A 1,153,433-nucleotide genomic window follows, 5' to 3' on the forward strand; every position below is an offset into this window, starting at 1 on the left:
GACAAAGGAGAGAATAGGTGTGGCATGGGACAGGGGACAGGTAGACAGTTGGACTTCCGAGTCCCGAGTTCTCACGTGGGGAAGCACAATGGGCATCACTTTCCCCAGATATAAAGGATAACTATTCTTTCTCCTTTGAATTTCACTATCCAGTTTGCAAAGACATCTTGAGGAAATAGGAGAAGAGACTTGCCCAAGTCAAAGGCAGAATCACAGTTTTAACCTTTCACATTTGATGTTGAATCCGGTCAAAACTCAATCTGTGTACATGATGTTAGATAGGAATCTGGGATTCTGATTTGTTTTACCTCTGCGGAGTGAGCTAGATTTCCCAGCAATGTCTCCTCGACTTTCTAAACTTCCCCTTATTGCTTTGTGGCACCACCTGTGTCATATAGGAATTACCTCAAGTTCTGTCTTTAAGTTTCCTATTCTGTTCCAGCCTCCTGTCTGTCGTTCTTGCAACAGTATCACACTGCTTTATTACTATGACTTCTAAATATCCTGTGTGGCAAGTCTCTCTTTTTTAAATGAGATTGATTTAGCTATTTGTGATCCTTTATTGCTTCATTTTATTTTTAGAGTACCTTCATCAGGTCCCGCAAGCAGTCCAGCTGGAATTTTTATTATGATGCATTAAATTTATGGACTAATTTGGGAAATTGACATCTTTAGGAATATTACATCATCCTATCCAAGAACATAAAATGTTTGTCCATTTATTAGCTCATATTCTATGCTGTTTACTAGAGGTTTCAAGTTTCTTGCATAAAGAGGCTACTTAATTCCTAGGTATTTATAATTTTTCTTTTTAAAAAATATATTTTATTGATTTTTTTACAGAGAAGAAGGAAGAGGGATAGAGAGTTAGAAACATCAATGAGTGAAAAACATGGATCAGCTGCTTCCTGCACACCCCCTACAGGGGATGTGCCTGCAACCAAGGTACATGCACTTGACGGGAATTGAATCTGGGATCATTCGGTGTGCAGGCCGACTCTCTATCCACTGAGCTAAACCAGTTAGGGCTATAGTTTTTCTTTATGCTATTAAAAAATAGTTTCTTATTTAAAAAATATATTTTATTGATTTTTAACTGAGAGGAAGGGAGAGGCATAGAGAGTTAGAAACATCGATGAGAAAGAAACATTGATCAGCTGCCTCCTGCAGACCCCCTACTGGGGATAGGCCCCCCCAACCAAGGTAAATGCCCTTGACCGGAATCAAACATGGGACCTTTCAGTCTGCAGGCCATCGCTCTATCCACTGAGCCAAACCAGTTTTGGCAGTTTCTTATTTTTTTTAAATTATATTTACTAGTTTGTTATTGCAACTGAATAATGTTTTAGTAGGCAGTTTAATTACTGGATGATTACTTTAAACTTGTGCAGATATGTATAAATCCCAAGATGTTTTTAAAAAATATATATTCTGATTGATTTCATTGAGGAAGAGAATCATTGATTGATTGCCTCCTGCACGCCCTCTACCAGGTTCAAGTTCACAACCTGGGCATATGCTCTGACTCAGAATGGAACTATGACCTCCTAGTTCTTAAGTTGGTGACCCACCACTGAGCCACCACCCAAGATGTTTTTAAAGCCCCACTAACTTGATAGGACTCAACTTCCAAAGTCTGTTTCCCCTGTAGGTTTTGTTATGCTTGGTTATAGACTTTGTCTAGTGCAAGTCTAGTGCAGACCTTAGTATAGGGCATGGTTCTCTCTGGTTAGGTGCAGCCCTTCCAGAAGTATTAACAAAGTGTTAAAAAATACATCTCCACAATGGAAGGTTCACAGCTTCAATGTTCTTAAGCAGCCTTGATCTCAAGAAATTCTGTTCTGTTCCCAATCCTGTAGCAGCTGCTAACTGGAAAGCCTCAGGTGGTCTCACCCTGTGCTCATAAAGTTCATCCCTCAGCCTTGAACTTTTGGGGAAACCTCTAATAGGTTTCTGGACTCCTCTGCATAGCTCCTGTCCTAGTCAATTTGGGTGGCTACCATGCCAGAATAGCATTGACCAGGTAGCTTATAGACAACAGAAATAAATTTCTCACATTTCTAGAGTCTAGAAGTCGGGATCAGGGTGACAGCATGTTGGGTTCTGGTGAGCGCTCTCTTCTGGGCTTGAATGGCCATTTTTCCTTTGTGTCTTCATGTGGAGAAGTGGACAAGGGAACTCTTGGGGTCTATTTTATAAAAGCACATCCCATTTGTGAGGGCTCCATCCTAATGACCTAATTACCTCTCAAAGGCCCCACCTAGAAATATCATCAAGGTGGAGATTAGGATTTCAATATATGAATTCAGGGAGCACATTTGATCCATAGCAAACAATTTGAAGATGTTCCTTCTATCATAGCCTTCAAGTTCCCACGTCATACTAAAATTCAGCTGCCGATTTCCAAGCCCAGAAATAGAATTTGGGTAAAAACTCTAACATGCATGAGTAGCAGCATTATGAATGGCACCGTTATAATTAATGATATCTCAGGAAGCTTTATCATCACAGGTAGCACATAAGACAGAAATAGTACTGCTTCTGCACTTCCCCTCCTTTTATCCTCTATAAAATTTTATGGGACATGAGTCTAATAAAAAATGTAAGCTCTTAATCTTTCCCAGAAATCCTACCTCATTTGATGAATATTTTAAAGGAATAAATTAGAGATTTTTTTTTCTGCTTTTATATAGTCTACTTTGCATTTTTGAAGTGAGGATGGGAACTCAGACTCTACCAGTCAGCTGGTCAGAGGCCTTTCTAAAGACCTCTGCTCTTTCTCATGCATGTTCAATCTCCATAAAATAATTGATTTCTGACTGTCAGTACCTTCATTTGTTTTAAGGCAATTAACATAACCTTCCCATTCAGTGATGGTGCATTATATATCAGGGGTTATATAATGTACTTTATATACATAATTATATACCTCACACATATCTATAAGGTAAATAGTTATATCCCCATTTAACAAGTGAAGTCTTGGAGGAAATGAACTTGCCCAGCTCTCAGAGCACCTGGCACAGCAGGAATGTGAACCAAGCCTGCCCTACTCCAAAGGCGGCCTTCTTTCCACTATAAAGTTCTGCCTCTCATTATTTGTTCTTTAAATAACATCACTCACAAACATACTAATGAATTTAAGATACAATGCAATCAAATAATCATAATGACAACAGTAATTATTATAGTAATAGATATATATCATATGTCATTATGATCTTGCATTTGAATAGAAATTTGTTTCTGAAAACATGTTTCTGCACTTAATTTGATTCTCAGAATGATTCTGCATATTTTAAAGTAGAACTATTTCTAAACCTCTACCACTAGACTGTAGAAAGGTGTGAAAGGTTTAAGAAGAGCAAGACTTGTAAAATTTCTGATATAGTTTGGCATGAAAAGATATTGTAAGAGTTTTCTTATATAGAACAACATGAATTGTACCCCTTGGAGGAAAACATTGTTTGGCTTAAAATGTATTATGCAACTATAATAATAAATACACAGGAGAATGTTTTGTTTTATTAATATTGTCTCCCTACGCAAGATATGCTAGTTCAATCAACACTAATGAGATTGCCATTCCACTGAGTTTTAGGATGTAATAAGCCAATGAGGAATCACTTCCAATTTCTTATATAACAGCCTCACAGAAAATGAACTTACATCTGATGAGCTTGCTTCTGAAAAACAAGAGGTGACGGGGCTCCAGTAGCGCAATCAGTTAGCGCGCGGTACTTATAAGAAAAACAAGAGGTGAGCATGGGAAGAGAGTATAAAAGTTCTGAACCCTAGTTACAAACTGGATCTGCCTGAACTGGACATCACTGCCATCCCAGTGGGTGGTCTCCTGAGACTCCACACTACTGCCTTTTTTTCAAGAAAGAAAGGGCCTGGGCACCAGCCAACAGCATTGCATTGTAAGCCACACCCGCTTAGGGAAGAATTTCTGAATGCAGAAGGATCCTCTGGTGTTGGAACTAGGAAGTTTTTGGGGAAGGAGGAGGATTCTGATGTAAATACTACTTATTTCATCTACAACTACCAAGCTTTAAGCACCTGGGCCACTGAGTATTTATGGTAAACTGAACAATAGCCTTGAAAAGATGGGTACATTCTAATCCCCCAAATCTGTGAATATTACTTTCTATGGCAAAAAGGACTTTGCAGATGTGATCAACTTAATGACCTTGAGATGGAGAGAGTATCCTGCTTTATCCAGGTGGGCCTTAGTCATCACAAGGGGGCCAGAGGGAGTCAGAGTCAGAAAGAGGGCGAAGTGATCCTGGAGGCAGAGGGAGCAGAGGTGATGTGATCAGGGCTGTGAGCTGAGTGAGAGACAAGGGCAGCCTTTAGAAACCGTTCTAGGCGAGGAATGGATTCTCCCCCAGAGACTGCCGAGGAGCCAGCCTTGTCAACACTTCGGCTTTTGCCTGGAAGACTCATTTCAGACTCGGGACCTCCAGAAGTGTAAGAGAATACATTTGTGTTGTTTTAAGCCACTAACTTTGTGGTAATCTGTTACAGCGGCCACAGGAAACCTACCGTACTTGATTCGGTTAAAACTGCAGGTGGGTTAGAAGTTAAACAGGCGGACGGCGCTTTTCTTAAACTAGTCCAGAATTAATTTTCCAACAGAAATGGCAAATTTAAAAATCATGACACAAACAGTGACCTCAGAGGACTTTTTAAGCCCCACTGTTGGGAAACTCACGCACCTCTGCAGTGTCTGAAGGGGCTGGCCTCTTAGTAAGTGATAAACAGCCCCTGGTAGGCCTTCCTACTCCACCTGCCAGTTTCAACAAAATTAAATTGTAATAACAAGTCCCTAAAACTAACTCAGGCCTACTAATTGAGGGTGTGACGAAAACCACATAAGGCCGTATTGGCACCCAGTGACTGCCCTCCACGCATGTTCCATCTGGGGAATCTCCCTAAAATGGGCATGGTCAATGATGCCATCAAGAGTCTTCATTTCTCATTCTTCTTTGGAAAGAGGAGTGGTAATAAGTTGAGTCTCTTCCGACTTTAAAATAAATATGCACCTGGACCCCTCCACTGAAGAACTCCTTTTACATTGCTCCTCTCTCAGCTCCTTGTCATCATAACAAGATTGGCTTCTCATCTCTCCCTCAAAATTCTGGGATTTTTTTTTCTTTTAATAAAGTAAAGAGCCTTTCTGTGATGGGTGTAAATGACTCTCAGATAAATAATGGTTGACAATACCTAAAATTTGATATCTCCTCCTATCGAGATCAATGAAATCAGTACCTCTGGGAGAGAGGCACAGGCATTTATATTTTTAAAATTTCTTTGGGTAACTATAGTCAGGATTGGGAAGCACCGGTCTAAACCAATCATTAACATCCTGGCCAAATTTTAATCCCAAGGATTATGAGCTGAAGTGTGTCCCCTAAGATTCTTAAGTTTGAAGTCTTGACCCCCATTATCTCAAAATGTGACTATTTGGAAATAGGGTTTTTAAGGAGGTAGTTAAAGTTAAATGAGGTTACTGGGGTGGGCCCTAAATCCAATAGTGTTCTTATAAGAAGAGGAGATTAGGACACAGACACACATGCAAAGAAATAGAGAGAAAATAGCCATCAACAAGCTAAGGAGAGAGGCCACAGAAGAAACCAACCCTGCCAACCCCTTGATCCTGAACTTTGAGCCTCCAAAATTGTGAGAAAATAAAATTGTGTTGTTTAAGCCAGAAACTGTTGTCATTAGTTATGGCAGCACTAACAACCTAACACAACTAGTAAAAACAAACAAACAAACAACAACAAAAAAAACCACTTGATCTCAAATCCATTTTACATTTCATCTTAGGAACACTCATTTTCTGAGCTCTGACCATTAGCGTGGGCTGTGCTTTCTTTTTTTTAATCATAATAGCTTTCACGATAGAAAAATACCAAATACGTAAGCAAATTGCCTTCACTTGCAAATCACAGAAAACTCAATTACCAATGGCTTAAGAAATAAAGTCATTCCATTATCTCTCATAACAAGAAGTCTGGAGGTGGTCAGGAGGGGGATGCAGCTGAAGCTCACCTGGTTTGCAAGCCCAGGCCTTTCAATCTTCCCATTTCACTGTGGTGAGCATGTTGTTGCTTTAAAGATGTATTTTTCTTTTTATCTTCATGGTGGTTGTCTTCAGGCTGGTTGTCCAAATGCACATCAGGAAAAGGGACCGTGGGAAGTACCAACAAACGAGAAAGTCATGCCTGTCCCTTTCCATGGGGAAATAAAAGCTGTTTTAGAAGCATCCCAACAGACCTTCTTTGCTAGGTCAGAGGAGGCCAGAAGTGGAATATCTCACAAATGAGAAAAAGGTATTCATGACTGAGGACTAGTGGTCTCAATCCTCAATGGAATCACCTGGAGAAATTTAGAAACTATAGCTACCTGGGCTTCATTCCCACCATTGCAGATTATATATTGTAAACTCTACAGGTGATTCCATTGTGTAACCAGATTGAAAACCACTGGTGTGTGGACCAGTTATGGTTCATCCATGGCACCACCTGGAACAACATCTGGGACTCAGCAAGCCGGGGAGAAAAACAGTAATAGGGATTAATATCTTGTGGCAGACACAGTTAGAAATTATTTACCCACAAAACAAGAACAATGCAACTCGATTTGGGCATTTTTGGATATAAGATTGAAATGATTGATCAATCTCTTTGTTCTCTCCGATTCTCCACTATCTCCCTCCCCTTTTATTTCCCTTCCCCTCTATTTTCCTTTATCTCCATCTCTCCCCATCACATTCCATTTTTTTCTCTTTATCTCCCTCTCCCTATCTCTAGCACATCTTTATAACCAGGATTAGATCATTATAAGCAGAATTATAAGAAGTGTCCCCCACAGAACCCAAAGAGGTCATTAAGTCATTGGTTGAATGCTTCCAGTGACAGAAATTAGAAGATTGCTATGAAAATATTCCTAGTGCAATGAACAGAAAAATATGATAGGCAAACACAGTACTGAGGAAGGAGCTAATGCAAGTCAAAGACCCTGATGCCTCTTGAATATACAATAAATTTGTTCGTCTGCCACATAGCAGACACTCAAAGAATGAACAGATGTAGAGGTACAGGAGGAAGAAGAGGAGGAAGCAGGAGCAGTAATGCTGATACCTGAGGAAGAGATGCCAGGTAAAGCTGGGGTATCATCAGCTCCCCAGCCTGACCTGAACCAGGGAAACTACCTTTGCTTGTCCACTGGGACTTCGGACCTCCTGGGTGAGCTGCCTGTGTTCTCCTTCCTCTTCACCCCAGCTGTTCTGCCACACAAAGGGCTATAGTCTCATCGCTGTGGCAGGAAGTTTGCCCATTACCAACCCTCCCTGTGTGCCTCTTTGATTTGCAGCATTTAAAGGGCATGAAGAGCTGCATTGAGATGCAGGCTTTTAAGCCTGAAGTTAGCCTAGTGTGAGTCCCCACTGAAACATCCTCCCTGGCAGGAACTGCTGAGCACAGCTGGGTGGATGGCAGCATTTGCCCTATAAAACACTTGATACTTTGCCAATAACTGTAAAGAGGAAAAGAGGCCCCTGTCTAGTTTGAAGTTACAGGGCAGCTTTGGAATGTGCTGACCAAAGCACAGTGTGCCCCTGGCTCCATCCGATTAGAGTGTCCGAGCCCTGCTATGAACACAGTGTAGTTGGCAGTGCGCAGGCCTCTGACCCAGCCCCCACTCAGCAAAGCCCCAAATCTCTCTCTTCCCCATGGGGTGGGGGTGAAGGGTGTCCTCAGGAACTATTGAAACTGGCCAGCCATGGTGCCACAGTCATTCTCCACTTCACCTCTTAGTGGCTTTGTTTATCAGTGGGTGCAACTACCATGACAGAAGACTAGAGACCTGAACCTCTGCTGAGTTACTGACATTCTTTAGCTGTTTCTTCACTTGCATCCTGGCTTCTCTGCCTTCCCTATCAGGGGCCTTGAAGGAGGAGTCTCTCCAGGCAGTACAGACATGCCCCTTAGTCAGGCTTCAGAGGACGGGTAACCTACTGAAAACAGTTATTTACAAAGCTTACCAAAGGTCAACGCCCTTTCCGATTTTCATATTCATTCTTGACAAGTGTGGATCATGCTATCCAGGGCCAAGTAGAAAGACAGTTGAATGGTAGCATCCAGTATCAAGTGCAAAACAGAATTCTTTTCTGTTAACCCACAAACCAACAAAATCCTGGCAGGAGTTATAGGCCGTGCCTGTAGGATGAACTCCTTGAAAACCTGTGCATCCTGCCGAGGGCGTCCTGTGAGATCCAATGCACTTGAGGATTCAAATGCCTGGAATCTGGGCTCAACCCTCAGGTTCAAGTCCTGTCACTATTTCTCCTCTGGAGGCCTATGCAAACAGGATTCCTGTAATCTTTGCTTTTCCTGTCTTAGTTTGGCTTCCCCAAGGACCCTCAGACAATTATTTGAGTACAAGTGGTTTACTGAGGTGGTGATCCCAGGAAACTAATCAGATAAGGAAGGAGGCCATGCAGATCACCATTGTGGGGAACTGGAGCCTAATCCCACTGAGAGCCAGTGCAGAATATATGCCTGAGAATCATTCCATCCAAAGGGCGAGAAATCTGGCGTCTTTATCCAGGCATTCCCATCAGCCATTGGGTGAGAGTGTTAATTCCAGTCCTCCCTGACCTGCCATGTGGGTAGAGCAGGCTCTAGCAGCTGCATAAAGCAGAGAATCGTCAGAGAGTACCAACCAGTGCATCTGCAATAACAGGGGTGGACATTGACATGGGAGGCTGTTGTTCCCAAGGTCAATAAGCAGGACCCTCTCATGATCCATAAAGAGGGCCACAACCAAGAAAAAGTAGCTTGTGTGATCTTCAGAGTGTGGTGACAGTTTGCATGGAAGCCCTGAATAATGGATCCAACAAGAAACAGCTATGATGTAGGAACTGGACCAGGCCTACATCCCTGGGCCACTGGGCACTGACAAAAAGAAGGCTGGGAGGTGGGGTTTTGGGCAGAAATCTTAATTCCAAAAGAAATTGGGTTTGAAAAGAGAGGAAGCCAAAACCGGTTTGGTTCAGTGGATAGAGTGTCGGCCTATGGACTGAAAGTTAAAGGGTTTGATTCTGGTCAAGGGCATGTACCTTGGTTGCTGGCACATCCCCAGTATGGGTTGTGCAAGAGGCAGCTGATCGATGATTCTCTCTCATTGATGTTTCTAACTCTATATCCCTCTCTCTTCCTCTCTGTAAAAAATCAATAATATATATATATTTTTTAAACGGAGAGGAAACAGGCATAAATCTGCATTGCTGTAGAATCAGTGTTTCCCAAACTTCTCTCATGATGAGAATCACCTGGTGGAGTTGTTAAATACAGATTCCTGAATCCCACTTCTTAGTTGAAATCTGTATTTTAACAACTTCACCAGGTGATTCTCATCATGAGAGAAGTTTGGGAAACACTGATGATAAATGGTTCTCCATGTGAATGCTATCACCTTAAATGTGTTTCAGGGGGAAAAAATGTGGGCCTTTTAAAAATTACTGTCCTGGCACTTAGTGGGAAATATTCAGAAATACATAATGAAGTGTTCAGCATCCCCAAACCCCAGCCCTCCACATATTCTTAAGGTGAAAAAGGTATTTATAAATATCTGAATTTATAGCCTAACTTCATTTCGCATAGAAACTCAAAGCCACTTTTGCCTAATTTTAGTTTCAGAGCAGTTTTATTTTGTTTAGAACTCTACAAGAGTTTAGTAAAACACATAGCTCTCAGCTAGTGGCAGTATTTGAATCACCAATTCAGCATGCCTGCCTGACTGAGCTTGCATTTGCAGTTCTTTTCAGGTAATTTTCTGAAGAGATGAAAGGATGTACTACTTCATTATTATATATTTTTTATGTAGCTGTGCCAGAGCTGAGACTCATTGCTCTATGCTTATCAAACATACTGGGAAGAATAAAAATAGCTCCAGACTTCCATGCTGGTGGGGACCAGTAACTGCCATCCTGAAAGCTTCTCCAGCCTGCATTGTGTTGACTGATTCTGTCGTTTGCCTTCAGATTTTGGGATCTGCTTTACAAGGCTATCAACAAATCTGGTAACTTCTATACCTGAGTGGCTAAGGTGTCTGAAAACCTTACCCTAAAATAAAAATAAATAAATAAAAAAACCAACAGTTAAGATAGTGTTTGCCCTAGATATGTGATTCTGTAATGAGCAAAGGTGGAATGAGAGAGCTAACTCCTATCATTTAATTGCTGAAGGGCTTACAGAGCAACTGGTTCTGAGTTGGAGAGAAGGGAAAGCTAAGACCAGTGGTGATCTAACTGGAATAAACACATTCAAATAAGGTTACATTTTTTCCAATAACAATCAAATTCTCCCTTCCTTCACCCCTTAGATCAGTTATTTTTTGGAAGTCCAATGTATCTTTTCTAAGTACCCTCTTCATTCTTCCAGTTGTCTAAGAATCAAATCCAAACCAGGGTTTATTAGGCTTTCACAGTCAAATACTACGTAGTAGAGACAGGATTAAACACTGGGCATTCCACTCCTGCTATTGCATCTTTCTCCCACGTGGTGGCACTGTTGAAGACAGCCCAGCAGAGTACGTACAGAGTAGAGTTGCCCCTAATGATTGTCATGTTTCTTTGAGGAAGGATAACTCTAGCCTAAAGGAACCCCACACTTTGACCCTAACGTTTTCCATTCTTAGTACTTGCTCTTTCAGCTTAAACACCCAGCCACATTTCAAGGAGCAACTAGCCATATTTGCACTGTGACTCTGGTGTCTGACTCTTCAGACCCAAACCTCTGTCCCTTACCCTCCTCTACCATTCATGTTGAATGAAGGGCAGCTTTTCCTCTTGAACTTTCAAAATACAAAGTCTTATTCTTTCCATTTCTCAGATCACTTGTCCTCCTTTCCAACTCATTTTTTTGCCTGTCTATTCTAAGTGGTCAGTCTCTCTTATTACACAATAATGGTTATCTCATAATTATACACCTGGTAAAATATCTTCTCTGGCAGGCACCTACCACGCTTGATTCAAGGATAAGCAAGAACTTAAAATCCGGAGCTCTATAAAGTCTGCCTCAAGAGGTAGTGAGTGTGCTCTTCATCTCCAGAAATACTTAGAAGAGGCTATTTGAGCAACCCCCGACCAATATCCCATCATGACATGTGGCTCAGAGAGGACAAGGCTTGCCTGTATTAACTGTCACCCCCAGTCCTCCAAATAGAACAACTATCACAGTTTTCCCTTTTGCCGAAACTAATGAGTCACGATTCAAGTAATGTTTTTCTGTGGCTCCAAAACCATTTTGTTTAATGAGGTACTAAGTCTTTATAATTAGGCCCAGAAGGAAATGAGGACATAGCCCTTAAGAGCAATAATTATTTCAGTTATTTATGGTAATAAAAAATTGAAAATAGGAATTCTTCCTCAGAATGTGACTATTTATTCTTTTACATATTGCCTAACAGGCAATTACCCTATTAAGGCGGCGTTTTGTCGCTAAAGACATTAATTGAAATGTAAATTAAATGTAAATCAGCTAATTAAATTGATATGTAATGAACTTGTCAGGCGGGCCTCTCTGATCAGATGCATTTCACTAATAAACAAGCATGGTAGCCCCCAACGTGCTGCTGAGGGAAGGCTGCCTGAGCAGTTCCCTCAGAAGAAGAAGGGAGGAGCTGCATTCCCCAAATCTCTAGGAGGAAAGGAGACAGTTCCTTCAGGCCCTCAGAAACGTGTTTCCCTGTGATATGTCTCTGAACCTCTCTACAGTGGTTTCAGCAGATGCAAGGCCTTCAGTTACAAAAGCTGGAAAATTCAACTCACACTGCATCAGGCGAATGGAACACCCAGAAGTAGGGTGACTTCTCCATTTCTCTCCTTTCAGCCAGGCATGCCTCCCATGTTGGCTTCATCTTTCAGTTGACATCTTCATGGATACATATCACATGTGGTGGGGCTATTGTTGCTACAATCACTGAAGAGAAATGCTGAGGCTCGTGCTAATTGAACCAGCACAGCTTTGCAGACAGTATGCGCTGCTACAGTGAAATAATGAGACTTGCATATAGTTGGTAGCTAGCTGCCCCCCCTCCCAACACCTGCTCCCCCTTGGAATGCCTCTCCTCTACCTGGGCCTCCTAGAAGCCTGCAGACTAATCCAAAGGAAAGGCTTAGTGCCTGATCTAAGAGGGGCCTTCAGAACCCTGCTATGGTGCCCTCAGAATGTCTGGCAGCTATTCTGATTGGTCGGTGTCCTTGCTATGCTGGTTGTTAAATATTTTGAAAAATTTTCCCATAATAGGTCACTGCTAAACCAATACCTGAGATTAGGAAAATTCCATTTATTGGCAATCAGAATAATTTTTTTCTCTCTTTTAAAAAATATATTTTATTGATTTATTACAGAGAGAAAGGGAGAGGGATAGAGAGTTAGAAACATCCATGAGAGAGAAACATCCACCAGCTGCCTCCTGCACACCCCCTACTGGGGATGTGGCCACAACCAAGTTACATGCCCTTGACGGGAATTGAACATGGGACCTTTCAGTCTGTAGGATGACGCTCTATCCACTGAGCCAAACCGGTTTTGGCTGGAATAATTTTTCTTGATTAATCTAGACTCTAGACTCTTGAACTTGAGTGGGCCCCAGAATGACCTGGAGTGCTTTTACAACAGATTACTGAGCCCCACTCCCTGAGTTTCTGATTCAGGAGTGGGCTCTGGGACTAGATTTCTGTGCAGTACCTGGATGATGCTGATACTGCAGGACCAAGGACCACACTTTGAGAGTGCTGCTTTAGTTCTTTGCCAAGCTTGGGAGAATTGAGAGCATATTATTCAAATAATTTTCTGTGTTGGGTAGTTCAAATAAGGAACCTGGGCAAGAAAAGCTGCTCTAGGCTAAGGGTCAACAAAGTATGGGCCACAGACCAAATCTGAGCTACCACACATTTTTGCAAATCAAGTTGATTTAGGACACAGCCATGTCCATTTGTGTGTGAGCTGTTTATAGCTGCTTTCATGCTATGTTGGTTGAGTTGTGTATAATGGGGATGTATATCTTATGACCGGCAAAGCCTAAAATATTTACTAACTGATTCTCCTTAAAGAAATGTTTGCCAACCCCTGTTCTAGACCAATCAAGGCCACCTCTTGAATTGAAAGTGTGGTTAATCTCATCCATTAGCCTGACCATTACAATAACTGCAAAGTGAAATGGATGGAAAGAAAAACAATCCATGTCTATCATATACCTCATCTGTTAAGTGGGTATGAGCATCCTTGCTCTAAAGAAAGTTTTGGAATCAAGTGATAAAGTTTACACAAGTATTAGCAGAAGCAGACAAAAGGATTAGTTAGCATCAAGAATATGGGTCTGAGGCATAGCAAGATTTATATGCATACAGTCCCCTGGGCTACTTCAGAGACCCATGCATCAGCAGACTGACCTCAGCTATGTCTGTAAATTCCTTCAGATTTATCCTATGTACCATGTTCTGACAAGTGAGATACTGATAGTTTTATCAATATAAGACATCTGAAAACATTATTCACCCATCCATTCATTCACTCATTTAACAGATATGTACTGAGTACCTACTTCAGGTAAAAACTGTTGAAGGGATTCAGCAGTGAACACAATGGGGCATGCTACAGTAAAGCTCCCAGTAGTTCAGCTTTGCCTATGTCCATAGAAGGTCTATCATTGGTTCTAGGGCTATTTGTTGGGAAAATCCACAATAGATGCCCTTTATTAGGTTTGCTGAACATTTGCTAAGAAGTTTTTTATCTTTTGGTTTTAACTTTACTTTTTTATTCTACTAAAATAATTAGTTATACTTATTAGAAATGTTTAAAACCAAGCTGGCATTCCAGGAATACACTTGACTTGGTCAAATGCCTCATCTTTTTTATAAAATGCTATATTTGATTTGCTAAACTGTTATTAAGGATATTTATATATGTACTCATAAGAGAGATTGGTCTGTAGTTTTCTTTCCTTAAGCGTATTTGTTTAATCAGGGTAATATTAGCCACATAAAATGCATTGGAAAGTGTTGCCTCCACTTCTATTTTCTGGAAGACTTGGTAGAGATTTCATATTATTTCTTTGTTCAAATGTTTAATTGAATTTACCAGTGGGACAATCCTGTCTTAGAATGTATTTATGGTAGGGTTTTTAAGTATAAATTCAATTTTATACTTAAAATTTTATACTCCCTACTGGGTATATGCCCACAACCAAGATACATGTCCTCGACCAGAATCGAACCAGGGACCCTTAAGTCTGCAGGTGACACTCTATCCTCTGAGCCAAACCAATTAAGGCTAAATTCAATTTCTATATAGATATAAAACTATTTGTATGAAACTTTTTTCTTGCATAAGCTTTGGTAGTATATGTATCCATAAAATTTTTGTATTTCATCTAATTTGTCAAATTTATTGACAGAAAATAAGTCATAACATTTCCTTCTCTTCTATTATTTCTATGATCTGTACTCATATCCTCTTTTTCATTCCTGATATTGATAACTTGAATCTTCTCACCTTTTCTTTTACTGATGAGTCTAAGAAGGGTTTTTCTAACTTATTGATTCTTTTCAAAGGACCAGCATTAGGAGACAAAAGGATTATTCACCTGATTACTGTGCACCACCACAGACTGAGAGTGCACATCTGGGAATGCATCTTAAGGAACTAGTGCAGTGGAGTTTGTGGGTGGTTGGATATAAGACTGAATAAGAGATACTTTATTAAATAGGGGGAATTAACCTATGACTGATGACTTAGCACCCTGAAGAGACACCTAAAGCCAATCCTAACATGCTACTTTATGATTCCTTTAGTCTTGAGTACACACACACACACACACACACACACACACACACTGGCCTGCAGGAAATGAGGAAAGATGCTAGAAATTCCTTGGCAAAGTATTAAAAAGGGCTAAAAGAATATGGTCTGGAAGGGCCTTGGTAGTTTGGCCAGTATGTGGAACGTCACACTGGTCCACTCTATTTGTGAAATCACAGTAAAGAAACCAGAAGAGCAGTAATGCCCAGTGTCTGAATACCTTGGTATGCAAAAATGCTGGAGGACATGAGGGAGCCACAGTCACTTGGTTTAGGTGCTCAGGAAAAGGCTTTCTAAAAGGAATTTGTATAAGCAGCAATCAGGGAGGGAATCACTAGTGCTATAATCCTAATCCAAATGAATATGGCATGTTTGAGAAACAGGAAGAAGATCAATGTGTCTGGAGAATAGAGGACAGGGAGACTGTGGGAGAGTAGAGGTCTGAGAGGTGTTTAGAAGCCATGCTATGTAAGGTTGTGGATGCCAAGCTAAGATGTGCAAATTTCAATTGACCCATTTGAAACTTTGTTTGTTTGTTTGTTTAAACATAGTCAGGAAAAAAGAATGGGCTCTCTGCAGGGGAATGAGTTTTCAGTTGGTTCGCTATAATAAAATTCCATAAACTGGGGTGCTTAGAAACAGATTCATTTCTCATAATTCCAGAGGCAGGGAAGTGAAAGATCAGGATTTTAGCATTCGGTGTCTGGTGAGCACTTTCTAGTGATAGCTGTGTCCTCACATGGAGGATAGAGACTAGGGAGCTCTGTGGGGTCTATTTTTATAAGAGCACTAATCCCAATCATAGGGGCTCCACCCTCATGACCCAATCACCTCCCAAGGCCCCACCTCCTAATAACATCCTGTTGGGCATTAGATTTCAACATATGAATTGAGGTGTGTGTGGGGGCAAACATTCAATCTGTAGCAGATAACATGATTTATGTATTTGTAAAAAAAAAAAAAAAAAAAAAGCACTTTGGTTTCTGTGGAGAATTGACTACAGTGGAGAGGAGGTGAAAGCAGAATCCTTAGTAACGTTTTGCATTCACACAGACTGGAGATGGTGATGGTTGACTCTAATGGAGATGGAGAGAGGTGGATGGATTTTGGGTGTATTTTGTAGGTCTATTAATGTATTTGAAATTAAGGATCAAAAAAGAGGCATCAGGAATAGCAACAAAATGTTTGGCCTGAGAAACATTTTGCATGGATAAAAGGAGGATATTTGGGACAGGGATAAAAAAAAATGTGGAAATCAAAAATTCTATTTCAGTTTGAGATGCCTGGTAATCAATAGACCACATGAATCTGAATTTCTGGGATGATGTTAGGCTAGAGATGATGATCTGGAATTACTGACAGAATCTGTGAGTTTTAAGTATTTTGCATCCAGGGGACATTTAGAGAGATAGGGGTAGTGCCTTGGTATAAAAGTGGCTGGGCTTTGAATCCTCTCTCTACCACTTACTAGTGATATGGCTGGCCCTGGGCACATCACCCTTGTGTATCCAACTCCTCATTTATAAAATGGGGACAAATAGTACCTATTTCAGGGTTGCTCAACTGATTAATAACATATGTAAATTTCCTGGCATTAGCAATAGTAGATGTTGGAGGCATTGGCATGATTGTTTACCTGGTGAAAGCCACTTGAATTACAGCCTTAGTGTCTAGGAGTAAACATACTAACCCACTTCTTGGTTTAACTCATGAAACAAAACAAAACAAAACAAAAATACCTAGATAAAGGCTTATGCACTAGGGTTGGGTTGGGTATAGAAGTCTTGGTATAGATTTATGCTACAGAATGGTTCTGTGCTACTAATTCCCATTTGTTTTCCAGTGTTTGGTGAAGCTGTAAAATATCTTCAGTGTTTTGAAGTCATGGTGTGAAGTCAGCCAGACCAAGGTTCAAATCTCCAGTTTGTCTTGACCTTATCCTTAAGTCTCAATTTCAGTCCGTGGGAGGGCTGCAGCAATACCGACTTCCCATGTGCAGCCTCATTGACATGAACAGCCCACATCAGCTCCTTCAGGATCTGCATATTTAATACATATGTCACCTGGCATCTTTGTCATTTTTACTTTAATGCGGCTTGTCAGGAGCTTAGCATTGAGGAGCCCTTGAGTTTGAAGCTTACGGAGCAGTTAAGCTCTCTCCTGGGAGACTCCAGACCTGGAGACTGTCAGTGCATGGAGATGAGCAATTGTGCCTATTTGCTTTCCTCTTGCCAGAAAAATGGAATGCTCCAGAGTTCATCAAGGACTTAAACTGTATTTCAATGAGCTGTGTGTACATTGCATGATAATGTAATTAATCTAGAAAACTATACTTCGAATAAACTCAGGAAACCAGCCCACCTTCTATTAATTTCTTTTAGTTATCACCAGGAAATCTCTGGATGTCTGACTGCTGTGACTCCTACCCATCTGACAGGAATGGTCCATAAAGCTGAACCAACGATGGCCTTGCTGATCATCAAAGTGCTGACATGTCCATGCTGTCATCTCATGACAGTGCTTTAGTCAGATATGGCAGACAGAATAATCCCCATTGATCCTGGAGCTCAGAGAGATGAGGTGGCTTACCAAGGTCACAAGAAGGTTTGTTTCTCTGCAAAGCCAGGTCATTCAAGGTAAGGACTCTGGAGTTAGGCACATCTGCATTCAAATCCCAGTTCTGACAGTTACTAGCTATGTGGCTGACCCTAGAAGCCCCGGTCATTGCCCATTCTTAATGCCCTTGCCCTCATCCGTGCAGGGAATGCTGCCCAATCTCTGATTGCTGGCACTTGCATTTATGTGGCTGCCAGAGCCTGCTTCCCCACTCCCCCAGCAGTCCAGAAGTGATAGGGACTTAGGATCCTTGGGAGAAGCCTCATCCAAGACTGATTAGAATTGGGGAAAAATGCCAGCTCCCAAATCCCTCATGTGGAATGATTCTGAGACATGAGTCCACTGGCTCTCCAACATCTACACAGGACTAAGCTCAGGTTGTCCATGGTAGCAACTTGCTGAATAACAACTATTTCATTGGCTGCCCCACCTTCCTTAGTTCACTTTCCCAACTTCCTACTCTTTTCTTGAGAGCACTTCTTAAATGAAGCCCTTGTACTTAGGTCCTTCTACCAGGGTCTGTTTCTTAGGGACCTAAATTAAGACAGTGAACTTTGACCAATCATTAAACTCTTCTCTGATGTTCAGTTTCCCGATTTGCAAAAATAGAATCTGTGTAGTACTCACCTCAGAAGTTTGTAGGAAAGTTTAAAGGACATATTTCATATGAGGAGTTTTGCAGTTCTGTTCATACCAGCAAAATTTATAATAGCAAACAATGGGAAATGACCAAAATGTTGAAGAGGGAAATAGGAAAATAAATTAGGTTTTCTCTGTATGGTAGAATATTATATAATCATTAAAATTAATGTTTTCAAAGCACATTCAATGACATGGAAAATTACACATGAAAATTATATATCACACAATCCACCTGGGGAGCTCAGTGGGAGGAAATATCTAAAACTGTAAAGATAAATTACCTCAGTTTTTCTTAAAAATGTATCAAAAATACATTAAAAGTTATTCATCTCTTAATAATGTGAGTTATTGTCTCTATACTTTTTTCTATTTTTAAAATTTCTAAAATTTCTAAACAATTCATAATGAAAAAAAAAGGAAATAGTACTTAGAGAAATTAATCCTACCTTTAAGATTTCAACTATAATAAAAAAGATGCCTAAAAATGTATAAAATCTCAAGCACTTTGTGTTTGTCTTCTTTTTTTCTGGTCCAATGAACTGATTATTAGAAGGAAACTCAGCTTTCATACAATGTCAAAGTAGAGAGTCAGCAAGGGCACAGATCTGCAAAGGCCTGGGTGTCTAAATTTGAGGTCCTCAGATTCCAAGCTTCAGGCTACTCACCTCTTTCTCCGCAACTTCAGTTCAGCTGCACCTCTGGCTGCTATCTGCACTTAATTCCAAGCTGGAGGGTCAACGTAGGACAACTGTCAACAGGTCTGGCACTGATGGCACATTTGGCCCAGCTCACTTGATCCAGCTCTAGGTTCATTTCTTTGGAGGATTCCATGACTTACCTACCCCATGTTGATCACCCTTATACATCAAAATCTATCTGCATCCAACCTCCCCCATACTCCATCCTACATTTTTAGGTAGAAATTAGATGGTTAAAAAGCCCATCTATCCATTCATATGCCCAACTGTCCATCCATCATTCATCCTCCATCCATCCTTTCACTCAAGAAGTAATCAGTGGCTGTGCAACTTTGCATGAACTGTTCTAGATTCTTAGGATGACTCAGACACTGAGTTCCTACCAAACTTCCCAGCATTGGACAGCAAAGACAAAGCACTCATGCCTCACCTGATCATCCTGTGTCAATGTGTAGCTAACTCCAGGCTGCCTGCCTCACATTTCCTCTGCTCACGTGACTTTAGCACCGCCAGAATGGACAGTTCCATGCACTTGGCCAGCATTCCTTATCAGGTGGGTCTCGATTGCCTCGGGGATCAGCCTTGCAGAAGAGCAACCAGGAAGTGAAGGGGAATTTAGGCCCCAAAAGGTAACCCTCAACTCTCTTCCTGTTGCATGGGGAAACAACTCTAAGGAGTGTTTTTGCACCATTTCTAAGCAAGTCCCTAGAGGGATTGAGATCCTTTTCCTCTCAGAGGTAAGGGATCATTAACACACCCTTTACTGGATTTTCTCTCTGCTCTGTCTCACTTTTGATTATCAATTTACTTCTGCTTCTAGGTATCACCTGACAAATAAGCTTCTTGCTCTCTGTTCCTTGTCCTACTCTTCGCTTTTGGAAGAACCCAAACTAAGATCCATGGCAGGCATTCTGAATGAATGAATGAGTGAATGAATGAATGAAGACTGATGATATTATAGCAAGAGGAGAGAAGTACACAGTTAAAGCTGTACAAATGACCACCTATTGAAGGCAGACCCTGTTACCTACCTCATTATTCATTTACAATGAGGAGAACTTCCCAGTGTGCAGACCAGTGTGTGGGATTGACTGACTATCTTAGAAGTACTGAGACTGAGCAATGTAGATGTGACTAAAAATAAGAGTTATTCTTGAAGGGTAGCTTCCATTTGCTAGGGACTTTATTCACATCATGCCATTTATTCTTTACCAACATCCTGTGAGCCAGGATGAATTAAACCATTTTGTCATTGAGAAAACTGAGGTTTATAGAGGTGGCTCAAGATCATGTGGCAGGAGAGCTGGATCTGTCAGATAGCAGAGTCCATACTCATGCCTGTCTACACGAGTCTATTGTGGCATCTTGTCAGGAACCTAATCCTCCAGCTGTTTGGTAAGCAACTTACAATGCACACCTTTGAAATCAGAGTGTGCCTTGTTCTCTCGGGGTCTAGAGCAGGCATAGCGGGTCTGTGCAGTGAAATCCTATATAATAAAAGACTAATATGCAAATCAACCTAACAGTGGAATGACTGGTCACTATGATGCACACTGACCACCAGGGGGCAGATACTCAACACTGGCCCTTCCCCCTGGTAGTCAGTGTGCTCCCATAGGGGGAGTGCTGCTCAAACAGAAGCCGGGCTCACTGCTGGCAAGCACATTGGCGATGGCAGGAGCCTCTCCTGTCTCTGTCAGTTGTACATCCCCTGAGGGCTCCCGGACTGTGAGAGGGTGTAGGCCAAGCTGAGGGACCACCCCTCCCCTACCCAAGTGCACAAATTTCATGTATCTGGCCTCTAGTATAATAAATAATTCATAAGTCTTTGTGTTACTGTTAACCAACACTTAAGATAAAATATTGCTTTATTTATTCTATCTGCCAGCTCAGGGGTGTTCCCTGGTGTCAACTACACAGTGATGTTAATTATTTCCACAACACTGCATCTTCTGTATGCAAGGTTCGCCGTGTCACCTGCTGGTCTCATCTCTCCAGTGGTCTCTGGTTCAGCGTCAGGTCTGAGGACAGGGAGAATCCTTGGGAAGCCGGCACCAGTGTTGCTGAGCTGAGAATAAAAAATTACTAACTAGACATCTTGCCCATAGCAACCTGACATACTTTTCAAGGTAGATATAAGACCATCCTGCAGGGTAGGCAACTGGGTGGGGAGGAGGCCTAGAACTCCTAAATGGCACAACTGTAGGATTCCTTAGTGATCACCTACTTAGATAGGCTTGTCTTATAAATGAACAAGCAGAGGGAGAGTGACTTTTCTAAAGTTATATCAATGCTAGTAGACTGGGATTAAATTCCAGATATTTTGCTTCCAGTTCAAACTCTTTCTAATGGATCATTTTGAGTCCCCATCCCTAGCCCTTATCCTCTTCCTATTGTGCGGCTGTAGGATGGATGTTTGCAGAGAATGTTTGTTCCATCTCCCCACTACACCCATTTCCTTGAGGTTCCTGAAGCCACCCTATGTGTTAGGAAGATAATCATTCTTAATTCCATCCTTAGGTGAGGAAATTGAAGTTCTAGGAGGGAAGACGACAGCAGCTGAATCAGGCTTACATCCGGGCCTCTGGGTTAGCCCTCTTCCTAGCACCACATAGCTTGCCTAAGGGTGATGAATAAATGAACAAAAGAAAGAAAGGATGAATAGATAAATGAGTGAACTTACTAAAGGACAAATTAAGGCAAGCAGGATGAACAAGGTTTGATTTTTGAAAGTCCCCATCCTGTGTATTTGCATTTCAACACTAAGTGTCAAGCCTCCTGAAGCTGCTCTATGGACCAGAGCAATGAGGTGTTTATTCACAATCGTGTACCCACCACTCTGACCACCACCCAGAGCTCAGCCCAGTGGAGAGCAGGCCTTCAGTGAGCACTTCTAAAACTGAGCAGAAATAAACATCTGAAACCACAGCATCTGTCTCCCAGGAGCAGTATGGAAAGGTATCGGGGTGTTAAGGGGAGCAGCTGCTCCCTTCATAACACCACGCCACAGTTGCTGGTTTAACTTGTAGTCCAGAGGGGTGTGAAGAAGGAGAGAGAGAAACAGAAACATAAAGAGATGCCAGAAAGAGATGTGAACATGAGGTCACCAGCTAGCAGTCAGGAAAGGGGCTCTGGGTGAGCTGTCCACCAAGGGTCTGGCTGGATAGAATTAGCATCAGCCTCCACTGGGGCTGGGCAGGAGAGGTGGCCCCGACATCCCATTGGGCACCGTCCAGGGAGGCTGGGCAGAGGGGTGACCCCTTAATATGGATGAGATGTCAACAGAGAAGATAGAATTTCAAACAAAAACGAAACCTAGGACCTCTGACTAGGAGTTGAAGTGAAAACATGCTTAGAATCAACAATGATCTGTCACCTAATACTGAGTGATGTGCACACAAAAGCATTCACAAATACTGGTACACACACTCATGCATTTTCACACTCAAATATAAAGAAGTTACAAAAGCCTCATACATAATACAACTAGGCTAGTATGTACACACACATGCACACTTACACTCAGATCCACCACAGTCAATTATCTGTCACCCTCCCCCAACCTCTCCTCATCCGTCTCCCCTCTTTGTCTCTCTCCCATGGATGCATTCAGCTTTAAAGTTTGACAACTTTGTATATGGGCCTGCAAGCTAGGTTTGGTTCACTTTGCCCAGGGGGTTGCCCTTGTTTAGAAACATCCAAAGGCAGAAAGAGGAGGGATGTCCATCTTACAGAAATATTCTGCTCAGAGCAGCCACCTCATTCCCATCAGCGTTGCATCAGCAATACATGAAGACTCCCACAGAATGGTTATCCTCTGCCTGGCCTTTGCAGGGCCCTGGGATCTGAGCAGTGAATAATACTGATTTTTGCCATCTCTAATCATCATGCCCCCAAAACAATGCAAAGTTGAGTTGGGAAAACAAAGCTGATACCCAGGAAAAGTGAAATACCAAAGCCATTTCTAAGTCCCCAAAAATGAATGTTTAGATAAGAGTTCTCTTAAAAGCCCAGAGGAAAAGTTATTTGTGAGAGCTGGGAGGTCAGGGAAGACTTCCTGAAGGGAGGTCTTGAAGGATAGGTAGAAAGCAGGGCTGCAGAGAGGAATGGGAAGCGCTTAACAAACACAAGATGTTTAATGCATTTTGTTGGATGATCGTGACAGGGCAATCCAGGTCAAAGGCAAAGAGTGGACCAAGTGGGGACTTTATGAGAAAATTCTGGGAAATGCTTTTTTAAATAAAGTACTTTCCCATTTCATCCTCTCATCATAGCCTCATAGTACCGTTGGGAGTAGGTTGCCTGGGGATGTCACCGTATCAAAGAGTAAGAAACTGAAGTCAGTTGAAGCTCTGGGGTAACTCCAGACAGGGTGAGATTTACTTAATGTCACAAAGCCAGGCAGTGTTGCTTGCTGATACCCAGCAGGGGGCGCTCTAGTCTCTTATCTCGCCTGCCCAGATAGAGCCACAAGCAGCTATAAAGGGTAGTATCTGCTACCAACCAGTGTTCTGAGGGGAGAGAAGAGGACAACTGTACAAAAAGGAAGGGTGGAGGGAGGAGGGACATGCTGGGCCTCTACCTTGCTCTCACATAACCCTTTATAAACAATGCTAGGGTTGTTGTGTTTTTGTTGTTGTTGTTTTTTGTTTGCTTGTTTAATTTTGGCAACAGTCCAGAGGATTAGAGACTGAATTGAAGGTCTGTTTAGCCTCAAAAACTGCAATAAGCAATCAGGAGCCCCCCAGATTCTTGTGCTAAGGCCACTGCAGAGGCTGGGTTCCAGCCCTGATGATATTGTTAGCTTGGTAGTAGCAGCAGCAGCAGCAGCAGGGGGTCATTAGCTAGTTTTTCCTATTGCCTTTGAATAGGAGAGGGACACAGAATGGGCTCTATCCTTTCAAGGTAATTCAATGGCACCTCTGAGGCTTGCCTAAGAGGACCCCAACTTATTTTCTTAAGTTGTAAGAACAGTGCCAACCATAGAAATCTGGAGTGATTAACGTTCATTGAGCATCAAATCATACATCTACCAAACATGTATTGACCTAATTTACTGTGTGCCAGGCATTGCATTAGAGGCCTTTGCATCCATTGTCTGTTTGATCCCAACAGTCCCTTGGGTTGGTGCTGTCCTTCATTTCAGTGCTGAAACCCTTCTCCTCTAACTTGAGATCATGGGTATAACCTGGTCCAGAAAAACTAGGGGGTTGCTGAGCAGGCCAACGTCTCAGGAGGTCCACTTGAAACCCCTCTTCTCTTAGTCAGGCTTTTTCACTCTGCTTTTCCAATGTGAAGAAGCAGACAGTACTATTGCAAAAATATCCTACAGTTGGCCTTATATCCATATATTTTTTCCTCTAAAGCAGCAATTTCAACCTTTTTCACCTCATGGCACACATAAACTAATTAATAAAATTCTGTGCACACCAAAAATTATATTATACTTTTTGCTGATTTGACCCCCCCAAAATTAGGAATGATTTTGATTCATTCACACCAGACAACTATTGTTGTGTTGGCTGTTGTCATTCTTTTATTTGACAATCTAAGGGAAAAGAGGTCAATGCCCCTGACTAAATAGTCAGATACTGCATGTTTTAAAATTCTTGTGCCATGGCATACCAGCTGGAAATTGCTGGACTAAAGGAATGCTAAATGTTCATGGAATCCATATGCTGTAATTTAGAGACATTTATGGCACTCATTTAGCATTAAAAGATATTTTTCATACTGCACAATCCATTCTCTGACATCAGTTATATAACCTCCTGCCTCAGGTCATTTCAGAGTTACAGACTAGAAGGCAATGCTGCAGAGCATCCAGCATCCCCCTAGAGAAGAGTCCCTTATTTCCTTCATGACAAATGTTTATTCAGACTCTGCTTGCATACCTCTGGTGATGGGGAGCTCGCTGTTTCCACAGGAGCTCATCCAATGATTGACAGCTCTCTTCATTAGAAAGTTTTCCTCATTTGGACCTAAAATCCATCTTACTGAGACTACTTCCCTGAATCTGTTTGCTTCTTTTGGACAAAAAGAATGTCCAAAATACAGATTGTCATTTTGCCTTCCTACTTCTGCTCTCTCTTAGGTTTTTGTCTCAAGGACAAACAGCTTCAGTCTCCTCTTTCATTTCTAATGGAAAATGATTTACAGACAACTCATTCATCCTAGTTGTACTATCAGTAGCATAGCTATCATTTATTGAGCACCTTTTCTTGTCATTTCCTACACCCAAATTCATTAAGCCTACATAATGAGATAGACATTACTATTGCCATCCTATGGGTGAGAAAACTAGGATTCAGAAAGATTCAATAACATACCCAAGATCACCCAGATATTAAGAGACAGAACCAGTGTTAGGATGGAGAATCAAAACCCAGAGTTGCCTGGCTCCATGTGTTTTGCTTATAAACTATGAACACATTCGCTGCTTGAGAGGCCTATGATCCAATTAATCAAAGCAATTTTTAAAAGTGGGGCCCACAACGTATAGAAACAGTCTGACCAGGGGAAAATAGATCTGGACTATCACCTCCCTAACTTTATGCAATTTGCCTCAGATTATGCTGCCTCAAGAGAAGCTATCCTTTCTGAAGGGCCTGCCACCCTGTTGCCTCATGTTGAGCTGGTTGCAGTCAAATAAATTTCCAGGACTCTGACATGGCAACTGCTGGAAAGTTAAGTTTCAATCGTTCTTCCTTATCTTGGTTATAGAGTCCCTGACCACAAAGTGAGGTTGTCTGGTTGAATCTCAAAGGAATGGAAGACCTAAAGGGAAAGATGCCAAGAATACTCAGAGGGACAGAAGAGCTGCATCAACCACTTTATTTGTGTTCCTCTGGGCAATGAGCACCCTGGGGAAAAGCTGTATACACAACACAACATTTGTAGCCAGCAAACATATGGTTGTTTGTTATAATTTCTGAAAACCAATAAGCAAAGGAAGAACACGCTTTGCTCTTCATATTTTTTTGCATCAAACTTAGAAAATCTTCAACCCAAAGCAAAAAAATGCTTAACTGGAGCTTTGTGCTAAAGGCCCTATCTCCCTGGAGCCTCCCTTCCTCTCCCTACCTCCTAATCCTCATTTCCGGGAGTTCACTTTAATTAGCAGGCTGTCGTGGTGACTCAGCCTGCTGCTTCCCCAACAGGGAGGGAGCAGACTCTCCGGGTCCCATTCATCATACAAAGGCACTTGACTCTTTAGAAAAATGCACAACATTAAGCTTGCCCCACCTTGGGAATTGCTGCTGCTGTTGTTTTATTTTATCACCCCCACCTGCCTCCGAGCGCATCTTTTTGTCTTTTTATCTCCCCTACCTGGCCATCAGCCTTCCCCCTTTCAGACTGTCAATGCCTGCCTCTTGGTGCCCAGGCTGGATCTGTGACACCAGAATCTGAAGATTGAGTGACCAATACTTTTTTTTTTTTTTGTCTTTGGAGCTAAATTCTCAATTAAACCACCCAGGCCATTGGGAAATAGCTCTTGGAACAGTTTTCTGACGTTGCACGCTGGGATTTGGGGGAGTCAGAGAGCACACAACTCATAGATAAAGTGACTGAATGTCTGAGACCATTGTAATTTCAAAAACGCTGTCCCATTGTTCCCAGCAGTGCAAGGGTCTTTGGGTTGCATGTGTTGTTGATGTTGCTTTGGATCAGCAGATACGGGCGCAGCTTTTCTAAAACTATAAACAACTAGAGCTTATTCTCAAAGGTGGTTACTGTACAACTTCGATAGGGAAAGGGCTGGAGAGCACAGACTTCTGACCAACCTCTCAAAGGGTCATGCAGGTTTTCCTCTTCCCGTGAGCATCTCTATGTGGTGGGAAAGGGAACTGTACTTGCCTGGTTTGCATCTCCTGTTTTGTTCCTGAGCTGTAAGCTGAAGCCTTACAATTGATTTTTCCATTGGTAAAAGGGAAAATCAATGATGAAATTTCTCATTTCCCCCCTTCCCTTTTCACTAGCTAATTCCTTATCCCACAACCCTTCTTTTGGAAACCAGAAGGAGATTAATGTTAGCAGAAAATGCATGCTCCACAAGACCTCCCAGGACCTCATGTCCTTAAAAAGCGTTTGAAGGGTCTTTGTGGTTCACTGAGCTCTTCTTGTTCCCTTTGCTGATGGGATAGCTGCTGGCCGGGCCCCGCCGGAGTGGGTACTTGTAGGGAGGGGGTCTTTCTTTCCTGCAAAGGGGGAGATGACAGAAAGAGAGAAGAAGGACAGCACATATACACACCATAAGAAATCATTAGTGTGCATGTCTATCTTTCCCACTGGACTGGGACCTCCTGGGAACAGTGGCCTTGTCTTGTCCTGGGAACCCAACCCAGGGCATGGTTCAAAGCAAGCACAATGGTTCAATGAATAGTGGTTAGATGGATGGATGGATGGATGGATGGATGGATGGACACATAATTCTGGTTCTGCAAGAAATCTAATTTTCTACAGCTCAACTCTTCCACTTTTCTACCTTGATTTTACCTCATTCTATCCATTCACAATGAAATGAGAGTGGACACATAGAAGGGTTATGGCTTGAGAGAGCCTAGGACACATTCCCTTCACAAGCATTTGAGATCCAGAGCCTTCTTTATATTTCTCAGTACAGCCCGATTAAGAAATTTCATGATGGGTCCATCTCCCCACAGGCTGGGGGCTCTTGGAAGTCAGAGATGTGTTTAGTTCACCTCTGTGTCATAGCAGCCATTAGCCAGCAGGCAGCACTTAATGCAATACCCTTAATATCACTTTTTGGTAATAATCCACTGTCTGGTTTGCTCACACACTATAGGCTATGAGCTCCCTGTGGGCAGGCACCAAGTTGTTCCATTTCTTCATTTTCCCTCATGCAGGGCCTTATGTTGTGACTGATAAGTTGGTGTGCCATTCATTCATGCTTCAGACTAAGATTGATTCCCAGTGAAAAGAGTGAGCTTCAGAGCCAGAACTCAACTGAATTCCTACGACTGCTATATATGAGAGATGTGACCTTGTAAAGTTATTTAACTTCTCTGAGCTTCATTTGTAAAATGGGGATAAAATATTCCAACCCAGGAGGGGCATTGTGACTTTAAATTAAACAACATGAGAAAACATACCTACTGTCATTCCTTGCTAATTGTAACTTATAAAAGCAGGGTGCCCGGTGCTAGGTATGGTCCAAAAATGAGTCAGCCATTGATGCTGTTTTTGGGCTGCATAAGTTTAGTAAAGGAGAAAACTGAACAAAATACACAGAATAATAAAGAACTATAGTGCATGGCAGAAAGTGGTAAATGGCATGAGGAGAGTAATCTCTTGTTGTATCTGAATTAGGACTGAAGAAGTGTCTTCCTGTAGTCCTCTACGCTATGACCTTGGAAGAGCCATTTTCCTTCATTGCTGATGACTCAGAAGTAAGGTAAATGCAATAGGAGGTAGCATACGAAAGGGACACCGTGCTTTAACACCCCATGTCCCAACCAGAATGCCTGGCTGTTGCTCTCAGAAGGATCTTGCCAACATGGCAAGACTGTCTAGCCTGGTGAGACACAGCTTGACCTTCGTTTCCATTGATAGCCTGGAGCACATGCTTGGAATGCTGCTCATAGGCAATGTGACCTTGAAGAAGGCCTTTCCCTTCTCTGAGCCTCCTCGTCTTCATTTCTAAAATAATGAGAAGATGCCAAAACTGGTTTGGCTCAGTGGATAGAGCTTCAGCCTGCAGACTGAAAGGTCCCGGGTTCGATTCCGGTCAAGGGCATGTACCTTGGTTGCGGGCACATCTCCAGTACGGGGTGTGCAAGAGGCAGCTGATAGATGATTCTCTCTCATCGATGTTTCTAACTCTCTATCCCTCTCTCTTCCTCTCTGTAAAATATCAATAAAATAAATAAATAAATAAATAAATAAATAAATAAATAAATAAAATAATGAGGAGAGCCCACCTCCTTCCTGCCTCATAGGCTCTGGCATATAGGGGTTGAGGGCAGAGCTGTCTCCTTGCTGAGGCTCACCTGGCTTGGTCATGTTTTCTATTTAATTTTCATGCATCTTCATGGTGCATTTTGAGCTTTAGCCCTGTGACTATCACTGTGGTCCCGTCAAGTGTGGGGTCTGCTTTGGTCATCAACACCACATCTCTAAGCTTGACCTCTTAGGCCTACCTTGTTGGCCGTCCTCAGGCACCCTTTCTTAGTTATGGCCCAGGACCCAGGGGTGTTGACATGCTCTGTCAGCACAAGGTTCAAAGCTGACATATTATAATTACCCAGAGACATGAGAGAGAACAACGATTAATTTTGAGTCAAAACATGTAATTTTTCCTTTAGAACCAGAACTGCTCTTTTGCTTATGCTATTTGATGCTTGAGTGGAAAATAATGCAAGAAACTGGAACTATTCAAATCCCAAGTCAGAGCCTTCTGTCCTCCTGGGAATTCATTTTTAAAGAGTTTCTGACCAGTTGAGAGCTAAGGGATATTCATAGTTTGATGAGTCAGCAGTGCGGGGATGGAGAGGGAGTTATTTTTGTTTTTCTTCATTTAAGGGTGGGTGCATTTGCTTTAAGTCCTCAAGGCTTTGAACTCTGAGGAATGAACTCTCCCACTGTTTTCTAAAGAGGGCTCCAAAGCTCAGGGCAAGGGGCTTCCATGAACAGTGAAATCAGGGTGCTGAGAACTTCCCTGAATCATTTATACCATGTTTCAACCCCCCCTCCCCATGTCAAATAATTCTTCACAAACTGATGCTGAGGATATCAATCTGGGGATATGGGGGCCCAGACTCTAGTCCTGCATCTGACTAGCCCTGTCTTCCTCATCCATATCCTGAGGAGGGGTCCTGGATGATTGCTAAAGTCCCTGACAGTCAGCCCCATTCCATGCATCTGATACAATGCAACATGCAAGAAAAAAGTGCTTAAGGATCAAAATAATTTCATTCAGACTGAGAGAAAACCTGAGAGAGAGAATCCTCAAATTAACTTGCAAATGAGATTCTAAGAGTTCTTTTGAGTTTTATAAACGTTTAAAATTTTAAGAACTTTAACCAATCAAGAATGACCTTTAAGAAAGAACTGAGTACTTTTCTCTAGAGGTGAGCCCCTCCAAGACAGGGCTATGCCTTCATCATTTATACATTCAGCTTCATCCTTTCCCCAGGGCCCTTGCATAAAGTGCTGTTTTCCTAAGTGGATGACTGCCTGCCTGAATGAATTAATACAGGAATGCACACTCAGTACAGTCTAGACAATGTGGGAGCACAGAGAAGAAATAAATGTAATCTTCTCCCAGGATGGGGGTGGTGGTGTGCACACAAAGAGCCCCATGACTGGTGAATAATCTGAGACTGACTATGAGTCAGAGTACATTGTCATGCAGCTGGGGCTCAGGGTTAGTGACTCACAACACTGTTTAACGGGGGCCTTGAGAAATCATCCAGCTCAACCAGAGAAGGCCAGGGTCTTACTCTAGACTAGGGGTGTCGAACTCAATCAGAGAAGGGGCCAAAATCTAAAATCCAGCCTAAATCGTGGGCCGAATGGTTTACTGAACAGTCATAAACTGACAATGTCATAAACTGACAGCGGAGTGCAGTGATGACAACGCGGTGCGGGCCACATTGCAAGGCCTGGCGGGCTGGATTTGGCCCGCGGGCCTTGTGTTTGACACATGTGCTCTAGACCATGAAGAGCCTTTTGGAAATCTGGGACTGCAAACTACCCTGTTTCCTCAAAAATAAGACAGTGTCTTATATTAATTTTTTCTCCCAAAGTTGCGCTGGATCTTATTTTCAGGAGATGTCTTATCTTTCCATGCGTTAGGTCTTATTTTCAAAGGATGTCTTATTTTCGGGGAAACACAGTAGAAACCAGAGGAGATGGAAGCATTTATTGACCATCTATTGGGTGCCAGACACTGTACCACGCTTGTATATAATAATCTTTAAAACCATCTTTAGAGGTCATTGTTATTACCCCAACTTTATAGATAAATAGAGAAAGGTTTTGAGAGGCCCCACAGTTAGAATAAGCCTCAGAGAATTTGAACCCTCACTTTCCAGGTGGAACTTAGCTGAGCCTCAGTCTAGCTTTGGAATCATACAAGTCTAGGATCAGATTCTGGCTCTGACAAAAATTCTGACCTCAAGCAATTCATTTCACCTTTCTGAGCTCTCTTTCCCTCATTTGCAATATGGAGTATATAACATCTACAATGAGTAAATAAATAGGATCAGGGACAGCAATTACTTCACTCAATAAAGAACAATGAGCACTATAGGAGTTTTGTTGTTGTTGTTAATAATTAGATAAGGAGGGAGGTGTATCAGGGAGGGAGGTGCAAAGGCCCCGAGGCAGCAAGCACATAGTCAAGGTCTTAGGCAAGGACTGTGGGAAGACTGGTCTGGCAGGAGCAGTAAGTTATACATCTTCATGTCCTTCAAGGAGGCTGGACCACAAGGGAAGTAGGAAATGAATCCAAGAGGCAGGGCAGAGGCTGCACAATCCAGATGCCCAAATGCTCGCTTGGGCTCACTTCCAGCAAGTGTGGTGATACCCAGTGTTTTGCACTCGTATCTAGTCCTCAGGAAGAATACTTATCTCCTGACGTCTCTCCTCACTGGCTTAAGAAGTTGCCCCAGAGGAGTGCCTGAGCCGAACCTTCTCAGGGGATTGTCCCCTCCAGCCCTGAATCTTTGTGTCTTGAGGGAAGGGGTCTACCATGCACCGAAGGGACATGTGTATGATAATCTTCCAACTGAGTGCTCCTGTCTGACTTTATGGATGAGGAAATGGAAGGATAAGACACTTTAGGAGCCTAGATGACATAGGAGTCGCTGAGGATGAGCAATCAGATGAAGTAGCAAATGGTACCACCAGACTAAGTTAGAATATGACTGCACTCAGCTCCCAGTAAGCCCATCCCTGCAGACTCCCATGAAATGTGACCACCCCTCATTGTCCTACCCCATATAATACTTTATACTCAGGAAATACTCTGTTAAGCTCTTCTTTCCCATACACACTCTGTGGCAGGGCTGGGATTTCTTTCCTGTGCCACCGATGGGAAACCGAGGGTGGAGAGAGGCAAAGGGAAGTTGCCTCTGAACGTGAAGCCCACAAAGCAGGACTCCAGACCACACTGCTCTGCTCGGCCACTTACCGCAACCTTGGCATGGGAATCGCCATTTTCTCAGCCATGGGGTCCAGCCGGTAATAATCCAAAAACGTCCTGGCCACGTTCCGCCCCAGCTTCATATCTGCAAGTGGGTGCATTAAGGAGTAACTTGGAAAAGAGACTGACACAGAGTAAGAAGAGGACTAGTATAATGGGTTACAATATTAAAAGCAGTTGTATCACTCACTACTCAACACTTTTTGTAGAAACAATCTTTGGAATCTGTATAAAACCTTAAATGGTAGACACTAATATTTTCCTCATTTAACAGATGAGGAAGCGAGTGCACAGAGGTTATAATTTGCCCAGGGCCACAGAACTAGGAAGGGGAGGACCCAGGTTATGGGTCTAAATAGTCTTATCTCAAAGACTGTGTACATAGCTTTCAGAATATAGTAAGTCCCTTTGGGAATAACTGGGCTTCTGTAGTGTGGCGTCAGGTATATCAGGAGGCTGATAATAAGACCCAAGAGCAAGATACTCTTTGTTGTATGTAGAGCAGAGCCTGCCTGACCCTCAGAGATATGTCTCCTTCTTTGGTAATCACAGAGATAATGGAAAAACCCTCTCATCCTACATATTGTCCCCATGCCACCTTGAAAACTACCAATAATAAATCTTTAGAGTTATATTAAAATACAAACTCCCTAGGGACCACAGTGTCCATTAACACCTTAGTATAAATTAGTACAGTAATCATCTATTCAACTACACAGAATATCTGCTCAGTGCATTTTATCTCATAGTGCTGGGCCTTCACATGAGCTATTTCCTCTTCCTGAAGTTCCTCTCTCTTCCCTTCACTAATTTATACCCATCAAATCTTCAATTGGGTGATATCTCTTTAGCAAAACCTTCCATGACACTTCTCTCCCCTTGCCCCATACTTCCATGGCTTCTGAACTGACTTCACTCCAAGCACTTATCACTTAGCTCATGCCCCTCAGCTCAGAACATCCAAACTGCTACCAATTCTCCATGAGACCTCCTATCTCCTGAGTTTTTCCCTTGTCTCCAGTCTCCAGCTATCCTCCTAGACAAGGCCAGTATGGTTTTTCCCCTGACTTATTGTATCCTGTCCTGACTGCCTGTCTCCACCCATTTTCTACAATGTAGCCAGGGAGCTGTTCTAAAACACATACTTGACCATGTCACCCAACGGAAAAGAACTGTTCAGTGGCTCCCAGTTGCCTTTAAATTTCAAACTTTGGGGACTTTATTTACAAGGTCCTTCATAATTGGGTCCCTGATTATTTTCTTGGCTTGTGCTTGCTACCTCCCCACATCTACCCACTTCCTTGCCCTTCACACTGCAGCAATACTGAACTTTCCCCCTTCTGGGTCTCTGCCTATGCCATTCTGTCTTCCTATACCACTCTCCCTCCACAGGGATTACAGGGCCGACTCCTTCTCAGCCTTCAGACAGCTCAGTGTAGTTGCTATTTCAAGGAGAATTCTCGGCCACCGTGCCATCCAGGGTCTTGGAGCTAGACTAGCTTTTGCAGAAGGTGAATTTGCTCCACCTTCTTCAAAAAGTCCCTGAGTTGGGGTTGGGCAGGACCCAGAACATGAACACTGGCATTTTTGGAGCACCTGGCATGTGCCTGGCACTGCACTGGGTACTTGGTTTACATACGCATTTTGATCATCAAAGCAACCCAGGGAGGAAGGCATTTTCTGGGAGGGGAAGGACGTGTCCAAGGCCATATAACCAGCGATGCTGGAGTCAGGACTAAAATCAGGAGTATCTGCCTGCAGAACTGCGAGCTTTCCACAACCCTGGGCTCTTTCCCAACTTGAAAGCACCTTTCCTGTCAAGGGCTGAGTCATCCCAGGCCAGTGCCTGGTGGGAGAAGGAAAAACACAGGATGAGCTGTTTATGACAGGCACTTTGCCGCCCGCCCGCTGTGCTCTGGGGCTGCTACCTGCTTTCCTCTTCTGGATCTGACTGGCTTTCTCTGTCCCCTTCTTTAAAAAGTTCACAAACTGGCATGGCCTCTCTAACCAGCAGACCCTGAAGGCAGCCTCACGGTGGCCAGGGCCCACAGAGGCAGCTGGCAGCTTAAGAAGAGCAAATCATGCTTGTGTGTGCTAACAGTAGGAGCTACAGGGGCTCAGCGAGAAGGAGAGGTCTGCAAGGACTGAGGGCTGGGTAGAAGAGTTGCAGCAGAAGTTTTGGAATCAGATGTATCTAATCCAAATCCTGGCTCTGCCACATGCTATGCATGACAGATTGTATTTCCCAAAGACGTCTGCAACAGTAGCTCCATCTCAGATGCTATTCTATGCTATAACCTTGACACTCCTTCCACTGAGAGATATGGTCTATGTCTCCTGCCTTTGAATCCGGGTGGGCTTGTGACTCATTTGTAATCAAAACAAATGGCAGACACTGTGCAACTTCTGAGGCAAGGTCATCAAAGGTGATGTAGCCTACCCCTTGCTTACTGGAATACTTCCGCTGGGTCCTGAACCGCTATGCAAGCAATCCTGAGGCTGCCATGCTGTGAGGAAGCCCAATCCCAAGGTGGGCCTGCAGGGAGAGGCCCTGAGGCTATGTGAGAGACTATGATAGAAATATGTCCATAGTTCCAGCAGCACTCTGCTCTTCGAGCTCCAGACATTGTCTAACGGCATTTCTACCAAAGGAACCACTCAGCTGAGCCCTTCCAAAATTTCTGAGCCACAGACAACACAAGAGAATAGCTTTTGTTTTAAACACTAAGTCTAGGGGAACTAGAGCACTGTGGGACCTCACATAAGCGAGCCAATCTCCTGAGCCTCAGTTTACTCATCTGTAAAGGGAAACAGTGATACCTACTTCACAAGGCTGTTGTGATGAAGTGTGTGACTAACATATGGGTGTTGATGGAATAAAAAAATGAATGGGGAAGAGGTAAGCCTGTCCCTTCCGCCCCAGCCCACAGTGACAGACAGACCTGAAGCCACCATGGAAGGCACCGTGTAAACAAGTCCTCTTGAGCTCCACAAGAAAAGGAGCTGGGCCGAAACCGGTTTGGCTCAGTGGTAGAGCGTCGGTCTGTGGACTGAGAGGTCCCAGGTTCGATTCCGGTCAGGGGCATGTACATTGGTTATGGGCCCGTCCCCAGTGGGGGGTGTGCAAGAGGAAGCTGGTCGATGTTTCTCTCTCATCGACGTATCTAGCTCTCTATCGCTCTCTCCTCCTCTCTGTAAAAAATCAATAAAATATATATTTTTTTAAAAAGTCAAATCTCTAAAAATAAAAAAAATAAAAGAAAGAAAGAAAGTAAAGGAAAGAAAAGGAGCTGGGCTGCTCCAGTGAGATGTCCCATTGTGGGGCACTGGTCATTTTCAATAAGCCCAGTTTAAAGGACAGTGTTTTGAAGGTGGGAGTTGCTTGAGACAGCCTTCTTTCCCTCACCATCCACATTACGTATTCCTCAACCCCTGAGGGCCTCACTCCAGGTTATTTACTGCAGTGGCCCCATCTGAGTCAAGAAATGGGATGTGAGTGGGAGATAGGGAGAGAGTGATTGAATACTTTCAATTTAAACAAGCTGTCTTTCAACAAAGATTTAAGATTCAGGCAAAGAGAAGACAATCACTCTCTTGACTGGAACCCTTTCAATATACTGCAGAATTAAGCCAGAAAAAAATTGGGGTGGAAACTCCCAACTCTTCATGGCCAACAAAAATCTCAGGATGGCCTGTGAGCGGGATATGTCAGCGTCCTCAGATTCCCATGTAGCTCCTGATCTGCTTTTTGCAGATGGCAGGCAAGGACGTCAGGCGGGATCAGGGCCCTTGAATCAGGGAAGCAGGGGGGCTCTGCTGGGACTCTCCTCTCTCCCACATTGGGTGCTGAGGGCGGACATGGTTATTATCCCCGTTTTGCAGGTGAGAAATCAAAACTGACTTGTGACTGAAACACAGCAAGTATTGGCACAAGGAAAATTGAAGCCAATTCATTCATTCGTTCATTTGCCCAATTTATTAATTCATTCATACATTTCGTATGTGTCTTCTATACACCACACAAGGTTCTAAGAGCTGGGATACATGAAGAGAAAAAATGGACAGTCTCTGTCTTCATGTAGGTTTTTCCTTGCCATTATCCTGCCTCCATATTAAAAAAAAAATGTTAACTCCTACCTGCTCCCTGTTTGGAGACCCCCACCTAGAATTCTTTCTCTGTTCACATTCCTCCCTGTGCCAGCAACAGACGATCATTATTAAAGGAGATTGATTAGATCTGCAGAGGGGTAGGCCGAGAAGAAGTGATTTCTCTTTGGTAAGGCTGATGGCATTGCTGGAATATTAAGAGGCACCTGTGTAGGAGCCTCTCGCCTGAAGAACAATGCGACAGTGAAATATCTTTTGTCTCTGCCTCCCTTACTCATCCTCCCACGGTGTCGGACAGGTGCATGATTAAACAGATGAATCTTTCCCTTGAGTGTGGTGTGGAGGTGTGGAGGCTGCAGATGGAGTTGTGGAGTCCTTTCCAGTTGCAGGCAAGTCCTGAGATGCCCTCGAGGTGAGGGGGGAGAGAGGGAGAGAGAGAGAGAGAGAGAGACCCCAAATGAGATAGGCAGAGGCAGAGACCAAAAGAGAAAGAGATGCAAACAGCCAGGAAGACACAAAGAGAGAGTGATCAGGGTGCAGCAGAAAGATAAGGAGAGAAAAATAATCAGAATGGCTGAGAGAAACTTAGACTTGAAAACTGGAGAGAAATGGAGTGAGGGACAGAGATAAACATAGGAAGTGAATAACAGAGAATCAAACTGCAGTGAGAGAGGAAGATACAAATGTAGGCAGGGGGAGGGGGGAAAGAGAAGAGGAGAAAAAGAGAGAAAGGCAGAGGATGAGACAGAAAGGGAAAAGAAAAAGAAGCAGGGAAACTTAGGGAGAGAGGACAGACAGTATATGAGCTGCAGCAAGCTAAAATAGAGACAGCAACAGCGAGAGGCAGAGAGGACAGACAGAGGAAGGAAGAGACAGACTGACCAGAGGGAGACCTCTTTGACATGTGACGTGTAGCTCAAAAGGGGTAGGGGCTTTCGGAAAGCCCAGAAATGAGTGTGTACATACTCATGGTGTGAGTATGAGCAAGGCCTGCACGATTAGCTGTGTGATTCTGGACAAGCTACTTATCTTCTCTGAGCCTCAGTGTTTTCATCTCTGAAATGGATAATGATGCCTACCTCACACAAATTGTGTTGATCAGAAATTATGTATCCAAAGCACAGTACTGGCGAGCAGCAGCTCTTTTTATTATCATTGTTATTTATGAACCTGTCATTTCCAACAAAACATGACCTCTTCAAGGACAAGCGTGTGCCAGTTATTCAAACTTATTTCCAGCACCATTTAGCACATGTTAGGATTATGAACAGAGGGCGCAGAGAGAACAAACAAATCAACCAGGCAGGTGGGGGGGGGGGGGGAAGACAAGGGAAGAAGGTAGAAAGAGAGGAGCAGAGGGAAAAATGGAGGGAAGATGAAGAAATTGTTTTTAAAATTCTATTTTCTGGATGCTCAAAGATAAGGCCTTGCAGGTCCCTTCCAGGCTGTGTGCCTCAGTTTCCGCTCCTATAAAATTGACTGTGGTTGACCTAAGTGATCTCTAGTTCTAATTCTCTCCCTTCCTCCCCCCCCCCCCCATCTCTCCTGCTCTCACTCTCACTCTTGCTCTACTCTTCCCCAGAAGTTTCCCTGGAGCAGAGCAGAGCTTTTCCAACCATGCCGAAGATGGGCAGCTTTATCAGGCATGAAGGTGGTGCCTATCACTCATGGGGTATTTGAAAGGAAAATCAGGTTGGGGACTCACTGGGCTAGAACAGATAGAGACCTGGCCTCAGGTATAACATGCCTGTGTCTGGATGGGTTGTCTTTGGGGGAGTTTTAGACTCCAGACCACATTAGGCAGGTTGTTGTCATTCATTCATTATTTGTTACTCACATTATTTGTTACTCACTGTTATTCAACAGGCACTTAGCAAGCACTTTATAATAATGTGTTAGGCCATGTAATAGGTATATAGAATATGTACATTGGGTATATACTATGGGGGGAAAAACACCCCAGGCCAGCTGTGCCCTCAAGATGCTGACAGTCCAAACACTGCTGACATTGGATGATGTTTAATAGCATCCTGGCATCTTCCACTAGATTCCAGCAGAACCACCCACCTAGTGTGACAATCAAAAGTGCCTACAGACATTTCCAAACATTCCAGGGTGGGGGGAGCACCAGTGTCTAGCAGATACCCAGTATCTGGTGGAGGGGAAGCAGGTGAAACGGGAGAGGTGGCTGAGAGCTTGACTGAGAGGGTCGTGAGAACCACTAGCAGGGTTGCCTATGACCATCGGATAACACAGATATTTACATTATGATTCATTAACAGTAACAAAATTCCAGTTATGAAGTGGCAACAAAAATAATTTTATGGTTGGGGGTCACCACAACATGAGGAACTGTATTAAAGGGTCGAAGCATTAGAAAGGTTGAGAACCGCTGGCCTAGAAAGTCCTAAAATATCTGAGCAGGAAGGGACCAACAATGGACACCTGTTTTGTTTCCCGTTCTTAATCTATTCCCCTTTCCCAACACTCCACTTTTCCCATAGTGAACCCCAATCCCAGTCCCTGTGGTTCAGAAGGAGCTGACCCCACCCAGGGTTTGGATGGGGTTAGAGTTGGATCTTATCCTGGCCAATCAGAGCACTGAATTCTCCTTGCCACAGGGAGTTGTAGGGTATGGCCAGAGTCCAGTGAGACTCAGTCTTGGAACTTGTGTTGAGGATGGGATATCCATCCACCAGGGGCTTCTGGCTGCCTTTTTTTATTTCCTGGGGTTGGGGTGGAGGAAGAGATTGTCAGAAAAAGGACCCAAAACTCAGGAGGCAGCTAGAGACCAAGTCCTGATGACACAGTTTGATTCTCTTGATCCAGGCATGCCTTTCACCAGTATTCATTTGGACTTTAAAATTATGTCAACTAGTTAATCCCTCTTTTGCTTAAGTCAGTTTGTGTTGGTTTTTCTGTCACTTGCAACCAGAGAAATTGAAACATCCTAATTTTACAGATGAAGGAGAGATTTGCAAAGGCACACAGTAACGATACACAATCAGCTTTCAAAATAAATATATTGCCTCATTTCTTTTTCTTTGCTGAGGAACAGAACAGGGACAAGTTGTCCTCTGCCTGGACAGGGTCATAGGATATTGATTTTGGTCACAGAATGCCTAATCTTTCCCCAACAGAGAGAATTTCTTAATTCAGGTCCTCAGGAACCAGTTTTGTTTTGCATTATAATGTTTCTATCCACCAAGTGAAACTGCTGATGACCGTCCTTCTCTCCCACACACTGTAATCAGCAGCAATTAATTCTAATCACAAGGAGACAGGGAAAATGAACAGAGCATTAATTGGACGGAAGTAATCAGCATCTCATTTGGCCCCCAGTTGGTACCTGCATGCAGGCCAATGTGAGTAGGCACATGTATGCATACACACGGGCGCGCGCGCACACACACACACACACACACACACACACACACACACATAAAACCAGGGCACAAAGTGTAGAAGGTGCAAACTGTCTGGTCAGCATGGTATAGCATTAAAAAAAAATCAAGGACTTTTGAGACACAAAGATCCACCACTAAAGTTGCTTAAACTTGGCCTACTTATTTGTAAAACTAGGATACACAGACCTACTTCAAAGTGGTTGAGAAGATTAAATAAGAACGTTATGGGAAAGCACTGCTCGTTCTCCTTCCTTCCACATCAAACAGCTTTTATAGCGGGGAGAGAAGAAAGTCCTAACGTGATCTAAGAGCTTAGATCCTTGAATATTCTGGACGAGGCCTAACCAACTTAATAGTCTCTTCCTGACCCCTCTCCTTATCCTATAGCTGTCCTCCCCCATTTATCCCAATACACACACACACACACACACACACACACACACACACACACTCCTTTCTGCCTTTTTTCTATCTGGGCAGGCAGTTCAGTATCCCAACAGCCCCTCACTGTCCCTGGCACTATCACCCAGTGGATGCTGAGTGGACATTTGCTGTATAACTGTTGACAGAGCCTGTACCCTTAGTTTGTGCTGTGCTCTCTCACCACCTTGGCCTCAGTCCTGGTCATCCTTCAAGGCTCAGCCTGGGCATCTCCACCTCCTTTAGGATATTTTTGAAACCTGTTCCTTGACCACGCTCCTCTTTTTCTGAACTCCATTCCTCTTTCGTGATACCTGCAGCTTTCTACCTTGTAATATAAGATTGCATAGGTATCTTTTTTTAAAAAAAATGTTTTTATTGAATTTTTAGAGAGAGAAAGGGAGATAGATAGAAACATCAATGAGAGAGAAACATCATTGGTCAGCTGCCTTCGCAGCATATACCCTGGGCATATACCTTGATCAGGAATCAAACAGGTGGCCTCTTGGTTCCTGGGTTGATGCTAAAATGCTGAGCTATACTACCCAGGGCCTGGGTATCTTTACGCCTCTATTTCCCCAAGTTCTTCCACTCAGTCATTCAACCAACTCCTTTAGTCAGCGCACGTTGGTCATCATGGACATTGAGAGGCATCTGACTGGATCTGTGTCTCAATCTGTCATCCTTGAGCACAGCATTTGATATGCCTCACCTTTCTATACTCCAGGCCTAAGGCCATGATAGGTTATCTTTCAATATCTGATAATAGTAATGGGTTGGCAAAAAAAAAAAAAAAAAAAAAAAAGACATCTGGGCTGGGACATTGGTGACTCTTGTGAGATTGCAGAAGGCCAATGAGCTTCTTGAGGTTGAGCACAGATGCCCCTGGGCTTTCTGAGGGAAAGGGCATAGTATTATAGGCAGAGATCTGGAAGTAGCCCTGCCCCTACATTATATCACACAGTATGCACTAAAACCTAAAAACCCTCAATCAGCTGCAATTTGGTGCCCAGAGATATATGATTTACAAATATGCCTACAGAAGCTCTGGCCTGGGGTCATACTCATCTCTGCCACCAGGTTTCTCAGTGATGTTAAACAAGTCATTTACCCCTTCTTGGTATTAGATTAGCCATCTCAATTCAACAATTATGAATACCTACTGTGTTCCTGGCATTGTGCTTAGTCTTGAAGATACAGAGATAAATTGGATATGATTAGCTCCTCTCATGGGCTCATAGTCTAGTAGATATTATGAAAAGGGGCATCATGTCCACCATGTGATTTCACCACAGCCAGCTACCAAGACTTCCCTCCCTGCAGAAACAGGCAAGACACTCCTCAGAATAACCCCTTCCCCTACCCCAAATCCTTGGCTGTGCCCACTGAGGAAAGAGAGCCAAGGCTGATGCCAAGTTCATTAATAATTTTGGCTTCTGGAGAAAGAAGTTGGAATGCTTTGCTCTTCAAATATCAAAACATCCAATTAACACGGCTAATTAGCATCACCAGCAGCAGTTAGAAGAATGGTGATTTAGATGCAGAATTTCAAAGGTTTCCTAGTTGTAGACCAAGGCAGCTCATCTCTTGCTAATGACCAGAGTCCCGCACTTAGGCAATTCTATGGCAGTCATCAATTAGCCTCGCCACCGGGCAGAGACTGGCCTCATCCCTGAGTCATTTGTCTAATCAGAACTGGAGATAAAGAGACAGAATTGGGGTGGGGAGAGTGAATTAGAAAAAGAGGGGAAGGCAGAGAGAGAGGCACACAAAGAGAAATAGCACATAAAGACAAAAACTCTCAGAGACATACATACACACAGAAAAGAGAGAGAGAGAAAGAGAAAGAGAGAGAGAGAATGATAAACAAACAACAATCATATAGACACTGAGAAAAATAATTTTTTTAAAATACAGAAAGATATGACAACACAGATATGATCAACACTGGCTTTGGGAGAGGAGCTGATCATTGGGGAAGCCTACTATTCTGATCTGTAAAGTCAGGCTTAGCTGTGGGGTTCAAAATAAAATTTGGCTGCTGTGGTGAGATCCCAAAGAGGAGAGACTAGGAAACCCAAACCAAGCTTTTCCTCTCCCTTCTCACACTGAATCTTGATTTCTCGTGAGGAGGCCAGGTAAGAGGTCAACACTCCTCCATCTGCATAGTTTCTCCTGTAAATGCAATGGACCTAGCAGCCAGTCCTGTGATCAAGCAGGACTACTGCTGCCTCCCTCAGGACCGACACCAATGTGTCTCCTCCTGAGTTCACCTCAGAAATAACTTCCATGTCTTCCCTCCTTCTTTTGTACTGCCTCTGATCCATCAGACCTCCTAGCTGCACCTTTAGATTATTTCAACCACCGCTGGTCTCTCCGTGCTGCTGCCCAATCCATGCTTATCACAGTTGCCGGAGTGACATATCTAGATGCAGACATGACTATGTCCCTCCCTCACTTAAACCCATTTCTAGATACAGACATGACTATGTCCCTTCCTCACTTAAATCCCTTTCTCTGAATGAACTCCAAGCCCATTAAACATGATTCTAAGACCTCCCTTTGGGCTCTGGCTCCTGTTGTCTTCTCTGCAGCCTTCTCTTGTCCCATCACTTCCACTTCCCAGTCCACACTCACACTCCAACCACACAAGATGACATGGGGCTCTGGGGACTCCATATGTCTAAGTCCCTCCACGTCCTGTCTGGCCCCTGCAATACTAACTGATCTCTGCTCTTGCTCTGTGCTTTTCTATGTCTATGTGTTGGTTCATCCACTTCCCCTGCTTACTAACCTGTTCTTTATATCACCTCATCGCTTACCCATCAGGTATACAAGGGTCACAAACGCAAATGTCTTCAGAAAAGGGGCTCATATTGTACACATATGCACTGTCAGGTGTGAAACAATAGAAGGAGTGGTGGCCAATTGGACAGTCATGCTTTGCTCAAAGACCCTCAAACTCAGTGTTAAACCAATCAACCAACCAATTCACCAGCCAGCAAACATTCTCCTGGCCAAAGCCACCATCTGTAGGAAGGAGCCCGCCATGAGCCATCAGTGGGGGATGTTCCATCTGTGATCTGGACGTGGAGCTCAGCCTGGCTCACAGGGTCCTCAGTGCTCAGACTCCTCTTGCTATCTCCTTGCATCTGGCTCCCCTATGCAGGGGCATTTTCATAGCCTCTGCTATTTCCTACCCTTTAGGTCCTGCAGGGGTGTTAACAATGTGTAAACAGCTGCAAAGAACACTAACATTTATAGTGACAAGTCCAATCCCATCAAACACCAGGCCCAGATAAGATGTTGTTAATCAGCATCTTAATGAAGCCTAATTACAGCAGGTGATGCCTCCCATTAAGTAAGGCAGTGGTTACAGATGGGAGCAAGCCAGGAAATCACTGCCCTCTCCTCAGGGCCTGTTCCAGTGTAACAAGGGAGGGCTCTCTCGGGAAGGACTGGGTGGCAGGAGTGATGACAGTCCAGCAGAGGGCCCTGCTAGCGATAAGAAATGACCCCTCTCCCCAGAGCCAACATAAACACAGTCTGGACAGTGAGTGCAGCTGGGCTTCTAAAAGGAGACAGGTTCCAGCAAGTGCTCAGCATTTATCATGACATTTTGCCTCATTAGATAGCAATGGGTCTCTGTTTCAACCATCTACCCTTCATAAAGCAGCACAATCTTCAAAAAATGGTCTTCGGTTTCTCAACTCTGTTTTTTTTCTTTGCATTTACTGCTCTTTATTCTCTACAATAGGGGTGTCGAACTCAATCAGAGAAGGGGCCAAAATCTAAAATCCAGCCTAAATCGCGGGCCGAATGGTTTACTGAACAGTCATAAACTGACAATGTCATAAACTGACAGCGGAGTGCAGTGATGACAGCGCGGTGCGGGCCACATTGCAAGGCCTGGCGGGCTGGATTTGGCCCGCGGGCCTTGTGTTTGACACATGTGCTCTACAACATGCAAGCATCCAGGGTCCCTCCTGTCCCACCCTTGATTGCAGTTTAGTGGTTCACAGTACAGGCAGTGGAATCGGACAGTGCTAGTCTGGACTCTAACCACCACATCTACCAGCTGTGTGCCCTTGGGAAAGTTACTTTATATCTCCGATTTTCAGTTTCCTCATCAGTCATATGAGAACAATAATCCCTATCTTTTCCTCTTCACATGGTTTAGAAATTAAATTAGGGAAAAGATGAAACTGGTTTGTTTCAGTGGATAGAGCGTCGGCCTGCAGACTGAAAGGTCCCAGGTTCGATTCTGGTCAAGGGCATGTACCTTGGCATGGGCACATTCCCAGCAGGGGGTGTGCAAGAGGCAGCTGATCGATGATTCTCTCTCATCAATGTTTCTAACTCTCTGTCCCTCTCTCTTCATCTCTGTAAAAAATCAATAAAATATATAAAATGAATGAATGAATGAATGAATACATACATACATACATACATACATACATAAATTAGGGAAAATGCCCAGGGGAGTGCCTGCCACTTATCTGAGTCTCTTCTTTATTCTGTATCTTCACTGAAAAATGGGAGAAAACCTGGTATAGGGTGGGTGCTGGGTAAACATTTATTGCTGCATGAATCCCTCTAACATTGTTATAGACAGGAAAATGCAAGCCCAGGGAGGGAAAGGAAGTCCCTGTGCCACACAGTAAGTTTCTGCTGGTCTGGAGCCTGTGACTTCCTGAAGGCCAGGCCCTAAGAACTTTTCCTGAGGCCCCCTTTCTGTATACAGAGAGCTTATATGGAGGACTTTAATTACTTGTTCCAACTCTGTCTTAGAGGGTTGATGGATAAAAATGGATGAATCCATGTTGCTTTTAGAGCCATGAAGGAAAAAGGCAGCAACAGAGCAGGCTTTGGAGACTGATAGACCTGAGCCTGAGAACTGGCAGAAACACTTCCTAACTGCATGACCTTGACCTTGGGCATGTCCCCTAGTTACCCTGAACATCATGTCTTCCCTGAACTCCTACTCCGAATGGGGACCATATGCCTGTCTTTCAGGGTTATGATAGAGATCCATGCTATGCGTGCCATTTACAGAGAACATCCTAATTGTAGTTGGTCTATCACCTATCATGATGTTGTGTTTCAGATGGTACTTCAGAGCTGGCCTGCAGCACTAGCCATGCCTTTGGAGGTTTGCCCTCACAAAGATTCCCAGCCTCCAACCCTGCCATTCGGTGTTTTAATATGCACACAGTGCCACTGCTCACTGTGGAACAGCCACTGACCATAAAGTCTGACATTTTGAAGATTAAAAATGCTTTGAATTAGTCATGCCCTTGTGAAGTCACCATTCCTACTTGTCCTGCTCTGGAATCTAAAATTGACTTTAAGCAAAGCCAGTAACTTTCCCTCTACAATGACCTTCCTGGGAGGCAGCCTCAGGTGAGAATCTGAGTCACTCAGAAGACCACTGGGGCAGAGGAGCCACAGTATGAACAGCCTGTTTGGAGAGAGGGGTTTGTTCTGCCAGAGGTTGGTGGTCTAGGCCTCTGCAAAGAGGCAGGGAGTGGTGGGATGAGGATGGAAAACCTCATTCTGGCTGCACACCTGGGAGCAAGTCAGGGGCCATGGGAGCCAGGACTCTGGCTGAGAGCCTGGCTCTGCCCCTTACAAGTGGTTTGACCCAGGTAAGTTAACATCTTGAGCCAACATTTTCTCACTTGCAAGAGAGAACTAGTTAGGGACTTCTTCACAAGGCTGCCGTGAGAATTAGATAAGCTACCGGAGTCCTTAGCACAGAGCCTGGTACATGGTGGGCAATCAGTAAACAGTTTCCTTCTCTCAAGAGCTTCCCAATGTTTCAAGGCTCATCTGGTTTCTGTGCTTTCACTGCTGTGCACTCCCGGAGTCCCAGGGACACCCACAGACATGTCATCGCTCAAGTACTTAGCCAAAGGCATTCTCCAACCTGCCCTTAGTGCTTGTGAGAGGGGAAGACCCCAAGGCTGGTCACAGTTGTTCAGATACACCTGTCTCTTAGGTGGTGCAGGTGGTTTTCCATCTTGGCAAGAAGTCTGTTCCCCAACCAGCTGGCCTCCTGACCACCTACCCAGCAGATCCCTAACCTGCTGGGATCTCCACAAAGTGATCACGCAGAACTAGGGGCAAGTGATGGTGTTAAGTACTTAATACATACTCATTTAACTTTACAATAACTCTGGGAAGTCTATATCATTATCTCTATTTGACTCTAAGATCCGAGAGGCAAAGCAACTTGCCCAAAATTACACAGGGCTTAGAAATGGCAGAGCTAGGATTTGAAACTAGGATTTGCAGAACCTGGACTCCCATTGAAACACACCAGCTCGAAGACCCATAGACCTGGCCCTTGCCTGAGCCTGGACCAGTTGGCTGCCCTGGCTTCTCTGTACCTGGAGCTCTGACATCCCCCAAGGATGCTGGGAAGATGCAGCTTGTGTTCATGTAGCAGCCGGCTAGACTGCTGTGAGCTTGGAGCATATTTGGGATTGTGCCCTTGCTGTCATCAGGGGTCACTCTTCCCAGCATGAGGCTGGGGTGAGATGTTTCCTTAAGAGCTCAGCGCTGGGAGATGCTTTGTGTTGATTTATTGCTTATGTACTTTTGTTATAATTAGCACAAATGGTAAATGAATGAGCAAACAACTGAAAATAACTGACCCAGGGACACATACACCAGGATGTCATGAGGAGTCTCAGGAGACCACTCCTTCCTCTCACAAGCCTTCCCTGTAGGACACAAGGGAAGAGAGACTGTCCTTGACATCCTTACGCCCTCTGGTTGTCTCTCAGCTCAGTTCACAGGCCTGGATCATGCACTTTGCCAAGAAGCATCTGTCCCCACTTGGGGAAGCGGAGAGAGTGACAGTGAGCCCTGAGAGACAGTTCCTTCCAGGTGAAGGGCAAGTCCCCACTCCTCTGAAAACCTCAGTAAATGGTATTGGAATCTAATCTAAACTGAGGTCTAAGGAGGGAGAAGAAGGAAGAGGGAGTGAGGGGAGGGAATATTGGGGGGGGGGGGGGAAGATAAAAGAAAGGGTGGGCCAGCAGGGAAGCACAGGGAATGGAGTCTGTCTGCTCGCCCTGCACACACCATCTCCTTAACCCCCAATCCTCGCCATTAATGCCTGTTCAGGATTGTGTAAATACAGAAATAGGTGCAAAACATTGTCACTATTTGCCTTAAGAAAGGAATGTAGCTAAGGCAGAAGAAAGAGAGAGAAAGGAAAAGTGGTGAAGAGGGGGACGAGAGATGGAATTTTTGGTGAGGGGTGGAGAAGGCGAGAAAGGACATACTATTATAAAAATATTTGTGGATATATATATATATATATATATATATATATATATATATATATATATGAGAAAGTCAAATAAACACATAAAAATGAAGTGGAAAAAATGAGAGAGAGAGCCGAGACCGGTTTGGCTCAATGGATAGAGCGTCGGCTTGGGGACTGAAGGGTCCCGGGTTCGATTCCGGGCAAGGGCATGTACCTTGGTTGCGGGCATATCCCCAGTAGGGGGTGTGCAAGAGGCAGCTGATCGATGATTCTCTCTCATCGATGTTTCTAACTCTCTATCTCTCTCCCTTCCTCTCTATTCAAAAATCAATAAAAAATATTAAAAAAAAAAAAAAAAAAACAAAAAATGAGAGAGAGAGAGAGAGAGAGAGAGAGAGAGAGAGAGAGAGAGAGAGAGAGAGAAGATGGAAAGATTCCATCCAGGAGAAAAACCTGGAAGAGGTGCAGGGAATGTGCCCCTCCCTCCTCCTCGCCTACAGGTGGCTCCCCCCCTCCTCCGTTCCCCCCCTCCCCCCCAGATATCAGCCCACCCAGAGACAAAGGACTTGGCAGCCTCCCAGTCCTCTTGGGGAGGACTAAGACTCTCAGAGGCAGCCATGCACCCTGGGGGCCAGGAGAGGGCACTTCAACCTCAGGCAACAGCAATGCAGCAGCTGGTCCTGACAGGCAGGCAGAGAGAAGCAGAGCTAGAGGAGCCAGTCTCAGGCTCAGGTTCCTGGGTTCCCAGCACCTCTGAGTGGAGCCAGCTCCCTGCATCTCCCTGAATACATGGATGTACAACTGACTGGTTTGACTCCTCCTCCGGCCCTGGCCCTGGTCCTGCCCTATTCCAGACCTCTGTCCTGAGGGCAGCATGCCTCCAACTCTCAGGGGCTCCTCTTCCTGCTCCCCTTCACCAATATTGTCCTTTCCTTGATTGCAGGGAGACTAATTTTCAAAATCCCTTCTTATACACTATGCCATTGGATCTGTACAACCATTCACAAGTGGGCACAGCAGGAAGAACGAGAAACAAGCACAGAGATGGAGTGTCAGGTGTCTGAGATCACATTAAAAATAAGAAGCAGTGCACTTTCTAGTTCTTACATCCCACGTACATTTGTTCTGAGTGTTATCTCCCTCTCTCTCTTTCTCTGTCTCTTTCTCTTCCTCCTCCCCTCCCCCCCTCCTCTCTCATACCCAACCTGGTAGCAGACTGAGTCTCGGCCTCAGTCACAGATCTAGACCTTACACTGAGCCCTGAGCCTGATCATTAATGACTCTGTTCTGCTAAGAAGTTATGAATTACACACAGGAGTACAGATAACAGAGTCTGAGAACCCCAAACACACTGTGAAGAGGATTGCCATGTAAGAATCTTGGGCATTCCTTAAGAATCTAATGAACCCTTCATGGAAGACTCCGCAAAACCTCTGGCCTGCCCTGGCTCTTCCTGAGACCCAGAAACATGTTACTCAGACTTCACCCAATTCACAACTTGACTAGTAACAGTGATAATGGCGGTATCATGTATTGAGGACCTACCATACATGTCCCAGGTATGCTATTACACCTGAGATTTCATGTTTCCATCTACTTCAAACAACCCTATGAGTAAGTATCAGAATCATCATTGTCTCAGATGGGCATAGTGAAGCTCAGAGAGATTAGGTCACTTGCCCAAGGTCACAAACACTAAGTAGAAGAGCCAATACCTGAACCCAAGTCGGCCTGGCTCCAGAGACCCTGCCTGCTCATTTCACCCCTTTCATAGACAATGCATCTGTTAGTTACAGCTCAGTTATTCGCCCCTCCATCAAGGGCTGCTTTTTTTTTGTTTTTGTTTTGTCTTGTTTTGTTTTTTTCAAAGAAAGTGTCCTCTGAGGGGAGGGGAGGACAATCTGAGGGGAGGAAAGGGCAATCAGAATTGGACTTGACATCAGAAGGAAGAAATTCAAGCTCCTGGGAAGGTATTGTCCCAACACCCACACACTGTGTCTCTGCACAGGCGCCGCCCACCTGACTCTGTAGCTGCACTGAGAGCTGGGAACTGCCCGTGCCTTTGGATGAGCCTTTGGGAACGGAATGCACCTGCCTTGTTGGTAAAATACAGATAATAATACCCTCTCCCTAGATTGTGGTGGGGTCAAACAAGATGATAATGTGCTCTGAATGTAATGCACTTTATATACTGATAAGTGCTGTTTGCTTCCTGATGCCATCCCTCCACCCCCCCTCCCCTTTCAGGACTTGGCATTCTGTGAATATCCTGTCTCCTGCCTCCACTCTGCTGACTCATGGAAAAATCTGCATAGATTAAGAGCAGTGGGCCTCCTGCCCTCCTTTCCTCCTCCAGCCCGACTCCCACCTACTGCCTCTCAAGATGCATCAACATGCCAAGCACGGCACTGCCCCAGCCAGAGGCCCTTGTCTCAGACAGAGTTGGCAGCTGCCTCCTGTGATTGGCAGGACATTTATCATCTTGAGGAAAATATTGACATCTAAGAAATCCCAGACAGGCAGCGTGTCGCGTCGGATGTATAGCCTGCCGCTTGGGAAGTGAGACTTGAGGTGTTGGTCCCAGGTCTCTTTGGAAGAAAGATGGGCTAGTGGTCCCGTGGAGGGCAGTGTGTGCCCTCCAGGGGTGGACAGCATCCTTGGGATGACTGTGTCCATACATAGTGGAGGTTCAATAAATGTGTGTAGTCTAAGTTAAATAGGCTCGTTGAATGAGGCCTGGAGGATGGAGGCTCTTAATCCAAACCTTTCATTTCAAAGATGGAAAAGTGGGATCCAGGGAAGTCTAGGGATTTGCTCAAGATCACACAGCAAATGAGTGGCAGAAGGCAGATTAACAAAGCCGAGGGCTCATGAATCTCACATTGGAGTTCTGTCCATTACCCAACCAACAGGTAGGAGCTATCCCCAAACCTCTGGCCAACTGGGATCATCTGACACACTGGAACTCTTGGTTCCCCAGCAGAACCAGGAAGGAGGATACCCGCTGAATTACTTTCAGAGCCAGTATCACAGGGTCCTCTTAAGGAAAATGAAAAGAGAGGGAAGAAAGCAGGTAGATGAGCATTACTTGGCGAGGTGGCTCAACAAATGTCTGTGCTGCATGCACTTGCTTATCTCTAGCTGACCCCACTGAGCCATCCTCTCACGCTGCCATTGGCTCTCCCTGGTTCCCACAGCCCTCTCCAGCCTCATTCCCTCTCATTTCCCAACTGACTTCCCAAGGCCCAGACTTGCCCAAAGGAGGTAATACAGCTCTCTGAGTGCTCTGGACTCTGCACATGCTACTCTCTCTGCCTGCAAGACCCTCCCATGGTGTCTTCCTTGTTGCACCTGCTCTCACCCCTGGGACCCTCAGGGCTGGGTTGTTCCTGCCACCCCCTGTGCTCCTGTCATACACTGTCATGAGGTCACTGACATTTGTTTTCTTTGCTGACTCCCTCACCACATTGGGAACATCTCCAGACAGAGGCAGAGGCCGCTGTCACTCCTCTCTGCGTCCTCAGGAACTGGGCCAGGTCCTAGGAGTCACAGGTGCTCAGTAAGCACAGCCCTGTCATTATCTCCCTTGCAGAGTGCACAGCTTTAGCTGCCTCCTCTCCCACTAGATCTCATCCTGACTCTCGTGCACAACAGGAGGATGGATCATCTCTCTCTGCTCCATGATGGCTCTTTAGAAATTTGACCAAAGAAAATATGTAGCCTACAAATATCTTCTTTCCAAAGGAAATATCCCCAATTCAATAACCAGTTTCTCAAGGTCAAAGCTTTGAGTAGAGTGACCAACCATCTCAGTTTGTCTGGGACTGTCCACTTCCTCTGGTTTTAGCACTGAAGTTCCCAGGAAACTCTTCAGTCCCAGGTAGACTGGGCCAGCTGGTAAATCATCCCTGTCCTGCAGGGGCTGTGCACTGTTTTCTCAATGTCCTACTTAGAGAGGGGACCAGAGATGAACACAGGGCTCCAGGGGTCGATGACACAGCAGGGCAAAGAAAGGCCAGCACCTCCTTGTTCCCAACATTTGCTTCTGCTAATATAGCCACTTAGCATCAATTTTGGCAGTTGGACAGTGTGTGGTAGATTTGGGGATGGATACATTTGTGTTGCTGCCCAATATTGAGCTTAATAGTATCAATTAAGACACCTAAACCATATTACTACACAGGAAAACTCGTTTTCTCAAATTAGAGTTTCCATAGCTGCTTTTGTTTTATTTGTTTTACTCTAAAGGTAGAAATCATTAACACATTTGTTCTTATTATTGTCTATGCCTCCAAGTGTTTCAGGTATTCATTTCCTCAACAATTATTTAGTAAACACCTATAGTGTGGCAGGCAGTCATTGGCATCTGGGCAGGTCAAAGTCAGGCCCAGATCAGCACCTGGTAAGAACTGACCTTGAGTAAAGTCCTTCCACTTTGGGGGATCTCCCCACATTTACATGACAAGAAGATTGGAACATAGAACCTGTATGCATGAGTGTACAATTGAACGTGACTATAAATAAACTAGAGGCCCAATGCATGAAAATTCATGCAAGGGTAGGTCTTCCTTCCCCTGGCTGCCAGCACCCGCTTCTCTCTGGCATCAGGGACCTGGGCCTTGGGCTTCCCTTCCCCGGCTGCTGGCAGGCACCCAGGACCTGGACTGGCTTCCCTCTGTCCCTGTCTTTGTCAGGGAGGACGTCCAGTCTAATTAGAGTATTACCCTTTTATTATTATAGATAGGTTCAAGTTACTTAAGAACCACCAGGAACCCTCTGACCAGCAGCTCACAGCCATACCCCTGAGCAACATCAACTCTCTCTATCATCACTTGGTTTCCATGGAGCCTTGCAGGGATGCTAGTGAAGGCTGACAGTTATCCCCATAAAGTAACTTTACAACTTTGTAATTTGTAGCTCTCTGTTGTCAGTAATATTAACAGCATTTCGAATTATGGCTATAAACTTGACAACAGCAGATAAAACCCATAGAAACCTCATTTGTGGGGAGGAGAGAGAGGATGGGGGAAGGTAATGAAATGTTGGTTTTCCAGACCTGGGTAAGAGGCACACTGTGATCTGGAGGTGGGAGTTGTAAGATCAAGGCAGGGCTCACAAAGGGCAAGGAGAATGGGTCTGGTGGCATCCGGAAGACCAAGGATTACAAATAAGTCACACTCAGGGTTAAGGCTTATAAAGAACATAGCTATAGGAGGAGCAGGAGGTGGCTGGTGGGTCTTAACCTCTGTGGGGTTCAGGAAAGGGCTTTTGTTCTACAGGAAAGGAAGGGATCCTGAGCCCACTGCAGAGCAAGGAGGAGGTGAGACAAAACCGCCAGGCAGAACTGAGAGAGTAGCCCTGGGCATGTTATTTGACTTTCCCCACCTCAAAGGCCAAAAATCAAATAATTCTTTCTGTATTTGTCTATCCATCCATCCATCCATCCATCCATCCATCCATCCATCTATCTATGTAATGATTTAGAAATAAACTTAAGGACCATATCATTTTATCTTTTAATGTAAAGATAGGAAAATTGGAATCCACATGACCGTTCCTCCAATGCAGGGATCCTGGCCTGACTCATGAAGCACATCTCAATATTCTTATCTTTATCATCACTTCTACTATTAGCCATCCACTCATTCAGCCTGTCATTCCATCAGCATTCACATTTAAAGATCAAATTCTAGCTCGTGTCTACATGGGGGTGGGGGTGGAGTGGGCAATAACCCCCCAACAGGTCCCTGTCCAATTTAGTCTTCTGTTCCCAAAGTGCATGGGTGGAAGCATTTTTTGCCTATTAATCTTAACAAAGGCTTGGCCATGGGCATGACAAACTGGGAAGTACCTGGGTATCATTCCATGCCAATCAACAGATAAGACCTGACACTTCTTACCCTTCTGCTTAAAAAGTGAAGCCTCCTCCCCAAGAAAAAAATCCAGGCAGTAACCCCTACATCCAATGCACACATATATCCTGATAATTCCCCTGAGCAACACAGATCACATCACTCATTGTCCTATTAGTGGGCCAACTAGCAAATGTGGTGAGACCTGCTTGCCTTCCTTCCTTCCTTCTTTCCTTCCTTCCTTCCTTCCTTCCTTCCTTCCTTCCTTCCTTCCTTCTTTTTTTCCCATTCATTCATTGGCATTCACTGAGGCCTACCAAGTATCAGGCTTTAACCAGAGAGGTGAAGTTATTTAACCAAAGTCACACAGCTTTATGATGGGGACAAGGGGCATTCTTTGAACCAGCTCATCAGGGGAAGCCCACCTGGAATGCACATACCAAACCACTTTCTTTGTTAGGACTCTATAGTACATGGTAGAAAAATCTAGTATAAGCCTATCCAAAGTCTAGGCTCTCTCCAGAACTTCACGCCATAAAGCCACCTCCCTGCCAAACTTCTCTATTTGTACTTGACATGACTACCCTGCATTCAACACATCCCAAACAAAGCTCAAAACAGCCCCCTCCTCAACCCCTTTCTCCAACAGTCTGTATGTAAGTTATTGGTTCCACTGTGTTGTTGAAATTAAGAAAGCTTGGCATCTTCTTTGATTTCTTTCTTTATCCCGTGCCTAAGTAATCACCAATAATGCTCAATCTTACTTGTTAGATATTGGGACACATTACTAAAATGAGAATTTTGCTGAGATCCTGAATCTATAGATACCACACTTTAAAAATTTATTTTTATTTATTTATTTTTAAATTGTTGTTTATTAATAAGAGAGAGAGAGAGAGAGAGAGAGAGAGAGAGAGAGAGAGAGAGAGAGAGAGAGGAAGGGAGAGAGAGACATCCATTTGTTTTTCTACCTATTTATGCATTCATTGGTTAATTCTTATATGTGCTCTGTCCAGGGATTGAACCCACAACCTTGGTATAATGGGATGATGCTCTAACATCCTGAGTTACCTGGCCAGGGCCAGATACCACATTTTAAACTGACCATGCAGGACTTGGAAAAGGAAACCAGGGAACCAATTATGCAACCTTTAGCTCATGTTCAGACAAGAGGGCCACTGGAAGGATGTAGTGCTCCAACAGAGGTGACCATCACATCACCAGGGAATGATGATGAAACATTGTGGTGTCTGCTGAGTTCTGTTGGACGGATGAATAAAATAAATGACATCATCAATGACTGGTGTGTGTTTCAGAGGACCCAGTGCAAAGCATATAGTAGGCTTTGAATTGAGACCAAGCCAACAGCCTGAGTCCTAGATCTCTGCATCTTCCCTTGGCCACACCCATCATTACCTTCACCTAGAGCCAGCACTCTCTGATTAAGTTGTCCCAGCTATAAGACTGTGGAAATGAGTCTGCTCAAGCCCAAAGGTCTCTCTTCGCAATGTTTCTCGCATCCGTTTTGTCAAAGAGCTATTTCCTTTGGCTATGACCAGACCATAAACTAAGGCCACAGAAGCTGTGGGTTATTTTATGATTCCAGCTTAGCATCTCCCTTTCTCTCTCTCTCTCTCTCTCTCTGCCCACCTTCCCCCGCCTCTCAAATCATTTGAACAGAGCAATTTATTACTTGCAGGACAGTAAAATATAAATATCATTTGCTGGAGAATGGTCCAAAGTTCTCAGGAATTTATTATTTAACATCAAAAACAACATGCAACAGGGAGGAAGGGCAGGGGAACTAATATTCAATGGCGCCCGACTATGTGCCCAGTGATTCATCTGCATTCTCCCTTGTAACCATCAAAGCAGCCTGTGACATAAAACATCTCTATTCTCCCTTTACAGATCAAGAAGCTGAGGGAAGGGGGAGGGAAGAAAGGCTTCCTGCAGAAAGAGAACCAGAGCTCAGATTTCCAAGGTGAATGGGAGGCAGACAGAGTGGTTAAATAATTGCACTAGGGAGGAAGGCCCTGGTCATGTTTAGCTGGTGCTTTTCCAGGGAGAAAAACTAGACTGACAGACACATGTGTTCTGGTGGGTGGGAAGGTGAGCACTATTGTCAGTCCGGGTGCAAGACCCCTCAGGATTCCCTCCCTTCCATCCTTCTCTGATCTTACATGTGCCTAGCTCCCTCTGGGGAACCTATACCTGATACTGGGTAGAAGGTGCTCTGGATGATAGACACGAAAAACAAACCATAGGAACGGCACCCCCACACACTGTGTGGCATTCTGAGGTCAAGGCCCTTAACTGTGGTGATTCCTCCAAGGCCCTTTGCCCAGGGAGCCCTCCCAGCACAGCCAGGCCTCTTGCTCTAACACCCAGTTTACGTCTTCAACGTAAACAACATAATTCAAAGCAACCTCCTAATGTGTGTCTCCAACTTCAGACTTGGCCCCTCCATTCTGTCCTTCCCACTGTAGCCAGAGTGGCTTCCACCACAATTTAAAACCCTCCTATTGCTCTTATTACCTTCATGTTCAAGTTCAATCCCTTACAGCTTCTCCTTCAGTCTCACCTCTTGCATCTAAAGTCCTGCAGCCACACTGAGCCATGCACAGCTCCTGCAGACACCCTCCCCGCCCCCACCTCCGTCTGCAGTATCCTCCCTCTAACAACCCACCCCCAGCCAATCTGGATAATTTCTACGCAGTCTTAAAAACTCAGCTTAGATGTCACTTGCACTGGGAAGCCTTCCATGACCCTCCAAAACTGTTTGGGAAGTCCTGTAAAGACATTTTTGTTTTTAGTATGCTCACTGTTACATCCCCTATGCCTAGAACTTACCTTGCTTGTGGTGGACACTCAACACAAATTTACTAAGTGAAAATTTTCCACGGCTCTCTGGAATCCTTCCCCACAGAACTCATCATATATATATATTATAGTTGCCTCTTTCCTCTTCTGTCTCCCCAAGGAGAGTGAAAGCTCTGAGCCAGGAACTATGTCTTCTTGGTCAGCATTTTAGCCTGGGCCTCTGGTCTGATTCCTGCATGTCCTGGTGGTATTACGTGTGATGAACAAGGACTGGGCACTGAGGGGAGGAAACTGTGGCCTAGGCTCAGGGGGAAGGCACTCTACTGAAAAATATGTTTAGTTTCAACCCAAAAGCATGTCAGAGGAGCCGAGAAAGGAATTCCACCTCAGACACCAACCACAAACTGAGGGCAGGCTCCTGTGCACAAACTCACACCTCACTATGAACTGGGGTTGCGCGATCCCCTTTGGTGCACAAGCTCAAAATCTACCAGGCAACTCTCTCTACCTTCTTTGCCACAATGTGGAATGTGACCTATGCATGTGTCACAGGTGTTGGGAGATCATAGAAAGAGCATGGGACATACACGATCAAGGGCATGTGTTTTGAGGTGGGAGGCAGGCAATGTGGTACATGATAGATGGCCAGGACTTTAGAAACCAAGAGTCCTCTGCCTGTTCCTTAGCCAGGCCGAGGTTAAAGTTATGAAAGCTGACTTCAAGATAACTGTCTCAGTCTGGGTGACTGAAGGGAGGGACCCTTGGTTCGCTTACCATCTCTCCAGTGCTCTGTGGGTCTGGAACATTTCTCAAACACCCAGCTAACCTGCTGCTCACCCCTCCATCTGGGTTTGTCACCTTGCCTCCCATGATCCCAGCTAGAGAACTGGACACCCCCTCTTTCCCCCTCCAGAGCCACTATGCTGCAACCGACTAGTCCTAAATTATATCACACATAGAAAGGATGTTTTCCTGCCTAGAGTATGGTAGAAAATCCATAAACACCATGGGTTGAATAAAGGCTAAAAGAGCACCTCCACTTTTGAAGGAGAATTTGAATATATACACAGTTAATTTATTTCCTTTCCTTTCTCCTCTTTCAACTATAATTCTTTCTCTAAGAAAACATAGGAAAGGAGAAATGGGTCAATCCAAAAACAAAAGGATAAAGGAAAATAGACACTGTCACAATCTGTCACAGCACTCATCCTGTGACCTTGAAATTAAAATTAACACCCAGGAAATTAGATTAACTCAATAACCCCTAAAAATTTAAGCAAGCTAGAAAGTAACCTCTAATTTCATCATGACATGCTCGGTGGTTTTCTGATAAACTGTATGAGGAAAGGCAATTTGGCAGAGGAAACGCAAAGAGCAAGATGTGCAGAGGATGACAGGGAAGAGAGGAAAGGCGGAAGGGAGGCAAAGTGAAGAGCAAGAGAGGAAAGGAGGATGGGAATAAGAGGGAATACAGAGGAAGGGGTCATGAGAATTAGGGAAAGAAACACAAAACAGGAGGGAATGGAGAGATAGAAGGAAAGGGGATAAGGTGGTGGGCTATACATAAAAGGAAAAATAGTGGGCAGAAAGAAAAGAAAGCAAGAGAATAAAAAGATGGAAGATAAAAAGAAAAACATAATTTTAAATGTTCAGGGTTAGAAAGAGGAGTGAAGACCATCAGGGTCTTCCTCAGCAGCCCACGGGATGGTCCTCCGGCCTGTGTGCTCACATTCCTTAGATGGCAGAAGACTCTCTCTCATGAGAGCTGAGAGGAAGAAAGGGGGAGGGGGGGTGCGCACAGCATTAAAGTAGAGGGAGGCCATGGGTCCAGGTGCCTGACCAAGACTTAAGGCATAGCAGAGGCAGCTGGGAGAGGGCATCCATTAGAGGGCGAGGGGGAAACAGGACAATGCAAAGACGCCATCAGCAGAGCCAGCCATCTCCATCCTCACCCTGGAGCCACAGTCCTCACCTGCACTGGAGACCAAATTCCCGACCTGTCTAGTAAATCCCGCCAGGCCTGGCTGTGGGCTGGCCCAGGGCAGCGTGGGGACCTGCCAAGGATACAGGCTTCCTCGGTGTAGGGCACCGCAGCTGTGGTGCCCCCGCTGATGTAGCTGTAGAAGGAGACCTCCAGGGTGTAGCAGGAGGAAGTGTGGTCCAGGAGCCCACCGAGGAAGCGGCGGCCAGTGCCTGCCTTCACGGCGTCCCGGTTGAAGGATGTGCTGGACTGTGAGAGACAAGGAGGAGCAGAGAGTCAGGGCAGGGCGCCTGGGCTACCAGCCTGTGAGCACACTACCCTGGGCCTCAACTTCCTCACCTGAAAAGTGGGATATTAGACCCACATCACAGGATTATTAGGATGACTGATTAGCTAAACTAAAAGCATTAAAATGAAAGCATCTGGCAGAGCTCCTGGGGCACAGTAACTGCCATTAAACAAATACAGGGGTGGGCAAAAGTAGGTTTCCAGTCATGCATGTGGGAAACACTGCTTTTGCCCATCCCTGTATTTGTGAAAATCTGAATGGGGAACAGAGGGAGCAAAGGAATGTGGCAGAGAATAAGAAGCAATATGTAATACTATATGTAATACTTTAAACAATAAAATAAAACTTTAAAAAAAGCAGTTGTACTATGATGAAAATCAGAATTAAAATTTGGGCAGCATAAAAAAGAAGGAATTCTCATCATTTGCAGCAACCTGGATAGAATTGGAGAACATCATGCTGAGTGAAATAAGCCAATCACTGAAAGAGAAATACCACATGACCTCACTCATTTATGGATAATAAAGATCATTATAAACTGATGAACCAAAAGATAGATATAGAAACAGTAAAGCAACAAGCAGACTGTCAAATTACAGCGGGGAGGGTAGGGAGATCTGCGAAGGACTTATATACATGCATATAAGTACAACCAATGGACACAAAACTCTGGGGAGGGAGGGTATGTATGGGGGGGCAATGTTAAAAGATGTACACAGATAATAATTTAATAAAAAAATGAAAATAAAAATAAAATAAAATAAAATAAAATTTGGGCAGCGACTTCAACCTAATCCTATTGTTTCCCCTTCAGCAGTATCTCATTTAGGCTTCAAAAATAACCCCCTTGGAACTGTAAATTAGTGCAGTTCCTATGGACAAAAACATGGAGGTTTCCTTAAAAATTAAGAATGTTGGCCCTGGAAACCTTACCCATGTGAAGGTTTCTGATCCAGGAGACCACAGTCGGCTCTGGAATTGAAGTGGTTTCAAAAAGACAAGAGCTGACCATCCTATAGAGATTCCCACACAAATGAGAATGGCTGCTGTTATCCCAGACCTGCAAATTGGGAGCCACCTGCTTGGATTATACCACCAAACCTGAGGGACTTTGCTATATATACCCAACCTCGCTGGGCCATAGGGGTCTTTTTAGATGTAAAGAGAAAACTGAGCTAAATAATCTCCGCCATTCTCTTGTGGTCTGGCAGTCAAAGATTCTGAGATTCCAAGTGCATCTTACCTCCTGGAGAAATTTATCATCTCCATCAGTGTCCAGGCCTGAAGCAAAGGCAAGGCCAGTGTTCATCAACCTCAAAACTTGCTCTCACCTTTGTGCAGTCCCCCCCCCCTCCCCACCTCTTTCCACATGGGAAAAACAGGCCTCTGAGATTTGGTATCAAAACAAAGGAAAATGCACAAACTATCTCCCTTGTCCACCCACCACATGCTGACTCCCCTCCTTATCTTCTCCCAGTCCTTTTCCAATATTGCTTTTGCTGCAAATTATTCTAACCACCAGCCGATAGTCTCTCAGGCCTCCTCAGCCTGTGAGGTGGGTAGTAACATGCTCCTGGGGCCTGCTGAGGTCTTTTCTGCCTGCAGAGCCTATTGCTGCATTTGTCCTCCCAGGAAGCCATGATGCAGGCAGGGCAGGAAATTGTCACCCACAAATTACTGACAAAGAAACTCAGGCACAGAAGGCATCATGAAGGAAGAAAATGGTACATGTATAACCCCTTCTGCAGACATGACAGGCTCCTACTAATGGAACTGGGGCAGGTAAAAGCCAACTTGGGGCAGGTCTGGCATGTGCTGGGTGCTCAGTTGCTCAGTGAGTTTCTTGTCTTAATGCTGGAGTCAGATCAACTACACACATGCCAGCTCCTCAGACAAACCAAGTGCTCGCTGCCACTTCAGAGTCTTCCTCCCCACTGGTGAGGAGCAGTCTGAGGGCAGGCATGGCTTGTTACCTCTGTCTTTATTATCCACTCTCAACCTTGTACAGAGTTGGTGTTCTGTGCATGTTAAACCCATCTGCTCTGAGGGAGAGATAGAGAGGGAAGCCAGAGGGAGTGGGCCGGGGGAGGCTGGGCCTGGCTGGAGGGAGCCCTGGCTTACGTAGGAGAAGTCCTCAGCATTCTGGCAGAGCAGCTTGGGGAAGATGGCCTGCCTCTGGAAGCGCTCCTCATCCTCAAAGACATTGCCGTACATGAAGCCATTCATCATGGTGGAGTGGGCGTGGATGTCGATATAGAACTCCAGGCTTGTCTTCTGTTGAAAGAGAAGATAACAGATAAGAAGTCTGGGGTCACAGAGCACACTTTAAAGGAACCAGACACTACACACACACACACCACACACATGCACATATACATAACACACATGTACATTCTCATGCACATACATGTATGTATGAATAACACATACCATACAAATGCACACATGCACATACATGAATGCATACTTTCTTTCAAGCTGGACCTACCTGTCAGCCCATTTAACAACCATGTGCAATATGATTGGAGGGGCTGAGACTGTGAAAATTAATTTCTGCTCACATATGATACCACCTGCCCTTGGTTCTGAGAGTGCTACCTCTTCAAAGCTCTCCAAAAGGAGTGAAGTTTTTGGTAATACACTCAAGACTAAATGCAGTAGCAGAATTTGTTTTTCTGATTAATTAGAAATACTTCGAGGCATCATAATTAATGTTTACATTGGGCCTGCTTATGGTTTTGCCCTGACTGGCCATTTCTAGCTGAGGGGTCTGGAGTAAAACATGGTCCTACTTTGAGCCTCCACTTCCTTATTTGAAAAGTGATTGTTTTAATCCCAACCTCAGAGAGTCACAGTGAGAATCAAACATCACAATAATGATTACTATCATTTACTATTGATACATATTTAATGAATGCCAGGCACCATCCTTGGAACTTCACCTATGACCTCTTAGTTAAGTATTTTATTTAAACTCATTTCATGATGCCACACCTACTCCCCAATAGTATATATATATATAGTATATGCATGGAAAACACACACCCTGTGACTAGCCTTTCTCTGCTCTCTGCTTACACATGTTTAAGGCACTTCCAGGCTTGATGTGGTTTCTTTGTTGCCATTCCCTCTATCAGCTCCCTGGAGGTAGGGGTTGTCTGTAAAGAGCCCCGTGCCTGTGCATGAAGGCTGCTCAGTATCTGTGTGCAGAACAACTCAGCAAGCAACCCCAGAGAGAAGACTCCAGACACCATAATGAGCTGGCAGGAATTGAGTGAGGACTTTTTAACTCCTTAGATCTTCCATGTCACTAAAATCCAATTTTGTCTTCCTATACATCAGTCTAAGTCATGGCTATTGATCCTTCCTCGGAGTATCAGAGGCCTCCAATGGGGAGTGGACTTGCCCAAGTTCATGGCATAACTGAGACTGAAACCCAGTTTCTGGATGCCTGGCATAGTTAACTTATCAACATCGGTGGCCAGGGCTGGAAACAGCCAAGTCAAAACCTGGCCACATGCCTGTCCCTTTTCTAGAGTGTGTTCCTGAGAAAAAAGGAAAATCCAGGCTTTGAAGGATTGTCCCTCCTTGGGACACTTTCCAATGAAGTTAAAACCAAATGAAAACCATGCTGCTTCTAGAATGTGGGCCTGATGACTGTCATTTCATTTGCCTCAGAGTTGGAGAGAAGCATTACGCCTTGCCGCACTCCCAGTTTTCTGGGTAGCATAAGCTGCCTTTTGAGACATATGAGATGCACTGCTCTGTGTGATATTAAACTCATCATTTTCGGCTTTGGAAGTGGAATACACAATGATTCAACAGCAGCCCTATAAAAGTCTTCTTGCAATTTTATTTTCTTCAATTGCTTGTCCTTTCCTCTGAGCTTTGGATGAGCTGCAGTGGAAAGGAGGAGGTAGAGAGATGACTTAAGAAATGTAGGAGGAAAAACTGTACTTCACATCTCGGGATGTCAGAGCTAGAGAGGGCCTCAGACACCAGCTTCTCTGACCTTTCTTGGGTCAGCCCTGAGCGGAGAGGCTGCTCGCTGCTGGCCCAACAGTGAATTGGTGCCAGAGCAAGAACGAGAACCTGGCTCTTCCAATAACGATCCTGAAGTGGCTTCCACTGCCCGATCCTGACACCTGGCACCTAATGGGGTTTAAATGACCAGGAGGCAAATTATATCGATTGATTTACATGGTTCAAAAGTAAAAAAGATATATACATTAAAGTATTTACAGTGAAAAATCTCATTTCTACTGCTGTCCTGCAAACACCCAGTTTCACTCCCTAGAAGCAGCTCATGTTACCAGGCTCTTGAGCGTTCTTCCAGAGATGGTTTAAACCCAAGCAAGAGTATTCCTTTTCCTGCCTCCCAACACACACACACACACACACACACACACACACACACACACACCCCAAGCACACCATTCTAAGCTGCTTTTTTATCTCTTAATATGTCGTGAAGGTATTTTTTCTAAGTACGTAACAACCATATATTCTTTTTAACAACCATATATAATTATTTCACCAGTCTCTTTTTGATGAACATTTATTTCCAATCTTTTCCTATTACAAATGTCTTAGTGATTGACTTTCATATATACTATTTCACACATATACAATACAATTATATGTAGGATAAATTCCTAGAAAAGAATTTCTGGTTCCTCTGCTCTTTTGCAATTTAATAAATATCGACAGATTAACCTCCTTGGGAGGACCAATTTGCACTACTACCAATGTATTATAATGTCTCATTGTCAATTACCTTGATAAGATGGGTGAAATCAAATTTTTTAAAATTTGCCAATTTGATGGGTGAAAAATGACATCAAGGGTTAGTTTTAATCTGAATTTCTCTTAAAAAGTAAAATTACCTTTTATTATATGGTTAAGTATCCTTCCATGTGTTTAAGAACTATTAGCATTTTCTTTTCTATGAGTCGTCCGTTCATTTCCTTTGTTTTAAAAACGGAATTGTTGGGCTTTATTTCTTATTGATTTATAGAAACTAGGTGTTAGGGAAATTAGCCTTAGTGTGCTGTACAAAAATATTTTTGCACAATTTGTCATTTTTTTTACTTTACAGGTACTTTTTGCCATGCAGGAATTTTTAAATGATATTTTTTTACACAGATTTATCAATATTTTCTCTTGTGCTCTCTGGGCCAAATTTTTTCTTTTTTCCTCTATTACTTTTATTTTCCTATATAAATATTTCCTTCTAGTTTTAATTTACAGGGTGTAGGATGTAAGGTAAGAAACTTCATTTTCTGACACTACTTATTAAATTGTGCACATCTTTTTTTCCACTAACTTGAAAAGCCATCTTTACCATATAATTTTTTTTGCATGTATTTGGGTTTATATTTGGCCTGTTAGTCTATTCTAATCGTGTTTCTATGCGTCAGGACTATAGTTTTGATTATATTAAGTTAATAAAGTATTTTAATATGTGGAAGGCTTATTACTCTTCTTTCCCTAATTATTACGCTTCTTTCATTACGCTGCTTTCCCTAAATTATCCTGTATTTTCTTGCATCTTTTTCTGCACAATCTTTATAATTGTTTAGGTTTTTTTGCTCCCCAAATTTCTGTCAATATTCTCAACATTTGTGAAATAATTATATTAGATTTTCATACTAATGTAGGAAGAATTGCTTTTTATGGCTTTAAATCTTCCAGCCCAATCTAATCCAATCAAATCTGATAATATATTTTAACTATCCACTTATTCATTTTTTGTGGGGGATTATAGCAGGAAGTTTTAAAGTTCTTTTGTTTGTTTTTTTCCACATAAACTCTGAACATTTCTTTTGATTTCAAGGCAGTTTATAAAGTATGTGATGCTGCCGAAATCGGTTTGGCTCAGTGGATAGAGCGTCGGTCTGCGGACTGGAGGGTCCCAGGTTCGATTCCGGTCAAGGGCATGTGCCTTGGTTGCGGGCACATCCCCAGTGGGGGGTGTGCAGGAGGCAGCTGATCAATGATTCTCTCTCATCGATGTTTCTAACTCTCTATCCCTCTCTCTTCCTCTCTGTAAAAAATCAATAAATATATATATTTTTAAAAATAAATAAATAAATAAATAAATAAATAAATAAATAAAGTATGTGATGCTTTCTTCCATTAAATCTTCTAACTGGTAGTTCTTTACAAATACAAAAGCTCTTGTTTTTAATATGTTAAATTTTTACCCAGATAATTTACTAATTCTATTATTATTTATAAATTACTCTTTTAATTTTCTTAGATTTCCATTTGTTTGCCTGTTTATAAATAATCACTGAGTGCCTACTATGTGTCCGACAGTATTGTATGTACCAGGGAGTGTTCTGGGCACTGGGGATATAGCAATGAACACAGCAGGAAACTCCTAATCTACAAGAGTTTACATTCTAAAGAGAAGGAAAATAAATCCATTAATAAATATACAGTATGTCAGGAGGTACTTATGCCATGGAGACAAATAAAGCACAGTAAGGGAACGGAACATAATAGGGGTTCTGAAAAAAACAAACAACAAAAAAAACAACAGAAACTTGATTGGAATCAGAGAGTTAGTTTTGAGGATATAAGGTGGAAAGAGACTTCCAGGAAGAAGGAGAAATAAGTGCAAAAGTCACATGCACTTGGCATATTTAAGGAACAGTGAAGAAGTGAGGATGTCAGGGAACATGGAGTAAATAAAGGTAACAATATTTTCCAGGTTTGTAATCTTATTACCCGCACATAGAAATTTTATCTCTTATTTTTCACTTTTTCTGCTTCTAATTTTTTTCCATGTCTAAATGTATTAGCTTAGTTTCTAAGAACTCTTCCTACTCTGAGATGCCAAGAGCTAAAATTAAAGCAGAAAAAGGTCTGGGTACCTGAATAGAGTCTAAGTTTGAGTTCTTAGTTCTTTTTTTTATTCTTTATTACACATATTTAGCACTAGTCTGGAAATGCCAAAGACATAAACACTGATTCCAACAATATCCTGATTCTGTTTCGTGCCTACACTGGCTTTGTCGGCTTGTACTGGCCCAGTTAGAATGGAGCATGGAAGGCAGAAGCAGGGCATCTAACTTCGCTTCTATGTTAACAGAATCTGTGACCATGGACAAGTAGCAACTCTTCACTGTGCCTTGATTTCCTTATTTTTAAAAGTGGTTGTTGGATAAGATAGAGGAGATATGACTTCCTAAAATGTTTCATACTTTCTCCTCATCCTCAATTAAAATAAATCTCTCATGCTTTTCCAAGTAGCTTCCTGCTTGGGTGTTGATATTGGAACTTGCTACTGTAGACCTACTCTAGCTGATAAGTATGTCTGTTTGTCTGAGCTCTTTGAGGACAGGAATTATGTCTGGTCCACATCCCGTTATCTCTTACTTGTTCTACTGCAGTAGCTTTTCCCCTTGTGTCCTTGCTGCTTTAGGATGATCTTTTTAAGTGCAAACACATCATGTCACTTTCTTAGTTAAACCATTCTACGCTGAACTATTGCCCAGAGGATAGAGTCCAAGCCCTTTAATATATTAGGCCCTGCGTGATCTGGTCTTTGTCCTCTGTCTACTCTTAGCCTGTGCTACTTCTGTTCTGATGTTCTGCACTCCTCCAGTCGTGTCAAGCTACGTAGAATACCTGAACTACTATGCTCATGACTTTGATGCCTACATTTATTCATAATAAATATCCCTTCTGCCAGGGGTATGTTTTCTCTTTATTTGGCTAACTCTGATGCAGCCTAAAATTTAAGACAGAGACTAAATAGATGCTCATCAATTCCATCTCCTTTTCCTGGAACATGGAAAGCATTTCATAGTCTCCCTTGCCATTTGGGATCTAATATGATGTGGGCAGTCATGAGAAGTGCCATTTCCAGGCCTGAGCCAAAAAGTCATATACAATCACCCACATTCCCTCTTGTTTTTGTGCATGGAAGATACATAAGAATAATGGTATCAGGAAAAGGAAGACGCCTATGTTCCCAAATGAACATTGGAGGAACATGGCCAAAAGAGTCACCTGACCTGCATCAGACTCTGATGAACCTTTACTGCATTAAGCCATTGAGATTTGGGAATTGTTTGTTATGGCAGCTAATATTATTCATTTGACTGTACAAAATATCAATTCCTTATTTCATCCCTCAGGATGAGTTAACAGCTTCCACTGCACTCTCATAATTCAAGATACAAATCTCTCTCATGGTACTTACACGTGATATAACAATACTTTATTTATTTCCATCTCCCATTAAAATGTGAGTTGTTTCAGGACAGGGACCATACATTGTTAATTTTTTAAATCCATAGCACAGAGCCAGACCTCCTCCTACACAATAGGTTGCCATTAGTTTGGCGAAGGAATGAGTAGAACACGGATTGATGGAAGAATTAAATGAAGGGGCAGGTACCTTTCACGTTTTTGCCCAGCAGTCACATGAGGTACTTTTTGTGGCCAAGTCAGAGCAAGGGGCATGTCACTAATGTGGGGCCCTTAATTACAATTTGGCGCTGAGAGCAGAAGTGGGGAAAGCATCTCTGTTCCTTCCTTCTAAACTTAAGAACCTTAATTAAAACCGAGCGATGAAGGGCTGTCCCCTCGCCAGCAGCCAAACAGCTCATCCTGCAGTCAGGGACCTAAAGAGTAAATTAAAATCAGTGCCAATAAAATTAAAACTACCTTAGGGCATATTTGCAACATAATTTAGTGTGGAGTTTGCTTCTACGCAGACACTGGGGAGGAAATGGTTTTTCTTTCTTTCTTTCTACATTCTGAGCTGCTGCCCTGCTTCACCTCCCTGGGCACAGGCCAAAGCCCAGGCCTGGTGCTGTGATGCGGTGCTGAGTCCCTCACATTTGGGCAGCACTTCACTTCAGGGTTTATCTCAGAATCAATCCAATGAAGGAAAGGAAATGCAATCGAGGAAGGGCAGAGGGGTTTATCTCAGGTTTGGGGATGAGAAACTGAAGTTGAGAAGGGTGAGCTGAGAGCAAGTTGAGAAGGGTGAGCTGCTTTCTTAGTTCCAGTCGTACAGAGGAGGGACTGAGGCTCCCAGAACTTTAAGAACTTCCCTAGGATTTTGCAGCAGGAAGTGACAGAGCTGGGATTCAAACCCAAGCCTCTGGCTACAAGCTCCCAGGAGCTTATAGTGTGTAGCAAGGCAATCCCTGAATCACACCTATTAAGAAAGCTCTATATAGAATCATTCATCTCTGAGCTGGGGGCAATGGGGTCTGGGGACTGATCCTATCAGGTTTAGCTTCCACAAAAGGGATTGAGGCAAGGGCTTGGAGGAGCAAAGAGTGTTAGAGACCTTCCAGACAGCTTCCTGGCTGAGATTCACTCCAGAAAGCAGTCTCCCTATGGACCTCAGGTGAAAATAAAACAACAACAATAACAAAAATCCCCACACACCCAAATCTATTATTTTTTATAATTGATTAAAATACCTCCATGTCTTGTTCTTTTTCTTGTTTTTTTTTTTTTTAAGTTAAAGTAGATATTTATGGAAGTCAGAGTGCTGTCCTAGGCAGAAAGAAAAAGTTTGCAGAAAAGTTAAGAATTCTTTCTTGAAAAAAATCACCAAGCAAAGCAAACAAACAAAACCATGTAAAGGTCCTGTGTAGTCCAGAATTCGGAAGTTGTATTACACCTCGAGAACACCCTGAATGTGGCTGGAGGAAATTTCTGCCACAGACTAGAATGTGATGAATTTATGGTACAATAAGAAGGGCAACCACATAAGACAACCAGAAGGCCTGCCCTGAAAAGTGGGGGGATGGGTTACGGACACTTCCTCTCCTGCCTCTGTCCATTTTACACTCACACCTCTGCAACTTCCCAAGGACACGCTGGTTCTCCTACTCAGTGCTTCTGTGTGTATGATCCCTGCAGGCTGGAATGCCTATCTCCTCCCTTCTTTTCCCTGCCTGGTAACGTCTTGCTCATCTTCGTTTGCCAGGTCCAATGGCCCCTGTCCAAGAAGCCTTCCGTGACTTTCCCAGAATCAGCAGCTTTCTTCTCTGAACTCCACAGGTTTCTCAAATACCCTTCTGCTGAAGTGTTTATCATCCAGTTCATTCCATTCATTCATTCATTTGACAAATATTCACTATGAACCTACTATGTTCCAGAACCTGGGGGTGTAAGAAATATGCCTCTGATTTATCTTCATAAAAAAGAAACAGTATGTGGCCCACAGATTGAGAACCGCTGCTGTAGAGCCTAAGACCATCAGAAAACACAGATATTTACATTACGATTCATAACAGTAGCAAAATGACAGTTATGAAGTAGCAAGAAAAATAATTTCATGGTTGGGGGTCACCGCAACATGAAGAACTGTATTAAAGGGTTGTGGCATTAGAAAGGTTGAGAACCACTGCTCTAGACAAAGGGAGGTGGAGGCAACTAGAGAAGGCCCCAGCCCATTTTTTAAAGTCATCCAAATGGGAGACAGCAAGACCTAGGTGACCTGTTAGGAAATAGGTGATGAAATAGTACTCCAACAATGAGGAACTGCAGGAGGGCCTAAATAAACAGGCTATGTTCCTTGCCCTTTGTGTGATCCTGTAAAATGGGCACCTACTCTCTAGAGCACATGTGTCAAACACAAGGCCCGCGGGCCAAATCCAGCCCGCCAGGCCTTGCAATGTGGCCCGCACAGCGCTGTCATCACTGCACTCCGCTGTCAGTTTATGACATTGTCAGTTTATGACTGTTCAGTAAACCATTCGGCCCGCGATTTAGGCTGGATTTTAGATTTTGGCCCCTTCTCTGATTGAGTTCGACACCCCTACTCTAGAGTGTTATTAGAAGTCTCATTTTCACCATGCTGCTGTTTCCTAGTCTGTCATTTGAAATTTGGACAGGTGAGCTATTTCTCACAGGGGTGAACAGCAGATGAGGTTCCCACCTTTAAGGAGCTGGTACCCAGGTGGGGACCACAGACCATAAACAGCAACTATGCAGACTGTAATGCATGCAAGGAATATACGAAAGTAAGCCTCAGGATGGTAAATATCAGTAACTGGGTGGATGGGGCAGGGTCTACATTAGATAGTGTAATCAGGAAAGGTCTCTGACATTTGAGCTGAGCCTCGAAGAATGAGCCATTTCAAGAAGCTGGCAAGACAATTCTGGTCAAATAAAGGCCCTGAAGCAAGGATAAGTGTGGCATTTCCAAGGCCAGAGGGAAGGCCAGGGGCTGGATCATGATAAAGATCTGGAGGAGAGCCTGGAGAGAGGTTCTCAAAGTCTGGCTCATTCAGGGCCTGGGACCAGAGTTTGTAGTTTATCCCATGGACAGTGGAGAGTCGTGTTAATGGAGCTGGGAGGGGTGCAGTTTGTAAAGGATTGCCTTGCCTAGAGAGTGGATGTTAGTGGGGCATCAGTGGAGGAAGACAGACAGTCTCCCCAAGAGATCATAGTAGCTTGAATCAGAGTGGTTGAGGTAGAGATGAAAATAAAAGGCCTCATTCGATTTTTTGGCTGCATCTCCAGGGGTCCTGCACATGGATTATATGGAAGAAGAATCAAAGATGGATCAAGTATTTGTGTCTTGAGCAACTGAGTAGATAGTGGTGCCATGTAAAGAGATAGAGACGACGCCTGGGATGAAGCCCAGGTGGGATAGTAGTGAGGGAATCAAGGTTCCGATACCGGATATCACAAGGGAGTGTCAGTAGGCAGTTCAGTGTGTGAAAATGGAGCCCTGTGGAGAGGACGCTGGCCTGCAGATAGGAAGGTGGCATCATCAGCACAGAGTGCTAGCTAACATTGTGGGAGACTGTGGATCTAGAAGAGGTCCTGGGATCAGCCTGGGGCAAACAGAGTTGGGAGTTTAGGTAGAGAAAAAAGCAAAGGAGATTGTGGAGGAGCTGGAGAAATAGGATGAAGCAAGGACTAAGTGGTTTCATGAAAACAAAGACAGGAAAGAAAAGAAGGGAGTGACCTGTGAACTCTGGCCCACCTCTGTGTTCCCCGGGTATATCATACACTAGTAGACACAAAATATGCTTGAGCGATATCTGCAGAGTGACCAAATGAATGAATGGACAAGGAACTCTGAACTTGGAGAAGGGACAGTGAGGGGGTGATAACAGGAGTCTCAAGACCTAGATTCATTCAGAGGAGCTGTGGAGGGAGGATCGTAGTAACAACACAGCACTTCCTACTGTGCCTGGCACTCATGAATCCTCCAACAACCCAATCAAATAGAAACGTAATTTATGAATAAGAAAATGCAGAAATTGAAAGGTTCAGTAACTTGCAAGGAACGCCCAGATCACACAGTGGTCGCTGGCAGAACCCAAACAGCCTGGCCCCACGGTCCCTCTTCTTAACCACGATGCCACCATTGGAAGCTCTTATCACTTATTGAGTGCTTCTTATGTGTGGTCCTGTAATGATTCTTATAATGATCCCATGAGGTAAGTACTTTTATCATCATATATATAAACTGAGGCAAAGCTAACCCATGGCAGAGCTGATTCAAAGCCGAATGGCTAAGGGCTTTCTCTCTAAGTCTTTCAGAATGACCCAGCCCCTACACCTGTGGCCTCTGGCCTCAGCAGAACCGACTTCACAAGACAAAGGGAATTTGTGAGAATAATGCTCAGGTGGGGGCAGGGAAAGCACCAGTAGCAGCAGGGTGAGGAGTAAAAGCATTTTTCTGCTTCCAGTTTGGCTCTTCCAGTCCTAAGCATCAGTGAGCAGGAAAATCTTCATGTAAATGGAAGCATCTCTGCATCTCCTCCTTGTAAGGACCCAGGAGGAGCCAGCTTTGGCATGGATGGCGAAGGGGCCTTCCTCTGCTTCTATCACCTCCTCACCCTCTGTCTGGAAAAGTCAGACAGTCCAGAGGCTCAGCACAGGTTTGGGTTTATAGCAGACCTTCCCAGGAGAAAAGAAGAACCCCTATCCTCTGACTCCTGCTTCCACAGTGGAGAGTGGTAACCCCAATGTTGACCATGACAATGATAATGATAGAGTAGTGTGGTTTGGGGGTCTGGTAGACTTGGCTTCATTGCTTCATGTCAGCTTAGCCATGGGTATACTTTTATGACCTGGAGAAGTTACTTTCCTTCTCTGAACCTGTTTTTCCAATTAAAAATTGAGGGAAATAATACCAACCTCACAGGAGTATTAAATGAGATAACAGGCTTTGTACCTAGCAAATGGTCTGGCAGCCATTTACACTCTCAATACATCCTTTTCAACCACATGGTGATACTCAGTGCAGATGCTGTGCTTGGCACCAGGAGTATGGACCTCAAGCTCGAAAGCTTGCAGGGAAATGGGTATTTTAAAGGTAATTGCATGTGCAGTGAAAGCTTTAAGGAGAGGTGAAGGAGCTATATGGCATGGGAGAGGGCTGAGGGTCCAGATTACATAAATGGAAGCTCCTTCCTTTTTCAATAGGACATCTATTAACAATAATCTTCATCTCACACATTTGTAGAGTTTACAAACCACTGTCACACCAAATTGACTCATTTGTGTCAACAATCCACTGAAATAAAGGAAATCATGACCTTATTTCTCAGACGCAGTTCAGAGCCTGGCTTATCAAGGTCTCATAGCAGATAAGAGCCTAAGCTGGGAGTCCAACTTACATCTCAGCACCTCAAAGTCTCTGCTTGACCCCTTGCCCTTGGGGGTCATTCAGGTGCCAACTCCTGCATCAAGAGTGGGCATACATACAAGTGGACAGCCAGACCTTCCCAGGAAGCCCAGGAAGAGCAGGAAGATGAGACAAACTGAGCAATGGACTGAGATATAATATTTAAGCTTGTGTGAGCCAAGGGACATTTTAATTTCATAATTAAAAGCTAATGTTATTTTATTATAAATCAAAGGCTGATGAAACTAGGACACCCCCAGGAACATATTAGAAATTCAATCAGATGTGTGGCCTGAATATTTGGATACATCTCCTGTAGGAGACTGTTAGCTGATCAACCACCCAGCTGGGGGTGTGGAGGCCCTCAGTAAATATCAGTTTCTTTCCGGGAAACTCATCTTGGCTCTCCCACTAACATGTTCTAGCATTCCTTCCTCTCATTCGTTTCCCCATTTAGAGAACCGATTTGGTGATTTCTCAGGACCTACCGTGCCCTGAGAGTCTTCTACCTTTCCATCATCTCATCTTCCTGCTCTAAACTGTTTTGTTTTGTTTGAAAGGTAGCATCCCCCAGTCTTCCCCTGTTATCTCCTTCAGGACCTGCGCACATGGTCCTTTTCCTTGTCATGGCCCTGTGGTGAAAGCCTACTTCGCAAAGGCCATTCGACTGCTTCCCCATGCTAATACAGCTTCCCATTTGGCACAGTAGGTATCACTGTTTTTCAAAGAAGTGTTCAGGGGTGCCAATTTTCATGCTGAAAATATGTACTTTATGTTGGAGAAAAGAAGTTGTTTTCTATCTGCTTTATTCAGTGTAGGTGGGGACATAGCAGGAGGAGGGGACAAGAAAGGCACAGGCAGGGATCCAGTATCTGTTCCTTTACTCTTTTTCCTCTTCCTTCTCCTCTCTCTTATCATACCCCTTCTCTCTTCTTTCTTCATTATTTTGCTCCTCCTGTTCCCCCTTTCCCACCTCTCTTTACACAGTGATAAGGGAAGTCAGACAAAGAAACAAGTAAGCCCTCCAGGTGCTCTGAGAGATGTATGTGAAAATGGGTGAAAATACAGCTGAAGAAACCACTGATTTATGGGGTGGTCAGGAAAAACTCTGTAGGGGAATTGACTGTTAAGACAAGGTGTGCACGAAATGGGTGATAAGGAAGGGAGTCCTCAGTGGAGAGAAAGATGCTTTAGACAAGAAGAACTGTGTGAGCAAAAACCCCAAGACCAAAACCCACCCAGGCCATTATGGGAACTCCAGGAATTTGGCAAAATTGAAGGGCATGAGGAGGGAGGGGGGAAGGGACTGGAGAGGCTTTCATGGACCCATTCATGGAAGGAATGAAAGACACTAAGAGCAGAAAATACAGAAAAGTATTTTATAAAAGTATAACAGGATTATGTTTACATTTTAGAATGATTGTTCTGGAGGCTGTGATGAGGAAGAAGTGGAGGTTGTATAACTCGAAGGCAGATAGAGTAGTTAGCACATTTATGTTATAGTCCAAATGAGAACTAATTGGAAGGGGGATGAATTAAAGCAGGGGCAGGGAGAATCAGAAAAAGGGTATAGATATGAGACCTATTATAAAGTAAGAATAATGGTGTTGTATATGGGACCTACATTCAGACTAATTCCCAAGTTTCTGGCTTGAATGGTAGGGAGGGTCATTGAACCATTCACTAAAATTAGGGATGTCAGCATCCTATAAGTTTGAGTTGAATGTTTGCTTTGTGGGTACTTGTCCCCAGTTAGAATAAGATGTTATTAGATGGTCTATGGTATTAGGTTATGCCATTTTGATCCAAACAAGTTGATTGTTTCCTAAACATGGATATTTGAATAAAAGAAACATGTTTATCATGTAATCATGTTTTACCTATGAAAACAGAGATCTTTATGAACATAGAACATTTTTGATAGGATATAGAATCAGAATAAGAGTTTAAAAATATACATACTCAGATACCTGGGTTCCCTAATGGAATGTAAATGGAATGAGGGTAGGGATTTTCTCAAGCTATCGATATTACCTTGCTACAGACTTTCACTCTCTCTGAGGAGAAGAAATTGGTTGTTAGGAATCGCACCACTCTGCCAGAAAACAGCATGGAGTGAGGACCACATGTGAGTGATGAGCATGGGTCCGACAAGATGTGGGGACAACCAGGCTTCACCTCTTGGTTCTAAGGAAAGTTCCAGAATGGTGCAGTCTCCTTCATCCACATCTATATAAAAACCTGTCTCAAAATCACATAGAATAAATTTGTGGCTTCTCTGGCTCTTTGGATTATCTGGAATTTTTCTCCCCCACCCCCTTTCCTTTACCACATGAAATACCATCAACAACCTACCCAACTTTTTTATAATCATTGTCTCATTCTCACCACCCCCATTTTACAGATAAATACACAGCTCAAGATTTCATAGCTAAGAAGTGGCAGGGTTGGAGATAAACCTAGATCTTCCATCCACAGCACAAGTTCTCCCCACTGTGTCATTCTGACTTGATTCTCTTCTTTGGCTTGGTCTTGGGGGAACCCAGAGGTGGGTTGACCGCATGGATGGGAATCATTTTCTGTATACGGACATGTGGTTCTTGATGACCCACCTTCAACTTCAATAACTTCCTATTGTCTGCTAACCGGCAGCCCAGGCTATCCCCACACCAATAGACAAAGGAAGTGCCAGGCTTTTCCATGCCTCCCAGGGGCTTTGCTTAACGCTGTTCCCTCAGCCAAGAAGGCCCTGCTCTTGGACGTCCACCATCCTCCAGGGCCCATCTCTTCCTCTGTGAAGAGTCCCTTAAACCTTCTTAAGGATGCTTGACCATGCCCTCTTTCACTTATATTATCAATCCACATTCCACTTTTATTATTCACATCTCATAGTTCCAGTATTATTCCTGTGTGTGTCTATTACCCCCACTGGACTAAGCCTTGCTGGCCAACACCTAAAGTCTTTATATCTCCAGCACCTAGCACAGTGCCTGGCACAGAGAAGGTGCCAAGGAAATTCTGTTGAATGAATAAACGGATGAGTTAATGAGGGAGAAGAAAGCACCCCTAAGCAGAGATGATCTTCATCCTTGATCTGTGAGAAATGTTGGAAGAGAGAAGGACAGACATCAAAGGGATATAATGAGTAAAAATTCTTCCCTATTCTCTCTGGGTTCTTCCCCCCACCCCCTTTTTTTTCTTATCTTCTTGCTATTGGAACAAAAGTAAAGAGTACATCATAAGCAAAGCTGTATTTTCTGTTTATTGCCACCAGGTTAATAACAGTAATGGTGCAAGAAGAAAATGAGGTGTTATGTAAAATCCTGCATTGCAGATTTTGCTGCTGATGTAAAGAACTCAATAAAGTCTAACACTTTAATCATAGAGATAAAAATCACACAGCAGCTTCCCACAGGCTCCCAGAGCTTTAAGACAAAATAGTTGTGGGGAAATGAGAGATGGGAGAATATTATCAGGCATCAGAAAAGTTATGTTTGGGCTTTTGTTTGTGTGGATTTTTTTTCAATGTGTCTCTAAAAAATGAAATAAAATTTTCCTATCTTCTTCCAAGACATCTTGTATGAATTCCTGTAGTCTCTGGAGGACATGCTCAGACTTCTAGGGGAAGATGAGCTCTTTGTAAAAATTGATTTGTTTAGGGAGAACTGAATTCCTGCCTGTTAGGTAACTTGGTGGCCTATATGAAAAGAGGGACTTCCTTTAAAAATAAAAATGAGATTGGAATGGAGGTAGAAGGTTGGTGATAGTAGCACTTCTATTTTTTATGAGGCCTTGTGATGTGGGAGAAGGATTATAGCAGGTGAAAGATCAAATTAGAGAAGGAAGCTCTTGGGCAACTTGGCTGACCTTGGGGAAATCACCTCCTCACCTCCATGACTTGGTTTGATCATTCTTCAAATAAGAGCTTGCGCTCGCTGATCCCACAGGTCACCCTGCTCTGGCACTTCACAGTCTGTGAGGCCCTGGGCAAGGAGCCCTGTGGTGTGGCTTTGACATTGGCTATTGTGGGTCTGGACTATTGTAGTAGCCACCGAACTGATTCTCTGCTTCCACTAAGAATACCTCCTTCCCTTTCTCGGCACCCAAATCCACTCTCCATTGTGCAGTCAGAGTGACTGATTTATAACCAGAGGAAACTGTACATACACCTGGAGCAGGCCTAAGGTAAGTGCCAGCAGGAAGAACCTGGGGCAGAAACACTGAAAAGCAAGGAAGCCTAGAGCAGCATGAGCAAGTCAGTTACGGGCAGGAATTCAGAGGGATAATGGAAGGCCTCACAGGTCAAGTTGTCGCCAGGACTCCACTGAGTGTCAAGATGAGTGCTTCCTGAGGCAGCAGCTACACAGCATGTAGACAGGAAACACAGCTATAAGGCAGCAGGTCCATAGCTTATGAAAAAGGAAGGATATCTGGGATTTTGGAATTGGAGGTCTAGGTTCAAACCCTGAACTGGCTGTGTGACATCGGAGGAGTCATTCTATTTCTCCAAGTTTCATTTTCCTTGTCAGCAAATGGGAAGTGACAATAAGACCATTCCTCTCACGAAGCTAGCTGACAGGGGTTAAAGGAGTTAATGCATGTCCAAGTGCAGAAACATAGCAGGTGGTAGGTAATTGTTTTTATACCACAATAATTATTTCAGGTGTCATATAAAAAGAAGGGCATGATCTAGGGCTGAACTAACATTTGTGACTATTTAAATTAAAATTAATTCAAATTAGCTTGAGAAAAATTCAGTTCCTCAGTTGCATGAGCCACAGAGCAAGTGCTCCACAGCCACGTGTGGCTGGTAACTACTGATGGACAGTACAGAAGACCACTGCCTCAGGGAGACGTCCATGGATGGCACTCTTCTAGTGTCTCGGCAGTCATAAATGCTGCATTGAATTGAAAAACATGTATCTATATACAACTACACGTGCACAGACACACCTGCTTTCACACACACAAGCACATGCATGCAAACCACAAAAAACAGGGTGTTTAGGTCAGCGACAATATGTGTTTCATTACTAAGGAAAAAATAAATCTGAGCCTCCACTTTGAGTCAATTCAGTGAGCATCCAATAAGTCAGGCTCTGTGCTACACATTTCGCTTTGGGCCTCATATCACTAAATCCTTACAGCAGCTCTAATAGGAGGTGTGATCCTCATCCTGTTGAAGCTGACATTGAGGCCCAGAGTAGTTAAGTAACTTGACTGAAGTCACAGAGCCTAGAAGCAGCAGAGCAGAACTTGCTCCTTACTATACAATATTGCCTCTCAAAGGAGATTTGAGACAAAGGGCTTACAGGGTAAAGTCACCTGAACCCTTTGCAATGTCTGTGTAAGATGTGGATGTTTGGAGCTGTCTGGGGACTCTCTGGCGGTCCTGGCTTAGCTATGGAGACTAGAATTCAATGAAATCAGCTCCGCAGGGCTCTCTGCCTAGCATTTTTGACTGATGGAATTTTGCGGTGTCAGATGTATGTGGAATCAGCTCAAATATTCAGGAAGTCCTGGAAGCCACATGGATAGGAAGGGGTGAGAGAATCCTAAAACTAATAAGAAAAGAATTCCCCTTTCCAAGTCATCTCCAGCAGTGGTCATTCTGCAGTTTATTTCCCTCTTATTTTAAAGGCACAGGTTCTCAAAAATTGCATGGTGAAAGGTGATTGGTCCCACTGAAAAGGGGTCTGAGTGTGAGAGCTAGTGTGACTTGGATGGTTCTGAGTCAGGGACTGCCTGTGAATACAGATGTAAGTATAGCTAGAGACTCTGAGAGATAGAGAGAGGTAGGTAGGGAGGGGTGGGAGGAGGGATGACTAGATAGGAAACCAAATAGGCAGCAATAACAGAAGCTTCTATTCTATCTTTTTGTATACTTCTACTATACTCCCATCCTCTGGAAGGATGGTATCATTTCTGATTCATTAGAAAATCCTTCTCCTAGATACTCAATGAACTTAAAAAAAAAAAAAAAAAAAAAAAAAAAAAAAAAAAAAAATAAAGCCCAGGACCTAACACCTGAGAGAGCAATAGCTAGATGATAATCCTTCTCATTTGTATGGTATTTGAAATATATAAAGAGATTTAGCATGCCATGTCACACTTAATCTCTAATCTAACCTTTTGATGCTGGCATTATGAACCTCATTTTTATGAGAGACCTTTGCCTCAGAGTGGTGAAGTGTCTTGCCTAGAGTTATACAGGTATTCTGAGGGACCAGATATATAGGCGAGTCAGATAAAGGGAAAGACTGATAACTAGACAAACACAGGTAAACAGAGACAATCAGAGGAGACCAGGACATGGATAAATGATGGAGACAAATGGAGATAGATGGACAGATGCTGAGAGCCTTCAATTTCTCCTCCTTCAATTCATCCTCTACACCTGGCTAAAGATAACTTTGCTAGACACAAATCTCACCATGTCACTCCTTTGCTTAATAAACCACTATTGCTTCCCCAAAGACTTAAGGATAATGTTCTACCTTGAAGATCCTTTATGACCTGGCCCTCCCTATTTCTCTGGCCTTATATCTTATCACTTTTCTATAGCATTATTCACTCTAGTCAACTTCCAAGAAAACTGTGCCATTTCACTGCTGCATGCTGATTATCCGCTTTCTTCAGACCAGCACTCTTGCCCCTGCTGTGGACACCAGGCTGACTTTGCTCATCCTTCAAGACTTCAACATTAACATTGCTTCCATTGGGAAATCTCTCCTGACCACCCTCCCAGGCTGGGCTTATTTCCTGTCCCTCAGGTCATCCTGCTCTTTCTTATAGGAGTCAATAGAGTAGGAAGAACATGAACTCTGAAATAAAAAAGACCCGGATATAAGTCATATTGGCCCCACGTATCAGCTACATGAAAGTCATGTACCTTCTTAGCCTCAGTTTCCTTGTATTTGCGATGTACCTGATAATATCTGCCCCATGATCATGTTGTGATTTGAGATCATGTAAAAACGTCTGGTGTGGAGTATGTGCCCTACATGTGGAGGCTGCTGCCATTGGTCCAGCTGACTATGCTGCATTGTGATAACCCGATACTGGGTCTGCCTCTCCCATTGGACTGGGAGCTGCCTGGGGATGGAGGCCGGCTCATCTGCATCCCCAGTGCTCAGTGCTGAACACAGGGCAGGGCTTGATGAATCCTTCCTGCCTACACCAACCCTACTGGTCAGGATGCATTTCCAAGTACCAGAAGGCACAACCTCTAGTCATTTCACAGAATCGACTAGAACTGGAGAGGTGGGGGGGGGGGGGGGGGTGCAACCCTGAAGGTGAGAATAAAGAAATGGATGACTGAACCCTATTTTAGGTTAATGTTGTATGCTTAGCTTTTGGTTGCATGAGTTTCAAAGATAAAAGATACTGCTTAAGTAAATTTTGTAAGGAGCTGCTTTGTCCCCCCATCTCAAAACCTACAGATGTGTTTGGTTATGATTAGGGGGAAACATGTAATATCAGGAAGTCTAAGATGGTCTATTGTCTTACAAGGCTCCTGCATTTCCCTCTGACTTTCATTTTCCCAGTGGGTTCAGGATCCTTGTTATTTTCATCCTTACACTCCCTACCTCTTCCCACACTACCTCTTTGCTGGACCCATCTGTACCCCAGAAAACCAGGTGAATGAGGAGTCCTCCTTCACCCACACACATACACACACACACACACACACACACACACACATCACCCCAGAAGAAAGTGGGTATCAAATGTACCTGAACCACTCTCCACATGGTTGAGGACAAAAACCCACCCCCAGCAGAGGGGCTGGGTCTGGCACTGGGCCCTGCTCTCCTCCCTGACTGCCAGGGCAGCCCTGGGCCATCAACACCCACTATGATTTGGGCCAGAGACTTCATTGAGATTCTGTTCACAGCCAAAGCCATTGCTAAGCTTGCCCAGCTCTGTCAGCTGCCCTGATATCTGTGTATGAAAAATGGACAGGCTGCCCAGCCCTCTGGCAGCCTGACAAATGGCTTAGAAGCAGGCCTGAGGCTCCCTGGCAGAGGCCCAGGGCCCTGGGCTTCCGTGAAGGATGGGAGAGAAGGGATTCTCCTGTCAGATTGCCTGTCTTCCAGGCAGGGAGCACAGGGAGAAGAAAGAGCAGGGGAGGAGGAGAGGGGAAGGAAAGAGGAGGGGAGGGCCCGGAACATAGGATCCCAGCCCTTCTCAGCCCCAGGGTAGAGGCCTTGGGACTAAGAGCACATACTCTGCCCCTCCTCCATGGGGCAAGTACTGTCTGTAGGACAGCAAGGATAATTAGTTTTCTCACCCATAAAATGGGGTACATAATAATACCTACCTTGCGGTGGTGAGAACTAAGAGTTAATACAAATAAAGCACTTTTGAAAGCAGCTCCGGGTACTGGCAGGTATTATGGCTGTATAACCCAGTGATCTTACCATTTAGTGAGAATGTCAGGCATTGCGCTCCCTTTCACATGTATTATCTCATTTAACTCTCACAGAAGCCAGGACTTTAGATATTATCCTCATTTTAAAGATAAAGTGTCAGAGAGGGTGCTTCACTTGCTCGGACACACAGCTGAGTAAGAGAAAGAATTTAAATGCCATCTGCATGACTGTAACGCATAAGCCCTTAACCACTAGGACCTGTGCTATCTGAGTGTTTCCTTGTGTCTCTTATGCAAGACTATCTCTGTTGATGGAAAGGCAATAAGATCTTACTCTAAATCCCTAGTCAGAAAGAAACAAACAAAATCTCAAGATAATAATCAATTCCTTCATTTTTAAAGTTTAAATGCTGTAACACTTTTTCCCCACAATGGAGAAAAATAAACAAATCGTTAGGCTGAGAGGCATGGAGCTCTTTTAGCCCTGGGAGGCAGAGAAGCAGGGAGGAATGGAGCTGCAGAGAGTCTAACAGGCCAAAGCAATGTTGAGGAAGGGCCCTGGCCCTGCGGGAGGGCTGGAGGGCCTGACGCTGGGCTGGGGCTCCCTATTTTGTGGGAATCAACTACCTGCTTTGATAGAACAAAACCATGTTTACTAATTCATCCAATAAGTATCCGTGTGTCAGACCCAGTGTGAGTGATGGGACTAAAGAGATAAACAAGCCCCAGTTCCTGTATCAGGAGGAGTTTGTATTCCCAGGGAAGACATGGAAGGAACCAAGCAACTCCCATGGGGGGTGAGCAGGACTGTGACTTTGACCGCACCCTGGGGTTTGAGAGGGTACAGGGGCAGGGAACCTAATCTTTGGTTATGGCTGGGGCAGAGAAGGTGTCCTTAAATAATTGGTCCAGGATCCACTGGATTACATAGATGAAGGTGGGGAAAGGCAGGGGTGTCCATCCATGGGAAGCTCAGAGTCAAGGCCCGGACATTGTCTCGGATCAAGAGGAAAGTTGAATAAGTCACTAGTAATCCTACAACCAGAAACAATGACCATTAACAACTTCCAGCATACAGAGACAAATTAAAGTACAGCCGGCTGACAGGCTGAACAGGTGATTAAATAAAAATACTTTTAAAGAAACAGAATAGAAAAAGACTATTGAGAACCCCGAGATGGCAGCATAGGTAAACAATTGTACTCGCCGCCTCCTACAATCACATCAAAATGACAATTAAAATACAGAACAACCATCATTTAGAACCACCTGAAATCTGGCTGGATGGAAGTCCTACAACTAGAAAAGTACAGAGACCAGCCAGAGGGGCAGAGGCACAGAATTGGCTGGTCCAACACAGATTATGCTATAAATATTTCTATTTAAAATGGTATTAAATTCACTTTTTCTTAAATTAAACATAACTTAAAAGAATCCTATCTTTAAAAAAAAATTCCCTCATAAGAGAACTTTTCCTAAAAGATATCTAACATTTAAAAAAAATTATGAGAAACATTAAGAAAATAAAGCCATTATTGTTTTTATAAAACCACAGGTTTGTATTTCAGAAGAAACAGACGAGAGAGTAGAGGTTGAGTAATTTACCTAAGATCACACAGTTAGTCTGTGGTACAACTAGACCTGGAGCGCAGTGATATTTGATTCTTTCCATTATATAAATTCACTTCCCTAAGTCAGTTTCCTCTTTCTAGAGGCCAGAAACTGGGCTTCAGCGTGGGCAAGTGATATTGTATTTTGATTTACCAACAAGGCAATTTTGGTGGCTCAGATCACTGTTCCTGACTATTCTCTCTCCTCTGGATCAAGGAATCATCTATCATCATCTTGTTTGCCCAAGAATCTAATAAGCGTATACATTTTCCCACCTCAGTGACTTTGGCCTTGGCCTTTGGGCATGCTTTCACCAGTGGAATGTGAACAGTCATGCTATTTGCCACTGTGTATGAAATTGTACTCAATGGGATTGTAGTCCTGCCCTCTGCCCTGAAAACAGCAGATTCCAGATGAAGACTACAATTCCAATTTGGGCCCTGAACGAGAAGATACATGGAGCTCTGCAGAGCCCACAGAGTTGTGGCTGATTTTCTCACAGCCCTCATGTAACCTGAGTATGAAATAAAGTTTGCTGTTATAAGTTACCAAGCTCCTGGGATTATTTGTTACCACAACAAAAGCTAACCCAGCACAGTTTCTTGCAGAAAAGTGTTCTTTACTTTCTCAACCTCAAAGTTGCCTCCAATTGTGTAATACTTATGAATTGAGGCCATGAGGCTATGTTTGTGAGCCTTTTAAGTACTGAGTATATAAGAAATAATTTGAGAAAAAGTTGAAAAGGATAAAGCACGGGGGTGAGGGGGTGGGACAGGTGTCAAAGGTCTAGATTTCCTCTGATGAAAAAAACAAAACAAAAACCTATGGTGGAAGCCTACTCTGTTGGCAGAGAGACAAAGATGAATCCGAGAATTGGAGTTTCTTTCTTGTACTTTCTCTGCCACATGAAGGACTGTTGGCATCAACTAAAATATGCTTTCAGTCAGAAGTGCCTTGTTCTGAAATGGAAGAAGCTAAGGAAAAAGATGCAATAAAACCAAATGAATCTATGCCACCAAATCACTGTGTGACCTTGAGGAAGTCATTTTCCTTCTGGCATCAGTTTTTTCATTTGCGAAATGAAGAGGCTGAACAAGAATCTCTTACTTCCCTTCTGGCTCTGGTATTCTATAATTTGATTGCCTCTAACTCATTAGTCCTGTCTGGCTTGAATGGGACCCAGTAGTATTGAGGATAATCATAGGAATCCATCAAAATGTAGCCAAAGAAGGCAATCTTGAGATTCAAATGAGATAATGTGAGAAAACTGCTTTGCACACTGGAAAGGGCTCTATTGTACACTTCTTTAGTGAAGAACGGAGACAGATATGACATTTATCCCCCAACCTCATTCCTCTAGCAGCCTCCCCGCTACTTTTAATACCCAGCACCTTTTAAGCCATTCTGTCTACCTCACTCATCTTCTTTATCCAACAAAACTATTTTCTCCTTTCATCACAAAGACAAGGAGCTCTAGGGGAGGGCAAAGGAAGGAGAGAAGAAATCCAGACTTCCAAGTTCAATAAATCCAGGCTGGAATCCCCATGTCTCTTTTGTTCATATAAAAATAAATGGGAATGTTTGCCTAATTCTGAGAATTTTATCCTTTATTCTCAGAATTAAATGATAGTAAAAAACAAAACAAAACAAACAAACAAAAACCTATGGTCTCAGATAAGTACTCATTTACAGCTGTGATGATGATGGAAATGGTGGCATGGAGACAAACCTAAATCCTATATAGAATTTTGAGGGCTGGATGAGGGAGGAGAGAAAATAGCCCAGTTAAAGGGGAATGTGTGTGTGTGTGTGTGTGTGTGTGTGTGTGTGTGTGTGTGAGGGTGCTGGTGATCCTGGACAAGGTGCTGCCTCCCCCCACTCACACTGAGATGTGGGGAGGGAAAGCATTTCTAACAGGCCCACAGGAGGGCTGCTGCTGTATTCATCTGAGCTATCGATAGAAATCTGACTACAGGGGAACATCAGACCACACCTCAAATCATAACACATACCACAGGGTAGAAAACATTTATTCCAGATCTTACAAGTCCCATTTTCTTCCTTTCAATCTTTTAAGAGAATCACTAGCTTTAAACCCAAAATAGTGAAAATCCCAGGTAACAAAATTAGCCCTGCACGCCACTTGCTGACCAGATCTTGGTAAGGTTGCTTTTATTGTTTGCTTTTCTTCCAGCAGTCTTAAACCCATGTCTTCAGTGGATCTACCCTGCACCCAAAAGTTTGTTCGATGCCCTGCTACTCAAAGAAGGGTCCTCGGAGTAACCACATCAGCATCCACTGGGGCCTGTTAGAAATGCGGAGTCTCAGGTCCCTACTGATCAGAGCTGGGATTTTAATAAGAAAATCACATGTTTCCTTCACATTAAGGCTTGAGAAGCACTGGGATTCCAGGAGTTCTCTCAACCACAAGGAAGTCAAAGCTGACCTAATCTCTTCATTAAACTAATGAGGAACTGAGACTCAGAGAGGGGAAAGAACTGGGTTTTCCAAGGTCCACACACACAGTAAGCATAATTGGTATAGTATACTACCCTTTATAATAAAAAGGCAAATATGCAAATTGACTGAACAGCAAAATGACTGGTCACTATGATGCGCACTGACCACTAGGAGCAGATGTTCAACGCAGGAGCTGCCCCGGTGGTCAGTTTGCTCCCACAGGGGCAGTGCTGCTCAGCCAGCTCAAGGCTGACGAGTGCAGCAATGGTGGTGGGAGCCTCTCCCTCCTCCGGGGCAGTCAGACATCCCCCACAGAGTCCGGGACTGCGAGACAATGTGGACTGGGCTGAGGGACCCCTTCCCCTCCAGTGCATGAATGTCATGCACCAGGCGTCTAGTGAAGTATAATAAAAAATAATTCCCCATAGCTGGCTGGAGATGAAGCACAATAGACTGGGAGCCACCCAATTTTGGAGTCAACTCTGTATGAGATTTACAACACAAGTGGCCAACTCACTGTATTTCTTTGCACCTCATTTTCCTTTACTGAAAAAAAAAATTGATAAAGATGTGAAGGTTAAGTGCAGTAATGTATGCAGGGTGTGTACCACAGTCTGGGTGCTTAGTCACTAGTAACTATGATAGTTCAGAGATGGGACCAAAACCTGACCTTCAGCATCTGCCTACTGTCTTTTCTCCTATGGTACTCACAGAGTCAACCCAAGTCCCACTATGGGGCACAGGTTCCTAACTTAACCGGAGTTCTCTCTGCAGGGCAGATGGCTCCTCTGGATGCTTCCTCCCTGGCACCTGACTCTCTCCTCCCAGGGCATTTAGACACCAACAATGGCTGCTCTCCACTAGCGTGTGTCTCACCTTAGAGCAGGGACAGTGTCTTTTCTCTCTGTCTGCCCAGAGCATATCATGGGAGGTGTGCTGGCAAATGGAAGGGTCAGAAGAGAGAAGGGAGAACGGAAAGAAGGAGGAAGGGAGGGAGAGGGGAGCTGGGAGATGCTGGGTGTCGGAAGGCAACCATTTTTACAGCATGATGGATTCGTTCAAAGAAACAGCTTGACAGTACGGAATTCATCTTTTTATGACTGTGACAACACTAATACATTTATTTCCCTCCTGAAATTAACTTTCTAATATTAAGAAAGGTCAAAATGAACTGCAGCAAAATGAGACATTTTGTCATTTTTAACAAATTATACCACAGCAGACTGTCAGGTTAAAGGGGTCGCCATTTTGAAATCTAAACGCTGCAGCTGGTTGCATAGTCAGAGCTAATGCTTATTATCTGACCTTTCCCTGCCCACAAACCTCTCTTCAATGATAAATCTCAAATATTTCAGCCCGGTATTCTGAGCCCCTTTAGAATCTGATAACTTTTTAAAAGTCCATTCCTTCCCCAAAGGGACACTTTATACCAGCCAGACCCACCTCCTTCCTTCTGCTCTCCTCATCCTCTATACTTTTGCTCATGTGATGTCTCCTGTTTAAACTGTCATCTCACCAACTGTATCTACCCTTTCTCTACCCTTTCCATCCAACTCACTGGCTGGCCCCTTGTTCCTCGGGATTTGATGTGTTCGGGCCTGAGTCTGCCACTTCTGCTCTGTTTGCCTCGAGTTAGCCCTGACTGTGACTTGAACCATGAATTGCTTTCGTCTTTTCCACACCTTGCTCTGCCCCATTTAGGAAAGAGTTGGTGGTCTGGAAGGGGACACTAATATGGTGCTTTGTTAAAGAGGAAAAAGAGAAAAAGGAAAACAGTAATGGACCTCTACCTCGCTCTTCCTGTTCCTCTCTTTCTTCCTTCATCTACCTGTTTCTCAGCCCTGGGCCAGACTAGGCCCACCTGGAGTCAGAACTAAGAATGAGCTCTGTCTCTGTCTCTTGGGAAAGTTACTTCATAGCTGCAGGCCTGTGTTTCCCTATCTGCCAAACAGAACTATAATCTCTATCTCACAACATGGCAGTGAGGGTACCATGAATGCTTGTATGTGAATGTGCTCTGAAACCTGCTTATCTCTGTGACAAGTTAGTGGAAAAATTATGACAAGACCCATGTGCTGGTGATGCATCCCCAGGGCCTAGAGGGCACGTGCTCCCTGCTGATGGCAGTCAAAAGGCCTGGGTTTGAGTCCCGGCTCTGCAGTACTATCTCCTAGTGTGGCCAGCTCCCTGCCTATGCTCATGTGGTCTCTCTCTACATTCTCTTTCTATAAAAGGTGGGTTTAGAACACTTGTTCAGCTTCTGTAGCTCTGAAGTTCTCTGGTTCTACATAAAGCAAAATGAGCTTTGAGAGCCTAAAAGGCCAGAAGTAACCTACTAATTCAAGGTCAAATGTGGCCAAACCAGAAGTTAAGAATGTGGACATCCTCAGGTGGTGCTGACGATCTGTGGGTAAAGAGACACCCTGAGATGCAAACTTTCCAACTGCATCTGCATTAGCCGACCCCACTCAAGACTTGGCTTCTGGTTTACCCAACCTGTCAGTCTGTGAATTCATTCTGGACTTCTCAAACCAAGCACTCCTTACAGTGGCAGGGGAGAGGCAGGGTACTCAAAGCAATGAATGAGTCTGGTAAATCCATTTATAATGGCAATCAAACCTAAAGCTAATGCGGGTAATTTTAAACATTTGCTATCAAAAGGTGTCATCATACTCAGGAAAAAGCTAACTCAACAGAATTCCTCTCTTTTTGGTTGGCCATTTGTGTCTTTTCAGAATTCCTCTCTTCTTGGTTGGCCATTTGTGTCTTTTAGAGATAAAGAGGAGACTCCTGGGGAATGCTGGGCCCATGGTTCTGGAGGATCACTTTCCCTGGTATCTACTCTGCCCCTGGCGGCACTCCCTTCTGCTGCATTGGGGATTAGGCCTTGGGATCAGCAGATGTGACTTTCATTTCCTGTTCTGCCACTTCCAATTGTGGGACCTCATAAAGTTCTAACAGCTTTTCATTTGTTCCCTTTACCAGCTGACATTGTGCTAATGTGTTAGGTACCACGCTCTGGGCAAGAGAATGCAGAGGTGACAGAAATGTCATTTTATCTCTCAAGGAGTTCACATTTAGTTGAAAAAAATAAGCACATAAACCAATCAGCATGATATGGAGGATATAAGTATGCACCAGGAAAGATTACGGTAGGGGTGGGGCATCAGGATGTCATTCATTCTGAGCCCTGGCTTCCTCGCCTAAGAAACAGAGACAATGGCATCCATTTCACACAGCTGTTATGCCAATCAGATGAGACAATGCCTAGCACTTAATAGAAGCTCAAGAAATATCAGCACCCCTCTCCCCTTCCAGGGTCCTGAAGAGGGCAGTGTTTAAAAGTCAAAGACTTAGCAGACTGAGAAGGGCCTAGAGTAGGAAGAAAGGGCACAATTTGATCTTTGTTTTAGGGAGGGGAGAGAGTTCCTGCTATGCTAACAAGAAAGGTGAGGAGTTAGTTGGCAGACATCCTAGAATGTTAGTAGTCTGGATGTGAGTGACTCTGGGACAGGAGTTTGAACAGAGAGGGTAGAGGTACAATGGATGGATGGTTGAATGGAAGGATAGAAGGATGGATGTTAGAAGATGAATGCACAGATGGGTCCTGATTGATCCGTGTGCTTCTGTAATGTGGGTTCGCTGGCTTCATCCTAGGGACTGGCTCAGAGTCATGCAGTTGTCCCTGATGAGTTTTATTTTGTTTTATAAAATAAGGTCCTTCCTCCTATCTGAGTGGCCAAGTCTCCTCCTCCTTCCTTGATCCCTGCCTCCCCGCCAGTTGTTTTTTTGTTTGTTTTGTTTGTTTGTAAATCCTCACCTGAGGATATATTTTTTCCCATTGATTTTTTTTTTAAAAAATATGGAACACTTCATGAATTTCATGTGATCCTTTCAAAGGGGCCATGCTAATTTCTGCATTGTTTCAATTTAGTATATGTGCTGTTGAAGCAAGTATTCCATGGATTTTTAGAGAGGGTGAGAGACACAGAAAGAGAAACATCAATGAGAGAAAAACACACCAATTGGTTGCCTCCTACATAGGGGATCAAGCTTGCAATTGAAGTACAGGTCCTTGACAGGAATCAAACCTGAGACTCTTTAGTCTGAGGGCTATACTCTAACTAAACCAGCTAGGGCTTTTCCCAGTTTTAAAGTGGATATATACTTGTGGAAAAAAATTGTTGGAAAATATAAAAAAGCAGGGAGGAAGGAAACAACCCTAGTACACCCCAGTACCCAGAAATAGCACTGTTAACATCTAATTTACATCCATTCTTTTTGAGTGTTCTAAACCTGCTCATTATATATGTCTTAGCATATAATACACAGACAACTTTGTCTTCAGCATTTTCTTCAGTTAAAATTACAGTATAAGCAACTTTACAATATTATTAACTCTTCATAAACATCCATTATATGAATGTATCGTGAATCACTTAATCAGTTTCCCACTGTGAGGCAGTTGGATTTTTCTCCTGTTTTTCATTATTTATAAATAACTATCTGTAGACTTTTCCCCAAAAAATTCTTATTCACAGTTCAGATTATTTCAATCTGAGTTTCTAACACTGCAATTGCTGACTGAAAGCTACAAACACAATATATTTTAAACATCAGAAAATCATAGTAACATTTTTCTCTCTTTTGCATTCCACATCTTCCCTGCTAACTGTAGGAGGGTTCCCGTGGCTCTCAGGACCAAGTCCAAGCTTCCTGAGGCAGCCCAAGGTGCTTCCGATGATGGGGCTCTGCCTACCACCACCCCCAGTGTTTCTCCTCTCTCCCCCCCCCCCCCCCCCCCCCCCGCTTCCCTTCCCACATGCTCCCCCCATTCCCCTGTAGCCAACTCCTCAGGATTTCCTGAGTGCTTTCACCTAATGCTGTGTCCTCACACATGGGGCTCCCTCTGTCTGTAATGCTTCCCCCAGTCTTTGTCTGAACAACTCCTCCTCTTCCTTCAAAACTCATCTCGGGAGGTCGCCTCTCCCTAAATCCAGGTAAGCTGACCTGCTTTCCCACATGGCACTCAGAGCCTTTGTCTATCATAGTGCTTACTACCCTGTCCTGCACTCAATGCTTTACCGAGTCTGAAGCCCTAGCCCAGAGATTTACAAACTTTCTAGCCCATGGATCCGTTATTCAAATACATTTCTTAGCCTAATAAAGGTGAACATCTTTTGAGACTATGTGTGCCTGGCAGAGTGCCTTAAGCAAATCACTCCAGTTCATCCTCTCAACAACCTCTAACAAAGGAGGAAAGTGAAACTTAGAAAGGTTAAAGAACCCATCCAAGACAGCAATGCTATCAAGAATGGAAATAAGATTTAAGTCTGGGCCTATGTCTGAGCTCTTAATCTCAGAATTATCTTGCTCTGGTTAAAATGGAGAGGAGCCCCATGGGAGGGGTCCTTAGGCCTCCCGCAATGACTCTCTTAAACCAGTTTGAAAACCACTGCTCTCTTCTGAATTATTGTTTCTTGAGGGAGGGGCTGTTCCTGATTTGCCTTTGTATTCCAGCCTACAGTGTCGGGCTCAGAAAATGCATATTGATAGATAAAGGAATGTGTGTGTTTTTTTCTGCTCAAGAGCACAGGAAGTTCCTCTTTCATCTATACACATTACTAGCTTTGAAGTGAAAACAGAACAATGAGCTGGAATGACTTCCTGGGTGTGAGAGCATTGAGGCTCACTGGCCAGCTGGTCAGGCCAGGCCCAGGCTGTGAAATACCTCACAGCCACACACCAGGGCCTGCACTGGGCTTGGGAGGTGGGCGTTGGTACTTCGGGAGGATGGGGAAATTTCTTTTTCTTTTCTCTTCTTAAATATGTTTTTATTGGTTTTTAAATAGAGAGGAAGGGAGAGCTAGAAACATCAATGAGAGAGACACATCTATCGGTTGCCTCCTGCACACCGCCTACTGGGGATCGAGCCTGCAACCAGGGCACATGCCCTCACAGGGAATCAAACCCAAGACCTCTTGGTTCATGGGAGGCACTCAACCTGCTGAGCCACACCAGGTGGGCAGATGAGGCAATTTCTTGATGAAAGGTTACACAGTCAGCTCTTGCTGGAAGCAGTGATTAGTGTGGTCAGCTCTCTCCACCAGGGCAAATAATGGACTAATTAGGCATCTGGCTCACTTGATTCCCCATGGCTAAGGCCAATTTCTGAAATGCAGTGTGCTGTTTGATGTACCAGCATGGATTCACCCTGGGCTCGAGAGCCTCCCAACAGTAACAACTGAAAATAACTTGAAAAAGTTCCATACGTTGAACACAAGGCACCAGAAACGGAACCCGTGCCACTTTAGGTGGGCTTGGCTGAGTGCCTAAGCAGGTATCGAGCTGTATGCAGACCCCAACCTGCTCAAACCAGGGGCTGGAAAGGAAGGGGTCCACTGGAAGGGGGAGAAATGGGTGGGGTGGGTTCATTGGAAAAGTTTCTGTGAGAAATGACCCCAGGGGTAACTAGAGTTGCTGGGTAAGTAGAAGGAAGTTATTGCAGGAGTGGTGGGTTGCCCACAGAGACCCCTTTTTAGCTCACTGTGGCCTTGATAATTGGGTGCCATGGGGCAGGGAAAATGGGGAGGCCAGCTTGGTCTAACCTAGACACCGGGGTAAGGGGGTCAGACACTGGAGGCAGAGAGGGAGCAAAGAGAACTTCAACATTTGTGGGTTTGTGATGGAGAGAGTACAGGGCTGAGTTCTAACACTTGGGAATATCTGAATTCGTGAGCCAGAGGAAAGGCTCTGTACGTGGGAACTTTCTGTGACAAGGAATCAGCATGGAGGAGCATGAAGGAGGACGATGAGCCCACAGCAACGCAGTGCAGTAAGAATTGCGGAGGTCTAAGAAAGTACAGTGGGTTTCTTTGGGATGAGCCAGGGCTGTCTTGCTGGGAAACCAGGTCAGCAGAGTTGGCTACCAAGATTTCCCCAAACACTCATCATGTGCCTGCCAAGTGTGGGCCTCTGCCAGGGGCTGCAGGTGCAGACGGAAAGAGAGGGGTGCTGTCCATGAGCAGCTCAGACCACAGAAGGCAGAACTCTGTCACTGACACAGCAGGATGTGCACTTGTGGACCCGGCTCTGTGGGATGGCCACAGACACCCAGAGAACCGCCCTTTAGGAGAGACAGCATTGTCATCAATGCTCAGGGGTTCTCATGGAGCCACCAAGGAGGGGCCCACCCTGGTAGGGCAGCAGGGTGGTGATGGGCAGAGCCTCTGCTCTGCGGCGGGGAAGGGATTGTAAAGTAGTTGAGATGATGGAACCTACCATCAAAGGAGATGGTACTGTGACACCAGCCCATGGAATACACTCTCTACTTGCTATGGAATAAACATCCATTTGAAAGAAACAAAGTCTACTAATACAGGGTATCCCCCCCAAATGCACACTTTAACAGCTAGCAGCTGTTAAAAAAATGAAATGTATTTTTTTTTTTTAAAAAAAAAAAGCATTCCCTTTATAATTATTCAAAGTGTGTATGTGTGTATATTTTGAAGACACCTGTAGTTATAGAAGAATAAGGAAATAAGAGTTCATCGTGGGCCAAAGGATTCAGGTAAATCTTAGAGAAGGGGGCCTGGAGGTGGGTTTTTTTTAGAAGTAGAATATTGAGAGTGATTAAGTGTGTCTCCACTTGGAATACTTCTCCTCTTTACTCAGCAAATCTCCATCTTTTTTCAGAGTTCTGTTAGGATGTTAATCCCAGGTCTTAAGGAGTGGATTTCTTCTTTTCTGCCTCTCTCCCAATGCCCATTCATGGGGGCAGGCGCCCTGTGCTGGGATGTCAGGGATATAGAATGACAAAGATGAAGTCCAAGCCCTCAGTGGGAACACAATCTGTGATGGGTATGGGAGTTGGAGGAGGCTGGGGCAGTGAGGTGAGTACTATAATGGCCAAGTGCATAAAGTATTAATAGCTCCATTTTTCATGTAACTACTATTGAAGGTTATTTATACATATATCATCTTATCCTGAAAGAAATCCCACGAGATGGGAATTGCTCATCCCAATGTACAGACAGGGGAAATAAGACACAGAGTGTTTAACTGAACTGACTCAAGGGGAACCTCGAAGAAGCTTTGCTCATCCCCATGCAGTTGAAACAATGCACATCTAGTCAGTTGGCAAGACGTATCCGGGGCCTTTCAGGATGAAAAGATGTGAGAGAAATTGAAGCAAACAACCAACTTGACAGGAATATTACTCTTAGGCGAGAGATCTATCTCTCCACCCTGCTTGCTGCCAAAGTCAAAGTTATAATCCTAGAGAGTTAGAAAATCCATGCCTTTTATCACAGGTGGAGAAGTTGCCCTTTAGAAAAATAATGATTTCTTTTAAAAAATTTTAAAGTTTCATAAACCATCTCAAACCTCTGTAGGAAAAAACTGTAAAAATTGCATGAACCCAAAGCACTCTCTGTTCTCAGAGCTCCCTGCGGAATTACGTTCACTTCTAGTCTTTATTCCCACATTGAACCTTTCGGCTGGTGGTTATTTACTGATTTCCTGGGCCAGGTTGACAGGAGTGGGGAAACACTGGAGTAGAACCAAGTGTGTGATGGACACTGGTGGTGTGAGCACATTTAATCCATCCCAGGTGAAGGCTCCAGCAGTGGGCTACAGACGGGCCATTTCACCAGGACAACCCCTCCCTCTCCCCCAGGAAACACTCTCCTTGCCTCTTGGAAAGGCTTCCCATTCACATGCATTGGCCTCTTCGACTTGAGAAGTAGCAGGTCAGGGATTTTTCTTCCCTGTCAGCAGATGGGCACACTGAGGCTTAGGAAACATCTGCATGTGCTAAGCATCTGCATTCACTGCAGGCTGTCCTTCCCCCACAGCTACCAGGATTTTGTGCCTTATCATGGAAATCCTGCCTTTCTACGCATAATCAGCAGATAACTGCAGGAAGACATAGATTCCCTGAGCCAGAATGGCCCTGTAGAGATCGTCCTTCAAACCTTACAGTGATACACAGGAAGCAACGAGAGAACCAGAGAGGGGAAGAAACTTGCCCACGAGTACCATGCACATGAGTTTATTTAAAGGGTTCAGCCACTCTGGCAGGGCCTCAATGCTGTCAGCTCCTCTGGCTGCCAGGAAGACAAGCCCACTGGGTTCCAGCTGCTCCCTGCAGGGGATCTTTGCGATAATAAAGTCAAAGACATGGGGACCGAACAAAGCCTCAGTGAGACAGTCTGCAAATGGCCCAGGGGTGTGGTTTTCATCAGGAGGGTGCTGCCTCCTCTAGGGGTGGTTAACATCCTGCCATGCTGAGCAAAGAATTTCCCACCCAAATGCCATGGCTGAGGCCACCGGCCACCTTGTTTACTTCCAAGTGTGTATGTGGGGTGAGAATGGGGGTTCCCCTGCCCTTTACCCATTATCCCTATCCTTCCACCAGCAGGATTCTCTCCTTCCGCCCCAGTCCCTGTCCTCAGGTTGTTGGGTATGAACACGCACATGCCCCTTGGTTTCCAGTGAGGAGCTGGGCCTTCCTGTCTGGTGACCCAGTGACACCTCTGTTCACACTGCAAACAGACCTCGTGGGCTGCCTCCTTCCATGGTAACGCAGTAGTGGACCTATGCCTGGCCATGTGTGTGTGTGTGTGTGTGTGTGTGTGTGTGTGTGTGTGTATGTGGGTGGTTTGTGTGATTATATATAACTATATACTCATCTACTATGTTTATGTCTTTATGTGAATGTATTTTCTGTTTTATGAATGTTAATATATGCATTTTCTGCAAATTTCTATGTTGGGCATGTGTGTTTGTGTAGCAGGAGTGAGTGCTGGCTCTTTGTGTTTGACCACATCGCCATCCACTCTGTCATATCATTGAGCTTCAGTTTAGTTATTTACTTAATAGAAAGAGTGTGGCTTATCTTGAGGCCTACAGGAGGTGAGCAAGGAAAAATAAATAAATAAAAAATAAACCCAGCCCTGTGTTGCTCTATTTTAAAAACTGCTCTGTGTTGTTATGGCAGCTAATTTTCCTTAAATGATTTAAGAAAACGGATCTGCCTAAATGGACTGCAGCCAAGTTGTTATAGCAACACAGGCCTTTCTCCTCTAGGAAAAGGGGGACCATCAGCCCAGAGCATAGAAACTTCTCTAAACAGCAACCCTAGGGGGACTCAGGGAGCACAGGGAGGGCAGGGGGGACCCATTCATCTCCCAGGAAGTTCGGGGGCTCTTGGCAACAGCCCGGCCTGGTTCAGATCTCCTAGTCCTTCACCCAGACTCTTGCATTAGGCACCTAGAGATCTCTCTTCTCCAAATTCCTCTCAGCTCCTCTGATCCACTGTCCCCACCACAGCCTCAGTGGTTTTCTGAAGCATACCGTATTTTCTGGCGTATAAGATGACCCCCCTAATTTTACAATTAAAACAAGTTTAGGCCTATATTCGCTGTATAAGACTACCCCCCACTTCCGAGGCAACACCAGTTCTTTTTTTAATAGACCGCCTCTCTCACTCTGGCCAATCTGAGCAGGCTTTTTACTAGAACACAGCGTACATGTTCTGTACCCGAAGTTACACTGTGTTCTAGTAAAAAGCCTGCTCAGATTGGCCAGAGTGAGAGAGGCGGTCTATTAAAAAAAGAACTGGTGTTGCCTCGGAAGTGGGGGGTAGTCTTATACAGTGAATATAGGCCTAAACCTGTTTTAATTGTAAAATTAGGGGGGCCGTCTTATACGCCGGAAAATACGGTAGCTATTGAATCTCTATGACCAGCCAGATCAGAAAAAGTGTCGGAGCTGTGCTCTTTAAGAAGAGGTGGCAGAGGAAGAAATCACTGTGATTCTATCAGGAAAACTGCAATTAACCCAGAAATTGGGTGGGCATGGGCAGTGGGGAACCCAGGGGACAATAAACACTTTCTGGGAAACTTAGCAGCAGCTTCTGTCGGCCAAAAAAGCTGGTCAGGATGGCATCGAGGGTCCAGGGGAAGAACAGTGATTGTGAACACAGTTAACACCCTTTGTAGACAAGGAAGGAGGAGCTGGAGAAGGAAGCAAGTAGAGGAAAGCAATGGCTACACAGGCACTGGCTAAAAAAGACTTAGGAAAGCCAAGTTTATAGGAGGATCAAGATAACAGTCAAGTGAATTACACTGCACCTAAGGATTTACTTTATCTTAACCCTTGGTCTAATATATGCATTTGTTTTAAGTAGACATTTTTGGCTCCTTCATCTCATGAGACCTCCACAACTGAGCCCAGTATTTGTGAGGGCTGCTCAATATAATGCAGCTTTTTAATTTAGGATGTTTTTATGGACATCTTCAAAGAGTTACACTGAAATACTCCAACTCTGGGACCCTTGCTGTCTTAGCAATCACTCTCTGTCACCTGGTGGCAGCCAGGGGCTCATAAAATCACAGTCATCATCTGTAATCTCATTACAGCATCTTCCATACAATTGAGTCTCTTCTATGTGCCATTTTTGACAGTGTCGCTTAGCTTCAAGTTGAGCACTTTTAGTAAGGCGAAGTTCACAGTGTACATACCCATTGTGGAAAGAATGGGGTAAAAATTCAAAATATTTCTGTGGTGGCCTTACTTCAGGGCCCACGCCCTGAGGCCACAGATAAAAAATTCTATTTTTCTTTAGGCCTTACTTCTGCGTTTGGCTTCCACCTAAAGAATGTCTGTCCTGTTCTCTTCCAACATCCCCTCAGAGGCAGAATGATCAGAGTCTGTCTCCTTTCTCTAAGTTATGAAATCTTAATGTATTCTATTTCTTATAAAATCTTGCCCCAATGAGCAAACTCAGCATGGACACCCATTGCTCTCTTCTCTCTGGAAGAGCAGGCCCTCTGGAACAAAGGTCCAGAATACTATGCTATAATCTCTTACCTGGTTTCCTTGTTTTAGGTGGGAATAGGTTCACCACCACTACCACATGACCAGGTGCTTCCAGCAAGGTCATCCTGTCCTTGCCTCTTGGGCCAGGGATGACTTGCCCAGAGGTGGACGTGTCCTCCAAGCTAGGCCCTTCATCGTCTTTTTTAAACTGGGACTAGAAAATGAGAGTGAGACACTCTACAGTGGTGGAAGCCACTAGGTGTGACTAGGTTTGGCACATGATTCCTACAGGTGGAGGAGGCCAGCCTACAGCCTTCAATTATATGAGATACTCTGGTACTCTTCTAGTGAATAATCACTACAAGGATAATTAAACTAGTTCAACTTGTATTCCTTTGGCTTATAACCAAAGAGCCCTGGCAAAGGTGGATCTGCTCCAGTATATTTCCTTTATCCCATGAGACCCCAACACCTGAGCCCAGTGTTTGCGAGCACTTGGGTTTGTCCAGTGCAGAGAAGACAAGACCTGGTTCCTTCCTGGTTTTGACCCTGTATTCCCAATTCTCAATTCCTAGTGAATTTCCCCAATACAACACTGCTCTTTTCTGGGTCAAGTCATAAGACCAACAGCTGCTGAGGGGTTCGGTTACTCACTGGGTCGTTGTACATCTGGATGATGAGCTGTTTTACCCCATACAGGGTAGGGTGGGCCCATGGAGAGGGATCCAGCCAGTGACGGTTCAGGTCAAACCCCATCAGAGAGCACCTAGGCAATCCCCAAAGTCAGAGTCAGTACAAACAGAACAAGTCAAGCTGCTCACAAATCAAAACACAGTTGGGAGTAGAAACAGTCCTGTCACTGACCTGGCATTTATTCTTTTGCCAGAGACATTTTTAAGCATTTCACATGTATTAATACATTCAGTGCTTTCAATGACCCTGTGGAGTCACTATAAGGATAATTATCACTTTACATAAGAAGAAACTGAGCCACAGAGAGGATCAAAATATTTCTGTGGCAGCCTTACTTCAGGGCCCACGCCCTGAGGCCACAGATACATGCACGTCTCCTAGACGGGGCAGCAGAAAACATGCTCAGGCCAAAGCCACCAGAGTCCCCCTATTCCTTTCTCATACCCAGCTAGTTAGTCCATTGTCCCTGCTTTCAAAATATATTCAGAACCCAACACCTTTGCATCACCTCCACTGATATCACCTTGAGTTTGGACCACGGTCCAGAGTATTATGCTATTACTTCTTATCTGGTTTCCTTGTTTCCACACCTGCTTCCCTGGTTTTGACCCTGTATTCCCAATTTGCAATTCCTAGTGAACCTCCTCAGTACAACATTTCACCTTTAACACTATAGCCCTCTCCATACCTCACACCCCATTTTCCACACAATAACCAGTATGATCCTCTAAAGACATAAGTCAGATTGTGTCCCTTCTCCTTGTGGTCCATCCTGCTGACCTCTCTGACATCAGCCCCTACCAGCCCCTCTTGCTGCCTCTATGCCAGATACTGCCTCCTCTCTGCTCCTCTAACACCTCAGGTTCCTCTTGATGCAGGGGTGTTATACAGGCTGTCCTTCCTAAAATTCTTTGCCTCCAAATAGCTGAGTGACTAACTCATCCTCATTTATTTCAAATATTTGACTGAATGTCATCTGCTCAGAGAAGGCTACCTGCCCACCTTCTCCATACCCTCCCTTGGGCATTAAAGAACTTCGCTAAGGCAAATGTGATCGTGACTTCTGGTTCTCCGTCTCTCTCTCTTCCTCCTTTTCTTCCTCCAGATCTGCTCATATTTGGGAGAGGTACCTCCTCCAGGCCTCTGTTCCTAGGCCTCCATCTGCTGGGCTTGTACACACTGCAGGCACTTCCCAGGCCAGCACAAGCTCAGGTACAGCTCCAGAAACCCTGTGCTTGCTCCCAAGTCAAATTACAACTCTCCTCCTCTCAAATGCCGCCTTCTCCTGTCCCGAGAATATCTTCATCTATCTTGCTTTCCTGATCAAGATTCATCTATAGTTCTCCATACCTTTGGGATAAAATTCTGCTTTTTGCAAGTTTTCACCATAGTCAAATAGATAATGGCCATTATCTCTTTCTCTGCCCAAATTGTCCCCCTTTTTCTTATCTGCCCCTCTGTATTACTATTTTACACCCCCATCTTATTTTCCCAGCTCCTCTATTTCCCTGAAGCAATACAATTGTATCCCCTCTCAGCTTACTACTACATTTACATCACCACCTATCACTCTACCCAGAAAAATAAAGGACTGCACTGGAGACCCACCTCTCTTCGAGATGGTTGGGGTAGAAATGGTGAGTAAATAATAATGAGTTCCTCCTATTAATTAAAATCAGCATGGTGGGGACTCTGTGGTAGATATACAATGTTTTCTGGGGACTGATGAGGAAAGGCTTCATTGAGGAAAAGCCATTTGAGTTGGGCCATGAATTTTTCCAGGTGTTAGAAGACAGGAGGAACAGTGTAAGTAAGGAAAGGTACGTGAAGCCCCGTAGGATGTTGGGGGAATGGCGGACAGTTTGGTTTGACTGAGTCATAGAGTACTTAGTGAGTGAGTGGTGATGGTAAAGCTATGGAGGGAGATGGGGGTGAAGGGCCTTAAAAGCCTGACAGGGAGTTTTGTTATTTTGTCTTTGCATCACTGTGTTTAGACCAACCGAGCATTGGTGTTGCCTTCTCATTAATTGCAGTGTGAACAGAGACAGCCCTGCATACAGGTTACAACAACATCACCATAACCAACAAGGGAACACAATGGAGCATCTACTGACATTACTTTGCCCCAAGAGTTAAATACTTTTTAAAAAAAAATGTATTTTATTGATGTTTTACAGGGAGGAAGGGAAAGGGATAGAGAGCTAGAAACATTGATGAGAGAGAAACATCAATCAGCTGCCTTCTGCACACTTCCCACTGGGTTTGTGCTCGCAACCAAAGTACATGCCCTTGACTGGAATTAAACCTGGGACCCTTGAGTCCACAGGCCGATGCTCTATCCACTGAGCCAAACAGGTTAGGGCAAGAGTTAAGTACTTTACTAGTACAAAATACTTTCTCTAAGTTGATCTTGTGGGGCAGGTTCTACTATTATACCCATTTTGCAGATGTGGAAACTGAAGCACAGGGAGGTTATAAACAACTTGCTTGAGAAAAAGTGATGTCAGGTTGTTGCACAAGCAGTTGGACAGCCCCTCAGGGTGCATAGCCTAACGAGAGAAAGAAGATACACTCACAGGCTCATGTCCATTTATAATTCAGGACAATGTTGTGAGGATTAAATGACATAACACATGTAACCAACTTAATTTAGCACAGATTCTGGCACATAATAGCAGCTCAAAATGTTATACTGTTGTATAGTTTTATGCTACATTCTGTATGATTAATAACCATGCAGACCATCAGAGACTTGGGTGGACAGCAGACAGCAATGGTCAGGATGACATCTATCTTTTCCTCAGTCTGGGAGCTGAGTTCATTTCTGTGCTCTGTGCCCTCCCAACATAGGAGGCATTTGTCCATTTTCTTTGGAGAATGCCAGTCAAGGGACCTTGTGATTAGATGGAGTGTGTGTGGGAGGGTTCTCTTTCCATGGTTCCAAGATGATGAGTTTTCTCCCACACAGAGACATATGGGCCGATGCTCCCTTGTTGTGACCTGGCAGCCAGGATGGTAGCAGGGAACCCAGATCAGCTGTGCCTGCTTGGACTTAAACTTTGACTAGGTGATACAAGGCTAGAAGGGTCATATGGCTACCATGAAACAGAGGGAGAGCATTCCTGCCAACAGCCAGTTTTTTCATTGTTTCCCAAGTCTGGCTCTTCAGCGTCAGCTTTATTCTAAACCCCTTCCAACAAATTCCCTTTTTGCTTTAGTGGCTGGATTCAGTTCTTGCTTTTTTTTTTTTTTTTTTATGGAAAGTATCCCTAACCATATGGCTCTGAAGGCCAATTTATTAACCACTCCATCAGGCCTCTGTATTGTCCTCTTCCCAGTGGCTCATCACCAGACAGGTGGGACCTCGGTCTGAATGCTGTGCCCACAGAGCTTTCCCAGCCCCTGTAGAACACCTAAAATTTTGGAAAGGAACATTGTCATTGATAACAGGACTTAATCCTTAACAACAGTATCCTTAGAGACAGGTAGCTTACCTACCGCTCCTCTGTCTCCAAGTAGGAATGTCCACAGCAATGTCTTGGCTCAGTCACCAGTCTGTTCCATGACACTTCTATGACCCAGAGCTCCCCACTTCCCACTGTCAGCTTATCTCATTCTTAGACAGCTGTTACGAAATTTTTCCTTCCTGTTAGCTGAAGTTTGTCTTCCAGGAACTTCCTCCCTCTGTTTCTGCCTCGTGCAAGTGGAGTTGCCCAGAACAAGGAGGCTACGCTGTGAAGACCAGGGGCTCTGGGAGTCACAGTGAGATTTAAATTTGGGCTGTATCCTTTACCAGCTACGTGACCTTTTTAAATTTTCTTTTTTTAAAAATTCTCTTGGCTTCTGTTTTATCATATGTATAATTAGTATAACAACCTTGACCTTCTGGATTGTTTACTTGAATGCATGTCTGTAAATAGCCCAGCAGCATTCTCAGCAAAGAGAATATTGACTAAATGGTGGCCAGTGGTGAGGATTGTGGGCTTGTTGAAATTGTCATCTCCTAACTATTATCTCCTGCAGGAAGGCTTCTTGGCTTACTCTCTGTAATGTGATACGTGCTTCCCTCTGTTCCTATAATATCCATTGCTCACCCCCTCAGAGTGTATACAGCACAAGATGCAGTCATGGCTGAGTCTGTCTTCCCCATGGGACCATGTATTCCTTCAGAGCAAGGACAATGTCATGTTCATATTGTATTTCCATGCCTGACAAAGAACCTGGACTATGATAGACACTGAAGACATTGTTGAGTGAACATTTCATTCTTTCCAAGCATTTTCCTGTATCACATGATATATTCCCACAGTCCCCAGACACAAAGGTGGGCTCTGTTAACCAGTGGGAGTGTTAGGAGACAGAGATGGTGATCCATTCTTCTGAGGTCACCTCACCACTCCTCCACAGGCCCAGGCCAGAACCCTGGGGTCCTGGCCCTGTGCCCCGTGGTCTGTCCATGTGGCCATGTTGCTTCCAGGAAGCCTCTTTGGTTAAAAACAAAACAAAACATGACATTCAAAACTGAAGAAAGTGTGTTCAGGTGAGAGATCCTAAAAGACTAGCCCCTTGATCCAGCCATCTGCTGAAAATAGTTTGGCTGCCAGTTCAAAGGCAGTGTGAATCTTCAGAGGATCCCAGGGTCCTTCAGAAGTGTGAGCATTTGTGGAAATCTTTAATGAGTAGTATCAGCGCTGGGTGCTTTTTGAACTGATTTTTAAAGAGTGCTTCCAATGGTAACACATCTGTCAGTAGGCGAGTATTTACTGAACAAAACATCTTAGTAATAATACAGGAGCCCTGGCTTAGGGGCCAGAGGCACAGGCCCCACCTGAAAGTCTATACCATCTTGGGAGAGTCTCTTCCCTTCCTGGACTCCATGTGGACTTCACTCACAGGTCTCTCTTCCAGCTCTCTCTTGTGATTCTAAAACATCAATGAATGGCTTTACCCAAGAGGTAGAAACATACAGAAAGCATACCTTTCCAATGAAGTGAAAATACAAAGAAAACAAAATATTCTAGAAAAAGGATGTATACAGGTTTTTTAAAGAAACATCAAATAGTAGAGCATTACCAGTATCTTAACATTAGTTGCATTCATTTTTCAACATTTGACGTGTGCATGGGACCTAATCCTTGGCACTGGGAGTTTCTGAGTCACCCTGAGCTTTGAAGAGGTGATGGGAGTGTGGCCCAACCTCAGGGCATGAGAGAGTATTCCAGGCAGAGGGGTGGCACTGTGCAGTTAGGGAAATGACAATAGTGCTTGTGTTCCTAACTAGGCTGTAAGCACCACAATAGGCTCTTTTGTGATTGCCAGTTTAGTCACGGAGTGGAAAATACTGGGTCTCTGCCTTCTTACAGCTCTTCTCTTCTTTATTTTTAAGGATGAAATATCTACATGAGCTCAAAATCAGGACCCACATTCTAACATGAATGGAACTATTGATAGCACCAATGAGTCAGAATATTTGACATTAGAACCATTTTTAAAAAATCTGAATTTATGGAAATCAAATTTATATGTGACCAAATAATATATGATTTCTTGTTATTGAGCTAGGGATATTCTTGAGCATCTTTTCTTTCTCCTTTCAAACTGTGAGCCCAATGAGGGAGGAACTATGTCTGAGTCATCTTGCCCACCTGCACTCCAACTTATCTACTAGAGACCCAGGTGCAGAAAAGGTCCAATGTACCTGTTGAATGAATAAGTGAATGAATAGATGCACAAATGCATAAATAAATGTCCTGAGAATCTGCAAACAAGGTTTAGAAAATTACTTGAGGCATATTTTGAAAAATGTTTAAGTATCTATTATATGCTAGACTCTTTTGCAATAACCAAGTGAGGTAGATATTATTTATCCTGTTTTGTAAAACAGTGAGTTCTGGCTGGTATCTCAGTGGTTAGAGCATCAGGCAGCACACTAAAGGCTTTCCAGTTTGATTCCAGAATTGGGACACATGTAGGAGGTAACCAATCAGTGTGTCTCTCAATTTATATTTCTCTTTCTCTTCCTCTCCATCCCTCCTTTCCATTCTATCTAAAAGCAATGGGAAAATATCCTTGGGTGAGGATTAACAACAACAAAATAAAGTTAATAAAATGCAAGAGAGATTTAACCTTGAGAAGGTCACTTGACAACTGCTAGGAGATAGAACTGGGATTTGAATCCAGGTCTTATTGATGCCAGGATGGTCTATAGTGACCCTTTGAACCACCCCCCCCAACCCCCCCCCGCCCAGCTATTGGAGAGGCTGTGCTATCTATGAAAGAGAAACTAAGCTACTCCTTTGCTCTTCTTGTACTGTGCTGGTCTCTCCTCTGCCCAATGGCAGAGATGCAATGGCTCCTGAAAACATTATTCAAATGGAAGGGCATCATGCCTCATCTCCCTTACAATAATGGCAGCTAGAATGAGAGCAATGATTTTAATTTCCCTCTTTATAATTTCCTTTTCATCTCCTGTAAAGGATGGAGAAAAACGCAGCATGGTTGCTCCAGATCAATCTTGTTCTGAGCACCGTGGAGCTGCCTGGTCCCAGAACAGTGCATTGACAAGCAGAGATGCATGGGGCTAACGTGCAATTGTCCCTCAAACACAGCAGTTTTTCAGCATTGCCAATGAGCTGGATTGGATTAAGTATATTTGCACCAAAAGCAAAATAAATATTGCTTTACTTAATAGCACTGAAAGGTTGTGATTCAATTGCCCTTGGCCTCAGGCACCTTCCAACTCCATCGATTGGCCAGTGTCAGATGCCAGACAATCTGTCATCAACAGCTCCTGCAAAATGCCTTGCAGATGGGGTGGGCTGTGCTGTGGTGGAGATGGAGGACAGCAGGCAGTGTCCTTTGTCCCGAAAACTAAGGATAATTATAACACATCCACTCCTCATCACCTCCCCCAGGATATTTAAAGCATTTCCCTCACATCCCTTCTTAGATGATCACAAGGAGAGATCTGGGATCAAGGCTGTGGATCCAGGAGGATGATGAATGAGAACATAGGTTTCAAGTCAGAAGGACTTGGGTTTGTGGCACAGGCCTACCAGTGAGTAGGTTTGTGACCTTGGACAAAGTCATCTGTTTTGTTCAAAGTCCTGATAGCCCTTGGAGGACCGAGGCAGAAGCTGTCTTGTTTCCCATTGAGTCTGCAGTGGGAGTACAGTATCAGGTACACCACCAACTTTTGGCTCACCTGTGCACATAGAGGCTCAGGAAGGGTGAAGAATTTGTCCCAGGCCAGCAAGGACAAGTGGCAGAGGCAGGACTGGAACTCAGTCTGCCTGGCTTTAAAGCTGTGTTCTTGGCCATCTCTCTGTTCTCTCTCAGTAGTCCTGGGAGTCAGGTCAGTGCCTGATGGAGGGGTTCATGTAGGGTGAGGAGTGAATGCAACATCCTTATTTTTTAAATGGGGAAACTATGTCTCAGAAGGGGGACTAGCATAAAGGGAACCTTTATTCAAATTGACAAAAGGAATCCCCTCCAGGCTGACAACTTTTAACAGGTACTGCTTTTGTGTAGGTGAAGTACAAAATGCTGCCACTTGCTCAGGTCAGACTTGGGGATGGGGGTAGAGTTGCAGGAGCCTTTGTGCAGGGCACAAACGGATGTCCTGGGTTGTGGGGTGCGGGGGGAGAGTGGGGACTCAGATATGCCCAAGGTCCATAACAGAATCATGCTAAGTGCTCAGGTCTCCCACCTCCAAAGGTCCACCGGGTCTCTATCCTGTACTGTGGCCTTCCTAGAAGGTGGCAGAATCAGGGGAAGCAGGTGCTCAGAGCTCACATGGAAAAAGGATTGGCTCCAAACTTAAACTGTCTGGGCCCTTTCTCCCTGATCTTATTCCTCATGGACAAGGAGCAGCTGTGTCAGTTGCCTTCTCCCTTCTGGAAAGCATGGGCTCTGGGAGTCACCCTTTGTCCTTCCTATCCCCCTGCTTGATGTCACCCAATACCAGGCTTGAGGGATCTCCGTAGTGCTTCTTACAAGTGTGAGGGCCAGTCACCAACTAGAAGGCACCCAAGATTTCATAAAGTCCAATTCCCACATTTCAAAGATGGGGAAACTGAGACCGAGGACACACTGCTACATATAGAGTTGGAAGTCCATTCCAGAACCATCCCCCTCCCCCCCGCTAAGAACTCTGATAGAAGCAAAAAGAACCATTTGACAGGCCTGAAGGGGCACCTTTTCTAAAGGTGTACCCCAACCCTTGCAGCTGGGAATTGGCTATTTCAATTTCTTCAGTGAAAAGGGGCAGAGGAAACACAAAAAGGAAGAGGAATACTTTAGGTCTTCACAAGATCTGGGAGCTGGCAACACCACTGCCCAGCTAGTGAAGATTCCGCAATGGCTTAGGTTGTGAGTGTGGACTGGGGGCCACTCTGCTTGGATGAGATCTTGACTCAGCCATGTATTTGCTGTGTGGCTTATGCACCTCAACACCTTTGCAGATAGCAGACTTTGCCAATCTCAGAGGGTTGCTGTGAGATTTAAATGGAATCATCCATGTAAAAAGCTGGGAATGCTGCCCAGTTTGAGCTAAGTGCACATAGTACTGCTGGTCATCTCAGTATGATCCTTGGGCCCTCCACGATCTGGTCCCCAGCTATTACTCCAGCTTCTTGCACCACATTTCCAATCTGTGCACCATGCAAGTCTCATATTAAGGCCTATGAGCTCATTGAAAAGACGCTCCCCCTTCTGTAGGCTGATGCGATTCCTCCAAGTCTCAAGGCTTGTCAGGCCTGTGCTGCAAGGCAGCCTCCACCTGCCCTGTTAGCCGGTGCCTTTGGCCATACGTGAACCTACACTGTGGGCTGTGCCCTGACCACATGCACCAGCCTCGCCAGACCACTGACATTCCCAAGACTCCCGGTTCAGGGCGCAGGCAGCAGGCTCAGAGGCAAGCACGTGGGCTCTGAGTTAGCTCCCTGGTTTTGATGCCTGGATCTCCCACGACCATGGACCTTGGGTAAATGGTTTAACCTCTCTTTGTGCTTCAATTTCCTTTTCTGTAATATGAGACTAGTTCAGAATCTACCTCATAGGTTCATGGGGTTGGTTATTGGGACAACCCCCACCATTGCTTTCAATCCCAATAGAGACTTTCAGTCCCCAGTAGAAAGAATGGCTCTTCACCTCCATCTGCTCGCTTACTCTTTTCAAGGGAGGGGATGGAACTTATCTGCTTGGTCAGCATGAAAAATGGCCAGGGCCTGCTGGGCCTGGCCCTACTCAGCACAGTTGTTTAGATTTGTAGGGATGGTGCATTCTAGCCTCCTTCCTGCCCTGAGGGGTGCCCCTGGAGGCAGCTCCTTCATGTTCTGCCCATGGTTGGTGGGGAAATAGAATTTTGGGGTGAGATAAAAGGAGGCCAATTTTAGCCAGGGAGATAAACCATGCTTTCCAAATCTCGCTTTTATCAACAATAAAGCTAATGCTTTGACCTCTGTCTCTCTGATCCCTGTGTCTCCTTTGAAATTGCAAAAGTAAGGTGGGCAAGGGAGCATGATGAGCTCTGACCCCTACATTTCCAGTGGAGATCATACATATAAAACACTTAGCACAACATCTGAGAGCCAGTATAAGTTCAGTTACTATTTGGGTTAACATCCCTGCTGTTATTCGACATTATGATTTCTATGATTTAGAATTTCCCACCCGCTTTTCCTGGTGACTCCCACCCAGCCCTCAGGATGCATACCACACAGCACCTTCTCCACAAGGGAACACTGCCTCAGTCCTCAGTGCCTGGCATGGAGTATGTGCTGGTGAACATTTGAGGGAAGGAATGAAAGGAGGGGGAGAGAAGGGATAAAAAGAAGAGGGAGAAGAAACTGTTTGGTTAAAAGTCTTCTTCAGCAGAGGCAGAGTGGCAGCAAGGGCCCAGGTGTGGGCTCTAGTGGGCCCCTGCAGGGCACTGGAAAGGGCCCAGGGAGGCAAGGGAACCCATGGAGGGTGGTGCAGGGCGGGGAATAGTGGACAGTGGGAGATGAAGCTGAGAAGGAACTTAAAGGACACTGCTCATGCCTTGAATGCCAAGCTAACAAGTTTAGGATCCTTCTGATGGTCAGTGGGAGCTACGGAGGGCATACAGGGAGAGTTGACCCTCTTCAAACAGTGGCTTGGGAACTAGGACAAGAAATAATGATATATATATTTGATTTCAGAGAGAGAGGAAAGAAGGAAAAAGAAATAGAAACATCAATGATGAGACAGAATCATTGATCAGCTGCCTCCTATATGCCCCCTGATCCCACTGGGAATTGAGCCCACAACCTGGCATGCACCCTAATAGGGAATTAAACCATGACCTCTTGATTCATAGGTTGACAATCAACCACTGAGCCAGGCCCCGTTGGGCAAACTGATGACGTTCTTGATTCTATCCCATGTTTTGTTCCTCCATATTCCCCAGCCACTAACTCTGGGCTACTGATTCCAAGGAGGCTTGTCTTCACCATAGAGTCAATTATTAAAATCAACTTGCTATCAACTCTAACTTTGAAATGCTATTCGGCCGCTTGCAGGGACAGGGATGCAGAGCTGCCTCCACAGACACCCAGCCATCTGGCCTGTTCTGTGGAATCTGGCTGGGAAGCTCATTTGAATAATTGGTTTTGGCGGCCTGCACTTGCGGGTTAGACACCTGATTACACTGCCAGCCCCAATGTCCTTTCAGCCGCCTTAGGAACATCACTCAGGTTACATAAAGCAGGAGAGCGCCTCTGGGAGGTAAGGCCCCGTCTGGCCCCTGCTGTCCCTCACACTTCATCCGGACTATGGAGCTCACTCACTGTGTGACCTTGAGCAAGTTACTTAGCCTCATTGTGACTTGGTTTTTTCTTTGCTCTGAAAGGGAAGGATCTCTGCCCCGCTTAGGGCTCTCAGAGAAGTCGGGGAGTTGCGACTTGGAAATACAGGCAGAAAGGTTCAGGTTGCAAAGAGCTCCATGTCCGGCAGCAGGTGCACCGGGGCTGTACACTGAAGCACAGTCCTCAGAATTAGGCTTCTGATGGTCCCTTCCTGCTCCTGTTCCACTAGCTGGTTCTATAACTTGAGTGTGTTTCCTTTCCCACGTATGCCTCAGTTTCCTCACCTGCAAACATATGAATAATAAAGGAGTGGTTCTAAGAAGTAAGTGAAACTATCCATGCGACATGCCTAGAATAGTGCCAGGCCCAGGAGGCTCACTAGAGTTTTGCTCTTCATCATCCCCATCAACACTGCCATTATCATCGTCATCGTCATCATTGTAACTGTTCAGTCCTGGACTCAGTGCCTCAATGACCAGCTTCAGGAGCCTGTTCAGAGGACAGCAGGAAGGAAAGGGAGAGAAGTGGGTTTCAGGTGCCACATGAAAAGTTGGGAGGCTTTGGGGGTCTTCAGCCTGGAGAACAGGAGCAGGAAGTGGTTGGAGCAGAGGTACCCAGTCTTCAAACAGCCGAAGGGCTACCCTGTAAACGATGGACTGAACCTAAGAGGTCCTTTAGGGCAGAGAAGCAGAAGGGATGGGCCGGCAGGCTTAGCCTGATGCTTGGGGAGGGAGAGAACCACCCAGATCCAGCTGCAGGTAGATAGATAGAGGGACTGCGTCACTTAGGGATACTTTGTCCAATCCCCTTCCCGCTCCAAGGCTGATGGTGCTGTGACAGAGTCACCAAGTGGGTGAAACATGGTCGACTGGGAAGAAGTTTCTGGGAGAGGGGCCAGCAGGTTTTCCTGTGAGGAATCCTTGCAGTGGATCTTTGTTTTCCATTTCTACTTGATGAAAAATAAAATGCACAGTTTTTATGCTGTCAGAGAACAAATGGGATGTTGACATGTATTTCACACAGCTAATTTTATGTTCTATTCTATTTTAGCCAGTTCAAATATTTCCTGTTTTGGATGTTGAAGTGGGCAGAGTCAGTTATAACGTGTGTGTGTGTGTGTGTGTGTATTTGTTGGAAATATCTCCCTGGCATTTTACTCCCTGCCATCGTTAACGCTGTTTTACTGTACAAATCTCTTTTTATCTCCCTTCTATGTCTGGTGAACTCCTATAGACCCTCCATCTTTCCAAACCCCACCCTCATCACTGGTCGGAGGACAGCCATCTTGTTTTCAGGAGCAGCAGAGCAGGGGAGAAATCTGTGGCAGGTTAAGCTGCGCCTGCCCAGTTCACCAACCTGCTCTGACCTTCCTGCTGAAGTACCTGGGGCAGGCTCCTTGGCACCTCTGTGCCTCAATTTCCTTCTCTAAACTGGGGCTACTGCCCAGCTGGTGTGGCTCAGTGGTTGAGCACAGAACTATGAACTAGGAGATCATGGTTCAATTCTTGGTCAGGGCACACACTCAGGTTTCAGGCTCGATCCCTAGTATGGGGCATGCATGAAGTGACTGATTAATGAGTCTCTCTCTCTCTCTCTCTCTCTCTCTCTCTCTCTCTCTCTCTCTCTCTCCTTTTCTCTTTGAAATCAATAAAAATGTATTTAAAAAAATAAAAACAAAATGGGCCTACAATACTACTTCCATCGCAGGGCTGCTGAGAGGGTCACATGTGATGATATAGATAAGGTACAGTTGTAGGCACTTAGATGTTAGATGAAGCCTCCATAGCACCACTCACACACCCTCCATTCCAAACACAGGGCTTCTCATGGAGAAGGGCTGCTTCAGATTGCAGTCGGCTTCCCCACCTGGGCCCGGGCCCTCAGCAGGCCCTCCACAAACCTTAGTTAAATTGGATTTACTGCACTCACGCATCCTCTGCTCCATGAGGAGTGCCAGGGCCAAGAGACATAACGAGGCGCGGTCTGCAGAGCGTGGCAGCATCTCTCCACCGTGGAGCCATCTACACAGCGGAATCACTCACCATCGGGAGCCTGCGCCTCGCCCCGCCTCCACGCTCCAAAGAAGCACTAAGGTTTTTCTGAAGATGCGAAATTTCACAGCCCCTTGCTATCTTTTGGGTAACTGCGTATTTTATGATGACTAATAGGCAATTACTATGGTAATATTGCAATCCAGCATGTGTGAGGTTTGGGAAATGAGAAATTATGGGTAACTACTCTGGACTCATTTCTATGGCAACAAAAAGTAATTGTCATTAAATACCAGTTATACTGAGGCTGTACCTGGTAATTATAGATTTTTATGCCCAGAAACATAAATAAAACCAATAAATTTATTCAAAGGTCTATGACTGTTTACTTATACGTGGCTCTACGGAATACACAATGACAAGCACCTAATTAAGAAATGCAAACCCACCACAGAGTCATGCTGTCAGATGGAGATGGAGAGTCTGTTTCTCAAATGCAAGGCTCAGAAGAGAACAAGGCAGGAGGCACAGGCAGAGGCAGAGGCTTTCTTCTCTGCCAAGGAAGTGATGGGGGAGGACGCAGTAGCAGAGAGAGTGAGACAGTGCAAACGCTGCAACTTGTGTGGGCAGCCACTGGTGGAGGGACCAGGCCCTGCTCCAACCCAATGGCCTTCCACCAGGAGTCGCCTTGCACCTTCTTATCTCTGTAACACCTGAAGCTACAGAATTCATCCTGCAAAACCTCTGGCCTCCGGTTTCCCCGGAACCTAGGAAGATGCTCGCATTGCATCAGCAGCCATACCAGTCTTGTTTTTTTTGTTTTGTTTTGTTTTGTTTTGTTTTTATTGTAAAATACACATAACATCAAATTTACCATCTTAATAATTTTAATGATACAGTTCAGTACATATTATTGTGCTACCATCAAGAGTTTCTTCAAAACTCTTTTCATCTTATAAAACAACATCTATGAGCACTAAACAATACCTGCCCACCCACCCCCGCTTCCCCACCATTCTGCCTTCTGTCTTTATGATTTTATATACTTTAATAAGCTTCCTTTCTTCCTTCCTTCCCTTCTTCCCTCCCTTTTTTCCTTCCTTCCTTCCTTCCTTCCTTCTTTCCTTCCTTCCTTCCTTCCTTCCTTCCTTCCTTCCTTCCTTCCTTCCTTCCTTCCTTCCTTCCTTTCTCTGTCCTATGTCCCCTCCTTCCTGCCTTTCCTCCTGTGCTCAAGCTACTTTGAGAAGATTTTTATTATTTGCAAGCACAGAAACTTTAACTAAGACTCTTCCCCTCCGCAGCGCCCCCTCCCCCCCCACAAGGTGGCTATAAGGATGAAATAAGGGTGGGAGAGCTTGACATGGGCTGGGTGAGCAAACAGAATTCTTGAAATGGCATTTCCCCTAGGGGAATGTGTGTGTGACAATTTGGAGAACACTAAATATATATCCCCCTCTTCAGATTCCTGTTTACTGGTATTAGCATTTTTGAAACTGAAAAGTCTTATTGTAAAAGGGCATGTTTAACTTTTCTCAGCTCTGTGTTTCCCAAACTTACTTGAACTCTGAATTCTTCCCCCTATCCCCCATAATGCCGTGGGAAGTCCCACCAAACGGTGAGAACTGCTGCTGTATCAGTCAGGGGCTCAGGAGAGGCTGCTGCTCTCGGGGATCTCGACCTCCGAGGTGCACACTCCCCACATCTGGTAGTGGATTTTTGTGACTGATAGCCTCTTTTGTTGCTACTCAGAGCTGTTTTAGCAACAGGATTATGCCTGTGGTTGGAGATTTCCTCCTGCTCTCTTAATGAGAGTCACACATTCTCACTTGGAGAATGCTGGGGGGTTAAACTTGAGGGCAGAACCAAGTGTCGGAGCTCTTTCATCCTGAAATCCCAAATCACAAAATCTGGATCTTGAAGACATATTAAAGCATCTGGTTCCCCATCACCACCCTCCTGGCCATCCCAGGGAGGGGTGGCATCCAGGCCAAGGTCACAGACCTCTTTCCAGGGCATCCTCCCTGGATGGCAGAGGACGACATAAATGTGTGTGTGGACAGCATTGACCTCCCCCTGACCACGGCCGCTCTTGTAATTAAGCAGAAACGTTAACATAAATCAAACAGTCATTCCACCACCATCATCACTAACTGCATTCTGTCCAGGGAGGAGAACGGCACTGCACTCAGGCCCACAGCAAGCCATAAAACTTGCCAGTGCTAATGAACCATCACTCGAGCCAATTAAGAGAGGAAGCAAAACTGTCTTTAATTAAGGCAGCATTCGTCCCGTGGGCTCTCTCCAACTCATACCCAGGGGGACTAGGAGGCCCCTCTGGACCAAATTGCCATGCTCTTGGAAAGCAGCAAACCAGCTGTTTGAAGTGAAGCTGGCAACCTGTGTTCTGGTCTGAGCTCTGCCACTATTCCCATCTCACCTCTGGGTCTCAGTTTCTTCATCAGTTGAGTCATTGGATTTCTTCACTCATATACATCAAATACCCTTTGAGCACCTACTATGTGCTGATCTTTGCTGCCAGGTCTGGGTTATACACAAAGACCATTAGGGCTCAGTCCCTGCTCTCTGGTGGCTGGAGGGTCAGTGGGGTCCATGCACTGGGATAAAACTTGCTCAATAACCAGGCTGGTGGGAGCTCAGAGAAGGCTGTGACCAATTCTGTTTGGGGGGTTGGGGAATGTTTTCCAGAAGAAGTGGGACAGCTGAGTTGTGAAAAGAGGTGAGTGAGGTGAAGAAGGTATGAGGGGGTTCTGGGCAGAGGGTAAGGGATCAGAAACCATCAGGACACATCCAGGGAACAAGGCTTTACTTAGTGTGGCCACAGCAACAGTTCTAAGAGTGGAATATGGGAGGTGAGGCAGCACTGTAGACAGACAGATGAACAACAGGTCATACAGAACCTTGCAAGAAAAGCCCAGCCCTTTGAATGTTTTCTTGAGAGTTTTTGTTGAACTCATAAGCAACAGAATTGTATAATGTGGGCAGAGAAGTTAGACAGTCAGTGATTTACTGGGTGTGACTTCGGGCAAATCAGTGGCCTCAACTGTGAAATAAGAGCAAGAACACTATCTGAGAGAATCCAATGTCTTTTCAGCAGATAACCACTCAGCAGTGGAATTTAGGCTATAAATTATGGTGCACCAGCAGAAAGAGAACTCAAGACAGGAGTGCATGAGTGAGTATGGGGCTAGCTGGTAAGCCCAAAACACAGAAATGCTGTTCAGATGATCAAGGGTGCCATTCCATAATTAGTGACCTCCAAGAAGAAACACAGAAATGAAACAGCAATCATTATAACCACCATATGATATTCTGCAAAGCATAGTTATCACCACCATTTCTTCTGATGCTCACAAATACCCTGCCAGGTAGGTAATTATTGTCTCCATTACATAAGAGAAATGGAGCATCAGAGGGGAAATGAATTCCCTAAGGTTACATAGCAAGTAGGTGACAAAAACTGATAGTAGGCACCTGATTCCTGGTCCAGCAAGCTGCTCAGAAAACCCTAGCAAGTGATAGCTCAGGTGGCTGAGCATAAAACAGCCAAGGCTCATTAGCCACATTTTCTAGAGCCAGGGTGAAGCTTCCGCTAATTAACTCATGGGAAGTCTGAAAATCCTTCCTCAAAAATACAACCCCTTTTACTTGTTATTCCATACCATCATCCTACAACTACCAGCTTCTGAACATTATCTCCTGTCACTCACCTGTAATTGCCCAGGTAGACTCCATCAGGGTTGAGCATTGGTGCAATCTTGAAGACCAGATGTTCCCGCAGGACACGAGCAATCGGGTGCTGGCTTATGAGGAAGTCAATGATCCCTAGGGAAAGAGAAGCCTCTGAGTTAACCTCAAAGGGTTGTTTTTTAAAAAAAATATATTTTATTGATATTTTACAGAGAGGAAGGGAGAGAGATAGAGAGCTAGAAACATCGATGAGAGAGAAACATCGACCAGCTGCCTCTTGCACACCCCACTGGGGATGTGCCTGCAACCAATGTACATGCCCTGGACTGGAATCGAACCTGGGACCTTTCAGTCCACAGACCAACGCTCTACCACTGAGCAAAATGGTTTCGGCTCAAAGGGTTTTTAAGGAGGAAGCACATTGTCCTCCTAAAGCCCAAGGATAAGATGAAGAGACTATTTCCTGTGGAAAGCACAGCAAGAGCTTCCAAAAACATAGCATTTGAGCTGTGCGATGGAGAGCCCACAGAGTTTCGACAGACTGAGATGAAGTTAGCTAAGTACCGGCATCCAATTGATGACTATGGGGTCAGAGGACTTAAGGATCTGGATCCTCATGCTGAGGATGGGCACACCAGGAAGCAGGGAGGGGAAGGGATCTTGCTAATGTCACGTGAGGAAAGAGGTTTCTTCAGTGTTCCCCAACTGTCCCTTTCCCCACTTGGAGGATCCTCTGTTCCAGATTCCCTCTTTGCTTCTCACTGGCACCTACACCACCTTGTGTCCAGGTCACTAAATTTAGAAAAGTTGAATTCTCCATGACTCTCCTTCCCCAGTCAAGCTGCCCCCAAGTCTCTTCTTTGAATCTAGGAAAGCTTCCCTCATCCCAACCTTCTGTCTCTCTTCTGCTCTATGCCACCACATCTGGCCTGGGTGACAACCAATGCCTCTGACAGATAGATGCCTTACACACCGCAGCCAGGGGATATTCCTAAAGTGCAAGTGTGACTCTGCCACTCCCACCTTGATGTCCTCTGGTGATGGCCTGCATGCACCCACAAGAAGGAGGTGAAAAAACAACACTGAGCCCTTGCCCTCACTTCCTCTTCTCAATGATTCTTCATCTAAGACCGAAAACAGTGGGCAAGATGGCACCCTGGCATCCCATGAAATGACTGTGATACCGGAAAGTAGTAGAGAGTACACAACCCTTCCAAAATGCAGAAGAGCAACTCCTGTCCTGCTGGAGAGAGCACCAGGGAGAAGAAGCTTTGAGCTGGGCCCTGGAACAGAGTAGGTTTGATAGACTGACAGGAGGAGGCGGCAGGGTGACTAAGAGCAGTCCCCATGCCCAATGGCAAGCACTTAGCTCCTGGAGTGACTCCAGAGCACATTCCAGAGCTGCTAGGACTGGTGAGGGATGGCTCAGGCTTTTCATTAGGCCAAGGCTGAGAAATCATGGGCAGCCACAAGCCAGTTGGACATCATTTATTTCTCGGCCGATGCAGCAGTAGACCAGATGTCTTAATTTATTTGTTGGTCTTCATATGAAAGCTGCAGTTTGCCAGTAAACAGGCAGGGTAATGATGCCAGGCACCCTTGTTAGGGGCTCATAATTGCTTAATCTGTCCACTAATTGACCCCGGCTCCCGGGGAGGCTCTTCATCAAGGAGCCAGCCTGTGCTCAGGGCCTGACCACGCTGCCTCAGAGAACAGCTTCTGGAAACGGAGTAGCTCATTGTGATCCATCCTCCTTCACAGATGAACAGATTAATTGGGCTGCCAATTAGGCAGCTAATAAGGATGATGAGAGAAAACAAAGCCAGACCAAAAGCCGCAGCCACTCTGAGCTCTGGCTCCCAGAGTGAGGGTGGGGATGGAAACGAGAGGTTTCAGACCCATCTCCTGGCTTGAGGTCAGATACAGTTCAATGGGCATCATTCCCATTGGTCGGGAAATTGGGAGGGAACCTTCCACATTGTTTTGGTGAGAAAGATGGGAAGTGGAGAGGAATTCGAAGAGAAATGTCGGGGAAAGTAAAGAGAGGAAATGCCATTCCTGGCCATGGGTCAAAAGCATTGCATGGGGCAGAGGAAGTGGAAAGAGCATGGACTTGGGATATGTATTCGAATTATGAATAGAGAAGTTACCAGCTTTCTCTTGCCAGTTAACTCGTTTTGACATATGGAAAATAATACTAATCTGCAAGGCTGTTCTGTGACTGGGTTAAAGCTCCTATGTTCTGACTGCCTGACACAGCAGCTGAAAACTGTAATGTGCTCTGAGAAACTCACTTAGATCAAAGGTTGAAAGACATGGAGGGAAGTGAAAAACAGAATGCAGTTTAGAACTAGGAGTCTGGTCTGTGAAGTTTAATGATTATGGGATTTGGGGACAAGGATACTGAATTGGAAAAGCCACAAATCAGCAGTCAGAGCTGCTGGGCCCCAGTTTTGCTTGGTGGGCCCACTCTTGTCTTTACAATAAGGAAAAAGAACTCAGAAACTCCCCAGAGTGCATCCTCACTGACAGTCTCAAATTCATCTATTTCTTTCCTCTCTTTGGGAGCAGAACCCTCCTCTGCCAAATGAGAACAATCTCCTACTCCTGGGAGACACTATCAGCCCTGTAAGATCGGTCTGTCCCTTCAACAGATAAGTTTTCAGGGTCCTTTCCTTCCAGCAGATTTAATCAGGGAGGTGGGAAAAAGCAGGATGGCAGGAAAGCTGGAGGCAGGAAGGCTGTGTGAGTGTGTGTGAGTGTGAGTGTGTGTATGTGTGTGTTTGTGGGTTTCCTTCCTCTTCCTCTTACCCCCACAGGACAACCTGAGGCATGACCTTCCAGAGGGAAGGTCAGCTCTACATCCGTCTAGGGCCTGGTGGGCACCTTGGCACATAGCAGCAGGGTCCAGGATGTGGGACAGGAGACCTGGGTCTGGTCCCTACTCTACCAGGTGACATGTAGTGAATTTTTTGGCTTTTTGGAAGAGCAGGGCTGAGAGCTGCCCAATGACCTGGTAGGATTTCTGAGAAGAGTGAGAGGAAGAGAGAGTGGGCATGGTGTCACCTCCACGCGCCTGATGCTGCCCTGAGCCTGACATACATGGTCTTGTTTGCCCTCCCAGCAGTTGCGTGAGGACTACTCAGCTGCCCATCTTTTGCAGGTGAAGAAACAGAGGCTCTAGTAGGGTTGAGGACTTGCTGAAGGTCCCTAACTGGGAGGTGGAAGCGGCAGGACTCAGACTCAGGCCTGCCCAAGTGCAGGCCCCTGCTGTGCCCACTGCCCATGCTGCCCTCCAGGGGGATGTGCCTTGTCTGCATTGTCATCCCACAGTGTAGATCTAATTAACTCAATTATGAAGGATCTGAATTGGGGCGGGGCTTCAACAAAAGAGCAGTCACTGTACCAGGAGGAAGACCTGAGGTCTAGTCCTGGCCAACCAGCTAACCAGCTGACATGCAGTGTGGTAAATGAGGAGGGTTTGGTAACAGCTCTCTCAAGGGTGCAAGGAAATGGGGGATGGGAGTCACAGACTGGGCTTTGGTTCATGAGGAGGGTTAGTGGACTCAGACCTGCACTTGCAAGTGCTCAGTTAACCATGACCTACCTCTTGATAGAATGTATGGAGGCCCGCTGGACACCAGGCACTGTCCTAAGTGTTATGTGAACATTAACTCATTACACTGTCACAGCAACACTAGGAGGCAGGATTCCTACTACAATTTCCCTTTAAGGTAAAGGAATGGAGGCACAGAGAGGTTAAGGGACATCCCAAGGTCACACTGTACTAAGTACCTTGGCTCCAGATTCTCAGCCATCCTACAAGCAGCTCTGCCTCCCTTCCTGCTACCGCCTCTGGCGCTCTGCAAGGACAAGGCTCCACTCTGCTCTCAGCAGCAGGTGTGTCAGCAGCTTTGCGATGAGAACCTTGGTCCCAGCCAGATGGGGCAACCAGGCCCACATGTCTGTTCCCCACTCAAGGTCACTGAGCCAGTTAATGGGGAAGAAGTAAACAGAATGAAGGTACCAGACTTCATCCTTCCAGGCCTTGGGTCCCCTTGCCCTGCCCATAGCCAAGTGGGCAGGGGAGGGGACCTGGGGAAGGGCTGGGTCTGGGAAAGAAAGTCCAGTTGAGCCATTGTGGGGACTGAGAAACCTCTGGGGAAGACTGTGCCTCAGTCTCTCTTTGGCAATGGGGAAAGGAATCCTGACTTAAGCTGCCTCCAGGAAGGAACTGTGTTGTCCTGAGGGACAGCCAGAGATGGGAAAAACGAAGGCAGGATTGGGGAGAGGGGCCCACACCACATCTGCCATGAGTTAGTATGTGGCCTTGGGTTAGCCTCTTTGTTTCTCTGAGCCTCTACACCCTCTTCTGTAACATGCTCACTGTTGTGCGATGTCCAGAGAGCTGTGTGTTCCTGGCAGGAGCTTGGCCCTCTAGCATTTCCCATTGCTGAGTGGGGCATGCACAGGCTTGGGAGACCCAGATCAAAGCCTCCCTAGGGCTCCCTTCTGCACCCTTCTCCCTCTTTCTGTCCCCTTTGGCCCCTTCTGTGCCCTTTGGTCCCCTTTTGGCTATGTGACTTTGAGGCTCCTCTTTCTGAACTCAGATTTAGCATCCCAGAGCCAACACATCATGTGTCCCTCACCACAGCCCCAAGAGATGAGCAAAATAATACCCATTTTAAAATGTGGAAAATTACATTTGAAGACCCAACCCTAGGCTTCTGGTAGCTCATGGTTTAAAGGGAAAGAAACAATATAACTCTAATATATAACAAATCAGGGTAATTAAGATTACTATCAGGTAACCTCTAAAGCAGCCATAAAGTAAGGGGCCATAAAATAGGGTGTGTTCCAGGGGCCCACAGATGGCATCTAATATAAACCTTGGACTATGGGAAGTGTTTACCAAGTGGTAAGGAGCAGCCGGCAGAGGAGTAACAGCTGCAAAGGCCCAGCAGTGGAGAGAGGATTGTCCACCCAGGGATTAAGTTGTGTGGGGCTGGGATATACTAAGGCTGAGGCCAGAGAACCTGGCAAGAGCCAGATCATGAAGGGTGAATGTCATGCAAGGAGTTTGGAGATTATCTTGAGAAGGTAGAGGGAAGGCATTAAAGGCTCTGCCAAGGAGTAAACTTTGATCAAAAGCCTATAGAACAGCACCGGCTCTATCAACTCCACACCATCCAGGTTCCTTTTTGGAAAAGCAGGGCCAACAGAGAGAGCACCGGAGCTCAATGCAACTCTGTGCCTCAGGCCTCACCTATAAAATGGAAGGCAGCCCTGCCCTCTGTCTGCTGTGCACAGAGGAGGAGGGCATGGGAGTCTAAACTCCCCGAGATGAAAGTACTGATGGTATGACTGCTGCCTTTTTACAAAGAAAGACTTGATAGTTGCATCCCATTAGCTGGGGGAACAGGTCTGCTGCCAAGTTTAGTAACTGCCAGATGGCTGCCGCAAAGCCAAGAGGGACCTGGGAGAGGTGATTGCAAGGACAGTGCTGGAAGTGAGAATGCCAAGGAGGAAGCTAAGGTGACTGGAGCGAGGAGGTGAGACAACCCAGCTGTGCCTCGTCCGAGCTGCATGGCTCTGGGGGATCACCTTCTCTCCCTGAAACTGTCTCCTTGCCTGAAACATGGGACAGGCAGTTATGTCCAATCACAGCGCTGGAAGAATGCGAATGGGAGAAATGGACCCCATATCATCTGCATAATGCCTCACAGTGTACAAAGCAGATTAACTGCATCACCCTCTCAGATTCCCATGAGGAAGGAGGGACACCTGCTGCGTCCCTGCTGGATGCCGCCTATAGGAGGGGGTGTTTGTGTACATTCACCCCAGGCCAGCTCTATCACAGCCTTCAGACAGGGATTCGTTTCCTAACCCATTTCACATTCCAGGAAACTGTCACACTGGGAGGAAGTGGCAGAGCAGAGCTGATATTTGACCCCAAGACTATCTCATGGCAAATCACCAGGTACTTCCCCAGCAGCAGGCCATCTCCCTCAAGTTCTGTGACCTTACGGGTTTTTCCTATTCCTTTGACTTCATGGTCACTTTGAGACTAAAATGAGATAAATTACTTAAGTTCCCTTAACTTCAATTTTCTCATATTAGTTCCTCTGACATTGAAAAATGCATATAGTGGAAATAAGTAAAGTCAAGACATGGATCCTGGGTGAAAACCACTGTGGGCACACACAGGACTGTACCATTTTTATAAAGTTCAAAACCATGCAAGAGTAACACCACATTGTTTGGGAATGCTTGCATGCTTAGTAACTGTTAAAAAAAGACAATTACAAAATTCAAGCTGATGGCTATTTGTGTGAGGGGGAGGGCAGGAAGGAGGACAGAGGACTTAAAAGGAATTGATAATCTGCTGCTACTTATGCTGAGCATTCACTAAATTATTATTTATATGTTACTTATTAGATATATTTATATAGCTGACTAGTTCAATGTATTTTATATAGATGAAATATTTGATAATAAATAAAATAAAATGCAAATTATAAAGAGATATATTTGAGAAAAGGCACTGTATCTTATTTATCTCTGGTTGTCTGATACCAAGCATGCTTCCTTGCTCATGGTGGGTATTTCAAAAGTTGTGTGTTCAGTGGATACTTGGGTAAATGAGTGTATAGAAAAATTTTAGTCCTTGATTCCCCAGTTCACTGGCGCCCTTCCATCAACATGCACTTTGGCCTGGGAAGAGATGTATTATTGCTATAAACCACTGGAAACAAGTAAAACACAGCAAGAGAGCATAGGTTTCTCGGCACAGCTGTACATTGTCAACACAGCAAATATTAGAGAATTTCATTCAGTCCCCCTGTTTATTTATGTATCATCCAGTCATCCATCCAGTCATACATACATACATGAGGTCAATATTTATTGAAAATAAATCCTAGGGAAGATCAAGTGTAATCTCTTTAGAAGTGAAGTGAATTCCCACCCAAGATAATGATTCTGTGTGTTACCACTCTGTCCAAGAGATCATCACAGCGCCCCAGTGGGCGTGGGGCAAGCGCAGGATGCCCATGGGGTCCTGCGACTCACCTTGGCACACAAAGGAAGAGGGTGTTTCCCCTGGGTGGACTCGTCCCGTGATGAATACCACCTTCTGCTCGGCCCCTTCCCGAAGATTGTCTGGAAGATAAAATAAAAGAAGGTTGTTAAGGAAGGCAAGGAAAGCTGAGACTAGGAGAGGGAGAAAGCAGGAAATGGGCTGGATGCTTTACATTCATCTCTTAAATCACCCAAGCATGTCAAACTCGCCTCATTTATTTGGCCTGTGTTAGCCTTTGAGTTTGACATGGTGACTAATTTAATTATGTCCCTGGCTACTAAATATTAAAAGACTATATCCCGTTCCTTAATGCAACTGATTATATTAATATTAAAGTCATGTAAAGAGGTCATATGAGTGACTAAATCCAAGATCCACTGAGTAGGCAAGTTGTATATCCATTCTGAGTTCTCATCTGCTAATCTATAAATGTGGATAATAGTATCTACAATAGGATTGTTGTAATGATTAAACAAGCTAACATATTGCCTAGTAAATATTCAGTAGCTGATTAAGTAAAGGAGGTATACTTAAATTAGCAATAGTGGCAACTGGCTTTCAATTAGCTCCTATTATGTCAGGCACAATATACAAATTATTTATAATCCTTACAGAAACATTCTCATTAATAGCCCTTTTTATAGAGGTGAATACTGAGTCTCAGAGAAGCTATATAACTTGCTCAAGGTCAGACAGAAAATAGGTGAGGGAGAATGAAACGATGCCCATGTGAACGGCACAGAGAAGTAGGACTCATTTGAATTCCCTCACTGATTGTGCAGGCAACCAGTGGAGAACCCAGAAGGACCATGCCTTAGTTGTCCTTCTCAAATACTCACTAACAAAATTAAAAAGCAAATCTCAAAAGGACCATGCTTGAGACAAGAAATTCAACTGACTAGTATATAAATCCCAACTCTCTTTAAAGGAAGATAACAGAATCCAGACATTCAACCATGTATAATTCACAAAATCCAGCATCCAATAAAAAATTACTGGATATACAAAGAAGTAGAAAAATATGGCTCTGAATCTTGGCCCAAGTCTTGCTGCCTCTACAGAAGTCTCACTTATATCAGAAAATTTAACTACTGTGCAAAGATACAATTCAGCAAAAGCAGTAGCCAAGCGTAACAGTCCCAGAAAGAAGGGGCAAGAGAAGGGTACTTAGCTGTGAGCACAGGAAGGACTGATTGCCCCAGAACAGAACAACAACCTAAAGTGAATTCAGAAATGAAAAAAGAGAGACGCTGGATTACAGGGTCCCATTGAGGGCAGTTAGAAACAAGGAGCAGGATTTCAGCTTCTAAAATGCTAGAGACAGGTTATTTTGAATGCAGTTCATGATCCCACTTTTGATACATCCAGGTCAGATACTGCATTAAAATAAAAAACTAGTAACTCTATGAAGCCTGGTTCTAAAGGCTTGGGACTAGTTTGTCCGGTTGTGGGGAGGAGGTCAATTGATTCCCTAATGATAGGGAAGAGAGATAATGGAGGCCACATATGTTTCTGAGCACTCACTGTGTACTCAGTACTGCGTTAGGCACCTTTAGGAGCAAAGGAAGAAATAGAAGACCCACCTTTTCTAAAGAAATTCATGGTCAGACATGTGATCGTTTCCTAGACTGAATAGAAGCTCCACAAGGGAGAAACTGCAACTTGCACTGTGCATGTTTAATGTCTTTCCTGGGACCTTGCATGGAGCAGGTGTTCAGAAACCAGCTGCTAAACTAACAAATAAAAGTACTCATATAGATGACAGTTTACAAAGAAATTTAGACACACATTATCTTATTTACTCTTCATCATGTCTCTGTGAGGTAGAGAGTATTGACCCCATTTTACAGGTGAGGGACCTGAGGCTGACCGGTGAAAGGTCATGCAGTTGGCAGGGGTAGTTAAGTCTCAGTTCCCAGCCCAGTGCCCCTTTCCCCACCTATGTGTCTCCTCCGGATCCACTAACAATGCAAGACTCCACATCCCCTGAATTTCCATCAACATATACAAAAGTGTTTGCTTTCATCCCTTATTCCTGGGGGAAGTTGAACTACTCTCTCAGTATTTATATTGCTTTTCCCTTAATAAAAAAAAAAATGCCACTGAGCCCTTTAAAAAAAACACTGTCTAACACTGATGCCATCTATCTCAGCAGTTCAGAAATGATAAATGGCATTACCGGGGCCCTCGGTGAAGGCTACCTCTATGAATATCTCTCCTGACCCATTATCAACTCAATTGCATTCAGCATTTCTGCTGACCACAGGAAAATGCAAAATGGGCATTCTATTTGCACACTAATTTCACCAAGCCCCTGCTTCTTCATAAAATGATAACGTGGGGCTAATAAAAATCAAGCATCTCGGGTGCTAATATAAGCAAATGTTGATGCAGGCAGGTAACAAACTGCTTTGTCATTTAGGAGGCCGTAAAAGAGCATTATAATCATCTTTAGACAAAATGGATGGCGCGCCTTTGCTTCGTTTTTAGCTTTCATTTGCAAAATCAATTTAAGGTAATGTAGCAGCTCTGAGGTGGTGTGACATGGGACCCCCATTCCTGTCACCGAGTCCCCGGACTTGTGCAAAGCCAATTAAACATATTCTTGGAGGAGGCAGCAGGGAGAGTGAAGGAAGCATGCTAGAACAAAGCCAGGGAAAAGAAGCTGAACAATGAGAACAAAGACAACCTATAAGGGATGATAAACCTGGACATGTGTGTGGGTGTCGCTCAGGGTACAAGGGCATACTCAAGTGGGACCAGGACAGCCATCCCTCCTTAGTTAACAGAAGGTGTTTGAAACAAATGTGCTTATGTAGCACACACACACACACTCCTTTGTCATCATATCCCTCTATCATTATCCACTATGTCCCTATTCATAAAATAATGATTGAACACCTTTATATTCATTTCACAGGAAACCAATGGGAAGAGACATTCAGGGACTGGTCCAAGCTCCCCCAGCTAATGGCTGGCTCAGCCCAAGTCCCACCCAGGCAGTCTGACTCCACAACCGGTGCTCTCGACTAACCTCTGTGCAATCCTGCTTCTTGGTAAGGATGATATCGTCTAGTTACAATACAGTAATTAAATAATGTTTATTCAGTACTGATTCTGTAAAATACAAGCACTTTACGTATATGATCTTATTTTATTTCCATGGTCATGCAGTGAAATACCTACTATTCTTACCCCTATTTTGTAGAATAGAAAATTGAGATCCAAAAAGGTTAAATGGCTTGTCTAAACCTACATAAGTAGCAAATGTGGGAGCCAGGATCATACCTAAGTCTTTATGGACTTGAAATTCATGCTTTTATGGTCTTAAGCACAATGTCATATCATCTCTCAAAGATTAAATAAGGTCCTTATGGGGATTTTAAAAATGCACCCAGAGAGGCATTCCTCTCCCCGACCCTCCCCTTCACTGTGGGCAGGACTTAGAGACCAGCTCTAACCAAGAGGATGCTCTGGACGTGGTGGCACCTCCCTGTGGAGATTAGGCTTCCATCGTGAGTGCACCATCTCTCTCGGGAATCATTCACTCCGGGGGCATCCAGCTTCATCAAATGAGGACACTTAGGTGGCCTGTGGAAAGGCCCATGTGGGGAGAAATAGTGTAAAGAATCCAGACAACAGCCAAGAGAGACTGAAGCCAGTCCGAACCAAGGAATGAGCTTAGAAGGGGCCTCCAACCCAATGACTGAAGTCCTGCCTGACAGCTAACTGCAGCCTCATGGAGGACCCAGGCTAAGGACCACCCAGGTCAGCCGCTCCCACATTCCTGGCCCTAAAGAATCTGAGAGATGATAAATGCTTACTGTTTAGATGCTGAATTCTAGGATAATAGCTAACTAATGAACTTATCTATAGATGACAAATTCAGTGAGGACCGGATGCCAAGATGAAGATGAAGATGAAAATAAAGATGAAGATGAAGAGCCTCAAATTATCCATGGATCTGTAGATGGTGAAGGTGCTAGAAGAAGGCCCCAAAAGAGCACTATCTGGACTCTCTAAGGACAAAAATCTCCTCCAAGTTCACATTACCAGTTTGGTTTCCCTACATCCCCTGACAATAACTTATCATGGGAGTGAGGTATTATGTGCAGTTTTTATTTTTACCTCTAAGTCTTTTTCATTTTCCGAGAAAATGCTTTCATATTGGTTTCTAAGCCAGATCAATTGCAGTCTCTTCTCCAATAATCCAGGGCCCAAAAAAGTCCACACCACACAAAGCTGGAGAAAAAGAAATCTTGGTGGCAGTAACAGCATGGCTAGCTGGCACCTGTCTGAGAGCCCGCTCAGGACTAGCATAGCCTTGTCCCTGGTCCTCCTATGTCAACACCATTCCTGTCTGTCCATCTTCCACCTGGCCTCCAAAGTGGAATTTCTAAAATGCAGATGGTAGCATACCTCTCCCTCTGCTTACAACCCTCAGTAGTTCTCTGCTATCCTCGGGCGAGCCCAGCCTCCTTCCCCCAGCACCTCTAGTCTCTGGTGGCCATGCCCCTCCACAGGCCTGGCCTCAGCTAATTCTTGGCAGCTCCACCGCAGGCCACACTCTCCCACACTTGGGTTCACGTTTTTCTCTCTGCCTGGAATGCCGGCCCCAGCTTGTCTGTCTGGCTTACTCTTATGCAGCCTCCCAGGCTCTACTCAGATGTACCTCTTCTGAGAAGGCAGTGAGGAAACTAACACGCACTCAGGACTTATCCTTGACCATCCTGATGTTCATGTTGGATTGCATCTGATGTCATCAGCACGATAATTCTGTACTTTTCCCTACGAAATCCGTCATGTTGAAGGCAACATAAGATATCCCTGTGATGGATCTGACAATATAGAGGGATTGGGGGCTTTGCATTTTAGGGAGAACATGCTCAAGGTGCAGAATTTCTTGTATATAATGTTAGGAGAAAATGAAGGGTTAGGAGGCATCCATGGAGCTTTTGGGGGCAGTGAGACCAGGGAGTGTGTTTGAGTAGATAGGAGAGCTGAAAGCCGATGTCCAGGGCTGGCTTAGCCAAGCTGACTGAGGGCAAGTGCCACAGCAGGGGGAGCTGGGTGAGGATTGCTAAGGGGAACACTGGCCCCTGTATTTCTTCTGTCCCCTGATGGAGTCACATGGCTTCCTGGCAGCTGCACCAGGACTCACATCCAGGCCCCAGATTATTGGCTGTGAGGTTTGGGGCAAATTACTTATACATTCTGAGCCTCCATCCCCTATAAAATGAGAATAATAATCCCCAGCTCACGAGATAAGAGACGGACGTTTCAGTCCCTGCCCCATTTATTGAATGACAAGCCTCAGAAATAGGGTTTCTTAGCACTATTGGCATCTGGAGCTGGATAACTGTGCGTGTGTGTGTGTGTGTGTGGGGGGGGGGGGGGGGGGCGGGGGCTGCACATATAGCAATATCTCTAGTCTCTATCTACTGAATGCCAGGGGCACCCCGATACCCAGTTATGACAATTACAAACAGCTTCAGACCTCACTAAATGTCCTCAGAGACAAATAGCCCCTGGCTGAGAACTAGTCCCCTAAGAGAATATTCTCCTTTATTCTGATTGGCCTATTATTATTTTCCCTAGCAAACTTTAATTTCTTAGATTTTATATCTTTGCACCAAGTCCTCCAAAAAGCCTTTGCAGACAGTGCCAGACCACAATGGCTTCACCCCGCTCTGAACCCACAGAGCTCATCTTGGCCTCTCATCTGGTCGTAAATCACTTGCTGCCTCGCTCAGGCAGGACTCAAAGCCGCTAAGTTCCACTTGATGCCCAGCATCTGGTCTTCTTGAGAAAACAGTCGTGTTAGCAAAGTTTATTTTCAGTTCCCCGCTCCCAGCCCTGCCATCCTCACCTACACAACATCTCCCAGAATCTCAAATCTCCTAAGTGTTCTAGGGTGGGGATCGGGTGCTCTGCCCTGGATGAGCAGGAGAGAACAGGGATTATTAAAATTGCAAAGCATATGCGTTCATTCTGGGACAAGGTGCCTCTCTGTACCCCTCACATGTCCACCACAGATTAAAACTGCTCGTTGTTTGGCTTGAGAAAGTGTAAGGAGGCCTCCAGCTTACAGGAGACCCACAGAGGCCGTCAGAACCTCAAAGCCTGTGGGGATGAAGGAGACCCAGAAAGGACGGTGACTTGCCTCTGGCCACTCAACTAGAGGGTTCAGCCAGGCCTGGAGAGCAGGGCATAGAGCTCCAACGTCCTACAGTGTTTTCCCACCACATGGGCTGCCTCGGGCAATGTCCCTGATGCCAGGGAAATGCCCATTGGGTGCTTGCCAAAGAAGTGAAGGGAAGCCAAGAAGCAATGGGCCTGTGATACAGAGGGCCAGGGCCAGCTGCCAACGCTCTCACCTTGACAGCCACAGGAGCAGAGCCCCACTCCCCGTCACCACACACACACACACACACACACACACACACACACACACAAAATGGGTATTTCCATATGCCACATTTCAGGCTGGTCCCTGGGGACACGGGGAGAAATCAGACACTGTCATCTAAGAGCTCAAAGATTAGTGGAGGAAGAGAAAGATCCAGCCTGGCTTGGGGTCTATAAACTTGAATTCTAGAGTCAGATAAAAGGAAGGTTGAATCCACGTCCTGGCACACATGACCTTGAGCTCTGAGATGGTTCATTTCCTCATCTGCATGATGAGAGAACAATGATACCAGCCTCATAGGGATTTTGTAAGAATTAAATGAGCCAATGTATCAAGCCGATTCATAAAACCGGTGTGTTCAAAAGAGTATGCATTCAAAAACAGTAACTTACAGATCACTCCGTCCAACGGCCTGCTCTTTACAGTTGCAGAAGCTGAGGTCACTAGATGCTAAAAGACAATACAGCTATGGCTTTGCCTACCTTTTTTCCCAATCTGTATTCCCAGTGCCTCATCAGTATTCACAGAAGGTGCTCAATGAATACTGATGGAATGGTGGGAGGGCACCTATTGCTCTCTGGTTGAAGCAGGCTAGGCCTGAGGGCCAGGCTTTCCCTAACACGTGCTGTGCCTTTTGAATTCTCTCCCAGCCTCCAGAAATACCTCGCCATGTTCAGTTTCCGGCTTGCTAGCAAATGCAAACTGAATTAGGCCGTGCCCTTCTGCATCAAGGACGGCACCAACAGTTTCCCAGGAGGAGAGGGACAGGAAGAGGTGAGAGCGAGGATGAAAGTTGAAGACAATGCATTCTAATCAAACTTGATAAATATGTAAATTAAAGCAGCTGAGCAGTTGGCTTTGACAAATGACTTCCCAGTAATGGATTTTCCATGGTGAAAGGGGAGAGTTCAGCCCGCCTGCTAGTCAAGAGTGAGCCCTCTCCCAGCAATGCGGGCTGATGGGCCGGCCCTGGGATGCTGCGAGGCAGACAGAGCACTAAACCTTCTCTTAATAGATGCTATTTACTGAGCATCTGCTAGCTGCCAGGCTCAGCCCCCATCAGCCCTGAGAGAGGAGACAGCCCCTGTCTCCTGGGTGAGGGAGCCCAGGTGAAGGGGAAGGAGGGCCAGATTCCCAGAAAGACAACCACTGAGGGGGTGGGAGGGGTGGTTGTCTCATCAACTCAAAAGTTAGTGCCTTTTAGATTTTTGGCTGCTTTTGTTTTGTGTTAAAGATCCTACTTTACCACCTTTCCTCCCCTCACAGGAGCTGGCATGGTGGTGCTCATGGGAGACCTGTTCCCTAACCTGCTCTGTGGCTCCAGAGGGCCCGCCCTGTGCAGCTGACAGCTGGAGGCCCAGGCAAAGGCCTGGCAGGATGGAGCAGGGAGGAGCTGGCGGACTGTAGTTTCTCTGAAAAAGCCACAACCATCGTTAGTATAAACATTAAATTTGAGGATGGTGGGGAGGGAAGGAGGTTATTACTTAGCAATGGATAACCAGAATAATTGGTATAAAGTTGATGGTTCTAGTGGGTTCTAATTCAACAGTCAGGTGAGAAGTGCTGAAGAGGTAGAGGTTTTGAGTAGTGACCATGCACTGAGTCCTTTTCCTACTTATGATCCAGGTCACTGGGCTGGACAAGAACAGTGCTGTTTTCCCCACAGTGCAGAGAGCAGACCTGGGGGTGAGTGCGAGGCCAGCCCAGCCCAGCCCAGCTAGCAAGCATGATAGCTAGACTTTGAACCCTGTCTTTCTTCTGACACCGCTAAGAACTAGGTCTATTCCTAGTTATATGAGATGCAAAGGTAAATCTGTGTATACAGGTTTGAGGGCGCAAGTGTGTGTCATCCGTTTCCGACTCAAATTCCTACCACGTCTTGAGTTTCTATACAAAGTTATCGGAGTTGAGGTACAAACAGAAATTCGCCTTAAATGGGTTGTAGTCTTGGAAAGACACCGCCTGCCTGATTGCCACTAACTGCTTCTGCCTGCCAGCTTGATCAACACAGCTACCAACACAACTTCCCCAAACAGAAAACCAGTGCTAGGAGCACCCCAATGTGATGGAGAAGAGTCTGGGTGGGGCTGGGAGGGAGGCCACCAGGCCCTGAGTGCAGGCTTGGCGCCGATGCTGGTGGAATTTAAATTGGGAGCGTGTGCTTTCTTCCCTATTGAGATCTCATCGACTTGTATAAAAAATACCACTTTGAATCTCAAATCCCCACTGGCATCTTTATATAAGCACCGAAAACGCTACTGGGCTTTGGAGATTTCATTTAATGAAGGAAAAGTATTTCTATTAAAGAGTAATTTTTTCTCTCTCTCAACACAACATCTTCAGAGGACGCAGGGCCGCTGGGCTGTTCTGGGGTCTGAGAAAACAAACCACCACATGCCTCACCAGACCACGGGAGGGCAGAGACCAAGCACAGCAGGAAGGGTCAGTGGTGGGGGAAACAGGAGTAATTACAGCAAGTAAACCCCCAGGTACCCAGCAGCTCACAGTGTAGGAGGCACTTTGGTGCTCAACAGGGAGATGCTACTGCTACTGCTGCGGAAGCTCCCCCATCCTGTGTGGTCTGAACTATGACACCACCCTGCCCCTCCTTCATTCCTCCTCCGGAAGTGGTCACTCTCCTGGGCCCTGTCCTGCAGTGGCTTCCCGTGCAATTCCAAGCTCCTGACCTGGCCTGCCTGTCCCCCACCCATCCCCACGCCGCCTTGTACCACTCTCACCTGCTCACCTTGCCTCACCCCTGGCTTGTTCTAGTTCCTCTGCCCTCCGTCTGGAAGACCCGCCCGGGTCCGATGGGCTGGCTCCTCACCCTCAGGTCTCTTCCTAGTGGAATCATAGCTCCATGACCATGGGACCCCAGTCTAATATTGCACCTGGCAGAGACAGGTGCCAATGCCATATTTACAGAGTCAATCAACACAGCTGGAGGTATTGAGTGATGTGTGCTGGGGAAATAGGGGGCACAGGAATAAGGCTAGAGAGGTGGGGGTTCAGGGGTTGTGCAAGCTCAGATAAGCTGTAAGAACAGAGTGGACTCCAGCCTGGTGAATATTAACGCCTGTGACCCTTCTGCCCGTCCCCTCACAGAGGCTACCGAGTGCAGGGGTGTGAGCAGGTCTGTGTGGTCTGGGAAAGTCCCTGGAACTCTGGCTGCCTCAGTCTCCTCAACCATAAAGTGGGAATAATGATAATATTCATATTCTTGGGCCTTTGTGAGGAATGTTAAAATGAAGCACTAACAGCCGTGCTTGTCACATGGCGAGCCCTCCATTAACATTTGCTATTCTCAGCCTTTCAACAAATATTCCTTGGGCGGAATCACCCCCTTCTCCTGGGACCCTCTCCGCCCCGGGCAGAGCCAGGCGCTCTCTGCCTGGTTCCCTCCCAGCCCCTTCTGCTATTACAGTGGCAGGATAGTAATTTGTTTTTCTTTTATTCTCCTCCTTTCCCCTCTGGTGACTCTGAGCATTTTGGGGGCAGAAGCTCTGTCTTGTTCTTCTCTTTTTGGCATTTATGTCCTTTGTTTGAGACAAAGAAGGGCATTTTGACATGGTTGTTTTGATGAAAGAGTTTTGAAATGTCTGCATCTAAATGTAAAATTGCTTTTGAAAATTACTACGTACCGGGTGAAACAGACCCCCTGATACCAGTGCCTGTCTGATCTTCACTCCCTTCACTCCCACCAGCCCCTCACTGCCCCTGCCTCCCTCGTCACCAGCCCTGACCTGCAGCCCACCCTCTCCCCCTCTCCCCTCCCTGAGCCCCTTGCCAGAAGGGATGGAGGGAGTTCTGGGATGAGGGGAAGTAGGGAAATGTTTCCGTGGCACATAATTTGGTATTGCTTTTTAGGAGGCTGAAGGTGTAATGGTCTGTTTTCTCAGCTATGTCAAAAATGTCCCCAAACCAAAACAGTCCTGTCAGAGCAGCTGCACCAAGGGGCCAAAACAAAAGGACTGTGTCACAAAGATATGAACTTCGTAAGGAAGCCACCGTGCAGGCAGCAGTCCTTGAGAATGGATTTAAAAGCATACACCCTTGTCAATGGATTAACAGGCAATCAACTTCACTTACCCGAAGCTCTCCCTTAGGAAGTCGTGTTTGCGCCAGTGAGGATGTCTCCACCCCCATGGGGATCAGAGAAGTTAGGTGCTGCCTGATGTGGCACAGGAGGCCACCGAGCAGAGACATCAGAGCTGGTCTAATGGCTCTCTTCCATGTTACAGCCAAGGCATCAAGAGAGAAAGAGCCTTGACCAAGGTTGTCCCAGTGAATTGGAGTTTCCACTGTTAGATCAGAAACATACGATCTGTTCTCGGGTAAAGAACTCCTGTGCACTAAATTGGACACCACAGCATCACTGCTGGGCCCCTGGCAGGCGCTCAACAGAATGGAACGGAGATCACGGCTAACACTCTAGGCACGCTACTCGAAATTGGATTCGCCAAGTTCTCGGTAAAAGAAGCTTTAGTGTCCAAACAGGCAGGCTGTCGATATCGCATTAGTCAGGCCATCCACCGGGACAGCAAAGCCTCTGGGTGGGCATTGACAGAAGGCCCGGGGACTGTGAGAGAAAGTGAGCTGCTGGGGTGTGGGGCACCAGCCAAGGCCTCGCTGTTTGCATCGATTTCCACAACGGACATTCCTGCAGCCAGTTAAAGAAAGACATAAATCTGAGTAACCTGAGTCTGAAAATTATATAGCTCTATTATTTTCGTGGATTCGTGACTTGGATGGAAGAGAATCTTTCTTAAATAAGTTTTAAAAATTGCATTTGCAAGAACTTGGTCCCCAAGAACTTTATAGAGTGCATAATATGCTCCTAAGATAAGGCTTCTAGGATAAACCCGGACTCTGTGCACATTCCACCCTGGACTATCCCGGGTTTGAAGCTATGAGGGAGGGAAGTTGCTGAGCTATGGCTTCATCAGAGACCAAGTGAGGAAAGGCTCTGGAGTCCCAGGTTCTCGGTAGCCTCTGGGGTTACTGGTTTCAGAGGCTCCAGTCCCACCTCTGGCAGCCCCCTTTCACCTGGGAAGGCCCTGGGACCTGAACATGCTGTCAGTGCACAGGTGTGGAGTGAGACCTGGAGAGCTGGCAGCATCATGGTTAGTGCACCAGAGCAGTGACTCCGCCACTCACTGGGTGTGACCTTGAGCAAATTACTTCACCTCTCTCTGTAACTCAGTCTTTTTTTTTTTTTTTTTTTTTTTAATATATTTTATTGATTTTTTAAAAATATATTTTATTGATTTTTTACAGAGAGGTGGAGAGAGGGATAGAGAGCTAGAAACGTCGATGAGAGAGAAACATTGACCAGCTGCCTCTTGCACACCCCCTACCAGGGATGTGCCCGCAACCAATGTGCATGCCCTTGACCGGAATCGAACCTGGGACCTTTCAGTCCACAGCCTGATGCTCTACCACTGACCCAAACCGGTTTCGGCTGTACCTCAGTCTTTTCATCTATAAAATGGGGATCATAACGGAAATTCTCATAGTCATGCCCTGAAGAGTAAAGAAGGTGGTATTTGTAAAGCACTTAGAACTATGTCTGGCACCTACTAAATCTTAAATAAATACTAGAGGCCCGGTGCACAAATTCATGCACAGGTGGGGTCTGGCCAGTGATTGGGGCCAAGCACAGCTGGTCAATGTTTCTCTCTCATCGACGTTTCTAGCTCTCTATCCCTCTCTCCACCTCTCATTCCCCATCAGAGCCGGGCTGGCCAGGAGGAGGGACTGCAGGAGATTAGCCAACTGTGGGAGGTTGGCTGTGGGAATGCATTGACCACCAGGGAGCAGCTCCTGGATTGAATGTCTGCCCCCTGGTGGTCAGTGTGTGTCATAACTACCAGCCAGTCTTCTGGTCATCCAGTTGTCTGGTTATAACGGTTGCTTAGGCTTTTATATATATAGACTAGAGGCCTGGTGACAAAATTCGTGCACTGGAGGGGGTGTCTCTCAGCTCAGGTTGCACCCTCTCCAATATGGACCCCTCAGGGGATATCCAACTGCCAGTTGTGGAATTGGGCCTAAACTGGCAGTTGGACATCCCTCTCACAATCCAGGACTGCTGGCTCCCAACCACTCGACTTCTTGCCTTCTTGATTGTCCCTAACTGCTTCTGCCTGCCAGCCTAATCACCCCCTAACCACTCCCCTGCCAGCCTGATTGATGCCTAACTGCTCCCCTGCCAGCCCAATCGCCCCTAACTGCCTCCCCTGCTGGCCTGGTTGCCCCTAACTACCCTCCCCTGCAGGCCTGGTCACCCCCAACTGCTCTCCCTTGCTGGCCATCTTGTGGCAGCCATTTTGTGACCACATGGGGCGGCCAACTTGTGCGAGGGCTTGATGATCAATTTGCATATTACCTCTTTATTATATAGGATGTGTCTGTTAAGTAAAGTAAGTGCTGGTTAATAACACCAGTTCACGCGCTGCCTGCCTGCAGAGGGTGATGCTTATCTTGGGGCCCTCCACTGTGATCGTCCTATCCCCCCTCAGAAACAGTCTCCTGTGAATAATGATTTAATATTTTTTTGTTCAGATATGTAAGGGTAGTGAATTGGCAAGAAACATTTCACTCTCTGGTTCTCAGCCCCAGCTTCATAGTAGAACCACCTGGGAGTTTTTGTAGAGCTCTCTATGCTCAAGCCCACTCTTTCCCAGCCACAACCAAGGTTCTGGGGGAGGGGCTCATGCAAATTTTTCTTTTAACTGGCAGCCACATTGAGAAGCTCTGGTTCAGCGTGAGCATGCTCTCTGGGTCTGGGTCTTCTAACTACACCATCTGTGGGTGGTCTCTCAGCCCCTCCAGGTCTAAAATACTATGACCCCGGAGCTGGCTTGGGCTGGCTCTGATCAGACCACACTGGTCAGGAACAACAAGGAGAGGTCCTGGGGATGGGAAGTGGACAAGAAAACACACACACATCAAGCAGGTAACCTCTCACACAGTCCCTTCCTGGAAACAGGACAAGAGGTCCTAAGATAACAGAGATGCAGTGTTTCCAGGAGCTTTCTAAGCCTAGCGTAAACAGGATGGATGGATAATGGAAATGGAAGCCACACAGGAGGAGAAAAGGTGTTTCTCAAAGGGTAAGGGAGGAGGGTTAAGATATTTGCAATCACAGACATAGAGGGGCCCAAATACCAGCAGGTCAGATACAGAGCCAGGCTCTAGGAGGCAGGGAAGAGAGAGTCAGGGAAGCTCTGTGGTTGAGCATCTGCACTGTGGGCACCGGGGCCATGTTACAGAGCTCACCTCACCCTGCCTGGCAGCCTCTCGGAGGGCAGGTGCTCCCACTCCACCCTCAGCCCCCACAGGTGGTGAGTAGCTGTGCCAGGACCGAACCAGGTCGCCTGACTCCAAATCCCAGGCTTCCTCCTCAACATCCCATTTATCCAGGGCTTCCTGTGTGCATAACCTTACACCCAGATCCCAGCAAGGAGCCAGAGGAAGCAGGAAAGGGCTGAGAACAACCCAGATCCAGATGCATGGTTTCCCCGAAAAAGGGTCTGTCCAGTCTCAGGATAACTCTGGGGGAAACGAGGTGATGGGGAGAGGCTCACCTATGAAAGCTGGTCTATGAGGACAAAGTGACCCAGGAAAGAAATTCCCAAAAGCACCATAAAGAGACGGGGCCCTCCCAGAACATGGTCCTGACTTCTCGATACGTGAACCCACCCACAGGTGGCAGGTGGCAGGTGTGCCCCTGGATCTCCCATAGGGCAGTGACGGCCTAGGCCTAGCCTGTCTGTCAGGCGGGCAGCCTACAGCACCAAGATGCTGGGCCCACTCAGCAGCCGATGCCACAGTGGATGTGACCTCCTGGTGGGGTGATGGGTACGGGTGACTGCAGCTGGGTGGCTGCAGTGGTGAGGCCTGCCCTTACCCATCCATCCCTCAGAGTTCTCCCCACCTCCCGACCTTTGCACGCAGCCAGCCACCTTCTGGATGCCGTCCAGCTCCCCTGCTCTCCCCTGGTCCCTATGCATCAGGTGAGAAGGGCCAGTGCCCACTCAGGACCATGTACTCCACGGCCGTCTCTCACTCAGGGCCTAAGAGAAGAGCTCCATGGTCCACTCACTCCACAGGCCCACGCATCTGCCTGTGAGGGCTGGGCACCCGAGATGGGAGATGATGCAGTCACAGTGCTGCTCTCCACCAACTCACTGTCTTGTAACCAGATAGCAGGGAAAAAAATAAGCAAATGAAGTTGGCCGGTCTGGGGGCTGAGAAGAGCACACTGTAGTGATGCAATCCAGAGAGTTAAAAATAAAGGCGGTGCTGGTGCTGGACACGTGAGGCATCCTAGACAAGGGAAGGCAAGGCTGCACAGGGTGAGCGCTGTTTGCCCTGAGAGCTCCCTCCAAACCAGCCCCCTCACTCCGTGAAGGTCACAGCCCAGCTGTGGACTGAGCTGACCCAGGGCTGGCCAGGATTGCTTCTCTCTTCCACTACATCCCCCTTCACCCTGCCTTTCTGGTTCTCAGAGTAAAGTGAGGTCCAACATGGCAGGCTCTTCACCCTCTCCTCACTGGCACACAGTAGGTGCTTCATATGTGCATGCTGAAGTCAATGGACCAGCCGCACATGCTCACTTGAAAGCTATGCCTTCAAGTCACACAATGGGATTGGCTTGACTTCCGGGAAGAATGGAGGCTCAGTTTTAATGGTGCTAAAGCGGCAATAACAAGATGGCAAATGTCTATTTGTCTCCACGTCTTCTCACAGGGCCCTGTTCTCCCAGCCTGAGTTTCCCAGGTGTCCTTTCTAAGCCCTTCTCTTTAATGCCAAGCAGAAGAGTTTCAGACAGCTATTTGCATTTTCAATTCTAGAAATCATTAATATTTTAAAACTGCCAGCACCATGGTTTATTAACATACATTTCCTACTTGCCACTGTCAAAGGGAAGCTTTGTATTCGAGAAATATTCTAATATCCCAACTTTTGTTCAAATTTTGCTCTCACATCCCCTCTCTCAGGAACTTCGTGGGGAGACGGACAAGAAAGCAGAGAGTGAGAACTCTGAGTGACAGCCGTGTGCCGAGGGAAGCACCGAGGATAGGAGCCAGGGCCCGGGGCTCAGAGCAGCCCTGGCGCAGCCAGGATGGAGGAATCAGGGTCAGAGGTGGGCTTGGGGCACCAGGGAAACACATAGAAGACCTGTGCTCAGATGCTGGCCCTCTAGTGATTTTTAGTCATCTTGGCAGCAGTTTGAGGGACTTTGAGTCAGACGGACCTGGGTTCAAATCCCAGCTCCGACACCACGCTGCGTGGAAGAGACCCTAAGGAACACTGTTTGAGCCCTTGGAGGGGTGACTTCTCTGGGTGGCCACAGCTGTGGGACCGGACCTTCCGCATCTCCTTCCCCTTCCCTCCCACCCTCCTCTGTACTCACAACCACCCTGTGGGGTAATTTCCTGTTACCTGTATTTCACAGGGCAAGAGACTAAGAACCAGCAGAGTTAAATCACTCACTCCAGGGAACAGGGTTGGCCAGTGGATGAGTAAGGGTTTGATCCAAGAGAGCTGAGTTCTGCTCTTACTGCCCAGGGGGGTGTGGGCACTAAAGAGGCGCTGGGCCTACAGAGCTCGGCACGTGGGCTGCTGAAGTTGCTCTTGCATCTCCCAAGCCCTGCTCATCAATCTCCCCTTTGCTCAACTGCCCCCACCTGCCCCCACCTCTCCGGCCAGAGGACCCTGTGTGTCCCCTGCACACAGCTGTTCTCCTGTGTGCCACCCCTCTCCTGTCACCTCCCCCTTGCAGTTCCTTCCCAGCAACCCACACAGTGCTTGGACATGTCATAGGGTTGCAGTCAGTGTTTGCTAAATGGATTGAGAGAAAATATTCACCACACCAAATCCCAGAAGAAAATGTTTGCCCAAGATCTCTAGTCTGGACACATCAATATAAAAAACAAAAACGGCAGAGCTATAATTTGCTTTCAGATTCAAACCGGGAAGGTGAACTCTGACCCTGTCAAAAAATGAGAACACATTAAATTGAAGCACAGAGTCATTTCCCTTGTTCCAGGGCCCTGGGTTTCTAATTACTGTGCGGCACCATTCCGGGGGCTGTGGGGGGATCGGGGAGACAGATGTGTCTGCTACGCTGCACAGGGAGCCCAGCCCAGGAGAGAGTGTTCCGTTCCTGTGCCCGCCAGTTCGTTTGTTTGTCTTTTCTGGGATGCATTGTGTTGCGTGTGCTGTAGGCCCATAGATGAGAGCAGTCCCAGGAGATGAGAAAAAACGTAATTGCTAGAAGCTGACCTTGCACAAAAGAACACACAACAAAACAACCCTCAGCGCGATCGTCCTCCCTGTCCCAAGGGGAGCAGCTCAGCCCAGGAAGTTAGAAACATGGGAGCGAATTTCAGGGGTGCCAGCTGGAGGCTGGGGCTACCTTGTGGGGAGGCAAAGGGGAGACATCCCCCACCCCAGCAGGCACAGACACTTAAGTTGGAGCCTTGGCAAGGCCTTTCTGGGGCCCACGGCTCTAAAATGTTGATGCAGGAGACAGTTAGGGGTTGGGGGAAAAAAACTGACTTTGCACAGAGAACTAGAAGCAAGCTGGAGCAGGGTTTCTCCAGGAGCGGCCATCACTCCTGCTTGGGGGAGGAGACCAGGGCACTGTTTATCAACCCAATGGTTCCCAAATTTGCTCAAGAGAAAATCACCTGGTGTTGGTGTTAAAATGACAGGTTCCTGGGCCTCCTCTAAATTAGAATCTCCTGCGAAGGGCCTGAGGACCTACACAGGCTTTGTAAACTAGTGCCTGGAGGTTCCTAGTGATCACACAGATTTGGAAATCACTGGTTTAGAGCACCATTGTGTTCCCTATTGGGGCCCCTGCAAAGTGTCTGGCCTTGGGCAAGTCAATTTCTTCTCTGAGCCTCCATCTCCACATCTGGACAGCGGGGATGAGATCCCTGCCTCTCGGGGGACACGGTGTATTAGCAAGAAATAAGATGAATGTGTCGGGAGCATAAACAGTGCTAGCAGCTAACAGGTGTGAAGTCCTGCCCTTGCAGGTGTGGGAAGGCTGCTGCCCTTCCAACCAGTGTCCCCTCCTCCCCCAGGTGCTCGGAGTCCCTCTCCCCGGGGATGCTCAGGCTCTGCTCCAAGGCCAGCCAGCGTGACTGCCCTGCAGCCATGAAAACCCTCCACAGGAGGGAGGACAGTCCCTTACCTGCCAACTGGCCAGCCCACAGGTGTCACAGATGTGTGTGTGTGTGTGTGTGTGTGTGTGTGTGTGTGTTCATACTAGGCATGGATCTCATGCCAGCTTTACACAATACTGGAGGACTGGGAGAAAGTGATTGACATCCACGGGGGGTTGGGGGAGGAGACCAACACAGAGGAAATGGAAATGTAGGTCATGGGAGAAGGTCAGGTGATGGACAAACAGAAGGTAGGAGATCCCCAGGGTGACAGGGACAGCTACACAGGCAGCTGGAGCGGAGGCAGGAAGCAGGCGATGTGGAGAAGGTGAGAGACTGGCACCAAAGGTGCAGAGAGGAGGGAGGAAGGGAGGGAGGGAGAAGAGTGGACAGAGAAGGGCAGGAGCAGAGGGATGGATGACCCGGGAGCTGCCAAACCATGGCTTCAATGAAAGACGTGAAGGGTGTCCAGAGACAGTCAGGCTAACGGGGAGGAAAGGTGGAGTAGAGGGACCCACGCCCTGTCAGCAGGTGAAGGGGCGGTGCACAGCCAGGCCCTGTGCTGGCACCACCACAGCCTGGGGGGAGGCAGCGTGCACAAGGCTGTCCATGCAACGGAAGCCTCCGGTCTGGCCCTGGGACCTCTGACGGGTGGGCGGGCTGCAATGGGAGAAACCCACGGACCTGCCTGCCAGCGGCCATGTGGCCTGTGTCCGTTTCTTTACCTCTCTGAGCCCTGCTGTTCTGATGATAAACAGGGGCCCTCCCTGTGTGCTGCCTGGGTCCTCACAGAGTTTCCGGGAGCATCGCACCTTCACATCACCCGGTGAACAGGCCAGGGAGAAGGTGGCTGCCCCCAGCACCAAGGCTGAGCCCAGCACACTGGCTGCCTGGGTCCTCACAGCTGCCCTGGAGCTCAGCCTCCTCTCCCCCGCTAGCCCGGGAAGCCCAGCATGGAGGGCTTCCTCCAGCCTCAGGCGGCCTTGGCTTTCTCTGTGCCTCTGTGGAGCCTCACCCTCCACTTGGCCTCTCCTCCCCAACTGCCCAGCCTGGGCTTCCTGACCCTGGTCTCTTCAGAGTCCATTTTTCCCTCCTGTGAATTTCTAGAAGAATCTAACGTTTTATTGTAAAACAAATTGTTTCTAAGGGTTTTCAAAATCAGGCCATCTCCTCCCATTAAAAGTCTAAGTGGGGAAGGAGAGAGGAGGTGGAAAGAGGGAGGGGGTGAGAGATGCCTCCCCAGGCCCTGAAGCGCAGAACCGTCATTTCAGAAAGAGTGGGGCACGGGACCTGGGCAGCAGTCAGTAAAGATGAGCTCAGATGAGGCCCTGACAGGTCCAGCACCAGTACGGGGTGGCATGCTGGGGGCACCAGAAGTCTGCCTCCCCACTGCCCCCTACCTCCCACTGGGACCCACAGGTCACTGGGAGGGGCTGGGAGTGAGGGGGGAAGTGGGACTGGAGAGGCTTGTTGAGCTGTCTGTGGAGGAAGTGTGGGCCGGCCACCCCCACAGAACCATAAGGGGGACGATCACAGTGTTCGCAGAACTGGACCCAAACCCTGGCTCTACCCTATGAGGATGGTGACCATTGGCAGATCAGGGCTTCAGGGAAGGTCGGCTGAACAGGGGGCCCACTTACCCCAGGGGTGACCCGGGAGTCAAGTGGGCTGGCCTACCTTACGGTGCCCGGCACGTGGTGGACATCAGTGGCAGGCTAACAACTGTCTCTTCAGGCTTCCTCGCCTCCTTCCCCTCCCCCTCTTTTCCTCCCCAGCCCTTCTCCTCGCACAGGCCATGGCCCAGGACCAGCTGAGACTCATTGAGAGGGCCGTGTGCTTTGCCCTGGAGTGGGCTCTCCCTTGGATGACCTCATTTAACCCTCCCACAGCTCTATAGGGTAAAACTCCCATTAACTGCTCATGGTTCTTGGGTTGGTAAGGAAAGATGTAGGCAGTGTTCAACCCAAGGCCGTGTGGCCCAGAGTTCACACTGTGGAAGGGGCAGGCAGAGGTACTCACACGCTCACTTCTCATTTACTCCTGTCTCTCTGTTCCCCTGTAAGGCACGGATGCTAAGCCTCTGCTGGCTGTTCTTTAATCTCCCCAGTGGGCTGCCTGACCCTCTGTGACCCAGGACAGGGCTGGGAACAGACTGTGCCCAGTGAGAATTTGCTGGTGAGGGAGTGTAACTAGAACTACAGTATTTGTATGGGAAAGATATTCAGTACGTTCCCACCCTCCATTAGACCGAGAGGGAACTGGACTGACCCAGAGGTCTGACCGCTTGTCCCAGATTGCTCAACACAGTGGAGGCAGACTGGGGATCCCGCCAGGACCTTGGCTCCCGGTAGCCTGCTCTCCCTGCCACAGAGCCCGCCCCGGGCCCCACAGAGGCAGATGCCATGATGGCCTGGTGCAGGAGAGGTGTAGGCACACCTGCCTTCAGGACGGCCATCAGCCGCTCCCCTGGACCTGCCCCCGAGTCTCTCCAGAAGGCAGCGCTTGACTAGATGCATCTTTCACACTCAGGCAGCTCGACACAAAGCAGAAACCCCTCCAAGTCCACAGGTTAGAGTCCTCAAGGTCAAAGGGATTTGGTGCCAATTACTTTCTGACATATCTGTGACCTGCCGAGCCCTAGCCAGCCTTCCCCGGGCCCTGGGCACAGAGAACCTCTCTGCTCCGGTGTGTCTGCTGTCTCAACCTGCTTCTATCCTCAGGTCTAGACCTCTCATTCAATCATAATAAACATATAAATAGAAGAGTCACCTCTCTGACCGCACCTCTCCCCTATCCCCTTCTGTTTAAAGCTTACACTGGAAGATTCGGCTGCATCGGAGAGTCTGTTCTCAGAGTCTGACTATGTCACTCAGAGAACGCAGGACCCCAGACCTGGAGAATCCCCAGCTGCAGGGTGTGGCCTCGTCCTGGGAGTTCGCAGGGGCGGGCAGGATGCCGGGAGATCCTTTCCAAAGCCGGGTCCCACAGCTGGTGGGACTAATCACCTTCCAAACAAATGGCAGGGTGACAAGCAGGGGTGCGGGGAGAGCGGGGGCTGCACAAGCTGGTGTTTTCAATTTAGAGGCCATGCATTATTTACATGGCCATTATTCCCCTCAATTTGACTTCACGCTTTAGTCCTAATTTCAGTATAATCAAAGCCAATGAATATTTAATCAGGATTGCTTCCAGAAATTGAGTGATGCCATTAACATAATGGCCTCGGGCCTTCAAAGCTGCTTTCCTTCAAATGCATCTGATTTACACCTTTCCCCACCCCCTTCCCTCTAACTAGTTGTATCTCAGAACAGAAGGGGGGTTGGGACCCAGCAGACTGGCCGCTCACAGCTTTGTGCAGGTGCCAGCAAGGTGGCTGGCGTGAGGGGAGGAGGCCGGATCTGAGCTGGATTCAGAGTTTGAGCATGGGTCCCATAAGAGTTTGGAGGGTAGCCAAACTCTGCAGGTGGGTCCTGTTTTAAGGCTCCTGGACTGAAGAAAAGACCAGGTTTTAAGTGCATCCCCAAGGGGCTTCAGAGTTCAGTTTCTGAACAGGGTCCTGCACAGCCGGGTTTGGGAGGACTGTCCTGGACTGCCCAGCCCCCAGGGCTGCCGGCAGGAGTCCACTCTCCAGGAACCACCACCCGGCTCACTGACCCAGGACGACTGAGATAGCAAATGATTTTCATCTCTTCCTGCATGTCCCTTTCCTTCCCAGACCCAGGTGCCACTTGCTCCCCAAGAACTCCCTGTGAGCAAATTCAGGGCTGGCACAGAATTCCCAGAGCTCTGTTACACTGTCACTTCCCAGTGTCCCTCCTCCCACAAGGTCAAGCTGGTGACCTTCCTGAGGTGTCTCTAGGATCAGGAGGAATCTGGGTGTTGGATGTTCCTGGGAGCTTTCTGAGGACCTTCTAGGTCAGCCAGCCTCACTGTATGAAATGGGAACTGGGCCCAAGGTCACAGCTGGATAGTGGGAGGATGAGGCTGAGAATCTGGATGCAGGGGCCTTAGATCCCTCGTTCAGGCCCAGAGCCCAGGGTTAGGAAGCAGGAAGCAGCATTACAGGGTGTCCAGCCTCGGAGCACCACAGTAGCCACCATGCCCATGTGGAGAGGGACAGAGCCGAAGAGAGTAGAGGAGAGGCTGGGAGAGGCTTCACTCTATCTGCTGGGAGGTCAGCCTGCTCAGCAGTGGAAAGGGGGGCAGTGTGTGTGCCAAGCTCACAATGCCAACAGTTGCTGGGAGAAGCCTTAGCCACCTCAGGCCCCTGAGTTCCTAGTGCTGGAACTTCTCTCTGAGAAGCCCTCCCTGACCCCCCTTGCAGGGCTGGGTGTCCCTCACATGCTACCACAGCCTCTGTGTTTCTCCCTTTACTGCCTGTTCAGAGGCACTTCAGCCTCCCTGCTCCCCAGACTGTGGACTCCTTGAGGACAGGGGTGAGGCTGACCTTTCTCTATATCCCTGTGGGTACTGGACCCTTCTCTGTAGGTGCCACACCGCATCAATAAAGGACTCAGCGGATCCTCATGTGGCACAGGAAGCCACCCAGCTAGACCCACTAGCCTGCAGCGACCAGGAGCTCACCACAGCAGGGGTTAATCCTAAATATCACCAAGTGACTCCTCTTTAGGAGCAGAGCAAGGAACCAGTGCTTCATGCTGCCACCTGGTGGTGACTTCCAGCATGGCGTCCTCCAAATCACCTTGCTCTTCCTACCACATGGCTATAAACAGGAAGGCCTGCGTGCTCAGGGTCTCCTACCAGCTGCCAGTGCTTTACACACCATGTCTCACTCCCTCTTGGTAACAACACTGGGAGGCAGGCATTATCACTCCCATTGTGCAGTCTGGGAAATGGAGCCTCAGAGAAACGTGGTAATGCAACTGCAATGAGGAGAACATGAGAGTTCATTCCTCATCGGCTGACTCCTAGGCCAGGGATTTCCTCACTTCTCCAAAAACTAATCCAAGTGGCTAAGTCATAACTGAGGGATTTCAGTTATGACTTAGGGCCCAGGCAGATGGAGGAGCATTTGAGAGGTTCTAGCAGCTTCCCTGGTGTCCCTGAAACCACACCAGGCACTCCTTCACCTTGTCCGTTAGTTCTGGCCCTTGAGATGCACCCCGAGTGATGGAACAGAAAGAACAATCACTGAAACCTCTCTCCTCTGCAGCTTCAGGTCACTTTACTGAGCGTGGACGAGTGTCCTGGGGCCTGGGCGGGGTGAGGGGCTAAAACCCTGCCTGTCTGTAGGAGAGGATGGCTGAATGCTAGAGGAAGAAAAGGTGTCCAGCCTGCTGTCTCAGCCAGTTTGAGCCTGACCACTGTCACACCCTCAACCTGACTCCAGACCACACCCTCAGACATTTACCAAATGACCCCTGTTACTGAAAGACTTCTGAGGCTGGACTGAGGCTGGCCAGCCTGGGTCCTGGGCCATGTTCTCCCTCCCCTGCACCCCAGTCCACAGTGACCTGCAGCCTAGGAACTCTGCCTCCACACTTCTCGCAGGGCCCTGATTAGGGGTGACCTCACCTGGGCCAAGGCACTGGTAATGGCTATCAGGCTTAGGCTGAGCCCAAGAGCAATGAGTGGAATGCAGGAACCACCAAGAATTAGCCAAGAGGCCAGAGCCCATGGAGACAGGCAGTGATCGACCAGAGCATGAGCCTGGGCCCAGTAGAGAGTGGAGCCAGGCCTCCACAGCGGGGTGGGGGACAGAAGCCCAATATCTCAGAGCCTTCAGAGATCGCCTCAGCCAACCCCATCATTTTGATCCAAAGAAAGAGGACACTGACAAGGTTACCTGGCACATTGGAGGCAGAGAGCAGATAAGAAACAGGCACCTCTGCTCCGCATCCTGAGTCCCTCCACTGCTTGGGGCCAGGAGCTGATCTCTGTGACTGTTCTCGTACTTTAGCTGTATCCTCAGGCTCCCTGAGGCCTCCATGTTCCTGAGAGCCGGGAGCGTATATTATCTCCACCTCATGGAAAAGGAAACCAAGGCTCAGAGAGGGATGAGCCTTGCCCAAGAGCAGGGGATAAAGTCAGAGCAGAGCCTGGAACCCAGCAGGCTCTCCTGCCTCCAATCCCACCTACTCTATGTGCACCTGCCTCAGGTACCTCTATGTGCCAGGTAGTTTATATGTGCCATTTCATCCTTATGCTACCCTGTGAGGTAATATTATCTCTAATACACAGATGAGAGTGCTAAGGCTCAGAGAAGTCAAATAACTGACTCAAGGTTGCAGAGTAGACAAATAGGAAGGAGAGGAGTATTTCAGTCCAGGTCTAGCTGATTCCAAACCCCTCAAGACACCTGGGATCTGGAATTTCCTCTTCCCATCTGCAAAATGTCATCCCTTTGGCTCCCATCAGAGGTGATGGGTTGAGGGGGGCCTCTGCTGATCACTTTCTTTCTCCAGCTGCTTCTCCGTATCCAAGGATTCTCCTTGTCTCTCAACTCTGACTGCAGGGGGATGCCCAGACTTCCTGCGCTTATTGACAGCCCAGCTGTGGTCCAGCACTGGAGGCTTCTATCTCATGAGCAGCTCTGCATGGGACCCAGGCTTTGGAGTCAGGCAGAGGGTTTGCCTACCAGCTAGGCTTCCTAGTTCTGGGACCTTAAGCACTGACACAGGCCCTCTCAGAACCCCGTTTCATTGCCCATGGAGTAGAGGTGATAATACCCATCTTGCAGGGATTCAGTAAGAATACAAAGGACTTGGCACGGGATAAGCACTCAATGAATGGTGATCTGGATAGCGTTACTTGGGCAGATTGTTGTGTGTCCCTCTGCAGCAGATCCTCTTTGCTGCCAATTCCGTATTCCATCAGCCCACCTCCGTGTAAGCTGGCCTGATGTTAGGCAGCACACCCTGGCCCAAGATCTCTCTCTGGCCGTTGCACTCTGCTATCTTTTTGTGCACGGCAGGCCAGAGGGGCCGAGGAATGTACTGCTCCCTCTTGCACCCAGCAACCTTCAACCAAGGACTGATGGGAATTGTGGGTAAATCCGCCACTACACCCTGCCCCTTGCTTGGGGTGCCTACAGGATATATTCTGTGTCCCAGAGTCCCAGACTGAGTCTCATCAGGGCTGAGCCTCAGTTGCCCACAGAGGTAACCTTCTCAGTAAACATGCCCATGATCAGCTTCCTGACCTTTTCTGTCTTATTTCCCAATACCTCCTGGTATTTCCTCACTTTGCAAAATATTACTTGCATTCAAATCCTTGTCTCAGGGTGTGTTTTTGGGGTAACCCAGACTTGAGCACTCTCATTATTTTATTAGCTCCTCATGGCCCCTTCCCTTCCCTCTCCTCCATCTAGAAGGTGCCCGTACAGTCTCACAGGACCAAGGTTGTTGACTGAATCCCTCTGTTTTGGCCCCCAGGAATCCAGCTATGGGGGGAGGCCTCCAGGGCAGCCCTTGAGGCAGGAGTAAGTTCCCAGAGCATCCGGCTCCATCTGACAGTGCCTTCTTCCAGACGCATCCTGCGCTTGTCTTTCTGGATGGCGAGCAAGCAGAGGGCTGCTCAGACAATTAGAATGCATGGCACTTGCGTGGAGCGCAGGGCTTTGTTCTGACAGCCAACAAGGGAGTCCGCCATATGCAGGGGATCGGCTGCCAAGAGCTTCAAGTAGGAGGGAATTAGCCTCACTGTTCAGAGGAGAGAAGAGTAAGACCAGTACCCTCCTGAGGAATCAGTGTGCACCCCTGCCGGGGCAGAAGGCAGTCCTAGCCCGGTCCTGCCATCAGTCTGCACAGCGCATCACTCTGCTGTGTTCCAGGGCCTCTGAGGGGCCAAAGCAAGGACCTAGTTCCCACCTGCCCCAAAAGGGCAGAAAAAAGAGGAAGGCACTGAGAGGGTTTCTCACTTACTAGCAACTCAGCAAGCCCAGCATTATGACCCCATTGTTTAAGGGAAGAAACTGCGTCTCAGGTTGCTACCTGTCCAGGACAGGTCTTCCAGTAAATGGAGGGCCAGCTTTCACACCAGGTTTGTCTGACTCCAGTGTCCTTGCTCTGTCCTCCTGCCCCCTTCCCAGTGGGGGTACAATGCCAATGAGGGGCAGGTGGCACCAGGGTAAGCTGAAATCAAGACTCTTGGCTGAAGTGGAGGGCTTGAACATTTTTGGAGGATTTTACTGGCTGCACTCACCCCAAGCACAGGCGTGGTTGGGCCATGACCCTGTGGCCCTCTGACCACGCCCAGGCCTTTGTTCCCACTGTTTCCTGCCATCTCCAAGACCCAGCCCAGCCCTCTGGGATGCCTTCTCTTGCCCCTTCAGACTTCTCATCCTCAGGAGGCAGGTGGTGCAGAGGAGATCCTCCCCTCTCCCCCGGGAGGGGCCCATGGCTCTTGGTCCCTCCTGTGACTCTCTGTGTGACCATAAGCAGGTGTCTGCCTCATTTTGGGTCTTAGTTTCATCTATAAACTGGAGAGAATAATACGTGTTGTCTAATCTGGGTTGCTTTTTAGCATCAATTCAGGTCATAGGTGTTAGAATGCTTTAAAGCTGCGACTATGCAGTACCCTTCTGGACGACTGACACCACTAACACTTCAAAACACACCTGTGAAGGTCTTTGTTCTGCCCTGTTTTGTGCTGGGTCATCATACATTCACCAAAGAGTTACTGTGCCCACATTAGATGCCCGTTTCTGTGCTGAGTTGGAAGTAAAACAATAAAAATCCATAGTTTCTGAACTTTCAGTCTAGTGGCGGAAGTAGACATAAATGAGTGAGTGAATGAATAAATGAAGCCCACAAAATTACCCTTCACTGAAAGGCTTAACTATCAATATGGTAGCAAACAAGTAATACTTAGAATGGTGCCATCTGTCTTAAAAGTATCCCAGAGATATGCAAAAGAACAAGAATTGACAACGGTATTATAAATTATGTCAAATTTGGGGGGTGGAGTAATTTCAGGGCCCTGTCCTCTTTACCCCACTTTCCCAACCTGAGGGAAAAAGACTTTCCTCCCTGCACACCTACCAGGTGGGAGGCCCTGGCTGCTGAGCCCTCAGAGCCTGTGCCCAGCACTGCCCTCCCACCCCAGCCCTGGGGTCCTCTCACCTTTGTCTTCCTTCTACTTTTCTAACCTGGACTCGGAAACAGAACCCCGAGCCTGCAGCTCCACAGGAAGCAGAGGAAGAGCGCACACACACACACACACCCCGCCCCGCAGACACTTTGGGAGAAGCCTAAACAAAGATGAAACAGGAAGCGCGTCGGAAGTAATGCAAGCTGGGGAAAGGAGTTACTCTGGGCATTTAATTTAATTCTGAAAATCTAGAAGTGGGCCCTAAAGGAAAGCTATGACAGGCAGGTACAGTCATGTGACACAGCCTCACCGGTTGAACTGGGTGGGGGCACTGCCACCAGGGCTGCTAAGTCAGTGAGGATGGGGTCACCATGCCCCCTGGTGGCAATGCCACGTCTGCGAAGACCTGGCCCTATTCAACGATGAAGTAAGACCACATAAAAGCCCCTAAGAAACAAGAATGACGGGGTCTTTGAAGAGATACTATAGGGAAGGACAAAAACAAACAAAAAACATTGTCCTGACAACGTGGAGGAAGAGTTTGAAAACAGACTAGGACCCTTTCAGAGACCATCTGCGTGGTTTTCTCCAGAAGATGTGGGGAGACGTGGCTTCTAAGAAGACTGGGATGGACACTGGGGTACTGGCAGAATGAAGTAGGATAATATGGCGAGTTTACACAAAATAAAAGACCATACTAAAACTCTGCTGAGATGTGAAAAGAGCAGAATTGATGCTGCAGAAAGAGAATCCATGTGAGGACTAATTTGAGCACCTCTCAAATGATTTTGAGAAAAAATATCAGCAGAGAAAATGATGAGACAGAAAATGATAGATACATAACAAGAATGGAGTCTAAGGATTATCAGTATTTTGAAGGGGGTTGCATATAATAAAAATAAAAATAATACAAATATAACAGGGAAATTCTAATTAATGAAAACAAACAAAAAGGCCAACTAAACTACCAACTGTGTCAAAAACCCAAAAGAGATCAGTGATCTAGGTAATATTAATGAAAATAAAAACCATAACTAGCAAGATCTTGGCAAAATAAACATCAAGGATAAAGAAAATATTGTATGAACATCCAGGAAGAAAAACAGGTTGACAGCTTGCAGAAAAGACTGCTCAAGTGTTGAGGAAGATGGCAAGGGAAATAAAGCACGTGAGGGTCTACATTGTACAAAAAGAAGTAAAAAGCGTTTGCTTTGTTCTTAACTGATAATTAGAGAAATATGGGTGTAATTGTGTATGTCACACATTTTCTTTTAAGGCATGCATTAGAGAATTAGGTTACAAAGAGGATTAAAATCTTCAAATGAATACAAAAGAAACAAACAAAGGAAATACAGTTTACAAAGAAAGATAAGAGAAAATATTGTTTAGAGGAAAACCATAATTAAAAACATAAATGGAAAATTGGGTGACAGATTAAGGTCATACAGACCAGATATGAAATGATTGTAAACAATTTAAACTAGCCTGTTGGAGGATAAAACTTCTCAAGCTGAAGTGCAAACATTAAGTTAGGTGCAATTTACAATAGACACATCTTCTACTTAAAATAATTACCGTAATATTTCTGGCATACTCGCCGTGTGTATCACACCCATTGTCTCATCCAATCTTCCCAACAACCACGTGAGCGAGAGACATCACCCTTGAGTAACCTGCCTGTCCCAGGTCAGCAGTTCGCATAGCTCATAGTAGAATTGGAATGTAAAACTAATCCAATCTCAGAGAATGACTTCTTAAGCATTACCATCTACTGTAGTGTTTCCCAACCTTCTCTCATGATGAGAATCACCTGGTGGAGTTGTTAAAACACAGATTCCTGAATCCCAACTAAGAAGTGCTAAACTAGGATTTTTGAGAACATATAGGTAAAATTGCATACCTAACTTAGTGCTCTGTATATAAAATCTGTTTTAGAGCACTAGTTAAGTATACAATTTTACCTATATGTTCCCAAAAATTCTAGTTTAGCACTTCTTAGTTGGGATTCAGGAATCTGTGTTTTAACAACTCCACCAGGTGATTCTCATCATGAGAGAAGGTTGGGAAACACTGCCTTAGGCAACATTATACAGTGAAGGTAAAAATGAAAACATTTCAGGTAAACTCAATTAAAGAGAAAGCAAAGGTGACAATATTAATAATACAGCATAATTCAAGGCAAGAACCACTTAACACGAAAGCGATTGAAAGGCAAAATCAACATTGAAGGTTTAACAATCATGAACTTATTACATCCAACAAAATAGCCAAATATTTAAAGCAATGAATAGTAGAAATTAAAGTTAGAAGCAATAGAAATTGTAGCAGGAGACTAGCTAGCATGAGTAGACAAAAATAGTTAAAAATGTTGTTCTTAATTTCAGACATTCATATATGAGTGATTTAAAAAAGTGTATTTAGAAAGCAACAAAATGATAACTGCAAAATTAATGATGGTGGTTAATTCTGAGTGCAAGCAAAGTGACAAGACTGACAAATGTGAGTTACTTGGTAATGTTCTAATTCTTAGTTGGGTGGTGAGTTCATAGGTGTTCATTATATGACTATACTTTGTAACTTAGACATATAACTATATTACTAATATGTATTGAGTATTAAAGAGATAAAGAAAATGCTAGAAAGAGAAATAAAGGACAAAAGAGATTTGAATAAAATAAGCAGTAATGTTGAATTAATAACATATAACTATTTTTTCCTCTCCAAACATAGTATAATTTGATAAATTCCAAATCCTATCTAATAAAAGAGTGATATGCAAATTGACTGCACCTCCACTATACCCACAAGTCACAAACACCAGCCAATTAGGAGCAAGTATGCAAATTAACCCAACCAAGATGACTGTGGCCATGGAGCAAGCAGGAGGCTTAGGTTTCCCAGGCAATGGAGGAAGCCAAGCTTCTTGCACACCCTTGTTGGCCATGGACTCCACTCAAGGCTACAAAGTTTCAATTATAGAAGATAAGTAAATCCCAGATACCAGTGCCTCCACTTTGGTCGCTATGGGGGAAGGGAGTGGAGAAAGGGGGGCGCTTGTGGCTGGCATGCAAACCACCACAGGCCCCTCGCCCAGGCCACCCCATGCCCCAAGGGAACCTCAACCCTGATCTGGGACACCCTTCAGGGCAAACCAGCCGGACCCCACCCATGCACTAGGCCTCTGACCTATCTAATAAAAGAGTAATATGCAAATTGACCACCACTCCAACACACAAGATGGCTGCCCCTATATGGTCAAAGATCCTGCCCCCACATGGACACAAGATGGCTGCCACAAGATGGCCAGCAGGGGAGGGACCAGATCTTCAAGGGAGGGCATTTGTGGGCGATCAGGCCAGCAGGGGAGGGCAGTTGGGAGGGAGGGACCAGGCCTGCAAGGGAGGGCAGTTGTGGGCAATCAAGCCTACAGGGGAGGGCAGTTAGGGGTGACCAAGCCAGTAGAAGAGGAAAGTTGGGGGCGACTGGGCCTGCAGGGAAGGGCAGTGAGGGGAGGGGACCCAGGCCTGCAGGAGAGAGCAGTTGGGGGGAAACAAGGCCTGCAGGAGAAGGCAGTTAGGGGTGACCAGGCCTTCAGGGGAAGGCAGTTATGGGTAATCTGGCTGGCAGGGGAGCAATTAAGCATCAATCAGGCTGGTAGGGGAGTGGTTAGGGAGTGATCAGGCTGGCAGGCAGAAGTGGTTAGGGGCAATTAGGAAGGCAGTCAGGCAAGCAGTTGGGAACCAGCAGTCCTGGATTGTGAGAGGGACACCCCCTCCCACCCTCTGTGCATGAATTTCATGCACAGGGCCTCTATTAATAATATAAATATATATAATTTTTATTCTATGAGCATGATCACTAAAATCAGAAATTAGTAACCATGGCTCAACAACAACAGAAATAGCTGCATGGAGAATGAATCGTCTTTATAAAGAGATTGTCATAAAATTTAAAAATACAGAATATTTAGAAAAAAAAATGAAAGTTTAAAAATAATTTCTTAAACTAATGGAATACTACCAAGCCTATGCTCAGAGAGAAATTATTATACTCAAGTGCATTCTTAACTAAATAGGAAAGACTAAAAAAAAAAAAAAATTAAGGTTAGAAAATAAAAGACTAAAAAATATTATGCACCTGCATAATTTGGAAAGAGAAAAAAAACAAAACAAAACAAAAAAACATGGAAAGCAGTAGAAAAGATATAAATGAATAACTTAGCAAACAGAAAACTGGTAGATTTAATAAAGAAATCCAAGAACTAATTTTCTTTTTTACAAAACCAATAAGTATGACAAACCTCTGGAAAACAAAATTAAGGAAATAGTGACAAGCATAAACCTAAAATCAAGGGGATATGCCAATAATGGAGATTTTATTTAATTATAAGAGACAAGGCTGTCGAGATGAGAAGGGTAAGTTTCTGACTGTTATTAAATTGACTTTAGAAGCAACCCCCCCCCCCAAAAAAAAAAAAAAATCTGAGTAACCATAGAAGAAACTGAGCAATTTTAAAAGCCTCTTGGTCCAAATGGCTTTATGAGCATTTTCCCCCAACTGTTTGAGTTGAGATAATTCTTGAACTAAATATTTGTTCTAAAGCATATAAAAAAGGGGGGAAGCTACCCCAAACATTTTATTAGATAGTACAAGCTTAGTATCAAAGCTATAAACAAATTTCTCTGGTGCTTATAAGAGCTAAAGTCTTAAGTAAAATATCTGCAAATCAAATTTAACAAGATCAGGAAAGTTCATACCAGGAATGCAAAGATGGGTTAATGAAGTATAATGGTGACAGGAAATGGATCAAATCAGAAAACTCATAGGCATTAGAGTAAATGAAAATACACATAGATAGTGTCTAAAAAATAAGTGATCTAAAAATGGAAGGTACTTCCTCCACACACTAAATAATATTTATCTTAAAATGAGGGCCAGTTTCATACTGCACTCATTTTAAGACAAATTCATGGTGAAATGCCACACATAGTCTTATTAAACACTAGAGGCCTGGTGCACGAATTCATGCATGATGGGGTCCCTAGGCCTGGTGGGCAATTGCGGCAGATCTGGGCCAGTCGGCTGTGGGGAGGAACCACAGGAGTTTGGCCAGGGAGGGACTGCAGGAGGTTGGTTGTCAGAGCACACTGACCACCAAGGGGGCAGCTCCTGCATTGAGCATCTGCCCTCTGGTGGTCAGTGTGCATCATAGCTATCGGCTGGTAATAACAGTTGCTTAGGCTTTTATATATATAGATTAGGAATAAGACAACTATCACTATTATTTCAAATTGATTGTTCAAGAACTAATCAAGGTAAGCATCATGGGAAATATAAATTAGAACTACACTATTGGAAAGCAAGAGATAAATTATCTTTGTTTATAAATGATATGATTATTTAACTAGAAAAATCCTAAAATTATCAACTGAAAAAACTCCTAAAGAAATGAGTTTCATTGGTAGGCTTAATACAAATAAATATAAATTAATGAATAGTTTTTTGAAATACCAATAAGAATTAAGATTAAAACTGAAATTTAAAAATATTTCAATCACAATAACAACAAAAATATAAATCTGTAGGAATAATTTTAACAAGAACTGTTTGGGACTAATGTGAAAAAAATTATAAAACTTGACTGAAAGCATAAAAGATGACTTGAATAACTGAAAACAGGTGCCATATTTTCATAGAGGAAGACTGGATAGTGTTAATTCCCAAACTGATGTATAAATTTTATTTAGAATTAATCCTGAAAATAAAGCATTCTGAAGTTTATCTGAAGGAATAAATGATGAAATTAAGATATTCGATGATAAAAGGAGATTTGTAACCTCTTAGAGGTTAAAATATATTGTAAAGCTACAATCTATACTATTAAAAGGGTAATATGCTAATTAGATCAGGAGACCTTCTAGACAAAGCCATGGTGGTGGGGCAGAGGCAGAGGTAGTTAAGGGGGGATCAGGCCAGGACGGGAGGGCAGTTGGGGGCAAACAGATTGGCAGGGGAGCCAGTTGGGAGAGCAGGCCAGCAGGGGAGGAGGGGTGAGGGGGAGGGAGCAGTTGGGGATGAGAAGGCTGGGGGGGTGGCGAGGGGCGGGGGAGAGCAGGCAGGCAGATGAGTGGTTAGGAGCTAGGGGTCCTAGATTGCAAGAGGGATGTTCAACTGCTGGTTTAACCCAATCCCTGGCAGTTGGTCATCCCCTGAGGAGTCCCAGATTAGACAGGGTGCAGGCCGGACTAAGGGACGCCCCCCCCTCCCCCCCCCCCACACACACATGAATTTTGTGCACTGAGCCACTAGTCATAACATAAGCACATTAATGGTGTAAGAAAATGGGCAGTCTGCCCAGCCAGTGTGGCTCAGTGGTTGAGTGTCAACCCTGTCTCATTTCGGGTTTTAGTTTCTTCATCTATAAACTGGAGAGAATAATACCTGTCTTGCATAATTCTAGATTGCTTTTAGCATCAGCTCAGATCATAGGTATTACAATGCTTCAAAGCTGTGACTATGTAGTATACTCGATGGCTAATTGTTTGCTTCATCAGAGAAAACGGAGAAAGTGGAAGCACGGAAGGACTTGGTGACTTGTGTGGACCTCGTGCTGAGGCCCCACGGTGATTCTGTGGTCACAGGGCCTGGCCTCAGGGCACTGATGGGAAGCCAAGGGGAAACCGAGCAGAGTGGATGCTGGCATGGCCTGGAGCCCTGGCATGCCTCCAATCTCCAAGTCTTCACCCTTGGGAGGCTCCTCTCCCTATCTCCTGGGACCATGGACACACGCACCCCTGGAAACTGCTGGCCTGAGGCCTCTAAGCAGGGGAGGCAGCCAATACCATGGCTACAGGAATTCAGACGAACAGAGAACTGCTCCTTCTGGGCAGTGCTTGGCTCAGGGGCAAAAAGCAGAGGCCCCCTTCCTGGACCTGGCGTCTACTCCCCTGGGAGGGGCCACAGCAGCCCACATGGCTTCAGGACCAGTGAGGCACGCCTGTGAGCACTGCTCCTAGGCCCACCCCACCTGCACGGCTGCTTCCAGAACCCTAAGCAGCCAGACCTGGCAAAACTTCCCGGGGGTCCACGTCGCTGCGGAGGTTTTCTGCCCAGCAGACAGTCTGCCAAGGAGTCCAAGCAGGGAGGCCCTGGGGGCAGGTCTAGGGGTCAGCACATGAGTTAGAGGCCGGAGATGGATCTGGATAGTAGCTAGGCTACTCTGGCTGTGTGAGCTCAGACAGGCCATGGAGCCTTTCTGAGCCTCATTGTGATGATTAAGTGGGGTGGAGACAGTAAAATGGCTTTGTAAACTGTGAAGTGTCATAGGAGTTGCTCCTGTGGGAAGGAGAAAGCAGGCCCTGAGGGAACTAGAACACCAGGCCCGGAGGCTTTGTTTAGACTTGGGGTGGGGAGGGCAAGAGCTGGAAGCAAGGGGAAGGGCACCGCCCCAGGCAGGGGCAGCTGGTCTATTGTAACTGGGACACATTACCTATCATTCCAGGAGCTCCTCTCTCTCTTGCACTCTTGTTTTCCCCAGCAGCTCTGTGAGCTGCTACCATCTTCACTAAGGTGAGGCTGAGAGGTGGGAACTCATCCAAGGTCACACAGGCCCAAGGGATCAGTTCTGGGGCCTCTTCGCTAGCTACACCCACCCCACTGGCGACTCTCATCCATCTCATGGGTTTGAATATCATCTACCCATCGATGACCCCAAATGCGTGTCTTCAGTCCCAATCTCATCTCTGGCCCCATAGACTCTACAGGCAACTGCGTGCCCAACATCTGCTCTCGAAGGCAAGTGGCACTCAGACCTGTCTGAGAGAGTCCCTGCTCTTTCCTGCAAAGCTTGTCTCTCCCACGTTACACTCCATCACAATTCAGGGCAGCTCCGTTCTTCCAGTTGCTCAGGCTGAAGCTTTGGAGTCACCCTCCTTATCTTCCACAGCTGCTCACCGAACCCATCGACACCCCCTCCTCCTTCAGGACGGGTCTCCCGTGCAGCCACTTCTGGGCACCTCCACCCTGGAGTCTGAGGCTGCCATCTTGCAGAGTTACTGCAGGGCCCCCCCCTGGCTGCTCTTCCCGAGTCCACCCTCTTCCCTCACACTGTCTTTCTCACGTGGGAACTTGAGTGACTTTCACAGGACAGAAATTTGATCGTGTCCTTGTCCTGCACAAAGTCCTTCAGCAGCTCCTCCTTACCCTTAGAATGCATGAGAAGCCCTGCTCCTGGTCCCAGCTGCAGGGCCAGTCTCATCTCCCATCGCTGCTCCTCTCTTGCATCCGCTCCTGCACCCCAGCACCTGCTTCCAGCAGGGCACCTGAGCACCTCCCACCCCAGGCCTCGCCCTCTGGATTCCTAAGTTCAGAATACGGTGCCACCTCCCACATGCCCCAGGGATGGCTTTTCCACTTCATTCAGGTCTGTGCCCAAATGCCAGCTTCTTAAAGGGTTTCCTGGCCACCTACCTAAGAGCGTCCTTCCCCCACGGATCCTATACCCCACTTTCCTTCAAAGCACAAGTCACCACATGTTTCTATTTGCCCATTTGTGTTTTCGTCTGTGCCCCTGCACTAGAATCTAAGCTCTATTCGGACTGGGGTGGTGACTTTTAGACTTTCTTTTTCATACTAAGCATTCAGAACACAGTAAATATTTGTGAAGTGAAGAGAGTACTGAGTAACACAGTACTCTCTTCAACACAGTAAATATTTGTTAAGTAAGTGAAGAGAGTACCGAATAAACAGATGGGTCAATGAGTGAATGAAGCCACTCCCCCCTCTGGATCGAGTTCGTACTCGAATGCAGTCCCCTTGTCAGCAGCCACAGGAAAGCACCCCGGAACCGGACCCCCGGTGACCACACTGCGGGATCAGCCTCGGCCACCTGGACACTCACTCAGGGGAACAGGGGAAGCACCTGGCCACATTGCTGAGGTTGTCCTTGGATGAAGCACCCAGCCAGGAGAGCAGTCATCATCTCCAGCTCCCTCCTACCCTGTGCTTGCCAGAAGACACAGCCCCCGACCTTAGCGAGAACTTCATGGGCACCGAGCAGATGAGGGATCTTCAGCTCAGCCCTGATGGCTGCCGGATGGGCATTGCCAAGGGACAGAGAGGAAGCCTCTGCTGAGACCCTGCCATGAGCTGGGCCAATCAATACACGCCGCGGTGCCATCCTCCAGAAAGCACATCCTAGTGCTCTGCTGAAACACCTCTTTAATCATTCAACAGCAGGTGACAAAGAGGAATCGTCCTCAGGGGAAACCACCCCTCCCCTCCCCCCCCCCCCCCCCCCCCCGAGCTTGACATGTCTCTCATGGTTAAGTCCATCCCTGCGGAGGCCCTGGCTCCTCAGACCAAAAGTTGGGCGTTTATCTGCAGCTGCCCAGGGGTGCTGCCAGTGTGGGGGTCTTGACCCAGAGTCGGTCAGGGAGACCTCCAGCTGGTGTCCAAGCAAGGGCCTTGGGCCCTCCCATGTCCAGCTGGGGGTGATTGCTGTTGTCCCACGTGAGCTTGGGGTCACTTTTTGGCTCCTGTAAATATTTTTTCTTGGTGATTCTGAGAGCATCGTTCTCAGGGCAGGGAGAGAACATGGGCGGAGCATTTTCTGTGTGCTAAGCGCTTCCTACACGTTTGCTCACTTAACCCTGTGATGTGGCCAGCACCATTGCCGTTTTTCAGATGTGGAAACTGAGGCTCAAAGAGAGATGAAGGGCTTTTCCAAGGTAACACGGGATTTTCCAGATTCCTGGATAAAGAACATAATCTGCTCAAAGGTTGCCTCCTGGGAAAACTGCCTGGATCCTTGAGCCCACACCAGGCAATTCCCATACAATCGACCTCTGTTCAGGGGACCGTGGCCTCTTCGGTGAATGGGCCGGAGTGCACCCATGGGTATGGGAAGAAAGGTTTTGTGAGTGCAGATGGGCTGTGGACAAGGGGTTGCAGGGGCCCTACAGAGGGACAGGTGTTCTGGGTAAGAGGAGCTGATGGTCCTGGGAAGCCAGAGGGCTTGGATACAGGCAAGGCCACCTCAGGCAGAGGGCACAGCACATGCCAAGATCCAGAGGCATAATGGGGTGACAGAGAGGTAACGGTTAAGATGGTTTGGGGGAAGGATCCCAAAAGAGAAGGCCTGTCCTACCAAGGGGACACTTCATTCTGCCAGCAGTGGGGCCCTCTGGGGTTACCAGGCAGGGAGGCCATGCCTAGAACCTTGCTTTTTTCAGACGATCTTGGCCACTGAGTGGGGACAGATAGGAAGGCTGAACTAAAGCCTGATTCCTTCTCTTAAGAAGACAAGCCTCCCAATTCTGTCCTTGAGTGTAACATGCCATCACCTGGGGACACTGCTGATTTCCCCACTGGTTGCCTTCCTCTGCCTCCCTCAGCCTCCCTGTCTGACACCCAATCTGGGGGTGCTTGCTCCAGCCTTTCCAGCACACCCCGACCAGGAGGAGGCCGCTAGGCCCAGCGGGCCCAGGGAGAGGAGGCTGCCCCTGCCCAGGCTGCACCACGTCAGGCTTTGAGTAAGGGAGCCTGACCTGAGGCTGGGAGGACTGTGGAGAGGGCAGGGTGGGGAAAAGAAGGGTGCCCACTGGTCGCCTGACAAGAAAGGCACCAGGCTGGCCCTCCTCTCCTCTCCCTGAATGAGCACAGGGAAGCCCCTTCCTCTCTCTGGCTTCCCCAGCTCAAGGCTACCCTGTGCCCTCCCTTCTCTCCTTCCACAAACTTTCATGAAACGCCCATTCTGGGCTGGGCTCTGAGTGAGCCTTCCTGGCTGCAAAGACAGATAAAAACACTGCCTGTTTACTAAAGCATTTGTGCATGTTGTCAAGTGAGAAAAGCAAGCTCCAAAAGAGGCTTTTTGTGTGTATGATTGTTGTGGGTATGTGTTCATAACAGGTATACCAACACATTGATTAGCAAACTGGAGAGACATCTACTAATCTGTTATTTGAGTAGTGGTGCTATTTCTTTTAAACTTTGGCGTTTCCCGCCCCCTCCCAACCCCTCTTTCTTTTTGCATTGCACTTTATTGCTGTTTTAATAAAAAATCAACAAGCAACAGCTAACCTGTAGGAGTGTTTGCTACCTGCCAGGCACTCTTCTAAGAGCTTTGCATAATTAACTAATTGCATTTTTGTAGCAACTCCATGAAATATATCTTATTATTTTCCCATCTTACAGATGAGGAATCAGAGGCACAGAGAGGTTAAATAACTCCCCCAAGGTCACACAGCACATAGATAGTGAAGCCGGGATTCAAGTCTCCCACAGCGGCAGTCTGACGGGAGATTCAAGTCTCCCACAGCGGCAGTCTGACGGGAGAGGCCGCACTTTTACCCCTACACCTCACAGCCTCCAGTGACCCACAGATGCCACCACAATGAACAGTGTCTCTGCGTCCGAGGGGGAAGTGCCCAGACCCCTTCACAAAGGTGCCACCTGGGGTGCAGCAGGGACTGCTCAGGGTTCTGGACCCTAAAGCTTAGGGAAGGACTTCCTGCCATTGGTGACAGTGACATGGAGGATGCATCCACCTGAGGAAACACCCCTTCCACGCAGAGGAAGCAGACAAAGGCCTGACGCTGGGGGCTGTCCCGGGAAATGCAGGGCCCGATGGTGCGGGGCATTGCGGTTGGGGAAGAAGGCGAGCACCCGGGAACAGGCTGGCGGGGGGCTGCTCAGAGGCCATGTACCAGGCTCTGCCCATGGAGCTCAGAGGCTGGGCTTGGTCCTCGGGGGGCAGGGAGCCCCGGAAGGTTCCCAGCAGCGGAGACACTGGTCAGATGGGGTCCAAGGGTCTCTCCTGGGGAACCTCCATCCCTGCCCTCCTCAGTGTGGGCTGGGAGCCCAGCACATGTTCATACTCACATACGGTGCTCTGGGCCCCACCTGGGAAGATGCAAAAAGGAGAAAGACTGGGTTCTCCCTCTCCCTTAGGAATCTTATAACCGGAGGTTAGGACACCGGCACTTCTCGAGAGACGTCCAAAACTCACCTTCCCACTGGCCTACCTACGGAGCCCCTGTGCATCCTCTAAGGTCCAGCACAAACCTCACCTCCTCCAAGAAGGCTTTCCTGATGAACAGCCTCTCATACAGAATCCTCCCTCGCTCCTCTTTGAGACCGCGTGTCCTTGTTTGTCTGTCTGTGCCTACTGCTCACCTCCAGCGCCGGACCCTGGGTGACCCCCCTCGAGGTGTCAGGGCCCAGCACAGACCTGACCCACTGCTGGCATCCACAGCGTCTACTGACTAGAAGGTGACAAAGGCTGGAAGGTGACAAAGGCAACAGTGTTGGGGGTTATTGGGTGAGCAGGGATCAGTAAAGGAGGAGAGTATTGAAGTTCAGAGTGCCGGAAAAGGCTGCATGTTGGAGATGGGACAGGCTCAGACCTTGAGTGACATCACAACAAGCTGATCAAGAGCTCAGATGGCCATCCGTGCCTCTACGGGGAGTCTGTCAGTTCCCTTGTGCATGAGTCTGTGGGCGCCAGCGTCCCTGGCCTTAGAAGGAAACCACTAACCTTTGTGTTGGAGGCAGCTTGCCTGATTAGTCATGGAGATAAGCACCAGGCATGGTGTCCGGAAGGTCTCATTGGACACTCTGTCCATTCCCACTTGCCTACCAGCAATTGTCACCGCTCCCTCCCCACGGTGCGGCTGGTGCTCCTAGTGTGGCTACTTCTCCCCAGCTCCCCTAACCCCACAGCAAGCTGTGCCTTCTCCCGAGTCATCCAGCCCTTGCTCTGGCATCCCTCACTGGCCCTTCCCTGCCCCGAGCCCCACAGTTTCTAAGGGTCCCTGTTTCCCCTTGCCTGGGTTCCTGATGCAGCTTTTTAAGGACATCCCTGCCTCCACACTGAATCCAGAGTGAAGGCTCTAAAAGAGAGGTCGCCAACTGGTAATCTGTGGACCACTGGTGTTCCATGAGATCTGCTTTGGTGACTGCTGCTCTAAAATGCAAATTGGGTGACAAGACCACTGGCTGGACCCCCTCCCCAGGGCTCCCCAAAGCCTCAGCCTCATCTTCTGGACCACCTCCCTCTCCATACACTCACCCACCCTCGGCCTAGGCGACTCCCTCTCCATCATCGCCTCCCTCTGCATCATCTCCTCCCTCTCCATCATCTCCTCCCTCTCCATCATCTCCTCCCTCTCCATCATCGCCTCCCTCTCCATCATCCCCTCCTTCTCCATCATCGCCTCCCTCTCCATCATCTCCTCCCTCTCCATCATCTCCTCCCTCTCCATCATCTCCTCCCTCTCCATCATCTCCTCCCTCTCCATCATCTCTTCCCTCTCCATCATCTCCTCCCTCTCCATCATCGCCTCCCTCTCCATCATCCCCTCCTTCTCCATCATCGCCTCCCTCTCCATCATCTCCTCCCTCTCCATCATTGCCTCCCTCTCCATCATCTCCTCCCTCTCCATCATCTCTTCCCTCTCCATCATCGCCTCCCTCTCCATCATCTCTTCCCTCTCCATCATCGCCTCCCTCTCCATCATTGCCTGCAGTCCTCAGGCTGCCCCTGAGAGGTAGGGCAGGGGCGAGGCTCTCAGCACCTAGCCCTTTCCTGATGGTTCAGGCCCACTGTTTGCTCTCTTTGTCCCCTGAGCATGTCATATGTCCTTTCCTGGACTCAGTTTCCACTTTAGCAAAATGAGGTTTTAATTCCTAGCCTGGAGGCTGTTTAAGTTAATAATACTAGTAAGTAGTATAGCAATAACAACATGCAGCACTAATCGCTGGCCGGGCTCCTGCACCCCAGTGAGCTGGGCTGGGCTGGGCTGGGTGGTTAGGGGATTGCCTAGCACCGGGCCTGGCACAAGGAAGCACCCAGGAGCTACGGGCACCACTGGGACAGTCACGTCCGACCTGGAGGAGGCTCGTGAGCTGAGAATATGCCAGGCACGTCTGGGGCCAGCACACAGCGCAGCTGGCTGCAGCTCAGGGCCCGTGTTTAATATAAGATTAATGAAATTGTCAAATTGACCTTGTCAGTGTCTGCTCAATCCAATTACATGGCGGTGGCCCCCGTGAACGGGGTTAACACAGGAGCGCACACAGGAGACTGAGACGGCGGCCCTGGGAGATGGTGCTGCCCAGAAGCCCTGCAGAGCCGTCCTCCCTGCAGCCCGGCCCGAGCGCCCGGCCGGCTGAGAACTCAGTCACTGTCAGGGCGCAGGGCCCTCGCTCCGCAGAAACCGCAGCTGAGCACCCAACCGCCACCATGCAGGGGCACTCGGAGCCCTGACTGATGCCAGGACATGCCATGCTGGGCCTGGAACATGGCGAGCACGACTTAGTCACTGTCCTTGAGGAGTCCTTGGTCTGGTGGGTGGGACAGACACAAAAACAAACGAGATTCTCTGAGAGAAGGCTCCCAGACAAGGCACACATAGGTCATCCCCACACTCAGCAGGCTCCTGGCAAAGATGGCACATGCGGGGAGCAATGACCGGAAGAAAGGGATGGGCAGAGTGCAAGGGGCAGCGCTAGCTCAGGGGACAGCCAGGCTTCAGTGGGCGGACCGTGGAGGGATGTTCTGCAAAGCAGCCAGGGTGCTGGGGCGTCTGTTCCTGCAGGGAAGGACCAGGTGGGGAGGGTGCGGGGCTGGGGTTGGGGAGAGCCTGGAGCAGCTCAGGGCGCCTGGGGAAGGGAGGCTGAGGGGCACACAGATGAGGGGCACGGTGAGCTTTTTGGGGAGTGAGGCTTTCCCAGGAGTAAGCCCGGCAGTGCTGTGTGTGTGAGAAAGCCCGGTCCTCGCTGGAAGGCTCCGGCGGGCCTGGATGGAGGGGACATCTGAAGAGCTTGTGGTGTCCGCTGCAGCTCGACTGACCTCCGGTTCCCCAGACAGACCCCAAGGAAGAGGCTGGGCAGGGAGCCGCTCTGTAACCGGTCTCACCAGCAGCCCCTCCTCTGGGTCTGGGACCTGCCGGTCACCCCCCTGCCCTGCTGGGGGGATTTCCTGCATTCTCCCATGAATGGCCCTTTTCAGTTCACTGAGCTTGCTGGCACCCCTTCAATAATCAGATCTTCACAACCACACTGTCAGCCAGAAGGCACCAGTATTCCCAATTTACAGTGGATGAAACGGAGGCACAGGGCGAGGGAACATCCCTGCCACAGGCTGGCTCACCATGGAGGTGGGACTCCGGCCTACTTATACTGAACTAAAGGCCCTTGCTCATCCCATTCCCACTCTATCTTTAAGGGAAGGAGGGACTAATGCTGGACATCTTGGCACGAGCAGTGGGTAGAGATGGGCAGATTCTGTGTGGCCCCTCACCGACAGACTTGTCATATTTCATCAACAGATAACCCTGCCAACTACATTCCTAGGGCTAAACGGGGCCCGAAACATGAGACCCACATTGGGATTTTGTCTTTAAGCAAAATGATTCGTGTTCAGCCAAGGATTCCTATGAGAACAGGTGCCACAGTGCCCCCAGGGGGGGCAAACCCCTAGTCCCCTCCCATTGAATGACATCACCACTCACCTGCTCAAGAAATGGGGGAGTCGCTGCCCAGATCCCCTTCCCCTCTAGTCAGCAAATCATGGTGGCTTTACCCCAGGAACACCTTTCTACTTGACCTGCCCTGCCTATCCTTCATTTCCACCTTCTCACCTTCCCTTCATTTCCACACCACCCTCACCACGCTTTGCTCCGGTCTTCACATTTCTTGCAGACCATTCAGTTGGCCTCATAACCATTTTCCCTAATTCTAGCCTCACCCTCCCATTCATAGCCACAATTCCACCAGCATGGTTCCTCTGAAACACAAATCTAAACATATCATGCCCGGGCTCAACATCCTTCAATGACTCCCCATTGTCACCTGAGAGCAAAGTCCAGCTCCTTAGCTGGCACATGGGGCCTGCATGCCTGGGGGCCTGGCCCCAACCACCCCACAGCCTTGTCTCTCAACACCTCACTCAGACCCCGCCCCCCAGATCCTTTGCTGAACTCTATGGTACCGAGAAGTCGCCGAGCATTTTGAGTCCCTCACCCGCTTACTGCCCCAACCACCTGTCCACTTGTGAGCCTCTGCTGCATGCTCGGCACTCTTCTAGTCATTGTGCTGATGAAGCAGACGCATTGGCTGGTGGCGGTGGTAAGACAACATTCAAATAACTATATCAGGCAGGGGAAATAGCACAGCAGAAGCGGACTAGAAAGGGCCCTAGGGTGGGCGCCATGTGTGGGTTCTCTGGGCAGGTGGACAGGAGGAGTGTTTCTGATGACAGAGATGTGGGCAAAGGTCTGGAGGAAGAGGTGGCAGCCATGTGACGTCTGCAGGGAGACACCTTACTCACTCCATCCCTCTGCGTGGAATGCCTGTGCCCCTTGCCCCAGTTCTCGCCTGAGAATGGGCTCCACAGTCACTTCCTCTAGGACATTCAAGGAAGATTCATCAACGCTTTCATGTCTTCACAGTCTCCCACCTGATGTCAGTCCTAGCTCTGTAATAGCCGGGCACTAGGTCTATAGAGATTCATTCATTCATTCATTCATTCATTCATTCATATTTTTTTTAAGCAAAAACTGCTTGAATAGCCCCTGGGCACTGAGCTCTGCCCGGGGATGACTGTGTGGTGTCCCCTGGTCCCTGCTCACGAACTCCTAAGAGGGGGGACTTGGCGGCTCCATTTCATCATCCCGGTGCTGGCACAGCACTTGGCCCAGAAGGGATTTAGGTGAGTATCTGCTGAGTGAATAAACATTTGAGATTGTTTTATTGAAATACTTCAGAGTAAATTTGGAGACAGGCGTTCCTCCACTCAAGAGTAATTTAATAACCACAAATGCCTTTAACACAGTGGGGGGGAGTATGTTTTTCCCTTCTTGCTGCTGTTAAAATAAATGGCATTTTTAATAAAGTGTCCCCATACAGCATACAGAATGTGGCCATGGGATGAAATAAATAAAAATGCAGTGAAATTATGCACTGCAGAATAGACTTTTTCTGGTCTTTTGGTTATTAAATTTAATCACTTCTGAGCTGCGCCCCTGCTCTCTTTCCTAGAGGCAGGTACACTTTTGATTAAAATGTGGGCCCCAGAGCACTTTCGCGGGGAGGGCTCGGCTGCGTCCCCAGAGGAGCTGTGGGGAGCAGGCGAGCGGATGACGGGGCCATGGTGACAGCCACAATGTGCTTCTCACTTGATGGACGTGTTTATCCCCAGACAGAGAGCACCGCAGTCACGGGGCGTATGGAAATCTTGCAATTAAGGCAAAGTCTAATTAGAGACTACACATTCAAAATACAAAGGGACCTCTGAGTGGCAGCCACTCTGGTCGGCTGGGAAACGTGATTATCCCACTCCCGTCCCTGCTGCAGCCACTCTCGGACTGAATGATGGGAGTGAGGGTGCGTCGTGTGGCCGTACATGGGTTCTCCAGGGACAGCTTTGCCTTCCCAGCCCGTGGAGACGGCTCGGCCCTTGGAGAAGAGCTCAGGTTTTGGATCCACCAGAGTTGGCTTTGGGTTCTGACTCTGCCCCTCATTGCCATTCCCGCCTCAGCATCCTCACCTTCCTAAAGGAGGGGTGGTGACCATCTCAAGGTCCATGAAGGGTCCTAAAGGGCTTTGGGGACTCAGTTGAAGGAAGCCGTTCACTGGGCGGGGTCACTGACCTGCCTTTGCCCCAGCCCCGAAGGCTCAGCTCCACAGGGAAACCGGGAGTGGAGGCAGAGGGGCTGGGGGGCTCTGACTGTCACCCCTTCACTGCACCTACAGGACCCAGACAGCCTTCTCTGGGCCTTTCTCTCCTGGAGGACCTGACACTGTGCTGGGCCAGTGGTCGGCAAACTCGTTAGTCAACAGAGCCAAATATCAACAGTACAACGATTGAAATTTCTTTTGAGCCAAACTTTTTAAACTTAAACTTCTAATGCCACTTCAAAATAGACTCGCCCAGGCCATGATATTTTGTGAAAGAGCCACACTCAAGGGGCCAAAGAGCCTCATGTGGCTCGAGAGCCGCAGTTTGCAGACCACAGTGCTGGGCAATCAGTGTTATGAGTCCACAGGGGTGGAGACCTTTCATCCAAATAGTCCCCAGGCACAGAGGCGGCTGGAGGGCTGTGGAGACACCAGCATTTCCTGAGCTTGGACTGCGGTCAAGAGGTGATTTCAAACCTGTCCCTGCCCTCGAGAGAGTCACAAGGAGTCAGGAAGACAGACAGCAAGGAGCACAGAGTGGGTGGCCTCAGTTTACATGCCTACAACATTTTACAGCCTTCAAGGCACCTCTCCCTGGATCCTTGCAAGAACCCGTGGGGGGTCGGGGGAGGGAGGGTTAATTGGAGCTGCAGGGCCGGGGTACAGGGAACCCCCCACCCCGTGACCCTCCCAGGCATAGCTTGGCGGAACTGTTTTGTCTGCTTGTTTCTTCAGCTCTCTTTTTTGTTTGTTTTAAATATTAAAACTGTATAGCCCTGACCGGTTTGGCTCAGTGGATAGAGCATCAGCCTGCGGACTGAAAGGTCCCAGGTTTGATTCCGGTCAAGGGCATGTACCTTGGTTGAGGGCACATCCCCAATAGGGGGTGTGCAAGAGGCAGCTGATCGATGATTCTCTCTCATCCATGTTTCTAACTCTCTATCCCTCCCTCTTCCTCCCTGTAAAAAATCAATAAAATATATTTAAAAAAAAAAAAACACAAAAAACTGTACAGAAGTCTCTGTGGCACTCTTCCCTGCCTACCCTGAGAGAGGCTGCCCCAGAGCCGGGCTGTCTCTTGCCTGCCAAGTTTTCATACCGGGCACATCTGTACATGAACAATCCACAATGTTGCTTTGCATATTTTAAGATTTTACATATGTTGTCTCACACTCTATGAGTTCCATTCCACCACTTGCTTTTTTGACTCCATATTAAGCTTTTGAGATTGATTTATGCTAAGGCACATAGTTCTGGTTCATTTCTTTTGCTGTATGGTATTTCCCCCTATGAAGAAAGTCTGTGTGTATGTGTGTGTGTGTGTGTGTGTGTGTGTGTGTATATGTACGCATGCATGCGCACATGCGCATGCACATGTGTAATTATCGTGTTGTTGTTGGACATGTGCTTCCACTCTTTCCACCAGCCCTCGGTGCTTTACCAGGGACCCATGTACGCGAACATGGCTGGACTCCAGCCAGGGAGGAGGAGCCCTCCTGGGCTTTGCCACCCGGTGCAGTCTGGCCAGTTGGCCCCCTGGGTGGTGAGGACTGGACGGCACAGAGGCTGCGATAAAAGAAAAGTGGGCTTGGCCTCAGGAGGGCCTGGACTTGAATCCTGACCCTCCCGCTTATGAGCTGTGTGACCCTGTGCAAACTCTGAACTCTCCGGCCTGCAGTGTCCTCACCAGGAGAAATGAAGACATAAACACCAACTCCTAAACACCCTTCTGGTGGTGAAAGCAGGACTCCTTCAGTGTGGGTGCGGACAAACAGGAGGAGTTCCACACAGCTAAAGGAAAGCCGCCCTGATCCTGGGCCGAGGGAAGGGCCCCCGGAGGCACCAGCAGTTGTCGGCTGCCCTTCTCACTCTGAGCAAAGAAGTCTGGATGAAAAGCTCAATCTTAAAAACTAAAAAAAATAAAATAAAATAAAATTTTTTTTAAATAAATAAAAACTAAAAACAACAACAACAACAAAACCACACATGCAAAAAAAGGAGGGAAGAAACTAAGCCACCTTATAATCATAAATTAAAACTGCAGGAGCCCACCCCACCTCCCAAACTGGCCTTGGTTTCTCTTCCAGCTGTGCCTTTGGTTGGCCAACATTGGAAGTCTGGGTGGGTGCACTTGGCCTTGGGCCAGGCTCCCTGAAGGGCAGCCGCACCCTGCAAAGCCTACCTGCCCTCCTGGGCCCTGGGGACGGCAACAGGGGGGCTGGGCTACAAAGGGTTAAATCTCTTCCTCCTCCAAGAGGTTGGAGCCAATGAAGCTTTCTGCTTAAATGGCCTATAACCATCTCCCCCAAGCTCCTCAGCTCAGAAAAGTGCACATGTCAGCGAAATAAAAAATAACTTAGAGAGCCACTGGAAAGCACTCTAGTCTCCCTCCTGCATGCAAGGGCCACCTCTCACTGGTGGCTCTTACTTTTCACACCCAGGGCCAGGGGCTTCCCACCAGTTTGCGGAAAGAATGTATCAGAGGTTGAAACCTGCTCCCTCACAGCGGGAGGGGCAGGGGAGCAGGAACTCTGGAGGGGAGCGCCTCCCACCTGGAGTGCCTGTTGACTGCAAACCCTGCCTGGGCCAGGGGGGCTCCTGTCAGGGTCACGCCAGCCTGCAGAAGTCAGCGGGGCAGGCACAGTCACATGTGAGTTATAACTGAGGAAACAGAGGCTCTAGAAAGGAAGTGGCAGATCCAAGGTCCTACACAGGTGTGGCTGGGTGCTCCTGGCTAAACACTCAGCACCCATCTGCAGACAGGAAAGGCCTTGTCTGAGCACCCACACGCTGTGTGCAGCTCTTTATGCGCCAGTCCTGGAACACCAGCACCCCTATTCTGGCTGCATGGCTGACAAATCTGAGGGCTCAGAAGTTTGAATAACTCGGCCAAGGTCATGCTACTGAGAAGCAGTGGAGGAAAGGTCGAAGCCACACTCTCTAACTTCATACCACGCTGTGTCCAGGGCAGCGGGGCAGTGCTCAGGGAAGAGCTGATGCAGAGAAAACATTGGGCTGATGACCTTCTATCTCCTGTCTCTGCCGTCCCTCCATGGGCATGAGGGCTGCACAGCCGAGCTGCTGCCCCAGCCGCCGTGGCCCTGGGCTCTCCCAGCTGGACCACTGCACAGGGTGCTCAAATAGCCAGTGCACCAAGGGGGGGGGGGCGGGGGGGGGGCGCGGGGAAGGGGTTCCTAGCCCAGGCTGGCAGGGAGCACCTGGGAGGGAGGGAGGGCAGGAGGGATAGAAGTACAAGGTCACAGGGAAGTGGCGGCACGCAAGGTTCAGCTGGAGGAAACACCTGTGTCAGGAAGATATCTATGGCAGCTTATAGCACAGTTCTTAGGACACCAGGCAATGGAGCCACTGAGGCTGTGGTGCCAGGCCTGGCTTCTGGTCATGGCTGTGCCATCTGGGACAAGTTACCCAATGTCTTTAAGTCAGATTCCTGTCTGTGAAATGGGAATGGAAATAGTAATCTTCCCTGCAGGGTTGTGTGAGAAATAAAATAATAAGGAGCATCTAGTACATAGTAAGTGTTTAGTAAATATTAATATAAAAGCAATGTCCACTTCTGTATCTCCTTGGATAACCCCAGGTCCTGCGGCAAGGGCCCCTCTGGGAGGGTTTTCTACCTCATTCTGACTGCCTCCCCACCTCTCTATGCAGCCTCCCCCGCACTCAAACTGTCTCACCCAGTTCTCTTTTTCCTTTTTTCTATAATCTTCTTAATGATCTCGTCTTCTGTTTGTCTTCCTGCCCATGCCACTCTACCCCCACTAGAATTTAAATTCTCTGTGGTTTTCTTTGTATCTCGGGTGTTTAGACCAGTGACTGGCATGCAGGGGTACTGGTCAGCGGTGGCTGAGACGGTGTCCTGTGGAATGCAGGATAGAACACAGGGTCTGGGGACACTCGAGGTGTGACTCCTTGGTCCCCGACCCCCGGAGTCTGGTGGAGTGCCGGGCACAGGTAGATGTGCTGCATGTGGAAGATGCATGGAAGGGAGTTAGGCCACCAGACAAGCGATCAACTCACTGCCCTCTCATCTGCCAGATATGGGCTTCGCGGTCATGTTTCCAAGCCCTCCCCTGGTCACACAGGATGGAGTAGTCTCAGAGCCTCCAACGACCCAGCTCAGGAAGGCTAATTAGTGAGTGCACATGGGTCTCTAGGAGAAGACCACATGGCTTTCCTTCTCACTGAACTAAACGTTATGAGTGGTAACTTGGTGAAGATACAAAAGATCATATTTGTCCTATAAAACTGAGAGGAAGGATGTATCATGATAACAAATTCCATAAGGATCTCAAATACCCAAATGTCTACACAGACAATTCACATTGGATGAAGTTGAAAAAGCACATCTGCATCCATAGCTAATTGGCCAAACTTCTTTACAAATTCCAAATACTAATGAGGTTGTGGGGAAATGGCACATGCACGCCTACCCTGCTGGAGATAGGAACTCACGTTTTGGAAAGCAATGTAACAATACACGTAAAGGACTCTAAAAATGCTCTTGCCCTTTAACCCAATTGACTCCTACCTATAGGGAATTTTCTCTAAGAAACCAACAACCATCGAGGATCATGGCAACATTATCTCTCATATCAAGAAAATAGACAACAAAACACGAAGTGAGGAGATAATAAGGTAACCATGGCCCCGTGCTGGGGAGGGCATGAAAATGGCAGCCACACAAATCAGGCCGCTTAGGGGAGATGCTTACCTTACCTACAATGTTACAGGGACAAAGCATGATCATGGAAGGCTGGCCGGCTGCCATGAACAGAGACGGGAGGGACAGACCCACGGAAAGAAAGGAGGGGTGTCCAGGAGTGATTGTGCAGCTGGGCTTGTGCCTCTTGGTTCTTTCTTTTTCTTTTTTCTTTTCTTTCTTTCTTTCTTTTTTTTTTTTTTGGCTTTCCTCAGATTTTGTTTTATATTTTAAACACAAATGGAAAAGAAGATCTCAACCAGCTGGAATGTTGGCTGAAACCAACACGATGAAATGGAACAGAGATAAATGCAAAGCTCTGTATTTCATTTAAGAAATATATTGAAGACACACAATGGAGGTGCGAAGGGGCATAAAGAGCTGTGAGAATGAAAAGGAGAAGGAAAAAGAACACAAAAAAACGCTCTTGCGGTGGCTGCAGGTCTGGCTCAGTAGGCCAGTGTTATTACCGTGCACTGCGTGACAGACCAGGTGACCAGGGCAATGCAACGTTTCCTCTCTCCTAGTACTCAGTGAATTCAGGATGTGAATTTGATGTGAATTTCTCTTGTTTCAAAATCTATGCTCTTTCTCTTAAAATGCAGTGAATGAAAGGGACAAGTCCTGTGAGCCAAGAAGAGGGAGCACAAACTACTAGCTCATAGGACGGTGGGCTTTGGTGACCATGAACTCGACATGAGATCATTCTACCACTACAAAAGCTCATGCAAAGCTAGGCCATGTGCAGTCCAGGAGTAAGAGGTAACAACTTGCCCTCATTAGTGCTGGCCAGGCCCTTCCTGGAGGCGTGTCCAGTCCTGAGCCCCACCACACAGGGACCCATTTATGAAAGAGCAACCATCTGGTCAGAGTTCTCAGGGTCGAAGAATGAAGACGCTGAATGCCCCGGCGCTCTACTCACATCCTACTCTATAGTCCTGATGCAACCTGGCGAGGGGGGTATCATATTCTCATTTTTAAATGAAAAACTAAAGCTGAGAGGTTAAGAATTTGTTCAAGATCATATATTAATAAGTGGCAGTCAGCATTTAAACACACAGCTTTCTGAGTCCAGAGTCTCTGGTCCTGGCTGGGCAGTTGGGTAGAATGTCGTCCCGATATGCCAAGGTTGTGGGTTTGATTTCAGTCCAGCCACATACAAGAAGCAACCAGTGAATGCATAAATAAGTAGTAGAGCAACAAATATTTCTCTCTCTAAATCAATCAATCTAGGGTCTCCACTGTTTCCTGCGCAGTGTCCCTTGTGTGAAAAATGATAAAACAGAACTTGACCTACTTATTAGTCGAAGCAAAGACATGACTACCACCTTCAACTCTCCCAAGGGCTCTGTGTGGCTTCAGTGGAGAGACCTGAATGATCTGAGAGGTCTCAGGGTGCTCCAGGAGAGAGCATCTTAGTAATGGCAGTGTCCGCGTAGACTCTCTGGTAGGAGGATGAATTCCCACTCTTGGAGGTAGGCAAGCATGGTGTGGAAACCAATGGAGAGAGATCTGGGCACAAGACCCATAAGTTCACTCTTTTTTTTTTTTAATATATTTTATTGATTTTTTACAGAGAGGAAGGGAGAGAGATAGAGAGCCAGAAACGTCGATGAAAGAGAAACATTGACCAGCTGCCTCCTGCACATCCCGGGGATGTGCCCGCAGCCAACGTACATGCCCTTGACCGGAATCGAACCCGGGACCTTTCAGTCCGCAGACCGATGCTCTACCACTGAGCCAAACCGGTTTCGGCTATAAGTTCACTCTTGACCCTTAGCTTCCATGAGTCTCTGAAACTGCTTGGCAGAAACTGACCAATCCCTTCAAAAGACATGATAACAGTATCTGCTGGTATGTCTATTTGCCGACATCAAAGTGAAAATTATATGCCCAGAGTAAACACGTTGACCCAGACAAAACTAAACACAGAAAATGAAATGGATTCTACTGGAGATGCTTGTAGGTTAAGCTATTAATTTTTGCTTCCAATAAACCAAACTCTGGAGAGACGTGTAGTCTTGGAAGTAATCAAAGAAAACATAATGTGGCACTGGTTTCACCTAAGTTGGCAAAATAATGTAAACAATGGTCACACCCATTATGTGCATCAAAGAATATAAAAATGTCACTCCTTTTGATCCAGGAAAATCAACCCTAAGAAAGTGATATATATATATATATATATATATATATATATATATATATATATATATATATATATGTGTGTGTGTGTGTGTGTGTGTGTGTGTGTGTGTGTGTATATATATATATATATATATATATATATATATATACTGAAAACAAAACTATTCATCAACAACCTAAAAATTCCAGGAAGGCAAATGGGCCAGCTGGGTGGCAGAGGTGGGGCTGAGGCCCGTGTGCACAGGAAAAGGCCTGTGAGTACTGGGCACTATTGGTGAGCATAAGGTGTCTGGACAGCCAAAGGCAGGTATGAAAGCCAAGGTCAAAACAGGTCAGACACAAGATAGGAGTACACTCAGGTGAAGATTGAATGGGCATAGAGGGAAAGGGAGGGGAGGGGAGGGTGGGAGGGGAGTGGAATGGAGCGGGGGGAAGGGGAAAAGAGGGGAGGGGAGATGTAGGTTGCTGGCCATTTACACACTCTCGCGGCGGCACTTTAATTAGTCTCAGTCCTCCATAATTGAACATTATTTTCTCCGTTTTGCAGATGAAGAAGATGGTGTTCAGAAAGATAAAGTGAGTCACTCTAAGGCGGGTAGAAGGTGCTGGAGTTGGGAATTGGACTCCCATGCAATGACCTCCGAAACCAAGCTCGCTCTACCAGGCGTGCTGGACCGAAGTGTGCAGCACGGCCTCTTATGAACGGGCAGCCCCGAGGGTCAGCCACACAGCTGGCCAGATGTTTGATGGCTGTAGCTCGATGTCTGTCCACTGAGTGAATGTTGGAACTGTTGGCAGTAATTTCCCAGAGCAACAGGAAAGAGTGTTAAGCGGAAAGGAAAGGACACAAGCCCGCTGTACGCTATGATCACAGGCGCATACAATACACATTCGCGCCTTGGGAAGACCGGAAGAGCCACAGCACAACGCTTGCAGCAATGCAAGCTGGGATGTTTCCCCTACTTCCCCCAAATTTCTATAAAGTGGTTTTCCTTTGTAATTACAAAAATGGCATGATTTAGAAATGGACCCAAGAAACCCTTTGGCACATAGCAGTCACTAACACACTTTCCTCAGCCAGAAAATACAAATAAGCCACATCCTCATGTTTCATCTGCGACAGGGGACTTACCCCCAGGGCTTCTGAAGACAGTGCCTGGCCTCATTGGTTCAGGCCCTGCCGGCTCAGTAGTGACCTCCTGTCCCCCACAGCTTACTGGCACCGAAAGAAAGGGATGGAGAGAAAGGATGAAAGTGAGAGATCATGGGTGCCCAGGCTGGAAGCCACCTTCCGCATTGTGGCCAACTGAACAGCATGCAGTGGGCATGAAGGAGGGCTCTCAGCAAGGTTCAGGCAGATCCTCAGCTCTTGGGAGAATTTATTCTCAATTTCAGGTGTCTTCAGGCACGTTAGAGGGAGCACGCTGTCTCACTTCGGAATCACTCCTGTTGGTTCTTAAAGCAGGATTTCTGTGACACTAGTCTTGCTCAACAGCAGCCCTGGTGCTGAAATACAGCTGCCCGGCTCCCTCTCCCACCAAACCAGAGCCCAGGAATCTGTGTTTTAATCACCTCAGCAAATCCTTAAGATTGGGAAAGTTTAGGAAATCCTCGTCTAACACAAAAACCACTTGAGTTTTGCGAATGTAATAAACTGTGAACCCTCCTAATTAGTGCTATTCCCAGTCCCTCCAAATGGCTTCCATTAATGGGAATGATTTCCATTGACTGGTTGCTTAGGCCAGGCCTCTCCTGAACATGCCTGAGATGACACAGCTAGATTCTCAGCGCAGACCATAATGCCCACTCACCTTTCGAGGAAGAGTGAAAAGGGCAGACATTGCACAGACTTGGATCTGACCCAGCTCCCCTCCTAACTCTGCCCATTTCCTCATTTGTGTGGGTGTAAGAACATGGCCTTGCCCTCATCTAGCAGTAACAGTGGATGCTCAGGTACACAGCGGATGCTCAGAAACCTCTCAGTAACCAGCGTGTCCAGCGTCCCCTGCTCCCATCAAAATTGGCTCTCAGGTGCTTCCTTGCCACACCCACTTCTGATTTCATCCCGCCTGACAAGCTAAGGGTCACTAGCATGCGTGTGGCCTGTAGAGACTCACAGAGCCCTTTCTCCAGGTGCCACCTGGATCCCTCCCCATGACAGCTCTGTCTTAGGGATCATTATTTCCACTTTAGAAGAAACAAGCCCCGGAGAGATCAGGCAATCTCCCAGAAGTGGTAAAGTCAGGATTCGAACTCAGTTCCCAACATCTTTCACAACCCTGCTCTCTCCCTAGTATGTGCATCATACATCACACAGAGCACTCTCACCTCTGTCGTAGCAGTTTCTAAACATAGATCTCCACGCTATTTCTCCACCTGTCTAAAAGCACCTATGGAGAGGCTTCCACTGTATCGGTCTCTGCAGAGAAGTGCACAGCTGTCTGGCGCTTGTGCCTTTGCCTTGCTTAGCGGGGAGGGATGAGCTCCAGGACGACGCATCCTCTTCCAGTCTCTCATGCATCCCGTATGACACATGCCCAAGCCACCCCATGCCACTAAAATGAGCACATCTGATAGCAAGAGTTTATTGAACACGACTGCCCCTAACCTTACTGACCTCATGCAATGAGGATCCTACAGTAGACGTTTAGGAAAGTTCTGGCACATATTTAGTATCCATTGTTGCTGCCATTATTACTATTAATTATCCATATAGCCTGTGCCATAGGCATTATTTTCCTCATTATACTGATAAGCACTCTGAGAAGTTAAGTGATTGGTCCAAGATTACATTGCTAGTTTGGGGAGAGCTAGGAAAATACCAGTAAAGAAAATTCACCTCTATATCCTATTAGCGAGCATATAGTAGTTCACGTTATAAAGGATTATTTTACTTACTAGAATAAAATTCCTCAGAGGCAGCCACCTCCCTTCTTACGCCCTCAGAGGGTCACCTCCTCTTACACTGAATATCCTCAAGTAAAGGACCCTGAGCTTTTGCTTACAGACCAGTGGTTTTATGTTCTAGTAGTGGATAATCCATTAGACAAATAAGAGGCCAACGTTTTCAACCAATGCCTAAAAGCCAATAACCAAAAATTAAGAAAAAATAATGATGCCAACATTTATTATATATATATTAAAGATGTAATATGCAAATGGTCATTACACTGTGAAGCATAATGACTGACCACATAACAACCAGATCACTGATCAGCAGGAGGGTGAGGCAGTGAGCTACAAGCAGGCAGTGGAGAGCTACAGGAGGGGGCAGGACAGCAAGCTATGGGGGGAGTGGTAGAGGTGGAGGGAGCTACAGGAGGGCGGGATAGCGGGCAGAGAGCTTCTGGAGGGTGGCAGTGAGCTACTGGCGCACAGATGTGCCATAAGGAATATATATATTAGGAGCCCTGTATATATATATATATATATATATATATATATATATATATATATATACACACACATACACACACACACACACACACACACACACTAATATATATACTAATATATATATTCCTTATGGCAACTCTGCAAGGTAGATATCATCTCCTTAGGAAACAGAAGAGGTGAGGTTAAAACCAGAGCACAGGGGGGCGCGGTTTGGACCCCAGGTGCTCGCCATTCCCAATGTACCAAGCGGACTTCACAAGGCATCACAGAGAGGAAAGTGCAAATCAGCAGGAAGATCAAAGGTGGTTTGTCAGATTGCGCACCAGGCACCTTGGAGACTCAGCTGCTGAATGAGATAAAAACTATGTAACATGAAAGATCGCTTGAGATACAAGATAAGAGAAACAAACTGAGAGCAGGTGACCTGCCCCCGACTTCCCCATGGCAACCCTGGGCCACATCTAACATCACTGCCCCCACTCGGCTCAAATTATCCGGGAGCCGAATCTCTGGTCACCTTGAGCGAGAAAGGCGACTGGTCCTAGATCTGTCCTTTGAAGCAGGAGGGAGCAATCTGCTCTGGAGACAGCCCTTCACAGCTGCAGTCAGCAGCACATCCCTTACGAACTCTCCCTCCCTCGGCCCCAGTGTTCCTCCCTCAAACACTAGTCGCCTCCACTGTACATTTAATATCCTTAAATAAGTGAGGATAATGATGATCTACATCAAAGAATTCATGAGCTTTATTATAGAACAAAATAGAGAAACAGAGATAAAAGTCCTTGAATGGTAAAAATATCAGTTTGAATTCTGGGTCAAGTGACAGGCAGGTCAGAGACACTCCATCCCCCGCCGAAAGGACGTTTTCCCATCCCCGGAACAACACCGGGGCCGGGCAAGCCCGAGGCTCAGCACATCCATCTGCCTTCTTTGAAGTGGGAGGTCCAAGTTCAGCACAAGCCGCGACCCCGGAACCCCACTGGCTCCCTGCCACGCGCCACCGGCGCTGCGGGTCTGATCCGGACGGCGCCTTGGCCCGCAAATCACACGCCGCACAAGGAAAACGAGAAGGCTTTATGAAAAAATCCAAAGTTTATTGCAAATTGTATTTTGCTTCCCTTCGCTCTTCGTTTTTACAGGATTTATTGATATCCATGATCTTCTCACAGATGTACTTGTTGACTTTGGAGAGTCTCTGTGCAATTTCTGTTTCGTCCACAGTCTCTTGTGCTATTCTGTCGTATAAACACTCTGGACAGGGGAAAGAAACAGGAAGGCCGAGGATTAATGGTGAACTCGAGGCAAATCTTTGGAGGGGGGAGGGGGGAGGGGAGATGTGATTCTGACATTTCCCAAATACCAACTCACTTACCTGGCATAGCAATATCTTCAGATTTTCAGACAAAACCCATATACAGTAAATGTATTCTTTAAGCATAATGATAAAACACCTGTGTGGCTGCGCCCCAGCTCCCTCCGAAGCCCCCAGTGCCCTCCCCCTCCCTACCCTCTCCTGTCCTCACAAGAGGTAACCAGTCTTCTGCTTTTCTTTTTCTTGTAGTGTTAACACAAATGCACACATCCTTAAATGAGGTATTGGTTCCTTTCCCCAGGTTTTTTTTTTCTTTTTCTTTTCTTATTATAAGTGTGCCCATACTCTCTAGAATCTGACTTCCTTTTCCCCTCAACATTAAAGATTTGAAATTGACCCGTGTTCAAGTGTAAGTTGCTGGTCATCCATTTCCCTTGGAGAGTGGTGCCCTACTGTGTGACTATGTCACAGCCTGCGCTGCAGTCCACAGCCAGTGGGTACCTGGGTGGTTTCCAGGGTTTTGCAATTGCCAACACCGGGCGCTGTCTTGGGGCACCTGTGCTGGAGGTCCTCCAGGGCGGCCCGGGAGAGGGGCTGCCGTGTCAGGGTGTGTGCACAGTCAGCTTCACTAGGCGATGCCCAACTGTGTTCCCAAGCGGTCCAGCTGACGGGCACTCCCAGCAGTGTGTGCGGGGACTGGTGGCCCACGCTTTCCGCTGGACGTGGTCAGTTGTCAGGTTTTGATAACAGGGCGGGTGGGAAGTGGTGTCTCACTGTGTGACTGACAATGAGGCTGAGCACAGCCACTTTCTGAGGCTGCCATTTGCTGAGCTGAAGAAAGGGCCTGACGTCCAGCCTGGGGACCTGGTGCCAGTCATTAACCAGATCCTTCTCTCGCAAACAAGGACAACAAACCAAGGGTGTCTTTTTAAGGCTGCCTTGAGGCATCTGAGATAAACTTTTTGCAAACCTTCTTCAAACTGTAAAGAATACTATACCAATATGGGGCTGTTACAATTATTTTATGTATTTATAACTGTTCATTCCCAGCACCTAGCATTGTGCTCAGAACAGGCAAGGTTAGGTACATATCTGTTAAATTAATGAATTAACGTTTCTCCAGCAAAACCGGAGGGGACATAAAAATTCTGGACATAAGAGGGCGGGGAATATACCACTAGGTAGTCAGCATGGGCTAGACTTTTAATTTCCTTGAGTCTAAGCTTTCTTACTTACAAACCAGGAATTGCCACCCGATCTTAAGAAATGGCCATGGAGAACACACAAGATCTGTGTACAGGTTATCCTCAGAGGTGCAGAATGTCAAGGCTGGGAGGGATCACAGAGGCTTCCCTGTGCTAACCCTGCACGTACAGGCCAGGGGCCTGAGGCCTGGAGGAAGGCAGGAAGGATGGGCAGAATCCACTGCTGCCCCCTCTCAACGCCCCCAGTCTTTCCAGGCATGCGGCCAGCCTGCCTTCTGGTGCCATCCTGCTGCAGGTGCACATGCTGTGGGCGCCCTGTCTCTGGGGCACCCCCCCTCCCATCCCACCTAGGGCTTTGCATAGGCAGACTTTAAATACTTTTCATGGACCTCTACTACACCTGAATAATCTCCACTTCCTCTTGGCTTGGTCTTTCTATTGGGACTGAGACAAGAAGGTAGGGGCCCTGTCTGTCCCCCTTCCAACCTCTGCTATTATCCACCTGAAGTGCCTCTTCACTCCAGTCCCACAAACCAGTGTCTTCATTCTTCTCTTCCAAGATTACCCCGATCCAGGCCTCCTCCTGCCTAAATCCCACACATTCTTCCCAATTCAGCCTTCTTGGAACCTACCAGTGTGAGTTAGGAGACTCCACTCCGCCTGCAACCTCTGTGCTCCCACCCTCACCTGGGTCTTTCTCTGCCCAAGCACTGATCACAGTAATAAGACTGCAACCACACTGTCCTCCTACAGAACAGAGCACGTGGCATCCCCTGTCCAGGCCCGGGCAAGAAGGAAGCAGTGACTGCTCGCACCTGAAGCAAATGAGGGAGACACCTGCGCTGAGGACAGTTCTGAAGTCCAGCTGTTTGGCTCTCAGCCTAGCTGCTGTGCACCCTCTGGTGGGAACCTCTCTGGTCCATTTCACTACCTAGGAGAGCAGCATGTCAGATCAGATAACCCAGGGACATTCCTCCAGAAGGTCCGGAGGTGGTAAAGAGGCAGAGGAGAGAGGAGCAGAGGAAGGAGAGCAGGTGTGAGGGCCCTCAGAGCCCCCAAGGTGAGCTGCAGACGATGCAGGAAAAGGGGTGCAGGCGGAGGGAGACTTCAGAGGGGCCTCTGCAGAATTCCAATCATCATCATCATCGTGTGCCGGGGTGAGAGTGCTGAATGGCCCCTTGGGGTGAGGAAAGGCTTTCCTGAGGCTCCAGATATTAATCATATGCGGTTGCCAGGAGCATCTCCCTCTGCGAGGGAGCCTGCGAGATTATTGCTTAATTAACGAGGTTTATAATGGTGCTAATGTGTCCTATTAAGAAAGTTATAAAAATTAACCAGAACTTAGGGCTGGGCTGCTTGGGAAAACTCTGCCACTCTGCAGAAGGTCACTTGACCTCAATAAGGTTGCACTGTCATTCCGGAGCTTGTCCTACCCTCCAGCTTTCATCTTTCTAAAGCAGGGTAAGCGTCCATGCCACCCCCTGCTATCCAGGAAGAAATGATTCTAAGATCAGAGAAGAGATGATTCTCACCAACCCTGTGAGCGTCAAAGCTTTTGTCATGTTTATACTGCACACATGGCTGAATGTGATAAAATCATACAAAGCAAATACAATCTCAATCCAGCAGACAGCTTGCGTGGGGAAAGCCAGTCAAATGCAGTCTGGGAGAGCTCAAACAATCAGGCCCCAAATGGTGAGTGTGTGGTGGGATGGGAGAGAGCCCTCAGACCTGTCTGGCTGCAGGAAATCAGTCAGTCAGCAATGTCTTCAGTAAGATAGGTACTGGGGCAAGGCACCCCTGCCATCTCGGTCTGCTCGGCTCTGGTCTGGCCAGTGAAGGCCTTGAGGGAGTCAATTTCCTTTCACTGAGTGCCAGGCAAGCACTTCTCGACTCAAAGGGGTTGCTGGGCCAGGCTCCCAGGAGGCAAAGCCACGGACAGAAGAGCAGAGAGGTAGGCACAGGGCACTCGGGACTAAGAGGCTTTCTGAAGGAAGGTTCTCTCAAGCAGACCTGGGTGGTGAGTAGCAGAGAGCCGGGCAGAGCCACATGGACGTAGTGTGGGGAGCATGACCTGTGACCTAGGCCCTGGGAAAGCATCCACATTCCCTAACGTGAGAGAGAATAGGCTTGTTCAGGGAATGCAATAGTTCATATGACAAGAACTTAAGAGTTCGAGGGAATACTGCTGAGAAATAAGGCTGCAGCTACAGCCAGCGGCCACATTATAATGGTGCTTGTATGACACATTAAGCAGCTTACCCTTTATTAATGGCTATCACAGGTGATGGTAACAAGATCATATTTTTGTTTCTAAAGATCATACAGTTACACAATGGAGAGAAGGGTCTGGAAGCTGCTGGAGTAGTGCAGGGAGAAGTGGTGTGACCTGGACAATGAGGGGGCTGTGGATGGAGAGGACAGGGTAAGAGGTACTGGGGGAAGAACAGAAAGGGAGTGAGGCATCAAGGATGAGGCATCTCAGGATCCCTGGTTGGTGGAGCCATTCACCAAGAAGGGAGACACAGAGGGCAGAGGCTTTGGAGAAAGCCGGAGGAGAGACCAGTGAGTGGGCAGCTTTGCCAAGGCCATGGGACACCCATGAGGAGACAGCCAGTGGGCACCTGGGTGGGAACTTAGAAGTATGGACTGAGATTAAATACAGATGTAGGAGTCATCCTTCATTGACTCAACAAATGGTTATTGAACATTTGATAGATGCTAGCCCTCAATACTCTGCCATAAAGCTTATGTTTTAATGGGTGTGGAGGAGAAGGACAATTTTAAGTAAATAAACCAGTAGGAAATGCTATGCAGACATTTTAGGGTGATAAGATAGCAAGGAAAGGCTGCACTGGACCGGGCAGCTGGGGAAGGGCTCCCCGAAGGACAATGGGGAGGCAGGACAAGCAGATGGGAGAAGGCACTGCTGGCAGTGGGATCGGGAAGGCAATGGGAGAAGGCCTGCGTGGTTCGTGCATAGGAGGAAAGGGGAAGTGGTGAGAGATGAGGTTGCAGGGGTCAGCAGGCATCAGCCAGAATAAGGAGCCCAGGACCATGGGCTCAGTGAGGGCAGTGGTAACAATGGCCCATGAGCTGGGCTGAGGAAAGCTTTGTGGACTGAGTGAGGAGAGGGCTGGAGACAGAGGAGAGGGCAGTGGAGGAGGAGCCCACTGGTGGATGAGAAGCAGACAGGCAGGAGGGGACCAGACTGTGCAGGCCGGGGTTCTCAGTAAAGGAGGCGTGGTCATGTCCAGCAGTGCTGGGAGGAGGTGAAAGATGTGGCCGGGCTTAGTAAGCAGAAGTCATTGGGAGAGTTGGCAAGGGCAGATGAAGTAGAGGGCTGGGGGTGGAGGCCCCATGGCAGGGGAGTTGCTAGGCAGTGAGTGGAGTGAACATAGGCAGTGAGTGTGGGTTACTCTTGCAAGAAACCTTCATGTGAAAAGGAAGAGATGTGGTGGCAGCCTGGTGATGGCGGTGGCCTCTGGGGAGTGTTATGTTTGTTTTGTAAATGAGTGATCAAAGTATATTTAAATCATGCGGGGAAGGAACCAGTAGAACAAGAATGTAATTGGAGGAACAGGTACTCAGGAAGGCAGGTGGGCTAGGGTACAGATGAAAAGAATGCCCAGCCCCAAGTGAGAGAAGGAAACTCTTCTTTCCAGACAAGAGGCAGGAGAATGGGGGCTCCAGGTAAGCCTGCCCGTGTGGCATAGACCTATCACCTGAATGGGTTTAAAGCACAGTGAAGATGTCTATTCGGCCCATGGGGAGGCAGATAAGGATGTGATCCTGGCTTTACAGATGCAGACACCAGCCATCTACTTGGTACCCACGCTGCACTAGGCTTGGGGAAGCAAAAGGAAACGCTACGAACCAGGGTGAGCTCCAAGCTAAGCCAAAGCAGAGCTGGGACTCAACACCAGGCTTCTGACCCCTGCCCCCAGTTCCTATTTCCCACCACATTGCACAGGGAGCCAACGGGGGAGGCCTCACAGCTGAAAAGCACTGAACAACCATGAACTTCCACACAGAGGCAGCTCACTTGTCAGCAAAGGCTGATAACTTCTCACACCTCAAACATAACTATTTCCAAACTTAATCCTAGACTAATGTAACCAGATTTTAACATTGGTAAAGCGGGACACCATTGACCGAGAATGGGGGGCGGGAGGGGTGGAGGGGGGGGGGGGGTTCTTGATTAAAAATTTTGGAGCAACAAAAATTTTCACAGAACGCAAAAATAGTATCATAATATATTTTTTAAAATTTCAACATAAGTACAATTTACAAATATGTATAATAAATAAATAAAAATTATGTATAGTATTATTTTATTCTTTGGCATGTTTCTCATTTGAGTGAATTCTAACAACTGATCAACAATGTGAACTTTGATAAGCAGTTCTCGATAATCAGTTCTCAGCAATGATTATTATTAAAGTTTAACATTATAAAATTAGCAAAAATAATATAAAACTCACATCCTGGCTAAATAGCTACATGGCTGCCGAAAACCGTATATTCCCTTCCCGTTCTCCCGCTGTTCCCTAGCTTGTCTGCATTCTTTCCAAAAATCGGGACTGTCCCACCAAAAGCGGAATGTCTGGTCACCTTATCCTAGACAGTCCTCTTAACTGTCCTAAGAGGCAGGTTTTCAGCTGAGGAAACAGACATGGAGATCAGGTCGTAAGGTTTCCTTGGTCAGCCCTCCTTTCCTGTGCTCCTACTGTGTGCAGGCCCTGTGCTAGACATGAGGACCTGGAGATGAAGCTGGTATAGTCAGACTAGTGCCTGAGGCAGATACACAGCAGGAGACTTCATACCCCGCAGCGATAGTGGGGTGGCTAGTCATGAGGGCACCTGGGACCTGCTGAGAGTCGCATTCCAACATGAATAATGGAAATAGAATTCTGCCACCTATCAGGTGGGCCAGGGCTGCCTCCCCTGGAAGGAAAGGGGAAGTGGTGAGAGATGAGGCCTCTATCTAGGGTGACCGCTCAAATTAAGCTCCACCATTTCAGACAGCGGGCCGACTGAAGGTTACCTCTGATTGAATAGAAGTGGCTGCCTAAATAAATTAATCCTGAGTCAGCCAGGCAAGGCGGGCAGCGTGCTATACAGTGCAAGCCCCAGGCCAGGGCCTAAGGGGAGTGGGTTAGAATCCAGGCATTGAAACCTTATGGCTGTGACCTCAGGCTGATCACCATGTCTGTGTCCTGCCTCCTGACCTCCAAAATACACCCAAATCTGGTCATTCTTCTCTCAGTGCTAACCTGACTCCATGCTATCATCACCTCTCCCGAGACCACTACACCAGCCTCCTAAACGATGTCCCATTGTTAGCAACCACTAGAGCATTCTGCCACCTGCACTCCCCTGGCCTCTGTGAGCTGTGTTATCTGCGCAGTAACTGGCTGTTTAGGACAGTTAAGAGGACTGTTCACATGTGAGGCCCTCACTGCCTTCCTCCTGTTAAGTGGATAAATCCAGCCTGCTCACCTCGGCCTTCACAGCCTCAAGACTGGCTCTGGCCCACCTTCCTGACCTCCCTCTCCCCTCATTCACGATTCCAGGGCTGCCAGGACTTCTTCACCCCTTCAGCATGCTGGCCCTTGTACCTGCTCTTTATTCTGCCAGTTCAGCACCCTGGGCTGCCCCTTGCACATCCTGTTCCCAGCTCACATTCACCTCCTCAAACAGGCCTCCCACCACCAGCCGCACAGCCCTCTCCTTCCCACCTGAAATGACCTTGACTGTTCACAGACACAGCTGCCAGCGCCCCGACCTGCCACGGGGCCTGCTCAGTGTGTATGTGGGGTTGATTGGGCACTACTTTCTTACACGTGCCCGGCTCCGGCCACGTGCAGACCAGGGGTTAGAAACACAGCTTCTGAGCCAGCCTCCCGCCTGGACTCCTGGCCCCACCCGGCCAGCTCTGTGATCGGGACAAGTTATTTAGCAGCTGCACCTCGGCGTCCTCAGCTGTGAAACGGGTAATGAGAGGAGCCCGCAGTAGGAGTGTTAGGATTAAATGAGTTAGTGCCCGTAAAAGAATTTTTAAAAACAGAACTGTTAAGAAACCCCCAGAACCTGAAACAGTAGGTGCTCAGATAGTTAGCAACCACTAGAGTACTCTGCCGCCCGCACTCCCTGCTGGGAGACTCGCTGGCCTCTGTGAGTTGTGTTATCTGCGCAGTAACTGGCCGTTCTTATGTTCCTCTTCCCTGAAAGACTGTGAGTCCTTACAGATGAGACTGTGCTATCCCTCCTTGTGTCCTCAATGCCCAGCACAGGGCTGGCCGGAAATAAGAGCTTAGTGACGGGATAGAGAGAGGGCAGGAGAGAAGAGGAAAGAAGGAAGATGGGGGAAGGGAGGGAGGATAGGAGGAGAGAGGAGGGAAATCAGAGCATCCAGGGTATAGCTGTATTTTTAGGGATACCAATGACACCCTGTCTCTTTGCTGGCCCCAATCCTCCCCAAACACCAAAAAAGAAGCTGGAACCAGTGCCCCTTACAGGCCTGCACGCCATTAACTGCTCTGGGCACAATGCAGGGCTGCACAGAGTGTGCCCAGCCTTGACTTCCGCTCTGCACACAGCAGCGCTCCCGTTCCATCTCCCTGCCTTTGTTCCAGATGCTTCTGCTTCCAGAAGTATCTCTCTCTACACATTTGCATTTCCATGTCTCATGGACCCTTCAGGGCCCAATGCAGTGACCCTCCCCCAGAAATCCTTCCCTGACTTCCGGCCATGACTCCTCCGCCCAAGAACGAACTCCCTGACACATGGCCTGCCCCTCTCCATGCCTGCCCATACACTGCTCCGTGTCCATGGGCCCATTTGCAGCTAATGGAGCTCTTCTGGGACCAGATGCATGTCTGCTCCTGAGTCCCGGAGCCCAGCCTGGCCTGGCATGGGAGCCTCGGGGTGTGCTGAGCTGAGCTGTGCTTGGCTCACCATAGTAGAGGACAGGACAGTGCCACCCCCCTTCCCGCCCCCCCAGCTCCCCAGCATTCCTTTGCAGTGACCTACCTCGGACGATGCTTAGTTTGTGAGGCGAGAGGGGCGGCTTAGGGACGGCATCTTTCTTTTTTTTTGTGGCAACTCCTGTGACGCTTCTGTTCTTCAGAACATCTGTTCCCCAAATCATGACTGCCAAGTTCTTCGTGTACTTGGAGTCTCCCTGGGTTACTTGTAGCTGGTGCCATTTCTCCTCGTCAACCCAGATCCCACTTCCCAGATGGACCTGGAAGGGACAGGAACGCAAGCACCTGCTCAGTCGGACAGCATGGCAGCTGGAAGCTTCCTTGTCCTTGAAAAGACATTCCTGCACAACGCTAAGGGGCTCGTTCTGTAAATGCTACCTTAGCTTTCTTTAAGGGAAATGTGGTCCTCGCTCCCGGGATACCAGACCTTACTCCTGCACTTCACGGCCACTATCTCAGTTCTTCTTGGCCCCCCTGGGAGGAAGTGCTGGGCTACTATTTTCATTGCAGATGGAAAAACCAGGCTAAGGAAGGGGAAGCAATGGGCCCGAAGCCTGTCAACGAGGCAGGTGCAGACCTGGAGTTCTCAACCAGATCACTGAGCACAGGCCGAGCAGAGCCTGACAGGGCTTCAGGCCCACACCTGGGCAAGCCCTTTCTCTGTGACACGTTAGAGAGACCCTCTCCTTCTAAGGTAAACACCCCGGGATGCACATCCTCCTAGCACAGAGGCTCTCTGCATGGTCGCACCTGGGCCACCTGGAGAGCTAAAAAAAAAATAAAAGGCCAATGTAAAGGCACCACATTCAGGGATTCTGAGTTATATCATCTGGGAGGGGCCTAGGTACCAGGATGGCTGATGGCTCCCCAGGTGACCCCAGTGTACAGCTGGGTGGGGGCAGCACCCAGGCTCTGCCACTGATCAGACAGTGTGTCTGTGTAGGTCCTTCCCCGTCTCTGGCTCCAGTTTCCCTGAACTCAAACCGGAAGAGTTGGATTCATCTTTTTTTTTTTTTTTTTTAAATATATATATATATTTAAATTTTAATGATTTCAGAAAGAAAGTGACAGGGAGAGAGATAGAAACATCAATGATAAGAGAGAATTATTGATTGGCTTCCTCCTGGGGATCAAGCCTGCAACTTGGGCATGTGCCCTTGACCCGAATCAAGCCTGGGACCCTGCAGTCCACAGGCCGATGCTCTATCCCCTGAGCCAAACCTGCTAGGGCTGTATTTATCTTTACGCTCCTCTGGCTCAGCACACCTAGGATTTTACATTGGACACCACCCCGGAGTCCGATTCTGATGGCACAGAGCACAGAACGCAATTGCACGCTCCAGGTACAGGAGCGCTCAGAGAGTTCCAGCACTGTCAGTAAGCTGCAAGCTTGTAAACTTTTTCTCCTTCCTGGCTCTTTTAACAACTCAGAAAACATTTGTTAACATTAACCATCAAAAAATAGAGTTTGACTCCAGCGTGGCCATTTATGTCGTGTTTCTGCTGAGTCTGTGGAGGGTGAAGAGGCCTCTGTGGGGAGGGAGGGAGACAGCCGCCAATAAGCCAGGCTTTCTAAGGGGAATGAAAAGGCTCTGCCAAAGGTCCCTGACTCCGGAAAGACCTGCAGGTCGCCACCACGGCATGGTCAGGCGATGTCTCGGTAGAAGTACACCCACTGGTCAAAGATGACTAAAGGTCTTTCTGCTGAGGCTTGGCTTGGAAAGGAAGGTAAGCACTGCACAGCGGCAGACGGGTCAGCCAACAGCACTCCTCCACCACCAATTACCGAGGTTTTACCGCCACTGAGAAAAAGCAACACAACCCACCCATGGCTGTCAGTAAGCAAATAATCCACCTGCCACAGCTGACGTCACTGCCTTTTGCTCAGAAAGATCCTCCAGATCTCTGCGGGCATGACTTCAGATAACCAGATCCACCTGCCTCCCTGGGCCGCAAACTTCAGTGCTGCCCATCTGTTCACGGGGCTCCAGGAGGTAAGCGAGCCTGGAGTGCGTGTGCTGCCTGGGGCTGGCTGGGCAACATTAGTCCAAGGTCAAGTCTGAACTGTTCTCTGCAGTCTGCATTGCAGGCAGGCCATCTGTGCCAGGGCAGGCATACTGAGGACACGTACCCTGCTGCTCTCTGCTGGACCCCAGTCACCTCCCGGATGACACTCCGGAGCTACCCACGCAAGCTCCCGGAGATTGGGGAAAAACAAGGAATCTGGACAGATTCAGGATTGGAAAACCACAGAGACGGAAGATCACTTCAGTTTTGTCAGGTCTCTGCTCTTTTCTATCCCGGGCCCTGCTTATTGTTAAAAGAGAGATGACAGTCATTTTAGCCAAAGTTCTACCACAGAAGGGGGCACAGATATTTTTGAGTACCTATAATGAACCAGGTATTGTACCTTCAATTTATTTAGCCTCACACTGACCTTAAGGGATGAGAACAGGTAGAAATTATTCCCATTTCACAGACATGAAGAGAGACGCAAGGGACTAAATTGCTTTTCCCGAAGACATGTTATCGATAATATGTAGAATATTATTCAAACCCAAATCTGTATGGCCCCGAAGCCACCTTCCTGCTGCAGCCAGTGTCACGGTGGAAGCAGCAGGTCCACCAACGTTCACTTAGCCGTCCTTCCTCCGCATCTGCCGGTCTGTCCCTGGCGGCCCCACTGCACAGAGGGAACCCGGGAAAAGCTGCAGGCTGGCCCGCCGGCCTCCAGTCCCTGCTGCCTCCACCCACCCTGTAACCTGCCAGACTGACTTCCCTAAACGGCTTTCCTTCTTTGACTAGATGAACTCCGCAGTCTCTCTCAAAGTCTGTGAAAGACGTGGTTCATGTCAAGCCCCTGGAGCCACGGATAGCCCCCCGTTCGTTGTCCCATCCAATCTGACCTCCTCTGCCGGCTCTGAAGGCCTCTAGGACCCTGTTTCCTAGCGTCTCCCTGCTCTGGCCATCACTCTAGGAACCTCCCGAGCACTTCCTTTCCTCCTGCTGCCATTGTGCACCCCAAGAACATGGGCCTGGAGCCTGGCTCTTCTACCTAACAGCTGAGTATTCTGGGCAAATCACTTGACCTCTGCGAGCCTCCCGTTTCTCAGCTGTACAACAGGCAGACCACCCCTAGTTCGCAGGGTGTTTTGAGAATTAAATGCGTAAAAAACACACACACAACTTTCAGGACAGCACACAGCCAGTAACTTACTTCCTTTACCTTCTTTCCCCACCCATGTCTCAACTCATACCTTTCCCCTGTCCAGGAATGAATGAAGGGATTGTCTTCTTAAATCTGCTAATCTTTCAAGCCTCAGTCCAAATACAGAAAACACTTCTAACTACTCTGGGGCTAAGTTCTACCCCAGAGCCAGGTTCTACTCCCTCTGGATTTCTAGCCTAGAGAGAGCCCTCAGCACCTGAATCAGCCCTTCACAGTGATATCTTGGGGGGGGGGGGGGGGGGGGGGCGGGCGCCTAGGCTCTGCATCTCCGTCCCCTGCAAAGTGATCAGGACTAGCCCGAACACAAAGTAAGAACATGACGGCATGTTTAATACGTTTTCAGGGCGCTGGCTTTCAGTTCTGATGAGTTGCTGTGTTTTGGAGAAGGAAATCTTTCCTGTGACATTCACTCATACAAGTAAGACCATCACAGGTATCTGTGCTGGGCATCTGGAACAAGGGCTCTGAGGTCAGTGAAGCTCGAGGTCACCTAGAGCTGTGGTGGGCAAATTGCGGCTCGAGAGCCACATGCAGCTCTTTGGCCCCTTGAGTGTGGCTCTTCCACAAAATACCACGGGCGAGTCTATTTTGAAGAAGTTTCAGTTTAAAAAATTTGGTTCTCAAAAGAAATTCCAATAGTCGTACTGTTGATATTTGGCTCTGTTGACTAATGAGTTTGCCGACCACTGCCCCACTTTCAGGGATGCGGCAGAATAGGCTGGAAGGAGCACTGGCCTGGAACCAGGAGACCTGCCTTCGTGCCTCTAACATATTGTACTACTGTAGAGAGGTTTCTTGGTGTATGTCCCCGTGAGTATCATGTATACATTAGACTGTTTAAATGTGAATGGTCTTTGTTGCTTTATGATTCGATGAGTTTTTTAAATAAAATACTTAGATAAACAAAAAAAAAAGCAATGCACTTTATCGAAATCAGACAGTAACTCTTGTGGAAGCACCATTCACATACGCCACAGTTCGCTAGTGGTCAAGGGAGGCTATTAAAAACATGACATCTGATAGGATGGTGCTTGATAAAAGAATGTCTTTGTGGACTGTATTGTAGGACAACAATAGTTTCCTATTGGGAAACAGATTCTATTTTAATGCTCTAGGCCAGTGGTCAGCAAACTCATTAGTCAACAGAGCCAAATATCAGCAGTACAACGATTAAAATTTCGTTTGAGCCAAATTTTTAAACTTAAACTTCTTCTAACCCCACTTCTTCAAAGTCCCAGGGAGTATGGACCACATCCACCTTCCCAGACATGGAAGCTGAGGCCTAGAGAGGGAAGGACCTGCCTGGGTCACAGGTAGGGCAGAGAGCGAGCTGGGCTTACAAGTCAGGCTCCGGCCTTCCTGCTGCCACCTTGCCCCTGCTGTTGGCTGGAACAAGGAGATGCAGAATGGGCCGATGGGCTGGCCCATCAACTCTGCTTCCGCGGGGAGGAAGCGCCCAGTGGGATGGCACCACATCCAAGAGAGCCCAGGCTGAGATATTTTGTAGAAGAGCCACACTCAAGGGGCCAACGAGCCACATGTGGCTCACGAGCTGCAGTTTGCCGACCACGGCTCTAGGCTTTGCAGAGATGAAGGCCTTTGTTCGGCAGGGGAAAGAAGGAAGGATCAGAAATGACAGCCCAGCCAAGAACAATGAGGGCCACTTCTGGGATGCGGGTGCCACTCTGGGGAGCTGCCACACGTTTCCAATATGTCGCTTCTTTCTCTCCCTTCATCCAGCTCTCTGCCTGACCACAGACTAGTTGCAAACAAAAGCCAGGTTAGTAACATGTTGGCACCAACCGAAGAAAAAACAAAATCGGCATTTTCAAGAAATGTTGTGCAAGTCACGTATGAAAAAAATTAAGAGAGATTTAAGAGACCCATTTTTTGGAGGAAAAGTGATAACTTTGCAAACGAAGCCCTGTCACCCTCAGAAACTGTCCATCAGCTTTCAAAGCAAGACACACAGGGTCTCTCTTGGAAGCTGCTTTAAGAAAAAGTCCCTAGTCATTCCACAATGTGATCATGACTGAAAGGAAGTCAGAGAAGAAAGAACAGTCCTTTAATACTTTACTTCAATTGGGAAGGGCTCACCAAGCTCAGAGATACTGTCTGAGTCACCAAAGTCCCAGGGAGTATGGACCACATCCACCTTCCCAGACATGGAAGCTAAGGCCTAGAGAGGGAAGGACCTGCCTGGGTCACAGGTAGGGCAGAGAGCGAGCTGGGCTTACAAGTCAGGCTTCGGCCTTCCTGCTGCCACCTCGCCCCTGCTGTTGGCTGGAACAAGGAGATGCAGAATGGGCCGATGGGCTGGCCCATCAACTCTGCTTCCGCGGGGAGGAAGCGCCCAGTGGGATGGCACCACATCCAAGAGAGCTCTCAAGACCATAGCTTTCTTTCCTCAGCTTGACTGTATTTGCCTTGGCTCAGTCTGGCCAGCTGCAGGAATACCTCTGGATAAACCCAAATGCAACCTTTTCTTTCTCATCAGCTCACGGGGAACAGAGCTGGGTAAACAGAGACCTTTGAAGCCTGAGGCAAGGAAAAGGGACACAGATGCTTCTCTGGGAAGAAGGGAGGGGATGTCTGCAACCCACGCGGTGGTGGCAGAGAAGACGGCACTGGAATGGAGGCATTGGGCCGGTGCCTGGGTAAGGGGCTCCACTATTCCTCTTCCAAGGTGAGTTCACCTGGGAGTTAGACCAGCTTTCTCCCTGCCTGCTGCCATATCTCCCTGTGACGGACGGAACGGCTTCCAAAGGCCATTCCATTGCTTTAGTTGCTAACGGTGTTTAGATTTTCTTTCATGATCCCCCCGCCCCTCCCCACGAGGGTCTAAAAGAAAAGCTGAGGAGTCATTTGTGGGCTGACCACACTCAATGCTCAGAAAGCAGCGCAGGGACGAGAATCAAGTCTCAGTCACCTCTGGGTCCCTGACACCCAGGTCAGTGGATACATATTGACTCATGATCTAGCTCAATCAGTTCACTTCTTGTTCACCTGAGAAATTTAGGCATCTGGTTTCGTGGAAGGGCAGGGCAGTTTTCAAACTATCTTTTAAAAAAATCTTTCTCACGAATAAGCTATTTTAAAATGTCAGGTTAGTGTTAGCTGTTTTGGCTCAATATTTAAAAAACAACAACAAACCAAACCAAACCAAATGATGAGGAAAAGAAAAAAGTCCCAGGAAAGGTCCACTGGTGATAACACACCGATTCCGGAAAGCATCCCTTAGGGACAGGCCGGGAAGCCCCGCACCCGCTCCATCTCGACTCTGACTGACAGACACTCGCAGGGAAGCGGTATTGAGCTTGGCACACTACCTTGCCATTGTCTAGGATATACTTGTCCATGACAGGTGCAGGAGCGGGGTAATAGGACGACGTATTTGCTTCCTCACTGAAAGTGCTCCGTAACTCCGGCTCGGGCTCGAGACATTCTGACTTTACTTTTTCCAAGTCAATGGCAGGACCTAGGCAGTTAAGAAAAGAGATCTGTCTAGAACTCCAAGGAAAATAAAATGCAAATATCTTTAACTATGCATCTATCAGTACATAGTGGCACAACATATAACTCTATATATATGGCTTATTTTTGTCCATCGGACTACACTTAAACCCAGGCTTGAAACTAACGTGAGGCATAAATGTCACAAGCAAAAAGTTAGAAAACTGAAAGAGGAGGATGGACTAGACTCTACGTATGAATGAGAAGCACTCCTCCTGGTGTCTCTGTCTAATGGGCAGGCAGGGGACTCCGTTTCCTGCACAGGAAAGAGTCCTGCTAAGACTGGGTGGAGAGGGGTGCATCTACTGCAATAGGAAGACTGTGTATTTGCCCAAACCCCCATTTCTCCAGCCTACAGTGGAACGGACCGCATCAGACGAACAGAGGTTAAGGGAAAAGCAGAAATGCAAAGTCCTCCCCCTCCCCAAGACCTAGTATCTAAACAGGAGCATCTCAACCAAGAAATTAAAACACAACACAGATTAGGCCCCTGACTGCCTGATCCAGCAGCTACCCTGATTTTTATTTTAATGCAATCAACACAAATTATGTGCAGATTAACAGGGAAAGAAAGCTAGTTAAATGGTGGTGGTTTCTATGGGGGATATGCTTTACTCCATTAGCTTGTAAAAATGATGGACTGCTTTTTAAATCACCTATTGTGTCTTGATTACCAAAGGGCAGAGGGGCGGGATAAAAATGAGTGAATAAGGCTGAATGACCTGGTTCACTTGCAGGAGAGCAACTCCGAGGGCCAATGGAGAGTGGAGCGACCTGGAAATTCAACCCCAGACAGCCATTTCAGGAGTTGACTGGGATCAGATTTAGCTGTTGCCACAGCAGGTCCCCCTGGCTGTGCATATAACTGTAGTAACAGATGGATCTCTTGGTGGACACTTCTCTGACCCTAACCATGTGGACAACCCGGTAGAGAGCTCTTTACATACTGAAGACTTGACCACCAATCTGGTTGTGATTCTATGTTCAGTCGCCACATTCCAGACTTTCACTGGTGGTAGAGACGGTGCTGGTAATTTTATTATGAAAATTCCTCATGACAGGCCTTCCTACAACAAGAATATCATTCCTGAGTTGCTGGCAGCTGCCATTTGCATGACAGAGTCTGCAGTTTAAGCTGAAAGCAAGATGGCCGGGAGCAGAGAGGCTTGGCTCTTCCTGTAGGCGGGGAAGTGCAGAGTCCCCTCCCGGCTCTGTGGTGCTTGCCTTGCGCATCCCCAGGTGAGTGGCTGGCAGCTTCAGAAGCTGGCAGAGTGGAGGACTGATGACATCTAATTTTTCTGACAGCATCTCCCAGTAGTGCGCTACCTACGCAAGAGCTGGGCCTCGGTCGGACTCTTGCCTCTGTCCCGAGCACCTGGCACCAAGTAGGTGCTCTTGGAATGTTAGCTAAACGAGTAAAAGAGTGACAACAATGAATGAACAGTTCCAAAGTTTCAGAAACAGATGCCAAAGCTTTTCCTCTGTGTGAGATCTCAGGGTAAATTTTCGGAGATGCAAACAAACTTCAGAGAAGTGCCTGATCTTCCTTAGAGCAGGAAGCAGTATTTCCGTTTCCCCTAAATGGCATGGCTGGCCGGGCACCAGAGGTTTGCTCCAGCTCTGACTTTCAGTGACAGGCGGAAGACAAGGGCCAAGAGGAGGTCCACGCAGCCAGCGCCCAAGGTCATCTGTGGTAAGACTGTATCCTTCCTCTAAGTTTCAATCTCCTTCAATGAGAGGAAGGTGTGGGACAGGAGAAGGCATCCAGTTCAGTTCAGACTCTGATTGTCTCCATCCAGGCCCCAAAGGCTGCCAAAGGGGTCTCCACAGGACTATGTCCCCCATTGCTCAGGCTCCCCATTACCCTCCAAATGAAGTCACACCCCAGACCCTCCTTAAGGCCCAGAACCAGCCTCCTCTGCACCTCAGGTGCTCATGCCTTGCTCTTCCCCACACCTCTGCTCAGGCGCCTCATATGCAGTGCTGTCCGGGGCCCTGGGTTTGAAGGCCACCTCATCTGCCTGCCAGGCCCCTGGTCTGACTTCAGAGTGAAGCGTAGGTGTCTCCTTTGTGAGGCCTTGCTAGGATCACTTCCAGGTAGGCGGTTTCTACATTACAAATACTTCCAGCAAGTTATGTCTGCAGCCAACCGCTGTCCACATCAGCCGTGAAGCTCTTCAACACCAAATATTTGTCTACAATCGTGGAACATTACAGGCTTTCAGTAAATTCATGACACGAGACAGGGGAACGAGGAATTGGGGAGGAAGAAACTTAATTAAATGGGCTGGAGAAAAGATTCTGAAATGAAGCCTGTAGCTGAGGTGAGGCGCTTGGGGGTGGAGGCAGGGGCGGATGGGAAGCTGTCCTCAAACGTCTGAAATCTTTTCTGTGTTTGAAACATCCATAGGCATTTTCAGGAAGTAGAAACCAGGGTTGTCCAACAGAAATTGGAACCATCTGGTCAGGAGAAAGGACCAGTCAGATGGCGATGGAGGGACAGGTAAGGGACGTCAGAGGTGCACAGTCAGGCTCCACTCCCAGTGGGCTGGCCCACCCTCCCACACATGCACCTTCCTTCCTGCTCCCAGTCTCTGCTTGTGCACCCATCCCTCTGCCTGGGCCATTCTACCCCCAGTAAAGTCCACCTCTCCAAGCTCCTCCAGGGACTGAAGGCTGGACTGCAATGCCACCTCTCCCATGAGGCCGCCCTACCTTAAGAGAGAGCTGCCCTTAAGAGAGAGCTGAGTCAGTCTCTCCTCCCCTAGGCTTGGAATTTGGGGTCGAAGAAACTGCAGCATAAGATCTGGAGTTGCCACTTCTGTTTAGGTGAGCCATGAGCTTCCTCAGGCTCCCTATGGTAATTACCGTTTCTGTTCCTGCCTCCTGCACTAGACGTGAGGCCTGAGGGCGGGCAAGGATCATCTATTCAGTGTTTCCCAAAGTGTGGTATGCGTACCCCCAGGGGTACAGGAAGAGTTTGGTGGGGATATGCATTGCACCGTGCTTAGCTGCGCCTAATTCTCCATTCTCATGAGTATGAGGGGTACTTAGCGTTACAAAAATTATAGAAGGGGTACACATATGTCAAAAGTTTGGGAAACACTATCAGAGTTCAGGGTCAGCACAGCACCTGATTCAAATTCTATCCTCCGCAGGTACTTGCACATTGATAATCACCTAACCTGCTGCCTCACCCGACAGGAGGAATGACAGCAACTTGGCCAGATGGCAGGTTAAATGAGTTAACCAAAATAAGAAAGGACTAGTGACTCACCCTCCACCCTCCCACACACACTCGTTACACTCGGGGCTCAATTGATCCAGTGCTAGACCACAGCTGCTCTGAGCCAGAGGCGGCCTTCTTTAGCCCCAAGTGCCCTGCACAGGCCCGGCTCAGAGCAGGCCCTTCCCCTCTCCAGCACACTCTTATTCCCCGACTCACCCTGGCCTCCCAGGATGTATTCGGATCTTCTGGCTCTTAAGGAAAACTAATTCCTAATGTTCATGGTCAGCAATGCGTAACACCAGGGGCTGCTAGTTGTTAGCCCTGTTCCCCGCACCTGCCTTTCTCTGGTGTCGTGCATTGAAGGTACCTGGTGCCTCAGCCCAGCAAGGAGGCCAGACCAGCAAAGGCACATCTTGGAAGGGTTATGTCAGGAGACTTGGGTGTGAATCCCAGCCACATGACCTTAGACAAGTCACCTCAACTTCTTGCGCCTCACTTTCCTACCTGCAATGTGGGGCTCACCGTTAGCCACCCTGCAGACTGACTATGCCTCTGGGAGCCATGAAACGGAGACTCAGGAGGGGGAGATAAATGAAGGAATGATTCAGTAGGGCAAGCGAGTGTTTAGTGTTACAGAATCAGAAAGAAAAGGAACAAAAAATGGGATTTCTTTGAAGAGAGAGGGGAGGGCCTCAGTGCTTTTCATTTAAGGGAGGGGAACACTTCGTTGCAAATTTTAGTCTGCTCTCCTCCCAAATGTTGGCAATTTGCATCTCATTACAACAAACGCTGCAGATTGCTATTTTGCTTTTAAAAATTTCAGAGGCATTGTTCTCCTTCAAACACATGTGACCAAATTAGCCACAATAACAGGCACTCGCGCTAGAGACAGCATCGTAAGATCTGGTGCAGATATTTTAAGCAACAAAGGAACTTTTTCACTTGTGGGAAGAGTAGATTTTTTTTTTTTAATCCTTTTGATCCACTTCAGGTTTATTTTGGGGGAAATACAGCTTCCATGGAATGAAACCTCTCAGCGGGGTGAAGGAAGCTTTTAAAAACATATAAAAGGTAGTACTTGTCCTTTCATTCAGTCATTCCTGAGCCCAGTGATCGCACAGTCCCTCACTGCACACCAAGCTCTAGGCCTGCCAGAGGCACTGGGGACCAGAGGCAGGTGAGGCAGGGCCCAGTGCAGGAGAAGATGAGAACTGAACATGCGAAGCACTGTACATCCACACAGACAGCAGGGGTGGGGGGGTCAGTGGGCAAGCACTGGACGGGTGTTAGGAAACACAGTGCAAATCCCAGTTCTGTTACTTCTTCCCCCTCTTTAAGCCCCAGAGGCTTTTTCCATGGCACATAGGGGAGGGGCTTGGTAATGCTTGTTGGCACAACAACAAAAAATGAAATTTACCTTTCTTTGTCCTTGTTTACCTTAAATTGGATGAATGCTATTCTTTCTGAAAACTTCTCCTAAAAGCTAATGCTCCTGTTACTTCCAAAAGATTCAGAAAGCACCTGTTTCTTCAAAATATATACACTGGATACCATTTCTGATTTCTGCTGAAATAAAGCTAATAATACTAGATTAAAAAAAAAAAAGTACTAAGTCCTGTTATTTATACTTTTGGGTGCGAATAGGAAGTTTCTCTGCTCTCAATGTAAGTCTAGCTTCTTCATAAATGCAAAGTGAACTAAGTCAGAACTCTTAAATGTACACAGAACCTCTGCTGTGCAGCAGAGGAACAGTGGATGGGGTGGAAAAAGGATTCCACTTTGCGGAAAAGGAAAAGGAGCCGAGCATAGGACAGCTATGCAACAATAGGTACAGGGGATCTTGGACAGAGACAGGGAGCTGCCCAGGCTCCTCTGTCAGCCTCATCATCCCTCACCTGCCACTCTCACCTGCTGCTGTAGCCACAGATGGGCTTCTTAGTCCCCTATCCTTCCAGGGAGGGTCTCATTCCTTCAGTGAGAACCTTCTAAGTGCCAGTCCTGGGCTAGGCCTTGAATGACAGTCCAGCAGTGGAAAAAGACATGGAAAAAGATCATCGCCACCCTGTGTCACTAATAAGGGTCAGGACGCAGACTTGGGAACAGAAGCAAAGAAGGAGGTACTGCATCGGAAGGAGTCTTTAGGAGGACGGCCACAAGGTTTATGTGGGGTCTCAGAGGATGGATGGGCAGGAGCTTGTTGGGAAGAAGGGCTGGAATGGGGTAGTTATCTCCAAATGGTTAAGCAGGTGGTAGGTGGCACAGGATCAAGGCTCACTGACCAACTAGTAAGTGAGCAGTGTGATGATCTGCACAGATATGGGGAGGGAGAGATCGCTGCTAGATCAGTGATCCAGGAAGGCTTTAGGGAAGAGGCGAGCTCTTACTGGAGCTTTGATGGGTGAGTAAGGTCTGCAGATGGTGGAGGGGCTGAGAGGCAGGGGGTGGGGTCACAGTAAGCAGCAGCTCCTCAGGACCCTCTCCTCCCCTCTCTGTTTTCTGAGTGCCCTCTGGGAGGGAGGCGAGAGGAGGCCAGAGAAGCAGTTCTAGCCAGAGGTCCTGGGCTGGGTGGGGTCCCTGCAGCTCATGTAGAGGCCCTCACAGGAGGCCAGACCCTCAGAGCAGGGGAAAGGGGTGATAGAGCAGGCCAGGTTTCCAGTCATGGAGATCAAGGTATTTTCCCACTTTCAGGAATTACAGATGTCCGTTTCATATGACATATATGCTTTCCCCTGGGAGGGACAGGTGACCGACACTTACTGAATGTCTTCAGCACTTTGTATCAAAGTACCTTTTACCTTTGTAGGACTTTTCACTGCACTGTCCAGTGATTATTTGGCTAGAACTGAAACTCCGAGGACAGCCAGTCTTGTTTATTCTATCCCCAGCACCCAGCACAGTGTCCTGGGCAAACATCAACTCTCATTAAATACATGTTCAATGAAGGAAGTTGATGCTCAAGGCTGTCGGCAAACCAGATCTTACTGTCTCTGTAGAGGCTCAGTGAGGTAAAGTAACTTGTCTAAAGTCACAGGAGGCACATGCTCTAATTGAGGGCTGTAGGTTCCATTCCAAATCCTTGCTCTTCCCACTACCCTACACCTGGGCTAAATGCAGCTTTCATATCTCACCAGCTTCCCACATCAGGCCGCTCTGTGGGACTTCAGCTCATCTCTGATCTTCCCAGACCTTCCCTGAAGAACTCCTCAATTGTGCAGGGGAGTGGTGAGGAGGAGGGGGCATTGCTAGGATTCATTGAACTTCTAGGAGGCTCCGAGCCTGTCCTCTGACAGCTGGTGGCCAGAGAAAACTGGGCTGGTTTTTCAACTGTGGTTCTTCTACCTCCCTCCCCACCCAATGATCCGTGCCGCGAAAGCATACACCAGCAGGGACATGCAGGCAGCCCTGAAGGCCCTGCACCTGCCCTGAATGTACGGAACAGAACTGGGTGGCATGGATAGGTGGCAGAGGTGCTGTGGTGGGAATAAGTGGGAATAAGATTGACTCCTGAGGAGTGACTGTGAGGCACAGTGGGCACCTGAGGGCAGGAGCACGGAGAGGCAGAGTTCCACTATATGGCTGATGGCTCCCAACCAAATCAGTCCGTGACCTTGGCCTTGCTTAACCTATCCTTCAGGTCCTGAACTCTTCCAAAGTGGGACCATCTGGGATTCATCTTTGCTCAATGGTTGTTGATTGAGTTGCCTGGTTCAGAGGCAACATTAACTTGGAGGTTGAGCGACCCTATACCAGGTCACTCCAGTGGGGAGAAACCCCCGTGTACCACCTGCAGGAGGGGCTGCAGCCTCATCTCTCCCTCCTACCTTCTCTTCACTGTGTGGTCCATCTAGAAATCATGGCAGTTCCTGAATAAATCAGCCTGCCTCACAATCCCAAATCTCTGTTCTGATTCTCCTGTTGTCTGGGATACCATTTACTTCCTCATTATTTGGGTAAATCTGACTAGTTCCTTATTTGGAGGCTTTCTCCAGCCACCTTCAGCAGTCTGCTCCAGTCACGTAAGGAGCCTTCCTTAGACCCTTTCCCAACAAGACAGCCCAGAACAGCGAGGCTCCCTGCATCCCACTGGCTGCTGATGACACTGGGACCGCTGGAGGCAGGAACAAGGCCTTAGCTATTTGATTTCCACAGGGCCTGGAACACTGGAGAGTCCGATGAATGTTCCTGTACAAAATACTTCCCCACAATCAGAGACATCCGAAAATGGAATGGGCTGCCCTAGAAGGCAGCGAGTGAGCTCCCTGTGTCTAGGAGAATGTTACCGGAGGCTGTGCGATCATGGCTGTGCAGGAGGCTGTGCTACATGGACTTTGGGACTCCTTACAGGACGAAGGTGCCAGAGCTCTAAGAATTACCTCCAACCAAACTCAGAGAACCGCCTGGAACAGCAAGAGAGGGTGTGGCCAGCCTCTAGGTCTTGCTGTACCCTGGTGGATGGATTCCAGCCATTGAGCTTGGCTTAACATTATTGCTGCTTCATGATGATGGATGGGACTGTTTAGATTCCACATGGCATAGGCATGTCCTGTTTCCTCTGTGGTCCTCAGTGTCCCCATCTATAAGATGGGGATGAGAGGTGGGCTTAGGTTCTCTTTAAAGAGACAATTTCAATTTAAAAAAAAACTCTAGGAATTTTCTGGTTGGCATTGTGAGGCCATATAACTTGGCAAAGTTAACTCTAGGAAGGAATGGTAGACTCTTAATTAAGCAGGAAGCATCCCACCCAGTAGCTCAAGAGGCCGGCAGTTCCAGAGCCCAGTGCAGCATGTGAAGGAGGTCTAACCATGAGGGCAGGCAGGAGACAGCACTGCAGAAGCACTGGGTGGAGTGCTGGTGAGCAGTGGGCCCTGTGGAAGGAAAGTGCGACAGACCTCCACCAAAACCAGGTTCTACTATTTCCTTGTTGTGTGGCCTCAGGCAAGGAATCCCTGAGCTTTATCTCATTATCTATTTACTGGGTTGGTTGTTTCACGTCTGAAAAGCACCTCCCCTCAGGCCCTAGGCGGGCGTTCAGAGGCCAGCCCTGCAGCCTTGCCCTGAGGAGCAGTTGCCCACCTCTCCTACTTCCATTCTCTGGCTGGCAAATCCAGCAGCAAACCAGCGGGCACCACAGGGAAAATGCACAGCAACTCCGCAGGTTCTGGCTGCCAGAGCAGGTGGCAAAGGGACAGCCTGAAGTTGTCCCTCAGCCCCTTTGCCCCAGAACAGTGACCTCTGGGGAGAAAGAGGAAGGAGGTCCTGGACTGATTACTCTGAAATCAGCTCCTCAAAAAATGTAGAATGAACTGTAGCTAGTTCCAATTCAGTCAACAGGGCAATATGTGCTTCAAAGGGGAAGATGACCCACATGTTTAAGAGGAACGATCCCAGTTCTCAGTACTCGGTCTTTTCCTGCCTCGGGTCCAGATGCAGGAGGTACAGGGCACTGTGGTTTCTGGCCATGCTCCACACTTGCTGCAGCGGCTGGCAGGCTGCAGGCCTCCTGGGCCGCCCCTCCACAGTGGGGATATGAAAACCTAGCCTGTCCGGATGCCTCGCCCATCCTCTCGGCTCTCTCAGAGCCCAGCCTCTGTGAGTGCCCTGCTGACTGGTGGGAATGGACTGAAGGCTGGAGGTGGAAGAGGGTGCTGAGATCACAGCCCGGGAAGCAGAGCCCTGGCAAAGAGGAGACAGAGGCAGAACTCGTGATGCCCGAACAATGGAAGGGCTCAGAAGGAGGGTCCAGGAGTTGAGTGGAAAGATGGAAACGTGAGTGGGGGAGAAATCTATAAACTACAGACCAGTGAGCTTGAAATCAAGACCAGGCAGAGCTGTAAAATACGATTTCTGAGAAGGGAAAGTAGCAATCTCCAGGAGACACAGGGCTGGACCGAAGATCAGGATATGCCAGACAACCACATCTGTGCTCTTCTGTAGGACAACGAGTGCTCCTGACGCACCAAGTGTTGCCCACACATTATCTCATGTGCATCCGCAAGTGACTCCACATCACTCATGCTGGACCCACTGAGCACTACGTGCCAGCCCCCAGGCAGAGGTCTTGACACACATTTGCTCATTTAACCCTCCCATGAACCCTAACGGTTGGTACAATCATTTACTCTGTTTTATGGGTGAGGAAACAAAGGCCCAGGAAGTTAAGTAACTTGCCCAAAAGTAAAACAATTGGCTTGTGGAAAAACCAGGGTTCAGAACCCCAGTATTTCTGAGCTCAGGACCCAGCAGGCATTTGGTCACTGTGCTGGCTCTCCTGCCTGCACTGGGTAGGCATGAATTCATTCATTTTACACAGGAGACAGCGGAGGCTGGGGAGGGTTAAACATTTGCTTGAAGCTGCACAGGTAATGAATGAAAGAGCTGAGATTCAAACCAGAGTAATATCTGTTGCCAAAGCACCGGTTGCCGCAAGGACAGGGAAAGCCAGCGGGAGGCATTTGGCTGATATTAGCTGGCTTTTCAAAGACACCGTCAGAGACCCGTGCTTAAAGAACCCAGCTTAGACCGCAAAGGATTTTAAAGATCAAAGCCGGAATTTTTGTGGACCTTGGGCAGAACGCAAGGCATGAGGGAACAGGAATGATGGAAATCCAGCCCTCCAGAGCCAGGATGGATTTGCAGGCCAACAGCCTGTGATCTGGCCAACGGGAACGCTGTCTCTTCTGTTTGCATTATCCTCTCTCAAAGGGCGATAATAATTTACACCGGGCCTCACAATACGGTTATAGGAAAAGTCCAATGAGGTAAAAATGTCAAGGTGCCTTGAAACCTGGAAAGTGCTGTGCAGATGTGAATTACTATTATTATTCTTATCTATCCTCTTCCGGTCAGAATCCATCATTTCCACCTACATTCCCTGACAAAGCGCACACAAAACGTAAGGCCATCGTGCGCCCTCCTCAATCACAATGTCCTATTGTGTGGGGTGTCCCGTTGGGCACATGCCTTCCTCCCATGGGCTATGTGCATCCTGAAGGCAGGGGTCCCATCTCCTCTTCCCCATGTTCCCCACACGGCCCTTCTGAGCCTCAGTTGAATTGCTACCTGAATCACACAAAACTGAATTTAACTAGGAGGCGCTCACAGTCCTAAACACTGAGGAGGACAGTTAAGGCTTGTCTTTGACCTCGAAGGACAAGGAATCCAGCCGAGAAGAAACCGAGAGGCCCGGGACTTCACTCCAGCGCATGCACCGGAGTCACCCTTGCCACAGGCTCTCCACTGTTCTGCTTCCCCTCACTCCCTTAGAATCCGGGGAGCCTGCCAAGCCCCAGTTTAATAAACACAACCTAACCCTGAGCTGGGGAATGTTTAAAAAAGGATTGTCTTACTCACGTCCATATTCCTGCAACTAACACAGTCCTGGCACAAAGCATGCCCTCAATAAATGCCTGCTGAATGACTGACTGAATGAATGAAGAACCAGTCTACACACAAATAAAGCTGTAATTTATAATTAGAGTATCTCATGCTTCTTGCATCCCCAGCATTTACTTCGTCGGGAGAGAGTGAACAGGAAGGAAAGAAAAGGGAGAAGGGACTGACACAGCATATCCTGGTCCCCGGGCTCTATAGCAGTCTCCCCTATCCACAGGGACATGTTCCAAGAACCTGCAGATAGAACCAAACCCTATGTGTCCTATGTTTTCCCCTATACATACAATCCTTTTCTCTCAGAGGAAGCGCTTTATGGCTTTTCCTTGGCGTATCGGAATTGCCAGCATCACTGCTCGTACACTTCGGGGCTGTTATTAAGTAAAATGAGGGTCACTAACACGGCACCTGAACACCTCAGTCATCTGATAACTGAGATGGCTACTAAGTACTAACGGGCTGGCAGAGCGCACAGCGTGCATAGCCTGGACAAAGGGGTGATTCATGTCCTGGGTGGGACAGAACAGGATGGAGTGAGATTTCATCAGGCTACTTAGAATGGCGCACAATTTAAAGTTATGAATTGTTTCTTTCTGGAATTTTCCATTTAACATTTTTGAACCTCAGTTGGCCATGGGTAAGAAAGCAAAACTGTGAGTAAGTGGGGGACTGCTGTCTTCTTTACAGTTGCTTCCTCACTTAATTTTTACAGTCACGGAGGTCCTGAGAGCAGGGCAGGCAACGAGGTTCCTCCCATCAGAGACGCTGCTTTCCATGCTAAGATCACAGAGAAGGAGAGAGACACCCTTTGGAGGGGGGGGAGCAGTGCCCATGTCAGTGACAGTGAGGTGCCATGAACTAAAGAAGGCCATGTGGGGTGAGGGCCCTGAGAGAGAGGACTTAGGACCAAGTGTCAAGAGGCCCCTAAAAATAGGCCAATGACACTTTCTGGCCTATTTCCTTATCAGCAACATGAGGGCGTCAGCCTATAGGCTCTCCAAGGTCTCTCACACTCCATGCCTCCCTGTTCTGGAGAATCTTTTCCTGTGAGATCTGTTGTGTGTTTATTTGTGAGATGAAGGAAAGAATAAGTGCATAAAAGAAGAGGTGAGCCATCCAGTGACATCTCTAAAACATCTTATACCTTCTTGCTGCTGTTCCAACCCTTCTTTCCCCAACCTCCACCAGGTAAACCAACCAGGAACTCCTGGCTTCTAGGGAACCTGCTCCCTTTTGGAAGTCCCCATTAGGCTCAGGAGACCAGGCTCCTGCTCAATGCGCATCCCACCCACCGCCTGAAGGCCCCAAATCCTAGGAGAGTGAGCAGTGATTCTTCCCAGCAGGAAGCCTTCTGTTTAAAACTCTGAGCATCTCCTAACCTGCTGGCCTCCCTCATCTCGGAATCTGCCTGTTATGGTGTGAGTGATTCAGCCCTCAAGGTAGATAAAGGCCCTCGGGCCGGGCCCATGGGCAAGGTGGACGTGTAAAATACACACAAGCACAGGCCTTCAAGAACAATGCTCACAAAGGCCAGGGGGACTGAGGATAGTACAGCCCAGATCACACATCAACCCCAGGCCAGGACATGCTCCTTAGAGGGCAAGTCAAGTTGAGAATCAGAGAGGGTCTCTGGGCACTTTCTGGTTATTCTTTGCCTTATTTTGGTTTCTTGCTGTTATGTGTGAATCATGAGCTATTATACTGGGGTGTTTCCTCCCAGACTCACCAAAAAATAGATCTACTTCAAATGCTAGTTCCTCTCCCAGAATTTTAATTATATGCTTACATCACCACCCCCTACCCAACTTCCAATGTCTTAGCCTTCTTTTTATATCCCCAAGTTCCTAGGCTCAGAACGAATGAACCGAGTCATTGAATAAACAAATGAACATGCATATATACAACCCCTTTTGTCTTCTATTATAGAAGACCCAGGGAGGCAGAGAAGTTGGTTAAACCATCTAAGGTTATACAGCCAATTACTGGTTGGGGAACCCAGAGTTAAAAACCAAGCTAAGCTCTCTCTCAGCCTCTCCACTAAACAGTGTGGAAAAGGAGTGAACAGTAATTGAGCATCGACACAATGCCAGGCACTATGCAGTGGGGCACAAGTTTGTGAGAAAGATATTATTCCCATTTTACAGATGAGAACGTCAAGGCTCAGAGAGGTGTTCTCTGCCAAGACTGCTCCTCATTCTTCCCACCTATTCATTCCTGCCTGGATAACAAACATTCTTTCTTCAGGAAGCATTTTCTCCCCACTCCCCAAATTCAGTGGGTGCCCTCCCTGGTTCCCCACAGCTCTGTGTCCTTCTGTCCTTGTGGTGGCATACACGCCCTGTGCTGCTGCTGCTGATTGTGTCAGTGACACTTTGAGTTTTTCCAGCTGGGCAAAGGCTGTAGCTTCAATAAATCAAAATATTAACACCGGGCAAAAAGCCTGGCACACGGCAGGAGGCCAGTAAATATCTGTGGGGGGAAAAGAGAAAAGCAGGGAAGGAAGCAAAGAAGAAAAGGAAGAAGAAAAGAAGGTCCCCAAAGCCATAAAATTGGGAAGTGAGGATGCTGGCGGCTGAATCAAGCCCGGTTCCAGAGACTAGAATAGACACATGAAAACCTCTACCTTCCCCTAGGATAGAGACCTTCAATTCTGTCTTGTGGATCTATCTTAGAACTTGGCACGGTCCCCACTTCCCATTTACAAGAGCTAGTAAATGGCTCTGCACTTTCAGAGGTCAGGATAGTGGGAGTGATTTTCTGAGGTGCCCGTGGAGCTCACCACAGGGATACTGCCAATGGTGGGTACTTCACATACTTGTGGTTTGAGCTGATTTCTATTCAGTCTGTCCCACTGTCATGAGGACAGTGACTAGGATCAGGGAAGAGCCAGCTGCTGGCTCTCACCATGGCATTGGAGGCCTGTGGGGTGGGTGAGCCTGGAAGATTCAGTAGAAAACTACGCTTGGGGGTCAAGTTTGTCTACGTGTTTTCAGATGAGAGAGGCACACGCTGATGAAAATGCAGAGCATCGATTGCCCCCGGAGGCTTACAAATGGGTTCTGGGGTTTAAACTCAGTTCACACTCCTGTAAAACAGCAGTTTCCATGGGAGTCAGAAAAACATGGTGGGAGTTTGTGTGACTGTGCCTTTTCCCCAAGATGTTTATAACAAGCACAGTATACCGTGCGTTGAAAATGAAGTTTTTCATCTGTAGACCTGACACTTTTTTCTCTCTGAAAATTACAGTTGGTTCTCATCCCCCACCCCAAGCCAACACAGCTTTCACAAATGTTTAGTTAGGGTTTCTCTCTGAGATTTTATTTTGATAAAAATTGTTAATAACTTCTAAGCTACCTATGAATTGTAACTTAGCGTCACCGTGTACCTGTAAGGGCTATGGTCTGGAAGGATGGCCACGACCAAGGCAGAGTTGTGAGTGAGGAGGTTTCCAGCCTAGGAATCGAGAGATGAGGTTTGAGACAAGCTCACCCCCTGCCCCTGCCTCCTTATGCAACTCTGGGCGAGTCCCAAACTCTGGTCTCTTCTCTGTGACAGGGCATGAAGGCCTCTCGCTGACTCCCTGGGCCATCATGAAGATCCACTGAGGAATTACTGCCTCACAGACATAGTATAAAAAGAGAGGCATTTATCAACACCAGTAAAGCAGTGAGGGCACATGTATCTAACGTCAGAGGAATGAGGCTCCACACAGGAATCTGTGATCTGGACCATGGGAACCTCCTCTTGAACACCAGATTGCCCTTGACTTTAAATTCTGGGACAGGCCGGTGTCTCAACACTGGCTGCTCCCTTCCTGAGTGAGGCACACTGACACAGGGCTACTCGTGGCTGCCTTCAGGGCCGTGGGGGCCACGGGCTTGCGTTCCACTGACTTCCTCAATGCCGACTGGCTTCTGTCCTTTATAACTCTGGACTCTTGTGTTCTGAGTGTTTCTGTCTCTCCACCACGGTTAGCAGTCATCTCTCCCTGCTATCAAGCCTGACATCTTTCATTCCCCTTATTCCTGCTTTGAAAACATGTTAGATGAGAAAACCTAAAACCTCGGTTTGTTAAAAATCAATGCAGTATGAGCCTGAGTCCTGCGAGTGAAGCAGAGGAGTGCCACACATCTGTGAGCTAATCTTCCTAAGGCCACACACTCAGCACAAAGCTCTTCAATGCCTCTCATTCCTACTAAGACAAGTCCAGACACCCCAGGCTGGTGCTGCTTCCAACACCCGCAGTTACTGGCCCTCAGACCCCATCTGCAGTAGAACTTCTTGCATGCTCAGGTGTTTCCCCAGACTCAGGGCTGCTGCTTGGCCTCCTCTTGTGCCTTAAACACCCCCCACCGTCAAGGCCCCGCTCAAGGCCTGCCTCCTCCCTGCTGGCTCCCTCAGATACAGATCACCCCTCTCCATCCTTTCAACTCTCCTACCGCTTCATCTACATGGCTGCCCTGGCATGTACCACTTTCTCACGTACAGGAATGGCGTTTTTAGGATCGCCTCTGGCTCTCTTCACTATCCAAAGCCTCCTCGGAGGTTCCTATGAGCCCTGGCACTGCCTCTGGCTGAGGGAACGCATGCCATGACTGGCGGGTGGCAAACGCTCTGTCCACTCATTCTCTGAGCCGCACCTCTCATGTCCCCACTAGGGTGCTCTGGGTGCTTGGCTGCTGCATTTATAAGCTCCCCCATCAGCTTCACTGCAGGAGGGGGCAGCTCTTCCTGCTGAGCTGTCTCTGCCCTTCCCTGGCCTCGGGGCACTTGGCCCACCTCCCCTGCACCCTCCTCCGCAGCGTGGAGCTGCACCAAGCACACGCCTGCGTGCAGGACGGGCGGGCACTCACCGCTGCCGAGCCTCAGGAGCAGCACGTCCTGGAGCCTGCGGTTGAGGTCGCGGAGCTCCTTCATTTCGGACACGAGCGCCCCGTACTCCTTGAGCTTCTTGGCCTGCTGCACCAGCTGCCTGCGAGTCCGCTCCAGCTCCTGCTGCACGTGGCGCATCTCCTCCTGCTGCTGCTGGTAGTTGCGCAGCAGCTCCTCATACAGAGCCCGGGGCACGGCGGCATCCTCCAGGCTGTCCATGTCCTCCGTGCCCGGGGAGGCCTCCACGAAGACCTCCTCTGGGCACGTGCTGTGGCCCAGGCTCAGGCCGTTCTGCTTCTCCAGCCGGGCCACCACGGCCTCAATGCTCTTGTGTGCCACGTCGCTTGGCTTCCGCCCCTCGGGTCTCTGTAGGACAACGAGAATCAGTTCAGGCAAGGGCAGCTGGGACTTTTCTTGGACTGCAGCTCAATATTTCCCCAGACAATCCTAGAATCACAGAACCACAGAACATCAGTGCTTGGAGAAACCCATGCAGACATGCAGTCAAAGCCCTTCCTTTTACAGATGGGGAAACAGAGGCACAGAGTGGGAGGGTCTTGCCCAAAGTCTCAAGGTCAGGTGGGGGCAGAATCAGAACTCGGTATCCCAGGCCAGCACTTTTCTCTTTCATCACTCTGCCTCTGGGACGCATATTATACCATGACCACCCTCCCCAACTCCCAACCCCTGTCCCAACCATTGGACCTAGGCAGCTCACAAGAGGTTTCAATGTGTATTTATGGGGAACCAGGGAGAAATTAGGGTAAGCCACGTCACCTCAGGGCAATCACCATTCAAATCTCTTCAATAACATAAAAGTGAAAAAGGGGTGTTCCGTCAAGTAACCTTTCCCTTAAGAATGCTTTAATTGGGGAGTATGCTAAAAACTTCCATCTACTCTCATCTAGGGGGGCAACAGTGCCTTAGTTTCCCCATTCCCCACTCCTACCCAGACTGGACTTGGCAGGGGCGTGACAAATGGTTACTGAAAAGTTCAAAGAACGCTAGCACTGAAAGGTTCTTCTGTTCAATCGCTCACTTTATAGGTAAGAAAACGAAGGCCGGGAGGGGAAGGTTAGACTCAGGGTCATGGGTGAGCTACAGAAGAAGCCAGACCAGGACTCGGAGCCCAATGTCCAGCCTGGGCACTTCCCCGTGTCTACCAGCCCCGCCCTGGACTCTGGCTAAGCTGAAGCTCCGCAAGACAGTAGACAGAGCAGGGACGGTTCATGGAGAAGAGAATCATCCAGGACGATGCAGGGGTCCAGCTGCTGGAGGAAGTTCCAGCTTGAGGATGCAGCTTCCACAGAGGAGAGTGGGAATGACAGAACCAAGGAACTCTCCACCCAGGGTGGGGGCCTTATATCCGCTGGGATAGATGCTGCTGGTCTAGATGAACTTATCAGCTAAAATTGTGATGACCGTTTTAGTCATCTGTCTGCATCATGGCACCATGAGACTAAGGGCAGTGACCACATCTGGCTGATCTCCATGACCCCAGAGCCAGGCCCAGAGTCAGGGAGCCATGAAAGCATGGACTGAACTCAGCTGCATCTTTGGACTATACCTTTGGAATGTCCTGGACCTTGTGTCCAAAATCAGACCACGGTCCAGGCAGAAGGCATCTCTCTTTCTCTCTTTCTCTTCCCTTCCCCTGGGGTACCCATCGCACAGAAAAAACACTTGGCTTGTTGAACAAGGTTTTCAAGTGAAGGCTCAAGGAGACTAACTGGGGTACACACCAAAGGACATGCAGCCTCATGCACAAGTTCTCTTTCAACCCATGAATCCCCTTCTGTGAACCCGGCTCACACTGTTCTGAGGGAGTCCACCCCTCGCTGTTTGGGGCAATTGGAGAGTGACCAGGTGGGAACTGCTGCCAAGGAACTGTGTGCCCAGTGCTCCAGAGCTGTGGGCCAGAGGCACGCACCCTTCCAAACCCTCGGCAGCGCTGGCACTGAGTAGGTGGTGCAAACGGGACCAGGGTCATGGCACAGCCTGAGTCAGGGCTCCCTGGGGGGCTGGCAGCAAACCCCCCCTCCCCGGCCCCTAACCTGGGACACCAGGGGACATCTAATGGGGAGAGGAGGCCAGGCTAGAACTCTTCAGCTGTCAGCACTCTGAGAATGCTCACACGTACTTCCAAAAAAGGGAAAGATTTTGTTACCTTGATGTGTCTAAGCTGTAAATCTTCTTCCCCGTAATCTTTAACCTCCCCATCTTCTTCTATGTGATTGAGAGAAAGTTTGGGGATTTTTATTTTCTTCTGCATCACACTGTTTTCAAGGTCAGATTTGTCTTCTAAAATGCACAGCAAGAGAACAAGATTCATTATGGGTCCAAATGAGTCCAAACGATGCCCATTATCCTTAAAAGCTAGAGAACCATGGAGGCCAGACCAGTTAAACAGGAGACCCAGACAAGCTCACGGCCTGTTCCCTCCCGCATGCAGGGGCCCTGAGAGTAGCAGTCACATCTAACTCCGGGTTGGGGGTAGTTACTAAGAGTGCACCGTACAAAGCATTGAAATGGGATCTAATGAATTTGCCTAGGAGTTTCTCTAAGTACATTGTAAAGGGTGGCCTTTTATGGAAGTCTAGGCTCTATTCTAAACACATGCTGGGAACTGGAGTGGCCCTTGCATTGCTCTCTGGTCTAAACTTAACCAGCACACGAATCCCTCATCAACCGAGGTCTTCCTAAGCCAAGTGACTTCCCAGAAAAAGATGGTGGGGTCCTGCCAGCTCGGGTGCCAAGAGGCATGAAAGGGATGACAGCTCTTATGGAGGCAAAGCTGGGCTGGAAGGACAGGGGCCTCCCAAACAGCAGACAGGCTGAGGCAAGACAGATACAGAAAGAGCAACAAGGGACGTTGCCCGCTGTCTTATCGGTATCAAATCACAGCTGACAGAGTCTGAGGGACCTGAGAGACCAACCGGCCCAGCCCAGCCCCCTCTTTTTCCAGATGAGGGTGGAAGGGGTCGTGGGGGAGTCAGGCCTCTGGCGTCTCACCCAGTACCCAGGTGTAGGAACAACACACACTGAGGTGCACTACAAACCATAAAGTGCTGCACAACTCCAAAAGGATATCTTGTTCTCCCCACTCCCTCATATCAACCTCAAATAATCTAACGGAACTTTTTTCCTCCTGCTTGGATTTCCAACTCTATTTCCCAAATCTGTCTCTCACAGTGGATGTCAAGAGTTCAAACAGGAAGTCCCAGAGGCAGGAACCTGGACGTGCTAGGAACCGGCCCCTGGAGGTAAGAACACTGGGGTCTTGTTTCCTGGGACTGACTGGGACCCTGGGGACCACTGTGTCTTACGCTCCTCCAAGGTCCCCACTGCTGTGTCCTCAGGGAGGTGCCAGGCACGGCGCCTGCTGCTGGAGGTGGCACATGGCAAGGCGGCTGGCTAAATCCAGCCCCCGAGGGTCTGCGTGAGTGTGAGTGTGTGGGCATATGTGCTGGTGCTAAACACGCTCTTACACTCCCCCAAGCCAGGCTCCTCTCCTCACAGCTTGTTAGTAAAGCTGAGAAGGAAGCTTATAAGCTTCTAACTATTCCAGAACATAGCCGAATGCCAAATCTTCCCAAATGATCTTAGGAACGGAAGCCTGGCTAGTCAGAGGCGGGACTCCGGTTTGAGAGAGACCTCGTGGGAACCTCTGCTCTATGACAGGTGAGGAGGAAGGGCCAGGCTTTAGTCTAGTGAGCTCAGGAGTCTGCTCTGTCCGGGGTGGGGCAGAGGGGATCAGAGGGTGACAGCAGTAATTCACATAACATTGCACAAGGCCTGGCACACAATGGGCACTCAATGAGTGGCTTGTTAAAATTGCTATTGTCAACATGCTAGGAATTGTTTTAGCTTTCTGAGCAAAGATACAATTTAAAAACAAACAAACATATAGGAATGACATAAGAAAGAGAGTATAAAGGAACTGCCCAAGAAAAGAAATGGTGGTCTTTCTTCACCCCTCCCTCCTGACCAGAGATGCAAACAACCTTTCCCCTACCTGGAGGAGCCGGGCTCCGCCTTCACAAACAAAGCCTGTTCTCCTGGTGCCCACGAAATAGACCCAGTGAGTTAGGCATGAACAACCCACCGGAGATGTGGCCTTTCTCAGAGTCACAGCCTCCTTCCAATAAGTTACCGTGACTCTTAAGCCAAGAAGCTGCTAAAATGTGAAACCTAAAGAAAGTACTCCCAGTGAAGTTATTCTGAAATGGGATGGATGGTGTTTTCACATGTGCGGGAAAAACACAACAAAAAGAGAGAGAGAGAGAGAGGAAGAAGAAAAGAGGGAGGGGAAGGGAAGGGATGAGAGGGACGCATTAGGATTTCCGAATGTGTGGGGGCTAAGCTCCGGGCAACTTTTCAGTCTGACAAGTTCAAGGGCAGATTCTGAGATGCAGCCACCACACGGGAGATGACAAGCCATGCTGTCCCTGGGCTGAAACTCTGTAGCTCAGGATCATGTTGATGTGGGAAAGAAGCGATCATTCAGAAGCACAAACTAGCATTTAAACTGAGAATGGTGCACAAATCATCCCGTTCGACCCTTTCAGAATGCAGATGAGGAAACCGGGGTTGGAGAGGGTGAGGTCCCGGAACCCATTGTGCAGAGGTCAGGCCCGGGGCGCCAGCAGCAGCGGGCTGGCAGGGTCCCCATTCAGAAGAGCTCAGCGTTGGGCAAGGTCACAAAAGCGAGTGTCATCACCTGAACAGAGTCAGAACCAAGGCTGTATAACCAGGTCCAGAGCTTCTCCTCCAGTGTCTGAGCTTAACAATTGCTGAGCATTTACACTGCAGATAACTAGCATGGCCCTGAGGGACACAGAGGCTAAGCATCCAGCTGGGAGACACAAGATAAAAACCCATGAAAAAGATAAGGGTGATGAGATGCCATAGTACTTAACTCTTATTTATCCCAGGTAGCCAAAGGCAGAGGTCGGCAAACTCATTGGTCAACAGAGCCAAGTATCAACAGTACAACGATGGAAATTCCTTTTGAGAGCCAAGTTTTTAAACTTAAACTTCTTCTAATGTCACTTCTTCAAAATTGACTAGCCCAGGCCGTGGTATTTTGTGGAAGGCCATACTCAAGAGGCCAAAGAGCCGAATCTGGCTCACGAGCTGCAGTTTGCCGACCATGGGCCTATGGTAAAATCGGTATCGTTATAGCCTGTTTTGCAGCAGTTCCAAGAACCCATCAAGGACACTAAGTGAGGACTTCCTATGTACATCTTCTCTGTAGCCTGTTTTCTTACCATGTTGCAATGATCTGCTTTAAGATCTACCTTCTCCACTGGATTGTGAGTAGCCTCAGGGCAGGGCCCATATCCTAGGCTTGGCCATACAATAGAGACTCATCAAACAAAAATGTTTAATGGAAGAAGAATAAAAAAGAGGCTGCAACTATAATCATATGAAAAGATGCTCAAAATAATCAGTCCTTAGGGAAATGTAAATCAAAAGTGAAATGAGATACCATTTTCACACTCACCAGGATGGCTATAATGAAAAAAAGAAAGAAAAATAGCAAGTGCTGGGAGAAGTGGAGAAACTGGAACTCCTGCTCGCTCCGGTGGGACTGGAAATGGGCGCCACTGTGGAGAACAGCGGGCAGTTCTGCATTAAATAGTGCGGATGGTCGCAGAACACTGTGAACAGGCTCAGAGCCACTAAAATGTACAGTGTTTAAACCGGTGCATTTTATGTGTCATGAATTATACTTCAATTTAAAAACAGGCTACCACTGGTGAAATGCCTACTACCCATCAGATGCCACCATAAGACGCTTTACATATGTTACTACACCTCACATCAACCCTGCCATTAAGTATTATGAGCCACAGTTGTTGTTGTTGTTTCCCTTAAAGAAGAAATGAGATTCAAAGAAGACCTTTAGGCCACCCAGATGGTAAAGTGCAGAGCCAGGATTTGATCCAGGTCCCAAGGCCTTCCCAGCCTAACCTCTATTCTGCCCAAACACATGCTTGGAACGTGGTAGAGCCAGAATAAATGCAGAGTGAATGAATGAAGGCTACAGAGAAGGCCATGCAAATGCCCCAACCTGAAGTTCAAAGCAGAAGACCCCTTTCTCCTACTCTCTTACAAGACTAGTCTGGTCTCGGGAGTCCCCAGAAAGCAGTCACCACCCCCAGCACGACATTAGGTTCTCTGAAAAGGTAGGCTGAGCGGCGCAGGAAGGTCTGAAGAGACAGGAGGAAGTTCCAGGAAGGAGCAGAAGCACAAGCCCGATGGCTACCTCATACCTGGCCAAGGTTATCCTGAGGCTCCTCAGAGACTAACTAGCTCCTGGCTCCACCCTAATGCTCCTCCATCTCCTCCTGGACAAGTGTAGACTGGATGAGGACTCAGGAAGACCTGGGACCTCACCCATCCTTTTTTTCTTTTTTTAAAATATATTTTATTGATTTTTTACAGAGAGGAAGGGAGAGGGATAGAAAGTTAGAAACATCGATGAGAGAGAAACATCAACCAGCTGCCTCCTGCACACTCCCGACTGAGAATGTGCCCCCAACCAAGGTACATGCCCTTGACAAGTATCGAACCTGGGACCCTTCAGTCCACAGGCCGACACTCTATCCGTTGAGCCAAACCGGTTTTGGCCTCACCCATCCTTTTTTGCACGGCCAGTGCACACTTGCTGAGCCCCTGCTCTGGGTTGAGTCCCCCACAACCAGGAGGTTCCAAGAACCTCAGCCAGAGTGCAAGGTGTGACTTGCTGAGGGACACTGGCTCCCCTGGGGCAATCCGCTAGCCTGCAGGCCTTCCTCACTCTAATCCTGGGTTGAAGGTGGTGCCTCAATCCACATCTAGTCCACAGAGATGACTGCTCATTCAGTATCGTCATAAAAGGTGAAGAAATGATTGGAAGAGAGAAGCCCAGGATCTAAGAAAAGCAGTCGTCTCGTGAACCAGGTGGTTCTGGTTTGGAATTCTGGCTCCCCATGACTGTGGGAACATGGGCAAGCTGCTTAACCTGCCAGAGTCTCTGTTCCATTAGCCGTAAAGTGGGGATAATCAACTGTTTTTCTGGAAGATTGTGCATGTAAAGCACCACGCAGAGTGCCCGTCTTGTCATAGGTGTTCAATTAATAGCAGCTGTGAGGCTGTCCTTGTGGGTTACGTGCCTGGCTTTTATCCCACGGCAAAGGGAAGTGCTGAGGGCACCCAGCACACTGGGACATGATGAAAGAGATGTTTTAGGAAGATTAATGTGGCAGTGGCAAGCAAGATGGATGAGCTGTTAGGAGGAGACTGAACATAGAGTGACAAGAAGCTATAACTCTTAGCTGGTCACATTAATGAAGGTGAATGATGGTGTGGATCACCTAAGACAGCAAGTAACTTCATGTAGCGTTTTAATGTGGGTTTGGAGGATGCTTCTGGCTTTGAATTCCAGGAACCACACAAGAAGCTAGCAGTTGACTCAGAAGGGTGAGGAAAACTCTCTAGTCAACCTTTGCAGTTGCTCCAAGCTTAAGATCAAATAATGTTTCACTGTGAACATAAATGAATGGGTAGCCTCTGAAGAGACAATCTTCACTGGTTCTGATTTTCTGATTCTTTTGTTTCCAGGGTGAAGAAAACAACCAAGGATTTATGTATTAACTATCTCCTTCTCCTTTCCAGCTACTAGGAAATCAGCTGATTACATTCATCCATTCAACAAATATTGAAAATGCACCTACTATGTGCCAAGGCTCTATGCCAAATTTTTACTAACATCACTATATTGAATCCCCATAATTCTATCGAAGAAGATATTGAAGTGCAAAAAGTGAGGTGGCACCCTAGCTCCTCAATGGTTAGAGCATTTACCTGAGGACAGAAGGGTTGTTGGTTCGATTCCAGTCAAGGGTGCATACCTCAGCTGCAGGCTCAATCCCTGGCCCCAGTCAGGGCACGTGCAGGAAGCAATCAATTGATGTGTCTCTCTCACATCAATGTTTCTCTCTGCCCTTCCCCTTCCACTCGCTCTAAAAAAATATCCTCAGGTGAGGATTAACAAAAAAGTGAGATGGCTTATTAAGACAAAGCTATTGGTTAGCAGAGCCAGAATGTCATATCACATCTGCATCACAACAGACCCTGTCCTTATCATCTAATTATCCTATAGCAACAAGAGAAAAATCACCAAGTTGCCGTAACTTCTTCAGCATATGTAAATAAAATTGGCATTTTATATAGTATGAAGTAAAGGCATATGTGCCAATATAACTCCTGAAGTGCCCGCCTTTCTCCTAAGACCTTGTCTATATTCTAGGGGATTGCTGTGATGTATTCCCAAATTGAAATAAGCACTATACCAATATGACTTGATGCCAAACTCCTGAGCTATACAGGCTGACCAAGGCCACCAAACTCTACATAAACCTCAAATAGAGTCTCTACTCAAAGCCACAAAACATGGTAAAAGCTGCTCTTCAAAAATGTAGAAAAACTTGGTATTTTTTTTATCAATCTGAGAGGGAGAAATATCCCACTAAACTGGGGTGGAGGGGGCAGAGACATGGTAATAAGCTGATAAGTGTTTTTAGAAAACAGGCAGGTGAACAGGAAACCCAGTGCGAGTCTGTCTCCAAAAGTGAAGACCGCTCTGGAGAATGTGCCGGGTGCAGTTAAAATGGAAGGTGTGCGGTCCTGACTCCTATTTTACATATAATTGTGCTGGATAATTAAAGAATCCAATGTCTGGGAGGTTAATTTGGTGTGGGTGTGTTAGCTAGGAGGAAATTCTGAAAGGCTAAATATAAAATGTTTTATAGAGGTTTGGTCTTGTTTTAAAAATATCTATCTGTGAGCTTAAAGTTTTTCATCTGTTCAAAAATCCTGTGAAGTCTTATGTTTGCATTAAAAACAAACAAGCCACAGAGAAGACACGCACAGTGCATTCTCTGACCCACAGGTCGGCAAACTCATTAGTCAACAGAGCCAAATATCAACAGTACAACGACTGAAATTTCTTTTGAGAGCCAAATTTTTTAAACTTAAACTTCTTCTAAGGCCACTTCTTCAAAATAGACTCGCCCGGGCCGTGGAAGAGCCACACTCAAGGGGCCAAAGAGCCACATGTGGCTCAGGAGCCGCAGCTTGCCAACCAAAACTCTGACCTATGATGCTTGTTTTTATAAAACCCGAGGCAGACAAAGTCTTCAAGTTTCCAGGATGGTATCTAGTCTGAAGAAGAGTTCCCTGCCACGGTAGAAAGGAACCAGGAGACGCTGGTTCCAGGCCTGGCTCCAACTCTGGGTGGCTCATCATTTCTTCTCTGTTTTCTTTTCCAAGACACAAGGACTAGGCTAGAACCTCAACAGGTCCTTCTAGCTGTTGGCCGCTAACCAGCCACAGGGACTTCCAGGTCTCTGTCTTCTGTGCAGGACAGGGTAAGAGCAAATGATCAAATCCCTCCAAGTGGGCCCATCTGAAGAAGAAATGTCCCGCTGAGGCCATGCAGAAAGGGAAAGAAGGAAATGCTAACCAGATTTCAGCAGGCCACCTTGCTCTCAGCCCCCCACCTCCCTCCTAACTGACGTAGGCACAGGGCTGGTGCATACACAAGACTAGGGACCTCATCCTACTGGCTCCCAAGTAGGGAATCACTTTTTCTAGCTACCATCATGTGTTTCACTAGGCTGTTGCCATGGTAATAAGTAGCACCAGCATAGAGGCACAGAGGGCAAAACATGGGGGGACATGGTAAGTCTTCAATGGAAACACACAAAAGCTCAATTTTAAACTTGTCTGTTCTTTACACGTGCCTGTTCTGCCAGATAACTCTGTTTCACAAAGATCATTCCTAGTTGCCCACAATTAGGCAAGCTGTTCTCTCAGGAACTCTTAGCCATGTCTCGTCCTTAACAGATTCCCCTGTCTAATGAGTACCTACTATGTGCCAGACACTTCTCCGGGTTACCTTGCTAAATAACATAATGGGCAAGGTGATCACTACCTGCATGTTACAGATGAGCACCTGGACCTCAGAGAAGGGAAGTGATTTCCCTAAGGACACACAGCTTATATGCAGCAAAGTCCTGATTTGAACCCAGACTGTCTGACTTCAAAGCCTACACTTCCTTCTTGATACTCAAGCTAGTGACCTAGACGTCCTACAGTCAAGTTCTCTCATGGGGCAGGATTCTATTCCAGAATATTCCTGACCTACTTGCCACCTCTGGTGACAGGGAGCTCATCTCATGCTGGACTCCCTTCCCACTGCTTGTCCGTTCTTTATCTCCTGTTAGTACACTACTTCCACCAATCCCTATGAATTCCATTCTCTCGACCAAATTGCCTTCTGGACCCCAAAGAGCAGCAATGATCTTTCCTCCACTGGGGCAAACTTCCAAAATACCATGGAAAACTCCCAAAATACCATTCCATGCAAAGCTTTTATTCTCTTGCTTAGCTATATAGATGTTCTATCCTATGTCTCCCCAATAAAAGCAGTTGCTGTGTAGTTAAAATAAATAAAAGCAAGCCTAGATCTGGGAACCATTTGATTTTCAGGATACTCATCTCTCCTTGTTTATCACCGGTCCTCTCGCTGCTCCCTCCCAGTCATCTTCTTTGCTGAGCTCTTAAAAGCTGGTGTTCTGTGTTCTGACAGCATGCTCCTCTCTCTGCTCCCACCTCCCACTGTGACCCCGCCCGTCCATGGCTAACAGCCTCCACATTGGATCTTTAGCCCAGTGTCACAGGGCTGTGCTGAACCTCGGCCCACCAGCCAAGTGATCTCCTGGAGTTTCTGCCCAGATGTCCTGTGGGTCCCTAAGATTCAACCATGTCCCCAGATAAACTCATCCCCTCCCCTTCGAATCGACTACTCTTCTGGAGCTCCCCAAGGAGGGATGGGAGCCCAATCACCACATCATCAGCACACACATCAACACTACCAGTCAGTTCCCAAGTCCCACTGAAGGGAGTTCAAGCAGAATTAGGTAGATAGGGTAAGGGATGGAAGAAAGAAGAACTGAGGAGCTAGGTGAAACCACTAAATGTTTTTGCAGAAAAACAGGATGTTTTGAATCAAGGATGTTTTTCTTGCAAGAGCAAAATAAAATGTTGCAAAAAGGCTAGGAACCAATCAGAGGGCAGCACAGATAGGCAAAGAGCAGGTCTTTAGCAGATATCAGGGGAAGAGCAGAGTGCTTCTGGGGCAACCCATTTGAATACCCTCCCCAAATGGGGAGCCTGTGTTTGTTTGCAATAAACTCCTGCCATTCCATGAGACACGATCCTCGGGAGAATTTCTGCTCACTGATTCCGGTTTCACCATGGGTTCACCTTCCTTACTATATCAGAGCCACCTTGGTTTAGGTACCATCCTTTTTGACGGAGCAGGCTCACACTTCTCCACAAGCCTTGCCATGTGGAAAGACTTAGCCCACTGCCTGGCACCTACAGCACCCACTAAACAGTATTTGAATAGCTTCCCTCTCAGGGCTTACAAGAAGCCTCATCCCACAAGGATGTAGACAGAGAATGTGGGAACTCTGAGCACTGAGCCTGGAACCTGGTGAGCACTTAATAACTGTTTAGTAAATTAGTCCGTAAAGGTGAAAACCCATGGCTATTCTTCCTCCCAGGTTTCCCTCCAGTATGAGTGTGACCACCTGGCATAACTCAGTATCTGCAAACCTTAAAAGAACCAGGAAAAAAAAACCTCTTCAGAATATGCATGCTTTTCTGATAAGCATTTTAAAATGAAAAGTACACACATCTTCTCTCTCTAAGGAGCTTATAAGACAAAGCAGGAAGGCACAGTGGGAAAGGAAATTATCTTGGAGTCAAAGATCTAAATTTGAATTCCACTTTTCCAGTGTGTCTTTAAAAATAAAAAGGATTTAAGTAATAAAACAGCACAAAAAAAAAAAAAAAAAAAAAAAAAAAAAAAAAGGGAGCAAGACCCCAGCTTACCTGGGGCATTTTCTCTTTCCTCCTGTGAACCAGAGCTCTGAGTGCTCAGTAACACATACCATCTCACTGGAATAAGTATGTGGTTTCTGAACAAGACAAATCACATCAGACCAAACCTTCAATGGTTAAGATTTCAGTAGAGTCTGCAACAGATGACAGCAGGCAAGTTCCAATCTTTGCTCCAACATACATCAGTAGAATATGTCAAAACCTAAATTAAAAGTTTTCACTCGCCTTTTTAAAAAAGAAATAAATCCTTTTGTTGGCAGTCTCCCACTGATGACATGCAACAATCTCGGCATATGAAATCGGCTCGTCCCCTGCTTCCCCGCTAACTTTGTAGACGTTCCAAAGCATTTCTGGAGCAAGCGGTCTATTTGGACCCGCGATGCCAAGCTGGGACCTGAGCCCTGTCTGAGCGAAAACTACCAAAGCAAGAAGAACATGGCTTTGGAAGCTATTTTCCCTCAAGTGTGGGGTTTCTTCTAGTCGAGGGAGTGATAAAGAATACTGACTTTTTCCAGATGAACCAAGTTGAATGAAACCTCAAAATCTCACTGCAAGTTTCTGTCCTGAAAAACATGTTGCTGGTAAAGAGGTTCCTGTGCCCCAAGCAGGAAAAATGCACCTGTCTTCCCAAAATCCCTGATTTCAACACAGGTTGACTGGTGTGGGCTAGGTGCCGGGCAAGGAGGACACAGAGACAAAGCAGGCAGGCCTCAGTAGGTTAGTGGGAGAAGAAGGTCAGAGTGGGCTTGAAAACCAGAAACTAAAACTGTCCTCTGGCTCAAAACTTGTACTTTCTGCTTCATGAACAGTTCTTCTTCCACTGCCTTTCACTCTTCTCCAGTGAATGTTTCTCTCTGTGTGTCTCTTCCCATCCTTCCACTCGCTCTGCTGTGTGGCTGACAGGGACATCACTGCTTCACAAGGGAGACTGCTAAGTGGGGGCCTGGACTGGGAAACCTGGGCTCCAAGTCTGGCTTCGTCACTGATTAACAGCACACTGTCGGCAACATTCACCACTGACCAAACCAAGACTCAAAATGCAAAGGTCCATAAGCAAGGAACAAGCAAAAAAAGAAAAGGAAAGCTCCGAGGAGGAGGGAGCCTCTTAGAAGGGGAGAGGGTAGCTCAGGGAACACCCCTGAGCAATGCATTTTGTCCACTCCTCCATCACAGCCCTCAGCTCAGCACACCAGACCCACGTGACATGTCTGCCTTCCCCACTGGAAGGTGAGCTCCGTAGGCAGAGGCCCCGTCCATGTCTTACAATGATTAACCCATCCTGGTTGGCTCAAAGGAATGCCTGAGGGTGTGTTCTCAAGGTGGCACAAGATACTGCAGACCTAGAGGCAGCGGGAAGGGTGGGTAGAGCTGGAGAAGTGAGGTGGGGCTGGGCTGAGGGCCGTGAAGGCCGGACCAAGAAGCTGAAAGTTTACTCAGCAAGCAACAGGGAGCTGCTGAAGGTTCTAAGGGGAACAGCGAATTGACCAAGACAGTGTTTCAGATTATTCTGATTATTCTGATAGCAATTTAGAAAATAGATTGGAGGCAGGGCAGTCAACTGAAGGCTGCTGCACTAGGTTTAGATGAGTGAAAACTGGTGCAGCCTGAGTGCAGGCAGGGGAAGTGGAGCTGGGAAGGAAAGCCCACTGAGACTTGGTCCCTTCTCCGCACGCCCCCAGTGCCTGGCTTCACCTCTCTGCAGCATGTACCTGGGTTCCTCAGTCTACACACACCCTGAGGGTAATGCCCTTCCTTCTTTATTCCTCTGCCCCTGAGAGAAACCCTACAGAAAAAGTTAGGAAAAGTTAGCAGGAAAAGTTAGCTGATTTCCCCTCCGTCACTCTGTCCTTTCAATCGCAGTACTCAGAAGTGTTGGTGCACTGGTGCATCTGCTTATCACAGCCCTGGGCCTGGCATACAGAAGGAGTAAGAGGCACTTGACCACAAGAGGAATTTAGCACACTCAAATAATAACAACATAGTGTAGGTGCATAGAATTTTAAGATTCTGGATCTAGGCCTGGCCAGTTGCTCAGTAGAGTGTCCGCCCTCAGACTGAAGGATCCCATGTTCAATTCCAGTCAAGGGCATGTGCCTTGATCTCAGGCTTGATCCCTGGCCCAGGAGGCAACCAATAGATGTGTTTCTCTCACCTCAATGTTTCTCTCTGTGTGTCCCTCCCCATCCCTTCCACTCTCTCTAAGAATCAGTGGGGAAAAATATCCCATGGGTGAGGGTTAACAAAAAACAAACAAATAAACAACAACAACAAAACACACACCCACATACAAAGATTCTGAGTGTAGAGAAACCAGTTTTGGCCCTGTAAAGACCACAAAATTCAATACCATGAGCCCCTACTAGCAGGCTGGACTGCAGCTAGATAACAGTAAGCTCTCACTTTCACAACCTGTTCGGCAGATAAATAAGAGTGAGTCAGGAAAGACCACAGTCCAAAGGTAAGTCAAGTCTTGTGTTACGTTGACTCCCCACGGAGAAGGCAAGCTCCTTTGAGATTTCCTTGGGAAAATGACAACTGAAGGGGGAAGGGCCAGGCGTGTGGGCTCTGCAGGACGGAGGCTGGTAGGAGAAGAAGAAGAAGATCAGAATGGACTTGAAAACCAAACCAAAACTGTCCTCTGGCTCGAAACTTGTCTTGAACTTTCTGCTTCATGAACAGTTCTCTCACTGCCTTTCATTCTCCTCCTGCTGCTGTGTGGCTGACAGGGACATCAACTACTTTACACGGGAGACTGCTAAGTGGGGGCCTAGCACTGGGAGACCTGGGCTCCAAGTCTGGCTTCATCACTGATTAACTGCACACTGAAGGCAGGTCTCTGAGCCTCATCTATAAAATGGAAATAATAAGAGTGATCTCTGCCATCAGAGTCACAGGAAGAATCCTCAGATAATGCGCAGGCACATACATGGCGAGACTGTCAGAAAGGGTGGATTTGTTTTTTCCCCCTTGAACTGAAATCAGTTTGGCAAGAAAAGGGCGAGGCCCTAGGATCTGACACACACTAAAACCACAGCGAAAAAGATCACGAAGGGGGGTGGGGGGATACAGAGCTCCATGGCATTGGCTTTGACATTTCCTGGAGGAAGAGGTACACTTGCAGGTGGCTCTGGGTTGGCCTAGGCCAATATTCAGTAACACACTTCTCACCAAAATCCATACATTGGCTCCCAAACTGCCTCTGAAACCATGCTGCAGTGCCAGACGGGGTTCAGTCACTCATAGCTGATTCACAAACATAAGGCGGTTCTGTTTCCCCATTCATACCCCCCAACCCCGAGGGCTCACCTCTCACATTTGGTGCCACAACACGGTGGTACTTACATCTGGGAGATGCGGAAGGCAAGCTCTTTAAGATGATGTCACTGCAAACAGCTCTCAAGAGCCACCACAGTCAAGTCAATTTGGGGTTTCAAGGCACACAAGAGAGCTTTTCCTGCATAAATGACTTCCCAAACCCACCCTGGCACTCCCCCCAGGATAGTGGGCTCCAATTTAAAAATTAACCAGCTGACTGGAATTCAAACTGTGGTCCGCCAACCTCAAGTTGTTGGTTTCTTTCTTTCTTCTTTTCTCCTCCCAAGAAAAAAAAATCTGAAGAGAGTCAGGAAAGTGCTTTGCAACTCACTTTGCTCAAACTGGAGCCCTGCCTCTCCTCTGGATATATTCTGCCAATTTCCAGGTGTTGCCTAGATATTTTTTAATAACCCCAGATATTTATCAGCATTCCAACTTAGAGGATGAATTGCCTATAGATTCATGAGGTATGCTCCTCAGACCAATAACAACTGTACACGTGTCTTACTTATGCAGGCTTCCATTGATTTTTAAAATCAGACTCAGTGGCCTAAGCCGCCTCTGAGCGGTGCCTGAAGAGCCAAGCGCAGGGTTAGTGTTTGTTGAATGAATAAATGGATGAATGAACACACTAACCGAGGAAAGCAGCTCTTACTTACTAACGCGCACACATACTCCTGACCCCCAACCCACATCACTTCCCGTCCCCAGGCCCTTCCAGACCTAGGAGTCTAAGGCAGCCACCGAGAAGCAAGCTTTCTTTGCAAAGGCAAGCTAAGGTTACAACCTAGTTACAACTTCCTCAGGTCTACACTCTTGGGGAATTAGCTCCTAATCCCTTCCCTCAGGTAATTAAAAGCAAGTAAACAGACAAAATAAAAGTTAATCAGCCACAAAGGTTTCCCTTTTCTACACACTTCCCCTCATTCTGCTTTTCTGGCCTCAGGTATCCCCAGGTGCTGAGTGGATCTACACCCCTGTGCCCCAGATTTGTCCTGGAGATGGTGAGCATACAGTCTGCCAAAAGGGCCCTGACCAATTAGTTTCCGGTTTTGCTCCCCTCCTCAAGGCCTGCAAACCTCCATCCCGGAGGCAACAGGAGCTGGTGGGAAGGGAACAAGAGGGAGCCAGAGCTAGGATCTCCTGCTAATTGGCCTTGGAACCCTGGGCAAGTCACTTCTCTGTTTCCTTGTCTTCCAAATGTAAATACAACGTACACTGGATTCCTCTGTTAGGCCAAATGAGAGAAGGCAACGAAAGTTGGAAAATATAGGAATGGTCTCAAACCTACAAAATACTAGCAATATCTCAATATCTTCAGTTAGTTCCTAACTTCTGGTTTTCCCTTCCAAGCGGAGGGTGGCTAACGTTCTCTGCCCGCTCAAAGGTGCACACTCCTCACCAGCAACAGCTAAGAGGCTGGGCCCCAAAACAGAAGTGATACTTCGCTTCTCCTCTCACATCTATGCGCAAGCCTCTAACAGCTCGCTGGGGAAGAGCGTCCACTTACTTCTCTTCACAAAGGGAAAGGTGCTGAGCGTGGCAGAAGGAACCTGGGGTGGGAGGTTGAAGTGGCAGCTTCTGGTGCTATCCCTACTGAGTCTCAGTATCCTCATCTGTCGAATGGGAAGGAAGCCACCTGCCTTGTCTGTGTTGCAGGATCCTGGGGAAGTAGGAATGGGAGGCCCACATCGTATCCTGACCTAGAAATGCTTTCCTGGCCCTGGGCTCTCATCAGGGAGCCTTCCAGGAGATTCAAAGGGGGTGTGGAGGCTGAGGGATGCTGAGAGTCACTATCTTCTTACCTCCACCACCTGGCAAGCGAGAGGCCCAGGGGAGCACGGTGTGCCCAGTGATCAAGGCCTCCTCATCCCGTCCAGTGATGGCCCGGACTGGACAAGGGTGTCATAGCTTCCCTGGGGGAAGAGGGACTCCCACTTGGAAGAGTCTGACAACATCCACCTTGCTTCCTCATTCCCAGATGGTAGCAAGGGCCTTAAGGGGGAGGGAGACAGAGAGCTAGAAAACTTACGGAGACGGGGGAGCAGAGAGAAGGAACTGGGTGAGAGGTAAAGAGAAGGTGAGAGACAGAAAGGAACGCACAAACTGGCACTGGCAGGGAGAGAAAGGGAAAGTGAAGAGCCAGCAGAATAGAAACAGAAAGGAGGACAGACACGGAGAGACGAAGACAGACTGACAGCGCGGGAGTGTCGGGGAGAAGGGGAAGACAAAGGGAACCATCCGGTATTTTTAACTGGTCTGGCCTTTTAGAGATACTCTGTTCCCCCCCAAAGGAAAGCCTACGGGTCAGGAGGAGGAGGCTTGAGCGAGCAGCGGCTCACCCCAACCTCCAGTCTCCATCCAGCTCCCGGTCCCGGCCCCCGCCCGGGTCCCCCGTCCCCCCCTTATCGCCCCCCCCTCCCCCCAAGCCAGTTTGCTCACCTGCCAGCGCCAGGATCTGGGCCTTGTGCAGCAGCAGCGCACCCCAGTCGCGAGGGGCGCGCGGGGGGCTCTCGGGCCCGGCGCCCAGCTCCTCGGGGCCCCGGTACACCGCGTACACCTTCTGGTTGTCAAAATCCAGACGCGAGCGGGGGCTGAAGTCGCGCACGCACGACACGGGCAGCGCGTAGCAGACGTTGTCCTCCAGGAACCGCACAAAGGCGTACATGGTGGGCGCGGGGCGGGCCCGGCGGCGCGGAGGTGGGGACCCGGCGGCGGGGGCGCGAGCCGCGCGGCCGGGCCGGGGGCGGGGGGCGGGGGGCGGCTCCCCGGGCCGGGGGTCCCCCCACTGTTATTGTTCCTGAAAGCTGCGCTCTGCCAATCGGCTGCTCTGGCCTGGGCGCGGAAAAGAGAGGGAGGGGAAAGGGGGGCGGGGGGCTGACGAGGGGGTTTGGAAGCGCGCTGCCACTCGCGAAGTCAGACCCGAGCAATCACAGCCGGAGTGCGTCTCCAGGAGGGAGGGGAAAGGGCAGAGATTGAATTGCAATAACGATGATGTTGATGATGATAATAATAATAATAATAATAATAATAGCATTGCAGAAAATAATGCGTTAACTAAAAGTCGCGTTTGGGAAGGATTATGTGGCTTCAACAATCGCACCGCAAAACAAACTGCATTACAACAAAAACCGGCATTGCAAAGGGGAGGCGAGACTGCGATAGAATGAATGTGGCACGCGCGGGGAAGGGGGTGGGGGGCGCGGGCAATCTTGTTTGGATCTCTAACTGTAAACTTGCACTTGCAATGGAGCAGAATTTTAGTGTTTCAAATAATTTTGGCCACTCCTCTCAAAAAAAGTTCACTTTTTTTTTTTTTTTTTTTTTTTTTTTGCAAAACTGCCAACTCCTGCTGTGGGGAGGGTCAGTCCCCCAGAAAAGTTCCCCCAGAGCTGTCAAACTAGTTCTGACCAGTACTGGGGCTTATCTGGGATTTCCAGTTAGACCAGCTGGCTGGTGTAGGCAAAGGTTTCTTGTGGGCTGCTCTCAGCCAGGGCTGCCGGGGTGCCTCTGCAGTCTCCTTCCATCAGAGCACCCTTCTCTGAACTGGGCAGGACCAGTTGGAATGAAGTGGGAAATGCAGGGGTATTCTGAGGAAGGCAAGATCAGGGCTGGCTGGCATTTAGGGAGCACCTTAAAAAGTTCAGGAATGGGTCTCTGGGATAGCAGTCTTTGGTCTGTCCCTATTATCTCAGGCCTAAGAGATCCTGGAGGGTTTTTGGTCTTCCCAGTCAGGCCATGGACACCAGCTGGAAGAGCGTGACTGGGCTCCATATTCATAAAAACCCCATCTCACATCAAAGGGGGTCAGTATCCTTTCACTGACGCCTCTGTGAGGGTGGATTTTGTATCACATATGGCTACTTATCTCTCAGAAGTAATTAGTGCCCAGCTCAGACCTGGCACTTGGTAGGGACTCACTGAATTTTGGGTGAATAATAAATAGAACTCAAGTTAGACATCGTATCAGAACTTGCCAAAATTAGGTCACTATATGAATAATACACCTTTCTTGTCCTCAAAACCCTTATAATCTGGTCAAGTATTTATGTCATATATATATATATATATATATATATATATATATATATATTTTAATTCATCTTAATAAACTCAACCTATAAAAATAAATGCACTAAAACATTGTTTCTTAATAGTGGTGGGTGGCTTTACTTTCTTTTGTGTTTTATACCTGTACATTTGTATTTATTTTCCAGAGTAAGCAGGTATGACTTTATAATCAGAAAACATTAAACATTACTCTTTTAAAAGCGCTGTGCTCACCTTTAAGATCAAATATACGGATGATAAAGTAGAAAAACCAAATCCCCAAACTATCTTACTGTGATTTCGGAAATACATTATACAGATGAACCCCATCAACACACACCTCCCAGATCCAAATGTACAGGCCAAGCTCCTTTAACTAAGCCCTGGTGTGTACGTGGTGCCAGTCAGACATGCTCACAAGTTGTCCTGATGCAGATGTTGGCCCTATGTAGCCCCACACACTTGTGGTAAGAAGAAGGCCACTCTATTGTTCCATCAGGTTTATATTCGTAATTAGTATTTCTTTGGACTAATCTTAAGTGAGTTTTTATTTTAATAATACACTCCTATGGTTATCAAGGAAAAGTAATGTGTAGCAGGACTTCTGACAATTCATGAGACGGATCATGCAGAATTGGCCAAATTTAATGAAGGTCCATGGAGCTCTAAACTATTCATATGTTTGCAAAGTAATTTCAAGTAGCACCATGCCCAACCGCCTATCCCATCTAAATGAGGGTGACCCCTAAATATATTACTAGACTCATCTCCTACCACCTTCCTAGACACAGTGTACCCCAGACACCTTAAACTATTGGATATTTCCCAAGCTAGCATGTTTTATGAGGTCCCAAGCCTTTGTGCTTGCTCTGCCCACATCCTGGGAAGTATTTCCTCCTGGAGTGCACGGTGACCTTAGCGTCCCCTGCAGACCACCTCAAGTGCCATCTTCACTGTGAAGCCTTTTTAAACCACTGCCTCTCCTCAAGCACAGGCAGTCTTTTTCTACTATCCTGTCCCAGAACCTTTTATTTTCCTGCATTAGAACGAGTTATTTGAGAGGTGACAGAAAGGCTGAGTAATTTCCACATCCCAGGTTCCTCCCACATGGCTGGGAAGTAAATGCTTAAAGAATGAATGCATTAAATAAAGACACAAAGAACACAGATAGGAAGCCTTTTGCATGGTTTCTTTTGAAACTCTGTCCATTTCGGAGTTGGAGTGTAATCCCAGCTCTGTCTTTCCCACTCTCAGCGACCACAGGACAGAACCCTGATTCCACTCCTTGTAACACAGGCACATTCATGAACGTAATAAATACCACTGCACCCTCAAGTTCAAACAAATTCCCCACCCGAGTCAGTGTAAATAATTCTCACAAGGAGGCAGTTCCATTTCCCAAGAACCCAGGAAGAAAAGAACAAACAATGAAATGAATGCCAACAGAGTAAACACAGACTCAAATGTTTTGCATGTAGGTGCGTAGAATGGATTCTAGAGGAGGACCGACAGATACAGGACACTCCAAGAAACACCCTGGGACAGCCTCAGAGCAACCAAGAGTTTCTGTTTCCTGGGTGACTCTCACAGCCAGCCTTTTACCATAACATAGCTTCAAGGAGAGCCTACTAAGTGCTTCCGCTGCCTTAGAGAAAACCATCAGAGTACCTCTTTGATCTGGAGCCCACAGCCCCAGGCCTTACACGTACCAGAAACTCAAGACATTGGTGATTTATGATTGGCAAGTAAAGACAGTTCAAAAGAACAGATTTCAGAGGTGGTTAAAAATGTCAATTGCAACCAAATTGTAATTGAATCCTCTCTTCAGTACCCCTGCCAAATGGTCATCCAGGTTCCTCTGATTGAGTTCTAATGTCCGGAAGTTGACTGCCACCCCTTAACTTTGGGAAACTACTGATAGACTATTAGAAGGGCCTTTCTTACTTACACTGAGGTGGAATCTTACATCTTGTAGCTGCCAGACTAGTTTCACCACCAACAGTTTCATGTCAGCCCTTCAGATATGGGAAAACTTGGGATCCTCTCTCCTTAGGATCTTTTTTTTTTTTTTTTTTTTTAATCTTTACCAGACGAGTGAGGATATATTTTTCTTGGATATATATATATATATATATATATATATATATATATATATATATATATATTGCTTTTTAGAGAGAATGGAAAGGACTGTGGGGAAGCGGGGGGGTGGGGGGGGGAGTGAGAGAGAGAGGAACATTAACGTGAGAGAGACACATCAATTGGTTGCCCCCTGCTCACATCCTGACTGGGACAGGGATTGAACCTGCAACAGACGTATATGCCCTTGGCCAGGCTCTCTCCTTAAGATCTTGTCTGTTTTCAGCCCAGACATTTTCACCCCCTTCATCTATCTCTCCTCATATGACCTGGATTCAGTGATGATAACTGTGGTAACTACTTTTCCTCCAAAGCATACTATAAACCTGGCATGCCAGACACCAAGTATATACGATCTCAATTAATTTCACACTGAACCCTTGAAATATGCCTCAACTCCATGACAGAGTTAAGAAAACTGAGACTTATGGCAAAGCAGTTTGGTTCTGGGGAGTCCTGGAAGGTTTGGGGTCATATTTGAGAGCTTGTTTGGAGGTTCTAGCAGGAAAGTACAACTACTCATATACCCTTGACTGAAGATCGGTGTGGTCCTCTCCTCTGGGGGGAAGGTCACCCACTTCGACAGAGTGCACAGCTTCAGGAGAGATGTAAATGGGTGAGGGAGGAAGGGGAAGCTCGCCTAGCCAGCCAGATCAGGCAAATCAACCCTGGCAACAATGGGGTGACAGATGTCAAAGCCAGATCATCCTCACATCCCATACTTGCATTTAGACAGACTAGAAGCCATGTGAAGGAAGGTTTAGAGGGGAGGCAAAACTGGGGAGTGGGAGGACTACGGTGAAGCTGACTGTGCTCTCCCTGGCCCTCCCCTAACTCCCTCTTTCTGTGGACCAAATGTGCTTTGCTTCTCATCCAAGTTATTTTAATGGAGCAGAAAATGTACACATCTGGGGCAGCTTTGCAACTGCAACTCCATTGTGCTTTCCTGTTGTGTTTTGCAGAGCCTTGGGTTAATGTCAAGCTCCTTCAGTTCAGCCAGCTGAAGCATGTTCAGTGGCAGCAGAGGGGACTTGTGTTTCATATTACTGCACGGAATTCTCAATGTACTTTGCAAAACTATTTTAAGGAGACCTGGGTTCTGTGCATTTTTAAAGCAATTGGAGCGTGTCTTTTCAACCTCCCTGCTAATGATTGACCACATTTTTTCATGATTTTGTTTCTTTTTTCCCCCTGTGATATTTAATTTGACTTTTCAAGTATTTGCTTTTAATTTTTTAAATTTATTTTAAAGAATTTTGCCCAAAAAAGTAACTTGTTGTGCAATAATCTCAGGACCACTGTCTTCTTGGGTGAGTTTAAGGAGACATGCTGATACCTGGTTAGGAGGATCTGGAACTGTTGGGAGGTCCATGGTGGGAATTACCCTGAGCTGCATGCTATCAACTCAAAGCTAAGGCATCAACCCATGTGGTCCCCTGATTATGAAGTCTGGCTAAGTCTGGTTGTGGGGCTTTGGGCAGGGGGAAGAAAGGAGCAGCAGAGAGGAAGAAGGCAGGAAAGGGAGAAGTTGTATGTTGAATACAGGCTCAGAGGCCAGTGCACATCACCTGGAGTTAGAGGGAGTGCCAGCTGGTCATGCACGTGACAGCTTGGAGGCCTAAAGTAATGGGGGCTTTGGACTAAGACCAGGGCTTCAATCCTGACTTTGCCTCATCTTTGCTGTGACTTCAGGCAAGACAGTTCACCTCCTTGAGTCTCAGTTTTCTTACCTGTAAAATGGGAATATTGTAACATATCTTCTGAAGGTGTTGTAAGAATCGGGACAGAAAGTTTTGACCCTCCTTGAGTATCAGGTCCACTTGAGCTTAAAAAAATAATCCGCTCTGTTGAGCACCTCTGAGTTAGAAGGTTTTAGGAAACATGCTAGTCATATAGGAAATGCTTGACAAAGCATAGATATTATTATTTTCAGGGAAAATACACAGGCCCCGAAATGATTCTGAAGTACAATTTCTTCATCTCAAACATGACATACTAATGTGAAATGAAGATAGTGTATTGTAATGTCAGCCCCTGGATCCAAATCCTGGCCCAATGAGCAAGACCTATCTTTACTAAGTTTGTGGTCACAGACAAGTCTCTTAATCTCTCCAATACTCACTTTCTTTATGGGAATCTTTTTTTTTTTTTTTTTTTTTTTTAAGAGAAGTAAGCCTTTATTTCCTTGTTTCTCAAATAGTTGGCTGAGCTGGTTGCTTTTTGGTAATTAATCAAAGAAACCAAATCCCATATCCTCGTCCGACTCCTCCGACTCTTCCTTTGCTTCCACCTTGGCTGGGGCTGCGGCAGCAGCAGGAGCAGCAGTGGTGGCAGCGGCCGCAGGGGCTGCAGCCACAAAAGCAGATGGATCAGCCAAGAAGGATCACCTTTTCAGCAAGTGGGAAGGTGTACTCAGTCTCCACAGACAAAGCCAGAACTCGCTTGTACCCGTTGATGATAGAATGGGGCACTGACGCAACAGTCGGATAACCAATCTGAAGGCACACGCTGGCAACATTGCGGACACCCTCCAGGAAGCGGAAATGCAGAGTTTCCTCGGTGATGTCAAGCACTTCCGGGTTGTAGATGCTGCCATTGTCAAACACCTGCTGGATGATCAGCCCAAAGGAGAAGGGGGAGATGTTCAGCATGTTCAGCAGTGTGGCTTCGCTGGCTCCCACTTTGTCTCCAGTCTTAATCAGCTGCACATCACTCAGGATTTCAATGGTGCCCCTGGAGATTTTAGTGGTGATGCCCAAAGCCTGGAAGAAGGAGGTCTTCTCTGGCCCCAGACCCGTGTTCTGGGCTGGCACAGTGACTTCACACGGGGCAATGGCACCAGCACAGGCAGCAGCTGGCACCTTGTTGGCCAGCAGCATGTCCCTGATCTCAGTGAGGTCCTCCTTGGTGAACACAAAGCCCATGTTCCCCCGGATGTGAGGCAGTAGTTTCTCCAGGGCGGGGTTGTTCTCCAGGTGTCCTCGGATGGCCTTGCGCATCATGGTGTTCTTACCCATCAGCACCACCGTCTTCCTGCGGAGGGACATGCGGATCTGCTGCATCTGCTTGGAGCCCACGTTGTCTGCTCCCACAATGAAGCATTTTGGATAATCATCCAGGAGTTGGATGATCTTGAGGAAGTAGTTGGACTTCCAGGTCGCCCTGTCTTCCCTGGGCATCACGGCGGTGCGTCAACGATTGCCACGCAGGGTTTAAAGACGATGTCACTCCCACGAGGGCGCCTGGCGAGAGCTATGGGAATCTTAATACATATGACTTTATAGGGTTGTTCTGAGGATTAAGTGAAATAATCCATGTAAAATGCTTGCTTAGCACAGCAACTAGCACATGGTGAGCTCTCAATTAAAGATAGTTTTTATTATTGTTTTTATCATGATTATTATAGTTATTATTAGGAGAGTTCTTATACCTATGAGGAGAGCAGGATGCCCAATAAATGTTTATTGAGTCAAATTGAACATCACGAGCTGAACAACACTGATAATTATGCAACAAACACAGAGAGCCTTAAAAGAGAGCCTGTGGGCACAGATCATGGTCACTTTCAGATCTTACATATTCAAGAGCCTCTGAGGCTACTTGCCTTGTCTAAACTTGCAGCAAACACTTCCAAGATATTGTGTTTGGAACTACAAACACAAGTCATTATTTCAAACTGATTTTGTTGAGTATTTTCTCAGAAAAATATAAAAACCTTTGTGCATTATATAAAACTAGAGGCCTGGTGCACGAATTCATGCATGGGAGGGGTCTGGCCGTCCTGCCCCAATTGTGGCCGATTGGGACTAGCTGGCCAGGGGGGGAGGGATGCGTAAGGTCAGCCCCATCCCTAATCGGAGTATGGGGGGGTGATGATCAGCGATGGGTTGGTGGGGGAAGGGAGGTTGGCAGGTTGGCCCTGCCCCCATCAAGCCAGTTGGCCAGCCGCAGTGTACATCATAGCAACTGGTCATTACAGTCGTTCCAGCCATTCCAGTCGCTTGGCTTTTCTCTTATAAAATCAACTTATTCTGTTATTTTTCTCAGATGAAAATGCCACTTTCTCAGGAGAGTCCTCCCTGTCTTCCTCCTCCCATTTAGGCTAGGTCAGGTCCCCGACACATATTTCTACAGCTCCTTACATTACTCTTCATGGAGTTTATCATAGTATGTAATATAAGTTTAGTCTATTATTGACTGTCTTTGGTTCTAGATATAAAATTCCACTGGAAAAAAGACCCCATCTGATTTTCTCACTGTCATATCCTGGCACCTTGCCTGGCACATGGGAGACTCTAAGCAAATAGGTGTTGAATGAGTGTGTGTCTGAAACATAGACCCTAGAACACAGAAAAGCCCACAAAGTTGAGGAGTAATGGGTGTCCCAACAGCTTTATTTTGTCCCTCTGTGTCTCACCTTCCACTTGTGAGTGTACAAGTTTCTCCATCCCCACCATGTCTGGCTTCCACAACCTGGGCCCCAAACCAATCAAAGTCCTTTTTGTAGTTTTCACTTAGCACCACTAGACAGGTTGACATTTTCAAAATGTTTATCTGAATATCAAGAGAGAACAAAATGGAAATAATTATAGAAAAATGCACATAGCAGAAAAAGTCAGGTTGACAGTCACCCATGGTTGGCATACTAATACCAATAATAATATCATAGTATCAGGAACCTCACTGACAGTCTATGGTCCTCCCAGAAACAGGATGATTCCACCTCATCCTACAAAGCTAGACTTCCTCTTTACCTTGCTGTTGGCTAGAAATCATCGACTCTCCAATCCCTTACTCAGAGTGATCGCTGCCTCATCTTAGTCTTCTGGTGATTTCAACATTACTTGGGAGGTATCAGGGCGGCCGACCTTCCTTCAGACCACTTGCTAACTCTCTGGTTATCTCTGCTCAGCTCCAGCACCCCATAGCTCAGAATGTCTGCCTTTTACAGGTTTTCACAGAGCCAGAGTACATCCCCGCATGGTAATTCACTCTTAGGCTTTTACTTGATAACTCTGAGCTTTGTGTTCTAGGTAAGAGGCATGAAAGAGAACACTCATTCAGAGTTAAATCATCTTAGAAGTACCCAGAAAGCCATAAACAACTCTGATTTTCTTAAGACTGTCTGTCTCCTATCTATGCCACAAATTCAGTGCCAAATCAGAGAAAGTGAATGAAAATGGAACTAACAATTCCTGATTTCCATGATAGAAACTGGACTGGTTGCCTTACATATTAGCTCCTTTAATCTTTTCAAAACACCTCACGAGGCTTGTACTATTCTCTCTACTTTTATGATGAGGGAACTAAGACTTAGAGAGGAGATAGAAGTTGTTAACAGTCATATGGAGAAGACTTGAACTTTGGCTTCATGATCCGAAGCCTGGGTATGGAGGGCTATGTGGATAGGCCCTTATACAGGGTCTCTTAAAGCAACAAGCCAATGAATTGACTGTGGATAGTAATTACTGCACTGCTCTCCTTTTCCTCAGAGGTTTGACTCCCCTTTTAGAAATATGAGAACTGGATCTTATGGGAAAGTCCAACATCTATTATTCTAAGCACCCCTAGCTTGAGTAGGGGATGAGTCTGTGAATACTGGTGATTTGGACTACATTATCTGGGGTTTCTTAAAGCATGTTCTCCTTACTCCAGAGACTTTGAATTTCTCAAGCACTCTGAGGTTTCCAACTGCTTAAGCAGATTCCTATAGTCTTATACCCACTGTAGGTGACTAGAGAGCCGGAACCTGTTGGGAACCACCTGTTATATCCTCTGAGCCATAACGAAGGAGGATCAGAGAACTCCAGTCAGAGGTATCTCTGTGAAGAGTGTCAGCCCCCTCCCTGCTTTAACCCTGCTATTACTTACTTGGAGGAATAATGATAGAAATAATAGCAGTGAACCCCTGTGGAGTGCTCATCTCATACCAGGCTTTATAGACATTTCTCATTTAATCCTCAAAACCATCCTGGATGGTAAGTACTATTAATGTGAGCCTCATTTGGAAGTTGAAGAACCACAGACAAAGCATAGGGATGTTAGGTAACTTGTCCAAGGTCACACAGGAGTAAATGGTGGAGCCAGGATTCAAACACAGGCTATTTGACTCCAGAGACCCAACCCTGGACTTCTCTACCCTGATTCTGGTTCCCTCTGAGTTTGACTCTTGCCCTACTAATAACGATAGGGAGCTGATGGAGCATTCATCCTCACAGGGCCATATTCAGGTTCTTTGGGAATGTCCAGACCACCTTGATTGGTTCAGGTGAGATTCTGGTAGACATTATTTCAGAAAGCACCCTTGAATGCATTGATATTTTCATCCTATGCTGTGGTGGAAGGCCCAGTAGTTAACTGGCCAGGCCCCCACCTCCACCAAGCTAATGCACCCGGCCACTTTTCTGGGCTGACAGAGGGTCTCTGATCACTGAGATCTGCTCATGGCTCTATGGTCCATTCTGGAGAGGCAGCATGGCACAGAAGAGGATGCAAGGCAATATGAAAAGTGGAAAGTGCAGAGGCTTTGAACTTACAATTGGGTTCAGTTACTGCTCTATTGCCAAGGTACTTGGGCAAATCTGTGCCCGTTGGGTCTTTCATCTGTCAAGTAGAGTTTCATTAGGTTCTCAAGGAGTCTAAAGACCATGACGGTAAAGTGCACAATGCCTCACACACAGTAGGTTCCAGAAACTATCAGTTATCTTTTCCACTCTCATCTTCTGATAAAGGCTCTGATATTTTTCCTTTCAGGAGATCATAGGACACTGACCAGGATGGATGCCCAGTATTTCTGTGGGCAGTGTCTTCCCCCTCCCTGAGTGCTGGGCAGCATTCCTGCAGAGGTGCACCCCATCCTTCCTGGCCAACCCTGGGCAGCTTGCCTTGTGTAAGAACACTGGGGCCTTAGTAAGACCTGTATCTTATCTTATGGAGTTTGGGGACTTGAGTTTGGGGTTCTATTGTCTGCTTTTAAAATCATGTTCAGATTTTGTATGTTTAAAACACACCTTTAGAATTGTGAAACATAGTGTTCTCAATCAAAAAAAAGGATGAGTTATATTATGCCTTTCTGTTTCCATTTCTGGGTTCTTATTTTGTCTCCTTGTATAAAATTTTCTGTAATGTCTGCCTTATGTCTTAACTCATAGGGGATACTAGCTGTGAAAATTTAGATAAGATTCTTAACCCCCATATGATTGCCTCATTCATTCATTCACTCATCCACCCATTTACTAATGAACTATTTGTTGAGGGCTTATTTTGTGCCAAAAGTTCTGCTTAATATTTGTTATACAGTGGATAAATAGAAAGACTGAGTTTTCTTATCTATAAAGTGAGAAACTAAAAAACTTTCAGATTGACGAGAGAGAATGAGATGATATATATAAAAGAGAGAGAGAGAGACAAGGTTACAATTTATTGAGCTCCTGTTTCTGTTGTTTTAAGCCACCTAGTTTAAGGTAGTCGGTTACAGCTAGGTGCTTCGCATGCAATACTCATAATAACTTGGGAAGTAATTGTTGTTACCCTCATTTCACAGATGTATTGACTAAGGTTCAGAGAGGGAAGGTGAGAGTCCAAGTCATGCGTTCAAAGCAGGTGTGAGGTTCATGCAATTTCCGCTTTGCTATGTTACTTCCAGTAGTCCCTGGCATATTGCTTGTCATTTGGTAGGTACCGTAAGTCCTGTCATGTAAAATCTGGGAGGCAGTACTCATCTTCCTGCTGCTGACACATCTGATGGCACTGATAGTGGTTTGGTTAGAGTAAGAGGTACCTGAAGGGAAAATCCAAATCCTGCCCCCTAGTTCCTTAGGGAACAAGATGCAGAGAAGGCACATGAAAGGTGGGCATGGGGACATGTACCATAAATTATAGATTAGATTTGCTGTTGAAATATGAAAACAAGTTATCAATAACTCCAGTCACCGGAGAGGGACTCTGTGGTTCTCTGGCAGCCAGATTCATCAGCATAGGAGTCAGCTGGGACATGGATTCTTGGCAAGAGGAACATTCTTTTTCCCAAGCCAACCCTTCTGTGCTGCTGTGACCTTGAAAAATGAAACATTCAAAACTCTGTAATCTTCTGACTCTCAGCCACTCCCCAGGCGCAAGCACACCTCAACTGCTCAACAACAGGGGGCATCTTTCCACTCGAGATGTTCAATGTCCATGGAAGGAAGAGTCTGCTGGAAACATCTGCTTGGGCCTGTACAGGTTTCCCAAGCTGAAGAGAGAAATGAAACCACCGCGCTCACAGTGGCAAGGAGGCTGCAGCCCTGCCCCAAGCAAGGCAAGCTGGACCTGTGCACCCTTCTCTCCCTAACCTCCGTGTTTGGACAGGTCACAGCGAGAACTCATAACAGACTCACCCGGTTAGGAGTCAGACAACACTGTCCACATGGTTTTAACTTTCTGAGCAAATCCTTAACTTTGGTGTTAAGAAAAGGAAGGACCATGCTTGGGAGTGCTTTGTTGCCACTGAGAAAACCTGTGTGGGTTACTCACCAGAATGAAAAGACAGACATGGAAGAAGCAAAGCAGAGTTATGTTCAAGAAAAAAAAGGTAACATAAAAAATATCTGTTCCTTGGCATAGAGAAAATTTTCTCTTTTTTTGGCAATGTAATAAACACCTTAAAATAGTTATGAAATGGAAACTGATTCTGTAGAAGCTGGAAACCAAGAATAGTGACTTCAGAGAACTTAGAGCCCAAGCATCTCATTCTAGAGATGATGAAACAGCACAGAGGTCAATGCAAAGTTAGCTCAGCAACGGGACCCACTTCCATCGGGCCTCTTCCCTGACCTATGGGCCCAGATTACAGGGGAAAGCCTTCAGTGCACAGTGATCCCACCCATGCCCAGAGCATTCCCTTATCTAACCCTGGAGAAAAGTCCACCTCTTTATTCTCAAGGTCTAGTGAGAGGCCCTCCCGATTCTGTCCCCTGAGGTAAGACCCTCCCTTTGGGTGTCTCCAACCTACTGCCATTTCCATGCTGCCCCCTCTGCACGTACCCTCTATTCCCCATCCCACAACCAGGGGTGCTGTCTATTTAACACTGTGGCAAAATCATGAACCCAACCCGTTTCAGGGGCTTGGCCTAAATACACCTGAGGCAGCCTAGATTCAGAGGCTGGACAGCAATGAGATGAAGGAAAAGGCAGCAGAGTGTAGTCAGTGATCTGGCTTTGAAATCAGACAAATCTAATGCCCAACCCAGCTGCGCAGACCTGAGCAACTCACGTGACTTCTCTGAAGTTTGGTTTCCTTATCTGTGGGCTAGAGAGACCTACCTCCCAGGATATATGGTACAATTAAATGAGAAAGCACACAGACAGTTTCTAGTGTAGAGCTTTGCACATAGTGGCCGCTTTATACATAAAGCATTAAAAAACAAAAACAAAAACAAAAAAACAACCTGATTTATAAAGCACAGGTTGATAATCATTCAAAACATCACGTGAAGACAGAGACACAGGTATAATTCTATGTGCCTACAGAGGCAGAGACTGGAGTTTAGGGGCTGTAGGTTAAAGAATTCCAAAGGATTGACCGCCACCACCAGGAACGAATAAGAGGCAAAGACGGATTCTACTCAGGGTGTCAGAGGGAGCCGGGCTCTGCTGCTGCTGTTGGATGTCTAGCCTCCAGAACAGTGAGAGAATAAATGTGTTTCTGTTGTTTTAAGCCACCTAGTTTAGGGTAGTCGGTTACAGCAGCCCTCAGAAACTAGTACAACTGGGGAGGCATGAAAGGGAGCAAATGCAACCATTATAACAGAAGTGGAATAACACTTATAGTTTCCTGAGCTGAGCCTGTTCCATTTATTCAATCATAATTATGTGATCTTGGTTAAACCAGGACAGCTTCTTGTAAGCCTCGGTGCTGACGGAGGTCTGTCTGGGTGGAGGTAGTTTATCTAGGAGGTGGACACCCATGCCTGCCTCAGGGAGCAGGAGCGGACATCTCCAGGATAGCTCGAAGCTCAACAGGCAGGGAGGGAAGGCAGGGAACTCAGCATTCGGGCTAGAGAGCAATTGGGAGCAGAAGCAGAGATGTGTGGACTGCTTTTGGAAGTTTGGGGAAACTGGGACTGGTTAGGCACTGCTGGAGCACAGCGCTGATGTTCATCTGCCTTCTAGACCATCTTCTCCACCTCGCTATCCCACAGCCACCTCCTACTCCAAATATCCCAAACGGAACTCAGCTTTTCCTCCTACCTTCAGCCATACCACCTCCTCCCTGTTCGCCTTCTCCCTTTGCTGCCTTGGTGAATGGACCTCCACTCACCCATGCAGCTCCCCTAGAGGTCCCAGAGCGCCTGTATGCTCAAGCCTTGGAAACCGACTTCCTTTCTGTCACAATTTACACAATCATTTCTGAGCTTCACTATCTCTGGTTCTGATGGATTCTCACTTGGCACAAGCTCCCAACTCTCCAGCTGTGTCTCTGGGCCATAATCCTTCCAGCCAAGCCTCCCCGCCAGATAATTAATGATCTGTAAACAAATGCTTAATTGCACCAGGGGAGCACATATTTAAAGAGACTGGGTGATAAAGCAAAGGCTCCTTTTTATCACATGAAGAATATTCCTCTCACAAACTCTCAAATATTTCTATCGCAATAAGAATACTTCTCCCCACCTTCAACTGATCAGTTAGCCTGCATTTTCATCTCACATATTAAACCTAACACTCTCTTGAAACAGGATCCCCTAAATAAATAGCACAAAACCCGCCTGAAGGACAGATGGCATTATTCTGAGGCATAGCCACATCAGGTGCTTCTAGAGACGGGAGGCATTCTTCTCTCTCTGGGTCTAGCCCCTTTGGCCCCCAGACTCAAGACTCAAGCACTTGCTGAGAGAAAGAAAATGTTGGCTCCTGGCAAGAAAAGGAAGGAAATGTGAATTTATTAAGAATCTAATATATGCCTGGCTCTTCTACTTATGCTCTCTCATTTTCTTCTTTACAACAACCCATGAGCTGCTACCCACCATAGAAACAAGAAAATTAAGCACCTTTTCTAGCCAGTGGCAGCATGTAAGGAGAACTAACACAGAAGGTGCCTGAATTAAATATAATGAGATGATCATCTCCATGCACATCTTTTGAAGATGTTTAGGTTATCTAGTCAGCCACGTTGCCTTTTCAAAGTTGATATGAAGTCATCAGTCAGAGTGCATGCCTTCTGCCCAGTCATGCTGATTCCCCATGAGTGGGTGGGCATCCAGGGCTTGGTGGGCAAGAAGCCACAGTGGAAAATTTTGTGTGTGCTGCTGCCTCTGACCTCGTGCTGGGGGCCAGTTGGGTGCTGCTCTGAGAGGGGCCAGTCTAGCCGCACTGGCCCTTAGAGAGGAAGCACCTTGGCTCAGGTTTGAAATCGAGCCTCCTCTAGGGAGTGTGAAAAGGTGGTTTCCTCACAGTTCGTACTGGCCCAGCTGTTCTAGAAAGAGGAAGCACGGAACATTTTTAGAATAGTCAGTGGGGTGCAACAGAACCCAGAGACTGTACCCATAGAAACTCTCCCCCTGCTCATTAATTTCAGAAAGCACTCGGTGTTCACAGAGCCAGGCCCTGGATCTTCCCTCTCTCCCTCTTTGAGGGCCATTCATATCTGTACTTACACATGTTCAAGTCCTTCCCAGTCTCAAAACAGGACAACAGTCACCTCAAAACCCTCACTCACTCCTGCCTCACTTCTAGTTACCTCCTCTCCTCTTCACAAGCAAAACTTTGGAAAGAAAGTGTAGTCCACACTTCCTATCAGCATTCACTCACCTCCTGTTTATCCCAGCCCCACTGCACTGAACCTACTATTCAAGGTTACCAATGCTCTTCCAAATCCAGGGCAGTTGGTCCCAGCAGCATCTACCTTGACATTCTGTCAGAAATGTTTCCTCCCTTGACTTCAGCAGTTCTGATTCCTTCCTAACTGTTCAACAGTCCTGTCTTCATGGTGGGCCCCTCCTCTTTGACCCACATTTTCAATGTCAGTATTTTTCAGAATTCTGCCCTAGAATTCTGGCCTTTTATTCTGTGTACTCATACTCTTAGTGCAGACTTCTCTCCTGAGCTTCTGACACATATGCATACAGCTGTTTACTAGACATCTGGACGTTGTGGTCTGAATGGCATCTTAAATATTCCAAACCCGTCTCTGAAACCTTTCTCTCTAAGCCTGTTTCTTCTCAAGTGTTCTCTGTTTTAGTCATGAGCACCATCATCCAACGGTGGTCAGGTTAGAAACTTGTGAGTTCTTCTAGATTTCCCCTGTCCTCTCACTTCTCAGTCATCAACTCCTACCAATTTGGGCTTCATAAATATCTTTCAAGTCTGTCAGTGTCCCTTCTTATCCACCATGTTCCATTTTGATTTTTATCTCTCTGCTTACTCCTCTCCGATGCAATCTCCAAACTGAGCAATCTTCTTCAAATGCAAACAAAATGATGTTACTCCTTAATTACGACTTGTCAAAAGCTTCTCAACCATCTTCAGAAAAAGCCCCATATGATTTAAATCCAGTAGAGTCTAACCTCCACCAACTCTCTGGGCTCAACTATGCTATGTACTGCTTCATTCTTTGCCTCAGTCAAACTGGCCAACACCTGGTTCTACTCCTCCTCTTTCTTCTGTTAACTTTTTTTTTTGACATAACTGTAGACTCACATACATTTGTAAGAAGTAATCCAGAGAGATCTCAGGTGCTCTTCCTCCCATTTCCCCCAATGGTAACATCTGTATACTATAGTGCAATGTTCACACTCAGGTCATTGACACTGATACAATCCATTGACCTTATTTGTAATTTCATCAGTTACTTGTACTTGTTTGTGTGTGTCTTAGTTCTATGCGATTTTAACACATGTGTACACTCATGTGATGACCACTACAGTTAAGATATAGAGCTGTTCCATCAGAAGGACCTCACTGGCCTCCTGATGATTCCTTCAGGGGGCCAAGTCTCTTACTTCCAGGCCTTTTCACAAGCTGTTCCCCCTGTTGTAATATGTTCCCCCAACAACTGTCATTTGGCCAATTACTTTTTATCTTCCAGGCCTCAGGGTAGTAATTCATTCTTCAAAAGACTTTTCTTGGTTCCACCCTTGGTCAGGGCCCTTGTTCTCTGTTCCATTAGCATCCTACACCCTTCTCTCCCATCACAGCCAATTTTCTCATCCCTTGAGAGTTAATAACTTGTATGAAAGCAAAGGTGGTTTTGTGGTTTGCTTGCTTCTGTGTCTCCAGCACCTAGCACAGTACCTGCCACAAGGAAATTCTTAAATTAAATGAGAAGGATAATAAATTTGTGGATACAGATGACTTAGGTGGTGCTCCCTCCCTCTGGGAGCTCCCAGTCATGAAATAGGCCTTCTCATCTGGGACTTAGTGCTGGCTCAGAAGAAAACTGTGAGAACCCAGAGCATCCATTTCCTTCCAGTTTCCAAATGTACAAAGTTGGCACAGCCGGGATCAGAAGAGACCTCGAGTACATGTACCCAGAATCCTGAGCAATTTGGCAGATCAGCTAAGTGAGGCAGACTCTGAGCCCCAAGGTCTGATTTCAAAGACCTCAAGTGGTCAATGTCTCATTCCCATAGTCTGAGCAGCAATCTTGGTCACAGACCTCATCTTGATATGAGCCACCCAATGAGTCCTGATCCCGACACAGACCCTGACACTGTCCAACCATTTGATAAATTTAGAGTCTTTTACAAAAAAGGTAGGGAATGGCAAGCCCTCAGGGCACCCCCCTCTAATAGGAGGAAGACAGAACCCAAAGCACAGATCCTCCTAGGGGGTCAATAACATAAACCCCCTGAGAAGAAAATTAGAATCATTGAGTATTAGAGTGAAAGCTGAAAGGGCCATCAAAGGCACTATGTCTCCTATAGCACCTTATATAGCACAGAGAATGGGAAGCCAGTTTACTGCATAAGGAGTACAAATGTTAAAATTTCATATCTAGTTGGAAAAGCCATTGTTCCCATTTAAGAATCTTTCCTAATTATTTTTTCCAGAGCATAACTGAATTTTGACTTAGAGACATCAAACTAAATATTTCCCTGGGCCTCCAGCTGGCCTTCTCTACTGTACTTGCCCTCACCAACCAGATGATCTATTTAAAGGACAAAGCTGGCCAGGTTGCTCTCTGGCTGAAACTCATTCAGTGGCTTCCCATCCCCTTCAGGATGGAGCCCAGGTTCCTTAGTCTATAGCAGAGCTCTTCCTCCTCTCTGGCTATAGCTCCTGCCTCTCCTCACATCCCACTGATACACACTGAGTACACCATGCTGTCTTATGCTTGTGTTGAAGCCGTGCCCATTCCCAGAATGGATTTCTCACCAATCTCTGCCTGATTAACTCCTTCTTAACTTTCCGCATTCACCTAAGCCATTCTCTCTTCCAGGGAGCTTTCCTGGAACTCTGGGGAGCTTTCCTACACCTCACATGGCCTATCCCTGTGCCTCCCCACATCATGCTACATAGAACCTTCGATTGGATCATGTTTATGAGTCTGTATCCCCAGGATTCTGAGTTTCTGGGCGACAGGAGCTGTGGTTTAATGATCATTGCCTCCTCAGTGCCCACAGACCTGGCACCTCAGAAGCTCTTGGACAATTTTGATGGAACAGGAAAACAATTCCATGATTAACATCAAAAGTGTCCTGTGTGCCTGGCAGCTAGATGCTTCTATGTACCATGTCACTTCACTCTCCTAACAGCACTGGGACCACTCAGCACACTCCACAGAGCTCTTGGTATCCAGAGCAGTGACTGCAAGTGTCCACCTATCCCAGGCACTACCTTCCATTTCCACCCAGCGACTCTGGATTCATGTCCACCTGCTCACCTCACACCTGCACTCACCTCTCTGCCTGGGCCCATCAGGTGGGATCCAGGATGAGACTCTTTGCCTGTTTCACTCTGGCTCTCACCCTCAGCACCGAGCGCTGCAGTCCGAATACTTAACTTGTTCCAACCCAGGGGACAGCCAAGGCTCGAGGACCTCAGTCCCAATCTAGTGTGACAGGTCCTTGATTAGAGGATAGGAAAGAGTAGATCAAAGTGGCCTTGATTACACTGATGTTCCAAAGTCAACAAGGAAGCTTGTCACCATAAGTAATGTGCCCAGGTCACATGACCTGGCTTCTGAGACCTACTAGCATCTTCTGTGTGTTGGGCCCTTCTATAGCCTTTGGAGGCCCACCTACCTGTCCATTTCAGTCTTTGATTATGAGATATCCAGGCAGGGGCTGTTACCTAGCGCTGTCCCCAGGGTCAGCCTGCAGAGAACAGCCCTGGGAAGGAGATGCAGAAGACAGCTCAAGCTCTGCCCAGTCTCCCTCAGGCTACCTGAATGTTCTGCCCTTCCCCTATTGCTTCCAAAGGTACTTGAAGTCCTCCTTTCCATTTAGTTTGGCACCAAAGAAGCCAAGCTATTAAATGCATTTTCTTGTCAATTTTTTTTTCTTTATAATTGATACTAAATTTCTCTGTAAAGAAACACACACCCTCAACCTCTTAAGGAAGCTAGTAATGGTATTATAGCTTAAGTAAAAGAATTGTGAAATTCTGGGGAAAGTACCAATCTCTACTTGACCCCTTTTGTCATGAGAACACCAAGCTCTCAGGTGAATTTTCTGAGGCTGTGAAAAGAGAAAGTGTTTTTGAGTTAGATAAACTTGGTTAAAATTCTGGCTTTGCCTCCCAGGAGCGAGGAACCTCGGGAAAGAAACCTGAGAGTCATCCAGTGCTTTGCCCTCTCCTTACTCATTGCACCCCATCTTCCCCAGTCCTGCCTGGGAGGCCTTGTTCAGTTGAGAACTGGTCGGGTGATTAAGCATGTGGGTTCTGGAGTGGGACTATCTGAGCTCGAATCCCAGGTTTCTTACTTACTGTGCTATCCCAGGTTATTCACTTAACCTCTCAATGTTTGTTTCCTCATCTGTAAAATGAGGATTAAAAAATCTCTGGCCCGAAACCGGTTTGGCTCAGTGGGTAGAGCGTAGGCCTGTGGACTGAAAGGTCCCAGGTACGATTCCGGTCAAGGGCATGTACCTTGGTTGCGGGCACATCCCCAGCAGGGGGTGTGCAAGAGGCATCTGATCAATGATTCTTTTTCATCGATGTTTCTGATTCTATCCTTCTTTCTTTCTCTCTGTAAAAAATCAATAATTTTTCTTTTAAATAAAAAATAAAAAAGGCCCTAACCAGTTTGACTCGGTGGATAGAGCATTGGTCTGCGGGCTGAAGGGTCACAGGTTCTATTCCGGTCAAGGGCATGGACCTTGGTTGGGGGCACATCCCCAGTAGGAGGTGTGCAGGACGCAGCTGATCAACATTTCTCTCTCATCATGTTTCTAACTCTCTATCTCTCTCCCCCTTCCTCTCTGTAAAAAAATAAATTATATATATATATTTAATCTCTGGTTGTTAACAAGATTCGATGAAACAATCCTTATAAAGCATAATCCCTGGCCCTGTGTAGGAGCTCATGAACATTAGCTTTTCTTGTTATTGCTTATTATCTCCTTTCTTCAGGCTATTATCATGCAATTCCACCTTGCCTCTGCCCTCAAGGTCCCATGCCCAACCTCTGTTCTTTCCTGCAAAATCTCCTACCTGAGTTCTCCCCCCGCCCCTCCACCCAGTACCTCTTCTCCAACCCATTCTCTGTGCCATTACCAAAATATTCTCTCTAAAAGTAGATTTGATCCTATGATGTTCCCTGTCTGTTGGATAAGACCTGAGCTTGCAGACAAAGCCCTCCATTATTAGGGTCCCTGCGTACCTCCCAATAACTTCAAGAGGAAAGTTTCACCCCATTTATTGCCTCAGAGTGGTTAAGTGATGGTTCCCAAAGTCCTACAGTTATTCATTGGTCCAACTGCGATTTATACCCAAGGCTGGTAAGCCCAGAGCCCGTGCCCTGTGCATTGGCCCACACTGCCCCTCCCACACTGACCATCGTGAGCTGACAATAAGAGGAAGCATCAGATAAGCAAGAAAGAACAGTGTACCAGGTGGGAAAGAGGAGCTGGCATGGACACCTCACACATCACGGTGGGCTACCTGGCTGGGGAAGGCTCCAATGGAGGGCTGGGCTCTAGGCACCTGGGGAGGACAGGCTCTTGAGGATAATATTGGAGGAAAATACTGAAGCTGTGATTTCAGAATTATCTTATGAGATGAAGTGAGATTCAAGTCTGAGTGGAAAGATGTGCTTCAGATGCTGTTCTCTTCGTCCTCAGCACTGGCAGAGTCCCAGGCAGCTCTAAGGGTTTGTTCTTGATTTTAGTTACTGTTCATGGAGTAGAGGCATCATGGTAGTTTCAGGGCTTGCGAGGCTCTGTGCTATCCGATTAATGGGCTCCAGGTTGGTTGGGAAAGGTGAAGCATTCTTCTCTCTTGAGTTCCTTCCTTACAGTGATGCCATCCATATATACACCCAAACATCCATCCATCCATCTGCTCAGCAAACCTTCTGATACTTGCGGGACACCAGGCCACAAGGTTGGAAATGCAGAAAACTGTCAGAAGTGTTTCTTGGCCTATAATACTTATCCTTTCATGGCGAGAATCTCCACACACAGTGACTGCCCTGTGTGAAAAGTGCCCTGGGCCTGGGCAGGGTGGGCTGGGCAATCTTCCCACAGATGACACCTAAGCAAGCTTCTCAGCGATCATTCTCCCAGGATTTATTTCAAAAGGCAGATTTGTGTTGTTGCTCTGTGTGATTATAATTGCAGAATGACATGCTCCCACTTAGTGTTGTGGGGCTTTTAGGGCGTGCAGGGTGGATTAGTGGCTTGGCAGAGTCCCCTGTTCGGGGACCTAAAATGTAGGTCCATATCCTCAGTGGAATTTCAGCTATAGATGTGGGGATAATATCAGCATTGCCTGAGATTTTGTAGCGGAAGTTCAGGGCAGACCTGAAGGTCACGTGAGAGGAGGAACGTGCTATCGCTGAGGCTATGCTAGGGGCCCAGGGAGTTCCTGTGAAAAGACAGTGGCCTGGACTGCAGGCAGCTCTGCCTCTGACCAGCTGAGACTGTACAAGTCACTTAACTGCACCAAGCCTCAGTTTACCTGCTTTGCCCAATGGGGACAATATTACCTTGCCTGTGCTTCAGATCCTAAAATGGCAGTTACTGGTTCCTGGTCTACCATTCTAGGCTGTATGCCACTCTTTCTCGGCCTCTTTCCCCATCTGTGAGCAAGACAGAGCACCGAGGCTCTGTGCAGCAAAAGAATGAGAGGCTATTCTCTATGGGCTCTTTAGCTTTGACATCCCATGCATAAAACAACAGCCAGATTGGACCGTTGCTTAATTCTATCCAAACTGCCAGATAGGCATTTGAATAAGTAACCTAATATATACATTTTCACTCTCTTTGGTATTCAGGTCGTCTCCAGGCTGGAATGAGTTTTCAGAATGATGATTGCTTAGAAACATACCATTCCAGATACGAATGAGAATATTTTTTGCAATTTTCAGTTCAACAAGGATGGGAAGGTATGAGATTAGGTTCTGCAAATAATCACATCTTTCACATCTTGGACGCCTATACACATACTTAACTACATGCCTTTCTTTATAACCTTGGAAATGCAAATCCCCGGGCCATGTGAGGCCTGAGCATACCTTCTGTGTTCAGTCAGTTCTCAGGTGAAAAATGGCAGAGCAGGGCAACAGAGATGTGATCTCTCACCGAGTGTTTGAAACCCTGCTGCACCACCATCCCTTTCCAGTAAACTGCGGTCTGGTCTCCTTGTACTCCAACATCAACAGAGAGCTCACTACTTCTCAGAACAGCTGATCCACCCGTGGGCAGCAAGAACTTGGGGAAACAGCCTCTCACACTGAGCAATCTCCCTGCTTCTATGGTTCCTACATTGGTCCTTGCTTTGCAATCTGCTCCTTCTGTCCTAAAAGTCCTGCAGGGATTGAAGGCAATGACCCTGTATAGCTCTCACCCAGTTAGCCATTTCCCCAAATGGAATCCCCTCTCCCTCTAACCAGAAACCTGCTCTTTGTCCCATCACAGGGAAACACTAAGAGCAAAGGGAAGCTAGAGATGCCCTAGGGAATTCCTTTTGCTCTGGCTTCCCTTGCCATTCAGCAAGAGAAGACAAAACTTTTAAAGTAACAGGACAAGGTAGCAGTTCTAAGGAAGCTTGCCAAAGCTTTTCAGGAAACAGAAAACATGGCTGAGGAAGGGAGACCTCTGGATCACAGCAGCAGGAAAAGAGAGGGTTAACCTAGGAGCTATTCCAAACCAGCACTGTGCCCATTTCAGGGCTCTGTGTATGTGTGTCCACGTGCTTATGAGTGAGCATCTAGAGACACTCAACCATGCCTTGGTGGTATTAGTATAGGATAAATCCTTCACTTGGTCAATTGTCATGTACCTTTAAGATCCACTATCAGGCTACTTCCTCTCAGCATTCCCATTTACCTTATGTACCCCTGCACCCTGAGGAAACCTTCCGTGCTTTCCTCTATGTTGTCCAGTTCCTTGCCTGTCTGCGCCCTTAGATGATGGGCACCTTCTCGGGAAACCTGACCATGTCTGATCCACATGTTCCCCTGTGCCTGGCACAGTATGAGTGATTCATGCATTTTGCTTGCATGAACATATTTGTGGAAAGGTACCAAGTCCTCTTCCAGAGCTCTTACCACTTCCTATGCTGCCGTGGTCGTCCTTCCTCACATAAAGATTCGAAGGTGATGCGGATTAGGAAGAGCATAGCTCCCGCAGATGGGACTTTGGTAGGGGATCACACTCAGATGAGCCAATGGCATCCACGCCTCTGAAGTGCCTCCCTATGAGAGGTGGAAGTTGGGGTGAACAGTGCTGTTTCTGCAACCTCCATCTGCTTTGGGCTGACTGTTCCCAGCCGTGATCTGCTGTCCTCCCCTGCCTGGCCCCTCCGGAGCAGCCATTCCTCCAGTTGACATTCACATTTTCCTTCTCTCCAGCCAAGTCACAGCTTTGGATGCTCCCTAGGCAGATGTGCAGGATGCCTGCACACATCTGCATATCAAAGGGGCCGGGAGCAATGCTTGGCAGGAGGCCCTGGCTCACAGTGCTCCCTTGGCAGACCACAGTTGTGAAAGGATCTCTCCCTGTACTGTACTTGGCCAAGGAACCCAGCCAGAGACTAGGCTGCTCAGCGGTGGGCTTTGTCCTACGCCGGGAAGGTTGCAAGATGGTGCATTTCTGGGAGTCGAAGAAACTCTATCTCCTGTGAGGAGGCTAATAAAATCAGTAGACAGGTCTTGGTACAGAGGGAAGAGAATAAAAATGCATTTATTTGCCCATTCCCTTAATGAGAGCAGCCCAGCCATCCCATTGGTGGAGGGTCTGCTTTGTGCTGAGCAGTATAAGTTAGCAAGTCATTAAACATGAGGCCTTGTTTCGCATCGGAGAGCTGCTGCTCCCGGTCTGAGACTTTGGGTGAGTCCTTTAACTTATTTTGGTGTTAGTTTCCAATCTCTAAAATGGAATGGCAATTTCACCTGCTTTTAAGAAGAACTGGATGAGAAGAGCCCAACAAATACTCAGCAGAGCACGTGACAAGCATTTAGCCAACATCAGTTATTCTTGAGCACTTTGTTTACTGTATGTTTACTATGTGTCAGGAATCGTTCTGGATGCCTTAACTATTTTGTCATATTTATTTCCCACAATAAACCCCTAAAACAAGTATTATTACCCCTAATTTGCAGGCAAGTTAAACTGAGGCCCAGAGATGCTAAAATACTTCCAAAGCCTACGCAGCATATGCAGGACCTGTCAGATGTAACTTGCGGGGCCATGGGAAGCCAGATGTAAATGTCACTCTTGGGGCAGGGCCAGAGTTGGAGAGTTCCAAGGAGAAGGAAGCCTATGGCTGCGTGTGGAACAGGAGAGAGAAGAGAATCAGATCCTGTCCAGTGGCTGAGATCACAGCTGGAAAGAAATGCTGGGTGTCAGCTCTAATGGGTGAAGCATGGAAGGAAAGGGAAGAGTGAGTGATAAGGCTGGCGATCAGAAGGGTAGGCGAGACACAGGACAGCACAAGCTCCCAGGGAGAGGCCATAGCAGAGTCAGGACAAAGACCAAGACTGGAGTGAGTTTGCCAGAGCTGGTGACCTGATTAGGTACTTTCCCTTCCTGGGCCTGCAGATCACAGGGCTAAGTGAGGACTAAATGAAGGGCTGCAGAGAAAGCTCTTTTTAAAATGTTTGGAGCACAGCAAGTGCTCAATTCATGCATCTAGATTCTAGACTCGCAGGGGTCTTCAAACTACGGCCCGCGGGCCACATGCGTCCCGCAGAGGAGTCTGATCCGGCCCGCCAGGTTTTTTGGGCAGTGAGCACAGCCGAGGTGTTACAGTAGGAATTAGTAGTTCATATAGTCCGGCCCTCCAGCTCTCTGAGGGACCATGATCTGGCCCCCACTTTAAAAAGTTTGAGGTCCCCTGTTAGAGGAACACTATTCAGACTAGTGTATGGACTACACAGTTTTAGAAATAGTAACAGAGGTTATTATATTCATTCTTTAGAGGTGGGAGTCTGGGCTTGAGCTGAGACTCTGAAAGACAGTTGGAGCAGACTCCTTGGAGGGTTTCCATTATGTGAAGGTCCCTGGGTGCCTGAATCAGCACAAAGGAGACATGCACTGGCCCTACTTTAGGGAGGAGGGTGAAGGTGGGGTGTCTGACCCTGAGACTAGTTTCCTGGCTCGGCGCTAGGACATATGACTGACCCCCAGGGAGAGAGCTGGCAGATAAAAGCTATTTCCTAAAGGGCCACAGAGAGGGTTATGAATGTCGAGTGGGGAAAATGAACATTGTTCTAGTTCTAGATGGAAAAGACTGTGGCTTTGGCTGCTATAGTGTTTCTTATCCTAGCAGTTTGACATCAAAGCAGGAAACAGTCCTGGTAGAATCATCAGAATTGCCCTGGTGGGCACTGGGAGCCCTGTCCAGGGCGGGGGCCCTCTCAACTGTAGGAAACGGGAAGCAGGAACCTGGAACCTCAAGGGAGAGGGTGAACACAAAAGCAGCAACATAGAAGATGGCACATGGACAGAGGGGGCATCTGCTGTGAGCTCACTTGTGCTGCCACGTGGAGATTTCCAGAAATAACTGAGCCAGACTTGGAGGGAGGCTGGAGTCCTGCCGGTAGGGGCATGAGCCAGCAGATCAACAGGTGGTTACTGTAACTAGAGCCCCATTTGTGTCCACAGGATGATGTGGTCTGGGACAACGGCAGTAACACACTCTTTACTTATACCCCAGATTGATTCCAGGGGTCTGAGGCCATTTCTGAAGGTAGATATGATTATGCCCCTTTTATGTATTTCCTCCCTTACCTCTGACATCCTGCTGGTCACTAAGTCCTCTTATTTCACCCTCGCAAATACTTTTCAAATTCATTTCCTCCCTACTTCGTCAGCTTTATTCTGGGTGCATGAAGAATAGAGTCCACTTTTCAGTGATTGAGGGTGGGTAGCGATATTGAACCATTTATTATGTTTAATGCAGAAAATATAAGAAGCGATGGAGCACAAATTTCCCCTAAAGGAGTTATAATCTGATTTTATGATTTATCTGTGGAGACTCCTTAAAATTGTCAATGAATGAATGAATCAGTAATCAAACATTCTCTGAGTGCTCTGCCAGGTTTGGTGATGGCCACTGGGGATACCTGGTCCTCATACTTTAGGTGCTTGTGGTCTAGTGAGACATGCATTGAATCACTGTCAACTATGGCCAAGCTGTCAACAATGGCTAAGCTAAAAGAACAATGCAGCTCGCTTCTTTGAAAAGGCATTCTCTGGGCCATTGACAGACAATTTCTTTTCCTCATCCTCTTCCCTGGAAGATGTGCCTGAATGAAGTGAGTGAAGGAGAGGGTCCACCCTGGGGAGGTGGTGTGGAGTGAGGGAGAGAGCATAGATAGACCTTACAGCTAGAAGCCTTGGGTTTCAATTAAAGTGTTTGGAATAGTCCTGGGCATATAACACATACTCAGTAAACGGAAGCTATTTTATTTTATCCCAAATTTCAGGTTTGAAAAATTTGTTAGTTTTCAACAAACCACCTTTCCTATGATTAGCTACTGATATTTTGAAGTTTATCTGTTCGAGTAGGCTAGCCAATTTATACTGACTAACACAAAATCCAAGATTTTGGTGCCCATCTAAGATCTGCTTATTCAGTTCATTTTTAAATTCCAAGTCTCTAATTTGACATTGGGAGCATGATAGTTGGTAGAGGCCCGGTTTTCCAACTTGCTGATTGTCTGCCGTGCTTGGGCCCAGGCCCTATATGGGGAGTGGGACAATAATACTTGTAACTGATCTGTAAGGAGACATCTTACCCTTCCTTCCACTTCTCTCCATCCACCCACCTCTCTGGAAAGCATAGAAAATAAACAACAAGAATAATCAAGGGCACACGTGGCAGGAACATTCCTGTCTCTAGCTGTTTCCCAATAGATGGGACACAATTGGTGACACTCTGGAACCCTGGTCAGCAGCAGATTGGGAGTGGGAAGTAAGGGATGGATGTTAGATGAAAGGAAACTCAAGTTCTGCAGGTTAAACAGAGCTGGGAGGGACTTCTAAAACCACTCAACACTGGCACATCATTTTCTGGACCTGTTTGGGGAAAGGAGTTGTCCATAGTCACATGACCCTCTAGTGATAAAGCTAGGACCCAGATTTGGATTAAGCTGATGCCTTCTGTTCCTGGCAGCTTTGTTCAAGCATCTATAGTGGCTTCCTATGTCCAACTACATCAAGTTCAAATGCTGTGGTCTGGCATCCAGTGTCTAAGAGAGCTGGTCCTCACTCTACCTTTCCAGCCTTGTTCCAAACTCAATGGACAACTTGAACTGGTATGTCCCACTATTAAAATTTTGATTCTGCCGAAACTGGTTTAGCTCAGTGGATAGAGAGTCGGCCTGCGGACTGAAAGGTCCCGGGTTCGATTCCAGTCAGAGGCATGTACCTTGGTTGCGGGCACATCCCCAGTAGGGGGTGTGCAAGAGGCAGCTGATCGATGATTCTCTCTCATCGATGTTTCTACTTTCTATCCCTCTCTCTTCCTCTCTGTAAAATATTAATAAAATATATTAAAAAAATTTTTTTTTTGATTCAAGTTTTCCTCTAGTTTTTTAAATCCCTTTCTTCTCTGGTTTCTGTTCTGGGATCTCTGGATCTAGTTTAGTGTGTTGTTTTGTTTCTGCCCTGTCCTGACTACTCTGGTCTCTCTGAGGTCCAGCCTTCTCCATTAAAAGTGCCCTTTGGAGGGTATATAGGAAGGGCACATTATGCTGTATCAGATGAGACAGCTGAGAAGAAAGTAGAAACTGATGTTAGAGTTCCACCTACTGGGGTTGGCCCAGCAGTGTCTAAGGCGTGGCTGTCTCTGATCATAGCCCGAGAGGCAGGCACCCAAAGGGTCTGAGATGAAGGATAAGGAGCCCATCAAGGTCTTACATGAGGGATGGGTAATTGGGAGATAACTTGGAAGCTTGGGAAGAAAGGTAAACTCTAGAAGATCTGTCTGGAAACCAGGGCAACATGGCCATGCAAAGTGATAGGAGGCTACAACCCAAAGAAACTCAGATAATAAATGTAAGTCCTCTTGTGTGGCTGGGACCTTATAGGTGAGACATTGCCTTTGGGGACATCAAAATGGACAGACATTCCCAGAGGATGAATCAGGACAGAAAGGGCATTTCCCATGGCTGAGAGTTGCCCAGAGGAAGCCACAATGCTGGGGTTAGGAATGGGAACATACATGGGGGAGAGGTTGGGTGTAATTTTAGAATGAACAGCAGTTAGGGTGGCTATGGATCATGGAAAACAGAAGCAAGAGACATGTTAGGAGGTTCAGCTTAAATCACATGGTGAATGGACTCTGGGTCAAACATTCCTTTTTTTCTCTCCCTTTTGGATAATGATGGGGCAAATTTATAACTTCTTAATTTAATTGTTCATCAGAGGAATCATATATAGTCCCTGCACTGAAGGATTTCATTTTGAGGGGAGAGATGTTTATGTAAATGCAAAAGCTGTGAGAGATGGAAGCCAAGAGGCTGTGGAAGCAAACGGGAGGCACATAGCCTGCCTGGAGACAATGAAGGGTGGGAGCAAGAAAGAGTGCAGCACGAAAAGTTTCTAAGGAAGGTCATATCTGCTGAGGGAGAAAAGGAGTTCGGTATGTAAAGAAAGGGTAGTATCAGACTGTTGTAGAGAGATACAAACAGGCTTGGGAAATGAATGAGCTGAAAACTAAAACTAAAACAAAAACAAAACAAAAAACCCTCAGCTCACAACAGGGATCAGTGATGGGGAAATCAAGCAGATCTCAGATGCCTACATGGGCAAGCTACATGGCATCAGGGAATTATGGACCTTTGGTTGGGGTTTAAGAAAAGAGAGAAGAGAGTCTAGACTCTATTTAAAGGGCACCTAGGTTTGATGATAAAAGTTTTATATATTATCTCATTTACTCATTATCCCATCCATGACCTGGTGTCCAGAGGTCTCTGACTAGGGTTTGGGCCCCAAACTTTAGCTAAGAATAAAGTTTTATCTTACTTCACATGAGTCAGACTTTATGTATTTTCCTCCTTTGGAGCTTTGATAGGAAGGAATAACTGGTCACGGAGCAAACCTGGGTGAGGCATGTCCCAGCATTAGGGTTACTACCTTCCCTCATGAGGACTTCTTTGCTCCTTCCCTCTGGCTCTGATGGGGACACATTGGGTGGCTTTTTGTTGAAGTCAAGGTTCAGGCGAGGGCACTGAGTAAAACAGAAGAGGACTTAGGGATTGTTTCATTTCTAAACCGTTTGAGCCTCACATGCTTGAGATCAAAGAACCCACATTTTAGGTCAGCTCAGCTCAGTGAAGTTCTACACTGGAATTTGGAGCCAAAGTCCCAAGCTAATAATGGTGACTAACTTTTCCTCCCTTGTGGAAATTTTTGCCCCAGTGGGCTGCCATCCAGGGAGAGTTGGCTGAGATGAAGTTGGACATGGGTATTTTTGAGTCCGCTGGCCAAATGCTATCATGATATAGTCCCAGCAACACCCTCAGCAATATTGCTGTCTACTAGTGTTAGCCAGAGACTTAGAGTTCCCAAGTTCCATGTCTATCTCCTCCTAGGGACCTAGAATCTCTTTATTCTTCTCTCGAACCCCAGCCAAGAGTATAGACTCCCCTGAGCCATATGCTTGCCAATATGTATGTCTAAGAACTATTTGCTTGATTTCTGAGCTCTGTGTGTTTGCTACTTTCACTGGTACTCCAGATGCTGACCTCTTTAGTGACAATGGTGGTTTCTCAAACAGCCAGCAGCACTGGATGCCTTGTGCACACACGTTCTTCCTTTCCCTTTCCTCCATATCCAACAGAACCATGAGTTTGAATCTGGGGAAATCAGGCAGAGTGGGAGATTGCCAAGGCGACGGCGATGGTGGCCATGCACAGAGCACTGGGAAGAACACCAGCTGACTGCAGTCAGAGGGAACTCATTTGGAATCTGTGTTTAGCTTCTTACAAGCTGAGTGGCTTTCAACAAGTCTCTTGGCCCTCCCAGCCTCCATCATTTTCTCATCTATAAAGCAGGATAATGATTCCACCAGATAAGATCTTTGAGAGAAGCAAACTGCATTTAATTCCTCAAGGGCAAAGCCTATGCTGTAGTCCTTCTGTACCCTCACTGCCCACAGAGCACCTGGCACACAATAGATGGAGAGTAAAGGATAGCAGTTAGTCATGTTTATTTGGAAAAGAATATATTCTGAACATCTAGCCAAATCAAAAAAGGGGTGAAAAAAGGAAGAAAATGATCCTCTTGTTCTTCATTATTTGGACCTAGAAATCAAAGAGGCAGATGGTTTAGGAGTTCAAGGTGGTTCTAATTACAACGTTAGTTAATGCTATCAGTTGCTAATCATCGGCCGCTATCATCTCTGCTCAGAGTGAGATATGCTCTCTCTCCCTGAAAGCGATCCTGCTTCTCTAAAACATCTTTAATGCAATAATACAATTAATATATTTCATACGTTTGCTCCAGTACTAACTGCACTAACTAAACAAACATGGGTAGATTCTGGCCACTCACTGAGGAGGAGTTGTGGTACACGTGTGTGTTTGGGAGGTGATATGAAAGGAGGAAGGTTGATTTATGGGATCTGCTATGTGGAGCTACGCACAATTAAAAGCTTGTGTCAGGGTAGCAATGGTTGGGTAGCAGAGTGTTTGTATATAAGTTGAACAATGCAGGCAGATTTTGAAATACTAACCGTAGTTGCTTTTAGACAGCAGGTAAACTTTGAAGTACCTCCATCAACTCCAAGACCAGTGGCTGAACAGTCAGAGTTCACTCTGCCAAGTTAATAAAAAAGAAGCTCAAACAGAACCTTGGAGGGGCCTGGACAGTCACTGTCAGGCATTTGTGGGGATGAGATAAGGATTAAGTGTCTCTGTCACATGAGGCGTAATTAGTGTTTTAAGTGCCTTTTAAGCAGATGGCCACTTGGGCAGGAAACTGATCATATTTCTGAAGCAAAGAAGGAAATGTGCCCCCCCCCCATTCCTCACCCCTACCACTGGGCTGGCCTGTAACCCCCAATATTCAGACATCAGCACTCATTTCTCTAGTGGATTATGGAGGCTGATCCCCATAATTAATATGCATGAAACCTCTGGCACCTCTGGACTTTTGCTCCATAGAAGATTTTTTTTTTTATGAATGATGCATTCATTCAACAAATATTTGAGTGTCAGATATGTGCCCAACAGAAGATTAGTAAGATATGATCCCATCGGCAAAGAGCCCACAGTCTAATGAAGAAAAAAAGACACTACAATATAGTGTGACACATGCTGAAATGGAGGTTTGGGCAAACCACTGTGGGAGTACAGATGTGCCTAAGTCTGCCTGGGGAAGTGGGGCGAGGGAATGCCCTCAGAGGTGGTCAGGATGAAGGGGAATTAACCACACCAGTCAAATGTGAGGGAAGCCATTCAAGGGCCAGGACCACCACACACAAAAGCCTGAAAATAGGAGACAATTTGGTCTCTCCTGGGAGTTGTAAGTACTTGAGAACAGTTTGAGCCCAGGGAAGAAAAATAGTGGTGGTAGAGAAATTGAGGCTGCAGAGATATCTACCCAAGTGGATAGATATCATGGAGCCAGAGACCAGTGCCCCCGCTCCCAACATACATGTGACATTTTGGATGCTAGTATTTCCTGTCCCTGAGGACTCTCCATCACCTGGGATAGTGTTCTAGGGAGAGTGTTTAGGAGGCCTCAACCTGTCCACTTAAAAGGGCATTTGCTTGACTGGCCAACCTCCAGAATCAAATGAGATAGTGGATATAAGGAATTTAATGTTCCAGTCAATCTATGAAGCCAGGAGACCTGGTTTATTACACAGTTTTGATATTTAGGGCTGTGTGAACTTGGGAACGTTATTAAACTTCTCAGAATTTATTAAATGGGTATGATTATGAAGATAATTGAATAATTTACTGTCATTTTATTTTATTTATTTATTTGTTTAGTTGTTAATCCTCATCTTAAGATTTTTTTTCATTGATTTTTTTTTTTAAGAGAGAGTGGAAGGGAAGGGGAGAGACAGAGACAAAGAGAGAAACATCAATGTGAGAGAAACACATTGATTGGTTGCCTCCCACATGCACTCTGATCAGGAACTGGGATTGAGCCTGTAACCCAAGTATGTGCTCTTGACCAGAAACCAAACCCATGACCTTTCAGTCCAAGGGATGATGCTCTATTATTCTCTGAGCCAAACTGGCAAGGACCTGTCATTTTATTTATACACTGAGGTGCGCTGCCTAAGAAAAAGTTTATTAGTATTGATTAGAATTCATCTCTATCTTATGGATACCTGGACCCCTATTCTATTATGCATGTGTCTAGATCAAGTTTTCCCCCTTCCCACGCTGCTGAGCTTCCCTTCTCCCACCAGCTATGGTAAACTACAATCCCAACTAACCATATGTATTGGCTCTCTGCTGCCCCCACCTGCCCGGAGCCAGCTCCCACAGTGCTATAAGACCCAAAGCCCAGCCTGCTGCTACTTGAGGCCTCCCTCCTATACTTCTTGTTATGGCAGGAACAGCTTCATAACCCTTCCCAGAAGGCGCTTACATGTGCTTGCTGAGGCACCTGGGAGATGGAGTACCATTTGGAATGGGTGGTACCTGTGGTCAGCAGGCAAAAGGCCCAGGCATATCTTTTCTGCCCAAAGCCTTTGCAACTTGAGCACCTGTCTGCAGCCACACCAGGAATGGACCAGATTTATATCTGAGGCAGATTTAGAAAGGCCATCATCTGCCTTCAGAAGCAAATGATTTCATCAGCCCCATCTTCCAGCTGTGCAAATTGGTTAATTACAAGGCCTGCAATTTGCAATCAATATTATCTCCTTGGCATCTATTTCACTGGAGGCAAATATTTATGGCCACATTTGAGAAAGGGCACACTGTCTTAATCAGGAGCCATACATTGGGCACTGGGCTAAGTGACTCTCGGGGCAATGAGGACAGTTTTTCCTTTTGGTCTGGAAGATCTGGGGGAAAAACACAGGCAGAAGCTGGATCAAGGCCTTGATCTCCAGAAGATAACAACAACCACAGGCACTGATTCCAAGGAACAAACCCCAAATACAAAGAAATGCTTTATGTGCAAGAGGGCTGTCATAGAATATTTTTATAACGGTGAAATATCTGAAATTCAACATTCTATAGGAAAGGAGTAAATAAGCTATTAAGTATTTATTTGATGGAGTATTATCCATCTATTATAAGTAATGGTTATGAAAAACTACATAGGAAAATGAAAAATTCTTAAGAGAAAAAGAAAAAACAAAATAACATAGGTGTTGGATACCTTCTTAAAAATATGTTTAGGAAACATCTGAAAGGAAATACATTGATATGGCAATGATGGGCATCTTTGAGTATTTCATCTTTTTTCTTTCTATCTTTTCTCTTGAATAACCATGTATTAATTTTACAATAAAAAATATTTAAAAGGCAAGCCCAGGAAATGATCGGTCATATTGGCAGCTTCACAAAGTCCACATCCTGGAGTAGGGAAGCCAGCTTGTATCATAGAAATATATTTTCATTCACTCAACCTCTGTAACAGCATGAGCTACCTATCCTTATAGAGAGATAGGTAGACATGATAGACAGACAGAAATTTATCTCTATTGATATTGATTCTATAACTATAATCAGACATATTAATGCAGCTTGCGATCGCATTGGCCCTTTTGGCATCCAAAATGCCTCACTGGCACCAAATCTGACCTAACCAGTGGCAGAGCTAGGATTGTAAGCCCAGGCCTCATGGTTTCTGCACAAGGTCTGTCACTGTCTCACTGCACTAACACCTAAAGGACCAACTTAGACCTTATTGCCTGTGCCAGTCCTCAGGCCTCAGGCCTTCCAATAGTCTAGCGAGGCAAAGGCTTGGCTTCGATAGTTTAATGCATTCAAACCATTGATAGAGCAAACGTTCCCACCTTTCTGGTAGTGTATCAGTAGACACAGTCAGGAAACAAGTCCTAAGAAGCATTTTTTTCTTTCCCATCACTGTCTATCACTTCCATTTAGCTCTGTTGTGTCCAACCCTGCTCAGTAGGTTGGAACAGAGTGCCAACTAAACAAACTAAACTCCCGTGTTAAGTAATCCAGCCCTACCTGGAGACCAACCCACACTCAGATGTTGGCTAGACTCTAGCACCAGGGCAAAGGGCATCTGGAGCAGACTGAGGGCTCTGGTAATCAAAGGCACAGGTCCTTACTAGTCACCTTTCCTGATTGTCTCCATCCCCCACGCCTCTGCTTAGAATGCACTTCCCCTTCTTGTATGCCTGACAAGTTCCCATTCAGTGCCCATTTCTCATGCCTCCTTTGTTCTCACTCAGCCCCCTACACACATTTCCCACTGACCTGCAGGTAAAGGGATTTCATGTGAGAATGCACATTAAATGCCCTGCACGTGCTTGGAACGTGAGAGATGCGCGTGGTAGGCCCTCATGATTCTAAACACAAATACTGAGAAGGGGTGAGAAGCACATTGGCAAGAGAGAGTATGGAGGGGGAGAGAAACAAAAATAATTTCAGCTTTGAACACAAATACAATTCCGTTTGCTTCCTAATTTGGGAATCACTGCGGAGGCCAGGAGGGAAGGATGGATCCTATTTTAGTGCAACCCGCCTTCTCACTGGAGCTGCCACTTTCCGTACTCCAACCTGACTCTTAAATCAACTTTATAGAAGATCCATTTGTCCAAATTGATTCCTTCTGAGAGCATCACTTCCCCGCTCTCGTACACTCTGGCGTCAAGAATGTGCAGTATTTTATAAGCACTCCTTGGAAAAGTCCAAGTTCTGCCCCAGGAGATAAGGGAGGCATCAACAGGCTCAATCTCATTCAAGGCCTCGGATCCCCGACCTTGGAACATAACCAGTTAGAGAGGGCGGAGACCCCTCAGGGAAGAGTCTGAGGAACAGAAAATTGGGTATTTGGAAGGATTTGTCTTTCCAGGAGTTAAATTAGTTTAGAATGAAAAGTAAAAGAAAGAAAGAAAAAAAAACACCCACAAAAAAATAATTTTCTGCTTTTTTTAAAACTTAAAATTATGGAAATTGTTTCTGACAGCAAATTGCTCCTAATTAATTTCTTGGCTCTGCTGGGAAAATGTACTGTTCTGTTGATTTCTAAATTCCACCAGCTTAATTATCAAAAGACATTTTTTCCCTTAAAACCACTAACGTGGTTTTGCAGTTGGGGGTTTATCAGCCCAGTGTGGAGGGCAAGGGGGGATGGGCAGGTAGGGGTTTGTTGGGCACCAAGAGGCATAGAAACCCAACTCAAGGCCAAGCCCCAACAGCTCTAGGTCCAGGAGAAGGTCATGTCTGCAAGAAGAGAAATCTGAATGGTACAGGCAGAATCATAACAGTGATAGAATTGAAAGTGTTGAATTCAAATTCCATCTCTACTACTCACTTTAGACAGATAGTTGATTATTTCTGAGTTTGAGTCATTTCTGTAAAATGGGACTAGTAATTATGTGAACTACCTTTTAAAAACTCTTGCTACCCTAAGTGCTTTTAGGGATTAACATGTTATTTTTCTCCAAAGCTCTATAAAATAGGTATTGCAACTCTTTCCATTTTATAGGTGAGAAAACAAGTTCAGAGGGCGATGCAACATGTCTATGGCTTCACATGTGACCAGTGGCAGAGGCCAGAAATCAACCCAGGCAGCTGGGCTCACTGTGAGAGAAAAAAAAGCCAAGTCCTCAGCTACTGGTCAACCTGCCTCTGCCTTCCTCATTAGACTGAGAGTTCCTTCCTTCTTTCCTTCCTTCCTTCCTTCCTTCCTTCCTTCCTTCCTTCCTTCCTTCCTTCCTTTCTCTCTTTCTTTCTTTCTCTCTCTCTTTCTTTCTTTTAAATATATTTTATTGATTTTTTTTTCCAGAGAGGAAAGGAGAGGAATAGTTAGAAACATCAATGAGAGAGAGAAACATTGATTCAGCTGTCTCTTGCACACTCCCTACTAGGGATGTGCCCACAACCAAGGTACATGCCCTTAACCAGAATCAAACCTGGGACCCTACAGTCCCCAGGCAACACTCTATCCACTGAGCCAAACCAGCTAGGGCTAGACTATCTTATCTTAAGGCCAGGGAACCACTTCCTAATTGATTTTTTTTAAATATATTTTTTTTATTGATTTCAGAGAGGAAGAGAGAGGGAAAGATAGAAACGTCAATGATGAGATAGAATCATTGATCAGCTGCTTCCTGCATACCCTCTACTAGGGATCAAGCCCACAACCTGGGCATGTGCCTGGGACCCTTCAGTCTGCAAGCAGATGCTCTATCCACTGTGCCAAACCAGCTAGGGCTCCTAAGTGATTTTGTTTCTATAATGCAATTAATGTCTGATAAGTAAATACATGGTTTAGATGATCGATTAAATAATGGCAAAATTTAAATCTGGAATCAGTTAATTTGGTGCAGTTCAAGAAAAAAATATTCAATTTTAGTCTCTCAGCAGATGTTCATTAAATATCCACCATATGCCAATCACTGTACTAATCAATGAATAACCTTGGGCACTCAGTAATTTTGCTTCTGGGGACTGATCCTAAGAAAATAATTGGACAATTGTGTAAAGATAGGTGAACAAGAATATTCATTCACTCACACAAAAAACATTTTTTGAGAGCAATACATATACAGTGGTTGACAAAAGTAGGTTTACAGTTGTAAATATGTGAAACAGTTAATACTAGTAAAGCTATTTTAATAATCATAACCTGCATGTCTTCCAATAGCTTTATAGTTACACACACACACACACACACACACACACACACACACACGTATACTCACATTAAATAAGATAAAATTCCTGCCCTCAAGCAATGTACAATCTTGTGGAAAAGACAAAAAACCAAATGTATCTACAATATCAGATTGCAATAAGATCTCTGAAATAAAACAAAGCAGGGAAGGGTAAGGGAACGGGCTGTGAAAGGACTGAAAGCATCTATGAGGAGAAGCAATGTGAGTAGAGACCTGTGGGACATGAGGGCATGAGCCATAGGATGACTGGAGTAGAGCAGGAGTGTAATTTAGGAGCTAGTCTTGTTTTCTAGCCTGCTGGGTTGGCCTACAGCAAGGTCCCTCTCCTCAGTCCTCTCACCTGAGTACAGAACTCCTCCCCACTAATGGAGCCAAGAATAAGGTTGAACTGTATCTATGAGAGCCTCCTATGACCAAAATACTTTGCAAAATCCCAACTGCTACACAGATGTAAGTTAATCCTACACATCTGCCAAGGCCAAACTCAGCTATGACTTCCTCTCCAAAGCCTTTCTTCACTTTGTTGGGGGGAATGTTTCTGGACTCCCTTTCTACTTCTACATACCTCTGTTGTAGCACTTAGGTTTTTGCAGAGCCTAATGTTTTCACTTTTCAGGCAAGGACAATGTCTCCTCTGTTTCTGAACCCATAGTCCCTGACTCACTGACCAGTACATGATGGTGCTTAATATGGGATATGAATGGCTTAAACATGCTTTTGGAAATTGCACAAGATTTGGTCATTAGTTAGGGAAGGTCTTCTGTTAATTCAAATCTATACTCTCATACATAGTCAGCACACAAGGAAAGCCCATTGAATGAAAAGTTAAGTGAGGATGACCCTATCTCTGGCAAGAAAATCTTGTTTTGACAATCATCAGACAGAGTAATACAGAGATGCAGAGTGAGGGAAGTGGAGAGAGGTAAGAAATATTCACCTTTGCTAAAGATCCCTATATGGCAGGCAATATATTAGGCAGACCACTGAATTGATAGCCTAGCTGATTTTCAGAACAATCCTGAGAGTAGTGAAATATTGTTGTCATCATTTTATAAAGGAAGAAACATGCGTCAGAGAGAATAAGCCATTACTTTCATGTAAGAAGTTGAAGGGAAGCCATAGGACCAAGATGCCAGGAGTGTCTAGTACAATGTCCTTGTTCCCCTGATCCCTTGGCATGGCCAGGCTGTAGGCGAGAGAGCTCTCTAAGATACTGGTTTTCCTCACGTGGAGGTGCATCACTGGTGATAATATGGTTGATGTTTTCAGAAGGCACATATAGACCCACAGTCACACAAGAAAATATCTTGGTGCTTTAGTGAGTCAAATGATCTACAGAAGATTCTGCACAGTCCAGATTCCATCCCAGGTAAAAACTTGACTTTCCCAGGTCACCGTGTATGTTCTACTCTAACGTCACCAGTTACTTCTTCTTTGTATTGTTGCCAGCAAGTTTCAACCACGAGGTTGTGGGCATTTTGAGGTCAGGCCTTGATAGCACCCCTCCCCGCTTTCTGTGCCCAGCCCAGAGCCCAGTGCAGAAGAGGCCTCAAATTATTGTAAATTAAAGAAAAGAGACTGTGATGGTTAAAATTATATGTCAACTTGACTGGGCCAGTGTCTTGATATTTGGTAAATATTATTTCTGGGTGTGTCCATGAGAGTGTTTCTGGGTGAGATTAGCTTTTGAATAGGTAGATTTAGTAAAGCAAATGGCCCTCCCCAACCAGGTGGGTAGGTGCAGTCCCCTGAGGGCCTGAATAGAATAAAATGGTGAAGGGAGCATTTGTTTTCTCTCTTCCTGTTTGAGATGGGACTTACATACACCAAGGGCTCTCCTGATGCTATGGCCTTCAAAGAAGTACACCACTGGCTCTGCTGAGTCTCCAACTGGCCAACTGCAGACCATGGGACTTCTCAGACTTAATAACCATGTAGGCCAATCTCTTCATATATATTTATATATAAATAATTATGTATATAAATATTTATATGTATAGAAAGAGAGAATAAGTATTTTAGTACTGAGAAATGGGGGCTGCTGTAAGCAAACTTAAAAATGTGGAGGCCACTTTAGAACTGAGAAATGAGTAGAAGCTGGAAGAATTTTGAGGTGCATCCTAGAAATATGGACATTAAAGATGGTGAGATTTTAAATGGAAATAAGGAGCATATTATTAGAGACTAGAGGAAATGTGATCCTTGTTATAAAATGACAGAAAGCTTTGCTGAACTGTGCTCTATTTTTTTTTTTTTTTTTGGAAGGTAGAATTTGGAAGTGACAAAACTGGATATTTAGCTGAGGAGATTTTAAAGCAAAGTGTTGAAGTAACGGCTTGGTTCCCCTTGACTGCTTATAGTAAGAAGAGATACATTGAGGAAGGGATTATTAAGAAAAAATAACAACACCAGAACTTAAAGATTTGGAAAATCCTCAGCTTGTCATATTGCAGAAAGTGAAACACTGTTTGGAAGAGAACCATAAGGTGATAGCTGGATTCTCACTTGATAAAGAGATCATGGGTACAACTCATGAACTTAATCAGCCATTTCGGCAGAAGCCAGGAATAGAGATGAAATTATATCAGCAGAAATACTACCAGCTTGGACTAAAGGAGACAGAGAAAGTGGCATGAGATGAAGGAAGGTGTTAAGACTTCTTGGATTTTACAAGATGGGACTAGAGAACTATTTGGTTGTGAATGTGCATCATTACTCAAGACGGAAGACAGGTCAGAGGGCACAAGTAGGTTCCAGGTATTGGAAGAAGTCAGTGTGAAAAAAATGATGGGGCAGGAGAGGGGTATGAGACAGGCTAGAGAGATTATCCCAAAAGTTTTGGAAAGCCAAAGAAAAATGTTAAACCAGTGGAGATGGAAAAAAGTAGATTGCTGAAATGATCATGTGTGCTGTTTGACAAGTGAGTTCAGGGAGATCAATTAGGGGGCTATTGTAGTTCATATGAAAAAACAATGACATTTTGGGCCCCAGTGGTGGCAGTACAAATGGAAAAATGTGGATAGATTTAGATTTTTAGGAGAAGCAACAGAAAGGTCAGGAGTAGCCGAAACAGGTTTGGCTCAGTGGATAGAGCATCAGCCTGCGGACGAAAAGGTCCCAGGTTTGATTCTGGTCAAGGGCATGTACCTTGGTTGCGGGCACATCCCCAGCAGGGGGTGTGCAAGAGGCAGCTGATCAATGTTTCTCTCTCATCAATGTTTCTAGCTTTCTATCCCTCTCTCTTCCTCTCTGTAAAAACTCAATAAAATATATTAAAAAAAAAAAAGGTCAGGAGTAGAGGACAGGTGACCCAGATGCCTCTCCTTGTTCCATCATAAATTTCTGTATAATGTTGCTCAAATCAGTCCCGGGGGCCTCAGCATGCCCCTGTTCCACCAGGGAAGTCTTCTAGCCTCCTCCTAGAAATAGTAGAAATCTGAAAACCATAGGATTAAGGAATCTTTCAGAGATTTTCCGGTTCTGACATCACACATTTCAATAACTGTGATCCTAATCCTTTTTTCCTCTCTTTATCAAATGCCCAAGACTTTCCCTTCTAGAAACATACTTGCTGGAATGATATCCCTGCCTGCAGCTTGATGATAAATACTTGTGACACCTTGAATCGGGCTATGAATCAGACATTGCCAGGTGCCGATTGCACAAAAGAAAAGAAAAATAATCTCTCCCTGGAAATTTCCCCTAGAGACCAAAAAATCAGTAACAAAAATCAGTGTCAGATGGGGAAATGCCTTGGATGATGATAATGATGATGATGCTCATAATAATTCCTTAACTTCATTTAGTGCCTCAATATGTCTTGTCTTATTTGACACAACAACCTTGTGAGGAATGCCAGTACCTAGAGATGAACAGAATGAGCCCAAAAGAAAAAAAGAAAAGAAAAAGATGCCAGTGCTTGAAGAGACTTTAGATATTCATATATTTAACAAATATTTATTAAACCCTTACTATGTGCCATACTGTAGAAGCTACTATACATGTAATAGGCAAGGTCTCCATTCTCATGGGGGTAAACAATAACATCTATAATAATAAAAGCATAATATGCAAATAGACCAAACGACCAATCAGCAGAAAACCATCCGGACGACCTTCCAGATAACCATGCTATGACACCCACTGGTGCCAGGCCAGCCAAGGTGTGTGCGATGTGATTGGTTGGGGGCCTGGCCATTGCCCCAGGTTTGTCCTGCAGAGGAAGGCCCAGGCCACCAATTGATGGGCTATTGTGGGTGGGTGGGGCCTCCCTCTGAGAGGCAATCCATCACGGAGCCCCAGCTGGGTGGGCAGAGCCTACCTCTTTGGGGTGATTGATTGTGAGGCTCCCAGACTGTGAAAGGCTGGGCTGAGGGGGACCCCCCACCCAAGTGCACGAATTTCATGCACTGAGCCTCTAGTTTATAATAATAAAAAGATATATAGTGTTATGTATGATCGTATATAATATGTTACATAATGATATAGAATACACAATAAAATATAAAAATAATTATTATAATTTATTTGAAGGAAAATTGGGTGGTGAATAAATGGAGAAGGTAGTTTCCACTAGAATAGAAAAACATTTTTTGCAACATTGCATTATAGACAAAAAGGACAATAACTGCAAAGGCCAGTGATGGGGAAGGGCTTGACTTGTCTGAGGAATAGAATAGAGACCAGTTTGGTTAGAGTGTATGTAGCAAGACAGAAAGTGATATGACAGGAAGTGGGAGAGGTAAAAGAACCCAAACCAAAAATGTTCTGTGGACCCTGGTAAGGAGTTTGAATTTTATTTTAAGTGGTAGGTAGCCATTAAAGAGTTTTAATCAGGAAGGTGATACCATATGATTTTAGTTCTAAAAGGTCACTTTGATTGATGTGTGGGTAATGGACCATTTGGTGGCAAGAGGTGAATTGACAAGCCAACAGGAGGCTGTTATAGTAGTCCAGGCAAGATTGGTGTTGGTGGCTAAAAGAGAAACATGGTGAAGATGAAAAGCAAAGGGTAAGTTCAAGATATATTTGGGGAGTAGAATAGATAGGAATTGGTAATGACTATGGATGCTGTTTGAAGGAAATATTTTTTAACCTTTTCATCTGTGCATGTGAGCAAGTGGAAGTCCAGGAAAGAACAGAGATGGGAAATGACTGAAGCAAAACTTGACTTCACTACTCCTGATTCCACATATAGTGCTCCTCCGAGTGCCCCGTACAATCTCTGCTGCAAGTGACAGGCAGCCATTGTGGGTTGAGGGTGCTCCGTTGAGATGGGACGTATGACTACTAATAACATGCACTGGTGCACACTGGCTATGGCAGGAAGGCATCTGGTCATTCTTGCATTGGAACAGGAGTCCTGCCCCTGTTGTACTCTCCACTGCTGACTGCCTGCTCTCCCACCAGGGTGCCCAGGAAAGGGATGTGGCCTCTATGCCCACTGAGGGTGTGCAGCTGCTCTCTGCTGATCCATGAGAGAACACTGGACAGATGGTGTGTGTGCTTTGAAGCTCCCCAGCTTCACAGATGAAGAAATGAATTTGATGTCAGCTTGAGTCCAGATTCCTTCACAGGTTCATGTTAACTTTAAACTCTTAGTGTTTATATTTTCACTGGGATATTTGGGAATCATAGTCAATTAAAGCTCCCCTCCCCTCCCTCTATGCTTATGCCCTATTCACACAGAACCCTTCTTTGTTCAAATGTGTGCATCTTTCTTCTGATACCAAGAGGCTGTCAAAGGCAGACATCTCTGTGGACCCTGTACCTCGTAGGGAAACTGGCATAGACCACATACTCTGCTACTGTTTACTGCGAGAACAAAGCAGTTAACTTCCCCAGTCTTGATTTTCCTCAGCCTTTATAAGGGAATAATAAATAGCTATCTCACAAGATTGTAAAGTTTAAATGCATTAACATGCATGGAAGGCACCTAACACAGCACAGGAGCTTAAGAAACATTCATGCATTATCTATATAGCAAAAGCTTTCCCTTGCTCAACATCATGAGATAACAGGGAATGCAAATTAAAAAGACAACAAGATATCACTAAAATTTTTAAAATACTATTTCAAGTGCTGGTGAGGATGCAGAGCTTCTGGAACCTTACACATTGCTGGTCAGAATGGAAACTGGTACAGTTCCTTAAAACATTAAACATAGTCATCATATGACCCAGGAATCCCATTTCTGGGTATTTACCAAAGAAATGGAAACTGTGTTCACACAGGGTTGAATGTATATACTGGGGTACAATTAAACAGAACTCAACTATTAAAAGGAACTATTAATATGTACAACTTGGATGAATTGCAAAAGCACTGACCCAAGTGAAAGAGGCCAGTCTTAATAGGTTACCTATTGTATGATTTCATTCTCATGATATTCTTGAAAGGACCAAATTATAGTGATGGAGAACAGATCGGAGTTGCTAGGGTTAGGGAGGGGTTGACTACAAAGGGGGAACATAGGTGGGTCTCTGGGTGATGGAACTGTTCTGCATCCTGATGTGGTGGCAGATACACAGATACATACCTGTGTTGAAATTCATGAGAGCTATACACACAAAAATAGTCAGTTTATTTGTGTGCTAACCTAAAAAAATTAAATAAAATATAAAGCTTTCCCATACTGGCATTAACACCTAGTACCTGCAAGGTATCTTTTTAATCTAAGGGTAGTATCTTGGTTATTCGAGTTACCTCTCAATACAAAATGTAAAAAGGAGAGAGAAGAAAAAGGATGCAGGCAGTGTGGAAATATATGGGAGACTGCCTATCTAGAAGTTTCTAAAGCTAGAGCAGCTATTTCATTTCAGTTCAATCCTGAACTTTCGAAGAGGAAACAGTCCCCCCACCCCTTTTTAAAGCTTTGCTAGTAAAACTGTCCTTGCCCTGAGCCAGCGATAAATCTACAGAACGCTATGGTAATACCCATGGCGAAGGCAAAAGGGGCCCCCATAAACCATGCGATTTGAACTACTACAGATGTTGCAGCGGGAATTTATGGTTTTCGACGGATCCTTATCTCTCCTTGCCAGTTTCTGCACATTGAATCACGCACTAGCATAGTCTATTTTAAGAGCCATCATTTCTTTCTATAAATATTAAAAAAAAATCCGTGGCAATTAATTTCTTCCATACTGTTCTATCATGACAAATAAATGTGAAATGCGTATTTACAGAGCACATGTAATTGCATTTGGGCACATGCAAATGACATGCAAATCTTACATTCTAAATGAGTTTGTTTATCATTCCTGAATTCTAATCCAAGAACCTTACTTTTAAAATTCAGTTTACATTCTGACATGTATACAAATGAGTTTGACTCTGGAAAATAACTTAATAAACTCGGGGTTAGCTATGCAATTAGAGGAGGCATCTGGGAGCTATAAAATCTGGGAAACAACATTTACATCTTTTTCTGCATTCATGGTTTCAATTTCCTGGCTCAAACCTCTCCCCATCAGCCTGCACTCCCCTCACTCCACCACCTCATTTCCTATCATTCCTTCAATCCCATCTTTTTAAATGACTTCACTTTTATTTTTCCCCCTGGGGGAAGGCATGTGAGTGCAGGTCACTAGGGATGACCTCATCAAGTGATTGTCCTCAATGCAGCTTTAAAAAAAACTAAGATCAGTGTGAGAAACGAAATGAAAACTAACAGAATTAGCATGGATCAGACTTTCACTCAGGTTTTTTGTTATGATGCTGGCCCAGTTCTCCTGTGGATGCTAAAGTCCGCCCACTGGATTATGGCCCTCTAAGGAAAGCTATGAACATTCACAGATCTGATTGTCACAGGTCATAAGAAAGGGAACAGGAAGTGGGATCCTATTCCACCAAAGCTTTTAGGGGGAAGGAAACAGAACCATAAAATAAAGTGAAATGGAGAGTCCTCAAAAATTAAAAATAGAACTATCATATGACCTAGCAATCCCATTCATGGGCATAGATCCAAAAGGACAGAAAGCAGAGTCTTGAGAAGATATTTGCATATCAATGTTCATAGCAGCATTATTCACAAGACCCAAGTGGTGGAAACAACTCAAGCGTCCATTGGCAGATGAATGGATAAACAAGATATGGAGTATACATGCAATGGAATATTATTTAGCCTCACAAGGAAGGGAATTCCGACACATGGCACAACATGGATGAACCTAGAGGGCATTATGCTAAGTGAAATAAGCTAGTTACCGAAGGACAAATATGATGTGATTCAACTTATATGAGGTATCTGAAGTAGCCATAGAAACAGAGAGTAGAGTGGTGATCCCAGGGGCAAGGGGGAGTGGCTGTTAACTAGATCTAGAATTTCAGGTTTGCAAGATAAAAAAATTCTGGAGATCTGTCCCACAATGATGTGAATGTACTTAAAATACTGAATGGTACACTTACATGTGGTTCAGATGGTAATCAAACACACAAAACTCAAACACTGCCTAGGGAAGGGGTACTTTGCGAAATAGAAGTTTTATGTGTAATAAAATTACCTTATGTTGGCACCACAGTGGTTGAGCTGAGGTTGTAGAACTATGGGTGATTTTTAAAAAATTCTATAATTCCAAAAATTTTCATGAGGTGATATTTTGCTTATGGAATATACACATTTCTAAGAATGGTGTTCTAATATAAAATATCTTGTTAAAATGGAGGTTTTAAATTAAATTCAAAAGGTTTTCTTTTTTGCAACTAATAAAAATCAACTTTAAATGATGATAGGACAACCTTTTGCAACTCATATTATTAGGTAATCTGTGCTTAATCTGGCCTGCTGCTGCCTGTTTTTATATGGCCCATGGGGTAAAATAGCTTTCATATTTTTAAATGGTTAAAAATAATCAAAAGGAAAAATAGTATTCTGTGACATGTAAAATTATATAGTATTCAATTTCAGTGTCCATAATAACATTTTATTGTAACACACAAATACTGGAAATTCAAATTCCGAATTTTATAGAAAGATTATTCATGGGATATTCCAATCAGAAAGAGCTTTTTAATGGATATAGTATAAACTTCTCACTTTTCAGAGAAGCACCTGAGAGTGAGAGATAAAATGAAGGGCCTTGGGTCCTAACGAGTTAATAGAGAGCTGAGACTCTATGCTGAGCACTGTCCTCTCTTATTCTACTGGGCAGATCAGTGGGTTACATGATGATTCAGTATTCTCTTCTGCTTCTTCCTGATCCCCATTTTTGGATAATATACATTGAATATTATAGTTATTGTCAGCCATGTGTACCTCATAGTGCTGGTGCATTTAGTCCTCACACTGTCCTGTGATAAAGGTTGTGTTACACCTAACCTATGGAGTTCATTATTCTCCTTCTGCCATACACACCAGCATGCTGACCTTTGCCAGGCTGTCTGTATCTTTGGTGCATCCTGCACTCTGGCTCCCACTTCCTTCAGTCTTAGAAGGCCTTAGCTCTACCCAGTGCCATCTCCTTGCAGGATCTGCAGGATCTGTAGCCTCTGCTTCTCCACTGCCTCCAAGTCCTGCCCACATGAATCCACATGTGCAGATCCCTCTTCACCTGAGAAAAGAGGCTGTCCCTCTGTCCACAGCCTCTTTCCTTTATTTCCCAGCAATGCTTTTGGAGAATATTATCTATACTTGAAATCTCTCCTTCAATTTCTCCTGACTCCTGACTCTGCTGCAATCCACTACCCACCCTCCCCCAACCCACCTCACAATGATTTCTTTGTGGTTTGAATCAATGGACACCTTTTAAATCTTCTGATTTCATACCAGTGACCACTCCCTTCTTTTTAAACTCATGCACTAACTGATCTCTCAGGTTCAAAGTCATATATCTATACCGGGAAAGACAGATAAACACCCTATTGTCCCAGCAGTCTTCAGTGGGCCTCTGTGCAATTGTATACACTGTCCTCTTGGCTTGGACAACCTCCCATCACTAATATGCTCCTTTTTCACCTGGGTTGTGAATTCCTGTGTATTCTTTAAGATCCAACTGGTATTAAATGATGGTCTTTACTTATAAAGGTTTTTGTAAAGATTAAGTGAGTTAATATATGAAAAGTACTCAGAACAGTACCTGGCATATAGGCACTCAGTAAGTACTGCTCGCTACTGTTGGCACTGTTTCTGCAGCACAATCTGGGGTCCCTGGTCCAGGGGAAGCCAGGGTAGTGGGTGGCCCAGGATGCTACAGGTCTGGTCTGTCCCATTTCCTTGAGAGGACTGGTTTAATTAAGGAGTATAAACTCCTATGGTGATCAGCAGTGTGAGACCACAAGTTGGGAGACAGCAGAGAGGACCGCAGGCCCCAAACACATTATTTAGACTAAACTTTGGATTGTCTCCCACATTCCCACACCTCCCACACCCCTCCACAGTTAAGTAAAAGAAGATAAACATTTGTATTTTATAAGAAAGGGAACTTCTACACCTGGGTCATTACGAGTTGCCCTAATGCTGTCAATAATATCGAAAACTTGCTAATGGTCACTACTCAATATATTTGTAGATTAAATGAATGGTGAGTGGCAGGACACCAGGAGCAGGTATAGGCCTGAGGAAAGTGCTTCCTGCTTACCTCCACACTGACCTTGACCCTGCCTCAGGCGTCAGGCCTTAGACATCTTTTTACAAGTGCTGACTGAGGTCTACGATTCCTTTAACTGCCAGGCATTCACTTCATGATCTTAGGTTGGTCCTTTCTCCTGTGGGGGCCCAGTTATTTATGTGCAGAACGAGGCAATTCGATTAGCTCAGGTGTGGAAAGGTTTTATCTTACATGCAGGCATCAGTGTTTGACCTGTGGCAGGCTGAAGTATTGGGGAGAGAGATTCTGAGAGAATCCAGGCTGAACAGAAAAGAGTTTCACAATGCTTTAGTGATGTCCTGAGAAAAGTGATTGGTGGTCCATGTGAAAAGTATCTTTTACTCCTAAAACTAGATAGTACACTCTACAACCATTTTCTTTTAGCCATCCTAAAGAATTACCCAGCCTTAATCAGCACATCAATTATGATTCTTTTCTCATTGCATGACATAATTATGCTTTCCCACTTGCAAGTTACCCAGTAAAAAGACTTAACCCAACCAGAAACTTCCCTACTTCTCACTACTTGAGAAGTCGAAATCAAGGTCAAAGAGGGCACTTCCTAACAGGAAGGAGGAGAACAGTCCAGACCTTGGAGTCAGTGTGCTCAGCCACCTACAACTTGGGTGATTCTGAAGAAATCACGCAACCTGCCTAACCTTTAGCTGCTTCTTCTCCAACATGGGATAATAATATTTACAGACACAGGCTGGTAATTAGGATTTAGAAAAGTGTAAAATAGCACAGTAAGGTACTTGGTCAGAGAGACCCTCAATATTAGTTTCATCTCATCTTCAAAGTGAGCACAGGGAGCCTTGCACTATAAATGCCATAGGGATAAAGATTGTGCCCTATTTGTCTGTTTATATCTAATTACCGATGCAAAATAAGTGTTTAATAAATATTTACTGATTTGAATCAAATTAGATCCAATAGAAACGAGATTAGACCATCTTTTAGTCTAAACTCCTCTCAGTGCCAAGCACAGAACCTGGCACATGACATGTGCCCATCAATGCCTGGAGAGTATGGTCCTATGTGGCCTGACTCCAGGGTTCCATTCATGGAAAAGCATCTAATTCCTGGAGGGGTCCAAGCGGCAGAGCCACACAGCCGCTCACCGTTGGCACTGTCTACCTGCAGAGCTGCCACTCATAGGGCTACGCTCCAGACCATCTTCCTCAGGAAAGGAATTGGCATTGATAAATCCATTATGCTCCTTTTACATTCATATGGAGAAAAATATGCTAATTTTCTGCAGCAGACCCCCAAGGACCCTAAGAAACCACATCCTCACCCATGGAGGCCCAGCCCACACTGAGCCTGCTGGGCAGCACGGAAACTATTGCTCTCTTTTCCCCTCTTGTTAGCTTCCCTTTGAAGTCCCCTCCTTGTCCCAGCGACACTGAACGGACCATAGTTTCATATATCTGAGTCATTATCTCATTGTTCCAAACGACATATTTTTGCCACGGGCCCTGTAACTGTTCTCCTTTAGATGGGTCCTGAAGAATTTCATGGCCTTAATGAGTACATCAATTATTGCTCATGGAAGAGCCAATGTCTCCTTAAAGGTTATTTGAAGGTTGATTGCTATCTCAGTGCTTATAACCAGCAAATCTATCTCAGCCTTATGAATGCATTTGACCTTTTTATAGGTACAGAGGAAAAATAACAGAACAAAAGTTAATTTAGACCTCTATAATACAACATTTTTTTTTCCTTGAAAGAAATGAAAGGGCATTGAAATCGATACCTGCACAATAACACGCTGATGAATGTTGGGCCCCAGTTTTCTCATTTTGCTAACTGGAGACTGAGAATTCTGAATAGTTTTCAATCCTGCATTCTTCGGACACTGTGAAGTCTGCCGTATTGTGTCCACACAATGCCGCTGCACACTCATTATGAGAGTACCAGTGGTCCTGAAAAGGTCAGTTAGTTAGAAATGTCAGCATTCAATGGAGCCGCACAGACCTGTGCACGCACGGATCCAATTAGAGCGGCCGGGCACCCCTGCTGTACTCCAGAATCCTAATGAGCAAGCAGAGGGAAGAGGGAGGCACGTTTTCCCTCTCCTTTTTCTTCGTATCCAAAAGAAATGGAGATTGCTTTTCAACCACCTTACATGGGGTTGTTTAAACTTGACTGAGCACCACTTAGGCTCCGGGCAGGATGGAAGGGGACCCAAGCTTCTGCACAGGCGAGGACAGCCAGGTGTTGAAGGAGAGTAATGAACCAGGTGGGAGGAGCACTCCAGATTTAAGGCTGGTGGAATGGGTTGCTCTTCGCAAGACTTAGGTTGCTCACTGACTAAGAGGAAATGGCCTTGTTATTAAGCTTGTTTCTAAATGATTTCTAGGTTTCTCTGTCATTTTAAAAAATATATATTTTATTGAGTTTTTACAGAGAGGAAGAAAGAGGGATAGAAAGCTAGAAACATTGATGAGAGAGAAACATCTATCAGCTGCCTCTTGCACACCTCCTACTGGGGATGTGCCCGCAACCAAGGTACATGCCCTTGGCAGGAATCGAACCCGGGACCTTTCAGTCCACAGGCCTACGCTCTATCCACTGAGCCAAACTGGTTTCAGCTCTCTGTTATTTTTGACAAACCTAAACCACTGTACAAACAGGGGTGAGGTGTGCATAAAAACCTGAATGTGTATGTTGACTGATGTTTGCTAAAGTCACCTACACTAGAAGCTCCTCTACTTCTAATCCATCACAATGTGATATTAGGGGAAAGTCCACTGACCATGAACTTGGATGATAATTGTCAAACTGATATTCAGGCTTACAGGTGCTTCTCTCGATCTCTATTTATCTGGCTGTGCACAGTCAGCACACTGCACAGTCTGGCTACCTCTCCTCTGCTGTTCCCACCTGCCCCCCCTCCCCTTTGCTGATCCCCACTATTTTGGACTGGCGGTCATACTGGACTCTCTGTCTGGTTCAGTCACTGCATAACCCTTCAAAATGCTTTTTGTTGTCATTGTTCTCTGGCACCACCGCCCCTCTCCTGGTTAGAACACTCTCCCATCAGACCCTATAAGAAGTTTCTGGGACTAATCAGCCCCAAAACAACAAACAAAACCCTGGGAAATTTTGTTACATGCAATCAGGGACCACCCTTTCAGGACAAATGTATGAAGGATTTTCCAGGAAAGCACACTGTTGGATTTCTGAGCTCAGGAGGCAGTGATGACCTCTTGGTTCTGGGCCCAGCAGCCCAGGCCTTCTACGGAGGCCACTCAGCTGGCCTGGCAGCCTGCCAGATCCCAGGAGAATTCCAGCTCAAGCCAAGTGAAGGCAGGAGGAGTAGATAATAGTAAGTGGTGGGGATGAGTGTTGGCTTTTTTCTGCACTTGCTGCATTCTGACCTTTGTCTCAGGCCTTCATCTGAACACTCATTTCTGTGGTAAATGGGCCCTTTTCTCATTCAGTTTTTTGTTTTTGTTCTTGTTTTTGTTTTTACAATCTCTTCAAACTCTAGGTGAATCTGCACCTGAGAAATCAAAAGTCCATCGGATATTGATTCGGATATTGGGTTCAAGATCTGACTTTTCTAACTACAAGCTTTTGTGAACTTAGGCAAATCTTTCTATTTCTCTAAGGTGAAGAAGCCACTTCATGGGGTTGTTTTGTTGTTTAAAAAAGTATTGGAGGCAAAATCATCTTGACATTGTAACATACTGTATCAAAGCCAGTGATGGTGGCCACTGCTGTGGCTGCTGGTACCCCCTCCAGTGAAGAGAGAGTGGTTAGGATGCCTCTCGGCCAAACCTTCAGGAAGGAAGGACAGGTCAAGGAATCTGGAGTAGAAAAGCTGAGAGAGAATCAGGGCTGAGGACTTAGTGGAAACAACATGAGCATGTTCCTGAGATAGCACTTGTTGCAACTCTAGGGAACAAATCATGGGCAGAGGCCAGAGCAAGGGAGGGAGTCCTCAGATCGGGTCTCTGAGCCTGTAGGGAAGTGATGTAAGATGCTTCCCAGTGCACCGGAGAAAGCTGGAACTGAGCCCACCTCATAGACTAATTTAATGGCACTCGATACGGAAGAAGCAAGTTTTGTTTCCCCTAAACAGAGCTCAAAACCACCAGTTCTCTTTTCATCATTGCAATTAAAAATTCTAACAAGCCAGTCTCTGTATGATCTTTACCAGAAAAGAAACCTTCTGGAGGACATCAATCCATCCATCCAAGAATGAGACTCAGATAAGCTGGGCCAACTCCCTTTAGTTTTTCAGTTCCTGTTAAGAAGTGTACCAGGCTTATAAGATAGTGATTAAGCCATCATCTGGAGGAAAGGGAATTGCACTGCAAGTGCCAAACACAGACCATATTGGCATTTCATACACTGGGCGAGGTTAGTGAGAAAAAGTAACAGGTTTCTGTGGTGACCATCCTTAAAGGAGTTCCTAACAGCATTTCCAAGGTTCTGATGTGTGCCAGATACATTATCTCATCTAATGCAATATCCCTATGAGGTCAATGATATTAACCCCATTTTAGGGATGAGAGAGCTAAAGCCGTGAGAAGTTGTATTTTTGCCCCAAATTATTTAAAGTGTAAGAGTAAATGGTAGAGCTGAGATTTTAATCTGGCCTAGCTGATCTCAAAATTTCTACTGCACACTACCTAGAATTTCTTCCTACTTATTCTCTCTCTCCCTCTCTCTCTCTCTCTCTCTCTCTCTCTCTCTCTCTCTCTCTCTCTCTCTCTCTCTCTCCCCTTTCTCTCTCTTTTCTCTCCTTCCCTTTCTCCCCCATTCCCCATTCCCTCCTTTATTTTGTTGTTGTTATAGAGACACTTTATTTTTCTCTCCCAGTAGTGCTGAGTAAGCACTGGTAATGGCAGGTCAGTAAATCTTAAGAGAAAAATATGCACATTCCTCAAGCCTATCCTCATCCCTCTCTTTGATGATGTTGTAGGTCAGCACATGAAAGATGTGCACCATCCTCTCTGACATGCACTTGTGTCCTTAGTATCTAGGAAATTCAAGTACATACCTTGCCTCAACTCAGTGGCTAGCAAACACCCATTTACTAAGAATGCAAAGGGCTATGACATGAACTGAACACTGGGTACTGGGGCATACAACCTTTTTCCCTAAATGAGAGAGTTTACATTTCTTAGTTCAGTGAGTCAAAAACACTTCTCATATTCATTCATGATCAAGGCAAAGGCCCTTACAGCTTAGGGCTGTGTTAAGATAGAAAGGCACAGGTGGACAAATGGAGCTATTTGTTTATGGGAGAAACCATAGCTAGAGAATTCTCAGTGCTTTTCTCAGAAAAACCTGCCAATCTCAAAAAGTGATGCCATTATACATGTATCTTAGGAGTAAGGAGAGTATCCTTGAAGGAACGAGACAAGGTAAGTGTGTCTGAAAGGAACCAGGACAGTACAGGTGCTCCTCAGTTAGACTAGGTTTAAATCCTGATAAATCCATCATAAGTTGAAAATATCGTGAGTCTAAATACATTTAATCCATCTAACCTACCAAGCATAATAGCTTAGCCTAGCTTACCTTACATGTGTTCAGATCACTCTACCCAAAAACACTGGTAACACAGTGCACTGTGGAGTACCACTTGTTCACCCTCATGATTATGTTGCTCACAGCCCCTGCTCAACAGCATGAGTAAGTATTGTACTGCATATCTCTAGCCTAGGAAAAGACCAAAATTTAAAGTAGTTTCAACTAAATGCGTACCACTTTCACTCCATTGTGAAGACAAAAATTCCTAAGTTGAACCATCATGAAATAGGGACTCTCTATATTAATATTCATAATGGTTAGCATTTGCCAGTCTCTGAGATGGCCTTAAACGATTCTCACTTCCTGGTATTCATGCCCTTGTATATTCTCCTACGATGAATAGGCTGATCTGTGTAACTATATCACAAAAGACATTGCAGCTTCTACCTTGCTCTTCCTGAATTAGTCACTCTGAAGGAAGTTGGCTGCCATGTTGTGAGGATACTCAAGCAGCCCTACAGAAAAGTTTATGTGGCGAGAAACTGAGGCCTCCTACCTAAAGCCAGCACCAACTTACACCCATGTTAGTAAGTCATCTTGAAAGAAGATCTTACAGTCCCACTCAAGCCTTCCGATGACAACAGCATGGGTGACATCTTAACTGCAACTCGTGGGAGATCCTGAGCTAAAACCATCCAGCTAAGCTGCTACTAGATTCCAGACTCACACAAACTGTGAGATAATAAACATTATTGTTGTTTGAAACTGCTAAGGTTTGAGGTAATTTGTCATGAAGCAATGTAATCACAATAATAACTTTACTCAAAGTCTACTATGGTTCATGCACTTTACTATGCTATCTACTTCACATATATCTTATCTAATCTTTAAAAAATTCTAAAGAGTGTTATTATCATTTTGATATTATAGATGGTAAAATGGAAGTAAGACACAGAAAAGCTTATAGACTTTCCTAAGGTCGAAGAGGTGAGATTATGTACTATGTTTTCTTGCTCTTCCACCTATACTTTGCTGTTAAACACATACACAATAAATAAATAGATAAAAAAATGAATAAGAATTTACAGAGCATATGCCTGCTTTTGTGTTCATTTGGAGCAGATTCAGATACTTCTTATAATGAACAATTATATACCAACAAATTGGATAACCTAGAAAAAATAAACTCCTGGAAACATTGACATATTCCAATTGAATGAGGAAGAAATAGAAAATCTGAACAGACCTGCCCTCAATGCTCTTGGCCACTGATGTGGCTCTAGCTTTAACCAGGCAGGCCCTCCTTGGGTCCCAGCCCCACCCGGTGCTAAGTCCTGTCAGTGTCCAGAGACCCCAGCTGTGGAGCCCCTGCTAGGTCCACCTTTTTGGCTAGAAGTGCTTTTGCATAACAGATCAATGTTCACTCTGTTCTCAGACCTAATAAGTCACATAGTTGTTTTAGCTTGTCCACTGAGATAATCACTGCCAAAATTCATGTAATTTTGGGTTATATCCAGGTAATTCCAGTCTCCAATCTATCCCTCAGTTTCATGTATGATGTTTCTAATTTAACTCTCAGCCAATCAGCATAGATTTCCCTGACCACTGATACTTGTTCAAAGATGAGGTCATAATGACCCAACCACAGAATAAGAAGCAATAGAGATTCTTCTGGGACTTCTGTAAGAGAGTCTCTTGCTTTTTCCTAATGGACTAGAATTTGGGAGGAAGCAAGTTCTGCCATCATACAGCCAGGCCACACACAGCCTGGGAATGGAGTTAACACTGAGCAAGTTGAGAAGAGAAAAACAGACAAGGTCCCATTACTCCTATAAGGTGCACAGAAAGGCAGACTTAATTCTGGATTACCTAATTACATGAACTAATGAACTACTTATTTTTTCTTAATTAAGCTAATTTAGGTTGAGATGAAAGAATTCTACTTACATAGTTCCGATACCTTAATTTTCCTTTCATGCTTTGAATCCCAGTTTCTCTGGGCCCGGGGCCTGCATTCCATCTGATGGCCAATGTCTTGCCAGCTCCTTTCTGACCTGACCTCCCTCATGATGGTCTGCTATGATGATTTTGGGCACAATGCCTTCAAATTCCTCTTTTCAGAGCTCAGCCCACCCATCTGGATATTCCAAAATAGGGCTCTTAATCTCTTCTCATTAACCTCCTCACCTAGTCCTGGAATATGGCATCCTACATACATTCCCAAGAAAATCATCCTAGAAACATACTACTCAGGTTGTTTCCTGGGGACCTTGAGAACACACATGCTTCTCCCTCTATTTGCTTCTCAGATTCTGGAATTTGTTTACATAGACTTAATACATTTTCTGAGCCACACCCCATGCTATTGTTTTTCACTGTTGACATGAGGTGGATAGAGGTTGGGGAATGGAGAAGACTGTATAAATTGATACAGTCTTTCTGGAAAATGAGTTGGCAGCAAGTCACAATAATTCCTTAAAAATATTAATGTTCTTTGGCCCAGTAAGTCCACTTTAAAAATATTGAGTATAAAAAATGTATGCAAAAGAAGTAAAAAACTTTTTCCCCCCACAAATAATTTTATGGTAGAGTTATTTATAAGAGAAAAACATCTGGAAATAACACAAATGCACAACAATAGGACACATATTTTTATAAACCAGGCTACACATAAAAGATGGAAGGTACAAGAGCTTCTAAAAATAAGAGTGCCTTTAAAATGCTCATAAAATGCTCATGAATCTCATAAGTCCATCCCTAGTAATCTATTTTAAGACAATAACCTAAAATGTAGACAAAAAATATACACAAAAGTTGATAAATTATTCATAAGATTGAGAAACTAGAATCAAGTTAAATATCCAAAATTGTTGGCATGGGAAGATATTTCTGTTGTGCTATTAAGTGAAAAATCAGGGTAAACTTTTATATCTATATGATCTAAACTATGTAAAGCAAAATTATACATGCATAAAAAAGCAAAGAAGTAAATGTCTTTAAATTTAAACAGTGATTGCCTCTGGGAGATTACTGATATTTTCATCTTTATAACTTCTCTGTGCTTTTCAAAATTTGTACCATGGGCATGTGCAATTTTTTAATAGAGAAAGTTATTATAAAAAGATGGTAAGTCTATAAACTACACAGCAACATGAAGAATGTTTATGAAGTACTGTTAAGTGAAAAAAGGTATCTATAAAACTTACTGTGATTGCAATTATGTAAATATGTTTCTGCATATAGACAAGAACTGAAAAGGAAAATGTATAAATAGAATTAGATGTTGTATTGTGCTAAGGCTGTGGGATTAGGAGGAATTTATTTTTCTTCTCTAAAGAACTCTTTAAAGTTACTTAATGATGTGTGTGTGTGTGTGTGTGTGTGTGTGTGTGTGTGTTCTGAACCATTCTCTCCATGCGTATCCTCTATTCTGCCAGCCTTCGGGCTGTGAGGCCAGGAGTCCTCTGACTTGGCTTTGCTCCTGGTGCTGGCACTCTGGTCTGGCTCCACAGGCCTGGGTGGCTCCAAAAATGGCCAAGAGGCAGGTAATAATGACCAGTTTGGCCTCTCCTGTTCCCTTTGTCTCCAGAGGGGCTAAATTTACTTCTTGAAGGACTTTAATTGGAGACAAAGCCTAAAACTGTCATGCAATGGTCAGCAGTCTCAGTTTACTGCTATTTCACATAATTATTATTTTAACAAGTCTAAGAGAAGATTAAAATAACAAGTTAGGGGATATTTTTGATGAGGAACAAATCTAGCTGCAAATTTTTGAGGTTCCCATGATATCTTAGGATATCAACAGTCTCTTCAGGATATACCTTAGTGGGTGGAAAAGTCCCAGTGGTCATGCTCTTCCTGATACCCCAGGCTTTCCACATCCCACTCTGTCGGTCGGCCAATATCACAAATGAGGTCATATTTATATGGAGCAGTGGAAAAGACAAAGGATTTGGAAGCAAAAGGATCTAGATTTAAATCCTGACTCTGTGTGCATGTAGGAAATTCACCTAACCATGCAGCACCTTCCTTTTTCATCTGCAAGGCATGAAAGATGATACAAATTACAGGATAGCAGGGAGGATTATGTCAGAAATATATGTAAAGCACTTGGCATGTCTTTGGCACTGAGCGTCAGTATTAGATACTTCCTAAATGCTTACCTTTTAGTCGATGTCATGGAAAATCTATGACCAGCTGACAAGTGTGCCAAGATAATTCAATGTGAGAAAGAACAAACTTTTCAACAGACAGTGCTGGGAAAACTAGACAGCTATATTCAGAAGAGGTAGTTTGTTCTCCTACCTCATGTCATATAAAAAAAATTAACTCATAGGAGTACCTCCCTGTGAGCTTGGGTTAGGCAATGTTTTCTCAGCTATGATACCAAAAGTACAAGCAACAAAAGAAAAAAACTGACAAAATGAACTTCATCAATATTAGAAACTTTTTTGCTTCAAAGGGCATCAAGTAAGTGACAAGACAACCCACAGTACAGGAAAAATATTTTTGGATCCTATATCTGATAAAAGATCTTGTACCCAGATTGTATATTTGAACACTTTTACATTTCAACAATAAAAAGCTAAAAATAACCTAATTAAAATGGGTAATGAGAAATAATATGACTAAATATTTATCCAAAGAAGATATACAAATGGCCAACCAGCACATGTGAATATGTTCAACATCATTAGTCATTAAGGAAATGCAAATCAAAACCACAATGAGATACCACTTTATGTACACTAGGATGGATATGATCAAAAGACAGACAATTAAAAGTGTCAGAGAGGATGTGGAGAAACTGAAGGCATTCCAACATTGCTTATGAGAATGTAAAATGGTACAGCTACTTCGGAAAACAGTTTGGCAATTTCTCAAAATGTTTATCCTAATGTTTACCATATGAACGAACAATTCCATTCTTAGATTTATGCCCAAGAGAATTAAAAACATATGTTCACACAAAAGCTTATACATAAATGTCCATAATAGCATTATTTATACTAACCCTAAAATGAAAACAACCAAAATACATAATAGATAAATGAATAAACAAATTATGATATAGTCAGACAATGGAATATTATTCAGGAATAAAAAGGACTAAAGTATTGATACATGCTATAATACAGATAAATCTTAAAAACATTCTGCTAAATTAAAAAAAGACAGTCATGAAAGACCACATATTGCACAAGTCCAAGTATATGAAATATCTAGAATAGGCAAACCCATAGAGATAGAAAGTAGATAGTGATTGTCAGAACATGGGGGAGGCAGAAATTGGGAGTGAGGGGGGTGGGAATGGGTATAGAATTTATTTTCAGGGTGGTGATAATTTCTGAAATTAGTGGTGATGGTTACACAACACTGCAACTATACTGAAAACTACTAAATGTACTTTAAAGAATGAATTTCATAACATTAATTATATTTCAATAAAAAAGTTCCTTTAAAAAGCTATGAATGGCACTTTTCACTTGATGATGGGAACATAAAAATCTTTCTAGAAGTGTGATAAAGTATATTTATCATTGCCAAATATTCTAGTGCCTTCATTGCAGTGCTCTTCCTGTGATAAGGTTCTGCATCTCAACCTGAATGTACAAGTAGACTTATGACTTTCTTTGACCAAGGAAATTTGGGCAGAATTTATGCCTTCTAAAACTTCTTAAGAGTAGGCTTCATTTCCCTCTGTCATGAAGATCCACATGACAGAGGCAGTCAGTACCCTCCCGCAGTCCCACATACTGTCTTGCACTTATTTCTGCACACCCTATCTAATAAAGATGGAATATGCTATTGACTGTCACACCCTTACAAAGATGGTGGCACCCACTGCCAATAAGGAGGGAATATGCTAATTGATTTCCACGCCCTCAAAGATGGCAGCACCCACAGCCACAAGATGGCAGTGCCCAGTCCCCTCAGCCCTGCCCGGGTGGCAAGCGCGTGGCATGGCTGGGATCACCCATGGGTGGGTCTGTTCGCTCCGAGGGCCTGCCTCCAGAGTTCCCCATCCCCTCAGCCTCCCAGCCGCCCAGGGCCAGCCCAAGGTGTAGGCAAGCCTCAGATATTGGCTGTCCAGCCAATGCCCGAAGTGCAGGCAAGCCTCAGATGGCAGCTTCCTAGTTGCCCAGGGCCACCCAAAGTGCAGGCAAACCTTAAATGTTGGCTGCCCAGCTGCCCAGGGCAGGCCTGAGGCACAGGCAAGCCTCGGATGGTGGCTGCCCAGCCGCCCAGGGCCACCCGAGGCTCAGGTAACCAGGGCTGGCTGAGGGTTGCGCTAACAACAGTGGCAGCAGCAGAGGTGTGATGGGGCATCTCCTTCCCCTGATGGCTGGGTCACCTCCCACCCCTGAGGGCTCCCAGACTGTGAGAGGGGACAGGCTGGGCTGAGGGACTCCCGCTCCAGTGCATGAATTTCCATGCACCGGGCCTCTAATGTGCAATAACATCCAATTGCTGTCACCTGCAAATATCTCTGGAGGGCTTTCTCTGGCTATTGGAACCTGCTACATCCATACATAAAACAATTTGGGTGTGTCTGGGATTCAGCACACCCACCACCAACCCCACTCCTTTGCTTCTCAAAGGGATAATTCTGACATGCGTTTTCCATACTAATTCCCATGGTTCTCCAATTTACTGAAGTCCTGATACTATGGTAACTTGCTTGCTAACAAATCTTTATTGGCTTTCTTCTTTTACCTGTATTACTTGCCCACCCCTACGAAAGTCTCTGGGATCACCCTCCCCCCCCCCCCCAAATAAACTACTTACACTAAATCTTCTCAAGGTCTGCTTGTTAGGGAACCCAAACTAAGACACCCAGCAATGTTTCAAACAGAAGGTGCTTGGTCAGCCAGGTGCCACAATGAAGATGATGTAGAGTTGGCTGACTCCAAGCCAGGTGGAACGTGTAACTAAAGTGAAAAATAAACCTTTGTTTTCTAAGTCCCTACAATTTTGATGTCATTGTTACTTCAGTGTAACTTAGCCTAGTGAACTATGTATATTTTGTTAGTAATTCTCATTCTAGAATTTTTTTACCAAACAAATAATTAGAGATGCACACAAAAATCTTTATATTAAAATGTTCTTTGTGGTATTATCTATAAATAAATAATTGGGGATGATTTACTATACAACAGGGGGATTAAAATATAACAGAATGCTTTTTGGCTACATAAAATTCCCTTTTAGAACATACAATGGACTACAGACAGTCTCTTCAACAAATGATGTTTGGGAAAACTGGACAGACACATGGAAAAGATGAAATTAGAGCATCAACTTACATCATACACAATAATAAACTCAAAATGAATAAAAGGCTTAAATATAAGTGATGAAACAATGAGAATCCTAAAAGAAAACATAAGCAGTAAAATTTAGACATCATAGGTGCCAGAATGTTTGCCGATACATCTCCTAGGGCAAGAGAAACAAAAGAAAACATAAACAATGGGACTACATCAAATTAAAAAGCTTCTGCACAGCAAAAGACATCGCCATAAAAATGAAGGGGAACCCAATGCATGGGAGAACATATTTGCCAATGATATATCTGATAAGGGATTAATCTCCAAAATATATAAAGTACTCATACAACTCAACAGAAGACAAACAATCCTATTAAAAATGGACAGAGGACCTGAATAGACACTTCTCCAGAAAGAACATACAAATGGCCAAGAAATATGAAAAAATGCTCAAAGTCACTAATCATCAGAAAAATGCAAATTAAAACCACAATGAGATATCACCTCACACCTGTCAGAATGGCTATCATCAATAAATAACAAACAACAAGTACTGGTGAGGATATGGAGAAAAAGGAACATTAAATCACTGCTGGTGGGAATGCAGGTTGATGCAGCCACTTTTTTTTTATCTCACCTTTTATTTCTTTTCTTTTTTTAATTAAATTATTATCTGTGTACATATTTTAACATTGCCTCCCCCCCATACATACCCTCCCTCCCCAGAGTTTTATGTCCATTGGTTGTACTTATATGCATGTATACAAGTCCTTCGGTTGATCTATTATCTCCCCCAGATCTCCCTATCTGCTGTAATTTGACAGTCTGCTTGTTGCTTTACTCTCTCTATATCTAGCTTTTGGTTCATCAGTTTATAATGTTCTTTATTATCCATAAATGAGTGAGGTCATGTGGTGTTTCTCTTTCATTGATTGGCTTATTTCACTCAGCATGATGTTCTCCAATTCCATCCAGGTTGCTGCAAATGATGAGAATTCCTTCTTTTTATGGCAGCATAGTATTCCATTGTGTAGAAGTACCACAGTTTTTTGATCCAATCATCTGCTGATGGGCACCTAGGCTGTTTCCAAATTCTGGCTATTGGAGATTGTGCTGCTATGAACATAGGGGTGCATATATCCTTTCTGATTGGTGTTTCTAGTTTCTTGGGATATATTCCTAGGAGTGGGATTACTGGGTCAAATGGAAGTTCCATTTTCAGTTTTTTGAGGAAACTCCACACTGTTCTCCACAGTGGTTGCACCAGTCTGCATTCCCACCAGCAGTGCACGAGGGTTCCTTTTTCTCCGCAATGATGCAGCCACTTTGAGGAAAACAATGCAGAGTGTCCTCAAAAAAATTAAAAATAGAACTGTCATTTGACTCAGTGATCCCACTTCTAGGAATATATTCTAAAAACCCTGAAACACCAATCACAAAGACTATATGTACCTCTATTTTCATAGCATGGAGGCATAGAACAGACTGGCATATCTCCATGGGGAGGTGGGGGTAGGAGGAGAGATAAATAAAAACATTTATATGTTTATATACATAGCCCAGGGACATGGCAATGGGGTGGTAAAGACCTGGGGTTAGGGTGGATAGGGGCTGGTTATAGAGGGGTAAAGAGAGAGGGAAGATGGAAGACATCTGTAATACTGTCAACAATAAAAAAAATTCTCTCTTCAAGAATATTGATGACATTGAAAAATGTTCACACTATATTTCAAAAACTACCCAGTTTATATAGTATCATTCTAACTTTATTTTGAAAATTACATATATATGTATATACATGTGCAGAAAATAATAGTTTCTCTTCTCAGTCTGGTGGTTAGGGTTTACTTGGACAGAAAATAATACTTCCTCATACTGTCCCTCTTCCTTGATTAGGTTATAAAGAGAATAAAATTTCCAAAAAGTAAGGAAGAAACTATAGCTTAACTTCTGGGTCAAATGGCTATATAAGTTCTTGCTTCAATAAGTTGATTCATTTCCATCAATTAGTAATATTGAATAATATATAAAAAGAAAGGAAATATATAGTTGGGCTCCATTGTGAGAGAGATATGTGCATTAAGCTACTAGTAATTGCACAGAAGTGTGAAAGAATGAAAGATCCTGAGGCCATTAGCTTGCTAAGATCTGGATGTAGGATTTGGCAGTAGCAGCCGAAAGCTTGCTTTCTCCCATATCCAATGGAATAATAGAGACTAAATAAAAGTGCTCAGGTGACTCATTGTGACACAAAACTTGACAGTTCTTAGAAGTAAATACAGGAGAATATATGCTTCCAGGGAGGGAAGTATTTCTTAAATAAGCCACAAAAGCAGGCTCATAAAGCAAGAGATTGATACATTTTGCTATATTAAATTAAAAACCTCCCATATATCAAACTGTATCATAAATCAAGTGAAAAATACAAGGCACAGTCTGGGAGAGGATATTGGCAATGCATATAAATGACAAAATAGTATTGTTGTTCAGAATAATAAGGAACTACAAATAAATAAAAACTAAAGAAACAATAAAAATTATGAAAAGCCATTTCACAGAAGAATAAACCAACATGGCCAATAAATGTATGAAAAGATACTCAACCCCAACAGTGATCAGGAAAACACATATTATAAAAGCAATGGGGTACCATTTCACATTTTTTATGATGACTAGTAAAAATGTATAAGTCCCACAATCCCATGTTTGGGAGTCAGGGAAAAGGAAACTCTTATACGTTGCTGTTGAAAGTGTAACTTTGTTGAACTATTTTAGAAAACAGTTGGCTTTTATGTAGTAAACTAGAGGCCCGGTGCATGAATTAGTGCATGGGTGGGGTCTCTCAGCCTGACTGGCAATTTGGGCCAATTACAGGGGAGGTAGAGAGGGAGAGTGCCCGGCCAGGGGGAGGGGCTATGGGAGATTTGCTGTGGGAGTGCACTGACCACCAGGGGGAAGCTCCTAGCTCCTGTGTTGAACATCTGCCTCCTGGTGGTCAGTGTGCATCATAGCAACTGGTCAACTGTTCGGTCATTTGGTCACTTAGGCTTTTATACACACACACACACACACACACACACACACACACACTCACACACACACACTAGAGGCCCAGTGCATGGAATTGCATGATACCGAGACCCCAGACCCACTGCACCACCATGGGGGCAGGACCCCAGACTCCACCATGCTGCCTTGGGACCCCAACCTGCCACAACACAAGACCCATCAATGCACCTCCTGTGAGTCCAGTTGTTTTTGTTATGGCATTACGGCCACAGGCCTTTTATAATAGAAATAGATTTGAAAATGCATAGACTCAGTAATTCCTCTCCTAGCTATATGACCTAGATAAATTCTCATACTTATGCACAAATGGAGATGCACAAAAATGCTTAATAGCATTGCTTGCTCTTGAAAAATAACCAGAAATATTCAAATTATGATCAATAAAATGATAAGTAAATTGTGATCTAATCATTTATACAATACCATATAGCAGTTAAAATGAATGAAGCAGAGCTATATGTATCTATATGAACGAGTCTCTATAATATAATAAAGAGTAGAGGAAAATTCACAGAATAAGTTTATTATGTGACACCATTTGTAGGAATCTGTAAAAGAACACCAGTTATATAATTGGATGCATAAGTATGAAGAAACACTGAGCTCATTACAGTGGTTACCTATAGGGTAAGAGAGAGACATGGGGTCAGGTATTCATATAGAAAAGTCTCAACCAGATTTACACACTTTAAAAAATAGGAGACCCATTGGCATAAAAGGCACAGTGTTGATATGATAAAGCCAAGGTGTTAGGGGAGAGGGGCAGTAAATGGCTATTCATTATCTCTCTACTCTTTTCTGAGTGTATGAAATTGTTCACAATAGAGAAAATAAGAGTATAAAAAAGATAACATAGATTCCAAATTTCCCACCAGCGTTTCAAGGACTCGGTCTATGAGGAATGGCAGCATCAGATTGCAGTTCTGTGTTGAGGAGGGACTAGGGGGAGTGTAGACAAGCCAGGACCTCCCACTGCAGCCCCAGAGATAGGAGGCCACTGCTGGCTGCTGCAGCTTTTGGTTGGGGAGCAGACAGCTAATAACAACAGAGGAAAGTGTTTCTCTCCTGGAGTAGTTGTCCATATAATACAAGATGCCTCCTAACCTTTCCGAGTCATGGTGCATACAGACCCTATTTGTCTGGCATGCTGGAGTAAGCCTACATGCCACTCTGGGGCTCTAGCTGCCTCAGGTTCTACTAGTGCCTATAAGAGAGCTGACTGGAGCAATGTGTCCAGGTATATATCCCACATCACACAAGTCTAACCTACTTACAGTAGACTAGTGTGCCATGACACACATCTTTTCTCATCTAAAAGTGGAGAAAATTATAGACTGTTCTAAATCAGTAGCACTTAGCATTTTGTAGGTCCATAGCTGCCCATAAGCAGTGCACTGGGAGTCATGCTATTGCTTGAATCTGTACACTAGCAGCTGGGAAGAGCTGGAGCTAGTGCAAAAGAAAGGCAGTTAACAGGGCCTGAAACTTTCCTTGTAAAGCAACTGCAGACAGGTCCACAGTGCTCTACAGTTTATACGTTGGCACCACAACAGGATGTGGCTTAATAAGGAGGTGAAAGCAGGTGACCTGGGTTGGCATATGTGGAGTAGGACAAGACAGAGAGAGCCAAACAGGATGGAACAAAGGTAGTCCCTCACCAGCAGCTCAGTGGGAGAAACTGGTAGGTCACACTATTGACTGAGCCACTCTAGTTATATTAGCTTATGATTTCCAATGTCTGTCTATATAATCATACTAGTATATATGTTAAACATAGCTCATTCTATGGATAGATTAAACATTATCCAAACACATTCATCTTTGTCCTAAAGTCCCAAGTTCAAAAAGCTCTCTCTGGTGGAAATACAGCGAGGTCCCTGAACTGGGTGGACCCAGCTTACATTTGCTGTCACTGTCTTAAATGTCAGTTACAGAGACTAGAGGAAGAAGAGCCTTCGTGCTGGGAGAGAGCCTGCAGACGGCACTTTCTCAATCTCCTTGGAGGAGAGCCAACTGGCCCTGGGATACAGCATAACAGGCTTGATGGAAGGCAGGGATGCCATGGAACAGATCTACTGATTACTAAAATACTGACATCTCTCCATATTTATTGGTAATTAGCCACCCAGAGCCCACTGACCCTGCTATACAACCAACCACTCTGCAACGCCGGCCCCTCTCTCAGGACCCCATCTCCCCACAGACCAGTAAACCAAGTGAAAAGCCTAACACAGTAGGGGGGTCGCCAGGCTGTTAAATAATTAGATTATCACCAATGAATGAAGATGAATCACCACAGCTACTCTTGAATGCTCCTTCACCCTGCTGGCACCATCACCTCCTTGGATCCCAAGAGAGAACAGCATCTCTTATTGGCCAGTTGCCTCTCAAACTAAACTATAATCCCTTTCTGGCAAAACGAAATAGCTCCATCTCTCTCTGGGCTATGTGCCAGGCTTAGGGGAAAGAAAGGGCCTTTCAATGCCACGGCCACAGCTTTATTGGAGAATTCGATCTTTCCTTATGAAGGTGCGAGAAGAGTCATCCTGACCCTCAGCACAGACCAAAGCTGGTCACTTTCCCAGAGTAATCCTTCTTCATGAGCCATCCTTCTTCCATCCCATGCCACTACCAGGCAGATCCCAGTCCCCATGACTTCACAACTTATTTCTCAGGAGGCCTGGACACTTCCTTGACACTTGAGTTCATCGAGTGATTAGAGAACCTGACCCTGGAATATGCAGCCACATCCGAGCATTAGCCCGGCCATCAGCAGAATCAAAAGGAGGCAGCAAGAGCTGGGAGGGAGAAGAGGTGCAGCCTGTGGGACAGAGGGTGGCGGAGAAGGGGTGTTCACAGCACGAAAGAATTTTGCAGTCCACTTGGGGAAACAGAGGAGGCAGGCAGGAGCTGCATTTGGATAGACAATCGGACATCACTCTGGGAGATAAGGGAAAAGCCAAAGCATAATGGCCACATCTACTCACCGGGGTTGGTTATTGTTAGGAGATCAAGCTGCCGCTGTTGCTGCAAAAGAAAACACACTGTGAGAGCACTGATTTGAGCCAGAGACCAACTTGTGCTTAGCAGGTCAACAGGGTACATTGAGATAAATTGGTGCTCACTCATGATTCTGCAGAGACAAAGGGAACGGGCGGCTTTCTGCTTGTCCTTGGATGGTCAGAGCTAAGTGGGTCTTTGAGGTCTTGCGGTCAAACCTGTATTGTGCTCAGGGAAAAGCCACGGGCTCATTTGCCTGTGCTCACACCTGCTACGCTGGGTAAGTGACTGACATCCTGGAGATTTTCTTTGTCTTGGGTCCTTACATCACCGTCAGTCTCCTGCTATGCCTTTCTAACCAAGATATTCCTGGGCTGCTTTACTTCTGGAATTTGCTCAGCCATGCTATGACCATTCCAATTATTAATGATCAAACTATTCCTTCTTCTTGCAGAAACCGGTTTGGCTCAGTGGATAGAGCGTCTGTCTGCGGACTGAAAGGGCCCAGGTTTGATTCTGGTCAAGGGCATGTACATTTGTTGCGGGCACATCCCCAGTAGAGGGTGTCCAAGAGGCAGCTGGTTGATGTTTCTCTCTCATGGATGTTTCTAGCTCTCTATCCCTTTCCCGTCCTCTCTGTAAAAAATCAATAAAATATATTTAAAACAAAACAAAACAAACAAACAAAAAAAGAAAACAAACTATTCCTTCTCTAAATAAATCCTCTTCTCTTGGTACCACACAACATTCAAAGAAAATAATATTTGTTGAACAAACTAAGGCAGATGGATGAGACTACATAGGTTCAGAGGCAACTCCGGGGTACCTCAAGGGTTGACATGACTAACATTTTGGAAGAGTTGTCTCTATCACAGAAAACTTGTGGGGAAACTCTGTTCTGGATTGGATGTCACTGGAACCTGAGGATGAGGATGGAAAAGTGGGTAATGTGGTCAGGCATGGGGCAATGGTGAGCAGCTCTCTTAAAGATTTAAGTCCCAGTTGACCTCTTTCTTTTCCTACATTTGATTTTACATAAATAGTACAAAAATCTGCATTTTTTTCTTAAAAGGGGCCCCAAAAAGCCCCACTTCGAGAACCATTGCCAGAGGCTACCCATTGCAAAACTTCTTCTGATTACCTGGTATTTCACCTAATGGATTCTTTGCCTTATTTCACCTTTCCTGCATTTCCCTCTTTATTTCATCTCTTTCCAAGAATGGCATCCTGGAATTCTGCATAAGCTGCAGTTTATGGCTCCCAACTATAAGCCAGGCACAGAACCAGACAATTTGCTATATCCTTTCTTTTTATACTCTTAGCAATCCTATAGAATTGGTATTGTACAGAGGAGGAAAATGAGATTCAGAGAGAAGAAATGATCTGTCTAAGACCACATCTTCATTAAAGGGAAGGGCCAGAATTAGAATTCAGTCAGTCTAATCCTGGCTTGAAAGGCCAAAATATGACAATGCACATAAATGATTATGATGATGCCAGGCATTCCATAGGTGCTCAAAAAAAAAAGATATATTTAGTATTGATGCTGTTATTATTAGATGGCTTATATTAGGGACCCTTGGTTTATATAAGCTACCTCTTCCATTTTCATAGAATTATGGAGGCTTAGACATCAAAGGTCATTGAATCTGACCTGTTATCAGGACAGAAATCCCCTCCATAATGTCCCCAGTAGTTGTACAAACTGCTTCTGTTTCATCCCTTTTCTTGATGGGGAACTCCTTACTTACCAGTCAGATAGCTCTACTTTAAGCTGAGTTGAAACCTGCTGTCTTATAACATCATTACTTTCCAGCTGCCTCATCCCATGACAACAATTTAGACAGATGAAGAAGAAGACCTGTGTTTCTTCTCTGCAGGTTAATTATTCCCAATTCCTTTGTCCTTTCCTCACAAGACCTGGTCTCCCTCCTCCTTCATTTATTTTTTAAAAAAATATATTTTATTGAGTTTTCACAGAGAGGAAGAGAGAGGGATAGAAACCTAGAAACAGCAATGAGAGAGAAGCATCGATCAGCTGCCTCCTGCACACCCCCCAATGGGGATGTGCCTGCAACCAAGGCACATGCCCTTGACTGGAATCGAACCCGGGACCTTTCAGTCCACAGGCTAACGCTCTATCTACTGAGCCAAACCGGTTTCAGCTCTCCTCCTCCATTTAACCTTGATCTGTCCTAGTCAGAACTTTTTTAAGACCAATCCATCCCTGCTTCTGTAACTTCTCAGCCTAAATGCAGGTCTGTGTCCTTGCGTGGCCTTCTCAATTGCACATCCCTATTTCCCGCCAGCTTATAACGCCTTCCAGTTGACATTTCCAAGCAAACAAAGCAATTCCAAGGTGCCATTGGCCCACATTATGAGCATATATCTTCATGCTGGAATAAACACACCCATGGGCTAGAAGGAATGCCAGAGCCAGAACGCTTCCTCTCCAAACAGAATTAGGCCAGCAATACAAGCTGCCTTTGCCGAGGCCAGCTGTGTGGCCAGGCACTTTCCTCATGCACGTGGAAAGCACACAACGTGTCCTTCTATTTTTCCACAGCTTGACTTTATGACTGTTGTTGGCGAGGAAGATCTATTTATCTGAAAAGTGTCTATTTCCTAATTAAGAGCTATCTCTGAAGGGTGACTCTGTGTCCAGGATCCAGCAGGGGAAAATGGAAGAACACCTGGCAGGAGGCAGACATACCTGGACATACCTCTGTGTGGCTTTGGATAACTTACTCTATGCCTCTGGCCTCCAACTTTGAGAAGAGTGAGGGAGACTAGGATACCTTCCCTGACTCCAAAGGCAACCAGACACTGTGCTTGTGGGCTCCCTCTTCTGGTGCAGAGATTCCCTGAGAATCCCTGTAGCCAGGACATGAGGGGCTCGGAGAACAGTCAGACTTTAAAAGGGGCCACATTTTAAGCTTTCTTTTGTGTTGCAATTTTCATACGTGTCTTCCTCACTAGTCGTGGGGCCTCTTAAAACTCTGGAACATCTATTTTACAGTCCATAGGGGAGCCCTGGGTAAACATTTACTTAAACTTAACTAAGCCATTCCTGAAATCCACTTTATCCGCTCAAACCCCCAAGCCTTGGCTCAGGCTGGCTCCCAGCCCAGCTTAATCTCTCATGATCTTTGTGGCCTCCAGGAGGCCTCCAGGAGGCCATCTCTGCACACCTCCAGGAGGCCATCTCTGCACACCTCCAGGAGGCCATCTCTGCACACCAAACCCAACCCTCTTCTCTCCCTTCCTCAGAGCAGAATGAGTATTTCGCTTTGTTCTTCCAATGCATCTTTTAAAACATACCTTTTGTAGCATGCTCTATCTTAATAGACTGCTTCCTTCTGTTTCTCACAAGGTCCTTACTCAAAGACAAGACTATGTCCTTTCATCTGAATGTCTCTTATGCCAACACAAAGGCCTGGAGAAATGTTTGATTTCTAAATCAAATGACTCCACTACTCCTCTTAGGCAGGAATTAATGAGCATGGAGAGTAAGCATGCTCCTTCCTTGCCAGGACTTTCGGCCGGGCCTTTGGGGGGTCTTGCCTTTACGATTTTGCTTTCACCGTCTCTGCAGCTGGCAGTGCTGCCTGTCTGCCTCCTCTGGGAGACCTTCTTCTTTGACTCCCTCCATCAGCAGGATGGCTGACTCTTCTTGACTCCCACAGCTCCTCCTCCTGTCTGTGCCACTTGTTCTGTGGTGATGAATTAGGTCTGGTCACAAGCCCATTTAACCTACAGTTCCCTGACATATGTGTGCACCACCTAGTGGCTCAAGCAGATAAGTGTAGGCTATTGTTTTAAGCTGTAGCTCTTATTAGTTAGATGGAATTGGAAAATCTGCATGCTATATATGCAGAAGAAAAAGTACATGCTCGAGAACCACTGTATCACAATTTTTACCTAAAAAACTGAGATATCCAAGTAATTCCTTTAAAGTTCTTAAAAAATGAAAGGAATACAATGAATGGGAAAATTTTCACTACTGGTCTACCTAGTATGATCATTTGAGATTGCCAATGGAAACTCTATGGCATTTGTAAAAATAGGGCACATGATTTGTGGAATTTTATCAATAATGCACAATCAGCTTTATATAGAGGATGCATATTAGATGTAAATAATTACCAAATTGTTATAATTAGCTAACAACCGAGAGATAAGGGTCTTTTATATGGAGATACAGTATCAAACTGCCTAGAGGTAAAAATGCAATGTAAGATGGAGGAGACAAAGTTGGTGATCTAGGAGGTTTGGCGGCTGACAGGGCCTGTGGGGAATGAGAGATGAGCAGGTGAACCACTAGGTGACCAAAAGTTATAGTATATGGAAGGCAGGGCCTTCATATGTGTTGTAATGTGTGTACACATGGTATGTGTTTTGAGGAGTGGGACATTCCTCCCTCAAGTGAAGGAATTCTACACCTAGACAGAAATGTGTCAATGTGTGCCAATGTGGTATTTCATGGACTCCTGGAGGAGGGTGGGTATGCCAGGGTGGGTCAGTTAGGCATTGACGTGGGACCTCCTGGCTGTGTATGAGCCCTGCACCCCGCCTTCCCAGGTAGGGGTGGTGCTCCATGGACATTATGAAGAAACCCATTTCTGTGCTTGAGCACCATAGATGAATGCTCCATCGTGACTCCATACAGACCATAGAGGGTTGGGTGTTCCAAGGCCAACAGGAGCAATCTCTTAATTTGATGCCTGCTGGGAAGGCCAGAGCATCTACAGTGGATGCTTGAGGAACTATCTGCCAGCATCCTTGCTCCAAGAGTCATTCATCTTCCCCCATGCATCCAGTGGAAGCTCTTTCATTAATATAATGTCACCGACCCCTGGTCCAAGAATAAAAGTACTGAAAGGTGAGCCAATTTGAAATCTCATCCACGAATTCCAGATTTTTTATGGGTTCAATTTATTCTCAATGAAACTATTATTATTGTCCTAAGTTAAATAACCTATCTTTAAACTTTTTATAATTATGAAAACAAATATGCTTATTTTTGTCATTTTCCAAATTTCTAGAAAAGTTAGAAAGTAAAAATTAATGAAATCCCACTACTAAAAGAGAACCATAGTTAGCATTTTGGTGTATTTTCTTGTCATCTTTCTTGCTTGTGTATATTTAATCAGAATATATAAAAAATGAAGTATGTTTTAATCTTATGCAACATTGTTTTTGTGTTGATTTTTTTGTCCCAGGCCATGTCTTTGGTTTGAAGTATAAGGGTGTAAGTCACATTTATTTACTGTCCTAACTTATATGTTTGCTCTCACTGCTGTGATTTTGTTTCTAGTCCCTTTTTTTTCAAGGAAGGTGGCATTAATCAGCAAGACTTCAGTAGGGTACCATTTGGCTCTTTCATCACAAGGAGGCAGTTTGAAAGGCCCAGCTACTGCAGCCTAGTGATGTAGACAAAGGCATGTGAATTTGGGGAAATCTCTTCCCTAGAAGATTTTATTCTTCATCCATGAATCCCTCTGACTGCAGTTACAGAAGGCATTTTGTAGAAAGAGCTCCAGATTCAAACCAGAAAGATGAAGGGGTGACTCCTGATTCTGTCATCCCTGAGCTGTGTCATTAGAGGCATGTTACCTAGGCTACCTGGCAATTAGATACTCCATCCATAAGAGTGCAGACCAACTCCAGAAGCCTAACAGGAAAGAGAAGCTGAGAGAAAGGGTAAGAACTGTTCTGAACAGGGGTCAACAGACAAAGTGGGAGACACTGGTTGAGAGCTGGGATTTCTGAGTGCAGGCTTCAGCTCCACTCTGCCTCCAGCTGAGACTTTGGGCTTCTCACCACCTGGCATCTAGCATTTTATAGCAGCATCTTAGCTGGTCTCCCTGCTTCTACTTCTCCTCCTCCAGTTCATCCACATCACAGCTAAAGTGAGATATCTGGAATGCACATCTAAAAACTCTTCAGGGCTTCTACAGAACCAAGTCTGAATCTTCGCTACTTTCAGGACCTCTGAGACCGCCTCCTGTTTCCTGTTCTCTGACTCCAAGCTCCAGCCATGCCGATCTGCTTCATGTTCCCATGTTGCTATGCTCTGACCTCCAGGCCTTTGCACACACACACTGTTCCCTCTTTTGGGCACAGCATTGCCGCCACCACCTACTTCACCTGCTTGTTATTCAGCTATCAACTCACGCGCCACCTCTTCCGTAAAGGTTTTCTTGGTCTGCCAGGGCTGGGCTGGATCTTGTCCTTATCCCCTGACCATCCCATCAGAGCACCATCACACTGCAGTTCCCTGGCCTGTTTACTCCCCACCATCTCTTCTGGCTTTGTGAGCTCCCTGAGGGCAGAGGCTGTGCCATCATTGCTTCCTCGAGGACTGGCCTGATGCCTGATCAATATGTGGTGTTCAATGAAGATCTGCTTATCACCTATTACCAAGGTGACAACTAGACTGAACTTGTCATAGGAACAGGTCTTTAGTATATCCCCCCTGCCAAAACACACATACACACACACACACACACACACACACACACACACATACACATCCCATACTTTTTCATAAAACCCTTTCTGTTTCTGCCTTGGGGACCTACGGACAGGGCCACAGAGAATTTCGCTTTGGCCTTCTTCATCCAGAAGAATTAGGAGGCTATGGTTAAAAATGGTCTTTTCATTTTGGTCACGAACTGCATCGCAATTACTGCTCAGAATAAGAAAGAGACATGGTGTTCCGGGAGCTTCGGGGCTGTTTGATGTGTTGGTTCTGCGTGGTGGAAGAGAATAGTCACTGATTACGTGTTCTGTTTTGCTTTCCGCACTTCATGCAGGATCGCTATTTGGGGAGAAGTCAGCCTTTCGTGGCACAGAGTGGAGACAATTTAAACAGAGCACCCGTCATCTCTGTGCCTCCTCCTGTCCCTGCGGAAGCCTGAGGATCAGCACCCTCAGGAACAGGGGTTACAGGGGCTCAGCCCCTTACTTTTCCTGCAGTTCCTCCCCCGCCCCCAGCCATTCTCATTCTCTCCACATCTAGGGATCTCAGGCCCTGCCCTCCCCACAGCATAGCTGCTTCCTTACAAAATATTTCAGGTGGTGCTGGCCCCTCTGAACTCACTACTTCCGACCTCTCACTCCCATCTAGCCTCCTCACCGGCTGCAGGAGTGATTATTCTAAAATTAAATCCACTTCTTTCTTTAGAATAATTTACTGATCCCCATTGCATTTCTGATAAAGACTCGAATTCTTAGCTTGATATTCCAGGAGGGTGTGATATTCCACGAGTTTTATGCACTATTTTAAAAAGCAGTTTGTATAGATTAAAATAACCTCGTATTTAGAGAATAAACAAGTTACCTTTATTTTCAGAACCAAACTTTCACCAAGTTCAGGTGGCCTGACATGTTGGTCAGTGCCACGCGCAGAAGTTGGACCCTCTCCTGGCAGCTGGAGCGGTGGGGAGAAGCAGGGACAGCGTCACCTCTGTGAGGACGGGAGCAGGGAGCATGCACGTTTGGAAAGCACCGTCTCAAGGAACCGAGCTCATGCCCACGCCCCACTGGAACGGGACAGGGCCTCTGTGTGCAGATGGAAAAGCCCACCACCTTATGCTCACTGACCTGCCGCCCACCCTTGACATGGCTCCTTCTCCTCATGCCAAACAACTGCTGTGCAACCACAGAGAGCACTGTGCTTCCCTTCTCTGACTCCTCGCTTATTTGTTTGTAATTCGGCAAGTATCAGTGGAGCATCTACTCTGCACCTGGCACACTGCTGAGGGCAGGGAAAGACACAGCCCTGGCTTGAGACGTAGCTAAAGGGAAGTGGAGAAGACACACAACAAGCAATCATTGCACTAATTAGTTTAAGCTACAGTATGTGCTCCCAAGAAAAATGTGGTGAAGTGTCTATGACCAGAGTTCAAAATACCCATCAGGCCTCATCTGGCCCACCGGCTAAAGCCTGGATGCCACCCTAAGCACCCCCAACTCCACCACCTTCTAGGGGAACCTGAGCAGTGGCTGAGGCTCAGCCTCCACATTGGGTACCTAATCCCACCAGGATAATAGAAAATGTATTAGCGTTTTATGCAGGGAGAGAGTGAACATCACTCGAGGGGTTCAATTCTATGGGAAGCCGATTGGGGGGACAGACAAAAACTGGGGCTGCGCATGTGAGATTGTGTCAATGTGTTCCCTGGGAAGCTCCTCCTCCTGTAGCTTCCTGTTCCTGGCAAAGCCGGGCCCGGCAAGTGGCTCTCTCCCCTTTCGCTTACAGGAGCGCTCAGCTCATCCCTGGCAGCCAGCAGGAAAGCAAGTGGAGATGGAGGAGCCTTGAGAACTGCAAGCGCATCCTGGAAGCAGGGTGGTCAGCAGCAGTGGCCATAGCAGCTGCCATTCGCTGAGCACCTCCAGTGAGCCAATCCTACAACCTTCGGAGGTGTGCCTTGCTACCCCTTTTTACAGATGAAGCTCAAGGTCAAGAGGTCAGGCTACTTGCCCAAGGTTACAGCTGCTAAGTGGAAAACACTAGACTGAAGCCCACGCTTTGGGGCGGAAGCTTGTGCTCAGTTAGCTGTGAGCAGCAAGTGGGGAGCCGTGAGGGAGCAACCCAGGCTGCAGTGGGAGCCGGCTGGTGACGAGGCCCGGTCAGCACAGCCTCTGCTCACCCGGCAGCGGCAGGAGCTACAATTTCAGGGTGACCTTCCCCACGTTTCCCTCACGGTGCCCACAGTTTGAAATGCTATGTTTACCCGTGCTTATGCTTGATGAGTGCCATTCCCATTAAAGTCTAAGCTCTGCTGGCTGGGTGGACTTTGCCTAATTCTGTGCCCACAGGCTGCATATGGAAGGTTAGCTCAGGTTTTCAGAGGGCGGTAAACAGCTGCAACCCCCACTCCTGCTGGAGAGAAATGACACGCCATGAAACCCCAGCAGATGGGGGGGGGGGGGGTTCGTGCCGGGGGTCAGGCCCTCCCCCAGCTCTGGAGGAAAGACTTGTGGGTGCATCAGAGAACAGCAGAGGAGGCTGTTAGTCACAAGGGAAGACTGCCTGCCAGGACAGACTGCTGCTTCCTCACCCTCCACCCCAGTGGTGCCAGCCATGAGGAGACCTTCAAGAACGGACATGGCATCTAAGTGATGTGCAGCTCGAGGCTGGAGAGAACCCATAGGTGTCTGACAGATGGTTTCCATCCACTGTCTAAGTGACCTAATCATATCCCACACTATACTTAGGTATCTACATATTAGCCTCTCTTTTCTCCTCATGTGTACCTCTCCTCTCTCCATGTACTGCCCCCTGACTCTGCCTCCCCCCATCCAAAGGTTGGGAGCTGACTATTTTTCACTTCTCTGTACTCTCCCTCTCCCTGACCTCCAAAAGGGCAGCAAGGAGTTTGTTGCAAATGTGATGTTTAGGCTTGTCATGAGTTCAAGGGACATGATCAATTCTCTTGTTTAAGATGTTTGATTAAGTCACAATGCTTCTTTTATAGAATCAAACTACAGAGTTTAAAGGTATGTCTTTTAGGCCTTCAATTTATACTTTAAAACTGTGATCCCTCTTCATCATTAAGGTCACCGAATGCCAGCCCCAGTGAATGAGGCCATCCTGTATCAAGCCCAGCGGTCGGCAAACTCATTAGTCAACAGAGCGGCAAACCGCAGCTCACAAGCTGCATGAGGCTCTTGAACCGCAGTTTGCCAACCACTGATCTAGACCAATGACTTTACTTCAAAGAAAAGTGAGCTGAGTCCAGAGGGAAGGGAGCTACTCAGAGTCACCTGCCACATTGTTCTGCAATTTTTGCCCACGTGCCTCCTTCATTAGAGTAGAAAGAAGGAGTTTATGTCTCTGTCTAGTGCCTAGAAAACATAGATGCCCAACCATGGCTGGTGTGGCTCCGTTGGCTGGGCATTGTCCCATGCGCTGAAAGTTGTTGGTTTGATTCCCAGTCGGGGCGGGGCACATGCCCTGCTTACAGGTTCCATCCCTTGTAGGGGGCGAATGATCGATGTTGCACTCTCACATCCATGTTTCTCTCTCTTTTTCCCTCTCTCTTCCTCTCTAAAAAATCAATATAACATCTTTAAACATTAAAAACACACACACAGATGCCTAGGAAAAAATGTTTAAAAAAAGCAAGGGAATGGGGTGGTGAGTGAAGGGAGGGGAGGGGTTTAGCCAGGAATTTGTCCAGAGTTTCAATGTCAAGTTGCTTATTTGATTCAACTGGTTTTAACTGAGGAGTTACCAGAAAGACTTCCTTTAAGAGATGGTCATTGAAATGGCTCCTAAAGGATGGGGACTATTTTACTTTTCCCTGAGAAAGTGGGGCCAACTTGCAAGGCAGACTAGAAGGACAGGAACCTGCATTGGCCATGAGGCCTGGCTGTCCTCTGTCTCTGGGACCTAATGCGTCCATTTGTGCTTGACATTTGGTTCTTAAAACTGTCAGGGCGTCTCTCTGAAACATTGTTTTCTGTTTGTTCATCTAAACATTTATTTATTTTACATATGACATTAAATCCAAGAAAGGAATTTGAAGGAGCTTACAATAAAAGAATGCAACAAAATAAAAACCATGTAACTAAAGACAAAGAGAAAAAGGAAAACAGGAATAGGGGGAATCAGATGATTCGAGGTGTAAGGCCATCACTCACAATGAATACCCTAAGGTACTCCGCCCACTTGCTAGAGGTGGGCACAATGTTGGCCCTCAGCTTTTAGCAATCTAAGCACAGGGGACAACTCAGATACAAGAGACCCAGGGTCCTCAGAGAGAAAACAGTAACACACAAACAAAAACACTTGCCTCAGGGAATCCTAGCCTTTCCTGAGCTGAGGCCTGAGGGAAATCTCCTCTCGGGGTCCTGGGGGAGGGTATGCTGAGGCCTGGCGGGAGACAGGAGCTGGTCAGGTCGTGCTGTGTTTGGAGCTGTGTTTGGAACCAGCAGACCTGACTCCCATGCGGCTCGTGGATAAGGCGTATGGAGCACAGAGATGAAATATGGGGTCACGAGATCAGTGGGCCAGAATGAGAAGCCACGGGTCTGTGCCAAGGACGAGAGCCAAGGACAGACAATGAGCACCGATCCTGGCTGGCACACTACCGTGGGTAATGCTCCTGGACACATCCTTAACCTCCCTCATGCCCACATTTCTAAAATGGGATGAAAGAGACTTTAAACAGGAATATCATTTCACTCAGCATTTTTACATTACAACAAATATTCCCGTGTTATGGGATAATAATAAGTCCACACCTTTTAAAAACATAATATACAAAACTCAATAAAACAGTGAAGTTTCAGATTTTTTGAGAGTATCCAGGTACGTACCGAGTTGGGAGAATTTGGAGGTTCTCATCTCTAAAAAGATCCCATCACATCATACTTAAGTAAGTGCTCAACAAAGTCTCCTGTCTCTCTCCCCTCCCCCATTCCTAAGATTCAGCAAATGTGCAGAGTTCACAGCAGCTCCTCACAAAACTGCGGCAAGAACTGAGTGGAATAATGGATCAGAAACACGTGGAAGCCAGAAGCTGTGTGTCCTGGCCTCAGCTTTCCCACCCACTTGCAGTATGAGCCAATAATTCACCTTCTCTGAACCTGTCTCCACCACATACTGGTTTAACGACCACGGGCAAGTCAGTTACACGCTATGAAATGTGCTTAGCAACCCACCTACTGGTAAAGCATTTACCAGTAGCTCAGTGGTTGGCACATAACCTCTGGGCAAATGGCACACAGTCTGTTAACACTTTTATTTTTAATTCCAAGATTTCTTGGTTGGGAAGCTTTTCTTCCTGTTTCTCTATATATGGCTTCTCCCTTACACCATCACCTCCTTCCCCCCGCCCCCGAAGCCTCTCCTCTTCCAGGCTGGGTTAGGTGCCTCCTTACAATGACCCCTCAGCACCCTGTGCTACCCCTGGCCACAGATGTTATCATGTGGGTTGAGTTACCCACTCCAAGCTCTGCGGGCAAGGAGGCTGTGTGAATCAGGTGTCTCCTGCTCCCACCACCGCACTTGGCACGGAGCAGACCCTCAGTCATGTTTGCTGAACTGCACGAAACTGTGGAGTTCCTGTGGAAAATATCGTGACATTCAAAATAAAACTCCGGCACTGAAAGTGAGGCAACATTAATCTGTGTTCCTGCCCAGCGAGTGTAATGCCTCTGCACAACGTCAGAGTCATGTATACGGCAGGAAGTAAAAGTGCCAGGCCAGGGAAGTCTACTTTCCTCGTTTGATCGGCTCTCCACGACTTTCCATAAAAAAGTTGCCGGCTTGATGGTGGGGAAAGAATCCAGATCTAATTGTTCTTTGTAAGCCTGGGACAGAAGGTATTGTTGCTTGAAAAATGGAGCTGTCTAAATTAATTTTCCTGAAACAAACATCTTTGCCAAATAAAAGCAATGCATAATAACAACCCGTAATTAAAAGTAAAATGATACCTTTTGTTACGTGGGGAGAGCAAATGTGTTCGCCACAAAAAAAGAGACCAAAATGTTATTTTCTTGGAACTCCAGGGACACATCTTGAAGTCTTCTGTGTGCGAGTGTGTGTGTGTGTGTGTGTGTGTGTGTGTGTGTGTTTCGAGTGGGGTGGGGGAGATGTCTCTTTCCCCTTCTTTTGCTTTTGAATTCATCTCTGATTTCTAAACAATGCAGCCAGAATATTCTTATATTCCATTCAACTCCTAACAGACAATATTGGGAAAGTAACATATATTGAACGGCCCTTATCTTCCCTTGACTAACTTTCCTAATCTATTTTTAATTGATTTCAATTTACATATATACACACATATGCAAAACTGATAAATCCTTTCTAGAAAAGAGTTAAGATGTTAAAATCTTTAATTGAATATCTACTCTGCAACAAATGCTTTTTTAATATTTGAATTTTATTTTCACAACACTTTCATCATCAGGTATTTAACCCCATTTTTGAGTTGAGGAAACTGATGCTCACAGAAGTTAAGTAAATTGCCACAAGTCACATAGCAACTAAGGGATGGAGCTGAGATTTTAAACCAAGCCAATGACCATGAAGCCCTGTCCTTAAAAACACTCTTTCCATAGTATTAAATAATAGTATTAATTATATTAAAGAGAAAAACACACAAAAAAGCTCTGTATCTTCACAGCTGTTCTCATTTCTTCCATGATGTGTTCTAGTTCTATATGTATGAATGTTTGTCAGACACACCAATAATTATATATAAGAACAAAGATGTAGCAATGGCATGAATATGGCTTTTCGACTTTCTGCATTGTTATCTATAGGTTATATTATATTTTAAGAAGTATTCCAATAGTATTGCATCATCACTGTAAACATTATTTTAATGAGTTCATAATGTTCCATTTAGTGAAAGTACATAGTTTACTTAAATACAGGACATTTGGGCAATTATTATTTTGTTATTATAAATGACATTACAATAAACATCTTCCTGAATACAATTTTGTTCTTCATTTGGATTAGATTATTTCTCTGGGCTGAATACACAAGAGTGGAATTACTGGGTCAGAAAGTATGTACCTTTTTATTACTCATGATACATATTGCCAAATTGCTTTCTAGTGGGATCATTCCAATTTATACTCCCATGAACAGTGTGTGAAATAAAGATTTTACTGTAGCCTTGCCAGCATGGGGGATTATAACTTTTAAAATATTTTTTTAATTAATGTAATAGTTATCATATGGTATCTGACCATTATTTTAATTGTCTTTTTTTAAAAGGTGATCCATTGGGCTTTAATTTTTTTTTCTTCATTATCTGGTTCACTTATTGTATTTCCTACACTGAGGCCTGATTTTTCACATTTAGCTGTGCAGCATTAAGATTTTTGCTCTATTTTATTTTAAACTCTCAGGAGATAATCACCTCTCTTGTTCTTGCTTCACTACCTTTGGTGGCACTGGAAATACCCAATTTAGCACCACATAAGATGCTCACCCTATATAAAAAGGGGTATTTAAAACAAATCCTCACCAGAGGATATGTTTTTATTGATTTGAGAGAGAGAAATAGAGAGAGAGAGAAAGAGAAACATTTATCTGTTGCCTCCTGTACATGCCCCAAATGTGAATTGAACCCGCATCTTAGGTATGTGCCCTGACCAGGAACCGAGCTTGCCACCTTTTGGAAGGAACCAACTGAACCACTCAGCCAGGACTAAGGTGCATTTTTAACATATCCCATCAAAGATGGACCCCGGTGAAACTTGGAAACATGGCTAGTATAGACTCAAGAGGATAAAGGATGCTCTGAGCTCTGCCATTCCCTTTTAGCCCCCTCTTAAGGACTGGTGATGTCACTTCCCTCAGAGTGAGGAGCTCTGCAGGAGACCAACACCAACAGGGCGCCTGAACAAGCAGTTAGTCTTTTCCATGGTCCCCCAAATTCTCACCTGCACGACTCTATAGAAGAGAATATTCTTTCTCCTTACACCCAGGAAAGCCAGGGTTGTCTCCTGACCTCGGAAGACAGGAAGCCACGTGGTCCCAGCTCGCCAGACGGAGGAGCTCCCCCAGAGCCCGCCTGAGGTTCCACCCGCGGCCTAGGCCTACTGGTTTCAAGTACTTTTGTCTATTTTGTTTTCTGTTTTGCTATGTTTTGGAGATCTTTTTTTTTTTTTTTTTGGGGGGGGGGTGCAACTGTCATCTTCTATGGGTATGTTTCCTGCTGAGGATTTGAGGGAAAGGCTTGTTTTAGGTATTCAGGACCCTGAGCAGTAAGCCACCTGCTCCCTGTCTATGAATGTCATTGGGCTCCTCATTCTGATGCTTTCAGAGGACAGCAGCTACTCCGTCAGCCATAGATGCCCATGGCTTGGCATGTACTGCACACACAGCTCTGTGCTGAGCCCTGAGCAGGCTGGGAAGTGGGCCCAGAGAAACACTGACCTGGGCCAGGCATTCTGCTCACAGTAGCCCATGTAGGCCCCAACCATTATGAGGTATATTTCATAAATCCATTTTATAGGTGAAGAAACTGGAGTTAAAAATCATCAATAGAATTATCTATGATTTCCCTGCCTCTGGTTTCACTGCCCTCAATCCATTCTTGACCCTGTAACCAAAGTGAAATGCCAAAAAATGCAAGTCTGCCCATCCAGCGTGGCTCAGTGGTTGAGAATCCAGCCATGAATCAGGAGGTCACGGTTCGAGTCCCTGTCAGGGCACATGCCCAGGTTACAGGCTAGATACTCAGTGAGGTACATGCAGGAGGCAGCCGATCTATAATTCTCTCTCATCATCGATGTTTCTGCCTCCATCTCCCTTCCTCTCTCTGAAATCAATAAAAACATATGTTAAAAAAATGAAAGTCTGACATGCCGCTCCCCTCTTTACAATTCCCCCTTGACACAGTACTAATACCTACACTACCTGATGTGGCCTCTGCCCACGTGGCCTCTGTAGTCTCCATGCTTGCCACCACTCACTCCCCTCCTACTCCAGGCTTCAGCCAACATATGTTGCTCCCTCGCCACAGCTTCCGGTCATGATCTATCCTCATTTAGCTATTCCCACTCCTTTCTCAAACCTCAGCTGATAGGTTACTTCCATCATTAAGCTTTATCTGACCTCCCAGATTGGTTGAGATGCCAGTCTCCTGTGTTTGTACCCCCACCCCTCATCACAGCACTTTACCTACCATCCCACAATTGTCTGTTTTGTCACTCAACTGTGAGTTCCTTGCAGCCCTAGCATTTAATCATAGTGCCAGCACAAAGTAGATGCCTGCTACAGACTGAATGGTTATGTTCCCTGCCCCCAAATTTATATGTTGAAAACTAAATCGCAATGTCATGATATTTGGGTGTGGGGCCTTAGGGAGGTGATTGGGTCATGAGGGTGAACCCTAATGAATAGGACTAGTGCCCTTATAAAAGACACTCCAGAGAGACTTCCCAGCATCTACTATGCAAGGGCACAGCAAGAAGATGACCCTCTGGGAACCAGAAAGCAGGCTCTCACCAGATACCGGATCTGCCAGGGCCCTGATTATGGACTTGCGGCCTCCAGAGCTGTGATAAATTTTTCTTACTTACTAAGCCAGCCAATGTGTGATATTTTTATTATAGCAGCCAAAACAGACTAAGACAATGCCCCATAAAGACACTTGGATAAATTAAGAAATGAGCAGAATCAGAAGAGACTACGGAGTTAGCACATAGGTTACAATCCAAGAGGTGAGAGGCTTTCTCATTGTTCTTTTCTGTTGCTACTCTGAGGTGCTGATGTTCCTGTTTAGCATTCATTGGGTGACTGGTGGAATAAATAATAGAGAGTTCTGATCACCAATAAACAAAGAGGAAGGCATTATTTGTCTGTGACCAAGCTTTGTTATCTCAGCTATAGTCCCCAGAGGGTGTCTGGCCCAGGCCACCCACCAGCACTTGGAGGAGGACCTACTGCGGGCCCTGCAACCACCGCCTAGCTTGACTCCTGCTCTTCTGTCTGGCTTTCCAGCTGCTACCACTGAGCAAAAGCCTATTACATACCATTGGCTGTACTCAGTGCTTTACTTCTCTCACCTCAAATCTCCAGTGCTTGTTAATAAACCTGAAATGCAGGCACCACCCTTCTTATACAGGAGGGGAGACCGAAGCTCCATGCATCTTAGCTACGCTTTCTAGGCAGCGCGGTTAAAGAGTTCCAGCCTGGGGATCAGACCCAAGTCTCCCTGACTCCAGAGTCCATGCTCTCCTTAACACATTGCCCTGCCCTGCTTCGAACAGCTTCTCGCCATGAGAACACAGCAGGTGAATGAGAAAAACCTAATGAATCAGGTGCATTCTTCTTTGGAAGCACCGTGGATTCTCTGAATCAAACCTTTTCTTCCCTGAGCCAGCTCCTCTGTGCGGGCAGATGGCAGATGGTGACAATTGTCCATTGCTTCTCTGAATATCACATTTGTATGCTATTCAAACACACATTTACAAAGATGTGTCTGTAGGCAGAGATGGAACACAGAATGGAGAATATGCTTTTCTTCACCGGCCTGTTATGTCCCTAAATGTGTCAATATTTTTCCTCTGAAAGTGGAGCACTACACTGGCTCCCTTTTTGTCTCTGCTTCAATGGCTCTGTAATGACCAGCAAGAAAGACTCGGCAGCTGGCCCTCCAGAGAGAGCACTGCTCCCGCCCTTCCATGAGCGGAAAGAAGAAAGAGCTCCTTGTGCTGAGATGGATCTATTAGTGACTTTTCCCACCAGGGGTGTGTGTGTGTGTGTGTGTGTGTGTGTGTGTGTGTGTGTGTAATGTAGAAAGCGTGAAAGTGAGAAAGAATAAGAAATAAAGCATGAACAAGAAGGAGGAGGAGGAGGAGGAGAATGAGAGAAAGAGAGAGAGAGAGAGAAACAAGCAGGGGAAAGGAAGTGCAAATAAAGCCCAGCTCCCTGAGACTCACTGTAGGGAGCCCTGGCGGGCTCTTGGAGATCCTCTAGCTCAGGGTCAGCAAACTGCAGAAATGCAGCCTGCTAGCCTGGTGCTGTTTCTGCACATGCTACAACTATATATGATATATACATTTAACTTTTTAAAATATATTTTATTGATTTTTTACAGAGTGGAAGGGAGAGAGATAGAGAGTTAGAAACATCAATGAGAGAGAAACATCAATCAGCTGCCTCCTGCACACCACCTCCTGGGGATGTGCCAGCAACCAAAGTATATGCCCTGGATCGGAATCAAACCTGGGACGCTTGAGTCTGAAGACTGATGCTCTATCCATTGACCTAACTGGTTAGGGGGGTTATATATTTTTAAATAACAAAAATAAAAATAATACTTTGTGGTAGAAAAATTGCATGAAATTCAAATTTCAGTGTCCATAATATACATAAGTAAAGTTTTATTGAAACAGTCACACTCATTCACTCACCTTCTGCTTATGTCTGCTTTTGTGCTACAAAGATGAAGCTGAGTAGGTGAGACAGATATTATTTGGTCTGTGAAGCCTGACATATTTACTCTATTGCCCTTTACAGAAAAAGCTGCCAATTTCCTGATCTAGGGTAAACCCCAGACCCAGCAGCCACCTGAAGGCAGAAGTTACATGCATGTGACTCACATCTGCATCCCTGATGCCTAGTACAGGGTCTACCACCAAGACTGGTTACAATTTGGAGGGCCCAGTGCAAAATGAAAAATGCAGAGCCCCTTATTCAAAAAGCAGGATGTAAGTGCCATTAAAGGTGCTAAAATATAAAGTCCTTTCCTTTCTTCTGCTGTTTCTCGCTCAACCCATCTTGGTATTTTTTTAAAATTTGCTATTTATTTTTGTGTTTCCTTGGGCACGAGGATGGTTGTGGGGTGAGTGAGGCCATCATGGATGTCCTGGGGCATCCCCTGAGACTGGGTGTATAAGTGTACATAGCCCACTGGCTGATGGGAAAAGCTCCCTCTCCTCCTCATCCCTCACCCAGCTGGAGGCAAGGAGGTAGAGACAGATATTTTCAGTTCCCATGAGCTGGATGCCAGTCTACAACAGATGGCAACTTCCAAGGGCATTGCGACTCTCACACTGGGATAGGCAAGGTGCTGGATGCGGGTGGGGAAGAGGCTTGCCCCTACTGGGTAGTCTACTGAACATACCCTGGCACTGCTATCCTGGGAAGGGAAAGGTGGACTCAGTCCAGGGCTCCCGGAGCTAAAGGAATGCAGCCTAGGAGGTGGGGAGGTACGAGGCAGGACTGTGCAGGAGGTGGGAGGCCAGAATTCAGGCTCCAATCCCATAGAGCATACTTTATTATATCATCAGATTTTGCTTATAAGATACAAATTCATACATAAAATTACTACGAGTTTTAAGATGGCAGCCACGGAGCATGAAATCCCAAGTGCAGGGTCCTTCTGGGTATGGGCCTGCGCATGCCCAGGAGACAGGCCCTGCCTGGCACCCATGCGGCCTGCAGGACTGCTGCTTGGTAAAGGCTCGCCGATGAGACAGTGCCGTGGGCATAAAGCACCTGGATGCCCAGCTCTCCCACTTCCTAACAGAACTGGCATTTCCTCACTGCAAACTGGTATCTCTTTAAGGCTTCCAGTGAGATATTAGGGAATGAAAATGTGGAAGCGTGTTTGTTAGCTTCTCCGGGAGCATCCTCGGCGGCTCCGTCAGCCACAGGTTCTCACTGGCACCGCCACCTTAGCTCCCGCTCTCCTCTCACCCCCGGTTCCAGGGTATTCAGAGGCTTCAGGATGGCGAGGGAAACAGCCCGTGCGCCGTTAGCTCCCATCAAGGTCAGCAGGTAAGTGTGAGATGCCAGAGAGTCCTGTGGGTTCCTCTGGTGAAAGTCCACACAGGGAAGAACAGAGCAAAGGCCAAGGCCACTGGTAGGGTGGGTGGAGAACAGGGAACGGGTTTGGGGGGCCAGCCAGAGGCGTCTGCCTGAGCAAAGGCTTGGGGACGGAATGACGTGTGTGCCCCTAGGGAGTGGTGACAATTCCAGTGTGACTGGAACATAGAGGACAGAGAGGGACATGTGGGAGACGGGCCTGAAACTCATGAGTGCGTAACAGTCTCTCCTGCCCTACTTAAGGTGTGCATCTCATTCCTGTGCCAATGAAAGCCACGGAAGACTCCAGGGATGGAGAGAGACAACTTGCTAGTGTGTGCCCTTGGCCATGAGCAAACCTGCTCACAGGGAGTGAGAATGGCTCACGCTGCCAGTCCCCACCAGAGAGGCAGCACCCGACAGGGAGAAGGAAATGCTGACTGCAGCATCTACCAAGGACCGAACTTACGTTAGGAGCTTTTATATCTGTGTTGCAACATCTCCTTTTACAATATATTATAGGTGGGAAGCAAGGCTCAAAGAGGTTAGGGGTCACTCCGAAGACCACAGTGAGGCAATGTCTTGCCTTGGGTCTATCCAATGCCTTAATCCAAACCCTCCTGCTGCCCCACTCTGCTTTTCAAGAATCCCAAGCAGCCAGCCCAAGCTACCTATTTCCCCTGGGATGAGCCATAGTCCCTGTCTAAGGCTCCTCCTGAACGTCCAGATAGAAGTGACCATTCCTTTCATTTTGCTCCAGTTGGCCCTGATTATTATTGACCTTGACCCCTGAGACCATGGGCACCTCAAGGGCCTCTCTCTTCCCTGCTCCCAGCGTTGGCACAGGGCCCCACACAGAGTAGGTGATTAATCCTGGCTTTCAGATGAGTGATTAAATTAAAGACCAGACTAACTCATTGATTAAAGACCTCCCTAAAGCATCTTGGATTCCATGACCCTCCGAACTGGGAGCCACAGCCAAAAGCAACCCTTGCAGTTTTCAGGAGGAGGCATGCTGAGGCTAAGGGCTGTGTGGTGATGTATAGTTCTAGCATCAGAATGAAATTTACAGCAAATAGTGCCCATAAACACCACAAGCTACTCAGTTTAGGCTAATTTATGTGTATACCAGGGCCATCCCAACCCCCAAAGCCCAGAGCTCTTTACAATTCCAAAATGATTAAAAGCATCACACAAATCCATATTTTCCATTTTTATTAAAAGCAGTAAAGTGGGCAGTGCTTTCTGCATGTCAATGAGCAACCACTTCCAGACCAGGGAGAAAGAGTTCCTCAGACAGCCACAGCAGACTCCACGCCCCTGCCCTAGGCACCCTCTGCCTCCAGCTCCAGGTCCTCCTCTCCATCCAAGGAAGCTGTCCCACTTCCCGCCACACCAGGGCCTGTCCCACCCAAGCCTGCTCCTGCCTAGACTCTTTTCAGCCAGAGGCATCTCCCCACTTAAGTTCTTCACAAATGTCCACTGTCCTAACAGCTCAGCTGCGTCACAGGATGGCGCAGCCTGCCTCTCCAGCCACCAGCCTGCCTTTCGGACAGAGGTTGCCATGTGCTCAAAGCACCCAGGAGTTTGCTCACTCTTCTATGCCTTTGCTCGCTGGTCTAGGGTGACTTTCCTTCCTCCAATTGGAAAATACCTATTTCTTCTCCACTCAGATCTAACTCAGGGTTTCTCTTTCCTCTGAAGCTTTGCTGGACCCCCTAAGGCAGCGGTCACCAACTGGTGGTCCATAAAATCTGAAAGGTTGGTGACCGCTGGTTTAAGGAAACCTTTGAATGCAGCAGTCACCAACTGGTGGTCCTCAGGCCACTGGTGGTCCATGAGGCCCGAAAGGTTGGCGGCCGCTGCTCTAAGGCACTAGTCACTAGTCCATCTCAGGGCACTTGGCATGGGAGTGTACATGCTCAGGTGTCTGTCTCCCCCATGTTCCTCTGAGCTCAAGCACAGAGCCTGGCATAGAGTAGATGCTTGGTGACCATTCAATACATGAATGATTTAATGAACCCTAACTTCCAACAGTGTGCCCCAACATAGACAACACTGAGCTGTAGAGAAACTTACTCATCGAAGCTGATGACCTTGCTTATTATTTCACTGCGAAAGCATTCTGAAGGATATAAGACCCCAAAGCCACATCCACGCACGTGCTGGCACCTACACTCACATATCCTGCCTTTCCATGTTACTATGGAGCAACTGTCCCAGTCCCTGTATCAGGCCCTGCTTTCAACACTCTCACTTCCCCTCCAGATAGTTCCTTCCCAACTCCTCAAGGATATCACTCCAGCATCTTTTGCCTATCTTTTCTACATCACCAAATTTTTCTAGTTTATTAGATCATTCCAGACAGTATAAAACAGGTTATTTCTTCCATTATTAAAAGTCCCAGGCTCCACTTTCCCATTTCGTTTCTGCTTCGTTTTCCTCCTTTCGTTGAAATAACTGTCTGTATCACTGTCTCCTGATTCTTAATCTCCCCTTCCCTCTTGAAGGCACTCCAGTGAGACTTCTGTCCCATCCCCACCTCAGAAACTTGCTCTTGACAAGGTCTCCATGACCGTTGGCCCCGCGTCAGCCCTGACACTTCAGCAGTATTCACTCTCTCCTCCCTGGACCACTTTTTAAAAACTTGACTTTCAGGATACCACACTCTCCTTGCTCCCCCCTCCTACAACTCCTTTGCTGGTTCCTCTTCTCCCAGACTCTTTAGCCATGGGATGAGCCAGGGCTCAGTCTCTGGAACTCTTTTCTTCTCAAGTTACACTTCATAAATTATTTCCCTCAGATTGCAAAATGTACACTTCGAGCACTGACTTTTCCTTTAAACTTCAGACTCATTTCCCTGTGAACATTTAACAGGCATCTCAACTTTAACATTCTCCAAGTCTGTTCTACCCACAGTCTCTCCCTTCTCATTTAAGGAAATTCCATAAGTCCATCCTTCCCAATGTTCAGGTTAAAAAAAAAAGTTGGCTATCTTTGACAATAGTCTTTCCTGTACCAAATGCTTCACTAACTCATGTAGGCTTTGTCCTTGGAATGTCCCAATTTCGACCACTTCTCACCACCTCTACCTGGATTTTTCACCTGGATTATTACAATGACCTCTTAACTGGTGTGCCTGCCTCAATACTCACCACATACTTTAAGGATATTCTCAAAACATTGTTTAAATTGTGATAAAACAAGGTAAATTGACTCAAAAATTTAATGGCCACCATCCCACCACAGTAAAAGCCAAAGCAAGCATGTCTAACTCATGGCCGGCAGATCACATGTCTCATTTAAATAAACCTGTGTTAAATCTATTGGTTCTATTGGCATCACACCTGACAGGTCAGCAGCATTTGATCCCTCCTCCCTGGACCACTTTTTAAAAACTTGACTTTCAGGATGCCACACTCTCCTCACTTCCCCCTGGTTCATTGGCTTAGGCATGAAGAAATTAGGCATGTGGCCTGCCAGCCGAGAGTTTGACATGCTTGCCTTACAGTGTCTATAAAGGCTGTAGGTTCTGATGCTCCCTTACTCCCCTGACCTCATCTCCTAGCCCTCCCTCTCAGCCATTCCACATCAGCTCTGGCCCCCTACTGCTCCCAGAACACACTAATCAGGGTCCATTTTAATGGCTGCTCTGCTTATTGCTCCGTTTGTTGACACACTTTCCCCAGATGTCCACACATTGCTCCCTTCCTTCCTTCCCAGTGATGCCTTGTTAACTCTCCTCTTTAGTATCTCAATCCTTCCCTTCCCCTGTCCCTCTGTCCACACTCTGTCCACAGTCCTTCCCTTTATGACTTTATTTTTCTTCATAGCATTTTAGGGTGCCTGTTATCCTAGTATATACCTCTTTATCCAGTGTGATTATTACTAGATTTTTGTCTTAACCTTCAGAGGTAACCTGGTTTGGACACAATTTAAACAACCACCTTACTGTCCATTGCCTAGAATACTAAATGTTTCACTTGTTTACTTTGCTTACACATGCTCCTCCCTCCTCCCCCCCTTTGGAAAGTAAGCTCTGTGAAGGGAGTTTTCCATGTTTTGAAACTTACTTGATCTCTGGTACCTAGAACAGTGCCCAACACATAACAGGTGCTCAATAAATGTTTGTGAAATGAATATATTTACATTTCATAAACACTAACAGAGGCAGTTGTAACAGGGCTTAGTCACCTCTTGTGTGTGAAAGACTAGATCTTGGCCTCAGTTCAGGCCAATGCTCACACCCAGGCCAGGCAACGTATTTTATTTCCACACCCTGTTAACTCTCCAACTTTCAACAACAACAACAAGAAATCACAGTGAATCAAGGATCCAAAAGAGGAAAGTCAAACTATACATTTCATGCCATCAGGAATCTTAGAAAAATGATTGATCAACCTCAGCCTCATAGCAAGGAGGTGGTGCTTGGGACAGCCCCACAGCACAGAGGGAAATATTCTCCAAGTGTAAATGCTTTTCACACCAGTACCAACCCTGCCCCCCATCAAGGCATAATGACCGTGTTCAGTGTCACAGGGAGGAAAACACACATTAGCCAGACAGCAGGTTTCACACGCACGCCTGTGCAATTATCTCTAATCATATACAGTCTATTTCATATCCACCTTACTGTGGGCTTCACAACTTATAATTATTGCAGCAGGAAAATAAAGGGGGTGGGGGGAAGAAAGGGAAATATTGGAAGGGAGGGTTACAGAGAGCAGGAAAAATGCTTTCTGATAGCAATAAACTATATGAGAAAGACAGGCCAGAGATTATTAGAAAATATTAGAAACTATATTTGGATTAAAGCTAAGAAAAGAGAATTGGACATAAGCTGTGAGACTTTGCAGTCAGGGAGAGCTGATAAAGCTTTCACACTGTCTCATTGCATTGTGTGCTTTCGACACTGGAAGGTGTGAAATGTGTCAAACTTACATCCAGCCTGGATAATTCATAATGCTGTGGAAGACTTGGAAGGACCTCTGAGGTGAAGGAGCTGAACTTCATTTTATAAAAAAGGGGGAGGACCAGCAGGGCAAGGCTCAAATGGAGGCCTCCTGATTCAGAACACAATGAGTCCTCAACAGAAGGCAAGGCTGACAGGGAGCTCTTTCTCGCATCATTTACCCTGAGTTTGGAGTGGGAGGAATCCCTCCCATCTTGGCACTGGGACAGGAAGATGGCAGAATTCCAGGAACATCATGAGGCTGAGACAGGAAACCTCCAGATCCAGTGATCCTGACACTGTGTGCCTGCCTCAAGACCACGGCCTGCTTTGTGCGTATGTGTGTGTGTGAGTTTGTCCCTGTGATGTGTGCATGCACACGCCTTTTGACAGCACTGAGCACATGGCTGAAGCCCCACAGACAGGCCAGCTTCACTCCTGCTCTCCCTCCTACCAGTGACACACTTTCTCTTTCTCTCTTACTTAGTATTACTTGTCCTTCAAGGATACCATTGAGTCTCCCTTCTGCACACCCAGAACACAGATGGCACTGCAGTGGTCCAGCCTCCACCTTCGGTGTCACAGCAACCTGTGTCATCTCTCAGAGCTCTCTTCACTAGGTGCAAAACCTTTATTTCTGAGTCTTGGCTTTTGCATATGTAAAACTTCCTCTGTTTGCAAGATTGTGATATGTGTTAAATCATATATTGCTATAAAGGGACTAGTGAAGTCAGATTAATTTATTGGAATGAGAATTTGGTATATGTTCTTACATTGCCCCTCCTCTTCTCCAAGAAATAGTTAAACTACTAGTCTTTGCTTTCATTGGGATTTTCGAAGGAGGGGAAAGCATGAGTTGCTTGGAGTCAATGTTGTTCTTGTGTTTTTATGAAAGCCAAGGTCCATTGAAGAGACAGGGGACTGTGGGCATCCTGAGGGGAAAAGGAGGAGAGGGAAGGGTAGCTTTGAGGTTAGGGAGTTATTTCTTAAATGGAGGAGGATGAAGGTCAGTGATCTGCCACCTGTATAATACTCTGCCCCTGTGCTCCACTCTGTCCCTGTGCTGTGCTCCACTCTGCCCCCATGCTCCACTCTGACCCCATGCTCTACTCTGCCCCTGTGCTCCACTCTGCCCCTGTGCTCCACTCTGCCCCTGTGCTCTACTCTGCCCCTGTGCTCTACTCTGCCCCTGTGCTCCACTCTGCCCCTGTGCTCCACTGCCCCTGTGTTCCACTCTGCCCCTGTGCTGTGCTCCACTCTGCCCCTGTTCTGTGCTCCACTCTGCCCCTGTGCTCTACTCTGTAGCAGCATCCCAGGATATACTCAGGTTGATGGGTTGTGGACTTAAGATTTGGCAAACTCCATCACCTATTATACTAAATATTTTACTAATTTACTTTTCTTACACATCCTTCCCCCTTTTAGAATGTTTGTTCTGTGAATGTAAGGAGTTTTCTATGTTTTGTTCCTTACTCGATCTCTAATACTTAGAATAGTGCCCACGACATAACAGGTGCTCAATAAGTGTTTGGGAAATGAGAGGGAAACTTCATCGATTGGCTGCCTCCTACATGCCCGCTACTGGGGATCAAGCCTGCAATGGGGCATGTGCTCTGACCAGGAATGTCACTATGACATGACTTTAAGGTTCATATGTCTACACCCAACCCCAATAAATTTAATAATTTCTCAAAAGAAATAAAAAATAATAGCAAAAAGAAAAAAGAATCTAAAAAATGAGTATAGTTTAAAGGGTTTTTGAGACATCAAGCTTTCCAACATTCACATGATGGGGAGTACAGGAAGGAGAAGAGAGGGAGTAAAGAACTGAAAACTTATTTGAAAAATTAATGCAGAAAACTTCCCTACCCCAGAGAAGGAAATAGCCATAAAAGTCCAGGAAGAGCAGAGTCCCAAACAAAATGAACACAAAAAAAGCCCACACTGAGACACATCATAACTAAAATGCTCACGGTTAAAGACAAAGAGATAACCTTAAAAGCAGAGAAAAGCAGTTAGTTACCTATAAGGGAGCTTTCATAAGACTCTTAGGTGATTACTCAGCAGAAATTTTGCAGGCCAGAATAAACTGGCACAAAATATTAGAATACTTATACCAGACAACATAGACTTTAAAACAAAGGTTATAATAAGGGGCAAAGAAAGACCCAGCAATTCCACTTCTGGGCATTTATCCAAAGAAACCTAAACACTAAATAAAAAAAGACATGATATCAATATGTTAATTACAGCATTATTTATAATAGCCAAGATATGGAAGCAAACTAAATATCTACCAAGAGATGAATGGATAAAGAAGAAATGGAGTCTATATGCAATGAAATAATATTACTAAGCCAAAAAAAGGATGAAATCTTGTCATCTGTAATATGGATAGACTTACAGGGTATTGTGCTGAGTGAAATAAGTCAGACAGAAAAAGACAGATGCTGTATGTCACAGGGGTCTTCAAACTACGGCCCGCGGGCCACATGCGGCCCGCAGAGGAGTCTGATCAGGCCCGCCAGGTTTTTTGGGCAGTGAGCGCAGCCGAGGTGTTACAGTAGGAATTAGTAGTTCATATAGTCCGGCCCTCCAGCTCTCTGAGGGACTGTGATCTGGCCCCCACTTTAAAAAGTTTGAGGACCCCTGCGTATGATTTTACTTATATGTGGAATCTAAAGAACAAAATAAATGGAAAAGCAGAATAAAATCATGCATAGATACAGAGAACATTTTGATAGTTGCCAGATGGAAGGGGATTGAAGGAAAAGGTAAAAAAGGTGAAGTACAAATTGGCAGTTACAGAAGAGTCATGGGGATGTAAAGTATAGCACAGGGAACAAAGGCAATAATATTGTAATAACTATGCCCGATGCCAGATGGGTACTAAATTTATCTGGGTGATCACTTCCTAAGTTATATAAATGTCAATTCACTGGGTTATACACTTTAAACTAAATAATATTATATTTAAACTGTAATTGAAAATAAAAATAACATTTTTAAAAAGTTCAAATTCAAGAAGCACTGTACTTAGAAGAAAGTTACAGAATGCCTTTTGTGGATGCTTCAAATCAAGAAACAGTTCTAAATTGCAGTGCCAACGATAGATCTACTCCTATCACTTTTTAACAAAAAATAAATAAAACACCTTAAAGAATATATGAGCAGAATGTCAGAAAGAAATTAAACTCAAGAAACTAAAACAACAGAATCAAAAGCACACAAACAGAGTCTCTGAATACTCTTCTAAAATCTTTTCCTAAGAATCTGTTTTGTACCAGGTACTGAGCTGTGTTTCCATAAGAAATCAAACACAGTCCCTGGAACGGAGGAGTACTCGGACTGATCATTTCACTTTAGTATGCCTACAGCTGTCTTAGAGACCTTTTGCCATCATCCAGCTTCCTGTTCTAGTTCTACTGACTTTCCTCTCTTTCTACCAAGCGAGAGTCACTTTTACATAAGATCAGACTCTAATGGTGTGACTGAGGAAAGCAGTTCACTGGCCTGACAGGCAATTTGGTGACTGATAGAAAGAGGTATTTCCTAGTCCAGGCATTGCAGAGGGACTTCATCCCAACCCCAGCTTGGTGTGAGGCGTTCCCTGCCCATGGAAGCAGAATTAGGCTTTTAGCCAGGACAGTCAGCCTCCCAGTCCTAAACTTTCAACTTTCCTCATTATACTGTGCTGTCTCCAGAAATGACCCTGGGAATTAATAGCTTATAGTCTAATAATAAGAAGAAAAGAAATAAAAATTAGGGGTTTTTTTGGCTGCCACATAATGAATTGCCACAAGCTGGGTAACTTATTCTAACAGATCTGAAGGCTAGAAATGAGGAGTCATGAGCTAGACAGGGCCATGTGCCCTTCAGAGCCTCTAGGGAAGAATCCTCCCTTGACTATTCTGGCTGCTGACAGTTGCCATCAGTTCCAGAAGTCCCTGGTTTGTGGCAGCATTCCTCCAATCAAGGCTTTGTTGTTCACCTGGCCTTTTCTTTGGGTGTTTCTGCCTTCCTGTGAATTCACATGGCTTTCTTATAAGGATAGCAGTCATTGAACTTATGACTCTCTTTAATCCAGTATGATCTCATCTCAACTTGGTTATGTCTGCAACAGCCCCATTTTCATTCAAATAAGGTCATGTTCACAGGTGTTAGGGGTTTGGACTTCAATACATGTTCAACCCAAAATACATACCTACATAGCAGGATGGAGAAACACTCTGGAATTCATTGGCCATTTATAGATTCATTTGCCCATTGTGCTCTACTTAACATCCCAAGGACATCCTTATGAAAAAGTAAGGCCACAATAAATGAATGTCTACCTGACTGACACCTGACACTGCTCAGCTGGCTTTAGAGCTGCCTATCAGTGGGTAGCCTGGACCATGAGGAGAAGCTGGACATAGAGAAGGGATCTGCCAACCTAAAACACACTCAGTCCAATACCTCATCTTGTGATGAGGCAACCAAAAACCGTGGAAGGGAAACAACTTGTCCAAGATTTTATCATTCATTGGCCATGACAGCTCCAAATGTTAGTCAAGATCAAAAGCTGGTCTAACAAAGAAACACTTCAGGAGCTTTAAAAATTTAAGTTGAATTAAAATTAAATTCAAAACGTGCAAATCTCTTGACCCAGCAATTCTACTCTTAGGAAATTAGCCTAATGAAATGGTTAGGATTTAGCTACAAGGATATTTATCAGAATGTTAATAATAATGGCAATATAAATAGTTACCATAACCTAAATTCTTCACATCAGACATTGTATTAGGTGCTTTGCATACATTCTCACTTAATCCTCAAACAACTCTTTTATTTCTCTTAAGATAAAAACTGAGACTTAGAGAGGTTAATTTAGTTTCCCAAGAATATACAGCCAGTAACCTAAAGAGCTTGGATAGCAATTCACATTTCTTTGATTCCAAAGCCCAGGCTTTTATGCTAATTTGCATAAAATCATCAAATCATCCTCAGGGGCCTCAGATAGAAATGCCAATGACTGGGAATCAGTTAAAAATGTTAAGATGCATCCTCACGATAAAATACAATGTCATTACATGTGGTACTATCAATTAATATCTAGTGACAATTGTAAGAAAAAGGTACGTTACACGGATTGCTTCCTGTGTGATTATTTGGGTACATGTAGTGTTTAGGGTAGATAAATAAATATAAAACATTAAACCTCATTATCCAGGTGGCGAGAGTATGGGTGAGTTCTACTTTCAATTTCCTATATTTGTAATATTTCTGCAATGAATAAGAAATTAATTTAATAACAGGTACAAAAGGATGTTTTGTTTGCAAAACAAAGAGATTTCCAGCAGCAGCAACAGCGAGAGAACCTTGGCTAAAGGAATATTTCTCAGGAGGCACCTTCAGCTGGAGCTTGTGCTTCCCCACAGCCTCTTTACCTCACACAAAGCCTGCGTGCCTGCCTGGTGGATGGAAAACTGCCTTTTCTCACTAGTGAAAAGGGCTCGTTTCTCTGGACTTAGCAGAAGCATGTGGGCAGTAAACGTTGCTGGGCACCTGCGAATCAGAGGGATTTCGGGGCACGCTGCCTCTGCCCTGTGGCCAGAGGAATCTAATAATATCCTGCCATTTCTTTTTCTTCTTTCTCCCATAGATGCAGCAGGTAAAGCTTCTGATTGAATTCCATCTTGATTTCATTAAATATTCATAAAAGCCAATTAGAAGAGGGGAGGAAGAGGCCATAAGGCAGTCCCTTCTGTCTTCCTGTCAGAGGCCTGCTGGCTTACCATCAGGCATGGGTCAGCCGCCAGTGGTCAATATGTCATGACCTTTGCCCTCTCCTCCAGGGTCACTTCTCACCATCTCAGCAGGTGACTCAGGACCTGTTGGGAAGGGGAGCAGAGGCCAGGCAAGGAGACACAGAGACTCAGTTCTGACAGCAAGGTGCTTAGTGTGTAGAATGCGAAATGCAAATGCTGGAAGCATCCTCAATCACCCTGGAATGGAAAGCTTTCCCTAATGAGCAATGACGAGGGGAGGGAGCTGATTGCACTGAAGAAGAACTGCTTAAAATGCATAATCAATCAGGCAAGTTGATTTTAACCTTTTGTAACTAAGCCATCCTGTTCCAGCTTCCATTATTGGCCAACTGGAGCTCATCTCTCCCCACCTCCTCCCCCTCCCCGAGTTGGGCCAGAAGGTGCAAGTAGAGGGCCTGAAGAGAGATCTAGAGATCTGGACATATCAGAAAAATGGAAGGCAAGGAGAGGAGAGAGCCTGTAGATCCTGACCCTTAAGTTTTATAAACAGGTGGGGTACAAGGGTCAGAGAGAACAAGACCTGGCAAAGTCACATGGTCCAGGGCAGCACAATCAGCTTTCTCACTGCCTTGGCTGAGGAATGCTTTGAAAGAACATGAGCCAAGAGCCAGAGCTCTAGGTTTGGGAAGGCTTTGCTGTTGGGAGCTGTGTGATATTGCAACAGAGTATTTGAACTGTTTTTAGACTGCGGATTCCATGTTCAATAACAATGATTCTGTCTTCCTCCCTGCTACACATGGCTCTTGTGAGAGGCAAAAAATGGAAAAAAGATAAAAAGTGCTTTGAAATGGTAATGCATCCTATTATTATTATTATTATTATTATTATTATTATTATACCTATCATTTCCATTTTCTAGGCCCCAAGTTCTCTCCCTTCCAAACCACTTTCCAAACTGGTGTTGGCAAGATCCTTTTAAAACCTGAATCTGACCTTGCCATTTTTCTCTTTAACTCTTTCCACATTGTCCTTTGGATAAAGTTTAAGCACTAAGCAAGACATTTAGTACCCTCTATAATTTTAGGCACTTGCCTTCTCTTCTCTGAGCTCCAGTTTCCTGATTCATAAAACATGAAAACTAATACCTACCTCAGAAGGCTGCTGTGATCATTAGAATTCACATCTGTAAAGAGACCTGGAATATTACCTTATTAAGTTTTAGTGACAACCCTGGAAGATGGGTAGAGAAGGGTAATTTAACTATCATTTGAGCAATGACACATGAGAAGCCCAGAGAGGTGAAGATATTTGATTATGGCCACAGAGCTTAGAATGCCAAGCTGAGATTTCACTCTTGGACTTTTGGCTCCTGAGGGTGGGGATGGAGTGTGGGAAAGAAGGAGCAGGTGTGGAGGGCTACCCTAGGCTGCCAGCATGGAATTATTCTTTTCTGGTAGTAAGTACTCTGCCAATCCCCAAAGCTATAGAAAACAGTTTAATTTTCTAACATGATTATAAAGGCTTAGATCACAGGGTTAGCCAAATTCTCTTGCCTCATTTCAAACCAGTGGAAAATGAAATGAAGCAAATAGTGCACATTATGCAAAACAGTTGGTTGACTAACACAGGAAGATGAAATTCCCAAACAATAATTTAATAGTATGTTGTTGTTGTTTATTGCTCGGCGTCTCCTCTGGATGCCATTTCAAGTGCACAAAGAGAAATTAAGTGGACATGCTTATGCATGAACTGTTGCAAATGAATCATGCAAAGACACTGAGTTCCACACAGGTGGCTTGGAGATCCCCCAGCAGAATCAGGAAACCCAGATCTGGTCTCCCTTGGCTCAACCTCATCTTTTCTGGTCTTCTTGCCCATCAATCAAGTCTGCCCCAAGGACCGGATCCACCTTGATATGTAGCAAAGGGTGAGCACTCCAAAATTCAATTTTTTCATCCATTCATTCATTTGACTAATATTTATTGAGCACCTACTATGTACCAAGTTTTTTTTTTTGCTAGGCAGGGTATAAAGATAGACAAACAGACACAGAGTCTGCCCTCATAGCATTTGCATTCTACAAACATTTTAAAATAATCACATAGCACATTCACATAGATGATTTTACCCTTTAATAAATGCCATAAAGGTTAATATTGGAAACTATGAAATATTTAACAGGAAAATCCAAGGTAGGGGAGGGACGAATGGGTGAATTCTAAAAGTTATAGAGTACAATTTTATTTTCTAACATGATTACAAGGCCTTAAGTAATTGAGCTAGCCAACTTCTCTTGCCTCACTTAGAACTAGTGGAAAATAAAATGAAACAAATAGTGCTTCAGTTATACTAAATAGTAGCTTTATAACAAGGAAGATGAAATTCTCAAACAATAATTTAATAGTTTTTGTTTTGTTTTATTTTTTTTTTCTCAGCTTCTCCTCTGGCCCCATTTCATGAGGAAGAGACATTGAAGTTAAGGAGGCAGAAGGAATGTGAGTGAAGTGGGAATGGAGTGCCTCTGTCGGAGAGGGTAGCACTTGTGTAGGCTCTGATGTACGATGGAACAAAGGCATATTCATGGAACTGAAAGAGACCTGAGGGCCTGGAGTGCAGAAATGGGGACCAATAAAGTTGAGACTGGAGAGGAGGGAGAAGTCTAGACCCCGAAGAACCTTCTGGGCCAGGAAATATAATTTGGAAAGCAAGCCAGGCTAAGCATGAGGAAAGCCACTGAAGAGTTTGACAGGAGGATGGGCACAATTGGATTTGTACTGCAAAACTCACTAAATCCCAGCAGGCTTCGTTATATAAAATGACATACTAATTCTGAAATTCGTACAGAAATGCAAAGGACCTAGAACAGCCAAAATAAATTTGAAAAGGAAAAAACTTGAAGTAATAACACTCCCTGATTTCAAGACTTATTATAAATCTATGGCAATCAAGACAGTGTGTTTTTGGCATAATTAGATTCATGAAACAGAATAGAGTTCAGAAATAGACCCACACATATATATAGACAACTAATTTTCAACAAAGATATGAAGAAAGCAATTCATGGAGAAAAAACAATCTTTTCAACAAATGGAGTTGAGAAAATTGGTTATCCATAAGGAGGGGAAAAAAAGAACTTTGACCCATACCTCACATCACATATGAAAATTAACTCAAAATGGCCCATAAACCTAAATGTCAAACCTAAAACTTTAAGAATCTAGAAAGAAACATTATAAAATCATCATAACCTTGGATTAGTCAAAGATTTCTTCTATGCAATAAGAAGGCATGGTCCATAAAAGAGTAATTTAAAAACAGAACATGATGAGAATTTAAAATCTTCTGCTCATTAAAAACTGTTAAGAGAATTAAGAATGAGAGAAAACACTTGTAAAAATATACCTGATAAAGGGCTTGAATCCCAAATATATACAGAACTCTCAAAATTCAATAATAAGAAAACAAGCAATCCAACAAAAAAGTGGGCAAAGGATCTGAGTAGACAGTTCACAAAAGGATACACACAGATGGCAAATAAGCACATGAAAAAATGCTTAATATCAATAGTAATTCAGGAACTGAAGATTAAAACTATAATGACACACACTGAATACCTATTAAAATGATTAAAATTAAAAAGTCTGCCCATCCCAATTATTGGGAGGAACATAGGAGCTGGAACTTTCATATACTACTGGTGGGAATATAAAAAGATACAGACACTTTTGAAACAAGTTTGGTAGTATCTGAAAAATCATTCTCCCAAGAGAAATTAAAGCATATGCCTAGACAAAGAACTGTAAATAAATATTCAAAGTAGCTTTATTTGTAAAAGCCAAAATCTGAAATCAATTCAAATTTGTACCAACAGATAAATGGATAAACAAATTAGGGTATGTCTATTCAATGGAATACCTCTCGGTAATTAAAAGAAATAAACCATTGATACAGAAATGTGGTTGAACCTCAAAATAGTTATGCAGAATAAAAGAAGCCTGACAAATAGTTAAGACTGTATTATTCTATTTTTATGAAATTCTAGGAGAAGTCTGTATAGTTCTGTTTATATAAACTTTAGAAAATGCTAACTAATCTATAGTGACACAAAGATCAGTGGCTATCTGGGGGTGATTGATATGGGGGAGAAGTGAGGAATTATAAAGGACACAGGGAACTTTTGGAGATGGTAGATTATTCATTATCTTGACTGTGGCAATGGTTTCAAGGGTGTATACAGGTGCCAAACATGTCAAATTATGCACCTTAAATGGGTGCAGTTCATGCATGTCAATTACACCTCAAAATTATTTAAGAAAAACAAACAGATAAGAAGACTAATTGCAATGAGGGAAATGAATAGGGACTGCATGGTGGTAGTGGAACAGAAGCACGAAAGGATTTAGGGAGAACAGTTAGAAGGCTATTATAGAATCCTGGAAGACAATGGCGATAATTCAGAAGAGAGTGAAAACAGTGGAGATGGTGAGAAGTAGAAGGATCCAAATGATTTAGGAGTTCAAATACAAAGGACTGGTGATAAATTGGATGGAGAGGAATAGAATGAGGGGTAGTGGTGGCTAAAGGATAGCATCTGGTGTTTGCACCTCAAGATCTGTGGCATTCAGTGAGACAAAATCATCACTCAGGGAATCCTGAAGGAAGGGCTCATTTCTCTCTCACCTCTATTTCATGCTCCTCCCAATTCCCACTTCCTGGAATTGTCTTTTGCCTACATTGGTGCAACAGCTTCTCTAACCTCCCCCTCTCCAGACTTGCCTTCTCCAGTGGATTCTTCACATCAGAGACCAGAGTAATCTTCCTAAAAGACATATCTTACCATTTCATTTTATGGCTAAATTTTTTCCATGGCTCTCCACGGCCCTCAGGAAAAGGCCAAGATTCTTACTCTGGCATGTGTCAGGCCTCCCCTGCCTTGGCCCTCTCATTTTCTGCAGCCACCTTGTCCCCCTGCCATACTTGGCTCCACACAAACTGAACTGCTTGTAGCTTCTTGAATGTCTCCTCCCTTTCCCCCTGTATATAAGTTGGCCACTTTGCTTTGAAATCACTTTGTGGTTTGGTGACTCCTAGATGCTCTGTCAGCATTTCATGCTTCCCTCTGTCAGAGCATCTGTTTCCCTGGATGATATTTACCTGCAGCTCTGGTTTGGTTCCCATTTTGAGGCCCTTTCTCTTGTACCTCCATGAAGGTCTCCTTTCATCTTTCCTTAAAGGATCTGCTTGCTCCTTCTAAAGCCATTTTAGGAGTCTTAGTACTTTTCTGCACCTACTGTGTACCAGGTACATAGTAGGTATCTCAGTTTTAGGACTTGGGTTTTGCTTCCTGTGAGCCAGTTGCTGGTGCTGACCAGCTGTTTTCTTGCTGACTTGGCCTAACTCCCAGTCCCTGGGCTCTGCCACTCCATTGGAAGCTCCCTACTTCATCTTACAGATTAATGCCTCAGTCTAATGGCAGACTCTCACATGCTTTGGACATCAGGTGGTGGCTCCCCTAGTGTCACCAGGGCAGGGTCTGTCGCTCAGCAGTTGGCTCACCTCTAAAAGCATGTCCTAGACACTCCTTGTCTTTCAAGCCTCAGCTAGTGCCACATTCCCTCCTTCCTCACACACTTTCTTGAGCATTTATGGAGTCTCAGACAGGTGCTGGACAGTGGGAAGATGAAGACAGATGAGATACAGTCACTGACCTCTGGGAGCTCTAAATGTAACACTGAACAAGTTGTTCCTACACTCTGATTTTCATCAGCAAAATAATGTCTAAGGTGCCTTTCCCTCTATGATTTCATGCTTCTGAGATTATGGAAGCTGAGTGACAGGGAGGTGAGTGAACTACAGATGAGAAAGAAATAAACACTTGAAAGAAAATAAGTAGCATTCATAAAATAGTCTAAATTATTGCTGAGCTAATTAATTTCTCTACGGAGAAGGTAAATATGGTTGTGCTGAAACACGCATGCCTATGGGTTGCAGTCATTGTTCAAAGTGTAGTGTTCATCTTTAGAGCTTCGTGCATCATGATATGAGTAGCATGTCAAATGTTTGACAATTTAAGTGAGGCAGTTTCTGAGATGCATGGCCTTTATCTTCATAAGACAGTTTAGTGTAAAGATTAAGAATAGCCAAAACCAGTTTAGCTTAGTGGATAAAGCGTCAGTCTGCAGACTGAAAGGTCCCGGGTTCTATTCCAGTCAGGGGCATGCACATTGGTTGCGGGCACATCCCCAGTGGGGGGTGTACAGGAGGCAGCTGGTCGATGTTTCTCTCTCATCAATGTTTCTAACTCTCTATCCCTCTTCCTTCCTCTCTATAAGAATTCAATAAAATATATTTTAAAAAAAGATTAAGAATAATTTGGGGGGAACATTTGAGATCTTGTTCCCTAACACATGCTGTCAGTCTGGCTCAAATAAACTCATAAAAGTTGTCTATAGGTAAAATAAAAAAAGAATAATTTTGGGTCTGTTTACCTATACTCAAATACTAGTTCAACCAATTCTTGGTTGTGTAAACTTGGGACAATTAACTACCTTTTTGTGACTCTTTTTGAACATATGTAAAAGAAGGATATTATAAAAATATACCTTTGTTTGCTCATCTGTAAAATGGGGATATAATAGAACCCACTTCATAAGGTAATTTTGAGGATTAAGTTAATAAATGTACAGCTCTGAGAATTGTGTTTTGCATGAGGTAAGGGCTCAATGAATGTTAGTAATAATTATTCTTCTTCTTAAACACCTAGGATGAGTTCTGATTTCCCAAGAAGAAATGTGAAATTACCTAGATATAAAATCTTTTAGAATTATTAGCAAGCCTAAAATTGATGTGTTGTTCCATTGGCTCATGCTTCTCAACCTACTGTCGTGAGGTGGGTAACTGTACCTAGCCTGCAGTTATAGGGCACATGACTCTCAATAATAAAATGATCGCATTCCCTGCAGAATCTTCTATTTCATAATTATAATTATAACCCAATGGCTTAATTTAATTAGACTCTTCATTCTACTCAAAGGGCTGATGCAGAAGACAATAGACAATCATGAGCCTAGACAACTAACAAGGAATCTGATAGAATCACAAACTATGAGTTATTCATTTGCTGCAAAGCCTTGTCTTTTTCAAGTGTTCTCAACCTTCAGCATCTTTCATCCTACCAGCTACTCTATCAAACACACTAATAGCAAGAGGGAAGCAAAACACACACTGTATCAAAAAGTCCATATCTGTGCTTGCAGTCTTTCTATTTCTATATTTACCACTGATGATAAAAATTTAGGGACATAAATACTGCAATAATGTTTGGTAACACATTTACTGCAATATCTTCAAAACATAGCCAATGTAAGTAATGTAAAAATAATTGAGAATAAATACTCATTTGACTGCAACTAAAAACACAGATATAATACACAACAAAGAATTATATGAAATGGAATCAAGGTATGTCACATAGATGTTTCTGGAATTGAGGGAAATACAACAGCTGTCCCTTCCTAAGAACTTGTTCTTAGCATTTTACATGAATTTTTATTCTCTCAATTACCCTCGGAAGTATTAGTATTATCCCCTTTTTACAGTTAGGAAAACTAAGGCATAGAATGATTAAATAATGTGCCCAAGTTCTAACTCCAGTATCTGTGTGCAAAGTTCAGGCCCACCTAATATCTTTGTCTCAACAGATGATGGACATAAAACCTTTGTCAAGATCAGTTGTTCTAAATATTACCCCAAAATCAAACATGACCCTCCATTCCTCACTCTATGATGGCACCTAGTAGTACTTGTTCATTCATTCAAAAAATACCGACTGACCACTTGCTCTGTGTTAGACACTGTTATAGGCACCAGGGAGACAATAGCTGATAAAACTGGTAAGACCCCCTGCTCTCATGGGGTTGTACTTTTAATTGAGGGAAACAGACAGTAAATAAAACAATTAAAATATATGTATGTTAAGGTAGTCATAAGTGTGATGGGAGAAAATCAAGCAGAAAAGGAAGAGAGTAAGTATGTAGAGATTAAAAATTTTGGATAGGCTAGCAGGGCAAGGGTTTCACTGTGAAGGTGATGTTGGATTAAAAACCTAAAGGAAAAGAGAGAATCATGGATATTATAGGTATGTTAATATCTACTAAAGTAATAACCTTTATCTTTCTGTTTGGGTAGAAACAAATGAAGCATATTATTTTACCTAGAAAATCAAAGCCTTTCATCCTGGGGAGAGATAAATCACCTTTGGCTCTGGACTGTGTGCCAGGCACCATGCTAGACACTGTGAAGGATGCAGAGACAAAAGGCAGAGTCCCTCCCTCATCAAGTTTGGGTTGCCAGGGGAAAAGCAGATGAGAGGTGGCTATGCTATAAGAAAGGGGGCAATATGCTTTCAAAGGAAGGAACGAACTGTTCCTGGAGGGATGGAGAGGGATTGGGGTGAGGGAAGGAGGCCATGTAGCTGAGATGGGCTCACAGGTTGGAGAGACAAATGAAATGGCATTAATAGAGGGACAGAGGTGGGGAACAGAGGAGGCTGGCGATGACACTGCCCTCAGATGGCCCCAGGGGAGGGGGTTGATTGGCAGGGAGGAGCGGCCTTGCTAGAGCAGATTTGTGAGGAAGGTAAGGGGAGGTAAAATTTTATCCAATTTGGTTATTTCTTCTCATGAAAACAAAGAAATCAAATGATTTGGATTAACTGGCTTATGTGATTAGGCAGCTTAATACAATGTAAAATCATTTTAAATCCGTAGAGGAATGATGTGAGCTATAAATAAGTAGATGAGTACATTCTGCCCCAGATGAGTGAAGAACACAAGTCTCCTTCGTGGCCACAGAACCCTCCACCGTCTGCACGAGGGAGCTGAGTCACACCAGCTGTGAACACCTTCGGGTGGTGTGGGGCATGGTCCTGAGGTCAGATGACCTAAACGTGTGATGCCCCTTCACCTGCCTGCACCCCACTTCCCTGGACTGTGTGGGTGATCCATGTGTAAATTTAGTGCAGTCTTGCATGTGGAAGCACGAGGCAGTTCTGAAGCACTCAGGTTTTACTGTCCACACTCATCCTCACTGCCCACTTGCAACTGCTCCTTTCCTTATCAGGTTTAAGAAAGAGAGAGAGGGAGAGGACTGTGTTCCATTCTGGAGCAAGCCAAGGAGTAACGTCCTGCTGGTAAGACATGCTGAAGGTTAACACTAGTCAGCCTGAATGAATCCACACAGTTCCTAACTCCCCACCAACAAAGTCTTCACCCTAAATGAACCTCATCTGCAACCTTCTTGAGCTGTGACCCTCATCCAGGTCAGCTCAGATAACTTTAACTGGGTAGCTACTATGTTCCAGTCACAATGCAGGTGAAAAGATCTAGATCCAAAAGGGCTCATGAAACAGTTGCAGTGTGGTAAATATAGGGCTATGGGGAGCCAGGAAAGAGCCTCATAATAAAGCCTAAGGAATCTCAGACGAGATCTTATAAGAGTTGAAACCAGTGCTGAATCTTTCACATATGAGCTTTCCAGGTTAAGACAGGGAGGATAAAGAGAACTGCCAAAGCAGAAGTATAGAGTGTCAACAGAGCTAACAGAGCTATGCTGTGTGTGTGTGTGTGTGTGTGTGTGTGTGTGTGTGTGTGTGCTTGTGCGCACAGTGAATATCTTTAGAAAACAAGGTTAACGAAAGAAGTTGACTTCTAAAATTTTTCTGTGAAACTTTCATGCTACTTCCTCTCCCTCTTCCTCCAAAGTTTGTGCAGGCCCCTCTAGGAGCTACCCCTGTTATGACTAAACTTTTGGGAAAGGCAGTTACTTGGTTCTGACCTTGTGAGAGAACAGTACTCCACCAAACTGTGATTCATCCCTCCAGGCCCCAGCTGACATCCAGTGGTTATGCCAAATTCCAATCACTTCACAATGGGTCAACGAAACCTCACAGGGTCATCCCAATTCATGGGCTGGCAAACTTTAAGCTCAGGCATCCAAAGTAATTAAGGAAGTCGCCTCTGGAGAAAAGACTCAACCAAGATAGCATTTCCTTTTTCTTTTCTTCCTGCTATGGTATGATAAAGCTCTAATGTTATAGGCAAGTTGTGAATCTCCCTGACAACATAATAGATTCCCTATAAGGGATATTATGGCTTTATTGAAATGGTACTGTCAAGTACACACATAACTTGTATATTCTAAATTGTCCAAAGGTTTATGGGAATAACAATATTTTAGTATACTGAGCATTTGCAATGTGCCAGGCAGTGAGCTACTGCCTCTATTTGTTATCTCATTTTATTCTCACATCACCCTATGAATTAGAAATATTTTTTATTGTACAGTGAGAAAACTGAAGCTCAGAAAGGTTAGATACTTTTCCCATTCTACTGCTAGAAAAGGGAGTAGTTGCAAATTGAACCTATCTCAGGGTTTGTTACTCCAGAGTCGGTCCTCCCTCGGAGCCCTGGTCTTCCCATACATGCTAGTTTTCAGACCCTCTAGCAAATACCAAAGTTTTATTAGTAGATATCATACCCTTTCTTATATTCATATACAGGCCAAGCTAAACATAAATGAACCTGGCCCTAACTTGTTTTTGCAGGACCATTTTTGCATCTATCCTGAAATCACCCTGCCTTTGCTCTGTCTGGTTAGCCTATAAATGATGCTTGACTTTTCCATGCAGTCATAGTGTTTGCTGTGCCTGCCTCTTGCAAATCCTCCCAATGCCTTTACATTGTAGGCTACTAAATAAAAGAGCTATGTTTATTTGAGTATGCCTAAAGTGAGGTAAATAGGGTTGAATAAAAACTGGAGCATTTAGACTGTGGGGAATATGGGCTATTTTCAGTGCACGTGCCTGACTACAAAGTAGTTAACATTACATAAGAAATGCCATGATGATCATGTCTGTTTTCATCTCAGGACCCGATAAGAAATGCGCTCTTCCTGTTGAAAGAATCAAAGGCAAATTCTCCCTCCCCATCCACCTGACAGAGGTGGCAGAAGTCACAGCCATTGGCTTTAGCTTGCTCAGGTTAGTCACGGAGGGATGCAGGCCTTCTGAACACACATAGCGAGAAAACATGTCCGTCAAAAAGATGCTGTTAAACAGTGGGCATTTTGTAGAATATACTGAAGAAATGCAAAATGTGCTCAGGAATGCTATTATTGAAGACTTCAAATAAAGTAAATGTGAAGTAAACAATTAGGCAGGGACTAAAATTTTACCTCAAATAATAAGCCTACTATTACTAGGAACTGACATTTCAATACCAACTTTCTAGGGGCAAAAACATTTAACACATGAGAGACGGGAAGAGGGCAAGGCCTATGCAGCACAGGAATAGAGAAGAACAGTACCTCCGGAATGCACACCATTCTCCAGCTACAAGTGTCCAATTAGAATTGATTTCTAATTGAGACAGAACTGAAGGCATATGCCAGAACTCCACTAAATGCTTTGGGGTACATTCATGTTTATGTTCCAGTGTCCTCTATGGTTACCAGTATACATTTCTCATTCCATGTAGAGTGTTCATTCTAATCCTCTTGTTTTTCCATAAACCTTGATTTTGATACTCTCTCCTAGTGTTGTGACAAAAGTTTGAGCTTCATCAACCCTATCTGACTATTGCATTAAAAAAGACAGCCAAAACAGTCAGCTTACAACCAAATTTAGGAATCAAATCAAGGGGTGACAAAAGCAAGAGAAAGAATGACAGTTCTGACAGGCTTTTTTCCCTTCAGTGAACTGCCTAGGGGTGCCTGGCCATTGGCTTCAGTGTGGAGGCATTCCCATGGAAATGACCTTCAGGAGAGGATAGGAGACGGCCGGCCGTAGTGGCTGCTTGCCATTTAAGTATTGTTGCCAAATGGACTTGTCCACATGGCAGTTCCTTTCTGTTGTGGGTTATTTATATCCCTTCCGATTTTCACTACCAAGACTAATGGATACCACATCAGTAAAGCATTCCTTGGCCTTTCAGCTGCCTTCATTTCCAGGAAGCAGGGCTGCTCTGGAGCAGAAGGCTGAGTCAGCACAGATGTGCTTACAGCATCATTGACAGGGTCCTTGGATGTTTCTGTTTTTAGGTATTTTTTTATGTATCCATTTTATGAGACCTTTTCAAAAAGAACATAGCCTGCTTCTCACCCTATCCAACTCATTCATCTTGCTTTTGAATTTACTTCTTAAAGTTAATGTTCTCCCATTTATTGTTTCATTCGATAACTATTTTCAGTTTACTTTTTAAAAAATATGTATTTTATTGATTTTTCACAGAGAGGAAGAGAGAGGGATAGAGAGTTAGAAACATCAATGCGAGAGAATCATTGATCAGCTGCCACTTGCACACCCCCTACTGGGGATGTGCCTGCAGCCAAGGAATATGCCCTTGACCGGAATCGAACCTGAGACCTTTCAGTCCTCAGGCCAATGCTCTATCCATTGAGCCAAACCGGTTTTGGCTTAGTTTAGTGTTGTTTTGTTTTGTTTTGTTTTGTTTTTAGCTTTATTGAGCTATCATTGACAAATAACTGTGTAAATTTAAGGACACAGTGTGTTGTTATGACACATTTACATATTGCAAAATGATGACCACCATAGTACTAGCTACTGCCCGTCAAATAGTTACCATTTCTTTTTGTGGTAAGAACACTTTAGACCTTTTCTCTTAACAACGTTCAAGTATATGATACAGTATTATTAGCTATAATTGCCACACTGTAGGGTAGATTCACAAACATGTTAATCTGATTTGATGACCGTGCCAGTCCCTGTGCTAGGCTCTAGGACTGAAAAGAGAATGGGACACAATTCCTGCCCATGAGAGGTTCTAGGTTCTCCACTATCTAGACGAGGAACTTACTTAAGAAATTTTACCTTTCTGTTTTCTTGTCCATAAATTAGAAATAAAAAGGAACAACCTATAAGTTAATGGAAGGAAAAACTTAAGATATTAAAGTATTTAACATAATGCCTAACACATTATAAGCACTCACTTATAGTTATTATGATCAAATTATTAATTAATGTTTTAATAAGGACTGGTTCCAATGCTGTCTCCTTTGAAATATCTCCACCCATCTTGCCAACTGAAAGTAATTTCTCCTTTTCCTCTTCTCAGTACTTTGCAGCCTGAGTTACTACTTAATCCATAAATAGTAGCCCTGCGCACGAATCCATGTGCCAGTAGCTCACAAGTAGCTCGCTGCCGCCCTCTGCCCTCTAGTAGCTCTCCACCTACTGCCCCGCCCTCCTGTAGCTCCCTCTACACTCCCACTTCCCAACATAGCTTGTGCCCTGCCCCCCCTTATAGCTCTTTACCACCCTCTTGTAGCTTGCTGCCCCAGCCTCCTGCTGATCCATGATCTGGTACTTACTCGGTCGGTCGTTATGCTTCATGGTGTAATAACCATTTGCATATTACATCTTTATTATATAGAATTGTACCCATATTTGCCATCTCCACTAAACTGTTAGCTGCTAGAGGGCAAAGACTGTATTTTATTTTTTCTATTTATTCATTACTCGTCATTTATTCATTCATTTGACAAGAATATACTGAGCACCTGTTATATGCCAGGCACTATGCTAGCCACTGGAAACATAGAAAAGAAGCAAAAAACAAACTAACAAAAAACAATGTCTGTAGTCCTTGCTATCAATTTGGAGGAAGAGACAGACAAATAGGCAGGTAATCACTCACCAGCCTCTGAGAGGAGTAGGCCCTAGAGTCTAGGGGAAGGAGTATGTTTTCAAACCTTTCCAGTAAAACTAAGGCACAGCCAAGGTTGAGAACCACTGTTTTCATTATTTAATTTAATCTTATTAATAATCATGGGAGTAGTTAACCTTGTCCCAAATCAAGAAGTAAAGAAACAGGCTTACAGAGAGCAATGATACACAGCAGCCATGTGTTAGGGCCAGGATTCAAATACTAGTCTAGATGCTTTTGTAATAGGTGCTTAGTAAATGTCTGTTGAATTCAAGTGAATGAATTGTAAACTCTCTGTTATACTACTTGTCTCAGCATATTTATCTATGTCTATATATGCCTTATCTCTTCACTCAGAAAAAGAAATCACCATACCTTGGAAATTATACCATAAAAACACATGTAGAAATTATAGAGATCAAAGTGGTAAGAATGTAGTATCTTACATCCTCACATAAGCAGAAATTTGGTATAAAAAAAATGACAATTTTGAGGAGGAACCAAGATAGCAGCATAGGTAAATGCATGTACTCACATCTGTTAGAATGGCTTTTATTAAAATGACAAAGGGTAAGTGTTGTGAGAAAGTACAGAAAAGGCAACTCTTTTGCACTGTTGGTGGGAAAGTAAAGTGGCACCATCACCATGGAAAACATTATAAAGGCTTCTCAAAAAATAAATAAATAAATAAATAAATAAATAAACAAACAAACAAATAAATAAATAAAACTACCTTACAGTTCAGCAATCCCACTTCTGAGTATATAGCCAAAATAAATGAAATCAGTATACTAAAGAGCTATCTGCATTGCCATGTTCATTTCAGTGTTATTTATGGAAACAAATGTCCATCAACAGATGAATGGATAAAGGAACCGTGATATCTACGAATATAGATATATATTATATATGGATTATTGTATATTTTAAATGATTTTTTTAAATAAGGAGAACATTAGTATCCCAAACATAAAAAAACAACAACTGTGTGATTTTCCTTTTGTTTAATTTTTATTTTTGTCTCAGTGCCAGGGATAAACAATATTGCAAGAATCATTTTCTCTGGTTATCAGTTTTTTGGGACAAAAGGACATTGTTGATAACCATCAAGGCTGTCGGATCTCCCTTAATAATCCAAATGTATTATTCAGAGGTTTGCCAATAGCCTTTTGATAAAAAAAAAAAAAAGAAAGAAAACATTTGTGAAATATTGAATAATAGGATTTCTTCAGAGCCAAGAGAAACCTTGTGGTTGAGTTAACATCCTGAGCCTCCTGTTCCTTAAGGAACCCATTACCTGTGCTCTCCTCTGCATCCCTTGTTGGCATCTATCCTTTTTCTCACACTGTCTGCCATTGTCTGTACTTGATTGTTTTCCCCACTGGTCCTGAGGCTTTCACCAGAGGGGACTCTTTCATCTGTGTTCCTAAATTTGGCACGGGGCCTGGCTACAAGCCTCTGCTTAGTACGTGTGTGGAGAACGAGAGAAGGAGGGTATTCTTCTTCTTCTTCCTTAAAGAGAATTTGTTAAATGTATAACAGGTATTGGTACAAATTTAAATCTCTATAAGAACTTTCATGTAAATTGCCAAATGAGAAAAAAACTTTTTTCACTAGACTGAGTCAAGGTTATTAGTTTGGGAAATGTATTCTCTGATCTGCATTAAACAACTATCCTAATTAGCCATGAGGCCAAGTTTTTAATGAACTATTTCTATAGATTCTGCTTGGTCCTAAATCTTCATGCTGTTTCTGCCCAGATTCCTTTAGGGAAATACTGTTCTCAGGAGCTGAGCCGCCTGTAATTGGCATCTCCTGGTTGACTTCTCTTATCACTCCTCAACCATGTTCAGCCATCTGAACTGCTTTGACTTCGTCCAGTACTTATTTTTCTCCTGCTTTTGGGATCTGGAACCAGCCTGGACTATCCTTCCCTAAGTCTATGTCTGACTAGCTCCTATTTATTTCTCAGTTTGGGGGGATTTTTTCCTGACTCCTTCCTTCCTAGGATAGTTGACTCAGCCAGATGCTAAACTCCAAGAGAGTGGGGCTGTGTCTTCCCACTAGCATGAGGTCAAATACATAATTGTTAAGTGAATGAAAAAAAAAAAAGAGAGAGAGAAGGAAATCCATACTTATTCCAGCCCTACCTTACTGAAATCATTCAATTCTCAGTCTCCAGTTTACAGATAGAGAAATGAAGATTCTAAAAGCTGAATAACTTATTTAAGGCCAAATGGCTGGGAAAGGCAGAGCAAAGACTGTATCCCAAATTTGCATTTTTCTATTTTCCCATATGCCTGTCAGGGAGCCTTTTGAATGTGAGATGATCAATGAAGAAGTTTAATGAATGAAGGAGTAAATATATAGGCATAATAGCTGTAAATAATATAGGGTTCGGCAAAAGTAGTTTTACAGTTGTAAATGCAAGAAACAGAGTTTATTCTTACATCATTTATTAATTATCATACTATTTTCCATACAAATAACTATAAACCTATATTTGCCCCACCCTATATAATCCATCACAGAAAAACATACACCCAAATAATAATAATGACTATCTCTGGATGATGGGTATAGGGGAACTTTCTTCTTATCACCATCATTATCATCATTGCCATCATTATTGTCATTCTATCTTCTTGAATTTTCTAAGTTTTGTTTAGTGAATATGAATTCATTAATTATCATGTTTTAATAAAAAAAAGCAAAAGCAAAGGAAGTATTTATTTGTGTATTCTATTTCAACAATGAGCTAAGTATATTATAGAAAAGAGGTAAATATCAACTTATATCTTATTTTACTTTCTTTAAAAATAGTATTTGCTATCTTCTAATGTTCTATTTAATGCACTTATGTTTATTGTCTGTTTCCACTGGTAAACTATAAACTTCAGGAGTGTGTGAGCTTTGGTCACTGATGTATCCCAAGTGTTAAGATTAATGCCTGGTCTTCATAAATACTTATGAAGTGATTAAATAGCAACATCATTTTCAAACTTCTTAAATGATCCCTTGATCTCTAGTTCTGTTTGGCTTACTTTTTCAAACTCATTCCTGGTTGTATAACTTGTATTTCCTTCGATTAAATTACAGGATTCTGCACAAACTGCAAGATCAGTTTTATCAAAATGGGGATTCTTGGTTCTTGCAAGTGGCTTCCAAAGGAAGCTACAGGTTCATGACAATAGTAACACATCAAAGCTCTTTCACATCTATTAGGGCATTTGATCCTCACAAAAAAGTAATGAAGGCAACCAAGAAGAACTATTTTCCCTACTTGATGGATGAGAAATCTGAGAGAGCACATGGTCCAACTGAATGGCCTAAGGCGCCTCAGTTAAAATGGCGTCACAAAGCAGGGGCCAAACCACAGAGCTGATAAGAAACACAGATTTGGAAGAGGCAGGATTATAGTCCCTGAGAGGAAATGGAATTTGAGATAGAGACATGGGGAGGTGTGTGCTCTACAACAGAGACCAGCAGGACCTAGTCATAGGTGGTAGGCAAGCAAAGGAGGCCGGGGAGGTGGTTGGAGGAGGAGTGGGCGGGAGGAAGGGCTGAGCTATGGGGTTCCAAAGACCTTGCATTTCCCCTTAGATTTCCAGGTCTCCCAAATCTGCCGTGTCCTCTCTACCCCAACGCTTCAGTCCAGTGCTCATCATTTCCTGCCTAGACAGTTCCATGGCCTCCATGCTGGCATCACTCCTCCAGTTGTGCCTAAACTTCCCCTGCAGTCAAACTACTTCTTCCATAAGGAGACCTATACTGTGTTCTTTTTGTTTTATTTCTTTGTTATTTCTTTATTATCTGAAGGATAAAATCAAATCTTCTTAGCATGGCATTCAATGCCTCTATGCTGACTTCTCCAACTTTATCTCCTATCACATTCATGTTTCCAATGACTGCCCATCCTCCCCAGGCCCCACACCCAAGAATCTTTTGTAGAACTCTGAATCTTTTATAGAACTCTGTGTCCTTTTGGACTTATGTGCCTGGATGCATGTGAAGTTTTAGTCATCCTGCGAGGGCAGCTCACATGCCACCCCTTTTGGGAAGCTATCAGCCCTCCCAACTCCACAGGGACAGCTGCACCTATATGTGTGGGTCTGGAGCACTCCTTTCACTCCCCTGGCACACGGAGGTGGAGTCCTTTTTATTTATCTTCCCCTGCCTCAGCCTCCGCTATCCTTAAGGACAAGGACCATCTTGGTCACTGTCATGTTACCAGCATGTAGCGTGATGCTTGACACTTCTTAGTGCTCAAAAGCACTAAGGCAAGTGGTTCTCACACTGTGCTCCCTGGGCAGAAGAATCGGGGTCACCTGGGGACTTGTTAGAAATGCACAAGCTGAGGCAACACCCCAGATCCACTAAACTGGAAACACTGAAGGGGATCCAGGCCCCGAGGTGCCCTGATGCACACTAAAGCAGGAGAGCTGCTGCAGAAAGGATTAAATGAATCACATGGGACTTCAGTGTGGAAAGAATCAGGAAGGGCTTCCCAGGGGAGAAAGCATTTAAACTGGGCTGATAGAGGCAAGATTTATATAAGGAGAGATAGAAAGGAAGGGCCTTCTTGAGAGAGGAAACGACAAGAACAAAGCAAGGCAATAGAGAAGTATACTGCCTGGCCAGGCAATGCTGCTGGGCCTGTTGCCTGGAGTCTGGAAAGAGTAAGGGTGAATAAAAGGAGGACAGTTTGGTAAGTTGGCGGCTCTCCCAGTGGCACATAAGCTCCTTCCCAGCAGGGACTATTTCTGACTCAGCTCTGTGTCTGACAGTCGGCTCAGGGCAAAGGCTCAGTGAATGTTTGATGAATGACTGATCGAGGGCACTTATCTACAGAATACCAGAGAGAAAGGTTTTCCGTGAGACCTGAAAAGGAGAGTGCAGAGAAAATGGTTCCACTGCAGGTAGAGCACTCACTTTCCCATCGGGCTCCATCTAGTATCCTGACAGGCAGAGTTCTAGTCTAGGACACATTTACCCACAGAGGAAACACCCTTATGCTACAGTCATCAGGGTGGCAGGTAGGCAGGGCCAATGACCTTGCTTCAAATTGGAAACAATATTAGGTCTGAACTTTCTTGATTTTTTCATTTAGTTATTACACTTGAATTATTTGTAGTTTTGTTGTTATTGTGTGTGTGTGTGTGTGTGTGTGTGTGTGTGTGTGTGTGCGTGAGAGAGAGAGAGAGAGAGAGAGAGAGAGAGAGAGAGAGAGCGAAAGAGAGAGAGAGAGAGAGAGAGAGAGAGAGAGAGAGAGAGAGAGAGAGAGAAGAAGGAGGAGGAGGAGGAGGAGGAGGAGGAGGAGGAGGAGGAGGAGGAGGAGGAGGAGGAGGAGGAGGAGGAGGAATGAGAGACAAGTCCTTTTATATGCCAAATTCCAAAGGTTGTGCACCCAGAGTCTTTGAATTTCCCTATTAGGGCTTATGAGACAGGTTTGGATGATGTTCTTTAATCTCCACCAGGTGGTATCCCAGACTCTATTAAGAAAATAACAAGCAAACCAAGACTGGGAGGGGGTCATTTTTCTTTAAAGATAATCAATCAACTATTGTCAATGCCTTTCACAAGGATGGAATGAATACTATTCTAAAAAAATTACCAGAGACAGAAACATATGAACACTGCAAATGTAAAAAATTGAAAATTATCTAAATGTTCAATAAGAAAAAAATGTTTAAATAATATTCACATGCATACTGTGGGATATTATGTAATTCTTAAAATCATCCTTATAAATAATATTTAATAACATGGTAAATGATTATGATATAGTGTTGAATGGAAAAAAGAAAAATACAGTATGATACCCATTTTATTAAAAATGTACAAAAACTCAAAGAAAAAGTTCATGAGAAATACAGTGATAGATTAACTTGTGGAATTAGCAGCAATTTAAATTCTTCTACTTTGATATATTTTTACAATGAGGATATTTATAGTTTAAATGTAGTATTAAATTAAGAATTGGGCAGTAGCATAAGAAAGGAAAATATTAGAAAATCAAAAGTGGGATATTAAATTGGAAATATGTAATGAAATAAAAAGTATGTCATTGCAGTAATTTGGAAAAACCTTTTGCCTCTATTACCTAGTATATCCTAGGCCCCATTAATACTTGACCAAGTGGTCACATGCTTGGTGTTTTGATAAGTTACTCTCTATTTTTAAAGAATTAAATTAACTTGTACCTTGTTAGGCAATTTAGTTTTCAAGAGTAAAATGTCATCCATGAGACAATAGATATATATGCTAGCTAAAAAGTCTAACCAGATGCATCCAGGGTGGAAAATAATACATCCTTGATGTTGTCCATCCTGCCTGACCTATTTATGAATAGCATTGTTTGTTAGCAATAGCTATATTTTCCCACAAATCTCACAAAAACCTCACAAGTGAACCCTGGCTGGTAGACATACTATTCTTTTTGCCTGAAAGAACACTGTGACTCAGACATGGCAGGGCAGGTATCTGCTGATGTTTCTTTAGGTGCCCAGCACTGAACTAGACATTGTGCCTGTCATCTCATAGATTTACCTCAGTGGATCTTTATAATGATTTTATGACCTATGTAATATTAGCTTTGTTTTACAATCAGAAAACTGGAGCTCAGAGAGGAGAAATTATTCCTCAAGGTCATAGAGCCAGTATGTAAATAGCAGCAACTGGTTCAAACCAAGATTTGTCCACTTGCAAACTCGAGCACTTCCTAACACATTCTTCACATCCACGAGGGGTCACTAGGGGAGAATTAAAAGGATGGGGGAGTAGCTGCAATGTCTGAGCTCTCAGAAGGCACCAGCTCCTGCTCTGCTCTCCAGTGACCTTGAGCTTGAAAGGGACAAGGAGCAGACTCCCCTGTGCTCTGTGATGAGTCAAGAGGAAAGGCAGCTCTCAGGGAAACAGCTGGTCTTTCTCCAGCAGCCTGGCAAGAGAGATAAACAGATCAATGCAGACTCTCGCCTCCACCTAATGAGCTAATGGCGCAGCCGGGGTACTGCCTTATTGGATTGCTGGTCATGCTCACAGGCCTACTGTGGGGGTGGGGTCTCATTTCCCCAGTCCCCAGTGAGGTCCAGCTCCTTTCTTAAGGCTAGAGCTAGGAAGGGCTTGTTTCTTTATTTCTTCCTTCATTGGTTTGTTTATGTGTGTTTGTTTCTCCTCACTCTCTTATGACAATGTTCAGTGTGTTCTGATTCTCAAAGTGACTCGCTGTGGGGTTTGAGGTACACCCTTGCCCTTCTTTGGGTGCCAATTTCTCACGTGAACCATGCAAACGTGGGAGTGACTGGAGTAAAATACGTTTTTGTGCCAAATAGCATGCCATGAGCAGAAATAGCTTACCTGACACTGACAGTTGTATTAAGCTACTACTGGCTCAATTCTGCTCCTGCCTCTGCAAACCCAGGCAACTTGTGAATAATGATGGTAATGAGAATTCTAATAATAATTACAAGTGTATGTTTATTGAACATATACTCACTCAGAGACAACCAATGTCACTCATCACTAACATCAAACTCTTGCTCTCTTCTTGAACAGTCTTTCCCTTGGTTTCTTTCTTGCCTTTGCTCAGTGCCCTCGTCTGGATTCCCTCTGTCTGCTGCTCCTTCAGGTGCAGTCAGACCATCTCACTGAGTCAGGTCTCAGGTATTCCCTGCTCCTACACTGGTGTATTCCCAGCATATAGAGGCTCTTGGGTTTAAGTCTGCCAAGTGGCCATTTCCTGCTGGCACTTGGCATAGGCCCTCCTTAGTGGCCAGAGGAAGCTTCCTGGCATGGGGAGCAGGGGCAAAAATCCCCCCTGACCCCTGGCATGAACACTCAGAGATCCTAGAGATGCTCACTGCAGTGACACCAGCACAGGGAGATTGAGGGGGGCAGTTTTCAACCTAGAAGGATGCCAGATAGGTCAGTTTTCAATCCAAGACTGAAGACTCTATACTATATACTCTTTGAGCCTATTACGTTATGTATGTCCTTCTCTGAGCAGTCCTCATGGGGATTTTGTTCTAAAAGCATCTTAGGGTTTAACTATCTCAGTAGTTTATAAAGGCTTAAAACTGTAAAAACTCTCTGTACAGAAGAAATTACATTTAAAATCCACAGTATAAAACAGATGCAATTGATGAGATGTTGAGGCTCCGTGTGAAAGTCACTCATCTAATCCAACTCTTACTCTGCCACTATTGGTGGGTCTCTGGGCTCATAGTCCAGTGCTCCTGCCCCTGCACACCTGGCCTGAGTCATGTGCTCATCGATCCATTCCCCACTGAAGCCATATTTACTGAGATGCTGCTATGTTGAATCCACTGAGAATATTACAGCAAGACATTCATGTCGACAGAGAGCTCACAGACCACTGATGTGCTGGCCAAAGAAAGGTAGAAGCCTACAAATGGGCTAGGTTAGGATGTCTTAACATTGGCTCTATTTGAAATGTTGGACCAAACAGTTCTTCATTGTAAGGTGCTGTCTTATACCCTATAGGATTTTTAGCAGCATTCATGGCCTCTACCCATTAGATGCCAGTAACTGCCCCTCCCAGATACCAGTAACTACAATGAAAAGAGTCTCCAAACATCCCAAATGCCCTGAGGGTACAAAATAACCTGCGGTTGAGAACCATTAAATTAGTTAATGTAGATGAGCAACTTAAGTGACCACACCAGGTTGCATAAAATTTACAGATTATATAAAATTGAGGCCAGAAAAATGACAAATACAAGTATTGTAAGAACTCTGAGAAGGGGCTCCCTATACCAAGAAGCACCACCTGGAAGGAGGATGGGTGTGGAGAAGAGCTACTGGAAAGTGGTGCTAGGAGCACAGTGAGGAGGGCGAGGGGCAGACTCCTGGTTGAATGCAGGCTGGCCCTGCAGGTACAAGCCGTTGTCCTCACACCCTGTACATGCCTAAGGATTTCCTGGCCTGGAAGCTGCATGGAAAGGCTCTTGGATCCAGACAAGGACACCTGCCTCCATTCTTCTCTCTACTACTAACTCACAGTGTGAAACTGGCCAAATCTCTCTCCCCTTTGGACCTCGGTTTCCTTACCTGTAACAAGGACAGGGAGTATTCTCATCAGTGATGTATTCATTCCCTCCTAGCTCCAGCATTCTATTCTCTAATTTTTGCCACATTTCTGGGAAGGGTAGGATCAAGTCAGGCCAGTGACTACCTGACCTTAAGCTTTCTCTGCCACACCTGCCAAGCCCACTTCTCCAGACAGGTACATTCCAAAGAGAAATATAGAGGGAGTTCCCACATGCTCCTATCCATATGTTGGCATGATTATGACAATAGTGATTTTCATAGTTTATAAAGTACCTTCCCATGTGTGATTCACAGGCATAACTGTCTAAACAACACTGAGAGGTGGGAATAGTTACTGCCACTTCATGGATGAGAAAACCAATGCTCCAAAAAGTGGAGTGCCTTTGCCTAAGGCCACGACCAGACCTGCCTGACTTCAGACTCCTTGCTATTTGGGGTGCAATCAGCTGCCTGCGCTTCACTAAGCACATTGGAAACCAAAGATTGCTCCCAGCCTCCTAGAGACAGGACGGAAAAGCCAGGTGACTGGGATACCCGGGCTGCACATGCCGGGAAGAGGCAGCATATTGAGGATACTATGCTGGTTACAACAGTGGCAACAGAGCTGGCCAAGCAAGTGCCACGCCATGTGCTTTGAAAGGGCTTAAAAAATTAAAACAACAACAACAATAAAAACCATCTCCCCACTGTTTGCCTGCCAAGGCCCTGCCCTGGGACGCGGGTATGGAGCTCTACTTAAGGCTAATTCTATTGATTACACATTCCATTTTCCAAAGTGCCATTTGCCTGAAGGAGCAGGTGGTGTTTTCAGCATCCATTTAGTTGATGTATTAGCCATGTGGCTCAGTGCATCAGCAGGCCCCAGTCATCAATTTGTGGGGAGATGACAGAGGGAATCACTCACTGCAGAATCATAATGGGGTGGGGGGTTGGGAAATGAAACACAGAGAAAGACAAAAACATTGGAACTGTGGCCCTTACTGAGGAAGAAGCAAGGGATAGGGATAGTCAGCCTAACTAACACAGGACCTCTGGTTGGAGACAACAAACACTCAGAAAGACTCTGTAGCAGGACCTGTGTTGAGGACATAAAGGAGGGACACAGAATTCCCCCTGGAAGGAAGCAGTTTAGTGGGGAAGACACCATCTTGATGGCAATACCAGACATATGCTGCAGTGAAGGCATGCAGTAGGTAGCAAGAAAGTGTTGTAAAATTCCACAGCTTTGATTAAAGCCCAGCTCTGTTGTTTACTGGGTGTGGCCGTGTGGCTATGTGCAGAGTTAAACTGGGAGCTCTCAGAGAGCAGGAGCTTTATGTCTTACACAGTTTAGATGCCGAGTATCCCAGCCCCAAGTTAGGCTTTACCATCATAATCACCAAAGAATATCCCAACGGTATAACTATAATAACAATTAAAGTAGTAATAATGGAATAACGTTTATTGAGCTTTGCTATGTACCAGGTGAATATGTAACTGTGATATGTCTTTTAATCTTCAAAACAGCCTTTGAATCAGGTATTATTACTGCCTTTATTTTATATACAAGTTGAGGGAGCCTTGAGGAGGTTAAAGAACTTTCCCAGTGTCACAGTTTGTAAGTTGTGGTGAAACTAAGGATCAAATTCAGATTTGTCTGGCTCTACAGCCATGTGACCATTCAACCCCACGAAGTTCAATGATCCCAATTGTACTCATTGACCTTGCAAGTGAATTTCCTTACAAGTCAAGTGGTTCTATTATTCTCTATCTTCTTTATCAGTTGTTAAGCATAAAATAAAACAGCATATTTAGAGCATTAGTACATTCTAAAAATCTCAACAAATGGTACCTATTGCTAGTACTATCATTATTCTTGAGATTGTTATGCGCAGGGAAGATCTTTGAGGACAGAGCCCACCTACTTTGAGGGAGGTTCCTCCAGTGCCTTTGTGAGTGTCTACTCTTCTCTGATGAGACCAAGGTGCCTCCTCTGGCCCCAGTTCTTGCTAGTGCTCCACTATGATTCTTTTCAATTGGATCATTAACAACTTATTTATTAAGACGTTTTTCACTGGACATGCATGTGTGAAGTGGATCATGGCAAAGGCAAAATGTGAGTAAAGCCAATAATAGTTTTAGAGATTGCATTCCAATAAAAAGGCTCATTGACCCTTGAGCTTCAAGAAAGAAGTTTATTTGACACAACTGTAGAGTGGAAGTGAGAGGAAAATGCTAACCATTTGCCTGGGAAGGGAACCCCGTACTACCTTATTGCTATCAGCTAGAGAATCCCCCAAACCTCTGAGAAAGCAGAAATGTAAAAGAAAGGACAGTCACTGGTGTCCACTCACTCATTCACATACTCATTTACTCAACACCCAATTTTAGAGGTCTTGGTTTTTTCCAGGTACCATACCCCATCTGAACTTACAATGATAAACATGATTATATTGCTACTCATAATTTAGAAGGATGATGCTTGTACAGCTACAAAATAATGGCAATTTAGTATCATCTAAACTATAAACACTAGGAAATTTAAAATAAAGCCAGGTACATCATTTCAAAAGAGTATTATACTCAACCATTTAAAATATTTTTAAATAATTTCAAATACTGTTGTAAACTGTTCACAAATTTTAAATGACATAAAATGGTAGATATAGTATGTTATTAACTATATATACATATATGCAAAAAATTAGTCAGGAAGATCCTCAACATACTAATGATAGTTATCTTTGTGGATGGCATTAGGGTGCTATTTTCCTCTGATATAGTTTTCTGTATTTTTAACATTTTCTACAATAAACATATAGTTGAAATTAAACAGAAAAAAATTTCTACCCCAAAAGTATAAAACAATTAACACATTAGAGGTATGTATAGGATTCAAAAATCACAGAAAGAGTGACTTTTCAACTTTTCCATTTTACAGATGAGTAAATATATTGAGGCTCTGAGAAATTAGGGAAGCTCTCTGAGGTTTTCCAGCCCATACATACATGGTTTAGGCACAACTGAAACCTGTCATCTCATTCTAAACCTGGAAATTTCCCCCTTAATCACAGGGATGTGCTCAGAGCTAGTTAGCTGGGCTCCTGCCTGGAAAGTGAGACCTGCTTAGCACATACAGCATCAGCACTGAGATGCTTTTAATGTTTGAATACTTTAACATCCCTGTGTTGTATGGCTTACCATCCACAATTAAATATATTTTTTCAAGTCCAATTTACTTTAAAAATATAATTTTTATTGACCTCAGAGAGAAAGGGAGAAGGAGAAAGAGATAAAAACACCAATAAGGAGAGAGAATCATTGATTGCTGCCTTGAGCCCACAACCCAGGCATGTGCCCTGACTGGAAATCAAACTGTAACCTCCTGGTTCATAAGTTGATGCTCAACCACTGAGCCATGCTGGCTGGGCTCAATTTCCTTTGAACTTCATTATAGTTCCTTACAACTGGCATTCAATGAATTCTGCATTTGGTCACATAACCAAGCTCTAGTTTTTGTTTGTTTGTTTGTTTTTTGTTTTGTTTCTTTGCAATTGTATGTTTATGTACATACTTCTGTGGGCATCTAAAACCCAACTCTCCCGAGAAAATTCATTTTTAAGCACAAGTTAAAAATAACCCATTTTCTTCATTATCAGTGAACATGGAGCCACTGAAATATCAATGATCTCAACCTTCCAATTCTACTCTTAGTGTTATTAACACAAACATTGTCTGCCCATTTCTCTGCCAAGAGAACATCCAGACACGTACAACAGGAATTACAGCCATATTTCTCTGATATTTTGCCAACTTTTCATCACATAAAAACTATAGCTTTAAAAGCATCTTTCTATTCTGTCATTATAGAAAGTGTGTTTGTCGAGGAGAATAGGTACATATTTTTAACGATTTGTTAGCTAGATTTATAACTTATGAATATTTAGACTTGTGCTTTGTCAGCTTCAATTTGTTCTCTCACCTGAGCCCTGCAAATGTTTGAACTGGGCCTGCAACTTTCCCCATAGCGCACATAGCTCCCAATTTTCTGACAAGGTCTCCTATGGGCAGAAGACTTACCCAAGAGACCATGTCCTGTTCACCTCTCACTGTTAGTACTTTTCACAGTTCTCAGCACTTGGAACACACTCAGCAACAGATGAATTAAACTACTTTGGAGGGCTGTCTTCATTTGTTTTGAATTTCAAAGTGGGGATTTTACAAGAGCAATAAAAAGGATAAATTTGTGAGACATAAAGCCAATATTGTTCCTAGACTATTACTGTATATACTAGCATATGCCGTATCTATCTATATATAGCTTCCCAACAAATTCCAATTAATACACTTATCCAACATCAGTATGAGTCTGCAACATTAGGAGATAGATGGAATATACTAATTAATGCATGAGGCAGTCATGTGTCCAGTTCTGACTCCAGATGTGGGTGTCCTTCTTAAACTACATATTTGAGCGATTCCTCCAAGCAGGATCAGTATGCAGAAGAAGCAGGAATGAATGCTGCATAAAGAAGTGTTTAATGTACTTTGAAATTGTTATCTTTATGAGTACATACATACATTACTATACTAGTGTATGTGTATATATATATATATATATGCCATTATATATTGTATATTATGTGTGTGCATGCATGTGATACATACATACACCATTATGCCATAAGGCATCCATTGGGCACCTATAATGCACAGGTGTTTTCTGAAGTCTGAGGGATCTTTACTGCTCTGCCCACCTCTCAGAACCCACCTCTGCCCCTCCCCCCATCCCATGAGGCATTCTCATTACAGGATAATGATAGTGGAACAGAACTCTGTCACTGGATAATGATCTCCTGTGGTTAGATGAATGAGGAAGGCAGACTTGGGCACCTTAAGAAACTGAACAGCAAGAGGCTGCCAAAATGTTGGTTTTCAAAGAGGGAAGCTTTAGTCCTGTCACAATATTGCATCTAGCGCTGAAATATTGCAAGCAGAAGGAAACAGCGACTTTAGGAGGAGCAAGGCCCTTGGGAGACTGAGACAAGACTATGAAATAAAGTAGCTGACCACTTTCCATGACCAGGGATGATTTCAAATCCTTATTGGGTAACCCTCTGTCTCAGGGAGCTGAGCTGCTCCGCTACCTAGAGGCAGGAAACTGGCACGTATGTCCCCTCGAAGTCAGCTTGGGTTCAGAAGACCACAGTCTGCTGATAAGTGGCTTGAATGGAATGAGCCCTGGAACAGCATTCAGGACAGGGGTGCTTTTATTCCTGCTTTGTCTGTAACATGTGGCACCACTTCAGGCAAGCTTTTAACTTGTCTACATCTCAATCCCCTTATCTATCAAATGGAGCTTTTGATTAGAGGATTCTGAAAGCTCAGAGGCCTCAGACATGACAATGTCCCATCAATATCAATTCACCTAACTTCCTTTCATTTAAAAACAATACATCTACTGTGCAGAGGGGAGAGGTTTAGCAGCCAATTGTATTCTCATGGAATTATTGTCCCTTAAACTTGGAGGAAACTTGAAAGGTCATCTCGGTCCATATCTCCAGGAACTTGGGTGCTGAGTTGGGATGTCTGTGGAGGGAAGGAGCTCACAATTTCCCCAGACATTCCTATTAGTTGTTGGTGAACTCTGATTACCTAGATGTCATTTCTTCTTTTGTTCATTCATCCATTTGTTAATCTATTATACTAATTCAGCAGGTCAAGGTTGTATAAACCACTAGAGCTCCAGATGTGAGTCAGACACAATCTCTGATCTACAAAAGCCCAATTTTGAATTGAGCAGCAGGCTGAAAGGGGCAGAGGAGGGGGCAGTAAGGCAACTGGATATGTAGACATTAATTACTCTAAGTGTTTAGGCAGAAGTAGCATTTTAATATCCACCTGCTAGCAAGAAGAAAGGATCTGACTGCATGTTGTAGAAGCAGATGGAAGGGGCTGGGGAACCCACTCTCAGGAATTAAAGTTGGGGGCAGGCCAGCCAGGAGGCTTATTATTGTTATAGAAAGGATTTTAGGCTCCAACTGCCCGAATTCAAATCTAGACTCTGCTATTTCTAGCAAATTTATTATCTTCCAGATAAAGGTGGGTATGCAGAGTGAGGATAAGGTTCCCAGGAAGAGTAAAGGTGGCAGACCCATTGAATGTGGGTGTTAAGGGCTTATAAGTGAGAAGAAGGGTATTCTGGTTGAACAAACAGAAAGGAAATAAACTAATTAGCTCTTGGCAAATGTGTCAAGGACTGTGCTGGTCACTTTCCTCAAAACTGACATAGAAACTGGGGATCACACCCAGCTAAGCGAACTCAAGGGTCTCAGAACTCGAGAATCTCAGTCAATGCTGAGATTCAAACCCAACTACAAAGTCCATGGTCTTCCCATGAAACCCAGGCTCTCTCTCTGGACACCACTGAGCCTGCCCTTTGACCACTAACAGTGCCTAATGTAGATTTCTCATGTAGCTCATGGTGAGGCTCCACAGCTGAAAGCCAGAGAGCTGTCACAACCAGCCAGCCATCGAGGCGTGTACGTTCTGTCTATTTAGAAAGTTTAAAAATGCACGATTCCAGGTCTGATCCCCCTGGTCTGAGAACTTTAAGAAGTAAAGCAGGAATACTACTCTCTCTTCTCTTAGCATTACACCAGCGAGAAGCTCCCGTTGCTGGAGGGGAAAATCAACAGGGTGTGACAAGGAATAGGTGGCTCTGTCGCTAGAGCTTGGGATCAGAGCCACAGCGTTTGAGCAGCAAGAAAGAAAGCTTAATCAGCACTTGCATTAGTGCATCCCCGTTTATAGGGGTTTGAACTCAATTAAAAATTTCATCTGGAATCTTGGCACAAGTGACTTGAGATAGAATATGACTATTCTGGGCTCTCACCCCCATTTTAATATGTATTTCTGGAAGAAGGAGGTTGGGTCAGATGGACCTGGGGCTCAATTTAGACCTTTGGCACTAAATTGTAATACAGTTCTGTTTGGAATTCCATGGCAATTTACTAATGTTACAGAATCAGCTGTTTCCTGAGGTCTTTTCCATTAGACTTACTATTTTCCTCAAATTAGATGCCAAGTTTTAAAAAGACTGGTGAAGTGGGGAGGCACGGGGCTTAGAACCCAATGCACTTAGGACAAATCGTGGCTCCATTTAATATCAGGATGCTACTGCCAAGTCAGCTAACTTCTCCAACCTTCAGTTTCCTGACCTGTAAAACTTGGAGAATAATAGATAGCTCTTCCTCAGATAGTAGCTATGAGAATTTAAATGAGATAACAGATAAAAAGAAACCACTGAGCAACTTGCCTGGAATTGTTTTCCTGCAGAAGTCCTCTCACTTCTGATAGATTCTGACAGGTTACAGTGAGTGACATTTCAGTTCTTTACTCTCAGACCAGGACCTGGCTCTCAACTGTTGCTTTATTTGCAAGAGCTCCAGGATTTTGTGATGAGTTTTGATACCTGCCTTACATTCACTGAAAACCTTCTCCAGATCTAGATCTGTCTGTTACCTGCTATTGGCTGGCGTGTCTCTGAACGCATAGCTTGACACACCTCCAAACCATTCCTGACACAACAGAGATACCTTTCATAATGCAAATCTGATCCTGACTCCCTCACTCAGTGGCTTCCCAATGCTCTGAAGAAAAAAAATAAAATGTTTCCCATGGCCAGGAGGCCCTTGGTCCCTGCATTATCTAGCCCACCAACCTCTCAGGCATCATCTTTCCTTCCCTTCACTTCTTTGCTCCAACCACACTTGCATTCTTTCAGTTCAAAAACATGCCATACTCCCTCTCTTCCACCTTTGCTCCCATTGTTCTCCTTCAGGAACAATGTTCTCTACCCCTCTCCCTCCTGTCCCATTCATATCTTACCCTTCATATCTCATCTTAAAAATCACTTCCTCAGTGGTGTCACCTTGAATTTGGATATTACATCAGATGTTCTTATGTTCTCTAAGACTTTTCACTTGTAGCACTTTTTATGGTTTATAACTATACAAGAGGCCCTGTGTAGGAATTTGTGCACAGGTGGGGTCTGGCAGGCTCACCATGATCAGGGCTAATCAGGCCAGGCCAGCCAGGGGGAGGGGCCTCGGGCGATTGGCCGGCTGGCCCCTGCCCCCTGGTCAAACTCCTGGTTGAACTCCCGGTCAAAGGAACAATTTTCATATAAGTCTTTTATGATATAGGATTATATAGGATATGTGGTCAATTCTTATCTCAATTGTAAACTTCATGAAGGCAGAGATCATATATGTTTTCTCATCATTGTATTATCAACACACAAAAGGCTGAATAGACTTGTCCATGTTGAAAAGGGGCACCAACACCCTCACTCTTTACAGGTTGGCCTGGGGACACTTGCCTGAACCCACTCCTGAATTCTGATTTCCTAGAGATCCTCTAGGCATCCAACCCCATGATTCATTTCCTTCTATATCAGTCAGACTATAATACTCAGCACCATTCAGTTATCTTGGGCTTTTCATTTATTTTCATCATCATAGATCACCTCAAGGAAAGAACCCACAAAGGGTAGCCTTGGTTTCCTGGGCCTGCACAGAGGCCTCCTGGCACTGCTACCAAATGTGTACCAATTCATGAGGCAGGACTGTCTCCTGCCAAGCTTACATATATTGAGCTATAACTGGAGATTGGAAATTACCGAGCCCCCAGGTCACTAGCCTGGATGTTTGCTGGTCTCTCTGAAGTGGCCCTTCAGTTAGATCGACCTGTTGAGTTCCCCTCTAGTTTGCTTGATACACTCGGGCCCGAATGCGATCACATTCAGGAAAGAGCTTTGTAAACTTGAAAAGACTAGACACTTGTAAGGGATTAAGGGTTTAGTTCAGGCTACCTCTCAATTCACAAACCAGGCTACTGCTTGGCACATTCTGCCACCTGAGGAAGATTTCTCACCACTTTCATAGCCGATGACAGTCCTAGCCTGCCTCTCTCTGCTCTCTATACTGCACTGGCATCCACAGAACAGATTTCATTATAAATGTCAGGTCTCTTGCCATTAAGCTATTAAGGTCCCCCATCTTTAAGGTTTTCTGAACTCCACTATGATTTGCCAACAACAGAGCTGCACAATAGCAGCTGGAGAGCCAACATCATTTTAGCAAATTAAATCTTGGGTGAGCTAAATAATCCATGTTTACAGTTATGGTAGGATGAAGAATAATAGCACTAAGACTTGCTCTGTACTCATGGGCAGATTTCCATCCATTTCTGAGCATCAAACTCCTCATCTATTGGGTAAAGAGTTTAGTGTGTAAATGCCCACATAGTAAGCATGCTGGCTGAAATGGATCAAGCTGGAGAAAGTCTTGTAATGGCATGTTGTTAATATTTTGTCATTACCACTTTTAAATCTAACTTGTTCACTCTACAAAACAGAAACCAAAGGCCATTAAGGTTAACACATTTATTCATTCAATCAATCACTTATTCAATAATTACTTATTAAATGTCCACTAGGGGCCAGGCTCTATGCCAGAGGTTAGGTGACTTTTCCAAGGTTGCACAGCAGTTTCATGCAGATCTAGGATATCGACACCAACAACAGCTATTAATGTTGACAGTTCACTATAAAACTGACACTTGCCAGGTATTTTAAATCCATAGTCTAATTTAACCCTCACATTTATCCTATGACATAGATACCTTTATCCATATACTTTTTTATGGCTGAGGAAATTGTCATCACAATGAATGTTACTTGAATCTTTCTCCAGATTTTTGCATGGGGATTGATGATCCTGTGGAGATGTAGGGACCTAAAAATGACTTTGGATACCAGTTTGCCCCAAAACTTAAGCAAAAATTCCAACACACAGGTACTTAAATGTCATGTTCAAAGACTTACAAAGTCAGTAGGCAGCAACATGGCAACATGGCAGGGCTGGGAGCCATACAGATTCCCTCATCCATAACAATGGGCATAATTATTTCTCATCCACAGGATGACTGTACAGCTAAAATCAAGTAGTAAATATGCAGACACATTCTTCCCCCATATATCCTCTCACTACTTCAGCTCATGCAGGTCTCTGTTTACGTGTTCCTCTCCACAAACCTAAAATAACCCTCCCCCTACTCTCTTACCTGCTGCATTTTTCTTCACAGCATCTGTCATCACATCATGTATGTGTTTAACTTGTTCATTTGTTGACTGACTGGCTAAATGAATGCATGTGTATACCTTCCCCTTCTCCTGACTCCCATCCTGATACTCCTGTGTCTGCATGTGGGCATGGGCCACCCCTCCCAGGAAAGAGTGTGGGAGTGAGGGAAGGAAGCCTGCATTTCCTATGGGCCTCTCCACAGAAGTGTCAGGAGTTCTGCTGCCCCTGCTCAGGGACTGCGCCCTCTCCCCAAGGCAGTGGGCAGCAGGACTACTGCCAGTGTAAGACCAGCCTCCTGCCTCTTTTCTGCCCCATTGCTACTTGGTTTCCCTGGAACACTGGTGGAAGGTAGGTGTGCAGGATGCTCTGTGTCTTCCACAAAAGGAAAGCATGGCAGGTTCAATTAAACCTTGGTAATTTCACAGGCCATAGGATGGAGAAGTGAAAGGTTTTTCTGAAGCTTTTCTTACACTTAAAAACAATGCCTTCCTTCTATCTAAGTTTGATTTTCTTTGTAAGCATCGTATCAAATTAATAGAAAGGAAATGTCCTGCAAAGGAAAGGTGCCTGTCACTCCTTGAATTTGTAAGAATGGAGATGATATTTCTGAACATTTTTTTTCAGCTGTCACAGTACCACGGATTTCTTTAAATATTATGAGGATAAAAACTGTTCTTGTTGCACACTTGCAGGAAGCGAGACCCAGGAGAACGGCATTGTTTCCTGCAATTACACAGTTGCCAGGGAAACTGTGTACAGAAGTTAGCCTAAGTATAAGTTAAAAAAAATGAAGCATCTGGTAAATTGGTTTAAGAGTATTTTGAAAAATCTGGGCCAAGCTTGGCACAGAGTGACCCTTGTTGAACTGTGAGGATTTCTTCGCTGTGGCAGGAAATGGCACTGAAAGATTACCTTTCTTCTGTGAGCCTTTTTAATGAGTGTTTTCTTGGAGTAAAGGCCTTTAGGTAAATTTTAAGCCTCCACCAATTACCTGCACCACACACACATACACACACACACACACACACACACACACACAAAATAATGTTTGACTGCAGTATATAAATATATAAATATGCAGACACACAGAAAAAGAGAACTTTATAAAAGAATATTTAGTTACCTGACATGTCAGAAAGAAAAACTTACCTTCTCTTTCTTATTATTTCAAACCAAAGATAAACGTGATTTACTTTAAAGGAAAGGCTAAATTAGCATCAAGAAATTTCAAGTGTTTTACCATCTCTGAGTCTATATTGTCCTTTTTACTAAATACAGTTAATCATAAACCTACCTTCCATGTTCTGAAAATAAAATATATGTATACATACCCACTTATATGGCATTTATAACATGGTATGTATGGTATTTATCAATACATACTTAGAAAATGGAAAATCTTCGCAGTCACTTAATTTAACCTATTTAGCACAGAGAATTCCTTCTAAAATACAACTGCTATCCAACTTCTGCTTAATCTCACCCAGGGACAAAGAACTTGCTACCTTACAAGACAGCCCATACCATTATTAGACAGATGATCTCTTCCTTTTATTAAGCTGGAATCTTCTTACTATAGCTTTTACCCATCAGACCTGACTGCTTTTGGGAACACACAGTGTAAGTGTGTTCTACTCCCTCTTCCCCAAAGCATCACCCATGTCTTCTTAAGTCCATAAAAACCCGTTCCTACAGCTAGCCCTATTTTCTAGTGAGAGGCAGCACTGTGTGACCATAGGCAAGTTACTACACATCTCTGTCCTTCAGTTTCTAGCACCATGAAATGGGGCTAGTGATTCTTTTCCTGTTTCCCTCTCAGGCTTCTGCTATTGAACAGAATAAAATGCCATACGGGGAGCTGCTTTGGAAACTATAAAGTACTACACATAGTAACTGCTATTCTCATTTTGTCCCAATCATCTCCACTTAACTTTCTTAGTGGAGCTGTTGGACTTGCTTTAGTGGGGCGCAGGGGGAGGCTGGGAAGTGGACTTTTCTTGGCTAAGCCCTCTTTAGTCCTAGGCTGAAGGCTGATTTGCATCTTCTTGGTCCCCCTGCAGCTTTCTCAACAGGAGCCTTGCCTTTTTCCCCAGGAGCCCTCTTTGATGTTGCTCACCCATTTAGTTAAGTGCTGGTTTGAGGAGGTAGCCTATTTTGGTAAGTGCCCCTGGGGAGCTGCAGAAAGGTTTAATTTTCTTTCTTCCCCCTAATGTTTACCTAATGGTAAAAAATTGAGAATGGGTTCCATATCCCTGGAGACCTTGGGCTGAATGATTTAATAATGTATGTCTAGGGGCTTGCTGAGAGATTAGCTTTCAGTAGAGACAAGAGGTGGGTTGGGGACACCAGGCCATTATGATGTGGTGGAGGGTGTCACTCATCAGGAGGGATGCCAGGGACTTCGTAATGAGCGACAGTAATGAACCAGAGCATGTGGAGACAGCATGTCCCAGTCCCAGTATGTATATCTGCTGTCCCAATGCAATTTTTATGGTACCTCTTTTCATTCTCAAATGTGCAATTCAAAGGATAAATTATATGCTCACCTTAGAGGTGAATGGAATAGAAATGCCATTCCTCTAGTGTTTCCTATCCCAGTAAAGGGAAACACCATCTACCTGCTCCTTCAGCCAGAAACCCTGGAGTCCTCTGAGACACCTTCTTATCCCTCATCTCAACAACCAACCAGTTTCCATAAAATCCTTCAGATTTTCCTTCTGCTCTCCATTCCCATGGCCACTGCCTTAGGTCTGAGCCTCATTCACTCTCCAGGACCCTTAAAACTTTAATTTCATTTTTTTCTGGTTCCAAGTTTTTTGAGATCTCAACTTTTCCTTCTCATACATTAATCATCTCTCCCAATTCCCCTTTATTATCATGATTTTAGCATGCTTATCTAAAATCACTGATCATTGCCCCTTCCCCCCAGAAGCCAATCTTCCATTTCATATTTTCAGTCCTTCCTTCCTTCCTTCCTTCCTTCCTTCCTTCCTTCCTTCCTTCCTTCCTTCCTTCCTTCCTCCTTTCCTCCCTCCCTCCCTCCCTCCCTCCCGTCCTTCCTTCCTTCCTTCCTTCCTTCCTTTCACAAAGATGTTGAATATACTAAGTCCTGAGAGTTCAAGTGGGCCAACATTATTGAATTAATCCACCTTGATTACAACCAGTTATAAAGCCATGAAATTGTATCAATACCCATTATACCTTGGATCCAAATCTATATTTCACTCGTATTCTAGAGTGTTGTTTCCAAAGCATAAATTTAACTATGTCATTGCCCTCCACCAGAATAACATGCTGTCTCCCCCACCCCACTCCACTCCTTCCCTTACCAGAGTCTCCTTAGAAAAGTGGCAATAATTTATCCAAGGGGGGATGGTTGGAGAATGGAGCAACTGAGGCTTAGCTTGTGCTGTCTCTCTGGAATTAGCCTACACTCAGTTCTTCTTCTCTGTGCTCTGCCTCACTGCTGCTGGGACTGGGGAGGAGAGCAGGTTTCTAGGGCTTAGTATAAATCACTACCCATTTCAGCTATGTTCCCCTCTGTAGCTTTATATGTGATTTCTGAGTCTATCTCCCATGAGGTCCAATTTTGGATAGGGAGAAGAGAAATAATTCACTGAGTTCCTCAAATTCCAACACTCAGGACTAGAGTCAAGTTCTTTGGTCTTATGAAAAGTACAAGAAATCTACTCCCTCTTTTGGTAAAGTGAGAGCACTGCCTTTCTGCAGTGGTTCATCTTTTCTCTCCTCAGGATGCTCTTTTGGAAAGTCACCCACTATGATAACAATCCATGGGCCTAACTGTGCTTCCTAGAAATCTTATTTGAGCTCAAACAGGCATGACAAGTCCACTAAAGGCTGAATTGTGTAGGGGTGCTGTCTGAGTGGCAGGCTCAAGGGGCCCTTGCAGCTCCCTCAGCCTCACACAATTGGAAAGGGCTGTGCTCCAGTGCATGGTTCTAACACTGAAGCAGTTTTGAGCCTTCAAGGAGGGCTTGAGCACTTGCTGGTGTTGAGGTAGACACTTCCAATCTGGCTATGACACTTTTTTTGGCTACATGGATGAGAATGAATCATCCTAGTCTTTTATTTGCAAACTAGAGGCCTGGTGCATGGATTTGTGCACCGGTGGAGTCCCTCAGCCTGGCCTGCACACTCTCACAATCCGGGACCTCTTGAGAGATGTTGGACTGCTGGTTTTGGACCAATCCCCACAGGCTAGGCTGAAACCGGCAGTCCAACATCCCCCAAAAGATGTAGTAGTGCGTGAAATGGCAGGTGGCCAGGGAGGAGCCCATGCCTCTCCACTCATCCCGGCCCCACTGAGCCTGCTGCCATGCCACTTGATAAGATTGCTGATCAGTGCTCCTGCTGTGGGAGCGCACTGACCACCAGGGGGCAGCTCCTGTGTTGAGCATCTGCTCCCTAGTGGTCAGTGTACAACATAGTGATCAGTGGACCAGTCATTCAGTTGTTCAGTTGCTTAGGCTTTTATATATATATATTTATAGGTAATAGTTAAAAGGCAGTTTTTTTTTTTACTGCTTCTTTTATTCAACATATAGTCTCAGAAAATCATGCCCAGGGAACCAAATTACTCCTTTTTACAGATGAGAAAACTCAGTCTCAGGTTAAGTGACTTTCTCAAGGTTCCTAGGCAAGTTTGTGAAAAAACTTGGGAAATTGTTCAGAATTCATCAGAATCATAGGGTCTTTGAGAATCTCCCTTATGATGACCACAAAACCTAGGTAGAACTTTGTATCCTTGAAAACACAAACTATCACAGCTGAAAGGGGCCTTCACAGACATACAGTCTTTCCTCCTTCCCTGACAGATGCAGCAAAGGAAGGCCCATAGGAAGAATGAGATTTTCTTGGAGCCTCAGTGATCTGAATCTAAGTCTCCAACTCCCAGTCTAGGTGTTGTTAAGCTGCCTGCAGAAGGCATAAACCTATAGTGCAAATAAAAACATCAGTCTCAGAAAAAAATGCATATTTTTCAAGGTGCCACAACTGAAGAACAGAACTGAGCTTAGCCTTGGAGTTGGATGATAATACTTGGCTAAGTGAGGATTACTTTTAACTGCTATTATTACATAGTTAATTCTTTCTATCAACTCCATCTCTACCTCATGACTTTGTAACTGTTATAAATTCAAGCCTTTAAGGAATCAGTTTATTCAAAGAGTCTCATAAGTTCCTCCCCACCTTTTGTTACTAGTGCTATTATGTGTAGTATGCTTTTAAAAAATAAGGTTTTTACAGACCAGATTCTGATGGGCTTGCAAGTATATGCTCTCTCTCCATGACATTCACTAACAGCTACCCAGAGCCCAGCTTCTCTTCTCTTCTCTTCTCTTCTCTTCTCTTCTCTTCTCTTCTCTTCCCTTCCCTTCCCTTCCCTTCCCTTCCCTTCCCTTCCCTTCCCCTTCCCCTTCCCCTTCCCCTTCCCCTTCCCCTTCCCCTTCCCCTTCCCCTTCCCCTTCCCCTTCCCCTTCCCCTTCCCCTTCCCCTTCCCCTCTTCCCCTTCCCCTTCCCCTTCCCCTTCCCCTTCCCTTCCCTTCCCTTCCCTTTCCCCTTCCCTTCCCCTTCCCCTTCCCCTTCCCCTTCCCCTTCCCCTTCCCCTTCCCCTTCCCCTTCCCCTTCCCCTTCCCCTCCCCTCCCCTCCTCTCTCTCTCTCTCTCTCTCTCTCTCTCTCTCTCTCTCTCTCTCTCTCTCTTTGTTTGTAATCAATACATCAATTTTAATGACTTTAATAAAAATTAAATAAACAAACAAAATCCAGCTTTACCTTATTACTACCTAATTATGAAGTTTATATTTCAACAGTCATATTGGGCTCTTCAGACTCAAAGAGTGGGCATTGCTACAAAAAGCTTAGCCACATGATGAGGCTAGTCCCCAGGTCCCCAGTCTCCAGATTCCTGCTGTGACCTTCTTTCACAGTTCCCACTGCTTCAGGTGATCAATCTCATGGGGACATTTTTCCACCCTCAGGCTTTCCAGAGCATTGGTGTAGGAGCCAAAAGCACCAGGGTTTCCACTGCAGTCTGGACACTTATCATCAAGATGCCTTTGGGCAAGTAACCTAATTTCTCTGAGTCTCAATTTCCTCATCTCTGAAACTGGAACTATAATATCTACCCCCTAATGTTATTGGGAAAATGAGGAATATGTCCTTAAAGTGCATGGCTCATTGTAGGAATCAACAAGTATTGATTCCCCTTCCTATTCATAAATGACTCATCAATATCTGTATGTTATTGACCAAAATGATTGGGTCTTATGCAAACCAAAGCACTTTTGCCTTACAGCCTATTTTGCTGCTCATTCAATCATCCATTCAGCAAATATTAATGTCTGTATGTGCCTGACCCTGTGTTGTGCTGGGAGCTGATTTTCCAGTGATGAAAAAACAAACATGGTCTCTGCAGACATGGAGTTACAGCCTAGCAATAAAGACAGCAATTAATTATGTAAACAAGCAGATAAAATAAGCAATTATAAATTGTAATAAGTGTTGCCAAGGGAAAATAGAAACAGGTTCTATTGCCTCCAATAGATGACCTGATGTATTGTAGAATGGTTGGTTGGGGATAGCTCTCCAAGGAGGTGACATGAAAACTGAGAATGAAAAGCAATCAGAGAGAAATAGGGGTGAGGGAACAGTCCAGACAGGGCACCGGCAGGTGGGAAAACCTGAAGTGAGAATGAGATGAGGGTGCCATTCAAACCCAGCCTCTGGCTATCCACAGACTGTCACCATTCCAGACTAAATGGGGTGTTCATACATGTGCATAACCCTGCCGCCGAAGCCCCTTGGCCCTTTCACCAAACTCCAAGGTCACAAAGTTTCCTTCATCTCCTCCAGTGTCCCCCAAATATGTGTTTAACTTTCTAATAATATGTGTTAGTAAGTATTTAATGGCTGTTTTTGAACACTCACCCTGTGCCATGGGCGGTGCTAAGTATTTTACCTGAACATAGTACACTTAAACCTCATGGAAGCCCTATGAAATGATACTGTTATCATCATCCCATTTTACAGAAAAAGAAATTGAAGGCACAGTCACCCTAGTTGTCTGGATTTGAACTCCACAACTTTGCCTCCAGACACAGACTCTTAGCCCCTCAGTTATGTCAGAGTAACATCTCTGTATGTCTTTCCCTCACCAGACTCTGATGGCCAGGGATTCCTGAGGGTGGGGCTGGTGTGCTTCATCAATAGCCTCAGCACACAGAACAAGTCCTGGCACAGAGGAGTTAACTATTTGCTAAAAGAATGTCTTTCAATTAAAGATCCTGACTGATAAAGATGAAATCATATAACACCCAAATAGGTCTGTCCGGCCTTTAGGCGCAGCCTGTGCTATGGCCTCTGCTGATCTGATTTGTGCAGCGATTGACAGCCTGGTCCCTCTCCTTCGTCCCGTTAATGGCATTAGCATGTAGTCAATAATGCTCAGCATTTCATTTTACCACTTTAATTAACAAATTCAATTTGTTCAAACTGCTGTGAAAACAAATTAAAAGCTCAAGAATGGGGCCTTCAGGAGGGGAGGGAAGGCAGGGGCTCCACACAGATTAGGCCGATTGTTGATTTGATCTTTGGAGTTTACAGGGAGCTGAACCAACTGTCTGCCCTTCAATCATCTTCTTACTCCCAACCCACAGAATGCCTCCATGATGGAGCCATGAGCAGGCAAATCTGCTTCTGCGCCCTTTAGGCTTGTCCTTCCTTCTTCACCTGGACATGATGGGACCCCAATCTGCCCTTAGAGTTGACTCTCATTTTCCAAACAGGCACTGGGCTTTGGATTTGAATTCAACAACAGTAACATCCTACATAATAAAAGGCTAATATGCAAATCAACTGAATAGCACAAGGACTAGTCGCTATGATGCACACTGACCACTGCGGGGCAGATGCTCAATGCAGGAGCTCCACAGGGGGAGCACTGCTCAGTCAGAAGATGGGCAGTGAGCGGGCCTAAGCCATCAGTTGGACATCCCCTGAGGGCTTCTGGACAGCAAGAGGGCACAAGCTGGGTTGAGGGACGTCCCACCCCCCAACCCCTGAGTGCACAATTTCATGCACTGGGTCTCTAGTTAATAATAATCACCTTGAGCAGTGGTTTTCAATCAGGGATAATTTTAACTCCCAGGGAACATTTGACAATATCTGGAGAAATTTCTAGTTGTCACAGCCTGAAGGAAGATGTTATAGGAGCAGTGCAAACACCTGGAAGACTCCTCAGGGGACTCCAGGAATGATCCGGAGGGAAAGAATCATGCAAAAGACTGAATTTCCTGCTAGAATAGGTAGAGGTATTGGAGTATAGAAATGCAGCACAACTTGTCCCTTGTCCGTGTGACCTCAGCTGCATTAACAGGATACTAAAACCCCCACCACTGATTTTGTTTATGTTATCTCATTTCACCCTTGTAACAAAACGCAAGGTTATTTTATATTCTCCAGAGTCATACATCTAGGAGATGACAAAAGGGGGATTTGAAGCAGGATCTGTTTGTTTCTAAACAGCAAGCTGTGACTATCCTACAGTCTCAGTGCCCCCTAGGAGGAGAAGTGGGGATGGCCAGAAGGACCCATGGCTGTAGGTCTGGCTTCAGCCCCCTCTTAATGCCTTTCTTCTTGTCCCTGAAGGTCTCTGCTTGGGACCTCTGGAGACAAGCAGAATGAATCCCTGTCCTATAACACTGAAAAAGCGTGCTTTTAAACTTAGCAATCATAGACATTCACATAGGGAAGCCTGATAGGTGCCGTTAATAAATCCTAGGATGGCATCTCTCCTGCCCTGTGCCCAGGGAAAAGCAGGTCTCTGTATCAGCGAGCGAGACAGAGGAGATAGATGCCTGCTGAAGGGCTCATTGCAGATAGGCTCCCAGTCCTTCGGCGGTCTCCTTAGAACCAGATGTGGCATTGGCTGTGATGGGGCTCTGGCATAGGGGAAGAACATGGCTTTAGAGCCAGATCGGTCTGGATTTGAGCCCTGGATTCATAGCTCCCTAGCTGAGAGATGCTGGAAACATGACTTAATCTTTCAAATCCTTAGATTCCTGATCTATTAAATGGGATAGCAATAAAACTATTCAAGGACTGTTTTGAAAATTGAGTGAGATAATTCTGGAAAATAACTTAGAACATGTGTGGCATGTAAGTCGACATTCCACAAATGTCAGTCCCACCCAGTCCCTATATCCCTAAATCATCCTGCTGCACGACAAGCTGTGTCCCAGTTCAATGTTGTATTCCCAGTACTTAAAACAAAGGTCAAAGCACAGGTTCAATAAACAAAGGTTTAATAGGTCAAAGAATGGTGAGAACAAAATGAGAGGTTATTTTCAACTCAGATTTGAATTCTAGCTTCACCATTTTCTAACTACTTTGTCTGAGCAAGTTACTTAACACCTTTCATTCTCAATATCCATATGGGTAAAATGGAAGAGCCCTTTTATCTCTAAGCTCTGTATTGGCAGTCAAAAAGTTGCCCACACTGTGCTGGGCTTCTTCCATAGTGCTTGGTTCCAGGTTCTATGCCAGGCATTGAGGACACAGAGATAAATCACAGTGTCTTTGTCACAGAGAAAATGACACCCGGTCTCTGCCCATAAGGACTCAGTTGAGTGGACTACACACACTTACAAACTGATAGTTACATAGGAAGGAGAGGAAAGAGGGAAGCCCGGATGAGGGTGGACCTAACTACAGGGAAGGGGAATTCAGTGAGGACATCTGAAGGAGGTTAGTAAAATGGTTCTCTGTGGAGAAAGCTCCCTGTGAGAACAAAGGAGGGTCCAGGCCAACACAGAGTCCCACGTACACAACTGAGAATGTGGAATGACTGTATACCTCCTAGTCTGAGACTCACCTCTCTCCAGGAACACAGTGTTCTTTGGCTGTCTTTCCAGTCCCTGTCACACTGTGCTCCTTTCCCTGTCCCTGAAATATGCTTCTTTCTTCTGTTACCATCTTCTCAGCCAAATTCTCGCCTCCATGCCCCAGCCTGTTAACTCTTCCTCCTCCTTCAGAGCTTCCTTCAAAAGTCACTTTCTCAGAAAAGCTCTTCCTGGTGCTCCAGGTTAGGTCAGGACTCCCCTTACATATTTTCTTCCACCCTGGCTTCTTCATCACACTGCTAAGTAACTAAATGTGTGCTTAGTGGCTCAATGTTCCCATCTGCTCTGCTGGAAGGAAGTCTCCACAAGGGGCATAGACTCCTTATCACTCAATGTTCTATCTCTAGCTCCATAGGGTATATTGAGGATATTGATCCTACTTATGGAAAGATCTCAATAAATATTTGTAGAATGAATGAATGGAGGGGTGAGGATGGGGCAGAGAATAGGGGAGGGCATCATTCACCTTTGTCTTTAATCTCACTTTTAGATTATTGTTCCTCTTTCATTAGTTAAAATCTGCAATGCTTCTAAGGTGAATGCTTTTCCGTCGTTTCATCCTCTCCCATTCTTACACTCTAAAATCAAATGGATCCTTGGAGTTTTAAGTGCTCAAAACAGGTTTGTATAAGGAAAGAATAAATGAATATATAAATAAATGAATACTTTGCAAGCTTCTCCCTGCATCAGCTCACCAAAGCCTTTCCCATTCGTCAAAGTGCAACACGTTCAAAAACTGCCTTCTGGGACACTCACTCTAATCAAGCAGCCCAGGCTCTCCATCTGACCAATTTCAGATTAGAATTGAAAGGAAAATAATCTGAGCAATTTTACACTGAAGTATGAATGACTGATCAACCTTTAAGCCAACCTTCTTTTTATTCTTTTGTCCCATTTTTAATTTTAAAAAAAGGGGGGGGGGAGAGCTGTTCAATCCAGGTGAATAAGGTACTAGAAACATGCTAACTTGAAAATAGAAATATCTTTCTTAACATCAAACCACAAAAGCAAGATGGTTTCTCACAAAGGTTAGAACATTGGTCCTTAGAGAACACTTGGATCATCTCTTTTGACTTACAAATGTAGAAAAAGAAGCCTGGAGAGGCCAAAGGACTTGCTTCAGCACAGAGCAAAGCTATGTCAAAGATGGAATGAGAACTCTCTGCTGGGTCCCAGTGCCCAGATCTTTGCATGTTTGCCTGGTGCTTTGTCAGCAGTTTGTACATGAGCCCCACTACCCTCCATTTTACTCCGCTTCCTGGCCTTCTCTGGAGCCTGCCTTTCTCTCTCTGAGTGAGAGTCTGCCTGCTACAGGCGACCCTGCTGAGCACTGCTACTCTGTAGATGGCTTTGCTGCCTTCCACTGATTCATCCACTTGCCATCTGCTTTCAGATTTCTTCAGAGAGCCCGAGTGTTTCTACTGTTCCCTGAACTGTTCACGCCCTCCCTGCTGCTAATGGGCCAAATAAACAGCTGTTCTAATTTAGTCTCATCCATTTCCAGGCCACCATTTTTGGAATTTACATCATTCATTTTTCACTCTTGCAATTTTTGATTCAGCAATTTCAAAGAATTAATATATTGGAAAGAGCAAAGGTAAAGCAATTATGACCTTTTCTGGGGAACTGTACTGACAGTATGCACTCCTTTAATCACGTGACCTTTAGTTCAATGAGAGTTCATTGACACTTAGAATGTGTAAGCAAGGAAGGAGAGCTAAAGAAATAGGAGCACCACTGCAGCCTCGTCATTAATATAAGAGACACATGCATTAAAGGCTACATGAAAATGAAAGGACTATCTATTTGGGCTGATAAAAAGGGAGCCTAGAATAATGGAGGTAACATTTATTGAGCCCTCACTCTGTGCTCCAGAATGCTAAAGTGGTAATTTCATCTGAGGCACCAGGAAATAAAGAATGTTTATTGAGAATAACTCTCCCCACCACCCAAATATCAGAGTTTATACAGAGTTTCCAAAACAAAGGAAAAAAAGAGAGTTGGATATTAAAGTAAGGATTTAGTGAGGGAGATTTTTAAATGCCTGGAGTCCCTTATTCCAGGACCCCAGAAGAAGGACCAGAATTAACTTCCCCTGATTTCTGCATAGGAAAAAGGGAGGAGGGTCAGAGTGGGTTGAATTTTTACTTCTTCCTGAGAAATCTAGTAAACAAGAGACTACAGGAAAAGTGAAGCACGTGTACTGAGATTGGCCTGTGATTCCCATGCTGGTCCAGCAAAGGACTCTGAGCAGATGTGGATAGAACCAGTTTGATGCCATTTCAACTCCTGTGAAATCCATATATACAGTGAACCACCAGAAAAGCAGGAAATAAGGGGGCAGCAACAGTGGGGAGGAATAGGATGCATGCTCCAAGTGATGGTCACAGTCAAGTATAGGAGCCTCCAAAGAACCCATGAAAGCATCTACTGAGAATGAATATGCTGCAAACATCTACCAGGCACAGAAAGTTTGGTGCCAGCTTAGGAGAATGCCAATTCTGTTCTCTTCACCCCTTCCTCTCTCTCACTTCAACCTTGGCTGGGATTGGGGGTAGTGGTACAAGGGAAGAGGACATTGAATCAAGTTCAGAGGTTTGATCATTACCTGGGTTTGAACAGTTTTTTGTTTTTTAAAAAAATATATTTTTATTGATATTTTATAGAGAGGCGGAAGAGAGAGAGATAGAGAGCTAGAAATGTCGATGAGAGAGAAACATTGACCAGCTGCCTCTTGCACACCCCCTACCAGGGATGTGCCTGCAACCAATGTACATGCCCTTGACCGGAATCAAACCTGGGACCTTTCAGTCAGCAGACCAATGCTCTACCATTGAGCCAAACCGGTTTTGGCTGAGTTTGAACAGTTTTAACCACTGAACCGAGGCTGATTGTTAGTCAGTGACTAAAGGACTTCTTATTATGTGAAAGACACATTTTCATTCCAGGCTCGGGAAGAACTAACCCTCTGAATAGGTTTGATGTACTGACAGAAGACGAAGGTAAAGGTGTTGCTATGAATGCACTTAAGCCAGCATATTATATCTATTGTGAGTGTGCTATTGGGCACACCCATAATCCTGATGAGACCCTAAAGATAAGTGCATTTGACCCTTGAATAACATGGATTTGAACTGTGTGGGTCCACTTACATGCAGATTTTTTTCAATAAATACAGTCAGCTTTCTGTATCCATGGGCTTCATATCAGCAGTTTCAACCAACTGCATATTAAAGACAATATTTTCTGTTATAGAAATAAATGCACAAGAGAAATTTTAGGCCTTCAAGAGCAGCCAGTCTGAGCTGCATGAGATCAGTGAGGATTCACCAGGGCCCAGCTCCCTTTCTGGTCTGCTTTTATACTGCTCTCATGCTGGGGGTCCTTCCCACTCTGCTCCCTCAGCTCCATGATTCCACTGTAAGTCCCTCTCCTTAGATCTTGGTACTTACCAAGTACCAAGATCTAAGGAGAGGGACTCTCCATCTACACTATTAAAGCCATCTACACTATTAAAGAGAAACATGCAAATTCACAGTACCTCCCCTATGCCCACAAGTCACGCCCACCAGCCAATCAGGAGTGAGTATGCAAATTAACCCAACCAAGATGGCTGAGGCCACAGAGAACAGAAGTCTTGGGTTGTCCATGGCGATGAAGGAAGCCAAGCTTCCTGCCCTGCCCTGGCCATTCTTGGCCTCTGCTCAAAGCTATAAAGTTTCAATTATAGAAGATAAATAAATCCCAAATACCAGAGCCTCTGCTTGGGTCGCCAGTAGGCGTGGCCAACCTGCAAACCACCACAGGCCCCTCACCCAGGCTGCCCCATGCCCCAATAAAACCCCCACCCTGATCTGGGATACCCTTCAGGGCAAACCAAATGGTCCCACCCATGCACCAGGCCTCTATCCTATCTAATAAAAGAGTAATATGCAAATTGACCATCACTCCAACACAAGATGGCTGCCCCCATGTGGTCAAAGATGGCTGCCCCATGTGGACACAAGATGACCAGCAGGGGAAGGCAATTGGGAGGGACCAGGCCTGCAAGGGAGGGCAGATAGGGGCAACCAGGCCTACAGGGAAGGGCAGTTGGTGGGGACCATACCTGCAAGGGAGGACAGTTAGGGGTGACCAGGCCTGCAGGGAAGGGCAGTTAGGGGCAATAAGGCTGGCAGGGGAGCCATTAGGCATCATTCAGGCTGGCAAGGGAGTGGTTAGGGGGTGATCAGGCTGGCAGGCAGAAGCAATTAGGAGCAATCAGGAAGGCAGGCAGGCAGGCATTTGTGAGCCAGCAGTCCTGGATTGTGAGAGGGATATCTGACTACCCATTTAGGCCCGGGCAGTCAGACATTCCTCAAGGGGTCCCAGATTGGAGAGGGTGCAGGCTGTGCTTAGGGACACCCAACCCTCCCCATGTACGAATTTCACGCATTGGGCCTCTAGTAACATAATATTGTTCACAGACTTTTTTCTGGAATTTCAAAATCCATAATAAACAAAAGTTATATTATGTAAGATTTGCAGAAATTTTATATGCTATCTGATCCAAACCTCTCAGAGATTTTAAAAATCTTTGGTCCAAAGAGAGAAATTAACTAGTCCAAGGCCACATAGACCTCAGTTTCAGAATTGAGGCTAGATTTGGCTCAGTTTTCCAGATAAATGGCTAATGTGGACTGACCTGGTCAGCAAAAGCATCAGGGTTGGACTGCTATGTGCTGCAGTCCATCTTAGTATCTGGGAAGAAGGGCTTCTCTGGTGAGATTCTTAGAGCTCCATGCAAAAGCAACTATACTAACTGTATTTTAAGAGAATTGAAGGGAAGCTACTGCATTTTATTACTCAAGTCACTTATGGAAAAGACACACTAGGGCAACTTATCTCAATAGTGGTCAGTATTTTTTGTTTGTTTTTCTTAGTGATAAGTATTTTTTACTACAACTGTTGAACAAGTAGGACAAGATAACGTGAAATGTTGAGGAGAAACACTTGATCACATTCATCCTTACAATGCCATTATGAGGAAGAATTATCTATAAAGATGGGAAAACAAAAGCTCAGAGAGGTGACACAATTTGCCCAATGTCATATAACTACTAAATAGGGGAATCTAGATACAAAGCTAGATTTTGCCTAATTCCAAAGCTCAGTTTTTTCTAGTGTATAGCCTAAAAAATGATTCAAAAATAATTACTAAAGATAAATTTGTTCAATGAATGTCAAGCAGACAATAATAATATCACTGGTGTAAGTACACAACCTCTCTAGAAAATTACTTTGAGTGAGCAACACATGTTCATCTATTTTTTTTTGCTCATTTGTTCATGCATTCATTCTTCCAAAAAATATTTGTTGAGCATCTACTAATTGGCAACCACTAGACTAGGCATTGAAGATACATGCTTGGGCAAAAAAAGGCTTTGCCTATATGGAGCTTATATTCTGATAGGAAGTGAAGGACAATCAAGTGACCAAGAAAAGTAGCAAGGTAATAAAAGATAATCATATCATACATGAAGGAAATAAAATAGACTGATATGTTAGAAAGTGTCAAAGGCAGGAAGGAGTTATTTAAATAATAGAGCCACTAAAATTTTCTCAGGGGAGGAGGTTGGGGTCAGAGTTCAAGAGCAAGAGAATGAATAAAAGGAATATATGTTCAGGTACTTGGAAAACACACAGGCAGATGGTAAAGGGGATAAGAGCACTTTCTTCTCTTGCCCATGGTCCCTTTTTTTCTCCCTCCTCCCATTCTCCAGTTTGTGAGCAGAGAAAGAAGGAACACTGAAGCTCCAGGGCAAAGGAGTATGCTATAGAGGGAAGGTGATAGACTCTGGAACTGGACAGATCCCTGGATGTGGAATTTTTAGTGAGTGTTTTACACTTGGAGACTTTCTACATGTCAAAATGATGATAATAATGGCTCCCTACTAGGATGTGTGGGGACCAACTGAGAGAGTGGATGAACTAGCTGATTCAGCATAAAGGGGACTTATTAAAGGAATCTCCAGAGCTCAAAGAATGAGGTGTGTGGCTCTGCTTCCTGACCACAGCCACACTTGCAGAACTAGTCTGATGAGAGAACTACAGCTGCTACCCTCGTCACTAAGTGCCCGGTGCCACAGTTAGCTCTAAAGGCCACTTCTATGTCACCAATTTAACTCAACTGCAATCGCCATGCTGCCAGCACTAGAGACATTCCTGGGCCAGGAATTCCAGGTGCTCAGATCTCAGAGTTGCTCACCTCAGAAAGGCTTTCTTGTGGGGATGCTTCTGATTGGTGGAACCTAGTATCACATCTTGACCTCGCTTGTGGAAGAGATAGAAAGTTTTGTAACTTCTATTGTGAGGTGGAAGGACTCGTGAAGTATTCAAATGGGGCTAGGCAGGCAGCAAACATGGCAAATAGCCACGGAGGATAGAAGGTTCCTAGCTCGGTGCCTGGGACCCCACAGGTGTTCACTGAAGGTAAGTTTTCTCTCTTCTTTCAGGTTTGCTGACTTCCATCCACCTGATCTTAGGCTCTGCAGAGATGTTAATAGTGCTGCATGAGTAGATGAAAAGGCCACAGGGTACTATTTAAGATTCCCAGGGAGGAATCGTAAATTTAGCCCGTGCTGTAAACACCTTCCAGAGAGACAGAGTGCTGACTGGGACTTGGCTCAGAGCAGGTGCTTGGCATTTGCCTAAATCCAGCCTTGCCCAGAGGTAGAGTAGTCTGATAAAATGAGGCAAGTTGAAAATTGAGTTTCAAACAAACTGCTGATCCATCACAAAAGCCATTGATTGAAGGCAGAGACAGGAAAAGAAGATCAAGGACCATCAGTAGACAAATGATGAGTAAGTGAATAGTGGGTCTGGTTGCCTAAGGGGCATGTTTACCTCTCTACCTATACATCTTATATATGGACTTACACCTAGTTTTCTGATTTGCACTTCAATTCTGTTTTCCTACTATCACTTCTCCTGCCCTCTGGGACACAAGACCAGCCCTGAACTCCAGCATATTTGGAAACCTGTTGTAACCACAGAACCAACTGGCACTGATCCTATTCTTTTTCTAAGAAGACCCGGGGCCAAAGTTTAACCTTGGATACACCACTCATGAGTAACACTTGCAAACCTTTAACTATCACCCCTTCAACCCCTGCGCAAACCCTGGAGCTCAGCTAAACTGCTCTCTTTACCAAGGTTCCCTCATCCTCAGAACAACCTCTCAGAAAAGAACTGCTTCCCATCCTAGCTGGAAGTTAATTTGACACATAATTCATGAGTGAAATATCATTTTCAAGGTACTTTTCTGTACATTACCAAATTTGATTCCAATAGCATCTCCGGATTTTATTACATAAACAAACATTTGTCAACACTATTGCGTTTTTATTGTGTCAGGTACTGTGCAGAAGCTCAGAGAAAGGGAGTGGCCTACCTAAAAACACAGAGCTGCATTTTGTTTCTTCTATCTTGTCTTAAAAGTTCTCGAGATCCCATGTTGAGAAAGTGCTATAGGAAAACATGAGGTTATTACTAGTGTGGCTATCACATATGGTTCTTGTTTCTGAAGCACTGCTATAAAAACCTGGGAGATGTGACAGAGGCATAGGCATGAATTTCTAAGAGTATGATATGAACTTGCGTTGTCCTTCAATGTCTCACTCATACCACAAACAGCCTTGTTTTTCTCTGTTTTCCCATCCTGGCCCCACACACCCTCACCCAAATCACATTATTCCCAGACATGGCAACCACTGGTGCCTTGGAGATTAATGACCTGAAGGGATCTTGTGGATTATATCAGATAGTGTATAGGTTACATTCAGTAAGTGCTATATGCTTTCATTTTAAAAATAAGGAAAATACCGCTTAGAGTAGTTAAGTGACAAATACAAGGGCACACAGCTGCAGCTAGTAAGACTGGAAGGGAGGATTGAGGATCAGGTCTGTGTTTCCCTGTGCCACACAGCCTGTCTTAGAGCCCCACTCACACTTCAAGCTTTGTGCACCATCCTTCCTCGTCTTCCAAGCTTCCCAGAGCTCCTCAGCAGAGCAAATGTCCCTCCCATGGCGTGCTCCTTGCTGTGGAGGGATATCAAGGCCACTAATACATTGTTAGCCACTGTTATAATATTTTGCTAAGGGGTCACTCTGTATGGGTAATGCTTCAACTGGGTTTTGAATCCAAAACTTGTCCTCATACATCTGTTGAGTTCAGTCTCAGAGCTGTGTTGAGACAGATGGGCTGTGAATCTGAAGGCCAGGCCTAGAGCCCAGTGGAATTTCCCCTCCGTTCCCTACCTTGCATTAGCTCTTTATCATAGGCTATCTTGGTTAGGTAGTTTTGTGTGCCAGTTTGTTTAACTTGGTGTAATTGAAAAACAGGGGGCTAGGCAGTTTTGTATTTAAATTTTGGCTTTGCCTCTGGCTGTGTGACCTTCAGAAAAACTTTTAACCTTTCTGAATCTAATTCTTCATCAGTGAAATGAAAAGAATACTGTGATTACTAGGAGATTACAAGTATAACACATCCAGGAAACTGTGTAGCAAATACAAGGTGGCTGAGAGTTATTAATCATTAATGATTATTATTACTTTGCCAGATTGAGCCCTCACAGGCAGATGTCTGACCTGAATCTGGTTCTTAAATTGGTGCTGACCTTCCATCATTTGCTGCAATAGGAAGCAAAAAAGACAAGCCTTGGGCAGAAGGTCTATTGCATCTGCCTTGATGGCTCTTCTCTTCACAAGCTGCTCCTTGCTCTTGTCTTCCTCTAGAGAGCTAGTTTACCAGGATCCCTTAAAAATCTGCAGCATGGCCAATGCTGGCAGAACTCTACTTTGGGTTTAGGGTTGGATGCATCTGACACATTAAATTTCTTGGCCATCAATGGCATTTGTCCAGTACACAGCAGTGCCAACTGTTTACTTCTACCTCAAGGTGATCCAACTCTCATTCCTGGAAAGGCAGAAGGCACAAATCCTGAGGTATTCATAACACCAGTGCTAATAGCAACAGACCCAATTGATCTGCTTCAGATAACTTTTCTATATTTTTAAAGTTATATTAAAACCAGTTAATGGCTTTCAATCAGATGTATGAGGATGGCTCCCTTTCTTAGAGAACTATTTAAAGGTATCCTCATATTTTTCTTTAAGTTATTTTCCAATTAAAAGAACTATAGTTGCTTATAGGGAAAGAGAAAAGATCTGGAGAAGGGGAATTCAGGAACTCAGAGGACAAAGTAGAAGTCAGAGGAAGAGAGGTTTGCAGTCATTCCTAGGAATTAGATTACAGTCACTCCTAGGTATTAGATTGATTGAATGATTCCATCACTCAACAATCATTTACTAATACTTACTCAACTAACTCTGTTTTATGCTGCAAATAGAAATGAATAAGATATTACATTGGCCCTTTAAGAACTTTCTGGACTAGTGTAGCAGGCAAATAGGCAAACAAGCTACAATGATAAGTGTGATAAGTTCAACAATGACGATATACCCAAGAGGTCAATGTGAGGCCATTTACCATGTTCTTCTTTAGACTGATGCTTTAGCGACAAGTGAATTTCCTTAGCTAAGTTTTTAAATATTTCGAAGGCATCAAAAAGGTACAGAGACTAACATAAAGAATGGCACACTACTCTATAAATTCCTAATATTTGGTTATATGCTTCATATGTTTTTTAAAAATGCTACAGATATAAGTTTAAACTTTCATGTTTTAACCCAACCCTCTTCTTATACTGTATAGCAGATATAAACACTGCCAGGAGATTTATGTTTAGCATTTTCTTCCTTTGTGATTAGACAATAAAAATATATAATTATCTCTTTTACCTACATTATTCTAAATATTCTACAGTAAGCCACTATATTTCAATGGTTATAGTGATTTTTATAATTTTTATGCAAATTTTTGTTAATCAACTTGTGTATATAGACAGAAGTCCTGTAAAAAATATTTGTCCAGGGTCTCCGCAAACTCAAAGTACCACCCAAATCACTGAATATAGGAAAGCTGCTACTGAACAAGAGTACTCACATTGGATAGTTACATAAGTGAGAAATTAATTTTTATGAGGTTAAGCTACTGATATTTTAGAGTTTTCAAGCAACTAGCATTTACCCATTACCCTATTTTTTGTGCCACTGGAATTCATCCTTAAATGCTTAACCCTACACATCTCCAACAAGTTTTTCTTATTTTTCCTCTTTCTCTATCTGTTCTCTCCCCTCGGGGCTGGATTGGGTAACTCTTCTTTGACCTCACATGATATCCTGTGCCTTTCTCTATTATATTGTATTTTACTCATCTGTTTATGTTCTTGCTTCTCCTATTATACCATGGACTCCTTGAGGGAAGAGGATTCTGCTCATGAATTTTTTTAAAATATATTTTATTGATTTTTTTACAGAGAGGAAAAGAGAGGGATAGATAGTTAGAAACATCGATGAGAGAGAATTATTGACCAGCTGCCTCTTGCACACCCCCTATTGGGGATGTGCCCATGCCCTTGACCGGAATCAAACCCGGGACCTTTCAGTCTGCAGACCAATGCTCTATCCACTGAGCAAAACCGGTTTCGGCCCTGCTCATGAATTTTATAGCCTCTAGCACCATGCTCAAGGCATAGGGAGTAGAAGTACTCAACAAATAATTTCTAAACCAATACCTTTTCATGAGGGAGACATCTGAATAGAATAAGAAGAGCACAAAAATGAAAAGACATAGATTTTAGAGTCAACTTTGCCACTAATTTCTTACATAATCTCAACCAAGCCATTTCCCTTCCCTGAGCTCAAATATCCTCATGCATAAATTGGAGATGTTAATACCTACCTTCATGGCTGTTCTGACAAATAGATAAAATAACATATGAGAAGTACTTCATAAGGTGAACTTCAAAAGATGGTAGTTATTATTATAGTAGAATGATCAATAAATATTTATTGAACTAATGAATTTGGCAATTACATAAGAGTCTACTATGTGCCAGGCAATGAAGAATATTCAGGAGGTTGGAAGCAAAAGCATGCATACAGCAGAGTAAGGAGTACAAAAACATTAAGGTGAGGAGTTGCCATCTTTTATATGATGGCCACGGAAAGCATTACTGATAAGGTGGCATTTTGGCATAGAGAAGAAGAAAGGGAAACAGTGAGCCATGAGATTTATTCTAGGAAATTTATTCTAGGTATATACCAGCAATAGTGAACATTTTGAAGCAAGACCATGCTTGTGAAGCATCACCAAAGCATGGAACAGCAAGTAAACCAGTGAGGCTGGAAGAGAGAGGCTGGAGGTAAGGGACAAAGCATGTAGGGCTTGTAGACCATTTTGTAGTCTTTGTGATTTTTCCTCTGGGTGAGATGAGAAGGCACTGAAGGATTTTGAGCAGAGAACTGTCAAATATAACAAATTTCAGAAGATTGCTCTGGCTTCCAGGTGTAGAATAAATTATAATGACTGTATATATGGAAGAGCTAGGGAGACAAAAGGAAGAATTAGGACCACCAGTTAGTAGGCTGTTGTACCAATCCAGGAGAAACATAATGGTGGTTTAGGATAACAAGATGATCAGGAATCTTGATATATTTTAATCACAGTGTCAATAGATATGATGATATGTAAGCTATAGGGGGGAAAAGAGTAATAAAAGATTATTTCAAAGATTATTGAAAAGAAGATAGGTGGATTTAACACTTATAGAAATGGGGGAAATTGTGGTAAGAATAGTTTGGGAGATTAGAAATTTTAAATTTGGTTTAAGACAAACTGTGCTTCATATGATTATAATATATTCAGGCCAAGTAGGTAAGCAATTGGATACATGATTCAAGAGCTCAAGGAAGGGTTCTGGGTAGAGACATAAACTAAGGCGTTTAATAATAATTTAAGCCATAAGAATAGATAAAAGAATGAAGAATATAATACTAACTGAGAAGAGAAGAAATATAAGCCCTGGGGTGCTTCAATGTCTAGAGGTCAAAGAAATGAAAAGAAACCAGTAAAAGGTGATCTAGAAAGAGAATAAAGTAAAAGTGGTTTCCTAAAGCCAAAGGAAGAGGCAATCAGAGAAGGCATGAGTAGTCATTTGTGTTGAAAGTTGATGGTTTTATTACTCATGATGGAGTGTTGACATGGAATCCTTTTCCATAGAATACAGTTTGCTCTAGAGTCAGCAGTTCTGGGCTCAAACTCATCAGCTGCTTCCTCTGTCCAAAGTGGGTGTGAATTCCTGAACGCTCTTCCAGGGCTGCTAAGAGTCCTACATAAAATAATAGCCATAAAAATAGTTGGGGATGCTTTACTGTTCATCAGGACATAACTTACACTCATTGACACCGGCTCTAAGCCAGAACCCAATCTGTTAAACAGGGACAGAGCTAGAACAAAATCCTTCACAACTGTCTGCCTTTAAGGATATCCCAGTCGTATTTTTGTGTGTGTGTTCTCTCTCTCTCTCTCTCTCTCTCTCTCTCTCTCTCTCTCTCTCTCTCTCTCTCTCTCTCTCATGTGTGTGTGTGTGTGTTCACATGCATGTGTGTATGGATGTGTGTGGTATAGCACAGAGGAGGGGCAGGATAACAGGAATTGGTAGTAAAATGGCAGCCCCAAAAGGCCACAAAATTGGACAGGAGGAAAGATTCTTGGGAGTCATTTCTTAAACATAGATCACAGAAGTGCCAGAGTCTGCCCCTGAAATGCCAGTCATTTTTATCTCTCTCACCTTCTGACTCACTTGGAGCATCAACACTGTTAGCTGAATCAATACTTTGTCCTTGACCCAAGCAATTGATTTTCACAATATCTTTCTTTGTCACACACAGAAAACTAAGAAGCAGAAAAGCAGAAAGATGGTTATACTCTCTGAGAGGGAGCAAAGGAGACTAGGGAAGAGCTTTGTTGGGAGAGGTGGACTATAGGGTGGCAGTGAGCTCAGGGCTGGGGATTCCTGGATGGAGGGTACAGGAAGGTTAAGGATGGAAGCACTAAGAAAGGCATCCCAATAAGCTCCTGGAAATGCTGGAGGGTGCTGCCACCAGTGAGAGGGAAGGAACTCATGCTGCCAAGTCCAGGCCTAGGCAGCTGCATGAGTCCGAGGCAATGCAGGCAAAGAGGCTGCAATTCTACCAGGTTGAAAAGAGAGGCCAGAGCAATAGCAGTCAAAGCTGCACAAAGCTTGCCCAGGGGCCAGGAATCCCTGCATCCCTGCTGCAAAATCCACTTCACCAGTGCAGGAGCCAGCTGATAGCCACTTACAATCTCTATACACCCAGGTCCACCAGGGAGAAATATCAGTTCTTCCAAGACGAGTGATCCTCAACCCTGGCTACACATGAGAATAATCTGGGGCATTGAAAAAAATATCAATGCCTGGAAAAACTTCTGATTCAATGGAGGGGAGGCAGGCAACTCTGTAAGTATTCCAAAGTGCACCAGTGATAAGAACCATAACCTTAATCCACCCTAAAAAGCAACCTGGCAGACTTGAAAGATCCCTGAGCTAGTTAGCTCAATCCTTCGTTGGTTCACTCATTCAACAACTGTTTATTGAGTTTTACTAAGTACTATAGACCTGGGTTAAAAAACACAACTGAGATACTTAGCAGCTGTGTGATTCTGGGGCACATTGTTTCTCAGCAATTTCTTCAAAATGGGAGTCATGATACTACTTATTTCACAGGGTTGTTTAGATCACCAGAAATTACACACTAGAATAAGAAAATGCACACTATTGTGCATTCCCCTACTCCTTTTCCTAATGAATTGGAAAGGCAATGGGCTGGGTGTGGGGAGAGGACGCAGAATGTAAAGAGCTTGTTCTTTGACTGCGGGGGAGCAATACCAAGTCAGCCCATTGCTGGCCACTGTGTTTCTCTTCACATGACCAGAGCAATTAGGAGCAATCAGCACTCTGCCTTGTTCTTGTAGCTGAGACCTCCCCCAGCACCCAGTCTTTTGGTGCCCTGCTCTCAGGCATTGTACACGACCTGGATTTCCCAGGCTGTCCTACTGAACCACACACAGTGCTACTGGCAGGACAGGAGGGGCCAGACTGTCATGGGCAGATTTATGTTTAGATTAGTTCAATCATTTATGAGCAACCCACTTAAAATCTGAGCCTATTTCTTCACTTTTATATTTAGGATAAGATTATTGATTCACTCACAGGCTCTGTGAAGTGAAGCATCCTGGGTTTGAATTTCCCATTATTTCTTCTTATAGGTGAGCAATAATAGTAATAATAATAATAATAATAATAATATGCACATTATAAGCTATTGTGAGGATAAATAATCACTTTAAGGTATTTGGAACACTATGTGGCACAGAGTAGGATGTCAATTAATATTAGTTGCTCTTACTTTTATTATTATCATTATCTATCCCTTTGAACGCTCAGGGGAGCCCATGATCAGCTGAGCAGCTCAGCCGCCAACACGAGCACCCAAACATAGAAAGCTAATTAATCCATTAAGGCAGCAGCTTTGATGACAGCTGGGAATGTGTACAAATCATGTCGCTTTTTCCAGACCTGTCATCTCACACGGGTAATGGCTCCCCGGCGGGCCAGTGTTCTGTACGATGTTCCTGGGGGAATTCCCACAGGGGTTTCAGGTGGCGTGAAAGATGGGATCTTCACCAGAGCATTTCAGAAAGGGGGAAATAAATGACCTTATGGTGGCCCTTCTGACTTGGACTGTGCCTCTGGGGCACACCACGTGGCCATTCTGTGCCCTGAATGACTAACTACTGAGGCCTGGAAAACAGACTCAAGTCCAAAGGAGTTTACTGGATGACTTCGTAGTGATCTCTGTTGATATCTCCTTCAAACAGCATTTTACAGTTTACACAATCCTTACATATATATTGATTCATTGGATTCATTCATCCATTTACTGAAAATTCACTGAGTATTTACTGTGTATCAGGATCCGTGTGAAGTAATAGTGAGTGAACGAAATATTATGTTTAAGTGCTGAGAGTTCACCAGTGAACAAGACTCCACATATAAATCACCAAGTCCCCAGCAGCTCCTGATCAACGTGGGGCGAACTGGAGCAGAAGAAAGAAGAGGGAAAGCACAGGCCCTGGGATAGAAGCAGAGCATGTGTGAGATAGGACACAAACAAGGTTGTGACAGTTCAACCTGGGAAATGATAGACAAGAAAGACTCACACCTGGGACCATTGTTGTAGGGCCAGCTCATAAGTACCCATGGATGCTATTGCCATACCTGGGTCAGTCCTGCCACCTGGTTTTCCCAGATGAGGGAGGCTCGCCCATAGGCATGAGTTCTGCGCAGCGCCTGACTCTTGGTCCCTCTAGTTCTGAATGTCATACTCCAAATGCCCCTGAGAGGTCAGAGTTTTCAAAATGTGGCTGCAGTCCATAATCTCTTATACCTCTTAACAAATAGGCATAATATTGTCTAGTCTTAGAATCCTGCAGAATATTAAATGAGATCATGGATGTAGAAATAATGCCCATGAAATAAGGAACTCTTTATGAATGCATAATACATAAAAAATGCACAGACAGCAGGTACTTTATGCAAAACTTTGCTCATCATATTTTTGCCCTTGCAAATAGATATGAAGGCCTCCATTTTACACACACACACACACACACACACACACACACACACACACACACATAAGTTCACCAGAACTTTTGTCTAAGCATATAGTAGTAGCCAGCTAAACTTGTCTACTGAAAAAATCCTTTATTACTATGTGACTCTTTCCACTACATCACACTGCCTCTCTAAAACGAAAATAAATAAGCATGTAAGAAACATACAAATATGCTTCTTTTTTATCTGTACATACACACATAAAATTATAGAGCATCTATCATGTGCCAAGGACAAACGTAAGCATTTTGTTTGATATGACCCTCACAACAACCATAAGAGTTAAAAAAAAAAAAGACTTAAAGCAGATAAGGCAAGTGATGCTTTAAGGAGGAAAAAATAAACAAACAAAACCAACAACAACAACAAAAAAAACACCTCACACAATGTGTTGATAGTCAAGCCAAGGATTGAATGCATGTAGACTGGTTTAACTCAGAAGTCACTGTCTCCCCACTATATCCAAGTCTGTCTTCCTGAGACCCCCAGTCTAGTTCTGTATTCTTGATAGCAGCCTGGTGCCTTCCTTCGTTGGGACTCAATGTCCCCAGATCATGATCTCACAGAGCTTTCAGCTTTGATGTTGTCAGGTTCCAAGATGTAAACAGTGAAGATGAAAGACAGACAAAAAGGTATTCTGTCCTGAGAAAGGCAGGAAACCAGCACCGTAATGTCCAGGGGACATGTAGGAAAAGTTGAGCATGGCATTGGGATGGAGTCAAAGCAACTCCATTCTTTAGATTGGGGTCAGAGAAGACTTTATACACACTAGATCTTGCTGGGATGAGGAGGAGTTTGAAATGTTAAAAAGATGGGAACTGTTTCAAGGAAATGGAAAACATCAAGGACTCAGAGGCCTGTAATTACAAAGTATGTCTGCAGCATGTTTATTTGTCGTGGCTTTGTCCCAGGAAGGAGCAGAGGAATCCAGGGGAGAGAGGCTGCAAGGACAAGCTTTACCACAATGGTACCTACAGTTTCTGTGGAGATTTGGGTGTCTGTTCATTCATGACTACTTCTGCTTCTGGTGCATTTAAAATTTTTTACCTATTAACTTGAGAGAGAGTTATGAATGCATAACTCATTTATGCATTCATTGGTTGATTCTTATATGTGGCTTGACCAGCTATTGAACTCACAACCTTGGCATATCCAACTGAGCTCCCTGGCCAGGGTGCTCCAGGTGTTCATTAAAGTATTACTCAGTTCCTGAGATTTTAAGGTTATATAACAAATTTCTTTCTTTTGCACCATTCCCTCCTTAAACTCCCTGCACCCCTGGCTTCACTGACACTCCTTTCTCCTGGAGTATTAAATTGCAAACACACACACACACACACACACACACACACACACACACACACACCTCTGCCTTTGTTTTATGTGGACAGTGCAAAAGAAAGAAATTTGTTCATGTATCTGAAGATAATTTTGCCAAATCTTGTGCTGATCATAGAGACAGGTATACACAGTATAAAATGCTAACAGCAAGCAATGTTTCTTGTTTTATTGGTATTAAGAGAACTCTTTTCCTTGTTGGAGTTTAGGGATATGCATCATAATTATACTTCCTAAGAGGTTCTGTGAAAATGCCCAGAAGTCTTAGATTTCTTCTGTAGGGTGCACAAACACAAGCCTCTGGCTAACTGCTAAGACCACACTTCTGATGGGTAATGGCAGATTCCTCATCATTAGTATCTATAAAAGTACAAAACACTGGGGTTCCAATCAGAGTCTTCATAGCTGGGTCAAAGTTCATGTTTTCCTCATCTCTTCTTGCTCTTTGCTTTTTCTGTGAAAATTTATTCAAGTTTCACAACTTGAAATCCTCAAAATTCTGCCCTTTTACATCTTCCCAATGAACAGAATATCTTTCCTTCACAGAATTGTCTGTAACTTTTGCCTCCACTTCCCCAATTCCTTAGCCTAAACTGGGTTCCACTTCTACTTTTCCTGAAATTGTTCTGACCAAGCCAAGCATCAAAGCTACATCTTTTCAATTCCCATCTTATTCAACACTATTTTGGTGTTTGGCACTTTTCATCATCTCCTCCTTGAACTCTTGCACTCCTTGCTTCACTGACACTCCTTTCTCCTGGGTTCCTTCCCTCTCTTCTGACTGCTCTATTTCAGTCTCCTTCCCTAATTTTCCTTAATTTACCTATACCTGAAATTCTGATGTTCTCAAAGTCTCTGTCTCAAAACCTCAAATTCTCCAGCCGCTTGCTTACCCATCTAACCATCTAATACACACCCAAGGAAGGTCTATAGAAATGAATCAGACAAGATGCTATGCTCACGGAGCTCTCAGTCTGGTGGGAGAAATGTACACAGACCATCTCACACAGCAGTGGGCACCGCTCTGTTTGCACTGTGCTGGGTGCAGATGAGGCAGTCTGGGAGGAAGCAGTGTTAGCAGGGCCTTCTGCTTCACCCACTGGGGAGCCTGGGGGTAAATGCAACTTACATCTATCTGCCTACTTCAATGCATTTGAAGAACCTATAAATGTTCAGTCTGTCATGTTTGACTTAGCATCCAAACGAATAACAACTCAATGATATTAAAATTACTCTATGAGTTGCCATCTCCACTTCATTTCATTGTATCATATTTGGGAGGTGAGAATACAGCATTTAGGGGGAAAAAACAGATTTGAGTTGGAATTCTGGCTTCATTTTAACTAGCTGTGTTATCTCAGACGAGTTAATCAAATGTCTGACTCTCAATGCCCTCAGCTGTATAGTGCCATGCTATTTTCTTATAGAATTGTTATAAGGGTTTGATGCAAGAAGCACTTTACACTGTTCCTGGCACTTAGTATTTAGAATATAAATCAGCCCAAGCTTTCCTCTATTCCAAATGTGGGACTAACTAAAAAAGAAAATAGAATGTGGGTAATCAGGGATATCTCTCTCAGGTAACAAGGCATGAAGCACTGGAAAAGGGGCCCAAAATAGCATTGTTTTAAGTAAAAGTCTTAAATTCCCTTTCAATTTCATTGTTCAAATCACTTAAGGGGAGCTTTCTGTAGTTCTTCTAATGAAGTCATCCTCAAAATCACTTTCAGACAGACTATTGCTCAATAATAAACTAACTGCATGATAATACACACACCCGAGCCCCCAAGTTGGGTGATTTTTTAAGATCAGAATCTATACAAACAGTCATTGAGAGTCTTAAGGGGGTCATTTGTGGAGATTGGATTTCTCCAAAAGAAAAGAATATACCCGTTTTATTCTCTTTATTTTGCCAGCTCATCAAGAAGAAAGCGACGAGAAAAAACTCTAATGCCTGTGGTATAATTCATCACAGGGAATTTTATGGCAGAAAAACGTTTTCAATTTATAATGGCAGTAATAAGTGACATTGGGCAAAGGCTGAAAGAGACTTTTTTCCCTACCAGGAGTCAGCTAGGAATAGAAGAGGGATGTAATCATTACTCATTCCTGGATGCTGAATGTTTAAAGGCGTCTTACACAACAGCATGCATTTTATTACCCTGCCATACACCAAGCAGAATAAATTTAGCAAAACTAGGATTCACATGCTCTGTTTATCATAACTGGGTCCAATTAAGGCCACATGGTGGGTAAAGGGGAGGGACCATTTCATGTCGGAACCTCAAGTCTTACTTTTACAAGTCCAACAAAAGAGTTGGTCTTAAGAAAGGAGCTATGTTGTAATGTTTGGTTAAAAAAATGTTGTTTTTTTAAATGAATTTAGCACTGGGGAAAACACACACACACACACACACACACACACACACACACACACAGCTTCTTTAGAAGAGTTTTCTAATAAGTGGAATGCAATGGTAGAAAACCTGCTGAGCACTGTTCAAAATTCACTGTTTCCTTATACTTCACAGCCTTTAATTCCCTTTATTGCTTTCACAGGGCAAAGCATCCTTCCCTGCTCTCTCATTTCTCTCATGTGTCTGTAGATGGGAAGTCACCAAGACCTGTGAGTACTTAACTATCTCCGTCACTTGCCTCCCACCCCTGTAACGCCTTCATCATCAACCGCATTCAACATTCATTCATTTACATTTATTGAAAAACTCAAATCAACAAATATTTATTGTATAACAATGTGCCAAGCATTAAAAATACAACACTGATAATGACACAATTTTTTATTTTTAAGGCAAAGAGTTCTAATTTAGTAGAGTAGACAGCTGAGCAAACAACCCACCACTGCGTGACTGCCTAACAAAGACCAAGTTAGAGGGTATGCTAGGTACTGAGATTCAAAGGTCGCAAGAGAGAATAGCATACTTGCCATGGAGAGGCTGACAGCATGCTTTTCAGAAGAGATGCCCCTTTTTCTAGGTGAGTGGTCATGCACATGCACAGGTGGACATTTTCAAGTAGGAAATGGGTAGAAAGACAAGAAGAAACAAGATGTACAAATAGAAGAATGTGATAAATAGCATGACATGGGCACAGAAAGTAGTGAAACACAGCTGAAAAGGAAGGCCTAAAGGCAGTGATCAAACTATTATACTTGTGATCAGGAAGGTGCTAGTCCATGTGCTATGGGTCATAGACAGGGAAACACATAGCTGCTGACCTCAGAGAGCTACCATTTCACCCAGGGAGACTTTTTTCCCCAGCAAGAATTCCTTTCTAGGCAAGTCAGTTGACTATGCTTTGTTGTGCTTTTGTTGTTGTTTTTGTTTGATTGTTTGTTTTTTGAGTGTGTGTGTGTGTGTGTGTGTGTGTGTGTGTGTGTGTGTGATTTGGGTCTTTGTATTATTCTTTGATAGAACTAAATAGAAAAAGTAAAATGTGACAGTCTGGGTGAGAAATCACTCCGTCACTTGGAACATAACAACCCTAAGGAGGAAATGTTCCTACAGGTTCAAGGAGTAGCAAGAAGGTTAAGGTGCTGAAGCAGATAGAGGAAGAACAGTAGGCAACACACTAAGAGAGGCCTCATATGAGGCCTCTAAACCATAGTAAAGGTCTTAGATTTATTTTAGATGAATGGTAAAAAACTCAAGGGTTGCAAACATAGAAATGAACTTATCTGACTCTCATTTTAAAAGGAGTCATATGACTGCTCAATGGAGCATACACTTCAGGGGAGATATAAGTGAAGGATCAATCTGTCAGGAGAGGAGAATCTTTTTTTGGTTGTTTGTTTTGTAAATCCTCAACTAAGGATATTTCTCCATTGATTTTTAGAGAGAATAGAAGGGAGGGTGAGGAGGGGGGAGAGAGAGGAGAGAGAGAGAGAGAGAGAGAGAGAGAGAGAGAGAGAGAGAGAGAGAGAGAGAGAGAGAGAGAGAGAGAGAAACATCGATATGACAGAGACACATCAATTGGTTGCCTCCCGCACACACCTTGACAAGGACTGGTCCTTGAGCCTGCAACCCAGGTCCATGCCCTCGACCAGGATTGAGCACAGACTCCAGGGTGTGTGGGTTGATGCTCTCGCCACTGAGAAACATTGGCTAGGGCAGAGGAGGAGAATCTTTATAGATAAAATGATCAGGGCTTGAACTAGAGTAGTATTAATAGAAAAGAAGTTCAATGTTGGAATCAAGACATATTTTGATTATCTTTATTTAACTGTCCCTTCCCCATTTTACCTAACTCTTCAAATGTCCAAACTGTTCCTTCTACAAACCGAGAAACAGACCTAAAGGGGAAGAACTTGTCCACGGCCACACAGTGGGTCTCTGGCAGAGAGGAACCTTGGACTCAGGCATCCTGTCTCTTTTCTTTGTCCTCTCCAAATTTTCTACCACCTTCTCCCCAAGTCAATTTCATACGCATGCAATAGTGTCCTCCTGGTGGCCTTTTAAGGCAAACAGACGGCATTCAGCCAAAACTCTGCCCAGCCTCAAGAAAAACCAGGACTTTGATGTGCTCCAATTGGAGCAGAGAAGATGTGTGGAAAATACCAACCAAATGTTTGGACTCAGAATCCAAAATAACATGTACTCAACTTTGCAATTTAAAATGCTAAATTCAAACATGTGTCTTGTTGGTTTTCCAGAAAATATAGAATCTTGAAGCATAAAATCAAATAAATACCAACTCCAACTTATGGTCGCTCCCTCCCTCTTTCTTTCCCTCCCTTCCTTCGGAGTTTTCTCCAATTATTTTCCAACTCCCTCATTCTCCAAAGTAGGAACTTCCCATATGTTTGGACTGCATGAGGCATTGGTTCACACTGGCTAATGCCATATCACACAGCAGACACTCCTTATTCCTAGTGCAGCCCTCTGGGCCTTTGCTCACGCTGCTTCTTTGCCTGGCATACTTCCCCAATGCCCTTGCCCTGTCTGAAATGCTCCTTGTTGCCTCCTTCCTCAAAGGCTAGTCCCCAGTTCTTCTTGTCTTTTCATTGGCTATTTCATTCCTCTCAAATCTGATTTTATAGACAACTATGAAATCTTCAGCCTCTTCATCCTACAGGGAAAATAAAAATATTTCTATTTGCCTCACAGAAATTAGTAAATCTTTTAAAATGGCTATCAATGAGATAGCTTTGAAAAGAGTAAAGTGTTCAGCTCAACTATTAGTATTACTTCCCCTCCCTCCCTCCCTTCCTTCTTTTCTTCCTTCTCTTACTCCCCTCCCCTCTCTACCTCTCTCTCTCAGTTCTTAGTTAGATATACCATTTCTTTGTTGGGGAGGGAAAATTTCCCAAACACATAAATGCAACAGACATTTCTCATCAGCTACCTGATGTCTAAAGAATGATGACTAAAGTAGCCCCCTTCAAAAGGCCAAGAGGCACATGAAAACATGCTCAAAGTCACTAATTATCTGAGAGATGCAAATCAAAAAAACAATGCGGTACCAATTTATACCTGTCAGAATGGCCAACATCAACAAATCAACAAACGACAAGTGTTGGTGAGATTATGGAGAAAAAGGAATCCTTGTGCGCTGGTGGGAATGCAGACTGGTGCAACCACTGTGGAGAACAGTATGGAGCTTCCTCAAAAAACTGAAAATAGAGCTCCCATTTGACCCAGTAATCCCACTCCTAGGAATATATCCCAAGAAACTAGAAACACCAATCAGAAAGGATATATGCACCCCTATGTTCATAGCAGCACAATTTACAATATTTAGGATTTGGAAACAGCCTAGGTGCCCATCAGCAGATGACTGGATAAAAAAAACTATGGTACATCTACACAATGGAATATTATGCTGCCATAAAAAAGAAGAAATTCTCATCATTTGCAGCAACCTGGATGGAATTGGAGAACATCATGCTGAGTGAAATAAGCTGGTCAATGAAAGAGAAGCACCACATGACCTCACTTATTTATGGATGATAAAGAACATTATAAACTGAAGAACCAAAAGATAGATATAAAGCAACGAGTAGACTGTCAAATTACAGCGGGGAGGTTAGGGAGATCTGGGGGAGATAAGAGATCAACCGAAGGACTTATGTACATGCATATCAGTACAACCAATGGACACAAAACTCTGGGGAGGGAGGGCATGTATGGGAGGGGGGGCAATGGTATATGTACAAAGATAATAATTTAATTAAAAAAAATTAAAATAAATAAATAAATAAATAAAACGATTGAATATTACAATAAATAAATAAATAAATAAATAAATAAATAAATAAATAAATAAATAAAGTAGCTCCCTTCAGTATCAAAGGCTGTTTTGGGGTCTGTTCCTGGTGAGGCAGGTCCTATATCACGTCTAAGTGCACTTTTTCACTCCACCAAATGCCAATGACCCAAATATCCCAAAATCTTAAAAACAACTCTGGTATCTCTTCCCAACAAAAAGGAAGTGTCTGTGATCTGTCACTTCAACCTAGATAGTCTTTTAATTAGTTTTATACATTTTATGTGAGATTTTGAGAAAAGGGTTCCTTTGCTTAAAAAACAAAATCTTTAAAATAACTGCTTTATTCAAAGCCCTCATTTTAGAGATGTGAAAACTAAAACTCAGAAAAAGGAGAACAGCCCACTGTGAATCAGCTTCCCAAAGCCAGGTGAAGTAACCTCCAGAGCTAGGAGGAGCCACCTCCTAGGTACTGGGAGGGATGCCTGATATCAAATGATCTAGTAGACTTATTCTCTGGAAACATGCTACTTGCTTTCCAGAACAAGTGCTTGTCATCTCGTTCATTGTGGCTACTTTTCCTGGTTTCGTGTCCCGGGAGCCCTGCTAACCATGACCCAAATCCAGGAAGCATGAGGAAGAACATTTGGATCCCGGCTACAACCAATTCCTTAAAGACATTTAGGGTCAGTGTACATGGATTGCTACTGAGTCCTTGGACTAAGGGAATTTCTTTCCTCCTAAGTAAAAAAAAAAAAAAAAAAAGGAAAAGGAAGGAAGGAAGGAAGGAAGGAAGGAAGGAAGGAAGGAAGGAAGGAAGGAAGGGGGGAAAAAACCCCTCAACATTCTCAACATTTTAACAACAGGCCCTGAGGCTTCAAGACCAGAAAATGGCAACCTCCTTTCTCCTCCTGCTACTGTAATGAGCTTTCAAAAGTTGGTGGCTATAAAAACAGAAGAAAACAGAAATGACCTTGGGGCATGTATGTGTTTAGGAGAGTGGTGATTTGACTATTATAGGAACAAATGGCTGCTAATACAGACAACAAATTTCAAAAATTGCAGGTCTTCATTAAAGTGGCTTATACATTTATATTCTGAACTTTGGATAGCTCTCAAGTCAGACCAAAGTCACAGGTCAGTTTGCTTCTGCTCTATTACATCAGTGCATTAAAACTTATCCCTTCTGAATCTCAGTTTCCTCATCTCTAAAATGAGAATAATAATATCTACCTGATAGGATTGTCATCATGGTTCAACAGAAAGATATGGAAGTTTCTTGGTCATTTCTGCATTAACATGGTGGTAAAGTAACAATGGCTAATACTCATTGAACAGTTACTATGTGCCAGGTAGATCCTAAGACTATTACTTATATTAATCCATTTACTTTTCAACATAATTCCTTGAGAATTATTGTTATCACCATATTACAGATAGGGAAACTGAGGCATGGAAAGATTAAAATACTTGCCTAAAATCAGACAGCTTGAAAGTGATAGGGTTGGGATTTGATCCAAGTAGTCTGACTCCATAGCCTATTCTTAACCAATGTCATGACCTACCTCCAATTAAGTAGACTTAATTGCTATTATCAATGAGGTCAGCACCAGAAAGGAGAGAAGCAAGTATGGGGCATTGGAAGCTTTGCCAACCTCCCCAGCAGGTAGTCCTGCCGAGTTGATCCAGAACACAAAAACGCCTGGTGGTTCCTTTCTAAATGGCTCCTGCTGATGGAGCTGGATCCCCACACTATGCTCTTTGGCATTAATTAAAACAAAGGAGTTAATCAAGATAAACCTGCACACCTGCCCAGCACCAGCCTGGAAGTTTATCATGTCTAAATATGTTTCTCATGCATTTACTGCAAATTAGTTTCTGAAAGTGAATTTCAAGGTCTAGCGACTCTGAGGTTTCCTAACTCTGTTTTCATTAAGTTTTCACAAATGATCTACTGTTGCATTATTCTTTTATAGTGCAGATTTAAGGCCCCACTATGAAAAGCAATTATGCTGTCAGAAAAGTGTATTTTGACTTATTAAAAAATCTGAAAGGTTTCAGAAAACTATTTATTTAGGTTCTCATCAGGAGGATATTTTGACAGTCCTTAGAAAGAAAGCACTTTTCAGTCGCATACTACTAGTATTTGGAGCAGCCAAACAAGGCCTTTCTGGGAAGTACACACGGAGCAGCAGAAGCAAGTGCAGGGACTCAGGAGGCCTTGGGTACTGCTACCAAAAGAGGAGCCTTGGGCCTTCATCTGAAAAAGTAAAGAACCGCCTGCAGCAATCTCTAGAGTAACAAGAGCACAGGGATTCTATGATTATAGCTGCCTATTCTGAGCACTTTCTATGTTTCAGGCACATAGATCTATATCCAACCCTGAGAGGGAGATAGCATTATTCCTATTTTATAGACAAGGAAACTGAAGCTTAGAAAGGTTACATGTCTTATGAAAAGTCAGTCATAGAAGCTAGTTTTTAATGAAAGAAATCAGATACAAAAGAGTTCATACTATATAACTTCATTTGTATGAAGTTCAAGAACAGGTAAATATAATCTATTGTGATAGAATCAAGAGTGGATGCCTATGAAGGTTGGAAAGTGAATGGGAAGAGGCACAAGGGAACTTTCTAAGGTGATTAAAATATTCTAAATCCTGATTGGGATGGTTATATAGGTAAACACATTATCAGAGCCCGTGGAATGAAATGTTTAAATTCAACAGGTAAAAATAGTATATAAGTGGTATAAAGGTATATAAGCTCTAGTAGGTCCTAAAGGTACAAATAAGTTGCATGAAAGGTGGTCTGAATTCTTATAGCACCTCTTCCCTGCTGCATTGCTTCCTCTTCTTCATTCCAACTATGGCCTCCCAGTTGACCCAGATTTGATTCTGATTGGTCAGTTTATATGCCAGTCAGCGTCAAAAGCTCCACCTCTTAGGCAGTCATTGGCTCCTCAAACATCAGCCATTGGCTTCTCACAGTTGACCCAGATTTGGTTCTGATTGATCAGCTTTTATGCCAGTCAACATTAAAAGCTCTGCCTCCTAGGCAGCCATTGGTTCCTCACACTTTACCCAAATTTGGTTCTGACTGGTCCATTTCTATGCCAGTCAGCATCTCTGGGCCTATCAACAGAGCTTGATCAGAAAGGTGGAGCTGATCAGCAGCCCCAGTGGAGGCCTGCAGAGAAATGGAGGTGCTGCTCTTGGCCAGACTGGGAGAGAAAGAGAGAGGTAACTCCTGATTAAAAGCTGCCACAGAGGCAACCGATCAGTCCCTGCTTCTCTCTTCAGTCCTCTCTCTGGCCCTGATTCGCAGCCTCCTCAGCAGTTAGTTTTGGGGCACCATGCCTGCAGCAGAAGCAGTCAGCGCTGACTGCAGGACTGACTTCCCATTGGTTCAGCCTCAGTCATTACTGGACGTTACGGCCCAGGGTTTTTACATATTGTGATTGATCACAAACATTCAAATGAAACTTAAAAAGGTCATTTATGGTACTTTCCAATTTTTTTTTTAAATATATTTTATTGATTTTGTACAGAGAGGAAGGGAGAGAGATAGAGAGTTAGAAACATCGATGAGAGAGAGTCATCGATCAGCTGCCTCTTACACACCCCCTACTGGGGATGTGCCCGCAACCAATGTACATGCCCTTGACCGGAATCGAACCCGGGTCCCTTCAGTCCCCAAGCCGACGCTCTATCCATTGAGCCAAACAGGTCTCGGCGGTACTTTCCAATTTTCTACTCAATAATGTTCTAATCAAATTTTGTATACAGTTGTGTACAATTCAAAGTTATCTCTGAAATATATAACTGTGGTATTTTACATTACTGGTTACAAAGATGATAAAAATATTACATCAGATATTTTCCCATTCCTTCCCCAAGGCCAAACTCAGCCCTGTTGGAACAGTCCCCAGGTTGCTTCTAAGTAGAAGGGCAGCTGCTTCTCTTCAGCCACAATCATTCTTTGCAAAATGCTGAGATGCTGCTTTTTTGATTTAGCTATTGTTTTCCACTAATTATGTTCAACTTAATGGCTACTGGAGTCAAAAATATGGAGAGAACCTATGACAGCATTTAGTAAAAATCATGAATTGATTCATCCCCCAGAAATCATTTTTATAATATCTTTAGAACTCACTGGAAATTTTTCCATGCTCAGTATGGAAAAATTCTCAATAGGTTCTAAAGATATTATAAAACTAGAGGCCCATTGCATGATATTCATGCAAGGATAGGCATTCCTTCCCATGGCTTCACTCCTGGCCCGGCTGCCTGGGAGCCACCAAGTCCCTGCCCTCAGGCTTCCCGGGAGCCGCCAAGTCCCCACTCTTGGACCACCTGGGAACTGCCAAGTCCTCTCTCCCAGCCAGAGCACCACTCTGTAGCTCCCTCTGTCCTCCTCCCTCCCCTTCATAGCAGCCATCCAGCCCCAGTTCATTGTTCCACTCCTGCAAATTAACCTGCCACATTTTGGGTTAATTTGCATACTCACTCCTGATTGGCTGTGGGTGTAGTGGAGGTGCGGTCAGTTTACATGTTTGTCTATTATTAGGTAAAATGGGTAACCAGATTATTGCCAAACATAATCTATTGGATTAACAGGTAATCCAGTGGAATCAGACTCATAGATTTAAGGAAACACAGAACCTCAAAGCTTTAAAATAATGTTTTAAAAGATCTTTAAATGTATTGACACAGTTCTAAGTGATCTTAAAATATATGTTTCAACTATCCACTCAATGCTTGTATCCGCAATTGTACCTAAGCCCCCAAGTACCTGCTGAAATTCTATTTGAATGCACAGAGTTATAGGGTCTCACTGCCTTCCTGTTTCGCATTTAGGCAGCTCTGAATATTGGAAAGATTATCTAAAGTCAGTGATGAAATTTGATCCCTTGTTGTACGCACACGTTGGTCCTATTTTATTACCAGTGCTATGACTATTCAAGGACAAAATGTAAATAAACCCATTCCAGCTCCTTTGGTTTGGTTTTATTTCCTTCATCCATAGAGATAGCAATACTATGATCCAAATAGAATATCTGTGAAACATGCTATGTGACCTGGGTCCTAGTTTTCTTCTGATGCTTCCTAATCATTTTTGTTTTTATTTTGTTTTTTGGTATGAGAAATCTGAGTTAAGCCTGACTCTTTCCTCTCCTTATTTCTGTGAATTCTATTAACTACTCCTTGTTCTAAGGACCTTATGGGTGTAACTCATTTATTCTTCACAATAACACTATTATTATCCTCATTGCATATGGGAGAAAAGTGAGGAACAGAAAAAGTATGTATTATGTTCCAGTTTATCAATAGTGAGTGGTGTACCTGGAATTCAAACTGAGAACATCTAGCTGTAAGGTTCATGCTCCTAACTTCCCTGTTAGAACAGGATATGAAAAGAGTAAAAACTCTTGCAAAAAGGAATGCTGAATTACCAGTTTGGCAAAGATAAGGATTTACCCAACAATGGGCAAAATGCCATCAAATTGTACAGTGTGATATTGGGCAAATTACTGCCTTCTCTGGGCTTTAGATTTCTCAGCAGTAAATGAAGCAGAGCCTTTGAACATCCTCCAAAGCCCTTTTAAGTCTGAAACGCAAAGAGCCCTATCAATACGAGTTTGGGTCAGACTTCAGCTGCAAAGATCTCCTGAACTCCACACATGTATCAGACACGGAGTGTAGTTATTTCTAAGAATACATGAAGAGGCACAAATGAAGTCAAACAAATAGAAAACAGTGTGATAGATGCAATAATAAATGTGTGTGTATACAGAAGAGTGGACAGCTTTATCGTGAGATGTACACGGGAGTCAAAGAAGTCTCAAAAGAATAGGTGACATCTGATTGAGATTTTGAAGCCTGGCCAAGAGTTCACTAGGTAAATAAGTAAATGGTAAAGGACATTCTAGGTAGAGAAAACAACATAGTGAGAAGGTAGAAAGGTATGTTCTGAACCTGACAAGTGGTTCACTATGACTAAAAGATAAAATCTAAGGGGGGATATACAATAGTAAGGAATAAGATGGAAGAGATAGGTAGGGGCCAAATGACAGGCCTGAGGGCCTGGCTAAGGTATTAGCACAGGGTTTTAAGAGGAGTGAAAGAGGGAAAACAAAACAAAACAAAAAAACCATGAATTTGCTTTTCTGGTTTTTAAAAAATAGATAAGCATGATCAGCTGTACAGACATTATTGATTTGGAATCAAGTTACTCATCAAAAATGGCATCCCTGAGACTGAAATTGCTTCCAATATACTGACAAATTTCAACTCTCTTTTTTTCCCCTTCAGATTCACATGGAAGCCCAGTACATTCTAATGCTTTTTAAAAAACTACAATAGCACTTATGTTGTCATCTAGATAAATTGTCCCAATTATGGGTAAAAAATGGTGCAAATTTCAACCTCCTAGAGGGCTGAGGAGAAGAGGTTGAGAACGGTCTGTTCTGTTAGGCTCTGACTTGGCAGCTGCTTTCAGGTTTATAGAAATTCAAAGGGAAACAAGGACAAGGAGGTTCTAGGGGGGTTACCCAGCAGGCGGAGATAGCGGTGAGAGCTCACTGACAGCTCAGGCACCCCACAGGGGACATCTGGGCCTTGTTCATTTGTCAGAGTTAAACAAGATTATTGTGCAGCTGAACAAAGCAAAATTATGGAAAAAACTTACTTTCAGTTTCTGTCAAGTAAATAAATAGTGAAAATGTAGGAAATTCTAGTTAATTTCATAAGTCCATTTACTCATTCCATCAACAAGCAATTAAGAAAGTATATTAGAACTTAGGTTCTGGTCATGGTTCAGTCACTTACTAGTTGTGAGTCCCTGGAAAAAGTAATTAATCTCTTGTCCCCAGTTTTTATTATTTAAACTATAATAAGAGGAGTAATAATAATAATAAATAGTAATAAAGCAAATAAGGGGACTTATTGAAGAGAGATATATAGAGGATAGAAGTAAGCAGAACCAAATTCATTAACTATATCTATGGTGAATTGAGAAAAGAAGAAATCTAGAAAGGTCCCCATGATTTTGAACTAAGACTAGTTACAGAACCAGAGAACATAGCAAAGAAGGACTTAAAGAAGTATTTACTAGGACTCTGTTGTGTGCAAGCCAAGAGGAACAAGAGCAGATATTCTCAGAGCAAGACTCTTATACTTGGTCATTAAGGAGAGATATACAATAGCATAGTAATGCGCAAAATTAATTTGGGAGGCTATTGGAATTCACCAAAGAAAGGACAGTTGATGATTAGAAGGTTGAGAATCAAGTCTAACCTCATCAATTCTGGCCTCAACCACTATATTTAAGATGTGGAAACAGCAACTTGCCCAACCAAGGTCACACAATAAATTAGAGGCAGGACCAGGTCTAGGGATATAGCTCCCTTTCCGCCACACTGGGCTCTGTGCTCCCACAGAGACCTGAAGACGGAAGCTCACTGGCATACTGCAGTCTATCTACTGCATAACAGGGCCTTGGCTAGAATGTTTTTTCTTACTTAAAAAATAAAATCACTTTGAGCCAGTTTTCTTGTCTGCCTATCATATTCCCTCTTGGAAACTCACAATGCACATTAGGTTCTGAAAATATTTGAAGAGAAAAAAAAAAGTTTAGCACTGCTTAAACTAACATTTTCTACAATTTTCAGAAAGAATTTTGATGGATGCAAAGCTCATAACTAGGTTGGAGAATGAAACAATTAGGAATATCTAATGCCTGAACGGTGTCTGGAGCAGGAAGTAGGAGTTACTCAGAAGGAAATGGGGAAGGCCTTGTGGGCAGCGGACACTTAGAAATGTGCCACTACATGGTGTCTGCAGCATTTCATTGTGGGCATTGAGCATATGAGGAATATGAGGATAAAGAGGTAAATGGAGTTCACATCTGAAGGGGCTTGTAATTCCATAATAAAGAATTTGGAAGAAAGTCAACTTCCAGCTGAAATAGAATAATATAATTAAATTTATCCTCCCACCTGAAACAACCAAATACCCAGATGAAATATATGAAACAATGATTTTCAAGACATTGGGCATCCAGCAATGAAGAACAATGATTACTAAGAGATGGGAAATTAATGTGGTGAGCCTAGGATTGCTCCCGCTCACACCCACAGAGTTTCCAGAACCCAGCACAGGAAGGGAAACCCATGTAAGAGTCCAGGCAAACTCCCTGAGTTAAGATGAGAGCCAAGAGACCACACAGACTAAGTGGCTGGAGTTTGCAGGTCAGAGAAGTGGTGGAGAGGGCAGAGCTGGAGGGAGAGAATACTCTGGAGATCTGTCAGGGTTTCCCCCTGAGTATTCAGCAGAGTAGTTATCAGCATATGTGTGTGAGAAAACGAAGAACAGGGAAAGCATCATTTGAGAGTTTGAGAGAGAACAGTGCCCGATAATTCACAAGGGCTAGGAACAGTTTCTATTCCCACCAGCTAAAATGGAAAAACTCATAATTCACAGAGGATAGAAGCAAACAGAACAAAATTTGTTGGATAGAATACTCAGAAGGGACTTGCCTCAACTATGGGAAATAATTAGCCTTAGACCAAAAACTGATCTGATCCCACTAATGGATTTTAAAGCAAGACCTGAAAAGACCAAACTAGTCCCAAGTAACTTAACTGCATCTCAGGAGAAAGTTTAAGAACATTTATAGGAATACAAAAATGTCTATAACCCAACGGGGTGAAATTCTGCCATGTAATAAATGTCTTCCATTTAATAAAAAAAATACCAGACATGCAAAGAAGCAGGAAAATATATTTCACAATGAAGAGAAAAGCCACATCAAAATGAACCTAGAACTGATACAGATGTTAGCATTACCAGAAAAGACATTCAATAATTATAACTGTATTCTTTGTGTTCCAAAAGTTGAGAAGAGGACATGAAAGATATAAAAAAGACCCAAACTGAACTTCTATACATAAAACTACAATATCTGAGATTAAAACATGCATTGGATTAGAATAATGACAAATTAGACACTGGAGATGAAAAGACTGATGAGTTTGAAGATATAGCAATAAAAAATATCCAAAAGAAACACATAGAAAAAAAAAAGACACCCATCCATGTACAATTAACAAAGCATCAGTGAACTGTAGGAAAACTTTAATAATCCTAGTATCACTGACTTGGAATCTCTGAAACAAAAGAAATTAATGAAAACAATATCTAAAAAAATAATAGATGAAAAATTTCCAAATTCAATGAAAACTATAAACATGTTAATCCAATAAACTCAATGAAACTTTAAGTAAAAGATACATAAATAAAACTACATCCAGGCACATCATAATCAAAATGTTTAAAGACAGTGATAGAGAGAAAAACTTGAAAGCAGCCAGATTGGGGGGAAAAACATTATATACAGAGAAACAAAGGTAAAGATGAAAACAGCTTTCTCCTTGGAAACAATGTAAATGAGATGATGATGAATCCATATTTTTGAAGTGCTGAAAGAAAAAAATTCTTCCCTGGCCAGTGTTTCTCAGTGATTACAGTATTCATCTGCAAATTGAAGGCCAGGGCATGTACCTGGGTTCCCCCAGTTGAGGTGTGTGCAGGAGGCAAGCAATTGATGGATCTCTCTCACATACATGTTTGTTTGTTTTTCCTACCTCTTCCCCCTCCCTATCGTGTTTCTCCGAAAAAAAAGACATCCTCCGAAAATAAGACCTACTTACAGGTTTCCTTCTGAGTGAAATATAAGGCATTCCCCCCAAAATAAGGCCCCCCTAGGCTAAACATGAGAGATTTGGTCCACTGATTCTGAAATAAATAGAGTTACAAGAAATTCACCAGGAAATTCAGGAATTGGATTGTTATGATGATGTTCCAGAAGATGATGACATGATTGTCATTGAATAAATGAGTAGTAAATTCTTGATACTGTAGGATTTACAGTTTGTCTGGTTTGTGTTGACAACTACCATACTACCATACCATATACAGGTAATAAATTTCCTTTATTTTCATTTAACAATAAATGTGTACCGTATTCTTCTTCATGAAAAAATAAGACATCCCCTGAAAATAAGACCTAGCGCATCTTTGGGAGCAAAAATTAATATAAGACACTGTCTTATTTTTGGGGAAACCCATCTATATAAAATGAATGGAAAAATACCCACAGGGAGGATTAACAACAATAAGAAAACTTTCTAGCTATAATTCTTTAGCTAGAATCTTTCCTACAAAAATATCTTTTCTAAATATATGGTAAAATTAAGGGTTTTCAGGCATACACAGCTAAAGGAGTTCATTATTAGCAGACTCATACTCAAAAAAATATTAAAGGAAGTCCTCCAGATACAAGAAAATTAATAACAAATGGATATCTATATCTACAATCATGAAATTAAGATCACTAGAAATGATAGTCATGTGAATAAATATTTCAGGCTATTTATTATTTGAATAATTTTAAAAGACAACCCACTGTTAAAATAACAATGCATGAAGTTTATGAGAAATGTAAAAGTAAAATGTATGACAGCAATAGTGTGAAGGCTGAAGGGCAGAAATGGAAATATGCTATTTACTGGGTTCTTATATGATACTAGAGGCCTGGTGTATGAATTCATGCATGGGTAGGGTCCAGCCAGCCTGCCCCACTGGGGGCTGATCGGGCCAGATGGGCCAATGGGAGGGGCTGAGAGAAGCTGGCCTGATCAGGGCCAGGCTGGTGAGGGGTGGAGGAGGCCAACCAGCCTCCAGCAGTCCCCTCCCCTGGAGGGGGGTAATTGGAGGCAGGGATGACTAAGGGGAGGGGCCATGGGCAGTTGGCCAATCTTGCCCCTGATTGGGGTGGGAGAAGCCAATTGGGGGCTGGGCTCGCCAGGAATGGAGGGCCGCAGAAGGTTGGGAGGGCCAACTGGGGCCTTAATTGGGTTAGGCTGCCACAGTGTATGTCATAGCGACCAGTTGTTCCAGTCGTTCCAGTCATTCCTTTCATTCTGTTCCAGCCGCTTGGCTTTTATGTCTATATAGATAGGAAGCAATGTAATGTCACTTGAATTTAGCCAGTGATAGTTAAAGATGTAAAAACCTAAATAAACCACAAAAATACAGCAGTGCCTCCAGTGGATGAATAAAACTTCAGAAAGTACTGAAACCTACATATAATATGTTTCTGTATACATCATAACTATGATGAAGTTTAACTTATACGCTAGGGAACTTCATGAACAGAAGATTCATTCTAATATATATCTTAGTAGCCTCTATATACATTTATACTAATAAAAGCCTAATTGGCATCACGCCCTCACATTGCCACAAAATGGCCATCACAAGATGGTCGTCACAAGATGGCTGTGTGCACAGCAGAGGCAGGGCCTGGAGGCCACTCTATGCAGTGAGGCCTGGGGTACCCACAGCTTGGTGCAGAGCAGAGGAGGCTGGTCCCAGTGTCTCTGTGGCCTCATGCGAAGAAGGCGAGTCCCAGCGGAGGAGGTGGGCGATCAGGCCAGCAGGGGAGGGCAGTTGGAGGCAATCAGGCCAGCAGGGGAGCAGTTAGATGTCAATCAGGCTGGCAGGGAAGCAGTTAGGGAGTGATTAGGCTGGCAGGCAGGTGTGCAGTTAGGAGCCAGTAGTCCCGGATTGTGAGAGGAACCAGCAGTTGCACATCCCTGCAGGGGTCCCAGATTGGAGAGGGTGCAGGCCAGGCTGAGAGACACCTACTCCCCTCCCATGCATACATTTCATTCAATGGACCTCTAGTATATAGCTTATCTAATAAAGAGGGGATATGCAAATTGACCATCACTCTGTCACAAGATGGTGGCAGCCACAGCAAAGGCAGGTTTTCTGTGACACAAGATGGCTGCATCCCCAACAAAGGCAGGGTTTCTGTAATACAAGATGGCTTCACCCACAGTGGAGGCTGAATTCCCGTAACATGCTTTTAGGAGCAATCAGCAGGGACCTGAGGCTGCAAGGTGCTGGGCCAGGGAAGGGGACCTGAACCTGCACCTCCACCCAGTGGGGATTAACAGGGGACCTCAGGCCATGCCTCTGCCCCAGTGTCAGGCCAGGGGAACTCAGGCCATGCCCCCGACCCTGGCACAAGACTAGGAGATCTGAAACCGTGCCCCCCTGTCCAACAAGGCTTCACAAGGGACCTCAAGGTGCACCCCCACCCCGGTGCTGGGCTGGGGGCCTCAGGCTGCACCCCCACCCTGGCACTGGGGGACCTGAGGCTGCACACCCTGTCTGGCAGGGCTTGATGGGGGTGGGGCTGGCCAGGTCTGGATATCACCCAATGGGAATGGGGCCAGCTGGGTCTGAGTCTCGCACAATTTTGAGGTACTGTGGGCAGTGGGGACTTGACTCTGGTGTGCCCCAAACTCTGACAGGAGGAAGATTTTCATATATATTTTACTAATTTTCTTTAATCTCTGACACTTCTATTATAGAGAAAGGGCAAATAGCAATATTAAAATATTTCCTCTAATATTAAAATTTCCTCTAATTGTAATGTGCATAAATTTCATGCATCAGGCTGTGTGTGTGTGTGTGTGTGTGTATATATATATATATATATATATATATATATATATATATTTAAATTTAAAACATTCATCTTTTAAAGGAAGCTTTAAGGTTTTTCTTTGGCATATCAGAATTGCCAATATCACTGCTCTTGTGTGTTGGGGTCTTTATTAAGAATTACTTAAATACAAGCACTCCAGTATTGCAACAGTCAATCTGACAGCTACTCAATGACTAGTGGATAGGTAACCTGTGTGGATATACTAGACAAAGGGGTGATTCACATCCTGAGTGAAATGGAATGAGACGGTGTGATATTCCATCACACTACTCATATGTCACACAATTTAAAAATTATGAATTATTTATTTTTAGAGTTTTCTTTTTATTATTTTTGGATCATGGTTGACTACTGATAGCTGAAACTGCAAAATGTGAAACCACAGATAAGGGGAAACTACTGTAACACAATAATTATAGCTAATAAATCAACCAAAGAGATAAAAGGGAAAGCAAAAAATATTTTTTAAATATTCTAAAATACTGAAAAATAGACAGTAAAAGAGAAAAAAAGTAACAAAGAACAAATGGACAAACAGAAAACAAAGAGTCAAATGACATATTTAAACTTAACCATATCAATAATCATGTTAAATGTAAGCAGTCTAAATACGACAATTAAAAAAGCAGAGATTGTGAGATTGGATAACAAAGCAAGATCCAACTATATCAGTGGTTCTCAACCTTTCTAATGCCACGACCCTTTAATGCAGTTCCTCATGTTGTGGTGACCTTCAACCATAAAATTATTTTCATTGCTACTTTATAACTATAACTTTTCTACTGTTATGAATCATAATATAAATATCTATATTTTCTGATGGTCTTAGGTGATCCTGTTATATGCTACCTATAAGAAATGCAGTTCAAACAAGAAGACATAAATAGATTAAAAGTAAAAGGATGGAAAATAATAGATCATTTTAACACTAATAAAGAAATAGAATCTGGAATGGCTATATTAACATCAGACACAATAGACTTCAGAGCAAAGAATACCATCAAAGATAAAGAAGTTAATTTCAGAGTGATAAAGTGGTCACTTTATTAAGAAGGCCTAACAATGTTAACTGTTTTTACATCTAATATCAGAGCTTCAAATTCATGAGTCAAAATTGATAGAATTGACCAAATCTATAATTACAATAGATTTCAATATTCCTCTTTCAATAATAAATAGTTAGAAAATCAGAAAGTATGCAGAAGAGTTGAACAGCATTGTCATCCAAATAGACCTAACTGACATTTATTAAATACTCCATTCAACAACAACATAATATATATTTTTCTAAAGTGCAAACACAACATTACCATGATAGTCCATATTCTGGGCCATAAAAAATACATGACAAAACTTATGTAATCAACAAAAAAGCTATAAGAACAACTACTAAGTGAGTTTAGTAAGGTTGCAGGATAAGATACAACCATTTAAAAATATAAAAATATAGTCGTTGTCAAGGATCCCAATGTGGTTCCATATACACAGCAGACATTTCATATGTGTATTTTTTCTCATGCTGAATACTCACCTAGAATGTTCTGACTTTCCCTTTCCTCATTATATCCACTTCCCACTATGACCTTGAGAAATCCTGATAAAAACTCTATTTATTTCTCAAGACTTAACTCAAATACTACCTTCTCCATAAAACCTTTCCTGACCCACCCTACCACTCCCCTGTCTTGAAAGATAAAATTTATTTCTGTATACATACACCTAAAACAGAACCTGTGAACCTGTTTTATCATTTTAAAAGGTAGTCTATGAGCTACTCCAGGATAGGGATTGTTCTTATTTATTCCTTGAAGTTTAGTGGATCAAGGCATATCTGTTCAACTATAGTAACTATGTATGTTTGTCTCCTTCACTAAATTGGGAGCTCCTTGTGGGTAGGTATCTTGTCTGACTTTTCTCTTATCCTAACACAATGCCTGGCATATGGAAGACCCTTTAGGCATATGTACTGCCTGAATGCCTAGATAACTATTGTATGTGGGTGGAGGAGAGGTCCAAGGGCCCCCATTTCGGGGAGAGAGTATTTCAATAACCACGGGATAAGGTGGATAACAAATGAAAGCAGGAATGACAAAATAAGTCTCTAGACAGCAAGAAGATTGCCTTCAGCAATCTCTCTTTAGAGGCAAATGTCCCATCTTTGCTGCCAACCTGTTGGTCAATATTGAGAACCTGTGGTGGGAACAATTGCTGCACTGTCTTTTCTCAGCCATGTTAAGAAATGTCTAGCATCTTGATAAAATGTGAGATAAGAAAGGAGAATTCAATTTAGAAGGCCTTCATAACTCTTCACTGAGGCACTCCCAGGCACAGACTGGGCAGGTGGAGAGGAGGCCTGTCAGCATCTATATCTCATTATTGCTGGCTCCACTGGCCCGAGAGGTCAGCACAGAAGTGAATGTCCCAGAAGAAATTTATCTTGAGAGCAGTGATTCTGCCTTTTAGCATGTTGATAGACTAACTCTGCTCACTCCTCTGGCAAAAAAGAAAAAAAAAGAGGGGCAGGGGCAATTTACTTAGCCAAAAATTTCACAGCTGTGGGAGGGGCCTTTTAAAGACCATCTGGCCCAAATGTCTCTTAGACAGATGAGGAGTGGAGGCCCAGAGAGCAGAGACTAAGGCTAAGGCTTCTGACTCCTCTTCATTGTCTCTCCACAGAGACCTGTAAATCCTCAGGATTTCAATGATGCCTAAAAGGTGAAGCCTAAATGTATGAGCATGTTCTTCAAGGCTCTTTAGTCCTGATCCTAACAGAACTTTCACTCTCATTTCTGCCTCTTCCATACCCGTCTATATTCACTCACCGCTCCTGGAACATTTCATGTTCTTTCACACCTCTGTACCTTTGCTTGTGTCATCCCCACTGCCTAAAATGGCATTTCCTTCTTTTGCTATTTGGAAAATTCCTACACATCCTTCAAAGCCTACTTTAAATGTTGCTCCTCATTAAAAACCTCCTGGATAATTTTAAGACAGAACTAATTCCTCCCTGTACCATGCTTATAGCACATTTTGTAAGGTATCTGTGATAGCACTATGATTTGCTATGACCATACATATTAATACATTCATATCTATGTTATGTTGTTTGAAGGAGTTACCGCCATTTAAAATTACCAAGGGTATATGAAAGGCAAATACCTTCTTCATGCAGCCTTACATTTGGTCATATACTAAGTATTTAGAATAATATTACTGACTCGCAAGAGCCTGTACATCTTTCCCAATATTCAAGACATAACCATTTATTTATATCAGAAACACTAGGATATATATTTTATTTATGATGCTAAAATACTTTCTATGAAATCATAAATCAAATTGTATTTATACATGTAATCTATAATAATAAAAGCATAATATACTAATTAGACTGGACATCCTTCCAGATGACCTTCCAGAGGAAGCTGGGGCTTCAAGGGAAGCCCAAGTCCCAGGTGCCAGAGGGAAGCCGGTGCTGGCAGGTAGGGGAAGGAAGGCCTACTCTTGCATGAGTTTCATGCATCAGGACTCTAATTTATATATATACTCATTAAGGTATTAATAAACAACGATGTATTTACTTCAGAAGCCCTCAGTAGATTGGTTCTGTAGTATAGGATTTCATGTGCATAATTTGGCTAGGTACAGGTATGTAATTCCAACATTTATATAGTCCATACTTTATAGCATGATCGGGGAAAAACATGCAACTAAGAGGAATCTTGAAATAAAAAGATTTAAAAATATGAATTTCAAACATACTTTGAGTCACAAAAGACAATCATGAGTCTCCTTCACTTGGCTATTCCCTTGGCTCTCCATTTAAACCTCAGTGCCAAAGTTCTGTATAACTTCCCCTCTCTATTACTCCAGCCTTGAAGAGCCATGTGCCACACAGGCCTACTATGCCTTCTAGATGCTCCTCTTCTTCCACTCGTCACCTGGCTAAAACCAACTTCTCCTTCAAACTTTAGTTTCAGTTCCACCTCAACTGATACCTCAAGATGGGTCAGGTGCTTCTTTTGGCCTCCCAGAATTTCTGGGATTTCCTCTGTCACAGCACAAATCACAGCACATGCTAGTCACTCTCATAACACTGCAAAGTTTAAGAGCAGGTATATAATTGCTCAGTCTACAGATAGTTTAAATTAAACATTTACTAAGTGTCAGGCATTATTCTAAGTGCTGGGGATATAGCAATGAACAAAATAAAAGGCCCTTCTCCCATGGAGTTTACATTCCAGCAGGAGAAAACAGTCTTAAATGAGTTAACAAATTAAATGACATTGATATATCCAACTACTGATATATGCCATGGAGAAAATTAAATGGCATCATGTGATAGTGACTTGGGTGATATATTTTCACTAGAATTATCCCTGTGAAGATGACCTTGCCTTTTACCTGAATTATATAAATTCTTCTATGGGAAGAGTGCCAAGCCTTGGGAGAGGATTGAACTTGCCATGTTTGTTTAAGAAAGTCACAATAGCTAGACCTCAGTGACTAAGTAGAATGAAAAGGGGTAGGAGAATAGAGAAGCAATTGAAATGTTTTAAGCAGTGAGTGTGGCATGGTCTGGCTGATATGTGGAGAATGGATTCTAGGAGACAAGAAGAGGAAGATTAGTCAAGGATTGTTTTAGTAGTCCCAGCAAGATGTGATAGAGACATGGACTAGACTAGGGTTATGGCGGAGAAAATGGAAGAAAGTGAGTGGATTGCAATATATATTTTAAGTAGAGCTGACAAGACTCAATAATGGATGGAATGTGAGATGCGAGAAAAAGAGAACCTAATGATTGACCCGTAAGTTTTTGACTGGGCCTATTTAATATGATCAAAAAGACTCATTTCTATCCTGAAGGTATTTGTTTTGACATGCCTATTAGATATCTGGATAGAGATGCTGGGTAGGCAGTTTTATTATACTGGTCTAGAGTTTAGAAGTTAAGGCTGAAAATACAATATATATATATGGAACTCATTAGTGCACAGTTGACATTAAAACTATGGAAACAGATTGGATTACCTAGAGAAAGAATATAGCTAAAGAAGAGAAGAAATAAGTGGAGTAGCCAAGGTACTCAAACATCTAAGATATGGTAGGGAGGAGCTATCAAAGGATTCTGAGAAAGAATGGCCATTGAAGAGGAGAATGAGAAGAAAAGGATGAGAAGGACCTAGTGAGTGTGGTGTCTTGAAAGCCTGGAGAAGAAAGTATTTTAAGGAGGAAGTTATGAATTAACTGTATGAAATGCTGCTGGGAGGTTTACAAACATGGAAACAGGGAAATGACCATCAGAATGGGCAGAATGTTGATCTAAGATAATCCTGACAAAGGCAATTTGAGAAGAACACTGGAGAGTGAGTGGAAAGAATGAATATAGAAAATTCATTGGAGAAGTTTTGCTATACAGTGGGGTACAGAAATGGGTTGCAGCCAGAGGGAAATATCTCTTACTGTCTCCCTCATTGCCTCTTTCTATTTTATATATATATATATATATATATATATATATATATATATATATATATATATATATATATATATATATATATATTAGAGGCCTGATACAGGAAATGCATGCAAGGGGCTCGGCTCTCACAGCCCCAGCTTTATTCAGAATGTTGCCTGGAAGGACATCTGGAAGGTAGTTCGACTGTCCAATCTAATTAGCATATTATACTTTTATTATTATAGATATAAGAAATAGTATGGCTTGTTTGAATATAGAAAAATCTATAAAGTGATAAAGTTGAAATATAGATTAAAAGGGAATAATTGTAGGAATCAAACAAGATCTAGACCATAGGAAGTTGGCTTTAGATAGGAGCAAGAGTATGATTTCATTCTGATTGAAGAAAAGGCAGGATGTTGTCAATACACATGCAAATAGGTTGATTAATTTTGAGGTAGTTCTCATCAAATGGCTTCTGTTTCCTCCATTAAGAATGAAGTGAGGACATCAGCTAAGATAACATATTTGAATCCATCTTCCTAGTATTTAGATCAGTGCCCAGCATACAATAAGCACTCTGTAAATGTTTGCTGAATATTCCAGTAACCAAACAAAATTACACATGATCTGGCCCCATGAATTGATGAATCTTACCTCAAAAAGAAGAGCTCTTAGTCTTCAACTAAAACCCTGGGTCTGCCACTTGCCAGCTGTATGACCCTGGCAAAGGTACTTAAACTCTTTGATCCTGAGGTTTCTCATCCATAAAATGGGAATGAAATGCCTATTTCACAGGAATATTATAAAAATCAATCAGTTACTATATATAAAGTACTTAGCACAAAGTTGGTACACAGTAACTTCCTGATAAATGGATATTGCCACCAATGATATTGTCATTATTGCTGCTACTCTTACTAATATTGGTCACTATTAAAATCTTCCATTTGTTTCCTCAAATAGATTGTAAAAGGTTATAAGGCTCTGTCTTAGGAGCTCTTTATATCAAGTTTGAAATGGTAGTAGCTAATCAAATGTTTGGGGGAGGGGGGGCGTTCAAAGAGAAAAAAAACCTTTAGTTGGGGTAGTTAGAGAATGCTTATAACCAGTAACTTTAAGATTGAAGCCAAACTTTACATGTTTATCTGCATTCTAAACAGTGTATTTGCCTCAGTTATACCTTCTTACTTTCACAAGAGCTTGTGGGCAGATATTTTTCTCCCAGTTTCATAAATAAAGATATGGAGACTTAGAGAAGTTAAATGACTAGATCAAGACCTCAAGTAATAAAAATAGATGGTGATGTCTGCATTCAAATGCTCTGTGCCTCCCCTGCTTTCATTTTTTGAAACATGTCATAGGAATCACAAAAGAGAATAAAATTGACAATAGAAAACAGGAGCCCACCCAAGCCATTCCTGCCCACCTGATCTCACATGATATAATGGGTGCTGGCATATATTTCCCTAAATATGCCTAACCCTCGTCTCCCCTATTTTTGGGTATATGGTTAGATCACATTTCCTATGGATAACCCCATGATAGTGAGGTCTACCCATGTGACTAAGTTCTGACCAGTAGATATACATGAGCCTGAGCCTTACAGTAGTGGGCGTTCTCTCTCTATCCTGTTTTTTTTTTTTTTTTTTTTTTTTTTTTTTCTTTTCTTTTCTTTTCTACAAGCTAGAACCAGAGAGGATGTAAATTTGACTGTGCACATTCAACAATACCAGAGATGAAAGTGAATCAGGGCATCAGAAAGAACATGGGTTCCTGAATGACTATGGAGAGTACAGCTGGCTGCCAACCTAGACTGCTCAATTCAGAATCCATCTGTTAAAGTGAAATAAACTCTGTTGTTCTTTAAGTCACTGTGCTGTGATTTTCTTTGTGACAGCAGCCTGTCCTTACCACTACTAAATGCAGAGACATACACTTAAGAAGACAGTTGCAGAAGAGGAGGCTCTAGGGAATATGGCAGGTGCCTAAACATCTTCCCATGGCTCATCTGAGGCAAAAGAGGCAGATAAGCCCCACGTGGTCCCAAAAGTGGAACCAGGGTGGACACGTGACTGAGACCCAGAGTTCACTTCCATAAACGGAGGAGCTTCCTTTGAGCTGTTTTGCCATAAAGAGGCATGTCATTAAAGGTAAGGAGGTCTCTGTCAATTCAGGTGTGTGAGCAGGGACTGGACTACTGAGGACAATGCTATAGCCAGGGCATTGGGGTTGTATTATATGACCTTTAAGGTCCCTTCCATTTCTGACAGTCTAGACTACAGAGGAAAACAAATCTCTTCCAATTAAGGGCCTCAGAAAAGCAAGTGATGACTCACTGATATAGAAGCTGGCTGTGCCTGGAGTTCAATTGCCCTAATAATCATCATCATCACAGAAGTTCTATTGGCTTTTTCCCCCTTTGATTAAAGTCCTCAGAAATACCTTCAGGCTCCCTTCCAAACAAATGGCCCATTACAGAAACTCAATTTTAATCTGATCTCTCCTTCGGTAATTACATTCTTAGTCAAGGGAACAAGACATTCACTTAATGAAGGGGATGAAGCTCAAAGGATAAGCACTACAAACGTCGTCTAAAAGGGAAGAGAATGCATTTAGCATGACGTGCCTCCATCAAAGCACATTAGAAATATGCTGTGCAGTGTGGGAAAAGCCCCATCTTGAGAGGCAGGAAGCCTGGGTCTTATCGTGCCCTTGACCCTATCTCACCTTCTCAGTCTCACTAGATCTCTGCACCCCTCCTAACCCCAACTAAATTCATATCCAACAAAGCAACTTGAAAGACTTCAATTTTTTTCCCCTGAGCCCCATTTTTTGTGTAAACTCCAGTATAATTTGTAAGACCCTCAATTCCCTTTAGCTGGACCTCACATGCCACTTTTCTGCATCAATAGGTTCTATTTGAGCAGTTCCCGGAAATAGACTCTATTTTCCCTCAGTCTGTGCATAGTGTTCTCTGTCAGGGACACTGCTCTGCCTTCCTGTTCTCTAGTTAATTTCTACTCATCCACTGGATGTCAGATTATTCTCATTTTTAAAAAAATATCCTTTGTAAAGCATTTACCATGTGCCAAAAACTATGCTTCATAAAAGTTAACTAATTTCATCTTATCAGAGCTCTGCAAGGTTGGTTCAATTATTATTCCTGTTTTACAGAGGACACTGAGACCCAGAGCCAGTATGTAACTTTTCCAAGGTCACACAGCCAGTAAGTGGCAGAGTGAAGATTCCAGCCCAGGTGGTCTGCTCCAGAGTCTATGTTTTTAACCACTGCACTACACTGAAGCAGCATTTCCTCAGGAAGACCTCCCTGACCAGGTGATCTCCCTTCCCTTCGGTATGTAGTCTTTTCCATTGTGATTAAGTATGTCATGCCATCTTACCTGCTATACTGAGAGTTCTGGGAAGACAGGGATCCCATCTTACTTACTCACTGTTTCACTTCTAGGCCCCAGTGTGAAAACTCAGTTATGGCTTTTGATTGAATGAATGAGTATGTGAATAAGACTCACTTTTCAAATGTATAAAATAAAGAATTTACTCTTGTTTTACACTTTTTTTCAATTGCTTTGAATAAGAAAAGAGTCCTGAATTCAGATGTTGGCCTTAATACATGGTAAGAAAGTATCATAGTGCAAGTCATTTAAACTATTTGAAACTTAGCTGTTCCCTTTGTAAAAAAAAAAAGATTGGATTAAATGGCTTTAAAGGTTCTTTCAGCTCTAGAACATCTCAAGTGTTTATAACCAATGCCTATTTTGAGAGGCTATGGAAAATTTTGGTTATATTTGCCTAGTTTCATATTGCCTAACTGTAGCCTTATGTGAAATCTTTACTGTATATAATATACCACTAAGAACAGAAAACAATTTTTAAGCTTGGAAGCACAATTCGTTTTTCAGGCTGGTGTGAAACAAATGGAATTTAGGAGTAATAGAAGGCAAGAATAGTGAAATGAAAAGAACACAAGAACTCAGAGCTGAATGCTAGAATCTATCATTTACCAATTGTATCATCTAGAACAGTGTTTCCCAAAGTGTGGTACGCATACCCCCAGTGGTATGGGAAGAGTTTGGTGGGGGTATGTATTGCATCGGAGTTTGGTGGGGATATGCACTACACCATGCTTAGCTGCGCCTAATTCTACGGCCTCATGATTACGAGGAGTACTTAGTGTTACGAAAATTATAGAAGGGGTACACATATGTCAAAAGTTTGGGAAACACTGATCTAGAACAAGTCAGCGGATGATAAGTTTAGATCCTAAATTGGAATAAGTGCATTCCATATGGATATTGCTTTCTCTTTCTAATACTATGCTTGATATTTCAGGAGCCTGCAGATGTTTTCTTCAAGGAAGCATCCATGGCTTAGAGTTGTATTCTCTTAGAATCTTGTATTCTCTCCCCCGACCGCCCCCCCCCAATTTCCTGTTCACCCCCAGAAAGTCAAAGGAGAAACCAATATATCAGAAGTTACATTGTAAATCATCAAATAATGGCATTTCAATGTGGCTAATATCAACTTGAAACCCTCAATTGACACATAGTTATTCAGCCCTATTGCATGTCAGAGTCCATGGGAGAACTTGGGGACAACCCCTAACTATTGTTCTTTACTGTTTTTACCCATAAAATGGGACCATTTGAGTACAACTGTAGGAAGTTAGGAGCACTCAGGGACTGGGATGGAAGATTCTAACCTTCTATCTGACCTGGTTCTTCAAGAGGAAGGTGCTCTCAGTGACCATTTTTGCCATGAGCCGTGCTTCCCATCATGGTAAGGTGGCTTCCAAACCAGATGCCAACCCCACAACCCACTGTTCACCACTCCTGGTCAATTCTAACTCCTGAATGTCTCTTTTAAACAACTCAACTCTCACTATTGTGGTAGTTTTTTCATCTTTAGCCAAAATTAGCAGTCTCTTCATTGTCTTCCCATACCAGTCTGCTCCACCAGAGATGTTTTCTTAAATTTAAGTTTGACCACATTTTCACCTTGCTTAACCACAATCAAGCCCTTGTGTGTAGTTATGAGAATCTCCACAATATGTTCTCTACAAACGTGGACTGGAAGTTTGGCTCTCTACCACCATCCAATTAGCTTCTGGGGCAAGTTATCTAGCCTCCTTAGTTCTCAGTTTCTTCATCTATAAAATGGGAAAATAATCTCTACCTTATAGGGTTTTGACAAAGATTAAATTAAATAGTGTAGTTAAGGTGCTTGGTATAATTTCTGGAACATAGTTGGAGTGCAATAATTGTATTTTTTAAATTAATAAAGAACTCAAGTCTTATGAATGACTGAGCAAGAGAAATATCAATACAAACATGGTAACAATCATGGAAAAGACCAGGATGAGTAGATATATAAACATTCTATGCACATTCAGAGGCAGGAGTTATAAACACTGACTAAGATGTGACAGGAAATGTCCTGAAGGAGGTAGCATCGATTTGGGCTTTGAATGGTTAACTAGGCAGAGAATGGCTATCTTGGGCAGAGTTTGTTGGCCTGCTCCACAGCTGGTTTTCCAGTCCCTTTCTGGGGCCTCGTTCACTGAAAGTTAAAATAATTAGCATGGAGATTCTGTTCTCTAGGCTACAGTGATGTACTTGTTCTACTCATAAAATGAAAGACTTATTTTCCAGGATAATTGTCCCTTAATCTTTAGAGACTCAAACATTCTCTTTCTACCTTCAAAACAATAGAAAATTAAAAGAACGATATCTCTTTCCCTTCTAAATCTTGGCAACCTAAAATAGGGGAGTGAGAGAGAGAACATTAGGATCTCATTGGTTTCAATTCTCTTTTCAATTATACAATGTGATGTATAATTTTTCTTGTTATTTAATCTGTTATTTGTTCTGTTAAAGTACAGTATTCCTTAAGAGCAAAAGGACTAATGGTTTCAAATTCTAGCATGTTGACCTTTATTCTGTATTAAAATGCTTATTTGAAACCATTCTGTCAGGGCTCCCATAAGCCTTTGGGTATTGAACAAAAAGGAAATATAAAGTTTAACTCCTACTCCAGTCATGAGGCAGAATTTTAAAAATAAAAATAGCCGGGACCGGTTTGGCTCAATGGATAGAGCGTCGGCTTGGGGACTGAAGGGCCCCGGGTTCGATTCCGGTCAAGGGCATGTACCTTGGTTGCGGGCATATCCCCAGTATGGGGTGTGCAAAAGGCAGCTGATCGATGACTCTCTCTCATTGATGTTTCTAACTCTCTATCTCTCTCCCTTCCTCTCATTTTATTGATTTTTCCTGTACAAAAATCAATAAAATATATTTAAAAAAATAAAAAATAAATAAAAATAGTTTTCTGTAAGATGAAAGCATAGGTGCAGACCAGGTGAGTGAAGGCTTGGTTGGACTAGGACCTATAGTCCCTGTTCTGCCAAGGCTGGATGTCCAGAATGGATTGATGTAAGGTCACTTCCTGCTGATTTCCCTGCCACAAAGCACATATCTTGTCCCACAGCATGGAAGAGGAGGGTAAAAAAAAAAAACCCACAAAGAATGAATATATACACAAAGAATTAAAAATAAGGTTGAACATTTAATATGGGAGAAGGAAAAGAAAACGCACATGAGTTGACTATCTACTATGCATTAAGTATCATTCTGGGAGCTTTTAAAGTGGCTTTATCTGCAAACAACCTTTGGCTCCAGTAGGAGTGACTCTGCCTCCCTCCCTGAACTCCAACATCATACCAAGGACTCTTTTGCAGTGTGGCTCTCCTCAACTTTCACATAGTCACTCATGTATGAGTTACGCCTCCCACACTAGACTGGGTGGCTATCTTTTAAGGCAGGTGCAACCGATGTCTTAACCAGTTCTATTTTCTCTGAGAACCAGGTTCATATTTAGTGCCTGGTGCAACTGAATCCTGTTGAAATTATCACTGAGAGTCACCTCAGCCCTGTCTGTGCAAAATTTGCCCACAGTTCCATTGCTAATACAGCTCAAACAAGATCTAGTGCTTGGTTCCCTGCAAAGTTCTTGGACCCAGATGTGGGCAGACATCTATCTCTCCTGTTCCACCCCCAGTCCTCCAGAGACCTAGGTTTTTCACTAAGTTTGATGGAATTCCAAAGTCTCTGAATAATCTGAGTTCTTTATGCCATCATTTTAAATGCCCGCTAATTGGCACCAACTCAAAAGACTAACATCTCATTTCTACAGTGTCTCAGGGCTGGACCTCCATTCAATCTCCCTTCCTCGATTAGCATGACTTCCACACCCTCCTGTGGGGTCCTCCAAATGAAATGGTGGCTTTCTTGATAGAGCTCCCATTGACCAGTGTCTGGCTTTTCCCCCCACTCTCAATATGAGATGAACAAATTCAACTGGCAGGAAGATTTCTAGTGTTGGACACATGACATTCCCAGGGATGGAGCCATAAAACAGATAATCAAGAGACAAAGTTCTGACTGAGAGTGCCCTGTGGCTCTATAGGTGTGATAGGCATAAGAGGAGGACATTGTATTGAAGAGAGTACTAGGCTGACTAGACTGAAGTGAAATTACATTAAAAAAAAAAAAGATCCCTCATAAAGCTGCAGGAGAGCAGGCACTTAATGAATGAGTAAAGTACCTAATGTGTCATCCACAAACTTAGAGAAAACAGCTTACCTATGCTAGGCCATAGGCTGGACATTGGGGAGATAGTAATGAATCAGATCCAGCCCTTGACCAGCATTAGTAAATCTAGTTGGGAGAAAAAAGGGCAGGGATGACACTGGGTATAAAATGCTGGATTAGAGGGAATCACAACACAGAGGGAAACAAAGAGAAAGGAGGTTCTAGCTCTACTTGAAGCCAGTAAAAGCTTCAAGTGATGGGGACATTTAATCTGGGCCTTTAAGAATGAGGGGACATGCCGAAGCCGGTTTGGCTCAGTGGAAGAGCGTCGGCCTGGGGACTGAGGGGACCCGGGTTCGATTCCGGTCAGGGGCATGTACATTGGTTGCGGGCACATCCCCAGTGGGGGGTGTGCAGGAGGCAGCTGGTCGATGTTTCTCTCTCATCAATGTTTCTAACTCTCTATCCCTCTCAATTCCTCTCTGTGTAAAATCAATAAAATATATTTTTTAAAAAAAAGAATGAGGGGACAATCTTAGAATGATTGGCCTGAGAAAAGGGCAGATGGACCTCTTGTACAAAGGCACATGATGTGCATGTGAAGTTTACAATGTCCTTTGAGCATAGTGAGCAGTTTGGGAAGGATGGAGGCTAGCATGCCCAGTGCTGATGGAGGGAAATAGGACTGGAAGGAGTTTGCAACAAGAGGTTTGATGTTTGAGTACTACTTTTCACCTTGCAATCTACATAATATGGGGATATAGGGAGTTATAGGAACGGACTCTGGCAGAGTCAATAATTGAACACCAAGTCACAGACCTTGAACACTATGTTTTCCAGGATCAGTAGTATCTGAAAAAAGGAACCAGATATATTTAGTGTGCAAAATCATACCATCCATCTGTTGACAAATGCAGGCCATTCATCAAAAACACAAAATTGAAAGGGACATTCAATCCATCACTCTGAAGTCCCCAAAGAAACTAAATTTCAAGTAAGAAAGAAACCCTCAATACAATGGTGTAGAAAGCAGACAGGTTAGAGGGAAGTCCAGAGCCTCTCGCTTATGGCGGCCACTCAGAATACAAGTTTCTCGATTGTTTTGCCAGAATATATGATTGAAACAGTCATTGGTTAGTACAGGTTCCAGATCCAAATGCCTATTCTCCTAAAGAGGCACTGGGTACAGGCAAAAAAGGAGAGAGACATGCAGAGACTGAAATAGGAACAGAGACAAGGAGAGAGGAGAAAGGGGTAGAAGAAAAGCAAAAAATACAAGTAGGAGAAAGTGGTAGGGTAAATCTATGAGGGGGAAAATAGTCCACTGTAATAATCTAGGCATTGTACTAGATACTTCACATAAGAGCATGAAGCTCTTGTTAGATGGCAAGACAGATATGGAGATTTTCCATTTACTCTTACAGGATAATCCAAACCCACAGCTCTAGAAAATAGGCCTATTGCTAGAAGCCTGTACTCAAAACTATTGTGTTTGCTAGTGCCATTGAGACAGTGCCATGTTTTCCACAGACAGGATATATTCCTGACCTGATGCCCAAATCCCATTGTTCTGTCTACTCTTTCCATTTAAGCATCTGTCCCTAGGTCCAATTTAAACCCCTGAAGTGAAGGATCCAGGAGCCCCTTAGGCTGAGCTGGAAAAAGTGAGTATGACAACACAGAAAACAAACAGTTGAAGATTTGAAGATGGCATGCTTGTGGTTATGTGGCTGGCTGGTTATCTTGGAGTGTCCAGGCAACCTCTAAGAATTCAACTGTAGCAAACTCAGTCTCTTTCTTTCCTCATCAGGGGTTCATTACAGTGCACTTAGCAATGCTGAGCAATGTCCAGGAATTCTAAGGAGAAGCTGGCTGAAGCAGAGGCAGAAGCTTTTCTAAAGAGCTTCTTGATGAGCCAGAAAAATAATGGCAGGTCAGACATGCTTTATTTTGCAAAGTTGAAAGGGAGGCAGCTTCACAATACCAAGGTAACCATCCAATTTAAAATGATTATAGGCTCCCTCTCTCCCACAGAAGAAGGTGCTTCTCTATGTTTCCTTGCTTCACTGTCCATATCATATATTACTGTGTCTATGGCTCCCTCTTCTGCATTCCATCTGCTGCTCCTCAACTCTGACCCTCTAGAAAGTTCTTGCCCCTTCTAGCACTCAGCCATATCCTAGTGGCTTACCTTAGAAGGCAGCAGAGATCACTGAGCTGGGAGTTGGGGTACTTGGCCCTGCCTCTTGATATCTGTGATATCTGAGTGAGTCCCTTCTTTTTAAGAGCCTCGGTTTCCCCATTTGGAAATACATGATCTCTAGGACTCATATAACTCAAAAGGTTGATTATAATATCACTTCTTGAGATCTAATTTAGGCCTTAAATCCCGAAATAAGTCATCTCTGATTACCTTGTCAACTCCCACCTTGTCTTCTTCTATTTTATTAAGGAAGTTTTTATTTAAGTACTAGAGGCCCAGTGCACAAAGTTCATGCACTGGGGAGGGGAAGGGTGTCCCTAAGCCCAGCCTGAATCCTCTCCAATCTGGAACCCCTTAATCCAGGTTTGCTGTCTCACACCTGCTTCTGCCTGCCAGCCTGATCACCTCCTAATCACTCCCCTGACAGCCTGATCAACCCCTAACTACTCCCCTGCCTGCCCAATTGCCCCCAACTGCCCTCCCCTGCCAGCCCGATCTCCCCCAACTGCCCTCCCCTGCTGGTCTGGTCACTCCCAACTGCCCTCCTCTGCTGGCCCAATTGCCCCCAACTGCCCTCCCCTGCAGGCCTAGTCCCCTTGCTAACTTCCCTCCCCTGCCAGCCTGGTCACCCCTAACTGTCCTCCCCTGCTGGCCTGGTCACCCCTGACTGCCCTTTGCCCTCTCCTGTTAGCTTCATTGCCCACAACTGCCTTCCCCTGCTGGCCATCTTATGGTGGCCATCTTGTGACCACATGAGGTCAGTCATCTTATGAGAGGATGTAACAGTCAATTTGCATATTACCTCTTTATTATATTGGACGGCTGACATACTTATATTCATCTTACTGCTGGGCCCACACATTTGGACAACACTAGAGGTGCTGAAAGTCTCAATCCTAATGCCATGGAGGAAGCAGTTTTCCTTACCCTATGCCACCCATCCTTCCTTCCTGTCCTCATGTGCACAGCCTGGGGCTAAATAAATGTTTTAAAAATGGAGTGGGAGGATATCTGCCAACTAAGGTGCTTTCTTTCTGACCAGAAATGGCTTCCTGAGCACTAGCATAGCAGTTTTCTGAGCAGATTGCTAGGAACGGGTATTACTGGCAGAAGGAGGAATGTAAAGTACAAGATAAATGTTTTAGACCGAGGTATTATGATATTATAGCTAAAAGTACAGGGTTTGGAGTGAACACTTCTTGGTTTCCAATTCTAGCTTTTCCACTTAATTGCTTATCCTCCCATACCTCGATTTTCCATTTTGTAAAATGTTGGGACTATGACAAGCGCCTACCTCACAGAGGTGTTAGGACTATAAGAGTTAGTGCATGTAGAATAATTAGAACAGTGTCTGGAAACAGTGTAATGTTCAGTAAAAGTAAGCCATTATTATTCCTAGATCATAGACTTAGAGGTCAAGGATTAAGGAAATCGAGGCTGAGTGCACTGAAAGGGGCAAGATCAAGAAGGACTTTGCATAATCTCTAAAGGAGTTTAGCTTCTTACCCATCAAGATAAATGGAAAATTGAGAACTAAACCCAAAACTGAAAATCAGATTTGTTTCCTAGAAAATCCCTAAGGGGATTGTGGAAAAGAAATTGGAGAGAGGTGAGAGTGGGAGCAGAGAAAAGGTTGAAAGTTGTTCAAATAATCTATAAGGGGAGTTTGGTAGCTTCACATTTCCTCCAAGTGCTAACCTTCTCCAAATGTTATCTCCAACCCGCCCTCCCCTGGAGGCTGGAAGAAGGCCAGGTTCTCACAGAGTGGCCACCTTTTCTTCCAGCAACCTCTCCAGGTTGGGTCAATCTTTTCACATTTTTCCTTCCTGCATCCTCATCACTAAGGAAATGCCTGCTCACCAGTGCCTCCTAAAGCTCTAGGGGCCCTGCCAACCCACACGTGGCCCCATCCTATGGGGAGCCTCCTTAATTGCTCTGTCACCCTCTATCTTGGAGCTACCTAATTACAGATGACCAATACTTAGGTGGCCATCAAACTTATCCTCCAAGTCAGGGCACTTCTGAGAGTAAAAGAGAATCCTATCTAATAAAAGAGTAATATGCAAATTGACCATACCTCAGCTACACCACAAGCATCGCCCACCAGCCAATCAGGAGTGTGTCTGCAAATTAACCCAATCAAGATGGCTGTGGCCATGGAGCCATTGGTTTTCCCTGGCAATGGAGCAAACCAAGCTTCCTGCACACCCTGGCCAGTCCAGGCCTCTGCTCAAGGCTACAAAGTTTCAATTATAGAAGATATATAAATCCCTGATACTAGGGCCTCTGCTTGGGTCACTGGGGGGAATGGCTGGCCTGCAAACCACGACAGGCCCCTTGTGTAGGCCACCCCAGCCCAAAAGGGAACCCCCACTCTGATCCGGGACACTCTTTAAGGTAAACCAGCTGGCCCCCACCCATGCAACAGACTCTATCCTATCTAATAAAAGAGTAATAAGCAAATTGACCATCACTCCAACACACAAGATGGCTGCCCCATGTGGTCAAATATGGTTGCCCTCATGTGGACACAAGATGGCTGCCACAAGATGACCAGCAGGGGAGGACAATTGATAGGGATCAGGCCAGCAGTGGAGGGCAGTTGTGGTCAATCAGGCCAACAGGGGAGGGCAGTTGGGAGGGACCAGGCCTGCAAGGGAGGGAAGTTGGGGGTAATCAACCCTGCAGGGAAGGGCAGTTAGAGGTGACCAGGCCTGCAGGGGAGGGCAGTTAGGGGCAATCAGGCTGGCAGGGAAGTGGTTAGGGGGTGACCAGGCAAGCAGGCAGAAGCAGTTAGGGGAAATCAGGAAGGCAGGCAGGCGAGCAGTTGGGAGCCAGCAGTCCTAGATTGTAAGAGGGATGTACAATCAGGCCTAAACGGGCAGTTGAATATCCCTCAAGGGGTTCCAGATTGGAGAGGATGAAGACTGGGCTGAGGGACACATAACCCTGTGGATGAATTTTGTGCACCGGACCTCTAGTACTATTAATAATTATGTTGTATTGAAAGTATAGACAGTGAGTATATGTACTCAATCCATGCCATGAGAAACCCTAGTTCCCTCAGTCTTTCTGTTTCCAATATTTCCCTTCCCCTGCACAGTTTTTTCCAGTTTACCAAAGACTTCCACACCATTATTTCATTGGCCCTAATGCCAGCTTTGAGAGTACAGGATGGCAGGAACTATTTCTTTCACCAAAGTAGCTTTTCTTTTCATCCAGTTAGCCAGTAGCTAGAACAAGAATACTTTCTGCCCCTATTCTGGGACATGCTTCAGCCCCTCACCATGTGAGGGTTTTATGGGTAATTAATTTCATCCCCTCAAGTTGGGAGTGGAGAAAAGAATCACAACACACTTCTTTTCCTTTATCTTTCCTCTCTCTAAAGTTGGGGGAATGGTCAGGAACTGAGAAAGCTGAATTTAGTGGCTAATAAAAAAATTATTGTGATAATTTATAAACTAATGTGATAATATATAAACTAATAAATGTGATAATATATAAACTTATAAATATAATCCCACTCCAGAGATGATTATAAATAGTTATCTAGAGGGTAGGATGAGTTATTTTTTTTAAAAACTTTCTTCTTTGTTTTTCCATATCAGCATGTAGTACTTATATAATTCTATTAAAAGCTATTTTCACTTAGTTTTTGTAAAGAAAGGAGCAAATGATAGTCTTCAGTGAAAAGGAACAATCTCAGTAGGAAGAAAAATAACGAAGAAAATCATGGGCTATTGAGCTAGACCTGGGCTGTGATCTTGATCCCACTCTGTGACCTTGAGCAAGCCACATAAGCCTCTGAGCCTTAGTTTCCTCCTTGGTATAGCAGGGAGCCCGCCCACTCCTCTTATAAGACTGTTGTGAAGATTCCATATGGCTCAGCAAGGAAGTACCTCAGGTAAGGGCCTGGCTGACTCCCAATTAGTGCTCATCCCCATCACAGGTGTCGCTGATGCCTCCTCCCCTGCTCACAGAGTTGAAGCTGCTCAGGATGCCTGTGGCAGCTATGCCCCTCAGCATGCGGGCAGGGCAGTCCAGAGACACTGGTGCCTAATGCAGGGCGGCAGTCCTGTCAGAATCACTGGGGGTTAGTCAGTCTGCCTTCAGGGTTTCTGAAAGGATGTTTTGATAAAATAAATCTATTTTAAGTGACTGTAATGAAATACTAACCAGTTCCTGAAGGGCTTTTAAGATGTTTTTAAGAAGTTTCAGATCAAAGGCCCTGGGAAGGCTGACTTCGTGCATTAAATATTTAGTACTGATTCAGTCACTTGAGAGCGCAGGCGTTTTGACATTGCAAGAGGGAGAGTGTACATTCCAGCTGGGGCCACATTCACGTAAAAGTCACAGGGGACGACTCAGCACCCAGGGGCCTATCTTCTGGTTCCTACTGGCTGGAGGGTTAGAGGAGGTGACCTCGAAGGCTGTCTGCCTAAGGACTCAGGATCTGATAGAATTATTCATGCCCTGTAGGGACTGAGCAAGCCAGCCCCTCAGTGAGCCCCTACAGTAGGGATCTGCCTTCCCAGCTGCCACCACAAGTCTCAGTGCCTGTCACTCTGCCTAGAAGCAGCCAAGTGCCTGACTCCTGCAAGGTGCTCTGCAGCTCAGCTGGAGACACTGTCTTCAGGACCACATGTGCTCTGAGTCCTGGCAGGTAAGCCTCAGTGTGAAGAAAATATTTGCAGAAAATCACACTGCGAGTTAGTGGTGTGGCTGGTGTCAAGAATTCCTGCCTGACAGTTCCAAGGTCTTTCTAACAATTATGCTGTCCCTTCAATGACAAACAGCCATCTGCAGGTGGACACAGGGGAAGAGGAAGAAGCCTAGGATGGGGTTTAGGCAGTGGTTCTTGATCTATACCAGGTCATAGCCACCTTTGGAAATCTGGTGGAAATGACAAATCATCTCCCAGAAAAATGCACACATGGGTCATGAGTAAACCATAGTTGGCATCTAGTGTTGGAAAATACAAGCAATCTTTTATATCCTTAAACTTCAGGTTGAAAAACCTTGGTTTAAAGTCATAGCAGAGGAGGCTCTGCCTGTTTAGCTCTACTCAATCTTCCCTTGGCCTCCACCAGAACCTTGTCTCTTCCCACATGGCAAGCTGAGGAATTGAAGTTACATCGAAGCACACAAAATAAGTAGAAAATCTGGGATAAAGTTACCAGGCAGGTCAGTAGGAAGAGGCAGAGTGATTAGCCCCTACCTGATCCAGGCTAATTGATTCTGCAGGCACTGCTGCCTCCACCTGGCTCAGGTTCTGGGCCAGTCCTACAGAGGCAGGGAGTGCAGGAGCAGCCTTAGTCTTTCCTAGGTGGAATCTTGCTGCTAGAGGCCAGAACACATATCTGAGGTGAGTTCCAATTCCTTTCTTGGAATGAGAGGTCACTCTCAACCTAACCCTGTGAAGCCCCACCTAAAACCTTTGCCATCTCTTTTCCTAGAGACAGGAGCATGTTTCCAGGACCCAGACAGTAGTGATGTGCTGACAGGAGAAGCAATAGGCCTCACCCACCTGACTTCCAACACCAAATACTTGTTGGAAATTTTTCCTGACATAACTGACCCCCTTTAGAAATACACGTGAGTTTGCTAAATATTACTGGATAGTGAGTATCCTGGCTGAATTTAACCCATTTCCCAGAATTCCCCTTTCCCCCCCCATTTTGTGGCTCTACTTTCATCAGCTCAAAGAAGCCAGAAACCTAGGCAGAGTGTTCAATGCTGTTCTTTCCCTCACCCATAATATTTAATTAATTACATGTTTTGTAAACTCTAACTCCTAGAGAGAGAGAGAGAGAGAGAGGAAGGAAAGAGAAGAGAGAGAGAAATAGAGACATCAATGATAAGAGAGAATCACTGATTAGATTAGCTGCCTCCTGTATGTCCCCCACTAGGGATCAAGCCGGCAACCAGGCATGTGCTCTAACTGGGAATAGAACCATGACTTGGTTCATAAGTTGATGCTCAATCACTGAGCCATGCCAGTAGTGTACTCCTAGATATTTCTTGAATGTATCAACTCTTCCCTCTTTCTTAGAATTGTCTTGCTTATTGAGAACTCCCTACCAATGCTGTCTGACTTCTAATCCTTCTTCCACATAGCAACCCAATTACATTTAATACAAAACAAATGTGAACTTCTCACTCCCTTCCTTAAATCCCTACATTGACAATTCAATTCCACCACAACCAGAGACAAAACAAAACCTTAGGCTCTTCCTTCCATTCCAATTTCTCTGTGTGTCTCTCCTAGGTCCCTTGATTGTAAACTTCTAAAACTCTACTAATTATTCCTTCACTTGCTCCACACAAGGATAATAGGTGTACCAGTTGGAGCAGGTTGCTGTGGGAGGTAGTGAGCTCCCATGCCTTGGGTATCTGCAGAGCCTGGAAAGCTGCTCATGAAATGTTGTCACAAAGCTCTGCTTTCAGAGGAGAAACTCGTTATGTGCCATGTAAGGGCAAATTATGTTCTGAAGAGACTTCCAAGGTTTCAGAATAGCACACACCTTTGGAAAATAACGGGGGTACTGGCAATAACACTGACACCAGTGTGAGGAGACCCCACCTTGAGAAAAGCTGCCTCCCCACTGAGACCAGCTGACCTATAACCAGCACAGATGGGAAGCTGTGCTGGCATTCCACCCCCCCCTCCCCCAATGTAGACATTCCAAGTGAATAATCCAGGCCTCCTGAAATAAACCAACTGGAGCCAATGTTGTGGAATGTGGTTGCCTACTTTGGTCAAAGTATCAGGTAAATACCAGGTCTCATTCCCTTTTCCCCTAAGCACAGCTTTTTAGGCATATTTCTTAATAAGTGATGAGAAAGGAACAAAGTCTTAAAGACAAAAACATACTTTGCATGTGTAGTTCTTTGGAAATGTAATACACTCTTAAATTGTAGTTATCAATTGAGAAATGAATGTATGCCAGACAATATGCAACAGCTTTATAGGCCTTATCTTTTTTAATTACAAACTTTTGAGACAAATTGTTTAAGTTTAGCTCCCAAGTTCAAACTCTACCACTTACTAGGCAAATTAAAGAATCTCTCTGTATCTCGGTTTCCTAATATGTAAAATGCACAGAGTAACAAGTCTCAAAAGTTATTAGAATTATACAAGATATTTACATACCATGAGCTTAGCCTACACTGTCATGGCACATATAAATGTTTAATAAATGTTAGCTTTTATATTATTCCTAGCAAATACCTTTAGGGTTATCTTCCCCAAATGTGCAGATGAAGAAACTGGCTGAGTAAGGTAAAATTATTTGCTTATTTGGGTAATGAACTAGTGATGAAGCTGGGATTCAAACAATGATCTGATTCCAAAACCTCTACATTCTCCTTCCATTTTAGAGAGTGCAAGGTTATTTTTATGGCTATGGCTATTGTCATACTGTTGTACCTGGTAACATTAATAACAATGCCCTTTCACATGAGCACAGAACTTTCTTATCCTGATATTCTCTCTTAGAACTGATGAGGTCCTACCACTTGCTAGCTGTGTGAGCTCAGGCAGGTAAGTTAACCTGAGCCCTGACTTCTCCATCTGTATAAGAGACTAACAATAGCAACATATTATTAAGCCCGAAAATGAAAATATTGGGTGATATAAGGTAAAAACAGAGCCTGACACAGTATATGGGGAGAAGATGGTCAATAGCATGAGCAAAATGATTCCTCTTTGTCAAAATACAAAAAAACATAGTGTCTGGCTGGTGTTGCTCAATGGTTGAGCATCAACCCATGAAATGGGAGTTCACGGTTGATTTCCAGTCAGAGAACATGCCTGGATTGCAGGCTCAATCCCCAGAGGGAGCATGCAGGGGGCAGCCAATAAATAATTATCTCTCATGATTGATCTTGCTATCTCTCTCTCCTTCTCCCTTCCTCTCTGAAATATTTTATACACACACACACACACACACACACACACACACACACACACACTAGAGGCCCGGTGTATGAAAATTCATGCACTGGAGGGGGGTCCCTTAGTCTGGCCTGCCTCCTTTCACAGTCTGGGAGACCTCAGGGGTAGGAGGAAACCCGGCAATCGGGGGAAGGCGATGCCCCATCACACCTCTGCTGCTGCCACTGCCAGCAGCACAAGCCTCAGCCAGCCCTGGTTACCTGAGACTTGGGTGGCCCTGGGTGGCTGGGCAGCCACCATCTGAGGCTTTCCTGCACCTCAGGCCAGCCCTGGGCAGCTGGGGGGGCTAAGGGGACTGGGGCACTCCAGAGGTAGGCGCGTGGAGCGGCCAGGCCCACCTGGTGGCAGACCCAGTCTTGCCACATGCCTGCCACCCCAGCAGGGCTCAAGGGATTGGGTGCCACCATCTTGTGGCTGTGGGTGTTGCCATCTTTGAGGACAGGGCAGTCAATTAGCATATTTCCTCTTTATTAGATATATTTTAAATACAAAGAACATGAGGTTCCTAATCAGGAAACCTAGGTCATATTCCTAGAGACTACAGACTTCTTCCTTTCTTAGGCATTAGCTTCCTCAGCTAGATGAGGAAGGAGTTAGCAGACTAATCGTTTAGGGTCATTATAGGTCTAAACTTCTATGATTGCATTTATAATACTTACAGTGCAAGCTTCATGAATGAGGAAAACAGATGAAAACTCCCAGCTGTCTGTCTTCCCCAACCCCTGTAAAATGGCAGCTTGGACAACCAATATCAAGACTGGGTAATATTCTGCTGACCTAGTTAGACAGAGTTAGGAAACTTTTAAATATGTATAAATATTATTTAATGAAAAATAGGAGGCTGACTCAAGCAGCTACAGTGCATATTAATATCTTATTATTATCTACTTTAATGTAGGAGATATACTGGAAACTGCCTTTCCTATAAAATACAATTTAGAGAAGAGAGTACCTGTACTCTCTTCTCAGCAAATAATTGTCTTTTAATGCCAAACTGCAGCAAATAAGCCAGAAAAATCAATTGAGGGACGAAGTTAAATAATTTAGAAAAAAGGAATCCAGAATTTAATAAATTAATCCAGTGCAAGACATCTTAGAGAAAACAGGGTAGATGTTTACCTTTCATTTTCTGAAATGATATCTTCGTGGGAAGGCACACAAGGAATTTGAACAGTTTCAGCAGTTTCTCCTTTTAAGAGAGATATAAACTAATATATCTATTCAACAAAATATTCCTGAGAACTTACTGTGAATCCATCAACTATATAGGAATAAACTCCATGTTATGCAATGTATCAGCACTTCATTTCTTTTTATTGCTGAATAAAATTCCATTAAAATAATATATATATATATATATATATATATATATATATATACACACACACACACACACACACACACACACACACACACACATATATATATATATATATATATATATATATATATATATATATATTACTCTAATATGCAAATAGACTGAACAGCAGAACAATTGAACAACTGGACAACCAGTCACTGATGTTTGCTGACCACCAGGGGGCATGCACAGAATATGATGGGCATTGGCAGCAGGCTGCAGAGCATGGAATATGATGGGCATTGGCCACTGCAGGTTGGTGGAGCAGGTGAGCAGGGGCCCCAGACCAAGGCAGGGCGCCAGTCGCTGTCATTGGGGTGAGCCTCTGGTGGTTATTTTGCTCCCATGTGCCAAAGTCCTACTGGGCACTCATACCTGCTGCCGAGGCCAGCCCTGCTTACACCCGCTGCCTGCACCAGGCAACAATCCCAATCTCTGGGCACCATCAGCTGTGTGAGCATCAGCTACCACCTCTGATTGCCCCTCAGGGCTTCTCCACATCCCCCTGCTCCTGAGGGATGACCAGGGCAGCAGCCACTGCTCACACCTGCTGCTGGCGCCAACCCCAATTGCTCCACACCATCAGCAGGTGCAAGCAGGGTGAGCACTGTCAGCATGTGGGAGCGGCAGTGGGAGTGGAGCTGCCAGAAGACAGTAGACTGGGGGCACCTGTGCCCATTGCAGCCTCACGGCCCACAGTTCCTTTCAAGGTGCACAAATTTGTGCATTGAGCCCCTAGTATAGGTATAAAAATACTATTTATTCATCAATTGATGGAAATTTGGTTGTTTCTACTTTTGGCTATTATAAATAATGCTGCTAGGAACATTCATGTACAAATCTTTGTGTGAACATACATTTTCTTTTTTTTTTTTTTAATTTATTTATTTATTTATTTATTTATTTTTTACATATTTTCTTGATTTTTTTTTATTGCCCCCCTCCCTCCCTCCCACACATCCCCTCCCTCCCCATAGTTTTATGTCCATTGGTTGTACTTATATGCATTTATACAAGTCCTTCGGTTGATCTATTATCTCCCCCTGATATCCCTACCCTCCCCACTGTAATTTGACAGTCTGCCTGTTGCTTTACTTTCTCTATATCTGTCTCTTGGTTCATCAGTTTATAAAGATCTTTATCATCCACCGATGTGTGAGGTCATGTGGTGTTTCTCTTTCGTTGATTGGCTTATTTCACTCAGCATGATGCTCTCCAATTCCATCCAGGTTGCTGCAAATGATGAGAATTCCTTCTTTTTTATGGCAGCATAGTATTCCATTGTGTAGATGTACCATAGTTTTTGGATCCAATCATCTGCTGACGGGCACCTAGGCTGTTTCCAAATTCTGGCTATTGTAGATTGTGCTGCTATGAACATAGGGGTGCATATATCCTTAAGATACCTAGGAATAAATTTAACTAAAGAAATAAAGGACCTATTTGCGGAAAACTACACGACACTGAAAAAAGAGATAGAGGAAGATGTAAGGAGATGGAAGAACATATCATGTTCATGGATTGGTAGAATCAACATCATCAAAATGTCCATACTTCCTAAAGCAATCTATAGGTTCAATGCACTCCCCATTAAAATACCAACGACATATTTCACTGACCTAGAAAGAACTCTCCAAAAGTTCATTTGGAACAATAAAAGACCCCGAATAGCCACAGCAATTCTGAGAAAGAAGAGTAAAGTAGGAGGGATCTCAATACCAGACTTCAAACTATACTACAAAGCCACTGTTCTCAAAACAGCCTGGTACTGGCACAAGAACAGACAAATAGATCAATGGAATAGAATTGAGAACCCAGATATCAACCCAAATCACTATGCTCAATTAATATTTGACAAAGGAGGCACGAATATACAATGGAGTCAAGACAGTCTCTTCAATAAATGGTGTTGGGAAAATTGGACAGACACATGCAAAAGAATGAAACTAGATCACCAACTTACACCATTCACAAGGATAAACTCAAAATGGATACAGGACTTAAACATCAGACGGGAAACCATAAAAATACTAGAAGCATCCACAGGTAGCAAAATCTCAGACGTGAACATACATTTTCAATTCTTTTGAATATATAACTAGGAGCTGAATTACTGAACCATAGGTTAACTCTGTGTTTAACATTTAGATGAACCTACTAAATGTTTCCAAAAGCAGCTGTACCATTTTATCTTCCCACCAGTAACAAATGAGGGTTTCAATTTCTCCATCTCATCCCTAATACTTGTTATTGTCTGTCTTCCTTTACAGCAGCCTTCTAGAGGTTGGGATGGAATATTTCACTGTGGTTTGATTTGCATTTTCCTGATGGCTAATGATGTTGAATATTTGTTAATGTGCTTACTGACCATTTGTGTATCTTCTTTGGAAAAAATGTCTATTTAGACACATTGCTCATTCTTCAGTTGGTGGTTTTTTTTTTTTTTGTATTTTATTGAGTTGTAAGAATTCTTTATATATTCTTGATGAAGTCTCTTTTCAAATATATAATTTAAAAATATTTTTCCCATTCTGTAGCTTCTCTTTTCACTTTCTTGATGGTATCACTTGAAATACAAATTTTAAATTTTGATATATTCCAAGTTGTATTTTTGTTCCTTTGTTTTTGGTATCACATCTAATAAATCATTGCCTAACCCAAGATCACAAAGATACACTCCTAGGTTTTCTCCTGAGAACTTTATAGCTTTAGCTCTTACAAATAAGTAAATATACATTTAAATTATATACATTGAGTGGCCAGGTTACCGTATTTTCTGGCGTATAAGACGACCTTTGAAACGAAAAAAAGTCAACCGAAAATCGGGGGTCATTCATTAAAAATTTAATTACAAAAAGAACTGGTGTTGCCTCGGAAGTGGGGGTAGTCTGATATAGCGAATATAGGCCTAAACCTATGTTTTAACTGTAAAATTAGGGGGTTGTCTTATACGCCGGAAAATACGGTATTATGATCTCTGAACGCATAATAATCTGGCCACTCAGTGTATATCCTATATAATAAAAGGCTAATATGCAAATTATCTCCTCAACCGGGAGTATGACCAACTGCCCATGTCCCCTACCCCTGGCCATTCATGCACTAATTCATGCACTGGACCCCCCCGCCCCATCTCTCTCTCTCTCTCTCTCTCTCTCTCTCTCTCTCTCTCTCTCTCCCTCTCTCTCTCTCTCTCTCTCTCTCTCTCTCTCTCTATATATATATATATATATATATATATATATATATATAGACATACACACACATACACACACATACACACACACACACACACATTGAGTGGCTAGATTATTATGCATTCAGAGATCATAATAATAAAATCTGGCCACTCAGTATATATATCAGGTGTACCAGTTAATAATATGGATTTTTTTAAAAATAAATGGAGTTACACATATATTGATATATATGCAATTTGATATGTATACTATTTTGCTGTGTTGACAGCAAGCTTCAAAACTTCATATGTCCAATTTTCTGAAGGTATTAACATCATAGATATTTTTACGCTTAAAAATTTAGAATTTGGTGCCAAAAAAGAGCAATTGTGGGAAGTTTCAATTCATTATTTAGAAGAAAAAGTTATTGTATACTTCTGGAAGCTTATGGTGAATATGCCCCATCTCAAGATACTTGTGAACACTGGTTTAAATGCTTTAAAAGTGATGATTTTTATATGAAAGAAAGAGAACGTCCAGGTCAACCAAAAAAGTTTGAAGACCAACAATTAGAAGCATTATTGGATGAAGATGCATGTCAATCTCAAAAGCAACTTGCAGAAAAATTAAACATTGCTCAGCAAACAATTTATGATCATTTACAAGCACTGGGAAAGATTTAAAAAAAAATTGGTGCCACATCAACTGAACCAAAGACAAATGGAAAATCAGAAAATCATCAGTAAAATGTTACTTCAACAGCACAAGAGTTTGTTTGTTTATTTGTTTGTTTTTGCATTGAATTGTGACTGGCAATGAAAAGTGGATTTATTTTGAGAATCCCAAATGAACAAAATCACGGATTGATCCTGGTCAACCATCACCATCAACTGGAAAACCAAATGGCTTTGGAAAGAAGACAATGCTCTGGGTTTGGTGGGATCAGGAAGGTGGTGTATTATGAAATTCTAAAATCAGGTGAAACCATTAATACTGATCACTATGAACAACAAATAATCAATTTGAACCATGCTGTAATCATAAAATGACTAGAATGTGCTAGAAGACATAGCAAAGTAATTTTGCTTCATGATAAGGCACCATCACACACTTCAAAACCAGTTAAAGATCTTACCTGGGAAGTATTAACCCATCTGCTGTATTCACCAGACCTTGCTCCTTGAGATTTTCACTTGTTACAATTTATGGCACACGCACTTTCTGAGGAGCACTTCAAAATGTACAAAGAAGTGAAAAAATGGGTCTCTGAATGGTTTGCCTCAAAACAAGAAAGGTTCTGCCCAAACCGGTTTGGCTCAGTGGATAGAGCATCGGCCTGCGGACTGAAGGGTCCCAGGTTCGATTCTGGTCAAGGGCATGTACCTTGGTTGCGGGCACATCCCCAGTAGGGGGTGTGCAAGAGGCAGTTGATAGATGATTCTCTCTCATCGATGTTTCTGGCTCTCTATCCCTCTCTCTTCCTCTCTGTAAAAAATCAATAAAAATATTAAAACAAACAAACAAACAAACAAGAAAAGTTCTATTGGGACGGTATCCACAAATTACCTGAAAGATGGGGGAAATGTGTAGCTATTGATAGATATGACTATAAATAAAGTACTTTTGATATTTCTCTTGAAATTATTCTGTTTTCACTGATATATTTCTATCTCCAAAGGAAAAGAGAATAGGGAAGCAGACAAAGAAGGAAACAGGTTGACAATGTTAGAGGAAAAGAAATAGCAACAGCACCCTCACTGGGAGAATGTCAAACCTGAGAGAGGCTCTGGAAGGCAACACCTAACCTGCTTTCCTCCTGCCCCTCCTCACACCCAACTTCTAACAACCCTAAAGAAGTGAGCAGAGTCCCAGGAAAAGATTAATCCAACCTCAGCCTTGTTGAAGGATTCCCTGGGGACTTCAACAGCATGCTCTGGGAATGAACAGGATTTAACCAGAAACCATCAGTCAAATCTCACCTGGATTTTCCAATTCCAACTGCCCTGTGCTTTGTTCCTTTCACGGACTGTGAACAACATGTTGTTCTCAAGCCATCACTGGCTGGCAAAGTCACGAAAGTAATACAAAGCAAACTTTTTCTTAGGACAGAATCATGTAGTTTGTTAGTTCCTTTAAAAACCTACCATTTTGAAACCTTCTTTAAGCCAAATAAATACAAAAAGGCCCAAAGTTATAGTTGGTGATCTGTTTTTTTAACACTGAAACAGGCTCCCTGAGTGTTAATAGGATTCTAAGAAAATGTCCAGTTAATTTAGCAAGTCTCTCTGAAGCAGGACATTTTTGTTAGAAAATGGATTATAAAGTTTTGCAACTGGTTCTATTTTCTTTTCCCTAAGGGGCTTTAGGACGTCACCCCCACCATAATCACTTTTCTGAGTTTCCAATCACTGTCATTGTAATCTTTTTGTCTTTTAAGAATGTCCAAGATATAATGTCAGAACTAGGTGATGGATTTTTTTTATTCCTTTCTCCTCTCACCCTACTTCCCTGTTTTCTTTTGTGTTGATAAATGATGATTTGCTCTAGGCAGGGATGATATCCAAGGAAGCTCTAAGCAGGAGCATTAGCACTGGGGACTTACTCTGGAACCCACTATCAGCCACAGCCTCCCCAAACTATATCCCTTGAGACCTTTCCTCTATGCACCCCCAAAACTCCTTCTTCATAGCCTTCAGCCAATTTTGAGCATGGTTTTCTAGATGTCTTTCCAATAAGTATCCTCAACTACATCATCCATATGGTGTCCTCACCCATTAAGTAGCCTCCAAGATAAAGATAAATATTATGTCACCTATACAGTTCCTTCTGACCCCCTACCTTGGGTTACAACCTCTTCCATATACCTACAGTTCTCTTTCTACTCCCCATCAGTTACCTACACTTTGGTTTCTTCTATAAGGGCATTACCACTTATTAAGTAGTGTAATACCTGCTTCATAGAGTTGTTGATGCTGATTAAATGAGATAATAAAGCAGCTAGAATAGTGCTCTCAATATAGTGAATACTCTAAATGTTAGTTGATCTAATTATTATATGACAAAGTCTCTACTTATATGCAGTTTCACTCTCTGAAGTTTCAGGTATCTTTGGTCAACTGCACTCCAAAAATATTAAATGGAAAATTCCAGAAATAAACAATTCATAAGTTTTATATTGTGCATCATTCTGAGTAACAGGATTAAACCTTGCTTTATCCCATTCTGTATATGCTACCACACTCACCACCATCATTGTTAGTCATTTAGTAGCTATTTCTGTTATTAGATAAACTATCATATCGCAGCACTCATGTTCAAGTAAGACTTATGGTAAAAATTGTTCAACTTCAATTTATGTCTGGTTGTTAATTTTTTATCATGCCTAATTTATGAATTAAGCTTTATCATAGGTATGCATGTATAGAAAAAAATGGTACATATAGGGTTTTGTACTATTTGCCATTTCAGGTACCCACTGTGGGTATTAGAATGTATTTCCTACAAAAAAAAAGTGGGGTGGGACTACTATATTTTCAGGGAGCTTAGAGTCTGATAGGGGAAACACAGTATTACAAATGCATGATACCCAAGTATTTATCAACAATTTATAGCACTTTCACCTCTTCCATATAACATCTACAGAAGCCTCTTGTCAATACAATAATGCTGAAGCTAAATCACAATGCCAAGTTTGCAGGCAAGGGGCAGAGAGGTTATTTGACATATCAAAGATATAAGTGGCAGAGTCAAAATTCAAATCCCAATATGGCACTAGCCCTGATGATCTTTCTGCTTAAATTATGGCTGGATAGGGGGTTTATCTGGATGTCTGTTGAGAGGTAGGGGGACTAATGAATGGGGAAACAGAGGTATAGAGAGGTTAAATAATTAGTCCAAGAATGCACAGTCAATGAGTGATAAGGTCAAGGCTCTAACCATGTTCTCACACTACTGACTTAAGCATCTTATTTCCTTCTCAATGTTTGCAGAAGGAGTAGACAAGTAAGCTGTCCTTGCAAATGGACCAAAAGTGAGAAGCAGTGGGCTGCAGTGGACAATCTAGAAGTCACAGCTGGGCTTTTAGCTACAAGCTGTCCCACTCACTCACTGGTGACTCAAGAAAGCACCTCCCCTCTCTGAGCCACTGTGACTCCAGCTGCAGAAAGAGAGGAAAGTTTGCAAATATTATTAGTATCTGAGTCCTTTCTTCAAACCAAGTCTATAGGGAAGGCCAGTAAGTAGGAGCTGATGTACCAGAGAGGACAAGAAAGGCCAGAGCCCTGACTCCTAAGGAGCCCCTCATTCTCCTCCCTCCTCAGTAGCACCCAAGATGCTTCTCAGAGCCCAGACCCCTCCTGAGGGAAGCAGGGAGCATGGCTTTAAAACCCCAGAACTAGAGGGACTTGAGATTCATCTTGGCTTTGACATTATATGACTTGCATAAAAGAAATGACCTTGTGCCCTGATGTTATATACCAGTGATTCAACAAAATGGAAATGTGGCTGCAGAGAAACTGACAAAGGATGGCCACCCTGAGAGGTACCAAGAAAGAAGTCTGGCTGTCACAGCATGACTTCTCCATCTACCCCCGCCCTCTACATACCCAAATGCAAACACATCCCCTAAACATATGATTTATGGGGAAGATTGCTATCGAATGAGTAATCAGAAGAGTGATACATGTTTTAAAGGAGAACAGAGTACACTATAAACACGTGTAATGAAGACTCTCAAACAATTCTGGGGAACAGTATATTAGGAAAAAATTCCATGAGAAAGTGATGTTCACATTGGATCCTGCATGTAGAACAGAAGTAGGGTCTGGGAAAGAATATTCCAGGTGGATGGGCCAGAGTGTATACAAGTTAGGGGGAAAACCCATGGCTCTCAGAAAGAACCACAGAACAGACAGCAACATGAGAGGGTATGAGAGGTGGAAGAAGTAGGCAAAGACTGCATTATGCAGGATCTTATACACCAGCATTTTTCAACCGCTGTTCCGCGGCACACTAGTGTGCCGCGAGATGTTGCCTGGTGTGCCGTAGGTGCAGACAAGACAAGAATTTTATAATTTTTCACTATTTTGTTTACTTAATATTTCATAATAAAGTAATTATAAAATACTTTCTTTGTGTTTATTTGATTCCTATTCAAGAGAATTACTTTATATATAGTCAATATAGGCACAGAGTTAAATTTTTTAACATTTTCTAATGGTGGTGTGCCTCGTGATTTTTTTCATGAAACAAGTGTGCCTTTGCCCAAAAAAGGTTGAAAAACACTGTAATACACCATGCTAAGAATTTGTTATTTTGTTGTAAACTACTAAAAAAAAGGCCAGGGTATTCAATGGGTCAGTTTCATGGATACTAAAATTACTCTATATGGTGGCAGCAGTGTAGTGGAAAAGATAATTATGGACCAATGTCATCCATGATTAAGGGAAGTGCTCAAGTGGTCAGCAGATGGCAGCAATAAGGAGTGACGGGGGGTTATATAGACTGATGGCTTGAGCTCAAAACATGTATTTCTATTCTATGTCTTTTTATAAAAGGGGGGGAGAAAGAAAGGTCTAATGTTAGCAGGAAGGATGCTGTCTGCCAACCCTGCTGGGTGGTGGTCAGTGAAGAGGTCATTCTATCTCATAGTCAGGAGGGTGAGGAGGTGAGGGGAGCACAAGGTTAGTGGGAGGGCTGCGGCTTTCTGGCAGCCACTGGAATGCTGAAGCAGTTATGTGAACAGAATAGAGAGAAAGCTTGGAGGCCTGTTTACCTCACAATCCTGTACCCCTTGGCTAAAGAAGCTGTTGTAATTTCCTGAGAGATGAGGATCATTTGAACTAAGATGCTGACAGCAGAGATAAGAAAGAGATAAATATGAAGGATATTGAGTTGTCCCCTTGATAATACTTGGCCACATATGCTATGTGAGGAGTGAATAAGGAGGAGTTAAATAGGATAGGTTTCTGGCAAAGCCAACTCGAATGCTGTTGATATATCCACCAAACCAGGAAACCAAGTTCAGTTGTGTCAGTCTGAGGAGCCTCTGCAGCTTGAGGTAAATCAGACATGTGCCTCCTGTTCTAGCAGAAGGAGAACCCAGGGTTCTGATTCCCAGCATCTCCTTTACATGCCCTGTTTACCCAGGGCTGGGGTTTGTAATGGATGGACCACCTGCATCAGGAGGATAAGTTGGAAGCCCTTCCACCAGACACTGAGAGGATGTATCTGCCTCCAATTAATTTGGACTCTTTTTATTTTTTATTTTATTTTTTTTTTTTACAGTGTTTCATGTGATCTTTTTTTTTTTTTAATATATTTTATTGATTTTTTTTTTGACCCCCTCCCTCCCTCCCACACATCCCCTCCCTCCCCAGAGTTTTGTGTCCATTGGTTGCACTTATATGCATGCATACAAGTCCTTCGGTTGATCTATTATCTCCCCCAGATCTTCTTCCCGTCCCCGCTGTAACTTGACAGTCTACTTGTTGATATACTGTCTCTATATCTATCTTATGGTTCATCAGTTTAATTTGGACTCTTTTTAAAGGGAATAGCAAAAACTATGCCAAGAGAGTGGTGGCTCATACAGTGGTCTGCTGGAAGGGAGCCAAAACACTGGGCTTGTTTAATTTAGTGTCTGATCAGCACAAGGCCATAGAACTCTCCTGAGAGGTAGCTTAGGGGCTGAAAATTGAGATTACTAACTTCTGACAATTACTCAATTTTAAAACTCAGCCAAAAAGATGTAATTAGTTTTCATATATTTGTTTGGTAATGCTGCCAGCTGCAAACTCCATGATGTTTTACTTCAAAGGGGAAGAAAGAACAAAGGGGAAGGAATATGGAGAAAAAGGGAAGGGGACCGCCTTATTTTGAAGTTATGCTGATCAGAAGAGTGCTCACACTCTCTAGCCTCTTTTCTTTAGTTTCATTGTCTTCTCTTCCTTGATGTTCCTGCCCACTAGGTCATGAGTTCCCTCCTGCTCCTTTCTGAGGTCCAAGCTTTTCCACACAAGTCCATGCAAGGACTGCCAAGCTCCAGATCCTAAGTTCTTCCAGATCTCCTTATACCTGTCCTTTCTGCTCCTTTTGCTCCTATCCCCAGCTTTCTGGCTTTCTCTGATTAGACCATGTCCTCTCTCCTCTTTACTTTGGCTTCATAATTCACATAATTCAGCTTCCTATTTTTTTTTCTTATGTCTGACTCCCAGATTTATAATTTGATTTAGATTCTGAAAATTTTTCCAGATAAGTCTTTCAGAATCCTCCTTCTGCCACCTGGCCATTCTCTGACTGCTGATGTGGGAGCCAAGAAGCTGCTGAGCTGTGCCAATCTCAATAGAAGCATTTGGAGTCTCACGGGGGTTCCTATGCCCAGGGTCTCTGCCCACTATCTCTATTTTATCAAGCATCTAACCAACATTGCCATTATTTGTTTTTACATCTGCGTTGCCCACTACATTTTGTTCTTCTCAGGGGTAGAGTGTGCTTTTTATTGATCTTACTGTCTCTAGCACCCAACACAGAGCCTGACAGGCAGAAGGCAACCACAGGATATCCACAGTATTGAACAATGATTTTGTAAGAATTTAGTAAATGACTATATATGAATAGAACATTTGCCTATCCAGGACTGGTTTAGAGTCCATTCTTTGTACTACACAAAGGCTTGGCTTCAAATACCAACTTCATGATATAAACAAATTACTTAACCTCCTTGTATCTCAGTTTTTGAAAATTATAATGGGAGAACATAATACTTACATATCTCAAAGCTTATATGCTTCCCTCTAAGTGATGCCTTTACCACAAAACTCATTCCCTTTCCTGATTTAATTTCTCCAATATTGCCTGTCTCTTCCTACTAGAATGTAAACGCCATGAAAGCATGGATTTCTGCCTGACTTCACTGTTATATCCCTGGAGCCCAGAGAGTTCTGATTACATATTTGTTATTCAATAACTGTAATAACCATATAATAGAGGTGTTGCAAGATTGGGTGACATAATATATATAAAGGCTACAGCACAGGGCCTGGCACATGCTAAGTACTCAATAACTACCACTATTATAAAATAAAGAGCAGATTAAGAGGAAACATTACAATAGGTTGATGTGTACTCAGAACATACAATCAGGATGACATGAACATCTGCACCATAATTTATGTTGAAGGAATAATTGAAATAATATGGTCTGGCTTTTTGGCCCATAGAGAAGTGTTTTACCTAAGGGCATAGAGTTAGCCTGTGGAAGAACCTAAACAGTATTATTTTTATATAAATTACTAGTATTTTTTAGTGATTCCTTAAAATACACTATCAGATTATTTTCTTTGTTAGGCACTTCCTATTTAAGTATCCCTAAGTATGAGAATGTCTTCCTACACTTAATTTTTTCAAAACACACCCACACATATGCACACACGCTTTTGTGTTCATTTATCAGTCCAATGACATATAAAATGTAGAATAAAATAGAGGAAAAAAATCTCTGTGGCCTTCAGCTTGTCATAGAGTTCTTAGATAAGACTCCAAATGCATGATCCATAAGAGAAAAATCTAATAAACTTGACTTAAAACTTTAAAACTTTTATCTGCATAAAGCATGGATAAGAGAATGAGTGAAAAGATAAGGCATAGATTAGAGGGAAATATTTGCAAAGCATGTATCTGGAAAGGGCTTGCATGCAGAATATATAATGAACTCTCATTATAAGAAGACAAATAACCCATTTTTAATGGGCAAAAAATTTAACCTGACACTTCATCAAAGACTACAGTATATATGAATGTAAAATAAGCACATGATAAGCTACTCAACATAATTAGTTACTAGGCAATACAAATTAAAACCACATGAGATATGACTACACACCTACTGAAATGGCTATAATAAAAATCCTATCTAATAAAGATGGAATAAGCAAATTGACCGTCATGCCATAACAAGATGGCTGCGCCCACAGCAGAGGCAGGGATCCCATAACACAAGAATGCTGTGCCTACAGCAGAGGCTGAGTTCCAGTAACGAGCCTTAACAAGCAATCACCAGGGACCTGAAACTGCCTGGCCTTGGGCCGGGGAAGGGGACCTGAGGCTGATGGGGGACCTCAGGTCGCACTCCCTGCCTGGAGGGGCTTGATGGGGACCTCAAAGTGTCCCCCCTGCCCCCACCTGGGCTGGAGGACCTCAGGCCGTGTCCCCCACCTCAGCGATAGGCTGGGTGACATGAGGTCAAGCCCCCCAACCTGGCAGGGCTTTAAGGGGGTGGAACCAGCCAGGTCTGGATCTGGCCTAATGGGTTTGGGGCCGGCCAGGTCTGGGGCTGGCGCAATTTCAGGCACACATGGGTGGGCGGGGACTTGACTCTGGTTCCCATGGCATGCCCAGGACTCTGACAGGAGGAAGATTTTCATATGCATTTTAATAATTTTCTTTCATCTCTGACACTTCTTTTATAGAGAAAGGGCAAATAGCAATATTAAAATATTTATTTTAATTAATTTCCTTTAAATGTGCATGAATTTCATGCACCAAGTCTCTAGTATATAGTTTATTCCAAATAAGCCCATGGAGAAACTATGACTTTCTCCTACACTGATCATAGGGATGTAAAATGGCTCTATTAACTTGGGACACAATTTGACTGACAGTTATTTTTTTGTTAAGTTGAACATGAATTTACTATATGCTCCAATGATTCCACTCCTAGAAAACAACCCAAGAGAAATGTAATCACATGTACACTCAAATATATATACATGAATGTTCCTAAGAGCATTATTCATAATAGCCTGAAAGTAGAAACAATCCCAACGTCCATCAGCTGGAGAACAGGTGAAGAAATGTGGTACATCCTTTCAGTAGAATAGTATTCAGCTCTAAAAATGAATGAACTGCTGACACATACTACAACATGGATGGATATAAAAAAATATGCTGTGAAAGACGCAAAATGTGACTATACAATATATATAATTCCATTTATATGAAATGTTCAGAAATGGCAAATGTATAGTGTCAGAGAGCAGATCAGTACTTTCCTAGGGAGGTGGAGAGAAGATTACAAGGGGAACTTTTTGACATGATAAAAATGCTTTACAACGGAATCATGGTAATAGTTGTAAAACTATTCATTTACCAAAAATCATCGAATTAGCTGGAATGGGTTTGGCTCAGTGGTAGAGCGTCGGTCTGCGGACTGAAAGGTCCCAGGTTCGATTCCGGTCAGGGGCATGTACCTTGGTTGCGGGCACATCCCTGGTAGGGGGTGTGCAAGAGGCAGCTGGTCGATGTTTCTCTCTCATCGATGTTTCTAGCTCTCTATCTCTCTCCCTTCCACTCTGTAAAAAATCAATAAAATATTTTTTTTTTAAATCATTGAATTATACCTTACAATGAGTGAATTCTATGGTATGTAAATTATACTTCAACAAAGTTGTTAAAACAACCAGAAAAAAATATGTATTTATCTTAAATATCAGATTATGGCTTTGATGCATGTACAAAGGGATTTTGCTTGGTGGGGTTAGAAGGGGCCACTGGTGAATTATAAAATAAAGTGCCACTAGTATATAAATAGTAGCAGTAGCAGCCATGCCCTTGGTGATTAATAGTTACAGTGCTAGAAATTCAAAATCTTGCTTATTGCCTGCTCTCCCTAAGATCAGGATGTTGGCATATTTGGTCTTCCCACTTGCAATTATCCTCCCTGCAAATTGAAATAGGATTAACTAATTATAGTGGAGCCACACTACTGGGCTGACCATTAAATCTTTAAACAACTCATGGGATCCTTAATTATATACTTTAAAAATATTATATCTGTTTGAACATGTCTTATTTCCTTTGGTATAGAATGCATTTCTAGAAGTACACCAAGACTTGTATGCCTCATTATATATCCCCACATTAACTTTCACAGGCTCTGTAGTAGGACAGGTATCTCAATGTATTTGTTTTATCAACTGAGGTATTCATCAAAAGATAATTTGAAAACCCCTATTAAAGTCAACCTTTTTCATTTTATAGATAAAAATCTTGTCCTCAGATAGAAGTAATATTCAAGGTCATATGAATACTTTGGTATTAGAGATGGAAGCAGAATTCAGGTCTCTAGAGGCAGAGACCAAGGCTATCCTTCAACATTATTTCTCCACATCTTTAGGACTACAGCTTTTAGCTGAAAACATGGTCACCCAGAATGAAAACTTCATTTCTCATCCTCCCTTTAGCTAACTGTGGATAAAAATAAAAGTGTCACCTAACTGTATCTTCTTTTTTCTCCCTCTAACCCCTTCATCTTTGCTGCCTGGAACATGGACGTGATGGTACAATTGCACAGTGAATCATGAGATTGAGGGCCATGACCCAGAGATGGCAGAGCAGAAAGCTGAAAGAACCCAACACTTTAAGGCTTTCAAGGAGCAAAAACAGAGCCATAATACCACTTCTGGACTGCCTACATGTAGACTTTTACATGGGAGAAAAATAAACTTCTATCTTATTTATGTTGCTGTTATCTTAGATGTATATTTGAGTATTATTGGCAGCTTAACTAATTCTATTATCCCTCCTATCAATGCTTTGATGCTCTTAGCTCTTCACATTGCCTCTAGGCATATATCTTAAGCCACTTTTTCATTCATTCAAGAATTCACTCAATAGCCATTCAAAGTTCATGGACATTCTGCCTAGCATAAATCTAAAAGGAGACTATGGTGGACATGAGAATTAAATGTACAGACACTGTGCTTAAAAGTCATGGGCACTGGATGCACTTCTCACTCTCTGAATTCATATCATAGTTCATATGACTGGCAAACATTCATCTCAGAATTTCTCTGGCAGTCCCATCTCAAATAATCTCACTGTTTCCAGTAACATACTGTTGATCAGATCATTTGTGCTTAATATATTCCAGTTGCCTCTCTACATCCATTCTCGGCCCTTATCCACTCTTTTCTTTGCCCAGGGAGGTTTATCTGTATCTATAGGCTCTCTTGCCCTCTGATTTCTGGTTGGGTTTGTCAACAAGAATCTCTGGAAAGAGATCAGAGGAAAGAGAATGAGCTCTATGTATTTATTTTTCTCAGCTCCCTCCCAGTGGGGTCATTTCAGGCCAACTTTGTTCCTCAACTGAAGGTCACTCTGCCACTCAAGGTGGCCCACTCTTTACTATTGGATTACGGTAACCACTCATTCCCTTCACACCCTTGAAGCTATTACTAGCTCCAGGGAATGGCACTACCTATATGCTGAGGTTTCCCACACACTGCCCACACCTTGTAAATAGCCCATTTATTTATTAAGCCCTACACAAATGATCCTAATGTGAGGCTGCCATCTGTTTCCTGCTAGCAGGCTGGCTGATACAACATGTGTCCCAATTTTCAGTTCAAAATATATAAGCACTAGAAACACAACACCCATCAGAATCATCGTTAAGAAGGGTGTTAAAGTAAAGGGAAGATATTTAGCAAAATTCAGTGTATAGAGAATTTCAGACTATAAGAATAGCATCATGATCACTTAACTTTTGATACAAGATTTGGCTCTCAGGACTGAGCCACGCACAGTCCTCTTTATGTATCTATTTTTTTAGAGGGTATTCTGGACCAGACACTATGTTTTGCAAGCAGTCTAGTCTTGAAATCTTTTCTTTAGAAGTGGAACCCATTTCTAGGTGGAACCCACAGTCACTGGGCAAAGTACATTTTTCCACCAATACATATCAGAAACTCAAGTATAGTATTTTCTGCCAATTCCACCAGTATCTTCATTAAGGATCTTTAAAATGCTCAATATACCTATTTCAGAAGCACAATCCACATTTGTTGAAGAGTGAAATGTAAAATCAAATTACTGTATCATTTCTTATTCTTTATTGGTAATCAAAGTATTGCTGATTACAGAGACCAAAAACTATACATCCAATGTGAAGAACAATTTCAGACTATCTGCAGGTCTTCCCTAGATTGTTCAGGGAGGAAAAGAGGAAAGGAGAGGGGGAAGGTGTGGTAGACAGAACAATGCAACCCCCTCCAAAAATGTCCAAATCTTAATCCCTAGAACCTCTGAATATGTTATTTTACATGAAAAAAAGGGACTTCATAACATGATTAAGTTAAAGATCCTGAGATGGACATATTATTCCAGATTATGTGGGTGAGCCTAACAGAAATAACAAGGGCCCTTAGAAGTGAGGGAGTGAAGCAGGGAATTCGTTGTCAGATGCAGCATGAGAAAGACTCAAGTTACCATTGCTAGCCCAGAAGATGGAAGGGAACCACAAGCCAAGGAATGCAAGCAGCCTCTACAACAGGGGTAGGGAACCTTTGTTCTGCCAAGGGCCATTTGGATATTTATCACATCCTTTGCTCAATATAATTAACTTAATATAAATTTATGTTGCTATGAAAAAACTCCTACATTTTTCATTTTGAGTCCCTCCTGTGGTTGCCTTGGCAGGGCCAGACCAAATGATTTTGTGGGCCTAATACAGCCCAGAGAATGCATTCCCCACCCCTTTTCTTTGAGCTAGAAAAGGCAGGAAAATGAATTTTCCCCAAGAGCCTGTAGAAGGAATGCAGACCTGCAGATATTCTGATTTTAGGCCAGTGAGACCAAGTTCAGACTTCTAAACTGTAAAATAATAAATTTGTGTTGTTTTAAGCCACAAAGTTTATGGCAACTTGTTACAGCAGCAACAGAAACTGATACAGAGTGCAAGACTGAAATATCCAGACCCAAAAACTACGCCAGGGGAAGGAAGAGGAGCTGGGAACTGATGGACGGCAGAGTCAGAACAACCTGCGGGCAGCACGTCCAAACTGTGTACCACTTGAATTTAGTTACCATTTAGTTACCTGCACTGTGGGAACTAAATTCACTGAAAAATAAATCTGCTCTTCATCTCAGAGACTCACACTCATAAAATGCTTTCATGCCCTTTGTGTCACCCAGTAGAAGCTTTTTCTTTTACTCCGAGTTTCTGGAAATTAGCAAAACTTCTGTATTTTGTTAGAGACCTTTATCGGCTTCATTCAAAAGGATGAGCATCTGTCTTATACCTTATTCTGTAGCTTCCTGGTGGCCAAATTGTAGCAATGGATCACACATTATAAACAACAATTTTTAAAAGTTCCAAAGCACAGTCTACAGAGCACCGGTACCCATTATTTGCATTCTATGAAAACGCACTGCATGTTCTCCCCACAGCTGCCTGTTTTCTGAATGGGCCTTACTTACCACACTCTGGCCCAGCTGCTCCCGAAAGAAATAATCCATGTTTCTCTTCTGCAGGCTGTCAAGGTAATGCTGAAAGCGGGTGTATGTATACGGGTAGCAGTAGGCAAATTGGTAAATATCTTCTTCTCGGTCAAAACAAAATGCAAAGGACATCACATAATTCTTCCTGTGGTCCGGGCAACGGTAGTAGTAAACATTTTTAGGTGGCAGCCTTTGCCTGAAAGATACAAAGAAAGAAATTTGAGCATTTCAGACAATCATTCTAGCTTTAAAAGGGAATAAGCAGAAATAAATGTCCAAGAAAAACTGTAACATTAAGATCCTAGGTGGTGATCAGGGTAACAGCTCACACCACCTGTCGTCACCAAGGTATATGGGGAATGAATCTGGTAGCACTCTTCAAATCCCAGCCCTACCCTTTGTCAGCTGCTTGGACAATGCAATGTTACACAAAGCTGAACAAGTTGTATTCATTGATTTTCTTATTGAGAGCACCTTTTGTATGCACAGGCATCATGCTAAACTCTTGATGTGAAGGTAACTAAGATAGGTAAGGTGTTATCCTCATGGAGAATATCCTATAGTGGGAAGCAGTCAATAAAATATTAAAACTAAGTATACAAAATAGCCATAGTCTCTAAAAATGTTTGAGGGAAAAGAATGTGTATTTTAATGACATAGATACGCGATGCCTGCTTTTTCTAGGGAAGTCCGGTTTTTGTATTATAAGACTATTTCAGACCTCCCAAAAGAATGTGCATTGTGAATATTCAAGGTAGGAGAAATTATTCAATACTTCTTTAGGTTATTACTATTATTTTTCTAGAGGACATTTCATGAGACTAGTTTTCTACAGAAGCACTTTGGGAAACTCTGCTTAAAAATATGCTATGCAGGCAATTTTTCTAAGCTATCATGCTCATTCTCCAAAAAGAAATATTAAAACCATACATGAGAAAAGGCAATATGTTCCAGTCATAATTCCTATAACTTCTTTATATCCTCCCACCTCACAGGTTCACTGCATCCCGCCATGCTGTATGACATCGAAACCATTCATATGTACAAAGAAGGCCTCTCATTTCGGTCCCTTCAAATTCTGTTAATCATATAGAATCCATCACAAACTGTGCCTTTTTCAGGATCATCCATTGACAATTTGAGGCCAGTTCAGCTCCCACATTTTGTAGGAACTTGCTTTTTTACTGAATGCTTCCTAAGTCTTATCCATTAGGATCAGTTTGGAAGCTCCTTGAGGAAAAATCTGTTTTTTTCGGTGTGTTTTTTTTGGTTGTTGTTTTTTGAGGGGAGTATTGGGAAGGGTTCTGGCACAGTGGAACAGCTTAGCATTCAACGGAGAAGTCAAGAAGCACAGAAACATATGGAGGAAAGTGTGAGAAGGAGGGCACCAGACATGAGGTTGAGAACAACTAGAATGATGATGGCCCCAGCTAGGATGGCCTGAAGAACATTAAGAGGTCTAAGAGCATCATCACACACCGTGTTTATTGCGGAATCTTCAACAAGTTGCATTCATTGTTTATTCTAGGTGTCTTTCTGAAACTGTCTAAATGGCCACAGTGGGAGTGAGGCTGGGGGCTTCCTGTGGAAGAGCAGCAGTTACCTGACACCGGTGTTATACACAGAGTGGCTGTACTGCTTTTCTGTGGCCCTGAATGTTATGAATTCCACTCAAACATTAATTGGAATGCAAAGATGAGAAAAAGACAAAAGGAAAGGAAAGGAAGGACTGAGATAAAAGAGATAGGACATGCCATGTATGGATTCTTTTTAGGGCTTATTCTATTCCTGATTCAGTCCTTGTAGCTAATCTGTAAAGGTGGGTATTGTTACCCAACTTTGCAGATGTGGTCATGGAGGTTCATAAAAGTTAAAGAGATTCCATATGACCTCAAGCAAGTGAATGACAGAGCTGAGATTCAAATCTGTCTCTATCTGATTTCAAACTCTGTAACACTGCTCTATGGTCCCTCTTGATGAATTATGGGCTCCTAGAATTCCAGATATGGGTGGGTCAAAGGCCAGGAGGCAATAGGAGACAAGTATACCAGTAATATTAGGGTGGCAAGAAATTCATCATGGCTAAAGCACAAAGAGTAAGAAGGGAAATCATGAGAAATGTGCCTGAAGAACAAGGCAGAAGTCAGATTAGAAAGGGACTGTGTAAGGCATATTAGAAAATTTAAACATAATCCCATAGTCAAGGGTCCCTTTCAAGTGAATGAAAGAAGTAAAGTACCGTGATTGTACTAGTCTAAGGAATAGGTGAGAGTGGTCAGAAGGAGGACAGGATACTGGAAACAAGACAGATTTTTGACTATTAGAGAGAAGTGGATTAAGTGATGGGCCATGGAGTCTAAGATGGGTAAGAACCTGAAAGTGCCCAGGTGGGCAAGATATACAGAGAACAGCATAAGCAACAAAGGCACAGGGCTTTGCACATGAAAGTCAGTGGTAGCATCAGAAACTGTCTAGGTGGTAGGCCCACCAATAGAGTCCCTTTGTTTCCTACTCCCAAAGCCAGGAGGAAAAAGCATGCAAGTAACAACAGGTTGTTTTTTTTTAATACAAAGACAGCTTTCAGATAAGCTCCCTGGGCACTCCTTTCTAACCAGATTGCCTCCCTCAACATTCCTATGTTGAACATTTTGAGATACCAGTGAGAAGAAAGAGAAACAATGGCCTGGAAGGTGTATGGGGAATGAAGAAAGTTATTTCCCCTTGAGTCTTTTGTACTTAAGAGTGTTAACAAAATAGGCAGCTCCTGTGAGGGCAGCAAAGGAAGGGATGGCCTCCAGGATAGTCAGGCCTTAGTTCATTGTTTTATTCAGCAAAATTTTAAGTATCATGTACCAAGCATGATTTGGTTAAGATCGGTAGGCAGTAGACTAAAACACAAGATACAAGAGTATCCATGGAGCTGCCTCAAAGGGGAAAATGGAAAGTTTTGGATAGAGAAGTAAGCTGGAGAGAGAGAGAACAGGGAGGATAGATGATGGTCTACATTTGTAATGTGATTGAACCTGCAGGAATATGAAGTGGCTGGAATAAGCTAGTCTCAGGGTTCCAGAGTTGTATGCAGGGAGAATGCTAGTGAAAGTGGCTTTGAGGTCTCCAGCCAAAGGTCTGAGATAGTCACTTCAAGCCCTGACTCAGAGATGTAAGTCTGAGTCTCCTAGAGCACAAGGTGAGCATGCCTTCATCCCCAAGGGATTCCTATAGTCATAGGTCCCCCAGGTTATGATGCTGATTTTTTCAAGTCTTCATTTACTAGTATATCCGATCAGGGCCCATGTTTTAAATCTAATCACCTTACTTTTCTCCTATTCCAGCCAAGTTTAGTAACTTGACTCTGAGAGCCTGCCATAAACACCAAATCTGATTATATGCTATCAGGAGAATTCATCTAATGCCTACAGCTGTCCCAGCTTCCCTCCTGAGTGGGTCAGATGCCTAACCTGATTTGCAGACAGAGTGAAGGTAATGGGCCCTGGAGTAATCATTCAAGGAAGCTGGGATGTTGCTCAGGGCTTAGATTTTCCAGACCCTGCTACAGATACAAACAAAAACCCATTTGAGAAGGACTCAGCAGGATAAATTCATGAGGACTTTCAAGTAATGCAAAGAATAAAAGAAAAGAGGGCTGGGAGTGTGTGGGAGAAATGTGTCCCTCATTTGGAATGCACTGCTGGTTTTCTCTTATTTTGGTTTTTATATTTTCACTGTCTCAGGCATGGTGTTAAATGTTTTATATGCATTATCATTTAATCATTGCAATAACTCTTCTGAGGTAGGGGCTATTAACATTTGTTTTACACAGATGAGAAAATAGAAGCTCAGAAAAATAAAATTCCCCAGGGTTGCAATGTTAGTAAGAAGCAGAGTCTGTAGCAGACATAGACTAGTGCAACTCTGAAGTCTGTGCTCAAGGTCCCTGTAGCATCTTGTCACTTACCTTTCTCCCCTTGCCACTCAACTCAGAGTTTTACCTCCTGCTTCCAAAAAAATCTGGTCACACAGTACTCACCCTAAAACTCTCCAAACAACTCAGCTTCCTCAAATTATAGTTTGGCTCACAACACCCCTCAAGATCACCCTGTAATACCAGCATCATCAGCCATTTCTCCCTCTTTGTGCCTATGTTTTATTTATATGAGCAAATTAAGTCCCTAACATAACTTACTGTCATACCTCCCTTATCTCTGTGTCTTTGTATTTGGAATTTCCTCACCTTGGACTGCCTGTCCTGCCATCTTAATTACTTGGTAAACTCTGACTCACAGAGTGGCATATCATAGATTGTCAATAAAGGTTTAAATGTTTTTAAATTAGCTAATTGATTAATAAACAAAAGAATGTATAAATAAATGCCTATCCTTTAACATACCTCCTCAGAAACCTTCTCTGACTATTCATTCTTCGTTAATTTTCTCTACTTTGACGTATATTTAAACATGTCTTATCACCTGATTTGTTTCTTAACAATGAGCAACAAAAGTAAATGGAAATTTCTTCAAAGAATAGGATTCTTTTTAAAAATTTCTTTATTGATTAAAGTATTAAATATTTGTCCTCCCCCCTTCCCCCATTCCTATCCCAAACCCCTCCCTATGCAGGCCCCCATACCCCTGTTGTCCAAGACCACTGGTTAGGATCATATGCATGCACACAAGTCTTTTGGTTGATCTCTCCCCCTTCTCCCCACCCTCCCCTACCTTCCCTCAAAGGTAGGATTCTTAAATACAGGAACAATATCATCTTTTTCTTCTCTCACTAGCAGTGGTACAGAAAGGTATCAAATAATACTTGCTTGTTTTAAAAAGCAATAGTAAAAGAAAAAGAAGACTCATTTCCTAAGATAAATGGTAGGAATCGTAGAGGCCAAATCTTAACTCAGCATGAAGTAAAGACTCTTTAACACTGGGCTGAAGGGAAATCAGAAAGGTCCACATCACAGTGGAGGACAAGTGTGGGAAGCTTCAAGGGATTCCATAAAGAAAGTTCTTTATCCCCCAAAATAAGCAAATATTATTTGACACCTTTCTGTACTTGGTGCTAGGTTAGACAAGGCCGCCTTCTGATCCCATTATACAGATAGTCTGAGATATCAATGAAAGCAATAATGATAATAATAATACTAATTCATAATACATATATTAGGAATTATATTATTCACTGACTATGTGCTAGGCCATTCTAAGTATTTTATAACGTATTAACTCCTTTAATTCTCACAACAATCCTCTTACGTTATTCCTATTATCCCTATGATATCATAAAAATAAAGCAGGATAGGGTCAAGAATGCATAACTCCACTGAAGACTCTGGGAAGGAAAGAGTCCATAATACCTGATCCCGCCAGAGATGCAGGAAGAGTCCAAGAGCTGTGTGCTCTCTGAACTCAGTGACTACAGACTGGCCCAGCTCTTGGAACAAGCCATCATCCCGGATCCTTCCTGGTGACTGAAGAGGACCTGTAGTTCACATCCTAAGATTCAGATGAGTATGCACATGTGGGTGAGTGAGCCCACACACACATGCATGCACACAGGTGGGTACATACTCAATACATTTTCAATCATAGTATACATACTTTTCTATTATAGCCCAATTTTCATTATATCAATTCAACTACATTAGACTGCACACTACATGAGAGCAGGGTCTCTCATATTTGGTTCTGCAGGATCTATCTAGAGCCTTGCATGAAGGAAGTGCTCAAGAATGATTATGGATTGAATAAATTAATATATTCATGAGTTAAATTTAAGAGATTAACAACTAGAGTAAATTATTTCAGACACATCAGCCAATATAGATTGTGAACTCCCCATGTGAACCTGTGAGTCTTTCCCTGAATACATTATCTTCTCAAATGCTTCCCTGCCTTTTTAAAGTGTTGATCTACCTTTAATCGCCTTTCCCATACTTTCTCTAGATAGTGAATTCTTATGTAGAAAAGTGAGGCCCAATTCACATGACATTTCCTCTTTGAAGTCTTTGTCAGCAACTTCAGGATGAATGAATTGCTCTAAATACTAATTGCAGATACTGCTGTTATTTCTGATTCATCTCAAAATCAATAGCACTTAGCACAGAGATTGGCCCTGACAGGAGTTCAAAACATGTTTGTTGAGCGAATGAGTGAATTTATAACTAAATGAGTGAATGATTTCTTCCCATTTGCCATCCTCTGTGCCTTCTCTCCAAAATGTCAATCCAATACATCTTTGTTTTGGAGGTCACCTCAGCACAGAGGAGAAGCCCAGAACTTACAGGAATATGTAAGGTTCTCTAAAACAACATTCCATACCCTTCTCAGGAGCTCAAAAGACAGGAGCCCTGATTTCCTCCCCAATCAAGCAGGGAATAGGGATGCGGGTAGTTGAATTCCAACCCTTGGGTCTTCCTTGACAGTAGACAAACTTTTTTCTTCAAATTAACAGAAAGGGAAATAATAAAGAATCAATCTTTTCAGACTGCAATCCTGAAGGAAATATGTAAAACAAAGTCACTCAGATACCTCCATAAGGAATAACATATTAAGCACCTCCTATATGCGAATAATGTGTTATTATACTTGTTTGATGTGCAGTATGGTTTGACTGATAAACATATATTCTTCCCCCGATACCAAGGTTATGCTATCTGAAATTCATTCAGCAATTGCAGCTGCAGAAACAGTCTCTTGGTTCCACAACTTCATCTCCCTAGACCTGGGAAGTAAACTGGAATCTGGCTTCACAAGTTTGAAATAGAGATAAGATTTTAATTCCTCTTCCCTTCATGAGGGCAGCTGAATCTCTGATTTGTCATCCATGCCAATGCAGGCTTTAAGTCTGTAATTGGATGGAACAACTCAGACTATCACCTGGTTTCAGCCAATTGGCCTCCTCCTTTTCTTCTCTGGCATCTGGCACAGCCAGACACCTGGCATGGATGCCCACATTATAAATCCACCCTCTCTAGGCAAACAGGCCCTGCTCCCAATTCCAATCTTATCTTCCCCTGAATAATTATAATAGGGCTCCTGTCACCGGTTTATCTATTCTTATCTTTCTCCTCACTTTGTCACGGCTAATCTCTGGGTGAGTCACAGGGAGGGGAAGAGAGAGTGAGGGAGTCCTCAGATACTGGCAACACATTTTTACACTGGTGTCTAATCAGATTACCTTCTTATCAGGGGCTGATGAGCACTGGTGGTGGGAGGGGAGTGACGGTGCCACATATTGCCAGAGAGTATTGAATAACAAAAACACATTGCTTGATTTCTGAATTAACCTTTTTGTCCTACACACTCTATTGTTTATTTTTCAGAGTTTATTTTATGTGTAGAATTTTTTTTTTTTTTTTTTACTCTACCTTCTGGAAAAGGACACCTACACACTGTGGCAGCAGCTGCTTCTATTAATTTCAAGCCATTAAAAAATTAAAATTAAACCCAATTACTTTGGCTGGTTTAGAGCCCAGGAATAGCTGAGACTGATTATTCCCCCTGGTCATGAACAGCAACACTATTCCTACCTACGTGTGGCTGCTGGCAGAGTGCTAATGCGGCCAGAAAGTTCCTGGGCAGGCTCCCAGCAGGCAGGAGAGCCTCTAAGTCACCTATCTGTGTTCTCCAATCCAGGTGCCTACGGAGAAAACACTGGACAAGAACTAGGTGTTGGCTTATGGCCCAAGCTGTTTTCCTTGGGCGGACTCTTTTCCTTTTGGTGTCTGTGTAAAATATGGTTATTACAATGTGCCCCTCTTACAGTAGTCATAACTCTTAGGTGAAAAGAACTATATTTTCAAAACTACCAATATAGTCATGGAAGAAAACCAACGATAACCTCATTTTCTCTTCCTGACCATTTCCAGACCCAACGTAACCAACACCTGCTTTACAAGGAGGTATGCTCTCTGACAAAACTAAGCATGTCCATCTTGATACAAAAAGGCAGTTAACTCCTTCAGGTCCCAAGTGGTTGTGGGAAAGTATTTAAAACTGTTGCCCCTGCTGGTAGCCTGTGGTACCAGCAAATCCTGCAGTAACCAAGACAGCAACTTGCCAGATGCATGGGGCTTCCAGGTCACTAGTTGGTGGGGTCAACAGGAAATGTGGAAAATTATAGGGTAGGCGAATAGGAAATATGTTTGAGAAATAAACTGGGTAATACTGCTTACAGAGAATAATCTGATTGCTCTTGGCATATGTATCATACTAGAGGCCCAGTGCACGAAATTTGTGCACGGGGAGGGGTGATGTCCCTCAGCCCAGCCTGCACCCTCTCCAATCTGGGACATCCCTCTCACAATCTAGGACTGCTGGCTCCCAACTGCTCACCTGCATCTGCCTGATTGCCCCTAACTGCTTCTGCCTGGCAGCCTGATCACCCCTAACCACACCCCTGCCAGCCAGATGGATGCCTAACTGCTCCCTGGTTGGCCCGATTATTCTAACTGCCCTCCCCTGCTGGCCTGGTTACCCCTAACTTCCCTCTACTGCAGGCCTGGTTGCCCCCAACTGTCCTCCCCTGCTGGATCTGTCACCCCTGACTGCCCTACCCTATGGACCTGGTCACCCCTAAATGCTCTCCCTTGCTAGTCTGGTTGCCCCTAACTGCCCTCCCCTACAGGCCTGCCCACCCCCCCCAACTGCTCTCTCCTGCAGACCTAGTCCTTCCCAACTGCCCTCCCCTGCAGACCTGCCCCCCCCCAACTGTCCTCCCCTGGAGGTCTCCCCACAACTTCCCTCCCCTGCTGGCCTGGTCTCCCCCAACTTCCCTCCTCTGCCATCCCAGTTACCCCTAATTGCCCTCTCTGCTAGCCCGATGGCCCACAACTGCCCTCCTCCACTGCAGGCCTGGTCCCCTTACAACTCTCCCCCACTGCATCCTGGTCCCCCCAACTGCCCTCCCCTACAGTCCTGGTACCCGCCAACTGCCCTGCCCTGCTGACCTGGTCTCCCCCAACTGCTCTCCTCTGCTGGCCAGGTCACCCCTAACTGCCCTCCCTGCTTGCCTGATTGCTCACAACTGCCCTCCCCTGCAGGCCTGGTCACCCCAATTGCCCTCCTCTGCTGGCCTGGTCACCCCTAACTGCCCCAACTGCCTTTCCCTGCTGGCCATCTTGTTGTGGCCATTTGTATCCACATGGGGGCAGCCATCTTTGACCACATGGAAGTGGCCATCTTGTGTCTTGGAGTGATAATCAATTTACACATTACTCTTTATTAAATAGGATGATGTAAATCTAAAAATATTTTTTGTTACATTTTACAAAAAACAATATTGCAATAAACCAGCAATTAGCTCAAATTTTAAAGTGTATGTTTTAGGAAACTTAAATACTAATTTTCTATTTCTCATGAAATTAAGTGATGAACATTGCATAAAAAGTTTCTCAGTATTTATAATCCACTGAAGGGAGTACTGATAACATGACCACATAAAAATCAAGAGACACAACTCTGCTAAATATTAGCATCTACTTGATTTAATAATTATTTAAAGAAAACATATGCCCAAAGGCTACAGTTTGCACATGTAAAAGAAGAAAAATTGCCCAGCAGCATGGCTCAGTAGTTGAGCTTTGATCTATGAACCAGGAGGTCATAGTTCCATTTGGGTCAGGGCATATACCTGGATTGCGGGTTAGATCCCCATTAGGGGACTTGTAGGAGGCAGCCGATCAATGATGTTTCTATCGCTTTATCTCTTTTCCTTCCTCTCTGAAATCAATTAAAATATATATTTTTAAAAAGCATGAGCGTAGAAGAAAAATTATTGAAATCTTTTAAAAGAACAATGATAACCTAAGTTAAAACACACTTCAGAGTTGTATATGGTATCACTTGCTATTTAGAACATTGACTATCCTTTTAATATAATTTAAATCATTTTTTTAATTCCAAGTTTTCTTGTAAATAAAGTTAATGTATTTTTTTTCTATTAGCATAACTAAAACCAGCAGTTTTATATCAGTGTCATCAGATGTTTCAAATAGAAAATAATTTAACTTAATTCCAATGTAATTCAATTACTGTTTTCCAATTCATATACTCATAGTCAAGCTCTTGGAATTTCATTCTGTTTGAAGGTAAAATATTTCCTTATTGGTAAGAATGCTGATAATTCAGTTTTAAAATTTTCAATATTAACATTAAAATTACTTATGTTTTGTTAGGGCAATATGAATACAAATTTTGGTAAAACCAATATACTTTTTAAACTAACAAACCTATATAATAGGAATTTATTTTAAATTTGTTTGAGATATCCATATAAATTATAACTGCATCCAAAGCAATTTTTATTTTCTACCTTCAAAATAGGAATTATATTTCTCAAAATTTATACCAAGTAAGAGAACTATATAACTTTTTATGAAGTTAATGCTAAACACCATGCAAAATATTTCTTTTTGGGTTTCAGGAAGGCAGACCATGCTTATTTTCTTTACTGTCTGCCATCAATGGGAGTTTAGAGATTTTGAGCCTTATTATGCTTCTTTGTTAATCAACGTTGATTTTGCTTTTGTGTGGGTGTTGTTGTTAATGAGATCCCTACATTTTGTTAATGAAACCTCTAAATAAGAATGAGATCCCCCACATTTTGTTAATGAAACCTCTAAATAAGAATGCAATTTTGGTTGCATTTTGTTCAAAATCAATTGGAAATCTTTAATCAAATATTCAATAAGTAAAGCACCCATGTATTTCAGCCTTTAAAGCTTATATCAAATTGCAATTATTGAAAACAGAGCTTACAAATAAGAAAACATGACATTTATCTCTACAAAAGCAAGGGAGGAACTGCACAAATTAAGTGATGAAAGCACAACTGGAGTACAGATTTAATTGTGAAATTCAATACCATACCTTGGGATACCACAGTTTAGGAGGAGGATTTTTTGATGAAGCTCCTCTTTTAATTAGATATTTATATTTTGGACCTGAGAGAAATTAAATTTAGAAGGTCTATAATTTTGCAGCATCTGCATTTGATAAAATGCCTTCTTTGACAAAAGTTGCTTTATATATATATATATATATATATATATATATATATATATATATATATATATATATATATATAAAATATGTATCCAGGAAAAGGTCTCTGAAGGGAGTAAACAAGATAGTAGCTATAAAATCATTTGGACTAAAATGTTTACATATTTGAATATTAAGAAGCTTAGAACTGATAATATCCTATATTTAGGAGAATGTGTTCTAAGTTTACTAAGTACCTCAGTACCTAGAGAGTAGATTTTACTGAACAGCATTATCCTATATAATAAAGAGGTAATATGCAAATTGACTTGCACTCCAACACTAAAGATGGCTGCCCCATGTGGACACAAGATGGCCACCACTAGATTGCAGGCAGGAGAAGGCAGTTGTGGGCTATCAGGCCAGCAGGGGAGAGCAGTTGGGAGAGACCAGGCCAGCAGGGGAAGGCACTTGTGGGCGATCAGGCCAACAGGAGAGGGTAGTTGGGAGGGACCAAGCCTACAAGGGAGGGCAGTTGAGGGTAATCAGGCCTGCAGGGGAGGGCAGTTGGGGACGACCAGGCTGGCAAGGGAGAGCAATTAGGAGTGACTGGGCCAGCTTAGGGAGGGCAGCTGGGGGTGAGCAGGCCAGCGGGGATGGGGTGGTAGTTGGGGGCTATCAAGCAGGCAATGGGGGTCAGTTGGGGGTGATAAGGCTGGTAAGAGGGGGCACAGTTGGGACCAAGAAGGCCGGCAAGGGTGGCAGTTGGGGCGAGTAGGCCGGCAGCCAGAATGGTTAGGGGTAATCAGTCAGGCAGGCAGGTGAACAGTTGGGAGCCAGCAGTCCCAGTTTGTGAGAAGGATGTCCCAACTGCTGGTTTAGGCCCGATCCCACAGTCGGACATTCCTCAAGGGTTCCCAGATTGGAAAAGGTGCAGGCTGGGCTGAGGGTTATCTCCTGTGCACGATTTTCATGCACCGGGCCATAGTGATCTATAAAGAAGAATCAGTACATAAAATACAATTCTGAAGATTAAAGGTTAGGTAATAAAAACTAAAAATAATAAAACCGTATTAGAAAAATACATTCTTCACAAAAATACCAATGACATTGTATTAAATATACATGTAGCTAAGAAACTGAAACAAGTGAAAGTATGCCAAAAATAACTGCACTGGTTTTAGAAAATAAATGTAGGTATTATTTTTCAAAAGTTTTGCTTTAATGTACATGGATATATATATATATATATATATATATATATATATATATATATATATATATAATTTTTATAATAAATTTTTATTTTAAAATATTTGTTTTTTAAATCCAATATAATAGAACAACTGGTGGTTAACAAAAAAATACAAATGATTTTATTTTTAGTTTCCCTGTTTACTTAGTTGTGAGGATGAATTTTTGTAGTCCTGTCTATATACCAACTTGATTGTTCTTCTTGAATGTCTCCAGGTCAACCTGATTTAAATGGATCTCCTGACCTCCCCCAAATTTGGCCTTCTGAAAATGCTCCCAAGTCAGTAAATAGTCCATAATCCCACTCATCCAACTGGACAAGCCAGGAACCTCAGTCAAACTAAATGTCTTTTTCTCTTTCACCTTTCCTTCATTTTTTCATTCAATAAATATTGCCTGGGAGTTTCTTCCTATGCTGACACACTTCTAGATGTGGGGGAAGCAGAAGTAAAAAAGTAATTCCATGGAAACTAAATTCTAGAAAGAGAGATAAACAAATTGATATATAATGTAGTGTAAGGTAATGATGATTGTAATGAATACACATAAAGCAAGGTAAGGAGATAGAGAATAATGAGGGGGGATTTTATATATATATATATATATATATATATATATATATATATATATATATATAAAATCCCCCCTCATTATTATATATATATATATATATATATATATATATATATATATGGTGCTATATATATATATATATATATATATATATATATATATATAGCACCCGTTGCAGGAATATTCCTGCAAGACTTCCGCAGGCTTCTCTCTGGCCACCACCACCTCTCCTGCTGCAGTGGGCAGGGCGGGATGGGATGGGTGGGACAGGCGGGGTGTGCCCTGTCCATCTTGCCCACCCCACCCGCGGCCACCGCTGCCACTGCCTCTGTGGCTGCATGTACTGCCACCACTTCTGTGCACCTTCCCCACCTTGTTCCGCATGCTCTGCCAGTGCTTTCCCTCCAGCAGCCATAGCTGCCTTGCTTTCCACTTTCCCTCCCTCTTCCTTCTATGCTGTCTTCAGTCTTTACTCCTCCCTCCCTCTGTGTATGCAAATTAACCACCATCTTTGCTGGCTTAATTTGCATACCCTCTCTGATTGGCTGGTGGGCGTGGCTGGTGGGTGCAGCTTGTGTAGCAGAGTGATGGTTGATTTGCATATTATTCTATTATTAGGTTAGATGTATCTGAAAAAAACAGTGGTCCAGCTGGAATAGTAAGCACAGAAGTCCCAGGGCAGGAATAAGCTTGTGACTTCAGGAGTAAGGTGGTGACTGATAGAAAATGAATTAGAAAGGGAGACAGGCAACAAGATTATAGGACCTTCCTATCCTTGGTAGGAGTTTTGTATGAGAAGCCACTATGGGGTAAAGATACTGAGAATGATGAAATTATTTGATTTGCATTTTGAAAGGAGCCACTGAGTAGAAAAACAGCCTGTCGGGGGAGGAGAAAAGTGAAAGCAAGGAGAATACTTGGGTATCTATTTCAGTGGCCCAGGCAAGAAAAATAATGGGTTGGATTAGGACAGAAGCTATGGAAGTCCCCAATCTTACTAAGGTCTTTAAATTATTGGGTCAGCAACTAAGTAATTGCGGGTTTCACACATATATGGCTTCAGTTGAATTTTTAGGTTTGCAGACGTAGTACAAATTTAAAACACATTTTGTATTTGATAGTTGGCTATTCAGCTGTTAATAAGTAAAAAAAGTTTTTTGATCTGTTTTGTAGTTTTTGTTTGGCGTTCGTTGAAAAATGGAAAATCAAAAGGAACATTTTCGTCATATTTTGCTTTTTTATTTCTGCAAGGGAAAAACGCATCACAAGCTCATAAAAAGTTATGTGCTGTTTATGGTGACGAAGCCTTAAAAGAACGGCAGTGTCAAAATTGGTTTGCCAAATTTCGTTCTGGTGATTTTTCACTCAAAGATGAAAGACGCTCTGGTCGTCCAGTTGAAGTTGATGATGCCCTAATCAAAGCAATAATCAATTCGGACTGTCACAGTACAACACGTGAGATTGCAGAGAAGCTTCATGTATCACATACATGCATTGAAAATCACTTAAAACAACTTGGCTATGTTCAAAAACTTGATACATGGGTTCCTCACGAACTGAAAGAATCACAGTTAACGCAACGCATTAGCAGCTGCCATTTGCTAAAGAAACGTAATGAAAATGATCCATTTTTAAAACGACTGATAACTGGCGATGAAAAATGGGTTGTTTACAACAATATCAAGCGGAAAAGATCGTGGAGCAGGCCAGGTGAACCAACTCAAACAACATCAAAAGCTGATATTCATCAAAAGAAGATTTTGTTATCAGTTTGGTGGGATTACAAAGGAATTGTCTACTTTGAACTCTTACCACCCAACCGAACGATCAATTCTGATGTCTACATTGAACAACTAACGAAATTAAACAATGCAGTTGAAGAAAAGTGGCCCGAATTGACAAATCGAAAAGGTGTTGTATTCCATCATGACAATGCAAGGCCACACACATCTTTGGTCACTCGGCAAAAATTAATGGAGCTTGGTTGGGATGTTTTGCCACATCCACCATATAGTCCTGACCTTGCACCATCTGATTACTTTTTGTTTCGATTTTTACAAAACTCCTTGAATGGTAAAAATTTCAATAATGATGATGATGTCAAATCGTACCTGATTCAGTTTTTTGCTAATAAAAACCAGAAGTTTTTTGAACGTGGGATTATGATGCTGCCTGAAAGATGGCAAAAGGTCATTGATCAAAATGGGCAATACATTACAGAATAAAGTTATTTAGTTCCATGAAAAAATTGTCTTTGATTTTCTTTAAAAAATCCGCAATTACTTAGCTGCCGACCCAATATATTGAAATTCTATCTTTAAAAGTTATCTCCAATCTGTCTACTTGTCTCTGTTTCCATATTCTTGCTTTGCTGAAAAAGTCCCAAACTCTACCCAGCTTCCTTTTTTCTCATTCTTCTTCTCGCCAATCCCTTCTCCACATGGCCTTTTCAAAGCAAAATTGGATCACGTCATTTCCTGAATTAAAACACTTCCATAATTTCCAATTATGCTGAAATGAAATCCAAACTCCTTAGCATGATTTTTTTTATTTTCTCAGATGAACCAAGTGCATAGTCTATCTCAAGACTTTTGAATAATTTTTTCTTCTATTCTTTTTGTTCTCCACACTACCTCTCTTGTCTAGCTAACGTCTAGCTTTCAATTTTGTTTTAGTTCACTTTACCTTTCCTATCATCACCTAAATTAGACTATCCTGTTAGTCTCCCTTGGAGCAACTAGGTCTTTTCCCTCAAAGCACTACCTCAATTTACAATTATATGTGTATTTGTGCTTGCTTACTTACAGTTTACATTTCTATGTAGGTAGTAACAATACTTTCTTTCTGTTCACCAATGAATAACCTAGTACCCGACACATGGTAGACTCATAGTAGATGCTTGTCACATGCATTGAGTGAATGTATACGAGTAACAAGATAATGATAGAGAGATAAAAAGGCTGAGCATCAGTGGCCAGCTTAAACAAGAAGTTCTAAAGCCACAGTTAGCTAGTGGGTTCCCTGCAGAGCTGGGTAAGCAAGCTTATTATGTTGGAGGAGTTTCTAAGCTGATCTGTGAGATAGATTTTGTAGGAGTTTCACAGAGAGCTTATTTTAGAGAGAAGATAAAGGCATTAATCATCTAGACAAAGGGTTCTTTTCCCCTCCTCTCCCACATAATGTAGTGCCCTGGCTTGTTTCTGGATTCTTTCTGCTTTTCCTTACACCACCATCAGATCAGATTTTTTTTTTAAGGCAAAAGAGCCATTGATAAGCCCTACCATGTGATGTATGGCATCTGAATATAACCAAACTAAACAAATAGGTAAACAGAATTTAAATATTAAGACCTACTCTGCGAGGTCTTCCAGATTGTGAATGTAAAGCTGGGCCTGGTTCACTAAGCAGCAGAGCTCTCATCAGAATGGCCTCCCAGTGCAGAGTGGCTACAGACTAGCCCCCTGCACTCACAGAGTGGGGCACTATAAGCTAGCATGGCCATGGTTGAGGTGGAATAATCAGCAATAGACAAAAAAATGTAGGGAAATAGGACCATCTGGAGAATCTTCTGGTTTATCATCAGAAGAAGTACCTGTTCATTAAGTGAGATAAACGGAAACCCCAGTGGGATAAACTGAGAGGGATAGATTATGAGAACAAATTCAACTGACCTGTAGTCCAAGGAAACCAGGAAATGGCCTAAATTCCAGGTTGCCAGATATAGGGAGCTTAGCCAAAAAAGAAAAGTGAAAAATGATCTGGTCTAAAAACTAGGTTTCCAAGCTCAGAACAGCAGGGGATGAGAGACAATGATGTTGGAGCTAAGTCTGAGTCAGCAGCGAAGGAAGAAGGCCACCAAGGGGAAAAATAAGGCAGGCCAGAGGGCAAAGGTGGCAAGTCACTTTCAGCTCTAGAAGACAGAAAGTCTCAAGTGAATGAAGATATGATCAGAGTCAGTGAGGTGGGGGAGAGTAGGAACTCTTGGCAGAGAAGATGTAAATACCAGGTTCTAAGCCAGGTCACATAGAAATTAGCCCTTTCTATTATGATAAAGGGACTTGGGAATGAAAAACTGCAATGAATACATAGGGAGCAAAATGGAAATCTTGAGGGGTGATCTCCTAGGAGGTCCATCCGTGGATAAGGAAGCCAGGCCAGGAAACCTAGCTCCACATGAAAACTGATCATGACTCAATGACTTGAGGGTATACAGGGAATGGCAATCTGTGAAGTGTGTTATCTGAGCTGGGGAGGCAAAGCACTGACTGAGAAACAAAGACTGAAATATGCCTCAGTCCTGGACAGGTGTGATACAAGAAAGGTCAGTCTTCCCTTTAGTGCCAGAATTACTGGGGTAGTACAACAGCTGTAAGACCCCAGCCAGATGAATTTAGCAAAAAGCACTTGGTTATCAGGATCAGAACAAGAAGGTAGTGGGGACTAGAGTCAGAGATAAAGATAAAGCAAAGATCCATCATCCTGGTTAGAAGACCCAGTCAGGTCAGGACTTAGTTGTGATTCTGAGAGAAAAAAAATGCTGAGATAAATGCCCTTATCCACTACCTGCAGGATAGGAATCAGTTCCCTACATGGCTGGAACTAAGTCTACAGGTAGCTGAGTTGTCAAATCACAGGAGCCTACTAAGAAGTATCTCCTATGTTTAGCCTGCTATGTCTAGAGTTACTTCCTCTTGGAAATCTTCCCTTCACCTACCCTAAGTTAGGCCCTCTCTCTCTTCTCTGTGATCCTGGTACTACACTATGTTAACATGATACTTTATTTTAGCTTAACTATAGAGGTCCAGTGCATGGATTTGTGCACTGGTGGGGTCTCTTGGCCTGGCCTGTAGGGATTAGGCCAAAACTAGTTCTTCAGCATCCCCTGAGTGGTCCAGGATTGCATGAGAGTGCAGGCCAGGCCTAAGGACCCCACCAGTTCATGAGCATAATTAGGGCCAGGGAGGAACTGTGGGAGGGCTCCAGGACATGTCCAGACTGACTTGCCCAGTCCTGATTGGCTGGACCCCAGCAGCAAGCTAACTTAATCCCAGAAAGTCAAAGCATCTGCCCCTTGGTGGTGGTCAGTGTGCATCATAGCAACTGGTTAACTGATCTAACGAATGGTCAGACAGCATATTAAGCTTTTATTATACAGGATACCACTCCTCCTCTTTCCATTAGAGTAAGACCATGTTTCTATTAGCACATCATAAAGCTCTAGTTGCTACCAAAATCTGGTACACAGTAATAACTAAATAAATAATTTTAATTGAATGAATGAGTGAATGAGAGAGTGAATAAGTCAGGGAACAGCAAAAAATGAGGTCAAAAGGAAGGTAGCAGGGTACCTTGTAAGCCATATTGTGGGGTAAAGACGGGCCCTACTAGAAGTGAAGAGCTATTAATGGATTCAAGTACATTCTCAAGTGACCCTCTATACTCAAAGGCCATTGGCTCCTAAGGGGCATTGGTTATGTGCATCAGGTTATCGCCTACACAGTATCCAGTGAAAATGCTGATTCACGGGAGTCAGCTCTGACATTATGGTCTTCATCACATGAAAGACATTGTCTAAGTGGATTTCTCAGTCCTATCATCTGCCTGTGAAGGCACAGAATAATTACTATAGGAGTATGACAGCTGTAAGACCTGAGCTCCCTACAAGGCTGGGAGCCACTCATTTCACAGTTTTAAAAAAAATTATATGAAAGAGCTTTCATACTTTAGTGCAATTATTAACCTTAGAAACTGTGAATTAATGTATTTCACAACCTCCCACTTTTCAGGGTTATTATGTTAATTAAAATAATAAGATGGACTCAGAAAAGAGCTTTTGGTCACTGAAAAGAATAAAGGAACTTTGTAAGTCAACCACAAACTTCCTGAAATTTGGAATCAAAAGTATAGGAGGCGGAAAACTTTTCTTAAAAATCAGAGACTTGAAGGTAAAAGAGGAAAATCTCCCAAGAGATTGTCTTTGTAGTCTATCTGGGAGGTCTATAAACTCTACACTGACACTGCCATACCCTTTTATAGAGAGATGGGACTTCAGGGGTCATCTAGTCCAGTGTCTAAGAATTATTTTTTAGTTGTTTTTTTTTTTTTTCAAAAGCAAGCAAGAAGCAGAGAAAAACAATATAAACTAACTAAACAGATAAACGGAATTCAGATGCCAAGAAACAGGTAAAGGGTTGGGTTTGATCTGGTTCAACCTTTTCATTTTACAACTAAGGCCAGGAGAAGGAAATGACTGGACCGAAACTATGATGATGGTTAGAGAGAGAGGTGAGAACTGCTCTTCCAATTATATTTGTTTTGTTCATTCATCAAACAATTATGTATCAAGCATGGTTCTTAATGCTAAGGAAAATTAGTAATACAACAAATTTATGTGTTCTTTGTTTGTTTGTTTGTTTGTTTTGTTTTTAAAAAAATATATTTTATTGATTTTTCTTACAGAGAGGAAGGGAGAGGGATAGAGAGCCAGAAACGTCGATGAGAGAGAAACATTGACCAGCTGCCTCTTGCACACCCCCTACTGGGGATGTGCCGGCAACCAAGGTACACGCCATTGACTGGAATTGAACCTGGGACTTTTCAGTCCACAGACCGATGCTCTACCGCTGAGCCAACCAGTTTCGGCCAAATTTATGTTTTTATGGAAAAGAATATATAGGCAAATACATATACATGCCAGGCAGCAATAAATGCAACAAAGAAAAAAAAAAAAGGCAGCCTTTGGGAATATAAAGAAAAGGAGAGGATGATAAGTATATTATAAAAGGTTGTCAAGGAAGGCCTTTCTGATGAGGTAATATCTTAATGAAGTGAAGGGATAAACCCACTGGATTTCTGGGGGAAGAGTGTTGTAGGTAAAGGGAATAGCAAGCATTAGTAATGTTTCCCTGCAACTCCTGCTCCTTAGGGCAGAGCACCTACTAAGTGCCAGGAATTGCATTAGTCCCATTACATCAGGGAAGGAAAATGGCCTGAGAAATCATTTGATCTGACACTGCCAAGGAATTAGGGATAAAGTTAATTGTTTGACCAAATATAGCAGGATAATTTTTAGATTGATAATTTTTATGGCCCTCAAATGACATTAGAAATATCTAAAAGGCCCCTGGCAGAAGAAAAAAAAAAGGTCCCCCACCCTTGCTTTAGATGCATTAAAAAGGCTTAAATTATTAACGAGAAAGCAGATTTTAGAGGCAAACAGATCTGGCTTAATCTCTTAGTTTTGCCAGGCAATTACTTTATCCTCATTTATCTTCAATTCTCTGATTTTTTTTAAAAAAAATGGGAATGATATTATTTTCCTTGCAGATTTGTTCAGTGAATCTAATAAGAAAATGTAAAAACTCCTGACTCACACTGGTGCTCTACAATATCAGAATTGTCTACTTCACTTTATTTGAATGAAGGGTTCTTATAGAGGCACCAGTAAATTTGGATTCTCAGTATCTGGTTCCTCTTCCTAAAATGCAAACTGTTTTCCATCTAAATGACACCTTTTTCACTGGAGATAGTTGAATGGTGTTAAAGGGAAAAGCCTTGCTGTCCCATGCCAAGGCACATAACCCTATCTGGACCAATCAGATATGACCTCCTTGAATAGAAAGGAAATAATGAAAGATTTTGTTTTTTTCATCTTGTGACCACACAGTTCTACTCAAAGGCCACTTTGGTGGCTTCCTCTCTCTGGTGTCAAAGCTCATTACTTCTAGTTCACCCTCAAGTCCAGATCTCTCCCCACCTCCCATTAATTATGAAAGACCCCAGTATCCATCAAATGCATTTCCTTTTCACTAAGCTAAACAGAATAGATTTCTATTCTTAGTAACTGAAGAAACAGTATCTTACATACATATACACAATCAATTTACCTGAAGACAATGAACAACACCGACATAAGCCACATTTGGCTTCTAGATAATTACAATTATGTTGTTGAACAATAATGTTGATAAAAAAAACATTTTAAATGCATTTATGGTATTTGCCAACTCTTTTACCTCTCTGAAAAGCAATTTCTCCAACTGAAAAATAAGAAGATTAAATTAAAAACAAAACAGTATTAAACAAGCTGATCCTCAAAGGATCTGTACAAAATTAACATTCTAGAAATCCAAAGTTTGAAGTAGGAATCTAAGAATTTCATTATAATGTCATCAATTTTATAAGATATCTTTAAAGCTTTCACCAAAGGCCAAATAAGAAAACTTCTTCAAATCACACGATAGCCTCAAATAATATACCTGCTATTTGCACCTCTATGTAGGAGCAGCTCAGCTGCTTCTTGTGTTGAATAAGAAATAGAAGTATGTCAGGGGAGATGAAGTGGGTTCATGAAAGATGCCATTTAAAAACACACAGCTAGTCAGGGCTTCAACTCCAGAGGGTACCTTAGTAACACTAAAACAGAACACTGCCTTACTAAGTAATGTGGAACTGCAGGAGACAGAGGGAGTGATCAGGAAAAGATTCCTGAAAAGAATGGCTTCAAACTGAATTCTAACAGTGGATTAAGTGTGGTTCCTTGGAGGAAAGATTTCTCAGACAGAGGACATGTTTTTTGAGAAAGACTGGAAATGAGAATACACAATATGTATTCAAGGAAACTGGGCCATGGAGCTGAAGCATAGGTTTTATGTGGGAATCATTGGTGAGGAATTTGAAGAGGAGATTGAGCCTAGTTATAGCGAACAAGGTGAGTTTTGAATGGCAGACTAAGAACTATCATCAATCAAATGTACAATATCACACATATGCTCTACTTTCTCCAAGTAACTTTTCCTGCATTGCATCTGCATCCTCACCTTGACTACCATGACACAAAGGGAGGGAGAAGGTCCAGGTAATGCTATCAGAGCCCACATACTGAACTTTAGGGAAGTGTTAACTAAAATAGAAGAAACAGATATATTTCCTTTCCAGGCAGGACTATTGAACAGCAGTCAGATTCCTATGAAAAGTTGTCACAACCGACCTAAGGACAGGTCTGGGAGGCATATGAGCCAGGTCTGAGTTGGGGGAGGCTGTGGGAAAGGGTTAAGTGTGAAGAGAAGAGAGATGTGACAGTTGAGTGGATAGAAAGGCAGGCATTTCTTCCTAGCTGGTTTTCTAACTGAAGCATAAGACTGAGAACATGTTCTGCAATTCTGCAAGCTGACAAGTTGTTGCAATAGGGGGAAAAGAGAAGAAGAGAAAAAGATAAAAAGAAATCCTTTAAGGTGAAGACAAAGGTGATGGGATCAAGAAGCAGAAGGAAAGAGAGAGACTTCAATGGAAGATTTATTAAAGAGCATGGCTTGCATCAGTCCCAGGGGCAGGAATGACTTGGAAAATAAATTCAGCAATAGTTCCTGTTCTTTTGGACTGAGACCTTACAGAATGTGATATTTCTCAAAAATGAGTCCCAGTCCACCCCAAGGCTTCCAGCTTGCTGAAGATGGATTTCCAACATTATGAATGTGTATTTGGGGGAGTAAGAATGGAAGGAGTCACAACTTTGCTTTTTCTGGCTCAGTTTTTGTTTGTTTGTTTGTTTGTTTGTTTGTAAATGTTTTGTTTTGTTTTAGAAATTGAGTCTCTATTTACTTGAAAACTAGTCGGAATGGAGCTGTACCAGTGTCCATGTCACTGGGAGCAGCAAAGACTCAGCTGATCAAAGGAGTTTTTGAATGACCAGCAGCCCACAGGCATAGCCTGCCAACAAGAGAACTTCAGCCCCATCTATGAAGTTACTGCCAGTTTAAGAAATTTGGTTAATTCCAAATTTTCTTAGAAAAAGACTCAGTAAAAACAGCTATTCAGCACCTCTTTGTGTGAACATTTTTGCATATACAATAAATTTACAGATGAATACAATATAACCCTGTCCTCCTACCCCAAGAAATTCAGTCTTGCAAGAAATACAGATGACTTGACCACAATATGAAGTGTTCTAGGAGGGAACCAAGATGGGATATAGGTAAATGCATGTAATCCCACAAATACATTACAACCATCATCCAGGATCACCAGAAAGCTGGCTGAATGGAAGTCCTACAACTAGAGAAGTAAAGAAGAAGGCACACTGAGACTGATAGAAAGTGTGGAGACACAGAACGGGCTGGTCTAGCACACACATGTGCTGCTTTTGTAATTAGGAGGGAGACCATCTCTTTGGAAGCTGCATAGAGGAGCAAGGGATCCCAGCCCCACACAAGACCACCAGACCAGGGTCCCAGAGTTGTAAAAACCAGTGTGGATTGGAGCTCAGAGACACAGAGGAGGCTGGAAATCCAGCTGTTTCTCTTAAAAGGTTGGTACCAAGAATTGAACTTACAAGGTCCTTTTTCTTTTGAGCTCCAGCACCAAGGAAAGGCTCTGGGGGACATATTTGTCTGGCATAGAGACAGGAACTTGAGGGTGCTTTGTCCCAGGCAGAGGTACTCACAGGGATCAGTGTTTCTGTGCTGGGACCTCCCTGGTTACAGGGCTGACTGTCAGCCATTTATTTTTGCTCTGCACTGGTGATCCCCTAAGACCCTGCCTCATCCAATTTACAAACCCACTCAAGCTGCTGACAGTGGCTTTGCATAGGAATTGCCTCTCCTTCAAAATCTCAAAGAAGCTACAGCTGGGTCAAGGAGCCTCAAACCTATCAATAAAAGACCCAAGATCCAGCACTAGCACCAACCTTCCTTGCTTCATAGATGGGCCTCATCTGGGCACTTCCAAACATGATACAAAGAGGAGGAATCTGCAGATTTCTCTGTAGCTCCTCCTGGGTGGCCCCAGGCAGTGGCTGACTTTGCACCTCCCTGTGTACACTTACCTTGGATAAAACACTCGACCAATATATCTACTTTTACATTAAAAATCTAGAAATATTAAGAAAAATCTATTTGCTTTACATAAAATACTTAAATAGAAAATGATTGATCCAGTTAATTTCTGGACCTTTGACCTCATGATAGCCAAAATGACATAGGGTGTGTATGTATGTGTTTGTAGTTTTAGGTCCAAAATAAACTAGAAGTGACTTATAGAAATATATATAATAAGAGGAAATGAAGACAAAAAATCTTGGTAATGAAAATGAAATTTTGAAGTAAGGTTGTATAAACAAACCCATACCATAAAGTCCTGTGCATTCATTAAAAACAGACTTTAAATTTGAGCATTCCAGTAGCCAAAGAAAAGAAGGAACTAGGACCAGTCACGTAAGTCATAAAATTAAAAAATAGTTCAGTTGGTTGAGGCAAAAAAAGCCAGTTGTTCACAGTGCTAACTGGTCATGAAACTTTATAAATATCCCTCATGCTTTCATAAGTATTTTCTAACCACCTTTAGAGTAAATTCATTAAGAAAGTTCATAAGACTATTTTTATCAAGTCCTTTAATGCAGGCCAAGGGAAATATATCAAAGGACATTTCTACAAAAGCAACTATGATAATGTAGTCCAGTTATGCAGCTCTCAGATTATCCAGCATGATCCAAGGAGAGGGAAACTGTGTACCACGAAGCAGGTTTCCATTCATGTTGTTTCTTGCAACTACTAGTAGACATTTAGAATAACATAGTAAAAATGTGATGCTCCACTTTGTGTCAAATTCCTGGAATACAGAGATCCCATTCTGATAATTAAATGCATAATATTTTATTGCTACAGTTGACTAAACATAGGATAATCTGATGTGTTATTTTGAAAATTAAGACAAAATGATGTGCTAGAGTAGATGGCCAGGGAAAGAAAATGTGAATAGGGACACCATTAACCATGGAAAAATAGGCAAGATATAACCTAATGCACTGATAAGTGGCATAAAATTGTAGACTTTTTCACTTTCAATTTTAAACAAAACAATATATTTAAATATTTTCTCTTTTTCTTAGAATCAAATTTTCATTGGGATTGTTGGCTATTGTGTTAAGCTGCCCAAGAGCAGCCTTATACTTCAAAGAGACAAAATCTTGGGAGCAAAATCATTGGTAGTACATTTGACCTGAGCTCTAAAATGCCACTTTAAGAAAAGGGAGTCTGGGAAAGTTCCCTGTTTAGTGATTGTATTTAAATAAATAAAAGGTAGCTGTGATGAAGAGAATGCAGCATATGGGATAAAACCCTGCAAGTAAATTGTCTGCAGAGTGTTGCAGTAATTCCCATGGTGTGTCCTTCCTAGAGAATGATGGGGCGTTTGTCAACACACATAGAGCAAATGATAGGAAAAGACTCCCATATATAATTCATTTCTCTATCAAGTTAAGTACACAAATACCTCAATGGTGGGTTGGCACAGACTAAATATTTAAAAGCTTCCCACAGTGCTCCACGTTCTCATTGTTGGCATTCCAGACAATGCCAGGAAAGAAGCATTTCCCTCATAAGATTCACTGACAAGCATCCTCCTCCCTGACCAACAAGCACCATTATTCTATGCTGATTGCTGGTGCTCCCCTTGGCCAGAAGCAATTAGAGGGAGACTTCAAGCTAGAGAGAACACACCCAATTACACCCATAAGTGTGCCTTATTTTTAAATTAATTATGTGTAGGATTCCACTGTCCTCATTCCCTGGAGAGATATTTTTTTTAAACCATAACATTTGTATCACTTCAATGAACTTGTGTGTGTGTGTGCGTGTGCATGTGTGTGCGTGCGTGTGTGTGTGTGTGTGTGTGTGTGTGTGTGTGTGATATAAAATACTTGAGAACAGAGAATTTTCCTTATTGTCTTGGTATATCCAGCAACTTTCACACAGGGTATTCTTATATTGACAAGGAATAAATAAATACAAAAGGATTTCCCTTTAATAAAAATATTTAATATTTGAGTATTTACCACCATCAATATCACCTCACTAATTTCTGTGTTCTATCTTACTGAACATGTTTGATTTAAATCATCAAAGACACATCAAGAGTACACCACACAATACATTCTGTGTGAGATTTTTACATTTACTTTCTCATTAAAAATCCAATACTATTTACAAAGCAGCATTTCACAGCTTAGATACTATATAAACCCAGATGCATCTTCAGACTAAAACTTGTGTTGAGTCCTCCAAGTATATTTCCAAAACAAGGGTGGAAATTAGCCAACCAAATGGCTTTTTATCAACTCATTAGTTTCCAAATCACTTTTTTGACCAAGCATTGCTTCTCAAAAGTCAATTTATTTCTTTTTAAGACTTTCTTTAAGAAGAAAGCATTAAACATAATGAAGACATAGTCTATATAAATAAACAACAACTAAGAATAGTATCAGTTGTAAAAATAGAGTCTGCTCTCTGCATCAAATGAGATTGTAAAGAGCTGAAAAGAAATCATTTTGCTTCCAAATTCATTCATTCTCAAACATGCCCAAGTGGAGGAAAGAGGAGGAGAGGAGGAAGAAGGAGATAAGTAAGGTGGGAACCAATGAGTCGTAACATTAATAAGTATGATCATTTTAATATTATCAATGAACATTTATTAAGGGCTTACTATGTAACAGGCAATGTTACATCCCATTCATTATTAACATGCCCCATTTCAAGAATAAAAAAAAATAGGTTTGAAGAGTTTAAGCAATTTCTTGAAGGTCACATAGCCTACTGGTAACCTTCAGAATTAGAATCCCAATGTGTGTAACCCCAAGCCTGAGAAGTAATCTATGCTACACTACCTCCTGACCAGTACTCTCTGTCATGTACTAAGGAAACGGCTAAATGCACATGGTCGTGGTCTTGTCTCGCCAAGTCCTCACAGAATACAGGGGAGAAACAAAGGGCCAGTGAGCTCGCTAAAGGCCAGAATGTGTTCTGTCCCTGTTCCACACTCTGATCCAAACTTGGTGCTTTAAAACCCACTTTGATACTGCTAACTCTCACATAAATATCTTAGGCCCTGCCTTTCCCCTGAGCTTCAAACATTTATTTAATTGACCATAGGACATCTTTACTTATATGTCTAGTGGCATCTCAAACATAGCATGTCTGAGAATTCTTGATTTTCTATCTTCAATTGCACTAACCAACCACTGAGAACAGAGAGCTTTCCTTATTTGTCTTGGTATACCCAGCACCTCTCACATAAGAGATGCTCACAAATTGACAACAAATAAATAAACACAAAAAAATTTCCCCTTAATAATATTCAATAATTGAGTACTACCACCATCACCATCACCTCACTAATTGCTTTGTGAGGGAATTCCCGCCATTGAGTTAATTAACAGAGGATAAAAACCTAGCAGTCATCCTTGGCTCCTCTCTTTCTCTAACACCTCACATTAAATCCACAGGCACTCGTTAGGACACTCTCTGAGAAATATATTCAGTCCTTAGCTCTACCTAAGCCCCGCCAGCTCTTCCCTCAACCACTGTAATCAACTCCTTGCTAGTCTTCCTCAAAGCACCATTTTCATCCTGCTGGGCCACAGCAGCAGTCTCCCTGCCTGAGAGACCCCTCACCTTTCTCATGGTCAGTGCAGCAACCTCTTCACTGGCTTCCTGCCTTCACTGCTATTCTTTCTCCTTCACTCACCCCTTTAGTCTTTTCTCTAGTCAGCAGCCAAGTGATGTTTTAAACATATAAATTAGATTCCCATCACTTTCCTTGTTGAAAGCCTTCTAATAATTTCCCATTCAAAAGTTTTGGGGAAATTGCCGAAACCGGTTTGGCTCAGTGGTAGAGCGTCAGTCTGCAAACTGAAAGGTCCGAGGTTCGATTCTGATCAAGGGCATGTACATCGGTTGCGGGCACATCCCCGGTAGGGGGTGTGCAAGAGGCAGCTGGTCGATGTTTCTCTCTCATCGATGTTCCTAGCTCTCTATCTCTTTCCTTTCCTCTCTGTAAAAAATCAATAATATATATATATATATATATATATATATATATATATATATATATATATATATATATATATATATATATATAAAAAGTTTGGGGAAAATTAATCCAAAGTCCTCACCATGGCCTACAAAGTTCTACATCGGGCCCACCTCCTGGCTGTTTCTCGGATCTCATTCTCACTCCTTGCTCTCTCTGCTCAATTACACTGGCCTCCTTGCTTGTCCTCTTCTCAGGGTCTTACTCCATGCTGCTCCCTTCGCCTGGAAAGCTCTCAAGATCTTCAGATGACTCTCTCCCTCACTTCATTCAGATATTTGCTCAAAGGTCTCACACGATCAAAAACAACCCTATTTCTTCTCCCTGCCTTACTTTTCTTCATGTCACTTACCAGGTAGCTGATATTATTTACCTATCTACCATGTTTCCCTGAAAATAAGACCTACTTACAGGTTTCCTTCTGAGTGAAATATAAGGCATCCCCTGAAAATAGGCCCTCCCCCTCCCCCCCAGGCTAAACATGAGAGATCTGGCCCACTGATTCTGAAAGGAATGGAGTCACAAGAAATTCACCAGGAAATTAAGGAACTGGATTATTATGATGATGTTCCAGAAGATGATGACATGATTATCATTGAATAAATGAGTAAATTCTTGATACTGTAGGATTCATAGTTTGTCTGGTTTGTGTTGACAACTACCGTACTACCGTACCATATACAGGTAATAAATTTCCTTTATTTTCATTTAACAATAAATGTGTACTGTATTCTTCTCCATGGAAAAATAAGACATCCCCTGAAAATAAGACCTAGCGCATCTTTGGGAGCAAAAATTAATATAAGACACTGTCTTATTTTGGGGGAAACAGGGTATATAAAAAGCCAGCAACCCTAATGCCATAATGACAGGAACAACCGGTTGCTATGATGCCCACTATGGACAGAGAACCGGCCAGATCAGGGGAGAGACCAGCAGGCCAACCTCCAGTGGCCCTTCCCCCCAGCCCGCCCCGCCCCTGATCGCACCCCCACCCCAATAGGGGGCAGAGTCTGCCAGGAGGAGGGGCTTCAGGAGGTTTGCCAGAAAGCCCCACCTCTTATTGGTTTGGGGGTGCGATCAGAGGCAGGGCTGGCCAGGAGGAGGGGCTGCAGGCCTATTGTGGTGGAGCATGCTGATCAGGGGAGGGGCAGCTGAGGGGAAGGGTGGGGGCAGGGTGCATTTGGCAGGCTAGTCCCACCCTTGATTGGAGTGGGAGAGTCCAATAAGGGGTGGGCTGGCTAGGGGGAGTGGCTTTGGGAGGTTGGCCTGCTGGCTCCACTGCCTATCGGGCTTGTTATGGCTGGCCAACCTCCTGCAGTCCCTCCCCCTGGCTAGTACCACCCCTGATCACCTCCTCCATCCAATAGGGGCAGGACCAGTTGGCCAACCACTCATGCCCCTCCCCCAGCTAGCCCACCACCCACAGCCCCACCCAATGGCTGGCCCCGCCCACAATTGGCCTCCCTGACCTCAATTTGAGGGGGGGCCTGCTGGCCAATTGCCCACAGCCCCTCCCTCCAGCCAATCTCCCACCATCTCCTTCTCCTGACAGGCCCAGCCCTGATCTGCCCCAATTGGGGCTGGGCCAGCTGGACCCCACCCATTTACAAATTTGTGCACTGGGCCTCTAGTCTCTCTCTCTATATATAAAAGCATAATATGCAAATTGCCCCTCAGGAGTTTAAGTGTTCACTCTGATGTGTGAGATGTGTGAGATTGGGAGTTCAAGTGCTCACTCTGATGTGTGCTGACAACAAGGGAGTGGCATGGAATGAAGAAAGGCTCTGAATGGTAGCCAGCAGCTATGGAAAGGGGGCCCTGGTCAGCAAGGGCAAGACCCTGATTGACCCTGATCACTAGCCAGGCCTAAGGACCCTACCCGTGCACAATTTTCATGCACCAGGCCTCTAGTAGTATATATTTGTTTTATTGTGTGCCTGACCCATGAGAATACAAGCTCCATGAGAAAAAAGATGGTTTTGTTCTCACTGTATCCCCTCCATATAGGACAGAGCTGAACACACAGTGAGAGATCAATAAAAGTCTATTGGCTGAATGCTTTTCTCCAGAATCCAGCAAAAAAAACCTGGAACATAATCAGTGCAAAAATATTTATTAAATAAAAATGAACATTGATACCAAAGAATGTGGAAGGTGAGTGAGACCTATCTGGATCCAGCCAGACTCAAGGTTGCATGGCCACTTCCCCCCAGCTTTACTGAGGTAAAGTTGACAAAACTGTAATATATTTAAAATGCACAACATGATGATTTGATATATGTATACATTGTGAAGGAATTCCAACAACTGAGTTAATTAACAGACCCATCACCTCACATATTTACTTTCTTATATGTGAGAATACTTAAGTTTTATTCTTAGCAAATTGCAATTATATAATACTAGAGGCCCAGTGATGAATTTGTACATGGGTGGGGTCCAGTGATTGGCTGGCAGGCCCTGCCCTTGATTGGGATGGTGGGGGCAATTGAGGGTGGGGCCTGCTGGGGGGAGGGGCCGCAGGAGGTTGGCCCGCTGACCCCACACCCCAATTGGGCTGGTTCCTATCTGCAGTGAGCATCATAGAGACTGGTTGTTCTGGTCGTTAAGGTGTTACAGTCACTGGCTTTTTATGTATATAGATAGTATTGTTAACTATAGTCAACACATTAGATCCTCAGACCTTATATATCATTTTAAACAAATTTTTAATTGATTTGAGTAAGAGAGAGAGATTGAAACATCTATTTGATGTTCCACTTATTTATGCATTCATTGGTTGATTCTTGTATGTGACCTGACTCCCTGACCAGAGATTGAATCCACAGCCTTGGCACATTGGAACAACACTAACCATTGAGGAACCTGGCCAGGGCCCTGACCTTATTCTTTTTATTTCCCCTACCTCCAGCTCCTGGCAAACATTTTATTCAACTTTTTTTTTTTTTTAAGATTTCACAATATAAGTGATATCATAATGCGGCATTTGCCTTTCTCTATCTGCCGTATTTTACTTAAAAAGGCCACTTTTAAAGTCATATTCAAGAGACAGTGTAGAGTCCAGGTGGGGTGGATGAGTAGGCCAAGAAACAGACTCACTTTAAAATCCTATCCCTTGTAGTGTGGACACTACTGGAGAATCCTATCTAGTGAATTGATTCCTTCTATAAAAATGGTGAATTGGGTCTTGTATTATGGAGCAGAGGATGAAATCTCCATCCATCTAAACTGGACTTTCATTTTAGTTTCCCAAATTAGTATTCCTGCCAAGTAGTGCCCAATCTGGGCTTAACATCTCCAATGGCTAAAAACTCACTGACACATTCACTGAATGTGACAGATGTAGTGGTGCCTGCTCCATCAATTCCCCAAAATCAAATATTCCCCCTCTGACAAATGCAGTGCTAAGCAATTCATAAAAGAAAGGGAAAAGAAAACCAGTACTTTCAGAGCATCTACTTACTACTTGCTAGTAACAGTGCTAAATGCTTTACTCCAATTATTTAATCTTCATAACATATTTGCTAGAAGCTTTTTGATGACTGTTTCAATTTCTTCCCAAGTCACTGCTCTATTGAGATTTTTAGATTCTTCCTGATTGAGTTTTGGAAGGTTGTATTTTTCTAGGAATATGTCCATTTCCTCCAGGTTGTTCAGTTTGTTGGAATAGAGTTGTTCGTATAACAACCTTGGATGCAGAAATTGTTATGCCCAATTTAGAGGTAATGCAATTAAAGTCTACAGAGATGATGGGACTTGGTTAAAATTTAGTACTTGAACTGAAATAATTTCATGATTTTGTTAAAAAAAAAAAAAGAGATGAGATGAAAAAGTTAATACTTAGGGTCGCAGCACAAAACTAGGTGGCACACTCAAAGCAGCTAATGCAGGAAGGGAGTGTAAAGCAGGGCTGTTTTCAAAGGTGGAAGCAGAATGTAGGAAAACCACGATGGGTAGTGTGGTACCCAAAGGCTGGCAACCACCTGGAGGCAGGAAGGGAAAGGAATGGAGTTTTTACCAAACCCAAGAAGCTGAGGGGTTGTCGAGAGGGGCACTTTACAGCAACTAGGACTTCAATCAAGGGACATAGCCAGCCAGTGTGACCCCTCAGGGAGGAAACTGGAGAAATAAGTACCTCAACATTACTGATGACCTTTTGGTGGTATCCCTGATTGGGTAAACTGAAATTGAAAACTTATGTCAAAGGAGTCTGTTGATGTAATCAACATAGGTCAGTCTCTGGGCAAGTTTGAAGGTAGAGCAAAAAGGTAGAGAGATGATCAGGAGAGACAGATGGAATATATCCTGCATATCCACCTAAAGAAGGTCATGGAATGCTAGAAGTAAACCTGAATTTGAATTACACTTCTTTGTTTAAATTGCCACATTGTATGTTTTAACCTGCCAACTCTTGTTTTGTTCACTATAAAGCTCGAAACAAAAGATTCTCTTTCAATGACTATCATTTTGCAATTACAGCCCGATTTAATGAAAATTATGTGCTTTTTTTCATATTAACTTCTCTGAAAATTCCTCTTTGGTACTTCATGAACATCCCATAGTTCTTTCAGAGCATTTATATATAGCCTTTTAAAATTGTTTCTCTAAAACAATTAGAATTTCATTATTATATTTGCAATTTTAATATAGTCATTATAATGTCAAAGGAAACTTCTCTGAGACACATTCATATTTTCATATTAATGGAAGAGCTGTTATAATGTTAATAGAAAAATGGATTTAATCAATTATTTAATTCATTAATTAACTACATATTACTCTAAAACACAAGGGAATGTAAAGTAAACAACTCATTTAAAACACCAAAAATATTGTGCTTTAGAAACTTTCAAGGTGTGGTCAACCCTAAATCACTTCAAGCTAAAATAACTAACCCCATGGAATAGAAAGAGTAGCCATATGAAGAGAAGATATTTTTTGAGCCAGAGGGACCTGGAGTAAAGTCCCAGCTCTTTAGTTCATTATCTGTGTGATTTTTCAAGAGTCTTAAAGTCTTTATGTTTCTTTGTCTGTAAAATGGGTGAAATAACATGTATCATGTATTTCACAGTGTTACTTGATGATAGTTGTAATAAAATGCTTGGTACCTTGAAGATAATCTGGAAATATGACGTATTACCTATTAATTTTTATTCTTGACTAAGGCTTCTTTCAGATAGCCTTGCCTCCCTTCCCACTTACAGAGAACCTTTCTGCCTTCTTCTCTCACATCCACAAGCCCTAAGCAAGGAGTCCTTTGTTTCTCCCCTCTGATCTGGGCCCTGCACCATCATTCTTCACTCCCTAAGACAAAGGCACTAGCTAATAAGTGCCTGCAATGTATTTATCTTAGTACAGGAAAGGAAAAGAATTCCAAAGATTTTTTTATGCCTTTAGTTGAAAAGAAAGAAACTACTTCCCAATTTTGATTCACTCTGAAACAGTAGAGGAACTGAAGATAGGAAACCCAAAACCTTCATTCTGGGAAGGATAATGACCTTTTCCAAGGGGCCTGTTTGCTTGGCACAGTCTTTGCCTAGGGAAATTAGCAGCAAATGAGGCTGGATTTAGTAGGTATTATTATTATTTCAGATTTAGAAAGACAAGATCAAAATCAATCCAGAGTTTGATTAGGAGGAGGGCCACAGGAACAACTGCCAATGATGCAGACCTCTAAAGTGCATTCAGGGTAACTGAGAGTATAATGAGATGATAGCAAACATTCCACATAACAGAACTATCCATTTTGTGGTTAGAAGTAATAACTTGATAGGATGTAGGGGTAGAAGTGTGTGAAGAAAAGACTCCTGTGCCTGAGCTATGGCAGTTTTACTAATTGGCTCCATGGGGGAGGTAGGTCCTTACCTTCAGGCTTCATTTTGTGGAGAGGTTTGGGCCAATGCTGAAATTTTCAAGATAATAGAGCAAAGGCTACATCCTACAAACAGGGGGTCCTTCCTTCTGTCCTCTTCTGCCCAGGAAGCACCCAGGCTCTTTTCTAGATTAAACTATTGAACGAATGTTACAGAGTATGAGATTAGAGTGTTTCCAAATCATTAGCTGGCTACTAAGTGATTGGATTTGAGGCAATCATTTTGATTCTTTTGACTCAGGATCCTAAGCTCTTTTCATTTACCTACTTTGTATTTAAAGACAATTCAAAACCTGAGGGTAGAAACTCAGGAAATCGAGAGAAAAAGATGTAGGAGTTAAGTCCAGAATGGGTTTGTTAGGCTAATTTTCTTCAGTTCACCTTTAATTTTTGGTCAATGTCAAACCAATCTTTGTCTAAACATGGTTTGTCTGGGCAGGGAGGGTCTTACTCTCTTCCTTCATTTTAGTAACCTCACCAAACATGCCTCTACCTTCCAATTGATTCCTAGTGTACTATTTTCCTCATCCAAAAAAATAATTATGACAGTTTAGGATTATTAAAAGTATTAGACTGGGCTCCTGGTCAAGGCTTGTAGACTGTGAAGCCCCTTCATGGAGGACTCTCATTTTAAAAACTAACAAACAAACAAACAACAACAATAAAAAATACACAAGGACTCCAGAGATGCTCTTTTCTATATAGGACCAACCCCAAAACATTACTCCCATTTCTATTTTGTCCTGGGGGACTCCTTGGGGACATCCTTTCCCCTGGATAGCCAGGGGTGGGCTCCATCAATAAATGTAACTTGTTTTGGGTTTTGGTTAAAAACAAAAAATGAGAGAAAACAGTTGTAAAGCATCTAGACTATTAAATGGTGATTGTCATTATCAATTTTTTTTTTCTAGTATCATAATCAGACTACCTTAAAATTGTCTATTCTCCTATTTGTCTTTCCTACTACACTGTGAGCAACTCACGGGCACGGAGCCCATATCTGCCCATATCTGATCTTAACACTCAGCACAGAGAAAGTATCAAACATTTATCAAATGAAAGAGTAAATGGCTCTCTTCCTATGAATACTTCTCTGGCTGCCCAAATGCTTGCAGCCACCTGAGTGGGTACTAGAAGTTTACTCTGTGGAGGAGAGTGGCAAAGGGGGCCCTTTGTAAAGATGACCTCCAGGTTTGGCACCTCATTTAGGCACCTTTTCCATCTTCTGCCCTTATTTCACAAGAAGAGAGATGGGATGAGACATGAAGGGAAAGGACATCAAATCCTGGAGAGCCTCAGTGCAATTTGCACCTCTACAAATTTCCCTGAGGAACTTAAATTGCAACTAATTATCACCAGTAATTAGGGCTGCTCTTTAGAGAGGCAGAAATAGTTTCCCTTAGAGATCACCTTATGTTCCTAAGAGAGAAATTCAGGTGTCACTCCCCACCCAGCATCTACCTGATAAAGGGGTTTCAGTCTGCTTTGGTGACTAACCCAGAAACTTACTTCCTAGATCAACAAAATCCTAATGCCTCTTGAAAGTGTTCTAAAACTTTAAGAGTTTTTTAAAAGATATTTCATCACCAATATCTTACTAGATTCTTAGATCAGTCCTATCCGATCTAATAAAAGAGTAATATGCAAATTGACCATCACTCTAACACACAAGATGGCTACCCCCATGTGGACACAAGATGGCCACCACAAGATGTCCAGCAGGGGAGGGCAGTTGGGAAGGACCGGACCTACAAAAAAGGGCAGTTGGGGGTGATCAAGCCTGCAGGGGAGGGCAGTTAGGGATGACCAGGCCAGCAGAGGATGGAATTTAGGGGTGACTGGGCCTGCAGGGAAGGGCAGTTGGGGAGGACCCAGGCCTGTAAGGGAGGGCAGTTAAGGGTAAACAGGCTGGCAGGGGAGCAGTTAGGCATCAATCAGGTTGGCAGGGGAGTGGTTAGGGGGTGATCAGGCTGGCAGGCAGAAGCAGTTAGGGGTAATCAGGAAGTCAGGAAGGCGAGCAGTTGGGAACTAGCAGTCCTGGATTGTGAGACGGATGTCCTACTGGGATTGGGCCTAAACGGGCAATGTTACAGATGATTATGTAACTAAGTAACTCAGAGGAGGTAGCATATGACCATCACAGCAAATACATGTAATCAGTCAAATCTCTCTATTGTAAAAGTAAGGAAACTGAAGCTCACAGAAGTTACATAATTTGCTCATGGTCACTTGCTCATTGTTACACAGGGAGTGGAGAAGCCAAAACCTAAGTCCTTCAACTTCAAATATCTGGCTTGTTCCAAAAGAATGTCTCTATTCAATATAGATTTTGCCTATTCAACTTTCCTACAAATGTTTATCTAACTTCTCTTAATACTTTTGGTGACAAAATGTTTATCCCTTCATAAGGTTTCTCATCCACTGCAGGATATCGATAGAGCTCATTCTATTTATTTATTTATTTATTTATTTATTTATTTATTTATTTATATTTTTTTTACTCCAGAGACTTACTTTCTCAATCAACAAAATCTTAAGGTTATTTTTCCATTGATTTTTAGAGAGAGTGAAAGAGAAGAGACACACATAGAGAGAAACACCAAAGTGAGAGAGATACATGGACTGGTTGCCTCCGGCATGCCTGGCCCGGGACCAAAGCTGGGCATCGAGCCTGCAACCAAGGTATGTGCCCTTGACTGGAATCAAACCCCATGTTCCTAAGAGAAATTCAGGTGGGACACATGTCACTCCTCACCCAGCATCTACCCTAGAACAAGTCACTTCAGTGAGCCAAACCAGCTAGGGTTAGAGCTCATTTTAAAAATTGTTCTTCCTTAGCAGAAATAGCAATAGGGAGGAATTATGATGCTTAGAGAGGGAATGGGTTTGGGCATAACTGTGGCTATTGAAAGTTTGACTTTCCAGATATGAGCTAGACAGGAAACAGGAGGTCTGACTAAAGTAAAAAGGATGCAATAGAGCAAGAGTTGATGAGAATATGGAACAACCAGAATTCTACTAGTATGCAATGCTAGCAATATTGGCTCTATTTATAAGTGGAACATATATATGGTAGGCTTCCAAAGGATATCCACATCCTGATCCCTAGAATCTGTAAATGTTATATTATATGGCAAAGAAAATTTTGAAAAATGTGATTAAGTTGGGAATCTACAGATGATAAGATTATCCTGGATTATCTGTGTGAGCCTGATATAACCACAAGGGTTCTTATAAGAGAGAAGGCAATGTAAAAACAAAAGCAAAGAGAGAACTGAAGATGCTTTGCTGCTGGCTTTGATGGAGGAAGAAGCCATAAGCCAATGGACATAAGGAATGTAATTCTTACAAGCAAGAAAAAGCGAGGAAGCATATTTTTCTTCTGAAAATTAGAGAAAGAACCAGCACTACCAATACTTTGTTTTTAGCCCATAAGACTCATTATGGACTCATTACCACCAACACTGTATGAGAACAAATTCATGTTGCTTTAAGCCACTAAGTTTATGGTAATTTGTTTTAGCAGCAACATAAAACTAATACTATATGCATGCTCAATGACTGACTTACCAGTACATACCCCAACAGAGATGCATACAAATGTAAACCAAAAGACATTTACAATAATATTCTTACAATATTACTTGTAATATACAAAACTAGAAAGTATCCCAATACTATAAACAGTGTAATGGATAAATGAATGGTGGAACTAAGTCAAGGTAGTCTTTTGGGAATGGGAGGCCCAAAGAGTGCTTCTGAGATGCTGGTGATGTTCTATTGCTTGATTTGGGTGCTGGTTACACAGATGTGTTCAAACTGTGAAAATCATCAACTATATATTTATAACTTGTGTACCGTTATGTTTCTATATCACACTTGAATAAAAAGCTTAAAGGCAAAGCAAAATTCTGATTCACTGATGCACCTGAACCCCCTGCAGGTTCCTCATGAAGTTCACAATAATAATGGCTATTTGAAAACTAAATACCCTTTAGCTTTAAGCAATTATTTAACAAAATCTGCTTCTTTTAGGCTTTACAGTAAAATATTTTATGCTTATTACTTAGGCACATTTCTATATGAACTTCCTGACTCTGTGGGCATATTCTTATTGAAAAACTCAGCATGTTAGGAACCATATTGAGTTATGTGGTTGTCTCTGCAAGAAAGACATACCTTTGCTGTAGTGCAGCAAGCATGGGTCTCGGAGGCAGGAGATGTGGGCTTGAATTCTGGCTTTGTCACTGACTTGCTACAGTATAACAAGTCACTTCACTCTAAGATCATCTGTAAAAACAAGTCACTATAGGTCTAACTATAATCTGTAAGAATTAAATTTAATATGTGAATACCCCAAGCTCTGCTCTAGGCCTGGCCCTAAACAGGGAGGAAGCTTTCACCCAGAAATTCATACAGAGGGAAAGGAAGGGGAGGAGATGAGGTTAAATCTAAGTCCTTGTTGTCTGATCAAATGAAACAAGGAAGATATAAGATAGAACTGGGAAGGTTCCAGAAGTTGAGCTGGTTTAGGCCAGGACTGTATAGCCTAAGTTAGATATAAAAATAGATATAATCTGAGGATAGAAAAATGCCATAGAACTTTCAATTATCATATCAAAAGGGGAAAAGTATAGTCAACAGCTCAGGAAGCAGGGAATCCAAGAGTCATGTAAGAAAGAGGGCACTGGATAGGCCAACGCAAGGGTCTCAGGATTCAGGCCATGAGTAGTTCCCCAGGGCTGGAAGGTCACTCCATCTGAGCACTGGCTTAATAACATAAAACTGACTGGACACTTCAAAGGGATGAAAAGCTGGGCCTCGAAGGGTTTAAGCAGAAGACTTGTCTTTAGCTAAACCCTTCCCAAGTCAGGCTGGAGGTTGGCACTCTGCCTCTCTACCACAGATGGCTTTGGGCATTTTCAGATTAAAGAAAAGTTCAAAACTATTTTGATACCTGGCAATATGCTACCAATGGTCTTCTCTTGGGTTCTATGACCTTTCTGCTATGTGTCTGTTTTGCTATTAATTTTAATTATGGAATATAATTCCAGGTATGAGGACTCAGGCATCTCCCTCCAGTAGGCCACATTCCTGCCTAATTCTCCCAGAGGAAGGCAAAGGGGAAAGCATGGCTTAGAGCTGCATGCTATTCCTTACAAAGGATGCAATAGGTCTTTTCCATACAAATGTCACTGCTGTGGCCTGATGCTTCTTCTGCCATCCCACTAGGTATGAAAGGGGAACAAAATGTGCAAATAGAAATGCTGCCCTGTTGCTGGGCTCATTTCTGCAAAGAACAGAGGGACTTGCAAAGCACAGTCTGAAATTGGGTATGTGGTAAACCTAAATTGTGAAGGAGGCATCCAGTTTCCCAAAAATTCAGGTGTGAAAACAAGACTAGCTGATAGGACACACACATCCATTTTATCATCCCGAGGCAAAGTGCGCGGTGAAAAAAGTCATGGGGTATGAATCTGGATACTTGACTTTCTCAGCTTGACCACTACCTACCTATAGGACCATAAGCAAGTTGCTTAATGTCTCAATCTCTTAACCTGAGAAATAAGATGATTTGATTCAATAACTGTCTCCCTGTGCCAGACATTGTACTATGTGGCTTCATTTAATCAGATGAATGACTCTGCCAGGAAAATATTAGATCCTTGGGGCAGAAATTGTCTCTTTAATTGCACTTACCACTCCTTATTATAACCTTTTTATGTAATGCCTGCCTCTCACCCTAGATTGTGATCGCTTCATTGCAAAATCAGGCTAGTTTAACCTTGTGTCCTTAGTGTCAAGGTCCATCAGATTAAAGTACAGATAAAAAGGAAAGAGGTGGTTCTAGATTAAAATCCAACTAACTGTTGACTTCACTCAAACACAACCCAAGTTCATAAAGTTATGAGGTCTGTCTAGGACTTTGGCTTCTTTGGTACCAGAGCAGCAAGGCTCTGTCTGTCTCTTTCAGACACACACACACACACACACACACACACACACACACAATTATTCTAGTATGTGGGCAGGAACAGTCCAGGGTCTGTTAGATAAGGACAGAACTGGCTGTGGGCCTCCAGAGGGAGACCGGGCAGTGAGGGCTGGGGGGGAGGGGGGTGGGTGGTAGTAAGAGCTTCCTATGTGTAGGAGTAGCTCAAAGCCCAACAGAAGAAAGACTCAAAGACCTACAGGTTCTGTGACCTTGGGTAAATCATTTATGTGTCTCAGTCTTCTAATTTTTCAAATGAAATCAATGAAGTCTACAGTGCTTTCCAGTTCTAAATATCTATCAATATGTGAACCTAATGACACTAGCACATTTCCAAACAATATTACACTACTAGTATATCAAATAATGACTATAGCCAGAGAGTCCTGGGTTCAAATCCAAATCTTAATGTAAAATTTGTTAGGGTTGTGTGTGTGTGTGTGTGTGTGTGTACACATGCACAAATGTGTGTGTTTGAGGTGAAGAATTTTAGAAACATCTAGAAAAATATAAGAGACACAGAATTCAGAGGGTATTCTATTTTCAATTCAGGGCTTATCAAACAGACTTCCTTTGGGCTGCCTCCATAACAACAACTAGGTCCTTGTGGGATGTGAACAAAAAATAAGAATTCCCATTTTTTCCCATGAGAGGACTCAGCAGTAAACTGAAAATCTGGCTGGAAGTTTGCTAGTGAGAGGTCATCACTGCAGGGCAGACCACCTGAGATAGAGCACACAGGAGGCAATATGAGACTAGTCCTCGAGAGAGGACTTGAGGCCCTGATCAACTAAGGGAGGGAAGGTGAATAACTGCAAATGCTACTATGGACCGAATTTTTGTGTTCCCTCAAAATTAACATGTTAAAGCCCTAATCCCCAATGTGATTATACTTAGAGGTGGAATGTCTGGGAAGAAATTAAGTCATAAAGATTGAACCCTTATGAATGAGATCAGAGCCCTTGAAAGAAGAGACATGAAAGAGATAAACTCTCTCTACCAGGTGAGCCCACAGTGAGATGGTGGCCATCTAAGAACCAGGAAGTGGATCCTCACCAGAAACTAAGTCAGCTAGCACCTTCAGCCTTCAGACTATGAAAAAAATGTTGGTTGGTAAATCCACCCAGTCTATGGTATTTGTTACAGCAGCACAAGTTGACTAAGACAGATACCCTCAGAAGGGCCAGAACGCCTTGGTGATCTTCTGTCTAAGGAGCAAACCAACCAGCCACTCCACAGCCAAGATGAGGGAGGATCCGGAGAACATTTTATGGACCCACCCAAAGCTCCAATGTCCCCTTCTTTCCACAAGGACAGTACCACCAGTTATTATTTTTGAAAGAAGGAGAATAGGGAAGAAAAGCAGAAATCTGAGAGACCAGGCAATTTTACTTAAAGAGTAATGCAGCTATTTATATAAAATCTTAGGCCACTGGTCAACCATTCGACCATTTGACCAATCACCATAATGCTTACTGACCACCAGAGGAAGAGGCCCAATGCAGGAGCTGCTCCAACCCCTCCCCCCACCCCCACCCCCCTCTCACCCTCCCCCCCATGATCAGTGTGCTCACACAGCAGGAGCACCACTCAGCTGACTGGTAGGCACCAGATGCTTGAGCTGGCCAGTGCAGCTGTGGCAGTGTGTGCCTCTCCCAGTGGCCCCAGGCACAGTGGGGCCAGGATGAGTGAGAGCTGCACAGTGGCTGGCCTAGGCTTGGGTTCCTCCCTGGCCGTCTGCCACTTCGCACACTACTACATCCCTTGGGGGATGTGGGATTGCTGGTTTCAGCCTGGCCTGGCCTGTGGGGACTGGGCCCAAACCGGCAGTCCAACATTCCCTGATGGGTCCCAGATTGCAAGAGGCCAAGCTGGGGGACCCCACCAGTGCACAAATGCATGCACTAGGCCTCTAGTATATAAATAAGCTGTTTGGTTACAGTACAGGACTAAGTTAACTATGTTGGAATAAGATTTGGTGTAATAGAGCTATAATTTTTTTAAGCTTCCCAGAACATGGGACCTCCTGAGGAAGACAAGAGCTGTTTTACATTCAGAAAGGAAGATACCTTTTGTTTGTGTGGTATGAGTAAAATTTCGGGACCCACTATAATTATATAAAATATTAACATTGTGATTTACAATGTTACAGTATTAGGCTTTGTATTTCTGATTCACTGTTGTATTTCTAATGCCAGTACAATTATTGATACATGATAGGATTTTAATAAGGATTTGTTGAATCAATTTAATAACTAAATGAAAGAATCAATTTTGAAAAGTAAGCTTCATCACCCCTCTGTGAAGTAAATATTATTATAACACCCATTATTCAATGAGAAAACCAAGGCACAGAAAGCTTAACTGAGGTGTTGGTAGATTATGTATGGCTTGGATATAATTGTATTGAAGCTTGAACGTGGGTATTCTGACTCCAGGCCATTGCTGTTTCCACTAAAATAAGATTCTACCACTTATTTTAACTTCACTTCCATGCCAAACACGAACCCACTGCTAAGATGATAAAGAACATTAAACAATGTTTGTAAGGTCTACTCTAGGCCTAGGGTCCTATGCCCTGACTCCTAATTCAGATTCCTATTCTGTCATGAGCATCCATGGTTAGCCTTTCTCAGATATTCATGTCTCCTAAAAATTTCTATATAACTCAGTTCAAGAACAGACAGACCACCTCCTTACTGACTTCCTACTTAACCTTTGCCTTTTGGGATGATTCATGCACAGTTCTTAAAACATAGGTATCTGGTTCAAAGGTAAGACTAAAGCTCAGGTTGAAGTAGATTTTGAATACAACACCTACCTACAAGAGAAGGTTTGGGAACAATTCTGACAGGTGAAATTTTAGAATGTTAAAGCTGACAAAGACCTCAGAAATCACCTGGCCCAACTATTCATATGGTGAAATCCTTGTGGAATCAATAATCGACACTTGTTTTACTAGAAAGATTCTACACTCTTCATATCAAAGCCCAGGAAAATTTAGTTCTAGGGAATTTAAACCAGCTGCCAATGGTCACCCAGCAAAAGAAGCTATATTTAACTGATGTCCTTTTGACTTCTAATCTTCAAACCCCAAAATCTTTGCCATTCACCTATTCATGATGCAAAATCATTGTAATCTCCCTTCCACTAAAAACAAAATTGTGTCAACTCTCTATTACTTATAAAATAAAACGCGAATTTGGCTTTCAAAACTCTCAAGGTATCTGGCTCCAACTTAATCTGGGTCCTCACTGCCCCACTGACCCAGGCTCAGCCTGCTGGAGACTCCTCACTGTGTCACGAACATGCCCTGCACTGGCACATCTCCAGGCCACTGCTCATCCTGATCCCTCTGACCCCTCTTTCTTCTTTTCTTTTTAATATATTTTATTGATTTTTAACAGAGGAAGAGAGAGGGATAGAGAGTTAGGAACATCGATGAGAGAGAAACATCGATCAGCTGCCTCCTGCACAACCCCTACTGGGGATGTGCCCGCAATCATGGTGCATGCCCTTGACTGGAATCGAACCTGGGACCTTTCAGTCCGCAGGCCAACGTTCTATCCACTGAGCCAAACTGGTTTCGGCAACCCCTCTTTCTTAAGCACCTTCTTCTTTCTTCATCTGCTAAGTATTTCTCATCCTGCAAGGCTGAGCTAGAATGCTTCCTCCTTTGGGAGGCATTTTATGAATCCTCATGACAGCATTCCTCTGGTCTTCCTATCATCCTGCCACAGATGGCATGTTAAGTCCTATTTTAATTATATATTAACGCATTTGAATTTACTAATTACATTATTTACTAATGTATTTGACTGGATTACCCTGAGGACAGAGTATGGTTCATTTTTATAAAAAGAAGGAACATCATCACACATAAAATGGAGAAGCAGGTATTATGATGTCATTTTATAGTCAGGAAGGTGAAGGAAAGCACCAGGATGTATAAGGTATTTAATAAAAATATTTCATTTCATTATAATACCAACCCCTTGGATATTTTTCTTCACTTTATAATGGAAAAAGAGAGGGGATCATAAAATTTAAGTTAACTTGACTAAGTTAACAGAGTTCAAATGTGGCAGAGCTGGGATCCTACCAAGGTCTTCTGAATTCAGGTCCAAGGGCTCTTTCTGTGGAACTTCTGTTGTGTCTCATACACTCACATCAAACCTCCAAGCTATAGAAGGAAGATTGGGGGACCCCAAACCTCCCTCCTACAGTAAGCCACTCTGGACCTGAATGGGTTCCAGAAGTGCCTGCAGGGATGAGCAATGTTTTATAGTTTCAGAATGACCAAATATTCATCCCTAGGTATGGCTGAGCTTTGTTTCCTATTGACTGCATAATGAAGGCACCACAGACTGTTTTGTGTACCAATTCTTCTTTTCTCCCTTACAAAATAACTCCCCTGCAGTGGGAGAGTCATGCTGCATCTTTTAATATGGAAAATGGGCTGTCTGCCAATAAGCTGAATTTTGATCTCTGGACCAGACCTTCTGCCCTGAACCAGTATTAAATATTTTGCTGATGTAGATTTGTTGTCTTAAGTGGACTGCATTTTACTGGTATCAGAGCAAATGTTATGCATCTATTTACTTATTTTTGGCACTGACATTAAAAGTGTAGCTACCTACCATGTACTGAGTGGCTTGATATAAACAAACACTATCAGATGGCAAGACAGAGCAGCCATTACATACTTTCTTTGGATGGAGAGAATACAATGAGAAGAAACCACAGAATTATGCTCTCAATCATCAATTCCAAAGACCTCTCTCTCCAAGCAATATTTGTGAGCAGCAAGAACTGACAGGGTACAGGTTTTATCAGAGGCCCCTGCATGCTGGTAGGATTAGAAAATCTTAGCACTGAGATGTTTGTAAAAATCTACCCATGCCCCACCATCTTCAAGGGAGGAAAATGAGCTGCACAGAGAAGAAACAGTTTATCTGAGGCCACACAATTAGCTAATGGAGAGTTAGGACTAGAATCCAGATATCCTGATATTCTTGTCACAGTACCATCCTATTTTCACTATACTTTAGGGGAAAATGGTGATGAGCACTATGGTCAGTGGATCTATGCCTGCATCCTGGCTCTGACACTTAGTAGGTCTATAATTTGGGAAATTTCCTCAGACTCTCTGAGACTCAGTTTTCTCAGTCTGTAAATTAAAGTAATAAGGATACCTGCCTCATAAAGGTACCTGATTTATTTATAGAATTGCTTTGATGATAAAATGTATGGAAAACTCTTAGCATAAGGTTTGATACAATACATTCTCAATAAGTGTTAATTTTTGTGATAATAACTCTTGCTGTCACTTTCCCCCCCTATTATCTTAAATAACTAAGCGCAAAATTAGAAGGGCTATCTCTCCTTTGTGTAGAAAGAACAAATGAGTACAAAACCTCCTTTAAGTGAGAAAAAGTGATTATAATTTGAGAACACCTCATGTAAGGGTTTATTTTGCCTAACTACAATGGATTCAAAATACTTTTTTCTTTGGTGAGGGCCCCCAGTGCTGTCTGGCTGCTCTCAAAGCAATTCTGAAAAACCAGAGGACTATACCACTTTCCTTAGATATCCATAACAATGAGTTAATGTTGTCTAGCTGGGTTCCTCTTGGATATTCAAGTCTTTATTAAAAGGGTTTTATTAGAGATTTCCACACATTTTTGTTTGTCTATTTTCTAGCATGCAGTACTAATTTCTGAGCATGTTCCTAGTGAATATTTTTTGAATATATAAAGGAACACTAACTAAAATTTAGCCCTGAGAGAAGCTGAACACCAATAATTCTGCATGCCCTGGAAATGGCTCCAATATGAAGGGTGGGCACATGACCTTGTCTGTTCAACATGTTCCTGCCCTTGGTTGTAGCTTATTGAACCACAGATCAATAACCATACATCAGGACAAGCAGAGTTCTCTGAAAATTAGAAACTGGAAATGGAGAAACAAGACTGGTTTTGTTGACACAGAATCATATTCATGTTAATCCCTGGTTAGGCATCTCATGAATTTTATGACAGATATTCCCCAAGTGATGCCTAGGAATTCCCCTGCATCTTTGTTGTTCAACTTTTCTATAAATACTATGAAATACCTCAGGATCCTTCCAATAACATCACTGGAAGGGAACATCTTAAGAAGGGAACTGCCTTAATTAAAAAAAAAATACTATGACTAGCTACTTGGAGATAGTCATGAATTTCAACTGGTAACAAGGAAACAAAAGATGGAATTTTTGTAATTTCTAAGGAAGGAATAGGAATCTAAAAAATAAAGAAAATAGAGAAGAAAGGAAAGGAAAGTGGGAGAAATCGATTAGCATACAGGATGTGCCAAAAATTGTATACACACACATTGAATAATTGTAAAGGCAGTATTTATTAAAAATACATTTCATTTTCAAAATTGAGCTATCAGTTGTTAAAATGTGTATACATTTTTTTGAGTTACCTATATATAAATATATAAAGAAATACAGATAGATTACCTCTATATCTATATATGTATGAATTAAAATATGAGGAAGATGAAGCTCAAGTTAATAGAAATAGCTAAATATCTTTCAATAACAGGTGTGACTAATATGAGAAGTGGTTTTGTTTGTTTCTTTGTTTGTTTGTTTTGCATTGCTATAATACAAACTAGAGACCCAATGCATGAAATTTGTGCATGGTTAGGATCCTTAGGCCTGGCTGGCAATCAGGACCATTCAGGTTCAAGACCTTCTGGCTGCTGGCCAGGGCCTTTCTTCCCTAGCTGCTGACTGCTGGCAGGGCCTTCCTTCATTCTGCACCACCCCCTGATGGTTAGCACATGTCATAGAGAGCAATCAAATTCATGGTCTCCTGGTCAAACTCCTGAGGGGACACTTTGCATATTAGCCTTTTGTATATATATTGTAGATTCCTTTTATGTCCAAAAATCTTCAGAGAAATCTTATGCACATATGAAAGCTTTTACATTAAGTTAACTTATTGTTTGTATATGTGTGTGTGCCTGTGGACACGCTTGAGAGAGAGAGAGAGAGAGAGAGAGAGAGAGAGAGAGAGAGAGAGAGAGAGAGAGAGAGAGAGAATATGAGAATTTAGGTATATCCAGGAGAAAAACTGCATTCCTTGTCTGGGTCAATAAGAATATCATACACAGGACAGAAATACAATTTATAAACTATACTAATTTGGAGAGCTTTGACTCAGTAATAACTCAGAATAGCAGAATTCACCCCAACCCCCAACAAGCTCTGGTTGAGAGGGATTTATAGTTCCCACTGCACATGGGGTGGGAGCCAAACTAATTTCATTTGAGTCTCAAACAATAGGGACCACAGCTGACATCTAATTTACATAGCCTGTCTGGACAGGTGACCTTGCAAGTTATTTCTCTGCTGCATTTCTTTATTCCAGTCAAGACTAGTAGCCAGGGGTCTTAACTCTCAGCCCTCTGCACTGTAAGAAGGTTTGAGCAAATGACCCATTCCATAGCTACTTCTCTCACATCAAATTTCAGTATCAATTTATTCAGATCTTATTCATTCATTTGTTTGTTCATGCATCCATTCATTCAACAAATAGTTACTGACAATTTGTAATGTGCTAACCACTTTTCTAGATACCTGGGTACATAAGTGAACAAAAACATAGCAAAATCCCTGCCCTTCCATTTTGGAACACCAGACTTTTATTAACAATGTTTCTGTACAGTTTAAACAAGAATGAAAGAAAACTGAAAAGCATGTAAGGGGGAGGGGGAGGAGCTCTGTTTAATGAGAGAACAGAGGTTTTTCTGCTGACTGCAAACCAAAGAACAGATTGCCCTATCTCAAGTCTCTAAGCCATCAGGGAAACCACTTCATCTAGTAGTTCTGTAAGTAGAGGGCCCAGTACAGCTGCCAGGGTGAGCAAACCTTACTGGAGGCCTCATCTCTGCGTCCAGGAGTATTGACAAAACAACAAATGATTTCTTAATAGAATATAGCAGAGATATGAGCTGGCATTATTAACAGCATGGATTTTTTTTTTTTAAATTCCAGTTGTGGGCTGCCAACAGAAGATAGGCCAGACACAGAGAAAAGGTGGTAGGTAGGCAGAAGCTTGCTGCCCTCTTGACTCTAGAGAATTTGTTAAGGCTCTAAACCTGGGTCAGGTGGGTGTAGAAAAGAGCACTAGACCAGGAGTCAAGAGAAATAACCTGATTCTACACAAACTCATTGGGCAACCTTGAACAAATCCTACCCACTCTCTGAGCTCTCAGCTCCCTATCTGAAAAAAATGAGATTTGATTAAATATTCTTAAGAATAAATAATCCTCTAGATCAGAGTTTTCCAAGCATGCCATTATAATTTTTAAACAGAGCCATTGTTTCAAAGAAAAACCTTTAATAAAGCCCTATCATCTTGAGCAATTAAAGCAGAAGTTTTCTAAGAGTAGAAGGGGGTAACGGGCAGATGAGTCCACAGTCCCTTCTCCCCTTGGCAGAATCACCTTTTGCATCCCTTGATGGGAATTGGGTGGGAGAGTCTCCAGTTATCGTGACTACTAACTCCTCCTGCTCTCTGAGGAAGCAGCTGCCACTGAAGCCATCACCCACCTAAGTAAATCCAGCACTAGCTTCAACTAACCATTTCACTTGGAAGGCCATTAGGGAACATTCCACCATACATTACCTGCCAGTTTCCTTCTGACACTGCTGCAAGTCCAGACCACCTCTCACATCTGTCCTCACCTGACCACTCCTCTCCATTCCCTCCTCCCTAATCCAACCGTGCTCTCACCTTCTCCTCCTTTCTTTCCTCCCAATCCATGTTTACTCTGAACAATAGGGTAATAATATTCATCTCATACAGTGGTTTTGTGAATGAAATAAATTAATACATGTTAATACTTAGTTCAGTGCCTGGCACATAAATATTATCTAAGTATTTATTATTATTATTGATATTATTCATTTTACTGTTATTAATGGTATTACACAGGTGCCAGAAATATCATGGTTTATGCTTTGGGAAACCCCAAATTCAATAATTTTCCTTTACCCATAAAAAGCCTTAATTAATTTTTGCCTCACTTGTTCCTTCTCTCCCCACCCACTTTCTTTCTTCTTTCTAAGTGATTTTCATATTCATGCATTTGATCTATTCAACATCATGCCTTTATACCTCAATGCTGTATCTTCAGCAAACAGAACAATGCCTGACTCATGGTAAGTCTTTAATATACACTTTTTGAATGGATACTAGTAAAAAGGATCCCCAATCATTGTTCTCTCCACTTCATCTCTTTGATGTCACCATCTCTCTCTCTTTCTCAAACACACACACACACGCACACACACACACACACACACACACGTTACCTACAATTTCAAATGTTCACACCATATTCTCTAACTGCAACTTTCAGGCTAACTTGAGGGAACATTTATTGTACAATAATTCTCTAATCCACTAATCCTCCTATTTGATAGCCATCAGATCCTTTCCTCTCATCCATGCCTAACTTTATAATTATATTCTCACAAACTCCTTCAATCCTCATGTCTCCAACTAATTTTTTTTCTCATGTGGAAAACTCAAACCCAGAATTAATTCTCTGCCCACCTAATATAGAGCCTGAATATCTGGAGAAAATCACATATCTGGGTAGAATGACGGCACTTTAAATCAGGATTTCAGTCCTCAAGCAGCTATTACTATTGTTCCACAATTCTACAGGCTAATCCAGTAAGTAGGTTTCTCTCTCTCTCTTTTTTTTTCCTCTGAAAACATTAGTTCAAACCTTCTATCTTGTGGGAACCATCATTCGTTTCCCTGCCCCACCATTCTTAGAGGATAATCTCATATAATGCTTTCTATTTTAGAAGCCATCAGACAAGAGCATCCTCATATTACCACAAACAAAATTAGAAACATGCCTATGTCTCTCTCTATAATTCTGTTACCACGGATGAAGGTGTCCTTCTTCTGAACAAAAGCTAACAGCGTGTCCTCTGGGTCCCATACCTCTCACTTGCTCAAGGACTGCACTCATTTAGCCATCTCCTGTGTCTCCTGATAATCAATAGTGCTTCTTCCTGGATCATTGCCATTGGCAAATAACTGTGATCCCATGACTCCATACTCCATCTAGCATCGGCTACTGCCCATTTCTCCGCTCAAACTTCTGCACATACCTTCTTCCAGCACCTCATATTCTTCCATGACAATTCAGTTCACTCTGCTCTTGGTTTTTCTCCTATTTCTGGCCAGTTATTTTCTGATTTCTTTGTGGGCCTCTTCTCTTCTGTCCAACCTCTAAATATTAAATTCCTCAGGGTTTGATCCCATACCATCTTATTTTTTACCTACCCTTCTTTCTACCTTTTCTCCTACAAATATAGGTGTTAGATATACTATGTCTCTAGCCCAAACTTCTTCTAAAGACTCCAACCTTGTATATCCAAAAGCTTACTAGACAACTTTCCTTAGATATCTCAGAGGTATCAAAACTTGACATTTTAAAAATATATATGTCAATTCCCCTATTTCACCCACATTATCACCTTGCAAAATTCCTCAATGCAATTAATAGAAACTGTATTCAACCAGTTTTCCAATCAGAAACCTGAACTCAAGCTTGATTCCTCATTCTCCTTTCACTCCCAGATAGAATTAATCTTTCAATCTTTCATTTCTACTGCCACCCATCCTAAGTCAAGTCATTATATCTCACTTCTGCAACAGCCTTCTTACTAATTCCCCCTCTTTCACACTAGTTCACAAAGAGATTCTATTCTCCATAGAAGCCAAAGTACTAAAATAGAAAAAATAAAAGTTTAGCTAAATGTTCACCCCCCTTTCCAACTGCTGGCCCCACTAAAAAGCCTTCAATGTCTTCCCTTTGCATCACAAACAAAATCCAAATGTTCTAATGTAGATTTCAAGGCCTATCTGATGTTAGCCTTGCTTCTCTCTCCAACTTCATCTCTTACATTTTCCCCTTCTGTACCTTGAATTTTGAAATATATTTTCCACTAGAGGTTTCTCACCATTCTCTTCCGTCTGCTTGGCATGATCTTCAGTGCTCTTCTCCTGCCTTTTTCTAATCCTTCAAGTTTCAGTTTAATTGTCACCTCCTTAGAGAGGCCTCTTTGCTCATACCTGGTAAATATGACTCACATGCTGTTTTATAACACTAAACCTGGTATGTTATCACAGATTGTCATAGTTTTAAATTACATACCTTTGTTTGTATTCATTGTTTACTTGTGTGCTGTCTCTCTTTACCATTAGATCAAAAGGCCTATGAGGGAAGAAATGTGTACTTTTATTTACTAAACTATAGTTAGTCACCACCATAAAGTTGGGTCTTTAAGAAATAGTTGTTGAATAATCTATCTAATAAAAGAGTAATATGCAAATTGACCATCACTCCAACTCACAAAATGGCTGCCCCCATGTGGACACAAAATGACCGCCACAAGATGGCCAGCAGGGAAGGGCATTTTGGAGGAACCAGGCCTGCAAGGGAGGGCAGTTGGGGGTGATCAAGCCTACAGGGGAGGATAGGTAAGGGTGACCAGGCCGGCAGAGGAGGGAAGTTGTGGGCAACCAGGCCTGCAGGGAAGGGCAGTTGGGGGAACCCAGGCCTGCAAGGGAGAGCAATTTGGGCGGGGGGGAGGGTCAGACCTGCAGGGGAAGGCAGTTAGGGGTGACCAGGCCTATAAGAAAGGGCAGTTAGGGGCAAACAGGCTGACAGGGAAGTGGTTAGGGGGTGATCAGGCTGGCAGGCAGAAGCAGTTAGGGGCAATAAGAAAGGTAAGCAGGTGAGCAGTTGGGAGCCAGCAGTCCTGGATTGTGAGAGGGACATCCCTTGAGGGGTCCCAGATTGGAGAGGGTGCAGGCTGGGCTTAGGGACAGCCCCCCCACCCCATGCACAAATTTCATGCACTGGGCCTCTAGTGTTAAATAAACTGTAAGATAAGAAAGGATATATTTTAAAAGCTACCATGTTTCCCCGAAAATAAGACATCCCCTGAAAATAAGACCTAGGGCAACTTTGGGAGAAAAAATTAATATAAGACACTGTCTTATTTTCGGGGAGACAGGGTACTTACCTGAACTGTGAGCTTCCTAAGGGCAGAGTGGCATGAGTTCTCTCTATACCTTGCCAACATTCAGCAAAAGCAAATGTAGGTTCTCAGGAAGGTTCTAGAACTAAACTGAGATGCATTATAACTTTTAGTCTGACAGTTCCAACAATATAATGTACCAATTTCACAATCCTAGCAAATACCTAGCTCACCTGTATTCTCCCAAGTTAAAGTTTAAGGACTCCAGTAGAGGCAACCCATGTGATGTATAGAGGGGCTGGGATTTAAATTAAGACATGATTGGAATCCCATCTTTTCCTCTTAGTAGCCAATACATGAAGTAATAAAGTCCAAAAATCTGTGTTCTAGAATATAATATGTATGTAATAAAAGCCAAAGCAACCTTTATGGCAGAATGACCAGAATGATGGATTGCTATTTTGCGCACTGACCACCAGGGGGCAGACGCTCAATGCAGGAGCTGCGCCCTGGTGGTCAGTGCACTCCCACAGGTAGACATTAAGGAGTGAGGGGTCCCGGACTACAAGAGGGTGCAGGCTGGGCTGAGGGACCACACCCAGTGCATGAATCTGTGCACTGAGCCTCTAGTAGCTATATAAAAAGGGTTATTTTGAAGATTAATTAAGATGAAATAACAAGCACATAGTTGGCTTAAAATTAATGTTAGCTCCCTTTTTCACATGTAGAAAGAGATCCCATTAGGCTGGAAGTGCTCTTGGAGATTGTGAAAATGACTCTTCTATTTTTATACCTGAGATTTGCTTAGAGTCGCACACAATATAATTGTGAAAGCTGAAATTGCATGTGTATCTTTCCCCTGTATTAATTTTTTTATTCTATTGAAAAGAGGATATTATAATATTCTTTGGTATAGTTTTAGGGGAAAGGTACTATTGTGTTATCATAGTGGACTTGCTCTAGAAGGTCCTTGTTATTTGTAGATATCCTTGGATAACCTTGGATAAGCAAAATTTTAAAGGCAATAGCCCATATCCTAGAGCTATTATCTATTCCAGTTGGTCAACAAATATGTATTGGATATGTACTATACTTGGGCTGAGAAATGAGACTTCAGATGAAAATCCTCATCATAACTGTTATATTTTTAAGTCAGGCAAAGCGCATGTTACTCAACACAAAGGTCATTGTCTATTATAAGACATATATTCTCCGCCCCCCCCCCACACCCATTTAACATCTCTGACATCTAGATTACAGTCTCAATCGCAATCATGACTAATTGTAATTTCCTGAGTACTCATATCAAAACTTACTAAATGTGTCAGTGGCTTGGGAGAAATCCCAAGATGACAAGGGACATTCTGAAGAAAGGCTGTATAACTATGTTCTTGAAGACACAGAGGCTGCTACTGTGTGAAAACTTATCCACTAACAACTCTGAGTCAAAAGTAACTCAGGATAGTTGTGTCCTAAATGCTTTAAAAATACCTTAACACTTGATTTGCATGTATTTCTTTAATCATACACAAGAGATATCTATGATAAAAGTCCCTGAATAAATATGTTTAAAAGAGGTCTTTCAGTAAATATAAAATAAAAATTTGATGTAACAAGAAAGCATTGTGTCAGAGTTTAAGTGGCAACATTTTTCTTTCTTAGTAGTACATACCATAATGGTGCATCTACCAGTTGATGGCTGATAAAATTTGATGAAATGTGGTAAGTCACACCAATAAAATGCTGCAGGCTATGTAACACTATCTAATAAAAATATTTCAATAACATTTATCTTATACTGATCATCAACAATTTAGAGTGTGACTATTAACCTACTTATTGAACACTACATATGGCTAGTTATAGTATGGTAGCTAAAAGTAAGAACTCTGGAGTCTACCTAAGCTTCAATTCAAACTCAACTCTTACCAACACTTTGACTTTGGAACACTTACTTAAATTCAATTTTATTTTTCAAAATCAATGAAATAATAATAACTATCTTTTAAAGTTTGTTGTAAAGACCAAATGTGATCATTCATATATAATAATTAGTAGTATATGTCTCCTATGGCTGTTAACCATTGCAATATTTTTGCCCACATTATTATTATTATTATTATTATTATTATTATTATGTAATACTAGAGGCCCAGCATGCAAAAGTGTATGCCGAAGCCCGCCACTGCTCACAGCCCTGCCCACCCACCACTGCTCACTTCCAAGCTTGTTACCCTGCCCACCTGCCGCGTGTCTTGCTGCAATCTGAGCCTGTGGGCCATGAGAGAGGGGCCAAGAGGTGCTCAATACACCTCATGGTGACCATTTGTTTGGTCGTCCTGATCGTCATGGGTATATAGCTCATATTACTTGATTTTTACAATATCCATCTGAGATTAATTTATAGATGAGGAGGTTGAGTCCCAGAAACCTTCCAATAAACAGACCACTGATTATTTAGAAAATGTGTGGTTAGTAAATTATACAGTTAGTTAATTGTCAGATGCTCAAGCTTAAGTTCCTTGAAATTCAATATTTATAAAATGCTCAGTTGAAATAAAAAAATAATGGACAAAGGCCTAAAGAGTATGTAGTTCATCTGCTTCTTGAGAAACTAAAATGTACATTAGGATCAAGCCAGGGCACAAGAGATCACTAATTGGGTCTCTTATAGGATAGCTTTCATCAATGTGTCAGTCAGATAACTAAGGATACATTGAGGGATGTTATAAGAAACAGCCCTATGAAACTTTTGCCTTACTGTCAAAGATGTGTCTGAGAATGTTCTTTTTCACATTATAAATTATATTCTTTAAAGACTGCCTATCCTTTTCCCCTCCCCTGGGTCTCAGTGTCAATAAAAGCTGTGTTTGTCCTAAGAAACTGAACTTAGTTTGGTAATGGACAGTGTGAGCCATGTATCCCATATTATATCTCTCCCTGCCTCAGTTATTAGAAAACAAAAAATCAAGTTTATTACTCAACCCCAACAAATGTGGGTATAATCTTACTCCTGGCTTCCTCTTTTCCCTCTTCCCATTCTGCCAGACGGGAGAGTTGGTGAGATGTCTCTAAATGAGAAAGAGCCTAATGCCTTCTGGGCTCTAACAGAAAACCATGTGGTTGGATCATTTCTAGAGTTGCTAGAGATGAAGCTGGAAATGCAGAAATGCCAGTTGGGGGCCAGGGAGACAATGATAAACTCTGTATTTTTAATAATGTACTCCAAAGAATTTATGGCAAGTTAAATACAATAAAACAAGTCAACAAACAAACAAAAAATATAAGTTAATACTAAACATGTATCTTAATTCTATAGTTTCTTATGGGAAAAAAATGAATTAAACTACCTTACCCTACTTCCAAATCTACCATGGTTTACAATGAAGAGTCCTCTACAATCAGCAGAATGCAGACTAGAAGGTAGAGAAAATGATACCAGGTAGAGAAAAATTCTAAGAAGAATGGTTCAAATGCACTTTGAAATGAAAAAAAAAAAATTGTTACCATTTGGCTGGCTGGAGTCCTGCCCAATTGCCCACAGTTACCATTGAAGATTTAACTCTATCCTCATAAGTGCTATGTGTCAACTCTGACCACAACACTGCTTTATAAGCAATTTGGAGTCTTTAGAAAGGCAGCAGGCTTATTAAGCTCCCTAGAGAAGAACAGGATCTAGATTTGAAACCAACTCTGCCATTTACTACTTGTTGACGTTAGGTAAGTCCTCCTGTGAAACTTGTTTCCTCACGGGTCACATGGGATAATGCACTGTAACTCTTATCACACAGGGTTAGGGTTCACTGTAGATAAAATAAATAGTAGTAGCATGATTTTATAGAAATAACACTGGGGAGGAAACCAGGAAAGCTGACCATTCTTCCTCTGTCTGAACTTTAGTTTATATGAAATGAGGCAGTTGGATTCAAAAGTCCCAAGAGAGGATCATCTTCCAACAGAACAGCTGCACAAAAGGGAAAAAAAATAAAACTCTAAACACAAATGGATGTGAGAAACCATTAGAGAATGGGTACCTTGCTAAGAGTTTTCTTGACAACTGTGAGTCAGCCCACAGGAGCCCAAGGTTTGCTTGTGGTCAATGCATGACTTGGCCTGCTGATAAATTTGAAAGGGAAGCATTTCACAGTGTGAATGTGAAAAGAAATTTTTAACTATCCAAGTCAAAGTGTACTACTACTACTACTACTAATAATAATAATAATAATGGCATTTATCTCTCAATGTTCAAACAAATGTCAAAAAAATAGCATATTTTGGTGCATTTTCTGGAAAATACATAAAAAAGGCCTTTGGAGAATTTAGATTTCTAAAGTAATAAAATACTTATTTGGCACTTCTATGTGTAGACATTTACTAGGCATATCATTAAGTCTTCATAATCAGACAGAGAAGTAGGGTTTAATGTCACCATTTTATACATGGGGAAATGATACTAAGAATATTTGAATAATTTGCCAATAGTCATACAGCCAGTAAGTACTGGAATGAGATATAAAACACAGATCATTGGCTTCAAAGTCCACACTTTGAATTTTTTCTCATAAACCAGGCTGCCTCCCAGGAGAACCAGAGCTGTGTTTGTTCATCAACCAGATCAAGTGCACATGGAGCATAATCAGACTGAATATGCAGACAGTCTAAGCAGAGGATATATGGTGGCTTCCATGTTGGAAAGAAAAGAGGAGTAAAGGAGGACAGTATAAAAAAAACTCTGATAGAAAATATATGGCTGTATTTTACAGATTAAAAATAATTTCCTATCAATCAACCCAATTGTTTATCACAATTACTTTGTGAAGTGAGTAGTATTATCTCCATTTTTCAATGAGCAAACAAGCTCAGAGAGAGTAGGTGACTTTCTCAAGGTCACCCAGATACTGAGTGAAAGTTTAAGCCCAAATCTCTCTTTCTTCCAAGTTCCTGTCCCTTTCAGCACACCAAGTCAATTAGGTTTCTACTCTCATGGTCTGGACAATGTTACTTGGTAGAGAGATAACGTTTTTTCTCAATTTTTATTAGAATACAGCCCCTCATTCATAAAGTACCAGATAAATTAACAGTAATTGTGAAGAAGTCATAGACAAAACTATAACAAAATACTTTTGATCCAAAGCAATTTAAAAAAGACCCTAAGTTTAAACTTTCATTTGTTCTCTTACAAGGGCAAGCACACAGGAAAATGTAACAACCAAACACAGTGCTTTGGAAAGTAAGAAAATCCTGTTTCATTGATAAACATAAGTGAAGACAACTTAAAAAGGAATAGTTACTAGATGCCAGGCATTTCACTTGCATCAATTCATTTAACACAATTACTCTTAAAACTAAGTTGCATCTCAAAGAGGGGGAAAGTGTTGGAAGACATTGAGGACTTTGCATAAGTCCAGAGTTTGAATGTAGATCTTGCCAACCCTGAAGCTATACATTGTTCACTATGCTTGCTGTCCCCAGAGCTAACGGGTATTAAATTAGAGAATTTGATTTGTGAATGTAACCAGGGAACAATTTAAAATCTCCAAAAAAAATGGTGCTGTGAAACCCTTTTAGAATTCTTGCTAGAAAATAACAACTACAGGCTTTTATTAAGGAAACTGCACCAAAAGTATAGACTCCTTTCAGTAAGTCAGTCTTTAATATCTTTAAGCACTAGACTATTTAATTTGAATTTAGCTGTTGTGAAGAATACACCAAATTAACTTGTGAAATAAATACTTTTGTTTTTAATGAAAACATATAAATACAGAAGCTTTGCTGTGTCTATGCATATGACTGGAAGGAATAATGGTTTATGTTGAAAAATACCACCCTGCAGGAATTTCTACTGCTGTTTATTCTATAATTCAATTTGTTCTATTTAAATACAAAAAAATATGCTAGTTCTTCAGACAATTAGTCCACTACTGAGGTTCACAGCAGGTTAAAACAGCAACGCTTTTCACTTATAGAAATATTAATGATGATAGAATCATTGATCTTCTGCCTCCTGCATGCCCCCCTACTGGGAGTTGAGCCTGCAACCTGGGCATATGCCATGACCAGGAATCAAACAGTGACCTCTTGGTTCATGGGTCAATGCTCAACCACTGAGCAGCACTGGCTGGGCTAACAGTTTTGTTTTTCTTTTCCCTCTCCCAAGTATATGTTTTCATTGATTTGAGAGAGAGGAAGGGAGAGACACACACACAGAGAAACAGGATTTGAGGAAGAAACTGATATGGGTTGCCCTCTGTACACAACCTGACCAGGGACTGAACATGCAATCCAGGTATATGCCCTGGCTGGGAATCAAGCTGTAACCTTTTGGTGCAGGGGATGACATTCCAGCCAACTGAGCCACCCAGCCAGGCTTAGCTAACACTTTTTATAATGTGCTACTTTTTTGACTGAATGTTTGGTATCATAAGCTATTTAGATAACAGTAAAACAATAACAGGTAAAACTTTACAATTGATTTGGTACTTTCCCATGTATTTTCTATTTTTTTTAATATATTTTATTGATTTTTTACAGAGAGGAAGGGAGAGGGATAGAGAGCTAGAAACATCGATGAGAGAGAAACATCGACTAGCTGCCTCTTGCACACCCCCCACTGGGGATGTGCCTGCAATCAATGTACTACATGCTCTTGACCAGAATCAAACCTGGGACCTTTCAGTCCACAGACCAACGCTCTATCCACTGAACCAAACCGGTTTTGGCTGTATTTTCTATTTTACTATTACAACAATACTAGAAGCACAATTTATAGAAGAGGAAACCTAGGTCGGGAGTGTCCCAGATGCCCAAGGCTACAGAGCAAGCAAATTCAGAAGTAGGCTCTTCTCCAGGCTCAGCATCTCTAGCTCCTTCATCCTCATCTCGACACCCTTCTTCTCTCAGACTGACCTGCTCCAGGAAAGCTACATGATCCTCTTAGAATGGGGCAGCCACAGCTATACTCATCACACCAGGACAGGCCCTCCAACTTGTACAGATTTCCAAAGAGAGATATTTAGTTATTAAAAAAAAAAAAAAAAAAAAAAAAAAAAAAAAAGCTTCTGAGGCTCCAGGGACATGATTGCTGAGGAACCCAGCCAGACAGTGAAATATATAATAAAACCCCACTGCTGTTGATTCTCAAGTTACAAAGACAATGGCCTCTTGAATATGCTTGTTGACCTGCATGCACTGCCATAGATATAGGTTCTGCAGGCACTGCCAGGGTGATTTGATACACATCCAGGGCTCTTTCTTCCTTTTATTTTATTTTTCTACTTAGAGTTTAGTCCTCTTTCTTTGGCAGGATTTGGAGCCTCTTTCTTTGGCAGGATTTGGAGCCATTTGCTATAGCAGTCCTTTATCTTTCCTGCTTTCCTTCATATATTTTACGGCACTACTCTGGCAAGTACTATAAATGCAATGGGATTGTGCCTAAGGGAAAATTGTCATCATGTAAAACTAGGACTAAATATTTATATTCCTTCTTGGGGCTTTTAAAAGGTGAATACCATTTCTGAGAGTTAAGAAACAGCTTTAATTACTGAGATAGAAAGTCAAGGGAGAAACATGGTTTTAATGAAGTTTATATTTAAACAGAAATGCATGGTAACATTTACTGGTATTTAAAAAGGGAGAGTATTATTAATTCCCCTCTACTTAGATTAAGTTATATTCAGTTTAACAAACATTGCAAGTACAGTGTAAATTGAATTTCTTCTTAAGTATAAATACCATCCTAAGATGAAATCAAGTGAATTGGAGACTGAGAAGTAACACATTTAATTCATTGATTATTTTATTTATTCATTAATTCAAGAAATATTTATTGAGCATGGGTTCTGGAACAAAAGTCTAGGTGCATCTGTCACTTAGTAGCCCTAAGCTATTATTTTATCATTATTATTATCTCCACATATAAGAGACTTTTCTAGATACTTGGGAGACAAGTAATAAGAGAGTAGGTATTCACACTCTCATGGAGCCTGAATTTGTTTCCTGTTTTGCTGTCAGACTACCGGCTGCTGCTTGCGTAGATGTTAGTCTACTTGCTATAGCAGTCCTTTATCTTTCCTGCTTTCCTTCATATATTTTACTGTGGACTATGAAGGCAGCCAAGAAAACTATTTAGAAATATGTCTAAAGCAAAAACAACAAACACTAACTAAGAATTTGAGGATGCTCTGGAGGACCTAGGAAGAGACACCATGGTGCTTATCCTTGCAGAAACTAAGGTAAGAAGACATTGGTGGGCAACAATTAGGTAATAATACAAGACAGTTTCTTGAGCTCCAAATAGAATGCCATGTGAGGGTTGGAGGTACTGATAATGAGAGAGAGAGAGAGAGAGAGAGAGAGAGAGAGAGAGAATTCATGGATATGGACAACAGTATGGAGATTTTGGGGGATAATGGGGATGGATGGAGGCAGAAGAGGGCATAGACATGATAAATGGTGATGAAAAATTAAAACAAATTTTAAAAATGTGCCATGGAGCTCCCACCCAATGTCAAATTTTTCCTATTTTAAGGTGGAGAGTTATTTCACTTAAAATTTTATTAATCTGTTACTATGTACTAGGCCCCTTACTAGATGCTAGGAGTTAAAGAGGATTAATTAATGTTATTAGTCTCAAGAAAAATTCATAAACAACTACAGCACAGGCCAGACTGTGATAATACCATGAAAGAAGAACAACCTGCTATGGAAAGAAAGAGTAGTGAATTCACTTAATTATTAAAGAATCAGTGAGTGCCATCCATGCATCAGCACTGTGATAGTTGCTGGCAACACAGTAGTGAATCAAACAGACAAGACACAAAGCTTACATTACAGTGCAATAAGACAGAAAATTAATTTTAATGGGAAAAGAAATAAAACAAATAAGCTCAGATGGTGATAAATACTATGAATAAAATGAGACCTAAGGATTTAATAGCAACGTTGATGTTTGGGGTTATGCTACTTTGATTGCGTAGTTAGGGGAGCCTTCTGTGAAGAGCTAACATTTGAGGGAAAAATGAGAAGAAAGCCACTAGAAGATCAGGATGAGAGTGCTCCTCTCTTTTCTTCAGAGTGCTGATCTATATGTGTTGAGTCAAATGTTATGAAATGGCTGATTTGGGCAATTGGTTCAACTAACTAACTGGAAAGGGTTCTCTTGTCAACTAACTTCCAGGTTGAGTTTAGACAATGGAGAGCCCCAGAAAGATATGGGAAGGAGAGATGATAGAATTGTTTGAATCTTTATTTCTGAATCATTCCTTACAGGGTCATCTTAAACTAGTCGTGTCCCTCAATCTATCTTTCTCAGCTCCTGTCAGGTGGCTCTCTCAACAGAGCTCTCTTATTCTGGAGTCTGATAACCACTTGCTTTCTTTGCCTCATCAAGTTTTGGGAAATAACAGTGCCCTAATATTACTAGCTCCAGGCACTGCACTCAACCTTGTATTTTTTCTATATCCTGCCAATACCCTTACCAATTACCCTTTTATTAAATTATCTTCAAGTTACTGCCAGAAGGCTGATATAGGAAATAAGTTTGGACTGTTTGAGAAAACTGAAGAGGCTAGTGTGGCTGGAGATTAATGATAAATGGGGAGGAAAGAGAAGAAGTTGTTGTGATAGGCAGAGATTAAATTATATAGGGCCTTATAGACTATGATAAGAGTTTCTATGTTGTTTTACATGCATTAATAATGAAAAGTAACTTGAAATATAGGAAAAAGTAGTAGTTAAATCTGCATGAAGTCAAGGTAGGAACGTCAAGAAAGAGTTGCACTTTAATGGTTGGACATAATATTAGCTGACATAAAAGAAGGCAGGAACAACTCAGACATGGGGCCTAGTAAGTAGTCTAGTGTAGTTACAGGAAAAAAAACTAGGCTAGAAATTCAGGCTTAAATTCCTCTAGGAACCTAATATAATGACCATGAAAACTGGGCAATTTCTAATGATTTGAGGTCTATAGGACCCAATAATTTTCCACTGGCAATATACCCTAAGACTTTGATGTTTTAAAAGATATAAAATGAATAATATGACATTATTATTTTAACTACATTTTTTATCAAATGTAGTCAATACTAACATTGTTTAGGTCATTACTTTTCTTTGAAACTTTCTTCATTTGGCCTAACCTTTCCCTTAAAACAGTCTTACTTAGATCTCCCTTATTCAATAATACCTGCTTGCCTATAAGTTGAGAGCAAAGCAAAATTGTGGCATGGTTTTCAAGATGTCTGTGGCAAACAATTTTCAATGATCCCAAACCTACCTGCTCTTTCCTAGCTGAGATAGATGAATTAAGTTTCCTAGGGTGCCCTTGGGGCTGACCCAGAAGCCTTGCATATTAAAGGAAAACAGTAACTCAAGGATCTTCTCAGGAAGGAGCCAGACATAACCATCCACATACATTAAGGCATGGTGAGCAAAGTGGAAAAACAAAAACAAAAATATAAAAGTCAGCAATTACTGGAATTACTGCTCTTTGGGACACAACCCTGAACATGTTATTTTCTCAGCAACAAATCTCAACATTTTATCTCCCTATGCCATTTGCCAACTCAGACTGAGCTAGTTCTCTTGTGTAAAATAGCGTTAGTCCTATTGAAAATGGTCCTGCCACTGAAAAATCTAGGTCATCCACAGTGAAAAACATTTCAGCAGGCCCATGCACAGACGTGAAAATAGATGACCTCACAAGTTCTCTGAGCCATGGCTTTTTTATCTGTAAGGTACAGATTTTATCTTCTCATCTCTCCACCAGCAAAAGGCTAATCCTGACATAAATAAAACAGTGGTATGGAGCCCCATCAGCGTTGCTCAGTGTCAACCTATGAAACAGGAGATCGTGGTTTGATTACTGGTCTGGGCACATGTCCAGGTTGCCTGCTCGATCGACAGTGTGGGACGTGCAAGAGGCAGCCAATCAGTGATTCTCTCATCATTGATGTTTCTCTCTCTCTCCCCTTCTCCCTTCCTCTCTGGAAATAATAAAAAAAAAAATTAAAAAACACACAACAATGTTATAAAAATATTCTAATACTGTCAATCTTCTCTGTTCTGAAATCCATGGGAAAGAGGTTTCAGCTGGCTGATTATCACCCTGAGTGGAAACCAGGGCTATGTTAGAACTCTGCAAAAGATAGAGGACAGGGGCTGAAGGGCTATGTCAGAGGGCTTTAGAGGCAGAGAGCCTTTTGGTGCCCAGGGGGCCCATAATTGAGAAAGCCTCATGAAGAGGTAATATTGGGTAAGGAGCAGGGCTTACTCTACTGTATTCCAGCAACAAACACAAAAGGACAAAACATTTCTAGGAGAAAGGAGAAAGAAGAAGGAAGGAAGGAAGGAAGGGAGGGAGGGAGGGAGGGAGGGAGGGAGGGAGGGAGGGAAAGGGAGGGAGGGAGGGAGGGAGGGAGGGAGGGAGGGAGGGAGGGAGGGAGGGAGGGAGGGAGACAGACAGACACTGTCCTTAACCTCAAGAACTATGCTGAGACAGACCTAGAAGCAGACAATGACAACTCTATGATAAATGCTATGAGAGTTTGGGGAAGGGACACATGGGACATGGGCTGGCCACCTCTGCCTGCAGAGTCCTGGAAGACTCACAGAGGGGGAGGCACTTAGGTTAGACCCTGATGCTTTCACAGGCAGAGTGCAGAAAGGCAGAAAGAGGACTCTAGGCTGAGGTCACACTGAGAGCAAAGGTAGGGGTTGCTGGTTATGGTGGTGAAAGAACAAATCCCAGAGAGAGCGTGTATGGCTGAACAGAAGATGTGAGAGAGAGGATGGTAGGAACTAAGGCAGGAAAGACATGATGGGTCAGCCCAAGAGCCAGCAGAAATGGTGCTCCAGGGAAGGGAAACAATGCAGCCAGAAGAGTCTGGGGTTTACTGGAGGAAAAATTCCTTCACAAAGTTATAGGTTGAAAAGGGTTGTTTCAGAAAGTCATAAGTATAGCTGGAAGGTAGGGCAGAAAATAAAAATAAAAACTTCAAATATTTCAGACATCATCTGGCATTTTTTGTTTTAATTGCTTTATCTTAGATCACCACTCTTCACCGGCCTTGCCACCCACCGCAGACCTCTGCTGCATAAACTACACATCATAAACAGGACTGCCTGGTTTAAACCACAACTCAACTATTTACCAGTCCTTTAAACTTGGGAAATTTTCCAATTTTTCTTAGCCTCGGTTTCTATATCCCAAATGGGAGTAAAAATAGTATTCACGAGACTGTTGTGTGCTTTAGTAACACTAGCTAATTTATATTGAGCATTAACTATGTGTCAGGTCCTGTCCTAAACATTTTCTTGTGTATTGGCTCATGTATTCTCTAAACAACTGTCACTTGGTAGGTAGTATTGTGTTCCTACTTTATAGATGAGGAATGAGAAGCCCAGAAAAAGTTAAGGATTCGGCCTCAGGCCACACAACTATAAATGGAAGATTCAGGATTTGAATGCAGGCATTTTGACTGAAGATTCTATGCTTCCAACCACAGTGAGTGAGATCATCTACAGAAAGTGCCTAGCACTATGAGATCACAAAAACTGTGCATTTCTTCTCATTTCAGGGGCTCTGTCAGTTTAAATCAATGGATGAATATAAGGTTAATGAGCAAATGAGAAAACAAGTGAACAAATATTGGTTGAAAGGGGAAGCAAATAGCTGAGAGGAGAACCCCTCCTTCAATGGGTGGCAAGGAGGGTGAGGAGTGGTAGCTGTAAGGTGGGATGGTGGTGGTTAAGTGTCCTATTCATCAGATATAGCAGGAATGTGAGCACCACTGTCTGAAACCAGCCCATCCAAGGAGCAAGGTGGGGCCTGGGTGGCCACACTCGCTCCCCATATGCCTATGATTGAGCTCCAGAAGACAGCCTTTGCCATTCCTCTGCCTTATCCATCGTCATTACAGGCAACCTAAAATTCTGACCCCAGCGGCATAGCCTGCTGGTGGTGAGCCGCCAGAGTGCCCAACACTTTAGAGCTAGGAGGAAGAGGGCTATGGATGGAGGTATTGACAATTCCTCAGCAGCAACAGTAAGCGTGAAGTATGAAGGCAGCACAAAGCTGATGCCTGGCACCAGACCCAGGAGCAGTGAAGGCAAGGGAGTGGTCAGGGAGGGATGCAAGAGGCTGAACTAGCTTTTCAGTCAACAGACCTCTGTGGACATTAAATAACTTTTCACAAGAAAGGGAGGATTCAGACCCAGAGCTGCCCCAGGTTTCTAGTGAAAACAGTATTTTCAAGACCAGCCAATGGCTTAAAGATCATCTGCTAGGAGACTTCACATGCTTGTTTAACAAAATTCTGATGTACACATGCAACTAGGAAAAAATCCAATGGCATGCTTCGAAGGAGTGGAGAGCCTACAGGCTTGAAGGAGGAGCATGATTCAGACAGAGAAAAGTGGGGAGTGACAGAACTTACACTTATTACTATTGTTACTACTCATATTATTTCTATTATTATCAACTCCCTGTGAAGTGAGGAATGTGTCACTTGGGTGTTTACATGTTGATTTCCATGATTTGCCTGCTTTCTGTTAAAGAAATATGCTTTTCTTTTAGCATAGTAGAAATTACTTGATTTTTAGTGAACACACAAATACAATATACAGATGATGTATTATAGAATTGTATTGTTGAAACCTATATAATTTTATTAACCAAATGTAACCCCAATAAATTCAATACAATATTTTTTAAATGACACATTTCTCTGACATGAATTGCATGCTCAACACCCAATCTGCCTCTTGTGAATATACTTCTGAGGGTGAGGTAGCAGTCATTTATTTGGAACTTGTCACTGAGCCAGAAATGAAACTTTTGGACCAGTTGCAGTAATGCCTCTGACATTGGTAAGTGGAGTAATCAAGTCCCTCTCCAGTGCCTGAGATCAACCATGGATAGTTGAGACAACCGGGAAGAGTGCCAAGCCCCCTTTCTCATATCCAGGGTGCTCTCAAACACTCTACTCCCCGTAGAGGTAACCAGATGTTCTGAGGAACTCTGGAAGTTATGGAAATATGCTTGTCCTATAGTCCAAAAAGCTTCAAAACAATCTTTTACAAATTGAAAATTAAAAATATATATGGTTAGGCCCCAGTCCCAGGAGGATGCTTCAGAGACCAGATTACTTCTTTAGCTGGTATAGTATCTCTTTCACAGGGTCATGCAAAATTGAGCTACAAGAATGGTGCTCCCACTCAGATCAGAAACAGAACAGGTCTAGGGCTTTGGGCTACTGATGGTCTGCTACTGACCTCTAGGCTTTAGCCATGTGCTTAATTGGTTCTTGCCTGTCTACGTTCTAGTCATGGTGCTGTCTCTGGGTTACAACTGAAAACAGCCTGGAGGCATTCCTTACCCTGTGTCCTTCCTGAACAGCAGTGTTAGGCTGTTCTCTAGAAGTGGTGACGCTTAGCCCACGCCTATATTCTTTGAAGTCTTCCAAAGTGGTTGCTCTGGATTTCCAGCAAATCCCTCTGACTGTTTTCAATTGAAGTAGAGAATGCTATACTCTCCTAGGTCTTTTAAGCTGTGCTGTGTGAGAACCAGCTTTCCTTGCGCAAATGGGTCTGTTTGCTTTTAGCATTATGGATCCCTTGCCCATTCTTGCTGTTGATCGTATGTGGAAGGCAGTTAACATCCTGCAATCAACCTCACAAAAGAACATGTTCTAGGAATGCAGTGATCATGGCCCAAAGCTAAAGAGTTTGGGAGCGGGTGGGGAGGAGGCATGGTTGAAAGACATATTGATCTATGTTTATGCTATACAATCCTGGATGGTACATTTAACATGACCAAGACATAAATTATTATTCACATTTTCCTGCAGACTTTGGATAAATCCTGTTTTTGTGTTCATTATCAACAAAGCATCATCAAACTTTCAGAAAATCATCAGAAACCAGTATTTTTGGGGGGACACTGACACAGATTTTCTCCTTGACCAAACTCTATTTGGGTTTCCCTGAACTCTCTTCTCAACTGGGCCCTGACTTTTGAGCTTCCATATTCATCTATGCATTATCCAATTTTAGCAGTCAGTTTAACCATACCCCTCCCTCCCAGTCTTCAACTGATCAGGTTCCTTCCTAGTGACTTCTGATCACCATGACCTGTCTTTAGTAAGAACTCTGTTCAGTTGGTTTAGTCACAATCCCCCCTTTCCCTTATATTTCTTATTAGTAATTTGTAATTTTCTGTCCACAGACTACCATCCTTCCTCACTCCTTGGTTATAAATTTTCACTTTACTTATTGGAGTTGAGCCTGATCTCCCTTCCCTACTACAGAATCCCATCCATTGCAGTAAGCCTCTTGGATAAAGTATGCCTTACCACTCTAAAGAGTGTCATGAATAATTTTTTTTCTTTAATAACATTATGAATGATGAAGTGCCATGAATAATGATATAAGCAGCATTAAGTAAATGATATTAGGAATCTTCAAATACGTTCCAAAGAGTCATACACCATGAGTAATATCAGCGTTGCCACCTTTTCCCAGATAGGAAATATGAAATTAATCATGGCTGTGCATTTGATAATAAAGAACATAAAAGATGTGCCTGGTCACTTCACATGCATTTATTGCGAATACATTTTAAAAAACATATCTCCTCTCCCCTAAATATTCTAAATATGTATCTAAATTTTACCATTAACTTCACAAGGGTCCATGAATTTATAAAATATTTGAATATAATTGTTTATATAGATGGAGGACCCACCAATATATTTACATGGAATCCTGTGTACTTTAGGTATGGGCTTGGGCTGTTTGATATAAAACATGTCTAGCTAGAGACTTAACCATTGAGTCTTATGACCAAAGAGGTAATCAGGGAAAATACTGCTTAGAGTACTGCTATCCCCCATTATAGCTGAAGAGTCACCACAGGTTATCTAAAGACATGTCATAATCAATTATTAAAAGTAAAGCTTCAAAACAACCTTTCACAAATTTAATATTAAAAATATACATATATTTTTTTCTTTTTTTCTCAGCTCAACTATATAAAGTAAAGATGCATAGAATAAAGACTACAGAAAAATAGGATGAAATTTGAAGAGTTGACTTTAAGAGGAGAAATCAGAGAATTTCTGATTCATGAGTACTTTTTATTACTTTCTAAATTTGTTACAAACTGATACTTAAAAGAATTATTAATGAAGTGCTTCAGAATATAAACAGAGAATCTGAAAAAAAAAACAGTCTGATAAGTCTTTGGGGACATAAGTTCCTAAGAACACAAATTCCATACAATTATCTGGAAAGAAGTGGGGGAGAGATAGTCTATAGCCAAGTAACTGCAGAAATGCTATATGCCTGGGCCCCTCTTCAGATAGAATGTGCATTAGCATATTCCAATATTGTGAAAAGTTCTGCTGTAAAGAACCTGGCTAATTTATTTTTAATCCAGTGCTTCTTAAATTTATTTAAATATGAACCCTTCCTTTATGTAATACCTACTAGTATTAACATCTATTTCTCAAAACACTTCGGGAAATGCTGGGTTTAAGAGATAAGGCTTCTAGAGGAAGGAATTTTCTGGTTCATGATGAAGGTAAACAGTAGAAAAATACAGAAGGAGAAGAAAAAATAAGAATTTTAAAAATACTGAATACATAACATTTATTGAGCACTTAATATGTTGAAGATAGTATATAGAGTATGAACATACATTAGTTTGTTTAACATTTATAATACGTTTTAAAAAACAGAAACATTATCCCCACTTAATAAAATGGATTTAAGTTCAAAGACTCTAAGTATTCTGTGGACAGCACCATGTCTGTCTGGGTTAGACTTTCCCTCTTAACCACTATGCTACCACCACTGAATGACATGAGCCCTTCTTTCCCTGGTGGAATAGGTGATGAAATGGGACCATTGCCTTCCTTTGTTCCTCTTGCCTGCTCTCCCCATCTATCCTTTCCCTTCCTTCCCTCCCTCTCTCTCCCTTTTCCCCTTAATCTAACCTACTCTGAATGTCCATTATACATTAGTCACTGTGCTAGGTGGACCCTCTCTAGTGTTTCAGAGGTAAATCAGAATTTATCCCTCTTTTCAAAGAACTTCCAGTCAAGTCTACTAAGTTGATCAGCTCCAAAGCTCTGGGACAGAATAACAGGAGGGTGGAAAGAAAGACAACCCAAGGATTGCATCAAGAACATCAGAAAGGTGCTAAGGTCAGGATAGAAGCTCCATCTAGGGCTGTACCCCACACATTTCTTAGATGAAGCATTTGACAACATGAGAGGTGACAGGAAGTCTCATGTACAAATCACTAAGTTAATGCTGTTTTCATTAACTAGATTTATTAGTGAGAACTGAGGTAAGCACACCTGTACCCTATTTCAGATGTTCCCTGGAGTTCTGGAAGATGAGCAATAAGCCAGTCTGGCCACATGCCAGGAAGCTATCTGGGGAAATTAGTGTAAAATTTTACTCACAAAGGGGTTACAAAATAAATATAATTCAGTGCGGAAACTTGACCCTTACTTTAAAATTTAAAAGCATACACACAAAGTTCCCTGAACCTCCCTGGATCAGAGTGCCAACCATGCTTCTCTGTGTTTGCCTCTGAATCAGGGTAGGGAGGTTCACTGAGTGCTATGAATTTTTCTTCTTTTCTGTCTCCATCCCCAGCGTCTGGCACAGGGTCTGTTATATTAGAGATGCTCAATAAATACTTGAAGTAGGACAGATGAAAGGGAGGAGATGGGGGGGAAAGGGACAGAGGAAGAGAACCTTTGGATAAGACAATAGAGTTGCGGAATATTATGGGAAATTCAGGACTTTGAGCCCTGGATCCCCTCATATGAAGTTCAGCTTTAGGAATTCAGCTTCCTCCCAACTGCATCATGGTGCCCCCATCACCCAAGCATCTTGAGCTGACCTAGGGAAGCACTCTGATATCTTCTGTGAATAAGGAGGCTCAGGCCTGCCATTCTCCTTGCTGGAGACTGTCACAGAGGGAGGAGAGGTGAAGGTAAGACTCTACTTGAAATTCAACTAGTGCTGCATAAAGAATGATGCACATGAAAAATTGATCATGACACTGCACCTGAGCAAATATTATTAATAATGCAGTATTTAAACACACAATATATCCCTCTTAATGATAAAAAGAAACCAAGGACACAGCAAATAAAAGTCATTCCAGTGAGACCAAAAGGGAGAAAGAGAATTTCTCCATGTGGATCACTCCACAATAGCTTCATTTATATCACCATCTATTCCAGCAAGTAGCCTTTCCAGCACTAAAAGGAGAAGAGCTATGCCCTTCTCAAGAGCAATATTTCAAACTACTGAGCAGTTCCAGAAAAGAGCAGAAGATAGAAATACCAACTCTCTTGTTCTCATTCTCCTCATTTTTAAAATTGAGATTAAAATCCCTAAACGAATGGAGTTTATAAGGATCAGATGGTTTATGATATATATAACATAGTAATTCCTATACATTTTAGTTCTCCTTCCTTTAATCTATTTGATTTAGAATGACGTTATACAGAGAGCTAGTGAATTTTCAAAGGCTTAAGAGAAGTATATATGCAGGCGAAGTAAAATGGACCTCTTAATACAAACCTTTACAATATGTCCGGAGCACAGTCTCCCTGTGGATCATTAACATAAACCCACCTCTAACAGCAATCAAAGCCTCAGGCTTATGCAATGATAATTGACACCAACTGGCCCAGGGGCTGGGTTCTTTCCTGTGTCTTAGCAACTCACTACCTCTGAGACCTGATTTTCTCATTTACAAAATGAGGGGGCTTCTAGATGATCTCCCAGCCACCAAAATGCAACTCTGAATGTTTGTAATCATGTAGATAAGGCAAATTACTAAAAGCATGGAATTTAGAGGCTTCTGACAGATATGGGTTTAAATGCAGTTTCTCCACATATTTATAGTAAGACCTTGGTCAAAGTACTTAACCTCTCTAAGCCACAGATTCCTAAGTGATAAATGAGACAATAACATTTCCTACCTCATAGATTTACTTCAAGCACTAAGTAATCCATGATAATATTACTACTAGGGAGGGGAGATATAAAAAAACAAGGCCAGGGCTGTTTAATTTCAAACACTATGTATGCTCTTCGCACTACAGTATTAGAGAACACAACCATAAACAAATGGACATTTTGATGTTGAATGACAGAGAAAGAAGGGTTTAATACTGCCTATGGGTAAAAGCAGGAAGTTATTCCGATAGAGTAGGCAGTTAGACAGATGGAGCTGAGTAGGAATGATAGGCAGGTATGAAAGGTCACCAGGGTAGAAAGGCCTGGGTGCCTAGCAATGGGAAAAACTGGGAAAACAAGCATTGTACGGTTGGACCTCACCCCCAGGTGACCTTTCCTCCCCTGGCATGTCACTAGTCATGTGGTTGACCCCCTTAGAAGAGGAATAAGGAGGCAAGGTCTTCCATTCAAGCCCTTGCACAACCACCCCCTTAAACATTAAGTCCCCAGAACAATGATGTTTTGGCTCACATCAAGTCATCTTAGGAATAAAGCCTCCTTGGGTCTGTTGAACTTTTGTCAGAGACAGAATTTTGGGCAAACTAAAGATAATATTTAGGCCTCAGTTGTGTTTTAGCTCCAGACCTAGATTCCAAGACTACAAGAAGAGCAAAACCAAACAAAGCTAAATCATGGCTGACATCAGGACCAGCTGTAATGACTAATGACCCCTTGATCTGGTGCTACCCTATCAGTGGAGACCTAGACCCTGAAAGGATACATCTGGAAAGCTGATGAATATTCTATTGAAATCTTCCTTGAGATCTCCCCTAAAATACCTGCCTTTGCAAAACAGGCAAAACCCCTAAGATAAAGAACCCAGCGTGTTCTCTGTCTCTCAGACACCCACACCTTTCCCCACCCACTTCTTCCCTGTGTATGCTCTCTCTTTCCAGCATGACTATGCCTTTCCTTCCCCCTTTTTTCCCTCAAGGCATGCACCTGTGCTTTCTTGCCCCCAAGCTCCAAGGGCCCTTCTTTTGCCTCTGAACTTGTTTCCTGAGTCCACACAGCCCAGCTGGCTCACTTTTCTACCTCTCTGACTTTCTAAATAAAATTTTGCTTCTATGAGCATTCTTGAGTCTGAATTCCTTTTTGGCCAAACTCAAGGACTGAGGTCTAACTTCACCAGAAGCATTTGGTGCTGTTCACAGTTAACAGTTCCATCATGAAAAGAACTCTAGAGTCAGAGGCCCTGGATTCAAAAACTTTACCTCTCTGGGTCTCAGTTTCTTGTCTTATAAAATATTGATAGTGACAGAAACCCCTTTACAAAGTTAATAAAATAAATAGGGTATATAAGCACTTAGCATAGTATCTAAGACATAATAAAAGCTCAATAAATGGCCATAACTGGTTTGGCTCAGTGGCTATAGTCAGCCTATGGACTGAAGGGTTCCAGGTTCGATTCCAATCAAGGGCATGTACCTTGGCTATGGGCACATCCCCAGTAGGGAGTGTGTAGGAGGCAGTTGATCAATGTTTCTAACTCTATCCTTCTCCCTTCCTCTCTTTAAAAAAATCAATAAAATATATTTTTAAAAGCTCAATAAATGATAGATACTATTATATAGTTGATTCTTTTAATAACATAAAATTAAAATATTATTATAAATGATCAAAACATTCCAAATAATCTAAATATTTCACAAGATGCTGCCAACCCTAAAAGAATAAGAGGACCAGGACAGCATTTTTCTATCGGATTTCCAACTTCTGTATCACAATAGAAAAAGTCTGGAAACCACGTGCTTTGGCCTTCAACCAGGCTCTATTCTCAGAGGTATTATTTACATTTCAGATTTATTATTGTCTTCCATGGCGCTGACATGAAATAGCCTTCCATTCTCTTCCATGTTAAAAGAGTGCAGTGTTTCTCAGCTCAATAAATAATTCAGGGCTATATTAATATTTTAAGAACAATAAGCAATATATTTTGGAGCCTAGAAAAACCATAAGGATTGAAATTAGTTATTTGTAGCTGAAAACTTAATTGAACCAACATATTGATTTTTTTTCTTCCAGGTTTTATTGCCCACACAATGAAGAGGAGTGCCTGCTTCCATTCCAAATGCTGCATACTTAATTATATCTGCTAGATTTTGTTTTTATGAAAACTCACAGGCAGCCAACCATGAACTTAAATGCTTTTGCCCATCTGATGCTAAACATAGAACCTCTCCCCTTTCCTTACACTGGTATACTTTTCTCCACATAATTTTTAAAGGAAGATGAATGCAATTTTCTTATAAATATCCAACTTCTGAACACTTGTAGCCTGGCTAAAGAAGAAAAAAACCTTATAATTTATCTTTATTTACTATGTCTCTGATCTTGTGTGTATATGGTCTTATTTGATCCTTAAAGTAATTCTCCAGTATGGGTCTTATCTTCTTTCACAAATCAGGAAATTGAGGTTCAAAGAAGTTTGGGTAACTTGTTTAATGATACAGCAAAAGTGCTTTCCACCCTAAAGCTCAAGTTCTTTACACTATGCTACCTCATAGTACTAATAATGATAATAATCATTAAGAAATACTGATAATTTACAATGTGCCAGACCCTGTTTTAAGATGTTTACTGGTACATGCATTAATTCATTTAATTATCTCCCAAATCCTTTGAGATAGGGGTCATTACCATCCCATTACATAGTTCAAGAAAATAAATCTTAGAGAATTGAGGCTTTCCAAGGTTTCCCTGATATTGAGTGGTAGAGCCAGGATTTGAGGTCATAAAGTCTAATATCAGTGTCCAGTCTTAAAACCATTCTACACATCATACTCCTAGATACCAAAATCTAGGGAAGTGGGCTTCCATCAGTTATGTAGATGAGAAAGAACAACCAGGGGAGTCATCTTCTCAGCTCCACATGGAACATTAAGCAGATATCAAATAAAGATAGGTCACTATGTCAGGGAACTCACAGGCAATGAGTTGGCAGTTTAACAATGCCTGTGTCTGGATATGGTCTAGGGTCTCTGCTGCAAGCATGACCTCCATGGCTGATCTGTCAAACTTGGCCCTCTAGCAAAGGAGGAGTTGGCCAAGGGCCTCTATTACACAATGGCTGTATCCCAACTTTTCTCAAATTATACTGACATAGGGTATTGTCTTCCTTCATCTGTGACAGCTGTTTCAAGAGGAAAGAGAATGTGCCCAGTCGGCTAAATAGTCACATGGCAAGCTGCTCTTCATTTGAGAGATAGGTCGATTCTCAGCATGATAACTGGGCTGAATTTTATTTTCATTTTAAAATTGAAAATAAATATTATTTTGGTAGAGCTCCACACATGTAAGCATACCTTTATGCCTACATGCCTACACACACACACACACACACACACACACACACACACACATCCCGGTCTTCAAGGCTCCTACAATCTGGATTCTGACTACCTCTCTTCAGGCTAATATCATGCCTTTTTCTTTTCTTTTTCTTGCATGTTGTTCTCTAGTCTATAGTTATACTTGTTTATTTCCATTACTCAACTATTCTATTCTATTTTACATTGTAGAGCTTTTGCACATTCTTCCCCAAGTGCTCTTCTAATTCTCTGTATGATGGGGTTTTTTCTCATCTTTCAGGTCTCAGATGAATTGTCCTATTCCTCAGAGATAAATTCTCTGTCCATTTTATTTAAAGTGGGTCTCCTGTTTTTCTCTACCATCTTATTTGTTTCCTTCATATCTCTTATCAGAGTCCTTATTCATTTGTTTACATGGTCATAGAACATGCTGGTAATAAATACAGACTCTGTAGTCAGAGTGCTTGCATTCAATTTCTAGTTCTACAATTTAAACACGGCCCCTGGGGGAGTTACTTGCCTCTCTGTGCCTGAATTTCCTCGTCAGTACTTATACCTATTTTATAGGGCTGTTGTGATGATTAAATATAAAGTAGAACAGTGTTGAGCATATAGTGAAAATTCAATAACTGTAATCTATTACATATTTTTCTTCCTACCATAATACATATTCCAAGAGAGTAGGGACCATTTCTGGTCCTGTTCACCATTATATCCTTAGTGACTAATACACTGTAGGTGCTCAGATGATCCTTATTGAGCATGTAGTAAAGTCTGCTTCTAGCATCATCAAGAGAAAATGGATTTTACAACCAGACTTATCTGGATTCAAATTCTGTTTCTTCCAAGCTCTGTGCTTAATTATCATTATAAATAGTTCTCCCCTCATTCCCAACACCTGTAAGAACTCTTATTGGCACTGAACTTTTTATAGGATTTTTCTCTAACACTTGATCTCATATGATAATAACATAATAGGTATGAGTTTGGATGAGTACTAGAGTCAATTTGTCTGAACTGGAATTCTGACCCTACCACTGATTAATTTGGCAAGATACTTAGTCTCTCTTCAGTTTCATTTTTTTAAAAGAAAGTAAAATTAGCACTTACTTTATAGGGTAGTCATAGTAATTCAATGAATTAATACATATCTAATTCTTAGAAGAGTCCCTGATATGTAGTATCTAGTAAACTCAATATGTTTTAGTTCCTTGATGCTCAGAGTGTGATTCATGAACCTTGGAGCTTATTGGGAATGCAGCATCTTGGGGCCCAACACCACTCTACTGAATGAGAACCTGCATTTCAATAAGATCCCCAAGTGATCTGTATGTGCATTAAAGGTTGAATAGTGCTTATTTCTAGCACCATTACCACAACACCACCATCTCCTGAGATTTTCTGATCTCTGTCTTTTGAGTTTCATACCTAAACACTCTCTCTGTAGGTCATGCTGCTCGGTGATTTGGTGATTCCTTTGGCTGGTCTACTTGGCTTTTTTATTCCCTATCTCACCAAAACTCTATCATTTGATTTTCCATTTTAGATCCCTGCTTACAGGGAAGTGACATGTAGCAATGCTTTATCCATGGCTTTTCAGGCATTTATCGCTGACCAGATCCTTGCAGTCACTTCCAGGACTCTGCTTCCTGGGAAGGAGCCATAAAAAAACTACTTAATTGTGTGGCTTTGAGAAAATTTCAAAAAAATTTTTTGTCCTTTTGAGCCTCATTTTCACTTATGAAGAATGAAGATAAAATTACTCAGCTAGTCAACAAGTACAGTCTTAGTAGTTGATTGATCTTGGGTAGTTATATAACCTACTAGAGGCCCAGTACACGAAATTAGTGCACAAAATTCATGCATGGGTAGGGTCCTTAGGCCTGGCCTGCAATCAAGCATGATGGGGGACTTCCTTCATTCCATGACACCCCCTTGTGGTCAACACATGTCATAGTAAGTGATAGAACTCCAGGTCTCCCGATGGAAATCCTATGGGGACACTTTGCATATTAGTCTTTAATAAAGAGAGATTTGAGCCTCATTTTTCCTCATCTGAGCAAGAGAGATAATGATGTCATTCTGATAGGATTATAAAGATTGAGATAATATATGCTAAACAGTTAGCATTATGGTCAGTACACTGTATGTAATTAATAAATCTTGGTTTACTATAAAATATACTATGATGATGATGATTGTAATAATTTATCATAGTTTTTCATGATGTCCCTGAAAATTACTTTATACAGCATTTGACACCGTGTTACCAAACATTTGCCTCAATTTCTGGAGTTACTTTTTTAAAGGAACATCATATATATGTATATGTAATTCTAGAGTCTATGTAAGTCACATGACATTATAGTCATTCTCAGTAAATGTTTGATACCTGAATAAATGAACAAATGACTGAATGCTTTATATCTTCAAAGAATCAAGGGTTATATTTCGTTGTTCTTTCTTATGAGAACAGAAATAAAACCCTTGTCTTAGCATTCATATTTTCATTCAGCACAGTTTTATTCAAGTTGATCTTTCATGAATGCTCAAACATATCTATCATTCCAGCCAAGCCAATGTAATAAGCTTATCCTTTGCACTATGTAGAATAGTAGATAGAGTTTGGGATTTGAACATCTAATGCAAGCCCCTTAACTTGTCTGAATTTTTATTTTCCCTTCTATAAAATACAACTAATTATCCCACAATATTGTTATGAGATCCCAATAAGATAAGACATAAAAACTGATAGTATGCCAACTGACACATAATAGACAACCAATAACTATGAATTCCTTTGTTCTTTTATTTGATATACCTTTTTGGAAAGCATTCAATAATAGGTATCATTTCTCAAACTTCTTCTATCCAGGAATCCCACATCTAGGAGTTTTCCCCAGGAGATGACCCAAATGAAGACACATATATGCATAGTTACATTTTATCATGTTGACATTTTTAATGATTGGACCTCTCACAGTAGGCATTCACTCAGGGTAACTCTCTGAACTATTTCAGTGTGTGTGTTTCATCAGACTAGCTTCCAGATAAAGCATTCTCTCACATATTCATCATTTATTTGTTCAAAGAAAGATACTTACTAAACATTGATTATAAGCAAAGCAGAGTGAAAGAAAATAAATAAAGGAATAAGACATTTTCCTCTCTTATTGAGATTATAATATGATAAAATTCCACTTTACTGAGCCACTTTTTTTTCTCTGATTTTGGCAAACTCTAACTCAGTCCTCAGTCACAGTTAAAATATTGCCTAATCTATGATAGATTCTCTGACCTTTCTAGTAATCAATATTCTTGGTTCCTTCCCATTTGCTTCTATAGAATTCTATTTATGTCTATTTTTAGGGCTAACATATTATATTTTCAATGTATGTTTATAAGTATCTTAGATCCTCTGCTGTATCATAAACCATTCAATAACAAGGACTTCCCAATCTTATTCAACTTGTAAAAGGCCCTAGCAAAAAAGCAGGCAGTAATGTCCCATAAATGTCAAGTGAGTGAATGAATGAATGAATGAATGAATGAAGTGAAAAATCACAAATTATAACAGTTATTCAATTCAAAATGTAGAATATTTTTGAAAAGAAGAATAAACTTTTAAATAAGCTAAAGGGTAAGAGCCTACCAGGTTTGGAAAGCAGGACAGCTTCAATGGGGAGGGTAGCATTTAATAAGGGCCTTAAAAGATAAAAGGATTTCAATAAAAAGGGAATATCAGTTCATTCTGGGTCTATAGATGAGCTTAACTGGAGGAATATGATTTATGGATATTTTTAGACTAGCATACAAACCAATTTGTGGAGCTGAAGAAAATAAGGTTATGAAGGTAAGCTAAAATCATTTTTTGACAGGCCCTTGAAAGCTAAAGTTAAAATTTATACTGCCTTGGCCAGGTTGCTCAGTTGATTCGAGCATCATTCTGTGCACCAAAAAGTTGCGGGTTCCATTTCAGGTCATGGTGCATATGGGAGGTAACTGGTTGATGTTTCTCTATCATGTCAATATTCCTCTCTCCCTCTCCCTCTCTCTCTCTCTTCCATCTCTCATTTACTCCATCAAAAATCAATGGAAATATATCCTCAGGTGAGGATTAAAAAATTGATACCTAATTTTACAGGCTATGTGAGTGTAGGGGTGCCAAGAGGAATATATTTTAGGAGGATGAAGTTACTCGGTAAAATAGTTCCAGTAACACATTGGCTGTACCTAGACATGAGAGTTGTGTGGGAGGGAGGATGCAGGTATGCCAGTGGGAAAGACTAAGTAGGAGGCAAGAGTAAGGGAATTTAGGTTAGAGTAGTGAGATGAGAGGCCCAGATAAAACCATTAGGTTAGTTGCCTCAGCTTGGGGGAACCAAGCATTACCTGGAAGCATAATGGCCAAGTGTGCTCAGAGGAAATTCATTAAAGCATTTATCGTCCAGGGTCCCCAAACAGGATTTCAGTGCTGTTGTGATATAAAATGAATGAGGTCTAGGCTCTGCTTTTAAAGAGCATTTTAGCCCAAGAAAAAGACACACAAGCAACTATAATCTTAGACATCCTATGTTAAGTGAGAGGTGTACTCAAAATGCTGAGGTAGGCCAAGAGTCCATTGCTCTGGTTCTGGTAAGATACTTTGTAATATTATCTTCCTAGGACTGCTTTACTCTGTATTAATGCCTAAGTCTGCTACTTAGTAAAAGTATAAGCTCACAAATGTCACTTAACCTCCATGGAACTCACTTTGTCACCTGCTGCCTTACTGATAGGCCAAACAAAATTATGTCTGCTTGCTTCAATGTTGGAATATCATCTGCCTTTTTATATATAGTCATTGTTCTCAACTCCCTGTGGGTCACTCCACATGTTTCACTGCCCTCTTACATAGTAGAATGTGATCGAGAATTCTATAAATTTTGAGCAACTAGAGGCTTGCTCAGCTCATGAAGCTTTCTCAGCTCCTTACTGTGTGGGCTCTAGTGCCAGCTCTAGACTCTTCAATACTCCTGCTTTCCAATAAACAATCAGTAGAAAGATACTTCAAAATAGCCTCTAAATGGAACAACATCTACACTAATAAAAGAGAAATATGCAAATTGACCATAACTCCATGACACCCATCAGCCAATCAGGAGTGAGTATGCAAGTTAACCAAACAAAGGTGGCAGGCTAATTTGCATGCACAGGCCTGGGCCTGCAGGACACTTGCTATGAGGGGGAGGGTAAAGGGCAGAGGAAGCTACAGGAGCAGTGCTCTGGTTGGAAGTGAAGCCTTGCAGGTTCCCAGGCGGCTAGTGAAGCCAAGGGAAGAAAGGCCTATTCTTGCATAAATCTTTGTGCAACGGGCCTCTAGTGTGTATGTGTGTGTTTGTGTGTTTGTGTGTGTGTGTGTGTATCCCTGTATCATTCCAGTAAATGACATACATCAGGTTGGTACTGACCAGAAGTATTAACAGAGTTCAGTAAGAATTGTATCAGTGAGGAAGATACTTAAAGAATTTAGACAAACAAAAGAATTTCTGGAGGAGAACAGACATGAGGAAAGAAATGGACATGGTGCATGGATAGGACAGTAAATAGATTTTCTAGGTTAAGAAAGAGGGGTGTGTTGGAAGTAGCAAAGAAAGTTTGAGGAGAGAATCATCCACTCAAGAGAAAATACAGAGATATAGAACTGAGTGACTTTAGGGAAGACATTTCCAAGAGGTAGATTTATTAAGAGAGGTACTGAACATCTTTGGAAGGTGATAAGTGACTATGGCAAGAAGACTGTCAGAGGACACTGAATGTCCTTTGAATAGTTATAAAAATATTCCTACTTCAATTAGGAAATTGGCATTAAATCAATAACTCTAAAATTCAAAGAAGATTTCATAAATAGCATAGTCTTAAGAATGTGATAAGAAGAGAGGGGAGAAATAGTACTGGTAGTGGGGGACAAACAGAAAAGGAGGGAGAGAAAGAAAAAGGAAAGGAATGAAGGAAGAAATAAAGAAAGAGAAGAAGGAAATTACAAAGGAAAGACCAAGAGAGGGAGGGAGGGAGATAAGAAGGAAGAAAAGAATGGAAGAAAGAAAGGGATATATGGTTGAGTCACGTCCAATATTGGTTCACTGAACATGGATCCTCTCAACTCATTATTGTTAATAATGATAAACTTTTGGGGTCTATGCACCTGTGATATTCTCATTATGTGACCAACCATGAATAGTATATAGATGTTTTATTCAAATAAAAAAGGGATGAGGGCTTAGCTTTAGGGTCTGAACTATTTAAAAAAAAGAAACAACTATTGTAGTTAACAAGGCTTCCTAATTGACTGAATCTTGTGGATTTTTAAATTGTCAAAGCAATTTAGCCATTAAAGAACTGCATAAAATATTTTATCACATCCCTGCCTTAGTAACTTTAATAAACTGTGTTGCCTTCAGGGACCAAGATGCATATAAATGAACTGCCTTCAACTTGGTGCATCAGGGTCTTTATCTTTTGTCAGCTTAATTATGTGTTTTAATTTTATTTTTAACATTTAAAAAATGATCCACACTAAGAGCAGCCTTGATTTTATAATTGAACAAATGAGTATTGTTATATCTGGCATGGCCACAACTCTAATTTGTCATGTTTTACAGGGAGAAAAAAGCTCCATTGGTGGTACACAAGTAAGTCAAGCACTCAAAAGTACACTTGCCTATCTTTTGAGAAAATGTAGTGGCCTCACTAGGTTGTGTGGCTAACTTATACTAATTTGTCACTGAATCCATTAGTACTCCAGTATGCTTTTAAGCATTTGTCTGACTTCTTTCTGCAGAAGCCTTTGCATGGCCTAGGTCAGAGACTTGAAAAGGGTAAAGTGGTAAGCCTAGAATAATTTGAGCTCCCTAAATCTAAGGCAAAATATCAGTCCATAGCCACCAGACTTCTTTAAATTCTTTATACCACCCGTTAAACCATTATTCTCACTTCCAAATAGGCCCATCTTATGCATTTTCCATCCTGGTCCTTCACAGTAGTTCGGTTCAGCCTTAAGACATGGTCCCCTGCTTCACAGTTACAGACAAGCAGGATTCCCAAACTTTTGCTACCCTCAGCATCCTAGCCTTCACCTCTTGCACTGAGATGCTTACACCTCTCCATCCTGATTTACTGATAATCCTCATCACTTTTAGCTTCACGACTTCCCCCCCTCCATTGTGGACCATGCTTCATTTCCTGCTTCAGAAACATATTAACAGTCCTTCCAGTATGGCTTAGTGTCCAAAATATTCTTGACACCCACACACCATGTGCATATTCTGGCTCCTTTCAGAAGTTTTGAGTATCTACTATCCAATTTTTTTCTATAAACCATGGTCAAGTGGTTTTCCTAAAGAAAACTTTGATTATGTTCTTTCTTTCCAAAGTCATTCAATGATTTCACATAGTTACTAATATAAAGTAGCAGTTACTTAACTGCTCAAAACCTTTTTGTCTTTAGCTACAGATCAACATATTGGACTGACCAGCTTCTAGTTTCCTATTATTATACTAACATGACAAAAAATAGACCTCTCATTCTTCCTGGAAAGTATTTTATGCTATCTCTCTTTCATGTCTTTGCTCACACTTGTTCTATCATGCATGGTTATTTTTTCTTCCAGTTTCCTATTTAACAAAATATCTACCTCTACTAGAAAGCTCCTCATAATTTCCATAATTTCTATTCTACCTACCACATAATAGAGGGTATCTATTAACCTCTGCTGGGTTGATGATCATATTACCTTATCACTACTGGCAGAGGGCTGGCCTCATGGATAGACCTTGGTCTCTAGAAATGCTTCCCTGCTCCTTCCAAAAAAAGGAATATTTACTTAGGCTGTGGCTTGGAGGATGAGAAAGAGTAGCTACAAAAAGAGCACAGCAGGCAAAGGAAACATTATGCACAAAGGTGGTACATAAATCACTATAGTCTAAAAATTTCAGGTGTTCCATGTTGTAATGCAACTGAGGTTCAAAATGGGAAGAAATATGTTTGTTTGTTTTTCTTAATGGTGGATATGTAGCCCTAACCAGTTTGGCTCAAGGGATGTCGGCCTTTGGACCAAAGGGTCCCAGGTTTGATTCTGGTCAAAGGCACATACCTCAATTGCAGGCTCTTCCCCGGTCCGGTGTGTACATGAGGCAACCAAGCAATGTGTTTCTCTCTGTCTTTCCCTCCGTCTTCTACTCTCTCTCTAAAAAAAAAAAGAATCAGTGGAAAAATATCCTCAGGTGAGGATCAAAAAATAATAAATGGTGGATATGTAGAATTAAATTAATGATAACCCATGCTTCATGAGATACTGTTATCTGTTTATAACCTTTACTTTGTTTATTAATTCTACTTAATTATTTCTATTATTTAATTAATTTCTTTTTCAATTACAATTGACATATATTATATTAGTTTCGGGTTTACAACATAATGAATAGACATTTATATACCTTATGAGGAGATCCCCCTGGTAAGTCCAGTACCCATCAGGCACCACACATATTTATTACAATATTATTTTAATATTCCCTATGCTGTACTTTAAATCCTATGACTATTTTAATTACTGACAATTTGAACTTCTTAATCCCTTTTCCCTTTTACACCCATCATCATAACCCCCTTCCCATCTAGTGACCATCAATTTGTTCTCTGTATCTGTGAGTTTGTTTCTCTTTTTTTTCATTATTTATTTTATTTTTTAGATTCCACATGTGAATGAAATAATATTGCTTTTGTCTCTGTCTGTGTGATTTATTTCACTTAGCATCATATCTTCTAGGTATTCATTTTAAGAGTGTCTTTTGGATTTTTACCTAGAAATAGCATTGCTGGTGATTAGGGTATAAAATGTTCAGTGTTTACAAAATAATGTCAAATTTCTGTGGCCTGGAGAATAGCAATTAGAAAATAGTCTAGATGAGCATACCCAATTAAGTTATTTACCTCCCCAGATTTGCTGAGTCATGGTTTTTCCTTGATGGTACTGATGACCACACAGGAAGATCACCTAGCAACCACCCATACTTTGGAAGTTGCACAAGAAGGGTTTTCTCTTCAAAGGAGTGAGGCCCTTCACCACCTTCATGGTAGGGGCCATGTTGCCTCAGCATTTTGACTGTTCTTCCAATTAAGCCCATTGTGGTTGTAGCTCTAGATTTTTATGTGGCAGGAATAATCCAATGGAACCTGGGCTCGTATATTGTATTATGCAACTCTTGCCTCCTGCACCCAGTGATTCCCTGTTGTTGTTGAGGTACAAAGTGTTCTGGGACCTGCTTGATGCCCACACACTCCCTCTGGCTCACCTACCCAGGCCCAAGAGGTTGCAAGCTATAGGTACGCCAGCATGGAGCGCTGCTGGCTTGCACACCACCCACCTCCTAGGTGACTCACTCTATACCCTGTGATTCACTCTGCTGATGCATCTGCTGTCTGGGAACTAGCTTCCCCAGCAGGTCTGTGGACTAGGTTCCACAACCTGAACTATATGGGAACTGATGCTCAACATGGCACATTTTCACTAATGGGAGAGGAGAGAGACTGAGAAAGCAAGTATGTTTGTTGCAAATATGTGACCAGCCAAATGCTTGCCTACATATACTTATTCTACCTCCTTCCCTATATTAATCCCCCTTTGCTCTCACTCCTGGTACTGAGAGTGCCTCACTTCCAAACTAACAAGTAATATTAGCATATAAGTTTTTGCCTTAGGAAAGTCAGGTAGCATTCTAGACTTATGAAAGATATATATATATATACCCTCTCCTCTAGTTCTCAAATTACTTGGCCAGCCAACTAGTTGGTTATAACCTTCTCCACGACCTCCTGATCCAAATAACAACTGCATTATTCCTTGCTGAACTGATTATATCAGTCCCTTTCTATTCACTATAGGGCCTCACACTTTTTCTTTTCTACTTTTCACAGCTTCATCGATTCCAATGCAGACCATAATTAGTAGGGTGTTTTGTTTGTTTCATTGAGGTGATATTAATCAGTACATTCACAATGTTTTACAATCATTCCCTTTCTCTAATTCCAAAAACATTTTAACATTCCCAAAGCACTCCCTTGTTCACATACTTCTTTTATTAACACCTTTCTTCCTCTTCTTTAACCCCAATATTTATCTAATAAACTCAGGAAAACACATACTTATCTCCTCTCAAATCATTATTTTATGAGTGTATGTGTGTATATATTGTGTATATATAGTTGCTAACAAGTTTAATTTAATATTCTCTTCTAGTGATATAAAGGTTATCAAACAGGATAGAAAGCTTCAAAAGTAAAATCAAACAGAGAATAAAATTCAATGAAATTCCACATTCATATATAAAGCACCCACTATAGGTAAGGCTGCAGGACAATAGGGGGTTCAAATTATCATTTATTGAGTAAGTCCATGTACAAGTCACCATGCACCTCACTGCTTTTTGAGCATTCAATCCTCACACTATAAAGTTAAAACTATTTTCCCTGTTTTTCAGATAATAAAGATTTTAGGTGAGATATTCAGATTACCAGAATCCATATTTGCAAAGACAAAGCCCTTGCAACTTAACCATCCTGCCTCAAAATTGGCAATATTTGGTGAATATGTAATAATTATCTTTGGATATCCTATATAATAAAACCCTAATATGCAAATTGACTGAATAGCAGAACGACCAGGGGGCAGATGCTCAATGCAGGGCTCACAGCTAGCAAGCTCAGCAACAGAGGCAGGAGCCTCTCCGCCTCTGCTGCAGGCAGGTGGTAAGGAGTGAGGGGTCTCAGACTGCGAGAACCCCAGACTGTGAGAGGGATGTCTGACTGCTGGCTTAGGCCAGATCCCCTAAGCCAGCAGTTAGACATCCCCTGAGGGGTCCCAGACTGAGAGAGGGCATAGGCCAGGCTAAGGCCCAAATCCCCACCCCCAGACCCCAGTGCATGAATCTTGTGCACTGATCCCCTAGAATAACAATATTAAACTTTAAGCAGTTAATTCTATAATATGGCAATGATCAATTGCTATATAACAAGTCATGCCAAAACTTAGTGGATTATAGTAACAATCATATATTTGCTCACAACTGTATCTATAAGCAATCTGTGCTGGACTCAGCTGGGCAGTTCTGCTAACCTCATAAGGTACCCTTATGTTATTGCAGTCAGCTAATGGTCAGCTAGTCTAGATGATCTAAGATAATCTCACTCACATGTCTAGCAGTTGGTGTGACAATCACCTTGGGTGCCTAGTTTTCCTTTACATGGTTTCTCATTCTCTAGCAGGTTAGACGACTGTTTCCACATAATGACAGAAGCATTCTAATAGCGTGAAAGCAAAAGAGCAAGGGCTTTTAATGCCTGGTTTTAGAAATTAGTGTCTCTTCTGCCACATTCCAATGGTCAAAGAAAGCCATAAGGCCAGCTTAGACCTAGATGGTAGGGAAATAGATTCCACCTCTTGATGGGGGAGTGTCCATATCACATTGCAAAGGGGCATTAACTCAGGGACCTGTATTTCTTTGGAGACCATTATTGTAATAATCTACCATACATATACATATGCCATATGTACAACTGATTGCTTTTCTGTTTTTGTTAAGTCCTAGGCACAAGAACTATTTAAGTGTTCTTTGGAGAACAGGGACCGAGTCATAATGTGGAAGCAGTGTTCTGAGATCTACTGTGGGTGGATCACGTAGTTGGACCTGAATGTGGTTTCCATTTGTGTGGGTTACACACCACCTATAGTCATCAGCACACTCCAGTAGGAAGCTTGATCACAGTCCATATTTCAAATGATTTGGGATCCAACCCAAACACTCTAGTTCTAAATGAGTTCAGAGTGGAAACAGATGAACATTTAAAAAACACTTTTTTTTTCTATAAGAGTATGTCTAGAAATAAACTCTGGAAATAAGTGATATGGGAGCAGAACTTACATATTTTCTAGCTATTAGAAATGCAGGCTCTACAACATAATAATCATTCCACTGACCATCATCTTCTCTTGGTTGACTTGTTCCTTCTTTACATACTAATTGAGTAAGTATGATCAATGGCAGTGATGTGACTAGCTCTGTGAATTTAAGCAATCTCTTTCTCTGGCACCTTTTTGAATCTTTCAGAGGGAGAGAGTCACCTTTTCCGCTGCCCACCCCCTAACATATAGCAAGAAAGGCAGTAAAGCAAAGCAAGTGAGATGAAAAGTGGTAGGAGAGGAGGTTGGTGAGATCACAGGGTGGTAGAACATGTAGGGCCTCATAGGCTAAAGTAGGACTAGAAATTTTACTCTGAGATGTAAAGCCATTAGGAAATTTAAGAATAAGAGTAGTAGACGTTATTTTTTATGTAAAGATTAGAATATGAACAAGTGTCGAAGCTAGAAGACAAATGGGTAATTTAGATGATCTTAGACCAGATCTCTGAAGTAGAATACCTTAGATGTGATCAGACTTGGGATTAATTGTGAAGTTAGAGAAAAACAAGATTTGCTAACTGATTGGCTATAGGATGTGAGAGGTAAACAAAAGTCAAAAATTAATCCTAGTTCTTTGATCTAAACACCCAGTTAAAAATTAGTTCCATGAATGTATATATAGAATATTATGGAATAGATAACATGGGACAAAGTTAGAGCTAGGTAGGAGACAATATACATTTGAGTCACCAATATATTGATGTTATTTCAAGCCACAGGACTACATGAAATAACTTAGAGAGTGAGTATAGATAGAGGAAATGCCAACACTTACATGTTAAGAAGGAGAGGAGGACACACAGAAAAGAATTGTCAAGAGGTAAGAAAAATCAGAAGAGTACAGAGCTTCAAGTCAAGCAAAGAGCTTACAAAGGATACAAGGATTTCAATCTCTTCATGTCCTTGCCAACACATTAGCTTTTTTGTTTCTTTGATAATAGCCATCCTAACAGGTATGAGGTGATATCTCATTTTAATTTTGATTTGATAAGCATTTTTCTGATAAGTAATGTTGAACATCTTTTCATGTATCTGTTGGCTATTTGTAAATCTTCTTCAGATAAATGTAAAATGGTACATGGAAAATAGTATGGGGTTCCTCAAAAAATTAAAAATTAAAACTACCATACAATAGGGTCATTCTACTTCAGGGTATAGATACAAAAGAACTAAAATCAGGATCTTGAAGAGAACTTGCACTCCCATGCTCATTGCCACATTATTCAAAATAGCTAAGATATGGAAACAATACAAATGTCTATCAACAGATTAATGAATAAAGAAAATGTGATATATATATATATATATATATATATATATATATATATATATATATATATATATATAATGGAATATCACTCAACTCAAAAAAGGAAGAAAATCTTGCCATTTGCAACATGAATGAATCTGGATGACATTTTACTAAATTAAATAATTAGTTATAGTAGGATAAACACTGCATCATTCCACTTATGAGGTATTTAAATATTCAAACTCATAATAGCAGAGAATGCAATAGTGGGACTGGAGGGTGGGGAAAATCAGGAGTTTTTCAATCGGTATAAAGTTTCAGTTATTCTAAATAAAAGTTATAGAGATCTCTTGTACTGTACAACATAGTGCCTATAATTTACAATACAAGCATTGTGCACTTCAACATTTGTTATGAGTATAGATCTCATATTAAATGTTCTTAACACTAAGATGCAGATCTCATATTAAATGTTTTTACTGCAAAACAAAAGCAAAGGGTTGCAAGGAAACTTGCATAGAAACGCATGTATACAAATAATATATTTAAAGTGTTGTATGATGGCCCTGGCTGGAATGATTCAGTTGGTTAGAAGCATAGCCTTGTGCACCAAAAGGTGGCCAGTTTGATTTTTGGTCAGGGTACATGCCCAGGGTTGTGGGCTCAATCCTGGTAGGGGGCATGAGGAGGTAGCCAATTGATGTTATGCTCTCATGTTGATGTTTCTCTCTCTCTCCTTCTTACTTTCTCTTTCTCTAAAAAAGAAAAAAAAAGCTATAAAAATTGAAGTGCTGTATGATAGAGTACACTTCATGTGCAAATATAGATGAGGGCTTGACTAGCTTTATCTGATCTCTTGTCTTGGTTAGCCAAATCAATGTTTCATTACTATCTACCCATTCTTTAAACACACACACACACACACACACACACACACACACACACCAAAAAAACAAACAAACAACAACAAAAAACAGATCATAACCATGATCATTAGGGAACCACATGTGATGTGAATAAGACTGTTTCAGTTATTAAAGTACTTTTACAGTCATATGGCAGATGACCCTCCACAAATCGGTGGGATTGACAGGACTGATAGGACCATACTCAGCTGAGAAAAATGAGCCTCATAATCACAGAGCAGCCAATCAGTCAGATTGAAACAGTGACCCATGTGGTCAGTTACTTCTGCTTTCTTATAGAGCCTAGCATGGTGCTTTGCACTTGGAGGAATTGAGTGCCATGACTTCTGCCTTACTCTGCTCTTTTGCTGAGTTCCATTAAGGCCAATGCATTGGTTTCTTTGTTCACCTGAAAGGGAAATCAAATAGCAGGGGCCAACTTCTTACTGAGGGGAAGAGAGGGAATAGCACCTGCTGCTTGAAAAGAGAACCTGAGATTTTCCAAAAAAATGCAGGTATGACTGAGATGGTAGGAGCTCATGAAACAAGGTAAGAATTAATGTCAAGTGAAAACCAATATTCCTGAGACAATGAATCTCTTCTGCACAACTCTGACTCCAGAGCAGGCTTGTACTGGTTTCACATGGAGAGCCTTGAACTGAACATGACAGTTAGAAGGCTGTAATACACAGGAATTATAAATAAAATTATGATATGTTTAAGGCCAAATGACAGAGCCTAGAAAAAATCAGTGCATTTGGTAGGGTAAAGTGAAGAGAGAAAAGCTTGAAGTTGGACATATTTGAGTTGGAATCCTGATCCTGTCACTCACCAGCTTTGTGCCTTTGAGAAGTTGCTTCCTACTCTGAACCTTAGTTTTCTCATCAATATAATACAGTGTTTTAAGTATTGGAAGTATTCTTCTCTGTAAAAAGCAAAGCCTGGCAGAAATGTCAAATGTAATATTTTGCTTAAATTTGGTGCTCATTCATGTACCTAGCAGTAACACAGTACTCTACAAATTTTTAAGGGCTAATTCTACCAGTCATTTCCAATGAAAAATCCTCCCTGATCCTGCATGTAGAGTTCAAGTCTCCCTCCTCTGGTTCCTGCAGCTCCTTACTCAGAATTCTAATCTTGCATTTATCACTCTATACTCTAATTATGGCAATTCTGTGTCTGTTTAATCTGCTCATTCAGCATTATATCCCCAGGGTGTGGCACTTAGTAGGCACTCAGTAAATATTGAGTAAATAAATGAACAATGTCTTTCCTAACAAACAGTGAGTTTCCTGAGCAGCAAGTAGGTGTCATTCTAGTATTAATCCTTAAGAGAATAGGGAGCAGGCTTATGTGCAGCCTATTGATCAGCAATGCAACATCAGTAACTGGGGCAGTTACTATGGTTGCATGAGTAGAATCTGTATATTTAGCATCCAGTCTAGGACCTGAAACAAAAATGAATGCTCAGTGAATGTTTGTGGAATAAATGAATAAATAAATGAAAACCTTTCTTCTTGAATTGGTCCTGTCACTAAAGTAGGTAGAGCCATCTGCTTAGGGATAACTGGAGAATCATCAGTCATTAGAGGGTAAGTATCAGCTAGAGAAGAAGCTGCATAGTTCCTTCAAATCTTGGTGGTTAGAGCTAGAAGGATCTTTAAAGACTATCCAGTCATCTTATGCTGGTACAATTCACTCTCTTCTGTTTTTCACTCAAATGTGTGGGCTTCTGTATTTTTGTTTCCATCATGCTAAGAGCAATGGGAAGTCATTAAAATATTTTAAGTAGGTTTACCTTTTTCCAAGATCAGTGTTGCTGCAGTATTGGGACTATCACTGAGGAGGCTAGTGCATAGCTCAATGAAAAATAATAGTAATTCGACCTGTAGGATGACAATGGAGATAGCAAAAAACATACATATTCAAGAGATATAAGTGTTTAAGAGATAAAAGCAACAGGTCATGATGATAAATTACATATGGAAGTTAAAGAAAGAAATGGGTTAGGATGACAGTGGCATGTCTGTATTATTTTAAATATGCTTTTATTTTCTTTTAGAAAGAAAGAGGAAGGGAGAGGGAGTGAGAGAGAAATATTGATTGGCTGTCTGCTGCCTCCTATATGTCTCTTACTGGGATTGAGCCCACAACCAGGGTATATGCCCTGACCAGGAATCAAACTGGTGACCTCTTGGTTCATGAGTCAATGCTCAACAACTGAGCTATACCAGCTAAGCAAAACATTAGCCCTATTTAATTTGTTTTGGTATTGCCAGTGCCTTAATTGGGCCTGCAATATAGTACATAGTTGGTGAAAATTTGCTGAAAGAAGGAAAAAATCATTGCCCAGCAAACAGAGAACAGAAGGAGCAATATTCAGAGATCAATATCAGAAGGGGCAAGCCATTGGGTCTGTAGGTACTGGACTGGAATTCATGGGAAGGACTGGCGGTAAAAGTCAGCAGTAGATAGCCTTATCAAGGGGAGAGCTAAGACACAGAGAAACAGCAAGACTTGGTGTATAAGTGGTATCTCTATCTTAGAAAGAAGACTAAGGAATTAGTTATGAGTTATGATGAAGCTAATAAAGCAGTTATAAGTTTAAGTTCTGGGTCCTGATGCAGGTTCTAACCCTGAGTCTGCCTCTTCTAGCTGTGTGACCTTCTTTAGGCAGTTATTTAACATCTAATCTCAGTTTTTTATCTGTTATAGTGGGGGTAATGATAGCAATGATATCACATGGTAACTAGTAAGATTAAATGGCATAATGCACTGCTCACAAATAGCAAAATTCCCTACTCCCCAATAAAGATTAGCTAGCAACTAATATAAAGGGTCCAGACTAGAAGGAAAATGACAATAATTATAGCAACTGCCATTTATTTAATACCTGCTTTGTAGTAGGCTATTTTCAACACAATATTAAAGATGAGGAGACTGAGACTCAGAGAGATTAAATAACCTTCAGGGTAGGAGGTAATAAATTCAAAGCCAAGTCTATCTAAACTTCAAGGCTCATGCTACACTGCTAACTGTACTGAATTATTTGAACGGAGTCCCCTTTAGCCCCTAACAAACCAGGGCCTTGATATATCTAGTGCTAGAGATACTAACCCAAAAGATAAGGATCACAATTTCCAGGTGAAGGTACTGATGAAGAGAGGCACCATACATTCACACACACACACACACTCCATGAACCAATAGCGGCGTGAGCCACGTACATGGGACAAGCACTCCATAATTCATTCTGGATAATTATAATGGATAATTATAGGAGGTTGTCAGATTCAATAGGCAAATTCTGGGGAAATAAAAACAAATTATGTGAGAGCTGATATTTGTTCAGGCAGACATCTGTCTTCTGTTAGAGGATTTCGGGATGTTTTTCAACAGAAAGTTTAAAATATGGCTTGAAATAAACCTCTCATCAGCATGGTCTGCAGGGGAGCCAAATTCCTGCTCTCAGTGGGTCTCCTCAAACTCACGGAGGGCTGGTCCCCACAGCTATTGAGGGAAGGGAAGTAGGAGACATATTTAGGCTAATAGACAAACCAAGCTGTCCTCCTCCTCACAATGCACTTTCCACTCCTGGGAGACTGTCGTGATCCATACACCTCCACTTATGCCCAACTCATCCCCACCTCCACAGCCTTGTACACACTGTTCCAACCATGTCCTCCTCCCTCTGCCTTGTTTTCCCAAACGCATCTTTAAGCTTTCAGGTTCTTCAGAAAACCTTCCCCACATGCTTCATCTGAGCCGCATGATCTGGAACTTGATCATCTACTGCACCTTTGGTGTTAAGAGAAAAGAATAGTACATTCAATCAGAGGAATTAATCCTCAACCACAGATTTGCCACCTCCTGGCATTGGGGACTTGAGCAAGGCGTATATATATATATATATATATATATATATATATATATGCCTCAAATATCTCCTCCATAGAATGGAAATACTAATATCTACTCATGAGGCTATTGCATAGGTTAAATGCATCTAAAGATAAATTTTTCAGATTGAGTCTAGTGATATCTAGTGACACCATCTAAGTGTGTCTTATCTTTTCAGGAGCAGATATTATACTCTATTCCTCCCTTCCTCAGAATAACAGTATGCTTAGTTGCATTCTCTCCTTTTTCTCTATATTCCTCATGTCATGTAAGCCACTCAGAAGCCCCAGGCCACTGAGGACCCTGAATCAGTTCCACAATGAATTTGGCCAATGGGGTTTCTAAACCTGCCAGGGAGATGGTTATACAAAAGTTGAGAAATATTGGAAGACAGGAGCACTGGCTTCTCCTAGGGGAACCCAAGAATTCAAATCACAGATTAGGCTGAGGGCAGCAAGACCTGTGCAGTGGTAGTTGGTTCTTTTAATATCAGGTGGCTTCCAGAGGCTGCGGCACAAAGCTGCCTACATGCCCTGGATGATTACATTAAGCAGTGATCAAACAAAAGGGATGGCGTAAAAATGCTCAACAGAAGAGCCTAGTTTCTAGGGCATTAGTGGAATCCCACACCAACTCAGACAGAGACAAAAGGTCAGGGAAAGAACGACCACCTCCAAAATGAATACTGAAAACTAGCAAGAAGCTATATTAGAGGGCAGAGTTCTAGGCAGAATGAAACTTTTCTCTTCAAGGTTCCTTAGCACTGTTTCTACCTTAAAACTATCCACTATTAACTCTACCACAGGGAGGCTAGAATTTAGTTTAGGCACCTTGTACCTACCACAGTGTAAATGCTGAGCCAGGTTAGACCTACCCTGACACTTAATAGCAATCTGGTCTTGTTCAGTCACCTAACTTGTTTCGATGTCAACTACTTCATCTGTTTAGTGGGGCTAATAATATGCCTTGTCTTGGTTATTTAATTGATATTGGAAGCTTGACATGAAATAGCAAATGTGAAAGTGATTTGTAAACTGTGAAGCATTAGAAAGATTATTTTTATTCATTACATCTCATATTTCAAACAAGGCTATAAATCCCAGCAGGTGCAAGCTGTTCTTTATTTATCATTTGACCTTATATCCTAGGGGCATTAGGAAGGGGGCATTGATAGTTGAGCTGCTCTTACGCCAGGTGCTGTACTGCAACCTCTTAAAGCCACCTAATATGTGTCATACAATTTTGTTTAATTCTCCTAATAACTGTCTTTTTTTTCCCGCTCTAGATCTGGCTACCTCAAAGGAAATAACAGATACTCAGTAAATATTTCTGGATGAAAATACCATAGTTCCACTTTTCACATTTTGGGATTTCAATGATGTAGTGAGAGAACAGAAGTGGTAAGAGGGGTATTCTGTTAATGAGTGACAGAACGGCAGTGACCACCAAGGAAGCAGGGGGTACTGACTCTGTTCCTAAATATAATCTCATTATGTATTCTACTGAAAAGTGCCAAAGTTTTGCTTCTAAGCCAGAACAAATGTAGAGGGTGATTCTCTTGCCTCAAGAAGCCTCCTGGCCACAAGGTGATGTTTTACTAACATCCATGTTCAATCCTAAGGGTCATATTGAAATTTTGAAATCTATCTCTATTTGAGAGGGGATTTGGGGATATTTTAATTTGCTTAGCATATGTATATACGTAAAATTGACCTCTATGTGCAATTACACACAAATCAGAAGATCACAAAAGGTTCTACTTCCTTTTAGTTCTATTTGAGTATTTGATGTTTGACTGCATTGGCCTGGCCTTTCTTACTTCCCTTTCATGTCAGCACATAACCACTGTTTCTGCAGCCAACTGATCTCTTCACTGCCCACAAATATGCCATGATTATACTGAGAATTCCTGAGACTGCCTCCTGTGTATATCTGCCTCTGTTTGGCCTCTTTCATTATATTCTCCTGATAGTCTCCTTATAGTGTATTTCTGATCAGGCCTTCCTCTTCCCTTATGTAGCTCCCCATCACATTTGGAATCAAGAGTAAATTTCTTAGTATTTTGAGCTATTTTCCTTCTTTCCTAACCTTCCCCCCATATTTATAATATAAACATGTATATCTATGAAATAGTCACCTGTTTGACTTTTATTGACAAACTGGCTGTTTTTTAACCTTACTTATTTTCTCTCACTTTCAGGGTTTACAGAAACTAATAAATATGTGGTTCCTCTCCATATGTAAACAGCTATTAACACTTCTTTAAGAATTAGTTGAAGTACTGTGGTCCCACAGAAGACTTCCTTGAGCTCTTGTTCTGTAGCCCCAAATCCACCTTCTCAGGGCTGAATTGGTTCTGCTCCCTAGGACTCTCAGAGCCCCCAGCACCCTATGACAGCATTTCCCATTCCAAGTGGTAGATCTTTGTGTGTGTTTTAGAAATATATATATATTTTTTTATTGATTTCAGAGAGGAAGGGAGAAAGATAGGGAATTAGAAACTTCAATGATGAGAGAATCATTGATCAGCTGCCCCCTGCTAGCCTCCTACTGTGGACTGAGCCTGCAACCTGAGGATGTACCCTGGACCAGAATCGAATCCGGCTAGGGCAGGTCTTTGATTTTTGACAGAATCCCTAGTTTAAACATACAGACTGCCTGGCTGAACTACTTTGTTACAGATGCAGAAACTAAGACCCATCAAGGTGAAGTGACTTGCTCAAGGTCTGGGACTAGAATCTTGATTCTTAGCAATTACTTCAAACACCAAAGATAAATAAAAGAAGGAAGGAAGCGCTCATGTATCTCAGACACAGAACTGCATGTAACTGGATCTTTCACACACAGTGATCCTCTGAGACACTTCTCATATAACCATTTGCTCTTGTCACTGTTCTAATAGAGAAGGCTGAGCTCTGAGTTAAAGGTCCCCAAGATAAGCCAGGCAGAGTGGGGATTCCGTGTACGTCCTCTGTTTTAGGTCCAATGCTCTCCCATCACTTAAGCCATGTTTTGCCCTCATTCGAACCACTCAAGACTGTTCTAACTGCTATAGGAAAAAATGATGCAAGAAAGAGAGGGTAAACAATTTCACCAAATATAGCCTACTAGGCAAAATTGTGCTGTACTCAGCATATCAAACATGCATCACTAAATGGAGATCTGAACAGAAATGAGGAAAAGGAGCATCAGCAGATGAGATCTGTTTGCAGAAGCCCTATCAGCACAGTTCCCACAGACATGGGCACAAATGTCATGACATACAGGTTGCTGGGAACCAGGATGCTAATTGGGGCAAAGATGTCTCTTCCTAGACAGAGTCTGGTGCCATTGCTACGTCCTTTAAGAATGACTTTTGACCTTCTATGATAGGTTTCTGTAAAAACTTACATTTAAATGTCAGTGTTTCAATAAAATTACCTCACTTTTGTGCAGTATAGAAAATAAGAACATGGGCTTTTGCAAAGTCAGACAGAGAGGCTCTCACACATTTGGCTTGCCACTGACATAGTGTGTGGCCTGAGCTTCTATGAACCTTAAAAGATGAAGGCAATGATAACTGTCATGAGATTGTAACATTGTCTTGGAGGTAAATCACCTGGCAGAGAACACAGTACATGACAGAGCTTCCCTTTATCTCCTTTTATGAATCATAATGCTGTGCCAAGTGTTTTATTTGATCCTCACGAGCATCCTATGAGTTTTAATAAGACAGGTGCTATTTTCCCGTTTTACAGATCCAAGAATTTTACATGACTTGCTAAGAAGCCTCTAGTTAATAATTAGGTGAACTGGGAACTAAACCCAGGTTTTCCTAATCAATGTTGTGCTTTGTTTATTCATTCAACAAATATGCACATACTAGCTTCTGTGGATATGAGAGTAAGACAGACCAAGTCCCTGTCCCCATAGAAATCCTTCTTGACGTAATATATTCTACAGAAAAGGGCATAGGAAGTAGCTGTTGAAACAGAGATGCCTTGCCACAGACACTACAGGGGAGCCAGCTCCAGGCGAACTATGACAGCTCTTGTTTCAGTCCCAGCTGCTAAGGTGTGACCGCCAAAAATGTGACTGGGGTGGTACCACTTGTCCAAAGGGCCAGTTACATGTCACCACGAGACTACAACAAACCCTCTTTCTCTCTCACTACCCTTGGAACAGGCTATGATGTTACTTTAGAAATGTTTCAATGTGTCTATAGAGCTATTTTAGCATTCTCTTAGTTATACCAATCAACACTTCAAAACAAGAGAAACTTGGACATATGTTCTTCCTGATCATGCCTCACATTGAACTAAAACAGTCTTAACACATTAAAAACACGAAGGAAGTTCTTGCTACTTCCCCTCACACCTCCCTGCCTCATAACCCAGTTTAGGGATTGATTTTATTTGGCTTATGCAATGCCTTGCCTAGTTCCCTGCCCTCATATATCTCTTTCCTCCCTAACACTGGGGCTCCTTGACTCAATCACATTCTTGCAAGTATTTAAGGATACTTCCTTCATCTTCAAATCAGTCTCATCAGGTTCTGTGTCTCAATTCCATACCATTTCCAGGTGACCAGTTAATTAAAAATAAGCTCTGGCCTCTCAAGCCCCATTACCTGGCATTTTCCCTGAAATCTTCTAAGCTTTCTCCTTGTACTCCTGCCTCCACACAGGCGCCCCCCATTCCTGGCTCTGGGACTAGAGTGCCCTTCTGCTCCATACTATGGCCTGTCCTAATCTGAACATAATCTGCCTTTCCAGCCTTATGTCCTTCCCTCTCTTTCATATAAGTGTTGGAATTAGCTAACATGAGACACTGGATCCTAAACATCCCCTGCCCCACCCCAACACAAACATAGTTATTAATGCCCACATTCATTCTCCATTCTATCTGAAATAACCCGATCTAACTTTGGCCTTCAGAACTCCTAGTCAATTAATTCTTCAAGAATAATAAAAAAAAAATGCCCTTCCCTATGCTCTCCAACACTGGGTAAATAAAGAAGGAAAACTGTCTAGTGAGAATGAAAGAGTATAAGCTTTACTGTGTATTCATAATTGTCCCTAGCCTTGTGGTCCATGGGAAGTTCAGTGAAACCTCTGAACCTCCATTACCCCATATGTAAAATGGTGATGATAATTCCAACCCTACATGGTGATAATAATACCAAGCATAGAACATTGCAGGTGCTCAATAAATGACAGCTGTAGTCAGATAATAGGATATGTATACAGACAACTGTCGAAGCACTTGGAATGTGATGTGTACCACAAGATTCCAGAGGAAGAGAACTCTCATCTACTTTTTAGGCTCATGGAAGGTTTCTGTAGGGCAAAACATTTAAACTCAGCTTTTGAAAAGTTAGAATATCAACATAGAAAGACTACAGGGGAAAAAAACATTCTAAGAAGAAATAATGGAATAAGTAACAGCATGCAAGTGAGAAAACATGGGGCACAACCAAATGATCAAATGACAGAGGTTGACTGACACAGGAGAGGGAATAGTTGTCTTGAGAAATATTGCCAGAAATGGTTTTGCTGGAAATTTACACCATGTGATCTACATGGACAAATGAGTGAAGGAATCTTGACAGAAAACCTGTAAAACATACCAACACTTCTCTGGCGTGAATCCATGAGGTTTTGGTGAGAACAATTTGGCTTTGGCCAAGTATTCATAAAAGAGATAAATAAGATTCAGAACTTTTAGTACAAAGGGAAAGCTCAAAGCACACCCCCTTCCTGCCTTTTTTGTTGTTGTTGAGACACTGCAGCCTTTTTTGGGCTTTATTAGAAAATTCTCGTGCCAGCTGTCTCTTTTCTCTGACTCACATTCACACAATATGCCTCTCTCTTAGTTCTTGTCAGCTCTGCACTCAGATACTAATCAGTTTTCTGGAATAGAAAACCCAATGGAATATTAAAATTAGAAAGGGAAACTTGTTGAGTTAATTTCGCTGAAGTGCATCACAACATACTGCAATGTTGTAAGAATGAATATTCAAATAGGAATTCAGTCATGGGGAAATTAATTAAGAAAAATGTTATTGTTAATATTGCTTTTTATACATATACATATACACATACACATACACATATACATATACATATACATATACACATGGAGAGACACCCAACCATCTATGGGCTCCAGTAATATTATTTATTAACAATAATAAAAGTTAATCATTTATGGAAGTCAAATGCTCAAGACCTCTTGGTGGATTGGTGTTAAAATTTTTAATTATTGTCCTAAAAAGCTGTTTTGAAAGACAAATTCCACCATGCAACTCCTTTGCTTAAAACTCTTCAATAGATCTGAAACCTCCTTCAGAACAAGGGAACAATATTCAGGGCCACAATATTCACTGTGTGGCTGCATCTCATTTTATTTACTTGCATCCTGCCAAATATGTGGTGTTCTTACAAACAACCCTCACTCGCACACATTGTCACATTCTCTGACCCTATCCTACTCCAGCTTAGTGTCATTTCCTCTTCCCTCAGCTAGAGAAAGGGGCTTTCTTGTGTTGCCCCTTATCACACTGGACTTAGTGCTAGTTAGCACCTACTCAATACTAGACCATGCCAGGTAATTACATACTTGATTGTCACAGTTTCTGTTTACTTGGCTGCTCAGCCATTAGAGCAGTGGTTCTCAACCTTTCTAATGCCACAACCCCTTAATACAGTTCCTCATGTTGAGAACCACTGCTATAGAGCCTAAGACAATTGGAAAACACAGATATTTACATTATGATTCATAACAGTAGCAAAATTACAGTTATGAAATAGCAACAAAAATAATTTTATGGTTGGGGGGTCACCACAACATGAGGAACTGTATTAAAGGGTCACAGCATTAGAAAGGTTGAGAACCACTGCGCTAGAGAGTACATTCACTGATTGATTAAATGCATCTATCTATCTATCTATCTATCTATATCTATATCGATATCGATAATAGATATAGATATAGATATATAAAGCGAGAGACTGTAATGCTATCATGACCATAACGACCTAATAACCAGTCACTATGACACCCATTGCGGCCAGCAAACCAGCCTGATCCAGGCTGGATTGCCCCCAACACTCCAATCAGGGTGGGGCCAGCTGGCCAACTGCCTTGGCTGGCAGAAATTTGGGGTCCAGGGACCTTGGAGTTGCTCAGTCTCAGTCTCAGGCAGCTGTGAGGGCAAAGCTCTCCTTTGGTGGAGGTGGACCCAATATCAGAGCACTGGAGTCAGGGGTTGGGTAGGGAGGCTTTCCTGGTGGTCATAGCAGTCCCCATAGGAAGCACACAGCACCTGGGCACCTAGCCCCTGTCAGAACAATGGCAGGAATAGTTGTTTCTGGGCACAGGGGGCAGTAGCACACAGGATCCAGGAGGTGTGAGGCCTGGCATGGGTTCTTACCCCTCTCACAGGACCATGATGTGCAGTGAGGTGCTGGGCCTCAGATGGGAGGGGAAAAGAGCCAGGAGAGCAAGGCTCTGCACCAGATAGAGCCCTGAGCCGCATAGGTGGGGCCAGAGCTGGAAACCCTGGCAGGGTGGGTAGGGCTTCAGTCCTGCACCTTTTCGGCCTAGGCCTTGGAATTCAGAGGTCAGCCCCACTTCAAGAGAGAGGATATGGCAGAAAGTGGCAAGGCCACAGGAAGGATAGGAAATGTTGTGGACATCTTTGGGAAACACAGCTGACATGGTCTCCAGTAACTATGAACAGATAATCTTTGTTCTCAGTTCTACAGAAGAGGAAGCTGAGACTCAAAAATGAGAGCCTTTCACAACACCTCACCCACTTCTCAGACTTGACCCTATGCAGCATTGTTTTCATTGGAAATAGAGGATACAAATGTTTTTTGATCTTTGCTATTTTAGGCAGAAAGAATTTAGCACAGGGAATTGGTGCTTGGGAAATCATCGGAAAGCTGGAAGAGTGGGTATTAGGCTGGTCCTTCAGGAAAGACTCCCTGCCCAGCGGGAGGAGATGCCCCCTCAGTCATAACTCAATTCTAGGACACTCTGGCACAGATGTGACCTGGGGATCAGGAAACTGCTGCCCCTGCAAGTGCCCTCCAGCTCCCACAAAACAGGTCACTAGGCACTGCCTCTGCCACAACTGCCTGCGCACAGCCTGGATTCTGCTGCAGAAAACCTCCACGTATCTTCTAACATGGTCACCAGCAGCAAACAGGCAAAACTGCAGAAAAATGCCTCTGCCCACTCTGCCTTCAAAATATTGTGCAAGTGCATCCAATCTGCAGAAATAAATTCATATCCAGAAACCTAGCTACAAAGGAATTTGGGCAATTTCAGACTTTTGTCTAGGAGTGAGATCTGCCAATGTACCTGGTGTGCCTGGTATTGATAAAAATGGGGCCCAGCTGGTGGGGCTCAGTGGTTGAGCATCCATCTATGAACCAGGAGGTCACAATATGATTCCTGATCAAATTTCAGGCTTGATCATAGTAGGGGCATTTAAGAGGAAGCTGATCAATGATTCTCATCATTGATATTTAGAGCTATCTCTCCTTCTCCCTCTGAAATCAATAAATATTTTTAAATGGGGGTCATGCTGTATATATGTGTTATAATGAGTTTTTCACTTCATAGAACACTAGTGTATTTCCTGTTAAAACCATACTTAGAGAAAATTTTTATTTATCATTCATTTTAACTGATCTCAGAGAGAAGGGAGAGAAACATTGTTTTGTTGTTTCCTGCACTCACTGGACTGGGTATTGAATCTGCAACCTGGGTATGTGCCCTGACCGGTAATCGATGCACTACTTTCTGGTGTTTGAGTGAATGAATATACAGCACTTCCGCTTATCCTTTGTATGACCTTGGATGTATTATATCAAACTATAATTTGACATGATACTCAATGATTTACAGACCACATCCACCTGCATTAGCTCATTTTGATCTTTACCACAATCCAGAGAGGTGGACAATGGTATGACTATTTAAAAATGAAGAACCTGGGGCTCCAAGATTAAATGGCATTTTTTATATTTATCCTATTTGGTCATCAGTTTCCTTATCAGTGAAAAGGGGGAAAATAAATAAAATATTGGTTTGTAGTACAGTTCAACCCAATATAAACTAAAAAGCACTATTTGAATATAAGGCTGGATCTCAATAATACTTGGTTCGAATTTTGTATTCTTTAGCTTATTTCATTATCACAAAACCCTGAAAAAGTGTGCTTCAATATGCAAATTTAATTGATGAAGAAATAAAGGCTTAAGCCCAAAGTCACTAAGTTATTAAGAGGTAAATTGATGGTGTGTATCTAAAAGCCATACTCTTTCCTCCAAGCAATACATTTTCTTCAACAGTACACTCCTGTTATAATAATATATTCTTTTTATTTTCCTCCAAAGACCAAAGGTGTGGCATATGGCATGTATAAACACAATTTGGTTCAAAAGGATAGGTTGCTAGCATGCATGTGATTCTGTACAGAATTATACAAACTTGGAGGGGAGAAATGACCAGAGGCAAATGAGCATGTGTATCAGGGATTAGGAAGATAAATTATTCTGGATCAACATGGCTGGGGTTGGGCCTGCCTATGGGTTCAAAGCCACACAAAGAGTTTTTAGTATAAGCAGGGGTCACAAAAGGCCTGTGAAATTCTGCCTATTGAAATTCAGGTCTCACAAAATAATCCATAACTCCCTTGTCTCCTCAGGGCCTGCAGCTCTGGGCTTTGTTCCTGGGCCCACAGATGAGCCTTTACTCTATTGTTTTAGCAGAGAATATGGTTCCCTCAAGGGAAAGGGCTTGGATCTGAGCTTGACTTTTTATCAATCATGTTAATTTAGAAATAAGCTATTGGTTTGACTTTGTATTAATCAGAGTCAAAGGTAGATTGTGTTCCTTTGGTCCCCTTTGTCCTTAATTAACAGCCTTTGAATAGCCATATTAATTAATGGGGCTGAGACATATTTTGCCTCACACTTCACCATAGTGGGTAATTAAAATTCCTATTAATAAAACTGCTGCATTCATAATTTCTATAAACCTATTATGAAACAATAAACATGATTCTAGGATAGCTTCCCTTCCTCTCCCAACCTCCCTCCACTGTTCTGATCTATTTCCATAAAGAATTGTACAGGGAAGGATACATATGGTAACTATGTATCTGATCATTCAGGGCATGTAATTAACAGGAGAAATAAAATAAAGTGTTCTTGAAAAGAGAGAAGACCCAAATGAACTAGGAATATGATATGGTCTTATAGGCTTGGAACTATTTTGTATTTTAATTTTTTTTAAAAAGAGTTTTATTTTTAATTGACTGGAAATTTCCATCCTCACTTTTACATTGGATGATCTGACACTTTTGGCTCAACTTATTAAATAAGTATTGCTAAGTACACATCGTTGAGCGTAATGGATGAGATATGTAGAAATTAATCAGAAACAGTACCTGCCTTCCAAATTTTGCTATCTAGTAGAATGGAAAGTCCCTTAAACAACCAACTCTTTATGATAAGAGAAGGAAAAAGTCTCCACTAAGGAAACATTCTCTAAATCAGTGTCTCTCACTTCCCAAGAGACTAGTCTGGCAGCTTCTTGTAGATCCTCCTAACATACCCCTGTACTTCTCCAATCGTATCAATTATCACAAGATGTTATCTAACCATAATGAAGAAATGCTTACAATAGCAACTAAATTTGTTTTAGTTCTATATTCATGATGCTGGCATAATGTGGGAACTCAATGAAAATCTACAGAATGAATAAATGAATGAATGAATAAATGAATGAATGGATATTTGAGTATCAGCCAATCATCCTAATAAATATAATAATCTTAATAGATAGAAATAAAGCTCCAAAAAACTCACCTTTCATAAATATCACTTATCTGATACTTATAGCAGTCCTTGTCTTATAAATTAATAAGGGATGCAAAAATAATGCTTATGAGGTAACACCATCCAAAGTGACTTATCCTAAACCTACTGTTCTTCCTTCTATAACATGTCTCCACTTCATTGCCCCTTAAGTTCATCCTCTATTCAAGAATTTACCTGGGCCAGAGCCACTAAAGACCCTTCTTTTCAGAATTCCCTACAAACCTCAACACTCAGAGAGCTAGTGTTTCTTAGCCTGATATGGGCTTTTTTTTGTTCCTTTTGAATTTAAATTCTCAAACATTCTCTCCAGTTGCCACTCAAAGACATTTTTTTGCTCTGTTATAATTTCCAGCATTCATTTGCTCATAGTGAACCCACTGTAGTCATCGTCATTGCTCAGTATAAAATTTAGAATGAATTCTAGGCCAAGTACTCTCAGGGCTTTAAATCTTATATGCCTCTTTCTCCCCTACAGAGCTTCACATGTAGTAGGTGCTCACTAATTATGAGTTACTTTTCTTTGCAATGTCCTACCTGCAAAATCCTTCCTTGTAGAAGTTCTACCCTCCAAGGAGTCTACACTTACTGTCTCCCTTTCTTTATTTGCTTTTTAATCCCATGTAGAAGGGTTTCTACCTTGAAAATTGTTCTTCCTGAATTCTCCTGATGGCCCATCACAAGAGTTATTTACTGTCATTATTAGATTTTATTTATCTTAATCATTCCAAATGGTTTATCAACCTCTGTTTTAAAATACTCTCTTCAAACTTTATTTGGCAACAGTTGCTTGGGTATTGAGCTGGAGGGAGCATTAATAGTGGTGTGGAGACAGAAGCATGTTCATTATGTCAATGGTGAGGATGGTCACATGGGTGGATGCTATATCTAGACTTAAAAAATTGCACACTTTCAGTAAATGCAGTTTATTGTATATCAATTATACCTGAATGAAGGTGTTTTAACAGTGTGTGTGTGTGTGTGTGTGTGTGTGTGTGTGTGTGTGTGTGTGTGTGTGTTTTAAGTCAGTTGGGAAAATAGTCTCTCCTGATTTTCTTTCTATTTATTTAACCATTTCTTCCATGTTTCCTATCCTATTCCAATGGATGAATGTAGTACTAGGACTTTAAGAGAGTGGGCATATCCACCTATTTCTGAGATGGCAGCCAAACAATTCATTAGAGATAAACTACAACTTCTACATATGTGCTAAATACAGGTTTGTAAAATTAACTGGGTCTAGTATATACAAAGAAAAGCTGTTATGTCATCATCATCATCATCATCATCATCATCATCTTTGTCATCTACCTCTTCATGATTCTTCACTTTATCACTGTCATTATAATCAGCAGCACATTTATTAATTGCTTACCATATGTCAGGACCTGTGCTAAGTAAACATCTAGAATCTCATTTAATCATCACAACTACTAAATATTATACCCATTTTACAGATGAGAAAACAGACCCAGAAAAGTTAACACAATTTACAAAAGCTAAAAATTACAAAATCCAGAGGTTAACCCATAGTCATTTAACTTCAAAGATCAAACTTTTAACCACAACGCTATATTATGAGGAGCTATATTACATTTGTTTCTCTTCTTTCTTTTCTGTATAAACTACCTGAAGATTACAAACTAAGAAGATTTAATGAAAATAGAGCAGTAGGAAGCCTCTTTCCAGTTGCTAGAAAGCCTCAGGATTAGTAAAAGGGGCATCAAACAACAGTGTATGTGGCTTTTTCCTAAATACAAGAATTCCATGTATGTGACAGGAAGCTTAGCTGACCTGTTGAGACAGCCTTTCTCATCACTGCACAGCTCCCATTTTTGTCCCCATAGGAGATCAAGATCTGCTTTCCTATATTTCCACCCACTGGTTCAGTTCTGTTCTCTTGAAACATCCAATACACTTGGTCTCCTGGCACCATGACAGGTTTTTAAAATTTTTACGACTATTCCCTAAACCTTATCTTCAAACTGATCAGTGCAGGTTTCCTCAATTAATGTTTAACCATGATCATATCTCTCATAGTCAGAAGCTGCACCAGACACTCCTTCATACAGGGTTCTAGTCAGATAATTAGTCTTTGCCTTAGTTTTGGTACTTCTCTGTTCTTTGCCATGAACATCTATCTCTGTCTCCTGCCCTGCCCCTTCCCGAAGCTGCATCCCTTTCCCACGGCCATGGCAAGAACGGTTGTGACTGCTTGTTACCAGTGTGCAAAGCTGGCCAGGCTCTGGTGAAACTCTAGGAAAGCAGACATCCTAGAACATTGCAGAGGGGAGACGTGGTCATCTCTGCAGCTCCTGTTGATCTGGACCATGGCACTGAAATAAGGCAGGCAAGGTGCTGACCTGCATCCCCCCAGCTTATGTCTAGAGCTGTTTACCCTTGATTTCTGTGGATAATGCCTTCCCAGGGCCCTGCTCTCCTCCTCTCCACATTATCTCACCTCCACATCTGTCCTTCTCGACCAAGGTTATTTCACACACAGTCCCTTAGACAAAAGGGCTCTGCACTGTTCCACAGATCCAATATCTCCATTCTCTCTATTGAAACTTTATTCCCTCCCCATTCTCACCTGGATGTAGGAACACACTGGACCAGCCTCTCTTCCACTTGGTCCTACTTCTCCTATAACTATCTGCTCACTCTATTTTCTTCTAAACTTGGCTTTCCAAGCCTGACATACAATGATAGAGTTCATTTTAATTCCTGCTGGGGATATTCAACAAAATATTGAGAACTCCTAACATGTTCATCTAATTTATAAAAAAGGAATTTGCAAGTCAGGAAGGATTAAGTGACTTGCCCAAGGTTACACAGTTTTAAAGTGACAATGCTAGTATTTGAACTATTGACAAATCAAAAAGCCTTACTGAAAAAATATTTTAGCCCTAGCCCATTTGGTTCAGAGATTGGAGCATTGGCCCATACATTAAAGGGTCCTGGGTTTGATTCCAGTCAAGGTCACGTATCTCAGTTGCAGGCTCCATCCCCGCATGCAGAAGTCCCCTAATCGATGTGTATCTCTCACATTGATGTTTCTCTTTTTCTGTCTCCCCCCCCTTCCCTTCCACTCTCTAAAAATAAATAATTAATTAATGAATGAATAAATAAATAAATCCTTGGTGAGGATTAATAACAACAACGAAAAAGATATTTTACTATCCTGGTCATGTTATATTTTGCCTGCATCTTTTTATCGTGCAGTGTCCAGACCTGAATAATTATTTTTATTGATTTTTAGAGAGAAAGAAATGGAGAAGGAGAGAGACAGAGAAACATTCATGTGAGAGTGAAACATTGATTGGCTATCTCCCCCCACACTCTCTACTGGGGATTGAGCCCAAACACCCAGGCATATGCCCCGACCAAGAATCTAACTGGCAATCCTTTGGTGCACAGGATGATGCCCAACCAACTGAACTTAAATATAAGTGTTTAATAATTTATATGAGTGCTCTGTAGTATAATACAAAAACATCTGTGCCAAACAAATAAGAAATTCTCTAGTTTTATTCAAAATGCAATGACATTTAATGCCAGGTCTTTTAAAAATCAAAAATCCAAAAAATGATATTCAAGAATCCATAGCAGCTTCCTCAGCAAGGAAATGTATTTGTATATTAGCTATAAAGATGAATCTAATTTTATAATTCTGTTTAACTAAGTAATCCTCAGCACTTTCTACTAAGAATTTGCTCTTCCTTCTGCCTTCTGAAAGGGCTGGTTAGAGTTGGTGAATTTAATTTTGATAAGATTCCTTAAGTTTTCCTATATTCTTAGCCAGAAAGAGGATACGTGTGAGTAAGGGATAAAGGTAGAAGAGGTAGAAAATCTCATGTTATTAAAAAACAATGAGAGAGAAAAAATACGGTGAGTGAATATTTACTCCACAGTAATACTTCAAATCTTCCAGGAAATGCTATCCACCAAGAGGTCCCTCAATATTAAAAGTCAATGGCTTGAGTATTATGACTACTAATCCACAACTACATTTGTGTAAATAACACACAGTGTGTGTGAAAGTTGTTCTTAAGAAGAGTCATTGCTACAATATAATTTGCTGATGAGATCTTCAGCTGCAACATAATAATTTATATGAAATCAACAATATCATTCATTCATAATTCTAAATGTATGTTGTAAAACTATATGCCTATATGGGATCTCAAAAACTCCAAATAGCCAAAACAATCTTGAGGGAAAAAAGCAAGGCCTCATAGTTCCTGATTTCAAAATGCATTACAAAACTAAGAAATCAAAACAGCATGGTACTGGCATAAAGGTAGACATTTAGACCAATGGAATAGACCAGAAAGTCCAGAAATAAACTCTCATATATAGGGCAAATGATCTTCAACAAGAGTGCCACATCTACACTACAAGGAAAAGATAGAACCTTCAACAAATGGTATTAGGAAAATTAGACATCCACAAGCAAAAGAATAAAGATGGACCTGTATCTTATACCATATGCAAAAATTAATTCAGAATGGATTAAAGATCTAAAATGAGACATGAAACCATAAAACTCTGGGAAGAAAATATAGGGGGGAAGCTTCATGACATTGGTATGGGCAATAATTTATTTGACATCAAAAGCATGAGCAATAAGAGCAAAAATGCACAAATGAAAGTATTTCAAAATTATTATTAAAAACTTCTATAATACAAAAGAAACGACCAACAGGATGAAAAGGTAACCTGTAGAATGAGAGAAAATATTTTTAAAAATATTTTAACAATATATTCAATAAGGGATTAATACCCTGAGTTTATAGTATAAAAAACTCCTGAAAGTCAATTTTTTAAAAAGCAAAAGACTTGAGAATTTCTCTAAAAAATATATAAAAAGGCCAATAAGCATATGAAAAGATGCTCAAGATCACTAATTATCAGGAAAATGAAAATAAAAAACACAATGAAATATCACCTTACACATGTTAGCATGGCCCTATCAAACAATAACAACAAAACAAATTGAATGAGAATGTAGAAAAATTGAATTCTTGCACGCTGTTGATGGGATTATAAAATGATTCAACTGCTATAAAAAGAGTATGGAGTTACCTCAATAAATTAAAAATAGACTACCTCACGATTCAACAATCCAACTCCTGGATATATATCTAACAAATTAAAAATAGAATTGTGAAGAGATATTTGCATACCCATTTCTATTCCAGCAATATTTATAATAGCAAAGATCTGAAAGCAACTAAATGTCTATCAGTAAATGAATGGATAAAGAAAATGTGTTATATACATACAATGGAATATTATTCAACCTTTAAAAATTAAAAAAAAACCTTCATATGCTATAAATTAATGTACCTTGAGGATATTAACGTTAAGTGAAATAAGTCAATCACAAAAAAAGAGAGAAATACTACATAATTTCAATTCTATAAAGTATTTAAAGCAATCAAACTCTTAAAAAGAAAAAATAGAATGGTGACTGCCAGGGCCTAGGGGTGGGAGTGGGAAAATAGAGAATTGTTATTCAATGGATAAAGAGTTTCAGATATGTAAGATGAAAATGTTATAGAGATCTGTTGTATAATATTGTGAATATATTCAATAACACTGTACTATACACTTAGAAACTGTTACAAAGATAAATTTTATTATGAGCTTTTTAAAACAATTAAAAATTTAAACATACCAATCACAATGTTCAGAACTAGGGCTAAAACTATGAACAATGTGATTTGAGCAATCCTGGGGGGATATCAAGGTAGGCAGGGGCATGAATGTGGAAAACAGTAGCAGGAGGGAGTGCAGAAGCCATTGCAAATAGAACAACTAAAACAAAGGTACCAGGTAAGAGACAGCCTAATATATTGAGTCTACTCTACTATGTACAGTTTAGTATTGGTAGAAAATAAGCCAAAGAACCAAATCTTGGAGGGATGTGTAGACTTTGTTAAAGAGTATGGTCTTGTTCCCATAGATAATTAGAAATTGGTGTCCTATTCAGATGTAGTTTTAGAGAAATTACATAGAAATAACATGTGAGGAGAAGAGAGCTTAAAGCAGTGAAAACAGTTAGGAAAATGTTTCAATATCCAGGTGAGAGACAATAACAGATTTGATCTAGAGACAGTATGAGTAAACAGGAGTAGATCATGAAATACTAAGGAGACAGATTTGGCAAACAAGGTTCTAATTCAGTTGTAGATCTAAAAGAGAAGTTAAAGGCACATTTTTATTTTATTTTATTTTATTTTATTTTATTTTATTTTATTTTATTTTGTTTCAATAGTTAGGTGGACAGTGATATAAGAAACCAGATAGAGCACACTGGAAGAGGAATAACAGATATGACATAACAGATTTGAGTTCAATTTTGGACATGCTGAAGGTAAGATACAATAGACACATAAGTGTTGACATCTGACAGGAATTTGGATATATGGGCCTGGAGCTTAAGATAAGATCTGATTAGGAGAAAATAGTCTTTAGAATAAACCACATATAAATGGCATTTCAAATTATAAAATACTAGAGGCCCAATGCATGAAATTTGCGCAAGGGGCTCGGTCACTGCTGCTGTGGTGGCCGCCTGTGCCTCAGTCCCTGCCTGCTGCTGCAGCTGGGGCCTCTGCTGCCTCCGTATCCTCTGCCTTAGCCCCCTGCCACGGTGGCTTTGTCCAGAAGGTCATCCAGAAGGACATCTAGTCTAATTAACATATTACGCTTTTATTATTATAGATTATAAAATTCAAAGATAGGATAGAGTAAAAAGAACAGTGAATCAAGAACAAAATTGTGAGAAACATCAACAAACACTTAAGGAGAAGATAGAGAAAGATTTACAAAAGAGAGCAACAAGAAAATAATGGAGGTACAGGAGAAAAGCCATAAGAATGTAATGTCATGAAATCAAAGAATAAAAAATGCTGACATGACAGAGAAATGACAAAAAAATGTCCAATTCCAGAGTTATTACATAATAAGGACTAAAAAATGCCCCTTGTATTTGACAATTAAGAAATCTTTTGTAACCTCAACAATAACAGATTTAATAGAACTGTAAGAAAGAAATCTTGAGTCCAGTGGCCTGACTAAATAAAAGATAAACCAAGGGGGCCAATGTTAAAATATGTACACAGATAATAATCTAATAAAAAAATTAAATAAAAAACAACAACAACAACAAAAAAGATGAATCAAGATCCATACACATTTTCAGTGATTTCCAAGGAGTGAGCACTAGGGAGAATATGACACCAATGAATGAATATAGCTGATGATTTGAGGTGACATTTTCAAACATCACATGACCTTTTACCCTAGTGACTGTGATCTAATAGCCCCATTCATCCCCAAATCCTTGCCATAGTGAATATCCAGACTGGCCCCATGTCCTTTGTGTTTCATCAGATTCAGAAAGAAAGGCTTCAAACTACTGATAAATCAGGTCTTTAACTTTCATTGGATTATATACTCCTTTGAAAAACTGATATAATTACACTCAAAACTTTAGATACAATTTCAGGAATTTAAGAACCTTGTGAAACCAAGTCTGCCCTCACACACTGTCAAGAGTCTTTTCTCCAGATAATATTGTCCCAAGATAAGGCAAATGATAATAATAGCTATTTAAAAGTAGACTGACAATAAACATTTATATTTGATACTTTATAATGTACTACACACTTTTACATTCTTTCATACATATATTGATTTTTTTACAGAGAGGAAGGGAGCGAGATAGAGAGTTAGAAACATCAATGAGAGAGAAACATCAACCAGCTGCTTCCTGCATGCCCCCTATTGGGGATGTACCTGCAACCAAGGTACATGCCCTTGACCAGAATCAAACCTGGGACCTTTCAGTCTGCAGGCCAATGATCTATCCACTGAGCCAAACCAGTTAGGGCGCATACTTTCTCTTATTGGATCCTTCCTAAGTTCTATATTTTAAATATAAGAACAATGAAGTTACTCACAGCTATTCACAGCCACTCACAGCGACAGAATGTGACTCCAGATCTCCTGTACACTTTCGTCACAGTTTGTGATGAGTTGTGGGGGCTATGTAGATGTGGACACTTATCACCACTGGAACTCACATGGAAGAGGCAAAACGACTGTCTTGCATTGCTAGTGAGTGGCAGAACTCTTGTTTCCTGGTGCTTTATTACTGATCTTTTCCTTCTTCCTGGACAAAACTACTCGGAGAGAAGCAATGGATTACTAACCTTGTCTGGGCTAGTTCTGTATTCTGAGCAACAAAAGATATTAGGATGTAAACCAAAGGCCAGAACAATTTTATCTTTCCTCTGCTTCTTATTTCCTCATAGAGCTAGGGTTTTGATTGAATAGGCTCCTGAAAATTCATTTCTTCTTGCATCCCCACATGGCTTTAATTTATTGCCAAGTGACTCCTTGGAAGTTCCATATTTCCTCTTTCTAGGATACAGTGGAGGGCAGCATAGTATTTTTCCTTCATAAATAAGGCTGATCCTCTTCTTCATTGTCCCCAGTGTCCCTTAAACAACCTCTATTCATCTATATTTAGCTCCTATTGATTCTCACTTAGCTGTCTTGTTCCTCCTAGACTCTGGAAAGCACTCAACTCTGTAGAAACTGAGTATGTGTCTGCTTCCTCTGATTGCATGGGTAAACAAGCCACCCTGAGGTACAGCACAAATACTACTAGATTCTGCCCCTGCCCACTAGGATCATTCTCAATAGAAACTGGGGTGGAGGTAGAAATAGGAAGGTAGGTCTCCTGTTTATAAGGATATTGGACTGGGAGTCAAGATACCCTGGCATAAGTCGCAATTCCAGATTGTCCTAATGGCATCATCTGGATGAGTCACAATTCCTCTGTGGGCTCACATTTCTTATCTCAAAAACAAAGGGCTTTTTAACAGGTGACCATAAAAGGCCTTTCACATTTCCTATCACAAATGATATTTTATGTTGCTTTTATATCCATTGCATAATATAATATTAGTACAATGTAAAATTACCAAAAAAGACATTTTGGAAAAGCACTTTACAAATGGAAAATCCCTCCACAGATATACTTATTACTCTGATGATGTTATGATTAAATTCCTGGGTCTCCACAAAACTTGTACCTTCCTGTTAAAAAGAATCCCCATTTTCTCCCAATCCTTGCTCTCATTTAGCAATGGAGCAAAGCTAATAGGAAAATAAAGTTAATCTGGCAGAACAGAGAGGCCATCTTAGCCTTAGACAAAATTGTGGGAGAAAGATTTAGGAAATGAGTGATGGCATTTGCCAAAACAAGGAAAACACAAGCTCAGTTTAGAGAAGTGCTCAAAGTCATTTTAGTTCCTGGTTGAGGGAAGTAATAAAGGAAATATTGAGAACCAATGAACAGTAGGACACCTGACTATTTAGGAGAGGAGGAGAAGGTGTTGAAGTTTATAATCAGCTCTTTTATTCCTGTATCTTGAGTCTTGCTCCCTTAAGGGAGACTGGAATAAATGCACTGCAATCCAGCAACTGGTTCTGAGATTTAAAAAACTTTTGACCACAGGATAACTCTGTGTAAGAGAAGAGCCTTGGGAATGAAAAGCCTCTTGTAATTATTATTGTTGCTATTTTTCTATTATTATTACTACTAGAGGCCCAGTGCACAAAATTCATGCACTAGAGAGGGGTCTCTCAGCCCAGCCTGCACCCTCTCCAATCTGGGACCCCTCGGGAGATATCTGACTGTTGGCAGTGGGACATCCCTCTTACAATCCAGGACTGCTGGCTCTCAACCGCTCACCTGCCTGCCTGCCTGATTACCCCTAACCACTCTACCTGCTAGCCTGATCAGCCCCTAACCACTCCCCTACCAGCCTGATGGATGCCTAACTGCTCCCCTGCCAGCCCAATTGCTCCCAACTGCCCTTCCCTGATGGCCCAGTTGCCCCCAACTGCCCTCCCTTGCTGACCTGGTCACCCCTAACTGCCCTCCCCTGCCAGCCTGGTCATCCCCAACTGTCCTCCACTGCAGGCCTGGTCACCCCAATGCCCTCATCTGCAGGCCTAGTTTCCCCCAAGTGCACTCCCCTGCTGGCCCAGTCACCCATAACTGCCCACCTGGTTGCCCCTAACTGCCCTCCCCTGCTTACCTGGTCCCCCCCAACAATCCTCCCTTCCCTACAGGCCCAGTCACCCACAACTGCCCTCCCCTGCCAGCCATCCTGTGGTGGCCATTTTGTACAACATGGGGAGGCCACCTTGTGTGAGGGTATGATGGTCAATTTGCATATTATCTCTTTATTATATAGGATTACTATCTCTTTGCCTACTTTTCTTCATTCTTTTTCCATGTCTATTTTTTATCTCTACAATTAAGGCTTTGACCCTTCCCAAACACAACCCCTTTCTCCAATACTTTCCTTATACATATTATTTTGCTGTACCAATATAAATAGAGTATCTAGAATAAAGAAAATCAATGTTCTGCTCCACCCTTCCTCCAATGAGTAGGCTTTAGGACTTTGGCATCCATACCTGAGTCCCACACTGTTAGCACACCAGTAAACTGACAAAAAGTCCAAAAAAAGATGGCCATGATGGGGATGGGTCTGGAGTCTAGTATATTCTAAAGAGAGTAGAAAGAATTTGAAAAATAACAGCCTCAAAATAAGAAATGAGATTCAATGTTGAAATATTTTATAAAGAACATTCTGAAGTATTAGACTTAGCTAAAAAGGACAGGGAGGTATCAGAAACCAGGTGGGTGGAATAGGAACCGGGAGAGCAAACCTATTCAATGGATTATTTCCTCCTCAGCCTCCCCAGCCCATGGAGAACTGATTATCTCAGGATTAAAGTAGTATCCCTAGGAAAAAAGAAAATTCTGGCATGATTCCTGCAGGTATTGTTATCCTAGGAGGCCCAATCAAGCAAAAAAAAAAAAAATTAAAAAAATGTCTAGGAATGATCTCAGGAGGCTCTGAGTAGAGGTGAGCTATTATACAGACTTATGGTTATGAGTTTGTCATTGGGCCATTGCAGCTAACCCCAATTAGAGTGGGGTCTATGAAAAGTAGTACCTAAATCTTCGCACCCCACGTTGTACAACCAATTAATTTAACATAATTGATTGCTGGCAAGACAGAGCTGGAAAGACAGCTTGACAGGCAACAAGGTACTTTCTTGAGGAAGATCAAAAGCCAGGATGGTGCTCCGTTAAGTTCATGCTCTTATTCTAAAAAATGAGCCAGAGACCACACACAAAATATCTCTGTACACATATAGTCACCATTCACTATCTCTTCTTACCTTTTCCTACCATTGACTCCCTTGGCCATTGCCTTTGCCATGTATCCTCTTGATGTTTTCTTTCACTATATATAATCTAACTGCTCTGTGGCTTCTTGTGAATAACCATGTATATTTAAATCTTGATTATTTTATGCCTACAAGTTGATCTTGTTGTTAATTTTGTTTTACAGATGCAGAAACTGAGGCTAGATGAGATTTGGTACCTTGCACCAAATCACATAAGTAGTGAGTGGTAGAGCCAGGTTTCAAAGCAGGTAATCTCTGAGTTGAAAGCCCATGCTTTCCCCTGAGAAATAATGTCTAACTAGTGATTTATTTATTCTCAATAATAATTCTGATGGTTTTGATTCTCCTGGTAGGCGATGTTACCTCCTCTTGACTGACAGGAAGTCCTACCCTATCAGCAGTGCTCCTCTGATCTCTCCTTCCTTCTTCTCCACCCTGGCAGGCAGTTCTCACACAACAGGAATATAAGAGCTAGAAGTTAGAGGAATTCAAAATGGATTTTTGTAGAGCAAGCTGCTCCTTTTGTGAAATGATTCCTGTTTCAGAGAAGACACATTCTTGGTGGCTACTGAACATGGGTGTGGGAGACAAGAATGTGACATCACCGTGAGTTCTTTCTCTTTTCATCTAACCACAGTGCATCTGTCTCACAGGGCTGCTGGTTGTATGGGTAATCAGCAGATCCACTTAATCTATGAAAATAAAGCTAATTCATCATTCAAAGAAACCCAGAACAGGATTATGCCTGATTTTAGTTTCCAAGTAGAAAAATTTATCTGTGATATGTCAGAACTCAGCTCCTGTCAGACCCACACATATGTTCAGGCACACACACACACACACACACCCCTCCCAACTCTGAGCTATTTTCCAAAAGAAAAACAAAAACAAAAATCAAAAAACAAACAGATAAAGAGCATCTTCATGATCAGAAGCAGGGAGTGCATTAGTGCTGGGTAGAACTCAGCAGCCCTTCCAGTCAGAGGAATGCCAGGCATTTGTAGCAAGTAGCAAGTTGAGTCAAGGGGACCTTGGAAAATTGACTGGGACCTTGGACACCATTTTATCCAGCATCAATAACACATATATTCTAGTAATTTAAAAAATGTTTCATTAGCTTAACATTTTGAAACAACTTGAACAGGTTATGAAATTTCCTTTAGATGATCTGTTTCTGATTAAGAAATGAAATATGTATCATTTCAGTATTAGATCACATCAGAAGACTTTAATCTTCACCCATGGATATTTTTTCCATTGGTTTTTAGATAGAATGAAAGGAAAGTGAGAGGAGAGACAGAGAGAGAGAGAGAGAGAGAGAGAGAGAGAGAGAGAGAGAGAGAGAGAGAGAGAGAGAGAGAGAAACATAAATGTGATTGAGACACATTGACTGATTGTGTAGCACATACCCCCTGACCAGGGCCAGCGATCAAACCTGAAACTGAGGTACATGCCCTTAACCAGGAATCAAACCCATGGCCCTTCGGTCTGATGCTAACCACTGAGCCAAACCAACCACGGCTATAATTTTGGTTTTTTTAAATTGATTTCAGAGGAAGGAATGGAGAGGGAGAGAGAAACATCAATGATTAAAGAGAATTATTAATTAGCTGTCTCCTGCATGGCCCATACTGGGAATTGAGTCCACAACCCAGGCATGTGCCCTGACTGGGAATTGACCCATGTACTTCTGGTTCATAGGTTGACACTCAACCACTGAGCAACACCAGCCAGGTTCAGGTAAATAGTTTTAAAACAAAATTTACATCATGTTTTTAAGTCAAAGAACAAAGACACAAGACAGATGAAATAGTTACTTTCTATTTTCCCAGATTTAATTTTCTTTCTCAACTATATTTTGATTGAAGGAAATATTTTTACTCTCAATTCTGGACTCTCTGCTAGACCTTTGTTAATATCAAGTTCACAATGAAGGGCCCAGGTGTGGATTTCAGTGGGGGAATGGTGGAGCATTCTTGACACACTCTTTCTGTTGCCATAGCAAAATATATTTAACAATGGAAATCTTATTAAAGGACACTGTTAAGAGAACTGAAAAGCCTAGGGCAGTCTGGTTATTAGCAATTTGCTGAGGTAAAATTACCAACAGTGCGGGGCATTATCAGGGAAGGGAAGATTGCCTAGTGAGGACTGTGTGGTGAGAGCTGGTTAGAGGTGAAGCAGAAGTGGTCAGCTGGAAACAGTTGATGAAGACCTTGACTGTAACAACTAAATTTAATTCTACAGATGAAGACAAACTGGCTTGGCTGTTGGAAAGGGATCAACATGATATGATTTGTCTTTTGGATAGCTCATCCTAACAGTAGGTACAGAATAGTGTTCAAGGAGATAAATTAAAAGTGGGGAAGCTAATTCAAAGACTGATGTAATAATCCACATAAGAGGAAGTTTCATAAGCATTCTTGGTATTTTCATTGTATTACTGCTGAGTGTATTCTCAGGACATAAAATGCAAATGTGCTCAATAAATAGTTAAGCAAAAAGTGACCTCCATTTCTATCCAGGAGGGCAGGGGAAACAAGAGAGAGGTTGGTTAGGGGGTCATATTTGGGCAAAGAGATCCTACTCATATATAGGTTTTCAAATGACTTCTTTACCTAGATTGTTATCCAGACTATACTGCCTGGCTGACTAGATTAAGCCACTTTTTACTGATTACTTATCACTCCCAGATCCCATACATAGCATCACTATGCAAACATTATCTCATTTCATTTATTTTATAAAACTACCTGAGGAATTAGGTATTGTTATCTCCAGTGTATGTGGGAACAAAGTGAAACAGCTGATGCAGGTCATGTACTGGTAGCTCCTAAATTGCACCAGAATTTGATTGCAGGACTGTCTCTAAAGCCTTTGATTGCTCCGCTGTAATCCAAGGAGCACATGTCACTGGCCTCACTAAACAGGGGGTTTTAAGTATCCCATTTCCATACACATTGCAAAAGAAGCCTTTATCTCACAGCCTCCACACTCAAGAGAAGCACACTTTAAAAATGTGTGCAAATGTGTTTTTAATAAACTACCTCAAAATTTTCTGTATGCATTAATAAACATTTGTATCCTCAGGAGGCCTTCTTAGATAAAGTTAAGATGTTTTTTAAAAAATCCCCCATACCTAACTACTTGAAGATTCATTAATCATTTTAAATCTCCACCAAAATCATGAGCAGAAAGTCATATTGTTGACTGGCATAGTGAATATAAATGCTACCTCTTTCCACATGAAATATGATTGGATGAACTACTGCAAATTCTGAACATAATGTGAACTGGGAAAATCCTCAAAACAGATAAAGGTATTTTGCTCCACCTCACCCTGCTGCACATCCTACCTGGTTATAATTCTATACTTTCCTTTGTTCCAGCTTCCTTTTGCTAAAGATATTTGAAAGTGCATTACTTTTCCACACTGAAAAAGCTATTTTACACTCCTTTGTTTCTAATAGGGTTCTGGAAGTAGCAACATAATATGCTTTTCCTTCCAGATGTTGCCCTTTCCTCTTTAGAAAATGAATTTTCCACCTATCATTTCAAAGTACTCTGTAAAATGGTGTCCTATTTATGGCTGTAGTGCATCCCCAGCACACAGACAAGATGTCTCTCAGGGGTGAAAAACAACATTCATTCTAATCCATGTAATTGCTTTAAAATGCCCAATGTTTTTATTAGCATTCCTCCTATTGCTGTCAGAGGATGAGCATACTTCTTTGGAAATATCTCTTATTTTCCACTTATGTATTGAAAAGGTATTTTAATTATAGATATATGCAGTTGACTTAGAAAGATAGTTCTCATTCATCCATAGCCAACCCACAATTTCAGAATGTTGTGGAACTGAAGTAAAACAGACTAAAATTCACTGTTGACAAAGTCATCCATATATATAAAAAGCCAGGGGCCATCATGACCAAAAAAGCAGATGGATGGCCAAACAGGCTGCATGGGGCAACCAGGCCGGCAGGGGTTTAGTGAGGGATGAACAAACGAACAAACAGCAGGCTGCATGGGGCAACCAGGTTGGCAGGGGAAACAGTGAGGGGTGACCAGGCCAGTTGGGGGGCAACCAGATCAGTGGGGGACTGTTGGGGGTGACTAGGTTGTCAGTGGGGGGCAGTTAGGGATGACCAGACTGACGGGGGGGGGCAGTTGGGGAAACCAGGCCACAGGGGTGTGGGCAGTTAGGGGCAACCAGGCCAGCAGGTGAGGGCAGTTAGGGGCGAGCAGGCCGGCATGGGGGGGGGCAGTTAGGGGCAACCAGGCTGGCAGGGGGGTTAGTGAGGGATGACTAAACAACCGAACAGCAGGCTGTGTGGGACAACCAGACTGGCAGTGGGAGGGAGGAGGGAGGGGCAGTGAGGGACAACCATACAACCAAACAGCATGCTTTTGGGGCAATCAGACCAGCAGGCAGCAACAGTTAGGGTGATCAGGCTGGCAGGGGGGAAGTTAGGGAAAAACAGGCAGGCAGGCAGGAGAGTAGTTAGGATCCAGTGGTCCAGGACTGTGAGAGGGATGTCCAACTGTCAGCTTAGGCCTGATCCCTGGGGTAGGGTCTAAACTGGTAGTAGGACATCCCCCAAGGGGAGGGTCCAGGTTGAGCTGATGGAAACCTCCTGACCCCTGTGCATGAATTTCATGCACCAGGCCTCTAATACACACACACACACACACACACACACGAGGGTTCTGGAGTACATACACACAGTCCTCACAAGACTAAGCAACCATGACCCCTGATGGTCAAAGAGCTGCCACAGAGGGAGCCAGATGCAGGCAGGGCTCACAGCTGGCCACCACAGGGAGATTGCAGCAGAGTGGCAGCAAGCCTACTAAGTGACAACAGCGGCAGGCACAGTGGAGCCAGAATGAGCAGAAGTGGCAGGCAGGAGCAGCAGGCAGGCAGCATTGGACTGCCAGTTTTGGCCTGATCCCCACAGGCCATGCTGAGGGACCCCACCAGTGCACGAATCCATGCACTCGTCCTCTAGTAAGAAATAAAAAGGTTGTGAGGGAAATTATGGCCAACCAGCTGTGCCTATAGGATCACAATAAATCTGTGCTTATTTAATCTGCATAACTGGGATAATAACACTCACATTATGAGAATTTTATGTAAATTAAATATTACATGTGACAATGCCTGATCTAGCTCTTATTAATTAGAAAAAAATCAACAAAGAGCAGTAACAGTAGTAGTTGTTATTGATGTTGCTATTTGAAGGGAAACATTAAACCTTCATTCTTTATTTATCAAATTTGTATTGATCATATATGACACAGACCCCAGTAGTATGGGAGACAGACAAGTAAACAGTGAACTATTTTACAATGCTATCCTACATAATAAAGATGGAATATGCAAATTGACCAACACATCTTCACAAAGATGGTGGCGCCCATAGCCACAAGATGGCAGTGCCCAGTCCCCTCAGCCCCGCCTGAGTCCCACAGTCCTTTCAGCCCAGCAGGTACATGGTGTGGCAGGACCTGCTTTTAGCCCCCCAGCTATCCAGGGCTGGCCCAAGGCACAGGCAAACCTCGGATGTCAGCTGCCCAGCCTCCCAAGGCAGGCCCGAGGTACAGGCAAGCCTCAAATGGCAGTTGCCCAGCCACCAGGGCCACTTGAGGCTCAGGTAACCAGGGCTGCCTGAAGTTTGCACTGCCGACAGTGGCAGCAGCAAAGTGTGATGAGGACATCTCCTTGCCCTGATTGTCAGGTCACTTCCTGCCCCTGAGGGCGCCTGGACTGTGAGAGGGGCAAGCCTGGCTGAGGGACCACTTTTCATGCACTGGGTCTCTAGTCTATATTATATTGTAGAAACCCAGTGGCCCTGACACCATAACAACTATAGACCAGCATGGGTGGGCAGGGCTGTGAGATTTCACAAGCTGGGCTTCTAGGTACAACAAAAGTATTTAATAACTGCTCTATGAACACAGATGTCACAATGTAAATAATACTTTATATTTCTATAGCATTTTACAGTTTTCAAAGCTATAACTTTGCAACAACCATTTGAAATAAATTTGGACTATGCAGTTTTACATATCATCATTATCATATCATAACTACTACTCCGGGCCCTGGGCTAGAAACTTTATATGTATCATGTCACTAAACCATCATAAGAAATCTGCAAAGCAGCTACTCTGATCCCCATTTTATAGATGGTAAAATTAAGATGCAATGAGTTTTATTGGCTTCCTCTGGTCACAAAACTAGTAAGCGATGTAGTCCAAACATGAACATAAATCTATCTCCAAGACATGGCCTTTTCTCCATTCACAATTGGGTTACAGACACAACCAAATTCAGAGAAAATTACAATGAGGATCAGGAAGAGGAAATTTTTTTCAATGGGGTTTAATATATTCATCTTGAATAAATAATGCAAACAAGAGGCTCACAATTAATACCCTGGTCTCTGCACTAGATATGGAAGTCATCCTAATTCTAGATTTGCTCTATAATTTGCCTTTCAACAAACCTATGGCATATCAAAAGACAAGTTTACAAACAAGTGGCCTTTGGAGAAGCTATTATACCAGCTCACATAGCCTACAGTCAAATTTAACACTGACATTGCCAATTCTAGCATTCAGTCTTTCAGACATTATATTGGCCAGCCTGAATATATAATAGATAACTTTTAGATGGCTGCCAACTAAAACCAACTGTTTGAACAAGCTGCTAGCCCTCAGACAGGAAAGCTAAAAGTGTAAAGGAAAACTCATAATTTACATTACTGCAAACTAAATCAAGACAAGGAGAACAAATCCTCATAGGAACCTGATACTTCAGAGATGGCCCACAATAGAAGACCACTCACCCTATTTTCTGCCAAAGGTTGGCTCATTGAGGTAACAATTATATTGTTTAATTTGACCCTGTATAATATCTTATATACCAGTAAGAAATCTCTACTAGATAAAAACAAACAAACAAAAATCTCACTCCATAAGAAATTAGCATGTTCCTTCCTTTCTGACAGTGAGAACTATGTAACCCATAATGTTGCCTTTAGTTCTTGGTGGCTAGAAAGCTGATAATTGACTAGTGCCCCAGTGCACTGATTCATGCACATTGAAAGGAAATGAATTAGAAGGTGGCTGGCAGGGCAGGACTAGGCGAGGCAGGCTGAACATGCTCTGGAGCCAACCTCCCACAATCCCTCCCTGGTTGGCCATACCTGGGGCAGCACCATGGCACAAATGGCATCTATGGAGTGAGCGGGATCCCTCTGGAAAGTGAGGTTCCTTGGCCTGGCCTGAGGGGATCGGGCCAAAACTGGCTCTCCAACATCCCCTGAGGGGTCTCAGATTGCACAAGGATAGTTCTCAGGTAACACACTCTGGAATCAGGTTCCCTCCTCTTCGGTTCTGGAGTATATCACCCAAGAACCGCCACTGCCAAGTCACCATAGCTCGACAGCTCCTGCACTGAGTGCCTGCCCCCTAATGGTCAGTGCGTGTCATAGCTACTGGTTGGATGGATGGTCGAACGGTCGCTTAGCCTTTTACATATATATAGATTTTCTATTAATTCACAGCAACTACCTTAATTGTAAGGTTAGTATTTTTCCTTTCTTTATTCACATTTTTAGTAGGGCTCCATTTTTAAGACAAGGGGTAGCAAAAGCATCTTTTTAAAAAAAAATAATAATTATTCTATCATCTATATAATAAAAGCCTAAGCGACTATTAAGGCAGAATCACCAGAATGACCAGAATAACCAGTGGCTATGACATGCACTATGGCAGCCTACTAGTCTGATCTGGGCTTGATTGCCCCCCCTGCCCTGCCCCCAATTTCCCCCTAACACTCCGACTGGGGGCAGGGCTGGCCAGCCAACCACCCATGGCCTCTCCCCCACCAGCCTCGCCCAATGGACCCCCATTGGGGTTGGCCAGCCTGATCCCCCCCCATGCACAAATTCATGCATTGGACCTCTAGTTTTATAAATAAATGATACAATCTCATTTTTTTTTCCAAATCCTAAACTTATCATTAGAATCATCATTCACTCTTTCAAATTCTTACAATGTACATGTTTATCTATGTTGAACACTGTCTCCCAGAAGTGGGGAAAAAGGTAAACAGAAAAAATACAATATGATAATTACTACCAGAATCACAATATAATTACTACAATTATTTGTAAACTGTACAGAATGGATATCAAGTATGTCCACTGTAGGCTTGCTTTCTGATGAATAGGGAAATGCTGACTGCCTGAGTAATGTGGCTTTCCAAAATGTATCTCAGAAACTCAAGTACTTTGGAGCTCTGAATTGAATTAAGAGGTTTTAGATTTGGATATATTCGTGACATACCTCTTTAGAGAGGCCTCTATGTCTTCTGAAATTTACAGAGATCTCTCTAGCTCTATATCTTGAGATGGTCTGGCACTAGAGGCTTTAGTCACCTAATGCAGCCAACAATGGGAGACAGGTCCAATGTCTCCAACATGGGTGAGCCCTCAAGAGCTTAGGTTTCATTTTCTTTGAACACCAAACACTTCTAATCAAGTATTAATTATGTATTAATCTCTCTTTTTTTTTCTGGAATCACAGAAGTAATTAAAACTCTTGTTCAGTAGAGATCGGGAAGATCAGCTGCCGATGGGAAGGCAGGCTGTAAGATAGTGTGTGGGTGAGAGAACGAAAGGAGAGTGTGTGGACCTATGGGGAGTTTATATTTGTGGGTGAGGGTCAGCTATACTCCAAGGGACTGTTGATGACTGCCGGACCAGGCTCCTCTGACTGGGCAGTCTACACTGCTGCTGAAATCTCTCCTGGAGCAATGAGCTCTACCACAGAGACCATGCCATCTTGAAGGGGAGAGTGGCTGTTATCAGAAGACTATACATCCCAGGAATCTACAAACAGAACACCCAGGGACCAACTGTGAACCCAGGAACACTGGATCTCAGGCAGTGTAAATATGCTGACTCAGAGGAGCTCTGCACCTTCTCAAGGAAAGGTCAGACTACGACTAGGGAAAGGAGAAAGAGAACTACATAGCCAGGCACCCAGAGAAGAGAGATGATGGGGAGACAAAGAAACAGCCCACATATGAAAGAAAGGGAGACATCACCAGAAAAGGAAGTAAATGAAATAAATGGAGGCAAACAACCTGTCAGAGAAAGAATACAGAGAAATGGTCATAGGTGGCTGAGAAGAATGGAAGACAAATTCAACAATATGTGTAAGAACCAAGAGGAAATGAAGAAGAACCAAGAAGAAATGTAAAATGGCATCACTGCTATAAAGAACTCAATAGGAAGCATCAACAGTAAACTAGAAGAAGCAGAGGATTACATCAGTGAGCTAGAAGATAAGGTAGGAAAAAATACCCAAGCAGAGCAGCACTAGAAAAAAATTAAAACTCCTATTCAGAGCTCAAGGCTAATTGGGGAGATGGGCACAAAAACAGATTTAGTATAGTATATAAAGTTACAATGATAAGGGTGCCTGGCCCACTGTAGCATTCATAGTTTGGTAAAGCACTTCAGTGGTGCTTGCCAGTGGAGAGCAGGATGACACAAGGAACAGAAGAACAGAGGTTGGAGAATAACTTAGTTACCTATTTACCACCCAATGCATGATACCAAGGTGGGCCCAGGGTGACTGAGACAGAAGTTTGTCCCAGGTGACCCAAGTAGCAGGTGAGGCTGAAATCTAGATGGCAGTAAAGACTGTGGAAGACCCTCTCATTCAGATCAGTGTAGACAGAAGGTTTTGCTTCTGTAGAAGATGGATTTATTTGAGGTTGGTCACAGAATTCCAGTCAAGCAAACCGGGGTTCAGCCTTTTGCAATCCTAGTGACTAGGGCACTAAACACTGGGACTGAGGCAGAAGTCCAGTTGCTTGTGGAAGAAAAAGGCTCTCCATGACCACACAAAGTGCTGAGGCTTGCACTGACCCTCATGCCGGGACACACAGCAACAAGATTGAATTTAGATGTCATCTTCTGATAGTTTGAGACTAGCAAAAAGCCTCTTGTTTGTTTGATAAAAACAACAACAAAGATTGGCATAGGGAATTGACCTGAAAGCCGTAAGATTGGAGGAGAGAGAAAGGATAAGGCAGTATATATATTGTCAATCAGATATATATATATATATATATATATATATATATATATATATATATAGGTATAGGTATAGGTATAGATATAGATATAGATATAGATATAGATATAGATATAGATATAGATATAGATATAGATATAGATATAGATATAGATATTAATATATGTAACTGAATGACAGGAACAACTGATTGCTATGATGTGCACTGACCACAAGGGGGCAGACGCTCAACGCAGGGGCTTCCCCTGGTGGTCAGTGCACTCCCACAGTAGGAGCACTGCTCAGCTGAGACCCGTCCCAGAGGTACACTAGCCCCGCAGCAGCCACTCCCTCCCTCAGTAGTTCTGCAGGTCCAATTTCTGGAGAACGGGCCAGGCACCAATGGACCAGCACTGAGGGTATGATTGTACCTGCCCGCTAACACTATCCTAACAGCACTGCCAGCTTCCTAGAAGTTGGCCTTGTGCACTGCCACCACTTCCCCTCCCTAGACCTCCGCAAGGAAGAAACAATATAAAAGTATCCGCCAGGTGGCTCCTGACAACCAACCCAAATGTCAGCAGGGTGAATCTGGATCCCATGCCAGCAAGGGTGTCCCACTGCCCGCCTGGAGGACCAATCGCATCCTGCCCACCAACTTTGGAGCCCCACCCACACATGAATTCGTGTACCAGACCTCTAGTCAAATATAATTGTAGGTGACATATATAATATTTGAAGATTAGGAAAAAGTAATTCTCAGCCTCTTTTCTACCAAGACAGAGAGGACTCATTTTTTCTCATTTGTCTGAAGCTATCAGCAAGTGACCCCATTATCCACTGTCATTTTGTGACTTGGGTGTCACACAACTGTTGTAATAAAAACTTAAGAAAAGAAAAAAAACCTTCACTCTATTATTTACCATTGAACTTCTCCAATCTTTTACTTATATGCAGATTCATGATCTTTTTTCACTCTCAGGAGAGCCAAGAAGAACCTGTCAGAAATATTCCAGCATATGCAAGTCCTAACTAGACGGACAAAAATAATCTGTCTGTTCCTCACATGCTCTGCGGGAATGTGCCTTGTTTGCATGATTGATCAGTTTGCATGTTACTTTTCAAAATCACTTTTCAAATGAAGACACGAAGCAGAGAATAAGAAAAAAGGTATCTGGGCCTGGACTGGGTGAAAGGGCACCCAGTCTGGGATGAGCCATGTGAACATCTTAGGAATATTCCTCCTGCCTCAGAGGGTCACTGTCAGGGGCAGTAACCTCCATTTTACTGGCAGCAGGAGATAGAACTCCCAAAGATGAGCCTGTACAGTGAACGGGCTCTTTTTTTTTTTTTAACCTGTTTGACAGTTCTTCTATATCTAAATACATTGGATGATATGTAAACTGACATGGATTCTTAAACATGCTCAGGTCTCATTCCCCAGTATTTCCAAGAGTTCATGGTGTTTCCGGCCCTTCCTGCTGGGTAGTTTCTGTATTCTTTTTCAGGAGCTCTTTCTATATCTAATTTCAAGGAAGAACCTCCATCACCCTGCATGCTTCGGGGAGGTCTCCCTCTTTGTCAGCTCCAGATATAATGTGCTCCTTGTGATAAACCATAGGAAAAATTACCCACTGTCATGAAGTACTGTTCTCAGAAACAATCAGCCAAAATATTACTTTTTCTGGGTTTTAGCTCCTCTTTTTCATCTTCACCTCCACTATCTCTGTCTAAGCTTCCCCATCTCTTACCTATATTTATTGAAGTAGTGCTTTAACTTGCCTGCCTGTGGCCATTCTCTCCTCTTCTCTCTACTTCCCCAACCTTTTTTCTTTTCCCATGCCAACCTTCCAATTCACGATTCCATTGACAGTGAATCCAAAGGGCAAATATGAAAAAGTAACTTGCTTGATGAAAAGAGGACAACCGCCCTCCATCAAATGCTATGGATGAAAGGAGAAATGGAAAAAGCAATACCATGGAGCATCTGTAATTTGTCAGAGTCTGTGTTGAATCCTCTCCTATATGTTACTGCCCTCACAACAATGCTTCAACATATTGTATTATTATCTTTCATTTATTGTGAAGAAACAAAGGTTCAGGGAGCTTAGATAATTTGCCCAAGGTCACATGGCTAGTAGAATCAGTAAAGAGCCTCTGAGGTTTGCAAGCACATATCAGCTTCTATTAGTTTGCCACTATCAATTCTTGGTTCTAGAGGCACAGTGATGAATATGATGTCTGACCATATCTGACTCTGAGAAGTCCACAATTGAGAAGACATTCAGACTAATAGTAAATTATAATTCAATGTGGAAAATGCAAGACTGAATGGCAAGTCAGGGTTCAAACTTAAAGTTGCCTATTATTGCAAAGATGACAAACTGAAGTTTTAAAACATTCCTAAAACTTTCAGTATTTGTATTTTTTTGCTCAAGAATTATATATTGGGGGGGGGGAGATACAATTAATTCAATGAAGTTTTCACAGCAATTTACATTTCGTGAGAGATAATCTGGGTCCATGTACAGATAGTGAGTGAGCAGACACATATGAATGTGGGACCATTTGCAATAACCACATAGCTCTCCCGGGATCTGCGGCTCCTCTGACAAAATATGCCCTGTAATAGGGTTCTGTACTGTTGATGACTAGAGAGCCAAAGCAAAACCTGCTCATGTAAAGTATGTACGTACCTTCGTCAGACCTTGGAAAGTGATGAGAAACTTTTGGTTCCTCCTCTAACCCATCTAGGCATCCATGAATTGGAATGGAAGAAATAGTGTGGGAGGGAACTATCATCTCTTAGTATCTCTTTTGTGAGAGTCATAAAACTTATAATCTAAAAATTATAATAAATCTGGTGTTAAAAGGCTTGGGGCAGAATCTTGCCTCCTTCTTTTGGCATGAATGCCTGCCTTCCCTTTCCTTCACCTAATTTACCCTCTCTCTTATTTTTTCCCCAAATATACTTCACTATTTTATATCCCAATGCCTTTGCTAAATCTGTTAGTCTGCCTGAAAAATGCATGACCAGCTTCCCATTTTTTTGTCCTGCTAACCTCTATCATGCTTCAAAATCCAACTCCTCTCTGAAGTGATCCCCAGCCTATGCAGGAAGTTGTTTTATTTTTTGTCTGCTCCTGCCACACTTGATTTCCCTTTCTTTATAGTACTGAGCACATTGTATTATATCCGCTTGTTTACATATATGTCTTTATCACTGGTCTATGCTCTTTCAGCTGCTTGGACTGAGTTATATTCATCTTACATCACCAGTGTGTATTATAGTATTGTGTCTAGAATATAATATGCTCTTACTATTGTAAAAGGTGACTGAATGAATGAATAAATAAACAAATGTATAATTAATCATCTTTGGATGCATATGCCAACATTGAAACTTTTCTGAAATTTTCTGCTTCAAGTTTGACAGATGTATTACAGATTTTGGTCCTCTCATTTGTCACTTTTCAAGGGAGGTAAACTCCCCTTTCTGTGATCAGCAGTCATTCATTCTCTGATTGAATAACTCTAGTGATGGGAAATTCCCATAAAAAAACCTGACGAATCAGAAAATTCTGTCTTGAGTTTTATCAAATCCTTAATTCTCTCTCCTTTTACTAGTCTTATTACTTTACTAGAGGCCTAGTGCACAAAATTCATGCATGGGGGGCGGGGGATGTCCCTCAGCCCAGCCTGCACCGTCTCCAATCTGGGACCCCAAGAGGGATGTCCAACTGCCCAGTAGGATTGGGCCTAACCGGGCAATCAGACATACCTCTCACAATGTAGGACTGCTGGCTCCCAACTGCTCACCTGACTGCATTCCTGATTGCCCCTAACCACTTCTGCCTGCCAGCATGATCACCCCCTAACCACTCCCCTGCCAGCCTGATTGATGCCTAACTGCTCCCCTACCAGCCTGTTTTCCCCTAACAGCCCTCCCCTGCAGGCCTTGTCACCCCTAACTGCCTTTCCCTGCAGGCTTGATCACCCCCAACTGCCCTCCCTGGCAGGCTTGGTCCCTCCCAACTGCCCTCCCCTATTTGCCATCTTGTGGTGGCCATCTTGCGTCCACATGGGGGCAGCCATCTTGTGTGTTGGAGTGATAGTCAATCTGCATATTACTCTTTTATTAGATAGGATAGAGGCCTGGTGCACAGGTGGGGGCTGGCTGGATTGCCCTGAAGGGTATCATAGATCAGGGTGGGAGTTCCCTTGGGGAGTGGGGTGACCTGGGCAAGGAGCCTGTAGTGGTTTGCAGGGTGGCCATACCCCCAATGACCCAGTCAGAGGCCCTGGTATCTGGGGTTTATTTATCTTCTATAATTGAAACTTTGTAGCCTTGAGTGGAGCCAAGCCTCCTGCTCACTCCATGGCCACAGCCATTTCTGTTGGAATTTATTTATCTTCTATAACTGAAACTTTGTAGCCTTAAGTAGAGGCCAGGGCAAGCCAGGGCTACAAAAGCTTGGCTTCCTCCATCGCTGGGGGAAACCCTAGCCACCAGCTCTCTCCAGCTCCATGGCTAATGCCATTTTTATTTGGATTTATTTATCTTCTATCACTGAAACTTTGTAGCATTGAGTGGAGGCCTGGGCCGGCAAGGGTAGGCAGAAAACTTGGCTTCCTCTATCGCCAGGAAAACCCAACCCTCCCTCCTGCTCTCCATGGCTGCAGCCATCTTGGTTGGGTTTATTTGTATACTCACTCCTGATTGGCTTGTGGGCGTGGCTTGTGGGTATAGCACCAGTATGGTCAATTTGCATCTTACTCTTTTATTAGATAGGATGGTCTTTCTCTACCTCTAATACAGAGCCATTAAATCATTGTGTAGAATTTGACTTCATTTACTTTTATGAATTTTAACTTTAATACTGTAAAACGGAAATAATATTTACTGCACTAGCAAAAGCCAGTTGTGAAGACTAAATATGCTTTGTACATGTTCAGAAAATACTGTTAAGGTGACATAGTCTATATCACTGATTCTTTCTTATAAATTTTAGGCCCTCTTCTTTCTCACTTGAAAGTGTATTTTTAAGAAGTAGCTCTGTACCCATTCAAGGGACATTATCCATCAATAAGCAAACAGAAGAAAATTGTTTCTTTGATGCTCCACAGAAGAATGAACAGGGAGCTTGAAAGATTTCATTCAATGCTACCAAAATCTCAGTTTTTCTCTTTCGTTACAACCAAACTGGCAAAGGGCAGGCTCTCTAGCAGGCCACATGCTAGATACTGGAGGTACAAAGATGATTTAGACACTGTTTCTACTTTGGGTGTGGGGAGGGTCTTGATCTAAAGGGGCTCACTTAGCAGAGGAGCAAGGGTAAGAGGGCAGGTTGGGATGACACAGTAGAAAATTATAACACTTAAAGCTTTTTAAACAAGTTCCTTTGTAATAGATCCAGAATCCACAGAAATAAAGATCTGGTGAAAACCCACTATGTGCTAGGTACTTGGTATACCTCAGTAAATAAAGCAAAGATCCCTATGTAAAACATACATCCTAGCCAAAACTGTTTGGCTCAGTGGATAGAGCGTCAGCCTGCAGACTGAAAGGTCCCAGGTTTGATTCCGGTCAAGGGCATGTACCTTGGTTGTAGGCACATCCCCAGTAGGGGGTGTGCAAGAGGCAGCTGATCAATGATTCTCTCTCATCTATGTTTCTAACTCTCTAACCCTCTCTCTTCTTCTCAGTAAAAAAAATCAATAAAATATATTTTAAATAAATAAATAAAATAAAATAAGATAAAATGTACATCCTAGCAGAAGGAGATAGGCAATAAATAATAAACAATGTTAAAAAGAACATTATATGACTGTTAAAATGCAATAAGAACTATAAATAACAATAAAGGACAGTGGAATAAGAGGCATTGAGAGGCTGGGGTGGGGGATGTTGAAGTTTTAAAGAAGATATCCAGGTAGATACCATGGAGGAAAATTCTGAACAGACCTGAATGAGGGCTATATGGCTACCTGAGGTAGGAGTTCTCCAGGCAAAGGGAGCACTAGCCAGTGCAAAAGCCCTAAGGCAGGAGCATGCCTGGCATGTTCAGGGAAGAACAAGGAGGCCGGAGATCACTGAGAACAAGGGGAAAAGTAAGAAATAGGTGAGTAGAGGTGTGATATCACTCTGCAGGGGTCCTCAAACTTTTTAAAGTGGGGGCCAGATCACGGTCCCTCAGAGAGCTGGAGGGCCGGACTATATGAACTACTAATTCCTACTGTAACACCTCGGCTGCGCTCACTGCCCAAAAAACCTGGCGGGCCGGATCAGACTCCTTTGCGGGCTGCATGTGGCCCGTGGGCCGTAGTTTGAAGACCCCTGTGTGACTGCAGAGAGTAGGCTGCAGAGGTGCAAGAAGGCAAGCAGAGGGCCAGTAAAACATCGCTTTAGGGATTCAGAAGAAAGATGGTGGTGACTCAAAGCACTGCAACATTTTAGAGCATCTACAGTGTTTCTGGATCTGTGAGAGTATAAAGAAGATATTGTCTCTAGCTCAAGAAGCTCAGCCAACAATTGGTTCCTAACCGATTTTCCAGCTTCATTATCTACCTCAGGACCCAGGCTCTGATCATCTCTCCCCATCCCATCTCACAGCAGTCCAGCCAGCCTGAATTGCTCATTATTTCCCAAACATACCATGCTTTCTCATGCCTTGCAATACTCACTTTTTTTCTGGACACCCATCCACTCAGCTTGCTAAGCTCACAAATTTCAGCTTCTTCAAAACTCGACCCAAATGCTATTTTTCTCCCAGGGAAGTTTTCCCTAATAGCCTGTTCACAATTGGTCACTTCCTCTTTGTTGCCCTAGCATTCTATGCATACTATCAATACTTATCTAGGTGCATTATAAATAGATTCCTGTTCAGCAGTAAATCACAGACACTATAACTTATTCAATACCTACAATATCTAGTAAGAGCCTTGCCTTCATTATCTTTTCACTAAACACAGAGAAGGAAGAGCAGAAAAGAAAAGGAGAGAGAAAGAAAGGAACTATTACAAGCCATTTCTGAAAGGTTGCCAGCTTGTCCTAGAAAACCACATTTGCACATGGTCCTTTTAAGAGAAGCAACTGGCAGCAAGCAGAGTGCAGACACTCAGGTTCCAGGCACATTCCCCAGCAAATGTTCAGATCCAGAGACAGCCATGGGACCTGGGTGTGTGATATGGTAAGTGGGAGTCAGTCATCTATAAAATTCCTCTAATCAGAACTAGTATCTGGATTCCTTGACCATATTCAAGAAAGTACTTGCCAGTGTTGGGTCCTGACTTTGGAGGTGACTCCAACTGTGTGTAACAAGCTGAGCAGGACAGAGTGAGCAACCCACTCTGCTGTGAGGATGAATTGGCACTGCTTGGATCTGGCACCCACGACACTAGGGCCAAGAGGAGTAGCACCAGGGAGAAGCTGAGAGGCCCAAAAAAACTGGCCAGACCTGGTCATGGTAAAGAGTAAAGTCTAAGCTAAAGGGCAGAGGGAAGGGAAAGTTGCTGCATTGGGAGACTCATCTCACCTTCTCTCTTAATCCTTGTAGCTACTCTAAAAGCGAGACATAATCATCTTTTCCATAAACAGAACCTGAGGCTTAGGGACACTAAGTAACTTGTCCAGAGCCATACAGATACCAGGTGGGGCCTGTGTTTGCACCTGGGTCTGTCTTTCTTCAGACCTCTTTCACTCACAGAATTAAAGCAACTGTGTGGCTGCTCAGCTTAGAGGCTGGCTCTGGCCCTGGCCTGGAAGGAGACCCAAGTTATAGACATGGTTCTGTTCACTTTGCTATATGTCTGAGGGAAAATAATTTCTCCCTCTGAGCCTCATTTTTATCATTTGTCAAAATTCTAAATTTTATGGTATCTGGTAAAAATCTTAGGGATGCTACTTTTCCTCTCTCATTCTCCCACACTCCCACCATCCTCTACACACAACCACATGACTTCTCAAGAAGCCATGCACACAGAGTCTTTTATATTATCCAGATTAGAAAGAGGAGTGTGACAAAGGCTAGAGCCTCTAGGGACTTTATCACTGTTGATTCACTCGGAACTATCCATCTCCTCCAACACTTAATGTCTCATCTTCTTTGTTTTTGTCAGGAAAGCCTACCCTCCACCTAGCAAAAAAGAGCTGCCTTTATCTTGCACAATTCACTCTTTTTAAACTCTATCTTGGAGTTTCAGTTGCAGTAAAGAAATCTATTCAGCATGTAATGGAAGAAAATATAATGGAAATATTGAAATAAAAATAATATTCTCCCTAATATATTCATTTTAATTGTTCTTTTTCTTCTCACCAGAGTGAGTGGGAGGTAATCCCTCTAGTTCAGTTACATCTTCTTTAAATGACTGCGGTTTTATAATGTGTTATTTTGTGAGCAGAGGCTTTTCCTTTTTTTTTTTTCCTAACTCCCTTATGTTATTTGAACCACATATGGGTTCAAGTTAAATAATTTTATTGTTTCTGATATACTTTGTCATAAGCCAAAAAACAATAAGTATTCTGCTTATGATGCAAGTATCCTTATTAAGTTCTTATATTAAAGATTTCTAGAATGCGTTGAAAATATAGACCTGGGGACAAAAGCAAACGTTCATGGAAAGGCATTATTAAGTTCTAGAGTTTATAACGTAGGGTTTTTATGAAAAGAGAAAGAGAGAGAGCAAATTGAAACAATAATTCTTACAGCTACAATACTTGGGAAAATCACATAACTTTAATTCTCACAATAACATCATAAGATGGATATTATTAGCTCCATTTTATATCCGAGGAAATAGAGGCTCAGACAAATTATATCAGTTGTTTAATCACCCAAAAAGTACGTGGTGGAACCTGGCTTTTGAAAGTCAGTTCCAGAGGGAGGGATCATGAAGAAAGGGTCATTGCTGGGAAAGGAGTTTTGTCTTTTTCTGAATCCTCCATAATATTTAAGCCCAATAACCACCTTATGAGACAGGTGGCAGCCTGACTATAAGACTGGACCCCATTCCAGACTATTTTATTTGGTAGTCACTAGAAAGAACAGTAGAAACTGTGCTTTTCAAAGCTTGGAAGCCCTAGGACCCACACTGAATTGTATACTTTGAATAAATAAACTATATGGATTAATCCTTAATAAAGTTGCGATTAAAATAAAAGTGAGCCCAGCTGGCATGGCTTGGTGTTGAGTGATGAGCTATGAACCATGAGGTCATTTTTTGATTCCCAGTCAGAATATATGCCCAGGTTCTGGGCTCAATCCCCAGTGGGGAGTATGCCAATCAATGTTCTCTACCATAATTGATGTTTCTATCCACCTTTCCTCTCTGAAATCAATAAAAATATATTTTAAAAAATAAAAGTGAAAGATTTGATTAAACCCAGATCTAGCTGGCACAATAATATGAATCCTAAATTCAAAGATCTGCCCAACACTGATAATCTGAGTAATCTTGGACTCAATTAGAATACGGTATGCATAAAAGGACTATAGGAAGTCAGAAGGTGCTAATATAATAATTTTGTTTTGTTAATTACAAATAAATTTTAAGTTCTAAAAGCAATAAGATTCCTTTTTGAACATTCGGAAAACAACAGAAAGGAACAAGCACAAAAGAAAATGCCCCAAATATCCAAATAAACAACTATCAGTATTTTAGTTTGCCATCTACCTGTCTATCTACCTGCGGTTTTATAATATGTTATTTTGTGAGCAGAGGCTTTAATAATAAAAAAGTATTATTTTACAATATATTTACAATATATTTAATGACTTCATCCTATGCTCTACCAAATATATTTAACCAATCTCTGCTGATAAGTATTTATATAATTTATCATTTTTCTCAATTATAATGAACACTGCTATAACATCCTTAAAAACAAATCTTTGGGCATATTTCTATTTCTTTTATTATTGATAAATTTGAATCCCGAAATTGAGAGGAGAAGCAGTTAAGTGTCAGATTATATTGTGACTTTATTTATTAAATACATAAATATGATCTTTGTAAATCCCTGGTCTCTAATCCTAGTTCAACCACTTGGTCCCTAAAAGGTACACACTTGGTCCCAATAAATCCACAATCATCTACAGGGATTTTCTTCAGTTAACATTAACTAAAATGAAATTCAAGCTGCTGATTCCAACCAAAAAGATTAGTAAAAACCCAAAGAAACTTAAATTAGGTCATGAATATCAACAACTAAGGCTCAGAGGGCCAAGGAAATTACTACAGATCACACATTTTATAAGTAGACGAAGTAGGACTAGAATTGAGGCTGTATGATCCTAATGTCTATGCTTTTCCCACTAGACCTCACTGCTTCACATGCTAAATACTGCCCACAAGGGATTTTTAATTGCTGGTAGCAAATAAGACATATGCACAAATAATTATAATTCAGGTAGAGGAAGATAAGTAACACAAAAATGATGCAGATATAAATATTTTCTTGGGAGGATCAGGGAAGTTTGTATGCTTGTGATGTAGACTGCTAAGGAGGAATTTACTCAGTCATTTAATAAACATTTGAGTAACTATTTGTGGAAGTGAAGCAGACTCTGTCAGCTACCTATGCTGTCCACTTCTTATTGCACACACAGCTAGACATTATTTGACAACCTCCTTTATAGTAAAATATGGCCATTAAACAACATTTTAGCCATAGGAATTTGACTAAAAGTAATATAAACCACTTTCACCAGTGCTTATAAAAGGCTCCCATGTGGGCTTTTTCTACCCCTTTCCTCATCTAGCTTGGTGGGAATGAAGATAATGCCCAGGTAATCCTGGAAGCCATGAATTGAAGATAACAGTCAGCTTGAGTCACTGAATGACTATGCCATTAAGAGGTGCCCTGTCCATTTGTTCATGAAGAAAAAAACTTGTACTTGTTTGATCCATTAGACACTTACACTTTATGGTCAATCTAATACAATTGTTGGTCTATGTTAATATATATATATATATATATATATATATATATATATATATATATATGGAGAGAGAGAGAGAGAGAGAGAGAGAGAGAGAGAGAGAGAGAGAGGGCGCTTTTTAGTTAGTTTTATTCACAGAGATTTCTTCCATGTTTTCTTTTATTATTTAAATAAAGCCCAGCCATTGGTTATGGCTCAGTGGTTGAGCATCAATCTATGAACCAGGAGGTTAGAGTCTTGATCCCCAGTGTAGAGCATGCAGGAGGCAACTGATCAATGATTCTCTCTCATCATTGATGTTTCTATCTCCCTCTCCCTCTCAATTCCTCTCTGAAATCAATAAAATATATTTTTAAAAATTGTAAATTAAAAGAAATTTATTTGAATGTTTGGCTTAAGGCTGTATAAAGCTCAGATTTATAGCATTTTCCAATTCTCATGATATAATACATGATGATTTCAAGCTTCCAATAGTTTAAAAAGCAGCTAACACAACTGCTAAAAATTCAATAATCAGTTACTGCAATCTGACAGGTGCAGCTCCAGGAGACCACTACACTGCTCAATGATATGGTTATATTTCCTTCTGTCTCACTTCTTAGTAAGAATTTGACTTTTGACCATGGCATGTATTTCCAAATGCCTCTTATATCTCATTCCCAGTATCTCTACTGATGTCAGTAATATTCTGGCAGATCAGAAGGATAGGCTATATGATACTCATTTTATTAAGATGAAGAAACCAAGTCCCAGGAAAGTGATATGATTCAACCTGAATAATATTATAAGTAATTGTTAATATCATTTAATAACTTATTTGTTTTATTTTCCATAAATATAACTGATTTTCCACAAATTCAACTTGTAGAATTTCTAAAAATATTTTAAAACAATAAAAATATTTACATCTAAAGACTTTAGTTAACAGTAATACGTATATATTTAATATATATGTTTCATATTATTTCAACAATTATATATAGTATTCTACCCTACTTTTTAATTTATACAAGATCAGCATTTTTTCTGTGTTATTATAGATGCCTGGAAACTATTTTTAATGCCTGCATAATACTGCAATGAGTTGACTCACTATAATTTACTTACTAACTTTCCTGGTTTTAAACATTTAGGTTGATATGAGTTTCTGTCATTATCAATTACCATACAATCAATATCTTTGTATAAAAAGACTTTTCTAAAATATAGGTCTTTTTTTAATTGTTTAAAACTTAGAACAGTATTACCAAGACTAGGACTCAAATTTTTAGATTCCTATTCCTAATCTTTTTCCATTACATTTGCCAACTCTTAAAATAATAAACCACATGGGCATTTTAATCTAATGCCATTCTAAGTTTTCATGTAAGTGCTTGGGTTTTCTTAGTCATCCCTAACCAATGGTGGAAAGGGAGCACCTTGAAACCTAACACAAATGCAAACATAGCTTTCAGTACTATTACTTTATAGGAATATATTCAAGGAAATTGGTAATAACATTACATTGATTAAAATAAAACTGATTAGAGTAAGAGTGGAGTATGCCAATTTGTTTCTGTGGGCTTTGGTTTTATCTTCCCAGTGTTTACACAAGGGCTGTCTTTTGTTCTGCCTTTAAAGTTGTCTACCTGAGTGTTCATTTTGGCCTCATCACTCAGGAGTTGAATGACCAACTTGTCTTGTTTTTCCCAGGGAATTCACAATTTAAAATTAAAGTTTAAATCCCCATATCCCATGAAACACAATAGTTCCAGGCAAACCAGGAGGGTTGGTCAGGAGTGGATACTGACTCGAGTCATCCGCAACTCATCCTGCTCTTTCACCCCTTACATCTATTCAATTACAAAGTTAGGTTGATTTAATCTGCTGTCAATGCTCAAATCCACCCAACTTGTTTTCATCTTTACTATTACCACCTCTAAAATTTGGTCCAATCTACTAATGAACAAATTAATCAGTAAATTCATTTCAGACCTACCAAAGACCACACAGCTGCTTCCTGCTTGCCCTCTTCCTCCATCCTCCCCAAGCACAATAAATGGCAGAAACAGTACTTGAAATTCTGATGTCTTTGGCTTAATGCTGCCCCTTACTATGCAAATGCCATGGGCTTAGTTTCTGTATAGTGAGGATACAAATACCAGTCGTTTTGTAATGCCAGTTCTCAGGAGTGCCTAGTAGCAATTTCAGCTTTTGACAATGTTAAAAAATATTAATGACTTATAGTTGCAGAAACTTGATGCTACGGAATCTTAACAACCAGCAATCTTTTAAAAGACTAATATGTAAACAGAAGTAGAGTGGACTAAAATGGGCAGAAAACTTTTGAATCTTCCAGCTTCTCCAATTTGCTGCTAGGTTGTGATGTTAGCTCCTCAAGGTAGAACAGTCTAGAATGACCATATACTTGCATAATGGCTTTATTTGCTTCTTTTGCTCATTTGCTTTCCACAACTAATTGATTACCAGACCTATGCTAAGGTCTGGAGGCATCTTTGCTTGGGATCAGTCACAATTCTCTTGGATAAGTGAAGAATAATGTTATTTCACCTTGAAAAGGTAAGGAAAGTTTGTTTTCCAATTAGGAATATATTTCATCCAGGAAATTTGGGGTTTTTAATGTTTGTCATGAGGTAAAAAATTTCCCATGGCCTATGTGAATATTAAAATAGGCAATGCCCCTAGACCAGCAAAGTATCAGCTACTTCCCTTTGTTATGATGGTCGCCTGGGTATTGGAGAAATTGGAATTAGGGAGACAATACAGAAGATATTCTAACATGGGAATCTGTAAGGTTATTTGTCATCCTACATTTTGATGAATACCTTAGGGTCAGTAAAATTTAATATTCTGAGGGTCAGTCACATACATTTCTTTATGTTATCCTGAAAACATTTAGGATAATGATTACTGGAAGACAGGTTCTAGTACAGGTCATCCACATAAGGAATGGAAGCAAGTCTTAGGCAGTAGGACTAAAGGGGTAGAAATAAACTTTAAAACAAACCAGTAGCAAGGACAGTAATAGACTGAAGAGATCAGTTAATGAAGTTCTAAAATTAAAGTTCCATTTGGAAACGTATCTTTTCTGTCATATTCACACAATAGCTCCAATTTCTAGAATAATGTGTGGCATATTAAAGGTACTCAATAGTCGTATTAAGTAAACAAATATCTAAGTATCGGCTTAGGGGCAGGTGACTATGAAGGAAGCTTTGTATCTAAGGTCTGGGTTGGTAAAGCAAAAAATAGGAGAGATTAAACATATCAACAACTTGATTTGCTCTGGTCCCTTATGCCTTACATTACAGGATTGATAAACTACAATAAACTCAGTTCTAAAGCTTTCATGTCTTTCAGAACAGGAGATAAACCCCATGACTAGATAATGGTGGCTAGCTTGCAATGTTGAATAAGAACACTAACTTAATTCTAAGGCATTGTAAATGCAAGGACTCATTAATATTTCAAAATCTTGTCAAAAGCCCTGACAGAGAAGACCCAAATGATAGTCCATGAGAAACAAAACAAAATGAAATTAAATAATTAAAGCTTGAGGATTTTCAAAAAGCACAGAAAACGAGAAGATTCCAGAACGGAACACTTGAGAAAATAGGAGGGTGACTACTGTTGCTGTGTGAGATCCCAGCACAGAGCCAGTAAAAGAAGTGCAATGTTATTTTGAAGGCCCTGGTGAGCATATCAACAGTGATGTTCTTTAGTTGGCAAGGTTTGAAGTACACATCAGCACATATGCCTGATAGGGACAGGTGTGCTTTTGTTATCCACCTGGGTTGACTTCAGAGACTCAAAGCAAAGGCCTATCCCTTGTCCAGAGCCCACTGTCAAAAAGGAATTAAGTGCACAGCAGTCTAGTGCACTTGATACAGCAAAGCAAAAAAACAGGCCCAGGAAGATGTTTTATCTTTTAATAAACAGTTTTCATTATCATCATCAAATGCCTGCATTTTTACAAACCTGAGCTTCTTCAGCATTTACAGAAAATTGTCAAGTATCGTTTATAGATAAAAGCACAATTCAATATTTATGAATTGCTGGTTTTCTATAAATATAGACATTTGGAGATGATCTCACTAGTCATTAAATTTTGAACAGGGATCAAAGCTAGAATAATATTAACAATTCCCTGCATTTGTATCGTGTTTACATAATAATATTAATAATAGATGAAATTTACTGAGCACTTAGCAAGTGCCAGGCACTTTACATGTAAATTTGCATAATGAATTCAGTTCAGTTCAGGAAACATTCACTTAGCACCTACTGTGTGACAGATGAATAACATTTTGTTTCTGTCTTTAAAATCCCTTGTTTTGGTACACTCAATCAGTAGTTGTTGAATGAGTAAATGAGTGGATGGATGAACAAAATAATTGGTTTGAATGGCACTTTGGGGTAATAAAAATAACATAGGCTCCTTATTATCTATCATCTTTAGAAAGTACTTAACCTTTCCTAGACTCAATTTCTTCATCTGTAATACAAGGGATATTTAAATTCTCTCTTGCAAAAATGTTGTGAGAATAGTAACAGCAAATGAAAAAGGTCTGTCTAAGAATGGGCTCTAAGTAAGTGAGAGTCGTTATTATCTTCCATATTATCATCATTATTACTGGGCAATCCTATCCAGCTCTCATCCTCATTAGAGCAAATAGAACTTTAAGATGCACAAAAACACAACTTTCACATACACACAGACACACACACACACACACACACACACACACACACACACACACACACTCCAAAACAAAAAAGCAAGAAAAATATACATTATCCTCCTAGGTTACTGAACAACATCTTTGCCCAGGCTAAAAAAACATAGAATCAACTTTAAGTAAAGTTTCCAAAGATACCGTGATAAAAGACAAGCAGGATATAAAATTAATCAAATAACAGACCACACCTTTCCTCAAAGTGTTGGTCAATCTAAACATGAGACCATGTTCTCCATCCCAACGTTCTCAAAAAACAGCACCTGGAGCCATCCAGAAATTCATATCATTCTTCTAACCAATAGCCATCGAAAAACTCATCTTATTCTTCTTAGTGCCAGTGAGGCTAAGCCCTATCCATATAGCAGATGAACTTGAGCTCTGGGTCAAATTCTCCAACCAGAAATATGTCCCAATCAGTGGGTCACTTACCATTTTGGTCTGCTAGTAGATTTCACCATAGGGGCCATTCCATCTCTATAAAGACTCTTGGTTTTGCTGAAGTTAACAATATTGAAAATAACTCTCTGAAAAAGAAAGAGAGGTTTATCAGAAGACTATGCTACATGCAAGTTGACACTTCCTGATAATTAATACTGGAAAAAATAAGCAGGATTAAATGAATTCATATGGACTAACTGTAGAGTGAAGAAAAATGAAGCTCACAGAAACTCAATGTGTTTGCTCCAGTTTAGCACAGTAGTTAACACCTCAGAATCTGGAACCTGGAAGCCTGAGTTTTAATCCCACTTTACACTATCAAGTTGTATGACCTTGCCAAACTATTAAGTCTTTCTGTGTCTCAGTTTCCTCATCTGGAAAATGGAAATAATAATGGTATTTACTGATGAGGATGAAATAAGTTAATATGTGTACAGTGTTTGGACCCATACTTGGTACATAGTAAGTACTATATAAGTTTTGGACATTATTATTAACTAGAGGCCCAGTGCATAAAATTTGTGTACTTGGGGGAAGGGTCCTTCAGCCTGGCCTGTGCCCTCTTGCAGTCCAGGAGCCCTGCAATTGATTGCCCCACAGAGGGAGGCCCCACCCACTGCAGCTGGCTGGGTAGCCTGGGCCTCCCTCTTTGGGGCGATGGTGGGGCCCCTTGACCAATCCCATTACACCTGCCTTGGCAGTGGCAGTCAGTGCTGGGTCACCACGGTACCCACAACCTAGGAGGGACCTAGTGGTCAGAAGTCCAGCCCGTTCACCAGTCCCTGCCTACCAGAGCCTGCTGTGTGCCCAGCCTGGCTTTTGGTCATCCCTTTGGTCCTTTTGGACTTTACAGACCCTGGCTTTTTATATATTAGGATTGTGCTGTCTCTCTAGACTGACCTAGAATTTGTATGGAAATGAATATTATTATTACAGTGACAGTCATGCATTTGAAGCTCAACAAACTAAAGACAGTAACAGTATAAAACTGAAGTTAAAAAATTATACAACTGCTCCATTCCCTTTTGACTAGAACTGCACCCCCTTTGTTATCCTTTGCTAGGCCTAGGGGTACTAGGCTCAACTCCAATTTTAGCACAATTTATAGGGGCATATGTACTTGGGAAAGCACCTTTTCTCTCTGGGTTTCCCCTTTAAAAATGGGGGAGAGGAGTGTTCTAGATGATTAAAGTTCAAAGAAATCAAGCCCTTGTTTTAATAAATAACTTTGTCATAACTGGGGAGAAGAGACTAGGAAAGAAAAGATAATTGGGTTTAAAAGACACTAAATGACCACTGAAAGAGTCCAAAGGACAGAGGATGAGGAGCAGAACAAGGAAAGCCAGAGTAGCTGCAGAAAGGGAAAGCTTTCAATGAGTCACCATAGTCTAGCTTTTCAATCCAGAGGCAGAGAGGGAAGCATCAAAATTCATGTATTGTTTCCATTAACAAATATTTATTGTGTGAGGTATTATAAAATATCAAGTGCCAGGTGTTTTACACACTTTTTAAATTATTTAAATATTCTCCTATAACTACAGACGTGGAAGTGGAGGCTCCATATAGTTTAACTACTTGTTTAAAGTCATTTAATAGATGGAGAGCTGCTATTGAATCCAGGGGATTAAAAAAAAAAAAGATGCTCATGATCTTGAGCTGCTCACTAAGGTTCCAAATTTCATAACTCTAACCAAGTTTATTTTCCAAAATAAGGGCAAAGATAAATATAATAAAAAAATTTTCAAGTCTTTATACTTTTTTTTGAAAAGAGAAAATCTTAACCATTTCCTTTGGCCTCATGTTTGGAACTACCATAAAATATTTTGTTCTATGAAATAAGCTCTTAGGAATAACTCATGTTTTTCTTTCTCCTCAGAGATCTAACCATTGACCACATCTCCAGGCATTTCAGTTTCAGAACTCCCTGTTGTCATTAAATTAAGTCATCAAGAATGTCCAAGGCTATCCCATTATTAATAACCTGGACCTGTCTGTTGTCAGTTCAATTACTTCTCCCAGGCTCTTGACTATGGTCCGATTTAAGAAAATCAATATCAAGAGGCACAAATGGCCTTTGAACCTCACAAAGCTTAATCCCCCCTTTTTTCTTCTGAGATTCCAGGTGTCAGATCCAGTGAACCTGGAAGCCATATTGCAATTTCAGGATTAAATTAATGCTACATGCAGAGGGTGGGGGACATCTAATACAGAAATAATGTGCATATGTAAAGCTGAAATAAATAAATGAGAAAGTAAAACATTTATTGATCATTAATATCCTACACTGTGCCAGGAATAGTTCCCAGGTGTTTTAAATATACTTAATTATTTAGCATCTACATCCATAAACAAAAGTTATTTTAGCCCAACTTCAAACATGAGGAAATTAAAGCTAATACACTAACTGGCTTGTCACTCTTCCCACTCTCCCTCACCCAGCAAAACACACACACACACACACACACACACACACACACACACACACACCAGAACTATTAACTGATAGAGCTAGTATTTAAATCCTAGGTGCTCAGACTATAAAGATCACACTTTCTGTAGCACTACAGGCAAAGAGAACACTATCTCAGCAACATTCTTCACCCATGCATTTCTTCCTAAATTTCCAGCCTATTTAGGAAGGTTACTTGTGGTTGTGAGAGTCAAAGGTATTTGGAAGTAGGCAGTTAGGAAATCTTGTCTTTCCATATTTTACACTTAATTATCAGTTATTTGCTCAAAATGCCTAACAAGAAATGGAACCTAAGAGGTACTGATAACAGCTATAAGAATAGCAAACAACTTCTGAGCACTTCCTAAGTACCAAAAATAGACAGATCCTTCTTCAATTTTCATGTATCAAAGAAGAAATAATGATATAAATTTTACAATATTTATAATAGAGCCCTCACAAGTGTTTCCCTCCCACAAAGGGTTATGGATTTGATTCTCCAACAAGGGCATGTTACCTAGGTTGCAGGTTTGATCCCCACCTCAGTGGCTCAAGCAGGAGGCAATCAATTTCTCTCTCTCTCTCTCTCTCTCTCTCTCTCTCTCTCTCTCTCTCTCTCTCTCTCTCTCCTCCCCTCCCTTTCTCTCTCCCTCTCCTTTCCACTCTCTGTAAAAAGCAATGGAAAAAGTATCCTCTAGTGAGGATTAAATATATGTCCCAGTCGGTAGGACTCAGTGGTTGTGCCTCAACCCATGAAACAAGAGGTCATAGGTTTGATTCCTGGTCAGGGCACATGCCCAGATTTTAGGCTTGATCCCACAATGATTCCCATAAATAATTCTCTCTCATCAATGTTTATATCTCTCTCCCTTTCTCTTCCTTTCTCTAAAAATCAATACAAGTTTTCGAGTCCCTGGGTTTCCAAAGTCCCATTTCCCTTAGTCCAGTTACAGAAGAAGTGTAGCTGGGGTTTCAGTAGAGCTAGAAAGCAAAACCAGTATCCAGAATTTCTGTTCCATATTGAAGTTGGGTCCAGTTCAGCATCAGACTAGTTTTGTTCCATTGGAATATTTTGTGTGGGTTTCACATGGCCAAAGGGACAGAAGTTTTAGGCTTGGGAACGGGTTGAGCCTGCAATTGGAGGGGTCGGGAAACCCCTTACCAAGCCTCAAGCCTGGGGCAGAGGCTTTAGGCTTGGGCAGGGGCCAAGCCTGGGACCAGAGGGAAGGGCAAAAAAATCAATGGAAACATATCCTCAGGCAAGGAAAAAAAATAAAAAGAAAGAAAGAAATGTCATAGCCTATGAAAGACGCATCTTGAAAAATGCTTAAAGAAAGTTGTCATTTTTTCATGGTGAAGAAACTGGAGGCCATGTTGATAAAAATACCTTGGCAGCTGTGGTGACTGGCAGTGGCTGCAGCAGCGGGGTGATTTGTCTGGCACCTTCCCCTGATTAGCCTGGTTGCCTCCTGCAAAGCGAGGCCAGATTGTGGCTTAGGTCCGCTTCCAACAGGGAGTGGGCCTAAGCCATCAGTAGGACATCCCCTGAGGGCTACCAGTATGTGAGAGGGGGCAGGCTGGGCTGAGGGACCCCTCTTCAGTGCACGAATTTCATACACTGGGCCCCTAGTCCTATATAATAAAACCCTAATATGTAAGTTGACTGAACAGTGGAATGACCAGTCTCTATGATGTGCACTGACCACCAGGGGGCAGATGCTCAATGCAAGAGCTTCTCCCTGGTAGTCAGTGCTCTCCCATCCAGAAGCCGAGTTCATGGCTGGCAAGTGCAGCAGCGTTAGCATGAGCCTATCCTGCCTCCGCAGCAGCAGTTGAACATCCCCCAGGCATCCTGGACTGTGAGAGGGCACAGGCTGGGCTGAGGGACAGCCCCCTCCCCCATGCATGAATGTTGTGCACCAGGCCTCTAGTCTATTATAAGCTGATATCAAGCAGTCACAGGGAAGCAACAGTTTGTTAATCAGCTCCACCTGTGTCTTGTTAACTAGAAATTATGAAACTCTTCGTGCAAATACTGCAGTCTGATAGAGATAATAAAGGAATGGCTTACAAGTTATCCTCCCCTTCACTGAAAGCTTGTTCTGAGAAGTCATCAAAAAGAGGTAGAAAGAGAACAGAGCAAAACATTCTTATCAAGGGAAGTTTAGCATATCACACAAGGGCATTAGCAACTTGACAGAATTAAAGCAGATCTTTCAGGGAGATGTGTTCTTCTCCTTATAATTCAGAATAAATATCTACAAATATACAAACAAAAATGCCTCTATTTTCCTCCATATTTAATTTTTTGAGGAAACTCCATAATTCTTTCCATAATGGCTGCACCTGTCTGCAATTCCACCAAGAGTATATTAGGGTTCCCTTTTCTCCACATCCTCTCCAGAACTTGTCATTTGTTGATAGTAGCCATTCTGACAGGTGTGAGGTGATACCTCATTGTCATTTTAATTTTCATCTCCCTGATGTTCAATGACTTTGAGCATTTTTTCATATGTCTCTTGGCTGTCTGTATATCTCCTTGGAGAGTATCTCTTTAGGTCCTTTGCCCATTTTTAATTGATTTTTTTTTTGTCTTTCTTTTATTAAGTTGTATGAGTTCCTTATATATTTTGGACATTAATACTTTATCAGATGTATCATTGTCAAACATGTTCTTCCATGCAGTATGCTCTCTTTTCATTTGGTTGACTGTTTCTTTTGCCCTGCAAAAGCTTTTTATTTTGATGCAGTTCCATTTGTATATTTTCTCCTTATTTTCCTTTCCCCTAGGATATGTATCCGTAAACATATTGCTGCAAGAGATGTCTGAGAAGCCCAAAACACCAATCAGAAAAAATGTATGCACCCCTATGTTCATAGAAGCACAATTTACAATAGCTAATATCTGGAAACAGCTTAAGTGCCCATCAGTAGATGAGTGGATAAAAAAGCTGTGAAATACAATGAAATACTATGCAGCCATCAAAAAGAAGAATATCTTACCCTTGGAGACAGCATGGAGGGAACTGGAGAGAATCATGTTAAATGAAATAAGTCAGTAAGAGAAATACAATTATCACATGATCTCACTCATATTTGGAATCTAAGTAACAAAATAAACTGTTGAATGGAGTGGATCTAGAGACATGGGAGTGTGGAACAGAGTGCAGAATCTTAGAGAGAAGAGGGGGATCGGTGGGTGGTAAGTAATCAAACAATCAAGAAACTTGTATGTATATATGCATTGCCCCTGGCCACAGACAAAGGGACAGTGAGAGTCTGCGACTGGGTACAGGGGTGGGCTGCAGGGGGTCAATGGGTGAAAAAAGGGAATATATGTAAACTTTCAACAATAATTTTTTTAAAAAATGCCTCTCTTTTCCAAAGTCTAATTAAATATATATATATATATATATATATATATATATATATATATATATATATATATATATATATTCATTCAGCCCAGCTGGTGTGGCTCAATGGTTGAGCATCAACCCATGAACCAAGAGGTCACTGGTTCAATTCCTGGTCAGGGCACATACCTGGGTTATAGGTTTGATCCTGGGGAAAGGGGTAGTGCAGGAGGCAGACTATAGATGTTTCTATCTCTCCCTCTCCCTTCCTCTCTCTCTAAACTCAATAAAAACATATTTTTTTTAAAAAAATATACATTCATTTAAACATTTAATTTAATAAATAGTTATAGGATTCCTACTCCATTTTGTGATGGAAATAGAAATTAGTAAGACCCTTTCTCCTTAAGGATTTACCTACTTGGGAAAATAAACATATAAATACACATGTGCAAACACACACACACACAATGTTGAGGTAGTCTAGTCGAAGGAAAGCTGTATCTTTATTGATGAATAAGGACTGGTCAGAAAGGAGAGAAAGATGGAAGAGATTACAATCAGAGGGAGCAACAAGAACAAAAATGAAGTAGTTTGTGGAATTACAAGCTGTTTCCTGTGGCTAAAGCAAATAATTCTGGGGCTGAGTTGGATAAGAGATGAGACTAGCATTAAAAGACATTGCTATCAGACAACAAGAAGAAATAAAAGGCATCCAAATTGGAAAAGAAGTAAAACTCTCCTTATTCACAGATGGCATGACAGTAAACCCTAAAGACTCCATCAAAAAACTATTAGACTTAATAAATGAATTCAGAAGTGTAACATGATACAAAATTAACGCCAAGAAATCTATGGCATATCTATACACTAATAGTGAACTTACAGAAAGAGAGACTAAAAAAGCAATCCCATTTAAAAAATTAAGATACCTAGGAATAAACTTAACTCAGGAGGTAAAAGACCTAACATATATGCAAAAAAAAAAAAAAAAAAACTACAGGACACTGAAAAAAGAGATAGAGGAAGACATAAACAGATGGAAGAACATACTGTGTTCATGTTTTGGTAGAATTAACATCAGCAAAATGTCCATACTTCCCAAAGCAATCTATTGACTTAATGAATTCCCCATTAAAATACCAATGGCATATTTCACAGAACTAGAACAAACTCTCCAAAAATTCATCTGGAATAAAAAAGACCCCAAATAGCTGCAGCAATCCTGAGAAATAAGAACAAAGTTGGAGGGATCTCAATTTCAAATTTCAAGCTGTATTACAAAGCCACTGTTCTCAAAACAGCCTGGCACAAGAACAGACATATAGACCAACGTAATAGAATAGAGAACCCAGATATTGACCCAAACCACTATGCTCAATTAATATTTGACAAAGGAGGCATGAACATACAATGGAGTCAAGACAGTCTCTTCAATAAATGGTGTTGGGAAAATTGGACAGACACATGCAAAAAGTGAAACTAGACCATCAACTTACACCATACACAAAAAGAAACTAAAAAATGAATAAAGGACTTAAACATAAGATGGGAAACTGTAAAAATACTAGAGGAATCCACGGGCAGCAAAATCTCAGACATACGCCAAAGGAATTTCTTCATTGATACTGCTCCTAGGGCAATGGAAACTAAAGAGAAAATAAAGAAATGGGACTACATCAAAATTAAAAGATTTTGCACAACAAAGGAAACCATCAACAAAACAACAAGAAAGCCCACTCCATGGGAGAACATATTTGCCAATGTTATCACCAATAAGGGTTTAATCTCCAACATTTACAGGGAACTCACACAACTTAGCAAAATGATGATAGAAAATCCAATCAAAAAGTGAGCAATGGGCCTAAACAGATACTTTTAAAAAGAAGACAGAGAAGGAAGGCCAAGAGACATATGAAAACATGCTCAAAGTCACTAATTACCCCAGAGATGCAAATCAAAATGACAATGCAATACCATCTCACACCTGTCAGAATGGCTATCATCAACAAATGACAAGTGCTGGCAAGGATGCGGAGAAAAAGGAACACTAGTGCACTGCTGGTGGAAATGCAAACTGGTGCAGCCTCTGTGAAGAACAGTAGAAAGTTTCCTCAAAAAACTAAAAATGGAAATCCCAGTGATCCCACTTCTAGGAATATATCCCAAGAAGCTAGAAACACCAATCAGAAAGGGTATTTGCACCCCTGTGTTCATAGCAGCACAATTCACCATAGCTAAGATTTGGAAACAGCCTAAGTGTCCATCAGCAGATGAGTGGATTAAAAAACGGTGGTACATCCACACAATGGAATACTCTGCTGCGGTAAAAAAGAAGAAATTCTTACCATTTGCAACAGCATGGATGGAACTGGAGAGCATTGTGCTAATTGAAATAAGCCAGTCAGAGAAAGATAAATATCACATGATCTCACTCATTTATGGACTATAATGAACAACATAAACTGATGAACAAAAATAGATCCAGAGACAGAGAAGCATCGATCAGACTGTCAAACCTCAGAGGGAAGGTATAGGAGGGTGCGGGTAAGGGGGAGAGATCAACCAAAGGACTTGTATGCATGCATATAAGCCTAACCAATGGACACAGACAACAGGGGGTGAGAGCATGAGTGGGGAGGGGTTGGGGGGTTGGTTCTGGGGGGATGAGGACACATATGTAATACTTTAATCAATAAAGATATCTTAAAAATATAATTTGATAAAGACAAAGAATAAAAATAAAAATATATATAAGACATGTGAGCCATACTGAATTTTTAAGTATAGGTGTGAAAGATATCTATGTTTTGAAAAGAACAACCCAAACTTGACATTCTGTTCTCCTCTCGGGATGATGAAAAGGTCAAGGAGAATGGATAGATTACCAGCTGCCAATTACCAATCCTAGGCCAACCTACAATGTGCCAAGAGAATGAATCTCTACATTTACCAACTCCAGGTTTTCATTGCCCAGAGTTGCTACACGGTCAATAGGACAAATGGGGCAACAAGTGTATGCATATGTTTGATTTATCGCATGGGTTACTCATCGGGCAAAGGGGAAGAAGCCATGGTGGATTTATTTTTCTCAATGCCTCTGAAATTTTCAAATAGGAATGTGTAGGTTTTCATAATTAGGCAAAACTAAAAATCCCTATCTTTTTTGTTCATTCAGTACCTCACTTAAGGTGGACTTACCACATTCTAGTTGGTCCTCTAATGCTACCTACTTCTTGGTTTATATTCTACTTGCTTTTATTATAATACGGGGAATTATTTTGATTCTTGCATTGCCTTGTTTAATGTCAGTACAACCTTTCCTTGATGAGAAACAATACCTATCTTTCTTACAAATGCATATATCGTATGTGGATAGTAATTGCAAAAATTTTCACAATTCTTATTTCTACTCTGCATCCATATTTTTTGTACTAAGATTTTGTGCTTCATACATCAAAAGGTGTGTCTCTTGATTATGGGCTGACCTTGTGATTAGCTTTGGCCACCATAAATTGGTGGAAGTGACAGCACACTAGTTCAGAGCTAAGACCTCAAGAAGCCTTGTGTAGTTTCACGTTCTCTCTTGAAAACCTATCTCCAACATTTGACAGAGGATGATAGTCCATTATAAATAGAGCTCAGCTGATCCAGCTGAAGCCATCCTACACCAGTCTATAGCCTATAGCCATCTGACAATGTTATATGTCAACTAGTGACCCAGTGCACGGATTCATGCACATTGAAAGGAAATTAATTAGAAGGTGGCCGGTGGGGCGAGACTCAGCAATATGAGGCAGACACACACTAGAGCCAACCTCCCAGGGATCCTCCCCGGTACCTGCGGAGTGAACGGGGTCCCTCTGGCAGGTGGGGTCCCTCGGCCTGGCCTGCAGGGATAGGGCCAAAACCGAATCTCTGGGGTCCTGGAGTATGAGAGGGCACTTTGCAAAGTTGCTGTCATACAGAGTGTGGAACTCGAACACAAGTGTGCAATAAACCAGATTTGGAGCCAACAATGCACCAGCAACAACATAACCCACAGCTGAAGGTGGAATTGCACAGCTCCGCAAGGAATCCAACTCCCTCCTCTCTAGTTTCAGGGTTGTGTCACCTGAGAACTGCAGCTGCCAAATCACTGCAGCTCGGCAGCTCCTGCATTGAGTGTCAGCCCCGTGATGGTCACTGTCCATCATAGTGACCGGTCTGACTGTAGGAGGGACACTTAACATATTAGCCTTATAGATGATAGCTTAATAAATCTGGAATAAAAGTTTTAAAAGAAGAAAAAGGAAATAAAATATTTTTAAAAATTAAGTAATTTACTTTACATTGTAGTTTATAGTCACACTGTTTGTATTAAATTGAGACTTTGATTTTTCTTCCCTATATTTATAAATTTTCTGATACAAGTAAATTCTTCCTTAAGTATTATGTCTATTTATTGTTAAAATACTATTTAAACTTTATATATATATATATATATATATATATATATATATATATATATATATTTATCATTTTTTTTCCTCTAGATTTTTACTCTCTGACTTTATGTGGTGAGGATAATATCAGTTCCTGATCTTCAGAATTATGAATGGCTAAGTTCATGGGAGATGAAATGGATATGTTATAAAGCAATTTCAGTTTCTTTCACCTGATTTATTTGTAAAATGAGAAGTTTCAACAAAATTATACTAGTCTTAGGAGACAGAAGCCTGAGTTCAAATTTTGCCTTTGTAAACTTTAGTGTGTATTATTTTACTTGAGCTAACCATAAAGTCATAATGGTAATATTTTCATTATCTAAAGGCTCAATCTTAAGCTAGCTATCTAAAGCAAGTATTCTGAGAGTTCTTTCAAGTCCAAGATATACATTTCTATGATTCTGTTTTTATTAAGTCCTTATTATGGACTGGGTACTTTTCTGTAAAATCTCACAATAATGACAACTATAGAGAGAACGGTCTTAATATTCCATTTTACAGAAGAGGAAACTAAAGCTCTCACAGAAATTAAATAAGTTGTCCAAGAATACAGTGTTTGTAAGTGGTAGAACCAGATCCAAATTCATATTTGACTCATAAGGGGAAGCTCTAGAATAAAACATACTGTATCCCTTATTTCAGGAATGAACAATCTAAGCTAAACAAATAAGCAGCAAACTCCTCTCTTCCCACTTAGAATCATGTTTTAAATTAAATGCAATACTAGAAAAACCCATGCTTTCAATTTGCCTTTGAAGACAAACATTTTTTATAAAAAGCCATTGATGAATAGCAAACATGTACAGCAGTGCAGTAATGAGAGAGAGAGAGAGAGAGAGAGAGAGAGAGAGAGAGAGAGAGAGAGAGAGAGAGAGAGAGAGAGGAGAGAGACCTGCTTAAAGGCTTACAGGGGCCTTTTCTTTTCCCAAAGCATCTGAAAATTTAGATGATTAGCTTTATGGTACTGCTTTCAGAGCAGAGACCACATCTAATTGCCATCAGAACATGTGCCTGAAGTTATTTGCCATCAGTTATACTAAGCCAAGCAAAATCTCTCATGCAGTACTCCTGAAGCCATTGACAACTGCTTATGGGCTACTGATAGGATAGAGGTCTAGGTTTAGTCTCTAGCCAATATATGGCTACACTCAGGCCCATGTTTCATTTTATGGTTGGGACCAGGGGTAGAACCAATATTAGGGTTTGATCTAGAGCCACAGTTAAGATTCACTTCATCTAAAGAAAGAACTAGTTACTCTCCAAATTTAGAGGATAATTCAATAAACAATCAAAATAGTATATAATTTCAACATGAAATAGATATGTTTTGAATAACTGATACAATATTATCCCAATCATATTTACAACATTACCCTATGTTTATCTGACACATTTTCCGCTATTCATGCAAGGTTCAGGATGAGCTTTTACAAACTAAAAATTATAAAATCCCCATTCATAGAGCTTCACCATATAGTTCTTTTTGAAAACCTAAGAGATCAGTTTAAAATGGAAAAAGCTGGAGTATCTTGTGGATAGCCAAACAGCAGATAAAATGTTTCCTTATTAAAGGCTGCTCTCTCCAATGAATTTCAGAGAACACTAAGATATCTCCTTTGTTTAAAGATAATTACATTTTTCTCAGAGTGGTTCACTAGGGCCTTTACCTTGGACATGAATTTTTCATGACTGATTGATTGAAAAGACAATGCCAACAGAGAATAATACAAGTGTAGGAACCTGCCTTACAAGGTAGAGGTAAATTACTCCAAGGGTTAGAATGACAAACCTAGGTGTCACCTTCAACTCAACAAGTAAATTGACAATTATAAATCTGTTGAAAAATGAGAAAAATCAATTAGGAAAAGGTTGACTTGTATTAAAAACTAGTGTTTGCTTTATTGAACACAAGTGAACTTCCAAAACAAACAGAAAAGTGGTAACAGAAATGCTCATCTCTGGGAGGGGGGTGACAGAAGGTGGAGTGGGAAGAATACTGGATTGGTAGAAATCTGTCTTCTCTTCCAGTTTTATGTCACTGTCTTGTTATTTGACCTAAGGAAGATACTTCCTGTCTCTAATCCTCTATTTTCCTATTTCTAAAGTAAACATAGCTGACTACTCTCCGATCCTGAGTCATGGACTGAGGAATTTGCACCAACTAACACAGTTAAGTCAGGTCCATAGTGAAAAGAGAAACTCTAGGTTCTATAAATATGGGTCAATCCCTTTACTCTTTCAAGAAGCATTTCTTAAACCCCATATATGTGCCCCAAACTATTTATGTATTGGAGATACACAGATAAATAAGATATATCTTGTTTCTATGCTTATGTAGTTTATATTTTAGTGGAGGAGACAAAAAACACACAAGTATAGCCTGGCTGGTGTGGCTCACTGATTGGGCATTGACTTGTAAACTAGGAGGTCATTGTTCAGTTCCAGTCAGGGCACATGCCCATGTTTCAGGCTCCATCCTTATTGTGGGATCTGCAGGAGCTAGCTGATCAATGATTCTCTCTCATCATTGATGTTTCTATCTCTCTCTTCTCTCCCTTCCTCTCTAAAATCAATAAGAATACATTTAAAAAAAAGACACAAGTAAATAAATGAATGTATAATGCAGTATCAGGTAATAATAAGAACTATGAAAAAGTAAAACAACAAATGGTTAAGGCATAGAGTGGAAAATGATCTATTTGGCTTAAAATTATTTTTATTTTATATAAAACTTGTTGAATATCTACTTAGTTCCTCAGAAATGGTCAGGTATTTTTGCAGTGCATATTGTTTCTAATCCTTAAAAAATCTTACAGGTAAATATTATTTTTCATTTTACAGATTAGAAATTAACACAAAGAAAACAAAAGACCAAGTAACCTTCTGCTTCTTCACCTTTCAGAGAGGGGATGGACAAATCTGCTTTGGTTGCTGAGGATAATGATGTTGCACATGCATGAAGAGGTTATGTTTATTATTTACATAACTAGAGGCCCAATACATGAATTTGTGCACAGGTGGGGTCTGGCCACTTGCCCCTGATCGAGGTGGGCGGGGGATGGAGAGGGAGGGAGGAATCGTAGGATGGGCTGGCAAGGAGGAAGGGCCAGGGGGCAGTTATTAGTGTCAAAGATCTTTGCACGGTGTATACACGTTTGCTGTTTGGCTTTCAGATGAGTTGAAGCTTTAAAGGTGCTTTAGTTTCAGGGACATTTATAGCTTCCATTTCTAAGCCTCTCCCTAGACAGGTAATGTGGTTTAGTTCCCTGCTGACAAATCCTCTAAAGAGAGGCTGTGGTGTGATGTGGCTGCCTTCTTGGTATTAAGCAGTAGAGAGAAAATGAAGGAAGATAGTGGGTGTGCTGGGCACCTCTCCTGAACACCTGACTGACACCAGACCATGAGCAGTTTTCCTCCTGATCACTTGTCATTCAGGTTCCTGGTCTATGAAGGCTGGAGAACATTTACTTACTTAGAATCACTGAAGGTCACACTTCAGTGATCAGGGTGGGGGAGGGGAGGTCAGGGGCAGAGCCAGCAGGGGGAAGGGGTCTCAGGCAGTTGGCTGGCTGGCTCTGTCCCTGATCAGGCTGAGTGGCTGCCACAGTGCACATCATAGCCACCAGTCATTCTGGTCATTCTGCCATTTGGTCACTTGGGTTGAATATACACTAGAGGCACAATGCATGAAGTGGCTACCTCAATCCCTCCCATGTTGCTATGACGGCTGACTCAATCCCTCCCTTGCAGCTATAGTGGTGGATTCGATCCCTCGCAGCCATGGCAACTGCCTCAAACCCATGGCTGCAGCCCTAGAAGGTGATCCAAAAAGACATCTGGATCTCTACATATTATACATTTACTAGAGGCCCAGTGCATGAAATTCGTGCACAGGGTGGGGGAGCGGGGGTGTCCCTCAGCCCATCCTGCACCCTCTCCAATCTAGGACACCTTGAGGGATGTTAAACTGGCTGTTTAGACCCACTGGAATCTGGTCTAAACAGGCAGTTGGACATCCCTCTCACAATCCAGGACTGCTGGCTCCCAACTGCTCCCCTGCCTCCCTTCCTAATTGCCCCTAACTGCTTCTGCCTGCCATCCTGATCACCCCCTAACCACTCCCATGTCAGCCTGATTGATATCTAACTGCTCCCCTGCCAGCCTGTTTGCCCCCAACTTCCCTTCTCTGCTGGCCTGGTCACCCCTAACTTCCCTCCCCTGCAGCGCTGATCGCCCCCAACTGCCCCTCCTTGCAGTCCTGGCCCCTCTCAACTGCCCTTCCTTGAAGGCCCGATGCCTCCCAACTGCCCTCCCCTGCTGGCCATCTTGGGGTGGCCATCTTGTGTCCACATGGGGGCAGGATCATTGACCACATGGGTGCAGCTATCTTGATCTTGTGTGTTGGAGTGATGGTCAATCTGCATATTACTCTTTTATTAGATAGGATAGAGGCCTGGTCCAGAGTGGGGGCCAGCTGGTTTGCCCTGAAGGGTGTCCCGGATCAGAATGGGGGTTCCCTTGGGGTGTGAGGTGGCCTGGGCGAGGGGCCTGTGGTAGTTCGCAGGCCAGCCAACCCCCCTGGCAATCCAAGTGGAGGCCCTGGTATCTGGAATTTATTTACCTTTTACAATTGAAACTTTGTAGCCTGGAGTGGAGCCAAGTCCCCTGCTCTCTCGTGGTTGCCACCATTTCTGTTTGGGACTTATGTATCTTCTCTAATTGAAACTTTGTATCCTTGAGTGGAGGCCTAGGCCTGCCAGGGTGTGTGGAAAGCTTGGCTTCCGTTGCCGGGAAACCCAAGCCTCTCTCAACTGCTCTCTGTGGCTGCAGCCATCTTGGCTGGGGTTAATTTACATACTTGCTCTGATTAGCTGATGGGCATGGCTTGAGTGGAGTGATGGTTAATTTGCATATTACTCTTTTATAAGATAGGATTATTATAGATGAGGATTTCCAGCAAGGGTAGAGTAATCTACCAATCTGGTCTGAAAATGGCTTGAGAGAGCAAGAAAGGAGGATTGCTTAGAGTTTTGTGATAGCAGAGGTCAAGGCCAGGATGAGAATTCTCACATATACAAAACCAGAGGATGCATTGTTTGATTTTCCCGCTAGGGCTAAAGAGGCAGCACCCAATCATTCTTACAAGCCTGTCCAGACTCGAGGCTGAAAAGAAAGCAGGCTACTGAAAGGTGCTAACAATCAAAAGTTAAAAATCAAGTTAACTGTTTAATATAGTTTCTAAAGATGATATAGTTTATATAGATGAAACAAAATAAGTGAAACTCAGGTCTGGTTTTGTCTAGCCCCAAAGTTCATGTTTTTTCTATTTTATACTATGGTAATTCTAATGGGGGGCAGTTAGGGGTAACCAGGCAGGCAGGCAGGTTATTATGATAACCAGGCAGGATTGTGAGAGGGATGTCCAACTGCCAGTCTAGACTGGTAGTCGGACATCGCCCAGGGGTCCCAGATTGGATAGGGTGGAGGTTGGGCTGAGGGTACCGCCCCCCCACTCTGTGCATGAATTTCATGCACTGGGCCTCTAGTCTATCTATACTGCTAATTAGACCGAAGTCTTCTGAACATCATTCTGGACATCCTTCCTGATGTAGCCGGGGCTGGAGGAAGGCCAGGCTGGGTCTGCATGACTGTGGGTGCCCAAGGAAGCCAGTCTGGGGTCCCGGGTGCCAGAGAGAAGCCAGTGATGGCAGCTGGGGAAAGGAAGGCCTGCTCTTGCATGAATTTTTATGCATCAAGCCTCTAGTGTATATATAAAAGTCTAATATGCAAAGTGCCCCTTGGGAGTTCGACTGACCTGGAGTTGGATTGCTTGCTATGACATGTGCTGACCACCAGGGGGCAGCAAGGAATGAAGGCCCCAGTCAGCAGCAGGCAGCTAGGGAGGGGATGCTCTGGCCAGTAGCTGGCAGATGCTAAGAACCATACCTGTGCACAAATTTTGTGTACTGGGCCTCTAATATATAGTATAATTCCATTTATAGGAAATTCTAGAACAAACCAACAAGGTCATCCTGGCCTTGACCTCTGCTATCACAAAACTCTAAGCACTCACCATTCCATATTGAAATTGAGAATGGAAAAGGACATGTAATGACAATAGAGCCACAGTTTTCTAATAATTATTCACCTCACTAACTATAGATAATAAGTTTTCTTACAGACCCTGGGAAACTGGACTATAAAAAGATAAGATGCCTTGATGGGTACATTACTCAGAAAACAAATACATTTTGAGAACAGACCAAGGACAAGACACACTTTTGATGTGGTTGCTATGCCTGGACCCTGACCCCCTCCAGGAGTTTTTCTCAGGAATACTGACCATCTTCCAGTTCCAGGAACAGGCTGAGCTGTTTGTCACATCATAGAAGATTAGTTACCTTGTTATTAGACTTTGAGCTCCTAAAGGCTGGACTACAGACTCTACCCTCTTCTTTCCATGTTATACTTGTAGTTCACAGCTGCACATAGCTACCTTCTCCCTCGGGTGTATATAACCAGCCAACTGGCAAGGGGATAGAGCAGATTTTATGGGTGATCCACTGCTCTCCCATACTGCCAGCATTATTGGAATAAACACTCATATGTGATTCAATTCTGTCTCTCCTTAATTGGCTCAAGTGGTGACAGGCAGCTTGGACCCCTTGGTTGTCCAGTTACAAAATGACAGAATATCTGTTACCTTTGGGTAACCAGCAATATTCGATATTTTAGTGAGGGTAGTGGTTACACTAGTGTATTGATTTGTTTAAATTTATTGAGCTGTGTACTTGAAATTTGAGTAGTATATTGTATGCAAATTAGCCTTGTACTTTAAAGAAGTTTGCAAAAAAAAATTCTCACTAATATTTATGACTCCCAGAGAAGATTCTGAATATAGAGTTAATATCTCTTCTAGCTCTAAAATTTCATGATTTTACTGCCAATTTTTACTAGTTGATTAATCTTTACTATGTCTCCTTAACAACAGTATAACAACAGCACTAAAAGTTTCCAACAATAGACTGCATCTAAAAATAGTTCCAACAGCTTAAGTGAGAAAAACATTTGAAAGACCATATATTAAAACCTCTGTAGTGCGCTAAGTGGAACAATAGCATTTTTTTTATACCAAGGGCCAAACAAAAAACTAAAGCTGAAATATTACAAAGCCAAGTTGGTAGACAAATATATGATATTTCACCTCCAGAGGAAAAACACATCTAAATGTCAAATTATGTAACTGAATGTTTTACCCTCTACAGTTTCAAAGGAATAGAAATGTCAACAGCATAGATCCTGAAATTTAGAGACAAGCAATTTATGACTCAAAGCACAGAGTTGAGAGTGTGAAAATCTGTGTGCTAGTTCTGGCTATGTCACTTATTAGTTGCATGAGTTTGGAAAATAATGTAAAGTCTCCAAGTTTTTGTTCCCACTTGTATAAAATTGGTATTAATACTACGCACTTTCCAATATATAGGAAGACTACCTATAGAGTATCTCTAAAATCTCCCTATTATTATTATTATTCATTTACCTCAATGATTTTGAAGCACTTTAGTTTCTTTTTTGTTGTTGTTGTTTAAGGCTCCTGTCTCAACAATCCCAAATATTTGGAAAATTTGAAAACCTACATGGATTGCTCTAAGCAAATGAAACAACATGCTAGAGTTGCATTCTAAGCAAACACTTGTGCAACACATCACAAAGATAAATTGAGATCATTCTCTTTCCCAAACAGAACAACTCTCCCTGAAGAAAATACCTCCTCTAAATTTTTCATTAGAGAAAAAGTAAGGGGAGGATCTTTTACACAATCCAACCAACTCAACATCGGTTAAATCTCCCAAACTGATTCCCACTGTCAACTCTGGCATACCTACAAGAACTCCCTAATTTTAGTTTAAATGACGTTCCCATCTCTAAACATGACTGAATCCCACGCCACTAAGTCAATCTGTCCAAGCTCATGTTCCCCAGCTTCTTCAGACGTAGCTCTCTATTTCTGCTGGTGCTGGCTCACCAATGCATCTTTTCCTCTGTCAGCCTCGTTCACTTCTATTCATGTACTGAGACTCAGCTTAGGTGTCATTTGCTCCAAAAAGCTTAATTTAATCCTCAAACTCACATAGGTAGATCCTTCTGGTTCTCGCTCTATAACCTGTATATCCTTTCACAGCACTCACCATTCCATATTGTTAAATGTTTATTTGTTTGTATCCCTCATTCCCCCAAATAAAAAATTCTTAAAGGTAAAAGTTATCTTTATTCTTCGTATTCTGGCATTTAAGATGCTCCTACTATATGTTTGCACTAAATAAGTGAATAAATAAAACTACATATAAATGAATAAAGTGAAAATGAAATAAATAAATGAAAAAAATGAGTGAATCCATGAATAAATAAAATAATTAAATGTATGGAACTCATTCATTTCGACCTTCATGACTTTGTTCTCACTGGATTGTTCTCTTCTCCCTACCTAACCCCTATCTTGCATTTATATTCTTGCTAAAATTCTGTCTCTACATTCTAGAGGATAAGTATCAAGGATATAACAACACCAACAGAAAAAAATACCCTCACCCTCAAGGGCCTTACAGTAGATAAGGGAAGAGGTAGATATAAATAGCTATGTATGACCAGCATCTAGCAGAGTGAAGCAATGGAACCTGTGGGACCATAGGTGAGGACCAATCCTAGCCTGGTAAGTCAGATACCTTTCTAAAGAAGGCTCTCTTTGACCTAAGATTTTTAAGACAGGTAAAAATTCCAGGTAAAGTGTGAGAAATGGGATGATATAAAAATTTTCAGGCCAAAATACAAACTATGAACAAAGGAACAGAGATGTGAAATAGTATAGTGTAGGGGAGAAATCCAGAATCAAACTTTTTAATAAAGTTAAGTGACCCAAGACCAGTCTGATTAGTGAAAAAGTTGAGACTAGAGCCCAAGGCCCCTTCCAAGTCCAGGACTACTTTTGTTACCCCAGAAAAATATTGCTAGATTGCTCGTGACTACCTTCTAAGACTTGCCATCGAAAAATACCAAAATGTGGCACTTTGTCTCTTCACCACCCCACCCCACCCCCATACCCACAGAGAACTCTTTTCTCAGTAACTGTGGCAGATCTCAAGGAGATTTTAGCAATTCACTTAATATCAAAGGCTGTCATATAGCAAGACTTCTATCATTTGCTAGAATTCTGTGAAAGGCTCAAATCTTCAGAGCAACTTAAGAGTCATAGTAGTGACTCAATGAAGCAATGTAAACAAAGCCCAAACATCACCCAATAGTGAATTGCTCTGACAACCTATCTTTCTCTAAAGAATAACAATTCCAAGGGGCTGGGACAAAACATAACATAGTAATTGCATATTCTTGAGATAAATCGTTTGTCAAGTAAGACCCTCAAAAATGTTTCAATTATCCCAATTTTGCCAAAGTATAAAAAAAAGGGGGCACCTCTGCAATACGTGATTGCTAATGCCTACTAAGCACTAGACATCCTGTGCTTATTAGCATTATTCCTGACAACTATGTAGACATCAAGACACATTCCTAAGGTCACAAAGATAGAGCCAAGATTCAAACTTGAATCTGTCTGACTTTAAAGCCAGTAATGCTTTTGGTAACTCTGCAGTTAAACAGGTCCTCTCCATCTCTCCCAACTCAAATTTAGTGACTACTGTTGTGTGATGATAAAGTCCCAGACAAAGGGTCAGGGGACCCTGGCTCTTTAACCACTACTTTTCTGTGTGACCTCATATTCCCACGGTAGGAGTATGTCTAAATTATTTGTAAGGCCTTGAATACTTCTGACAGTCTGTGACTCTGAAATTTTAAAATATCCTTATATAACAATGTCCCATGAAAAGGTCATGGTCCTGTGAGTTGCCTGTAGTGAGCAGATAGGAGGATAAAACCCTCAGAGAAATTGAATTGAGTTCTCTGGACTTATCAAAGTGGAAAAATAGGCACCTCGCTGCCAAAAACTGAAGGAGTAAGTCCTTGGGAGATGAACTTAGTTAAGGCAAAGGTTCCTGTGCATCAATACTGTCAGTGGCAACCTCAGTCAATGTCACAAATGCAGTAAAGACAAGAAAAATATGTGATTGGTTTTGTTGAATATGATAGGAACCATCAACCATGTGGTACATTAGATTCCATGTTAGATCTGGACTTAGAGTCAAAAGACTCAATGTCTTGCCCTAGGCATCCAGGCTAGACAGTGATTTTAATGGCTCCTTCCCTGCTTATGCACAAGGTCAAAGGCATTTAAAAAAAAAAAACAAAACTCCAAGACAGCTCATATTTTAATTCAATTTCTCCAGACTTGGACTCCTCTAACTATGACCTTCTGGCTTTTCTCATTTTTGTCTGATCCCTAGTTTCTGTCCCATTGCCTCATATGTGGACAAGAAAAGTTTCCTTCATTCCCTTTGTTTTATATATGCAAGATACACACTTCTCAAAGTTAGTGATGTGAGATCTGAAGGAGGGATAGGATTTAAAAAATAAATAAATAAAAAGATCGGGAGTAGAAAGCAGGGGTCAGGGAGGAGAGAGTTTCAAACAAATAGAAAAATCTGGGAAAAGGACACAGAGCAAATGAGAAATTGAGAATGGTTCAGTTTGGCTAGGATGCAGAGTATGCTGGGGAAATTGCAAGGGATGGAGCTGAAAATATTAAGTTTAATATAACAGCAGCTATGGAACAGAGGATCCTGATTCGGCCACCTACTAACTATGTGGCCAACCTCAGTTTCTGTATTATTGAGATAAAGATAACTTCCTGTAGCCCTCAGAATCCAGCATTTAGTAGGTGCAAAGTAGTCACTGTATCTGAATCCTAGAATGAAAAGGAAAAATGGGGGCTGAAAAAGTATAAGTCAGTGGGGGTTAAACAGTTTCCCTATATGATGTACAGGAAGAAAAAGTGGAGTTTTGGAGTGGTCTAGGGTTTCTAGTCTGGCATCCAATGAGATGACAGGGTCAGGTTCAATTCAAGTGCCCAGGTCCTGTGCCAGTTATGGTTTTCTAAAATTCAGAGCACAGAATCACTGTAGCAGCCTCCTCACTTGTCACGCTGTGAGTTCTGCACGGAGCCCTAAGAAAGTTGTCAGCCATGAGATTCTTTCCCTTCAAATGCAAACACACATGGCATAGGCATATGATTCCCATCTAGATCCACCCCCGACTTCCGGCCAGGAGGCTGCTGTGTAGGCAGGACCGTCTGCCTTTCAATTTGCCAGCCTAACCTGGCACCCTGAGCCAGCCTTCTTCAAGTAGTAACAGAGAGATCTGGCAAAATTCACGCTTTTATAAATTGCTTCCAGGGGCCTATCCATAACTACCTTTTCTGTGCCCTGTAAGAAGAAGCTAACTTGGGCCAGTAACAACATTCCTCAGACCAAAGAAATGGGTGTTTATTTCTGGGAGAGAATGGGCAGCCATTCCTTTAATCCAGGGAACAGATGCTGGCCCAGGAGGAGAATGGCCTGAGTGTCCCACTCACCACTCTTAGGCTACAGGGCCAGGAATTGTTATTCAAAGCCACAGACCCTGTCCCCTCAGGTTCCCTGATAGCATCAGTGCCTAGTGACTATAGAGTTATTACCATCATAATCTCTGCTGGATGTCAGGCCTCAGTCAAATTGGCAGCATTCCTTCTATTTGCAAACAGATTGCAAAATAAGAACCCCAGGCAGGATGCAGGCTGGCCAGGCTCCAAGGACCTTCAGCAACAACCATGCTAAATTAGAGCTGCATCCTATGCCTTCAACAGTAACAGGTGCTGGCACTGCCTCCCAATGACCCTGCGTTACGGGGTGCCTGGCCTCTCTTCTCTCTGAAATAAGCATCCTCAGAAAAGGGAGAGTGAAGAAAGTCCTGGGAAATTATAGGCAAGCATACAACATTGAGGTCCTAAATTACTCACAAGTTTCCTGACATGGGGGTTTCACTTCCATAAAGATTGGTCTAGAATGCAGTACCAAAAGAAATTTTCTTTAACTTGTTTTGCTCTGAGGGTTTAAACTTCCCATCTCTTCTCTGCCTTAGTTTGGTAGTCCTCTATCATCTGTTCATTTGTATTTATGTCCAGCCTGCACTGATCCTTCTTTGACTGCCCACCACTCTTCATTCAGTCCTTTGGTCACTTACCATCAAATGTGAGCAAAAGATAAAACAATAATAACGATGGCAACTGTCATTTATGAAGTGCTTATTGTGTAACTGGTTCTGTGACAAGTGCTTTACTCATATTTTCTACCTTAATCTTAAAAAAATAAAACCCAAATACTAGGTTCTATTATTATCCCCATATCATATTTGAGGAACCTGAGGCTCAGAGATCATAAGTACTTTGCCTAAGATCATAAAACTAGTATGTGGGATAACTGAAATATCATTATTGTTTGAAACAATTGTTCTGTAATTAGTCTTACTGTCCCCCTTTTCCAGATGAGGGAACATGTTCAGAGCTTCAGGAACATGCCCACTATCACAGAGTTTGTGGCAGACTGGAACTCCCAATAAAACCTGTCTGATTCCAAAGCCCTTAGTCTTAACATTTGTACTCATCTGCAAAATTAGCTACCAACCTCCATCAGGAAAGAGAAAGAAACATCTGTCTTATGTGACTCAAGTAAGATGGTGTCAACGAAAACACACTGTAAACAGTAAGGCAGTATTTTAAGTTAGTTACAATTCATATTACTTATTTCACAAGGTAAAAACATATAAACTATTTTATTCATTATTTTAGTAGACAACTTTCTTTTCCTTCCTTTCCAAACTGTATACCTATTATTTCTTTTTTGTTTTTTCATACTAGCTAGGACTTCTAATGCATACAAAGATGAAAAGCAGTCATGAGAGGGACAAACCTTGCCTTGTTCCTGATCTTAGAGTCCAGTTTCTCACCATTACGTATGATGCAAGTTACAGGTTTTTGTATATTTTCTTTATCAAGTTGAAGGAATTCCCCTCTGGTCCAAGTTTACGTAAAGGTTTATATATTTTAAATAATGAAAGGGCAGTGAATTTTGCCCATTGATGTGGTAGAATACATTAATTCATTTTCAAAATTTTGAACCAGTTTAACATACCTATAATAAATCGTACCTGTTCAAGGTATATAATTATTTTTTGTACATTGTTGGGTTCAATTTACTAATATATTGTTGAGGCCTTTTGTCTTTATGTTCAAGAACAATATTAGTCTATAGTTTTCCTTTCCTGTAATGCTTTTATCTAGTTTTGGTGACAATTAGCTTCTTATCATATAAGAAAGGTAAATATTGTTTTAATGCTCTTTTAGCAATTTATATCCTTCCCTAGAAACAAAAGTTTGGGAGTCAAGTTCCAGATCTAGCCTGTAATTGCAGATGCAGTTAATGGAAAGAGCAGGGAGGGCTTTGGGATCACACAAACCTGAGTTGGAATCCCAGTTCTGCCAGTACTCTGTGACCTGAGTCAGTACTTCAGCAGACTGCTATTCCCTGACTGGTAAAATGGGAAGCAAGAATTTATCCTTGAAATGAGGATGTAAAACAGTAAACAAAACAAAAATGGAGGCTCGATATATGTCATTAAAACATGAGATAAGAACATCTTTATGTTATATAAAAAACTAATTTTAAAACAAAATCAGAGATGAATTATTATACTTCCACAGCTGTTCCCTGAAAAGGAGACCCATAGGTCTCCATTAATAGCCTCCGCATCTCCATATGGGCAAACATGATTTTCCCAAAACACAAGTCTGACAGGTATCCTATCCCTTCTGAAACCTCTTGAATGACTTTCCATTGTCTTCAGGACAAATCCCAAGTTCTTTAAGATGGCAGTTGGTGCCCTACATGATCATCACTGCCTAGTTTTTCAGATGCATCTCTTCCATTTATGTGCTCTATTTCAGTCATGGAAACAACAGCCAGCTCATTACGCTGGTCTACATATTCTGCTACAATGCCTTCCTGAAACTCTGTGACTAGCTAATTATTTTAAATTAGAGGCTCAGTGCACAAAATCCATACATTGGGGGGTCCCTCAGACTGGCCTGCACCCTCTCACAATCCAGGACCCCTTGGGCAGTCAGACATCCCTCTCACAATCCAGGACCACTGGCTCCTAACAGCTCGCCTACCTGTCTGATTGCCCCTAACTGCTTGCCTGCCTGCCTGATGCCCCTAACTGCTACCTTTCCTGCCTGATTGCCCCTAACCACCTCTGCCTCAGCCCAGCCATCACGGCTTCATCCAGAAAGATGTCTGGAATGACGTCCAAAAGGTTGTTTGGCTGTCGAGTCTAATTAGCATATTACACTTTTATTATGATAGATGCTCAAAACTTAACTTTGGTATCCCCTTCCTCCAGCAACCATTCCTAGCTCTAAGCTGTGATTAGAACCCCCTCCTTGGTGCTTGCATTACCTGTGCTTGCCTCTCACAACTTCAATGCCTATTATTTAACTAAGTGAGTATAATCTCTTTCTCTCACTATATTGCAAGCTCCTCAAAAACAAGGATTGTGTCTTATTCATCTGTGGTACACATAGGTGCTCAGATAATGTTTGCTAATTTAATAAGAAATCTCAACAGTGTGGTGACTAAAGGAGGGAGAGGGGCAGGAGGAGGTGAAAAGGGGTATGGGGAGATAAATAGTGATGGAAAATAAAATAAAGGAAAAAAGAACCTAAGAGGGAAGGTAGGGGAGGGTGGGATAAGGAGGAGAGATCAACCAAAGGACTTGTATGCATGCATATAAGCCTAACCAATGGACACAGACAACTGGGGGGTGAGGACATCAGTGGGGTGGGGTAATGGGGGGATAAGGACACATATGTAATAGCTTAATAAAGAAACTAAAATTTTAAAAAAAAGAAATAAAAATACTCAAAAAAGAGAAAAGGAAAATAAAGGTCTACAGATGGCTTTTGTATCAATATCCATTATGAAGTGAACGTTCACTAATCAATGCTCCTCAATTCATCACATCATTTTTGTCAGGAGCTCTCAAATCATTGCTGGTTGTGAAATTATTAGATAGGTCCTCTGCTGATTTCCTCTCCAGAGGAAAAGCAGGCAGTTAGTTTCTTATTACCAGATGAACCTTCTTTTTGTCTTCCTCCTCCTTTTCCCCCTTTCTTGTATAGCAAGCCAACGGAGTAGTAATTATGAGAACGCCTACACTATAATTATTGTAGCATTTAACTTTGTATTGACATCTATGAAAGAAAGAACTCTAGGGATTGATGAACGATTATGTATTTCCTATCTTTCAAATACACTTTTTTACTTTAAAAAAATCATCATTTTGACACATGTCTTAACAGTTTTGAAATATCTTGATTTTATATTTTGGATGGAACACTTGAAACATAATGTATTAAACTGCTAGAGTTGGAAGGAAACTTTGACACTATTAGTTTGATTCCCTTATTTTACATTAGCGAAACTGAGGCTCCCAGAGGGGAATGTGGCTTCCCTAAATGTTACATAGTTAGGGGAATCAGTGGCAGTGGAAAGAAAACACATACAGGCTTCAAAGATCTTAGGTCACATAGCCAGAGTTCAGTTTTTCACTCTGTAAAATGCTGTTAATGCCTGCTACATAGCACATTGTGATAATGAAGAGGGTTCATATAAGGGAAGCAACATACTATAAATTTACTATAAGTTACATTAAATGTACTAACTGCAATGACATTTACTGAGCACCTTCTACGTGCCCACAGTGTTAAGTGCTTTACATATCTTAACTAATTTAATCCTCACAATGTACTATTTCCTCATTTTACATAATAGGAAGCTGAGGTCAGAGAAGTTAAATAACCAAAGTTATTTTTATTAGAGCTGATATGTGAACCCAAGCAGTCTGGTTCTAAGCAAACTGCACTTAACAAAATAATTTCATTTTAATTTCTGATATTACACTAGCATTCATTTTAAGCTTTTCTTTTATTCAATCAACTGACATGTAATGAGTTATGCATACATTATAGAAAATGTGACTATTTCTTAAAAAGAAATCATTAGTCATTTATTATATAATTGAAGGAGATTTGAAGAATGTGATCAATATTTACCTTATGTGGTTGACATTTTATCACTCGTCTCAGAAAGTAATAGAAATCCTTTACTCTTATGACACAAGATTGAGCTAAGTTCAGAATTCACCTTTCTGGTCTTCCCTACCCTAGTTAAAGGTCTTTCCATCCTTCTGGCTATAGATTTAATATTTCTGTCTATCCCTACCCCCAAAATTCATATGTTGAAATCCTAGCCCTCAGGCTGATGGGATTAGGAAGTAGGGCCTTTGGGAGATGATGAGGTCATGAAGGCACAATCCTCACACATGGGAATGGAACCTTTACGAAAGAGGTCCCAGAAAGTTCTGCTGCTCCTTCTACCCTGTGAGGTGACAGTGAGAAGACGACCAACTATGAGACAGCAGGTCACACCAGACACCAAATCTGCTGGTGCTTGGTCCTTAGGACTTCCAGCTTCCAGAATTTTAAGAAATACATTTCTGTTGTTTTTTTAAGCTACATAATCTATGGTATTTTGTTATTGGAACCAAAACAGACTAAGACAGAAAACCAGTATCAACTGATTGGGGTGCTGCTGTAATAAAGACCTGAAAATGCAGAAGTGGCCTTAGAACTGGGAAGTGGCTGAGACTGGAGGAATTTTTAAGTGTATACTAGGAAACACACACACACACACACACACACACAAAAAAAAACACCTATAATGCTGCAAAAGGGATGTTAGAGGCAATTCTGGTGAGAGCTCAGAAGAAGGGGAGATATACAGAGAGGGCCTCAATCTTACAGAATACCAAAGCGTTTATGAATAGAATGCTGGTAAAATGTGAATGATAAGGCCATTCTGCTGGGTCTCAGATGGAAATGAGAAGCATGTTACTTGGAACTGGAAGAAAGGCGATCCTTGCTATGAAGTGATGAAGAACTTGGCTGCATTCTATCTGTGTCCTACTGTTTTGTGGAAGGTAGAATTCAGAAATTCCAAGCAATGAAATTGGTTTTTTGGCTGAAGAAATACATACGCAAACTGTTGAAAGAGTGGCCTGGTTTTTTCCTGACCATTTATAGTAAAATGCAAGGAGAGAAATGACTTTAAAAAAAGAATTATCAATCAAAAAGGAAACAGACTGGAAAATCTGGAAATTTCTCAGCTTTTTCATATTGAAAGGAAGGAGAAAGTTTGTTCAGGAGAGAATATATAACTGCAGCCCAATTTGATAAAGAGATTAGTATGGATCAGCCATCTAAACAGATGCCAACGGCTACTGTCCAAAGCAATGCAAGAATGACCCTGGATTAGGAGATCATTGAAGCTGCCCTTTTCACCACAAGCCAGAGTGCAAAGACCTGCTGGGCAGACTATTTCAAAGAAGGGGCCTGGCTGGCATTGTGCTTCCTGGCCTGGGCTCCACTTCCCATGTGCTGCGCAGTTAGGCTGCCTTAGATTACGCAATAAGCAAAGCAGGTGGAAGTGAGGTGGGATAGGAGTAGGGGAAGGACATGGACATGGCTACCTCTCTGTACATTTTGAAGAACAGTGCCACCTTAAGAGGGTGGCTATAAGGGTTAGGATACCACAGAGATCCTCCTGGCTAGTGGAGCTGGCTTAATCCCTTTACCTTTTTCAACCAGCCCTACATCCCCCTCCCCTCTGAGAGCTGTCAGTCTATTCTCCTAACACTATTTTGTTTTATTATTATTAAACTTTAATGCTTAAGTTATTTAAATGGACAAAACCAGGGCAGCTAAATATTCTATTGATTACATTTGGCACATATATACATGTCAAATATTTTTCCATGCATTTTGGATGTTTTAAAATATAGATACATCAGATAGTCTCTAATTTCTATATAATAATTGATAAACTTCACTAAAACAAAGTCATCAGATAGTTCTGGAAATAAGCAAAATGTAAGAGAAGGTATGCTCTCAGAATAGTATAGCTGGAAAAGACCTTAGAAGATTATTTAGCTCTTTCATTTTAAGAGCTGGTAAATCAATGTCCAGAGAAAAGAACTATACCTTGGATCACATGGCAAATACAGAATTAGAACTAGAGCTTGTCTTCTCCTGACCATGTCCTTTATAGTAGACAAAGGACTGATAATACAATAGAACAACCTTTTTTCTTCTAACTTTTATATTTAAAGCCTAATCAGCTAGGATGCTTAGGAATGGAGACAGTTTAGGTAGATATGACAAAGAAAAGGTATGGTGGAAAGAATGTATAGGATATATTCTTGGAATAGCAAGTGATGCCAAAGACTGAAGTTTAGGCTTGAGTTAGAAGGAGGCTGGGAAGATACAAAGGGACATTACTCTACTGAGGACTGTGTACTAGATCATGTGATAGCACTTTATACAGTTTTTCTTATTTAATCAGAGAGATGGGATCCAGACTATACCTCTCAGGCTATATATTACTTGATTATAAGGGACCATCTTATAGGTTGGTGCTTGCGAATTGTGAAGTATATACTTACTGAGAGTCTGAATCAATCATATTAATCCAATCACCACTATATAATGGGTAGGAAGGTACATATGATGACTAGTCGAGGTGTAGCAGGAAACATAAAAGGCTGGAAGGTAGGAAACAAGTTCTAATCTAGACTCAATATTCTATGTGACCTTGGACAAATGGTTTAGCTTGGGAAAAATAATTGCTTTTGTAAACCTTTCTTACTGCTACTGAAAATGGTTATTAAGTTGCTAGATTTTCTTTTTTTTAATACTTTTTAATTGATTTTAGAGAAGAAGGGAGAGGGAGAGAGAGAGAGAGATAGAAACATAAATGATGAGAGAAAGTCATTGATCGAGTACCTCCTGCACACCCCCTATTGGGAATTGAGCTTGCAACCTGGGCATGTGCCCTGACCAGAAATTGAACCATGACTTCCTAGTTAATGGGCCAATACTCAACCACTACTAAACCATATGGCCAGGCTCAACAAACTTTTTTGCCTTGGCAAGGAGGAAGTACAGTTCAGTTTTAAGCTTACTCTTCCTTTCATTGCTTACCTATGGTTATTTTATCCTTGTTTCAGTGGTCCAGTTATATCATTGTGGGGTTTTGTTGATGTTATTTCTTCATTATTTTAATGTATTTGACAATTACCACTTTTAGAAGTGGTAAACACAAATAATAAAGGAATAAAATTATAGGGTTTCTTAACATTTCTGAAACATGAACGTTGTATCAGAGGATATATATATATATATATATATATATATATATATATATATATATATATATATGAAGTCTAATATGCTAACTGTCCCTCCGAACATTGGACCATTTGACCAGTCACTATGACATGCACTGACCACCAGTGGGGAGACACTCCAACCGGTAGGTTAGCTAGGTGTTGGGGTCTGGCCCATTGGGACAGTGCACCGGTGGGATCCCTCAGTCTGGCCGCACCCTCTCGCAATCCAGGACCCCTTGGGGGATATCCGTAGGCCAGGCCAAGTCCCCCCTTCCCCCCCTGCACTGAACCTCTAGTCCTATATAATAAAAGGCTAATATGCAAATCAACTAAATGGGGAACGACTGGTCTCTATGATGAGCACTGGCCACCAGGGGGCAGACGCTCAATGCAGGAGCTGCCCCCTGGTGGTCAGTGTGCTCCAACAGGGGGAGCGCTGCTCAGCCAGAAGCCAGGCTAATGGCTGGTGAGCATAGCAGTGGTGGCAGGAGCCTCTCCCGTCTCGCAGCAGCGCTAAAAATGCCTGACTGTCAGCTTAGGCCCATTCCACACAGGTCTCCCAGACTGCAAGAAGGTGCAGGCCAGGCTGAGGGATCCCCTGATGCCTGAATTTCATGTACTGGGCCTCTAGTGTGACTATAAAATCCAATGATTTCATTATTCTATAATACAAACAAATGCACTATCAAAATCAATATTAAATATTAAGATCTACATATACCATGCACTGTTTCAGAAAACAAAATAGACATACATTTAAGTGCTATAAAAAAAAAAAAAGTAAAGAAGGCACAGAGCATGAGTGTGGTGAACAAGGGGTGGGAGGAGGTAGACAAGTTTCCTAATTGAACATTGAAGTCAAAGAAATCCTCACCAGAAGGTTAGTGTTTAGAGAAAAATTTAAATGGGAAAATGTGGCTAGCTAAATATATACCTGAGGAAAGAGAATTTCAGAGACAGGGATTGGAATTTCAACCAGGCTGCCAGGCTCCAAAACTCAAGGAAGAGCAAGTGATCAACGTGGCAGGAATAGGGTGAGTGAGGGACAAAGTAATGAGATTGCATCAGAGAGGATGTGGGCTAGATTTGTTTATTTTAAGATACTTTTGTTCTCAGTAAAGTGGGAAGTTATTGGAGAGCTCTGAGCAAAAGCATGACATAATCAGACCCATGTTTTAAAAGGAGAGCCCTGGCTACTGTTTTAGCAATAGACTGCAGGGAGGCAAAAGTGGAAGCAGAAAGAACAATTATGAGACTATGGCAGTAATCTGAGCATGAGATAATAGTGGTTCAGACAAAGGCAGCATTGTTGGATAAGCCAATTGGATTCTCTAAAAGATTAGATGTGGGAGGAAGGCTTTAAGAGATACAGGGCTGTTGTTCAGACCTTGCTCTAACTGATCAGAAAATGCTATCTAAATTGTGCTCATGATCAATGGCAGCATAGAAGCCTCTCTTCAACCTACTTACATAAAATAAACTCTGAAGGATAAGCAGAATTTGATTAAGGGAGAGAGACTCTGATCCTGTGGCATTCCTTTAAGCCATTAGAGTGATCCCACAGCACACATGACTGACTATCACAGAATTCTGGCCTCAAAGGAGGAAGCACAGTCTGTTAAGTTGGCTCTTATTTATTCATCACTTCCTATGTGTCAGGCACTATTTTAAACTTTTTAAAATATACCTCAGAAAACAAACAAACAAACAAGAAAGCCTTATTATTATTATTTGTTTTATTATGAATAAAGTAAATGAGGCTCTGAGGGGTTAAGATATGTGTCCAAGGTCATACCGAGTAGGCTGGGAGTTGGAATTTCAACCAGGCTGCCAGGCTCCAAATATCACTTTTATTACCCACTATACTATATTACTTCTCTAAGCCTCAAATTTCTCATATCAAAGTTGGCATAATAATAGAATGTACTTCATAAGGTTGTTTCAAGAATAAGAATAATTACTTAGTTCCCAAATTAATAATAAATGGCTATCAGTATTGTCACATGATTTTATAGTTGATTAAAAAAAGTATAACCATTCTTTTTATTGGGTCCTCACATGGTTATTCTCACTTTATATATTAGTCAATTAAGACTCAGTAATGCTTAAGTGATTTGCCATGTTACAGATGTGAAGGGCAGTATTTGATTTCAGATCTCATATGTGTAGTTTTTTTTTTCCAACTCTCATTGCCACTAAAGCAGAGGCAGGGAATGTTTGGCCCTCGGGCCATATAAGGCCAGAGAAACCATTTGGTCTGGCCCTACCAAGGCATTAGGAGTGAGTTAATTAAATGTTTGACCAAATATAGCAGGCTAACTTTTAAGTTGATAATTTTGTATGGCCTTTGAATTATGTTATAGATATCCAAATGGCCCTTGGTAGAAAAAAGGTTCCCTACCCTGCTCTAAAGAATGAAGGATACAGAGATTTTCAAGGGCACTAAATGCTGCCTACAGCTCCCAGAAACATCACTGTGATGTAAATGGAACTATCATACAAGAATAAATAGCTTCCCCATATATTATCGATAGTAAAACCCAAATCCAAATCATAATAGAAAAAAATATCTTATGATCAATAGTAATAACAATAGACCCCCAAGTAAACTTAACAAAAGATGAAAAACCTGCATAAATTAAGTTATCCAAACTCTAGTTCAAACAAACAAAAAAACAAAGATGAAACACACAGTGCTCCTGGATAGAAAGAGTATTGGTATATGTCAACACTGCTTAAATTATTCTATAGATTTAATACAACTTTGATGAAAATGCAAAATATATATTTAGGATGTGAAGAGTAATTCCAAAAACCATTTTTTTTAAATACATGAGAAAAGTATAAAATACTTTTTTTAAATAAAGAGAGACTTATTTATGTTCAAATAACAAAATATATTATAAACTTGTAGGTATTAAAACAATAATCTAATGTTACAAAAATAGCTATAAATGGAACAGTACAGAAAGTCCTTAAGAACTCATTCACTCATTTATTTTTCAACAGAAGTTTACTGAATGCCTACTGTGTGTCAGAAATGATTTTAGGTTCTGAGAATAAAGACAAATAGAAACATGAAGTTCCTATTCTAAAAGAGTTTATACTCTAGTTACCTAAAATAATAAAATAATTAACCAATTTTATTTTTTTTAAATTAAAAAGCTTTCCATGTAAATGAAGAAAATACATTTTCAACAAGTGAGGCTGAATCACCAGCTAATCACTGAGAAAGAAATAAAGTTAGCTCCCTATGTCTAAACTAACTTTTTAACCAGATTAAAGTAGATAAAAGATTAAATGTAGAAGAAAAGCAGTAGAACCTTTAAAGGGAATATAATTGAACAATTAAATATATACTCTTTAAAAGAAAGGGTATTTCTTTGTTTAACCAAAAAGAAATAAGACCCAAAGAAAAAACTTAAGGATTTGACAATTAGAAAATCAAAACGTCTGAACATCAAAAATACTTTGAAGAAAACTAAAAGGTAAGTAACAAATGGGAAAAAAAATCAGAAAAAGAGTTAAATCTACTCAATAGAAAGTCTTTCACTTAAGGGAATCAAAGATATGCCACAGACTGGAGAAAAGATTTTCAAAATATACAGTGTCCTAAAGAAATGTATACATACTTCAACAGTTGGTAATTCAATTTTGAAAATGAAATGTATTTTAATAAACATTGCCTTTATAATTATTCAAAGTGTGTGTATACATTTTCTGGAGGACACCTTATATATCAATAAAAAGTCTGTTTATCCAAAATAAACAAAGAATTTAAAACTTAACAATAAAAAAACAATAATCCAATTTAAAAATGGTCTAGAGATCTGAAGATATATGGCACCAAAAAAGATACAAATGACAAATTAGCATATAAGAATATGCTCAACATCATATGTTATAAAGGAATTGCAAATGAAAACAATGATACCACCCCACACCTATTGGAATTGCCCAAATCCAAAACACCAAATGTGAATAAAGACCTGGAGCTACTACAAGAACTCTCATTTATTGTTGCAAAATGGTACAGCCACTTTGAAAGACAGTTTGGAGATTTCTTACAGCACTAAATGTATTATTTCCATATGATCCACCCATTATGATCTTTGGTATTTATTCAAATAAGTTGAAACTTATGTCCATACAAAACTCTGCACACAACCTGTTTATAGAATTTTTATTCATAATTTCCAAAACTTGGAAGCATTCAAGATAGACTTCAATAGGTAAATAGATAAACAATGGTAATGTATACAATAGAATATTATTCAGTAATAGAAAGATATGAGCTATCAAGGAATGAAAAGACATGAAACACATTGCTAGGTGAAAGAATTCAATCTTAAAAGACTACTTACTGCATAATTCCAATTATATGGCAAAAAAAAAAAAGGCCAAAAATGCAGATAAAGATAAATGGTTCCCAAGAACTTGAAAGAAGGGAGGGTAAGAGGGATAAGTAGGTGGAACACATTGGCCATGAAAATGTTATTCTGTTTAAAACTGTAATGGTGAATATATGTCATTACATATTTGTCAAAATTCATAGAATATACAACACAAAGAGTGAACTCTAATGTATTAGTGAACCCTAACTAACAGACTTTAGGAATAGTAATTTTATCAATACTGACACCTCAATTGTAATAAATATACAACATTAATAAAAGATGCTATATTATAAGAGAAGTTTGGGTGTGTGACAATGGGCTATATAATAACTCTCTGAACTATTCATTCTCAATTTTTGCAAACTGCTTAGAAAAAGTCAATTAATTTTTGAAAATCTCTCATAACAACAACAAAAAAATAAAAATAAATCACATTACTGTGTACTACTTCCTGAATGTATAAATATATCTGAAGGCTTATTTCATTCTGTTGCCACTGTGACTAGTTCTTCTCACCATTTCTTTTATGGATTACTAGAGGCCTGGTGAACAAGATTTGTGCCTGGGAGGAATTGTCCCTCAGCCTGGCCTGCACCATCTCCAATCTGGGATTCCTTGCTGGCTGCCGGTTTAAGCAAGATCCCACTCACAATCTGGGATTGCTGGCTCCTAACCACTCGCTGGCCTGCCTGCCTGATTGCCCCTAACCACTCTGCTTCCGACCTGAATGACACCTAACTGCTCCCCTGCTGGCCTGATTGCCCGCAACTGCCCTTCTCTGCTGGCCTGATTACCCCCAACTGCCCTCAGGCCTGGTTGCCCCAAATTTCCCTCCCCTGCAGGCCGGATCACCCACAACTGTCCTCTCCTGCCAGCCATCTTGTGGTGGCCATCTTGTGATGACATGAGGGCAGCCATTTAGTGGTGGCCATCTTGTGATGACGTCAGAGTATCGTGAGAGGGCATGAAGACCACCTAGGCTTTTATTAGTATAGATTATACCTGTCTCTTATCTCATACTTTCTAATTTATCCTCTACTGATACCAGAGTGGCACACCTAAAATGAAAATTTCTTCCTGCACCTCCCTATTGATAGCACTTACAGTGTCTGGTAGAGCAATGACTGAAATACTGATGGACTAAATAAACAAATGTAAAAACAGAAGGAACACAATCCTGTCGTTAAGAAAAGCAGTTTCTTTGTCTCTACTATGGGAATAACAAAATTGCCTACAAACTGTATGAGACAGAAATAAATTTCTACTTCAGTCCAAGTTGAAGTTACAAAAACCAGATTTATGGCCTTCACAAAAACCTAAAAAATTGACCAAAATATATAAAACAATATTTTTCAAGATATTAGAGATCAAGCAACAAAGGAGAGTGCATTTTTTCGTTGTTCATGGAAATGCAGATGGTATGACTATCAACATTTTGGCTATTTCTTAAATAACTAAACATTCACCTGCCATCTGACCTAGTCATTCCTTTTCTAGGTATTTACCCAAGAGAAATAAAAGCATGTTTACCCACAAAGACTTGTACATGAATGTTCATAGCAGTCTTATTTGTAATAACTAAAGCCTGGTTTAGTTCTTACAAATTAGGGGGCTCTCAAATGTACATAAACAGGTGAAAAGATAAACAAATTGTAATTTGAATGAATTATTGATACATGCAACATTGATCTCAATATAATTGTGGTGAGTTAAAGAAGCCAGATAAAAAAGAGTACATAATATGTGATTCCCTTTATGTAACACTAGTAGCCCTGGGCATGAATCCATGTGCCAGTAGCTCGCTGCCAACCTCCAGTAGCTCTCCACCTGCTGCCTACCCTCCTGTAGCAACCCCTGTCCCCTCAACCCCCTCATCGCTTGCTGGCCTGCCCCCTCCTGTAGCTCTCTGCTGCCCACTTGTAGCCAGTAGCTTGCTGCTGCCCTCCTGTAGCTCTCTGCCCACTGATCTACCCTGCTGTAGCTCTCTCCGTCCCCCCTCCCCTCCCTCATTGCTTGCTGCCCTGTCTCCTCCTGTAGCTCTCCACAGCCTGCTTGTAGCTCACTGCCCCACCCTCCTGCTAATCCGTGATCCAGTCATTGCATGGTCAGTCAATATGCTTCATGGCATAATGACCATTTCCATATTACATCTTTATTATATAGGATTTTATAAAACATAAAACTAATTTATAGTGACTTAAAGATTAGTAGTTGACTGGAGATGATTTCATAAATGTGCACATGTCAAAATATCAAATTGTACTCTTTAAATATGTGTGATTTATTTTATGCCAATTATACCAATATGCTTGCTTTTAAAAGTGAAAAAGGAAAACATAAAGATTATAACATGGTGCCTATCACATAGTAAGCACTCAATAACTATTTATTTCTATTATTATTGAAGTATAGTAAGATAAAAAAATTAATCTATAACACTATTAAACCGGTATCAGATTTCCTTTCTTGATTGGGAAAAAAAAAATAAGTTTCAGTATATGTAAAAATTAGATGGCAGAAGCCCAAACAATAAAAACAGATAATTGTAAAATTCAACATCAGCTAATGAGAGTAATTTGAGTTTTGAACCCAAGTAGACAGAAAAAGAAAATATAGAGATGGTGGCAATTATAGGTATGAATAATTATATGCAGTTAAGAGGATAATAATGCTCTTGCAATGGGGTGATTATAAAACATATTAAGACAAGAAGCTGCTTGTTTTTATTTTGTGTGATGTCGATCCTTACTCCAACACTTCCAACTATCTGTAATCCTATATCATAAAGGCTAATATGCAAATAGACCAAATAGTGGAACATCTAGAACAACTGAACAACCGAACAACCGAACAACCAGTCGCTATGACATGTGTTGACCATCAGGGAGTATGTGCGGGACATGGTGGAGTAGGTGAGCGGGGGCGCCAGACCAAGGTGGGGAACCGGTCACTGTCATCTTTGGTTGCTGAAAATTCATTGCTCCTGCACACCACTGTCCCTCCTGGTGCTCACACCTGCTGCTGGCGCCAACCCCAATTGCTCCATGGTGACAGTGGGTGTGAACAGGTCCAGCGCTGTCAGTGTGGGGGAGCAATGGCACTGGGAGCAGAGCTGCTGGCAGACAGGGGGCCAGGGACCACGGTGGGAGAGGCTGAGTGGGGGGGCGTGGAGGATAGGTTGACATTCACCCCTGTGCCTATCACAGCCTCACGGCCCACAGTTCAAGGTGCACAAATTCATGCACTGGACCCCTAGTACACTAAATAAATATTTTAAGAGAATTGTGGTGGTTTTGTGTAATGTGTATGAGTATATAACAATTAAAAATATGTATAGTTGCAAGAAATAAAAATCATTACAATGTCTTAAACGCAATAAAAAGTTTGTTTTTCTCTCACATAAACAACACTGGAATTATGTACTCCAGAAAGAGTATGGTGATTCTACCTTTACCAGCACCTGGTCTTTTCCTATTTTGCTATCCATCATGTTCACTAGGCTACCTCATGTTTATGATAGCTGCTCAAACTCTAGTTAAAATGCTCTATATTATAGGCTTCAGAAAAGGGAAAGACAAAGCATGGATTGACTTGTTTTTTAAGGACCATCTCCTCAAAAGATGTATACTCTTCTTATATTGCTCTAACTAAGAAATTTTATGGAGATTGCAGGGTAATTTATTGTTTTGCGGGGGAATGATTTACACACATAAAACCAGACATTTTAACTTTAAGGAAGAAGATGAGGAGAATGAATAGTAAAGTATGCAAATAGCAATCTCTGCCATGGTGTGTAAGGTGAGAAAGAAAATCTTACATCTGATTCAATGCAGTATGAAACAGAAGCAATATAAACAGAGGCAGAAATAAACATAAAAACGTGAGGCCTTCCCCAAGAAAACTGCACAGAAATCTGAAGCAGTTGACTACCCCAGAGTGTGTAACGGGGATCTAAATTACTCTTAGTTACATCTCCCTATTCTGAGACAACATTCACCACCACTACCCCCAATTCATAATTATCATCTTGTTTATAAAAATATTTTGGGGAGGAGTAGCTCAAAACAACTTGTACCCTAAGATAATAATACCTGAGGTCCCCTCCACACTGAATCTGTCAGGACCTGCAGAACCTGCTTGATCCCTCCTATCTTTCACCACATCCCAGGACAAAATTTATTTCCTGTAATTGGGGATTAATGCTAAATCCCTATTCCTTAGCACAGCTGCTAGTATACAGTAAGTGCTCGATAAGTACTTGACTAAGTTAAATTGAAAAAAAATTATCTATCTATCTAATCTATCTATTAAACTTAGTAATCAGGGAACCATAAATTAAAATGATGAGACTCCCTTTACCTCCCATAAAATTTATGGAATCAGAAAACGTGACAATGTTAAGGCCTGGTAAAAATGTAGGGAAAATGGTGCTCTCATATACTGCTGATGAGACTGCAGACTAATATCCTAGTTTGGAAACAATATAACAATCTCTATTAAATAAATAACATGCATAATCTGTGACCCAACAATCCCACTTCTAGTTATAGGACTTGGAGAAATGTTCACCTATGAACAAAAATTACCATATACAAATGCCAATGCAACATTATTTGCAATGGCAGAAACTTGGAAACTTTTCTAATGTCCATCAGTGGGGAATGGGTTTCTATTGTGGTATATTCACATGATAGGATAAGAGCAAAGTGGTTGAGATTTCTACTGCTCACTGTATTTCCTTCTGGATGTACTGCTACACCTTCTTTGCACTTAGATGGGGCCATGTGATCATTTCTGGCCAATAACTCATAAATGGAAATGACACTTCTGCACTGAAGCATTTAATTGCTTGTGTGAAACCCTACAGCTTTCCTTTCTCCTGCTGTTGTAGCTGAGGAGGCCTTGATTTTCAGATGGTGTATTGCCAAGATAGTGAAACCTTTTTAACCTGAGCCCTGAGTGATTTTGAGAGCAGAGCATGCCGCTGATTCATGTTAGCTGTACAGCAGGAGTGAGACATTAATCTTGGTTGTGTTAAATAACTGAGATTTGGGGTGCCTAACGTATCCTGACTAATAAAAAATAATTAAGAGAAACAGACTACAGCCTAGCTAGTGTTAGTTCTCAAAACTAGACAGTTCATAAAAATAAAACATTGAGATAAAAAGGAAACTTTCATAAGAATTTGTACAGGATAATATTTTTATAAATCTGAAACCATGCACACAGAAAAAATAGTAGGCAATTTTATATAGATGAAAATAAATGATGTATAACAACATGAAAATGGACAAGAAGGGAACACAGTCATTAGTGAGTGGGAATGAGAAATGAAACTTGCTTTTCTTGAATAAAATAAGTTTCAGTTATAGCTATGCGGTTGGTTGAATGTTGTTTCAAATCCCTAGAATTCATGAATGTTACTCTGTGGGTTTCTTTTTAATTTATAAATATTTTAATACATGTTTCCATATTTTATCATTTTAATGAAGGGTCATTGACAGTATTATCAGAGAATGTATTGTTACAATTGTTTTATTAAAGTTATTGGAGTGATATTAGTTAATAAATTATATAGGTTTCAAGTATACAATTCTATACTACATCATCTATATAGTGCAATGTTACCTTATTTGGAAAAAGCATCTTTGCAGATACAATTAAAGTAAGCACAAGGTCCTGAGGTGAATCATTTGGATTCTCCAGTGGATCTAAAAATTAAGTGAGTCCTAGAAGAGTAGGCATATGGAGTGACCTTAGGCAGGATAGAGCCAAGAGAAAAATCGCAGTATTTGACCCCATCCCTGCACCTTTACATCCCCAAAGATGTTTTTGTAAAAACAATTAATGGATAGCTCCAATTAGCTTCTCCTCTTCTCAGTAGCTTTCACTGATCACTATCATTTGTTCATTTCTGAACATTTCTAATATTTGTTTCAATGTTGATATATAGCCAGTGCCTATCACTGAGTGGCACACAATGGGAATCTCAATGAATATTTGTTGAATGGATGATGAATAAATGAATGAAAGGTCAAACAGACTTTATGTTACATGTATAAAAAAGAGAAAGGGGGGATATTAACAAGTTGAATCTAATGTACAAATAATCTCAAGGAATTTATCCATAACTTTTCATAAAATTCTTGTGTGTTAGAGTGATGGTCAATTTGCATACATCTCTTTTATTAGATAGGATAGAGGACTGGTACACGGGTGGGGGCCAGCTGGTTTGCCCTGAAGGATGTCACGGATCAGGGTGGGGTTCCCTTAGAGTGTGGGGCAGGCTGGGTGAGGGGCCTGTGGTGGTTTGCAGGCCAGCCACACCCTGTGCAACCCAAGGGGAAGCCCTGGTATCTGGAATTTATTTATCTTCTATAATTGAAACTTTGTAGCTTTGAGTAGAGCCAAGCCTCCTGCTTGCTCTGTGGCCACAGCCATTTTTGTTGGGATTTATTTATCTTCTATAATTGAAACTTTATAGCCTTGAGTGGAGGCCTGGGCTGGCCAGGGTGTGTGGAAAGCTTGGCATCCTCCACTGCTGGGGAAACTCAAGCCTCCTGCTCTCTCCTTGGCCACAGCCATCTTGGTTGGGTTAATTTGCATACTTGCTCCTGATTGGCTGGTGGGCATGGTTTGTGGGTGTAGCAGAGTGATGGTTAATTTGGATATCACTCTTTTATTAGATAGGATAGCTCCAAAATCATGATGTTCTCTTATTAGCAATCAGAGTTGTAACTTGAACTATCCACTAGTTATTTGGTCATTTTGCCACATCTTAAACTAAACATGACAAAAATTTCATCATTCTAATATTCAAATCCCTTTTTAATTAAATATGCTTACCTCTAATTTTACTTCCACCTAGTACCAAAATCTTTCCATTCTTGGCAAGTGGATAACTATTCCTCCAGTGTCTGCCTGTATGCAGTGCCCTACCCTTTGGGCCATCTTACTGTAAGGATCTCAATTTCCCATCATATATATATTACAAATTATAAATAAGCATTTAGTAAAACTGCCTTTACTAGCAGGGAAGGGGCACAGTTAGTTCAATACAAAGAACATAAAGACAGAAATTTAAATCTGATTGAGGATTTAACTTACTGTGTGACCCCAGATGAACTATAAAACCTCTCTATAGTTTCCCCTTCTAAAAAATGCACACATAAACTATCCTCATGCTATTTCCTCTATCAAAACTCATTTATTTTTCTAGTATAGCCCCATTAATGTTAGCTATATGAAATCTTCCTGAGTTTCCCATCCAACATGGAAATATATTGACAGTTGGAATGTGATCATTCTCTCCCTTCATACCTTAAATCGCTATATCATCAATGGTCTGTCTTGTGTTATATTTACTTGATATAAATATATACAGTTGTTTGTATGCAAAAAGACATGCAGGTTATGATTATAACAACATCTTTATTAACTAAAAAGAATGTCATTTGCATTTGTAAACCTCCTTTTGCCCATGACTGTACCTGCAGAGCCTTGCTCACTACTTGTCAACAAGGAGGTGACCAGGAAATTCTAGTTGGATGAATGTGTGATCTTGTGTAGGCACTGGGAATGAAAGGAAAGGTGGGGAAATTAGACATCATGCTTTATACTCATTGTGACATTTGCTATTTGGAACCAGGTCTGTAGCTATATAAGCTCCTTCAAAATTCTTTTGAGAGAAAAAGAAACCCCATGATATAAAAGCATTTAAATGAAGTTTGCCTTTTACACTCCCAGTCTAATAAGCCTATTTAGCATTTCTATAGCATTTAACATTTCCAAAGTACTATTCAATGTTAATTAGTTCATCCTAATATCAATATTATGATCTTCTCTGAAAAGTTAAGAAAATGAAAGGTATTTCGGCTTCCCCTTTCAGGATGTAAGACACTGCTGAATGTTTTATAAATATAAAGTAGTATTTTGGAAGAGAAGTTAGAAAAGTTTAGAAATTAAACTAAGAAAGTTGAATGGAATTCTTCCTTTTACGATGAAACAATGTATAAAAGACCAAAAGGGACTTCTCAGTTAGTCATTTCAGGCCCAAACATAATGGCCTTCAACTAGAAAGAGGAGTATTAGGCAGGAAAACTGATCAAAAAAAAAAGCAGGCACACTAGACACCATATTTATGGCAATGAGATATTTCAGAGCCACCTTTGTGTTAGTGAATTGAATTAGATGATAGACCTCTTGGCATAACCAGGATTGGCTCAAGGACTGAAAAGCAGTGGGGGTATTAAATCCATAAGTCAAAGTTTCAGAGACTGTAGCTGAGAGGCTCTGCAAAGAGGTTGACATGTTTTTCCCCCAAAGATTACACCCTAGGGCTGTAGCTTCACTTAGCAAAAGGAGAGCAGATCTGAAGATGTTCCATTGGCTCATCTCTAGCCTTGTGCCCTCTACTCAGCAGCCTTCTCAACTGTCAGTGTTAAACATGCAAATAGGATGGTGGTTGGATATTTAAAATTATAGCAGCCCTAGCTTGTTTGGCTCAGTAAATAGAGTGTAGGTCGCAGGTCTGATTTCAGTCAAGGGCACATGCCCGGTTTCATGCTAGATCCCCAATGGGGGATGTGCAGGAGGCAGCCAATCAGTGATTCTCTCTCATCACTGATGTTTTTATATCTCTCTCCCTTTCCATACCTCTCTGAAATGAATAAAAAATATATTTTAAATGTTAGCAAATCGTTTTCTCTTCCAAAGCTGGTATATAAACAGCAGGAAAAGGCACCCCATGCAGTGTAATAAATCCAAGTAGAGGGAGGAAATATAAACACCAGAGACTAGTAACTTGGTCAAGAAGCTCTTTTTAAATAGAGACATAAGTCTTTGGCTCTGAAATGTAACTAAATTAATTAATTCATTCATTCATTTTATTTATTCATACACTTCCTCAGCATATTGTTGAATTCTTCCTCATAGAAAAATGAGATAAATCGGACACCATTCCCATACTCAAAACATTCATAATCTATTATAGTTCAGAGTTCCTTAAAGTATGGTAGAGGGCCTAATGCACAAAAGTACCAGGGGCACTCTTCTAAAATGCACTTTCCTAGATCCTCCTTGTTTCCCTAGTAGCTAGCTCCTTGACAATATAGGAAGCCTGGCAGACAGAGAAAGTGTTAAAATAACTCTACTTACAGCCACAACGAGGGATCCAGGGGATGTTAGTGAATGATGGCAAAAGAAAATTCCTACCACATGCTGATTTTGTTGCTGAGCTAAATTTTAGGTGCAACTGATAGTCAATTCCAGTTTGGAGCTAGAAAAGGATTTGAGCTTTTGTCAAATAAATGAGCTCCCACCAATTTTTGTGAAATATTTGGCAAGCCATTTGATCTCTGAATATATATACGAGTAGCACCTGATTTCCAGACATATATTCAACTGCCTTCTTGACATATACGCTTTATTATCTAATAGGCATCTCCAACTTAGTGTGGCCAAAACCTTTGACCTTTCACTTCCCAAATCAGCCCCACTGCCAGCCTTGCTCATTTCAGTAGACAATGCCTTCATTCAGTCAGTTGCTCACATAAAAAAGAGACTTGGATTCTGCCTTTTCATTCAAACACCTAAGAAAGTCATATATAACCTCAAATATATCCAAATATGTTTACTTCTCTCTGTCTCTGCTACTGCCATGCTTGTCTCTCATCTGGGCCACTGCAATCTTCTAACTGGTCTTTCAATCTTTTCTGGATATAATCCATTCTCCACATACCAGCCAAGGTGCCATTTTTAATAAATGTAAGTAAACTCTGTTATCCCCCTGCTTTAAATTCTCTCATGGCTTCCTATCACATGCAAAATAAAACCTGAACCTCTTGCCTTGAGCTACAAATGCCTATGAGATCTGGTCTTTTCCTAACTTTCCAAACTCATTTCAGACTTTTCTTTCCATCATTCACTACTATCTCACCACTTTTTACATGTTATTTTTTCTGAAAAGCTTATTTCCCTAACGAAGTTCTCTTTGCTTGCAACAATAATCCCTCAGTTGTTTTAAGACTGTATCTTCCTTGACATTTGGGCCTTAATTTAAGTATTACACCTTAATTATTTTTATTTATTTTTATTCATTTGTAATATTTATTGTTGAGATTATTACAGATGTCCTCTCCCTTCTCTTTCCCTTGCTCCCCACCACCAGGTTCATGCCTCACCCTTTTATAATCATCCAATCTAAAGTAGAACTTAAATCTCTTTGTACTTTATAGACTATAAGCAGATACATTTGTTTGTCTCCTCCCATTAGAATGTAGGATTATGAGAGAAGGAACAATGCTTGAGTTATTCAAAGGTATATATCCAGTGCCTGAAACAAGTGCCCAGCACATAGCAAGTGCTCAATAACTGCCTACTGAATGACAAATGTATAAAATAGGGATAGTAGCACCTGCCTCAGAAGGGGGTTTTAGAGACTCAATAACATGTAGAAATATATGCCTGGTATACAGTAGGTGCTCAGAAAATATATCATGAGAGGATGATACACTTGGACCCAATATTAATATTGGTCCCTCTAGAGCTATGGGAGAAAAAAAGAGGCATCTGTAATAATCTCAACAATAAAGGTTAATTTAAAAAATATTGGTCCTTCTAGCTTTTCCTACTCAGCACAAGCAGACATTGAGCACATGCATTGCTTTTCCATTGCCTTGGATCTCCATCTATAAAATGAGGATTTAAAAAATCCTACCTTGCAAGACTTCAAAGATTAAATGAGTCAGCATGTAAATAAAGCAGTTACAACAAGCATGCCAAACTCAAAGGCTAACACAGGCCAAATAAACAAGGTTTAAGTTTATGTGGGCTGCAAAAAATAAAAGCTTCAATTTTTATAAAAAGGTAGGTCTATTTCGATAGAGACATGCTGAATACAAAGGGCTGAAATAAATAAGTAATTGCTAATGAGTATTTGTTGTGGGCTGCGTGTGGCCCAAGGGCCATAAGTTTGACATGCTTGACCTACAATATTAGGTTCCCTTCTGCCCTTAGTTGTCATAGGATCAAATGAGGAAGTTGGTAGGCATAGTGCTTTATAAACAGTGAGAAGCTATTTTACTGTAAGTTTGATATACAAAGATTAGCAGACAGACAGATGAAGTCAGATTCATTAGATTCTGGCTGTCAAATAAAATATGTTTTAAAATATAAATTTTGGACTCTTCAGAATCAAACAGAATTCTTCTTGCCAGTAAGCAGCACAAGGCTTTGCCCAAAGCCATTAGCACCACACAATCCATGCTTGGCAAAGCCAGCCCTCACACTGGCAGATAGGATTTTCAATTAACAGATGGAGATCTGGCTTTTGGAGCACTTTGGGGCAGGACTCAGACATATTATGCAAAAACACTCATATGCCCGGTAATCTGCTGGTCATGACAGCCTTATTTCTTATTTCCTGCACCTGCTCATTTAGGTGACCCACACCTGTTCATCTAGGTGGCTATAGCTCCTCAAACAGGAAGGAAGTTGAATCCCTCATGGCAGCATCTATGATGTTTAACACTTTCCCTATTGCCTAGGCTTCTGTGTAGTTAGAAGACCTGGATTATTCATTGGACTTTTCCTTACAAAGGCATGTGGATTTCAATGATGAGAAATGGTGCAAGATCTGTGCCCTTTCTGAATTGCAAAATCTGATTATCAGCAAAGGCACACTTTGTGAGCATCTGCTTCTACTGCAACGTGCCAATCTCCACTGGGTCCTAGTTTAACAATTATTTAACATTTATCAAGAACCAATAATGCACTGGGCTTGCTTTTTCTCTAATGGTGTCATTAATGATCCATCAAGCTCCTAGGTGAAGGAAAGGAAGAGGAACAAGTTAATTATCAGTGTGGCATTCATTCTGAGTCAGTTAAATTGTCTGAATTATTGAAGTTTAGTTAATCAAGTAAAATGGTGACCAAATTTATGCAATGAAAACTAAGAGGCTTATCTTATTGTCTTTAAACGTAAGAGGAGTTGGGAGACACAGGAGAAGGAAAAAAATGTGACCAAAGGGTAAGCATCAGGACTCTGAGTCAGTCTCAATAGCTCTGGCAGCATCACAGTGACTGGCACATATTGGTCCTCAGTATATATTTTCTGAATGAATATGATGCCACAGAACTAGTGAGCCCCCAAGGTTAGGAACTTTCTGGAAAAGTGTAATCACCATAATCCAGCTCCAGAGAACCAAGCATCTTACTTAAGGGACTACTTGAGCAAATTCAGCCAATTTCTCTTGTATGATTTTCTCCCTGAATTTAAATCTTGTATTTATAATTGGTAATGGTCAAGAGATAACCGCTGTGAACCACTTAAGACAGAGAATATTGTTACTTCTGGCCTTTATATGGATAATCAAATGATAAAGTCAAACTGGCAACCAAAGGCAAGCTCCCAAGCTAACTCTAAAGTACTTCCAATGTTATTTGTTCAGTAAACCGCAGAACATTAAATTTCTATATTAAGTAAATTATAAGGAAGAGTGCACTTTGCAAAATTAAAAAGTTCTTGGTTACTTTATCTATTATTCCTCTGGGAAAGTTTCCAGAGAGTGCCTTGTACAATTAGATAACTTTTTGCATGGATGGTGGGTAGTGGGAAAAGGTTCTTAATGCTCAGCACATGCAGTGCCAGGATTTCAGCTGTAAATCCATAGCTTATTTCTGGGTCCTGAGGCAGAATTCTTTGATGACAAGCACCCAGTTCTGAGATGTAGTCATCCTTGCAATCTTATGCCTCATATTAATAATATTCGGAAACCACGAGATGAAATTTGTGAGTCAGAGCTAGAAGAAGCCCATCAAGACCACTTGGTCCAAGGTTTCCACACTGGACTCCTGAGGGCCTTAGAAGGTTCCCAGACAATCATTTTAGGGTTTACTATGTTTCAAAACTCCTGATGATTTCTTTTACATGCTGGAATTCTCTATAAGATTCCTATTATAGAATGAATTCTCTAACAGAACAACCTTGACAATCAGTGATTTATACAGGTACAGAGCAAAGGGCACTATTACTAGCAAAAGTCTGGCATGAATCCTTGGTCCTGTATCTTCATTCCCTCACTTATTATAAATATCAAGCAAGCCACCAAAGAAAACTTTTTTTCATCTTTAAAATGGTGATAAGACAGTACTATGGCAGATATTAGCTAAATGTTGACCAACACCATTTTATCTTTCCATAAAAGACTTCCGTATACTTGCTTTACTGTATACTTGCTATTCAGTATACTTGCTATTCAGTATAGTTGTTCCTAGTGACAGGTACTATCCAAAGAAGTATGGATGAAAATAATTTATGCCACTTCCAGTCTTATACATAATATCTTATATATAATCATCTGTGCTTTCTTTTCCCCTTCTACAGTAACCTTGAATGCCATGGGTCAAGAAGGACAACAACTAAAACTGAGAAATCCTGAATCTCTGAGTTGTCACTTGAAAAAGAACCATTCATTGTTACTTTCTGACTCAAGCCACTCTGTGGTGTTTGTGAGAAATAAACCTTTATTGTGTTAGCTACTGGAATTTGGGCCTAATATCATTTATGCAGACTTACTAAAAGTTAACTCAAAGATTTGGGGAAGATTATTTAAAATATAAATAAAGCAGCATAATGCATGTAGAAGGCATTCAAAAATTATTTGTCATTAATATTATATCTTTACTAGTGGCTGGTGCACAAAATAAGTGTACGGAGAAGGGGTGTCCCTCAGCTCAGCCTGCACCCTCTCCAATCTGGGACCCCTTGGGGGATGTCTGACTGCTGGTTTAGGCTTGATCCCATAGGGGTCGCTCTCACAATCTGGGAACACTGGCTCCTAACTGCTCGCCTGCCTGCCTACCTGATTGTCCCTAACTGCTTCTGCCTGCCAGCCTAATTAATGCCTAACTGCTCCCCTGCTGGCCTGATTGCCCCCAACTGCCATCCCCAGCCAGCCTGATTGCCCATAATTGCCCTCCCCTACCAGCCTGATTGCCCACAACTGCCCTAACCTGCTGTGACTGGCCTCCTCCACTGGGTCTCACCTCCTCCATGACCCACAGAGCTATGGGACCCCCAGGCCTCACCATCTTGTGGCAGCCATCTTGTAGGGACACCTAGGCTTTTATTAGTATAGATTAGAGAACATAGGACTGATTTAAAGTCACATAGCAAATTAGAGGACTAGAAACTAAGCTAATGCTCTGTCCACTAACCCAGTCTACCTGCATTCCTTGACCTTAAATAAGTTCAATCTCCTCTCTGGGCTGCAGTTCCAGCATCTATTGCATAAGAAAATTAGTTCATGTACTAATTAAACAAATATTTATTGAGTATCTACCATGTGCCATGTACTCCTAGGTTTTGAGAATACAATTTGATGAAGACAAGATACCATTTTCATGAAGCTTATATTCAAGTGAGGGGAAAATAAAACAAAAATCAAATATGTATTTAAGAAAATATAACAATAACAAGTGCTAATCAAAAAATTAAAACAAGATAATGCAAAAAACAGAGTGACTGGGTAGCTACTTTAAGTTGAGTGGTCAGGAAAGACTTCATTGAGGATGTAACATTTAAGCTGAAACCAGGATAACAAGGAGCCTTGCTTACAGGAGAAGAGTTTTCTGGGTAGAAGTATATCAAGGGCAATGTCCCTAAGGCAGTCAAGATCATGGCCCATCTATCCTTACTGACAGGCTTGAAATTGTTTTTCATTGAGGCCCAAAGTCACTCACAGTAATTCGATAGATAGAAAATAAATTTGAAGATCTGCTACTCCAACTTCCTTTGCCTGCTTTCTTCCAGTAAGGCTTACTGTAAGGTGTTTAAGATAAAATTTCTTCTGGTTATTTTTTTTCTCTTAATACAAGTTCCTGTTTGACATTACCTGTTACTTTTGTTAAATAAAGTTTGTATGTTGCATTTTTTTAAAAAAATAATTAAATGTTTGTTTAATTGAATTTATTGAAAAGGGTGAAGCAATTGTTTTTGTTGGGTGTCTGTCTCTTTGACTGTCATTTGGTTCAGGACCACTAAAAATATCACAAACACCGAAATTTTATAATGAAAAACCAAGTGAGGTGGGCAATGGCTTAGGACTATGACCTAAGTCAACTTAGAACCCAGGGTTTGGCAACTTTAGCTTCACCAGAGATTGGATCCTCATCTTTTCAGCTCCATAAGATGCCTTCCAAGGCAGAATCACTTACTAGTTTAACTTCATTGTGTAAATTCTAGGTTTTATATTCATAATAGAAAATAAAAATATAGAAAATGTACTAATGTATAAAAACAAAACCTTGTATATAATTTTATTTAATAATTAAGCTGATTATTCTAAAGCTTATTTATAGAAAAATATATCCCAATTATATAAAGTGGCATTAGATCAGCAAGGATCTGGTCTCTTTCCTATCCAAATCCTCTAAATCTCAGTCCAGCTCTAGTGAGGAAAGGTCTCAGGCCTTTGCTGCCTTTTAATACCATCTACAATTGTTCCCCCTTATACACAAACGTTGTGTCATGGTTAGGCAGGACATGGGCCTGAAAGTCAGTAAACTTTGGTACCTGTCCAAGTTTCTGCCTCCAATTTGCTATGTAATTCTAGCCAAGTGATTTCTTATCTCTAAGTTTCAGTCCTCTCATCTTTAATGTGAACTGTTAATACCTGATAGCCTCTAGTATCCTATATATTTTCATATCCTGTCATGAATCATGCCCAAATTCCTAAGCAGAACATTTGAGTTTCTCCAATTAAAGTCTTGTCTCCCCTGTGTCCTTTTTTATATCCCTAAATTTCTTTCCCCTAAATGTCCCCTGTACTTGTTGACTGCATAGCTGTTCATGAAATGTAGTTTCCCTAATTATTCATCCATATTAAAGGATCTTATCCTTTAAGATCCGGTTTAAACCACATCCATTCCAGGAAAGTCTTGTCTTCCCCATTCTACATCCCACAGCAAGTTGCCTGCACCTCTGCTGAGTGGTCAGTTCACTCAGTTGGGAAAGTTATTTGTTTCCAGGTCTGTCTGCCTTTCTAAACCAAACTCCCAGAGTATGGGGACTAACACATTGCCTGGTGTGCTAGAGATACTCATCAGACTATTAGTGTAAATGAAACCTTTCCTCTCTTAAAAATATTTGTCCATAGGAATAGAAGCATTTTATTTGCAGAAAGGAAGCAGTAGAATGAGCCTTAGGGAAAAAGAGAAACAGCCTCAGCAGTAGCTGCCCCTTGGTGACTACTTGTCCTGAAGCAGAAACTATTAGCCCCAGGCAGTTTCAAGGCCTCTTTTCCAGTCTGCCAGGAGGCACAGCAGACAGAGGCCTGGAAGCCACAGGTCTGGTAGAAGTGGCCACAGGCAGGAGCAATCAACCTCTGGAGACAGTGGCTTGATCTGCAGCTGCTGCCAGTGGCACCCATAGCAGCAGGAACAGAAGAAAAATGAAGTTAACATAATAATAAAGAGCTATTAAAAAAATGAGCTATTATATATTGAGTGCCTAGGACACCTCAAGCAAAAGCTGAGCACTTTAGATGTGTTTTTGCCAATACTCATAACTTACCAATAAGTTTATTGGTAAGTTATGAGTATTATTATTATACAGTGTCCCTATTTTATAGATGAGGCTCAGGAAAATTAAGAAACTGATGAGAGGTCACACAGTAGTAGTAGATAGAGGTGGGATTTAAACCCAGGTCAGGCTGGCCTTTCCTCTATCAGGCTACCTCTGCCCTCAGAGTCCAATGATGCTCCTTTCCCAACCTCATTCTCTAGCCCTCAGCCAGGTGACTATGTTCCATTTCTAAAGGATTTGCACTCAAACTACTAAGTATTGTTCTATTATAAAATGTTTTCCCTTTAATCATGATATATTAAAGATGGAAAACCATTCAAGACCCAGAGGAATTAATCTTTTGTGATGGAAAATTGGCCCAAGGGTGTAGAACAAAGGAAAACTAACTGTCCCATGTGGTCTGAGTTCTAGTCCTAGCTCTAAAGTTAAGTTGCTGTGTGCCTTTAAGCAATTCATTTTCCCTGTTTCAGTATCAGTTTCTTCTTCAATAAAATGAGGGCATAGAAGTGTGTGATCTCTAAGAGCCCTTCCAGCTCTAGAATATTAGGAGAATTCATCAACCAGGCTTTTGTGTATTCCCACATAAGAATACATTCATTAAATATGACCCTATTTCAATAAACTTGTTAAATATGGCCCATTCCTTAAACTGGGAGTGACTTCCACAAAGAGAGGGAAGAAGGCAATGAATGAATAATTATAATGACTTACAAGGACTGTGATTTATAAACATATATTGTAGTTATTACTCAGTCTGTACCATCCATGGTTCCCAGTACAAGAAGGACTACACCTGGGAGAGGGTGGATGGGAAAGAGAGCCAGTGATCAATGATCAGTTCTCATTTTACCCTTTAAAGGGAATTTGACATAGTCAATCATCCCTCCCTTTCTTAAAAGTTTTTTTTTTTTTTCACTTGGCTTCACATTGCTATACTTTCCAGCTTTTCTTCCAGCTCATGGTCATTGTTGGTTCCTCCTTTCTCTTTGAGTGTGGAGATCACCTAATGCTGAAAACCACCTAGAGTTCTTCTCTCGTTTTCTCTTCTTCTTAATCCACACTTGCTCCCTAGGTGATCTAATCAATTTTCTTTAAATATCATCTCTATGCTAATGACTCCCTAACATATATTTTAAAATATAACTTTCCCTCTGAACTCCCGATATTTTCTCCAACTATTTACTTGACATTTTACCTTGGATGTCTAACAGGTATCCCTATTTGTCATGTATAAAATTAAACTCATGCTTTCCAACTCCCATCTCTATTCTCCAGTGTTGTATTAGTAATGGAACCACCATTTATTAAGATGCTAACTAAGGCCAAAACCAAGGCATCATCTTTGATTGCTCTTTCCCCACCCATTACATTTACTCCATTAGCAAGTTCTAACTTTGTCTAACATCTTTCGATCTCTACTCACACAAATATAAACCAAGCTACCATCATTTCTCTTCTGGACTAATGCAAGAGCTGAACTGCTCTCCCTAATTCTGTATGTGCCTCCCTGCTCTCAATTAAAAAAAAAAGTATCATATCATGCTATTCCCTTGCTCAATGGCTTCCCATCCATCACAAACTAAAAGTTAAACTCCTTAGAATGGCCTACATGACACTACATAACCTGACTCCTACCTATCTCTCTGATTTCATATTTGTTTCTCTGAATCAATCAATTCACTCTAGCATAATAGACTTCTTGCTATTTTTCAAAAACAGATTTTATATTATCTGTTCCCTTTGCTTGGAATACACATTCCACAGATTTTTACAGGATGTCCTCCTCATTATAATTCAGTACTCTATGAAAAGTTCACCTCCTCAGAGAGCAAAAGGACTAATGAGGATATAGCATGTCATTTTTACGATGAAGCAGGTATCAGTTTTTTACTGATTCCCTTTTCCAATACTGCCCAGAGAATTTAATTTGAGAGACAGTTCTGAGCACTACTCCTCTCAATGAGTCACCTTTCTGAGGGTAAAGTTCTCTTACAATGAAGAAATAGGATAACTTAAGAACACATCTCTCTGGGTGTTGTGAAATGAATGTGTGTGTCCCCCAAAATTTCCATGTTGAAATCCTAACTCCTAATGTGATAGCAGGAGGAGGTGCTTTGGGAGGTGATGAGGTCATGTGGGTGGAGCCCTCATGAATGGGATTAGTGCCCTGATAAAAGAGACCCCAAAACACTGTCACTCTTTCCACTGTGTGTGACAGAGCAAGAGGACAGCAGTTCAGGGACTAAGAAGTGACCAAATCTGCCAGTACTTTGATCTTGGGCTTCTCATCCTCCAGAACTGAAAGAAATGTTTTTGCTTGTTTAAGTCACCAGTCTATTCTTATAGAAACCCAAATAGATTAAGATACTAGGTATATTTCTCCAAATCATTAGAAATACAAGATAATTTAGTCTCCATTTTATGATTCTATATAAGAAGACATGAGAACAAACTTTATGAGCCAACCACAAAAATTCTTCCATAGTACTCCTCCAAACATTAGGGTGGAGGAGATGTAGGTGACCCGTTTTATATCACTATGTTGAATAAAACTAAGACTTTTCTATTGCTTCACTCAAATTTCTCCTAGACTCATCACAGCATCCTTTCCTAAAGAGGAGAAAATCTGCTTCCTAACTACTGCCTTGAGTGGTACTCTGATACCCCATGGACACAGATATCTCTGCATGCCACCCGACTGATCAGCTAGGCTGATTTGTAGATGTTTCCTAGAGCAGACAAGCAATGGCACTTCCATCACTTTATATTTTTCAAAAACTCCCTCCTCACTAGCTCAAAATGTTGAAAAATAAGACACTATCAGCACATCAACAATTGCTAAGAATTTCTTTTATGGAGTTATTTCAATTTGTTTGGCAAATGTAAATTCTGAACAAAGTGACCTTGGCTATAAAAAAAAAAAAAAAAAAAAAATGAGACAGCATCAGGATTGATGAGCCCCACTATTAGTTTTTCATTCTGACAGGCAGGAAAGAAGTTTGTTGATCCTGAATGTTTGTTGAGATGTGGTTCTGAATTCAGGCCAAGTGGGAAATACCTTTCTTGGAAGAGTAATTTCCACCTAAATAAAGGCAGGTCATGGAGCTTTGTTGATACCTGGCAGCTACCTAAAGAGAAAAACTACTTCCTAACAAGTCCTTTAAACTCAAACGTTGACAATAAACTTCATCTGATTAACCTACAGCCATTTGCCAAGTAGACTTTCAACTTCTACTAAATAATCAGTAACTTTGACATGAAATGATGAATAGCATATTAAGTAAGAAATGTTGTAGAGACTCCTGACCTGGGAAAATGTCCATGTTGAGATGCCTGAGCATAAGAATAAAGTTATGAAATCCAGTGGATGTCACCTTTGTTCTAATGGGCAAAAGGGGCATATAAAGTAACCTGAGGCAAAATGGGTTACATTAGGTCCAGCAAAGTGGCTTATAAAGGAGACTGGGTCCCCTTAGTTACCTATCAGGTATTTCCCTCCAGCCTCTGTGCTCTCTTGCAGATGTTCACCCTGTGTGCTCATCTTGCTCTCAGTTGATAGGCAACAGCTTCACACTGAGACTGCTCCTTGATTACGAGCCATTGATGGTCGCTGGTCAAGACCCTACTCCCATAGTCTCTGCTTTAAACATGAGTTTTTATGGCAGCTTAAACCCAGGCCCAGGCTCTAAAGGAGAGAACTAGAGCAAATAATAAATACCAGAAGCTATACCCTAAGAGCATGTATATTTGGAGAGGGGCCTAAAAAGTGCTCTGTTGTCCTAATCAAATTCTGTGAGAAATAGTATATATATCAAAAAAGTACTGGTATGAGATTCAGAATATTTAACTTCTATTAAATGTTGTTGTTTTTTTTATATGCCAGGCTCTGCGAGTTTTTTCTTTCAACTACCAAATAAGGCAGATATTATAACCTTCAATGGAGTGATGGGATAATTGAGGCTGACAAAATGAAAGGGACAGGTCATGGAGCCAGCAGCTAACCAGTGCAAGTCTGAGCCTCCTCTACAGTAAACAGGAGACTTAGTGTTGTAGTGAATGATAAACTAGAGTATTTGGCATACAGAGGAAGTCTTGGTTACCTGTACAGACTCGTATCTTGCTACTTTCTCCATCTCAATTGTTTGGAACTATATTCAGTTGGCTTCCTTCTGACTGGGACACTTGCCCCATTTTATTCTTTTCCAAATTCTACATATCCACTAGATCCATGCCCATTTCTTTAGACTCCTCTCTCTATACAACCTTCCTCACCCCTTATTATCCACTCCACCACAATCAGTACCTCACTGCTCCAAAACTGATAACTAGCCTCTGCTTGAATACCTTTGCTGACAAGGAGTCATTTTTTCATAAAACAGTTCATTTGATCTTTGGTTAGGCCTTCATATTTTTTTTTAAATTAGTACTTATACATAATTAAGAACTGGCACAAAGATTTAGTTACAAGGGTGTTCACTCCTTATAACTGGACTTAAATGTCTGAATATTAGAAAGTTTTTATACAAGTTATGAAAAATCTTTTACAATGGAAAATTACAGAGCTCTTAAAAATAATATAAACCAGTAATTTTCAACCTTTTTCATCTTATTGCATGCATTAACTAATTGCTAAAATTCTGCAGCACAACAAATAATATATAAAATTTGCCAATATGATAAAAAAAAATAGGTCTAATTTTGATCAACTGACACTGGATGTCTATTGTGTTGGGTGCTGTCATTTTTTAATTTGACAGTTTAAGGGAAAAGTGGTCAATGCCCCTGACTATATAGTCAGTTATTGCATATTTTAAAAAATTCTTGCAGCACACCATTTAAAAACTGTTGCTATAGAACAACACATTGAAATAAAAGATACTCATTGATCTATTGATAAGTGAAAGAAGCCAGGTTATAAAGTCTAGTACAATCTGTACAATTCTAGCATTTCTGAGAATATGCCCCATATTATAGTTTTGTATACTAGTATATCTCTCTTCATTACAAGATGAGATGTTCCTTGAAGACAAGGCCTTGTTTTATTAATTCTGTATTCATTTCAACAGGCCTTCAGTGAGCACCATGTATGAGTAAAAATGTTAAGGGCTATAGGCTCAGACATGAATTGGATACTTTGGTCCATCAGTGTCTATTATAATTCTAGGCACAAATCAGCTTTGAGAAATATAAGTTAAATTACACTTATATTTTAGAATGGAATGGGTTGGATTAGATTAAATAGCTTTCTGTAATTTTGGCTACCAGATAGCATTTTAGAAGGCAAAGAGAATTGGACTGGAGTCAGAAGATCAACACATTAGTAGCAGTCCGGCATCATCCTAGGGAGGGGTCCCGGATTGAGAGTGTGACGGCTGGGCTGGAACCCCTCCCATGCACGTGTTTTGTGGACTGGGCCTCTAGCATTTACTATAATTACTAATGATGAAAATGATGATGATGATTATGTAGAAAGTTGATGAATTTAATTTTATATTCTAAACATTGATAATTCTGAGGAAAGCAGACTCTGTTGCAGTTTTATTACAATAGGCGTGCAGATGGCTAAAAGGCAGCCTATAGGTGACTATTCACACAAATATAAAAGGGGGCAACTACCAACTGATTTCTGAAGTTATACGGTAGATACCTTTCAGTTCTGAAGTTATACGGTAGCTACCCCTCTATAAAGTGTCAATGATTAATTCACACAGTATGAACACAGCTATTAAAAAAAAAAAAACACATAACCTGACTAGGGCCTGTTTGATAGATTCGGTTGTTGAAAAGTATATATTTATTGCCATTTATAGACATTAAAAAAATAAAATGTAGAACAAATATTGGGAGCAAATGAATTAATAAGTTATTGCCACTGTATTTAGAAGGTGGTTTCTTCTCCTTGGTGGATTTTCTTATATAGTCTAAAATGAACATGTTTATTTACTTTAATGATTTAAAAAAAAAAGTATGAATATAAGCCTAACCAATGGACACAGACGACAAGGGGGTGAGAGCATGAGTAGAGGGGAGTAGGGGGAGTAATGGAGGAATAAGGACACATATGTAACACCTTAATCAATAAAGAAATTTTTTTAAAAATCTCTTCATATCAAAGGTCCCTAATTGATCTCTGAATAGCACTCTATCCTTATCTATCACTCCTCCATCAGAGAGCCAAACTCAGAATTAAGAAGCACTTTTTAAAAAGTCCTTTTTAAATTATAAGGCACTTTCAAATGTGCTCAATCATTTAAACTCAAAATAACCCTCTTAAAAAAGATGTACACACACACACCATACACCTCACACATATGCACACACCCATCACTTACTCCTCTTCTGCATTCCCTTAGTTGATTTCCTTCACTATCATAGCTTTAAGTACCATATTTATGTTGATGATGTTTAAAGACCTTAGCCTCTTTCATTCCTTCTCCATTTTTCCATATTACAGTGGCATTACCATCCACCCAGATGTTCAAAAGAAAAAAAACAATAGTCACCCTTGATTGTTCCCTTTTGATATCCCTTATGTCTAATCTATCCTAAATTCTAACTATCTCACCTGAATGGTGCTGTTGTAATCTCGCTATTAGAGCTCTCTGTGTGGCAGGTTCGTACTAATATATGCTAATCCTCTGGAGTATCTATCCCAGGTGTGGGTTTCATGTTGAATTTGGTAATAGGATGCCTGGCTAAATATGTATAATATCCCTCAGATTCTGACCCACATAGGCCACATTACACAAATTCTTTTTTTAATATATATATATTTTTTATTGGTTTCAGAGAGGAAGAAAGAGGGAGAGAGAGTTAGAAATATCAATGATGAGAGATGATCATTGATCCACTATCTTCTGCATGCCCCTACCAGGGACTCAGTCCACAGTCAGAGCATGTGCTCTGACCTGGAATCAAACCGTGATCTCCTGGTTCATGTCAACACCCAACCATTGAACCACACTGGCCAGGCCGCATCCCATAACCTCTTACTCCAAGAGTATCCTCACCAGCAAGCTATCTTCTTGGGATCAATACCTTATGAAAGCTCAAGCTAGACTACCTTTCACTGTTACTAGCACATTTGGCCCATGATAAATTCATGGTTTCTAGCCCCATAAAACTAATGGAAGTTACAGATGACTCATTGCCTCTCTAGTCACTTAATTTCCTAAGTTGCTCTCGCTGGCTTCCCAAGTTCATAATTCTTAGCAAGAAGTAAGCATCAGCATCTATGTTTCCAGTATGTCCCCAAACCCTGGTTCACATGTAAAACTCTCCAAAGAATTCATATCCCACTCTCATGACAACCTAAGAGGGCTGAATAGTTTCTGCAGCTCAGCAAGCTTCAGGCCAGGGAATGAGAAAACAGTATTCTCTTTGTGTAGGCACTCCCATTCTCTCTCTCTCTCAGAGGTCTTCTAGGACACCCTCCCTCCCCCAACATACACACACACAAACACCTCACTTGTTTAGGATGCTTCCCTAGGCCAACAATTTATTACTTCGAAGAATTTCTACTATGAATTTCTAATTTTCTCTTTATATAGTCTTTCTACAGTCTAGAAATAGATAAGATGAAGTTCTCAAGACCAATTCAAGTACCATTTGCAGATCCTAAAATTATGTATCTGACATATTTCCTTTAGAATGTGGGTGTACCTACTATACATATGGACTCACCTTAAGTGAAATTCTGAGACAAGAGAAAATGTCCTTTCAATATTCATTGTAGGATAATCAGGTCTGAAGATAGAGGAAGATAATAAGCAAAGTTTTAGACACATTGAATTTGAGTTGTCTGGGACTATTTCCAGTATATCTGTCTAGACAGTTTGCAGCTGCATATGAGTCTGGAGCTCAGGAGAGAGAGCCTGGCTGGAGATGAAGATGAAAGTCATTAGCATATAGATGGTATGTGACCCATGAGAGTGGAAAAGAGTACAACATGAGAAGAGTGGAGGACTGAAGACAAGTCTTGGAAACATCAAATTTCAAGGACACGTTAGAGCCAACAAAGGTGACATAGAAATGACAGTCAGATAGGTAAGAACAAAATAACAACAAAATATTGCACTAATATGCTCATTTCCCAAGAGGTGTACAATACTTGTCCTCTTCATAAATCAGATTCTTACTGATATCACATGAATCTTGTCTAATGAGAGCCCAAAAAGTACCTAGAATTGGATGGCCTAGAGAGCCCAGCTGATACTATTTAAAATTCCACTGTGTTCTTCAATCAGCAAAGACAGTATGTCATTTCCATCTTTGAAGCAAGCACTAATGATACTTGCACAGATGACAAATGTCTTCACTGGTGAAAAATTAATGCACCACAATAATTTCCCTACCTGGGGTTAATGAACATGTCAAATGCTGAAAATTAGTTGTTTGAAACGAAATTACTATAATCTATATATAGAAGATTGCCAATGGGCATGAAGAAAGGAGGGGATTTATGGGTGTATGTGGGTAGATACATTTAAAGTTCTCTTTGCCTTTGGTCTAAATGTTCACCAAGTCTTTAAAATACTTATTTTCTCAATAGTCTCACATAAAGAAAAACCATTTCATCACATATTCTATAAATGTTGGCTAGAACTCTGGAACAATTACTGTTATTCATCCATCCATGCATTTATTCAATAGGTGAATATATTGAACATTCACTATGTGGTAGGCACTCTGTTATACATTAGAGATAAAGATAAGAATAACACATGATTATATTTGTACTAAAAGAGCTTGTAACTGTGCATAAAAAAGATAAAATTGCAATTCACTGTACGACAATATTTGGGGCAAACATGGATGGCAGGCCTTGGATATAGTACAGAGATAGACTCCCTACCTTTCAGGAGGTTATGTCTCATATTGAATTCTGAATGACAAATAGGTTAGGCAAATGTGGGAGAAACTACTGCAGGCAGAGAAGAGTTGTGCAAAGGCAGAGGCGTGAGTCAGTGAGGCTGTAGGGGAAACTGCGTGCTCCTAAAATCTGTAATACAATAGATTGATTAATGGGAAACCTATCACACTAAAAAGGATTCATATTTAAACACATTTAGTGAATGTACTTTATGTTTGTTGATAACAGAGTATAGGATTAAGAGGAGAAATTGTGAATGAGGCTGACTTGCATTCTAATTCCAGCTCCACCCCTCAACTACTTTTGAGATTGGGCAGTCTCTCTAATCCTCAATTTTCTCATCAGCAGAATAGAAACAATGATCATTTATAGACTATTAACTATGTGTTAAATACCTTAGTATTATCTAATTTAACAATCTTCAAAACCACCATGTAAGCATTATTACATGGCCCATTTTACATTGAAGAGCTAAGGCAGAGGCATTAAGTAATTTCCCAAAGTCAAATAGGTGATAGGTAGTAGAGCCAAGATTCCAAAGTATGACACTAGTTCAAGCTTCCTTAACATTTATACTGTATCTACTGTATTAGATGGTCATAAGCTCATGCAACCACCAGTGGTGGTTAGCAAAACACCTGACACCTAATAAGTACTCTACAAAATGATAAATATAAATGGTTCCTATTTAATTATTACTTTCATATGATTTATAAGAATTGTTGCTAGTAATTATTATTATATTAGAGGCCCAATGAATCCACCAATGGGGTCCCTTGGTCTGACCTGTGGGGATAGGGCCGAAATCAGCTCTCTGACATCCCCTCAGGGGTCCCAGATTGCAAGAGGGAGGTTCTCAGGTGACACACCCTGGAAGTGGGCTCCCTCCTCTCTGGTTCTGGGTGCATCACCCGAGAACCTCAGCTGCCAAGTCACCACAGCTTGGCAGCTTCTGAGTTGAGTGCCTGCCCCTTGGTGGTCAGTGCATGTCATAGCTACTGGTTGGGTGGTTGAAATGTCAGCTGGTTGGCCGGCAGGTCACTTAGGCTTTTATATATATATAGATTGTGTTGACTGTGTTGGTCAAATTAGAAAGTAGAATTGAATTATATAAAACTCAACTACTAAACAAAAACAAATGATTGTTTTTCTAACAGTAGCTGTGAGATATCAGTCTATGGTTCTGAGTCATTAAAAAAAAATCATGATTTTTGAAGTCAAACAACACTGAGTTTGAAATTGGCCTCCACCATTTAGTAATATGGAATTGTGCACATTAGTTCAAACATCTAGGCCTTATCGCTCGCATGGAAATAATAATAATAACAATAATAATGTAATTAGTGTAACAATAATATACACAGCATAGTGCTGCTTGAAGGAGTCACTAAGATAACACCTAAAAAGAACCTATTATAATCCCTGCACAGGGCAGCTGTTCAAACAATTATAGCCATTTATTATTGTTGTTGTTATTATTTTATAATAATCATCATTTTCCTTATAACTTAGGCCTTCTGTGAAACAGAAGTAATAACTCTTCAGGTATAAATAAAGATTTATTTTTCCTAGAATTCCTATAGGTGACAATTATAATTTTGGGGAGCTTGTGCCACTACTCTCTATTTTAATTCCTTACTGCAACCTTTTAAACACTGATAGCCTTTGTTTTCTCTGTTTTTGCCAGCACAGAAAGAGGGCAGGAAATAATAAAATTGGCTGCTTAAACAAGATGCCTGCATGAAGGAGGAAAAAAGAAATCATCCCTCCATTTTGACAGATCAAATAATTTTATCTACCATGGGAGAATCTAAACTGCACCAATATAGGAATCTTAGTGGGTGTAAGAGTTATAGGCATCATAAATGACACTTTTTATTTCCTTTGAAAAATCCTCCTGATTTATTACATTTACTTAGAAATTGTCACAGCTTCTTTTTCAGAGACATTTCCCCTGTCCCCTCCAATATTCATTCCACCAAGTGAGCGAGGCAATGGTGTGGTGAGAGCAGACAGATCAAAGCACTAACACTCCAAATGAGTTCTGTTCAGACTGGGCTCATGTTGAAAAGTAATTTGATTTCTTTCTGTCTGCCCACAACCTGTTCATAGGAGGTTAGGGGTAGGAGTGGATGAGTAAAACAATGTCTCTTCTATTTAATAAAAATGAAGAGATACCAGCTTCTATTAAATAATTTAAAGATTGCACATAACACCATGTCAAAGCACACAGTCAGGTAAGAGAACGCTAGACAGCAATTAATTGCTTTGTGCCTCAAGGTCTTTGTTGAACCTTCTGCTAAAAAATTTAGCGTCTATCTCCACACCCAACATACACACATTTGTTATTTATCTTTTATCTTTCAAATATCATCTTTCTAATTAATCTTTTTCTAATCATTCTCAGTTTAGGTTGGTTACTCTCTAATAGAGAATATTCCTAGGGAGCTGCAACCCTTATAGTAGTAACTATGACATGGTATTGTAAATGTGTATAATTGACCCTTGCACACATGGGTTTGAACTGCAGAGGTCCACTTATAGGTGGATTTTACCTTCAATAAATGCAGTCAGCCTTTGGGTTTCGTATCAGCAGATTCAACCAATGCAATAGAAAACAGTATTTTCACATTCCATGGTTGGGAATGCCAAAATACTGTTTTCAATTGCAATTGGTTGAATCCAGAGATGCAAAGGGCTGGCTGTAGAGTCAAAAGTATATACTTACAAACAAAATAGAAACAGACTCATAAATAAAGAGACTAGACAAACAGATGTCAGAAGGGAGGGGAGGAGGGTTGGAGGGCCAGGTGAAAAAGATGAAGGGATTAAGCAAAGGAAAAAAATTCATAGACACAGACAACAGTATAGTGATTACCAAGGGGAAAAGGGGGGGGGGGGAGGGGATTGAAAAGGCTAAAATGGGATAAGTGGAGATAAAAGAAGACTTGACTTGAGGTGGTGAACACACAATACAAAAAATAATTGATGTATTGTAGAAATGTACACCTGAAACCTTTTATTAACTAATGTCACCCCAATAAATTCAATAAAATATTAAAAAGAAAAGAATCTAACTTAAAGCTCTTTTATACTCTAAACAATGCAAAATGATATTTTTTAAATTGCAAATTTCAAATAAAATTGCATATGTTTTAAAAAATATTATACACAGATTTTTCAATTGCATGGTTGTTGCCTCTAAGACCTGGTTGTTCAAGGGTTAACTGTTCTTGATTTCTAGGGAAGTGGAACAGTGCAGTAAAAAAAGCATGGGAGATGTGGAGTTGAATCCTAGCTCTTTTACTTATTGGCTAAATAGAGCATGAGCAAGTTACTGAACCTCTTTGAACCTTATCTATAAAATAAAATAAAATAAAATAAAATAAAAATAAAATAAAATTAAATTAAATTAAAATAAAATAAACCCAAAATGTTGTTAAAGAAAATTGAATGTGATAGCAAGCAAAGGTAATAGAAGAAAGCATTTTTTAGCAGTTTGAAGAAAAGACAAAGATTTTCTTGTTCTCCTCTGTTTCCCATGTTTATACTCTCCTATACACCTACACGTTTCTCTATCAGCAGTAGGTGATTCAACTTAACTTTCAGTGCTTAAGTCAAATATAATTGTTTCTAGGAAAAGTTTCCTCATACTGCCAGAAAGTATGAATCCTTTCCTCCTCTGGACTTCTTGAAACCAGAGAGTATGTCTATCTTCATCACTGCTATATCCACAGGGCCAAGGGCAATTTAAATGCTCAATATATAGGTGATTGATGAATAGATGAATGAATTTTTCCTCTTCTAATATTCCACTGTGTTTAGCACAATGCCTGCAAAATAATGATGCTCAAAATGTTCTTTGAAGGAATAGACACTTATATCACTACTGTCTAGGCTCAACCCAACCTCTTTCCTCCTACTGCTTTTCACATTTACTAGATAATACTCTTGTTAAGTTTTTCTAGACATAGAAAGGTTCTCCTTTGGCTAAATCTGAGCCAAAATTTTGCTGGAGCAGATGGACTGAGCTATAACAAAGAGCAGACTGGAGCCAGAACTCTGAGGAAAGGTGACATCCTAGTTGGCATGGCAAGAGGGAGACAAGCTGGGTAGGCATAAAGACAGGCATTTATACACCTTTCAGAATGCTGGGCTTTGGCATGCATAATCACTTAAAATTTCTCAACCTTGGCACAGTGCCCTCTGGGAGCCACTCAGAGTGGATATTACTGTCTGAAAGAACCAAGCTTGGGCAGAAGCATACGTGTTCCAAAGATCCACCATCAAGTGTAAGCCAAAGGCTTCTGTGTTCAATGGTTTATATGGACATGACCCTAGTAGTGTAAGTTCTTAGAATAAAGATAAAATACATACTTTTATTAAGTTCCTTTTATGTTTTTATTGTGATAAAATACACGACATAAAATTTACTATTTTAACCATTTAGGTTATAAAATCCCATGACACTTAATATATTCACAATGTTGTGTAACCATCATTAGTATCAAGTTCCAGAATATTTTCATCACCCCAAAAGTAAACCTCATATTCATTAAGCACTCACTCCCCATTCCCGTCTCCTATATCTTGGGGTAAGCATTAATCTTCTTTTTTTTCTCTTTGGATTTGCTTATTCTACAAATTTTATATAAATGGAATGACATTATATATGGTATTTCATGTCTAGTTTTCTTTACTTAGCATAATGTTTTCAAGGTTTGTTTATACTGTAGCATCTATAAATCTGGCATTCCTTTTATGGCTCAGTAATATTCTACTATATGGATATACTATATTTTGTTTATCCATTCATCTTTTGATAGATATTTGGATTGTTTCACCATTGGGCTATTGTGAAGAGAGCTGATATGAACACATATGTACAAATTTTTGCTTGATAATCTCTTTTGAATTCTTTTAAGTATATACCTAGGAATGAAATTATCATGTCATATGGTAATTCTAAATTTACCTTATTAAGGAGCCAACAAAATGTTTTCTACAGTGGCTGTACCATTTTACACTCCCACCAACAATGAATGATATTAGCTTTCTTTTTAAATATATCCATGTATAAACCCTTTTATACAAATTTTCACATTTTATCCTCCCATTAATTCTATGTGCAAGGTTCTATTATTATTCATTTTCTCCTAAATAAAACTAAGGATTCACTTATTTGTCAAAAGCCAGGTCTCTGTGGCTATAAAGATGGGACTTTGGGCCACAAAGTTTGTCTTCCTTTGAAGCCCATGTGCTCTGGCTGCTCTTCAGAAGGTTGTGATAAGCCTCTTGGTTCTGCCTGTCCTGACCCCAACCCATTTTCCATGTACTATATGTCCTATGTGCTGCCCATACCCAAACATTTAGTTTCACCTCACTGTCACTGGCACAAAATGGACTGTTTCACTAACTTCCTCCCCAGATTTCATCCATGTTTCATTCTTTACACTATATCAGAATGATTTTTCTAAATCTTATAGCCGCCCATGTCACAACTACAGTTCAATGACTATTAGAACAAGTCCAAACTTCTCAGTGGAATTTTAAGGCAGAGGTAATTCTATTTTTGAGGACTCATTGTTTAATCTTTCACCGGTCTCTCTTCCTCCCCAAACAAACTCATTTTTTTAAATCTTATCAAACTACTTTCATTTTCTTTTCTTTCATAAACCATACTGTCTCATGGTTCTGAACCTCTGCAGATATTATTTCCACTGCCTAAAAAGGTACTGTTCATTCGTAAAAACAATTTCTGAGAAATTCCTGTTAGCTAGGGCATCTGAGACTTATGATAGGATGTAGGTATGATGCCTGCCCATGAGCAGCTTGTCAGTGGTAGCAACCCACTGGGGAAGGTCCAAAGTGTTCTCTTGCATGTGCTTTTATTGTGTCCTGAATATTCAGTTCTAGAAAGTACCATTCATCTTTTCCCGTAGCATTGCTGCCTGTTGACTAGATGAGTGAAAAAAACTTCTCAAGGGATGTCATTTCTAAGAAGTGATGATTTCTTTTTAAAGGCTACCTTTACCCACCTTGAAGGACTGTTTTAAAAGTCATGGTGCCCTTTGATGCCTTCCTGTAGGACAAAGGAACCCAGAGCTTATCTACATGTAGATATTCTATTAATACATAATGACTCTTAGGACAAGAGGGAAATGAACTGCATTTCCTTTTAGGACATTTCCAACAAAACAGAAGAAGGAAAATGGCCTCATCTTAATGAAAGAGGCAGCTCTTGGGAATGTGTTTAAGGAAAGGTTACAGAAGCAATCTTTGAAGGAATATGGACAAAGCACAATTCATCGTTTCTTCCAAGGAAGTGATTATCAGAAGAAAGGTAGCTTCAAGGCCAGTTCTGCCCTGCTTCACAAAATAGTCCATTTACATTCAAGAAAGGATAAGAAAGAAAACCCTACAATGAGGCTGTTTTAAAGGAGGCCTTTCCTGCTTTTCCCAGATAGTGTCTGACTCTTTTTTACTTCTAATGACAATGTCTATCTCCTCACTGTAAGGTCCTAGCTGAGAGGTTTGCGATGCAGAAGCAAGACACGGAATCCAGGGGATTAAAAGAGAGGTTTTAATCTGCGTTCCCTGCCCGCCAAAGCTCGCTGATCTGAGGGTGGGCCAGGGAAGTTCGAGCCAAAAGGCAGCATAGGTACTTCTTTTATACACCTGTTTAGGGAGGGGAGGGAGGAGGGCGTGAGAGGTATGGAATTCCTGCCTCAGGCCAGGGGTCTAGAAAGACTATAGGAGCCTTGACCTAACATTTGCCTATGCCCTCAGACCATCCAGGAACAGAAACATTTTCCCCAAATCATACCCTCACCTCCCCAAAACATACTTTCTAAACACAAATCTAATTATGTTATTTCTGGATCCCTTTAGCCACGTCTCCCTATATGTAGGCAGTTTAAGCTTTTCAGCATGGCATTTAAGGTCCTCCACATCCTAACTCATACTACTTCTGGAGCCCCCTTCTTACTGCAAACCCTGCACACCACTATCAGGTGCTTCTGTCCCCCCATTTCTCATCCTAGGCCATCCTGCTATTGCCTCTGCCTGAAACACCCTTGAACTCTTCCTATGCTACTTCTTCTGTTTGCCCTTCCAGATCTATTTTCTATGTTTCTCAGGGGTATGTGTCCTAAATGGCCTCTACATACTACATCATGTGGGATGCCTTTCCCTCTCTCTTCCTATTGAGTTAGGACAAAGGGAAGCACTGGCAGGTGACTGGAGGGCAAGCAGAAAGAAGTTAAGTATTTTTCTGTCCCTCCCATCACACTGGCCATATGAGAGAGTTGTGAGCTACAGTTCTTAGATGATTTTAGTAACAGCTTCCTTCCCTTAGCCTCCTTAAGTTTCTGTGGTAGGAAAAGCTTTCACTACAGTCAGTTTCTAGATACTCCTTTACCCCTGATGATTTTCTTACATCATTTTTGTAAATAATCTGTTTTAAAAGTGCCTTTCAAGTACCTTTTTTGGATATTCCAGCTATTCCATCCACCCAGCCTCATTATTTTGTGTCCAACTAAGAAAATAAAATGTATTAATTATAAAAATAATGAGTACACTGAAAGTTCCTTAGGTCATGGATATAAGTAGTTCAATAACAAAGTCATAAGAAATTTAGACAATGAGCCTTTTTTCAATCTGTATTCCCATTATAATCTCCTGATTTATATTGGAATTCATTCCTTAATGGCTTCCTTAACTCCCACCTTTGGCAAACAGTGCTTGCTGAGGTTGTTTTGGGTGGCCCAGAAGTTCCAATTACTGACTCTCGGGAGGACATGGTGGGCTTAAAATTGCCTTCTTGAGATCAATTCCCTGTGGATCTACATAAATACCCTTATCAGTGAGTAAAGGGAAAAAAAATACAGATCTACAATCCCTTCACTAATATTCTTGGGAATAAAAAAAATTGGCATTCAATTTTTTCATTATTAAAAAAATTGTTTGAATACATATATTGTATATTCTTTACCACATTCAATGAATTCCAGAGAAGTCAATATTCAAACACAATATTTCTATAGCAAAAATGTATGACTATTGACACTAAGTGGGATGAATAGACTGTCAGCTCATATCCAGATGGGTAAAAATTTTACCATCAAATAAGTTTAATATTATGTAAAAAATATTATGTAAAAATACACCATTTCTGGATTTGAGAATTAAATAGGATTGTAACCCTATTCCAACTAAGTGGTCAGATACTTCACCCAGTCACAATATAATCAACACTGTCTACTTAGATTCCAAGGCATCTGTAATTCTAATTGCATTTCAGTCTGGCCTCCTCCCAGCCCCTCCAAAGAGCTGTCAGAAAAATCTGCCTAAAATTCAAATCTGAAAATGTAATCTCAAAGGACCCTGAAAAGACAAAACATTTTTGAAAAAGAAAAACAAAGCTGGAGCCTCACACTTTCTGATTGCAAAATATTTTACAAAGCTACAGTAACCAAAGAAGACTGAATAATATGCCACTTACATAAATACAGACATACAGACCTTTGGAACAGAATAGAGTGTATATATTTGGCAGCGTGGGAAGGCTACACAACAACAATAGTCTCTTCAACAAATGGTTTTTGGGGAAAAGTGATTATTCACATGCAAAAGAATGTGGACCTTTATTTTACACTATATAAAAAATTTAGCTCAAAATGCATTAAAAACTAAATGTAAGACCTGAAACTATAAAACTCCTAGAAGAAAACATTGGGGCAAAGTTTCTAACATTGTATTGGCAATGATCTCTTGGATATGACACCAAAAGCATAGGCAACAAATGTACAAATAAACAAATGATACTACATCAACCTCAAAGACTCCTTCACAGCAAAAGAAACAATAAAAAAAGGCAATCTAAGGAATAAAAAAATATATATGTGCATATCATAAACTAGGGGCAAGGGGGGTCCCTCAGCCCAACCTGCACCCTCTCCAATCTGGGAGCCCACAGGGGATGTCTTACTGATGACTTAGTCCTGCTCCCTATGGTTCTCTGCTCTCTGCGGACCTGCCTGTTTGATGGTGGCAGGCCCTGGTGTATGCTTACTGTGGGGGCCTGCTTGCCCTTAGCTGCCAGGGCCAGGGCCTGCTGTCTTCTCTCTGTGGGGGCCCTACAGGGAATTGCTTGCCCCTCAGTATCATGGCCAGAGGCAAACAGGACCCTGCTGTCTGCTCACTTGCTGCAGGGGATGTTCTCACTCCACCCCTGGCTGCTCCAGGCCTATGTATGGGCCTACAGATTCAGAGTGGCCTGGCTTCCAAGGACAACTGTTCCCGGGATGCAGGCTGCTTGGCACTGGCATGTGCGTAAGCGGGCGCAGGGTGAAACATCTGCCCATTGCCATGGCGATGCAGTGGATGTTCCCAACCCATCCCTGGCTACTCTCTGCCCACACGAGTAAGCCCAGAATGGCCAGGGGTCATTCCAGGACCCAGGCTGCTCTGGGCCTATGTATGGACTTACAAGCTCAGACGGAATACAGGCTCAGAGTCCCCTGCTGACATATGCACAAGCGGCACCCCCCTCCACCCCAGTCCCCAGCAGCTCTGTGCCTGTGTATGCAAATTAACCTACCATCTTTGTTGGGTTAATTTGCATACTCACACCTGACTGGCTGGTGGTCATCGTGGAGGTATAGTCAATTTGCATATTTATCTTTTATTAGTGTAGATATCTAAATATACAAAGGACTATAATTCAACAACTAAGTAATCCAATTAAAAATGAGCAAAGGATCTAAACAAACATTTCCCTAAAGAAGATATACAAATAGCTAACAAGCATATTAAAGGTTTTCAACATCAATAATTATCAGGGAAATGCAAGTCAAAACCATACTGAGTTATTAACTCACTAGAGGCCTGGTGCACAAAATTCATGCACAAGTGGAGTCCCTAGGCCTGGCCAGTGATCGGGGCCTATTAGGGCAGTCTTTCCCTGTCCCAATCAGAGCCTACCGGACAGGGGGAGAGACCACGAGAGTTTGGCTGTGGGAGAGCACTGACCACCAGGGGGCAGCTCCTGCATTGGGCATCTGCCCCCTGGTGGTCAGCGCGCATCACAGAGACTGATTGACCAGCTGTTACGGTTGTTCAGTTGTCATGGTCACTTAGGTTTTTATTTGTGTGTGTGTGTGTGTGTGTGTGTGTGTGTGTATATATATATATATATATATGTACAGTGGTGCCTCGCATAACGAACGCCTCGCACAGCGAACTTTGGACAGGTTTTTCATGAAACCATCGGCCAGAAAGCAGAAAATGGATGAAGATGTGCAAGATTCGGTAGACTCTACTTAGTCTGTCTTAAAATTAAAAAAATGTGTGTTTTTTTAAAAAAAAAATTATGTTTTTAGATGTATCTAAATAAAAATGTCATCTTAGCATATTTTTTTTTATGTCATCTTAGCATATTTTATGCTACAGAACGAATTATTTTTTTTAACATGTATTGTTATGGGAAAACGCGTTTCACATAACGAACTTTTCGCATAACAAACTTGCTCCTGGAACGAATTAAGTTCGTTGTGTGAGGCACCAATATATATATATATATATATATATATATATATATATATATATATATATATATATATATACATACATTCATTATGATGGCCACTTTATTCATTTTTTAAAAATATATTTTATTGAATTTTTATAGAGAGGGAGAGAGATAGAGAGCTAGAAACGTCAATGAGAGAGAAACATCGACCAGCTGCCTCTTGAACAGCCCCTACCGGGGATGTGCCCGCAACCAACGTACATGCCCGTGACCGCAATCAAACCTGGGACCTTTCAGTCCGCAGACCGACGCTCTACCGCTGAGCCAAACCAGTTTCGGCATGATGGCCACTTTAAAAAACAATTCCAGAAAATAACAAGTGTAGATGAGGATGTGGAGAAATTTGAATCCTTGTACACTGTTGGTAGGAATATAAAATGGGTGTGGCCTCTATGGAAAACATTATGGAGGTTCCTAAAAAAAGTTAAAAATAGAGTTATCTTATGATTCAGCAATTTCAATTCTGTGTATATCTCCAATAGAATTGAAAACAACATCTGGAAAAGATATTTGCACACCCATGGTCAGTGTAGCATTATTCATAATAGCCAAGAGGTGAAAGCAATGTCCATTGACAGAGGAATGTCCATTGACATTGATGTCCATTGACAGAGGAATGGATACAGAAAAAAATATACAATGGAATATTATTCAGTTTTAAAAATTATTGAATCCTACTTATTTGATATATATACTGAGTGGCCAGATTGTTATGATCTCTGAAATTATGTTTACAATTATATAACTGAATAGCCCTTGACACATAATAATCTGGCCACTAAGTGTATATCCTATATAATGAAAGGCCAATATGCAAATTGTCCCCTTGACCAGGAGTTTGACCAGCAGGCAGGCCGGTCAACTGCCCATGTCCCCTCCCCTTGGCTAGGCTGGCCAGACCCCACTCATGCATGAATTCATGTACCAAGCCTCTAATATATATATATATATATATATATATATATATATATATATATATATATATATATATATATATAATGAGTGGCCAGATTATTATGCGTTAAGAGATCATAATCATCTGGCCATTCAGTGTATATAAAGTAGTCAAACTCTTGCCTAAGTAAGTCAAATGTCAATTTATAGGGGCTGGAGGGCTGGGGGGAAGGGAAGTTGGTAGTCAATGGATACAGAGCTTCAGTTTTGCAAGATGAAAAGTTCTAGAAATCTGTTGCACAAAAATGTAAATATAGTTAACACTACTGTATAGTATACTTAAAAATTGTTAAGATGGTAACTTTATGTTGTGATTTAAAAAGAATAAAAGACAATAAATAATGATTTATTGAATGAATAACTAAATTATTTTTCATACCAAAGTAGTTCCAAATTCTCTAAGATGCATCAAGGATGGTTCTTATTATTTATTAAAAAATATGTACTCATATAAAGTATTCCTAAATGAAATAAAATAAATGTATTAAAACTGTATTTAATGAGAATTTTCATGGTTAGATTCTTTATTGCTTTTTTAATGTAGATTTGTTTTAATTATTGGTTATAATATTAAAGGAGGGTATATATTAAAAAGATACATCAACATTTGAAGGAGTCTTTAATCAAACTTCTTTATATCCTTTGCACAATTTTGTAAGTGAAATTACTTTTAGTCTTAATAAGAGAAGAGAAGACATAAATACTGCAAAAAAAATCTTAGGTTTGAAATTGCTTTCTTTTTTGTCATCATCCTTCACAGCAGGGCAGCTGAAATTTTTTCTATTCTGTGGCCTTACCCTTGTGGATGATATGCTAACCCAAAGGAGGAATAACTTTCTATTTAAGTAAAAATAAAGAGTCAGATTTTTGTATCCAGGTTACAAACTTCACCCTTGCTAATATATATATGTGCAAGGAATTTAAAGCATTTAGCCATTTATGAAATTTGAAAAAATCTGTCTAAAATGTAATAGTCCCTAATGATGTAAACTGATTACTCTTTTACTCATATAGACACTGCAAATTTGTACAATCCCTTTGATCTTAAAATACAAATATGAAAGAACAACAATAACATTCTTACCCTTTGACCAAGTGATCTTACACTACTTGCTATATCATTTCTTAAATAATAAAACAGAAGATTCAAAACCTTAAATGTCAGAACATGTTCAAAAGCTAGTTAGTTTAGAAAATAAATGTACAACAAAGAGAATGAGGTAAATTATGGCCACATTATATAACTGAATAGCCCTTGACTATTAAAATTCTAATCGCAAAGACTATCCATAAAATGGAATATGGGCTGACATTGGAAGATTATATGAAATTTCAATGTTAACTAATAAAAAGCAATATGTAATCTTGCATTTCTATGACTGCAGCCATTAAAATATGTATACATGAGGAAATGAGGTTAAACAAAATGCAAAATAAAATAAAACATAAATCTCTGTTCACCGTTAATTCAGAGATCATCTCTTCAGGCTCTGGCTAGTGCCTTCAAATACAAAGTTTTCTACCAGCTCAGTTTGAAAGTCTGACAAAAATAATTATTAATTTAGAGTTGAAACAAAGGGTTAATTAGTTCTATTGTGCCTGACTTTGGAACTATATAGAAAGCTTTAAATTGGCTCCATATTCTCTCTAACTAGTTAGTTTCATGTCAACACAGTGAGACCTTGGGCAAGGCTGTTAATCTCGGTTTTTGCAACTATAAATTCAAGGTAATACTACCTATCTCATAAGAATTAAATGAAATAACACACATGATGGCATCTAATATAGCGAATACCATATAAAAAGGCCTCGATAAATATTATGTGAATGACTGAATTAAGTTTTAAAAAGTTAATGAATGAATCCTATATAATAAAGAACTAATATGCAAATGGTCATCACACCCTCATGCCATCATGCCATAACAGCTCAGACACTCAACACTGGGCAGAGAGGAATGGGGACTTGCTAGGCACAAATGAGCTCATAAGAGAGGAATGGGGACCAGCCAGGCTGTGCCCTGGGAGAGGGACAAACTGCCTGCCCTGCAGCCCCGGGCAGCAGCAGCTGCAGCCTGGGCGAAGTTGCCTGCCCATGGTCTCCTGTGGCTGCAGCTGGCCTGGGCAAAGCCAGCATAGGTACTGGGTGCCTATGGCTGGCCTGAGGGAGGGAATCCTAGGTCCCCAGTGCAGGGTGAGGCAGAGGCATTTAGGGTCAATCAAACCAGCAGGGGAGCAGTTAGGGACAATCAGACCAGTAGGGGAGCAGTTAGGGGCAATCAGGCAGGCAGACAGAGGTGGTTAGGGGTGATCAGGCAGGCAAGCAGGTTAGGAGCCAGAGGTCCCAGATTGTGAGAAGCAGTTGAACATCCCCTGAGTGGTCTTGGATTGGGACCCCCTCCCCCATGCATGAATTTTGTGAACCGGGACTCTAGTAAACTAATAAACAAATGAGTGAGAGTCAGTTTTAAGATGTAGTTCTAATATATATATTAGCTCTGTGACCTTAGGCAAATAACTAAACTTTCCTGAGCCTCAGTTTTGTTATCTATAAATTAAGCAGGTTAAATAAAAGGATCTTTAAGGTTACTTTTAACTCTAAATTCTAAAAATTACTAGTATACATGGATGACAACTGTGATATTAGCATGTCATGTGAAGAAAGGGATATATGTTATCTTTTATTAGTACAACTGATAACTCTCATGTTCTTTCTATAAAGCTCTCAATAATCATTTCACTTATACCTTACTTTTAATAAAGTAGCACAACCTACTTTATTACAGTTTTGACTATTTTACAGTTAATATTAGAAGATTTTCAAAAAACATAGACTAGAGGAACAATCAGCCTGTCAGCTATCAGACTCCTTTCATCCTGTCTTTTCACCACACATGATTCCATTGAGATGTTCACTATTGAGCTAATAGACACCAAACTGAAAAAGGTTGGTGTGGGCTGATAAAGGTGTGGAGACAAAGTCAAAACATTCAAAGATGCTCTAATCCTTACTATTCAGTCTTTATCAGTCTATTAGTTTTTGCTGTTATCTGTTTCTATAGGTTTCCAAGCACTGATCCTACAGATATATTTGAACTCCTTTCTGAATTAGTTTATTCATTTATCATGCATGAAAGATTATTATTATACCCATTATTAACTTGGCCATATACAACTTTTACAATCCTTAGTGCTTTCTAACAAGTAAGAATTACAATTCTTAAAGTCGTAACTGTCATAACTAGGTGGCATCATACAAATTTTAGAAACATATATCTAAATTTAAATTCTGACTCTCTGTCCATGTGGCCTTGGTCATGTTATTGAATCAGTTCATTTGTAACACGGATGCAATAAGATGCTGCACACATAGTGTTGTTGTAGTTTTTAAAACTTCATGTAAAATACATAGGGCAGTTCTTGACATTGTTCAGTGCTTAATGTTCAACAGTGAGCTGACTAGATTTATTTCTATTAATATACAACAATATAATAATCTTGTCCTTTTCCTTAAATATTTCTAGTGGTTCTAATAATAAACACATATTTTCCACAAAGGGCTAGATAGTAAGTAATTTAGGCCGGTAGGCCACACAGGTCTGATACAGCTATTCATCTCAGACAATTTAGTAAAAAAGCAGCCAAAGACATAACAAAACACGAATGGGCATGGCTATCCTATCTAATAAAAGAGTAATATGCAAATTAACCATCACTCAGCTACACCCACAAGCCATTCCCACCAGCCCATCCGGAGTAAATAAGCAAATAAACTGACGCAAGATGGCTATGACCACAGAGAGCAGGAGGGAAGCTTGGGTTTCATCTGTGATGGAGGAAGCCAAGTTTTCCATACACCCTGGTCAGCCCAGGCCTCTCCTTAAGGCTACAAAGTTTCAATTAGAGAAGATAAATCAATCCCAACAAAAATGGCTGCTGCCATGGAGTGAACAGAAGGCTTGGCTCCGTTCCAGGCTACAAAGTTTCAATTGTAGAAGATAAATAAACCCCAGATACCAGGGCCTCTGCTTAAGTTGCCAGAAGGCATGGCTGGCCTGCAAACCACCAAAGGCCCCCCACCTAGGCCACCCCACACCCCAAGAGAACCCCCACCCTGATCTGGGACATGCTTCAGGGAAAACCAGCTGGCCCCCACCCATGCACCAGGCCTCTATCCTATCTAATAAAAGAGTAATATGCAGATTGACCATCACTCCAACACATAAGATGGTGCCAAAAATTCTGCCCCCATGTGGACACAAAATGGCCACCACAAGATGGCCATCTGGGGGGAGTAGTTGGGAGGGACCAGGCCTGCAAAGGAGGGCAGTTGTGGATGAGAGCAGTTGGGAGGGACCAGGCCTGCAAGGGAGGGCAGTTGGGGCAATCAAGTCTGCAGGAGAGGGCAGTTAGGGGTGACCAGGCCAGTAGAGGAGGGAAGTTGGGGGTGACCAGGCCTGCAGGGAAGGGCATTTAGGAGTGACCAGGCCTGCAATGGAGGGCAGTTGTGGGTGATCAGGCCAGCAGTGGAGGGCAGTTGAGAGGGACCAGGCAAGGAGGGTAGGGCAGTTAGAGGTGATCAACCCTGCAGGGGAGGGCAGTTAAGGATAACCAGGGGCAGAGGAGGGAATTTGGGGGCAAAAAGGCTGGCAGTGGAGCAGTTAGACATCAATCAGGCTGGCATGGGAGTGGTTTGGGGTGATCAGTTAGGGGCAATCAGGAAGGCAGGCAGGCGAGCAGTTGGGAACCAGCAGTCCTGGATTGTGAGAGGGATGTCTGACTGAGGGCAGTCAGACATCCCTCGAGGGGTCCCAGATTGGAGAGGGTACAGGCTGGGCTGAGGGACACCCCTCTCCCACTCCGGCCCCGTGCATGAATTTCATGCACTGGGCATCTAGTGTGTGTGTGTGTGTGTGTGTGTGTGTGTGTGTGTGTGTGTAATGAAGAGATGACTTAGAAGGAGTTAGGAGTTAAAACAAGGTAGTCTAGAACTGGCTTGTTAGAAGGACCAACTTGAGACATACTAGTAGAACCTCTTAGAGGGAAGAATTGTAGTGCTATTAGCTCCTTTCTTCTGCTAAAACAACAACACAGAAACAAGAACAAAAACAAAAAAAAAAATTTGAGAAAGAAGTGGTGACATTTCTACTTGAAAAGAAACAAAATGATGGTTCTACAAATGGAAGTGGTCAGAGCCACAGAGCAGTGACTGTCACCATGGGCAAAAATAATTTTATTACCATTTAACCTTGTAATTCTCAAAAAGGCTTTGAGGTCCCAGGGGATCTGTCCAATATGCAGTTAAATCTACAAGACCTTCTTTAATCATGCTTAGCTTCACTCATCTCTTATAGGGAGAATTGAAGGCCTCAAATGGCCCTGTGTCATTGATAGCCCAAAGGGAACTTAGAAATTATCTGCCATCATTTTTATTTTTGTATGTGTGAGGAGTCAGAGGCTCAGAAAGGAGAAGTGATTTTACTGAGAGCGAACAAGGAGTTAACAGAGGAAACAGGCCCCAAATCCACTCTGCTGGTCTCCAAAACCCTGTGCTCTTCTATTCACCTGGTTGCCTATTGCCGCATTTCAAACCACCAAAATCCTGCAAATTAAATTCAAGTAATCTCCTTTTGTAGATGAAGAAGCTAAGGAAGTCAAGTAATTCAGTTGATAAGAAAAACTAGAATTCAAATTTTGGTTTCTTGATTTCTAGTCTACTACTGCCTATCCTCTTAAGTCCTTTCTCATGCCTAAATCTAGCTGGTTTCCTAACACTACATATAGCAAATATTGCTGAGAGCTCAGTAAAACATTTAAACTTGGATTCATTTATAGTAAATGTCACCACAAACATCCTGACTTGAGAGGAAATCTGAGCTCCTGAATATAGAACTGACAAACATTGAGGGAAAAGGAGAAACTGCTTCCGTGCCCTTGGAAGACCCTTTAAAGGTTTCATCTGACCAGGAAATCAGATTAGCTCTACTACAATGGAAGTCATGGCTTAAACTTCTGGGTAAAAATGAATTATGTATTTTTTAATACTTCACGAGGTTGCCTTTTGTAAAAGTATAATCCAATTGAGGATTCTGATAATTGTAGTCCCAAGTGCAGGCAGCGACTAAGTAAGGAGAAAGATGGTCAGCCTCTGAATAACCAACAAAAATGCATGTCTGGATTCTGTTTCTATGGATATATAGACTTAAACATATTAAGAGTCCTGCTCTTAGGTAAATCCAATTCATTTTTAAATGGTTAGTGAAATGGAACAAAATGATGATTCTACAAATGGAAGTGGTCAGAGCCACAGAGCAGTGACCGTCACCATGGGCTGGATGTTCTTGCAGCAAAAATAATTTTACTACCATTTAACCTTGTAATTCTCAAAAAGGCTTTGAGGTCCCAGAGGATCTGTCCAATATGCAGTTAAATATACAAGACCTTCTTTAATCATGCTTAGCTTCACTCTTCTCTTATAGGGAGAATTGAAGGCCTCAAATGGCCCTGTGTCTTTGGCACTAGAAGAACAATGTTTTATTTGCAATATATCCTAAAAATGATAGGTTGTAACTCTGCTGCAAAATTTCACTAACAATAAGTGAGACATACCAAAATTCTCTCAGGAAAAAATTACATGTAATAAAGATTCTATTTGTTAGACCCTTCACTTGGTGTTTTCATTACTTTTTACAACTCTGAAATTGGTATAACCTTCTCTTTCTTACAGATAAGAAAAATGATACTTAGAAAGGCCCCCAAACTTGCGCAAGATGCATAACCAAGGAAATAGCAGAGCTAGGATTAGAATTCTAAGGCCTATATTCTTTTTACCATCGTCTCCGAGCTGCCTATTCCAGACCCAAAATTCTGTTATTCTGTAATGCTGCCTTTCACTTCTGCCTTTTAACCCACTATGGTAGCAACTATCTTTACAGATTACTGCCTATGACAGTGACTCTCACCATCCATTTATTCCCCAGGCATTTTCCAGCTAAGTCCTTTACTTGGTCATTGGGAATATAACACAGTCTCTGCACGTAAGGAGCCCACACAGGGTGGGAAAGGGAGAGGCATGGGGTGCACTGTAAATGTAGAATATTTCCATCATTACAAAAAGTCTTATTGGACAGTACTGCTATAGTCCTGGATTTGGAATAGCTAGTAGGACATCCTTTCCTCTGGAGCAGACAGCTTCCAGAACTGTCCAAATGGCAGCCGTGGAGGATATACAGTTAAGCAGGAAATTATGTTTCTCAGGATGACTTTTCCTGTATAGTTATGGATTAGAGTCAGTAAAAAGAACTTTCACATGATTTGGAAGGTGAAAATAATGCAGCAGTCATTAGTCTCTGCAGGTTTTTGCTTCATCAGGTGTCAGGCACAGATGTACTGTGGGGTTCTAGCTCTAATTTCAGCTCTTTTCCCTTCTTACTGGTCCTGCTGATTGGAGAACTCAGACCCACCACTAGATATTTGGCAGCAGATCCACAGAGTCAGTAGCTAAACAGAGGCAACAGCTTTCTATGGATTTCTCCATGATGGTCCACTGTGCTGTCTCACTCTGGACCTCCTCAGGCCCTGCAACTCCCTGATCTTCACTTTCTCAGATGCTGCCACAGTTATGCAATGTCTAGTTCCTTTAATGAAACCCCTGTCCCCTCACATAACAGTGATTCTGCTCCTATGAAAGCACTCTGACTGGCACAGCAGCCATTCCAAGAAATGACAGCAAGAACTCTACTGGCAAGAGCTCTGTTGAAAGTTGGAAAGCCTGAGAAGTGTGGTATTGCTGAAAGAATAGGTATTTTTCCCAAATAGAGGAAATTCAGTCAGTTAGTTTCTTCTCCAAATGGTTGTTATGCTATCCTTCAAGAACTCTAATATTCCAATTGAATTAAAGTTACCTTACTCTGGCATTTGGAGAAGGCATATTGGTGGTATAAGTCAGAGCTCTAAAGCCTTGCATTTTTTTTGGTAAGAGCAGTCCCGGAATAGCTGAATGACTAATGTATATGAAGCTCAGGCCAGAAAAAGCAAAAGAGTTATAGCTTCCACACACCAGCATTACCACTATCTCAGCTAATATGCAGTTTCCAATTATGCATGTACAGATACATACTCATATACATAGAGAAAACATGAAGAAAATTCATATTATGTTAATATGGGTTCTCTCCGGGTAGCAGAATGAGTGATTTATTATTCTTTGTTTACTTTGGAAGTCTCCATGTCTTCCATGAGGGTATACTATTTTTAAATTATAAACAATTATATATTTATATTTTTCTTGGGTTCAAAATAATTGGTATAATAAATTTAAAGCTCATTTTTATAGGAATTAAAAATTTAAGTTTAAATTATAGTTCTGTCATACTCTAGCTGTGTGACTTCAGATATGTTTCTTAGCCTGTGAGCATCAATTCTCATCTCTGTGAAATAAAACTAATAATTTTAACTCATGTGCTTGTTTTGAAGATTAAATGCAATAATATAGTTGAATTCTTATAACAGAACCTGGCACCTGGTAGAGACCCAATAAGTGGTGGTCCTCGTACTACTAACGTTAGTAATAGCAAAAGTAAAATAACAAATAGAACAATAAAAGTAACAGCAATAGTAATGATAATAATGCCAAAGTAAGAGTCAATTTTAGTTTTCAGTTAGGCCAATTGTGTCACTTGATTAAGAAATTAAGCTCCAGAAGAGCTGGATAAAGATTGCACAATTGGGAGGAAAAATTACTTCTCATTCTCCATCTTATGCCTATCTCAAAAAATTTAAATTGCAGAGAATGTTAACTGAGTTCAATGAACATGGTTTAAAACACTGATGCCAGATGAGCAAGACCAGGTCTTGCCTATAACAGAACTCACATTCTATCAGAGAATCAGACCCACCCACACATATTTTGGAAACACTGTCAAGAATCATTATAGATGTATGAAAATGTGCAGTGGGAACACAGAGTAGGAAAACTACTAGCTCTGCTTGGGGCAAGAAAGGGAAAAGGGTCACAGAGGTGACCCTTTGAGGCCGGACTCAAAGGAACAAGAATACTGCGATAGAAAATTAAGTGGGAAAGGAGCACTAAGTGTGAAGAGTTATTTGTGCATGAAGACTGATGTCTTGAGGGTGCATATTTACACAGGGAGACGTCTCATGTGGGTGCACTACGGACAGATTCCTTTATCTCAGTACTCTAAAACGCTAACTGTTGAGCACTCCTCTGAGCCAGGCAATGTGTTAAGCTGACTGGGTGGTATGTTAAGGGCTCTGCTTACCAAGCCAAAGAATTGGGACCTTATTCTATAGCCAATAAAAATAGGAACTTGTGAAGACAATGAGGAATGAGATCAAAGCTTCTCCTTTAAAAAAAAAATATGATTACACTACTGTTGACTAGACTATTTCCCCTGGGTAGGACCTAGACATTAGGGATCAAAAATGCCATTGGCATTAAAACAAACAAATAGAAAAAATTCTCTAAGAGCTACAGCTGAAAATGAAGCAGACCTTTCTGGAGCATTTCATTGTGTGTCTGGTGCTGTGGCAGCAGGAAAGTATCAACCTTCCCCCATTGATTTTCCAGTGGCAGCAGCAAAACTGCACTTTGAGGAGAATGACCTCTGGGTTGATTAAGATTTGAAAAATGTTGAATTTATGCTATAAATTCTGGCTCAAGCTGAAGAGGCGCTAATGTGATTGGAACTTGTGCAGTAACTGTCAGAGGCAAGAGATCGATCTGAAATTCATGTTCAACAATCCTGCTTTACCCGTTGGGCCAAAACCAGTTTCTAAAACAGGGCAGCTTCTTTAAGAAACACAGGATCAGCCTATTCCCACCTCTTGTTGTTGCTTCATATTTCAGGCAGGTAACATTGTGAACAGGTAACATTTTAACACTTAAATGAGATGCAAAACTCCCTCTATTTAAAAACAAAAACAAAACCCTAAAAATGTATTAAAAGTTTTGTAAATTAAGATTTTTGCATGGCAAGGATATATTTGGAGCAAGTAATTCACTATATGTCAGCCTAATCTTCTCTCTGTTCAAGCACTGCTTAAAATTCACTAGGTAAAGTGTTTTGTTTCAGCAATAAATTCACCTCGACAGGAAATATGGGCTGAGTCAAGGAGCAGCTTCATTTATATCTGCAAACTCTGCTTTTCAATCCTCAGATGATCCTGGGACCATAGTACATAAAACAGGTATTCATTATCATTCGGGTCTCTCTGCCTAATGCTTTGCTTCAAAAAGAATGAAGGTTCTTAAATCCTAAAATAAAAATTAAGCCAAACTATCAATATTGCCTGTTCTCTCAAATAGCACTCCTGTTCTATGTGACATGAGAAAATAACATGCCAGATGCACCTAACCCTGTATGACAAACCATAATAGAGATGCATTTGCTATTATAGAAGTGCTGGTATGCTATGACCTTAATCCATCTCCTGGGATAAAAGGTATCTGGTTTTATATGTTTGCACTGGAATATGCATGCTAATTAAGAGGTCATTAATATAAATTAAGCACTTATTATGTGCCCAGGTACAGGTTAAATGTACTTTAATGTGCTGCCATAGTACCCTGTGCTACCTTGATCAGGACACTTATATTATAATGCAATCATTCAGGTACAGATATCACCTTGAAGAAAGAACTGGTCTTCTTTTTTTTTTTTTTTTTTTTAATAATCATGTTCCTAGTAATTGGTTTAAATGCATATAATGTGTTAGGTATTTAATAACTACTAAATGAATGAAAAAATGCCTGAAACGGATTGAAAGACATACAAGGAGAAGGAGAGTAAAGAAACGTAAAGGAAGAAGTAAGCAGAAGAAAAAAGGTGTGAAACATAAATTGAAATGTCAAAATTACACTAAAATATAATATTATCAATCCATCAATCTGTAGGTATGTATCTATGTCCTACCTCCAAAGCATAATCTCGTGAAACAGAGCACCCTCCCAATCTCACTCTTAACTGGAGGGTGGGGAAACAATATCTATTCTCGCCCTCATGTTAACCCAGACATGGAGATTCAGAGTCTACATTAACCAAGTTATCCATTAACCCACAACCTGGACAACTGCTTCTCTGATGAACTAGAGGGCATTTTTGAGGAAATATTGCCCTCCAATCATGATCTTCATAACTCCTAGAAAACAATACAGAGACAGAAAAATGAGAGGACTATTGTCAGCGCAAAACATCTTGAAATATGTGCACCCTACACTCAACGCAAAGGACAGACACCAGAAACAGGGAACCATGCAAATAGGAAATTATAGTCTTCCACATAACAGATACAGTGTGTGTGTTTGTGTGTGTGTTTGTATATATATATATATATATATATATATATATATATATATATATACACATACAAACACACACACAAACACACACACACATGTTGTAGCTGTTGTTAATCTTCACGCAAAGATACTTATCCATTGATTTTTAGGGAGAGTGGAAGAGACAGGAAAACTCAAAGAGAAACATCGATGTGAGAGAAACACATCGGTTGCTTCCTGCATGAGCCCTGACCTGGGCCCTGGCCTTGGAGGAGCCTGCAACCAAGGTAAAAGACCTTGACTGGAATCAAACCTGGGACCTTTTGGTCTGCTCTATCTGTTGAGCCAAATCAGCTTGGGTTATACTATATTTATAAGTACCAGAAAATGAAGAAACTAAGGTTTGTGTGTGTGTGTGTGTGTGTGACATGAAATAATCTGAATGCACTATAGATAGACATGCTAAAAACAAACATTCTTCTAAACATTGAGATTTAGGTTGGATACTATGCAGCACTTATTTTTAATAGCAAAAAAAGAAAAGAAAGAAACTATATTCCACCCCTCTACATGTTAAGTATGTTAAGTAGTCATATATTGATACGTTTGGGTATTATGTACTCTGAGAATATTTAAGTGTAAAAGTGCTCACGATATAATGCTGTGTGAAAAATTTACATTAATAAAAGAGAAAGATACAAATTGACAGTACCTTTGCAACACCCATTAGCCAATCAGGAGTGAGTATGCAAATTAACTCAAAATATATGGTGGGTTAATTTGCATATGCAGGCACCAAGAAGGCCAAGGGCAGGGTGGGATGCTTGCATTATCGCCATGGTGACAACAAAGGCATACCACACCACCCCAGCCACTCAGGGCCTCTGAGCAACATAGGAAGTTGGGGCTGGAGTGAAAAGAGGCAGCTCCAGGCCAGAGCAGAAAGGCGGTGCCAGCAGCCAGGGAAAGGAAGGTCCATTCTTGCACAAATATTCATGCATCAGGCTTCTAGTAACAATATAAAACTATATTGCAAAATTTCAAACTCTTTCACTTCCTGCTTCCTCTCTATCCCTTCACTTCTGGCAAACTAAACATTTGAATTTAATTCTTATAAAAGGATGCCCCAGACATTTCCTCTTTGCATGCAGGTACTGACACAAGGTAGGGCTTCAATAGACAGGTGCTGAATGAATGAAAGAATGAGTACCCATAGACAAGCTTTAGGCATCTTCAGAGGATGTGCTTACTATACAATGGCTGCTATCAAAGGTTGTACCCCATCAAGAAATGGGTCTTTCTCAGGGTCAGTTGTCTCCCATTTGCCTGCCTAAGATGGCATAAAAAATATCAAAGAGTTACAGATACTGTGCAGAGAAGTAAAATAAAAGTATAAAGTATTGGATGATTAGATTCATCTGAAAATTCACTACTGAAGAGGTAATTTTAAGGGAGAAATTTGAATAAAGGAAATAGATAAGTAAAGATCCAGGGAAACAGCACCCTAGGTATTGAGAATATTTAGTGAAAAAAGACCAGAGAGTGCTTACACTAGAGATAAGTACAAATTATTTTGAGGAATAAATATATCAAGGTGGCCACGGCATAGTAGGTATGAACAGAATGGGACAAGATGAGGTTGGAGGGAAAGGCAGAGGTTTAATGGTATAGATGTATGTAAGCCATAGTATGATGTTTGGAATTTATTATAAGTACAGTGGAAAGTTATTAAAGGCATCGAAGCAGGGGAGCAATAGGATCTGATTTCTATTATATTTTCAAAAGATTACTATAGAACCAAGGGAATGAGATGCAAGGTACTCCCATAGTCCAGCTAAACAAAGACAGTACTTTTAATTAGTGTCGAAGTGGTGAAGGAATGAAGAAAAATAGATGAAATGAGACATATTTTGAGGATAGACTTATTAATGGATTAGATATCAAGGTTAGGATTACAAAAAGAAGAATCAATGATAATGTGCATGATACATTCTAAATAAAATATAAGGTATTTTTTTAAATTATATTTTATTGATTTTTTACAGAGAGGAAGAGAGAGGGATAGAGAGTTAGAAACATAGATGAGAGAGAATCATCGATCAGCTGCCTCCTGCACACCTGCCACTGGGGATGTGCCCGCAACCAAGGTACATGCCCTTGACCAGAATCGAACCCAGGACCTTTCAGTCCGCAGACTGACGCTCTATCCACTGAGCCAAACCAGTTTTGGCAAGCTATTTTTTTTAAGTAAGTCTTTATTGTTCATATTACAAATGTTCCTCATTTCCCCCCACTCCATTGCTCTCCTCCACTAGGTTCCCACTCCACCCTCTGCCCTTTCCCCATCCACCATTGTCCTCATCCATAGGTGCACAGTTTATGTTCAGTATCTTCCCACACCCCCCACTCCCCTTTTCCCCAATAATCATCAGTTCACTCCCCTTCCATACCTCTAATTCTATTATATTCAACAGTTAATATTGTTCATCAGATTTTTTAATTCCCTTGGTTTTTAGATTCACTTGTTCATAGTTACATATTTGTTGTTCATAATTTTTATCTTTACTTTCTTCCTCTTCCAAAAGAACCCCCTTCAGCAATTCATATAATTCTGGTTTGGCAGTGATGAACTCAATTAGATTTTTTTTTATTAGTGAAGCTCTTTATCTGGCCTTCAATTCTGAGTGATAACTTTGCTGGGTAGAGTATTTTTGGCTGTAGGTTCTTGCTATTCATCACCTTGAATATTTCTTGCCATTCCCATCTGGCCTGCATGGTTTCTGTTGAGAAATCAGCTGACAATCGTATGGGTGCACCTTTATAGATAACTACCTGCTTTTCTCTTGCTGCTTTTAATGTTCTCTCTTTGTCTTTTGCTCTTGGAATTTTAATTATGTGTCTTGGTGTGGTCCTCTTTGGATTCCTTTTGTTTGGGGTTATGTGCGCTTCCCAGACTTGTAAGTCTAATTCTTTCACCAGGTGGGGGAAGTTTTCTGTCACTATTTCTTCCAGTATGTTTTTGATATCTTGCTCTCTCTCTTCTGGGACCCCCATAATTCTGATGTTGGTTCGCTTGAAGTTGTCCCAGAGGTTTCTAACATTATTTTCAACTTTCTGGATTCTCTTGTCTTCTTCTTCTGCGGAGGAGTGTCTTCTGGCTCTTTATGTTCCAAATCTTTGACTTGATTCTTGCGATCTTCCATTCTGTTTTTAGGACTCTGTATAATATTTCTTTTTATTTCAGAGAATGTATTCTTTATTTCTAGTTGATCCCTTTTCATATCCTCATATGTCTCCTTTATTTTATCGGCCTTTTCTAGGAAATACTTGAAAAACCTTATAAGCGTGGTTTTGAACTCTATATCCAGTTGCTTTTTGTCCTCCATTTCTTTCATTTGTGATTTGTTTCCTTGACTCGGCATTTTTGCAGTTTCCCTGAGTTGGTAGCCTTAAAAGTCTCTGTATTCAGCTTGGATGGGGTGGAGTTTCAGGGTGGAGCCTACAGCTTTGGCTTCTGTCAGCCCCGCCCTATGAGGTTCCTGGGTCTCAGTGTTCCTCAGGGTCCTTAGGTACTCGCTGCAAGCACCTCTGAGAGAAAGGTGCCCTTGAGTTTCGCCCGCTACCAAACAGTCTAGGCTCTCCAGCAATAAGCCTGGAACTGGGGTTCAGTTCAGTTGGAAGTGGGGTTGGAAGTGGGGTTCAGAGCAGTCTGGAGCTGTTGTCTCCTTCCCGCAAGGGCAATCCAGTGGCACAGTCAACCTTCTCCAGGACTTCCTTTCGCTGCTCCCCTGAGTTTCTGCCTTACAGCCCAAGCTCCCTCCATTTCAGCCTGGGTCCCCAGGGTGTGGCCTAGAACTGGGGTTCAGTGCAATCGGAACTGGGGCTCAGCACAGTCCGGAGCTTTTATCTCCTTCCCACTAGGGCAATCTAGCAGCAGAGTCAACAGTCCATCCACTGCATTAATGTGCGCGCCTCCGGGACTGCCTTTAGCCGCTCCCCTGGATTTCTGCCTTACAGTTCAGACTCCCTCCATATGAGCCTGGGTCCCCAGGGTCTGGCCTAGAACTGGGGTTCAGTGCTGTCGGAAATGGGCTTTTATCTCCTTCCCGCTAGGAGCTTTTATCTCCTTCCCGCTAGGGAACGCCAGCCAGGCGCTCAGCCTCCCCCTCCTCTCCAGCTCCATCCTCTCTGCGCACGCAATGTGTCTCCGTACCTTAGGCTTTTACAGCTCCTCTGATTTTCCTTCTGGTTTTCTCTTTCCTTCTAGTTGTAGAATTTCCAGTCAGTGGACTTTCCTGTAGTTCTGGGTAGTGTCCTTTTTATATTTTAGTTGTATTTTATTGAAATTGTTGTGTGAGGCTGCAGTTAGGTGTTTACCTATGCTGCCATCTTGGTTTCTTCTCTCAAGATATTTTCTTTAAAGAGTGTGTTCTCCATCTTTACTTCCTCACTTCCCACTTATTCCTCAATTCATTCACTGCATTACAACTCAATCCCAAATAACCACTCTTCTTAAACTGCCTTTCTTAAGATCACTCATGAGCTTTTGCAAACTCCTGGGATTTTTTTAATGCTTATCTTCCTTCACCTCCCAGCAGCATATGACACTGAAGTTTATTTTCTCTTTCCTTAACTTCCTACGTTTCTTCTTCTTCCTATAGCTGCTCATTTTGGGTTTCTATTGTGGATTCCTCTTGCAATTTTCCTTACATGCTGCAGTTTCTTATAATTTAGTCCTTGATCTCTTATTGAATAATGGAATATGTTTTTATGAATACACTGAAAAATCACGAATATAAATCTCCAAAGCAGATACTTCCTCTGAGTTTCAGGAAGTATGTCCAATTGCATTATTGGCGTCACCCCATGCTTGGGTAGGGTACTTTTAAAGAAATATGTCAAAATGCTCCCAAATACAAACCCTCTCTTCCTCTTTTGTCTCCTTTCTCATAAATAGTACAATTCTATATCCATTAATTATTAAGTAAAAAATATTAAAGACTCTTTGACACTTTCCTCTCTCTTATACTCATGCTAATTATGAAATATTAATTCTATCTAGAGATATATATTTTAATTTGTCCATTTTTCTCCATCCCCACTGTTTTAGGTCACCATTTATGTCATACTTTTAAGAGCCTCCTAAAAGTTCTCCCAGCTGCAGATTTCTACTCATGTAATCCATTTTCCACACTGCACATAGAGTTCTATTTCTAAAAACAAAAATTTGATCATGACACTCTCTTAAGTGAAGTTATTCAATGCTATTAAAACAGAACTCACTGCTATTAAAACAGAACCCAGACTCCTTAACATAGGCTTTAAAGCCCTGCTTAATTTAATCCCTGCTTGCCTTCTTATTCACCCTTCCTGCACATTTCTCATGTGCTACCTCCTACCCCTACATTAAGGAATAACTACAACAAACTAACTTCATTCTTTCCAAAGTGTCAGGCCTTCTCTCCCTCTTTTGGGCATGATCCTGTCTCCTTCCATTTATCTGGCTAACTTATCTATATTCTTCAAATCTAAACTTAAAAGTAATTTCTTTCCTTAACATCCTTATGTCTGAGTTGGGGCTCTGATATGTGATCCATAGCCTCCTTGTTACAGACTGAATGTTTTTTCCTCCACTCCCCAAGCCCCACCTTGTTCATGAACATCCAGTCTTCAGAGTTGTAAGAACAAAGGTTCTGTTGTTTAAGTCCTCCAGTCTGTGGTGTTTTGTTATATCAGCCCAAGCATATAAATATGTCCCTCTACTTTGTCATAGCCCTGTCTGAAGGTATATAATCACATTCTGTGTAAGCATCATTATACTGTAAGCACCACAATGGTAGTGATCCTATACATCTTAATTAGATCTAAATTTCTAAAATCTATTACATTTTTTGTTTTGTTTAATTAACTGATAAAAAATAATGAATTAGTATAATTAAAAATAATATATTATATCCTGAAAGTTAAGAGAGTAAATCTTAAATGCACTCACCACAAAAAAAAAGATAATTATGTCATCATACATTCTAAATAAAATATAAGGTATTTTGATAAAAGCCTTAGCTAATGCTAGGTACTAATAATTTCACTATATATCAAATCAACACATTGTACAACTGAAACTTAAAAAAATATTGCATATCAATTATATCCCAATAAAGCTGGAAAAATAATAGCTCAGTTCTTTTGTTCATTAATTTAGTATTAAAAACTTTTACATACCTTTAATATATTTTTCATCAATTTCAAGGGTCCTCAAAAACTTGAAAGTAAAACAAAACTTAAATATATATATATGTATACATACATACATATATACACATACATACATATATACACATACATATATATACATATATACATATATACATATATACATATATACATATATACATATATACATATATACATATATACATACATATATACATACATATATATATATATATATATATATATATATATATATATATATATATACATATATACATATATATATATATAAAGAGCCAGGGTCTGTAACATCCAAAACAAATGAAGGCTCAACCAAACACAGGAAATCAGTCCTCTAGTCAGTGCTGGGTTGCCATTGTGACCCAGCACTGACTACCGAGGGGGCTGTGGATCAGGCCTGGAGAGAGGACCAAAGAGAAAGGCAGGGTCTGATCCACAGCCTCCATGGCAGCTGATTAGATATTGCCTCTCTTTGCCAGAAACCATGCCTCTGTTTCTCTCTGGCCTCCGTGGCAGCTGCTGATCAATCCCGCCTCTCTGATCAGGCCATGAGATAGGCCTGGAGATGCTGACTGGCATAAAAAACAACTGATCAAAAAAAAACCTGGGTGACCTGTGAGGAGACAATGATTGCCTAAGAGGCAGAAATTTTGATGTTTACTGGCATAGAAACTGACCAATCAGAACCAAATTGGCCAGCAGGGGAGGACAGTTGGGGATGAGATCAGGACTACAGGGAAGGGCAATTGGGAGTGAGATCAGGCCAGCAGGAGATGGAAGTTAGGGGTTATCAGGCTGGCAGGGGAGAGCAGTTGAGGGTGAGATCAGGCTGGCAGAGGCATTTGGGGGCAAGATCAGGCTGCAAGGGGAGGGCAGTTGGGGGCAAGATCAGGCCAGATGGGGAGGGCAGTTAGGGGTGATCAGGTAGTCAGGCAGAAGCAGTTAGGGGTGATCAGGCAGGCAGGCAGAGGGGTTATGAGCAATCAGGCAGGCAGGCAGAGGCAGTTAGGGGTGATCAGGCAGGCAAGCAGGTGAGCGGTTAGGAGCCAGTGGTCCCAGATTGTGAGAAAGATGTCTGACAGCCTGCTGGTTTAGGTCTGATCCCTGTAAGATTGGGGCTAAACTGGCAGTCAGACATCCTCCAAGGGTCCCTGATTAGAGAGGGTGCAGGTTGGGCTGAGGGAATACCACCCCCTCAATACACAAATTCCGTGCACTGGGCCACTAGTATATCTATATGAATCTATATGTCTATATATATATATATGCAAATGAAATCACTGCAATGCAAGCATAAAATACATATATAAGAACCTTATTACATGATCTTTTCTTTTTACATGCTGTGCTAGTTAATTTTATGTGTCAACTTGGAGGGCATTTTGGGATGATATTAACATTTTAAATGTTACTCAGTAAACTCTGAGTAAGCAGATTGCCCTTCATAATGTGGATAAGCCTCATCCAATCAATCAAAGGCTTGAATAGAATGATATCACCAGCCTCCTCAGGCAAGAGAGAATTCTCCAACAGACTGCTTTCAGGTTTTGTCGGGACCATTGGCTTTCCTGGGTTTCTAGTCTGTAGCCCTTTGGATTGGAGCTGCAACGTTAGCTTTTCTGGGTTTCCAACCTGACAGCACAATGTTTTAGATTTTGGACTTGCCAACCCCTCCATTATAAGCCAATTCCCTGTAATAAATCTTTTTATATGTTTACACATCCTAATGGTTCTGTTTCTCTAGAGAACCCTGAATAATACACAAGCACATGTTTATAGGAGGTGAGAAAGAGAACATTGCTTCTGATATATCTCCAAGGTAAAATAGAACCTCCTCACAAAGGAAACAAATAAGGTTAATTACTCTATATTTTTTAAAAAGTAATGCTTTTCACTGGAACCAGAAAAGATGACAACTTTGAAAAAAAAAATATGAATGCTCAAATAGCTTTGGTCACTATGCGAATTCAGCTCCAAGATCCCTGCAGGCCCTCACTAGCTGGAAAGTGATTTATGAGACCCATCTGGAAGAGCAGTTTGATAGTCAAATGGAACACATCAAAATGAAAACATTGCCCTAGCTGGTTTGGCTCAGTGGATAGAGTGTTGGCCTGTGGACTAAAGGGTCCCAGGTTCGATTCTGGCTAAGGACACATGTTGGGGTTGGGGGCTCAATCCCCTCAGTAGGGGGCGTGCAAGAGGCAGCCAATCAATGATTCTCTCATCATTGATGTTTCTATCTCTCTATCCCTCTCCCTTCCTCTCTGAAATCAACAAAAATAGTATATTTTAAAAACTAAAAAACCAAATAAACATGCCCATAATAATCCAGGTCCTTATTTAAATGTGGTGAACACATTAGCTAGTGGTAAATAGCCAAGGCTACGCCAGGAAAATTACCCCATCTTATACTTGGCTCCTCCTGCACTCACATTACAGACTTTCATATTTCTGAGGTCACATTTGCAGTTCAGAAACTCTGTTCAGACACTACTGATTTCTGGCTTCTCAGACTCAGGTTCTCTACTGTGTTCTCCAAGTTTTGTGGTTCTGATCCTTTCTCTGATTTCAGAGTTATAGCAGCCAAAAGCTGTTTCCTCCAACTCCTGCCCTAGACTCCTATGAAGCCAGGATTCTCACACAGGTAAAGACAATTTTGGCAATGCAATAACAAGTCATGGGCCAAAATATTGAGAAATGAGCAAGCAAGAAAAAAATAACGCAAGTGTATTTTTAACAAGCTGAATAAATGCTATTAGTGAAAATCTGTAATTGTAAAGCATTTTAAAATCTGCAAGATGCTTTTACAGCAATGCCTTCATTGATCTCACACTAACCTTAGGAGGAAGAGAAGGCAAAGGTGAGTCTTCTTATAGTCAGGGGAGAAAACAGAGGCTCTCAGAAGCTAAACAATAAAACAAGCTAGAAAATCAATGAATGCTACATCACTTCCTCTTGAGGAATAAAATTCCAGTTTTCTTTGATACAGTTTCATCTCTTCTGCATAGGATGACAGAAATAATATTCCAAATTCCCCAATTTAAAGTCTTCCCAGTCTAATATATTCAGTTTCAAATGAGAGAAGTCAGGTCTGAGAGACAAAGTTAGGGGCAGGAAAAAGACAGGCAGAACTATGAAGGCACTTTCAATTTTCTACAGATAGGGGTTTGAATTCCTGAGTAGTAAAATTCAGGAAATTGGTTCAAGGATGCTTAGACCCCTCTGTAGGCTTCTCTAGAACTCTTATATAATACAAACCTGCTTGAATCTCTGTGGATCACAATATCGGCCATGAGCACAGATGCACCTGACTCACACACAGGGAGGGCAAAGTTGGCAGAGTCCCAGAATAAGGCCATGTTGTACTCAGTTGGCTGTATTCCCAAGCACAACTAGAAACCCGTATGCAGCAATCTATTTTCAGTTTCTGCTCATGCTGACGACAATATGCTCTTAACTTTCTTCCCATTATATTTCTTTCCTGCAAGTTTTAAAAAGCAACCACTGCTTTGACTAGCATAATTATAAGGTCTTGGAATTCCTCTAGCCTAGATATATGAGGTGATATGGACCAAATCTGAGGTAAGGAGGAAGCACTTTGTGCCAAGGTTTGTGTGAGATAGTAGGGGTGTCGAACTCAATCAGAGAAGGGGCCAAAATCTAAAATCCAGCCTAAATCGCGGGCCGAATGGTTTACTGAACAGTCATAAACTGACAATGTCCTAAACTGACAGCGGAGTGCAGTGATGACAGCGCGGTGCGGGCCACATTGCAAGGCCTGGCGGGCTGGATTTGGCCCGCGGGCCTTGTGTTTGACACATATGTATTAGAGGCTCAGTGCATGAAATGTGTGCACTGGGGGGGTGGGGGGGATCCCTCAGCCCGGCCTGCACCCTCTCACAGTCCAGGACCCTTTGAAGGATGTCCACCTGCCAGCTTAGGCCCAATCCCCCTCGCTCCTTACTGTCCACCTGCTAGCTGCTCCTTACCACTCGGCTTGCTACTCCTTAGTGCTGCTCCTTAGCGCTCTCCAGCCATGAAACTGGCTTCTGGATGAGCTGCACTCACCCTATGGGAGCACACTGACCACCAGGAGTCAGCTCCTGTGTTGAGTGTCTGCCTGCTGGTGATCAGTGTACCTACATAATAGCGACTAGTCATTCTGGTGGTTCCACAGTAGCAGTCGCTTAGGCTTAGATTATATAGATTGTCCACTGTGATAGGTCTATTAGTTAAATACTATTATCTAGTATATACAAGAGTCTGGAGTTGGCCAAGCTAAGACTGACCTTGCTCTTTCTTCTCTGTCAATTGTGACCATCAATTTATTGGAAGGTAAAATAATTTCAAAACAATAAGAGGCCAATTGGGGCAGTGGGCAAAGTCAGATTAGGTTCTACTTTAGTCCCTCTGATTTGCCATCTTTCTTACAATTATTACATGTCTGAACAAACCTCCTCCTCTTTCTGGATCTATTTGAGAATATATAAAATGAAAATTGAACTAACTAATCTGTAAAATCCCTGATACTTCTCACAGGCTAGGATCCCTCACATCTGATGATGATAATGATGCATAATGATGACAATGACGATGATAAAGACTATGACAACAAAGACAATGATGACAATGCCATTCACTGCATTTATCAAATGCTTACTATTTGCCAGATAATGATCGAAATTCTTTATAATGAACTAGATAGCCAAAGAAGGAAAGTTAAAACAAATCATCTAAGGCAGATAACACAGTATGTATAAAGGGCTGGTGTAAGAGAATAGCAAGGCCTTCTCAAGTAGCTGAAGTCCTAGAATAAAGGACAGATAGTATATAGTTCAATGTGACTAGAGCACAGAAAGAGACAGCCCTTCAATGCAACCTAAAGAGTTTGTTTGTTTATTTGTTTGTTTGTTTGTTTTTACCTTACAGGAAAGTAGATTAATTGGAGAGTTTGAGCAGAACACTGACATGACCAAATTTGCTTTTTAGAAAGGTCAGTTGGGCAACTATATAGAAGACAGATTAGAGGGTCACAAATAATCAAAATCAGAAATAATGGAGACCTCAATGAGGGTAGTGGCAATGGGACATGGGAAAGTAAGTAAATTAAATAAATATAAAACATGTAATACATTATCTTTATTAGCTGTTGCAATATTAAATTACATTTGTAAAATACCTAGTAAAGAGTGTTCTAGACCCACCAATTCCTCTAGTTCATTCATTCACACTTTTATATATTCATAAATGTTTATCAGGTACATATTATATACTAGATCATTTTCTTTTGCAAAAACAATCTGCATCACTGAAACCAGTTTGGCTTAGTGGATAGGGCATCAGCCTGTGGACTGAAAGGTCGCAGGTTCAATTCTAGTCAAGGGCATGTACCTTGGTTGCAAGCACATCCCCAGTGGTAAGTGTGCAGGAGGCAGCTGATCGATGTTTCTCTCTTGATGTTTCTAACTCTCTATCCCTCTCCCTTCCTCTCTGTAAAAAATCAATAATATATATTTTCAAAAATAATAATCTGCACCATTGAGATCAAATGAATGAAGCTCTTTATATTCACACCCAAACATCTAGAAGCTTGCTATTATACTTTCATTCCTGCCACATTCTCTGCAAGGAGTATCCTTCTTCTCCATTCTACTGGCCAGTAGATATTTAGAAATGTGAGATTAAAACTTATAAGAATATCTAGATATGATATTATAGATTCAATAGGTATTGGTTTATAAATAGTAGTTGAAGTAATAGGAATGGAAGGTTGTGAGTTTAAAAAGTAGGGAGATTGTGTGAAGAGAGTAGGTTGGAATCCTAAATTTAAAAGTCTTGGTTATTCCCCTTCTAGATATGTGGCCTAAAACAGGTCAATTCTTCATCTGTAAATGAGGAGAATAATTAATACCAAGCCTAGTTCACAGCATTGCTGAGGATTTATGCCCACCCACCCCCAAATAAAAAGGAAGGAAGGAAGGGAATGAGGGAGGGAAGGAAGAAGGACAGGAGGAAGGAAGGAAACCCAAGAAGGAGAACAAAAAGTATATATAGATGTCAGAGAAAAAAAAAGATAGAATGTTGCCAGGAAAGATGAGAGAAGAGGGGGAAGGGAGTGATTACCAATGTCAAATGTTGAAATCATGTGAGATAAGGTTATCAAGTAAGCAATTCCTATAGAGTGGTAGGGCAGACCAGAATGCAATAGACTGAAGATTGAATGGGAATGAGGAAGTAAAAACAGTGTTTATGCAAGTCTTTCAAGAATTTTGACCATGAGGACATACAATTTGATTCTGTCTTTTCTAAGTATCTAATTGAGTGATTATGATTCATTGTGTTTCAATATGCAAAAAGATAGGCATACCCAGAATAAAACCTAACACTGAGTAGGTGTTTAACACTTGATATTTGTATGCAGCATTTATTTAACAAATATATTTTGAGTGTTTACCAAACTGAGGGGAATTTTTTAGTAATGTGGATTCAATAATGAGTAAAAAAATAAACAAACAAGAACAACAAAAAACTGAGGTGGCCATATACCCACTATAGAGCATTTATGGTCTTGTGTATATGTTTGGGGGGGGGGGGAGAGTTACGAGGGATACAATAAATTAATAATCATACAAAAACAGCCAAACTACAAAAGGAAGCAGTTTGAATGAATCATATATAAATATGAATGAGGAGAGTTTCTCCTGGCATGGTCAGAGCATGCTAAATTTAAGCAGTCGATGCCTGTTCCTGGACTTGGGGGTGAAGCCCAAGATGCAAAGAATAAAAAAGGCTCTGAGCGAGCTCTCCATGGTCCTGACCCAAGCTTGTGTAAGTCTTCAAGGCTTGCAAGGGAATCTGGCTCATGATTCATAGGAACTTGCCAAATGCACCTGAGATTTAGTAACCCTGCTGATTTTGAGGCTTACCCGCTTGATCTATCTCAGGATTAAATAAAATCATATGTGAAAAATGAAGGTGAGGCACTATGGTATAGTAAAAGGAATGCTGACTTTGAATTCTGAGAAACCCAATTTCAAATCTTGGTTATTCCCCTTCTAGATATGTGGCCTAAAACAGGTCAATTCTTCATCTGTAAATGAGGAGAATAATTAATACCCAGCCTAGTTCACAGCATTGCTGAGGATTTCTGCCCGCCCACCCCAAATAAAAATAAATTCAGAATAAAAATATTTTTATTTAGAAGAATCACAAAGGCTTTCTGATATAATCACAATAGATGTGAAAGCACCTTGGATAGTAGGATGAGTGATAAAAGTGAATAAATTATCCTAAGTTTCTATACATTCTCTTCTAAAATCATATTTTAGTGTGTATACAAACATATTTATTGCATTGAGTATGCAGACACATATTCATATATGTAAACCCACAGAGTGTAGCACATTATTAAACCCACATTAATAGGAAGGAGTCCACTTCAATTATCAATTTTATGAGTTGTTAAGTAAATGAAAAATACATTTTAAAAATTGAAATTGCACTATTCACTTCACTTATTTATTTTGATAAGATCTATTGGGCTGTATTGTTAATAAGGCTTGTCAATACTAGCAAGGGCCATATTCTTGTAAAATTTTAAAATCATCACCAACATGCACATTGAATTCTAAACATTCTTTGAAGTGTCATTATCTGGAATGAGAGATGATGACCATTAATTCCAAGAAAGAATCCCCACATCTGCCCATGAGTCTGTATTAAAGATGTGCTTACACTGTTAAAAGTTATAAGATCAAAGAAACCATGACTAAGTAATCTATGGCAAAGTTAATGCTCCAATCTACATAGAGCCAAAGACTTGAGTGCCATTGCTGTATCTTTAAAAAGCCACAAAGAACCTTGAGGAAAAGTACCAGTTTTGTATATACAAAAGGCTAGGTTCAAATCACAGACATACCACTCACTTAACCCGTCCCTTCTCAGCTTCTTAATTTTATCCAAATTATAGTTTATTTATATACATGTTAACATAAAAAGATATATCCATATTATATACAAATACACCTATGTATACAGGTCTGTATATACCTGCAAGTTAAATCATATACAAATTTATTCCCAGATGCTTGAATTTAGAACATCAACTGGTGGAAAATTTCTAAATTTATAATCAGTAACTTGGTTCATATCCCATATCTATGCGATTTGCAGCAAATTCTTCATTTTTTGGAGCCTCTGTTTCCTCATCTTTAAAATGGGGATAATTACAGGGTTGCTGTGGAGATCAGATAGCATATGTGAGCATGCTTCAGAAACAGCTTTAGACAAATGTAACAATACAATATTTAAGAGTATAAGCTCTGGAGTAGAACTCAGGCCTGGTTCTACAAGTTATTAACTTGGAACCTTGGGCAAGTCATTTAGTGACTCTGAGCTCTAATTTTTTTCATGTTAAAAAAATGAAGCTAATAATAGTTTTTATCTGATAAGGTTGTTAAAATGATTAAATTAAATGACATATATAGTACATAAATTAGTAAATACAGTTATATTTTAATGACCTAGCATTGAATAAGCTCTCTGCATATTACTAGTTATTATAATTTTTATCATATGGGCATGGAAATCGGCTGACTCACACTTAGTTGCAAAGAAAAATATGAACAAACTAAAGAAAGTAAATATGTTTGTTATAATAATGAACTGGAAAAACTAGAAGGGTCAGAGATATAAAGCTCACTGCTCCATGACTCAGTGATCTAACAAACTAATATCTTCACCCACTGTGTTTTGTGTTCTGGGTCCCTGGAACACAAATGATGCAGACAAGCAGTATAATTGGCAATAAATCAAAATTTCAGGTCTATCCCTTCAGGCTTATAAAGAAACAAGTGATACAAGCTATGACCAGAGAAGACATCAGAGAAGATATTGTTCCCTCAAAAAGAATGCCATTGAAATTCTGTAGCAAAAGCAAGCAGGGTGGTTTTTAATGATAAGTTAATTAAATAGTTCATTAGAGACAGAAAAGGAGTGATCAGAGGAAGAAAAGAAGGTATGGAATAGTAGAGGCTGTATCAAAAACTAGTTCAATAAACAAAGCTCACTTCTGTGAAATCCTTTCCTTGGTGTCAGAAGGGCATTCTTAAAAAGAAAAAGAAAATTAAAACAAGCAAAAAAACTCAACTGATGCAAAAAAGTGTGCCCATATAAAGGAGAAGGAGACACTAGATCCACTGGAGTTCATTTGCAAAGACTGCAAGAAATTAAGGGAGGATGTTAACTAGTCCAGTTTAAAGTAAATGGAGAGACATAAAATGGCAAGGTCTAAAACATACCAATGTAGGATCTTTTCTAAGAAGTTCCTTCGATGGAAACAATTACACAAATGTGGTTTTGATACCTTACATTGTGTTCCATTCTTCTCCTAGTAACTTTTAGGTTCTTGGAAATGATGTACTCTAGATTACAATTAATTGCTTTTTATGAGTCCTCATATACCTGAGTTTTTGACTTGACATGTAATTGATTATAAAAGCCATCTTGACAAAGAAAGCAATTTACTATGGTCAGCAGTTTAATGCCATATAAAAAAAGGAGCTCTCATTGATGTTTTAGAATTATACATTTCACTTTCATATTCTAAATGTGCCCCCTGGATGACATGATCCACACTAGAAAGTAAACTTTTATGCTTTAGTTTGGCCTAAATTCATGTGTACATATTGAATTCAACACAGAACAACCATTCTAAGACCTCCCTTAGATGAGCTTCTTCCTAGTCTACTCTAGCAGATTCCAGATTCATACACTTTGGGTCACTCCATAGTTACATTTCTAAAAATGTGCCTTCTCCTTCTCTTTCTTATCCAAGCCAAATTCCTCCAAATGAGGAATGTGGCTAACCCTTGTTGTTTCATAAATTCTGAATTGAATCAGAAAGCTTCAATTTCCTTCAAAAAGAAAACCAACATTTAATGAGTACATACTATATCTCCTCACATTAGTAGGCGCTTTCACATTAATCATGATCGGTAATACTTTTAACAACTCCATGAAATAAATATCATAATTTCCATTTTACAGATAGAGTCACTAAAGTTCAGAAAAGTTAATTAACATGCCAGAAATCTCAGTCATTCTTAGTGCCTATCCCTTTCATATTGGTCATGTGCTCTCACTACTCCTGAGTTCTTGAATTGCATCATAATAATTCTTCCCTAATAAGTGTAGTCTAATGCCCATAATTGGCTTTCTAAATTCAATTTTGGATTTTATTCCAGAAATTCACCTAAAGTTGTCCTTTATCATAAAGACAAGGGCTTTGCCTGGCCCTCACTTCACTGTCACTCTCACAACAATATGAGTTTAGGTATCTGGAGAGTAGGCAGAGAATTGAACTTTTTAGTTAATCTAGATTCTTACAGCTGGGCTGTGCAGACTTGATCAAGTCACTTTACTTCAGTCATCCTCAGTTCTCTCTTCAAAAAGTGGAGTTAAAAATAACTACTTTACAAGTTGGATTGACGAAACATTTAAGAGAGAGAATTTATAGAAAAGTGTTAGCATAAATGCAATATACTCTATACTTAACACTAACAAATATACCAAAAGAATTAATAATAATGTCATAATATAATTTAATTAATCCAATATTTATATTAATATTATTCCAAAAGGACTTATAATAGTGTAATAATATTAATTAATCCAGTAGTCTATTGATTCTGCAAATATTTGATACTTTTATGTGAAAAGCTTTGTGCCAAGAGCTGTAATTTTACGAATAACCTAAAGAACTTTGCCCTCATTTAAAGCATGCTCAATTTGAAGAGATTACTGAGTGAATAATTTTTTAAAAAATATTTAATTACAAATGTGATATGTGCTTTGAATGTACCAGGTAGTATGAAAAATATAAAAAAATTAAATTAAAAAAAAACTCATGCTTAATCAGTGGGGTCATAGACAATTTCCTTGGAGGTAGTTGACGGTTGAGCTAAAATATGAAGTATTTTAAAGTACAAAAAAGGTTATATATTTCAGGCAAAAAGAACAGCCTGCATTCTTTCTGTGCCTGAAAGGTATATGATCCAATCAATGGAAGCTAGGAGACACAGGCAATTAATGGCATTATAGGCTTTTTAATAGAATTTTGTCTTTGTACAATGTATAATGGTAGAGAACGAGTCCTTTACACAGGGAAGTGACATAAACGAGGTTTTAAAAAACATTAAAAGCATCATGGTGACTTTATCATAGATAACTGATTTCAGAAGATTAAGAGTGGATGAGGGGAGATATAGGAGGCTATTAGACTAGCCCAGGTGAGAAATGATATGGCTTTGATTAGGAAGGGAATGGTAGAAAAAAAGATGCACTTGAGAGGTAATAGAAGGTAATAGAAGCATAACTGTAATTGATTGGAAAACTGAATGCTCTTCTTTGCAGTACTAAAGCAATATACAAAAATATATTAGTATTCATAATGTTTTTCACATGCTACAGTGTTTTCCCTGATAGTTTCTTTATTGGGCCATCTGTAACTGGTGGCCTAGTACACAAAAAGCATTGTATTCAGAGCTCCGGTTGTCAGCAGGCAAATGTAACACAGGCTCCATGTTTAAAAAGTTCATGATATCATAGAGGAGATATAGTATTACTTATAATTTTGACAATTCTCAGAGATAGATAATGTAATTCCCATTTTACAGCTACAAAATCCTAAAACCTAGAGTGCTTGTCCAAGTTGGCTCAGCTAAGTAATGGCAAAGATTACCAGCCTCAGCCTCTGTTCATGACTTCCCCAGTGTTTTGTTTGCTTTCAGAATGAAAAGGATGCCTCTGTATCCATGCTGATCCCGTCTGGATCCACCAATGCTTCCCAAAGGCATCTGCCTAACAGGGTAAATCTCAAGCAGTTCCTTTGGGAGCTTTTCCCTTACAGATGGAGGTCAGCAACATGTAGTGTGGTCTATCCTGATGTACAAAATAAATAGATTAAATCCTTTCCCTCCATGTTCAAATCCCTGCCCACGTGACTTCATGTTCAGTTGATAATTTCCTGTGAACTAAAAAATGGTTACTCAGAAAAATAATGTCGGTATACATCCTGTCATTGGAGACAAGGAATGGAATGAGGAATATAGAGACTGAGTTAGCCCACTCCACAGGTACCGGGCTGAGAAGGAGATAGTGACCATGGATGAAGCCTTCCTAGCCAAAGATTTGCTATTCAAAGTGTGATTCTTGGACCAGCAGCACCAGCATCACATGAATACTTGTTAAAAAATTCAGGTCCTGTGGCACATTTACTGAATCAGAACCTGCATTTTACAGATCCCCACTGACTTGTATAGAAATGAAGTTTGAGAAGAACTGATACAAAAGTACACCCAAAGGAATCTCCACTTCTGATTATCCAAATGAACTGAAATCCTATCAGTAGTATTCTTTATTTATCAAAAACTTGGTCTTCCTTGATTCTTCCTAAAATATCTCTCTGGCTCTGGAACAGCCTGGTCACAACCAAAGGCATAGTATCTGGAGTAAGACACATTTGGGGTGGCATCCCAGCTCCAAATCAGGGGTATACATTTTGCATATTGCCAAGACCTCTCAGACTCAGTTTGCCTCACTCCTAAATAAGGATAACAAACCAACCTGTCAAGTCTAAAATAGTAGCTTTAGGATAAAAGAAGATAATGAATGCTAAAGTGCTTTGTATTTATTTGTATAGAAAGCAAGTATTGTTGCTATTGGTATTATTGAGAATAAATGTATTCATTCACTCTCGCTCAGTCACTCATATGGCTTATAGTGAGAACCTAATCTGTGCCACACCCTGTGCAAGGTGCTGGGGAGAAAGATATGAATAAGACAGATGTTCTTGCTCTCATAAAGTTCTCAAGCTTGTGGTGAAGGCAAGAAATCTGATTATCAGTGCACTAAAAGAGGAATAGGGCACTGTTAGAACCCAGGTCTCTTAGTGTTCAGACCACCGTTGTTTCTCTCCATCATAAATTTCAAGAAAATGTGGGTGCTTTGGTGAGATGCATCAGAAGTCTAGAGCTAAACAGGCTGGTTGGAACACTGACTATACACTTTTCATCTTGGGCAAAAATCTTAAACCTTTCTTAGCCGTAGTTGTTTATAATAACATTTCTATGACTGAGCTTACCTAAGGCTATAACAGATGTGAAAGGGCTAAGTGAACAGTAAGTTACTGGCTATTCCTTCAAATATCCATGCGTTTATTCTGAGCCCAACACACAGTATTGTCTTGGGGAAACAGGGGTGAAAAAGATCTGTTACTGTCCTCAAGTAGCTTCCAGTCAAGTACAAAGTTGTAATAAATGCTCAATGGGGAAATTCTAAAGTATGTGTGATGGAAAGAGAGAAACACAAAAATTTATGTGGAGGAAGCTCAGGAGAGCCAACTTTAAGGCATGTACTGCACCAATTTAAATATTTTCAGTGTTAGTTATCAGGAACAAATAAAATTTGCAAAAGAAAAAAATAGCTTAAGCAAGAGGAGAAACTATTTTAAGTCTCCAATAAGGCAAAACAAATAATAATAATAATAAAAATAATAATAATAATAATAATAATAATAATAATAATAAATGTTTACTGAATACTTATTAAGGGCCAGGCATAGTGGCAAGTGCTTTATATGTAGTAGCCCATTTAATTTTACCCATATTAGTTCACTGTATGTGGGCTTGCCTGAAAACTTATAATATGCTCTCATTCCTTGACTTTCTTTGCTATCGTCCAACCATAAAATTCTACATTTGGCTGCCAAGTTTCAAGATAAACAATATTGGTCCTATTTTAAATTACTTCCCTCCTGCTTTTCCCTTAAGCACTTTTGACGCCCACCACACCTTCAGTTCTATCGATATGGATTCCATATTTAGATGTACTATTCATTTTTCTCATATTTAAAAATGGTCCAAGAAATGTGTCTTTCAGTGCAGTAACTAGCTCCTGTTTTGAAATCCATATCTGAGCCAAGAACTTTATTTCTTCCTAAGAGAAATTCTTATGCAGATAGATTGTAGTCTTAAGCAACAAACAGACATTTATAAAATCCAAGAGTTCTAGGGCATATCAGAGCCTTAGACTTTGCTATCCAATTTCAACAATATAGATGGAGGATCAAAACATGATTACATTTTAATCAGATTATCAAGTATATGAACTATTCTTCAATGGACCACAGCAAAACATCTCTCTGTTTTATAGCAGAAAATCTTGCAGTCAATTTCATCAGAGAAGAAAAAAGACACCAAATTGTGCTTATCCACACATCCTCAAAACACATGTTTTTCCATGTCTTCACAAATAGACAGACATGATTTTCAAGGAAATTCATTCCCAAGTTCTTTTTGTTTTCCTCTTTTTCAGTTCTTAACTAGCACCTGCTGGCTGCTTGACTTTCAACTAGTTTAGAAAACACTTCTCTGATTTTGAAAACTGGGCAATGCAAGTCTTATCAGAACAACTGAATTAGTATATGTCAGTGTGACCCAGAACTAACCTCAGAACTGGAGATGATCAAAAGTCTGTGTGTCTCATAAAAATGTAATATCTAGACATATGTTAAGTCTTAAGTTCTCTAAGCACATACCTTGCTGTTTTGTGCCTTCTTGCTTTTGCTCATGCCTTCCCCTCCTACTTTAAACCCCAACCTTAACTTTTCTAACTCTTAAATATCCTGCAAAAGTCAGTTTAAGTGTCACATCTTCTAGGAAGCCATTTTAGATTCCCACCCTCATCCCTGTACCACAGACTGAGTTAGTAATTCCTCTTCTTCCCATAATGCTTGTGGCAATTTTTTGTCACAGCACAAATGCCCCTATTTTTATCACTGTGTCAAAGTTAATGCTATGTGCTCATCCAACCCCAAGTTCTTGTCCTCCCAGGTACTCAGACTGCATTTCTCAGCATTTTTAGCAGTTGGCTAGGACTATGGACTAGCAATGGAGAGGACATGATAGAGATATTTCACTTTATCAAACCCAATCTGCCACAGTCCCTCTTCCCTCTGCCAGTTGATGCAAAGATCTGGGTCCCCAACAGACACTGGAGCTGAGTTCCCCTACTAACCTATGTACATGATGTCTAAATAAGAAGTAAACTTTTATTTTAAGCCAGTGAAGTTTGGGGATTGTTTGGTGTGTCTTATATCAACTAATAAAATAATAAACTGTTTACTTGTCTATGTGCCTTGCCTTCTAGACTAGGGGTGTCGAACTCAATCAGAGAAGGGGCCAAAATCTAAAATCCAGCCTAAATCGCGGGCCGAATGGTTTACTGAACAGTCATAAACTGACAATGTCCTAAACTGACAGCGGAGTGCAGTGATGACAGCGCGGTGCGGGCCACATTGCAAGGCCTGGCGGGCTGGATTTGGCCCGCGGGCCTTGTGTTTGACATATGTGTTCTAGACTATGAGCTTCTTGAAGTGGTGTCTGTATTTTATTCATCTGTTTCTGTAACATTTAGTAGGATGCTAAAAGATAGTAAGGTGCTCAGGAAATAAATACTTATTCTTAGGATATGTCTCACAATTTCTTTTCATTACTGCTCCAATGAAACTACTGGTAACTTTTGTATCTCTTTTATTTAACAGCACAACGCAAGGCACTCTGGATTTACCTGAGACAGGACAAATAAGTGAATAAACAACTTATAAATTATCTGGAGTTTGGTGAAGCTAATATTTCTCAAGTCAGGCATGAGAAGATGATGGGACAGAATATTCATGAATCATGTGAAGATCAACAACATTCACATTAAAAATTAAATGATAGAAAAGATATCCACCAACTAATTAGGGCAACTAAGGCACTTTATTTCAGAAACAATTCAGGATTAAAGTCACCTCTCCAGCTGATTAGTAAATAAAATGGGCAAAATCCCTAATGTCAATGAGAAATTACCTTCAAATTTTTTAACCTATTTTTTATTGATTTCAGAGAAGAAGGGAGAAGGAGAGAGATAGAAACATCAATGATGAGAGAGAATCATTGATCAACTGCCTCTTGCACACTTGGGGATCAAGCCTGCACCCTGAGCACATGCTCTTTGGGGAATCAAACCATGGCTTCTTAGTTCATAGGTAGATGCTCAATCACTGACCCACGCCAGCCAGGCACCTTCAATATTTTTTAATAAGGTACTGGTCTTAATTAATGCCAATTTGTATCCCAGATCTTTGCTCTGCCTCTCTCTGCCCTGTTCTGCAGCTTGGGAGGCACCTGTATGAAATACACCCCCAATAACACTTTCTAGTCTGCTGAGGAGCCTAAATCCCAGACTGAGACACTTAGATTTTACTTGATGGGCAAGACCTCATCAATACCATTTTTAAAGACTGGGAGAAACAGGACCTATAAGATCTATTCCCAACATATCTTCAATACTAGCAGTTCATGAACTATAAACTCATATATATTTGAGTCTCCCTACACTTATAAGGGGAAAGCAAAGTTAAGCAGGGCCAATTCCTCACTTAAAAAAATGATAAATCCTGGATTTTTACCCCTCCTCCTTTCTTAGAGATAGCCCTCACCAGGAGGTAGTCATTATTAAGACAGCCACATTAGTCTTGCCTCAGGCAGACCCAGAATGCTTTCCTTTGTCCTGTTAAATAAAGCAAAACCAAAAATTACCAGTAATTTCACTGGGGAAGTAAGGAAAAGTAATTGTGAAAAACATCTCAGCCAGCCCAGTGAATAATTATAGCACACAACAGACTAAGGCTTGAAATTAAGGGTGCTTATTTTAATTGAACATCTGAAATGTTGTATTTGTACAAAGAAAAAGCATGAAGGAAATTAATGGATCCCAGCTCTATCTAGCAAAGCCACATATGCTTGTGGAATATCCTCATCTTCAGGGCACTAGCCATGGTAACCAGTGTTCTAAAGCCTATAAGTAACAAGATGTACTAATATTTATAGATGCTCAAGGGGTCAGAGGTGGGAGGGGCTCTCAATACCATTTTGGGAAGCAATAGAGTCAGGGGAGTATATGCTCTGTGCCTGTGGTTGGAATAAAGTTTGCTTTCTACATAGGTATATCTCCTGGTGAGAAAATGATGATCTGACCTCAGAGTGAGAGTGAGAGAGTGAGAGAGAGAGAGAGAGAGAGAGAGAGAGAGGAATCAGCTTCACTCTGAAGCTTACAAAACTCAAGTTTGGTGTGTGTGTGTGTGTGTGTGTGTGTGTGTGTGTGTGTGTAGGGCAGGTTTGAAACTCCGTATTTTAACAGATCCCATTTGAGGACCTGGGATGGACCCAGGTAATGTGGTTTATGAATGTCAACAATCACAGTGAATTTGAGATTAGTCACTGCACAAGAAAATATAAAATGTTCAAGTTTTTAAGATTTATATGGGAAAGAAATTTGATAGTTTTCCCAAATTTCAAAACAATCATAAAATTTTAATAACATTAACAATAATGAGCCATGACACTGAAATTCACTTTTTAAATACCATAAATAACAAAAATCATATTTTATCAACTATCAAATTAGAAGTTTGATTAAATTAGCTTTCTATTCTCTTTTTAGAAGATTATATTACAGACTCATAGTCATATGAAGAGGAGATCAAAGAGTATGCAGCTAAAAATGTAGGGAAATTATTATAGAAGTATTTTAAGAATAAAAATATGCTATGATATTGCCGAAACCGGTTTGGCTCAGTAGATAGAGCGTCGGCCTGCAGACTGAAAAGTCCCGGGTTCGATTTTGGTCAAGGGCATGTACCTTGGTTGCGGGCACATCCCCAGTAAGGGGTGTGCAAGAGGCAGCTGATCGATGATGATTCTCTCTCATTGATGTTTCTAAATCTCTATCCCTCTCTCTTCCTCTCTGAAAAAAATCAATAAAATATTTTTTAAAAATATAAGCTATTTAAAATACTTTGTGATGCCTATGGCATTTTAAAATAATTTAATAATTTATCAATTTAAAAAGTTTGGAGAACCCTAAAGATTCTATCAAAAACTACTAGAACTGATAAATGAATTTAATAAAGTAGCAGGATTCAAAACAAATATCTAGAAATCAGTTGCATTTTTACATATCAATAATGAACTATCAGAAAGAGAAACTAAGAAAACAATACCATTTACAATTGCATAAAAAAATAAAATACCTAGGAATAAATTTAACTGAATATATAAAACACCTGTACCTGAAAAAAATTAGGACAGTGAAAACAGAAATTGAAGATAAAAATAAGTGGAAGCATATACTGTGTTCATAAGAGGTAACATAATTAAAATGTCCATACTATGCAAAGCAATCAATAGATTCAATGCAATTTCTATCAAGATACCAATGGCATATTTCACAGAACTAGAAAAATATTCCAAGACTTTATATGAAACCACAAAAGACCCACAGTAGTGTCAGCGATCTTGAGAAAGAAAAACAAAGTTGGAGGAATCATGCTAACTGATAACAAACTATGCTATAAGGCCATAGTAATCAAAACATCATGATACTGATATAAACACAGACATATAGTTCAATAGAACAGAGAGCTCAGATATAAATCCATGCCATTATGGTCAGTTAATACTTGACAAAGGAGACAAATCATATAATGCGAGGGACTGTCTACTCAATAAATGGTGTTGGGAAAATTGAAGAGATACATGCAAAAAATAAAAATATACCTCCTTCTTACATCATATACAAGAATAAACTCAAAATGGCATTAAAGACTTAAATGTGCCGAAACCGGTCTGGCTCAGTGGTAGAGAGTCGGTCTGCAGACTGAAAGGTCCCAGGTTCGATTCTGGTCAAGGGCATGTACCTGGGTTGCAGGCACATCCCCAGTGGGGGGTGTGCAGGAGGCAGCTGGTCGATGTTTCTCTCTCATCAGCGTTTCTAGCTCTCTATCTCTCTCCCTTCCTCTCTGTGAAAAATCAATAAAATATATTTTAAAAAAAAAGACTTAAATGTTACAGTCAAAACTATAAAAATCCTAGAAGTAAAATCTTGAACATTACTTGTAGCAATATATATTTTTATATTCATCTTGAGCAAAGGAAACAAAAAAATAAATGGGACTATAAGTTAAAACGTTTTTGCAAAGCAAAGAAAACCACCCACAAAATGAAAAGATAACTACTGAATTGAAGAAAATATTCACCAATGATACATCTAATAGGGGTTAATATCCAAAATTTATTTAAAAAAAAAAATTAGGAAACTCGCCAAAACCGGTTTGGCTCAGTGGATAGAGTGTCAGTCTGTGGACTGAAAGGTCCCAGGTTTGATTCCGGTCAGGGGCATGTACATTGGTTGCGGGCACATCCCGGCAGTGGGTGTGCAAGAGGCAGCTGGTCGATGTTTCTCTCTCATCGATGTTTCTAGCTCTCTATCTCTCTCCCTTCCTCTCTGTAAAAAATCAATAAAATATATATATTTAAAAAAAAAAAACACTTAGGAAACTCAATACCAAAAATAATCCAATTAAAAATATGGACAAAGTACCTGAATAGATGTTTCCCCAAAGAGGACATACAGATTGCTAGTAGACATATGGAAAGATTCTCAAACTCACTAATCATCAGAGAGATGCAAATTAAAATCACTTCAAACTTATCAGAATGGCTACCATAAATAAATCAACAAACAAGTATTGGTGAGGATGCAGAGAAAAGGGAACCTTTGTGTACTATTGGCGGGAATGCATATCGGTACAGCCACTGTGGAAAGCAGCATGAAGTTACCTCAAAACATTAAAAATGGAACCACCTTATTACCCACTAATTCCACTTTTGGGAATATATCTGAAGAAACCCCAAAACACTGATTAGAAATAATATATGCACCCCTCTGTTCATAGAAGTGTTATTTAAATTGGCCAAGAATCCATCAGTATATGAGTGGATAAAAAAAAGCTGTGATACATTTATTCAATAGAATAGTGCTCAGCTATTAAAAAAAAAGGGGGGGGGGTGTTAGGGAGGGGGAATCTTACACTTTGCGACAGCATAGATAACCTGGAGAGCATTATGCTAAGTAAAGTAAGCCAGTCTAAGAAAGACAAATACCTTATGATTTCATGCATATGTGGAATTTAGTGAACAAAATATACTAACAAACAAAATAGAAACAGACTCATAAATAGAGAACAGACTGACAGCTGCCAGAAGGGAGGGCAGTTGCAGGAAAAAGAAGATAAATAGTAATGGAAGGAGACTTGGCTTGGGGTAGTGAACACAATACAATATACAGATGATATATTATAGAATTATACACCTGAAACCTATTTAATTTTATTAACAAGTGTCACTCCAATAAATTCATTAAGAAATAAAAAAATTACAATTTATGATATTTTCTTTCCTTATTCTAACTCAGTACTAGCTTTCACAACTAAGTTGTATTTGTGATTATTATATTAAAGCAGGCCACTAAATTAAATAAGCTTAAGGCCCCACAAATTTGGATGCATCTCTGCTCACATGCATTCATCACTTGCAATGTCAGATCATTCTGCCAGTGTCCAGTCCAACTTGGAGTCCCTACCATCTTCTGCTTCAGCAAAATAGAGAAAAGGGCAGAGGGGTCTAGGAAAGAAATTCTGGGATTCAGAAGAAAGGGTACAGAGTTTCTATCAGATGGAATTGGGCTTAAATGCAACTTCTTTTATAATTGTTAGCACATGTGTTCCTTATCATCTTTGAAGAAACTGAGGTTCTGTGACCATTGGCAAGTTCTTTAACCTCACTGAGCCTCAGTTTCCTTCCCCCAAGATAATAGGGAACATACAAGCTAACAGTTATGAAAGAAGCATTTAATAAATTGTAAATTATTGCATACAAGAGTATTAGGAGTCAGGAATCTGGATAAAGCCATATGTAGTAGAGTAAGGAATTGGAGCCCAAATCTTTCTGGCCCAAGGAACATATCTATTGCCATTATACTATGATGCCTCTCCAAAATAACCAAAAGTGGCCTGTGTCCCACTCATGTTGATTGCCAGGATTTTAGGCATTAATGAAATAAAAATGTGACTTTTATCTTCTTTCTATTCCCTCCCACACCCTAACATACACCCTTGCTACTATTCCTGATAGTCATAATCTTATACCTCAGCTTGTGTGCTAACATTATTGGGAGGTGAATGGGTTATTGAGAGCTGCTGGCTTCAAATCAACCAAGATTTGCCTACTGCTTATGGTATTTTTTAAGTCCTTATCTTTCAGAAATTTATACTGTACTATTATATTTATAGAATAATTTATATGATATGGGATTTACTTAAAAATAATACATTGAAAGAGGAGAAAGAAGTGAGTAGTGATAAAAATGAAAATTGGCTATGAGTTGGTCATTGTTGAAGCTGGATTATGAGTACATGAGATTTATTATACTCTGTTTACTTTTGTATATAGAAATTTTCCAGAGTAAAAAGTGAAAAAGAAAAGTTATTGAATAGCATCTTACATGCACTTGGGGATTTATTCTAGCCCTTTCTCAATTTCCCTCCTGGCATTTATTTGTTTGCCTCATTTATTTTCAATTTCTGTGTCAACTATACTACTATAAGCCAAAAATCATTATAGCGTGGCAATAATATTAACAAGAAGAAAAGTCTCTATTTTTTGAAGTTCTGTGCCTGACTCAGTGCAAAGTAATTTACTTTCATTGTCTCATTTGATCTTCATAAGAACTCTGTGAAGTATGTGCTAGTACTTATTTTATGGATGAGGAAACAGGGTTAGGGAGATTATATAACCTGACCAAAGTCTACAGTAAGTGATATATTTCAAATCTTATACCTTAACTACTGTGTGATCTGTTTTGCAGACTCTGCTTTATACTCTAAGAACATGCCAAGCTACAGTGGGCCATGGCCTATCTGGAGGAAGAGGAAGTCTTATAAAAGTGAAAGAAATGGCTCTCTGTGTTCTCTGGTATCATGCACCAAATCTGAAGAACACGCATTACGTGTCCTGCTTCCACATGCTACATTGTGCAAGGCCAGAAGGATGCACATCTTTCCTTTTATGAGCTTAAATCCAAAATAAGAGAACACAAATGTCAACAGATGTAATGAGACATTTATTTTTTGACATAAGAAGAAAAAGAATATAACAACAATAAAACACACAGAAGGGAAGAGAGAAAAAAGCATTGGTTTAACACTAACTGCATTTGGCACTTGACTTATGTAATATATTGCTATTTACAACTCCAAGTCCTACAGAGAAGGGGGACTTCATTAAGTAAATAGATGAGTTCTGCTGAGCACCTCAAAGGTGGACCTTGAAGAGAATGTAGACTAGGAACTGAAGAGATTCGAGTATTTTGCATAATACAGGGAAGACTTGGAATTTGAAAGGGAACAATAATCTGGGAAGAGGGGAAAAGGCACTAGAAGAGGGTGAAAGCATAAAATACCCTAAAGAATAGTGTGGACAGTGAAAAGAAAAACAACTCCTGGTGGTAAAGTAGCTAATGGACTATTTTTAGTTACTAACTTTTTTTTCTCACATGAAAACACTGAGGAAGTTTACTTGTGGGCCTCAGAGGATCATAAGTACATGAATTCATAGACTCATATTGGGATAAAGTTGAAAAAATATATAATTTTGAGCTAGTCATATGACTACCAAGCTATAGATCTCCCAAAAAGATTCCAGACACCTGGGTTTGGCTTCTAATATAGCAATAGCATGTCTAATAGCAGTGAAAAATATCATAGGGAAGTGAGGGGGAGGGGAGAAAATGATAAGAGGTCCTTGTAAAATACTAGTCTTCTGTTTTGGGCTATCTGGTTAGAACAGCAACAGACATCTAACCAGCTGAATAGACTTAGAGAAATGATGCGGAAGCTTCTGGATCTTTTATCCAGAACTTCCTCAATTCAAAGAAGCAGATTCAGATTAAGGTGCAACATACTTGATCTGTGCAGGGCAATGCTCTATCACCAGGTCAGCAGTAAAAGCATTTTCAGTTTCCAGAGTAATGAAAACCTACGGTGCCCCTCTCATTGGATAAGTAGCTGAAGACACTCAGAGCCAATCTGGTCCACTTGGAACATGAAACACTTGCAATATTCCTCATCCTCAGTCTTGTCAATTTATTTAGTGTCGACCACTATGAGATCATCTCCCATCACCTGGATATTTGTTTAAAAGGTGATTTTCCCCCGAAAATTTCCCAGTCATTCTGGTGAGAGATTTTTTTTCAAGATACCATTGCATAGTCCTTTATGAACTATCACAGACCTGATATATCTGCTAGGGTTAGCAGAAGTTAAATTCTAGATTGTAAATCCAGACTAGAAGAACTCAGAGTCGATTCCAATTAAAACCTCATCTCTTGCAGCCTCTGCAGTAGCATTTTCTAGCAGTCCCAGAGTTTCTTTACACTCCAAGCAGATGTGGCCAAACTTTTCCTATAAAGGACCAGATGATAAATAGTTTCGACTTTGTGAGTTATATAGTCTCTGTCACAACTATTCAACTCTGCCATTGTAGCACACAGTTAGCCACAGGAAATTCATAAATAAAAGGGTGTTGATGTTTTCCAATAAAAGCTTATTCATAAAAACAGGCAGTGAGCTGGATTTGGCCCCTGTTATGCGATGTTAGTAGAAAACTGCCTCACGCCTTTGACTGGTAGATTCTTACCCTCATTTATCCTTAATGACATTCTTCGAAATATGGTAGGCCTCAGATCCAATACTCATGGCTTTCTTGAAATTCAGAGTGTTACTAAGGAGAACCACAAATCCTAACTTGCCAATTTCTGCTACAGTGAGAGCTACTGTAGTCCATGCTTAATGCCAGAACTAGCATTGCCCTGCACAGATCAAGTATGTTGCACCTTAATCTGAATCTGCTTCTTTGAATTGAGGAAGTTCTGGATAAAAGATCCAGAAGCTTCCGCATCATTTCTCTAAGTCTATTCAGCTGGTTAGATGTCTGTTCTGGCATTAAGCATGGACTACAGTAGCTCTCACTGTAGCAGACATCTAACTTGTGTATAGTAGGACTCTCTTTTCAGTATATCTAGCCTTATAAACAATAGGAAATACTTCCAGAGTATGTTTGCACCAACCTAGATTTATTCTTCTTTCTCTCATCTCAATGTTTTACTGATGTGCTCAGCAATCTTGGAGATACTTTATCCTGAATAGTATATCTTTTTTTTACATTTATTTGTTTGTTTGTCAGTTAATCCTCATCCAACGATATTTTTCCATTGATTTTAGAGAGAGTGGAAGGGAAAGGGAGGGACAGAAAAAGAGAAACATCGATGTGAGAGACACATTGATTGATTTCTTCCAGCATGCACCCTGATCAGGGCTAGGGAATCAAGCCTGCAACTGAAGTATGTGCCCTTGACCAGAATCAGACCCAGGACCCTTCAGTCTAGCCAATGCTCTATTCACTAAGCAAAACTGGTGAGAGCCTGAATAGCAGGTCTTTTTGTCCCTAGCATTTATGCCATCACAAAGACCAAAGAAGTCCATCAATGTCTTTGCATTATTTTAAATTTAAATATGTTAGTATATAAATTTTTCTATTCTAAAAAAAAAAAAAAAAGAATCATATTATGTGTACAAAAATCTCTGGAAAGACTTTTCCAGTATAAAGATCTGCCTGAAGAGAGGGGTTCCATCAGAGTCAAAGATACTCCTGGCAATGATTCTTGAGAACAAGCTAAGTTCTGACCTAGGTTTGTGCCACTCAAAAAGAGGCAGAGGATGCTGTAGACAATAATGAATGGCAATGCTACCACCTAAAGAATTTTAAAGACAGATAGGGCTAATATTCAATTTAAAATTGTCTATGGAACAATCTAACTTACTACCTATTTCCCCAAATTTAAAAATCAGCTGCATATTCAAATACTTGTGTGAGTAGAGTTTTGGGAAATGGAATACTTTAGTTCAGGTCTCATCATTTCTTCTATTGATGCTTCCCTGCCACTGGTCCTATTTCTCTCCAATTTATTCTCCCTACCAATGTCAGAGTGATTTTTTTAAAAATTAAATCTGCTTTAAAGCCTTCACTGCCTTCTCTTAGGAAACAGGAAAATGCAAATTCTTCAGCATGATATTCAAAACTTTCTTAATTTTACAGCCTCTTGCTCTGTACTCCTCTTCCTCCTCCAGCCTATTTTCCTGGCATAGTAAATATTCACAGTTCCTTGAAGAGACCATATTCTTGCTTATCTAAGATACTACCAAAATGCAGTTCCCCCTGTTTGAAATGTGTTTCCTATTAGTCTTTGTGTAATTGCTTATCTTTCAGGCAAAAGTCATATATCACCTGTCCCAGGATGCCTTCTCTGATCCCCTCGTCCACAGTCTGGCTTGGATATTACTATATAATTTTAGCAAAACATCCTGTACTTATTTCTACATGCTACTCTATATTATAGTTGATTACCTACCTGTCCTCACCCACCCATACGAATACCTTGAACACAAAGATTAGATTTTCTTTTCTTTTCTATATTTTTTTTTGGATCAGCATACCCTATTATACACCTGCTATAGATTAAGTACACAGTATATAATTTGAATTAATGAATTAAATGTATGACAATTATTTGAGGTGCTAACAAAAGAACATCTAAAAATCTAGAAGAGATATGTCTAAAGATGTGTCTAATATGCATATATATATATATAAGCATATTTTAAGGAGATTTAATAATAATATGATATAAAGAAGTACATGTGTCATAAGAATAAAGTTCAACTAATTATTTTTATATCTGAACACATTTGTGAAACTAGCACTCAGATCCAAAAACAGAATAGAATTAGCACTCTACATAGCCTCCACTCATGCTCCCTTCATGTTACTACCCACACCAAGAGTAATCACTGTCCTGACTCCTAATGCATAGTTTAGGTTTATATGATTTTGCACAACATAAAAACATAATCATATAATTTTCACCCATTTTCATTGGTTTTTTTCAGTCAACCTTATGTTTGTGAGATTCATCCACATTGTTGTATGTAGGTTTGACTTATTCATTCTCCTTGCTGCATAGCATTCCATTGTATGTAGAATAATATTTTTATTCATTCTATAGCCAATCTATTTTTGATAGACATTTGGATACTTCCCAGTCTGAAGTTTTATTAATAGTGTTGCTATGACATGTCCTTTGGAAAACAAAAATATGTATTTGTGTTGCATGTACACTAAAAGTATAGTTTCTGTGTCAAAAGTCACACGTATATATTCAGTTTTAGAAGACTCGGTCAAAGAGTTTTCCAAAGTAATTGCACCAACAGAGCTTCTTTTAATTCATGAAATATGTTAAGCTCATAGAATATCTCTATGTAAATATAAAGTACTGTTATTAACTCAACGCCTCATTTGCACAAGATCATCTTGTTCCATAGCAATTAAAAATAACGTCTTTGATTAGATAAAATCAAATATCTACTTTGATTTGCATTTATAATCCTAGATGTGTCACATTTTTTTCTCTAATCAAAATTACATTTTGACATTCTTTCATATGTGTCAGTGGAAAGACAAATGTTAGTCTGCTGTTTTTAAAAGCATATTAGTTCATATATGTTCTAATATATGTTCTAAGTGTCCTATGGCTTGTCAAGTGATTGGAAAGGACACTAATACAAATCCAATATTTTCTATACCTACATTGCACATTTTGCAGTATATATATATATATATATATATATATATATATATATATAATTTTAAAAATATATATTTTATTGATTTTTTACAGAGAGGAGAGAGGGATAGAGAGCTAGAATCGTCAATGAGAGAAAAACAATGACCAGCTGCCTCTTGCACTCCCCCTACCGGGGATGTGCTCACAACCAATGCACATGCCCCTGACTGGAATCGAACCTGGGATCTTTCAGTTCGCAGACCGACTCTACCACTGAGCTAAACCAGTTTCGGCTATATATTTATTTTTTTAATCTGATTCACCAATCCCTAGAATTTATCATCAAGTACATCTATGGAATAAATAAATGGTTCAAGTATTTGCATTATCTTAAATATTAATTTGTTAGGATATAAATAATAGGCAGTACAGAAAAATGCTTAGATAAAAGAGAAAATATATAGCACGAAGAAGAAAAAAATCACTGGTTATCCTACTTTCCATAAAATTTGTTTAAACTTCAGTGCATATTACTCACAATTCATCCTATATATGTCTGTATACAAAGAGTGGGGCAAAAGTAGGTTTCAGTTGTGAGAATGCAAAATGTAGAGTTTACTCTTATATTATTATTTATTAGTTATTGTATATTTTTCCATACCAAAAAAAAAAAAAAAAGGAAAAAACCTAACTATAAACCTACTTTCCCCTGACCCTGCATGTATGTATTTTAAAAACAGAATCATACTATATGTACATTTTACCTGGTTTTACTTTTACATTATATAATCTCTCCACATCCATTTACATAAAGTTTAAAGCTAAAAAGCATAGCATAACAAGTATTTATCATTTTAAGCAACAGATCAATTCCCATTCTTTCACAAATATTATGAAAGCATAAAATGCTCACAGCACCTGGTTAAATACTATGATTATTGGTATCATGTCACTGGAAAGAATATCCTCTTATGGACTGGGTGAACTGGATTTAATCCTGGCCTTACTACTAAATAGCTATATTATCTAGAACAGTTACTTGATATATCTAAACCTATATTTAGTCATCAAAAAATAAAGTAACAAGATATACTTCATATATTTGTCATAGGATTGGATGAAAAATATGTAAGGAAATTCTTGGCATGATAACTAGCACATAGAAATTTATTCAATAAATTTGCTTAAATCTAAATCTGTGGGAAGCATAAAAATTATAAGAAACTGTCACTATCCTTCAGGAACTTATAACCTAAGAAATTACATAAATCAATAAGAGGAAGAAACCCAGTTTCATTAATTTAATGACTAGTGTGAGGCTATGGGAGTACATTGACAACCAAGGGGCAGCTCCTGTGTTGAGCATCTGCCCCCTTGTGGTCACTGCACGTAAAAACAACCAGTCCTTTGGTCGACCAGTCATAATGGTCTCTTAGGCTTTTATATATAGAGATGTTTATTCTCTCTCTTCTAATCAGTATGTAAAATCCATACAAGTAGATTTTTTTTTGTTTGTTTGTTTTAATATTTTTTATTGCCCTAAGTGGTTTGGCTCAGTGGATAAAGCATTCACCTGTGGACTGAAGGGTCCCAGGGTCAATTCCTGTCGAGGGCATGTACCTTGGTTGCAGGCACCTCCCCAGTAGGAGGTGTGCAGGAAGCTGCTGATCGATGTTTCTTTCTCATTAATGTTTCTAACTCTTTATCCCTCTCCCTTCCTCTCTGTAAAAATATCGGTAAAAAATATATTAAAAATATTTTTTTATTGATTTTAGAGAGGAAGGGAATGGGAGAGAGAGATAGGACCACCAATGATGAGAGAGAATCATTGATTGGCTGCCTCCTGCATGCCCCACACTGGGGATCGAGCCCACAACCCAGGCATTTGCTCTGACTGAGAATCAAACTGCGATCTCCCGGCTCATATGTGGACACTAAACCACTGAGCCACACTAGTTGGGCAAAGCAGAGATTTAAAAAAATAAAATTCACCGATATGTTTCTAGTAGTTATTACATTGCTTAAATCTAAATCTATACATGATGTATAGTATTTTCTCAATAAATACTTGTTAAATTAATAAATGGGTATCATGTCCTCAATGATGATGATTCAGTTTCTTCAAACACCTTCTTGGTCAGAGAACATTTACTTCAAGTACCTTCTTGGTCAGATGCCAAAAGAGAGAAACCCACATGGGGTTTGTAGTAGACAGACTAGTTTGAAAGCACATGTGAGACATCTGCTTTAGGGCTTCTGAAAGAAAACCATGGTGTGCTTTCTTTAAAAAAAAAAAAAAAAATCTATTTCTATTGATTTCAGGGAGGGAGGGAGGGAGGGAGGGAGGGAGGGAGAGAGAGAGAGAGAGAGAGAGAGAGAGAGAGAGAGAGAGAGAGAGAGAGAGAGAGAGAGAGAGAAACATCAATGATGAGACAGAATCACTGACTGGCTGCCTTCCGCACCATCCCCACAGGGGATCAAACCTGCAACTGGGCATATGTCCTGATGGGGAACCTCCTGATTCATAGATCGACACTCAACCACTGAGCCATGCTGGTTGGGCTTGGTGTGCTTTCTAAGGAGAACTGAGGGTTCTACATGGGACAAGAACAAGAACTCTGGATTGTCTGGGTTATTATAAATAGATTTTTATCTGGTAACTGGGAAGATTTGGTAGCTTGATCTTATGCCAAATCCATAAGGTATATATTATTTCCATTTTTTAAAGGAAGAAACTAGAGCTCAGTGAAATAAAGTTCCCGCAAATCACCACACATCTAGCTAGTAGAGAGCAGAAATCTTAACTCTGGTTTGTCAAAACCTACACTTTTTCTAATAAGCTCTTTAACATTTTTAAGAGGAGGCTATGTAGACTAAACATGGCACATGTTCTGATTAATAATACAATGTTATTGATATTTAGGAAGGACAAGATTCATTCTGGCTGATATGATTAGTGAGTAGTTTTAGTGGATATGAAATTTGAACTAAACCATAAGGATCAAGAACAACTGCAACCAATGAAGACATCAGGGCCAGGGGAGTATAAAAATGGTGCCAGTGGAGTAGAGGAGGTACAGTGAGCTGCAGAAAATCAGCAAGGACACAGAATAGGATAAATATAGGAGGAGTGTGAAACAGAATTACCACCTAGATGTGGTTAAGTGTCCCCTTAGAACTTGAGGATAAAAGGGGAGTGAAACTGCAAAATATCAAGATTAAGGGAAAAAATCATCTTAAATGCTAACATACAGAAAGGCATGTTGGCTACCTATAATAATTAGGTCAACAGTAGAACTCATAAACAATAACATATATGGGAAAGCAATTCTTCAAAGTAATAAAAGAAAATATTTGCCAGTTTAGAATATTCCTAAATATTTTCATCATTCAATAGTTAAGGGAACATAACAATATTTACCAGACACATCATAACTAAGAGAATTTATCATCCATATATCCTTTTTAAAAGTATTAACAAAGGATTTACATCCACAAGAAGAAAACTGCAATCAGAGGGAAATACTTTGATGCCAGGACAAATGTGAGAGGAAAGAATGATAAAACATGTTGGCAAATCTGTCCTCTAGCAGTAAAAATAACAATAAGTTGTGTTATATATATTATATATTTTAATATGTAATTAAAATTCTTAGGAAAGGAAGGGGGATAGTTCAGAGAATAGCTTTAGACAACTCAGATTTCTGACATGTTCCCAGGAAGAAGATAAAGGTATTGAATAATTTTCCTGTGTTAGGAAAAACACATTGTTAAGAATATATGTTACAAATTTACAGTTATAATTGCAAGATTATAAATAGAAATTGTGACTTTCACAATAGGAACAAACAAAAAAAAAGAAACTTAAATTTAGGGGGGGGGGCGGAGAAATAGGAAGTGTGATGAACCTCTTACTCTTACTTTCCTTTTCTTCCTGAATAATTCCATCCAACACTATTACATGTGACAGTGTAAGGTAGAAGTTCATGGATGGAGGGTGATTTATAGGAGCCCTGAGTTGGGTATCAGAGTCTAAGGAAGTGAGAAGATCATGGGAGCAGAGGAGTTAGTGCAGCTTGGGTTAAAGGACTATCTGCACTGCCTTTTTCCATACAGTACTCTCTATCCATGGGAAAAGCTATCTTCTTCCTCCTCTCAGTACTTTGAGGTAAATTGATTGGCTCTCTAGTATTATTTACAGGAAGTCAAGCATCCTACCTAGTACATAAATCTTTTCTAAGTAAAAATAGTTTTCCCATTTTAAAGTGACTCCCTTCTTTCAATTATCTCTCAAAAGAAAAGTATCAAATTTTTACCTTTTTATACCCACTTTAAGCTGTACTGTCATGTGCTTTAGTCTATCACCCAGGAATTAAATTACAAGCTATGATAAGCACTTAATTCTGCAGTGGGAACAAAAGACAATAAAAATCTGAGTGTAAACCCTGGGGGAAAGAAAGCTTTAAGACACTATTTGAAATGTAAGTGAAAATATAGCTTACCTAAATTAGAAAATCTTATGAAAGATATTAGAAAAAGTGCAGCACTTATAAAAATGCCATGGTAAATGGCATTTGTATACATTTATTTTTAGTCTGAAATGGCTGACAAGTTCTTATTTGAAAATTCTTATCTCCTGAATGGTAAAAAACATATCTTATATTTATTTACTATTTTCCCCATCCCCATTTCTAAAAATGTTCTGGGTTTTATTTAATATCTAAGGCCAGGTAATATTTTTCCAAAGTTTCCTCCATAAAAATAGACTTTGAGAGGCTAAGAGACCTTCTCTACATTATTTCTTTTGTCCTCAAAAATTCTGCAAGAGGACTATGCTATTGACTGCATTTTATGTGTAAGAAACTTGACTTAGGCAGGTGATCCATGCTCAAGCTCACACGGAATCAGGGCCCGTAGGCAAATCTGGCTAACTTTCTACCCACTACATCCCATTAGCTTCCTTCTATCTACAAGCATCATTTATCTTGGACTTATAAAGTTTGGAATCCGTTGACTCTTAGAAAAATCACTTCCTAATAATAAATAATCACTAAGGTTATGCTTATTTTCATCAGAAAGAAGGTAGAAATTATTGTATCTCCTTTTGGTGATTTGTACATTATTTTAATATGAAAAAAAAAGAAAGAAAGAAAGAGAGAAAGAGAGAGGGGGAGGGGGGAGGGAGGGAGGGAGAGAGGGAGGGAGGGAGGGAGGGAGGGAGGGAGGGAGGGAGGGAGGGAGGGAGCAAGCAAGCAAGCAACAATGAGCAGAAAAGAGGCTCAGCTGAAATTCACAGCTCCTTGGCAGGAAACTGATGACCCTGGTGCCTTCTCCAGGAGGGAAAAGGTGCATTAGAGGGCAGAGAGACAAATGGAACAAAGCTACCTTGTTAGCCCTACTCTTTGTTATCTTCATGACAAAGGACATGCAGCTGTAGGATTCTCCATGTCCCCTTCCTTTTTGGCTTATACTTTAACAAGAAAGAGAGACTTCTCCTTAGCTTCAGAAAGAAAAGTCTAAGAATGACTCTTACTAGTCTCTCTAGCATGTGGCACTCACTTGCCCACCCCTGAACTTATGACTGTGGACAAGGGACCATGAGTGAGGCCAGAGTCAAATGACAGCTTCCGTGATTGCAGGGGTGGAAAATAACAACTGAAAACCACATTTTAGCCACAAGGCATGAGGGAGGAACAATTTCCCAAAACGTAAGAAAATATTACCAGAAGGGAGGGGAGAATGCAAACTAAAATAGCAAATGTCCTTTATTGCAGGTATTTAGGGTGAAGGCTATTGAAACTGAAATGGGGAATTGAAATAGGAGATATTTAAGACTGAAGCAGGACAATTAACATGTACGTATGCTATTTAAGATTTGGTTGGGGTATATAAGATGAAAAATAACTAATACCAGTGAGGATTTAAAATTAGGTAAATTTATGGTAATTTTGAATACATGATTATAGTTAAGAGGAAGGAATACTATTTAGGATTGAAGTAGGGTATTTAATGTGAAGATATGTAAGATTGATCAATATGTGCAATAAGGGCTGTTAAAAAAATAATATTTATAAAATAATATAAAACTTGAATTTATCAAGTTCCTTCAATAGGTAAATTATATTAAATGTGACTCATACATAATTTAAATTAATATTTATTGTAAACTGGATTATATGTATCATCTCAATTTCAAAACCAACCATCATATCAAGGAAGAAAGATGCCTAAAGTTAAATATCTAATAACTGGCTAAGGCAGAATTCAAACCTAATCCTGCCTGACTCTAAAGCTCATTCTCTAAAATACTGTGTTACATGAGGGCATTTTTAATGAAAGATATTTATAATTGAGGAAGGATTTTTTTATATGGAGGAATAGCAGAAGTATAATACGTGGGATAAAAATTAGATAATTTGAGATAGAGTAATTATTTAACTAGGTATTTAAATGAGAAATGGTTAAGGCTGTATACACTAGTAAAACTGGGCCATGCCTCCTTATCTTAGAAGAGATCTGAAAATAATCTAGTTAATAAAGTTATATAGGTTTCAATTACACAACTCCACAACACACTTTTTCAATTTCTGATTTTATATGTCTTAACCAATTCATTCCCAGAGGGCCAGTCCCTCTCTGTTGAGTATTTGCACCCTTTAAATTCATATAGAGAGTGTTTGCCTCATTATCCATTACTCCAGCAGCATCTCTCAATCAAACTATTCATCTTGGTTTTTTTGCACTCCTTCCTTAAAAGCCCAAATCTAAATTTTACTTCAGATACAAAGGGGCACTTTAGAGCAATTTTAGAATACAGATTATAGGCAATACCATGGACTCTACTCCCAGAAGAGTGGTCACCTTACCTGGCTGACAGCTAGATCTACACAAATGAAATTTTTCCTAGAAAAATCATCTTCAGGTAACACATTTGGTTTCAAATTTAAAATGTCTGATATAAGAAATTGCTTATTTTTCTTTGCTAAAAACCCTTTCTCAATTGAGAACTCTTTGAAGGGAATAGTCAAGGGAGAATACAATAGTTGGAAAACTAAGCTCTGTTTAAATCCTTGTTCTGCCCAGGCTCTAATCTAAAGCTAGAGATAAAATTTTGAAAGTCATCAGTTTACAAATGTTCATTAAAATTGTGGCATTAGCTAAAAATCTCAGGAAAAGAGATAAATTGAGAAAAGCAGAGGGCTCAGAACAAAACCCCTAGGAACAGTAATATTTAAAGGCTGAGCAGTCGAAACTGGTTTGGCTCAATGAATAGAGCGTTGGCTTGGGGACTGAAGGGTCCCGGGTTCGATTCCAGTCAAGGGCATGTACCTTGGTTGTGGGCATATCCCCAGTAGGGGGTGTGCAAGAGGCAGCTGATTGATGACTCTCTCTCATCGATGTTTCTAACTCTCTATCTCTCTCCCTTCCTTTCTGTACAAAATCAATAAAATATATTTAAAAAAATAAAAAATAAAAAATAAAGGCTGAGCAAAGTAGGAAGAGTACGTACAACATGGGAAACAGTAAAGACCAGTCAAAACTCTACATTGACTATAAAGTCTTACACAAGGTATGTCTTGTAGTTATTTATATGGCTGGAGAAATTAACAGCTATTCTTTTAGACCTTTCAAAAATGTTTGATGAGCTCATTCATTTATTCATTTAATATTTAGTTTTGGGAGCCTATAAAAAGCATTAAGAGGCAAAGTGAACAAAATCTTCAAATTAATTGTGTAATGATTTCAGAAAAACTTGTCAAAGGAATATTTTAATTTGGCTGTTGTAATAAAGAGGAAATACAGGATGGTACAAAAAGAGGTTTACAGTTGTCAGTACATGAAACAGTTTATTCTTGTATTATTATTTATTAATTATTATATTATTTTCCATATAAACAACTGGAAACCTACTTTTGCCCTACCCTGTATTTGGCTCAATACTTTTGAGGGGAAAGAAGAGGGTGTGTATATATGAGGAACAACCTGAAAGGAAAGGATGACTCATTCAGTCAATCTGCCCAATTTCAAATCTGCTTTATAAAAAAACAAACCTCCAAGTCTCACTAGAGCAGGCTCAGCTACAAAGCCATTTATATTGGTTTTCCACTGCTGTGTAACAAATTACCACAAACCCAGCAGTTTAAAACAGCTTTCATTTATTAGTTCACAGTGCTGTAAGTCTGAAGTGTGGCACGGCATGGCTGGCTTCTCTGCGCAGTGTCACAAGCCTGAAATCAACCTGGACCAGATGCTTTGGGGGAGGGGGAGAAATCTGCTTCCAAGCTCATTCTTGCTGGCAGAATTCAGTTCCTTGTGGTTGTAGAACTGAGGTTCTTACTTCTTTATCGCTTGCATCTGGGTACTGCTCCTTTAGAGTCCAAGCACATTTCTTGCCACATGGCCTCTTCCATCTTCAAGTTAATAACATCATTTCAAATTGTTCTCATTGTTCACCTAGATCCATGGTCGGCAAACTGCAGCTCGAGAGCCACTGTGGCTCTTTGGCCCCATGAGTGTGGCTCTTCCACAAAATACCATGGCCTGGGAGTGTCTATTTTGAAGAAGTGGTGTTAGAAGTTTAAGTTTAAAAATTTGGCTCTCAAAAGAAATTTCAATTGTTGTACTATTGATTTTTGGCTTTGTTGACTAATGAGTTTGCCAACCACTGACCTAGATAATCTTCCTACATTAAGGTCAACTGATTTGGGAACTTTATAACATTTACAAATCAAATTTTTCCATATAACCTAAGAAGATCATGGAATATGCTTTCTCATCCTATTCACAGATTCCATCCATATTCAAGGTAAGGAAATTTTTCAGGAGGTATATATAAAGGCAGGGTGGAGAGTGTCATGGGAAGCATTTTAAATTCTGCCAACCATGCTATCCTCAACTAGTAAAAAATCAAGGCAATCACACTTTGATATTTAGCTCAAACACATCTATCTTTTTTAATGAAGGCGATTTAGTCCATACCACCTTCCAACCCAGGTAGGAATAATTCCCAACTTTAGTTAAAGCAACTGTAACAACTTAGTACACTGATTTATTGATAAACTGTCTTCCCTTTATAGACTAGGTCCACAGGGGTCTTCAAACTACGGCCTGCGGGCCACATGCGGCCCGCAGAGGAGTCTGATCCGGCCCGCCAGGTTTTTTGGGCAGTGAGCGCAGCCGAGGTGTTACAGTAGGAATTAGTAGTTCATATAGTCCGGCCCTCCAGCTCTCTGAGGGACCGTGATCTGGCCCCCACTTTAAAAAGTTTGAGGACCCCTGGACAAGGAGGTTCTCAGGGACAGAAAGAGGGTCTGATTCACTGTTATACCTGTGTGCCCACTCTGGGGATTAGCACAAGATGTTTGTTCAAAGATGATTGTTGAGTAAATGAAAAAAAAAAATGATACCAACTATAAACCTACTCTCCCCCCCATATTAATTGCTAATTTCTCTCTGATCATATAACTGTTATAATCTTAATTCTAGCACCCCATCTAGATTCCTTTAAACTCAACCCCAAATCAAACAGCTTCTTACCATCTCAATGGCTTCTCTTCTAGTCACTATCTTCTCTCATAGAATGCTTAAAGGATTTTCATGCTGGCCTTCTTAAGCTACTTTTGCCTCATTTGCAAGGCATTATGAATCAGATAATGTCTAGATTCCAATTGCGCTTAGAGAAAAACCTACATTTCTTACTGGACCCTGCTGGTCAGCACTCAAATCATTTTTTCAACACACATCACTCAAAGTAAAGATATAAATACTAAATCCCAGCTTTTCTCTTAAATGGCAAGACCATCCTTTCTGTTCAGACCCTCATCTTACTAGTCTTTAATTAGACCTCAATTCATGGAGAACCAGAAAGTACTGAGTGCCTGGTGAAACTCAGGCTAAAGGTTCTCCTTTTTATCTTGGAGAGAAACTGTCTCAACATTAGACAAAAAATAGTATTTCAACAGAATTCACTAAGTCTTTTATTTTACTTTTAAGTCTGTACTTGATTGGGCACTGGTCACTGTATGCTTGAGCAGCTGGAAGGCTCTCTGTTCACCCACTGAGAGAGGTTCAAGAGGCCCTTTAAGAGCCTCTGGTTAATGAATCACATTTTACTCTTAATTTATCACCACTACTCCAGAGTCTTGGCTTGTAATTTTAAGTCATCACAATCAGTTATTGCATTCTAAATAATTTCTAGAATTTATTTTTCACTGTTTACCTGCCAATTTCCTGTTGTAAAGCCTTGAACAAGTCATTGCTGACTACAACATAATGGCTTCACTCACTGTAAACATGTGCTAAATATATGGTATAATCCAATATTAACTCTGGATAATTGTATCTTTCAATTTTTTCTTAAACCTCAATTTAATTTTGGTAAAAATTTCATTTGTTGGTTTAAAAATGAGTAATTGAAGAGATTTTAAAAAATTTATTAATAAGGTGTTACATATGTGTCCTTATTCTCCCACTATCCTCCTACCCCCCAACCCCCACACTCATGCCCTCACTCCCCTGTTGTCTGTGTCCATTGGTTAGGCTTACATGCATGCATACAAGTCTTTTGGTTTTTATTGTTGCAGTTTTTAAAAATAGATGGTAATAAACATCAATCTTTAGAGGATACAACAATTCCAGGAAACCCTTAACTCAACACCTAGCATGGCTATTAATTACAGTCTATGAGCTATCTACATTGTACAATTTCAAAAATTGGATGCATGGGTTAAACATTTCTATTTTCCACACATGCCAATTTTAATATGACACTTACTATGTGAAAGGAAATGTGGTCTGAGGGAAATTCATGAATTTGGAGCATAAGTTTCAGAACTTATACCAAGATAAGTTACCCAACCTCTCTGAGAATCAGGGTCACTATGATTAATAATAATAAATTCTTGCAGAGACTTACAATAATAATAAATTCTTGCAGAGACTTAATGACATTTGTCATTAAGTTAGATGACAAATGTGGACCTATAAAGTCTAAAGTACTATGCAATGTTAATGAGAGTGATGGTGATTCATTGAAGGGACTGGTTATTTTTAAGTTTACCAAAGTAGTGAGGAAATTATTGTGAATGGGGGTGTCAAAAAATCTGGGTCCTAGACCTAGCTCTGCAACTTATTAGCTGTGTGATTTTTGTACTAGTCAGTTTCCTTTTCTGAGTCTCAGCTTCTTGGTCTATATAGTCAGCCAACTGGACAAGATGAATTCTAAGGGTAATTACAGTTCTCCTTAAAGGCAGAGCCTGTCTTTTTCAATTTTGTATATTCACTCTCTAGTATGAAGCATATAATAACTGTTAATAATTATTTATTTGAATGAAAGATAACTGTGTAGCAGAAATAGGGAAGAGGGACAGCTTGAATATATGTTAAGGAGATTAAATCAGTAAGATTTGGTGACAGATTGGCCAGAGAGTGAGTGGGGGGAAAAAGGTTGAATACATTTCAAATGAAGTGGAGGCCAATTGACCAAATTCTAGAAAGAGAAACCATTAGTAAATAAATAATTGTCAACACAGCCTAGGAAGGATCAGTTTAAAGACACTGGGTTATTTAATATGCAGAAGAGAATCCTCAGAGGGGAATAGATCAGTCACAACAAGCTCTTCATTCAATAAATAGTTTAAGAATTGCATTAAAAGTATTAAAGACTATTTCATGCCACTTTTGAGCATCCCAATTTTTATGATGTCACAGGGCTAGAAATTCAAGAGTTATCAGCTTTGGTTTTATTGGTTCTGAGAGAAAAGCACAAAATGTGACTGGGAGCTGGATGGACCTCACAATATAACAATTATAATTTCTAAACTTAAAGATGTGATAGATGGTCTGCTGAAGGATTTTGGAAATGTTTTTCATGTAAAGAATACCTGGAACATATTCTATAGATATCAAGATTCCTAATACAATTTGGAGGTTTATGGCAACAATGTTAGTTGTAATGGAGCTATTCTGAAAAATCCAATACCAGTAAAATGACTGGAGTATAGAGATAATTTATTTCAATCCTGCCATATGACTGATAAGAAAATGGGGAAAGTTGTTCAATATCACATATTGAGTTAATGGCAGAGTTGCTATTGGGGGAATTTTGAAAAAGGAAACTAATATTCTTTAAGCATTTATTATGTGTCAGGCTGTGTTAGGAAGCTTTACATGTATCATCTTAATGCCAGATACACTGGAGTTAGGTTGAGTAGCTTCATATTATAGAAGAAGAAATAGATATAGAGAATTCAAGTAACTTGCCCAAGGTTATTCTAAATTTCAGAATCAGGATTGACCCCATGTTGGCCAATGGATCAAATCCTTGGCCCATGTTTGACACTAATCTATTTCCCTTTTGCTATAGAGAACATATGTATCCTGGTTTTCCAGGGACAGCACCACTTTATGCATATTATCTTGGTATAATTGTTAATAGTACACCTTCACTAAAATATTTCAGGTTTGGAAGGTACGCTATATGACCAACCTAGTTCTACCATAAATTAAAAAATATATAAAGCACTTTCACTTTCTTTCTAATAAAATTTGGGGACCCAGGAGCTAGGTACCCATGAAGTTTACTTTATTAATAATTCATCTTCAGAGAAACTCATTTTCTTTTAAGATTTTTTGAAAAGAATGTTCATTCTCCTTATCTACCACTTTCTGAAACTTTCTCTCATCCACAAGTCAAAAGTTATCAGTAAAGAAAGACAGTGAGATAGGGAGTATTTAAACTAGGAGAGGGCTTTGGTCTAACCTATTTTCCTGACAATAAATGAACCACAAGTAATGGGAGAGCCACATATCAATTCAAGGATTAGTGGCACAGAAGGTTCTGGGAAAATATATTGGGCATTGAATCAGATCCTCATTGTAATTTACTATCCTTTCAATATGAAAAAGTAACATCCAAAAGGCACTCTATAGTTATCAAGTAGTTTGGATGGTGTTGTAATTAGCTAGTTATTAAAAATAGAAAAGGAGAAAAAGGGAGGCCAGACATGATAGGCACAATATTTGGAAAGCTTCACTATCAAGCTGCAACTTCACACTCTCCAGGGAATTCCCGACCCACTCCCTGTAGAATGCTGGGTGAAGGGACTGGGGCACTGGACAAAGGGGAATATGGACACATGCACTGTGAGTTGGGGTGATACAGGGAAAGTGCCTGTCATTCAAGCCTAGGGAACCATGGATTGCCAAGACTAGAAAGGGCCATTGAAAGCCCACAAAAATTTGGGAATACATAGTCCCCCAACAGGAATTCTCTCTCTTGCATTAGCTCATGTGGCCCACAACCATAAGGACCCCACATACAATGGACTGATGGACTGCAACAGGGAATAAAAACTAAGCTAGCCTGATATTGGACTGGACACTGCTTCAATATGGACTAAAAATTCTGGACAATGGCTTTGATTCAAGCCCTACTGAAGCCACAGATACATTTCCTCCTTGTTCCAAGAAAAGGAAATGGGAAGTTGGAAACTCAGGAATTTGATCTCACAGAAATAAAAACTTTCTATATTACCTGATCTTCCCATACAGTCTCAGAAAATTCTTGGGATATTGTAAGAAGTCCACTCCTACCAGCAAACAGCAAGAACATGAACCTCTACCCACTAATAACAATTTCATTCATTTATTGATTAATTTATTTTTCATTGATTCACCCAATAAATACTTAGTAGGTCCTACTCTAAGCTACATACTATAAATTCCCAAGGGCAGAAGCTGTATTGGTCTTACTCACTGCTGAACTCCCAACATTTAGCATAGTGTCTAATACATAATGTGTGTTCAATAAATATATGTTGGATGAAGATAAGTAAATATAAAGATTAATATGAGACTGTCCAAATATTCACTGTGTAGTAGAAGATAAAGACAAATTAAATCAGAGAACATAATATCATAAGTATACAACAGAGAAACCAGGGAACTCTGAAAAGCTTAGGTTATTTTTTTTATCCTCATCCAACGATATATTGTTTAATTGATTTTTAGAGAGAATGGGAGGGAAATATTAATGTGAGAGAGAAACATCATTTGGTCGCCTCCCATACATATCCTGACAGAGGATTGAACCCACAACCCTTTGGTGCACAAGACGATGCTCCAACCAACTGAGTCATATGGCCAGGGGGAGACTATTACTATTTTACAGAGAAAACAAAACAAAACAAAACAAAACAAAACAAAACAAAACTAAGTCTAATGGAAGCTATATGACTTGTCCAAGCTTACACTATGTTCACATTAATATCCTTTTTTTTCGCACTCTTTTAGCTCTAAGGAAGTCACAGGGTAGAGATTTTGGCCAGGATTACAATAATACAGGAAGACTGATATTTGGGATTAAAGAAGAGATTCTAAGTCTGCTTAGGTGTTCTTTGACTTTGGAGAACAAAAAGGAACTAAGTCTGGGCCAGAATGGAGGAAACTTTAGGAGAAATATGAAAAGGTAATTTTAACAGTGCATTAATGCATTCTTTTGTTCACAGATCAGACATTTGCTGAGAACTTACTATGCATCGGGCACTGAAGACACAGAGATGGAATACAGGTCTCTGATTTCAAAAAACTCAATGTCTAGTAAGCTAATACAGGTATAGGCACACACAACCAGCTGATACCTAATCCAAGAATAGAAAAAGAAATCATTTTCTTATGTGGAATTCTCAGTAACTTGAATATAGAACATTAAGCATGTCAGGAGATGGAATATTGAAGACAGCCAATGGGCTTCATGATGAGAGAGACCGTGTCAAACTGATGCTTGGATCACATACTCAACAATGGCCACCTCCACTGCCCTCCTAGTGCCTAACACTGGAAAGTCTGCTAATAAAGCTTGCTGAATGAAAGAGCAAACGAATGAATGAATAACAAGTAACAGATCAAGATATGCATTTCTTCCAAAGAACTCTGGGATTTTCACACCAGCCTTCCATGCCCTAAATTAAACTAATAAAATGGGGCGTCCAGCTCTGCATCAGGTAGGTAAGTGAGGGAGACATTTTGAGAAAAAGGAAAAGTATAATAACTTTTCCATCCTTTTACATAGGGAAATAATCCCCAACCCCGACTGACACCCAATCCCACCCCTACACACACACACACACACACACACACACACGCATGCATATGCATATATACATGTAAGTGCATCCAGGCTGATTCTGGCTGCCAGGAATTATGATATTCCCAGTAATTTCTATGCTAAGTGACTTTGGATAGATCACTTTCCCTCTTTGAGCCTGTCTCCTCATCTGTAAAACTTTCGTAATAAAAGCTGTCTTACCTGTTTTATGAGTCTGCCATGAGGCTCACACAAATAAGGAATGTTAAAGTGCTATAGGACATGTCCTTTCCCCATGTCCTCTATATCAGCAAATGTGACCATCAGTTCTATATTCCCAGGACCTGCACACAGGGATTGCCTAATGACTTCTTCTCAAATCAATGAAGGCATACTGTTATTCTTTTAGGCTGTCATGGGAAGGACAAAAGGAACCCAGTAGCCTCAACTAGATAATATTATAATTCCTAGGAAGCACTTAAACTAAAAACTAAAGAGAATTGAGGCTACTTATAAAAGAGGTGGTCTGGTAATAAATCACACATTTGCATAAGCTATGAATCATCCTGCATAATTAGAACAAATAATTTTCCTATAAATCAAGGCCCCAACAGCTGTGAAGATCTGGTGTTTATCCCCCTCAAACCATCTAATTATAGTGAGAAGGTAACAAATGATTCTCTTTTGAAGGAGAAAAAGTCGAAGGAGGAGATTCTGAGGGACAAACACCACTAAATCAAATGGCTCAGATCAGTGGTTCTCAACCTTTCTAATGTCACAACCCTTTAATACAGTTCCTCATGTTGTAGTGACCCCCAACCATAAAATTATTTTCGTTGCTACTTCATAACTGTAATTTTGCTACTGCTAATGAATCGTAATGTAAATATCTGTGTTTTCCGATGGTCTTAGGCGACCCTGCTAGCGGTTCGCGACCCATAGGTTGAGAACCACTGCTGTAGAGAGAACCACTGCTATTGAGAACCACTGTCTTCCACTACACCACTTGAATATTAATTCCTAGTTTCCTTTTCCATCAAATGAGATGAAGTGTTGGAGGGCTTCTTGATCCACAGAACTCTATAATTTTGGATAGCTGCAGAACAAATAACTCTTTTACTTTAACATTGCCTCAATACAAAATTTCAATAACACTGCTACATATATAAAAGCTTATAAATGTCCTAATCTCAATTTTCCTTTCACTAAAATGGGGATACTGAATTGTCAGAAAGGTTAAGTGAGAAAATGAAAGTGAAAGTTCTTTTAGCCACTAAAGAAACCACAAGGATCTGAGAAGATGGACGAGGAAGATGAATCTTTCCTCCAGTTTCAATCCTTTCCCCTTTGTTTGGTAACCTGTGTGAAGGAGCATCTCTTTCCTTGACTGAACTCCAAGTAAAGCAACAGAAGAGGGAATAAAATCCCTGGAATCTGAAAGTAGCCTCATCACTTTTGTCTCCTGTCAAGTTTTGTTAACCAGCTTCAGAGGGAAAATCGACAAAGGCAGTGAGTGGGCCTCTCTCTAAAAAGGCCCTTCCATCTGGTGCAGCACCAAAACCATCAGCCCTGTAATTAAAATGCAATTGCCATCCCCTGCTGTAATCCCAGGATGGCCATTCCATCTGCATGAGATATAGGGGGGAAAGCACAATTTTTTACACTTTTCTGGCTCCATTAAGTTTATTCTCTATTAATTAATCTACCTACACCGGGGGCTCCTTCTGACTCTGCAAACTAGAGTGGCACAAACCACACATGGGATATCTAAAACGGCATGAATTTTTAAAAGTCGGTGCCCATCCCCATTACAGAAAGGCTTAATTACTTCTGACTAAATCTATAATTAAAATATATCACTGGAGCATATTCACCTGTGTGTGTAGATGCTGATGTGCACCCCGTGTGACGGGCAGAGATGAATCACCCAGAGACAGCATGCAGAGAATGAAATTGTATTAGGGGCAAGATAATTCTCAGGGAGGAATTGAAAAGGAAAGTTAGAAAAAGTTGGAGAATGTGTAGTAGAAATCCTTCTACTCTTAAATTAGAAAGAAAAATGATATGTTTAACAGTAAACCATGAAAGTGAAGGTATTTGCTGGGGTGGAAGAAGCTAGGGTAGGAGGTGACAGTGAATAGGTTAAATTGCAAAAACAGCCAAAAGTAGAATGGAAACCTACGATGAAGGTAAGCCAAGGTTGAGGTTAGGAAGATAGTGTGAGCCATATGCAAAAAGCAAAGCTAGAAATGGTAAAGTGGGAAAAGAACTGAAAACCAAGATAGGCAGATTCAGGAACAAAGCAATAAACAGTGTATGTGTTTGGGTCTTTGCTCTAAATGTTGTCTAGAATGTGTCATGGGAAATATCTCAGATTGAAGCAGTATAAGAAAAAATATACTGAATTATAAAAAAAAAAATAGGGGTCTAATACTGGTTCTGCTACATATAATTTGTCTGACCTTGGATAACTGTTTCCTTATCTATAAAATAGGGGCAATCATATCTATCTCAGATACTGAACCACTTTGTACAGCTATAGCAGCACCAGTCACATAAAATATAAGATAAATAGTGCCCCCTGGAGTTGTGCAATGCAAAATTACTGTTAAATCTAAATATAGACTGAAAAGAGAAAACACTTTTTGTGCAATGAAAATATATAAATGCAATATATTTTTAGTTTGTATGACAATAAATTACATGCTTTTTTGAGTTTCCTCATATTTAAAGTTAAGGTATTGCAGTAGGTAATTTTAAAGTATTTTTCAATTCCAATATTGAATATTGTTATGACTCATTTGGACTTCATCCATTCACTCATTCAACTAAAATTCAGCTAGGCCCTAAGCCAAGTGCTGAAAAAAAAAAAAAAAAAAAAAAAAAAAAAAAAAAAAAAAAAAAAAAAAAAAAAAAAAAGATATATGTTTCTTTCCCCCTAGGAGCTCACAATTGAGTGGACTGCATACTATATAAGGTCCTTTTAAGTAATATAATTGGTACTTTTTAATTATATTTTCCTAGGTCTTGAATGAATTCCAGCACTGCAAAATATGAAGCTAATAAGAATAAGTGAATTATGCCACACTCCAGCTGCACGGGGCCACCTCCACTTCATGTTCGACCTTGGGAAAGGAAGGGCAAAGGTCTCTCACCCTGCATTGCTCAGTGATGGCAAGTGGTACACAGTCAAGACAGATTCTTTAAAAGAAAGGTCTACATGACAATTGATGGCCAGAAATACCATATGGTGACCATGGTAGGGGATACCGTGTTTCCCTGAAAATAAGACATCCTCCGAAAATAAGACCTAGTGCATGGAAAGATAAGACATCCCCTGAAAATAAGACCTAGCGCAACTTTGGGAGAAAAAATTAATATAAGACACTTTCTTACCTTGGATAGGGAAGGAAAAGTTGTACCTGTAGGACTCCCCCTCTCCCCCAATTACAGGCCCAGGAACATTAGAAATGTCACCCACAGCAACCCTGCTTGCATTGGGGAGATGACAGTGAACAGCAAGCAGCTGGACAAGGGCAGCCCAGTGTCTGCATTTGCAACATCCCAATGCTATGCAGGGGCCCATAAAGAAACTTTCTTTGAAGGAAGTGGCTCTTGTCAAAAAAGGCTACAAAGTTTGATCAGATGTGAACATCACATTTGAGTTTTGTACCTCCTCAGAGAACAGTGTCCTCCTGGGGATAAGCAGCACCAAGGATGATGTCATTAGATTAGAGATTGTGATGGCAAGCTCTTGTTTCATTTTAACAATGGTGCTGGTAGGATAACAGCCACATATTAGCCCAATGTTACCAATATTCTCTGTGATGGAAAACGGCACATGCCATAAGCTAACAAAAGCCAGCACCACACTGTGCTGGTTGTGGATGGGAACGCCATTCATGCTGAAATTCCTCACATCCAATCCACCTCTGTGGACACCAACAATCCCACTTATGTCAGCGCCTATCCTGCTGATGTAAAGCAAAACTGCCTGAGCACCCAGACTTCATCCCAAGGCTGTTGGAGAAAGCTCAAAGAACCCTCAAGTACAATCCTATGACTTCAACAGAGCTTTGACCTACAAGTTTTCACTCATTCCTGTCCTGGCACTGAGCCCTGAACTTCAGGGAAACTTCTCAATTCAGAATCAATCATTGCCTCTATTTTAAAGAGAGTTATCTTAGTGGATTAAAATTTCTTTAGTTCAGATTTCATTTCCAACTCAGGAAAAGTGTTTCCATAGAGAAATTTTGTGTTTATGTTAAATTAAAATCGCATGTACAACAAATACCTGTATTAAATAGTTTAAAATGAAAAAAAAGAATAAGAAATTATAAAATTTAAATTACATTAAAAGTTAGGAAAAGTCTCATCATTAGACAAATAGAATTATTCTGAAAGTCTTTAGACTGTTTTAATAAGTTATACTGGACTGGGGTCCAGCTTTATTGATAGTCACTATGAGAACTTAGTCAAGTCATGTAATCTCCCACGGTATCAGCTTCCTACTGATCAAACAGGAGGCTTGGCTAACCAAGATGATCTTAGAGCTCAAAGTTTTGGGAACCTACATTTTAGCAAGTTTGTTATCAAATTATTTTCAATAATCTCACTATAGAATTCACATACACATATTTTCATAATATATACTTATATAAAAAATGAGCAAACTCTAACATCTTATAAAGCACCCTTAGTACTACAAATAATTGATGGTTCTTGCTAAGCCAAATAAGGTTTGTAAAAACAAAACTCACAGGAAGATTAAATTATTAATTAAATCAGTACTTTTGAAATCCTTTGTCATAATTTTCATTTAAATTGACTCCGATAAATTGATCTCACTCTTTTGAGTTTTTCTGTGTTTTCACCTCCATTCACTTCCTTCCTACCAAATATTTCACATCAATTTTCCCTTTTAATTTCATTTTTAATAAAGTAGATTGGCTGAAACATAGGGTCAATATAGGAGAGGAGTCAGAAACAGAACTGGATATAGAATTCTAATTATGATACTTCCTAGTTGTGCATCTGTGGGCAAAATATTTAACTTCCTCTACTCTCAGTCTCTCTATCTATAAAATGGGAAAAATAATTACTCTACTGTGCAACTTAAAATGCTGAGGAATATACATAGAATGTGTATAAGATTTTTTTTACATAATAGGTATTCTATAATGTTATTTTTCTCCTATTACACTCCATCTATAACATCCTTTACAGATAAAAAGTTTTTCTGGACAAAAGCATTTATTTAAATTGAAAATGATGTGCTGGATATATGAGTATTAGAATAAATCTAAATCCAAGATGCACTACAGATATCCTTGAAATAATATATCAAATTACACTCATTCCACACACTCATCAAAGAAACTAATTTGAGAATTTTTGGCAAAGACTCATGTCAAACAATTAGTATATTCAGTATCTGAAAGAGACAAGAAGAACTAATGTACCATTCATTCCTTGATATCTCTGACCTCTAAACAATACAAAAATGCATATTTTAAATTTTATTAAAAGTATCTAATACCATTAGACATAGTATGACTGAGTAGGTTATGCCTTCAGCTTTTACTAGTATATACAGCTAGGCTAAGATGTTTACTTATGAGAAACTTTATATTTTTAAACCCCTAGTTTAAAAATATCCAAACATGAATTTAAACAAAGCCTCTTATTTAAACTATACACATAATAATCCCTCCTAGAATGTCAGGCTAGAAAAAAACTTATTTCTCAGTAAATAGATCTACTTCTTTTTCTCAAACAAAGGGAACAAAGAAAAAACTCATTGTTACCTCTGCCTTCATATCCAGAAAACTCAGAGCTATATATATATTTTTAAATGAATTAATTAGCTCATGTTTAAGTGATTTTTGTCCCTATGAGACCTCCACAACCCCATTTGTATTATCCCCATTCAGAATCTTTCAAAGGTTTTCTTTATTTTCAGTCTTGCTCCTCTTTCAAGTATTTAGAAACCTTAAAAGATTTTGAACTTCTGGTTCCAGGAAGATGGGGTACAAATATGCTTCCCTAATTTTCCTGTTAAGTAAAACTAAACAACCTAGACATTATACATAAAACAAAAATAAGAATACTCTCAAATGGGGAGAAATCCAGAAAACTGACTAGTCACCTCCGGACTCAAAGAATGACATTGTAGTAAGTTCCATGAGTTTTATTTTTGTCCCATGGATGCCAGGATGGGTGCTAGAGGAACTAAACCCTTAAAATGCTGATACAGACAAAGCCCTCCAGATTTGTTCTTTTTAGACAAATGACTAGAAAGTAGGAGACCTAACCATATAGAAAACTTTAAAAAAATAAATGCTCTAGCCGAAACCGGTTTGGCCTGCGGACTGGAGAGTCCCAGGTTCGATTCTGGTCAGGGGCATGTACGTTGGTTGCGGGCACATCCCCTGGAGGGGGTGTGCAGGAGGCAGCTGGTTGATGTTTCTCTCTCATCGACGTTTCTAACTCTCTATCTCTCTCCCTTCCTCTCTGTAAAAAATCAATAAAATATATTTTAAAAAAATAAAAAATAAAAAAATAAATACTCTACTATAGCCAACCATAACAGAAAAAAAATGTGGCCTCACCCCACCTTGCCATCAAAGGCCAAGCAAGGATCCTAGATTACCCAGGCTGTAACAAGCTGCCCCAACCCCACTGCCAGGGTGCTGTCTTGAAAGACAGAGTAGGGGATGTGATTTTCACTACCTTGCTGTGTAGTAACGAGTCCCCCACCTACTGTGGTTTCAGTAGAGACAATGTAGAATACCTAGACTTCCACTCAACAATGAGCAGCCCCTCCTCCTCCTAGCTACTGTGGTGTCAGATTAGTTTTGTGGAGAATCATGATTTTCATCCCAATCCAGATATCCCACCCAAAAATAATAAGGACCTCTTTCTTCTGCTGCACCTGTCAACAGAGGCAAGGTGGTGAACATGGACCTCTAACTCCATCTGGCAGTAAGAAGGTGTCAAAATGCCCGTCTCCTTTCAGAATATTGTCTGAGAAAGCCAGCCAAAACAGATGATTTAAATATGATCCAGAGTCTCATAACATAAAACCCCAATTTTCCAAGTTTCAGTAGGAAATCACTCATCATACAAAATGCCAAAAATTTTCAAATGGGATTTTTAAAAAGCAATGGATAACAATATTGAGATGACAGATATTTAAAATTATATGACAAAGATTTTAATGCAGCCATCATAAAAAATGCTTCAACAACCAATTATCAATATGCTTGAAACAAATAAAAAATAGAGTATCAGCAAGGAAAGAAAATTCTCAGAAAAAAAAACAGGAGATATAAAGAAAAATCAAATAAAATATTAAAATACAATAACTGAAATAAAAAACTTAATGAATGAACTAAGTATCAGAATGGAGCAGACAGAAGGGGAAAAAATCAGTGAACTGAAAGATACAACAATAGACATTATTCAATCTTTCCCCCACCCCCCAATTCTGTTTTTTAATATTTATCTTCAATATATAAGCAGCAGAGAGAAACAGACTGGGGGAAAAACAGTTTTAAGGACCTATGGGACTATAATAAAATATCTAATATTTTTGTCATCAGAGTTCCAGAAGGAGAGAAGAAATACAGCAGGCTGAAAAAGTACTGGAAGAAATAATGGCTGAAAAATACCTCAATTTAATAGCAGACATAAACACACAGGTTCAAAAAGTTGAACAAACTTCAAATAGGATAAACTCAGAAATTAATATCAAGAGACATCATAATAAAACTTCTGAAAACTAAAACAAAGAAAATTCTTGAAAATAGTGACAAAGAAATAATATTTTGTCTATATGGGGAAAAACAATACAAGTGATGACAGAATTCTTTTAAGAACCAAAGAGAAATAGCACATTTTTTTAATTTCTGAAAGAAATGGATTGTCAACCCAGAATCCTAACTCTAACAAACCTTATCAAATTTAAAATAATAAAAATCATACAGAGTATGTTCTTTGACCACAATGGAATTAAACTAGAAATCATTAATAGAATGATAACAGAAACATCTCTAAACAGTTAAACATTAAGATCCAAAGTTACAAATAATCTATGGAGAAAGAGAAATTTTCAAGGAAAATTTTGTAAAAATACATTTTACTGAATGAAAGTGAAAATAGACTTTATCAGACTTTGTGAGGCACAGCTAAAGCAATGTTGAAAGGCAATTTTATAGGAAGGATAAAAGTCTCAGATCAAAAATCTAAGCTCTGACCTCACAAAATTGGATAAAACACACACACACACACACACACACACACACACACACACACAAATGTTTAAATCAAAGCAAGCAGAGGTAAGGAAATAATAAGATAAGAGCAGATATAAATGACATTTGAACAAAAAAAAATAATATAAAAAATTAGTGAAACAAAAACCTAGTCCCTTGAAAAGATCAAGGGGAGGCAGGGTCCTGCTCTGCTCCCAGGTTCTGGGCCTGGCAGGGAGGGGGGTGGGGAGGTTATCCCTGATAGATCATCCCACAGGTGTGATGGTGGAGCAGGTGAGGTGGCAGCGCCAGGCCAAGAGGGGTGCCAGGTGGGGCTGTGGGGCTGCAGGGCTGCAAGACTGGGGGCAGGAGACCCAATCTCCACGAGCCTCCCCAAGGGACCCCCACCCATGCATGAATCCATGCACTGGGCCCCTAATGAAAGAGAATCATGCAAATTGATCATACCTCTGCTATGTTCACAAGCCATGCCCACCAGCAAATAGGGAGTGAGTATGCAAATTAACCCAACCAAGATGGCTGTGGCCACGGAGTGAGCAGGAGGCTTGGGTTTCCCCAGCAATGGAGGAAGCCAAGCTTCCCGTCCTGGCTGGCCCTGGCCTCCGCTCAAGGCTACGAAGTTTCAATTATAGAAGATAAATAAATCCCAACAAAAATGGTGGTAGCCACAGAGCTGGAAAGAGCTTAGTTGTCCCTGGCGATGGAGGAAGCCAAGCTTCCTGCTCCTCCCTCCCCCTGGCCTGCCCTGGCCTCTGCTCAAAGCTACAAAGTTTCAATTATAGAAGATAAATAAATCCCAGATACCAGGGCCTCCACTTGGGTTGCCAGGGGGCATGGACGGCCTGCAAACTACCAAAGGCCCCTCACCCAGGATGCCCCATGCCACAAGGGAAACCCCATCCTGATCCAGGACACCCTTCAGGGCAAAGCTGCTGGCCCCCATCCGTGCACCAGGTCTCTGTCCTATCTAATAGAGTACCATATTTTCCGGGGTATAAGACTACCCCCTAATTTTACAGTTAAAACATAGGTTTAGGCCTATATTCACTGTATAAGACTACCCCCCACTTCAAAGAAAAGACTTACTTTGCCGTCAAGATCTGCAGGTAATTTTTGTACAATTTTGGTCTTTTGCCCCCGATTTTCGGTTGACTTTTTTTCGTTTCAAAAGTCGTCTTATACGTCGGAAAATATGGTAATTGCAAATTGACCGTCACTCCAACACACAAGATGGCTGTCCCCATGTTGTCAAAGATGGATGCCCCCATGTGGACACAAGATTGCCACCACAAGATGGCCAGCAAGGGAGGGCACTTAGGAGGGACAAGGCCTACAAGGAAGGGTACTTGGGGCAATCAAGCCTGCAGGGGATGGCAGTTGGGGGAAACCCAGGCCTGCAGGGAAAGGCGGTAAGGGGCAATCAGGCTGGCAGGGGAGCAGTTAGGCATCAATCAGGCTGACAGGGGAGTGGTTAGGGAGTAATCAGGCTGGCAGGCAGAAGCAGTAAGGGACAATCAAAAAGGCAAGCAGGCAAGCAATTGGGTACCAGAAGTACAGGATTGCGAGAGGGATATCAACTGCCCATTTAGGCCCGATCCTATCTAGGGGTCCCAGATTGAAGAGGGTGCAGGCTGGACTGAGGGACACACACCCCATGCACAAATTTCATGCACCGGGCCTCTAGTTATTAATAACGAACTACAACATTCACCAATGACTGATTTCTATAATCAAATTGCATTTATTTCCCTTACATGCATTATGTGCAGGCATACTAATTCTCTCCACTAATACTAGCAGTGAATATTTTAGTAGCCAATTGCCAAGTCATTAGTCTTGGACTGAGTTGTTTGTTGTTTGGTGTGTGCAACAGAAAATATTTTGCTTTCTGAGAACAAGAAAAACAGGTTTATTTGTGTTACGCATATTAATTTGTGCAGTTATTCAGTTAAAGTTCAAGAAAAAAATATTAATTTTTATTAAAATGTTCTATTATTTTATGTTAATGGTTATTCATTTATTTCAGCCCTTTGTATTCAGCATGTCTCTATTGAAATAAACCTACGTTGCCATGAAAATTAAAGCTTTTGTTTTATTGTGGCTCACATAAACTTAAACCTTGTTAATTTGGCCCATATTAGCCTTTGAGTTTGACATGTTTGTAGTATATGGTCATGTAATCCAACCCAAGATTTAAAGGGGGGGGGAAGGGGAGGAGAAATAGTTCACTAGAGAGATGAAAAGGAGGAAAGAATTTCTAGAAAGAAAAAAACATCTGTAAAGGCCCTTATAGCAGCATAAGTATTATTGAAAGGACATGATGAAAAATGAGGAGCCTTAATCTAGCCCAAGTGGCTCAGACTTCAGTTCTGAGATAAATAGAGAAACATTGCTTTGTTTTGTTTCATTTTATTTTGTTTTGTTTGAAGCACAGGAAGGATGTGAGCAGAGTTCAGTTCTACAGTGTTAAGAGTGTCCTTCGGGATATAAAAGGTCATCATTAAGGAGCCATTGCTTAATCCCTCCACCTTCTTTCATCTAGTCCCCCATATCCCTCCCCTCTGATAGCTGTCAGTTCCATGTATCCATGCCTTCATTTCTATTTTGTTCATTGGTTTATTTTATTCATTAGATTCCACATATAAATGAGATCATATGGTACTCGTCTTTCTCAAACTGGCTTATTTCATTTAGCATAATAATCTCCAGATACATCCATGCTGTTGCAGAAGTAAGATTTTCTCTTTTTCTCTTTATGTTCAAGTAGTACTCCATTGTATAAATGTACCACAACTTTTGAATACTTAATTTTAAATGAATAAATATTTTTTTCTTTTTTATGAACGATGAAGTTCCAAAAGGAAATCTTACAAAATAGAGATCTTATTGCTCTTCACACCTTGGCATCAATGACATACCACTAGAGCCCATCCTGGAAATATTTGGGGAGGGAAGAGAAGAGGGAGCTATAAAATAACAGGCCTTCTAGCCAAATAAGTGAGTGGGAATAAAGGGGGAAAAAGGGAAAATGACAGGGAGGAAAAGGTCAGCGCCATGGAAGATAAAATACAAATCTTAATTGATTTTACCCTGAGTACAATCTTGATCTCTACTGGTGCCTTAGTGATTTCCAAATAGTAGTAATAAGATACCACTTTATTATTTCAAAGATTTGACAATCTTGTCTAGTTTTCTTATAATGATTTCAAAAAATAAGCAGGGCAAGGACCATGATTTCCAGGTTATTGATTAACATATTGGTGTTCAGGGGGAAGGTAAGAAATACAGAATATCATATATACAAGTATTAAGTGGCAGAGCGCAGATTTGAACATCTGTCACAGAGCACTGTCTATCTCAGGGTATAGCAATGTATGAAAAGTGGGCAGACAGAATACACTTTTCTTTCTCTCTAATGTTCTTTCCTATTATAGGTTCAGACTCGGAAAAAAATCAAAGAAATGCATTGGATCCTAACAGAACATCACTGTGATTTCTCGTGCTGGGAACCAAGTGGAAAGCTTCAGGAACTGGGTCAGAGCCCTTCTTGGATTCTGGTGCATAGTGCTGGGAGAAAGAAAATTCTATTTTAGAATTCTATAACATATGAGAATAATTTTTAAATGTCCCAGTAGTCCAGTCAGAGAAAGATAAATATCACATGATCTCGCTCATATGTGGAATTTAAAGAACAAAATAAACTGATGAGCAAAATAGGTCCAGAGATATAGAAGCATGGAACAGACTAACAAATTTCAGAGGGAAGGTGGGTAAGTGGGGGTGGGCTGGGGTGGACAGAGATTAAAAGGGGAACTTATATGCATATATACATAGCCCATGGACACAGACAATTGGGTGGTGAGGCCTGGTATTGGCAGGTTTTGTGTAGAGGGGATCAATGAGGGATAAAGGGGGGGGGGTAATCTGTAATACTTTCAACAATAAAAATAAATTTTTAAAATATATTTTATTGATTTTTGTACAGAGAGGAAGGGAGAGAGATAGAGAGTTAGAAACATCAATGAGAGAGAGTCATCGATCAGCTGCCTCTTGCACATCCTCTACTGGGGATATGCCCGCAACCAAGGTACATGCCCTTGACCGGAATCGAACCTGGGACCTTTCAGTCTGCAGACCGACACTCTACCACTGAGCCAAACTGGCTTCGGCAATAATTTTTTTTTTTTTAAAGAGAGAAATATATTCAAGTAGTTATGGTTTCATGAGATACCATTTCAGAAGACCTAAATTTAAACCCTGGTATCTACTCTTTCTTTACGCTTTCCTTAAAACTCATTAAACTCTAGAAGTAGTATGATCTTTGAATTGATCATGGCATAAATGTCCTTTTACAGTCTGTCTATAGCTTACTTTTCCTCAAAGCATATCCTATCACTCTCTCCCCTTAGTCCCCTTGGCACTCAAAAATCTAGCCAAACCTGGCCACTAGAAAATATTTGAACTTATTTTTCATGCCTCAATGCTTTTGTTCATGCTATTCTCTCTATACCAAAGGGCCAACTTCTCATCTACTTGTATCCTTCCTAATCCTCCTTTCTCTATAGAAAATTCCTACCAATCCTTTATAATTCTTGCAAAAAAAAAAAAAAAGTCCTCTGTGAAGGACCAAAAACAAAGTCCTCTTTTCCAACTAGGACCTAAGACAGAAAACCTTAATTCTCTCATTTTAGTCATTGTATCACTGAAGATGAGGATTAAAATATACATTAGATGAGGAATAGAAACTCAAAAAAATTAAGTGACATTCTTCTCTCACAATACTAATAAGTAGAGGAGGTGAGATTTAAATAAGGTACAGTATGTACACCTGAAAGAAAATAGAAATAATTGGTAGAAGTTACAGAGAGATATGTTTCAGTTTAATATAATAAAGAACTTGCCAACTATCGAATCAGTCCAACAATGAAATGGACTGACTCACTCTACACAAAGTGACACCTGTTATTAGAGGTATCTAAAGATAGGTTGGATAACCATCGGACCAAGTCATTTTAGAGGAAACTTCAGTATCCTAAATTTTCTTCTGCCTTTGAGATTCTATATCAACATTCATGTGACAAAAACAAGCGAGAAAACAAATAACACCTGTTCATAAAACATTCTGGTTTTCTCAGAGAAAATTGATGACTCTTTAAATCAGTAGCATGTGAGCCAAACATCTTTTTCAGCTTTTCTTAGAACTTGACCTTCATTGAGAGAAGAGTCCTACGGAAAAAGGCCAGATGCAGACATTTGTTTCTTTTACACTATTTTCCAGCAGTCCAAATACAACTATAAAGAACAAATTCTAGCCAAAACTGGTTTGGCTCAGTGTATAGAGCGTCAGCCTGCAGACTGAAAGGTCCCAGGTTCGATTCCGGTCAAGGGCATGTACCTTGATTGTGGGCACATCCCCAGTAGGGGTTGTGCAGGAGGTAGCTGATCAATGTTTCTCTTTCATTGATGTTCTAACTGTCTCTCTCCCTTCCTCTCTGTAAAAAAAAAAATCAATAAAATATATATTTTTTAAAAAGAACAATTTTTAATAAATTTGTATGAATATGTGATGCTGTCCTAGAAAACTTTTAAGGTCATTAAACAATGATTCATATATATGATACCTGCTCTCTGTTTTTGCTTATTTATAATTGTTCATGTTCTTCAATATTTAATACTCTCCGCTTTATATATAATTCAGATAGAATTTAATACAACTTATGTATATAAGTTAAACATTTGTCATTATACTTTGTCTACTTGGAATGTCTTGGTCAAGTGAGTTCAATGGGGTGGACTTGTTTAGGCAGGTTTGCAATGAACTGGTCAAAGGGATATGAAAGCAGTAAGCCAATGCTTACTTACAGGTGACCTTACAATGAAATCTAGCCAAACTGAGTCTAGCATTTGGTGAAAGGGCTATTTTATCTCCTTCTCCCAGAGTCAAGGCAACCAGATAGGATAATTAAATGTGGCCTAGGAGAATAATGAAAATTATGGCAAAGCATAAAGAGAGAGTCAGGACCAGAGGAGATCAAGTATCTGACAACTTAGGTTAGTGCAATGATGAAGACAGTCCCTGAAGCAAAAGGCCAAGAATTGATGCAAGTTAGAAAAAAAAGAATTTGAATCCAGTGAGGCTTTACATTTCATTATGAGGACCATGAACTAAATAATAAGGAGTAGATGCCTGAATACATCATGCCAGGATGGGACACAGTGTTAAGTTTTGCGCAGGTTAGAACTGACCAAGGTTTCTTATGTAAAGCTATATAAAGTTCCTCTTACCTTCTTACACAAACTTTCTTGAACTTTGCTGTTTCTTATACTCTGCCATTCTAACATTCTTTCCTAGACCCCTTTTTCAATCAGGAAACCCTTACTAAGCAACATCATCATGGTTTATACACACTGATGTTCCCAATTCTGTATATAATTTCTTATCTTAATTCTGTATCTTATATTCCTGTCTCATATAGTCAACTCTTTACTAAACAGTTCTATTTGGTTTCTTGCAGGTACTTCAAATTCTACATGTCTAAACTGAAATAAATAGCTTTAAAAGACATTGACTGGCTGAATGGATAAAAAGCAAACAAACAAACAAACAAAACAAAAAAAAACATGATCCATGTCTATGCTGTCTACAAGAGACCCACCTCAGAAAAAGGGATTCACACAGACTGACTGAAAGTGAAGGGATGGAAAATATTTTTCAGGCAAATTAAAATGAAAATAAAGCTGAGTTGGCAATACTTATATCTGACAAAATAGACCTCAAACTGAAGATCATAACAAAAGATAAGAAAAGCCATTTCATAATACTAAAGGGATCACTATAACAAGAGAATATAATATGCACCCAATGAAGGAGAACCCAAATATATATTTAAAAAAAAACAAAAAAACAAACTCGTGGAAGATATCTAGGGAGAGACTGACAATAGTACAATCATTGTAGGGAACATCAATACCCCACTGACATCACTGGATAAATCCTCTGGACAGAAAATCAGCAAAGAAACAGCAATCCTAAATGATTCACTAGATCAGATGGACTTAACTGACATATTCAGAACATTTTACCCCAAAGCCACAGAATATATGTTCTTTTCAAGTGGCATGGGACATTTTCAAAAATATACCACATATCAGGTCACAAGCAAAGTCTCTCCAAATTCAAGAAGATTGAAATAACATCAAGCACCTTCTCAGACAACAATGGCATAATATTAGAAATAAACTATAAAAACGATCAAAAAAATTCAAACACTTGAAGCTGAACAGCATGCTATTAAACAATAATCGGGTTACCAAAGAGAACAAAGAAGAAATTAAAAACGTCCTTGAAACTAATGACAATGAAAACACAACAATCCAAAATCTATGGGACACAATGAAAGCAATCCTGAAAGGGAAGTTTATAGCTCTACAGGTCTAACAAAATCAAGAAAAAATGGTGATAAATCATCTAACTCCACAACTTAAAAGAATTAGAAAGAGAGCAACAAGAAAAGCCCAGAGTGAGCAGAAGAAAGAAGATAATAAATATCAGGGCAGAAATAAATGCCATAGAGATAAAAACTACAACAACAATAACAACAACAACAAAAAAAATACAAAAGATCAATGAAACAAAGAGCTGGTTCCTTGAAAAGATAAACAGGATTGGTAAACTTCTAGCCAGGCTCACCAAGAAGCAACGAGAGAGGACCCAAATAAACAAAATCAGAAATGAATGAGGAGAAATAACAACAACGCCACAGAAATACAAAGGATTCTTTAAATATACTATGAACAGCTCTATTCCAAAAAACAATGAAAGCTGGAGGAAATGGACATATTCCTAGAAAAGGACAACCTTCCAAAACTCAATCAGGAAGAATCTAAAAATCTCAATAGGGTGATAATTATGGAGAAAATTGAAGCAGTCATCAAAAAGTTTCTGGCAAAAAAAAGCCCGGGGGCCAAATAGCTCCAGAGGGGAGTTTTACCAAACATTTAAGGAAGAACTACAACCTATCCTCCTCAGATTATTCCAAAAAATTAAAGAGGAAGGAACACTTCCAAGCTCATTCTATGAAGTCAGCATTAACCTAATATCAAAACCACATAAAGACAACACAATGAAAGAGAATTGCAGGCCAATATCCCTCATGAACATAGATGCCAAAATCCTCAACAAAATTCTAGCAAATTAGATCCAGTATTATATCAGAAAGATCATACACCATGACCAAGTTAAGATTTATCCCAATGATGCAAGTATCCATAAATCAATAAACGTGGTACATCATATAAACAAATTGAGAGATAAAAATCACATAATCACATCAATTGAAGCAGAAAAAGCATTTGACAAAATCCAACAACATTTCTCAGAAAAATGGGAATAAAGGGATCATTACTCAACATAATAAAAGCCTTAGGTCATGAAACAACAGTCAAAATCATACTCAATAGGCAAAAACTAAAACCATTTCACCTAAAAACAGAAAGGAGAGGGGGATGGCCACTTTCACCATTCCTGTTTGACATAACCTTGGAAGTAAAAGCCATAGCAATTAGACAAGAAGAAATAAAAAGTATACAAATTAGAAAAGAAGATATAAAAACTGTCATTATTTGCAAATGACATGATACATAGAAAACCCTAAAGACTCCATCAAAAAATATCACACTTAATAAATGAATTTGGCAATGTAACAGAATACAAAATTAACACCATGAAATCTATGGCATTTTTATACACCATAGTGACCTTACAGAAAGAGATATTTTTTTAAAAATCCCATTTACCATAGCACCAAAATTTAAGATACCTAAGAATGAACTTAACTAAGGAGGTAAAAGACCATTTTGGAAAACTACAGGACCCTGAAAAAACAAATAGAGTAAGACATAAACAGATGGAAGAACATACCATGTTCATGGATGGGAAGAATCAACATCACTAAAATGTCCATACTACCCAAAGCAATCTATAGATTCAATGCACTCCCCATTAAAATATCAATGGCATATTTCAAATATCTAGAAAAAACTCTGCAAAAACTCATCTGAAATAAAAAAAAAAGGCCCTGAATAGCTGCAGCAATCCTGAGAAATAAGAACAAAGTTGGAGGGATTTCAATAACAGATATCAAGCAGTATTACAAAGCCATTGTTCTCAAAACTGCCTTGTGTTGGCACAAGAACAGACATATAGACCAGTAAAATAGAACAGAGAACTCAGAAATAGAACAAAACCACTATGCTCAATTAATATTTGACAAAGGAGGCAATAACATACAATGGAGTAAAAGACAGTCTCTTCAACAAATGGTGTTGGGAAAATTGGGCAGATACATGCAAAAAAAAAAAAATGAAATTAGACCGCCCACTTACACCATACACAAAAATAAACTCAAAATAGATAAAGGACTTAAACATAAGATAGGAAACCATAAAAATATTAGGGGAATCACAGGCAGCAAATTCTCAGACATATGTCAAAGCAATATCTTCACTGATATAGCTACAGGGAAATGGGAACTAAAGAGAAAATAAACAAATGGGACTACATCAAAATAAAAAGCTTCTGTACAGCAAAAGAAACCATCAACAAAACAATAAAAGACCACTTACATGGGAGAACATATTTGCCAATGTTATTATTGATAAGGGTTTAATCTCCAACATTTACAGGGAACTCATACAACTTAACAAAATAAAGATAAACAACCCAATTTAAAAAATAGGCAACGGACCTAAATAGATACTTTTTGAAAAAGGACATAAGAAAGGCCAAGAGACATATGAAAACAAGCTCAAAGTCACTATTCATCCCAGAGATGCAAATCAAAATGACAATGTGGTACCATCTCACACCTGTCAGAATGGCTATCATCAACAAATGACAAATGCTGGAGAGGATGCAGAGAAAAAGGAACCCTTATGCACTGCTGGTGAGAATGCAGAATAATACAGCCACTATAGAGAACAGTATGGAGTTTCCTAAAAAAAAACTAAAAATGGAACTCCCATTTGACCCAGTGGTCCCACTTCTAGGAATATATCCCAAGAAACTAGAAATACCAATCAGAAAGGACATATGCACCCCTATGTACATAGCAGCACAATTTACCATAGCTAAGATTTATAAACAGTCTAAATGCCCATCAGCAGATGAGTGGATTAGAAAACACAATGGAATACTATGCTGTGGTAAAAAAAAAGAATTCTTACTATTTGCAACAGCATGACTGGAACTGGAGAACATTATGCTAAGCGAAATAAGCCAGTCAGAGAAAGATAAATATCACATGATCTCACTCATTTGTGGAATATAATGAACAACATAAACTAATTAATAAAAATAGATCCAGAGACAGAGAAGCATTGATCAGACCTTCAAACCTCAGAGGGAAGGTAGAGTAAGGAGGGGGTAAAGGGGAGAGACCAACCAATGAACTTGAATGCATGTATGTAAGTCTAACCAGTGGTCACAGACACCAGGTGTGTGAGGGCATGAGTGGGGGAATGGGGGTTTAAGTGGATAAGGACACATATGTAATACCTTAATCAATAAAGAAAAAGAAAAGAAAAAGAAAAAGAAAAAGAAAAAGGAGATGACGTATAATATTAATACCAGATTAGCTATGTTGGCACGAGAAGGATTTGTTTCGTTTTTAAGTGCTAGAAAATTTTTAGTTTACTCTCTTCCTTTTCAAATTATTCCACCTCCCTCTCTGTGGGAATACTGAGATTGTCAGAAGCACCTTGCTTCCTTCCTAGGAAAACATACTTGCACTCATTTAAAACTAAATTAGTGAGTACATATGATACTTCTTGTAGGTTAGCACCGATTGCATTAGCACTAGCTTGCCAGTTTTCTCAAAGGATTTGTCAATCATGTCTCTTATAATATCAGAATACACCAACTCCTGGCTCTGTTTTCATCATACCATAAAATTTGGTATATCAAAATATATTCCCTTTATTCAAATCTGAGAGAAGAATTTTATGAAAATATTCCTTTCGTTTGATTAGCAATTGGAGGGACCACTACTAGAACTGCTCTAAACCGGTGATTGTTTTGGAAGGAGTATATGAGTGAGTATCCTCTCTTCTCACACTGCTCCGATTAATCAGACTCCAGAGTTTTTATTATTTTCCCTGAAATTAGAGTGCTCCTCTGCTCTTTCTCAAATATGTGCCTAATGCAGTCTCAACTACTTTTATTGAAATACACAGACTCTTCACTTATTTTTCAGAAATAATCTAAGAAAGATGTCACTATGTCTTACTCATTTTAAACAACAATACCTGACAGATTGAGTTTCACCTCTTGTTAGAAGCAATACCCACCATAAAGTTGGTTTCAACACACCCAGCATTCTGATGTCATGCCACAAAGAATCTGGAAAAGCCAAATATGGCTTTATGAACCCCAACCCATCAAACTCCCTCAAACTGACACTCCATATTCCATGTAAGAATGCGTGGGCCTTGGCCCTCCTCATCCAGTGTTCAGTGTTTCCTGGCCACCCTCCTCAGACTGGTGTACCTCGTATGCTCCTGATTATGCATTCTCTTTTTATTTCAGCATCACCTTCACTTTTAGATAAAGAGAAACCTTGCCAGCTCCTTCTCTGGGGGGAAAAAAAGCCTAAATGAATAAACATTTCTTTTTTTTAAATGTATCTTTACTTTTGAAAGTATTACCAATGTCATCCAATTCCCCCATTCACCATTTCTACTTCATGTGCTGCAAACATGTTCCTGAAATCTGAGGGGAAAGTACATTTCTCCTTCATACAAAGCACCCCCTACAAGGCAGCCCTTTGAGCATCATTCTTGTCTGAGTTTGTTATTAAACTTTTACCAGCCCCTTTGAATGAGTTGAGTTTGTTTTTTATTTTCATTTTAACTTACTTCATATGTCAGAGAACATTATGGCCAACAACTCTAAAGTTTTATACCTTGGAGATTTTACCTCATTTCCTTACTTCCTAGCTGAAAAAAAATCTGGGAAGTGACTAATTTGTTTTGCTTGGATCAATCAAATGGGCAGCTCCTTTCCAAACCACATGGCTGACGTGGGAGAAGGAGCATTTCTAAGCATCCTGGGGAGACAGGACTATAGGTGCACACTACAAATTTCTTCCAAGTTCATTCTAACATAACTAAAAAGAAAACATAATAACCACAAAGAGCTGATTAAAGGAATGAGAAAAGAATTTGAAGTTAAGCTTAATTACCTACTACTTGTATAATTTTGAACCAATCATTTAACCTCTCTGAGCCCCACTCTCCTCAGCTATAAGGAAGAGAAACTATATATTATACCTCAGAGGATGGCAGAAGTCAACAGGTTTGCCTGTGGGCTTTCTTGATTAGAAGTGCCACATCTGTATTCCCAGCACTTCATACCATCACAGAAACTCAGTGATCCAGCTTGAAAGAATGACTGCTGAAATGTACAACTTATCCAATCTTGTGTCTACTGTAGTATTAGCTCATAATCGGTGCTAAGTTTTCATTATGTCCACACTCCCAAAGAGGCACACAGTAATGTTAGTTTTATATGCTTTAAAAATGCCTCCTGTTTCATATTTTCAGGCTTTCCCTGAATATTAAACCAACCTAGTTGTGACCAATTGTAACCAGCCTTGAAAATTCTGCCTCCCTTCTAGCTAACCCAAATTAACTTACCAAATAGTGAAAAGGGAAATGCAAGACAAGAGAGTTAGTTCTAAATTGACCATCTTGCCCTAACTGGTCTGGCTCAGTGGATGGAGCATTGGCCTGAAGACTGAAAGGTCCCAGGTTCAATTCGTGTCAAGGACATGTATCTTGGTTGTGGGCACATCCCCATTTGGGGGTGTGCAGGAGGCAGCTGATCAATGTTTCTATCTCATCGATGTTTCTAACACTCTATCCCTCACCTTTCCTCTCTGTAAAAATTAAATAAAATATATATAAAAAAATAAAAATAAATTGACCATCTTTCCCTTCTCCTCAAAAAGACAAAAGAAAAAGGCATTAAGATTACATGTTACTAGAAAAGCTGTACTGCCTTTGAAATGCCATATTTCACCTTAGTTCTGGACACATATCAAGTTTCAGTAATTTATCTTTTCCAGAAGGGATTATCATAATTCAAAATCAGGAGTGTGAGTATATGTGAAGGGCTAGACAGAAGCCAATGTTTAATGAAACACTGGTGAAACCTTCCCAGAAAAGGCTGGCTTAGTTAAGTAAATCAAGTCTCTTGTGAAAGCAGATTTACTACAACAACAGCTGCCATTTATTGAGCACCTTCTAAGTGGCAGAGCCAGGATTAGAATCCAGATCCAGCTGATGCCAACCAAAGCTCATGCTCTTTCTAATATGCAAGATTACTTTCTATCCAAAACAGCTCTGAAATTCATTAAAGAACTTTAATGATCATATCTGCATTCATTTTCCTACATGCAGGTTTAGTCACTATATTAATAGGATTGCCAGGACACATCACTAAATAAGTGGTTCTGAGTGAGTATATTCTAGAAGCTTCTCCAGCATAGTAGGAATAGCTGTTAAATCAGCCCTATATCCATCTTGGGATTCAGCAGCTGTCCATTTCTATTTCCTTGTGGATTAGCTATGAAGGAACTATCAAAGTACACAACAAAAGTCCAGTGCCACAAAGCTTAGAAGAGCAGATTAATATTTATTGAGCACTTAATATGTGTCAGGCTTTATACTGAGCATTGTGCTCACCATAATTTTCTGAAGTAGTTATTATTATAATTTTACAGAACTAACCAAGGCTCAGAGAGATGACCATACAATTTCTAAATATGAAAGCTTGAATGAAAACCAGTTTATTATGCCTGTTGAGTCCAAGATTATCCCTTTCAGGGGAAAAGTTTAATGCCAATAAGGAAGTGGAAAAAGGGACAGATAATTAATAAAGATAGATCCTAGAGGCATGTAGTTAACTATAAGAAGAAAGCACGGACAGAGTTCCTGAGAAGTTACAATAGTCATTGGCATTAACAGATATGATCAAGTAGCTTTAAGAAAGAGAGAGAAAAAGAAAAAGAGAAAGATGGGAAAGAAAGAGAGAAAGAAGAAAGGAAGGGAGGGAGGGAAGGAGAGTACCATCCATGCTCAAGCACTGATAATTTACTAAATGTTTTGCACCCTTCCCTCTTTCCATGCACTAAGACTCTGACCCTATGCCAACCCCAGTTTCTCAGTAAAAGACACATCCTCCAATTATCCCAGTCCTCCTTAATTATATTTGCATGGAAATGTTCAGTTACAGAAAAACCAATGAGAGGTGTACTTCTTGGGAATGAGGCAGAGATGGCAACCACAGCTTTGAAATATCACAGAAAGAGCATATCAAGAATAAATAAATGGTAAAAGGAACTAATCAGAAACAAGTTAATGTTGTGGGGTCGAACCCTGGGTTCAAAATAAGACCACCCGAGGCTGATGATTTATTTAAAAAGGCAGGCAAAGTTTTATTGAAATATCTGGCCAGGACAGCTGCAAGAGCACCACATGCAGGCGGACTCTACATGACTGTACCGCTTCAGGAGCAGGTAGTTCTTTTTAAAGGTTCTGAGAAGGAAAACCCCTATTTTGCAACAAACAGTTGTTTGGAATTTTCTGCTCTTCTTCTTAGATAAAATGTTGTTTTCTAGTTTGCTTTAGCCCATTTGAAGAATGATGAAGATAATCTTAGCTGTCTGACCTTGTAGGCCAGAGACCAGATATGCCACAATCTCAATACCATGCCAGGTGCACCTTCTCAATTGGATAGAACTGTATTGTTTTTCAAGGCCAGTATCGAGATAACCACTAAGTGTACATAGGGCTGGCTCTTTAATAAAAAAAAGGAAGTTCTGCCTGTAACCTTGCTTAGAATTTGAATTCATCCTCCCTAAGCCCATCGCGCTATGAACAAAGCAAGTAAGTGAAGGTCGAAGTCAGAATAGTAGGGTTAAAATTCAAACAGCAGTTTTTACCCAAGTATGATTGCTACCATATTTCAATTAATATATAAGAAAAAGACATTTTTATTATATAGAAGTAAACTAAGGAGCAAGGAGCAGAGAGTCCTCACTGAGCACACAAAGCTGGAGTAACTGCAGATCAGGAAGAGGGAAGTCATGGAGAAGATGGTGAGGCTATGTAACCAGTTTTTACTTCCTGAGTCTTTTTTAAAAAAAATATATTTTATTTATATCTCACAGAGAGGAAGAGAGTGGGATAGAGAGTTAGAAACATTAATGAGAGAGAAACATTGATCAGCTGCCTCCTGTACACACCCCACGGGGGATGTGCCAGCAACCAAGGTACATGTCCTTAGCCAAAATTGAATCTGGGACCTTTCAGTCCTCAGGCCGACGCTCTATTCACTGAGCCAAACCGGTTCCGGCTACTTCCTGAGTCTTGAGCCTAGAGAGCTTGACCTCCCCTAATCAGTATATTGATTGGAGGTCCAGAATAGAGCACTTGTCTCTTGCTACAATATTTAGGAAATAGATATAGATATAGTTATAGATATAGGTATATAGATATAGATATATAGTTATAGATAAAGATAGATAGATAGATAGATAGATAGATAGATAGATAGATATAGATATATACACCATGTTGGGCAGACCCTGTTACTGGAGGTAATGAACCCATCAACCCAATAATAGCCTCTTTTTCTCTTTTCTATTTCTAGTAGAAAATTAATATATTGCTCCTGCTCAGTGAGTTTGTGAAGATATTAAGATTATTTTATTTGAGTAGATATAAGTCAGCATTGCTCTTAAAAAAAGGGAGACTGATAATGATTTAAAAAACAAAAAAGATGAAGATGACAATAGCAAGGATGGGATCATAAATTTACTTTGAAAATGTAGCTGATATGTAGGATCTGTATTTTTATAATCGTTTTCTCTCTACTCATTCATTTCATACTTTTACTGACTGACTATTATGTACTAGGTGGTGTGTTAGGCATCAAGGTACAATGTGTGGGTAAAGAACATGGTTTAGTAGGAAAAGAGATAATCATATAATCACACAAGTCTAAAATCACAATATGTGTTAAGGAAGAAGTCATACAGATGGTCAAAGGCATATAAAAATATGCTCAATGTCACTAATCATCAGAGAGAGATGAAAATTAAAACCACAATGTGATATCATCTCACATCTGTCGGAATGGCTATCATTAATAAATCAACAAACAAGAGTTGGCAAGGATGTGGACAAAAAGGAACCCTCATGCACTATTGATGGGAATGCAGACTGCTATAGTGACTATGGAAAACAATATGGAGTTTCCTGAAAAAAAATTATGCCTTATGACCCAGCAATTCCATTTCTGGAAATATATACAAAGAAACATGAAACACATTCAAAAGAATATATGCACCCCTATGTTCACTGCAGTGTTAGCCAAGATTTGGAAATAGCCCAAGTGTGCATGACTTTGCCAAAAATATTTTGTTTAAATCAACCCCATTTTATTTTACAAAATAAATGGCTAATTTTGTAAGTAAATAATGTTTATTTCAAAAACGCTAGACTTTCCCAGTCCTTTTTTTTTTTAATATATTTTATTGATTTTTACAGAGAGGAAGGGAGAGAGATGGAGAGCTAGATACGTTGATGAGAGAGAAACATCAACCAGCTGCCTCTTGCACACCCCCTACTGGGGATGTGCCCGCAACCCACGTACATGCCCCTGACTGGAATCGAACCAGGGACCTTTCAGTCCGCAGACCAACGCTCTACCACTGAGCCAAACCGGTTTCGGCCCCAGTCCTTTTTTAAAGACCCAAGCAAAAGGATTTGTATAGATTCTGGGGTTTAAAACCAGGAGGTAAAAATATTCCTTCGATGGCAGCAAGGATCAAAGGGAGAGACAAGGAAGGTGAAGATAACATTTTGGGAAATAAGATCACCAGTCTAGCCCTGGCCTCCCTCCAGAGCTTACTCAGTCCTAATCTTGGTTCTTACAGGACAGTTGAAGGTATATTTTAATTAAGGATGTTCATTTCCTTATAACCCTCACCCAAATCTTAAGAAAGTAAATTCTGCAGAAGCCCACAGTGAAATCTAAATTTAAACTCCCAGTGCTAAGAGACACAATAGAGTATATGAGCTATGGCTTTTGATTCTGTAGATCTATTCCTGGCCTTATCATTAACATGGTGAATATCCTTGCTTTGAGATTTTTAGCACAACTTTAATTGTCATTTTCATGGTATGGATTGTCCTATTAAAATATAATTTTCAAGGAGTTAAATTTATTTACTTAATTAGAGGTCTATTCTCTACTCAATATACACATTCTCAGAAGTCAACTCACATCTGCAAATGAAGACGTGGGGTGGTAATATACCCCTTAGCATAATAACATCTAATTACAGGATTGCATTAGTGCATTCAGAACCTGTAATCACATGAGATTTTATCTAGCACCAAGAAATCTTATGCTGATCTCTCAATACTAAAGGCCTTAAGGCATGAATGTTAGGACAGACCATAGTTCCTCTCACCCATGTTTAGGTTCTCAGATGTCAGAAGCAACAACATGTTTGGAGATAATGATGCCATTATTTGACTAGTGATAAAATGTAAAGATTTCCAGAAATAACAATAGTTATAACAATACTGATAATCATGACAATAATCATCATTATCATAGGGCTTAATTGGTTTTCAACAATTTTTCTGTAAATGTTTTCTTTTGATCAAAGATAAAAGTAGAGCAGGAAGTATTAGTCCTTCCTTATGAATAAAGAAATTAAGGCTAAAAAATGTTCACATTTGGGGGAGTTTCTGGAAATGTTCACAAGAAATACAGGCAAATCTGAGAAGAGAACTTGCCCTGGTATTTTCTATGAGAAATACTGTGGAGCCTTGGGAAGCCACTGAAAATCTCTGGATTGTAAGATATGCATATAGAAGGAGACATGACACTAGATTTCAGTGTAGGACCAACTAGAATGGGCAAGGCAAGGCCTGGGCCTCCCAAAGATACTTATACATAGGACAAAGACTGTTACCAGGCAAAAAGACTCAAGAGATTGAAAGGTATATTCTACTGAGACTCTTAAAACCTTCAGAGAAGAAGGAAGCATGATGGAGCCCAAAATATAGACATCCAAAGCCAATCCTGAGAGATTCACAGCTCTGTTATTTAGGAGTCATTTCACAGTGGATCTTTTTTATCTTCTGTATCCCTATCTGAAAATTGAGGATAATAATGTATTTCTGCTAGGGATATGATGAGGAAAAAAGTAAGTTAGTTTATGTATGACCTCTATTGCAGGGGTTGACAACTTTTTCTGTAAAGGGCCAGATAAAGGCAAAAAATATCAAGAAATTATATAGGTATTGGCATACCAAGAAAAAAACAAATTTCCACAAAAATCTTATTGGCTAAATATAAAATATAATAATAAACTGGGGTGCTTTTTTGCAATACAGGCTTAATAATGAATAGAAAAAAATTGGGGGAGATAAGATTTCATTAAATTGGGGTTCAAAGCTGATGTTATCATCAAATCAATTGCAAATGTTCATCTGTAAAAATCATTTTTATTCATATAAAAACAGGTAAGTTGGATTTGACCAGGGGCCACAGTTTGCCAACTCTGGTCTATTGCACTAATGGCCCCCAATGACCCACACCTCCCCATATTCACCTTATTTAGGCCTCTTCCTTTGAATCTAGGTTGGCTCTGTGATGGGCTTTTAATCAACAGAATGTAGCAGAAGTGTGATGCTGTGCCAGCTCCAAGCCTAATTCATTTATTTCATGCATGAGGTTGTTGACATTGATCATGAGTCTTTGTGAGCAACCTTGGTTTTCTGGCATTGCTATTCTTTAACTCGTCACTTTGGCTGTGTCAAAATGTGGAGTTGAGCAAAGTTCTGAGAAACACCAGCTGAAGGATGTAAAGTTCCAGTATGGTGATAAACTTGACCATGTGTTCTAAAACAGTATAGCCCTTATCCTGATGGTGATGCAATATTTGCACCCACCGAAACAAAAGCAAAAGAACTATTTAGGGAAGGAATATTTTCCATAAAATGTTTACTGTCAGAATTTTTATCATTCATTTTTTTAAATATAACCAGTATTCTGGAATTTTTTTTTTATCATTTGGACAAATTTTACCTTTGCTGCAACACTGAGTAACTTTTCCATCAAATGATTTTTTGTGCCGCACCAGCATGACCAAGGGTGAACTTGAGGAGGGACGGTAAAGGATTGAAGAAAAGACAGAAAAGAGAATACAACTGGGGCTCAGTGGATCTCCCATGCCTGGATGAGGACACTAAAGACCCAGCCTGCAAGCCGAGGCTTTATTTTATAATCTGATTAAAACAAGGGTGGATTAATATGCATACAAATGTTCTTGTTTGGGCAACATTTGCTGTCTTTCCCACAGCCCATTAGCTACTTAGGAAGGGGTTAGGGAAGGGTACAAGGTCAGGCTAATTATGCTAGGAGAGCTCTGCCCTCCAGGCTGGGACTTGCTTGTGGCCCTGCCCCAGGTTAGCCTGAGGTTTGACCCTAGAGCCACTCCCTGCAGTTTCCCATTGAAGAAATTTAGTGATAGGCAAAATTGACATGTAACAGTCATTCCACCACAACTATGTTCGATAATTGCATCCTCATTTACTTCATTTTCGCTGTGAAGGCAGTTCCTACCAGTATTGGTAGTACTTGTCGATGACAGATTTTCAGAAATATTCTGATGATAACACCGCTTTCTTTTGGCCGCAGAAGCACCTTGTGCCAATAGCTGATCTTCAGACATATTCTGTCCAAGACACCAGCTTCTTTCGGCTGCAGAGGTACAATTCAGGCTGGCCAGCCGAGGAGGGGATGCGGGAGATTGGCCTGACTGGAAGGGACCGCAGGAGGGCTTCAGGGCATGTCTGGCCCAGATTTTCCCAGTAGCCCCAGCTTGTGCCCCCACCTTATGGACCTGCAGCCCCACCTGGCACCCCACCTTGGCCTGGTGCAACCCGCTCACCTGCTCCACCATCCTGCCTTGGTCCTGCTCTTGTCAGGTCCTATCAGGACCAGCAGTGCCTCTACTGCCACCCACTGCCAGCACTGCATCGCCAATGCCCACCATGTTCTTCACCATCCCCTGGTATCATAATGAGCAATTGAACTCTCTGTCTCCCAGTCGAACTTCCCAGGGGACAATTTGCATTTTAGGCTTTTATATATATAGATACTTGGTATACACATTATGTTCACTTCAAGTGTACAATATAGTAATTCAACATTCCTGTACCTTACAATAGTATCACCACATTAAGTCGAGTAACAATCAGTCACGATGCAAATTTTCAGAATATTATTGACTATATTCTCCTTCACCTTATTTGCCCATCCCTCCAATGCCCACTCATCTGGCAACCACCAGTTTGATCTCTTTTTCTATGATTCTATTTTTGTTTTGTTTTATTTTGTTTTTCTAGATTCCACAGATAAGTGAAACTGTATGATATTCATCTTTCTCTGACTTATTTCACTTAGCATAATAGCCTTTAAGTCTATAGGTCTATCCATGTTATCAAAAATTATAAGATTTAATTCTTTTTATTACTGAGTAATCACTAAGACAAAACAATTTTTCTTCTCTAAACCAAGATTTGGATTTTGAGAAAATCCAACTGAGAACTCAGATACTTATGGGAGGAAGAAATAATGATTGTTAAATGTTTTCATGTTCTTGTCATTGTATTTTATTTCTTAAAATGAGTCTTTTATTATTAGATAAGTATTTAAGAAGGTAATTCTCACAGCTAGTAATGACTTTAAGAACAGACATGAGATACACTACAAGAGTTTAGAATTTTAACATTTTATTTGTTCATGCCAACAACCTAGGAGTCAGGAGATATGGGTTTCAGAATGGCTCTGCCATTAAATAACAGTTGCTCTTAAGCAAGTCATTTTTCTTCTTGGCTTTGATTTAATAATCTATCAAATGAATATGATAATCTCCTAGCAATCTCACATAATTCTTAATTTAACCAATTAATATACTCTGAGTACCTATTATGTGAAGGTTCTGGTAATACAATGGTGAGCAAAACCAGACAAAACTTCCATTGTCATGGAATTTATAATACAACATTAATCAGAGACACACAAATAATATAAAGTGTAAAATTAAATTGTAATCATCAGAATCACAGAATCTGAACTTCAGAATTAAGAGATCTTTGGAATCATCTCATATAACCTCCAATCTTCTTCAAAGATACACAAAATATGAAAGAATGTTTTTTTAAAGTTTAAGATAAATGAGAAGTGGCAACTTTACTGTTATGTAATTTCAGAAAGATAACCAGATGTACTTCTGCTCCAACCTTTACAATTAGAAACTAAACATAGCTTGCACTCAGCTTCCATGACCTCCAATGTGGCTCATAATAGAAAAATTAATAGTGATACCTCATTAGCCAAAATGAGGTAAGCTCATATTGTGAAGGTAATAGGCTGAGGGCCCAGGTCAAGGCCAGAAATTCAGAAGAGAAATGCTTTTTATTGACCATAGTGAGAGAGGCATCTGGATCTCTTTGAAAGTTACCTTATTTAGAGCTGCCTTGGAACCCAGACCTAATTTAACTTTTATTCATTGAGTGACCTTAATAAGCTTCTTGTTTTTCCTGGGACTGACTTCCTCATCTGTAAAATACAGAAGTTAATAAGATAATGTTTTATGGCTCTGACTTTCAATGGCTCCACCACAACTCGTAGATCAGATGGAACAGAAATAACACCAATGGAGCAAAAAGTCAGATTAAAAAAAAAAAATGGGTTCAAATCCTTGTGCTGCTATTGTAATAACTTAGCAATTATGTACAGGAAAGGAGGAAAGGGAAGGCTAGGTAATATAGGAATGCTATTTATATATTGCCAAAAAGCTACATTTAACAAACCAAGTCTGTTCCCCACTGATTGATGGGGGAAGGGACTGGACAGAGGCAGTTTAGACACAAGCCCAGTAAAGGTCTGAGTAATGTGGGAAGGTACCTACTAGTCTGGCTATCAATCACACCTGGGAACAAATTAGTGACCAAGATGGGCATGACTATTGCAAGCAGGTGAAAACCTTAATATAATACTTAAACCTTCCAAACAAAGGAAGTTCCCTCCCTTCTTTCTTGGGCATCTGATTCCTAACTCCTGTTGTACGGGGCTGTGCTTCCCTGCATCCATGTGGTTCCACAGCTGTGTCATGCCAGCATAGCCAAGGGTAGGTGAGCCTGAGTGGGGGTGGTGAAGGTTTGAAGAAAAGACAAAGAGAATAAAATGGATTTAGGACTAGGTGGATCTCCTGTGCCTGGCTAAGGCCACAGAGAGAGATCCAAATGGCAAGCTGATGCTTTACTTTATATCCAGAGGCAAACAAGTTAGTGGTCAACATAGTTACAATGTTCTTGTGAGTTTCACTTGTTTTGGCAGCTCTTGCTGCACCTCTCATACCTCCTTAGCCACCCAGGTAAGATCTAGGGGGCGTCACAAGGTCAAGCTTAATTATGCTAAGAGGGCTGTGCCCTCTAAGCTGGGACTTGTTTGTGGCTTTGCCAACAGGTCAGTCCGAGGCTTAATCCTATAGCCGCTCCCTACACCTAGACATATGGGGCTATTCCACACTATGGACTGTTGGATTTTAATTAACTTGGATGCTGAATTTTACCCAGCGGCAACATGGAATGAAAGCTCTGTAAACACTGGCCTTGCCTCTGGCTTTACTGAATCCATAACTGCCACCTTTTCCAGGGCTGGCTTAAGGGACAAGGGACTTTGAAACCTGAGAAATGCAACTTCACGCCAATAAAGCCTTTTTCTACATCCCATCCTCCCATGGAGACTTCTGAAAACACTATTTCAGTGGTACATCAAAAACCTCATTCCCACTGGTACTTGGGAAATCTGGCCCATTAATTCTTCTTACAACACCTGAAACCTCCTAATTATGTAACCCAAAGCCACTTAGCCTCTTATATCTAAGTTTCTTCAGCTGTAAAATAGGAATAATGACTATTTCATGTGATTGTTGTGAATATTAAATGAAATTGGGTATATAAAGCTGCAGGCATAGCATATAAAGTATCCTTCCCTCTCCTTGTTCTGGGGATTATAGTACCAATCACAGACAACTTTAAGCTTCTGATGATATGATTCACTCAAGCTAGCAGTTACCATGTGTCTAAACCCAATACTTCTACTAAGACTTGAGGATGTATCTGTAACTTCAAAGTCCATGCTATTTCTAAAAGATGAGGAATGAGAAATGCAACTATTGGGTCGGCAACTAAGTAATTGCGGATTTTTTAAAGAAAATCAAAGACAATTTTTTCATGGAACTAAATAACTTTATTCTGTAATGTATTGCCCATTTTGATCAATGACCTTTTGCCATCTTTCAGGCAGCATCATAATCCCACGTTCAAAAAACTTCTGGTTTTTATTAGCAAAAAACTGAATCAGGTACGATTTGACATCATCATCATTATTGAAATTTTTACCATTCAAGGAGTTTTGTAAAGATCGAAACAAAAAGTAATCAGATGGTGCAAGGTCAGGACTATATGGTGGATGTGGCAAAACATCCCAACCAAGCTCCATTAATTTTTGCCGAGTGACCAAAGATGTGTGTGGCCTTGCATTGTCATGATGGAATACAACACCTTTTCGATTTGTCAATTCGGGCCGCTTTTCTTCAACTGCATTGTTTAATTTCGTTAGTTGTTCAATGTAGACATCAGAATTGATCGTTCCGTTGGGTGGTAAGAGTTCAAAGTAGACAATTCCTTTGTAATCCCACCAAACTGATAACAAAACCTTCTTTTGATGAATATCAGCTTTTGATGTTGTTTGAGTTGGTTCACCTGGCCTGCTCCACGATCTTTTCCGCTTGATATTGTTGTAAACAACCCATTTTTCATCGCCAGTTATCAGTCGTTTTAAAAATGGATCATTTTCATTACGTTTCTTTAGCAAATCGCAGCTGCTAATGCGTTGCGTTAACTGTGATTCTTTCAGTTCGTGAGGAACCCATGTATCGAGTTTTTGAACATAGCCAAGTTGTTTTAAGTGATTTTCAATGCATGTATGTGATACATGAAGCTTCTCTGCAATCTCACGTGTTGTACTGTGACAGTCTGAATTGATTATTGCTTTGATTAGGGCGTCATCAACTTCAACTGGACGACCAGAGCGTTTTTCATCTTTGAGTGAAAAATCACCAGAACGAAATTTGGCAAACCAATTTTGACACTGCCGTTCTTTTAAGGCTTCGTCACCATAAACAGCACATAACTTTTTATGAGCTTGCGATGCGTTTTCCCTTTGCGGAAATAAAAAAGCAAAATATGACGAAAATGTTCCTTTTGATTTTCCATTTTTCAACGAACGCCAAACGAAAACTACAAAACAGATCAAAAAACTTTTTTTACTGATTAACAGCTGAATAGCCAACTATCAAATAACAAAATGTGTTTTACATTTGTACTACGTCTGCAAACCTAAAAATTCAACTGAAGCCATATATGTGTGAAACCCGCAATTACTTAGCTGCCGACCCAATAGATGTAAGGATTGGGTTGACACCAGGGAGCCTTCTAAATGCCAAGGTGAGGAGATTTGAAGATGGTGACATAGGTAAATGCCTGTATTTACAGCCCTCCACAACCACCTCAAAATTATAACTACAACAGAGAATATCCAGACCCGCTGGAAAGCTGTCTGAATGGAAGTCCTACAACTAGAGAAGTAAAGAAGAAAGCACGCCGAGACTGACAGGAGGTGCTGAAGGAAGGAACGGGCTGGTTCAGCACCCACATGTGCCACTTTCTTAATTGGGAGGGAGATTATCTCTATGGAGGCTGCCCAGAGGAGCCCCATACCAGAGGCCCAGCCCAGGGTCCCAGAGTTGGGAAGAAAAGTCCCCAAAAGTACGGGCTATAAAAACCAGCAGGGATTGGGACTCAGTGAAAGAGAGGCTGTTGGAGACCCAGTTGTTCCTCTTGAAAGACTGGCACCAGGGACTGAACTTCCTCTAAGCTGCAGCACCAGAGGGAGGCTCTGGGGAACACAGACACTTATGAGGAGGAACTGGATTGTCTGGAATCAGGACAAGAACTCGGTGGTGGCTTTCTCCTGGACTGAGATGCTCTCAGGGATCATTGTTCCTGTGCTGGGACCTCTCCTGTGGCAGGGTTGACTGGCAGCCATTTCTGTTTGCTCTACCCTGGTGAGTCCCTAAGACTCTACCTCATCCAATTTACAACCTCATCTCAACTGTGTGCAGCAGCTTTTACATATGAATGGTCTGTCCATGCTCAGGCTAAATTTCCTCAAAACAAGCTTCAACTGGGTCATGGAGGCCTAAATCTATCAATAAAAGGCCCAAGACCTGGCACCAGCACCAGCCTGCCTTGCTTCATAACTAGGTATCATTTAGGCACTTCCAAACCCAACACAAAGAGGAGGAATCTGCATCTCTCTCTGTAGCTCCTACTGGGTGGCCCCAAGCTGGCTTTGCACCTCCCTGGAGACCCAAGAGTCAGTGTACTTAATGGTCAGTGTCTGACCAAACCAGATTACAACTCTGCACACTCAAGAAGATAAAACAAAGGTCTTATATTGCATACTAGACACACTCAAGGAGATTAAACAAAGGTCTTATATGCATACTAGACACACTCAAGGAGATTAAACAAAGGTCTTATATGCATACTAGAGGCCTGGTGCATGACATTTGTGCAGTGGGTGGGGGTCCCTCGGCCTGGCCTGTGCCCTCCTTAGTGCTGCTGCAGGGGAAAGAGAAGCTTCCGTCACCACAGCTGCACTCACCAGCGGTGAGTCTGGCTTCTGGCTGAGCTGTGCTCCTCCTGTGCAGTGCACTGACCACCAGGGGGCATCTCCTGCATTGAGCATCTGACCCCTGGTGGTCAGTGAGTATCATAGCGACCAGTTGTTCCACTGTTTGGTCAATTTGCATATTAGCCCTTTATTATATAGAATATGCATTACCTATAGGCACAGTAAAGAGAGTGGTGAAGGCCTGGGGTGGGGTGGGAACTGGGTGAAAGGTGGAAAAAAGTCTCAACAATAAAAAAATTTAAAACTAAAATAAATAAAAAAAATTTTAAAATGCCAACATGAAAAGTTTACATTTTTATACCAGTATCAACTAATGAATGTATAAATAAGTGGAACAACAATAAAGCAATGTTTCTCCTCTTCTCCTCCTCCTCCTCATTTTTCTCCCCCTCCTCCTCATCCTTCCTCGCTCTTTTTCTCTTTCTCTCTCTCTTAAATCAATCGATAAATTTTAAAAATGAATAGAGAGCCATTGAAGGTTTCTGAGCAGGAAAATAATATGAATGAAGATCTATTACCTAAGGAAATGTAATAAAGCATGATGATTAAGAGCTGAGAATTCAAGCTGAATTTCCTTGTATTGAATCTTAGTTCTACCACTTACTAGCTACATGGCATTGGAGCAAATTACATAACTTTTCTGTCCCTTAGTTTCCTCACCTACAAACACGGGTAATGACAGTACCTACATAGAGTTGTGGAAAGGATTACATCCATTAATACATATAAAGTCCTAGAATACTTACTGGCATATAATAAGTACACATTGAATTTTAGCTGCTATACTTGTGGTGATTGCTATTGTTGCTGATGCATAAGAGACTCTTAGGACAGAATTCTTTCAATCAAATCTGACAATTCAACCTTCTTCCATTGAGGAGTTAGTGAAAGGTTTATTGTACATTGTCAATGAAAGCAAGGCTTGCTTTGTGAGTTAACAACAACAGCAAGAATCCAGGAGGAATGTTTAACCCAGTTAAGAGGGTTAGTAGCTCATTTCGTAGCACCAACCTATAGTTTCTATCCATAAGAGTAATTAGGATCTGAGTCCCTTAGATGAACTCCAAGATGGCAGATTAGGAAATGCACACTACACCTCTGCCATGGAGCAGAATGTGAACGCATACCTTCAAAGTCTAAGACCAGTGTTCTTTCCAGTGGAAAACTGAATTTACTACATAATACTCCAGAATGGAGATTTCTCCTTTATTCAGACTCTTCCCATATTAATCTAAGTGAGTGATGTTTTGCTGTCACTAGTCTTCCTAAATTGCATATTGTGGGATGATCCCTAAATCAAATGCCAGTGAACTCATCTGAAGAGCCTATGCTCATCTAGTTCAATGATCAAGTTTCCAACCTCTTACCATTTAGCCTTCTCCTATGTACCAGCATGGATTAAATCCAAAGAGAATTATATTGCTCATTAATGTGAGCCATCTGTTCAAAAAGCAATGATTAAAGCATTATGTAGGGGAAGATATACACTCGGAAAAAAAGAATGTTCTAACTTTTTAACTACAAAATAATATGCTAACACGACCTAGGAATGATTGTTTGCATCCAGAAGGCCAGAGTTAGTATCCTGTGTAACCACTGTGTGACCATAAACAACTTACTGTATCCATCTAAACTTCAGTATCCTTATCATAAAATGGGGATAACACATATCAGAGAATACAGGAGAGGAATAGCAAAATGTAGGTAAAGTTCTAGTCCACAATGATAAAATTCAGTTTCTCCCACTAAATGTAAGAGCTTTAAGAAATATCTGCATTTTGACAGTACTTTACAACTCTCTTATCTGTTATGTAATTAGCACAATAATCCTGTGAAGATAGTATTATTATTCCAATTTTACAATTTAAAAAGTTAAGGCTTTTGGAGGGTCAAAACTTTTACAAGGCCACTATATTTGTCAGACAAGATCGGGCTAATGTGAATGAACAAACACTCCAAATCTCAGTGTCCTAATATTAAAAGTTCATTTCTTGCTCCTGTAAAGTGTATTGTATCATAGGACACCTGTCTTCCAAAGGGGAAGAAAGAGCTGGAAGGTCACGCAGTTGTTTTCCCTTAACTCAGACTGAATGTGACACATATCACTTCCGCTCCTAGTCCACTGAGGAAAACTAATCTTACAGCTCCACCAAATACAAGAGAGATGGGCAATATGGTCATCCAAAAGCCCAGGAAGGAGGGGAGAATGAGTTATCAGGCAGTACTAATAAAGTCTACGAAAGTCATAATGATAGGATATGGTGAAGTTAGGATTTGAATTCAGTGTTTCTATTCTCTGTTTTCCATATTATATTCTTCTCTACCAAAGTATTCCACATTGTGAGAGGTGTGTTATATTTTTTAAAAAGGACAAAAATAAAATAAAAATAAAGAATATCTCAAACTTCTGTGGTTTATTCTACACCTCTCCCATACTGTAAGACTAATACACTGCTATTGAAATACATTGGTTATAGCTTTGATAAAAGAGGCAGCTCAGAAAAGGTACTTCAGTAAAATAAGACAGCAGAAATTAAGGGAAATCCAGAGACAGCAAATCTACTTATTGTGAATATCTTCCACTTCTACAACTTTTCATGTTCACAGAATGAATTGTCCCAGATATATTCCTTTTGTTAAAAATATTTCAATGCAATAATCTTCTTAATGATGAGTGATTTATATTTTCTTCTTAATTTATAGGTGTCCTTATAAATAAGTGTTTCAATTGCTTTTCAACTTTCCTTGCCATCCTGTGTCAATTTACTACTTTACTGATACATTATCACTTTAATGATACATTATCACTTAACCTGAGCACTTATTGGCCATACATTGTGGCAAGCATAAGCAGGTTTCCTACATGCAGGCTTGCCTTATACAAGGACTTCCTGATATGGGTTAAGAGAGGTCCAATGGAAGGAGCATGTTTACCTAACCCACACAGAGGTTCATTAGGAATTAGCTACAGCCTTGATGCTGAGATACTGAAATGGATCTAAGTGTGCCCTTATCTCTAAGGATCTCACAATGTAATTCCATACAAATAAATGTGGAATTATACTACTGGGTCATAAGTGCTGTTATAAAAGAAACACAGAAGAGGAGCTTCAACCCAGCCTGGAAAATCAAGGGAAGTTCTACAAACGAAATAATAACTAAACTGAGCCCTACAATGAATCAATGTTAAAGGAATGCTGTTAGGTACACATAGGGTGTGATGTCCTCCAAACAAAGCAAACAATTTTGGAAAAAGAATAGAGGAAATACCATTGCATATGAGGGAAAACTACAAACATTGCTGTTGGAAAAACTTCGAGGTTAGGTCCTAGAAGATAATGTGAGAAAGGAAAGGAAATATCAAGAACAAATAGTAAAGGCTCTGTCAAACTAAGGAGCTTGTTTTATTATAGAAGGTAGGAAATAGGGAGCCATTAAAAAAGATAAAGCAGGAGTGATTAGATTTGCATATTATAAAAATTACTAGTGACATGGTGCATGAAAATTCATGCACTGGAGGAGGGGCGTCCCTCAACCTGGCCTGCCCCCTCTTTCAGTCTGGGAGCCCTCAGGGGAAGGCAACACCACCATCATACCTCTACTGCTGCCAGGGTTGGCAGCGCAAGCCTTGGCCAGACCTGGTTACCTGAGCCTTGGGTGGCCCTGGGCAGCTGGGCAGCTGCCATCCGAGGCTTGCCTGCACCTTGGGCCAGCCATAGTTGGCTGGACAGCCACCATCTGAGGCTTCCCATGCCTTGGGCTGGCCCTGGGTGGCTGAGGGTGGCTCTGGTGACACCATGCACCTGCCCTCCCTTCCCCAGCCTCTGGCTGGGCTAAGAGAACTATGGGACTCTGGCAGGGCTGAGAGGACTGGGTGCTGCCATCTTTGTGAGAATATAGCAGTCAATTTACATATTCCTTCTTCATTAGATAGGATTCTGACAAGGATGTGGAGGAAATGCTCTTTCAAAAACTTTCATACAACACCATTAGAGGTATTTCAAAGAAAAATGTGTTAAGTAACCCAATTTGGATTTTCAAAGCAGAGAGAAAGAAAAAATAATAGCTTTAGAAATGTTCATAGGACCTTCCCTTTGCTAGTGTAGATGCCAAGTAGACAGACATTCCTATCAGTGACACAGATTTCTTTTCTGAATGACTTTATAAAGCTCAAGCTTGTTTCATATAATAAAAATGATAATCAAAACATAAATTTTAATATAATAGGCCATATTTCAACAGATTCCATTTATATCACCCTTGCAAAAGACATTATTTATGATGGTACATGTACACCTAATCTTGATGTTATGAAGGTAACTCAAGCATGCTGGGTTGGGATGGGAGCTAAGCCCGTGAAAGCGTTTACTAGTACACATCTCCTCAAGTATGCAGCTCAGGTTTGCATGAAGGACAATTTGGACCATGAAGAAACTAAATTGAGGACAATGAGAGTACTGAACTAACATATCTATTACTAAGGTTCAAATCCCATTCTCAAAAATACACCCAAAGAGAAGAAAATAATATGAATTTTAAAACTCTTTGGAGGTCAAGGCAAAAATAAAAAAATAAAAAAATGAGAGAGAGAGAGAGAGAGAGAGAGAGAGAGAGAGAGAGAGAGAGAGAGAGAATGAGAGAGAGAAAGAAAGAAAAGAAAAGAAAAGAAAAGAAAAGAAAAGAGAAGAAAAGAAAAGAAAAGAAAAGAAAAAAGCAACAACTGAGTATCACCAGGGTTGAAATAGGCAACCCTCCTAGTAATAGTAGCATGGTCCCATATGTAATATTTAAAAGCTGAATTTTCAGTTGACACTCAGGTTTTTGTTAAAACGATTAAGAGTTCAGTGACAATAGAATGAGAGAGTCAGGATCATGAAGGCAAAAAAAAAAAAAAAAAAAAAAAGCCATTCAGTAATTTGTTTAATAAACCTTATAAAGCTCCTCCTCTAAGCCAGGCATGGCACTAGAAGCTTTCACAAGTTCTGTTTGATTTAATAGGAAAAAGTCCTATTATCCCTAAAGTGCAGATAATAAAACTGAAGCAAGTAAAGTTTAAGACTTGTAGAAAACCCATATTTAGTTTTTCCATAAGCACTAAGTATTATTCTATTTTAAAAAAGGGAGAATTAACTGTATTAGAAGTATTTGATATAAAAACTTTTAATGATTTTTGGAAGCATTTAAACTATAAACATAGGTGGACTATTTTAAATGGCAAATATACCATGAAAAACTGCTACTATCTTTCTTGCCAATCTAATGTTGAATTAGACTTATTTTAATATGTCCCTCTTAGAAACTCTGTTCTTTTCCAGTAATTTACCCATTTAATGTTGTACACTGGGCCTACTATTATTTATCTATTCATGTATTTCTTCTGTAGATATTTGCTTGGTAACTATCACATGCTAAGCTCAGTGTTGTGGACTGGAGTACAATGGGGATTCTTTAGCTCTCAAGAAACTCACAGTTTGTAAGCAAAACCAAACAATTAAACAGATAATTAGCACACAAAGTGATAAGTGCTATGATATATGGATATGCAAGGTGGGGTTGGGGGAGCAGTATAGCCTAGTCAAATAGCATGAATTAATATGAAGGCCAATACATCAGAAAAAAATCCAAGGGCTTCCTAACTATACAAGGTCTGAGATCCAACACACTTTTCAAATAGGGTTGCATCATCCAGCCAGTCTTTCTATGGGTACCTTTTCCTCATGTCATGTGATTTCATGATCCCCAGACTTCTTTCACTCACTCAACCAATATCTAATGACTAACTACTGTGTGCCACTCTAGACACTGAGGTTACAAAACTGAATAAAACAGAGATGTTCTCTCTTCTCATGAGTTTGCAATCTGTCACCAAAAAAAAATCTGTTGTAGCCTTTCAAAAATTGCTAAATTGTGTTACTCAATATCAGAAAACAACTTGACTTTGTACACCCTTGCTGTGTGACTTTGAACAAGTCATTTCACCTCACTAGTCCTTAGTTTCCTCATCTAAAGTGAAATTATATTTGTCTAATTCATTTCACAGCATTGTTTTCAAGATCATATGATATAATGAATGCGAAAGTACCTTGAAAACTGAAAGGGAAAATACAATAAATTTGTCATCTTCATGATTAAGTGAAGTCTCTGATTTAAGTAAAAGAATGAGTAACAGCATACTTAAAAATAAATTCACTTGTATTATTTTCTAGTAGGTCAATAAATTACCATTTAGTAAAGAAGACAGACAAGTAAATACTGCTGGGGCTAGGTTGGATCACTGTGCCTGGATCAGGAAACGGTGACACAGCCTGCAAGCTGAAGCTTTATTTTATAGTCAGAGCACAGAAAGCAAAACAAAGAAAGTGGCCAACATGTTTACAATGTTCTTTCCAGTCTCACCTTGTTTTGGCAGCTCTTGCTGCACCTCCCACAGCCCATTAGCTCTCTAGGAAGGAACTAGGGAGGAGAAGATCAAGCTTAATTATAATAGGATGGCTCTGCTCTCCAAGCTGGGACTTGTTTGTGGCCCTGCCACAGGTCAGTCCAAGTCTTTACCTTACAGCCACTCCCTAATTAGAGGATGATATGCCATAGCAGAAAGAAAACAGAATCTGTCATTGGAATACCAATCCTGAGTCCCAGGATGCCTATGATCTTTGATGAATCATTTAAATGGTACTCAGCTTTCTAATTTCTAAAATATGGAAATAAGCATAGCTACATGACCAGTTCACGGTGAGAAGTACAATAACACATATTAAAGTGTTTTTCTTTTAGCCTATAAAACAATTCAAAGATGTTAAATTATATTAATATCATTTTGGTCAATATAATTAACTATAGTTCTTTATTAAATGATGTTCAAAAAACAAGGTACTTCTCCTTCATATCTGAGTTCATCTGATCTTATAGGGAAAAAATTGGAGGCTAAAAAGCATAAAACCAACCAATAGCACTAAACTTATTTAGTGCTATAGGAATCAGGAAATGTGAATTCCATTATTGTTTTCACCACCAATGGCTTTGAAGCCTTATGCAATCACTTTCTGTTTTTATACCTCAGGGTATCCACTTTTGAAAACGGAGGTACACCCTCTTCTAGATCACTGTAAAGACATCAAAGATAGCAATCAAGGCTCAATTACAAGAGGAGGCTATACAGTGCCAACAAGAGTTGTACATCTGGAGTGCTCAGCTTGGGTGATCGAGGAGCTGTGCCACTGGACCCTACGGAACACCTACTACATTAAGGAACATGTAGTACACCTACCAAGCCCGGGAGACATAGCAGCTCTACCTATACATAGAAACCAACTATGATGAGGCTGCCAAAATGATGAGATAAAGAAACATCTCCCAAAAAGAAGAACATAACAAAACTTCAGAAAAAAAGAACTAAATAAGATGGAGACAAGCAATCTACCAGATGTAGAGTACAAAACATTGGTTATAAGAATTCTCAGTGAGAACTTAAACAAAGAGATGGGAAACATAAAATGAACCAGTCAGAAATGAAGAATATATTACAGAAAATTAACACTGGAGTACAAAAACAGATCAAGAGACAGAGAAGCATTCATCAGACCTTCAAACCTCAGAGGGAAGGCAAGGCAAGGGAAGGGTGGGGAAAAGGTGGAGAGAGCAACCGAAGGACTTCTATGTATGCATGTAAGCATAATCAATGGACACAGACACTAGGGGGGTGAGGGCATGAGCTGGGGGAGGAGTGGCTATGAGGGCATAAGGACACATATGCAATACCTTAATCAATAAAGAAAGTAAATTTAAAAAACAAAAACAGAGGGTAAAATAAAGCAGAAAACACCCAATCATAACAGAAAAAAAAAAAAAGAATAGTTTAGGGAGCCCCTGGGATAACTTCAAATGTACTTACATTCACATCATGGGGGTGCTGGAGAAGAGAGAGAACAAAGAATTGAAAAATGTGAAAACCTAGATCAGAAAACTTCCCTCATCTGGTAAAGAAAATGGACATACAAGTCCAGGACGAAGAGTCCCAAATAAGATGAACCCAGAGGCCCACACCAAGACACGTCATAATTAAACTGCCAAGGGTTAAAGATAGAGTATCATATAAGTGAGGAGAGCAGATAGTTACCTACAAGGGAGCTTTATAAGACAGTTGACTGATTTCTCAACAGAAACTTTGCATACCAGAAAGGACTGGAAGAAATACTAGGTATTCAAACTAATGAAGACAAGGACTCTACCCAGCACAGCTATCATTTAGAATTGAAGGACAAATAAGCAGTTTCCCAGAGAAGAAAAAGCTAAAGGAGTTCATCATCACCAAACCAGTATTACAAGAAATGTTAAATGATCTTCTTTAAGATGGGAAAGAGGTTTAGGGGGTTGGTTGAAAAAGGTGAAGGGTTAAAAAAGTACAAATTGGTAGTTACAGAATAATCATGAGGATGTAAAAGTATAGCACAGGGAATATAGTCAATGCTATAATAACTATGTATGGTGTCAGATGGGTATGAGATTATGGGGTGATAATTTAGTAAGTAATATAATGTCTAATCACTGGGGTATATACCTGAAACTAATATAATATTATATGTCAACTATAATTGAAAAATAAAATAAAATAATTCAAAAAAGAAAGAAAATGTTATTGGACATATCAGCAGGACATAGAAGGAAAATGGGACTTGGAAAAATGGAGGATTGTTTAGCAGGGGAAATGACATAAACAAAGGCTTAGGAGTGGCAAATTATTTGCTATGATATTTTGGGGGAATGGGGGCAGTAAAAAGACTAATATAACTGATTGGCATTCAGCGGATAAACATAAAGCCATGAGATGACGCTCTGGAAATAACCTGGAAATCTAGTTCAATGGCCATTTCCCAGTTATGAGGACAGATCCAGCACCCTCTCTCCTGCCAGATGCTTTACCCTCTTTACTCTCTCCCTCTCCTTCATTAGACAACATCAATTAGCAGTGAGCTAGAGTGGCCCACTCATTTGCCTGACCTATTTGGCCACAGAGCAGGTGCTCCTTAGCTGGACAGATGACTAAAACAAGAAGTTTAACAGAGTGCAAAGAAAGAATACTGTAGATTCACATCAAGTCACCTGCTCACCATGAGTGGCAATATTAGTAAATACTGATATAAATACTAGTAAATACTGACCTTGCCAGAGACAGGTCAATCTGCTGGTGTCAGAGCAAGCCCAGTAAGTCAGCAAGAATTGTCCATGCTGGCACTACAGACACTACACAAAGGACACATCCTCAAATTAGATGTACTACAGGTGAGGCATTACACAGACTGGAAAAGAAACCAGAATTCACTCATTCTAATCTTCCCCATTTTATAGATGAGGATACCAAGGTCCAAAGAAGAAAAATGACTTGATTTAATTCACACTATAAAACAAGGGTATAGTGTGCCTCCTCAGCCTCTTTATAAGTTCTCTCTTTCAACTCTACCAAATTGCCAGTGTTTTATCATGTTCCCAGCAAAGGAGCCCCTACCCTTTGGAAATGTTTCACACAGAGAAGTAGGTTAACCTCAGAGTCATTATGAGCATGCACAAATACACAGCAATGTATGAGGAGGGGTCATGGCATGACACTGACTGCAAAAATCAACTCTGGTCATTTGAAATCCCTCCTTTAAACTTAATCTTTGGAGTAGTTAGGTGTTTCTTCATCATTAAGAAGCCCACTTTAACCCTTTCGATGCTGAATTCATCTATATTTTCACAATGATCAGTATAGAGAATCACCCATATACTGCATAGTGTGATAAAAGGGGCAAGCCTACCAGGGAGACATTTAGGTTATCAAAAGATCTTAGTGAGGCAGCATGACACCATGGAACAAGCATAGAATTGATCAGTGAAAGACTGGAACTAATCACATCTCCATTATTTACTACATGTGTGGCCAAGACAAGTCCCTGGAGTCCTTTATGCCTTAGCTCAATTTTCCCATCACACAGCTCAGAGTTGTAAGGATTAAATGAGCTGAAATACAGAAAGTGATCACCACAGTGCTTGATATAGCACTGGACCTTAAAAACATTGGTTTGATTATTCTTTCACTTCATTTAAAAAAAAAAATTTTTTTTTTTAAAGCTGGTATTTGCTTGCTTTCCCTTAGCCCTAGCCTAGTTTCCATAAAGTTAAAAATATAATAACTGAGCAGTGAAGAGAAGCAAAAGGCCTTGTTCAGAGAAGATTCTTGATTTGTCACATACAGCTAATTTCAACCCTTCCATTTGACTGATGTCAAGTCAAATTAATATAACATAAAATCAGATAACTTAATCTCATAATGAACGAATCAACTCAATATAGTTATCAAGCATTCATACAGTTAGGCATTGAATACAAAATGAATAAGGAATGTTCCCTGCATCAACCTGAACTTACATGGATGTTCTAAGTGGGTTCTTGTCTCTCTTTCTCATGACTATGCACCCGCATAGCTAGCCAAATGCCCAATAGCAAGAGGCTGAGTCAAGATGGGTAGGCTTGGGATGATGATAAGCATTATCATTGCCATTCACATGAAGATAACACTAACTGCTTCCTCAGTGCTCACTATGCTCAGCAGGCACTTGGTGTGCATTAGTCATTTAACCCTCACAACAATGCCTCGGGTACAAGTAGATTGAATATATTATACACCTCTACCTTGCCTCCCTATCATGCTTCCTCCCTCCAGACTCAAGTTATGTTAATCAAAGCATACACACTCAGTTCCCCACCATTAGTAGTAGTAATAATAATCCCATATAATAAAGAGCTAATATGCTAATTAGACCTGAAGGTGGAATGACCTTCCAGAACGACCTTCTGGAACAACCAGTTCAGGGGTGGGGGTGGTGACAGGGTCTTGTGTCCACGAGGCAACCAGGGTTGCAAAGGCCTAACCTTGCACAAATTTTGTGCATTAGGCCTCTAGTAATAATAATAATAATTGTGAATACTTGCTACGTGCCAGGTTTTGTTCTACACACATTAATTATATTGACTCATTTCACCCTCACACCAACATATCATATAAGTATTGTTAGTATTCTTATTTTATAGAAAAGATAAAAGCCTGGATTTGAGCATAAGCAGTCTGGAGCCTAAGTTTGAACTCTTAATTACTCTGCAAGTTCTGGAGGATGAGAGGAAAAAGGAGAGCAATCTTTCAACCTAAAGCAACCTGGAGTCCTGGACATAAGATCCTGATTGCAGCCCAGCCAGAGTGGGGATTGCTCAGTGGTTGAACATCGACCCATGAACCAAGAGGTCACCACATGCCCGGGTTACAGGCTTGATCCCCAGTAGGGGGCATGCAGGAGGCAGCTTATTAATGATGTTTCTCTCTAATCAATGTTTCTTCCTCTCTGTTCCTCTCCCTTCCTCTCTCTTTAAAAATCAATGAAAAACATTTTTTAAAAAGATTCTGGTTGCAGTTGTAGTTAAAGTTTACATATCCAGCCAATGGACTACCACATCATGATCCTGGAATACCTATACAGAGTACAGAGTCTTACAGGAGACCACATGTCCTCTGCAGTAACACAGAACATTTTTTTCTATTATCAAATTAGTGTGTCTTTCTCTTGACACACTCTGTACCCCTCTCTGCCTGGAAAACTTCCAATCACCTTTAAAGACACTTTTCCAAGAAGCTTACCTTGATCCCTTCTTTGTAACACCATAACAATTTACCCATTCTTTTATTATAGTATATATGACACTATCTCATAACCACTGATTAGCTCATCTCTCTGGCTATCCTGTGAGCCCATCATGGGAAGAAACCAGCCTAATTCACTCCAATAGCAGCCTAAGATACCAACAGTGGCCTGGGTAAGATTGAATAGTCTAATAAAAGTCTATGGACTTTGGGTTTAGTGAAACCTGATTTGACCCTGGCTTAAAAAACTTACAATTACATCATCCTGGGTAATGTATTATTTTGTTTTCTCATCTATAAACTGAATATAATAACAACTGCATTGCAAGGTTGCTGTTGAAAATGTATGTATTCATTTAACTGATATTTACTGAGTCCCAACTCTGTGCCAGTGACAATTCTGGGTCTAGGAATATGGTGGGTGAACAAAAGACAAGATACTGCTTCCTTGGAACTTATGCTCTAGCTATATATATAAAAGCCTGTTATGACCAGACGACCAGATGGTAGCTATGACGTGCACTGACCACCATGGGACAGACACTCAATGCAGAAGCTGCCCCCTGGTGGTTAGGGCACTCCCACAGCCAACCTCTTGCAGCTGGTCAAGCTCTTGCAGTTGTCCCTCCCCACCCTTTCCCCCCACCCCGGCCAGCTGGCCCAATAGAGATTGATTGTTAAATGGACAACTGGATGACTGGACACTTAACATATTAGGCTTTTATTATATAGGATTTCTTCCTAAGTAAGGAATTATTAATTAGAGTTATCTTCCTCTAAAAAGTACTTTCTTTCAACTGAAAGTTTCACTTGCCTATTAAAAATGGCTTTGCACTGTCTTCAGGATAAAGTCCAAATTTGTGGCTTGGACAAAACCCTTCATGACCTGGGCCTGTTTTGCTCTGCAAGCTCAGCTGTCACAATGACCAGCCACACAGTCCTGATAAAATTATTGCTTGATATGTACCATATGCTATTCTAAATGTTTTACATTTTATATCTCATTTATTCCTAAACAACTTTGTGAGGTAGGTCCTTGTATTAGCACCCTGCTTTTAAGGATGAGAAAATTGAGGTACCAAACACTGAATATCTTCCTGGAACTAGTGAGTGATTGAACTAATATAAAATCCTTATAGATTGTCTCTAGAGTTTATGTTCTTAACCAATGGGCCCAACTGCCTTATGAAATTATTCTTTCCTGGAGGTGCCATCTTCTTTCCCACCTCTGTGCTTTATGTCAGGAAGGGACATAAAACAAGGCTTGTCAAATGCCTTCTCCTAGAGCTCAGACACCATTGCCCTTATGAAGCATGCCCTAACCTCTCCAGACAGTATTAATCACTGAAAACTTGGCATGTCATGCTATTTTTCATGTGCCTTATTAAAGCACTCGACACTTTACATTATTAAGTATTTGTTTACGGAAGTCTCCTCTAAAAGACCACAGCTCTTGAAAGACTGATACTGTTATCTCATTTTAATCTTCACAGAACCTGTGCAGGTCCTGCCAGAGATCACTGATAAACACACACTTCTTCACTGCAGCATCTGGGAAAGATGACTGCATCCTCTCTAACTGTAACTGCAAGGAGAAGAGGTCCTCTGACTTAGATCAGAATGGGACCTCAGAACAAGGGCCACCCTGTTGATGGAGAAAATGAGTAGCTATAATGGAATATCTGAGAGGACCAGAGAACCTTTTATTCTTGTAATGCAACCGCTTCTCTCTCTCTCCCCTGCAGCAGAAATGACGAACAGGCCTTAAGTAGCCTCCCATTAGGGCACCGAAAAACAGGGGCCCTCAGGAAGAGAGCAGGGAGCCAAGCTCTCCTTTGCTTTTCTTAGATCTAAAGGTAAAATAAGGAAAGTAGTCCTCTCTTCTCCCGGGAAGGAAACCAAACAGAAAATAGGAGAACCAGCTTCCCAAAAAATAAAGCACATGCTCTTGGCCCAGAGTATCCCCAGGAGGTACTCCATAGAAACCTAGTGCAGCTCAGTAGATGGCTACATAAAGAATATCAGGCTCCTGGCCTTCAGGATTAGCAACTGCTCAATAAATATCTATTTTCTGAACAAATGGATTCTTGCTGCAAAGCAAGTCCTTGCTTTCACAGTAAAGGGAGATAGCTTTGATCAAACAATGTTACTGAAAACTCTATGTTAAACCACTAAAAAGATATAAAGAGAACAAACTACAAAATCTAAAGAGTCTGGTCTATTTTCCTGCTATTGTCCTTGATCTTACATTTGCACTTTGCGTATTTTGGGATGCTAACTTCAGAGTTATTTCACATGAATAAAACCAAAAACTTTAAAACTGTGACCAGAACAAAGCATTAAAAGTTGTATAACATACATAGTACATTGCTGGTGGGAATGCAAACTGGTACAGCCATTATGGAAAACAGTATGAAGTCTCCTCAAAAAATTAAAAATGGAATTACCACTTGACCCAATGACTCCACTTCAGGGAATGTATACTAAGAATCCCAAAACACAAATAAGAAAGAATATATGAACCCCTATGTTCATGGAAGTTTTATTTACAATAGCTAAGATCTGGAAACAGCCCAACTGCTCATCAGTAGATGAGTGGATAAAAAAGCTATCGTACATTTACACAGTGGAATACTATTCAGCCATAAAATAGAATGATCTCTTACCCTTTGAAATACCATGGATGGACCTAGAGATTATTATGCTAAATGAAATAAGCTAGTCAGATAAAGACAAGCATCATATGACTTCACTTATATGAGGAATCTAGTGAACAAAATAGGTCTAGAGATTGGGACTAAATGGGTAGTCAGACATCCCTCGAGGGTTCCCAGTTCAGAGAGGGTGTAGGCTGAGCTGAGGGACACAGCCCCCACCCTATGCACGAATTTTGTGCACTGGGCCTCTAGTCAATTATAATAGGGTAGCAGTTACTTCGTCCAGAAGAGAAATATTTATTCTCAGTGTCTGACACTGTACATGATATTGAACTGTCCAGAAATAGCATTTACTGTATAATCCTGGAGTGACTTCTTAAAGGTTAAAGCAATAGTGGAAGTACATTTTCTAAAACCAAGTTGGGCAGCAGACAGATATATTGAGAAAACAGATGTACTTTAATTTGTCATGATTTGAGAAGAAAGCAAATATTAGATTAATGATATTATACTTGGAAATTATTTATCCTTTCTTTCATTTAAATAACATTGGTTGAGCAATAACTATTATATGTGTCAAACCCTGAGCTAAAAATAAAAAATACACAAATAAAACCTGCCCCTCACTACCAGAAGCTTGCAGGGTATACATATTCTATGTAACTATAACTCAGTCTATTCCGTCCTTAAAAAGATAAAGATTCCAAGTGCTAAGGGAGAACACTGTTCTTTTCTTCCATGGTAATTTCTCAAGGGCCTTGGCCCTACCAAGTGGCTGGTTCTAGAGACTTGTACCTTGTAACTTAGTCCCACTCAGTCATCAAGTGATGAGCACAAAGCATATACACGAAGAGCACTGTTCCTGCCAGAAAGTGGGATATGGAAGTAGGCTTATAGTCCTGAGCTCAGTGCTCAGTGCCTGGAAGCAGGTACCACTTATTCATTCATTAATCAACAAACATGAAATGAGTTTTCATTAAATGCTGGAGCCTGGTCCTCTATTTACTTACAGCCTTCCTTCTTCTGCCCCCATGGGTGCCCAATTCATTCCATACAATGCCAAGCTCGTAGTTTTCACTTCTGATACCAATAAGAATACTTATAAAAATGAAGCCCTGCTTAAAATACCATTCCATTTGACTAAACTGGTTACAACTCTAATAACCCTGGTCAGCTCATTCCCTAGGGGATTTGCCACTCTTCCTGTGCTTCATTTACTAATTAGGATCCTTCTCGTCTCCAACTGCAACCAGAATGAAAGACTGCTAGCCATAAAATATGTAAATAGCTTTGCTCCAACCTAGAAATACTTTAATACTCAGCGAACAGAAAATACCTGGGATGCAACTCTAAGTTTTGATTATCAAGAATTATACTTCTGGCCACCTGTGGCAGCAACTCTGCACTGGGTAATCCTAGCCACTAGGTCACCACTGACTGAATTAGACTAAACATATTTTCTTCACTAGGAAATTGATATTAGGAGGAACAGCTAGCCTTTGGGTGTGTAGCTCCTTACAAAAGGATTGACTTAGAGGTGCTCAGGAAGTATGATACTTGGGGCTTGATGGCTAATATGATGTAGAAGGTTGATTATAATAGAGAGAGCACTGTGGGTTTTTTGTTGGGTCACTACACTCTATTATGGGGAAGAAGAAACAGAGAAAGCCTATCTTAAGGGTAAAACAGAGAAGAAAGACACCTGAATTAAGGAACAAAGTGTATCTAAGAAGTATCAAGACCCTTCATGAGGTATAACTATACTTTTGTATCTTTTAATAAACTTTTTTAAAAATTAAACTAGCTCACAAGGTAGTTTGGTTTCAGTTACTTTCAAGCAACAAATTCTCATTAATTTAGCCCCTCTATATGATTTAGCCCCACAAACTTGCAAGTGGCTCTTGCTGTACCAAGCATCCTCTTCTATCCTAATGAGCAACCCCTTAAGTACTAACCTATCTAAACCTGGATCATTCATTCACTTACTCTTTTGAAAACACTATGTACCAGGTATTACACTAGATCCATGGTCAGCAAACATGTGACTCTTTGGCCCTTTGAGTGTGGCTCTTCCACAAAATACCAGGGCCTGAGTGAGTCTATTTTGAAGAAGTGGCATTAGAAGAAGTTTAAGTTTAAAAAATTTGGCTCTCAAAAGAAATTTCAATTGTTGTACTGTTGATATTTGGCTCTGTTGACTAATAGTTTGCCGACCACTGCACTAAATAATAGAGATAGATGATTAAAATATAACCCCTACCTCATATTACTCATTGATCTAAGGGGAAGATATACAGGTAATTAAGCAATTATAATACAGAATGATTAGGGTCAAACATACCGCTACGGGAGCACAAAATATTTACATGGCATCCAAAGATTTAGCTAGTCGGGAAAAGATTCCAAAGTAACTTATATTTATAAGATGAGTAAAAGGTTTCTAGACAAAATTGAAAAGTTAGTGGGAAGAATGATATTTCAAGGAGAGGAATAGATTGTACAAAACAAGGGAGTTAGAAATCTTATAGTTGGGAGGTAGGAAACAACAAGTAGTTCATTATGGTTGGAGCTTTGCATGTGTCTGAATAAAGGGATGAGAAGAGTGGTAGAAGATGAAGTTAGAGAGATAGACATCTCCATCATAAAGAGCCTTGTATAGAAAGCTCCAGAACTTGAATTTTATTTTGAATTCTATAGTTATTCATAATTCTAATGAAGAATTATGGACTAAAACATTACAATATCAGATTCTTATTTTAGAAATATTATTGTGTGAATAATTTGTAGGATAAACTACAAAATTTGAGTGGGGATGCAATAATAAGGAGGGGAAACCATAAACATAGGAAGCCTAGGAAGAAACCAAAATAACCCAGTTGAAAAGAGGGAAAAGTCTGAAATAAGACTGTAGTAATGGGATGGAGAGTAGGAAATGTTTTTAAGAGATAATGAGAAATATAATCTGTGGGACCTGATGAATATGTGAATATTGGAATGATATAAGAAAGAATCTGAAAAAACTCATGTTTCCATATTGGATACCAGCTGAGATGACACCTGAATAAGACAAAAAAAACAAAGGCAAAAGAGCAAAAGTAGAGAAATAAGTTCAGTTTTAGATCAGTTGAGCTTAAAGTATATGTGCAATACCTGAGAGTACATGTGTAGTAGGCAAATATAAATAGGGGTAGGCTCTCAGCAGACAGTTAAGGGCTGGAGATCAAATTCTGGGATCTTGTTGAAGCTCTTCATGCATAGAGGACATAAAAGGAGAGTGCACCACGTTAGCAGAGCACAGGTAAACAAAGAAGCCTTCGAGAACACTGGTATTTAGGGAGCAGCTAAAGGCATAGAGGCATAAAAGGAGCATATTATACTGTGGGAAAATGCAAACCTGATAAAATGAATGAAATTAGGGTCAGGTGAGAGATGGGATTGAAGAGGAAGACAGAGCCAGGTCATGAAGGCCTTCTGTGTCATGATATTTGGCACACAGAAGGGCTCAATAAATATTTAATTACTGAATTAATAATAAGAGATTACTATTTACTTCTGTATATGATAAAATCTACTGAACATTTCTAAGTAGTGATTTTAGAACCTAAACCATCATCATCCTTAACATTATCATCCTTACATTTGGATGTGGTGTTAATGTTTCATTTAGAACTTTGAAAAACTCCTTTTACAGATGTACTGTTAAGGCTTAGAGGGGTGAAGGAGCTAGCTAAAAACTGGTAAGTACAAAAGTCAATCTTCTGACTTCCAGTGCAGTGCTGATATCAGTATACTACTTTGCCTCCTCTCTGAACTAGTCTCTTAAAATCACATAGTATTTTGTTATCAATAAAATACTAACCTGCAACATCCTATTTGATAATACATGGATTCACACATAGATAGCACAAATAGATATCTGGTTTCCACAGGCCTGAGAGTTTTCTGGGACTCTGGAATTTCAGTAATAAAGCTGATGCAGTCTCAGACAAAGCTGGACAAGTAGATCACCCTACCACTTACTATCTTCCTAAAGGGAGTAAATGTAAAATGATTAAGAACATGAACTCTGATGTCAGACTGCCCAAGTTTAAATCCTGGATCTATCTTATACTGGCAGAATGACTAGACAAATTACACACATTTGCAGTACATCAGTTGTCACATCTATAAAACAGACAAAATAAAAGCACCTAAATTTTGAAGAGTAAATTAAACAATTCATGTAAATATATAGCTGAATATCTGACACAGAGCACTCAATCAAAGACTTTAAATTTCTCCCTCATATGTGTTACTTCCTCTATTCCCACAGTCTGCCTCTAATCTACATATGGACTAAAATTTTTATTTTTCAATTTGGATATTAGTAGAGAAAGAAGTTTTGCATCTCTGGGCAGTGACTCCACTGAAATAAGAAACAAGGGGTCCCTGCATCCATATCTCTGCAAGCGTTCCTGGGCTGTTTACATCTGGCTCACTTGTTTTGTGACATTAAATGTGTCACTTTCTCTCTCTGGGTTTAAGTTTTTTCATCTGCAAAACAAAGAGATTTGATTAATGATTTCTAGGATCCCTTTTTACTTGGACATTCTATGAAGTCTCATTCCCTTGACTCTACTAAAAGGGCGACAAAAGGAACCAACTCTTCTCTAGCAACCCTTTTAAGTTCCAAAGCCCAGACATGAAAGTATGAGAATAACCGAAGAGTTTTTGCGGGACAGTCCACAACTATTATGGACTTTCTGTCCAAATAAAAAATAAAACTACAATTCACTATATGCCTACTTAGTGCCAGGCAATATTCTAATTCTCATAACAACTTTCTAAGGTAGTTATTGTTGTCCCCGTTTTTCACATAAGATAGCTGGTGTTATGACAAGTTTTATAATTTGTCTGAATCACACACCTATCGAGAAGAAGGCAGATCTTTACCCAAGTGTCTGTAACTAAGACGCCTGTGGTTTTCCTATGATAGCATATTGTTAATGATGATTACCTGTCCCATCCCATATGACTTTTAGAGTCCAGGCATCAGAGAAGATATAAGCATGATTTCACAATTTCCTAAAAGAAAATCTACACATATACTCTAACATGCCAACTCCACATTATGATGAAAGGAAAAGGGTATAACTCTCTACTTCACTGCAGTTGAGTTCCATTAGGTCTGCTCATGAAGGCAAAGCCAGCCTCTGTGGGATGGAATATGGTCCTTCATTATTTTCCCATCACTGTAGGAAAACCAACATTTTCTTGTCAGTTTTCTCTTTCCCTCATCTTTATAATGTTAAGCCCTGCTAACCGAATCATGTCTGAAAACGAAGTTGTCTGTAAGCTCTATGAAGGCACACAGGACCATGTCTGCCTTGTTCAGTATTGAATGATCAATATTTAAAACAATGCCTAGCACATAAAACAGTCTCAGGAAATAAAGTTTATTATGTGATGCTGCCGCATAGTCTGGTTTATGACACAGCCCTAAATCACGTGGCTGGGATTCAAATTCAGGTCTTTGTGATAACAAAGCTTATACTCTTCAATATATAAAAGCTTAGCACAATTTAAATGTCTTGTTGCTCAGAAATAATTACTCACTCCCTTTTCCAACTTGTTTTATCTTCATCAACCAAGTAAATACAAAATCGGGGGACTTGCTTTTCCAAGTTAGAGTTTAATCACATACCACTCCAATTGAGGACTATGCCTTTGTGATACACTACAAGGCAAGAAAAAGTTACTGGGCCATTTGACCATGTTACTTCACCTTCAATTCAATTTATTTTAATAAACCTTAATGATGGAAGGAGAATCAAGGCTCATTATCTGTTGAGTACCCATTGTAATGCAGGCTTTGAGTAGATTATCTTAATTCACCTTCACTGTGTCCAGGGTCACATGACTTCCAAGTGATAACACAGATATGCAAACTGAGTCTATGTATTTTCAATTCTGTGTCCATTTCACTACTCCCTTTCCCTGTTGCATGTGGTTTAGTCTTCAGACAGTTTCTGGACTCATGTTTCTCTTTACAGTAAAACCCATTGCAGATTTTTTGCCCTTTTGAAACAGTTCTCATATTTTCAAGGAGACTATTCCTGTTATCCATCCTCTCTCCAGCCACTCTTGTTTCTGGCATTCCACCACAATGTGCTGCTAGTGCTCTAACTCCTACCACCAAACCTAATTTGTGTATAGATCCTAGAAGTTAATCGGGGCCCATGAGTTGGCTTTTTCCTAAGTCAGTGGCTTCTGAGCCTTCCTGTTCTACTCAGTGCTTCACCTTCCTCCTTCACTTCAGCCAGGTAATGCATGCCCCTACTATTCTTCAATCTGGGCCCTGGGTTCCCACTGTCCTGTCTGTCTCTGGAGCCTTTGAACTCAGCATGCACCTTTAAACTAGTCCTGCTCCATGACATAGCCAGTTTTAAAAGAAAGCCACAAACATGAATGCTTAATCTTGGTGATTATCTAAACTTTTTATCCCCACTCACAGGATGGCCTTTTTCCCAGTGGTCTTCAATCTCTTTGTACTCATCCTGATCTTGTTTCCATGTTCCTTTCTCAGCACTCCAGCTATAAAGAAGCTCTGAACACTACCTTAAGGGCTGGATTAGATGACTACTAAAATGTCTTCCTATATAGAGATTTTTAAGATTTTGGATTTTAAAGCCAATATTTTCTTAGTGCTATAGTCTTCAATTTATTCTCTTGCCAACTTCTCTCTAATCCCCTCAACTCCTGAGGATTATCACTATCATAAATATCTCATTAGATTTCTATGAACCTGGCTAGCATATCATCTAGATTTCTCTGGGATCTTATATAATTTTTGAGACCATGTTTGCCAGCTTCAGCATCCATGCTTTCCCTCAGATGCTAGTTTACTGAGTTTCTGGCTCTGTTTTACCTTCACCTTTGAAATGTAAACATACTTCTAAACTCCTGTTAACAACTGCCTAGCCTCAACCCTAGCCCTGCACAACATGGAATCACACTATGTGCTTGGCATAGAGTTGGGAATAAGTAGAAGCACAGAATCTACAGATATAGGGATTTCACCAAAGAACAAGGACCCAGAGTGTTTAAAGAAAGCATTATATTTATATAATGCTTTCCCTAAGCTTAACCACAGCTGTAATAATCATTTCTTGAGCATTAACTAAAATGTGTTTTTCTATTGCTTTATATTTGTTAATTCATTAAATCCTCACAACATCCCTGTGAGGTAGGCATCATCACTATTTTACAAACAAACAAACAAAAAAGGACCCAGGGCACAGAAACCATTTATGGGCACAGAAGTCAGAATGTCACAACATGGCTAAGATAAAAAGGATCTTAATATAGAATTCATTATATTCCTCTAAATGGAACAGTCTGAAAGGTAACTTATAAAAATATAAAACATTTGCATCCAGACATAGAAAGGTGTGATATCTGTAACCCCACAATGCATTTCTCCCTCAGGCTATACTGACACCAATTCAACTGATATGATCAATTGAGCCAGTAGCCTTTGTTGCTGCCAGCTCCACACATACCTTTCGCCAAAACCAAGTACTTTACTAAGGAAGAAAACTTTCCTGAGAGAGAATAAGTTTTCAGTCAAGTGTTTGCAAGAAGCACATGCCCCAAAAGGATGACATTTCTAAACAGAGGAGGTCTATTCTTTGGTCAAGGGTATGCATGGTAGCACTTGATCACAAAGAATGACCTTCCCAGACAAAGGAGAACTACTCTTGGGTCAAGCAGGTATGAGAGCCCCTGTTTGCAGAGGAAGACCTTTCCAGACGGAGGAGTATCTTGCATGGGTTTATGAAGTTGAACTCCCCCTGCAAGAATCTCCACCTAATCTGGCAAGATCTAACCTACTTTTTGCAAATGTCACATTTCAGTCTTCCAGGAACCAGAACCAGCAGATCACACCATGAAGCTGACAGTACTGCTGATGGGGGGAGAAAAAAAAAGGTTATTTAAATAGAGAATCAAAAAAATATTTACACATTGAGGCAATGGTAAGACTATGTGTTTAAAATATTACTAAAATTTGAAATAGACCAAGTTTTTCTTGCTAGATACAAGAGGAATTATAATACAGATATAATTCTTAATTGTCAGAGTTTGGATTATAAATCAATAGTTCAAGCATGATAGTGAAAAAAGTTATTCCTCTTTATCTGCAAAATCCTTTGGCCTAGGATCCCAGGTATAAGTTATCCAATGCCATATCTTGACTAAATTGCTATTGTTTTTGTTCTCTGGTACTAATTTAGAGAAATTAGCAACATAAAAAATAAAGCAATTTGGAATAAATCATACACTTTAAGAATAGAGCATTTGATGCCTTGCCTTTATGGATATTGACACTTTTTATACAATGACAGCACACAAAATAGTACATTACATGTATCAAACAAACAGTTCAGTGAAACAGAGCAGAAAATCCATAAACTAATGCAAGTGCATAAAAGAAATTGATACATTAAAATGATAGCATTTTAAACCAGTTGGGAAAAAATAGATTAGTTAATAATGGCTAAGAACATTTGGCTAACCATTTGGGGAAAAAATTTCATTCTGTGTGCATTAATATAAATTACAGATATATTAAAGAATTAAATTAACACAAAAGTCCTAGAAGAAAATGGTTACTATTGAGTACTCTAACTAAAAAATATTTTAAACATCAGCAGAAGAAATTTAACAGTGGAAAAGCAAGAAGACTAAGAAAAATGTTTACTACTAGTACACAAATTCTTGCACCAATGAGGTCCCTTGGCCTGGCCTATGGGATGGGCCTGAAACTGCCCTCTGACATCCCATGAGGGGGCTCAGATTGCAAGAGGGCTCAGGCCAGGCCAAGGGACCCCACTGGTGCACAACTGGGACTGGGAATGGACACAGGAGGTTGGCCAGCTGGGGAGGGACTGTCGGAGGGTTCCAGGGCGTGTCCAGCCCCTCTCGCTCAATTCTGATTGGCCGGACCCCAGCAGCAAGCTAAACTACTGGTCGGAGCATCTGCCCCCTTGTCAGTGCATGTCATAGCAACTGGTCGACTAGTAAACTGTCTGCCCCCTAGTGCTCAGTGCACATCATAGCGAGCAGTTGAACAGCCTTAGCATATCATTAGCATATTACGCTTTGATTGGTTGAATGGCTAACTATATACTGGACACTTAGCATATTAGGCTTTTATTATATAGAATGTGGAATCTAATGAACAAAATAAACTGATGAACAAAACAGATCCAATGATGTAGAAGCCTGGGATGGAAAGGGAGAGATTAACTAGGGAATTTATATGCATATATGCATATCCCATGGACACAAACAATAGTGAGTGAGAGTATAGGAGGGGCGGGGGCAAAATGGAAATGATCAATGGGGGAAAAAAGTGTACATCTGTAATATTATCAACAATAAAGGTACATTTAACAAAAAAGAAAATTATTTTCAAAATACTATATAGCAAAGGATTATATGACATTTACATACTACCTTTTCCCTACCATTAAACTTTTGGTACTAATTTCTTTTATTTATTCTTCTATCTGCTATTCATCCATTTCAGTGTAATAAAGTTTTAGAAGAATACAGTTTAGTGAACAATTTTTAAATTCCTTATGGGGGCTGTAATTAATTTTTTATTAATTACACCATGTGAACTATGTAGCTTTCTTTATGTCATCATTCCACTTTTAAAAATATTTCTAATGTTTGAGTTAACTTACAAAACAATTTGAAAATTATGTTATCAAAAATAATATCAACAATAAAAGAACAATGAGTATTTAAGCAAAATGGGAGGAGTGGTTATGGTGATAATATTTCAATAAATTCTTCAAGCTCCCTGGGTGCCTATATTGCATGTTACCAGGATTTCTGTGTTGCTTGAGATAGCAGAGAATTGAAAGTTCTATGTTCATGTATCCTATTTTGTTTTGAGGGTCAAAGTGATCTAAAACAATGGTTTGCACTTGTTTTACTTTTTATATTTTGTACTCTAAATAAAAATGAGCAAGAGCTACATTTATCAAGCATAATATGCAATGATTGGAAACATTTTTTCTTCCTGAGAAAAAATGAAGTCAAACTGATAATTTCAAAATGAGTGAAAATCATGTAGGGACAACTGACCAGGAGAATGTAAACTTAGATACAAAAATGTTAGAACTCACAAGTAATTAAAGAAAAGCATTCCAAAATATATAAAATACTCATGCAACTCAACAACAACAACAGAAAAAAGACAAACAATCTAATTTAAAAACTGGCAGAGGACCGGAATAGACACTTATCCAAAGAGGACATAAATATGGGCAAGAGACATATGAAAAAATGCTCAATGTCACTACTCACCAGAGAGATGCAAATCAAAACAATAATGAGGTACCTACTTTACACCTGCCAGAACTGCATCAATCAATAAATCAACAAAAAAGTGCTATCAAGGATGTAGAAAAAAGGGAACCCTAGTACACTACTGGTGGGAATGTAAACTGTTGCAGCCATTATGGAAAACAGAATGATTAAGAATGGAACTGACCCAGTGATCCCACTTCTCAGAATAGATCTTAAGAATCCCAAAACACCAATCAGAAAGCATATATGCACCCTATGTTTACAGTAGCATTATTTACAGTAGCTAAGATCTGCTAATAGCCCAAGTGCCATTAGTAAATGAATGGATAAAAAGCTGTAGAACATTTACACAATAGAATACTATGTAGCTATATAAAAGAAGGATCTCTTACCCTTTGAGACAGCATGAAGGGACCTGGAGATGACTATGCTAGGTGAAATAAGCCAGTAGAGAAAGACAAATAACATATAATCTCATATATATGTGGAATCTAATGAACAAAATTAACTGACTAACAAAATAGAACCAGAAACATTGAAGCATGCAACAGACCTACGTATTTCAGAGGGAAGGGATTGAAGGGTTGGGGGTAGGAAGAGATTAACTAAAGAAGTTATATGCATATATGCACAAGCCATGGACACAGACAATAGGGCAGTGAAGGCATGGGGAGGAGGAGGGAGTGGGGTAGAGGGGCATCACTGGGGGATAATACTTCCAACAATGAAGATGAATTTTTAGAAAGAGTAAAATGAGAATCTTAACATCACCATAGTAGAGCAAGAAAGATATTAAATTAGTCCAATGTCACATATTAGTGAGTGATTAAGCTTGGATTTTAACTGATTTCTGTGACTCCTAAACCATTTATGTTATATGAATACCTTCCATGAAAGATTGTTAAATGAATTAAATAAGACATGTAAAATATTAGCACAATTCTTGGCACATAATAAGCATTTTGTGATTTTTTTTATTGTTTTCAAGTTACACAGCTATGTTTATTGTCAAACAATTCGAACAATACCTGAAACATCAGAAAGAAAAAAGAGCTTATAGCAAGAAAACTTTAATACAAATCAAAGATAGATTAGACTACAAACTCCCTATTTATAAGCTTATTCTAATATGGCTACTTTTAGAATCATATAGCCAAGTCCTCTTATTGGTTGCTTATTAATGAGACATTTACTGAATCATTAATACAAGATTAATAAAACCTTAATCTTCCTACTATTAATTTTGTTGTTGTTCCCAATATAAAACAATGTGTGTCAACATAGGAAGGGTTATGAAAACACAGAGGAAAGGAAAAACACTTAGTAGATATTCATAGAATACCCAATGAGTGTTCAATAAATATTTATTCACAGAATGAATGAATTGGTCCCATGTATTTCGTACTTTAATCAGGGCATTCATTCAGGGAGTCATGAGCCTGAATAAAGTTTCATTGAATTTAATAACAATCTAGATTATTGGATCATGAATCAAACTTGTAAGGTTCAAAGCCTGGTTCAACCACTTATCAGTTGTGTAACTTTGGGCAAATTATCAGCATTTCTATTCTTTTAGTATTATTATTATCATATCCAATAAAAGAGTAATATGTAAATTGACCATCACACCAAGACACAAGATGGCCACCCCCATGTGGTGAAAGATGGCTGCCCCCATGTGGACACAAGATGGCCGCCACAAGATAGTCTGCAGGGGAGGACAGTTGTGGGAAGTTAGGAATGACCAGGCCTGCAGGGAAGGGCAGTTGGGAGGGACCCAGGCCTGTAGGGGAGGACAATTGTGGGGGTCCAGGCCTCCAGGGAAGGGCTGTTGGGGGGAATCAGTCCAGTGGGATCAGGCCTAAATGGGAGGTTGGACATCCCTCAAGGGGTCCCAGGTTGGAGAGGGTACAGGCTGGTTTGAGGGACACCCCCCTCCCCCATGCACGAATTTCATGCATCGGGACTCTAGTTTCCTATAATGTGAGTTTCATGATGATACCCTATGTCTTACTGAACTATCCTTAGGTCACCATAAACTAGAACTCCCCATATTGTGGGTAAGGAGAATAATGTTCCCCTGCATTTCTCACAACAAATTTCATACATATAGAAAGAAAAACTCCATAAAAGCAAGTGGCTAATTAATAATGATAGCTCAAGTCTCCAGAGTGGTCTATAGTATTTTTGGTTGATTTTTTTTCTCGGTCCCACACTCCCTACCAGCACTTCTCCAGACATCCAAGGTACATTCTTCCCACCCTCCAGCACCTCAATGGAAGTGGGAGTAAATGCACACAACCAGCTACTTTATTTCAGCAAAAATACCCTGAACACATTATTTTATACGAAAAACATGTCACTGCCAACATATCCCCATCTATCTCAGAAAAAGTAAAATACTCTGTACAAAGACTTTTCAATTTAATTTGAAAACAGTTTTGATTGTGTGCATAATTATTTTTTGAATGCGAGTTGCTGTTTATAACCACCTTCCCATGATGTTTATAATTAACATTTTAATTTTATACCCACACAGTTTAAATAAAAAGATAAATGTTGAGTGTATACAGAAAAAAATCATACAAAAATACAAAAAAAATTGATAACTAGCTTACTGCTTTTTGTTCAAACTTGTCAACATTTGGAATCTGTAAATTTTTCCAATGTTCATTGTGTTAATATTGCTCTTTTAAATCCCAGTGTGCATACTTAATTATAATTCTGTTCAGAATAAAATTTGCTCAATCATGAATCTGCCCCTAACTGTAGTAACTTGCAATAGTTCAAACCAGTATTTTCCCATGTCCTGTGCCTACCTTAGGGCTGGAGTGATGAAAAAGCAACCTGTGGAATGAGAAAAGATATTTGCAAACCATATATCTGATAAGGGGTTAAAATCCAAAACATACTAGGAACTCATACAACTCAATAGCAAAAACACATCCTGAATCGATGGGGAGTGACTAGGACATAAACTCAATTAAAAAATGGCAAAAAATAAAACAAAACAAAAAAACCACAATTAAATAGACATTTATCTAAAGAAGGCATACAAATGGCCAATAAGTCCATAAGAAAGTAATCAACATCACTAATCATCAGTGATATTAAAGTCAAAACCACAATGAGATACCAGCTCACACCTGTCAGGATGGTTATTTAAAGAGACAAGAACAACAAAAGACAGCAAATGCTTGCCTCAGCCAGTATGACTCAGTTGTTGAGCATCAACCTATGAACCAGAAGGTCATGGTTTGATTCCCGGTCAGTGCATATGCCTGGGTTGCAGTGTGGAGAAAGCAGGAGGCAACTGATCAATTATTTCCTCTCATCATTAATGTTTTAATTTCTCTCTCTCTTCCATTCCTCTCTGAAATCAATAAAAATATACATATTTTTAAAAGGCTATGAACAATGTGGAGGAAAATGAATTTTTATATATTTTGTTTATAATGTAAACTATGGAACACAGTATAGAGGTTTCTGAAAAAATTTAAAATAGAATTATCAGATAATGCAGCAATCAAGTTTTGGGTATATATCCAAAGGATCTAAAATCATTATCTCAAAGAGATAAGCTTGTTTACTACATGTTTACTGCAGCACTATTCACAATAGCCAAAGAAATGGAAACAACCTACGTGTCTATCAGTGGATAAATTTACCACACACACAAAAAAAATGAAAATGTGACACAACATAGAAGAATATCATTTAGCCATAAAAAACAATGATAAATTCCTATCATTTGTGACAAAATGGAGGAACAAATCTGGAAGGCACTATGCTAAGTGAAATAAGGCAGACAGAGAAAGACAAATACTGTATGATCTCACTTATATGTAATTGTTTTTAAAGTCAAACTTATAGAAATAAGGAAAGAGAGAATAGAAAAGTGGTTGCCAGGGAATGGGAGAGGGAAAAATAGGGGGACATTGCTAAAAGGGTAAGAATACAAACTTTCAGTTATATGATGAATAAGATCTGAGGATTTAGTGTAGTGACTATAATTGGTAACACTGTATTATTTAATTGAAATTCGCTGAGAGTAAAAAACTGTTCTAACAAAAATAGAAAGGTAAGTAACTCAATGTGGGGAATCCTTTCACAATATATTCAGATATCAAATCATGACATTACACACTTTAAATATATCACAATTTTGTCAATTATTCCTCAATAAACGATAAAAAAATGACATAACAAGAATAGTAAAATGTCATGCATGTGATTATGTTACATAACGGGTTATATATTATGCTAGGAGACTTACTCTAGCAGTCGTTCTCAATATTTCTAATGCCGACACCCTTTAATACACTCATGTTGTGGTGACCCCCAACCATAAAATTATTTTCATTGCTACTTCAATTGTAATGTAAATATCTGTGTTTTCTGATGGTTTTAGTATCTATAGCAGCAGGGTTGCCTAAGACCATCAGAAAACACAGATATTTACATTACGATTGATAACAGTAGCAAAATTACAGTTATGAAGTAACAACGAAAATAATTTTATGGTTGGGGGTCACCACAACATGAGGAACTGTATTGAAGGGTTTCGGCATTAGAAAAGTTGAGAACCACTGCTCTAGAGCAAGGAAGTAAAACTCAAAGGTTAACACTGGCCAAATAAACAAGGTTTAAGTTTATGTGGGCTGTAAAAAAAACCAAAAGCTTCAATTTCATAGAAATGTAGGTTTATTTGGATAAAGACATGCTGAATACAAAGGTCTATAATAAATGAGTAATTGTTAACATAAAATTAGAACATTTTAATAAAAAATAATACTTTTTTTTAAACACTAACTTACCAGACACTGAATAACTGCACAAATTAATAAGCGTAATGCAAATAAACCTATTTTTCTTGTTCCCCAAAAGCGAAATATTTCCTGTTGTGAATACCAAACAAGTCAGTACAAGACTAATGATGTGGCAATTGGCTACTAAAATATTCGCTGCTAGTATTAGTGGAGAGAAATGGTATGCCTGTGCAGAAGGCATGTAAGGGAAATTAATGCAACACAATTATAGTAATCAGTCATTAGCAAACATTGTAGTTCATTATTAATAATAATGTATAACACGATATTGTAAAAATTAAGTTACAAAAGTTTTATTAAAACATTTCTTATATACCGTTATATTGGCTGGACCACAAAAATATTCATTGTGGGCCACGAGTTTGACATGCTTGCTCTCTCTAGAGCTTGCTGGTTTAATAAAGTAAGCAGCCATTATGAAAAAATCCAGGTGGTAAAGAAATGCAGGTGGCCTCCAATAGCCTCGGGCAGTGGTTGGCAAACTGTGGCTCTCAAGCCACATGCCTCAATCAGATTGAGGGCGTTTTTTAGCAAAGGCCATCTTAGAAGTACCCTAATTAAGTTAATAACAATGTATCTACCATATAGTTTAAATTTTAAAAAATTGGCTCTCAAAAGAAATTTCAATCATTGTACTGCTGATATTTGGCTCTATTGACTAATGAGTTTGCCAACTACTGGCTTAGGACAACCTGCAGCCAGCAAACAGCCAACAAGAAGCTAGAGCCTTGACCATTTTTGGCTAAGTAGATAGAGCATTGGCCTGCAGACTGAAGGGTCCCAGGTTGGATTGCAGTCAAGGGCATATACCTTGGTTGCAGGCATATTCCCAGTAGGAAGTGTGCAGGAGGCAGCTGATCGATGTTTCTCTCTCATAGATGTTTCTAACTCTCTATCCCTCTCCCTTTTTCTCTGTAAAAAACAAAAACAAAACAAAAACAAACAAAAAAAACACAATAAAATCTATTTTAAAACAAAACTAAACTAAAAAAGAAGCTAGAGCCTTATATCCCATAATAAATAAGTTGGTGAATTCTGTTAATAATCTGGATGAGCTTAGAAGAGTATTCTTCCCTGGTCAAGCCTCCAGATAAAAATGCAACCTAGGCAATGCCTAAATTACAGCCTGTGAGATCTCAAGCAGAAGACACAGCTAAGCCTGAACTCCTGACATAAAAACTGAGCTGATATGTGTTATTTTAAGTCACTAATTTACAGTAATTTTTACACGGCAACAGATAACTAATACAGACTTTGGTAATGATAGTGGGGTGCTGCTGTAACAAACACGTGGGAGTGGATTTGGAACTAGACAGTGGATCAAGGATGGAAGAATTTTGACAATCAAAATAAAGAAATCTAAATCTTATCTCTCAGAATCAGACACCACAATAACTCCATCTGTTTTTTCCTGAACATTTATGTGCATATACTTGAAATCTTGGGACCGTATTTGGCAATTCTCTACCTTTGCAAGCTGGTAATCAATCACAAATTCTAACATGATACATTTGCTTATTCACAACCCTGAAACAAATTTCTTATTTTTGCTCAGATTCAGAAGACACAAATATTTATTTAAAACACACTGAGAGCCAAACACTCAAATACATTATTTATTTCAAACATATTATCTCATTTTCCCCATAAAATCTTATGAGCCAGGTATTCTTATCCTCATTTTATAGCAGAAAAAAAAGTTTAAGAGATAGGGTTGTTAAAGAACCGAGATAACAGTTGGGAAAAATTTTTGTTTTAATTGGTTAGGTTCAAAGTGTTAGGGTTTGCCTAGAGAATGACCATTCAATGATTCCACTTTGGCCTCAGTGAGGTTCTTCACTCAATAACATTTTATTTCTGTTCATCAAGATAATCTTCTCCCATGTAACATTATTAATATGAAAAATGTTAGAATATGATAGTTTGCAACAATATTCAAAAATATATGAAATCTAATTTAATCCTCAAAGCAATCTTGTGAACCTGATATTAATGTCCCATTTTCCAGATGTGGAATTAAGGCTCAGAAAAATTAGGGGTCTGGCCCATAAATTAGATAAAAGAGGATATTCTCAGCATGAACAAAGGGTTTAGCATGCAGGAATAATCAAAAATTGTTTAGAAAATAAATTAATGAACGTCTTATTCCAATTATACCAGTACCTCCCTGAAACAAATCAGAATTCAATTCTGAGTACCTTGTCCCCTAGTAACCAGTATCACACAAAAAAAGAATTCTATACATAAAAAGAAAAAACATTTGAGTTACATTAAATTACATGTGCATCTACAAATATAGCAGCATTTCCCTCAACTCCATGTTTTGTTTTTTTCCTCAGTTCTTCCCATCTAGAAACTCTCATCCATTCTCCACCTTTTGTTCTCTTTCTTCCTTTCTTCACTGGCTCATTTCATCCCTACTCATCTTTAAAGCCTTAGTTCAGAGATCACCTGCTCTGAGTACCTCCTTTCCCTTCCTAGTCTGTGTCAGGGGCCCCTTTTCTGTGCCCCCACAACTCCTACTGCTTCTCTCTTTTGTTGCTCTCATCTCACCATGGAATAAATGACCATTTATTTGTCTAATTCCCACAGAAGACTACTAGCTCTTTCAGGGCAGGATTCATGTTTTGTTTACTTACACCTAGTAGTGCCTTTACATATATAATCAATCTATCCACCCATAAATATTTCCTTGAAATAAACATCTCCTGACTAGAACTCTATATGAAAACAGCTCTGTTCTTTGCCACTATTTACAAGGGGAGTGAAGAGCAAATATCTGAATTGAAAGTCTGCAACATGTTGCTAAACAGTTTCTTGGCAACACAACAGGTATATATAATGAGAAAAATAGCACAAACACCAGATTTTAAAATATTAGTTCCCACAACAGAAATGTGTTGTTTGCAAATCTCAACTCTATCAGAGTTTCCTTCTGCTTCTGGCCCTCAGCCTCATGATCCAGCAAAGCAGTAGCCTTTTTAAAAATAATAATGCAGCAATCCTGAGAAAGAAGAACAAAATTGTAGGGATCACAATACCAAATAGCAAGCTATATTACAAAGCCATTGTTCTCAAATCTGCCTGGTACTGGCACAAGCACAGACATACAGACCAATGGAACAGAACAGAGAACTCAGAAATCAACCCAACTGATTATGCTCAATTAATATTTGACAAAGGAGGCAAGAGCATACAATAGAGTCAAGACAGTCTCATCAATAAATGGTGTTGGGAAAATTGGACAGATACATGCAAAAAACAATGAAACTAGATCACCAACTTATAACATTCACAAAAATAAACTCAAAATGGATAAAGGACTTAAAGGTAAGATGGGAAACCATAAATATCTTAGAAGAATCTATAGGCAGCAAAATATCAGACACATGTTGTAGCAATATGTTTACAATACCGGTCCTAGGGCAATGGAAACTAAAGGGAAAATAAACAAATGGAACTATATCAAAATAAAAAGCTTCTGCACAGCAAAAGAAACCATCAACAAAACAATGAGAAAGCCCACTGCATGGGAGAACAAATTTGCCAATGTTATCTCCAATAAGGGTTTAATATCCAACATTTACAGGGAACTCGTACAACTTAACAAAAGGAAGATAAGCAATCCAATAAAAAATGGACAAAGGACCTAAATAGACATTTCTTGAAAGAAGGCATATAGAAGGCCAAGAGACATATGCAAATATGCTCAGTCACTAATCATCCAATCATCTGAGAGATGCATATCAAAACAACAATGAGGTACTATCTCACACCTGTCAGAATGGCTATCATCAACAAACAAGTGGGCGAGAATGTGGAGAAAAAGGAACCCTGGTGCATTGCTGGTGGGAATGCAAAGTGGTGCAGTCACTGTGGAAAACAGTATAGAGTTTCCTCAAAAAATTAAAAATGAAACTCCCATTTGACTCAGTAATCCCACTTCTAGGAATATATCCCAAGAAACCAGAAACACCAATCAGAAAGCACATATGCATTCCTATGTTCATAGCAGTACACTTTTCAATAGCTAAGATTTGGAAACAACTTAAGTGCCCATCAGCAGATGAGTGGATGAAAAAACAATGGTAGGACACCATGAAGTACTATGCTGCTATAAAAAAAGAAGGAATTCTTATCATTTTCAACAGCATGCATGGACCTGGAGAGCATTATGCTAAGCGAAATTAGCCAGTTGGAGAAAGACAAATATCATATGACCTCACTCATTTGTGCAATATAATGAATAACATAAACTGAAGAACAAAAATAGATCCAGGGACAAGGAAACACCATACAGACTGTCAAACCTCAGAGGGAAGGCAGCAGGAAGGTGTTAGAGGGGGACGGGGCTAAAAGATCAACCACAGGACTTGTATACATGCATATTAGCGTAACCAATGGACAGGGCATTGACGCTGGGGTTTTGTCCTGGGGGGTGAGAGTGGCTGGGAAGAGGCCGATGGGGGAAAAAGGAGACATACATAATATCTTAAACAATAAAAATACATAAGTAAATAAGTAAATATATAAATGATGACATTCAGAAATGAAATATAATTACTAAAATAATGTCACAAAGAATATTTTAAAACATAGGAAAACTTCAGAACTAATATTTAATGAAAGAAGAACACAAAATTATATGCAAAATTACATGCGTAGGAGTTCAGATCCTAGCAGAAGGGAAATACTTGCTCAATTGCTCATTAAATAGAAAGGAGGAGGGAACAGAAAAAAAGACACTAAAAAGTCCACAGGAGTTGTCTCTTGGTGGAGAAATTAAGGGAGGTTGTTTTCTGTTTCTATTTCTTTATAACTCAGATTTTTTTATATTAAGAACATATAATCAAAATCAGCAAACAGAAAATTAATATACAATAAAATATTAATGTAATAAAGACAAACCTATCATTCTAATATCCTCAGTCCATTTCAGTATCTTCCCACCGCTATAATTATCTCTCTGTAAATTAGGATTTCCATTAAAGAAATAAATGTTAAATAATTAATGAATAAAATTTAACTCTTAGAATAAAGAACATTCATAAAAAGATCATCAACTGAGAATTAAATTAGAAATGAACAGAAAGAACTCTGGAAGTCCCCAGAAAATAATACAATAAGCTTCTAAATAACATATGGATCAAAGTATAAATCACAATGGATATTAACAAATACTTTAACTGAATAACAATAAAAACAAAACATATAAATGTATGGAATGCAACTTAAATGCTGCCTATTTATAGGAAAATTTATTTCAAGAGAAATTTATTGCTTTACATGACTATATCAGAAAATAAGAATGGTCTCAAATCAATAACTTAAACTTCTGAGTTAATGAAATCAGAAAGGCTCTGGCTGGTGTGGCTTAGTTGGTTGGATATCATCCAATGTACCAAAAAATTGCTGATTCCATTCCTGGTCAGTGCACATGCCCAAATTGTGGGCTCAATTTTTGGCAGGGGATGTACAGGAGACAGCCGATTGATTGTTTCACTCTGACATCAATGTTCTCTCTCTCTCTCCCATGCCTCCTATCTCTTTAAAAATCAATTAAAAATTTTTTTAATCACAATGGGGGTGGAGTCAAGTAGAAAACAGCAAATAAAAGAAACAATAGAAAAAAAATCAATGAAATAAAAAAATAATTATTTGAAGAGATCAACAATGTTGACAAGCATTTAATAATACTGACCAAGGTGAAAAACAAGAAAATACAAATTATTAAAATGAGGGCTAAAAAGAGGGATCAGTAGTAAACATAAATAAATTAAAAGAATTATAGGTGATGGTATAAAGACGTTTTGTCAACATATTTGACAATGTAAATAAAACTGACAAATTCCTTGGATAATATATTAACTCAAGAAGAAATAAAAAATCTGAATAAACCTATATTTAAAAACTTAAATTAGTAAGTAGAAATTAGAAATCTTCCCACAAAGAAAATCCATGCCCAGATAACTATTTTTCCCCATCAAATCCATAAAGAGATAATAATTACTCCTTTACAAACTCATTAAATAAAGAACACTTTAATCTTTACCGTAATTCAGAAGCTAGCCTAAGACATCACAATAAAAAATAAAAAATAAAAAAATAAAAAAACACAACCCAACCTACAGTCCAATATTCTTCTTGAAATATAGGAAGAAATCTTAAGCAAAATATTAGCAAACCCAATCTAGCAAACAGAACAAAAACTATACACCATGATTAAGTGGGATTTGCTTCAGGAATTTAAGGGTGGTTAACAATTGAAAAACCAATTAAAATAATGTACCATATTAATAAAAAAATTTTTAAATCACATTAGCTAAGTAGATCCCCCTAGAAAGCATTTGACAAAATCTAACATCCATTAATTATCAAAAACTAGAAATTGAAGGAGACTTTCTCAACCTGGTAAAGGACATTTATAAAAAAAATTCCCAGGTTTGCTGAAACCAGTTTGGCTCAGTGGATAAAGCTTCAGCGTGGAGACTGGAAGGTCCCAGGTTCAATTCCAGTCAAGGGCATGTTCCTTGATTGCAGGCACATCCCCACTAGGGGGTGTGCAAGAGGTAGCTGATCGAAGATTCTCTCTTATCAATGTTTCTAACTCTCTATCCCTCTCTGTTCCTCTCTGTAAAAAATAAATAGAATAAAATAAAATTCCCAGGTTACATCATATTTAATGATTAAATAGTAAAAGGCTTCCTCCCAAGATCAGATCAAGATAGGACACATGCATTTATGATTCCTATTGTATTCTAGCCAGTAAAATGAGGTAAAATAGATTCATTAATTTTGCATATTATTATGTATCATATATTATTCAATAATAATAAAATGATCAAAATAAAGTTATAAAAGAAATGCAAGATCTGTATACTGAAACTTACAAACATTACTAAGAGTAATTATTGATACATGATACAACATGAATAAATTTTTAAAAAATGCTAAGTGAAAGAAGCTAGATACAAAAGACTACATATTATGTAATTTTACTTATATAAATTATCCAGTAAAAAGGAAATTTATAAAGACAGAAAGTAAATCTACAGCTCTCTAGGAATGTACATGGAAATGTTCATGAACTGAAAATGAGTATAAGAAAATCTTTTGTGTGGTAGAAATGTTCTAAAATTGAATTGTGGTGATGGATGTCTAGTTGTATTTATTTATTTTTTTGTTTATTGAACTGGACGTTTTAAGTGGAAGAATTTTATGATATTGTACAAGTATGCTCCCAATAAAACTTTATAACATCCCCCCAAAATGGATAATCAACTGAAGTTTTACTTTGGTGGGTCTGAAATTCACATCCACACATAATAGGTGGAAGCAATGTTTGTACTAAATGAGGGAGTGTTATAGGAGCAGCCTCCACCGGCAGGAAGGAAGATTTTGTCACTAATTTCATGTAGAACTAACAGTTTACTGTGACAATAAGAAGTTGCCACCCTAGCCTGTTTGTCTCAGTGATTAGAGCATAGGCCCACAGAATGAAGGGTCCTTGAGGGCAGTTAGGGGTGACCAGGCCGACAGAGGAGGAAAATTGGGGGGAAACAGGCTGGCAGGGGAGCAGTTAAACATCAATCAGGCTGGCATGGGAGTGGTTAGGGGGTGATCAGGCTGGCAAGCAGAGTTGGTTAGGGGCAATCAGGAAGGCAGGCAGGCGAGCAGTTGGGAGCCAGAAGTCCTGGATTGTGAGAGAGTTCTCCGACTGCCCAATCAGGCCCGATCCCACAATGGGATCCTAAACGGACAGTCAGACATCCCACAAGGGGTCCCAGATTGGAAAGGTACCGGCTGGGCTGAGGGACACCATCACATTTTCCCCCCATCCGCGAATTTCATGCACCAGGCTTCTACCGTGTTTCCCCGAAAATAAGACATCCTCTGAAAATAAGACCTACTTACAGGTTTCCTTCTGAGTGAAATATAAGGCATCCCCCCGAAAATAAGGCCCCTCTCCCCCAGGCTAAACATGAGAGATTTGGTCCACTGATTCTGAAAGAAATGGAGTCACAAGAAATTCACCAGGAAATTCAGGAATTGGATTGTTATGATGATGTTCCAGAAGATGATGACATGATTGTCATTGAATAAATGAGTAAATTCTTGATACTCTAGGATTCACAGTTTGTCTGGTTTGTGTTGACAACTACCATACTATCGTACCATATACAGGTAATAAATTTCTTTTATTTTCATTTAACAATAAATGTGTACCATATTCTTCTTCATGGAAAAATAAGACATCCCCTGAAAATAAGACCTAGGGCATCTTTGGGAGCAAAAATTAATATAAGACACTGTCTTATTTTCGGGGAATCAGGGTAGTTCTTTATAATGGGAAATACAGAACTGATTAGATAAATTATAACACATTCCTGTAATGAACTATTATGCAAATATTATTTAAAAAATCAGTACTAATTTACTTACATATTGTGATAGAAAAGTATAGTGGTTGAAAGCAAAGAATCTAGAATCAAACTCATTATTGGAAGCCAGCTCTTCCACTAACTTATGGGAGTTATATAACCTATATGTTCCTGTTACCTCATCTGTGAAATGGGGATAGGATGATATATATCTCAAAAATAGCTCTGATGATTAAATGGGTTTTTTACATGTAAAGACCTTCAGAGAGTACCTGGCACATACTAAGTATTATATAAATAAATATTATTTTTATTCTTTACAAAATAACTTGTGAGGTGAAAAAAGAGTAAGGGTGTAAAATGAGATGTGCATTATAATAAATATGAATGCTCCAAAAAAGGAATATATTTATGTCCATACTTGTGTATCAATATATATCTGAAAGGATATATAAGAAACTAGTAACTGTAATTGCCTCCAGGAAGAGGGCAGGGAGTCTGACTAGCCAGAGAAGATGACATATACCATTTCATACCTTCTGAATATTGTTCAATTGTGCTTTCTTTCAAATATTAAATTATATGTTTATTTTAAAATTATCTATAGTAGTTTTAAACTTTGTTTAAAGATGTATTTTCTCAACCTCTTTGTCTAAAAACACTTTTTTTTTTTTTTTTTTTTTTTTTTTTTTAGGAGAGAAACACCTAAAAATCTACGTGAGTCACTGAAATTTTCAGAAGAGAATGACACATTCAAAGCTGAGATTTGGGAGCTCATTCCTTTTTTTTAATAGTGTTCTCTTTTGGACATGATAGGTGACTTCTTTTATTGAAAATCCAAGTTTGAAATGCAATTATTTCAATCTTGAAATATTCACTCTAACACATTTTAGAATGAATACTTTGAGAATGAAACCAAAGACACTAAAACAACTTCTGTCAGTAACAAAATATCTGTGATTTCCCCATCTCTGTAACTATGTCACAGTCCTTGCAGGATTACATGGTGAGGTTTGTCTTCTCCAAATCCAACTATTTTCAGGAAAGCAGCTCAGTCTAGCAAACTTAAAACTATATTCTCATTTCCCAGACGTCAAGTCTCTCAGTGTAGGCCTGCCCAAGACCTTTCATCTCTGTCCCACCTCTCCACCCCCAGACTGCAATTCTATCTTGTATCCTCATTGTACCAGCAAGGCAGAAGCCAACCAGAGAAGAGATGAGAATGTTGGCCAAAATCCCGTAGGTAATAAATAAGTGCTGGAGCCAGGATTGTCCTTGAGGAGCTATGACTTTATCCGCTATAGTAGACTCCTGCAGGAAACATTGGTGTCCTCCTTCATACACAACATCATACATCAGCTTTATGACCTTCAATGATCTTGCGAGATGATAGTGTTAATCATTCTAGAGTTATAGAGTATGTTAGTGAGGAGATACCTATTTTCTGTTAGGTTAAAAGTTTCTCACCCTTAAATAACCTGCTGGGTATTTCATTATTTATATTTACAATGAAAGTGGGGAGGGGGGGATTGTGCTAGTCCTTAAGCCAGTGTTTCTACACAGTTTATATCACACCCAATGTTAACATGTTCAGGCAAATAGGGCATCAGTGACAGAACACATGTTAGAAATGTTGGATTAAGCAATGTTAGCCATTTCCATTACTACCAGACTTCTCAAACCCTAAAACACTGCTCATATTCATTGTGACTCTCCCAAAGGGGGAGTATAAAGTGCTCCGATAATCATTACAAGTACTCAGACTATAGTGTTCTATAGCAAGCAATTTGGGAAATAATTCCCTCAGAAAACAATGGCAGCTTTTAAAAATAGAAAACAAGTGTGCATATCAAAGTACACAAATTCCTGCTTTTTCTAGTAACACAGACTTAGTACAGATTACTATTCTGGACAACTAATGCCACGAAAGCCATAGCAATGCATACCACTCTATTCAAGGGGCACCAATATTTGCCTGAATAATATTGAGTCAATCAACTAAGAATTACATATAGAAGTCCCAGGCACTATTCTAGACATTAAAGATACACTAAACAAAATTGATATTGTCTCTGTCTCAAATAGTCTACAACCTTGCAATAAATACAAATAGTAAGTGAATAATTTCAATTAGTCATGTAATCACAAGGGTGAAAAATGCTGCAAAGGAAAAGTACAGGATGCAATGAAAATATAAAATAGGGTCCTTACTTAGTTTGGAGGATCAAGAAATTCTTCTCTGAAAAAGTCATCTCATGCTGACACTTGATAAATTAGTTGGATTTTGCCAGGAAAAGAAGAGAGAAAAGATCTTCAGCAGAAGAAATTACATTTGGGAGGACCCAGTGAAAGGAGGGAATGTGGCACATTCAACTGGAGTAAGTCGAGTGTGACTGGAGGACACAGAGGAAAAGATAGATGAGGTCGCATGCCCTGTGAACCCAGCCCGTTCTCTTTAGGATAGCTATGGTGCCAGGTGTTACAAGGAAGGCAAAGACAAGAGGGTGGCTCCATCAGTCCTCAAGAAGCTTGGAGGCAATTGTTAAAGTCCAAATTAAGGAGAAAGGAGGGGACTTATATTGAGTGCATAACAAGGGTCATATGCCATGAGTTTCAAATACATTTACTCAGCTAATTCTTACAATGACCCTTTATGCTATAATCATTGCCCATTTTATAAATGAGGCAATGGAGGATCAGAAAGATTAGGAAAATGACTTCCAAATTATTTAGTTAGTCAGTGGCAGAGCCAATATTTGATTTCCAAACCCCTAGTCACAGCAGCTACTTGCTGAATGAGCTAAAGATAAAGAGAACAGGAACAGAAATGAGAAGAGGGGCAGGGGCAGGGTAAGAGATGTTGCAGATGGTCCATCTATAGTAAAAGGACAGTCTGTTCTGACCGCTGTGGACTAAAATATTCGAGAAGAAGAAAAAAAAACACACACTTGACTGATAAAGGAAAATACTTTCTAGCAAGGGATTGAGTCACTGGAAAGTCAAGTAAAGAGAGTAGAATGGAGGTTTCTAGGGAAAGGGGTGTGAGAAATAGGGAGATGATGGTCAAAGGATACAAACCTTTAGTTATAAGGTTAATAAGATTTGATGATGTTAGGTACAGCTATGTAACTAGATTTAATAATACATATTGTATACTTGAAATTTGCTAAGAAAGTAGATCTTAAGTGTGGTCACAAAAAAAAGATAACTGAACTTTAATCTTTTCACAATGTATTTGATACATATATTAAATCATCAGGCTGTACACTTTAATTATATGTTATTCTACTACCCAATTATACCCCAATAAAGCCGGGGAAAGAAATGGCTGACTTTACCATTATGTAACCCAGATGCTCCAGGAGGATGAGGCATACCTATCTCTTAAGAGTTCTGGGCAAAATGGACAAAATCCCTACCCCTTACTTATTCCCCCAGGTTCAGACTATCTAAGTCCATATGTCTCTCCTCTGAATTCTCAGAGACCTGGATTTTTCAAGGTGCCCTCATAGTTTAAGGACTGTGTCCATGTCAATCAGAGTGTGAAATTCATCTCATTCACCACTTTTCTCTCTTACACACAAACACACACTTCCTTACACAAACCATTTCATGGATTTCTCCAACAACACAAAATCCCTGGGAGTTGCTGGAATGAGTCATAGCAAGAATCTTCCATCACACTGGCTCAACCTGCTATCCCTCCTCCATTCCCCTCACTGTTTACTTTTATTCCCCTTTACCCTTAGAAAAAAAAGAGCACATTTGCCATCTCTGCTCAGGTATAATAAATTACTCTTGGAGTTTCACTGTTGATCCCAATAAGCTTACAAAATATATCTTCCAAACAAATACAAAGCTCCAGTGAAAGTAATTAAGGTAAATAAGATTTTCTCTATATCCTCAAAATTACCATCTATCTAAATATCTAATAGTCTGTGATATCTAAATATTATAGTAGCTCTATTGTTTATTGAGCACAGATTTTATGCCAAGTACTGTGACAAATACTTTAAAAGCATTATTGAATTCAATCCTCACAAAAGTACTATGATAAAACTATTATTTTATCTCTGACCTATCTATGAGAAAATTGTGGGTTAAAAATATTAGTTAAATAACCTACACCAGGTCACAAAGCTAGGGAATAGTGAAGCCTTTTTTCTCCACCAGCAAAGTCTGCTTCTCAGTCTTAGAAAGACAGGCTCAAATGGTGAGAGGAAGGGCAAGGGCAGAAAAGGGAGATACTAACATTCTACCAAAGAAGGAGAATAAGCTAAATTTCTAGGCAGGACAAGTAGTTTTCCAAAAATCTTTTGTTGAGGTCTTAGGTTGGGATGATTGATCTCCTGTGTGACAGTTTCCTAAATTGCATGTCACCCAGTTGAAATGTATAGTTTGATGGGTCCACAGAAATGGTGATTGTGGGGGAGGGGAAAAGAAAAACCATTCACAGAAGCACAAAATTTAATTAAGGAAAACATTAAATCAATTACGACTAAATGGTGGTATAAAACATTAAGGTAAGACATGTATTAGTGTGACATTTGCATTTTTATGAAGTATGAATCACAAAGAAATAATATATGCAGCTAAATTTCAGTTAACTCCCTTTTAAAAGTCTTGTTACCATGGCAATGCCAAGAATGCATTTCACAGGATGTGAGATATGGATTTTTTGATTTTTTAAAAGCAGTTTAAATAAAAAGTACCAACAGCATGGCATCTTTCCATTTCTCTTATATTACCAAGGGCCACTGAAAATAAGAAGCACCTGGAAAACTATTCCAAAAATTATACAAAAAAAAAAATACTAAAAGATGAACTGGATTTCCCTGTTTGATTTTCTTTATTTTTAGCCTATGATATATTTTTAATAGGTTCTTTCAGGAAGCAATGCCAAGGAAAACAATCTAACTGTGAGAGAAACAAAGGAGACTACTGTCTTCATGGCATTCTCTGTAATCCTACTTCTGCTGGTTCAATTAGGAAGTTTTTAATAATAGCTGCTCTCATTACTGAGATCAGTTAAAATTCCACTAGAAGGGCTATCTTGGTCACCAGCAGCTAAATGGTTCACATTCTGAATTCCAGATCTAAGAAAAGTTGCCCTAGCCTCTAATGAGTAATAGTGGATTGAGGTTTCTAGGCTACAAAAATCCTGTCCTGGCGTAAAAGGCAGAAACCTAACTCCGAAATCAATACTGTATTACTGTCTCCATAGGCAAGAGCTGCTGGGTCAAGGGAATCATGAAAAATTCATCGTGGAAGTGGCCAAGTCATCCATAAGATAGAGAAAATGATGCTATATCTAAAGATCCCCCAAGCAATCGAAAGCACTTTATAGATTTCTCTGTGGATAAGTGCTACTGGGTTTCATCTGGGTGCCTTACTGCTGCTGCGATCTTATTTTTGATAGTGAATGAGGATGTTTTGATCTATATTTACAGGGTCCTATTTATGATCACTCTTATCCTCTTAATAGTGCTTCGATGGTAGTAGTCACAGGGATATGCCCTGAAACTGCCTCTGTCTTGAATATTCCCCTTGACAAGACCTGTCCAAGTTCCTTCTTTGCTCCCCACACTTCTCAAGGGAATAAACATTTGAATGACAGATTCCTTACAAAGGTATGCATTTCTCATAAAAGCCCTGTATATCAAGTATTATTATTACTATCATAATTATTATAAAGGAAATAAAATTCAAAGAAGTAAAGTGAGATATTCAACATCACACAAAAAGTAAGAACAATCAGGATTCTAACCCAGGTATTTCTCAGACAAAAGCTTCACCTCCCAAATTCAGAAAGCAAGTTTCCTTACCCCACAGGGCCTTATTATACTTCCTATATGCCTTCGTTTAAAGAGATTTAACTACACCTAGTAAATCTACCACGTTCATGGCATCACAGCAGGCAAGGAGGGCTCTGTGCAGGCCCAGGCTAGGGCTCTTGTTGCTGGCCCTTTTGATTCATTTTACACTCTCTTCTTCTCATCTATTTCCCTGTATGTTAAGTGCAAAATTCCTTAGCCTATCCATATTTCAAAATACAGTTTAAAATTTTACTCTATGGTATTCATATAAATAGGTCATTAAGATTATTAACTTTTCCTAATATGGCAACACTCCCTATCCTTGACAGCCACCATGCCCTTGAGAGAGGCTGAAGAATTATAGCGTTCTTGCTGTGCAGCTTTCCCAACTTCTCCCAATCTGAAACCCAAGAAGCAGCTTTATTTTGCCAACTTACTGATTTGTTTTTCAATGACTGCTATTAATATTTAGGATAAAGCCAAAGCTCCTGGGGCAGAATTCAAGCCTCAGCTTTCCTTTACATTTTTTTTTTCTATTTTAAAGTACTTTATTATTGCTTTAATAGACATTTTTGAAGCAGGTTCACAGAAAATCTAAGAGGAACAGAGATTTCCCATATAAACCCTGTTTCTTGGGACTTATCTTCTATAATTGAAACTTTGTAGCCTTAAGCAGAGGCCTGGGCCGGCCAGGGTGTGGCAAGCTTGGCTTTCTCTATCGCCATGGAAACCCAAGACTCCTTCCTGCTCTCTCCATGGCCGCAGCCATCTTGGTTGGGTTAATTTCCATAATCGCTACAGATTGGCTGGTGGGTGTAGCTGGTGGCTGTGATTTGTGAGTGTAGCAGGGTGATGGTTAATTTGCATATTACTCTTTTATGAGATAGGATACTCTCTTCTATCTTTCCCCATTTCAACCCTTTCCCTCTGGCAATCACCAAGATGTTGTCTGTGTCAATGAGTCTTTCTTTAAAACTTTGTTGGAGATTTACCGCTTCTACAAGGCATTTTCTAGTCTTTTCTGGCTTTGATAATCACTATCCCTCCTGTAAGTCTACTATATTACTTTCAGCCCTTAATTATACTCTGAGTTAAATACACTCTACTTTTCAGTGTGTCATTAGTCTATAGCAGCAAATTTCAAGAAGTATGCTGCAAGAATTTTTAAAACATGCAGTACCTGACTATTTAGTAAGAGGAACTAACCTCTTTTCCCTTAGGTTGTCAAATTAAAAAATGACAACAGCCAACACAATATCTACCCGGTGTGAATGTGTGTAAATTATACCTTTTCTTTGTTAGATTGGCAAAATATATATTTGTTGTGGTGCCAGTGAATTTTAGTAATTAGTTTATATATGCCATGAGATAAAAAAGGTTGAAAATTGATGGTCTACAGCAAAACTATGATCCCCTTAAAGCTAAGATTAGCTGGGTCTCACTCATCTCTAAGGTTACAAAAGTGCCAGAAACTGTGTCATGTTTATTTACATTAAGATATCACTTAATTTGACTTTTTCAGACCAGCTGACCATTTCTCTTTTCTAAACTCCTTCGCACTTTGAAAATTTAGCCTGATCTTTTATGGCTGTACTAGCATTTTGAACAAGAGACCAATTTAACCAGCTATCTTTAGAATGGTCCTTATGGGAACCAGTAGTCATTGTGGTTGAATTACATGAAAGAAAGGAGACTACCTGCCCTCAAAAATATTTTGAAAATATCTAGGTTAGACTTACTCATTTGCCAAATGCCTTTTATATGCCAGCTCCAGTGTTAGGCAGTGAAGCAGATACAAAGATGAAAAAAGTATTCCCACCTCTCAAGGGGATCCCAGTCTAATGAGAAAGCTTCAAAAGGAATATAGGGGCTAGTTCTTAAAAGAGGAGTAGGAGTTCGAGTTCACTAGTTAGTGAAAAAAATAGGAGGAATCAATATGAATACAGATATGGAGGGTGGGAGAGCATTATCCATTCTAATATACTGATCATATTCTTAAGTACAGAATATTAAAAAAAAAATCTTCTTACTACATATTTTCTGACCCTATTCTGAATTTTTTTGTTTTAATCACATAAAAGAAATTAATTAGAATGCCACTGGCACCAGAAACTGTTCATTCAAAACAAGCCTTTTTATAAGTATTTAGTAGTATTCTTTGTAATGGAGGGGAGAGAAAGGCCTGGAGAGGTTGTTAGGTAAGTCTCAAACTCCATAGGGAAAAGGTTGCATTGTTCCTAGACCCAACTAGGCTCAACCTGCTATGGTACCCTGATAGGCTTCCTCCTACAAATTGCCTTAAAATACCCAGGCAATGGCACCACCAAAGCAGAAGGCATTATGGATCATAAAGGGAGCCCAACAAAAACAAGGGAGATTTTTCACACTAGGCACCTCTAAAATGCTGTGCCTTTTGACATCTGTTTGTCAATGGCCTGGCTGAATTCCAAATCTAGTGATTATCCTATTCATCACTAAATGCAGCTAGTGGGCCTGAAAAAGAATTCAAAAAATAGGGGGTTTTTTTGTGTGTGTTCTAATAAAAATAATGGTAATAATGATAATCAAAACTACTATTTATTGAAAATCTATAATATGTTATTTATATAAATTCTCACATCTAATTATCACAAGAACTCTGCAAGGCAGGTAATCCTTAGTACATACACAACTCTACAACCTTCACCATTTTACAAATAAGGAATCTGAATTTTAAAGACAAGTTTAACTTCAACTTGTCCAAGGCCACACAGTTATTAAGTGGCAGACCCAGGATCTGAGCCCAGGCCTAGGTAGTACTAATGCTATTGTCGTATCTACTATACTGTTTTGCTTCTCATGAAGGGTTCCTACATTCTTAATCTGGAATAGGTCCATATGTAACCAGAGCTCCACATTCAAGGATAAGAGCCATGCACAAGACTCAAGGAGAAACAAGGATTATTTTCTACACCAAAATCTGCATAAGGAGAGATGGTGATTAAGTCCATAAAGGTCAGCCTCTTAGGATTCTAAGCAGGGTGGAAAAAAGTGAATCTGAAGGAGCAGATGAAAAACATCCAGAATACTAGAGAAATGACCCAATGGGTTTTCATGTATCAGCCATATTAGAGGTAGACTCTTGTTATTACTAAAGACTATGACTGCAGAACAGAATACTTAATATGAAGATCAATAAATCTGGATAAGGAGATGTGGGATTTCAAGTAGAAAGAGGAAGTATGCTCCACCTCCAAAGTCTGGAACTTAACCTTGCTTTTTGACCTAATTTCCCGGAAAATACTTTTTAAAATACAATACATTGGACAATCTAAATTGTCCAATGTATTGGTCATTTTGCCAATTACTTTACAATATTTTATAAGTGATTTTTCATTACTATTACAATGGAGAAAGATATCAGAAGAAGCATTATTTCTTAGAAAGTAAAGGACCTTACAAAGTTAAAATGCTGTGCAAAATAATATTTTATCACTAGGCAAACTCACTTCAATTTTCTGAACACCTTTGGAAATCATGCAAATCTATAGTATGTCTTTGTATACTATCAAATGTATTCATTTAGTTTACACCTGTTAAAAATGCTCTGTTCTTGGTAATGGTGAGATAAAGATATTAAAAATATAGTCTCTGCAAGAATGTCACAGCCAAGCTAAAGTTGTTTTTTTGTTGTTGTTGTTTTTGTTTTTTTTTAATATATTTCATTGATTTTTTACAGAGAGGAAAGGAGAGAGAGAGCTAGAAACGTCGATGAGAGAGAAACATCGACCAGCTGCCTCTTGCACACCCCCTACCAGGGATGTGCCCACAATCAATGCACATGCCCCTGACCGGAATAGAACCTGGGACCTTTCAGTCTGCAGACCAATGCTCTACCACTGAGCCAAACCGGTTTTGGCTAAAGTTGCTTTTTGTCTTGTCCCCAATAGTAAAATACTGAATTGTGAAGGAAAAGAACTAAAGTTAATTTCTATTGTTATTTTCATGATGTTTATGAGTTGAAGAAATTCACATCACATAGTAGGTGAATAAAAAACAATGACTTTTTTATTGAATAAGTGGAAAATGGATTTTAGAATCACAATAGGTGATAAATGGAAAATATTGCCATATTGTTTAAGGATGCTTCCCTTCTTTTGTGCTCTTTTTTTTCCTTCTATTTAAATCACTTTTCTTTGCTATGATCTTGACTAACTCTCACTTATTTTGCTAAGTAACCTTTGTAAATATTACATATAGAGAAATTACAAATTACAAATGCATATCTCGGTAAATTTTTAGAACACTTATATATTTAACCCTTTCCAAGCACTACCCACATTCCAATGGTAATGAGCATTCTGACTTTTATACTATAGGTTAGTTTAATCTGCTTTTAAGTTTACATGAATGGGATCATACAGTGTGTACTCTTTTTGTCTATATCCTTTCTCGACATTATTTTTGTGAGATTTTTCCATGTTGTTGCATGTAGTTATAGTTCACTCGTTCTCAACGCTATATGGTATTTCAAAATAAAAGGTATTACTATAACCTAATTTATCAATTCTACTATTTATAATCATTTGAGTAATGCGCAAAGCTTGATTATTACAATTTATGCCACATGGGATATTTTATATGCCTTTTTGGATAATGTAAACATTTCTGGTACTGAAAAACTGACATTATCTTTTAGAGCAAAAGGTATAAGTATGGTAGTTCTGGTAGTACTTTTATAATATTTTTCCACAAGTGTTTGACCAATTTACACTTCCATCGACGGTATGTAGTCCAAATTGTGTTGTTGTTTTTTGGGGGAAGGGTTTGTTTTATTTTTTTAAATATACATATATATATTATTGATTTTTTTACAGAGAGGAGGAGAGAGGGATAGAAAGCTAGAAACGTTGATGAGAAAGAAACATCGACCAGCTGCCTCTTGCACCCCCCCCTACCGGGGATGTGCCCACAACCAATGTACATGCCCTCGACCGGAATCGAACCCGGGACCTTTCAGTCCGCAGACCGACGCTCTACCACTGAGCCAAACCGGTTTGGGCTAAATATGTATTTTTATTGATTTCAGAGAGGCAAGGAGATCAAGAGAAAAGAACATTAATGATGAAAGATAATCATTGATGGGCTTTCTGATACAGGCCCCACACTGTGCCCTGACCAGGAATCAAACCATGGTTCATAGATCAATGCTCAACCACTGAGCGACGCTGGCCAGGCTAGTCCAAATTGTTTTTAATGATTCAGATTAATCCTAGTTATTTCCTTTTGAAAGTATCTTCTGATCACACCAATCCTTTAGTTGTCCTTCACCTATGTTGCTACACTACACTCCATTTTTGCATATTTATTTTATATAACTGATTTGTGTTTGTTTGTTTTTCTGTCTTCACCTATAAGTGCCTTAAGGACAGAAAGTATATCTTATTTATATTAGCTCTCCTAATAGAGCCTCACTCAGAATGAGCACTCAGAGAATATTCGCTGAATAAATGAATGTCATAGATTATTTAATCTTACTTGTTTTTTCTATAAGAAAATTAAAACCTAGAAAAGTTAAGTACCTGAGGAGAAGTCAGCCAATACATCACTAGTACAGTGGCATATTTGGAGGTAGAGTCTGGGTCTCATGTCTCCTAATCCACTGCTCTTTCCACTACATTATCCTGCTTCCATAAAAATCTTATTCTCACAATAAGCCTTTAACAAAGTTTGGCTACACTTCTCTCTCTCAAAGGAGAAGGCAAAAGAGGCAGTAAAAATCTCCTGACAGCTGATGATAAGGTTATGGAACTTGTCTATATGCTGTGACATCTGGGGAAAAAAATCTCTTAAATCCATAGATCCATATATTCCAAAATGTTGGCAAAGGTCTGCATTTATAAACCCATAAAATATTCTGAATTATCGGATGGGGCAGTATCTGATTTTAAAGGATTATAAAGGAGACAGGAAGAGAAGAGACAGCTGCCAGATTTGCCTTGACAGTTTGTAGTTATGACCTGCTGTTAGAGAAATCTGCCAAATAATATTCTAGTATTGAAATTTATGTTGAATTTCATAAAGCATCAAAGCAAATACACTGAGAAAGGGAAAGACTAAAGCCATAAGTAGCAGAATGAACACAGAAGATAAGCACAATTTGAAAGGAGAGGGCACTTGTATCATCTGGCTTCTCTTTGGGACCATCTAAGATCCTTTTGTAAATTATTTAGACCAAAACTAAATAAATACTTTAGACCAAAACAATTTTAATCAACCAATCCTTTTCAGTGCTGCCTGTGTGCAAAGTCTTAGGTGGATATTAAGAAATACAGAAGTTTTTATAACAACATTTTCCTGATCTCAAATCTTAGCATGAAAAGAAAAGCTCCCACTGTTCAGTTGGACACTCAATGTATTGACTTCAGCAGATTCCCAATCATTTAAATAGCCTGTTATCTGTCCAACATTAAATCCTTATTACTGGTTTACATAACTCTTGATATCCTATTTCACTACCTTTGATCCTGCTCTTTCTTCACACCAAGTCTCTTGCACTTGTCAGGTTTTGACCCCATCATTTCACTGAAAATACTATTCTCAAGATACTTGATATCTTCCACATTGCTAGATCTTATAATCAATTCTCAATCCTAAATTTACATGCCTTAATAGTAGCATTTGGCACAATAGATCACTCTGTTTACCTTCAAGCCTTGTCTTTATTTGGTTTGATCATAATAAGTCAACGAACAACAAGTGCTGGTGAGGATGTGGAGAAAAGGGAACCCCTGTGCATTTATTGTAGAAATGCAAATTGGTGCAGCCACTGTAGACAACAGTATGGAGTTACCACAAAAAAAATTTAAAAATGGAACTGTCTAATAATTCAGCAATTCTACTTCTGGGAATATACCTCCCCCCAAAAAAACACTAATATGTACCCCTATGTTCATTGTAGCATTACTTACAATAGCAAGATTTGGATGCAGCCCAAGTGTCTGTACATAGATGAGTGGACAAAAAGGCGTGGCACATTTACACAATGGACTACGGCTCAGACATAAAAAAAGAAGGAAATCTTACTTTCTTGATAGCATGGATGGATCTGGAGAGTATTGTGTTAAGTTAAATAAAGCAAACAGAGAAAGACAAGTGTCGTATAATTTCATTTATATGTGGAATCTAATGAGCAAAATAAAGTAACAAAGAGGAGACAGACTAATGGATACCGAAAACAGACTAACAGCTATCAGAGGGGATGGTGTTAGGGACTGCATGAGAAGCGTTAAGGGATTAAGCAAAGAAAGAAAAGAAAAAAAATATTCATGGACACAGAAAACAGTATGATAATTGCCATGATTGCCAGAGAGTAGGGAGGGTAGATAGAAGAAGATAAAGAGGGGTAAGTGGTGATGGAAGGAAACTTGACTTGGGGTGGTAAAATAACAATATAATATACAGATGATTATATAACTGAAACCTATATAGTTTTATTAATCAATGTCACCCAAATAAATTCAATAGAAAAAGAAAATAATGAAAGCAAACATTAATTGTATGAGTGGCCCTATTCTATATACTTGACATATATTAAATCCTCACAACAACCTATAAGAAAGTTATCATATTATTTTATTTTAGAAATGAGAAACACAAAGAATTTATGGATTTGCCAAAGGCCATAGAGCTAGCAAGTGGTAGAGCTTGGATCCATACCCAGGAAGCCTGATTTGCTCCAGGAATTTCTATTTACTCATTTGTAAAACAGACATTACTGCAAACTTACTAAATGCCAGCCACTGGGATAGGTACTATAGACAGAAAGATGAATAAGAGAGCCACTGCCTTCATAGTAGCAAAATAGAAGAGTGGATGAATAAAACAACATGGTAAATACTAAAACAGAGGAATTGGCTTAGAGGTTCCAGAAATTTGAGGAGATCAAGGAAGTTTTCACTAGTATAGCTCAGTGGTTGAGCATCAACCCATGAACCAAGAGGTCACTGGTTTGATTTCACACTAGGGCAGATGTCCAGGTTGTAAGCTCAACCCTAGTAGGAAGCTTGCAGGAAGTGGCCTCATTGATGTTTCTATCTCTCTATTCCTCTCTCACTAAAATAAATAAAAACATATTTGAAAAGGAAAGAAAAAAGTTTTCATCAATAGCATTTGAATTGAGCTTTGAAACAATAAAGGCATCTTGAAAAGGATGTAAAGGCATTTCAGGCAGCAGGTTCAATATGAACAAAGATATGGAAGTACATATATGTATGAAATACACCATGAAAACATGTCAGTTTTGCATAATTTCAGAACTGAGACCATGAGGAAAAGTAGCATAAGAAAGCATAAGAAAGGCCAGTATCTCTCCAGCAACACCAATGAGGCTATTGCCATTCAAATAACCACCCTGTTGAGCCTAATCTTTCCAAGGTCTCACAGAAGCACACAAGAAGATATACTCATTTATTTAAAACCCCAACACACTATACTTTTAGCAAAACAACAGAATGAAGCTTTACTCATTAGGTAACTCACTTCAATGTAGCTTTTGTTAAGATTCAGGTGTTATTCTTATAATAGAACACTGTTGCCAAGGTGATAGAAACTTAAACAATGAAATAAACACAATTGCAATAAACATGTTCTTAAAAGACAGCACCAACTGCAAGTTCCCTCTCAGAAGAAACTCGGGGCAGTTGAGACAGCTGAACAGTCTCTTTAAGGAAAGCAGGAGCTATCACACCACAGCTGAGAGCATGTATGATCTTCAGATCTTTCTGCCTCAGCAAGTTGCTTTACTTAGTGCTTCTTAGCAGTTTTGTATGCAGTTCTTGCTATTGTACCTGCTATCCTGTTTATGAAAATGTCCTTTTTTTATGTAGCAGAAACTTAAAACAGCTGGCATTGTAAAGATGGAAAAGCAGACTGCTTCCGAAAGGAACATACAGTATCATGTTCTACTACGTGGTCTCCTTCCATGAATTTACTCCCAGGACTTGCCTATTGCCCAAAGGAGATCTCCAAGGAAGGCTTAAGAGAGATGTGTTTTCATAATGAGAAGGAAGATTAAAACCTTTACATTCACCTCTTACATATAACTTCTTTTTTTGGAGAGAATTTTTCACACTCCCCTTTTTCTGAGGGGAAGATTTAATAATCTTTGTGTATATTCCAGTGCATATTGCAGGACATAATAACAGCAGCACTGCTTTGCATTTTCTACATTGCATTAGAGTTTGCCAAGTTCTTTTGTATACACTGCCTTATGCAATCTTTTTATCAACCTGCAATGCAGGTATTATTTTAGCACAGCCACCATTTTATGAATGATAAAAGTAAGAGTCATGGAGCACAAATGTAGATGATCTAAAAACTACTATTTGGCTTCAGATAGCCTTAAATAATTGCTTCAATTTCATATACATTAAAAAGTATCTGTAACTATAATTAATATTAAAACCCAGTGTAACATCATAAGAAAATAAGTGCTTTGTAATCATATACTCTAGCCCCCTTTTCAGGTCTGATTCTAACTCTAAACAGGTAACCTAAATAGACAAATGACAAGCCTCTGAACTTGTTCCCTCATATAACAAATAAGATGTATTTTAGAACTTTATGTGAGAATTAAATTATATAGCATGTTACAAAGTGCCCTTAGGACAATCCTTGAGGTACTACTCAATAAATTGCACTAATTTTGCTGGTTGTTGATATTGCTATTATTATTATATAAATAATTTCCTTTTGACTGCCAGTAAAAAATAAAAAAAAAATCCAGAGATTTCTGGATAGAAAAGTTTAATCAGACTAGGGGGGGAAAGGGGGGGGAGATACTTAAGTGAAAATAATTGTTGAATCAAGTTAATGTCTTCACATCTTATTTTTCACTTTTAGAATGTTATTCTGTGCAGACTATTATAATAGCCTTCGATTACCATGAATCCATATTGCTAAATAAGTTGGGGTCTATATGAGCATTCTTAACTTTATCACCACAAAATCAAATAAGCTATCAGTAAATGTTTGGTAGTCAAAATATAAAAACAAAACCTTATCACAAGAGCCCAAAACACTTCTTTCTCATAATGTTTCCAACTGTAATGGAACCTAAATGTCCATCACCGTACTTATTCTTTCTACTTAGATGCTTCTAGGATGTATTAGAACATTTCTGCCACAGATGCATTTTCAATGATAAACAAGATCAACAAAAATTAACTGTCCTTTTTTACTTTATCATATAAATTACTAGAATTTTTTAAGAAAGAAAAATAGTAAAAAGCAAGTGGAGTATGATTTGCCTTATAATGTGGTTTACCACAATATCAACCATATTAGCTAGTAATATATGATTATGTCTTAGAGAAAAAAAAGCTTTAAAATTTAAGAGTTGGGAGGATATCTTCCGCCAATAAAGACAGAAGAGGAGGGACTAGATTTTACCTCATTGCTTGAAACAACATTAAAAGGCAAAATATATGAAACAACAGTTTTAAAGGCATTGAAAATTAGACAACAAAGGACAGCACTCTGAACCAACAAAAAAACAAGTAAAATAAACTCTACAATTGTCCCATTCTGCAGCCTAAAGTTTCCAATATACAGCAGCAGAAGGAGAAAGCCCTGGAATATCCCAATAATCTCATTAATTGAAAGGAAGGTGAATGCTCAGGAAAGCCAAGATAGCTAGAATTCACAGGGAGAGTACAGGAAAGCAGAGAGATACAGAGAAATAGAGCTTTCGCTATCTGCAGACGGTTTCTCTTGATTTTCATCTGAAACTACCCAGAAGGGACAAACAAAAGTATTAAATGGAATAAAATTTTGTGTTTTCACAGGGCAAGGAATAGTTCCTATCCTCATAAGCCTAGCAGAAAACCTCATAATTCATGGCATATTGGAGTGTTCAGAAAAGTTTTATCTCAATAATGAGAAAGAGTTCAAGAATGCGCTGATAAAACGTAAAAGTTTATAAGAAAGGTCTGAAATGACAAATGTTTATTTTCAAGTCACCGCATCCCAGAACAAAGCTCAAAAATATCTATAAGAATGCAAAAACATCTAGCACCCAAAAAATGGAATTCAAAAAGCCTGGTATTAGATTTAAAAAAAGTACCAGGTATACAAAGAAGCAAGAGAATATGTCCCACAATGAGGAGGAAAAGAAATCAGTTGGTTAAAACTGAAATGATGCAGATGATAATAATCATAAAGATATTAAAAGTTAAATGCATTCCATGTGCTCAAGAAACTAGAGGAAAGATTGTGCACATTAAGAGGTGGTATGAATGATTTAAAAACAATAAACTAAGTCAGAATGTTAAAAATAAAATATACAATGTTTGAGATTCTTAAAAAGTGCACTAGATAGTGTTAATGCAGATTATATAATGCAGTTGGAAAGATTAATGGTCTTAAAGAATTAGAGAAATAACACAAATTACACAGAAAAAATAAAGACTGAAAAAAAAGGAATAGAGTATTAGTGAACTATGGAACAACTTTAATTGACCTAATACACAGGTAAATAGAGACCACAAAGGAAATGGAAGGGAAATAGAAGAAATATTTAAAGAAATATTGCCTGAGATCATCATACAATTGTGATAAAAGAATAAATCTACAAATCTAAGAAGTTTAAAAAACTTCAACCTAGAATTCTATATCCATGGTGGGCAAAAATAGGTTTATAGTTGTTCAGATGGAAAATAATACATTTAATAAATAATATTATAAGAATAAACTCTATGTTTCATGTACTCATAACTGTAAATCTACTTTTTGCCCACCCTGTACATTTCTAATTGTCTTTCTAAAATACTTTATCAGACATATGCATGATGAAATACGTCAGCGCCAACAGACCTGTACTACACAAAATATAAAAGAAAGTTCTTCAGGAAGAAGAAAATTTATAATAGATAAAAATCTGGAACTAAATGAAAGAATGAAGAACACTGAAAGTGGTAAATATACGGGTAAGTATAAAAGACATTTTCTTATTAAATTTCTTTAAAAGATTATTGTGTTTAAAGCAAAACTCATAACAATGCATTGAAGATATTAAAAAATGTAGAAATAAAATGTATAACAACGTCCACAAAGTCAGGAGAGACAGGTACAACCTTAGTATTATAAGGTTCTTATAATATACATGAAGGTATATAGTATTATTGGAAGACAGGCTGTGATAATTAAAATGTATAGTGTAAAACATAAAGCAACCACTAAAATAATAAAACAAAGAGTTACAGCTAATAATTCAGCAAAGGAGATAAAAATGAAATCGTAAAAATTAATCAGTTTTTCAAAAGGAGGCATAAAAAGAGGCAAAATTGAGGACTAGATCTAATAAGCATAAATAAAAAAAACAAATAACAAAAGTGTACTTTTTAACCCAAGTACATCAATATTAAATAAAAACATCAAATTAAATTTAAAAAATAAGATGCTGCCTATCAAAATCCCTTTTCTGTATATTCTCATCAATAATTCTTATTACTTACCTTTTTGATAATAGCCATTCTAAAAAAGTGTGAGGTGATATCTCATTGTGGTTTTGATTTGCATTTCCTTGATGGTTAGTCATGTTGAGAAAAATTCTTAATTTAGTCTTGATACAAGGTGATCTGACCATAAATTACTAACTGGGCAGATTATGATAGGCAGTCACACCCCAGGAATATACTCTTCAGGAAAAGTTTTACCTTTACCTTAAATAAGCCCTGCCCAGTTTTCCTGTGTATCTACATTAACACACCTCTGAAATGTTTCTTTGAAGAAACAAAATCACCCTAAAGAGATACATAATCCTGTTAACTATCCTGAAATCCAATCCCTGCTTTGCTCTCTCATATAATCTTCCTTATCCTTCTTTTCTAATTCAAAATGCATAAAAGAAGCTGAAAACTGCCATTCTGAAAAGCATTTTTCTCTTTCTGTTAAGATACTGCTCCCAGGTATATTCTTTGTTTGGCTCAATAAAGTTCTGTAAAAATTATCTACATTTTGGACATTTTTACATCAAAACTAGGGAAGGAAACAGACAACAAGGTTGAGGAAGCCTAGAGTTACAAATAAGATGAATCAAGAAAAACCATATCAAGATACATTTATTTAAATGTCAAAATTTAAAGACAAAGTGAGAATCTAAAAAGCAGCAAGAGAAAAACAACTTGTTGGGTTCAAGGGAACCCTCATATGACTGTCAGATTATGTTTCAGAAAAAATTTTGCAGGCCAGAAGGAAGTAGCATCATATATTCGAAGTGCTAAAATAAAAAAAAAAGTTCTAAACACAAATATTCTATCAGGCAAAATTATTCAGAACTGAAGGAGAGATAAAGGCTCTTCCAGACAAGCAGAAGCTAAAGGAGTTCATTACCACTAAAGTAGCCTTACAAGAAACATTAAAGGGTCTTCTTTAAGCTAAAAAGAAAGGGTGCTAATTAATAACAAGAAAATATTTGAAAGTATAAATCTCTCCAGATAAATACATAGTAAAGATAGTGAACTAATAATTTATAAAGTTAACTAGAGGCCTCGTGCATGAAATTCATGCACTCTGCCAAATCCAGTTTGGCTCAATGGATAGAGCATCGGCTTGGGGACTGAAAGGTCCCGGGTTCGATTCCGGTCATGGGTACCTTGGTTGCGGGCATATCCCCAGTAGGGGGTGTGCAAGAGGTAGCTGATCAATGACTCTCTCTCATCGATGTTTCTGGCTCTCTGTCTCTCTCCCTTCCTCTCTGTACAAAGTCAATAAAATATATTTTAAAAAGAAAAAAAAGAAAAAAAGAAAAAAAAAGAAATTCATGCACTCTGGTGGGGTTTGGGAGGGTCCATCAGCCCGGCCTGTGCCCTCTCACAGTCCGGGGATGTCCTTAGGGAATATCTAACTGATGATTTAGTACCACTTCCCGCGGGGAGGAGGCTTAAACCAGCAGTCAGACATACTTAGGGCTGCTGCAGAGGCGGGAGAGGCTCCCACCACCACTGCTGGGCTCACCAGGCATGAGCCCAGCTTGTGGCTGAGCAGCGCTCCCCCTGAGGGAGTGCACTGACCACCAAGGGCAGCTCCTGTATAGAGCATCTGCCCCCTGGTGGTCACTGTGCCTCATAACAACCAATTGTTCTGCCATTCGCTTTCTTTGGATATTAGCCTTTTATTATATAGGAAAGGTTAAAAGACAAAATTAGTAAAAAGAACAATATAACAATTAACTAAGAAATACACAACATAAAAAATATGTTAAATGTGTCATCAAAAACCAAACATGTGTAGGGAGAGTAAAAATGTAGAATGTGTTTAAATTTAAGATGTTATCAACTTAAGAGACTAATATAAATAAAGGTTGTTACATGTAAGCATTAGGGTTACCACACAGCATTATGGTAACAATATAGTAGATAATAAGGGGAAAAACTACTATAATTAAATACAATAAAGCAAAATTCAAGCTTAAAAATGAGATTCAATTGTTCCAATTTTTTCCAAGTCTAACAGATTTTGGAGACAAACAGCACTGGGCATGAAGCCCAATACCATAAAGTTATGTCACTTCTTTGAGCCTCAGTTGCTACATTTACTAAAGAGGAATAGTAGTACTTATAGTGTTTGTGAGATTTTATAGTATCTATAAAGCACCTAGTATAATGCTTGGCACATGGTAAACACTTAATAAATTTCCAGATATCGTTATAATCAATAATGTATGTATTACAATTGAAAAGATTCTCTCTTTTGCATTTTTCTAAAAACAGACCAAGGAAATCTGTTTCCATTTTTAAATAGATCCCAATCTACTAAACAATGAATTTCATTTGCATCCTTTATTATACGATTTCTAAAAAAGATACTCTCCCATAAATGTATAATTCTTTAAGTACAATATTTTTAACAATGACAATAAAAACCCAAAGTTTAAAAGCAAGTTAAATTAACACATACTTTTGTAAAATCAGGTATCTATAGAAGTCAATAAAATTTGCCTTTTCATTCATGTGTATCTTAATTTTCTTCTTGAAAAAACAAAATTAGCTCCCTGAGAGTAGGAACTCTATTATATAGAGTTCATGCCTAGAAAATATACAGCACATCAGAAGCATTTCTTGGATGTTCATTGAATTAATAAATTAAAACTTTAAATGACTTACAAAAATGATCTATATAAGTAATCATGTGAGCACAACTTATAATACTAAACCAGTGAGCAAAAAAATAGCTAAAGTTTATTGACTGCTTGTTATATATTAGCTACTATGCTAATGTTTCACTTATTCAAAACTCATAACAACCCTACAAAATAAATATTATTATCCTCATTTTATAGGTGTGAAACTGGAGTTACCAGATTTGGTATTTAATTGCCCCAATTATTGGGCCAATTCTTTAATTTGTCTAAGGATATACAAATGAGTCAGAATCTGAACTCAGGATGCTTAACTCAAAAGTCTGTAGGAGTAACCACAATATTATAGCTGCCTCAAAAACTCATTTTTGATACATTAGGTAGCACCCCATACTTGTAATAATATGCCCTGAGTTCTTGACCTCTACCACAAACATGCTTTGTGAACTTAGGCAAGCCTCTCTACACTTCAGTTCTGTTACTTGTGAGACAGAAGTAAAGATACTTATTCCACAACTATCAAAACAAGAAACTATATCTGAAAAACAAATAATATAACGCATGCAAAAGCACTTTACAAACTATATATTCAGATATTACTAAGGAAGCCTTCTATTCTCCTTAACATATTCAGATTTATCCTGAAAATATGTGAAAATTAGATGTAGAGAAAGTATAAATATTATAAAGAAATAACAGTATCGAATATAACTCGGTAGCCTTAGTAGGAAAAAAAATTACCATCCAGGAAAAATTAAAAATTAATTTTTAAATCTGTATAAGCCTTCAAAAAGTTTTGTAGTGTTTTTCCACTCAACATTAACAGAAAACAACTCCATTCTAACTTAGTAATACCAAGGTGTATAAGTAAAAGTAACAATGCCTAAAATTTGTATGTGACAAAATCTCTTTTAAATTCATCAGTTCATTTCTGTAACTCTGCAAGATAACAGTGAGATTAAATAAAAAGAGAGGAGGGAAGAAAAAAAGAATAAAGACATGGAAGGCCAAAAGATGTGGGATTTTGTTCTTCTCTGCGTTTTATATTCTATGTGGGCTTGAGCAAGTTAGTTAAGCTTTCTGAACATCATTTTTCTTACCTGTTAAATGGGAATAAAGTTAGTGATTAGTGTGAAGATGCAATGACATATTGATGAACACATTGTAGATAAAGCCCATTTTAGAGATTCAATAAATTAGTGGTTATCATCATTAGTTTATACAATTGAGTAAATTGAAAACTCAAGTAATTATAACTTGTTCAAAGTCACATAATTAGTATAAAGGAAAAATAGGAGAATTTATTTATACCCTCTAAATCTTCATCCGACATTTTATTATTTCATCAAAAATTATGTAACTTTATATTCTTTATCAGGGAGAACTATAAAATATTCATTCCCACCTGTGAAATGGTTCAATTTTAGCTCCTATGGGATAATCTAATTCACATAGGCTGTTATTTACTAAAAGGCATTCATACAAGTTGATTTTATATTGGAATGTTCATCTCAGAAAAAAAACAAGTAGTTGAAGTAGAAATAATTGTCAAGTCAACCTCTGACTTGTTTATTATTACAGAAATAAATTGAACTCTGCTCCAGCTTTTTGACATGTAATTCTGATACGAATAGATTCACATCCATCTCTCTTCCCACTACCTGCTAACAGGAAACATTTTGTAATGGTGTGTCAAAAATCTACCTGTAACTGCCTAATATATCCTTTAAAGAAAGCTACTGTCTGTAATCCCATCAGCAATTGTCAGCAAGTTTAACAAAATGAGGGACAGAGCACTGAAATGGCTCTGATAGGAAAATGGGATGCTCTTAACTAAAATCCCACTCCTGTGCTCATTAGAAACACAATTATCAGTCCTCATATTATAGGAACCCCCATATCTGAACTTCAATCTTGCCACAATAACAGCCAAGACATTATTTTCCTAACTCCCCTAGAAGGAGTGGAGGAACACAGTTTAATTTGTTAAACAAAGCTGGGTGGGATTTTTTTTTCAGGTATGAAAAAGTTAGGACTTTAGGAAATTATAATTGTGTCAAAATTCAGGGCTATATTGGGATGCTTGGCGCTGTTACATCATCCATCCTTTTTATTTGTTTTATCAAGTAATGCGGGGCTAAGTTCCCTCATTTGCATTGGAAAACCATGATCAAAGCAATGGAGATACAAATATTAAATAAGATATTGCTTTTGCTCTCAAGTAGCTTTCATTGTAATGGAACAGACAGATGTCCAATGATCTTTACAACACAGTGTGCTGAGCAGATAGATACATAGCTGAAAGATAATAGAAAATGATCAGGTGAATAAGGATGGAACCTAATACAGAAGAAACTAGATGAGCAGAGGCAATGGCAGAATTGAAAGCCTGGCATAACCAAAACAATAAAGCTGTTATAGTATGACTAACACCTAGTGGAGTAAGGACAACTGAGAATAAAAAGGTACAGAGAAGCCAACTCATAAAGGATGTGGTATGTTATCTGGAGGGACTTGGGCTGTATTGTGAGGGCTGGTTAAAAGCTAGAAAGTGGTAATGACTGATGAGGCAAAAGGGGAAACCTCAATACTTCATAATGGCCTATCTACCTATATCTGCAGACTACTATTAAAAAAAACAACAACTAAATAACAATTAAATGCTACAATTATACTCTGAGAGATAGTGAGGAGTCACAATTTTTATAATAAAATATATCAAGCAGTAACCAAACACAATGCCAAGTCACACACACACACACACACACACACACACACACACACACACAAAAAAATGCAACACATTTAGTTAATATCATGATCTTCCTTACTCAATACTGATTTTGTTTATGACATTTATAATGAGCTTTTGACATTTGAGTGACAACTACACCAAGGTAAGAAATTAGAACAGCTGGGTCTTAGTTATTCTTAAGCAATGACACTATTGAAACTAGAATTAAAAATTATTGGTAACTAAAGTTCTTTTAAATGTGTCAAACATTTTCAGTTTCAGGCCTGAGGTGTGGAGGATGGAAGTCCCTATGACACAAGGAAGTCCATAATCTAATGATTTTCATTCTGTTTTCACCAAAGGGACAGGACAAGCTCATGTAGACCATTCCTACCTAGAAGAGTGTATAACTGGAACCCAGCTGCACTGGAAAAGAGACCACATTGTTGACAGCTTTTATGAGCCATTTGACATAATCATTTTAAAAAATTTTAACTTAAATTTTAATTATTTCAGAAAATAGTGATATGTTCACCCCATGAGTATACATTTAGCTCAAAGAAAAGGCCTATATATTGAAAACTACATGACATTAATAAAATAAATTGAAGACACAAATAAATGGAAATATATAAGTACGATTACCCCAAAAGACCCAAGTCTTGATGCAAGACAGAAGTCAATACAAGGGTGTCACTATTGCAATAGGTAAACACATTCATTTCATCAACATATCCATTTTTTAAAGGCAGACATATCAAGTATTGAAGAAACCAAGATAAAAGTAGTAATAAAAATAATAGTAATAATAAAATAGCTAAAAACCCAGGAGGGGAAGTGGCATACAAACTATCAATTACATTATGTGGTAACCATGCTTTGTTAGCATCAGCAATAAAAGCTATTAGGACCACAGTCTGGAAGTGAGAGGAAGCCTCTCAAAAGAGAGGAGATTTTATCTCTATCTTAAAGGATTTGATAGCCTCGCAGATTGAGAATTAGGGAAAAGTCTTTCATATAGAGAGGACAGCATAAATAATAAATGAATCGTCAAGAACAAACTGCAAGTTTCCAGTTTGGGTAATCAAGTAGACAGTGGTACAATAAAACTAAGAAAATACTAAAAAGGGATACAGACTTTGGGGGAAGTACAGACTTCTGTTCAGTATTGATGTGGAAGATTTAGGGCAGGCAGCTGGAAGAAGAGATCAGAGTAAAACTAGAGTTCAAGATCAAAGAGTGATCAGCATTTAGTTAGTCACTCCACAGAATGCTATAAGCAAGCTAACTGAAATTCAAAGGTAACCACAAAAATTAAAATTAAAATTAAAAAGTAAGTCTAGTTCTAAGCAGTGTGGGCCATTCCAGATTCACAAGGAAGAAGAGTAAGTTATTCTGAGAGCTCATCTGCTTAGACTCCAAAGCTTTTCCCATACATTTAGCAAATCAAAGCCTATAAAAGTTCCAATGCCTTTTCCTCAGATTTTATTGCTTTTGTTCTGCCAAAGCAAGGCTTAGACTATCCTTGAAACTTTGCATAAAATTTAAATATCAATCTCTCGTTTCTTTGGCAGTAGATCAGCAAAAAAACCCATAGCTATAAGACTCATCCAGTCTAAGATGTTCTGTTTCTGGTACCCAGAGTTTTATTTGCATAAAGATCTTTTTCACTTTCTACATCTGTGTTTTATTTATATTGCAACAGCAATATTTATAAGTTTATGTCACAATAAGTTTCCAGTCTAAATTTGGGTCTTTCTTAATTGTTCAGCAGTTAAAAACCACACACAAAGAAGGGGAAAAAATCCTGCATGAAATTCCTCAAATCAGAACTTTCCACATAAACAAGTAAATATGTTATATCACATCATATAATGTTGATACTATAAACACAGTGAATGGTGAACTATGACTACCCTACTCTACAACCAACTTTATTATCTTAATAAAAAAAAATACTAGGATATGTTTTGCTTTATATAAATTGAGATCATGACATGATTTGATTGCTTTTTTTTAACCACTTTTTTCACTATTAAATTGAAGCTTTTGGCTATCAAATCAGGTTTATAATACTTATTTGAATAAGATGAGTTTTTTCTATTTAAGACTGGCTTTGAGGACCAGGTTAAGTACTATATCTTCTCTTTGTTGTCTTCTTTTATTATTCCTTGACCCTCTAGCCCAACTAAAGTGATAAATTTTCACCATAAGTTATTTGTATCTCTAGTACTTAACTTATTATTTTATACACTAGATGCCCAATGCATGAAAACTGGTGCAAGAGTAGGCCTTCCTTCCCCCAGCTGCTGGCACCAGCTTCCCTACAGCACCCAGGACCTGTCTGACCAGGGGGAGGGGGCCCGGGCAGTTGGCTAGCCTCCCTGCTGGTCGAACTCCTGGTCAAGAGGACAATTTTCATATTAGCCTTTTATTATATAGAATATACATTGAGTGGCCTGATTATTATGCATTCAGAGACCATAGTAATCGGGCCACTTGGCGTACAGTAACATGACACTGACAATACTAAGTGTACCAGTTAATAATACGGATTTTTTTCAATAGATGGAGTTACACATATGTTGATATATATGTGATTTGATGTGTATGCTATCTTTTTGTATTGACAACAAGCTTCAAAACTTCATATGTCAAATTTTCTGAATGTCAATAGATATTTTTACACGGGAAGTTTTAATTCATTATTTTGAAGAAAAGGTTATCGTATTCTTCGGGAAGCTTATGGTGAACATGCTCCGTCTCAAGATGCTTGTGAACACTGGTTTAAACACTTTAAAAGTAATGATTTCAATGTTTTCTTTTATTACAAAATCCGCATTATTAACCAGTACACCTATATACAGTAGGTCCTCGGGTTATGTCGGAGACTTCGGCGCGATTTTCGCTGTAAGTTGGAACCCACTTACTACATAAAAACCTATATCATTTACATGGAGCACACAGTAGTGAAGTGAAACAGTAAAAAAAAAAATTTAAAAGAAATATAACAATTACTGACCTTTACCTGTGGTAAATGCAGTAAATACTAAAAAACATAAAGCACATATGTACATTGTCGAAATGACAGAACTTTTTTTTTATATAAATAAATGGGAGATGGCGATGTAAGTAGGGAACAATGTATGTCAAGTCCCAACGTAACCTGAGGACTGTCTGTATATATAAAAGCATATGTTGCTTAATTGATAATTGCTAAAAATTGAATATATGGTTAAAACCCTTAACTGAATAAATCAAATTTGGTAGGATTTGCCACTTTTTTATTTGCTCCTATTTATTGTTTTTCTTCTCATAATGAGCATTAGCTTCTCTAGAAGAGCAGGACTTTGTCTGTCTTATTCTATGCTGAATCCTGAGTACTCAGAACAGTGACTGACATATCACAGGTACACAATAAATATTTATTAGATATTAGTGATAATAAAAATAACAGTGAGGACTTTCTATATTTTTAGTGTCATATTATTATATACTAGCAATGAACAATTAGTTTCTGATAGAACTGAGCTTATTTCCCAGATCTATTTATTTCCATGCAAGTTCTTTTACCCCTTCACTGTGGTCTGCTCTGAAATAGTATGAGATTGGAGTATTGTTTACCATATAATTCTGTTGACTGAATAGACTCTATATTGCTATTATTTTGCAATGTATCTTCTGTCAGATAGCAAGTTCCCTTTTATAAATAGCTTTGTTTCTGAGTTCCAGTCTGCTCATTTAGATTATTTGCCCATTCCTTTGCCAATGCCAAACTATTTTAATCACTATTGCTATAAATAAAAATTGTTACTAGCTGAAATACAAATTTCCATAAAATAAATGTATACCCATTCATTATTATTCTTCAATGTGGGCCTGACTATTTTTGGACCTTTGTTTTTCTACATAAATGTTAAAATTAGCTTGTTAAGTTTTATGAAATGAATTTAGGTGAATTTTTATTAGAATTGTATTAAAATTAAGTTGATTTGGGGATAACCATATCTTTATAATATTGATCCTTCACTTACATGAACATAGCTTTGAAATCTAATTTCATCATATTATCTCTCCACTACCTCTCATTATTGGTGTCATCTCGCTACTCCTTCCTTCCTCCTCATTTCTCAATGACTTTTGTTTAGGCCTCGCTGATATTTTTCCAAGATCTATAGAGACAATTTTTCAACAACATTCAAACTACTTGGAGCTCCACTTCTCCAATATCTTTCCTTCCATTATACTTCATTGAGCTATTCCCATAGTCAATTCTACCCCTTTATATTACCAATAATTGCAATGACTTCAATCCCTTCAATTTTGTTTATTCATCCTATTCTTCTATTCTCTTGGAATTTTAATTTCCCAGAACATACCTCAGAGAACAAACTGTTGGCACACCCATATAAAAGGATTTGATGAAGAAAAGGGTGAAAATAAAAAGTAGATCTGTTTTGTTGTCTCATGTTATGCTTGAACACAATTAATTCCTTTATTACTAAAGACCTGAAACATTGCTCATATCCCATTTGTTTGTGTGAAGTTTCAAAGTAAATGAGAAAAAGAATCAATTTGTTCTAAATGTATGACCATCTGAGTTCATAAAACAAAGCAGGAAATTCAATGAAAAGCATCTTATACACTGCTAAAACAGTATACATTTTCTGGTGGTTATTTAGAAACATGTATCATGCATTTTTAAAATACTAATTTCCTTTGGCCATCAATTCCTCTCATAGGAATTTATCCTGAAGAAGCAAAATAAAATGTGGGTAACATTCCATGCATAAAGATGTTCGCTACAGTGTTATTTATAACAACAATTAATGCTCAAGAGTTAGAAAATGATCCAGTAGTAAATAGCTATTGTACAGCCATATTTATGATATTTTTAGTGATATAAATTGCTTTGTGGTGCTGTTCTGGTTCTTTAAAAGCAAGACATGAAAAGTATATATGGTACTAACTTAAATTATGCTTCAAAAATAGAAAATAAATAAACCTAGAAGTAAATATGACAAAAGATTAATAGTATTTGCACTTTTGGTAGTAAGATTATGGGTGGGTGGATGAATGTGTTTTCCTCTGCTTCTAATAATTATCTATACTTTTTAAATTTACTACATTAAACATTGACTACTTTAATAATCAGTAAGGAGAAAATAAATTTAAAGAAATGTAAAGAATATCAAGGAAATAAAACAAAGTTTAAATAGTCAAGGCAGACCATTTTATTTCCTCTTACTGGCTGAAGCTTTTGTGAATCTGTATAATAAAAGCCTAAGCAACCTTTATGGCAGAATGGCCAGAACGACTGGTCACTATGATGCACACTGACCACCAGGGGGCAGACACTCAATGCAGGAGCTGCCCCGTGGTGCTCAGTGCGCTCCCATAGGGGGAGTGCAGCTCAGCCAGAAGCCAGCTCATGTTTGGCAAGTGCAGCAGTGGTGGCAGGAGCCTCTCCCATCTCCGTGGCAGTACTAAAGAGCAGTTAGCCGAGTGGTAAGAAGCAGTGAGCAGGCAGGTGGTAAAAAGCGAAGGGTCCTGGATTGTGAGAGGGTGCAGGCCAGGCTGAGGGACGATGCCCCCAAGGGACAAATTTTGTGCAACAGGGCCTCTAGTCCTATATAATAAAAGGCTAATAGGCAAATAGACCAAAAGGCAGAATGACAGGTCGCTATGACGCATGCTGACCACCAGGGGGCTGACACTCAACACAGAGTTGCTCCCTGGTGATCACTGCACTCCCACAGGGTGAGTGCTGCTCAGCCAGAAACCAGGCTCAGAGCTGGCGAGTGCAGCATCAGTGGCAGGAGCATCTCCTGCCTCCATGGCAGTGCTAAGGAAGTCCAACTAATGGCTTAGGCCCACTCCCTGGGGGAACAGGCCTAAGCCATCAATCAGATATCCCCCAAGGGCTCCCAGACTGCGAGAGAGTACAGGCTGGGTTGAGGGAGTGCCCCCCTCCCAAATGCACCAATTCCAAGCACCAGACATCTAGTATTTAAATAGGATGATTTGCTTGCACATTGAATGTGTGTTCTGCTGCATCAGTAGTAAATTTCCACATAAGAACATTTAATACAGGTTTTTCAGAGAGAAAATGGTACAAGGATGTTTAGTTTTCAGAGTCTCTTGCAAATACACTTAGTTAGCCACTATTTTTTGGAGGTTTATATACCAGTCCTGCAATAGAGCACTGCATGCTCCAAGTTTTTATCACTTCCTAAAAACAAAGTAACCCAAAAGCTAGACCTGTTTATACAGTATATTTGATGCTGTGATTTTTAACATTCATTTAATGAAGTCAGTCTTTGATGACTAATATTGCTTTGCCTGCTAGTACCAAACCTGAAATAAGGTTCCTGACTAGAATACACTCATGCAGGTCACATTTTAACGGAAATTGGAGAGATGGAAAAAGATTACAAGAAGAGACATTATGAAAACAGACCTCACAAGTCAAAATTAATAGTAAAATCATTCTATTTCATGTAGATAACCATGAAAACAAATATCCTGTGAGCTAGAGATATATACTGTATCTTTCCAGCAGATCTTTATGCTTTCTTGAGACAGATTTCCATAACTATATAATGTGATTATAGTTGATGAAGCAATGGCCCACCGAAAGGCTGATAAAGCATCAGGTTCCAGGAAACCAGATAAACATGTTCATGATTTCTAACTGTAACAAAGGTAGAATAGTACTGGGTATGAAGATAGAATCCAAAAAACTGGGAAAATATTGGTTCCTCCAACTTTAAAAATAAGCTCTAACTGTCTTATTTCGGGGCATATTCATGTTATTTGCTTATTGAACTGGTAAACAAGACTACAAAAATAGACTGCATGACTTTAACATGTAATATGAATATTTTATAACTCTGGAAGAGATATTTTAAACAATAACAACAAAAACATAACTATAAAATTAGGGTTAGAATTTAATATGGCCCAAAATTAAAAAGCACTATAATTTCAGGGTTTCCACAAAGTCTTTATTTAGCAAGGATATAATGAGGATAGACAATGTTTTTTTTTTTAGGAAAGAAATAGGTCTCATTTTGAAGGAGTTCGTGGATTCTTGTTTCCAGTAGGCAAGCTGAAGGATGCACATATGCTGTGCAAAAAGAAGAAAAGACTAATCTCCTTTATGAATTTAGGAATTCTGGCTTATAACACTTTTAATAAAATTCATATAAATTGACTATATTGTCTCACAATTATTAGTAGCGTGTGTATGTGCCAACTGTAAGTCACCAACTGACATGATACAGGAAAACCACAGAAGAGTAAGAGGTTGTGTGTTTATCTCATGATAGTAGAGATCTTCATAGGAAACCCAAACTTAGAGTGCTAAGACTCAGATTAGTACATCTGATTAAAGCCTCTGCTGTAAGTTATATTCTCAAGATTCAGTAACATAGACTGGTAAATGCACTTTGGAATTATCAATTATCTTGATGGAATAAGCTGGACAATCCTAGGTTCAGGTGAGTGCCTGTAGGTAAAGTATAGGTTTTCCTAAGGTTGGTAGAGAGAGAAATATTGTTCCTCTTACTATGAAAGGGAAAAAAAAAATACCAAAACGGATTTTTCTCATGAAAGAGAAGTAAAACCCAGAAAAAAAGGTAGGAACTCAAGTTTATCCTTGAGCAGCTCTCTGTGTAGGGTGTAATTTCCCCCCAGTTCTCCTAAAATGCTGAGATAAATCATATGTAGCTAACAATGTTTAGAGTTCTCCCATAAATTTAATTCCTTCCAGTTAAACCCCAAACTTCAGTAACATTACACACAGGAAGTCCTGTGTCAGTGATGTTGTGGGGAATTGGGAGAAACAGCGGTAAAGTTACATGGCTGTTCCTGACCCCTCCCTCTTCCGCTAGAGCCAGTGGGCCAGGATAACAGCACTGAGTCAAGGAGGACTCTGAGTCCCTAAATTCCAGATATTGACCACTGTCTGACACACAATTCAAGTTGCAGTTGAAAAGAATAGAGAGAAGCAAGGAAGAAGGTGAAAGAGCAAACAGGAGAGATTGACTTGAACGAGGAAATTAAACAACCTCCTCACATTCTCCGAAATATACTAAAAACTAGATGACCCTGAATGAAAACGGCATTCATCTCCTTAAAAACGTCATATCACTATGTATACAAAGTTTATGCAAAGCCTTTCGTGATTAGCTGTCTCAGTATAACAGAATGATAACTGATTTCTTAAGATTATATTTTCATGCTTGTTCCAAGCATGTGTATTTAGTTCTCTCTTCATCAATACACTCTCCCATTCAAAGAAGACTTGAACAGGATTATGAAATCATATACAGTTAGAAAATGTAAATGAAATCATAATTAAAGACAAATTATTATGATCTGAATTTTTTGAAAAGTCAGTACACAGAAACACAAGCAAAAAAGTTTTCTAAAATCATGAGAGAGGGCTATAAAATTGACTGAGTTTTCCAACAGATAAGCAAAGGGAAAATAGAATTGAGTTGCAAGAATCATATTGTTTTTATGATATAAACATCTTATTGTATAGGAGAAGAAAAGCTTTTCCTGAAACTGAGGACCTGTGAGAATTGTATAATGATTTACAGGTTTTTATAGAAGAAATGATATAGAGAACATACCATGATAAACATAATACAAGTCACCTCCTATAGTTTCTGACTGTATTCCTCAAGGAAGCCTACCATATTAAGTTAATGCTTCAATTTCTAAAGCTTACTTTTTGTTCTCAGTTATCTATTTTTATTATTTAATAATCTTTGGATAACAAAAGACAACATATTATACCTATTTATCTATGTCTCTTGAAACAAAACTGTCTCACTGTTATATATGCACAACATGGTCATGACTTTTTTAATATTCCTAATCTGAAACAAAAACATAATCTTCTTACCAAACCAAACTGAAGGCATCCACTATTTCCCTCACCTGTGATTCTTTCACATTTTCAACAGTAAAGTTGAACCAGACTCGGAAACGTGGATTACAGGTATCCGGCCTAATGAACAAATCATATTCAAACTCAGAGACCTGGTCCACTCGTCCAAGGTTACCTGGGAATAAAAATTAAGAGAACTGGATTTTAATAGAAGTTCATGCATTTTAAGGGTACATACAGTTTTAAATATTAAGAGTTACTACAGTGACATTTGTCATCATTCAGTACTTGTAGGTACAGTATTCACAATTTCTAAGGCTGCTGACTCCAAATGCAGACCAGAGGCTTTGAGCTAAGCCAGGCTGTGATGCAAGCAGCTTTTTCAATCCTTATCATCTAGCAGATCTTTTTGTGTTTTAGATTGGGACACTGTATGGAGCATGTATCAAGGTCCAATAAATCAATTAAGAATTACAACCTGCCCTCACCGGTTTGGCTCAGTAGATAGAGCGTCAGCATGTGGACTCAAGAGTCCCAGGTTTGATTCCAGTCAAGGGCATGTACCTTAGTTGCCGGCACATACTCAGTAGGGAGTGTGCAGGAGGCAACTGATGGATGTTTCTAACTCTCTATCCCTCTACCCTCCTCTCTATAAAAAAAATCAGTAAAATATATTTTAAAAATAATTACAATCAAACTTTAGTTTCCTAGTTCAAAAAACAATGATGATAACACCTTAATATTTTGAATAAAGCTTTATGGTATATAAGCTACTTTTAACATATTGTATTTGATCTTATTTAACTCTCAAGTGCAATAGGGCTATGCATTTGTACTGTGTTTGGTGTATCTTCCAACTTCTATCAGAACATGTTAAAGGTTTTAAACAAAAAATTAGAAGTAGTTACTCTGTAAGAATAACTATGATAAACTTACAAACAACCATGAAGTTATTTTCCATTTTCTCCAACAACAGAACAGTTATATTAAAAATGTACAAACAACACATTGCAGGCAGATCACGAGCATTCTCATGTTTCATATTACAGAGTGCTTTATATAAATGTTAAAGGCAAGCCTTAAAATTAAATACCCATTGCATTTTGAAGTTATTTATTACATGTTCTTAGAAGCTAATATTGTTTTAAAGTATGATACTTTGTAAAATGTTTTCTGTACTCATTCAATAGAAACTTATCTAGCCACTGGGTAAAGCTAGCAGTAAAACTACTGGTGCACAATGTGTTAAGTTTGAGTTCCATTCTTTGACTTTCCTCTCTCAGATATTCAAACAAATAGTGAATTGCCCAAAATGTTAATAGTAAGATAAAATAAAATAAAAAAGAGTTTGGTGGAATTCCCAAATCAGATCATCAACAGTTAAAGAAGAGTAAAGATGACTATAGACATCAACAAAGCAATTGACTGAGAATCTAGTGCTGTATTGCATATGAAGAGAACGGCAATATGTTGCTTTAAAATGAGCTCTAGAGTCCTTGGTCAAAAGAAAAAATACCAAAACAACTCAGAATTAAACTTTAACCAAACATAAATAGAAAATATTTAAAGCAAAAAAGGAAAAGTAGCCATGACACATACAAAAGAACAACAATAAGAATGATCATTGACTTTTTCTCAGAAATCATGGGGGATAGTAATGAAATATTTAAAGTGATGAGAGAACAAAACTCTCAATATTCAATATCCAGTGAAAATATCCTTAAAAATGAGGGTGAACTAAATCATTTTCAGATAAACAAAACTGAGGGAATTCATTTCCAGCAGACCTGCATTACAAGCAAAGCCAAAAGATATTAGATGGAATGCATGTCTATAAGAATAAATGAACACCATAAAATATTAAATAGCATTTAAATGCAAAAGCCTTTGTCTCAGAATTTTTTAAAAGGCAATTGACTGTTTAAACAATGACATTTAAACAATGACATACATTGTATAAAGCTTGAGATAGAAGCAGTATTAATACAAAGAAATACACTGAGTGGCCAGATTATTATGACCAACCCATCAGTACTTCATTGGGCCACCTTTTGCCTTTTAATACTGCAGTGATTCTTCTTGGCATTGATTCCATGAGATGTTTAAAAGTGATGTGAGGAATCTGACACCATGCGTGATGTCCAGTTCTGTGAGATTTGATGGTTGTGGAACCAGCTGCCTGATGGCTCTTTTAACTTCGTCCCACAAATGCTCAATTGGATTGAGATCTGGTGATTGTGGGGGCCATCTAAACAAGTCAAAGTCTCCCTCATGTTCTTGAAACCACTCCTGCAAAATACGAGCACTGTGGCATGGCGCATTGTCTTGTTGGAAGAAGCCATCTCCATTGGGATACACCATCAACATGATAGGATGAACTTGATCAGCAACAATACTTAGGTATGTTGTCCTATTCCGATGTTGTTCCACACAAATTAAAGGGCCCAAATCATGTCAGGAAAACATGCTCCAAATCATAACACTGCACCAAACATGCATGTACTCATGCATGTGGGGGTGTATGCTTTCATGTTGTTTCTGCCAAATTCTCACTCGGCCATCTGCATGATGCAACTGGAAATGTGATTCATTGGACCACATGACTTTTTCCCAATGTTCAACTGTCCAATCCTTGTGTTCCTGTGAGAATTGGAGACATTTTATCTCGGTAACTGTGAAATTATAGCTAATTTGCCTACAAACATCAGATGGTCATAATAATCTGGTCACTCAGTGTATATTGCAATGGGTCAAAAAAGAATTAATGAGAGATCACGTAAAACAGTGAGAAGAATTCACTGGTATATATTAATGCGTTAACTTTCATGGGAAAGACGAAGCAAAACAGTCACAATTATCGCAAAAAGTAATAGTGAAATTTCCTTTCAGCAAAAAACAATAGTGAGGTCATCTTAGATATAAATTCTTGAAGGATTGAATTATGATTTAGCATGTTTGGACTAGAATAATCAAAGGTTCCTTCTAACCAGAGGTGGGTTTACTGTGAATCAAATGAAGCTTAAGGTTTAAGGTTTCTCACATACAAAGGCCCTTATGCAGGCTGAGAGTTGCAGAGAGTATAATACAAAGAAAAATCAAGGCTGCACTTGTTTGAAGCATATCCTGTAAATAAGAGATTTCAGCAGAAAATCCCTAAAAAAACAATAACTTATTGTGATATTTCTTACTGTAAAGATATAATTTTATATTAATAATTTTGTGAATTTTTCTTAAAGACCACCCTCTGAAATTATATAAGCATCAAGCTGTACAAAACTTAGAATGGTCCTTGCTTCCTGAGTTTCTGTAGCATTAAGAAACAGAGTTATAGTATGACTCACAGAGTTGAGGGCATATTTTCATCTTCATCTACAGAAACTGATTTTCCAAGTAAACAAACAAGTTGATTTCCTTAAAATATATTAGGAGCTATTAACTAGCAATTAAACATTGAATACATGATGAATAATTAATGCTTTATATCTCGCCATCCAATGATGAATAAAAATAGAGATGTGAAAGTTGAGTGACATTTTCAAAGTCATTCTTCTTCAAAAGTTAATAATGCTTTCTGGGTACATATTTTTAAGTGGATGGACTATTGATTAGAATTGCAGTCAGAAGACCTGGTTATAGCTCTGGGTCTATAATTTATTACCTTTGTGACCTTGGGCTTTTGATAGGATTACCTCTTCTGTAACTCTGGTTCTCACATCAACTTCTCAATTAATCTTCTCTTACTCAGTCTGTAGAAACAAATTCTTAACTGATCTTCATGCCCATAGCAAGACCTCTCCTCTCATATCATATGATTTCCACAGAGCCTGTCATAAAAAGACTCTATAACTAGGCCCTTATATACTTGTGCAAATTCAGCTATCATTTGAGTTCTTGGCAAGGGGGGATTGGTAACACAAATTTATTCACTGTTATAAAACAATACTATCGCCGGGACCGGTTTGGCTCAATGGATAGAGCGTCGGCTTGGGGACTGAAGGGTCCCGGGTTCGATTCCGGTCAAGGGCATGTACCTTGGTTGCGGGCATATCCCCAGTAGGGGGTGTGCAAGAGGCAGCTGATTGATGACTCTCTCTCATTGATGTTTCTATCTCTCTCCTCTCTGTATAAAATCAATAAAATATATTAAAAAACAAAACAAAACAAAAAAAAAAACCAATACTATCTTGGCACATTTACTTAAGCTATTCTCGTAGTTTGGAGTCCTCTCATCATCTATGCTTTTCATTGAAGGTATGTTCCAAGCTATTTTCAAAAATTAATCTTTCCCCATCATCTTCTCAGATTTTTTCCAATCACTTTCTTTATTATTCATTTATAATGCCATCAAATGGTAAAGTGGTTGAGGACTTTAGCAGTGAATGAGACAGTCCTGCTCTCAAGTCTTTGCTCTACTACTCACTAAGTTGTATAACTTTGGGAAAGTTATTTAACCTCCTTGAAATTCAGCTTTCATTTACTAAGTCTCTATCTTTCGGTTCTTATGCTGTCATAGAGAATATCAACATAAATTTAATCATTTGAAGTATAATGAGGGTTATGAAGAAAAGATACATTCCTGGTATCATAAAAGCATACAATAGAAGAAATTAATCTAGTTTATAGGATAAAGGTAAGCTATCTTTTTTATTTTTTTAATCCTCACACAAGGGGATATGGGGCTTTTTTAAATTGATTTTTAGAGAAAAAGAGAAACACTGATGTGAGAGAAACATTGATCAGCTGCCTCCGAAATGCTCCATGACTGGGGATGGAACATGCAACCCTTTTCTAATATATATATATATATATATATATATATATATATATATATATATATATATAGTTTTTTTCTTTTCCCCCAGAGAGGAAGAGATAAAAACATCAATGATAAGAGAGAATGATCTACTGCCTCCTGTGGGCCTCCTACTGGGGATTGAGCCTTCAACTACCCAAGGTAATCTACAGACTCAATGAAATCCCTAGTAAAATACCAGCAGCAAATCTCACAGATCTAGAACAAATACCGTACTCCAAAATTTTATATGGAACCAAAAAAGACCCCAAATAGCCACAGCAATCTTGAGAAAGAACAAAGTTGGAGAAATCACAATACCAGATTTCAAGTTAAACTACAAAACCACTGCAATCCAAACAGCCTGGTACTGGCACATGAACTGGCATATAGATCAATGGAACATCAGAAAACCCCAAGATCAACCCAAGCCATTACGCTCAATTAATGAATAAAAATAGAGGTGAATAATTGACAAAATGAGGGAAGAGCATACAATAGAGTTAATAGAGTCTCTTAAATAAATAGTGTTGGGAAAACTGGACAGATAACATGCAAAAAAAAAAATGAAACTAGACCACCAAACTTAGACACAAGAATAAACTCACAATGGATAAAAGACTTAAATGTGAGTTGTGAAACCAAAAAATCCTAGAAGAAATCATAGGCAGCAATGTCTCAGACATCTCTCATAGCAATGTTCAGAGATACATCTCCTAGCGCAAAAGAAAACTAAGGAAAAAATTAACAAATGGGACTCCATCAAAATAAAAAGCTTCTGCACAGCAAAAGAAACTATCAACAATGCGAAAAGGGAGTCCACTGTATGGGAGAACATATTTGGCAATGATACATCTGATAAAGGGTTAATAACCAAAATATACAAATTACTCATACAACTTAAAAGGAAGATAAACAATCGAACTTTAAAAATGGGCAAAGGACATAAATAGACACTTCTCCAAAGTGGACATACAGATGGTCAAGAGACATAAAAAATATGCTCAAAGTTCTGAGAAATGCAAATTAAAATGACAATAAGGCATCATCTCACACCTATCAGAATGGCTACCATCAACAAATAACAAGTGCTGGCAAGGATATGGAGTAAAGGGAACCCTAGTATACTATGGGAATGCAGATGGGAATGCAGACTTGTGCGGCCATTATGGGAAACAGTATGAAGTTTCCATAAAAAAATTAAATATAAAACTGCCATTTGACCCAGTGATCCCACTTCCAGAAATATATCCTAAGAAACCTGAAATACGAATTGGAAAGAATGTCTGTACCCCTATGTTCATAGCAGCACAATTTACAATAGGTAAGATCTGGAAACAATCCACAAGCCCATCACTAGATGAGTGGATAAAAAAGCTCTGGTACAGCCCTAACTCAGTGGATACAGCATCAACCTGTGGACTGAAGGGTCCAAGGTTCAATTCTGATCTAGGGCATGTACCTTGGTTACAGGCACATACCCAGTGTGGGGTGTTCAAGAGGCAGCTGATCAATGTTTCTCTCTCATTGATGTTTCTAACTCTCTATCCCTCTCCCTTCCTCTCTGTAAAAAAAAAAAAAAATCAATAAAATATATACATATATTTTAAAAGCTATGGTACATTTATAACATGGAATACTATGCAGCAGTAATAAGAAGAATATCTTACCCTTGGAGATAGCATGGAGAGACCTGGAGAATATCATGCTGAGTGAAATAAGTCAGTCAGAGAAAAGTATCACATGATCTCACTCATATGTGGAATCTAAATAACAATATAAACTGATGAACAAAGTGGATCCAGAGACATGGAAGCATGAAACAGTTTGTGGAATTTTGGAGGGAAGGCAGGGGTGAGTAGTAGATGAGAGGTAATCAACCAAGGACCTTGTATACATATATGTATGGCCCATGGACACAGATGAGGCCATGCATATATGTGGCAGTGAGAGCATGGAGCAGGAAGCATGCAGGAGGGAGTTAATGGGGGGGAAAGGGGTTCATATGTAATACTTTCAACAATAAAGAATTATTAAAAAATCAAGAAAGACATGTAAGGAAATTACTCTAAATAAAATGAAGTAAGTATAATAATACCAATGTGAAAATTATTAATTCCATGCAAAAAACATCTAAGCCTTAAAGGAGAGTAGACTTTATCAGATTGATACAGTTGGAGTTCAGGGAAGGCAAAGGGGAAAATATGTACAAAGTCACAGATATGTGAAATAGCCTGGCATAATTAAAAAGTGGCAATTTTTTCCTAGCCAGTTTTGTTCAGTGGTGAGAGTATCAGCCCAACTGCAGGGTTACATGTTCTATTCCAGTCAAGGGCACGTACCTTGATTGCAATCTCAATCCCTGGTGCCCATTAGGGCATGTATAGGAGGCAACTAATCGATGTATCTCTCCCACATCAATGATTTTTTCTTATGTCTCTTCCCCTCTCTTTCACTCTGTAAAAATCAATGGAAAAAAATATCGTAGGATGAGATTTAACAAAAAATAAAAATAAAAAGTGGCAATTTATTTGTTTGGCTAGTGCCATAGTTGGCAAATTTCAGCTCACAAGACACATGCGGTTCTTTGGCGCCTTGCGTGTGGCTCTTCCACAAAATACCACAGCCTGGGTGAGTCTATTTTGAAGAAATGTTGTTAGAAGAAGTTTAAGTTTAAAAAATTGGCTCTCAAAGAAATTTCAATTGTAGCACTGTTGATATTTGGCTCTGTTGACTAATGAGTTTGCCGACCACTGGGCTAGTACATAGAATATATAGAAAAAAGTAGCCAGAGAGGAAAAAAAAATGGTGGCTGAATAGGCAACAGTGTTGTGTACCTCCTCCTAGAGCCAGGCCAGAAAAGCAACTAAATCAGAGAACATCCACCCTGAATTAACAAATTAGACACAGCTGAGGAGACAATGTGTATATATAAAAAGCCGGCTACCAGAACACCATAATGACCAGAACAAACAGTTGCTATGATGCCCACTGCTGGCCCAATGGGGGTGTGGGACCTGCTGGCCAAGCTCCTGCAGCCCCTCCCCCCAGCTGGCCCCACTCCTGATGGGACCCCACCATCCAATTGGCCCACAACCCCTCCCTCCAGCCTGCCCCACCCCTGATCACCACCCTACCCAAATAGGGAGCAAATAGGGAGCGGGGCCAGTTGGCCAACCTCCTGCAGCACCTCCCCTGCCTGGCCCCACCCCAAATCAACCCCTCAATGTTGATCAGGGGCAGAGCTGGCTGGCCCACTGCAAACAGGCTGACAGGGAAGCAGTCAGACATCAATTAGGTGGCAGGGGAGTGAAAAGGGGGTGATCAGGCTGACAGGCTGGAGCAGTTAGGGGCAATTTGGAAGGCTGGCAGGTGAGTGGTTGGAAGCCAGCAGTCCTGGATTGTGAGAGGGATGTCCCAGATTGGAGAGGGTGCAGGCTAGGCTGAGGAACCCCACACCCATCCCCGTGCACGAATTCATTGCACCGGACTTCTAGTAAATAATAAGGCTTAAAGATTTTATTAGTCCCAAAGTAATTTTCAAGTTGCATAAAATACTCTATTTCTATATATATGAAAGTACTTTTACTTTCCTTCCCTATACATTCAGTTTTCATAAAATATTCAACATGTTGCTATCAATGTCAATAAAATGTATCTGTTACTGGAAGAAGGAAAATCCATTTTGCAAAATGATAGGGAGATTACCCAGCAAAACTATAATCATCAGGGCTAGGGAGTGGGGAGAAAGGCACAGAAAGAGAGAGAGTGGTTAAGCAATTTAAGGTTTTCTTAAGCCACACGCTGCATTTTCCTACAGAGGATTTTTAAGATGAGAAATAGACCTTAAGATCTTAGATAGGCCTGAGGCAATAATAAAAAAAAAGGTCAAATATTCTGCTAAAAGGCACTGCTATCTTCAGAACAACAACTTATCAGCCAGTTTGCAGAGCCTCCTTATTTACAGCTATTGGTCCCAAAGGAAGTGCACTTGAGTGTATGCCACGATTACTTTGTAATGAGTTTGCCAGGAATGATACAGAAAACAAATTTGTAACTGTGTGCCATTCACAGCTCAGAAATTTTAGCAAATACTTTTTCTTCTGGTAAGGAAGAAGAGGGAGATGGGACACAATGGAGAGGGAGAAAAAAATGGAAAGAGAAGAAAGGTGGCCTAACAATAAAAAGCCACCTTCAGCCCCAGCCGGTTTGACTCAGGGATTAGAGCATCCACAGGTGGACTGGAGGGTCGTGGGTTCTCTATCAGTATCAGACACATACCTTGATTGCAGGCTTGATCCCCAGGAAGGAACCAACTGAAGTGACTCTCATATTGCTGTTTCTCAATCTGTGGCTCTCCCCCACGCTTTCTCTCTCTCTCTCTCTCTCTCTCTCTCTCTCTCTCTCTCTCTCTCTCTCTCTCTCTCTCTCTCTCTCTCTCTGAAAATCAATTGGGGGTGGAGGCTCAAGACCCTGCAGAAGACTGAGTTACAAGTTTACAGGCATAATTTGGAAAAATTAGAGATTACCCACCCCAGCTATCTGTTCCTAGCTCAAAGGCCTTATTCTAAGGCAACTCCATAAAATGCTTGTTTCCAGGGAGTGGACTTGTACTCTCACAGATTAGCAACAAAGGTCAAGTGCTGACCTACACAACTAGGACACCTACATATAGTGTGCTCATTTCCAAAAGCCTATTCTATCTCTTAGTGCATAAAAGTGCATACTATGATAAATGAGGAGGGTAGAGAATTAAACTTTATCCAAAAACTGTCAATAAATCTATTGTTGGAAATATATGTGAATCGAAGTAGCAGAGATAATCTTTGTTTTTTAAAGAGGTAGTTTTTCAAAAAAAGAATTACACAAAGTGCTCCTCTGTTATTGTCAATATGCTGCAGGTTTTGAAATACTATTTTTTGTCCAAACGATAAAAATCTTGACAAGTAAGCAACAGAAAATCTCTAATACACTTGCAGCTGCATTTCAATCTATACATATAATTTGCCTGGCCTAGCAAAATTATTGGAACATTTGGACCTCAACTTCAAGATAATTAAAAAAACAAATTTTATATTTCCATTGAAATTTGTTGACAGGTATTTAAATTTTGAAAAATGAAAATCCAGATGAGAAGATGGAGTAAAAACCTACATGTGAATTTCAAGAGCTGAAAATTAGGAAAAGGCTTTTTTCCAACTTCACACTTGATATTAACAAAGCAAACAAACAAAGAAAGAATCTTCAGTTCTTCTATTTCTAAAAAATATAAGTTTGTGTGGAGAGAGATGGGAAATAATTTGATGTCAGAAGTCTCTGGTCTAAACTCCTAAAATCATAAGAAGGATGTTCTCTGATAACAGAATTAAAATCAACAAAATGAAATCTGAGAAATAGCTCAACAATTATAAAATATATATTTTATATAACTAAAGGATCAAAAAAGAAATAATAATGAGAAGCAGAAAGTATGAAGAAAATGAAAAAAATATAAAAGTTAAGTCTATTTATAAGTTCTAAATTCTAATATCAGACAATAGTTTTGAAATCAATAATGTGATAATCTGCTTTAAAGAAATTAGAAAAATAAGAGCAAACAAAAAACAAAATATACAGAAGAAAATAAAGATTAGAAAAAATTAATTAAATTAAAAAACAATAAAATCAATTAAACCAAAATGTGGCCCTTTTTAAAATGTTATTTTTAATTTTTTTAAGCCCAGCCATATGGCTCTATGGTTGGGGAAGACCTATGAACCAAGAGGTCAAGACTCGATCCCCAGTAGAAGGCATGCAGGAGACAGCCCATCAATGTTTCTCTTTCATTGTTTCTTTCTATCTCTCTAGCCGTCTCCCTTCCTTTCTCTCTAAAATCAATAAAAACATATTTTAAAAGTTTTTTTAAAAAAAAATCTTTATTGTTGAGAGTATTACAGATGTATCCCCTTCTGCCCTGCTCCACCCAGTCCTCACCCTACCCCAGGCCCTCACTACCCTATGATCTCTGTCCCTGAGCAGTACGTATATGCATATAATTACTTTGGTTAATCTCTTCCTACTTCACTCCACTCTTCCCTCTGAGATTTGTCAGTCTGTTCCATGTTTCCATGTCTCTGGTTCTATTTTATTTATCAATTTATTTTGTTCATTAGATTCCACATATAAGAGATATGTTAACTAACCTGATTGTGGTAATCATTTCACAATGCATATGTAGACCTTAAATATATAAAATTGTTATTTATCAATCCCACTACAATAAAGCTGGAGAGAAAAAGGAATGGAATACTGATACCTGCTATAAAATGAATGAAGCTTGAAATATTATGCAAAGTGAAAAGAAATCAGTCACAAAAGACCACATACTGTATGAATCCACTTATATAAAATATCCACAATAAGGAAATACACATAAATGGAAAATAAATTAGTGACTGCCTAAGGCTTAGAGGTGTGGGGAAGAATGGAGAGTGACTGATAATTCGTACAGTGTTTCTTTGAGTGGATTACACAAATGTCTTAAAATTATACTATGGTGATGGTTGCACAACTCTATTAAAATGATAAAAATTATTAAACTGTACTATTTGTATGAATGAATTTCATGGATGTGAATTATATCTGAATAAATCTGTTAAAATAAAAATTTAAAAAATAACGTTTCTAAGGAAATGACAAGTCAGACAGAAAACTGAAAAAATACTCCATAGTATAACACATATGCTAGAGCTAGGAAGATAGGAACCTCTCTAATCCAGATCTACAGTCCAGAATTGTGCTAAACTATTGTACTCTTGGCCTTTATGAGGGTTAAGGGGAGCCCTCTAATACTGAAATATCATGGCTTTGTAGTTAGAACCAGGTCTAATTCCCCACTCTTCCAAGTACTTGCATTAAGACTATGGCCTCGCCGAAACCAGTTTGGCTCAGTGGTAGAGCCTCGGTCTGCGGACTGAAAGGTCCCAGTTTCGATTCCGGTCAAGGGCTTGTACATTGGTTGTGGGTACATCCCCGGTAGGGGTGTGCAAGAGGCAGCTGGTCGATGTTTCTCTCTCATCAATGTTTCTAGCTCTCTATCTCCCTTCCTCTCTGTAAAAAATCAATAAAATATATATTTTTTTACAAAGACTATGGCCTCATTTTATTCATCTATAAAATAAAAACAAACATAATTTTCATAGAGACTTTGAAAGAATATATGTAAAGCTTCTAGCACTGGTCCTTATGCAAAGGAGAAATTCAACAAATCAAAGCACTTATTATTGTTATTACATTCAGAACTTTGCTGAATACTACTAATTACCCAGCTATAATATTAATATCCTGTTTCAGGATGGAGATGATACCAATGTACTCTAAGATTATGTACAATGAGAATTCTATTCTTACTGCAAATCATGCAACCTAAATTGAACTTCAGCTAACAACTTTTAAAAACTATTTGCAAGTTGGTGTGTTTTTTAAAATCCCATATACCACCTGCTCACAAATTCAGCCCCCTCTGTAGCATCTCATTAGGAAGAATGCCAAAACAACAAGCTAGAAAGAAATGTCACAAAAATGAGTATCGCCTTAACATACCTCTCAGAATCACTAAAAATCAACAAGTATAATTCCAGAGCACATGAGAAATGCCAGGAAAAAAACAAACAAACATATTTTCTTAGGTTATATTCACATAAGTTCTGACAAAAGGTAACAGGAATAAAGAAGGGCCATCCTTTCGATATAACAGTTCATTAGTCAGTCTCAGAAAGATTGTCAAATGTGAATGGTTGAGAATATGTTTGTATATTTTCAGAAAACAAACTCCAAGACCATGTGGATTCCTGCAACAGAGAGGAGTTGACAGGACTACTCCAGCCATGAAGACAGAAAAGAAACAGTCCAGAGATGGAAAGATGGAAGACGCTGACAACGGCTTGCCATACTAGCAGTCAGCAGCTGTGCGTCAATGCAGGTTTCCCAGGACCAAACCAGAGAGGGTGGGATCTGCATTACCACCATTTGTCAACCATCCAGAACTGAAATATCATTGCTGACATGTACACATAAGGAGATGTTGGACATTGAAATTGGGATTCAAAAGAACTGTTGGCCCAGAAAGAAGCTCACTACAGACTGATTCATTTGCCTCTCAGCATAATCATTACTGCTTGTCTCATTTTCAGTTCTTATAAGTGTATTTCTAGTAGCAAATGATCTCGCTCATCTAGGGGAAATGATGAACAACATAGACTGATAAACAAGAATAGACCTGGAGACAAGGAAGCATAGATCAGACTGTTGGACCTCAGAGGGAAGGTAAGGAAGGGTGGGGATAAGGAGGAGAGATCAACCAAAGGACTTGTGTGCATGCATATGAGCCTAACCAGTGGTCAAGGACAACGGGGGGGGGGGGGGGGGGGGGGGGGGGAGAATGCATGGGGAGGGGTTTGCGATGGGAATGGGGGGGGGGATGAGGACAAATATGTGATACCTTAACCAATAAAGAAATTAAAATAAAAATAAAATAAAAATAATAAAAATAAAAACAAAATATTATATAAACCTTTACCTAATATTATATAAACCTTTACCATAGGTAAACATATTTCTAATTAGAAGTATAACAACATATAAATACAATAAATTAAATAAATAAATCCCCCAAATCAATCATACAGAGACAAATTTTTTGCTAATATCTTGGGGTACCCTCTTCATACATTTTTCTATGAATATTCATATTTTTACATGTTTGAGGTCAAACTATGTATAAAGTGTCATAGCTGATTTAGCTTCATACAGGGTGGGGTAAAAATAGGTTTTCAGTTGTTCATATGGAAAATAATACGTTAATAGAACAAACACTGTCTGTTGCTGCACAATAAATTAACTCAAAACTTAGCTGCTTCTAACAAAAAATATTTATTGCCCCACAGCTTCTATGAGTTTCTGAGATAAACCCTTTCTACCTTGGGTTCCTGCTAAGTGACATTATTTTTTACCTCCTTTCAGGCCCAGTTCTTTCAATGAGAGGATTAGTGAAACACGCCCTTAAAATCCTCAGAGGGCCTATTGTCTAATTTAGCACTCTGATATTCAATCTTTCTTAGGTCTGAACAAAGGATTTTACAGTCACATCCTCAGTTTCATCTCAGGGATACCCTGGATTTTCTGAGAATACCTTAGCTTTTCTCTTTACCTGGAAGAATTAATTTTAGAATCACTTGTCACCTGGAAAGGCTGAGAAATTTTAAACCATTGGGTCCTGGCTCTTTCGTGTCTAACTGTTCTTCCTTTAGTTTCTCTCTCTCTCCTCACATTTTACTATAAGCAGCAAGAAGTAACCAGGCAGCACCTTCAACATTCTGCCCAGAATTTCCTTAGCTACAATTCAGTTTCACTTAGTGCATCTTCTACTTTTCACATGACTGCAATGACAGTTTTGCTAAATGTTCCATCACTACGTGAAAAGAATCCTCTTTCCTCTAGTTTCCAGTAAGATTATTTTCACTTTCCTTTATGCTTTCAACTGAATTCCTCTAAAAGGTAGACTTGTTTCCACAGTTTCTTCAGTGCTATCTATACAAGATGCACTGACACTTAGCTAAAATACTGTAAGAGTAGAAGAGAGGGGATGAAGAGGTCCAGGCCAGCATGAGTATATAAATGTTTTCCAACACTTCATTAATGCTCAAAGAATTCAGCTGAATAAAGAGAAAGGAGTAAATATCAAGTCATAAAATATAATCTAACCCAGACTCACCTTAATAAAGACTAAAGTGAAGCCCAAATAAAAACATGAGGAAAGACAGCATTTGGAGGTTGAGTCCTCTGTCAGGATTCCCAACATCACCCCCAGGTTTGATAGTTCACTAGAAGGATGCAGGGGACTCAGGACTTAAACTTACAGTTACAGTTTATTGCACAGAAAAACAAAGCAAAATTAGCAAAGGGGAAAAAATGGCACATGGAATGAAGTCTTGAGAAAAACAAACACAAGCTTCCAACTGTGGTCTCACAATGATGTCACACAGGAAACAATTCTTTCACTGGTGAATTATGAAAACAACAGAAATTTATCTACCACAGAAGCTCATCTAAGCCTAGGAACCTAGGGTTTTGGGGGGTGGTTAATCATTGAACCTCCAGATCCCTAGAAGGAAAGAAAATTTTCACCACAAACTATCTAGACAAGCTAGTGCTGTTTTCTCTGCTGGTACCAAGCATGTAAAACATTCTTACCAGAATAGGCCAAGAGAATTCTCAGAGCTAACCAAGAGGCAGTCACAAAAACAGGTCCTTCTTGGAAATATGCAAGGTTTAGGAAACTCATGCTAACTGAGTTAATTCTTTCTTGCACAAGTCCCAAGTTAGAGGGGCTTGGTAAATACCTTAGGCTTTCCAAAAGTCTGCTCTTAACTAAGTTAAGAGCATGTAACTAGGTTCATGTAAGGTCAAGATATTTAATCGGTATTGCAACCTAGTTACAAAGCATGTAACTAGGTTCATGTAAGGTCAAGATATTTAATCAGTATTTCAACTGATACTGGTTCAAAAATCATCTCTTTGGATGATAAAATCAAAACCAAAAGTTTCTATATTACATCATTCACAATGTCCAGCTTACAATAAAACATACAAAGTAACACAAAAAGAAATGCAGTCAACAGAGAACAACACTAAGATAGCCAAATTTAGAGCAAACCTAAAAATAAATATGGCAAAGAAGCTAATAGAGAAAATAAAATGGAATGATAAATATACACATTAACATGTGTATATATACATTAACATGTATTTATATACTTAATGTATATATATTAAGATGTATGTGTATACATGTCAAATGTCTACTATGAAATTAAAGAAAATTTCTGTCCTAGTTTAGTTCAATTTTGTTTTTGTAAATATATTTTTAATGATTTCAGAAAAGAAGGGAGAGTGAGAGAGAGATAAAAACATCAATGATGAGAGAGAATCATTGATTGGCTGTCTCCTGCACACCCACACTGGGGATTGAGCCTGCAACCCAAGCATGTGCCCTGACTGGGAATCCAGCCAGTGATCTCTTGGTTCCTGGGTGGATGCTCAACCACTAAGCCAGTGTTTCCCAACCTTCTCTCATGATGAGAATCACCTGGTGGAGTTGTTAAAACACAGATTCCTGAATCCCAACTAAGAAGTGCTAAACTAGAATTTTTGGGAACATATAGGTAAAATTGTATACCTAACTAGTGCTCTAACACAGATGTTATATACAGAGCACTAAGTTAGGTATGCAATTTTACCTATATGTTCCCAAAAATTCTAGGTTAGCACTTCTTAGTTGGGATTCAGGAATCTGTATTTTAACAACTCCACCAGGTGATTCTCATCATGAGAGAAGGTTGGGAAACACTGCACTAAGCCACACCTGGATGGGCTAGTTCAATTTTAAAAGCCCATTACAAATTCAGCTAAAACCTCTACCTCCATTATACCATTAATTTCCCAGAAATCAAATCATGTCAGTCTCCTACCTAAATCTCCTCAATAGTTTCCCAATGCACATAAAATGAAACACAAAGTCTTTACTACTCTCCATCCTGCATGACCTAGCACCTGTCTACTTTTCTGGTTTCCTCTTTTGCCACGCTTTCCTCTATTAAAGTATTCTCCTCTTTTCACTTAGTATACAAACGTCTTCTGAGTACTGAAACTGTCAGGGGGAATGCTTTGTAAAGAATATGTCTGTCTAACCACTATGCTGCACAATTGAAACTAATACAAAATTATATTGAATGTAAACTAAAATGGAAAAACCATTTTTTAAAAGACCCTTTTCCACACTGGCTACATTCTTGCCTTCTCATGGATGCCTCCTTATCTTTCAGATCTCAGTTTAAAAGTTATCTCATCACAGAAGTCTTTCCTAACTACCCTAAAAGTTTCCATAAAATTTCTATCACTGAATTCTCTCTTCCTTCATGGTCCTTCTCACATCTTGTAATTGTACGTGTTTATTAACTTCTTATTGACTTTTTCCCACCAGATAAAGCTCCTTAAAAGTAGAAAACATATCTTTTTTGTTCACTCATGTATATTACCTGATTGCCATTATGTATGAAACATAGAATGTACTCAATTGATATGTGTTAAATAAGTGGTATATGTAAATACCTACAACACAAAAGGATCCCAGTAAATTTTCTCTTTATGAAATTACTACAGTGCTGATAAAATTTACATGACCAGAGGCATCATGGATATGTTCTCCTGAATAACTTTCATCATTTGTCTTCCTTTTCATAACATGCAAGTATCACATCTAAAACAGCAAGAGCACAGTTGGAGAGGATTCCTTCAGCAGAAGACATATATTCAGCGGAGCCATGTTTAAGCATTAGTAATAGCTCTCATAGATTTGTAATGTGGAAAAGCTGACCATTTATATGTATAATAGAGGGGGGGAAAAACAATTACACGGTTTCTTGATAGAGAATAAAATAAAGTAAAAACCAGCAACTACACAAAATCAACAAGCCAAAATTGGTGGTTACCAGAAAAATAAAAATGTACATGCTTAAAATGGGATCAAAACATAGACACATATAAGAACAAAAGTAATTAAACTTTAAAGAGTAGCCAAATGGCAGTTTGTGGAGATGAAAACAAACACAATAGTTATGGCCCCCTAATTATTGTAAATCACTCATAGAAATGAGTAGAAAACCACTGGAGGGAAAAAGTAGATGCTTCACAAACGTCAGTGGCAAGCATTATATCAGACCTGTTTGTATTTGTTTGGTATACATACCAATTCCTTTTTCCTTACCCAGGTTCTTTATCATGCTTCACCTGAACATAGAGTATATGTAAAATCCTTAATCACCTTAAAGCACTCTATCATTATTGGTTGCATGAGTGAACATAATCCAATCAAATAACAGAAGTCCATTAATCTCTAGCCCCTTAATTTTATCCAGAGCACTTATTATCTAAAATTTAAATATTTGTTATATTTATTTAAATATAGATTGTAGTTATATATGACATATATTATATTTAACTATATAAAATATAAACATGTGTATAGCATATTTAAACATATATTTATGGTCTAAAAGTACATTATACATTATATTATTAATATACTAGAGGCCCAATACATGAATTTGCACATGGGTGGGGTCCCTCAGCCTGGCCAGTGATGGGGGTCGATTGGGCTGTCTAGCCCAGTCCCTATTGGGGTGATCAAGGCCTGCCGGCCAAGGGGGAAGGGGGACAACAGGAAGTTGATCCGCTACAGGAGGTTGGCTGTGGGAGCACACTGACCACCAGGGGGCAAGTCCTGCCTTGAGAGTCTGCCCCATGGTGGTCAGTGCACATCATAGCAACTGGTCATTCGGTCATTTGGTCATAACCATTGCTTAGGCATAGATATATATTATCTCCCCCTACAAAATATCAGGACTATGAAAACAAGAACTTTATCCATTTTCACAGCTATATCCTCAGAGCCTAGAACACTATCTGACATATAGCTGGTAATCAAAATTCCTGGCTTTAATTTCTTCAAATAATATTCATCAACTACAGGATCAAGTCTAAACACAGTACCATGGCATAAAAGGTATCATTTATTAACACTAAATGATTTTCCAACATCTCTGACCATGGTCCTCCATGGCTCTCAGTCTTTACGTACACCAAGGTACTCATTTGCTTCATTAAACAAAAAATATACTGGAGTAGTCCAAGAGAGATGATACTTCTTGAATTAGGAATAGGGGGTGATAGAAATGGAGATCAGAAGCATACAGAATGATGAAATGCTTTGAAGGTAAAATAATGGAAACTGCAAATAGATTGAATATTATGCATGAGGGAAAGAGGAGACTAGTAGACACCCATATTTCTGGTTTGAGAAACTGTGAACAGAGGAAGGAATGGGTTCAACAGAGAATATCTAGAATTCTATTTCAGATTTCATTATTTTTTTTAAATGTTAGTATGAATCCAAATAAAGATGTCCATAGAAAGTGAACATATAGCTAGTCAAGAGAGAAGGTCCAGATAGAAAATTGATATTTGGAAATCTTATATAATAAAAGCCTAATATGCAAATAGACCAAACTGCAAAATGACTGGTGAGGGGCAGAGTCAGCAAACGGGCAGCGCCAGACCAGCCAAGGCAGGTGATGGAGGGGATGGAGATCGGGGGACAGCGGGAAAGGCCACTCACAAGCCAGCACCATCCCCCGGTCACCCCACTGGTCGCCTCCTGCAGAGGAAGGCCAAACTGTGGCTTAGGCCCTTTACCCTTGTGAGAGGGCACATGCCGAGCTGAGGGACACCCCCCTTAGTGCACAAATTTTCGTGCACCAGATCTTTAGTCACTAAATAATGGCTAATGATATGGTTATATCTTTGAGGTAAATATGATTTTCCTTATTTTAGGTGAGAAAGTGATTTTCATACAGGTAGTAACTTGCTCAAAGTTATACATTAGGTGCTATTAAGAAAGCCAGATTCTAATTCTTACCAAAAAAAAAAGCTAAAGTTTCTACTATATAATACTACAAATGAACTGCCACAGTTTGCGGAATATTCTCATAGCATTTTAAACCATCTATATTTTAAAACTTTGAAATTCAATTATTCATTTATAGATATGTTTCTTCTCAGTAACTAGCAAAAATCTTGATGATAAAAATTACCTTACTTACATTTGTATCCTAATACATGATTCAACCTAGAAATTCAATAAGTATTAGGTGAAATAAATGGTGACTGAAAGAATACATATGAGAACTTCAGTGGAGGATATCTTCTATTGTCCCAGGAACATAAATATTAATTCACTCATGACGATTTCAATTTGAGGTTCAGATTGGTACTGGGAATTTAATATAATTCACCAAATATTTGGTGGACACTTGTATGTTAGAAATTGCACTAGATATTGAAAGGTAAGAAACTAAATTCAGAAAATAAAACGAAACTTCTGCCTTTAGTATAAAAATAGAAAAATAGAAATAGGTAAAATATGATAAACACATTGAGAAGGAGAAAGATACTGGTATTAAAAACAATTGAAATGAGGCTTTAATTGAACAGTAAATATTAGGTATAATCATATGGGCTGTGTCAAACATAAGCTTAAACTGAGATTATTTTTTTAAGATAGATGTGTCATCTTAAAGTATATGAAAAATTTCATTTAAATTTAAATCTTTTAAGTTTTCCCAAAAGATAAAAAGGAAGACATTATATATCTAGGTAGTAAGACATAAAGTTGCTATTACTTCAAAAAATAATGCAATTCCTATCTGAAGATAGAATTTTTTACATAAATTAACTCAAAAATTTGTCTAGAAAGCCAAATAAGTGAGAGGGGTGTAAAATTTTTGAAAAGGGGGTAAAAATTAGTAATGTTCTATGTATTTGTGAAGTACATCTGCAGAGTTTCTAATTTAGTATCTCAGACTTGAGGCCCACAAATATGCATTATAGTAAGAACCCTAGATTATTCTGATTAGGAGGTCTATGGCCAAAATTTTGTAAACCACAGACCATATATAGTTATTTAATAAAGAAGGCATCAGAAAAATCTCAGTAGAAGATATGGCTTATTCAAAAAATAATGATGAAAATACTATTGAGAGAATTTTAAGTTAAAGCCTCAGTTTACAACATACACTTACATTAGTAAGGATTAAAGAATTAAACCTATAGAACAAAACCATAAAAAGGCTAGAAGCAAACTTAAGTATATATTTCTTTGACTTGGAAAGATTAAACACAAAAACAAGGAAGAAAATATTAAAAAGAATTCATATATTTGACTACTAAAATACATACATTCTCTTATGTCAAAAATATGATCAGAAAATAAAAATATATCAAGCTAAAAAAAATATTGGCCATGGAGATAACTAAGGCTTCATATTCTTAACATGAAGAGCTCAGATATACCACTAGAAAAATGCTGAAACTCCAACTTTAAAACAACAGGAACAATTCACAGACGCAGAAAAGCAAATGTTAATAAATATATGAAATATGATCAACCTTACCAATGATCAAAGAAATACATATTAAAACAAAGAAAGGCCATTGTTTTGCCTGTGAAATAAGGGAAAGTTCCAATGGTGATTATTCTCAATTCTGGTGAGCTTGTAATAACTTTCACACAACGTGTGTAGAAGCTTAAGTTGATACTATCATTCTGAAAGGCAATTTAGCAGTAGACTTTAAAGGCTCTGAAAAAATATTCAGATCCTTTGAAATTGTAATTTCACTTCTAAGTACAGTATCCTCAGGAAATGAGGAAAAATAAAGACAAAAATTTATGTACAACAATGTTAAGTGCAACATTATTCATAATAGCAACATTAGCTATTAAATGTTCAATAATAGGGGAACCACTAAATAAGTCAACCACTGAATAATATTGAAATATAGGTTATTTAAATTATTTTTTTAAATATTTAGTGACTTAATAAAAATAATCCTGCTATAGTGGGAAGTGAAAAGCACAAAAAACTTTTTCACTCTATAATCTCAACCATGTTTTCAAAATATTGTGTTTCTGAGCTTTTTTATAAATCGAAAGGAAATGCACAGGTTAATAGAATTTATTTCTAAGTAGTAGAATTATATTTTTAAATTACAGATTTCTCATTTGCTTCACTAAATCTTACACATTTCCAATAGTGAGTATATATTACTGTTTTTAATATTTTAAAGAGACTTTTAAAATTTTAAATATATGGTTTAAAATTAGTTGGTACTTGTGCTATGCCCTTATTATATACTGAGCTTTGAAAAAGAAAGTTCCTAAACCAGCCTACTATTAAAGTTACACAAAATGATGATACAATTGTAATATCCTTTAACATTCATTTGCTTCTCTTCTGATATTAAAATTTTTCTGAACCTCAAAGATTAATTTTTTATGAGACAAAATTGCAATTGTTTCTGGTATAATTAAAAGATTATGTTAATTATCTTATGAGTCATTATCAAGAGGAAAAATGGAAGGCATATAATTAATGATATTTTTTCTAATATATTTTTATTGATTTCAGAAGGAAAGGGAGAGGGAGAAAGAGATATAAACATCAATAATGAGAGAGAATCACACCTCCTGCACGCCCTGCACTGGGGATCGAGGCCGCAACCTGGGCTTATTACCTCTTGGCTAGTGGATCGACACTCCGCCACTGAGTTACACCGACTGGGCATTTAATTATTTTTTTTTTTTTTTAATCCTGTCCCTCCTCATTCCTAGTGGTGCTTTTCATCAACAAAACAGCAAAAGTTCATGTTGCCAAAAAAGAGAACGAGAGAGAAAATAGAATCCGATATATGAATGACCAAATTAAGTAATTAGGAAATGGACAATGACTGTTTGATTATACTTACATTACGCTATAAAGAGAAAATGTTATTTCACTCTTTATCTTTAAAAATGAAAATAACAAAAAACTGCCTCAAAGGGCTGTTTAAAGATCTACTGAGTTAAGCAATGTAAAACACCAAAACAATGCTTGGCACATTGTAAGTGTTCTACAAAATGAACAGTGATAATAATAGAAATAGTTGTCTTGATACTTTTCACAGCAATATAAAATTATTCACCATTAAATAATTAATTACTCCAAAAATATGTGAATTTAAATTTCTCTAATTGTATATCTTTAACATAATTTAAAATTTTAGCCTTAGAAGTTTCTTTTTACAGATATAACATAATATGTCACTTTATCATTTAATCTGCATTCCGATTATTTCTCTATTGTGCAACTATTAATCTGTTCACTGATATATTTAATGGTTAAGCACTTTTTATTTAAGTTTTTATTATTTTCTTAATGTGGGTTAGACTGATAATTCAATACTAACATTTTAAATGCAACCGAAGAACTTTTTATATATGACAATTATTATATAATATTATACTCAAAGGTCTTTGCACTAAATATGTATATCTTTTAAAAATTCAGAAAGCATTTTATTTCAAAGATGTCCAGGTATTTTTGTAAATTAAATGTTAATCTCCCACAAAAAAAAAATGTATTTTATCTCCCACTTAAAAGTTAGGTTGCAGATAAAGTGATAATACATATTAATCCTTCAAAATCACATCTACTTATTTTTACTTTGGCGGCTAAGAAAAATGTCAAAAAATAGTTCTGAAATTAAAGAATTCTCTAGTATATCATTCACTCTCCATTAACTTAAGGTAAATTAATAATAATAATGTTGGCCAAAACCGGGTTGGCTCAGTGGTAGAGCATTGGTCTGCGGACTGAAAGGTCCCAGGTTCGATTCTGGTCAGGGGCATGTACGTCGGTTGCGGGCACATCCCCGGTAGGGGGTGTGCAAGAGGCGGCTGGTCGATGTTTCTCTCTCATCGATGTTTCTAGCTCTCTATCCCTCTTCCTTCCTCTCTGTAAAAAATCAATAAAATACATATTTTTTTAAAAGCATCCTTTGGCCACACAGACTGCTTTAAAATATATGACTTCCTTTGTCACTCTAATAATTAGCCTTTCTATACTATGCGAAAATAAAATGTGATCAGAAGCTTTAGAAGCCAAGGTTGTAAATCAAATAGAAAAATCCAGACTCAGCTTTGGGAGACATTCAGAAATACATAAATTTAAGAATTTGAATACAGTAGTTGAAATCATCTCAGAGGAATCCTGTGCCTGACATCAATAATATCCTTCCGATTTTTTGTCTATAGTTCAAAGCTCCATGATTAGTCTTGTTGGAAAGGCAAGTAATTTCAGCACCAAGGACAGATGCACACAAAAATCTGTTCTGGGACCACTTTTGATTCACAAGATTTATAGATCATACTTTAGAAAGTCATATCTGAAAGATATCATAAAATCACAATAAATATAGTGGGAAATAAAATCACCAAAAAGAGTTTGTCACAGTGTTTGAAATACTTTCATTATAGAGTTATTCTTCTGAAAATAAAGCTATGTTAGAGATATTCTTTGAGAAAGAAAGTAACCCAATGAAGAATAATTCATTAGATCATTATCCTCAACAAATATTTTACTTATTTAATTTACCATATAGTCATTGCCCTAGCATAGCCTTGAGGAAATTTTCATGTAGTTTAGTAGTCTGTTCAATGCTTCTTTGCCTCTGTATCTATTTTTGTTCATCAGTTTATAATGTTCTTTATATTCCACAAATGAGTGAGATGATGCAGTATTTATCTTTCAGTAACTGGCTTATTTCATTTAGCATAATGATCTCCAGTTCCATCCATGCTGTTGCAAATGGTGAGAATTCCTTTTTTTTTTTTTTTTTCACAGCAGCGTAGTATTCCATTGTGTAGAGGTACCACAGTTTTCTAATCCATTCATCTGCTGATGGGCATTTAGGCTGTTTCCAAGTCTTAGCTATTGTAAATTGTGCTGCTATGAACATAGCAGTACATATATCCTTTCTGATTAAATCATGTACCATGTTCATGGATTGGTAGAATCAACATCATTAAAATGTCCATACTACAAAAGCAATATATAAATTCAATGCAATCCCCATTAAAATACCTTCTTCCTTTTTTATAAAGCAGCAAACTTAAAACACTTAGAACAAACTCTCCAAAAATTCATCTGAAATAAAAATAAGACCCCGAATAGCGGCAACCATCTTGAGAAAGAAGAACAATATGAAGGGATTACAATACCAGATATCAAGCTGTATTACAAAGCCATTGTTTTCAAATCTGCCTGGTATTGGCATAAGAACAGACATACAGACAGAGAACCCCGAAGTCGACCTTAGCCATTTTGCTTAATTAATATTTGACAAAGGAGGCAAGAGCATACAATGGAGTCAAGACAGTCTCTTCAATAAATGGCATTGGAAAAATTGGATAGATACTTGCAACAAAAATGAAACTATACCGCCAACATACACCATATATGAAAATAAACTCAAAATGTATAAAGGACTTAAACATTAGATGGGAAACCATAAAAATCTTAGAATAAGCCATAGACACCAAAATAGCAGATATTTGTCGAAGCAATATCTTTACAAGTACAGCTCCTCTAGGGCAAAGGAAACTAAGGAGAAAATAAACAAATGGGACTACATCAAAATAAAAAGCTTCTGCACAGCAAAAGAAACCATCAACAAAACAACAAGAAAGCCCACTGTATGGGAGAACATATTTGCAAATGTTATCACCAAAAGGGTTTAATCTCCAACATTTACAGGGAACTCATACAACTTAACAAAAGGAAGATAAACAATCCAATTAAAAGAAAATGGGCAAAGGACATAAATAGATACTTTTTGAAAGAGGACATTCAGAAAACCAAGAGACATATGAAAACATGCTCAAAGTCACTTATCATCAGAAAGATGCAAACCAAAACAACAATGAGGTACTATCTCATACCTGCAAGACAACTATCATCAACAAAGGACAAGTGCTGGAGAGGATGTGGAGAAAAAAGGAACCCTCCTTCACTGCTGGTAGGAATGCAGACTGATGCATCCACTGTGGAAAACAGTATGGTGTTTCCTCAAAAAATTAAATATGAAACTGCCATTTGACACAGTGATCCCACTTCTAGAAATATATCCCAAGAAAGCAGAAATGCCAATCCCATTTTTTTAAAAATGATGATACTAAGTAGTAGAACCTAAATGACTTGTTAAAGATCACAAATCTAGTTTAATAACAGAGTTAAAACTTATACCCAGGTCTTCAGAGTATGAACCCTATGCTCTCTCCACTTTTGCCTCTACTGTTTCAGAAAGGACTACTAACCCATCACTTGAAATAAGAAAGTCTAAATAACATTCTCCATTTCTTGTCAATGAAATTTCTGGTATTTCAATTTTTGTAACACTTTAAATGCATTGAGTATTTATTGTATTAGTTAAACAGATGTTTATAAGACTGGAAACCTATTCCTAGACTAGCTACGCACCTGCCAAATGACCTTGGAAAATTCACTCTACCTCTCTGAACTGCAGTGTCCTCCTGTCTAAAATGGAGGTGAAAATGGTGATAATGATCATACTCTAACATTTTCCTCAAAGTGTAATTGACAAAAAATCAGGTAATGAATCTGACAAAATTTGGAAAAATGAGATTATTGTATTTTATAAATATGTACAATTGTTATAATTATAATAATTATCAACCAGGTATCAATAATTGTACATCTAAATTAACCCAATTTTTATATCTCATGTCAACCAAAATATTTGATAATTAATATTTCCAATATTGCATTTGCTTGATTATTACTTGTACAAAACAATAGGTACTGCTATTAAAAAGAAGTTAAAGTGCCCTGGTCAATTTGATTCAGTGGATAGAGTGTCAGCCTGTGGACTGAAGGGTACTGGATTTGATTCCAGTCAAGGGCACATACTGTGGTTAGGGATGTGGGAGGCAACTAATCAATATCTCTCTCACATTGATGTTTTCTTTCTCTCTGCCTCTCCCCCTCCCTTCTACTCTACAAAAAAAAAAAAAAAAAAAAAAAAAGCAATGGAAAAAATACCCTCAGGTGAGGATTAACAACAAAAAGTTAAAACAAAGTACTGACTGCCTATTCTAAGATATGTGGTTTAAATTCATGCTAGAAAATTGCATCTTTGAATTGCTCTTCAACTAAAATTTGCTGCTAACCTCTAAAAGTACTGTGTTGATAAGCTTTACATAGTTGGGATTTTTTTTAAATTAACATTTAAAGTTTGGCAGTTTACTTACAACTTCTCACAACAGATACCTTCAAATATGGAACATATACATAGTCTTTTATGTTAAAGTGTAATTTTAAAAGCATTATTTGTTCTCTCTAATTTTTAAAGCATTATTTGCTCTCTCAATGTGTTACCATAAGCATCCCTCTAAATATAGTACACAAGACATGAGATTAATATAAAAGGTCAATGAATAAATTAAAATTACTTACTTAAGCATATTCAATATTTATTTGAAATACAATTTTAACCACCAGTATATGCAAATAATTCATGCCATAATGGCCCAGATTCATGACGGCGGGGGCGGGGAAGAGGGAGTCACATGTATTCAATTCATTATTATTTTAGAATACACTTAGATACTTTTGATAAATTACCAAAGCCTGAACTTACTGAGTGATTCATAAAAATGGATTCCACCCTATTCATGAATTGTAATATTGGACTAACTAGAGTAACTTTCTTATCTGTCTGCATTGAGACAACATATCGTTGTTTTGATTTCTTATTATTATCGGTAATAACTTCTTTTAAGGGAAAATGATAAATAATTTGCCTTTTCATGAATCAATTAGTACTTATATTTGCTGGTAACAACAGAATCTATCCAATAGATTTTGCAAATAAATTAAAACAATTTGAAAATCATGCATTACATTTGCTTTCAGGATGGTGAAATCAACCCTTATATTATTGTATCCACAGCTGCATAACAAATCACAACAAAACTTTGTAGCTTAAAACAACAGCATATTTATTATTTCGGCCAATTTTGTGGGTTGGCCAGTGATTCCTGTGGGCTCACTCTTAATAAATATATGAGAATAGAGTACAGGAGAGAAGTCGGTACTGGAGATAGAAATCAGTGTGTATGCAAAGTCAAGTTGATATTTAAAGTCAAGTGATCAGATGAAACAACCAAAAGGAGTACTTAACTGTAAACAGAGAAGAAGAAAAGGTGCAAGAACTGAGCCCTGAATATTCCAGTGTTTAGAAGGTAGAGAAATTAAGTGGAGTCAATAAATGTAAAAAAGTAATGGACACTAAGGAAAGAAAATTAGGGAGTTGGTACGCATCTTTGAAGCCAAAAAATATATATATCAAAGAGGAAGGCATGGGACTAGCCCAAATGGGTCAATCCAGCCAATAAAACTATAAGAATACTGTTTTAATTCAAATTAACAAGCTGGGGGTCATTCATGACCATGAGAAAAGCAATTTTGAAGGAGCAGTATGGCTCATGAAAACCTGATTGAATGGGCTCTAGGGAAAACGAAACTAAAGGCAGGCAACTCTTTCAATAGGATTTTTTCTATAAAAAGGAGCAGAAAAAGAAAGTAGAAACTGATAAAGAGTTGTGAGCCAAACTGCAGTTTTTTTAAAGATAGGAGAAATGACAGTATATTTTTATTCTGATGGAAATAATACAATACAGACAAAAATAATAATGAAGATAGAGGGAGGAATTACTGGAGTGATATCTGCATGCATGAGAAGAAATGAGATCTAATGTACAAGTGGAAAGGTTAAACTCTGGTGAGAGCGGTAAGGAAAGAAAGTATAGAGCACAGATTTAAGTGAGTGATGGATAAAGTGCTGGAAATTGGCAGACTGTTCTTCTAATTGCTCCTAACTTCTCTATTTATTGATTGTATATTACCTATCAGTATCTGTGCTAGGCCATAGGAACACAAAGTCAACAAAAGGCATGGTCCCAGCCTTAAAGAAATTGCTTGTTTGAGTGACAGATAGATAGGATTGCCCATAGACTCAGACAGAAGAAAAGACAGGACGAGGATCAAGGTTGAAGAGATCATTAAGTTTGGGGGACACTGAATCTGTGGTGCCACTCAGAAAGCCTCCTTCATAACTTTGCACAGAGCTAAATTTAGTTATAATCTCAAGACTGTTGATAAATAAAATATTGTTACAACACCCCAAGTCCTTTTCTATTACTATTAAAATAATTTAAAATTATATACATATGTCTATCATTCTTTCTATAGTCTTTCCACTGAGACTTAAAATTCAAGCAATAAATTGTTAGTTTAAGAATGTCACTCATATACTTTGCAAAGTGATTTTCCTCCTCCTGGATATTTCAAGTACTCACCTGGTACTGAAGTGATATCTTTGCGTGCATGAAAAAAATGAGATCTAATGTTTAAGTGGAAAGAATAAATTCCAATAAGAGCAGAAACAGTTACTATATAGTTATTACAATATTATTGACTATATTCCCTATTCTAATATAAAATAATATTGAATGTGAGCTGTAATTTAAAAAAATGTTAATGTAAAAGAATGTCACTCATCTTGCATAAGGAACATTATTTCTAAATATTTATAAATATTAAAGAAAAAGCATGTTTAATATATCAGAAAAATTTTGTGTTTCTAATATGGGAAAAGCTAATTTATGTTTATGATATCATAGTGGAAAAATAATTTGAATATGGGAATGATTCAAATTAGCACTCTTTAGAAGATTGCTAGGATATGAAATCCCATTATATATTACTAGAGACCCAGTACATGAAATTCATGCACAGGGTGGGAGGGTGTCCCTCAGCCCAGCCTGCAGCCCTCTCCCCTCGAGGGATGTCCCACTGGTGGGATCAGCTCTAAATGGGCAGTTGGGCATAAAAGTACATGTTCAAAAAAACATTTGTTGGTTCCTAACCAGTTTGGCTCAGTGGATAGAGTGTCAGCCTGCAGACTGAAGGGTCCCAGGTTCGATTCCAGTCAAGGATATGTACCTTGGTTGCATGCACATTCCCAGTAGGGGGTGTATAGGAGACAGCTGATCAGTGTTTCTCTCTCATTGATGTTTCTAACTCTCTATCCTTCTCCCTTCCTCTCTGTAAAAAAATCAATGAAATATATATTTTTTAAAAAATTAAAAAATAAGAAAAAACAAACATTTGTTGGCTTTTTGTTGTTATTATTAAGTATTTTAAATCTTGTGCATAAACAGTCATTGCATATAATTAATAGTCAATGTATATTTGTTTAGTGAATGCTCAAAGAGGAAACTGAAACTCTTAAAATAATTAGAGCCTACCGACAGAGACATTGAAGGAGTACATTCTTTGTGCTGATCATGTATACAATCATTCTCCTTCTGGCTTTATCCTAAAATAGTCATATAAAACAGTCATAACTACATTTGCTAAACTCTGATTGTTTGGGCAGAGTAGTACATCTAAGGTAGAATGGAAAAGAGAAATATCCATAGGAGTCTCTCTAAGCATGACTCCTTCTAGCACCTATACTCTGGGACTGCTATATGCCTTGACTTGTACACTTGGAGACAGACAGCTGTGATGCTTCAATAATATAATAGTACACTAGATCTACCTACATGCATTGAGATAGATGCATTCATCAACATTTTACCCACCTAAGGAACACTGACATGAAGGTGCAAGGCTAGGATAAGAGTGCAAATTCATTGATAGGTGTCCCCACATAATCCACGAGCACTGACATTAGGAGACAGGCTGGTTATTTTAGGAATTGTCTTTAGGAGAACCGTTGAATGCCTTAGCATGGGAGAGTCATTAGAGTGTTTAAAATCTATCACTTATCCTGTTACACAAATCATCCTTTCTCTTTCTCATGCATTTCCTTGATAAATGTTCATTTTATACACTTAGTCTCATTAATTTTCTATTCATTCATCCCACATTTACTGCAGAGCTACCCTGTGCCAGATACTATACCAAGCTACAGCATAGAAAATAGTCTAAAAGAAGTCCTTGCCTTCCAAAAGCTCAAAGCCTAATATAAGGAACCTACATATAAATAAATCATTATAGTGCAATGAAAGAAGAAGATATATGAATCTCCCAGATGAAAGATATGGGAAAGAAGCCAGCTATAAGATTTAATGGACCAAAAGTGCACCATCTGCAAGAATCTTAAACAATAGCTGTGGAAATGTCAGGCTAAGGAAGAATCACAGATTTCTAGAATGTTCCAGCTCCAAAGGAACAATCATTTATATGTTTAAAAAGCACTATTTCCGGAGCAGTCACTATGTCAGGCTCTGAGGTTATCTAAACAAACCCTGGTCCCCACCCACCTCAAGAAATCCACAACCCAGTAGAAAAATTCATGATTGCTCATTAGTAAACAGAAGGAAAGAATATGAATATATAATAAATTTTGAAAATTTTGTTAATTTAGAATGCCACATCACTAGGATAAGATTTAAAAACAGTTCTTGCTTAAGACACACTTGCCCTGCTACAAACTCTGGAATATTCTATCATCACTATGTCTCTGGAAATGTTTGTGTGACCAGCACATGACAAAACCTTAGTCTCATCCCCTACCCCTCCACTCTCAGACCACACTTCCTGACACCATACTTTGCCCCCCCCCTCCCAAGGTAAAAATAACCATGCCCTCTTTGGTAACTACCTCATACCTTATCCAGACTCTACTCATCTGAACTTGATTCATTAACTTATTCATTTTGTTACTTAATCAAAAAATATTTTTTGATCATCCATTATGTAAAAGATGCTGGTATTGGGGAAATAAAGCACTCAACAATACAGAAACAACCCTGTTCTCATGCAGCTTACATACTAGAGATGACATAATAAACAAAAAAAATCATAAATATATAACAAGGTTGGTGATAAGTGCTAAGAACAAAAATAACTTGGGTTAAGAGGGATAAGAGAGATGAAAAGAAGGTACTAAAATAGCTGTGCATCCAGCACAGTCCTCCCTAGGACGACATTTTAGTGGAAACCTGAATGAAGTGAGAGATGTACCATGTCAGTATCTTGGTGGCAGAGCATTCTAGGCAGAAGAAGTGCAAAGGGCTGGGTGTGAGAGTTTGCACAGTGTATATTTAAGGGACTGTCAGATGGTGGTGACTTGAACACTATCAGCCCTTGTAGCTTTTTAGTGAACTTACTTGAACCCCAAGCAGACCATGGCCTCCTTAAGAGCAAGAATAAGATTTGGAAACAGCTCAAGTACCCATCCGCAGATGAGTAGATAAAAAAAATCTATGTTATATTTACACAATGAAGCTGTAAAAAAGAAAGAACTCTTATTATTTACAATAGCATGGATGGACCTGGAGAGCATTCTGCTAAACGAAATAAGCCAATCATGGAACAATAAGTACCACATGTTCTCATTCATATGTGGAATATGACAGAAAAAGTAACTGACAAACAAAATAGATCCAGAGACATATAAGCATTTGGAACCTCAGAGGGAAGACAGGGGAGGGCCAGTGGGTGGGGAGGAAAAGTCACTATTTCTTAGGGAAAGGCAAACACCTAATCTCTTGTACATAAGATAACAAAGCTAATCTCTATCACTACCATCCTTAACCCTCACTTGAACCACTCTACAAATACAACTAGAGTCATACTGTCAAAAATTGCGCTTTCGGAATCCAGAGCTGTGTCAGAAGAGAGTAATCCCAGCAAGAGCAGTCAGGAGGTTTGATGCACAGTGCCCAAAAAGCATAGGATGTTGAGGTATAATTTCAGCTGAAAGAGGTTCCAAAAGGTCCAGACTTTGGGCAGTATTGCAGACCAAGCATATTTGCTATTTAGTGCTCCAGGGAAATCTATCTATTCACAGATGGATCTCAGCCAATGCGGAGAAGTAAATTTGAATATAGACATGGTAAAAAAATAAAGTCTTCGATTTCCATCAAGAGGGTCAGGGTACAAGGCAATACCCCAGGCTTAAAGAGTTACAGAGATCTTATGTGCATATATATATATATATATATATATATATATATATTACCTATGGGTGGTGAAGGCCTGGGGTTGGGGTGGGAACTGGGTAGAGGGCCAGGGTACAAGGCAATACCCCAGGCTTAAAGAGTTACAAACATCTTATGTGCATATATATATATATATATATATATATATATATATATATTACCTATGGGTGGTGAAGGCCTGGGGTTGGGGTGGGAACTGGGTAGAGGAGGGCAATGGGGGAGAAAGGGGACATCTGTAATACTCTCAACGATGATTTTTTTTAAAATCAGTGTTGTGTTTGAATGGATTGTGAAATAAGCATTTCAATTTTAATAACAAAATTAAACCTAACACCTTTAAAATAAAATAAATACCAAAAACCAATATTAAAAAAAAAAAAAAACTAGAGAGGAAGAGACAAAGCTAAGTGAATAGTAAGACTATGCCACAGAAAGAAGGTATCAAGAAAGAACCCAGTTCTGCAGACTACACCAATGCTGGAAATGCTACAATTATAGACTAACAACCAGGGTTTGTTCCTTGTACATAAGATAACAAGGCTAGTTGACAGCAACTCTGATAATACTCTGTTCAAGACTGGCTCAGGGATAAGACATACTGGAGTGAACACAAAGACCATCCGCAGTATATCTAACTGTTGGAAGCCAGGAAAAGAAAGGTAAAGGTATGGGTAGCAGCTGTTCCACAAAATCAGAGATCTGTCAAGCTGGAAGAACCATAGCAGACCTGTAAGCCCGGCTGCTTTAGAGATGTCCATCATTCCCCACTACCTACAGCCCCGTATTAGAGACTCTGTCATACCCACTGCACTGAAAAGGCAGCCGTATATAACCAATGACCTCCCTCATTTGCCACAACTGACCACACCCAAGCTGAGCCAGTAATATTTTCCTTCTGATAATCACAATTGATATATAAGACTAAGTTTAATAGATTATGCCATCCAGGCCAAAATCAACACCGTGGCAACTGAAAGCCACAGCAAGCTGGAAACACAGAAAACAGATAAGAGCATGCAGGCCCAGGCATATATGGGAAGAGGAAGAGGCTGCCTGACAAGTTTCTAATTTCCTTTATGCCCTACGTGCATGGGTTAAAAATGTTGTTTATTAGTGACTGAGAATTCTTAAAGTTTCTCTTAAAAAGAATCTTTTCTCAAGAATTTTAGGGATTTTTAATAACTTATAATTCTCATTTGCTATGCATTATTTATAGTCCTGTGTTAAATGTTTAGATTCAATTATTATCATTTTATTCTTAAATGCTATTAAGTTATACTTTAAATATTATCCAAGCCCTTGCTGGTTTGGCTCAGTGGACAGAGCGTCTGCATGCAGACTGGAAGATCCCAGGTTCAATTCCAGTCAAGGACACATTCTCAAGTTGCGGGCTCAATCCCCAGTAGGGGGCATGCAGGAGGCAACTGATCAATGATTCTCTCTCATCATAGATGTTTCTCTCTCTCTCTCCCTCTCCCTTCCTTTCTGAAATCAATAAAAATATATTTTAAAAAAATAAATATCATCCAATATCCCAGGATCCACAAATATCAGGAAGAAAATACACATACAAAAAATAATAATAATACATACCCTTTCCTTCAGCAATGGGCATCCAAATTTTACTTATTAAATTGCTTCCCATATTTTACTCTGTTTAGATGTATAAAAGGTTAACATCTAATTCCATTTATAATGCTGATCCAGCAAGAAAGAAATTAATTTGGCATTAGAGTAATAACATCAATTTCCCATGTACCTAAAGTAATGCATTTACTGGAAAGAGATTAATATCAATTCCATAAATCATTCACATGCTTGTTCCGGAGTTTGAGACATCTGAGTAATGTCATATATGTGAGCTGATATCACCTTGTGCATACTCCATTCATTAATCTATGCCTGGGGTTGCAGAATAGTTGTCAGGAGGAAATATAAAACTTGGAAAAGAATCAATCTCTCTGTTCTTAATTTTTTGTGACTTATTTTAGGTAAGGTAAACCGAACGAAGCCAGAAATGCAATGGCATTAATCAATACTAGCAGTCAGCATTTTCAGGGGGGGAAAAAAACATTTAGTCAATTATCTTCCCAGTGATAACAACTACTATATACCCATGTGATAAGACAACATGTAAATATTCCATTAAAGATCCTCAATAAAGTGCTGACTGAAAGAAGAAATGAGTCTGAACCTCTCCTGAACTAGCAACTCTTCATTGTTACTGTTGATTTTCATAATCACACAATCTCAGAGTTGTTTGTATCTATATTAACATTCTCCAGAAAAATAGAATCAATAGTGTGTGTGTGTGTGTGTGTGTGTGTGTGCGCAAAGAAATTTATTATAAGCAATTGGCTCATATTATTATGGAGGCTGACAGATCTCAAGATCTTCAGTTGGCAAACTAGGAACCCAGGATGATGTCATTATAGTCCAAATGCAGTGGGCTCAAAATCCAGAACAAACCATTGTTTTGGTTTAGTTGGAGGTAGGAAAAATTGATGTCCCAGATCAAGGCACTCAGGCAGGAAATGTTTCCCCTTATAGAAGGGAGGGTCAGCCTTTTTGTTCTATTCAGGCTTTCAACTGATCACAGGAGGCCCACCCATTTTAGGGAGGGCAACCTGCTTTATTCAGTCTACCAATTCAAACATTAATCTCATTGAGAAATAACTTTACAGACACATCCAGAATAATGTTTCACCAAATGTCTGGGCAATCCATGAACCAGTTAAGTTGACACATAAAATTAATTATCTCAGGTAACTTAGAAATCATCTATCAAACCCAAAAACACAGCCCCAAATTTTTTCATTATACGGGATGAGAAAAATAAGACTCAGATATATGAGTTTAGAGATCCTTATGACCAGTAAATAGTTGGTTTTGACCAGTTGAAAATTATTACCCTATCCAGTGATTTTCAACTGGTGTTCCCAAAAAAGCACACTGGTGTGTCACAGAATTTTTAAAAAGAGCAATACCTATTTAATCAGGAGCACGGACTTCTTTTCCCTTAGTTCAGTGTTTCCCAAAGTATAGTACGCATACCCCCAGGGGTACGAGAAGAGTTTGGTGGGGGTACGTGTTGCACCAAAGTTTTTTTTGGGGGGGGGGATATGCACTGCAGCATGCTTAGCTGTGCCTAATTTTACATTCTCATGAGTACGAGGGATATTCACCGTTACGAAAATTATAGAAGGGGTACACATATGGGAAACACTGCCTTAGATTGTAAAATTTTAAAAAATGGCAGCCCAGCCTGCATGGCTCCGTGGTTGAGAGTCAATCTATGAACCATGAAATCATGGGTTCAATTCCCAGTCAGGGCATATGCCCAAATTGCAGGCTCAATCCCCAATGTGTGGCATGCAGGAAGTAGCCAATCAATGATTCTCATCATTGATACTTCTATCTATCTACCTCTCTCTCTCCCTTCCTCTCTGAAGTTAATAAATTTTATATTATATATATTTTATGACAACAGCCAACACAATAACCATCCTGTGTATATGTATCTAAATTATACCTATTTTTTCTCAGATTGACAAAAATATATTTAGATGTGCCAAAGAATTTTAGTAATTATGTGTGCCATGAGATAAAAAAGGTTGAAAGTCACTGTCCTAAACTTAAATCTCTCATTCCAAGTAATCCACAGCTAACAAAACTGCAGAGAAAAGAAAGCATGTGACCCAGTAGAAAGAACCGAGGCCTCTGAATCAGACAAGGTCAAATCCTGGTTCTATCATTTACTAACCATTATTTAAACTCTGACCCACAGTTTTACACCTGATATAAGGAAAATAGTGTTTATTCTGTAGAATTCTGTGGAAAATTAGAGACAAGTTATAGAACATTTCTTTTGTAGAGCTTGGCACTTAATAGATAATTAATATTTCCTTAATCAGCCTCACTTATTCATTTTCAGAACCCATGAAAGAATTCTTCCTTTTTCCTTTCTGAAAATAAACATGGCCATATGACATTTCCTTCAATACAATGTGAGTGAATATCATTTGTAATAATTTCAAAGAATTTCTATGTTATTTTAAAATAACTTGGTTTTATTGACTTAAAAATTTACTGAGAAATTTCTCTCCAACCACAGATTTACACACCAAAAGTCCTTACATTACACTAGAGGCCCAGTGCATGAATTTGTGCACAAGTGGGATCCCTCAGCTTGGCTGGTGATCGAGGCCTATTGGGAGGTAGGGGTGTTGGACAGCCATGGTGAGGGACCCCAGGAAGTTGGCTGGCTGGGCTACCAATCAGGGCCTATGTGGGAGGTTGGCCAGTTGGGGGGTGAGAGGGGAGAGGCCATGGGAGGTTGGCTATGGGAGCACGCTGACTACCAGGGGCAGCTCCTGCATTGAGCATCTGCTCCCTAGAGTTCAGTGCATTTCATAGCAGCTGGTCAAGTGGTTGTTCCAATAGTTCTGGTTTTCAGTCATAACATTTAGGCTTTTTTATATAGATAGACTAGAGACCAGGTGCAAGGGAGTTGTGCGCTGGTGGGAGAGCATGGCCTGCTGTTGGAACAGCCACACATCCCAGTCAGCCAAGCAGCACACCCATTGTGGGAGCTCACTGACGACCAGGGGGGATAGCTCCTGTGTTGAGCGTCTGCCCCCTGGTGGTCAGTGCACATCTTAGTGATTGGACAGCTGTTCTGGTCATTCCGATGTTTAATCACTGGGCTTTTATTATATAGGATAGTACTAGAGGCCCAGTGCACAAAATTCATGCATGAGTAGGATCCATAGGCCTGGCCGGCTGCCATTTGGAATGCATTTGCAGACACATGGATTGTTTTTAAGTTAATGCTTTTTAATTCACTCTTTTTCCCACTTTTCATTTTTTTATTGAAAAGGCAGATTCTGCTGGTGTGCTCCTTTGCGGGGTGGCAGAAATGTTCTCCATAGGCAGAGATCCTATGAGAAACAGAGACAAAAGGCCTGGCAAAACATGGGGAGTGAGTAAACAGGATCAGAGAGCAAGGAACAGGGAAAGAGATGCACTGGGCAAGACAGACACAAGACACAGGGTGCTGTAGACTGGGATTGAGCTTCCCCGCCCAGTGAGAGGGCTCACAGGGCTCACTGGCTGGTGCAGCAGCTCTGTTGGTGCATTCACCCCGGGGGCACAGCTTCCAGGCCCCAGGGAGTCTGCGAATCGAAAGCCCTGGATAATTAGAGCTAATTACATGTGTCCAAACAGCCTCACTGGAGGCAATGGGTCGGCCACCCCTCCCCCAGGCTTCCCCCTGTGATCCTGCCCCAGCAAAGGGGCTTTGCTGGCATAGATGGGGCTGAGCGCCTGGTAGAAGGGCATGTAGACAGAGAGCCCCCAGGGCCCAGGGGTTGAGGTGAGCCCTCCGCCTCCAGAGTGCCCCCCACAATTATACACTCCAGTGCTTGCTGTGACCCCAAGATGGCAGATCGCAACTGGTTTAGGAATTGGATCAGAACTTGGTCCAAGCTCCCATTGGCCTTGTGCTGAGCAGGCCTTGGCACATGGGTCCCAATATTTGAGTCCTTAGGTTTCTATTATCTTATCCTCCTGAGCATTCCCGTCTTTGTGAAGATTTGAGACGAGGCTCTCCTTGTATCCTGCCACAGAAACTGCCTGTCTGGAGCTGAGGCCACAGGATGAGGAAGGAACAGAATATGATGCTTAGCTTTTGGTGACCAGTTTGTCTCTGCCTGTGTCATAGATCCCCAAAAGAGTGACTTTTCTGAGCTTACATTTGTGTGTCCATATCATGCATGCCTCCTCTGAGACACAGAGTCCAAGGGGAAGGAGAAAAATGTGAATTCCTCACATGTGAATGAGGCTTTACACTTTAAACTGCTAGCCTGAATCAGTGATCTAATTTTGTGGTTTCAGGAATTTTTGTTGGTTTGGGTTGGAGTGGTATTGGGGTAGGGTTTTATATTTCTATAGAGGACTGGTGCAAAGTTGGGGGCCTGCCCTGACCGGGGTGGAGGTCTCCCTGGGGGGAGGGGCCTGCCTGAACTTGGGGCCACAGGTGGTTTGCAGGCCAACCACATCCGGGATTGGGGTGGGGATCAAGACTGGGGGGCGGGGCCCACCTGAGCTTGGGATCTCTTGCGGTTTACAGGCCAGCCATGTCCATGATCGAGGTGGGGGGGTTCCCCACTGGGGGCAGGTAGGCCTGGGTGAGAGGCCACAGGGGTGGTTGGTCAGCCGGCCCCACCCCCCAAATTGGGCTGGGTTCGCTGGCCACAGTGGGCATCATAGCTACTGGTCATTAGGTCATTTTGGTCATGATGCCTCTTGGCCTTTTATTATTATGATATGCAGTTAAGCAAGTCACATAATTTCTCTAAACTTCGATTTATTCAATTTCCTTTTCCAAAAATAGAAATAAAATGCTTGCCCTAGTTTTTATCCAGAATTTATGAGACCATAATAGATGTAAAAACACTTTGTAAAGCATAAAATGATATATAAATATTAGGAATTGTTACGGTTTTTATTGAATGACAACAGAAAAAGGAAGAAGAGGAAGATGGGGACTAGGAGTAAAAGGAGAAGAAGGATATTAATATTGCTGACATTTATAGAGTGTTTTACATGTCTTAAGCATTTTATATATTACCTTATATGATCTTCATAACCTCTATAAGACAGTTTATTATTCTACATATTATAAAATAAAGTCAATTAAAATTTTTTCATAGGTAAGGATTTAAAAGTTTTTTAAATAATGATAATTAAATATTTAAGCATTAATGTATTAAAAATTAAACCTATACTTTCATAACATTTTAAAACTGTTTCAATATCTCTTTGTGCCATTTCTTTCTTATATTGTCACTCTCTTCAGGAGTAACTATAAAAAGTGATAAATGATAAAAACTGTCTGTAATTTAAGTTTACCATACAGGAAAGTTTTTTTTAAAAAAACACACAAAACATATTGGGAAGGAATTAACAAGTAGATATGGATATTAGCATTTCCTTCTAAATGTTGCAATGAAATCTTCCTTATAAGATATTTCTTCCAACATATTTCCAAAAAAGTATGCTCTAGCCAAAACCGGTTTGGCTCAGTGGATAGAGCGTCGGCCTGTGGACTGAAAGGTCCTGGGTTCGATTCCTGTCAAGGGCATGTACCTTGGTTGTGGGCACATCCCCAGTAGGAGATGTGCAAGAGGCAGCTGATCGATGTTTCTCTCTCATCAATTTTTCTAATTATCCCTCTCTCTTCATCTCTGTAAAAAAAAAAAAAATCAATAAAATATATATATTTTTTTAAGTATGCTCTACAATATTTGAGACATTTCAAATACAAATGTTCTGTGATTGATGTATAAATTATGAATAGAATGACAAATTAAATATTAAGATGAAGGCATTGAATCAGGTTAATCCATCTACCCTAAGCTCCTTCAGGCAAAGCAAGGAACCATACCAGTTTTCCATTATCTCATTTTTTTATAATAGCTCTATTCCTAAATACACAGCAATGTCAGAGATAGAATAGACAAACAGAGACTTTAGAAAAATATCTCTCATACAAGAGAGAATAAGGATTTTTCAATTGAATAGAAACTTAACAAATACTTTAAGCAATTGTCATTCATTAGAAGAGTGAAAAGTCATATATAGCTGGAGAATCATAAAATTAACTTCATGAAAAAGTAACCGGGTATAGGCCTTGAGGATGGATCTGATTTTAATTTTTTTAAAAATGTGGGAAAGAACTCCCAAAGAGAATATCATAATCAAAATCAATATAATAAGGATTGATTCTGGGTAGTAGAAAGAAAATGAAAATGCATTCATGAGGAGGAGCATACAGGTACAGTATGCATTCTCAACAGGGGGTATCTGGAGAGACAAAGAAATTTTAGCTATTACAATGATCTGTGGCCCTCTGAAGGGCTACTAAGACATGCAGTATATCTGTGGCATTGAAATTTTGTGTGGTTGGAGAAATTAGAAAAATAAAATGTCTAAAAAAGGTCCTTATTAGAGTGATAATTACAAATAGGTTAAGAAAAAATAGATTGGGTAGAGTAACAGGATTTAATGAGTGATTGGGTAGAGGCAAAGAAAAGCTTAAGATGACTATGAATAACAAAGAAACTGTTGGAATTTTTTAAATTTAAAAAGAAGTAAAGGGGGCTTTTTTTTTTTTTTTTTGCTTTTTTTGAAATTAGAACATGATAACTTTGGTTTGAAGAGATGTCCACCAACAGAACATCTAGCTAAAGGCACAATCAGGTAGATTAAGATATGGGGTTGGTGCCTTGAAAAGAGTTTAAGACTGATGATACTTTTCAAGGCAGTGCTTATTCAAAACTTGGTCTATAGATTGATGCTGGGTTACAAATTATTTATTATAGATCTAATATAAAACAGGTACAGTAAGATACTTTCAATTATCACTTGGCAACCAAATTCACAACTGATGTACTTAATCAGCTGAACAGGGTACAAACTAGTTTAGACTTTGGCAAATTCATGTGGTAGGTTGCATGTGGCATAAGCTTTATATAAGTCATGCACAGCAAGACCATTTACAGAGCCATGCCACAGGAAATTAAAAAAAAAAAAAAGTTCTTGAGCACCTATAATTCTTGAGAAGCATTGTATCAGTACATTAATTATGTGTCAATAATCATATAAAGTTATGACTTAATAAAATTACATTCCAAAATTTCTAAGAGGGGATGGACAAATAGTAAGATGGCTAACCAAAAAACCAAGGATTCTAATTTTTAATCAAATCTTTATAATAGGCACAATAAGGCATTTTTACTGAAAGAGAATTCATAGTTTTCATTAGATTCTCAAAAATGTCTGTGACCTAGGAAAGGCTAATAACCATTGTAGTACAAATTACTTACTACTGTTATCTTTGTACCCACAGTACCTGCCACAGACTTCATTCATCCTTTTAACAAATAGTTAATGAAAGCCTACTAGATGTCAGGCTCCGGTGACAAAGCAAATAGATAAAGTGGCTGTTTTTGATGTAGGGGAGTCAGATAAATAAAACAAGTAAATGAATAGGCAGAGAATAAAAACAAAAATTTGATAAAATGATTGGGTGGCTACTTTAGACTGGCTAATCAGAGAAGGCTTCTCTGAGGAAGCAATATATAAGCTGAGATCTGAATGCCAAGATGCAAAGATAGTGGTAGAGGGAGGGTGGGAGGGGGGTATCAGTTTCCAAGAAGAACTGGCTGGATCAAACTGGCTAGAGTGGAAACAAATTTAGCCTGCTCTATGAGCATGCAGAAAGTCACTGTGGCTAAAACATTATTGGGGAGAGTGAGAATTGCATAAGATGAAGTCAGAAAAGTAGGCAAGGGCCAGATCATTGTAGTCAGGGTACAGAATCAGGATTTTACCCTAATTGATAGGAAGATAACAGAATGCTGCAACTTTTTTTTTTTTTTTTTTTTTTTTTTTAGAAAGGAAGGAATAAAATGAAATAGAAACATCAGTGATGATAGAGAATCATTGATCGGCCACCTCCTGCATGCCCTCACACTGGGCATCAAGCCCGCAACCCTGAGTCGAATCGTGACCTCCTGATTCATAGGTTGATGCTCAGCCACTTAGCCATACTTGGCCCAGCAAGACAATGGAATGTTTTAAATAGAACTAAAATAGAATCTGATTTGAATTTAAAAATATCTCTAGATGCTATGGTGAGAATGGATATGGAGAAGAGGAACATGTGTGAAAGGAAGTAAGAGAAACAGTAGTTCACAATGACAGATAATGATTTGAATGAGGAAGACAGAAAAAAAATTAATGGATTCAGGAGACTTAATGAGCATAATAATAATTCTCAATGGATGCATGGATGGATGGATGGTGAATTATTAGATGTGATACTCAAGATGTATAAAGATAAAAGATCGGTGAGCTGCACTTAGAGAATGTCTTAAGGGTCATGAGTAAATGAAAACAAGACAGGTCAGTCAAGGGAGTGGAGAATGAGGATGGTAGTCAATGCTGCCAGGGGAAAACCATTTCAAAAATAAGGGTAATTATTATAAATGTCATATGTTGCAGACGAATCAAGAGCTAAGTTTCTATGATGTGCACTGACCACCAGGGGGGCAGGTGGTCTGACTGGTAGGTTAGCTTGCTGCTGAGGTCAGGGACTGAGTGAGACAGGCCAGACATACCCAGCAGCCCTCCCACAATCCTTCCCTGGCTGGCCAACCTCTCATGTCCCTCCCTGGCCTCAATCATGAACCAGTGGGTTCCTCAGCCTGGCCCATGCCCTCTCACAATCCGGGACCCCTCAGGGGATGTCCAAGAACCAGTTTCAGCCTAACAGCAGAACAACTGGTTACTATAATGCACACTGAACACCAGGAGGCAGACACTCAACACAGGAGCTTCCCTCTGGTGGTCAGTGAGGTCCCACAGGGAGATTGCCACTCAGCCAGAAGCCAAGCTCAGGGCTGGTGAGCACAGTGGTAGTGACAGGAGCCTCTCCCACCTCCTCAGCAGTGCTAAGGATGTCCAACTGAAGGCTCCCAGCCTGCAAGAGGGTGCAGACTGGGCTGAGGGACACCGCCCTTCCCAGTGCACAAATTTCATGCACTGGGCCTCTAGACATACCTAATAAAAGAGTAATATGCAAATTAAACATCACTCTGCTATACCAACAAGCCATGCCCACCAGCCAATCAGAGTGTATATGCAAATTAACCCCAACCAAGATGGTTATAGCCAGAGAGAGTAGTTGAAAGGCTTGGGTTTCCCTGGCAATAGAGGAAGCCAAGCTTTCCACACACCCTGGCTGGCCTAGGCCTCCACTCAAGGATACAAAGTTTCAATTATAGAAGATAAATCTCCGAAACCGGTTTGGCTCAGTGGATAGAGGGCTGGCCTGCAGACTGAAAGTTCGATTCTGGTCAGGGGCATGTACCTTGTTTGCGGGCTAATCCCCTGTAGGAGGTGTGCAAGAGGCAGCTGATCAATGTTTCTCTTGCATCCATGTTTCTAACTCTCTATCCCTCTCTCTTCCTCTCTGTAAAAAAAAAATCAATAAAATATATTTTTTTTAAAAAAGAATAAGATAAATCCCAAATCCCAAGAAAAATGGTGGCAGCCACTGAGCCAGAGAGAAAAAGCTAGGGTTGCCCCTGGCAATGGAGGAAGCCAAGCTTTCCACCTGCCCTGGCCAGCCTAGGCCTCCACTCAAGGATATAAAGTTTCAATTATAGATGGTAAACAAATCCAAACAGAAATGGCTGCTGGCCAGGGAGTGAGCAGAAGACTTGGCTCCAGTCCAGGCTACAAAGTTTCAATTGTACAAGGTAAATAAATTCGATACTAGGGCCTCTGCTTGGGTACCCAGGGGGCATGGCTGGCCTGCAAACAACCACAGGCCCCTCACCCAGGCCACCATACACCCCAAGGAAACACCCACCCTGATCCAGGACACCTTTCAGGGCAAACCAGCCAGCCCCTACCCATGCACCAGGCCTCTATCCTATCTAATAAAAGAGTAATATACAGATTGACCATAACTCCAACACACAAGATGGCTTCCCCCATGTGTTCAAAGATCTTGCCCCTATGTAGACTCAAGATAGCCACCAAAAGATGGCCAGCAGGGGAGGGCAGTTGGGAAGCACCAGGCCTGCAAGGGAGGGCAGTTGAGAGGGACCAGGTCTGCAAGGGAGGGCAGTTGGAGGCGATCAATGCTGCAAGGGAAAGAAGTTAAAGATAACCAGGCCGGCAGAGGAGGGAAGTTGGGGGCAAACAGGCTGGCAGGGGAGCAGTTAGACATCAATCAGACTGACATAGGAGTGGTTAGGGGGTGATCAGGCTGGCAGAAGCAGTTAGGGGCCATCAGGAAGGCAGGTAGGCAAACAGTTGGGAACCAGCAGTCCTGGATTGTGAGAGGGATGTCCTACTGCATTGAGCGTCTGCTCTCTGGTAGTCATTGTGCATCATAGCAACCAGTTGACCAGTCATTGGGTTGCTTAGGCTTTTATATATAGGGAGAGATAATGGTTAAAAGTATGGCCTTTGGAGCTACAAAATTCTCAGTTTCATATTCAGCTACACCACTTGTCAGTCATGTACGTTAAGGTAAACAGATTTACATTCCTGAGCATTAGTTTCCAAACTTATAGAGATTTAACACCTCAGAAGGTTTTGTGAGTATTAAATGAGATAAACTATGTATATTTCATTTATGATAGTATCTGGTAAGCAATAAATAAGTGATCATTTTATTTTTTTCCTTAATATTCTTTTTACTATTAATGTTATTTTTTTATATAAGTGTAAAATATTTTTTAATCAATCTTAAAATTTCACTTTATGAAGATTATTTTGTTGATTATCTGTCATCCCTCATTTATTCATATATTTTTGAGTTCCTTATTAAATGACTGATAGTATACTAGGTGCTGGGAGAAAAAATTAATAAGAAACCATTCCTGACTTCAAGGCACTTTTATTGATAAGGAAAAAAAAATAAAACACGACTAAATGACTGCAATGTAATAAGGCATATTATAGAATAGCTTATGAAATGGTTGTAAATACAGGGATACAGACAGCCAAACCTGCCTGAGATGTACTGTTTCTCTCAAAAAGAAATGCTGGACTGAGTCTGAATTAACATTTTACCAGGTAGAGAAAACAGCATCTGCAAAGGTATGAAAACTTCAGAAAAGTTGGTGCACTAGGAAATAAGCAGCAATTAAATATGATTTTTTCATCAAAGCTATTGGAAAGTTAATCTTTCCCCATCTTTCATTCAATAAATAAATACAGTATTAACGTAGTGGTTAATTTTGTAAGTACTCTGCTTGGTTCGGTGGAAGAACAGGGATTAATCAGACTCACATTCTGTCCTAAAGCTGATTACTAACAGAAGAGAACAAAGTAAGTGTTTAAAAATCATAAAAAGTGTCAAATATATCTGGAGAAATAAAATTAGAGTAGTATGGCTGTTTTCTCAAGGGAAATATACTTATAGGGAGGTATATATGAAAAAAAAAACAGATCAGGGATTCATAGGAAATTCATATTTGACCCAAAGACCTTATTTCTCATAAGAAAAACATCAATTATCCACTAACTCAGGGTCAGGAAATGTATTGGGCCCTTTACAAATCTAATAGCTCTGAAAGGAGGGAAAAAAAACTTATGGAGGCTTGTCTGAAGGGAATATACTTAATCTATATGAGTCAATACTCTCAATTCGCTGAATCTATTAATCACCTAACTCCTAAACAGTAAATCCAGATACACTTACAGAATCCTTTTCAACACAGCATACCAGGAAACCACAGCCAGTAGCTCAGAGTTAGCACATAATACAAAACCCCTCTGATGTCCCTGTTTTAAATAATCTCAAATACATTCTTGAATTAACCAGTCTTACCTCAATAAATTCAATAAAAAGGAAAAATAAATAGATAAAATGAAGGCTATATATAACAAACAAATTGTTTTAAATGGTAACTGAATTGTTTTCACTAAAATGCCCTTTAGCATTGTGCCCTCATCCTACATTGAAGGATGTTACAAAATACACCTCTATGAAACATACTGTTGTAAAGAACACAAGGATATTGTTGAAGATGCTATTCATCATATTTCAGTATATGCTTTGGGAAGCTCATTAGGAAGGGTTCCTATCAGATTTCAGTACCTGATTTGTTTTTATCTTATTACCTGGCTGCCAGAAAAGTCAGTAAAACTTGTCATCTATCTATAGCAAATTTATGGGTCTCATAGCATACATTTTATGTACTCATCCAGCTGAATTTTCTTTTGCTATTTTCCCTTTATGTGATCTCCTCATTTATCTATTTTTAAATATTTTATTGGTATGTATATATTTTAGTAAAATGGGCTTAATTTTTTAAACAATGAAATATTTTTTTCTTCAATTAAGATATAAGGTAGGCATCATTCACCATTAACAAATGAGGAAACCATGATCTGCACCCTGACTCTAAATGATGTCATTTAGTCACTCTACTATACTGCAAGGACAAATACAGTTGATATAAACAACTGTTCATACATTTGAGGAGAATATGTATTATTCAATTAGTTACTTTGTGGTCAGATAGGCAATTTCTTGTACTGAGCTTTTCGGAAAGGGATGGAAAAATATGAGTCTAGTTAAGGAAAAGGTGTTCTAGAAAAGGAATCTGGATTATTCCATACTGCAGGAATAAAATAATTCCTACTCATAGAATTATTGTAAAAACCCATCATACCTTAAGTATAATATAAAAGTAAACAGAAAGTAAAAAGAATTCAAAAGGTATTTTCTAGGCACCAAATGAATTCCTGGACAAGACAACAATAATAGATTTAAAAAAAAAAAAAAAAAGGAAACATTGATCCTAACAGTGTGGACAATGCTCATATCTGACTGGAAGGACAACACTACAATTCTGTGTTATGAGTTGAATTGTGTCCCCATAAAACTTCATATGTTTCAGTCCCAACCCCCCAGAACCTCATAATGAGACTTTACTATGAGAAAAGACCTCTACAGAAGTAATCTAATTAAAATAGGGCCATTATTATGGGCCCTAAATCAATGACCTGTGTCCTTAAAAAAAAAGGGGGGGGGGTAAATATTAGAGACAGACATACACACAGAGAAAACACCATGTGAAAATGAAGACATAAATTAAGGTGATACTTCTACAAACCAAATGACAACAAAAATTGCTGGCAAACCACCAGAAGCTAGAGAAGAGGCATAGAACAGATTCTTCCCCAAACCCCTAGAATGAACCAAGCCTGACAATACCTTGATCTCAGAACTGTGAGACAATAAATTTTTATTGTTTAAGCCATTCAGTGTGTGGCTCTTTGTTAAGGTAGCCCTAGGAAACTAAGACAACATGGAATAAACTAAGAGCAAAACTCTGGATAAACAAGTTTTCAATAGTTGGTACAAATAACCAATGTTCTTAGGATTCAGAGAGCTGGCATATCCACTCACACACAACACACATACACACACACACACACACACACACACACGCACACGCACACACACTATTCAAAAACAAAAATTCCTGGCCAGCACGGCTCAGCGGTTGAGTGTCAACCTAAGAACCAGGAGGTCACAGTTGGATTCCTGGCCAGAGTACATGCCTAGATTGCAGGCTTGTTTCCCAGTGTGGGGCAGACAGGAGGCAGTCAATCAATGATCCTCTCACATTATTGATGTTTCTATCTCTTTCTCCCTTTCCTCTCCCTTCCTCTCTGCAATCAATAAAATTAATTATTTTAAAAAGGAAATTATGTTACTTTTCTCACTAATATTTTCAACATATTCTGAATACATAATGTTTGCTATTCATAGTAGAATATGAAGTTCAGGGCATAAAGATTTTAACAAGATCAAATACCTACTGGATGGGAATTCAAAATCAAGTCCTGATGTCCCCTTTTAGAATACCTACAAGCATTTGTTGATTATGAAGCATTATTACTTTTGCTGTTTTGCTTGTGTTCAATGGAATCTGTTCTCTCATCATTTCTTTATAGAAAGCCTCCTGAATCACAATGATTAAGTTCTGTGAGAATGTCAAACAAAACCATATATACAATAAACATTCAATAATTGATTTACCATATAGTTAGTTGAATTATATTAGTTTTTCCCAGACAAATAAGATTTAGGTAAGTACTTTATAAAATATAAAATACTATACAAATGTTCACCATTATTACCAGTATACTTCTAATAATTTATAGCAACAAAAATATTGTATCTCATTTTAAGTATTTCCAAGTTAATCCCATCAAAACTGATTTTCCTCTGACAGCTTGTTTCATTCTGGTGAAACATTAAATGGACTGAATCACATTTAGGTGGGAATAGATTCTAAAAAAAACCCTCATCAGAAAAGATCAAGAGCAAAGGCCTTTAATACACTCACCACTCTCAAAGCAAGCATCAAAGACAAGATGTCCTTTCTTGGGCTGTCCACAGTATCCAGTTGGAAGCACCATAAATTTGTTCACATTCCCTCCGATGGCATCGTCCTTTCCAAAATCATTGCCTATTTTTCAAAAAATTGACCCATGTTAAACAGACATAAAAATGTATTTAGTAATAGAAGTCTAATTAGATTTTTATCATTAATTTGCTCCCTCCCCTGTCCTTTTGTGTTAATCCCAGCAACAAGAAATTAACTACTGCAGAAAACTCTACTGCAGAGTACAAAGAGAATGCATTTTGAAACTAGAACAATACGGGCTCAAATCTCATCTGTACTACATACTAATTCTCTGTGATGCAAAGCAATCAATTTAATCCATTTAGCCTCAGTTTCTCTCATCCATAAAAAAGGGCACTGTAAACCATGTATCAACATTTTACTGAGAATTATATGAAAAATATCTAGTATAACTACCAAAATCCAAAGAAAGTTCAGTAAATTACATCAATTATTAGTAATACTAATTACATATGTATATATTGTCACAAATATATAATTACTTTAATTTGGAAAAAACAATAGTTCTGTAACTATCATCATAACTAATGTTTCACCAATAGAAATAACTTGAGAACCACTAAATTAGCACAGAAGTTATATTTCTTACCAGGAACTTTAACTTTTATTTTTTTTTAATAAATCTTTATTGTTTATATTATTACAAGTGTTCCTCATTCCCCTCCCCCCTCCATTGCTTCCCTCCACCAGGTTCCCACCCCACCCTCTGCCCTTTCCCCACCCCCCATTGTCCTCATCCATAGGTGCACAGTTTATGTTCAGTCTCTTCCCACACCTCCCTCTCCCCTTTTCCCCAAGAATCGTCAGTCCACTCCCCTTCCATACCTCTGATTCTATTATATTCAACAGTTAATATTGTTCATCAGATTTTTTTTTTAATTCCCTTGGTTTTTAGATTCACTTCTTGATAGTTAGGTATTTGTTGTTCATAGTTTTTTCTTTATTTACTTTCTCTTCCGAAAGAACCCCCTTCAGCAATTCATATAATTCTGGTTTGGCAGTGATGAACTCCTTTAGCTTTTTTTTATTAGTGAAGCTCTTTATCTGGCCTTCAATTCTGAGTGATAGCTTTGCTGGGTAGATTATTTTTTGGCTGTAGGTTCTTGCTATTCATCACCTTGAATATTTCTTGCCATTCCCGTCTGGCCTGCATGGTTTCTGTTGAGAAATCAGCTGACAATCATATGGGTGCTCCTTTGTAGGTAACTACCTGCTTTTCTCTTGCTGCTTCTAATATTCTCTCTTTGTCTTTTGCTCTTGGAATTTTAATTATGATGTGTCTTGGTGTGGTCTTCTTTGGATTCCTTTTGTTTGGAGTTCTGTAGACTTCCTGGACTTATAAGTCTAATTCTTTCACCAGGTGGGGGAACTTTTCTGCCACTATTTCTTTCAGTATGTTTTCGATATCTTGCTCTCTCTCATCTTCTGGGACCCCCATAATTCTGATGTTGGTTCGCTTGAAGTTGTCCCAGAGGTTTCTTACATTATCTTCAACTTTCTGGATTCTCTTGTTTTCTTGCTTCTGCGGAGGAGTGTCTTCTGGCTCTTTATGTTCCAAATCTTTGACTTGATTCTTGCGATCTTCCATTTTGTTTTTAGGACTCTGTATAATATTTTTTATTTCAGACAATGTATTCTTTATTTCTTGTTGATCCCTTATTATTTCTTGTTGATCCCTTATTAGTTCTTGTTGATTCCTTTTCATCTCCTCATAGGTCTTATCGACCTTTTCTAGGAAATTCTTGGAAAAACCTTATAAGCGTGGTTTTGAACTCTATATTCAGTCTCTTCTTTTCCTCCATTTCTTTAGTTTGTGATCTATTTCCTTGTCTTGGCATTTTCACAGCTTCCCTGAGTTGGTAGGGTGGCTTTGTGTGCTAAGGTGTCCTATATGGTTCAGTGAATCAGCCTCCCAGTTACCTGAGGTGGACAGTCTTGGTGTAGCCCTTTGTGGGCTGTGTGTGCAGTCTTGTTGTTAAGCCTTGCTTGTTGTTGGTATCACTGGGAAGCCTTGATCTCCAAGCCAATTGGCTATGAGGATCAGAAGTGTCTCAGCTAGAAGGACTTCTGTATTCCACTTGGATGGGCGGAGACTCGGTGTGGCACAGACAAGCTTTGTTGAATCCCACACAATTGGTTGCAGGAGCGCACACCTCTTTGGTATAGGAGCAGACAAGCTTTAGATTCCTTCTGCCCCTTCCTAGGAGAGTCCTATTGGCAGCAAATGAGGAAGCTAGCCACTGGAAGGGCCTCTGTGCTCTGCTTGGATGGGATTTAGTCTCGGGTGGTGCAGACAAGTTTTATTCAGCCCCTCCCTACGAGGGTCTGGTTTCTGAGTCCCGCAGTAATGGCTGCTGGCTTCACACACCTCCGACATCCCCGCCCACTGCCCGACAGTCTGGCCTCTCCCTGTCTGGGGCCTTCTATCAGCGCAATAGGGTGGTTCTGTTTTCCTCCCGAACAGGAAAGCCAGCCTTGCATTAGCTGTCCTCCTTCTCTGAGCAGGGAGTAAGACAGTAGCAAACTCCGTTGCCTTCTCTGCGCTCCACAAGCAAGCTGGCAGCGAACTCTGCAGCCGCTTTTTCGCGCACAGTTTTCAGTACCTTCACAGTTCCTGAGGTTCAGCGAGCCTTCTCTCTCCTTCCCAGATGGTAGAGCCTCCCCTCGGCCAGCCATCTGGTACTTCAGGGTGATGTTTTCCCTGTTTTTCAGTTCTAAATTCAAACTTGTTGTGGTAGGCTGCATTCGGGTGTCTGCCCTATGCCACCATCTTGGTTCTTCTCAGGAACTTTAACTTTTAAAAGGTATGTTAAGTTTCATTTCCACATAGGATTTAGAAAGCTGGGAAGATCTTGGCGTCTGCCTTAACAAGAACAAATAAAGAGCAAAATCTATCAGAAAACTGGGACTATAGGGCAACCAATAATCCAGCATCCAAGGACAGTTGGGTCCCATCAAAAGAAGTTGGGAAAGAAGCTCTGACTCCTCTATGACAGGGCACCAAAAGAAGAAATGCTGGGTGTCATACAAGTGATTAAAAATAATTTAAGACAAATTTTTTAAATGATTAAAGATCCAGTGTAGAGAAAATATGAGCATGTAGAATCTCTGAGAGTCACAAACACAAAAGGGAATTCAAACCCAGTGGCAGACTCCTGTACAGGTCTCCGTCAGGTGTTTTGGAGAAAGATTAGGAGCAGAGCAGAAGACTAGAAAATGCTTTCTTTGTGCTGCAAACCTGGAGAAGGAAAGTAGCTTCTGTCATAGAAAACACATGAAGCCCCAACAATATCTGTACCCCATAGAAATAAAGGTCTTAAGCCACTGGGTGAGGAATAACAAAATTTGTAACCAAGTGAGACCATTGTAGGAGGAGGAAAGGGGGGAAAAAATCTTTTATACCTGGGTGAGAGGCAGAAAACAGTCATGGCCTAAGACTACATCTCTTTATTAGAGGGCTCCTATCCCTACCAAAGGGGTAGGAAACTGTCGCATAAAAGACAAATCAATGATTCAAGACAGAGTTGAGCCTTGCTGGGTGGCTAAGTTAATTGGAGTGTCAAGGCACATACCTATGTTGTGGGTTAGATCCCCTCATATGGGAGTACATATGGGAGGCACGAATCAGTGTTTCCCCTTCTCATTGATGTTTCTCTCTCTTTCTAAAAAATAAAAATTAAAAGCAAAGATTAAAGAGTAAAGAAAGATGGCATCATTTTTTAAAACTCCACTCCAAAACCATAACATACCGGGTCTGCCTAAGAGTGAGGTTAGATCAATACAATAAAAATAGTCTTGCTCCCTCAACACCAGATACCAACCTCTGGATTACAAACAGCAGAAATCTACTTCTAGAGTAGGGACAAAAGCATCAAGAGAAGCCACTGTGGTAGCAGTACCCAGGGAAAGTTCAGGGTAGAGCATAACATTGATGAAAATACCCTTAACCACCCTAACCCTCTCCCTCACAAATAAAGTAACACTAGAGAATTTGAAGCCCAGGACAAACTGAAGGTAACCATGGCAACAATGAGACTCAGCCCAGCTTAACTCCTGAATAAATGAACATAAGCCTTCATACAAATGACCTAGAAAAAGAAGTGTATCCATTTCCAGTGACAAATAGGATTTCTATCATTCTCTATTGTTCTACACTAGGTATATAGTATTCAATAAAAGACTGTGGAACATAAAAGAACTTCAAGGGAAGAAAAACCTACTCTCTAGGTGAGAAAAATATAGACAGAACTAGACTCAGAAATAACCAGATATTGGAATTATTAGACAATGAACTTAAACTAAATTGATATGTTAAAGCCTTTAATAAAAAAGGACAAAATGCATGAACAAGTGAGGAATTTCCAAGAGAGATGGAAATTACAGCAATGAGTCTAAAGGAAATGCTAAAACTGAAAAACATGGTAACAGAGATTAATGTCTTCAATATACTCACCAGTAAACTTGACACAGATAAGTAATTAGTGAACTGCAGATCAATAGAAATAGCTGAACAAAAAGACAAAAAAGAAAGAAAAAGAAAAGAACACAGCACCTAACAACCCTGAATAATATCAAATGATTTAACATGTATAACTGAAATTCCAGAAGGGGATGACAGAGAATGGGGCAGAAGAAATATCTGAAGAAATAATACCTGAGAATTTTCCACAATAATGAAAGATATGTAGCTACAGGCCCAAGAAGCACTAAGCAGAATATTTTAATGGATTTTCATATTTTAAAATACAAATCACATACACAGGAACTAAGATAAAAAAAAATTACAGTGGATTACTCATAAGAAACTATGCAGACTGTAAGTCAAGGGAATGCTATCTTTAAATTATTGGGGGGAAAACCTGCCAACATAAAAGTTTAGACCCTATGAAAATATCTTTAAAACTTAAGGCTACAATATAAGTATTTAGAGAAAAACAAAAATTAAAAGAGTCCATTATCAACAATCACTATTATAAGAAATATTAAAGAAAGTTTTTCAGGTTGAGGGAAAAATGATACCAGACATAAACTGAAATGGTGGAAGTTGCATCATATTGTGGGTGTACTTAATGGAAGTGAATTGTACACCTAAAAATTGTTAAAATGATAACTATTACATTATGCATAGTTGACCATAACAAAAACAAAGATCACTCTAAGACACCCTACAACATGAAATCAATGGAAAGTTTTAATGAACAAATAAAAATATACATAAGAAAATATATGTGTATCCTTATGTTAGCAAAGTTTCCCTAGATAAGACATAAAAATCACAATCCATAAAAGAAAAATGTTATGAACTGAATTTGATAAAATTAAAAATTGCTGCTCTTAGAAAGGTACTTTAATTCAAGCTACAGACTAAGAAAATCCTTGTAAAAACACCTATGTGATTAAGAATTATATCGAGTATACATAAAAGATTTTATTAGACACTTCATTAAAGCAGATATATGGGTGTCAATTAAGTTCATGAAAAGATGTTCAACCTCATTAATCAATAGGGAAATGTAAGTTGAAACTACAATGAGATATTACCTTACGCCTATTAAAAGGCTAAAATCAAAGAAACTTACTGAACCATGGATGAATGATGATTCAATGAAAACTTTCATGCATTTCAGGCAGAAATGAAAAATGGTACAACCACTTTAAAAAACAGTTTGACACTTTGTTATACAATTAAATATACACAACATACAACCCATGAATTCCACTCTTAGTTATTTACCCAAGATATGTGAAAGCATGTTCACACACCTACAAAAAAACACACATAAATGTTTATAGCAGCTTTATCCATAAACACCTAAAAACTGGAAACAATGCAAACGGTTTCAACTGGTGAATGTATAAACCATCTCTGCTACATCCATACAATGGAATATCGTGTTCGTGAATTAGAAAATTCATTATTGCTTCGGTGACAACCTTTCAAAATTTCATCTCTACATTATATGTGAAGTCAACAAGCTGATTATAAAATTTATATGGAAACTCAAAGGATCTTAAATATCCAATATAATTTTAAAAAATAAGAAAAAAAGTTAGAGAACTTACATTGCATGATAACAAGACTTACTTTAAACTGACAGTAACCAAGACATGAGTAATATTAATATCAGACAAGCACAGAAATCAATGAATCAGAATAGAGAGTGCAGAAATACATCCATACATATTACATACATATGGAGAATTAAGTTTCCATAAAGGTACAATGGTAATTTAATATGGAAAGAATAGTCTTTATAACAAATGCTGTTTGGCCCTACCCAGTCTGGGTCAGTAGATAAAGCATCAGCCTGTGGACTGAAGGGTCCCAGGTTTGATTCTGGTCAAGGGCACATACCTAAATTGAAGGCTCCAGCCCTGGTGGGTTGTATGTGGGGGGCAACCAATAAATGTGTCTCCCTCGAATTGATTTTTCTCGGATTTTCTCTCTCTTCTTCTCCCTTTCACACTCTCTAAAAATCAATGGAAAAAAATATCCTCAGGTGAGTATTAAATAAAAAAATAAAACAAATGCTGTTTGAAGAACTAGACATCTTTATAAATAATATGAACGTGTGTGTGTGTGTGTGTGTGTGTGTGTGTGCGCGCGCGCATGTGATGGTGGTGGAGGTTACACTAGTGTATATTATATATTTGTTATATATATTTGCCAAACTCATTAAATTGTACAGTTACAATTGATACATTTTATTACATGGGAACTATACCCAATAAACTTGATTTTTAAATGTTTAAAAGTAAAAGAGCAAGAATAATTTTCAAGTCACAAAATTGATCCTGTGTGTATGTATATTTAAAAGTAAAATTATCCCAAGGCTCATCCCCTCCAACCCTGTTCATTCCCTAGATGCAAATATATTCTTAAACATGTCTGGTTTTAGTTTCTCAGGTATTATTCTACATAATATCTTTATACATCTATATCTTCATTTATCAACATCAAATTATCTCTACTGACACTCTACTAGGAAAGAAAAGAAAATAGATTCTATACATTATTTTCTACCTTTCTTTCTGACAATTTTATTAGTTCTATTATTATTTTAATTATTCTGTTGAGGCAGTTATAAATGTCAACAGTATCCCTAGGGGGCATCTCACAAAAAAATGCTGAAGCATTATTTTGTTTTCATAATGATGGAAAAGCATTGATAGTATTTTGTTTTTGAAGACCAGGGATGCTAGATGTACTGCAAAGTATAGAAAAGTCAAGTACAACTTTCAAATGTCCTAACAAATATTCCTGAAAGTAAAAATTCTACTTATACTTATGTGAGCTTAGAGCCTAACACATACAAAGTATTCTGCATGATTTTAATAAACACTGGGTGTTTTGTTTTGTTTTTTCAAGAATTCAAGTAATATAGATATTAAGGAAACATTATAATTGATTTGTTCACAATTTTATCCAGAAGTATCAACACTTTAGAAGTATCACCAAAAGCATTATCCATCACTGTATTCCATTTACTAATACAACATTCCTAAATGAATTAATATTTCTAACAGTTGTGATTGCAGTGATTCTATACACAAATGAAAACACTGGAACTTTTTATTAAGTTTTCAAATCCTAGAAATATTCATTTATCCATTTTACATTGTGAAGAAATTTTGTTCATAAGCAATGATAGTCATGTTCCTCTACATTGCCACAGCATTTTGTTTCTAACTTTATTACAACATTGTTACCTTTTAATTATTCATTATGGGTGTCATTTTATCCTCCTAGTGATTGTGGTTTCTCATCAGAAGTATCTAATATCTTATCTTTTTATCATATTTTATTTCTCTCAGTGCCAGATATAACACAATTCTTGGCACAATGACAGTAATCTATAAATATTTGTAGGTTTAATAAAATTTTAAATAAAGGGTTTTTAGGAGCTAAATTTCATTTCAATATTGATTTTTTTTTGTCTTTTGAGAGGATAATGAATGTGATATATTTTAAATTTATCAAAAAAACAAATAGCACATTTATAGCTTATTAAGATAAACAATTTTGATATGAGACCAAATAATAAAAGAAAGCATTATACCACAAAACACACATAATACTGACATAAAGATAGAAAGAGGTAGAATATAGCCTTTAATATTAATGTCATATAATGGTTGAGCATTTAAATGCATATTATAGGAAAAGAGATGTTATTTTTTTCAGAGCAATCATATCTCAATTCCATTACACATGAATATAAAACCATTAAAAATTATGGCATTTCCAGTAGTATAAAATAATACAAGGTAACATAGAATAATGGAATAATGGTTGTTACAGAATAAGATCTTTTAATTTCTTAACTTCTGTGCATTTTAATGTTCAACCATATAGTTGTTTCACACAGATTTTTGAACCCAAATTCTTTACTCTTATTTTAAAATACCCCATTTACTCAAGGCATCATTAAAATACTAGTAGGAAGACTTTAGGAAGTCTTTTCTTTGAAGTAAACACTGAATAATAAAATTAATAGTAAGAATTTGAATTTCAAAGTCAACATAGATCTGAGATTATTTATATATAACTAAAATATATATGTGGTATAATCTTTGTTAAATTTAACCTAAAGTTCTTTCAGTCTGATTGCTTATATTGTCCTGAAGATTATAGAAAATATATGTAAGTAAATTATAATACAGTATTTATTCAATAAGTAGTTAGTTATTATTATTGTCACCATTATCATTAGCATCATCATCAAGACACCTGTTACTTTGAAAGAGCATATTTAACAAAAGAATACAATATTCAATTATATAAACTACTAGAGGCCCGGTACATGAAATTCGTACATGGGGGGTGGAGGGGGAGTGTGTCCATCAGCCCAGCCTGCACCCTCTCCAATCTGGGCCCGGTCACCCCCAGTGGGATAGGGCCTAAACAGGCAGTTGGACATCCCTCTCACAATCCAGGACTGATGGTTCTCAACAGCTTGCCTGCCTGCCTGCCTGCCTGCCTGATCACCCCCTAACCACTCCCCTGCCAGCCTGACTGACACCTAATTGCTCCCTTGCCAGCCCAATTTCCCCTAACTGCCTTCTCCTGCCAGCCTGGTCACCCTTAACTGCCATCCCCCTACAGGCCTGGTCACCCCTATCTGTCCTCCCCTGCAGGCCTGGTCACCCCCAACTGCCCTCCCCTGCAGCTCTGGTCATCCCTAACTGTCTTCCCCTGCAGGTCTGGTCCCCCACAACTGCCTTCCCCTGCTGGCCATCTTGTGGTAGTCATCTTGTGTCCACATAGGGGTGGCCATCTTGTGTGTTGGAGTGATGGTCAACATGAAATTCAAAAAAAGAAAGGGAATATTTTAAATTGAAATTCATTTAGTGGAAGTCTTTAAAGTAAACACTGAATACTGCAAAATCAGTTAAATTACACATTATAAAATACCTTTATTATAGAATGTAAAATTTTTGTCTCCAAACATAGAGACAGAGTAACACAATGAAATCTTTCAATTTAAAGAAGTTAGAGACAAAAGAGAAAATAAAACAATTGAGGTTTATCTTTAAATAAATAAATATATAACCCTATTAATGTTATTAATTAATGTTATTATTATTACTTACATTTTATAAAATACTACATATTGAGCAATAATTATGTGGAGAGAAAACAAAAAATTATGTGTATTTATAGATGTAACTAGTGTAAAATTATGATATTATATCTTACTTTATTTTGATAAACAGGTCTGCTAAGGCATCTAGAAATAGACTTTAAGGTTACAAATAGTTTTGACACTTAAGTGGGTTATGCTGATGATGGATGTGACAAAATCTCAACTTTTTTACTTTTACATGGAAAACCACTTTACACAAAAGTTACAAGCAATTATTACAAAAACAAGAAAAATAGCTTATTAACTAAAATTGACCTTTATATGAAGCATGTATTCCACCTCTTCAGCCAAAACATCTTGGAAGAAGTAACAAATTACCTCTATGCATAAGTAATACACAGTTAAAGGAATATGTCAAAAGATCCATTATAAAGCCATATTTCCAAGGCTTCATAATTTTGACATAAAATTACATTGAAGATTAACCACAAATTTTCTCCCAAAAAAGCAAATCTAAAATTCCTACCAGAAGATGTTTTAGGAAAGAGAATCTACTTATTTGTGGGCTTTAATCTCAATCAACTAGTACCCACTATACATTTTTTTCCTAGCATTTTATAAAATTGTACCATATTTGTTCACATTACAAATATATTTACAACATATAATACAAGAACTCAGAAAACTAAAACTTAAAAAAGCAAAACAATTTCCTAAATACACATATACACTGTGCTATTTCTTTCTAGGCATATGTATCTAAAATATAAATAGAATGTCTAGATGTGTTAAGCTACAATCAATCACAGGATGTTTCAATTACAAAAATATATTGAAGATCTACTTTTGCACCTACCCTATCTTGTGTTCAGAACTAAGGAGAATATATAAGAAAAATAAGCTATAAATCAATCTATCAATAAAACTAATGATATACTAATATACACTCAAAAAGCTGATCATCTAGATAAGGACTATACTGAAAATAAAATGTATATTGAAAAAAATTATATTTCTGTAAGAAAGGACATCTTTATACCCTTTCAGAGGAAATTGATTGAAAAAAATTATATTTCTGTAAGAAAGGACATCTTTACACCCTTTCAGAGGAAATTGTTGGCCCATTTTTTCCTGAAAGAATAGTTTGCATCCCATTCCCAACACTGCAATGAATGATCACGCTTCCTTGATCTTACCAAGATTCTACTTATACCTGTTCTATTTTGTATTACAGCCAACTGCATATGCTTTAATGCTCTCTTCCCACCTAGTAAACACTCACTTTCCACTTATGAGCTAGTAATAGTATGGGGAACCATATATTCATTGATTACTATTGATAGGAACACTTGTATTCACTGTAGAACTAAAAAATGCCAGCTTTAGAGCAATATCAATAAATAGCTGTTGAACTGAAAATTTAATTGAAAAACTATTTCTTAAAAGTATATTTTTCTATTCCATACCAAATGGGACCAATTTTTAAAATTTCCTCCTCAGCTCTGAGTATAGAGTTATTAATTCATTTAACAAAATATTTATTTGTGACTATAATGCACCCCCTATAATAGGTTCCAGTAATATAAATATATATCTTAAAAGTTCCTGTCCATCGAAGACATTAATGAGAGAAGCAATTCAATAAACCACCATATTATAGCACTAGTATAATGTGAAAAATACTAGATATGTAAGGTAAGTTCAAGGTACTCTACAAGAGAGCACTGAGTAGCAACATCTAAATGCTTCTACAAAAAACTTTCTGAACCTTTAAAATGTGTGCAAAAATTAGCCAAGTACCACCATTTGTCCACCATCCAGAACTGAAATATAATTGCTGACATGTACACAAAAGGAACTGTTTGACATTGAAATTGGGTCTCAAAAGAACTGGTGGCCCAAAAAGCTCACTACAGACTGATTCATAAGCCTTTCAGCATAACGATTATTGCTTGTCTCATTTTTGATTCTTATATTTCCACTAGGACATGATCTCACTCATCTAGGGGAAATGATGAAAACTATAGACTGATGAACAAGAACAGACCCAGAGATAAGGAGCTATGGGTCAGACTGTTGGACCTCAAAGGGAGGGCGGGGATAAAAGGGAGAGATCAACCAAAAGACTTATGTGCACACATATGAGCCTAACCAGTGGTCAAGGACAATAAGGGGCTGGGGCATGAGTGGGGGGTGGGGGATTGGAATGGGGGGTTGAGTACAAATATGTGATACCTTAATCAATAAAGAAATTAATTTTTAAAAATAGCCAAGTAAAGAATTATGAAAAGTTCTAGGAAGGAACAAGATGGTAGCAAGTAGAGAAAGATAGGAACTAGATAATGGAAGACCTTCTAAGTCTTCTAGAATCTAAGACATGCTAAGGTTATATTTTATCCTGAAAGCAGTAAAAATCTGCCCCTGAAAGATTTGAAGGACAGGGTATAGTATAGCCTACAGCATTTTCAGACAGAAAAGGAAAAAGTTTCTTCTATGGTGATGACTTGAGCACAATAGGTCAAGTGGTGGTAACTGAATGAGGTAGGCATGAAGACCAGAGGAGCAAGGACTCTGGGATGCAGACTTGGAGCCCATTCTACTTCTACACAAACTGCACCCCGAAAGGCATGAAGATGGATCAGCCTTTGGAGAATTTACATATGTAATCTTGTCAAGCTCTACTACTGAATTTTGGTTCCCAAATTAGACTTGTAATTCAAAATGAAATTTTAATTTACATGCTAAAAACTGAATCCTTAAAAACAACATCTGGCTGGTTTTCCTGATATATTTCTATAAGATTGAATATTCAAAGAGTTCCAGCACAGTGTTCTCCAAACCATGGCCCATCACAGGTCTCATTAATTTCCCTCAGGATTCACTGGATATCCACTCTGTGCCAGGCACTGTGCTAGGTGCTGAAGATCCAGAGAAGAGTTTGACTTAGGAGTGTAGGCATTGGAAATGGAAAAAGTAAACAAAAAAGTGTTTTTACATTCTCTTAAATGCCCATTGTACAAATGAAAACTTAAAGAAGTAATAAATCCCCTGTTTGGAGGAAAGTTAAGGGAAGAATCCAGGATTTTTTCTAAAGAAAAAGTAGCAGGTGATAGTTTGAGTCTTGAGTAGGTGCCCACCTAGGCAACTAACATGAAGAAGCTGCGATTCTAGAAAGAATAGATGATCACTCTTAAATAAAAGGCCAAGAGATTTAAGAGAACAAGCTAGATAGAACGTTACATTAAAAAATCAGACTATTGAGGACCAGACATGTTTATTTTTAAATGTCTACTTTATCTCGGAGTATTTAAATTATTAATCTTAAGTAGTAAAATTAAGATATGTGATTTGTACAATAGAAAGACACATCTGGCAATAGCACTGAATTGAATTGGAAAGAGATGAGATTGTACAGAAAATACAGTTAGAGGCTGAAGCAATAGTTCAGATGAGAGATGATGAAGGTCTGAACTAAGGTAAAAGCAATAGAGATGAAGAGTAGGATGAAAATGAGAGCTACCCAAAAGGCTTGCTGATAAATTAGATGTTGTTATTCCCCTGATGCTTGAATCCCATTTTTAGAAGTACATTTCCCTTATAAATGGATCAATGGATAAATGATAATAAGTGAATATAAGAATAAAGATGATAAAAATCAAGAAACAGCAACTTTCAAACATGACCATATTAAATCCCCATATTTCCCTAAAATAAGTGATCACTCAAAGAGGTTCAAAAATTTTATTCAAGACTTAGAGAAAATAAATGATCATTACATAATTTTTCAAATGTTTCAAAACCAGAAGGACTAGCTATTGATGTCAGACTCAGGAGTTAATCTTCATGAGTAAAGATATTAGGCCAAAATTAACAATGATACAAAAAAAAAAAAAATCAGCACTGCACTTAGCATGTGAAAAATAAACTGCACAAATGTAGACCCAGACTAGTAGAAGGAAATGTGAAAAAAAAAACCCTCAAAGTTTTGGTTAATAAATATTATTTAAAATATTATATATTTGATAATATGTATTATCTAATTTAATGAGAGAAGCAATTCAATATTGGCAAGAATAACTTGAGGATTTTTTAATAACTGTATTAAAAATCTATAGAAGCACTATCACTTTTTCTAGCCACATCCACTATAAAAGACATTGAGTGGCCAGATTGTTATGATCTCTGAATGCATAATAATCTGGCCATTCAATATATATATATATCCAATGAAAACCATATCCAATGACAAGATAAAAAAAATAAGTGTCAGTAACCAATTTGTCTCACATTCACACAACAGTAACTATTCCTATTGTTTAATGAGAATAAACAAAAATTCCTAAACACACACACACACACACACACATATATATATATATATATATATATTGTGTATATATATATATATATATATATATATATATATATATATAGCCCAGTGCATGAATTCATGCATGGGTGGGGTCCAGCCAGCCTGACCAGGGGGAGGGGACATGGGAGGTTGGCTGGCCTGCCTGCTGGTGGAACTCCTGGTCGAGGGGACAATTTGCATATTAGCCTTTTATTATCTTTTATTATACAGGATACACACTGGGTGGCCCGATTATTATGTGTTCAGAGATCATACTAAGCTGGCCACTCAGTGTAAATCTGCTTTTTTTGACTTGCTAAAGCTGAAAAAATATATACTAAGTAGCTTTCAAATGGTTGATATAAAGTTCCTCCTTAATTTAAATTATTCTACTTACTAACCAGTATGCTAAATTTGCATACCCAAATTATTCATTCCTTTGAGGTGTTCCTTTAACTCTTATCTAATCTATATTCAATTTTCTCTTTTATTTCTTAAGCTCTATCATATAATCTCAATGCTTTTTACAAATTACTATGCTTTCAATACTTTACCTCTTTGTCTTCTCTTTCCTTTCTACCACATACTTAACCACTATCAACTTTATCAAGCATCATCGTCTTAAATAGTACACTTTACCTTGGAGTTATCTAAATCCTTTTTCCCTGAAATCCTTAGAAAAATACTGTAACACAGGCATAACAAGTGTATTTATATTTTGTAGATGACAAGATTAGATATCACCTATACCTCAAATTTTTGCTTCAAACTTCCCTCTTACCTTCAACTTAAATGATTTTGCTCTTTCCTTCTCTACCTCATTTCCCCAGTTCACTCAATTATACATGCTAGTCTGCTTCTATAACTCTTCTTTGATTCATCCCAGTCCCTGTTTCCTTCTCTTTACGAAATACTTCACAATTCTAAGTTCTCAGTCTCAAAAAACCATAAATAGGAACCTATCCAGAAAAACCTTAATGGAATATACCAGAAGCATTCCAGTGTAGAGCTACCTGAGGAAAAGTTCCACCAATGAAAAAAAAAAGGGGGGGGGTGGGGTGGAGAGAATAAAATTCTACTAATATGAAGAAGCAGGTACAAAAATGCATGGCATTATGTCTTTCTTTCCATTGTTATGATCAACTGTGTCTTTGAATATATAGCTTAGAGTTAACGAAGCATACTGGAAATATGCTCTAGAAATAAAACTTAGGTTCATGTCCCTTCAGAGTTACTTATTGTCTGATCTTAAAGAAAGCCATTCCATCTACATAGACATAAGTTTCTTTATCTATAAAATAAAGGACATGGAACTAAATGACCTTTCAATAACTTTTACCTATAAAATCACAATGGTTAACTAATTTTAAAATATTTTTTTAAATATTTGAGTAACATAGGATATTATACATCCTGACTACTTAATTCGTTTGGTACATAAGATGATGTATAATAAATGTTCAATAACTGGGGACAGGGGATGGGTTTGATAAATAACCAACAATTCTGCCAAGATCTAGTAGAGTAATGTTAAGTACTCTTGGTATTTTGGTGAATTGTTCACATATTTGCTCTAACTACAAAATCGGACATCTGCTAATATAAAGGTTTTAGATTAGTGTTTGGAGTTTAGGTTTTTGCTTAATCCCTTTACTTTTTTCACCTAACCTCTCTACCCTCACCCCTCTGACAGTTATGAGTCTATTTCTATTTTGTTATTTTATTTTGTTCATTAGATTCCACATATAAGTAAAATCATATGATGTTTGTCTTACTCTGACTGGCTTATTTCACTTAGCATAATACTCTTCAGGTTCATCCATGGTGTCTCAAACGGTAAGATTTTCTTCCATTTTACAGCTCAGTAGTACTCCATTGTGTAAATGTACCACAGCTTTTTTATCCACTCATCTACTGATGGGCACTTGAACTGCATCCAAATCTTGGCTATTCTAAATAATGCTACAATGAACATAAGGGTACATGTATGCTTTCTAATCAGTGTTTTGGGCTCCTTTGGATAAATTCCCAGAAGTGGAATTGCTGGGTCATACGGCAGTTTCATTTTTAATTTTTTTTTTAGGTAACTCCATAGTGCTTTCCACAATGGCTCCATCAGTCTGCATTCCTTCCAATAGAGCAAGAGAGATCCCTTTTCTCCACTTGTTTGGTGTGAGGTGATATCTCATTGTGGTTTTAATTTGCATTTCTCTGATGAAAAGTGATGTTGAGCATCTTTTCATATGTCTATTGGCCATCTGTATGACTCCTTTGCTGAAGTGTCTATTCAGGTCCTCTGCCCATTTTTTCATTGGATTGTTTGTTCCTTTTGGTGTTGAGTTCTATGAGCTCTTTATAAATTTTGGATATTAACTCCTTATTGGACATATAAGCAAATATGTTCTCCTATTCAGTGGGTTGTCTTCTCCTTTTGCTAATAGTTTTCTTCACTGTGCAAAAACGTTTTAATTACCAGAGAGAAATGGGAGGCAGGAGAAGGTAAAGAGGGAATAATTGGTGACAGAAAGAGATAATGACTTAGAATGGTGAATACACAATACAATATACTAAGGATGCGTTACCGAATTGTACACCTTAAATCTATACAATTTTATTAACCAATGTAAATCCAACCAATTCCACTTTAAAATAATAAATTTTAAGGAAAGAAAATCAAGGAATGAGATGGCAGAGTTCTTCATATTTCCAACACCATTTCTATACCTGACATGTAGCAAACATCACACTGATGCCTAAAGCCACATTTTGATTCCCAGAGAACAGAGCAGAGCAGATCCAGAGGATGAAACAGGGGACCTAAAAGCTCATGTCAGAATGTACTTGTGGTCTCCTGGGAAATTCTTCCAATTTAACAAGCTAAGAATATCATTCTACTTCACAGAGACATTGCTCTCAAACAAACTACTAAAAGCTGACAGCTGCTCTTTAAACACACATGCAAATAGGTAACCTTCTGTAGAGTCTTCAGCTGAAGTGCAAAGATGAAGAAGCCTTGGATTTTACAGATACCTTTATTTAAAAATTTTACTTCTGCCCTTTTTTATAGCTAGCATTTATGGGAAATAGCTATAAAAATGGTTTTGTATCAAAGTAAGCTATGTTTCAACTTCCTACTTTTACCACTAATTGTGTCACCTTTAGAATATTTCCTAAGCCAGTGTTTCCCAAACTTTTGACATATGTGTACCCCTTCTATAATTTTCGTAATGCTGAGTATCCCTCGTACTCATGAGAACGTAGAATTAGGCGCAGCTAAGCACGGTGCAGTGCATATCCCCACCAAACTCCGGTGCAACGCGTACCCCCACCAAACTCTTCCCGTACCCCTGGAGGTACGTGTACCACACTTTGGGAAACACTGTCCAAGGCGATTCTAGCCAGTTTCTGCCTACTGTAAAATAGGGATTAATATTACCTATATCATACATTTTTAAAAAGAATTAAATAATAGATGAAATACCTATAACAGATGCTGGCAAATAACTAATCATATTTGGTGTTTGAGAAATACTTTTATTCTTTCTTTTTCATTTACAGTTTATATTCAATATTATTTTGTATTAGTTTCAGGTGTACAACACAATAGTTACACACTCATATAGTTTACAGAGTAATCCCCCCAATATTTCTAGAACCCACCAGGCACCATACACAGTTATTGTAATAATACTAGAGGCCCGATGCACAAATTCATACACCAGTGGGGTACCTCGGCCTCGCCTGCGGGATCAGGCTGAAACCGCTTCTCCAACATCCCCCAAAGGGTCCCAGATTGTGAGAGGGCACAGCCTAGGCCAAGGGACCCCATAAGTGCACCATTGGGGCCGAGGAGGGGTGTGGAAAGTTGGCCAGCAAGGGAGGAAACAAGTCTAATTACAAATTTAGATTGCAATCCCAGTCTAATTGAAGGAGGAGGAGGAGGAGGAGGAGGAGGAGGAGGAGGAGGAGGAGGAGGAGGAGGAGGAGGAGGAAGAGGAGGAGGAGGAGGAGGAGGAACAAAAATGGCAATAAGTACATATCTGTCAACAATTGAATCTAAAAGTCAAAATAAACAAGGAATCAATGAACAAAATAAACAGATGAATAAAATAGAACCAGAGACATGAAAACATAGAACAGACTGATGAATCTCAGAGGCAATGGGAAAGGAGGGACCAGAAGAAACTAACCAAAGAATGTATAAGCATATATGCATTATCCATGGACATAGACATTAGGGTGGTGAAGGTCTGGGGCAGGGGGGGATACAATTAGAGGAGGGCAATGGAGGGAGGAGGGGGATATCTGTAATACTTTCAACAATAAAGATTTTTATAAAAAGAAAGAAAGAAACTGAAAGAGAAAATGAAATGAAAAAAAAACACATTATTTGAGTGCTTAATTTATGCCAAACACTTTTATAAGAGCTTTGAAAAAAAAAAGACATATATATATATATATATATATATATATATATATATATATATATATGTGTGTGTCTTTTTTTTTTTTTTTTCCAGAGAGGAAGGGAGAGGGAGAGAGAGGTAGAAAGATCAATGATGAAAGAGAATCACTGATTGGCTGCTTCCTGAATGTCCCCCACTGGGGGTCAAGCACACAACCCAGGTATGTTCCCCTGACGAGAATGGAACCCAGGACCTTTCGGTCCACAGGCTGACACTCTAACCACTGAGCAAAACTGGCTAGGGATGTATAAGAGCTTTTATACATTATTTCATTTAATCTTCACATCCCCATTTCATTTAATCTTCACATCCCCATTTTACAAATGAAAAATCTGAAATTTAAATACCTAGGCCAATATCACATAGCTATTAAATTGAACTTACATCTGATTTCAAGGGCTTCTACTCTTCCACTAAATAATAATAAATTTATCCATATGTTTTAGCCTTAAAAAATATAAATTGAACTTGTTTTTATAACCTTATCCTTAAAATCACAATCATACACTATTAGAGCTAAAAGGGCCTTAGTGCTTATTTAGCCAATGAATACCTCTACAATGTTATAGTGATGAAATGGACGCCCCAGAGAGGTTAGGAGATATCTAAATACACTTAAAAAAAAAAAAAATACACTTTAAATCTCTCCCGGTGCACTGGAATTTCCAACACTCAGGCCATGTCATGTATACAATACATGTGATGAATACTTCATAAGTCTTCAAAATTCAACTTCAGTACAACATATCAACTGAGAAAAATAATCTCTGCTCTCAGCCCCAAATCCCTTCATCTTAAATTTTTCATCAAAATGAAAGACAATTACAGAGACTCTTCTGTAAGAAATTAGTTCTTTTAAAAAGAATTAGTTGGAAACTTCTAATGTCTTTTGTCTCCAACCCAGGCTACTTCAATGGTAACTACAGCAGTAATCAAAATAAATGGTTGTATCTATGTACAGCATTCTAAAGGCATATGTTCTAGTTCTCAAAGTAGCTAAGATTTTGAAGAAAGTTGCATTTCTATAGAAAAAGCTAATCTCTTATGGAGAAGGTCAACAGTCAGTCTACTTCCAGCTGTGAAAAAACCTGTGTTTCTACCAAGTGAGCTGCCAGAGGCTATCTATGCACACGCCACATTAAGCAGAAGACAAGCATGACTGCAATATTCCAAGTCATCAACAGAGAAACTGAAGAAATTATTAAATTAGCAACTGAAGGGGGAGGTGTTAGCCTTTGGAAAATTAAATTTCCAGAACAGCAAAGAGAACTAATATCTATGAGAGATTTTTCTATGCTAAACAAAATATAGATTTTGCAAACCAAGTTTAACATCATTTATTACAATATTTATACAAAAAAATATTTTCAAGCAAGGAATCATATCACATCTTCAACAATACAGTATAACATAACATTTTAAAAATATATATGGTTGATCATATCTACCTGAGTTATTTTCATAATTCAAAATTTTAATAACTAAACAAACAGTAGAACAGAGGCAGTTTTATACATATGCTTAAATCTTAAATATGTCTTCCCTCTGCCTGAACAATTAAACAACCGAACAACCAGTCACTATGACATGCGCTGACCACCAGGGGAGGGGGTCTGTGTGAAACATGGCAGGCATCAGCACCAGGCCCCAGACCACAGAACATGGTGGGCATTGTCAGCAGCAGGATGGTAGAGCAGATGAGCAGAAAGCATCAGACCAAGGCAGGGTGCCAGTCACTGTCATCAGGGCGAGCCTCTGTAGTTACTGAAAATTCTTTGCTCCTATGAGCTGCGGTCCCGCCTGGTGCTCACACCTGCAGCCAAGGCCAGTCCCACTTGCACCCACTGCAGGTGCCTACCGCTGTCCCCATTTGCTTGGCACCTACAGCAGATGCGAGCAGCAGTTGCCAGCCCCAAATCACCCCTCAGGGCTTCTCCACCTCCCCCTGCTCCTTAGGGATGATCAAGGCAAGCAGGTGCCTCTCGCACCTACTGCCGGTGCCAGGTGCTGGCCTCACTTGCACCCACTGCTGATGCTGGCCCCAATCGCTCTGCATCATCAGCAGGTATGAGCAGGGCTGGCCCCATCAGTATGTGGGAGCAGCAGTGGCAGGAGAGGGGCTGCAAGCAGAGAGGGGACCCTGGGCTTCTATGTCAGGGGCCAGGTGAGAATGCAGAGGATGAGCTGACACCCACCCCTGTGCCCACCATAGCCTCATGGCCCACAGTTCCTTTCAAGGTGCACAAATTCATGCACTGGCCCCTAGTTATAAACAACACTGCAATGAATGAGAGAACTTTAAGGAATAGACTTCAGAAAACAATATTTATTTTCAAATATGAAAATAGTCTTTCTTTAGCTGATAAGTGGCAAAAATAGTGAACATTACTTAGCAATGACTTATTTTTTAAACAAAGTACTAAAAATATCTTCAAAGAGGCGTCTGGTACTAATGACCTAATATTCTATTTTAATTTTTGTCCCCATACTGTTATAATATATCATCTTTTTTCTAGAAATGATTTTTAAGAACTAAGAGAATATCTATATAGAGAAAAATCAACAAGTTTCCTACTAAAAGGAAATAACATGTGTGCTGATGGAGTTCATTCAGAAAGGAGTTCACACTAACTCCTACTATTCTCTCCAATATCCACCTCCTCATTGAATTCTTTTGACATTTTATTTCCAGATACATATGTTGAAAACTTTTAAAGGGAAAAAATGATGTAGTAGAAAATAAACTTGATAAAAACTAGGAAAAATAAATACACACAAAATGTTTTTCTGAAACATTTAAATCTGTACAGAAGTCTCCATGATACCCTGCTTTTTAATGAAAGTGTTTCATATCTCAAAGATTCCAAAGATATCTAACGATGTGGTAGTTGCTATAGAAACTATTCTCTTTTAATGAAACTCAGATTAAATAAATGCATAAAACAAATTCAAATTTGAAAATGCAATTACTATTCTAAAGCATATTTACATATTTGATTTTATAATGATTACATAAAATAAAATATTAAGAATACCTTTTACATGTCCAAAATCCATGGCAATTACAAATTTAATTCTAACTCTGCCCTTACTAGTAAATACAATAGTATTGGGTATGATAAAATTCTATTTTACAACAAAAACTCATACATTCTCTGTACCATTCTACTGCTACTTGGAAGAATGCTAATTTGCATACAGTGAATTTATCATCTTGCATAAATGGTGTAAACTCAGGGCAAGTATAAAAGATTCCCTGAAGGTTTGTACTAATCAGATCAACATTAAAAAATTGATCAGCACCCTAGCCAGTTGTTCACCTGGTTGGAGCATCATCCCATATACCTAAAGGTTGCAGGTCTGATTCTCAGTAAGGGCATATACCTAGCTTGCAGATTTGATCCCTGGTCAGAGCACATATAGGAGGCAACCAATTGATGTTTCTCTCTCACATCTGTTTCTCTCACATTGATGTTTCTCCCTCTCTCACTCTCTTCCCCCTCTCTCCCTCCCTCTTTTTCTTCCTCTCTCTAAAAATATCCTCAGGAGAGAATTAAAAAAAAAAAAAAAAAGAAAAAGAAAGAAAGAAAGAAAGAAAGAAAGAAAGAAAGAAAGAAAGAAAGAAAGAAAAAAAGAAAAGAAAAAAAAAAGAAAAAGTGAAAGAAAATGACCAGCAAGTAACCACTGAAATTCCTCTGCAGGTGACTTGACATAATGAAGAAGAAATGTTCTGCTTACCTAGCATTTTCTCCTGGTATGCAGAGCCAAGGTCAAGACTCCCAAGGATTGAACACTCCTGTATTATCATTTCCATAGTGGAATATCATGGGCTTTGAAATCAAACTGACCTAGATTCAAATCCTAGCTCTAACATTTATAAGCTACATGCTGAGCAAGACTAACCTCTCTAAACCTGTAAAATAACGATAATACTTGCCTTACAGGAGTGATGCAATCTATATAAATAAAAGGCTAAGCAATCATCTGACCAGCTGACAGGCAGGTAGGTATGACACACTCTGACTACCAGGAACTGCCAAACTGCCATGACACACCCAGAACCAGAGAGGAGTGAGTCCGATTCTGAGGTGTGTCATCCAAGAACCACTCTCTCGCAATCCAGGACTCCTTGGGGAATTTGGAAAGCCTGTTTCAGCCTGATCCCTGCAGGCCATGCTAGGGACCCCACTCACTTCACAGATGCCCTTCAAGCCACAGTGCCGCCCCAGGTGCAGCCAGCCAGATAAGGACCACGAGAGGTTGGCCCGTATTGCCCAATCCCATCCCACCAACCACCTTGTAATTAATTTCCTTTTAATGTGCATGAATCAGTGCACTAGGGCACTAGTAATTAATAATATTTTGTGTACAAAGCCTAGCATGGTTTCTGTACATATCTGGTGTTCACTGCCTGACGGTTTTTAATATTATTCCTATTACCACTATGACAATTATATTACTATTATTGCTGATGCAAGTACAACAACAACAAAGCAAAGCCATGCCAAGCTTTTTTTTTAACAGGTCTGTACAGTCTTCCTGATGGATGAACTGAAAGGCAGGGTAAGGGGTGCCAATTGTGGCTGTTTAATAGAACTGGCTATAATCTGACTATGGAGCTGACCTTCTTAGGTTTATCTCAATCCCCTGCTTAACTCACCAGCTCCTTTGTCAGATACTTCATTCTGGAATAACACCCCAAAGTAGAGCCAACTAACACCTAGAATTACTCACTATTTAATTAGCTTTTTAAATTTGAATTGGAGAATTATTATTCACTCATTGTTTCTTCAGACAGGACTTCCATGACCATATATAATCTTTCTATATGAGCATATGCATATGCATAGCACTTTTCTCAAGGTATTTTGTATTGTGGCAGGCTGATTGTATTATTGCCCCCATTCGTGGCCATCTATCTATATATATAAAAGGCTAATATGCAAAGTATCCCCTCAGGAGTTTGACCAGGAGACGGGAGTTTAATCACTAAGTATGACATGTGCTGACTACCAGGGGGCAGAGTGGAATAAAGGAAGGCCCTAGCCAGCAGTCAGAAGGCCCCAATCAGCCCTGATTGCTGGCCAGGCCTAGGGACCCTACCTGTGCACGAATTTCATGCACTGAAGCCTCTAATATATATATATAGCTAACATGCTAAATGTCCCTCTGGCCATCCAACTTGTCACTATGACACACACTGACCACCAGGGAGCAGATGCTCAACACAGGCACTGCCATGATGCACACTGGCCACTTACAAAGAAATGGCACCGCGGACCTGGTGCCAACAAAGCAACACTCAACTTCCCCCAAGAGGGAAACAGGCCCCGCCACCACCCCAGAGCAACACCCCACCAAACTGCAGCCTATGCAGCCAAGACCCCTTGGCAGAAAATGCAGCCCAAAGCCCAGCCCAACCCTGAAACAGTCGCTGTGGCACCTGGTAATGACATCACGTACCAACATCTGGCTTCCTTTCCCTAGTGACTAACCACCTTGGAGTTTCTTCAGCCCAGGAACACGACTTGCTTTATAGCCAGGTGCAAACATTTTACACTTTAATCAAATGTCTGTGAAGCCTTTCCCCATGCTTCATCTTATTTGATCCTCACAGAAGTCCTGGAGTAGATAGATATGAGACTTGATAAAATCCTGTTTTCTTTTCATTAGCCAGAAAATTGAGATTTGGAAAGTTTAGAAACTTGACCCGACTGAAAAGAGGTAAGAAATGATGGATCTTGATAATGACTTGAGGTTTTCTCACTGTGCAGAATATAGTCAAACACTGCTGCCATTAAATACGTTACCCTTTGCTCTCCCTGTGTGATCTATAATAATAATGTACTTCATGTTCATATTTACTGCTGTGTTGCTGACAATTACCTGAAAGAGAAGTAGGGGTGCTACATTGGGCTGGAAAAAGTTTAGCTAAATCAGAAAGCAGGTCTACTTAAGCAAATTTATTCTATATCTATAAAAGGCTAAGTTGACTCACACATTTGCAATAAATATAAAGCTTTTGCTGGCGCCAATCACAAGCATGTGTTTTGATCTGTCATTGTCAATCATAAATTTGGTTGAGACTTCTATTATAGAGAAAGGGCAAAGAACGATCAATATTAAAATATTTCTTCAAATAAATAATATTTCTTCTAACTAATTTCTTTTTAATGTACATGAATCCATGCACCAGGCCACTAGTCTATAACATAAAAAAAACCTTTTTCTTCAGAGGTATTTTTTCAAAAATCTATCTTCCTATTCTCACCTGAACTCATTAATTTTCTAGGCCTGCTGCTTAGTCATCAACTTCTGATTTTCCTTCACAATCTTCTGGGATTTGATCCACTTTTCTCTATCTTCACAGGGTTCTTAATTTTGCTTGTATATGTCCCCAAGTAACTTGTTGAGATAGGAAGCCTCAGAGATACAAATTCTGACTTACTACATCTCTGAACAGACCTTAATCTAGGTATCCTTACATTAACTGAAAGTTTATCTGGACAGAGAATTGCAGGTTGAAAATATTTTCTTCCAGAACTTCAAAGATACTATTCCACTATTTTCTTGTCAAAGATGAGCAAAAATAATTTTATTTCAGTATTATTTATAATGGGCACAACTAAAATCTAAATGCCCATCAACAGGAGGAAATTAAATAAATTACAGTGTATCTATATTGTACTCAATCATAAAACATAATGATAATGTGAAAATATGGAAAGATTTCCATAATAAACAGCTGTGTTTTCTTATAACTGGTTATAAGAGATTACGCATGCCTCATTTTAGGTAAGTCATAAATAAAATATACACTGTTTATACACAAACACACATACACACCAGATGCTTGGGTAAAGTATATATACCAAAATATCAATAGTAGTTATATTAAAGAAAATTTATTTACAGGTGGTTTTCTTTCATATTTTCTATATTATCTGAATTTTTACATAATGTATGTGATGCATCCTAAATGATTAGTCTTTCTGTAACTTGCTTTTTCACTTAAAATAATTACTCAAGGTTCATCCATGCTATAGCATGTGACATGACTCCTTTTTCAAGACTGAATAATATTCTATTGTATATATTCACCACATTTTGTTTATCCGTTCATCCACTGAAAGACATTTAGGCTGATTTTACTTCTTGGCTATTGTGAATAAGGCTGCTGTGAAGATGGACATGAAAATATCCAAGATCCTGCTTTCAATTCTTTTGCAAATATAAATACAAGCTTTATAAAAACTGCTCTTCTCTTAACTAGCCTACCAAATATACTGATACTCTCCATACCCTCTATAAAACACTGTCTGATTCCAAGACACATTAACAGCTCAAGGCTAAGAGGCTGTTCTCAAGTGTGCCCTATACTTCTCCTGTCAGGTCAAGTTGTAATGTTTCTAAGAACTCATTTTTACCTGATACCAAGACTACTTATGTCAGGTGTACTTGTAATTGTAAGTATTTTTATTAAGTGTTATATAAACTACTTAGATGTTCTTTAATATTATAATTTTTAAAGAGAAAAGAATCTAAAAAATAGTAAATCATAAGATATATTCAAGATTAAGTAGTTCCCAAAAAACTACATAAAACTTAGTAAAATTAAAATTTACTAATACTTTAAACACCTACTTTGATAATGAATATTTTTCAAATATTTTGATATTTATAGAAATTGACAAAGAAGATGCTTTTAAATGTTGCAGTATAACCACAGATCATTTATGGAACTTGGTTTTGCAGTATGCATATCATCAGTACTCCCATTCCTTGAATCACAAGAATTATTCTAAAGCAAATGAACAGAAAATCAAATTCAAATACTTCTAAACTCATAAAAACTGTACTTTCAATAGAGTCCTTGATGGTGCTTTTACATTAAATATAAGTAGATATCAAATTTTAAATGAGCAATATTTTGAATCTCAAAAAATCCTGTTTTAAAACTTGATGAGAACATAAGTCTCATTGTAAACAAATTACTAGGAATATGTCAACAACAAGACTCTAATGCCATGTTCTACTGAAAACTTGAAAGTCATATACTAACTATCAGAGGATTAGGGAGAAAATTCCTAAATCAGTCAATATGACACCATATTAAGTATTTATTTAGTGTAAAAGAATACATATAAGAAGCAAATATTACTGAATAAATGAATAAAATAAATATCATGTTCTGTACTTCAAGGGATTTGTAAACTATCATAAACAATGTTTATCGTTAATGAGGGAAGTTTTATTTGTGATAATGCATAAAATGTCTAGGGTACTCAAAATATTAAATAGTTGTTTTGTTTCGTTTATTGCCCATACTCTACTAAAGAATAAAAACAAGAACACTGCAATTTTTAAAGTAAAAGAGAACCTGTTGATCATCTAAATAATTTATTAATCACAAATAAGCAAACTAAAGATCATAAAGACCACAGATATGAAATAACCTGACCAAGTTAACATTAATCCATCCTTTTGTTAAATGTGTTATATTAAACACTGTTATTTATCACAGCTCCCTTCTGAAAACCTCACTAAAATGACAGGAATGAAAAAAAATTAAAAATTATATTAAAAAAGGGTTGGGAGAGGAGGTAACAGTAATAAAATTTTGGAAGCTGAAAAGTTAACAGACAAATGGCAACTAAAAAGAACAAAGAAAGCTCAAATCTATGGTGGCAGTAGAGCAAAGCCCAGAGCATACTGATTCTCACTGTAAAAATACAGAATCCCTCTGAAAATGGAAGTGCAGGTGAAGCTAAAAGCAGGGGGGCTGATTGATAAACTGAGAAAATTTTATTCTTCAGAACAACTCCCTCACCCCCACACAGTCAGGAAACTGCCCTTCTCCCATCTTGGCAAATGATTATTTAAGCTTTCTAAAGCTTTAATACATTTGCCAGGGCATACTACACAATCACCAAACCTCAGTAAATTGGTACATTTTATTCTTATTTAGACTAGAGGCTTGGTGCACAAAATCCATGCATGGACGGGGGAAGAAGGGAGGGTCCCTCAGACCAGCCTGCACCGTCTCCAATCTGGGACCTCTCAGGGGATGTTCAACTGCAGATTAGGCCCAATCCTATAGGACATCCCTCTCGCAATCCAGGAACTAACCACTCGCCTGGCTGCCTGCCTTATTGCCCCTAACCACTCTGCCTGCCAACCTGATATCCCCCTAACCGCTACCCTGCCGGCCTGATTGATGCCTAATTGCTCCCCTGCCAGCCCAATTGCCTCCAACTTCCCTCCCCTGCCAGCCCGATCACCCCCAACTACTGGGGGACTGAGGCTGGATGAGGGTGGACTGGGTGAGGTGGGGCTGAGGGGACTGGGAGACTCTGGCTGGATGAGGCAAGAATGAGAGGACTAGGGGCCTGAGGCTGGATGAGGTTAGGCTGAAGGGACTGGGAGACTCTGGCTGGATGAAGCACAAGGCACCTGCCACGCCCCTCACCCCCTCACCTCACCCCCACCCCGCCATGGGGCTGAGGGGACTGGGGGACTCCAGCCGGATGAGGCAGGCTTGAGGGGACTGGGCACCGCAATCTTGTGGCTGTGGGCACCACCATCTTGTGAGGGTGTGGCAGTCAATTAGCATATTCCCTCTTTATCAGATAGGGAAGCTATCCTCCACATGCTGGTCATTTCACCAGGCACACATCACATAATTGCCATGGTAAGAGTGAATCCCACACACCAATGAAATGCTTCTGCTCAGAAGTGATTCACATCAACTCTACTTGCTTCTCATTAGCCAAAGCATATCACATGGACACATTTAACTTCTAAGATAGGAGGAGAACTAGAAATATTTGAGACACATTAATGTTTACTACAAGAGGACTTTGGAATTAAACACCAGCTGATACTAAAAGTGGGGAAACTTAATTGAAATTGAGAAGATTAAGTGAAAGTCTATCCACTAAATCTTAAGTTTTCTGGCCCTCTTCCCTCACCCACTAACAAGAATTCTTGCAGCCCAGCTCTTCTCTATCAGGAGGAAAATTAAATCATTCTTTTCGAAGAAAAAAACTACTTGTCAAAGAGAATCTATGAATACTAATAGTAGAAGGTCTCCAGAGAATGGCCCAGCCTAATCATCCTTTCTTCAGTCAAATAAGTTTTACAAACACAAAAGTTCCAATCAGCTTTTTAGTGCCGTCAGTCAAAGATCACTACCAGACATTACTGGGAAATCTCTCACACAAAAATAAAAATAAATAGCCGGGACCAGTTTGGCTCAATGGATAGAGCATCAGCTTGGGGACTGACGGGTCCTGGGTTCGATTCTGGTCAAGGGCATGTACCTTGGTTGCGGGCAGATCCACAGTAGGGGGTGTGCAAGAGGCAGCTGATCGATGACTCTCTTTCATCGATGTTTCTAACTCTCTATCTCTCTCCCTTCCTCTCTGTACAAAATAAATAAAATATATTTTTTTTAAAAAATAAATAAATAAATAAATAAATAAATAAATAAAATAAAAATAAATAAAAGGGAGAAAGAAGAATACAGAGAAATAAAAACAATACAGTAATTACAGAAATGCTCATTATACATATAGGGTGTCCCAAAAAAATGTATACATACTTTGAATGATTGTAAAGTCAGTGTTTATTAATACACAGTTCATTTTCAAATTTTAAAAGAATCTACAGAAATGAATAATTTGTTTTGTCAATGCCTGTTTTCAAACTTATCACGGTATGGGTCCAGGCACTGCTGATAACGTGAAACAATGGATCACAAACATCAAGAATCATTTCATTTAATATTTGTGCTCAATTCATCAACTGTTTCCGGTTTTGTCCTGTAAACTTTATGTTTTATGTAGCACCATAAAAAAAGTCTAGTGGCACTTTAGGATAAATTTGCATTGTTTAATGCTAAGTCTGGCTTCACCCGTTATTTCAAATCAGTTAAACCCGAAAAGGGGTGAAAATTGAGTGAGTTATCAGCTGTTAAAGTGTGTATACATGTTTTGGGGACACCCTGTATATACTTGTATACACCCATTTTTGTGTGTAATGAGACCATCACAGCTATAACAGGATATTGCATAAATGAAACAAGAGAAGGACATGATAAAAACAGACCAGTCAAAAGACAAAGCCCATTTGGATATGAGTATAGGGCTCAGAAGAAAGTCTAGGATGGAATAATTACTGTGCAGATAAAAACATAAGATTAAAACTATGGGTTTGATAAGATTATGCAAGAAGAGGTCATAGCCCAGACAGTGTGGTTCAATGGTTGTGCATCAACATATGAATCAGGAGGTTGTGGTCAGAGCACAAACCCAGGGTTGCGAGCTCCATCCCCAGTGTGGGGCATGTAGGAAGCAGACAATCAATGATTCTCACTCATCATTTATGTTTCTCTCTCTCTCTTTCTCTATCTATCTATCTATTTATCTATCTATCTATCTCTTTCTCTCTCTCCTCCTCCTCCTCCTCCTTTCTGAAATCAATAAAAATATAATTTTTAAAAGAAAGAAGGGGAGATATATCATATATATATATATATATATATATATATATATATATATATATATATATATAGTTAGCAGTAGAATCCTGGCAACACAATGATAAATAAATAGGAGTCAATAAGACTAAGAAAACACATGAAAATAAATGTCACCTAAAATCACTCATTCTATCTTTCAACTAGCATTTCTTGCCCACCTAGAGTCCTATGTGCTTAGAAAAGACATGTTATTGAAGCCAAAAGAAAATTATTAAAAGATAGAATAGAAAGGGCCTAAGAAACTTGGAGTTTAGCAATTAGGATGCAATTACTGGCCTTAGAGAGTCCATTTTCCTTACAGTGATGGGGAGGAACTTGGATGGTGAGTTGAGGAAGTGAAGTGATAAAAAGAAATCACAAATACAGTAGTTCCCCCCTTGTACATGGTTTGATTTCCATGGTTTCAGTTAACCACAGTCAACTGCAGTCTGAAACTATTAAATGAAAAATTCCAGAAATAAACACTAAGTAAGTTTTAAATTGTGCACCATCCTGAGTAGCATGATGAAATCTCACATGGTACCCCTCCATCCCACCAGGATGTGAATCATCCCTTGGTCCAGTCTATCCATGCTGTATACACTACCCACCCATTAGTCACTCAGTAGGCCTCTCAGTTACAGATTAGTTATTAGATATTTAGAAAGACAGAGAACACATTAACGTAAGTTTTATCAGTATGTTGATATAATTGTTCTACTTTATTATTCATTATTGTTGCTAATCTCTCAGTGTGCTTCATTTGTAAATTAAATTTTATCATAGGTATGTATGTCTAGGAAAAACATAGTATATAGAAGATTTGGTACTATCTGCGGTTTCTGGCATTCACTGGGAATTTTAGAACATATCCCCAGTGGATAAAGGGGATGCTGTATAAACTGTTTCACTATGAAGCAACAGCTAAAGGGAATACTTGTTTGAGGAATGAATTTGTGGTTCTATAGATGACAGACATTTATAAGAATGCTTACATACCCTAAGGAAGGAGCCAGTAGTAGAGAGAGGTCTTTCAGCATACCCTTTAACAACTTAGGGTTTGCTGCTCAGCTTTCCACATGTGATGGCTTGCTCCAAGTATCTCTTCTTACCTATAGCTGTTTAGCTCTTTGAATGTAATGACCCTATAATGACTTCTTTGATTCATTTAATAAGAACAGTAGCAATTATACCATCCTACCTAATAATAGACAAAACATGTAAACTGACCATACCTCTGCTATGCCCACAGCCAATCAGAGTGAGTATGCAAATTAATCCAACAAAGGTGGTGGGTTAATTTGCATATACAGGCATGAAGTGCCCGAGATGGGTGAAATGCCTGCTATGAGGTAGAGAGGGGGCAGGGGAGGGAGCTACAGGAACAGTGCTCTGAACAGAAGCGAGGACTTGCCAGCTACTGGGCGGGCTGGGAGCAGGGACTTGCCAGTTCCCAGGGGGACCAGGAGCTGGGACTTGACGGCTTCAGGACAGCTGTGAGTAAAGACAGGGGAAGGAAGATCTATTCTTGCACAAATATCATGCAACAGGCCTCTAGTATTTTGTAACACTTTAAAGTCAACTATGCTGTTGTTGATCCTCAGAAATACTATTTCTCTATTTATAGTTAAGTATCTAAAGTTTAAAGAGAAAAAAAAAATTTTTCCCAAACTAGAAAGTAGCAAGGTTCTTATTAAGAGAGAGAGAAAAAGAGAGAGAGAGAGAGAGACTAATTTCTCCTATTATAATGTCTTTTAAATTATATTGTACTATTCTTTTATTAAGGATACTAGAGGCCCGATGCAAGAAATTTGTGCAAAACTAGGCCTTCCTTTCCCCCAGCTGCCAGCACCAGTTTCCCTCTGGCACCCAGGACCTGGGCTTGACCTGGGCTTCCCCCACAGTCCAAGCTTCAACCAGAAGGTTGTCAGCATATTACACTTTTATTATTATAGGTTCCAGCTACTATTACAGATCAGAATAATCTTGGGACAGATTAATTTTTTTAATTATTTTTTTCTAGTATAACATACATACAGAAAAGTACACAAATCATAAGTCTGAAGACCAATATATTATCACAATGAACACACTTGCATAACTACTACCCACATCAGAAAACAGAACATTTCCAGAACCCCAAAGTCATCAGACTGCCCCTTCCCAATCATTATCTCCTACTCTTCCCCCAAAATAAATTCTGTCTTGACTTCTAACACTATAAAGAAACTTTTACTGTTACTGGACTTTATATTAATAAAATCATATGACATATTTTATATTGATTTCTTTCACATGCTGCTGTGGTCCATTTATTCTCATGGCTGTAGATTATTCAATTGTAGTAATAAATAACAATTTACCCAACAATTCTATTGTTGATGGACATTTGAGTTGCTATAATTTTCAGCTATTACAAATAATATTGCTATCATCATTCTTTTTTTAAAAATATATTTTATTGATATTTTACAGAGAGGAGGAAGGGAGAGAGATAAAGAGCTAGATGAGAGAGAAACATCGACCAGCTGCCTCTTGCACACCCGCTACCGAGGATGTGCCCGCAACCAATGTACATGCCCTTGACTGGAATCGAATCTGGGGCCTTTCAGTCCACAGACCGATGCTCTACCACTTAGCCAAACCGGTTTCGGCGCTATCATCATTCTTGAACGTGTCTTTTGGTGCACAAACATAAACATTTGAGGGAAGGGCATGTTCCTAACAGTGTGTTATAGGGTGTGCCTGTATATACCCAATTTAAATAGATGCTGCCAACTGCTTTTCCAAGTGGTTGTAAAGTTTGTACTACTACCAGCAGTGTATGAGAGTTTAGATAGGTCCAGGTCTTGTGTGGTAGGTTCATTTTGAAAATGTTTCGCATCAATTTGTCACATTTTTATTTAATACTACATTCCTTTAAAACCAAGAATTTTGCTAATCTTTCTTATTGATGTCTAAAGTTACAGAAATTTTTTACTAAACTTAATGAAATAACTTACTTCTGAGGTACTAACACCTATAGTAAACAAAAAAAAATACCTATATTCTTTATATACTACTCTAAATACTAACATATCTCATACCATCAGTTATCTATTATTCCAAATTATAACCTTCCTTTTTCTTCTCATCTCTCTTTGTAAGAAAATGTTTGTGTGATACCTGGAATGCCTATCTAATATCATCTATCCCCCAAAGTCTACAAAAGATTTGATGGGTGAGTCATGTATTCCTTTAGGAAACCACTTCCCTGCTGCTGAAGGAAATGATCTATGTTCCCTAGGAGGAAAAACAGATTTATAAAACATATTGGCACATACTAACTATGATTGTCAACTATATTTATCACTTTGCAGTGCTTTATTAGTACTACATGCCAAGTTATTAGAGTAACGCTAATTTATCCACAAATGTCAAAAAGAGGCAGAAAAACAGTTTCAATCATAAGAGTTTTGAAATTATTTATGTCATTTTCTAAGAAATAAGCCAAAGATCTTTGGTATTATTAACACTTTTATTAATATATTAGCATTATGATAATAAGAGCTGAACTATCTAAAATAGTTCTTCCTAAAGACAAATCAATTCAACAGTTTTTAATAATTAGGTGGCCGCGCTGACATATCTTTAGAGAAGAGATTCAAGTGATCTGTTATCAGTATTCAGAAAACAAATCAAATATTAGGTCTAGTAATAATTAATGTCGTTTTCTAATACTTTTTTTTTAAATCGAATTTATTTAAACAATACAACAAAATTTAATCAACAATATAGTTGCCGTTGTTTTCTACTACTTGTGCCCAACGCTCAGGAAGCATTTTAATCCCTCTGTTGTAAAATTCTTGTGATTTTGATGCAAAAAATTCGGTCAATGCATTTTTGAGGCATTCTTCATTATTAAATTTTTTTCCAAGAAGAAAGTTTTGCAAAGAACGAAACAAATGGTAATCGGAAGGGGCAATATCAGGAGAATATGCAGGTTGAGGGAGAATTTCCCATTCCAACTGGCGCAGCTTTTCAGCAGTGATTCTTGCAGTATGCGGTCATGCATTATCGTGGTGAAGAATTACGCCCTTCTGATTAATCAGCGCAGGTTCTTTTTCTCTTAAAGCTTGGGCTAACCTTTCCAATTGGGCACTATACACTGCACTTGTAATGGTTTGGTTAGATGGTAAAAGTTCATAATGAAGAATTCCTTTAAAATTCCACCAAACACACAACATCACTTTTTTCGCATGCAAGTCAGGTTTTGGCGTGGGCTGCGGAGCCTCATTTTTGTCCAACCATTGAGGCCGCCTTTTCAGATTAACATACAGCACCCATTTTTCATCTCCGGTAACAATTTGCTCTAAAAACGGCAAACGGTTTTGACGAGAGAGGAGCGAACTGCAAATTGTGACTCTTTGATTACGGTTGTTGTCAGTCAACTCATGAGGAACCCATTTTCCAAACTTTTGGACTTTGCCAAGTGCACGCAATTGATTGGAAATTGTTTTTTGTGAACAATTTAAAGTTGTCGCAAGCTCTTGTTGGGTAATTTGAGGATTTTGCACCAAAAGAGCTTGAAGAGCTTCTTGATCAAAATTGGACACACGGCCTCGACCACTCTTGTCATCTAACGAAAAATTTCCCTCGCGAAATTTCTCAAACCAAAGCTGGCATTTTCTGGCGCTAATTGCATCTTGACCAAGAGCACTACAGATGTTTTTGCAGCCTCACTTGCTTTTCTTCCTAATTGGAACTCGTAAAGCATGCAGTGCCGAATATGCTCTTCATCCGCCATCTTCTTAGCCCTAGTTTTGCAACAAAAACCAAACCAAACACAAACTTTTTCAAGCAAAACTTGTTAATTACACTTCACACGTTCTGTTGATACCACGTGTTTGAAGGTTATGTCAATACAAGTCAACGCCAAGCAAGATTTTAAACGAATGTTTAAAAACGACATTAATTATTACTAGACCCGATATATTTTTCAATGCTTCTAGAAAATGTAAGAAGCTATCTAAAATAGCAATATAACAAATAAAATAATGGTATGCATTTTTGTGTTTGGAGTTATTCATCTAAAATATGCCATACACATATACTGTGTAAGGTAACCACAAATCCAAAAATGTTCATTGAGCTCATACCCTGTTCAAATACTATGCAAGTACTATGAACTTGAAAGTCATCTAATTTCTCACAATACAACTTTTTTAAAATATGTTTTATTGATTTTTTACAGAGAGGAAGAGAGAGGGACAGAGTTAGAAACACCAATGAGAGAGAAACTGGGTATGTGCCTGAAACTAAGGTACATGCCCTTAACAGGAAACTAACCTGGGACCCTTGAGTCCGCAGGCCTCAATCCACTGAGCCAAACTGGTTAGGGCACAATACAACTTTTTAAATGTGTTTAACAAATACTCATAACCTGTACTATATCTTTAGCACTATACTAAGTACTTTGCAAATATTAACTCAGTTAGTTGTTAAATAATCATAGGTAAATAGTCAGAATTTGAACTCAGGCAAACTATCTCAAGTTCATGCTTTTTACCATACAAATAACTAAAAAATACATGTATACATATAATCAAAATAATTAACCTTTTTTAAAAAAATAATAAAATTGAGCTATATTTAGGCTTTTAATCCTTTATTTCATGGAAGTAATTTTTGGCCATTTATTTAAGGTAATAAAAGTATATATGAAGACTCACAGGAAAGAAATATAGTCCTTTGCTATATGCATATTTAACTTATTTAAAACAGTACGTCACCAATTTTATAAATATATTTAGAGAAAATACAAAAATATGTCTACCTTTGAACAACTTGAAGCTTATTTTAAACAGTTTAGAACTATAAAACCCAGAGAAAATAAAAATAGCTTGGGCTTGTTTTCTAATTACTCTTTAATTAAGAATGCAATTGAATCAAGTTTTTATCTTCCCATTTATCTAGTCTTTTCTAAGCATACTATCTGAGACAACCACAGGCAAGTTTCATTGTATTACTCTGAAGGGAAAGAGGAAATAATAGAAATGAAAGGCCATTTAGTCAATTTTCTCCTTAGGCATTTTCCCTTTCCCAGAACTTTGCAGAGCTACAACAGAGAAAAGTCCTCACTAGCATAAACCTTTATCCCTCAATGATATAGAGCTTTCCTGGCAAAATGAAAATATGTTGATGTTACTATTTTGTTTGGAGTTTTATTTTAATTGATATATAACTGGCCTTTAACATCGTATTAGTTTAGGTGTACAACAAAATGATTTGACATATGTGTATATACTGTGAAATGACTATCATATGTTTGATTAACACCCATCACCACACAAAGTTACAAAATGTTTTCCTTATGATGAGAAGTTTTAAGATCTATTCTCTTAGTAACTTTCAAATATATGATACAATATTGTTAACTATGCTCAATATTCTATACATTATATCACTTAAGTTAATTTTAAAATAGAAAAGCCTGCCTGTATGAAGCAAAAGGAAAAATGATCCAAGTCTTTGCTAGAATTCCACTCATAATGGCTTTGCTTCCTCTGACTAGTTTCACTAACATAAGTAGTTCTAAATCAAATACATCTAAGATCATCATACATTACCAGAACAACTCAAGGAACATTTGAGAAAAAAATGTTGTGTCTACAGATATAAAAATCACTTCAATCACAGTTTTTTCTAAACTCAATCTCAGTTCTTAAAAGTACTTTAAAAGCAGTAGGAGTAGTAACTATAAGAGAAATTGGTATTAGTACCTGACTGTATTTTGTGCTATGTACTTAAAGATGTTTCTTTCTCCAGAAAGACAGCAGAGTAAGCTGTTAAGTACCCAAATAACATCACAAAAAAATGCCTTAATACCTTATATACATATAGTGCCACACAATTAATGATAGAAATAAACTAGTATGTATATCATATATTGTAAGAAAAAATGAGACTCAGAGAACTTCCATATATGCCCAAGATCACACAGCCTGACTGCTACCACTCAAATCCTCAACTGAGTCTAGTGTAAATGCACTGCCTCAGTTCCCAAGTAGGCTGAAAGAAATAATAGATGATTTTATATCTACATAAACTAATGGATTAATTTCTCAAAAACCAGTATGTGGCAGAGCATTAAGAAAAGAGGAGGCAACATATGCTCATTTTAAATGTAAAGAAGGCTGATCTGCATCTTGATGCCCTGCCCAGGGAGAAAAGGCTCTGATGGGATATCACTATTAGAGTATTATCAGGGCAATCAGGAGCAATGAGGGGACAAGGCCCAGACAGGTATGTCACACAGATAAGTGGTTTTCACAGCTTAATCTAGGCCTATACTGGTATTTCTGTCATCTTGTTAAATGTATTTTTCAGTTACTGCTGACATTATATTAGTTTCAGGCGTACAACATAGCAATGAGACATTTATGTACCTTATGAACTTATTGCCTTGATAAGTCTAGTACCCACCTGGCACCACACACAGTTATTACAATATTATTGACTATATTCCCTATGCAGTACTTTACATTCCCATGACAATTTTTATAACTGGCAATTTGTGCTTCCTATCCCCTTTCATCTTTTTCACCCAAGTTCCCAACCCCTCCCATCTGGTAACCATCAATTTGTTTTCTGTATCTATTAGTTTGTTTCTGTTTAATTTGTTTATTTTTTAGATTCCACATATAAGTGAAATCAAGTAGTATTTATCACTTCCTTATTTCACTTAGCATAATATTCTTTAGGTCTATCCATGTCACAAATGAGAAGATTTGATTCTTCTTCATAGCTAAGTCATATTCCATTATACATATGCACCACATCTTCTTTATGAAAGCAACTTAGGTTGTTTTCATATATTGGCTACTGTAAATAAGGCTACTATTAATATAGAGGTGCATAAATGTTTTCAAATTAGTGTTCTAGATTTCTTTGGATAAATATCCAAAACTCTTTTGACATCACTCTTAGCAATATTTTTTGTCTCCTCAGGCAAGGGAAGCAAAAGAAAAAAAAATTTTTTTTTAAATGGACTATATGAAACCAAACCATTTTTGTCCAAGTAAAGAAAACCATCAACAAAATGAAAAGACAACTTACTGAGAGAACATACTCACCAATGATAAATCTGATAAGGGGTTAATTATCCAAAATAAATAAAGAGTTCATATAACTTAATGCCAAAAAAATTCAAACAATCAGATTTAAAAATGGGCAGAGGACATGAATAGACATTTCTCCAAAGACAACAAATAGATGACCAATAGATATATGAAAAGATGCTCAATATCACTAATCATCAGGAAGATGTAAATTAAAATCACAATGAGAAATCACCTCACATCTGTAAGAATGGATACTGTCCATAAGTCAACAAACAAGTGATGGCCAGATGTGGAGAAAAGGGAACCCTCATGTACCACTGATAGGATTATAAAGTGATCCTTTATGGAATACAGTATGAAGGTTCCTCAAAAAACTAAAAATAGAACTACCCTATGACTTAGCAATTCCATTTCTGGGTATTTATCTGATGAATTCCCCTTTGTTTTAAATCAAGAGATGTTGCTTTGCTGATTTAAAAATAAAAATAAAAAAGCTATATGTCCATAATTTTGCTCTTTAAAAATAAGTTCATGGATGCCTTAGCTGGTTTAGCTCAGTAGATAGAGCCTCGGCCAGTGAACAAAAGGGTCCCATGGCCGAATCCAGTCAAGGACATGTACCTCAGTTGCAGGGTTCTCCTCAGCCTGGGCCCTGATCGGGGCTCGCACAGAAGGCAATCAATGGATGTGTCTCTCTCACATCAGTGTTTCTCTCTGTCTTTCCCACTCTCTTCCACTTTCTCTAAATATCAATGTAATCCTCCAGGGAGGATAAAAATTTTTTTAAAAAAATGAAAAAATTCAGGGAGAAGGAAGTTAGTGGCATAGATACAGAACAACCATCATCCAGTACCGCTGGAAAACTGGCTGAATGAAGTCCTACAACTAGAGAAGTAAGGAAGAAAGCACACTGAGACTGATAGGAGGTGCAGAGGTATGGAATCAGCTGGTCAGGTACCCACATGTGCCACTTTTTTAATCAGGAGGGAGAACCTCTCTGCAGAGGTTGCCCAGAGGAGCAAGGGGTCCCCAGCCCCACACCAGACCCCAAAGCTAGGAAACGAAGTCCCTATGAGAAGTAAGGATTACAGGCTATAAAACCCAATGCAGATAGGAGCTCTGTAACATAGAGGCTGCTGGAGACCCAGCTATTCCTCTTAAAAGACCTATACCACAAACTGAACTTACAAGGTTCTGCTTCCTCTGAGCTCCAGCACCAGGGCAAGGCTCTAGGGGACACAAACACACATCATGAGAAAATGGATTGTATGGCATCAGAGCAGGAATTTGGGGACAGCTTTCTCACAGACAGGGGTGATCACAGGAATCATTGTTCTGATGACAGGACCTCCGCAGTCGCAGGGCTGACTGCCAGCCATTTCTGTTTGTTATGCCCTGGTGATTCCCTAAGACTCTGGCTCATCCAATTTACAGCCCCACCTTAGCTGTGTATAGCCACTTTTGCATATGGATGGCCTGTCCCTGCTCAGGCTAAAATCTCTCAAACCAACTGCAGCTGGGTCAGGGAGCCCCAAACCTATCAATAAAAGGCCCAAGACCCAGCACCAGCACTAGCCTGCCTTGCTTCATAGCTGGGCCTCACCTGTGCACTTCCATACCCAATACAAAAAGGAGGAATTTGCAAATCTCTCTATAGCTCCAGCTGGGTGGCCCCAGGCAGTAGCTGACTTTGCACCTCCCTGGAGACCAAAGAGCCAGTGTACCCAGTGGTCAGTGTCAGAACATAGCAGATTACAATCTACACATCCATGAGCAACACACTCAAGGGGCAGAGTCAGTGAGCACCAAAGCCCCACTGAAGCAAGTCCTGCTCCATAGGGGTATCTTCTGCACGGCAGCTCTCCCACTGTAGTCATAACTGGTTCTCACAGCCAAAGGGCCTAGAGGTCAATTCATCTCAGTGATACTAACAGCAATCAAGTCTTAACTACAAGACTGTGCTCACAGCCCACAAAGGGGTGCACCTAGAGCTCCCAGCTCAGATCACTGGGGAAGCTGAGCCACTAGGCCCTACACAAGGCCACTCTACCAACTCAAAGAAACATAGCAACTCTACCCAATACATAAAAACAAACACAAGGAGGCAGCCAAAATGTGGAGACAAAGAAACATGTCACAAATGAAAGAAATGGAAGAAAGCAAACTACTGGACATAGAGTTCAAAACCGTGTTTATAAGGTTACTCAAGAATCTTCTAGAAATCTCAACAACAAAAAAAATAAAAATTAAGCATTCACTGACTGAAATAAAGAATAGCATACAGGGATTCAACTGTAGAGGATTCTGAGAATCTAATCAATAATTTGAAATATGAGGAAGCAAAACACACTCATCCAGAAAAGGAAAAAGAGAAAAAAAAATCCTAAAATATGAAGATTAAACAAATATCTTATATGCATATATACATTACCTATGGACCCAGACAATAGGGTGGCGAAGGCCACCCCATGGGGTGGGGTGGGAACTGTGTGGAGAGGGACAATGGGAGGAAAAAAGAGGGATATCCGTAATAATCTCAACAATAAAGATTTTTTTAAAAAGAAATACAAATTGGTAGTTGCAAAACAGTCATGGGGAAGTAAAGTTCGGCATAGGGTATATAGTTAATAATATGGTAATAACTATATATGCCAGGTAGATACTGAAAATAATGGGGGAACACTTTATAAAGTATATGATTGTCTAACCCAGTGGTCAGCAAGCCACAGCTCGCAAGGCACGTGTGGCTCTTTGGCCCCTTTAGTGTTCTAACACCACTTCTTCAAAATAGACTCGCCCAGGCCAAAAACTGACTTCTACACAGTGCCATGAAGTTTCAATCACATTGTACGTGCACGCCCACACATGGTGTTTTATGGAGGAGCCACACTGTAGGGGCCAAAGAGCCACATGTTGCTGGCGAGCCACTGGTCTAACCAATATGCTGTATACTTGAAATTAATCCTATCTAATAAAGAGGGATTATGCTAATTGACCATCAATCCATCACAAAGATGGCTGCACCCACAGCTGAGGCCAAGTTCCCAAAAGGAGCCTTAAGGAGCAATTAGCAGGAACCTGAGGCTATGCCCTCCCCTGCCCGCTTAGGGCTTAAAAAGGGATTTCATGCCTCACATCCCCCCCCCCCCCGCCCCCACCCGGCAGGGCTTGACAGGGGACCTCAAGGTGCACCACCAGTGCTGGGTCAGGGGAGCTCAGGCTACATATACCCCCCACACACAAAACAGGGCTTGACGGGGGACCTGAGGCTGCACCCCCCCCCACCCCCACCCCCCCCCGCCATCTGGCAGGGCTTGACAGGGGACCTCAGACCATGCCCCTGACCTAGTGGGGCTTGACAGAGGATCTTAGACTGTGTCCCCCACAAGGCACATGCCCTGCCCCAGTCTGGGCTGGTAGACCTCAGGCCAGCCCCCCATCCTGGTGCCAAGACAGGGAACCTGAGGCTACGTCCCCTGCCTGGCATGGCTTGACAACTGTGGGACTGGCTGTACTTATAAACTTCTAATGGTAAATGTGCAAAATTAGAAAAGCTGTACATTAGAAATGTGATTGAAACTTGAATATATGTAAGAATTTGATAAGTATGGTTCAAATAAATCTTAAACAGTTTGAAATATTTATTTAAATGCCACACATAATTATTTATATTTATGACAAATTAAAACTTTATAAAACTTGCTTTATAAATATAGCATCAGAATTAAGAAACTTGGTGATTCCCATCCATGATTACTTTATTTTTCATCAGAAGCAGTTTTCTTACATTTAGAAAACTAATATGGGGGGGGGGGGGGGATGGATTTTAAGCCCTTATTTATCATTTTTAAAACCCTGAGGTATTTAAAAGTCAAACTTGATTTTTAGAAAATTCCATATACATAGGTATTTTTTAAATTATATTTCCTAGACTATTTCTTCTCTTTATCATTAAATATTTATAATACTCAAGATAGCTGGCAGTAGTAGTAAGCAGCATATCCACTTTAGACCTGAAATACTTAAGAACCAGAGATTTCTATTGGCCTACCAAACAGGTAACACCTGAGTAATAAAAGGAGGGAAAATGGTGTGTGTGTTTTTTTAAATGGAAGGCAGAAGGAACCAAAGATCTAGAATTTATTCTATAGGCCGATCTCTTCTAACCACAGTAATGAAAGGATAGACAAAGTCTAGAGCAGGAAAAAAAAAAAATCCAGAAAGCTAGAGATTAAAAGTTTACAGACTTTACTAATTTCTAATTTCTTTTAGAGACTGGATTGATACATAAAAAGATAAAGAGCTTGAAAAAATTAAAATCACCAATATAAGAGCATTTATCTTGCTAGAGCAGAAGCAAAGGAATTTATCTATTCTGACAATACTTAACCCTCTTTTTGAAAACCAATTTTATTGAAACTTCTAAAGTTCCAAAGTACGGTATGTATTGTTCAAAGCAGATACGGACAGGATAAGGGTGCTTTTGTTACTCCAATAAGAAAATTCATTCTCACTGTTTTAAGTGCAGAGATAGTGTTTTCAAGGGTGGTTGGCAAAGTTTTTTAATTCCTCCTTTTAAAATATTACTAATGTCTCACATTCCTACCCCTGCCTCCCTCCAACCCGCACCTGATGCCCCAGGCCTTCACCCCATTATTGTCTGTGTCTATGGGCTATGCACATATGAATATATATTCATTGGTCGATCTCTTCCCATCCTTCCCATCCTCCTCCCCTCTGAGATCTATCAATGTGTTCCATAGATCCATGCCTCTGGTACTATTTTGTTCCTAATTTTATTTTGTTCTTCAAATTATACTTACAAGTGTGATTGTGTGATATTTGTCTTTCTCTGAGTGGGTTGTTTTGCTTAGCATAATAATCTCCAGATCCATCCATGTTGTTGCAAAGAAAAGATTTCCTTCTTTTATACAGTCACGTAGTATTCCTTTGTGTAAATGTACCACAACTCTTTGATCCACTCCTCTACTGATAGGCACTTGTACTGTTTCCAGATCTTAGCTATTGTAAATAGAACACAGAGGTACACATATTCTTTCTGATTAATGTTTCTAGATTCTTAGGATCCCAGAAGTAGGATCACTGGGTCAAAGGCAGTTCCATTTTTAATTTGAGGAAATTCCATACTATTTTCCACATTGGCTGCACCAGTATGAATTCCCACCAACAGTGCACATCCTCTTCAGCACTCGTGGTGGGCATGAGGTCATACACCCTTCTGGTTTTAATTTGCATCTCTTTGATGAGTGACACTGAACATCTTTTCATGCCTATTGGCCATCAGAATGTCCTCTTTGGAGAAGTGTCTATTTAGATTCTTTACCCATTTTTTAATTGGGTTGTCTTCTCAGTGTTGTTTTATTAGTTCTTCCTTATGTATTTTGAAAATTAACCCCTTATCAAATGTATTATTAGCAAATATGTTCTCCCATGCAGGGGATTGCCTTTTCATTTTGTCGATAGTTTGTTTTTTTGTTTTGTTTTGTTTTGCTGTGCAAGTGTTTTAATTTGATGTAGTCCCGTTTCTTTGAAAGTACAGATGTACAAATAGTAAAGAAAAATTTCTCACTCATTCTCTCCTTGCTTGAGAAGATATTCTGGTTCACTAATTGGTTAAAACACTCATTGTCTGAGGACCTAACACTTCAGATTTTAAAAAAATAAATGTAAAACTTCGATTTCTATTGAGATCCTTAATTGAAAAAATTTAGCCAGTTAAAAAAACTACTGATCTAGTCACAAAACACATAGCTCCCAGTGACAGAAAAGATATAATCAGTGTAACTCAATTTAAAAATAGTCCTAACTCTGCAAATGTTTATGTAAAACAAAGAAAAATATCTCTTTCTTAGGACCTTATTAAATAAGCCTATAGGAATTAATAAAAAGAGTAACTTAGATCATAATTCCCTCCTCAAAATATAGGGGAAAGTTGTTTTTACAAAGTTAAATCTTAGACTACTTTTATATTAAATTAAAAGACCCACTTTCTTCAGAGAAAAGAATAAACATTAAACCACTTGATTCTGCATCCAGTTCTATAATAAGAGTGACACTAAACTTCATATCAAAGACACCACAAAACTGATATACCTAAACTGAGATAATGCCTTTCAGTCTTTTATAGGAAAGTTCAAAACATTTTCAACCATTTTTATCAAGCTGCAAACATTTTACTTGCATCTCTCATAATCATTGCTATTCTTGTGGTGGACACTGGTAATGACATTAGTAAAACAGAAAGTTAGAATAATACTGCTTTGGATAATATTTCCAATTTTAATTAAAAGTATTTTAAGTTCTTAATGTATTTATGACATTAGAACGCAAGTCCCAACCATACACATTTATAAAGTTGCTTTCCCCCACTACCTAGGGTAGTTACATGATCAGATAAGCTCTTTAAACATTTATGAAGCTGCATGTCTCAAGGAATAGAAAGTATTAATTAATCCAGTGAGTTAGTTAGAAATTATAACTAACTGTACACGTAAATTATGTACATCTTCAGAACCTTACGGAGTAAAGATTTAGTATCACCATTTTAAAGATGAATAAAACTGAGGCTCAGAGAAGCACTATTACCCAGTAAGTGATAAAGTTGTAATTTTAAATCTTATCTGTTTAATTCTAAAACCCATGTCACATTTATTTTGCCATATTTCCTAAAGAGTCGGATACCACCAAATGAAGTTTTAAATGAGCTTATTCTATCATCAGTTCACCAATTCTGTTTGTATTGTATTCAATTTAGGAAATTTTGTTTTGTAAAATATCAAAATTTTTTCCATATTCCCCTACATTTGTGTCAACATCCTCAGCTTCCAATAGCCTAAATTCAAATATTTGAATCATAAAAATGTATAGATAAAAAAATGTTTCATTCATTTGGACCACAAATAGTTATCAAATGCCTACTATGCAGCAAGCCTACGTTAACTGCTATTATTTTGTCTCTACTACCTATCACTAATTTACTCCATCAGTATATAGAGATGTCTAAGATGAGAAACTTCATTAACCCCATATTAGAGTAATTAGAAACAAATGAGCACTTATTAATACATTTGTCTGAAAACTAAGGTATGTATTACCTCTTCCTCTACATATGAATATTGGTGTTATTTTAAGTTCTGAGGTGTGTCATCCCCTCCTATCATTAATGAGATTTTATATCCAGGAACTAAAGCCAGGAGACAGAGTAGAGTAGTCCTATCAGTATGGAAGTTAGAGCCAGGAGTACTTGGGTTATTATTGGTTGTGAAATCTTAGCTACACCACTTAATCTTTCTGAACCCTAATTTTCTCAGATGTAAAACTTCAATAATTATATCCCCTTGCGAGAATTTTGTGAGAATTAAACAAGATATATATATAAAGAGTCTGAAAGAAACAAATGGCAAAATATTAGCTTACTGAAATAACTAACTTTAATTTAAATCACTATAATACCTGATTATTTATTTCACCCACACTATGAGTTCAGTAATTATTTCTATGCCAGCTCAGACTTTTCGTGTTCATTCAACTGCCTTGTCAATCTCTCCACTTATTTGGATATCTCAAAGATAACTGACTCAATATGTCCAAAACCAAACTCAGGATCTTCCCTCTCAGACCTAGGCCAGGTTCCTTCCAATGCTCCCTATCTCCATAATAGTACCACCAGCTATCCAGCGGCACAAATTAGAAAATTAGAAGTATGCCTGATACTTCCTTCTTCTTCACCTCCATTTTTCATTAAGTCCTATTAATTTTATCTCTTCAACATTTCTCAATTCCTTCTCTCCATCTCCACTGCTACCTTCTAACAATTCTCCGTATGTCCACTCTTGTATATTCTGTGCTTTCCACACTGTAGCCAGAGTTTTATATATTTTTTCTAATCATGTCAAGGCACCCACTTAAAAACTGTCTATGGCTTCCTATTAGTCTTAGAATTTCTTTTTTTTTATTTTATTTTATTATTTTTTCAATATATTTTATTGATTTTTTTTTGCCCCCCTCCCTAGTCTTAGAATTTCTTAATCAAAATTTATATCATAGCTTGTAAGACCCTGCAAGATCTGCTTCAGTTTACCTCTTTTTTCCTCCTACTGCCCTCTGTCCTTTTAGTTCCTTAAATAACAACTCATCATGTTTCCTGCTACCTTAGGGTTTTTGTACATGGCTTTCCTCTCCTGGCCCACTCTTTGCCCTTCTCTTTATTTACTCAGTCATGATTATAACCCCACTAAAATGCCATTTCTTCAGAGAAAGCTTGTTAAGCCTCTAGATAATATCAGATCATTTAGTTATTCACTTAATAATACTTATTAATAACCTACTCTATACCAGGTACAGTTCTGGACATGTGGAATTGGTAAAAACAGCAAAGACACTTGACTTCATGGATCTTACATTCTGGCGGAAGAAGACAAGCAATAAGCAATAAAAATAGTAGGTAGATTAAATAATATATTTGAAGGCAGTAAGTCTATGGGAGGGTTAGAGGAAGAACAAGATAACAAAATTACAAGCAGGGAGTTTCCAGTGCCTAACTTGTTTCCTAGCATAGAGTTAGCACTCACTATTTATTGAGTAAATGAATGAATTTATTGAGTAAATGAATGAATAAAGGAATACTCAGCGTGTTCAAGTTATGAGAGAACTTAAACTATGAAATGAGTAGAGGAACTACTTTTTGGAAGAAACAAAGATGCCACAAAAGAAAGGGAAAGCATGCGGGTCTTGGGAGATAATGGTCGCTTGAAGCATTCTTGATAGTTTCATAGTTTCTAGTTCCAATCACTGAATGGTCTTACCAAAACCTCTCTCCCCAACCCCTAAGGACTGGATAATTCAAATGGGTCACTCTTGTAACCAAAATACCTAATCAGGACACATATACAAGATCATGTATACCACTTCTATCACCCACCACCACTCATTTCCCCCAAGCCACTGCTTTTCTACACACACCCAGTTATCCCTTGTATTGAGGATCCAGTTCTTCCATCCCCCACCCATTTTAGGGACAAACTCCTTCTCACATACACACAGGACTTGCTGTCTTCTATAATCCTGTAAGACTTAGGTCACTATCTCTCCAAGAGCAGCCCTATCTACAAGGGGGTCACCTCAGGAATAGGATCCTGGGTCTCTCTTCTTGTGAGTATTCTCGCCTCTTAAACACTTCTCTTCCACCCATAGGATTCTGAATGACCCCCTTGGATTCTGAATGACCTTCAAGCTCACTGATCCCCATACACACTCGGGGGGCTCCAGCCTCCTCTGGGAGGGTTCCGAAGGACTGGAGCTCTTGTCCTTGTATGTACCCACATGAGGTTACTTTTCTCTGTGACCAGGGGCGACCCTAAGGCACTAGACTTCCTCAAAACACCAATACCCGGTGGTGTGTATGCCCCCTTCCATGGCACTGCTTGGTTATTAAGGAACACTCCTCTTAGGTACACCTGCCTCCTCAGAATCAGAGCCACTCTCCCCAAACCATGCCCCTTTGGAGGGCCCTCACATTTCCCCACAGGGTCCTATATATATCCTTTCCCCATGACACAGCCTACCCCAAGGATGAGCCCCCAGCGGTCCTGTGCCCTCCCTGAGGTCCCAGCCCTGCCTAGGTCCGTGTTCACTCAGGGGTGTGCACACTCCTCCGTACAGCCCAGCGCCACCAGGACCCCGAGGTCCCCCGCTGGCCGCTCCAGGGGCAGGCTCCTCCCTTGACCCCTGACCCCGAGGTCAGAGCCCCATGGAGCACATACAGGGCGGCGGCGCCTCCTCAGGCGCAGGGCCACACGCAAGTCCCCGGTCCCCTCAGGGCCCAGGACTGAGGTGCAGCCTCGGTGCTTCCCCTGGCCGAACGCCCCCACAGACCTGCCTCTAGCGCCGTCTGGCTCCGCTCCGCCATTTTTTGCCGTCCCTCCGCCTCTGAGCCCACCCGAAAACCGCGGGGCAGTGGGGAGCGGGCGGTAGTATCTGCGGGCCAAAGGCAGCTCCGCTCGGGAAGACGCGGCGCAGCGGTTGCCAGGGCAACGGGCTTCCGACTGCAGGGTGACGGGCGCGTGGCGAGGCGGGCGGGGGTGGGGGGGGGGGCGGACGGAGGGGAATGGGGGACTGACAGGGGAACGGCAGGGCGGGAGGGGGCGGCGCTCACCCGAGGTCCCGCCCCCAATCCCCTAGGTCCCGCCCCCTAGTCCCCAAGCCCCGCCCCCTCGAGGCCCGGTGTCCTAGGGGCTGGAATTCCGCTCCTGTTCTTCCCTAGGCCATGCACCCTGGCTACTGAGCATGCGCCGCCGCCCCCTCAGGGGCACGAGGACCTGAAGTGCTGGCATGGCCTTCTAGGCTTCCTGGTGCTGACCACAGGACTGGGTGGGCTGGCTTTTCTCCGGGCGCTACTCAACTTTGGGAGCTTGGGAAAGGCTTCTTGATTCCCAGGCTCTTTTCCACCTGACCCACAAGGTGCCTGGCCTGGTAATGCCTTCAGCTGAAACGCCCCCTAAGAATCAGTGATTCTGTGCCCAAACACTCAGAGGTCCAATGTTCCTTGGGCATCACTGTCCTGACACTTATGGGTGTTTTATGCAGTATTCACTTCTCTTTTTCTCAGCTGATGGTGAGCTCCCCTGATGCCTGGGTCCATCTCTTCATCTTTGTACTCAGCATAGTGCTGTCACCACTTTACTCTCCCTCTCGGGAATTGCACCCACAGTATGAGGAGTCCTGCTCTGTTCTTGAAAGAAGGCCTACATGCTGGGAAGGGGCCATGAGACCGTATCTCAAGGCCTGGCCTGGTGTCAGCACTGATAACTCTTTCTGGGGCATAGTCCATGGCCTCTCTGGAAGCATGCTCAAAAATTCTGACTCTCCAACAAGCTGTAGGAATTAACTTCATTGAATACAGGAAGATGGACAAAGGGAGTCTGAAGAGCCAGGTTTCTATTCGAACTCAGACCTCAACATTAAGTGCTCAATGTTTGTGGAACGGAAAACGATTCCTAAGTTCACTACTGCACATTCCTACCGGTTTTACTGAGCACTTAATTTTTCAACAAGTGCCTTGCTAGTTAGGCCCCCACTCCTCAAGGGTTCACGGAGAAAGGAAAAGAGATAATGGCTTTGATAGAGGTTAAGTAGTATTCCAGGTGCTACAGGATCATAGAGATGAAACTAAATTGGAGGTTGGGAGTAATCAGTGAAGACGTATGAGAGGAATGGATTCCCTAGCTGAGACTTGAGGAATGAATAGCTGTCAGCCAGGCAAAGAAGAGGAGGAGCAGCTGGGGAAGGGCTTGGGTGCTGGCAATGTGTTTGGAAGGTAAACACATGAAACCACAAAGTGTGCTCTAAGTCATAAATGGGGTGATAGGTTAAAAAGGATTTGACAAGTATAATTCCAGTAAATACAGAAGCCAACACATTTTAGAATGATTTGCTTAAACATTCCTTGATCTCTCTTCTGAGACAGACAGTGTGAAGATTCTGAAGATAAAGAGGTGAATATAACACTGTCCATGGTTCTTAGGACCTCACAGTCCAAAAGGGAAATGAGATTTAATCGGTAATTATACCCTACTATGATTAGTGTTCTGGTAGAGGAAAAGCATGGGTGCCTGTGGGAGCACAAAGGAAGAGCACACAATCAGCCTGGTCGAGGGGGATGGGGGTAGGTAAAGGGATGGTCAAGGAAAGCTTCCTGGAGGGGAGGGCATTTGATTTTCAAGGCCACATAGGATGAAGCTGGGCAAAGAAAATAGAGGTACAGGGAGAAAGGAGAAAATGTGTATGGGGTACTTGATCCTGAAAGTGACAGAAACCCATTGACAGGTGTTTAAGCAGGTCAAGGAGCTGGTCAGCTGCTCTGAGTGCTATGTTAGAGAGTAGATTAGAGCCAGGAAAATTGGGAGGCTATGTATTAAATACTCTCTGTACAAGTGTATGCATCACCTAAAGGTTCTCATCAAATGATAATTTGAAAAGTCAACAAATATTTTTGTATAAAACTGCACTGTTCAATGTATCTTAAATAAATTTTAAAAATCAGTTACTAAGTCAGATTAGCCATGTGACTAGTACTCAATAGCCACATGCAGCTAGTGGCTACTGCATTGGACAGCATATACAAGGCAGGGCAAAGGTAGGCTTACTATTGTTTGAGTGGAAACTAATACAATAATTAATAAATGATAATACAAGAATAAACTCTTTGATTTGCATCCTCAAAACTGTAAACCTACTTTTGTCCCACCCTGAATACAGAGATGGACACTGCAGAAGGTTCTGTTAGACAACATGGATAGATAAATGCCACCTTGGTATCGGAAATGGAATGCTTGGGAAAATCAAACCCTGAAAGAACTAGGTTTAGTTCTGCATCAACTCCTCTTCAGGGAGTAGTGCAGAAGAGAGGGTAGACTTCACTCCTGCAGGAGTCCTCAGAGACCTCCATTTTGTTGTGTGAAATAGCACAGCCTGGGAAGTGAGATAAAAATGCCTGCCCCCACGTGGGCCACGCAAGTTGGTTTTCCCATGCTATCATTCAGAATGTCCCTGGGTGGTCTGCCTTCCCCAATGATCTCCTATGGTTTTTGTCTCCATAGACAGCCTCCCCACTGCCACAGAGCCAGGGTGCCTTCCTTCTGACAAAATAGTCCCTGTAGGATTCAATCATTCCCTATGTAAACACTAAAGTAACACCTTTCATGTTACTTTTATGCATTGAGTTAGATGCAGTATGGAATAAAACATTCAAGTTATAATCGCATTTCTTAAATGTACTAACTCATTCAATTCTCAGAGCTACATTGTAAAATTGGTATTAATGTTATCATCCTATACAAAAGGTGAAATTGGAATGAATTTAAGAAATGTACACAAAGTCCCTCGGTGAGAAAGTAGCAGACCCAGGGAAGTCTGGAATGATGCTTAAGAAATTCATCTATGTTATCTCATGTCATTCACATCAAAACCTTGCCTTTGATGTTTACAAATTAATTGGGAAGAAAAGATTAACACATACAAATCCAGTTTACAATTAATTTCCAAACATTATGGTAAGAACAATGATGCAGATATGCTCAGAAATGTGTAGGTACATCAAAGAGGGATGCCATTGCTGGGCACCAGGGAAGGTTTTGTGGGAATATTGACCCTTGAGCTGAGTATTAAAGGGTGAGGCAGAAGGAAAGCGGGAGAGGCTGTTGGTTAGCCAGATGAGGTATAGGGTGAGGAAAAGAGAGGTGAAAATACTTACTCTTTAATAAAGCTTCTCATTTGTATTTCTACTGTGCTGATATTGGTTTGGCATTCTAGAAAAGTTATCAGTTTTTTATTATTTGGCTTATAAGATTGTTAAAAAATAAAAAGGGGTCGCCCTAGCTGGTTTGGCTCCGAGAATAGATCATTGGCCTGTAGACTGAAAGGTCCCAGGTTCGATTCAGGTCAAGGGCACATGCCCAGGTTGCCAACTTGATCCCTAGTAGGGGCTTGCAGGAGGCAGCCGATCAATGATTCTCTTTCTATCTCTCTCCTTCTCTCCCTTCTTCTCTGAAATTAATAAAAAATATATTTAAAAAAAAAAATAAAAGGGGGAAAATGTCCTGCCTTATGCCACGGCTATCAAAGAATTATCTGAAGATTTTTTCTTGACCTGGATAAAGTATTGAAATGTTAAAACATTACTGAACTCAAAGATAAATATTCTCATGTTGAAAAGAAGAGAATCAAATGATGCAAAGTCACTCTGACCAGAATGATCTTTCTTCAGATATCTCCCTCACTGACTGATTTCATTCAGGTCTCATCACAAATGTTTCATTATTGGAGATGTCTTCCCTGGCAACACTGTTTAAATATTTCATAGTTTTTATAGTATTGTGAATGGTATCTTATGTTCGATAATTTTTTTATACTTGCTTTGCTCATGTAGACAAATGCTATTGATTTCATAAGTTATAATTGTAAAATATACTGAACTTTCATATCACACCAGAGGCCCGGTGCATGAAATTTATGCACTTGCAGGGGTCCCTCAGCCCGGCCTATTCACTCTGGCAGTCCAAGAGCCCTCAGGGGATATCCTAAGCCAGCAGTCAGACATCCTTAGCACTGCTGCAGAGTCAGGAGAAGCTCCTGCCAGCTGCTGAGTTCACCATGAGCCTAGCTCAGGGCTTCTGGCTGAGTGGCACTCCCCCCGTGGAAGCATACTGACCACTAGGGAGCAGCTCCTGCATTGAGAGTCTGCCCCCTGGTGGTCAGTGTGTGTCATAGCAACTAGTTGTTCCACTGTTTGGTTAATTTGCATATGAGCCTTTTATTATATAGTATAGTTTTTTTTTTTATTGTTTCAGATTTCCTTTAACCCCTAAGAAAAATCAACAGCAAAATGGTAGCTATACTTTTAATGTTTCCTGAATTATTGCTTTGGCCAGAGCCTTTAGTATTGTGTTAAAAAGTAGTTTACCACTGGGATTCTTGCCTTTTTCTGATATTAAAGAAACTGCATGTAAAGTTTTTCCATTAAAAGTAGATTTTGAAAGAAAGTATTGGTCAAATTGAGGAAAGTTTTAAGGAATTTTTCAATTAAAAATTGATATTAAATTTTAAATTAAAACTTTTGTTTGCATCTACTAAGATAATCATGTGTCTTTTTCTTCTTTAATGTAGTGAAACAAATGGATAGACTTTCTGATATTAAAGCATATTTGCATTTCTGGAATAAATACTATTCTATCACAGTTTACTTTCTTAATGTATTATTGAATTCACTTAGTTATTTTATTTAAAATACTAATATATGTGTTATAAAATAAGATAGGCCATCTAAGCTGAAAGAATCCTACGGAGAACATTTTTTTCTTATTTCAAGTTCTTTAATGGTTACTATCTTATATTTGTATTTTCCTTGAGCCAATTTTGGCACTTTGTATTTTTCAGAAGTATATCAATCTCATGTATGTTTTACGTTTTTATGTTACTCTTTTTAAAATCACTTTTGTGTCTGTATATATTTCCTTTTTTTTTCCATTTTGAATTTCAATTTCAAAATCAACAGTATAAGTCCACATGAGAAAAATATACAGTGGCTTAAACAAAATAAAATATTTATTTTTTCTTAAGTTGAAGGAGTCTGGAGATACTTCAAGGCTGTTATGATGCCCTAAGTGTCAGGAATCGAACTAGGTGTGTCTTGGTACTCTAGCTTGCATGGTTTCCATCTTTGTCCAAGATGACTACTGAAGTTCTGGCCATTACTTCTTGCTGGTTGTATTTCAGGAATGTCTTCTAAGAGTACATACATGTTACATCCCATTGAGAATTTGCTCACAAAAGGATTCTTAGCTAAAGAAAAGATGGAAAATGAATCTCTGTTATGGGCAGTTGTATAGCCAGATTAGGGCTGGGTACATAATTGGCAGGGTCCAGAGCAAAATGAAAATGTGGGGCCTCTTGTTCAAACATCATTTAGAATTTCAAGGTGGCAACTTCAGAGCATTAAATTAATCTCAGGAGTGTCTGGGCACTGCACAGGTCACAGACCCATGAAACTGATCCTAGCCTCAGGCGCTCTAAACATTGGGATTCTCAATTTAATGAAGAGGAGGAGAAAAACAAATTCTACAGAGGAACAGCTGGAAGTCTATGCCTCATTATTTAATTTAATCATTCTGCCTTTGTTTTTTTTTCTTCTGGTTTCTTAAAGTTTACTCTGTCCCTAGTTTTTAGTTCCTGAATTGAACATTTAGTTAATTGGTTTCCTACTTTTTGAAAAAAATGTGTTGCATATTTCCTTCCATGTACTTAAATAAGTATTATTGCCATTTTACAAATGAGAAGAATAAGGGCAAAGAAGTTGAATAACAAAGTCAAGCTCAAAGAGTTAATAATTGACACAGTTGGGGCACGAGCCCAAGCAGCTTGTCTCTAAATGCCATGTTTTTAACTATTAGTACAATGTACTATCACGCTACATTGTGTATACATTTTAATTACACCTGTCACTGAGTTATAACTTACTTTCTTAGATTTCTCTTTCCAATTGTGAAAACTTTTATTAAATTAAAAATGTTCAAGTCTAAACTATAGTTTTTAGAGATATAGGCTTGGGTGATACAACCATACAGAAACACACAGAAGTGATCATTGTAAAATTAGGTAGGTAGGAAATTGTGATTAGGATAGGGCACATGGAGGGATTTTTACTGTATAGTGCCTAGAAAAGTTCTGTTGATCTGCTTGGTGTTATAAAGATGTATGCTTTATAAGAACTCATGAAGCTATACATTTTTTATTTTATTTTACAGTAAAAGAAATGTTTTTCTGTTTAAAAATCACACCACCATCTTAACGATTTTTCTTCATATTCCAGGTTTAAGACTGCCAATAATGTATTATAACAATTGTCACTATTTAATAAGTTTTATTCTTATTTCAATCTCACAATAGTTCCCTGAAACAGACTTTATCCCTACTTTACTAACCAAGAAACAGAGAGAAGTCATGTACGTAAGTTGCCTGATGTAACACAGCTAATAAGTAGAAGAGGTAAGATTCAAAACAAATCATACTCCAAAGTCTATGCCTAATTATTTAATTTAATCATTTCTGCCTTTATTTTTTTCCCTTCTAGTTTCCTTCTGATTTACTCCAAAGATCATGCTCTTCATTAATATATTCCATTAGTTCCCAGACTTTTCCATATTGAATTCTCAAATCATATCGATAACATAAAGGCACATGGACAGAGTAGTGTATCAATGATAGTGGGGGGGGGGGTAGGGATGTATCTGGAGGAGTCAGAGTTGGTATTGGCTTGAGGAAACTCAGTCTAGTGGAAAAGACATTGCTGCAATTTAAACTGAAAAACCTGTCCCATTATTAGCTCCTAATCAGGGTAAGTCATGTTATTACAGAAAATGTAATTGGCATGGACACTACTCTGGGTAGCAAAGAGGAAGAGCATTTGACAGCTGGTCTGGTGGATGGATATGAAATACAAACCAGCCGAAACCAGTTTGGCTCAGTAGATAGAGTGTCAACCTGAAAAGTCCCAGGTTCGATTCCGGTCAAGGGCATGTACCTTGGTTGTGGGAACATCCCCAGTGGGAAGTGTGGAGGAGTCAGCTGATCAATGTTTCTCATCAATGTTTCTGGCTTATTATCCTTCTCCCTTCCTCTCTGTAAAAAAAATAAATAAAATATAATTTAAAAATTAAAAAAAAAAGAAATGCAAACCAATGCTTTCTTAGCACAGTCATTCCAAGGGGTACTGTTCTGAAAGGAGCAAAGATAAATACATGGCAATAGAAGGAAAATTTTTATTGTGTCCAAGAAATATGAGCATCACACACCTCATCTTTGGTGAGGTGTAATTACTTCTTAGGTGAACTAATGAGGAAGTTAATAGTGATATCCTTCTCTTAGGAATAGGCAATGACTGAGAAGAGTAGGAGCTGAGGGAAAACTGGCCCAAACCAATTATACACAAAGTTCAGAGAGGTAGGTTTTCTTTCTTTGAATATAAAGAAAGAGTAGATTCCCAAAGCAGGGAATGAGAGCATAGGCCTCAGGGATTTGGAAAAAGATGGGGTTAAGAGGAAAGGTCAGGGAAACTAAGAAGGGGAAACGGTCCCAAGGATGGAAATTCCTACATAGGCCACCCTCTTTTGAAGGCTCATTGAAAAGTTTCACTTTTCCTATAAAAGGGACTGCTAAAGATGCTGGGTTCTAGTCTCTATTTCTCCCACTCCTTGTGAAAAGCTATCCCCATAAGAAACTTTCTATTTTTTGTGTAGTTTCTCATTGGGGTGAGATTAATAGGGTTAGGGACTCCAAAAAGGGTCATTCTTTACCAAGCCCTTGATATTTAGTGACTGCAGTGGAGAATTCATTATAACTATATATAAATTTATTTTTTAATTCAGATATAGCACCATGCATTTAAAAAAAAAATATATATATATATATATATATATATATATATATATATATATATATATTTTTTTTTTTTTTTTTACAGAGAGGAAGGGAGAAGGATAGAGAGCTAGAAACATCGATTAGAGAGAAACATTGAACAGATGCCTCCTGCACCCTGCCCCCCACCAGGGATGTGCCTGCAACCAATATACATGCCCTTGACCGGAATTGAATCTGAGACCTCTCGGTCCACAGACAGACGCTCCATCCACTGAGCCAAACCAGCTTTGGCAACACCATGCATTTTTATGCCATAGTTTCTCCACTTAATGTCATTTCATGAGAATTTTCTCATGCCATAAGGTATTCTTTGAAAATATTATTCCTGTTGCTGCAAAATATATTAGATTTTAGGGATGCATCATAACTAATTAAACCATTCCCTTCTTCTTGGCTATTTTAGTCAAACAAGTCCCATTTTTTAAAATATATTTTTATTTATATCAGAGAGGAAGGGAGAGAGTTAGAAACATCAATGATAAAAGAGAATCTTTGATCAGCTGCCTCCTGCATGCCCCCTACTGGGGATTGAATCCACAACCCAGGTATGTGTGCTGACCAGGAATCCAGCCTATGAACTCTTGGTTCCTGGGGTGATGCTCAACCACTGAGCTACACAAGCTGGGCCTACATTTTTTAATATTATAAATAATGCTGCAGTGAACATCCTTTAATATATGCCTTTGCTCATCAGCTCTGATCTTATCTTTGGTTTGAACTTCTAGATATTAAGTCTCTGAGTCAAAGGGGATGAACTTTTCAAGACTCTTGAAACATGTTGACAATTTGTTTTCCCCCAAAGATCTCATTCCTTTATGCTCCCACCAGTAGAGTGTGCAAGTGCCTGCTACATAATACCCTTGACAACTTTCTGGCTGTGATCTTTATAGGGGGGAATAAGGAGGCGGGGAGGAAATTTTACCAATTAGCCAGAACACATGAAGTGATAGAGCTTAACCATCTGCCAAGAAGAAATTTGAGAAGTTTGGTTTAAGCGTGGCAAACCTGATTGCACTTGTCACAAATGGGGCACCTGCAGGCAAGGGAGGGGAGGTTGTTTTCAACACTTTATTTATATCAGGAGAAAAGGGTTATATATCTCAGACTTCATGTCTCTTGCAAGAGAGTATGTAGTAGGAACCACCTGTACTGAGTTTTCTGTGGTTTAATGGAGGAACAGATCAAGATCTCCAATTTCCATGCCCTTAACTGGTACTTATTTATGGGATATTTTGGAAGAAGACAAAGTAAGGTATGAACAACTAGTTCATTTTAATGATATTAGATGACTTGATGGTTTAAACTTCTTAAGAACTAAAACAAAAGACTTGGAGCTAAAAGACCCTAAAACAACCATTTTGCTAAGTCCCCCAGTGTCATTAAGATTAGACTTTCTTAGTGATCTGACAAATACTTAAACATACTGAGCTTGAAACTGTAGTCAGGCTGTTTCTGACTTCTTCAAGGAAGATGTTTATGTTGAACAAAAGTCCTAGAACATCATTTTCCAGGACTCAAACGAATAAAAAGTGTTAGCGATCTAGAGTTACATGATAGGAATGGTGTGACAGTTTCAGAAGAGATTCACAGATTATGATGCCAATGGACCTAAATTTTCAGAATTGCTGTTAGGATGCATATCATAGAGGGTGTCCAAATTAATAAGCATCTCTTCTATTAGTTTTAGGAGGAAGTTATTGATATGGAAAGTTAACTGTGTCCAATAAAAAGTCATAGTAAAATTGTGGATGCAAATGTATAAATCCAGAACTATCTGGAAATTTATGGCTATGTAATAAAACACTAGATTATATCTTTTTTCATAAAATATGCAAAAAGAAAGCTGAATATCATAGTCATTAATATAAATCTGTAATTAGAATTGCAATGTTCTCTGATTTATACACAGCACTGTTTTCAAGAATAGTGCAGTCTGATAAAAACTTATATTTTCACTGAGTTCATCAAAATAGATCAATGGCTAATATTAACTGGGCCTAAAAGTATATATATTTCTTTCCTAATTAATAAATATGATTAATTTTTTTAAATATTTATATTTTAATGCATCTTAGTTACATATTTTTGAACAACCTAAAGTTTTTACTGTCCATTATATTATAGAATGTGATATGTAGAGGTGATGTACTATGATATACATAAACTTCGAAGTGTAATATGTCTAGGTACAAATCCTGGCTCCATCAGTCCATAGTTTTTTTTTTCTTGGCCTTTACTGTCCAACATGAGCTAGCTAGGCCTGACCTTCCAATTTCACCTGACTTGCTGTGCTCCAGCCACCCAGGTTCCTCCAGAACCTCAAGCCTGTTTTCCTTTTCCAGCCTTCATTGTTCCCTTTGCTTAAACTGCTCTTCCTGGTATCTTCACATCATTTGCTCTCTCACTTCATTCACGTCTCTTTTTCAAATGTCACCTCCTCAGAGAAAACTTCCCTGACCTCTAAATCAAAACAGCTCCCACTTTCATTCACTCATTATCATACAACCCTACTTTTTTCATTACTATCTAAAATCATACTTAATTATTTGCCTACTTATTTATTTATCCCTCTCCCCTCCCCAGTAAGCTATATGACAGCAAGAGCCTTCTGGCACTAAGTTGGTATTTAATAAATAAGTTGAATGAACAATTGAATAAATGAATGAACAAATGAAAGCTATGCTAACTCTCTATACAAATACTTGGGGAGTACACAAAAAGTACACCTAACCTAAACTTTCAGCTGAATTGGAGCATGATCAAAGGAGATTTTCTAGAGTAAGGTCAAATGTGAATTGAGTTTTGAAGGACACATAGGGAAGAAGAGAAGGATCTTAGGGAAAGGAAACAGAAATGTGAGGAGCAGAAGGTAAAATAGACACAGCTTGAACACTTGGGAAATTGCAGATAATCTGGAATGACTCAACAATAACAGCAGAAAGTGGTTTCTTTTTTTTTTTTTAATACATTTTATTGATTTTTTACAGAGAGGAAGGGAAAGGGATAGTTACTGGTAGAAACATCTGTGAGAGAGAAACATCAATCAGCTGCCTCCTGCACACCCCCCACAGGGGTTGCTACCGCAACCAAGGTACATGCCCTTGACTGGAATCGAACCTGGGACCTTTCGGCTCTATCCACTGAGCCAAACCAGTTTTGGCAGAAAGTGGTTTCTATATGGTTGAATGAGTTGGGTATAGACTCTGAAGCTCTATAAAAGATTTGAGCCCAAAGGTGCTAAAACCATCCTTTCTTGCCCAGCCCCCATGGCTCAGTGGCTGAGCATCAACCTATGAACCAGGTTCAATTCCGGTCAAGGACATTCCTGGGTTGCAGGCTGGATCCCCAGTGTGGGGCATGAAGGAGGCGGTTGATCAATGATTCTCTCTCATCATTGATGTTTCACCCTTCCTCTCTGAAATTAATAAAAATATTTTTAAATTAAAAATCAATAAAAACATCCTCTTGGTAAATGCACCAAAAGGTGATCAAAATAATCTAGAATTTCCTTCCAGGATAATTTTCAGCAAGATGAAAAATTAAAAACAACATTTATTAGGGAGTTCTCTTTTTTTAAAATTCTCTGTGCCCTGCACCTACCTGCCACACCTACTCTCCAACTAAGATCTGACAGAGACTCAAGCCAGCTACCTATCAGAACATCTAATGAGATCCATGATTATAAACCAGATTCTCTGATGGGATTAGAGACAGATATTTATATGGTGAGTTCATCTTACATAGCTATATTAAAAATATCCAATAACTGCTATTGTTGCTATGTGTACCTTGGAAGATGTTTTAACTGGTAGTTCCCCCACTTCCACCTGCCTCACAATAACTGATTGCAAAAGATACACTTTCACATGTATATTTTTTCATGGCTCCGACAATTACCATTTTAAGAGCCACGTGTCTTCTGTATTTGGAGGGAGAAAGGATACATGTTGCTTTGCAGCAGGTAAAATGGTACAAACAAAAACCACATCATACTACAAATAGTTTGTAATCCAAAAGCAAGAATGGGCATGCTATGGAACACTGCAGAACAGTACCCACACAATACAGGCAGATGGAGCATCATATGGCCAACACAACTGGAATTTTTTGTAAACTATCCCCAAAACATTGCTGGTCTTTGAACACTTCCCCGGTTCAAAGTATAGAACACCATCTATTATCACTAAACTCTGAAAAGCCCAATGAGATGTTTAAAGTAGCCTTGAGTAAAGGTCATATTCCAAAAGTGTGCAGACTTAAAAAATAAAGTTATCTGACAGGAAGCAAACTACTGTCTATGCATATCACACTCTCCCCTCAAGGGTAACACATTCCAGAACCTTATTGTCCGAGGCAAATACAATTAGTTGACTTGTTCTGATAAGATGCTACTAACCAATGCTTAAATAAAGATCTTAGGTAGCATCATTTGATGGCAAGAAGAAAAGACTTTAGGAATTATTCATTTGGCTATGTTCATCTACCAATAACACCCTAGTGCTATGTCTGACTGCTTTGTTGCTAACATTTGGGGATTGTAAATATAGAGGTAATTGTGATGTGATGGAAAAATCATTGGGATTAGAGTCAGATCAGCTTTTGATTCCTAAAAAGTCACCTCATCTTTCCAAACTTTTCTTAACAGTAAAATGGGAGTAATTAATTGTATCTACTTCACTAGACTGTTTAGAAATTAAATGAGATAGTAGACATTAAGACATTTCCTAAACCAGCAAGCATCAGACCAATGTTAGATCTTGTTATATAGCATTCATTGCTTCTCCTAAATTCCCATGAAAACTCTTCAAATGACTCCACAAGCATTTTTATTTGTTGTTTTTAATAGATTTTATCTATAACTGTTTTAGATTTACAGAAAAATTGAGAAGATAGTATAGAGACTTCCCATATACCTGTACCCAGTTACCCCTAATATTAACATCTTATATTAGTATGGTACACTTGTTACAATTAATGAACCAATATTATGAACTAAAATCCAAATTTTACTCAAATTTCCTTAGTTTTCCCTAATGTCCAATATCCCATGCAATATACCACATTACACTTAGTTGACATATCTACTTACATTAGTCTTCACTTTGACATCTTCTTAGACTTTCCTTGTTTTTGATGATCTTCATAGCTTGGGGAATATTGCTCAAGTATTTTGGAGGATGCCCCTCTATCGCAATTTGCCTGATGTTTTTCTCATGATTGCACAGTGTTTATGGGTTTGGGAGAAGATGATCACAGAGGTAAAGTGCTATTTACATCACATCATATCAAAGGTACATACTATCAATATGATTATGATATTAATGTTGTCCTTGAATATGGACAGTATTTGCCAGATTTCTCTACTGTAAAATTACTCTCTTTCCCTCTTTCTGTTCTTTATTCTATGGAGGAAGTCACCAGATACAGTCCACACTTAAGAAGTGAGGAGTTACACTTCCCCTCTTTGGTTTTATTTTTTATCACCCCCCACCCCCACCCCCGCAAAAAAAAAAAAAAAAAAGCGCACAGTATTTCCAATGGCACAGAGCTTGGCCACTCGCAATAAGGATTGTCGGGGCTCAAAGATATTTCAAAAGAATTGAAATGAGCTCACGCTTTTTTGGAAGAAAACTATAGTAAGAATAGTTTTCTCTCTGTGCCTTGAAAATCAGTCATTTCCTATTTTTTAACTGAAGGGGAAAAAATGTGTTTACTTTGTTAGATTGGCCATTGAAAGCTTGAGGGAGCCTGTCCTCGTTATATAGTCCTATTTTTTTTTTTCTACTTTCTTGTCTGCACTTTCTTTAAAAGGAGAGCTCATGCATTCATTTCTATTTTAGATTTTTTCCATCATGCTACTTCAAATATGTTGCCTGTATAATTTTCTGAGATAAAAAATTAGAATTCAATCTTCTTTCTGAGGGAATATTACCTTTGAAGTTCAGGGAGGCAACAGAATCAAAGTGAAATCTACAATTTACTTCCTTACAACAAATTCTCAAAAGATAAAACTAACAAGATACAAAAGGAAAAATCTGTTTCAAACTGATAATAAACATGCTGTAATGAGTAGAAATGAAGAAAACATGAGGAAGTCATGAATAAAAGTTACTTGCTTTACTTCTGCATATCCCTGAACCTTAACGATGCAGGGAAGCCAAAGTATCCAAATCTCCAAGGTCTGATTCAGCCTTTCCTGGGCAAATTTCATTTCTCAAATGCTAGCTTCTGTGGCAGAATAAAAACACAGTGAACATACAATTACATACTATTACAATTAAAATTGACACAAGGAATTTAAATGGACTAAACTAAGTCAATAATATTTGTTTTAAAACTATATGAAGACAGGTAACATTTTTCTAAAGATAATCATGTGGATACACAATCTCGCCATTTTCCCTCTCAAAAATATACACATATCCAGGAAAGAAATTTGGCATTCAGAAATTTGGTATTAAGACAATCTCTTTTTTAACAAAACAACAACAACAACAAAAAATTAAAGTTTTCTTAGTCACAGTGTAAAGGGAAGGATACTGATTTTGGAACTGGAAAGACTTGAACCCAAATTTGACCCAACTGAAAAGAAGTAAGAAATGGTGGATCTTGAAAATGACTTCAGGTTTTCTCACTTCACAGAATATAGTCAAACACTGCTGCAGTTAAATATTTTACCTTTTGTTCTCCCTGCATGATCTACAATAATGATGTGCTTCATGTTCATATTTACTGCTGGGTTGCTGACAATTACCTGAAAGAGAAGAGAAGTTGGGGTACTTCACTGGGCTGGAAAAAGTTTAGCTAAATCAGAAAGCAGGTCTAATTAAGAAAGTTTAATATATATATATTTGGCTAAGTTGACTCACACTTGCACGATGCATATAAAGCTCTTGCTGGCACCAATCACACGCATGTGTTTCGATCTGTCACTGTCGATCGTGAATTTGGTTGACACTTCTATTATAGAGAAAGGGAAAATAGTAATATTCAAATATTTCTTCTAATTAATTTCCTTTCAATGTGCATGAATTTGTCCAGTGGGCCTCTAAGTGTTATAATAAAATACTAAATACCTGCAATGAATACATATAGAAAGCAGGATGCCTGTGGCATAGCTTGTTGAGTAAGAATTTCCCCAGCACTCAGCACTTAGGTTTATTCCCAGTAACATAATGACATGGAGAAAATGAGTTAATAAGAAAGCAGCATTCATAAGACACATGAGGAAGCAAGAGGTACTGTGGTGGGAAGGACAACCACTGGGAAACTGGATATCCAAGTTCTACTCCCAGTTCTGCCTCTTCCATTTGGACAAACAAGGCCCTTTCTTCTCTTTAGACCATCCCCAACTGTGAAATGGTCAAGTGGAACTAGATGACCTCTAGGGTTCTTTTCAGCACAAATGTTCCTTTCACTGTGGAAGACATATAAGAACTATAAAGACAGTTTATTTCAGTGGATTAGGGTGCAGTTTTTCATGTCATCATAAGAGCACACACTTAGTAAGTGCTTACCATGTGCCAGATGTAGTTCTAAGTATTACATATAAACTGCCTTAATCTTCCCAAATTTTGTGAGTAGGAATTATTAATATCATCGTTAACTATCATTTTATAGTTGAGAAATCACAGGCACCGAGATCTTAAGAAACTTTCTCAAGACCTCATAGTTACCTAGAGGCAGAGACAAGATTTGAATGTAGTAGTCTAGCTGTGATGCACATATCCTCTTAGAATATCTGGTTCAACTGGCTTTGCTCTTTTCCAGCAGTCTTAGTCTCTCTGTACCTGTGTTTTCTCCCCTATAAAATGGCAAAACTAATAGTTTTTACCTAAATGTCTTTTGTGAGGATTAACTGAGAATATATATATATATATATATATATATATATATATATATATATATATAATGATTATAAAAACAATACCTCAAATGTAGTAAGTGCTCAGTAAATGTTAGATATTATTATGAGTTGGTGGCCCAAGGAAGAATGGACACATACATTTTGAGAAATATTCTTTGGCAAGAATGACTTGGTCTGACACCAAGTTTTCTTGGTGTTTCCAAGGCAAAGAGGCAAACTTTAAACCCTAGGAGACCCTGAAGAGGTTAGCTATTGTCTGTTCTGTGTGAAGAACTTATCCCCAGATATTTTTAACTAGAGGCCTGATGCATAAAATTAATGCACGGGTAAGGTCCCTAGGCCTGGTGGGCAATCAGAACTGGACAGGGCCTTCCTTAATTCTGTGACACTCCCTGGTGGTCAGCACACGTCATAGCGAGTGATTGAACTCCGGTCTTCCAGTCGAACTCCCAAGGGGACAGTGTGTTTAGCCTTTTATACAAATAGATTATGTCCTCACTAAACATGTAAAAATAGAAAAAATACATGGTGATGGTAAATAAAAAAACCTATATACAAAATAAAATATAGTTCTTATCCCTAATCCAATTTGATCCAAATTAGGTTTGTGTAGGGAGCAGCTATAGGTTAAGCCTTGGACTGACTGGTGTCAGGGCCACAAACAATCCCAGCTTGGAGGGCAGAGCCCTCTTAACATAATTAAGCTTGACCTTATAGTCCTCCCTTGCTCCTACCTAAGTAGCTAGTGGACTATGGGAGGTGCAGCAAATGCTGCCAAAACAAGGTGAAACTCACAAGAACATTGTAAATATGTTGACCACTTCCTTTGTTTTGCTTTGTGTGATCTGACTATAAAATAAAGCTTTGGCTTGCAGGCTGGGTCTTTCTGTGTCCTCATCCTGGCATGGGAGATCCTCCAAGCCCCAGCTGTATTCTCTTATCTGTCTTCTTTAATCTCAGGTTCACCCTTGGCTGTGCTGGCATGGTGCAGGTTTGGAACCCCTTGGTGTGATCATGCATGAGTTTATTGAATTACAACCAGCATTTTAAATAAGTGAGATAATAGGATAGTATAGGAGTGAATGGAAAACATCGGTATAAAGTTAAGCATTGCTTCAGAAAATTTTTGTTTCAGAGGAAGATAAGGAGAATATACATTATATTTTTACTTTGCACAGTTTTTTAAAAGGCTTGAATAGCACCAAGCTAAATTATTCATTCATTCAGCAAACATTCACTATGTGTAATTTGTGCTAAGCATTCTGTCAAGAAATAATTCACAAGAAATAGTTAATAGTATTCCAGCAAAAAAAAAAAATGGGGAAAACTGAGACTAAACAAAACCAAACTGAACCTTATGAGGCCTTGGCCTCACTTCCTATGAGAAAAGTGATGTTTAGGAGGGAAGGGAGGTTTGTGATTGCTGTAGTAACATGGAAACTATATGGATGGGAACAGGTAAACTGTCATGGTTGGTGATAGCTTGGTAAATTGTCTTAGTTTTTAGATTTACCTTGATTAACAAACGATAACATTTACATGGACAGGAAACAGGGAAACAGTGAGATATTAATCACAATATATGTAGCTGATCTAATGTATTTTCTTGTTTTTTTGACAGGTTCTTTTCCTCTGGAACACTAGGAGGGGATATGGGAGAATACTAGATCCTGTTCATTCTTTCTCCTGTAGATACTGCCATTATGTGTTAAAAATAGAAGCTGTTGAGTTGTGGAAACTGGATATAGTTAAAACCCCATATAATGAGTACAGGGGCCCCACAGATTGTTAATGAGGCTGTTTGAATTAGCACCTGCTCCTGGAAGAGTCTGGTGTGAGCACATTGGCAGCCAGGCCCCCTGAGTCAGTGAGGGGGAAACGGGAGTGGAGGGAGGAATCTATATGCTGCCTTGTAGGTGTTTTCTGAGAGTCCCTGAATCAGTATTTTATTTTCTGTTTATTCTGTTGCACCCACCCTGTGCAAGAGGCAGGGCTAGATGTTAGAGGAGACATAAAGGTGAGAGACACAGCTCTTGCCTCAAGACCTTACACAGATGGATAAGACATTTACACAAGGGACAGAAGCTCAGAGCATATGGGGGGCAACAAAATTCAGCACAAGAATAGCAAACTTAGAGTGAATCTTGGTCATGTCACTTTCTGGCTGTGCGACTTTAGGCAAAGTCACCTAACCTTTTAGAGCTTCAGTTTCCTTATCTTTAAAGTCAAGATGATTGGATACTTATGAGGAGTAAATAACAGCCAGGAGTGAAATGGGTTGCATATCACTAAGTGACTAGTAGGTGCTCAATAATTTAACTGACTACAAAACCAAAGTGACTACCAATGAAATACTACAGAGCCTCAGGAAAGGACTTGTCTGACTTTCAAAGGAGCTAATGTAGTAGGGGAATATATTTTGAGGGAGGAATGGCATAAGCAAAGGCATGGAGGCAGAAACAACTTAGGCATTCCAACTAATAGATGTGTTATGATGCCGATTTTTTTCAATTGATGGAGTTACACGTATGTTGATATATATATGATTTGATATGTATGCTATTTTATTGTATTGACAATAAGCTTTGAAACTTCATATGTCAAATTTGCTGAAGGTGTTAACATCATAGATACTTTTACACTTAAAAATGTCGATTTTCGTGCCAAAAAAAAAGCATTTGCGGGAAGTTTTAATTCATTACTTTATTGTTAAGACAAATGCTGTTGAATACTTTGGGAAGCTTATGGTGAACATGCTCCATCTCAAGATACTTGTGAACGCTGGTTTAAATGCTTTAAAAGTGAATATTTCGATGTGAAAGACAAAGAATGTCCAGGTCAACTAAAAAAGTTTGAAGAGCAACAATTAAACAATTACAATCATTATTGAATGAAGAAGACACGTGTTAAGCTCAAAAACAACTTGCAGAAAGATTAAACATTGCTCAACAAACAATTTCTGATAGTTTACAAACAATGGAAAAGATTTGGAAGGAAAATTCGTGCCACGTCAACTGAATGAAATACAAATGGAAAACTGAGAAGTCATCATTAAAATGTTGCTTCAATGGCATGAAAGTCTTCTTTGCATGGAATTGTGACTGGCAATGAAAAGTAGATTTATTTTGAGAATCCCAAATGCGCAAAATCATGGGTTGATCCAGGTCAACCATCAACATCAATTGCAAGGTCAAATCCCTTTGGAAAGAGGACAATGCTCTTTGTTTGGTGTGGTATATTATGAGCTTCTAAAACCAGGTGAAAACATTAATACTGATAGCTATGGACAACAAATAATCAATTTGAACCATGCTTTGATCGTGAAACCACCAGAATTTGCCAGAAGACATGGCAAAGTAATTTTGCTTCATGATGACACACCATCACAAACCTCAAAACCAGTTAAAGACACGTTAAAAGGTCTTGCCTGGGAAGTATTAACCCACTCACTGTATTCACCAAACCTTGCTCCTTCAGATTACCACTTGTTCCAATGAATGGCACATGCACTTTCTGAGCAGTACCTCAAAAAATACGAAGAAGTGGAAAATTGGGTCTCAAAACAAGAAAAGTTCTATTGGGACTGTATCCACAAATTACCTGAAAGATGGGAGAAATGTGAGGCTAGCGATGGACATTACTTTAAGCACTTTTGATATATTTTTTTTAAATCATCGTATTTTCTTTGAGTACAAAGTCCAGCATTATTTAACAGGTACACCTCATAGATGAATAAGTCAGTCTCCAACCTTAAAGAGCTCACAGTCTAGTGGGGAGACTGACACACAAACTGAAATTGACAGAGCAGAGTGACAGCTCTGTGCAGGGGCTATGGGGGTCCAGTGGAGGCCCCAAGCTAGGGCTGACCAGGTGGTAATGGTAGAAGGTGAAGAGGTTAGGGCAAGATCCTAGGGCAGCAGAGAAAATGCTAACTGTATGGCCCATAGCAGTAAAATTGCCAGTCAGAGAAAATCATACTCCACACGTAGGATAGAACTTAGGAGTGAAGAACATGATGAAAACAAACACTGGGTTTGTAGCAGAAAGAGTAAGAGAGGTGGCCAGGAGCAGGAATCAGAGAGAAAAACGGCATGATTCTAAAATTTACAGGTGGTGCCATTTAGTGTCATGAGGAAGCCTGGGGTTGGCTGTGAAACTGGTGGCTGAAATGGTGGGAAAGTGAGTCATTGGAGATGAGATGTTCAAGGATTGGTGAGATTAAATGATTTAAAAGATTACTATTGTCTGTCGATTACTCTGAGGGAAGAGATAGAAAAAAAGACGATGTGAAGGAGATGAAAGAGGTCAATGAGTCAGGCATAAAAAAACTTCCAGAAAGGTGTGATTGTGTTCTGGAGGGCAGTAGATGATTTAAGTATTTGAAATGTCCTATATACTTAACATTGAGCAACTGCTTTAGATTCATTATAGAGTCTCTAATTGTGTTGGTTAGGATATTGGTTTGGTTGCTGTGACAGGAAGGTCCGGAATAAGCGGCCTACATTAGATGAAGGTTTATTCCTCGGCCCTGTAAATCTGAGTTGGTAGTCCATGGCCAAAATGACAATGCACATAATCATCCAGGTGCCAGGGACTTTCTGTTTAATTCTCCTGCCAATTTACACCTTAGCTCCCAGTGTAACATCTGTATCCCTATCAGTTAGAAGAAAGATTCAATGGATAGCATGGCCCAGAGTCACTAAGAGTGCTCAAGATTCAAGAGGAAGCCTCAGTGGATAGAGCATCAGCCTGCGAACTCAAGGGTCCCAGGTTCGATTCCAATCAAGGGTATGTACTTTGGTTATGGGTACATCCCTAGTAGGGGGTGTGCAGGAGGCAGCTGATCGATATTTCTCTCATCTATATTTCTAACTCTCTATTCCTCTCCCTTCCTCTTTGTAAAAAATCAAAATATATTTTAAAAAAAAAAAAAAGAGGAAGGCAATTAGATTAACCTCTTGGGAGTAGTGAGGTCACACTGCAGAAGAGCAAGTGTGGTGGGAGATATTGTTTAGCCACATTTGGATAATATAATCTACCACATGTTATAATACATGTCCTTGAACAGAATGTTGCTCAGGTTAATGGATGTGAGTAATCAGCAGAACAAATGGCCTTGAATAAAATGGATTCTATTTACTTATTTTATTCATTTTAATCTTTAGAACAACCCTGTAAGGTAGATTTAATTTTATTGTTTTACAGATAAGGGAAGTAGGTAACCTCCCCAAGATCCCCGAAACAATTCATTGTGGAGCTGGGATTTGAACCTATGCCTTTTTGACTCCCAAGCTTGTGCTCTTTCCTGGCAAGGCAGAGCCTCTCATGACATCCAGGAAGAATGCAAGAGAAAAGAGAGAGTCACCTTTGCTATCACAAGGATTCAATAAACATTTGTCAAATTGAACTGAATTAAATCAAACTACTAGAGGAGAATCTGAAAGATGTGTATAAAACTAAAGTTACCTTTGATAGAAACACATAAATTAGCTAATGAAATAAGCTCTATCTATGTGAATATTTCTTTATTCACTAGTATCTGCACAACATATATTTACTTCTTAAAGTTATTTATTCACTGTTCCATTCTAAAAGGTTTCAGGCATAAGTGTTGGAGTAGATATGTCCATAAAATGAAATAATAGAGATTTCAGTTAGCACCTGGGAAATGACCAGTGAATGGTAGCCATTGCCATTGGTAAGAGCAATGGGCAGAGAGCCCCGAGAACTGTTATTCCTGACTCTGCTTCTCACCAGCTGTGTGAACCTGGGCAGATCACTGAGCTTCTCTGGACCTGACTTTTACTCCTTGCCAGTAAAATGAGGAGGAGGATCTCTAAGATCTCTTGCAGCACTAAAACTTAATGAAGACTGAGGACTCTTTTTCTGTCATTTCTTGCATGTCATGAAACACTGAGTTATTTTCTGCCATTAAGCAATTAATTATTGAATCTATTAAATGTTAACTGTAACTGTTAAAGAGCAACTAAGAATAGTTGAAACTGTTAGAGCAAAGGCTCTAATCAAATGTTTTTGAACATATGCTCATGGGCCTACTTGAAAACAGCGCTTATTCATTGTTCTCATTAAAATCTCATGTGATTAAAGCATCAGAAGATGTACAAATTCTATTACATTCATAATAGTCAATGGTATTACAGTGTAGCCTCATTCTGACAATGGAATACACCATTTATTTCATGGATATGTATAGTAGGTAATTTTTTTTTTAACAAAAAAAAAAAATTTAAAAAAAAGGACCTCTAAGATCCAGAGACATAGAAGCATGGAACAGACTGTAGAAGTTCAGAGGAAGGCGGAGGAGGGTGAGTGGGTGGGAAGAGATCAGCCAAGGAACTTGTATGCATGTATGTGCACATAGACAATAGGGTGGTGAATGCCTGGGGTGGGAGGGAGGGTTGTGTGTGAGGGGAGGAGCAGGCTAAAAGAGTTCAATGTGGGGGGAGACATATGTAATACTTACAACAATAAAGATTTAAGTAAAATGCACCTCTAACAAGCTTTGATGTTCAGTCTTTTACCTTCTGACTCCTAATTGCTCTTCAAAACCCAATTTCAGAGTAATTTTTTCCAAGAACTTCCCAGGCCCTCCCTCCTTCCTACCTACTCCTTTTCTCTGAGGCTGGTTTTGCTGCCCTTACTCTGTGCTCTCACAGTCCCAGGTGCTTCTCTGTTTTAGCACTTGTTACACTGTGTTACAAAGTACTGTCACTCTCTGTCTTTTCTTCATCTCTGTCTGCTCAGGCTGTTGTCTTCTCGAGAATAGAAGACAACTCTATTGCCAGTGGTTGGCATGAGCCCTAGGCCTAGGAGGTGCTCAGTGAATACCTGCAGAATGAATGAGTCCCTTTCCCTTTCAGGAGATGTTGATGATGAAGACTCCAGATGCACTTTCTATCTTACATCAAATTCCAAAATTTCCCAAATATCCATACCTTCACACATGCCTATTCTTATTGATGTGCATAATTGGAATCTTTTTTTTTTAAATATATTTTATTGATTTTGTACAGAGAGAAAGGGAGAGGGATAGAGAGTTAGAAACATCGATGAGAGAGAGTCATCGATCAGTGCCCCTTGCACACCCCCTACTGGGGATATGCCCGCAACCAAGGTACATGCCCTTGACCGGAATCGAACCCAGGACCCTTCAGTCCCCAAGCCGATGCTCTATCCACTGAGCCAAACCGGTTTCGGCTAATTGGAATCTTTAATGGTCCCAATGCAGAGGGAAAAGGGGGAAAGAGAAGCAACTTGTATTAAGTGATTCCTTTACACACTTTTCCATTAACACTAAAAAATCATCTTCAGCACAACCTATGCGGTAAGTACTAGTATCTCTATTATTCAGAAACTAAGGCTCAGAGAATTAAAGAAACCTGACAAAGACCACAGGGCTCCTGAAAGACAGAGGAGAGCTTAATCTGACTCCACCTAATACCACCCTGTCCTCCCCACCCCTAGGAAGGAGAAGGGGTGGTGGGGAATGGGGAAGAAGCACGAGTGAGTAGGAGGTAGGGTTGGGGTCTTACGCTTACTGTAATAACCCTGAATTTTAGCCCTTTACCTGAAGGTTAAGCAACACGTGCTCCCCAATGTAACTACTACCCCCCTCCCTTCCCAATCATTATTTGAGCCTTGAAGGTTGCACAGATGCTATTGTTAAGTTGTTTCTCATTAAGAGAGAAATAGGGAGGGACAGAGGAGTAGGGTGACAAATCAAATCCTCAGGTCCAACCAACCAGATGAACAAAGAAACACAGGTGCCCTTATAATTAAGGTGCATAATGAGCTTGTAATGCCTTTGTGTGAAGATTCAGGACTTCAAAGGAAAAATAATATTACTTAAAACAGGAACTCTTTCCAAGGAAGAAAGTAAGTTTCTACACTCTTACTAATCACTTTGCTACATGACATTGGCTATCTTAGAGCCACAATATGACTTGTAATTGTAAAATTATCACAGATTTTTATTTATGGTTTGTATAGGGAAGGAAAGTGATTAATATTATACTTTGGAGAATTTAACATAACCCCAAAACACTTGTATGTATGTATGTGTCTAAAAATATATTTTCAATTGGTAAGAAACAGGTGTTTGTTTGTTTTTGCAGGTTGCATGGTTGTTAATTCTAGGTAATATGCTTTCTTTATGAGATTTTTCATAAGTAGTATTACCTTGCCATATTTGATTATAAAACTGAAGATATATTGTTTATCTTTGTTTAGATTTTTTCAATTGTTTTCAAAAGATCTTATAAATCCAGAGAATATATGAGAAAGTAAAATCCTAAATATGCCAGATTCTTTTCTTTAAAGAATTCATACATGAATTGATCTTGCTAAAGTTAAGACAGAAAGAATTGGCATTTTTTTATATCGTGTGTCTGGGTTTGACGTCTGTTTTAGTAATATAAGCACATGTAAATGCTACATGGGTTTCTTTTAAATGGAGGCAACTTCCTACTATAAATTCTGACAGATTGTGCATTTACATAACCTTTTGGCATTAATAACAGTATGTTCAGATCTCAATATAAGGGATGTGTACTAAAATCTTTATAATAGTGTAAAATAGAACTTAAAATTCATAAAATGTGTAATCAGTTTTAAAAACGCTAAGTATACTGGGCACTATTTTTATTGCTTTCTGTGATAACTCATTTGATACTCAGAGAAATCTCCGTGAAATCAGTTCTGATATTATGCCCATTTCACAGACAAAACAAAACAAAACAAAAAAAACCTGAGGCACAAAAAGGTTAAATAACTTACCCAGAATCATAGAGCTAGTAAGTGGCAGTGCTGAGATTCAAGCCCAAACAGGCTTTAGAGCACATGCTCTTACTAAAATAGCCAAATTAGGTTGCTTAGAGAGGTGATTTGAGTAATAAAATAAAGCAAAACTTGCTACAAGGGTTGTGTCTACATTATTAAAAATGGCATATCAAGTATGTATATCTGTCTACCTATCACCTATCTATCTACCATCATCTAATCTAGTAGTGTGTTAGTCTAAGTGCGTAAGCACCCCCACCCTTGCATTTAATCCTCATAATCACATTATGATGTGATATATTCACCTAGCTGTGTAAACGTGGGCAAGTTATTGAACTTCCTTTAATTTAAGCCTCAATTTCCTCATCAGTTGTGGGTATGATACTGTATACAGAGTACTTAGTATAGTGCCCAGAACAAAGTAAACTCTCAATAAAAGTTATTATTATCATTACTGTTTTTAGGCTTGGAAAACCCAAATAACTTGTTCAAGATGACATACCTTAAAAAAGGCAGGGCTAAGATTTGGAACCTAGGTCTGATTAATACCCAAACTACAGTGGTTAAGACTATGTTCTGTACTGTGCTAAATTGCACTGAATTCTTGCTTGCTAGCCCTTGTCACAGTGTTTCACTCATTGTAGGTACTTTGACAACAATCAGAAATAGTGATACATTAAAATATTTTTATTCCAAAATAACAAATATTTACTATTAACATTTTTAAAAATACAGAAAAGCAAAAAAGGAAAAAATAAAAATCACTCATAATCCCACTTTCCAAAATAATCACTGTTTCCCTTTCAAAAATAGGATCATACTGAGCATACAGCAGTGTTAACTGCTTTTCTCACTTTGAAATATATTGCGAATATATTTCCACGCTAAATAAATATTCATCGACTACATTATTCTCAATGTCTTCAGAATACTGCCTTGTATAGATGATCAGTCTCCTTTGTTGATCATTAAAGACTACAGTTTTTCCATATTTCAACGAAGGCTGTAGTAAACAAATATAGTCAAGTCTTTGAACATGTTAATGATTATTTCCTTAAGGTAAATTTATAAAAGTGGAACTGCTGAGTCAAAGACTCAGAATTAGCAGAATTTTGAGTTAGTATATCTCCATGTGCCCAGGAACAAAACTCTTTTATATTACATGGTCAAAGGGCATAGTGGGGGAAACAGCCCTTTAAGCCTTTGGGGATTATTCCATTTTAAGACTGTGCTAAGAATGAAATCAACTAAAAATTGATTTAAATGAGATAACCCATGGAAAGTGCACATAATAAGTGCTCAATAACTAATAGCTCCTTTTATGTTTGTGTCTTTTGTCATTCCAAGTCCTTTAAACTACCTAGGCTTCCTCTTTAGTTTATTTGGGTCAGTTTGGAGGTCTGAATGGAAGAACTTCCCAAAACAGGGGAAAACTTCAGAGTCCAGAGAACCGTAAAATAAAGCAATATCCCAAGGGTCAATTTTACCTCCTGATTCTCTTGATACCTGGGACATGTCTTCTCTGGACCCTAAAGCCTTTACCTAGAAAGAGGCACCAGATAAAATGACTGCTTCAATATCTCCCTTCTAGCACTATAATGCTAAGTAAGTTTACTTCACCTAAAAACAAAAAAACAAAAAAAAACACAAACAAACAAACAAACAAACAAACTTCATTTCCCGTATTTTTAATGAAGATAGATTTTCTTTAGGCAGTAATGGCATTCTCAACAACCCAAAGGTCTTCAAGTCTCTGAGCCCCTAGAGTGGAAGTTTTATCAGTGAAGGCCAAAGAAGCTCCTTTCCTACTTTTAATGATCACATTCTCTAGCATGGGACTAACATATCTGTGGTTGAGGAGGCTACAAAGTAACTAAAACATTTTTTACCCAAAATCACATCGCACAAAAGTCATGGCCATTTTGTTCGGGGCTCAGTGATGTCAATCTCTGTCTCCATTTTTCATTTCAGACCCATCTTAGACACCAACCAACTGGCCAGCTATGGCTCAACGACCCACTTTAAGGTGCCCACACTCCCTGCCCAGGGAAAGACCACCTTTTCTCATGCGTCTTTGCCCCAAGGGGGTACGTTTTATTTATTCTAAGGGTTCCAAACTGGTCACGTTTGTAAAACCTCAGGACCTCAGTGTTTTTGTCCAAAGGCTGTTGCAGTACTGGTGGACTTGAACTGTAGGGAATGTTCCTTCCCTTGAAATGTAAGCACAGGGAGAAAAAAGGGAGATGTATTCCTTTCATTTTTTTGAGCACAGCCTTGATGCCAAGCCCAGCACTAGGACGACTCCCAGGGATCAGGCCTCGGTCGCCCGCGCCAGGCGCCCCCTGGAGGTGGCAGCGAGGCGGAGGGTGGCGACAACGGCTGGGCTAGCGAAGCGGCTGCGCTGCGCTGAGCCGGCCAGACCGCCGGGAGCGAGGCAGCGAGCGCGGCGCCCCTCGGCCGACCTCGTCCCGCCGCCCGCGCCCCGCCCAGCCTCCGCCAGCTCGAATCGGGACTCGCCTCCCTCCGAGAAGATGCGCCTCAAGAACCAGGTAGCGGCTCCCCGGGCCTGCTGGGCGCCCCACACGCCCCACCCACCTGCCGTCCGGGCGTTGGCGGCCGCGCGGCCACGTGGCGGCCACTGGGCTGCTCTGGTCCCCCAGCCCGGCCACCTCCCCTCTCTGGAGTGGGTCCTGGTAGGAGGGAGTCCCCCCAAACCCCCATCCCCATCCCCGGCTCCTCTGGCCGCGGGGGGGACTCCCAAGGACCCTCTCCGCTGCCCGTTGGGCAGCTGTGGCCCAGGTCACTCCGCCTCCGCCTCCCAGACTTCCGGGGCCCCGGAGGGGACAACCGAAACGCGGGGCAGCAGCACGTGCACCGCCCGGCCCTGCAGCCCGGGGAGCCAGCGCCCCGCGCCACGCCCCTTTGCATCTCTCCCTGAGCAGTGTCCTTCTCCTCCTCCTCCTCCTCCTCCGGGCGGGTTTGCTGAACTGTCTGGTGGCGCCAAAAAGTCCTGGAGGCTCCGCGTGAGCAGGACCCCAGGGTGCTGGGCGAGTGCACGCGGATCCTCGGAGGACCCCTCCTCGCGATCCCAGCTCTTTGTAGAGAAGCGGCACCCTCCGATGCTTTTCCCCATGAGAGCCCGCTGTGGACCTGGGACTTGGGGTGTTTCTAGGTGACATCCACAGGGTGTTTTTGTTGTATTGAAGCGGTGCTCTTGTTTAGCAGAGGGAAAAGGAGGCTCAGGTGCTGGGGGAGAGGGGGAGAGGAGAGGGGAGAAGAGGGGTATATTTGTTGTTGTATTTTGTTGTCTCTCTTTGGGCAAGAGGTTGTTTGGGGTTTAGTAAACGTGCTCCTAAAAGTCTTGAACCTGCCAAAAATTAGTTCGGTCTATAAGGGAGAGAGCCCCTCTCCCCCAACATCTGTTAAGGGCTTTAGAGAGACCACAGGGAAACGAAGGGGAGGGCCTTCTAGAAAACAACCCCAGTTTGGAGGGGGGGAATGAGTCATATTGACTCCCAAGGTGTAAGCCGGTAATTCTCAAGGGTGCATCCCTTGTCAAAACTCATAATTCTCATAATATCTTTTCTCTGGAGAATCAAAGACCCACCTCCCCAACAGGTTAGCACCAGTCCTGTGGGTTCCTGAAAGCCTACCCGCGCCCCTTACCTAGCTGCTTTATTTTTAGTAGAACCCCTTCTGCATTTGCGCACCTAGCTTTTATAATAATTGCAAATTGACACTGAACAAGCTTTAAGCTCAGTCATTCCAGAATAAGTTTGATGGTTTAAGTGAGAAGTGAATGGAGCTCCATTCATGAGGGAAGTCATCCGTGTGAAGTGTTTTGTAAACGTGAGTGGGTTGAGTTTAAAACACTGAATAAAATTAATGTAACAAGGAATCAAAGAGTTCAATCCAAGGTGTTTGCCTCCTGGCTTCTCTAAGAAATTAATGATGCCATGCCGTACAGAGCCTGTGGCTCTTCCGCAGAGTGGACCATGGGACTGCAGTTGACCAAGAGCAAGGGGTGGTTGGATTCCTTTTGTTCATTTTACAAAGCACTCACCCTATTGTGGGGTCGATGGGGTTGTGACCCGCATGCCTAAACAGAGGATTTCCCCCCTCTCTTAACTACTCTAAAAATGCATGAAGGATTTCCATGCAGTTGAAGAATTTGTAAGTCATCCTCTTTGATTATCAGTAGTATTCGCCTTGGAAACCTTTGCTTGCTTGTTAAGATACTTGGGGATGCTTGTAATAGAGGTGGGGTTGTGAGTTTGAATTAGTGGCTTCACTAATACTACTACTTAGTGTGTGTCTCGAATTAACAGAAAACTCCTTACCATTTGTGTACTAGTAGAAGTGATACAGTTTCGCATGAGGGATTCTAATTCAGATACAGTGGTGCCTCACACAACGAACTTAATTCGTTCCAGGAGCAAGCTTGTTATGCGAAAAGTTCATTATGTGAAATGCGTTTTCCCATAACAATACATGTTAAAAAAAATAATTCGTTCTGTAGTATAAAATATGCTAAGATGACATAAAAAAATATGCTAAGATGACATATTTTTATTTAGATACATCTAAAAACATAATTTTTTTTAAAAAAAAAAACACACATTTTTTTAATTTTAAGACAGACTAAGTAGAGTCTACCGAATCTTGCACATCTTCATCCATTTTCTGCTTTTTGGCCGATGGTTTCATGAAAAACCTGTCCAAAGCTCGCTGTGCGAGGCGTTCGTTATGCGAGGCACCACTGTATTCTTGGTCCAGGTCTGATCCCACCACTCAGTTGTTGTATTTATTAATGTCTTAGTCCTCATCTACTCCATCCATGCATTATTAATGTCTTAGTCCTCATCTACTCCCCAACCCCTTTTATTTCAAATAGACCAAGGGGGATAATACCAACATTTGACATGTGAATTAAATGAAATATCATGGGTACAGTGCCTGGCATGTGGGCACTCAGTAAATACTCCTATTGTTAATCATCCATAACAGTAGCTATTATTATTGCTGCTGTTATATCTGAGTACCTATAGTTGGGAAGAGAGATTGGCTGCCAGTAGGGCACAAAGGAACTCTGGAATGGTGGAAATATGCTATATTTTGATTGTTGTGTTGACTATATGGGTACATCCCTTGTCAAAACTCATCAAATAAACAATTAAGATCTGTACATTTAATTACTTCTCAAAATTAATTTTTTTAAATATACTTTATTGATTTTTATACAGAGAGGAAGGGAGAGAGATAGAGAGTTAGAAACATCCATGAGAGTCATTGATCAGCTGCCTCTTGCACACCCCCTACTGGGGATATGCCCGCAACCAAGGTACATGCCCTTGACCGGAATCGAACCCAGGACCCTTCAGTCCCCAAGCCGACGCTCTATCCATTGAGCCAAACCGGTCCCGGCTCAAAATTAATTTTTTAAAAAGAGCCTCAAATGTGTTAAGTAGATACCCGTATTTTCCGGTGTATAAGACGACCCCCTAATTTTTACAGTTAAAACATAGGTTTAGGCCTATATTCGCTGTATAAGACTACCCCCCACTTCAAAGAAAAGACTTACTTTGCCGTCAAGATCTGCAGGTAATTTTTGTGCAATTTTGGTCTTTTGCCCCCGATTTTCGGTTGACTTTTTTTCATTTCAAAAGTCGTCTTATACGCCAGAAAATATGGTCTTTTGGAAAGTGGAAGCTGATATAACAGCCTAATGCTGCATATTCCAGTGATACACTTCCAGAGATTCCTCCACATGTATGCATATCTTTATAAATTTATGTTGGGTTATAGGAAAGGTAGAGAGAAGGAGCACTAATTTTTCAGGTAGTTTTCAGGAGTGAAGGTCCATGGAGAAGAATGATTGACTTGTGCCTGGATTATATTTAATTTGGAACTTGCATGTTATATTAGTTTTTACTAGTAGCTTTTTTTCTGATTTTAACATTTTCTTTTTTCTTTTTTCTTTATTGATTAAGGTATTATATTTGTGTCCTTATTCCCTTATTGCCTTCCACCCCACTCATGCCCTCACCCCCCTGATGTCTGTATCCATTGGTTAGGCTTATATTCATGCATACAAGTCCTTTATTTGATCTCTCCCCTTACTCCCACCCTCCCCTACCATCCCTGTGAGGTTTGACAGTCTGATTGATGCTTTGCTCTCTCTGGATCTATTTTTGTTCATCAGTTTGTGTTGTTCATTATATTCCACAAATGAGTGAGATTACGTGATATTTATTTTTCTCTGACTGGCTTATTTCGCTTAGCATAATGCTCTCCAATTCCATCCGTGTTGTTGCAAATGGTAAGAGTTCCTTCTTTTTTTTTTTTTTTTTTTTTTTTTTTTACCACAGCATAGTATTCCGTTGTGTAGATGTACCACAGTTTTTTAATCCACTCATTGCTGATGGGCACTTAAGCTGTTTCCAAATCTTAGCTATGGTAAATTGTGCTGCTATGAACACAGGCGTGTATATATCCTTTTTGATTGATATTTCTAGTTTCTTGGGACATATTCCTATAAGTGGGATCACTGGGTTAAATGGGAGTTCCATTTTTAGTTTTTTGATGAAACTCCATACTGTTCTCCACAGTGACTGCACCAGTCTGTATTCCCAGCAGCAGTGCACGAGGGTTCCTTTTTCTCCACATCCTCACCAGCATTTGTCATTTATTGATTTGTTGATGAACGCCATTCTGACAGGTGTGAGATGGTACCACATTGTTGTTTTGATTTGCATCTCTCAGATGATTAGTGACTTTAAGCAGGTTTTCATATGTCTGTTGGCCTTCCTTATGTCCTCTTTCGAAAGGTATCTATTTAGGTCCATTGCCGATTTTTTGATTGGGTTGTTTATCTTCCTTTTGTTAAGTTGTATGAGTTCTCTGTAAATGTTGGGAATAAACCCTTATTGGTTTAATATGTTGGCAAATATGTTCTCCCATGCAGTGCACTTTCTTATTGTTTTGTTGGTGGTTTCCTTTGCTGTGCAGAAGCTTTTTATTTTGATGCAGTCCCATTTGTTTATTTTCTCTTTAGTTTCCATTGCCCTAGGAGTGGTATCAGTGAAGAAATTGCTTCAGCATATGTCTGAGATTTTGCTACCTATGGATTTCTCTAGTATTTTTATGGTTTCCTGTCTTATGTTTAAGTCCTTTATCTATTTTGAGTTTATTTTTGTGTATGGTGTAAGTTGGTGGTCTAGTTTCATTGTTTTTGCAAGTGTCTGTCCAATTTTCCCAGCACCATTTATTGAAGAGACCGTCTTGACTCCATTGTATGTTCTTACCTCCTTTGTCAAATATTAATTGAGCATAGTGGTTTGGGTAGATTTCTGAGTTCTCTATTCTATTCCATTGATCTATATGTCTGTTCTTGTGCCAGTACAAGGCTGTTTTGAGAATAGTGGCTTTGTAATATAGCTTGATATCTAGTATGGAGATCCCTCCTACTTTGTTCTTCTTTCTCATGATTGCTGCAGCTATTTGGGGTCTTTTTTTATTCCAGATAAATTTTTGGAGAGTTTGTTCTAGGTCTGTGAAATATGCCATTGGAATTTTAATGGGGAGTTCATTGAATCTATAGATTGCTTTGAGTAGTATGGACATTTTACTGATGTTGATTCTACCAATCCATGAACACGTTATGTTCTTCCATCTGTTTATGTGTCCCTCTATTTCTTTTTCCACTTTCTTATAGTTTTCCAAGTACAGGTCTTTTACCTCCTTAGTTAAGTTTATTCTTAGATCTCTTAATTTTTTTGTTACAATGGTAAAGGGTATTGTTTTTGTTGTCTCTCTTTCTGTAAGTTCACTATTGGTGTATAAAAATGCCATAGATTTCTTGGTGTTAATTTTGTATCCTGCTTCATTGCCTAATTCATTTATTAAGTGTAATATTTTTTTGATGGAGTCTTTAGGGTTTTCTATGTACTGTATCATATCATCTGTGAATAATGACAGTTTTATATCTTCTTTTCCAATTTGGATACCTTTTATTTCTTCTTGTCTAATTGCTATGGTTAGCACTTCCAGAACTATATCAAACAGGAGTGGTGAAAGTGGGCATCCCTGTTTCATTCCTGTTCTTTTTATCTTTGGGTTTTTTTTTTGTCTCCCCACTTTTGCTCTCACTGAAGAATCTAGGTGTCAAGTTGTGTAGGGGTTGCTTCTCGGGCAGCAGCTGCTCCTCAGTTGGGTGCTACTCGCAGCAGTAGTGGCTCCTCTCGTGGTGGGGCAGGCTGCTTGCAAGCTGCTGCTCCTCAGACAGGGGTGGGCTGCTCTCACAGGGGTGGGCAGCTCACAGGGCTGCTCGCTCCTCTGATGGGGGCAGGCTACTTGCAGGGCTGCTGTTCCTCAGATGGGGATGGGCTGCTCATGTGGCTGCTGTTCCTAGGATGGGTGCCGGCAGTGTGCCGCTGCTGCTCCTCAGAAGGGGCCAGGCTGCTCACCTGACTGTGGTCACGGTGCCCTGGGCAGCTGTTTGTACCTCGCCAATTCGAGGTGGATGTTATTCGATTCATTTGCTTATTCTATCTGCTCCAGGACAAGGTTCGGGACACAGCCATCTATCTATATCGCTGCCATTTTGTCTCCTCCTTATTAGCAGCATTTAAAAAACTAGATTAAAATGTTTTATTTGATCAGGTATACTCATTTGAATAATATATTGATAGGGTGGGATAAAAATAATTTTACAGTTGTTCATATGGAAAATAATGCAATTAATCAATAAAAACATAAAAATAAATTGTGTTTTGTGTATTCACAACTATAATCCTACTTTTGACCTGCCATGTATGTCACCTAGTAAGCAGTTTCTGAAAGGTCATAGTAATTTTATATTCCTTTCCTTGCTTTCAATAAATTCTTTGCATTGTTGGTAGTTAAGTGAGCTACCCAGAGAGCTTTTACCAGGCACATATAAATGCTTACGTGCTACCTGTTACTATTAAAGTTGATATGTTCATAAACATCTTTCATTTGAAGGTCAGAAATCAACACTGTACAGATTTTTATATCAATAAAGTTGGCGTAAAAGTCTATGAAGTGGAGATAAGTGACTAATAAAATATTATAAAAATAAAATCTCTCTTATTCAAACAGTATTCATAAACTTTTCAATGTTAACTTTTAGAAAGACAAGCAAAAATAACAGTGGAAACAAAACTTTAATGATAAGCAAAAAATATGTGCCACAAAGAGTATCTGAACTTGTTTACTCATAGGCTAGTTCCTGAACTTTCCCCCAAGCCTTTTGATTCCTACTTGAGACATAGTTCTAACATATGGTTAGTTCCCTAATTTCTCAGATTAGAAGGTTTGGTGGATAGGAGATGTACTAGAAGTTTCAGTAAAGGTTAGCTGGAAGTGAGGTTCAAGCAAATTACAAAAGTAAGTTTGTTTCTATTTCGTTTGTTGGTTTATTTATTTATTTTTTTAGACTCCACATATGAATGAAATCATGGTATTTTTCTGTCCCTGTCTGACTTATTTTACTTAGCATAATGTCCTCTAGGTCCATCCATGTTGTCCCAAATGTTAAATTTTCAGTCTTTTTATAGCTGAGTAATATTCCATTATATATAGGTACCACATCTTCTTTATCCATCCATCAGTGGATACTTAGTTTGCTTCCATATCTTGGCTATTGTAAATAATGCTGCAGTGAACTTAGGAATTCCTTTTTAATTAGCATTTGGGTTTCTTTGAATAAATACCAAGAAGCAAGACATGAGAATTAGTCTTACTATTAGATAGAAGCAATAATTGAAATATAGTACTTAAGAATTATCTATTTTGTTGGAAATTTTGATTTTTATTATTTAAAATGGTTCCATTAAGGTATTCTCTGCTTTACAAGGGGAATAGCATATAATGATGCATTTTAGAAACCTTTCCATTTGATATAATCAGAATATAAATATTGGCTTGTTAAGAGGCAAGCTTCAGTTATCTGGAAAGTGTACTTAATATGGAAGGATTTATTCCCTCGTGATACTGCACAAATGAAGAATCCATTGTCATTGGAAACTGAATTTAAAAAATTGTATTGTTCTTTTGTTGCTACGATATGAGACAAATCATACATGATGTATTAGTGTGCTAGTGCCTCCATAACAAATACCACAGACTGGATGGCTTAAACAATAGAAATCTTTTTCTGCAAAGTCCTGGAGGCTAGAAGTCCAAGATCAAGGTATTGGCAGAGTTTTTTGGGGGCCTCTGTCCTTGGCAGGTAGGTGGCTAACTTCTCTATCTGTCTTCACCAGGTCTTTTCTCTTGTGTGTTTCTGTGTTCTAATCTCCTATTCATATAAAGACATCAGGCCTACTGGATTAGTGCCCACTCATATGACTTCACTTTTCCTTAATTACTGTTTCTCCAAAGGCCCTATCTCCAAATACAGTCATATTCTGAGGTACTGTACTGGAAGTTAAAACCTCAGCATATGAATTTTGTGGAGATACAGTTCAGCTCACAACACATGGTATCTAGTAAAAAGCTAACAAGTCAGATTTTAATTCTTGATTTGGTGCAATTCAATTTGGATCTAAATGTAGTTCTTTGTTGCAGTGAGAAACCCAAACATATTCATCAGGTACCAACACACACACACACACACACACACACACACACACACACAGAAACACACACACACATTTTATGTGCGAGGCTGATTACCACTGAAACAGAGTTAAGGTCATTGTCTAAACTGAGTTAATGTGTGACTGAATCCACTAAAAATCTTATCCTTCACTGATTAAGAAAAATGGCCGTACAGTGGCTTCGTAAAGCTTCTGACTGTATAGTACTTTTGGTGATGGAGGTAGGAAGGTTTGACTTTCTGGAAAGAAACCATTTACCTCTTTAATTCCCTCATACCTAGTTATGTCATTTGAGCTCTTTGTTTGCCTTTCCAGGTATCTGTGCAACAAAATAATTACACTAATCCCTCAAGGCATATTTTCTATATATTCAAGCCATGAATTTTTGGATCCAAATTTGCTACACAGGCAACCTTTGTTCACTCAAATCAGACCCTGGTGATAGTTTACTCAGAGGTGTGTGCTTAAACTGCCTATTTCAGGGTTTATTTCCCTTACCAGTTTGAAGTTCATCTCAGCTCCACCTGTTTATACATCAGGATGTGAAATTTTATCTAAAGAAGAGGAAAATAATCTCTAAACGTATGTTGTGCAAAAAAATGGTTCCCAAATGCATTCTCTGTGTTACTACCAGTTTGTGCTCATTTGCTGCAGCCTCTAAACAACTGGCAAAGTGGCTAGTGTTGACATTGCAGCTACCACGGAGTCCCCAGTTGCTTTAGGAATTTTTACATTTTATTAGTGTAATGACAGAGTTTACAGTTATCCACAGTATGTTAATTACAAACACTTATTATCTATAGTACCAGCTTGATGCTTGATCTTATATTTTCTTTCACTGAAATGTTACAGCTTTTACATTTAATTATAATGGGGATTAATCATCACTTATATGAGTTTTCACCTACAAGCAAAACATTTGGAACAAATTATAGTTGAGATAAAGCTATTAGATTTAAAATACGCCTACATAGCTTTCTTTTTTAACTTTTAAATTTTCCATTAACTAAACTTGCTAATGTCATTGAGACTACTGAAGTGATTTCACTGTGAGTGGTTAAATGATTGATTGGTTCATTCAGTCAAATAATAATTTGTTGAGTGTCCAATATGGGCCAGTGTAAGTTGTAGATGCTTGGGCTACATCAGTGAACAACAACAACAACAAAAAATCTCTGTCCATGGGGGCACAAGGAAAGGTATACATTAAAAATAGCCATAACAGCCCAGCCAGTGTGGCTCAGTGGTTGAGTGTTGACCTATGAGACAGGAGGTCATGGTTCAATTCCCAGTCAGGGCACATGCCCAGGTTACAGGCTCGATCCCCAGTATGGGGAATGCAGGAGGCAGCTGATCAGTGATTCTCATCATTGATGTTTCTATCTTTCTATCCCTCTCCCTTCGTATCTGAAATCAATAAAAAATATTTTTAAAATAGCCATAATGGATGGGTGCATTATATAGCATGTTAGAAGGTTATAAGTGCTATAAGGGGAAAAGTAGAGTAGGATAAATGGGCTTAGGAACTTGTTTGGGGGTTGCAATCTTTAATAGGGTGAGCATTGAGAAGGTGGTATTTGCACAAACTTAATGGAGGTGAAGAAGCTAGCCATGTGTCTACCTGGAGAATAAGCAGAGGAAAGGCCCAAAGGCAAGGGTTCACGGAATAGCAAGAATATCAGTATGGCTAGAAAGGAGTGAAAAAGAAAGAGAAAAGATTATAAATGAGATTATAAGATTTGTATGGTGAAGAAATATTGTCATGGCTCATTATCCACCAATGAGTAGGTAAACACTTGACTTTTATGTTTGTAAATGTTTGTTGAATGTTCTTTGGCAAATGAATTGGTACTTATAAAAACTGGTCCTGAGCCACAATAGAAAATGGAATAGGCTTCTAGAATTTTTGTTAATTCTGCTAGTGACAAAGGTTAGATGTAGAGTTGAGAAAGGAGAAGGGCGGGAAACTAACAGAGATGTTGGTGTATAGGTGTCTAAGTACTGCCTAACCATTGTCACATCAACTTAACTAGGAATTAATTTCTCACTTAGACTTAACCATTTGGTACTGAAAAAAATTTTTTCGGTTTGATTTTTATCTTCATGACTTGAACTTTTTACCAGGAAGAAAAAATTCTAGTGTACGGGATACTCTTGTTTTGAAAGTTTGAGGTCTGTCAATCTCATGAGACTTATACAATATACTGGCATTATGTTTGTTTACTTCTTATAGAATGGACCTCATAATTATTATATTTGTGTATTTTGTTTACAATTTTTAAAGTATTTTTGCATATAATACCTCATTTGACCCTCACCAAAAATCTACGTGAGAGGTAGACAACCATTATTACATTTTGGACAAGGTAACTTCCATTTCACCTCTAGATCTACTCTACTTTTTTGCTCATCCTTTCTATGACTTGGAAGCTGACATTTATTGACTGCATCAGTGAGCTCTTGCTTCTGGAAGGATTCAGCCAATGCTGGCACTTGTAGAATATCTGAAAGCAAAAGAAAAAAGATTCTTATAATAAGTATTTTTTTTGTTGCTACGAATTTTGTGCACTGAGCCTCTAGTATTCTTATAATAAAATAATTTCAAGTGACAAAGTGGTACCAAAACATTTTTTACCAAATTAAAGTAAGCTTGAATTGTATTGTCTGACTTTTGTTATGGAAGAGTCACAGTCTACATGGGGGAACTGATCAAAATAAACTAAAATTTAGTGATCTGTCCTTGAGCTATAAAATGGTGCCATATATAGTCACAGTGGACTATGGTTTGCTTTTCTAGATAAGTTCTGTTCTATGAGAGATACTCTCTAATCCATAAGGTAGAGAACAGACATAAATTTCCAAATAAAATTGGAATAGCCAGTACTATAATTTTCAAATAACTATGGAAAATTGAACATATATGAGATGAATTGATATTCTGCAGTGATGAGGACAGGATAGGGCATATAAGAAGAAAAACCAAACCACAGAAGTGTTTGTGAGTAGCAGCATTATTACCTTATGTTTGTAGAGCACCCACCCCATCATTTTTCTCATATTTTTTTACATAGGGTTGTATAAAAGGAGTACGAAAATTAAAGAATAAAAAGTAAAAAATGGAACTCTGAATTAATAGTAATAATTCTGAGATAAGTTCTTTTTTATTAAATATTGTCGTGTGACATTGGTTAATAAGGTCACAAAGGTTTTAAGTGTACAATTCTATGATACATGATCTAATATTGCATTGTGTGCCCATCACCCACAGTCAAATTGTTTTCTGTCATTATATATTTGGCCCCCTTTTCTCTTTCTTTACTGCCCCCCTTCCCTCTGGTAACCAACATACTAATAATATCTCTGTCTATGAATTTCAGTTTTATATCCTATTCATGAGTGAAATCATATGGTTCTTATCTTTTTCTGACTGACTAATTTTGCTTATCATAATATTCTCAAGGTTCATCCATGTTGTCACAAATGGCAGTATTTTATCTTTTCTATGGCTGAGTAGTATTCCATCCAAAAATTAATACAACAAAAATCTGGTTCATGAAAGATATTAATAAAATTGACATCCCCTGGCTATACTCACTAAGGAAAAAAGAGATAAGACTTATACAAACAAAATCAGAAATGAAAGAGGAGAAATTATCACAGATATACCAATGATCATACTAGAATATAAAAGACTATACGCCACCAAATCAATTAACCTAGAAGGAATAGATAAGTTCCTAGAAATATATAACCTTTCTAGACTGAATCATGAAGTACTGAAAAATCTAAGTAGACTGATCAATAGTGAGAAAATTGAAACAATCATCATACACTCCCCCAAAAAATAAAAGTTCAGGACCAAATGATTTCATTAGTGAATTCTACCAAACATTCAAAAAAGATTTGATTTCTATCCTTCTCAAACTCTCTGTAAAAACTGAAGAAGTGGCAATACTTTCTAATATATTTTATGAGGCCAATATAACCCTGATACCTAGACCTGACAAAGACAACACACACAAAACAACTACTGACCAATATCTCTGATGAATATAGATGTAGTAAGCCTAAGACTTATTGTCTAGACCAGCGTTCACCAACCAGTGGTCCGGGGACCACTGGTGGTCCAGGAGGTCTGAAAGGTTAGAGGTCCCATGGGGTAGAAAAAGATGGATAGAAGGACCAGGAAGAAATACAAGCAATGAATAATGCATGCAAAATGTCAGCAATTTGTGTTCTAGCTACATGGATATCTTGAAGATGCAATCATTATAAAAACCCTACAATAAAAATTATACACCTACAGCAACAGGAGACTATATTCCCACAGGGAATCTCCTATCCTTCATCCTTCATGTTTCTCCCATGTGAAGCCTTGTCAAACAGATCTAGCCCATGTTTCTCTCACTCTCCTTTGAACTCTGAAATCTGTTTGTTCCATTCATTTGACAATTAGTAATACCTTTTTACATTTCATCTTTATTATGTCAGTTAACTTTTTGTGTATTTCAGCCTGTGTCTCCAACGAATTGTAAGTTCCTTGAGGGCAGTGAACATTGATTTAACTGCTGTGAAGCCTTCTCAAGAGCCAGTCTTATGGCTGGAAACATAGGAGATATTTGGCATATGTTTGCTAAGTGAAACAATTGACTGGCAATTGAGCTGCAGAAAGGCATGGAGTGCCTGGAGGTGGTTCCAGAGAACAGCCAGGCAGCATGGGCATGGACTGCAGAGTTACAGTCCTGCGAGGCTGCCCACAGGCTCTGTGACTTAGGGAGGTGGCTTAGTCTCTCTGAGCCTCCTCCTTTACCTTTTTCCCCCTCTACTCTGTAAAACAAGGTGATGACACAATCTTTACAGGTTGTTGTGAGGATCATGTGAGATAGATAGATATCAACAAATGAAGTCACTGTCCTTATTGTTATTCTCCATAGAAATGACCCTCTGACTTGGAACAATCAGAAGTGCAGAGTAAGATTAGAGCAGACTTTTATCCTGGAGAAGAGTGGATATGTTTCTTATTTGTTGAATTAAATAAAATATCCTTTTGGTTTGAGTGCTACTCTGGAATTAGGTTGCCTGATTTGAATTTTGGCCACCACTGTTTGCTGTGCAACATTGGGCAAGTCAACTTAAATTCTGTGCACCACAATTTTATAATCTATAAAACGAAAATAATATTTACTGCATAACATTATTATAAGGAGGAAGTGAAATAACCTCTATAAAGTGCTTATTAACACAGTACCAGGCATATAGTAAGGTTCCTGGTAGCTGGTTTATTTGTTGCTATTTGTATCAGTTACCTATAACTATATATAGTATAACTAATCACTCTAAAACTCAGTGATTTAAAATAGTGTTTATTACTGTTCATGAATATATAAGTCAGCTGGACAGTTCTTTTGAAATCAGTTGGGATCATCCATACATTTGCAGTCAGCTCTGGGGCAGACAGGCAACTTTGCTGATCTTGGTGGGGCTCTCTCCCATGTGTGGGGTTGACAGGCTATAGGCTGTTCTAGAATGACCTTGACTGGGCTTAAAGGGCTGTTTTCCATATGATCTTCATCTAGAAGGACAATCAGGACTTATTCACAGGACAGTTGGGCAGGATTCCAAGAGAAAACAAGTCAAAGTAAGCAAGAACTGATACAGTGGGATACCCACTGTGTGCTATTGGCCAAAATAAGTCAGAAGGCCAGCCCAAATATAGGGGAAATGGATTGCATCTCTTGATAAGAAGATCTACAAAGTCACATTGAAAGGGCATGAATACAAGGAGGTGTAAAGATTTTGGGGCCAGGCCCAGTTATCATGGCTCAGTGGTTGAGCATCAGCCTATGAACCAGGAGGTCATGGTTTGATTCCTGGTGAGGGCATATGCCCAGGTTGCAGGCTCAATCCCCATTGTGGGGAATGCAGGAGGCAATTGATCAATGATTGTCATCATTGATGCCTCTGTCTCTCTTTCCCTGTCCCTTCCGCTCTGAATCAATAAAAAAATATTTTGGAAGGAAGGAAGGAAGGAAAGAAGGAAGGAAGAAAGGGAGGGAGGGAGGGAGGGAGGGAGGGAGGGAGGGAGGGAGGGAGGGAGGGAGGGAGGGAGGGAGGAAGAGAAGAAGGGATGGATGGATTATGGCCAGTTTAGCAATTGCTCTACCATACCATTCTTACATTTCTTCTGAAATCATAGAAACAAATACTTGTACCATGGTTTGCAGATTACAAAGATCTTTTGCTTATAACCATTGAGTCATACAAGGTGACTGTGAGTTAAGTATTCTTGAGACTTTAGTAGATGCTAGGTACTATCTTAGGCACATACTTCTATTTTACATTTTATTACCTTTCCAGCACACATTGATTGCTAACATTTGAGCAGTAAGGTTTCCTCCTCATCTTACTTGTCTCCTGACTCTTCAAGGGTCATGTTATTTACTTTCATGATTTCTATGTTCCACTTTGATGTAGGGACATTGTTACTCCAGCTTAAACCTCCCAGAGCTCTGTTTTTCTATGTCTAGTTACTTGTCAGCTAAAGTTTCATAGTTGTCATATGACCACTTCAAACTCAGCATGCCCAGATGTGTAACCAACCAGATGTGCTCTTTTAAAATATGATTATGCTGATAATTCCCAATAAAAATGCTATGAAAATACAAAATACATGTAGTAATTGTTTGGCCCTTCTATGACCTTTATGTATTACTTTTAATCCCTTAAAATTAAAAGACACTGTAATTAACATTCTGAGAAATAATCTCTGGACAAAAGCATTTTTTATTTGGCTTTAATCTTGGGTTGTTACGTAGGGTCCTTGATATAGATTGGGTAGCCAATTAGGTTAGGAAATTTGGGGTTTTTTTTTTTAGGGTTTTAGTGGTGCTACTAAATATAGTATGTCCCATTTTTCCTTTTCCCTCAAACTGTCTCATTGATGTAACATGAAACCAAATAGAACAGTGCCCAACAGCTTGAAAGAGTGAATATCATGTGTTGAAAAGGAATATCACAGTATCACCTGATAAAAATAGCCTGAACCCACAGCAAGCAGAGATTGGTGCACTTTAGAAGAGTGCATGTTTTTAAAAGGTTTTATTCACTGTTTTACCCCCAAGAAATTGATAGTTGTTTGCAAAAGTGCTAACAAGTAAAGGTTTGATGAAAGAGGGAAGGGCTGGGGGATAACCTTTAAAAATGGTGATCAAGTAATTAGTTGTTAAAAAGGAGCAGCAAAAAATGTGTTTATCAAGGCTTTGTATTTTTCCATTTGACCAACCAAGTATGTTCATATTTCTGAGCATTGAGGTAGAGTCTTGACAAAGACAAGATTAAGAAGCCTGACGAGGAAGTGACCACGTTATTTATTTAATCAACAGGTCTTAACCAATAATCGCATCATCTATTCATTTAACAGGCATTAACCAAGGAAACACTCTACCTTGCGTATCCAGAGGATACAAAGGTAAAACGGACATAGATTCTCAGGGAGTTTCCTACCATGTAGAGAAAACATATCTTTGCATATGAGTATGCATATAAATATTACCATGTTGAAAGGAACAGGTATCATCAGAAAGAGAGTGACATGGAGTTTGTATGTTCTGCCATTTATTTATCTGATAAAAATTCAGTACCTCCTGCATCTAGGCACTTTAGTAGGGGACATAGCTTACATTCTAGTAAACTACTAAATAAAATACTGCAGTTTCAGATCACCAGTAAATGCTATGCCGAAAATAAAATGGGTTAAAGGTGGGTGTTGGTTCAGGTAGAGAGGATGTTTGGGGAAGAACAGTCCCAGGTGGGTAAAATGGGGTAATAAGGCTCAGGGTAATTGGTGAACTTGACCTAGTATTTTTGAAGAGTTCTCAAGTGGGAGAAAGCAGGATGAGTCTGGGACCAATGGCTGGAGGTTTCAGGGTTAACATCTGTGTTGTCTAGTAGTAGACAGAAGGCTTCTGGCACTCTGTTAGAATAACATGGTCAAGTGCCTGGGAACTTCACAGGGGTGCAGGAATGTTGTCTTTTTCATCTCCATATCCTTGTTGCCTGTCTCATGATCAAGAGTTGATTTTTGAATTGTATTCCTGAATATCACACATGTGGTTGTGTGAAATCTCTGGATCTTTTTGCAAGTATTCCATTAAGATGGCTCTGAATCTAAATGGAGGTCTACACTAAGTCTTCCTGAAAAGGATGGCCTGTTCTGTTTTCAGCATCCTCTTTTTCGTTTACATGCATTTTTTTTCTTTCTAGGATCAAGAGTGGTTTTGTTGCTCATAGAGCTGTACCTGATTTAAACAGGGCATGGTAATCTAATTTCTATTTATTTCACTGCCTCGCAAGCATTTGCTTATTTCAGAGAGAGTCATTTACCCAGGGTTTCACAGATAGTAATCACTGAGGCCTTGTGTCTCTAAGACCAGGCTCTTTCTACCACATCCTGCTGTCTTACACGAAACAGATTTCATTTCATGCCAGCTCTATTTATGGATTTCTGTGACAGTTCAATTCCTTTAGCAGCAGCGGCATTTTACCAGCTAAGAGGACTGCCTGCTGCTGATGAAGACCTAGTCACTGTGCTAATGAGGACACCTTACTCTCTGTCCCCTGCTTAACGAAGCCCTCCTGGACCTCTCTGGGCCCCATTCTTCTCTCTTGTCTCTGGTTGGCTTATAGCATTACACCCTGACCCCACACCTTCTCGCACTCAGCTTGTTTTCTTATTGTTTCTTCCGCTTGAGTCTTGTCTCCTTAAATGGTTGCATGTTCTTCTAACCCAAGAGCTATGTTTCCAACCAGGAACTCCATGGGTGCTTATGAACTGCTTTCTTGATTCTTAATCACTCATGAGTGAAAGGAAAGTTACAAAGAATTTTTTCAGGACAGGGATCATATTATCAAAAGCATTTGATTTCCTAGCCACCAGTATCCGGCCCAGAGTAGGTGCTCAATAAATGTTTTGGCTACGTGGCCTTGGTTTCTGTACACTGTTGCAGTTTGTTCTTGGCATCTCTGTTTGGCAGCATTCTTTTTAGTGACATTACTTACTTCTTCACCCAAGTATTTCAAACATTTATAAGTCCTTTCTATTTTCGTATTAGCGCTGTTATTAATTAACTAGAGGCCCAATGTGCGATATTGCGCGCAAGACCCAGACCTGCTGCCCCGCCCACCTGCGTGTGCCTTGCCCTGCATGTGCCTCTGGTCTTTATGGCATGACACCATTAGGGCAAAGGGTTTTTTGTGTTGTTGTTGTTTTTTGTTTTTGTTTTTGTTTTTTAATATATTACAGAGGGGAAAAGAGAGGGATAGAAAGTTAGGAACATCGATAAGAGAGAATCATAGATCAGCTGCCTCTTGCACACCCCCTACTGGGGATGTGCCCGCAACCAAGGTACATGCCCTTGACCAGAATCGAACCTGGGACCTTTCAGTCCATAGGTCGACGCTCTATCCACTGAGCCAAACTGGTTTCGTCAAGAGGTTTGTATAATAAAGGTATCTTCTATGAAGTTTTGTGATTTCTGTTTTTTCTTAGATGAATTTGCTAAGTACATAATTGTTACAGGGAAAGCTGGACCAGGCTGGAATGGTATATTGGCTGCCCCTACTTTGCCAGGCAAGATAGAAGGTGACTACAGCCCTTTTCTTTGACACCTAGTCTCCCTCAAGACTCACAAGACCTGGGGGTGGAGGGTATTATTCCATCTTTACAGAGGAAAAAAAATCAAATTGGAATGTCAACTCAGGGACCTTACTTCATATTTGGTAATTTCCCATCCTCTGTATCTTTAAACATTTTAGAAACTTAGAAATTTTGTGGGTGGGAGTAAGGAAGGATATTTGACAAATTCTCTTTTTGTTAATTAAAATTGTGAGATCCCCCCAAAACACACACACACACACACACACACACACACACACACACACACAAAGCTATTTTAATCTCTAATAAGACTCAAATGCTCTATTGATTTTTTTAAAGCAAAATAACAAAAACCTATGTCCCTCTTTTTGTGAAAAATCATTATTAGGTGTTGTGGTCTACAAGATGCTAAATAAAGATTCTAGCTAAAATGCTTTGCAAAACTATTTCAATGCAGAATCAATAATATACATGAAAAATTTATGAAAAGATGAATTAAGGATAAAACAATTTACCTTTTAGTGAATACACACACAGAGGAAACATTAACATCCAATGTTAACTTCAGTTATCCTCTGGGCTTTGAGATGTAGTGGCTTTGTAAATGAGGGAAATATCAAGAGCCTCATCTGAATCTAATGGTGGCCATGACCAAACCAGACAGGTCACGTGCACCAAAGGCCTAAAGTGCTTAGAAAAGTAGAGCTGTAACATGGGGTTTGACTCTAGACTTCCCAGGTAAGACTCCTGTACTTTCAGATGCCTTCTGGACATCTTTAGTGGACCACATGAATGAAATGGTATTTGGCTAGTTGTGGCTGCAAGGCATCCTGGGTCACTAGCATGGTAGGAGGGAGAGATGAGTGAGTTTGGTGGCCTTCAGTCCAGGTAACTCACATTGAGAGGTTGTATTGGTAACACTCAAGATCAAAGGTTTTGTGGCCATGGCTGTGCATGCAGCAGGCCTAGCTGGGCTAGACTTCTTTAGTTTATGGGGAAGCAGACTCGGATGTGATCCAGAATGCAGGATGGAGTGCCCTTGGGATCTCCATCAGGGGAGTGGCAAAGAGGAGAGGGAAAGAAGAAGAGGGGAGGGGAGGAAGCAGGATCAGGCAGGGGAGGAAGTCGGCTGCAGTACAGTCTCAGTGGAGGCCTCTGCCAACCTGAGTGGAGCTGAAGCTGAGATAGCCCTTGAGAAGTGTTCTGAGTTGGAGTAAGGGTGCCAGGTCTTTCTGCTGTATAGGGACCAGGCTCTGGATGTGGGATGCCCCAAGAAGGGGAAATGACCTTGGGGGAGAGAGCACTCTTCAGTCATCTGAGGACTGACTGTCCAGAGCACTCAGTCCTTCAGTCCTGAAGGAGGATCTGGATGGCTCATCATAGCTTCTACGGCAGCAGCACCTTCACGGAGTTATTGGGAAGGGACACATGCAAAAGCACACTGTAAAGCGCTAAATGTAAGGTTTTAGTTGCTGTTAATATTAACAGTAACATTAGTAACATTAGTGGTGCTTAGTAAATACTTCTTTAACAGAGCTGAGTCTATTTTCTTAGAACAGGTCTGTAGTAAGGATCATAAAGTTAGAATATGCTCTTGTTTTTATTCCTCTCACTTCCCCAAAGACACCCTTTCCCCTTGCTCTTTGGTTATTAATCTTGTCTTAAAAGTGCTGAGGCCATCCTATTTTAAAACCTCTAGGGTTGGTTTGATTTTATTTCCTTTCCACTGAAATGACTGTTCTGAACTCTGACCTTAATCCGGGATGGTTAAAGCAGCTGGAAGCACTTTCTTGACTATCTATCCATCTTCACACTTTATATTCCATGTAAGGCTCAGAGAAATCCTGAGTCCTAGTGCAGTTTTTAACCACTGGTACATTAATTATTCCTATCGGTGAGGTTAATTAAACATAATTGAGGGCCAGCCCTGGCATGCCTGACTTCGTACTAACCCTGGAGTCAGTTCTGTCAGCCTGTAGGGTTCAGACATGAGAACACCTTGGCGAAAGCCATCAGTGTGAAAGATGGGATCAAGAATATTGAGCAACTGTGGGTCAATTCTGGGGAACAGCTGCTTATACAAAGAAGTGTGCATGGGAGTTCAAAGGTGTAATATGTTGTTGATTTCACACACATGCACACACACATACACACACACTCACACTGATGCACTCAGTTATTCTGTGAATTCATCATATGATTTCTCTCAAGCATATATGCATATGCATATATTTTTTTACTTATAAACTTTGTGTCACTTTCCTGCCTAAATGTCTTCTGTAGTCCCCGCCTAACATCTCCACCATAAAAATTTAGTCTTAACAAAGCTCTTTTAGTTCCCTAAATATACTAGGATATTTTATGCTGCTTGTCTTGTGCCTGCTGTTTCCTTTTCCCAAAAAGCCTTCTCATTCCCAAGCATCCTTCAGGTTTCAGTTCAAATGTCACTTCAACCAGGCAGCCTTCCTTGGCTTCCCCACAATGCCACAATGACCCTTCCCACTCTTTACTGCCTTTCCACCAAGACAGTGAGCTGCCGGATGGGAGGAAAATGAACTCCTGGATCTGCTGGAGAGGTGAGAGGGTCAGGGTGGAGAGAGAGTGGGAGAAGTTATATGTAAGCCCCCTTTCATTAAAAACTCATATCCTGTAGAATCAATACTCATGTATATGTATCTCTAAAAGTGTGACTTGATGTATCTGATATTTGATTTTGTTCTTCATTTTTTAAGAGGAACCAAGACCACCTTTTTTGCTCCAAGGATTAGAAGAGCTTTTATGGAGAGGCTTTCTCACAAGAATAAAACTTTCCCCTGACTGCCCTCTGGTGGAGGTGCTGAAAGAGCCCAGAAATGATAGACAAAACATCATAAACTTCATTGTCCAGGTTGAGAGAGCAGTGTCCTGGATGGTTGCCCCTTGGTCTCTTTAATCAACCTACCATATGTAAATAATTTCAGATTTTTTAAGAAATACGGTATAGCAAGACACGCCCCAAACTGAATTCAGTTTGTTTCTGGAGAATCAGACAGTTTGAGAATGCTCTGTTACCCAGAGAGAAGGTTATGAATGGCACACGGAGAAAGGTCACCTGTAGTTAAGAGAGGTCTCTGCTGGATGAAGTGATAGATGCTCACCAGCTCTAACTACTATGTCTTCACAAACTGAAGAGAGCACTATTAAGGCAAAATACTTGAACTTCTGTTTGCCCAAGACAGTGATTCCTGCCATTTCCAGGAATCACCAGCTGAGTTATATTAAAAAGCTGATTTCTGAGCCTCTCATCCAGGTTCTGATCCAATGGGTCAGGGCTGGAACTCAGGAATCTGCATTTTAATAGGCACCAGAGGGGGATTCTAAAGGATGTGGCCCTCACACACATTACAATGAGTATTATAGAGCCATTTGCACACTTTTTTATGACTAGGGCAATTCTGATTCCGATATTCTGATGCACTGTCCCACGAGAACATTCTTTTTAAACCTCATGTCCTGATTTTTGGCTCAAAAGACATGGTCTTCATTTTTGTACATGGGATTGGAGTTTAGAATTAGCATTCCATCTGTAACTATGGACCAGACTTCCTTTTCTCTTTTCCTCCCTCCCTCCCATTCTGTGTTACCCTGGCTGTCTACCTAGGTGTACTGCTGTACCGACCCTCTTATATTTATGAATCAGTCTATGCACTGTGCCTTGTGCCTAGTCAGCCAACATGAACCACAGGAAGAGCCACCCTGTTGAAACAGTGGTTACCCTGGAACTTTGGCATTTTTATGGGAAAGGTAAAAGGCACTGGCCAGGAGGTAACATAACCTGGAGAATAATACCAACTATGATTTTTTGAGCACCTACCAGGTGGCAGGCACTCTACAAGGCTTCTTAGGTACATTGTTACTAAGACAACAAAGTAGTTCACAGGTGAGGAAACTGGAAACTGAAAGAGATGATGTCACCACATAAGTCATCCAGAGCCATTGAGGTTGAACAATAACTTGAACCCAGGATCCAGGTGTGTCTCACTCCCACACTCCCTGCTCCCTCTCTCTGGATGAACATGTCTCTAGCTACCTGCAGATGGGCACCAAAGCTCATCAGACTTTTCTAGGTCCACCACTCAGTTTCTCACTAAAAATAGAATGTTAGGAGAAAACTCCATTTTCAAGAAAGCAAGTTAGTAAATCAGGAATTTCTCCTGGGCTCTGCTACTAACATCTTTCAAGTTTCTGGGAAATCTAAAAATCAATTGTATTGAAGTAAAAAGAATGCTTACTGTGATTTTTTTAAAGAGATTTCTGAAGGTTATTTTAAGACCAAACTGGGCAGCCATGTATTTTAATTTTGTATTTTATAGGGAACCTGCTGCATTGTTGACACTCCTGAAAGGTCAATAACAACTTGTTTGATATTTCAAGTTAATTGTGAGTCTCTGCATGTTTGCATAGCTGAACCTTTATTGCTAAAGGTCCCTTATAAATGTTGCATTGCCTTCAGTGTTTGGGGCTGCCTCGAATGCCTGGTATGACAGTGGAAATGCATTTGTTGCAGTGAAAAGACATTTGATTTAGCACAGTATAGCTCATTTTCCTGTAGCCATCAGAATGTTCTGAAAATAAAATTTTTTAATTTTCTGATTATAAAAGAAATTTGATAAAGCGTTAAAAATATAAAACAATATAAATCAGCCTAAATGGTTTGCTCAGTGGATAGATCATCGGCCTGTGGAATGAAGGATCCCGGGTTCGATTCCAGTCAAGGGCACATGCCCAGATTGTGGGCTCATTCCCCAGTGGGGGGTGTGCAGGAGGCAGCCGATCAATGATTCTCTTTCATCATTGATGTTTCTATCTCTCTCTCCCTTTCTCTTCCTCTCTGAAATAAAAATATATTTTTTTAAAATAAGATAAATCACCCATAATTTTCTTATCCGTGAGTAATGGTAGTAATAATTTTTAAATGTTCTTTTTGTAAGGCATGCCTACTAGGTGTCAGCCACTGTTGGTAAGATAGGTGACACATTTCTAACTTTATAGATTTGGTAACTAAGACTTAGGAAGGTTAAATAATTGTCCTCTTAAGTGGTAAGTAGTGAAGCCTGGTTATAGCATTGTGTTCTTTCCTAGTTCCAAAGCCAGTATTCTTTTTGTGCTTCTCCCACATAATCACTGTTAACATTCTAGTATGTTTCCTTCACGTCTTTTTTTATGCATTTTTTTTCATGGCTGACATCATACAGTGAACACAACTTGTGACTCTTTCGTTTTCCCTTAACATCATGGGATAAGCACTTTTCTTGTATGATCGGGCTCTGTCCCCCTTTCTGAATTCATCTCATATGTCCTCCCACCTTACATGCTATACTCTAGTCACACTGGATCAAGCTAAAAATGTTCTTGCCTGGGATCTTTGCACTGGCCACTGCTTCAACCATTCTTGTCTCAACTCTTAAATAATTAGTACTTTCCCATCCTTTGGGCCTCAGCTCATATGTACAGGCTTTCCCTAAAAATCTGTCTCAAGTAGGTCCTACTCTTTTTCTTACATTCCCATGAGCTACCTTCATGTCATTCATTACAACTTACAAGTTGTAAGAACATTCGTTTATTTTATTTGCCTTCTTACTGTATCTTTGTGTCACCTTTATTTTTGTAGGTCTAGCCTATGTCTATACATAATTCTGTACTTTCTGAACATTTTTGTATATAAAACAGTTTATTATTGTTTTCTTAAATTTTGTTTTTCAATAACAATTGACATTTAATATCACCTTACATTAGTTTTAGGTGTATATCATAGTGATTAGACAATTATATAATTTATAAGTGAGCCCCCTAATAATTCAAGTGCTCACCGGGCACCATACATAGTTATTACAATATTAGAGGCCCTGTGTGAATTCTCGCATGGGTGGGGTCCAGCTGGCCTGCTCCAGTGGGAGCCAATTGAGCCAGGCCGGTTGCAGGGAGGGAGGGGAAGAGGGAGGTCAGCCTCCCCCAGGGCTTGGGAAGTCGACTGGCCCCATCCCCAATCAGGGGTGGGACCAGCTGGAGAGAGAGGCCGGGTAGGTTGTAGGGGCCAATTTGGCCCCCAATCCGGCCAGTTGGCCACCACAGTGCATGTCATAGCGACTGGTCATTCTAGGCATTTCGGTCGTTCTGTTGTTCTGGTCGATTGGCTTTTATACATATAGATATATAGATTACTGACTGTATTGCCTATGCTGTACTTTACATTCCCATTACTATTTTGTAACTAAAATTTGTACTTCTTAATCCCTTCACCTTTTTCACCCCGCCACCCAATCCTGCCTCTCATCTGGCAACCATTAGTTTGTTCTCTATAATTATGAATCTGTTTCCCCCAAATCGGTGTGTTTTTTTTGTGTGTGTTTTTTTTATTTAGATTCCACATATAAGTGAAATCATATGGCATTTGTCTTTTCTGTCTGCTGTTATTTATGCCTGAGTAATATTCCACTTCTTTATCCACTTGTCTATTGATGGGCACTCGGGTTGCTTACATATCTTGCCTATTGTAAATAATGCTGCAGTGAACACAGGGGTACATATATCTTTTTGAAGTAGTGTCTTGGGTTTCTTTGGATATATACTCACAAGTGGAATTTTGGGGTCTTAAGGCAGATCCTTTTTTAATTTTTTTAGGAACCTCCATACTGGTTTTCATGGTGGGTGCATTCTCACCAACAGTGGACAAGGGTTCATTTTTCTCCACCTCCTCACCAATACTTGTTATTTGTTGATTTATTGATGATAGACATTCTGACAGGTGTGAGGTGATATCTCATTGTGGTTTTGATTTTTCATTTATCTAATGATTAATTACATGCATTTCTTCATGTGTCTATTGGTCATTTGTATGTCCTCTTTGGATAAGTGTCTATTCAGGTCCTCTGCCCATTTTCAATTGGATTATGTTTTTTATGTTGATCTGTATGAGTCCTTTATAAGTTTTAGATATTAATTCTTTATCAGATGTGTCATTGGTAAATATGTTCACCCATTCATTTTCATTTTGTTGAGGGTTTCCTTTGCTGTGAAAAATCTTTTTAGTTTGATGATGTCCCATTGGTTTATTATTTATTTTGTTACCCTTGCCTGAGGAGAATACTTATTTCATTATGATGATTGTTTTGCAGGAGTTCAAATACTTGGTTAAACTATAAGAAAAATTGTAAGGCTCTTGCAGGTCTTTCTGCCCCCTTGCCAGCTTGATTAGTTTTAAAAGGCCTAGCTAAGGTTACATTCATGAATCCATCACCTCAATAAAGTAGTTTAAAAATGAATGAATTCGCCCATCTGATGTTGCTCACTGGTTGAGCATCAACCTATGAACCAAGAGGTCACTGTTAGATTCCCTGTCAGGGCACAAGTCCAGGTTGTGGGCTTGATCCCTAGTAGGGGGTGTGTAAGAGATAGCTGATCAATGACTCCCTCATTGATGTTTCTATCTCTCTCTTCCTCCATGAAATAAATGAAAAGAATATATATATATATATATATATATATATATATATATATATATATATATATATATGATAGAAAAGAACAAAAGAAAAACATAAAATCATTTTTAAAAAGTGAATAAATTCATTAAATGGACAAAAAAGAAAAGGGTTAGCTATTTTGATCAGTAATGCAAATGATGCCTGCTCATTGTAGGTGCCCAGGATATTTTTGTTGAATGAAAAAGGAATCTCGTTTGATAAGTGGATGATATAAAGTTGACATTTGGCTGGGGTTCTAAGAACATCCAAATCCTTTTCTGACCCCCTTTCTGTCAGGCCACACAGAGAAAGGTAAGTGCAGAGAACAATGGCAAGCAGAAGCACCCAGATGAATTCCACCCTTAGCCCTTATCATCTGGCCTGGATCTTGCAAAGAATTTCTTTCCTGGGGCTGAGGGTGCCCAGAGCATAAAATCAGTGTTGCCCCTTATCCTTTTTCCCCTACATCTGCATCGAAATGGTGAAGAAAGACCTGTTCAGAGCAAAAGAAGACTATTTGCCTTATCATTGCTGGTATAGACCTATCCAGTATTATCTCCTGGACAGATGAGGCACAATTTTTTTATTCACATATATTAACTGAACAAAGAATTTATATTTGACAATATTTAAAGTGTGTCATAGTAAACAACTTTGTCCTCTGAGGCCATGATCCAATAAAAAGCTTTTGAACCTGATTGGATGAATACGTACAAGCTTCCTTATTAGATACGCATTGGAGGGAAGACAGATACCAAGACCTAGTCTTTCTCAGTATGGTTTTCATGTACATGTTTTTAAAAATATTTGTGAGGTTAGATATTTTCCAACCTGTTGTAGGTCCTTTTTTGTGTAACTGTTCATGTGTTTTTGTCTTGTCTGTGTCTATATGGATGTCTTTTGTAATACATATATATGAGTGCTTTAAATACAAAAGTAGTAATTCCTTTGTTTTATATCTATGGTAAATGTGTTTCTGCCCTATATTAGACTTACTGAAGCTTTTAATTTACATGTATTAAGTTATATCAATATTTTCCCTGTTAATTGCTTTTATGCCTAGAAAAGTCCAAGATTGGATAAATGGTTACTCATATTTTTTCTTAGTTTATGTTTGATTACCATATCTTGTTTAGAAGTTTCCTTTTAATTGAATAAAGGAATGTTAAAATTGAGTTTTATAAACCTGGTTCTGAAGTACCTTCCCTCAAATTGGTGTGAACTTTTTTGCCAATTTAGTTTTGAGAAAGAAAAAAAAAGGATTTCAAAATAAGGCATAACTAGATGAGCTTTAAAGGTATTTCTTTGTTTAGCTCCTTTTTTTTTTTTAATTTATGCTCTCCCTGCTATCTCCTGGAATAGTATGCAGAGGAACCCTTTAGCATACTAATATAATAAGGATGCTTTTTATGGCTTAAAGAGATCTTGGGAATCCTTGGGAAATTGTTCAGTGACTCTCTGCAACAGAATTAATGTTTTTAAGCCAGAAGCCTGCATTCTGGGTAAGGGATACATTTTCAGAGCTCTTCTTGCTGTGAGCTCTCCAAAGGCCTCCCTCCTAAAGTCCTGGGAGTGCTGCAACTCTAACCCTCCCCCACCCTGATAATTGGATTGGGGCCAGAATTTCTTTGCTGTTTGCTTTTCAAAGAGGGAGGTTGTGTATTATATTCTGGGAAGGGTGGGGGCTGCCATAGCACGAGACCATTGTCTCTGGGGGCTCTGCAGATCCAAGGCCAGCTCTGCATTGTGGGCCCCTCAAGTCACTCCTTGGCCTTGGCTGTTCTTCCGCTCACGGGAGAGAATCCCAAATGCTTATTGTCCCATCTGTTTTTCTAAAGGAAAATGCTATTACCAAGGAAGAGGGTGGGCATGGAGGAGCAATCAGTTATCTGTGGGATTAAAACTAAAGAAAATGCACTCAAAGTTTAAGAATTTATTTTATCATTCGCTCTGGCTGGGTGGAGCATCATCCTATACACAAAAAGGCTGTGGGGTTCAGTTTCGGGTCAGGGCACATGCCTCGGTTGGGGTTTAATCCCTGGTCAGAGTGTATACCAAAGGAACCGACCAACATTTCTCCCTCAATCCATGTTTCTCTCTTCTCCCTTCTTTCCTTCCTCTTCTTCCTCTCTGTCTGAAATCAATAAAAAATATATATACTTGGGTGAGAGTTAAAAATAATAATTTTTTAAAGAATGTTTATTTTATCATTAGTTATTTTCCTTATATAGACCCTTTTTGGGAAGGAGATTCTTTTCCTAATCACTATACTTATTTGGATCCCCCAAACAGCCAGTCAGAAATGGGATTCTGAAAAAAAAATGAATGTGTTTTCCTACTTAAACCAGCCAGGTATAATAAGGAAGCAGTAGCACAGAGAGGGCTGGGATTTAGCCAAGATGATACAGCTGGTTAGTTACAGGGTAAAAGTGATTGGTATTCATGCCTTCCACTCCAGTACTTCTAATTGCCTTTTCTCACAGTCCAGGGAAGTGTATTTTTACAATTTTTGCTATGGACAACAGTGTACATCTCCTAAATTGTATTTTTCAAAAAGCTCTGCGTTAAAATATCCCCAAAATAAGTATATTTTTATTTTTGTGACATTCACCCTAGTGATGAGACTTAAATTGTAACCACCTGATGACCCTGAACTTTCTAGCTGAAAGTTACTATGGACTGAATTGTGTCCCTCTAACATTCATTATGTTGAAACTCTAACCTCTAATATGACTCTGGTTTGGGATATAGGGCTTTTAGGAGGTAGGTAGGATTAAATGAGGTCATAGGATGAAGTCCTAATCCAATAGGATTGCTGACCTTTTAAGAAGGGGGAGGTTTTTCTCTCTTTGCCACGAGAGCACATGGTTGGCATGAAAGTGATTGTAGCTGCAATCGCTTGAAAGAGGGTCCCCATTAAAACCCATGGCACCCTAATCTTGGACTTCCAGCCTCCACAAATGTGAGAAAATCCATGACTCTGATTTTAAACTATGCAGTCTGTGGTATGTTATTATGGCAATCGGGTTGACTAATACAAAAGTTTTATTGTGTTATTAAATTCTGGTTTCTAGACCCAGTAGATATTCAAATTACAAGATCATAGAGGATGATCTATGTTTTTAAAAAATCATTCTGGTGGTTGTTTCCTTGATGGTCTGGGTACCTTGAGTGCATTTAAGTTTGTGAGCTCTTCAGAGCACTTGCTTCACTTGTAAGAAATGGCTTATTGTTGACTGGAAATAGCCTGGCTCACAAATGGGACTGGTGGATGGGAGCTGGCCTGTCCTTGGCTGAACCAGGAGTGCAAATGCATTAGCATTGTGATGTTACTGAGGCCAGAGGTCTCTGCTGGGCTGGGCGCTCACTCCTGGCTCCTTAAATCACTTAATTAAAGGCAAACACACATAATACCTGAACAGCATTACTGTGCTGGTTTTGTCTTCCCTGCTATGCTGAGTTATTCATTAACATTTGTGTAAAACATTTTTGAATCATAACCTCCTTTTAGAAGGTCATCCAGCTCATCCTTCCTCTCTGCAGACCAACTCTTCCGAAAGCATCTCTAACAAAATTCTGAACCTCTCATGTTCCCCACCACACAGCTGGTGCCCTTGCACTGAGGGATCCAGCTGATGTCAAAATGGGAAACAAATATTTAACAATGCAACCTTAGGCAAAGTATGAGATCTAAAAATGTGTGGATGGCCTCATGCCTCATAAAGAACTTGAAATAAAAGACGGCCAACTGCTGGTCTGCAGGTCTTAGCAGAATGGTAATGCTACTTCCATAATGTTAACCACCAAATGTCCCCCACTTCTGAGGAAAGACAGGCTCCATGGATCACTCAGGGCACTAGAAACTAGGAAACAAGAAAGGGCACCCACACACATAGCCAGCCAGCACCTCTCACATCTTCCCACAGACCCTGTTCTCCAAAAGCTAGACAGTAGGATAACCAGTTAAACCTCGGCGAGCGTCAGGGATGCTTCAGAGCCATTCAAACGACTGTATTTGGTCCCTGTCCAGGGTTGGCAGTTAATTCTGTGAAGCAGGCTAAGTGCAGCCATAGCCCATTTCACAGCTGATGATGCTGACCCAAAGCAAGGCTTGAGGGTTCCACAGCTAATGAATTGAGTAGCTCTCCGACTATGAGCCACCTTGAAAATGAACCAGCTCCCCAGGGATTATCTGGCACCCTACTGGGCACCAGGATAAAGAGGAGAGAATCAGACATGTTCCCTGGCCATGGTGAGCTGTCAATGTAGAAAAAAGATAGATCCATAAACTGATCATTATAGTGTGAGAAGTTCTGTAATAGAGGCAAGGAAACAAAGGAGGCTATAGGAGCACAGAGGGGGTACCTTATACAGATTCTTAAAAACTGGCCAAATTAAGTTGAAGAGAGAAACCATTGTTACTTTGGGAGGTTTTTCTTTTATATTACAAGATATTAGCAATAGTTTCTTATTGTGATTAAAAATGTATAGAGAGATGTTTTTAGAGACTTTGATTTAATTTCAACATTCTCTCAAGTGTTGGTTTCTTATGATCATCTTTTTTACCCTTTCTGTGGTTAGAATGAGCGGGAGGGGTGGGTGGATTTTTTAGATGTCACCAGGGATGGGAAGGATGAGGCCAGGCGCAGGAGCACACAGCTGCTGGCTAAGCCACCTGCAGAGGAACAGCCAGGTGGAAATCCCAGTGTCCAAGGGACTCAGTTGTTTGTTTTAAGAGTCAGGAAACCTGGCATTTGGGGCCCCAGCATGGAAAGCATAGCAACAGGGATTCTGAGGTTGGTGTTTGGGCAGGTGGAGAGACAGGTGAAGGTTGTGAGGTCTGTCCACCAGAAGCTGTTGAAAAGTTCTGGTACTGAGATCAGTGGGAAATGCCAGAGGCCAATCAGGCTCAACCAGAGGTTCTGGTAACCAGCCTACCTGAGTCTGTTTCCTCCTGTTTAAAATGATGGTGATTCTATCAATCTCATGGGGTTGTTATATGAGGTAAATGAAACTCACATGAAAACACAAGTACTTGAGAAAATGTGGCCTTTCCACTTTCCCCCCCATCTTTTTTCTAATACCCCTCCCCCTCCTTCCTTCTTATACTGCTCCATTTCACCTTTTAGGAGCTAGTAGTACACAGAAATATACTAAAATATTCTATACCAAGAATATTCACTAAGGCTTCTAAGGGAGATGGTGATACAATAATTTCTAAGACACTTAGTCTGATACGGTCCTTTGAAAAAAAAATGGAAGCAACAGTCTATATTAGTCAGAATAGGTGAATTACTGTAGCAAGCAACCCTCAGATCTCAGATGCTTAAAATAGTCAAGGTTATTTCTTACTCATATCACAGTTCAACATGGGTCTGCAGGGGGCTGTGCTCCACACAGTCATTCAGGGACTCAGCCCCATCTCAGCTAGTGGCTCTGCTCTCCTTTAAGCCTCCCAGGCCCCTCTTGTACCCTCTGCATATGCTTGGTAAGCAAGGGAAGACCGAAAATGGAGCACCATCCAGAAGTTGTAGGGATCAGACTTAGAGGCGATCACTTCCGCCCACCCTCCAATCACCAAAACTCAGTTTCTCAGCCCCACTATGGTCTAGCTGGGTGGCCAGGCAGAAATGGCCATGGCCAGAGCTAACCCCAAGTTGGGCAAACTATTGGGAAAGTAGTGAATAAGCTCCTTTCCCTGGCGCTATGTAAATAGAGTCCACAAGCACGGATTTGGAATGTTCTGTTGGGGCAAGGTGGGGACATTCAAGCCAGGGGAATGCAGATGACCCTTCTCTCTGAGGTTGTCTGATTCAGTAAAAACAGCAGAAACTAGGAGCCGAATTTCTGGTGCCTTAAATTGAGTTCTTGGAGTAGAAATAGAACGTTGAATTTTATTTCGTAAATTGTTCTTCCAGTTTGACATATTGGAGATTGTGAGCACGCACACTCACACCTGGCTGCCCGCCACCTTCTGCCATTGCAGATACGCTTACAGGAAACCGTAAGTGGATCCGCTTTTGATGCTGGCAGCATCTTACTAAAATGGTTTTGCTGGCATCATGGAACAGGAGCAGAATTCAGCTGGGACCAATAATGAGGCTATTTAGAAAGTTCTTTCCTCCACCCCCTGACAAGGCAGATGTGGTGGGGATTTTTCCACTCCCATTCTGTCGATGGTGGCCGAAATTAATTCAAGGCCATCAAAAATGTTTAGACCTCGAGAGTTGAAACCCCAGACCCATAAAGAGAACAAATCCTCTTTCTCCTATCTAGCAAGAGAAAAAGAAACTCATCCCAGAGTCCCTCAGCACAGAGATTTGTCACCTATTTGTTTTGTTAACAGATCTAGAAAAAGCATAGCCCTGTGTCAGTTTGGAAGGAAGAAAACTATTGGCCTCCATTAAAAATATCTCCAGATAACATTACTGTGGCTAGTGCTTTGCCCCCATGAAATCATATTATATTGAAACAACATTTTCTATCATCCACTTTAAACTTCCAGTCATTATTGCCTGAGGTTGAGATTTTATGCTTTATCCCCATTTAATAAACAAGAAGTCCAGAGAGATTAAATGACTTTCTAAAGGTCATTTAAGACATGGATTCAGGATTAGTACCCAGATCTCTACACTTCCAAAATCTTTCACTAGACACATTATAATCCACTAATGTGTTGTTTTTGTTTTTGTTTTGTTTTTTGGGGGGCACTACAGGTCATTATAACTGATTCTGTCCACATATTGATCCATTCTTCCAACTTCCCATCCACAAACTCTATTAGGCATGTGCTTAAGATACAGAGATGAATAAAAATCTTTGCCTTCAAGAAGTTCCCAGTTTAGTAGGAGAGATGGATATGTAGATAAACAAATGATGGGTACAATTATATGTAAAGACAGGGTACAATGGGCATGCACATGGGGAAGAAGCAGGACTGAGCAGAGTGAAAGCATGGTCAGTTCTTCCTGGGAAAGTCAGAGATGGTTTCACAAAGGAAGTGACATTTAAGCTGAATTTTAATGATCGTTAGACACTCAAGGGGTATAGGGACATCCCAGGCAGGGCACCAGCTTGTGCAACAGCATAGCAGCTTGAGAGAATATGCCCACATAAGGATATCCTGTATACTTGGGGATGTTTTGGGGACTGGTGAACCCCGGGGGAACCCTGGAAGTATGGCAAGACTAAAAGTGAAGCATGGTAGTCTTGTGATGCTTGTGTTCATCCTTGTTCCTAAGAGCATAGTGACACCTCATTTCTCATAGGGTATGTTTTGGGTCTGATCCACTCAGTCTAGTCCTAGATTATATTCTGTTCTTGTTTTCAATCAGTAAACCTAACTGGAGTTGCTCAAAGGTCCTGAACCATGTCACATTCTTGCTACATGCCCTATCCCAGCACTAATAACAGTATTGAGTGGGTGCCAAGGAAATGGGTGGTGATTTTTAAATACTTAGAAGTCACCCTAACCAGTATGGTTCAGTGGATAGAGCCTCAGCCTGCAGATTGCAGGGTCCCAGGTCCAATTACAGTCAAGGGCATGTACCGTGGTTGTGGGTACATCCCCAGTGGGGGGAGGGGTGCAGGAGGCAGCTGATCAATGTTTCTAACTCTATCCCTCTCCCTTCCTCTCTGTAAAAAAATCAATAAAACATATTTTAAAAATAAGTAAGTAAAATAAAATACTCAGAAGTCAAGCAGTGAGCTCAGGAGGATGATATCAGGGTGTGGCATTGTGAGAAAGCACCGTGGCCTTCAGTTCAATTAGGTAACCCAGCACTATATCAGTCATGGGTGACAGATGAAGATGGGTTCTTGCCCTCAAAGAGCTCACAGTTTTGAGTGGAAGGTGGATGTGGGTGGATGTGGAAAGCAGTAATTGCAATTCCCAGAGGAATGGAGTAATCTGAAGAACAAGTTCTGTGAGAGGTCAAATAGGGAACTGCTAATTCTGTCTGGGGGAAATTGGGAGGCTTTACCTTCTGCTCCCAGGCCGTTGTAAACTCCCAAGGCAGGGGATTTGTGTGCCTTGTTTAGTGTTGAATCCCTGGTGTCTGGCACATAGTAGGTGTTCAATAAATATTTCCTGAATGAACTCATGGACATTAACACTTTAACTTGATTTTGAAGGATAAGTATGTACTCACTAAGCAGAAGAAGCAGGGGAAATTGTGTTCCAGGCAGAGAAAATAGCTTGTACATTTGTATTTGCCTAACTGTTGTTTCTCCAAATGTAATTCCAGAGGGTGTCCCTGTAGTGTCAGTGTCCATGGGCTTTCTGGATAATGGCCTTTTTCTTTTTCTTTTTCTTTTTTTTTTCTTCTTTTTTTTTCTCTCTTTTTTTGCCAAATGCCCCTCATACATTGCTGTGCCAAGTATCTTAGCAAGAAGGTTGATCACACCAGCACATATTAGCCAAGGACTTTGTCAATACCCAGAAGTAGGTATTAGGTTAAGTTGGTCATAAGCAATTTGACCATGTAAACTGATTTGCCTTAGATAATGCTGGTTTGTGCCTATTGTCTCTATTATTTTGACAGAGCCTCCTTACTCTCTCAAAAGTATTTGGGTTTGACCCACAGAAGGAAGGAAGGGTCTCTTCTCTCAAGCATTAGTCAAGAAAAGTGGTACCAGATTTCAGGAGCACCAGTTCAACTCTTCTTCAGCAGATATTTATTGAATGTGATTTTGTTCAGGATACTCCAGGGATCCCTAAGGATGAATAAGACGTGATTGTACATATCCTGTCTTTCTCACAGTTGGCTGTAAGAACAGTACAGTAAGCACTCTGTGTTTATTGAATGATTATAATGAGTCAATGTATGATACTTAACCCCCCTGCCATAGATAGCCTCATCTGTCAGTGCAGAGGTAACAAGAATAGTGCCTACCTTATAGGATGGTTGTGATACTAAATGAGTTAATACATATAAAGAGCTATGACTAGTGCCTGACACAGTGAATGCTCCATAGATAGTAGTTACTTTTTGAAAGTACTTTGTGAATGAAATAGAGCTACCTATAGCTTTCTGAAGCTTAAAAGTGAGAAAAGCAGATATTTGGAAGCTTTGTTTAGAGAGGACTGAATTTTTTAATTTATTCAACCATTGCTTATTATAAACCAGACAGGAGCTCAAGCCTGGTAGGAGAAACAGACATGCAAAAGCCTACATACATTTGTGTCATGAAACAACATCCTATAAGCTTATGGAGTGTGTTAGAGGTCTGCTGGTTACCCTTCACAGACCACTCATTGAAAATTTCATCAGAAGAGGATATGGGCATTGATCAGTGTTAATCAAAGAAACAATGTGATTAGACTGGAATTTTAGAAAGATCACTGTGACTGGTAAGTGGTGTTCAGTCAAAACTGGAGGTAAGGATATGTTGATGATAATAACCCAGGAGAGAGATGCAGAGACTTGAAACAAGGCAGTGATGGTGGATATAAGAACATTAAGGAAATAGAATATACACAGTTAGGTGGTTGGCAGGACTCCTATGAAGCTTACAGACAACTTTTCTTGATTGGAGAGAGGTAGATCTTGAAGGACAAGGTCAAAACACCAAGTCCTCTCTGGGTTCCTGTGAAACCTGTGTTTGTTAACAGTGAGTGTCCCCACTGTTAATGGTTGTACTTTGGTTTCTGTAAGTGAAGAATATTTGGGAGGTAGATTAATTGTGAAGCTTTAAGACCGTAGAAAACATAAGAGGAACAAGCACTATTATCCTAGGTGTTTTTGAAGTCTCAGAAACAGACATCACATTTGGAATCTGGGAGAGCAATTATCAAATGCTTTGGATTAGATGCACTAGACAAGGAAGCTTGGGCTTGGGGATAGCATTGATACTAGAACCCAAGTTTGATTCCCAATTCACTCTTTTTCCCACTGTAGTCTCATTTAGACTAGACTAGACTGTTTTTTTTCACTGGATGCTGAGTTTCTCAGAGTGCCCCAGGAAGTGTGTGGGTGTGGATAAATGTTTAAGGGATCCCACTCTTTTTCCAACCAAGAGAACAGCACCATTTTATTTGTTTATATATTAGGATTTTCATAAACATCTATAATAACAAAGGCATAATATGCAAATCAGCCAAATGGCCGAACAGGGGAACAACTGACCAGGCGACCTTCAGACGAAGCTGGGGCTGCGAGGGCTGAGGCAGTCGGGCTGCGAAGGCCTACTCTTGCACGAATTTCATGCATCTGGTCTCTCCTTTATTTATAAGAAAAAGTACTTACTGGAAAAAGATTGAAAGTAAATCCTCTGGAGTTACAAACTGGCTAAACTGCCTCGTGCTCCTACAGTGAATAAATACTTACTCTCCTTAAACTAATTTCATATATAATATAATCACATAATGATATTATTTTATACACATATACAAAAAATACACATATTAAATATCACCTAATTTTACTGTCTATATAAGCAATAGCATTAGTTAAATAATATCTAGTATATGCTATTGATTCTCTTAGGCATTCGTACTTTATAAAATTTTTCCAGCATCCTGGTTGCATAGAATATGGAATGTGGGTAGATGATAAATTCATACTTCAGGCTGCACCATGGGCAGTACACTTCTGTTTTCTATATCTTTCACACCATCCAAGCCTTATTGGAGTTCTCTGTGGGTGAAGACTCCTCTTGCTGTAGAAGCACAAATTCTGTGTGTAAACCCTCACGTCGTATTCAGTAAGCAAGGTTGCAGCCAGAACATTGCCATCACTTCACATAAAACAATGTATCTTTTGAGAAAACTCGTTTTAGCTCAATGAATTTGTCCTAGAGAGTGACTTCCAGTTTAGAGTTTCTGATTTTAGTTGCATGAACATTTCTAAAGAACAAAAATATATTTGGCAGAGATTTCTCTTATCAGAAAAATGATTCTGTGGAGGGGTAGATTCTAAAAGCTCATTTGGTGGTGATAGTGGGGGGGATTTATCTTCGGGATTCATCTATTTTTCATTGATTTCTAATAGAAGTCATATCTTAGCCCGACCACTGAATAAGTTATTACCCTTACCTAGAAGTTTTGACTTCAGATTAAAGACATTAGTACATTATTAAAATGTTTTTAAGTGTTTTCCCTAAGGCAGTGGTCAGCAAACTCATTAGTCAACATAGCAGCAAACCGTGGCTCACGAGTCGCATGTGGCTCGCGAGCTGCAGTTTGCCGACCACTGCTTAGCCCATCATGTGAATATATTAATTTATTTAACACATATTTTACTTTAACACATATTAACTGGGGTGGACTCTGAGACAGCCAGGTACTCAGCTGGAGAAGAACAAGACATCTAAGGACAGTTCTTGCCCTGGAGTATCTTGAAAACAGATCAAGGAGACAGAGACCTGTGAACAACTGTGGTGCTACTCTGGCATGAGGTCTATGGAGGCAGGAAGAAGAAAATGCTGTTAAAGCTCTGATAATGAAACAGCTCATTTTGCTTAGTGAGGTTGAAACCTTGAAGGATGAGTATAATTTTCCAGGGAGAGAAGGCATTCCCAATGAAATGAACAGCAGGAACAAAGGCATGGGTAGAAGGACCAACCGATATGGGAGAGTAGACTGGCATGTCTAGAACTGAATATGTGGAAGGGAATGTTCCAGATGAGTCAGGCAGCTTAAGTGAAGGTCAGGTCATATAGAGCCTTGATGAATAATTGGACTTGTCCTGATGAATAATTGGACTTGATATAAGGATTGAGGATAATGGAAGGTTAAAAGAGTACCAGAGCATAGGTTAAACCATGTGTTTTATAAAAACCTGTTAACATTTTGAGTACTTAACAGAATATTACATACTCTGTAATATGTGATTTAAGGCTCACAACCATCGCATTATTATTGTCCACATTTTAAATAGGATAACACTGAAGTTCAGTGAATAGCTATACTTAGTCAGGATCCTGGTCAAAGCCCTTGGTTCTAATGCTTTTAACCAACCACCTCCAGTTCTTTTGTATTTTATTACAATAACACTGGTGACCAGACTAGATAGTGGAACATGATGGTAACCTGGCTCTTAATTTGAGACAGATTTTTTAATCTCCTTCAGAAGCTTGATTTCCCTTTAGCCAGCATTTTTATACTGTGAAATCAATTGAAAATTGGAGTTAATCTTACCAAAAAAATTGTTTACTAATTTAAAACTATTTATTTATAGACTTTGACATAATATAGTTGGTGGAGACTTCAGAAGTCATCTATTTTCATTTCTTATTTACTCAGGAAGATTCTGGTTCAAAGAGGGAGAAGTGATTTGCTCAAGGTCACAGAACTATTAGCAGTACAGATAGAATTGGCCTTGAGGTCTCCTGACTTCTCTTGATATGTTCCTTAGTGATTTAAAAAGGAATTTACTTTCAGGAACACACACTGAACACTTATTGTGCATAAGAGCCACTGTTCTAGACATTTTCTTCAGAACATCCTCTTTTACATGGGAACGTGTAAAACTTCATGTCAGGTGGATGGAATAGTTTGGCTTTCTGCTGATACCAAGTAAAAGATATAGGCAGAAAAATCTGTCTTTTGGTTCCATAGCTTGGAATTGGCACAAATAGATTATGTGGGCTTACATTATAATAAGTTTTTAGCAGTGAAGAAATCCATTGAAATTACTGTTCTGAACCCTTATGCATTTTGTTTCCTTGTGTCCTGAGGTGCCCATGTGCTAATAGAAAATAAAGAACAAAATTCAAGCAGAAGTTTATATATTATTTTAATTGTAGAACCTTCAAGACAAAAAACAAGTTTTAAAATTCTTGAACAAGATGGAAGTTTTAATGATATGCTAAACATGTATGACACACACATTTTTCATCCCTAGCACTGAGCATTATAGAAGGCTAGAAAGCCTTTTGCAGGCATTCTTATTTCACTAACAATGTAAAAACAGTTAAATGTGATGATTATCTGATTATCAGATGATCCATTTTATGGATTATGAAGCTGGCAAGGTTCATAACATTTGGGATAAAGTTGGAATTATTTTTTATATTTTTTTCAGACATTCAGAGAACCTTGGGTTGCATGTAATTTAGTTTGTAAAACCATAATTTAGGCTTTAAAACCTGTTCTTCGCTCTTCTCAGTAAGGGAGCAAACTGAATAGTGAGGTCAGTATCAATAACCCTTTTAAGAGAGCTTTAGTGTAATTTCTATAATGACCTAGGATTAATGGTGACTCTGTAAAATAAAAGTTGTATATTTGTGAATAATTTCAGAGTAGGACCAGAGCTTTTCCAGGGACTGAAATTTTACAGGAGCCCAGCATCATTATGGTTACCACATAATATTATTTTACAAGAAGGTTAGCATTAAATAGGTATTTGTGGTCTACAAGGCTTTGGAGGTTGTAATATTAAAACTTCTGTTCAAAAATCTTACATTAAAAAAATACTCATCTTTGTTAAAGATGTTATCCTTTTCAAGGAGGTATTTTGAACTTGAAGCTGCCGTTGCTAAGCGGTTGCTAAGGGAAATGAGCTACTCAGCACTGATGTGTAACTTTACTCTTCTACTTAAAAGTAGTTAAATCATCACCCCTCCAGCTTCAGAGTCAAAGAGGGAGAGAACTAAAAAGGGTCAAGTGGAGAGTTGCCTCTTTCTGACAGTTAGTTATATAGCATGCCTTTCTTGTTTTTCGTGTTTTTTCTTTACCTCCCATACAGAAAGGAAGCAACCTTTCTGTGCATAATAGGTTGAAAAGGTAAACTAGTCTATTGAGAAGGGCAGAGCTTATCATGAATATAGACCGTCCATGGCTAAGGCAGAAAAGAAGCATCTGAGCACGGAGAAAATTGTTTCTGCTGATGAACAACCTCAAGAAACGATTTTTATAATAACTCGGCATTAAGTGTGACTTGATAAAGAAAGTTATGTATTAATGAATAAAGAATCAAGTAATGTGCCCTAAGTATTTGGTTCAAAAATTTTTCAAAAATATTTAGAATCAATTATTTATGTTCTTTTATTGAATGCCCACTATGTTGCAGGCAATGGTATTCTATGTGCTGGGGTTATAGGCAAATAACCTACAATTTCTACACTGCAAGCTCACAGAACAGTGTGAAAGTAACAAAGGACTGTAATTCATTGAATACAGTCTGTAACAGAATTGTTTAAAAATTGTTGAAGTTTAGTGTTATACCCACAGTTAAATGTCCGATAAATAAAATTCGAAAAGATTGATGTCTTGGGGCTTTAGTAGGTGATTCCATATAAAGATCAGGCACTGTTTTCTCTACTTATGGAGATGAAGAAGGGAATAGCACACAATAATAGCAAGCAAAAGCATGTCCCTTGTAAGTCTCAGAGGACCAGGATTCTTATCATCACCTGGTGTCAGAATACTGAAATTACAAGCATAGTTTAGTTTTATTTTGTTATGTGTTTTGTCTTTTTAATTATTGTTTTCCATGCCAGCAGATGTCAACATTACTCTGAATATTGGTTTCTGAGTATAGAATAAAACAGAATAAGACTGAGATTTCTTTAGATCTACAATTTTCTACATAAGGTAGTATTTATAGTGAAAAGTGTGGACAAAGTTTGGACATATATAAGTTTGAAACCTAAATTTGCCTCTTTCTAGCCATATGATCTTCAGAAAATCACTTAAATTCTCTAATTTTTAGTTTCCTTTTCTGAAGTCTCAGAGTTGTGAGATTAAATGAGATTTATAGGCAAATTACATAATGCAATGTGTGACACATAGTGGAGGCTCAAAAATACTAATTCCTGTTCCTTTAGAAAAGTACTTACTCAATAACATTCCTCTATTTATAATTTTTAAAATGGAAGAGTTTAGAATAGATTCAGAGGAAATCTTGGAGGGGTCTAGCTCTAATGAACTGACTGCCATTATTCCCTTACTGCCCTCCTCTCCCACCTTTGTTTTATATGAAATATACTTATTTTCCTAGACAAATCCTATCATCCTTTAACTTGAGCCTCAGTTACAGCTTCTCCCATGAAGCCTTCTCCCATCACTCCAGATGGCATCAGTACCACTGACTATTCTTAATCATTTTTATTTTTCAATTACAGTTGGCATACAATGTTATATTAGTTTCAGGTGTACAATATATTTTTTTAATATATTTTATTGATTTTTTACAGAGAGGAGGAGAGAGGGATAGAGAGCTAGAAACGTCGATGGGAGAGAAACATCGACCAGCTGCCTCTTGCACGCCCCCTCCTGGGGATGTGCCCACAACCAATGTACATGCCCTTGACCGGAATCGAACCTGGGACCTTTCAGTCCGCAGACCGACGCTCTTCCACTGAGCCAAACCGGCTTCGGCGATATATTGATTAGACATTTATATCAATGGAATGTTACTCAGCCATAAAAAAAGAATGAAATCTTACCATCCCTGACAATAAGAGGTCCTAGAGGATATTATGCTATGTAAAATAAGTCAATCAGAGAAAGACAAATGCCATATTATTTCATTTATCTGTGAAATCTAATCTGAATAAACTTCAGCACTTTGTTCCGATACTATTCTTTTAAGATTCTTCCTTACACTACTAGAATTGATTTAGCCTAGCCTGATCACCCACAACTGCCCTTCCCTCTTGGCCTCTAACCACCTCTACCTCAGCCCCAACACCATGGCTTTGTCAAGAAGAACATCCCGAAGGTCTCCCAGTCTAATTAGCATATTACCTTTTTATTAGTATAGATAGAGACCTGGTGCACGGTTGGGGGCTGGCTGGTTTGCCCTGAAGGGTGTCCCGGATCAGGGTGGGGGTCCTGCTGGGGTGCCTGGCCAGCCTTAGTGAGGAGCTGAGGGCTCTTTTCAGGCTGGCCACACCTTCTTCAGGGTGGGAGTCCCCACTGGGGTGCCTGGCCAGCCTGCGTGAGGGGCTGATGTTTATTTGCAAAACTGACCAAGCCTCCCAGTGGGGAACCTCACCCCATGGGGGTGTGGTGAGCCTGGGTGAAGGGCTGATGGCTGTTTTCAGACTGGTCAAGCCTTCCAGTGGGGACTCTAACCCCACGGGGCTTGACCAGCCTGAAAACATCCCTCAGCCTCTCACCCAGGCTGGTCACACCCCCTTAAGGGTGGGGGGGTCCTGCTGGGGTGCCTGGCCAGCCTGGATGAGGAGCTGATGGCAATTTGCAGGCTGGCCACATCCCCCAGTGATACAGGCTCCCAACCCCTCCTTTTTTTTTTTTTTTCCTTTTTTCTCAGCGGCTCCTTGAGCAGAGGCTAGGGCCAGCTGGAAGCAGGTATCTGGGATTTATTTATCCTCTACAATTGAAAATTTGTAGCCTTGAGCAGAAGCCAGGGCCAGCCAGGGTGGGTGGGAAGCTTCCTCCATCGCCGGGGGCAACCCAAGCCTCCTGCTCACTCCAGCTCTGTGGCTGCCGCCATCTTTGTTGGATTAATTTGCATACTCACTCCTGATTGGCTGGTGGGTATAGTGGCTGGTGATGCCTGCCTGGTCGCCCCTAACCCCCTGCCTTTCTGCCTGATTGCCCTAACTGCTCACCTGCCTGCCTGCCTGATCTTCCCTATCCACTCGCCTGCCTGATTGCCCCTGACTGCCTTTGTCTCGGCCCCACTGCCGTGGCTTTGTCTGGAAGGATGTCCAGAATGACATCCAAAAGGTTGTTCAGCTGTCCAGTCTAATTAGCATATTATGCTTTTATTATTATAGCTATTTCTTAATTTGTGGTTACAGATTTATAAGTGAGTCCATATTTTAAACAATTCTTTATTGAATTATTATCAAAAGAATATGACCCAGTAATACCACTTCTAGGAATATGTCATAAGAAAACAGAAACACCAGTCAGAAAGGATATATGTGCCCCTGTGTTCCTAGCAGCACAATTTACAATAGCTAAGATTTGGAAACAGTCTAAATGCCCATCAGTGGATGAAGGGGTTAGAAAATTGTGGCACATCTACACAATAGAATACTACGCTACTATAAAAAAGAAGGAATTCTTACCATTTGCAACAGCATGGATGGACCTGGAGAGCATTATGCTAAGTGAAATAAGCCAGTCAATGAAAGAAAAATACCTCATGATCTCACTCATTTATGGATAATAAAGAACTTTATAAACTGATGAACAAAAATATGTACAGAGGCAGAGAAGCATCAAACAGACTGTCAAACTACAGCGGGAACACTGGAAGGGCTGGGCAAGGGGAAGGTAAGAGATCAACCAAAGGACTTATGTGCATGCTTATAAGCATAACCAATGGATGCAAGACACTGGGGGAGGGGGAGGGCATGTGCCAGGAGATAGGAGAGAGGATAGGGGAAGCTGCGGGGAGGTCAATGAGGAAAAAAGGAGACATATGTACTATTATTTGTAATACTTTAAACAATAAAATTTTTAAAGAAGAATATAATCTGGTTAAACACTATACCCTTCAATGGTAAGGTAGCTACTACATACTTCATCTGCTCAGTGGCCTTTGATTGGTAAAGATTTATACTTAAAGCCAAAACCGGTTTGACTCAGTGGATAGAGCATCGGCCTGCGGACTGAAGCGTCCCAGATTTGATTCCGGTCAAGGGCATGTACCTTGGTTGCAGGCACATCCCCAGGAGGGGGTGTGCAGGAGGCAGCTGATAGATGTTTCTCTCTCATCCATGTTTCTAACTCTCTATCTCTCTCCTTTCCTCTCTGTAAAAAATCAATAAAATATATATTTTTTAAAGATTTATATTTAGAGTAAAATTTTTTTTGCTCGTTTTTTTTTGTTTGTTTGTTTGTTTTGTTTTGTTTTTCCCCCAGTAAAGCTCATCTGAACTGCAATGAAAAGTTCCCTAAAATTCTTTCTTGCATGGATCTTCAGAAATCTGTGTATTCACATGTTGATCCTGCTGAGTTTTCTTGGACTATTTTGAAAGATAGAGCAGTGAAAACTTCAGGCAGGGACTCCACCTAACTTAGATTTCAAATGTGTTTTCACCTTTTTCAGAATTTTGTAAGTAAGGCAGTTTTCCTGTCCTTTACATTTTCTTTCCCTGAAAAAAAAACACCCTAGTGCTTGAAGGGTGCGGTCAAAGTCACAGTGGTTCTGGGAAGAATCCTTTCAGCTTTTAGCAGAAGGCTTAGTAGCATGGGAAGAAGATGGGAAGATCACATGTGAATTGACCTTCGGTTAGGTTACCTGCCCAGGTGAATTCTTGGCAATTTAAGTGGATTAAATAGCCATTTGTCTATATTTCCCACACCCTAGCACTCTTCTAGCTCTTTCCCACAATCGGCAGTAGACAGACTACATAGAAAGAGGAAGGCATCACACCGTCAGGTCATTTATTTCTAAGAGACCATCCACAGTGGATTCCTGACTCTACACGTGAACTCCATGTCAGGTGCATCTTATCTCTGCGGTATGTTTGCATTTTCCTATAAAAGTTGATATAATGTTTCTACAGGAAACACACACACACACACACACACACACACACACACACACAAACAGCACCACAATTCATCAAAGGAAAATTATGCTTTAAATGCTATCAAAAGCCTTTGAATATAATATAGCACTGTCTGGGCACACTAAAAAGTATCTTCCCTATGGGAAGACATGCCAGCAGTTTAGATTTATTGTTCGAAGGAAGAAGGTGTTCGAAGGAAGAAGGAGAGGATAAAAAGAAATTGAGCCACAGGGAAATGTCAGGTCCTAGTCACTGATGATGCTGTTTAAATGGCCTGCCGTAATCATATTAGGGCAGAGCTCATGAAATTCCTGATCTCTGTAGGACACTGAGAAAGACTGGCAGTGTGTGTGTGTGTGTGTGTGTGTGTGTGTGTGTGTGTGTGTATTTGTGAGTGTCTGTTTGCTTTATCTTCCCACCCCATTTTGCTAATTCAATTGAGGGGCAAGAACAGGAGGAAAAGGTCCGCAGCTGTGCTCGCAGGGACTGGTGTGAAGAGAGAGAGGCTCAGTCTGACTTGGAGTTTTGTGCTATGCACGTGAATGCTCTGGAACTGCCCTAATCGACTGAAAATGAGCCGGCTACGGTCATATGGAACAGGTCTGTTTAGCCACATCACTGGTTAGCATGGCAGATGGTAGACCGTCAATGGGTGGTATTGATTGGCTGGATTTGCCTCAGGGTAACAAGACTATGGGTCCTGAAAAACCTGCTTCATCTTATTTTCCTTTGTGCAGCTCCGTACAGTTGTGGTTTTCTTTTCTCACTCTCACAGCCCCCACGATCTTTTCCTCTTTTTAAGCCTTCCCTGGTAATCAAAATAGAGAGGTTACCTTGAGATGAATTATAACCAAGGCAAGAAAACTCGAGAATTTTTTATTTACTAGGCTGATTACATTTTAGCGTTTGAAGCAAGTGACATTTTTTAATTAGTGTTTAAGACATATGGTGAGTGTACAAATTAGCTTATTCCATACAACCAGAATTTGATGAGAGCAACTCCTCACTCCCCAGTTAAAAACTGTCATTTGAAACTCAATATATGCGAGGAGGTTAAATGGTATTAGGTGATGCAGCCTTGACTCAAAGATGAAGGAGACAGTCACCGTTGGGTGAGGCTAAATGTTGCTTGGATGGGCTGGGAAAAGACTGGTATCAACATTCGTGTTTGCAAGAGGATGTGAAAGTTCCAAGGCTTTAATTTTGTCCAGCCAAGAAAACAAAATCTCAGGTATCTGTGTGCGTGCGTTTCTCTTTTGGATATGCTGAAACGTACAATGAATGATGCTTGCATGCTCTGTATGTAATAAAATCATCCTCCTTAAAATCAGGCCCTGTAACAATACAAGTGATGAGATTTATTTTTGTTCAGGTGTTTCTTTATCTTTTCAGCATCCCCCTCCATCATCTGGGGCTTTCAACCTGGGACATTCTATTTGTTCCTGGCAGAGGAGCAGATTAATTGGAATAGAAATGTACAAAGGAGACACCAAGTTAGCTATACATCCAAAATAGTTCACCACAGAAATGTTCCACTTGGAGGCTGATCTGAGGGGAAAAGAACAGCAGTGGGGAGAGAGATGTGATTAGTTTGCTCTTGTGGTTGTTTATCACTATTGGTGTAACTGTTTTTAAAAGAGATGCTTATGATTTTTGTTTTTGTTTTTTACACTGTCTTTACTTTGAAGCTTTTGGTGATTTGCCATCATGAAAGACCATATCAAATAAACCTAGTGGTTTATTCAGAAGAAAGTTTTCCCTTAAACTCTTGTCTCCATCTTGTATTGCTTTGTCAATATGCATATTTTTGAATCGGGTTTTTATCACATGAATCAATATTTTTCTCTTTTTTGCTAAAGGAAAGTATTTCCATGGAGTGTTTGATTTTCCCCCCTTGCTCTGTCTTGGTTGGATTTTCCTTGTTCATCCTTTGCTGAATGAAACAAAGCTTGTATGTGCCTCATTCTTCATAGTTCTCTTTAGAATTGGTGAGGGTATTTTGTTTTGTTAATATAAGTCTGGAGATGGGATTTTATTATTTTATTTTGGCAAGATACAGAGAGAGAGAGAGAGAAAACAAGATGCCTATTAGAATGCTGGCATTTCTCATGTCACATCCTATACCCAAAAGCTATTCCAAAGGGGAAAAAAAAAAATCACGTCTTTCAGGATGGTTCATTTGAATCCGTGCACTCTACCCACCTGGTGGTTATATAGTGAACTGTTACTTTAAAGAGTAGTTTAAACACCAGCCATGTTTGGGGCAGGCTGCTCTTGCAAAGAGAGCAGTACATATAACAGGAGTCTACCGTGTGTGAGATAAGGGGAAAATGCAGCTCACTGACTAGAGGTTTTAATGTGCAAACTCCAGGGAAATAATATATTGACTGTTCCGTGGCGCGCAAGAAAATTGAAGAACCCTTTGCAGACGGAGTGCTTTGCAAAGGATTCTATCTGTTTCTCTTAAAACAAAATCTGTGGCAAGATGTTTGAAATCAGCAGGACGCTTAATGCTGCTTTGTTAAATAATGAGGTAATATTTTGTCACTTTTTTTCTGGGCAGCATCTGTTTGGGGGTTTTGTTTTGTTTTGTTTTTCCCCTTACTTCATCCCCCCCCCCCCCGCCCCCGTGTTCTTCTCCTCCCCCCCCACCCCCCCAGGTTTCTGAAGAATTCTTTTTCTTTCTTTCTCTCTCTCTCTCTTTTATTTTTTCTCATGGAAGTCAAGGAAATAGAATTCATGCTTCCATTTCTGTTCCTCCCTTTTGGTGCTTTTGGAGAATTTGGTTGTCTTTTTTATGTGCAGTTTCGGCCGGCTGCTGTTTTCTAGCCCATTGTGCCACGTAAGGCTCCTCCACTGTGCGGAGTAGGTAGTTATTAACGCTGAATTGGCTTCTGGTACAGTCCATCTGGACTCTGTGTGGGAAAGCTGGCTGCCGGAGACTGATGCTGAGATATCTGCAACCTTTGGGATGTGTGCATGGTGGCGAGGGGCTGCCTGATATGAGATTACCTCTTTTAAGGGAAACTGTTATTAATGAGTCAAGAAACTGCTCCTTTATGGTAAGAGGGACGCAGCCCCACAGCTCTGGGATATATCATTTTTAGGTTGCCTTAGCCGCTTGAGTGAGACAAGTTTCTTTCTGTGGTGGTGGTGGATTGTGGCGGAAAAAAAAAAAAAATCATGCATGACTGGGAGACTCGCCTGCCTGATTCTTGAGATAATATATTGAGAATCTGTTGCTTTGCAAATGTCACACCACTGATGTAGCGGTCAGCCCCTCACCCTGAAAGATGAATGGTACTATTGGAAATGCAATAATAAGGTTGACTTTTCCCAACAATAGGATTCTGCCTTTGTCTTTAGAGAAAAGGCCTCTGAGGACATTTGTGCATTTGTTTGAGGATTCTGTTAAAAGATTCTAGAGTGGAGGTTTTGGGAGAAGTGATCAATATACAAAGTGCATGGATATTTTAGCCTAGCAAAGCCAACTAATTATTTATACTTGTACCATATAGTTCCTATTTCGGAAAAGTGGCCAGTGTCTCTTTTGGTATACCTAATGTTAATTTATGGGTCACTGAGTGTGCCGAGATTAGGATGGATAGGATGAAAAGGGTTTTAAGAAATTGCGAGTTTTATAACCTGCAGAGAAATACAAAGTAAATATTTTGTTTGAAGCGAGCTGTTTTTATTTGTGTTTGTGAGCATGGTGTTCGTGTTTGCTTTTCACAATATTTTGATGTTGGTGAAATCCCGCTCAGAGTTCCTGTTGTTGATTTGGGCGCCTGTACCTGCCCTGTGTATGTATGTTGAGCTCTTTAAAAGACTTAACGTATGAATCATCCTTAGTCCACAGTTCAGTAGATATGGTAGTACCATTGTGACTTATTGGACTCTATACATTTGCTAAAGAAATTATTTTAAGTTTACTAAATCTAGTATTGTTCCACTTAAAGGGATTATGTTTTAATATTTCCACTTTTTTCTTTCATGTAGTTTTATTTCTAATAACTGAATTTATTTATATTCAAATCTAATAGTTTATATAGTGTACCCTACATATTGTTCTATGGTGTATCTGTATTTTTAAAAGTGCGTGCATATATTTGAGTGTGTGTGTGTGTGTGTGTGTGTGTGACACACTAGCTTGTAGAGAATAGCTTTCATTTTAAAAAATGTGTAAGTTAGTTCTTTTTAACAAATTTTCACAGACCCATTTATTTTTGGACTTTGAAGCATGATTTTTGACCTGTATTTTCACTCTGCTCAATCTCAACACACTGTCAACTCCAGCCAAAGATTATGTTGAATTCTGTCCTTAGTAATATTTGTTACCTCTGTGTATTTATTGAGGAACAATATGATTAAGTTATGAATTAAATAAACAGGGATAAGTTAGTCTTTTGGATAGAAGTAGAGTACAAACTCCTCAGGTAAGCCACTTAAAAACCCCAAACCAGAACAAAATACTATGCTGCCCGAGGCTTGGTAAAGTAGAGGTTATGAATTGTATAAGATAGACAAACTGTATGCATCCCCACACACGTGGTAAATGTCTCTCTGCGAGTCTTTTAAGAGGCCACAGGAAAAATAAAAGACATTGTCTGAAGGAGAAAAGCAACATCACATGTTTGATTAAGCAAGATGAGCACTTGCACCAGTTATGAAATGAGATGGTTGTCAAAAGCACGTTTCAACTTTCTCTATAGCAGTCAGTAAAGCAAAGAGAAGGTGTGTGTGGATGGGTTCTTAAAAATTCAGATCATGCCTCTATCCAAGTTGAGAAATAAATTCATTTAAATAAATCATTCATCATTCTCTGTTTTGAAAAGCTCAGACAGCAGGCAGAAAGGTGGAGGCTGGCAGCTGCCCCCTTCCCCCTAGCTTTTCTCTTTTTTCATTTATTAGAAAAGAGTTTTCTGAAGCAAACTTTTGTGAGCCTAGTTCATGGAGCAAGCACACTCTCAAACCTGCGTTCCTTTGAAACACTGGCCATGTTAGTTGCAGAAGGAGCATTGCTTACTGAAAATCAGCAGAGCTGGGAAATAAAGTTAAAATGTAGACGTATTAGCACATTAAAGTGCTTTTGTTGTATCCTTAAGCCTAGAGGCAGATCATTAAATATGCATTTCGCTAGAAAGCAACTGTCGAGAAAGATAAGGTGGTAGAAAATGTTCCACGCGGGAAAAGCCCTCCGTCAGAGGGGTGGGGTGGTGCAGCCTCGGGACAGGGGAGGGGAGGGCACGCCCACTGTTAAGGTTTACAAGCCGCCAATGACCTGCAGTTGTTACAGTACTTTTGAGCTGGGCGGAGGGAAAAGGTAAAAATGCAAGTATGGCTGTTGTTGCTTCATCCCAGCCTTAATTACCAGACACAAGAAGCAGTTCAGAAATCTGGTCTCTGTTGTTGTAGAGGTCACCAAATCATTAACATCGTCAATCTGGCAGTAGCTAATTTAAATAGCACCTGATGTTGCAACGCCTCCCTGCGTCTCCCCAGCCAATCAGATCATGCCTTCGGCTGACAGATGGTCCCATAAATGGATGTAAAAAGGGGAAGCTTGGAGCCAATTTCAGCAAGGCTCTGTTCAGTTGTTCTTATCTACATCCTAGAATCAGGGGTTTCGGCTCACTGCTCCTTTTCTTTTTCTTTTTTTTTTTCTTTTTTTTGTTTTGTTTTTGTTTCTCTCCCCCACCCCCCTAAAATAATTGATTTGCTTTGCAATCATCCACATTGTGCTTTGTGGATCTTTAAAAAATATAAAACAATAGTAGTCATCTAAACAATATTCTGAAACCTTTGCAAATTTTAAGAGAAGAGTTGAAGCTCTGCGAGACCCAATATTTGCCAATAAGAATGGTTATGGTAGGTATGACTAGATTTATAATCTGTGGTTTGTGCTGCTGGAGGGAAGAAAAGCATCTACACCTTGACCAAGAGTTTAGTCCTCTGCTGCTATTTGATGCCTACATTTACTATCTCTTTGTGTAGAGAGTGCGGGTAGGTCCTTTTATTGAAACGCCGTGGGGAAATAGATTGTCATTTTTAGCAGGTCATCATCAGTTTTCCCTTCAACATAAAGGCATGGGTGGGGTGAAGGTGGGCTGAAATAATTGCTGCTTTGTTGAAAGAGGTTCTATTACATGAGACCAGAAATGGCAAAAAGAAAGGGTTTCTCTTTGTAAAGGGAGAGGGGGTTTGTCTACGTGCCTGGATTCTGTGGGGCAGGAGGTGGATGCAGCCGGGCTAGGAGTCTTTCCATTTCCGTGCTGGGAATTTAAACCTGGAGAGGCAGCTCCTGGATGCTGAGCGCTGAGACGGGCAGTTGTGTTTCAGGGGGGCTGCGCAGTCAGAACGGCAAAGAGAGTGATTTATTTGGGCTTCGGTAAATGCTACATCTTGTATTTCAAAGAGTTTCCTGTCATGACCTCATAAAAAAGAGGAGGCGGCTTGTGTGTGTAGCGGTGCCTGGCGTGTTGAGTTGTTGCTTCCTTCTCTGGGCAGCAGCTCTGTAAGAAGGAATGTCAGCTTTTACATAACGTTTCTTTCCGCTTTTGACACACTGTGTGAGGGTCCATCTTCTTCTGATCACAGATGGAGTGGAATGGCTTGAAGATGGTAAGTGAAAAGAGGAAGGCAGCGTGGAGATTCCACCCGATTGTGTGTGCGTGCGCGTGTGTGTGTGTGTGTGTGTGTGTGTGTAAGGATGGAGGGCTGTGCATCGTAAATCACTGTGCAGATCGTGTGTGTGTGTGTGTGTGTGTGTGTATGTATGTGTGTGTGCCCGCGCGTTTATTAGTATTTCTCTTCTCCGAAAACCAGAATCTATCTCCAAGTGTGATGGCACTGCATGCACACCACGCACTCATGCCGCCTCTTCCACAGAACACACATTTTAGCCAAACGAGGTTGGTGCCTTTTTTGACAATCACAGTGTCACGGCTGCTGTTGGCTGGCGGGTCCACTGCCTCTGTGAGCTTTCAATGGAATTGCACGACCGTTAAAGTTAAAGGCACATTTCTTTTCCAGCCTCCGGCTGGGAGTGACAGGGGAGGCTGGGGATGAGGGGTAGAGGAGGTGAGGTTCCCGTACCAGCAGATGCTTTGTGAAACCGGACTTTTGGATGTGGAAGGGGAAATGGAAAACCTTTCTGCCAAAGTAGTAAAATCTATTTTTAGCATCTTTTTCTGAAGGAGGGGAAAAAAAAAAAGGAAGGAGAAGCAGCAAGGAAACTCCTTGCGTGTCACTCCTCTCGCCTGATGTTGACCCTGAAGATATGGGCACAAAATGGCAAGATCAGATGCCGCGAGTGCTCACTTTGACTTTGAATTTTTACCAGCAGCGTCCTTCATGTGGTTTCAAAACTGGGTGTGGAGAGAGGCTGTAAATTCATATCCATCTCACTTATTTCTCACTAGCAAAGCCTGGGGAGGACTTTTCACTCTGCATAGATGTTATAACAAAGCTGTGGTCTTTTCCCCATTCGTGGAGGATTGCCTTTGTCTGGCTGCTTGTTTTGATGGGTGTAAAACAAATAAGATTAGACCGAGCAGCCCAACTGAAAGCGATAGCTGGGAGGAAAACCCAATGAAAGGTTGCCGGGGAAACGAACAGAGGAAAAGCCGAGTAGGGAGCAGGTGGCTATCATGAGAACACACTGCAAACAGTGTAAAAAGGGAGGGGGCACAGGACCTCGATTATCTTTGCTGTTCTTTGTGGCCAGCCCAACTTTAATTATTCTTTATAAATAGGTGTTAATTACATTTCTAACTTTGGCTTACAGTGATTTTTAGAAATCTATTTTTAAGCATCTGTTCTGCCTCCCCTGTTTTTACTACTTCTTCTTCTTCTTCTTCTTCTTTTTTTTTTTTTTTTTTTTTTTTGGTTTAAAAAACAGAGAGAGAAGGAGAGGGGGAAGGGAGGGTAGGGAATCTTGCTCTCTCTCTCTCTCTCTTTCTCTTTCTCTCTCTCTCCTTTTCCCTGCTGTGAAACTGTACGTGCAAAAAATCGCAAGGAATCCTATGAGGCTATTTGAAAAATAATGTAAATTATATTGAATGAAGTTGACAGAAGCATAATAAACTCCCACCGCTGATAGGTTCTGAAAATTATTTCTTAAAATTTTTCAGTAAATATCCATCCATAGGCAGAACGTAGGTAGAATAGATTTATTCTAAACAATGATTCTGTGCTAGGTGATAGTGGTATTTTGACTAAAACAGATATTGATACTACAGTTCCAAGGAGTTCATTGTATCTCTCATTTTACTTTAAAAAATAATAAATGAAAAACTGTATTCTAGCCTTTTGCAGTGCCTCCCTCTCGTATCTCCAGCCACAGATCCATAAGCTGCCCTTGCAACCACTGCCTTGTGTTGGGCATTTGGTCGCGGTTCTAGTCTTGGCATAAACTAAGTGAAAAGCTGATTTTTTTTTTCTGTGTCTCTGAATGTCTGGGACCCATGTGTGCGGTGGTGACAGGCATCTCTCGCTTTTTCTCCAAGTGTGCTTTACTAGTAGTCTCTTCTTCTCATGATGGTGGGTAGCAGAAGGACAGAAAGACATAGTACTCGTAGGATGTAACGTAAAAGCAACTGAAACCATGTTCTGTCACGATTTCTTCCTGGGAGACAAATTTGATACAGGATCAGGTAGCTAATTTTAAGTCCAAAAATGAGAGATTAAAAAAATAGTGAAATGTAGTAAAAGATTAAGAAATATAATTGGCTTTATTGAAAGTAGTCTTAATTTTTTTACTCTCCCCATTGCAAATCTCCGCACACTCTCCCAACCCCAATTCTTCATTCCTGGCCAATGCTCCTTTTTGTTTTATCTTCTTAGTGGGAGATTTTTTAAAAATTTGCTTTGATTCTTGGGGTGAATATAAATAAAAATATTTTTGTCATATACTTGAACCTTGCTCTCATTTTTTTGAATGTGTAATCATGTCGCTGTTAAAAATAGAATTGTTTTTATCATCTCTAATACAGATTTTTTTTTCCTGAGAATTTTTCTGCATTTTTTTAGTTAGACTAAAACAATCGGCACTGTCACCTGGGCCTGGGTTGTCAAAAAGACACATGGTTCTACTGCTGACCTTTTTCACTTCTTTGTCTTAAAAATATTAACGCCTACTACCTGCATGTGGAGGTGTGCCTTTACTTCAATGAGTGTGCATTTATTAAGAAATGAAAATCTGATTGGAAATATTTCTGCAAAAAAAACCTTTTCTTCACAGTTTTAATGGTCAGAATGTCCGTATATCTCATTGCAATATAATGACTAAGTCATTTTATATTTAAATTTTGAAAGGGTGAAATGAATATAGGTGGGAAAATAGCGGAAAATTTCCTTTGAGAATTATTAATTCACAAAGCAATTTTAATTAAAAAATAAAAACAACTAAAATTAAAAAAAAAAAAAATTTAGTCATTCATTTCTGATCTCAGTCCCATTCATTCCTAACTGCCATTCATTCAAGTCATCCTCCTGACCAAATACAGATGAGCTTGTTTTTGTTTGACAGTTTTCCAAAACCTTCAAACTTTTTTCTCTCCCTATAACACTTCTTTGGTCCTTAGAATATTCAAGGATTTTGTTATGAGAGGAAGGCCAGATTGTTGTGAAGTAATAACAATAGTATATTTTGTTAAAGAAAAAGAGAGAAAATAAGCTACGTATTTGCCTTTTATTTCTAAACTCAGTTTTGTAAAAGGGTTTGGTACATGTTAGACTTCAGATATTTTAAACTTAGCATTTCTATTGGGGATAATCTATTTGAAATTTCAAATCTAGAAGTCATTGCAGAACATTGTTTTGTGTGTGTGTTCAGTATCTCTGAAAGAATTTGAGGATGAATTAAGGTTTTTTTATCAGTTAAGAGTTACTATGAACAATGAAAGGGTTCTTCCAGGCAAGTTTTTTTCTTTGGTTTTTATTTCTTCCCTTTGCACTATTTCCTTATTGTGGGTGGATTCTCTGCCTATATGAAAACTAAATGCTATTCCTCCCCTAAGGAGATAATGCTACTTCAATTAGTCCTTTGCATCTTAATGCTTTATTTTAATTTTAAAAAATGAAAATAAATTATCTGTGTGTACCGCCAGTAAGGAATGGTGGTCTTGATAGAGATCATTGTGCATGAACAGAAATACTTTGGCCTTGACAAATTTCTTTCTCGGGTCCAATGATCTGTGGCCACCAAACACTTAATTTATGTGCCTGGACACTTAATATGTACATTTGTTGGTGACCTGGCCGGTGGATGCTAAGCATAATGATTGTACGCTGGCAAATGCTGCAATGCAGTATTTTTCCCCAATGTCATTAGGAATTTTGGGGGTATGAAAGGACATAAACATTCTCAGGCTTTTATCTTACTGTTTCCCAGTCGATGGGCCATATCATACAGAATTGGCCTATTCCCCTTTTGAAATCGGTCAACATTTTATTGCCACTATCCATTCCTCCATCCGTTTGAGAGCTATGCATAAAGTATGTATGTGAGAGAGGGAGACTGGGTGTGTGTATCAGTGTAAGCATGTATGTTTCTAGAATCCTGCACCTGTCTTAAGCTTTTCTTATTTGGTATCACCAAATGTGTATATACATACATGCAAGTATATGTACATCCAAAAATGGAATGTAAACCTAAGTGGGCTGGCTCCCCTTACGAAGAGGCTTCTTCTCCTCACAAACTCTAAGAGTTTATCTTATTAGAAAAAGGCAAAACTTTCTCAAAAAGGTATATCCAGACCCTGTAGACTTCTATTAATAACCAAACATTTTTCTATTGTTGCCACTTGAAAACTATAAATATTCAAATCTATCATTATATTTGAGAGCTATAAAATGCCCTTTTAATCACGGGTTTGGATTTGAATGAAAACATATGAGTATATGGAAGGAGAGTTGTTTTTGCTTTGGAGCATTTGAGCCTAATCTTTCGCCATTTGGTAAAAACAAGGAGAAGATGAGTGGCTGTGTTAGCATCTCATGCTTTGTTTTGTGAGTTTGTGGTGTGTGTGTGTGTGTGTGTGTGTGTGTGTGTGTGTGTGTGCTGGGGACATCTTTGTATTTTTAAAATCTCAGCGTATTTTAAGGGTATAGGGCTTTTATAGGTCAGCAGCTTTCTAAGGGTAAAATGAAAGGTGATCTGTGGGTGGTTGAGTGGGTTGGAGTTGTCACAGCAGTAATTGTCATAAATTAGCCATCTAGAAATGGAAAGAAAATAAGGCTGGAGGACAAGAGTGGAGAGGGGTACCAACATGAGGGTCTGCACCTTGCCGTTTTAAGAGCTAATGAGTGATAAATTTGAACTGGTGTTGTTCCAGATGCCAGATAATTTCTCAGAACCTTGACTTTGCAGGTTCATTACTTGCTTGCTTGCTTGTTCACACCTTTAATTATATCCAGTTTGGGATGCTAGCTGGGGCCACCAGAGATGAGCCATTTTGTTTGTTGTTTATCTCATTAAGTATTCAGGCAGTGTGCTCACAATAGCTTCGGAGCATCAGTGTTAGGAATCAAACACTTTGGAAATGGAATTGTTACAAAAGAATAAAAAATGAAAAAAGAAGTCAGCCAGCCAGCCAGCTTGCTTTGGATGTTCACATCCACTCAGCTCAATGGTAATATCTATGGTGTTTCTTGTACGTTCATTAAGAAATAACTTATGTAGTGTCAGTGCTTCTATAACAGGCTGGCAGCTTTCTCTTCATCGCCTTCTCTTTTGCCCATGCTCTCCCTCCACCACTGAAAGTTTGCCTTTTGCCGGACCATTTTAGAACTGACCATTTTTGCTTTGGGGAAGATAATTATTCAGATCCTTGTTGTATCTAATATCAGAGATATTTCTACCCCTTCATGACAGATCCTCCCTCTGCAAGAATCAAGAAATGCTGAATGCCATAATGGAATTTTTAAATAATTGGTTGGGAAAGCAGTGAAAATGTTGGAGATATAAGGTCAGTGCTGTTGTTGTGCTTGGGGTTTTGTTATTGTTTGGGGAAAGCCTTATTTTTAACCATAAAAGTAAAATATGAAACTAGCACGTATAATTTTTTATCCTCACCTGAGGATATTTTTAGTGATTTGAGAGAGAGGAATGGATAGAGATAAAAATAGAAAAAAAGAGGAGAGACAGTAACATTGATGTGAGAAAGAAACAATGATCGGTTGTCTCCTGTATGCGCCGCAACCGGGATCGAACCTGCCATCTAGGCATGTGCCCTGACTGGGAATCGAACCCGCAGCCTCTAGGTGTATGGGATGATGCTTCAGTCAACTGAACTACCAGGCCAGGGTTATATTTTTTTAATGGAAATGAATCACAAGTTATATAGGTTTCTCCTGAAAATAAATTCTCTTGGACTCTTGGTTTAGAAATAACATTTAAAATTTAATTTTTAATTACTCGATTTAAAATTATCAAAATGTACTGTAAGCATTGATTTTTTTCTATAAGAAGTATGTGATAGTTGTTTTTTTAAGGATATGAGGAACCAGGGAAACAATTCCAGCCAAGATGGTGAATTCTGAAAAACACACTAGAGCAAAGTTTCCTCTCTCTTGGAATTTTGTGGGATTGAATCCACTCCTGCTTGTTCTGTGAATCAGCTGCCTTTGACTGTCTGCTCTTCTCTAACAGCTAGCCCTTGAAATTGTTTTGTCAGCAGTGTTCACAGTAGAGGCTAGCTATCATTTTTGTTGGATGAAGATGTATTTGTTGAGGGCTAACTCATGTGCCTTTCTTTGGAACGTACAATTCAAAGTCACTTTTTTTTTTTTTTCTGACACTGATCAAAAGACATAATTAGAGGCTACATCCCTGCGATTGGGGATAAAGTTGGGGTGAGGGATTTTAAGGTTGGATGTTACACAATGAGGTTTATGTCGAATTATGAGAAAAGATCTGTTGGAACATTCAAGTACAGAAATGTTTTTCCTTTCATATTTGTAAGTGTCTAGGTATGACTGCAAAAGATAAAAGTAAAAGATCTCCTGGACATTTTTGTCTATACGGATCCGTGTATCCAGATTTCACCCTCAGGAAAAAGTACAGTTTGGACAGTTGGAAGGAACTTGTTTTCCATCAGCTGGCTGTGGTGTTTGGGTAGACCCTGTTCATTTTATAGAAATAGGAATGCTTCGCTTCTAACAGAAATGACTCTGTGAATGCCTTTCCCCATGTTAGCTTCTAAGGAGGACCCGAGAAGATAGTGACCCTCTTGGCATGCCTCTGTGCAAACTGTAAGTTTGTTAGTGGAGCAGAAATCATAATCTTTTTGTCTTAGACACTTAGATACTGCATTAGTGTATGTGGAGTGAGTGAGTATGTGTGTGTGTATGTGTGTGTGTGTGTGTGTGTGTGTGTGTGTGGTAGGGGGAGTAATAGAATGACAGCTATGGCCCTCACTGCACCCTAGGATATACCAATAATGGCATCTCAAGTAGTCTGTGTTTTCCTAAGCTGCCAATATAAACCCTTTAGAGTTTTGCTTTCTAATTTGTAAATGAAAAACAACAGGCTCCGTTGAACATTTTTTCGAGTGCCCCCTTTGAAGATGCAGTAGTAGTAAATAAACTTTCATGATAAACTTTAGCTCTAAATGCTATTTAAAAGTCTGTAGTGGAAAGCCTAAGAACTTGCAATCTTGCCTAATGAAACTTTCATTTGGAAAGTGCTCACTTGAAATGGAATAAACTACTAAGTCTCTGCAATTTGTGATGTTGACCAGATTCAACTCATCGTTTCTATGTTACTTTGTAATGCAGTCAACCACACAAATAAAGTCCTGGATTTTGTACATATCTTCAATATTATTTATCTCTGTTGATGCATTCGGTGCAGACAGTACAATTCCCACAAGTCCAGATTCTTACTGTAACACCAAAAACAAAAGTGATATTTATTAATAATACTGGAAAAGTTGTCCTCGTAGTAACCATTCCCCAAAGGGAGCTTTACAGAAATGTGCATTTATTATTCAGGATATTAAAAGGGATTCCTTAGCTTTTGCTTTTTAATTTGGGCTAAAATATGTAAATTGGTTTTATTTTGGAGTTTCTCTGTTTTAGGTGGCTTTGGGGAAGGATAACTTTCTAGCTTGATTATATTTTAATCACCTCTGTAATGGAAAAGGTTCTAATCCTGAAAACAACCTGGTTATTGTGACTAGGACCCAGAGGGCCAGTCTGCGGATGGGCCTAAAAACACATTGCATCAACTTGTACACGTGTAGAAAAATTAGATTTGTTTCTACTAGGTACCGTTATTCCCATGTCTTTGTTGGCAGGGCCAGCTCAGAGGCCGAGGAACCATGAGTCTGTCTCTGGACCCAAGGGACCTTCGTGGTGTGTGTGCACAGGCAACCCTCTGGAGAGATGGCTCTTTGATTTAAGAAACCGGGAAGTTCAAAGGACTTTAACATCAGGTGGATTTGGGTCGGAATCCTGACTTTTCCAATTAGTAATTGGGTGATCTTGAAAGAGGTATTTCAGCTTTCTGAGCCTCAATGTCTCATCTTTAAGATGGGTATGGTAATGCCTGATCCATGGAGTTTCTGTGAGGATCAGTTGGGAAACGGTATTGGGAGGCACCAGGCATACACAGAACCTGAAAATAAAAGGTGCTTAGAGGGCATTAGAGATCCCTTCAGTATATAAGTCTTTCTCCTCAGGCCAGATGTCCTGGGGAGAAGTGAAATCACATGTTACCCTCATAGTCTCCCTCTTCTCCCCAGAACTCGTGTGACTCATGGTGGCTTTTAAACATAGACAAGCCCTCAGTTTTTCTCTGGGATTGTGTGGCTTTGTTTTCTGCATTATCCTAGGATTATGGAAGTTATATCTATGATTTCCTTCAAAATTAGAATTAACATGGGATATAGTCATTAAAAGAGAAAAAAAGTGAACATAAAATTAATTTTAATCAGTGCTATTTTTTTTTATTTTTTTTTATTTTTTTTTTTAGTTTCATGAAAGAGTCTGTTGGGAAATTCAGAAGTCAACCAGAAAGAAAAATGGGTTAAGGCTAATTGATATGGTCTCATGTTTGCCATTTCTATAGCTATCTATATCTCTCTATCTATCTAGACATAGATATATACCTATAGATATATCTATCTATCTATATATGTATATGTGTATATACATGTATCTATAGATATAGATATATATAATATAACCTGTGAATTATGTGACTTTGGCCCAAAAACCAACTTACTTTGGAGCTATTTTTTCCTCTTAACTACATCAGCTTTGTTTTTCTTTCTTGTTTTCCTAATAGGGTGAATTTTGAAGTTCTCTCTCAAGGAGTGGTGAAGAGGTTGAAGCAAAAAAGTGGCTTAATGAGATTTTTCTAACTTGCCATCAGTTTTCCTTCTCCCGCTTGGTGAGACAGGGTGACGGATGGCTTTGGCAGTGCAAATAGCTCCAGAAGTGATCAGATTGACTGAAGAGGTGTTGGAGATGTGAGCAGAAGGCTGGCCCTCGATTTATTAGCCTCCCCTTTGAAGTGGGGGAAAGAGAAAGGAGGAAAATCACCACCAAGGCCTTGACGTAGCTGTTGATCACACACACTGGGGAAGGGATAGTGGGTGGTGTCAGGCCAAGCCTAATTTTGTACCTTTTTCCCAAGGTTCTTAAGGGTGAATAAATAGGCACATTAAATAAATTCACAAACTGTTTTAAATTGGGACCTGTTGCTGTGACCAGTAAGGGTGAGGAAATAATACAAAGAGTCCCTAAAGGGGTTCAAGACTTAAACTAAAAACATAGCCTTAGAACATGGTTTTAATGTCATGGATTTTGAATTACACTCCATACCATCATGGTAAGGATATTAAGGGGAGTCATTTTCTTTCCTTCAATTTCACTTTTAAAACTAGGGGGAGGGGCTCTAAATTGAACTGATCCTCCAAGTGTTATTTTGCAGGCTCTATGCTTTTATAAGAAAGACCTTTACTGTGAAACAGACAGACAATAGAACTTTTCTCTTTCTATGTGAATCTATTTCAAAGCTTCACCATGGTTCTCCTAGGGATTTGTAAGCAGCCTCTATATGGTGCACAAGGTCTCTGGAGGAATTGTGATTGATTTTTAGAATGTGTTTGTATGGGCAGAAATATATTTGTGGAAGAAAGAGTCTTGACTTTGAAGAAATGGTAGTATAAGAGATGTTTCTGTATAGGTTAGCCTCGAAAAATCTCACACTTATTAATGAAAAGGCCAAAAAGAAATACGTGAGAGATTTGAGCAGATGAATGGGCAGGGAAAGCGGCAGGTGGATGTCCTTAGTATATTCTTGCTAGATAAGTGTTTGTATTATTAAAAATTGAAAGTTCATCCATATTTAAACCAACACTTGAACCTCAATCCCTTCCTGCTTTATACCTTTCGCTTAAGGTTATCTGCAAGAAGAAAAATAGCCGTTGAGCTTAGAAGAGCTTTAGTAAAATCTCTTGAAAAGGTCTCTAATTAGTGAATTTTGGAGGTATGGACTCACAGTTGGGAGTATTCTTCCTAACCGGTATTCTTCCTAAACCATTTGCTTGTGTGAATATTCCAAGAACAGAGGAGCAAGTTTGCATTTCTAGGACTTCAGCTGTTCCCAGCACAGTTCTACTAAAGTGGGCCTGTGTCCGTGGAGATCATTTCTCACATCCACTTAACACTGTTTAATTTGTGTCCTATGGTGTCAGTTTGATGTCTTTAATGTAGTTAGGACAGATACCATTAACCACTTTTTATAGAAAATAAAGCTCAGCCACCTGCCTTAGGTTATATGTTTAGCAATATCGGAAGCTCTAGCTCCGGTGTGTTTGGGAATACATCTTGCTTGGTCAAAGTTTACTTCGGGGGGAGAGGGAAGATGACAGGAGGGGGAAGCAATTCATTTTCTAGATCAACTTTTTCGGTGTGGAATCAGCCAACACAATTGCATGTCTATTGCATATAAACCACATTCTAGGTGCCTCTTGGAATGTGGCAGCATTTAATATATATTCCAATGTAGTAGATAAGGACAATGACAGGCAGAATGCAAAATGTGTCCTGGCAGAGGAGGTATAATGGACAGCAGAGAGAGACCTTTATTCTTGTTGGGGGAAGGAAACAAAGCTTCAGGGGGGGCCTTGAGTGGAGCCAGGAAGGCTAGATAGACAGAAAAATTTAGAAGAAAGGAGAGTTCTGTGTGGAAGGAAGAGTAAGAATGAAGACACCGAGATGGGGACTTGTTTAACGAATGACAAATAGTCTGCTGCGAATGCAGCTTAGGATGTGTAACATAAAGCCAGAGAGACAAGTAGAAGTTATGATTTAGAACTCTTAGGGTGTTTTGAATTGGTTTTACTTATTTGAACTGATAGCAATGGGGAATGTCTTAGGTCAGAGAACTGATTGTTTTGCAGGGTCAAGAGCTGTCTTTATTGAGTCATGATTTCTCAGAAATTGAAGTCACCCTAAAGATATTTCTAAAGTAGATATTGGTTATTCAGAGGGAATCGTCATTAAAGAACTATTCTAATCATAGGGTGATGTGATGATGATGATGATGCTCATTGGTGAAGTCACATTGCGGATTGTTTTTAGGGTTACAGTGCCAAAAGCAGTAGGAGGAAAATATCAACTTTATTTCAGATTGTAAAGAAGTATGCCATTGGAGGAGTACACTGCATTCTCTCACCAACAGGTACCAGTGCTTATTTTGTGGGATAATGTGTGCCCAGGTAGGCAGTGGTTTGGGTATAAGCCTATTTCCTCTAGAATAGAAAAGTACCAATTTAGACTTCTAAATACATGTACCAAGTTAAGCTTGTCACTCCTTGGTAGTCTGTGAGCCCTGTGGGGCAGAGATCATATCAAGTGCTCTCTTATTTCAGTGCTGGGCACATAGTAGGTATTCAATAAATGTTGAATTTAGTTGTGTTTTTTTTTTTTTAAGATACTGAACCACAGTTAGAAGACTTGTGAGTCTTGGGTCTGTCATCAGCTTGTTGGAGTCTATTTAGTACCAGTCACCTAACCTTCAGTTTCTTAATATATATATAATAGAATTAATACAACTTCAGAGCTTAAAGGGAGGGTCAGTTAAACTATATCCTCGATATATTCTAACAGATGGATAATAGTATTGGTAAATTATTAGTTTCTAGTTTTGCCAATTATTTTACTAGATCTTGACCAGAATTTAAAGAAATTAGAACAATAGCATACTAGAATAGAATAAAGTAGAAAAGAAAATATCAATGGCTGATACTTAATAAGGGTAAGTACTATAGCATAAAACTTTGGCTTCAGTTATCTGTGTTCTGAATTGTGATGTGAAGTTCAAATATATATACTGCTTTGTTGGATCATGGTCAGTAAAATTTGAGAAACCTTGTTCTAGATGATAGTGAGCTCTGTGTTATCCCAAGGGAGAAAAAGTCAAATTTTTTCAGAGCTATACAATATAAAATCTCTAGTATCTTCCCAGATTATTACATTATTAAAGAAAGGATAACTTCTGATTATTTTAAATTTGATGTGGAACATTGTATCCTAAGTCTTTGACAAATTGATGTCTGTATGGCATATGTTGGGGTTTGCTCTTAATCAAAATATTTAACCAGCAAAACCTCATTCTTTGTTCCTGCTACCCAGTTGAAGCTACAAAGTAATAATAATGATGAAAACAATAAGTAGTGGAGGTGACCTAGAGGTAAATGGAAAATAATAAAATTAGCTTTGATTTCTTGAGCTCTAATTATGAGTCAGGCACTGTGCCTTATACACACACCATCACCTTTAATTTTTAAAACAATCTTAAAAATAAGTGTTAATTGTTCTATGTTATAAATAATCTAACTGAAGTTTTGAAAGGTAAATTAAAGTTACACAGCCAGTAATTGATTAGGGCAGGATTTGATTTGAACCCAGGTCTGTCTAATTACACAGCAAAATTTAAAAGATTTTTTTTCATTCCATGAAAATTTATTAAAATGCCTACTATGTGTTAGCATTGTACTGATTTATAGAAATGAGTGGTTCAATTTACAAAGATAGGTGGTTCAGTTGGCCTCTGTCCTAGAGGGTTTCCTAGCTGCCCTTGAGGTTTTACTTCATATGAAAATGGGTAAGATACGATTTAGTAAAAAAGGACAGGCTCAAAGACTTATTTATTTTATTTTGGAAGTACTGAGAAAGGTGCCTAGCACATAGTAGGTATTCAATAAAGTTTTATTAAATTAAATTGAAATTGGATTAATTCTCACTTGGAGACTGGGGAGGGAATGGGAGAGTATTGGGAGAACTTTGTGTAAAAAATGTCATTCCCTGCAATGTGGCAGATCCACCTGTCCCAAAGCCACTCAGTGTCTTTCGTAACAACTAAAACTGGCAGCAGAAAAAAAGCCAACCAGAGCTCAATATCTCAAATTATAAACTTCAACTTTCTTTCAGGGAGAGAGAACGTTTATCATCTTCGTATGGGAAGAGAGTCCTGTGGTAGAGACATATAGAGAATAATAAATGGAGGGCAGTCTTCCTTACATTGAAAAATAATAATTACTATTGTTATCATTATTATTGTTATTTTTACCGTACCACTTGCTAACCTTTATAACCTTTAGCAAGTGACATGATTTCTCCGTTTCCACATTTACAAAATGATTTATACCTCTCAGGGTTGTTGTGGGGATTAAATAGATTCATTTGATAATACTTACTAATCCCTTACTATTTGGTGGTCTCTGAAGATTTAGAAGGAAAGGAGATATAGCCCCCTGCTCTCAAGGAGTTGAATGTCTGGTGAAAGTGCTGGGAAAGTTGGATTTAGATTCCCCCCACAGGCAAGGACTACTACTGAACAAATGCAACTCCCTGCAGTCTGCCTGGTGGTATGCATATGATTGCCATGCATGTCTCATTTGCATCTTTAGAAATTCAAATTTATTGAGGTGAAGGTGCTGTGATAATCATCTTTTTATCTCCCCCTATTTTGGGGCCCCACTCTTTGCTGTTGGCACAATGCTACCTACATAGCCATTGCTCAATGAATCCAGCCCAATTCAGCAAATATTTACCAAGTTGTTCAGGGCACTGGGGGAGGGAGAATAACATTTGCTGAACAGAGTTGAGTTGAAAATGACCTTAAAGTACAAAAGGGGAACAGTATCATGAGGTGGTGATGAACTATACTTGTGCTAAAAATGCCCATGATCTATTCAGGAAGAAAAATAGGGCCCCAAAGAAAATTCGGCAGTGAGCCTAAAAAAATATTGTATTCTTTCTCTCTCTCTCTCTCTCAGTGCTGTTTTGTTTGTATTTCATGGGAAACCAATGTATTTGCTATAAGAACACAGTTGAGATGTGATCTCAGAGATGGCTACTTAATTGATGTGTGGATCAGGACCAAGCTCAGCCGCCTTCACCAGGCCCAGGAGATCCTCTGTGGCCTACTTCTGCCCTCCTTTCCTGCCTCCCATCCCGCACCTTTCTGCCTTCCATTTATCTTCCACTGTGGAGCTGCAACACACTGTTCCACACCTGTGCTCAAAAAGATCCCGTGGTCTCAAACATCCTCTGCTTTTCTTCACCATGAGACAAATAGGAGGCTCTTCTCGCCCAGGAAAGCTGGGTTAGGGCCACCTCAGTTAGCCCTGCCAATCTCCTTCCGTCATTGGTCTTCCATATAGCATACTCAATAATTTATTTGTCTGTTTCATCACCACCTCAACATTCAGAACTGGGTTTATCTCTGTGTGTGGCACCTAAGAGGTGCTTAGTAATTCATTGTTAACTGAATGATGTAGTTGGCTATTGCTTAAGTTGTCCGTAATAGTTTCCCATCAAGTGCCCTGTTAACCTCGGGCTTAGGAGAGGAACATTGGACCCAAAGCCCCCTTGTCATGTAGGCTGACTTTAACCCTATTGTTGCTCACCAAACACAGTTCTGAAACTTTGAGTTAAAAATCTTAAGTGTGTCTATGTACATGAACCTTTTCCTCATCACCATGACTCACCTATAATTCCCCAGTAATTCTTCTGTCTTCTAGACCAACAACTTTCAATCTTTTTCATCTCATGGCACACATAAACTAGTTACTAAAATTCTGCGGCACACCAAAAAAATATATTTTTTGCCTCTGACAAAAAAAAATGTATAATTTTGATCCATTCACACCGGATGACTATTGTTATGTTGGCTATTGTGATTTTTTTCTTGGACAATCTAAAGGAGGAAAAGAGGTCAGTTCCTCTGACTAAATAATCACATATTGTATGTTTTAAAAATTCTTATAGCCACTGGTTTTAAAAATTGCTATTATAGACTACTTTTTATCACTTGCTGTCTGCACCACGCTATTAACAATGATAATCCACAATAATAGTGACACTTTGTAGTGTATAGTCAAGCTTTTCCAAAATAATTTTACTTAAGTTATCTCATTAAACCTCATAACAACTCTAGGAAGCAGGTATTTTTACTCCCATTTTGAGAAGAAAGAGAACCATGTAGTTTATATAACTTGTACAAGGTCACATGAATAGGAAAAATCAGACTTGAGATTCCAAGCCTAGTCTGTTTCATTCTAAAGCCTGTGTTCTGACTTCCATTTTGTATAATTCATCTCTTAAAAGGTAGGGCCTAAAAGACTAAATAAGGCATTTAGCTTAGTGGTTAATAGGGACTTCCTATCAAGAACGCCAGACTTCAATTCAAATCCTGGCTTTACCAGTTGTGACCTTGAACAAATCACTTACTCTCCCTATGTCTCAATTTCTTCATCTGTAAACTAGGGTGGTCATGAGGATTTGATGGGCCAATGAATACTAAGGACTTAGAATGGTGCTTGGCATATAAAGTGCCAGTGATCATCATTGTCGTCATACAATGTTAACTCGTGTCCCATTCTCCAAGTGTTTGTTGAATGTCTGTTATGTGCCAGGTACCGTTGTAGGTGCTGGAGATACAGCAGTGATTAAGACAAGCCCCTGCCCTCATGAAGCTTTTGTTTTAAAGGGGGAAGATAGATAATAGCATAAGTAAATTTTAGTAGACATTATCTATTGTGTGATATTCTGTAACTCACATAATGAAGTGCTATTTTAAAAATGCATTAAAATAATGGGTTGAAGAGTGGAACTATTGAGTACTTGTTTGTGGATACACAGTGACACCACCACTGTGTATGCTTAAGTTATCTCATTAACTTAATGTTCAGCCAGTGTCTTGCTTCTACCTTGTGAGATGCAAGGCTAGGCTTCATACATCCGGCTGCTGACTTATGGGATGTCGGGCTTGCCTGATCTGCACTCGGTGTGGGGTGGTCAGCCCTGGAGTAGCAGGAAATTAAATGGTTGGGTTGCAGGAAAACCCAACATGGAGAATTGATAAGTAGGTCCTCAGTCTCTGAGGGAGAGGCTTCATTCTGTTTTCTTTATAGTTGAGACAATGAAATGGGATAAAGGCTCTGAGGAAGTCAGAAGGAAAGTTTAGTCAATCAATCAGCTAAGGATAGGGTCCACCAGGATGTTTTGTCAAATAATGTAGGATCACCCCATTGCTTTTTGTGGAACTAAGAAGTGCAGTAGTTACTGGCATTGTCATAGGATCTTCATTTCCATGAGTATTCTCATGGGTAAGAGCATGGGCTTTGGAGTCAGAGAAACCAAGGTTTTTTTGTGGGGTTTTTCCTTCTCCACTTGCCTGTGATGGGGTCTTGGTAAAGTCACTAAGTTGTCTGAACATATATTGTGAAACGATTACCACAATAGGTTCAGCTCACACCCATCTTTTCACATCTACACTAACAAAAGAGAAACATACAAATTGACCGTCACTCCACTACACCCACAGCCAATCAGGAGTGAGTATGCAAATTAGCCCAACCAAAATGGTGGCAGCCACAGAGCTAGAGCAAGCAGGAGGCTTGGGTTGGCCCCCACAATGGAGGAAGCCAAGCTTCCTGCCTATCCTGGCCAGCCCTGGCCTCTACTCAAGGCTACAAAGTTTCCATTGTAGAAGATAAATAAATCCCAGATACCTGCTTCCAGCCAGCCCTGCCCTGTGCTCAAGGAGGTACTAAAAAAAAAAAAAAAAGAAAGAAAGAAAAGAAAAAAAGGAGGGGCTGGGAGCCTGGATCACCGGGGGGTGTGGCCAGTCTGAAAACAGCCCTCAGCTCCTCTCCCAGGCTGGGCAAGACCCACAGTGAGGACCCCCACCCTGAAGGGGGTATGGCCAGCCTAAAAACAGCCCTCAGTCCCTCACCCCTTAAGTGGAGGTCACTTGGAGATGATCAGGACAGCAGGGGGGCAGTTGGGGGCCAGCAGGCCAGTGAGGAGGGAGGGTTGAGTGAGCAGAACAGCGGAGGGAGGGGGGAGCAGTTGGGGGAGAGCACACTGGCACAGGGGGCAGTTGGGGATGATCATGCCTGCGGGGGGTTGAGGGGGGCATTTGGGGGTGAGCAGGCCAGTGGTGGGGGGGTAGTTGGGAGCGAACAGGCAGAGTGGTTAGGGGCAATCAGGCAGCCAGATAAGCAGTTAGGAGCTGGTAGTTCCAGATTGCGAGAGGGATCTCTGACTCCTGGTTTAGGCCTGATCCCTGTAAACCAGCAGTAGGACATACTTCCAGGGGTCCCAAATTGGAGAGGGTGCAGGCTGGGCTGAGAGACACCCCACTCCTCCTTCCTCCCTCTCCCCCCTCCCCCGCAGTGCAAGCTTGCACCAGGCCTCTAGTAGATACAATAAAAATAAGAGAAAGAAGAAAAGAATAAAAGGGAGGTCTTTTTTCCCTTATGATGAGAACTCTTAGAATTTATTTTTAAACTTTCCTACATATTAAAAAGCAGTATTAGCTAGTCATCATGTTGTACATTATATCTCTAGCACTTATCTTATAATTGGAAGTTTATACCTTTTGAAAACCTCCCTCCAACTTTCACTCCCTCCTCCACCTCTATGTCTGGTAACTGCAAGTCTGACCTCTTTTTCTATGAGTTTAGATTTTTAAATTTTAGATCCTACATATACATGAGATCATTCAGTGTTTATATTCCTCTGTCTGACTTATTCCATTTAGCACGATACCTTCAAGGTTCATCCATGTAGTTGCAAATGGTAGGATTTCATCATTTTTATGGCCGAATAACTGTCTATTCTATGTATGCACCACATCTTATTTATCCATTAATCTAAAGATGGATTTTAGATTGTTTCCATGGCTATTGTAATAATGCTGCTATGAACATGGGATAGAGATATCTCTTTGAGTTAGTTTTTGTTACCTTTAGATATAGTCCCAGAAGTGGAATTGTTGAATTGTATGATAGTTTTATTTGTAATTTTTTAAAGATCTGCCATATTGTTTTCTATAGTGGCTGCACTAATTTGCATTTTCATCCGCAATGCACAAGTATTCCCTTTTCTCCACATCCACACCAGTTATCACTTTTGTCTTTTTGAGGATAGCTATTCTGATGGGCATGCGATGTTGAGACTAGTGATGTTTCTAATGACTAGTGATGTTGAGTATCTTTTCATGGACCTGTTGCCCTTTTCTATATCCTCTTTGAATAAATGTCTCTCTAGGTCCTTTGCCCATTTTAGATTGGGTTATTTGTTTCTTGTTATCGAATTGTATGAGTTCTTTATATGCTTTGTATATTAACCCCTTATCAAATATATAGTTTGCAAATGTTTTCTTCCCATTTAATAGGTTGTCTTTTCACTTTATTTATGGTTTATGATATTTTGCTGTGCAGAAGCTTTTTAATATAATGTAGTTCCACTTATTTTTTATTTTATTGCTTATGTTTTAGATGTCATATACAAAAAATCATTACCAAGAACCATGTCAAGGTGCTTTTTCGTTCCTATATGTTTTTTTAGGAGTTTCATAGTTCCAGGTCTTACATTTAAGTCTTTAATCCATTTTGAAACACCAGTTTCATTATTTTACATGTGAATATCCAACTATCCCAACACCATTTATTGAATACAGTGCCTTTCTTCATTGAGAAGTCTTGGCTCCTTTGTCAAATATTAGTTGACCACATATGCTTGGGTTTGTTTCTAGGCTCTGGATTTTGTCCCATTGGCCTATCTTGTTTTTATGTTGGTACCATAGGGTTTGGATTAGTATAGTTTGAAATCAGGAAGTGTGATATCCCTATTTTGTTCTTGTGTCTCAGGATTTTTTTTAGATATTTGCTGTCTTTTTTGGTTCCAAATAAATTTTAGAAGTGTTTTCCTAGTTTTGTAAAAAAAAAAAAAAAAAAAAAAAAAAAAAAGCCATGGGAATCTTGATAGTGATTGCAGTGAATCTATAGATGGCTTTTGGTAGTATTAACATTTTAACAATTGTAATACTTCAAATCTATGAGCAAGAAATACTTTTTTATTTATTTGTGTTTTCTTTGATTTCTTTCATCAATTTCTTGTATTTTTCAGTGTAGAGAACTGTTACCTCCTTGATTAAATTTATTCTCCTAAGTATTTTGTTGTTTTGACACCATAATAAATGGTATTAATTTCTTTATTTCTTGTTCTTAGTATACAGAAACACTACTAATTTTTGTATGTTAATTTTGTATACTGCAATTTTACTGAATTCTTTTATTAGATTTAATGATTTTTTGTTGATTTTTAGGATTTTTATATGTACAATTATGTTGTCTGCAAATAGAGATAATTTTACTTCTTCCTTTCTAATTCTGATACCTTCTATTTCTTTTTTCTTGCCTGATTGCTCTAGCTAGGACTTCAAGTATGATGTGAAATAAGAGTGGTAAGCGTGGGCATCCTTGTCTTATTCCTAATTTTAGAGGAAAAGCTTTCAATTCTTTACCATTGAGTATGATGTTAGCTATGGGCTTATTGTATAGGTCCTTTATTATGTTGAGATATGTTTCTTCTATGCCTAATTCATTAAGAGTTCTTATCACAAATGGATGTTGAAATTTGTTAAATACTTTTTCTGAATCTATTGGATGGTTATATGATTTTTTCCTTTGTTCTGTTAATGTTATATAATGTGATATATCACATTGATTTGTGTATGTTGAACCATCATTGCATTAGGGTACACATTTTAAATATTTGTCATTTATTACAAGGTTCACAGAGAAGATTTAGGCTAAAATGTGTGAGTTACTTCCCATTGCATAGCCTTCAAGTAGGAAAGCAGATAATCTTAAAACTGAGGACATACTATCCCAGGAAGGATTGTGGAATGCCAGAGAAAAATTAAGATTTAATTTGCTTCAAATCAATATAGTAGAGACTAGATCAGCCAGCCTCTGTCACAGAACTGTGTTGGCTCCATCCTCCTGGAATCATAAGCCCTTAGAGGCCCAAGATTCAGTGAAGAAAGGCACTTGATAAAAAGGGCTTTGGGATCTGTAATTCTGAGCTCAGTTCTTGAGTTTGCTCCTTTTTTGTTTTGCACTTTTTTGTACTTAATGTGGAATGTGTATTTTCATAGGTCAAAGAATTCAGGCTCCTATACTAACTGGTTTATATATAAACCTATTTGATGATCAAGTGTCAACAACTGGGAAACATTAATTTTTAAATATCTATAAAAACCTTTATGTATTTTTCCTCTTTTCATTGTGTATAATATTGCATAAACTTACATTAAAATCTTAAGACTAAAAGATGAAAGTGAAAAATACAGTTTATTTTTATCCCAAAGCTCCTTTGTTTTCATTAGCAATCTGCAAACTTAAAATTACTTAAAACAAACAAATTCTCCACTAAACATTTTTAAGAGTACAAGAATAATTTTCCAAGCATTTGACAGCACACCTTTTGTACAGAGCACAGTAGGTGTTTAGCGGGTATTTGACCTCATTTGGATTGAATGGATGTGGAAGTAATTACATGATTATTTATTCACTCATTTGTGTCTATTTAAAAAAAATAATGCCATCCTCATCAGTGTGGCCTAGTGGTTGAGCATTGACCTATGAACCTGAAGGTCTCAGTTCAATTCCTGGTCAGGGCACATAGAGCCCAGGTGGCGGGCTCAATCACAGTAGGGGGCATACAGGAGACAGCCAATCAATGATTCTCTCTCATCATTGATGTTTGTCTCCTGCTCTGTTCCTCTCTGAGATCAATAATTTTTTTTTCAAAGATTTCATCTTAAAAAGATGCCAGGCATGCCCAACTCTGACACTCATAACAGCAAAATATTGAGCCCCTATTGGCTCTGGCTTTGGCTTGTGTTACTTGTAGAAATTCTCACAGGTGGAAATGTTCTATGGGACTCAGCCAGATTCAGACCCAAAGCAAAAATGAAATATGAGTGTAGGCCTGAAACAGAGGCAATCAGAGGTATAAGGAATGTGGGAGTGAAGATATAGTCACTGTAAAGATGGCCTTATCCAGAAAATGGAAAATACCTGGCCTTAAAAATACACTCTTTGGGGACAGTTTAGAAGTTGGGGGAAATAATATAAGAGCAATATAGCTTTAAAAGATGAAGATGCTGCCACAACTAGTTTGGCTCAGTGGATAGGGCGTCGGTCTGCGGACTGAAAGGTCCCAGGTTCGATTCCGGTCAAGGGCATGTACATTGGTTGCAGGCACATCCCCAATAGGGGGTGTGCAGGAGGCAGCTGGTCGATGTTTCTCTCTCATTGATGTTTCTAGCTCTCTATCCCTCTCCCTTCCTCTCTGTAAAACATCAACAAAATATATATTTTTTTAAAAAAACATGAAGATGCTCTTGTTTTTAAATTGATTTTGAAGATAAAAGATGTGAGAGGTTTATGATGTGAGCACAGTGGTGGGAACAAAGCAAGGAAAGTAGATTTAGTTGTGGAGAGCAGGTGAGCGCCTGGAGAGCCATCTATTTATTCATTAATTGTACCAACAATATCTGGAGCTATGCAATGGTCCCCAGGGTCACAAATGAATCACACACAGCCCCTGTCCTCAAGGAGCTCACAGTCCAATGGTAGAGACAGGAAGGTGGAGAGAGTCTCGGTGCCGTGTGATAAATGTCCGTGATGGAAGCATGTATAGGAACACAGGCGTTGTCATGGTGGGGTGTTTGGGAAGGCCATTGGGCCTGAAGGTGAGAGAGGAGAGCCTTCCAGGCCAGTAGCAGTGCTTGTGCAGGGTGGAGCATGAGAGAGAACCCAGTGTGTTCTGTCTGTCATTGCTGGCTGAAGAAAAATGTAGTCCATACTGCTTCCCAGGGCTTATGGAGGTTGTGGTGGATAAGGAGGAAGACGGAAGTCAGTGATGGGGAGACTTCAGTTCAGATCCAGCTGTACACGTGAACAGGGGCTAGTCACTCTATCCTCCTTTTGCTTCTTAACTTTTCGTTTTCTCACCTATAAAATGCAAATGGTAAGGGCAGAGGGGTGGGCCAGAATCCCACCCACCTCTCAGTATCTTCATAAAGATGATATGGGGTGCTGGGCGTAAATGTGCTTACACAGTTTCCTAAGTCTAGCATGTGATTTAATGAATTCTTTTTAGTGGCTTTGTAAAGTTCATCTCATTTCTCCAGGGAGATCACACTTGCTGTGTTAGCTCTGCACTTCCTGCCGCACCTTTCTGAAGGGGCCCTGGAAAATCCCCTTGAAGTGCGTTTGGTCAATGTGCCTGCTCCCGGGTCCACAGAAAGGAAGGAGCGGTCCAGATGGAGGGTGGACCACGAACAGCCCCTGCTCTTCCACCCCGGGTAGGTCCATGTAAAGGCCAGAGATGCCTTCTGCTTTCAGTATACAGAGTGCACTGGCAATTTACTGAAATCTTTCATGAAAACAAGAGGAGTTTCTTTTCTGGAAATCAGAAATCCTAATGACTGAGCTTATTACCTACATTTGAAAGTATCTAACTTTCACCCATTCACAGTGGAAGGCTTTTTCTAAAAGGCAGAGTGTACCAGAAATTGTTTGTGAGTGTTAAAAGGGGTGCTTTTTATTAAAAGTTTGCTTAATCCCCCTTTGCTCTGTATTTTCCTGGCTGGTATTATTGTGAGACCTTGTTAGTTAATGTTTGTGAAGCCTTTAGAAGATGAAGGAAATAGCTATTGATATAGATGATGAGTAGTAACCTTTTTAAGTGTTCTTTTCTACTTCAGAAATTAAATCCTAAGTGTTGATTTTACCGACTCATAGATTAGTTAGCTTTGCCACCTGCAACACTTTATTAATGAGCACATATTTTCAGAATATTACATTTTGCATAAGGGGAATGAATACCTATTGAGTGTTTATCGGTGTCAAGCTCTGAGCCAGATACCTTCAATTTGTTATTTTTAATCTTTACAGCAAAGCAGATAGAATTGTTCAAATTTTTCAGGTGAGGAAATTTCAAGTGTACTTTGGAGAGTCTTTATGTGGCTAACCCAAGGTCAAGGTTAGAGCTGGTTTTCAAACCCAGATCAGATCAGCTTCAAACCTCATGGTCTTTCCATTACACCGTGTAGAATTTTCAATCAAGATCTTTCCTGTAAGATCCATTTATTTATCAATATTTTCTGATTAATAGCAGACACAGTTTAGAATGGCTTCAAATTATTAGATCACTTGCTTTCTCTAAGATGGCTGGGTTGCTTGTTGTGGTGATAGGAACATTTCCTCAGACTCTAACAGCAGTCGCCAACCTTTCAGATCTCAGGGACCACCGGTTGGCAGCCATTGGATTAGGAAATGGAGAAGGGCGCAGAATTTGGTTTCAGACTTGAGTTCAAGTTTTCTGACTGAGTGACAGTGGATACTGCCTGAAGTCTCATTTCTCCATCATGCTGAGTGACTTCATGTCTTCAAGCCCCCCTCATCAGTAAATGGGAGAATGACAATGGCCTATTTTGCAAAATTATGGGAGAATTAAATGAAGGAATATAGGTGAAGACACCTGTCACCATTTCTTATGTGCTAACTGTTGGTAGTATTGGAAGGAGTCAATGGCAGTTGCGTGCCAAAACATTATTTTGTGTTACCCAAAGCACTTCTTAATCAGCTTTATGCAGGATCTCCATTTCCTGAGCCTTTGCCATGTTCTGAGCAGGGACTTTGCTAGGCTCCTTTGTATATACCTCTTCATTACCACATTTATAACTTTATATAGTAATTACTTATTTACTTATTTATTTACTTCCTTGCAGGCAAGAACCTCTTTTCTCTCTTTGTATCCTTGGCACTTAACATAATGGCTTCTGGCCCATCAAAGGAACTCATTAATGTTAAGGAACTTAGCATGGCTTTTGTTCCTTTGTGCTGCTTTTCTTTAAGAGCTAACTTCAGTTGTGGGAAGGGGCTGTTTAAAGGAAGCACTATATTATCATCATTAAATTGTGATTTCATTAGCTTGCTTTAACTTGTACCTGTACTAAAGAAATTTTAGGTTACGCTAATTTGACAACAATGGTTCTGAATATTTGTTAGCACTGACTTAAAAAAAAAAAAAAAAAGGTAAATTTCTGGGATAAAAAGAATATATCAAGAGATGGAAGAGTTTGCCAAGCAAATTTACTTTTATCTGTGATTTCTAAGGACCTGGATACCTTACTCAAAGAAGTAAACTATTTACCATACCTTCCTGTATATACAGGTATCATTTCCAAATTATCCTTAGAGACATATTAAATTAGTCCTGAAAGGGCTTGAGAATTATGTATTATGTAGTTTTGAATTTCGGTGTAATAATAATTTTGAAATTGGTGTTTTAAAAATCATTATTTCTGAATTTCAAAATGCCGATTTGACTCTTGCCCAATTAGTATGAATTAGTGAGGTTTCAAAAGTTTATTTTGAAAAAGACAAGATTGTGAAGACAGAAATAGTGACTCTTCTCTGTTCTAAGTATAACATCTTCTGTTGTTATAAGACAAATCATAAAAACACATATAATGGAAGATTTTTTAAAAATAGAACAATGAGGAAATTGAGGTGAAGAAAAATTATGAGAATTGTAAAATAAGATAAATATAAAGGTAAAGTTTGTGTTAAAAACAACAAAACACATCAGAAGTTTGCGGTGAGGTCCTTTGCTCTTGCTTCACACACGGAGAGCTACAGATCTGGCATCATTTTCCTAGCACTGTTACCAGGAGGAGACCCAGTGAATCACAGGAGGCAGAGTCCCTCAACCAAAAGCAAACCCATCACACGAAGGACAGAGAATATTAGTGGCTCGTTGTCATAATAGATTATTTGCCTCAAAGCAGACCAAACTATAATGATACTTTGGTATTTGCTTCTTATTCATGAGATTTTTAATAAATGTGTATTAGGAGGATCTCCATATGTAGGAAAGAAAGAGAAGCTTAAACGCATGGCATGGAATGCTGCTTGACAGTGTCATGCATTCACAAGATGTCCTTGAAGATGGAGCACAGAACAGAGATCAAGGAAATTTTGGCAGCTGCAGTTGGGAAAATAAATGGCTGTTATGCGATTGGGTAGATCCTGAAAGCAGGCTCCTGCTCAAACCATGTAATTAAGAAAAGTGGGAGCTTTTGTCCACGCGCAGAATGTTCATAATATCAGAGTTTGTCAGCGGGAGCTTTTAGAATGGATCAGTGCTTTTCACTCCCTGATCCAGGGAATGGTTTTCTTATAAATCATCTCCTCCCCTTGCTGTCCTCAGGAAGGTTGCTGCCAGGCGATAAGGCCAACTCAGACTGTAACCTCGCACTGTGAGTTAGGTGAAGGGGAGACCAGACCAAAGACTGTTTCAGGAAATGTGGTTTTTATTCATTCTGGCTCCTGTGTTTTCTCTAATGTGGGAGCAAACAGCGTGGCCAAGGAGAGATCCTGCAGGAAGACTCTTGGGAGGAGATGGAATCACTTTTAATATTGTGGCCCCCAAACTGGTTTGAAGGATTTATTTTCTTTCTTTCTAAAAAAGAACTTCCTTCCAGATTATTAAAGGACTGTATTTTCATTGTAAAACAAATACACAAAAATTTGGAAAATAAAGATGGAGGCAAGTAATTGATAGAATTATCACCTAAAATTCTACCACTTATTGTTAGCATTTTATTTTTCCTTTCCACTCTGTGCATATTTATATAATTGAGATAATCAAATTTTCACCTTCTACATTGGCCATACACATTCTCTTATGTTATTAAGAACCACTATAAACATAATCTTAACAATTGCAGAATACTGTATCATAAAAGTATACAATAACTTACTTAGTCATTCCCCTTGTTGGGCCCTTAGATTGTTTGTATTTTTATTTTATTTACTTTTCTAGATACAGTTTTCTTAATATATCTTATTGTGCATACTGTGGGTCTACAGAATTTTGGATTCTTTTCTGAGCTTAAGAGTGGATCACTGGGTCCAGAAATATGAACATAATGTTCAGAAAGTTTGTGTCAATATATAGTTCACCAATAACAATGAGAGAGATTCTTTCATAGCACCTTAAAACTTGACAGTTGCAAACCCTGAATTTCTACGTTCTCTGTAAACATGTGGTCCACAGATAATTCAAAGACAGTTCTGCCATCTCAGGTCTGCCTTCTCACCAACACTGATATGGTTTTACTAGTACCCATCTGCCTTCCCAGAGGGTGTCTAGGAGAGTGGTAACCCAACTACTCTCTGAGATAGTTGGAGGGATAAAGTTCTTCTATTGGGTCAAAAAAGGTCCTTTTTTCTAATACATATAAATAAGGGAAGTAAGTGAAGGATGAAATAAAAAAATAATTTTTCACGTGCAATAAAGTAGTTTTCAAATTTAAAGCTACCCTGTCAGAACAATGTTCGGGATCTTTTCACTAATGAACATGCAGATATACTCAGGGGCTGTGTGAACTGTCCGTGGGTTGAATTTAGCATGCCCGGTTATACATACATTGAGGTGCCGAAAGCTGTCTTATTTCACCTATCGGCTTAGCGGCAGAATGCCCCCAAATTGCACCATTGGAAGAGCAGTAGGCTTACAATTCCTCTCAATAAAGGAAAGGTTGCTGTGTGCAGATTTTTTAAGATAATAGCTCCCTCAATTCCCCTCTACTCTCCTCCCCAGCTGTGTTTTAAAAAAATGAGTACTAATTTTTAAAATAAAAATTGTGTTACGTAGATTTCTGAAAAATTTAATGAATGTGCATAAAACTTAAGTTCAGAGACATGACCCGAATCTTTAGATCATGTTAAAGATGTACAGAATAACACATTGCTTTTTATAATTGAATTTCAGTGAGTTTGCTCACACTCTGAACCACTAGCCAAGCATTTTATAAATACACAATATTTATGTTTACATGAATCGTGCCACTGGCTATTGTTTATGCATTTAATCAGAAGACAAGTCCAACTTAATCAGTCCGTGGGCAGTTTTACAAATAATTCATTAATGTTCTTCGTATGGAAGATGAAGATAATATTTACCATCACAGCTAGTTCCTATCCCAACAGGTACTGATAATTTATTTTTATGCGTTTGATTATTTTGCCCACATTAAACATTCAGAGTTTGGGGGCCAAAGGGTAGGATGTGATTTTTTTGTGTTCAAGTTAATATTTTTTGCAGGAAGCCTGAGAGCTTGCCCACGAAATTGTATTTATACTAAAATGAAAACATTTGTCTTTTTCAAATATGCCTTTAATAAAGAAAGCTTATTGAAAGTTAGAAATTGTACTTATTTAGTGGCCAGGTTGGGAAAGAGGGTTGAATTGGGAGTGGGGTGGTGAAGGAAAGGTTGCTCATCTTTGCAATGAACCAGTTTATCAAGCCATCCCTAAACTCGGGAGATTTTCCTGTAAAAGTCTGTTAAAAACAAACACCCAGAGGTTTTACCAGGACTGCCCCAGGCTGGGTACACCAGGAAATCATTTTAGGCCCAAACTGAAGCCCTAAAGAAACTGTAAAATATAAAGAAGGTCAGTATTTATTCTGGAAGAGAAATGTGTGTGATGTGTCTGGGGAAGAAGATAAAAAACAAAACAAAACAAAAACAAAAACAAAAAATCTTGGCTTTCTGTAAAATTTGGGACTAAAGCCTAAGAGAAATGAAATTTTGATTATGCGTTTCATATCCAGGCTGGCCCTGCTATTTTAAGTATTAATGCCTCTTGTTCTTCCCAGCGGCTACTGATTTTGTAAAAGCCCTGGCTACCACTGATAAGAGTACTTCCAGCGCCTGGTGGCCATCTCCAAAGAAGAAGATGCTATTTCAAAGGAGGAGTGCCTCCAGCTTACCTCATGTTACAAATAGTCATTGTTTAGAACGTGGGCATTTAGACTGGAAACGGAAGTGTCAGAAAGGAGTAGGACTGGGCTGTGTGTATTTCAGTTACGTGCTTTTTTTGGTGAGGAGGGAGAGTCATTAGAGAAACTGCAGTAGGTTGCTTACGAGGAAGGTGTGTATACAATTGATTTTAATTGATTATTTGTTTACCTGTCCTCCTCTCCCATCCTCCCAACTTGAACCCTCGAGGGCAGGAACCAAATTATCTTTGTTTCCTCAACTCCTAGAATAATACCTTGGTCTATAATAGCATTCAATACACTTGTGTTGAACCTAATACACTTGTTTTAAGGATATGCTGAGAATTTATTACCACATAACCTCCTAGAGTAAATAGGTCTTTCAGGTTATTTGTGCATCTGCCCAAAGGTATTATTAAGCTGTCAGCATGTTTTCCCCAGTTGGAATTAATTTTTTTTTTTTTTCGTTTACTAGTTACCTTTCAGCAGAATCTACAGAAACTCGGAACAAATGGTTTTGGAGGGCATGAGTTTAGTTTGCGGCCACATTCCCCTGGTCCAGGGGTCTCTGTGAGTCATCGTCTGTAATTTGGTTGGAGGGGAGTTTATATTTCCAAGTTCCCTTTTCCTGGTGTGATCAGATCAGCAGTCTCAGCCCCTCCTTTTGGACCCCATTAATAACAGTGTCTCCTTCCCAGTTGAATTAAAACCAGGAAAAGAAATACTAACCTGAAGGGGCTCAAGCAAATTAAAGCCTCTTGAAAAGAAGGAGGAGAGAGTATGAACTTAGGAGCTGATGGACAAAACTTTAAAGAAAAGTGAAATTGGAGTTGTAAGTTCATTTTTAGTATCTTTTAAGAAGCAAAAAGAAAAGTGAGGAATTGTCACTAAAAATAAGATCTGTCTTCAGGAACCTGCTGTGTAAATGTCTAACTCTGGGGGGTTTGTTTTTCAGACTTTTGAAAGGTGGAGGGGATGCAGTAGTCTGGGCCACTCCACCAGAGTTCAGCATACTGAGTATCAGAATTGTGTACGGGTTAAGTGGGAAAGGCCTACAAAGAGAATTAGGACTTTTATTTTTGTTCTCATGAATAATTTAAATCAATTTCTGTAATGGTTTGATTTAGTGACTGCCCTCGGTAAGCATTATTCTTCGTGCTCTTGGGACTCTTGGGAGTGCTCGTTCTATTACACAAGGATTAGCCTCCATACCTAACTTTTGAAAAGTCCTTCCTCATGGAAAAAGAAAACACCTTTAAATATGCATTAAAATACTTAATAAAATATGTGTGTGTATGTATATGTGTGCCTCAAATGTTCACCTGAGACATGTGTGCAATCAGTACATTCCTTTAGCATCTTTCTCAGTTAGAGGGTGCTCAAAGTAGAGGGGACAGTATTTGGAAAAGAAACATCATATTCCTATGACCTTTCAGATTCTTTTTGTTGTTGTTGTTTCTTTGCCTGAACTAAGCATCGAAACCACCTCTCCACCAAAACAATAGAAGTCGAGGACTGACAAGAGCACTGTGTCAAGGTCCCAGCACTGGGCTCTTAGATGATGAATGTCGTAAGTGAATTCTACAGTAGAACAGGTTCCTTTCATGTAAAATTGTAACCTCTTATTTGCTTCATGAAGTGAATTCTGAAAGTGTCAACTATATTAAGATACATAAATGCAAGACTAGACAGTTTTTCATCATTTTGCCATGGTTATGGAAAATGTTGGAGCAAGGACAGGATATTGTATGGCTGACAGGCTTGGTGAGGGTCCTGTGGTAGCACATGGGAGGTGGCTTTCTGGGGCCCAGGACAATGACTCTGTCTTCAGTTGTAACTCTAGCCTTCCCCAAACTTGAGTAAATAAAAGCCTGGTGAAGATGTGCGAAGAAGGGAAATGTAAGAGATTCATGAGCTGATGGAAGAAATGTTGAAAGGGGCTTTCCGTATATTTTTAGTACTTTAGTACACAACACAGTTTTAGAATTTTGAAATGGACTAAATGCTTTCAGCTTGCTCAACTGACCATTCTTGTCCACCTTGTATGGGGAGTGGGGTGAGGGTAGGTGAGTGGAAGGTGGAGAAGTGGGGTTCTAAACTTTCTTATCAAGAAGTAAGAATAATGTTAGTCTACATAGAGGTGCTCCAAAAACGTCACAAGCCTAAGTGGGGAAAAATCTATTTGGAGTTTTCAATCTAGAGACAAAGGATTGGCTTTCCTGTGTGTAAAATGTTACATGCATATATATATTTCTGGCGAGAAAGAGAAAAGGCATTCAACAAGTTCCCTAAGGGACCCACTTCAGCCAAAGTTTCAGCCCTCCAGCTTGAATGAATGCCTCTTAAAGTCTGCATTTAAAATAATATTCAAATATATGCCTGGCATATAATAGGTACTCAATAACTGTTCTGTCTTCTTTTGTTATGTGTAAAATGGGATGACATTAATACCTTATTAGCTTATAGTATTTCACAGAGTTGTTTGAGAGATAGTGAACTCTAGGCCATGTAAGGACTTTTATTCATTCAATAGTCCTTTATTCAGAACCTACTAATTATTAGGCTTTGTTCTACATGCAGGAGGTACTGTAATAAACATAACAGATTCGGTCTCCGGCCATAGAGCTCAGAGTTCAGTCTCATTCTTTGAGAACTATAAAATGCTACAGTCAGAAAAGTATGAAGGTAGATATGTTTCCACACTGCTGTTCAAATGCATTCCTGTAATATGGCTACCCCTCACCTCCTTCCTTAAAAAAAAAAAAAAGAAAAGAAAAGTAAACCCTTATCCATGTTTGCATTGTCACAAGAGTACTCACGTGAGATAGTCTGTAGACCTGGGCTCAACTCCAATCTCTGTCTCTAACTAACAAGCTATTTACCCTTTTTTGTCCTCAGTTTCCTCATCATTAAAAGTCTGGGGCTGGGCCCTGTAGTCCCTACTGTTCTCTGATGTCTCATGCATTCACACTGTGAACTCCGGGAGGGCCAGCTCCTTGTATTTGTTATCTCTGTATCTTAGCACAGTGCCTAGCACACTGGGGCACTATCTCTGTTCATCTAACATACCCAGATCTAGCCATATGACCTTGCGTGTCCAGAAAGTATTGTAGTATGACAGATACCTTGAGTGAATAATAGCGAGAGAAGTGATTGAACAGGTAATTAGGACCATTAGGATGGACCCATGATTGTGGTGAGTGGGATGTCATGAAGGGCAGGGAAGGTTGGTTTTTTATTCAGGAGCACCCTGAGAAAGAGGCTGGCCTGGTCTCTGCTTCTTACCTCCCCTCCACAGAGACAAGCAACCCTGAGTGATGATCCAGCAGCTGCAAGTCTGAGGCTTCTCTCTTGCTTTTGTTGTATATTTTGCAAAAAAAGAGTGATGGGAGGGGTGAAGTTAATGCGTTGAGTGTGAGTAATTAGTCATTCAAACCATTGACATTTACAATGACAGGATTTGAGTGCCTATGTTATTGTGCACTGCTCTAATAGTTTATCCCTGAAATTTTCTGCCTGTATAATGTTTCTTAAAATATATCACAGGAGCATAAAAGATTTAATGCAGCGCTTTGTACAACCATTAGAGTTTGAAGTCAACTGAACCTCCTCAGTGCTCTATCCTGGATGCTGACTCTAATTCTCCTTCTTAATTGCCATTCAGAAGAGGGAAGGAGGAAGAGTCAGGAGTTTGGAATCTGGTCAGCTGCAAGGTTGGCTGCGAGACCCACACAGAATGTTTTATTAAAATACATTTGCACACTTGAATAACTGATATATTTATTGGCAATGAAACTGGTGCAGTTAGAATAGCAAAGGCCATAGGCTAAGGAAGCAAGTGTTCTGATTTTGCAGAGGATATGCTTCCCACTAACATATATATATATATGTAATCCCTGGTCTGTTTCCCAGGTAGAAATTACAGGTGTCCTCTCCCTAAGATCTATCATGTAAACTTAAAATGTTGTCATATCATATCGTTGGGTTTGTTATCTTTATATCTTAGGAACTTCTCTTATTTTCCAAGTTATGGTTTTAGATCATCTTGGTTGACTTATATGTCAGATTTGATTCTGACATTTTACATTTCTGATTCTTTTTGTAAGCCTGTTTTGCTTCTTGGGATACATCATTAAGACCAGTGAAGGATCTTATAACGCGAGAGATCTTATAGCAATGCATTTGCAAATGTTTCTCAACTTTAGAACTGCACATTTTTCTTGGGAAAAGTCTGTGTGTGCGTGTGTGTATTCCCATCAGTTCTTTCCAAATATACAGAATGATAACTGCAGCGTGTGCAGAGCAAAGCGAGCTCCATCTCCATCAGATGAGAATGACTTGGCTTACTGTCTAGTAGCTCAATGCAGAACATTGTGTCTTATGACTTTTTTGAAGGTCTGAGCCCAGTTAGGATTGTCTGATCTACAGATGGGGCTCAGCTCCATGAGTCAGCATACATTAGGAAATCCACATAGGATGTAAGCAGATCAGAAAGCTGATTGAGGAACTGAAATTACTTTGCTGCAGACTTGTCACTTCCCAGACCTGTGAGATGTTCACATGGGCAAGTTGGCTTCCATCCACATGTGTCTGTGAGGTGAGCATCCAGTGAACAAAAGATGAACCCAGCTGTCAGGTGACCTTTAACATTCTGAGTCCCACAGAATCTCAGCATGCTTAGGTATGGCTGGCATTACTCTTCATATTCCGCTATAACATCCCCCAAAAGATGCCACAAAAGCATAGGCGATTGTGTAGGTATCTGGGAGAACTTTAAGAAGGGTGACCTGAGGAAGGTGGAGAGCAGAGAAGGTGTTCTATAGATTATGGAATTGGCTTTTTTGCCATGAAATAAAAATTCCATAGTTGGGCAGTTCTGTGATTCTGCTAGCAAAGCTTTCTAAATTGGATAAACTCTGTTTTTCAAGTTCTTTATCGAGTTGGCAGCACTCCGTGTGTTTGTTGCCTGGACACCTGACTCACTGAAGCAGTGAGACTACACAGCAAATGGAAGCACTGCAGAGACCCAGGAGGCTGGACGGCATGGCGAGCAGACACCTGCCTCCCAGCAAGGAGCTGTGCTGATGCTCTGCAACATCATCTCCATTAGCATGGCCCCCTCCCCTGGGCCCAGCTTCCTCATTTCTCCTGGACCCTTCCCTCAAGGGCAGAGCAGCTGAATAGGCTTTTGGGTGCAGTTTCTATCACTGCAGAGGAGTGCTTGACTTAGGATTCTTTTCAGAAACTCTTTGTTTTCCACTTAGTGTCTTGACCAGACTTCCAGAATCTCATAGTTGACCAGAAGCCAAGAAGAAAATTCTTGTGATGTGATTCAAGCTACTTACATGGCCAGGTGGCATGCCTCAGTGGTTGAACATCAATCTATGACCCAGGAGGTCAAGGTTCGATTCCCAGTCAGGGCACATGCCCGCGTTGTGGGCTCTATCCTCAGAGGGGGGTGTGAAGAAGGCAGCCAACCAATGATTCTCTCTCATAGTTGATGTTCCTCTCTCTCTCTCTCTCTCTCTCTCTCTCTCTCTCTCTCTCTCTCTCTCTCTCTCTTTCTCTCTCTCTCTCTCTTCCTCTTTGAAATCAATAAAATTATATATTTTTAAAAGTTACTTACATGATGCTAAAGAATCTTAGAAGTTCCTCACCATCCTCAATCTGCCTACTTTCCCTGACTACTCCTCTTGTCTTATTTTTGTTGTTGTTGTTTTTCTATTTTCCATTCGTGATCATTAGAAGAGGAAACAATTTCAATAACCCTCACCTACCTAGGGTATAATGTGTAATAATAGTTATAATGCCTCCAGGCAGTTTGTCTAGGCACTTAATAAATACATATGTGATCTGTCATCCTGAATATAGCCCTGCACAATAGGCTTTATTCCAATTTACAAAGAGGAAACAGAGGCTATGGGTATTGAGGCCTCCTGCCTTAGATCACACAGCTAATAAGTGCTAGGACTAGAATTTTAAGTCAGCTGCGCAATTAAAAACTCACTTCTGTTTTACTCTACCACTGTGCTTCAGATGAGAAAATAAGTGAAAAACAAAACAAAAACAAAAAGCAGTCTCTAAATCTAAGTCTCCTACGATGCAAGTTTTTCCCCCAAGATCACACAGCCAGTCAATGGCAAGCCATGATTCTATTTCCAAGGAGTTGATGATCAATTTCAGAGGAGATGGAAGCCCTATCATGAAGGATGAGTAAGAGATGGTAGTAGGACAGAATGGAAAAATGGAACTGATGGGCTGCATTTGAGGCCAGGAAAATTGGGTGCAGGCCCAGACTCTGCCCCACTTTCTCGTGATGACAAAGAAGTCACTGGAATCCATCTCAAACTTTAGTGTTCTGAACTAGATTTTATTCCATTCAGTGTCTTCCAGCTCTGAAATTTTGTGATTCTCCATGTTTATCATATGGTATGGGGCATCTTCATGACCTATTTCTATGAAATTAAACCCATTTTTCATAAAAACTTCATCCTAGCATTATCTTCTTAATACTTTTCCCTGAACCCCACTATCCTGTTATCAGGGTTAATTACTCCTCCACTACAAGTCTATTGTCCTTCTGCAATCTGCTTGCCTATCTGTGTCCTCTATAGACAGCAAATTCCTTGAAGGTAGAGACATTTGTGGAAATCTTTAATTAACTATTTAAATGCAGAGAAAGTTCTTTTTGAGTAATGTGTGGAAGGACAACCTCGGGATGTGTGGGACCTAAGGTGGAAACCTAGAGTGAGCTTTTCCTTCCTAGTGTTTTATTTTAATAGAGGTCCAGGAGAAATAGTGACAGAGTGGCTAGGTCAAAATAGCAGTAGATAGACTTTGTAGTTCCCCAGTATGCACTCATGAAATCTGAAATTTGATCAGTGATTAAGCATCAGTGAAAATCTAAACCCTTTCTATATGAAACAGCTCTACTTAATTCGATGTCATTTCACATTAGGAGATAGTTAATAAACAGGTACTGCATTTGATCTTATGAGTGTAGCCCTCTATATTTAGCTTTTTCAGCTTTAATGGAACTATAATTTTAATCATGATTATTACTTTACATTTTAATTATAATTTGGTGTGGCTTAAGTATACATTTCTGAGAGTGATTGTGTAATGAAAACAGGAATTAGCTTTTCATTAGCAAAATAATGGGAGAGTTTCCACTGCATGCTAGTCTGTGTTCAAAATCTATGGGCTGGCCTAAAAATAGCAAGGGGAGTTTAACATTTTGGTTTAAAACATGCTTCTAAATTGGCTACGTTCACAACCCAGTCTCTTGTGCTCCATCTTGTTCTATCTTGTTCTCTTTTTCTTTTCAAAAAATTAAATTAAATCTTGAAAAATACTTTAGTTATTTCAGAAGGCTTATTTTTGTTATTTTTATTTTGTTTAGATAATTAGCACCATGGAGCCTCAGGTGTCAAATGGCCCGACATCCAATACAAGCAATGGACCCTCCAGCAACAATAGAAACTGTCCTTCTCCCATGCAGACAGGGGCAGCCACAGATGACAGCAAAACCAACCTCATAGTCAACTACTTACCCCAGAATATGACCCAAGAGGAATTCAGGAGTCTCTTTGGAAGCATTGGTGAAATAGAATCCTGCAAACTCGTGAGAGACAAAATTACAGGTATGTTTTTCGTCAACATTCTAGGCTTGGAATCTGCTGCTGTGATGTTCCATTAGATGTTCAAACCTTAGTAGAAATGCATGGTGATGTATCTGTCTACAGTGTGGATCCTGCATTCAAGGATAGCATGGGCACACAGTCATAAACTCATACGTGTGTGCACTGTAGAAAACCACACTGAGGATTGGTAGGACTGAGAAGATGAAGAATTTGGAGCTTCCTCAACTTTCTGTGAAATAATACTTTGGTTTTATCCCCTTTTATTCTTAATCAACCACCCCTTCCCTTTGTTCTTTAATTCTCTGTTCTGCTCTCTGCCCTCCATATGCTCCATGTTAGTTTTTATCTACTTATCCCTTTCCTCTCAAACATTTGGTTTGTGTGTGTTGATATTCTTCTATGTGTGAAACAGTGTTAGGTGGACTTGTGGAAGGAGGTCACAACTGCCCATGTGCCTGGGGTGGGGAGAAATAAACCCTGAGAATAGCAGATTACTCTGGAGTGAAACTACTCTGCAGTAGGAGGGAGATGCTCAATGAAGATCTGCATTTGAGGTATTTTATTTTATTTGTTTGTTTTGGAAATACTCTTTAAGAAGTCAGAGACTTTTTACTTGAAAGTGAAATAATACCTTATAATAACTTCAGTACTTGAGATTTTTAGGTTCTGATTTTTTCCCACAGCATTCATTGAGGACCTAATGACACTAATTATTGGGGAATTTCCATACAATCTTTTTGGAAGTGAAAAAAAGTTTTTAGAAAAACATTGGGCTACATGACAGCAGTGAGATAGCTGTTCTTGGTACTCCACTCCTAAAATCATTCATACACACCTGTAAGCATTTTTCTTTCTTTCTTTCTTTCTTTCTTTCTTTTTTTTTTTTTTTTTTGAGTGTTGACTTTTATTTCCTTTCTCTGAACAGTTTAATTGATGAGCAACTAGCCTACATAAGAAAAAGGAAACTCTCTCATTAAAATAGGAAGCTATGTCATCTTGGTCTTAAATCAGAGAACTCAATGTATGTGTGTGTGTGTATTTGTGTGTATATGTGTATTCTTTAATTTTCTAATTCCCATGTAAATCTGTACCTCATTTAAATTAAGTACTTTTCAAAACCACAAAACTAAAATAGTTGTAAAAAAAAAAAAGTCACATAATCCTTCAAGCATAATTTTCTCATCGTAAAATTGGAAAATAATAGTTATCTCAACAGGTTCATTGTGAGGATTAAATGAGAGAATGGATGTATGCTACCCAGCACCAAGCCTATTGCAGAGCAGTCACTCATTAAAGGGAGATGTTCTTATTATAGATACAGTTCATATGTTTCAAGGGAGTGGCTAGAACAAAGAGATTTTTATCAAGGTCTCTAAATAAGACAAGGGCTTTTATGATCTTGCCCCAGAACATTGGATCATCCATTCTTAAACAGAATTGCAGGGAGAAACCAAGATGGTGGCATAGGTAAATACCTAAACTGCTGCCTCACACAATTTCAAAACTACAACTAAAAGACAAAACAGATAACATCCAGAACCACAGGAAGGCTGGCTGATTGGAAATTCTACAACTAGAAGGAAAGAGAAAAACACACTGAGACTCACAGGAGCTGCAGGAGGCAGAGGTACTGAGATGCGAGGACAGAGAGGACTGGCAACTGAGTGTGTGGCTGGCTTTCTCAAGCAGGAGAGAGATAAAAACTCCCAACTGCACTGAACTCCAGTTCTGGGCAAGACTCTGGGGACCCAGACTCATACAGGGTGAAACTGGACTGTCAGGAAAGAGAAAAGCACACTGAGACTCAGAGCAACTGCAGGAGGCAGAGGTATCGAGGCATGCGTGCAGAGAGGGCAGGCAACTGAGTGCATGGCTGGCTTTCTCAAATAAGAGGGAGAGAAAAGGTCCTGACTGCACTGAACTCCAGTTCTGGGTGAGAATCTGGAGAATCAGACTCATTCAAGAGAAACTGGACTGTCTGGCAGCGGGCAGAACTCAAGAGCAGCTTTCTCTCAGAGGTGCTTGCAGTGATTACCAAGGGATACTGAGACACAAGGGTCTACTAAGGCAGGGCTGACGGGAAACCAATGCTGTCTGCTCTGCCCTGAGACTCTGCCCCATCCAAGCTAAGCACAAGGCTTTTGCAGATGTTGTTTCATAAGGATGTCTCCAGCACAGAAGTTCTCCCAGCATAGACACAGCTGATCCTCACAGCCAATTGGCCTGGAAGTCAATTCCTCCCAATGATACCTACAACAATCAAGGCTTACCTACAACAAGACTGTGCACACAGCCCACAAAGGAGAGCACCAAGAATGTCCACCACAGGTAACTGGGGAGGCTGAGCCACTGGGCCCTGTAGGACACCTACCACACAAAGCCACTCTATCAACACAGGGAAGCAGCCAAAATACAGAGACAAATAAACAGGTCACAAATGAAAGAAATGGAGGAAAACAAACAACTGGATATAGAGTTTAAAACCACTGTTATAAGGTTTTTCAAGAATTTTCTAGAAAAGGCCAGTAAATTTAGCGAAATCCTAGAGGATATAAAAAGGACCAACTAGAAATTAAGCATACACTGACTGAAATAAAAAATATTATAGAGAGATCTAACAGCACACTAGAGTATTGTAAGAATCAAGTCAAAGATTTGAAGTACAAAGAAGCAAAAAACACTCAACCAGAAAAGAATCCAAAAATATGAAGATAGTGTAAGGAGCTGCTGGGACAACTTCAAGCATACCAACATCCAAATTATGGAGGTTCCAGAAGAAGAGAGAGAGCAAGATACTGAAAACCTATTTGAAGAAATAATGACAGAAAACTTTTCCCACCTGGTGAAAAAAATAGACTTACAAGTCCAGGAAGTGCACAGAACCCCAAACAAAAGGAATGCAAAGAGGACCACACCAAGACACATCATGATTAAAATGCCAAGAGCAAAAGACAAAGAGAGGATATTAAAAGCAGCAAGAGAAAAACAGTTACCTACAAGGGAGCACCCATACGACTGTCAGCTGGTTTCTCAACAAAAACTATACAGGCCAGACAGGAGTGGCAAGAAATATTGAAAGTGATGGATAGCAAGAACCTACAACCAAGATTACTCTACCCAGCAAAGCTATCACTCAGAATTGATCGTCAGATAAAGAGCTTCACAGATAAGAAAAAGCTAAAGGGGTTCATCACCACCAAACCAGTATTTTATGAAATGCTGAACGGTATTCATTAAGACAAAGAAGATAAAAAGGTAAAGATAAAAATTATGAACAATAAATATATATCCATCAACAAGTGAATCTAAAAATCAAGTGAATAAAAAAATCTGATGAACAGAATTAACTGATGAATATAATAGAATCAGAGGCATAGAAAGGGAATGGACTGACAATTCTCAGGGGAAAGGGACATTGGGGGTAAGGGAAGAGACTGGACAAAAATCATACACTTATGGATGAGGACAGTGGGAAGGCGGAGAAGGGCAGAAGGTGGGGTGGGAATGGGTGGAGGGGAGCTATGGGGGGAAAGAGGAACAATTGTAATGATCTGAACAATAAATATTTATTAAATAAAATTTTTTTTAAATAAATAGACAGAATTGCCTGTGCTCTCTGAAAGCCAATGTTTAGATTCCAGAATAATTTTTATATAATAGGATGATAATTCAAACCAGTTAACCATATGATTCTTCCTCCCACTCCTGTATAGAAAGTGTGTTTTTGGTGTAGCTTTGCCTTCTAAATAGGGACTCTGCCAGCTATATTAGTGAATATTATTAATCACCTTTCAAAAGAGTTCTCTTAAAACGTAGTGAGGTTTTTGTGAAGTACTGATTCATGGTGTTTTTCCTTGTTTTCTAAAGACGCACATTTAAACAAGCAGATTCCTTTACTGAAAGAATGCTAATTTGGTAGTTCACCGAGTGCATTTGAATAAGAGTGACAGCTTCCAAGACAGCCTTTAATTTGGTATACAAAACCAAAATTGTCAACTTTGGTTTGTTTAGCTCCCTCCCCAGCCCAAGCAGAGACATACAATAGCATCTGAGCTTAAGGAAGAAGCTTATGGGTTGAAAGTATAAATACAATTCAGGCATGAATTTATCATTATGCAATTTTTAATGCAGGCCAGAAAAGAGAATTTTATTTGCAGAGAACTTATGGGAATGAGGCAAGGAAATGAAGAGAGACTGTAGATATTTGCCCTCATTTGGTAGCAGTGTTTAATAAAAGTAGAACTTGTGGTTGTAAAGAGTGCTTATTAAATTCTTCATTTACACTACCTAATTAATTCTAGCATTTTAAATTAACAGTGAAATTGGTCCCTGCTGTACCATTCCATAGATGCAGCATATTTCCTCCATCCACCCGTTGTTCAGGTTTAATTGGCTACGCTCAAAGTCAGAGGAGGAGGGAGAGATGGGGCTGTGGAGAGATGGAGAAGGAGTGGGAATCGCTCTAATCGAAGACCCTCTGAGCCTACAATTGGGGGTGAGTGACTACACAGGCTGGGAGAGGTGAGGGACCATATCAGGCGAGTAAAAAGGCTGCTGCTGTTGGTTCAGAAGTCAGGGGAAATGACATCATAGGTATTTTTGTTGCCCTGATTTTTAACATCCCAGTCCCCCCTTTTCCTTCAACACCTCCTACAGATCTCAATGCATCTCAATCCTGTGAATTTTATAAGGAGTTCTAAATATCCAGTGAGAGGATTGGGGGATGGGAGGTGACAAAGAGGTAAGAATTCAAGATTAAGTATTTCAAGCCCAAACCACTCTCTAAGAGACTATAATAGATTCCTCCTTAGAAGGTTCTAAGATAGGTAGATATGATGATAGATGATAGATAGATAGATAGATAGATAGATAGATAAATAGATAGATAGATAGATATAGAGATATAGGAAGAATAGTTATTGGAAGAGGAGAGAGAGACACACACACAGAGACAGGACAGAGAGAGAGAGTGAACCTTTTTGATGGTATTTCCAGCAAGCTGGATTCACTCCTGGCTGTGGTTATCAATGTATTTTCCATTTGAGAACACAGAAGGGAAGTCTGGGCATAGACTTAAGTGTTGTGATACTGAGAACATAATTGCTTTCATTCATCAGGTACTTACTCTAGTCCAGATACTTACTAAGGCCTGGACAGACCTTATTTCATTTAACACTGTGAACAGCCTCCATATCCTTACATGAGGATACTGAAACTTAATGAGGGTAAGTAACGGAATCAGGCATCCCAGTTATTAGCAGATGGTGGAGCTGGGAGTCACCCCCAGTTTCCAAAAGCATGATCTCATCTGGAAGCATGTGCAGGGTTCTCCTGCCTATGCTAAGTGAAGATCTCTGCCCAATGCTCATTCCCCTGACCCAGTGAAGTGTTGGGTTCCTCTGAATAGTGTTGCTGGCCACCCTCTGGAGAGTCTACCTAGTATGCACTGTGGCTTTAAGTCCTTTAAAAAATAATAATAATAATAAGATTCTTGTGTATAACAGGAGGCAAAGATAATAATATTTATCTTCCTCTGAGAATACACGTCAGTCTTCAGAGTAAAGCCAAATTTACTGAAAGTGCCAGGTTTAAGATTTCCTTACAGTGCTTTTGGACATCTCTGATATTTATCTTCTCAGAGATACTAGATTTTCTTCTTTTTCCAATTGGGAAAGGACACTTATCAAGATAATCTAGATACCAGGGAGAGAAAACGTATGTCTCAAGTTGCTTTTGTGTGCAGCCATGGACGTACGATAACCCTGGAAGCTGTGTCCTTTCTTTTTCCCCCTTCATCCACTTGCAGCCTCTGCTGCTGGAGAGAAAGGGAGGTGGACTGTGGTCAGCAAGGACTAGTGCAACCTAGAAACTCAGGCGGAGAACACCAAAATCCTCAGTGGAATTATACTATTCCCTTGGACTGCAGAGAATTGAATTCGTTTCTTATTTTTCATTTGGATATCTTTTTGTTTCTACAAGCTTTAAGATTATGTTACTGAATCCAGGTTCCTAGACAATCAGTGTTTTAGGGAAGGAAACATATGGCTTAGGCAGGATAGAGTTAGGTGGTAAGGGTATGTCTCAAAGCCAGCAGATCTGAATGCTGAATTGCATTTTGATAATCGTTTATCTTATTATCACCTCACTCCAAAACCAATAGAGAAAGGAGAAAAAAGGAAACAGAAAAATCCCTAGCTATAAATTAGTGTACAATAACAAACAGTTTTGATCTACCCATCAGAGTTTATATTTTTTAGCATCACAGTGATAAAAAAAAAAATAATTCTATTTTTACTTAATGTCTTCATGTACCCATGAAGTATCATTTTTAAGAGTAGTTTTCTATCCATTTCAGGCAAGTGAGAGTTCTGACAGGGTGGATGAAACTGATCATTATTGATTTCAAAACTGAATACATGTAGTGGCTGGAATATGAAGCAGACTATCAGGGCTGTGAATGGTTGAGAAAGGGTGAGGTCTGTGTTAGCTGGAGCTGTTGGGGAAGCTTTGAAAGATATAATTCAGATTTAGGTAGAGAAGGGGAAGCAAAGGAATTGAGCTAAAACTCCAGTCTAAGAACAGCAGCCTTTTTATTCTCCTGCAATTTGGACAAAGGAAGTGAAGCAAGGGCATGCTTTGGAAGCAGCAGTCTAACATGAAGCAGCATCGCCAGGTGAAGTTAAGCATACCGCAGAATTAAGTTGGTCCGAAGTTGCAGCCCAACTAAAAAAGATAACATTTTCTAAACCCCACCTCTAATCCATCTCCTCATTTCTTCCTTTATAACACATCTTTGGCTTAGTTAATGTTCTCACTCTGTGGAAAAGGTAGAATAAGGCAAAAAAAAACTTCACTGCTGGGGACAGTGAATATGTAGTCACTGCCTTTGTATCAGGAATCACATCTCTAATTAAAGGAACCAAGTCAGCTTTGAGTCGGTGACACTGGGTAACTTCTGTTCTTTTTTGGAAAGTGCTAATAATTCTGTGTGTTCCTCTCAGAAGATGAGATGTGGGACATGGGCAACAGCAATGGGATGGGAGGATGGGAGGAGAGGAGTCTGTTACATCATTGAGGCCAAGAGGCATATGGAATTCAGTCTCTCTCGGGCTGAAGAGGGACAGGAGAGTGAGGGCTGTGAATTGCTTTATGTTACCTCATTCACTGTTAAATAGGGACATTATGGGAATGTGATTGAGTTTTACTTCTGAGATAACTTTATAAACAATAAAAGGCTCTGAAAACTCCTGAAATACGTAGGTGCTTTGAATTCACTCCTGAAATGTTCATTCAGCCCTAAGGTGAGTTTATTGGCATAATTTCTTATGCACATAACAAAGAAAAAGAAAAATGACAACAGCAACTTTTGTATGTTTTTGCGTGCCTTATGGGTGTTCTGAGCACTATTAAATGCTTTAAAAAGAGTAGGTAATTTAAATAATTATGTTGGTGCAAACAATATATTCAATAAGAAGTTGATATCTAAAATATACAAGGAATTCATACAACTCAATATTTTTTAAAACCAGAGGACCTCAAATAGACATTTTTCCAAAGAAGACATATAGATAGATAGACAACAGACACATGAAAAGATGTTCAACATCACTGATCATCAGGGAAATGCAAATCAAAATCACAATAAGATACCACCTCACACCTGTCAGAATGGACAGTATAAAAAACAGACAAAAAGTAATAAGTATTGGTGAAGATGTGGAGAAGGGGAACCCCTGTGCACTTTGCTAGGATGCAGATTGGTACAGCCACAATGGAAAATACAATAGAATGGAGTTTCCTCAAAAAATGGAACTACCGTATGACTCTTCCACTTCTGGGTATATATATATATGAAGAAAATGAAAAAAAACTAAGTCAAAAAACTATATGCTACCCTATGTTCATTCCAGCATTATTTACAATAGCTGAGATATGGAAGCAACCCATCTTCATTTAAGACTCCACTGATAGATTAATGGTTAAAAAAAAATCTAGGGTACATATATACAATGGAATATTGCTCAGCCATAAAGAAAAGGAAATCTTACCATTTGCAACAGCATAGATCAACTTGGAGGGTATTATACTAAGTGAAATAAGTCACACAAAGAAAGACAAATATCACATGATTTCACTTACATGGGAACCTAAAAAACAAAGCAAATGAACAAAACAAAACCGAAGCAGATTCCTGCACATCAGAGGGATATTCATTAGTGTTAGGAAGGATAGAGGAAATAGTGGCATTATAAGTACATTTTGCTACTGATTTTACAAATATGTTTGATACAGTGCAATGTGTCTCCCAAATTCAGAGGAAAATCAGGCATATTTGCATTTGTCATTTTATCTATCACCTCTCTCCAGTCATCTTATATGTATTTCACAAAGAAGAGTAAAATAATTTCAATTTGTTGACTTGGGGAGATATATTGTTGAGGGTGAATGGAAAATTTTTTAAGTATGGAGAGGATTTGGCAGCCAAATGGGATTACAAAATGGAGGAATAGAAGTCTGCCTTATTAAGGGGAATTTGGAGAATGTCAGAAGGTTAAGTGCAACCAGCAAACCATAATCATCCTGTCTCTTACTCACCCATCAAGGGTAATCAATGACCCCCTATCCTTTCTAATTAGGACAGGTTGGAAATTGAGTGTAGCTTTGAAGTTTAGAGTTTACATAGATACAATCTGCTTCTATTGACAATTCCCTCACCCCACCCCCAAGGATGGTGGTAGTCAGGTATGGTTTCCTTTTGCCCCCTGGCTATCGTCCTCTTCATCTTCCCTTCCAAATCAGAGGATTCTGCCCTGCTTCCAAACTCGGATAACCAGGAGAGATGTCTCAAAGGATTTTTACCTAGGATGTGAATCAGGCCTGGGTATTTTAAGGCTTTTCTATTTCTGTACTTTAGCTGACTGTTTGGTTCGTAAGCCCAATTCCCTGTTCACCAGCCTCCCTTCCTTCCCCCCACACATATATACACACACACTCCCACACATGCTCACTTGCTCACTCCCCTCTTCTCTGTAAAATGACCTGGTTGATTGAGACGAGGAACTAAGCAGGAAGGTGATGTCAAACTGAAATTTCCACACATTATCTAAAAATGTAAGTCACCAGCTTCAGGGTAGGAAGAAAGCCTTTCTGAGATGTGTTAATGGGAAATTCACATTTCTCTTGTCCTCTGGGAGGCGTGGTAGTGGTGGTTTCCTTTTTCAATCTGCTCCCCCACCCCCATTCCACATCTCTTAGTGCTCTTAGCTGATGAGCTCTGTATGTCTCTATTCCTTATAAGAACTAAAGATCTTTAGTTGCCTTTTCATTTTCTCTACAGTCCCCAAATGGAGCTTTGATAGAAGAAGATTTTTCTAGTTTGGAGAGAAGATAAAATTCAGATTGAGACCATATATTGGTCTAAGGCTTTTACCTTTGTAGAACATTTTCAATCAGCCAACAGAATTTATTTTGTGTCTTCCCTTCTCTTCTCTGAAATTCTGTTTCTGGGTCTGTAAGGAAGCCAAGAAGAGGTTAAGACATAGTTTGTGCCCACGTGTTGCTGCTAAAGAGGCAATGAGTCAGGGAAGCCAGGACCAAACGGGCCCTACCACAGCCTGCAGCCTGGAAGGGGCAGGGAGCCTTCTCATAATGCATACCATGTACACATCCACTTTGCTGTTTTATGGGCATTTTTGTTTTGTTTTTCACCTCGGCCCAAACTCACTCTTCCTGACCCTGGCTCTTATATTTCATTGGAAAGATAGCACAAATGTGCTCTAACAATACTGCAAAGTTGGAGGTTTGATGGAATGTCTATTATGTGTCAGCTATATATGTTACCTCACTGTAGCTTTATATCAGTTATGCATGATCAGTAGTATCATCCCCATTTTACAGATAAAGAAGCCAGGGCTTAGAATCAGCTAGACAGTGGGACTAGATCTGTCTGACTGCAAAGCCATGGTCTTGCTGTTTCTGTTACTTTACCACTCTGCTTCTGCTGAATGAAGATGAAGACATCAGCTATACGTGTTCAAAGGAGAAAAAGATGGCCGTGGGCTGGGGTTCTCGGGACAAGTGTCAGATAGGAGTGAGCCTTGAACTTGGTAAAGAGTAGATTGTAGGAGACAGGTCCATGTAGAGGAAGTAGCTGAGCCAAGCTTCAGAGACATCCGTAAGGGATAGTGAATAGAACAGTCAGGACTACTCTGTGGGTAAGTACTCTCTTTATGTTGAAATATCTGTAACTCAGAGAGGTCAAGTGTTTATCTAAGGTCACAACTAATAAGTGGTGGGGCAGAGATTTGAACCCAAGTCTCCAGATAACCTGTGCTAACACAGCATAAATAAATTTGCTAAATAAATAACGTGACCTAACACAGAAGGAGCTGGTTAATATTCAGACTTCTCCTGGCATCTGTGAGTTGAGAATCATTGTCTATCTCACTGAGGTCAGGTACATGTTCTCTCAGTGACTTCCCACCTATTTCAGTTTCTCACTGCCTTATAAGTGTGGTTTTCTGCTTGGCCCTTGTTTTGTTGTTGGATATCTGGTGAGAGGCAAGGCCCCATCAACATTAAGTGGACACAACTAGCTACCCTGTTTCCCCGAAAATAAGACAGTGTCTTATATTAATTTTTGCTCCCAAAGATGCGCTAGATCTTATTTTCAGGGGATGTCTTATTTTTCCATGAAGAAGAATACAGTACACATTTATTGTTAAATGAAAATAAAGGAAAATTATTACCTGTATACGGTACAGTAGTACGGTAGTTGTCAACACAAACCAGACAAACTGTGAATCCTATAGTATCAAGAACTTACTCATTTATTCAATGACAATCATGTCATCATCTTCTGGAACATCATCATAACAATCCAATTCCTGAATTTCCTGGTGAATTTCTTGTGATTCCATTTCTTTCAGAATCAGTGGGCCAAATCTCTCATGTTTAGCCTAGGGAGGCCTTATTTTTTGGGGGGGTGCCTTATATTTCACTCAGAAGGAAACCTGTAAGTAGGTCTTATTTTCGGAGGATGTCTTATTTTTGGGGAAACATGGTAGTAGGGTTAATTACTCTAATTTCTATGGCCACTAAGAAACTTCTCCTCACAAACATTGTGAATCAAATTAAATCATTTATTGGTGGTCTGAGCATAAAATGTATTCTCATTAACCCTCAGTATTTTCCTTCCTGTTTATTTTCAAAGGCTTTTAGACTTAGTACTTCCTCTGACCCTGTTGAAATAGCCAATAGAGGCAATATCTGTCTCACTTTAAAAATGAGGCCAGTGCAGCCCAAAGAAGGCTTAAGTCAAGAGCCAGTGGCTTCTAATTTTCCTTGTCCTTCTCTTTTTCCTCGCTTTGCTTCTTTTCCATCCTGCCCTCTCTTTCCATCTTCTTACTTATTTATATGCCATTTGATCCAAAAAGGATTTGTAATGGCTTATAAGATAATATGGAAAAGAGCTAAAACTAAAATACTCATAGATTTTTTTTTTCAAAGCCAGGCAAAACTAGGAAATGGGTGTAGAATGGTAACAGATGAGAAGGAAAATTTGGGAACTAAATGTGGTGAGGTAACTTCTCTGAGAAGTAACAGACCACCTAACCTGAGTTTCTTTATATTAAAGAAAACTGGATGCTGACAACTCGAGCCCATTCTCAAGCAGAAACCAGGATCCTGGCCCCACCCCTGTTCCCATAACACCCACAACTGTGGAGAGAGTTGCCAGCTATATACAGATGAGATGTGAAGCCTGAGATCACATACATAGTGTTTTCCTTTGCTCGTTTTCTTGCTTGAACTCCTATTGATTTGATTTACTTGTTTTTCGTGGCCAGAGCAGGCAGACACAGACAAGCTGCCTTGGCGGAGTTCCTGTCTCATGGACACATGTGTCAGCAGGGGCCAGAGGTGTTTTGAAGGGGCTTTCTTGCTGAGGTGTTCCTGGCTCCAAATCTCTTCAGTTCTCAAACCCCGAGGTTGGGCACCCTGGAACTTCAGTCCTCTGCCTCTGCCTTCCTGGTGAAGGTTCCTGCTGGCTCCAGTGAGTTCTGGCAGGTTCCCCACTGCCCAGGACCCTGAGCCTGACAACACACAGGAAAATTGAATGTTCCTCTTACTTCCTAGTCCTCACCTTGGAAACTGGAACTCATCCTCAGCCATTTTTTCTTTTCCCAGCATGCTCCTCACCCTGAAAACATATTCCATCCAAATCCTTCCTTGACAGAAATACCAGACACAGTGCAATGAACCAACCGGAAGTGAGAGACTTTAATGAATTCCAGCCCATCCTTCAGCCTTCACTCAGATACACTTAACTGGTGGTTTTGCCCAAGTCACTTTATCCCCTTAGACTTCCATTCTCTCAATATTCAGTAAGAAGATAAAACATTGCCTTACCTTCACGGGGTGGTATTTGTGAGGGCACTTGTAAATTAAAGCAACCTATAAGTGGAAGATTCTGTCTCATAACTTTTTTCCCCCCTCTCACCAACAATCCTACCTTTGGGCCAACAAATGGATAAAGAGAGGAAAGGGAAATGGAATAGCTTTTCCTGATTCAGTCCTCCATTATGGGATTCCAAGCCGGAAATAGGAGACAGCATATGAGAAAGCAGGGAAGTGGAATGAGAACTCACATTTATTAAGCACTGCTAGATGCCATCTGTTTATCTCATTTCATTCCAAGAGGTAAGGATGGCCCATTCTTTAGCCAAGAAAAGTTAGGCCCCTGGAGTTTCAATTGACTGGCCCAAGGTCACACAGCTGGCAAATGGCCATTCTGCCTGCGTGCCCATCCATGGCTGTCTGACCACATGCTGCTGCCAATTGGGACAAGAGACGTTCCTGGAGTGTCCCCCGCATTCTTGCTGTTTCATCCTGAGTCATGAGTGTGGCTGTGTAGGATGCATTCCAGTAAGCCTCAGAAATAGCTACAGGGATAGCGAACAACCGCTTTAGTGGTTCTGGAAGATTGTAAATGAAAGAAAGCCTTTGGTTCAATATTTGAAAATGTCAGGATGGTTTCTGAGATTGTTTTTAAAATCAGGCCACATTTAGGAGTGGCAACATGATAAAATGGAAGGATCCACCAATTTCTCATTCTGGCCGTAGCTGGGGGACTTTAAGTGGACCAAACAATTCTGTGCTTCAGATGGTTGTGTATAATATGGGGATAATAACACAGGCTTCTTCCACCTTACTGTGCTGTGACATTAGATGAGCTGCTAGCAGGGGTCTTCAAACTACGGCCCGCGGGCCACATGCAGCCCCCAGGGGAGTCTGATCCTGCCCGCCAGGTTTTTTGGGCAGTGAGCGCAGCCAAGGTGTTACAGTAGGGATTAGTAGTTCATATAGTCCGGCCCTCCAGCTCTCTGAGGGACCGTGATCTGGCCCCCACTTTAAAAAGTTTGAGGACCCCTGTGCTAATGTGTTGGTAAGTCGCTAAGTGCTATACCAATTCAGCATGTTACAGTGGTCACCCAGAAGATAGGACATTGTAAGCAGGGGATTTATGAGGTTAAAGCAAATACTAACTGCCCTGCCCCTAACCCTGTGATAAGCTAGCTTTGCTTTATGGTCTGCCTTCCAGATGTTTTGTTCAGTTATCTGTGCGCAAAATCAACAGAAGCTGATTAACTCTCTCAGACATCAGTGTCTGTTATTAATGCTCAAGCTGATCAAATTACAATGCCACAGATCCTACTTGTGCCATTACTATTAGATTTTGGATTCCGGTCTATAATGAATGATTTTTCCTCCATGCATTGGAAAAATTAGTTAGCAGAGTTCATAAGGAAGTTTAATTAGCAGGCTGTTTGTGAAGATAGTGGCTGAGTCATCGTTCGGAATGAACCACATTTCTCAGGAATATGTTCGTTCCTGCGTTTCTTGAGCAGCCAGATAGGATGTTTGGGAAGCTGGTGTCTGCACGCTTTCCATTTGAACTGTATCATGTAATAAACCAGTGATAAAAACAGCACATTTTAAAAGCCAGAGATGACAGGGAGGTGTAGGTGTTTGTTTATTTGTGTCTATGTCGTCCATGGGAATATCATGGACCTACTCTAACCCAGGGCTGTGGTATGCAGGGTAGCCTAGTGATTAAGAGCTAGACTGCCTGCATTTGTAACCCGGCTTCACCACGTACTGGCCATATAGCAGGCAAGTTCTTACTCTCTGTGTGCCTCCATTTTCTCATTTTTAAAATAGGGATATTGATAGGACTATTATTGGCATCTATATATTTAAAACATTCAGATCAGCACCTGACGTAGAGTAATAAAATTCATACAGCAGCTCTGTAAGGATCAGTTACTATTAGCCTTATTTACAGGTGAGGATACAGGCTCAGAAAGGTTAAGTAACTTGTTCAAAGTCACACAGCTTCTAAGGGGCAGAGCAAAGTTGAATGCATGTTTGTTTGACTCCAAAGCCTCTATTTTTATCTGCAACACTATACACTGCCTTCCATTGCTATATGCCTAGTTAGTTAACTATAGCTCATGTGCGTGTGTGTGCCTGTATGTATGCACCTATATGTGTGTGCTCCTGCTTGGGGGTCCATACAGCGACACATAATTTTGTTTGTTTGTTCCTTGGGTCTTTGATTCTTCTAGTGAAACTCCTTGAGCTCCCTGCATGCTGATTACTAACACAGATGAGCTAGAACCAAACTTGTACAACTTACACTGATATGAAAATATGTCCTCAGATGTCTGACACCCTCCCCACTATATATCTCTGCCCTGTGACTATATTATCCCAGAAGCATGTCTATATGATGTCTTCTGAGAAACAGAATCATGGAGTGTCACAGTGAAAAGAGACCTTAGGAGTATTCTCTGGCTTGGTCTCCTTATTTCCTGCTGGCCCCTCGGTATCTCAGAAATCCTAGCTCAGAGTTGGGGCCAGGACCCCTCCCCCACCTTAGGGTAATCAATCTTGAGACAGTAGTCAGTCCTGTTTCAAAGAGTAATGTTTATTTGGGAATCCCGTCTAAAAGTCTTTCCCAAAGATGTGTAATAGGTAATATGTTTTATAAAAGGAATTCTGTGACCAAATGAGTTTGGGAAACTGAAGTGAACCAACCTAAAAAGGGTGTGTTTTTTATCACTCCTTCTCTGAGTCTATGTTAATGTGCATTATAAATTTTAATATATAACACGTAGCATTAATTACCCAAGGAAGTTTTTTTTTCTTCTTCAGCATTTTGTGGACTGTACATCCTAAACCAGGAGGAAAGAGTGGAGCTGCATTAGGGGTAAATTTGTGGGTGGAAGGGAAGGAGGCAGTTTGGGACAATTCCCATCATGGCCTCATCCCTTTTGTTAAGAAAGAGGTAGCATCCTCTTCTGCATGTGAGTGGGCAAGTGGAGGCCTTAGAAAGTCTTAACGACTCTCAAGATGGACAGAAAAGGGGTACCATGTAAATCCCCCTCTCTGCCACCAGCACAGCCCTGTCACATACTATAGGCATTCTTATTGAAAATTACGGAGTACTGAGCATGTACTGGGCATGATTTAAATTATGGATTTATTCTGTTTCCTGATCATCAGATGACATTTCATTTTCCATTGCCCAAAAGAACTGACCCATTAGAAGGTGTTCACATTTTGTTAGTCTCTCATGCATTCCTGGACACTCCTTCATCGTTACCTCCCCAGGTACTTGACTCAGTGTAGTGAGGCTGATCACCCTTAGCTTTAAAAAAGGAAAGAAAAGAAAAAGAAAAAAAAGAAAAGAAAAGAAAAGAAATGGCTTCCCTCCCCAATTCCTACTCTATGGACTCATTTCTGCATGAGTTACTTTGTGCTTGGGTTTTCCTTTATTATTATTATATTTTTTTTATTTCTTACCTGCAAGCTGAATGGTGATGAAAAGGGAAGACATACTTTGCTTCTTGTTTCTCTTCCTTTTCCTGGATCTGGGGAATTCTGTCTTTTTAAACATTTGTTGGAACTGAACTGAGCTGTCAGGCCATGAATGTGAGCTTCACATCTCATACTGTACTATCAATGACGTTCTTGACAACAGGGACGGGGGTATTCATCTCTGCATTTCACACAGCTCTTAGTATAAGTCCATGGCCAGAGAGCCCAAACCCTTTGTTCAGAAATGACACTTTGACAGAGATTTTCAGACAAAGTCCTTCTCCAGCTCATATTTGACATCCTGACTTATCTCTACAAAGACATATTATTTACTTCTTTTCCCTCATAGAAAGCCATGGGTTTCCTTTTACTTTGAATAAAGGCAGTTTTCACAGATTTATATTCAGTTAATATTTGTGAAAGCATCTTCCTTGTGCCAACTCCTCTCACATAACTTATCTCCTATAATCTAAATCCCAACATGATATCAGACCCCTTCACCTGCCCTTTTTAAGAATAGTGTCTGGACCTGGCCGGTTTGGCTCACTGGATAGAGCGTCAGCCTAGGGACTGAAGGGTCCCAGGTTCAATTCCGGTCAGGGGCATATACCTTGGTTGCGGGTACATCTCCAGTGTGTGTGTGTGTATGTGTGTGTGGGGGTGGGGGGGGGGGGGGGGGAGGAAACTCGGAGATGCAGGAGGCAGCTGATCAATGCTTCTCTCTCATCAATGTTTCTAACTCTTTATCCCTCTCCCTTTCTCTCTAAAGGATTAATAATTTTTTTAAAAATATATTTTTTTTAAAAAAGAGTGTCTGATGAGAGATTTGGAGCCATTGTCTTAGTGCCTAAATTCAATAGTTCCTTTCACCTGCATTTTGTCCAAAGGCTAATTACAGCGTAAGTAATTAGCATTCAACTGATAACTTTTTCTACCTCTCCTTCCTTTGATACTAAACCCTCATCTAACATCAGCTGCCTTTCAGGAATCACCTGTGGGTTCACATCCATTCTGGGTGGCGTCTTGGCTATTTGTCATCAGATCTTTGTTTCATGTGAGAGTAAACCAACCAAGAAGTAAGAGTGCTGGTTCATTTCCTGGCTAGCTGGGAATTTGCCAAATCCCCCCTCTTTTTATTTCAACCCTTGTAAAAAATATTTTTAATTGTGTGACTATTCTTTCCTATCAATAAAATCTTGTGAACATAATTTGATTTCATGTTGTTTTGATTAAGAATCTTTCATTGCCCCCAGGGTTATCCATCGGAACACTTCTTTTTGTGGGGCAAATGCTGAAGGTGAGATAGTTGTCAGGAAGCTTCTATTGTCCCTGGTACATTACCTAAAATATATTCTTCTTTCTGTTTCTTTTTAAGCAATACTTGATAGTTACTTTGTATCTTGTGACTCACCTTTCTTTCTTGGAAAGACATAAAAAAAGTAAGACTCAAATTCGTTCCGCTTTTTTCATTTATTGAAGTTTATTATTGAAATGTATAAGAACTGTCATTTGTAACAATTTATTTTATAGGACAAACCAAAATAAGTTAAAAAAAAAAAAAAAAGCACACTCCTTTGAGAATTGGTTGGTTTTCTTTATGAAAGAGGGTAGCTTTGTCACTGATCCTTCCTGCTTTGCGGACTGCTGGAATCCCTGTGTACACTTTGTGAATTCCCATGTGCCTCACCCGCTAACTGAGGCATTGTTTCACGTCACTTGAACAATTCGATAATACTGTCTCTGAAATCAGAAGATACTATAAAAGCCTGTGTGGGCTTTGGAGCCAGATGGTCTTGTGATCCGAGACCTCTGGACATCAGTGTCCTTGATTATAAATGGCAGAGATAATGCTTACCTGTAAAATTGTTTGGAGGAGTAGATGAGAAGATAGAAGTAAAGCACTCAGGTATAACAACAACAAAAAGAGAAATATGTAGTATTAACTAGATGGTAGGAATCCTTTCACAATGTATATGTATATCAAGTCATCAGGATGTATACTTGAAATATCTCACAATTCTATCTGTCCTTTATACCTCAATAAAGTTGGGGTGGGAGAGAAATTAAGCACTCAGTACAGTAACTGGCACACAGTAAGCACTAAAAAAAATGATAACTATTCTTGATACTGTTCATTTGATTATTGAATTTGTTCATAAATCCATTCAACATAAATTTATTGAAAGCCTACTATGTGTCAGACATTGGTCATACCAGATTGATAAAGACCCTGAGCCTGCCCTAAAGAACTTAGGGCCCATTGAGAAATGCATTTGGTTCAGTGAGCTTGTATCGAATGCCCACTGTGGGCCAAGTGCTTTGCTTGTTGCCATCTTGCTGCCACATGATGAGTTCTCAACCTCTGGGAAATCACATCTACTTAGGAAGCCAGGATGTAGCCTCTGGAAATAACCAAGTACTGGCTCAATATAATTTTAAACACTTTGGGAATTCAGAATAAGTAAGGCTAGGTCCTGTCTTTTTTAATAGTGTTTGTTGTTGGCAGAGAACAGACACACTCAAAATTTCAGATGTCTAATGACTCCTGAGGCCCTGCCAGAGGTATGAGGAGATCTCATCTATGCAGCTGAGCACAGATTCTGCTTAGAAACAGCATTGACAGTCCATGTTGATATCAACAATCCTTGGCCTCCTGGAAGTGATGGCTGTAAACTCAGTGGCAGTCCACTTTCCTGAAGGGATAACTGTTCATGCTGTCCCCTCCACCTGGAGTGTTCTCGGTCTTTTGCCTGCTACCTCCTACCAGTCTTTTCAAATTAGCCTCAGCTCAGGTATATCCTCCAGAAACCCTCTCTCCTTCTCACTGTCATAACACCTAACCACTACTTTAAGACTATCATTGTTGATTCCTACTAGACCATGAATTCCTTGCTTCTTCTTTGGTCCTCACTTTCCAAATCTGTGGAAGAAGATGATTGATACTTAAGTCCTTTTCAAGACTGCAATTCTGTGATGTAACAGGTATAGTCTGACAGACACACCAAGTTAGAAGATAGGAATGGGATAATTTTGGGTATATATTGGAATTAAATGGAAAGAATAAGAACTTGGAGACAGTACTAGACTATGTTGAGCCTCTCTAGAATATACTCTCTCAAAGTCTCAGGCACACTGTGCTCTGTCAGGGCAGGTGTTTAGCACACAGATGAGCACTGAAAACTGGAGCATAGCTGAAAGGCTGTCCTGGGAGGGCAGGCATATGCGTCTGGCTATTATTCTCTAGCCAAATAACCTTGGGTTCGTTACTTCTCCTTCCTGGGACTCAATTTCCCCTTCTGTAGAAAGGCTTGCTTTAGAGGTTGCAAAGATTTAAATATGATGTATGTAAAGTGCTTGGTAAATATCCTCTATTATTCTTATTTTCTTAATTAAAAATCAGAATATACTGAAACCAATTGTGAGCATGGGTCTAAATAAATGAAATTTAGAATCTTTGAATTTTAGCATTAGAAGGGATCTATGGGCCCATCTTGCTATCTGCTGTAGCATCTCCTGATAAAATGTAGGTCTGCCTTCACATTTGCCATAATTCTAGTCATGGGGTAGCCTCACGTAGCACCCCACACCCTCATAAAATCATTATTAAAAAATTCATACTTTTGTCAAAGCAAAATCTACTTCCTCTTCTATTGCCTGATTCTTGCCTTCTCCCTGAGGCCCCCACAGAGTAAATCTACCCCTGCCTTTTTATGTCAGCCTCTCAAATATTGGAAGGGACCTTGAGCACCTTGAGAGTCTTCTGTCTTTCACTCTACAGCCCACGAGTCTTTCAGCTATGTCTCCTGGGATCTGGTTTTATACCTACTCATAGTATCTACCATGTAGGAGATACCAGTTATATGTGCTCCAAGGTTAAAAAAAAAATCAGAAACATTCTTCACCTTCAAGGAGGCTGGGCCTCGTTGAGGAGATAGCATCCTCTCAGACAATAGTGTAAGGGGCTGGGAGAAGGAAGAAAAGGAACCATCTACTGAGCATCTGTTATAAACCAGGTACTTTACCTGCATTACCACTTTTAATCCTTCTAATAACTGCATAAAAATAATATTAAGTCTATTTTACAGATGAGATTACTGCAACAGAAAGGGGCAAGGTATGAAAGCAAAATTTGGGGATGAAAAGAAATAGCAAATATTAAAAATTTCTGAGAGCTTTCACATCAGTGCTTCCCTTACCTGTGACTCTGGGTAAGATGAGTAGGTTCAGGGAGGTTCATTTAGCATTGCCAGGGTCGCACTGCAATAGGCTGAAGCTGCAGTTCTTACAAGTCCCCAGCTGCTGATATAGGGGTACACTTAGAGCAGTAAGACTTTAAGCAACAACTATGTGAACTACTAAAAGAAAATCAATCTTCTGACTAGTTGGCTTTATCAACACTGAGTTTGCAGGAGAAAAGTCAAGACTCAGCCAAACAGATGCAAACACTCACAGAAAAGGGATGGCATAGGGTAGACCCATGGATGCACCAGAATCTCAAAGCAGCCCCTGTCAGTGTGAAGGAGGGAAAGAGACCCCAACACAGGGTTTGTGCCTCCCCTTGAGTTCTTACCTGATGCCCAACACTCTGTTGTGCCTTAGCACAGAGGTCCAATCCCATGGAGAGAAGACATGAGCTGGGAAGTCACACAGACCTGGGTTCATGCAAGTCCTAGCCCTAGAGCCTACTTCCTGGTTGACTTTGGGCAGGTTATTTAATACTTCTTAGCCTCCCTTCCCTTATCTGCACAATCTACGCACTTCACACAGGCTTCTACTCTGTTTCCCCGAAAATAAGTGCTCCCAAAGATGTGCTAGATCTTATTCTCAGGGGATGTCTTATTTTTCCATGAAGAAGAATACGGTACACATTTATTGTTAAATGAAAATAAAGGAAATTTATTACCTGTATACGGTACGGTAGTACGGTAGTTGTCAACACAAACCAGACAAACTGTGAATCCTACAGTATCAAGAATTTACTCATTTATTCAATGACAATCATGTCATCATCTTCTGGAACATCATCATAACAATCCAATTCCTGAATTTCCTGGTGAATTTCTTGTGACTCCATTTCTTTAGAATCAGTGGACCAAATCTCTCATGTTTAGCTTAAGGGGGAGGGCCTTATTTTTGGGGGATGCCTTACATTTCACTCAGAAGGAAACCTGTAAGTAGGTCTTATTTTTGGAGGATGTCTTATTTTCGGGGAAACACGGTATTAGGTCCTCTTACTAGACCATTTAGCATAGTGCCTGGCATAAAGTAGGCACTGAATAAATTATAGCAGTTCTTCGTCCACATGCTAATATAGTTAATCCTCACAGTGATCCTTTGATTGTGAGGATAAGGGATTATCCCTGTTTTCCAGATAAGGGAACAGGATGATGAAGCTTAAATGACTTAACCAACATTTTACAGAAAATATGGTTTTGAGTCCCCACCCTACTCCTCGCACACACATGTATGCAGTAACAGCCGCAAAAGCTCTCTGCCCTCTTTTGGGTGAGTTCAAGTAGATTTCAATGCAGCTGACAGCCAGGAAAGCCCTCAGGACTGGCAGGGAGGGAGTTCTGGGGTGTGGAGTTGGCTTTGGTTAGCCCAGCATGTGGATTACTGCTGCACAGGTGATCTTGAGGTGACTGGGGATTTTATCATGTGCTTTGAGAACAAAATTTCAGCCTGAGCTAGGGGTTCTAACATCCACAAAAATTCCTTACTCAACTCAGAAGTTTTCATCAACAGCAGCTACCCATCTGGCAGCCCCCGAGGGGGTTTTGAAGATGAGGGAAGTAACTGTGAGGTTTCTGGAGACAGAAAGAGCAAGCTGTGCAGGTTAGCAGTGCAGAAATGCTGAGGTTCCTTCTGGCCAGCCCTGCAAGGGGACAGACAACTCCGCTGCTGCCATCAGCCATGAGGATGTCACATTCGGAGTCCTGCTGTCATAACCCCATGACCTCAAAGGCAAGGGACAACAACTTCTGTTGAGAATGACTAAAACAATGAGGGGCTATAATCAGCTATGATGGTCACACTTCCTAGAATTTAAGTACAAATTAAAAATGCTTAAAGCAAACTATCAACAATAATCTGCTTTTTCTTTGGTGATTCAAAAAAGCCTCAGAGGTATGTCAGGGCCTCAAAATAGTTGTCAATAATATTGTAGTTCAGCCCTAACCGATTTGGCTCAGTAGATAGAGCATCTGCCTGCGGACTGGAGGGTCCCAGGTTCGATTCCAGTCAAGGACATGTACCTTAGTTGTGGGCACATCCCCTGTAGGGGTGGTTGCAGGAGGCAGCTGATGGATGTTTCCCTCTTATCAATGTTTCTAACTCTTTATTCCTCTCCCTTTCTCTCTGTAAAAAATCAATAAAATATATATTTAAAAAAAAAAAAATATTTTAGTTCAAATGGAGTAACTGTAGTTATCCCAAAGAATACCACATTTGGAGTCAAAAGATCTAGACCAGGGCAGACTATGGCCCAAAAGACAAATTGAGCCCCTGCCTGTTTTTCTAAATAAAGTTTTATTGAAACACAGACATACTCATTTGTTTACATATCATCTGTGGCTGCTTTCATGCTACAATGGCAGAGTAGTCATGACAGGGACTAGAGGACCCACCAATGCTAAACTATTTGCCAAATCACCCTATGTATAAAACAATTTTCCCATCCCCTGATCTAGACTAAGATCCAGCTCTGTAGCGTAGGAAAAAACAGTGTTTTCCCTGCACTTCAGTTTTCACATCTGTAAAATGATGATTTTTCTCTCCCACAGGCTGTTGTGGAAATTGAATGCAACAGAATGGGGGGTGTGGTGGAGGGAACGCGTTGGAAACCCAGAGTCTCTGTGGAAAGTGGGCAGGGATGGGTTTTATCATCCACCTGAACGATGCTGCAGAAGCCACCTAGGACATTTTTTGTCTGTGTTTTGTTTTCCAGTCATTCCTGATTTAGTTTTTTGTCGTGTTCTCTCCTTTCCCCAGGGACCTGCCCTTTACTTCTTCTTCCCCCAAACATAAAAACGTCTGAAGAACGTAGTAATGAAGAAGTAGTACAAATGTGTTTATCTATTCTTTCACTTGGCCAGTATTTGTTGAGTACCCTCTATGTTTGAAGATGCAAACCTTTATAAGCTAGTTTTGGGGGAGAGAAGTGGTTGATTTCTAAGGGGAGAAGTTAGAAATTATTATAGCAGAATAGATTTTGCCATGTCATACTAGGAGGACACGGCATGTGTTTGTGTTGTGCATGTGTGATTTACAAAAACATAAATAAATACTCAGGTTCAGATTTAAGAAAACCTTGTTAAGAACCTGTTTAATCCAAAACCCAACTGAAATGCCTTAAAATGTAGGCATTATGTGTGAAAGTTTTCCTTGGAAACTACATTTTAATTTTAAGTTGCTAGCCCAAACTTACAAGAATGCATGTCCTCCTCCTGGGTGGTCATTGGAGACCCCTCCACTGTGCCCATGGACGGGACTATCAAGGACTGGTCACATGTAAGGGCTGTAGATCACCTGGGCTTCAAAAAGCCAGGTTCTCACCATAGTTTCTAAATTTTGGAGGCAGTTTTATTTCATAATATCTTACCTCTTCATTGATGTTTTTTCTTTATTGCTAATTCAGCAAACATTAACTTCAGTAATTTAATTTTTTTATTCAACTTGCTATCAAGATTAATTTATTAATTGAGAACAAAAATGAAGTTTAATTTTCTGTTCTGAAAATACTGCTGCCATACCTATATCGTCAAATCTTGCTATAGCTAATCAAGAAAGAAATAGGCTCTTGATTGGGTCCCTTGGGCCTTTCCAGCATGGTGGCTCTTTTGGTCCCCATGGATATAATGTTGGTATTTTTTGTGACTGTGTTTCATCTATATATTTCTCTATGTACATTTAAATACAAAACTGCAAATCCATAACCTATCACCAGCATATGGCCACCAAAACACAAAATTCTTCTTATTTTACTCTCCCCCACTACTAAAAGAATTTTGAAATAAATGGGTCTCTGGATTTTCTCTTTTCTGCCTAGGGATTTAATCCTCTATAGGCTGTTGTGAAGAGGGTGTTTAGTTCCATAGAGCACTTTTTATTAGACTTAGCAGGACTCCTGCGATGACAAGAGGCCCGTGAAGAAGCCTGTTTGGGAAGTAGGTTAACCACAGGTGGTTTCCCTGGGCTGCCAGCTTAACTCATAGCTTTCAATTCACAGGCAAGCTTTCCACTTCTGCCCTCCTCTTGTTCAATGCAGCGTTCTGCTTAGAGTTTGCAATTCATTATTTCATATCAAGGAGTATCTCCAATCATTTTTCCCCTTGCTTTCTAAAAGGATGTTCATCTGGTTTTTACTTTCCCTAGAGCACCCTCTTTCTTGATATTAAGCACAGTCTCTCTCTAAAGCTAGAGCGCATAATGATAATACTGTAGTCAAGTACTAAGGTGATGGTGGGTTTGGGATTGATACAGGTGGGGGGGGGGGGAGGGGAGCTATGACTCAGGATTCCTTTCCTTCACTTGATCTTCAGAATCTCCCCAAGACGTGAGAGTGTTTCTTCCCTGAAACAATGGTCCACAATCTATAATAATAAAAGCATAATATGCTAATTTGACCAGACAGCCAAACGACCTTCCGGATGAAGCCAGGGCTGCGATGGGCCGAGGCAGCCGGGGCTGCAAGGGCCAAGCCCCTTGCATGAATTTCGTGCATCGGGCCTCTAGTAAAGGTAAAATGTAGAATGTATAACAATCATAGCCGCTCTACTATTTATTTCAGATTTCCGTAAACATATGAATAATTAGAAAGAAAGATAGCCTATCAGGGAACATGCATCACTGATAGGCATGATAAATTCCTCCACAGATATTCCATCACTGTGATGAATTATGAACTGTTTGGATTTAGGTTCAATGTTTGCAGTTAAGTGGTGAGCATTTTGTCTATATTTTTTCATTTTAGTTTTACACAAAATATTTAGTGGGATAGGCTGACTGTCTGACTCATTTCCTAGAACTCATACCTGAGGTTTATCATAGAGATTATTGCTTTTTTAAATGCCCTTTGAAGCAGCCCATCTGGTGCAAGACTGTTTAAAATAAATAACTGTAAAAATATTTTAGTTCAGTCATTTTTAAGGCTTCTCTTATATACAAGATAAATAGGACTAATAAATTTGCATGGTGAAAATGGAAATTTGCGTGATTGAAAATGAATTTAATTAGGTAAATTTAGTTAGCCTTGTTGAGGTGAAGACAAATTTAAGACAAATGATGTTTTGAAACCAATGAAATTAGTCTTTTACTCTTTTGATTTGCAGAAAATTTTGTGGGACATGTAGCAAGGTCTTGTAATTCACACACACCTCTCTCTCACACTTACTCTTCTGTGTACATACTCACAGACGGACGCACACCACAATCACAGTGAAATGGGAAGAGAAGGGTCCCAGTGTCTGGAGGCTGCTCAGCATTCTCTCCTGCTTTTCCAGTTACTAATTCTGGCTGGTGGAGGGCATATCTGGAAAAGTTTGCCCCTTCCCCTGTTTTTTTCCTATTCTAACTCTGTTGTTATTCCAAATCACAAAGGAATGTGCTAATGGAGAGAATTGTCATTTGCGTGACCAAAAAAAAAATGCATTTGAGTTTCCTTATGATTCTCTTTATTTCCTTCCTATAAAGGATAACAAAGTCACCCACTTTCTGATCCAGAACCCAACTTGTTTTCCCAGGTTCCCTCCTACAACAGACACAAACACAGACATTTACCAGCAAAACAGAAGCTGTTGGAAAGATTTTTTTGGCTGCTGAAATGGGCTCCTGTCACCAGGACATGGCAGGCTTTTTGTTGTATTGTCTCCTGGCCCCGGCCCCTGTACTCCAAAGGGAGCTTTATGTAATCAGTCCTCCCTGACATGTGATGTCCTGTCATTTTCCTCCCCTTCCGCTCTGCTGCCGCCCACAAATCAATAGCATTGCCTGAGAAGTTTCATCTGGGTTTGCAGCCACCCTGAGCTCAGTGTTTCTTAAAGGGTATGTCAGTAAATGTAAAGTTTCCTAATGATATTTCTGGCTGATGACACATGGCAGAGCTGATGGACTATTTATAATCAGTGGCACGATCGCAAACACATTATTTTTATTTCACTTAGGGGGGAGCCCTGTCACTTGCCACCTCTCTTTGCAGACAAGTGGGTGCCGTCTCCGCCAAAGGAGCTAAATTCTCTTTGAAGAATGCCTGCACACCACTCCTTTGAGTTAGGAGTTCCTCGGTCCTTTCCAATAGGACCCACCCCTCTTTTATGATTATTGGGCTAGGGGAATGATGGAGGCAACGAATTGTTTGCAGCAACTGCTTTAAAGTCTGGCCATGCCTTCACTATAATGTCTCCTCCCATCTCTGCTGCTCAGATCCTGCTGCATTCCTCCGGGTGTGGGTGTGGTTGGCGTGACTGAGGCAGCAGACACAGCTCCCACATCTAGCACTTGCCCCAATTTTAAAGGACTAAGCATAGCAGAGCTGTCTGTTGAGCAGCTATTATGTTCTAGGCAATGTATTTGGTAGACATTTTATATACAGTATCTCATCGACCCTCTCTTATCATTTAATCAAGTCATTTAATCTCCTATCTCCCTCACATTTCTGAGATGTCACACAGTTTACAGAGAAATTCCTGGGACTCCAGTTCAGTTCTCTCTAACAAATGACACTACCCTGTCCTGCCTCTTTTCCATTAAGAGGACATTGGCGTATATATTACCGTGTTTCCCCGAAAATAAGACATCCTCCGAAAATAAGACCTAGCGCGTGGAAAGATAAGACATCCCCTGAAAATAAAACCTAGCGCAACTTTGGGAGAAAAAATAATATAAGACACTGTCTTATTTTCGGGGAAACAGGGTAGTATGGTGTGGGTATGCAGGAGTGCTTACCCATTCCCAGCTTAGGCAGCTTCGTGAGCTCAAAAACTAACCAAAATGAAACATGAAAGAATTTGAAATTTCTCAGCCTGTGGGTAAATCTTGGTATAACAGGAACCATATATTGTACTAGGAGGGTTTGGATTCACTGCAATGGGAAATATTTCCTCTATAAAGATATTGAGCTTTCTCTCTCTCTCTCTCTCTCTCTCTCTCTCTCTCTCTCTCTCTCTCTCTCTCTGTCTCTCTCTCTTTCTCTCTCTTTTTTAAAAAATGTTTCCACAGGACAGAGTTTAGGGTATGGATTCGTTAACTATATTGATCCAAAGGATGCAGAGAAAGCCATCAACACTTTAAATGGACTCAGACTCCAGACCAAAACCATAAAGGTAAGAGGTGATATTCTGGCTCCTGACTGGGGAGGCGCTGGTTGATTTCATCCCTTTGTTCTGATACATAAAGGCCATGAGGGAGCTGGAAGTGGTGCTCTTTATTTATTCAAAGGACATTTCCTGGGGACGCAGATCGCTACAGAGGAGTGAGGTGAGGGCTGAGCACAGGAAGGGAACACGAGCTGCGGATGTCAGGGATGACTACCCCACATGGAAGGCCTGTGAAGCTGAGTCTGCAGAGATGCCCAGAATTGAGCTACGAGAAGAGGCTGAGATAAAAAGCTGTTCCAGGCAGAGGGAACAGCACATGCAATGCTTTGAAAATGTACATAAATATTGTGAGTGGGGAACAGCATAGGGAATGGTGTGGCCTACATTTGGATGCAGTGAGGGGGAAGACAGGGGCCTTATGTGCCAGACTGAGCAGCTTGGCTTTACCTAAAGGTGGAGAGGACCCTCCTGAGACTTGAAAAGGAAAAATCAGTTATAGAATCAATACACGAGTGAACTAATGTACAAAATCTACGGGAACAAAGGAATGACTGAAAAAAGGAACATTCCAGGCATCTGAAAATAATCAGACCAGTAAATCATATCTATGCAAGGGTTAAGGTGAAAAATAACGGTGGCCCAGAGCCTGCTCCTCCAGACCAAGGCTTCTGCGTCTGGATTGTCACTCTCAGTTCAGACTTTACCTGATGGGGTTCTTCAGGAGGCGGTGCCATTGGCTTTGAGGCCCCCGCTGACAGCCAGTGGTGAGCTCCTGAATGGAGCGTGCCTCCTCCGCCTCCCTTTCCCGGATGCCCCACCTAGCATCCTGTTGGGGGGCGGCTGCCAGCCGATTAATGAGCCCCATTCTTCATAGCCTATTCAACCAGGGGGAGGTGTCTCCTGGGCACTCTCATCCTCACAACGGCAAGTCTGACACAAAGTAGGACAAAAGAGAAACCTCTCCCAGAATGGAAATCTATAGATGGCACCGGATCTATGTCTGAAAACGTACAACCAGAACTTCTTAGTTCAACAGAGCTGCTCGTCCCACAGCCAGACTGGCAGGGGAGACCAGTGGTGTAAGAGCATCTTAGCTGGGAGGCAACCAAAACAAACACAAACACAAAGCAAAGCAAAACCTTCTCTTTGGGGAATATATTATGACTTTCTTCCTTTTTTTTTTTTTTTTTTGTCCTCCATCCCTCCCTCCCTCTCTCTCTCTCTCTTCCCTTCCCCCTCCCTCCCTCCTTCCTCCTTTCCTTCCTTCCTTCCTCCTTCCTTCCTTCCTCCTTCCTTTCTTTCTTCCTTTCTTCCTTCCTTCCTTTACTTTTCCAATTGAGTTTAGCTTATTTCTAAAGATGATTAGAAATCATCTTTCCTGATCTCATAGACCCCAAGACACAAAGACCCCAAAATAGGCCTGATTCAGGTTGCCTCAGTCTCGGCCTAGAATCAATCCCTATGAGTTCTCTAAGGGTGAAATAATTGAGCATTGCTTAAATACGGGGTGGTCCTCTGAGAGGTAGAATAATTAATTTCTTTCAAAAGAAAAACAAACCTATGTCTGTGCTTTAAGTAAAGATGGTATGCTCCTGTCACCTGACTCTCTGATGAGGCCACACCAGGTTGAGAGCTGTATTTGTGGTTTGGATTGATTTTCCTGTGCTATCCAATTCCGTATTAGAATGTCAGACATTGACTGTTCCCCTGATGGACACCCTGACCTTGAAGCGAGATATTTTCCTTCCCTACAGTTTTTCTTGAAATCCAAACTTCCCCAAGAGCTTAGGATCAAATCATCAGCCATCCGTTCTGTGTGGTTTTTTTTTTGTTAAGTGATCCCTGAAGCTGTAGGCATTTCCCAAAAGGCCGAGTGAACCCAGCTTTTTTGATCTCAGAACGCACCCCTGGCCCATCATGCTGTCAGAAGCAGTGCTTTGTTTAAGTGGATCTTGGCAACAAGAAATATTGATCATTCTCTTTCTGTGAAGAGCCAGTCTGCCTCCTTCCCTTCTCTGTGTTCCTTTCCCTGCCCCTCACCCACCCTCTGCTCGCCCCGTATCAAAACGCTGCCAACACATTTGCACCCAGCAGTAACGCGGGCTTCCGAGCCACTGTGGGATTCAAAATGCATGATGCCACGGCTGAATCGATAATTTCCATTCTCCACAACGAATGAAAGTTTAATGCGCAAACCTGGGGATTTCAGCCCTTTCATTAAAGCAGTTTATTTGCCATACTAAAAATTAAGTTTGAGTGATAGGTTCCTTTATTAACTTTCCCTCCCTTTCCTAAAGGGACACAATGTTTAAGGTGAAAATCATATTAAAGGGGAGAGGGAAAGCAAACCTTTTTCATGTGCTGTTAATAGTCTCATCATTTATTAATTTTTAAAAATTGCTTTTCTGCCTTTTGGGCCTCTGTTTACTTCTTGTGCTTCAGTTTGCTTTGATAAGTGACATGAGATTTATCTCTCTACTCTGACTCCATGAAGGAGTAGAAAGCTTGTCTATCTAGGAAGGTGGTGGGGGAAAGGGGGGAAATACTATGTTTAAATATGCATTACAGAGATCTCCTTGGAACCATCTAGTCTAGTGGTGTCGAACTCAATCAGAGAAGGGGCCAAAATCTAAAATCCAGCCTAAATCGTGGGCCGAATGGTTTACTGAACAGTCATAAACTGACAATGTCATAAACTGACAGCGGAGTGCAGTGATGACAGCGCGGTGCAGGCCACATTGCAAGGCCTGGCGGGCTGGATTTGGCCTTCGGGCCTTGTGTTTGACACATGTGATCTAGGACATGTTTGCAAACTTTTGTCAAGTTAGTCCCTCCTCACATTTATGGAGCATATTCGGAGTATATTCGGAGTGCTTTGTGGAAAACACACTACTTTAAATGTAATGCACAACCTAGATGCAGGCAAACCAAGTCCAATCTTAAGCCTGGAGGATTAATGACTAACAGCTAGAGTCAGAGATAGTTCTGGAAAGTGGGAAGTGGAGGCTGTAGTGAGCTGTAGCGCAGGAGAAAGGGCAGCTTTTCTTTAGCTGCTGCTGATTGTCTAAGCCTCTATTGCTGCCAGATCTTCCGATTCTTCAATAGAAACTGAAATCTAGATTTGTTTTTATGAAAAGTCTCTCAATTTCTAGACATTGGATACCAACTCAAAACATTTTGAAGCATTTTGTAGGTGGGCCAGAGCAGTCGGAAGCCTCTGGACTCAAATTTAAATACACAAGCTCTGCTTTGCTGATTGCGAGTGAATGACTCATTACTGGGCTGCTAGGAGAAGGTGTCCACAAATGATGGTTCCCCAAATATTTGTTTCCCATTTATTAAGGGGATGCAATGTGACTGTGTGAATCCTGAGGGTGTGTGAAAGGCAAGGCCAGGCAGGTGTCCTCAAGGAAAATACAATGACGCAGACACAGCATCAAAACAGAGAAAGAGTGTGACTCCTAAGTCAGCCACAATGACCAGCATGGATGACTGCAGGTAGCTTGCCTACCTGGAAAAACAAGCCTGGATTACAGAGATCTCCTCAGAACCATCTAGAACACGTTTGCAGACATAGGACTGCAGAGGAATTGTTCTTTGGATTGTAACCTCGTTAGGGGGTGACAGTGGCCAGATTCCCAGCCCTCATCTTGGAGATCAGGCTCAAAGAGACGGAGTGACTTATCCAAAGCCACACACATGGCCAGCATGGAGCTGAGTTAGCATCCAGCTGTTCTGTGAAGCGCTCTGTCGGAAGAAAAGCTGCTTCATATGTGACCATGAGCTTGAAAGGAAATAATAACAGTAATGCTACCTTATATTGAATATTCACTCTGGTCTAACTCCTTCACATGTTCGATCGCATTCAAACCTTGAAACACGCTGGGGCTAGGTGCTTTGTGTAGATCAACTCGAATTCTTAAAATAGCCCTGTAGGGAGGTGCTCTCTATACAAATGAGAAAACTGAGGCCCAAAGAGGTTAAGAGACTTACTGAGGCTCACACCATTGGTAGTGATATTGAGAGTAACAACAACATAAAAATGTTTTAAAGGGGCTTTGGCAGAAAATCGTACATGTAGGAATGTCACCTGCCTGTTTTTCAGTGGCACGTGCCTTCTGTGAGAGTGTGGGTGTGCATCTGGCCTTGCACACAAATGATTTATACTCCCTAGCATGGGGAGGAGACCTAAAAAGCAAACAAGTGGATTGTGTGGCTCTTCTAGGCTCTTGAGTAAACAGACTCGTGATTCAGGGCTTCTGCCATCAACCTGAGCGCTGACCTGACTTCAGCTCATTCCTTCTCAGACCCCTGCTTCCCGAGTCTCCCATTGCTGCATGCCAGATAGGCATGGGATTACTTTTCCTAGCCCACCAGGGCAGCCTGGCACACCTTAGTGGAGAAACGGAGTCTTTTCTCAACATTTTAACCCTGAGCCCAGTGAAAATCATTTGTTGCACTTAGGGCTTTGGAGATGCTGTTTGTTCAGTTCCCCTTCGCACCCCACCCCCAACTTGGCTCCAACATAGATCACTTTAGACTCTAGAAAGCATTGGGTGAAATGCCTCTGGGTTCTAGAAAATGATGTCCAGTACTCCTGGACCCCACACCGATGCCTGTCCCCGTCCTCGACCTCTCCATCGGCTCCAAAGAGCAGCCTCTGAATTTGCACTGGAAATCCTGCCTCTCGTTAAGAAGCACGCGCTATTGAATCCGAGGCCAGTGCCCCAGGTCTCATGTTAATTAGGAACAAAGACAATCAGATGGCTCTGTCGTACTTCAAAAGAGGGAAATGTTTATACAAAGTTTGGATACATGTTCAAGTTACACCGAGACCCTTCAGCAAAAAGTAGTTCCAAATTGGATTTGAGGGTTTGGAATTCCTCCCACTAAAACTTTCACAGTAATAGGACCCCTGTTTGGATGTTAACCCATGTTTGAGGAGCAGGATGAGAGAAGTGTTCGCTGCTGCCGCTGGAAGCTCTTGTCTTATGGAGAACACAGGCATGCAAAGGACCGACTCTAATGTAGCGAGACCTGTAGTGGTCATGCGGCTACAGGCTTCCCATTTGGCTTGGAGGGGCTGTGGGAAGTAGGGAGCTGTACAAGGAAGTAGGTTGCTGAGCAAGAGAGGGAGCTAGTCAAAGTAAAGTTCTAAGAAGGTTCACTGGGGGTGTTTGTTGAATGAAACCAGCAGCTTGCAGACTGTTGTGGTAGGTTTTGTCAGCATTAGACATTGGTTTTCATAAGCTCACTTGGGAGCTTTTTTACTCACTTTAAAAGCAAGACATGCATATTGAAGAATTATTTGGAAAGTGTATTATCTTATAATGAAGGCATTATCAGCCATTCCCAACTCAACGCAGTTACCATCTTTATGTATTTCCTTCCTTTTTTCATTGAGTTGCATGTTTGCAGATGGTTTTATGTCTTGTCTTTTTCTAATAATTGCATTAAGCTATTACTCAAATTATAAAATTTTGACTCTAAGGAAAACATTCACAGAGCACAGCTCTTGTCCAAACCGGAGGTGTGAGCGATTTCAGGGATGAGGCGAGAAAAGGGCTGTTTCTGCCACTCAGTGAACCCAGGAGGGTTGGCACTCAGATGGGAAATGGGGTGAGAGAGTAAGAAGACGCTTTATTGTGAGACAGGAGCCCCAGTCAAGGGGGGAGCAGGACTAGTGAAGGGGAAGGCTTTTCAAAAGGAAACATCTCCCTTCTCCAGGAAGAAGAGGGAGAGCGTGCTCTTTATTCCAGCCTCTCTGGGCTGTGATACGGCTTAGCCATTTCTCCATTTTCACTTCATTCTTCTAATGGCACTGACGGTGCCTCCAGGGGAATCTTCCCACTGCTTCCAGTTTGCCCCTCCCGCTTCTTGCTCTCGCCAGGGGTCATCCGGGCCTCCCTCCCTCCCCCAGCATCCACCTGCCTTGCTAAAGGCCTTCATTCCGCTGAGGCATCTCTTCTTCGCACTTGGCATAAGCAATTATTTCTCCTATCACTGCTCTTAATGCTTCCGGAGAGTTAGCAGATCATTTTTTGCTGATGGATATCACCCCACCCAGGAATAATAGACTGCCTCCCTCAGTCCTCTTAATAATAAAAAGGCCTTTTTCTCCTCCCCCATTATAGCTAGAGGCAGAGGCAGTGCAGGAGCACTTCCCCTGCCAAGGTCAGCAAGGGCACCTGGATCACTGAATCCCCAAGGAGCAAGAAGAGGGCACACAGGCAAGGCCAGTGGAAACCGGAGCCCCACTTACCCAGTCACACCAAGCTGCCGTCTCCATGAGAGATTCTGTTTGGCTGCTGTGCTACCCAATACCCTGCTCACTTCCTTTGAGAGAATAATTTCAGATACAGGGATAGGAGTGTGAGAAATAGTTTCCCTACTGTCCCTGCCCAGTGAGGTTGATATGATCCAGCATCTTAGAGGCCATCCACAGTGGGGGTCTGGATTACAAAAGAAAATTGATAGGTCCAGGTTGTGAGGACATGTAGGTTTTTAGAAGTGCATGGAATGGGGCGTGGGCTTTATCAGCCTACAAATGTAAAATCAATCAACAGTGTGATGCAAGCTGCGTAAAAAAAAGCAACTTGGCAGACCTTGGCCATGTTAGGAGAACTGTGGAGTCTAAATCACAGGAAATAGTGATCCTTTCTTGGCCACACTGGCCTGCTGTCTTTTATCTCATTCTCAGCTTCCTGATTTTAAAAGAGCTGACACCCTAAGGGTTGTCCAGAGGCAAATGACAAAGATAGCAAAGGGATTTCTCCAGTCACACATTCACTCCACAGTGATTGCTTTTCCATTACCCTGGGGCAGGGGGAAAGCAGGGGTGGGGGAGAGGGTCTGAAGTGACTCTAAAGCTCAATCCTATATTTCAAGAATCTGCGAAGAGAATTTATGAAGTTATGAGGGTAGCACATTAGCCTTGGGTGATAGTGAGTCCCTGATTGTCAAAGGCATTCAAATGGAGTCACTAAGGATGATGAAGAAAGGATTTCTGTAGCAGACCGGAGTCTAACTAAATGATCCTAAAGGTCCCTTGCAGTCTGAGCTACTGTAACTTCATGTTGCTTCTAGGCCTTGAGCTGTTCTTCCCAGGAGAGTGCCCATTAGCCATATATGATTATAATTTGAATTTAAATTAAGCAAGATTAAATAAAATGAAAAGTTCATTTCCTCAGTCACACTAAGTATTTTGGAAGTACTCGGTAGCCACATGTAGCTAGTAGCTACCATATTCAACTGTATAGATCTAGACTAGGGGTGTCGAACTCAATCAGAGAAGGGGCCAAAATCTAAAATCCAGCCTAAATCGCGGGCCGAATGGTTTACTGAACAGTCAGAAACTGACAATGTCATAAACTGACAGCGGAGTGCAGTGATGACAGCGCGGTGCGGGCCACATTGCAAGGCCTGGCGGGCTGGATTTGGCCCGCGGGCCTTGTGTTTGACACATGTGATCTAGACCATTTTCATGGTCCTGGAATGTTCTATTGGGCAGTGCTAGCCTAAAACCTCAGTGGCCCCCCGGAAATAATCTCTTCTCACAAAGCCCTAGGACAAATCAGTGGCCTATCAAAGGTCATAGAGCTTTTCCCTCTTCCCTTCCCCCCTCATTATTCAGTCAAAAGAGCTCCATATTGAGATGGAGAGACAAGACCCAGCTCTGTCAAACACTCCCAGGATGACCTGGGGAACTTACTGTACTTCTCTGGACTTATTTCCCCATCTGCAGAAGGTTCCTCCAGCTCTAACAGTATAACTAAGATATTATAGCGCCATCTTTCCAGCTTGGTAACATTTCAGGGCTAGAGCAGTATGTGCCAAGTACACGGTTTTTATTTCACTGCCCGTCCACTTCAGCCTACCATAGGGGAAAGATCCTCAAACTTGAAGTCATTATCTGGCTTTGTCTTAGTTCAGCTTTGTGACCTTGGATAAGTACTTCATCTCACTGAGCTAGAGTTTGTCATCGGGAAAATAGAACTAATAATATCTCACCATGGCATACAGTGGGTGTTCAAGTAATGTTCCCCAGAATGACTTCTAAGTTGACTTCTAAGGTGAAAATGCAGTTGACTTCTAAGGTGAAAATTACATGAGGAGAGGGGAAGAATTTTTTCATCTACCTGTTTCAGAGCCTGAGTCTTGTTGAATCTTGGGCAGCATACATAAAGGCTTTGTTTAGTGGAAAGTATTATGGAGCTTTCAGGTGGCCACAGTAACCTTACCAGGTTTTCAAAAAGCAAGAGTCAGGAGTTGCAGTTTGAGGAGAATGACTTAGTCTGAAGCACTGAGTCTGAGACCAGCTTTTCCACTAGTCAGGCTATTAAACCATTAATTAGCACATCTCTCCCTTCTAGGGCCACCAGACAGCAAAATTCTTGTACATAGTAAGCCTCCTCCATAATTTGATGGACTTTTAAAAAGAAGTTGTAAAGCACACGAATCCATCACCATATCTTTGTTTCAAAACACATATTTATTTGGCCTACTGTGTGCCAGAGCCTCTCATGATATTCTTGGATACTCGTCAACTTCATGACTCCTTTTCGTTTCTTCTCCACACCAGAGTCAGCTCCTGGGAGCTAAAAGTCCTTGCATACAGTATATTTCAAATTTCCATTTCAATTCAGAGAGCATTTATTCAGTACCTTCACAATGTAATGCTTTGCAACTAGATGCCACAGGAAGTCTGTACAAACCACCATCAGAATGCTCAGACTATGAGGGCAGATTCAGTGTAGACCCCGATGGCTATGATGGGAGGCAGGGTGTGATAGCTGCTGCCATTGAAATGTGTACCATCTTTGGAGTCCAAGGAGAGAGCAGTCATTTGTGCCTGTGCTTCATGGAGGAGGCAGAATTCAGGCTGAGCCTGGAAGGATGGGCAGGAGTCTCTTTTGCCATGATGATGAACAAACAGCAAGAACAAAGACGTAGAAGCAGAAACTTTCAGTGCACATTCACTTTTTTTGTTTGAATTGAGGTGGAAGGTGCATGGAGAGATTAGTAGGAGGAGAGGTCGGACTTGAACGATCAGGTAAAGGATCAGAACCGTGACAAGGTGCTAGAGAACCCTTGAAAGTGTTTGAGCAGGGATAAGTGGCACATTCAGAACTCCCTTGGAAATGTTAGCATCAGGTTTTGCCCCAGATAACAGAATACCATGTATCAGGTGGCGGGAGGGGGAAGTGTGTGGCCTGAGTCCTCATACTGACACCTGTCCTGCCTGCGGTCCTCACAGTCAAAACTAGTTTCCAGGAGCCAGCTGGCTTATTTCTTCACTCCCAGCTCTTGGAGTAGGTTTGGAGGTCCTCGAAAGGGTTGCTCCTAGAAGGCCCTGGCAGGATCAGAGTCTGTTCTCTGCTGCTACTCTTCTCCTGGGCTCTTTGAAGTGAATGTCCCCCGGGATCTGTATGCTCTAGGGATGTTGTGCTTGAACAGAGAGTGGGGTGTTACAACAGATTGGGGGAAATCTGCAGCCTGATATTCTGGAATCAGCTATCTTTGTGTGTGTGTCCTCTGCTAGACGAATAATCCTATTATTATGTCAGGAACTATTGCATTCATCTCTGCACCCTCAGTGTCTAGCGTAAGGTCTGATTGCATAGCAATCATATCAAAGCCACTATTTATTGAGCACTTACTGTGTGCCAGGCATTGTGCCCAGGAATCCTACATGCATGCTTGTTTAACCCTCAAACATCTCTATTAGAAAGCTTCTAAACTACGTTATTCAAAGAATGCAGCTCAGAAAGGTTAAGTGACTTACCCCAACCACACATAGTCGGTAAGTGGTCTGGATTTAAACTCACATCTCTTCAACCTCAAAGTTCTTGCTCTTAATGAGGCTACTCTGTTGCCTTTCCATTCCATAATAGATGCTCAGTTTCAGTTAAGGTCAGATAAATGAGAACTTCCTTGAAGTGACCTGTCTAAAAATACAGTTGCCTGATATTCTAACCAATACCTACTAGTGAGACTCACAAGATAAGGGGTGATGAAGACAGCAAGGATGCTCCTAGTGTGTGGAGCTAGAATAGAAATAGAAGAAGGGTAGAAACTCTGGGGAAGACAGCTTTTAACTCAGTAGTAGAAATAATTGTCTAGTAACCAGTGATGGTATAGGATGCCTCATGAAGAGTGAGCTTCCTGTCCTTGGAAATGTGTAAGGTGAGTGGCCTGCTGTTTGGATCCTGCCTTGAACTATAAATAAATAAATAAATAAATAGATAAATAGATAAATAAATAAATTTTATATATATATATATTGTATATATATATATATATATATATATATATATATATATATATCTTATATTCCCAGTGGAATGAATGAACTTTAATCTTCTAATGCCAGTGTTTTCCTGAAGGAGCACCTTTCCAGGGCAGAGAAGATGGCTTTTCCTCTCATCTTATATTCCCAGTAACACCCAAGATGATGCCTTTATCATGTTTTCCAAGTCCTCTCCCTTTTCTGTACCAATTATATATATATAATTGATTTTAGAGAGGGAAAGGGAGTGAGAGATAGAAACATCAATGATGAGAGAGAATCATTGATTGGACATCTCCTGCAAGCTTACACTGGGGATCGAGCCCACAATCCGGGCATGTACCCTGACCAGGAATTGAACCATGACCTCCTGGTTCATAGGTTGGCACTCAACCATTGAGATAACTCTGGCCCTGCCTGCCTTGAACATTTGAGGCCACTTATAGCATCAAGTTTTTGAAAGCAGGTTTCAAGGATGGTGCTTTATTTCCATTGTCACCTGTCCCCTTTATTTCCACTTAACCATGAGCTGTTTTTGTAGAAATTGGCAGTTTTGTAAATAGAATGCTGAGCTTATAAAAACATTCAGTCAACGATAGAAGTCCTTCTTGTAACTCAAAGTGCCCAACAAATGATGCCTCCAAGTTCTAAACTCATTGAGAAATGAGGTAGAAGAGTAAAAGATATGGAATCCTAAGATCATCTTAATGCTGTTAAGTCCCAGATGAATTCCATGGGCACAATAGGCTTCCTGACACAGAACCCCCCACTTGCACAGACTGACATGCCCCATCGCAGGTGATCTGGTCCCCACAGGCCTCCTTGTATCAGAGCACAACATGCTCCCATGGGACCTGAGAGCCTGGAGCAGAAGGTGTGCTTCCAGCTGGCATCTGACTCCCAGAGGGAGGAGGCAGGCAGCGGCTGAGGCTCAGGTGCCCATTTCCTTCACTGAGGCCTCTCCCCTGGCCTGCACTGCTCCTCTGGGGGCTTCCTCCACATGGAAGGAAGCACAGGGGGTATGAAATGAGAGGATCCCCATCAAGAACAAGCCTCTGTGTCTCACTCTTCACTTGTTTGCTTACTTCCCTCAGCGGCCTGTGGGGCCCTTGAAACAGAGACGCTCTCAGCCCTAGCACAAGGCCTGACACACTGGAAGTGTTGAGGAAGGGGTGGAATGAATGAACTTTAATCTTCTAATGCCAGTGTTTTCCTGAAGGAGCACCTTTCCAGGGCAGAGAAGATGGCTTTCCCTCTCATCTTATATTCCCAGTAACACCCAAGATGATGCCTTTATCATGTTTTCCAAGACCTCTCCCTTTCCTATACCATGGCGGGTCAGAGAAGGCCCAGGGGTTGCCAGATGACTCAGGAAACAGTTTTCCCCAGGCCATGCTCTTCCTCCCACCCTGCCCAGGCAGCGCACAGATGAAGGTGCCTGTGAGTATTGCATGGGAAGGGGCAGCCCCAGCCCTTGAGGAATGGCAATGCCTGCCTTGCCACCTTGGCGCGAATCACTGAGAGCTGTCTTGTGAAATCACCTGGAAAAATGGAAAACGCTGTGAGGATGGGAAGCAGTGGAATCTGTAGGGTGTGCTAGGGCTAATTCATGGCTGTGGACTGGTCAAGGACGATCCAGACCCCACCAGGGTGACCGAGGACAGTGCCTCCATAGGAACTCACTGGCAATGTTCCAAATGTTTGCTTATGATAAAATTAAAAGATGTGTCCCAATGAGGGTTGGAGTCCCAGGATGGCCCACAAACATCTGTATAACTCATCAGTAATCATACTAAGTATCAACTAAATTCTAGGTATGTGCTAGATACATTCATATCATCTCAATGCTTTATAATAACCCATCAAAGAATTGTCCTCCTTTATACCAGTAAAGAAACTGAGACTTATCAACATATAATTACTTGCCAAAGGTCAACTATTGTACTTGCCCACAGTCAGGATGCATAGCTCATGCTGTACTCTCACTCTTGGAGGGATAGGGCTGCTGTGAGCCTGCAGGGATGGATAGGGATGGGAATTTGGAGGGACTGCAAATCTTCCCTCAAGATCATTTGTAAAGTCAGCCATTTACCTTCCCCTCCCTGTGGACCACTCTTATCCCGAGAGAGAGGAGTAAGCTCCCTCCTTTCAGCTTTTTCCAAGCTCCAGAACAAGATCAGTGCTGGCCTAGAAATGCCAGTCTTGTCTTCAGAGATCATGGATGAATGAAGCAAGCTGGATCCCCATGGTCTTAGGCACAGGCTTCTGCAGGGCGCTACCTCCAGCATTGAAGCCCCAGGCTCTAGGCTCAGTGGGGTTAACAAGCCAGCAATGCCTGATTCTGCAGGAGCTGAAAATTGGAGATCTTTAAAAATGTTTCACCCAAACAAAGGGCCGCCATCTGTAGTCACTCAGTGAGGATTTAATAAATGGATGAGGGGATTTGAAAAGTTTAAGATACTGGAAGGAGTGTTTTGGATATTGAATTGTGGGAAGATCATTTTTTCTGTCATTTTTATCCACTCCTATTTCTACATGTTTCCTGGACAGGGAACTAAGAGAACAATAGACTTAAGGTTCCACATAGAGGAGAACAACTAAGCAGCAGGAACTGGCTTGGCAGAGGATAAGCAGGGTGCCACTTGCCTTAGAGATGTGCTGCTGCTCTGTGGCTGGGACCTGTCCTTGACTGAGAATCTCCCTGTCAGAACCATCTTCTGAGGAGATGATGCTGGTTGTGTCACTCGCTTCCCAGTGCCAGCTCCTTTTCCCAGCAGGTCTGTCCCAGCCTGTTCCGCTCTGTACTGGGTGCCCAGAGCTAATGGGAATCCATATATGTACCCTGTGGATATCAGGCAGGCCCTACACTAAGCCCTTGACCTTCATCTTCCTGTTGGTCCTCAAGTAGAGGAGTGATATCATCAGGCCACTATTCCCTGACCCTGACACTGTCACACCACCTGTTTCTCCATCAGTCTCACCTCAGCTCTGCCTCCTTCCTGGCCCTTTTAAACCTTTAAGAAAAGGAAGATTAGTCTTTCCCTTCTTTATGTTCCAGTTGCATCTATGCATCACCCTGGAGTAGTACACATTTATAGCATTGCACCGATTGGTCCATATGCATACTAGTCATTCTTCCATTTAACTCATTTATTGAGTACCTCCTGAGTTGCATCCATTGCACTTGGAGGTCCTTTAGGGCAAGAAACCATGCCTTGTTCCTGTGTGTTGTATATCTCCTCAGAGTGGACCTTCAGGAAATGTTTGTTGGGAAGACCTTTAAATGATGTCTAGCCCTTCAACACTGTTTCAGTCCTTCCAACCACAGACACTGGAGAATGGGAAGCATATCTCTTAGTTCTTAGCTTAGTTCTGGATACTTAACTCTCAGTGATTCCCCCTTAATTCTCAGAAAACCAAGCTACAATTAACCCCAAAGAGCCATTAATGTTAGCATCATTCAGTGTGGGCTGTGGTGTTCACTCAGTCTTCCTCTGGGTGTTGAGTACCCTGTGGGTATCAGGCTCTGTGCTGGGAACTAGAGCCACAGAGATGAATAAGAGACATGTTTACAACCATGGCTTCAAGGAAATCCGCAGACTAGATGGAGAGATGGTGAATCAAAGTCGGGACAGGTTAAGTACTGTGGGTGTGGCTCTTTGTGAGCCCAGTTGGGAGATCAGGGAATGCTAATTAGAGGAGGTGGCATGTGAGCTGAGCCTGAAAGAGGAGTAGGATTTGCAGCTAAGGAAGTAGGTGGGAAAATTTTTCCACTTGAGCAAATCCAAAGAGGGAGGAGGGTATGTTTTACGGAAACACAAAGGTCATCCAGATAATTTGTCAGTAATTGGCAGGGGTCAGACAAGAGTGCCTCTTATTACCACGGACATATCATGAAGTTTCTGTTTCTTTCTCCCTACTGCTCCCTCCTCATGCCTAAAGACAAGTTTTGCAAGGTTAATCAGAGATACTTTGTCCCTTAAAAGAAAGCAGGGAAGAGCCCCATGTGGAGTGGCACCCTGGCCAGACAATCTCATAGGGTTCTTGGTTTTTCATCCTCCAACCCCCAAAAATGCAGACACGGGACCCTCCATGTAAAGGTCCCTCTGCCTGTCAGCCATGTCCTGAGGAGGAGCTTGGAGAAGCCAGCCATGAGCTTCTAGAAGGTGAAGACACTGCAGGTGAGAGCTGCTTTGCTCCATCAGCAAGATAAGTTAGTCCTTCATATCATTAACCGGTTAACATCTATTGTAAGAGTGGAACCCATAGAGGGTCCTGGCATCTCTGTCAGGGAAACAGAGAGTGCCATGGTGAGGGGTCTGCTCATGCCTCATTCCTCTTTGCTAGACCCTGTCTCAACACAAGGTCCACCTTGCTACTGGAGCTTTAGTTCTTAATGCCAGAAGTCCAGTTTAACCTAGATCATTTCTTTTGCACAAATGCACGCACGCGCGCGCGCGCGCGCACGCGCGCGCACACACACACACACACACACACATTCTCTCTCTCTCTCTCTCTCTCTCTCTCTCTCTCTCTCTCACACACACACACACACACACACACACACACACACACCTAGAGTCTTAGCAGGTCTTATAAATTGGTTATAGATGAAATAAAACTCCCAACTGAACAATGCTAAAGCAAATAGGTCCCTTCCTGTCCGACATTGTCAGATGTGCTCTGAAATGACTGTTTTCATCATCTATTCTGAGCCATAACCGCCCCAGAAATAGCTTCAGCAGGAAAGTGCTTTGTTAGACTAGCTGTAAATTATATTTCAAACGTCTGATGTTGTTTTCTTTAAAAAATAAATAAATAAGTAAATGAAAGTCTAAAATTAATGACTGCTGGGGTTTGCTTTGCTTGTGTGTACTGCTACAGATTTGGCTTCTTGCAGATGGAATTTCAGATCTGTTTACACTTCTGTGTTAGCTTTGGGGGGGAGCAGTTGAGAGATCTGGGAGGACAAATTTACAAAGTGGAACTTATTATAAGCATCGGTGAGGCTCGCGTCTCTCTCCTGCTGCCCTTGCCCTCCCCCCTCTCCACCTCGCCCTCATTTTTGTTTATTGTGGTTTCATCTGCTCCACCTCCAAGTTCGAAGGCAACTGGTTCTTGCAGATGTTCTGACAAGGTCACATATCCAGTTTTGCAAGCAGATGTTCATTCAGCCCCATTTCACCAGTGCTTTGTCATTCAGCGAGAGCAGACCTTGTGGGAACAGATTGGAGCAGCACAAAGGATGGAACATAAAGAATCTCGCAGAGAACCTGATCGCGTTTATGTGCTCAGGAAGACGGGGATGGTGTGGGGAGGGTGCCAAGGAGAGAAATCCGCAGAGCAAAATTTTATGGGTGATTTTTTTTATTATTTATTCAAAGATTATTATGTGTTGGACACAGTAAATCATCTATACACCCACACCCAGGAGGTAAATCTCCAGAACTCTAAGCGTGGGTAGTTCTGCATTTAACAGCTGCCATACAGTAGCTATTTTACTCTGCATTTAGCGACCTTTATCTGTGCATTTGTTTTAAGTTATCGTCAACTCTCCTTTTGTTCCTCTATTGCTATTCTCCTGGTTCTCGCTACTATTACAAAGGGAGCTAAAATCTGAGCTCCTGAATTATTTAAATGGACACCATGAGTTAGAAAGATAGATGAGGTGTTCTCATCTTGGTGGTTGATTGGTCTTACTACTCGGAAGGTGTTGCCTCTAATGGATTTAGCTCCTCTTGTTTTTACCTAGGTCTCCTATGCCCGCCCGAGCTCTGCCTCAATCAGGGATGCTAACCTCTACGTTAGCGGCCTTCCCAAAACCATGACCCAGAAGGAACTGGAGCAGCTTTTCTCGCAATATGGCCGTATCATCACCTCACGGATCCTGGTTGATCAAGTCACAGGTTAAGTGTTTCTTTTGTTGTTTTTTTCCTTGTGTCTCAGTGTCACTAGTCAGAGCCCTGTGATCCATAGGCGCAGAAGGGTAATGGTTACGTAGGGTAGTAGATATGGGTCATGAGTGGACAGATTTTTATTGTAAGAGAAAGACTTCTTCTCAATCAACTCCCCACATTGAAAGTGGGCCATCTCAGGAGGCAGGAGCCCTCCATCGTGGGAATCGGTCCAGCAGCAGCTGATCTGCTTGGCAGAGCTTTGAGGATGATTCAGGCATTGGGTTGAGACTGGAATTATATGACCTTCAAAGTCTCTTTCAGCACTCAACCAGGTAACATTACACTTGTGTGTGTGAAAAGAACCAGGGAGCCAGGATTCACTCTAGCCCCGATGTTAGCATTATAGTGTGAGAGGGAACTTCATACTGGCCCATTTCACACAGGAGGAAACAGAGGTCCAAAGCAGGGGATCTGACTTTAGTCCAGCTAGTCAATGGCAGTGCAGAGATACGAATCCAGCGCCCAGCACTGAGGAACTTGTCCACACTAAAGAATGGCAACCACCACCTCTCAGTAAGAAATGCAAGACACCCCCAGGTTTCATTTTTAATGGCAAAATGTTTTCACCTGCTCCCAACTTGCTCTCAATTTAAAACATCCCCTAGAAGTAGTTCAGCATGTGCTTCTCCTTCAAGTCATGCAACAAACCTTCATTGAAGCTGCTGTGCCCCAAACACTGTGCAGAGGGACACCAGGGTCCAGAGACAAACACCGGGGTCCAGGGTGGAGGAGGCACAGTCCTTACTGGACTCCCATGTGATGAGCACCGCTAGAGGCTGTTCAGTGCACTGTGAAAGCTCAGGAGAAGGCACGCTATGCCTGCTGGAAATTATTGGGAAGGCTCCATTGAGGATGCGAAGTTTGAACAGGGATTTCTAGGGTGACTCGCAGTTATCTGGCAGGCAGATAGGATGCATCCTATAGCATAGGCAAGGAGGGCGCAGTTCTAGGCATGAAGTCGAGGAAGAACTCCACCTGTCCTAGGAACATCTGGCAGCTCAGCAGGGCTAGGCCCAACAGGGATTTGGGGGTAGGATCATCAGGGATATTACATGCCACCCCAAGAAGACTGAACTTTATCTGTTTGCAACATGGAGCCATGGAAGGAAAGTTTTGTTTTTTGGGGTTTTTGTTGTTGTTGTTGTTTTGGGGGGGCTATTTGTTTGTTGTTCTGTGTTTGGAATGAGAAGCAGTGAGGAACAGAGACCATGCACAAGGTAAAAACTTGAAAAGGTACAAAAAAAGGTATAGAATATGATATTAAAGGATGTAATGTGACCAGAGTTTGCTCTTCAAATGGATTACTTAGTTGCTAGGGGTGGAGGATCCACTGGAGGGTGAGAAATTGGACAGTGGGTGATCAGTCACAGCAACTAAGGGGAGATGAAGACTGAGCAGGGAGGTGTAGGAGGGCTGGAAGTGGCAGATGTGAGAGGTGCCTGTGTTCTGTGGGTGGGAGTTACCAGTCCGAAGCCATTATGGCAGAAATGCAGGCAGATGCGTTTGGTGGGTGTGATATTCAGGGAGCCAGGCTCAGCCCAGCCCCACCGCTGGGCTGATTCCCCACAGAATGTCCTTGGGGCCCAGCCCATTTCTTCCTGGAGGGTTTTTTTGTTTGTTTGTTTTTGTTTTTTTACCACTTTGGTTTGTTCACTTTTTATTAAGGTTGTTTCTCTTTCCCCCAGGAGTGTCCAGAGGGGTGGGATTCATCCGCTTTGATAAAAGGATCGAGGCAGAAGAAGCCATCAAAGGGCTGAATGGCCAGAAGCCCAGCGGTGCTACAGAACCGATTACTGTGAAGTTTGCCAACAACCCCAGCCAGAAGTCCAGCCAGGCCCTGCTCTCCCAGCTCTACCAGTCCCCCAACCGGCGCTACCCCGGCCCGCTTCACCACCAGGCCCAGAGGTTCAGGTAGGGGTGCCCACGTGCCCATTCACCTTGCTACCTGGGTACAGAGCTGGGTGAGGGCGAGGGAAGCCCGGGGCCCTGAAGGATGGGGCAAGGGTAAGAACCTCCATCCCCTGGAATCACTGTGCAGAAATCCCCTACCCACAGCCTCAGTTTTCACTCCCATCAAATGAGATGATAGGATCTTCTAATCCCCCTGTCAGGGTACCACCATGACTGTGGCTAAACTGCAGATTCCTTGGCTTACAAACAAATGTCTGTATTTAACCAAATGAGGTTCAGGTTCAACAGGAGTTCATCACAGAGGTGACTGGATTTGGCAGCGTAGACTTAGGGGTAAGGCAGTGGATTTAATATAGTCAATGAAAAGAGCAGGTCAGGAGGCAGATCCTGGCCAGAGAGAATGGGTTGGCCCGTCCTCCTCTTTCTTCTGCAGGTAACTGCTGGGTGAGGTGCGCAGGGGCGCTCCCGTTTGTGTTCACTTTGCTCTGACTATTATGTCAGCAGCCTCTGGGGAAAAGAGGAAGATGTGTCCAAGCCTTATCAGTGTTTCCTGTAGGAACCCCACCCCTGGGGAGCTCCCGGTGCAATGGGGCATTCCCTTTTCCCGGGGCATTTCGGAAAGGCAGGTTTCTCTCCAGGAAGGTAGTTCGCGCGGGAACGGCCTCCACTGTGCAAGTGATAAGAATATTCTTGACCTTCCCATAATAATTCTAAATAATTATTTTATTCCACCCATGTCCCAACTTCCTTTTAATGAAAGGTTCTTCTCCTTTTCAAACATCACATGGAGAGAGCCCGCCCTTCCATCTGGCCACCATGAGAAGAAAAATCAGCCTCCGCAGTGTCCTCCCGTGCCCTTGAATGGGAAATGGTTAATGATTTCACGAAGAGTCCAAGTCATCTAATTTTTATTTTGTGCGAGAGCACATGCAGTGTTTATGTAAAAAGCCTTTCCAGCAGGCTTCTAATGGCGGAAACTATGGTTACTACTGCCCCATGGTGTGAATAGCTTGTCCCCAAAAGGTGCTGAGCATGAGAGATAATAGATTATAACAGAATAGCTGTGTACTGGGAGGTGGTTTCCGGTTGCAAATAGTAAGCTGCTTTTTTAAAAATCTTAACCTCAAAATTCTTCCTACCCCATCCCCCAAAAGTGTGTAATAAGAAGATTTAGTTAATGTTGCTAGACAAGGAGAAAAGATCCGTGCTGATACGCATTGTGTGTGTGCATGAATTGTTAACATGAGACCTTTATTCACAAGTTTCATTATAATAAAATGTGAACAACCTAAGAAGCCGCCTCTTTTTAACAATTTCACACACAATGTAAAATAAAGTACACTGCGAATGTTCTGAAAGGTGGGGGGGATGGGATTAATTCATGGCCTTGAAAGAAAGGGAGATTCATTAGACACTTGCTTTAAACTCCAGCATTGACCTGCACATGAATTACTTGAAATGGAGGCAGGAAAGCGGGGAACCACTGGTGGATAGGCTCCTGAGCACTGGGGCAAGTGGTTGAGCTTTTCTTCTTAGAAAATGGAGCATTCTTATTAATAGTTCCATTGAGCGATCTTGCCATCTGTGAGGCATTAACCCAGAGACCCTCCTTCTCTTTGCAGGCTGGACAATTTGCTTAATATGGCCTATGGCGTAAAGAGGTAATTAAAACTCCACAGATTGCCAGATGTCCGTGTTGGCACAGACTGGGGCTAGAATTTTTTTTTTTTTTTTAATTCACTAACTTTACTTTTTTTTTTCTTTTTCTTTTTTTTTTTTTAATTCTTCCTTTTTTCTTCCACCAGCATGTCCAATTCTTCATTTTCATTTCGGACTTCCGTTGGTTTGTTTCTTTTAGGGCACACGGCGTGTATTTTTGTGTTTCATTTTTTCTTTGATTTGCAGGCGGGCATGCTAAGGTTCAGGTGCCACAGCTCCCGAGCCCTTGATAGTTGGGTCCTCCCGGGCGGCTTCCCTCAGGGGAAAGGCTCCAACTCTGCCAGCTGATTTTGCAAACTTGCAGAGCAAACTGTTTTGCATTAGCAATGCCAAGGTTCCGTTAAGAGGGCAAATTCCAGCAAATCAGAATTAGAACGTTTTGTTAATCATGGCTGACAATCTTATGATTGTCAGTGGAAAAGTTAGATTTTGGACTTCCAGCCCCTGGCCAAAGCATGCATAAATGCATGGACCACCTTCCGCCTCCCGCCCCCACGCCTTCCCTCGTTGTATCTGTGTGCACCTCAGCCAGGGTTTTGTGTGTGTTTTTTGTTACAGGTTTTAACAGTTATTATCATTCCTCCCGTGATTATATATGTATGTGTGTTTTAAATTTGCTGTTTTGTTCACTTAAAGCCTGTTTGTGAGGTCGGGGGGCTGAAATAGAGTGGAAGCTTTTGGGGATCTCTTGAATGCCGTCACATGGGTGCTCCAGACCTAGTCTGAAAGCTGAATCTCAGGAAGTCGAGTGCATTGTGTCACTGTGTCCATGATATTCCCAAATGTGCCTTTGATAAGCCCCACTGAGCTGCGAGGGACATAGCATCTTCATCATCCTGCTCAGTAGAGCTGCACACTGTAATTCCCCTTCCTACAGTCAAGGAAAGGAGATGTGTCTTTAATAGTCTGCATCACACCCGCTGCACAAGGCAGTTCTTTCCCTGGGCCATGCATCGTAAGCATCCCAGCCGTGGGGACAGGTACACAGTGCAAGCTGTTAACTGACAACAGACTCCGCTATCCGAGCTCTGCTCTCTCTGATCTCAGTCCTGGTACCAGGGGGAGGATGGTCTCCAGGAGCCTAGCACACTGCTTGTCTGTTCCCACGCGTTTTACATTTTCCCCAGCTCTTTGTCCCTGACTTTTGCTCCCCTTTAGCAGACAACATGATGAGAGAGAGATGCCTATACATAAATGGGGCCAGGGAAGACACAGCGGCAGCATGCATGGCTGCCGCCTCATCCAGGTCCCCATCCACGGTAAACATCACTGGTTGATAAGAGCATTCATTCTCTTGTCCTGTTAACCTGAATTTGGACCCAGAATTCTTTCTACCAAAGAGCTCTAGGCAGCCATAACCAACTAGAGTTGAAACCTCCTTGCTGACCCTGACTTTGGCCTTAACATAAACACTTAACTGTTCTCTACCTATGAACTTGAGCGAGGTCAGTTCATTCGGTTGGAGGAGAAAAGGTGAAGACAGTCTTCAGAAATAATGCAAATAACACTTAGACATGGATTTGCCCTTCTAAGAATCTATACGATGATACTTTTGGTTTTGTCTTGTTATTTGTTTTTAAGCAAGAGGGAAGATTTACTTAGTGATTAAAAGCAAATAATATCTATTCAGCTGTTATGTTTAGTATATCCTTCAGCAGCCATTGGATTGTCTAAATTTTAGATATAGAACTTTTCTTTCGTAGGACTTTCAAATCTCTAAGAACATTTACTTATTTTTTCAAACAGTTCTCTTCTCCTATTCCTGCCTTCCAGAGAAAAACAACCAAATGAAAAGCAAGACACTAATCAGTATATTATATAGGGTCAAAATCCCTATAAGAGTTTTGTATAAAACAAGGGACTGCAAAGATGGCAGACTTGAGCACTTCCAGAGCCATACTCTAATCTACCTTAAATATTAAATAAAATTTCCCAAGCACTGACTTCCACCAATGTTATTCACTTATTCAATCAATAAACATTTATTGAGTTTCTACATGTCACTATGTCTGTGAGATTCCTATATGTGCTTCACTGAATAAATAAGTGGAGCAGCAGAATGAATGAACTCAAGCCCCTTCCCCAAGAACTCACTGTCTCCTGTGGGGGAGGATATGGGTCAGAGTGGGATACCCTATGAACATATTCTGTGCTAGAACTGTGGTAGAGCCTTGCTATGAGAGTTCCTTGTGGTTTTTAGGAACTTTCGTAGGCCTTTCTCTTGGCATATATGTGCCTCAGCCAATCTAGCCATTCCAATCAGAGGAAATGCCACAGACTTGAGTTTTTGAATGCAAACACTCACTCAGCCCTTTGCCCTGTGTCTGTGTCTGTGCATCTCTGTGTTATCCTTGGTCAGACTGATGTCTGGACCAGTCCCCCCTTCTGCTTGTCCCCCCAGGTTCTCCCCAATCACCATTGATGGGATGACAAGTCTTGTGGGAATGAACATCCCTGGTCACACAGGAACAGGCTGGTGCATCTTTGTCTACAACCTCTCCCCTGATTCCGATGAGAGCGTCCTCTGGCAGCTCTTTGGCCCCTTTGGCGCAGTGAACAACGTCAAAGTCATCCGCGACTTCAACACCAACAAGTGCAAGGGATTCGGCTTTGTCACCATGACCAACTATGACGAGGCCGCCATGGCCATCGCCAGCCTCAACGGGTACCGCCTGGGAGACCGAGTCTTGCAAGTTTCCTTTAAAACCAACAAAGCCCACAAGTCCTGAATTTCCCATCCTTAATTATTAAAAAATATAAATATATATATATATATATAAGTATATACGAACAAAACACATGTGCGCGCACGTGCGCGCACACACACACACACACACGCATACACACACACACACACACACACACACGTACGTACACACAAACAAGAGAGAGAAACAAACCTTTCAAGGCTTATATTCAACCATGGACTTTATAAGCCAGTGTTGCCTAAGTATTAAAACATTGGATTATCCTGAGGTGTACCAGGAAAGGATTTTATAACACTTAGAAAAAAAAAAATACAAAAAAAAAAAAAAAATACCTTTGATGCATTGAATGTTCTTTCATAGCTGTCGTTGTTGAATATACTATACATAGATAGCGATGTGCAGGGATTTTTACCCAGCCAGCTAACTTTACTACCTTCCTTGAAGGTGGGTCTTTTTAAGATGACCATTCGCTCATTTGAAGAAGAAAAATAAAAAACAAAAAAAATAATAAAAATAAAACAATTTTTACAAAGTAATGGGATTCAAAGAAGGGAAAAAAAAAGATTTTTCTTTTTCGTCAAAATGTTGATCCATTCAGATTGGTAAAAAACAAACAAAAAAATACCCACACAAATTAAAGAGGAATAATAAAAATTGCAAAAATGAAAAAAAAACTTTTGCAAATTTTTTTATTTTTCCTTTTTTCTTTTCTATCATGTGAACTAAAACAGTCTTCTGTTAGGGGATGGGGGCCAGGGGGATACCTGATGACATTAACAATTTAATAACATTAACATTGTTGCCAAAGAGGTGGTCTCTTTGCTGAAAATGGGTTTCAAGAAAAATCTATTTTTATAAAATATAAAGAATTTTTACAAGAGAATCTGGATTTGAGAAAAAATATTTTGACTGGCTAATTTAGGGGAAATTGACAACTTTGTCGCGTTCATACTGCACTGGTAACTTTTTAGAGATCAAGATGTGTGTTTTAAACTGGATTCGTAGACTGTTTTTTGAAGGATGGGCTATAAACAGATGATCTTCATATCTTTTCATAGCATGTAATAATAATTAAAAAATTATTAATTACTAGGGGAAAGGAGTGTTCATTCTACCCAGGGTACCACAGTCCCCCACAGTCAAAACCCAAAAGCAAGGAGATGAGTTGAAAGACAGTTTTTCTTTAAGTCATCAGTATGGGAAGTCAGCAGAATAAAAAATTAAAAATATTACTTTTCCTTTTGATCTAAAACTTTCTTAGTTTGAGCAGTAGGTGCTACGAAATTATTTACATATCTTAGTATCATAGTTCAATGTAATGTGTTTAGGAAAGGAAAACAAAAGATACATTTGCTTTCAATTCATTAAGGAATTTTCAAATTCACTTTGTAGCCCGTGCTGATAGAACTGGGCTGTGTTGGTACATTTGAGACACTGTTTATGTTGCTTGAAACATTTATTTATTTAATCGCTGATGTGATGATGCCTATGGCCGAGATCAAATATAGCTAGATTGGCTAGACTACTTATTTGTTTACTTAAACTATGGGAAGAAGCATATTATTGTGTCATTCTGTTGTGTGTGTATGTGTATATACGATATAAATATATATATAAAGTTATTTTTCTTTGGGTTAATTTATTATAAGTTGTAACACTTGGCTAGTTTTGTTTGTAATGTCTTAAGATGTTTTCTTATGCTATTTAAGTGACAGTTAAAGAGGTAACAAGGTAACTTGTGTAGAACTATTGTTTGGTATATTGTCATGTTTGTTGTGAATATTTTTTCTTACTGCACAGTAGAAAAATAAGAAAACAACTGGGTCTTTATTTTAATGTAATTCAGATTTGGGGGAAACAAAACAGAGCTAAGGGAACAAAATGACTGAGGGAGCATTCTCCCACGTCCAGTGCACTGATCATTTTAGTACGTTTGTGCTTTGTACGGTTCTATATTTAAAACAAAAATAAAACAAAAAAAATACAAGGGTTCATGCTCTTCCCTGGGTAATAGAAACAGTTACTCGCTATGCATAATCTAGTTGATAGTTAAATTTGCTATTGCTTTTCTTGTCTTGTTATATAAAACCTTTTCAATACAAGTTTAGTCTTAATGGTAATAAAATGTTATGGTTATTTATAACTTGTGCTTATTTCGTGCGTTTTTTTCCCATGCTGAACCCACTAAGTGCATGCAGGCAGACTGCTGTCTTCACACTGAAGAGGCGAACTTTGTAGTAGTCGTGGTAGTGTAGAGAGTACCGAAAACCAAGGCTGCATCGTAGACTCCTCCTTTACATCTTTTTTCTTTTTCCTGTTTTTGATTTTGAAAAAAAAAAAAAAAAAGCAGATTTCAGTTCAGAGAACACTCATTCGACATTCAGGGAAACCTTTTTACGTCATCTGCTATGAATGAACGCAGTTTGCTGGCAACGTTTTGATGCATTTGCTAAGTAAGCATAGTGGGAAAGGCATGTCAAAACCTCTCCTCTATAATGTGTTCACAGTAGCGGCGGGGGGAAGAAATCTGAGGACCAGGCAGTTGTATACTTTAGTTATAATGAATGGCTTCATGTTAATCTTGCTAGTTTAGACGATTTCTGAGGGGAAGTATTGTAACTGGTTCTTTTTCCATAATCTTGTTGTGTTTGAATTATTTGTACTTTATCTGTCCAGACAATAAATGAAAGTGTGTAGAATGGATCTGAGCTTCCCAGATTTTTAAATGTGTTCATTCAAACTTTTTTTTCCTGTAGCATCTTCAGCTTTCCCCAAGTATTTTTGTCATTAAACAAAAAGGGTAGAGTAAAACTCTGTTTCACTAAGTTGCAAAAGTCAACTCAGTATTCAAAAGTCATTGCCCTAGTTCCGTGGCACTAAAAGTATGATCTTCAAGCGGCAGTATCCGCAGCGTCTAGGAGTTGTTAAAATGCAGACTCTTGGGCCAAATGCGAATCTATATTTAACTGGAATCCCAGGTGAATCGCCGATACTTTACAGTGTGAGGAACACGGCCTTGGTTATTTAGAAGCTGGCACATTGGCCATTATGTTTGGCATTATGCTACGTTCGTTCATGCCTGTTCCTCATTTATAAGCATACTTGTGACTTGTTCAGATGAAAGGGAGTCACCATTTGCAGATCACTGATTATTATGGGCTGTGTGGTGGCCTCTGCATTCTCTCACTTTCTCCTCCAGCAATCTGGGAGGAGATAGCACTGCCCTCATTTCACAGGCGGTAATACTGAGGCTCAGTTTCCCGCTGGGGTCTGTCTGAATCCAATGGATTCTCCCACACAGTGCCTACAGTGTGAGAGGCAGAGCTTGAGTGTAATTAAGGGAACGCACCATTTGTACTCAGAGTGACAGCTAAACAAGAAAGGTCACTTTTTTATTCTCGCATTCAATTTTGCTTAGAAACAGCATATATTTTACTTTCTTACCTTTGAATAGAAACCCTGACCAAGGACTTATTCAGACAGTGAATAAAGAACATGATTGAAACTCAACCTAGGGAGGAAGAGCTGCCTAAGGTATCATGAAGTCATATTGAAATATGCCTTGAACTTTACAGATGAGCTTTTTAGTGGTTTCCTGATACAATCACTCACTGAGGATCTACTGTCTGTCTTTCACTTTCATTTTCTCACTAATTGAAAATTCATAATCCCCGTAAAACATCACCATCCATAAACTGACACTTGAAGCAGAAATACCCGCAATGAAGCAGATGAAGGAATAGTCAGGTTCTCTTCCCTTTCTCATTAGCCCCTTTATTATTATTATATTAAATTACCTCAATGGTTGGGATAATTAATTTCAGGGCAAAGAATGGTACTTAATTAGCCAAGCTAAATATTAAAACTCCATCAACCTGAACTTCATAGTCGAACTTAAAGGTTTTTATTTTAGTTTTACCTTAAAGGCCTTATGTTTCTTTTCTGAAGAAAACTGAGCATTCAAACTAATGATTGCGCACAGGAACAACAGAGCTTCACAAACGTGTGTGGTATCTAAAAATATTGAGGGCACTTGAGTGGATACACTACTTCAGAATATTGAAAGTTGGTGGAATCTTACCAGTTCCATACAATTCATTCCCCAGCCTCCAACAGATCTATCCTGAAAGTTACACAAAAAACTGTGAGTATGTAAGTAGGTCTTTAAAATATCCAAAGAAGGACATTTTGCTTATATTCTCTTGGCAACACTTCCCAACACCAGCACAACGTGTCTGCCTACCAGCTAATGAAACATTCATCTTGCTGTGAGTGTAAGCCTGTTACCTTCAATCTCCAAGCAAATATTATATGTTTGTTGGAAAGGTCTAACAAATCACAAGAATGCAGGGATTATTAAATTTCTTTTAGGTCCTCAGTACATGATATTGTGCAGGGATGAAAAATTGCATGCCAGAGAAGGCTGAAGGCATTTAGTTAGTGTTATTTCTGTCAAAAAGATAGGCAGGGAAGATCATCAAAAGCACGTGATTGCATCTGTAACCATCCCACATCATCAATGTCAGCATCAGAACTGCTCACATAGGTCACTAAGGATCAAACACTGACAGGGTGATGTGTACAGCCAGAAATTTTCACTAATTCAGGTCCTGTTTGTTTTCTTAAAATATATTTTTATTGATTTCAACAAGGAAGAGAGAGAAAAAAAAACACCGATGATGAGATAGAATCATTGATTGGCTGCTTCCTGCACGCCCCACACTGGGGATTGAGCCTGCAACCCAGGCATGTGCCCTGACTGGGAATGAATCCTTGATCTCCTTGTTCATAGGTCAACGCTCAACCAATGCTGGCTGAGCTAGGTCCTGTTTACATTTCTTTAATCAGCATCAATCATTATTTGTTTGCATGTAACTAGTCTTGTGAGGCCTCTACTCAGGGTCTGGCTAACCTTGTCAAAATTCAGCACTTAATCGTCTTTGCCATAGGGGACTCAGGAAACTTCCTGTTCTCATTGTTGTTTGGCCTTCCTCTCTGTAGATACTGCACACGCGTTCCTTAACACACTCACATACACACACACTGAGGCAAGCATTTGTACAATTAAATAGGAGATGGGGTTCTTGCTTTCATCTGCAAATTTGAAAATCAAACCTGGCCAGACAGTATTAATGGCAAGAGTGTGTTTTCCGAACAGAAAAGTCATTAAAATCTTAATGTGAGGCCATTCTGCCTGGATCCGTTCCACAGAACACAGCTATATAATATCCTTACACCCTTCACTGCCTTTGTTCTACCTGGGAAAGAGAATCATAAAAGGAAATTACGTTTTATTTCTAGGAGCTAAAATCAAGTTTTAATATTATCCAAAAATGACACACACCGTTCCTTTATCTTATTAGTTTTTTGGCATATTGGGTAATAAGATAATTTCTCATGGTGCAGTATTTATGTAAGAATCATATTTCTCTCTGTGCAGATCACTTACAGAAGTGTCTGTTAACAGGAGAGAATGATGCATAATCGGCACTTAAGATTAAAATAGACCTGAGAACATAAAAGTGTTCCTTCAATTAAAGGAATAGCATCTCTCCAGTCTCATCTTTTTTTGTTTCTGCAGCAGAATGAAAAGTGGCTTAAAATCACCCAACCCCAGGTTAGTTCCCAGAAGGCTTTCCTAGGCAAGTCTAGCTTAATCTAGTCGTGGTTCAGACGCAAAGTGGACTCACATACCATTCCAGGATGCCATGTAATTATCTTAAATGGTTTCCAGCAAAGTTCTTGGGGTTTAAGAAATTGTTTCTAGTAAGGGCACTCGTGTTTATTAAGTCTCTCAGATAAGCTAGGCACTATACATGCATTTGGTCCTGCCAGCTCCTTGAGGGGTTGCATCCTTTCACATTGAGCAAAAAGACACTCAGAGAGATTCGGTATCTTGCGCAAGTGAGTAGGCGGTGAAAACAGAATTCAAGCCCCCAGTTATACCACCCTGGCTATGAGCCAATCTGTCATCCTAAGAGCAAAACAGTTACCAGGCAGTCCTCCCCGCAATTAAAGGTGCAGGTGAGTCCCCTTTGTCGGGAACAAGGGAAATTACATGAATGCAATGTGTCTGGAGCTAACCCCTCCCCAAATCTTTACTGGAAAAGCAGATCCAAGGCATTTGTTTGTAGGCAAATTGACAAAGAAAAACTAAAAATTATAGTTTTAAACACTGTTGTTCATCAGTGTTTGAAAATGAAATTATTTGTTGACAGATCCATTGAAACCACCAAAAGTCAGCAAGATGGGAAGGAGTTAAGGACAGGACTGGAAGTCGAGAAGATTTCAAAGCCAACTTGGTGCCCTTGGCACTGCCCTCTGGGTCTCCCTAAGAGGTGAGGCCTGGGTGAATCAGGAGCACCTTGGTTTGCACTCCTCTCACTGTGTGGGCCTTGAGTCCTCAGAACAATCCTGGGAGACACATAATATAATCTCCATTTCACATCTGACAAAAACAGGCTCGGAGACGTTAAGTACTTGCCCACGGTTGTACAGCATGGTAGCAGAATTGGAACGTACTCCCATATCATCTAGCTCCAACCCAATATCTGTCTACTGCACCACACCATGACCTTTCAATGCGATACCACCATTTGTTGGACCCACCTACCTGTGAGGTAGGCAGGGTGTGGGAGGGGGAACCAGCCTAAGTTTTGTCTACCCAAGAATCCCCTCTCTGAACATCTGCCATATGCCAAGCACTGAGCAAGGAACCCAACGATGAATAAACACAGCCTTTTTTTACTTCCACCTATTTTCTGCATGCACTGTGCGGTGGGTTGTGATAGAAAACAAAACAAAACAAAACAAAAAACAGGAATATAAATTTAGAGTTTTGTTACAAAGACGAAACTTATGCAACAATTATCTAGCCACACCAGATAATTTCTGTGCTAGAGGAGAATTACGGGAAATGTTGAAACTCTATGGGGAGTTAGAGGAGTATCTGGGCCCAGAAAGGAAAGGCAGTGGCCTGGTGGGAAAAGAATGAGCTTTGGATAAATCTTTTCATGTCTCTGAGATGCCTCATCAGAGAAGGACGGATCAGTGATGAAAATACGTCAAGCTCCTAGCACTGGATGAAGAGTAGTAGGAATTAATCAGTAGCCCAAAAGACTTCCCAAAGGTAAAGAGCTTGGGTGGGGCCCTCAGCATAAGGGAGTGGGTTTCTCTGGATGCAAAGAACATCTCTGAAGGGAGGGAGGAATAGTCAGGGGATGCATGTGGGAATAAGCTCTTGGAAATCTCATTCGGCCTCATGGGACCTGAGCTGCTTCTGAAACACAACAACTCCAGCCTCACAGCAGCAGGGGATCTGATTGCCCCAAAGCAACTAACTGCTTCTGCCTGCTAGCCTGATCACCCCCTAACCGCTTCCCTGCCAGCCTGATTGATGCCTAACTACTCACCTGCGAGCCCAATTGCCCCCAACTGCCCTCCCTTGCAGGCCTGGTCTCCCCCCCTTACCCCCCCCCCGCCCCGCCCCACCCCGCCCCACCCCAACTGCCCTCCCCTGCTGGTAGGGCCCAATGTGATCATAGGATCTGTATAAGAGGATGGAAAAAGGATCCATTAGTAGTAGATGTGATGTTGGAAGTGAAAGGTTGGGGTGATATGAGGAAGGACCCACGAATCAAAGAATGCCAGCACCTTCTAGAAGCTGAAGAAGCTGAAGAAGGTGAGGAAATGGATTCCCCCCTGTAGCCTCCAGAAAGATTACAGCCCTGCCAATACCTTGATTTTAGAATTCTGACTTCTAGAACAATAAGAAAATACATCTGTGTTGTTTTAAACCATAAAATTTGTGGTCATTTGCTACAGCAGCAATAGAAAATTCATGTGCCAGCCAAGGATGAAGCAGGACTTAGTGCATATAGTTATGGGGAAAAGCTAATGCTCAGGCCAGGTCCTCCCCAACTCCTTAGCATCAGTTACAGTAAGGATGTTGTTTATGGTGGCCCCTCTGCCCACCCCTTAGTATACCCTCATCAAACTAGGCCCTTCAGGAACAAGGTGCCTCTACCATATTATCCATGAGTTCTCATGACTTGTGGGGGAAATGATCCATAGACTTCATTGGATATCTTTTCTGGGCTCCAGAGGATAGTGGTTGGAGATCTGGGTTCAAATTCCAGCTCTGCCACCGATTTCTTACATATTTGTGAACAAATGATATACTTCAGGCCCACTCCTTTTCTTGTGGCCCATGTGCCAGTTATTTATGAAAAACCCAGGCGTATTCCTGAACTCCAAACCCCTTCCCCAATCGGTCAATCAATTACCAAACCCTGCCAATTTTACCTCCTGAAAATTTTTCAAATTCATGCCTTCCTCATAGCTGTTATCCTAGTTTGTCTTATAATCTCACTGACTATTAACTGGACACCTTCTACATTCATAGATTCTGGCACTCACCTCATAGGAGATGCCCTCTTCACTTTCTACAGCCACCTCCCATCCCCTCAGAATAATTTGCAAAAAAACACTAATCTGACCAAACTACTCCCTTGCCTAAATGCCATCACCCAGGTGATATAGTCCCGACACCTGAGCATGACCTCTAAGGCCTTGCATCAAGACTGCTTAACTAGCCTCATCTCTCTCCTCCTCCTGCATCACAACTTGTGGTCAAGCTACACAAAACCACTAACTGCTCCGTAAATATGGGACAAGGCTTGTCACAGACCTAGCCGTATTAAACCTCTTCTTCTTCCCCAACAGAACTCTGGTTTTATTAGGACAACAAATAAAACATCTACCCGCAAAACATCTTTTAATTTTCCTTATAGTGAGAGGTGGCCACATCACACAGCTCTGGCCAATGAGAGGCAGCAACGATGCTTCTAGGAAAGCTCTTTAAAAGAGAGCAAACTCAGCTGACACTGCTTTCCCTTTGTCATTGCCCTCCTCGCCCTCTTCTTTTCTCCCCATTTGGAATGCTGATGTGATGTCTGGGGCTACAGATGCCATGTTGCGATCATGAAGGTTGCCACCAAAAAGCATGTGGATTAGAAACACATGAGGCTTCTAGGTTCTCAATGGCATCTCTAAGCTATTACAGCAGCCCTGGATTGTGTCCTCTGGACTTCTTATTACCTGAGAAAAATACACTCCTTCCTTAAGAACTCCCCACATTCTTATCAATGTATTCATTCTATGTCCTCAACCCTCTGAGCAGCCAGCCCCTGGGATGTTAGACCCGCCAGCCATTCAGATATGGCCCCCTTGATCCTTTTTCTCTCCACTATGGAAATAAATGAATATTTTTGTCTGTATGCTATCGATACTATGTGAAAAAGAGAACTTCTTTTAAAGTTTGATTATAACTTTGCCCCACTTGCCTAATGATAATGCAATGGAGTCCTCAGTGTGACCATATTGATGAGTCTCATATTGGTCTACCAGACACACTCTGGATGACCAATGCCCCTTCAAATACCTGCTGTCCCCACTGCTGGGAGCTCTATCCCCACCAACCTCCAGATTGTCATTGCTGTGCCCCTGCCCAGGCTGCCATGCATCTAAGGCTCCTCTTGGGCTACCCATCCAGAGGCACGGACCTATCTTTGACCTCTACTGCTCCTTGGAGCTTCAATTCCTGCCACCCCACTGACGAGAAGATCTCAACATCTTTGCTCATCTCCAGGGCTCATCTCTCTTGCTTGCTCTTTCTCACTCATCTTTAGGCTGTACCTTCCCTCTTATCCCACTTTGCTGGGGAAAGAACCATCCCACTACAGAGTTGTTGGGCCTCCTAATGTAGTGAGATCATTTTCTTGGATTTGCCAGGGGGACCTGGTCAGAGTGAGCTAAGAAGAGCTTTACCCAATGCTCACAACTAGTGCTCATTATCTTAGGGACTGTTTGCTAGCCTGGTCCTGTGTACCAGACTCCCTCCTCACTTGCAGTGATGTCTTCTCTCAGGACCCCATTGTCTTCATTGTAATCTGGCTCCCAGTGCTCCCCTCTCCCCATGACCTCACTGCCCATTGGACCTGCTTATATAAGTCTCAACCTCAAGTATGAATAACCCAAGATCTTTACTCAGTGATGTAAACTAGACACTAAGAGATCATGGAATGTGTGTAGAGTCTTGAGACTCCTGCCACAGAATGATTGATGAAACTTTCAATGATTGATAAAGCCTCAGTTTCCCCATTTGTAAATGCAGGAACAGGATTACCGATCTCAGCTTCATCAGTCTGACACCAGGAGGAACCCCAGGGACAAGCATGAGGCCCCAGAAAACAGAACCAGTCTAGGAGACAGTGGAGGAGAGGTATGAGGGGCAGAGGGAGTTTTCAATCAGGTGCTGAGCTTTCACTGCCAAAAAAAATTTCCCACAAACAAACCCACCCCGGCAAAGGAAGCTACTGTCAGCTGGCACACAGCAGAAAAGAAGGCGGGCATGAGGCCTCATTAATCTGGCAACTGTAGGATCAGTTGCAGATACCCCCAACCCACCCACTTCTCACCATCTGCTGCTGCTGCTGCTGAGCCAAAGGCATGAGGCTCTGGTGGGAGTCCAGCCTGCAGCCAGCAGAAGGACCTGGACCCTAGACTATGGGGCAGCCTCAGCACCAGGGACACAGGATGTTCCCTTGAGGCCAGGCTCACAACTGTGTTCCTCAACCCTCATCCCACCCTCAATGCAGTGCCACAACCTTCTGCGAAGCTCTGCTTTGTATTTTGTTTTGTTTTGTCTTTAATAGAAACATCAATGATGAGAGAGAATTCTTGATCAGCTGCCTCCTGCATGCCCCACACTGGGGATCATACCTGCAACCCAGGCACATGCCCTAACTGGGAATCGAACCATGACCTCCTGGTTCATAGGATGATGCTCAACCACTGAGCCACGCTGGCTGGGCGGGAAGCTCTGCTTTGGAAACAACTTATGGAGAAGCCCAGTGTCCTGAACAAATATTGAGCAAATAAATAATTAGACTTCATTGATTGAGAACCCACCCTGTGCCAGGCGTATACATACCTTATCTTAATTACTCCCACGGCCCTCGTTAAGACTCTCCACAACTAATCTGTGGTAATTCTTGAAAATTTCAATATGCACACAGATGATTCTTCCAATATCCTGGCTTCTCAATTCCCCAACCTCTGCTTCTCCTTCCACCTCATTATCCCCTCCCTGCTCATACCTGAGACTTTAACACCTTAATTTCAATTTCAAGCATCTCTTTTCAAAGCCCACTCCCGATCCTTTAGTACCAAACTCAAAATAACCCTCAACTCCCTGGAACCTTCAGCTACTTTTTACTGTCCCTTCCTCTCCTAATCCTTCCATATCTCTACTTTCCTTTCTATCCAACTTGAATTCCATGCTCACTCATATAACCCTGCCATTGCATCCATCCTCGTTTTCCTTTTCTTCCCTTGTTTTGTGGTACTCTTTTGACTCAACTAACGCTCTCCGTCAACTCTGCGCATGCACCTTCACAGCTGAACATGGTGAGAGAAAAATACCTAGTAACACTAACCGGGCTCCCTTTAAATTAGTGACCACCAGCCGCACATGGGCCTTAACTGCCAGAAAGTCACACTGTATTTCTCTGGTTCATTCACTCTTTCTACAATAGATGACATTTTCTGTTTTCTTGCTTTCTCTTTCTTCACACCTCCAATGTCTCCTCTCCATTTCATTCTCAAGCAAAGACTCTGCTTCCTAGTCCTACCTTTCTCATCATTTCTCAGTGTCTTCCTTAACTCTGTGACCTCTACATGTGGGAGTGTGTGTTCTTGGACCTTTTCTCTTAGTATTATCACTCATCTCTAGTATGGCTTTTAATATAATCAGTGCTCAGATGATTCTCAAATATAGTCCCAGCTCAGACGTCTGCCCTGAACTTTGAGACATATACTGTTACTGAACTGACAGCTCCACCTGTCTAAAGAGCATCTCAAACTTAATGTAAAAAAATATTCCTTTTACCCTCCCACCTACCCAACCTGCTCTTTCCCATTTCAGCAAATAGCAGCACCATCATTCCAGTCTCTCAAGCCCAAACCCTTGCAGTAACACTTTACTCCATTTGTGCTTCTTCTACCCACTACAAGCCTCCCCATCACACACAGATTTGTATCTGTTTTGTTCACAATTAATACCTCAGCTCCTGGGAAAAAAAATGGCCCTTAGTAGTAGGTAGTCAATAAATATAGGCAGTCCTCAGGTTACGTCGGAGGCCCGTTCCTATGGCACAATGTAACGCAATTTTCGCTGTAAATGGGAACCCACCTACATAAGCACCTACAAAATTAAACAGTAAAAAAAAAAATTTAAGGAAGATAACAATTCCTGACCTTTATTTGTGGTAAATAAATAATAAAAAGCATAAAGCACATATGTACAAACTTCGAAATGAGAGAATTTTTTTATAAATACTGTAAATGGGAGATGGTGACATAACCATGAAATGACGTTAAGCCGAGTCCAACGTAACCTGAGGACTGTCTGTACTTGTTAAATAAATGAGTAATTACATTAATTTCTGTTCATTCAAAAGGTAAAATATAGTTGACCCTTAAACAACATGGGTTTGAACTATATGGGTCCACTAATATGCAGATTTTTTTTTTAATAAACATAGAGTCAGCCCTAGGCTTCATATCCATGGATTCAACCAACCACAGATTGAAAATGAAAACATTATTTTTGATTCTCTGTTGGAAATCATGGATGTGGAGACAGGATGCAGGGAGGGGAGCGGCTGTCTGTATTGTTCTGTGCCATTTTACATAAGGGACTTGAGCATCTTTAGATTTTGGTACCTGCAGGGATCCTGGAACTATTCCCCCATGAAAACTGAGGGACTATAGTTAACTTTAGGGGGAGTCAAAGGTTATAAGTGAAATTTCCTTGGCACAGGGTATCCCCACTTTGTAACTGTAATTACAGATCATGATAAGGGCTTGGAAGGGAAGTGCTAATGAAGAAAATAACAGGGGAGATCTACTTTAACAGGGTAACAACCTTTTTCCTGAGAAAATGCTCTGGAAATAAGACCTCAAGGAGAAGAAGCAGGCAAAGAACTTCAATACAAAGACCCAGAGGTGGAAAAGAGCCTAATGGGTTCTAGGAAACGACAATGGCCAGAGTGGCAGCAGATGAGAAAAGAGACAGAGGTGCCAGTAGACATGGGAGAGCTGGCCAGGTCCTGCAGGCTCTTAGAGATGCTGGAAAGGAATGTGGGCTTTATTTTAAGGTCCCTGAGTTTTTAAATTAAGAGTGTGGAGTAATGTTAAGATCTGAGGATTTGGATCCTTGTTCTGCCAGGCTTATGCTCCGTGACTTCTAGTAAGTGTCTCTCCCTCTCTGAACCCTACATCTATAATCTAGGGATAACCATTTCTGACATGCATGTACCATTGTCTTCAGGTTCAAGTGAGAGCAGCCAAGGGATATTTAGAGGTGTCGTTGCCAGAGCTTGAAGGACATTTTAACCAGATTGTTAAAGACATGCACCAAATACAAGGAAAAGGTAGAAATGGTTTGCATTTGAAGAGGTTAAATATGCCTGGCTGGTGTTACTCAGTGGTGTTACTCATGGGTGTTACATCAGCCCATGAACCAGGAGGTCACGATTTTATTATTAGTCAGGGCATATGTCTGGGTTTGGGGCTCTATCCGTGTGAAGCGTGCAGAAGGTAGCTGATTAATGATTCTCTCTCATCATTAATATTTCTATCTCTCCTCTCTTTCTGTCTGGTATCAGTAAAAAAATATTTTTAAAGAGTTTAAATATGGTTAAAATCAGCAAGGTTTGTTTTGCTGTGGTGCAAGTTAGAAGGCATTTCCTAGCAAAGCCCAAGAGTTTCCAGCCAGAATTCTGGCTAAGTGCCTGGCATTTCAGAAGGCAAAATGAGAAGTAACCTTCTGACAGAAAGTACCTGGAGCCTGGAATTCTGTCCCATTAACCACAGAATTGGGGCCCAAGGAAATGCCCTTTACAGTACCCCTACCATTGCACTGAGATCCATTAACTGATAATTTACAGCATATATTGTCCTTCCGACTAGATAGGGAGCTTTTTGAGGGTAAGGACAGTTTGATTCTCATCAAGGTGCTAGAAACCATCAGCTGAATGAATGAAGACTTGTGCCAATTCTGGGCTCTTAGTCCACTGACCCCTAGTTCTAAACCCTTCTCAATCCTTCAATGATTTTCTTCCCTAAAAAGTTTCTCCGACTCTTTACAGTGGGCCTGTCCTGGTTTCTAAAGGGGTGGGGAGATTCTATTGGGAATCAAATTCCTTTGAGCGGAGATCCCTGATGACATTATAATGTCCTAGAAATTAGAATGGCTGCTCTCCAACCCAACTCCATGACAATAATTACTGAAAAAGTCATTATCTAGTGAACACCTTCTATTGCCAAGCACTGTGCTAGCCCCTTGACATAAATCATCTTTTTTAATAAGTAAAAAGTTCTCCTTGGTAATCCTCACCGAGCCAGCAACCGTGAGAAATACATGGAAATTACTAGCTGCTATCAATATTACTGTGTCTAAAACTACCATTTTCCCCTGCATTAGAACAATCTGAACATTGTTAGGCAAAGACATCTAAGCAATTTTAAAATTATTTGAGTCATGACAGAGAGACTCACAATTGAAATATTTACCTTTCAATTGCAGGTGAGGATGTTCCCAGAGACGGGAGATGTGACAAGTTCCCGCATCGTGTGAGCATCAGAGAAAAGTTCCCCTGACAAGTCACGTGCAGAGATGAGAACTGCTGATTAAAAACAGGATTAATTTTATCTCCCCAGTATTTCTGCCAGAGAAATACTCTTGGGTTCGTAGAATAGTGCAACTGGAAAGGTTCTTTGAGGTCTCCCGTTGGCCTTATAGATGGGGAAATAGAGGCCCAGAAATCTGAAGTGCATCCTAATCATTCAGACTGCCTCCTCACCCTCCCCACTCCTCACCCTCCTCCACACTAAAGTTTATTGAATACACAAATGAATAAAACTGACGGGAGTTTGGATCTTGATTTGTCCATTCATTTACTGAACGAATATTTACTGACTATTGACCATTTGCCAGGCTCTGTTCTAGGCACTGGGGATACATCAGTAAATAAAGAAGACAGAAATCTCTGCCCTAATGGAGCTTACTAGTACATTCTAGAGAGAGGAGGTGGACTCTAAAAAATATATTCATACGTGCATAAACTGCATAGACTGTTAAGTGGTCATAAAAGTTAGAAAGAAAGATAAAGCAGGAAGAAGATAAGGAGGGTCAGTGGTGGAGGGGGTTGGGAATTTAAATTGAATGATCAGGGGAGGTCTCACTTAGAAAGTGATAGAAGCAAGGAAGGGAGCCATGTGGATACCCGGTGGACAAAATCCAGAGTGAAAGAATTTGTAAAGGCCTGGTGTGTCCAAAGAACACTGAGGAGGCCCACGTGGCTGGAGCATAGTGAGTGAAGTGCAAGATTTTAGACGGGAATCCAGAGAGATAATGGGGGAGGGGGGGTGGGCAGGGGACGGGACCACCAAATCATGAAGGTTCTGCACCATCAGTGGCTAGTTTCCTCTCATATTTACTCTTCTATGCACTGCTCCCTAGATCTTTGGCTTCTGGCTAGGCTTGGCCAATGGGAGGCACTGGCAGGAGAGAGAGGGAAGGAGTAAAAGTCAGGCATTCCTCCCCCGCTAGCCTGTAAGGGACCCAGGACTTCCCCTTCCCACACTCTCCATTTCAATTGGTATATCCCTCAGGGGTAACGGGTTCCCATGGCTTCATCTCCCACCAGACAGACCAACCATGGTTCTGATGCTGGTGAGGCAGCTCCAGCCCTGGGGCTCTAGTAACATGGCTTCCTCCCTTTATTCCTGCATCCCCGGGGAGAGTGGCATCCCCCTGCACTTGCTGATCTCAGAGCTTCCTCTCCTCCCCTTGGTTGTTCTCTCAACTCTTCAAATGCCTTTGTAACTAACTCCATGTATTAAAGGATAGCTAAACTACCTGGGGTAGGTTGTGTTTTCCCAACTGGACTCTGATGGATATGAGTTCCATAGGCCCCTGTAAGACAAGCTTTTACTCTGAGGGAAATGGGCAGCCATTGGTGGGTTCAAGCAGAGGTTTGTGAAGGGCCTTGAAAACCTAGATGAGGCATTTGTGTTTCCATAAGTGTTTGTTGCATGGAAGTCACACAAAATGTGTGATGAAACAGACTTCTGTCCCTGCCCCTCTGTTCTCCACTCAGGGCTCAATAAATGGCATTAAGGACCCAAACATTACAAAGACAAGAAAAGGTATTTGCATATACTTAAGCATTTTTGCCAAAGTTTCCAACTCTTGAAAGATCTTTGGAGGTCAGGGGGTTCAGATGACACTGCAGAGGAAGGCTTTTCTCTGATTTCTCAGGAGAGCCAGCAAAGATGGAAAAGAAAAGGTAACCCTTAAGCAGTTCCTGCCATATTCTAGGATCCCCGCCAGGCAATTTCACTTCTAATGGCTCATTTAATCCTACAAGGACACCATTCAGTGGATATTATCTTTATTTTGCAAACAGAGCTTCTGAGTTTCAGAGAAGTTAGGTAACTAATCTAAGATCACACATTCTCCTAATCTATCAACAAATAGATCAAGAATCAGCACAACCCCTCAAGGTAGCCACCCAGGCTGTGGAATGGAGAAGTCTTTGGGCAAAATCATTGGACAAAAGACCAGGTCTCTGGACCAAAAGTCATTTTGCCTCTCTGAGTCTCAATGACTTCATCTATGAAGTAGGAATAACATTAATAATATCCATTCCAAAATATGGTTTTAAGGGTTAAAATAAGCTGCTGTATGATAAGGAGTTTGTACATTTTCAAACTGTATACCAAAAGTTCTTAGTCTGGACATCATGTTTGAGCTTTGAGGTCCAGAAACCCTTTCAAGATGATGCTAAAATTTGTAGGTATGTGCATAGATCTGTTATCTCCCAACCTACACACACACATACACACATGTGTGTGTGTAGGTTGGGAGATAACACACACACACACACACACACACACACACACACACACAAAGCTGATTCTCTTCATTCCTCTTTTATAGGTAAGCATCTTGATATGTGGATGGTAATTCTATTATGTAAAGAAAGCTTTTTCATACAACATGGCTCCCAAATGTAATCCAACTAACTACTGGTTAGACTATGTACTCTGGACTTGAGGAGCTATCCAAGGTATTTTCCATGGTAATTTGATTACTTTGATTTTTGTCTCACAAATTGTCTTTAGAATCCAACCCCTGCATAAGATGTGACTCCTGTCTTTGTGCATTTGTAATAGGGGGACATGGGACTCCCAGAGCAGATTCTCAAAGGAGAAGGTTACTCGAGGTTGGTTGGAAAGCACCATTTGAGACAAATATTGAGATGTGGGATGAGCAGGAAGGAGGCAGAAAACAGAAGTAGGGCCTGGTAATGGAGACCTTCAGTGTCATCCAGAATACAAACTCCCCTCTCTGTCCCAATTTGCATAACTCATCCAATCCTTTCTCTTATTCACCTATTCCAGGGATGAATACCTATGGGTGATTTGGGAGAGGGAGGCCTTTAACCTAGGTAAAAGCAAGGTAGACTTGGATTCATTACCCAGCTGTGTGTAGGACTCTTCCTCTTTCTGGATCTCTGTCTCTTCATCTATAAAATGGGAATAATCATACTTTTCCTGCCAGTAGTACCCAATAGAGTGTTTGGCATTTAGTGGAAGCTCATCTCGTGTTAGTTAAATTTGGCTTCTGGGGGCATCAAATGAGATGGTAGATGGTCAAGTGATTAGAAAGAAAGACCAAAGACAGACACAAAGTCCTGAATTATTACCGTGGTCACTGACCTTGAGCAGCTCTCACTCCTTCTGGAAGCAGCAGGCTCTCAGCCCTCTTCCAGCACACCAGGCTCCCTCTGCTGCAAAGGAGACAGGAGGTAAATTCATCAATCGTCCAGGCTGATGCCAGACATCGGAAATCTCCTAGTGCATGCTAATGCCATTTACCCTTGCTGAGATGTGCTGGATTTTCACACAAGCTTATTTAACTCTGATTCATCTCTGGAAAAAAGAAAGGTTATATTATTGATATGAAGAAATAGTAAGAACAAAGTTATCCAAACAACAACAATTATCCCCAGGCTTCAACTTTCACAACTTCTATGTAAGGTCAGGTGACATTCCCTCTTAGGCCATCATGCCATCATCCACTCACTCAATTATCTATCAAATGCTCACTTTGAGCAGACTCTGAGCTGGGCCCAGGAGGCACCAGGAGAACACAGAGCAGACCCTGTGCTAAAGAAGCTGCTGATCTAGGGCTAAGAAAAGGGCAGAACCAGGGGCCCGGACAACTGTAGACGTTAAGCATTGATGGGTCATAGACTCAGGAAGCCCAGAATGTTGTGGGAGCAAGAGAAGGAAACACTCATTAGCTGGAGATGGGCAAAACCATAGAGACTTTGAGGATATCAAGCCCTCTATAGGCTGAGCCCAGCTCCAGTCCACAGCTCCCTTCACCACATCTCACACCATCTGCACCATCTGCCAGAGATGCAGCAGCCTTTCTCTGCACCAGGCCATTTCATGCCTTCACACTCCTGATGAGGTATGTAAAAATAAGAGTGAAACTCCTGTCCTGGAAGAGAATTCAGACAAGGTCTCATAAGGAAATGCTTGAGCTGGCTCTTGGAATGAGTAGGAACTCACCCAAGGAACTGTCCAGGGGCTGTGTGTGGCATGTGGGTAGGAAAGATAGCACATGTAGGGAATGGTACAGAGTTCAATGTCACTAGAGTATAACATGAATGTAGGGGAATGCAGGTGTTGAAACTGGGGGCAGAGTCAACGTGGCCAAGGGTCGTGGATGCCAGGGAAAGGGGCTGTCCTGCAGTGATGGGAGGTCCTTCCTAGGTTGTAAGCTCCATCATAATGACTCTGGGTCCCTGAAGTAAATTCAGAAGAGGCCAGGCTTTTACAAACTGGTGAAGAGAAAGCTGAAATCTGACCCAAAGACAAGAATGTGCATCCCAGGCTCCACAGATCCTCAGCCAGTGAGCAACCCCTCCCCCACTAGCCTGTAAGGGACCCAGGACTTCCCAAGGTCACCCTGTCCTGATAGCCTTTGATGTTGCTAGCATTTCTCCTCCACCCTTGTAAATGCTCGCCTTTCTGCAGGTGCTGCGCCAAGGACAGATTTGATGGCAAGCAAATGGCCCACTGGAGAAATAAAATGCTGTTGGGGTTTTTTGTTTTTTATTATCATTATTTTTTTTTTCTCTGAGCCGCACAAGTGACAGGACATAATAATATCATATATTCTAACTTGCTCTTGCAAATCAAAACTTTTTAATATTTTCCTTTCAAATGAAAATGCCATTTATCATTATCAAATGAAGTGCTAATGAAAACAACATGTAGAAGAAACACGTTCGCACCACAGAGCATGATGGAGCACCTTGTCAACAGTTCATAGTCTCGCCGTTAATTTGATTTCTGCCAAAAATCACTTAAGTGAGACTTGGGGGTTTTTTGTTCTCTATGCTCTGGGACCTGCTACTGAGGCCCGTTTATTCCCCTCTCCTGGGAAGGCTCTGAATCCCGAGCCAGTTTTTATCTGACTTTTAATGGGACTCCCATTGATCACATGAGAGATGTGTGCTTATCAGGGGGGCTATGCTTGCTTGTCTGTGTGTTACTGCTCATTTCTCTCACCAGACACATACTGGCTGGTGGGCTGCGGCCATGTTCTTGTGTAGGGGTGTGTGTGTGTGTGTGTGTGTGTGTGTGTGTGTGTACTTCAATCTGGGTGTGCCTCTGCAGGTTAATGTATGAAGGCTCTCCCTCTGGGACCTGATCAGCTCCGACAGGCCCCGCCCCCCAATACCATCACGTTAGGAATAGTTTTCAAATTATGAGTTGTGGGGAAAACAAACATTCAATCTATAGCAAAAAAAAATAAGGACAAAAAGCTGGGTCCAGAAGGAAATCGTGTCTGAACCTAGGTGGCCATGAGCCACAAAAGAGTCCAACTCTGCTTCCTTCTCCATCGCCCTCCAGCTTTGCCTTGGTCTGCTTGAAGGCACAGGTTAGTGTGAACGTGGGATGGAAACTGGGAGTCCTGATGGGCTCCTCATATCCTCAGCTCCTCACCAAGCCTTGTGATCTCAAGAGGCAGTATAGTGTGGGTTTGAGAACATAGATTCTGGATCTAGACTTCCTAAGTTCAAATCCTACTTTCACCATTTACCAGTTATATAACCTTGAATATGAAATATACTCCTTTGGACTTAATTATTTGGGTTATTTCGAGAACTAAATGAGTTATATGTCAAGCAGTTACACTGGTTCTTGGCATGTGGAGGGAATTCTGTGTTCACTGTTATAGTTACTTCTACTATATTGGTTGCTTCTACTTCCTAAGTTCCAGTATCTCCTGAACCAATGTGCTTCTCTCTCCATTGCTTGTGCACTGCCCTGGTCCAGGCCACCACGATTTCTCCCAAACACAGCAACAGCCTCCTCCTACCCATGGTCCTCCCTGTTTTTTGTTGGGTCATCCCTTATGCCACTCTGGCCCCAGAATGCTCTTTCTGAACCATGCATCTGGCCATGTCACTTTCACCTATCAGTGGCTCCCATTGTCCCCAGAATGAAGTCCAAGTTCTCAGACAGAAGTCACAGGCCCTTCATGATTCAGCCCTTTTGTACCTGTCACAGTCTCAGCATCTGCCTTAGCCCTCCAGGTGTCAGCCACATGAGCCTTTCCCAGTCCCCCAAATGGCTTTTGCATATTCTGATTCCTCTACTTGGGTCACCATCCCCTACTGCTTCGTCAAATCAGCTCCTCTGCCTCCTTCAGTCCAGCTCAGTAGTCACTCTTTCTAAGATGCTGTCCCTGCCTCCCCAGGCAGAATTGAGTCCCCTTTTCCATGAGCCCTGTGCCTACCTGACCACGTGGTGTTATCACACATATCTGCTGCTCAGATTCTGAGCTCCTCCAGGGCAGACGCTGGGCCTGACCCACCTGTGCAGATGCTCAATAAACCCATAGGAAACGGGATTGAATTAGAACCAGCCCAATATTGCATTTTAAGAGCCAGAAAGCAGAATAAAGTGACTGGATCCAACTCCTCCAGGGGAGGCTCGTGCGTGGGCCAGGGGATCAGGAGATGTTCTTTTCTCACACCGTCCCCTTCCTGCTGCCAACCCCCTCCTAGCCTCGTGAGTCTTGTGCGTCGACTCCAGATTGGATGGGCTTGGCAGTGACTGCCTGGCTGGGTGCCCACCACCCGTGGGCGCCCAGGAAACACTTGCTGGAAGGAGCTGAGCACCACCCAAGCACTGCAGCCCTCCAACTTCTATGCTGGGGTGTTGGAGACAGGAGTAGGTGACAAGCAGAAGGTGGGTGACCTGAATCTACAGTCCCTGGAACACAGGCTCCTCCTGAATGAAATGGGGTCAATAACCCCTTCATGGTTGTCAGGGGGAGTCAAGGAGATCACAGATGTGGGCACATAGTAAGCACTTCCTACTCCTGTTCAACTCCTGATGGTTTTCTTGGCATCACCAGGGACACTTAGGTGAAGAGAGTGAGGAAAAGCACAATGTTGGGAAGGATCCTACTTCTATGCCATGTATATGGGAAGATCTCTTCAAATGTACAATACCTTCTGAAGATTTGGCTTGTTTTCAAAAGCCCCCGTGAGTGGTGAACCTGGACACTGATTTATAATGGTTAGCAAGCAGAGATAAGCAGGTCAGGAAACATAGGACTGTGTGTATTTGGAGGGGGATTGAACTGACATATATCACTGCCAGCAACAGCTAACACGTATAGAGAGCACTTACTATGAATAGGAACTGTGTTAAGTGCTTTATTTGTATAGTAATCTTATTTAAACCTCAAAATAGTGCAATGGGAAAATATTCTTACATGTGTCCCACTTTACAGATGAGATAACTAAGTCAAAGGGAATTAAGTAATTGCCCAAGGATTTATTAATGCAGAGCGAGGATTTGAACTCAAAGGTAATGATTCCAAAGCCTTGTTCTTTCCATCCTGTTGTCATTGGTCTTCAGCCCTATGCCTACTGTTCTATACTCTTCTGAGCAGCACTAGGGCTGGAAACTCGAGAACTACATTGTTCAGACTCCTCTGCCACCTGGTTCCATTCTGGTTCTGCAGTGGGAAGGCACACCTGGGCCATAAGAAGGCAGGAAGAAAAGTGAAGCCATTTCAGGTTCTGGTCACCTGTGAGAGGACTCTTGGGTTGCAGGAACTCACTGACATCGGTTCCAAAAATGTCTCTGGAGTACAGCCTCCATTTCCCCCTTTTACTTCTCCAGACTAAGGAGCAGTAGTAGCTTCCTTTCAGTAACTGATTTCTGGGGAACACCCTCTTTCTTCCCCCTTTTGCTCTCCAGCCTATCCAATAGCTCTGTAATGTGTCTCTGCTTGGAGACACTGGCTAACACAGTATTTTTCTTCCTACTTTTTTCCATCAGAAGAAATAGCCAGTCATAGGATCAAGATGTCAGTCAAATAGGCTGAGGGCAGGGCTGAGGTCTTTGCTAGACACTAGAGCTCTACCAGGGAAACTGAGTTAACATCAAGAAAAGGGGGTGCAGGTCAGAGCAGCGAGTATCCAACATGCTAGGATCAGTCTGTGAGCCTAATTTCAGAACCCACCCACTATTAAGGTTGAGGCCCAAAGCCATCCATCAACATCAGGATGGCCCAGGGCTTGAGTGATGCAAGAGAGACTTGGGACTGTCAGCCAAGCTGCCTTGGAGATGCAAAGCCAACAATATCACCTCCCTGCCTCCACTCCCCTAGAAGCCCATGGACTTTGTATTGTCTATTCTTTTCATTTGGGAACTTGACCAGCAAGCTTTGGAAATTTCACCTTTCCTACCCAGCTAGTTCTGTTAATCTAGCTCCCACCACCCTTGTTTATAAAATGGGGGCTGTCTTGCCCAGTGCATAAGTGTGAGTATTGAGTGAGATCATGTATGTAGCTCAGCTCCTGGCCTGTTGCAGACACTTAATAACTGTGCATCCCTGCCCCACCCCTCCTGAAGATTAAGCTCTCTTATTTAGGCATTTAACACATCCTGTATGTGTGTCTCTCAAACTCCATTATAAGCTGTGGGAAAATAAAGATCATGTCATAGTGTTCTCTGCTTTAATTCAGAGTACCTAGTTTATTTAAAAATAATAATATGCCTTTAATAATAAAGAAACCTGCCCAGCTCATGTTGCTCAGTGGTTGAGTGTCAACCTCTGAATTAGGAGATCACAGTTTGATTCCAGTCAGGACACATGCCCAGGTTGTGTGCAGGAGGCAGCCAATCAATGATTCTCTCTCATCATTGATGCTTCTATCTCTCTCTCCCTCTACCTTCTCTCTAAAGTCAATAAAAATATATTTTTTAAATAATAATAAATAAACCTTCACATTTATAAAACATAAAAAGAAGATGGACAAAAATAAATGAGGCTTCTTCATTCAGCCTGAATATAGCACATTAAGACTGAAACTTTAGAATCTGTTCAATTTATTTTAGTACTAGTGGCCTAGTGAATGAAATTTGTGCACAGGGGGTGTCCCTCAGCCCAGCCTGCACCCTCTCCCATCTGGGACTCCTAGGGGATGTCCAACTTTAAGACATCCTTCTCAAAACCCAGGATTGCTGGCTTCTAACTGCTCACCTGCCTGCCTGCCTGATCACCCCTAATCACTCTGCCTGCTGGCCTGATCATCCCCAACTGCCCTTCCTTCTTGGTCTTATCACCTCTAACCACTTCTGCCTTGGCCCTGTCACCATGGCTTTGTCCAGAAGGATGTCTGGAAGGCTCCCGGTCTAATTAGCATATTACCTATTTATTAGTATACATAATTCATTCTTCTTTCCCTACCTTTCTCCTTTCTTCCCTCCCTTCCTTTCTCCCACACATACTTATTTTCCAAGCCCAGAAACACAAGGGTAAATAAAGTATAGTCCTTATCTTTGGAGTCAAGATTCCAATGGGGAGACAGCGTGTGGGCAGATGTCCACAACCCACAGCTGCATGCATGGGGCATTGCTGTACATGCCCACAGCAGAGACCAGAGCTGTCGGAGGGGAGCACCATGGTGTGGAGGCCACAGAGGGGGTGTCTGTAAGGACATACTCATGTGTGGGGTCAACACAAGAGTGAAAAGGAGCGACATGGGAGGGCAGGAATGGGAAGACAGTAAGGATCAGGCAGGCTGCGGTTCAGCTGTGCAGCCCAGAATGACCCGGAAACCCTGGGTGGAACTCAGCATCCTCTGGTACAATGGGGGAATAATACCTGCTGGGCAAGTTTGTCATAAGTTTGATGGCCATTCAGAAAGGGCCTGGCGTAATAGGAGTCAGTGGATATCAGGTCCCTCCCACCACCATGGTGACAGTGTCTTGCCTGGAAAAGATAGGAGTCCAAAATTAGGAGGGTGTGGGGACGAGACACCTCTAGAAGACGCTGTGCTGGCTTCTGCATGTGGAACCGCTCCTCCCCTTCCCCAACGGGTCCCCTTTCTGAGCAGGGCTTATTGCTAATTACATCACAAAAACATCATGACTAATGAAGAGTCCAATCCCCACCCCCATGCCAACACACACACAACCACCCCGAACACAACCAGGCCGTGAGATTGACCAGATTTCGGTGAGCCCCTCAGGTCACATCTCCACTGCAGGTTTGGGTTTGGGTCACCACAGCGCAAGAATGAACCATTCCGGACTTCCTTTCTCTCTTTTCAAACTGGACAGGTTCCTGAACTTAACCTCAAACCTCAATGCTAAATTATGAAAAACAATCCTACATGAAAACTCCAGTTATTAAAAATGTATGGGGACTAATTATTGATCTGCTGATATGCTGAATAAAAATAAAGAGACATGCTTGGATAAACAGAATCCTTTAAAGCCATTAATATACATGTGTTTATTTTTCCTCCTCAACAGCGGGAGCTGCAGTTGGGCTGTATTGTCTAGCAAATTAAAGGGGGTGACGATGCCATGTTCACCCCGATGTGTGATGTTTCTCTGTTCAGACTTATTAATTTCTGCCAAATTAAGAGGAGGACACCCTCCCCACCGCAGGCCACAAATGTGTAATGCAAATACGAATGCCATTAGGAAGACTTCGCTGGCAGAGCCTGCACACCGGCCTGACGCGGTTTCAGCACAGAGTGGAAATGGCTGGTCCCAAATCCAGCGCCTTCAGAGGGGAGCTCTGTCGAGAGGGGCAGCACCTTGGTTCTCTTACTGGAAGGGGGTTCCTCCCAACCTGCCATTCCCTCACTTCCCCCCTACAGCCAGTTCACATGGCACAACTGCCCGACAGCCTCATTCCAAATTACTGTCACCCCCTGCGCCTTGGTTTTCCCATCTACACACTGAACTCCCTGGTGCCAGGAGGCTTTGAATGGCAGTGAAGAGCTGAGACGAGTCAGGCAGACACCATGTTCTGGCTGAGTGATCCTGCGTAGTGTAACCTCTGAGCCTTCACGGCACCGGTTAAAGGGGCAAGCACAGTCATATGCCAGTAAACCCCCTGGGATTGTCTGAGGATCAAGTAAGATAATACATGAAAAGCACTTAGTCAGAGCTTGGCTACAAAGCAGATCTTCTGCTATTGTTATTGCCTCTCACACTTAAATGAAATCACATAAAGAATGTGGAAGCAGTAAATGCAATGTCTCTTCAAAATATTTTCTCAAGTGTTTAAAAAATACAAACTCTAAAATCACTCTGCCCCCACCACCATCACCCCCCACCACCGAGAAGACGGCACAGCTACAGTGGCTGGGCCAGCTGACCTCTGCCTGCATTCTCTCTTCAGATTTCTGCAAGAACCTGGGGCTGGGAGCCTTGGCATGAGGGTGTGTTTGGTTTAAGTATCTCTGCTCATGTGTGCAATGCTCATCCCGCAATGCCACATGGTGAACCCTGCCCATCTCTCCATGGTGCCTCCTCCAGGAAGCCTTCCTGAAATGACCCCTACAGCCACCACTGGTACCTTGAATATGGTTGTTCCTGCAGATGTCCATCTCCTCCACCTAAAAGTGAGCATCTGGAGGGCAGGGCCTGTGTCTTACCCAGCTCTGGGCCCCAGGGACTACTACAGGCCCAGCCCAGGAAATGAACAGAGGAGCAAGCATTTACCAGGCATTTGCTCCGAGCCAGGCTCTGGGCTGATCAACTCACAAGAACAATGTCATTGAATCTCACAGAACTTCACAAGGTAAGAAGCATCACTCGGTTTGCATAGGCTCAGGGGAGTCAAATCCTTTTCCCAAAGTCACACTTCTGGTGAGTGGTGAACCCCGGCAGACTCTGTATCTCCAGAACTTTAACCCCTCCAGAGGCTAACCCTAACCACTACTGCTCAGAGGACAGGGAGGGAAGGAAGAAGGGAGGGAAAGAGGGAGGAGAAAAGGATCAGAAATTGCTTCACTTGTCCCTCTCAGCTTCAACTGGGTGGAGACTTTGGTTGGGAGCTGTTCCCAGCATCTAAATGAAAGGTGACCACAGCCTCAGATGGGGAGGAGAGCAAGTGGTGAGATGCCGAGATGCTTAGGGAGGGGCATCTTTGGGATCTGCTCACTTATTGATGGAGGGAGGGCTGAGAGAAAAGGATGAATGGATAGGTAAATAGTGGTGCTGTTCAGTAATGTGGAAGTCAATCATCACCTTCATCATCGTCGTCGTCGTCATGGATAGAGAGAGAAGTAATTTCATGCCTGGTGCTGTACTAAGTGCTCCACATATGTGGTCCCATTCAGGCTTTGCAGCAACCTGGTGAAAAAGCATTATTTTAGAGATAAGAATATGGAGTCTTCCAAGCAATAGCCTATTTGGGACAATTTACATCAAAATTGACTTGAACCTTAGAAAATATTTTACCAGCCCTTTTTAATCATGAAATATGTGCCCTGGCTATTCAATCCCTCCCCTGACATAAAGAGGTTGGGATGTCCTGTGCCCCCACTTTTGTCCTAAAGTCGCAATCCCAGTCTCCTGGGATCTGTCCAACCTAAAGCATTCCCCAGGCACCTGTCCCAGCGAGATTAGCAAGTCTGTCCACAAACAGTACTTGGGGACAGCCAGGAGGGCTCAGAGGGGGCAGCAGATCAGCATCCCCTTCGCTGGTGTACCCAAACTGCTGATGTCCACTGAAGCTACCACTCCACTGTCCCTGAATAACCCCCAACTTTTCCACCCCACAGGCTCAAGGACTCACTCTGGCAGCCTGGTGTCAGGCTCACAGCTACTTGGAGGCCCAGCCACGGGAAAGCTATCAGAATTGGGTAAATGCAGCTGTTCTTTGGAAGGAACACGTTGAGGGTGCTTAGCAAATCAACTTCCTAATGAATCTTTTCAGGTCTGGATGGAAGCCATTCCATTACTATGGAACTTGGTTTGGTTTGGAAATTAATGTGGCAATTTACAGCCACTCTGCCAGGCAAGAAGATCAACCGAGGGAGAGAGAAGTGAGGGGAGAGAAACCTGCTGTGTCAGAGCCTTAAGAGACACCAGCCTGGGACATGCCTGAAGAATGAGCCAACACACTGTACAGCAGGGTGGCTTCTGTCAGGCTGGGCCTATGTGAGACACAGGCAAAGCCACTGCTCCAAGCAGATCTGAAAGTTAATGTCCTAACCCCGCTTCTCTTCCCTGTGAGTTCGGGCCTAAACCAGCAGTTGGACATCCCTCTCACAATCCAGGACTGCTGGATGCCTGCCTGCCAGCCTGATCACCCCCTAATCACTCCCCTGCTAGCCTTATCGATGCCTAACTGCTCCCCTGCTGGCCCGGTCATCCCTAATTGCCCTCCCTTGCCAGCCTGGTCACCTCTAACTGCCCTCCCCTACAGACTTGGTCCCCCCCAACTGTGCTCCCTTCCCTGCAGGCCTGATGGCCCATAATTACCCTCCCCTGCCAGCCATCTTGTGGCAGCTATCTTTGACCACATGGGAGTGGCCATTTTGTGTGAGGGTGTGAGTGTCAATTTGCATATTACCTTTTTATTATATAAGATAATGTTATATATAAAGAGAGAATCATAGATAGACAGACTTTTCATTACTATATGCCCCTAACTCACAGAATTTACTTCCTAGTATCACTATTTTTGCCATGTCCAAAAGTCACAATTTTTATATCGCTGTCATAAATGAAAAACCAATATTCATTACCAGGAAAAGAAAGTAAATGTAAAGCTAATTATATTGAAAACAAAACAAATCATTAAATTCTAGAGAGGCCCTGGCCTGCCAGAGTTCTGAGTCTGAAGCCTGCCCCCTCTTTGGGAAAAATCAAGTGTTACAGGGATGCTCCAGACCAGTGCCACGCCCAGGCGTGTGCACCTCTCGCTGCAATCAGACAGACTGAAAGAGGAGTGGGGTGGAATCTACGTTCTCCCTGCATGAGTCAGTGCTGTTCAGTGCTATACTCTTTGCAGTTAATTTGTTTGACAAACATTTAGCATGGACTGGGTATCAGAGGCTGTTCTAAAAGCTTTTAAAGAAATTAACTCATTCATTTCATTTAATTTGTATTATGTCCCTATATAGTATAGCATTATTCCCATTCTAGAGAATGGAAACTGAGGCACAGAGAGGTTCAGTAACTTGCTAAAGGTCACCTCAAACCACCTTACATATCAGCAACAACCATGTGTGCTTTGGTGGCCTGGCACTCCTCCCACCACTGTCCGGGCCAGAGCTGCAGACCCATGGCACAGGGAACTGGTCAGACACTACGTTCTGGGCAACTGCAGACTGGATCCTTAGGCCCCAGCCCAAGCCAGAGGTGGCATCTGTGGGTGGCCCCCATCAGGCCACTCCTTCAGGACCCTCTGATGTGTTCCATCACACTGAGAGTTGGATTCAACTCTGGTGTGTGACAGTTGGATGCCAATCCAGAGAAGAGTTTTCAGGAGGAGAGAAGGGAGTGGGGTTTCTTTTATTTGTTTATTTGTTTAGTGAAGAAATATAGAAATTAGGAGTTGATTCTTTTCTCTGTTAACTATTCTTGAAAGAAGTCACTAAGGACCACTCCAGGTGCTTCTTGGAGATCAGGTGGCAGGATCTGAGGAGGTGGTGGGTTCCCTTGGCACAGGGAGCAGCACTGATGGATGCAGATGGGGCCTGTGCAGAGATGAGGGGTCATCTGCCCAGGGCATCTGTGACCAGCTGCTTCTGCAAGTGCAGCCAGGTCCCCTGAAGGGCCCACTCAGCAGTTCCACCCTGGAGAGTCCATCCTGGTTCTGACCTCGGGGTGTAAAATGGGCTTCAACCTAACCACAGCCTACAGAGGGAGATGGGAGCCCTGCATCGTTATCTTATACTAGAGGCCCAGTGCACAAAATTCATGCTCTGGTAGGGTCCCTAGCTGCTGCCAGCCACCTGCCAGGTACTCCCTCCCTTCCCCCAGCTGGCCCCGCCCCCTAGTAGAACTCCCCAAATAACTCCCAGTAGAGGAGAGAAATTGTATATTTCACTTTTATTATATTCTATGTAATAAAGAGGTAATATGCAAATTGACTGTCACTCCAACACACAAGATGACCGCCCCCATGTGGACACATGATGGCCAGCAGGGGATGGCAGTCCGGAGTGACCAGGCCTACAGCAGAGGGCAGTTTGGGAGACCAGGCCTATAGGGGAGGGCAGTTGGGAGAGACCAGGCCTGCAGGAGAGGGCAGTTAGGGGTGTCCAGGCCAGCAGGGAGGGCAGTTAGGGGCAATTGGGCTGGCAGGGGAGCAGTTAGGCATCAATCAGGCTGGCAGGGAAGTGGTTAGGGTGATTAGGCTGTCAGGCCAATACAGGTTAGGGGCAATCGGGCAGGTAGGCAGGCGAGCAGTTGGGGGCCAGCAGTCCTGATTTGTGAGAGAAATGTCCAATTGCCTGTTTAGGCCTGGTCCTACCGAGAAGGCCTAAGCAAAATTTTTAGCAAAATATCTTTTTTCCTGGACAATTTTATTCCTCAGTTATGGCCCCACTGCCAGCTTTCTGGGCCAAACTCCCAACATCTGTTGCCATTGTCATAACGGCCAGCAATTCATTCCAGAACAGAGGTCCTAGGTTGAGACACAGGGCATGCAGAGCTGTAAGATAACTCGAGGTCAACATCTGACACTCTGTGTGATTTTGGATAAGTTCCTGCTCCAATTTTCTCCCTTGAATAATGAGGTAGCAGGTGGGCAGGGAGCTGAGCACTAAAGTTTCCCTCCCTAGCAACGTCAAACACCTTCCAGTACCCGTCACACCCTGCTGAGATCACACCCTGCTTCCTCTGCCTGGGAGCACCCCGCCATCCCTGGCCTTCCTGGCCAGTCCCTACGTTACCTGTGAAACTCAGAGCAGAGTGGCCTCCTCCCCAGTCCATCTATTTTTACCCTCAGGGCACTAGAGTATAATTTATTGATTTGAACATCTGTTCCCCCACCACACTGAGAGCTCCTCAAGGGCAGGGATTGTACTTTATGAAATTGTTTCCCCAGGCCCTAGGTCAGTGCATGGCCCCTGGCAGGTGCTCAGTGGGTATTGGATGGATTAAATTAAACATGATTTAAAGTCATCTGCTAAAGTTCCCACTAATGGCAGGACTAGGACTGGAACCCAGATCTGGGGATGCCAAGTCCAGCACATGTCATCTCTCTGCCACTGTCAGGGGTGTCCAGACCAGCTGCTTTCACCACTGAGGTGGGGGTGGGGGGGAGGGGGCGGGTGAGAGAGAATGTCTGGGGAAGGAATGGTCTGCAGGAGCCAGGCTGCCTAAGAAGGGTCTTCGGGGTGTCCAGAGCCTCTGTCTTGCTAGCATTGCTGCTCACCTGTTTCCTTCCATTGTCTCTTCTCAGCCCCCCATAACCCAGCCCCTGGCTTTAGGGGGGGTTGAAGTCAAGCTACCCTTTTCCCCTTCTGCTCCTTTCCCCCAGACCTATAAATACAGTGGGAACCTAGCTTTCTGAGTGAGGTAGGGGGAGACAAAGAGAGCCACCCTCCCCCATGCCTGTCTAGTGCCCAGTTCATATTTCCGCTGCAACTGTATCTAAATTTGCAAATCGTCACCCCACGCCCCACCATCATGTGTCATCTTTTATGCATGGCCACCTCTGCCGTGCAGCTCGGTCAGTTGCTACGCAACCAACGAAGGCGCCGCGGGGGCCTGACATTAGTGAAAGCAAATTGACCAGAGGAGCTCTCATCCCGCATGCAAAACAGCCAGGGCCTCCCCGATCCCCTCTCTTTCTATCCAGGCCCAGACTTCTGGACCACAGCCCCCCTGGCTGCAGCTGCGGACACTGGTGCTCCTACTCCTCCAGGAAAGGCTGAAATCTGGCGGGTGACAAGAGCCACCTCCAAAGGGAAAAGAAGGGCCAAGGGCCTTCAGGCTCTAAAATTCTGAAGCTCTAGTGGGACAGACACTGGCTCCTGCCGGGAGGGGGAAGAGCCACTATTCATTGAGCGCTTACTATGTGCTAGGCATGGTGAGAAGTGTACAATGCAAAGAGCTCTAGCTCCCTGGATTCCAGCCCAGCTCAACCATTTCTCAGCTGTGTGATATGCATGCAAATCATCCATCAGGACTGAGACCCAGCCTCTGAGACAGACTGCCTTCACACATCTCGCAGAATGATAAAAGGCTGGGTAAGGAGCTGGAGGGGGAGGGAGGCCCTTAGAGCAGCAAGGGTGAGAAGATGAGAAGAAGAAGGAGAGGATACCTACCCTGTTTCCCCGGAAATAGGACAGTGTCTTATATTAATTTTTGCTCCCAAAGATGCGCTAGATCTTATTTTCGGAGGATGTCTTATTTTGGGGGAAACACGGGTAGTATTGGAGGCCTCTGAGCCTCCTGATGGGAGAAACAGAAGAAATTAGAAGCTGGCCGCTCTGGTCTCCCCTTCTGCCCAGCCCCTCATGGCCCCCACCCCCCAGGAACTTGACAATTTCCACTTGAGTAGACACCCTTTTGCACTGGGAGGCAGCATGTTGTGCCAGAAAGAGCGAGGGCTTTGGAATGAATTAGAACCGGCCTCAAATCCTCAAATCCTGGCTCTCGCCTTTCCGAACTATGTTACTGTGTGCAGGAAGTTACTTCTGTGTTTTGAATTTCAGTTTTCCAATCTGGTAAAATGGGCATGAGGATACCTACCTCCAGAGTTAAACAGCTGATATATGCAAAGTGCCTAGCAGAAAATCAGTCTATGCCACTCTTCCCCAAAATTCTTCAATGTCTCTCAGTTGTTGGAGGAACAACTCTGCTTTCTTAGCCCCGACCTGCATCACCCACCTCTCCAGCCTCTTCCTTTCTTCTCCCTTCATCTCTGCTCATTGATGAAGCAAACCCTTGCCCCAGCTGTTTGCTTTTTGAAATCTAAAAATAAAATAAAATTTAACTCTAATAGACAAGCCTGCCCCACCAAACCATTTCCCTTATCCATTGAAATTTCCCAGTGAAAGAAGGAGCAAGGGAACCAAAAAGTGACATACACCCCGTGGAGAGTTTGAGAAGCTTTCCCAAATTTTATGGCCAGATCTCGCAAAGCTCAGTCACCTGGTGAGAAATGCCATTCTAGGCTCCTGAAAACTTAGGGCTACATCTCACCCTGAGGATGGAGGCAACCTTAGAAAGCACAGCTCAGGGACATACTGACCAGACATGGTTTTAGGTGCCAAACATCTTACTCATGACCGATGTTTAACACTTCACAACCACTAATCACCTACTTAACAACTATTTGTAAACATGCTAACAATACTCTCATTTTTCTCACAAATCAGTGAGGTAGCTATTGCCCCCAGTTGCTGAGGAGGAGATGGAGGCTCAGAGAGGAGAAGTGGCATGTGCAAGGGCACACAGCAGGTTGGTGATGGTAAAACTGGGGCAGGTGCACAGTTCTACATGAAAATGAGCTGTGAGTCTGTAATATATGGACTTTGTCTGTATCGCCAATCATCGTTAACACTTTAGACTGATGTGCCCATTTTTAAAGCCTACAAATTACCAGGGAAAGCCATTTACCTATTTCCTGTCCGTGCAAAGCCTTTGCCAAACTCAGGAAGAGACAGCGTGGAGGTGCAGAGAACACTGCTGGCTCAGCTGTGTGCCCCCAGGTGAATGACTTCATTCCTCTGAGCCTGAGTTTCCTCTCTGAATGGGAAGTACTGTTAACTGCACACCCTCCTCAAATGTCTATTCTGCAGGGCAAAAAACGATACAGCCCCCAAAGTGCTAAACTATGAAATCTTGTCAGGTATTAGTGTCCCCTTACTGGCATTTCTCCAAACCAGGGATTTACAACCTGTTTCTGATCTGCGTGCCTCTTTAATTATTCAATGTTGAGAACTGTGTTGTCATTGTTATTGTTTAAAAGTATTGCCTTTGAGTTGTATTGAAAAGCATTTCTTCATTATTTGGACTAATTTCTAAACAAATTAAAAACTGTTGTAGCAGTCAAGCTCTGACTGCTCCATCTATTAGATTCAGAAGATGGCAAATTCCTTAAGCACAGATATAAACAATTATGGTAGCACAATCTGATTTTATAATTGATTTTCTGCCTGGGAAGGCATAAGTTCTCCTTCCTGATTTCTTTTCCCTCAAGTTCCTGATTGTTCTCCTACTTCTGGTAGACCCTTAGTTAAGCAAAAGCAGATTCTGTTACCTGGGGTTCTGTTGCATATAACATGATAAATCTTTTTTCAAATGTCTTTTGATAACAGAGATGGCCAGGGTAGAGGAAGTCAAGATGTTCCTTTATGATCTGCCTCACACATACCTGTTTCTTGCTCAGCCACGATAAACACATTTTCATTAGGGTTTGGTCACTCAGCAAACCAGCCCTGGTCAGCAGCCTGCAGAGGCTCTCCTGTGCCAGCCTGTGCGGCAGACTTGCCTGGGTTGCAGGGAGAAGGGGAAAACAGCTCAAGGTCTGATAGAGAGGTGAGGCTGAAGCAGGTTAAATAAAGAGAACCAACATGTACGCAAAAGATTGCTTAAATGCCAAAAGCATTGCCTGGACTGAGTCCCTTGTGAAATGATGGGCCTACTAAACAGATCCAGGGTCTAGTCTATGATCAAGATCAGAACTCAGTCTGGGGCCATGTTTATAGCTCAATATATAGCCATTCCTCAGGCTGGGACCAAGGTCAGGGCTCAGGTCGTGACCAAGATTAAGGCTCAGATTATAACCAGGATTAGGGCTCAGTTTCTGTGGCCAGGATTAGGATTCAGTCTATAGCCAAGATTAGGGCTCCATATAAAACTGAGGTCTATAGCAAGTCTCTGGCTAGAGCCAGGCTAAATTCTTGTCAGGATCATGGCCCAGTTTGTGATATGTCAATGTGATTCATAAATGATTTAACCTAGTATCTACTCCTGGATTCCATAGTCTAGTCAGGGAGACAGTAAATTAAAATGACTCTGTCAACTATTAAGAGTTTTGAATGAGATAATAGGAAATAATAAGTCTAAAAGAGAAGAACTGGGCATCCAGTCTGGGAGACAGGAAATGCCTTCTAACAAAGGTGATGCTACACCTGTGATGCCAGAAGAACCTGAGCAGCTCATTGCAATGTCCTTTTCTGTATCATTGTTTTGAGCAGGTGGTATCCTTCACCTTGTGGTTTTCCAATTGCTCCCAGCACTGTGTTGTGTACAATGTTTGTTTTGGGATACACTTGTATTTCCTCTCGCCAGCAAGGTCCTAAAGAATGCAGTCTTTTTCAACCTCCATACTTCCTACTATTACCTGTCCACCATTCAGCTGCTCTGTCTAGCACTGATGCTAACTCCCAGACACCTTTGTCTCTTTGGTTTGTTTAGATGCACTGGATTTCTATGCAGTGAATCACTTATTCCTTGTGCTGCTCATCTTAATCTTGTAGCACAAAGGTGTAAATCCAGTAGCCCTCAGAGGAACCAAATGGTGAAGAAAACCAGAGAAATTAAGGAAACCAAGGAGGTGTTGTGGCCTTGTACAAGTCATCCAATCCCTCTGAATGTCAGTTTTCTCACCTGTTCAATGAGGCTGAAATATGCCTTGCTTGTATGTGCAGAATGTTTTGTATGTGCGATGAAAGAACTGATATAAAAGAGCTCTGAGATAGAGAGGACGACAATACAACTCTCAAAGATGAAGGAGGCAGACGTACATTTCAGCTTCATGGGATTGGTTGATACTCACTGGAGTCCTAGGAGGTAAGGTCCATGGTCCCCTATGTGTGTTCAGAGCCTATAGATGTGGGGAGGGGATAGTATGGGTTTCTGAGCCACATTTTTGGGGCATAACCATAGTTTGTATGCCCATTGGTATATCAATGTATGCACCCACGTATGTGTCTTAGGTTGTCTTTTTCAGAGGAGACCATAAGATGGGGATTCACATGTAAGTGATTTGTTAAGGAAAAGCTCCCAGGAGAAACCATTAAGAAAATGGGGAAAGCTGGACAGGAAGAGGAAGGAGCCAAACAGAGTGTGATCTCAGGTAAAAGTCCAAAGTTCAGGGGAACTCTGGAGTGTAAGTTGTCCCAACTTGAGAGTGAAGCTGACAACCAGACAATCATTGGCCAACTCCCAGATACTCTGGCTACCTGTCAAAGTTGGCTAGTGACAGCATCCAATCAGCTGAGGGCAGTCCATTAAAGAAAAGCCTCAGGTGCTGTTGAAAGCACAGGAAGTGAGGGGGTGAGGACCCAACCGAAGGGCACAGAGCACCAACATTATCTGCGAGATTTCCTATTTGTTTTCCCAGGCCTGTGTGTTCGTTTCCCAGCTTCTCTGACTATTCTTTCTTATTTTCGTGTAAGAGCTCCAATTTTTCTATCTTTTAAATGATGGCATTTCAGCTGCTTAAAACCCTTCCCTGGATCCTAACTGCCTGATTAATGAACTCTGAGTCTTCACATGATTAAAAAGCCCCTTCATGATCTGTTCTCTACTGACCATCACAACCCTTATCCCTCACAGAGCCCCCTCACTCTACCCCAGTCAAGAGTTTGTTGAGAATGGGGAGCCCTCAAACTCCCATAGACAATAGGGAAGACAGGGGTACAATAAAATCCAGGAGTTTGTGGGAATAAAGACAAGGTATATAACCAGCCTAGGTTCAATGAAGACTTCCAAGGGGAAGAATATGAAGGATATAAACAGGAAAGTAGAGAAAAGAATGATCCTAGCAGGATTTGCAGCATTGGGGGAAGGTAGGAAAATGGGCAGGAGAGAGTTGCTACAATTAACAAATTAAATATCTGTAAAATTAATTAATAAATGAATGGCTATATAGGCATTACACAGCCTGGGATTCAAAAGCCTTGATTCCTGTCTTCTCTGCTTACTCACTGAGAAATATCCAAGTCATTTAACCACTTTGAGCCTCAGTTTCCTCACTTAGAAAATGAAGCTAATGAGAACATCTGAGATGATGGATGTAAAATTATTCTGTGTGCCACAAAACTCTGTTCAAATATTTGTTTTTTATTCATTCATTCCAAGGATGTTTTTAAATTCCTAAGCTATGCCAGGTCACGTGCTGGAAATTGACCTACAAATAAGAATTAGATGGAAACTCTACTTGCAGGTGGAGAAGAGACAAGTTTAGGAGAGGAGACAGGGGGACAAGGAGAGGAGAAAAGCTTAGGTCATAATGAGACAAGATGCTGTAATCAAGATCTAGGAGCATAGAGACAGCTCCACTGATTGTTACCTAATGAGGACAGTTTCCCAAAGAAGGTAAGATTTGTATAATTGGGCCGTGAAGGATAAGTGGGGATTTTGCCAGTTGAAGAAGGGGTCTAGCTTGAAGGAACATATATGAAGACACAAAGGTATAAAAAACAAATATGTTTAGACCATCAGGACTGGTCTGGATGGCATAGTGTATAAGGGATGGTGTTGGGACACGAGAGGGAATGGGTAAGTCTGTAAAGGTCAAATAATATAGAGGTAGTTTAAACAACTTTCTAAAGGTAATGGATACGTTCTTTGGATGAGAGTTCCAATGACGCTGAGATGAGAGGAGTAGATGAGCAAAGACTATTTGGGGCCCAGAAAACAGAGTTGTGGAAACGTGGACCTTAAGAATTAAAGAAACTTCTGGACTTTCACAATGATTATCACCAACACACAACCACACCACCACCTTGACCACCATCAAGCTTTGGTACTCTCCCCTTAGACAACTATCTGTTATGGAAATGCCTGCTTAGCATGGTTCTTCTTGAAAATGCTGCTTCTATATCATGACAGTCATTACACAATAGTTCCCAATAAGATTTGTTATTTTACTTTCTATTGGCAGGATGTAAGATGAAACACCTTCTAATTATTCCTGAATATCCCCCTGAAGAGGTCTTTACCAGTTATCTATTGCTGTGTAACAAACCATCCAAAACTTAGTGGCTTAACACAACCATTTATTTAGCTCATGATTCTGTAGATTGGCAATTTGGGCTATTCTCAAGTGGGTGGTTCTCCTGCTGGTTTTGGCTAGGCTTATTCATTTGTCTGTGTATAGCTCTAGGTCAGCTAGAAATCTCTGTTTCTAGGAGTTAGCTGGCTGTCAACTGAGGGTATTTGGGGTCAACTGAGCCTCGTGTCTTTCATTATCTAGCAGGCTAGCCTGGGTTTGGTCACATGTGGTAGTCTAGTGTTCTAAGAACAGCAAGAGAAGCCTGCAATGCCTCTTGAGGCCTACACTTAGAATTCTCCCAAAGTCACTTATTCTATGGGCCAAAGCAAGACACAAAGCCAGTCTGAAATGCACTTCATCTCTTGACGGGAGAATTTGCAGAATATTGTGATAGTTTTTGCAATCTACCTTAAGGTTTATGAACTTTTTTCTATTAATCCTGGCATATGCAAGGAAGAAAAAGTGGAGGACATTCCTAAACAAGTTTTTGTTATTATTGTTTATTAAATTATTCCTGATAATCATAACATATACTGAGAACATGATGAACTCCCTTGTGTTTATTTATTATTATAAATTACTACTATTTATTGGGTACATCCTATGTGCCAGAGATCAGTCAAATAATAGTAGGAAAAGCATACACATTACTTGTTCCTATGGAGTTTAGAGTCTAATAAGGAAAACAGCTTAAACAAGTAACTATAACAATTTGATAAATATTATGCCTAAAATTTTACAGCTTTATTCGCCCTTTTTATGATTTTTGTCTTTGGAGCCTTGATTTTTAAAGCCTTCCATAGGCCCAAAATTAAATAAATATTTACTTGTCCCATAGACTTTTTGAAAGAATGAAGGTGAACCCTGGCTGTAGGCCCACTTAACTTGGGTCCTCAATAAACAAACCTGGCCCTAGCCAGAAGGCCAAGACCAAAAAGAGGGGAAACCCAAGTTCATCACTAGACTCAGGGCATTCCAACTCTGTCCATTTTCTATTACCAGATCCCCCTTTGGGTTTCTCTCACAGGTGTTTTAATGTATAACCTGATGGATAATTGGATCTCTCAGTAGCATTTCACTGGGTTTCATTCAAATTTATATATAGATTAATAAATAGATTTATACATTTTTACATTTAATAATGTATTAGAAAAATTGCCATATGCTGTTAAATAAATCTACCCTGTGGAGATATAGAATTAATAAATGAATATTAAAATACTAGAGGCCCAGTCCACTAATTTGTGCATGGGTGGAGTCTGGCTGGCCCAGCCCAATGGGGGCCTACTGGGCTGGGCCGATAGTGGGGAGAGGATGCGGGGGGGCCAATCGAGGCCAGGTGGTGGTGGGAGGGATCACAGGAGGTTGAGGGGGAGGGTTGATCAGGGTCAATTGGGTTGGTTGGCCACCGCAGTACGTGTTACAGTGGCCAGTCTTTCTAGCGCTCTGGTCACTTGGTTTTATATATCTAGATCATTAAGAGTAGTTTTTCAAGCTCCTCTCCTTGGAGGGTCTCTCTACTCCCAACACCCTATTGCAACCAGGTCGGTTCAGCATGGTAGGGTTCAGCTCCATCATAGTAGCAAGCTGGTCTCAACACACAGCCTGGAATGCTATAAGAAGAAGGCCCACTTCATTCATTAATTTGTCCAATAAATATTGTCTCCTATGTGCTAACCCAGGGTTATAGCAGTGAGAAGTACAGACCTGAATCCATGCCCTTAGGAAGCAAACATTCTGGTGAGGGAGAGACAATAGAGGAAATAAATAAGAAGACAAATAAAGATGAGGAGATGAGCTATGTCTCAGGAAAAGTAGTTTTAAACATGGTCATGAAAGAAAGTCTTATAGAGAAAATGACAGTTGAGCAAAGACTTGTAGGTGAAGGAGGGGAGAGTGTAGGGGTAACACAGAATAAACAGAAGAAATGAAGGAGGTAGCCCTCACCAGGGGAAGTACACTGAGCAGGAGCTTAACACCTAAGCTTATCTGAGGAGGCCAGGGAAGGTTTCCCAGGAAGATGATGGCTGAGAGGGGACTTAGTGGTCAGCAGGAGTTTGCCTAGGCAGCTGTGGAAGGGCATTCTAGCAGAGAAAAATGTGTGTGCAAACTCATCATGAAGCCATGAAACATGATTTAGGTTGAAACATGGAAACCAGATCCTAAGGGCTCAGTGACTCACTCGTGGCCACTTAGTAATAACAATTAAAAAATTAAGGTTAAAAGTGGTGAGTAGAGTCAACACTTAGTGAGCTCTTACTGTGTGTCAGGTCCTGTTAAATTTTTTTTGTGTTGATTACCTTAATCCTCACAACCCCATGAAGTAGGTACTGTTCTTAACCCCATCTTGCTAATGGGGGTCAAAAAATCACTCAAGACTGCACAGCTTATAAGTGGTAGAGATGAGCTTTGATGCCAGTGGGCTGGTTCCAGAAGCTACACTGGTCTTTGCAGCCTGCTCAGAATCCAGAACTGCATCCTTCTACTCCACCTGCTGCTTCTCTGGTTTCTAAAGGGCAAAGATCACTTGGTCCAGCCCCTGGTAAGATATGAATGTCCTCATTTGACAGCCTAGGTCCCTGACACCCAGGAGAGGTAAAGTTTGACAGCCTAGCCAAGTTTACCAGGTAACAGGGAGACCATTTCTGTATTCAGGGCATGTGGCAATATCCAATCCACTGTTTCTCAATCATTTCTCCATTATTGTCTGCCTAGGAAGTCTTCTAAAATATGTTTTCTCTTAATTTTCCCCCTTCTCATGAAATTTTAATACCACAATATACTGTGTAACTGTTTATGTATTCTGTGTATGTCTATGTTTTATACATTTAAAGAAAGATTCAACCTTTTTTCAAGCCCCAACAGCTACTTTTTGTCCTCTTGGGGGTCATATTTCCTCCTTTGAAAAAACGGAATCTAGTCTAACCTTTTCATTTTACAGTTTAAGGAACTGATGCCAGAGAGGGCAAGGGACTACCTCAAGGTCACTTAGGTCAGACCCATGGAGTTAAGAGCAGATCCCAGAGCTCCTGGCTCCTCTACTCCATACAGCCTAAAATATAGCCATGAGGCCTGTATACCTCCCCCCTCACTCTCCTTGCCTTTCCTTCCCCATCTCGGAGCTTCATTCAAACTCAGGCCCTCAACTTTCTAAGAGCAACATTGTCTGCAAGTAAGGACCCAGGTGTCTCCTAGATTCAGCCATGGGCCAGTTCATCAGGAAGCCCAAAGGATCATCGGGGCTTTCTTCTCAGAGGGTCAGTGTGAAAGGACAAGCATTGTTCAGCTTAGGTCTCCACCATGGGGCCACCGATCACACCCCAGTTTCCTTGGAGGTTCAGTCTCATCACCTTTTCCAAATGCAAGCCAAGCACAAAACTACTGCAGCAATGAACAACAACAAAAATCAACTTGGAAATAATTAAACAGCAAGGCAGCCACCCATAATGATATTCTGTAGCACACTTTGGGGACAGTTTGCTGCAAAAGCACCCGAGCACTCCGGTTGTTTAATTAACATTGAAACGGCAGTTCCACAAGAACTAAAAACCCTGTTAATTTATGTGTCTCTTAATGATGCTCATTTAAATACTGTCAACTTTCTCTGGTTTAATATTCATGATTTTTAGTCATTAAAACACCATGATCAGCTGGGGGTGGGGGTTACTTCCAAATTCCTACAATTTCATCCCTCCCCCAAAAAAACTCAGTTCCTTTGAGAAGCTGTAAACCAGCTGGGGTGCTTTGGGAGCTGTGATCAGTACAAGGGGTTGAGTGTAGTTTTATCATTTACTGCCCACTTCCCCTTCAAAACCAAGCAGGCCCGTTCTCCTTGTCAGCAAAGAGCTGAGGAGCTCAGCTGGCAAATGCAGGCTCTTGATATGCATGAAGAGGCCAGCTTCAAACCCCAGGGTGTTCAGAAGTATTTTCAATCAGGGCTAGGAGACACAGTTACCCTGTCATCTATTTCCGGAAGAGAAGGACATTGAGGGCCGGTCAGGATAAGCTACCAATGAGGTGAAGTGGCATAGGGTTCAGAAGGTATGGATGCCCTTGTAATAAACATGCAGAGTCAATGCAAGGCCCCACCAGGAGCTTTATGCACACGATGCAAACTATGGGTGCGTCCACACAGAAATGCACAGACTCAACACACACAAATACAGACACACATGCAAACTCTCTAAGAGCATGTTGAAATCACTAAGGAGAATTCGAGTCAATCCAATTCAAGATTCCCAGATTCTGACAACAGCCCACACACTGTGCTGGACTCTGGAGATTCCAAACTGATCCAGTAGGAGAGAGACAAAAGAATGGGCAAGGACCAAGAGTCATTCACCATGAGATTAGAGCCTGAGTAGATGAGGGCGGGAGGGTGCTGGAAGCACAGAGGAAGGGGCACATGCACAGGAAGTGGGACTGACATCATAACCCCGGGGCTGACAGTAGATACTTCTCAAATGCTAGTTCCCATCCCCTTCTCAAGGTCTGTCTCTGCAGGACCCCTTTGTAACCCTGGATTCTGCCTTCAATGAGCTAAAAACCAACTCTGAGGCTAAGTTAACTCTACCAGTATCTCTTTATTTATATACCCTTTCCTCAAGGCAAACAGACCATAGTGTCATAGGAGTTGACTGGAGCAGGAGATAGAGCCTGGACTTCAACACCACCCAGGGTGGGATTCCACTTACCATCCTTATGCCCCTGGACAATTTAGTTTATAAAAAAAAATATGAAACACATAACCCATTGTCATGGGCAATTAGGGGGTGAAAGCCTGGAGGGGGGGCGGGGGCAGGCTGGAGGGAGTTAATGGGGAGGAAAGGGGGACATTTATAATACTTTCAACAATAAAGATTTTTAAATAAATAAAAAATATGAATCAGAGTTCCTCATTGGCAAACCTAAGATAACAGCATTAAATATTACTTTTATTTAAAATACCTGTTGCCCTAGCAGGTTTGGCTCAGTAGATAGAGCATCAGCTTTTGGATCAAAGGGCCCTGGGGTTCAATTCTGGTCAAGAGTGTGTACCTCAGTTGCAGGCTCCTCCCTGGCCTGGTCCCTGGTCGGGGTTCATGCAGGAGGCAACCAATCAATGTGTTTCTCTCACATCGATATTTCTCTCTGTCTTTCCCTCTCTCTCTTCCATTCTCTCTAAAAATCAATGAAAAAATATCCTTGGGTGAGGATTAAAAAACAAACAAGCCTGTTAATAGGTCTGTCTTCTCATTAGAATGTGAGCTACCTGAGGGCAAGCACAATGATTTATGATTGTATTTTCAGGGCATGGCACATATTAGGGACTAGATCGATGTTAAACTGAACTGAATTGCTGACTTTATAAGGATGTTATAATGAATAAATGAAATAAAATATAGTAGGTTCTCAATAAATTACTTGTAACCAAAGAGGGTATCAAAGAGAGCTTCTAGAGAGAGTTTGAATTTAAAGTGGACCTTGAAAGGTGATGTGAGGTAGACCAAAGAAAGAAGCATCTTAAGTTGAAAAAGCAGAGTGCACAAATAGCCAGGCCAGGAAAGCTCTGCCCTGCCTGTCTCCTCCTCCCACACCTGGTTCCACCCATAGACCTCCTTGAACACATCATGCTCTCTCACACCCCCTTTCAGTCCTCAAAATAATCTGTTCTCCCTCAATCACCCAACTCCTACCCAGGCTTCAAAAACTAGTTCTAAAGTTGCCTCTTCTAGGAAGCCTGCCCTGATTCCCAACCTCCTTCTAGTGCCCTCTCTAGTCTCCTGCAAGATCTCTGACCCAGCCTCATCACACGAAGTGGTCATCTCTGTTTATATTCCTGTCTTCTCACTTGGAGGGAAAGGCCTGCTTCTGAATCATCGCTGAATATCCAGTGCCCAGCAAAGAGCCAGGCACAGAAAAGTTTTGCCTGATGGATGGAAAGCAATCCAAGTGAGGAAAATGATTAGACAGTGTGGCCCTAAAATCCATGTTACAGATACAAATGTTAATAGTGCCCACCCACGCCAAGCCTGCTCTATCATCTCCCTTCCCAACCCCATTCAATCATCATCCATCAGAGCGGCCTATGGTCTAATGAGATTCTGTCCCATCCCTCCATCCTCTCTGCCTTCTCTATCCCCCTTCCCACTGTCCCAGCTCAGGCCCCACCAGCTCTCCCTGCCTCGGGTTGCCTCTCCTGACCCCTGCAATCCATTCTCTGTACATGCCAAAGAAATTGAGCTAACAACAAAACCCTTCCTCAGAAGGAAATCTAACTTCCCAACCTGACCCAGAAGGCCCTTCTGTGCTGCCAATCACTCTTCCTCTCCATCCTGGTGGCTGGAGCCTTTCTCTCTCTTACCTCCAGGACTTTCACCTGCTGCTTCCTCTGTCTGGGAAATGCTTTCTCCTTCTCACCTGCTCCTTTGCCAGGTACCATCTCTTTACCTTCTAAGTCTTGGCTTTAATGTCACCTCCTCTAGGAAGCCATAACTGATGCCCTTCAGGCTGGGCTAGGCCCCCTCCTGCCTTCCCTGGGACACTGGATGATTGTCAGATGAGAGGGAAGGGGCTCAGGTGGTCAGGGGTAACATTATGAGCAGGGAGAGAGGGAGACCTCTTTGGGATGCTCCTTCCTGGATTATTTCACTCTAAGCAGACCCCCCTTCCCTCCAAGCCGTCTGTGTGGGCTCTGCCAGGGGAGGGGAGCTGCCAGAGCAACAGCGCCTTCCCTCTGACCTTCTGCCTCTACAAGTTCCCGTGACTCACTGATGGAAAACATCCACCCCTTCTGGGCCTCTTCCTTATTTCATCACTTTAATAAATTAAGAACAGATTGAAAGGCAGGAAACATTGTCTCCCAGGTCCCAGCACCCACATTCCAACTCAATTACAGGATTTGTTTTTCGGGTCTGGCCAGAGGCAGCTGGGATGCGGCAGAAAGGGTGAGACAAAGAGTTCAAACCAAGAGGCCAGAGAAGGCAATTCAGATGCCAGCTCAGTCACTGACCTCAGGGGCCTCAGGCAAATCCATTCACTCTCTGAGCTTCCTCATCCATGTCTGGAAAAGGGATGATAGCAATGACACATTCTTCTCAGGGTGGTGGGAGTGTGTCGAATGAGATAGGGAATACAGACATGCTCTGTAAATGGTCAAGTCCTAGGCCGTGATCAAAATAGATTTTTGCTAATTCCCCTGGTTAAAGATTACATGGCATCAGGGCCCCCTCTTTCTCATAATTTGGTGCTGGGACTTTGAACCTGAACTCCTGAATTCCTTAAGGAAAGGCCTTTGTTCTCTGACTCCTTGAAGCAGCTACACCAGGAAGCTCACTCTATGGATCTTTAGTCACATTTTTAACTGTTATTCTTGTTGTCTTCAATTGATAGTCAAAGTGCTTCTTGGGGATTGGCGGGGGTGGGGAGGAGGGACGACATAGATCTTCTTGGGGAGGGGAGACATAGCTTTGTTCCTGACTGTACCACTTGATTTCTTGCCAGTTGCATCACTGGTGTGGCTTGCAGTTTCAGCTTCTCTATGTGTAAAATGAGGGCAGAGGGGGAATAAATTAATAGTCCTTGTCCTGATCACATCATAGTGTGGTGATTAAGATCAAGTTAGATCTTTTACAAGCTGTAAAGCTCTATACAAATGTAAACTATTAAGTGGATATTAATAATTCAATTGTTATAATAGAGACTACTAAATAGTGATGAAGAAGCTCTGCCAACTAGATGATAGCATCTCCCCTTCTTTGGGGAAGAGAGTTGCATGGCTTCCTTTGATCACATCCCTTGAGTGCCTTACAATCCATGATATTGGAAGTTCTTCCTTTTCTAATCCAATTATCTCATGCTTTTGTTGAGCCTTTCTCATTTTCTGCTCTCATTTGGAATGGAGAATAAGGTCACCATATCCTTTAAGAAAACATTCACCCAGTTTAAGACTATTCATAAGACACACTTCTTCCTTCTAACATGCCACCTGAGGAGAGCACATTGGAGGAAAATGATCAATTTTGTTTTGGAAAGGTGGGTCAGAGATGCATACAGACCTTTCCACTGAGATACACAATAGGCTAGCTGAAAAGAAAGTCTAGAGGTTCAACAGAGTGCTCTGAGCCGAAAATAGTGGTTCGGGAGGTCTCAGAATAAAGGCGGCAGCTGAATAGCTTCAATCTTATTAAACTGCTCTCCATTTCCTGGCTAACCCATCCACTCTCATGTCTCTCTGTATTTGCTCCAGCTAGTCTCTCTGCCTAGAATATTTTTCCCCCTTATCCACACCTGATATCCTACACATCACCTCCAGAAAGGCCTCAATATTATAAGGGCCTTTTTACTTACCTTCAGCAGATTGTTCCAAGCTAGTTCCAGGTACTACTTTTCTAGCCCTATCCTATTTAGTCCTTACAACACCACAAACATACAACACCCTCACTTTATAAATGAGACACTAACTAACTAACCCATCAAAAGCCATGCAGGTACTTTTTGGTAGAACTAGGATTCACCCCTGGGTCTTTAAATGACAATCCCAGAGATTTTATTGCTCCAAGATTCTGCCAACTACTCCAACAGCAAGGGATGTAAGGCTTGGGTAGACTAGCTTCCAATTCTGAAACTCAGCCTCAGATAGCAGCCTGGCCTGAATTTAGGATGGTTACTCTGTCTTGGACTTGAATTGGTCAGACAAATTAAGCTGGTCAGCAGCCAGGCCGCTCCCTTGCTTCCACAGGTTTCTTCAGAGATAGGTCTCCCTTGGAGCTGTCCGTGGTACTGACATGAATTCCATCTGCCAGCCTTGAAAGTGTGCTGCAGTCTCCCCATATAGGCACTACATAGATTTGTTAGGGATGACACCTCACTCATTTCCCATGCATGTTCCCCATCTCCAACATCTAATTGTGTTTTTCCCTAAGCCAGATATTCCCCTCCAAGTTACTTTTGGCTCCCATTGGCTTTCCAATTTGAAGAAGTCACAGTGGCAATCTCAGAGTTCTTAGAGATTTACTATGTATTAAGCACTGTGGTGATGGTTATATAAGCAATATCACTTATTACATGCTAATATACTACATAGTTTTGTTTATTGATTAATTGTATTTGTTTTTTATTATCTTTCCTCTACCACTAGAATATAAGGCCCATGGGGCCAGAGATTATTGTCTACCCACTAATTTCTCCCCAGCAACTAAGAAGTGCCTAGCACATAGTAGGTAGACAATAAAAAAATTGAACGATTAAATTAATTACCAAATGATAGACAACACTCTGGTGGATGGAAAAGCCAAGGTGAATCTGATGTACTCCCTGAGTTGAGGGATCAGAGCTGACAGTCCAGAAGGAGCCAAGTTCACAAGATAGAGTACGGGAGAAAAAGAGAGAATTCTACATAGAGAGAAAGCCAAACATCTTTGAAGGTTTTCCCCTTAATTCTTGGGTGCATATGTGTGTGGAAATCACAAAAGGTTGGGGAAAACCCACCAGTGGCCAGCACTCACACAAGTTTGGAAATAGTGCCTGTTCCCACCAGCCAACTTAAAAAACATCTCATAATTCACAGGGCATTGGCTGCTAGAGCATTCAGAAAGGCTTTGTCTCAATAATGGTGAATAATTAGCTTTAGACTAGAAGTTCCTTTGGTCCAGCCTTTAAAAAAAAGCTTAAAGTCAAAACCCAAAAGGATCAAACTATTTCCATGTAACTTAATTGGACTTCAGAATGATGCTTAGGGATACTTAAAGAAATGAAAAATATATCCAACCCCCAAGGTAAAAATTTACAGTATCTGGAATCCAATCAAAAAGGCAGAAAAATATGACCCATATGGAGAACATCAATCAGAACTTACCCAAAGCTGACACAGATATTAGAATTAGGAAACAAAAACATGAAACATATTATGATTATATTCCCTGAATTCGAAGTGTTAAATAGAGTTATGAAATATATTTAAAAAGACCCAAATTAAACTTCTAGAGGTGAAAATTAAAATGTTTAAGGTGAAAAATACATTGGATAAATTTGGATTACAGACAGATTAGACTTAAAAAAATTAGTGAACTTGAATAAATAGACAATGGAAACTATTTAAAATAAAACAGAAAAATAAAGGAATTTATTTTTTCAATTTACCTTTATTGTTGAAAGTATTACAGATGTCTCCTTTTTCCTCCATTGACCCTCCATCCCCAGGCTTTCCCTGGACTATATGTCTGTTGACTATGCATATATGCATATAAGTTATTGGTTAATTTCTCCCCCACTTCCCTGAAATATGTCAGTCTGTTGCATGCTTCAATGTCTCTGGATCTTTTTTGCTCATCAGTTTATCTTGTTCATTAGATTTTACACTTAAGTGAGATCATCTGATAATTGTATTTCTCTGAGTGGTGTATTCTACTTATCATAATGCTCTCCAGGTCCCTTCATACTGTCTCAAAAGGTAAGAGATTCTTCTTTTTTTACTGCTGCATAGTATTCCATTGTATAAATAGGCCACAGTTATTTAATCTATTCATCTACTGATGGGTACTTTGGCTGTTTCCAGATCTTAGCTATTGTAAATAATGCTGCTATGAATATAGGGGTGCTTGAGAAGATTATCAGTGACTAGTAGGACAATGTCAAGCAAGCTAAAATATGTATAATTAGAGTTCATGTCAGAGGAGGGGGTATTGAAAAATTATTTGAAGAAATAATGACTGAAACTTATTCCAAATTTGATGAAAACTATAAGTTCACAAGAAAAGTAAACTACATGAGGACATATCATAATATCAAGACATATCAAGATATCTCAAAACTAGTAATAAATAAATAAAAATTAAAAAACAATCACAGGGAGAAAAGTTATATGTGGAGGAACAAAGATAAGGTGAAAACAATGTACAATGAACAATAGTGGAGCAGTACTTTTAAAATACAAAAAGAAATTTGTCAACCTAGAATTCTATACCTAGTAAAAATAATCTTTCCAACCAGAAAGCAAAATAAATCTTTTTTCAGACATACAAAGGTTGAAAGAATTTACCATCAGCAGAACAGCAGCACCATAAGAAAAGTTTAGTCAGAAGGAAATGGAAACATGGATCTTCATAATACAGAAATGGCAACTGCATTAATAAATGGGTAAGATTTCTAAATTATTGTTTAAATCTCTCTAAAAGATTATTGACACTAATGGGTATAGAGTTTCAATTTTACAAGATAAAGGGTTATGGACAAAGTGGTGGTGATGATTACACAGCATTATGAATGTATTTAATACCACTGAGCTATAAGTACAGTTAAATATGGTTAAGATTGTTAATTTCATGTGATGTGTATGTTACCACAATAAAAAAATTTTAAGATAATTGACTGTTTAAACAAAAGTAATGACACTGGATTGTGCAGTTTGTAAGTAAAATGTGTGACAACCCTAGCATAAATGTCAGGAGAGAGGAAATGGAAGTATACTATTATAAATTCTATGTGAAGTGTTCCAGTACCACTTGAAGGTCACCTGAGATGTTAAAGATGTATACATTAAACCCTAAAGCAACCACTAAAATGATGCACCAAAGAGTTAATAAGCCAACAAGAGAGATAAAATGAAGTCATTTAAAAAAAATACTCTCATTCAAAAGATGACAACATTAACCTACCCCACTCTACATCTAGAATTTCATGAAATGTAAATAGCTCCCTGCCTCCCTGGGCCTGTGGAAATCATCCGAAGAGTGTTCATCTCTCATATCTGCATTTAATCCTCAAAGCTATCTCTGAGTTAGGTAGATCAGTTATAAATCTCCTATCATGGACTAGGAAAGTAAGACCTCCTATAGGAAGGTAAGTTGCTCAGGTCAACAGCAAGTTAGCAAATGAATCCCTGATCTCCTTTGTCCCAAGTCCAAGCTGCTTCAACCAAGCCCTACAACAGACTCCTCCCTTCAGAAACTCATTTATCCCCACATACCCCCACCCTTCTCTCTTTCTCTCTCTCAAAAGAAGAAATACAATTTGTCATGAATTAATGATGAGCCTGCCTGGCCAATTACCAGTACTAAGTGCTCTCCCGCTGGGAGCAGCTCCCACAAAGCACTAAGTGCTGTGGGCCTAGCCAAGGGGGCCCCGCCCAGCCAGGCCCAGCACCCTCCTGGGTCCAGGCTTAGAGGAAGCAGCTTTCCAATTAGCTTTTGCCAGACAGACTGGCTTCTCTGCACAGCAAATTGGGTTACAGAGTTCTCCTCCAGCTGGCCTCCTTGTCTGGTCCCACCCGCCCCCAGCAAAGAGGGAGCTAATCAACCATGAGGCTGAGCCTGCAGGTTTTTGGCATCCGTGGAGGGAGGTCTGCACGGACCTCAGCCCTGTTCCAAAAGGTGGGATTCCAAACGCCAGTAGACAGGCCTTATACCAGCCAGACAATGGCCTCAGAGTCCTAGAATCCAGGCTCCTGAGCTAACAGAAATGAACAGTGCTGAAAAGCAAAACCTGAGGTCCTGTATTTTCACCTTCCCATAGCCACTCCCATTGATAAGGCAGGAAGTTAGGGCTGCCTCCTGTGTCATGGGGGGAGGAAGGGTTCTGTTTTTTTTTATTATTATTATATTATTATTATTATTATTATTATTATTATTATTATTTTATTTTCTATCATTCAGAACATATCCCAGAGTCGTTTGAATCTGGAAAGAAATGCTGAGGAAAGGGGAGCCTGGAGCCTAATCATGGAATGTCTTAGACCCTGTGTCCCCCTCTTTCTGGCCAGCCTGGAGTCCATCCCAGGGCTGGCACCTCCTATCCACAGGGCCCTAACCTGGAGGGCCTGACCTGCTCTGACACCCCCTCTAGTAGGCATTGCCATGTTACAGCATGGAACTCCCCCCACCTCCCAAGAACGAAAATACTGGCCCAGCACTTCACAGTTTATGCAGTACTTTCAGAGGCATTGCAGCACTTGATCTTCACAGTGACTCAGTAGAGTAGGCTGAGCAGACGTTGTGATTTTCATCTCAGAGATCAGGGCCTTGTTTGACCAGGTGAGGAGAGAGATCCGAGCCAGTGTGAAGCAAGGCTGGTCCAGAAGCCCACTCTCTGTCTAGCTCATGGCTGCCCTGGGGGGTATGCTCAGCTCTCCTTCACCGATAGTGTGTTTTATTCACCCTGAGAGCCTGAGAGTTGGGTGAGTCTTCCTAGACACTGTAACTCTATATGCTGTACCTGGGAACTGTGAGGTTGGATTCGGAGCAATGGGGAAGGTCCTAGCACAATGTACCCACATAGCCGTTTGGCACCTATCACAAACCAGGCACTAGGGACTCCGAAGTGAATCAGATGAAGCCCCAGCCCTCAGGGAGCTCACGGGTTTGTTAGGAAAATAAACTGATAATGACTACAGTGTGAACAGTGCAATGATGGAAGTGCCACAGGGGCTGGAAGGATCTGGGGCAGGCGCCTGGCCCAGGAGATAGGTGACACCTGACCCAAGCAGAAGAAGCAGGAGGAATTCTCCAGGCAAAGAGAGAGGGCAGGGGAAGACTACTCCAGACAGAAGGAACCATAAAGAAAAGATAAATCACTAGATGCCTCCAGAAAACATTTCAGTCTGGCTATATAGCCTGGGGCAGGAGGGTGCAGAGAGGCATGGCAAGGGGGTGAGCTGAGTCAGGGCGCCCAGCTGTCCAGGAGGAGGCTTTGTCAGTGTGAGCTCCCTGCAAGCTGGTGGCTGCAATCCCACAGCTAGGTGGGTTTATGGCCAAATGTTCTTATAGCCGCCGGGGAGCTGAGCAGAGACAGGGCCTCTGGGGAGTAAGCAGCTGGTGATGCTGAAAAGTGTCTGCCAGGAGAATTCAGCTGAAAACACTTCCCATTCCCAAGAGGTCATGGGGGCCCTGTTGCTCCTGCTTGGTAGAGACCCTGAGATTGCACTGTCATCCATAATTCACTCAGCAAACACTCCCTGGCCTGCTGCCCGTGCCAGGCTCTGAACTAAGCTCCAGGGGCACAGAAATAAAAATGCACAGTCCCTGCTCTTGAGAGATGCACAGTCCTGGGGATAAGGTAGCCAGAGGGGAACAGAGTGGAGAATGATGGCAGCTCAGTGGGAGGTGGGCATAGAGGGGAAGCAGCAATCTTATATGGGAACCATAGAGGAGAGGGAGTTTGCACTAGGTATTCAAGGATGGGTGAAAGTTTGCAGTTCAGGGAAGGGCATTCTAGGAAGCAAGAAGAGTGCATAAAGCATAAAGCCTTAAAGGGGCATTGAGAAGAAGGGGAAAGCGGTGGTGTGTGTTGAAGTACATGTTTGGGGATCAGACCACTAGAGGCCAGTTTGCCAGGCAGAAGAACTGGAATGCTCTCTCAGGTCAGGTTTGTTTTTTCTAAAGATGATGCTGGCAGAGAGAGTGGCTGAAGCTGAGGTCTGGAGCAGAAAGATTAGATTCAAAAGGCACGAAGGAGGCAGATTTGGCAGGGTGAGGGGCCCAGCTGACGGGCTCTGGGGGGAGACACTCATATCAGGCTCTTTGTAAAGTGACCCTCTTCTGCCAAGCAGATAGTCAATAAGCTGAAAGGATTCCCTAAGCTGGGGTAGGTGAACGCCTCTGGAACAGACACCTGTGCCCCCACACCCAGTAAACATTGAGACAACGCTCAATAAGGATCTACTGTGGCAGAGTCTCTACGTGACTCAGTAAGTGGATAAGTGTATGAGTAATGAATGAACAAATGGATGAGGGAATTGATAATCTGTGGGCCCCCAGCAAGCAACATCAGAACCACACAAGGCTCTGTGGTCTGTCAGAAGTTCTGGGGAGCCTAGTTGTATGTGTGGCTGCTTGGAGAGGCCCTGGGGAAGAGTAAATCTCGGGGCTGCCTTAGGGCTGGGGACCCAGCTGACCCTTCCTGGAGGGTTTAGCCTAAATCTTGTCTTTCTCGTGCCCCAGGTGGCCTTGTTGGAACCAAATCCATTTTCTTGGCCATCTTGCTGAATGCGGTGCACACTTGTTTCAGGCGATGGTGACATGTCTATACCTGACTCTGAGGAGTCCCATTTCTGGGATACCGGGCCAGACCTGGCTGTCTCATCCTCACTGTGCAAGCCTGGATAGATCAGAAAGCCCATGTGAGGAACGAAGACACCTCAGGAGAGTAATTGACATCACTTTGTCATCTATTACTCACAGGCACTGTGCTAAATATATTATATATATTATCTCATTAAATAGAGCAATCTTGAAAATAAGGGAGTTTTAGTCACACTTTACCAATTAGGAAACTGATGGAACCTTTCCTAGGTCATCCAATGATATCTTAGACCAACCCCACTAATTTATCTATAACTAAAACAACCCACTAATTTATCTATAACTAAAGTTGGAAAAGCAAGAAAAGTGCCTGTAATATGACCATTCCAAAACTGCTGCTATTATTTTGCATAGCTTCAGTATGCTTGGTATACACTTGAGATTTTATTATTCAGAAAGTTTGTCTTAATTTTCCTTATTTAACATTATATCATAAGCATTTTCCAGGTTGCTCTGTTGCCTTCAAACTCATTATTTTTTATGGCTTCAGACTATCATATCAGGTGTAAACACCACACTTTACCTATTTCTCTACTTAAATTTCTTCCAGTGATTTGATGTTATAAATAATCAGTCTTTTCTCTAATTTAGAATAATTTTTTAGCAGGATTGTTCTCAGAGGACAGACTCCCAGGAAGAGAACTATGAGGTCAGAAGAGATGAACATTTTAGGGCTCTTGCTACTCTGCTACCTTTCCCATGGGGCCTTTCTACTTCACTGCCCACGTCTGGAGGCCTTCTCACCTCTCCCTCTGCCCAGCCAAACCTCCCTGACCCTCAGACTCCTTACCTGTGAGATGGAGCTAATGACCCATCCCTGACAACCTCATGGGCTGGAGAGAACTCAGTGGAGCATAGTAACTTATGTTGTAATATAGCAAAGGGGTGATACAGCTTACCCTTTGGTGCCAAACTACATGGTTTTGAAGCCCAGATCTGACACTCAGAAGCTGGGTGACTCTGGGCAAGTTACTTAGTGTCTCTGTGCCTCTGTTTTCTCCCTGCAAAACAAAAGTGATGAAAATAACAGCAACCCCTTAGGGCTATAGATGAGGTTTTAGGGAATTATTTTATGCAAAAAACATCCAGCAGGAGCTGTGGTTGTTATAACGGTAATGTCTGATGTGGGAGGTAGCACAGGGGCTGCCACAAGACAAGGGGCCACTAGCCAGGTGCCCAGCAGACAGACTTTTTATGGAAACAGCTGATCTAGGTCTAATGTGGTGGCCATTACTCTCCCCTGTGGCCTGCGCAGTGCCTGGTTTCGATCTTTCTGCTCTTCCCGCGCCACTTCCTCCCCCCACCCCCCCCCACCCCCGCCAAAGCCTGCCCTCTGGCTGTTGTGGTCCGATCTGATCCCTTTTTCATCAGGCTGCCTAACTGACCAGAAAATGCAAACGCATCCCTAAATGCACACAACTGCCCCCCTCCCAGCTTTCCACACACACACCCCTCCCCCCCCCACCCCCCCACCCCCCCCACCCCGCCTTCCAGGAAGCAGGACCCTAGCGCCAGTCTGACGAGCAGCACTTAATTCTTTATTGAAAACCATTAACTGGAGTTCAGTTCTCTGAGCCCCAGTTTCAAATTACCCACAGGAAACACCAGACTGAGAGAGTGGCTTTCAAGGGCAGAGCCATCTCCTCTAACAGACTGGCCCCAGGACCAGGACTTCTTTATGTCGAGAGGCAATAACAACAACAGCAATGGCAGCAATCACTTCAACTCCTAGGTGCATAAGGGTTGGTGAAGCACCCTTCGCCCTCAGTAGCAGTAGCTCGGTGCAGGGGTCTGGCAGGAAGTAGCATCCCCATGATGGATGAGAGCACTAATGGCCGGCAGTCACTGTGGCAGGCAGGGGTTGAACTGAGTCCGGATTTTCCTGTCCGTGGGCCCATGACCCTCCTGTCACACCTGATGGACCACCCACAGAGGGGCCTGACCTGTGGGAGGCATGGCGGGGGAGAGAAGTGAGGAGGATTGGGTGCCCTGCTCTTTACCAGCTATCAGTCCAGATTAGGAGGGGGACCATAAAAAACAGCCCTAGACTGGGGTCCCTCGTCCTATCCTGGGCCCGCCTCTAACTGCCTGGCACTTTGTAGAGTTTATTATTATTCATAGCACAGGCAGCGAGGACCAAGACTAAGGGCAAATGGAGAGGCGTGAGGGCACTATGTCCTCAGTCTTCTCCGTCAAGATTTCTAGCCAAGTGGAAACTTTATCATTCATTCATTCGTTCATTCGTTCGTTCATTTGTTCATTCATTCATTTTTGATTGGTTAATGTTGCTTATGTGCCGGGCACTGAGCAAAGTATTTTGCAAACAGGCCTTACTGACTCCTTCAAACAGCCTGAATTATGATTGCTGTTCCCACTGACCAATGAAGAAAGTGAGGCTCAGGGAATCATGATTACAGTGGCAGAATTTGAATTCAGATCAACCCGACTTTAATTCCCACTGCTTTTTTGTTATCATTATAGTTCTGCAAACAACCACACAGTGACCAACAGGAGCCCAAAGACAATAAAGACCTGTGAGGGTCTCCAGGAAGCTTCCCCAAAAGCTTCAGCATCCGAGTTGAAAGATGGGAGGGACTTGGTCAAATGAACAAAGCAGGGGAGAATGTCCCATGAAGAGCAACGCACGGGGCAGGGCCAGGGAGTATCAAAGGGCATGTCACGTGAAGGCGAGTCAGGAATTGCCAAAACACCTGATTTAAGCCCAGAGGGTGCAAAGGGACTCTGCCCTCTGGCGTGCACCACCCAGGAGAAGGTGTGTGTGTGTGTGTGTGTGTGTGTGCGCTTGGGATGGAGAGTCACATGAATTGGTATTTGAGACAAACTGGGTAAGAATTTTTACCCAAGAACAAAGAGCTTTCTGCTGGTGCATCTCACCTCCTCCTCACAGCAGCAGAGAAGGAAGCCCTTGGCTGCTGGACAAGGAGGCCCTTGGCTATGGGAGGAAAAAAGCTGTGGCCTCAGAGACCAGAGTCCAACTTCCCGAGCTGGTGCGATTGACCACATCTTTGAATCTGGGTTTCCCCTTCCCTGCAAAGGGACCACTGATCCCCACTTCCCAGCATTGCACGTTGCTGTTCCTGACAACAGTTTGAAAACAGTAAAGTAATTGGGTTTTCTTCTAATTTACCAATGCTTATACCCAGAAAATGCTGGATCTGAAATTTGATCTCAAATCTGTCGGGTCCCTCCGCCTCTCTGTCACTCCCACCACATATCCTGATTACACCCTTGGGAGCCCAATGCACTAAGCCTTCTTTCTCCTCTACCCACAATGCCCCTTTGGAGGGATGCAGGCAACAGCTGTGTCCCCAAATCTCATCTTCCCAGCCAAACACCCCCATATCTTCACCCAATATGATTTCCCAGCCATCAACAGGGGCAAGCTGCCCTTGAGGAAGCAAGAAAGAACAAACAATAGCAGGAGTTCCCTGGTGTAGCAACCAGCTGTGAAAGACACCCCTCCCTGCCTCCAGACCAGCAGCCAGACCCTCAGCAAACTCCCTGTGGGAAACAATGGTCACTGCCTGTTTGCCTCCCCCCATCATAAACTGGGCTGGCCAGCCTGGACACCACCCAAGGGACGTGTCCACCTAAATCTTGTCTTTTCCCTGCCCCAGATGGCCTTGTTGGAGCCAAATCCATTTTCTTGGCCACCTTGCTGAATGCGGTGCACACTCGTTTCAGAAAATGCTGACCTCTGCCTCAAGCCGCCTTGTCGGCAGTTTCCCAGACATGGTTCGACTGTTTATTTATTTATTTTTATGCTAGCAAAGAGGAGAAAATCACATGGGCCTAAAATGAATACTAATGAAATGCCTTCGTTAGCTTCCTTTGTGATAAGAATGAAAAATCGGATTTCCGCAGAATTGCAAGCCATGTATTTCTTTCCTTTCCTTTCCCCCAAGCATTTTTTTCCTTGCCCTTTCCTCTGATAGGAAGATTAGGGACAGCCACGAAGGAGAGTAAAGTCATTTTATAAAAAAATATCTGCATTTTTAAGGGCGCCTTTGTTGCAGAGGGACGTGGCGGTGCAATTTCTCCAAACCCACTTTTCTCAGCCTGTAAAGCAAATGTACCTATTTGTCCTCTGCTGCAACAATGCCAGCTGCATTCAATCAACTGAAAAGCTGCAAGCCATAAACCTTCTTCCCCAGCTCGGAAGGGTGGGGGCGGGGGAGGGAGCAAGCCGGAGAGGAGGCATGCCATAAAAATTCATCAGAATAATGTAGAGATGAGACGCGCTCCGATCGCCGGCAAGCAATCAACCAATCACTCATCCCGTGGCATTTACAGCACGTCTCATTCCCCTGTTCCTTAAGGACAATTGATTTTTCCTGATTCCATTAGCATAACGGCGTGGAAAATGTCTGCAGTGCAATATTTCTGGAAAGTTCCAACAAGTTGGCTGGGTGCTGGAGTGTGACCATCTCCATAAAGCTTCCTCAGGCTCTGCGGCAGACGCCACCACAGCCGCTGCAAAAGGCCCAGAGAGAATGGCGCAGCCTCCAAGATTTGGGCACCAAGGGCACCTCAGGGTGCCAAAGCAGGTAACTGACACCAATATGAAACCCCTCAGCTTCTTGCCCCTGAACACAGGAGCACTCTTTTGAGCAAGATGGGGTACTGTGGAGCGGTAAGGAGCAAGCAAAACTCATCTATCCCAGGAGGGACTGTGTCACAGATCCTGGGTCCACGGGTGGCCTTCCGAAGTTCCTAGATGTAGGGGTTGAGAAAAGAATGCTTCATGTTATTATTTCTTTATGTATGAACCAGGGGCTGCAGAAGTAGGTGCCCTGGAGCCATTATTCTGCTCCTCTGTCAGCTGGGTCTCCACTGAAACAGCATGTGTATGATGAGGGGAGGTGAGGGATTTGGGGCCATGCCAACCTGGGTTCAAGTCCTGGCTCTTCTTTTTATTTTGTGTGGCCACGGGCCATGGTTTATTAACCTCTCTGATCCTTGATTTCTCTTTACAAACACTTGAGACCTCATTACTTCACGTGTTGTCGGGATAATTAAATAAGAATGTGAAAAGCACCTAGCCTTGTGCTGATGCACCCTGGCTGCTCAACAAATCAAATTCTCCTCCCACCCTCCCTTTCTCTGAATTTCAATTCCCTTTTGTCCACCAGCAACACAATTCTCTCACGTTGTCAGTATCAAGGTGGTGAAACTTTCCCATGTGAAAAGAAAACATGCAAAACCTAGAGTGTTTCCATCTCCTCCTGCGAGTGAGATTAAAAACCTGCTCTCCCTTTTAGGATGTGCTTGAAGAGACTCCTTCTTTTCCAGTCTCCTGAGTCATCCTCTGTCTCTTCTCACTCTCTCCTCTATTCTCACAGTTCAACAGTGGAATCTTTCAAAAACATATCTGAGAACTTGTTATGTCCCCTGCCTAGAACCCCTCATTGGCTCTCTTTAAGATTCAGAAACTTCTTTGACCGCATGACCCCTGTGCACATCCCACACTTGATTGTGATTATCTGTATCTCTGCCTTCTCCATCCTGACAGGGGGCTCTGTAAGGGGAGTTTTCAAGTTCCGTGTCCTGGGCACCTCTCGCAGCACCTAATACTTAGTTGATGTTTGTTGAGAAAACCAGCTTACAAAGGCTCTGGGCTTATTTCGTTGTTTATAGTAGGCTGTCCGGGTGCTGGCCATGGTCCTGAATATACAAGCACTGAGGAGAGAAGAAAGAGTCAAGAACCCTCATGTGGTGAAAACAATCCACATCCTTCCAGATCACCTCTGAACAGCCAGCCTTTTCAGAGCAGATGAGGACAGGAATCCTGGGGACCTAAGTTCCAGTTCTGGCTCTGCTGTGGATACTCTGTTCAAGACACAAAGCATTTCTGGATCTCCATCTTTCTCATCTGTCAAACGGGAACACAATCTGACATTCCTGTGTCAGAAGATTGTTTTTGGTAAGTTTTTTTATAAAGTGCCTGCCCTGGAAGATGTTGACATTTCCTCCCATTTCAGTGCTCACTGATCTAGTGACCACAGCCGATGTCTGTCTACACTGACCACCTTCCGCTTTCTTACCTCTAAATTGCTCCTCAGCCTGCTCCCATGTGGCTTCTGGACCCATCACTCTGACAAAACAACTTTCAGTAATGACCTTATGCTGCTAAAGCTATTGGCATTTTTCAATACTTATTATACTTGCTCTCCTAGGGCCATGTTTCTTGCTCTTGAGCACTTATCTCATGATGTAATCATGCATTTATTTGTGTGACTGTTTTATGAATACTTACTCATCAACTAGTCTGTGGACTCCATAAGGTTATATATTGCATCTTTTTTGCTCATTATTGCACTTCCAGATCCTGGCATGATGTTCACATGGAGCAACCTCCCCATGAAATACTAGGAAGGCAGGCAATGTGCCCAGAACAGGCCTAGCCATGTCCAGCACTGACTGGAACACCAACAGAAGGCCTGGACCTCTCTGGAAGTCACAAAGTCAACTCTCCATGCCAGAATGTCTGCCTGCTGGGGTATGGACCTCTGAGGGGGCCTCTGCCCCCTTGGGAAGCATGGAAGGTAAGATGAGGACTGGCATGGTGCCCAACAGCATAAGCACAGAATCACCAAGAGATGAGTACTGTGGGATAAGGTCCAGGGAAGCCACTAATTCCAGATGCCTTGCTATGTGGAGAATGACAACCAAGGCCAGAGGTGACCTAAGATCTCACAGTGAGTTAATGTCCTCCAAATCCCAGAGAGAATGAGAGGCAGGAAGTGTGATCTCTGATCCTCTGGGCTCCTGTTCTTAACCACCATGACCTCTGAGCTGACCTCTACCATAACATATGTTTTCTTGGGTTGTCATTCTCTGGTCATGTTCCTATCTTTCCCTAAAAGGCAAATGTAGTATCTGGTTAATCTTTGTACTCCCAAGGCCTGGTTCAATGCATGATGCAAAGAAGAGGCAGCCAACATGTCTTGAATGGAAACTGAACTGAAGACACTGGGGAAGTGGGTATTGAGGTATAAGGAGGCTGACTGCGAATTATAATAGCTCAGAACTCCACACAGACTCAGAGCCCCACCCAATTCCTGAGCCCAGTCATGAGAGATGGTCAGTCTCAGTCCTGGACAGCTCCAAGATCCAGCCTTGGGCTCCATGGTGAAGTCCTGATCTAGACCTGCTACTGGATTCCTGCTGAATTTCCAGCCTATTTATCTAAAAAGCCAGAGCCATCCTATAATTTCCTAGGAATAACAGAATTTCAGAATTTATGATTCATCCTTACAAGTAACACAAAGCATAGAATAGTATCTGCATTTGAAAGCCAGGGAAATTGAGGTTCTCTCATCCATTCCATGGGGATGCAGCAGCAGAGGCTTTCAGTCAAAACTACCAAATATGAACTCCAGCCCCTCCACTCACAGCTGTGTACCCTGAGTCTACAGAATGGATTTGCAAGGATATAGAAGATATTAGCTTTGCCTTTAAGGACCTTGCAACCTAAAAATAGTAAAAGGACATGTCTATGAGAACTCTAACACCAGATAGAATGTGATTAAAGTCCCCCAAGGAGATGATAGGAGGCTCACAGCCAACTGGGAAGAAAGGTTGGTGGAGAAAACAGCCTCTCATCTGAGTCTTGAAAGGTGCATTGGATTTTAGTGGCAAAGAAGTAAGAACATTTTGATGAAGGAGGAAGCAAGAGAGCATGAGGCATGTTCCTAGAATGGAAAGTAGCCTGCTTGACTGAAGGGTTTAAGGCCTATGTAGAATGTACGTGGGAGCTGAGGTTATGAAAGTACATTGGACCAAAGTAAAGAGAGGCTTGACTGCCAGTTAAATACCCAGAGAGATGAAATAACTTGTTTGAGAACACACAGCGTCAACGGGGAATCTGAGACTGGACTTCGGGACTCTTCCCCTTCACTACTTTGCCTTCATCTTCAACCTGAGTAATGGCACAGTGATTGTCAGGGGCAGCAGTCTGTCCCGTTGTAAAAGCACATGAAAAAGAAATAATCAGAATTAGTGTGGCTGGCTGTGGGACAGGGGCTTAGAGACTCTGACAAATAAATGCATTAATTACAGGATGAAAGCAAGGAAGTGTGCCGTGCCCCACAAAGCTATGCTTATAGTAACTCACTTTGTTTGAATGAGTATGACTGTTTGCAATAGGAACTTTCTGTCAATACATTTGTATCAATTAAGTATCTACATATTTTTTTCAGAAATATTTACCTTTGCTAAGACTTTTCATGGAAAATGCAAAGGTAAATTTTTCAGGCCAGCTCACAAATTGTGAATTGGCTAGTAGAAAGAAGTTGAGATTGGAACCATATTCATTGAATGAAATAGTCAGCAGATTTAGAATGTCTGCATCTCCAGGCTCTAAGAAATCAACTAATCAGAACAGCAGCATTGGTTCACCCAGATCCAGATCAAAGGATCTGTTCAGACATTGCCTGGCTGTGTGACCCTGTGACCTTCACTCCACTTCTCTGGGCCCATCTCATATCATGAGGATAAAATGAATCAGATAATAGATTTTGAGTTGATCACAGATCTCAGAGTCTGGATGGAAAAGACAGCAAATAAATAAAATGGATGGAATGGAGTGTCCCAGCTCTGCAGGGAGGGTTCCAGGCCATGGGTGGATAGCTATCTGTGTGTCGACAGGAACCATGAGGTCACCTTTTCCTCCTGCCTTTCTGAGAGGCACTGAGCTTACCCTTTTATGAAGTTTGTTTCTTATTGTTGTGAGATAAGTTATTATGTCTCCATTTTACACAAGAGGAGACTGAAACTCAGAGAGGTTAATAGGTTGTGTAAGGTCAGAAGGCAAAGAAATGGTAGATTCAGATTCAAACCAATATCTCTCAAAGGATAAAGCCTGTAAGCTCCATCTCTAAGTTATGCCACCTTTCACTGGGTGGGTATCACCATGGAAACCTACCTTGCATATCCACCTTGGAATCCTGGGATATCAGAGACTTTCTATAGTGGGGCTCATCTTGGAACATGATGAAGGGAACTTTGGGACTGATGCTCATATGAGTCTCAAACTAGAAGAGGAGATAAAGGCTATCTAAACCCAGGATGGAGAAGTAAAATGGAAGCTCATCTGTGATAAGAGAAAGTTTAAATGCAAGAGTCTCCCTGAGAAAACTAGAGGAGCCTCGGGGTTTAGAATGTTGGGAGGAGAGTTCCAGCTCAGGAATTCAAAAGCAAAGTGGGCTTTGCTATACAAGTTGAGGGCGCTCTGCCTAGGAACCCTGGAACTGCCATTGCATAGCCATGTTGTCTTGGACAAGCTGCCAGTATTCCAAACCTTAGTTTCCCAATCTGTAAAATAGGGACCACATTACTTCATTCCTACACACAGAGCAAACGCTCATGGGATGAGGACTGGGCCAGACCTTGGCCTCCAAATCACAAGGAACTCTCAGGCCTCTCCCAGCTCTGATGCTCTGCTGTCTTGTAACTCCAACTATTTCCTCCATCCTCTTGTGACCACCTCACTTAGGTGCTCAGTCCCACGTGGGCCCCTTTTGTCTATTCCATGGAACAAAAGGGACCCCAGGGTCCTCAGGGAAGAGGAGCTTGTCTTCCTGCCTTCCACTCCTCCCACTGAGCTAAAGATCTGACATACTGGCCACTGGAAACTCCCACCCAGAGCCTGGGCTAGGGGGTCAGGCTCCAATCCCAGCACAATCACCACTAGAGTGTGGCCTTTAGCAAGTCACTTCACTCAACTGAGTCTCACTGTAGCCCGGTGATCGCTATCCCTACTCCAAAGGAAACAGAAAGCTCCATAGTAGGTGCTCAAACACAGGCAATTTTGGATTCTTCGGTGTGAAGAAGCGCACTGACATAGTCCCATTAGGGTGAAAAAATCTTAACGTTCACTTTAATTCTTAAGCCCCGGAGGCCTTTAGCAGGACTGACAGCTTTGTCTGGAGGATGGTAAATATTTGTCTATTTTGGAAGCAGCATTTATCTTCCAAGGCTCTCGTGCCAGTCCCCGTGCTGACAAGCAACTTGTTTATTTATTACCCTAATAACAAATAGATTGTCAGGCCCGGAGGCTCTGAGCAACCAATAGCTGAGTTTGGGCCTGCTTCAAGCCCCATCCACCTAGGCTCCAGCCGGCTCTATAGGGCCTGGGGAGTTGGGGAGGGGCCAGCAGGGACCTTGCTTCTTCCTTGTCCTTCCATTTATTTTGTCATTTGTTCTATCCAAAAGCTCCCCTTATGGAGCTCACATTGTGCGCCTTGCCTTAGGTTGGCCCTGGCTGCAAGGAAGAACCACACACAGAGCCATTGTCCTCAAAGAGTTTGCAATCTAAAGAGGAGAGATGCTGATGCTAAAAACAATAATAGTGATGATAATCTATATATGGAAAGAGATAATATGCAAATTAGGAGGGACACCATAACAGGTCATGACTGGACAGGTGGAGGTTGTGCGTGCAGGTGAGGCCCAGAGCGGAGACAGAGACAGAGACAGAGACCCAGGGGCCTGCACAGAGCAGACACAAGCAGGGGTGCTGGGAGGGCCTGGGGTGGAAGTCAGGCACAGGTTCTGGTCACCCACAGCACCAGTCAGGCCTGGCTCCTGTGGCGGCCTTCGGGGTGCCTCCTTGCATGGCGGGAGGCGGAGCTCCTCCTCACGCAATTTCAATCGCATGCTGGACCTCTAGTAATAATAATAATAATAATAATAATAATAATAATAATAATAATACATAATAGCAGCAAACACCTACTCTGTACCAGGGGCTCTGCAAGGTACTTTATTTTTAAAATTTATTGTTGAAAGTATTACAGATGTTCCCTTTTCTTTCCCCCATTGACCCCCGCCACCCCACACCTGTCCCCCAAGGTGCTTTATATATACTAATTCATTTGATCCAACCAACAGTAGATACTATTATTATCCCCATTTTGCCATTGAGGCATAGAGAGGTTAAGGGACCTGCCCAAGATCACCTCTATAAAAATCATTGCAATACAAAGCAAGGGTCAATACCAAAGCCACATAGCAGTTATATTATAATACTTACACATTTTTGGGTGACAGCCACATGACTTCCTAGCTATTCTTCTTCCCATAGGCCAGGCACACTTGTGCCTCAGAGCCTTTGTACTTGCTATTAATTCCTCCTAAAACAGTCTTCCCCCTTAAAATCTACTTCATTCACCTCCTTAAAAATGAAGGAGGTGACATTCATTCAAATGTCATCTGTTCCGTGAGACCTTTCACAATCACAGCTATGGCTCCACCTGACCCTGCCAGCCCTGTTTGCTTAATTAGCCTCCCGAGTACTTCCCACACCACCTGTCCTAGTGCATATGTTCCTTTGTTTATGTCCACCCTTCTCCACTAGACTTACTTCCATGAGGCAGGGTTTTTCCTGTCTTGTTTTCTGCTGCATTCGCACAAGAAGAGCAGAAACTGGCTCAGAGAAGGTGCTCTGTTTGTTGAATGAACAAATTACACCCTGCATTTCAAAGATAGCATCTCTGCAGCCTGCCCCTGAACTGCTAGCCTCCCTCAAGGTCCAGTCTTTGGTCCTCCTTCCTGGTGCCACGACACTTTCCCTGGGGCAGGGTTGGGGGGGGGGGGTCCACCCCCTCCTGTGGCTTCAGGTTCTTCCCTCCCCTCAGGACCTAGGGTCTTTATCTCTGCATCAGAGCCCTGTGGGATCAGGCCTAAACAGGCAGTCAGACATCCCACAAGGGGTCCCAGATTGGAGAGGGTGCATATTGGGCTTAGGGACACCCCCCTTCAGTGCACAAATTTCATGCACCAGGCCTCTAGTTATATATAAAGAACTTAAAACACAGTAAGCACTATTTAAGTTTTAGTTATTGTTTAGTTATTGACCGGGCATTGCTCCCCCACGAGGGTGGTGGCCTATAGTAGGGTGGTCCTGGGCCCAGGGCAGGGCTCCTCTGTGCAGTCCAGGAGAACTCAGCTCCAGACAACCTGACTCTGGGCCACTGCTACCTCCCTTATGACCGGATGTTGTCCCTATTTACATGCCTGTCCCCACATCTAGGCTGTGAACTCCAAACAGCAGGGTCTACTCTGGGCCTCACTTGGTGCCAAGCAGGCAGCAGGGGTCAGATATATGAGTGAAGTGATCCAGCCCTCTCAGCTGCAGCCTGGGGCCTGAAAAGTAAAGCTTTTAGTGCCTGCCTCCAAGCCAATACCCCAGGGAAGGGCCACACTTTCCCATGTCCTCAGAACTGGGCATCTTCGACAGAAAGCTTCTGTTACTTTCCAGAGAACAAGGCCTCTATAGCTACGGAGTCTACTCATAAGCTGGAAGTCCAAGACATGGAAGGAACCTGAGTGTTTGGTAGAGAAGGATGGAGCAGGACCATTCCCTATGAAAGGTTTATCTGGGAGGTAACAACCAGCTTGACCAATCAGGAGCCCCCTGCTATGCCCAGTATTACTAACTCTTCACTTGCTGGACTGTAGGAGGTATAATGGTCCGGGATGAAAGGCTAAGACAGTTATTGCCAACAAGTATAAAAATACCTCAATACTTTGGCAATCAGCTGGTCTCTATTGGTATAGCCCAGCCATTAGACTTGGACATGCCAATGAAGGAGACCCAAGGTCTTGCCTTCCAGGAGTTTACTGCCCAGTGGGAATCCAAGGGGCCAGGCAGAAGGGTAAACAGCACTTACCACCCAATGAGACAATGCTATAAAAGAAATGCAAGCAAAGTGTGTTGGGAGTCCAGTGAAAGAAGTTCTGAGCTGTTTAGGGGCAGGGGAGGCAGGGTTGTTTAGGCCTCAGAGCCCTGGCCAGGTAGATGAGGGGGAGCTGACACATCAGGCAGGGAGAACAGCAAGGGCAGAGGCCTGGAACCTGGAATGTGTAAAGCACGTTGAGGAAATGGGGCCAGCAGGAAATCTGGGAGATGATGGAGGGACAGGAAGGGATCAGACTGAGAAGGGTGAAAACAATAGGCCCAGCAAACATATTTGGAGTTTTATTCAGTTGGCAGAGAAAGGCCAAAAGTGTTTTGTAGAGGTGAGTCAATGACAAGAAAACCAATTCTGGCTTGAGTATGGAGAGTGAGTTAGAGGGGACCAGGAAGGTGACAGGGAGGCCAAGCAGAGGTGGCCGCAGGGCCCCAGACAGAGAGGAAGAGGGCTGGGCCAGGGTGTGGACTTCCCATTGAGATAGAGAGTAGGAAAGAGGAGGGATGTGAGTGGGCAGTGCCGTCTCAGAAGAGCATCAGCTACTTAGGCCAGACTCGGCCAACAGGAACAATTCAGCTTCTCAATGAGGGGACCTCAAAGGCATCTGAGAGACAAGGGAAGCTTGATAGGTGAGGCGTTTATTCCTCATGCAGTTAGCCAACAAACAGAGGAAGATTGTTGGAGAGTCCCCACAGTGTAGCTCCAAGGCCATGGCTGCCTATCTAAGTCACTCGCTATAACCCCCTTGAAAAAGAAAGGGAGAAGTAGTCCAGCTCACTGCAGAAGGTTCAGTCACTATCTTTCAACAAGGTACTCTATGGGTCAGAGCGGTTCTTGGGGCCCCTGTTTTCAGCCCACCAGAGAAGAGCACAAAGCATGGAGTTAAAAGACTGAGTAGTGTTGTAGGCTGAGTTGTGGAATGATTTCTGGACCAGGAGTCCTGCTGCTGTCAATAATTGGCTGTGTGACCTTGGGACAATCTGTCCCTCACTCCTTAGCCTCTGTTTCATCATCTTCAGAAAAGGACCGTTCTGCACTTCACCTGAGGATGGCACCCATGCTCTCTGCCCATCTTCTGCTTTGTGATAACAAACCAGCTGCACAACCTTTCAGCTGGCACACAAGACAACCGTTTATTAAGCACCTACTCTGTGCCAGACTCTGTAAAGGACACCACACACACACACCCACACACACACACATCTACAATGCAGACAGACACTATTATCACCATTTTATTTATTTTTTAACAATTCTTTATTGTTAAAAGTATTATGTATGTCCACCAGCCTACTTCTGTCCCCCACTTCAGGCCTTCACCACCTTCTTAAGAAAATAAGACTCACAGAGGTTCAGTCTTGTTCAAGATCCAGGGCAAATCTGGGATTTAAACATGACTGTGTTGGATGCTAACATGCGCAAGTTTTCTGCAAGGCCATTTAGGCTCCTGGGTATAAGAATGCAAATGAGACTCAAAAGTCTTTGTCACATTCAGCAAACTGGAGGGCCCTTCCACTCCCTCGGGGTTTGCTCTCCCTCTCTTAAACATACACAAACCACCTGAAATGACACACTGACCGTTCACCCTCTCAGCCTTAAAAATAAATCTTTCTACTCCCGGTGGGAAATGAAAATATAATTACTGAGCAGTATCATGGGTCAGGCTCAGAGCTAGATGCTCCACATGGATGAACTACAGTACAAAACTACAAGGAGATGACTATCATCAACCTCGCTTTATGAGGAACTCAAAGCCCAGAGGAGTTAAGTAACCTGCCCAAAGCCACACAGCTAGTAAGGGACAGATCTGAATGAGACCAAAGCCTAAACTATAAACCTACTAAATTCTAAGAACAATAAAATCACACAGGTAGTAATAGGTAGCCAAGCCAGGTCTTGAACTCAGATCTGATTGACTACAGAGCCTAACCATTAGCCTTCCCTGGTAAGGGGATACCCTTCTGGGAACATCTCAGGCTGATTAGCCCCACACCAGGACCCACAGCCAACAAGGGAGAACAGTTAGGTCTGGGGTCACAAAGGTGGATAAGTTGAGTCTCAGTGTTTTGCTGACTCAATCCATCTCTCCAGGCTCAGCCTCATCTTCAGCTCCCAGGACCTGGCCGGCTGCTGCCAGACCAGCATCAGTGCAGCACGTAAAACACTGGAAAGAAAATGGAGGAGAACAGCTCAGCAATAGGGAGGAGGGAACTTGTCGCCATTCCCTTCCACCCCACACCCAGACTCCCCAGAGGCAGCTAGAGGTTGGACCCTGGCTTTCCACCCAAGGTCACCTTCACGACAGTTCCACCCGCCAACGCCAAGGCCGTGATGGATTACTGCTCGCTCTGGCTACTGTTCACTGCACAATCCAATCTAGGAGACACACATATTTCTCAATTCAAGGGTTTCTTTTATTTTATGAAAAATCAGCCGGCTGCTCAGGCATGAGTGGTTGGGCTTGGCAAGCACTTGGATTCTGTGAGCCTCCTCCAGCCCTGTTGCCATCCCAAATTCTCTTCCTTCTGTCCTAGTCTACCCTTAACCCACTCTCAGCCTCTTAGAGCACAGAAGAAAGAGCACAGGTTAGGAAGTCAGGTACTCCTGGATTCAAGCCCCACTTCTGTCACTTATTTTCTGGGAGATTTTGCACAAGTGATTCACCCTCCCTGAACTGCAGTTTCCTAGTGCATAAAGTGATGATGACACTACCCACTCTCCTGAGTTATTACGAGGCATAAATGAGTCATGGGTGTGGAGTTCCTGGCACAGTAAAGAGCTCAGCAGCACCTCCTATGCACAGGAACCTAGTCCATTTCTTCCTTTCCGTCTCTGTTCCTAATCACTTGCTCTTCATTCTCTGACCTCTGCTCTCCTTCTTCTCCCTTCTCTCTTCTCGGCTTCACTGTAGTTTACATGAATCTTAAAACATTCAGAGGATGTCACAGACTGCTGTGTTCTAAAAGTCAGAACAATTACTACCACAGACCTTTCTAAACTAAGCTTGCTCTTTATCTCTGCTTTCATCTGGACAATGGTCCGTGTTGAGCTGTCATTGGCACATAATCCTTGTGATTCAGGTAACAGTGATTCTAAGACTTTGTCAGTGACTTCTGGAAAGGCTGATTTCAATGGTCATTATCCTTTTAACTCAATGATGCATTGTTCCCAGCTCTTCATCGGCTCTTTATACTCAACCCTTCTGATTTGAATGGGATACCCTTGCCTGTTCAAAGAGGGAGGAAAGTATTCTTTTGTGGAAAGTGACCAGGAGATTGTCTTTAGCAGCCACATCTGTCCTGTGAGCCCAAGTTCCCCACCACTTCTTCAATCATTTGAGTCATCTTGATGATGAACTTTCAAATGGGCAGAAAGTCAAGAACATGGATAGTTAGCTGTAAAATCAAAGCTGGATTAATACTGTAAGAGAAGATAAAAATTGAGCACAGACTTATAAGACATCTGCAGGTCTCCTTTTGCTGATGCCACTTTAAGGGTTAGGGGAGGTTGGTCCTTCAAGTCAAGAAAGACTAGAGACCCTGGGTCAGGGGCAGCCACACCCTGAGCCCTGAGAAAGCTGTCTTATTCACGGCACAATATGAATCACACCATCAGAGACAAGAATAAAAGATACAGAGAGAGCACAGATGAACCTGACTTGGAGCTGAATCTTGCCAGAGAGAAAAGCAAGGAAGGGTACTTAAGCCAAAGGGAACAGCAAATGCAAAGTCATGGATGGATAAACACCTACACTTAGTAGGTGTTTAGAGTAATATAACAAAATAGATTGCAATGTAAAGGTGGGTATTAGATTTAACAAACAGTTCCTCGGACCTAGTATGTGCCAGAAAGCATGCTGGACAAGTCATGTTCTTCAGTGATTCTAGTGCTCTCAGGTAGGGAAAGATGAGAACAAGTTCAGATTTTCTTACTATAAGGTAAGATGTCAGCATCCTGGAGGTCGGAGACAAGAAATAGCTTCTGATGGGGGCTAGAAGAGAGGGCTGCATAAAGAAGCTAGCTATGCCCTAGCCAGTTTGGCTCAGTGGATAGAGCATCAGTCTGTGGACCAAAGGGTTCTGGGTTTGATTCCAGTCAAGGGCATGTACCTCGGTTGCAAGCTCCTCCCCAACCTGGGACCTGGTCAGGCAACCAATCCTGTGTTTCTTTTGCATTGATGTTTCTCTCTTTCCATCTCTCTTCCACTCTCCCTTTAAAAAAAAAATGGAAAAATATATTCGGGTGAAGATTAAAAAAAATAAAAAAACGAAGGTAGCTTATGACATGGTACACAAAGGATGAAGGGGATTTCACCAGATAGAGATGGAACAGAGAGGGGCAGAAAGGAGCAACATTTTCAGCAAAGGAAGGGAAATAAGAGAGCCCAGGACATGCTCAGATTGCTGGAGCATAGAACCACATTAGAGGAAGATTATAGAAGAAGTGAGTGAGATTGGTTGGCTAGATGGGAAGGGCTTTGAACATGAAGCTAAAGATGCTGGCCTGTTTCCACGGCGTTGGTAGAGTCTGGGTTTCCAGCTGACATTCTCGGAAGCCGATGGTCATTATCCAGGACATTAAGTGGCTAATGGGCCCATCCCCGTGCCCTGTGCAGCCTGGAGCACAAATGTTTTCCAAATGCTGTTTTTATCTCTTGGCAACAGTGAGGCCAAACCAAACCCTCTGAGCTAAAAGCCCTGTACTTGCTGTGGCCCACTCTCCTCTCTACTGCCTATGGCCTGAAGCCCTAAGAACTCTCTCCTCATCACCACCCCCCTCAGCCCCAGCCAAGCCTAACCCTTCCCCGGAAACAAAGCCAAGCCCACACCTGCTCTCTCTGACCTCATTTCTTCCCCACTAATTGATCAGAGAGCAATAATAGCAGGCAGTGGGAGGACTAGTCCCTGGTGGATGCAAGGCTCAGGAGAGAGCCTCAATTATTAATCCTGCACCAGCTGCTGGAGCCACCAGGTCTCTTGGGTGCCCAGAAGTGTGGCCTGGTCCCAGGTGGAGGTAGGGTCAGGATTGGGGGTGGGGGGATGATTAATACCCAGAAGCCCCTAGGCCACATCTGGAGACGCTGGGACAGCAGGATTTGGTGCCTGGCCTGGCTGAATGGGGAGACCTGCTGGCCATTTTGGCGATGCTGAGAGGCTGACCATTTGGAAGGCTCTAAGGATACTCTTCTACTTCCTTTCTGCCCATATGTGGCTGATGCCCTTCTTGCTGCCTCCTCTTCCCAAACTGGAGACCTTTCCCAGCCATCCTGGCTATGTCCAGACCTCCTAAGTTTTCTCTCCATAGTTCAAATCTTCCCAGTGTTTTCCTAGGGAGCTAGGAAGGGGGACACAGATATAACTGTCTCACCTCTGCCTGCCCCAGCTGTTCCCAACCTCCAAAGCTAAGCTACCCAAGCTACACCTCCTCCAGGAAGACTTTCCTGACTGCTTCTGCCCTCTCTGGCTCAGCTCTCTGAATTCCCTTTGTTATGAATCACTTTATGAAGTTCATAGGATTATAGGCTTTTCTTGATATTCTTATATTCCTCTGAGCCAGCCACGTTTTAAGGACAGGGCTCTGTCTTCTTGTTTTTGGAAAAAGGTGAAAGGCATGGAATTGAGAGCCACAAGAACAGAGTTCAAGCCTGGCCTCTGCCACTAACAAGCTATGTGACCTCAAAGAATTTCCTCAACTCCTAAGAGTCTCAAATTTTTAATCTGTAAAATGAAGAAGATCATAATCCCAGCCTCCCAGGTAAATTGTGATGGGCCTTTGTGGCTCAATATGATCAGATCTGTAATTTAATCTTAAGAAATTATAAACCCATAACATATGAAATCCAGGAAGAACCAATTTTTCCCATGGAGTGTGGCCCAAAAGTCACTACTCCCTGGTTGTTATTAGAAATACAGATTCCAGGGCCCCATTCCAGGCCCAACTAATCAAACTCTCTGAGGTGAGGCCCAAAAATCTGCTTTAGTTTAAGAATGCTGATTGTAGTTTTGTTTGAGAACATTGATTTTCCAACCCTCATTTTCCAGAAGTGGAAACTGAGGTCTAAATGGCAAATCAATTTCCCGAAGGTCACACAACCATTAAGTGGCAGAGCCACGACTGCCAGACTCCAAAGGCCATTCTGGATCCTCCCTCACCAGATTAATTTGAGTATATTTTATTTTACTAAACAAATACCTATGTAGTGCTAGATACCGTGACCCTTAGATATAGCCATAGGACTATTGTACCCATAGCCTTCTCAGGAGGAAGGAAGCATTCTGGAACTTTCTGTTCACCCTTCTTCACTGCCCTCCACTTTTCCTCAGGCCACACAACACAGACCAGCCAAGGCCAGTTTGGATCAGCCTGAAGAAGGTCTTCTGTTGCTGCATTAATGCCTCTCAGCATCTGCTAGGCCCAGGTGATGAGTGTCATATGACAGATTAGGGGTAGAGAAAGGGGGAGTGAGTCTAATTGCACTCACCCAAGAGGTCATCAAGGGTCAAATTTTGCAAAACATTATAACTTCTCCTATGCAATCTTCCTTGGTCTGCCCTCCAGCCCCAGAAGCTTGGAACTCATTCCCAGAGCTAGGCTGGAGGGGGGATGGGAGGAGGCATGGAATTATACCTCCTATTGCAGTGTTTTACATAAAGTGAAGACCTAAAATTCAGAATCGGGATTTAAATAATGCTATCCAACCCTTATATAGCACTTACTCTGTGCTAGGCACTGTTAGAAATGCTTTACATTTTTAACCCTTGTGACAACCCTATGAGATAATTACCATTATTTCTCCCACTTTACAGATGAGGAAATGAAGATCCAGAGAGGTTAAGTGACTGGCCCTGAGTCTTCAGGCTAAGAGTGGCCAAGCTGGGAATCAAACACAGGCAGTCTGGCCCAGGATCCTAACCACAGTGCTAAATCCACTGTGTGCCAAACCCTGTGCTGGGAACTGGATACAAAGATGAACCAAAACCAGTGTCAGGGGAGCTCAGAATCTAGTGGAGGGAGGTAGTCACCAACACAGAAAACAGCACAGTGTGATAAGGGACAGAGAGAAGCTCAGGGATCTGGGAGACCAGAGAAGACCCACTCCCAACACAGCCTGGAGATCAAGGAAGCTCCAGAAAGAATGGGTGCCTGGGCTACCCTAGGAAGATAATCATCTGTCAATAATTGCTCCCCAGGAGGCAGGCATTAGCATTTCCTGTTCTTGGACCAGCTCTGGTCCTGATAATCCCTTCCCCTCCTAATTGGATGTTTCCTCTGAGTACTTTTCACACCCAGATCCTGCCCCTAATGAATGAAGACCCCGACAAGCCCAATTCCTAGATTCTGTGTATTTCAGGCCCTGTAGAAGAGTATCCCAAATTTCCATGGCCTAAGTGAGGAAAAGAGTCTTTGCAGTAAACGTTCTAACAAAACATGATACAATTATGTCCCCAAACCCCAAAATATAATTCTCTCTACTTTAGGATCTTTATGGGGAAAGGAACACACATGGGAACTGGCTTAATCCAGCCACTGGAGGGTTTTGGCAAAGAAAGGGCTTGAACAGAGAAGTGGACAATAACCCCTAGGTTCCTGCCTCAACTGGATTGGGAACAAAGGTGAGCATATTTTTGCTGAGACAGCCTGAGCATCTGGAAGCATCCCGAAGAGTATGCCAGCTGAGCTGATCTCCCATCTGGAATCCTTTGAATAAAGAAAATAGCAGAGATGGCTTTGTTTATTAGTTTGAAGAGGCACCTGATATAGGTGAGTGAGAGGGCAGGGCGGGGTGAGGATGAGCTCCTGACTCCACTGTGGGGCAGGGCGGAGTTATCCTCCATTTTGTAACTGGACTCAGCCCAATCAGGGTTAGCTGAGGCAGTGACATCACCACCAACCGGAGTAAAACCCCTGGACTGGGCGAAATTCACTCTCTCTCTTCCGCCATGCTGCCGGCATGAGTGGGACAGAGCCCATGCTAGCATGGAAAAGGCTCTTTTGTTTATTGCATCAGACTCGGCTCCCTGGTGGTCCTTGGGGATCATGAAGTCTGGGCATAACATAGAGACCTCCAACCCATTTCTGAGAAAGAGATTTTATCAAGTACCCCCAGGGTTGGGATCAGAATGGAGGGACAGACAGTACTGCTCCCTAAGGCAAGGGGAAAGTTTAAGAGAACGTGACTTTGGACTGTTTTACAAACTGACTTGCTTGAAGAGAGTTCTGGGCACCAGGAAACTGTAGGCCTCAGGGAGGCTACCCTGAGATTCAGCCTCTAAACTCATCACTTCCTCTGAGTCTCAGTTTTCTCATCTGTGAAAGGAGACTAATCATCTGTGATAGGCTCATCCCTCCAGGCTCATCTCACAGAGCTGTTGATGGAATTAGATGGGATAATAGCTGTGAATGCTCTTTGTAAATGGATTCAGGTACAAATGTGAGTTTACAGTAACAATCCTGGTTTGCCTTCTACTCAATCACTGATCCCCATTCAGTAATACAGTCATGCCTTTTGCTTGCACCTATCATTTTATTACCATGAGTACTTTTCAGTTCACACAATTTCTGTAAGGTTGATGGGATAGTTACCATCTTATTCCATAGACAAGAAAGCAGGGGCCCAGAGAGGTGACTCAGCTATAATCCAGGCCTTTTTTCTTCCTCATCAAACTCTATACAGAAGAAATAATAACAACATATATATTGCTTGAGCACTTTATAATTAACTAAGCACTTACTCTTAGATGTTTCCTCTGATCATTCCCACGACCCTGAAAAAAAGGGGCAAAGTAGCTCCTTTGTTTTTATAATGAAACAACTGATTTTATCATGAAGCAGGTGATGCTCCTAGAAGTGGGAGTAGCAAGCCCAATGCCACACAGCCAGGAAGAAGCAGAACAAAAACCTGACCTCAGCCCTTATAATTCAGTGTCTGATTCTCGTCACTGTTCCAACTTAAGCCACTCCTAGTCAGAAATTCATTCTAGTCAGTGGTTTCAGAAGTTGGGAGATGAATTTCAGCATTTTTGTGCCTGACCTTGATTGACCTTGTCTTTCGAACTTTGAGTGTGCTACTTTATGAGCACCCCTCCTTTGCAGGTGCACTAGGCCCCACATAGACACTATCACAACCTCTGTGATGCTTGAATGCACCTACTCATTTCTGTGCCCTCTTTCTACTAGCCTAGGAAACTTCGGAAGGCAGGGATTCCATCTACCTGTCCTGTGTCCCCAGTGTCTACACATAAAAGTCTGTCATAAATGACTTTAGAACATTGAACAAGTCCCTTATTTTTTTTCTCTTCCAGTTTTCCTATCTATAAAATGAAGGGGTAGGAGGTGATCACCTCTAAGTTTTTTCCAACATTAAAATTGTTTATTTTCATGAGAATGGTGTTCCCTTCACCTATTAGAATAACACTCAAATTCTAATCCCAATTTGGCTCATTCCTGCTCTCTGAGAATTTATCCTAATCTCCCATAGGCCTTTGGGACTAATTCCTGTCCTAAAATACCAAAGCAGCCACTCTCTGGACCACTCACCAGCCCATAGTCTAAATAACTTCATCCATTACTTGTTTCCTGTGACCTGTGTCCTGTTTCTATACTGGAGAGCTGGATCCTACTCCCAACTGACTCTCCATATGCCCATAAACAAGCCACTAGACCTCCCCAGTCCTCAGTTTCCTTTGGTATAAATTGGGACTAATATTATTGCCTCCAGAATTATTGTGATAATCAAATTAGATAACAAAGGGAAAAAGCACTTTGTTAACTGTAATAATCTTACAAATGTAAAGAGTTGTGTTAATATAATTAGTATCTGGTATGGTTGCAATTGAATGTATTTGACTATGGGGGAATAGAAAGACCATGCACCTATGCATTTGTTCAAAAAGTTTTCCAGACACTAAGATAGATTCCAGATGAAAATAAAGGTGCACATGACATGGCCCCTACTCTCAAAGGCTTCTCTGACTACAGGAACATCCTACTAAAAAAGAACACTGAATTTAGTGCCAGAAACTTGTGCTTGAATCTCCGTTCTGTCACTTTGGACAAGTGTGACATTGGATCAAGTAATTTTAACTTTTTTAAGACCAATTCCTTTATTTTTCATAAAGAAGTTGGGCCAGGCCATGCCTCCCAGCTCTGACAGTCTAGGATTCCATAAACAAAAAAATTCATGGCATCTCTTAAAAATCTAGTGAATTTCTGGAGATGGGGAGAATACGTGGTTAACTTCTGAGCTGTCAAACATAGGAAGAGAAAGGTACACTGAGCATACAGTGGGAGACCTATCCTCAAATACTGCATCTCAAGCACCATGGCCCTGGCCTGCCTGTGTCCTTTATTGAGGCCGCAAGGCAGAGGCTGTTTCAGCACCGTGGATAGCGCCATGGTGCGGGGGGGGGGGGGGGGGGGGGCCTGTGGCCCCGAGCCTAAACAAGCCTTTTCACCACCAACCAGATGTTCCTGCTTCCTCAGCCAGCTTAAGGCTAAAACAAACCTTTTCAACCAGGGTTTATCAGAGTTTCTAAATTACATACTGGGAAGAAATTTAATTTGTTTAATTAAGAAAGTTTATTTCATGGTAATTCAGTTTTGTTATGCTGCAAGACTTAATGTGTCCTCTGGTGGGAGCGTCTGTTATAAATATTCATTGCTTCACACAAATACCCTCTCCTGGCCCTAATCTACCTCCCTTACCCCACAGAGTTTGGAAATGCGTCTGAAGAATATTGAAGGAAGTGAGGCCTTCCTGAGCAAGCACACCAGGCCAGGATAAGGTCAATTAAATTCAAAAGGTTGAAGATAAAAGAGACTTTAGATATACGATGAGCTACTCCTGCGTTTTACAAATAGGGAAACTGAGGCCTGGAGGGGTAAGGTAAGTCATACACTAAGCTAATGGCAGAACTGGAACTAGGGACCAAGTCTCCTGACTTCTGATTCACTACTCTTGTCTACCAAGTTCTAAATTCAGGCTAATTTCAAACTAACTCTATAGACAATCTGTTCAACTTTCTTACATACAGAAGGGAATGCTAAGGACCTAGATAGGGGCATGGTTTGCTCTAAGCCACATACAGGTCTATGTACCTCCCTCCCACTGCAGGACTCCCTAAATCCTGAGAATTCATGTACCTTCTTCTGGATTACCTACAGTGAAAAGCAGCTCAATGTTGCATTAATTCACCATGCAGTTGTAGTGAGGGGATAGACTTGAGATTTGGCATTGCCCTTCCTTGAAGGGGCTTCAGTCCAGTTCAGCAACAGAGATAAAATGAAAATAATAAGCAAAATGGTAGTAATGAAAACTCCTTGTGCATTGCTCAAACACATTCTTTGCAGTTCTTCTAATGGGTCCCATTACTAGTATTTCATGTGTTTTTGTTTTGGTTTTGTTTTCTGCCTTTGTACATTGATATCCTTCCCCAATGCAGCGGGCTAGTCAACTCCTGCTAATCCTTCAAGACCCCAGAAAATAATGCAAATCAAAATGACAATGCAGTACCATCTCACACCTGTCAGAATCGCTATCATCAACAAACAACAAGTGCTGGTGAGGATGCGGAGCAAAAGGAACTCTTGTGCACTGTTGGTGGGAATGTAGACTGGTGCAGCCACTGTGGAGAACATTATGGAGTTTCCTCAAAAAAAACTAAAAATGGAACTCCCATTTGACCTAGTGATCCCACTTCTAGGAATATATCCAAAGAAACTAGAAACACGAATCAGAAAAGATATATGCACCCCTATGTTCATAGCAGCACAATTCACCACAGCTAAGATTTGGAAACAGCCTAAGTGCCCATCAGCAGATGAGTGGATTAAAAAACTGTGTTACAACTAAACAATGGAATACTATGCTGAGGTAAAAAAGAAGGAATTCTTACCATTTGCAACAGCATGGATAGAACTGGAGAGCATTGTGCTAAGCGAAATAAGCCAGTCGGAGAAAGATATAATAAATATCACATGATCTCACTCATTTATGGAATATAATGAACAACATAAACTGATTAACAAAAACAGATCCAGAGACAGAGAAGCATTGATCAGACTATCAAACCTTAGAGGGAATGTATGAGAGCGTAGAAGTAAGGGAGAGAGATCAACCAAAGGACTGTATGCATGCATATAAGCCAAACCAATAGACATAGACACCAGGGGTGTGAGGGCATGAGTGGGGGGGAGGGGGGCAATGGGGCAATAAAGACACATATATAATACCTTAATCAATAAAGAAAAACCATTTTTAAAAAAATAAAAAAAAATTCATTTAATTTTTAAAAAGATGCCAGAAAATCTTCCTACACCCTGCCCTGGCCACCCAACCATAAGTAAGCCCCTCTCTGCTCCATGCCCCACTGCGCTCTAACATCCTATCTCATAGCAGTTTTCACACTGAAAAGTTCCTTTTTTGTGTGTGTTTGCTTGTCTCCCCACCAGGGTAAACTTCTTTGAATTGCCAGTACCAAGAGCATTGTCTGGCAAAGACTAGA

General features: G+C 41.2%; 4 protein-coding genes across 21 annotated transcripts; 1 reads left to right on the top strand and 3 right to left on the bottom strand.

Annotated features, from left to right (window-relative positions):
• Positions 1-20,684: 20,684 nt before the first annotated feature.
• Positions 20,685-913,289, bottom strand: AGBL4 (AGBL carboxypeptidase 4). The gene is made up of 13 exons (XM_084872915.1): positions 913,139-913,289; positions 865,137-865,259; positions 816,943-817,067; positions 582,030-582,124; positions 441,631-441,847; positions 290,977-291,016; positions 120,346-120,435; positions 113,295-113,409; positions 96,711-96,822; positions 60,283-60,435; positions 57,959-58,121; positions 31,989-32,085; positions 20,685-20,900 (listed from the first exon to the last, which is right to left on the bottom strand). Exons 1-13 carry the CDS (start codon positions 913,170-913,172, stop codon positions 20,819-20,821), a joined length of 1,446 nt encoding a protein of 481 aa, XP_084729041.1. The 5' UTR covers positions 913,173-913,289; the 3' UTR covers positions 20,685-20,818.
• On the bottom strand, positions 175,667-224,805 carry BEND5 (BEN domain containing 5). Of its 4 annotated transcripts, XM_084872917.1 has the most exons (7): positions 224,395-224,497; positions 218,629-218,771; positions 208,847-208,980; positions 206,661-207,045; positions 191,006-191,154; positions 184,494-184,707; positions 175,667-176,192 (listed from the first exon to the last, which is right to left on the bottom strand). In XM_084872917.1, exons 3-7 carry the CDS (start codon positions 208,949-208,951, stop codon positions 176,035-176,037), a joined length of 1,011 nt encoding a protein of 336 aa, XP_084729043.1. In that variant the 5' UTR covers positions 208,952-208,980; positions 218,629-218,771; positions 224,395-224,497; the 3' UTR covers positions 175,667-176,034. The 4 variants fall into 4 exon arrangements, with proteins under 4 accessions (XP_084729043.1, XP_084729042.1, XP_084729045.1 ...); XM_084872916.1 differs by lacking the exon at positions 218,629-218,771 and having other exon boundaries at positions 224,395-224,805; XM_084872919.1 differs by lacking the exons at positions 208,847-208,980; positions 218,629-218,771 and having other exon boundaries at positions 224,395-224,475.
• LOC311616707 (large ribosomal subunit protein uL10-like) lies at positions 230,294-231,340 on the bottom strand. Its single transcript, XM_084872392.1, is given in 2 exon segments — positions 230,294-230,525; positions 230,527-231,340. Coding segments are annotated over 2 exon segments (951 nt in total). The 5' UTR covers positions 231,321-231,340; the 3' UTR covers positions 230,294-230,368.
• Positions 913,290-940,318: 27,029 nt separating the features above from the next.
• ELAVL4 (ELAV like RNA binding protein 4) lies at positions 940,319-1,077,857 on the top strand (the record flags this gene model as incomplete). 15 transcript variants are annotated; one of them, XM_084872935.1, is made up of 8 exons in its annotated part: positions 989,676-989,986; positions 1,012,632-1,012,805; positions 1,025,697-1,025,937; positions 1,053,034-1,053,137; positions 1,069,172-1,069,325; positions 1,071,062-1,071,287; positions 1,072,910-1,072,948; positions 1,075,408-1,077,857. In XM_084872935.1, 7 exons carry the CDS (start codon positions 1,012,764-1,012,766, stop codon positions 1,075,733-1,075,735), a joined length of 1,134 nt encoding a protein of 377 aa, XP_084729061.1. In that variant the 3' UTR covers positions 1,075,736-1,077,857. The 15 variants fall into 15 exon arrangements, with proteins under 15 accessions (XP_084729057.1, XP_084729051.1, XP_084729047.1 ...); XM_084872928.1 differs by having other exon boundaries at positions 989,722-989,986; positions 1,075,366-1,077,857; XM_084872929.1 differs by lacking the exon at positions 989,676-989,986 and adding an exon at positions 990,513-990,739 and having other exon boundaries at positions 1,075,366-1,077,857.
• Between the last annotated feature and the right edge of the window lie 75,576 nt (positions 1,077,858-1,153,433).

This window comes from Pipistrellus hanaki, assembly GCF_964339955.1.
Source record: "Pipistrellus hanaki genome assembly, chromosome: 2".
NCBI classification, from domain to species: Eukaryota; Metazoa; Chordata; class Mammalia; order Chiroptera; family Vespertilionidae; genus Pipistrellus; species Pipistrellus hanaki.

Coding starts and splice junctions, on each gene's coding strand:
- BEND5 (XM_084872916.1), bottom strand. CDS start 224,620: ATGTACGCCTTTGTGCGGTTCCTGGAGGACAACGTCTGCTACGCGCTG. Junction 207,046..208,846: donor TACAGCTTAGACACATCAAG/GTAACAAAATCT, acceptor GTTGTCCTACAG/AGACCCGAGGGGCGGAAGCC. Junction 176,193..184,493: donor CAAACTAAGCATCGTCCGAG/GTAGGTCACTGC, acceptor TCCCCTGTCCAG/AGTGTTTATACGACAGAATA.
- AGBL4 (XM_084872915.1), bottom strand. CDS start 913,172: ATGGCGGAGCGGAGCCAGACGGCGCTAGAGGCAG. Junction 865,260..913,138: donor CCAGACGGCGCTAGAGGCAG/GTCTGTGGGGGC, acceptor TTTGAAAAATAG/GCAATGATTTTGGAAAGGAC. Junction 582,125..816,942: donor AAAATGTGAAAGAATCACAG/GTGAGGGAAATA, acceptor TTTCTTTTTCAG/AGAGTTATTTTCAATATTGT.